This window comes from Talaromyces atroroseus, assembly GCF_001907595.1.
Source record: "Talaromyces atroroseus strain IBT 11181 chromosome Unknown scaffold_1, whole genome shotgun sequence".
In the NCBI taxonomy this organism is placed as follows: Eukaryota; Fungi; Ascomycota; class Eurotiomycetes; order Eurotiales; family Trichocomaceae; genus Talaromyces; species Talaromyces atroroseus.
Genome location: NW_017971433.1, coordinates 51,970 through 1,147,619, shown reverse-complemented (window position 1 = coordinate 1,147,619; position 1,095,650 = coordinate 51,970). Strand labels below are relative to the sequence as shown.

General features: G+C 45.0%; 351 protein-coding genes across 351 annotated transcripts in view, besides 75 other annotated features; 169 read left to right on the top strand and 182 right to left on the bottom strand.

Moving 5' to 3' along the window:
* The window catches only part of UA08_01480 (hypothetical protein), a gene marked incomplete at both ends in the record, with an annotated part of 1,868 nt that extends 1,771 nt beyond the window's left edge, over positions 1–97 (bottom strand). Inside the window, one exon of the mRNA XM_020261149.1 lies at positions 1–97. This exon is cut by the window's left edge and continues 191 nt beyond it. Coding sequence (XP_020123706.1) covers positions 1–97 — 97 coding nt within the window.
* Positions 98–603: 506 nt separating this feature from the next.
* Positions 604–1,485, bottom strand: UA08_01479 (hypothetical protein; the record flags this gene model as incomplete). The annotated part of the gene is made up of 2 exons (XM_020261148.1): positions 604–1,193; positions 1,248–1,485. The coding sequence occupies 2 exons, from the start codon at positions 1,483–1,485 to the stop codon at positions 604–606; spliced, it is 828 nt and encodes a 275-aa protein (XP_020123430.1).
* Positions 1,486–2,066: 581 nt separating this feature from the next.
* UA08_01478 (hypothetical protein) lies at positions 2,067–5,211 on the top strand (the record flags this gene model as incomplete). Its single annotated transcript, XM_020261146.1, has 4 exons — positions 2,067–3,548; positions 3,963–4,016; positions 4,113–4,201; positions 4,455–5,211. The coding sequence occupies 4 exons, from the start codon at positions 2,067–2,069 to the stop codon at positions 5,209–5,211; spliced, it is 2,382 nt and encodes a 793-aa protein (XP_020123431.1).
* A 371-nt stretch (positions 5,212–5,582) lies between these two features.
* UA08_01477 (Mitochondrial inner membrane magnesium transporter mrs2) lies at positions 5,583–7,252 on the bottom strand (the record flags this gene model as incomplete). Its single annotated transcript, XM_020261145.1, has 4 exons — positions 5,583–6,135; positions 6,196–6,824; positions 6,886–7,088; positions 7,192–7,252. The coding sequence occupies 4 exons, from the start codon at positions 7,250–7,252 to the stop codon at positions 5,583–5,585; spliced, it is 1,446 nt and encodes a 481-aa protein (XP_020123422.1).
* Positions 7,253–8,264: 1,012 nt separating this feature from the next.
* Positions 8,265–10,293, bottom strand: UA08_01476 (hypothetical protein; the record flags this gene model as incomplete). The annotated part of the gene is made up of 3 exons (XM_020261144.1): positions 8,265–8,299; positions 8,350–10,030; positions 10,084–10,293. The coding sequence occupies 3 exons, from the start codon at positions 10,291–10,293 to the stop codon at positions 8,265–8,267; spliced, it is 1,926 nt and encodes a 641-aa protein (XP_020123423.1).
* A 655-nt stretch (positions 10,294–10,948) lies between these two features.
* Positions 10,949–12,061, bottom strand: UA08_01475 (hypothetical protein; the record flags this gene model as incomplete). Its single annotated transcript, XM_020261143.1, has 1 exon — positions 10,949–12,061. The coding sequence occupies one exon, from the start codon at positions 12,059–12,061 to the stop codon at positions 10,949–10,951; it is 1,113 nt and encodes a 370-aa protein (XP_020123424.1).
* A 2,819-nt stretch (positions 12,062–14,880) lies between these two features.
* Positions 14,881–18,186, top strand: UA08_01474 (hypothetical protein; the record flags this gene model as incomplete). The annotated part of the gene is made up of 6 exons (XM_020261142.1): positions 14,881–14,925; positions 14,977–15,154; positions 15,215–15,302; positions 15,583–16,059; positions 16,108–17,197; positions 17,254–18,186. The coding sequence occupies 6 exons, from the start codon at positions 14,881–14,883 to the stop codon at positions 18,184–18,186; spliced, it is 2,811 nt and encodes a 936-aa protein (XP_020123425.1).
* Positions 18,187–19,026: 840 nt separating this feature from the next.
* UA08_01473 (Eukaryotic translation initiation factor 1A) lies at positions 19,027–19,559 on the bottom strand (the record flags this gene model as incomplete). Its single annotated transcript, XM_020261141.1, has 2 exons — positions 19,027–19,455; positions 19,539–19,559. The coding sequence occupies 2 exons, from the start codon at positions 19,557–19,559 to the stop codon at positions 19,027–19,029; spliced, it is 450 nt and encodes a 149-aa protein (XP_020123426.1).
* Positions 19,560–20,834: 1,275 nt separating this feature from the next.
* Positions 20,835–22,194, top strand: UA08_01472 (hypothetical protein; the record flags this gene model as incomplete). The annotated part of the gene is made up of 2 exons (XM_020261140.1): positions 20,835–20,906; positions 21,031–22,194. 2 exons carry the CDS (start codon positions 20,835–20,837, stop codon positions 22,192–22,194), a joined length of 1,236 nt encoding a protein of 411 aa, XP_020123427.1.
* Positions 22,195–22,908: 714 nt separating this feature from the next.
* UA08_01471 (hypothetical protein) lies at positions 22,909–24,285 on the top strand (the record flags this gene model as incomplete). Its single annotated transcript, XM_020261139.1, has 2 exons — positions 22,909–23,116; positions 23,207–24,285. The coding sequence occupies 2 exons, from the start codon at positions 22,909–22,911 to the stop codon at positions 24,283–24,285; spliced, it is 1,287 nt and encodes a 428-aa protein (XP_020123428.1).
* Positions 24,286–24,770: 485 nt separating this feature from the next.
* On the bottom strand, positions 24,771–27,938 carry UA08_01470 (hypothetical protein; the record flags this gene model as incomplete). The annotated part of the gene is made up of 1 exon (XM_020261138.1): positions 24,771–27,938. One exon carries the CDS (start codon positions 27,936–27,938, stop codon positions 24,771–24,773), a length of 3,168 nt encoding a protein of 1,055 aa, XP_020123429.1.
* A 2,639-nt stretch (positions 27,939–30,577) lies between these two features.
* On the bottom strand, positions 30,578–37,041 carry UA08_01469 (hypothetical protein; the record flags this gene model as incomplete). The annotated part of the gene is made up of 3 exons (XM_020261137.1): positions 30,578–30,694; positions 30,901–36,958; positions 37,019–37,041. The coding sequence occupies 3 exons, from the start codon at positions 37,039–37,041 to the stop codon at positions 30,578–30,580; spliced, it is 6,198 nt and encodes a 2,065-aa protein (XP_020122927.1).
* Positions 37,042–38,140: 1,099 nt separating this feature from the next.
* On the bottom strand, positions 38,141–42,825 carry UA08_01468 (Phospholipid-transporting ATPase DNF1; the record flags this gene model as incomplete). The annotated part of the gene is made up of 4 exons (XM_020261135.1): positions 38,141–39,047; positions 39,100–39,329; positions 39,398–42,328; positions 42,388–42,825. The coding sequence occupies 4 exons, from the start codon at positions 42,823–42,825 to the stop codon at positions 38,141–38,143; spliced, it is 4,506 nt and encodes a 1,501-aa protein (XP_020122926.1).
* A 1,794-nt stretch (positions 42,826–44,619) lies between these two features.
* Positions 44,620–46,950, top strand: UA08_01467 (hypothetical protein; the record flags this gene model as incomplete). The annotated part of the gene is made up of 4 exons (XM_020261134.1): positions 44,620–45,472; positions 45,681–45,708; positions 46,116–46,269; positions 46,321–46,950. 4 exons carry the CDS (start codon positions 44,620–44,622, stop codon positions 46,948–46,950), a joined length of 1,665 nt encoding a protein of 554 aa, XP_020122925.1.
* A 499-nt stretch (positions 46,951–47,449) lies between these two features.
* Positions 47,450–48,518, bottom strand: UA08_01466 (V-type proton ATPase subunit E; the record flags this gene model as incomplete). The annotated part of the gene is made up of 3 exons (XM_020261133.1): positions 47,450–47,600; positions 47,673–48,181; positions 48,255–48,518. The coding sequence occupies 3 exons, from the start codon at positions 48,516–48,518 to the stop codon at positions 47,450–47,452; spliced, it is 924 nt and encodes a 307-aa protein (XP_020122924.1).
* Positions 48,519–49,098: 580 nt separating this feature from the next.
* Positions 49,099–50,940, top strand: UA08_01465 (hypothetical protein; the record flags this gene model as incomplete). Its single annotated transcript, XM_020261132.1, has 3 exons — positions 49,099–49,105; positions 49,166–49,258; positions 49,403–50,940. The coding sequence occupies 3 exons, from the start codon at positions 49,099–49,101 to the stop codon at positions 50,938–50,940; spliced, it is 1,638 nt and encodes a 545-aa protein (XP_020122923.1).
* Positions 50,941–52,291: 1,351 nt separating this feature from the next.
* On the bottom strand, positions 52,292–53,180 carry UA08_01464 (hypothetical protein; the record flags this gene model as incomplete). Its single annotated transcript, XM_020261131.1, has 3 exons — positions 52,292–52,561; positions 52,613–52,747; positions 52,932–53,180. 3 exons carry the CDS (start codon positions 53,178–53,180, stop codon positions 52,292–52,294), a joined length of 654 nt encoding a protein of 217 aa, XP_020122922.1.
* Positions 53,181–55,519: 2,339 nt separating this feature from the next.
* On the top strand, positions 55,520–56,834 carry UA08_01463 (hypothetical protein; the record flags this gene model as incomplete). The annotated part of the gene is made up of 2 exons (XM_020261130.1): positions 55,520–56,397; positions 56,453–56,834. 2 exons carry the CDS (start codon positions 55,520–55,522, stop codon positions 56,832–56,834), a joined length of 1,260 nt encoding a protein of 419 aa, XP_020122921.1.
* A 1,318-nt stretch (positions 56,835–58,152) lies between these two features.
* On the top strand, positions 58,153–59,071 carry UA08_01462 (hypothetical protein; the record flags this gene model as incomplete). The annotated part of the gene is made up of 4 exons (XM_020261129.1): positions 58,153–58,321; positions 58,403–58,512; positions 58,724–58,889; positions 58,965–59,071. The coding sequence occupies 4 exons, from the start codon at positions 58,153–58,155 to the stop codon at positions 59,069–59,071; spliced, it is 552 nt and encodes a 183-aa protein (XP_020122920.1).
* A 388-nt stretch (positions 59,072–59,459) lies between these two features.
* Positions 59,460–62,293, bottom strand: UA08_01461 (hypothetical protein; the record flags this gene model as incomplete). The annotated part of the gene is made up of 5 exons (XM_020261128.1): positions 59,460–60,341; positions 60,422–60,642; positions 60,722–61,023; positions 61,087–61,268; positions 61,442–62,293. 5 exons carry the CDS (start codon positions 62,291–62,293, stop codon positions 59,460–59,462), a joined length of 2,439 nt encoding a protein of 812 aa, XP_020122919.1.
* Positions 62,294–63,563: 1,270 nt separating this feature from the next.
* UA08_01460 (hypothetical protein) lies at positions 63,564–65,153 on the bottom strand (the record flags this gene model as incomplete). The annotated part of the gene is made up of 1 exon (XM_020261127.1): positions 63,564–65,153. The coding sequence occupies one exon, from the start codon at positions 65,151–65,153 to the stop codon at positions 63,564–63,566; it is 1,590 nt and encodes a 529-aa protein (XP_020122918.1).
* A 1,609-nt stretch (positions 65,154–66,762) lies between these two features.
* UA08_01459 (hypothetical protein) lies at positions 66,763–68,684 on the bottom strand (the record flags this gene model as incomplete). The annotated part of the gene is made up of 4 exons (XM_020261126.1): positions 66,763–67,115; positions 67,343–68,374; positions 68,439–68,557; positions 68,611–68,684. The coding sequence occupies 4 exons, from the start codon at positions 68,682–68,684 to the stop codon at positions 66,763–66,765; spliced, it is 1,578 nt and encodes a 525-aa protein (XP_020123389.1).
* Positions 68,685–69,583: 899 nt separating this feature from the next.
* UA08_01458 (Peptidyl-prolyl cis-trans isomerase-like 1) lies at positions 69,584–70,181 on the bottom strand (the record flags this gene model as incomplete). The annotated part of the gene is made up of 3 exons (XM_020261124.1): positions 69,584–69,997; positions 70,060–70,101; positions 70,149–70,181. 3 exons carry the CDS (start codon positions 70,179–70,181, stop codon positions 69,584–69,586), a joined length of 489 nt encoding a protein of 162 aa, XP_020123390.1.
* A 247-nt stretch (positions 70,182–70,428) lies between these two features.
* On the top strand, positions 70,429–72,174 carry UA08_01457 (hypothetical protein; the record flags this gene model as incomplete). Its single annotated transcript, XM_020261123.1, has 1 exon — positions 70,429–72,174. One exon carries the CDS (start codon positions 70,429–70,431, stop codon positions 72,172–72,174), a length of 1,746 nt encoding a protein of 581 aa, XP_020123393.1.
* A 282-nt stretch (positions 72,175–72,456) lies between these two features.
* Positions 72,457–73,701, bottom strand: UA08_01456 (hypothetical protein; the record flags this gene model as incomplete). The annotated part of the gene is made up of 1 exon (XM_020261122.1): positions 72,457–73,701. One exon carries the CDS (start codon positions 73,699–73,701, stop codon positions 72,457–72,459), a length of 1,245 nt encoding a protein of 414 aa, XP_020123394.1.
* A 2,089-nt stretch (positions 73,702–75,790) lies between these two features.
* UA08_01455 (hypothetical protein) lies at positions 75,791–76,641 on the top strand (the record flags this gene model as incomplete). Its single annotated transcript, XM_020261121.1, has 2 exons — positions 75,791–75,927; positions 76,002–76,641. 2 exons carry the CDS (start codon positions 75,791–75,793, stop codon positions 76,639–76,641), a joined length of 777 nt encoding a protein of 258 aa, XP_020123391.1.
* Positions 76,642–78,113: 1,472 nt separating this feature from the next.
* Positions 78,114–80,480, top strand: UA08_01454 (hypothetical protein; the record flags this gene model as incomplete). Its single annotated transcript, XM_020261120.1, has 2 exons — positions 78,114–79,608; positions 79,666–80,480. The coding sequence occupies 2 exons, from the start codon at positions 78,114–78,116 to the stop codon at positions 80,478–80,480; spliced, it is 2,310 nt and encodes a 769-aa protein (XP_020123392.1).
* Positions 80,119–80,195: a repeat region (Identified by RepeatMasker using a combination of RepBase library and repeat library created with RepeatScout).
* A 532-nt stretch (positions 80,481–81,012) lies between the features above and the next one.
* On the bottom strand, positions 81,013–82,176 carry UA08_01453 (hypothetical protein; the record flags this gene model as incomplete). The annotated part of the gene is made up of 1 exon (XM_020261119.1): positions 81,013–82,176. The coding sequence occupies one exon, from the start codon at positions 82,174–82,176 to the stop codon at positions 81,013–81,015; it is 1,164 nt and encodes a 387-aa protein (XP_020123397.1).
* A 948-nt stretch (positions 82,177–83,124) lies between these two features.
* Positions 83,125–84,134, top strand: UA08_01452 (hypothetical protein; the record flags this gene model as incomplete). The annotated part of the gene is made up of 2 exons (XM_020261118.1): positions 83,125–83,199; positions 83,259–84,134. The coding sequence occupies 2 exons, from the start codon at positions 83,125–83,127 to the stop codon at positions 84,132–84,134; spliced, it is 951 nt and encodes a 316-aa protein (XP_020123398.1).
* Positions 84,135–84,526: 392 nt separating this feature from the next.
* Positions 84,527–86,134, top strand: UA08_01451 (hypothetical protein; the record flags this gene model as incomplete). The annotated part of the gene is made up of 1 exon (XM_020261117.1): positions 84,527–86,134. The coding sequence occupies one exon, from the start codon at positions 84,527–84,529 to the stop codon at positions 86,132–86,134; it is 1,608 nt and encodes a 535-aa protein (XP_020123395.1).
* A 600-nt stretch (positions 86,135–86,734) lies between these two features.
* UA08_01450 (hypothetical protein) lies at positions 86,735–88,513 on the top strand (the record flags this gene model as incomplete). The annotated part of the gene is made up of 3 exons (XM_020261116.1): positions 86,735–86,803; positions 86,919–87,557; positions 87,614–88,513. The coding sequence occupies 3 exons, from the start codon at positions 86,735–86,737 to the stop codon at positions 88,511–88,513; spliced, it is 1,608 nt and encodes a 535-aa protein (XP_020123396.1).
* Positions 88,514–89,232: 719 nt separating this feature from the next.
* On the bottom strand, positions 89,233–93,850 carry UA08_01449 (hypothetical protein; the record flags this gene model as incomplete). Its single annotated transcript, XM_020261115.1, has 10 exons — positions 89,233–89,371; positions 89,450–89,778; positions 90,197–91,390; positions 91,577–91,959; positions 92,063–92,308; positions 92,538–92,667; positions 92,705–92,716; positions 92,938–93,474; positions 93,546–93,603; positions 93,792–93,850. 10 exons carry the CDS (start codon positions 93,848–93,850, stop codon positions 89,233–89,235), a joined length of 3,087 nt encoding a protein of 1,028 aa, XP_020122879.1.
* Positions 93,851–94,167: 317 nt separating this feature from the next.
* UA08_01448 (hypothetical protein) lies at positions 94,168–99,578 on the bottom strand (the record flags this gene model as incomplete). The annotated part of the gene is made up of 8 exons (XM_020261113.1): positions 94,168–96,594; positions 96,653–97,009; positions 97,626–97,749; positions 97,804–98,225; positions 98,890–99,033; positions 99,116–99,279; positions 99,341–99,453; positions 99,529–99,578. 8 exons carry the CDS (start codon positions 99,576–99,578, stop codon positions 94,168–94,170), a joined length of 3,801 nt encoding a protein of 1,266 aa, XP_020122878.1.
* Positions 99,579–100,408: 830 nt separating this feature from the next.
* Positions 100,409–100,941, top strand: UA08_01447 (hypothetical protein; the record flags this gene model as incomplete). The annotated part of the gene is made up of 2 exons (XM_020261112.1): positions 100,409–100,488; positions 100,548–100,941. 2 exons carry the CDS (start codon positions 100,409–100,411, stop codon positions 100,939–100,941), a joined length of 474 nt encoding a protein of 157 aa, XP_020122914.1.
* A 1,403-nt stretch (positions 100,942–102,344) lies between these two features.
* Positions 102,345–106,373, top strand: UA08_01446 (hypothetical protein; the record flags this gene model as incomplete). Its single annotated transcript, XM_020261111.1, has 5 exons — positions 102,345–102,937; positions 102,986–103,720; positions 103,784–105,723; positions 105,788–106,093; positions 106,147–106,373. 5 exons carry the CDS (start codon positions 102,345–102,347, stop codon positions 106,371–106,373), a joined length of 3,801 nt encoding a protein of 1,266 aa, XP_020122880.1.
* Positions 106,374–109,583: 3,210 nt separating this feature from the next.
* Positions 109,584–111,264, bottom strand: UA08_01445 (hypothetical protein; the record flags this gene model as incomplete). Its single annotated transcript, XM_020261110.1, has 4 exons — positions 109,584–109,943; positions 110,033–110,389; positions 110,483–110,833; positions 111,166–111,264. 4 exons carry the CDS (start codon positions 111,262–111,264, stop codon positions 109,584–109,586), a joined length of 1,167 nt encoding a protein of 388 aa, XP_020122915.1.
* An 11,847-nt stretch (positions 111,265–123,111) lies between these two features.
* Positions 123,112–124,689, bottom strand: UA08_01444 (hypothetical protein; the record flags this gene model as incomplete). The annotated part of the gene is made up of 3 exons (XM_020261109.1): positions 123,112–123,122; positions 123,174–124,173; positions 124,234–124,689. The coding sequence occupies 3 exons, from the start codon at positions 124,687–124,689 to the stop codon at positions 123,112–123,114; spliced, it is 1,467 nt and encodes a 488-aa protein (XP_020122881.1).
* Positions 124,690–126,805: 2,116 nt separating this feature from the next.
* Positions 126,806–127,975, top strand: UA08_01443 (hypothetical protein; the record flags this gene model as incomplete). Its single annotated transcript, XM_020261108.1, has 1 exon — positions 126,806–127,975. The coding sequence occupies one exon, from the start codon at positions 126,806–126,808 to the stop codon at positions 127,973–127,975; it is 1,170 nt and encodes a 389-aa protein (XP_020122917.1).
* Positions 127,976–128,682: 707 nt separating this feature from the next.
* On the bottom strand, positions 128,683–131,229 carry UA08_01442 (hypothetical protein; the record flags this gene model as incomplete). Its single annotated transcript, XM_020261107.1, has 5 exons — positions 128,683–129,735; positions 129,802–130,113; positions 130,173–130,241; positions 130,292–130,705; positions 130,762–131,229. 5 exons carry the CDS (start codon positions 131,227–131,229, stop codon positions 128,683–128,685), a joined length of 2,316 nt encoding a protein of 771 aa, XP_020122916.1.
* A 2,057-nt stretch (positions 131,230–133,286) lies between these two features.
* UA08_01441 (hypothetical protein) lies at positions 133,287–135,158 on the top strand (the record flags this gene model as incomplete). Its single annotated transcript, XM_020261106.1, has 3 exons — positions 133,287–133,302; positions 133,366–135,024; positions 135,079–135,158. The coding sequence occupies 3 exons, from the start codon at positions 133,287–133,289 to the stop codon at positions 135,156–135,158; spliced, it is 1,755 nt and encodes a 584-aa protein (XP_020122928.1).
* Positions 135,159–135,629: 471 nt separating this feature from the next.
* Positions 135,630–136,538, top strand: UA08_01440 (hypothetical protein; the record flags this gene model as incomplete). Its single annotated transcript, XM_020261105.1, has 2 exons — positions 135,630–136,082; positions 136,161–136,538. The coding sequence occupies 2 exons, from the start codon at positions 135,630–135,632 to the stop codon at positions 136,536–136,538; spliced, it is 831 nt and encodes a 276-aa protein (XP_020122951.1).
* An 899-nt stretch (positions 136,539–137,437) lies between these two features.
* On the top strand, positions 137,438–138,718 carry UA08_01439 (hypothetical protein; the record flags this gene model as incomplete). The annotated part of the gene is made up of 2 exons (XM_020261104.1): positions 137,438–137,931; positions 138,007–138,718. 2 exons carry the CDS (start codon positions 137,438–137,440, stop codon positions 138,716–138,718), a joined length of 1,206 nt encoding a protein of 401 aa, XP_020123343.1.
* A 2,497-nt stretch (positions 138,719–141,215) lies between these two features.
* UA08_01438 (hypothetical protein) lies at positions 141,216–143,409 on the top strand (the record flags this gene model as incomplete). Its single annotated transcript, XM_020261102.1, has 8 exons — positions 141,216–141,341; positions 141,410–141,461; positions 141,528–141,613; positions 141,687–141,873; positions 141,982–142,304; positions 142,363–142,735; positions 142,798–142,928; positions 142,996–143,409. 8 exons carry the CDS (start codon positions 141,216–141,218, stop codon positions 143,407–143,409), a joined length of 1,692 nt encoding a protein of 563 aa, XP_020122823.1.
* A 395-nt stretch (positions 143,410–143,804) lies between these two features.
* Positions 143,805–148,097, bottom strand: UA08_01437 (hypothetical protein; the record flags this gene model as incomplete). Its single annotated transcript, XM_020261101.1, has 1 exon — positions 143,805–148,097. The coding sequence occupies one exon, from the start codon at positions 148,095–148,097 to the stop codon at positions 143,805–143,807; it is 4,293 nt and encodes a 1,430-aa protein (XP_020123349.1).
* Positions 148,098–148,766: 669 nt separating this feature from the next.
* UA08_01436 (Ubiquitin-conjugating enzyme E2 N) lies at positions 148,767–149,399 on the top strand (the record flags this gene model as incomplete). Its single annotated transcript, XM_020261100.1, has 3 exons — positions 148,767–148,822; positions 148,883–149,166; positions 149,224–149,399. 3 exons carry the CDS (start codon positions 148,767–148,769, stop codon positions 149,397–149,399), a joined length of 516 nt encoding a protein of 171 aa, XP_020123350.1.
* Positions 149,400–150,178: 779 nt separating this feature from the next.
* On the top strand, positions 150,179–151,029 carry UA08_01435 (hypothetical protein; the record flags this gene model as incomplete). Its single annotated transcript, XM_020261099.1, has 3 exons — positions 150,179–150,229; positions 150,378–150,521; positions 150,742–151,029. 3 exons carry the CDS (start codon positions 150,179–150,181, stop codon positions 151,027–151,029), a joined length of 483 nt encoding a protein of 160 aa, XP_020123351.1.
* Positions 151,030–151,780: 751 nt separating this feature from the next.
* Positions 151,781–152,504, bottom strand: UA08_01434 (hypothetical protein; the record flags this gene model as incomplete). The annotated part of the gene is made up of 2 exons (XM_020261098.1): positions 151,781–151,870; positions 151,938–152,504. 2 exons carry the CDS (start codon positions 152,502–152,504, stop codon positions 151,781–151,783), a joined length of 657 nt encoding a protein of 218 aa, XP_020123352.1.
* A 528-nt stretch (positions 152,505–153,032) lies between these two features.
* On the bottom strand, positions 153,033–154,962 carry UA08_01433 (Fumarate hydratase, mitochondrial; the record flags this gene model as incomplete). Its single annotated transcript, XM_020261097.1, has 6 exons — positions 153,033–153,219; positions 153,279–154,296; positions 154,354–154,469; positions 154,569–154,606; positions 154,670–154,714; positions 154,780–154,962. 6 exons carry the CDS (start codon positions 154,960–154,962, stop codon positions 153,033–153,035), a joined length of 1,587 nt encoding a protein of 528 aa, XP_020123345.1.
* A 547-nt stretch (positions 154,963–155,509) lies between these two features.
* On the bottom strand, positions 155,510–156,729 carry UA08_01432 (hypothetical protein; the record flags this gene model as incomplete). The annotated part of the gene is made up of 5 exons (XM_020261096.1): positions 155,510–155,797; positions 155,854–156,106; positions 156,243–156,250; positions 156,329–156,550; positions 156,685–156,729. 5 exons carry the CDS (start codon positions 156,727–156,729, stop codon positions 155,510–155,512), a joined length of 816 nt encoding a protein of 271 aa, XP_020123346.1.
* A 4,550-nt stretch (positions 156,730–161,279) lies between these two features.
* Positions 161,280–162,404, top strand: UA08_01431 (hypothetical protein; the record flags this gene model as incomplete). The annotated part of the gene is made up of 6 exons (XM_020261095.1): positions 161,280–161,313; positions 161,410–161,791; positions 161,871–161,927; positions 162,074–162,126; positions 162,223–162,367; positions 162,401–162,404. The coding sequence occupies 6 exons, from the start codon at positions 161,280–161,282 to the stop codon at positions 162,402–162,404; spliced, it is 675 nt and encodes a 224-aa protein (XP_020123347.1).
* Positions 162,405–162,733: 329 nt separating this feature from the next.
* Positions 162,734–164,089, top strand: UA08_01430 (hypothetical protein; the record flags this gene model as incomplete). The annotated part of the gene is made up of 2 exons (XM_020261094.1): positions 162,734–163,964; positions 164,028–164,089. The coding sequence occupies 2 exons, from the start codon at positions 162,734–162,736 to the stop codon at positions 164,087–164,089; spliced, it is 1,293 nt and encodes a 430-aa protein (XP_020123348.1).
* Positions 164,090–164,612: 523 nt separating this feature from the next.
* On the bottom strand, positions 164,613–173,053 carry UA08_01429 (hypothetical protein; the record flags this gene model as incomplete). The annotated part of the gene is made up of 5 exons (XM_020261093.1): positions 164,613–164,638; positions 164,678–167,238; positions 167,491–167,544; positions 167,847–172,853; positions 172,926–173,053. 5 exons carry the CDS (start codon positions 173,051–173,053, stop codon positions 164,613–164,615), a joined length of 7,776 nt encoding a protein of 2,591 aa, XP_020122862.1.
* Positions 173,054–173,673: 620 nt separating this feature from the next.
* On the top strand, positions 173,674–178,231 carry UA08_01428 (hypothetical protein; the record flags this gene model as incomplete). Its single annotated transcript, XM_020261090.1, has 3 exons — positions 173,674–173,839; positions 173,890–174,881; positions 174,947–178,231. 3 exons carry the CDS (start codon positions 173,674–173,676, stop codon positions 178,229–178,231), a joined length of 4,443 nt encoding a protein of 1,480 aa, XP_020122861.1.
* A 717-nt stretch (positions 178,232–178,948) lies between these two features.
* Positions 178,949–179,486, bottom strand: UA08_01427 (hypothetical protein; the record flags this gene model as incomplete). Its single annotated transcript, XM_020261089.1, has 2 exons — positions 178,949–179,248; positions 179,313–179,486. The coding sequence occupies 2 exons, from the start codon at positions 179,484–179,486 to the stop codon at positions 178,949–178,951; spliced, it is 474 nt and encodes a 157-aa protein (XP_020122856.1).
* Positions 179,487–179,706: 220 nt separating this feature from the next.
* Positions 179,707–183,392, top strand: UA08_01426 (hypothetical protein; the record flags this gene model as incomplete). Its single annotated transcript, XM_020261088.1, has 2 exons — positions 179,707–179,916; positions 179,970–183,392. 2 exons carry the CDS (start codon positions 179,707–179,709, stop codon positions 183,390–183,392), a joined length of 3,633 nt encoding a protein of 1,210 aa, XP_020122877.1.
* Positions 180,507–180,559: a repeat region (Identified by RepeatMasker using a combination of RepBase library and repeat library created with RepeatScout).
* A 230-nt stretch (positions 183,393–183,622) lies between the features above and the next one.
* UA08_01425 (Pre-mRNA-splicing factor cwc21) lies at positions 183,623–184,309 on the bottom strand (the record flags this gene model as incomplete). The annotated part of the gene is made up of 1 exon (XM_020261087.1): positions 183,623–184,309. One exon carries the CDS (start codon positions 184,307–184,309, stop codon positions 183,623–183,625), a length of 687 nt encoding a protein of 228 aa, XP_020122876.1.
* Positions 184,310–186,095: 1,786 nt separating this feature from the next.
* On the bottom strand, positions 186,096–189,138 carry UA08_01424 (hypothetical protein; the record flags this gene model as incomplete). Its single annotated transcript, XM_020261086.1, has 5 exons — positions 186,096–186,529; positions 186,591–187,425; positions 187,485–188,791; positions 188,860–189,031; positions 189,094–189,138. 5 exons carry the CDS (start codon positions 189,136–189,138, stop codon positions 186,096–186,098), a joined length of 2,793 nt encoding a protein of 930 aa, XP_020122875.1.
* A 4,436-nt stretch (positions 189,139–193,574) lies between these two features.
* On the top strand, positions 193,575–194,105 carry UA08_01423 (hypothetical protein; the record flags this gene model as incomplete). Its single annotated transcript, XM_020261085.1, has 1 exon — positions 193,575–194,105. One exon carries the CDS (start codon positions 193,575–193,577, stop codon positions 194,103–194,105), a length of 531 nt encoding a protein of 176 aa, XP_020122737.1.
* A 1,378-nt stretch (positions 194,106–195,483) lies between these two features.
* UA08_01422 (hypothetical protein) lies at positions 195,484–198,901 on the top strand (the record flags this gene model as incomplete). The annotated part of the gene is made up of 2 exons (XM_020261084.1): positions 195,484–195,749; positions 195,814–198,901. The coding sequence occupies 2 exons, from the start codon at positions 195,484–195,486 to the stop codon at positions 198,899–198,901; spliced, it is 3,354 nt and encodes a 1,117-aa protein (XP_020122736.1).
* Positions 198,902–199,153: 252 nt separating this feature from the next.
* UA08_01421 (hypothetical protein) lies at positions 199,154–200,503 on the bottom strand (the record flags this gene model as incomplete). The annotated part of the gene is made up of 2 exons (XM_020261083.1): positions 199,154–200,340; positions 200,467–200,503. 2 exons carry the CDS (start codon positions 200,501–200,503, stop codon positions 199,154–199,156), a joined length of 1,224 nt encoding a protein of 407 aa, XP_020122858.1.
* A 449-nt stretch (positions 200,504–200,952) lies between these two features.
* Positions 200,953–201,753, bottom strand: UA08_01420 (hypothetical protein; the record flags this gene model as incomplete). The annotated part of the gene is made up of 2 exons (XM_020261082.1): positions 200,953–201,347; positions 201,411–201,753. The coding sequence occupies 2 exons, from the start codon at positions 201,751–201,753 to the stop codon at positions 200,953–200,955; spliced, it is 738 nt and encodes a 245-aa protein (XP_020122734.1).
* An 872-nt stretch (positions 201,754–202,625) lies between these two features.
* On the top strand, positions 202,626–204,003 carry UA08_01419 (hypothetical protein; the record flags this gene model as incomplete). Its single annotated transcript, XM_020261081.1, has 4 exons — positions 202,626–202,818; positions 202,876–203,261; positions 203,328–203,787; positions 203,894–204,003. 4 exons carry the CDS (start codon positions 202,626–202,628, stop codon positions 204,001–204,003), a joined length of 1,149 nt encoding a protein of 382 aa, XP_020123326.1.
* Positions 204,004–204,467: 464 nt separating this feature from the next.
* UA08_01418 (hypothetical protein) lies at positions 204,468–205,496 on the bottom strand (the record flags this gene model as incomplete). The annotated part of the gene is made up of 2 exons (XM_020261079.1): positions 204,468–205,132; positions 205,190–205,496. 2 exons carry the CDS (start codon positions 205,494–205,496, stop codon positions 204,468–204,470), a joined length of 972 nt encoding a protein of 323 aa, XP_020123327.1.
* Positions 205,497–206,038: 542 nt separating this feature from the next.
* On the bottom strand, positions 206,039–207,094 carry UA08_01417 (hypothetical protein; the record flags this gene model as incomplete). The annotated part of the gene is made up of 1 exon (XM_020261078.1): positions 206,039–207,094. One exon carries the CDS (start codon positions 207,092–207,094, stop codon positions 206,039–206,041), a length of 1,056 nt encoding a protein of 351 aa, XP_020123612.1.
* Positions 207,095–207,574: 480 nt separating this feature from the next.
* Positions 207,575–209,100, bottom strand: UA08_01416 (hypothetical protein; the record flags this gene model as incomplete). The annotated part of the gene is made up of 3 exons (XM_020261077.1): positions 207,575–208,119; positions 208,344–209,032; positions 209,069–209,100. The coding sequence occupies 3 exons, from the start codon at positions 209,098–209,100 to the stop codon at positions 207,575–207,577; spliced, it is 1,266 nt and encodes a 421-aa protein (XP_020123613.1).
* Positions 209,101–209,683: 583 nt separating this feature from the next.
* Positions 209,684–210,835, top strand: UA08_01415 (hypothetical protein; the record flags this gene model as incomplete). Its single annotated transcript, XM_020261076.1, has 3 exons — positions 209,684–209,845; positions 209,910–210,054; positions 210,117–210,835. The coding sequence occupies 3 exons, from the start codon at positions 209,684–209,686 to the stop codon at positions 210,833–210,835; spliced, it is 1,026 nt and encodes a 341-aa protein (XP_020123610.1).
* A 224-nt stretch (positions 210,836–211,059) lies between these two features.
* Positions 211,060–211,911, bottom strand: UA08_01414 (Protein transport protein sec22; the record flags this gene model as incomplete). Its single annotated transcript, XM_020261075.1, has 4 exons — positions 211,060–211,122; positions 211,182–211,587; positions 211,660–211,769; positions 211,882–211,911. The coding sequence occupies 4 exons, from the start codon at positions 211,909–211,911 to the stop codon at positions 211,060–211,062; spliced, it is 609 nt and encodes a 202-aa protein (XP_020123611.1).
* Positions 211,912–212,181: 270 nt separating this feature from the next.
* Positions 212,182–214,012, top strand: UA08_01413 (hypothetical protein; the record flags this gene model as incomplete). Its single annotated transcript, XM_020261074.1, has 4 exons — positions 212,182–212,255; positions 212,361–212,538; positions 212,611–213,081; positions 213,152–214,012. The coding sequence occupies 4 exons, from the start codon at positions 212,182–212,184 to the stop codon at positions 214,010–214,012; spliced, it is 1,584 nt and encodes a 527-aa protein (XP_020123608.1).
* A 196-nt stretch (positions 214,013–214,208) lies between these two features.
* On the bottom strand, positions 214,209–215,508 carry UA08_01412 (hypothetical protein; the record flags this gene model as incomplete). Its single annotated transcript, XM_020261073.1, has 4 exons — positions 214,209–214,748; positions 214,815–214,885; positions 214,940–215,190; positions 215,249–215,508. The coding sequence occupies 4 exons, from the start codon at positions 215,506–215,508 to the stop codon at positions 214,209–214,211; spliced, it is 1,122 nt and encodes a 373-aa protein (XP_020123609.1).
* Positions 215,509–215,854: 346 nt separating this feature from the next.
* Positions 215,855–217,935, top strand: UA08_01411 (hypothetical protein; the record flags this gene model as incomplete). Its single annotated transcript, XM_020261072.1, has 4 exons — positions 215,855–215,899; positions 215,958–217,025; positions 217,086–217,571; positions 217,624–217,935. The coding sequence occupies 4 exons, from the start codon at positions 215,855–215,857 to the stop codon at positions 217,933–217,935; spliced, it is 1,911 nt and encodes a 636-aa protein (XP_020123318.1).
* A 445-nt stretch (positions 217,936–218,380) lies between these two features.
* Positions 218,381–220,793, top strand: UA08_01410 (hypothetical protein; the record flags this gene model as incomplete). The annotated part of the gene is made up of 4 exons (XM_020261071.1): positions 218,381–218,405; positions 218,463–218,534; positions 218,601–219,622; positions 219,678–220,793. 4 exons carry the CDS (start codon positions 218,381–218,383, stop codon positions 220,791–220,793), a joined length of 2,235 nt encoding a protein of 744 aa, XP_020123319.1.
* A 190-nt stretch (positions 220,794–220,983) lies between these two features.
* Positions 220,984–221,871, bottom strand: UA08_01409 (hypothetical protein; the record flags this gene model as incomplete). The annotated part of the gene is made up of 2 exons (XM_020261070.1): positions 220,984–221,603; positions 221,661–221,871. The coding sequence occupies 2 exons, from the start codon at positions 221,869–221,871 to the stop codon at positions 220,984–220,986; spliced, it is 831 nt and encodes a 276-aa protein (XP_020122818.1).
* A 260-nt stretch (positions 221,872–222,131) lies between these two features.
* Positions 222,132–228,578, top strand: UA08_01408 (hypothetical protein; the record flags this gene model as incomplete). Its single annotated transcript, XM_020261068.1, has 8 exons — positions 222,132–223,660; positions 223,694–224,007; positions 224,125–224,588; positions 224,637–224,996; positions 225,054–226,334; positions 226,399–226,630; positions 226,684–226,982; positions 227,043–228,578. 8 exons carry the CDS (start codon positions 222,132–222,134, stop codon positions 228,576–228,578), a joined length of 6,015 nt encoding a protein of 2,004 aa, XP_020122817.1.
* Positions 228,579–228,800: 222 nt separating this feature from the next.
* UA08_01407 (hypothetical protein) lies at positions 228,801–231,097 on the bottom strand (the record flags this gene model as incomplete). Its single annotated transcript, XM_020261067.1, has 3 exons — positions 228,801–229,460; positions 229,821–229,912; positions 230,047–231,097. The coding sequence occupies 3 exons, from the start codon at positions 231,095–231,097 to the stop codon at positions 228,801–228,803; spliced, it is 1,803 nt and encodes a 600-aa protein (XP_020122812.1).
* Positions 231,098–231,482: 385 nt separating this feature from the next.
* On the bottom strand, positions 231,483–233,875 carry UA08_01406 (hypothetical protein; the record flags this gene model as incomplete). The annotated part of the gene is made up of 2 exons (XM_020261066.1): positions 231,483–233,658; positions 233,733–233,875. 2 exons carry the CDS (start codon positions 233,873–233,875, stop codon positions 231,483–231,485), a joined length of 2,319 nt encoding a protein of 772 aa, XP_020122811.1.
* Positions 233,876–234,292: 417 nt separating this feature from the next.
* On the top strand, positions 234,293–235,598 carry UA08_01405 (Cell division cycle protein 123; the record flags this gene model as incomplete). Its single annotated transcript, XM_020261065.1, has 2 exons — positions 234,293–234,408; positions 234,470–235,598. The coding sequence occupies 2 exons, from the start codon at positions 234,293–234,295 to the stop codon at positions 235,596–235,598; spliced, it is 1,245 nt and encodes a 414-aa protein (XP_020122814.1).
* Positions 235,599–235,715: 117 nt separating this feature from the next.
* On the bottom strand, positions 235,716–236,630 carry UA08_01404 (hypothetical protein; the record flags this gene model as incomplete). The annotated part of the gene is made up of 2 exons (XM_020261064.1): positions 235,716–236,367; positions 236,440–236,630. The coding sequence occupies 2 exons, from the start codon at positions 236,628–236,630 to the stop codon at positions 235,716–235,718; spliced, it is 843 nt and encodes a 280-aa protein (XP_020122813.1).
* A 645-nt stretch (positions 236,631–237,275) lies between these two features.
* Positions 237,276–237,708, top strand: UA08_01403 (hypothetical protein; the record flags this gene model as incomplete). Its single annotated transcript, XM_020261063.1, has 2 exons — positions 237,276–237,326; positions 237,439–237,708. 2 exons carry the CDS (start codon positions 237,276–237,278, stop codon positions 237,706–237,708), a joined length of 321 nt encoding a protein of 106 aa, XP_020122808.1.
* Positions 237,709–238,184: 476 nt separating this feature from the next.
* On the bottom strand, positions 238,185–238,615 carry UA08_01402 (hypothetical protein; the record flags this gene model as incomplete). The annotated part of the gene is made up of 2 exons (XM_020261062.1): positions 238,185–238,414; positions 238,492–238,615. The coding sequence occupies 2 exons, from the start codon at positions 238,613–238,615 to the stop codon at positions 238,185–238,187; spliced, it is 354 nt and encodes a 117-aa protein (XP_020122807.1).
* A 596-nt stretch (positions 238,616–239,211) lies between these two features.
* On the top strand, positions 239,212–239,834 carry UA08_01401 (hypothetical protein; the record flags this gene model as incomplete). The annotated part of the gene is made up of 2 exons (XM_020261061.1): positions 239,212–239,394; positions 239,460–239,834. The coding sequence occupies 2 exons, from the start codon at positions 239,212–239,214 to the stop codon at positions 239,832–239,834; spliced, it is 558 nt and encodes a 185-aa protein (XP_020122810.1).
* Positions 239,835–240,049: 215 nt separating this feature from the next.
* UA08_01400 (hypothetical protein) lies at positions 240,050–243,357 on the bottom strand (the record flags this gene model as incomplete). The annotated part of the gene is made up of 8 exons (XM_020261060.1): positions 240,050–240,494; positions 240,559–240,738; positions 240,791–241,094; positions 241,159–241,241; positions 241,306–242,630; positions 242,692–242,862; positions 242,916–243,226; positions 243,288–243,357. The coding sequence occupies 8 exons, from the start codon at positions 243,355–243,357 to the stop codon at positions 240,050–240,052; spliced, it is 2,889 nt and encodes a 962-aa protein (XP_020122809.1).
* Positions 243,358–244,373: 1,016 nt separating this feature from the next.
* UA08_01399 (hypothetical protein) lies at positions 244,374–249,068 on the top strand (the record flags this gene model as incomplete). Its single annotated transcript, XM_020261059.1, has 1 exon — positions 244,374–249,068. The coding sequence occupies one exon, from the start codon at positions 244,374–244,376 to the stop codon at positions 249,066–249,068; it is 4,695 nt and encodes a 1,564-aa protein (XP_020123237.1).
* Positions 249,069–249,566: 498 nt separating this feature from the next.
* Positions 249,567–249,634: a repeat region (Identified by RepeatMasker using a combination of RepBase library and repeat library created with RepeatScout).
* Positions 249,635–250,925: 1,291 nt separating this feature from the next.
* Positions 250,926–251,717, top strand: UA08_01398 (hypothetical protein; the record flags this gene model as incomplete). Its single annotated transcript, XM_020261057.1, has 3 exons — positions 250,926–251,272; positions 251,348–251,478; positions 251,533–251,717. 3 exons carry the CDS (start codon positions 250,926–250,928, stop codon positions 251,715–251,717), a joined length of 663 nt encoding a protein of 220 aa, XP_020123236.1.
* A 458-nt stretch (positions 251,718–252,175) lies between these two features.
* On the top strand, positions 252,176–254,876 carry UA08_01397 (hypothetical protein; the record flags this gene model as incomplete). Its single annotated transcript, XM_020261056.1, has 5 exons — positions 252,176–252,428; positions 252,484–252,963; positions 253,024–253,227; positions 253,283–254,571; positions 254,631–254,876. The coding sequence occupies 5 exons, from the start codon at positions 252,176–252,178 to the stop codon at positions 254,874–254,876; spliced, it is 2,472 nt and encodes an 823-aa protein (XP_020123227.1).
* A 343-nt stretch (positions 254,877–255,219) lies between these two features.
* Positions 255,220–256,302, bottom strand: UA08_01396 (hypothetical protein; the record flags this gene model as incomplete). Its single annotated transcript, XM_020261055.1, has 4 exons — positions 255,220–255,242; positions 255,295–255,666; positions 255,740–256,200; positions 256,265–256,302. The coding sequence occupies 4 exons, from the start codon at positions 256,300–256,302 to the stop codon at positions 255,220–255,222; spliced, it is 894 nt and encodes a 297-aa protein (XP_020123226.1).
* A 436-nt stretch (positions 256,303–256,738) lies between these two features.
* UA08_01395 (hypothetical protein) lies at positions 256,739–259,493 on the top strand (the record flags this gene model as incomplete). Its single annotated transcript, XM_020261054.1, has 5 exons — positions 256,739–256,840; positions 256,903–256,910; positions 256,970–257,018; positions 257,078–257,886; positions 257,951–259,493. The coding sequence occupies 5 exons, from the start codon at positions 256,739–256,741 to the stop codon at positions 259,491–259,493; spliced, it is 2,511 nt and encodes an 836-aa protein (XP_020123229.1).
* A 3,260-nt stretch (positions 259,494–262,753) lies between these two features.
* On the top strand, positions 262,754–263,684 carry UA08_01394 (hypothetical protein; the record flags this gene model as incomplete). The annotated part of the gene is made up of 3 exons (XM_020261053.1): positions 262,754–262,927; positions 262,991–263,353; positions 263,427–263,684. The coding sequence occupies 3 exons, from the start codon at positions 262,754–262,756 to the stop codon at positions 263,682–263,684; spliced, it is 795 nt and encodes a 264-aa protein (XP_020123228.1).
* A 468-nt stretch (positions 263,685–264,152) lies between these two features.
* UA08_01393 (hypothetical protein) lies at positions 264,153–271,049 on the bottom strand (the record flags this gene model as incomplete). The annotated part of the gene is made up of 8 exons (XM_020261052.1): positions 264,153–264,478; positions 264,528–264,846; positions 264,908–265,170; positions 265,226–266,585; positions 266,650–266,792; positions 267,022–267,061; positions 267,278–269,172; positions 269,225–271,049. 8 exons carry the CDS (start codon positions 271,047–271,049, stop codon positions 264,153–264,155), a joined length of 6,171 nt encoding a protein of 2,056 aa, XP_020123231.1.
* A 1,047-nt stretch (positions 271,050–272,096) lies between these two features.
* Positions 272,097–277,475, top strand: UA08_01392 (hypothetical protein; the record flags this gene model as incomplete). The annotated part of the gene is made up of 2 exons (XM_020261051.1): positions 272,097–276,837; positions 276,898–277,475. 2 exons carry the CDS (start codon positions 272,097–272,099, stop codon positions 277,473–277,475), a joined length of 5,319 nt encoding a protein of 1,772 aa, XP_020123230.1.
* Positions 277,476–278,079: 604 nt separating this feature from the next.
* Positions 278,080–279,732, bottom strand: UA08_01391 (hypothetical protein; the record flags this gene model as incomplete). Its single annotated transcript, XM_020261050.1, has 1 exon — positions 278,080–279,732. The coding sequence occupies one exon, from the start codon at positions 279,730–279,732 to the stop codon at positions 278,080–278,082; it is 1,653 nt and encodes a 550-aa protein (XP_020123233.1).
* A 2,689-nt stretch (positions 279,733–282,421) lies between these two features.
* Positions 282,422–282,810, bottom strand: UA08_01390 (hypothetical protein; the record flags this gene model as incomplete). The annotated part of the gene is made up of 2 exons (XM_020261049.1): positions 282,422–282,684; positions 282,744–282,810. The coding sequence occupies 2 exons, from the start codon at positions 282,808–282,810 to the stop codon at positions 282,422–282,424; spliced, it is 330 nt and encodes a 109-aa protein (XP_020123232.1).
* A 1,448-nt stretch (positions 282,811–284,258) lies between these two features.
* Positions 284,259–284,945, top strand: UA08_01389 (hypothetical protein; the record flags this gene model as incomplete). The annotated part of the gene is made up of 1 exon (XM_020261048.1): positions 284,259–284,945. One exon carries the CDS (start codon positions 284,259–284,261, stop codon positions 284,943–284,945), a length of 687 nt encoding a protein of 228 aa, XP_020122763.1.
* A 177-nt stretch (positions 284,946–285,122) lies between these two features.
* UA08_01388 (hypothetical protein) lies at positions 285,123–285,899 on the bottom strand (the record flags this gene model as incomplete). Its single annotated transcript, XM_020261046.1, has 1 exon — positions 285,123–285,899. One exon carries the CDS (start codon positions 285,897–285,899, stop codon positions 285,123–285,125), a length of 777 nt encoding a protein of 258 aa, XP_020122764.1.
* A 404-nt stretch (positions 285,900–286,303) lies between these two features.
* On the bottom strand, positions 286,304–287,329 carry UA08_01387 (hypothetical protein; the record flags this gene model as incomplete). The annotated part of the gene is made up of 2 exons (XM_020261045.1): positions 286,304–287,213; positions 287,268–287,329. 2 exons carry the CDS (start codon positions 287,327–287,329, stop codon positions 286,304–286,306), a joined length of 972 nt encoding a protein of 323 aa, XP_020122757.1.
* An 883-nt stretch (positions 287,330–288,212) lies between these two features.
* Positions 288,213–289,049, top strand: UA08_01386 (hypothetical protein; the record flags this gene model as incomplete). The annotated part of the gene is made up of 1 exon (XM_020261044.1): positions 288,213–289,049. The coding sequence occupies one exon, from the start codon at positions 288,213–288,215 to the stop codon at positions 289,047–289,049; it is 837 nt and encodes a 278-aa protein (XP_020122758.1).
* Positions 289,050–289,352: 303 nt separating this feature from the next.
* On the bottom strand, positions 289,353–292,748 carry UA08_01385 (hypothetical protein; the record flags this gene model as incomplete). The annotated part of the gene is made up of 5 exons (XM_020261043.1): positions 289,353–290,193; positions 290,249–290,339; positions 290,444–290,586; positions 290,643–290,755; positions 290,811–292,748. The coding sequence occupies 5 exons, from the start codon at positions 292,746–292,748 to the stop codon at positions 289,353–289,355; spliced, it is 3,126 nt and encodes a 1,041-aa protein (XP_020122755.1).
* Positions 292,749–293,197: 449 nt separating this feature from the next.
* Positions 293,198–294,047, bottom strand: UA08_01384 (putative dolichyldiphosphatase; the record flags this gene model as incomplete). Its single annotated transcript, XM_020261042.1, has 2 exons — positions 293,198–293,923; positions 293,994–294,047. The coding sequence occupies 2 exons, from the start codon at positions 294,045–294,047 to the stop codon at positions 293,198–293,200; spliced, it is 780 nt and encodes a 259-aa protein (XP_020122756.1).
* Positions 294,048–294,994: 947 nt separating this feature from the next.
* Positions 294,995–296,998, top strand: UA08_01383 (hypothetical protein; the record flags this gene model as incomplete). The annotated part of the gene is made up of 1 exon (XM_020261041.1): positions 294,995–296,998. One exon carries the CDS (start codon positions 294,995–294,997, stop codon positions 296,996–296,998), a length of 2,004 nt encoding a protein of 667 aa, XP_020122761.1.
* Positions 296,999–298,929: 1,931 nt separating this feature from the next.
* On the bottom strand, positions 298,930–303,027 carry UA08_01382 (hypothetical protein; the record flags this gene model as incomplete). The annotated part of the gene is made up of 1 exon (XM_020261040.1): positions 298,930–303,027. The coding sequence occupies one exon, from the start codon at positions 303,025–303,027 to the stop codon at positions 298,930–298,932; it is 4,098 nt and encodes a 1,365-aa protein (XP_020122762.1).
* A 1,046-nt stretch (positions 303,028–304,073) lies between these two features.
* On the top strand, positions 304,074–305,457 carry UA08_01381 (hypothetical protein; the record flags this gene model as incomplete). The annotated part of the gene is made up of 6 exons (XM_020261039.1): positions 304,074–304,123; positions 304,319–304,423; positions 304,507–304,537; positions 304,638–304,859; positions 304,898–305,036; positions 305,099–305,457. The coding sequence occupies 6 exons, from the start codon at positions 304,074–304,076 to the stop codon at positions 305,455–305,457; spliced, it is 906 nt and encodes a 301-aa protein (XP_020122759.1).
* A 597-nt stretch (positions 305,458–306,054) lies between these two features.
* Positions 306,055–307,305, top strand: UA08_01380 (hypothetical protein; the record flags this gene model as incomplete). Its single annotated transcript, XM_020261038.1, has 5 exons — positions 306,055–306,097; positions 306,240–306,274; positions 306,328–307,102; positions 307,152–307,228; positions 307,279–307,305. The coding sequence occupies 5 exons, from the start codon at positions 306,055–306,057 to the stop codon at positions 307,303–307,305; spliced, it is 957 nt and encodes a 318-aa protein (XP_020122760.1).
* Positions 307,306–309,099: 1,794 nt separating this feature from the next.
* On the top strand, positions 309,100–312,702 carry UA08_01379 (hypothetical protein; the record flags this gene model as incomplete). The annotated part of the gene is made up of 10 exons (XM_020261037.1): positions 309,100–309,245; positions 309,297–309,374; positions 309,435–309,565; positions 309,615–309,666; positions 309,719–309,921; positions 309,968–310,036; positions 310,109–310,210; positions 310,288–310,410; positions 310,464–311,951; positions 312,008–312,702. 10 exons carry the CDS (start codon positions 309,100–309,102, stop codon positions 312,700–312,702), a joined length of 3,087 nt encoding a protein of 1,028 aa, XP_020123305.1.
* Positions 312,703–313,470: 768 nt separating this feature from the next.
* Positions 313,471–315,482, top strand: UA08_01378 (hypothetical protein; the record flags this gene model as incomplete). The annotated part of the gene is made up of 2 exons (XM_020261035.1): positions 313,471–313,706; positions 313,775–315,482. 2 exons carry the CDS (start codon positions 313,471–313,473, stop codon positions 315,480–315,482), a joined length of 1,944 nt encoding a protein of 647 aa, XP_020123304.1.
* Positions 315,483–316,056: 574 nt separating this feature from the next.
* UA08_01377 (hypothetical protein) lies at positions 316,057–317,132 on the bottom strand (the record flags this gene model as incomplete). Its single annotated transcript, XM_020261034.1, has 2 exons — positions 316,057–316,465; positions 316,531–317,132. The coding sequence occupies 2 exons, from the start codon at positions 317,130–317,132 to the stop codon at positions 316,057–316,059; spliced, it is 1,011 nt and encodes a 336-aa protein (XP_020123299.1).
* A 554-nt stretch (positions 317,133–317,686) lies between these two features.
* UA08_01376 (hypothetical protein) lies at positions 317,687–319,808 on the top strand (the record flags this gene model as incomplete). Its single annotated transcript, XM_020261033.1, has 6 exons — positions 317,687–317,992; positions 318,057–318,273; positions 318,323–318,354; positions 318,403–319,216; positions 319,394–319,707; positions 319,758–319,808. The coding sequence occupies 6 exons, from the start codon at positions 317,687–317,689 to the stop codon at positions 319,806–319,808; spliced, it is 1,734 nt and encodes a 577-aa protein (XP_020123298.1).
* Positions 319,809–320,195: 387 nt separating this feature from the next.
* Positions 320,196–320,766, bottom strand: UA08_01375 (hypothetical protein; the record flags this gene model as incomplete). Its single annotated transcript, XM_020261032.1, has 2 exons — positions 320,196–320,255; positions 320,311–320,766. The coding sequence occupies 2 exons, from the start codon at positions 320,764–320,766 to the stop codon at positions 320,196–320,198; spliced, it is 516 nt and encodes a 171-aa protein (XP_020123297.1).
* Positions 320,767–321,014: 248 nt separating this feature from the next.
* Positions 321,015–322,898: a repeat region (Identified by RepeatMasker using a combination of RepBase library and repeat library created with RepeatScout).
* Positions 322,899–323,366: 468 nt separating this feature from the next.
* Positions 323,367–324,533, bottom strand: UA08_01374 (hypothetical protein; the record flags this gene model as incomplete). The annotated part of the gene is made up of 4 exons (XM_020261031.1): positions 323,367–323,485; positions 323,541–324,138; positions 324,202–324,354; positions 324,447–324,533. The coding sequence occupies 4 exons, from the start codon at positions 324,531–324,533 to the stop codon at positions 323,367–323,369; spliced, it is 957 nt and encodes a 318-aa protein (XP_020123296.1).
* A 1,486-nt stretch (positions 324,534–326,019) lies between these two features.
* Positions 326,020–327,140, top strand: UA08_01373 (hypothetical protein; the record flags this gene model as incomplete). Its single annotated transcript, XM_020261030.1, has 5 exons — positions 326,020–326,085; positions 326,169–326,385; positions 326,448–326,780; positions 326,847–326,972; positions 327,064–327,140. 5 exons carry the CDS (start codon positions 326,020–326,022, stop codon positions 327,138–327,140), a joined length of 819 nt encoding a protein of 272 aa, XP_020123303.1.
* Positions 327,141–327,266: 126 nt separating this feature from the next.
* On the bottom strand, positions 327,267–328,416 carry UA08_01372 (hypothetical protein; the record flags this gene model as incomplete). Its single annotated transcript, XM_020261029.1, has 2 exons — positions 327,267–328,185; positions 328,256–328,416. The coding sequence occupies 2 exons, from the start codon at positions 328,414–328,416 to the stop codon at positions 327,267–327,269; spliced, it is 1,080 nt and encodes a 359-aa protein (XP_020123302.1).
* A 464-nt stretch (positions 328,417–328,880) lies between these two features.
* Positions 328,881–329,939, bottom strand: UA08_01371 (hypothetical protein; the record flags this gene model as incomplete). Its single annotated transcript, XM_020261028.1, has 2 exons — positions 328,881–329,405; positions 329,481–329,939. 2 exons carry the CDS (start codon positions 329,937–329,939, stop codon positions 328,881–328,883), a joined length of 984 nt encoding a protein of 327 aa, XP_020123301.1.
* A 453-nt stretch (positions 329,940–330,392) lies between these two features.
* Positions 330,393–331,500, top strand: UA08_01370 (hypothetical protein; the record flags this gene model as incomplete). The annotated part of the gene is made up of 3 exons (XM_020261027.1): positions 330,393–330,532; positions 330,605–330,666; positions 330,842–331,500. 3 exons carry the CDS (start codon positions 330,393–330,395, stop codon positions 331,498–331,500), a joined length of 861 nt encoding a protein of 286 aa, XP_020123300.1.
* A 1,143-nt stretch (positions 331,501–332,643) lies between these two features.
* On the bottom strand, positions 332,644–333,789 carry UA08_01369 (hypothetical protein; the record flags this gene model as incomplete). The annotated part of the gene is made up of 4 exons (XM_020261026.1): positions 332,644–333,316; positions 333,426–333,504; positions 333,575–333,590; positions 333,655–333,789. The coding sequence occupies 4 exons, from the start codon at positions 333,787–333,789 to the stop codon at positions 332,644–332,646; spliced, it is 903 nt and encodes a 300-aa protein (XP_020122832.1).
* Positions 333,790–335,889: 2,100 nt separating this feature from the next.
* On the top strand, positions 335,890–338,749 carry UA08_01368 (hypothetical protein; the record flags this gene model as incomplete). The annotated part of the gene is made up of 5 exons (XM_020261024.1): positions 335,890–336,034; positions 336,112–337,096; positions 337,162–337,370; positions 337,416–337,498; positions 337,955–338,749. 5 exons carry the CDS (start codon positions 335,890–335,892, stop codon positions 338,747–338,749), a joined length of 2,217 nt encoding a protein of 738 aa, XP_020122833.1.
* A 2,106-nt stretch (positions 338,750–340,855) lies between these two features.
* UA08_01367 (hypothetical protein) lies at positions 340,856–343,893 on the top strand (the record flags this gene model as incomplete). Its single annotated transcript, XM_020261023.1, has 11 exons — positions 340,856–341,033; positions 341,083–341,320; positions 341,423–341,681; positions 341,744–342,248; positions 342,312–342,391; positions 342,448–342,601; positions 342,667–342,944; positions 343,041–343,265; positions 343,385–343,422; positions 343,522–343,643; positions 343,802–343,893. 11 exons carry the CDS (start codon positions 340,856–340,858, stop codon positions 343,891–343,893), a joined length of 2,169 nt encoding a protein of 722 aa, XP_020122838.1.
* Positions 343,894–345,037: 1,144 nt separating this feature from the next.
* UA08_01366 (hypothetical protein) lies at positions 345,038–346,849 on the bottom strand (the record flags this gene model as incomplete). The annotated part of the gene is made up of 2 exons (XM_020261022.1): positions 345,038–345,334; positions 345,407–346,849. 2 exons carry the CDS (start codon positions 346,847–346,849, stop codon positions 345,038–345,040), a joined length of 1,740 nt encoding a protein of 579 aa, XP_020122839.1.
* Positions 346,850–347,516: 667 nt separating this feature from the next.
* Positions 347,517–348,240, bottom strand: UA08_01365 (hypothetical protein; the record flags this gene model as incomplete). The annotated part of the gene is made up of 2 exons (XM_020261021.1): positions 347,517–347,712; positions 347,912–348,240. 2 exons carry the CDS (start codon positions 348,238–348,240, stop codon positions 347,517–347,519), a joined length of 525 nt encoding a protein of 174 aa, XP_020122840.1.
* Positions 348,241–351,143: 2,903 nt separating this feature from the next.
* Positions 351,144–351,994, bottom strand: UA08_01364 (hypothetical protein; the record flags this gene model as incomplete). The annotated part of the gene is made up of 2 exons (XM_020261020.1): positions 351,144–351,598; positions 351,697–351,994. The coding sequence occupies 2 exons, from the start codon at positions 351,992–351,994 to the stop codon at positions 351,144–351,146; spliced, it is 753 nt and encodes a 250-aa protein (XP_020122841.1).
* An 815-nt stretch (positions 351,995–352,809) lies between these two features.
* Positions 352,810–353,776, top strand: UA08_01363 (hypothetical protein; the record flags this gene model as incomplete). Its single annotated transcript, XM_020261019.1, has 2 exons — positions 352,810–353,652; positions 353,732–353,776. 2 exons carry the CDS (start codon positions 352,810–352,812, stop codon positions 353,774–353,776), a joined length of 888 nt encoding a protein of 295 aa, XP_020122834.1.
* Positions 353,777–354,414: 638 nt separating this feature from the next.
* Positions 354,415–355,550, bottom strand: UA08_01362 (hypothetical protein; the record flags this gene model as incomplete). Its single annotated transcript, XM_020261018.1, has 4 exons — positions 354,415–354,538; positions 354,744–354,846; positions 354,944–355,055; positions 355,140–355,550. The coding sequence occupies 4 exons, from the start codon at positions 355,548–355,550 to the stop codon at positions 354,415–354,417; spliced, it is 750 nt and encodes a 249-aa protein (XP_020122835.1).
* A 1,607-nt stretch (positions 355,551–357,157) lies between these two features.
* On the top strand, positions 357,158–360,752 carry UA08_01361 (hypothetical protein; the record flags this gene model as incomplete). Its single annotated transcript, XM_020261017.1, has 9 exons — positions 357,158–357,252; positions 357,305–357,590; positions 357,652–357,850; positions 357,909–358,434; positions 358,541–359,194; positions 359,257–359,592; positions 359,668–360,153; positions 360,242–360,427; positions 360,497–360,752. 9 exons carry the CDS (start codon positions 357,158–357,160, stop codon positions 360,750–360,752), a joined length of 3,024 nt encoding a protein of 1,007 aa, XP_020122836.1.
* A 584-nt stretch (positions 360,753–361,336) lies between these two features.
* On the bottom strand, positions 361,337–362,355 carry UA08_01360 (hypothetical protein; the record flags this gene model as incomplete). Its single annotated transcript, XM_020261016.1, has 4 exons — positions 361,337–361,396; positions 361,665–361,772; positions 361,891–362,089; positions 362,150–362,355. 4 exons carry the CDS (start codon positions 362,353–362,355, stop codon positions 361,337–361,339), a joined length of 573 nt encoding a protein of 190 aa, XP_020122837.1.
* A 674-nt stretch (positions 362,356–363,029) lies between these two features.
* On the bottom strand, positions 363,030–366,584 carry UA08_01359 (hypothetical protein; the record flags this gene model as incomplete). Its single annotated transcript, XM_020261015.1, has 1 exon — positions 363,030–366,584. The coding sequence occupies one exon, from the start codon at positions 366,582–366,584 to the stop codon at positions 363,030–363,032; it is 3,555 nt and encodes a 1,184-aa protein (XP_020123277.1).
* A 3,688-nt stretch (positions 366,585–370,272) lies between these two features.
* Positions 370,273–371,226, top strand: UA08_01358 (hypothetical protein; the record flags this gene model as incomplete). The annotated part of the gene is made up of 1 exon (XM_020261013.1): positions 370,273–371,226. The coding sequence occupies one exon, from the start codon at positions 370,273–370,275 to the stop codon at positions 371,224–371,226; it is 954 nt and encodes a 317-aa protein (XP_020123276.1).
* Positions 371,227–371,414: 188 nt separating this feature from the next.
* On the bottom strand, positions 371,415–375,480 carry UA08_01357 (hypothetical protein; the record flags this gene model as incomplete). Its single annotated transcript, XM_020261012.1, has 9 exons — positions 371,415–373,105; positions 373,162–373,218; positions 373,275–373,530; positions 373,602–373,851; positions 374,172–374,257; positions 374,333–374,359; positions 374,408–374,440; positions 374,495–374,997; positions 375,075–375,480. 9 exons carry the CDS (start codon positions 375,478–375,480, stop codon positions 371,415–371,417), a joined length of 3,309 nt encoding a protein of 1,102 aa, XP_020123263.1.
* A 967-nt stretch (positions 375,481–376,447) lies between these two features.
* Positions 376,448–378,506, bottom strand: UA08_01356 (hypothetical protein; the record flags this gene model as incomplete). Its single annotated transcript, XM_020261011.1, has 3 exons — positions 376,448–377,886; positions 377,939–378,224; positions 378,294–378,506. The coding sequence occupies 3 exons, from the start codon at positions 378,504–378,506 to the stop codon at positions 376,448–376,450; spliced, it is 1,938 nt and encodes a 645-aa protein (XP_020123262.1).
* Positions 378,507–378,812: 306 nt separating this feature from the next.
* UA08_01355 (hypothetical protein) lies at positions 378,813–379,995 on the top strand (the record flags this gene model as incomplete). Its single annotated transcript, XM_020261010.1, has 3 exons — positions 378,813–379,097; positions 379,170–379,727; positions 379,795–379,995. 3 exons carry the CDS (start codon positions 378,813–378,815, stop codon positions 379,993–379,995), a joined length of 1,044 nt encoding a protein of 347 aa, XP_020123265.1.
* A 1,488-nt stretch (positions 379,996–381,483) lies between these two features.
* On the top strand, positions 381,484–382,153 carry UA08_01354 (60S ribosomal protein L14-B; the record flags this gene model as incomplete). The annotated part of the gene is made up of 3 exons (XM_020261009.1): positions 381,484–381,612; positions 381,727–381,990; positions 382,103–382,153. 3 exons carry the CDS (start codon positions 381,484–381,486, stop codon positions 382,151–382,153), a joined length of 444 nt encoding a protein of 147 aa, XP_020123264.1.
* Positions 382,154–382,919: 766 nt separating this feature from the next.
* Positions 382,920–383,732, top strand: UA08_01353 (Nascent polypeptide-associated complex subunit alpha; the record flags this gene model as incomplete). Its single annotated transcript, XM_020261008.1, has 3 exons — positions 382,920–383,150; positions 383,281–383,339; positions 383,405–383,732. The coding sequence occupies 3 exons, from the start codon at positions 382,920–382,922 to the stop codon at positions 383,730–383,732; spliced, it is 618 nt and encodes a 205-aa protein (XP_020123259.1).
* A 385-nt stretch (positions 383,733–384,117) lies between these two features.
* UA08_01352 (ATP synthase subunit d, mitochondrial) lies at positions 384,118–384,814 on the top strand (the record flags this gene model as incomplete). The annotated part of the gene is made up of 3 exons (XM_020261007.1): positions 384,118–384,129; positions 384,228–384,623; positions 384,698–384,814. 3 exons carry the CDS (start codon positions 384,118–384,120, stop codon positions 384,812–384,814), a joined length of 525 nt encoding a protein of 174 aa, XP_020123258.1.
* A 2,162-nt stretch (positions 384,815–386,976) lies between these two features.
* Positions 386,977–388,143, top strand: UA08_01351 (hypothetical protein; the record flags this gene model as incomplete). The annotated part of the gene is made up of 1 exon (XM_020261006.1): positions 386,977–388,143. One exon carries the CDS (start codon positions 386,977–386,979, stop codon positions 388,141–388,143), a length of 1,167 nt encoding a protein of 388 aa, XP_020123269.1.
* Positions 388,144–388,360: 217 nt separating this feature from the next.
* UA08_01350 (hypothetical protein) lies at positions 388,361–390,040 on the bottom strand (the record flags this gene model as incomplete). The annotated part of the gene is made up of 1 exon (XM_020261005.1): positions 388,361–390,040. The coding sequence occupies one exon, from the start codon at positions 390,038–390,040 to the stop codon at positions 388,361–388,363; it is 1,680 nt and encodes a 559-aa protein (XP_020123268.1).
* Positions 390,041–393,295: 3,255 nt separating this feature from the next.
* UA08_01349 (putative aldehyde dehydrogenase-like protein C) lies at positions 393,296–395,433 on the bottom strand (the record flags this gene model as incomplete). The annotated part of the gene is made up of 4 exons (XM_020261004.1): positions 393,296–393,329; positions 393,442–394,854; positions 394,916–395,097; positions 395,161–395,433. The coding sequence occupies 4 exons, from the start codon at positions 395,431–395,433 to the stop codon at positions 393,296–393,298; spliced, it is 1,902 nt and encodes a 633-aa protein (XP_020122803.1).
* Positions 395,434–397,217: 1,784 nt separating this feature from the next.
* Positions 397,218–397,572: a repeat region (Identified by RepeatMasker using a combination of RepBase library and repeat library created with RepeatScout).
* Positions 397,573–397,867: 295 nt separating this feature from the next.
* Positions 397,868–398,089: a repeat region (Identified by RepeatMasker using a combination of RepBase library and repeat library created with RepeatScout).
* Positions 398,090–398,734: 645 nt separating this feature from the next.
* On the bottom strand, positions 398,735–399,311 carry UA08_01348 (hypothetical protein; the record flags this gene model as incomplete). Its single annotated transcript, XM_020261002.1, has 3 exons — positions 398,735–398,754; positions 398,812–398,977; positions 399,030–399,311. 3 exons carry the CDS (start codon positions 399,309–399,311, stop codon positions 398,735–398,737), a joined length of 468 nt encoding a protein of 155 aa, XP_020122804.1.
* A 1,348-nt stretch (positions 399,312–400,659) lies between these two features.
* On the bottom strand, positions 400,660–402,819 carry UA08_01347 (hypothetical protein; the record flags this gene model as incomplete). The annotated part of the gene is made up of 1 exon (XM_020261001.1): positions 400,660–402,819. The coding sequence occupies one exon, from the start codon at positions 402,817–402,819 to the stop codon at positions 400,660–400,662; it is 2,160 nt and encodes a 719-aa protein (XP_020122801.1).
* A 374-nt stretch (positions 402,820–403,193) lies between these two features.
* UA08_01346 (hypothetical protein) lies at positions 403,194–405,164 on the top strand (the record flags this gene model as incomplete). The annotated part of the gene is made up of 1 exon (XM_020261000.1): positions 403,194–405,164. The coding sequence occupies one exon, from the start codon at positions 403,194–403,196 to the stop codon at positions 405,162–405,164; it is 1,971 nt and encodes a 656-aa protein (XP_020122802.1).
* A 157-nt stretch (positions 405,165–405,321) lies between these two features.
* Positions 405,322–406,419, bottom strand: UA08_01345 (hypothetical protein; the record flags this gene model as incomplete). The annotated part of the gene is made up of 1 exon (XM_020260999.1): positions 405,322–406,419. The coding sequence occupies one exon, from the start codon at positions 406,417–406,419 to the stop codon at positions 405,322–405,324; it is 1,098 nt and encodes a 365-aa protein (XP_020122799.1).
* A 482-nt stretch (positions 406,420–406,901) lies between these two features.
* Positions 406,902–408,542, top strand: UA08_01344 (hypothetical protein; the record flags this gene model as incomplete). The annotated part of the gene is made up of 1 exon (XM_020260998.1): positions 406,902–408,542. The coding sequence occupies one exon, from the start codon at positions 406,902–406,904 to the stop codon at positions 408,540–408,542; it is 1,641 nt and encodes a 546-aa protein (XP_020122800.1).
* Positions 408,543–409,249: 707 nt separating this feature from the next.
* UA08_01343 (hypothetical protein) lies at positions 409,250–410,264 on the top strand (the record flags this gene model as incomplete). The annotated part of the gene is made up of 2 exons (XM_020260997.1): positions 409,250–409,925; positions 410,245–410,264. The coding sequence occupies 2 exons, from the start codon at positions 409,250–409,252 to the stop codon at positions 410,262–410,264; spliced, it is 696 nt and encodes a 231-aa protein (XP_020122797.1).
* Positions 410,265–410,768: 504 nt separating this feature from the next.
* Positions 410,769–412,054, top strand: UA08_01342 (hypothetical protein; the record flags this gene model as incomplete). The annotated part of the gene is made up of 5 exons (XM_020260996.1): positions 410,769–411,035; positions 411,096–411,273; positions 411,342–411,514; positions 411,590–411,689; positions 411,753–412,054. 5 exons carry the CDS (start codon positions 410,769–410,771, stop codon positions 412,052–412,054), a joined length of 1,020 nt encoding a protein of 339 aa, XP_020122798.1.
* A 4,374-nt stretch (positions 412,055–416,428) lies between these two features.
* Positions 416,429–417,869, bottom strand: UA08_01341 (hypothetical protein; the record flags this gene model as incomplete). Its single annotated transcript, XM_020260995.1, has 5 exons — positions 416,429–417,163; positions 417,220–417,343; positions 417,415–417,583; positions 417,648–417,749; positions 417,815–417,869. 5 exons carry the CDS (start codon positions 417,867–417,869, stop codon positions 416,429–416,431), a joined length of 1,185 nt encoding a protein of 394 aa, XP_020122795.1.
* A 211-nt stretch (positions 417,870–418,080) lies between these two features.
* UA08_01340 (hypothetical protein) lies at positions 418,081–419,587 on the bottom strand (the record flags this gene model as incomplete). Its single annotated transcript, XM_020260994.1, has 3 exons — positions 418,081–418,133; positions 418,219–418,269; positions 418,546–419,587. The coding sequence occupies 3 exons, from the start codon at positions 419,585–419,587 to the stop codon at positions 418,081–418,083; spliced, it is 1,146 nt and encodes a 381-aa protein (XP_020122796.1).
* Positions 419,588–421,267: 1,680 nt separating this feature from the next.
* UA08_01339 (hypothetical protein) lies at positions 421,268–423,142 on the top strand (the record flags this gene model as incomplete). The annotated part of the gene is made up of 2 exons (XM_020260993.1): positions 421,268–422,655; positions 422,716–423,142. 2 exons carry the CDS (start codon positions 421,268–421,270, stop codon positions 423,140–423,142), a joined length of 1,815 nt encoding a protein of 604 aa, XP_020123364.1.
* Positions 423,143–423,700: 558 nt separating this feature from the next.
* On the top strand, positions 423,701–425,595 carry UA08_01338 (2-methylcitrate dehydratase; the record flags this gene model as incomplete). Its single annotated transcript, XM_020260991.1, has 4 exons — positions 423,701–424,015; positions 424,089–424,866; positions 424,919–425,103; positions 425,161–425,595. The coding sequence occupies 4 exons, from the start codon at positions 423,701–423,703 to the stop codon at positions 425,593–425,595; spliced, it is 1,713 nt and encodes a 570-aa protein (XP_020123363.1).
* A 163-nt stretch (positions 425,596–425,758) lies between these two features.
* On the bottom strand, positions 425,759–427,304 carry UA08_01337 (hypothetical protein; the record flags this gene model as incomplete). Its single annotated transcript, XM_020260990.1, has 2 exons — positions 425,759–427,021; positions 427,095–427,304. 2 exons carry the CDS (start codon positions 427,302–427,304, stop codon positions 425,759–425,761), a joined length of 1,473 nt encoding a protein of 490 aa, XP_020123362.1.
* Positions 427,305–427,710: 406 nt separating this feature from the next.
* On the top strand, positions 427,711–428,985 carry UA08_01336 (hypothetical protein; the record flags this gene model as incomplete). The annotated part of the gene is made up of 1 exon (XM_020260989.1): positions 427,711–428,985. One exon carries the CDS (start codon positions 427,711–427,713, stop codon positions 428,983–428,985), a length of 1,275 nt encoding a protein of 424 aa, XP_020123361.1.
* A 14-nt stretch (positions 428,986–428,999) lies between these two features.
* Positions 429,000–429,042: a repeat region (Identified by RepeatMasker using a combination of RepBase library and repeat library created with RepeatScout).
* A 244-nt stretch (positions 429,043–429,286) lies between these two features.
* UA08_01335 (hypothetical protein) lies at positions 429,287–433,293 on the bottom strand (the record flags this gene model as incomplete). Its single annotated transcript, XM_020260988.1, has 10 exons — positions 429,287–429,295; positions 429,358–430,823; positions 430,906–431,025; positions 431,108–431,158; positions 431,315–431,363; positions 431,436–431,451; positions 431,645–431,724; positions 431,780–431,962; positions 432,036–433,184; positions 433,252–433,293. 10 exons carry the CDS (start codon positions 433,291–433,293, stop codon positions 429,287–429,289), a joined length of 3,165 nt encoding a protein of 1,054 aa, XP_020123360.1.
* A 651-nt stretch (positions 433,294–433,944) lies between these two features.
* UA08_01334 (Methylisocitrate lyase, mitochondrial) lies at positions 433,945–435,917 on the top strand (the record flags this gene model as incomplete). The annotated part of the gene is made up of 4 exons (XM_020260987.1): positions 433,945–434,347; positions 434,413–435,114; positions 435,168–435,591; positions 435,656–435,917. 4 exons carry the CDS (start codon positions 433,945–433,947, stop codon positions 435,915–435,917), a joined length of 1,791 nt encoding a protein of 596 aa, XP_020123359.1.
* Positions 435,918–436,487: 570 nt separating this feature from the next.
* Positions 436,488–436,533: a repeat region (Identified by RepeatMasker using a combination of RepBase library and repeat library created with RepeatScout).
* Positions 436,534–436,911: 378 nt separating this feature from the next.
* On the bottom strand, positions 436,912–440,252 carry UA08_01333 (hypothetical protein; the record flags this gene model as incomplete). Its single annotated transcript, XM_020260986.1, has 4 exons — positions 436,912–437,176; positions 437,242–438,338; positions 438,652–440,145; positions 440,217–440,252. The coding sequence occupies 4 exons, from the start codon at positions 440,250–440,252 to the stop codon at positions 436,912–436,914; spliced, it is 2,892 nt and encodes a 963-aa protein (XP_020123358.1).
* Positions 438,461–438,522: a repeat region (Identified by RepeatMasker using a combination of RepBase library and repeat library created with RepeatScout).
* Positions 440,253–440,480: 228 nt separating the features above from the next.
* UA08_01332 (hypothetical protein) lies at positions 440,481–441,768 on the top strand (the record flags this gene model as incomplete). The annotated part of the gene is made up of 5 exons (XM_020260985.1): positions 440,481–440,941; positions 441,013–441,181; positions 441,235–441,505; positions 441,565–441,664; positions 441,717–441,768. 5 exons carry the CDS (start codon positions 440,481–440,483, stop codon positions 441,766–441,768), a joined length of 1,053 nt encoding a protein of 350 aa, XP_020123357.1.
* Positions 441,769–441,890: 122 nt separating this feature from the next.
* On the bottom strand, positions 441,891–443,330 carry UA08_01331 (hypothetical protein; the record flags this gene model as incomplete). Its single annotated transcript, XM_020260984.1, has 1 exon — positions 441,891–443,330. The coding sequence occupies one exon, from the start codon at positions 443,328–443,330 to the stop codon at positions 441,891–441,893; it is 1,440 nt and encodes a 479-aa protein (XP_020123356.1).
* A 347-nt stretch (positions 443,331–443,677) lies between these two features.
* On the top strand, positions 443,678–444,757 carry UA08_01330 (hypothetical protein; the record flags this gene model as incomplete). Its single annotated transcript, XM_020260983.1, has 1 exon — positions 443,678–444,757. The coding sequence occupies one exon, from the start codon at positions 443,678–443,680 to the stop codon at positions 444,755–444,757; it is 1,080 nt and encodes a 359-aa protein (XP_020123355.1).
* A 108-nt stretch (positions 444,758–444,865) lies between these two features.
* UA08_01329 (hypothetical protein) lies at positions 444,866–446,724 on the bottom strand (the record flags this gene model as incomplete). The annotated part of the gene is made up of 2 exons (XM_020260982.1): positions 444,866–445,212; positions 445,272–446,724. 2 exons carry the CDS (start codon positions 446,722–446,724, stop codon positions 444,866–444,868), a joined length of 1,800 nt encoding a protein of 599 aa, XP_020122890.1.
* A 26-nt stretch (positions 446,725–446,750) lies between these two features.
* Positions 446,751–446,785: a repeat region (Identified by RepeatMasker using a combination of RepBase library and repeat library created with RepeatScout).
* Positions 446,786–447,400: 615 nt separating this feature from the next.
* On the bottom strand, positions 447,401–448,201 carry UA08_01328 (hypothetical protein; the record flags this gene model as incomplete). Its single annotated transcript, XM_020260979.1, has 1 exon — positions 447,401–448,201. The coding sequence occupies one exon, from the start codon at positions 448,199–448,201 to the stop codon at positions 447,401–447,403; it is 801 nt and encodes a 266-aa protein (XP_020122891.1).
* Positions 448,202–448,586: 385 nt separating this feature from the next.
* Positions 448,587–449,926, bottom strand: UA08_01327 (hypothetical protein; the record flags this gene model as incomplete). Its single annotated transcript, XM_020260978.1, has 3 exons — positions 448,587–449,026; positions 449,109–449,441; positions 449,500–449,926. The coding sequence occupies 3 exons, from the start codon at positions 449,924–449,926 to the stop codon at positions 448,587–448,589; spliced, it is 1,200 nt and encodes a 399-aa protein (XP_020122882.1).
* Positions 449,927–450,606: 680 nt separating this feature from the next.
* UA08_01326 (hypothetical protein) lies at positions 450,607–452,419 on the bottom strand (the record flags this gene model as incomplete). The annotated part of the gene is made up of 6 exons (XM_020260977.1): positions 450,607–451,345; positions 451,402–451,593; positions 451,653–451,731; positions 451,782–452,004; positions 452,065–452,269; positions 452,331–452,419. The coding sequence occupies 6 exons, from the start codon at positions 452,417–452,419 to the stop codon at positions 450,607–450,609; spliced, it is 1,527 nt and encodes a 508-aa protein (XP_020122883.1).
* Positions 452,420–453,627: 1,208 nt separating this feature from the next.
* UA08_01325 (hypothetical protein) lies at positions 453,628–457,002 on the top strand (the record flags this gene model as incomplete). Its single annotated transcript, XM_020260976.1, has 1 exon — positions 453,628–457,002. The coding sequence occupies one exon, from the start codon at positions 453,628–453,630 to the stop codon at positions 457,000–457,002; it is 3,375 nt and encodes a 1,124-aa protein (XP_020122884.1).
* Positions 457,003–457,788: 786 nt separating this feature from the next.
* Positions 457,789–460,873, top strand: UA08_01324 (putative beta-glucosidase E; the record flags this gene model as incomplete). Its single annotated transcript, XM_020260975.1, has 4 exons — positions 457,789–457,802; positions 458,157–458,184; positions 458,271–458,433; positions 458,496–460,873. The coding sequence occupies 4 exons, from the start codon at positions 457,789–457,791 to the stop codon at positions 460,871–460,873; spliced, it is 2,583 nt and encodes an 860-aa protein (XP_020122885.1).
* Positions 457,939–458,036: a repeat region (Identified by RepeatMasker using a combination of RepBase library and repeat library created with RepeatScout).
* A 710-nt stretch (positions 460,874–461,583) lies between the features above and the next one.
* Positions 461,584–465,227, top strand: UA08_01323 (Two-component system protein B; the record flags this gene model as incomplete). The annotated part of the gene is made up of 6 exons (XM_020260974.1): positions 461,584–461,667; positions 461,757–461,791; positions 461,844–462,174; positions 462,234–462,406; positions 462,475–462,493; positions 462,588–465,227. The coding sequence occupies 6 exons, from the start codon at positions 461,584–461,586 to the stop codon at positions 465,225–465,227; spliced, it is 3,282 nt and encodes a 1,093-aa protein (XP_020122886.1).
* Positions 465,228–465,765: 538 nt separating this feature from the next.
* Positions 465,766–466,264, bottom strand: UA08_01322 (NADH-ubiquinone oxidoreductase subunit; the record flags this gene model as incomplete). Its single annotated transcript, XM_020260973.1, has 4 exons — positions 465,766–465,824; positions 465,877–465,909; positions 465,998–466,104; positions 466,179–466,264. The coding sequence occupies 4 exons, from the start codon at positions 466,262–466,264 to the stop codon at positions 465,766–465,768; spliced, it is 285 nt and encodes a 94-aa protein (XP_020122887.1).
* Positions 466,265–466,724: 460 nt separating this feature from the next.
* UA08_01321 (hypothetical protein) lies at positions 466,725–467,360 on the top strand (the record flags this gene model as incomplete). Its single annotated transcript, XM_020260972.1, has 3 exons — positions 466,725–466,906; positions 466,972–467,124; positions 467,171–467,360. The coding sequence occupies 3 exons, from the start codon at positions 466,725–466,727 to the stop codon at positions 467,358–467,360; spliced, it is 525 nt and encodes a 174-aa protein (XP_020122888.1).
* A 366-nt stretch (positions 467,361–467,726) lies between these two features.
* UA08_01320 (hypothetical protein) lies at positions 467,727–468,500 on the bottom strand (the record flags this gene model as incomplete). The annotated part of the gene is made up of 1 exon (XM_020260971.1): positions 467,727–468,500. One exon carries the CDS (start codon positions 468,498–468,500, stop codon positions 467,727–467,729), a length of 774 nt encoding a protein of 257 aa, XP_020122889.1.
* A 331-nt stretch (positions 468,501–468,831) lies between these two features.
* Positions 468,832–469,473, bottom strand: UA08_01319 (hypothetical protein; the record flags this gene model as incomplete). Its single annotated transcript, XM_020260970.1, has 2 exons — positions 468,832–469,164; positions 469,228–469,473. The coding sequence occupies 2 exons, from the start codon at positions 469,471–469,473 to the stop codon at positions 468,832–468,834; spliced, it is 579 nt and encodes a 192-aa protein (XP_020123331.1).
* An 825-nt stretch (positions 469,474–470,298) lies between these two features.
* On the bottom strand, positions 470,299–470,856 carry UA08_01318 (hypothetical protein; the record flags this gene model as incomplete). The annotated part of the gene is made up of 4 exons (XM_020260968.1): positions 470,299–470,432; positions 470,501–470,612; positions 470,681–470,753; positions 470,819–470,856. The coding sequence occupies 4 exons, from the start codon at positions 470,854–470,856 to the stop codon at positions 470,299–470,301; spliced, it is 357 nt and encodes a 118-aa protein (XP_020123330.1).
* A 1,201-nt stretch (positions 470,857–472,057) lies between these two features.
* On the top strand, positions 472,058–474,759 carry UA08_01317 (hypothetical protein; the record flags this gene model as incomplete). The annotated part of the gene is made up of 2 exons (XM_020260967.1): positions 472,058–474,569; positions 474,629–474,759. 2 exons carry the CDS (start codon positions 472,058–472,060, stop codon positions 474,757–474,759), a joined length of 2,643 nt encoding a protein of 880 aa, XP_020123333.1.
* A 584-nt stretch (positions 474,760–475,343) lies between these two features.
* On the bottom strand, positions 475,344–476,684 carry UA08_01316 (hypothetical protein; the record flags this gene model as incomplete). Its single annotated transcript, XM_020260966.1, has 1 exon — positions 475,344–476,684. The coding sequence occupies one exon, from the start codon at positions 476,682–476,684 to the stop codon at positions 475,344–475,346; it is 1,341 nt and encodes a 446-aa protein (XP_020123332.1).
* Positions 476,685–477,289: 605 nt separating this feature from the next.
* Positions 477,290–478,908, top strand: UA08_01315 (hypothetical protein; the record flags this gene model as incomplete). The annotated part of the gene is made up of 2 exons (XM_020260965.1): positions 477,290–478,230; positions 478,287–478,908. 2 exons carry the CDS (start codon positions 477,290–477,292, stop codon positions 478,906–478,908), a joined length of 1,563 nt encoding a protein of 520 aa, XP_020123335.1.
* A 324-nt stretch (positions 478,909–479,232) lies between these two features.
* On the bottom strand, positions 479,233–479,739 carry UA08_01314 (hypothetical protein; the record flags this gene model as incomplete). The annotated part of the gene is made up of 1 exon (XM_020260964.1): positions 479,233–479,739. One exon carries the CDS (start codon positions 479,737–479,739, stop codon positions 479,233–479,235), a length of 507 nt encoding a protein of 168 aa, XP_020123334.1.
* Positions 479,740–480,149: 410 nt separating this feature from the next.
* On the bottom strand, positions 480,150–483,027 carry UA08_01313 (hypothetical protein; the record flags this gene model as incomplete). Its single annotated transcript, XM_020260963.1, has 4 exons — positions 480,150–480,530; positions 480,600–482,705; positions 482,763–482,924; positions 482,983–483,027. The coding sequence occupies 4 exons, from the start codon at positions 483,025–483,027 to the stop codon at positions 480,150–480,152; spliced, it is 2,694 nt and encodes an 897-aa protein (XP_020123337.1).
* A 722-nt stretch (positions 483,028–483,749) lies between these two features.
* UA08_01312 (hypothetical protein) lies at positions 483,750–485,688 on the bottom strand (the record flags this gene model as incomplete). Its single annotated transcript, XM_020260962.1, has 3 exons — positions 483,750–484,196; positions 484,270–484,598; positions 484,665–485,688. 3 exons carry the CDS (start codon positions 485,686–485,688, stop codon positions 483,750–483,752), a joined length of 1,800 nt encoding a protein of 599 aa, XP_020123336.1.
* A 3,968-nt stretch (positions 485,689–489,656) lies between these two features.
* UA08_01311 (hypothetical protein) lies at positions 489,657–491,809 on the bottom strand (the record flags this gene model as incomplete). Its single annotated transcript, XM_020260961.1, has 5 exons — positions 489,657–491,025; positions 491,082–491,198; positions 491,264–491,527; positions 491,581–491,649; positions 491,706–491,809. The coding sequence occupies 5 exons, from the start codon at positions 491,807–491,809 to the stop codon at positions 489,657–489,659; spliced, it is 1,923 nt and encodes a 640-aa protein (XP_020123339.1).
* A 2,292-nt stretch (positions 491,810–494,101) lies between these two features.
* On the bottom strand, positions 494,102–495,611 carry UA08_01310 (hypothetical protein; the record flags this gene model as incomplete). The annotated part of the gene is made up of 2 exons (XM_020260960.1): positions 494,102–495,310; positions 495,366–495,611. 2 exons carry the CDS (start codon positions 495,609–495,611, stop codon positions 494,102–494,104), a joined length of 1,455 nt encoding a protein of 484 aa, XP_020123338.1.
* A 457-nt stretch (positions 495,612–496,068) lies between these two features.
* UA08_01309 (hypothetical protein) lies at positions 496,069–496,695 on the top strand (the record flags this gene model as incomplete). Its single annotated transcript, XM_020260959.1, has 2 exons — positions 496,069–496,116; positions 496,174–496,695. The coding sequence occupies 2 exons, from the start codon at positions 496,069–496,071 to the stop codon at positions 496,693–496,695; spliced, it is 570 nt and encodes a 189-aa protein (XP_020122865.1).
* A 604-nt stretch (positions 496,696–497,299) lies between these two features.
* Positions 497,300–499,093, top strand: UA08_01308 (Phosphoglucomutase; the record flags this gene model as incomplete). The annotated part of the gene is made up of 3 exons (XM_020260957.1): positions 497,300–497,352; positions 497,420–497,721; positions 497,781–499,093. 3 exons carry the CDS (start codon positions 497,300–497,302, stop codon positions 499,091–499,093), a joined length of 1,668 nt encoding a protein of 555 aa, XP_020122866.1.
* Positions 499,094–499,302: 209 nt separating this feature from the next.
* Positions 499,303–503,014, bottom strand: UA08_01307 (hypothetical protein; the record flags this gene model as incomplete). Its single annotated transcript, XM_020260956.1, has 4 exons — positions 499,303–501,072; positions 501,196–501,761; positions 501,838–502,433; positions 502,500–503,014. The coding sequence occupies 4 exons, from the start codon at positions 503,012–503,014 to the stop codon at positions 499,303–499,305; spliced, it is 3,447 nt and encodes a 1,148-aa protein (XP_020122869.1).
* A 690-nt stretch (positions 503,015–503,704) lies between these two features.
* UA08_01306 (hypothetical protein) lies at positions 503,705–505,045 on the bottom strand (the record flags this gene model as incomplete). The annotated part of the gene is made up of 1 exon (XM_020260955.1): positions 503,705–505,045. One exon carries the CDS (start codon positions 505,043–505,045, stop codon positions 503,705–503,707), a length of 1,341 nt encoding a protein of 446 aa, XP_020122870.1.
* A 1,281-nt stretch (positions 505,046–506,326) lies between these two features.
* Positions 506,327–506,402: a repeat region (Identified by RepeatMasker using a combination of RepBase library and repeat library created with RepeatScout).
* Positions 506,403–506,689: 287 nt separating this feature from the next.
* Positions 506,690–506,787: a repeat region (Identified by RepeatMasker using a combination of RepBase library and repeat library created with RepeatScout).
* Positions 506,788–508,367: 1,580 nt separating this feature from the next.
* Positions 508,368–510,650, bottom strand: UA08_01305 (hypothetical protein; the record flags this gene model as incomplete). The annotated part of the gene is made up of 1 exon (XM_020260954.1): positions 508,368–510,650. The coding sequence occupies one exon, from the start codon at positions 510,648–510,650 to the stop codon at positions 508,368–508,370; it is 2,283 nt and encodes a 760-aa protein (XP_020122867.1).
* Positions 510,651–512,717: 2,067 nt separating this feature from the next.
* UA08_01304 (Hydroxymethylglutaryl-CoA synthase) lies at positions 512,718–514,291 on the bottom strand (the record flags this gene model as incomplete). Its single annotated transcript, XM_020260953.1, has 4 exons — positions 512,718–512,855; positions 512,918–513,990; positions 514,064–514,166; positions 514,232–514,291. The coding sequence occupies 4 exons, from the start codon at positions 514,289–514,291 to the stop codon at positions 512,718–512,720; spliced, it is 1,374 nt and encodes a 457-aa protein (XP_020122868.1).
* Positions 514,292–515,410: 1,119 nt separating this feature from the next.
* Positions 515,411–527,036, bottom strand: UA08_01303 (hypothetical protein; the record flags this gene model as incomplete). Its single annotated transcript, XM_020260952.1, has 8 exons — positions 515,411–516,649; positions 516,711–517,680; positions 517,736–518,000; positions 518,075–524,602; positions 524,662–525,236; positions 525,297–525,964; positions 526,029–526,588; positions 526,658–527,036. The coding sequence occupies 8 exons, from the start codon at positions 527,034–527,036 to the stop codon at positions 515,411–515,413; spliced, it is 11,184 nt and encodes a 3,727-aa protein (XP_020122873.1).
* A 1,098-nt stretch (positions 527,037–528,134) lies between these two features.
* UA08_01302 (hypothetical protein) lies at positions 528,135–529,811 on the top strand (the record flags this gene model as incomplete). Its single annotated transcript, XM_020260951.1, has 6 exons — positions 528,135–528,303; positions 528,361–528,657; positions 528,714–529,026; positions 529,080–529,452; positions 529,520–529,678; positions 529,731–529,811. 6 exons carry the CDS (start codon positions 528,135–528,137, stop codon positions 529,809–529,811), a joined length of 1,392 nt encoding a protein of 463 aa, XP_020122874.1.
* A 786-nt stretch (positions 529,812–530,597) lies between these two features.
* Positions 530,598–531,548, bottom strand: UA08_01301 (hypothetical protein; the record flags this gene model as incomplete). The annotated part of the gene is made up of 3 exons (XM_020260950.1): positions 530,598–530,666; positions 530,717–531,219; positions 531,284–531,548. 3 exons carry the CDS (start codon positions 531,546–531,548, stop codon positions 530,598–530,600), a joined length of 837 nt encoding a protein of 278 aa, XP_020122871.1.
* Positions 531,549–532,014: 466 nt separating this feature from the next.
* Positions 532,015–535,201, top strand: UA08_01300 (hypothetical protein; the record flags this gene model as incomplete). Its single annotated transcript, XM_020260949.1, has 10 exons — positions 532,015–532,169; positions 532,226–532,629; positions 533,350–533,405; positions 533,469–533,571; positions 533,634–533,670; positions 533,728–533,995; positions 534,060–534,383; positions 534,451–534,649; positions 534,711–534,921; positions 534,991–535,201. The coding sequence occupies 10 exons, from the start codon at positions 532,015–532,017 to the stop codon at positions 535,199–535,201; spliced, it is 1,968 nt and encodes a 655-aa protein (XP_020122872.1).
* A 608-nt stretch (positions 535,202–535,809) lies between these two features.
* Positions 535,810–537,538, top strand: UA08_01299 (hypothetical protein; the record flags this gene model as incomplete). Its single annotated transcript, XM_020260948.1, has 2 exons — positions 535,810–536,036; positions 536,089–537,538. 2 exons carry the CDS (start codon positions 535,810–535,812, stop codon positions 537,536–537,538), a joined length of 1,677 nt encoding a protein of 558 aa, XP_020123002.1.
* A 411-nt stretch (positions 537,539–537,949) lies between these two features.
* UA08_01298 (hypothetical protein) lies at positions 537,950–539,725 on the bottom strand (the record flags this gene model as incomplete). Its single annotated transcript, XM_020260946.1, has 3 exons — positions 537,950–538,678; positions 538,756–539,085; positions 539,156–539,725. The coding sequence occupies 3 exons, from the start codon at positions 539,723–539,725 to the stop codon at positions 537,950–537,952; spliced, it is 1,629 nt and encodes a 542-aa protein (XP_020123003.1).
* A 610-nt stretch (positions 539,726–540,335) lies between these two features.
* On the bottom strand, positions 540,336–540,890 carry UA08_01297 (hypothetical protein; the record flags this gene model as incomplete). Its single annotated transcript, XM_020260945.1, has 2 exons — positions 540,336–540,501; positions 540,568–540,890. 2 exons carry the CDS (start codon positions 540,888–540,890, stop codon positions 540,336–540,338), a joined length of 489 nt encoding a protein of 162 aa, XP_020122996.1.
* Positions 540,891–541,468: 578 nt separating this feature from the next.
* UA08_01296 (hypothetical protein) lies at positions 541,469–543,973 on the top strand (the record flags this gene model as incomplete). The annotated part of the gene is made up of 1 exon (XM_020260944.1): positions 541,469–543,973. The coding sequence occupies one exon, from the start codon at positions 541,469–541,471 to the stop codon at positions 543,971–543,973; it is 2,505 nt and encodes an 834-aa protein (XP_020123677.1).
* Positions 543,974–544,586: 613 nt separating this feature from the next.
* On the bottom strand, positions 544,587–545,489 carry UA08_01295 (hypothetical protein; the record flags this gene model as incomplete). Its single annotated transcript, XM_020260943.1, has 1 exon — positions 544,587–545,489. One exon carries the CDS (start codon positions 545,487–545,489, stop codon positions 544,587–544,589), a length of 903 nt encoding a protein of 300 aa, XP_020122998.1.
* Positions 545,490–546,342: 853 nt separating this feature from the next.
* On the top strand, positions 546,343–551,106 carry UA08_01294 (hypothetical protein; the record flags this gene model as incomplete). Its single annotated transcript, XM_020260942.1, has 11 exons — positions 546,343–546,555; positions 546,680–547,249; positions 547,401–547,680; positions 547,742–547,975; positions 548,037–548,779; positions 548,854–549,016; positions 549,070–549,448; positions 549,555–549,619; positions 549,682–550,294; positions 550,350–550,826; positions 550,881–551,106. 11 exons carry the CDS (start codon positions 546,343–546,345, stop codon positions 551,104–551,106), a joined length of 3,963 nt encoding a protein of 1,320 aa, XP_020122999.1.
* A 694-nt stretch (positions 551,107–551,800) lies between these two features.
* Positions 551,801–555,346, bottom strand: UA08_01293 (hypothetical protein; the record flags this gene model as incomplete). Its single annotated transcript, XM_020260941.1, has 5 exons — positions 551,801–552,800; positions 552,858–552,947; positions 553,281–553,471; positions 553,543–553,689; positions 553,889–555,346. The coding sequence occupies 5 exons, from the start codon at positions 555,344–555,346 to the stop codon at positions 551,801–551,803; spliced, it is 2,886 nt and encodes a 961-aa protein (XP_020123421.1).
* Positions 555,347–557,346: 2,000 nt separating this feature from the next.
* UA08_01292 (hypothetical protein) lies at positions 557,347–557,937 on the bottom strand (the record flags this gene model as incomplete). Its single annotated transcript, XM_020260940.1, has 3 exons — positions 557,347–557,612; positions 557,764–557,842; positions 557,911–557,937. 3 exons carry the CDS (start codon positions 557,935–557,937, stop codon positions 557,347–557,349), a joined length of 372 nt encoding a protein of 123 aa, XP_020123673.1.
* Positions 557,938–558,389: 452 nt separating this feature from the next.
* UA08_01291 (Transcription initiation factor IIB) lies at positions 558,390–559,418 on the bottom strand (the record flags this gene model as incomplete). The annotated part of the gene is made up of 1 exon (XM_020260939.1): positions 558,390–559,418. One exon carries the CDS (start codon positions 559,416–559,418, stop codon positions 558,390–558,392), a length of 1,029 nt encoding a protein of 342 aa, XP_020123674.1.
* Positions 559,419–560,206: 788 nt separating this feature from the next.
* Positions 560,207–560,300: a repeat region (Identified by RepeatMasker using a combination of RepBase library and repeat library created with RepeatScout).
* An 851-nt stretch (positions 560,301–561,151) lies between these two features.
* UA08_01290 (hypothetical protein) lies at positions 561,152–563,602 on the top strand (the record flags this gene model as incomplete). Its single annotated transcript, XM_020260938.1, has 1 exon — positions 561,152–563,602. The coding sequence occupies one exon, from the start codon at positions 561,152–561,154 to the stop codon at positions 563,600–563,602; it is 2,451 nt and encodes an 816-aa protein (XP_020123675.1).
* Positions 563,603–563,942: 340 nt separating this feature from the next.
* On the top strand, positions 563,943–564,803 carry UA08_01289 (Nuclear transport factor 2; the record flags this gene model as incomplete). Its single annotated transcript, XM_020260937.1, has 6 exons — positions 563,943–563,949; positions 564,107–564,124; positions 564,214–564,278; positions 564,357–564,428; positions 564,509–564,610; positions 564,687–564,803. 6 exons carry the CDS (start codon positions 563,943–563,945, stop codon positions 564,801–564,803), a joined length of 381 nt encoding a protein of 126 aa, XP_020123540.1.
* A 993-nt stretch (positions 564,804–565,796) lies between these two features.
* Positions 565,797–566,430, top strand: UA08_01288 (Golgi apparatus membrane protein tvp18; the record flags this gene model as incomplete). The annotated part of the gene is made up of 4 exons (XM_020260935.1): positions 565,797–565,833; positions 565,896–565,911; positions 565,959–566,051; positions 566,130–566,430. The coding sequence occupies 4 exons, from the start codon at positions 565,797–565,799 to the stop codon at positions 566,428–566,430; spliced, it is 447 nt and encodes a 148-aa protein (XP_020123539.1).
* Positions 566,431–568,180: 1,750 nt separating this feature from the next.
* Positions 568,181–568,225: a repeat region (Identified by RepeatMasker using a combination of RepBase library and repeat library created with RepeatScout).
* Positions 568,226–569,064: 839 nt separating this feature from the next.
* On the top strand, positions 569,065–571,879 carry UA08_01287 (hypothetical protein; the record flags this gene model as incomplete). The annotated part of the gene is made up of 2 exons (XM_020260934.1): positions 569,065–570,001; positions 570,063–571,879. 2 exons carry the CDS (start codon positions 569,065–569,067, stop codon positions 571,877–571,879), a joined length of 2,754 nt encoding a protein of 917 aa, XP_020123476.1.
* Positions 571,880–572,420: 541 nt separating this feature from the next.
* UA08_01286 (hypothetical protein) lies at positions 572,421–574,212 on the bottom strand (the record flags this gene model as incomplete). Its single annotated transcript, XM_020260933.1, has 7 exons — positions 572,421–572,657; positions 572,739–572,867; positions 572,928–573,127; positions 573,184–573,605; positions 573,678–573,807; positions 573,861–574,070; positions 574,116–574,212. The coding sequence occupies 7 exons, from the start codon at positions 574,210–574,212 to the stop codon at positions 572,421–572,423; spliced, it is 1,425 nt and encodes a 474-aa protein (XP_020123554.1).
* A 723-nt stretch (positions 574,213–574,935) lies between these two features.
* Positions 574,936–576,511, bottom strand: UA08_01285 (Endochitinase B1; the record flags this gene model as incomplete). Its single annotated transcript, XM_020260932.1, has 6 exons — positions 574,936–575,037; positions 575,090–575,536; positions 575,595–575,753; positions 575,808–575,867; positions 575,918–576,274; positions 576,374–576,511. 6 exons carry the CDS (start codon positions 576,509–576,511, stop codon positions 574,936–574,938), a joined length of 1,263 nt encoding a protein of 420 aa, XP_020123474.1.
* A 1,100-nt stretch (positions 576,512–577,611) lies between these two features.
* On the bottom strand, positions 577,612–579,995 carry UA08_01284 (hypothetical protein; the record flags this gene model as incomplete). The annotated part of the gene is made up of 3 exons (XM_020260931.1): positions 577,612–578,072; positions 578,133–578,250; positions 578,490–579,995. The coding sequence occupies 3 exons, from the start codon at positions 579,993–579,995 to the stop codon at positions 577,612–577,614; spliced, it is 2,085 nt and encodes a 694-aa protein (XP_020123473.1).
* A 1,214-nt stretch (positions 579,996–581,209) lies between these two features.
* UA08_01283 (hypothetical protein) lies at positions 581,210–581,995 on the bottom strand (the record flags this gene model as incomplete). Its single annotated transcript, XM_020260930.1, has 2 exons — positions 581,210–581,646; positions 581,824–581,995. 2 exons carry the CDS (start codon positions 581,993–581,995, stop codon positions 581,210–581,212), a joined length of 609 nt encoding a protein of 202 aa, XP_020123480.1.
* A 1,500-nt stretch (positions 581,996–583,495) lies between these two features.
* Positions 583,496–584,284, top strand: UA08_01282 (hypothetical protein; the record flags this gene model as incomplete). Its single annotated transcript, XM_020260929.1, has 1 exon — positions 583,496–584,284. One exon carries the CDS (start codon positions 583,496–583,498, stop codon positions 584,282–584,284), a length of 789 nt encoding a protein of 262 aa, XP_020123479.1.
* Positions 584,285–584,827: 543 nt separating this feature from the next.
* On the bottom strand, positions 584,828–585,390 carry UA08_01281 (hypothetical protein; the record flags this gene model as incomplete). The annotated part of the gene is made up of 2 exons (XM_020260928.1): positions 584,828–585,177; positions 585,231–585,390. 2 exons carry the CDS (start codon positions 585,388–585,390, stop codon positions 584,828–584,830), a joined length of 510 nt encoding a protein of 169 aa, XP_020123478.1.
* Positions 585,391–585,757: 367 nt separating this feature from the next.
* UA08_01280 (Endonuclease -like protein) lies at positions 585,758–587,032 on the top strand (the record flags this gene model as incomplete). Its single annotated transcript, XM_020260927.1, has 1 exon — positions 585,758–587,032. The coding sequence occupies one exon, from the start codon at positions 585,758–585,760 to the stop codon at positions 587,030–587,032; it is 1,275 nt and encodes a 424-aa protein (XP_020123477.1).
* Positions 587,033–587,246: 214 nt separating this feature from the next.
* UA08_01279 (hypothetical protein) lies at positions 587,247–589,747 on the bottom strand (the record flags this gene model as incomplete). The annotated part of the gene is made up of 10 exons (XM_020260926.1): positions 587,247–587,486; positions 587,544–587,802; positions 587,871–587,982; positions 588,041–588,083; positions 588,131–588,457; positions 588,530–588,685; positions 588,749–589,111; positions 589,166–589,257; positions 589,309–589,342; positions 589,730–589,747. The coding sequence occupies 10 exons, from the start codon at positions 589,745–589,747 to the stop codon at positions 587,247–587,249; spliced, it is 1,644 nt and encodes a 547-aa protein (XP_020123190.1).
* A 2,653-nt stretch (positions 589,748–592,400) lies between these two features.
* Positions 592,401–593,887, top strand: UA08_01278 (hypothetical protein; the record flags this gene model as incomplete). Its single annotated transcript, XM_020260924.1, has 2 exons — positions 592,401–592,605; positions 592,725–593,887. 2 exons carry the CDS (start codon positions 592,401–592,403, stop codon positions 593,885–593,887), a joined length of 1,368 nt encoding a protein of 455 aa, XP_020123191.1.
* Positions 593,888–597,046: 3,159 nt separating this feature from the next.
* UA08_01277 (hypothetical protein) lies at positions 597,047–599,410 on the top strand (the record flags this gene model as incomplete). The annotated part of the gene is made up of 4 exons (XM_020260923.1): positions 597,047–597,579; positions 597,659–599,139; positions 599,199–599,259; positions 599,326–599,410. The coding sequence occupies 4 exons, from the start codon at positions 597,047–597,049 to the stop codon at positions 599,408–599,410; spliced, it is 2,160 nt and encodes a 719-aa protein (XP_020123194.1).
* A 2,227-nt stretch (positions 599,411–601,637) lies between these two features.
* Positions 601,638–601,710: a repeat region (Identified by RepeatMasker using a combination of RepBase library and repeat library created with RepeatScout).
* Positions 601,711–602,201: 491 nt separating this feature from the next.
* On the bottom strand, positions 602,202–603,559 carry UA08_01276 (hypothetical protein; the record flags this gene model as incomplete). The annotated part of the gene is made up of 4 exons (XM_020260922.1): positions 602,202–602,340; positions 602,423–603,062; positions 603,182–603,206; positions 603,272–603,559. 4 exons carry the CDS (start codon positions 603,557–603,559, stop codon positions 602,202–602,204), a joined length of 1,092 nt encoding a protein of 363 aa, XP_020123195.1.
* A 699-nt stretch (positions 603,560–604,258) lies between these two features.
* UA08_01275 (hypothetical protein) lies at positions 604,259–606,839 on the bottom strand (the record flags this gene model as incomplete). Its single annotated transcript, XM_020260921.1, has 3 exons — positions 604,259–604,994; positions 605,384–606,526; positions 606,580–606,839. 3 exons carry the CDS (start codon positions 606,837–606,839, stop codon positions 604,259–604,261), a joined length of 2,139 nt encoding a protein of 712 aa, XP_020123192.1.
* Positions 606,840–607,364: 525 nt separating this feature from the next.
* UA08_01274 (hypothetical protein) lies at positions 607,365–609,082 on the bottom strand (the record flags this gene model as incomplete). Its single annotated transcript, XM_020260920.1, has 5 exons — positions 607,365–607,618; positions 607,682–607,986; positions 608,045–608,689; positions 608,750–608,866; positions 608,919–609,082. The coding sequence occupies 5 exons, from the start codon at positions 609,080–609,082 to the stop codon at positions 607,365–607,367; spliced, it is 1,485 nt and encodes a 494-aa protein (XP_020123193.1).
* Positions 609,083–609,917: 835 nt separating this feature from the next.
* Positions 609,918–612,398, top strand: UA08_01273 (hypothetical protein; the record flags this gene model as incomplete). Its single annotated transcript, XM_020260919.1, has 10 exons — positions 609,918–609,965; positions 610,031–610,128; positions 610,161–610,243; positions 610,413–610,612; positions 610,667–610,691; positions 610,742–611,384; positions 611,446–611,608; positions 611,663–611,720; positions 611,776–611,963; positions 612,012–612,398. The coding sequence occupies 10 exons, from the start codon at positions 609,918–609,920 to the stop codon at positions 612,396–612,398; spliced, it is 1,893 nt and encodes a 630-aa protein (XP_020123198.1).
* Positions 612,399–612,698: 300 nt separating this feature from the next.
* Positions 612,699–613,483, top strand: UA08_01272 (hypothetical protein; the record flags this gene model as incomplete). Its single annotated transcript, XM_020260918.1, has 2 exons — positions 612,699–613,280; positions 613,343–613,483. 2 exons carry the CDS (start codon positions 612,699–612,701, stop codon positions 613,481–613,483), a joined length of 723 nt encoding a protein of 240 aa, XP_020123199.1.
* Positions 613,484–613,970: 487 nt separating this feature from the next.
* On the top strand, positions 613,971–615,750 carry UA08_01271 (hypothetical protein; the record flags this gene model as incomplete). Its single annotated transcript, XM_020260917.1, has 6 exons — positions 613,971–614,178; positions 614,236–614,368; positions 614,422–614,759; positions 614,821–614,936; positions 615,007–615,150; positions 615,205–615,750. The coding sequence occupies 6 exons, from the start codon at positions 613,971–613,973 to the stop codon at positions 615,748–615,750; spliced, it is 1,485 nt and encodes a 494-aa protein (XP_020123196.1).
* Positions 615,751–618,766: 3,016 nt separating this feature from the next.
* On the top strand, positions 618,767–620,443 carry UA08_01270 (hypothetical protein; the record flags this gene model as incomplete). The annotated part of the gene is made up of 1 exon (XM_020260916.1): positions 618,767–620,443. The coding sequence occupies one exon, from the start codon at positions 618,767–618,769 to the stop codon at positions 620,441–620,443; it is 1,677 nt and encodes a 558-aa protein (XP_020123197.1).
* Positions 620,444–621,255: 812 nt separating this feature from the next.
* Positions 621,256–622,863, bottom strand: UA08_01269 (hypothetical protein; the record flags this gene model as incomplete). The annotated part of the gene is made up of 1 exon (XM_020260915.1): positions 621,256–622,863. The coding sequence occupies one exon, from the start codon at positions 622,861–622,863 to the stop codon at positions 621,256–621,258; it is 1,608 nt and encodes a 535-aa protein (XP_020123693.1).
* Positions 622,864–623,550: 687 nt separating this feature from the next.
* On the top strand, positions 623,551–624,900 carry UA08_01268 (hypothetical protein; the record flags this gene model as incomplete). The annotated part of the gene is made up of 7 exons (XM_020260913.1): positions 623,551–623,599; positions 623,669–623,750; positions 623,804–623,944; positions 624,073–624,179; positions 624,234–624,271; positions 624,333–624,493; positions 624,546–624,900. The coding sequence occupies 7 exons, from the start codon at positions 623,551–623,553 to the stop codon at positions 624,898–624,900; spliced, it is 933 nt and encodes a 310-aa protein (XP_020123692.1).
* Positions 624,901–625,629: 729 nt separating this feature from the next.
* On the top strand, positions 625,630–627,643 carry UA08_01267 (ATP-dependent RNA helicase dbp9; the record flags this gene model as incomplete). Its single annotated transcript, XM_020260912.1, has 3 exons — positions 625,630–625,825; positions 625,904–625,980; positions 626,048–627,643. 3 exons carry the CDS (start codon positions 625,630–625,632, stop codon positions 627,641–627,643), a joined length of 1,869 nt encoding a protein of 622 aa, XP_020123695.1.
* A 108-nt stretch (positions 627,644–627,751) lies between these two features.
* Positions 627,752–629,443, bottom strand: UA08_01266 (hypothetical protein; the record flags this gene model as incomplete). Its single annotated transcript, XM_020260911.1, has 1 exon — positions 627,752–629,443. The coding sequence occupies one exon, from the start codon at positions 629,441–629,443 to the stop codon at positions 627,752–627,754; it is 1,692 nt and encodes a 563-aa protein (XP_020123694.1).
* Positions 629,444–629,664: 221 nt separating this feature from the next.
* UA08_01265 (hypothetical protein) lies at positions 629,665–631,019 on the bottom strand (the record flags this gene model as incomplete). The annotated part of the gene is made up of 4 exons (XM_020260910.1): positions 629,665–630,478; positions 630,537–630,647; positions 630,724–630,742; positions 630,821–631,019. 4 exons carry the CDS (start codon positions 631,017–631,019, stop codon positions 629,665–629,667), a joined length of 1,143 nt encoding a protein of 380 aa, XP_020123697.1.
* A 323-nt stretch (positions 631,020–631,342) lies between these two features.
* Positions 631,343–631,849, top strand: UA08_01264 (hypothetical protein; the record flags this gene model as incomplete). Its single annotated transcript, XM_020260909.1, has 3 exons — positions 631,343–631,383; positions 631,487–631,719; positions 631,797–631,849. The coding sequence occupies 3 exons, from the start codon at positions 631,343–631,345 to the stop codon at positions 631,847–631,849; spliced, it is 327 nt and encodes a 108-aa protein (XP_020123696.1).
* Positions 631,850–632,311: 462 nt separating this feature from the next.
* UA08_01263 (hypothetical protein) lies at positions 632,312–634,069 on the bottom strand (the record flags this gene model as incomplete). The annotated part of the gene is made up of 1 exon (XM_020260908.1): positions 632,312–634,069. One exon carries the CDS (start codon positions 634,067–634,069, stop codon positions 632,312–632,314), a length of 1,758 nt encoding a protein of 585 aa, XP_020123699.1.
* Positions 634,070–634,803: 734 nt separating this feature from the next.
* UA08_01262 (hypothetical protein) lies at positions 634,804–635,266 on the top strand (the record flags this gene model as incomplete). The annotated part of the gene is made up of 2 exons (XM_020260907.1): positions 634,804–635,206; positions 635,262–635,266. 2 exons carry the CDS (start codon positions 634,804–634,806, stop codon positions 635,264–635,266), a joined length of 408 nt encoding a protein of 135 aa, XP_020123698.1.
* A 2,644-nt stretch (positions 635,267–637,910) lies between these two features.
* UA08_01261 (hypothetical protein) lies at positions 637,911–639,886 on the top strand (the record flags this gene model as incomplete). Its single annotated transcript, XM_020260906.1, has 5 exons — positions 637,911–638,444; positions 638,531–638,684; positions 638,751–639,676; positions 639,749–639,810; positions 639,844–639,886. 5 exons carry the CDS (start codon positions 637,911–637,913, stop codon positions 639,884–639,886), a joined length of 1,719 nt encoding a protein of 572 aa, XP_020123701.1.
* Positions 639,887–640,212: 326 nt separating this feature from the next.
* UA08_01260 (hypothetical protein) lies at positions 640,213–642,421 on the bottom strand (the record flags this gene model as incomplete). The annotated part of the gene is made up of 4 exons (XM_020260905.1): positions 640,213–640,683; positions 640,740–641,652; positions 641,718–642,234; positions 642,298–642,421. The coding sequence occupies 4 exons, from the start codon at positions 642,419–642,421 to the stop codon at positions 640,213–640,215; spliced, it is 2,025 nt and encodes a 674-aa protein (XP_020123700.1).
* Positions 642,422–644,307: 1,886 nt separating this feature from the next.
* On the top strand, positions 644,308–645,415 carry UA08_01259 (hypothetical protein; the record flags this gene model as incomplete). Its single annotated transcript, XM_020260904.1, has 5 exons — positions 644,308–644,557; positions 644,629–644,739; positions 644,796–644,932; positions 644,991–645,087; positions 645,153–645,415. The coding sequence occupies 5 exons, from the start codon at positions 644,308–644,310 to the stop codon at positions 645,413–645,415; spliced, it is 858 nt and encodes a 285-aa protein (XP_020123246.1).
* A 731-nt stretch (positions 645,416–646,146) lies between these two features.
* On the bottom strand, positions 646,147–647,364 carry UA08_01258 (hypothetical protein; the record flags this gene model as incomplete). Its single annotated transcript, XM_020260902.1, has 6 exons — positions 646,147–646,379; positions 646,437–646,533; positions 646,591–646,602; positions 646,682–646,809; positions 646,858–646,986; positions 647,058–647,364. 6 exons carry the CDS (start codon positions 647,362–647,364, stop codon positions 646,147–646,149), a joined length of 906 nt encoding a protein of 301 aa, XP_020123247.1.
* Positions 647,365–648,029: 665 nt separating this feature from the next.
* On the bottom strand, positions 648,030–648,519 carry UA08_01257 (hypothetical protein; the record flags this gene model as incomplete). Its single annotated transcript, XM_020260901.1, has 2 exons — positions 648,030–648,397; positions 648,453–648,519. The coding sequence occupies 2 exons, from the start codon at positions 648,517–648,519 to the stop codon at positions 648,030–648,032; spliced, it is 435 nt and encodes a 144-aa protein (XP_020123238.1).
* A 1,044-nt stretch (positions 648,520–649,563) lies between these two features.
* On the top strand, positions 649,564–650,247 carry UA08_01256 (hypothetical protein; the record flags this gene model as incomplete). Its single annotated transcript, XM_020260900.1, has 4 exons — positions 649,564–649,602; positions 649,682–649,763; positions 649,819–649,949; positions 650,020–650,247. The coding sequence occupies 4 exons, from the start codon at positions 649,564–649,566 to the stop codon at positions 650,245–650,247; spliced, it is 480 nt and encodes a 159-aa protein (XP_020123239.1).
* Positions 650,248–651,898: 1,651 nt separating this feature from the next.
* UA08_01255 (hypothetical protein) lies at positions 651,899–653,870 on the top strand (the record flags this gene model as incomplete). Its single annotated transcript, XM_020260899.1, has 6 exons — positions 651,899–651,971; positions 652,300–652,497; positions 652,557–652,577; positions 652,701–652,826; positions 652,885–653,802; positions 653,839–653,870. The coding sequence occupies 6 exons, from the start codon at positions 651,899–651,901 to the stop codon at positions 653,868–653,870; spliced, it is 1,368 nt and encodes a 455-aa protein (XP_020123240.1).
* Positions 653,871–654,703: 833 nt separating this feature from the next.
* UA08_01254 (hypothetical protein) lies at positions 654,704–655,681 on the bottom strand (the record flags this gene model as incomplete). The annotated part of the gene is made up of 1 exon (XM_020260898.1): positions 654,704–655,681. The coding sequence occupies one exon, from the start codon at positions 655,679–655,681 to the stop codon at positions 654,704–654,706; it is 978 nt and encodes a 325-aa protein (XP_020123241.1).
* Positions 655,682–656,280: 599 nt separating this feature from the next.
* UA08_01253 (hypothetical protein) lies at positions 656,281–658,476 on the top strand (the record flags this gene model as incomplete). The annotated part of the gene is made up of 9 exons (XM_020260897.1): positions 656,281–656,523; positions 656,576–656,917; positions 656,979–657,052; positions 657,272–657,444; positions 657,535–657,677; positions 657,762–657,823; positions 657,867–658,054; positions 658,127–658,317; positions 658,453–658,476. The coding sequence occupies 9 exons, from the start codon at positions 656,281–656,283 to the stop codon at positions 658,474–658,476; spliced, it is 1,440 nt and encodes a 479-aa protein (XP_020123242.1).
* Positions 658,477–658,865: 389 nt separating this feature from the next.
* Positions 658,866–660,174, top strand: UA08_01252 (hypothetical protein; the record flags this gene model as incomplete). The annotated part of the gene is made up of 3 exons (XM_020260896.1): positions 658,866–659,099; positions 659,171–659,670; positions 659,760–660,174. The coding sequence occupies 3 exons, from the start codon at positions 658,866–658,868 to the stop codon at positions 660,172–660,174; spliced, it is 1,149 nt and encodes a 382-aa protein (XP_020123243.1).
* A 354-nt stretch (positions 660,175–660,528) lies between these two features.
* Positions 660,529–661,581, bottom strand: UA08_01251 (hypothetical protein; the record flags this gene model as incomplete). The annotated part of the gene is made up of 1 exon (XM_020260895.1): positions 660,529–661,581. The coding sequence occupies one exon, from the start codon at positions 661,579–661,581 to the stop codon at positions 660,529–660,531; it is 1,053 nt and encodes a 350-aa protein (XP_020123244.1).
* A 3,888-nt stretch (positions 661,582–665,469) lies between these two features.
* Positions 665,470–666,246, top strand: UA08_01250 (hypothetical protein; the record flags this gene model as incomplete). Its single annotated transcript, XM_020260894.1, has 1 exon — positions 665,470–666,246. The coding sequence occupies one exon, from the start codon at positions 665,470–665,472 to the stop codon at positions 666,244–666,246; it is 777 nt and encodes a 258-aa protein (XP_020123245.1).
* A 638-nt stretch (positions 666,247–666,884) lies between these two features.
* UA08_01249 (hypothetical protein) lies at positions 666,885–668,230 on the top strand (the record flags this gene model as incomplete). Its single annotated transcript, XM_020260893.1, has 2 exons — positions 666,885–666,909; positions 666,975–668,230. The coding sequence occupies 2 exons, from the start codon at positions 666,885–666,887 to the stop codon at positions 668,228–668,230; spliced, it is 1,281 nt and encodes a 426-aa protein (XP_020122747.1).
* A 449-nt stretch (positions 668,231–668,679) lies between these two features.
* Positions 668,680–671,584, bottom strand: UA08_01248 (hypothetical protein; the record flags this gene model as incomplete). The annotated part of the gene is made up of 4 exons (XM_020260891.1): positions 668,680–669,467; positions 669,645–669,821; positions 669,897–671,418; positions 671,507–671,584. 4 exons carry the CDS (start codon positions 671,582–671,584, stop codon positions 668,680–668,682), a joined length of 2,565 nt encoding a protein of 854 aa, XP_020122746.1.
* A 1,929-nt stretch (positions 671,585–673,513) lies between these two features.
* On the bottom strand, positions 673,514–676,356 carry UA08_01247 (Exo-beta-D-glucosaminidase; the record flags this gene model as incomplete). The annotated part of the gene is made up of 3 exons (XM_020260890.1): positions 673,514–674,315; positions 674,387–675,021; positions 675,103–676,356. 3 exons carry the CDS (start codon positions 676,354–676,356, stop codon positions 673,514–673,516), a joined length of 2,691 nt encoding a protein of 896 aa, XP_020122745.1.
* A 780-nt stretch (positions 676,357–677,136) lies between these two features.
* UA08_01246 (hypothetical protein) lies at positions 677,137–677,791 on the bottom strand (the record flags this gene model as incomplete). The annotated part of the gene is made up of 3 exons (XM_020260889.1): positions 677,137–677,359; positions 677,419–677,613; positions 677,676–677,791. 3 exons carry the CDS (start codon positions 677,789–677,791, stop codon positions 677,137–677,139), a joined length of 534 nt encoding a protein of 177 aa, XP_020122744.1.
* Positions 677,792–678,869: 1,078 nt separating this feature from the next.
* Positions 678,870–680,825, bottom strand: UA08_01245 (hypothetical protein; the record flags this gene model as incomplete). The annotated part of the gene is made up of 2 exons (XM_020260888.1): positions 678,870–679,435; positions 679,496–680,825. The coding sequence occupies 2 exons, from the start codon at positions 680,823–680,825 to the stop codon at positions 678,870–678,872; spliced, it is 1,896 nt and encodes a 631-aa protein (XP_020122743.1).
* Positions 680,826–681,440: 615 nt separating this feature from the next.
* On the bottom strand, positions 681,441–682,905 carry UA08_01244 (hypothetical protein; the record flags this gene model as incomplete). The annotated part of the gene is made up of 2 exons (XM_020260887.1): positions 681,441–681,854; positions 681,916–682,905. 2 exons carry the CDS (start codon positions 682,903–682,905, stop codon positions 681,441–681,443), a joined length of 1,404 nt encoding a protein of 467 aa, XP_020122742.1.
* Positions 682,906–685,414: 2,509 nt separating this feature from the next.
* Positions 685,415–687,527, bottom strand: UA08_01243 (hypothetical protein; the record flags this gene model as incomplete). The annotated part of the gene is made up of 4 exons (XM_020260886.1): positions 685,415–686,084; positions 686,167–686,459; positions 686,527–686,708; positions 686,786–687,527. The coding sequence occupies 4 exons, from the start codon at positions 687,525–687,527 to the stop codon at positions 685,415–685,417; spliced, it is 1,887 nt and encodes a 628-aa protein (XP_020122741.1).
* A 2,337-nt stretch (positions 687,528–689,864) lies between these two features.
* Positions 689,865–690,919, top strand: UA08_01242 (hypothetical protein; the record flags this gene model as incomplete). Its single annotated transcript, XM_020260885.1, has 4 exons — positions 689,865–690,009; positions 690,085–690,257; positions 690,319–690,422; positions 690,484–690,919. The coding sequence occupies 4 exons, from the start codon at positions 689,865–689,867 to the stop codon at positions 690,917–690,919; spliced, it is 858 nt and encodes a 285-aa protein (XP_020122740.1).
* A 389-nt stretch (positions 690,920–691,308) lies between these two features.
* UA08_01241 (hypothetical protein) lies at positions 691,309–693,297 on the bottom strand (the record flags this gene model as incomplete). Its single annotated transcript, XM_020260884.1, has 2 exons — positions 691,309–692,847; positions 692,899–693,297. 2 exons carry the CDS (start codon positions 693,295–693,297, stop codon positions 691,309–691,311), a joined length of 1,938 nt encoding a protein of 645 aa, XP_020122739.1.
* Positions 693,298–695,192: 1,895 nt separating this feature from the next.
* Positions 695,193–696,603, top strand: UA08_01240 (GPI mannosyltransferase 1; the record flags this gene model as incomplete). Its single annotated transcript, XM_020260883.1, has 3 exons — positions 695,193–696,170; positions 696,255–696,362; positions 696,418–696,603. The coding sequence occupies 3 exons, from the start codon at positions 695,193–695,195 to the stop codon at positions 696,601–696,603; spliced, it is 1,272 nt and encodes a 423-aa protein (XP_020122738.1).
* Positions 696,604–697,495: 892 nt separating this feature from the next.
* Positions 697,496–699,292, bottom strand: UA08_01239 (hypothetical protein; the record flags this gene model as incomplete). The annotated part of the gene is made up of 2 exons (XM_020260882.1): positions 697,496–698,775; positions 698,830–699,292. 2 exons carry the CDS (start codon positions 699,290–699,292, stop codon positions 697,496–697,498), a joined length of 1,743 nt encoding a protein of 580 aa, XP_020123132.1.
* Positions 699,293–700,829: 1,537 nt separating this feature from the next.
* Positions 700,830–701,897, top strand: UA08_01238 (hypothetical protein; the record flags this gene model as incomplete). The annotated part of the gene is made up of 2 exons (XM_020260880.1): positions 700,830–701,073; positions 701,428–701,897. 2 exons carry the CDS (start codon positions 700,830–700,832, stop codon positions 701,895–701,897), a joined length of 714 nt encoding a protein of 237 aa, XP_020123133.1.
* Positions 701,898–702,994: 1,097 nt separating this feature from the next.
* Positions 702,995–703,175: a repeat region (Identified by RepeatMasker using a combination of RepBase library and repeat library created with RepeatScout).
* Positions 703,176–703,568: 393 nt separating this feature from the next.
* UA08_01237 (hypothetical protein) lies at positions 703,569–706,049 on the bottom strand (the record flags this gene model as incomplete). The annotated part of the gene is made up of 5 exons (XM_020260879.1): positions 703,569–705,480; positions 705,552–705,703; positions 705,757–705,836; positions 705,901–705,963; positions 706,013–706,049. The coding sequence occupies 5 exons, from the start codon at positions 706,047–706,049 to the stop codon at positions 703,569–703,571; spliced, it is 2,244 nt and encodes a 747-aa protein (XP_020123130.1).
* A 341-nt stretch (positions 706,050–706,390) lies between these two features.
* On the bottom strand, positions 706,391–708,269 carry UA08_01236 (hypothetical protein; the record flags this gene model as incomplete). The annotated part of the gene is made up of 4 exons (XM_020260878.1): positions 706,391–706,598; positions 706,691–707,258; positions 707,290–707,413; positions 707,670–708,269. The coding sequence occupies 4 exons, from the start codon at positions 708,267–708,269 to the stop codon at positions 706,391–706,393; spliced, it is 1,500 nt and encodes a 499-aa protein (XP_020123131.1).
* Positions 708,270–708,726: 457 nt separating this feature from the next.
* UA08_01235 (hypothetical protein) lies at positions 708,727–710,459 on the top strand (the record flags this gene model as incomplete). The annotated part of the gene is made up of 7 exons (XM_020260877.1): positions 708,727–708,858; positions 708,909–708,950; positions 709,011–709,413; positions 709,475–709,680; positions 709,746–709,990; positions 710,057–710,266; positions 710,321–710,459. 7 exons carry the CDS (start codon positions 708,727–708,729, stop codon positions 710,457–710,459), a joined length of 1,377 nt encoding a protein of 458 aa, XP_020123292.1.
* A 221-nt stretch (positions 710,460–710,680) lies between these two features.
* UA08_01234 (hypothetical protein) lies at positions 710,681–712,222 on the bottom strand (the record flags this gene model as incomplete). Its single annotated transcript, XM_020260876.1, has 6 exons — positions 710,681–711,078; positions 711,136–711,401; positions 711,454–711,575; positions 711,638–711,787; positions 711,842–711,900; positions 711,964–712,222. 6 exons carry the CDS (start codon positions 712,220–712,222, stop codon positions 710,681–710,683), a joined length of 1,254 nt encoding a protein of 417 aa, XP_020123293.1.
* Positions 712,223–712,710: 488 nt separating this feature from the next.
* On the top strand, positions 712,711–714,567 carry UA08_01233 (hypothetical protein; the record flags this gene model as incomplete). Its single annotated transcript, XM_020260875.1, has 1 exon — positions 712,711–714,567. One exon carries the CDS (start codon positions 712,711–712,713, stop codon positions 714,565–714,567), a length of 1,857 nt encoding a protein of 618 aa, XP_020123290.1.
* A 629-nt stretch (positions 714,568–715,196) lies between these two features.
* Positions 715,197–719,003, bottom strand: UA08_01232 (hypothetical protein; the record flags this gene model as incomplete). Its single annotated transcript, XM_020260874.1, has 6 exons — positions 715,197–717,026; positions 717,090–717,136; positions 717,410–717,420; positions 717,647–718,304; positions 718,359–718,910; positions 718,973–719,003. The coding sequence occupies 6 exons, from the start codon at positions 719,001–719,003 to the stop codon at positions 715,197–715,199; spliced, it is 3,129 nt and encodes a 1,042-aa protein (XP_020123291.1).
* Positions 719,004–720,090: 1,087 nt separating this feature from the next.
* UA08_01231 (hypothetical protein) lies at positions 720,091–721,945 on the bottom strand (the record flags this gene model as incomplete). The annotated part of the gene is made up of 7 exons (XM_020260873.1): positions 720,091–720,716; positions 720,786–720,834; positions 720,900–721,193; positions 721,224–721,240; positions 721,414–721,498; positions 721,553–721,740; positions 721,900–721,945. The coding sequence occupies 7 exons, from the start codon at positions 721,943–721,945 to the stop codon at positions 720,091–720,093; spliced, it is 1,305 nt and encodes a 434-aa protein (XP_020123124.1).
* Positions 721,946–723,206: 1,261 nt separating this feature from the next.
* UA08_01230 (hypothetical protein) lies at positions 723,207–723,530 on the top strand (the record flags this gene model as incomplete). Its single annotated transcript, XM_020260872.1, has 1 exon — positions 723,207–723,530. One exon carries the CDS (start codon positions 723,207–723,209, stop codon positions 723,528–723,530), a length of 324 nt encoding a protein of 107 aa, XP_020123125.1.
* A 1,512-nt stretch (positions 723,531–725,042) lies between these two features.
* On the bottom strand, positions 725,043–726,231 carry UA08_01229 (hypothetical protein; the record flags this gene model as incomplete). The annotated part of the gene is made up of 5 exons (XM_020260871.1): positions 725,043–725,149; positions 725,200–725,233; positions 725,324–725,373; positions 725,417–726,106; positions 726,159–726,231. 5 exons carry the CDS (start codon positions 726,229–726,231, stop codon positions 725,043–725,045), a joined length of 954 nt encoding a protein of 317 aa, XP_020123625.1.
* Positions 726,232–727,178: 947 nt separating this feature from the next.
* Positions 727,179–727,347: a repeat region (Identified by RepeatMasker using a combination of RepBase library and repeat library created with RepeatScout).
* A 66-nt stretch (positions 727,348–727,413) lies between these two features.
* Positions 727,414–727,481: a repeat region (Identified by RepeatMasker using a combination of RepBase library and repeat library created with RepeatScout).
* Positions 727,482–727,727: a repeat region (Identified by RepeatMasker using a combination of RepBase library and repeat library created with RepeatScout).
* Positions 727,728–728,112: a repeat region (Identified by RepeatMasker using a combination of RepBase library and repeat library created with RepeatScout).
* Positions 728,113–728,461: 349 nt separating this feature from the next.
* Positions 728,462–729,382, top strand: UA08_01228 (hypothetical protein; the record flags this gene model as incomplete). The annotated part of the gene is made up of 1 exon (XM_020261868.1): positions 728,462–729,382. The coding sequence occupies one exon, from the start codon at positions 728,462–728,464 to the stop codon at positions 729,380–729,382; it is 921 nt and encodes a 306-aa protein (XP_020123624.1).
* Positions 729,383–729,474: 92 nt separating this feature from the next.
* UA08_01227 (hypothetical protein) lies at positions 729,475–730,081 on the bottom strand (the record flags this gene model as incomplete). Its single annotated transcript, XM_020261857.1, has 2 exons — positions 729,475–729,903; positions 729,974–730,081. The coding sequence occupies 2 exons, from the start codon at positions 730,079–730,081 to the stop codon at positions 729,475–729,477; spliced, it is 537 nt and encodes a 178-aa protein (XP_020123316.1).
* A 726-nt stretch (positions 730,082–730,807) lies between these two features.
* Positions 730,808–732,409, bottom strand: UA08_01226 (putative squalene synthase; the record flags this gene model as incomplete). Its single annotated transcript, XM_020261846.1, has 4 exons — positions 730,808–730,912; positions 730,967–731,149; positions 731,209–732,268; positions 732,342–732,409. 4 exons carry the CDS (start codon positions 732,407–732,409, stop codon positions 730,808–730,810), a joined length of 1,416 nt encoding a protein of 471 aa, XP_020123224.1.
* Positions 732,410–732,986: 577 nt separating this feature from the next.
* On the top strand, positions 732,987–734,687 carry UA08_01225 (hypothetical protein; the record flags this gene model as incomplete). The annotated part of the gene is made up of 5 exons (XM_020261835.1): positions 732,987–733,092; positions 733,151–733,194; positions 733,282–733,375; positions 733,450–734,456; positions 734,523–734,687. 5 exons carry the CDS (start codon positions 732,987–732,989, stop codon positions 734,685–734,687), a joined length of 1,416 nt encoding a protein of 471 aa, XP_020123317.1.
* Positions 734,688–736,339: 1,652 nt separating this feature from the next.
* On the top strand, positions 736,340–737,167 carry UA08_01224 (hypothetical protein; the record flags this gene model as incomplete). The annotated part of the gene is made up of 1 exon (XM_020261824.1): positions 736,340–737,167. One exon carries the CDS (start codon positions 736,340–736,342, stop codon positions 737,165–737,167), a length of 828 nt encoding a protein of 275 aa, XP_020123225.1.
* Positions 737,168–738,091: 924 nt separating this feature from the next.
* Positions 738,092–739,043, top strand: UA08_01223 (hypothetical protein; the record flags this gene model as incomplete). The annotated part of the gene is made up of 3 exons (XM_020261813.1): positions 738,092–738,228; positions 738,291–738,308; positions 738,368–739,043. The coding sequence occupies 3 exons, from the start codon at positions 738,092–738,094 to the stop codon at positions 739,041–739,043; spliced, it is 831 nt and encodes a 276-aa protein (XP_020123221.1).
* Positions 739,044–739,350: 307 nt separating this feature from the next.
* Positions 739,351–739,941, bottom strand: UA08_01222 (hypothetical protein; the record flags this gene model as incomplete). Its single annotated transcript, XM_020261802.1, has 3 exons — positions 739,351–739,538; positions 739,617–739,717; positions 739,784–739,941. The coding sequence occupies 3 exons, from the start codon at positions 739,939–739,941 to the stop codon at positions 739,351–739,353; spliced, it is 447 nt and encodes a 148-aa protein (XP_020123220.1).
* Positions 739,942–741,170: 1,229 nt separating this feature from the next.
* UA08_01221 (hypothetical protein) lies at positions 741,171–742,601 on the bottom strand (the record flags this gene model as incomplete). Its single annotated transcript, XM_020261791.1, has 2 exons — positions 741,171–742,405; positions 742,481–742,601. 2 exons carry the CDS (start codon positions 742,599–742,601, stop codon positions 741,171–741,173), a joined length of 1,356 nt encoding a protein of 451 aa, XP_020123223.1.
* Positions 742,602–743,325: 724 nt separating this feature from the next.
* On the bottom strand, positions 743,326–744,414 carry UA08_01220 (hypothetical protein; the record flags this gene model as incomplete). The annotated part of the gene is made up of 2 exons (XM_020261780.1): positions 743,326–743,377; positions 743,447–744,414. 2 exons carry the CDS (start codon positions 744,412–744,414, stop codon positions 743,326–743,328), a joined length of 1,020 nt encoding a protein of 339 aa, XP_020123222.1.
* A 1,217-nt stretch (positions 744,415–745,631) lies between these two features.
* UA08_01219 (hypothetical protein) lies at positions 745,632–746,798 on the top strand (the record flags this gene model as incomplete). Its single annotated transcript, XM_020261769.1, has 1 exon — positions 745,632–746,798. The coding sequence occupies one exon, from the start codon at positions 745,632–745,634 to the stop codon at positions 746,796–746,798; it is 1,167 nt and encodes a 388-aa protein (XP_020123158.1).
* A 434-nt stretch (positions 746,799–747,232) lies between these two features.
* UA08_01218 (Kinesin-like protein bimC) lies at positions 747,233–750,959 on the bottom strand (the record flags this gene model as incomplete). The annotated part of the gene is made up of 4 exons (XM_020261757.1): positions 747,233–748,192; positions 748,252–748,704; positions 748,759–750,459; positions 750,522–750,959. The coding sequence occupies 4 exons, from the start codon at positions 750,957–750,959 to the stop codon at positions 747,233–747,235; spliced, it is 3,552 nt and encodes a 1,183-aa protein (XP_020123159.1).
* A 307-nt stretch (positions 750,960–751,266) lies between these two features.
* On the top strand, positions 751,267–756,490 carry UA08_01217 (hypothetical protein; the record flags this gene model as incomplete). The annotated part of the gene is made up of 3 exons (XM_020261746.1): positions 751,267–751,486; positions 751,571–753,010; positions 753,396–756,490. The coding sequence occupies 3 exons, from the start codon at positions 751,267–751,269 to the stop codon at positions 756,488–756,490; spliced, it is 4,755 nt and encodes a 1,584-aa protein (XP_020123164.1).
* A 396-nt stretch (positions 756,491–756,886) lies between these two features.
* Positions 756,887–758,035, top strand: UA08_01216 (hypothetical protein; the record flags this gene model as incomplete). The annotated part of the gene is made up of 5 exons (XM_020261735.1): positions 756,887–757,032; positions 757,093–757,159; positions 757,218–757,702; positions 757,765–757,899; positions 757,954–758,035. The coding sequence occupies 5 exons, from the start codon at positions 756,887–756,889 to the stop codon at positions 758,033–758,035; spliced, it is 915 nt and encodes a 304-aa protein (XP_020123165.1).
* A 401-nt stretch (positions 758,036–758,436) lies between these two features.
* UA08_01215 (hypothetical protein) lies at positions 758,437–759,814 on the bottom strand (the record flags this gene model as incomplete). The annotated part of the gene is made up of 3 exons (XM_020261724.1): positions 758,437–759,007; positions 759,069–759,504; positions 759,700–759,814. The coding sequence occupies 3 exons, from the start codon at positions 759,812–759,814 to the stop codon at positions 758,437–758,439; spliced, it is 1,122 nt and encodes a 373-aa protein (XP_020123166.1).
* Positions 759,815–760,550: 736 nt separating this feature from the next.
* Positions 760,551–761,707, bottom strand: UA08_01214 (hypothetical protein; the record flags this gene model as incomplete). The annotated part of the gene is made up of 3 exons (XM_020261713.1): positions 760,551–761,093; positions 761,148–761,199; positions 761,256–761,707. 3 exons carry the CDS (start codon positions 761,705–761,707, stop codon positions 760,551–760,553), a joined length of 1,047 nt encoding a protein of 348 aa, XP_020123167.1.
* Positions 761,708–763,406: 1,699 nt separating this feature from the next.
* UA08_01213 (40S ribosomal protein S2) lies at positions 763,407–764,442 on the bottom strand (the record flags this gene model as incomplete). The annotated part of the gene is made up of 3 exons (XM_020261702.1): positions 763,407–763,664; positions 763,733–763,990; positions 764,182–764,442. The coding sequence occupies 3 exons, from the start codon at positions 764,440–764,442 to the stop codon at positions 763,407–763,409; spliced, it is 777 nt and encodes a 258-aa protein (XP_020123160.1).
* A 612-nt stretch (positions 764,443–765,054) lies between these two features.
* UA08_01212 (Protein sym1) lies at positions 765,055–765,828 on the top strand (the record flags this gene model as incomplete). The annotated part of the gene is made up of 5 exons (XM_020261691.1): positions 765,055–765,065; positions 765,122–765,176; positions 765,243–765,348; positions 765,415–765,720; positions 765,788–765,828. The coding sequence occupies 5 exons, from the start codon at positions 765,055–765,057 to the stop codon at positions 765,826–765,828; spliced, it is 519 nt and encodes a 172-aa protein (XP_020123161.1).
* A 638-nt stretch (positions 765,829–766,466) lies between these two features.
* UA08_01211 (Eukaryotic translation initiation factor 4E-1) lies at positions 766,467–767,310 on the top strand (the record flags this gene model as incomplete). The annotated part of the gene is made up of 3 exons (XM_020261680.1): positions 766,467–766,634; positions 766,706–766,777; positions 766,837–767,310. 3 exons carry the CDS (start codon positions 766,467–766,469, stop codon positions 767,308–767,310), a joined length of 714 nt encoding a protein of 237 aa, XP_020123162.1.
* Positions 767,311–770,112: 2,802 nt separating this feature from the next.
* On the bottom strand, positions 770,113–772,692 carry UA08_01210 (hypothetical protein; the record flags this gene model as incomplete). The annotated part of the gene is made up of 6 exons (XM_020261669.1): positions 770,113–770,848; positions 770,947–771,291; positions 771,370–771,546; positions 771,602–771,753; positions 771,816–772,424; positions 772,531–772,692. The coding sequence occupies 6 exons, from the start codon at positions 772,690–772,692 to the stop codon at positions 770,113–770,115; spliced, it is 2,181 nt and encodes a 726-aa protein (XP_020123163.1).
* Positions 772,693–773,492: 800 nt separating this feature from the next.
* On the bottom strand, positions 773,493–775,171 carry UA08_01209 (putative UTP--glucose-1-phosphate uridylyltransferase; the record flags this gene model as incomplete). The annotated part of the gene is made up of 2 exons (XM_020261658.1): positions 773,493–774,956; positions 775,064–775,171. 2 exons carry the CDS (start codon positions 775,169–775,171, stop codon positions 773,493–773,495), a joined length of 1,572 nt encoding a protein of 523 aa, XP_020123661.1.
* A 622-nt stretch (positions 775,172–775,793) lies between these two features.
* Positions 775,794–775,833: a repeat region (Identified by RepeatMasker using a combination of RepBase library and repeat library created with RepeatScout).
* Positions 775,834–776,259: 426 nt separating this feature from the next.
* Positions 776,260–781,118, bottom strand: UA08_01208 (hypothetical protein; the record flags this gene model as incomplete). Its single annotated transcript, XM_020261646.1, has 6 exons — positions 776,260–777,737; positions 777,810–777,950; positions 778,012–780,414; positions 780,480–780,729; positions 780,786–780,848; positions 780,915–781,118. The coding sequence occupies 6 exons, from the start codon at positions 781,116–781,118 to the stop codon at positions 776,260–776,262; spliced, it is 4,539 nt and encodes a 1,512-aa protein (XP_020123660.1).
* Positions 781,119–782,717: 1,599 nt separating this feature from the next.
* UA08_01207 (hypothetical protein) lies at positions 782,718–783,208 on the bottom strand (the record flags this gene model as incomplete). The annotated part of the gene is made up of 3 exons (XM_020261635.1): positions 782,718–782,801; positions 782,879–783,000; positions 783,070–783,208. The coding sequence occupies 3 exons, from the start codon at positions 783,206–783,208 to the stop codon at positions 782,718–782,720; spliced, it is 345 nt and encodes a 114-aa protein (XP_020123655.1).
* A 593-nt stretch (positions 783,209–783,801) lies between these two features.
* On the bottom strand, positions 783,802–786,021 carry UA08_01206 (hypothetical protein; the record flags this gene model as incomplete). Its single annotated transcript, XM_020261624.1, has 3 exons — positions 783,802–785,266; positions 785,354–785,516; positions 785,577–786,021. The coding sequence occupies 3 exons, from the start codon at positions 786,019–786,021 to the stop codon at positions 783,802–783,804; spliced, it is 2,073 nt and encodes a 690-aa protein (XP_020123654.1).
* A 593-nt stretch (positions 786,022–786,614) lies between these two features.
* Positions 786,615–788,055, bottom strand: UA08_01205 (hypothetical protein; the record flags this gene model as incomplete). Its single annotated transcript, XM_020261613.1, has 2 exons — positions 786,615–787,895; positions 787,951–788,055. The coding sequence occupies 2 exons, from the start codon at positions 788,053–788,055 to the stop codon at positions 786,615–786,617; spliced, it is 1,386 nt and encodes a 461-aa protein (XP_020123653.1).
* A 938-nt stretch (positions 788,056–788,993) lies between these two features.
* UA08_01204 (hypothetical protein) lies at positions 788,994–790,984 on the bottom strand (the record flags this gene model as incomplete). The annotated part of the gene is made up of 4 exons (XM_020261602.1): positions 788,994–789,808; positions 789,880–790,350; positions 790,432–790,835; positions 790,944–790,984. 4 exons carry the CDS (start codon positions 790,982–790,984, stop codon positions 788,994–788,996), a joined length of 1,731 nt encoding a protein of 576 aa, XP_020123652.1.
* Positions 790,985–791,605: 621 nt separating this feature from the next.
* Positions 791,606–791,675: a repeat region (Identified by RepeatMasker using a combination of RepBase library and repeat library created with RepeatScout).
* Positions 791,676–792,215: 540 nt separating this feature from the next.
* On the top strand, positions 792,216–792,800 carry UA08_01203 (hypothetical protein; the record flags this gene model as incomplete). The annotated part of the gene is made up of 1 exon (XM_020261591.1): positions 792,216–792,800. One exon carries the CDS (start codon positions 792,216–792,218, stop codon positions 792,798–792,800), a length of 585 nt encoding a protein of 194 aa, XP_020123659.1.
* A 1,735-nt stretch (positions 792,801–794,535) lies between these two features.
* Positions 794,536–795,243, top strand: UA08_01202 (Splicing factor U2AF subunit; the record flags this gene model as incomplete). The annotated part of the gene is made up of 3 exons (XM_020261580.1): positions 794,536–794,836; positions 794,915–794,993; positions 795,069–795,243. The coding sequence occupies 3 exons, from the start codon at positions 794,536–794,538 to the stop codon at positions 795,241–795,243; spliced, it is 555 nt and encodes a 184-aa protein (XP_020123658.1).
* A 647-nt stretch (positions 795,244–795,890) lies between these two features.
* Positions 795,891–796,339, bottom strand: UA08_01201 (hypothetical protein; the record flags this gene model as incomplete). Its single annotated transcript, XM_020261569.1, has 2 exons — positions 795,891–796,074; positions 796,161–796,339. 2 exons carry the CDS (start codon positions 796,337–796,339, stop codon positions 795,891–795,893), a joined length of 363 nt encoding a protein of 120 aa, XP_020123657.1.
* A 1,373-nt stretch (positions 796,340–797,712) lies between these two features.
* Positions 797,713–799,534, top strand: UA08_01200 (hypothetical protein; the record flags this gene model as incomplete). Its single annotated transcript, XM_020261558.1, has 2 exons — positions 797,713–798,810; positions 799,028–799,534. 2 exons carry the CDS (start codon positions 797,713–797,715, stop codon positions 799,532–799,534), a joined length of 1,605 nt encoding a protein of 534 aa, XP_020123656.1.
* Positions 799,535–800,516: 982 nt separating this feature from the next.
* On the top strand, positions 800,517–803,205 carry UA08_01199 (hypothetical protein; the record flags this gene model as incomplete). Its single annotated transcript, XM_020261547.1, has 3 exons — positions 800,517–802,185; positions 802,243–802,745; positions 802,801–803,205. The coding sequence occupies 3 exons, from the start codon at positions 800,517–800,519 to the stop codon at positions 803,203–803,205; spliced, it is 2,577 nt and encodes an 858-aa protein (XP_020123032.1).
* Positions 803,206–803,756: 551 nt separating this feature from the next.
* Positions 803,757–804,940, top strand: UA08_01198 (hypothetical protein; the record flags this gene model as incomplete). The annotated part of the gene is made up of 2 exons (XM_020261535.1): positions 803,757–804,017; positions 804,074–804,940. 2 exons carry the CDS (start codon positions 803,757–803,759, stop codon positions 804,938–804,940), a joined length of 1,128 nt encoding a protein of 375 aa, XP_020123031.1.
* Positions 804,941–805,517: 577 nt separating this feature from the next.
* Positions 805,518–806,552, top strand: UA08_01197 (hypothetical protein; the record flags this gene model as incomplete). The annotated part of the gene is made up of 1 exon (XM_020261524.1): positions 805,518–806,552. One exon carries the CDS (start codon positions 805,518–805,520, stop codon positions 806,550–806,552), a length of 1,035 nt encoding a protein of 344 aa, XP_020123030.1.
* A 486-nt stretch (positions 806,553–807,038) lies between these two features.
* Positions 807,039–807,545, top strand: UA08_01196 (Ubiquitin-conjugating enzyme E2 15; the record flags this gene model as incomplete). The annotated part of the gene is made up of 1 exon (XM_020261513.1): positions 807,039–807,545. The coding sequence occupies one exon, from the start codon at positions 807,039–807,041 to the stop codon at positions 807,543–807,545; it is 507 nt and encodes a 168-aa protein (XP_020123029.1).
* Positions 807,546–808,169: 624 nt separating this feature from the next.
* UA08_01195 (hypothetical protein) lies at positions 808,170–810,767 on the top strand (the record flags this gene model as incomplete). Its single annotated transcript, XM_020261502.1, has 5 exons — positions 808,170–808,277; positions 808,338–809,261; positions 809,314–809,515; positions 809,572–810,381; positions 810,475–810,767. 5 exons carry the CDS (start codon positions 808,170–808,172, stop codon positions 810,765–810,767), a joined length of 2,337 nt encoding a protein of 778 aa, XP_020123028.1.
* A 196-nt stretch (positions 810,768–810,963) lies between these two features.
* Positions 810,964–813,841, bottom strand: UA08_01194 (hypothetical protein; the record flags this gene model as incomplete). Its single annotated transcript, XM_020261491.1, has 5 exons — positions 810,964–811,127; positions 811,209–811,374; positions 811,417–812,071; positions 812,128–813,324; positions 813,378–813,841. The coding sequence occupies 5 exons, from the start codon at positions 813,839–813,841 to the stop codon at positions 810,964–810,966; spliced, it is 2,646 nt and encodes an 881-aa protein (XP_020123027.1).
* Positions 813,842–814,389: 548 nt separating this feature from the next.
* On the top strand, positions 814,390–815,841 carry UA08_01193 (hypothetical protein; the record flags this gene model as incomplete). Its single annotated transcript, XM_020261480.1, has 1 exon — positions 814,390–815,841. The coding sequence occupies one exon, from the start codon at positions 814,390–814,392 to the stop codon at positions 815,839–815,841; it is 1,452 nt and encodes a 483-aa protein (XP_020123026.1).
* A 148-nt stretch (positions 815,842–815,989) lies between these two features.
* Positions 815,990–817,415, bottom strand: UA08_01192 (Acetyl-CoA acetyltransferase; the record flags this gene model as incomplete). Its single annotated transcript, XM_020261469.1, has 3 exons — positions 815,990–816,190; positions 816,263–817,207; positions 817,275–817,415. 3 exons carry the CDS (start codon positions 817,413–817,415, stop codon positions 815,990–815,992), a joined length of 1,287 nt encoding a protein of 428 aa, XP_020123025.1.
* A 1,265-nt stretch (positions 817,416–818,680) lies between these two features.
* Positions 818,681–820,515, bottom strand: UA08_01191 (hypothetical protein; the record flags this gene model as incomplete). The annotated part of the gene is made up of 5 exons (XM_020261458.1): positions 818,681–819,182; positions 819,250–819,803; positions 819,874–820,103; positions 820,192–820,262; positions 820,331–820,515. 5 exons carry the CDS (start codon positions 820,513–820,515, stop codon positions 818,681–818,683), a joined length of 1,542 nt encoding a protein of 513 aa, XP_020123024.1.
* Positions 820,516–821,131: 616 nt separating this feature from the next.
* UA08_01190 (hypothetical protein) lies at positions 821,132–822,867 on the top strand (the record flags this gene model as incomplete). Its single annotated transcript, XM_020261447.1, has 3 exons — positions 821,132–821,665; positions 821,731–821,900; positions 821,958–822,867. The coding sequence occupies 3 exons, from the start codon at positions 821,132–821,134 to the stop codon at positions 822,865–822,867; spliced, it is 1,614 nt and encodes a 537-aa protein (XP_020123023.1).
* A 219-nt stretch (positions 822,868–823,086) lies between these two features.
* On the bottom strand, positions 823,087–824,829 carry UA08_01189 (hypothetical protein; the record flags this gene model as incomplete). The annotated part of the gene is made up of 2 exons (XM_020261436.1): positions 823,087–823,938; positions 824,008–824,829. 2 exons carry the CDS (start codon positions 824,827–824,829, stop codon positions 823,087–823,089), a joined length of 1,674 nt encoding a protein of 557 aa, XP_020123550.1.
* Positions 824,830–825,210: 381 nt separating this feature from the next.
* On the bottom strand, positions 825,211–826,004 carry UA08_01188 (hypothetical protein; the record flags this gene model as incomplete). Its single annotated transcript, XM_020261424.1, has 2 exons — positions 825,211–825,665; positions 825,722–826,004. The coding sequence occupies 2 exons, from the start codon at positions 826,002–826,004 to the stop codon at positions 825,211–825,213; spliced, it is 738 nt and encodes a 245-aa protein (XP_020123551.1).
* Positions 826,005–826,742: 738 nt separating this feature from the next.
* UA08_01187 (hypothetical protein) lies at positions 826,743–828,644 on the top strand (the record flags this gene model as incomplete). Its single annotated transcript, XM_020261413.1, has 5 exons — positions 826,743–827,126; positions 827,220–827,521; positions 827,587–828,274; positions 828,336–828,441; positions 828,529–828,644. The coding sequence occupies 5 exons, from the start codon at positions 826,743–826,745 to the stop codon at positions 828,642–828,644; spliced, it is 1,596 nt and encodes a 531-aa protein (XP_020123541.1).
* Positions 828,645–829,206: 562 nt separating this feature from the next.
* Positions 829,207–829,882, top strand: UA08_01186 (Ubiquitin-conjugating enzyme E2 2; the record flags this gene model as incomplete). The annotated part of the gene is made up of 4 exons (XM_020261402.1): positions 829,207–829,248; positions 829,349–829,413; positions 829,477–829,701; positions 829,759–829,882. 4 exons carry the CDS (start codon positions 829,207–829,209, stop codon positions 829,880–829,882), a joined length of 456 nt encoding a protein of 151 aa, XP_020123542.1.
* Positions 829,883–830,835: 953 nt separating this feature from the next.
* UA08_01185 (Kinesin heavy chain) lies at positions 830,836–833,919 on the top strand (the record flags this gene model as incomplete). The annotated part of the gene is made up of 5 exons (XM_020261391.1): positions 830,836–830,840; positions 830,930–830,955; positions 831,021–831,115; positions 831,185–833,619; positions 833,694–833,919. 5 exons carry the CDS (start codon positions 830,836–830,838, stop codon positions 833,917–833,919), a joined length of 2,787 nt encoding a protein of 928 aa, XP_020123543.1.
* Positions 833,920–835,674: 1,755 nt separating this feature from the next.
* Positions 835,675–837,336, top strand: UA08_01184 (hypothetical protein; the record flags this gene model as incomplete). Its single annotated transcript, XM_020261380.1, has 4 exons — positions 835,675–835,777; positions 835,828–835,922; positions 835,985–836,845; positions 836,902–837,336. The coding sequence occupies 4 exons, from the start codon at positions 835,675–835,677 to the stop codon at positions 837,334–837,336; spliced, it is 1,494 nt and encodes a 497-aa protein (XP_020123544.1).
* Positions 837,337–837,502: 166 nt separating this feature from the next.
* UA08_01183 (hypothetical protein) lies at positions 837,503–838,368 on the bottom strand (the record flags this gene model as incomplete). The annotated part of the gene is made up of 3 exons (XM_020261369.1): positions 837,503–838,011; positions 838,080–838,292; positions 838,356–838,368. The coding sequence occupies 3 exons, from the start codon at positions 838,366–838,368 to the stop codon at positions 837,503–837,505; spliced, it is 735 nt and encodes a 244-aa protein (XP_020123545.1).
* A 543-nt stretch (positions 838,369–838,911) lies between these two features.
* On the top strand, positions 838,912–840,081 carry UA08_01182 (hypothetical protein; the record flags this gene model as incomplete). Its single annotated transcript, XM_020261358.1, has 1 exon — positions 838,912–840,081. One exon carries the CDS (start codon positions 838,912–838,914, stop codon positions 840,079–840,081), a length of 1,170 nt encoding a protein of 389 aa, XP_020123546.1.
* Positions 840,082–841,532: 1,451 nt separating this feature from the next.
* Positions 841,533–842,735, bottom strand: UA08_01181 (hypothetical protein; the record flags this gene model as incomplete). Its single annotated transcript, XM_020261347.1, has 1 exon — positions 841,533–842,735. The coding sequence occupies one exon, from the start codon at positions 842,733–842,735 to the stop codon at positions 841,533–841,535; it is 1,203 nt and encodes a 400-aa protein (XP_020123547.1).
* A 783-nt stretch (positions 842,736–843,518) lies between these two features.
* On the top strand, positions 843,519–845,005 carry UA08_01180 (hypothetical protein; the record flags this gene model as incomplete). The annotated part of the gene is made up of 5 exons (XM_020261336.1): positions 843,519–843,701; positions 843,775–843,901; positions 843,963–844,089; positions 844,147–844,595; positions 844,692–845,005. The coding sequence occupies 5 exons, from the start codon at positions 843,519–843,521 to the stop codon at positions 845,003–845,005; spliced, it is 1,200 nt and encodes a 399-aa protein (XP_020123548.1).
* Positions 845,006–845,934: 929 nt separating this feature from the next.
* On the top strand, positions 845,935–849,112 carry UA08_01179 (putative alpha/beta-glucosidase agdC; the record flags this gene model as incomplete). Its single annotated transcript, XM_020261325.1, has 4 exons — positions 845,935–846,175; positions 846,241–846,957; positions 847,016–848,108; positions 848,170–849,112. The coding sequence occupies 4 exons, from the start codon at positions 845,935–845,937 to the stop codon at positions 849,110–849,112; spliced, it is 2,994 nt and encodes a 997-aa protein (XP_020122786.1).
* Positions 849,113–849,721: 609 nt separating this feature from the next.
* On the bottom strand, positions 849,722–850,669 carry UA08_01178 (hypothetical protein; the record flags this gene model as incomplete). The annotated part of the gene is made up of 1 exon (XM_020261313.1): positions 849,722–850,669. The coding sequence occupies one exon, from the start codon at positions 850,667–850,669 to the stop codon at positions 849,722–849,724; it is 948 nt and encodes a 315-aa protein (XP_020122785.1).
* A 508-nt stretch (positions 850,670–851,177) lies between these two features.
* UA08_01177 (hypothetical protein) lies at positions 851,178–852,755 on the top strand (the record flags this gene model as incomplete). The annotated part of the gene is made up of 4 exons (XM_020261302.1): positions 851,178–851,382; positions 851,457–851,865; positions 851,970–852,635; positions 852,695–852,755. The coding sequence occupies 4 exons, from the start codon at positions 851,178–851,180 to the stop codon at positions 852,753–852,755; spliced, it is 1,341 nt and encodes a 446-aa protein (XP_020122792.1).
* A 1,350-nt stretch (positions 852,756–854,105) lies between these two features.
* UA08_01176 (hypothetical protein) lies at positions 854,106–855,602 on the top strand (the record flags this gene model as incomplete). Its single annotated transcript, XM_020261291.1, has 3 exons — positions 854,106–854,420; positions 854,494–855,006; positions 855,078–855,602. 3 exons carry the CDS (start codon positions 854,106–854,108, stop codon positions 855,600–855,602), a joined length of 1,353 nt encoding a protein of 450 aa, XP_020122791.1.
* Positions 855,603–855,795: 193 nt separating this feature from the next.
* Positions 855,796–856,783, bottom strand: UA08_01175 (hypothetical protein; the record flags this gene model as incomplete). The annotated part of the gene is made up of 2 exons (XM_020261280.1): positions 855,796–856,569; positions 856,622–856,783. 2 exons carry the CDS (start codon positions 856,781–856,783, stop codon positions 855,796–855,798), a joined length of 936 nt encoding a protein of 311 aa, XP_020122794.1.
* A 1,156-nt stretch (positions 856,784–857,939) lies between these two features.
* UA08_01174 (hypothetical protein) lies at positions 857,940–859,318 on the bottom strand (the record flags this gene model as incomplete). Its single annotated transcript, XM_020261269.1, has 3 exons — positions 857,940–858,254; positions 858,349–858,690; positions 858,761–859,318. 3 exons carry the CDS (start codon positions 859,316–859,318, stop codon positions 857,940–857,942), a joined length of 1,215 nt encoding a protein of 404 aa, XP_020122793.1.
* Positions 859,319–859,517: 199 nt separating this feature from the next.
* Positions 859,518–862,062, top strand: UA08_01173 (hypothetical protein; the record flags this gene model as incomplete). Its single annotated transcript, XM_020261258.1, has 7 exons — positions 859,518–859,856; positions 859,940–859,995; positions 860,048–860,158; positions 860,224–860,283; positions 860,356–860,526; positions 860,589–860,714; positions 860,796–862,062. 7 exons carry the CDS (start codon positions 859,518–859,520, stop codon positions 862,060–862,062), a joined length of 2,130 nt encoding a protein of 709 aa, XP_020122788.1.
* A 1,461-nt stretch (positions 862,063–863,523) lies between these two features.
* Positions 863,524–869,068, top strand: UA08_01172 (hypothetical protein; the record flags this gene model as incomplete). The annotated part of the gene is made up of 4 exons (XM_020261247.1): positions 863,524–863,876; positions 863,944–864,244; positions 864,308–867,727; positions 867,794–869,068. The coding sequence occupies 4 exons, from the start codon at positions 863,524–863,526 to the stop codon at positions 869,066–869,068; spliced, it is 5,349 nt and encodes a 1,782-aa protein (XP_020122787.1).
* A 508-nt stretch (positions 869,069–869,576) lies between these two features.
* On the bottom strand, positions 869,577–871,202 carry UA08_01171 (hypothetical protein; the record flags this gene model as incomplete). Its single annotated transcript, XM_020261236.1, has 3 exons — positions 869,577–869,868; positions 869,924–870,864; positions 870,933–871,202. 3 exons carry the CDS (start codon positions 871,200–871,202, stop codon positions 869,577–869,579), a joined length of 1,503 nt encoding a protein of 500 aa, XP_020122790.1.
* A 3,072-nt stretch (positions 871,203–874,274) lies between these two features.
* UA08_01170 (hypothetical protein) lies at positions 874,275–875,837 on the top strand (the record flags this gene model as incomplete). Its single annotated transcript, XM_020261225.1, has 2 exons — positions 874,275–874,496; positions 874,572–875,837. The coding sequence occupies 2 exons, from the start codon at positions 874,275–874,277 to the stop codon at positions 875,835–875,837; spliced, it is 1,488 nt and encodes a 495-aa protein (XP_020122789.1).
* Positions 875,838–877,711: 1,874 nt separating this feature from the next.
* UA08_01169 (hypothetical protein) lies at positions 877,712–880,279 on the top strand (the record flags this gene model as incomplete). Its single annotated transcript, XM_020261214.1, has 6 exons — positions 877,712–877,877; positions 877,930–878,438; positions 878,503–878,940; positions 879,196–879,625; positions 879,702–880,108; positions 880,202–880,279. 6 exons carry the CDS (start codon positions 877,712–877,714, stop codon positions 880,277–880,279), a joined length of 2,028 nt encoding a protein of 675 aa, XP_020123278.1.
* Positions 880,280–881,144: 865 nt separating this feature from the next.
* UA08_01168 (hypothetical protein) lies at positions 881,145–886,126 on the top strand (the record flags this gene model as incomplete). The annotated part of the gene is made up of 2 exons (XM_020261202.1): positions 881,145–881,497; positions 881,590–886,126. The coding sequence occupies 2 exons, from the start codon at positions 881,145–881,147 to the stop codon at positions 886,124–886,126; spliced, it is 4,890 nt and encodes a 1,629-aa protein (XP_020123279.1).
* A 907-nt stretch (positions 886,127–887,033) lies between these two features.
* On the top strand, positions 887,034–889,832 carry UA08_01167 (hypothetical protein; the record flags this gene model as incomplete). The annotated part of the gene is made up of 4 exons (XM_020261191.1): positions 887,034–887,205; positions 887,316–887,746; positions 887,824–888,228; positions 888,288–889,832. 4 exons carry the CDS (start codon positions 887,034–887,036, stop codon positions 889,830–889,832), a joined length of 2,553 nt encoding a protein of 850 aa, XP_020123286.1.
* Positions 889,833–890,578: 746 nt separating this feature from the next.
* UA08_01166 (hypothetical protein) lies at positions 890,579–891,841 on the bottom strand (the record flags this gene model as incomplete). Its single annotated transcript, XM_020261180.1, has 1 exon — positions 890,579–891,841. The coding sequence occupies one exon, from the start codon at positions 891,839–891,841 to the stop codon at positions 890,579–890,581; it is 1,263 nt and encodes a 420-aa protein (XP_020123287.1).
* Positions 891,842–895,893: 4,052 nt separating this feature from the next.
* UA08_01165 (hypothetical protein) lies at positions 895,894–898,125 on the bottom strand (the record flags this gene model as incomplete). Its single annotated transcript, XM_020261169.1, has 4 exons — positions 895,894–896,983; positions 897,123–897,194; positions 897,264–897,592; positions 897,652–898,125. The coding sequence occupies 4 exons, from the start codon at positions 898,123–898,125 to the stop codon at positions 895,894–895,896; spliced, it is 1,965 nt and encodes a 654-aa protein (XP_020123284.1).
* A 1,454-nt stretch (positions 898,126–899,579) lies between these two features.
* UA08_01164 (hypothetical protein) lies at positions 899,580–900,817 on the top strand (the record flags this gene model as incomplete). Its single annotated transcript, XM_020261158.1, has 3 exons — positions 899,580–899,708; positions 899,780–899,915; positions 899,970–900,817. 3 exons carry the CDS (start codon positions 899,580–899,582, stop codon positions 900,815–900,817), a joined length of 1,113 nt encoding a protein of 370 aa, XP_020123285.1.
* Positions 900,818–902,301: 1,484 nt separating this feature from the next.
* On the bottom strand, positions 902,302–903,469 carry UA08_01163 (putative elongation of fatty acids protein 1; the record flags this gene model as incomplete). Its single annotated transcript, XM_020261147.1, has 4 exons — positions 902,302–902,636; positions 902,686–902,898; positions 902,956–903,025; positions 903,077–903,469. The coding sequence occupies 4 exons, from the start codon at positions 903,467–903,469 to the stop codon at positions 902,302–902,304; spliced, it is 1,011 nt and encodes a 336-aa protein (XP_020123282.1).
* Positions 903,470–905,226: 1,757 nt separating this feature from the next.
* On the top strand, positions 905,227–906,864 carry UA08_01162 (hypothetical protein; the record flags this gene model as incomplete). Its single annotated transcript, XM_020261136.1, has 1 exon — positions 905,227–906,864. The coding sequence occupies one exon, from the start codon at positions 905,227–905,229 to the stop codon at positions 906,862–906,864; it is 1,638 nt and encodes a 545-aa protein (XP_020123283.1).
* An 815-nt stretch (positions 906,865–907,679) lies between these two features.
* On the bottom strand, positions 907,680–910,093 carry UA08_01161 (hypothetical protein; the record flags this gene model as incomplete). The annotated part of the gene is made up of 2 exons (XM_020261125.1): positions 907,680–908,075; positions 908,162–910,093. 2 exons carry the CDS (start codon positions 910,091–910,093, stop codon positions 907,680–907,682), a joined length of 2,328 nt encoding a protein of 775 aa, XP_020123280.1.
* Positions 910,094–911,248: 1,155 nt separating this feature from the next.
* Positions 911,249–912,651, bottom strand: UA08_01160 (Conidiophore development protein hymA; the record flags this gene model as incomplete). The annotated part of the gene is made up of 5 exons (XM_020261114.1): positions 911,249–911,479; positions 911,547–911,819; positions 911,901–912,373; positions 912,423–912,483; positions 912,544–912,651. 5 exons carry the CDS (start codon positions 912,649–912,651, stop codon positions 911,249–911,251), a joined length of 1,146 nt encoding a protein of 381 aa, XP_020123281.1.
* Positions 912,652–913,170: 519 nt separating this feature from the next.
* Positions 913,171–916,459, top strand: UA08_01159 (hypothetical protein; the record flags this gene model as incomplete). Its single annotated transcript, XM_020261103.1, has 6 exons — positions 913,171–913,417; positions 913,557–913,967; positions 914,033–914,270; positions 914,328–914,998; positions 915,255–915,418; positions 915,491–916,459. 6 exons carry the CDS (start codon positions 913,171–913,173, stop codon positions 916,457–916,459), a joined length of 2,700 nt encoding a protein of 899 aa, XP_020123454.1.
* Positions 916,460–918,254: 1,795 nt separating this feature from the next.
* Positions 918,255–919,155, bottom strand: UA08_01158 (hypothetical protein; the record flags this gene model as incomplete). Its single annotated transcript, XM_020261091.1, has 3 exons — positions 918,255–918,339; positions 918,578–918,730; positions 918,845–919,155. 3 exons carry the CDS (start codon positions 919,153–919,155, stop codon positions 918,255–918,257), a joined length of 549 nt encoding a protein of 182 aa, XP_020123453.1.
* A 1,029-nt stretch (positions 919,156–920,184) lies between these two features.
* UA08_01157 (hypothetical protein) lies at positions 920,185–920,688 on the top strand (the record flags this gene model as incomplete). The annotated part of the gene is made up of 2 exons (XM_020261080.1): positions 920,185–920,242; positions 920,420–920,688. The coding sequence occupies 2 exons, from the start codon at positions 920,185–920,187 to the stop codon at positions 920,686–920,688; spliced, it is 327 nt and encodes a 108-aa protein (XP_020122852.1).
* Positions 920,689–923,808: 3,120 nt separating this feature from the next.
* On the bottom strand, positions 923,809–925,262 carry UA08_01156 (hypothetical protein; the record flags this gene model as incomplete). The annotated part of the gene is made up of 3 exons (XM_020261069.1): positions 923,809–923,836; positions 923,902–924,955; positions 925,034–925,262. The coding sequence occupies 3 exons, from the start codon at positions 925,260–925,262 to the stop codon at positions 923,809–923,811; spliced, it is 1,311 nt and encodes a 436-aa protein (XP_020123462.1).
* A 2,848-nt stretch (positions 925,263–928,110) lies between these two features.
* UA08_01155 (hypothetical protein) lies at positions 928,111–929,670 on the top strand (the record flags this gene model as incomplete). The annotated part of the gene is made up of 7 exons (XM_020261058.1): positions 928,111–928,176; positions 928,236–928,386; positions 928,441–928,516; positions 928,598–928,679; positions 928,730–929,236; positions 929,311–929,480; positions 929,544–929,670. The coding sequence occupies 7 exons, from the start codon at positions 928,111–928,113 to the stop codon at positions 929,668–929,670; spliced, it is 1,179 nt and encodes a 392-aa protein (XP_020122816.1).
* Positions 929,671–931,185: 1,515 nt separating this feature from the next.
* UA08_01154 (hypothetical protein) lies at positions 931,186–932,004 on the bottom strand (the record flags this gene model as incomplete). The annotated part of the gene is made up of 1 exon (XM_020261047.1): positions 931,186–932,004. One exon carries the CDS (start codon positions 932,002–932,004, stop codon positions 931,186–931,188), a length of 819 nt encoding a protein of 272 aa, XP_020122815.1.
* A 478-nt stretch (positions 932,005–932,482) lies between these two features.
* Positions 932,483–932,911, bottom strand: UA08_01153 (hypothetical protein; the record flags this gene model as incomplete). The annotated part of the gene is made up of 1 exon (XM_020261036.1): positions 932,483–932,911. One exon carries the CDS (start codon positions 932,909–932,911, stop codon positions 932,483–932,485), a length of 429 nt encoding a protein of 142 aa, XP_020122822.1.
* A 1,162-nt stretch (positions 932,912–934,073) lies between these two features.
* UA08_01152 (hypothetical protein) lies at positions 934,074–935,771 on the bottom strand (the record flags this gene model as incomplete). Its single annotated transcript, XM_020261025.1, has 4 exons — positions 934,074–935,231; positions 935,265–935,393; positions 935,461–935,560; positions 935,728–935,771. The coding sequence occupies 4 exons, from the start codon at positions 935,769–935,771 to the stop codon at positions 934,074–934,076; spliced, it is 1,431 nt and encodes a 476-aa protein (XP_020122821.1).
* A 2,765-nt stretch (positions 935,772–938,536) lies between these two features.
* UA08_01151 (hypothetical protein) lies at positions 938,537–939,753 on the bottom strand (the record flags this gene model as incomplete). Its single annotated transcript, XM_020261014.1, has 2 exons — positions 938,537–938,884; positions 939,205–939,753. 2 exons carry the CDS (start codon positions 939,751–939,753, stop codon positions 938,537–938,539), a joined length of 897 nt encoding a protein of 298 aa, XP_020122820.1.
* A 1,025-nt stretch (positions 939,754–940,778) lies between these two features.
* Positions 940,779–942,298, top strand: UA08_01150 (hypothetical protein; the record flags this gene model as incomplete). The annotated part of the gene is made up of 6 exons (XM_020261003.1): positions 940,779–940,980; positions 941,041–941,060; positions 941,116–941,152; positions 941,215–941,719; positions 941,795–941,890; positions 942,121–942,298. 6 exons carry the CDS (start codon positions 940,779–940,781, stop codon positions 942,296–942,298), a joined length of 1,038 nt encoding a protein of 345 aa, XP_020122819.1.
* A 672-nt stretch (positions 942,299–942,970) lies between these two features.
* UA08_01149 (hypothetical protein) lies at positions 942,971–944,101 on the top strand (the record flags this gene model as incomplete). The annotated part of the gene is made up of 1 exon (XM_020260992.1): positions 942,971–944,101. The coding sequence occupies one exon, from the start codon at positions 942,971–942,973 to the stop codon at positions 944,099–944,101; it is 1,131 nt and encodes a 376-aa protein (XP_020123328.1).
* An 862-nt stretch (positions 944,102–944,963) lies between these two features.
* Positions 944,964–946,860, top strand: UA08_01148 (hypothetical protein; the record flags this gene model as incomplete). Its single annotated transcript, XM_020260980.1, has 4 exons — positions 944,964–945,209; positions 945,284–945,677; positions 945,767–946,591; positions 946,640–946,860. 4 exons carry the CDS (start codon positions 944,964–944,966, stop codon positions 946,858–946,860), a joined length of 1,686 nt encoding a protein of 561 aa, XP_020123329.1.
* Positions 946,861–948,157: 1,297 nt separating this feature from the next.
* Positions 948,158–949,859, bottom strand: UA08_01147 (hypothetical protein; the record flags this gene model as incomplete). Its single annotated transcript, XM_020260969.1, has 5 exons — positions 948,158–948,407; positions 948,469–948,845; positions 948,899–949,287; positions 949,355–949,571; positions 949,635–949,859. The coding sequence occupies 5 exons, from the start codon at positions 949,857–949,859 to the stop codon at positions 948,158–948,160; spliced, it is 1,458 nt and encodes a 485-aa protein (XP_020123322.1).
* A 1,145-nt stretch (positions 949,860–951,004) lies between these two features.
* Positions 951,005–953,723, bottom strand: UA08_01146 (hypothetical protein; the record flags this gene model as incomplete). The annotated part of the gene is made up of 3 exons (XM_020260958.1): positions 951,005–952,195; positions 952,531–953,535; positions 953,610–953,723. The coding sequence occupies 3 exons, from the start codon at positions 953,721–953,723 to the stop codon at positions 951,005–951,007; spliced, it is 2,310 nt and encodes a 769-aa protein (XP_020123323.1).
* A 1,801-nt stretch (positions 953,724–955,524) lies between these two features.
* Positions 955,525–958,228, top strand: UA08_01145 (hypothetical protein; the record flags this gene model as incomplete). Its single annotated transcript, XM_020260947.1, has 5 exons — positions 955,525–955,715; positions 955,789–956,417; positions 956,842–957,634; positions 957,697–958,002; positions 958,057–958,228. The coding sequence occupies 5 exons, from the start codon at positions 955,525–955,527 to the stop codon at positions 958,226–958,228; spliced, it is 2,091 nt and encodes a 696-aa protein (XP_020123324.1).
* Positions 958,229–958,634: 406 nt separating this feature from the next.
* UA08_01144 (hypothetical protein) lies at positions 958,635–959,420 on the bottom strand (the record flags this gene model as incomplete). Its single annotated transcript, XM_020260936.1, has 1 exon — positions 958,635–959,420. One exon carries the CDS (start codon positions 959,418–959,420, stop codon positions 958,635–958,637), a length of 786 nt encoding a protein of 261 aa, XP_020123325.1.
* Positions 959,421–961,656: 2,236 nt separating this feature from the next.
* Positions 961,657–962,881, top strand: UA08_01143 (hypothetical protein; the record flags this gene model as incomplete). The annotated part of the gene is made up of 3 exons (XM_020260925.1): positions 961,657–961,756; positions 961,824–962,663; positions 962,733–962,881. 3 exons carry the CDS (start codon positions 961,657–961,659, stop codon positions 962,879–962,881), a joined length of 1,089 nt encoding a protein of 362 aa, XP_020123606.1.
* Positions 962,882–963,798: 917 nt separating this feature from the next.
* UA08_01142 (Biotin synthase, mitochondrial) lies at positions 963,799–965,062 on the top strand (the record flags this gene model as incomplete). The annotated part of the gene is made up of 2 exons (XM_020260914.1): positions 963,799–964,035; positions 964,115–965,062. 2 exons carry the CDS (start codon positions 963,799–963,801, stop codon positions 965,060–965,062), a joined length of 1,185 nt encoding a protein of 394 aa, XP_020123607.1.
* Positions 965,063–965,493: 431 nt separating this feature from the next.
* On the bottom strand, positions 965,494–966,851 carry UA08_01141 (hypothetical protein; the record flags this gene model as incomplete). The annotated part of the gene is made up of 3 exons (XM_020260903.1): positions 965,494–965,820; positions 965,878–966,020; positions 966,092–966,851. 3 exons carry the CDS (start codon positions 966,849–966,851, stop codon positions 965,494–965,496), a joined length of 1,230 nt encoding a protein of 409 aa, XP_020123320.1.
* A 616-nt stretch (positions 966,852–967,467) lies between these two features.
* On the top strand, positions 967,468–971,250 carry UA08_01140 (hypothetical protein; the record flags this gene model as incomplete). The annotated part of the gene is made up of 7 exons (XM_020260892.1): positions 967,468–967,646; positions 967,708–967,810; positions 967,870–969,215; positions 969,275–969,852; positions 969,910–970,099; positions 970,471–970,559; positions 970,769–971,250. The coding sequence occupies 7 exons, from the start codon at positions 967,468–967,470 to the stop codon at positions 971,248–971,250; spliced, it is 2,967 nt and encodes a 988-aa protein (XP_020123321.1).
* A 182-nt stretch (positions 971,251–971,432) lies between these two features.
* On the bottom strand, positions 971,433–973,165 carry UA08_01139 (hypothetical protein; the record flags this gene model as incomplete). The annotated part of the gene is made up of 4 exons (XM_020260881.1): positions 971,433–971,848; positions 971,905–972,504; positions 972,564–972,632; positions 972,700–973,165. 4 exons carry the CDS (start codon positions 973,163–973,165, stop codon positions 971,433–971,435), a joined length of 1,551 nt encoding a protein of 516 aa, XP_020122864.1.
* A 561-nt stretch (positions 973,166–973,726) lies between these two features.
* On the top strand, positions 973,727–980,936 carry UA08_01138 (hypothetical protein; the record flags this gene model as incomplete). Its single annotated transcript, XM_020261869.1, has 2 exons — positions 973,727–974,131; positions 974,199–980,936. 2 exons carry the CDS (start codon positions 973,727–973,729, stop codon positions 980,934–980,936), a joined length of 7,143 nt encoding a protein of 2,380 aa, XP_020122863.1.
* A 474-nt stretch (positions 980,937–981,410) lies between these two features.
* Positions 981,411–983,036, top strand: UA08_01137 (hypothetical protein; the record flags this gene model as incomplete). Its single annotated transcript, XM_020261758.1, has 4 exons — positions 981,411–981,817; positions 981,880–982,094; positions 982,153–982,329; positions 982,381–983,036. 4 exons carry the CDS (start codon positions 981,411–981,413, stop codon positions 983,034–983,036), a joined length of 1,455 nt encoding a protein of 484 aa, XP_020122854.1.
* Positions 983,037–984,857: 1,821 nt separating this feature from the next.
* Positions 984,858–985,591, top strand: UA08_01136 (hypothetical protein; the record flags this gene model as incomplete). The annotated part of the gene is made up of 2 exons (XM_020261647.1): positions 984,858–985,066; positions 985,156–985,591. The coding sequence occupies 2 exons, from the start codon at positions 984,858–984,860 to the stop codon at positions 985,589–985,591; spliced, it is 645 nt and encodes a 214-aa protein (XP_020122853.1).
* An 827-nt stretch (positions 985,592–986,418) lies between these two features.
* UA08_01135 (hypothetical protein) lies at positions 986,419–988,615 on the bottom strand (the record flags this gene model as incomplete). Its single annotated transcript, XM_020261536.1, has 6 exons — positions 986,419–987,115; positions 987,169–987,182; positions 987,406–987,533; positions 987,591–987,914; positions 988,220–988,347; positions 988,587–988,615. The coding sequence occupies 6 exons, from the start codon at positions 988,613–988,615 to the stop codon at positions 986,419–986,421; spliced, it is 1,320 nt and encodes a 439-aa protein (XP_020122733.1).
* Positions 988,616–988,943: 328 nt separating this feature from the next.
* Positions 988,944–990,917, bottom strand: UA08_01134 (hypothetical protein; the record flags this gene model as incomplete). The annotated part of the gene is made up of 2 exons (XM_020261425.1): positions 988,944–990,393; positions 990,457–990,917. The coding sequence occupies 2 exons, from the start codon at positions 990,915–990,917 to the stop codon at positions 988,944–988,946; spliced, it is 1,911 nt and encodes a 636-aa protein (XP_020122855.1).
* A 277-nt stretch (positions 990,918–991,194) lies between these two features.
* On the top strand, positions 991,195–992,079 carry UA08_01133 (hypothetical protein; the record flags this gene model as incomplete). The annotated part of the gene is made up of 3 exons (XM_020261314.1): positions 991,195–991,237; positions 991,310–991,411; positions 991,478–992,079. 3 exons carry the CDS (start codon positions 991,195–991,197, stop codon positions 992,077–992,079), a joined length of 747 nt encoding a protein of 248 aa, XP_020122735.1.
* A 1,338-nt stretch (positions 992,080–993,417) lies between these two features.
* Positions 993,418–993,593: a repeat region (Identified by RepeatMasker using a combination of RepBase library and repeat library created with RepeatScout).
* A 2,932-nt stretch (positions 993,594–996,525) lies between these two features.
* UA08_01132 (hypothetical protein) lies at positions 996,526–997,950 on the top strand (the record flags this gene model as incomplete). Its single annotated transcript, XM_020261203.1, has 5 exons — positions 996,526–996,666; positions 996,742–996,895; positions 996,938–997,061; positions 997,126–997,341; positions 997,650–997,950. The coding sequence occupies 5 exons, from the start codon at positions 996,526–996,528 to the stop codon at positions 997,948–997,950; spliced, it is 936 nt and encodes a 311-aa protein (XP_020122857.1).
* A 1,082-nt stretch (positions 997,951–999,032) lies between these two features.
* Positions 999,033–999,202: a repeat region (Identified by RepeatMasker using a combination of RepBase library and repeat library created with RepeatScout).
* Positions 999,173–999,270: a repeat region (Identified by RepeatMasker using a combination of RepBase library and repeat library created with RepeatScout).
* Positions 999,202–1,004,827: a repeat region (Identified by RepeatMasker using a combination of RepBase library and repeat library created with RepeatScout).
* Positions 1,004,815–1,008,403: a repeat region (Identified by RepeatMasker using a combination of RepBase library and repeat library created with RepeatScout).
* Positions 1,008,404–1,009,018: a repeat region (Identified by RepeatMasker using a combination of RepBase library and repeat library created with RepeatScout).
* Positions 1,008,998–1,016,327: a repeat region (Identified by RepeatMasker using a combination of RepBase library and repeat library created with RepeatScout).
* Positions 1,016,326–1,023,229: a repeat region (Identified by RepeatMasker using a combination of RepBase library and repeat library created with RepeatScout).
* Positions 1,023,228–1,023,378: a repeat region (Identified by RepeatMasker using a combination of RepBase library and repeat library created with RepeatScout).
* Positions 1,023,370–1,024,178: a repeat region (Identified by RepeatMasker using a combination of RepBase library and repeat library created with RepeatScout).
* Positions 1,024,157–1,025,433: a repeat region (Identified by RepeatMasker using a combination of RepBase library and repeat library created with RepeatScout).
* Positions 1,025,406–1,032,813: a repeat region (Identified by RepeatMasker using a combination of RepBase library and repeat library created with RepeatScout).
* Positions 1,032,811–1,034,422: a repeat region (Identified by RepeatMasker using a combination of RepBase library and repeat library created with RepeatScout).
* Positions 1,034,423–1,034,450: 28 nt separating this feature from the next.
* Positions 1,034,451–1,035,032: a repeat region (Identified by RepeatMasker using a combination of RepBase library and repeat library created with RepeatScout).
* Positions 1,035,006–1,035,761: a repeat region (Identified by RepeatMasker using a combination of RepBase library and repeat library created with RepeatScout).
* Positions 1,035,758–1,036,211: a repeat region (Identified by RepeatMasker using a combination of RepBase library and repeat library created with RepeatScout).
* Positions 1,036,212–1,036,322: 111 nt separating this feature from the next.
* Positions 1,036,323–1,037,097: a repeat region (Identified by RepeatMasker using a combination of RepBase library and repeat library created with RepeatScout).
* A 148-nt stretch (positions 1,037,098–1,037,245) lies between these two features.
* Positions 1,037,246–1,037,680: a repeat region (Identified by RepeatMasker using a combination of RepBase library and repeat library created with RepeatScout).
* Positions 1,037,670–1,038,357: a repeat region (Identified by RepeatMasker using a combination of RepBase library and repeat library created with RepeatScout).
* Positions 1,038,313–1,038,355: a repeat region (Identified by RepeatMasker using a combination of RepBase library and repeat library created with RepeatScout).
* Positions 1,038,356–1,038,623: a repeat region (Identified by RepeatMasker using a combination of RepBase library and repeat library created with RepeatScout).
* Positions 1,038,624–1,040,452: 1,829 nt separating this feature from the next.
* On the top strand, positions 1,040,453–1,041,935 carry UA08_01131 (hypothetical protein; the record flags this gene model as incomplete). Its single annotated transcript, XM_020261092.1, has 4 exons — positions 1,040,453–1,040,584; positions 1,040,646–1,041,177; positions 1,041,235–1,041,366; positions 1,041,430–1,041,935. 4 exons carry the CDS (start codon positions 1,040,453–1,040,455, stop codon positions 1,041,933–1,041,935), a joined length of 1,302 nt encoding a protein of 433 aa, XP_020122860.1.
* A 115-nt stretch (positions 1,041,936–1,042,050) lies between these two features.
* Positions 1,042,051–1,042,101: a repeat region (Identified by RepeatMasker using a combination of RepBase library and repeat library created with RepeatScout).
* An 85-nt stretch (positions 1,042,102–1,042,186) lies between these two features.
* Positions 1,042,187–1,042,804: a repeat region (Identified by RepeatMasker using a combination of RepBase library and repeat library created with RepeatScout).
* Positions 1,042,756–1,042,875: a repeat region (Identified by RepeatMasker using a combination of RepBase library and repeat library created with RepeatScout).
* Positions 1,042,805–1,043,038: a repeat region (Identified by RepeatMasker using a combination of RepBase library and repeat library created with RepeatScout).
* Positions 1,043,035–1,043,657: a repeat region (Identified by RepeatMasker using a combination of RepBase library and repeat library created with RepeatScout).
* Positions 1,043,643–1,050,913: a repeat region (Identified by RepeatMasker using a combination of RepBase library and repeat library created with RepeatScout).
* Positions 1,050,914–1,050,916: 3 nt separating this feature from the next.
* Positions 1,050,917–1,051,338: a repeat region (Identified by RepeatMasker using a combination of RepBase library and repeat library created with RepeatScout).
* Positions 1,051,322–1,051,451: a repeat region (Identified by RepeatMasker using a combination of RepBase library and repeat library created with RepeatScout).
* Positions 1,051,446–1,051,816: a repeat region (Identified by RepeatMasker using a combination of RepBase library and repeat library created with RepeatScout).
* Positions 1,051,817–1,056,321: a repeat region (Identified by RepeatMasker using a combination of RepBase library and repeat library created with RepeatScout).
* Positions 1,056,310–1,063,044: a repeat region (Identified by RepeatMasker using a combination of RepBase library and repeat library created with RepeatScout).
* Positions 1,063,045–1,063,254: a repeat region (Identified by RepeatMasker using a combination of RepBase library and repeat library created with RepeatScout).
* Positions 1,063,255–1,070,812: a repeat region (Identified by RepeatMasker using a combination of RepBase library and repeat library created with RepeatScout).
* Positions 1,070,799–1,073,470: a repeat region (Identified by RepeatMasker using a combination of RepBase library and repeat library created with RepeatScout).
* Positions 1,073,471–1,073,625: a repeat region (Identified by RepeatMasker using a combination of RepBase library and repeat library created with RepeatScout).
* Positions 1,073,542–1,073,774: a repeat region (Identified by RepeatMasker using a combination of RepBase library and repeat library created with RepeatScout).
* A 96-nt stretch (positions 1,073,775–1,073,870) lies between these two features.
* On the bottom strand, positions 1,073,871–1,076,070 carry UA08_01130 (hypothetical protein; the record flags this gene model as incomplete). Its single annotated transcript, XM_020260981.1, has 6 exons — positions 1,073,871–1,074,054; positions 1,074,247–1,074,293; positions 1,074,502–1,075,198; positions 1,075,250–1,075,374; positions 1,075,454–1,075,737; positions 1,075,791–1,076,070. The coding sequence occupies 6 exons, from the start codon at positions 1,076,068–1,076,070 to the stop codon at positions 1,073,871–1,073,873; spliced, it is 1,617 nt and encodes a 538-aa protein (XP_020122859.1).
* Positions 1,076,071–1,076,253: 183 nt separating this feature from the next.
* Positions 1,076,254–1,077,108: a repeat region (Identified by RepeatMasker using a combination of RepBase library and repeat library created with RepeatScout).
* Positions 1,077,108–1,083,707: a repeat region (Identified by RepeatMasker using a combination of RepBase library and repeat library created with RepeatScout).
* A 462-nt stretch (positions 1,083,708–1,084,169) lies between these two features.
* Positions 1,084,170–1,084,428: a repeat region (Identified by RepeatMasker using a combination of RepBase library and repeat library created with RepeatScout).
* A 163-nt stretch (positions 1,084,429–1,084,591) lies between these two features.
* Positions 1,084,592–1,084,629: a repeat region (Identified by RepeatMasker using a combination of RepBase library and repeat library created with RepeatScout).
* Positions 1,084,628–1,089,798: a repeat region (Identified by RepeatMasker using a combination of RepBase library and repeat library created with RepeatScout).
* Positions 1,084,630–1,084,666: a repeat region (Identified by RepeatMasker using a combination of RepBase library and repeat library created with RepeatScout).
* Positions 1,087,800–1,090,969: a repeat region (Identified by RepeatMasker using a combination of RepBase library and repeat library created with RepeatScout).
* Positions 1,090,970–1,090,973: 4 nt separating this feature from the next.
* Positions 1,090,974–1,091,056: a repeat region (Identified by RepeatMasker using a combination of RepBase library and repeat library created with RepeatScout).
* Positions 1,091,044–1,091,131: a repeat region (Identified by RepeatMasker using a combination of RepBase library and repeat library created with RepeatScout).
* A 1-nt stretch (position 1,091,132) lies between these two features.
* Positions 1,091,133–1,091,238: a repeat region (Identified by RepeatMasker using a combination of RepBase library and repeat library created with RepeatScout).
* Positions 1,091,234–1,091,281: a repeat region (Identified by RepeatMasker using a combination of RepBase library and repeat library created with RepeatScout).
* Positions 1,091,282–1,091,786: 505 nt separating this feature from the next.
* Positions 1,091,787–1,092,215: a repeat region (Identified by RepeatMasker using a combination of RepBase library and repeat library created with RepeatScout).
* Positions 1,092,114–1,092,347: a repeat region (Identified by RepeatMasker using a combination of RepBase library and repeat library created with RepeatScout).
* Positions 1,092,348–1,092,352: 5 nt separating this feature from the next.
* Positions 1,092,353–1,092,614: a repeat region (Identified by RepeatMasker using a combination of RepBase library and repeat library created with RepeatScout).
* Positions 1,092,615–1,092,969: a repeat region (Identified by RepeatMasker using a combination of RepBase library and repeat library created with RepeatScout).
* Positions 1,092,970–1,095,650: the final 2,681 nt, after the last annotated feature.

Below are 1,095,650 nucleotides of genomic sequence, written 5' to 3'. Positions count from 1 at the left end.
GGTTATCGATATGAGGCGCTGAATACACTCGACTCATTGACTCGGGCTGGTCCGCTTTCCTCGAGGAGGCCGTAGTCACTTTAGTGATCTCTGGCATTTCGTCGCCGCATGCACCGCATATATAGAAGAACTATGTGCAGTGTACAGACATTCCTCGGGCACAAGATTGGGGTCTGAGAGAAGGATGAAGAAGAAGGGGCCATTTGCAGGGATATTTATACCTTCTGTATGTATAATTGCATAAATTCCCCATACGACATTAACTTTGGACTCCGAAGCCAACGGCAAATCAGTCAGCCGCTTGCAGATGGCCAGGCCCACCGTGAGGCGCCGCGTGATTGGATGGCAATCTTCCGTCTCCGTCAACCACGCAGCACGCCACGTGACCTGCAGTGCTGCATAAATCGATGCTTAAATGTGTGCATAAAAGCAGCGCATAAATCGGTGCAACAGGTTATGCTAGAATTCTTAGTATTATAGCGAGTTAATTCGATAAGAAGAAGAAGAAGAAGCAAGGAATTCAAAGCTCACTATTTACAGATGCAGGCTATCAAACACGCTTGTATCATCCGCTACAAAGCCATGTATGCTTCTTCATGCACATCAGTGATGCTGCACTTTGGAAGTGTCTGCCATCTCAAGTGGTGGTGGCCCAGATCCAGATAATTCTGATGCGACACAATCCCCTGGTGCTTCAATCGGCTCCGTTGCTGCACCGTCAGAATTGTGCTGGTCGACAGCTTCGTAAGTTATACCCGGCAACTGTTCAGTTTCCAGACCCCCCGCTGCAACAGCCTGCCCCCCTCGTCGCCGCCAGAAAAACAGACAGCCAGCGATAAAAGCAAGTCCACCTACAGTAACACCGAGGCCAATACCAGCCCTGGCACCAGTGCTCAGTCCATTGCTTGGTTGGGGAACATTGTTTGCGCCAGTAGACGTCGGAATGTTGACCGGAGCTGAGGTGATAGTGCTGACTACAGAAGTACTCGATAATGTCGTCGAGGCGGACGTTGCAGAGCTCGTGGTAGTTGAGATCTGAGTGAGATTGAAGTTGTGAGTGACTGCCCGAGGTGATTCCTCTCCCTCTATGTACAGGAGGAAGGTAAAAATGTTCGAGCTGGTAAGATTCATCCCATTCAGCGCCATGGGCCACGTGTAGTGTCCACCGAGGTTGGTGACATTTCCTGGCAGACCTATTAGCGATGAGAGAAGGGGAGATGAGACTGGCAAACGGTGGGCTAACACACTGAACACATAGGTATACTCGCTCGAGTGATTGTGTGGCAAGACGTGTACGAGCATGATGGCCAGAAAGTCGTTGGGCCCAACCCACTCAATGTTGACATCAGAACCTACGGTATACTGAGGGTTGTCGATATCAGAGTTTGATGGCGGAGGATTGACGAAAGAGAAGGCGCCATCGTCCTGGAGACTGAAGGGCCAGAGCAACGACCAGGCGAGGAACCACAGGGCCAAGACCGCCATGATGAAGACGTTCCTTCAAGGAGCAAAAGACAGGACAAAGCGCTGAGATTCGGTGATCAATAGCTTCGTCGCATGGCCGGGCAGGCTAATGAGAAGAGAAGAGACTGAGTAGGCGGCCGGAGGGGGGGAGTCGTCCACCGGTCACGCCCCTGCAAAATCGAGAAGACGGAGGTATTTTTCGTGTACGACATGACATACAACGGTACGCATCACGGCGGTTACACTAGACAGGAAGCGTAATAGCGAAGCACGTAGGACAAGTCTGTAGATCGTAATATACTCATCTTGTTCATCATCATCATCATCTTCTTCTTCTTCTTCAAGTGCCTTGCTTGTGAATGCGAAATAACAGGTCCGAATGCGTGGCTGTGGCAGCCTCAGGCGCCGCTCAGGTACCACGAGGGCGCTATAATTACCCGCGCAACCCCATTGGCCGCCAGAACCAGCTAGCGACGATCATCTGTTTACTGATTCTCGATTGGTACTAGTCGACTCACTACTCGAAACGGTGAGACATTACGTAGTGCCTGCCCTACGAGAAAACTCCGCAATCCGCTCTCTCTCTCTTTCTCCTCCTTCTAATGATTCACTTCTCTCCCCTCCCCTCCCTCGCCTCCCTCTCCCTCTCTATAGATTATGCCAATTCGAGCATGCAGCTTCCTCGACTGCCCTCCGGTGTCCCGCGCTATGCATTGAATACCGGTCTTGCCATCTTCATGTTGTCGCTGGCGCTGTGGTTGATCAGCGCTCTGCACATTAGCAGCATTGACAGCCTGCGCGGGAGACTGACTCAGCCTCTGCATTTGGATTCAAATCATCAATCGACACATAAGCTTGATTCGACGGCGGACCGTCGCTGCCACGCAGTCTTGAACCCTCCAGATATCGCGGTCATCGTCAAGACGGGCGCAAACGTGCTCTACGATAAACTCCCCACTCAGCTCCTCACGGCGCTGCGCTGCGCTAAGGATCCTCTTATATTCTCTGATCTTGCGCAAACACTCGGTCCCTACCAGATCTACGATGTCCTGGACAATGTCACCACAGCCGTGAAGAATAGCCCGGACTTCGACTACTACCACAAACTGCAGGAGTACTACAAATTTGGCCAGGACATACGGGAACTACGTGGCAATGGAGAAGCAGCATGGAGGTTGGACCGATACAAGTTCATCCCCATGCTCCAGAAGACTTGGGAAATGCGACCCAGCCACGACTGGTATGTCTTCCTTGAGGGCGACACTTATATTATGTGGACGAATTTGATGCTATGGCTGCGGCAATTTGACCCGAATAAACTCCACTACTTCGGAGAGCAGACCTACGTCAACAATGAAGGTTTCGCTCATGGGGGCAGTGGGTTTGTAATATCCAGAGGAGCTATGGCTAGGGTGCTTGACGACGATCCTGATATTACCACCCGGTATGACGAGATCGCACAGAAAGAGGCTTTCGGCGACTACGTTCTCATGAAAGCTCTCAAAGAAAAAGGCGTTGAGTTGGGCTTGTACAAGCCAATGTTACAGGGAGAGCCGCCGAGCAAGCTGCGATTCGGCCCTGGGCGTTACCTGGGGGAGAGTTACTGGTGCCAGCCGCTAATATCCCTGCATCATGTGACTCCTGGCGATGTGGATGCCGTCTGGCAGTATGAACAGCAGCGACAGGACTTGTCTCAACCGATTCTGTTTGCTGACTTATACCAGCCTTTCATGGCGGCCCGCCTACCACATGACAGCGATGATCTGGAAGACTGGTACAACCATGCAGATGATGCCCACATTCGCGCCCCAGGAAAAGAAAAAGACCAGTCAATCCCACCAGGGGAGCTAACTCCTGTACAGGAACAAGCTTATCAGTCTTTCGAACAATGCGCTGCTGCCTGTGCCGAGTATCCTCGGTGCATGCAATATGCGTATGAGTTCTCGGAGAAGAAGTGCTCTTATTCGTGGTCATACCGCTTAGGCGAGAAATATACTCCCACCTCTGATGGCAAAAGATATAAATCCGGCTGGGTAAAGTCGAAAATTGACGGTGATATAGATGAGCATTCATGTGAGTCCCCAGTGTGGAGAGGGTTCCATACTGTTCTAACATCTTGAGTCTATTTTGCCCCTTGCATTTACGGCGTTTGTTTGCGATATCCATTCCGCAAGGATGTTTTTCTTCTTTTCTTCTTGTTCATATCCCGGTGGTTCATTTTTATCTTGTTTAGAGGGTGATTCGCATCCGAAACACTCATATGTTCATACACTTATATGTTCATGGCTCGCAATTATAGACAGATACTGTCTAACATAATTGGGAACTATTTTTATCTTCTAAGGAATATCGCTGTGCCACAGTAGAAGCAATTCTCTTGTGTAGCATCGCGAGGAAACGTCAATGGCCACCTCGGCAGTTACCGTCACTCATATGCATTCGCCATTGTTCACATTCACCTTGCCACGCATTAGCAGCAAAAGTATCCACCACATTAGAAAGGATGCAACTGGCCGTTCGTTTTCGAAGATCTGGCCACAATTACGCTTCAGGTACGGCCCGCTGCCGAGGAATGCCCATGGCTGCAAACGGCATATCTGAAGTTTAATTACACAGACTTCCTTCTTGTCTCACTTTTTCGTTTATAGTGTTGCAGTAGCTTTGGGCTGGTAAAACGCAACGAACTTTTGGCAGGTGACCGTCTTATTTCTGTGCTCCCATTCAAGATCGCTCCAAGGTCCGACGCTGATACCAATACTCATCGGCAACTCAAGGCATTCCAGCATCTTTGCCTCATACCTATCTCTTGTCATCCTCTTTCAACCAATCGTTTTCTGACTGTTGTGCCTTGAAATCTGCTTCAAGTCGAATTTGATGCATGTTCACAAGCTCACGCCCCGGATTTGGTTGTATACACCGGAGTCGCCAACGCCGGGGCAATTGGTTATTATATGCAGTTGGACAGATTCTCGTCAGAAACACATATCCAGATACGTCAAGTTGCACAATGAAATTGCCCCGGGAGCCAGGATTCTGCTTGTTCGGTCACCCGCTTCAACACTGGTCAGCCCATATGCGTGCCAGCGAGCCGCACTCAGACCTGCAGTGCAGTATATTATCGATAATGTATTACTATGGTCTTTTATCCAGAACAAAGAACTCAGTCCAAAGAACACCCCGCAGCAGCTCTCGGGGATAGGCAGAAATGGCGTCAATATTCTATTACATTCATTCTCCAACGGAGGCGGCCTCACTGCCACTCAACTCCTCTTCCTCCTTCGTGAGGCTACGAATGCGCCACTGCCACTGGTAGGAATCCTCATGGATAGCAGCCCAGATGGCGGCGACTATAGGCAAAGCCATAACGCTATAGTTGTTGCTCAGCCTTCTACCAACCCGCGGAGAGCAGTAGCCTCACTGATTGCGCATGCTGCGCTACTTCCAGTGTGGGCGTGTTATGTTGTTGGGCGACAGGAAAATTCGCAAGTGGTGATGCGCAGGGCATTGCTGGACCCAGAATATGTGGGTACTACCAGGATCTGCTATGTGTACTCAAGGGATGATAACATCACCAAGTGGAAAGATGTGCACATTCATGCAGAGGAGGCTAGGAAGAAAGGATGGTTTGTGGATGAGAACATATTGGAGGGAAGTCCACATTGCGCGCATATACGCTCACATGGTGAGTTATATGCTGCGCTCGTGAAGCGAGTATGGAGTGGAGCGAGACATCAGTCGAAACTCTAATGCAGGCTTTCGAATTTGGAGATGCTGGTTGAATAAAGCCATTTCTCTGTAAATATCCACTCTGTTATCTAGGAATCAGAGAAATTTGAATATACAGTGCCTTATTCATAGTCCACGGGGCGTCTTGTGGTATAAGATTGCTATTTAATCCATAATTGTAGCTGAATATGAATTATCTTTATACAAGAATTTATGCTTACAATGAGAAGAGACGTATTAAGAACAATTGACAAATTGTCTCGCTAGACGCCACTGATGCTGCCATCCAATCTATCTCCAAGTTTATTAAGTATGAAAAACGCCTGTGTTTCGGGTATTGATAAAGTAGAAGTGATCGCCCGGTGTGAGAAAAACTTCACGGCTGCAGCCACTCATGTCTTCGCAGCTACTACCTCAGAATCTCCCTCGGTGCCTTTGTTTCCTTTACTTTGTTGGCGAGTTGCCAACTGCTGGGCTTGCATGATCGCGGCACGGCGAGCTGCTTCCGCAGGGGAGTTTCCCTTTCCTAGGTTGGACTTGGTAGCCTCTTTAAATCTCCTCAGTCTTTCCGACCGTCCTTCGCCAGGGAGTCCGGCCAGCAAAGGTTCGATTGCATCAGAACGCCAATTTCCGCGTTGGTTTAATGCGAGACTGCGATGTTGAAGCGGGCCAATACCCGCGGAATCCATGCCTTCTCCCCACATCCTCACCCGTTGCACTTTGCGAAGTTTCGCAAGGCCATACAGACTTACTATAATGCTGAAGACGAAGCACGATATAGACACGGCACCAAAACCAAGATCACTTTCTTCAATGAAGTTCTTCAAGTTCATGCCGTACAACGCTGAGAGCAGAGTACCTGCGGCAAGCCCAAGAGTTCCAATGCTGAACTTCAGATCCAAAAGCATCAATGAATTTCGATTTGCGTCCAGAATTGCCTTGACCCTAGATTCAAAGACGTTAGAGAAATCTTCTTTTTGTCCACGATAGCCGAACTAAACTTACACTTCCTCAGTATTGCGGATGGCGGTCACCAAGTTTCCGCTGGCTTGCACAATCTCATCACAAATTTTGTGATAGGATTCCAGAAGCATCTCTATCTCTTGGTGGTCATTCTCGGCCCGCGTCGTTCCTTGGGCACGATCGGTCAAATACATCGCAGCCAGGTCATCATCAGCTTCCAGCAAGTCATCTATGGCGTCTCGCACGAGACGCGCCTTCTGTTCGAAGCTACCCAGCTTTTTCGAATAAACAAGCAAGTGTCGCAGTTTATCCCGATCAATGTCTTCCTCCAATGCCCGCAAGACGCGCACAACAGGGTCGCGCACGCCCTCGAATTCGCTTTCCAAGCCGCTGGTTACACTAATCAAGACAGATTCAAGCGCGCGAAATTCATATGGGAGTGCTCCTGAACCGGGAGCATGACGCTGTCTTAGCTTCCCCTCCAGATCATACATGAAGACAGATTGGGTGTACGAATTTGTCGAGCCATACGCGTCGAAAACGAGAACTCGATCAGCCTTGATCAAGACGCGAAGATGCAGGAGTGAAATGAGAATTGTATTTGGTCGGACGAGGATGTGAGGGAGGACGGAGGAATCGATTTTTCGCAAGTCTCGATTCAAAAGCCCATACTACATGTGAAGTAAGTAGCCTGCTCCATCCGCTAACATTATTAGAGGCAGGTAAACAAACCTTAGCAATGAGTTCACTTTTTCGAAACTCTCCATTAACCAAGGTAACATTACCGTTTTCGTCGAACTCGGTGCATCGTAGCCGAGGTTCATCGTGTGATTTCGAAGCGAGTGTTCGTCCGAGATTGAAAAGGTTCCCCTCTGCTTCTTCGTCGGTAAAGGTTGTGATCTGAGTATTGTTGGATTTTTTCCATTTCAGATAGGCTTCCTTCCTAAACAGCCAATTATACCAATAGTGCGGGCTTTTCGTTGAGGCGCTTCGCGAAGCAACAGATAAGGGTGTAGCGAAAGGCCCGTTAGGTCTTACTTCTGGAGAGGAAGGTAGGTGAGATAACTTCCGCGAGGTGGGAATTTTCGGTGAATGCCATGGAGGAAACAGAGAGGCTTCAATCTGCGCTGAACACGGAGCTGGGTACAATCGTACCCAGCGTGAATTCCCAAATTTGCGATTGTTCCATCGACTCGTAGCTGTAATACCTGCTGTGTCGGCTTTATATCTCGTTGGATTTGATGTGAAAAATAACGAATCCGATTGAGATCTCAGGAACCGGAGGAGATTGGCCGATGGTGCCGAAGGTTTGATAGAGGAAGCCACCAGCATCTCTACTGATTGTAGAGAAACACTCTACAATAGAGGAAAACAGCTCTTTCGATGCTGGTATTTCGCTTTTTCAGACGGGACCGCCATGGGCGACAAAATGCTCTTTACACTTAGCGCCGAACGCTGACCGATGACATCCCGATATGTCACGTGCCACCGCCGGCATGGGTAGATCATGTGATATTGATAGGGTTGTTGCTTCCCGGCCCTAAACGGATCTATGTAGCTGTTACAAGTTATTGTGACGTTGGATACATGATTTTGGAGATTTAACGTTCTAAGTGCGAAGACTCGTCAATTGCATACAATCTGAAAACGGAAGGTGTTCAGATTTGGAGTTGTATACGGGTCTTGTAACAACACTGGCAAGATATAATACTAACCCCAGACATACAAGTTGAAATCCTCGAACGGCGGTGGTAGATGGATTGGGATGGATTTTTCATAGCAAATCAATCTTGGCAATTCATGATCTTATAGCTATACGTCTACGCAACCCGCAAACTCAAGATTTAGATATATACAGGTTCAAAGAAAAATGTCGATGATGGAAAATGTTCGAGGGAATCCTACTTGGATCCCCGCTGTCGAATAGAAGATGTAGCCTTCTACATATATGTACTTCTACCTCGGTAGGCCTTGAAGTAATCGGATAGTGCGGCTTCTAGACACGTACAATGTATTTAACGTCCCAGCGTGCACTGTCGAGTGAATTTGCATAGATGCGGAGCAGCCTTCCGTCTATTTTCCAAGTCCGATCTATCCAGTGAGAAATCATATCAATCCCAGTTGTCATCGTCTTCTTTTTCATCATCTATAGCGTTATTAGCACAATCACTTTGTAAAAGGACGATTTACACATACCGCTGCCGCTAACTACCTGCTTTCGCTTGTCTAGGGCACCTCGTAGAGCGTCTGCTAAGCTACCACCAGGTGTAGCGCTGGGAGTCGATGCAGCTGGAGTATCATTTGCTCCTCCAGGAACCATCGCAGCGCTCCGATCTCTTTTTTCTGAAGCGCTAACTTTTCGCAGTCCACCACCACCTTGACCTCCCGAAGCCCGAATAGCTGCAAGCAGATCGTCTCGGCCACCACCACCGCCAGAAGGCAGAGAAGGCCGTGCTGCACCACCGGGAGGCGGGGGCGGGGGCGGTGCTGCACTTGGGCCTCCTGGAGGCGGGGGAGGCGGGGGAGGAGGGCCAGGAGGGCCACTGGGAGCTGGCGGAGGTGGCGGAGGTGGAGGGATAGCAGAGGGATGACCACCAGGAGGCGGAGGCGGAGGAGGCGGTGGGACCGACGGAGCACCAGATGTAGAAGATATTGGTATTCGAGGTGGCAGTGATTGAGGAGGGCCAGGTGGTGGAGGAGGAGGGGGAGGTACGGGGCGAGCATTTGGTGGAGGAAGTGGAGGAGCAGATCCGCGTACCGGAGGAGGTGGAGGGACAGGAGATGGGACATGCGTGTGAGGAACTTTTGGTGGAAGCTGTGGAGTAGTTTCTCGAGGTGGTGGAGGTGGTGGTGCATGCCCCGGGCTCGCTCGACTTGGTACTGGCGGCGCAGAAACCTTCCTTTCTCCCTGGAAAGGAGGGGGTACACCATGACTTCTAGGCAGAGGTGGAGGCGATGGGGCTTCATCCATTGGTGTCTTTGGAGGTCGTGGGGGAGGATGAGGACCGCTTATTACATTAGATGAAGCGCGAGGCCTGCCAGGTGCAGTCACAGGTTCGGCAAACTTTCCGGCGTCCGCAATGGGAGGCGGCGCTCGAAATCTTGGGCGAGGTGGTGATGGCTCACGAGGAGGCGCAGGTGCAGGGGCCTCCGGTTCTTGGGCAGCTGGAGAAACATCTACTCGTCTGCGCGACGGCGGCGGGGGAGGGGGACCACGTTTCCCAGTACTACCACCAGTATTTTGAGGGCTAATTGCAGCAACCTTGGGTTGCGGTGCCGCAGCGGGCGGAGGAGGCGGAGGCGCTTTCACTTTTCTTTGGTCTTCTATTGAAGGAGATGTTTTGGCAGCGCTTTCAGTAGCCTGGTTTTGAATGTAGGATCTTATGAATCCCTCATTGTCCTTTATTTGTGCTTCGGTAATTCCCATTTGTCGCAGTTCTGCTAAGACCCCTTGTATTTCCGGATCCGTAAGATCTAATGAGGAAGTTTCTTGGTGTACTATAGCGGGCGCAGGCGCAGGAGGAGGCTGTACCGGAGCCGCAACTGGGGGAGGAGGTGGCGGTGGTGCGGACGGTGTTGCAGCTGATGAACTTCTGCCGAGTAGACCGCTGAAAAGTGAACGGCCATGCTTTCCGTTAGATACAGGCGCCGGTCCTTGTCCGCGACTCGAGGCAAACGGGGTGGCTTTGGTTTCCTTGCTGGCGTGTTTCTCGCGCTCATGCATCTTCTTCAAGAAAGTTTTTGCCTCTTTTTCATCCGAAAATGAAAGAGCCGCTGGGCACTCTTCAAGTTCAAATGTGTGAAAGAAAACCCGATCTTGGTTATAATAGAAGCCATCGTAGATCTCTTGGTCCCAGAGCACTCCACGACTCGCGGGCTAGTGAAGTTAGTGTCGTCTTTCTTGCTCTGGTCATGATCCTGCAAGCTTACTGAGACATCAACGAGTTTGAGCCAAAATGTGTGACCGACTAGGTCATTGGCGAGGACAGCAGCGCCCTGGAGGCCGGTGTATGTCCATTTCTGAGAACTGGGGTGGGCGACGTAAAGACGTGCGACACCGACAGCAAGAATCTTGTTGCCCGGCTTGGGAACAATTCTCTTCACAGTCTCTTTATCGGCATCGCTGAGAATGGACGGCATGGCGAGCGATCCTATGGTCTCTATTAGAGATTGTGGAACAAGCGAAGTGATCGGTAGGCTTCCACTTTAGTATCACTGCTGATGCATAGCGAGCACGCAGCGTGTTCGTAGATGTGGAGGTCGCGGGAGTATATGAGTCGGATCGATAGGTATTAATAAATGTGCTCACGGTGTCTCGTGCTGCTTGATACGTGCAAAACAGCATCCAAGAAGTGCTAGACTGGTTGTACTGAACTTGACAGCGCAATGGGGTAGGTACGTGCGTGCTTGTCTAACGGGCGAGTCAGCCAGGCGGATTAGTTACATAATGCATAATGTGGGCCTTAGGCAGCGCGGCACGGGACTTTTTAGTGGGGGTGCCTGAGCCACGCCAAGAGTCAAGATATGTCCAGGATTGTATCACAGACGATGGATGGCAACGCGGCTTCTGTATACAACGTCTAGGACGTCATTGCCTTTATGGCAATGCATCCCGAGCACATGTTATAGACTTGTTTTAAAATACTTGACACAAAGCTGGTACAGCTCGCCATAAGACCATTAAGTAGGTACATCGAGATGGTCTTCTCTGTTCGCAGCTTTCTTTTACACCCAAAACGCAGTCTACCAAAGTATAGTGCTGCTCACCTAAGTAGGAAGACTTGGAACACTGCAATCAATAACTCGCTTTCATCTTTTCGCGCATTCTTCTTCCCTGGATCCATATGAGTAGGGCCGCTGGAAAGAAAAATGCCGCAAGGACAAGAGCCAACATGCTGTTTGCCCAGCCATAACCTAGAGATGAGTACATGGCCGGTGCAAAAAGCGGTAGTCCAAAGGCTCCCAAACTCCGCAAAAATCGAGTTGCTGCAGGCGCCGAGCCAGTATGCTCGGAGTATGTGTCGATAACATAGGCTTGAAAAGATTGGCCAGCCATCGTACCGCCGCCAGAGAGAATGGCAGCTCCTATATCGACGACGAGCCAGAACGCGTGCGACTCAGCAGCCCACCCATACATGAACAGGCCACTTACCAAGAGTACGGACCCAGGCAGCATGAGCAGAATATGGTATTCTGGTCGACCTTCTTCAGAAGTACTTCGTTGTGATAGGCGACGGTAAATGAAGTCCATGGTAGGACCGCCAATTAGCGCGGCTAAAACCTCACCTAGAGACATTGAGATATAGTGCAGACCGCTAATTGTCACAGACTCGCCATACTTTGATGTCCACAGGTCAGCATATGTTGTCAGTACAATATACGAGACTCCATAGTTCAGGCCCGCCAGGCAAGCCTGGATTTGAATGATGGGGTGAAACATGAGAAGTCGCATAGGCCGGGTGAGACTTCTTCTAAGCTTCCCTGACGTGGGAGTGCCGGCAGACTGCATTTCTGATTCGCAATGATACTGGTCGTTGCCAGTTGCTCTTCTCAATTGAAACGCGCGCTTTTCCAGAATTACAGCCGCGTAGGTTTCCTTGATGATAAAAGATCCTATGACCATGGTCCCTTGAAGTATAGATGTTGACCAAAAGATCCATCGCCATGTAGTTGCGCCCACGATGAGTCCACCAGCAATTGGGCCCACGGCAGCACCGAGCAGAGGAATCAAACTATATAGTCCAAGCGATCGACCGCGCTGTTCAGGTCGCCAAAGATCTCCCAGCACGTCGCCTCCAAGTGCATAAATGGCGCTGGCGCCGAACCCAGCCAATAGGCGGGACGCCAGCAACAGGCCTCTTGTGTTAGAGAATCCGCAGATCAGGTTTCCAAACCAGAAACCAGACATTTGTCGTGTGTAAGACTGGTTTCCTGCCGTAGACTTCGGACAGGGGCCCAATAATTAGGGGCCCAACTGCTGTGGCAAGGAGGTATACGGACATTGCCATTATAGACTCTATGGTAGTCATGTTTAGGTCCGAGGCGATGTTGGGTAAAGCCGGTGCCATAATGGTAGACACCATTATACGGTTGAGTCCGGTTGCTGATAGGACACCGGTGACTGCCCATTTCTTCCTTAACGGCCAATCCTTAGGGTTTTCTGGATCATAAGGGACGTCAAAATTAACAAGAAAAGGATCAGCCGGTGACTCCTCTTGGAGAGAATTTTGGTTCGGGTCGGCAGTCATCGCTTTTTTAGTCGAAGTAGAAGGGGTTGTAACGAAGCGATGTGATGGAAAGCATGGTAAATACGTCCTTTTATATCTAAGGCCATCATGGGACAAGAGAAGATCTGACATCAGATTATGCCGAATACGGTTCGTATCTCACATCGAATGCGCATCGTGCAGTGGCAGCATCGATTTCAACCCCTACACAGCCTCTTCCGATGCATAGCAGAGATTTAGTCATGATACTTGCCCCATTTCACGCTAATCAATCTTTCCAGCTTGGGAATAGTCGAACAAAAGCCCATTTCCCAATGTCGTTAGAAGCCCCACGAAAATGCGTGTGGCCCAATCATAACGCGATCCAGTGTGGTTCAGTGAGGCTTGGTTCCATCAGATAAGATTAGATTCATTCAGCTGCAAATGCGGGCCAGAAGATAATCACAACATCTGTTTTGGTTCTCCTTACTTTCACGAATGTGCGGGCTACCAGAATGACAGAGCTATGTTCTGAGTCTCCCGAGCCTGGTAAAACTATTACCCCCAGGAGGCGAATTCAGAAACACGCCAAATCACGTGGCGGATGCATTACTTGCAAGTTTGTTATCCAATCTGGCAACAACTTGATTGAGCTTGCTTGTAAACTCACTAACAAAGTGCAGAATAAGACGCAAAAAGTGCGATGAAGAACGACCATCGTGCCGCCGATGCACCGAGACGGGCCGCAAGTGCGATGGATATTCCGTTCAGCAGACACGGGCATGCCACGCAGAGATGATGAGGTCACTTTTTTCTAATGATTGCTTCATTCAAGATGACTGTAGCTGGTATTTTCTAAGATCTTTTCGATCACAAACCATTCCAACCTTTTCCAGTTACTACGACTCAACGCTATGGGAGATTACGCTGGCGCAGACATCGGTTTCGGAAGTTGTGCTTCAATCTGCGGCTGTTGCACTTGCAGCTGCACATTATGAGCATGAAACCGGTCGTACATACGGATTGACTTCAACCAACCAGAGGAATTTGACAACGACACTCTATACCGATGCCATTTCCAAAGTCAGGCACGCTCTGATAGAGTCATCATTACCTGCAGACGCAGTACGAATTGGGTTTATCGTGTCCTTCATGGTGGCCGGAATAGAAACCTTGAGAGGTTCAAAAGCCGGCGTGACTCTACATCTGGCTAATGGGTTGAAAGTTGCTTTTTCGCAAGGATACGATACGATAAAGTCCAGTTGGAAGATAAATGCATCTGAATTGCTGTTGAAGGACGCGGTGATGGCCCTCATAGCCAGATTGGATGCGGCCATTGAAAATGATTTCAAAAAGAAATGGGATGATAGACATGGTGACAACAACAATTCTTATATCCACGGGAAACTACCAGAGGCGTGGCATTCTCTTCGTGACTTCTTCCAAAAGCTTTCAAATCTCACCAAGGATGTCATGATATGGTTACAAGAGCCTGCTATAAGTTTCCAAAGTGCATATCTGTATTCTCAGGCTTTGGAACATCATGCAACGACACTCCAAAAACTGAGCTTGAACTCATGCATTGGTCGCCATAGCATACGGATCTTGAGACTATACAGAGAAGCCACACACCTCCTACTCCTATGCCATCTAAATGATACAGAGGCGCTTGACAATACCGACTGCGTTCATTGCGCCGACGCCGCCTTTGAATCACCGTCTACCTATTTGAAAGCATACTTCTCCAAACTAAGCATAATTGAAGAGAATCTACGCCACAACAGCGCCTTTGTCACGCATCTTTCTCCGGCATCGTTAAAACAGTTCGCTGTCCGACATTCACTCGTCTTCCCGTGGTCATCGGAACATGCATGCGCAACAAAAGCTCCTACCCTACCGCAACCGCCATATAGCGAAATTGAACGGCTTGTAATGCCTGAAGAAGATGCAATCATGGACACCAATTTCGTACCCATGCATGCTATGTGTACGGAGGTCACAAGTGCATTGGAGAACGGATCCGTATCTATTTGTTAATGTATCGTAGGCAAAGATGGAGAGTCTCTGGACTGGATAGAAAAGAAGGCGTCGTTGTGGAAGCCAGCTGTGTTCGTTGTGCAACGGCAGGTCGATTGAATTATAGCACTTTATAGATACCTATAACCATTCCATTTGGGGTGATATTGGCTTCAACAAGTGCCCTGGCAACAAACGGTAGTTCTTAGCAGGCCGATGGGGTGTACCTAACATACCGGAGTACCGCTCTCATAGATATGTACATAGCTGTAGTTGTACGTCGGACGCAACATCTGGATCTGTCCGCGAGGTATTAGGTATTATGCTACCCTAGCTTGGATTAAGAAAAAGTTGCGAAAATAGCAACCAATAGTGCGTATATCTAGGTCTACGTTTTTGCTTGCAATAAGATTTCCCGTGTGTGAACGCTGTCGCAGCACGTGATAGGTACCCCGTCGTTTAAACCATCTCGCGACGTTCCTTAAAACGCGCCAACGCCGTCCTCATGTCTGAACGCCCAAGCGCACCTGTTAAGCTTTCGTTGCCATTGGTAAGAAATTTATTGCGCTTACATGATATGTGCTAATGGTTACCTTGATAGAAATATCAACAAGGCCTTTTCAACGAGCTCCGCAATGAAGATGAGCTCGTCATTCTTGCCCGAGGTCTCGGGCTTCTGCGCATCGTGACAAACCTACTCCACGCGTTTGACGCGGCAGGCAATAATTTGATAATCATCGTTGGAGCTGACGATCGAGAGAATGAGTGGATTGGTGAAGGTACGGCGCCACTGGTGACACCGACCAATTAGTGTGATAGATGACTGATGATGTGAGAAGCGCTTGCGGAGCACTATGCTATTAGCAAGTCCCCTAAGGCCCGGGGACTGAAAGTTATCAATACAGATAGGGCTACTGTTCCTATGAGGTATATCACAATTCAATCATTTGTCCTGAAAGTTAACTTACAAAAATCAGAGAGAAGACATATAGCCAGGGGGGTATATTGAGTGTAACATCACGCATACTTGTTGTTGATTTATTATCAAGTAGGCGCTTGAATCATCTTAAATTTGGTCAAGCATATATCTAACATTGCTACAGAGCTTCTCGATCCAGAAAAGATCACTGGTCTGATCCTATTGCATGCAGAGAGGCAAGTTTACTTCATTTTGGAAACGTTGAGCGGCAAACTAACCTCATGCTAGAGTTGTGGCAACGGCTTTAGAGGCGTTTATTGTTAGAATATATCGTCAATTTAATCGAACTGGCTTCTTGAAAGCTTTTTCGGACAGCCCTGAACCCTTCACCACTGGCTTTGCCCCTCTATCAAACATGATGCGGAATCTTTTCCTGCGCAAACCATCCTTATGGCCCCGCTTTCATGTTACTGTTGCGGAGTCTCTCGAGGGCCGTCGGAAAGCTGAAGTCATCGAACTCGAAGTCCCTATGACTGATAAAATGAGGGAAATTCAAAACGCGATTATGGAATGCGTCGAGACAAGCATTTCCGAGCTTAAGAAGGCCAATAGTGGCCTTGATATGGAAGATTGGACATTGGATAGCGCCTTGCACAAGAATTTTGACGTAGCGATACGCCGTCAGTTGGATCCGATCTGGCATCGTGTCAGTTTCAGAACGCGACAAATTGCCAGTGACCTGACAGTCTTGAGGGCTATATTGCAGTAAGAACCTACCCAAAACTCATGCCTTAGCTTGTCTAACCGCGATAGCTCCCTCCTGACATATGATGCGGTGTCCCTATTGAAATATTTAGACACGGTTGTCGCGGCCCACTCAGCTCCCCCGGGATCAACAAAACACAACTTCTCTCCTTGGCTCTTTTTGGATGCTGCGCATGTCCTTTTCGAATCTGCAAAATCTCGGGTGTATCGAGGTAAAATTTCAGGTAATGATTCGTCAACACTTTCGTCGTCATTTTCAGCTGCCCTGCAACCCGTCCTTGAGGAGCAACCCAAGTGGCATGTTCTTGCAGAGATCCTGCAAGAGATAGAGCAAGACGCATATCTGAACCCGGCACAGCATGGCGACTCTAACAGCACCATATTGATTATGTGCGGTGACCAACGCACTTGCAAACAACTTCGAGATTACTTAGCATTGATGCATAATACTTTTGTCACCGACACCGATGAAGATGAAGAAAGTTCATCGGAAGATGGCGGATCAGCTGAAATTTTGATGCGAAGGAAACTGAGAGAATACTTGAATTGGAAACGAAACTTCTCTCGCGTCAGAGACAATCTCTATACTCCGAAACAAAGCTCAAGTGATACATCAAACAGAGGACAAAGCCAAAACGCTACTACCGCGCCAGGTAGAGCTCCTCCGAATAAAAGACGCCGTGTACGTGGTGGAGGTACGAGTTCTGCAGCTGCCGGTCGTGCCCCAAATACTAGTGTAGATGTCGGTAATGAAGCCCCTATTCAAGTGTCTGAACTGCTGGAGGATCTGCAACCAAATGTTGTCGAAGAGGCGCTGAAGGAAGATAATATAATTGATGATCTGGAGGGTATGGAGGACTACTATGAGCTATACGACATGAATGATCTCGTTATGATTCATCCTTATGACGGAGACATGGACGAACGAATCTTGGAAGAAGCTCGACCACGATACATAATTATGTATGAACCAGATGCTGCTTTCATACGCCGAGTAGAAGTGTACCGAAGCTCTCATAGCGATCGCAATGTGCGGGTATATTTCATGTACTACGGGGGATCAGTTGAGGAACAGCGCTACCTAAGCGCAGTACGACGGGAGAAAGATGCATTTACAAAGCTCATCACAGAGAAGGGTGTAAGTTTGTTTGGCAACAAGCTGCTCATAGATCCCTGCTAATCACTCACCACCAGGGCATGGCCGTAACTCTTACACATGACAAAAATCTTGAAGATCCTCAAGAACAATTTTTGAGAACTGTCAACACACGAATCGCTGGTGGTGGACGATTAGCTGCGACTTCAGCACCGCCTACTGTTGTGGTTGATGTTCGCGAGTTTCGAAGCGCATTGCCATCTCTACTACATGGCCGTAGCATGGTGGTTGTCCCTTGTCAATTGACAGTCGGAGACTACGTTTTGACGCCTGATATATGTGTTGAGCGTAAGTCAGTACGTGACTTGATCAGTTCTTTGAGAAACGGGCGTCTCTACAACCAAGCCGAGACGATGCTGAAATATTATAAAAATCCACTACTTCTAATTGAATTTGACCAAAATAAGTCATTCACATTTGACGCTTTTGCTTCGGCTTCGCTGCCTAGCACGGGTTTCCTCTCCGACTATGTATTCACCTCATCTGGCAATCCTGCATCGGCAGCGAGCAGTTCTTTGGCGAACCCTTCAACTCCTAAATCCGCACAACATATGCTTGTCCTCCTAACACTTGCGTTTCCGCGACTGAAAATCATATGGTCTTCCTCACCATATCAAACAGCCGAGATATTCGCAGAATTGAAAAAGAATAATCCCGAACCTGATCCAATCAGAGCAGTACAGATTGGTCTGGATGTCGATATCGCTGCATCTTCGAATCCGGGAGATGTCATGGCTGCCGCTGGTATAGAACATCGAAGTTTTCACCAGCTTCCCCAGGACATGCTTCGTTCTGTGCCTGGCGTTACACCAGTAGTCCTGGAAAGACTAAGCGTAGAGACAAATAATATCCACGAAGTCGCAAACATGGGCGTGGAAGAACTCAACCCACTGGTTGGTAGAGAGACTGCGCGGAAGATCGTTGGATTTTTTAGAAAAAGCGTCTTTGAAAACGAACCGAAGAGCTCTTAATAGTATTGGGAATTTTATTTTAAGCTTGATGATTCTTCATTATGACAATTAACCTCTAGCGAAGATACGGTCGTTTGTAGCTAGTTGAGATGACTACTGCTTACTCGAAAGGTTTCAAAACAGATAATTACCTAGGTATAGGAAAGAAAACATCCACGGAAATTGCGCACCAACGAATTTCTTTTTCTATTGCTATACATTGCATCAACATCAACATCAACATCAAACTTTATCTAGAAGCCATTTCAATTTCCGTAAGTATCGAGGAAAGTTGCCAATGCGTTAAAAGGGGATCACGTCAGTGCTAAAGACACGACTGGAGCTTTTTGAGAAGGAAGAAAAATGGCATGTTTTGGTAATCCATGCGTTGAATGCGTACGTGGCAAAACGTCGAGATCAAGAAATGAAGTTCGTTAATGCTGTCTGAGCATTATTCGGCCACCCGATAGTCACAGGATAACCATGTAACTGAGGGTGCAATGTCAGACAACAAAGTGGAGTGACGAAGGTTTCCGGGGCCATTCAAATCGTAGACAATGAGATGAGACCTCCAATCAATCATTTTGTGACCTGGTAAAGAGGCTTAAAGATTGCCCTCTTGATGCGTTCGTCGGCGCGAGTCCAACAGATCGAGGTGGGACTCTACCATACCATGTCAAAGAAACGATCTCGTGAATGATACTTCATGAGTACGCTCTTGAATGTGATTCCCAGTATTGATTAAGACACCAAATTATCCAGTAAGAAAGTGACCCAGTTCGACCCATGGCACCCCGTATCCCGCCCGAGGCAAACCATTTGACAAACGGTAAGCTGGCCGGGGGCTTCACAAAAGAAATCTTAGATCTCGTCGACATCAATCTCCTTGTCGTCGCTGCTATCACGATCCTCGTCGAACTCGACGTTATCTTCGAAGCCTTCGTGGCCATAGGTATCGGTTTCATTGATCTTGGCGGTCTCGGGCAACTCGCCGTAAGCCTTGAGACTACGAGCCTCATCGGCGCTGTACTTCATGATGACGTCGCCCTTTTCATCTTGGTAGTCACGCAGGGAGAGCAAGATGATATCTCCTTGGTTGATCCAGACCTTCTTGCGCAGTTTTCCTCGAATGTGTGCAAGACGCTTTTCGCCATCGAAGCACTGGGCCTCCAGACGACCGTTACCCAACATCTTCACGACCTGTGCGTATTCCTGGCCATCCTCCTTGAAGATGAGTTCACGCTTCTCGTTGTCGTTCTCGTTCTTTCCACGACGCCTGTTTTTACCACCCTAGATTTTTCCAACCGTCAGCCAACCGTCCAAGCGGCAAAAGCGGGGGGTTCTCTTTTTGTGCGCGCAGCAACAAAACTCACCTTTCCTTTATTCTTCGGCATGGTGAACCGATTCCAGCAGTGTCAGTTTAAAGGCTGAGTGAGGACCTCTGTCAGGAAAAAGAGAGCGCAGTTGGTTGTACTGCGCTGGAGCAGGAGATGGTTGGAGTTGGTGACAGAGTGGGATGGGCAGGCAGGAGGGGGTTTAAAAATGGTCGGGCGGTGGGGTGTGCTGAATTGGCTGGCCCGCCCCGATTCGCCGGCTTGCCTTTGCTGCCTCAGGCCTTGCCACCCGTCGGGTTTTGCTCACCGCCCGAGGTTTTGCCTTCTCCTCACACCACACACGCACGTCGCTTGCTTCGCTGGCCTTTCGTGTCCAAGCGAGCTGCTGCTGTCTGGGTGAGTCGATGTGGCTGCGGCTTTCTGTACGTTGACATTGCTAATCTGACCGGATCACGAAGCAGCCGACGATGATCCTCAACCCGCGGCAACCTCCTGTTGCTTGTCAAACATGTTGGTAATACTTCCTGCTTACAGCACTGGCAGGCCGCCTCGCTGGACAACAATCAAAAGCCAACACTTTTCGTTCCTCTACCAGTTCAGCCCTGCGACAAGTTGGTGGGCAGCGCAACACAGTCACATGGCACTGCTGCCGCATGTATTACGCCCTAAGATTCTGCATTCATACGAGAACCGAGATCCAAACACCCTATGGTGGCATGTCGCCGTAAATCGCCTTCCCTATAAAAAAACTGTTCGCAGCGCCTGTGCAGATCGAGCACGCAAAGGCTTTCGCGACGCTTTGTACCTGGAAGGATACGATGCGAGTGGCCGGCCTCTTCCGCAGGAAAGACTTCCTGAAGGCGTGGAGCTTCGGCCAAGGCCACTGGCCGGATCTCTGGAGATCACAGTTCACGAGTCGGCAGTTACACAATATGACTCGCAGGTCATTAGAAAGCTGATGAGCGAACAGCTGGGCAAAGTCATGAGGCTGATGCAGCAACGGCCCATGTATGAATTCCCAGAAAACCGTAAATGAATCCCAATAGTCATTTTCTTCATTGGCGCGACGTATTTTAGCATGTAATTATCATGGGCTTTGCACAAAGGAGTCATACAGCGTGTCGAGGTCATTGCATACGTAGACGTCTCTTGTGATTGGACGAAAGGGGAGCGTACCTGGAAACTTGGCACGTGTTGCCGTCGAACTGCGGAAAGAACAACGTTGAACGCGCCGAGTCGCAGACAAGGAAACGCTTTAACTCTGCTCAGTTTTCCGTCGCTTCCCATCGAACCAGGCGCATTGCTCTCACTTTAACTTGTTCAGCTTTCTCCACGATGCTGGTATCCTTGACTGTGGGCAAGGTCGACGCTGGCGTTGCGGTCTTGTTAACGCAGGACAACCGACTGGTAGGCAGCTCTAAACCTCCCCGACATCACAACATCCATCCTCTTATCAGGCCGAAATAAATGGCGCCATTTGTGCTCCATGCTTTTCCCGAAATAACTGCTGAGAGTGCGCTTTATTCCACAGATTGAATTCCCCTCGGTGTTACTCCCTAAAAATATCAGCTCCGGAAGCATCGTCGACATCAACGTCTCACGGAATCATGCCGCTGAGTCAACAAGCATAGCGAATTTCCAATCGCTACAAAAACGAATCCTCAATACCTATGGCCTAGAAACGCCTTCCCCTCCCGTTCTCCGTCTGCGCAATGCTACACAAACATCTCTGGTGCTAGAGTGGGATCCGATAAAGCTTGCTACAGCCTCCTTGAAATCCCTCTCACTCTACCGCAACGGGTCCAAAGCAGGATCGATACCTCGTCCTTTGGAAATGCTCAGTACCAAGATCAGTGGTCTTGCCGTACATGCCGAATATACCTTCCACCTCGTATTGCGCACATCAGCTGGAACTTTCCAATCTGAGAAGTTGACATGCCGTACTCATAAGATGACTGATCTTTCGGGCATAACAGTAACCCCGGGGATTATGCCTGAACCCCAAAGAGAGGCTCTGGAGCGCGCTGTTGATCGGATCGGTGGCAAGCTTATCGACGCTGTACGAATTGATACAACACATTTTGTTTGCACGGAAGGCCGTGGCCCGGCATGGGAAAAGGCTGTGGAAATGAACCTCCCTGTGGTTCGTCCCGAGTGGGTAGATGCATGTGAGGCTGAGGGGACAATCGTTGGGGTTCGGGGTTACTATTTGAATGCAGACCCAAAGCATCGGCAGTTGGGTCCGCGACAAACACCACAACCACAACCACAGCAGCCGCAGCCGCAGCCACAACGGCAAGCTCCTGAACCAGTCGTTCCAGAGACAACAATAGCACCCACGAGCAGTCAACCAAATGTATCATCACAATCAGGAGCAGATCAGGTCTCAGATGGCCCGCCGACTCCATTCCCCAGTGGCCCTACAGAAGTCAATCCAAATGAGGTTCAACAGGACAACGAACCTGAGCAAGCGCAACCTTCTCCTCCTCCGAAAGACGAGCCTGCTGAAACTACAAGGGGTAGCGAGCAAGAAGAACACAACCAAGTTGAAAATAACGAGAACGGCGATGATAATGAGGAGGCCGAGGAAGAGGAGGAGTCAACCGAAGTGCCACATTCCAACCATGGCAATGGCGAGGAAAAGGGTAAAGCTCAACAAGAGGGTGTAGGTGAGCTCGAAGAGGTATCTTTATAAGCTCATCCGAGGATATCCTGTGGCAGCTCTCAGATCTCATGTTTATTTATCTGCTTATTGACTTATCATGCACATGTAACCCTTCAGCCTTGGCTGGTATTTGTTTGTTCATAATGATTAGATACTCCTAGTTTTAACAAGTTGGCTTCATATAAATAGTTAGCATACCTAGATAATTTCTGCATTGTTGGATGCATACCAAGTTTGCTATACCCGGAGCAGATGCCCAAATCAAAAAAAGTTGCCTCGCTTTCTAATTAAAAAACGTTTCAAAAGCTGCCCAGGCAAGTAAGTATGTCTATACTTAGGTGGGCCAAGAGAAACAATCCTCCTCCAACGTGGCCATTTACGGGATAGTGTGTTGATAAGACCCCTTATCGCGCTACTCCTGCGGAGTACTCAAGGATATATGCTACGAGTACGAGTACGCTGTAAATGCTACAGAATACGCCGAATCATGCACGTGGATTGTTCGAACTGCCGACTAGAGCCGTACGACGACGATGTAGTTACGCCTGTTCCTGTTGCTGACCTGCGTCGCAGGGCGGGAAAATCACTATCCAGCCGGGAAAGGTTTTATCCCTCCCCCACATCCATTTTCCCGGGGAGGGAAGTATAAAAGATAATATCAATCAACACATCATCTTCTCTCCTGGAATTGCAATCTTGTTTCAGGATATAGTACATCCTACCTTCTTTACCGACATTATCACAATGTCTACCACAGAGGAAAAGCCTACTGGCGAGTATCGCCAATACCTGCCCGACCTCGGCGGCGTGCGCTTTACCACCATGAAGAGCCAGGATGCCCATGAGTATGCCCACGCCTTCAAGACAAAGCGCATTCCACCTTGGCTGTACGCCTTGTTTGAACATTGGAGGGACCTGTATGAGGAGCCTTACCAGGGTGTAACATCAGACGGTAATCCTTTTCCTCTCCAGTCTCTCCAAGCAACAACTTAGGGCATGGCGGTGTCAATAAACGTAACTGACGCTTCCGGAAATCCAACAGGGATCATTCGCCAAAACTTGTTTACCATTCATGACGAGGGATTACCTGTTGAGAAGATTGTCGCTTCGGTTCAGGACTTATATAAACTATTAAACGACGAACAGCGTAGAGCTGTCTCCTTTCACATAGATTCCCCCGAGTGGCGCACATGGTCCAACCCGGAATTCTTGCTTGTGCACAAGGGTCTGCGACTAGATGAAATTGACGTACCAATCAGAGATGCCATTCTCAAAGTACTCGAAAACACCCTGTCTCCCGAAGGGTATCAAAAAGCAGTAAAAGCAATGCGAATCAACCATTTTCTGGGAGAGCTAGTTGAGTCACCCAAGGTCATGAATGAATTCTCCTACAATTTTGCCATTTTTGGACGGCCTTCCACCACACGACCATGGGGCTGGACATTCTACGGTCACCATCTCTGTCTGAATATCTTCATCTATAAGGGACAGGTTGTTGCCAGCCCATGGTTCACCGGAGCCGAGCCTAATGAGATTGATTCCGGCTCTTACAAGGGCACTCGAATCCTTCAAGTTGAGGAGACACTTGGAATCCAGCTCATGCAATCGCTGCCGTCGGAAGTTCAGAAAAAGGCTCAAACATACAAGCAGATGGTCGATCCTGAAATGCCTCTTGGCCGCATCAACAAAGACGACCAACGACACTTGTGTGGCGCGTACCGCGACAACCGACACGTCCCTTACGAGGGTGTTCTCGTCTCCGACTTCACCGCGGAGCAAAAAGTCCTCGTCTATGGGATCCTTGAACAGTACCTATTATATCTTCCGAAACAGTCACGGGATCTCAAAATCGAGCAAATCCGGAAGTACGAATCAGAGACATATTTCTCCTGGATTGGAGGGTTTGAGGACCATGATCCCTTCTACTATCGTATTCAAAGCCCCGTTATTCTGATCGAGTTTGACCACCACTCTGGTGTCTTCTTGACAAATGAGGAGCCAAAGAAGTTCCACATCCACACTTTGCTTCGCACACCTAATGCGGGAGATTATGGTTATGCGCTGAGACCACTGATTCCGCCTGTTGAAAGCACAATTGCGAAACACATTACTTGGGACTAGAATCTTCATGTATATATATGTCAAGTTTTCGTCGTTTTTATTATCTTATCTATGAGCATTAACATTTTAAACTCGAGTAAATACCAACTCGAACGGCCATAAAAAGATGAATACGAAATCTATGTTCCGTGAGTGATACATGGGTAGGATCAATTAACCATGCTCCCAGCTTGCTGATTGAATTAGGGCTCTCGGTAAAAACAGGTAGGAAGAACTAACAAGTCAAAACAAACTTGAGCATGGACATCAAAATATTGGCGTGCCAACAACATTAGAATACATTAGAAAGCGTTTCCCATTGAATAATAAAAAAGTAAAGAAAGAAGAAGAAGAAGAACAGGGTCTTCAATGGTATCAAAGTTGAAAGTGAACCAATAAAAGAAAAGGAAGCTGAACGAAAGTGCGGACGCATGACTTTGAAAAAGAAGAAAAAGGAACCCTAAGTGACAGACAAAATCAATACGCATCCGAGGCCAAAACAGAAGTTATTTGCGATTCTTCCGAATCGCTTCATTCCAACCCCCGGCATCCGGGTTACTTAACACACCCTCAACTGGCCGTATGCTACTATCGCTATGGGAGCTGGTAGTTTCAAAGCTGCCACGGCTTCCTTGGGAGGCTGCATCGTGCGCGTATAGGTTGCGGCTTGCGTGATATCGTTGAGTTGCCTTTCCTTGCTTTCGGCGGGCGCTGTCAATACCCAAGTTATTTGATGAAGGCATCGCCCTCTCACTAATGGTAGGTACTCTCATGGAGCTCGACGCCGGACTTGAGCTTCGGCTTTGTGCACTGCCGGCATCGTGCGAGACACCGACGTCGAGGGCGGCGAGGAGGGCTGCTTGAAGCATCTTGTTCTGTCGTTCCAATGTAGCAATCCGAGACTCAAGATGGTGCAATACGTTTACGTAACTTATATGAGAGTCACCGGCTCCAGGTGGGAGAGAATGCAGCAAATCTTCCGAAAGTGAAGATAAGTTTTGGTATTTCAACGTTGCCTCTTGTTTGATAGATTGCTTGCTTTTAGCATTTGCAAGACGTTGGTTCACCTGGCGAGTCTCGGATTCACCATTATCCCTTATAGAGATGTTATTCTTTAAACGACGCGGCCGAGGGTCATGCATCTCGTCATCAGAAGATGGTAGCAAGGGGGATTGAGGCTGGAAGTTGCTGTGAGAGAGATTCTTTGTAGCATTCGCCGGTAGAATAGCTGTCTTCCCATGTTTGATAGAAAAACTGTCTATGGAGCCACTTGTAACGCTGACACTGCGAGATAGACCTCCTTCGTAGCCATTCAATGTAGAAATAGACCCTGGTAGTGAGGTTGTGGAGTTTCGCCGCCGAATATGTGGCGCCCCTTGGGCGTTCAAAGGAGGATTTTTTGGAAGAGGGAACTCAGGTACTGTGCTAATGCGATTCCATCTACTGAATCTTACTTGATCAGTCTGGCCCCGAGATTCAGGTTGTGGCTGATAACGACCATCATGCTTCAATGAATGCATCCCTGATCCAGCATGAGCACTTGTTTTCACTCCAGGAGCGTATTTCCTTTTCTTTGCATCAATGTCTCGCATTCGTATGGCGTGAACATGAATCGCCCGGCCTTGCTGAGATTCAGGCCTGGAAACAGTAGGAGAGGCGGTTCTCGATGACTGATCGTCGCTCGAGTTGTGTGATGCGTCTGAAGCATCAGTACTTCTATTAGAATAACGGGATGATGGCCGACTTCCAATCAACGATCTTTGTAAGTGCAATTTGCGAGGATTCATACCCAATACCGGACTATCCCGATCTTCCTCTCTATATTCTAGTGGAGCGGAAGCTGGCTGTGCAGGCGTCGATGCGCTCCGGTCCCCTTGAATAGGCTTGGGCCCAACAAGGGCATCCGCACTTTGTGGTAATGAAGGTAGAGGTTTGGCTGGGGGCGGAAGAGGAGCAGCATCAGTCACCACATATAATGGGGCTTTCTTGCCCTTTTTCTTCCCTTTTATATACATGCCTGACGCGACATCCGGAGTTACACTGCGAGCACGGCGGGACTGAATGGGAATTGGCGAAAGGAGGGCTCGTGGGCGTGGGAAACTGGCTGAGCTAGGGCCAACAACAGTGGAAGGAGGTTGAAGTAGGTTGGTTTCATCATTCAAATTGCTTGAGGGCCTAGGGACAAAAGTATTCAACGGTTGAGAGGAATCGGGTTTGGAGATGGAAGGAGGCATGCATTCAGCGACTAGCTTTAATGGTATGGGACCCGCGTTGAGATGGTTTGGCAGGTTGGCATCAGCTTGCGACAGGGGTAATAGTTGATCCGTACTCCTTGAAGCTTTGGCGTTGATCTTTTTGGCAGCTTCAGCGCCGTCATGTTTGTTTTCAAGCAGGTTTCTTACGAATAAAGGAGTGTCGGTCACCCCCTGGTTCAAGGAATGAGGTGCGGTATTGTCCTTGATAGCGCCTGAAGCTGTAGTGGTGGTGGTAGCAGCAGCAGCAGGGACGCCATTGGCAACGCCAGAAGAAGGTTCTGCTAACGGTGCTTTTTGTGATGTCCTTTTCTTCTCAAGACCTAATCTCTCCGTTGCGCGCAGAAGCACAGCAAGGCTTTTAGCGTCATCGAAATCCGAATTGGATCCACAGGAGCTGTCATCGTCGTTCTTGGACGTGTCAGGTCTATTCTGAGGCTGCCTGTTAATGGCCACCTGATGGCCCTGGGCCGGCTTGTTTAGTGTTAGTGTATCTCTCTCTGGACGTGAATCACGACTGTGGCTTTCAGCCGTATTCCCTAGCTGGCGGCTATTTTCGTTTCTACCATGGTCTTCACGACTTGGTGCTGCCGCACTATTGCTGTTAGAGGCATGTGCTGGTAAATGAGGCTGTGACTGGGCTTTAGCCTGGTATGGTGGTGGATCGCTGTCGTGTGAATATAATTCCGGGAATGATGCAGAAAATTCGACAAGCGCAGCCAAATCTCCTAGACTCAATGACTCACTGCGCAAGTCGTGTAAAGGCAGTTCGATTTGCGAGGTCGATCTTTCTTCGCTCTTTGGTATTGAAGTTAAAGCATCGTCGAGCCATGGACGCCCGATCGCTTCCACGTCCTGCTTTGTGCGTGATGGACGAGACTTATCCGTCAAATCTTCGAGGCTGGGTAGCAAGCCTTCCTTATCATGCCTCACATGCTTCGTGCGTGATGAGCGAGGCTTATTACCGCCCAAGTCTTCTAGGCCCGGTAGTAATCCCTCGCGTTGTAAAGCCACAAGGTGTTGGCGTTGTGTCTTTAATTTTTCAGATGAACTTGAAGCGCCAGAGCTCTTGATTGAGGACCTCCCGGATTTTGTTTGGCCCATGTCTCGAAGGCGACGCTGGCCTGCCTTCAATAGGTCCATGTCGTTGATCTGGGAACCAATTACCGATTCTGCTTCGGTTTCCTCTGGCGTCTGGAAGAAACGAACTAGTTCTGCGATATTCTCACTTCGCATAGGTCGGCTAGACGCCCCAGCGGATCGAGGTCGGGGCTTGCGCAGTCCTGGTATTCGGGTGTATTGTTTATAATCTGTGAGGGCTACTGTGGGCATGATAGAAAGCTTTGTTGGCGAGCCAGAGAACTTTTCAGAAGGTCTGTATGTTGGAATGACTGGACTCGGCGCGGCAGGACCGTCGGGCATGGAACTTGATCTGTTGAATCGTTCTTCCGTCCTTCCTTCGTTTGGAAGATCGGGGGATGATTGCGCTTTGAGAACAAGACGCGAATGACTGTTGAAAATGAGGTCTCCAGACTGGCAAATTGCTGGCGAGATGGATGTGATAGAAGCGAAGGTGGGCGGTGCTTTTACAGCACGGGCATCAAACACATTTTATATATGATATATATATACAGAGGAGCAAGTAAAGGCAAAAGAAAGAAGCTTTCACAGATGTTTGGGGAGCATCCCGTAGAGATAGAATGACCCAGGCCCAGCATCCCAGCGCATTCTTTAACTAAAATCAAAGGAAGGAAATAACAGGCGAAAGACTATGGTATATAAGTCAATATCCTAATATAATTCAGGAGAAAAAGTAAAGAGATCGGAGAAAAAAAAAAGAAACCTAAATATGATTGCAATGGGTCCATCTGACTCCATCGATTCACATTTGGCCAACGTCCGGCATAGACTTATCGTACTAGCTTTTCGGGAGCTGCACTGTAATGCCCCCCTCTTTGCACCCCCTTGATACAAAGGTTGATAGCTTCGAAGTTCATTAGAGACGGAAGCCTTCCTGGATCATACATGTGAAGACAATGAACCATCCGCCAAGCGAAGGAGGCTGCTAGTAGATCTAGACCCCTTTGTTTATCGGATTCAGGAGTATCCAGTGCCCACGCTAGACGACTAGAGGAAAGTCATCAGAAATGAACCGAACACCGGTCACAATACAGATTAAAGGGCCAGCTGCTGCAAGAGGAAGAGGGACTCGCGATGAGATCACAGACGGCGATCATGAGGGGTGTACCGGGATCGTACAGCAAGGCGAGCGCATGCATTTTTGATTCCAGGTTGCCGCAAGATCGACTGGCAAGGCATTCTATTCGATGGAGTCAGACAGAATATAGACCTTTAACGTTTGCGTGTGGGACGCGGAGTTGGTTGAAGCTCTGAAGCGCGCGCATTGATTGGCCGTGTTGGGAACCACGGCGCCGGGATAGCTGATAATGCTCGCACAGACCCTGTCAACAGTGGATTCGGCTGGGGTCAGCAGCGATCACCCTAGAGAACTATTTGTCCGGAACAAGCAAGGGATGTGAGCCATGATGCGCTTCATAGCGGAGAGTCAGCGCTAAGGACGGGGGACGTCTGAGTGTCGGCGGTGGCGCGGGCGGTGTGGCGGGGCAGTTGGCCCTAACGAGCAACTAGCGCTGACTAAGCGCTCTCCTGAGCATCCGATTTGCCTGTCTGAAAGCGAGAGGTCAGAAAAGAGTCACTACGACTCGCGAGCAAGGGATATGCGCCTTAGCAATCCATAAGTCACCTTGGGGGGCGTACCTACATGGCCGTCCTGCACAGTACTGCGTATGCACGCATACGTATACTCCGTGGCATGCATGGCCTCGGAGTCCATAGAGCCACGACTCAACTTTGCATACTCCGCTCCGTACATAAGCCTGGGAAACTTACTTTCAACAAAGATAGGGGGCAGGAATAAGTGTGCATAAAACAAAAGCATTATTTAAGACAGTGTACTCTGCAACTCTTTGACGCTTGACTCGTACACGATTGTTAGTAAGTTAACTAGTTAATTAACTATGAACGGAGTAATAATCAATGTACTACGTCCTAAACGTGACACGCTGCAAAGACAATAAAAGACCGACAAAGAGTTTACTCCGAGCTGTGCAGAGGGCATCATCCATGGGTGCTATGATTTCGTTTCTAGATTAAAAAGAAAAAAGAAAAAAAAAACCACACTCAAAAAAAAAAGAAAAGGCATAACTTCTCCAAGGGAGAAATGGCAAAAGAAAACAAAAACAAAGAAGCCGTCTTGTCCAGGTAGAAATGACCGAGCAGCTCGTCATGAAAGAGAAAATCAACCAATAAATCAGAGGAACACAAGGTAGTCGTATTGACCGAGTCAATCACCTGGGCTTTGAATAATAAGAGAAGGCGAAGAAATATGAAAGCAAGACAAAGCCTGGAATCAATTACAATTCTCCGAATGGAGTATTAAATGGTGAATTCGGAGTACGTACGAGCTATTTTCTAGTAAAAGTTACATGTCGTAGAATATTTATTTTTTTGTTAGATCTGATATATTTGATTGATCCCTTGCGCGTTTTCGGACAAGTCCAAAGTTTGAAATATTGCCCCTTTAGGAAAGGATTTCGAGATCCCATCACATAGGTCAGCCCACCAGGTAGGCATACTAGATCCATTGAATTGAATTAATCGGTTTCGAAACCGAAATAGCGATTCTTCTCTACAGTAAGGGAAGTTCTAGGGTTGATGAAAGTAAATATCTGCTCGCCCCATCTAGTTCCCGATAACAGTTCATGATAATATGCGTCTTGAATGACAGTGAAACTCCAGGGCTTTTTATACCGCCAAATGCTACTCTCAAATGCATAAAATCTCCACAGACGCCCTGGAAATGCGACAATAAAAATGTAAACCTATTTTCGCCGTAGGGAAGAAATTCAGACGAAAACTCCCAAGTACTGCTTGCTATATAAGCCCCATAAAAGTCTTCGGTGCAAGTAAACTCCCGCCAATGGCGATAAAATTCTTCCTCGCAGTACCAATTCATGCATAATATTTCAAACACACCAAGCTCATCTTTTTCTGGGCCGAATGAAGGGATCGGCCTCTTTTCTCTTTCGTGCTGGTATCGGAGGACGCGGTCCATTGTTTGGTCTGGCATTCTTTGGCCCTCGTGGTGGTTGTATCATCTGCAAATGTCATATATGTTAGAAATAAAGTACCATCGGAGTCGAACACTCAGGAGCATGTATCTTACGTTGTTGGATTGCAAGGTCTCGAGGTTATGAGTGATGCTTTGGTACCTGGGGCCATCTCGAGAAGGATTGACCAGATTCTTTATATGCTCTGTTAAATGGATATGATAGAAATCAGACGATGTGATGAAGCAACTTACACTGGGTGGCTCCTGTGGGATCTCTGCATCCACTTTGCGCTTGCTGCTCTTTGCAAAAGGTCCACTAGGCGGAAGTTTTCTCTTCCCCGATGGCTGCTGAGGCTGAGGGCGCTGTGGAGGTGGAGATGGGGATTTAGTAGAGACTTTAATAACCGGGACTTGGGGATCGTAGTTCCGCATATGCTTCTGCTTGATCTCCTCCCGTTTGGCCTGCTGAGCCTGTTTATGACGCCGCTCCTCATTGGCGATCCTGTTCTTCTCTTTGTGAGACAGAATCTTCTTGGACTCACAGCTCTCTGCCAAATGTCCAATCTCGCCACACATCAAACAACGAGGTGCAGTACATCTGATTTTTGTATGACCAGGCTCCTTGCAGCGGAAGCATATGCCTTTAGCCTCTCCAAGAGCTTCTGCGTTGTCACAATTTCTTGTAAAATGTTCAAAACTACCACAGCAAGCACATGCCTTGGTATCGTCAAGTCCATTAGAACCCCCAGACGGACCAGTGATCACGGGACTAGGGGTGTTGCGGGCAGACACTGACTCCATTTCATTAGACGAACGAGTCTCAGTAGGCGTCTCTACTGCCGATGAATTCGACTCGTTAACATCGGCGTCGACCATATCTACATTACGATATCCGGTGAATTGTGGACGCTGCAACATCGCTAGGATATCACCGTCTGTGTAAACACTGCGTTGTCTGGCGTCAGTGATAAGCTTGTTCCAAAATTCTCCTTGGACAAGAGACTGAGAGTTTCCAAGAACCCATAGTGACGACTTGGCACGAGTCAATCCGACGTTCATACGGCGAATGTCAGACAAGAAACCAATGCCCTTGTTCGACGCACGTACACAAGAGAAAATAATGACCTCGCTTTCTCTACCTTGAAAGGCGTCGGTTGTGTTGAATTCGACCTTCGTAAAGATGGCGTTACCATATCTCGCAGCGAAACGCGTCTTCATCTCTCTCAATTGACCCTTGTAGGGTGTGATAATGCCTATCTTGCCAGAGAACTCGAAAGATCTGAAATCAGTAACTAATCGCTCATAAAGCTGCATTGCTACGTTCAATTCAGCGATGTTAATGAGCGAATGACCCTTGGCAGCACTTTGATGGAGTCCCTGTACGTCGAAAAAGCGGTATGGGCTAAGTAATGTGCTATTATGCCATGGACGAACACGAAGCTTAGCCATATCCGGGCCATCTTGTAGTCGACCGTCGTAGAAAGTCATGCTGGGGAAGCGACTGATTGCAGGATGCATACGGTATTGAATATCCAAAAGATGAACGTCATTGGGGTGGTTAGTTTGCATTCTAACAAACAAGCTTTGTTCATATTGGAAACGGGAAGCCGCTTTGGATAGAACTGTTGGTGGAAGCTGCTTGGGATCTCCAACGAGAATGCATTTTGCACATCCGTACTTTAGGGGAATAAGAGCGCTTAACTCGATAGATTGGGCAGCTTCATCGATAATCACAGTCTCAAAGTCAATACTCAAATTCTGGAACATTTCATGTCCACTGCCACTCAAAGTCGCACAAATAACATGAGCACCATCAACAATTTCTTGTTGAATACGACGGCGAGTGAGGTCGTTGTTACGAGCAATGGAATTATTGCGATCCCGAGTATTATCGATTTCTTGGCTGAGTTGTGTCCGCTTCTTTTTGAGCAGTTCAAATTCACGTTGAAGATCGTCCGGAGGAGTTTGCCCTTTCGCCCTAAGCTGGTCTAGTTTGGTCCGCATCTCCTTGAATGCGGTGTCGGTAGTCTTGTGCTCTTCATAAATCTTCTGAAGATCCTTTTCCCCTGAGCCTTTCTGGGCGGATTGATTAAGACGTGCGTTGACAAGCTCATCCAAAGTGACATCCAACACATTTGCATTGATGGCGTCACTACGACCCAAGCGAATGACAGAAAGTTTTTCTGAACGGCCTTGGAGCGTTTTTACCCCTGCTTTGAAACGCATCACGAGTTCGTCGACAGCTGCGTTACTAGGAGCACAGACAAGAAGCTTCTTCGCGACTGAAGCTTTCCCTGGAGGAGCGGATGCCTGCTTCTCACCAGGACGGGCAATTGCCACGCTCTGTTGATTGCTTAATGAATTACTCATCAACGCTCCAACAAGAGCAACAATAGTTTTCGTTTTGCCCGACCCTGGTGGACCTTGTATTAATGTGAATGCATCATTGTCCAATGCAGACTTGATGGCTTTGGCTTGTGCCAGGTTGACGGTGTAGTTGTCAACCAATGGCTTCAGGCCTGCGTCATTATATTTCAGAATTGGCGAGGGTTTCGCTTTGATAATCTCCTCGCATAGATCATAATATTGCAACGCCATAAGGGACCCATACTCACGCTCCAATGGAGTCAATGATGTTATTCGTACGGCCCACATGGTAGCCCCTGGTGCAATGGAAGAAATGATTGGGTTTCCAGGATTGACCCGGTATGACACTTCGACGATACCTTTCTTCCTATTAATGCCAGAGATCCTAGCCAAGCAATGGGGAGAGGACTTGTCATTTGCGGGGCTTCTTGACTTGGATAGCAAAACGATATCAGCCTCTCCTAGTCCAAAATCTTTAAGGTCTGATGCATTTTTCAAATTTGTGCTAACTTCCATGAACGAATCAACAGAAAGACGAGTTGCCACTGTAACCTCAAATGGCTTGAAGTTTGCTTCTTCCTTTGCAGATTGAAAGCCCTGCCATGCTTCTAAGACCAGCAAAGGCTCAAAGGTTCGTTGGTATTCGATAGGATCTCTGAAAGTAGATGTAATTAGGGAATAATCTGTACGGCCTGAGTTCGGAGGCAGGTCACCGCTAGCGAAAAAGTCCCACTCAAGTAAGGTACGATGAAGCGATGATAGATCTGGAACCAATCGAGCCCGCATGTCTTTAGCCGAACGCCATTGTCTGACTTTTTTCACTGGTCCTTGCTGCTTAAGAGCTCGTCTTTTACTTTCCTGGTATTCCCTCACAGCAGCCGGGGTTGATGCAGCTTTCTTTCCAAACAACTCTGTGTCAATCTCATCGTCGCTTTCTTCTTCTGATTCCGATTCTGATCCAACCATCATACTATCGATGGGAGTATGATCTTTGCCCCTTATACCACCCTGAACCCCTGAACCTTGGCCAGCAGTTTGTTCTGCAACACCAAGTCCTGAAATGTTCTTTTTCAAGCGCTGCAGCTCCGCAAGATCTCGTTTCTTCTTAGCCTCTCTTTCTTTTTCGCGCTTTTCGCGAAAAGACTCGACTGCTAATGATGGTCGAGAGGGGGGTTTGGGAAGAATAAGAGGTGATTTTGTCGCCGCAAGTGATTTTTTCTGGGGTTGACTGGCAATGCGAGCTTTATTTAATTCAACGGATCGTGACAATTGCATCAGCATTTCATCAGGAACGGAAGAATCCTCGTAGTCTTCTTCGCTTGTCGACCGATTTGGAGTCGATCGGCCAGAGGAATCGGTTTGTCTTGCAAAGGCAGTGATAGAGCTTTGTTTTTTCAAAGCTGCGGTCGATGCAGTAACAACCGGTTTCTTATAGTATGCTTCCAAAGCCCTCACAAGCTCTGCTTTCTCACGTGCTATCAACATCGTTTTTATACTGCCTGTCACGGCGACATTTTCGATTATTTGGAGAGCACTGCGGTCGACAGTCGTGATATTCAACTTGCCAAGTCGTCGAAGAATCTTGGAAACCAGGCCAACCAATGTTGTAGCAAGGTACTCATCCTTGAGCCTGAGCCATTTCACCATTCCTTTCATCGTGGCCGTGGGATGTTGCAACAGAGTTTCTCGTACAGAATCTTCTTGCGATTGGTCGTCCGCACTCATTGCGCTGGCGAACACGGCATACTGAGCAAAAAGAAGATCTGCAAATTGGATTGTGTCACGGCAGAATTCAAGCATTACCTTCTTATCGTTTCCTCGATTATGCCAAGCTTCAGTCATATCAAAGATGGTAGTCAAAGCTGACCATTGACGTTCCCAAAGAGTTTGGACTTCCGTGAGTTCCTTTTTGTTTGCCAACTTTCGGGTCCTGAGTATGCCGGTCTGAGTGTCACATAAGATATCAATGATGTCCGTTCCAGTATGAATCATCCTCGGAGCAGAGCCGAACGTCTTTAACGTGCTGATACGGAAGAAAGACCACCCAAACCCGTAGACGGCGGTCGAGAAGAACAATTGCAGGAGATGAGAGATTGCATCTCTTCTTACAGACTGCCCGCTCACATTCTTGATGAGATCCACGGCTGCTTGGTAAGTATTCAAGTCGGCAGAAAATAGAGCCGATATCAGCGCACAGCTAGTATCCTGGCTGGCGAACAAAGCATCCAGATGTTCCGGGTCGAATTCGGCAAGACGCTCAATGATCTGGGCTGATAGATGGGTAAGGTGGCCGTAGATAACATTATAATGTGTTTTCTCTCGGCTATCTTCACCTTTGGTAGGAAATTTCTCAAGACCTACTAGATCTAATATACCCTTCAGTGCTGCCGTCGAAAGGTCTCGGTTTCGCTCGCTTAATTTCGCAATGACAGCATCCCAAATGGCCGGGGAATATGTACTGACCCCATGATGCAGGGTGGACTGATGCAGCAAAACTTCATAGTCCGTCTTGAGGGACTGGCATTCGAGAGCAAGAGTGTTGCTGACCACGTCCATGCAACCATTGATAATCAGCCGACCCCTTTCACCAGCGCCGTTTATCTCCGGTGTAACAAATAGATCGATATATTCCTTGACGACTTCCAAAGTCTCAGACAGAACAACGCGTGCGACTGATCCTCTTGATGATTCATTGTTGGTGAATGTGCGTAGCGTACAGAGGAGCACCTCAATTCCAATAAGAAAGCATTGGAAGCGTGCAACTGATGGAAACCTTGTGTCTTGATATCGTTTGAATAACTGAGAGACGATGTATCTGCAAGCAGGTGTCTGGTTGATATTCTTCAACGATGACATGAAAGGGGTGGTCCATGACAGCATATCGTGCAGTGGGGACTTGGATAGCGGCACATCCTCCGTAGATTCTAGAAGGAAGGCATCGAATTGGGGGTTATTGAAAATCTGCTCTGCTATCGCTTGTGGAGAAATAGTCTGCATGGCATCCCAAAAGTCACCTGGAGCCTTTTCCAAGAGTAACTGGATAGCGTTCAATAATACCCGCAAGCCAGGTGACTGTATTCCAAGGTGTTCCACGGAAAGCCGGCAGGGATCGATGTCTAGAGCACGGAGGTGATGAGTGATCTGATCTCTATCAAGTCTCATTATGATGATTCGGAGGCCTGTCCACAATCGGTTGATAGCAGCAACGTCTAGATGTTGTTGCTGAGGTGAGACGGCAATGAGTGCACGGGTCAATCCATCTTTCACTGCCCAGTCAAACTCAGCTGAGGTAGGAGCACGGCGGAAACGAGACCACCCATGAATGGCCCAGTGATTCCGGACTGGATCGGGATCAAATAGAAAGTTTGTCAAACCCGGGACATAATCGGTGAGCTTCAGAGTACGCTTCGTCTGAATCATTCTAAACGGGGTATCGAAATATTCCTTAAGCAAAGCATCATTGCGCTGCATCACCTCGGAGCTCAGGCACTCAAAAATCGCTAGCAATGAAGACGTTCTCAAAGCATCCAAGCCTATTTTCTCTGGAGGAACCGCATTTAGTTCTTCGAGAGCTATTGTCAAATTCCTTTTCATTCGCTTGATATCCCACTCCTCAAGCAGCCGCATAAGCTTTTCAATATCCTCGTCGTCATAGTTTTCCTTCAAACCGTCGGCGAGAGACAGTTTCCCTCTGTGATACATTCTGATGCAAAAATCGCAGCTTTCCAGCGTGTCATCGAATTTCCGCCACAGCCAGTCCTGTAATTGTTCCAGTCCATCTTGACTGAAAGCCAAAATTGGCAAGCACGACAATGCCTTGTCTCGGCGTTCCATAGCTCGTTGGGACTCGTCCTCCCCGTCGGGGCCATCGTAGCGCCCATAATCGTCTCTTCTCTGTCGCGGACAAAGTAGGTGGATGCCGTCTGGGATCGTTTGTAGTTCCCTAGATAGAAGGGCAGTCAGGATGAAACTCACGACCAACACACGTGGAAGACAAACCCACCTTATTGTGTCTAAGACCTCCATGATGGAGAAATCGAATTAGACAAGGGCCTTCACCGGCAAGGTATGTTAACAAGCTACTTAGATGCGCAGTAGGAAAATGTACTCCATCGCAGAAACTGCCCTAAAAAATGCGTAAATCACCACTCAAAGAAACGTAGCAAAACGTATGAAACCGGAACTATGTGTTGCGAAGAAGAAGAAGAAGAAGAAGAAGAAGAAGAGAATCAAAAATAATCATGGATGAAAACGACTTTACAAGAGCAATCGACCATGCAGTCACAGTATATTAAAAGATTGAAGAGAGGGGAGGAAAGAAGTTGTTGTTCGGTCAGGTTTGGTGATGCTTGAGAATAATCCCGGCACATCACCTGCGCTGATTGGCCCACAGCCAAAGCGGCAAAGCAATCTCTTTATCCACTTAACGCGTGTGGCCGACAAAACGCGTCCTCAACTTTACTTACTTTTATTTTACTACTCCGTGTATGCTCTACTATACTTCTCTCTTATGTCTATGACCCTCAGCATGCGAATGAACACTTAGCATGTTGACAGAACTAATAATTGGCTTCGATTGCAGATACGCTACCTATATGCGTGCGCAACGACTCGCCAAACCAAAAACTTCCAGTGCATCATGGATATTGCCATAATATGGACGCCACAGCGACGTTCAAGACACATCTTAAAAATAAGACAAGACAAGCCAGTAAAAACGGTACGCGACTTCACCATTGGTTGAAAAAGTAATAGAAAGAGCTGTTCGGTAGAGAAGTTGAGAAGATGAGAAACAAAAGAAAAAATAAAGAGGGAAGAACAGCCGAATATATAGAATAGGTAGATATGTGGTTATGTGGTAATGGAGAAGACGATGAAGAAAACAAGAGAAAAAGGGGGAAAGATGCATGAGAATGCGAGAACAATAAAACATGAATTCCTGCGCCACCAGCCTTTTCAACCAACGCCATCTATATGGAAACACAACAGAAAGAGCAACAGAGACGAACAATTCCCCTCAGAAATCCTGAAATAAAGCTCATATAGACAAATAAAAATTTCAAATCAAGAATGAAAGTGACATCAAGGACATATAGAGTGAGATACTAACATGGGAGGAGAATAGCTATACAGCATGTACATCATGCGGGTTCCTCAACGGACTGTGAGGAGTTTGGGGTTTCCCACTGGAGGATTCGATTCGCAGCAATGGATTGCCGTTGGGAAAGTCATTGCTGGTCACCGAGGATCTTTCCCGGTTATTATGGTGTATGGTGAGCCCTGGTTCCCGTGCAGGGTCCCACGAGCTGAGATGTCCTTCATTTCCTTGATTTCCGCTGAAATCAAAGCTATCCGCTGTAAAGGTTGTGCCGCCGCTACCGTTTTGACTACGTGGATTGTGAGTGGTGGTTGTCGGTGCGATAGAGGGCGGGTAAAAGTGCCGCTCATCCTCAAAGACATTGGGTGTATGCCTCACCTGGGGCTCGATGGGTTTAACCACTGAAGAAGCATCACTGCCTGCGGAACCTTCGCCTTCGATGACCGTTTGGGAAGGGTCAGACGCCTCAGATTCCTCCAAATGAGCGAACTTATTTTGTGTCGCCTGCTCACGGATAATATCCACATCTGTGGGAAAGAAAACCTTTTGAAACGCTTTGATGGCAAATCGGGGGAGAAGACAAATCACGACAGTGACCAGAAGCACTGTCCAATAAGCCAAAGACCCGAATACTTCTGCCCCAAAGTTGTAAAACTGAGCAGAAGCAGTTGTAGAGGAGTAAACACCGGTCCAGAAATAAAGGAGGAGATTGCTAAATAGGTTGATCACGACAGTTAACCAATCCCACCTATAAGAATTCAGCAAAACGTAAACGTTGCTTGAAATTATTGCCGCGGAAGCAACCAGGATTCCAAACTGTTGACGGGCATCCAGATTCAGTCCGTCCCCGCGATGAAAGGTAGCAACGTTGTATAACAGATAAGGCATAAAGAAAGCCATCACGGACTGATACAGGCCGTCGATCATGTAAAGCCTGTAGGATCAAAAGTTAGATTGCAATAAAGAGCATGTATGGCCATACTTACCAGAACTTCAGGTGTCCCCATTCCTTGCGCTCAATGCCGCGCATGTATAACTGAGGGACGGCTAGAGACACTTTATCATCAACATCCTGGTCGAAAATTCCCATGAAGATAACAGGAAGTGAGGTAAAAGCCAAGTTGATCAAGACGACATAGGTGTAATCATAAAGATAGGATCCATCGAAACTGTTGAAGAGGGAATACCAAAACAGAGCGACAGTCCACACAATTGTCTGAGCGAGAGACAAAGGTTAGTAAACATATGTTTATCAGGATGGGCAGAGATTAGGGGAGCCCTCACTTTATAGAAGAAATTGGCAGTAGCCTCTCCAAGGCGTCGATAAGCCCATCGGCCATGTACAAGCATGAGACGTTGCAAAAACCGAAATTGGCCGATAGCATAATCAGATGACATGACTGCCTGTCTTCCTTCCTCACCGGCAATACCGACACCGACATCTGCTTCTTGAATCATAGCCACATCGTTGGCACCATCGCCTATAGATAAGGCCATGATGTTTAATCCAGTCTTCACCATTCGGACAACGGCGGCCTTCTGTGCAGGGCTCACACGGCAACAAAGAACAGACTTGCATCGCTTGCACAAAAGCAAAAACTTCTGCTTCAATTCGTCGTCAAGCATAAGTCTCAGTGTGTCTCCATCAATAATCAATGCATGGGTGGCAGCAGGTGGTGTGTGGTCTTTGCGGGCAGCGATCAACTCTTCGTCCGAGCCTGTAATACCGAACCGATCCAAGTACTTCTGTAATTCAGAGGCTGCAACATCGGGTTTGTCGGCAGGAACGTTGAACACGATCAGTTCCATCTCATTGTTCAAGAGATTGCACGAAAATCCAATGTTGATAGCAGTTTCGACTTTGTCGCCAGTTAGGACCCATAGCTTGATACCGGCACGGGCTAGCAACGAGATAGTATCCGGCACGCCGTCTTGCAATCTATCTTCAATAGCAGTACCACCCAAGAGCATCAGCTCTTGTTCGATTGCACTGGAGACTTCTTCCAGTTTATCATCGCGGTCAACAAGAGCAGCAGCAGCTAAATCATACGTTTCGTTCCAAGCATGGTATTCCTCTTCACTAAGAATACGTTCGGCAATACAGAGAGTTCGTAGACCTTCTCGAGCAAATTCTTCGAGATGATTAGCAGTAGTCTTTCGAAGGGCTTGCTGCTGGCCACGCGCAAGTCGTTTGTAAATGACGCTGTCTGCACCCTTGCAAAAAAGTCGAATGGTACCATCGGGCATGCGAATGATTGCGCTCATTCGTTTCCTTGTTGAGTTGAATTCTAATAGATTGAGGACAGTGTATGCACGCTCTTCGCCCAAGACGTTAACAATCAAGTCATCGTCATTCCTGCCCAACACGGTAAAGCCACAGTCACGAGCAGTGGCGACCAGAGCTGCTTCGTCGGGGGACTGGGCCCTAAATTCTATCTGCGGCGGATCACCGGGGGTATGCTCGGTAATGACAGTGTGACAGAGAGCGAGAGCAACCATGAAGCTTTCAATAGCCTGCGCTTGATCGCGATTCGATTGATCAGCAAGATCGGTTGCAAAGTCAGGTGAGACAAAGGTCAGCTTGTCATCGATCAGATATGGATTGTCGTGGATCTCTCTGAAAAGCTGTAGCGTGCGCACTCTGGCCTCTGCGATTGCCTGGCGAGCCTTGGCAGCCTCCGCTTCAACATCGAGACCTTCGCGACGCTGCATGCCTAGCTGCGCTTCAGTGTAAGCTTCGCCATACGAAACACCATTGATGGTACACTTCTTGAACTCCATAACATTCTGTGTCAGAGTTCCGGTTTTGTCTGAGAAAATATACTCAATCTGGCCAACGTCATCAGAGATGTTCCACGACCGAGGGACACAGCCCGTGCCGAGGCGTTCGTAGACCATTTCCAAGTCATACAAAATGAACAGTGCCTGGCAAGACCGAATAATTTCCAGAGTGATATAAAGAGATATAGGCACGAAGGTCTGGTACAAGATAAGTCCCGCAAAAAACGCGACGATACCTTCCACTGGTGGAGTACCGCCGTAGGAGCCATATTCAAAGAAGGTCCAAGAGCCTTGTTGAGACCAGAATATGCCATTGGCAATACCGTTGACCAAACACAGAGCAAAGAGAATAACGAAGTTGGGAATAACATTGTAATTCATCTGCCGAGCAAGTGCCGGTCTTTTACTGGGAGTACTTCCAGAGTTCAGCATAATCTTTGTCTCGGGACCGGTGAAAACAACGACGCCTAGAATCCATTCGGTATTCTGGAGACTGCAGCCACGGAGAAGTAGGTTATTGACGCCGATGGGCTCCACTCTATCCTTAAGAGGGCCGTTTGGATCTGCCTCGTCTCGCTGCTGCCATCGGATGGCCGCGTTATAGTGTTCAAGATTTGCATTGGGAGCCTCGCTCTCGATAAAGAAGGAGGACTTTTCACAATCTCGAGCGTGCTTGACTAGACGTCCACACTGAAGCGCTTGTCGTACTTTCAGATTCGTCTCGCCATCCAAGTTCTTAGTTTCGATATTACAGGCTCCATCAGGGTCGGAAGAGGAGAGAACGACAATATCAGCTGGGATCTCGTCCCCATTGTACAGTCGAACGAAATCGCCAACTTTCACACTCTTCCAGTGATCTCGTTTGAAGCGCGCCGTCCCGGCGGTCTGTTTTAAGGGGTCCACAACAGTGCCGGCCCTCTTCCCACCGGGAGCAACACTGTCCCGCACCGCCTTACCGGTCTGTATGTTTTTATTTGCATCATTCGGACCATCAGGCCATGCGATTCCCTGGCTGTCACTGTGCGGATGTGGAGATGATACTGGGGTCATTTGGATAGCGTCTTCGGGGCCGTAAGATTGTCGCATAGAGTACACGGATTGGCGATAGGTTGCCATGGAAATCCGCCTGTCGTCCTCAACATTTGCCTCATCATCCACGGGATCCTTGTTCTTGGATTTCTTCATCGATCGGTAAATAGAGACTACAGTGCGCGTACAGGCCTTCTTGAAACGGCGCCACGAAGAGACATGCTCTTCAACTGCATTGACGTTGGTCCAATCGGTCAGTCGATAGACGGGAGAATTATTCAGCTGGTTATCCTGCATTGTACGTCGCCAGTCCTCAATGGCGTCTTTAATCGCTGTCAAGACAAGAATGACAATCAGGGGCGTGGCGTTCAAGCCAGGATCGGTGACACCGAAGATAGGAAAGAACTAGAAGTATATCAGCATTCCCATTCCGGGATAAGAAGTCCTTAGCCAGGAGGACTTACGCCTAGAACGATGATAAACAAGAAATACAAGTTTGCGATGTTTTGAAACTGGAACCATAGGTTTTTGGGCACGAAAGAAAGTGGCGTATACTTCGCGGTACGAATTTTATTTCGCGGGAAGTCAATCTTCAAATTGCCATCCTCGTCGCGTTCACTGTCGGGTATGGGCATGTTGAAATATATGCGCCGCGCGGGCTGGACGGCTGGGGTTTCGCCATCGTCAGTGCTACTTCCAGCCGAGTTTCGTTTTTCCGCGCCAGAAACATCTCGTTTGTGAAAGCGATCGACGATGGAGACCCGTTTCTTCAGGCCGCTCGAATTTCCCATGCGCCGGGTGGCCCAACGTTGTCTTTTTGTTGGCTTCGAGATGTCACTGTTAATTGGCCGCAAGGAATTGTCATTTCCTTCGCCACCGTCGTTTGGCTGAGCTCCAGACATAAGGAAGGGCTGTGATCACGCTCCGGAGGGCATATAGTGTGATTGGTGTGAGGCGATATCAAGGCGAGCGTTGCTAACTACCAGCCCCGTTGTCGGAGCATTCGATCGAGATGGCGGATCCTGACGACGCAAGAAGTCCGCCGCTGTGTTCTCCCTGTCGTCGTTGTTGTTGTTGTTGTATTAGGATCAAAGACAGTAGGAGCGGATTAAGCGGCCGCGGTGAGGGCAAAGAGCAGGGCCGGTGAACAAAGGCGTTGTTACCGTTCTAATAATCAGGGGAAGGGAAGGGGAGGAGAACGTGGCAACGGCGCCGGCGGAAGGAAGCGGCTGGCAGGAGCGAACGAGGGACAAAAGACTCCTTTGTAGACAGCCGACCGACGAGCGCTGGGGTAGAGAGAGATGCGTTTGCGTCAGGGGAGACGGACGAGAGGAGATGGACGAGAGACGATGAGACGAGGCCAGATAGACAGGAAGGAGGGAAGGCGTGGAAGAGATTGATGCAGTCTTAGTAATGCCGCGCGGGAGCGGATGGAGAGGCAGCCCGTGGCTGTTCAGCCGGAGTTTACGGCCAAGCGGTAACCAAGTGGGTGTCTCACTCGACTGACTTGCACAAAATGTTTAAGTTAGATCCGAGTACTTATCGTAGCTGGTACCAGACACGCACTCAGGAGGCTAGGACATACTTCAGCATCATACCCCTCGCAGGCCAGCAGACTGGCTGGCGAAGTAATCATACCGTTCCGCGCCCACGAATCCGCGCGAAAAGGGCTGTATTTCGTGGTTTTGTGTCTTGTGTAATTTACGGGGTGTAACTTTTATACGCGTCGGTTACCGGAACTCCCACCAGCCCCCTGTTGGATTGCACATAAAACATTATATTATGCAATGTCTACACATCATTAACTCTTCTGTATTAACTATGTATCTCATAATTTATTCGCCATCTGCCGGTCCTAATCAGGGGAATTCTGCTTGCAAATCGTGTTCTTTGGTCGGTGGATTTAGTGCGACAAAAAAAAAAGAAAAAAAAAAAAGGAAACTCGCCCAGAGTTTCCTTGGTTAAGCAGTGGCGCAGTAAACTCTGGGACCAGCAAAAGGATGACCGCATCAGGTAGATTCTCCCATATATCCAGCCCGTAAGAAATCCAGGACATCGTTCCTATCTTCAGCGCAGTCAGCGAATATTAATAACTTTCATCCTCAATAGTTACTCCATATACTCCATATCCGTAAGCCGTCCCCACATGATCGACCGACTTCGCCACCAGCACGATCCATAGATGGATAGCGCTGGGCTGAGTGACGCTGTTTCAGAATATAACATGCTCTCTGTACTGGGAGAGATGTATATGTACGTTATATGTTATATATCATTTGTATCCATCCGAAAGAATAAAGTACCCCAAGTATCAATTTGATAATTTTTTTTTCATTTCTCTAGTCGAGGCAACATGTTCATCATCCTTGAGGGGCAGAAAAAAGCCTGGTTGCTTCGACACGCAGTTTGATGTTGATTCGGTCTGGAACTCGCTGGGGGGTTTTCTTCAAAAATTTGACCCTGAGATTCGCAATATCAGGTGTAGCACACAGAGTTATGCTATAGCTATAGGCGTAGTTAGTTTAACTAGTTAAGAAGCGCTGGCCTAACCGCTTACGGGCAAAATTGGCTGCAAATCACGTGGCTACGTGCAGCTACGCGTAGCATCCACACTGTCGTCGCCCCACCCGCAAGAGGGACCTGCTTAACCATCCCCTGCAAAGCACCGCGACGCCCTTCTCGTCGCTCGAAGCGATATGTCCCAGACACGCACGATAAAAGATTACTTCAAGCGTCCGGCCTTTGTGCAAAACGCCAAGTGCATCCAACCCTCCTCCCCACTCAGTGATCCGCCCTCCGACCTTTTCGCGTCATCTCAACAGCTACCGGATCCTCAGGGTGAGCCTCAGCTAAAAGACACTTTAGCTCGCTCTTCAGACGATGTCAGGCCTAATTACTCAGCGCAGCCAAGTCATGGCAGTAACACCACCTTTCGTCGGAGCTCCTCCCTCGGGGGAAGCTTCAACTCGTCCCAGCGCATCGTGAAGAATGGCCAAGAAGTAGTCATTGACTCCGATGCGGAGAGTTTCGACTCGAGTGAATCCTTGGAGACGGCTGACGACCTTCTAAGCAAATTCTTAGACTTTCCATCGAAGAAGCGAGATACAGAGCCACGTTCTAGCAGCCTAGGTCCTTCTTCAAAGCCGGGAAATCGAAAAAATCAAAATCCACGAAATGTTCGAGCAATGTCGGAACTTCAGGGACAGAAATACAAATTTAGCATGGAATCGTTGGTGACAAGTGCTGTGGATGACGACGAAGCTGAGGCTAGTGTAGCAAAAGCCAAAGCTTTGCTCCAAGGCCATGACATGGCCACATCGACGTTATCCGAGGTCGCCGTCCCCAATCTCCGCGAAGATATCCTGGCATCTGCATTATCCACAAATAATCAGGAATCTGATTTCCAGAGACTGTTGAATGCTGTCAAACGAACGGAGGCTTTTGAACAAGAAAAGTCGTGGTCTTTTTTTGGGGATCACTTGACTCTGGAGGGGCCCGAATTTCCAAGAGATTCTGTTGATCCTTCATCCGGAGAGTCATTCCTACGAGGTAGGACTTTTCCTCTCTTCGGCAGGTGGCTTTTTTCGCTAACGCACAACTCCAGAGGCCTTCACCCGCGATAGAGCGTTTTATTCAGGAATAGTAGACTTTGCATTGTCAAGGGGGCGACTTCCGGATGAGGTTTTGATTTGGATTTTTCACTCTGGTATGCTTCACCTAGGACTTGATATTATGTCTCCTCGCTGATAATTCAAAGTGCCATCGGAACCCCGCGATGAGCTGAGGTATGCTTATTGTAGAGCCATCAAGGTAATCCCCTGCCAGAATTACCAATTGAACTTTTGGAGTTGACTAATTTTTTCTGGCGTCAGCATGCTGGGCCCGGACGTGTTGAATCACTCATTGGACCCGAAGATATTGAGCAGGCTTTCTTGGGACTTGGGGGCAGCCCGACAGCGGTCCATCTAAGTGAGCCCATACAACCAAAAATCTCGGGTAGTCCTGGTAAACACCATATTCAAATGTGTTGTTATGCACTGGGCTGATATAAAGCAGCGAACCTGTCTCGTAATTGGAATTGCCTTTTATCGCTCCTTGACGTGCTCGCAAACATCGCCGGCCAGTATGCTGTCCACCTATATCATATGAAAGAAGGGGGGGAAATAAAAACATACTGATTTATTGCTTTCAGTCTACGAGTTGACACCAAGGAATACACGCTGCATATCTTATTTAGGTTGGCTTTGGACACGGCTGTCTCATATAGCAACCTGGTTATCGCAACTTTAGAGTCCACAATAAATTCTCTGCTGCAAAGCATACCACAAGAAAAGTTTGAACAGATTGTGAGTATTCTCCACTTGAAAGCGACCACTTACATAACTAATTGGCGTTAGATGCAACCATTAAGCAGGTCTGTCTTCAAGGCTGTCAATGACACAGTATTTCAGAGTCGGTTACTGGGACATATTCTGCCCACAGTTCCCGAGATTGCACTCTTTCGATGCCGGTTAGCAATGGCTTTTTTGTCTAACGACGAATCTCAAGTTGGGAAACCTAGCGAAGAAATACTCAGCTTGAGACGAGTAATCGCTCGTCTAAAAGCCAGACGCTTGGATATCAAGCTTCATAAGAGTAAACTGGCGAGTGATTACGACTATAACGAACTCAAAGCCATCACCTCTCTTTTACATATCGTCATTGACACTGGTCGGGCGACACTCGAGTTTCCGGATAAGGAAAGCGAACGTCAGTTTAATGCAGATGTCGATGCGCTTGCAGAACAAGTGAAACGAATATTTAGCGCTATCGAGGATTCTGGAGCATCCCATTTGAAAAGAACGGAGGCTAAGCAAGGTCTTGAAGCTCTCCGTTATCGCATCATATACTCTGTTCGTTCAAGGCAACGAATAAAGTCACTTTTTGGGCACGATAACGGCAACGAAGGCTCGCCCGCAATGATGAAAACCTGGTTTAACAAAGGAAGGGAGCAAAAAAGGATCAAGACAGAGAGTCCGGGCGCTTGATGGTTCCCGTTTCTCTTTTCCATTTAGCGTTTACAGCGTCTCTATTCTTCATCCTACCACCGTTTACTTCATGATGACATGACTGCGATGACTAGGCATAGTGTGTACAAACAGTTTTTGTCTCGCTTCTATAGTTTTTTTTTTTTTTTTTTTTTTTTTTTCCCTTTTCTTCCCCATAGAAACGTCCGACACGCCAAGGTTGATCAGTATCTTAGATACCCATTCAGACATTTGCAGATAATTAATGCATATAAATATACACCGTTCTTCATACTAGATTTACCTAGAGAACAACCTAGGTACTAGCGCAGATTGTCTATGAACACAGAAAAAGTGTGGAATATGATTGAAATCACCTGAAGAAAAAAAAAAAAAAAAAAGTATAGCTTCAGAAGTATATAACGGGAAACAGCATCACATAGACACGGTTGAATCACACAATGAATAACGTTCGCAATAGACGACGAGAGCAGTAAAGGCAGCCAACCAGTTGAATTAGTTAGTCATAAAACTTGCGGTTTGCATTCTTCCCAAACAGAGTCTCCCGAACTGCGGGCAATGCATCGATTTCCAAGAGTCGGAGTCGTTCCTCAAAAGTGTTGTTGATATCAATCTTGCCACCACCTCCGATAATAGAAACACCACCTGCTCTGTACCGCGAGAGAAAGTGTCAGCAGAGGAAGATTTTCCCGGCACGTATAAAAAAAGAGTCAAGAACTTACGATCCCTCCGGCAATGGGTCTTCTTCGTCAATATCTATTGTTACATCCCGGCCAACTTTGGATTTGAATTCCGTTTGAGCATCTTCGATGGCTTTCTTAACAATGTCATTGTCCTTCTTGCGAGCTTGTACCGACACTTTGTCTTCGTTCAGATAGTAGAGGCCCTCCAAGATCAAGCCAGCGAGTATAGTCTGATACTTTCCCGCATCCTCGGTCGATGTAGCGACTTCATCGCGTGCACGCTGGAAGAGCTCATCCAGAAGCTCTTGACGGGCCGAAAGGACTCGAAGACGAGTGCGATTTGAAAGCGTGGATCGGGTAATCTGCTGGGACATAGCAGCCTGTTTGAACTTCTTCTCGTACAGAGTATCGATGGCAGCCGTCTCTTGGCGCACGAGTTTCGATTTCTCAATGGCAAACTCCTCGTCGGCTTTGATGTGGATTTCCTTGGACTTTTCGAGCGCTTCCTGTTTGATGAACGCTGTCATCTTGCGGAGCTCGCCCGCCACCTGTCCTCCGGAAGAACTGTCAGTCAGCAAATGCGTGCGACCTCCTCTACTTATCGTCCACTACACCACGTACCTGGTCGTCTGAAAGAGCATGGCGTTGTGACATCCTGGCCGTCTGTTCTGCAGTCTTCGGTCTTCGGATTCGCGAGAGGTGGGATATGGCCGACGTCGACTTTGGAGCAGCTTCCGAGTGCTGATTCCGCAGGCAGCGATGTGCGAGTCCTCTGTGTCTCGATAGGGAGGAGCTCTCAGGCTGTAACACTAGAAAGCGCAGCTCCTCTCTGAATTGCCAGGTAAGTGTGAGCGTGGAAGCAAGCTTGCCGTGGTTTGACTGCATGGAGCGGGAGCGGGTCCGCTGACGACGGGAGCGATCAACAAGAATGGCCAAGTGCGCTAAATATGACCTGAGGCTTCCGCAGGCATCAGCAGGCCGAGCTTAAGACATGATCGATTCACCTCCATAACTTACCATTATACCCTCCCTCTCTTCTCTCTTCAAAATCATCCACACCTGGCTGCCCGGCAGTTCGGTTCTCTATGCTTCAGTAGTACTTCTATCCTTCGTTGACTACGCGGCGACATGTCCTACGTCTGGCCTGCACATAGACACCTCCGCTAAGTGAGTGAGTGAGCAGCGAGCAATTGCATACCGTTCGGCATCGTCGATGCGATTTGCGCTTCGCAGATGGGTTTGCTGGGTGACTTATCGCCCGGAGGGAGTATTGCTGTGAGCCTCGCTTGACCTTTCTTCCCTCTGTCAGCGTCAGCTAACATTCGCTCATCCAGGTTGGCGTAATTGTCGGGGTAATTTCTACCAGTCTACAAGCGATCGGGCTCACCCTCCAACGGAAATCGCATCTACTCGAGGATGAAAAGGCGCCCTATGAGCTGCGGAGGCCTCCATACAAGCGAAGAAGATGGCAGGTATGCGCGACACTTTGTGGACTCTCTCTCTGGTTTCATGCTTTGCTGACATGCGGATAGCTAGGCATGTTGATGTTCGTCGTTGCGAATATTGTTGGGAGCACTATACAACTCACGACGCTACCGCTGCCGGTTCTCTCGACTCTCCAAGCTGTACGTTCATGCCCTGTCAGACTTCCCCTGGCCGTATTACATTCCTAACAAGCGTGCATCTCTAGTCGGGACTGGTATTTAATACGATCTCTGCGACGCTCATTCTTGGCGAAACGTTTACGAAAAACTCTTTTATTGGGACAGTGCTTGTGTGCATCGGGGCAGTGCTAATCGCTACTTTCGGTGCTGTCAATGAACCCGCGCATAGCCTCGATGAGCTCTTAGGGCTGCTTCATCAACGGCCTTTCGTTGTGTGGATGGTTATGACTGGGTTGGTAGTGGCTCTTGTCCTTGCCGGATCTCGCATCATCAAGTTGCTCTCGACTTCGGGCAATTCCAAGCTATTTCGCTCTATACATCTGTCCCGCTCGTTAATTTCTCCTTCCCAGGCAAAATTCTATCGAGGGTTGGCGTTCGCTTTTTGCAGTGGAGTCCTATCAGCTCACACGCTGTTGCTGGCCAAATCAGCGGTCGAGCTGCTCGTACGGACCATTGTCGACCAAGTGAATCAATTCAATCGATGGCAATCCTGGCTTATCCTGATAGGGATTGTTTTCCTTGCTTTAACACAACTGTACTATATGCATCTTAGTTTGAAGCTTTGTAGCACCAGCGTTCTTTACCCTTTTGTTTTTTGCGTCTACAATATTGTTGCGATTTTGGATGGGTTGATTTATTTCCGTCAGGCCTCCCAACTTGCTGGGCTACATGCCGGACTTATTGCTTTGGGTACCGTTGTCCTCTTGGGGGGTGTCCTGTTTCTCTCCTGGCGGTTGGAGGACAGTGACGGCCACCCGAGTATCGCCGTACCGAATGCATCGCAAACACCTCTGGGCCCTGGTATGGGGATTGTGGAGGAATACACTGACTCACCAGATGACGAAGAGATGCAAGTAGGCGAACGACAACCTCTTTTGCCCAAATCGTCGTCAAGACTTGAAACGTCCCATAAGCGGACGCCGAGCTTACCTTTGATTCCGACGCATCGATATCGTGCGCAGACAGTTGATGCTCGAGCATTCAACACTGAATCTGCGCAGATCTGGGCGGAACTCGATGACTCTGAAAACGAAGTAGATGGAAATCGGACATCGATGGATTCTAGCCCAAGCCAAAAAAGAATTACACAGTTGCCTCGCAGGCGAACATTTTCTCTCTTATCAGAGGATCGGGCCCAAAGATGGCCACTCTCTGGGAATGACGATATTCGCACATCTACGCCCATACCCAAGTCTCGAAATGTGTCTGTCGATTCTCCACCAGCGCTGTCTCGCTGGAGTCCACACTGGTTACGGTACCAGCGTGATAAGACTGGGCTATCAAGGCGTACCTCGGCCCCTGTGTCGATAGGCAGGAGGCTCGGACAAAATAAAGCACTAAAACCAGATTTCAACAAGATCAGCAGCAGCCCTCATAACAATAATGGCGTTCTTGTCCCCAGTTTCTCCCGACATTACGGAACAAACCACATAACAGAGGACAGGGGACCACACGCTCTTCACCATGATCAAGGCGCTATTGACACGGTGAATGATGATGATAATGACCACGATAACTACCCAAATTCAGATACTACTTCCCTCAGAGCCGGGTGGCAGCGAGGTTTGAGATTATTACAACGCTGGACGGGAATTTCGGGGTCTGAAAGGAGTCAAGACCACTTAGAGCATCCGCCCGTGTGAAGATGTTAAAGAAAAGAAGAAAAATAGATAGCTCTATAATGAATAATTAGCTAATGCCGACTTGCTGACTATGAACGATCATTTTCAGAAATCAAAAACCTTATACATGCCAATAGTAAAAATAAAAAAATTATCTCAATGATGTTCGTTGTATGTGCCTGGAGCCTCTTTTCCAGCCTGGAGAACGACATGCAGTCCAGTTCTGGCTGTTGAAGCCTTGGAGGGCTGCCGGGATCCTCTGACACGGACGAAAGGCGATTTTTCCTTGTTGAGTAATGTTTACCGCATTAGGGATGCCTACGAACCAACGAACCTACCTAACTAGGCAACAACAATATCCAGGCAGAATCGATGCATTCAATTGTAGATCATTCAAGCGCTCAGGGTGGTTTTCATTTTTTTAAATGATATGTCGCATATATATTTCAGTATAGTAATAGCTCGATTTTTGATCTTCACAATTAAGCATAATTGCACATGTAGATGAGAAATTTTCTGATACACGGGATTTCTAAGGAAAATCAGAATAACGGGAGACAATCAATCAAACGTGTCAAAAGTTGAGAAAAGCAACCAAATGAATACCCGTTTGTGAGAATACATCGAGATATAAGAAATAGAAAACATAGCAAGTCAGACTAGGAGAGAGAAAAGGAAAATCAAAGCCAGCGCACACAATATTGAGAGATGTTTAGTCAAAAGCAGAAAAGAAAAAAAAAGACAGCATGAACCTATTCAGTAGCAAAAGCACGGAAAATATCGCAGTCAATCCGAACGCATTAAAAAGAGCAGTAAGACCACACACTCCGAGAACACCTCATCCCCACGGATATTCAGGTATGAATTAACCGACCGGTTTTTTTCCCACACCTAAACATTGAACTTTCGCCAATTTAGTATCAAGAAGAATAAGATTTTTTCTTGCCGTATCCTTTTCGTCACTCTTCAAGCAGCCAGCGCAATTCTTGCCCGCTCCAATTTCTCTTTTTTTTATTTTTCTCTTTTCCCTTTCACTTCTTGTTTTGAAGACAGATGATGATGGTTGTGTACAAAAATAAAAGGTAATTTCTGGACCAGGGAGGTAGCACTTTGACCCAAAACTCAATCGCATGATGAAAAAGAATAAATGAGTTGATCATCCAGGTAATACACAGCCTAGTAAGAATCAACTCTATAGCATTTGCAGGGGTATCAGACAAGTAGAGGAGAGGGCGTTAGGATGGCAAATGGCGAAAGTAAAGGATGACGAGTATAACAAGCAAGTAACGAAAATAGGAAAAAAAAACACCATGGCCGCAAACACCTGCCACTCTGCTGCGATCAAATAACAAAAAAACTGCGAATAAGTCGTTTAAGCAGTGGACGGATGTTGTGGTGGCATTCTAGTTCCAACGGGCATTCCTGGGTACTGCCCGCCAGCTTGCGCTTGCTGTTGCTGGAGATTTTGATAGTAGGCCATCTGTTGCTGTTGTTCATGTGTCATATATCCAGGCTGGATACCACCTGCACGAGGCTGCTGTGCGTTGACGGTGCTATGAGAGACATCTTCTGGTGACTCAGCGGGAACGTCGGTGGCGTCGACACCATTTTCGGCAGAAGGTTCAGGCGCATTGAGGCAGGCCTACATGACAGTCAATCGCGTTGTCGGTATCCGAAGGAGTATTCAACTTACCTGAATGAGGTTTTTACCCTCTGGCTTGGTCACCAGGGGTTGTAGCTTGGGAGTAGTGAATGTGTAAACGAGACCAGTTTCGGAGACCACGAGCAGCAGTACTTGGGTACCAGTCAAGACGGACAATTCGTAAGCCTGAAAGGTCGCACAATCAGCACATTGAATCAGGTAACCAATTAACAGATTTTCTTTTTCTGAATGTAATTTATCTCTCTTTTTTTTTTTTTTTTTCCAATGAGAAGAAGGGACTTCACAGGACGGTGTGAGCTCTAAAGTTGCGGCTGGTGGTGCAGCGCAACGGGAACGCGACTGGACGTACCTTCTTCATGATACCGGCCTTACGCTTCGAAAAGGTGATGTGACGACGCGACTTGTCCTGGATAAATTTGATTTCGATCTTGCGACGCTCACGATTTGGCTTGTCATCATCGTCGTCGTCGTCGTCGCCAGCGGCGCTCATGCGTGATCGCTTGCGGTCGATACCAGCACCATTGCCGGCCTGCTGCAGTTCGTCCTGGGAGGGCGAGGCGTGCTCGTCGGAAACAATGTTGGCGGAGAGATCAGCCATGGTGACGGGGCGGAGAAGGGGATGCGAGTAATTTGAGACGAGTAAGATGGATCAGAAAGAGAAAGAAAGGGTTGACGGAGAGCTTGCTGAAGAATTGTAGATGAAGTACCCCAAAGAGGAATGATGCTTGGGTTGATGGAGAGACGGCCAAATCGAGTAACGCGTTTGGGAGAGGGAGTTTTTTGGGTAAGGTGTCGAAGGGAGAGGAAGGACCTTTTCGGGGGGAGAAAACGGGCAGGCAGTCGCTCCTTCCTGGGCGGCGCTGAGGAAACCGCCAGTGAGCGAGTAACGGCGCGCGGCTGGGAAAGGTGGGCCGCAGTGTGCGGCGGCTGCCAATCGCAGTGTGCCTTGGCAAAACATGTACCCCTCTGCTCCACGCCACGGCCAATCACACGGCGGCGTGTGCGGCAATGGCTCTGTCGGTGCCTGACGTGATTGGGCAGTCGTTGGTACTAGCGCCGCTATTGATTACCAAGCGGAGCGAGTCCCGCTGTCCTCGGCGGGTCGAGACCGCTGCACACGGCAGGCGGTAGCTGTAATTTACGGAAACCGCCCCATGATGGTGACGGCCAGCGATTCTTAGATGCAGTCGATGATCTCCCTCACATAAGTACAGAGTGGTTAGTAAGAAAATCATACATATATTCACTAACATCCACTAACCAGTCAAAGATCCCTTCTACGCATGCAGTCAGTTGGCTAACGTGCAGCTGATGTAATACCAATGGCTTAATTGTGGACGGACCCACTGCTGCGATAATTCTGAGTACCAAATTTGAAAATGGCAAGATCTGCCGGAAACAGCTAGCGTATGATTGCTAGTGACATAATGAGAAACTGCCTGCCGCTCATTCCCGTAAGATACCTGTCAGATACCTGTATTGATACCACTTCCTATGTAGCTCATCTCCGGTGAGCGTAATAACGATACCAACTAAAAGAGCGTAGCCTCCTGTCATGCTGACTGATCAATGAGTGCTTCGGTGTTACAGACTCTAAGCAGCCTCGCTGACGCCAGTAGTATAGACTGGGAATAGATATCATGGATGTGCAAACAATCTTCGAACTGAGAGGAGTTCATATGTAGAACGATCTATATTCCAAGTCAGCATCAGCCGATACATACGCAGGTCTCAAGGAGGACTCGTATACCAGCTATTCCACTCGATATATATATATTCTCCGTGTATATATATACCTACCCGCATATCATCGGGGATGTGTTAAGATATGGTCTGGCGGTTTGATATCCTCTTGGCAATGATTTTGAGGCGTTTGCAGACAGACGCCTCCTTGCAATAGAAAACGAATGGAGAAACTAAAAGAGACTCACTATAGGCCCGCCATCTGACTGTAAGATCAGATGCCTTCATGATGTTGTAAGTAGCAGTGGCAAGAACTGAACTTCTCCTCTTGTATTCTGAGGCTTGTCCGCACGCAAGACAGGACTGTAATGAAACTCGCGGACGGGGGTAGGGGGGTCGTCTTGTTCACTAAAGGGTGGTCGGTTAGACCATGAATTCAATAAGCGACGAATTTAGGCATATGATTCATGTTCTGGAATACTTGGCAAACCTCTCTCCATCTTAAAAGTAACAGGAGCATCTAATACAGCGCTATTGATTTGCTTGGTCAGGCAAGTAAGTCTTCAATTCTTCCTTGCGAGTTCACAGCTTTTAGTCTGTTTCTCATATGCAGCAAGCGCTTTGCGTGAGGATTTCTTGCGCATATAGGCATAAACTAAGGCGCTAAGTTTTTCCGTTAGCCAACTCTTCAACAATAATAATAATAATAATATCATCGGTGCCAATAGAATGCAGCTGGCAAAGATCAAGCCGCCAGGTGCTCTAGAACCGAAAGTCATACAACCTTTTTCACGCTTTGAGTTAGTCCGTGGGTCCCGGCAATGCTTCTGTGCACCATGCTAACTTGAAGCAGAAAAGTCTATCCTCTCCCGGCATTCAAGGTGCTTCACGTCGAGTTCAACGAAAAGTTCCAAAGCTATGTGGGCGTGATCGGGATGTGGATCAATGTTGGTTGTTGACCTGGTGTATTTGGGTACGGCATTGATTGACGATGTCAACAGCGAATATGCGTTATTTAGAACTGCTTCCTCTTCGCGACCATGTTCCAGATTGTGAACGTTGGTCAAATGAAAATAACGAACTTCTATCTTCAGCACGCAATAGCATCATCTCCACCTGAGAATGCTCCGATTCGCTGCCCCGCACGTATTTGACCCACAGATCCCCGTAGAGCACGTGACATTCAACTGTCAAAATTGCACAAGAAAATGACTCAAGCATTGAGCATCCAAACTGGGAGAACATATCTACGACATGCCCTCCAGATCAGATATCACCTATTTCGGTGCAGGACCGTCTGGTCTTCCTCACGAGGTAATCGAGGATGCTGCCCAGGCTCTTGTCAACTTTAACAACACTGGTCTAGGCATTGCCGAGCATTCGCACCGCTCGAATATAGCTACAACTATTCTCAATGAAGCGAAAGCTGATCTAGCCTCCTATCTTGATATTCCTGATGACTATGAGATTCTTTTTATGCAGGGCGGCGGCTCGGGTGAGTTCTCCGCTTTGGCTTATAACTTTGTCGGCGCTTGGGTTGCGCGCAAACAAAGGGAAATTGGATTTGATGGGCTCAATTCGGCCGTGAAGACGGATCTGAAGCTGGACTACATCATCACTGGCAGTTGGTCACAGAAGGCAGCGGCTGAAGCTGAGCGACTATTTGGGGAGGAGCATGTCAATATTGTGGCCGATGGCCGCAAGATGAATGACGGCAAATTTGGAAGCATTCCGGAGGAGAGTACATGGAAGCTCTCCAAGGGTGCTGCCATGGTCTATTACTGTGACAATGAGACGGTTGATGGCGTCGAGTTCCCCGGCTTTCCCAAGTCTCTCGAACCGGGGCTTGAAGGTGATGATGGTCCAATTGTCGTTGCTGACATGAGCTCCAACATTCTTTCACGGAAGATCCCCATAAAGAACTTCTCGGCTATTTTCTTTGGCGCCCAGAAGAATCTAGGAGTAACGGGTATCACTGTTGTGGTTATTAAGAAGAGCTTCCTACCACCTGCGACATCTCAACCTTCTGCGACTCTAATGAGACAACTGGGTCTACCTATTCCACCTCGTGTCTTCGAATATGAGACTGTTGCTAAGAATAATAGCCTCTATAACACGCTAAGCATTTTTGAGTAAGTACACTTTTCCTACCTAGCCAATCAAGTATTGAACTAATCAAGTTCTCAGTGTGTATGTCGCGGGTCGGGTTCTGAAAGGACTGCTGCTACAGCATCCTGATAAAGTTGAAGGACAGCAAGCCATATCCCAACAGAAAGCTCAACTTATCTACAAAGCTCTTGAAGCGCATCCCGATGTTTACAAGATTGTTCCTGATAAAACAGTGCGGTCACGTATGAATATCTGCTTCAGGATTGAGGGCGGCGATTCGGTTGAGAAAACCTTTGTGGAGGAGGGTGCTGCCCTGGGACTAACTGGGCTGAAAGGCCACCGAAGCGTGGGAGGAATCAGGGCAAGCAATTACAACGCAGTTCCTCTTGAGGGTGCAGAGAAGCTTGCCGAGTTCATCGGCGCTTTTGCGTCGCATCGGGAAACACCTAGAAAAGAATGAATATCTTCACTATGAATCCGATACGGCGTCTGCTCTGGCCAGTCGCACAGGTTTTCCGGCATGTGTAGAGCTGCCGCTTTTTTAGCTACTGATTGTTATTTTGAAAATATGTGCATAGTTGTACATTTTGATCAATGATGCAGATTACAGTCTTATTAATCAAGCATGAACTTCATGTCCCGAGAGTCGTAGCATGATGGCTATCCTTTAGTCCTGGGCTTTTTTGCTATATCTCTTTATAGATAGCCTCTCTCATGCAGCAATATTGATAGTCGGTACAACCTATTCATACATACCATCCTTGCAGTCTTAAAGTATATAATGTAGTCGAAAGTTGTAGTTTCCAGTCTAGTATCTCTGCCGAGCCATCTATATATATATATCACACGTTGAAATTAGTGCATCCACCTCAAAAGCAATAAGGTATAGACTATCATTGAGAACAACAGTGGAAGGCAGAGCGTAAGCTTATTTCTTTCTCACGTGCCGGCCCTCCTGCCCTCAAACTCTACTCCTACCTCACTTCTTCACTTCACTACACTTCGCTACACAGCCCCCAGCCAGAGTCATCACTGTCAGGGCAACCTCCAAGGTTGTACCGAGCCCAAGTCAAAGATCCCAAGACTATCGTATCACCCTGAAGCAAGGGCAAGTAAAAAAAAAAAAAAGCTTCATCTGAAACTCGGGCGCGGGCAGTCAATTCATACGCTCAAAACATCGACTTTGTTCGATCCCTTCTCTATACATAGGCAGCTGCCGGCAAGATCGAGCAAATCCATACTGGTGAACACTGATGGAAAGATATTGATGTCCCCATTCTACATATATTAACTTCCCTGGTGGTAGCTCTATCGTCTTGTAACGGTGTTGTCTACGCGGGTGGGACAACTAACCTGAGACGTTTCACGTTGTGCCTTTCTGCTTCACCTACCGTCAGCGGAGAACATATGTCGTGACAGACGACTTCAACTAATATTGAGCGAGTCTGTCCGAGATTGCGGATTTAATTCAAAGGATGCCATGATCCTCAAGCATTGGATTTAGAAAATATATTCTTTCACCCTCAACCTTTTCAACCCTCTCTGTTGCACACAATTGAGCGCTGCTGTTCTCCGATTAAATCTCTTCACTGACAGAACTAGTCTTCTGCTTTATATTCAGCATTTGCCCGATTATCAACCTCAGTGCGCCAGCATACAGGAAGATCTTCAGAAAACTATTACAACCCTTCGTTCGACATATATAAATATATCCACGCTTGCTCGCGACAGGTCAACGGACACTCTTGTTGCAATTGATTTATCATCCATTATCAAGCATGAAAGTGGACAAGGTATTTCTAACCTACATCGGTGCAAACTTCCTCTTTGCGGGCGGCGGTGTCCTGCTGTTGGTGGGATCCATACTATTCAGCCACATGGTGAATTCGACTCCGACGCTAGAAAGCGCACCAGAGATTCTTCTCCTTCAAATGGTACCCTTTAGGGGTGAGTCCAAAATGGCCTAAAGAAAGAAGGCGTGAGCAGAGGAAAAAGGTCATTCTGCTAACACTGTGTTTTGCTATACAGTCGGACTGGTTAATGCTATAATTGTCTTTGCTACTTTAGCTCTTGCTATTCCCAGTATGATCATGCGCGACAGTCGGTTGTGGCTAAAGCTGCAGGGGTGGATGGTTATTGTATGTGGTATATTCACCCTGGTTGTTGGGTTGATCATCTGGATTGAAACCCTACGAACTCGCTCCGAATTGAATACGGTCTGGGGCCAACAAGCAACAAAAGTGCAAAGTTTGTTACAACAAAGAGTACGATCCTCTGCCCTTTTGTAAATACCGCACTTCTTTTGTGCTTAGAGAAAACAATTTGACAATGACTAATCGACATGCATAGTTCGACTGCTGTGGTTATTACAACAGTTCTTCTCCAGCCTTCGTTACCGATGCGACTTGCAGCACGGCTTTAATCGCATCAGAAACGGAAGGGTGCGTCGGCCCATTCTCGAATTTTGTGAATATGACTTTAGATACGATTTTCACTGCTGTCTTTGGTATTGTTGGTATGTGGCCATTTTCCCTTCAGTACGTAGCAGGTCTACGAAACAACTAACTCTTCAAATCACTGAAATCACCAGCGATCGATATGATTCTTCTCATTTGTGTGGCTGTCGTGTTGAAGGATCGCAAGGAAAAAGAACGATATCATTTGATTGACGCCAAGATGGGGCTAAGAGCCTTCTAAACCGGGTTCTTGGTGTGTTGATGTTGTGGATATGACTAGTGACTACTCAAGGCTGGATACTTGAGTTTCAAAACATATCTTAACAGGCAAATTCTGTTGTAGTTCATTATTCATATTTCTCTGGAAGCATTGCAAACGGACAATACGAGTTGGTCATAGGACTGCCGGATATAATTTGGTTCCTTTCTACTTTAAACAAAATAAACCAGTGGATACAAGCAGGTATCTATATACCCAGCTATCCTATTCATCAAGCCGTTAAGCCATGAACCATTGAGCCAGTCATTTCTATATGAATTCGCGGGTATAAGAATAAACGAATTAAAAGGTCGAAGAAATAACACCAAAAGTCAAACAAGACAAGAAGAAATGGGAAGAAGAAGAATCATCATCGTGTAGACCCAAAACCCATTCCCACATCATTTCCACTCCAGCCATGAACCCCAGGTCCCAGCTGAGGGAAATAGGGATTATGGTTATGATTATTGTTATTGTTGTTGTTGCTGCTGCTGCTGTTATTAGCAGCAGAAAATGGGTTTCCGATACCATCAACATTCGGATCTATAGACATAAATGCCTCGAGATCCATAGTTGAAAAATCAAAATCCTTCCAGTTCGTAACATCCGCCTGTGTGAAGTCGACTATTTCGTTTTCGAGGTTGCTATTGCTATTGGGGTTGGTGGCGTCCGAGTTGCTCATAGGCGTTGCGTTGAGGTTTTGTCCGAGCGAGCTGAAGAAAGCTGATGGATTGCTGTTGAAATCGATTGGCGAACCGTACAATTGGTTAAATGACGGTTGCTGCTGTTGAGTGTCGTGAGAGGTATTCTTAATATTAGTGGCTGATGGCCTCGAAAGATTCGTCGGTTCGCCACTGATTTTGGTCTTTGATATCGAATTTTCGGCTCCCATCAAGCCATAACCGTACCCGCTCGAGCCGCCGATGCCATCGAAATCCTGTCGGTTATCACTATCCCTTGCTTCTTTGGTATAGAGGTTACTTTCAAGATGGCTATTGTCTCCAGAGAGCAGATCAGGACCCATAGCGACCGACAATTCTGGAAACACCGCTATGAGCATTTGCCGAATAGCACGCATTGTCATGGAAATTTGCCCCTGGTACTGGTCGTTCCGCAGCATACTGGCCAGACACCTTAAACCAGATCGTACCCACGGAAGATGATTTGCGGCGTCTTGCGGCGTCGCATTCATCATGTCGAAGGCAAGAGTGAAGCAGGCACTTTCAAGAAAGAAGCCATGGTAGTTTATTTCCTACATGCAGCCATGACCGGACGGATGCGTTAGAAGAAACAAGAAACGAAGAACAGAAAAGAAGACGAGCAGGTACTTACGCGGACTTGATTGTTGATTTCACAGGCTTCCGAGAGATTGCGAATTATGCATCGCGCAGCCTCTAAGCAGCATTCACACGCTTCGTCGAGCCACGAAGGCGTAGTGCTTTTTAGCCCGGTGCTAAGAGTGGCTTCATCTGATTTCATGATATTGTCTCGTCGCCATCTTGCTCTGAAGACGAGAAAAGGTCGAAACGTGAGAAGCATCAGATTGTGATATACTACTTCCGTAATCAGCTTATTGATCGTTTTTTTCAGAGCCAAACGAATAATTAAAAAGGGGAATAGGGATATTCCTACATAACAAAAGTATTATCTGGCAAACACCAACTTCTCCAGGCTTTGGAGAGGCGTCAAAACCAAAATTCAACACGCCACGCACGCGCCGTGCGAAGGACTGGAGATCTTTGCGGATTTCTCTTGCATTCTTCCACACAAGAAGCAGAGACTCGTGGTTTTTGCCGTACATACTCCGCGCTGATCGAGCCATGATGCGCGCCAATTCCACAATAGCAAGTAACATCGGCTGTTCTCGGGGGTCTGGGATGGTGATTTCGTGGGCCGGTATGGTAATTGGACGGCCAAGGCCGAAGCATAACCAGCTGAAACAGGCTATGAGAACATTTTTCACGCCACACAGAGAAGAGAGCGTAGATTTAACTCACGTTTCGTAGAAAAAGAGACTCCAGAAGGTGATTCTCTTCTCCTCAGCATCTTCTGTTGCCTGCTCCAGTTGAAACCGCGTATTTTTGTGCAGTCCAGCCGCTATAGCCTTTCGGACTGCGGTCCCAAGACATAGAAAAGCAGAGTTGGGCCTGGCTTTCTCGGATTGGTAATGGGCGTATATCTAACAAGTCAGTTTTGGGAATTAATCTCAAGAAAGAAAAAGAAAGAAAGAAAGAAGGCACTTATCATCAAAAGGGGAACTTGGATGGCTTGCAAATTCACGAGTTCATCAAACCCTACTGCATTTGCTTTGGCTTTCCTGAATAGGAATTCCCCTCGCTCGATATCCCCTACCATGGCAGCGCCGCAAGCTAGGATGAGAAGAATAATCGTCGCTTCTGGAGAGTTTAGATGCATATCATCTTGACCATTCTGATACAACGCGTTCACCTTTTGTCGGTAACGTTCCTTAGGCTGCCAAGGCATGAGGTAGTAGATGGTCGACAAGTACCGCTCTAGATACTTAGAAGCCGTAGACGGATGTAGGAAGAATAGGGAAGAGGATCCCGTCATCTCAGACAATGACATATCCTGATTCCCAGCCAGGTCACCGAAAAACAGACGACGATGACTGAATAAATCCAAGCCGGCTCCGACTTCTTCGACTTCATCTCTGCGGGACAAGGATGGATCGCTGTGTCCGTCACCAAGCCCTTCGACCAACTGTCGGTACATCAACTGCATAAGGGAGAAATTGGATGTCGGCCCATAGTACAGCTGAATGATACACGACGGCGAGGCGACATGTGTTGCAGCCACGCTGTAGTCCATGAGCCCATTTTTGCTGCTGCCGCTGCTCCTTTTATTGCCTGTGGCGGCGGTAGCTCCGTCACTGAGCCCTGAATTCAGGCCTGGATCCTTACGATGCACGGGGAGAGTTGTGCCATAGCGCGCAGAAGACGACTCAGCACCAGGGCCACCTCTCTCATCTTCGGTGTTAGCCGCTGCGTCTTCATGTTTGGATACCAATTCATGCTTCCGTTTGCGCTGTCGCACAAACCCACGATACTCGCATTCTGAGTTTCGCTGCTTGCAGTGCTGGCAGGGCTCGCCCCCATCGCAGCGAATTTTCCTGCGGCGACATTCCTGGCAAGCCTTGGATATTCTCCATTTGGGGGCTGCCTCGGCTGAAAGGTCGTCAGCCATATCTATGAGTCCTTTTTCTTTTTCTTTTGGCTTGCTTTGTTTCTTTTGATTCCTCTGTTCATTAGTTCAATAATGCTCTTCTGGAATGGCTGAATCAATTGAGCTCCAAGCGGCTGTTGGGATAATGACCGGGAAGCTCCCCTCAACGTCGGCAAGAAAAGAAGTCGTTGTTACTGAACTCCATGCTGGGTAGTTTCGAGTAGTAAATTCTATAATCCCTTCTTCTCCCTTTCTTTTGGTGGCAATCCTATACACCTCACGATTAGCACTTAGCAATTCCTCCTTTTCGGTCTCTTGACCAACTTCTTGATGACTAAATGCTGACTCAGAACGGAACGTAAAACTTGGCTAGTTCACGAAGTCACGTGAAAGAGATGTTCACTGTTGTATGCGCGTATCTATATCTATTGGGAATCAACATGGCATCTAAGTATAACAAGAAAGAGAGCAAACAAGTATGACAGCGAAGTAAGGGAAGGAGCGACAGCATATAGACAATCATTATCACTCAGTGATATAATGTGTCGCTGCACCAATACAAAAGGTGGCCATCCTTGTCTGCCTCAGGACAAGAAAGACTCCTCCAAAGTCCAAATAATCAGGTCCGAATCCTCCAGGCTTTCTTCATAACTGGTCTCAACAAAACTATTTATACATATGATCTCAATGCTTGGTCATCACAGGAGATAAAGAAAAAAAAATAAGAAGGAAAAACGAAATAGACCAAAAATAATACACCGCTTTATGGAGTATATAGCAAGACTCTCGCGACCCAAAATTACCAATTGTCCATAACAAACTTTGGAAGGGTTCGGAAGGGCTATAAAAATAAGACGAGAAAGATAAGAGAAAGAAGATGATGATGAAGAAGAAGAAGAAGAAGAAGAAGAAAAGCGTGCCCCTTCAGCATTTTTCCGACGAGGAAATTGAAATGGGAGAAAAGAGATAGAAAATATCATCACGATTGTCAGGTCTCAGTATCGCGCCGTTGATTCAAGAGTGCAAGCCGACAAGTTGTGTAACGCCATGAAAATGAGGACGACAATAAGTAATAGGACAATAAAGAAGAGGTAAGAGTAAGATCACACGTTGAGGAGGTCTATTCATACGCCGCCGAGGAGCCTGGTGGGTGGAGAATAGGTAGGTAGATAGACAGATAAATAGGTACCGAGTGGGCAGGCAAGTAGGCCAGCAAAAGGGCGGAGAAGCTTCACTCAACTAAATAATGTGCAAGAATAGTATATCCGGAAAAATGTTCAGTGTCGTATATTTAGTGATTGTTTCGTGAGTCCCCAGTACCAGCGCCGCCGTTGATCTCAGAACCGAGCCAGACCACTTCAATCATGCTGTGACTCGTCTCCTCTTCTCTCGTATAAATCTGGTGAACATTATTTCCAATGATGGTAGCATCTTTCAACAAATAACGTTCCTTGACCACACCTTCCTGGTCCCTTGACCGCATGGGACCAAAGCGCTGTGTGAACCCATTCATATCTTCTTCCCAAGTCTTCTCGGTATGATCAAAGTTGATAGCATCATTGTTGGTGCCCGGCAGGAGCGTGTACCTGACAATCGAGTAGCCGTTCGTAAGCACCCAAAAGGTCCGGTAGGATTCACCAGTAACCTCATCGATAAACTCCTGTTGGTCGAAAACCCAGCGGCGTAGAAGCGACCTTTTCCCGGCAGCAGCAGACACGGCGGCCATCTTGACGACATCCTTTGTATACCAGCTGCTCCAATGGTGAAGGGAGTCGATGGGTAGACCGGACTCGAAAATACCATCAGGTGCTCCAGTCAAGTCCATTTGATGTAGCGAGGGCCAAAGCGTGAGAGGAGTATTGCTGAAGCGTTCGACACACTGACCTAGCTTTTGGTCACCTGGTTGTTCGCCCCAAGACTGACATTCGTCGTAATTCTCCATGAGTATGTCCAACAGCGGCTTCGAAATGAATACACCGGCGCCACCAAAGGCCATATGGCCCCAAGTATCTACCTGCCAGCTAGCTTCAGACAGAGAGCCAATATAGTGTTTCTTCGACGGATCGGCTTGCTTCAGCTGAACTGCAACTGTGGGGAGCGAGGGGAAGAAGGTGTCATCGTCAATGAAGGCTACCCATTCGGTGTGAGGTCGCTTCGTTTTGATATGATAGGAAAATGCTTCGACCAGTCCGAAATAACGAGCGGTGAATTCCAGTGGGGAAGACTCGAGGGTGATGTCCAGTCCGCGGGAGCGGAAATATGCTTCTTGGGATGAGAGGTCGTCGTCCGATTCCGGCACCAGGACGAGAAGACTGGCCTTGGAGCCAGCGAAGGAGTACAGCAAAGACGGCAGCAGACGATCCAGGCGGTCGACAGTAGTGGCAAGGCCAAACAGCAGCTTCGAAGTTTCCTCGACATCATGATCGGCGGCGACTTTGACATTGGCAACGGTTGGGCAGGGGATAGTTTGGTCTTCGTTCTCTGGCGAGAGGACCAGGCCGCGCTCCAGCGCGCGGAAAGGAGGTAGGACGGGGGTGTCGATGTCCTCTAGGGAGCGGAATTGGGTTTGAGCGCCAACACGAGTCGGGCGGATGAAGGCGCGGGTGAAGTTCTTGCGGGTGAGCCATTCGCTGAACGGCAGGGGTGGCGCGGAGGCGGTATTGAACTCGCAGTTGCCGAAGGTGCCATGGCTTGGAGGCTGTGGAACTGAAGCCTGGGGGACTTTGTTTGTAATCGAGTTGGCAGTGTTCTGCAGATGTTCAATGGGGCGTTTGAGACCCGACAAGGCGGCGCGGTCGTATCTGTCGACGCACCAGAAGAAAAAGCCGATAGAGAGGATGGCGACGAGGGGAAAAAGCGTCTTCAGCCTGAAAAGAGGCATTTTGACCGGACCAGCAGTGTATGATGACTTCAGCGAAGTCATCAAGAGGCGCGGCGGGGGAGAATGGAAGGGAGAGGTTGTTGCGGGCAGAGGGCGAGGGAAGGAGGAGATGAGGTTCCCAGAGAAAAGCGTTGCTAAGAAAGGGCTGGCTGGTCTCTCTCCCGCTCAAGAAGAAAGTGGACCGACCCAATCACCCAACCCGGCGTTGCTCGAACAAAACACAGCGGAGTGAAGCCCGAATTTGCGTGCTGGACAGAGACGAGAGAAAGAGAGAGCGTGTAAGCGAGCGAAGGTTTTCTTTAGACTTTCGTTGGTTGCGCTTTTGCTAGTGCAACGTAAGCGGCAATGCCAGACGAGGAGGCCTCAGGCACTCGGCGGAGTCGTAGGTAGAACAGAACAAACAGAACAGCAGTCGCAGCACAAGGACGAGACAAGAAGACCACAGCGATTGAATGGCGTGCAGAAAAGGAGATATCGATTGAATAGGGGGGGGTGTGCGTAATCGACTTCTTAGCTTCTTAGCATGGACTGGTTGGAATTATTATTAAGGACGGCCCGTCGCCCAGATCGGCGGCCACCTCAGGCAGCGACTTGGTTACATACAGATCTGAGATTATTACTTCAAAGTTAATACGCTGGCGAGCTGCTCACAATACGCCATTGTCTGTCGCCATAATCCGAGTCATTATACTAATGCTAGCACGGGTTCCCCCATAATGTACATCGTCGACAAGTTGCACATGTCTGCCAGTGTATACTGTAGGGTCCACTGAGCGGCAGAGCGGTGGATAGATGATTGTCATTCGTACTAAAATGTATACTAAATTATTACTGTTGTAACTTGTAACTTGTTAGACACCGTAACGTCTGTACGGTAATTACCGCACGTGACACGCACTGAGACATGCGTTGCCTGAGGCTGCCATTGTCTTGTCCGCATGCAGCACGACTCTATGAAGATTCTACACACGCCACACGAGTGCATCCGGCGTTCTTATCAGAAACCTCGTGTCCAGATGCGTATCAAGTACATACATCCGCGAATCCTGTGCAATTTTACTTTGCCTCGAGTAAGACTTATTTATTCCTTTCCCCCTTCGCTGTAGATCAATCGACAAATGTATTTGCATCTCACGACTATCATTGTAGAAACAAGTAACTAACTACGTAGTACTCCATAGTAATCAAAGAAAAAAAAAATAAAAATAAACTCCCTGCTACCAAAGGGCCGAAGCTGGCAAAAATGTCTGTGCGAAGTCGGACGTCGTTCTAATTTCGGCCACATGCATGTAGTATATCAATAGGTACCGACAGATACATTGTACATCATGCACTGCCTATGGTCCCACGAATGTTGGATGAATTGATAGTAGATGTCAATGTCATCGGTTGAGAATTCTGCGGGTTGAGTAAGGAGAGCTGATACTGTTAATACTTACATCCTATAGATGTCATGGGTTATAGCTATCCCGGTCGTATTCAAAATTTATTTATTCCTGAAACCGATTATCATCTATAATTTAAACGAATACGTCTCAGATGCATGATTGGCCTTGTTGCCATATACCCCGGCTCAGAGGTATGTACAAAATGCTATCCATATCCTCGATCAGTCGTCATCGTATGCCTCTCTATCCTCAAAATTCATAAACATGTCATCGTGTGCTTCTTCACCCAGAATAGCTTTCCAGCCCTCCCTCACACCTTCTACAATACGATCGTCAAAGGCGAGGTCAAGACTAGACGGCGAGAAAAATAAAATATCGTCAGACTTCGTACTTTTACAGATACCAGTAGGGCTACCCGAGGTTTCTAGAACCCCGACTTGAGTAAAGCGCAAGGACCACAAAACAGTCGGCTTGTCGTTCGCATTCGTGAGCGATGCAAGCAGATACTCGATTGCTATTTCTAGAATATGCTGGCCTTCCTTACCAGGTATTGAGACGTTGCCATAGATGACGCCTAAGAAAAATCCCACCGTTGTTAGCAAGGTAAAACTTCAATTGCCAAAGCAAGATGAGAGCAAGAAGAGAGAATAGAGAAAAAAAAGCTCTTGATCAGGTTGTTGATAAAAGTTGCGTCAATGTCGTTCAGACAATGTAGATAAGTTTTAAAATATGATCATCATACAAGAGCTTGAATAGTATTTCTCAATTGGTGAAAGTAACATGAGACTGTTGTCAACTTACATTGTCCATCTGGGCATTCTCCCGTCTCACTAGAGTGAACTAGTAAGTATATTGGTGCAACATCTGCGGTAACACTAGAAAGAGTCTCGCTAGGAACGAGTACTACCGCTCCTGCAGGGACTGGTCCCCCTTCCGCAGTTACGGGGAAGAGGCTTTGTAGGGGCGAAGAGATGAGAGATATCGAGCGGGAGACCTTGTCCGTTGCTATTGGAGGATGGCCTGCTTCAGCTGGCAAATCCCAAAGAGACCCAACAACATATTTGCTGCGTATTCGTTCTCCGCTTGACAATGTCAAGAGATAGCAGCTCTCATCTTCGGCTTTAGACGTGTCGATAGACTGTACACCTTGCCCTAAAACGTAGACGCCGCCGCCTACAGCCAGGGCACGGCAGCCCACTTGGACGATTTCTGCACCACCACCCCACTTAGCGAGTAAGCTTGCAAAGCCAGGCCCAAACACGCCCAACGAGCCTAGATGTCGTCGAATACGAGGCAATGCAACATTTGCACGTGTTTGATGCGGAGCCTGTTGACACAAGGATAGCGAGTGTATAGCGTCGTGAAGTTCTGGCGGGGCATTAAATTTTGCATTCAAATACTCTGAAAGAGGCATGTCTGAATCATCTTCTTCCACGGTGTGCGGCTGCTCAAGGTCCTCACCGGTCTGCTGCGGCTGGTTGATGGTTCGGAGAAAACGGATCAACATCCTCTTTGCCTTCATACTGATCTTGTCATCGGCGAAAATATCTTCACGACTGCTCGGCACTCGTCGAAGTTGATCGTTCGCTGGACTGCCATCTTCAGCAGCAGCTGGCGAGTTTCCGTAGATCCACCAACTGCCGATGGCTTGAAACTCGAGCTGCCTGTAAACTTTGGAAGACACAAGTGTGGGTAGCAACTTGGAGCGAGTATAGACAAGTTGTGGTGACAGAGAAAGTGAGTAAGCTCTGGAAGAGGACAACTTCTTTCCTCCGTCTGCTGCATCTGCAGGAGAGTAGATGGAGACATCTTCAAATGGCTCTCGTCCAGGCTCTGTTACGAATCACTAGTTAGAACCAATCTCAACAGAATATCGGGAGAACCTCGGCGTACGGACCTTTCTGTAACGAGTCTACCCATTCCTGTGCTTCCTGGATGCTGAACGCAGCCGCAGGACCGCCATAGTATGAGTTCTTGTCCACGTGAAGAACTTTCTTACCTGACCGGGATAGAGCTCTAAGATCGACTTTAGTGAAAAAATCGAATTGAACTCAGAGGTCCAAGCTCACAATGCCAAAAGCGACTGCGCAAGCCCCGTCCCGGATATGGTCACGTCCCATTGGGTATCTGCTAAGGATTCCATGTCTCAGGATTGGCCCGACAGCAGATTATAAATTGGAATAGTATGTTGCATAGAGAACATCCCAGCTCCTTAGTAGTATTTCATTGCAGAATGTACGTCCGCCCGAGGAAAAGAGAATTCCACTTGCGGAGCGATAGCTTGAATGAATCAAGAAGGAAAAAAAAAGGAGCCCGCAACTTCCGTCATGTGCGAGGCTAACAGAGCACGTGATTTGGTCTGTCGGTAACACGCCGGTTATTTCATTACGTGTATAATCTACCAGATTGACTGGGCACATAGAACAAGGCGCTCATATTCAATTTACAGTGTATCGAAAATACAGCTAGTACAAGGAAAGTTAGCTTGCCAATTTGTGCACTTTTTTAAAGCTTTTCTTCCCGCGAGAAAAATGCGTCTTCTTCTAGCACACCACTCTTGCGCTCTGCGCAGACACACTGCAATTGATACTCTGTAGCAGCACGTCTATTCTCGGTATGCCTTCACTGGTGTATCTTAAGAGTGGCAGACATAATCTATCACCCTGTATCTGCTGCCCTGGATTTACAAAATGATAGGAACAGTTCGTTTGTGGTGATACATGACTGCACGATGTAGCTATACATTCTTTCGCCCTATACCTGCGTACATATATTCCTGCACATTATCTATCCCGAGCGATGCTCTCAGGATGACAACAAATCAAATGAAAGCGCGCGCTTGGTAGTCCACCTGGAGACGTTTCCAAGTCCCCCGTCGAAGCGGGTGGGCATCGTTCTCTGAGACGTGTTCAGTATGTGTATAATACTGGGAGATCTGGCCTTGCTCAGAATATCACTTGCCGCAACAAATGAATCTGTCAGAAACTTGTTCCCGCAGCCGTCTTCTTTCTGTCCTTCTGTCTCCTCGCCTGTGTGGCCGATTCAATCCTCGCCGCCTTCCTCGACTAAGTATGCCCTGATAATTTTGACTGTATCCTGAGGCCGGTCTTCGGCATCTGTTTTGACTAGTCCCATGCGCTGAATGACTCTCATTCCACTTCTGACCCGTCCGAATATTGTATGCTTTCCATCTAGCCAAGGCGTGGGAGCCAAAGTGATGAAAAATTGGCTTCCGTTTGTGTTCGGTCCGCTGTTGGCCATACTCAGGATTCCGGCTCCAGTGTGCTTCAACGAGGTGTTTATTTCGTCCTCAAACTTCTCGCCGTAGATTGAACTGCCCCCTCGTCCGGTACCCGTGGGATCGCCTCCTTGGATCATAAAATTCGGAATGATGCGGTGGAATATGACGCCATCATAGTACTTCCTCTGAGCCAGAGCCGCAAAGTTCTTGCAGGTCTGTGGAAGAAGCAAAATCTTTAGCATACGTTCGCGGGCAAGCAGTATTTTGTCAGGCAAACCTTGGGAGCATGATCATTGTAGAGTTCTACCACGAAAGAACCCTGCTATGCGTTAGTCACAGTTCCGAATCGAAATGAATCATACGAACCATGGTCGTGTCGATTGCAACTGCGGTAGCCATTGCTGCGTTTAGCTGGTGAGATATGATAGCGTGGTGTATAATGCGATGAATGAATGCGTGTATGGTTGGTTGTTGACCGCAGCGGAAGTTGGTGCTTTCCTTGCGGGCGGGACAATTTCTCAGAGCTCCGCAAACCGTAAACTTGGCACCAACTGCCATACTGCCAACGACATTTGACTTCAATAAAAGGACATTCTGGAATATCTTTCTCACCGCGCGTGTTATGCGCGACTGCTTATCAGCTGCCATGGCCGACACCAATTCCCTGCTTAGTCTGCTCGAGCCGATTCTGGAACAATTCCAGGCCATGCGGCCTCTTCTGCCTACCTATGCTCACCTCATAGTATCCGCAATCGTACCCATATACACTGGAGCCCACGCTTCGTTATCCCGTCCATCATCAGCAGCAAAGGCGAAAAAAAGATCTAAAGCTGAATCAGACGCAGAGGACGACGACGAAGAAGAAGAAGAATCAAAGGATAAAGGGCATAAGATGGAAGGATTGGAGCCCTCTGATGCGCTCATGTTCCCATTGATGGCAGGATTGACGTTAGGCGGCCTTTACATGATCATAAAATGGCTGAAGGATCCCCAAGTCCTTAACAAAATTCTGAGCTTTTACTTCTCTCAGATGGGCCTGTTCTTTGCCGCAGCTCTGTTCAGAGATGGGTTGAAAGTCATGCGTTCATTTTTCTTCCCATCAACATACAGTTCTGGCGGTTATCAGTGGAAAGTTGATCAGAAAAAACGAAACTGCACAGTTGTTCAGAAAAAACGCAATCCGCAGACTGAGGCTACGACTACAACCACTCTTGAACGAAAGTCCCCACTACCTGGCTTTCTTGGAACCGTCCCATTGCCCAATACGATCCTAGATCTGTTATGGGAAATCCGCGCACTGGTGTATCAGAGACTGCAACTGCGCGCCGATTTGCTCTCACTTGCGAAGGTCAAAACTCGCTTCGATATGCTAGATGTCTCTGGGGTCTTCGCTGCCTTGGTTGCCGTGGCATACTTCGCCTTTTTTGCCAAGCCATGGTGGTTGACAAACGTCTTAGGTTTTAGCTTCTGCTATGGCTCATTGCAAGTCATATCGCCTTCAACTTTTACAACTGGGTCTTTGATCCTGGCATCACTGTTTCTATATGACATTTACTTCGTGTTCTTCACCCCATTGATGGTGACGGTGGCAACTAAGCTCGATGTTCCCATAAAGATGGTATTCCCCCGTCCAGCCAGCCCGGGCGAAGACTCAAGTGAACTGTCTCTCGCTATGTTGGGATTGGGTGACATTGTGGTCCCCGGTATGATGATTGGCCTTGCCTTGAGATTTGATCTCTTTCTGTACTACAAGTACAAAAGCATTCAGAACTCGAAAAATAATTCTTCTGCAGAGGAAAACCAGAAGCCTGTTTACAAACGGGCTACAGGTAAATGGGGCGAGCGATTTTGGACGCGCTCGAAGTCTGTATCACCAGAGCCTTCATATCTAGATGCACAGGCATTTCCTAAACCATATTTCTTTGCTAGTGTTATTGGATATGTTGGCGGCATGGTCGCTACTTTGATTGCAATGCAATTTTCGAATCATGCTCAACCCGCACTACTCTATCTCGTCCCTGGCGTTCTCATATCGCTGTGGAGTACTGCTTATTTTAGAGGGGAACTTGATTCCATGTACTCATTCTCCGATATGATTGAGGACGAGGACTCTGGAGCGAAAAGTGGGAGCAATCAAGAGAAGGATAAAAACGAAGTAGCCAATAAACGCGGTTTATTCGCGCGTATCTGGGCGGGTGATGTGAATGCTCCGTTTGATACAACAGTCGAAATTAATAAAGACGATAATGAGATGAAGAAGGAGCCACCTACTGAAAGTTCATCCAAAGAGAAGAACGAGTCTGCTGGTGAGCTGGCTTCAACAAAGGCAACAAAAGAGGATGAAAAGTACATATTTTCGCTGTCCATCTCAGTGCCTCAGGCAAAGTCATGAGTATTGACATATCTTCTATCTCCAAAACGCAGAAAATATTCCATATGTTATTTGCGTTCTTCTATCTTCATCGGATGGCCAGGATCTTTAGAGATCAAAGATACGATCAAATAAAGTACTCAACGACTTGCTACTGGTCATGGTGTATTTAAAAGGCGTTTTATTGTTATCTGGGTGAAGGGTCGATACGGATTTGGCGTGTAAATGACCTAGGTAGGATATTCATATTTAATATTGCCATGTATAGAAAGGTCTTCATATTGTTGCTACAACATAATCAACCTATTGTAATTCCTCCAATATATCCTTTACTTGTTTCCACCTCTGCGTGGAAATCCCAACAAGCTTCCTGAGCTCCTCACGGCTCACAGACAAGCCTCCATTCTTTTCCATGCTCACAATCTTCGTCTTATCGCTGCTTTTTTTCCAATCAACCACTAGACATACTCGTTCCCGGCATAAACTCTCCTCAAATCCATCTGGGTCGGCTAGGATCCATCTCTCCTGCTTGCTAGACGCCTGTATGCTTCCATTTTCATCGGCTTCCGGAATTACGACAGCCCTCCAGTCGGCCGCAGCATCAGCCTCAAAGACAGAGTACGAACTTGCCACAGGCAAGCCTCGCAAATTAAGATTTCTTGACTCCGAAATCTTATCTGAACACAATACCATGTCGTTATCAATGTCCCACCAAGCCTTGGGCAGTTTTGTATCCCGTAGTGCGGCAAGAATGGAAGCCCAGGCGGCATCGAAAGGGTTCCCAGCAAGCGAAATCATCATCACATCAATGTAGAGAACCCAGAAGCCCTTTATTTCCGGCTCAGGGGATGACAAGCTTTCTGCACGTTCCGCCGTCTCTGTATCCATCGCATCATCATCTTGGCCAGATTGTGCGCGTGAAATGGCATCCAAGTCTGGAGGGTGATACCATATTTTTAGGTCCTCGGCCCGAATCAGACGTGATGTATGTAGCATGGCTAGGAGTTGATGCGAGAGCGACTGTGCTAGAGCGGAGGGGGGAGCACTAGGGATGAATCCAGGTGCGCATCCTGTGCTCAAAGAAATATTTGGAACAACCAAGTTTAGATCCCTAACATAATCTTCCTCCTCCTCCTCCTCTTCCTCTTCTAAACCGCGTCTCTTCTCTATATCGTCTCCATAATTTTCTGAGTGGATCTTCCTCCGTTTACGACTCCCAGAGGACGCAGAGACTCCCCATGACGCTATGTCTTCCGTATGCAATATTTCTGCCCGTATACCGCAGACAGCGGCTGTATCTCCAACTCTGACCACAGCGCTGCCATTTGTATGCGTTAAAGAGCCCAAATTGGCAGTTATAGGCCGAAATTCCAAGGGCGCCCGACCATTGGCTCTTATAGGGGACTGCTGGGTAGAAGGCGGCGGTGATAAATGAGCGAGAAGGTAGGCATGAGGCTGAAGGCGCGCGAATTGCGAGGGTGGGAGAGAGAGAGAAGCTGAAGAAGGACCTGGAATAGGTAGTGCAGAAGAGGTTGCGCTCGACGTCATAATTATGTCTGTGGTTCGCCTGTTTGCTTGACCGAACAAAAACTTGGATGATAATATGGCATCCGGCAGAATAAATTCAATCAAAAGGCGGTGAATCGTGGGACTACGTTTATGTGGGGATTCCCGTTGGCCCTAGTGCGACTGGTGATTGGCCAGTTTTAATAGTAGTCAATATTCATTTTCTAGTCACACTCTTTATTCCAATTTCAGAATTTCCATCGATTGAATCCTAGAAGTGCAATAGCAGACTGAATTGTAGAGAAGTGGAATCTTTCTCATGCAGCTGCTATTCCCTGATAGATTGTCTTTGAAAATACATGCCCATTGCAAGACAAAACACGACAAACCTCGAAACAAATGCATTTGCAACACAATGCACTCAAAACCTATCTCAAGAGATATAAAGGCTTTTTAGTTGAGCATTTCCAGCTATCTCATTGGGCCTGTCAGCTCCGTCGAGCCCAAATAATAATATTGACCACTTTCTCCGTAGCCACGGCGATGCACCCACGCAATAGTCCGGCTCTGTATCAATTGGCGTCAACCCAATCAGTTCAAGCTTCATATCAAGGTCAATCTTAGCTTCTATCAATCTCTCGTAAAGCAAGTAAGCAACATGGATGATCGAAATATCATCCATGGTCTCTAACTGTGTTCTGTGGCAAAAGCTCCGAAGCAAGCCCTAATCTCGATTGCATCCGCCGTGCAGACAGCATACTGCGACGCGATTGTCGATTTCTTACATGATTAAGACCTTACTTTGTGCCTAGAAATCTAAGCAGTCAACACTCGTTTTTAGTTCTTGTCGCGGCCCAGTCACGCCATCGAGCTAACACGAGAGACTATGCAGCAGTTTTCACCCCGCCATAACTTTCAGTGCAAGTGTCTTTGCCCACACAAGGGCAAAAGCCTTTATACTCTGTGCTTGTTAGGGATATTCTTCTATTAAACAGATTTACACTGATTCTGCTCTACAGAATGCATAAATACGAAAGACGCGATGCGACAGAAGATGAAATCAACAATCTACGGCATGTCGCTGACTCCTTGCCAGTCATTACTTGGGTTGCTCTTGTAGTCAGCGGAGCAGAAAGATTCACATTTTATGCTGTCACAACCCCATAGCGTAAGTCCTGATTTTCTCTGCTAATAATCAGAAACAGAAAAGACAACTAATTGGATACCCGACAGAAAACTACATGCAATATGGCCAAAACAGCGTCGCCATTCCAGGTGCTTTGGGTCTTGGTGAAAATACCGCTTCAAACTTGTCTAGCGCTTTCTACGCTTTTACTTTTCTGACCTCCGTGCCATTCGGTATCTTGGCAGATGCCTGGCTGGGACGGTATAAAACTTTATGCCTCAGTTTTGCGTAGGTCTCTCTCTTCGTTCCGCATGGTCTTGTTATGCTTTATACCAGTTTGAATCGATCATAGGCATTATTATAGCCTCAATTTTTGCGGGTGCTTATTACTTTTTATCACCTCACTTCCATTGGTAGCAGATCACTCTGCCAAACTCATTGGATTTGTCCTCGCAATGGTATTCTGGGACTTGGGACTGGTGGCGTCAAAACCACTATAACTCCCTTTATATGTGAGCTATCATCTAATGCTAACTATGAGATTGTCAGATCAATGGTTTATTTGAATAGGAGATCAATATACAACCGTGACACCACAGTTGATAGTCACGAAATCAGGCGATCAAGTCATCACAGACCGAATGTTGACCCTTCAGTATATATATAATGTCTTTTACTGGTAAGGAATTGGTCATTCTCGGAAACTTTCACCTTCCATCTAGACAATATATTAGACTTACCTTTCAAAGGTTTACCAGCATCGCAACGCTGTCTCTGATTGCGTCGACATACTTGGAGAAAGGGGTTGGCTTCTGGGCTGCTTACCTCCTGCCATTGTGTTCTTTCTGGATTATAGTATTTTTATTGCTCCTTTGGTACAGACAATTAGGTAAAGAAGGCTTCCAACCATCTAATTATTTCACTGGTGCCAAGTGCTAATCACCGAGATTAAAAGTGAAACTCTCCCCTCAGGGAAACATCCTGCCACAAGCAGCAAAAGTTATCATGTGCTCAGCTCGAGACCGGTTTCGGTTAGATGCAGCAAAACCGGAATACCAAAGAGAGAAGTACGGCAGGGACGTTGAATGGGACGACGTGTTTGTCTCGGAGATAAGAAGAGGTCTCAATGCGTGTAAAATCATGTGCGTGTATTCTCTACAAAATTGCCTATTATATATCCATATATGTTTCTCGTTACTAACATTCTGAGAAAAAGGGCATGCTTCGTACCATACCACTTATGCAATAACCAAAGCGTCAACAACCTCATCACTCAAGCCGGGCAGATGCGTCTCAGCGGAGTACCAAACGACGCAATCAAAGCACTCAACCCCATTGCATGTGTAATTCTCGGGCCCGTGATCCAAAAGTTCCTCTATCCTTCACTGCGCAAGCTCGGAATTCCCTTTGGTCCCATTGCACGCATGACATGGGCATTTATCACAATGAGTGCATCGATGGCCTTGGCCGCCGGCATACAAAAGCTAATATATACACGAGGACCCTGCTATGATCAACCGCTTGTTTGCCCGGATTCTGACCGCGGCAGTATACCCAATAACGTGAGTGTATGGGTGCAGTCACCTATTTTCTTCCCGTTGGGGTGTGCTGAGATTTTGGGGTTTACGACTCTGTCTGAATACGCCTATGCCGAAGCACCGGAGAACATGCGCACCTTGGTGCAGGCATTGGGACAGACAGCCGCTGGTGTCGGGTCTGCGTTGGGCATGGCTGTTTCTCCACTGTCAGATAATCCGCAGGTTTTGTATCTTTATTCCGGGCTGGCAGCGGTGATGATTCTGGTTGCCTCGACTTTCTGGTTGGTGTTCAGGAAACACGACAGGAACTATTATTGATATTCGAATCGGAAAGGAGCCAGTCTGCCGGGGATATGTATCGAGATAGTCGTCATTAATTGGACACCGCTCTGCACATGAACTTGTGCAAGACGGCCGAATTATTCCATAATCATGAAATAGAGTCGTCTGCATAGCATAACATTGACATAAGTACTTAGGGCACATGTGTATCATGTGACGGGCTGTGGATAAATAATCAACAGTGCTCTATTTTTATCACTTGACTTTATCCGGCCGAGCTAGTCTTTCCTCGTGCAGCCATCCGACTTCGACCTCGACTTGTTCTTCCGCGTCATCACCAACGAATAATCCTGCGTCAAAAGCCCTTCCAGAAACAGCCAATTTCACACACGACAAATGGCATTGCACTGATGAGTTCTTCGGCTTTGTTCTTAGTGCCCGCCGTCCGAGTAGTGCAGATTGCAGCGTCGTCCAATGGCGGCGATGGACAATGCTAGCGGCATTCTTAATACAACATGGAGTCTTTGACGGGCCAACCACGACCTGTCTCTGTACGCGAACTTATGCAAGGCCGCAGAACTGTTCCTCACGCTACTGCAAAGCTTGGGCCTATATCACTTCTTGGGACCTCGCTCGGTCATCTCATTCGGTCGCCGTGACTGCGTGACAGCGCGTGGAATCAACATCTTATTCGTCGCTCTGCTGACTGCTGTTCAGAAAGGGAAGAAGCTGGAGCTTGCACTGCGAAATCTCCGGCCATTGAGATTCAGAAATGGCGGTGGACAGACAGCCACCACTCTTGGGCTTGTCGCACTTTCGACAAGCCCTTGACCAATATGCGACGATTTCCTTCTTGTTTGCCCAGCTATCGTGACACTAATGTACATTGAGCTACTTTGCTATTTGTCCATGGCTCGATAGACCTTGTCTTATCAAATCAACCGATCCCATCGCTACCGCGCGGCGTGCATAACAACAGTTTATTTTAAGCAAAGGGTTGCATACACTCGCAACTTCAGTTGAATGTCCGACTAGCTTCTTTGTTTCTCCCAAGGACTCGCTCGTCTAGCCGACCCCGAAGTAAAAGAATAATTTATACCGCTTTTGCTCCAACTTCTTGTTCTTCCCCGTTCATACCGAATAAGACGCCTTCCCTGCACAATTTGACCGTCTTTCACACACACTTGTGCTTGTGAGAGAGCAATGTCTGACAACACAATCGTCGATATTTAGTGGAATCCTTCAACGTTGCGCATTAGTTGCTTGGCTCTGCACATGAAAGCTCTGCGAGTCGCTCAATCCCGCTTGTGTCTCTGTGTTTGAATATAGTTACCAAGGACTCAGATTCTGTCAGACACGGTCACAATTTCGTTCGGTTCTTCTCCGTATCGCACTCATCTTTACATAAGCAAGATCAAAACCTTACACACGGTAGCATCAATCTACGTCGTTACATTCGATTGTCTTCCCCTCTGCCTTGGGTATAAGGCAGTTGGTGACAGTCCAAAATGGTTGGCAATCTATTCAGACCACTGGTTTCGCTGGCGAAACGCATCAATGTGCCTATCATAGCCTCAATCACAGAGTCAGAACAGGCGGAGATGAACGAAGATCCGTGGAATAAATCCGGAAAGTACGCAGAAGCTTGGGTGTATTTTAGTATTGTTCTTCTGTTCTTGACGTTTGTGGTCCGGGTATATCACCTCCTGAGCGACCGAATACGAATAGCTGCATACAGAGAGTACAATGCCAAATCAACATCACCATATGGCAACACATTGGGAACATCAGACCTGGAACTCGCGAGTGCCGCCACTGACAGCTCAACCAGAAAGTTCTTCCCGGCAAAAGGGCCACTTCCTCCTTCATCCCGGGAGTACACACCTTCTTTGGTCGCACCGATGAGCTTTGTCATTGCAATTTTCCGCTGGGTCTTTTACAGGCCGATTCCAACCCTAACCATCGGCAAGATGCACTTCGTCTTTCCGTCACCCTCAGTTGTTGCTCTTGTCGTTGTGGCCTTCTTATTCACTGCGCTCTATTGTTTCATCCCGAAACCACTGTATTTTTCAAGCATCGATCTAGGTTCACCACCGTTGGCAATTCGCGCAGGTATGATAGCGCTTGCAATGGTACCTTGGATTATTGCCCTAGGTACCAAGCCCAATTTCATCTCAATAGTGTCTGGTATCAGCCACGAACGTCTCAATGTCATTCACCGGTGGCTCGCGTACATTTGTCTTTTCTTGGCTCTTGTCCACACGATTCCATTTTACATTACTCCGATTTGGGATGGTAACACTTATTATATTTACCAAAAACTATTCATCCCACAGGGCTACCACATATATATTTACGGCAATGGATTCGCTACGCTCGTTCCACTTATCGTTCTCTGCCTTCATTCTCTATCATTTTTACGTCAGAGGGCCTATGAGGTTTTCGCTTACTTGCATGGTCCAATCTCCGCTGTCTTCGTGGGAATGCTTATTTGGCATTGTAAAAATCTGCTCAAATCGTGGGACTACATGTGGGCCACGATTGCACTGTGGTTCTTCTCGTACTGCATCAGAAGTTTCTATCTCAATTGGTTCGTTCCCTTGCGACTCTCGTGGATGATTGGAGAAGAATCATCAGCCGTCATTCTTCCAGGAAACGCCTTGAAGGTGACTATACCAACACAAATGAGATGGAGACCGGGACAGTTTGTTTACTTACGAATGCCGGGTATTTCGCTATTGGAGAATCACCCCTTTACAATAGCTTCACTTTGTAGCGACGATTTCCCATCGAACTATGGACCGGAATTTCGTGACCTGGTCCTTATAATCAAGCCTTTTAACGGATTTACGAAGAAACTCCTAGAAAAGGCGAAAAGGAAAGGACCTTACAAGATTTACCGGTCACTTTTGGATGGTCCATATGGGGGAATGCAGCGTGAACTGGCTGCCTTTGACGATGTTGTCTTTTTCGCTGGCGGTAGTGGTATTACTGCAATCGCTAGTCAGTTGCTTAATTTAATAAAGAAAATGAGAGATGGGAATTCTGTCACAAAAACAGTTCGAGTTGTTTGGGCATTGAGGCGCCCAGAGATGATGGGATGGTTCAATGAAGAATTGAGAATTTGCAGGGAATATGCTCCAGCTGGCTCTGTTTTTTGCAGCTTCTACTTGACAGGCTCAGATAAGGACAAGGCTTACGGTACAGAGACGGTGAATGAAATTGTGCATGGTGTCCCTAACAAACGAAACTCAGCGTGGATTCGAGAGGCAGCTGGAGGGGATTTACAGCAAGAGAAAGAGCTTCGACGCGAAAATGAAGATGATATTACTCCTCTTCCGGGAGCATATCTGGCGGGCGGTGCTAGTTCCAGTTATTATCCTGTAATGGCTCCTGCTCGCTATGACCCGTACGCGCCATATGCATACGCGCATGCACAAGCAATCCCATACGGGACACCACAGAGCCAAAATCAAGGATTCAACTTTGGATTTGACCAAAATCAAGTACTGGAGCAGCAACAGCAATATAACCAGCTCCAATATCAGCAGTACATTCAGCAGCAACTTCAACAGCAGCAGCAGCAGCAGAATTTAACCTCATCTGTCCCAAATAACCGCAATACATTGTCACGGTTCGCTTTTCTACCACGACAGAAACAAGATAGCTGGCGCACGGAGTATGGACGGCCCAACGTCTCAGAGATGCTGAAACAGCAATCAAAGAACTGGGGCCGCCGTACCTGCGTTTTCGTCTGTGGACCGCCAACTATGCGAGTAGAAATAGCCAACACAGTGGCACGATTGCAGCATCTTGTCATAAGAGATCCGACAAAGGACGAAATATTCCTTCATGCAGAGAACTATGCTGTATGATATCTTCTCAGGAAAAATGGTATAAATTTACAGAAAAGAGGGGTTAGCCTTGCCTTCTTCTTAAGTATAGACTGTATTGTTTTGCCATTTCCCCGGCTTGTCATCCTTCGTGTCCTACTTTTTCTGTCGCTATATCTGCCAACGAGGTATATGCACGCACATTCAATGACGGCGCTTGCTTTCTGTATTTTGTTCTCTTTGTCTATATATCGCTTTGCAGACCTGCTTTGTATTTTATTGTATCTAGTTGTTGTCTTGGGATACCCATTGAACATATACACCACTTTATATTCTAACTCTATCATCTTTCCGAACCAGATATCCAGGCTTTTGTAAATATGGAATGCCAATCCGTTGTACTGATAAATATCGAGAATTGTTCTATATTGACTTTGCTGGGTATTTGGTGGATCTATCATATGGATGCATAACAACAGGAAGGCTGAAAAACAATCACAATGCAATGACGAAAAGTTTCAGCACACTGCATGAGGATTCAAAATAACGACGGGATTGGCGAAGCGTAATCGAATTATTTATCTTGCGAAATTTCTTCCATATCTCGTTTGCGTTTACCAGAACTAGCCGTCGTTGATGGGGAATCATCTCCGCTGTCAAGGATCCGACTATCTGTGAGATGCACAACGCCGTGATCGTCGTCTTCTTCTGCTTCTAGTTTCTCCCAATCGTCGTCCTCATCGTCGTCCTCGTCTTCATCCTCCTTATATTCTTCTCCGCCCGGTCTAGCTTCGACTTCGACTCCGTCTTCGTGATGACGGTGCGGCTCCGATTGCTTCTCTTCCTCCTCTTCCCAATGAAGATCTAGCCTCACAATCCTCGCTCCTCCGGGATTAAGACGTCTATAGTAACCATTGACAATACCATCCTCAACATGAAACCCTCGGGCGATATACCATTTCAACCCTTCTTCGTTCGTCTCATGAACATGGGCTGTGACGGTTCGAATATTGTAGTGCTTCACAAGCCTAGATACGCGATAGGACGAGTCAGATGGTTGCAAAGGCGGATTTGAGAATAACAAAGAATTGAGCAGTGAGGCCGCGACTCCGTTCCCACGATGCGGCGACAAGAGGTGGAGGGTTTGAATGTATAAATTTGTTGGTGGCTTGCTGCCATCTGCCTGAATAATTCCAGCGAAGTCTGGAAACAGCCTTTCCAACCGACATCTAATTCCTCCAATTACTTTGTCTGTGCCGCCTAATCCTCCCTTCGCCGTTGGCTGGTGTCCTCCAAATGTAGATTCCGCAGAGGGACCGCTAGCCACGGGATGGTCATGATACACCGCGACCCTTGATAACGAAGCAATAACCGGATCTGTAATGCATGCTGTATAAAATGAACTAGGATAGCGTATCGGAAGCAAGAGACCGGTGACGCGGCTTAAAGAAGGAATATGGGCAGTGCGGACTGGGTCGATGGTGATGTGTGGATGAGGGCTTCGGTATGAGCCCGAGGGCTCTGGAAATGGTACAGGCTCAAAGTTCGGATCGCCAATCGTGGGCGGCTTTCCCGGTGAAGAAGACACCGTTGACTGCGGGAGTACGAGTGGTGGAGGGTGAAGTGGTGGTTTAATCAGGGAACTCTGCAGGGATGGAGGGGAAAGGGGCGGAGAAGTGGCAGCGGCAGTTGTGGTTCGCTGTTGCGCCTGCGCTTTTGCGAACACCTGGTATGCCATTGGCTGCTAAACACAACAAGAAACAAATACGGAATGCGTGCGCAAGTGAAAAGCGTTGAGAAGCCTGAAGTGCTGGCGACAGGGAGGGGAGGTAGAGACGTTGCGTTGTCTGCCCGCGGCGCATGCGGAGAAACCGCGCCGATAAGGCCCTTATCGCCGCTAAGCCGTTTCAGGGCGCAGATGGCTCGGAACGTAACTAACCTTAACAGTCTGTCCGTCAGGAAGTCATAACTCCCCTTCACCACCACATTCCACCTTCGCAAGACGACGCCAGATTGTGCATCGACCCCGAGCGAGCCTTGCGGGCAGGTAAGTTGCTCCCTTGGTTTTGCCACAGCCCCCAATCAGACCGAGTGGCTGAAACAACGTCGGAATTCCTCCCAAGGCGTCAGCTCCATGCTTTTTCGGTACTACCTTGCTAACATCTTGTTGTGATATCTTAGACGGAGTCAACCGTTACGCTCCATCATAAGTCTTCTTCTTCCGTCATCACCTCTCATTTCATGGAAGATATCCCCTGGTCCAACGCATTGGCATGAGCCCGGCTTAAGGGAAGCGCATCGATTCGTACAAGATTGGCGACTTGAGTGTCGAATTCCTCCACGGCGAATCACTAGGGCAAATATAACCAGCCTGATTTGATGGAATATTAAGGGAACATTCATCGATGACTGGAAGAGGGGTGCGGCAACTTCCTTGCTGCTGAGCAATTGCGAGTGAGTGATTGACATATCGATACAACGTCAATGTAAGTTATTCGCTGCTGCATGAAAATATCGGTTCTGTCTTTCTGAGTGTAAACTCTCGTGCTGAGTTTCCGCGATGGAGCTGGTTTCATACAAACGTGGAGGATTTTCTTGTCAGGCAACAAAAGTGCAATAGAGTACAATAACTCTGCTTAAGAGTCCGCTGACTGTGTCTGTGAAAAGCCACGAAATATTTACGAATATGGCCGGCCCAGATTTAACCAAGGCCGCAGATGGTAGCGCTCCAGTCTGTACTTCGGCTTCATTTTCCGAGATGGTGAGATCATCCACTCTTTTGAAGATGCAATATGAGCAGAAACTAAATGGAATCACCAGTCCAAGGAAATTTTGAATGCCACATTCTACAACATCATACATGACATTGTAGCAAAAGTCCACCGAGATGAAAAACTTGCCAGAATGAAGTCTGCTGTGGTTTTAGCAAGACAGAAGGCCGAAGCTGAAGCGGAGGCCGGTGGGATCTCCGAGAAAAAGGTCCAGGTAGAAACAGAAGGTGCAATATGCGAAAATGGAAAGGTATACTTGAAGGGAAATCCCCTTGCCACGACTAAAGAGATCGTGTGCCCATTCTGCCGTCTGCCTCGTTTACTCTATCCAACTATGGGAGTTGGTGCGCGGCCTCCGCCAGATCCGTCAAAAGAGTATTGCACAAAGCATCCTCTAGTCAACAAACCTGGCTACGACGTGCATGGCAATCCGTTTGCTTCTGACAAGACGAAAAAGAAAAAGAAAGTTGCGAATACCAACACAAACACACCGATTTCCAGTCCACCATCTACACCCGATGCAAATGGCTCATCCAAACAGAATGCACCTGACTATCCGACAATTAAATGCCCAAATTGTCCGCGTTATTGCCAGACAAGCAGAGTGGCAGCTCATCTTGATCGTTGTATGGGCATCTCAGGCCGCAACGCTACTCGAAATCGAGATGCGGGTTCAGCTACACCTTCTACTGCAGGGCCGCCCAAACGGTCGCTTCCAGATGACGATGTCGCACCAGTGAATTTCAAAAAGAAGAAACCAAATACCCCCAAAAAGTTGGGGACCAATAAGCCAGTGCCTCCAAGCAAGTTGAAAAAGGCAGCCAGTCCGGATACGATGATCGCCGAGGAGGCTGCGGAGGCTGCAGAATCTGGCGAGTCACCCCACGATCCCTCGGTTGATGACGAGGATAAAATTGAAGTTTGAATGGATGTCGAGCACCCTCACCATCATTGTTTATAATACCTGTCTGTTGTCACTTACGACGTGGTCTACATAGCATTCTGGGCGTCAGGAGATTGCGGTAACATTCTGCAGGAAGTATTTTCATTTGATTCATTTCTATCCTCTTTGGTCTTGCAAACAATACCATTAGTTTTCATCTTGCGCCACGTCCGTCAGTGCATTATGCTATGAGAATGTACAACATGTATTCCATCAAAAATCTATTATCTGGAAAGAAAGGGGAGAAGGAAAGAAAGACGGCTTGTTAGGGCAAGTAAGCAGATGTAGCGCTAAACCGAAAGCGGTAACCGCTCTGGTATCGATAAGATCTCTTCCAGCCGGAGCTTCTTCCTACACCACAAACATCCCCCGCCATGTCCAACGTCTCACTTGTTGCTTGGGCTCTGCCCAAGCTGTCAAGCCTCCTGCCTTTAGACGAAGAATCGTTAAAACAGATAATAACTTATTCCGCCAGGCTGTCCAAGGAGGAAAGCGCAGAGCATTTGAAGAACCTCTTGGGCGATTCACCACCAGTCCTAGAATTCATCTCTACCTTCAATTCACGACGAGCCGATGCTGGGTCATCTGCCCCTCAGTCTGGTGCATCGACACCTCGGGCAACCCCAGAAGATGTTGCCCGCCCGGAAAGAAATCAGGCAAAGAAGAATAAACGAACCAAGGCGCCTCTGCACAATGCTGGGCCGGTGCGAAAGCCCGAGAATTACGGGAACGTATCAGGCGCATACAAAAAGGCCGATCAAGAAGAAGATTACATGGCCGCCTCATCGACAAAGCTCACTCGGCCGGGGGGTGCCCTTTCAGAAGCGCTGTCGTTATCAGCTAAACCGGCTGCTTCCTTGCAGCCCTCAACCACAGCCACAGACTCAGCATATGGTTCATCTTCGGCAAATTCGCGGAATCCGTCTCCAGTCCGAAAGTCTAATGTAAAGGCTCCTCCATCGGCAGCAGGTCCATTAATATCAGATTACTTGCCAAATGTGAGATCAAAGACAAGCAAATCCCAAAGGCCTGCTGGTTCGGGTTCTGGACAATCTACGCCTGCCAAGGGTTCTATGACAACAACGAATATTGCAGACCTGACTTCCGCAATCGCAGCACTCGAATTATCAACGAATCCTACACATATCAAAAATAGACAGAAATGCGACTGCAATGCATCGATACATCCGCTTTTCAGTCCGGCTCCGAATTGCCTCAACTGCGGGAAAATTATTTGCTCACTCGAGGGACTTCAGCCATGCTCTTTCTGTGGTGCGCAATTGCTGTCAGCCCAGGAGATTCAGAGCATGATCAAAGAGCTACGTGCGGAACGAGGGCAGGAAAAGATGAGGGCACATAATGAAGGTGTTCACCACGCCGGTATGTTTGACTTAGGAGGTGCTCCTAGTAAACTAGACGCAGCTGTTGCCCACCGGAATAAATTGCTTGCTTTCCAGGCACAAAATGCCCAGCGTACGCGTGTTGTGGATGAAGCAGCAGACTTTGAAACTCCTAATATTGGATCCACGCAATGGATGAGCCCGGCACAACGGGCACTGGCGCTCAAGAAGCAACAAAAGATTCTACGTGAAATGGAAGAAAAAGCGAAACCGGAGTGGGAGAAAAAGCAAACGGTTATCAGCTTAGATATCAAAGGCGGACGGGTCGTTCGCACCTATCAGGCTGCTCCATCGGCTTCTGTTTCTAGTACCGTCGAGGACGAGGAGCTTGACGAGACGGCGGGCGCCAGCACAATGGATACTGGTAACGGAGGCGTAGCATTTAGTAAAAATCCTCTACTTGCAAGCGGTGGTTTGCTACGTCCTATTTGGAAAGGTCCGGCCAATGGTGAAGCTGGGGCGAAAGAGTCCGGTAAAGAAAGCAGGCGCATGTGGCGCCGAGTACAAGATGACAATGATGATAATGAACAATGGATTCTCGATGGCGGTGCACACGGCTATAGCAATGATAGCGGAGCGTGAGTTGCTTTTTTTAAGAGAAAATAGATGGACCCTTCTTACTGCTTTAATGCAGAATAAGATATAAGTATAGTAATAAAAGAGAAAAAAGAACGAAAGTAAAAGAGAAGAGACGAGGCAACATGTCTAGATATCCGTGATAGTGTCACATTCACTTAATACCAGCTCTGACAAGAACAGCATGTATAGGTAGGATACCTAGAAAATTCTACTAGAGTGTCCAGGTGACTGCCAGATCCATCATTGCAATAGTATAATTGCAAACAGGGACTTCTAACAAACCAGGGATAGGTGCCTTTAGTGCCACTGGAAGAGTTATACCGTGGATTGCTTGTGGATGTTATATCCAACTGCATTCATCCATGTATGTGGAACATACCGAGGTTCTTCTCACCGACGTTAAGCGAGAGGAATGGAGTATATAAGCACTCATTCCTCGCAGTCGATAACTCTTAAATCAACCAAATACTCAATTCTTATTACCGCATTGACTGCTCTGCTCTGTTTGCGCGGGGAAATCTCTCTCAACGTCACTACGCGCTTAGCAGCGGATAGCTCCGGCCTCCTAGAATAATCGACACACCCATCACTAAACCTTGAAAAATGCTCGCCGAATACCTGGCTTCGGCACGGCTTGCAACGGGTGTTGTGCTAGCGGGTATTTTGATCTTTGTATGTTAAATCTGCTGTGGTTTTTATACCCCGGAACACAGCGGATCTGGGGTGTACATCATGGACATGCGGGGAAAGATAAGTGGCTAACCTTGCTTGATATTGATAATATAAGAGTTTTGGCTATGCTGCATATAACCGATTCTTGCATCCCCTCCGGCATATTCGGGGCCCATTCCTTGCATCCGTAACACCATGGATGCAGCTTTATCATGGGCTGAAGGGTGACCGGCACTTGTGGTTGCATCATCTGCACCAGCAGCACGGATCGCACGTCCGCGTAGCTCCCAACTTCGTCTCCGTAAATACTGCTCGAGGGCTTCGCGACATATACGCCCATGGAAAGCCCTTTCAGAAGGCCGACTTTTACAACGGCTTCACCGCCATCAAGGGCGTGTACAATACTCATAATGTGATTGACAAGACTGTGCACGGGAGGAAGCGTCGTGTCTTGAGCCATGCTTTCTCAGACCATGCTTTAAAGGATATGGAGGACGTCATGTTGCTTCATATTCGCCAACTTTGTGCTATTTTGGGAGAAGATTCCCGCGATGATGGACGCGATATTATCCTCGAAAATGAGTATAAGACTGACAAAGGCCTCGTAGTGCGCAACATGAGCAACTGGCTAAGCTTTATGACTTATGATGTCTTGGGGGAATTGTGTTTTGGCAAGAGCTTTGATCTGTTGATAGACGGTGCCAAGCGGAGAATGGTGCATTTGGTAGATCGGGCTGCTTACCGGCATTACGTTGTATGTGCTCCATTTCTGCTTCGATATCCTGCCTAAACAGCTAATGAGTATATAAGTGCGGGCTCTGGATGCCACTAGACAAATGGGGTCTCGACAAGATCTTCATTAGAAACCTCACCATGGACCGATGGAACTTCATTAAGAACTCGCGGGCTGAAGCCACGCAACGAGCTAAAGAAAGAGTTGAAGCCGGCCACGAAGCAAAGAAAGACTTCTTTTTCTACCTGTTAAATGCAAAGGACCCGGAGACTAGCGAGGGCCTTTCCATGCAGGAATTATGGGGCGAAGCAAATGTATTGATGGTTGCAGGCAGTGATACGACTTCGAGCAGTATAGTAGCAACACTGTTCTACCTGGTCCGCCACGCTGGAGCTATGGAAGCATTGAAAAAGGAAGTGCGCTCGAGCTTCACAGATGTCGAGCAAATAGTTAGCGGGCCACAGCTGAGCGACCTTGCTTATCTCAAAGCCTGTATTGATGAAGCTATGCGTCTTGCCCCTGCTGTCCCTGGCGCCATACCACGCGAGGCGATGAGAGGAGGAGCCGAAGTCGATGGTGTGTTTCTCCCAGCTGGCTCGGAGTGTGGCACGCCAGCATACTCAATCCACCGGCACCCAGACTATTTCCGCGAGCCTCTGGCATACCTCCCAGAACGGTGGATTGAAGGGGCAACGTGCCCATCTGCCTCGGGACTCTCGTGGACGCCCACCAAGAATGATGTCGAGGCGGCGCGGAACGCATTCTGTCCATTCAGCATCGGGCCACGGGGCTGTATTGGAAAGAGCATGGCGCTGATGGAGATGCGCATCACGTTGGCCAGGCTGATCTATTTGTTTGACATTGAGTTGGCGGACAGAACTGGCGAGGACGTCGACGGCCATCTAGCATTGACGGATCATTTTGTGGTGGCGAAGACCGGGCCCAATGTTGTTGTTCGGCGACGACAGGATTTGTAAATATTTAAGCTATGCATCCAGTCTGTATATCGAATGAAGACTTGTATGATCGATCGTACTCGTTGCGCACCAAACAAAGGCGCGAGTGAAGCGCAACAAAAAAAAAAGAATGTAAGCAAAGTAAGGAAGCCGGCGCGGCGGCAGCAACAACAACAACAACAACAAACATCCACCACCGCCAGCTTCGTTTAACTCTGACCGCAACTTGGGATAAATTGTTTCGCCGTTGAACAATATTCATTCAGTCAGTCAAGTGTTGTATTTGATTTCGACCAGCTTGCCTAAAGCTGCCATAGAACTCCCAGTCGCTAAACAACCAAGAAAACGGACAGCCAATCAGAGAATAATGCCACGTTGAAGATTGGCCCCAAGTTGAACGCACCAAAAGTCATCCAACAAGCTGATTAACTCGGGGCTGAGGTATTCGACGCTGCATTATTTTGTGCGCCAAAATTCCGACCTCCAACAACCACGTCGCGGCGGAGGATGTTGTCGCCCCTTTCTGTGACGCTCATCCAGTCGACCATCTTCAATGCCATCTCCAATATATTGGCGCAAATCATAGACCAGTGGTCCAATGATGTACGTCTAATCTTTTTTGTTTTGTTGGAAGACACGCTTTTCCACTGACAGAGACAACGCCAGGACCCGTTCGATTTCAATGTTCCAGCTTTTATTCAATTCATAGCCTACTGCATTATCATCGTGCCAATCAACTTCTACTGGCAGCGATGGATGGAAGCGCATTTCCCTGGCTTTCCTTCATCCTCTAGCTGGTTCTCGTCGTCGTCGTCTTCTTCTTCCTCCAGAGGCACCAAGAGAGCAGACGTTCCAAACGTCGTAATCCCAATCGAGGACCTAGCAGTCAAGGACAAGAAACCAGACGGCGTCCATCAGCAATCATCATCCTCATCTTCTTCATTATCACACTCTTACTGGTCTCCCAGAAAGTCCACTCGCCAGAGCAGCGGTATAGGGAACTTTCTGAAAAAGTTCTTCCTGGACCAAACCGTCGGGTCAGTGGTTAACGTCTGGCTCTTCATAGTCCTCATCAATCTACTCAAGGGAAAGTCGTGGACGTCCACATCTACGCGCGTGCGCGAGGATATGCCTGATATTATGGTTGCGAGACTCAAATATAGACCGATTGTTGCCGCGTTGATGTATACCGTCATACCGGTGGATAGACGAGTTGTGTTTGGGAGCTTTTGTGGAGTTATTTGGAGTGTGTATTTGAGTTTGCATTCGCTTTCAAGATAGATTTTCTTTTTCATTCGTCTTGTCATTTTCATTGCATTCATTTTGGCGTTGTTGGTTGCTTTGTTGATATTGCCATTCTCTTCTCTTTGATACCAATTAGTGTTATGTGAATAGCATTCATGCAGCTTATACTATTCTTCATCTCATTGCTTGGATACCTACCTATCTAGGCAGGCATAATGAATCGTGATCATGAATTTGCCAACGATTCAAAATCCTTTGGCCTAACCCACGCATATCGGGTTTCTAAAAGTGTACACAATAAATACAAGAAAGGAAGTACAAAACTAAATCGCATTCGCAGAACGAAAAAAAGAAAGTGCATTATCATGGCTATGGTCGAGGAAGGCTGCTTCTATGAGCAACCAATGCAATCAGAGCCGCGCCAACTCCGCTGCCATCTTTGGCAATGCCGATGCGAACCTTCCGTTCTTTCTCTCCAATGTCCTGAATTTCTCGCATGGCTTCTCGAATGTATTCGATAAACTTTGGATAAAACTCCACAAGACTGCCATCGACTCCGACATCGACGGTTTCGTCGGTGTCTAGCCGTTTCGTGTCCAATATAACTGCTGAAAGAGCCACCGCACTAAGGCGCGCAGCACGCTTGGCTATAGCATGGCCAATCGCTCGGACTGCTTGCGCGTCATCGGTACTGGCATTGCTTGCTTTGAGATGCTCCAGCAGAGCAGCTTTCGTTTCGGTGAGGTCAGGGGATGTGTCAGCTTCAATGGCACTCAGAAAGCTGGTGTCAATACCCCAAACTTGATAAAGGGGGGAGTCGGAAGCAATCTGTGGCAGCAGCTTGGCCTCGGGATCCTTAGTCAACGCTAAGACGGCGCGACGGAGGATTTCTCCGAGGAACATGCCGGACACCCGCTTTTCAAACATCTGGATACCAGGGTTATTTGACTCGGCGTCGAGCTGCTGATCGTATATGGTGTTAGGGAGGACACTGAGATGGTTGTCAAAGCTGCCCCATTCCGCATTGATGACCATTTTCTGAGTAGAATTGTCAAACCCCGTGCTTCCCATCGCCTTCAACTTCGTTACTTTTCCAAGATCCTCGACGTAGGCACCGTTGGTTCCTGTGCCGAAGATGGCTCCAATGAGGGTCTCCGTCTTACCGGGAGACGTGTAAGAACGAGCCATCAAGGTGCCAACGGTGTCATTGACCAGGGCTGCCACCCGGACCGGAAGATGCAATTCATTGATGGCATCCTGCAGCATTAAACAAACATCTTGCCCGATGGCATCCGGGATATCGAACCCCTTAGTCCACCTAATCAGGGTGCCCCTGTTAATCGAAGTCTGGTGGACAGGGAAACTAAAAGTAAACCCTAAGTCGAAAATCTCTTCCCGGCGGTACTGATCTGTGGTGCCAGTCAGACGACGTCTCCGGACAGTCGCTTCAAAGTGGTCGTTATGGTGAATCTCAAGGAAGGATTCGATCTGCTTTGCGAGGAACTTGAACAGTTCTTTGGAAGATTTGGCCACCATCAAATCACGAGGGATGGCGACTTTGGATTGGGTGAGATTAAAGGTGCTGTCGCCACGAAGCTCGATAGAACAGACCCGAAAGTTGGTGCCGCCGAGGTCTACGGCAAGGTAGAGTCCCTAGTGAATGAAGGGTGAGCATCCATTCGCTATTCGCATTGAGTACGGAGATAAAGATAGGAGACATGCAATATCAAATAAAATAGAAATTGGGAAAAAAAAATTCCAAGAAAAAGGCCCCTCATTGCGTCATAAGACACAGAGATGGAAAAGCGTCGCACGATTCAAGAACAGGACAGTACGGACCTTCTCAGTGCCATTGGGGACGCTTGTCACAAAAGTCGGGATTTGGCTGAGGGTTGCACCGGTCTTGGACAGGCCTTCAGACATCTCGCGCAGAAATTCATCCACCCCGCGTTGCAACTGTCCGGAGGAGACTTCGAAGTCGCGTGCGACCCGCAGAGCGGCCTCGACGGAGGGGCCGGGAGCAGCCATGATCATGCTGTCTGGGTCTGAGAGGACGAGCTGTGGATTGGCGCAAGAGCAGCAGGAGGAGTGCTGGTGGTGGTGGTGGTGGTGAGAAGCGTCGCAGGAGAGGGAGTGGGAGGATTCGCAGTGGAAGCTGGGGTTGGGGTTGGAGTTGGAGTTGGAGTTAGGCGGAGTGCGGATGATCTCAGCGGAGGGGCTGCCTAAGGCTTGCACGCTCTCCAAATCAGCTCACCGTGGCCTTCCGGGACGACGCGAATAGCAAAACAAGACAGGGAAACACGGTGGGCCGTTTACTCTACTTACCCACAGCCATACTCTCACGAACCACAACAACGTCGCCCTGCATTCCGCCGCCCAGCAGCAAACCGCACACTGCCACGGCAAGGCCGAGCGCTGCCAGCCACGCAGTCCCCAAGAGAGCGCCGAGGCCCGGAACCCTGCGCGTAATCAGACTCGCCCATGCTGCAGACGCAGACGCAGGTTCGGCTTCTTGTAGCTTGGCCGTCATGGGATGCCCATGCTGTAGACGCTCTTCTTGGGCAGTTCCGACTAGTCCGGAGTGCGCGACTTGTGGTGCCTACTGTCCGTATATCGCGACACAGCGAGTGACCACTGGAGTTGGTGTGCGACCCGCCAAGAGGCAACGGGCGAGAATGCGCGATGCTTCGTATGATAATAATAATGCAATAATATAAAGAAGATATAGTAGCAACGGAGGAGGTGGTTGGAGGGAGACAGTTTAGACCAACGCAGACTTGAGCGTTGGGGCTACACTTACAGTAGTTAGTGCATATACGCCCGGGCATTTGACGGCGAAATGCCACGCCCTCGGCCGCGGTGACTACTTCTTGACAGGCATTGGCATTGGGGAATAAAGTGTCTATATCGAATTGATCATTGATAGGTAGCTGAGAAACAAAGCTGCAGTCAACTCTATAGAATTACGGTGCTGGGAATCTAAGAGAGATTTAGGTATATTGCAAAACATAGGAAACAAAAAAACCATTTGAATGCGATATCTATTGCTACAATGCTGTAAACAAGTCTGATGGCAGGAACAAGAAGTACATAGGCGGGGAAAAAAAAAACCTCGTCCTAGCTATTCTTTCCCCGTCAAGTCTGATCTATATCAGGACACAAAACTCAGGCAACTCCTTTTATTCTCATCCTCATCCCACAACCTTATCGACGAAAGCCCGTTCCAGCTTAGCCACTTCCTGCTTGAACGAGTCGACCTCTTTCCAGCAGTCGAGAGGTCGTCGGTCGTTTATCCTCAGGCAGTTAACCACCTCGGTCTTGGCTCGCTCCACGTTCTCATCTAGTGCCGACAGCTTCTTCCTCGAGTCGAGCTTGCTTCGTAGGCGCTCGATCTCATTCAGCACGGATTCACGTGAAGGGTCGACAACGGCTGGGGCCTGCTGGGGGGTAGCTGGGCTTTTCGCTTGTAGAGTAGGGTCAACGGGGAATAACGGCGCATCGTGTTCTCGTCCAGCAAACGGAATTCGGGGGGCATCAAGGTTTAAGGATCCCGCTGGGGCAGCATACGAAGGCGACACAGAGGACGCTCCGGTAACCTTGCGCTCCGGTAACTCGGCAGCTACGCGCTTTTCAATCTCCTCAATGGTTTGCTTCTCTCTTTGTCGCAGGCGCTCTAATTCTTCTGCGACGCGCGCTTGGATGTGTAATTCAAGGGACTTGGCACGAGATGAGTCGGTCTATATATATATTTCTGATCAGAGACGTGGCCTTGCGATATGAAATATATTGGAGGGCGGGCAGCCATTACCTCTTTGCTCGATTGTAGAGCCTCGACTAAATTGGCAGAGAATTGGACTGGAGTGTCGCTGTAATTGTGTGTGTTAGCTTGACTCTCAGTTCCATGCCTTTTGACATATGCTTCCTCCTGTCATGGAAACAGACACAAAATCAATTCCTTGCAACCATTGAAGTTACAAGGCAATTGTCTCATATCATACATATGCAATATCGCGGTCGATCGTGCCCATCAATACCCGGTAACTCCATAACTCACCTTGCAAAAATATGTTTGGACCCAGCCGAAGCTTCGGGCTTCGAGCTTCCAGCGCCCATTATTATATCTCGCGCTCCCAGCCGTGCAATTGGAGGATTTGTATTGATTATATTTCGGGCAGCAAGTCAGCGTTCCCCAATGGACTCGTGTATCGGGGAGCTGGCGGGTTTAAGCAACTGCGTTCTGATGCTGTCGTCAGCGGATTTGCTCGGCGTGAATCGGGAAAAACATGGTCACGTGACGCGCTAGTTGCTGCCTTGGCTTTCAGGTGTCTATCACATATTCTACGGATTCCAAAATATTCAAAAACAACTTTCTAGCTAGAAAGGGGTATCGTTGTACTCTATGTATGAGAAAGCTAAATTCATAATGTAATTTAAATAAAATGCCACTGCCCAAGTCTGCCAACCCGTTCACCAGCAGAGCGAACAATGCAGATCCTCCTTTCGAAACAGGCTCTTTTCGCTGGCAATGGTTTGGTTTTGGAAACACCAGCTTGTTTCTGACTCTGCTCTGGCTTCTCCTCGCCAGTGGCATTAGTAATTCCATGGTTTGCCACTTTCGAAACGAGGATTGATCCAATACCGGTGCCTTTGCCTTCGGTGAGGTTGTAGTTACCAGATGACACGAAACCGATCAGGTCGTCTTCCAGAGGTAGAGGGAGGTAAAGTGGTTTGTCAGGTAGCGATGGGTCAAGCAGTGAAGCTGCGAGTCTCTGGAAATACTCTCTCTTTTCGATTACCGGGTCGGTTGGAGTAGATTGCTCCAGGTTTGAGACTGGCGGTGTCCCATTCTGGCTGCGAGAGGATGTTTTTGCGGGCAGTCCAGTAGATAACCACTTCTTGCACAGTTCTTCGTCCGTCGAGGGAAGGCGATAGAGACGTGCACACGGGGATGGAGTCCCACGCCCGAATAGTGTAATCTTCACTATAGCCAAGTACTGCTTATCATTGGGGAATTTCCACGCTCGAGGATTCGTATTGAGTTGTAATGCGGTCCTCTCGTCCAGCCTCAAGTTTTCAATCTCTAGAGGTGGTGTGCTAGCCTGCTTTTTATCTTCTGGAGAATTGTTTCCGTTAGTCCTGTTATCTTCTTGGCTTTGTGTTTCTTCCATCAGAGTGTCGTCCTGTCTCGCATTGCTCTGAACCAAATATTCCCAATCGCAGGACCAGCCTCGGCCTAGCTCCCCTTTCTGCCCATTACCTAAGTCAAGACTGTCGAATTCTAATCTTCTTCCCTTAGGTTTCCTCTCCCACTCTTTCTTGCGCCTCTCCTGTTCCTGAAGATGCCACTCCCATCCAGCGCGTGTTCCTGGGTAATCTGCTGGGAACCAGGGCTGGCCGTACTCAAAGGCTAATTGCTGTTGTTCCTTCAAGCCGCCAAATCTGGGGTTGCTTCCGCTAGAAAGTGGATAATACATGAGCACGTACCAAAGGGGCGCGACACATTTCCATGGCAACATAACCGTCCAAGAACCATGAGAGTTGGTGTCCTTGACACAACTTGCCAGCCGCGATGCGAAGACCATCACCGGAATATGAGGATCAGTAGACTGTGTTTCTAGCGGGACCCCCGGACCAGCCAAGGTCCGCCGTCGATTGATAGCTTTTTGGCTCGGCAAACGCCGGCTAGCAGTGAGTCGTGCAGAGCGGTCAAAAAGCGCGGGGGAGACTCGACAACGGTCAGGTGGCCATGAGGATAGTAAACCGGCCAAAGCGTTCATATCTGATTCGGACGTAGGAGGCTTTTGAGAGCTCACAGGATAGTGCAGCCGGGGATCGCTAATGGAGAATGACAAGAGTGCCCCGGCAGGCAAAGAGGAGGGGTTTGTGACTCCTAAAAGAGATGTCCACGTAGTGCTGGAAACGTCCTCTGTATTTCCCTGTTGTTTTGGGATGAAAGGGCGCATCGTCGCAATGAGTGCTTCCGTTGATCCTGGTCCCGTGATCTCGATACTTCCAATATCAAACCGCAAGTCCTGGAGAGTAACTGGCGGATTCTGCTTCTTGCAAACCGATAAAAGCACATGCCAGAGTTGTAAAAACGCTGAGGGATGGATGCGAATGAACACTTTGTCTCGTACTGGCTTCTTTTTCGGCCCAGACGTATCCCCGGCATTGGACATCTCATGGTCTTCACCTTGCAGCCTAGCACACCATATCAACGTCACCGGAGCTATTGGCTTCCCATCTTCTCCCACCTCGTATACCCATTTTTGAAGTACTCTTGTTCCTTGCCTCCACTTTTTCCCCTTGGCTCCCCAGCAATCATCACCTTCGACTCGAAGGCTCTTCAAGACACTTTGCAGAGCAATAATCGTACCTTCTAGTTGAATCGTAGAAACATAGCTCATATCCCACGCGACCGCTCCTCTGGATCCCGCAGCGCGGTGTGTAGGGCGATAACTCTTTTCAGTCGGCGTCAAGGGGAGAGCGAATCTCCAAAGGGGCTCTTGGGCTGGGGTCATATGTGCGCGCTTTGCATGAAACATGTGTGTGGGGAGCCATGTCTTCGACCGTTGACGCTTTTTGAATTTTGGCTCCGGGGGTGACGGCTTTGAGAGTATATTCTTCTTGATCTTGGGAACTCGAGGCGCGATGCTATGAGTATGACCTTCTTCTGCCGTTGATTGCGCATCCTGACCATCTTTATCCCGTTTCTTCTTTAGAGCAGCTCGTTTAACCCTTGCCTTTTTATTCAGTCCCTGTAGACGACGCGCTGACTCTAGGCGGAGACGTAAGATTCTTGTGGGTTTTCGCCGTCGAGCAGTCACTGTGGGTGTGTTATCTTCTATCATCTTATTCTATGTCAGTAGAGTTCCCAGTCCTTAGAAGCAAGAAAAACTGGGGGACAGGCCATACTTCTCTTTTAGCCCTTGCCCGCAGCCTCTGCGGAACTCTCTTGACATTGTGGCTTGCAGTTCGTCTCCGAAGGGACCTAGGGACTTTCTGGAAAGCGCGACTTGTCAGTGCACTTCTTGACTTCTCTATTCCGGCTTCCAGGGCTCGAATTTCAAATTCACGAGCTCCCACGTAAGCTGCGACGTCGAGCTCGCCAGTCGCAGAGAGAGCTGCATCGGCGGACTGCACCGCCAAAGCGCGTGCATCGTGGGTTCTAGCGCGTTTGCGAACTGCGCCGCTAGATTTCTGATCAAAGTTGAAGCCTGCTTGCGGATTCTTCCTTTTAAGGGGTAAATTTGAAGCCATTGCAGATTGGACCTTCCATCCGTAGAATCGAGTCCTTTTCCAATGATATATTTTTCCAAGCACGAGTCGCGTTTGATTGGATCCCCGGTTTAGCGGCCGCAGGCGATGGTGGCCTGAGTTTTCAGGCCGTAACTATTGCCCGCCGTCCGATTATTAGGGACATCACTACGTCAGATCACTTTGTCTGTTTGTCAAGGATGGGTATTTAAAAACTAGGTTCGGGTGACAACGTTGTGCAAACAGATTTTGCTCGTAGTCATCAATTGTCCTACCTGTACCTAGGTAGACAACCCACTTTATACACCCCTCCGAAGCGAGATATATAAAACAGCAGCGCTCCTACAGGCGGGCAGACTACAATCTAGTGCCTCCAAGATTGAAAGCACAACACATTCATCACAAGAAAGATATGCAAATTGAAATACTCCATGAAGCAAAAATGAATTCTATACTAATAGCGTTAGCTAGCCAGACCTAGTCTTTGTTCAATAATCGTCACTATTTCCGTCCATTCTAGCATGCCTCCAGCCCCGACATCTCCGCAAGCAAGGGACTTCTAAGCGACGAGTCAGTTAAGAAAGAAGAGAAGTTGGGCTCCACAATTGGTGCTTTGATAGACTATACATACTTCAATAGGGTTCAAAACTTCAAACCATCCTTGCTCGACGACATTTTTCTGGTCGCCAGTTACTTGGACACCCCATTCATCTTCTAGAACAAGGATTTGTTTCCTCGTAATCGGCTGTAACCACCTATTTGAACTAGTTTAGTAGGTGGACGTAAAGACAGTTAATATTCTCACTGACATAGCTGCGTTCATAGCAGGTGCTACGAGGATCCTCTTTTTGACCCCCCCGTCAACTAGTCCAGTGGTATCCCAAGCCCGTATTACATTTGTCAACAGAGAATCGCATATACCATTGACAATCTTGGCAAGTGTGTTTGCGCTAAGCGGTGCAACGACTAGAATATGAGCCCATTTACGCAAATTGATGTGTAGGATCCCGGCTCCTCGTGTCCAGGACTCTGTCATCTCGTCCTCATCTTGGTAAACGGCATCAACAGCTGGAAGTGAGGCTATATGTTCGATTGTGGGCTGTTCCGCGGACCGGCCATTAAGGAAAAGAGCGGCTGATTTTGTGAGAATGACGCGGATGGAGAGGTTGCTATGCTTCTGCTGCAATGCAGAAATGATAAGCGGTAATTTGATCGTAGCGACGGAACCACTCTGTCTACGTCAGTGAGAGAGGAGGAGGAGGAGAAGGAAAGAGAGATGTTGAGGTGAACAAAAGTGCAGGAAGATATACCGCGGCTAAGAGTAGGTGCGTCTTTCCATCATGGACTGCTGCTGCAACTGAGTCCGCCGGGTTTATGGAGCCAGAGCTATCTAGGGAGCCGAACTTCGACATGGTACATCGTCATTACTATTGCTTTCCCTGATGGCATAGGACATGATTGTAATGAGTGGCGGTTGATGTGGCTGATTATTAAGTGAAGTGAAGTTGAGCTATGAGCGTAGTGGCACTAATCCTAATACGGGAGGTTTCCCCGCTTGTGTTCGTTTTGCGAGAACTTCAGAAGTTGGCATACTTAAGAATTACACCATACTGTGAAGTAGAGAGTGAGATAACTGTATGGTGGTCATGATTCAACTCTAATATCTATCTTCTAATCTATGTGTCATTCGAGAAGAGTCATTAGTCCGCTTGTGAAAGCCGAGCGTTGAGCGTCCCCCGCCAAAGAAAACCATCAACACAGGGCATAAACATCGTTGAGACGTGAAGAGATGAAATTTAGACAACCTCAAGGATAGCCTCGGCACTGGAGATCTATATGGGACAGATGTCATCAGTAACTGATTGCTTAAAACTGACCAGGAACATGAGACTCACCTCGAGAATGTTCTTGCCGCGCTCACGCTTGGCATAGGTAACCTTTCCGTGGTCAATAACGATGGCGTAACGGCCAGTGCGGCCTTCCTCGTCGGCCCAGCCAATGCTCTTAGAGAACTTGGCATCGGGGTCAGACAGGAAAAGCTGGAAAGTACCAGTCAGTCATCGAACAACGCCCGATTCGTTTCATCAAGACAGGTGGAAAAAAAAAAAAAAAAAAACTCACAATGTCATCTCCCTTAACGTTGTTAGCCTTGCCCCAAGCGCTCATAACGTAGGCATCGTTGTAGGCAAGGACAGCGACGACATCAACACCCTTAGCCCTCAACTTAGGGAGGTTCTCAATGTAGCCGGGAACGTGGGCAGCGGAGCAAACAGGGGTGAAGGCACCTTTATATATGTATCAGGAGCGAGCCCAGTTGTAAAGCACTTTTGCGAGATAGGGACTTACCGGGCAGGGCGAAGAGGACGACCTTCTTATCAGCCCATTCCTTGGAGGCGTTGTAGTTAATGGGGATACCGCAAGCTTGGATCTTCTCGTTCTCCTCAGTCCATGGGATGTAGCTGGATATGCATGGTTAGTCCCGACATCACAGAAGCGCATCAGCGCGCTGGTGAGGGGCAGAGCAGAGCACTCACGAGAAGACAACGTCGCTGGGGAACTCGTCACCTGCGTTAAGGGCAGACATTTTGATATGGTGCGTGTGGTATGGGTTGTTGTTGTTGTTGTTGTTTGCGTTGTCGCGGGGTAGCAGGAAGCAAGTTATCAGATCAATCGAGATGGCACGGAGGAGGGATGCTTGAGGGTTAAGTAGCCAGGCACTTGGGGGGGTTCCGTGGTTAGTTTCCATCACGGCTGGGTCCCATTGTGGGTACGGCGTATGGCCTGATAAGGAGGCCGATAATCCGTAGTTACTCAGCCAACTAACTGGTAAATTTGTCACCACCGCGGCCATCCATGAAGCTAGCTAGCACAATGCAGAATGCGCATGTTCTTCTACTCTCTTGACTGCATCATGCAACTTGAGCGCGATCGAGAGCAGGCTGTCGTCCATGAAGCCTGAAGCGTTCGTGTCGGGAGAGGAACGTCGGTAGCTGGTCCCGAGCCGAGCCAGAACGTCGATGTGACTAATCCCAACCTATCTCAGTAATCTGGTTGCCCTAGACCGTGTCTCCCTGACAAATCCAGCGCTGGCCAAGGGTACCTCGGGAGCAGGCACCCAGCTGGGCGAATCCCGTCGAAATGGCGAGAAACGCGGTGGATCGGTTTTTTTTGCGTGCGATTTCGGGCGGGGCACCACGTTTGCCCCTCGCTGCCTGTGCCCGTGACGCGTAGGCACGTGACATCCCATCATGCATTATACCGGATGCGGCAGCCAATGGGAACGCGCCCGGGCGATTACGTGATCGGATCTTCTGTTTGTGGAATAAAACTCACTAACTCGTTGGTGACGCACGCTGCTGGGCGGTTATCTCATTTGATCAGCCATCCCGCTGATAAGTTCTTCTTCATCGAATCATGGCTGACATCAAACCGCCCTTCACAGAGGAATCGGCACGTAAGAAGGTCAAGGCCGCTCAAAACCTGTGGAATACCCAGTAAATGCCCTGATAACCACCCAGCCAGCATTTGCTTCACAAGCTAATGCGTGATTCAGGGATCCCGAACGAGTGTCGGTGGCATATACCCCGGACACAATCTGGCGTAACCGGGACAGCTTTCTCCAGGGCACAGATGCGGTCAAGGCCTTTCTAGCAAAGAAATGGGAGAAGGAGAAATCCTACCGCCTTCGCAAGGAGCTCTTTGCGTTCACTGACAACCGCATTGCAGTGCAGTTCTGGTATGAATACCAGGACTCTAGTGATGGAATGAAATGGAAGAGGTGCTATGGTTTGGAAGATTGGACGTTTGACTACGAAACGGGAAAGATGCGTAAGCGCCAGATGTCAGGGAATGATCTTGTCCTGGGGCCCAATGGAAACGGAGAGGGCAGATGGTTTGTGGACGGGGTGGATGTCGAGGACGCCGAGATTACTGAGAGCCATTGGTAATAGTTTAGCTAACGACGAGGTTGTGCAGCATATCTGGGTGGTGTACATATCCATATTCATATCCGAACTAAATGAATGCCAATTGCTCCTGGACAAGCTACTAAGTTACAGTAAAAACAAACCTCCAAGTCACATGCACCCACGTGCAAGAGCACTGTCTATACCGCATTAGGCAATTCCAATACAACACGACGACACAACTCGACAACCAGCCTCGTCATGTCTACCAGCCCCTATAACTTCCCAATGGCCGAGAATAATACCGCCAGCTTTTGTCAGCACTCGTGTTGAGCTGGGAAACCTGGGATTACCTCGTGACTTTATCCCAAATTGCGTGCCGCCAGGAAGGGATAGGAATGCATCGTGGAACGCACACCAGTCTACCACCAGGCAGTGACGATAGCCGGCCTTCCGACTGCGGCGTGAAATAACAAATAACAAATAGCAAATAGCTACAGTCTCGCAGAAAGCTCTGTCCTCGTCGGCAACCTTTCTTGCTTTGTGGAAGCATCTATGTACTCTTCGGCCTCGGGAAGGATCATGGCTCAGCCGGAATGTTCTCACGGATCTCGACCAATGGGCCAATCCAACTACGCTAGCACAATTGAGAAGATCGACACTTTGTGATTTGATGACATCGACTTGGAATGAGGGCGACTGTGCTGGTATACTCCACCGCCCCCTGGGACCATTATCGTCTAGTATCCTGGGACGCAATACTAGATAACCTGCCATACGTTAAACTCATGATTAAAGATGATCCAGCCTAGAAGACAATAATCATAATAATAACATTAACAATAACACAGGGAGAGCAAAGGCGGCAATTTAGAAGAAAGAAACATTTGCTTGTCTGTTGCTGGCGGTTAGTGTGGTGCGCCTGCCTGGGCACGCACATTCCTTCCAGGCCTCTGGAATGGCCGTGGCGTAAACAAACCACACCACAGACTTCATTCATGGCCCAGGAGCATCTCTGAAGTCTGTTCTTTCTTTCTCACTAGACCACCTAGAGCAGCACACTGTGAGACTGTCTACTGCCATTCATTCCTTTCTTTTCTCAACACTCGTTTCATGCCATGCACACTCATTGACTTTTTGATGTTACCACACACTTCTTTTTTCCCTTCTTCTGATTTCTTGTACGTACAGAGTTTGAATCTACCACAGCTTTTTATACTCCCCGTCTTGATCCTTGTCCTGGACAGCAGTGATTCTACGACATCGAGAAAACATTCATCGGTCTAGACGAGCGAGGCCCTGTGCCTTATTCTCTGAGGGTCCCTCGACGTCAGCGCGCACTCGGCCGTTGGAACAACAATTTGACAGCCCGGGACGAGGGGAAGAAAACTAATGCGCTTTCTTTTTGCAAGTGAGGAGAGCGCAACTGGGAGGATAGAAACACCATGGAAATCGCGGGAAATTCGCGTTCAGCACAGAGTCGACAGCCTCTGACTGACGCTGCAGCTAGAGTGAATCATGGCCCTACGGTTATGACATCGCGCATCGAAGGCGCCGTCCCAGAGCATGAGCAGCTAAAGTCAATTGAATCTGCACAACCGCAGATAACGCAAAGCTCGCCGCTCGCCATCAGTGATATCGCGCGGCTGTCCGTGGCTACTGACTCACCAGCGACTTCCAATAGAAACTCGGCGATATCTACCACATCTACAGCTTCAGGAAAAGGGAAACGCAAGACGCATGTAGGCCCATGGCAGCTAGGAAGAACTTTGGGAAAAGGCGCTACTGGTCGAGTGCGATTGGCAAAACATGCGGTAACTGGTCAGGCTGCTGCGATTAAAATTGTGTCGAAGAAGTCGGCAGCCATGGTTCAAAGTGAAAGTATAGCGGCAATGGACAGGAATGCCTGTCTTTCAGGGGAAAGCCAGGCTACTAGGCCTATGCCATTTGGGATTGAGCGAGAAGTGGTGATCATGAAACTCATTGAACATCCCAATGTCATCAATCTATACGACATCTGGGAAAATCGTGGTGAACTGTAAGTGGCAAGCGCTGAACAACTGAGCTACATTCTGGATGCTGATAGCGTTAGTTATCTTGTACTTGAATACGTTGAGGGAGGAGAGCTGTTCGATTACGTATCGACGCATGGCCCTCTTCCTGAAGAAGAAGCCGTTCGACTTTTTCGGCAAATCATCTCGGGACTTTCGTACTGCCATAGATTCAACATATGCCATCGAGATCTGAAGCCAGAGAATATACTTTTGGATCCGAACCATAATGTCAAATTGGCGGATTTTGGTATGGCTGCCCTACAACCGGCCGGGCATTGGCTGAATACATCATGTGGAAGCCCTCACTACGCTGCACCGGAAATAATTTACGGCCGTAGGTATCGTGGAGATAAAGCAGATATTTGGAGCTGCGGTATAATTTTATTTGCCTTACTGACCGGCTCTCTGCCATTTGACGGGGGTGATTTGACAAATACCCTGCTCTTGGTGAAGAAAGGAAACTACCATATACCAAACTGGCTGTCAGCAGAAGCAGCTGACCTGATCCAGAGAATCCTGCAAAAAAGACCAGAAGATCGCATCAGCATACAAAGCATGTTTAACCATCCACTTCTTAAGAAGTACGAGATACTCCACCAGGCAATGTCTCAACATCCACTTGGACCCCCACCGGCCCTATCCGCCAAAGATTGCGGTCCATCAGTGACTTCTCGTGCGGATATCGATATGGAGTTGCTTCGGAGTCTCCAGACCCTCTGGCATAGTGCCAACACAGAGAGTCTCATAGAGCGGCTTCTTTCTCAAGAGTCAGTGTGATTTTGGCCCCGAAAGTGTGTAAAGTGTGTAACTAACATGGCCAAATGCAACAGACCAAATCACGAGAAGATGTTCTACAATGCCCTGATTAGATTTCGTGATGAACAATTAGAGAACTATCATGGGCAGCCTCTGGAATATTCAGCTAGCGATTATCATCACATATCTCGACCCGCCGCTGCGGCAAGAGCAATGGCAAAACACTCAAAGAATGGACGAGTGCAGGGTCATGTCCGTCGTCGGTCTCAATTCTCTATACTTAATGAGGTCACCCGGCGTAGCAGTGCCGGAAAAGAACCCAAATCCTCTGGCAGCTATGATCCTTTCAGGGCTTCGAGAACCCCAGTAGCGAATTCTACTGTTCATTATGCAAGTGTTACTATTCATCGAGACGATAATCTTCACAACACTCAGGAGGATGCAATTATTGAAGATGTACCGCTGGATGCTGCTGCTCCGCCCTCGTCGCCTCCCAAGGCAGATATCATGCCCAGTTCTTCTGTTGAGATCATCCAGTGGAACAAGAAGAGGAAAGCGCAACGGTCATTTCACTCAAAGAGCTCATTGGCTACCTCTCGTCATGGTTATAGTCCTGCTCCTCAACATCGTGCAACGGCTGGTTATAAGAGGAATGTATCTTTTCGTCATGTAAGGAACAAGTCGGGAGGTGGTTCTTCAGCGAAATCCGCAGGAGATCGTTCGAAATCTCAAAATTCGATAGCGCGCATGCTAGTACACGATCAAAGCTCCAATTTTTATCCCGCAGACCAGCCTGCCGCTCGAATGAGCAGCCCCAGCCTTCCAGCCCTTCCAGCTGTTGTTCGAACTTCGGATGTGGTTGCAAGTATAGAACATGATCTGTTTGTCAGAAAGATCCGAGATAACTTCTGGGGGGAAGAAGCAAGAAAAGTTTCTCATGAACTCAGTCAAATTTGCGAGGAAGCCTTCAACAGGTCTTCAGTATCTACAGGGAACACCACTGTTAGCACAGATACAACAGCTACATCCATGTCCATTCACGAAGAGGCAGCGGAAAAGTTCCAAGCGTTGAAAAGCAGTGATATACCGAAGAAGGTTGCTGACTTACCTGCATCGTGCACCGTTAATGAGGTCGCCGAGACTCGCCGCAGACTGATAGAGCACTGTATAAAGGCAGAAGCGGCTGGGCTTTCTGACTATTTGGGTGAAGTCATAGCACATCTTGATCGGCTAATTGAACAAGACATTGCGCGCAACCAAGTCAAACCTGATTTCACGGTTGACAGCTCGAGCAGGCGTACGCTCTCTGAACCACTTGTGAAACCTGGTATGGAAACGGGTTATCTGCCTTCCATCTCTGAGGAAATATTTACTCCGCTGGACACCTGTAGTGATTATGACTTGCAACGGGTTGATCATAAGCCCACACCTGAGCCGTCTCTACGCGAATCTCTGCATACGGAAGCCAAATCTACTATCCGTGTGGTCCCAAAAGATTCATCGTTGCCTTCAATCCAAGACATTAAGCCTTTGACAATCAGGAAACGAAATGGCATTTCAAATTCCCCTGAATCCACAGCCAACTCGCGCCATAGCTCAGCCGACTCTGTTATCCATATTCGCAAGCAAGGAAAACCAGTCGAACAGCGAACAAGCAGCGACTCCGTAGCGACCAGCTTGCGATATAACTTACGATCTCCGATGGTGTTAGAGACGATTTCAGAAAGCACTGACACGTCTCTCCAGAATAATGCAAAACCATCAAGCGGAGAGAAGAAGTGGTCGTGGTTTGGTAAACAAAAGTCACATACGCAGGAGGGAAATCAACAGGAAGTGAATTTTCCAACTGCTAAGTCACAGTCTGATCCTGCAGTGAGTACCACGGAAAGACCAGCTGTAGAGACAGAAGAAAGAAAATCTTCGAGAAGGGCGTCTGGAGAAAAACCCCGTACAAGCTTCCTAAAAATATTCAGCAAGAAAAAGGTGGAAAAAGTGGACAGTGACAGTCTCAAAGGTAATGCCATCCCATGCATACGTAAAGGAAGGGGAAAAAATGTCCAAATACTAATGGAGAACAGCTGATCTGAGCCATAATCAAGATAACTTGCTGAGACAAGTTGATTCAAATGATTCTGGCCTTTCCCATGTTCCGATTCCGTACACGAATCGCCGGAGTCGTCGACCGTCAGGAGCCAACCAGAATTGGTTCGCCCGATTTTTCCATGTGAAGCCTGCATTACGAGTCATAGCATTTCATATACCTAAAGCTAGAATTCGAAAGGAGATTTACAAGACCCTTCGTGAATGGAAGGAATATGGAATGCAGGATGTACACCTCGACAGGGCACAAAATGTCATTCGTGGTCGTGTTTCTGAGATGAATTGTAAGTCTTCTTTCCTGTACACTTTCATGGCAAAAGCTTATCATTACTTGCAGTCCTTGATCTACGACCTGTAGAGTTTTCTGCAGAGTTCTTTACTGTCCTTGAACATGAACGCCATGCTAATCTAAGTCTTGTTCGATTCCGTCAAGAGCGAGGCGCAGCATCGTCTTTCCACAAAGTAGTTGAGACACTGGAGCTATTCTTGAAACGGCGCGGGTTTGTCGTGGAGGATCCCGTGCGCTCGAAGAAGATGACCAAAATTCTGGAAAACGTACCTTGAGGCACGTTATACTTTTTTACGTCTCCTTTGATTTTCATATTTGATATAAAGGTACGCTTATATTCTTGTCACTCCTTTTGTTTTATATTCTTTTTCGTCCAAAATATCCTTACTGTATCTTGCTTCGTGTCATTCCTTTCATTGCTGTTGCATTGCGTCGTTTAGCTGTGCATTTATAATTATCAGTTTGCAACACTATCTAGTCGTTCGTCACCTGATTTTTATTCTCTCTTTTACTACGAAACCTACCACCTTCAAAGTGACTACTTTCTCTCGTTTTATGCAAACAAATCTTTGATTTAGTCTGATCTGGCAATTCAGTCTTTCTTACATACGATTGTTTTGTGTATGATTCTACTCTCTTTTCTCTGAAATTTAGCTTATTTCTCACTTCCTTCCAAATTACATATGTCATTCTTTACTGCGATCCATGTAATTAGTATTAGTTACATGTAGTGACAAAAAGTGACGGACAGACTAGGTAGTTAATGTAACAACGCGTGCGGCCCGAGCCCTAATTTAGTTATCGATACCACCGCATGGCCAAGGCATTAGTAAGAAGCAAAATTATACCCTCCTTGCTTTAGTCTTCAAAAGAGAGAGAGAGAGAGAGAAAAAGTCGAAAACTAAGCCTAGAATGCTTTCTGTTTACTATTATGTGTCTTTCTCAACCAGTGCTGAGTCGGATGTATACAAATATGAGAGCACAATAAAAGGCCGGCGAGCACTCCATAATCACAAAACAAAGTTCTACCTACATTAGCCCTTCTGCGTCAGGCTTGCATTAGCCTGCACTAGTCCAGTGTCGTACGTACTCTGTACGGCGACAGATTAATCATTACAAACTCACAGCGTAACCTGAACTGACCTGACCTGGACAAGTCCAACGAAGTACCTAAGCATGTTAGGAGATCGACAAAAGTAGACTGCATGCACGATTCATTCCTAGGTAGGTCATTACTAACTTACATTGCAGAAAAGAGGGTAAAAAAAATATTAAAAAAGGAAATGGAACGGAAAGGTGACCGGCCGCAGTATAACTGCAGGATTGTATGTATGTACGTGCTATGTATGCAAGTACCGAACGAATAACCTGCCTGGTTCATGTAACTAAACTTTCAGGAAGGTAACTAGTTACATGAACTACGTACCTAGCAAGATCGGGAAAAAGTGTTGGTTACATATAAATAAGTCGAGCAAGCAACTGAATCGAAAAAAAAAACAGTTCGCGGAAACCGAATACATCCAAGGTAACTATGAAAGAGGTAAAAAGTGATTCCGTCTCTATCCGCGGAGAAGGGAGACTGGAGGGGGTACTAAAATAGTAACTATCTAATCAAGTGCGGATCGGCCCGCTTTCTGGGAACACTAAAAAAATATGTACTCTAACCTACATACATAGGACGTGTACTTGACTCGCTGGCGGTTGTACAAACTTCACTGTACGTCCGCCTGTCCTACATTGCTCGGATCTGTTTTTGATTTCAATGGCAATTAGTCGCGGGGGAATACTTATTTCCTTCTTTTTGACTTTGCTCTTTTTTCTTTCCCCCATGTCGTATGCATACTGCATGCACGCATGCAAGTTAGTCTGGCGGAGTACATGGGAGTCACTTGACTTGTCCTGTCGACACTATATCTAAAAGTGAAGATAAGTATTAAGTTGTAAGTAACAAGTGAAACTTGGTGAAACGATAATTTATTGATCAGACAGCCGCCCATTGCATACAGAAAAAGTGCTCAGTTATCCACTCAAACAAGGGGTAAAAAATCTCTAAAACGATTTTGAGGAACAAATATCAAAACACAAGCAGATGTTCAGGTTTAGACGCGCGAAAACAGCAGATCGAGTAAAAGTCAGATAGCCACCCAGAATAATGAACAGAGAGAACAAACACATGGATTACATCGAGATACGACAGAAATAGAAACCAACAGCAACAAAACAAACACAGACAAAACGCAACACGACAGAGAGGACGGTCCCATGATTCGACTTGCAAACCCATCATCGTAGACCGCCAGAAAGTCGGCCACGAAATATCCGAGTCCAAGCCGAAATGGGAAAAGCCTAAAGTAACTGTAAATCAGCAAAATGCCGCTAATTCCGCAACTTTTGATCCACCCATGCCATAACTAGTACCCGTGCATAAAGGTCCTTAAAGCACCAAACGACCAGTAAACCGAGGCTGAAGTCACAAGAACCGCCCGAGCGCTCAAAGAACCACGAAAAGAGCCACCGTACGACAGATGCATTATCTTCGAAACAAACTGCCACCCGAAATTTTTTTGAAAAAGAGACGTAAGGTGCCGCCCCGTTCCGATGATCTCCCCACACAGTGCAAAAAGGACACGTATCACCAGTCTAGTAGTTCTACTAGAAAGATTGACCGAAACAAAACAATAGCGCCACCTCCCGTATGGAAGAACACCAATCGCAAAACACGGGAAAGTCATCGAAGACTTAATAATGGGTCGCCCCAGGTAGTTTATCAGAAATGAATCTTCGGTCTTGCGATGGTCGGTAAAAAAAAGAAGTCAAACGACAAGCAATGTAAAAGAGAGACTGAAAGAAAAGTAATTCGAAGTCGGATACGACGTTAGGCCTGCTTCATCGAGAAATAGGAACGCCTAGCACTGGACATATACGTCCCAATTTCTGTATTGTCGCTAATCAATAAACATTCGAGGTCATGTAGTTCCCAACGGCTTTGCGTATCGTCTTCGTGGATTCATATCAAATGTGCGAACGAGCTGCTGTGCCTGCGCCTGGCAGGAACGAAAACAAGTGCTGAATGGAAGCTTCTTGGAGAGCTTTTGAATGATCCAGTCATCCACTGCCCAGCCATTTCACCAGAGCAAGTCCTCATATCAAAGTAGAGCAAGTGTCTTTTGTCACATGCAGCTGACTCCTCATTAATTGTATAACTGGCGCAATGCAGTGCAAGTTTGGAGCACAAGAATGATAATGATGAAAATGATAATACAGCTCCTATTCCTTGTTCGAAAAGAAAGGGCAATGCTATGCGGCCTGCACAAAGGTGTAGCCCATAGAATTAATTCGAAAGATCGCATGAAACTCTCAAGCCACCCATTGTCCTACATGGGGTTTTGTGTTCGTATCTCCTTTGTTGTAATTTTTTATTTTTATTTTGCTTTTTCCCTTTGAATTCACGGCCTTCCCCTTCTCACCATGTCGAAGACTGGAATTTAGACTTTTCGGTTCAGTTGATTGAGCATATCGCTATCTGTGCTAGATCGACCGCCATTCTGAGATTCACCGGGTGGATTGTTTAGAATATCCCGAACATTCAACGGTCCACGCGGAGGCACTGACGAAGCTACCGGAGGTGGAGTCGCATGAGCTGGCATCGGTGGGTAGCCCGGACCATGAGAGCCTCGTTCATAAGGATATGACTGAGGAGAGGGACGTCTATCGTGACCGGGTGCGTGATAGTATGGAGCTGCTGGATATGCAGCTGCTGAAGCACCGGTAGAAACCGGTGCTAGATTGATGGGTTCGGGATACTCGAAGCCCGCACCTGAACCGCGTCGGCCGCTCTGTTGACGCTGATAAGTGTATGTTAGTATTTAAGACGCGGTTAATGCTCAAAGAGGAAACTTGGATGAAGGGCGAAAGTGATATTCCAAGAACCTACCTGATCGTGGGACATATGATGCGGCATTGGAGGAGGCGCAATTCGATCATCCATGTGAGGAGGACGGCCGTAACCAGGCGCATAGTAGGCACCCTGTGGAGGAGGCAGAGTTGATTCAGGGACTGCTTGTTGCTGTGGCGGTAGGGGTTGACCATGGGCTCCATACAAGACCACTCCGTCGCCAGGATAACCACGACCTCGCCCTTGGCCCTGATTACGCAAATGGGGATAGGCTGCATGAGCGGGGACGAATGCTTGTGCTTGAGACGAAACGGGCGTAAACATGCATTCTTGGTTGAACCGAACACAGTTAGTGCAGCGTCCATCGGGAGAACTTTCAAAGCCAGAGCAACGAATCTGTACGCATCAAACCCGACAAGTTAATAAACATAGAAAAAACATTTTGATAATCATAATTGTAGACCATCGTAGGAGGATGAGGAATCTGACCTTGCGACGACGACAATAGCGGCAAGCTATCGCTGTGCGCTGCCTGGGAGCGGCAGCTTGGTAGACTACTTGAGGCGGAGGCCCCGGTTGAGCATACATATCTGGTCGCTGGTACGGGGCAGGAGCGGGCGGAGGAGGCAAACGGTGGTAGGGATCTTGAGAGCCCTGGACTTGGGAGTGAACTGCAGCCATGCCAGATGGTGGTTGAGGTTGTGGAGGTGCCTGAGGATACGGTGGTTGTTGGTTATATGAAGCCGGAGGATGCGACTGAGTAAAAGGGGCAGGAGGATAACTCGACGGTGGTGGTGGCGGCGGAGGGTAGTTTGACGAAGGACGTGACGACGAAGGACGCTATGAGATTGATGGGTGCTGCAGTTAGTGACGCGTTGTAAATCGGTTGCCTTGTGGTGGTAGATCTTCTTCGGAACATAAGAATGTGCGGAGGCTAGAGTGGGTAAGGCAGGTACAGGTATGGGTAGTGGACGAAAGAAGGGGTCCCAGCCAGAGAGGAAGAAAAGATAGTGAGAGAAACGGAAAAGAAAAACGTAGGGATGGAGAGAAGAAAGGTAGAAGAGAAAGTCTAAATGACGAATGAGGGGGGTCCCACCACTGGGGAGGACTGAAGAGTATATAAAGAGCAAATGACTAAGAGGTTCAAAAAAAAGTAATTCAGATGGACTTACGTGACTGTCTTCTGGCTGCTGTTGGGGCGGATGAGGAGCGGGTTTCTCGCTGTTCCACGACTGTTGTGGATGAATGCCCTGTCCGCCAGGATTTGACATTGAGTCCAGGGTGCTGACGTGCGAAGGTGCAGTCACAACGAGTGGAGAGGCAAAAGCGAAAGAGGAGGAGCAGGGGAGGAGGAACGAAGGATTTAGAGGGAAAAAGTGTGATATCAGGTTGCAGGCCAGTCAGCTTGGATTTGTCGTACCGGGGCGTGTTGGGCTTTGGGCTGGCAGCTGCACACACTAGTGGGCACAATCCGACAGGGCCGGCGCAGCGCACTTGAATGGGGCCCAATCCGTACCAGGGCACAGCGAATCAGGGCGATTACCAGCGCGCTCGGCTGATGCACAAGACTAGCATTCGCGTGGTCGACGGGAACGGCTGGAGACGTAATTCGTACGCCGCAGGCCGTCGCCAGGTTTCGTTGGTTGGCGGGCCAGATGGGTACGCCTTTTTGGTAGGGAGAGGGGGCGTTGTGGGCGCGGACCACTTGAAGACGAGATTCCACCCGACAGAGAAGAAGAGAGGAAGCGAGAGAGTTGTGGAGAGGAAACGGTACAGGAGGCAAACAAAGACGGGCGAAGGGAGGCAAGGGCTTGCAGAACGGTGATTAATTGCAGTAGGGTCGACCGTGGATCGCAAGGGACGGGATTCCTCGGCCGAGTTGAAGTGACGTTTGATTAAAACGATTGCATACGTAGGGATTAGCCTTCAAATGCCGGCTTGTTGTCGCGCGCAGAAAGGCGTTTCAAGCAAAAAGAAGGACAACGAAGAGACGGAGAAAGAAGAGGAGGAGAAGGAGACGAGCACTGCTGAAGCCGTCGCAAGAAAGGAACTTGGCAGACAGGCAGGAAGGAGGTCAGGTCTTCGTCGGCCTGCATTCAGGCAGGTACGCACCTTACGCTTCGCTCCTTCCGTATACAGTATTACAATTTACAACGTACAGGTGTGTCAAGCAGGCAGGTGCGAACCTGCCAGAGTTGCAGCTTTGCACGTCGGTCCCGATGCGGCCTAGCGCTGCAGCAGCCGGGTGGCACCAAAAGCGGTGTAGTTGTACTAGTGCTGCTCCATCACCATGCAGGTGCGGAATGGCAATACAGCGAGCGTCATATACATACGAGACGGTGTAATTTATGTATATAAATTCACGTCGAATCACTCTAGCTATACGCAGCGATGCTCCGTATCCTGGTGGGTAACGATCGGAAGACGGCAAGGGCGCGGACGGCACGGGAAGAAGATGGCTCAGAAAGCATGGATCGTGGATCTCAAGTCATCGAATAAGTGTTTCCCTTCTTTCTTCGTCTTCTTCTTCTTCCACGTCATTCGCGGATTGAATAAGGCCGTCGTCATGCATCCTCGACCATGAGCGAGCCCAAATTTAAAACCACTGTTTCATCTCATCTCTCCTTCCTATTGAGGCCTTTTTTTTTGCCTTTGGCCTTGCTTTATTAGACTTTGAAAGTTTCGCAGCAAAGGGAGGAGCCGGCTCTGAGGACCCAGTGCCATATCCATGGATCAGCTTAAAGAAAATAGCGCTAAAAAAAACCGCCGTCACTTGCCGTGTGTTTCGCACAGGTACCGGGGGCTAACGTATTGTAAGTTTGGTACGAAACTAACGGCAATTACACACTAGCATAACTGGCGGTCAAGCAGTGAACGTTGATGCAAGGAAGCGGTGAGGATCCATGGCGGTGCAAGGGACCGATAATGCAAACTCATATGAATATCAATAGGACTCCGTAATACATAGCAATTTACCTTCAAAAATTCTTCGTTGCCACCACGTATATGTTTTACCAGCGGTTGAAGACATCCGTCTTCATCCAAAGTTGCTTAACTGCCTGGAATGTGGATCCTGTTAGAAAACCCCGAACAAGTCCCGAGAACCTGGGTTGCTTTTCCAAAACGGATTAATCCGTCGACCCAAGAGAGGTAAACTTCTGGCACGGATTGTGGCCAACCCATGGATTGGCGAGTCCGTGAGGATCCGCATTACGGGGACAAATAGAATGAGAACAATTTTCTTATATCTAGAAGAGAAAGCCACTGAATAGGCATACAATGATTCACATATGTAAAGAACAAGTATAATATCATGCAGGTAGTAAATATATGTATACGTAAATGTATATGTATCTGTCTATGTGTGTGTGTGAGGATGATCGACCGTCTAAACCGATTAGATAGAGATACACTGCGTGCAGCGGCTGCGGCCCGTTCTTGCATAATGCCTTAAACAGGCTCGGGTCCAGTAAGAAAGCAGCAACAGCCAGGCGAGCAATGGAAATACGCCAAACAAAGAGAAGGTGGATCGCTTGTGTGCTCCACCCCGATGATAATGACGCGCAGCAGGTGAGAAACAGGAAATTGCCTGTGGCTGAGGGTGGATTAATTGGAGGAGGGTTTGTTTTGCACAAATTAAAAAGAACTTCCGGGTGGCAAAAATAAAAATAATTTTATTTAGTGGTGGTTCTTTTCAGCTGAGAGAGAGTCAAAGGGAGGGACGGCTCGAGAGACCCTCCGGGCGCCCCTCCAATCGCTCCTTAGCCAAATCACTGAACCATGGATACACAAGATGTGATGGCGACTTTCAAAAAATGCATCTTTGGATGCTTTCGGGGAGTCCGTCGCGGCGCTTTGGGGCGGAGTGTGTCGGAAGGCCAAAATTAGAGCATGATGATTCACAACATGTCTTCAGCAAAGACATGTATGTCTAAGTGTCATCATTTTCATTGGCGATAAATCAGGTGGACGTCAGCATTGGGCGCACCCCTGTCGTTTCTTTCCTTCATTAAAGCGCCGAAACACACGACACTCGGAATTATCCATGACAACTGAGGTATATAATTGTAACTCTGTAACCTTGCCTCGGTAAAAAAAATAATAAATAAAAGAGATCGAACATGGACGGTGGGTAACCCGATAACGGCCTGACCCCAGCAGCAGCCAAAGTTAAAACTAAATATCGAATATTAGTATTATTTAATATTAAACGTTAAATAGTAATACATACTACATCAAACTAGATCGTACTAGACTTAATCGCCTCGTTATTGTATAGAGAATATATGATGACACCGTATCATATCCACCAGCCCGAAGTAAAATTCAGAATTCTTCGTTGGGCGATATACTCCGTACGCCGTACATCACGCCGGCGCGGCCCGCTGAACCCTCCCCCCCGGCTATGCATATGCACCCGCCCCCGTCCGTCTTGTCTGCCGCACGTACATGAAGCGCAAATCATGTGCCGTCTTTCAAGGCTCCCGCCAAGGATCAAGGCCGACAGCTGTGAGGATGTGGTAGCTGGTTAGTTACTACAGAGAATACTTGAGTTAGATGCACTGCCACAGTTACATGTCGCCGCGCGCGGCGATGTCAGTGGCAGTGGTGACAACCAATGACGATGACTGTACGGGGTATTACGCTGTAAAGTCCCCGGTCCCAGATGCGTAATACCAATACTGCGGTTACATAATACATAGACACTAGATAGTATGCCTATCCAAGCTAGAGGATGGGCGGACCGAAGCCACGCTGATTGCTGGGACTCCAATCACGCCCGCCCTGTGCGCCCCACCCCGGAAACCCGCAGACGGGTTTGGTCACATGCTCTGGCCGCGGCCAATCGACGGCGATTATTCTTTCTTTTCAGCCATCCAGTGCCCCGCCTCGCTCCGATTAGGCATTCATGCTTTGGTCTTCTCAGTGCTCCGTATTTGTGAATATACAAAGACGTCCTTAGCGTACGCTATGGTGGCGACTAGTATCTGTAGCCTTGCTTCCATTCGAGTCTGCTGCTGTGATTGCGCTGCATATGCAGACGAACGTGTAAGTATCGGTGTGCCAGATACTAATTATATTATTCAATTGCTCCAAGGTCAGCTGTTATATCTAGGTACTGTAGTGAGGGTTGCACATGACATGAGTCGCTCCTTCCCAACACGGCCTCCAGCCCGCGCCTTCCTCGATAGCCCATGCCATACCTAGGTAAGCGCTAGCCAGCGAGTTGACTTCTCCAGGCTGCTCCATGTTCATGCTTCACGACCTTCATGCGTCGCTCTGAGTCTGCTGCATATGCCACATTGTGACCGAACTGCATTAACTTCATCCTTCGCCTTCTCGCTCTAACTGCGGCAGGATGTCGTGGCTCGCTTCGTTTTCCCCAACTGCAGCCTTCTCCTTCCGAATCGACGTGGATTCCCACGTCTAGTTCATTCATCTGCATGCCAGCTACACTGGATCTCTCATCACTTTTTCCTTTTGTCTTTGCCTTTTTCTCTTCGATTCCAATTGGCGACTACCGGCACGAACAATACAATAGACGGCATTGGCCAATGGGCCCCTGCCTAATTGAATTGACGTGGCTAGTATTGCGACCATAACGAAAACAAGACAGTCAATTCAGATCAAATGTGACTTGTCACAATTCAATGCGGCAACATTGCTAACAAGTGACTGTCTAACTACCACGAGCCACACAGTCATTCACTTCACTCATGCTCGGCCTGACCTGACTCAAGGCAATAACAGCAACGTCACCCAAAACAAAACATTCCTCGAGTTTTAAATACACTGCTCACAACAAATATACAATGGATGATCATGGTACGGCCGCGACAACTCACTCACTAGTGGATGACGCCCGATCCTGACCAAGAAGCGTGCAGATATGGAAACGAGCATCTATATATGGTATTTACCGGGTATAATAGCCTGGACACTCTCATATAATCATTACACTGTACGCGCAACGATACAAGCCATGGCCGCTCCGATTTTGCCTTGCTAGTGCAATGTTGCATGCCACTTGTTCAGACCATAGTCGCCTGCGTTTTCACTTTTTCTCCCCTCACTTCCAGTGTCATCCGGCGGGCCATCAGGCATTACCACACTGTTCAAAATCAGATACGTGACCTGACCTGCAAATCACCGTTAATGCCGAGTTCTGATTTGCCTCGTAAAGGAAAACCGCTGCGGGTATGCCCGAAGCAGAGGAGGAGAATATTAGGTTTCAACCTTGTTTGTCTCTTCAAAGTTCAGACTAGTAGGCTGATAAATTGGACACGAGCAAATATGCACTTCCAATTCCTTCCGGTCTCCTCTTTTCGTCGTCTTCTCCCACTCTGAATGGAACGAAATGGCTCTGAGAGGGGTTATCAAGGCCGCTAAAGCCGGACCGAGAGCGGGTGGATCAGAGCGAATAATGAGTTGTAAATAAAGAGCAATTCCCGCAGAAGGTATGGGCTTGCATTTGCCCGTTGGTCCACTGCATGGCAAGTGCAGCAGGGAGCTGAGAAGGGGGCCACCGCCCCTGAAAGAGACCAATCCGGAACACTTCTACCAGAATCAGATTCTCATTCTGTTCTTGTGCACCGGAGGCTGCGTAGCATTTCATCCGAGAGTCGTTTGGAAGCTTCCGGACTCTGAGCAAATCAGTGTTAGTATCATCTTGCCTATAGCTCTCACTACGTACTTAGTTATGTATTTGTTAGTTTTTCCGTGCTCTCTGATTAGCTTTGGGTGCCGAATCCAGGGGGGATAGGTAGAGAGGAGCCGGGATATGAAGGTGAACCATGGAACCAAACCGCACTACGATGCGCCGTCGAAACCATCGCGTCGGCAGTTTGGGCACGCACAACACAGGGGATGACACCGAAGGGCGAAAAAGGTAGAGGACCAGGCTATGAGCATCAACGACGAAGAGTGACTTGATGAGTACTATGCTTTGGGCTTGATTTTTTATGTGCCGGAATGAATCTTGCAAGCATTGAACACCGTGGGCAGCTGAACGGCGAGGTCTGGTGGTTCCAATGGGCCTGGACTGTCACTCGCCGTCCCGTCTACCCGCGGCTTCTAGCTAGCAAAGTTACTGGTCTGTCTCGCTCCTTGTGCACCAGGCCTCTTTTCATTGACAACCGAATGGCTTCCATGAGCATAGCAAGAAGCACCTATTCAACTGACCGTTATGCCCTTGAGAGCCAGAGTTTCTGATGACTGACTTCAATGGGCCAGCCCATCTACTCCCGAAGGTGAGACGCGGAGTTGGCCATCGGCACACAAGATCATGAAAGACCGTTTTAGTACTGACAGCCATGCCGCAGTGTCAAAACGAACAGCATGATGAGTATCGTTGCTACCACGCCTTGTCTTCACACAGCAAACACCTCCGTCTGCCACAAACGAAATACTGCAGCCGAGGCGGCACGAACGACGCCTGAAACGCTTTTGATTGCTTCGAAGATTTATTATTTACGTTTCAAGACTTATCATCATTAGGGGGGATATGAGAAGACACAAAGGAATTCAAGTCTGGACTTGTTTGATAAAAGAAGATCGGAACGCTCTCACGGACCTTTGTTTATGTTTGAGTGAGTTTCCCTGATTTTGGCTAATGTAGGCTTTGACAGCTTTGTGCCCATCTTTGCGTATGCCAATAATACTCTTTTTTCCAAACCTCAAGACCTATCTCCGTCGAGTTGAATTCTGATCGATGTCTGACGAGGATGAGTCGATTTGCCCTTTCACAATCCCGCGCCTGTCATGTCTCGTACGGTCAACCTATTCCTCTGATCGAGATTTACAATTTTCAGTCGTCGAACGCTGAAAATCATGTGTTTTTTATTCTTCACGAGAAAGCTTGAATGCATATCGGGGATGCGTGCCTTGTTACTGAGTCCGTATATGTGGAATTTGGAAAATACACCATGCCTATAAAGCAGTGGCTGGTTGGAGGTACATACAAAGACGGTCGGTATACGGCCCCTTGCGTTTGGTATGATTCCGCTTCTATATTAGTCGGTCTGGAAGTGTGCTGTAGATGGACGATACATACCAAGCGACAGACTCCTGAATTCATTAAAGACGCGTCAATGCTTTTAAGCGTCAAAATGGTGTTCGAACCTATACCTAGCAGATATGTAAATATCCCCTTGCAGTGCAACGCCAATATTGAACGAGTACCTAGGTACTTGAACTTTGTGCAATTAACCAGAGTCTAAATACATGAGCCACTAAACAAAGAATAATTTTACAAAATACGGGGATACACATTGGTTACTGGTGCTGATGCTGACATGATGATACTAGTTAAGGCAACCCCCAGGAGGTAACACGTTGGGCATATTTCTTTTCATCTTGTCCTCCATTCGCACAGCACAGTAGTATCCACATAGCATAAAATCGCCAGTCGATAAGAAACAGTAAGGACCAAGCACAGCGATTACGCAGAAAAATGCTTCTGTAATTTGACTTGCCATTCTTTCTTGACCTCATCGTGGAAAGTGTCATCGGCGAGCAGATCTCATGCCGCATGAGCAACCGGTGTCCCAACCTGCACAGCATGATAGACGATATCATCCGTGCCCGATGCTTCTGTTAAGCCTTGGTGGTGCATGGTGATATCTGGTGAACAGTTAATGGCATAATAGGCGTGTACTCCCAGACATTCATAGGTTATATTACCTATGATAAACAAATAGTCAGTTCCTCTAGAACTTAGCTGCAAAGGAAAGATGGAGAATGGGTTGGCCTTCTCTCCTTTCAAGCTGTTTGTGATATCTGCATAACTCTGGCGGAGAGATTCTTGACAACTTGGTCGGTGTACATATTGCCTCTGAGGAGGTGAAGAAAGGCATTAGCCAAGATGTTTCTAGGTAGGGAGCATGAAAATGGACCCAATCCAAAATCTCAACAGAGCATCCTGTAGCAGTTGCAGCAGCCTCAAACAAGCAACAACACGCTTCGAGAGTGCTGACAATGTCCATTTTGAGAGACTGCGCGCTACCCACATAGACATGGTGTAATGACCGGTTGTGCTCGGGACTTGAGGTCCCTTTATTATGACGCCGTGAAGCCGTTCTTCAGAGAGCGCTTGTTGCCTGAGGAAGGCGATCTTTCTGTACGCTGCCACTGCGGGATTAAATGGGTTTAGGTCTTGATGCGGGAATCCAGCTGCGTGGGCCGATTTGCCGTGGATGTTCAACCATGCAACGCATTATTGCCAATTTTGAGATGGTATCAACGCCGGTCATGTCACTTTAAGAGAGAGATACTGACCCCCCACCGCAGATGATCAGCCGGATGGCTTTGTGGACTAATCACCACGACACAAAGACATCCACCTTCAGCCTTGGTGGCAGCATAATCGACTTGCTGAACGAGAAATAACCGGAATCAACACAAGAAATCTAGGAAATTTTAAACGGTGCCTTGCGGGATGCTTGGGGGTTGATATACTCAGCATTTGAAGACCTGTGGGACATGGGGGTGGACTAGTTAGCGAGGCTGGATCATGAACTTGCAATTCTACGGTATAGACCCATGAATATAGAGTTAGGTTACAACGCAAAACCCAAGAGATATACTTCAATTTGGCCGCGAATTGAAACTCTGAGAGCAGGTGTTGTTTCACTTAGATAATTCCCTGTACGCTGGATAATTCTAACTACCATTTCCCCCCTAGAAACTCCTGCCCTTGATCCCACCTGTCATGTCCCGAGGGAGCAAAAGAAGCACGATCCTTTCTAACATGTGAGTCATTGTTGCCGAATTCTTGGCCCTAGTATCCGGCATGATAGATTAACGTACGGTGTTCTTCCGCCGTGGAGTGTATCCTAAGTCCTTCATGTCTGTGCCTATCTGCGTCAACGAGAATACAGATGCATCAACAGCGGAAATGACCTGAGTCTCATCTTGAGAAAATTGCTACGGAGAATTGATAGGGTGTAAGAGTGCTCCCTTGTCCCTGAAGAAACCAGGCAGACACTAATTGCCTACTTTTTTTTTTTTTTTTTTTCCAAACCTAGTCTCATGCCACTTCTGTGATTCACTTACCTGCTGCAACTACCAGACAAAGTAGCTATAGGGTACTCAGTTCACTTAAATATGCGAGAAGATGTTGGACTTGTTGGTGACGAATGCTTTTGTGTGAACATGCTTGGGTGTATGCTAGTGAATTTGGGCTTTTAGTCAGTCAGTGTTCCCTCTGGTGATCCAGGCATGCCAATGGATTTGGCTGATTGTTGTTTCTGATCTATTTCCAACGTATTAACGTTACTGGGTTTGGGTACTCAGGGCTTCAGGATTTGTTATATCAGCTGCCTTTATCAGCAACCCAGATCCGCCTAGTTGCAATATGCTCACTATGCGGGCACTACATCAAAAACTCCTGTACTATTCTTCTCATCATGTATGCTAAAAAGCTTTGCGGTTTGATGATTATCGTCTAATAAATACACAAGTAGGGTTCTAATAATACTGCCGAGAACTTCAGAGACTTTACATCCTAGAAGAGAACAAATTGAGTACTTCATTTAGCATCTCCATCATGGATGCCTTTGCGTCCATGATACCAATCGTCATGTCCATAGTCTCATCCAACTGTGTTGGCAACACGAAAAAAGACACCTGTTGGTACTATGCTATTTGTGTCATATTGTGCTAGGAATATAACCAACATCTGTTGACTTATGTTGATTTTGGAATTGAAAATAACAACCTTTCATTGGATTACATGATATGTAGATAAAAATAGAATAATTGCTCTTTTCATAAATTACTGTATATGTAGTGGATTTCTACATATTTGGCAAAGAAACGCCCTTCATCCCAGTATCTCTTAGATGTTAGATCTCTAGCATTATATCGTCACCCTAGGTGCCCAGGTGATTAATGGTACCACCGCCACTGCAAAATATCTACGTAGGGACTATATGCAGCAACTTTTAACATATCACTGCAATGAGGAAATAGTATTTTCAAATGAATACATCGGTATGACTAACTTATGCCTGTGTATCTGCTGTGGAAGGGTTGAACAGTTGGAAGTGAGGCGCTAATACATAGGTATTGGTATAGAACTTCTAAGCTAACGTAAATTATATTAACATCCTCCGTACATCTAGAGCGTAAGCGCAGTCAAGGTTCGCAAAGGGTGCAAGGGTTGATTATGCCTAAACCGAACGGCTTTATCTGGAACTTATGCCAAGATATGTTCTGATGAGGCACCTCTTCATTGATTTTTACAGCTATTCCATTAGATTTCAGACTATGCTGTAGGAATGATGTTTTGCATTAAGTTTTACTCTCAATCATTTTTAAAAGCTGAAAACCCCTGCTACAACTAGCTAGTGAGTAGTTGCCTAGATGACGTTATGCCAGCCATTACATCATTGCGGATCAGAGCTGAAGATGATGACTACCAATCTGTATCGGTCATTGATAAGTCAGACTGGCTGTTCAAACAGTTGAATGTTCGTAGAGATAAGTCCAAGATCAACAGCCCTCAACTCGAGAAGGTAAGTTGAATAGTGCGGGAAGGCTATCATATATAATGCGTTGAGCGTACTTCCTTGATTCCTTTAGAGTATTATTAGCCAGATATCTATTCACTAAAGAGTATTAGTTATCATCGTAATTTATATTGACATGGGCCTAGCCATTTAGCTATTGAGAATTTTTGACACGCTGCAGCAAGGCATTTCAGCGCTCAAGGTCTGGACCACCCCGAAGGAAAGAGTAAGGAAGTCTTGAAGTACGGGGTATAGGATGAGAGTGGACAACAGATGGAGAAGAGCATCGAAACATCATTTGACCTTCCTACCCCCCCCCTCCCCGGTAAGCCTTCACGATTCACCCGGTAGGCAATGTACGCTTCTTACGTAGCGATGTGCATATATACGAAGTGTTGCTGTGGGGACGGGCGGGGTTAAACTTTTCGTATCAAACTGCCATCCATGTCAGCTGTCCCTTGAGTCAGGATGAGACACGGGGTGAGATCCAGTCTTTTGGGCGCTGAATTTGGTGAACCAAGAAGTAAAACCGGCCCAGAAGGTTACAAACATGATGTGTGAATGGAGTGAGCACTAAGCACAAAGTGTATTTCACAATTCAATCACACAAACCATGTCGTTCCACTATACTTGATCAGGCATTTATGTATTTTAGACCTGAAGTCGAAGTATGCGTTGGGGCCCACTTCGGCTTTTTCATGTGGGCCCCAGGCCGTCTTTCCGTGCCGCAGCGGGCGCCAATAGGAATAGCGGGATAGTAAGTTATATGAAAGTCCGGAGCACCTTGTGCTCTGTAGATACTCAGGTACTAAGGTTTGTTCAACGGTTTGTTCAACAATCGTGGGCTAGCGAGCGGACCGCCTCTAAGTTACGACCATCCCTCACGGCGTGTATAGTACCTAAAATATAGTATATAGTTAGGTACAAACGATGTTCCACACACATGGAGGGCTTAGGTTGGTTCCTCAGGTGTATGTTTGCCGAAGCCATCTCAGCAGCCATCCAGCCGCTTACTCCGGCCGTGGGAACCGAATGGGCGTATACAATCATTGGGCTAGCGTATGTAGTTTGTTCGTCAGCGCTGATCATAGTCGTGAAACGCGGATTGATATGGCGGCAGAGGAAACAAGCAAGGGAAAATGTACGCCTGGCAAAAAATGAAGAGGCGAGAATTGGTGGGAATATGCAGGCGACCAATGAAAAGTGGTAGGCAGCATGTAGTTCTGTACGTGATTTTCAAAAAGTTATGTATGTATCAATGATAGAATGAAAGGCACCTAGAAAGAACAGCAATATCAGTCTGTTCCTCGTATACACCCAAGGCTGTACTTGTGCTGCCTCCTATATCCGGATGATCTATCATAAGGTTAGGAGCAGATATTCTTCTACATAGTGTCTAGGTAGAGAGTTGCATGCTTCTAGTAACCCACCCGCAACATACCTTGCATCCAAGGGTTTCTAGGTACATAACAACATGCAGTGCCACCATCGCCGACATTACCTTTTACATGGCTTATAAGCTCTGGTATTGATAGAATACGTGCGACTTGTATTTATACGTGGCTTCAGTTGGCCTGTTCTTCTTAACGTTCACGTAGAATTCGCATTTTAGAAGTAACCTAGTTCCTTGTCAGGCGCCCTAAGCGGGCTTTTATCTTCTTCATACCTACTCTCAAGTACCACAAGGCTCAAATAGTCCCGGAAATTGTGAAAAACGTTCAAACCGGGCCCACCCCATCCTTGCTGATACCAGCAAGACTGCAAATTTCTCAACTGTGCCCAGCTTCCATGGTACTCTTTCACCAGGTTATCTAGGACTCTTTTTCCCGGCTCCGCTGCTTCACTATAGGCCTTCTCCAAGGTACTTTTCGCTTTCTCCAGCAATTCTCCCTGAAAATACCATAAATACTTCGTGCCCTGCCCGTCATTTTCGTACATCGCGATTCCCCCACAATCAATATTCGGCCACTCGATGGACGCAGACAGTCTGGCCCCAGGGAGAAGTTCTAATTGATAACTGCTCATCCAATCTGGGCTTTCTTCCCACAATAGAAGCTCAACTTTGGGAAAGGGTCTCTCAAGCCCCAAATAAGGACCTGAGACAACGAGGCGCGTACCGTTGGTAAGAGCGTAAAACTCTTTAAGATCCTCTGGCAGTGAACAGCCTAGTCTTAGCTCCACTTCCTTAATTCGAGCTGTAGTTGCTGGTGTTCGCAAAATAGTTTTTGGGGCAGTAAATATTGCATTTTGTCCTCCAGCTTGGCCTTCTGTTTGCTCATCGTCATCGTCTGTTACGTATCCGTACTCTTCGTATAGCTTTGGGAACCGCAGTGTATTCCTATCAAGCTCTTCAAGCATTTCGACTAAAGGTCTACCCTTGAATACATCGCTGGCTCGGAGTCTACCATCTTGTAGCCTTTGCTTTGTCGTGTCGCGGACGAACTCCGCATACTGTTTGAGCTCATCATCTGATACTCCGATTTTATCACGTAACCAGCCAGAGAGAAAGTATTGCTTCCATGCAGGCCTGATGTAAGTTAGATACTCCGATTGCTTGTTTGCATCAAGACGGCTGACAATGCGAGTCATAATGCCGTCGGCCTCGCTAAATTTGTTGAGGTGCAATGCAATGCACAAAAGACCGACTAGGCCGGAAGAAAGAAGCATTGCCTGTTCTGGTTATCAGCCGGTTTGGGCAATCCCAAGAGGAAGTAGAAACGAAGGACATACATCATGCCCCGTGGTCGCATCTAAGCCCCCATTGCTCCCTCGTTCCGACTCGACGTTCTGTACCCATGTTTTCAATTTCCCAAAATCTTCTTCTGTGCTACCTTTGCCGAAAGTCAGATCTTCCGGTAAGTATGGTATCCGTTGAAGTAATTCCTGCTCTAGAGATTCCAGATTTTCCTCATCGAATACTATCTCCGCAACTAGTCCGGCCGGTGGTGAAAGCCCGGCACCTTCATACATAAAATAAACACCTTCGGAAACAAGTCGAATGAATGGACGATCGTGGTATGTTTCAGACCTTTCGTGTGCGATAATTTCGAGAATTGAGCATGCTTCGTGAACCTTGTTGAGCAATGCGAGCTCCAAGGCTTTCCGGGAGGCAATGACTGCGACGTCGTGGTCCGAGTCGATGTAGAGGGCGCTGAGAGAGTAAAAGCCACGAAGAAAACCTGCCATTTTTATCTCCTCCTTCTTGATTAAGTGAGAAATTCAGAATTCTCTCTGGCATCCGTAAGACCGCGGCCATACCTTGGTAGAGCGGGGGAATCTTTAGCTCTTCGCTAGTTTCACGGGCGCCACGTATCTTTTGCTGCTGGACAGAACAACTGTCAAGCAATCTAGCAACTTATTGTTCAATCGTGACTTCTAGGACGTCGCTATTCATTCCGCCTTCATGCCTTTCTACCCCTTGATCATCAAATTCTAGGAAGTGTGCATCTAGCTCAATAGTAGGCGACGGCTGGTTGTATCGTTGATCGTGCAGATAAGTGCATCCCTAAGTCTTGTCAATTATGAAAATAGGAAGGCTGGTATGTTAATGGCGTAATCGAATTTTCATAGGTAGTAGATACTGATGATTGTAGCCCCTAGCGAGATACTTCCATCTGCTCGAGGGAGCTAATGTCCTCTCCCATGGTGAGTGATGTGATCTCTTGTGAACCAAAGTATGGCTCATGATATCGCGGAAGTTGAACAAAGGCATTTAGAGACTCCAAGACATACTGAGAATAATAGGGCAAAAATATGACCAAGACCACGAACAAATTATGTGGGATTGACGAAATGCGGGAATAGTCGAAGGAGACATGTTTTGCTTTGGAAAAACAGCCACGCAGATTAGTTTACGGAAGCAGTTCTAGCTAACAGTGGGTAATAAAAGCGTCAAGGAGCATTCGCATTAGAGTTGAATATTCCAGTCCACGGAATTATTGCACACGTGCAGACGGCGAGTGTTTGAATAGGAAGGTCTGTTCCCGGTTCTGGTAAGAGGATTTTAACTGCCGTGAAACATCTTCGATACTACCGCCAATTTTTCGATATCAACTACTGATGGCGGATGCTGAAACACAAACTGAAGAGCACCAGGGAGTTTCCTGCTTTGTCACCACGTGAGGCCAGTGAAGACGACGATATATTGATCCAGAGAGAGGAGCGTTAGGCGCGGCGGCTATTTGGTAGAGAATTTTATGTTGGCGATTCACGCATCTCGCCATCATGCGGAGCCCTGCAACTGCGTAGATGATGAATAGATACCTTCAAATGGTAAACTCCGGTACTATTCTTGGCAACAGAAACGCGAATAAAGTTGATAGCGTATTAAAGCAATGGGATAATGTCGTAATTCCCAACGAATCCATTCAGGCGGATGAGATCAAGGCATTCAGTGTGACGAGTTTTGGATTTGGACAAAAGGGGGCACAGGGGGTAGGAGAGTATTTGAAACTCCTGCTTGGGACACTTGACTGGCCCCAGTACCAGGAATACTGCAGTATTGAGGCAGGGCATGTCATAATTGAGCTCATTAACAATTCCAGAATGCATTCTAAGGCGCGCGCATGGTGGAGAAGCCACTCTGTAAAAAAGATCAACAAGTCCAAGTTCACAGGGACGCCTCACGTATTTCAGGGCGAGGCTTAAGAGTAGTCTTTGAACCAGTTTTGGAATGGATCCTTTCTTTTTCCTTGAGCTAACTACAATATGGTTCACGTTTAAACTTAATAATAACCTCCTTAGTAAATCCATCAATGCAAATATTAATCTATTTTTCGCACGAATCTCCTTACGTTTCAGTATTCACAAGGCTGACTCATATCTCGTTACCATCCGGTGTAACCACGGAGACCATACGGGATTTTGACCTGAATAGCAAACTATTTCCTATAACAGACCTGCATAGCCCTAACTTTAGCCCTACGATTCCAAAACGGGAAAAATCGGAGCGGGCCCACATAAAAACCGCCAATAATATTCCTCCGTGGTGTATTACAGTACCGTACCCAAGCATGGCTAGGTTTACGGCCTACCCCGCTGTCGGAAAGTAAAATACTTGGTAATACGAGGACCGCAAGGGAAGCAAAATGACAAGGCACCTTTTCATGCTGCGTGTCTTGACGCATCTCGAGGGACCCTGGCGTTCAATCTTTCAGACAAGGGGCTAAGATCTAGCGGGGAATAGAAGACATCGATCCTCCCGTTTGGTCGTCATTGCGTAAATCAGCATGACGATTGGGCAGCGAACCCAATTCCCATCACATTTGCAAGCTTTTCCTTGCCCCTCGGCTGGAGCATAGAAATGACTGCACCGTTACACTCCGCTGCTGCTGCCATCCCACCAGGCTTTATTGCACGCAAGGCTAAAATCCTATCTGACCTGTCTGTCCCAGATGCAGAGTACTCGGATTTGTCACCCAAGGGCTCGGTCGATGAAGGTATTCGCGACTTGATCAGAGACATCAATGTTCTGGATGGCCTCGTGACAACAAGCAGTTGCGCAGGGAGAGCAAGCGTCTTTGTGGAAGGAAGCAAGAAAACGAATAGCAAACGGACGACAGGAGAGTCTTCTCGAGGTTCAACGATTGTTGTATCGTCGCAGGTATCGAGCGAAGTTGCTTCGAATACTGTCGATCAAGATGCAGTTGACGAGAGCCGCAAGGGAGACGATGGTCGGAAGTTCGCTCTTGTGGGCGGAAAGGGCGAGGGAAGGTGGTTGTACGTCTCACATGACCCCGTCAACCTCGAAGCTTCCTCCTACCACAAACTGTTTGGCCTCGTTCCCGGCGACGGCATTCCAAGGCCCAATCTCTCTCAGGATGGCGGCATACGGCTTATTCGATTCCATTACGATCCAATGGTACGTATGGACGCTCCAAAATTTCTCCACCCGACAAAACATGATCGAAAGATTGACAGCTTTTTGCAGATTCTGCACGTAATGACCGCCACGCTTCACCACGCCCACCCAGTGTTGGCCGCAGCTTCCAGTGCAGGGTTCCGTGAAAGCGGACTACAAAGCCTGAGATGCCTGGAAACGTCACAAAAGAACAGTTCAGAGTACTATTCCGCTTCTCACAGCCCGATTGTCGCGGTCCGTTCGTCGGGATTGTCTCTTGAATCTATTATCGGGTACTGTGAGTATAGTAATGACAATTCAGACCCCGTTATGCGGAGTCTGGTGACGGAAGAATATTTGCAAATGCTGGTGGCGCTGGCAAACGAAAGGTTTGAAGTCAACAAGGAGCGTGTCGAAAGGTTTAGAACCAAGCTACTTGATCTGTATGCAGCTGCTTCCACAGCAGCACCGAGTACCACGCGCGGAAGGAAACCTCCGGAATGGGAAGAACCGCAAGCGAGAAAAGAGAGGAAAAGAATTGAAGGATTAAAGAGACAAGCCGAGCTGGCCCGCCAAAGATCATCTGCTACTGAACCAGATGATGCAGAAACTGACATGAGTATACATTTATAATGAAATTATAATGGCAGAAGAAATGGCTACGCTACTGGTGCTACTAGTTCATCAGCCGGTTTCGCTGTTGTTAGGAATCGAAAAGGGATATTCATCACTCATGATTCATTCATCTGTCTCATTTTAGGACTGTCAACCTAGCTGCATACATAGGGACTATCCTCTAAGGGTCAAATGGACAGAGACTCGACTTTGCTGCTTCATCTTCGAAAGTAAAGTCAGTCAAAGAAAGTGCGTGCCATGAAAAGGGAACACAAAACTGCAGGGAGGAGAAACATCAGATCGCTAGACAGCCGTCCTCGAAATGGACTACCTCGGACGTTGTCCTGGTTCTATGCAAATCTCGTTCAATAAAAGATCACCACCGAAAAGCTTCGGCGTCAAGGAAAAAGGGGCAAGAATAAGAGGAAGAAAAAAAAAAAAAAAGGCAAGCAAGCAAGAAAGAAAAAAACTAAGACAAGATAAAGCAAAAAAGCACCCTAAATCATGTGACATCGAACTGTCCATGAGGCACGCAAGTGCACAAGTCCTGGCCTAATTGCCTTGGAAATCTGCAAAAGAAAAGGATGATTTTCTTCGAAACTATGATCATCGAACAGAGAGTAGAGTTATTCATCAATAGTTCAAACTGAGGGTCAAATCGATGTCGACGAAAATAACTTCACCATGCGGCAAAACATTTCGCGTCAGATTACTCCTCTCAGAACTCAGGTGTTGTTTGAAGTACGCTTGTTAAAGATATCCTCTTCATCCTCGGATACAACAGTAAGACCGCCCTGCTGACTAGTGAGGGAAGGATTGGGAGTATGACGACTTCCACGTCCACTGCGACTTAAACTGTCCGGCTCTCCAGTATTGGCCGAGCTTCTTCCTGGCACAGTCCAGGATGCCAGGCCAGAGGGGGGAGTGGACCAAATACCATGCCGCGACATCAAGGTGTTGACATTGATGCTACTTTCTGTTGTTGTATCAGTCTTCGGAGAGAACACAGCAGCAGCTAGTGGCACATCATCGACCGTGATTGATGACAAGTGGTGATCTTGTCCATGTGAGAGTCTGCCGGCAATGTGAATAGTGGACGGTATAGAGATACTGCTCCCCCGACGGGTCCTAAGGCTGTGATTCGTGGCATACGGGACTGCAGCAGCTGCAATAGCTGAGAGGGACTGGCTATGCTGATGACGGGTGTGATTATTCTCTTCTTTGATGCTTGGAATCCATTGTGGCACGGCTTTGTCTTCACCCTTATTGGTAGCAATGCTGCCATTCGTGGAACCAATGTGGCTAACGCCCCCGGAGAAAGTAGAGCTGGTGCCAGAGCGAAGGCGCATGTTCCCGACAGATAGAGATAGACTGTCGTCGTCCGATGATTGGCGTGATGGCGATTCGCAATTGATGGCCTCACGCTTCGCGATATCCTCGACCCAGTGGTCAGGAAGGGGACCAGGATTGTGTTTAATTAAGTTCTGCTTTTGTTCGGGCTTGATGGGAAGGATGAGCCCGGTGACTGTGGTTTGATCCTGAATTCCACGCTCGCTTTCAAGACCGACGGCGAGTTGTAGGATCTCACTGGCCAACTGCAATTCAAGGTTTGCGGCTGCCTCGAACGTCATCTCCTTATCGTGCAAGTGCCATTCAATCCACAAATGACCCCAGGGTGATTCTTTGGCCAGATCGACTCGGTTGCGCCAGTTGTTCGGAATGGATAAGTCGTCTTTGTCACAAATACCGAGACCTCGCCGAATCAGCTGAGCATAGTACTGGGCGAAAAGTATTTGGTTAGCTTACGCTACAATCAGCGTGAATAATAACGATAATCGACTTACCATCACTTGATATTCGGTACTCGATGTGCCCTTTGCCAAACAGTCGAATGGCCAAAACTCGAAATGCTTCAAGTGGATGATAGGCGAGAACGACGGCAATTCAGCAGCTGCCAACAGGCAAAACTTTTGCCGTTCGTTGAAAGAAGGACATCTCAACCCAGCGCGGAGAAGGTCCATGAGTAATGATTCATTGAGACCAATTACTTTGCGCTGCTTTATCCTATCGCTGAGTTCGAGGATCTGCTGGATAGTTGCTTGGTAGAGCTCATCTCGATTCGCAACAGTGTACATGGTGGTCGCAAACCACGGAAACTAATTAAGAATGAGACTCGGTACAAAATAGACAAGACAGAACATGAGAGCATGCATACCTTCCACAATGTGGAGACCAGGGATTCATAGGTTCGCTGACGACAGCGTTCGGTGAATGGAGACTGGTGCTAGAGGTCAGAAACAAATCACAATAGACGGTTTCGAGGTAAATACATACACGTGCTGGATTCAGTGCATGTGAGACGAGACCGCGGATCTCTTCGCTGGTCAAAAACCCTTGAAACCCAGCGGAGTAAGGGTCTGTATTCGGAAGCAAATGGGGAACGCCGTCACGCCATTCAACGCATTTTGCTCGAGGGAATAGCTCATGGAGTAACTCGTCCTGAGAGCTGACTAAAATATCGACATGGCGAGTACCCAAGCGAGGATAACGACCAGATTCGGTGAAGCTCAGGCGGCGTGCCACAGCTTCGGCGTCCTTCTCAGTCCTGAATTCAACGAACGCATCCATGGTTTTTGCAGTAGAGCGTTCCATGATGATGTGGATGCCGCCACCGAGCTCAGCACCAAGGGTTCCAGCATGGCGACCCAAAAGCTGCTGAATCTCATGCTTTGTCACGGCATAAGGAAGCTTTGCACTGGAATTAGCGAGAAAGAACGAACATATGTGATCATAGAAAACCTTACATTGCATATCTTGACAACGCCGTACATCGGAGGCTTCTCAGTGCTCGCCAAGAACTTGAAGGGAAAGTTCTCAACAGCGCAGGCAGTATTACCAAGCTTAGATCTCACAGATGCTATCTCGAGCTGGTCCTTCTTGTGTTGATCGATCTTGCGTTGGATCATCATGCGCTGTTCAAGCTGTTGTTGTATGTTTACTCGCTGATTCATCAAGAACTGTTCCATCTGATGTCCATACAGTTGGCAATAATCAACTGGAACAGGGCCCAGGGGCTGACTACGCTGCGAAGGCTGGTAATGAAATTGATTGGGATTCCCCTGCATGAATGACGAGCCAGTGTCATGCATTTGAGTATTTGTCGGAGCAGTCAGGTATGGAGCTGCCCCATACCCTGCTTGCTGTATTCCATGCGGAGGAGCAGGATATGCCTGTCCTTGGCGATATATCGGACGAGCTAGATAGCCGTTCATCTCTGTTTTCTAACTGAAGAGACGAGCTGAGCAATAGCTCTTGCTGTTTGAGGCGATTAGATGAAGAGAGAATTGCAAACACGAAGGTATCAAACGCCCGTTGACTTGACGACGATCGAGGAAGGAAATCGAGGATAGTAAACTGAAGTTGAGCTTTGAGAATTATTCGCTTTCAAAGGAAGCGAAGGAAAGGCTTCTTGAAGTTCAGAGAAAGGTGAAAACTCAACGTAATGAGATGAAGAATGTGAAGAAGTGTGGAAGAGCTGGGAATGAGGCCAATAATTTATATCGTTCTAATAGCGAAGTGAGGTGAGGTGAATACTATATCCTATTGTATATCCAAAGCAATCAACGAGAGAATTCACATGGACATTGTCTCCTTGAAATCCTATTCACATCTTTGTTCACTATTGTTGAAATCACACGCTGGTCTGGGTGCTATTCACTAAATAAGACCCGCGTAACAGTAATTCGTTCTCTTGTGCTAGTTAGATATTGTCTATGGTCAGGTGAACTTTTGGCACAATGCACCTATTAGATCCAATTATTCAACAATAAGGATCCACGCTCAAGGTTATTCTAATAGCTGTGACGAATAAAAAGACAGTATAGACTGGATTGCATCCATATAAAGGTGGCTCCAGCTCTCCTGACTAGGTGATAGGCTTATTCTCAATGAGAAGCAAGGCCAGGGAGGAGTGCAAGGGCTCTTTTCATAGATAGGTGGCTAGATTAACTGAAGAGTACTGCCATCAAATACATACTGTGTCTATTCTGGAAGAAATCCTGTGACCAGCCCGGTATCTACAAACTAGATGGCTGGCTGCATGGAAACAAAGAACTTTTGCAGAAGGAGCAGTTACAGATACAATAAGACAAGAATACCATTCATCCATAAAACAATAGAGCTTGCTGCGTTTCATAAAAAGCCTGAGATTATAAATTTAGTCAAACTGGGGCATATAGTTAGCTTTAGGGCCACAGATATCACGGGACCAGACTGCTTACAGGAGTCAGGAAGGACTCAGCCACGAACCGTGCTCGGGCATTCAACTGTTTCAGGTTAGCCAATGCAGCCATCAAGACGAGGTTAGACAGGAACATACGAAGAGCTTCATCTCGGAGATCTCTTTATCGACCTCCTCCACTAATCGAATGACACAAGATCAGTATACCATCCTTGTCTCGTATTTAAGTAGAGAGGGGGGCGGGGGCGGATCATTACAGAATTCGATTAGAAAATCAACCAGCTTATGTTTGAGTAGCGACTCGGTGTGGAAGTTTGTAATGAGGAAAGAGATATCGTATCCCTAAATATTCAGTCAGGGACAATGGAGTCAACAAAGGCGAAGAGGGTTCGCCAACAGACCTTGACAGGCTTGCGCCGCAAGATAAAGAATGATTCCGCTCGTTGTTGTAAGAACCTAGTGAACTTGTGGACGAGGATCCGCTCGATTTCGTCGGCTTGCTTGACGCGAATGCTCACACGGATGCTATTGTAGCTTGCTTCTATCAGGCACGATTCGTTCTCATTGCGGGCGACTGTCAGCGGGTTCAGGAGCAGCTCGGGGGAATTCTGAGCTTCAATTTCCGGCACATTGTGTCTCTCGGAGGTCTGGGATGCGAAGTTCGATACAGCGAGAGCGCAGGTAAGAGTAGATCGTATGGCCTGCAGGTATGGTCTGAGTGATTGCGACTGGGACAGGTCAGCTTGCTCCGGAGACAACGAGCGTTAACCAATGCCTGTTTCTGCCTTACCATATTGCTGGTGGCGGGGAAGCGATATAGAAGCGAAACTAGCCTGTTGATCCTGTCATGGGCATTGAATTGGCACCGTTGTATGTTGTATGTATGTTGCGGGGAGCTTTAGGCGGCATGGTTGTTGCGCGGCTGGTGCGAGGTGGTTTGTTTGCACTGTTTGCTCGCGCGCGCCTGTCGTCAGTCGTCGACGGCCCCCGCAAGTGGCGGCCGTTGTTTACCGCCTCGCTTTCTAATCAGCTGCTTGCTGTCAACTATTCCACACGCTCCTTTAGAGAGACACCGCTTATTCCATCGCCATGGCTGCCATCCCAGGTTTGTTGTGCTCCTTCCTCTTCCTGCGTTGTGAGGACCGATCAAGTGCTGATTAATGCAAAGTCGTCGTGAAGCACCAGGGCAAACGCTACGATGTCGAGCTCGACCCAGCGTCAAATGGCGAAACCTTCAAGTTCCAACTGTTCTCCTTGACCGGTGTCGAACCAGAGAGACAGAAGATCCTGGTCAAAGGTGGCCAGCTCAAGGATGAAACGGAGCTTTCATCGCTCAAGGCGAAACCTGGACAGACCTTTATGATGATGGGAACTCCATCGGGAGCTGAAGGCTCGGCCATCCTGGCTCGGCCCAAGGAGTCGGTCAAGTTCTTGGAGGATATGACTGAGGCGGAAGCAGCGCAAGCTGAGGGAGCAACCCCGGCAGGTTTACAAAATTTGGGGAATACTTGTTATTTAAACTCGACTTTGCAGACCCTACGAGGCATACCTGAACTTCAGCAGGAACTTCTGCGTTATAGCGCGACCAGTTCTTCTGATGCGGCTTCTCGTCTGGGTGATCTAAGCACGCTCGGTCTTGGAGCGCTTGGTGGATCCTCGGATCTTACCGCCTCATTGAGAGACTTGTATAAACAAATGTCTGAAACCCAGGAAGGGTTTCCGCCGCTCATGTTCCTAAATGTCCTGCGAAATACATTCCCACAATTCGCGCAAAAGGCACAAAACGGTCACGGATATGCACAGCAGGATGCAGAGGAGGCCTGGTCACAGATCTTGACTCAGCTGCGCCAGAAATTGAAGGTCAAAGAAAGTGGCAATGACGTCTCCTTTGTTGATAAATTCTTGAGCGGTAGTTTTGAGTCTACCCTTGAATGCGACGAACCAGCGGCAAAAGAAGGTGGCGAAGAGCCAGTCACGACGTCCGATGTTTTTCTCAAGCTAGACTGCCACATCGACAAGGATATCAATCATCTGGGTGACGGAATTAGGGCCGGTCTGGAGGAGAAGATTGAGAAGAGGTCAAGCATCCTAGGACGGGATGCCATATATACCAAAAAGTCTCGCATAGCGCGACTTCCTAAATATTTGACGGTTCACTTCGTCCGTTTCTTTTGGAAGAGGGAGAGCCAGAAAAAGGCCAAGATCATGCGCAAAGTCACTTTTCCGGCCGAGCTTGATGTTGTCGAATTCTGTACGGATGAGCTAAGAAAAAGGCTGATCCCGGTTAGAGACAAAGTGCGTGAGATTCGCAAAGACGAAGAGGATGCAGAGCGCGCCCGGAAACGACAGAAACTAGCTCATCATCAAGAAGAGGATGGCAAGGCAGATTCCGAATTAGGAAAAACCGCGGAACCATTGCAGAAGAAAAAGGCAGCGGCTGAATCAGAGGCCAACAAAAATAACGAAAAGGATGGCGATAGTGCAATGACTGACGTGTTCAAGTCTGACGAGGAATATGAGGCAGAACGCAGAGCCGCAATTCTTCGGGCGAAGAAGGAGCTCTTTGAACTCATTGATCCAAGCCTGGCCACCGATGATGGATCAAATCAGTCAGGACTCTACGAGTTACGGGGAGTAATTACTCATCAGGGCGCCAGTGCCGATAGCGGTCACTACACCGCATATGTCAAGAAACAGGGTCGACTTGTTGACGACGCGAGGGCCCCTAACGGCAAAAGACGCGAAGATGATGGCAAATGGTGGTGGTTCAATGACGACAAGGTATCAGAAGTAGACGCGGAGAAGATTGAGACGTTGGCGGGCGGAGGTAAGACTTCATCGGACTCTTCTCAACGCAGTTGTTATTGACATAACCCCCTAGGTGAATCACACTCAGCATTGATTCTGCTTTACCGAGCTATTGATTTGCCTAGCAAAGACGAATTACAGTCCGAGCAGTGATCTGGTAGCTTACCTCTTGGCACGGACGATATTGGGAGACCCTCCACAGCCTGTTTATACAGTGATTTGGCTTTTCACGCCTCCTCTCTAGGCATCATGATGCGCCTGTGCCATTGTACAAGGTATCAAGCAATGGCTACTATAGCGAGATTAGGTCAACTAAGGATATATCATCCACAAGAAGATGTACATGCATGCTTAGGCCAGACTTTAGGGCCAACCACAAGCCCCGACTGGAGGGAGGATCATTAGCTAGACATAAATACGACGTTTACGGGTGAAGCTTTTGCGTTATTATCCGTGATTTTACAAAGTTCGTAGAGCTAGTTACTGTAATACTGGCAATCGACATGATCGGAGTAATTCATCACGTGATCCGACATACGGTTTTGCTGTCCCGAGCTCAGCTGTAGTCGCTTCCCCCTACTCATTAGCGAGGCAGAGTGCGGTCTCTGGCCATGATGCGTTAAAATGTTCCGCGCTTCGAGGACTTATGCAAATGCATTGTTGTATGGAGGCTCACGACCTCGCAGTTGTGGAATCCCTGCACAATTGGCCCCCCTGAAATCAGTCGTTCGGAACTACACAACGGCACTCACGGGCCCTGCGAGCAACACACGAACAGCAACAACATCAAAATGGACGCGCCGATTCATTTATGCCGCGCTATTCGGTAGCATAGGATATTATACGGGCCACGCATACACGACCGGATATCTGTTTCCTGCCATACCAGGCTCCCCAGAGGACGTGCAGAAGACACAACAGATTCAACAACTAGTCGAGTATCTCCCGATTGTTCGCAAGCTGAGAGCCGATCCCAAATACGTTGAATGGGATGCATACGAAAGCTTCACGGAGGAGTACAAGTCTCGAAGGCTCAGTAGTGGTCCTTTGAGAGGTAGTCGGGGTCTTGCGGTACAGGTAAGTTCACATGGTTTTATTCCATGCTTGTGCATTTCCTGCGTCGGTTACCGATAGCTAATGGGGATTTCTTTTTAGAAAATTTTCTGGAACGAAGAGGATAAGGAATGTGTGAATGTGGTTTACTTTGGACATGGTTTGGATGGGTGGCTGAGTGTTGTTCATGGAGGACTGTTGGCGACTGTGCTAGACGAGTCGCTCGGGCGCGTCGCGTTGCGATCTGTACCCGCGAAGACTGGAGTTACTGCCCACCTCAGCGTCGGATACCGAGCTCCGGTATCCACAGGAGAGTTCTACACTATTCACACAAGCCTAGACAAGGAGCGCTCTTCGGATCGCAAGGCATACGTTAACGGAGAAATTCGAAGCTTGGCGGGCAAACTCTGTTGTGAAAGTGACGCTTTATTCGTTGTACCCAAGAATTTTGCACTTCAAGAGATAGGAGATCGCTTCTGAGCGCCGTCTGCTCTGGGGGGTTGTGTTGCTCACATTTCAAAAGGTCCGAGTAAAGTCATATGCCAAAGCAGCTCGGTGTATTCAGATTCGAAAGCATGGGTGGCGATTTGATACCCGAGTACGCAGCCCTTTTATATCTCATGACAGATCTTTGTGGCTTTGATCTACTTCGAGGCCAGGGCACTACGTATACGCACACCGGTGGAAACCTCGATTTCAGAATATTCATTTCCCATGTGCGTTCACACGACTTTATCGGCTCACTCACAGCACAGGCAAAGCAGTCAGATGCTCAAGGATTCATTTGTACTCCAGTCTATAGCAGCTATTCAAAGACAGATTCCATTCCCGGATATATTGCATTATCCAGTTTAGGTGCCCAATACGAAATGCCAAGGTGCTTTTGATATACTTCTCCGGGCACTCGTATTGCCTACAATTTCACATTCATCTCGTTCATTTCATTCACGCAGGGATTGCGCTCGGATTTCTTCCCAACTTTAGGCAAGGGGCATAGGGTTGGGAGCTCAGCAGCCTCAACTCCAGCCTCTGCAGGATGCTGCTACTTGCTCTGGTTGGTTGAGAGCTTGCTTACTGTTAAGATAGCATGTCAATTGAATAGGGGGAGTTGTTTTGTTTCTGGTCTAGGCATTAGTTTTAGCGGCCAATATCTGTAGCTAACCTCTAGTTACATATTACGAACAAAGGTTGGATTGTTTGAGCTATACCTGTCTTGGTCTATGTTGCATTATAATCTCTGTGCCTTTTGTCAGCCTATCTACATAACATGGTCCCTAACCTGGCTACTCGACCAAGTCAAGCTCGAGTGAACTGTCGAACCGTTAGAAGCAAGATCACCAGAAAAAATACCTAAGAGGCGAGGGGGACAGAATGTCAGAATGCCCCGTAACGCACCTCGCACGACAGCTGCTACAGATTCGGCGTCCATAGGATCCACGACATCAGCTTCATCTACACGAACGGGGATTCTCGGCCCATTCACAACGACGTTCACCCCACCCAGCCACTGCACTGAGGTTTTCGTAGATGGATGCGACGGAGGCTGCGACTTCTACGGCGCTATGGGCCAAACATGTTTTAGTAAGGAACCTGGATATGTTTACTTCGCTCAGGACACAAACTGTTTTCCTTCGGTAACAGCGACTACTTCTTATCAAATCTCGTTTACTAGCATCTCATCAATCTCAACGGTTGTCACCCCGGTTTTGTCGGGATTCTACTCCCCTGGTATCGCATGTCCTGTTGGATATGTAACGGCTTGTGCAGTACGCGTCGGAAATAATGGACTCAGTTCTTCATTGTCCACTTTCAACAGTTTCTCGTTTGACTATGCGCCCTTGGTCAATGAGACAGCAGTGGGATGTTGTCCGATGTATGGCTTCTCTTTCTTTTTCTTCGCCTGCTCCTTCAGGGGAAGGCCTAGGTTGGCTAATTGATAGATGGATAGAGGATATCAATGCGAACTCGATAGCGACGACCCACAAGCTTGTACACAAGTGACTGCCCAAACAACACTGGATGTGTTCGTCTGCGCTACTGGCACAGACGGTGTTACAACGTCAAGCACGCAGTTGGTTTTACCTACAGTAGCCACTGAAACGGACTTCGAAGAGGTTGGGACAGTCATTACATCGGCCTCAATCTCGATACAGACCACAACCGCTAGTTTCATTACCTTGTACGCCAGTATGGTCCAGATCAACTATCAATCCACCGATCTTCCCTCGTCACCATCGCCATCGCCATCATCATCATCATCATCGAACTTATCATCAACTTTACCACCAACTTCAACAGGCAACACGTCGATTATTTCTCCTTCCGGAAAAAGCAGCGGCAGCCACGAAACAACAACAATTGCTGTCGCAGTGGTCATCCCATGCATGGCTGCCCTAATCGCAGCAGCGGTGGGATGGTTTTGGTATCGACGGAAGACTAGAAAACGCGATGCTTCCTATCAAGCCGCACAATCAGCTCAGCTTCCGGAAATGGATGGTCAGGGTAAAAGCCATGTGCCGGCTGAAGATCTGGGGGAGCAATCACGGTATGAAATCCCAGGATCAACACCTCAGTATGAGATGGCTGGTATAGACTCGAACGAGGTGGTACATGAGATGTATGCTGGCGATGAGATGCCGAGGTATCGCGACGACGAATGATTCCAAGCGCATATACCTAGGTGATTCCATTGGGCTTTTTGAACTTGTCTTACAACTACCTTGTGTCATAATATATTGTCTCGATTTTAATGTCAGTTTCATTCTCATTACTTTGGCAAAGGGTGCTGTAGACTTTCTAGCTTCAGAGTACGTGATCGGTCCCCGTACCATCCTATACCCAAGAGCTTCTTCTCAGAGTCCTTCTACAATTAGACAGGGTCTTTAGGGGTCGAGTACCTAGGTAAGATAGCATCTCCAATTGCTGTATCATCAATGATCTCATGATTTCAACCGACTTTCTTCGATCCTATAGCATTAAGGTGACTTCAATCTAGAATCTCATCTGGACAACATGTTATGCAGAGATCCACGCATTCCCCGTTCTCTCACATAACAATGCTCACTTTTCGACTAGTGTGTTTCGTCAATGTTCCGGAGTGAAGACGAAGCTATACATGATGACAGGTCCTTACTCCCAAGGGAAAGGATGGAGTTCAGAGGGGGCTAGGGTCAAAGTCATTGAGGGATTATAGTTGTATTTTCCAGGCATCCACGTCATGATCCGTATGCGTTAATAGTCAATATTGTTATCCATAGGCTCTGTGAGCATTGAAGATGGCTCTCAAATCTGCATCCTGCCACCTTTTTTTTGAGACTTTGGAATAGCTCATGTATCCTTGCCAGCTGAAGGCTTTGCTAACGTCGAATGTCAAAAAAAAAAAAAGACTCCTACAAAGTCCACGTGTTTAGAATTTTGTTCTTCCAGTCCGCCAGTCTAGATCTCACTCTGGACTATCTGAACGAGTCGGCAGTGGATACTGTTAGTCGAAGTCCTGCTCAGGACCAAGCAAAGTACAAAGACATCAAGATTCCAAGCGAGTTCATGTGTAGGTTTCGAGATACCTTTCCCAGCAATCTGCTAACGTAAGCATTTATGAAGCCCAATTGAGGAAGCGTATCATGAGCCATCCGGACATTGGGAGGCGATAGTATCTGGACCAGTATGAGAAGTTCTCGCGACAATCAACCGTATAGGGTTATTGATTTCGAGATTGAAGCTTGAAGATGTAATACTAGGTACGCCATTATAAAAGACGCAATTGTTAGTACTGCATTCTTAAATTTCTACCATCCATTCGACAGACTCGTCTGAAGTACCTAGGCAACTCAGACATATCTCCACACTGCTCCAGGGCTGTACCGGTTTAGCCCTAAGTCCTAACTAGCTGTATACTCAGCTGCTACAACTCTGCCATACTGGATCGTGGGGCTTCAATCGGTCGAAAATACGTATGGAGACAAGAAAAAATATATCAAAACTGCATTCTCGCAGTTGGTATTGAGGTGAACAAGAGTACTGTCTGTGATGGGCATGCCTTGCACGCCGACTGAGAAGTCGCAGTAGGTACGCTTCATCGACATCAAGGGAATTCACCGTATCCGTAGGATGGCCTGAAGGGCTCCTTTCAGTGGATAGAGAGCCCACGACCGATTAATATGAAGCGGGAGAGTACAAGATGGTAAAGTACATGGCGAAACTTTCAATTAAAGCCCAGAAAAGTGTGGTCTGATGCCATGAGGGATAAGTAGTTCAAAGCCAGGTGGCAGAAGATTTACAAGATTATGGTGTGGCTATGCTCAGTATTGTAATGTATGCATAATTGAACAAGAAATTTTTATGTTATTAATTGTTTAGAATACAAACGATGTAAATTTATATAATGCTATGGGACTAGAAAGCGTTATGATCCTGAGAATCAAAGACTCTTTGGACTGACTGTCAGAATCCAGGCAGACATTGAAATGAATGATACAACAAACCAGAGCATGATGACTGAAGCGTTGTATGGGACATTACGACTGCAATTTAATTATCATCAAGGTGGATTGATTATGCCTATCTTGGCGGTGATGCAGTTGCAAGGTAAAAAATCTACTAGTAAGATTTAAAATATACCTACTCGAGAGGATAAGATGGCGACAATTAAGCACTCCATGACTATTTAGTACTTACTATTCATTCTATCATAAACAGGCAATGGACGACTGGCTGGTTGCATCTCCTGCAAGGCGCGAAGGAGAAGTGGAGCACAGATCTCCCTTGCACAGAATCCAATGTGCTCGGGGCTGGGAATTTCCAAATACATTAGGTATATGACATGTCTTCTCAACGGCCAAATGGCCCAGCCATGGTCTTTTTGCCGCTCAGGCTCCCAGGACGACTCGAGACAATGCGAGGTATCGAGTAACTGCACATTGCAACTAGATATCGACTGCGCCCATGTGCATATCCTCACCTGGGCAGCCCAATAATTTGTTACTAAAACATGAGTTTGGACCCTCTACTGGTAAGCTGTACAGATACTGGCCAGCCTCTCTCAATCTGATCATCTTTAAAGTCAATGCAGGCACATATAATACGATGTGAGCCATTCGTCTTCCTCGGAACTACATGAACTACATCCACCATAGGGAGCCAGAAAAACTTTACGCCAAAATGAATTCAACAGGAACTTCGCCGCCTTTCAGTCACAATGGGACCGATAGTAGCCAGTCGAGTCCCAAGTCCGATTTGTATGCATTGCCAAGTTGTGCTGCCGAAGCCCAGGGTCACGAAGTACCTGTATGTGAATTTGTTTTCGGATATTCTGTTCGAGCCATTCTACCCTCAACTGACACGTGAATATCTAGATGACAATGAGCCGATTTTTCAGTCTCACTGCAATGTCATTTCTCTGGACTGGTATGTTGCGACTTGGATGCAGCTTTACTATCTCAAGAAGCTTTTCTAAAAGAAACCGTTGAATAGGCTCACAAATCCCACTCTACCTGTTTGGCGGTATTCCTCCTTACATATATGGTTCAATCGGTGGTTCAGATCGCTGGGTTTGGCTGGTATGTCGAATACCTCACTTCTTTCTGCACAGCATGATCAGGAGAATCTACATAGCTGACATGGAGGCAATAGTGTTTGGCGAATTTGCTTGCCCTCGCAGGTATTTGTCCTTTTGTCGGCAGTCTGTCAGACTTACTCGGCCGTCGATATCTCGCTATCCTTGGTGCAACACTTGTGTGTATCGGGTTGGCCGTGTCTAGCACTGCCAATACCATGAACATTTTCATTGGGGGCATGACCATTTGTGGTGCTGGAGCAGGTATTTCTACCGATGATGTTTTTACATAAGGCTCATACTACGTTGCAACTGCATGCTAACAAAACATCGAAAATCGTAAAGGCATCAACGAACTGACATCTCTTTCAGCCGCCGCTGAGATGGCCCCAGCACGCAAGCGCGGTACATATGTTGCTGCTTTAATATTCACAATCCTTCCTTGGTCTGCGTCTGTGCTATGGGCTCAGCTGATTGCATATTACTCAAGTTGGAGGTATGTCGGCCTGTTGGCCGGCGTTTGGAATGGATTGGGTCTGCTTTTCACCTTGCTTTTTTACTTCCCACCTGCTAGAGCCAACAGCCAAAGACTTTCCAAACGAGCAATTCTTTCAAACATTGATTTTGTGGGAGGCTTTCTCAGCATAGCCGGGTTGATCTTGTTTCTGGCAGGATTACAGTGGGGTGGCTATCAGGTGCGCTGTCTTTCTTTGCTGGTGTCAACAACAGAAGACTGACTTCAGGTGTGCATAGTACTCTTGGAAAACACCTCACGTTTTGGTACCTCTTATTCTTGGCTTTTTTATCCTGGTTGCCTTTGTTCTTTGGGAAGTGTATGGAACTCGTCACCCAATGATCCCGCGCAAGATAATGCAAGAACCACGCACTCTGGGCTTGATATTGCTTATAACCTGCGTTTCCGGTGCAAACTTCTTCTCGATTCTCCTCTTTTGGCCAACACAAAGCTTCAACCAGTTTGGCCATGATCCTGTGGGTGTCGGTCTTCGCTCCCTACCCATTGGGTTTGGTATCCTTGCTGGTGCATGCATCACTCTTTGTCTCCTATCGTGGCTGAAAGGGCACATGAAGGCATTGATGGTAGCGAGCAGTATCCTCATGACTGCAGGTACGTAATGCTTCCCCACATAGAAATCCTGCACGCTGACATTTGTGTTTCTAAAACCATAGGATGCGGTGCCATGGCCGTTGCGCGAATTGACAATCTTAGCTCACTATGGATCATCTTGACTATTGCAAGCTTGGGAGTTGGTGGAATCGTCGTTCCAGCAAGCATCATGACGACCATTATTTGCCCAGATGTAAGTTGATATGTTTCGACGTTATTCCTAATTGGTCGGTCGTAACCCTAAGACTGACGACTTGCAGGACCTCATTGCGACAATCTCAGCATTGACACTGTCTATTCGCGTCGTTGGCGGTGCTATTGGCTATACGATCTATTTCAACATCTTCATCAACAAATTCAAGACCAACGCCATACGCTATATTGGCGGCATCATGATGGCCCAACTCGGCATCACCAACACAACGTCCATCACCGACGCAATCACGCTAACAACTGCATCCCTCCTCAATGAAATGCAAGCTATTCCCGGAATTGCCGGTAATTCGACAGCTTATGAGATGGTTGTCGTTGCAGGTCAATATGCCTACGCGGAGAGCTACAAGTACGTCTATCTCACATCAATTGCGTTTGGCGTGCTCGCGATTGTGGCTTCTATGTTCCTCGGTGATATCACCAAGTACATGGATGACCACGTTGCTGTCGAATATTATTAGTGATTTTCAAGTTTGGGTCTGGTTGTCCGTGCTTGTATATGCACATTGCAATATTAATGGGGACATGGATGATGAAGGGATGTACGACTATATGAAAGAACTATCTATGATGTACCGAACTGCATTAAATAACGAGGCCTGAGTCTGGCAGGTAGATGCGAATATGAGATTGATAATTGTTCCACTACACAGATATTGTTAGGACGTAGATAGGCTCATGCAAACCGCATTTTGAAAAATCACTGCATTGAAATCTAAGCACAGAGAGCTCTTCTAAATAGCTCTTGGTGAATTGATGATAACCGTAATTCGTTTGACGGGTATCGATAAAAACGCCACGCTATGCATTGAATGAGGTCAAAAAAAAAAAGAAAAGAAAAGAAAAAAGAAAACCATTACACAGCATCGATGCGATCTAATTGTAGCTTCTTGTTTGATGAGCTGGGTCGCCGGCTACGTTCAGTGCTTGTTAAAACACGGCTAAGCCCTCCCCCTAGTCCTCGAGCGAAAGCTGCGCCTCGCCACGCGTCTAGGTCTTCATCCGTTTGGCCAGCCATGATATCTGGCCGTGATCGAGCTGGAATTTCAGATCGGAGACGATAATGAGGACCGAGTAGATTACCTTTGCCGTCGTGAGTGGATATTGCGTTAGGTGATGAGATGACTACCATCTCTGAATGTTCAGTGCAATTGCAGCCACAGGGGCTAGGGCACACTAGGTCAGAAACATCCTGGGCGTCGACAGTATGAGGTCGCTGTAGCGAAAACCATTGTTGATGGCATTCAAAGCAGCATACATGACCACACTCCAGGCAAGGTATAAACATTCCAGAAATAACTTCTCCGCAGATAACACATCCAACATGAGCAGACAAAGGTTGTACTGAAGAGCATGAAGGACATTTGGGGAGGGGTGAGTGTTTTGTAATATTGTTGTTAAAATCCTCCGATTTGACAGAAGAAAAAACCGATTTATGCAAAGCTTGCCCACACTCGGTACAATGTCGTTGAACATCCAGGGTGTCTCTCATAACCGATTTTGTATCTCTTTGGTCGCGTGTCTCGATCGTCGATGTTTGTCTTGGTACTTGCTTCTGCCGCTGACCCGGAGATGTGTCACTTAAAGAATCCACAGGAGCGTCTATTTTCATGACTTCACTGCGTTGGATGGGCAAATTCCACACAAAAAGCAGGTTGGCATATGATTCACGGTACGTTTGGAACAGCGCTTCTCTATTGCGATCAATAAAAGGACTATTCGGGGAATCATCAGCGTCGAACGCTGACCGATTCTTGTGAGAGACATTAAGTCTCATTGGCTTGCGTGCGTCTTTCTTTCTCTCGCTATCTGTCTCTGAGTGACTTCGCGACGTGATCACCATTGAAGAGTTGAGATATTCGGGAATTGCTGAAACAGCCCTGTTAATTATTTGAGTAGCACTCCAACTCACTGCGGCTGGGATATTCAGGCTTCCTATTGGGCTTGTCTTCTTTTTGGCGTTAGCAACAGGCGGTGAAGAGGCAGCAGAAGGACCAAATGTAAATGATCGCGACAGTGATGATGCAAGCGCTGTACCAATCCCAGACCCTGGTTTTGATACCCCAGCATTGTCTGGTGAGGCAGAAATAGAGAGACTAGGGGTCTTGCGTTCCGCCAATATCCGTGTATGTGTTGCCATTGGAGATGCTGAGCTAGAGTGTGGCGTCGTTCCAAAGCTATTCCACTGTTCTGCTGGGATCTCGGGACTTTGGAAGACGCTGGGGTTGATGCTCTCACGTGAATATGAAGTTAAGGGGGTTGCAGCCGGCGACTTGTTGTCTGGAAGCTTGGAAGAAAAGAAATCCAATGCCAGCGGGCTGTGCATCGGATGAACAAATGATACCTCTTTGTCTCGATGTCGACTAACTCGATTACGCATGGATTGTTCGTGAAGAATGCAAGAAAGCATTGCAAGCATTTGGACATCTCCGATTCGTTCGAAATGATCAAAAAGCGCATTGATAAGCCAACGGCCACCGAACACGCCATGATTAAAGCAGAATCGTTGCAAAACACTCTTAGTACTCTGCTTTGTTTTGGTAAAGTCTTCAATAGTGCTCCCACCTTTGCCCAATGATGGTACAGACGTATTCATGTCAATATGCTGAACACGCGAGTCACTCTGGTTTTGTAAAACCAACTTTAGCAAGCCCCAGACTTGAGCCAGGTTATGATAACCAGAGTCAGCGGCCACTGCCGCGTTGTGCGCGCAAACATCTGCACCATCTCCGAATATCTTGTACTGACTAGCTAGGTTTCTCTTTGCTGGAAGCAAGTCGCTGAAGTCGTGGATAGAAATGATATTGTGTGCAAATTCAGATGATTTACCTGTGCCAACGGTCCCAGGCCCACCACCAACAGTAGATAATTGAGAATTATCAGCCGATTTTGTTCGATATGTACTGACATTGCCAGCACTACCGATGCTACGCCATATTGAAGCCGGTTGGAATCGATTCGGCAAGCCTAGCATCATGTCCGAAGAATCAGAAGAACTCGAAGAGGCCGTATCGGAGTCATCAGAATAATCGGAGCCTCCATCATCGGTAGTGCTCATTGTGCCGAGGGTCTTTCTTGTGGGACGGAGATTAGGGGAGCTTGTATGTAAACGACCGAATCCTTCAAAGACTCTGTCATTTCTCGTGAGCCGACTTATATCCTTAAAGCCCAGGGAATCGAATAAGGATCCCGGCTTGTCCTTTTTGGGTGGGAAGAAGCATATCAGGCGTCCATCGTGACTCCAAGTAGCGCCACAGACCCTGGCAACGGGAACCATTACATTAGCATTAATGGGACGCAGCAACTCAGAGCTCATACTAAGCTCCTGTTTGTCAAATTGGCCAACATCTTCGTCTTCATCACTAGATTCATCATCCTCTAGTCCCGTGATGGGAGATTTTATGGTATCAATAGTCTCACCAAGAACTAAGGCAATGCTCTCTTCAAGGCTGGATTCCCCAAGGAGGTAACGGAGTGCGCCTTCTAGGCATCCCCGCTTCCGAGACATGTACGTTTCTGCGATTGTCCGCAGCTCTGAAACCATCTTCTCTGAAAGCTCGTTTGTCATAGCAGATGTCTTCTGGATTTTGAAATTTGGGATTGCAGCCCGCGGGTAATCCTGGGGAAACTTGATGTCAAGCTTGAGAAATAAAGAGCTCCCTTCCGCCGCCCAGGGGCCATGTAGTGAAACCGTGACTTTCCTCTGGCGAACATCTACCGACTCAAAATCGACTTTGGAGAACTTCTCGCCCACATGCGTAATCTCGTCACCTAAAGTCTCAATGTCCCAGACGGATATTTTTACTCCGCGCATCCAGGCAATAGGGTTAGGATTAGCTCTTAGTTGTGATCGCCCCTGCATGCCAACTCTAGGCTCGATGTGGATTTTGTGACTCCAAGCGCGCGAGTAGCGTGTAGTAGAGACATTGTTCGTACCTACGCTGGTACCGATCTGAGGTCGAGTGCCAGCTGAAATTACAGTTTCGGCATATATGGAGTCGTCAAGATTCTGAGCAGGCTCGTCGCGAAATGTTTTATATAGAGAGCCGTGTCTAGTAAATCGCATGCCCAAGTCGACAGATTTTCCTTTTTCATAGCCAACACTACGAAGGATACTTGGATCAACCCGATGGAGTCGTAATTCTCTATCGGCACCCCACGACACTAACTGAAACTCTCGGTTGTCTAAACCATTCGTAACAGATCCCCTAGGCCGCCACAGAAACTCTTTGACTTGTCCTTTATGCCCAGGAAAGCTATGAACGAGGGGAAGGGTTTCCCCAAATCCATGCGCATCTTCTGTGCTTTGACCGTATAGATGAAGATCGTTGTCACCTCTTTGAGGCATGGCGAGAATACCGCAGCCAAACGGGGTATTTCGTGCGCGCCATACTGGAAAGGGCGTCTCAATCACTTTCTCTGGAACATCGGCTTCTCGCTCAGAATTCCACACCTTGATTGTTCTATCCAAGGAGCACGTAACGATAGCTTCGCGACGCGACCTATCCCAGTCAACGCCATAAATCTTTGTGCTATGCGCTTCAATAGACTTCAGAGGTATTGCACCCATGCGATCGTCCCAGATCCGGAGATACTTGTCATGTGAGCTCGCAATGACATGGGGGTCCTGTCGGTTCCACTTAACCTGAGTGGCGCCGGCAAACCAGTCGGAAAATGAGATAACCGGCCGTGACGGTGTTCGGAGGTCCCAGCAATGGACGAAGCTATCAACAGCGCAAGTGGCAAGTATCTCTGCATGGTGAGCTGAGAAGTTAATGTCGGTAATTGCGCGTGAATGTGCATGTAGAACGTATTCGATGGAGTTTTCCCAGCTTTTCATTGCGAGATTCCACACCAGTGCCTTTTGATTTGACGTGCTCACGACCCAAGAATCTCTGTTTGCGAAAGGCGACCATTGAACATCAGCAACCTCCCATGGTGTGTGGTGGGGGAGATATCGAGGGGGGGAATATGGCGAATCCAGGTCGATAATGTGGAGGCCCTCTTTAGAAGCCAGAACAACATCTCGACCACATGGCGATATGGACATGGATCCCACAGGCTGTTCGACATGGAAAGAGCTGTCCTCACCAAATGTGGGACTCTCGAAGGCCGAAGCCGGTGCCCTTGACTCAGCCGGACTGGACATGGCAGATAGCGTTTGTCTATGTTCCAAGTCGCATGTGAGTGAGTACTTATACCGTCTCAGAAGGAGAAAACCACGGGATGAGTACCAAGATTATCGCGAGCGGAGCGGTTAGCGGTAGTCCATTGCTGTTACCGCGCATCGCAATGGCTGCGATTCACACGGTAGCGGTGGTGGAAATAGACGTTGCTGGCATGGTGGACGGACGGAAGAAGCTCTCTCCAAGTTGGCCTTACTTGATTGTGGGGCATGCGGAGACCTGCGTTCTCAGGCATCAACATCCGCGGATGTGCAAAGACAAAATGAGCGGGACCCAGATATCACGGGACTTGGCCTTGCGCCTAACCCGGTTGGTGAAACTAAAACAGCCCCTCTTGCCGCGTTCCTCAGGTTTTCCTGTGTCCATCGACTCGTGAGCCTCAGCGGCTTGCTTCCGGCATTGATCTCTGCTTTGCGCATCTCTTGACGCGATTCCACTGGAGACCACACTTGGAACCTTTGATCTTTCCGTCAGTCGCGTGCCACTGCGCAGTGCATCCGTCCCTGTTCTAGAACTACCCCGCCCTTGTCACATCATATAATAGCATCCATCTTCCAACTGTTCTGTCATCACAAACACGTCTTATTGTCTACGCTCCATAGCAGCAACGAGGATTTGAAACTAAAGGCAAGATGGCCGGGCTACCAAAGAGGATTATAAAAGAGACTGAGCGCCTTATGGCCGAGCCGTAAGTACAGACAATCAACCTTTAGATAAGTATCCGTTGTGTCTGACCATCCATCTGTAGAGTACCGGGCATCAACGCTGTTCCCCATGAGGACAACCTTAGGTATTTCGATGTGACGATTCATGGCCCTGCTCAGTCACCATACGAAGGTACACAGCGCTGTTTCCGCGTACATTCCCCGAGCACGCAAGTTGACTGGTCGATCAATATAGGAGGTATCTTCAGAGCAGAACTCTTTCTTCCCGATGACTACCCCATGACCCCGCCAAAGATCCGATTTCTCACGAAGATTTATCATCCTAACATCGACCGTTTGGGACGGATCTGCTTGGATGTTCTGAAAAGTATGTTGATGAATTGCCGAACTTTCGAATTCTCCCATCGCGCTAATGTCATGGTAGATAACTGGTCTCCGGCTTTACAAATCCGAACGATTCTTCTATCTATTCAAGCTTTACTAGGCGCTCCTAACCCCGATGACCCTTTAGCCAACGACGTTGCCCAAAGGTGGAAGGAGAACGAACCAGCGGCGATCCAGACAGCCAGAGAGTGGACACGAACTCATGCAATGGATTAGATGAATAAAGTGCGCTAGGATATTATGAAGTTTCCGTGGTCGTGTGGGGAAAATAAGAACATTCAAGAAAGTTATGGACCGATGTAATGCGCGATGAGCGCCAACTTCAGTGGCGCGATGCACGTTTTCCATCACTGCAGAGCAGTCTTACGTGATGAATTGCGATTAAATTACTCAGCAGTTTATCTTTTAACTATTATATCTCCATAATGAATAGAATTGCATGCCATACATATTCCTCCTTCTCAAATCTCAGCGTCGCGCAACTAGAGGGTGCTAGTAATAAGGCATCATGGTACCAAATATCAGAAGAGTCAACATGAAAGTCGAAAGGAAATCGATTCAGATTCGAATATGTAAGAAAAGCCCGTATAGAAAATGAGGAGACTGTTGCTTCCGAGCCAATGTCAAGCAGTGGAATACTACGGTAAGACTTGGTTAAACACAAAATTCCGAACGCGAATTCCGATCAAGACGACAGGTAATTTATGCGAGAATAGCAAGCTATCGCAAAGATAGCCATAATTCGATTTTGTTATAACAAATCTGTATGAGTGTTTATCGTAAAAACCCAGACCGTGCAAGTGTCGCAGGAGGTGCGCGGGCCGAGATTTATATAAAGGGCAGCCGCCATCACGTGACGGATTTAGCGAGGTGGCCCGCACCACAATTGAATCATCCAAGGGAAGACACGGGAGAGCCACGCCTTGACTTTCATCACTTCAACGCCCAACGACAACTTCACTGTCTCGACAAGTTACGCATCTCCAGCATTCAAGATGCGTACCTACGACGACAGCTTCTCCGGCCAGAAGATCTACCCTGGAAAGGTGCGTTATTCCCAACTGCATGACTGCCAATCTTGCACGATATCGAAGTCGCAATATCCGCTACACATAAATCGCCCTCTCACAGTCGCCATATACCTATCGCCAAATTCAAATTAAAATAATTTCTAATGTCATTTCTCTTTCACAGGGTAAGCTCTACGTCCGTGGAGACAGCAAGATCTTCCGCTTCCAGAATGGAAAGTCCGAGTCCCTTTTCCTCCAGCGCAAGAACCCTCGCCGGATATCCTGGACCGTTCTCTACCGTCGCCAACACCGCAAGGGTATCTCTGAAGTCAGTAACCCCCAATTTTCTTTTTGCCTTGCGTCGAAAACTTGGATTTTATAATAGCTCGGTCGTGAAGATGAGATGTGTTGGAAGACATAGAAGGTTACCCGGGGAAAACTCTTCCTTGAGACTGATCTTTCTTGGTCGGGAAAAAAAAAGCAATTAGAAGTTGGAAGAAATCGATGGTTCTTAGTATGCTGACTGGGAATTTTACGATGAATTATAGGAAGTTGCCAAGAAGCGTACTCGCCGTGTTGTGAAGTCCCAGCGTGCTATCGTTGGTGCTTCCCTCGATGTGATCAAGGAACGACGAAGCCAGCGCCCCGAGGCTCGTGCCGCCGCTCGCCAGCAGGCCATCAAGGACGCCAAGGAGAAGAAGGCTGCTTCCGAGAGCAAGAAGAAGGCCGAGAAGGCCAAGTCCGCCGCCAACGCTTCACAAGGCAAGGCCCAGCGCATCCAGAGCAAGCAGGGTGCTAAGGGTGCTCCTCCCAAGGTTGCCGCCAAGTCTCGTTAAATTACCACGAATGAGATGAAACAAAAAGTGAATATTTTGGTTGGGGAAGGTGTGGAATTTTCTTAACGGAAGAAAACTTCAACAAGGGAGGTTTTTCTTTGGGGTCTCTTTTCTTCTCTTTTTCCTACCACATGTTTTTATCTGGAGCTGGACTGTGTTTCCATGTTATCACAGAACGAATAAAAAAGAAGAAAAGAGCATAATCGAGCATACACCATAATGAATGAATGCTACGATCCATTTCCGTCTCAGTTTACGCAGCTTTGGGGGCGTTATTCTACACATGTAGATATTCTCACCATTCTAATTTTTATGGCTAGGGAATATACATATTGGTGAAATATCAAAGACATGATTCTATGGTTATTTTTCGTAGAGTCGTCAAGAGGTCTACATAATAAAGGTGGTCTTCCGTTCTTACTGCGAGGCCAGAAACTTCAATGAAACCGTGAAACCGTATCTAGAATAATTATACAATAATTATTAAAATATAACCAACTAATGTCTATCTAATCCGTCTGTTAGACTTTAGCGTATGTCTCTCGGTGTAAAATCCATTGCACAAGCCTCGCCTCGCCTCGCTCTTCCCATAACACAGAATCCCAAAGAAATGCACATGGATATTTATAACATCAATCTTTTTAATGCAAACAAACACGTATTTAGTGAGTACAAAAAGTGAAGCGAGGAAAAAAAAATATTATAACACAGGAGAGGCAGTGGACTGATAAAGGGTTCGTATTTGATCGAATCAGTAGTAGTGCGCCATTTCAAGGCCAGCGCGCCTGAAGCCGCACTTGATGTAAAAGCCTTCATTTACTTCGGAGCAGTCCAGGATAGACTTGAACAGAGATTTATGTTAGAAAAGCATTGCACAATGACAGGAATATCGAGGGTGTTTTACTCACCTTGTAACACCCAACCTTGGCGGCAACATAATCGAGTGTCTGAATAATCCTCAGTCCCAATTTCTTGCCCTGCTGGTCTTGGGCAACAGCAATATCCTCAATATGGCCGACCAGACCCAGACTGTGAATGAATTTACGTTCGACGATCAAACTTCCCGTGCCCACGATCTTGCCTGCACCATCACATATCACAATCAGATAGTATTCGTCATTGCGCTTGTAGAGGTAATCATATCGCTCATTCCACATAGCCTCTGTAATATCACCGACGGTTGTCAACACGCGCAAAACATCGAGGTAGCCTAGGTGAAAGTCGGAGCGGCGTAGTGGGCGGGCAGTGTAGCCTTCTGGCAAGACTGCTAGGATTTCGGGAGAAATGAGGGAAGGCGAAAATAATTCTTCTTGCTGTTGCTCTGCTTCCGACTGACTTGATTCCGGTTTCTGGTATGTGCCATTGGGCTTGTAACTGTTGCTACTGCTTGCTGTAGCATCGTCCGAAGGGGCAGTGCGGAGTAGATTTGATTCAACGCCGTTGGCGGCAGGGACAGAGTAGAGGTCGGTGGTCATGATGAAAGATTGGCTATGAAATGGATTTGAATTAGGAGTTGTTTGGCGATTATTCAATGTATTTATCGATAGAATTGACTGCTGAGAGGATGCTTTTTGAAAGAAGGGGGGGTTGTCTGCTCTGATTTATGTTCCTAAGGCCAGGGGGGGGGTAAAACATTAGAGTGGGTCAAGGCCAAGATCCGTGGAAACAATCAGCACAACAAAAGCAGGTGAATGACTGCTGGCTCAGAGCTGGAGGAAATGTCAATTGACGTGGCGCAGAGTCCGAGGACAACAGAAAAAGAAACTAAGAGAGGCAGATACAGATTTTCGACGTGCGGAGGAGCTGTCCAGGGCCCGATATGGACTAGCGTGATGCACTGAGACACCCCGTGCTATTTCTAATTTTAGGCACATGGAGCGATCTCAGCCTCAGGCACAGATTTATTTTCAAGAGGATATCAAATCAATCCATATCGGTAAAAATAAAAATACATCGTAGCTAGCTAACTTGCTGTTTTATATATAATCGCTTCCTACATACAACTATTTCTTCTCCTTCGGGCTGATCATCAATTCAGGACGTACGTACTTGTCAAAGTCCTCCTCGCTAAGAGCCTTGAGCTCCATAGCACTCTCCTTCAAGGTGAGGCCCTTCTTGTGGGCATTCTTGGCAACTTTAGAGGCCATGTCGTATCCGATAATCGGGTTCAAGCATGTAACAAGCATCAAACTGTGATGTTCATCAGTTAAATCCCATAGTGGGAAAATAAGACAGTATATGGGACTTACCTTTCGTGAAGAAGAGAGTCGATACGCTTCTCATCGGCTTCCAAACCTTCAACAAGGTTCTTCTCAAAGCTAGCCATGCCATCGGCCAAGATGCGGATGCTATGAAGGAGGTTTCGGATCATGACAGGCTTGAACACATTCAACTCAAATTGGCCGTTCATGCCAGAGATGGTAGTGGCGACATGGTTACCCATGACTTGCGCGCAGACCATGGTCAAAGATTCGCACTGGGTTGGGTTGACTTTGCCAGGCATGATAGAGGAACCAGGCTCGTTCTCGGGAAGACGCAGCTCCCCAAGTCCGCAACGAGGACCAGAACCGAGGTAGCGTACGTCCTGGGCAATCTTGAAAAGGGATGTAGCGAGAGTGTTCAGAGAGCCTGATGCCTCAGTGATGGCGTCGTGAGCAGCCAGGACCTCGAACTTGTTGGGAGCAGTCTTGAACTCAGTTCCAGCGAGCTTGCTGATTTCAGCAGCAACCTGCTCATCAAAGCCCTTGAAAGTGTTCAAACCGGTACCCACAGCGGTACCACCCTGAGCAAGGAGACGGAGATCCGGTAGGGTGTTCTCGATACGCTTGATGTTGCTGTCGAGCTGGGCAACATAGCCGGAGAATTCCTGGCCAAGAGTAAGGGGCGTGGCATCCTGCAAATGAGTACGACCGATCTTGATGATATGGCTGAAAGCTTCAACCTTGGTCTGAAGAGCATTACGCAGACTCTTCAATGAGGGCAGCAAAGTACCTTCAAGCTCAAGCACTGCGGCAATGTGCATAACAGTTGGGAAAGAATCGTTGGACGAAGCAGACATGTTAACATGGTCATTGGGGTGGACTGGCTTCTTGCTACCCTTCTGTCCTCCAAGAATTTCAATTGCGCGGTTGGAAATGACCTCGTTGGCATTCATGTTGGACTGGGTACCGGAACCGGTCTGCCAGACAACGAGAGGGAAGTGGTCATGAAGCTTTCCTGAGGCAACTTCGGCAGCAGCTTGTTGGATAGCTTCCCCAATCTTTGGGTCTGATATTCGATTAGTATATCATTCCACACGGAATAGCACTCATCGTAAGCTCGTACCGAGTCCGAATTTCACGTTGACAGCGGCAGCGGCTCCCTTGAGGATACCGAAAGCCTTAACAACCGGGGGAGGCATGCGGTCTTGGGGCTGGTTGATTTTGAAATTGCCCAGGGAGCTATCCACGGCCATTCACAGTCAGTATGATCATTTCTTTTTTTTTTTTTTCTTTCTTTCTTTTCTAAAACTTATGCGAGTCGACCGGCATACAACATACCGCTGAGTCTGCGCACCCCAGTACTTGTCATCGGCAACCTAGATACGAAACACTCCTGTTCAGCGATTTGGTAAAGCTGCATGATCGACGTCAGCACAAACCTCAATCTCGCCAAAAGCGTCGGTTTCAATGCGAGTGTTCGAAGCCTAGTAACGTCTCGAGTCAGAACCTGGTCGGGCTTGCGCCAACTTTTTGCGACATCGACACTCACCATTCTGGACGACGTAGTAAAAGTTTTGGGGCTCGAGATGGACTGAAGACGAGTGTATTGTGTGGTCCTCAGAGGAAAAGTAAGCGCTGAACGAGTGGGGGACGAGAGGCAAGCAACGCGGGGGACTGCGGACGCTGCTCGCCCAGCATGTGTCAAAGTTCGGACCGATAGCCGAGCAGCCATTGTTATCAGCTTTTGTTTCTTCTGCTCGCGTATCAATTGAGTCGGTAACAGAGGTCTAAAGGGGGCCAATTGCCGACAGAAAAGCAAATAAAAGGAGGACGTGTGCGCTGCGAGATAAATGCTGCAAGAAAAGAGGATGGGAGCGAAAAAAGCGTTGATGTTGAAGATTGTTGTTGGCGGCCCCTACCCGATGCCGAAAACTTCCGTTTTCCGGTAATTTCAGTACCAAAATTACGCTGCCCGGCGGCAGCCTGTGCGTGCAAGGACAGTATGAATATTTCAGTATTTTATAGGGCCCTCTACACAACTTGGAAAAATATAACGAGCAGTATTATTTACATGCAGAAGAGCTATGTCGCAGACCGAGGAAGACCCTTCGGTCAACATCAGTCTCGCCAGCTGACCAGGTCATGTCTTCAGCCATTTAATCATACTATTATGCCGCCTCTAGCCCCTAGGATGCATATACTTGGGTTGCAAACTTGATAGTCAAGGTCGATCCAAGTAACTGTTGAAATGGGATATCCATGCGATATTCCTTGAAGATTCAATTCCGGAGCTCAGCCCCGATCATGCTATCAATACCATACAAAGCGATGGACTTCGTATCAGCCTCAAATTCGTCATCCTCAAGAAGTATCTTGCGAGCCAGCTTCCCTATGAAGCGTTCCGTGACTGCAGCAACAGCTTCTGCAAGAGAGGTGGCAGCTTTGATGGCTGCCAGGATGGATTGTTGGCCGGCTGCACCATCGACGACATGGACTACGTGGCTGAAGCGAGGATCCTCGACCCAGAAGATATCAGTCGCAGCAGAGTCATTGACGGCCTCTTGGAGCTCAACGGATCCAAGTCCATGACAACGTGATCGGAAGCTCCCTCCTCCACACAAACCGAGGAGGTGATGGCTGTTTCGAAGGCCTCAATAAGGGCTTCTTCGTCAATACCGTACATGCCTTTCTGCTTAAAAGCATGCACCAGCTCGATGTTCTCGGCCACGACCCCAACGCCAAGAATCATCGGCAAAACGACGGACAGCACGCTTCTTACATAGCCGCATGGCGATGACGGGCAAGCGAGTCCAGGTAGATGTTTGCAGCGGCGTAATTGCTGTGCATTGGGTTGCCCAATATGCCTGAGACAGATCCTGTCATGAGGAAGAAGTCAAGGGGCTCGTTTGCAAGTACAGAGTGTAAGTTTGCAGCGCCCAACATCTTCGGCTCAACTGAAGTCTTCCAGTTTTCAAATGTCATTAATTGGAACAAGCCATCTTGTGAGCTGACCTTTCAGCCTAGAATGACCTTGTGTATGGAATTGAATGTAATGTATCTCTTTGTGGCCCGAACGAGTTTCTTATAGCAATAACTACCTTGTCATCGACCTGATTAAGATACGAAGCAGCTTCCTCAGCACTGAGGCCAACAGCTATCTTGACCTCTGAGGTTCTATTAAAGCTAGTCATAGGTGCTGCTGAATACGCACTGCTAGCCATGTGCAGAATTTGAGAATGATAGTTTAGGCCCTTTGCTGTGATAACAGTCGGTAACGGTTTGCCCTTGTACCACGCTTCAGCTGTTGAGTAGAATTGAGTCTATATGGTGATTAGGAACAGTGAGACGAAGAGTAATGCAAAAAGTCAACCTTTCTATAGACGCGCCCAAAACCGTTTATAACCCAATATGCCTCAGGCTCATTCACTGATATTATGTTCGGGCCAACCCTAACCAGCGGACCATATTTGTGGTGAAGCGCAATGTTGTGCTGCGGCATGTCGGCATGATAGGCCGCATTCATCTTCCAAAAAATGCTGAGTTTAGAAATAAAGAATCCGGGTATGTGAGATATTCTGCTAAAAGAGAACAGATAGAGACATAGACAAGAAAGAACAAAAGTAGGAGGCCCAAGTAGAGAACGCCCAGCGCATATTCCATTGTGCTGGAAGTTCCTATTGGTACGAGCTAGACGAAAAACCACGGAATCTAGTAACCTGTTTGAGTAGAAGAGATGGGGAAACAATAGATCATGAGTAATTAAATCCATCTCGGGCCGTACAAAATATTGCTTTCCGCCTAGCAACATGTACGATTCGTAAATGTTTCATATAGATTCACCAGCGGGGCCGAACTGGCCGTTATTTCGTGTCCTCCGATCCGAAACAATCTACACCATGTAGGAAGGGACTTTCTTTTACTTTGCTAATGTTGGGAGTGCCATAGTGAATGGTAAAAACGTAGAGTATACCCTACAAATACTTTTTTCGTTCACGTCTACCTCAAAGCTTCACGATCCGAATCTCATTACGGTCCCCTACAGAACCTATACTTCCAATTACTTTCGTATCTTGCAGGAATCCTTCTTTAAGTTCCAGTAATCTCAATGGCTCGGTCAAGACCCTGCTTGTAGTGGTCTGGACAGGCCAAATAGAGGATACGATTACACTGAAGTTGAAATACACGGGAATTCACATATGGAATTTTAGGAAGTCCTCAGTTTGTACCAAAACTATCTAATTTCGTATGGTATCTATGCACACCGATGATATTTGGCATTATTTAGCAACTTCTTTGGTGCTGTCATTATCCTACCAATCTACTTCTCTACACATCTCCAGTGGTCTAGTAAACGGCCTCTAAAAAGGATAGCTAGTGTTGATCGCGCAAGAGCCCTAAGTCCGACCTTCCTTCTGGGCGTTGTGGCGCCGACTTGAATGGGACCTGACCAAAGGTCTGTTGATGCGCATCAATCAATAATTGCGCTAGTTTTGCTCTCTCCATTGTGAGTTTCCAGTTCATGACAGTTGCAACACGGGAATCTGCCTGGTTTCGCGGTGGTCCGTCTACCAAAAGACTGAATCAGCGAGATGCAACTAGATGGGTTCAAGCCACCCAGCTGCAGTTGGTGTTTGTATCAGCCGCAGTACATCTATATCTGATGATGCTGATATTTACCGCAGACAGTCGGGACGTGGTAAACTGACACGTATGTACATCCCTTTCCCAATTGCCGGATCTTTTGACAAACGTGGTCACATTAGGATCATGGAACTTTCTCCAATACGATCATATTATCATCAGCCTATCTAACTTGTCATAGGCTCTTTGACTGCTTGACAGTACGCCGTCGAGAGTGAAATTAGGAAAAGGTCGCGTGATTCTCCTTTCCTTGGTAGCATCCATCGTCATTGGGCCGGGAGCAACGAGTTCACTGGCACTGTGATTCCGCAAATTCTACTTGGCTGAAGCACCTAAAAGTATAATTTTCTTTATAATTGTTCTCCTGGGATTGCTGAATTCTTGGAGAGCCGACAATTTCGGCTTAAGTTTCAGGGACTTTGCATGCTAAGTTCTTGATTGAAATATATGTATCTGATGCTTGGACGTAAATCATCTCCACACACAGCACGAACTTCACTTGTGTTTCACAAAAGAAAGAAAGGGAAGTGCATTATGCGGCCGAGGTAGGAGGTACGAATAAATCGCAGGTCTACAGATTTCCTTTCGGTCCTTTCAGCACGGCCCTGTTGAAACGGGATAGCTGCCCTAGCCCTAACCCTAGCCCTAAAATGTCAAGGATCTACTTTCCTCAAAGTGCACGCATCGACACTGCGTTTAATACAAAGAAAAGAATCCAGAAATAGGACCAAATGTCGTCCATTCATTCCCGAGGTAAGTTTCGTGCAACATCTTCCCTGTTTGGGTATGCGTCACACATAAAAGCAAGATGTTTTGATTCCCAGTTTGTACGTGAATTATACTTGTCGCCGCCGCATCTGTGTGAGCAGGTTTGTCTCGTCGCTTCTAATGCTTATCATGATTCGCTCGCTCTATATAGCCAGATCAAGTAAATACCGTCAACGCCGAGGCGACGAGTAGTTGCCCCAGTTAACGATTACTAGAGCACACGGACCTCTCAGTGTGTTAGCATGGTATGCAAATAGAAACAATACATATTCATTCGATTTATGGGGTTCAAAGTTATAATCAAAAATAGAGCAAGTGGATCCGATGTTACTAGAATAAGCCACGGGCTGAGAACGGCATAGTTGGGTGGGTGAAATTCCAATACCCGGCACGGTCCGACGCCACATCCTTTTTTGACGTCCAACCCAGGAAAGCATTTGTTAGAAATTGGTAGTTGTGTCAACTCTATGCTATCTTTGCTATGTATTTCGAATACTAGCGAAGATCCGGCGAAACACAATCTCTAGCGCTTGGTCAGTCTGAGGAGAAGCTCGGATGAAGCGCCTGATATTCCTGTATGACAACAAATGCAGATAAGATGGGCCCGTCAAAATTTCTTCACGCAAACACATAAGCCTAGAGCAGTCTATCTGTCACGGTGTAACAGTCATTGCATTCTCCTTTCCTCTTTTGTGACTGTACATCCTTCAAACAGCGGTATCAACAGGTTTTCAAGTGTTCATCCATTATTGGGGCATTGATACCTTGATCCTCGTCTATGCCCTCGTGGCGTATGTTTGCTCTCTACAGTATGAATTTGTGATGTATATATTCAATTTTTGCTTTCCTTCTTTTCTTTTTTCGAATAGAAGGAGATTGATCAGCAATGGCTGCATGACATAGGTCCCGGATTTAGAGTGACAAAACAAGGCCAGAGAAAGATAAACTTCCCATTCCAAATTGTGCATGTGGAATGCACTCAAACTTAAAGTTATCTAGGGGACTCTGATACATCTACTACCTCAAATATATGGAAAGCAGTCTAATACTCCTGGTCCTAGCAAACCCAAACCAAAAAAATTTTCCCAATGAGTATTTCATTTGAAGTTTATCGCGGCTCGAAAGAGGGCCGTATCACAGAAGATAGAACTTTTCGAGTTCTCCAAAATGACGAAGTATATATTGAAATAACACATGCTGGGCTTTGCGGAACGGATGAACATTTTCTACATTCGACACAGGTTCTTGGTCACGAAGGAATTGGAATTGTCAAACAAGTGGGTGCCGATGTTACTACTGTCAAGATCGGAGACCGAGTTGGTTGCGCATATATTCGCAGGGTCTGCGAACGATGTGACAAATGCTCCATGGGTTTGTTCTCCTCTCTCGCGTAGTACTTGGTTTATCTTGCCGCTCACAAGTTCTGTCTGTTTGGCGTCTAACAAACAACACTAGGTTGGGATCAACATTGCAGGCATGCTCGCGCGTACGGAGAGGAAGATCACGATATAGGCTCATTCAGCAGCGGTGCGGTCTATCATGCCAGTTGTGTTTTCCCAATTCCAGAGGGATATGCCTCTGAGGATGCCGCTCCGCTCATGTGCGCTGGTGCGACGGTGTGGAATTGCTTTCACAGATATGCCACCCTCCCGACAGAGAGAGTCGGGATCATGGGTTTCGGAGGCTTAGGGCACCTTGCTGTCAAGATAGCCGCTGCGATGGGCTTCCATGTGGTCGTCCTGTCACGATCGGACGCTAAAAGAAAAGATTCTATGGCTTGCGGTGCCGCGGAATATCACGTATTTGACCCAGCAGTGCAGAAAAATGGTATAGAAAGGTTCGTACCACTGAAGCACCTTTTGCTCTGCGGTAACTGCAATGTCGATTACGCTTCGTGAGTCCAACTTTTCTTTCTCTCATTATGGACTTGAGTTAATAGAAGTCGACAGCGTTTTGAACTTGATGGACAGCAATAGCACCATATATCCTTTAACTGTTACATTCGAGCATCCTCAAATCCCTATACTCGCCATGAACTTTCGAGGGGTCTCGATTCAGGGATCCTTTGTCGCATCGCGCCACACTATACGAGAACTGCTTGAATTCGTTTCTAGAAAAAACATAAAGCCAATTATTGAGAAATTTTCTCTTTCCAAGGATGGTATTGAGCAAGCAATGAAAAGGCTAAGAGACGGCAACATCAGGTACAGAGCAGTGCTTGTACGGGAACTGAGTTAGGATACAGCCAGATTGTTAATTTCTCGACTTTTTTGTAACCACGCAGAATTTACTTGCGTTGAATATGTCTACGTAGCTTTGGTGGTTAGGAATCGCATCGAAAAGTAAAAGCCTGTATCTAACTGTAAGCATGTAGTAAGAAGAGGGGTAGTTGATCGACATGCTTCGATAGGTGATACTGTGTAGCATGCAAGAATTTTTGTCATCTTGTCACATAGCTTATAGCTAAATATGCACAAAATCCGCCTACCCAGCCTTTAGCATGATGGATATTCCAACGCCAGAATTCTGTTTTAACTTCGTCTCGCCTATTTCCGGAGCTCAAGTTGGCCCTGTAGTTGATACTACTTTCCACGCCTTCACGTTTTTTCAACTCACGCCACTGTCATCTAACGAAGGAAAATGACTGGGATTCAGGGAACAGCATTGATAACAGGTGCAGCGTCAGATAAAAAAAACTCCCTGTCTGTTCTAATACTGCAAAATGGGACAATACACTGACTCTCCGAATCGAACGAGCACCTTAATGAAGGCATCGGCGCTGCCACTGCCTACAAATTCGCCGAGAGTGGAATCACCGTTTTGAGTCTTCTTGATATTGATCTAGAAAAACTCGAGAAGACTCGTGAAGAGCTTCTACTTAGGAATCGTGAAAATGAAACGAAAATCCATGCCATTCAAGTATTGACACTCTGCGTCGACGTGACCGATGAAACCGCTCTGACCAATGCAGTACAAGAGACCGTAAGACGCTTCGGCCGTATTGATGTTGCCGTCCATGCTGCTGGGGTAGGGGACGTCGAACTGGCGACACATGAGGTGCCTGTAGACGATTGGAGGAGGATTATCGAGATTGATCAGATCGGGACCTGGTTATGCCAGAGGGCAGTTATTCGGCAGATGCTCAAGCAAGAGTCAGTCTCATCACAAGCTCGGACTTTCCTTTGGTTCTCTATATAATCAAGTGCACATTCTAATTTGCCTCTGCCCTAGGCTTGACTGCCACCGCGACGGGTTTACCGTATCCTTCTTACGTAGCTGCAAAGCATGGTATGTTTCAAATCACCCTTGAAAGCCCAGTTTGGTAACGAGTCTCTCTCGCACAAGCGGTAATGGGGTTCACCAAGATGGTACGTTGTTGGATCTTCATGCAAATCCGGTTAATAAAGTGTTTTAATTAACTAATAATCAAACAGGATGCCAAATTTTACGCCGCGCAGGAAATCCGCATCAATGCAGTTTGCCCAGGGTGAGGCCCTAGTTTCTAGACCATCTCAAGTTTAGGTGTCTATTGTCTAATCAGCATAAATGGATAGTTGGACAAATACTGCCTTGCTACTAGCAGTCAGAGAACCCGGCATGATCAGGGACATACAATCCTTGCCTATAGGCAGAATCGGCGAGCCCGAAGAGATCGCCGACGCGATCTTGTTCCTTGCGTCTCCGATGAGCAGCTTTGTGTACGAGATTGGGCTGTTGGTGAACGGGGGGTATGCTCTGTGACTGTAAATTTCCCTACCTAGATAAGCTGGGGAAATAAAAATTAAGCAAAGATCGAAAGCATTGAAGGTCATTGAATAATATACCTTAGAGTTTAAAAGTATGAAGCCTCTCGGCATGCCGACCCGAGAATAAGCGAGGCTTCGGCATCTGACGGATAGAGACGGGAATCTCCGGCTGTCTGGGTTATTGTCATAGTGTTGACCGGAAGAGCAATGAAAATATGATAACGTGGGCTGATAGCGATTAATATCGCCAGGAAGAATCTTATCAATTAGACCCCGCCACTTTCATACATGCGTCCGCACATTTAGAAGTACGGAGTTTACATAGAAAGACAGGTTACTGCGCTCAAAATGCTTATTGAAGATCAGTCTCCGTCTGCCCCGAAGCCTCAGCAAGCTTCCTCTTTCTCCAACCTGCCCGATGCACCTGTCGATGAGATCTTCGCTCTTAATCACGCCTATGTCGCCGACACCGATGCCCGCAAGGTGAACCTCGGCATTGGAGTCTACCGTACTGAAGAGGACCAGCCATGGCCACTATCATCTGTGAGGCTGGTCGAGGAGGAAATGTATCGCCAGGACGATCCCGCGCGCCACGAGTACCTGGCAATTGAGGGAGACTTGACCTTCCTAGATCTTGCCAGGGATCTCATGTTTGGCTTCAGCTCCGCCTCCTCGGACTCTGAAAACAAGTCAAAGCAACGCATTGCTTCTGTGCAAACTGTTTCCGGCACAGGGGCTAACCATGTCGGGGCAGCTTTTTTGGCGCAGCATTTCAAGCCCAAACACGTATGGGTGTCAACGCCGAGTTGGGCCAACCACCAGACTATTTGGGACTTGCAGGGGATAGAACGCAAGAGCTATCCTTATTTCGACGCGTCGACGTGCTCTTTTGACTTCAACGGTGCCATTACAACGCTTGAGAGCGAGGCTGCCGAAGGAGACGTGGTCCTTCTACATGCGTGTGCCCATAATCCGACAGGTGTCGATCCCACAAAAGAGCAGTGGAAGAAGATTGCTGAGATCTGTCAACGGAAACGCCTCTTTCCGTTCTTCGATTCCGCATACCAGGGCTTCGCATCCGGCTCGGCAGACGAAGATGCGTGGGCTGTGCGATATTTCTTCAACCTCACGAGTCCCCCCATGGAGATGTGTGTTGCCCAAAGTTTCTCCAAAAACTTTGGACTATATGGTCAGCGTGCTGGCGCATTCCATCTCGTCACGAATGGCGCGAATCCTTCAGAGGCACCCCTTGTGCGTAAGAATTTATGCCACATAATCCGTGGTGAATACTCGATGGGTCCGCGCTATGGCAGTTCAATTGTTAAGAGAATACTTGGCGATAGCGCTTTGCGTGCACAGTGGCAGGATGATTTGACTATTATGAGTTCGAGAATCAAGCGCATGCGTCAAGCATTGTATGACGAATTGGTCAGACTAAAAACTCCTGGATCTTGGGAACACGTCATCAATCAGATTGGGATGTTTTCCTACACCGGGCTCACAGTGAAACAGGTATTGGAGTTGAAATCGGAATTTCATATTTACCTACTCAAGTCAGGGAGGGCCTCTATCAGCGGATGTAAGTGTACTCTTCTCGCTCCGTGACTATCACGAACAACGTCCATACTAACCCTCGACACAGTGACTGAGAAAAACGTGGCTTACGTAGCTCAAGCCATCGATACTGTGGTCAGGAGAACATGATGCCGGTCAATATGCATTATTTAAATTGTTCGATAGAGTTGCTATGGTTCTTTTATTTGGAGCAGATATATATCATCCGTTTGTTTTCTTCGCATGACCGGATGTCTGAACTACGACTCAACGGCTTTGACGCAGTGCATAAGGCTGCTTTGTTATGTTAATGTTTATTTTTTCCTCTCTCATGTATTAAACAGGTACAGGCAATTAAAAATTGTAGTTAGAAATGCATATAAATTCTCGCGAGTTCAAATTATGATCCTCATGTCACACAATTACCTAAGTAATGTACGGAATACCACACAGTATGTACATAGCTCTAATGCTAGACGAGAAATCTTCTCCAAAAAGTGCAATCTATCTTGTGTATGAACGCCTACTATGCGAATACCATCCTTATACGTTGAATATCACTAATGTTTGAAGAACTCCGCCGCTTTATAATTGAATGTGCATGAAAAGTAACCAAAAAGAGAAATGAAGAAGGAAAAAGATAGAAAAATCACATACAACCAAAGCCAGCTTTTCACTTTGCAGTTTCAAATATACTAACTACAGTTCGTAGCTTAGTTATCATCTCGTCCCACTCACCTTGCGGTGTGCTCAGGATAGTGATAGCACCTCCTGCACCGAGACGCCACTCCTCGGATTTGGCGGTATCGTCTTCGCGATTTGAATAGCTAAAGGCAGTTCGTATCATTACGGAGAAGGTACCCGAACCACCAAGATCTAGGTAACCCATCACCCCGGAATAGACGCCTCGCTTCCATCCTTCGATCCGGTCGAGATGCATACATGATCGTTCTTTGGGTGCTCCCGTCATAGAGCCCGGGGGCAAGGTACGTTGCAAAGTCGTGAGTCCATATGCAGCCATGCTTTCCTGATCATGGTCCCTGGCTGTCGTCCGATCAACAATCCCCTTGACGTGTGTGACCATCGAATACACACGACCGTTATCTTCAACGTCCAAAAGTTTCTCAACATGTACGTTTCCAGAACCGCAGATTCCGTATAAATCGTGCCGGATCAGGTCTGCAATCATGAGGTTTTCTGCTATTTCTTTGGTGGTCGCAAGAATTGCTTTGGCTTTTTCAAAGGTCATGCCGGGCGATTTTCGTACTGTTCCCTTCATAGGTTTCATTTCAAGAGTGGAATCCCTGTCCCAAGTGACAAAACATTCGGGGCTGCTGCTGGCTATCTTGACACAACCTAGGCTTCCATAAGCGCTATACGCAGCCGGATTGTACGTTTTCAGTTTCTTGTAAATTAGCCAGGGACGAAGCTTGCGAAGACGCCCATCGCGAATTGCTGGTACGGTAATAGTTGTTTTCCCGCAGAGGCAAAGTTCATATGATTCACCAGCTTTAAGTTCTTCTTGGCATTCAATTATTTTAGATTTGTATGTTGCCTCGTCTGGGATGTCTATTGTGCTGCCTTGGAGGAGTTCGTCGATGAGCTCTCTTTCTGCAGCGGTTAATAGGCTATTCTTCTCGATTTCAGCAGGTTTTCGTCCAAGATCAACTGCCCCCTGACTTTGCTGTAAGGAAAATTGCTGTATCGTCTGACATATCACATCTAACCAAGAATCTGTTTTCTCATCGACTTCTCTTGTGGACTGTATATAGATAGTCTGAGAGACGTTGTCAACAACAATGCACCGCTCAATCCACAATAAGCCAACATCAGGCATATCCGTTTCCTGATCCTCTGGCTTCCCTGAGTTTTTGAGGCCAGAAGTCAAACCCGGGGACGTCTTAGGATGAGACAGTCCCGCAAGTCCCATTTCATAGGAAAAGAATCCTAGGAAACCTCCCCAAAAGGGAATGCCGTCTTTCCCGGAAGTAACTTTCTTGCTGTTCATGATATGTCTCAACGAATCCCAAAAAGTCTCAACAGATACATCGCTTCTATTATTCGGTGCTTTCCCTGCCCCAAACTCTTCAACGAGAAGATTATTTTTGTGGACTGAGTATTCAATTCTCCAGCTCCTAGGGGACGGAACAGACATGATACTAAATCTTCCATTCGATTGATATAGTATTGATGGGGATCCCGGGCTATTGACCAATTCAAATATATGTTCTGGATAAAGCCCCTGCAGAGGTAGGGAGCGGTAGAAACATCGCTGTGAAGATTCTGCAGTCAAACCCTCGAGAAGATTTCTTAGATCTTCTTGAACGCTCGAGGTCTCCAAACTGGAAGTGAATGAATCGTTCAAGATTGGTCGAACAGTGCGCTTAGAGGCCAGGTTGAACGCTGCACTCGCTGCCCACCACTTCTTCAAGATCTCTGTGCAAGAATCGCGATTGGATTTGCAGGACTCCGGATGGAACTGAAATCCCCAGAATGGTTTGGACTTGTGACGGGCAGCCATTGGAAGTCTTCTGGAAAGGCCGTTCCCTTCATTGACAGTCAGCCAGGCAAGAAATGATAGAGGTTCCTTCTCCACCACGGAGACCTCCTCGGTGGTAGTGGTCTCAGGATTCAAAAGTCGGACAGAATCTGTCGAAGCGTAAAGAGAATGATATAATGTGACCTCGAAATCGTTCATACCGGCGAAAATATCCCTGTCCATGACTGCTAGGCGATGCACCTGACCATGTAACGGACAAGGAAGCCGTTTGATGGCCAATCCATGGTTCAAACACAAGCTTTGAAAACCGAGACAAATTCCGAGTACCGGAATCAAGTCTTCTCCTTCAAGGGTCCACAGATCGTTCATGATACCAACATCCGCTGGGCTTTCTGGATGACCGGGACCGGGGCCCAGGACAACAGCGTCAAAGCCTCGCAAAAAGCCTCGCATATCCCCATTAGGCCAATCCGAGTCGACAGTCAGTTCTGTAACCTTGACATCCAAGTTTTCTTCTAGCATGGAAATGACATTGTTGGAAAAAGAGTCATATGCGTCCAAATAGAGGATATTCTTCCGGGCAGCAGCAGAAGAAGGCCCTGGCTCTGACGGAATTTGCCCATCCATAGAATTCATCTTGAATGGATTCTCCTGCCAGGCGAAAGCAAATGCCAAAAGAACCTTGGCTGGTGGCAAATACTTGGCGGAGAGTTTTGGTTGCTTGGCTGGATGTTGATTCCTTTCAGAGTAAAATAGCTCAGATACAATTGGCGCAACGCCCACAGTCAGCAAGAGAATACTAGAGATGCTTTTATTTCAACTCTGCCCTCCATACAGCGTAGAGGGGAAGAAAACGACGGCTAGATGACGATGTTGGCCGAGCAATGTACAAAATATGTACCTCGTAGGACCAATCAAGGTTTCATCAGCATGTTGGCCCACGCAGTTATATTTCTTTTTCTAATATATGAGGGAAAAGCGGCACTTCAGCCAATTCAAATTGGCGAGAGAAAAGAAAAAAAAAAAAAAAAAATCCGCATCCCAATCTTACGGAGACCGAGGGGGCTGCCGGGCATATGATTGGTTGCCGCCACCGTTCCCAAATCTACAGACTACAAACTACAATGCCTTTGCGCTCAATACGAAAACTGCAGCGTCTGTTTAATTAAGGCACAAGTTCATTCGTCTTAGATGGTCTAGAATATTGTCCGCGGTACAATCTCGAATTGCTATTCCAAAACACGTCTGCCAAACGCTAAAACATTTGTTGCAACGCTCATTATGCCACATTGGTGAGAAGCTTCTCCGCGACTTTAGAGAAATACTGAGTGACGAACCCCTCCCTAAAGAGAATTACCATTAGTTCACTTCCCGTAGATCCGAGGGAAGAAGGACGAGACTACTTACGTGTAAAAGCTGTGATCTGAACTATGGTCCTCGACCAAGTTATGAGCCAGCTCATGACAGAGAATTACCCACCAATATACCATAGCCTCAGCTCGTCCACCCACGGGATCCTGTGACAGTCGTGCCTGATGCAGTTGTTTGAAGAAAATATAGTTGCAGAAAAGGCTACCTGAACGATTGAAAGCAATCGTTTTTCCACCAGGATCATAGAATATGCTGATGCTCTCAAGTCTTACGGAAAAGATACTTGCACATTCCACGAGCACTTTGGCAAATTCATTGATGCCCGCCAAATTGTCAGACAAGAAAGCAGATCTGTCAGCAATGGATCTTGCTGTCATAAAATGTATGCTTGACGGCAGCGTTGCAACATATTCAAGATCTTGGCTCGGTCGCTCATCACAATAGGACTTGGTCTCATTAACCTGGTTAGTAGCAGGACGACTATATACGCCTGATGCACCATGCGGGCGACAAGCGGAAATGGCAGAAAGAAGGTTATTGTGCAGCTGGCTTGGGGACGTAACAGATTTCGGTTCACTGGGATTTGTACTTGAACCTTGAATTGTGCTCTTAGGGTCGGTCTCTGAGTATGGCGGCGGAGCTGAGCCACTTGGTGTTGGTCCGTTTTCTTGAGGCGTGCGGTTTTTGAAAAGTGACTGAAAAGGATTTTGAGGCCTTCCCTTGTTATCCTCTAAACCCAAGTGCTTGCTAAGATTCGAAAAGAGGTTGCGTGGTTGAAAACTCGGCTCGGTTATCCCAGTCTGCTCCTCTGCTGCTGACCTTTTGTTCGAGGGGGAATCAGGAAAAATCCCCGGCATTGCATGTTGAGGCTTTGTTTCTTCTAATTCGCGCTGATCGTGGAGTTTACGCCATTCTACTTCTCGTTCCTCAATACGGAGTTTCTCCTCTTCTATTTCTTTCTGTCGTAAGTTTTCCGCCATCCGAGCCTCCATTTCCCTCTTTCGGAGGATTCTCGATATGTTATAGCCCCTTGCCCTCAATTCGTATAGATCTGTCTTCAACAACATTTCTAGCGTAAGGACCGAATGAAGCTTGGGACGCGCGAGCAGGATGTGGACGAGAGCCTGGCTAATTTCGTACAAGTCAAATTTTCCAGGACTGATCCATAGCGTGTATTCACTGCCTTGAGGTGTAATGATTGCATGGCGTGACTGAGAAACGGAGGCACCCGTGTTTCGCAAGGATCGGCGAAGGGAAATGGAATGAACAACAACTATACTAAGATGTTTCTCTAACCATTTGGTGTCACGCTTGACGGATTCAGGGCTGTGTTCATGAAGGAAGAGCCTTGTTCTTTCGTTGACGAGTTTCTGCAATTTAACCGCAGATGTCTGATCTGTCGATTTGGCACCCCAGCTAGCACGCTCTTCAACTAGCGAACTCAAAGTAGGGGTCCCTAGTGCTGCATAAAATTTTTCAAGACTCTCTTCTTGCGGAGCGGCAAGTATGTGCTCTTTAAATATTGTATAGCTCTGATAATCATCAACAATAACGGCGTCCTTGGCTGTAGTCAGCCGCCATTCTTTAATACCCTGCTCGTCATCCTCGAAAGCGTCATCCCCTTCATCCAAGACCCCTTTGCTAGCTATCACTTTGGAAGCTGTTGAGGGTAGCTCCTTACTTGCCAGCAAAAAAGGAGACCTCGTCATGTCACGGAAAAGATCTTTCTGACGTTTCAAAGTGGAAATGTTCTCAGCAAGGCTTCGCAGAAGATTCAAATACTTTTCTGGACTCTGAAATTTGGAAGATATTCTTGCCGGTTCTTTGACCAACATGCGAGCGACCTCAACCTTTGTTGGTTCTTGCTTTGATCCCAATGCCTGGAGGAAGAGGTTTCCCATTTTTCCAAAGTTGACAAAATCGAAAATATCTTTGAAATCTTCGCCATCACCAAGATAACTGTTTCTAGGAGATATGTAACGCATGACAACTTCTTTCTCCGATGCTAGGCTGTTAGAGATTGGAATTATAAGCGCTTCCCCGAGGCGGCTTGTGTCTGCTGCCTTTAATTCCGATATTCTCAAGGCCATGTAAGCGAAAACGCTCTTTGCGCTAGTTGTTGTCTTCGGTGGAGTTGCAAGAATGCACTGTACACAGTCATTTATCGGGGGATGCTCCCGTACGCCAAAGATTGTTGACTGCGGATGAAGATCTCGCCTCAAGATATCAAATCCAAACAAAGACGCACCCTCGTGTGTAAAACAGTCTTTTGGTGCACTCAACTTCTTGCCTCCTTCAATTGGTAGGAAAGGCACAGTCACTTGTCTCATGTCGACTGCATTGTACCTATTCGCATGGTATTCGGTGATAAAATACGACATCGACTTGGTTTGCAGTGCTGTATCATCAGCTAACGCTGCCTTTGCCATTATTTCAATCACTTCCATAGCTGAAGGATAACCTCTTAGGCCCATTTTAGACAAGAACTGTGCTTCTTTGCTGTGAGAAAAGTATTTTCCGGGCCAATCGATGATTGGAAGACCGAGTTTTCGGTGCGCTTCCTTGGGCTCGAAGAGCTCGGATATCTTGTATCGTTGTCGATTCGGTTGACTAGAGTCCAGATCTTCTGTAAGACATATTTTCGTGTTCTTAAGCCTTTCTATGTCCTTGGCAGGTATATCATCACTGACCGAGGCTAGATACTTAATTAAATCAACGTGACTCCATTTTTGCTTTGGGTTGTCATTTAGCGCCGTCGGATCAGAATCACGGAGTAGCCTCTCAAAAATAACACCAAGCTCAACAGTCTTACGAACTCCAAGGGCTGCGAGAAACTTTTCCTTGACACCCGCAAGGCCTGTGACGACCGGTAAGTCATCAAAAAGACGTACAGATGGGAAGTACGCCTCTTCCGGCCTTTTCATGCCATTCCTCACAGGAACAATCGTTCGGGGTTGCAAGATATTGACTACAGTCTGCTTCGAGGATTGACTAAGTGTATCCCACTGTTTGGACAAGATCGGTAAAACTTGCGCAGAAAATGAAGGAGTACGTGTAAGATCCTTGTTGACAGGCAGAACACTTCGATTACCAGCATTTTCCACAAGCCAACGAAGCCAAGGGACTATTTGCAATTCTTTCCAACCAATTGCATCCAGGTGACGTTTATCTAAAGACTTCGTGTATTGGAATGGCATGACCGACGGAGGTAGAGGCAGATCAGATGGTATACGCGTGGGGTTGAGGTAAGTATCGATTCCAGCTAAGGTCAACAATCTTCCAGGCTCTCCTTTAGATTCTTCTTCATTGGCAACTGCAGCACTAAGCAATGATAAAGTCGTTTTCTGATCAATCTCACTGGAGGCAGCACGTTTTCCAACCCAAAGAAGGAACTCTTTTAGTTGCACAGAAGTTAGAGCACTATTCTCAAGTTCCCGCTTGATATCAGAAACTGTCACTTCTGTAAGAAGACCGAAATCTGTCAACTTTCTAATCAAGTCCTTCGCGTTGTCAACCAATTCTTCGGGAAGAGACGGAATTCCATCCATAAAACTGAGATCCTTTGGGGCAATGCGAACATGGTGGCTTGGTAAAATGCCGCACGTAGACAGTATTTCAATGGATGCATTCTTGTTACACATCCAGAAGGAATCTTCTATTGTCCGCCCTAGAGTCGCAGACGGTGTGGATTCTCGGAAGGTGAATTGATTAGCTGTATGAATTGCTTCAGGAATGAAAGAGGTAATATTATCTTTCCGGATCTTTGGACCACTCTGATAAGCGATTCTGTCTTTTATTGACGACATGTCAGCGGTCCAAGCAATCCGGCAAACAATACCGGCAGCTCTAAGCATCTCAATATTCCACCTGCTTATGTATCTTGTATTGAGGTCAATACTTTCTCTCTCCACTGTCGGAATGACAGATGGCGCTGAAATATGTGCATTTAAACCAGTAGTTTGATGGGTGGGAAATCCTATGAAGATCCGCCCCGACTTGGATGGAAGCACGGATGACAGGACTTCAGAACTCTCGGAAGAGTCATTCGTTGAATACGATGGTGTCAAGATTGCAATTGTTGTCCGCTTCGGTGGGGGCTTTCTGGTTGCTCTTTCAAGTTCGCTGGCAAGAGAACTGCTTATTGACGCTTGGATAGAAGCCGTGTTGATGTGTAAGAAGACCGATGCTTTCTGGGTTTTTGTCAGATCCTCTCCATCACGTTGTCTCTCTGGCGGCTCTGCAGGCAGGGTTTCCGAAGAAGAGGAAGATCCGGTGAACTTGGAAAAAAACGAACGAAGCGTGGTTGTCGTGTCTCTAAGGCCCTCTATACGAGCGGATAAAGTAGTTTGGGGGCTCCATTCTAAGATATTCATCCATGCAGCGTCCACTTGAGCAACCTCCCTCGTAACACCTGCGATTTTCATAAGACCTTCGACGGTTCTTGTCTCTATATCTCTGGGTAAAGGCACCTTCTCACTTGGTGCAACCTTTTTTGTTAGTTTAAGTAAATTCCAGTCATCAAGCCACAAGTCAATATTTTCTAGGCCGACAAAGGTTAGACTTGTTGAAAGAAACTTTGCAAGCTCTAATAGTGAAGGAACTGGTGAAGAGTTGTTTCGATAATCAAGTACAAAGGTTGTATCCGGCGAAGCATCAGATTCGCCTAGTTGGAGTCGCCGAGTGAACAGTGAGTTTCCTTTCCAATAGAAAGCCATGGCGGCATTGCCGGAGGAAACAAATGGTTCTTCAAAATCATCAAAGACACTGTAGAATCCAACACCAAAAGCGCCGATTTTCGTTTCATCCGGGTTTCCATCTGCGATTCTCTTCAGGCGAGCCCAATCCTTCTCAGTGAACGGATGGCCATTATTTGATATAAGTAGTCTTCTGAGAGTATGATGACTGACAACATGCTTCAGCGTCGTCGACGGGTCCGCTGAACTTGGGAGGGGGACTGTGGTCGAGGGGAGGGTTTCAAACTTCACCGTCACTCGAGTAGCGGACGCATCGGATGCGTTCTGGATCATTTCGCGCAGTACGGTCCTTGAAGTCCCCACGATTAGCGACAACAATCCAGAGTTTTGCATGAGCTAATCACAGGAGAAGAGGACAAACCATTTCCCCGAATAGCGGGATAGCACTTTTGATATCAAACCACGGGTATCAACAGTTACAGCCTCTTCATCGTTGCTAGACCCCATGGTCCGCGCTTTCAACGCGTTGAAGTCTATTGACTGCGCCATCTTCTTGGCAGTCTGATTATAGGATAATAGTCCGAGTCAGGTCAGGTCGGTTCCGAGAGACGTTGAACAACGAAAAGGCAGGGTCACGGAGAGTGTTTATGTCTCGACTGGGAAGCAAAATCGAAGTCGCCGCTCGAAATTGGCCTCAAACAAAAAACCATAAAGCTGGGTCAAGCGGCACCTAATAGGGACCTGTCAGGGGAAAAAAAATAATAACTTCTCAAACATCCATAAGAACAAAGATGACAGGTACAAATGCAACGAACGAAGACAGCAATCGTGGAGAGCAGGCACACCCGCAGCACGCAGTGGCAAGTACCACCCGGCGATAAGCTAGTCCTATCTTATCGCTTATCAGCTGTTATCAGCCGGCAGCCCCTGGATCGACGCCTCAGGCCACAACCGGCCACCACACGAATCCACCCAACTTTGTTGTATATTGGCATAAACAGCCCGAGCTCGCTTTTCAACAATTACCACACGAGACACGCAGAGGCTATACCTCTCATTGATCCTACCACATGGTTATTCCACATGGTTTATAACAACCAAAAGCACTGTCGTGGAAGCAGTCTCGTGCGTTTCACAGACGGTCTCCGCACCGCGGAGCAGCTGCCACCATGGGAGTTGATCCATTCTCCCCAGTCGCACCGGTGCGTCTGAATATTCTTCTCCTGCCAGTTGGCAAGATCAAGAGGTCGAGGTTTCTAGGCTTTGCCGCAAGATTGCAAGGTGAAACCGTGATCCGTCTCGGCGATGTCAGTCCTGATGCACGTCCAAATCGAAGTACGCCTCCGCATTGATTGTACCAGATAGCAACGAACTGACTCTCCTAGATATGTTCACGCCGCTAGCCTTCCCAAATGGCATGATCCTATATAACATATCCTTCTCCGTACCACCAACTTCCCATCTTGAGCTATTTCCGTTCGAAGTTTTCCGAGAACCTTTGGCAGTAATTGCCGTTGCCGACGGCGCCGAACTACAGAGCGATGAGGGAGATACAAGCAAAGACTCCGATACGAAAAGGAGCAGCAGAGTGGAAGTTCCGCCCAATCCCAAGGGCCTAGGAGACTTGATGAAGGAACTTGCATGGGTCAAGGAGCAGAATCCCAGGGCTTTGACCAGCCAGCTACTCATCTTCGATTATGCAGGCCTTGATAAATCGATAAGTGGTCCGGATGATGTTATATGGGTGCCCACGCCTCAGTTGTCCAGACCAACGACAATGAAAACTGTTCTGTGCGATATAACTTCCCTGTTGCTCGGTGAAATGGACGAGTTCGCGAAGCTTCTACAAAGCATACCTGCCATCGATTCTCCGAAAGCCTCGTCATGGGGTCCACGAAGGGGCCCAGAGCTGCGCCCCCGCCCTATAGATAAACTAATGCACAGAATGACAATGCCCGCGCAGTTTCCAGTGTCAAATGGTGACTCCGAATCTGTGACTAGCTCTGGCAGATCCTCCCCAGCTCCTGCAGGTCATAATTCTCCCACTACCTTCGATGAAATCACCCGATCCATACAAGTTTCAAATCGCTCTGCTCCAGGGGGGAGACCGCCTTCTTCGAAAGAAAGCAGTCGTGATCGAATGTCTGTTCAGGGTCTCACTGCTGCAGATCGTACCAAAAATCGAATCAAAGGTCGTCTCGGTGTCGTTATCGGTACCCTGTACCTGCAAACTGGCAGATGGCCAGATGCATTAAAAGAACTTATTGAGGCTGCAACCATGGCCCGCGCCAGTAGTGACTATATCTGGCATGGGAAAGCACTTGAGTCAATCCTCCTGTGCCTCGTGATGCTCGGGTGGGCCGGAATGGATTTTCAGGTTAGTAAGATACAGACAAAATAACCGAATAATTTATCCAACACTAACCTACGAACAACCATTAGGTCCCCCAGGTCTGCTACCCTGTAGCTGAAAAGTCCAGCTCTAAATCGTCATATTCAAGCCCTAGTGTGCCGGATATATCAATACCTGGTCAATCTTCCACGGGAAATCGAATAGTCTCATTGCAAAACCTTGCTAATCTAATGCCCGACCTTTGTAATAACATTCTCAACTTATACAATCGGGCTGCTGTTATCACAGATGAGCCACTTCCGCCTTTGGTATTTGCTGAAACAGTCATACGCCTATCACGTCTTCTCTCTGCTATTCGACTTCGTGCTGGGACTCTAGATGACACTGCGTTGAGACATATCGTCGTGGGCGAAACTCTTGTACCTTCACAACAAGAGTGGCCGCGTGGCGCACCGATACTCAAGAAGAATGATATTGCAAATTTCTTGTTTCGTGCCTTGCCTCTCGCACCTGAAATTGAGTTGCCAGTCACTGATGCCGCACCAGTTCTCGTTGGTATATCTTCTGTTCTCTCAACTCTGGATCTTCCAAGGAAGAAAGCACTTGTTTTGAAAGAGTTGGTTTCACTTATGGTTCCTGGGTTAGTGGAAGCTAGGAAAATTGGAGCTGCTGAGATAGGTATTCATCCTGCTGCAGGGCTCTCATCCTTGAGTGACACTTCTTTTGAAATCAATGCATTAGATGCAGGTCGTGGGGATATGGAGGAAAGCACTCGTGCTCTTCTGACATTGGTCGGTGAAATATATGGTGTTCAGCCTTCTATTTATCAAGAACGCAAGAAGAATCGGGTAACGTCAAGACCTTCATCTGAAAGCAACGGACTAGGTGGGGATAATTATGACTCCGTTGCGTCTATCGTTGAGCGTGCATTCCGTCACGTAACTCTAGACCGGTATGGCGATTTGGGCCTGAAAATTGCGGTTCTCAGATTGTCAATTAATCTTTGCGAAGCGCTTCCGGAATTTGAAGGCGTCTTACAGTACACTGTTGAGCTACTCCAGACAATCCGAGGACATCTTATGCTTCCTGAAACGGAACGAGTGCCGCCCGTTATATCCGCCGACGAACAAATGAGACTCCTCAACACAATAAAACGGACCGTTGGTGCAGCTCATAAGTTGGGTGCAACTGATCTTGAGTCTGAATACTGGGATGACTTTCTCGTTCGTGACGTTGCTTTGCTTGATTTCCTTGAATTCAAGCGACTCTTTCGCCGGTCAAGAAGAGACTTGAATGCTGCGACTGTTTCCGATGAGAAATCAAAGAAAGACCCATTTTTGTATAACGCTTTTGCAAAGTTTGATAACAAGACATCCGAAGCTTTGATGATCGCCAAAGAGCTCGCAACCTTTAGGGTTACGCTTCAAAATCCCTACAGCTTCGAACTTGAAATCGAAAGCATCCAAATGCAAAGTGATAACCCGACTCTTGACGCCAGGGCATTCAATGTTATAGTGCCACCATTGTCCTTGTACGATATCATGGTTCCAGGCATAGTCATTGAAACAGGGAATCTCCATATTACTGGCTGTACTATCAAGGTCAGGAACTGTCGCTCTAGGACCTTTCCAATATTCAAGAGCATTTGGAAACCAACTCCAGAGGTGAAACTCAAGCGCACCGGTTTAGCCGCTAAACGGCCTCTTTCAGAGCGGCCGCTTTCATGGAGTTCCACCACTTCGAAAGATGGGAAAGTTCTCGCCAAAGTTGGGCCAGAAACTTATACTTGCCCAGTAAAGGTCATCCACCAGCAGCCCTCGGTAATTGTACACTCAACCTCGCTATCTCAGTCTGCTATAATGTTATTAGAAGGGGAATTTAAGTCCTTCGATATAACGCTACATAACATTTCATCATGTGCTGTCAGTTTCATCTTTTTCACATTCCAAGATTCAACGACTCGTCAATTACAGAATGCGTTGAACAACAAAGATCTTCTTCCAGCAGAAGTCTATGAGTTGGATCTTCAATTATCTTCAAATCCCCCGTTGCGCTGGCTACGACAGGGAAATAACCCCAACGATATCACAATTGAGGCAGGACAAAAGGCAACTTTCACAATTGAAGTATTTGGTAAACCCGGTCTCCAAGACGCCACTGTCCAGATTGATTATTGCCACTTGGGAGATAAACAGGATTCCATTCCTGAAACCTTTTATACCCGGCAATTATCTATTCCGCTCACCGTGACGGTCAATGCAAGCGTCGAAGTAGCACGATGTGATCTTGTTCCTCTCTCTGGGGACATTTCATTTTTCAATCAGCAGACGGAGGGGTCGACGTCGTCATCTGAAGTGGAGAAGACATACTCCTCACCATTATTGAAGAATCAGACTTCTCAGGTCACATCCGTTCTCTCCCACCTTGGTTCCGATATACGTACTTCGGACCATTGTCTTGCAATTCTCGATTTACGTAATGCATGGCCAAATCCTCTTTCCGTTTCTCTGAATACTTTCCGGTACGTAAATACCAGTCCAGGGGAACAGACCGAAACTCCAATCACTGTCAAGGGTGTGTTGCAGCCTGGCCAGATTTCCAGGTTTATTCTTGCTCTTCCCAGGATCTTTCTAGACAATTCCCATGCAGCTATCCCAATCATGCACTCGGTACGAAGACAATTTGTTGTCAGTGCAAATAAACTCACGTTTGAAGCCGAAGCAGCGACCAGAGAGGCTTTCTGGTTCCGTGAAGAATTTATGAAACGTATGCTAGGAACATGGCGCGAGGAGTCAAGCGGCCGAGAAGGACAGATCGACTTCCGCAACATCAGGTTCAACCCCAGGATGGTTGACGCAATGCGCCTCGAGGACGTCGAAGTGAAGTTCTCTCTGGCTTCTTTCAACGAAGAACACCCCGTGACCCAGGTCAAGAGCTCTAAATATACTGCAGAAACGAACAACTTTCTTAATCTCACAGTAGAGATTCAAAATCGTTCTTCTCGACCAATACACCCATTACTTCGGCTTCAGCCCGGACTTTGTCATCAACCTAGTACCATTGCGCTTGATCTTTTGAAACGACTTGCGTGGACTGGTACACTGCAGCGTGCACTCCCTGTGGTTCCTGGAGGAGAGAAAATTGTTGCTACCCTTGGATTGATCTTCTTCTGTCGCGGAGAGTATGAGATTGGGGCAAGCGTGGAAGAAGTGCGACTTATGAAACCAGTATCATCGGGTGATGATGCATCCCACTCAAGAAGTACGGGAGATGTCGACGAAATGTTCATACCGGACACGTTCGCCACAGATGGAACTAAGAAGAGGCGCATATGGCATGCAAGAGATCACTGTGTGATTGCTGCTCATGATTGATGCTGATGTTGTCTTCGCCTTGAATCAGATTGGTTTCGACGATCTCTTTTTTGATATGATGACTGTCTACAGTATATACCCTGTTGTTCAGAGCGGCTCTTCTTTCAACTTGAATTGAGCGACATGTAAAAATATAAATAAATGCTGTTGGAAAGATGGAAGAATTGAATATGACTTTTACGTGTAGGTCTACCATGAGCCATGGAGCTGATATCTATTTGTTGATTCAATCAGCATCACATACCCCTTCTTTTCTGCTACATCCTTTGCCTCATATAATTGGCATGAAACATAATCATAGAGTAATTGATATTTGCACTGCCAATGGTCTCCTACCTAAGTATTCCGTGATCACTTTTTGGGCAAGCGAGCAAGCGACATTACAGCCCGAAATGTAACAGGCGTATCTCGCTAATCATAAAATTTCCGCAACCTTGGTTGAAGACCATTATCCAATTAGGGTTCTTCCACGCGCAGGATATCTCTAATTGTATCTTTGTTAGGCCGTTGTTTCTTTTTGACAAGCAATTGTTGCCTTGACCTTCCTTCTACGGTGAAAGACCGTCTTCCCAAATTATTTTCTTGTAAGATTGAATGAATCCGGATCATAGAAGACATCCTACTCTCATGGTATGAGATGTGCAAGTGATATTCTTGTATAATTGGAAAGCTCTGCGCATAATGAAAAATGAGATTCATTTTCCTCAGAAATCAACCTCAAATGCATTGCAACACCAGATCGACAATAGCGAAAAAATCGTCCCGGTCAATCTGAGACGCATTAAGACCCAGTCCCACGACGAGTGTCCTTTTTTCATTTGGAGTCTTAGTCGCAATAGCACTACCAATTTGGCGCGCAAGAAGTTGATTGGTAGTTTCATGTCCAGGGGCATGTCCCCCCAGGATAGAAGTGGCAGTCAAGGCAGAAAGTGGGAGCAGACTATCGTCTGTGTCTCCGTTGGAGATTGTGTGGAATCCATCAGTCCCTGGATTGTTGTTCTCAAGAGGCACATGGAGCTACAAGGACAGTATCAGTTATGGGTTCCGTTCTGTTTCTATGAGAATCTCTGCGGAGGCGCACCCAATGAGCTAACCTGCCGTGTTGCGATATGGTGACCAGAATTCTATCGCTGAATCCCATGGAAAGAACATCTGTCGGCACGCCATTGATCGTCCCGGCAACTTGCTTAGTCTGGGCTGGAAACGGCAAAGTGAGAACCTCGTTGAGGCTATTCAAATCAACCATCTCTGCCATGACGATGAGCGTTCAGAACAGAGACAAAGACGTTTTCATTCGCCGATAATAATCGGCAAGGTGGGACAAAAGGCGGTGAGCCAAAGCGGTGAGCCTCCTGAGCTTCACACTGGGCCGAAGGCTCGGCAGAACTTTTTACTGCCAATCGATATTTTATAAAATACTTCTTTTCTCTTAGCAGTCTCTAACCTCGCACGATCGGGGCTATTTCGCAGCAATAATGCCGCCTTTCAAAGCTCGGGACCGCAAACAAAGGCATAGGCGGCAAGATGGAAAGGCTACCAGCGCTCCGGTTGACACCAATGTCACCGAAATCGTTCCTGTTTCCAAGGCGGAGAAAGAGGCGAAGCGGCAGCAGCTGAGGGAACAGCTCAGGGAGCAACAGCCAAAGATGTCTGCCAAAAAGAGGAAGCGTCTTGATAAATATATTGTGCGCATGTAAGGATCTTTTCTCTGCGATGCCGATTGCTAACACAATTTCAGGAAACGAAATTAAGGAAGGAGGAGAATCTAGAGTTGATGAAAAAGCTCGCGGAAACAAAGCTTGACCTGACCGAATTTCGGAGTATCAAGGATATGAGCAAGAGGGAGAAGAAACAACATGGCGGCACAGATAGTACACTCCAATCTCTAGACGCTGGGTTGTCAGGAGATGAATCGGACGAATTAGAGACCGGATTACGGGAGAGGAATGCTACGGCTCCTGATGTGAAAAAACCCGCGGCTCAAATCCAGGTTGGAAGCGGTCTGAAACGGCCACTTGATTTGGGATCGGATGGCTTTCCAATCCTCAAAAAAAGAAAGAAGACGCGGAAGCCGAAGTCAGTCGTGCAGGATCTTCCTTGGGAAGGCTTCGATTCGGGAGAAGATGAGGATGCCAGTGACGGTGAAAAGGAAAGCGGAACTCTACTTCACGACGCCAGTAACGACGATGACTCTGATGACAGTAATTTGGAAGGTCAGGCTGAAAACGAAAATGATGCATTGCAAGACGAGGACAGCCAAGAAACGAGCGATACGGACGATGACGATGACGATGACGATGACGATGAGGAAAGCGATGATGATGATGAAACTAAATTGGATATCCGTCCGAGGAACTCCGCCTTCAAAGCTTGGGCTACACAACAAATCAATGAAGCTATTGGATTCAAGCCCAGCTCGGATCAACCTCTCTCAGAGCAAATTTCCGCCTCTACTGAGTTCCTTGAGAAACGGGGCAAAGCCTCCAGGTATACAATCTATGAGGAAGAGCCAGTGCCTCAGGAACTTCAACCTACCACTGGAGATCCAGATCGTAAGGCATTTACCGTGAATGTCAACCGATCAGAGGAGGTCCAGGAAGCCCGCTTGAAGCTCCCCGTTGTAGGTGAAGAGCAGAAAATCATGGAAGCTATCTATAACAATCCGTCTATTGTTATCTGGGGAGCCACAGGAAGTGGTAAAACAACACAGCTACCGCAATTCCTTTTTGAAGCGGGCTATGGTCACCCAGACGGTCCGAACCCCGGCATGATAGCTGTCACTCAACCCCGTCGTGTCGCAGCAGTCAGCATGTCGAAACGTGTGGGAGATGAACTTGGCGAGTACTCAGACCGCGTCTCTTACCAGATTCGATTCGATACGAATGTTTCCAGTAATACTGCTGTTAAATTCATGACCGATGGTATCTTACTTCGGGAAATCGCAAAGGACTTTTCTTTGAGCAAATATTCCATTGTCATCATTGATGAAGCTCACGAAAGGAGTGTCAACACAGACATATTGATTGGCATGGTCAGTCGTATTGTCGATCTCAGAGAATCTATGCGCAAGGAAGACCCTTCGGTTAAGCCGCTTAAACTAGTCATCATGTCGGCGACGCTGCGAATATCTGATTTCACGCAAAACCAGCATCTTTTCCGCCATGGGACCCCGCCATTGGTTCAAGCCGAAGGCCGACAATATCCTGTCACTATACACTTTGCGCGGAGAACTCGCCGAGACTATGTAGAGGAAGCATACCGCAAGGTCTCAAGGGGCCATCGCAAACTTCCCCCGGGTGCTATGCTTGTCTTTCTCACAGGTCAGAATGAGATTAAACAACTCTCCAAACGACTGAAGCAAGCCTTTAAGCCTACTCAACGCGGCGAGACTGTCCAAGGCAAGCTCCAACTCTCAGCTGCAGACGCGCCGCTTGAGACAGAGGATATTGAACTAGGCGTCACAACGACTGGGCCACAGGGAGGAGATGACGATAGCGATGTCGATATCGTCGGGCTAGATGATGACGAAGATGATGAAGAGGACGCCGATTTCGACATCGGTGAGGAGAGTGTATCCTCTTCCACTAAAGTCCATGTGCTTCCTTTGTACTCCCAACTACCCACCAAGGAACAGCTAAAAGTTTTCGAACCACCTCCGGAAGGTTCGCGGCTCATTGTCTTGGCAACAAATGTCGCTGAGACCAGTTTGACGATTCCAGGTATCAAGTATGTCTTCGACTGCGGGCGGTCGAAAGAAAAACAGTACGATCTCAGTACTGGGGTTCAGACATTCCAAATTGGCTGGATCAGCAAAGCCAGTGCCAGTCAAAGAGCCGGTCGTGCGGGACGTACAGGCCCTGGCCACTGTTATAGATTATACTCAAGTGCAATATACGAGGGGGACTTTGCGGAATACACTGAGCCGGAAATACTGCGTACACCTATTGAAGGCGTAGTGCTGCAGATGAAGAGCATGGGCTTACATAACGTGATCAACTTTCCTTTCCCAACCCCGCCGAGTCGTCAGGGATTGGCCAAAGCAGAGAAATTGCTGAGGTACCTAGGAGCACTGAAAGCCGATGGGCAAGTGACGGAGATCGGAAAGAAGTTGTCACTGTATCCCTTGTCGCCCAGATATGGCAAAATGTTACAGATTGGCCATCAACATGGCTGCATGCCTTACGTGATAGCCCTTGTGTCGGCATTGGCAGTTGGCGACCTTTTTGTCCAAGAAAGTGAAGTCGACATGACAGTATCAAGACACAGTACGGATATGGAGAAGGTATACACAAACGCAGACAGGCTGGAAGATACACAGCGCGAAAGTCGTCGTAAAGATTTCAACCGAGCACAGCGTCTGCTCAGCAAACACGATGATACTTCAGATGCATTGAAGTACCTATCGGCCATTTGCGCATACGCCTACTCGAGCGGCTCTTCCGATGAGGAAGAATCTTTTTGCGAGCAGATGTTTTTGCGCAGCAAGGGCCTCAAAGAAGCATCCCAGCTTCGGGGTCAACTCACGGACATTGTCCGCGCCAATAACCCTGGACTCCTTGGACCGTATCAGCCGCGTCTTCCCGAACCGACAGCGAAGCAGGTGAAGGCTCTCAAGCAGATTGTCACGGCTGGGTTTATTGATAACGTTGCCATTCGCGCTGACGCATGTCCTGAGCCTCCGGAAATGGATCGCAAGCCACGACGAGCCATCGATGTACCTTACTACACCTTGTTCCGTTCACAAGAAGGCCGTGCAGTCGAACTATCCGAAAAAGCGGTATATATACATCCATCGTCGATTCTCACGCAGTTGACACCCAAAGAAATGCCCCAGTATATAGTGTATTCGCACCTGCAACGATCAACGGCTTCTCGTGTGCCTGCAGCAGACGGCAGTGCTCCCAAAGTGCGGATGTTTCCTTTATCTGCACCAAGCGGTCTACAACTGTCGGCCCTTGCGAACGGCACCCCTCTGATTGAGTACGGGAAGCCAATTGGCAAGGTTGAATCATTGGGCGGAAAACCGGAACGTCGCCAATGTTTCGTTGTGCCTTCTCTAGTCGGCGAACCTGGAAGTACGGGATGGCCACTGCCAGCAAAGAAGGTTGTTCAGGTCAAGGATCCCAAAGAAGGCTGGATCGTCGAGAAGTTTCTTTCCTAAGTGGCCAGCCAACCACGACTCACACGTCTAAAAATTCTTCTTTTTGTATATAAATTTGGCGTTCGTTGTAGAGCGTTTATTGTGATAAGGCAATTTGAATGTCAATGTCAGTTGGGTATCAATACAGAAAAAGAACCCCAGAATAAAGCAGTCCAAACGCCTAGATACTCATATATGTAGCGCCATTGATGCCAATCGAAAAAGAAAAGCCAAACAAAACGAAAACTCCTTCATGAATGTCGCCGCCGGGGATTCTTCCTGCGATCATCTTCTGCACTGCTATAATCAAGATCACGTTCATCAATATCATTCCGACTTTTCCCTTCTTTCTCTTCTGAATTTTTGTCCTTCGAGAAAGAAGACGCATTAGCATCCTTTTCCCAATCCTCTTTGATACCCAAAGCCTTCCTCAATCTCTCGCTTTCCTGTATCTTCGCTTCCGCCAGTTCATGGACCTGGTAACTCTTGAACTGTCTCCTGTCCTTATCAGACTGCCTGCCAGCACGCCTTTGTGCATCATAACCCTCTCTCCCTCTTCCCCCTTCCTGCAACTCCTTCAACAATCTCTCCCTCAACGCATCACACTTCTCATCAATCTCCTCATCTGTCAAGCCCTTCTTCTTGCTCTTCTCAAGCTCCTCACTCTCCTCCTCAAGCCGTTCCCGCTCTTCGAGCACCTGCAACTCGATGGCGCGTTTCCGGTCATGCTCCAATATCTGTTGATCGGGCTTGCGCTGCCTAAACCCACTTGATTGGCTGTTGTTGTTGATACCGCGAGTGTCTGCAGAGGATGACGGCACGGGAGGATAGGGTGCGCCGTAGCCGGCATTGCGTGGCTTGAGAAATGCGCTGTTGCGTTGCACGTAGCCTGAAGTGCCGCTACCGCGTGGCGTAGAGAGGCCAACGTTGGATGACATGATTCTCTTTTCCTTTTCACTTTTTGGGGGTGTTGTCGTTGCAAAAGGGGAAGAGCGCTTTTGCTGCCACAGAAAATGAATGAAGAGGTTCAACGAGGTTTTTGCGAGGTGTCTCAGTATCTCAAGCCATTCCAAAAACGATAGTCATGTGACATGTATGATCACGTGGGCGGTGACCCGGTTCCCGTAATGCATTTTTATAACTATAAGTCTGGGCACATTATAGCTAGCCGCCGTGCTAGATCTTGCCTTGGGTGGATCTCTTAAGCCCCCCGAGACAGCCCCACCATTAGCTATATAAAGAGAGCCATACCTAACCCCTTTATAGAACCCAATATGTCGATTGGTTATTGGATAGTACGACTTTCAAGGAACAATGACGTGGCGTGAATCCGCATGATAGGCCATATTAAAGAAATAAAAAAAGAGAGGCTCAGAGCTCAGGATAAGGTCTTTTTTTGTGAGGGTTCATGCTTGTATAATTCGGCCTCAGTCCTTAGAAGTCTTTTATAGTTCAAACTAGAGCTTAGAAGATAACATAATAAATGCAAATTAACATTAGCTTGCCAATAGTCAGTTTCAGGTCAGAGCCAGCCCAGTATTAATCAGTATCTTCCCAATCGAGCCAATAAGACATGTTGCTCGTCGTTGAGTCTGGAGGAGCACTTAACTCAGATCAGAACATGGTCACGCTTTTGTTGAAACCAGGATAGAGGAATTGGCCTTGTTAAACCAGTATGACAAAGGCATGTCTGAACATGCGAAAAGTTATATTTTCGAGCAACAGCTTTGGTGCGCAAGGGACTTGAAATCATGTAGTATCAGGGCAAACCTATCCCGAAAGGCTTCCAAGCGGTCTCAACCGACTCTATAAACGGATATCAGAATCAGAGCACATTCTGGATCCAGAGAATACAACCACAGAAAGCATCCAAAAATGTCGGCAGATACTCATCACAGTTGTCCTTGCTGATCAACCCCCCCGGGTTGAGAAGCTCCATGTTATTGTGGGTATAGTTAGACCATTGCATTTCATTAACAGTTACTAAGAGCAAAATCAATCAATCAAATTAATAATTAATAAAGCAATCTGAAATCAAGTATCTATAAGAATAAAGCGAATCACATGTCATTGCCTCTAGCATATTTTCGCATGCTCCATTTCCCATCCAGCCATCCGTTGTTTCGAAAGTGTTTCCTGTCAGCAAAAGAAATGATAATAAAAATAAAAGCAACCACGCAGAATTTCCCGACTCAGTCCGCAGTAATGACATAGGAAAGGAAAAAAAGGCAAAGAAAAATCTGAAAATGTCATCTGAATTTTCCATAGACGACGCCAGAGCCCACGCCAGCAGAAACCGGGATATGAGTGACAGAATATTAAACCGAGTACAAAGTTAGACATATCTTCATGGCATCACAAACGTAAGAGGGGAATGCAAATCGTCGAACGTCTGTCGAGACCTCATCGCATAAAACAGAAGGCGGAAGTTCTGTTCAGTGACACGTTAGACAGCCCTCTGTGGCAAGCAAATCCAGCCCACCGGTCAAATGCCAGGGTGCCTCATACATGAACACAAAGAAAATAATAATAACCAGAGGGAAAAAGAATAAGTTGAAGAAAGAAAGGCACAGGAACAGAAGTTTGAACATGGAAATAAAAGCAGATATATCTCCCCTGAGAAATTCCTGTATGTATATGACCCCTCCCTTTGATAATAGAATATAGAACATAGCAGAATTGAGTGTAAGAATAAAATACCGGCTGGAAAAAGAACCCCGTTGTTTATGCTTGTGACTCAGAAGAAACGCCGACCTCAGCCCCAGTCTGATTGGCAACAGTAGAATCAGGAATGGCAGCAATAGAAGTGGTAGCCAGACCCTTGGAATTATCAACAGGCCCATCGACCGATCCATCGGTAGCAGAGCCGCCATGAAGACTTTGAGTGTCTGTGGGTGGAGGTGTTGGCGGAGCCGCACCACCGACTAATGATCGCATATCAGCAAGAGACCTGCGAGAAGGCTGCGGCGAAGACTTGTGAGATGCAGGCGGCGTGGACGAATTTGCAGCCACAGTCGGAGCATTGGGATCGATAATGAGTTTCTCAATGGCCACGATTTGTTTACCATAGCTAAACTTCTTCAATTGGCTAAGCAATGGTTTGATCTCATCAATGATCATCTCTCGTTCCGAGCCTTTGACTTGGCCAAGAACTTTTTCTGTAACAAATCTGTTAAAGGTCTAATGATTGCAATGCGGACATGTGGGAAAATAACTTACGAATGACATAATTTCCGTACTGATCGCGCATGAGCCCCAAAAGCGGGCTCTCGCCACGGTCATTGTGAGTTGTCAGGAGTCTGATGATTTCTCGTCGCTGACTTTCTTCGCCGAACTCGATGCTCTTCTCCACAACGTTACTAGCAAACTTGTGCTTGGAAAAATTGTGCACATTCTTGATGACGGCGCAAATCATGACGGACCTATCCTTCTCTTCCCCGTTCTCAATCACGTGCTGAATGACATAGTTGCCAAATTGATCAGGGATCAAAGTCTCTGTGCAGACATGAAGTTCAGCAAGGATTGATTCACGGTCTGGTGTTTCGCAATGCTCTAGCATCCTCTGGATGACCCGACAGCCGTAAGGGTGAGTCGCTAGTTTGTTTACCTGACCCTTGAAAGCATTGATGATGAAACGAATGTGCTGGGACGGAACGCGCTCGATGGCTTTTTGAATGACGTGGTTGCCGTTCTGATCACGGACGCACTTCAACACATTGTTCTCGAGCTCCTTGACCATGGCCGCTTGTTGATCAGTCAAAATGTGCTCCAGAGCCTTTTGAACAACACGGCAGCCATACATCTGGGTCGATAAGGCCAGAATGTGACTCTTCATCTGGTTGGCTAGGACTCTCTTCTGTGATTGGTTGCCATGTTCGAACAGCTTTTGCACGACATAGTTCCCAAAGACATCAGTCATAAGCTGTAAACAGTTTGGCTGAATCTCGCGGAAAACTTGGTCCTTCTCGTCGCTATTGGCCGACTCGAGTTTCTGTTGGATAAACCGGGATCCATGCTGGTCCCCGCTGAATTCTACTATATGGTCATAGATATCCTGTCGACAATGTTAGTCCTAGGTCTCACATAAGTCTTTGTTTTAAACGAAATGATTACCTTCAGCTCGTACCGCTTGTTCGACTTATTGTGGGTACGGAATTCCTCGAGAAGAGGACTGCGGACGACTTGGCTAGGGTCGGGCTCACGGTGTGGAACACGTTGCACAATTGCAGATGGGAGGGCATTGTACGGCATTTGCAAGTAAGGAGAAAAGCCATTCAAGCGACTAGCCGAATAACCAGACAATTCATAACTGCTGGGGAATGAAAGGCGCTGTTGCATAGCCGCACCTGCAACGTGGTTAAGGTCTTGCTCCTGCTGTAAGCCTCGCAACCTGCGATCCAAGAGAGCTGCTTGTCCGTCGCTGATTTGTCCAGGCAGGCGGTGACCGGATGAGGGACGGAGCTGGTTATTTGCTACAGGAGGCGTCCTAATACTCGGGTAGAAGGAACCACCGAGTCCCCGTGTGAAATCGCCAGTAGGAGATGCATCACGATCACCTAACCGTGAAAGGGACTGGTATGATGCGAGAGGGAATTCATTTGGGAACTCAGATTCGTAGTTCGACATGTCCTGGTAATGGACATCATCGGTTGCCAGGTGGTTATTAAAGCGGTCAAAAGATTCCTGAGCCTGGTAAGCATTACGCTGGGCATTTGGGTATCCCGCGAGGGGTTGACCATCGTTTAGCTGCAATTGGTTCAAACCAGCGGTGATATCAAGCTGCCCACTAGATAGTCGCGGTCCAAGGCCGTGAGCTTCATAAGGGTGGTAAGCTGTGCTCGTCGAACCGGAATTCTGAGAAATATGAGAAAAAGTGTTTTGACGCGTCGATCCGGCAGAGATCGACTCCGATGCGACGTGTGAAAACGGACCGACGCCCATAGATCCAAGGACATCTTCAGAACGTGAGGTATCGCGGGCATTTGGAACCAAACTTGACTTGCGTTGGAACCCACCAGTGGTTGTGTTAGTGGAGAACGAGTTATATTGCTTCTGGTCGTCATTCCTGAAGTTCCCGAAATTACCAAGCGACAATCCTTCGGTGGTAGGTACAGAATAACCATCTCCATTCGGACCCAGATAAGCCTTAGAAGCCGACGCACTGTTGTTATGGCCAATTGCATTAGTGCGAGGGAGGGAGAAGTATGAATTGTTATCTCCATTTTCGGCTCTTGCAGGAGCGCTTCGATCCCCGGCAAGGGTTTCGATCGGAGAAGTCTTGATGCTGTTACTTTGATTCATGCCCAACGACGTCGCGGAGCCAACCGTGTTCCATGGAAGGCTGGCACGGCCTGCCCAGCCATCTGATTCTGATGCTGCCAATAGTGAACTCGAGCCAGACTTCCCCTGGAAAGCGTTCTCTAAAAAAAAAGAATTATCAGTTTCAGCGACTTGAAGAGTTGATAGATGATTGTTTGCTACTACGCACCTCTAGTCACGGTGCCCTCGGACTCACTATCAGAGCTGAAAGTATTTCTCGACCATATGTTGTTGTTCCAGCGGTCTTTGCTGGCTGGAAAGCCGTTACCCATGCCTGTGTTGTGTGTAGAGTTTGTTCGGTCGCCATTAAGAGTCGATGTACCGATAGGATTAGTGCGAACCTATATTGAGTTTAGAAAGTGAGAAAATTGAGAAAGAGCACATATGGTGTATAAAATCGTACATTATTATGAACGGTCGACCTGTTGGTGGCCATAGTCGAAGCCATATTTGCCGAGTCTGCCTGTTATTGGTATGAGACGATGTTATATTTACGTCAACCGAATGCAAATGACGAGTAACACGTTTGTTTCTAGACAGATAGGTTTTGTTAGTATTCACCATTGAGGAAGAAGAAACAAATGAAGTCCGCAGGGCGAGGCTCTCAGCCGGCCGTGAGACGCTCGAAATGCTCCGAAGATTGAAAATCACTAACTATTTGAGACGGCAGTATGCGAAATCCAAAGCGAGGGTGAGAGAAATGTGGATGCAACCCGAAGCTCAGTAGGATATTGAGAAAAGCCTTCCCAGTCGGAAATGCGTTATCAATGCAAGGCAGACAGCCGAGGTATATTCTTCCTCACTTAATGTTCACGTCGACGAGTGTATTGCGTGCGTGCGTGTATGTGTGCGAGCGTAAGAAGGTGGAATCGATTGACCTATGCTCCGTGCATGCCCCAGGAATTCAGACAGTCGCAGATCGCATTCATGAAGGTTGTGGAGCCCTTTTGTCGTCTGGAAGGAAGCGATGATTGGCGGAGGCAAGGGGGGGAGAAGGGTCCGATGCGAGAAGGCAGGAGGAATGCTGTTTATCGAGCAGAAGACACCGTTGGAGGGGGGGGGGGGAGCGATAGTCTAGAGAGAAAGCAGGAATGTGTCGACGAAGGGCGACAGGGGGACGGCGTAAAGAAAGAAACAAGCCCAACGGCGGCTTCAATAGAGAAATTGGAAATGTCACACAGAGGGGTTGGCACTTTCTATTTCCGAAAAGGGTTGAAAAATGCAGCTTGTCGGGTAGTCGGCTTGTTTGTTCTGTCGCCTCTTGATTTTTGTTTTTCTCTTCCTTTGATGCAACAGGTAAATCGACTTCTTTTTTTGTCTTTTTCTTTATGGTCTTGTTCGTCTCCGGAAGCTTGGTGGTTGGGCGAGAAGCAGTCGAGACAGCGGATGTATGATTACCGTGAGGATAAGAGAAGAAACAGGGAAGAACAAACAACGACGGCAGGAAGGCCGCAGCAGCGAAAGGGGGCTGTAGGATACTATAAAGAGGTTTACGAAAAAAGAAAAGAAAGAAAGAAGGATAAATAAAAGAATCTTTTGTTCGTTCAGGCGAAAAGGAAAAAGGAAATGGAAGAAGAAGCGCAGACAGGACAATGGGCGGTCCAAGGAGGGAAGTGAGTGAGCAGAACTGGACTTAGCAGCAAAAAAAAGCTGCGAGGTTCTGATAAGTGCGCTAGTGGCTTTGCCTGCGATCTGGCTTGGCTCCCGCTTGGGTCTAGCGCGGTACCAGTCAGTACGCAATACCGTACTTGCATAACCAAGGGACGTCAGACACGCTGGTTAGATCAGCATCAGTCATAGACCTGGACATTGCACGCACTAGAGATATTCTGAGTCGTCGTGGCCGCTGTTAACCAGTTTCCCTGTTTCCAGGCAGCGCGGTCCCAGGGGGCGAACGCCTAGGCCCCTGCGAGTATCCGTAGGATCTGCGCTGGCTGAAATGATAATGGCCGCTTTCAACGATACCGTACGGTTGGAGACGCCGATACACCGATGCGGAATAGCCGTCAGAAAGGCGGGAGGCCCACTGCAGCCACGGCGGGAAAGAGGCTCCTTCCATGATGTTCACTGTTGTTCATTGACGCAGAGGCAAGAGCGCAAGTGAGGAAAGACCAAAAGAACAGTTCCTTGGCGCCTGAGGCACCCCATGCCGTGGTCCGATGAACTTGCAGCCAAATAAAATAGCCTTCCGTCCTCGATTCTATGTGTGTGCCTACCTCGGTGCGCAGTATTTGACAAGGTTGCTATAACCATATGCTATCTATAGTAGCGGTGTATAGTTGACGATATAAATATATATCTAATACTTATATCTGCGTATTTAAGTATGCTGTATCCATTGCGATCGTTGACGAAGAAATCTGTAGCCTATCAGGGCGTCCGCAGTTCACAGATCAGGCCCCCACAAGGCATCCACTCCGAACCTGGGGCTCTCTACAGAGTCTACACTGCAATTAACTTCGGTGCATATAACTAGCCCCTGGCTGCCCACAACACGGAAGCTTTTTGACTTTACCCTTCTATCGCTCTCTTCTTTTTTTTTGGTCTTCAGGCAGCAGTTCCAGGAGCAAAGCAGCGTTGCTACCAGGCTGATATATAGAGTCATGACTCATTGAGTGGCAGCGTGAGTCATTTTCTGAGAATATTCGATATCTTCGTGTCACTGTATAGTCATGGTCCATGGACAACTCAGATATGTGTCTGTCGTCTGTAGTCACTAGCCACAGTAGTCTATCGCAACTAGCGTCGGCACCCTATCTAGATCCTATTCCCGAATACGGACTACGGAATATAGACTTGCTCTCGACAGCACATACCAGACACACGAATTCGCACGTTCCCATAAGATGAATTATCGGATATATAATTCCCTAAATCGTGCAGTCATCAGCCAATTTCGAATCTAGATAGCAGTGCAAGTGTAGATAATCGACAGGCATGTGTGTCTTTTTTTTCTAATCATTTCTTTTCTTTTTCTTTTCGAAATGTGATATATCTCTTTCAAAGGTTATCTTATTTCAACGCTACGAAATGTTCCAATCAGTTTAGGTGTACTCCGTACTACAAGTTTGAAAGTATGCAGGGATGAAAAAAAGGGGTAAGCTCCATTTAGTTAACACTCAAATCTCACAGACTACCACGTACTATCAAATAATTTGAACTGACATATGCATCCCTTGCTTACGTCAATCCTGACATGCCGCTACATCTGTATGTCTATCTATCTATATTGGACCTAGCCCCTCACCAAGAATCCATGAAACTCCCGAAACCTTGTCGAACAATCAGGCCTACTAGAGACAAAGTAATCGACATTTTCCTTTGTTTTCCCTTTTTCGATAAAAAGGTGGGCTAGACTGTTGAGCTCGTGGTAGATAAAGGAGGAATCCATGGATGAAACCAAACTAGCTACATGGTAGGTAACATAGTCCCTGCAGGATCGAGGACGCAAGGATGAGCAGTCTACACTATGTACCTGTAAGCACGCCATCAGCGTTGCAATGGGACTGAGTTCTGCTCGGTTGTAATCTTTCATTCGCCTTTTGGCATGTCCTCTTATGACATATTTGGTCCATGATGAACGATGTCTCCGTGTAAAAATGATGGCAAGGTAGGCATCACCATCGTATAGTTGACTATACACAGAACTCAACCCGGTATGCTTACCTAGGTAGCGTTGATTTGGGGATAAACTGCAACTGTTTCTGCAGTCATGTGATCTGCACATGATATGTCTCGGATTGACTTATCAGGGACGGTCAGCTACCTGGGGTACTGAAATGACTGTTCTTACTGCAAAATATGCTGCTTTTTTAAAACTAAGTACATCAATGATAGGTACCTAGGTATCTCTCCACAGCAAGTACTCAAGGAATATATAGTGTACGCAGACAGGGGTCCTTGCATGCTGTCAGTCCCCATGTACTCAAATCTTGCCTGCAGGAACTAATAAAATAAAATTATATATATATATAAATATATGCATAGCAGTTGATGTATGGCATATGACATATGCTGAAGCGCACGGATGATTGGCTTGACATCATCACTGAGGGCATGGATGGACTATTTGTTTGGGGAATACCAGATAGGGAATTTCCGTATACAGCAACAGACAGTCAACACACCGCTCTATGCCATCCTGCAAACTCCTGCTCCTTCTCATACAGCTGCAGAATAAGAGTAACGACGCACTGAATGATGGCAGTTGCCTTGACGCGGCAAAGACGCAAAATGTGAAAGTAAACTAAATTAGCAGGGAAATTGCAACGCTTTGCTGGCCTGCGACTGGCCCGACAGCAGCGCCGGCCAGGCTGGAATGGGAATAGCCTCGTGCGTTCCTGCGTGCGCCGTGCAGCGCTTGCCCGTTGCGGCCTAGCGAACAACGTAGCCTCAGCCCTCAGGCGTCTCGGCCCATTTCGAAGCAATCCCCTTTCTTCCCGTTCCTTTTCTCTTTTCTCCCTCTCCTCTCCCACATTCTTTCGCTTGCCCTCCATCCATCCCTCCCCACCCCTCGTCAACAACGCCCTTCGTTCTCCAGGCGTCAGCAGCTTCACTCTTTCAGCTGCTCGCCGTGCCATTCATTCCTTCCAACTATACCGCCAGTCACTCACTCATTGTCGCCCATCCGACCTTTTACGCGCTGCCCGACCAGTACCGTCCTTTCGAATTCGCAACAAACGCATCCACCATATCTGTGAACATATCTTTGAAAGGCATATCTGAATATATCTACCCGGGAAGGACATATCCGCAAAAAATAGCATACAAATCGGAAAGTTTTAGAGAAAAAAAAAAAACCATATTTGCTGGGGCATTATCGGCTATCGATCGCTGTTGTTACTTGATACCTCAACTAAAATACCAATCGAAAATAAAATAACAATGACGCCTATTCACGTTCTCGCTGCCCGTGATTCCCAGGACGACGGGGCCTTTACTCCCTCAACTGTCGATCTGTTGATCTCGCTGTTGGTGCTGATTCTCCTCGCAATTGTGTTGGCTGGCAGTCTCCTTGTCCTCCGCCAGCGACGCCGAAAACTCGAGCAGCAGTCTCAACTCCCGCTATATAAGAGCCAAGCTCACCAGCGCAGCCTCACGATCACGCAGAACAGCCGGACCGGTTCGATACATGTGTATAACGAGAAGCAAGGCCTGCAGAGTTCCCTGAGCCCTCCTCCAAGCCCGGTGCCGGAGATTCGCATCACTTTCCCCGACGAAAAGGATGAGTCCGGCAGGCCCCAGGCTGGCCGCGTCGTTGTTGTCCATATCAGCGAAAACGGCGGCGTCGGACTGTCACCCATGAAAGAGGAATTGCCCCCCTACCAGACTAACGAATCTGGCCGCTTCCAGTCTCTCGATCTGGAACGTATGGGTGGCTTGAAGGAGAAGGAAGAGATCAAGACATGGTCTTAAAGAGAATGCGCCAATTCTCAACAGCCTCTCTCGGCTTATCTTTGTTTCCTCACCCATACCCCAAAATAGAGGTTACCCATCCTTACGCTTTTACTTCACTTTCTCCGTTGCTACGACCCCATCAGCATGACGAATACCAAATAGGCGGGCGTGATTATCCCCTTCTCTTTATTCTCTAATTTTACTTTCACATTTATACTCCGAACCGGCTCCCTTTACCTTGTATTTTGCCTCTGCCTATGCATATACGCAACCATTCTTCCTCTTTTATTTTCCATTCTGATCTTCAAGATGCCCTGACAATCTATGCGCTGAGACAGTATATCAAGACAACTAGATCGACAATACCTCGCCAGTCAAATCACTTGACCCTGGCTTTTTTTTATGATTGTGGATATTTTGCGAATTCTTTTCTCTTGTTGTTCTTGTGTGTGATTGCGCTTGGAGAGCTTCCGCTTTGAATTTAAGTCTTGTCTGGGTGATGTTAATCTTTTTTCCTTTTTCTTGTTTCGGTTACCTGTTCATCTATCTGCCTTTTGTTCGTCCGAGTCCTGGAGGGTCGCCAGAACAGGGACGAGCGAGCTATTCATTGCAGTTTGGGTGCACTTATGTTGTGAATTTTTTTTTATATTCTCTTCTACACCCTTATTCTTCAACCTTGAACTTCATTAGGACTTTTTTTCTGCCTCAAGGCACCTGAGTGTTGACCGAGTCGCTTGGAGCCGATGTATTTAGATAACCATAATGACTTGCCTGCAAAATACCTTCTCAACTGTTCCCACAAGCCTTTCGCGTCTATCCATTGTAGTGCTCGTCGAACAACTTAAACTACAATAGGCAGTCATGATATAAGCTCAGCACGGAATTGGCCAATGAGGGCGGGCCATGTTTAGGCTTGGACCCTCTCTGAAAGTCTGAGCTATCCGCGACTGAACCAAACGGCACAGCTCCAATTTCCAAATTGTTAGCCAGGCTACCTGCCTAATAATTATTTGTCTCTCGAGAAGAATCAAATCTATCGGCACTTCATTCCCTCTTTTTCTTTCTTTCTTCTTTTTTTTCTTTCTTTCAATTTTCTTATTTCCTTCTCTGCTCTCATTACCAATTCAATTGACCCGTCTGTCGTCCAGTCTCTGCGCGTGCGGTCCGCTTTCTCCAAATTTCTGCGCACCGACTCAGATGAATCGCGCCAATAAGGCCATATACTCCATACCAAGCCCATTCCTTTAACTCACGACTATGATGCTCTCTCGATGAGAGATATCACGGTTTCTTCAGCTTCTTTGAAACCCTCCCCGCAAATCGACTCTCCTTCCGTCTCTGTCCAAAAAAGTGCTATCCGTCGGACCCGACCCCAAACGCAAACGCGGAGTCGGCGATGCCTGCAAATAAATCGTCTCCAAACCCTTTGAGTAGCGACGCTACGACAGGGCTCTCGCAACAACCTGGCGCAAGTGAACCTGCAGAAGCGCTGCAATCCCGCCATCAGAGTGCACCGTTTAGTTCGGCGCAGAAGAATGAGGGGAAACAACCAGGGTTGACGAGTACAGCCAAGTCGCATAATAAAGACAATGCCCTCGAGGTTTGCGAAAGTGATTTCAAAAGGAAACACATTGGTGTCGTGGGGGTTCTTTCATGGATTTTGTGAGTGGCCTTCTTTTCTCCCTCTCAACTTTCCGTATGGCTAATGTCGCTGTCTGTTGGATAGCTTCTTGCATATTGTTGGCATATATTATTTTACTAAAGGGTTCCTCTTAACTCGACTAGTTCTTGATGACAAGTCAAGTTGTGATTTGCTTCCCCTGGATATTACCAGTGGTGGGAATTCACGCGAGGGTTGCTGGCATCCCAAGACTTTCGACAAGGCTGTCTTTCTAATCATTGATGCATTACGGTACGACTTTACTGTTCCATTCCACCCACAGTCCGAGGGTGATCAAGCACATATCTACCATAACAACATTCCCATTCTTTACGAGACCGCAGTAGAGAGCCCGGAGAAAGCGTTTCTTCTCCCTTTCATCGCAGACCCCCCTACGACTACTTTACAAAGACTGAAAGGCCTGACCACTGGTACTTTACCGACTTTCATCGACGCTGGCTCAAACTTCGATGGCTCTGCTATTGACGAAGATAACGTCATCTCTCAACTGCACACCGCAGGCAAAAATTTAGTCCATTTGGGAGACGATACCTGGACCAAGTTATTTCCCGACTACTTCGACCACAATCTGTCACGTCCATTTGACTCATTCAACGTCTGGGATCTACACACCCTCGATAATGGCGTCAATGCCAACCTTTTCCCTCTTCTGAGCCCTGCGAACTCGACAAAATGGGACGTTATTTTTGGCCACTACCTTGGTGTTGATCACGCGGGCCATCGCTATGGTCCGGATCATGCTGCAATGGCAGCCAAACTGAAGCAAATGGATCAAGTAATCCGCGATGTCATTAATTTACTTGATGATAATACACTCCTTATTGTTATGGGTGATCATGGCATGGATTCCAAAGGCGACCATGGAGGCGAGTCGGATGATGAAGTCGAAGCCGCGCTATGGATGTACTCGAAAAAGGGCATTTTTGGGCGCACAAACCCCGAGTTTGTCACGCCGCCATTAACTGCGAAGGAACGAGCTATACCGCAAATTGACATTGTTCCTACATTGTCCTTGCTCATGGGCATACCAATCCCGTTCAACAATCTTGGGTCTCCGATAGAGGAGGCATTTGCAGGATCTTCTGGCTCAGATATAAAGAACCTAGCAACTGTCAATCGAATAGCGTCAGCGCAGATTCAAAGGTACCAACATCAATATGCCTTGGCGCGCGGCGTGGATGAAAGCCAGACGTCGGGTCCTCTATCTCTCCTGTCTCAGGCAGAAGCGCACTGGCGTTCACTCGCCAAGTTTGGATCCAACTCGGAAAAGTATCGAGCGGCGTGTAATGCTTATCGAGAGTACCAGCGTGACACTTTGAATGTGTGCCGTGGCTTGTGGGCCCGGTTTGACATCAACAGTATGTTGCAGGGTATTGCAATCCTCGTGGGTGGTATTGCGATCCTGATAGTGTATGCTCGCGGGTTGCGTGACGATCAAACGTCTTTTAGTCCAGCCTTGGCCCGGCCTATTTGTGTGGGTCTAGGACTGGGTGTTTTGGTTAGTTTCGTGTACGTCTTTGTCGGGGGAGAAGGGCTGGGGATGGATACAATCGCGTTGGGTGCTGCTGGTGGAAGTGCTGCTAGCGTCATCACCAGCGTGTTCACAATACCGAAAAGTTTTAGATCGCCACTACCCAAGTCTCTCTGGAGCTGGTTCGCCGTTTTTGTCACTGTGTCTCAGTCCATTGGGTTCGCCTCCAACTCGTACACCATCTGGGAAGACAATATTCTGCTCTTCTTCCTCACTACGTTCGGCGTCCTGGCGGGTATATCCTCAATGCGACAGCAGTCAAAATCTGACAGAGTTCTAGGAGTCTACCACTCAATTATATTCATTCTCATGGCAAGGCTGGCGTCGTTTTCTCGTCTGTGCCGTGAGGAACAGATGCCCTTCTGCAAGTCAACATATTACGCTTCAGCATCCTCTTCGACCTCAGCACCCTGGCAACTCTCCATTCCCTTCGCCATTGCCTTGCTTCTTCCGGGCACCGTACGATCATTTTACGTTGGATCAAAGTCATACGAAGGATCGGCCACCCTCTGGATTGGGTTTGCCTTTCGTATCGGTCTATTCATCTCGGCGTTCTTCTGGACACTAGATACTGCGGACAATGGTGAATGGTTTTCTGTTGGCAAGGGAGCTTTCAAATACATCCAAATCACTCTAGCCCAGTTAGTTCTTGCTATAGCATTTGCAGCGGGAACCACAACTTTCATATGGGCAAAACCATGCATTAGTATCAGCATTACGTCTGGAGGTGCCAACATCACAGACCAGCCAGGACAAGTACAACAGCAGCAGCAGCAACGAACTACCATTACCATCCTAGGTTTTGCAAATGTCCATGGGACTCGTTTTTTCCTGCTCGTAGTCAATTTCTGCCTCGCCATTATTCTTCTGAGCAAGCCCATGGGCCAAGGTGCAATCGCCATTGAAGCCTTACAGATACTGTCCCTCCTCGAGATACTAGATACAAATGGCCTCACGACAATCAACTCGGCCATCGGACCGATCGTACTAGGTCTTCTGGGGTCATTCCATTTCTTCAAAACAGGCCACCAAGCCACACTAAACAGCATTCAATGGGAGAGCGCTTTCTTTGCGCTCTCGTCAGTCCAATACCCCTGGTCACCTCTGCTGGTGATTCTCAATACCTTTGGGGCCCAAATACTAGCTGCAATTGCTGTACCGCTCACTGTACTCTGGAAACGACCCATTGATACCCAAGGCCGCATACCCCTACAACTCCTCCAGCAGCCATCCGCAGAAAACGACACACCAGCAGTCACCGAACCGTTTCGACAAGCATCATCATCAGGATCGACAACATCCTCATCAGACAACCAACAAAACGACACCATATCCAAATCCAAATCGCCCATGGTCCGCCTCCTCTCCGAAATCGTCCAAGCCGTCTCAACCCACATCCTATACTACGCAACCATCAACCTAGCCACGACAATGTGGGCGGGCCATCTCCGTCGTCATCTGATGCTATATCGCATCTTCTGTCCTCGATTTATGATGGGAGCAGCTGTATTGGGCGTCGTAGAATTTTTCATAATCATCGTTGCTCTCGGACTAGGTGCGAGGGCGAATACTTTGAGTGTTACTGAGGTTTTTGGGTGGTGATTTATTCTATCTAGCATTTTCTCTCTCTCTTCTTTTCACTGTCATTCATTCTTTATATCTGTTTTTTTCTATTTGAATCAGAAATATAAAATAATACAATGTATGTCCTTATGATTTTCGATGAACAAAACACATGTAAAATCTGATATTGGCATCGGTTGCGGCAAATTCCTCATATCTTCATCTCTAAAAAGAGCCAGGAGACAGCACGATGTAGAACTAATAAACTTCTATGACACAAGAACCTGCATGTCACATACTGAACTTCCTGGGGTCCAGCGCAGCAATCCTCGCACTCTTCGCGCTCCCTTCAAATACAAACTCACTGATAAGCTTTCCTGTTCCAGGGGCATTCTGAATGCCCCAGCACGTATGACCAGTTGCAATGTACAGCCCTTTGGTGCTGGCGTGACCAATCAGAGGTCCACCGCTAGGGCCTATGGTATCAACATTGGGCAGATAGCAGGCCTGCTGCTTTACAATCTCGCCCAACCTAAGCTCGTCCGAAACGCTGCCCACGGACTCGATGATCTCTTCACAACGACTGTGATCTACTTCAACTTCTGCCGACGTTTCCGGTAGCGGCACTGTGTGGTCTCCTTCGCCGCACGCATATACAGTGTCGTCAGGGCGCGCGTATATTTCGGGGGTCGCAACGGTCGACCTCTTCGGATTAGTCTTTGAGGGCAATTCGATGTTTGTGAATAACGTATATGCAGACACAGGCCGTGTCGGCCGAATGACCACGCTATGTGCTCGCGTGGCCTTGATAGGCGCATTTGGAACCACGGCTTTTGTCCATGGGCCTGCCGAAACGATGATATCTGTCGCGGGCAGAGTGTGCGACTCTCCGGACGCTTTATCCGTATACGTGACGGACTTGACGGTGCGTGCTTCTTCTTTAATTTCTGTCACTTTTCCTAAAATAATCTTGACTCCCTTCTCTTCAGCCAGCTTGGCGATGGAGGTTGTGAATTGATACGGATGCACCTGCGCTGTCTCGCCCGGCCCGCTCATACTTTCGTAGCCTCGAAGTCCATCGGACAGTAGCCAATCCAGATCTGTCGGTATGCCGGCGGCCCTCAGCTTGCCGATTGCAGTTGCATCTCGTTTTTGCAAGGAAACCGAGGAGTTGCCGGAGGTGGTTGTGTCCTTAGCGTCAACTGCGCGACCTTTCGCGATTAGTTGGCCACAGTTGACCTCCCGGTAGCCCCAGTTGTCTTTGCCATTGTGCTCCTTGGCCAGTTCAGCGTGTAATTTATAACTCAGTGGGACTATAGAGCTGGGGTACGCCCACAGTGCGAGAAGACCGCCCGCTTTCCCGGACGCGCCTCCAGCGATTTCCGAGGCTTCGAGCAGAGTAATCTTGTGCAGGGCTGGATCATATGATGGATGTCTCGTCAGATAATACGCAGAGCACGACCCAATGATGCCGCCTCCTAGTTACGCAAAAGCGTTTCGCGTCAGTTTCTGGTGGTTGTTCAGACGGGCCTTGCGACCATGAAGATATATATGATTCAGGTGGTATGCGGGGTAGCCATCAGCGAAAAGGTGAGACGACATACCGATGATAATGATATTTCGCTCGCTTCCAGAAGCCATTGTGCTCGGGGAGAACGAACCGAAAGCCCTCCGAACGAGAGATGCCACTTTTGATACGCTGTGTTGCAATTGTTGTGCCAGGTACTTCCCAGGAAGCCGAGTCGGCGCGGGTATAGAATGAGGAAAAGGGGACGCCGTACGTCACAGCCCGGGGGATGTGGCAAGACGCACTGTGCATCAGGGATTTTTATGCCCTAAGCTTGATTCCGTGAGGTAATTATTTTTATGCATCGGTAGTTAATGCTTGGTAAGATAGAATATAGATTGTAGTAAACATTTTGTCGCTGTTCCGCCCGCCCATGCACCATACTCATGGTAGAAGAAATGTACACCTAAACTCCGCAACATGCCTTGATCGAACTCTTGTAAACGTATGCTACATTGACTGAAAGAGAAGTAAAAATAACAGGAATTATTTATTGTATGCGCCCGACGGAGTGGGGAAATTGTTATCCTCTGCCGGGACTGAGAGGCCTGTTGAATCCACCGACACGATTCATGTATTGGCGGTATTCGGTCTTCTTCTCCTTCCGCACACCGTAGATGTCGTTTCCGGGGACTTTTGTGTTCTTGGTGCTTCTAAATCGCGAGAAGCCCATGGATCTCTTCATCATAGCCTCAATGTCGTCCGAGTCTTCGATATCGCTCATCATATCAGCATGATGCGCGTCCTCTTCGTCTGTAGGGGCGCCACGTCTTGGTGCCCCGTTCGTACGACGGTGATCAATGCGCGACCGGGCGTCTCTCCTTTCGTCCCTGGAGTCGGCATCTGAGTCACGACGAGAACGGGTGCCGTTGCGTGGCGACCTTGATCGGTCTGGCTTTCCTGGTTTCAAGCTATATCCTATAGACATTGGAAATCTCGTCAGCATTGGGGTAGGCACATGACGAAGAAAGAGAGCCATACCGCGTCTATTATAGTACCGATCTCTGCTAGAGCTCCGATCGCGGTCTCTCATGCCCCGTCCATCCCTCTTCGAGTCTCGATAACCATCACGGTCATGATCGCCGGGCCGCTCAAACCTGTCGCGAGATACACTTCGATCTCTTTTGCGGGCGTATCTATCACGCGAACGGGAGCGGTAGCGGCGGTCGTCCCTGGCACTTTTGCGAGTGTCTTCCGGCCGCGAGTGGCGCGCTTGATCTGATTCTGGCTCCGGCGAGTAAGACGGGCGCGACCGCTTCTCATTTGTATCCCACATAGCTGCGCTATCCGTGCGACGGGCACGTTTTGCAGGTGGTTCGGCCATGGTGTAAATGAAGTGCCAGCTATTTCAAGACCAAATAGCTGGATAACGGGCAAGTCGTCGAAATCGCAGCTCTCAGATGAGCAATCCGGAAGACCGTGTTACCACCCACTGCGCACTCGCTGGACGCGTCCCTAATTTGTCGTTGGCTTGGTCTCCCACCTAAAAAATCATGTTACTTTTGAGTTTAGCTGCGCTTTTGCATTGATGATTTTGGGCTGCCGCGAAATCGTACGGGCGGTCAGTCGCGCCACAACCGCAGTTAGTGCCTGAGGCAACAAGAGTTTCTTCGGCCGTTTGCCACGTGACTCGGGCTCCACTGCGCGCGTTGCCAGGAACTCGGATTTATTATTAGAAGAAAAGTCAAAACACGGCTCTGTGTACTCACTCACTCTGGCCCGTCGTGTGCAGGCAACTTGACTAGTTACTCCGTTTCGCAATGGTATACAAAACTGGCGAAGGCGAAGCATACGTACACCGCCCCGCCCGTTGCCCAAAAGGGATCTGAAAGTTAGCCAGCGGCAAAGCCGCCACCTCGCCAGCCAATCGGAACCGCCCAATCATCGTGGCTGCGCCAATTGCTGGGCGGCCTGAGATTTCAGGGAGGAAAACTGGGCCTACGTAAGAGCTAAGCCTTGGAGCAGCAACTCCTTCTCCGCGCTCACTGTCCTTCCTTTCTCGAAAGCCCTCCTTTTTGGCATTGCTTATTTCCTTTGTCCATCCCACGCTCGTTGCACTCCGATAAAACAACCAGCGCCGCCCATTGAGGTGCACTCAACATCCTATCGCCCACCGGCGTCATCGTCTGTTGTTATTTCGCCCCTAGGCCCACGGTGCCTCGAATCCGCTTTCCTTTTTTTTTGTCCCCTGACGATATGGGGGTCTTCGGCGCCTTCAGACGTCGCTGGCAGCGTCTTGCCGTTGCCTCTGTTGTGTTCTGTGTTATCTCGTTCTCGATTGTCTCCTCTAGGGGGGATCGTGAGCATGCTGTGCGACAGCCCGCCGAACTACAAAAGAGTCATCCATCATTATGGAAACATATACAATCCTCTAATATTGAAGGCGGAGGTATGTTTGCCCTGAATTGCTGCGGGCCTCATGGAGATGGCTAACTAATGGCGCAAGCATTCTATATTCCACCGTCGTGGCTGTCACCGTCAGATCCCAAGCCAGCCACCATTATAGAAGCGGCCCGCCTTGTATCGCGACTAACGGCGAATCGCTACAAGTCCCGCCACATCAACAACACCGAAATACCCTTAATTGTGCATCAAACGTGGAAAGACACTCACGTCGATACGTGGCCAGAGTTGATCCGTAATAGTGTTGAAGAATGGCTGAAGGAAGTGGTGGACACGCCCATGGCCTATTTTCTTTGGGATGATGATGGGATAATGCAGTTTTTGGAAGCATACGAGCCCAACTTCATCGAGCATTTCAGTGCGCTGCCTAGAATGGTTGAGAAATCGGATATATTCCGCATTATGGTTACAAAATATATTGGCGGCATTGTAAGTGGCCTCTTGTTTTTCTTGCTTGGTATGCCGCATGCTAATCGTGCAACTCTTGCCGCCTAGTATGGTGATGTTGATACTCGTCCACTGCGCTCGCCGGCCACCTGGATCGGACCAGAAGACTTGGAACCTTGGTATGATATGGAAACGGGGGCTTCTTATACGCCCACCAAGCCCGTTCGCGCGATTTTTGGCATAGAAGCCGATTGTCCTCCCGACAGTAATATGTATTGGCGAATGGGCTATACGAATCCAGTGCAATTGACCCAATGGGCGCTGGCGTCTGCGCCTGGCCATCCCGCTTTGACCTGGTTCATGCAGAAACTGTACAGCGCTTTGAATGAAGTTGCCAACCATCATGCCGGAAATCTGACAACGCCAGAGGCATACCAAGAGCTGTATTATCTTGACCCACTCATCTTAACGGGTCCTGACGCCATCACCGTTGTGTTACGGAGCTGGCTTGAAGACCGCATTGGACTTCGATGGAATGCTTTGACCGGTTTGTATGACGGAGGCAAGAGTAAGCTGGCCGACGATATCATGATTTTACCAATTACTGGATTCAGGTGAGGACTCATTTCTACGACGATTCGGTGTCGGCCCTTGCTAATGTTATCTCCCAACAGTCCCGGACGTGGAAGATACGGCAACATGGGATCCAAACCAATCTCCCATCCTGACGCGCGAGTCCAACATTCTGCCCAAGGTTCCTGGAGAGGATTCAATCTGCGCATAGAAATGGGGAAAGCGTGCCGAACATTCTTCGGCATGTGCAAGGACTGGCCCATGATATAAGAAGAGGAGGCATCGAGCAAAATAAAGCGAGGACTAATATAAAAGTGAAGAAGTAAAGGGCAAGGAGAACGGAGTTTTGAATGGATGGTCTCAAGTTTGTGCTTTTGGGTGGGAGTTGTTGCGCATTAAGTCCAGCATGCGTTCGTGTCGTGTTTTTTTCTTTATACCCGTATGATATATACAGTTATGTACATTTATTTTTTATATTTTTTTATTTTCTTTTCACTTACATATTTGACGCTGCATTAGCATCCAATTCGTTCTCTTGGTGAATAGCGATCGGTTGCTTACTACATGTACATACAGAGTAAAGCTCTGCACGTGGATTTTTAAGGGACTAATATACAAGTTGACGTTCATTTGACCGTTATGATGCACTTATAACAACACAATTGGAGGACGAATTCACATCCGCCGTAGATCATTGAACCACATATACCGGCTCAGAACTGAGTACAAAACTCTATCCCAAGTATATCGAGACGCATGTTCCCCCAAGGCCGCCTGAGCTCTTGTATGTCGGCCCCAATCCGTTACAATGAGCGCCCTGTCTCCGTATACATCGCCATTCTTGGGAGGCGCCAGCTTTCCACCAGAAGTCGGTTCTGCCGGCGTTTCATGCACCGACGTGAGAAGCGCCTCGAGTATTCTCAGGGTGAACGGGAACGAGGTCGGGACCAAATCGGCCAGAGATAGATATTTCCTCAGGACGAATGTTGTCTGCAGCGCATATGCCGTGGGTTTATGCTCTTCGTCTTTGCCAACCTGACGATGTTTATTCTTGATGAATCTCTGGACTCCCTTGTTAACAGACCGGTGCTGCTGATCATGATTCGCCCCTGCGCCAGATACGCCGCCATACTCGTCAAAGGTGATGATCAGGTCGATGTCCCACTTTTTGACATGTCGTTCGAGAACCCGTTCGACTATCTGCTCGTCCCATGGCTTGGGGGAATCGCCTTGAAGACCCTTGTTTTCGAGAATGAGGCATTTCTTGTCGACGACGCCCAGCTCTGCACAGGACGCCTTTGTTTCTGCTCGTCGCGTCTCTGCCCGACCATCTGACTTGCCTATTCCCATTGTCAGTTGAACATATATACACACGCAAGCAAGCCAAGCATACATACCCCCAGACGACGACAGAACAAGCATGTACAAATTCACATGCTTCCTACCCCAGCCCTGCAGCATACTAGGACCGAAGTACAAAGCCCCATCGTCGGGATGCGCCGTGATAAGAAGCACGTTTTGGGCGTGTCGAATAGCATGTGGAACCAGCCGGGGATCATTGGCGATCACCTTTCCCAGCAGGAAATACAGAAATATAGGCAACAAAAGGAAAACCACAAGAATAGTAGAGACAACCGAGTATCTGCGCCTTGCGGCTCGCCGCGTGATGTGCGTTGCAGCTGCGAGGATTCTGGACTTGGCCATTTGATCTGTATACGAATGTACCAATGACTGATCTAGGTCGTAGGTACTGGTAGGCGTTTATGATGTAACAAACACTGGGTAACAGAAAGAAAGAGAGATGGGATCTAGATATAAAGCTCAAGTGACGCCGGCCTACCTCTTTTATTTAGAATACATAGTTGTGATTACCAGTTTCATATGCTCTTCTGTTTTCTTTTTCTTTTTCTTTTTTTCCTACTGCTCTTTCCGCTCGCAGTACTACGACGCCAAACCTTAAAAAAATGGTTTGACGTGGTACGTCCGGAGAGGCAATAAAAGGCGTGAGACTTTGCCCGGTATGCAAGGGGGTGGTGCACTGTACGAATTCGTCCCGTTGGCATTCCACAACTCGATTTCATCTTTTCAATTCTGAAAGGAATATTGGGATGTGTCTGGCAGAGATAATGAGGCAGCCGCTGCATGTTCACATATATATATATATCAGCTTCCAAGATTATTCTATTGATTGGCACACCTGGGCTTATAAAATCTCCTTTTCCACGTCTCTTGGTACAGATTTTCCATCAAACAGCTCGCACCTTGATAGAACAAGACACTTTGCCTATTTCCACTCCTGCAGTATTTAAAAGCTTCGGATGATGAAGATCAGCCAGCTTCTCGCGAATTTCCTGCGTTCCGATATTCAGTTGTTCAAGAATCTCCATTATTGCCGAATAGAGAATCGGCTTATTCCCATCTTCAATCTTGATGGCAATCCCAATGGCCGTGTCTGCTCCATGCTGTATGGCTTTCCGCACGCCGATTCCATAACAACCCTCAGCCCCGATCTTGCCAATGAGGCCCCCTTGATATGCCGCCATGAGTCGAGTGCAGAACCGACCCTCTCCGCCAACAAGTTCTGGAGACTGGCTCATTGCACGAAAAACCCGTGCTAGATTTTCGGTCCTTTTTGATAGATCAATGTTGCTCTCGACTTCATCGGCTGCCGTAGCAAAGGTACTGTATAGTTGCGCCAGAGAGTTCAGGGGAAGAGCCGGAGTTGGAAGATTGCAGCCGTCGATGCCCCATTTGACTCCATGTTCATCCAAGCCAGAGAGATCCTCAATAACACGTCTGACCCGCGATTGCATTGCGTTTTCCGGCATGTGATAGCTTGCTATGTCAGCCCCGAGGGCTTTAGCACCAGCTATCATTCCCGCATGCTTGCCCGAGCAGTTGTTGCATATGGCCGTCGGAGTATAATCAGCTTTGATCCACGTCTTGTTCACTGGCTCTGACAGGGCGGCATGACCGCCGCAGCGCAGATCTGTCTCCTCAGCGTGAATGGTTGCCAACATCGCCCGTGCCCGCGATAGATGCCTGTCTTCGCTATTGTGCGATGCACACATCAATGCCAAGTCCTTATCGTCAAAGGAGAACTTGTCAAGGGCTCCTGTTTCGAGAATAGCCAGTGCCTGTGCGGGTTTGGCCGCCGAGCGAGGGAGGGTCACTCGGAAAGGATCCCCAACGGCATATCGGAGTTTTCCATTTGCATCAACGATCGCAGCGTGGACCATATGTCGGTTTTCCACTATGTCACCTCGATACGTGACTATGCAATCGGTCATTTGGGAAGCCATTGTCTGTGTGTGTGTGCGTCTTTTGAAGGGTTGTAACTGGTCTATCGACGCAAAGTTGGGTTCAAATATGCACAGAGCTAGTCCGCGACGCTGGATATTTATATTCAGTCCATGAATTGGGCCCCAAAGATTAAACTTGTTTCAGTAAAGCACCACTGCATTAGATGCAATTTTCAGTTCAGCCAGGTGGATCCCAGTCCATAATCGCTCCATCGACAGACGCCGAGGAGGTCAAGATAGAAAAGATAGACAGATTAGGGATTCGGGGAATTCCGAATCTATACGACGCTCGGCGTTCTGGTTGGCTGAGACCATGGGGTGTTCCTTGCCCGATCGGGTGAACGGGAGCTATGCCGCGACGTGATTGGTGGGCCCCCGGAGAATTGCATATACTTTATTTTGCTAGTAAAGAGCACGGCCAACCTCAAATGACTGGCTGCCACCGAGAGGCGACTACGTCCAGAAGGAATTGAATGCCTTTCAAATCGATATGCAATCCGTAAACAGCTCCCCTGTGGCCCGACATCTCCCATGAATCAACAGCTTATCGATCATTTGACTGTTATACGAGGTGAATTTAGGAGTGCCTCCTCCATCATCCAGCGGCTGGGATACGGCAAACACGTCTCTTGCGATCATCCTCTGCTGATTGATGGCTCTGGCCACCGCCAATGCTTGGTATACTGGGAAAGATCCTTCCTCTGTTGGATGTATATCGCTGAGATTCTGCAGCCAATGCTCGATCCATATACCAGAAGCTGCATCCCGGCACCGGAGTAGTGCGGCCAGGAAGAGGCCAGAGAAGCCGATAGTCCAGGTGTTCTGGTGGATACACGCCCTCGTATCGATTGCTTTGGCAATCCTTAGGAGTAGTCTGCCCCAGGGTTCTGCTTCGTAGCATTCATGGCCTAAATATTGGGATTCCCCGGACTGTAGACTGTGGAAAATCGCTGTACATTGCATGATGCGTGCTAAAACGTAGTAGGCGTAGTTCAGGGCGGAGTCGTGTGATGCAAATTGAGCGACTCAACCAAGGTAGTAGACGTGTAGTGAGAATTATCTAAGTTCTGGATGGGCTGCTCGCATGGGGGTAGCTGTGCTAGCCAGCCGTCGAGTTTGTTTCTTTCCTCGGCTAGTAGTTCGCAGTAATATCCGAAACGATCTTCGTAGGGCCCATAACCCACGTCTACCCTAGTGCAGCATCGCCAATAATGAAGAATTGCCGTAACATTTAGCCGATGAGACTCACACATAACACTCAACACTGAAATTCGCCGCTCAGGAGTTGACCCAAAGAAGCCCCCTTGAAGCACATGGAGCATGACGATGCGTGGCTGTTGCAGTTGCACATCCAATGTACTAAAGTATGATCGTGCCCACCAGACTTGGAACCGAGGCTGCATCCAAGCCGTAACAATCGTCCTCAACAGAGTTAGGTCCCCGTTTGAGTTTCCAGCGTCACTATCGAGAAAAGTAGCTAGCCCTCTGACATGGCAGTTGAACCCCCCGTAATTGCCCCTTGATGACTCTATATGAGCGAAGAGGACGAGAATTAGCAATACAATGGCGAAGTTGCATCGGTACTCGTTTTGGCCGAGCTTCGTAAATTTATGAATTGCCGACGAATAGTATAGCTGGTTCCTGGCCTGATGTGTGGAATTCGGAGCGTAGATGCCCATATAGCTGATTGCGGCCAGCCCCTGCGCTCTGCATTCACACGACTCAGATTGCATGAGGATAAAGCGAGCACGGCATCCTTTAACGTTGGGAATTTCCCGACGAGCCTGGATACGGACTGAAATAGTGGATGCAATGCTGGTAGACAACGGTCTTCCCAATAGGTAGAATAGAAGACATCCATTTCTGTTTGCTGTAACGATACAGAGTTGTATATTCCAGTCGTTGACGAAGTTGGCTTGGAAGCCGATGGCGCATTTACTATACGAAACTCAAACTTTGGCTTAACTGGCTCACAGACTATACCCAACCTGGTGCATGTTCCACATTTAGGTTTCCTTTCATCACACTTAAATCTTGTATCAATCATATCATTGCATAACAACCAAGGTTCTGAGAGATTTACCTTTTTCCGTCTTTCCCGACAGCATTTGCACCCGCTGCGCGAGCGCACAATGCTCGTCTTTTTCGGACGGGGGCGAACAGGGGCGTACATTTGTATACAAATATGCATAAATGTTTTCTTATGCGAATTGTTCTTCTGAGTCTGGGTCATGGCGGAGCATGCTGTACTTAAATTTGGAGGGTCAAATCTGTTTCAGCATCAACGTAATGATTAGTACTCGACGAACAATTCAAAATATCCATTCCTCCAGTTGACAGAATCTGCATCATAAAACTGATAGTCTACAAAAATCAAGCGACACAATGTAGATACATTTTGTGGGTCTATTCTCAATTAGGCATAGCCACATGTATGGAGCGGCTGCGGCTAAGGATGTGGTAAGCGCGGCTTGGCATACGTCCCGCTTTGTTCGGCGGTTCCTGCCTTTTTGAGAGCGTAGGAAGATTTATTTTATTTCGTCTGCGGACAATAGACGTATCCCAAAAAAGAGCAAGGAATAAAACACAATGTCGTCCGCAAATAGCCTGTCTCACCGCCGAACGCATAATCTGCTTCTGATATCAAAGCTACTGAGCCTGCGGGACACAGCTTCCCCGCTGACCCTGGTACTGGACTCGCTGGAGCAGCCAGCCAACCCCTTGTTCAGAGAGTATATACGACGAGCACAGGTATGCCGATATCATAATCACCATTTACCACACTAGCCTTGCTCATCGCTAGCGGACGAACTAGATTTCAAAAGTCCACATCACATTTATCTCATTTGAGACATTAAAGAAGCCCAATGGTGTCGATTCCTTCATTTTTGCGCGACGGAAAAGGCCTGCTGATGTGGCCAAAGAAGTGATTGCTGCTTTCTCTGGCAATTCACACCGACGTGAGATTAATTCTTCGGAGGAACTTCGGACAAGGACGTTAAATAAGGCTGACTTGACGCAGGGCGGCTGATTATTATCGATGCTATCAATGCCCTTCTTAGTAAACCGGATGTCCATCTGCCATCCTATCTAGGTTCACTCATAGCTCCAGGGAATGTCACTTCAGCACCCGTCCAGACTTCATTGGTGGTGACGTATCATCAAGACGTCGTCCCCATCAAGCCGCATCAGAGTTATGTACCGTCTGACCTGTCAATGTTGAGTTACCTTTCAACAACGATTTTGAAATTGCACTCCTTGTCGCATATTCTCGCACAGAAAGCTGCTCACGACCGAAGTCTTGCAGCACCCGTGTTCGGGCTTGAAGAACGACAGGAGGGGGTTATTCTGGGCAGGATCGACCAAACGAAAGGCCAGGAACGTGTCGACGGCATTGTGATTGAAATGGAGCATCGGCGAAAAAGCGGCCGCGGTGTTGTTGAATGGTATTTTGTGCCGCCCGCAAACCGATATTTGCCCCAAGAGGTAAAGGAGGTGGTCATATTGCTAGAGGATCATCCCCTTTACAGACGACCAGAGGACGATGCCGTCTCTGCGGAGCAGGCCGAGCCTGGATCTACGTTTGAATTAAAGCTCACAGAGCGCCAACGCCGTGATAGAGAAGGTGTCGTTCTACCATATTTTGATGCCCAACATGGCGACGGCCCTGGAGAGGGAGGCCGAATCCTGTATGATATGGGAGAAGAAGACGATTTTGACGAGGAAGAAGACGAGATTTGAGCGCATAACGGTCCAACCTCCTTCTATTGATACAAAATTGGTTGATGCAGACCAGCTTCGGCGCTTCGAGACTGGACATGTTCGCCCAAAGGGCGGATTTTTCGTCTCATCATAAAAGCATTCATTAACCGAATACATCGCTATGCATACAGATCGTCGAAGTTCATATGTGCATATGAAGGAATTATTATTATTATAATTGAAAGCAGGGCAGGATGTTTGACTCAGAAGAAACGCCACCAGATGAAAATAAGCATAATGAATCCAACCCCCGCAAAAGGACCGTACTGGGACGCCGTTAGCTTGAAGTTCTGCCATGTGTCTTCGACCAGACTGTCCATCTTACCTGCTTCACCAACAACTCCCAATTGATGCGAACGGCTGCTTTGCGATATTTCATACTGTCCTCTCTTAGCCTCCCTGACATCTCGCCCATGCGCTCGAGGCTGTCGCCCCGGTATAGCAAGTCTTCAATATTCTTTGTCATGACTTTAGTCACATCACGAAGTTCATCATTGAGCTTGTCGAGATTTGCAGCTGCGCGAGTGTTTTGGTAGGTTCCTTTTGTTCGTTGAATGAAGGTGTCGAATTCGACGAAAGCGTAGGGGCGCAAGTTAGGGGAGTGGTATTGTTGTGAAGAGTATGTGGTGGTGAATTCGGTGGCTATATCGGCGAGATATGTAAACGCGAGTTTCCGCGGGTAGGATTTATCACAGATACAAAGAAAGCAGACGTCGTCTTTGACAATGTAACTGCATTCAAAGGATCCCCTTGTTAGTCGATGCGGGATAATGAAGTTGTGGAGTCCGCCAACTGAGACTTACTGGAGGTTGTACTGTCCAGATTCAATACTAGCTTCTCGCGCTGAACTGCGACTCATGCGCCTGAAAATCATCTTTGCTTGTGTCTTGACTTCCGCCAACTCGCTCTCTGCCTGTGAGAACATCTAATATCAATGAATGTCCCAACAAGAGATTGCACCCCCCTCTCTTTTTTCCATAGACAAACAATGCCACCCAAATAAGATGAATCGTAATTGATCATACCTGTTCATCATCCACAGACGCAGCTAGCATGAGGCCTGCGCGCTGCTGGTTAGCCAAATTTCACCCACAACTCACTCACTACCTAGGTACTCCATCTGCGTCAACCTGGGATAGCTGTCCACGCACCATCTAGCCTCGCAATCTGCGTTGATTTGACCATTATTTCTCTTTATATTACCCCACTTGGTTGGCTTCTTAGTTTTGGTTCAACAATGGACCGGAATAGGACGAAAGCTTAGGATACTGTCAGTGGTGTGGTAAACAGACTGACCAGATTGCGGCGATACGGAGCTCCCCAAAATGCCACCTAAACGCAAGGCGGTGAGCGCGACTACAAACACGCAGGTTGTTGATGCGCCGCAGACCCGATCAAGGTACGTGTGCTTCTATTCAAGTATAGGACGTCACGTCCATGTTGCAGAGGGGAAACCTTTTTATTATTATTCCACGATGAGATGTCTGTGCTGATTACACTGTAGAACTCGCAGTCAGCAGTTGCAAACTCCTGCGGAGCCAGTTAGGGATGCCGCCCATCTCGAAACCAGCAGAGCTATGTCATCAACGCCGAAACAAAATGCGGCACGAAAAAGAGGCCCCTGGGGGGAAGATTATCTCATGACAAATCCCAAATCAGCTTTGGTTCATGCAGATCTTGTGGTATGGAATTGTCCCCGTTTTGTCCTGTTAAAGTGGAGAGTTACACACGCTGAACTGACTCTGCTTATAAAGAGACTGTTCTCCAATCCCAAGGCATGGGAATACCTGGAGGAAGATGAGAAGCGAGAGCTTATCTCTCTATTACCGTCGCACATCCATCCAAATCCCGATCCGGATCCTGAAGATCCCGATTCCAAAATTCCACCACTTCCTGAGAGCTTTCTACGATATGATAACAACTGGCGAGCTGCCTTGCGGAATTTCCAGTACGACCTTGAGTCTGGCCGGTACAAACCAGATTGGCAGAGACAAGCTAGACGAGCAGTGCAGGAACGAGCGGAGGGGAAATTTGATGACTATAAAGAACGAGAGTTTGAGCAGTTCTGGGGCCAGAAACAGAAGATAAACCATGGCCTCATTGCTGGAGAAAGTTCCAAAGTCAAGTTGGAGACCTTGATCCAACACGATGTCGTGCGGGTGGGGGACGTGTGGAAATATTGGCGCAAGTTCGGGAAACAGACTGTTATTGAGAAGGAGGTTAAGGTGAGCTTTGCATTATATTATCTCTGCGTCAAGGTTGTTGGAGGGAGTTTGTTGACACGAGTTCATATAGATCACAGCCATCGATGGCGCAATACTCAGTTTCTTGGTGCCTGTCGGGCAGCGAGTATTCCTGTGCTCTTTTAATGAACCAGAGAAAGATCCCACGCATGAAGGAAAGCATGCAGTCACAGATGACTCACAAATGAACAATGATATTAGTCCCGTATCTCATGACGATGAACCGGCAGCGTTGAAAACCCACGATCAGCCAAATCAAGATGAGCCGAGCAAAGGTTCCAACGACGCGGATAATTCTGATCATGCACCTGGACCTCAGCTAGATGTCGAAGCAGAAATTAACAAAGAGGAAATACAGGTCAAGGAAGATGAGTCAACTACAGACCAGCCAATGGCAGAAATCTTGCCCGATGATCATCAACATACAGCGAAGAAGCGAGGTCGGGGCCGCCCACGAAAACGCAAAACGCTCGATGAAGATGAAGTTCCGGTAAACACTGCTCTTGAAGCTACGGAAGCCTCCGTCGATGCAGAAACGGAACCTTCGTCTTGTCCCGTAGAGAATGGCACTTCTTTGAACCCGGATCAAGATGCGAAAGGTGGCACGCAAAAGGAGCCCACCACTTCAATGGACGTGGACTCTCCAGGGGTCGATAAGCTTACGCAAGTGGAGACCGAAAATCCTCAATCACAAAAAACCCTGCCACTTTCTCCCACGTCTCTCGAAATAGAGGTACACAATATCGCAGGACCTAATGCTCTTACAAAGAAGATTCTTGAAATCGATGGACGCATTAAGAATCCGCCAAATGGGAATGCCTGGAAGGAGTTTCGCTGCTACAGAAATAATCAGGACATGGGCAGTTTGTGGGAAGTTCGACAAGCTTGGTATGTCAAATTTCAACAGGAATGAGATGGTATCATGGCTAGCCAACACATGGCTATCCGTTATCTAAGATGAGTGCATTGCAAATGGAATGCAGACCATGCTATCTCATTCTTCTTGCATTGTACTTTTTCAAAATTTTTTCTTCCATGTATAAATTACTTTTTCTCTCTTGGAATTGATTATATTGGTATACACTTGAAAAAATTTCAAGTTTTCAGCATCATATTATATCCCCACTAAAGTCCTCGTCATTGTTATTTTCATGAACATCGACCGAGTAGCTAGCTTGAACGAAATCCTCGAGTTCCTCACTGACAGTCTTCAACTTCTCCTTCACGGCTGCCACTCCTTCCTGTCCAATGATATGCCGGGAAGGCGGATTCTCATGACCACCTATCGCTGTAATGGCATGCACCGTCTCTAATATCAGAGCTTCAAGATGCGCTACACTGAACGGCGCGTACATGGACACAACTTCCCGCGACGAAAACGGTCCTGTTGGTAGTTGTCCAGTGTTTGAGATTGTAGTTATATCTTCCTGTTCTGGTGCGGAGCTAAAGCCATCAGGGGCTGCTTGGGGCAGTTGTGAAAAAAGACTAGCTAAAATGTTGCGGAAGAGTGGTGCATTGTTCTCAGTCGCGGAGTAGGCGGGAAGCATTGGAGGAACGCTGGTAATGAGATTTGTAAGAATACAAATTTCCATGCTGCATTGAAGAATGGACATTCTTATGTTGAAGGGAGCGACTTCGTAGGCGATGCTCTATAATGCCCAGGTCAGTATCCATCCTGTCAGTTGAATATTTCAAGAAATTTTGTCCGTTTATACATCACAAAATCCCTCCAATGCCCATTCAGACGCACAATACACCCCTAGCCCTGGCGTTCCAAGATGGGCCGCTAACTCTAAGTCAATGGAAGCTCTTCAGATGTTTCCTTTTTCGGTCGTCTTACTGATTCCCATTAGCACGAGAAAGTGACCTCCTCGCTGTTTACGCATTTGTGGAAGAGCCGACTTGATGATGTTCACCGGTCCAAAGTAATTAGTCTCAAATTGATCGCGAACGAGACTCAATGTTCTCGCCGAAGCAGCTAGTTCTTCGACAGACCCAAGGACTGTTTGACTTGTGCACCATAGAACAATGTCCAGCTTGCCAAACAAATTCACAGCTTCTGCCACAGCCGCCTGGCACTCGCCCATCTTCCTATGCCGAGCATAAGCGAGAATTTCAATAAAGCGTCAAATTTAAATGAGATTCGCACCTGACGTCGAGAATGCATGTGCGGAATCGATCCTTCCACCCATTTCCCTCGTTTCGTTCAACTTCCGCAAGGAAGTCCTCAAAGTAGTCCCGGCGGTCTTCGTCTCGAAGAATATTCGAGGGAACCAACCCGCTCACCACACAGTCTCCATGAGCAAGGAGCTGGCGAGCTACAGTCAGCCCTATCGGGTTGTCGCCCGAGGAAATCAGCCATACTCGATGTTCCCTGTGTGGGGGGAATGGCAGCTTGGAGTCTGTCATGAGGGATAGCAGGGCGTCATTTCCCTGCTGAAGCTCGTTGCCTAGCACCGCACCGCACTACACAGAGCATTGGGTCATGGCTGTGGTTGATGGGTTTAAAAGCGACGGATGGATGTATGCATTATAATACTCGGGTTGAGCCTCAAATTCAAGGTGTCGAGCTCGGCCAGAACGTGGGCCATGCGAGAAACCGCAAGCGCCAAAGCCAGCCAATCACACACGCCGGGCCTAGCGCATGTGTCAACGGCCTGCGATATTCCGTGAGCTTCTTCCGCCCTCTTCCCTACTTCTTCTTCAACGTCCTCTCGCCCTCTGTCTTCCTCGGATCACTATCATCGCAGCCAAGATGCCGGAGCAGAGACAGCAGCAGCAGGAGGAGCCGGAGTCCGGCGTGAGTTAGACCAGGATCCTCTTTCCAAACAGGACAGATCTGCTAACATTTCGCAAAGTTCAGCTTCAGGAGCATAATCCAGGGCCTGGCAATCTTCTTCTTCATCCAATTCGCGATGAAACAGGTTATGGGAAACAATGACGGCCCGAATGCAGGAACTACCCCTGGGAAAGCAACGCAAATCCCTGCTTATGTCGACCGTCCTGCTCGCAGTGAGATCGAAAACTACAATGCAATTCCTAATGCCATTGCCCCCATATGGCCCGCCAACAGCTCCCTGGATATCAGCATTTACGTCTCTGCATCAACTCGCATGCCCCCGCTGTCCACCGTGCCGCAGGATTCCCTTATAATGGAGGAAAAGGCATTCAACATGGGCAACTGGAGCGAGAACCGTGAAGTCGATACCACTTTCAAAGTGCCGAAGGAGGTGCAACTCAATGGCACTCTTTGGGCCCATTTCTACGTTGCCCTAAGCGGCCACCAGCTCGATCCTGCAGCCAAGGACTACAGTCCCGAGAGTGCCGTCCACTTTCTTCGTCCCTTGAATCAGTACCTTCCAAAGAAGAAGGTTGCGAAGCGCAAGAATCTCCTGGCAAACCCCGACGAGACTCCCGAGGTTGAGGAGGACAATACGCCAAAGTACTCGATTGCTTCTTACTATCACCCCAACTTCACGGTTTCGGTGATCCCTGATTTTGGCGTAGCAAACTACCAGCAAATGCATCCTGCAGTCCGCCAGAATGTGCACCTGGAAAGCACTGGTGCGCGTGATATAACTGGACAAAACACCTGGTACTACCCTGTCGTCTATCTAAACACATTTTGGCAGCTCAAAACACACATGACCGAACTCAATTCCACTGTTGAAACCTTGCCTCTTCGCATAGTGTTGAATAATCTGAGCAACTGGAAATTCAATATTATGGCTAGCATGGATGAAGTCGCAAAGCAGAACGCTCGCAATGCGGCTAACGGAAACCCAGTCCCGGGTGGCGGTGATGGAAATGAGTTCGAGATGATCAAGGAAGTGCTTCTGGACACTAATGTCTACCTGCTCGGCACTACCGCTATTGTCAGTGTGTTGCACATGATCTTTGAGACTCTTGCTTTCAAGAATGATATCGTAAGAAATGCCCCTCTCTATACATTTATTCCATCTCGAAATGCTGACTCTTTGTTACAGTCTCATTGGCGCAAGAAGAAGGACAACGTTGGCACCTCTGTCCGCACTATCATTGCCAATATTTTCATGCAGGCTGTTATTTTCCTTTACCTGATTGACAACAATGAGAACACATCTTGGATGGTTCTTGCTAGCCAGGGATTTGGTATCCTTCTTGAAGCCTGGAAAGTCACGAAAATGGTGGATGTTCGCCTTCGACCTCCTCCACAGAATTCATTTTGGTCTTTCCTGCCTTATATGGTCTCATTCGAGGATAAACACAAACTTAGCGAAACGGAGAAGAAGACTCAAGAGTACGATGAGATCGCTTTCAAATATCTCTACATCATTGCTATTCCCCTGTTGGTGGCATATGCTATCTACTCCCTGGTCTATGAAACTCACAAGTCTTGGTACTCCTTCATCATTGAAACCCTGGTAGGCAGTGTCTACACCTATGGCTTCCTGATGATGGTGCCTAGTCTGTATATTAACTACCGTCTCAAGGTGAGTACAAACATCCTTTCACGCGTTGCTTCCATTATTAACATCCTATCAGTCCGTTGCCCATATGCCAGGAAGGGCTTTGATGTATAAGTTCCTGAACACCTTCATTGATGACCTCTTTGCCTTCACTGTTAAGATGCCATGGTTGTACCGCATTGGTACCCTCAGAGATGATATCATCTTTTTCGTCTGGGTCTATCAAAGCTACAAATACAAAGTCGACTATAAGCGTGTCAACGAGTTTGGCCAGGGCGGCGAATCTGACGACGAGGTTGAGGAGGAAGTCCTTTCCGATACTGTCAAGGCGACAAAGTCAACTGGCGCTTCTCAAGTCGCCGGTGCATCGACACGCAAGCGGAAGTAGTTATATATATCTTATATCTCATTTCCATCTTATAACCGATAGATGCACCATATATAAAGGGCCTTTCTGCCTGTTGTGGTTTAGTCCCAGTCGACGGTTTTTATTTCACCAGGAACTCCTAGCTGCTTTTCTAATAAAAAGAGTGAAAAACAATTTCGAAGGCGTAATTTCCCCCCTAATATCTCCCTGTTTTATAAAAGCAAGAAGTAAATGAATAGACCAGACTTTGGTGGTGTCCAAGCATGCGGCGCTCTGATTGGTTGGGCGGGAACCTGAAATAACGACGCGTCGGCCGTAGACAGACAGCATCATGAAATTATATTCATCAACAGACTGTTTTCATCATACAGAAGGCATTTTGAATGCAGCTATACATTTGCTTCTGCATATTACGCGTCGCATAAGTTCTGCAGATGAACGTAACCGCTTCAGCGTTGGATGAACGATGAGCTCCTCTATTGCCAGCCCGGGTGAGTGCAAACAACCCAATTCACGAAGGCAATCAATCATACTGATTCTGTACCTAGTTAGCGAACAATTTGGAGATATCCAGGCGCAGCTGAAAAATCTACGAAATAGCGTGGATCATCTGGAGGCCGGTAACTTTCTCCCTTGCCAAATAGATGTAGGGTTATTACCTAGACCTGGCTGACATGCCGGTACAGTTGCTTTTGTGCCACCAAAGCAACGACATACGAGCGTCAAAGAATTGGCCAGTGACATTGCCTCCGACGCGTATGATGTTGGTATTCCAATTGATGTCTTGGAACAATTAATCGATGTCCTCACCAAGCCAAACCACTTGGATCAGACAACAATCACCACGCTGATCAAGAATTTATATCCTCAAGAAAGTGTATCTTCGATCGTTGTGACAAAAGTAATATGCAGCCTTGGGCCAAGTAAACTCAAACCTTCCCCTGCCACGCAGACGTTACTCCTGCAATGGCTGTTACTTGTTTACGAGTTTCTCGAGGACCAAGCGCATCTTCCGAGGCTCTACGCGGTACTTTTTGATATGCTTGATATGATTAGCCTGAGGCGCCCACTATGTCATATGCTGTCTATGATAACTCGTCGTCGGCACGTCAAGCCCTTCAGAATTCAAGCCATCATGGAACTCTTGCGAAATGCAGGGGATGACGAAAAAGAGCTCACGGCTTTATTGAGAGTATTCAAAAACTATTACCCAGATATCATCATTGGAGAATTGGGGCGTGTGAAATTCTTTTTCAAACATCCTGATCCTGAATGGACGGCCAAAGTCAGGCAATTACAGGAACGGAGCAGGAACAGGGTCCAATTCAGGACAGAATATAACAGCTTTCAAGCCGTCAGGCGTGGTGTGTCCAAGCGAAGCAAAATCTCTGGTGTCATTCCAGATGTTCAAACATCACGAGTGAAGCCTGAATACACGTCTCTAGAAGAACTGAGGGATGTGGATAACTTTGTAGAACGCTTGGACAAAATCGAGTTACCAAACCAGATAGTCTCGGTGCTAGATGACCGCATGGCACAGAAATATATGGCAATAGTTGGGCCCGATATTGCTAGACATCGACTAGAAGATTGGTTAGTGGCGTTTCTGAAGGATGAAGCTGAATTGGCAAAGCTTCCCGATTCCAACGAGTCCGAAGCTCTTCGCTACGTTCTAGGAGCCGTCTCTGAATATGTTCGAAGCACGAAGGTGAGAATAACAAATCAGAAGCACGCGCATTAAATATTATAACTAACGAACCCAGCAACTGCCTGACGCAATGCAATCATTTCTCAAAAGCTACCTCCAGGGTTGGAATGGGCGGGACTATCGAGAAGAGATCTTGGAAATTATGAGATTTATTCCAAAAAGTTCCTACGACGAACTGCGCAAAGACTACCTGGATCGACTGGATACTGCCATGTTAAACCATATCTCTTCATCTCGGACTAGCCTCCTCGACTTTTACGCCAAGTTGATTCGGCAGTGGGGAGTAGATCTACGAGCAGGAAGTCCTTCCTTCACCACTGGAGGTTTCAAACCTTTGGTAGCTCTTGTCACCCATGCGGAGTTTCTGTTGCTATCGCTCATGGAGATTCCTACTTTAGCACAAAACCCCGATGCTGAGGAATCCAGGCCCGTGACGACGAGTATACTCGACCTTTACTCTGATCTGGCGGAGCTTTATTCACACGCATCTAACAATGGCAAAATCCGTTTAACAGTGCCTTTATCTCCAGCAATCTACAGTCTGGCATTTACCTCCAATCTTGCTCAGATATCACGCTTATGCAGCGTTCTCGCCACTTATAAAAATTCTTTTGAATCATCATTGACGTCTCAAACACTGCAGTCACCAGCCAAGTCTACAGGGGGCTTTTATGCTCCTGAAATGGTTGGCCTTTACAACGGGTACATCATGGATTTGTGCAACCTTGTTTGGAGAAATCGGGCACTGAATAGTGAGGATCAAAACGCCCATGGCTGTTTGATACCCCAGGTGACTAAAAATGCCTTGATTGAGTATATTGACGACTCGAATGAATTATTAAAACAACGCAGCAGAGGACGGTCCGAGGGACCAGCATTCAACCATTCACTTGGGCTTATGTTTTCTCTGAGCTATCATGTTGCACTGGCGAACCATTCAGCAGCATGCTTTGCCACCTTTGAGGAACAAAGCATAGAACGCCATGACCAGCCGACAATCAGGAAACCGGTCACGCAAAAAACGTTGACCACGCTTGAGAAAGAGGACGGGGTCAAATTAACTTGGCATGAATACAGATTGAAAATGCTGGATTGGTTTGATGACATGGGCAGTGATGGAATTGGAAAGTTGATGAGAAGTACTATGAAAGCACTGCGCAAGGAGACGTGAAATATCCTCGTGTTTATGTAAGGTTGCTCAAATATGTACATTACTAGGTATCTAAAAGAGTAAATCGCGAACGACGCCGATGCAGATAATGCCATTTTGTATGTATAATACATGTCTTTGAAAAGACGAGATGATCTTCCCTAAAGAGAGTTTCCCAACAAAGCATATGCTAAAACAACAAGGTCCTGCTCTAGAGTATCGTGTTTAAATAAATGCCTTGAACGCTTGAGTCCTCCCGCAGGGCAGCTAGGATCTCCTCAAGCTGGCCGAGTTGCTCTTGATCTTCAACTTTGACCATCGTGTCTTTGATCGGATCCCAAATAATCTGTGATTGCTCGATAACCAGGCCAGTGGATTTTGACATAGCTTCTGCCACCAATTTGGTTGCCGTTGGTTCGGTATATACAACAAGCCTTCCTTCGGCATCCGTATCTATGTCTGTTGCGCCTGCCTCGACTGCTTGGTCTAAATAGTCGTCTGGATTGGTGTTTTCTTTCTTTTCAAATACCAACCTCCCCTTCTTCTCGAAGAGATAAGTAGTCGGCGTCACGTTACCACCGTTATCCTTAATCATGAATCGGACATCTTGCAAAACACGAGCCTTGTTCTCAGCCATACACTCGATAACGGCGGCAACAGTTCCAGGCAACATGGCCTCGATTGTAACCGCCTCGAGAGCTTGCCCTGAAGCTGAGACACCTTGGCCCCGAGCGATTGCCGCTTCTATTGTGGCTTTTGGTATCTGTGATTGCTTCGCTCTTGCTATTGCAAGTTGTAGACGCGGATTATTTTTCGGATCGGGTCCCCATACTATATCCGTGTCAGCAGCAATGTAAGAATCCTGTTCAGAAATATCTTAGGACTTACGTTGCGATGCATTGATAAGCTCCTGGGTCAATATTCCCCGTTCTTTGCTCTTCGCCTTGTCATTCTTCGCTTTGTCGTGCTTGATTGTTGACCACCGGCTGTGTCCTGATTGATCCGCTGCTGACATGGAAAATGCCCGACATGCATTGCAGACCCAGTTTGTGTGCAGGCCAGGCCTACGGGCCAGGCGAATGCCAAATGCGCTTGCCATGATGCAGAGCCTGAGGTTGGCAAGCCATATATATCTTGACATTTTTGGAGTACCTTACCAACTGCATCGGGCCGAGATTTATCCGTTCCGCAACGTAATTATTTACACCAAATGGAAGAGTAACTACAACTCACGCTGGTGATGTTCTACTCTTGGCTTGAATATTATTTTCCTAACCCTCTGGCTCATCCTCCACGCGACCGGAAAAAGACTTGGGGGATTGGGTTCCTCCAGCATCTTCCGGCAGTACTCTACACTCAATGTCCGCCCCTGAGCCCGCTCCCGCCTCAGGTGCTTCCGCAGAGAAACAACCCCAAGAGCCACGCCGCACCGAGCTCGACGTTGAGAAACTTCATGCCCTTCCATCCGAACAACAGGATCTCTATTTATTGACTTTTACATCTGAGCTCGTCCAGCATGTGTCGAACCTTACAAAGGAGGAAATTTCGTCTGAACAGGCTTCCCTCAAACAAGAGCTCTTCAAGATCATCAACCTAAGCGCACCAACCGTCACACGAGTTATCCGTAACAATCTGGGCAAATGTTTCGGAACAATCCTAGGCAAAGGAGATCGCATTCCACTATATGACACAGTTCTCGATTTACTCGCTATAGTCAATGGTGGAAAGAGCGTCGAGCCCAAGACCAAGCTCGCCGCGGCGCATTGTCTAGGAGAAGTGTTTGCCAATGCGGGAGATAGTGCCTACAGTCATGCAAGCGCCGTAGTAGGAGGACTCTTTAAACTGCTTAAATCTAGCAGCAATCATACGGGGGCCCGCGGTGCGGTTTTCGCTACACTAGGAAAGGTAGTTGGTGGCCTCGGTGGTCCCATTGAAGAACCGATAGCACGAGACATATGGAAACAGGCGCGAAACGCGGCTTCCAGTGATAAGTCGACTCTTGTTCAAATAAATGCTTGCCGGTGTCTCGAACAACTCTTGAAGACGACCACTTATTTCGATAATCAGAATGATTGCGACAATTTGAAGACGCTAGTCTGGAAAGTCATCGACCACCCTGTTGCGCCAGTGAGACATTCCGCCGCGTCATGTTTAGCAAGGGCTCTGGTTAAGAGCTATTCGCCACAGACAGGCGTTCCGCCAACAGCGAAATCGAAGAAAGCCAAAAGACAATCAAAAAAGCCTCCGCCAAAAGGAGCTGATGCTGATGAGGACGAGCCAGCGGAGTTGGATGCTGCTTCTGCCAAAAAGGTCGAACCGCGCTTATCGTTGTCGCTCTCTGACATCCTGGGGCAACTCTCTTCTCAGTACGTGCGCAGCTCGACTGGAAATAGAGCCCGAGCTGGCATAGCTGTTTGTTACAAATATGTCATCCGAAACCTGGGGGAGAACGTTGTAGAGGAGCGATACGGTCAAATCGCTTCGCATCTTCTCGTTACTCTACTGAATCATCCCACAATCACATACAACCGTTTTCGACTCCTGATGACTCGAAGATTTATCAAGAATATCCTCGAGGATACGGTTGGCCGCGAACTTTTGCGAGAGAATAGTCAATTGAATGCTGCCAATTGGCTCATTAACTCGATCTTGAAAGATTACCCCCAGGTGATTAAGGAGAGAAAAGAACCAAGCAAGCATACTCTTGCCAGCACGTTAAGTGCTCTCTCTTCCCTGATATTGTCACTGGGCTCGGCCGTAACGTCTTTAGCTGACGCCTGCCGCGAAACCCTCATTCAAGTCCTGCCACATCCCAGCTACACCGTGCAAGTCCAGACAGCTCATTGCCTGCGTAACTTTGTGCTAGCCTGCCCAAATCAGTTGATATCGTGTGTGACAATTTGCTCGAATACCTTGAATAGAGAAATCGGTCAATTAGCAACACCACGTTCATCATCTCGGCGCTGTCTCGGATTCGCAAATGGCCTATCTTCTATGTTGGGCACTTCTCGCTTGCAGCCTCTTTACGGATCAGTCGATGTCTTTGCGCGTGTTCTATCCCAGGCAACTGATCTTCTCAAAAACAGTGGCAGTTCCGAACTCCGAGTTGCGAGCACTAAGATTCAAGTCGCGTGGATTCTCATCGGAGGCCTAATGCCTCTGGGACCTAGCTTCGTCAAGATTCATTTATCGCAGTTGATGCTTTTATGGAGAAATGCTCTTCCCAAGCCTCTGGGTAAGGCAAATACAGCTGAACAAGGACTGTTAGAGATGAGCTTCCTCGCGCATGTTAGAGAATGCGCACTGGGCTCCATGCTTTCCTTCCTTGAATTCAATGCTAAATTAATTACAGCCGATGGCGCGAGGCGTATTGCTACAATGCTACAAAATACAGTTACTTTTCTAGATGAGATGACCCTTCCAAAAACGGCAGAGGATATTTCGCAGCGCCTTTATCCCTCTCTGCAAATGCACGATTTCGTGGTCATGGTTCGGCGTCGTGTGCTCCAATGTTTTACAAAACTAGTGAAAATCCCTCATACCGGCCATGCAGAAATAGTCTCTCAGTCCAGCCTTCTCAGTATAGCCATATCCTCTTTTGCAGACCCTGAGATCGTGCATCCCAATCCCATCGAGAGCTCAATTGCTACTTCAACTGGCCAATTCGAGGGCCTTTGGGATCTTTGGGATAACTTTGGATTTGGGGTCACAGGCCTAGCACGAGAATATGTTAACGAAACACTTACTGGAAAACGTGCAGGAGGAAGCACTGCGTGGATTGCTCACGATTCTACTGATCAGGAAATCGACGATATTGTAAGTTGAATCCCGTTTTATACCCGGGCAGTTTACTGACATTTGCAGCTGAATTTCCCGATCTGCCAAGCCAGTGAGCACGATTCTGTGCTTCTTTATGGTGCGCGAGACGGCTTTCTATCGTCCAACACAGACCCTCCGGTCACAGAGGCTGTAAATGCCGCTATAAGTCTTTTTGCAGTTGCGTTGCCCTTACAAGGACCAAAGGTACAAGAGAGCAGCGTTGAACAAATTGTCACGCTGCTATCCTCTCAGAGCTTACAGAGAAACCCTGGCCGGAAGGTTGCTATGACTATCAATATTGCTGTGGCTTTATTACATACTCTCAAAGTTGCCGTTAAGGAAACATTTGCGCCTGCGGGGAATATCGCACCGTCCACGGGTAAGATCATCCAAGAGCTCTTACAGGTAAGTCTAGTGAATCAATTCGATCGAAATCCAAGTCCGGAATTAACTTTCATCCAGAAATTCGTCATGGATCCTGACGCAATAATCCGGACGATCGGATTTGAAGCACTTGGAAGACTATGCAATAGTGCGGGAAATACGTTTACAAACAATCAAATCAACTGGCTTGTTGACACTATCGTCGATAATCGCGAACCCAACGCACGAGCAGGATGCGCAGCAGCTCTGGGCTGCATTCACTCAAGAGTTGGTGGCATGGCCGCGGGATTTCACTTAAAGACAATTGTCGGTGTTCTTATGTCGTTATGCAGTGATCCTCACCCAGTTGTGCATTTCTGGGCATTGGATGGTCTGGAAAGGGTTGCGGAATCAGCTGGTTTGACATTTTCGCCTTACGCATCTAGTTCACTGGGCATGCTTGCGCAGCTCTATGTGGCCGACACCCATAATGAAGAAGCGGCGTCACTAGCCACCTCGAATCTCGAAGTGTCCTTTCCCACTCCTTTCCTCATCAGTCGCTCGGTTGATTCTCTCATCAATGTCTTGGGGCCCGACCTACAAGACATCACGAAGACTCGCAACCTTATATTGACACTAGTCCGTCAATTTCAACTAGAAGAATCTCGTGCATTGAAAACACAAAGCTCTCGGTGCTTGGACCATCTCTCTCTATATGCACCGACTCACGTGGATTTGATGGCATATCTCAAACGACTGCAGGCCGGACTCACCTCGAAGAGTTCGCTGATGCGGGAGGCTGCAATTCGTGGACTAGACAATCTGATGAAAAGGGATGCCGAGTCGGTTTTAGGAACCGCAACTTCCACTCTAGAAGATGAGATCTGGTTTGCTTTGGATGACTCCCCAGAAAGCACGTCGCTGCGAAGCTTGATTCGCAATTGGTTGCAGCAGAGCGGGCTTTCTCATACTCAGCTCTGGATTCAGCGTTTGCATAATGTGCTCACCAAAACTCGGGCTAAACTAGATGATGTACAACCAAAGAGGCTTGCACGAGTGGCTACTGCGACCGAGATGGCAGATGATGAAGTTGCTGGCTTTGCTTCTGCTGTTGCTGGCGGAGACCAGGAAGATGCGGACAACAATGCTGCTGTCGGACAGGAGTTACTCAAATGGCAAACACGTAACTTCGCTGTTATCTGCCTTAGCGACCTTCTTTTAATGGTGAATGATAAGATCCTTCCAGACCAGACCATTCCTGCGGAGGTTGCTCTTCAGCAAAAGATTGGCGACGTCGTCCGTATGGCCTTCTCTGCATCCACAGCAAATGTAGTAGAGCTAAGAGTTTGGGGTCTTAAGATTCTCGATCAAGTCTTAAATGTATATTACCAGGTTTTGCTTGCTCTTTCCGAAGAAAAAATCTGCTAACCAAGAAATTTAATAGATGTTCGGCAAAACGCCCGACCCAGATTTCTCGGAGGCTTCTCTACTAGAACAATACCAAGCACAAATCGGATCAGCTCTAACACCAGCGTTTGCAGCCGACTCGTCTCCCGACCTAGCCTCGGAAGCTATCAACGTATGTGGCACGTTTGTTGCTGCAGGCATTGTCACCAATGTAGATCGGATGGGCAGAATATTCCGATTGCTGGTTGTCGGCTTGGAACAGTTTGCTAGTAAGAAAGGAACCTTTCTATACTTCTGTAACTGAATCACTAATTGCTTTCAGATAATTCAAACGTCACTGAGATTGGTGATCTGAAAGGCCTGAATTCCAATGCAAGAGTTATGGTTAAGATGGCTCTTTTCTCGGCTTGGGCGCGATTGCAAATGGCGAGCCTTGAGCAACAGTATCTAGTTGATATTGTTCAGCCATATACCGCTATGCTGACGCCATTGTGGCTTTCTTCGCTACAAGAATTTGCTCGCCTACGTTTCGAGCCGGACATATCAGGGAGCCTTGGTACTCCATCGACTGGGGATCTTGATGAAGTCTATGCAGCCCTGAATAGAGAGACGTTGCTCAACGTAAGTATTTCTGGACCGCGCATCTTATACCGAGACATCGTATTGACTGAGTGGTGGTAGTACTATCAAGATACTTGGCTGAATCTCGTTGATGCGATTGCAAGCTTGGTTGAAAAAGACAGCGACTTCGTTTTTGATGCCCTGGATAATAAGTCCAATACCCAATGTCAAGATGAAGAAGACGAAGCTCAAACAAATGAAGTTTCACCAGTAGGGAAGGGCGACAGCATCAATTATCGCGATGAACCAGTTGCTTTCTTTTTCGTGCTTTTTGGCCTTGCGTTTGAGGCGTTAGTGGATCAGTCGATCTCCCCCTCGCAGAGACTTGAAATTCTTCAAGCTCTCCGGAAGATACTACGTCCATCGGTCTCTGGAAACGCTATTTATCAAGATGCAGTCTTTTCCGAAACTATGGATACCCTTGATCGTCTGGTTCTTACTGAGGGTCACAACATCCAGACTGTTATTGTTGAAATGGCCAGAAACCTGTCTCTTGACCATCCGTCTGCGAAAGATGGGCAAGGCCGTGCAGAGAACTTGTCCGACGATATCGAGCAGCTCTTCGAACTTACAAGAAATATTATCCTTGTCTTAGCGGGTCTGCTCCCTAACCTTGGAGACTCGAGCACTCGCACTTATAATGTCAGCTCTGACGAGACTTTGACTCTGATCCGCCTTGCACTCTCTTCTCTCGTCGATGTAGCAGCGATTTTTCCTTCAGTTATACAACACGATCTTCATGCCTGTATTTTGCATATCTTTAGCACGATACTTGCCACCGGGATGTGTCAGGCTGAAGTTGTTCCGCATGCGCTCCCTATATTTCGAAGATTCATCCAGGGCATGAGCTCGCAGAATACACCGATCACTGAGGCCATCTCACTGCAAGTGCGTGGTTGCTTGACACGATTTCTTACCACACTAAAAATTGCGCAGCGCCGGGAATCGGAGACTTCTCTTCCTTGTGCAAAGAACACTCTTCTCGCCATGACTATTGTCCTCACTACTATCAGCCATGCTATTCCACCCCAAGATCCGTTAATTGCCCGGGTGCTTGAGCAATACTTAGACTGTCTGCAGGATGTTGGGCTCGCCAGTGTCGCTGCAGGGTGTATCCGCTCGGTGCTCCTTAGGAGCGGGCCAATATCCACTACAGATTCGATGATTATGCGGTACCTATTTCCACGGCTTATTGCCTTTGTCGCAGGGGTTCCGGATGATCAAGGAGAACCTCCAATTGATCCAGAAAACTCGCGAGCGTCGATCTCACAGACACTAGTTTCGCTCATCAGTAGCCCTACGGCTTTCCCAAGCTCTAAACTGCCGACAGCTATTCCTCTGGTCATGTCAACACTTCTCGTGCGCGCCAAAACAGAGGGGACATCGACTTATCAAGAGATCGCTACCCGGCTTTTGGAAATCGGAAAGCTAGACCCACTGGTTTTCCGTACCCTTGTGGCCACCATGGACGCAGAGAGAAAATCTCTTGTGGAGGACATTCTCCGCAGCGCTGGTCCTCCTTCCGGCGAAGTTAAGGATACTGCAGCGCAGGAGCAGAAAGCTGCGCCTAGTATTGCATTACGCTTCGACTTTTAGTTTTAGAGTCCGACTACGTTTGTGGTGATGATGAGTTATGATTGATGTTCTACTTATCTAGTTGGTAGGCTTGAATAAAATAAATACAGTATATACATTATAGTCTTGTTTGCACACATGTACACACATAAAATGTGCCGTATTCTAGTGTAAAGTGACAATGATTGTAACCATTGTTGGCATGAATCCCTTTCAACGTTCAAGGTAATCATGAGATGACAATCATAATTCATCTTTCGGCACTTTCTCTTTATCTTGCGCCACGTTGGGAACAACCTCTGCGCGAACATCTGGAGCCCGAGCCCGAGCCTGACAAGTATTCGAATATTTCCTCATATACTCCGGCAGGATCTGCGTCCACAACTCATCATCCGACAGATACTTATACGCTGAACCTTTACAGATCTCACCAGACACCATTTTGAGCATCGTAAACGCATTTTTAGAAGCTTCCCGAGCAGCTTGCTTCTTGAAACAACGGTTCCATTGCGCCAACTTATCGCCGTCGGGCGTTCCTCCACTAGTAGTACAGAAATGTTGACCGGGCGCCAACAACGCACTGCATTCTTTCTTGGTGGATGTCGCGATGTCCTGGCCGATGCGCGTAAACGTGGACTTGAACTTGTCCGAGAGCGACATTTCTTTCGCCATGGTGTCGATTAGCGGCAGGAAGGCGTTGGAGTATGTCCATTCATCCCACGTGGACATCACGGGCTGGCAGCCGCGGTCGCATATTTCGTGCTGGTATGCGCTTCCGAGTGAATCCCAGCGCGTCGCGATGGTCTGTAGGAGGACGCCAGCGCAGGATTCGGCGGACGCGATGAGGGGGAAGCAGAAGAAGAATAGTAGAGAGACTGTCGATGCATTCTGGGCGTTGCGCCTCTGTCGGGTGATCAGATGCATTGCGATAGGCACGTCTCTTGTTCCTCTGCTGTTGCAACTGTCCACGAGGAGAAAGTTCAAAGAAGTATTTGGAGTGTTAAGCTTCCGGGCCGGGGGATCTTACGATTGATTAAACTGCGGGAGCGGATCTGGGGAATTGTGCAGCAACTAAACTCTTTCGGAGTAGTACGATATAGTACGCAGTATGCATCTAAACCGACGAAATGGCCCATCGTATAAAATCTACAAAAAAAAGTCTATAGGGTATCACGCATGCCGTCTGTCATATGGGTTGAACAACACCAGGAACATGTAGCCACAGAACAACGGTCTATTAGATCATCCCAACGACTCACTCACTAGTGTGTCGGAGAGCGACGGTTCAGTCTGAACTGCGGCGTCTTTCACCGGTTCGGCTTTGGCAGTTTCCTTTGCAGCAGCCTGTTTCCTTTCTATCTCATGTGTCCGAGTAGAGTAGACTTTTAGAAATGCAATAGCCATCACTATGAACGGAAGAGCGTGATTAGTATGCCATCCAAATCTTTTTCTGGTTTCCAAGTATTCTGTGTGCAAATTGTAGACTTACTGGCACTGAAAGCGATGGTCAAGGCGGCACGTCTCGTCAGAACCCATCTCAACCCTTCAGTCTCGCTCTTTCCGTCACTTGCTAGTGAAACGGCAATCTTATAGTTGAGTTCCTGGATGCCGGTGTCCTGACTCTGCTGTAGCTCCCTGGTGGTCATTTTGTGATCATTCCACATGCCTTTCAGTTCATCATTCAACTTTGCCAATTCCTGACTGATTCGGAGATTCAGGATGTCCACTTCATGTTGCAGTTGTGTTCCGGACGTTCGCTGGCGCTCAACTTCCAGACTCCTTGAAGCTTGTAATGATGACCGAAGCTCTGAACAAGCAGCTTTAAATAGATATTCCTCATTTTCACTGTCTGATTTAGACGTGAGGGTCTTCTCGGCCAATTTCAGCTTTTCCTGCAGAATTCCCCGAATGGCTTTCATAACTGTGACAGCCTGTTCCTCACTGAACCCACCCTCCTCAAGGTTTTTGACTAGAGTATACGTATCGAAATGGTGAATATACGGCGCGGGCTGTAAGTGCGGTATTCCATGTCCATCTGGCGACAATCTCGCAAGTCCCATTTCGGAGGGCGGTGGCATTTGAAGAACGGCGTCCATCGGATTCTGAGGTGGTGGCATCTCTCGTGACAACTTGGCCGAGGCATTATTATCCGATGTTTGCGTCTCATTTTGTGGTTTGCCTGCAGTTTTTGAAGCCTTAGCAGCAGTATCGTTTTTTTCGTCATTCACATTTTGTTTGCTGTTGCTGCGCTCGGGTCCCGAATTCGTGCCCTGGGCACTGTCTTTTTGAGGTTTGGAAGCAAGGCTCTTCTTCAACGGTGGTTCGAGGGGTTCTTTGACTGGATTTTTCTTATTTTGCGCGGGTGGAGGTAGCTTGGACTCTAGCGATTGTCCTTGACGAGGGGCAACTGTATCTTGCTTGCGCTGCGGAGTGGCATGGAAACCAGACCGTTGGAAACGAAGCGAACGGGCACCAGCCTCGTATGGCCTGGCTGAGCGGAAGAGCTGCGGATAGAGGAATGGCAGTCGAGGCGCAGCCATGGCTCATTAATTGACTGGACGGACGAGAGTGCTGGTGGTGAGAAAAATATGTGAAGAGGCATCGTCATTTTCCCCCAAAGCTTACCGCACTAGCGCGCTTTTGGACGGACTAACAAATTTCCATGTGCTTATTTGACCATATTACATCACTTGGCATAGTACAACTTACAACGACTAACTGCTTAGTTCTTCTTAGTCGAAGCATTTTAGAAGCTGTGAGCGGTAACTATTTATGTTTACCCATGAGATCGAAAAGTTCTGATTGCTCTTGGTCGATGTTTCTACGAATCCGACGGTGGAAGTCACATGGGCTACAAAAAGCATTGGGTGAGGAGTAACATATGAAATCTCTAATTATTATATATATACATCTTATCCATATCGACTAGGTCGCTAACAGTCCAAAAAGCATTTCTGTTCGCTTCCAGAACTCATGTGCAGCTTCTTGCAATGCACCGACTGCCCCGTCCTGTTCTTCGACTTCACCCTGCAAGGTTTCTATAAACTTGTTCATGGGTTCCGTCTCATCAGGTGGGACTGATAGCACATCTCGGACGTAGAATGCATCGAGCAACAGTTGAATCTTCCAGTCCCGCACAAGGTCTGGCGTTGTTAAGTCGTCTCCTTCGGTTGTGGAATTGTCCTTCTCAATCTGCTCTTTGGCATTCTCCGTCTGCTTCGCAGACATTTTCAATTCTTCGAACTTCGCAGAGAAGGAGTCGACGGCATTTTTGTGTGCAGTCTTCTTCAGTACAATCACGGCAGAGGAATTCCATAGATCCGGGCCCAAGCTCTCCATAGCCTCGACAAGACGCCGAAAGTATTTGAATGTTGACGGCAACGGCTGGATGGGTAATTCAGGGTTTTTCTCCCATAAGGTACGCCCAGGAACCCGCGATAGAGTGCTGCGTTTTGGAGATGGAAGAATTTTTGATGCTGGTACACTGGTGAGAACTTCCTCTGCTAGAGTTTGCTGCAAGCCTGGTACAATATCTTGGGCAAAGTCCAAGCCATCATCTTGTAGTATTTCTGACGGACTGCCTCGCCTCAAGTCTCTGATTAGTCGCAAAACAAAAGCAGCTTTGAGGCTATTCTCCGAGTCCCCGAAAGCATCAATGACACCACTGAAGCATCTCTGTAGATCCAAAAACGCCTGTCCGACTGCATCCTTTTGCGCCTCGCGTAACTGGCGGGGGTCATCTTGGTTAAGCAGTTCCACAGAACTAGTTGGAAATTCTTCATCGTCATCGTCATCGTCAAAAGTATCTTCCCATTTCGTGTGCCGCATTTCATCAACCGAGCGCCTAGAATTCTCGATAGCTACTAACCATGAGTCATATGTCTCCAATATATTCGCAATCCTTGAATCTTGACCGAGCAGTGTCTGTGTAAGCACTCGCTTGAAAACAGTGGCACCGTCGGAGACCTCGAGAGATGTCACATTAGCGTCCCACAGCGACTGCGATGTACCTCCGTCAGTTTGTGTCCATTGCTCTATGTGCGATTTGACTCCATCACCAACGGAAAGCAATCGTTGAGCTTGATTGAGTAAAACCAACTTCAACTGCGTGTTGAAGACGTCTCTGAGGCCTTCTAATATACTGACTGCTGAGTGAGTTGGTGTTACCGCCACTGCGGAAAGCCAGATATCTATTGCTCTCTTCCGCAGTGAAAGGACTTGCGCAAAGTCAGTCGCATTTCTCAGAGAGACAGCGCCACACTCTAGGAACCTATGGAATGCCTTATTAGACCAAGTTTTAAGTATATGTTCGGCCGACTGTCTTGACAGGTCGTCGGACTTGATCCAGGGAGTGAAATTCTTCACATCTGTGGTGACCCATCGTCCAAGGATGTCGAGATCAAGATCATCGAGATTTCGGATATTGCTATCATTCAGCAGAGGTTGGGCCTGAAGCTTGCCCAGCGCATCTGATAGTCGACGGGAGAAAATTGCTTTTGTGGTTTGGAGAGTCTGAACATAGAGACCCAGGGCCTTTGGGATATATTCGCCTGCATTCTCGCTGGGCTTCTCGATACAACTAAACCGAATGGCATGAAAATGTGTTATTGCGTCGAGAGATGATGCGTTGTCCGAGAGACAAAAAGCGGCCATGGAGTCAATGATATCTTCAATGCTCGAATTGGCAGAACCCAATATTCGAAGAATTCTCCGACGTATCAATCTTTGTACAGAACTTAACTGCGAGCGTAGGGTTTCTAAAAATGGGGGCGCATTTGGAGTCTGCGAGAGAGTTTTGTAGAGAAGCCTTGAAATCACCATCAATTTCGAGGCCAATAGCGGTGAATCATGTTTGCGCAAAAGCCTCCCTGTCACGGTGGTACAGCGATGAAGGAGCACCAACTGCCCGGCCAGCGCTCTGTCGTTTTCACTCTTGCCTGTGGATTCTCGCTTGATGTCTGTTAAATTCACGGACTTCTTGCCAATCAAGCTAGTGTTGCAACGGATTCCAATGCTGGCCAGCTTTGTCTCGACCTCCGAACTCTCCGCATTCATTTCAACGATTGTCTCGGCGGTTCCCAGGAGTTCACGATAGCGTGTTCTAAGTAGATCGAGGAGATTAGATTAGCAGACTAATATGCAGAGAAGCCAGGAAAGCTGCACATCGCAGCATACCCTACTAAAGACCGCAGCTTCTCTCTGTTACTCGCAATGTCACAGCGCAATTCCTGCTCGACCTTCCGCACGGTGGGAATTGGATACTGAAAAGCCTCCTTCCATGACTTCATGTTCCTTGAGTCCCACGCATCAGTAGCCATATTGTCGATGGGCTACGTACTGGCAGCGTTGATGGTTTCAGGGCATGCGAAGAGAGAGACAACGTGGTAACTATGAAGATGAGAGGACGGAGTAATTAATTAGCGATCAGTAGGCGCACAGGCCACGCGGAGACAGCAGCCGGGGAACGCCGCCTGAGACGTGCACCTACAGATGAGCATTGTTGGCGAGCAAGAGAACGTGCTGCAAAAAGTATTGCAAGCATTGATATCTGCGCGCGCATGCTTCGTCCTTTTCCTAAGGCATCATCCATAGAGAGAAGGCAACGACAGCCCGTGACTCACCAATAAGGAAAGCGGGGTGGTTGGTCCCACCAGAACTGCCAAAATATTTACAGCGTCATTTTTTCCCTACCCCGAGGAAAGGGCTTTCAGATTCTCTGTCTCTCTATATACAAGATGCCACACAGCGACTCAGACACCGTCGAGGCCGAGGCGCCACTGACGAGACTTCCCTTTCCCCCGGTCACACGATCTCAGATATTGCACTGCTCATACCATTTTTGGCACCCTCTGTATGTGCTTGTCGCGCGGAATAGTTGTACTGAGTTCCAGTTTCTAACAAATATATTTTAGATATCGCGCCCTTACTCCCAAGGCTCGTCTTATTCCACTAAGTGACCCCTTTCTTTCATACCTCCGCGCCGATGGAATCGTCCTTCCTCCAGAGCACCCAAGCCGCTCTCATATCACTGACGACGACAGCGGTATCGAAGCCTCCGATTCTGAGGATGAAGAAGAAGATGATGATGATCCATCGGCGGCTTGGCAAGATATTCACATTCAGATTGAGGATACCATCAGAGAACTGGACGGCAAAGTCACCCCGAAACTCAACTGGAGTGCGCCCAAAGATGCGACCTGGATTGCCGTCACGAATGACCTCCAGTGCCAGACTCCCAATGACATATACATGCTATTAAAGAGTAGCGACTTCATTACCCACGACCTGGAACATGCCTTTGACGACACCGAGCCCGATCAGAGTGTACCGACAACGCAGGAGAATACTAATACTGACAGCATTCCGTATTATCTCGTTCTCCGAAAATACTTCAACCTCAACCCGTCTTTGGAGTTTCGATGCTTTGTTCGCAACCGTACACTCCTGTGTATGTGCCAGCGTGACCTGAATCACTTTGATTTCTTATTTCCCATGCGTGAAATGCTCGTGTCTCGCATCCAGACGTTCTTTGATGAAAGACTCAAGGATACCTTCCCAGACCCGAATTTCGTCTTTGACGTCTACATTCCCCCGCCTCATGATAGAGTGTGGCTCATAGATATCAACCCTTGGGCAGTCAGAACAGATCCGTTACTTTTCAGCTGGTTAGAAATCCTTACAATGAAGGACTTGGCGCCGCTTGAAGATGAAGTTGTGCGGCTGTCAATCAAAGATGACGGCCCTTCTGCAGCAAAGCCAGAGACAGAGCCTTTTGATAATTCAATGGCGGAGGACGATGAAGAAGAAGACGAAGATATTGAGAATGTGTCGTCCCTTCCAGAACTTCGACTGGTAGGACGAGATGACCCCGAGGCCTATGGGTTCACTACGCCGCAGTACTCTGCTCACAAACTACCTCGGGACGTTGTGGATGCGTCACGAGCAGGGCCCGGAGGTATGGAATCTTTCATGCGGCAGTGGAAGGATCTTCTTGCACAGGAGTTCCAGCAGCAACAAGCGGAGTCGAGCGACGACGAATGATGCATGTGGATCAAAAATTGCTTACCTTGTAAGACAAGTTAGAGAAGGAAATCTATCGCTTTTGACCCCGAGCACCATACGTATGATACATATAACAAAGGTCTAAATTACAGACTGTCATAGCTTATGCTTCTTCTCACCGATGGCGAGCTTTCTAAATTCTTCTTGAGGAAAACCGGCAAGGAACCTGTCCACACCACCATAAACCTCAAGCACATTCTGTCTCTCGAGGACCTCACGGGACGGGCGCCGAATGAGCTCCTTGATTTTGAGGAGACTAGATTGGTTAAGATGCAGGCCTAACCGTTCGTCAACTTCGGTCAACACCGCCTTCAAAAACCCATCAGAATCATCTGGTCTTCCCGACGGCGCAGCAATGACTTTGTTCACGAAGCCTGTTGCCACGAGTTCGTCACAGGATATCCTTTTGCTCATGATCAAAGCCTCGTTTGCCTTTGATATCCCGAGTCTCTCAACAAAGGCCCTGGAAGCACCGCCCTCGGCTACAAGACCGAGTGACGAGAAGGGGGTGAGGAGGAATGTGTGGGGAGCAGCGTAGATGAAGTCTGCGAACGCAATCAAGGCAGCAGACAGGCCCACAACGGGACCATTGAGCGCAACGACTAGAATCTTCGAATGATTATACACAGTGCGCGTCGTATCCAGGTTATTAACAAGGAATGCGCCCACCACCTGTCGGCGGCGTTCAGCAAGACTCAAGCTACTGTCAGAGATCCGAGCAGGGCTGTTACTGCGAATGTCGGCGCCACTATAGACACACAATCTTAGATATCTTGCTCATAGATACACTTCAAAAGCGAAAGATGTGGTTCAAACTCACGCAGAAAAAAAGCGCCCCGCCCCCGTCAGCACAGTAATGTAGATGTCGTCTCTCTGCTCAATCTCGCGAAACCGATCCGCCAGCAGCTGGTACAAGTCGATGTCCAGGGCATTCAGCTTGTCGGGCTGGTTGAGCGTGATGATGGCGATGCGGCCTTGATATGTGAGGGTAATGCATTTGCGGTCTGCCATGGCTGATGAAGTCTGTACATGTCAAGGACGATACTTGGTCTTGGTAAGGTAGGACACAAAGAGGACGGTCTGGTCTAGCTAAGCTCGCGGGGCGCTAATTGCCGAGGCACGTTTGCTGCTTCTGTGGGGTAGCGATACCTCAGGTACATCGAGAAAGGTGAACCTTTGGATACCTTACGATGTATATGCATAGTCATATATATATATATATATACGCTTGTAATGATAGGTAGTCTGAGTTATCCGTTGTCATCCATTTTCAGATGTTCATTTCCCCTGTGTCTTGTCTGTGTTGCTGTGTGGTAGGAAGATGGCCGATTCGATGATTGCGTTCTGACTGAGATAGGGAGACAGACCAAATCCCTAGGTAATTAGAAATCGATTCCCGGCTCTCTTTCCAATCGCAGTACTGACTACCATCCGCATCATTGAGATGCTCGCGTGGTTGAATATGAATGAATTGATGAATGAATGTCCGGCAAGGCGGTGAGCCAATCCGGCCAGCCTATTCGACAAAGCAGAATTTCATCCATCAATCGTACGATATCTGAGCTGCTTGAACGTTCGAAACATCTCGCACACCGAGAAAAGTGCCATCGCTCGACTTTTAAGATATCAAGAAAGAGAAAAGAACATCCATAGACCATGTCGAATATCCTCCGCAGACTGCAGGGCGGGAACCTGGAAGTCGTCAAGGTACGTACTAACCTTCCACCAGCCACCGTCTTCTTTTTTTTTTTTCTTTTTTTTCTCTTTGGATCACCACGAAGATACAAAAACTAACGATATATGTTATAACCGTCTCCAGTTTGGAATGTACATCCTCTTTCCCATTGGATGGATGTACTACTTCGGCACGAACCTCGAAGAGCGGTTCTCCGTGCCCGGATTCTGGCCCACGGCCGAACAGTCGCATAAGATTCCGGAGTCGAAGGAAGAGATTGACCGCGAGTTGAATAGGATGCGGATGGTGGATGCACTTCGGCGGGAAAGGAGACAGCGGCAGCAGCAGGAGACGATAGCCTCGCAAGCACAAGGACAAGGGCAAGGGGAAGGCTCGAGTGAGGGGACGGTGTGAGTGATGATATCCGTTTATTGCATAGGAAAGCGCGAACACGAAAGATTGATATGGATGAGATGAGATCAATCATGTATTAATCTGTATTTATGTACTATTCACGCATTGTATTATTTTATATCCTTCTAAGCTTGCATGGTTCTAACAATATTGATCGGGTCTCCTGTCACTTGCTCATACATGGAAACAGATAAGAAAAGACTGGACATTAGAGATTTCTGATCTCAGGTATCAAGGGTATTATAATATCCTGATCCACCATAATATAAAAACTGTACACCTCCACCCAAATGCAACACAAATTAAACAACCAACAAACTCACAAACTCCACCGAGCGCCTCGCTCAGGAATGATTGGTAGAAATATGCAATAAAAGGGGGCAATTCACGAATTATGCTTGTTATATGTATGCCAGAGTAGACGTTCTCCAAGCCAGATTGTCAATACTGTCATGCCGGATAAGTCGTCCGGGCGATCACAACTCTTCGAGCGACGCGGTCGATGCAGCCACAACATTAAAAGCACCCGTCGCCGGGCCGCTGGCACCCTGCAAGATGGAGCTTGCGGACGGAATATAGTCCTTGATCATGGAGACATCGGCGGTGAAGTAGTAGTGGACATGGCCATAAATCGAAGCGACGTGATCCGGAAGGTAAACGCAGGCGGCCATGAGGAACAGGGAGACAAAAGTGATAACTAGCGAGTCTATTTATAGGACTTTGAGTTAGCCAAATCTTTATCGAGCAATGAAATGGATGGACGCATGGAAAAGAAATCCTTACTAAAAATGAATTTCTCGGTTGGCGTGAGCATGTACAGGGCAAACGTGACCTCGTACTGGTAGTTCTTCAAGCGCAGCCACCGCAAAAAGGACGTGATAGGCGAGACAGACGGAGGGGAAGACATTGTTGGTTATAGTTGGCGAGGCTGTAGGAGCTGTCGAATGATGTTGAGTCGATTAACTGTTTGGACGTTGAATTTTCTTCGATTGTGTTTCTCGGGCCAAAAAAGAGTCTCCGTGACTGCAGGAGAGTATGTTCTGGCAGAATCAGGGGACGAAAGGGGAATCGAGGTGAGAGAAGTTCTATCTAAATTGAGACCGAATGATTAATTGACTGATTGATCAAAGAGAGAAAAGAGGAAGAGTGTGGGATGGAGGTGGATGATAAAAAGAAAGCGTGGCAAGAGGCTTAGCTTCGAAGTCACGCCGTGCTTCTACTTAGTGTTTTTCTCTGCAACGCCCTGATAACCCGAAGCATTGCTATCCATTGAAGGACGTATATTTATTTATATTAACTACAAATGCTATACACTCGCATCATATCATAATTACGCTCTCAAATACACACGATCAACCCTCTTCCTGGTACTGCAGGGGATGCTGCCTCAGTCACGAAAAAAAGAAGGGGTAGAATTGTGGGGGGCGGAGAACGGCGCCGACGCTAACCAATTTGTGGCTTCTCTTGCATCTTGCGATGTCCAGTCCGCAATGATTCCAGACGATGCGTGACCTGAATGTCTTCCTCGCGCCATGCCGCAGCTGGCTGCGACCCCTACGGCTGATCCGGCCCTTCTCAACGCATTCCGCCCTCGCCGTCAAACAACTGCCACCCCGGCCGAAGCTCGACGACAAGGATATCACCGGGTCCTACCTGAAAGGCACAGGACCAGGAGGCCAGAAGATTGTACGTCTCCTGTTGCTCATGCCTTTTCTAATGACACAGGGTGCTAACAAAGGAAAAAACTTCAGAACAAAACAAACTCTGCCGTTCAACTCATCCACAAACCAACTGGCATCGTAGTCAAAAGCCAGGCCACCCGATCCCGCTCGCAAAACCAAAAGATTGCGCGCGAAATCCTCGCTGCCAAAGTTGAAGAGTTGGAAAAAGGAGAACAGAGCCGTGCGGCTATCAAGAGTGCTTTGATGCGCAAACGGAAAGCCAGTTCTACGAAAAAGAAGCGCAGGAAATATCGGGCTTTGGAGGAGGCGAAGCGGAAAGACAAGGATGCTGAAGACGGTGTTTTTGAAGCTGTAGAAGAAGAGGAGGAGGAAGGAGAACGATGCGATACTAAAAATGAATCGCCGATTACTTCGCATGCCCCTCAGCCTACGGCAACACCCTAAGACATACAAATTTCGGCACTCTTCATTTGCTGTGCTATAGATGGACATGACAAGTTGTAGTCAGGGAAAGAAAGAGGGGAAAAATACTTCTTTTTTTCTACTCGACTATGACATTCACAGAAAACCCGGTATCAAATGCATTAGGTATGGATTTTTTGAACAACAAAAATCCGCAGAAAAATTAAAGAGAACGATGCATATGACTCAGCCACATCCTACGCCATGTAACCAGCAAGGATCTTTTGCAGTTCAGGCGACAGTCGTTCTTGAATGAACCCATTAACCCGACCACCCTGCTTCGAGTTGGCCTCCTTCAAATACTTTCCTGCCCACACTTTGAGGTCGGCCCCGGTATCTGGCCACGGATCTTTTTGGCGCGGCCGAACTGTGTTCAGTTGCGTAAATCCCACTCCAAATGCCATGTCGTCGACGTCGTGTTCTGTGATCACATCGTCTCGTGTAGTCGGCAGAGGCGGCAGCTCCAACAATTTGAGCAGAGCTTCACATGTGAAGCCCCAACCTTTCTTGTACCGTTGTGCGAAAGCTTCCGAGTTTGCCAGCGTTTTTGTGAAGGAAACAACCGCTGTCTTGCGGTCCAACGGCCTAGCTAGTTTCTGGGATTCAGGCAGGATGACATTGAGATAGATGGGTGTAAATAGCCTATTAGCTGTTAGCTCCCACCAAATTAACGGGAAAATACGAGATCTTGTTATGCGAAACTTACTCAGCTTGAACTTTGTCCGTGACTTGGATAAAAAAGTCAGCACTGTAGCCTTGGTCATCCCGAGCCGAAACAAAGTGGTAGAAGCGAACGAATCGCAGTTGAAGAGTTTCGGTCTTGGAGTGTTGCAGACGTGTCAAGATAATCTGCATGATGGAAACAAAATACTGCTCCAGAGTGTTGCTAATGTAAAAGTCAGTCAGTCCTGCCACTAAAAAAAGGGCGCAAAACTCACGATGGAAAACTTCCAATAACACTTTCCAAAAGATCGAATCCGTGGCTCTCGTTGGCTTTGGTCGAGAGCAACTTTTGAAAAATTCCCAGTATGGGCTCGACCTGGTTGTTTTGCAAAATAAACTGTGCGCCGCGCGGAATGATGGCAGATAGTAATCGAACCAATGCAGGAACATTGCCCTTGGACTCCCACATAACCGGCATGAGGATAGGCGCAATCAGGCTTTGATAGTATTCTGGCAAGGTTGCCGATGGGTTCGCCTCGAGAAGTGCAGCAAAGAGTTGAAAGACGTAAGGCATAAATTCTGGGCCAGTATTGATCAATCAGCACAATTCTCTTCATTGTTACCAGTTAAAACACCTTCTCACCTTGAACATCCGCCTGAAGTACCTCAGCAAAGGGTGAATAGAGACTTTGCTCCAATTTCTCGGGATTGGCAGGAGCAGAAAATCTGTTCAGACGAAAAAGAATAAAAAATCAGAAACATCTTTGGACTTTGATGGGACCGGACATACCTAATAAAGGCACCAATCGACTCAAAATGATAATAATAGAAACGCGGATTGCTAGGATTAGCACTGATGATTCTCGTGATTTTGACAAGGTGCTCTAGGACCGCATCCGTATGTGGAACAACACCTTCTTTGATGACAATCAAAACCCTCATGACACATTTCATCAAAAATTCGTTCTCTTGCACCTTCGCTGGCGACGGTTCCTTTTCAACGAGGTGGAATAGATGCTCCAACAGCTCCTTCGCCAAAGGTGTGATGTTGGCCGGTGAGATTATAGGCTGTCCGGCGGAGTCATGGAAAGCAAGCACTCGCTCAACGGCAATAGCTGCGTACGTGTACACCACGTAATTATCAGAGCCCAAGTGCTTAACAAGCAGAGGAAATACTTCTTGCCACTGCTGCGGCGTTATGATGCTCCGGAACAAATAGAGATATTTTATAGCGTCAACTTTCAAAATTGGGTGCACTCCACCATCGGCCACCAAGTCAGCTGCAAGATGCTTTTGGAAGAAATCCGCAATATCCACGAGTTTATTGACTGTCGTAATGCCATGGGAAGCGGTTGCTGCACCTTTGGCGGCGATCGCAGAGAACAGATATGTCGCAGTGTCCTTTGACTTCCAGTTTGATGCGGGATTTTTGGCGTACTCTCCAAGGTAATGGTCAGTGTACTGAGAGACCACACTGGTGACCGACTCCTCAAACTTGTTTGCCAATTGTCGTACAAAATCCGTCGCTGCACGACGTCTTGTGTCGCTGTCCGAGCCCTCCAAATCACGACGGATAAACTCAATGGGCTCATCCTCGAAGAGCTCTTCATCCGACTCCCGCAGCGCAATATTTGGCAAGATTACCTTTTCAATGACTTGACTAAGAGTCCCTTGGTCCTGGAAGATCTTGGCATGCTCGGGCATACTTGTAGTCGATGTCAGAAACTGGAGTGCCTTGCTGATCAAGATGTCATATTTTGTCTCTTGGCCGACAGTAGTCAATAAGTTCCAAGAATTCTCCACAAACTGCCCGACATAGCGCTCAAAGACGTCACTATACTTTTGGACAAATAGGGTTAACGCTTCAAAGATGCCGGCTTTGACAAATTCCAAAGGTCCCGCTTCGCTCTCGTCGTCCGTATGAAGTAATTGGTTGTCATAAAGTAGATATTTCAGAAGCAGGTTGGCAATAGATTGGTCATTGTTCTCAACCATTGGCGCTAGATCTTGACAATTCAAGTCATACAAGAGTTTGATCATGAGATTGAGCTGAGTGAATCCCTGGGATAAAGCTTCTTTGTTGGATTTATTCTCCTCGATAAATGAGTCCAGCCCCTATGAGAGAAAAATGAACATCATCATCCACCTAAAAACAGGAGACAAGTAGGGATTTTACCTCAAACAATGCTAAGTATGGTGTGGCAAAAGTGTTCAGCACATGGTTAATCTCGGTGAACAGATCGTCTGATCGGAAGAGAGGGCGCCATCGCCGAAAAATTGAGTGTGCTACGGTGAGGACTCCGTTGTTGACGACCGGATTCTTAGGGTCTAATCTTGACACCAAATCCTGTGCACGTCAGTTAACTGACACATCTTATGTAGCACTTTGTCCAAACATACAGCCACGAGTGTATCCCATCGCTCCCAGAAGTCGCTGTCCGCAATCACACTGACTGCTTCTCCGAGTTGAGTCTGGATGCCGCCAGGGACATTGATCATCAAATTGATCAACTCCCGCTTGATTGTGACAACCTCATCTTGTGGTAGCTTGTGGTTTCCATCCTCATCAACCCAGCTTCTCCGAATCAAATTCTTAAAACATAGAGCACTTGCGAGCCGGGTGTTGTATGGATAGTCTGCGGAGGCTGTGATCTGGAGAAGGAATAATGAAAACCCTGGCTTTTTTTCTTCTTGGCGGAGTGCGAGTTCGGCTAGAAGTTTCCAAATCAGACACAGGATCTCATATTACGGCATTCCCGCGAAAAATCAAACCTTGCTTGTTCTGCCTGGGATCCAAGCTGGCCTCCAACAGCTGAGCAACAGCTCCCAGGTTATTTGCCATTTCGAGGTTGTCAACACGAATGGTAATGACGGAAGAAGTACGTAATTGCAGGGACGAAGTGTGAGATCAAAAGGGATTGAAGGTAGCGTAAAGCGTCAGGTTCTTGATGATGTGACACGTAACGCGAATTGCTTGGTGCCTTCTCCAGTAGGAAAGGTAATTGAAGAAGAATGATGGGAAGAAATGTTAAAACGCCGCTTTCCTTGTCTGGCAGTTTGTTTGGCGGGACCCTGAAGGCGGTGAGCGCAGCTGCGATGTTTCCTGGGCGGCGGCGGGGGTTTTTCTGGCGGCGTTTCGTTGTTCCTACTCCGGCTGCTACTGTCCGGAGAGTCATGTGATGCCTGGAAAAACGTCATTCCGAAGTATGACAGTCATAGTTGCTGTTTCTTAGGAAGGGCCCTTCCACGTATTGTTGCCAACAACTTCCAACTTACCCGCCGTGATTATATTCGATTCAAACCCCCAACGACTGTTCTTCTCTACAACTCACTCACCGGTTTCATTGATCATGTATATTTGTTAACTGCTGCACCCGTCGGCCTGTTTCCCTCGCCATCCCTAGACAAATTCAATGCAACGAGCTCCGCTAGCTTTCTGGCCGCGATAACCGCCATCAGGTGCCGCTACTGACATCCGCTTATCTCGAGATCAGCCTAAGATTAACGATGGGGAACCCTTCCAAGACCTCCGAGACCCAGTTATAATATCACCTTCTACCCTAGTTACATTTAGACTACTGCTACCTTGCAATCCTTTTTTTTTTTTTGGAAGTTCCACTTCGATGCTATGAAAAAAGACTCTTGGTTGAGCCCGTCAGGTTATCCACCCTGTACGTCAAATTCATTCGTTTCATTTTCTAACTCTATTGTTGCCCTCTATAACATATTGCCGTCTTGCAATGTGTCCTCTGCTAATGGAGCTTGCCTGAGTTTCAGTCTTTGTAAAAGGTTAGGCAAAAGGCATAAGTTACATACAAGAGTGCCTTGTCAAGTGCAGACGCTTTGCACTAGCTGCGAATGTCTTCCGAAAATGATCCACCTCAAAAACCAGCTGCATCTTCGTTTGCAGACGTTTTCAAAACTTTAGCATCAGGTCGCCGAAAATCCATCTCGCCGCTCTCTGCTCCCGAAAACACGGCCGACCCGGCAAGTCATGGTATTGATGGACGCAGAGGTTCTCGGATGACTTTTGGATTCGAGACAATGCAACGTGGAAGTGTCTCCACGAATTCCTTGGAACCCGATGCTGCTCCGGACTATGAGACTGCTCTGCGCACTCTCAGAAACCCCGCTCTAGCTGTAGACGAGGTCGAAATCCTTACTAAACATGCGACCAGGTTCACCCCAGAACAAATAATAACCCTCTGGGAAGCTAGTGCGTACCTCCTGTGTCAGGATGTGTCCGAGAATGCCCGACTGCAAACATCTTTATTCTTGGAAGCAATCGTGGAGCGACCGGATCTCTCAACCGATTTGAAGATTCAACTAAGCAAGAGCATACTGGCATCAACGCCAGTCGATGTAGTACCCGCACGGGTTAATGCATTGATTGCATTGACAGATAATGGCAGAAAATTGGACAGCGCGCAAATCAATATCCTACCAACACTTGCAGTCTGTCTATTACCGTTGTTCAAAGTCGTTGCCCCGCTGCGCTCGAAAGCGAAGAAGAGCAGATCTCCGCGTACCAATGACGTTGAAGAAATACACTTGGGTAATCTCTTCGACTTTATCCTCAATATTATCACGCTTCAGAATATCCCTTTAGAGGAAAAAGATACGGAACTTTTACTTGAAGAAGTCTTCAAGGTTTGCAAGAGGACAACATCCCCAGGGGACCTCAAGAACTCTTTGTCCATAGTTGATGCCATAATTTCTTGCGCAGAAATTCCGGGTGCTAGTTTTGTTCCGTTGTTGGAGGTTTTGTGCAGCATTCGCGCTTCTGTCAAATCTCTTTCAGGTCCCACTTCCCGGGTTATACGCAATATAGTCAAATCCCCCAAGAGGTTAGCCATGTTTGATCTGCTATACTCTTTCTTGGAAGAAGTCCCGGAAGACCATGGTCGAAATCTCAACGTAACGCGGGGCGCTGTTGAAACCTTCACTGATATGACCCGAGTTTTCGATAGAGACGGCCTACCAGAGTTGTCATTTTCGAGATTGGTCGACTCCCTCCAGGGAGTTGCGGAACGGGGTGGTGACAGATTATACGCAAATATCCTTGAACTATGTGCGAGTCTATTGGATGGTGACCTTGCATCCATCAGCATAGGAGAACAAGATTGGACAACATTCGCGAATCTGCTAATCAATTGCTCTGGTAATATCAGTCAAGAAGTTGTTACCAGCCCAGAATCTCCTGTTCTTTCTCCTTCAAGAAATAAGCCTCAGGAAGATCACCTCGCTGCTGAAATTTCCCGCGTAACGTCGCTAATAGAGAGCTTGTGGGAGCGAATGCTCCCTGAGCAGAGGTGGGAAATCGGGCGCTTCCTGAGAACAACGCACCATTATCTTTCTCCATCCCAAGCGCGTCTTTTGATAACTTATCTTAGGACAGAAAGATATATCTTTCCGGGAAATGATGACTGGGAACACCATGCTAAGTGGCTTGTTGACTCGTTTCTCCAAAAACCGGGCAAGTCTTCGGACGTGCGCCTCTTTGCTATAGAGGCACTCGAGGAGGCTATTTTTGAAGATGAAAATCTAGCAAAGTTTGAACAAGCCGGTATCGTTAGCCTTTTACTTCAAAATTTTGCCGATGAGACAGACACAATCTACCTAGCATCGCTTGTTTCAGTGATGATTGAGATCGGGAGTCGAGCGAATAATGGTGTTTTTCATACTATCGTCGATACTTTGAGCTCACCGATGACTTCTGATTCGCTTGAAGACGAGGATCCAGCTATTCTGAGCGGGCAACTATCACAATCACGCCGTAGCTCTGCATCTGGGCTCGAGCCGTCTTTATCAAATGTTTGCATGATTGGTCTTGTGCGGCTTTTTCTTCGGTTCTTAAATGTGTCGGCCCAGCGAGCGGCGCTACTATTCGAAACTCTGATATTCATCATCAAGACGTCCAGGAAAAGACCAGCCGACGCTGTGCTCACTGTTCTTAAACTTTTGTTTCGGTTACGCTGTGATTCTTCTGGAGCAGTAATCGTTGTCACGGACGTGGAAAATGATTTTTTGGTGGCTGTGCTAAGTAGAACTCTTGATATTGGAGTCAAACAAACTACAAACACAGAATTAGCCAATATTGAGCGGTCCTCAATAACTAGTGACGAGGGCATTACTGCAAATACAGGGAGACTGTCTTTACGGGAGCAATCCATTTCTACTGGAGTACAAAAGCCAATGCCCCGTATGAGTAGTTCCCATCTACGCGCAACAACAAAGTCGATGCCTCCGAGTTGGATGCAAACTTGCTCAAGTCTTCCCGAGGAACCATCGCCCACCTCAAGTCCCTTTGTTTATACTTACAAACCGGCTGCTGCGACCGAGCCTTCAAGTCAATCAATAGAAGTATTGAAAGTCAATATTTACCTAGAAACGGTCATAGATTTGCTACAGAAACGCGATACATCATGGGACGTTTACAGCTACATACTTGCTCATCTAGGACCCCAGCTCAGCAACCGAGACTTCTTCTCTAACGCCGTTCCGCAGATCCAAATGCTTCGCAATATTCTGTGCGGCCAAATCAAGAGCGAAATGTTCCGTGAACCGCCGGCTATAGCTGGCATCAAGAAAGCAGACGTAGCTATGTGTATTTTTGATTGTTTGGCAATGCTCGTTGGGTATCACCAATACTTTGCAAAGAGTGAGCAGGATGAACTGGTCCGCGCGTTCATGCTTGGAATCGGATCTTGGGACGGCACATCACGAGGATGTATCCACGCTCTATCAGTATGCTGCCATGAGATACCACTTTCAGTGACGAAATCATTGAATGCAATTCTTGATAAAATGGCAAAAGTGATAACGATGGCCTATGTGGCTGTGCATATATTGGAGTTTCTGGCACTTCTTGCTCGACTTCCTGATGTTTACGTCAACCTGCGAGAAGAAGAGATTCGTACTGTCTTTGGCATATGTATTCGCTTCATTCAAACTAGCAGAGAACATCGCCACAAGGCAAACGATTTGTCTGCCAGTCGCACTGGTGCAATTTCCACAAGACTAAGTGGTGGTTTGAGAGAGATAGCTGCAACGCAGCCTGATTCCTCTGAATCAATTTGGCACGAGGGAATGTCTAGATATGTATACACGCTGACGTATCATGTCCTCGTTTTTTGGTTTCTGTCTCTGAAGCTACAAGACCGCGCAAAACATGTGAATTGGATAACAAACAGGCTTATTTTCACTAATGAGCAAGGCCAGGAAGTGGTTGAAGAACAAAGCGAAGTGTTTATAGACTTGATGCAACGTGTGACATACTCGGACTTGGGAGATACGGTTCCTTTTGAAACATTTCCTCCATCCCCGGAGGACGGGCCAGTCATCTCTAAGTCATGGATCGTCGGGATGAGTATTGTCACTGTTGAGACTGCTGTTGTTTCTGGTCTGACACAAGTTACGAAGCGGATGGCATCTGGCACAACCTATGTCGAATACCGCCAACGTACAGCCCCGGTATTACCTCATCAGGTACCTCCAACGCCTGATTCTTTGTCAAGATCTGACTCATCCAGCCGTACGGCCATATTACCTTCTCATGTTCTTCTCCAGATGATGACCACTGCCTTCCCTACACCTCAGGTCTCACAGCCCATACCATTACCTGACGACGCCATGACTCGTCGGACTATAAGTCTATTTGACAGGAACGACATTGTCGATGGACATAAGGTGGGTGTTGTTTTCATCGACAAGGACCAAACCTCAGAAGCGGAGATTTTGGCGAATGCGGTTGGCAGCCCAGATTACGAGCACTTCTTGAATGGTCTCGGAACCAAGGTCTCTATTCGGGAAGCTCAATTCAATACCCAAGGTCTTCACAGTGATATCGATGGGGAGTACACATATGCCTGGAGAGATCGTGTGACGGAGATGGTTTATCACGTAGCCACCATGATGCCTACAAATCTCGAAAGGGATCCTATGTGCGTGGCAAAGAAACGTCATATTGGTAACGATTTCGTCAACATCATTTTTAATCGTTCAAACAAACCGTTTAATTTTGAGACGATTCCATCGCAGTTCAACTCCATCAACATTGTCATAACTCCTGTGTGCCGAATTGCAGAGTCCGATTTCGATCAAAACATGGATACTACTGACCGCGACTACGACAAGCTATTCTATATCGTCAGAGTCATGAGCAAACCTGGCTTGCCTGAGCTCTCGCCCGCCTCAACACCCAAAGTGATCTCGGGCAAAAGCCTTGCTGCATACGTACGAATTCTGGCAATGAACGCGTCAGTCTTCTCACTGGTGTGGAACCTGGAGGGTGGCGAACATATTTCTTCATGGAGAAACCGACTTCGTGAAATCAAGCGACTGCGCGGACGGATGCTTGCACCTCCTGCCGCGCCCTCTGATGCCACGGAGGGAGGCTTTTTGGGCCAACGCCGCAATACAAGAGCGAATGTCCACATTGAAGATGATACACCAACACGATCTTCGGGGCGTATGGATGTGGGATCCGAATGGAATACAGGTTCGGACAACAACATCTCTCAAGCGCTCGACTTTTCGCGTTGGACCAGATAGATGCTACTTCCAGGGTCCACCAAGGCGTATATGCAGGCCTAGGTCATTACATTATATTCCTATTCACTTCACTATTGTCCGAGCATTGAAAAACGAAGCCAAAAACCGGTGTTCCTTTTATTTTTGTACTGCTATTATACTCACGAAGCAACGACGATGTTACGGGGTTATGAAACAAAACGCTATCTCATGTATTATTTTCATGTCAGTCATTTGATTGTTCTTAAACAAAATAAGTTGTCAAACGATCTCAACTCACAAAAAGGAGGCGGTTATTGTTTTTTTTTTTTTCCCTTTCCTTTCTCTGCGAAGGAAACTCAAAAGTTCTTGGATCAAGCATGATCGCAAAAAAAGGGGGACAACGGCACCTTTTCTATTTAGTTGTTTTTGACTGAGGTGATTTCGAGGTGGTATATTTATTATAATAATCCAAAAGCCTTCTCTTTTTCTTTCTTCAAACCCATCTATACTTATTTTATGCTTTACAGCAACCAGATTCTAAAGAGGGTTCCCTTAAAGGAGCTTCTGCAAATGCTCATGCGTAAACTATGGCTTATATTCCGCTGTCAAGATGTCAAGGTTCTCAAAATTCAGTGAGTCGGCCTTGATGATACCGACACTGCTAAGCAATCTGCATGTTGGTGCTCTCGTGAGCTTTATTCCGCATCTACCGCGCGGCAATGGGCAAGCTAAACGCTCTTCAGATGCCGATATGCAAATATCGACCCGGATAATCGAGTTCTTCATTTAGCTCTTGTCGTACAAAGGTATTACGAAGCATAGGCAGACGGCGTAACTTCTAGTTGTGGATGAAATCCGCAGTTTCTGTGGTAATTCCCGTCACCGTCCAAGGTAACTTGACGTTTATGATGGTTTTTTGGGTTGTCAAGGGTGGGAGAGAACGTTGGAAAGGGGAGCAGATAGAAGATCGAAGAATGTGACGGTTCAAGCCCTATAAAAAATATGTTTCTTTATTGAAGAACACCGAAGATTGATAGACTCCGGAAATAAGCGTTTCCAGGCACTCTCTCGTGAGGCCCCCAAGCAAAATTACCGGCCATTTCCATACAAAAACAACCTTGATATGTGTCTTACCACGTGATCCTAGCGGTCGAATGGTATCGTTTTGTAACATTGACGGTGAGATGATCAATTGATTAGTGATTGTTCAGCCACTTAGATTGATAGCTACATGCGAGCACATCACAAATCGCGGGCTGGACGGGCCTGGATAAGCCCTCAGAACCCTTGGTATCGGCACTATCTAATTTGGGATCTTATCTCTTAGCAAGCGTGAATAAATTGCATCTTAAGCTCCTACACTTTCTAATATAAAGGCAGCGAACCTCGTAGATAACCATTTCTTCGCATGAAAATAATATTGACCGCAGTACACAGCTTATAAACATGGAGCCACCGAGAATTCTGCAGCAACCTTTCTCCTCCCGGTCTCAGGTTATCACACCGGGTCGTACTGGCTCCCATGACACGGATGCGAGCCTCGGACGAAACTGGTGTTCCGAACTCGACGGCTGAGACTTACTACTCAGAACGGACCTCGCCAGGCTCGCTATTGATCTCCGAGGGCACAATCGTTCACCCGAGAGGAAAAGGGTTTCCTCGCACTCCAGGTCTATGGACAAAAGAACAGGCAATTGCATGTAGACCCATCACAGATGCTGTGCATACAAAGGGAGGGACTTTTTTCGTCCAGCTCTGGCATGTTGGCCGGGTGTCTGTCCCGTCACAGACGGGTGGACTGGCGCCCTTGAGCTCGACTACGGCACATCTACCTGGCCAGCAGCATCTTCTCTTTGGCGACGAGAATGGCACTGAGCCATATGTTCTTCTCATGCGATGACCATTGAGGATATCAAGGAAGTGGTTTCTCAATTTTCACATGCGGCCCGTTTGGCTATCGAGGTAGCCGGTTTCGATGATGTCGAGATCCATGGTGCGAATGGCTATCCGCTTGACTCCTTCACGCACGATAACATCAACAAGCGGACCGATGAGTATGGCGGGCCGGTCGAGGGTAGATTGAAGTTCGCTCTTGAAGTTATCGATGGCGTGATTGGCGCGATAGAAAGTGATAGGGCTGCCATTCGCCTTGCACCGTACCATGTCCTGCAGGAGACAAACGATAGCAACCGTATTGACACCTTCGCCGTGCTATCGGCCGAGTTGGAGAAGAGACAGCTCGCGTATGTCCACATCGTGGAGCCTAGATACGATCAGCTAAGCTAAGAGGGCGCCTTTTCCGGAAACATTGAGCACAGTAATGGCAGCCATCCGACCGAGAAGTCAGAGATCGCGTCAATCTGGCCATTTCGACGTATTCTCAGAACCACGCCGGTAATTGGTGCTGGAGGCTATGGTGCAGAGTCTGCAGCGCAGGCAATCCACGAAGGTAAGTGGCTGCCCCTGTCATTTGAGCTGTCAGATGCATGCTCACAACATGCAGGTCGCATAGATCTGGCCGCCTTTGGGAGGCACTTCACCTCAAATCCTGATTTACCAGAACGGCTCTTTCACGGATATCCGTTGACCAAATATCACCGGCCGACGTTCTACACCTCGGGCCTTCAGGGGTACCTTGGCTGGTCACGATGGGGGGAAGAAGAGGCTGCAGAGCAGGGCAGCTCTTGAACAGCTGACATTAGCTCCAGGATACACTTTTATAAACAGCATTTACCTCTTCTCATGGCCTTGACACGTTTAACAATTGTTGGATGGGTCGCTGTCATCAAGGGCGCATAGGAGATGAGCGGTGGAAGTCAGGGAGCCGACTGTCAAACGTGATGAATGGTGGAAAATATATATTTCCCCAGGTCCTCAGTATTCTAGCCGTCAAGTAGGTGCTTTTGTCCGTCATAATGAAGATTGAGCGTTGAGCGCTGATGGTGCCTGGCCCTGGTCCCTGCAGTGGTTAAAGAAGGAGCGGGAGCGGGAGTGGAGTGGAACCGTTACGTGGAATCTCCGCCGCATACAAGAAAGAGTTACAGCTTGCAACTTCCACACCACGACTGCGAGAAAGCAGTGGCACGTTCAATTGAAGAGACAATCGCTGTCTCTTGCTTTGACTGATGCTCTGCTAAAGTGCGACCATGCATTTTTCATTCAGCTCTTGTCTTGTTTGGTCCTCGTTCGTTGCAGGCTGTGCCTACGCTGCGAGCCCAGATTCCTCTAACAGCGATGTGTCCATACTAGTCAACGAGTTCGCCAGAGCGAACAACCAGTCCTTACTATGGGGGCCATACAAGCCCAACCTCTATTTTGGCGTTCAGCCGCGCATCGCAAAGAGTCTGACTGCTGGTTTATTGTGGGCCAATGTCGATTCTTATGAAACCGCCCAAGCCAGTATGTGCTGCAATCGTACTGTGGAAATAGTACCGAAATCGCTAACTTTGCTAAGACTTTAGGCATACCTGCGAGCAAAACGAAGGCATGAGAGGATACGGCTGGGATGAATACGACGTGCGCAAGGGCGGCCGACAGACTATTCATGATGTTGGCAATTTCGTCGACATCACAATAGATTTCGTCAAGATTCCCGGAGGACACCACGGAGGTAGCTGGGGAGCGCGAGTAAAGGGCGTTCCGCGGGAAGATGCCCCTGCCGATACGCATACAACTGTTGTCTTCTATACTTCTCTCGAGGGTCTTGGTAGTGTGCAAGTTGAGAATACAGTCGAAAACCAGATCGGTCTCAAGGAGAACGTGAAGCTGAAAGGGATGACCCCAGACCTTGGCGAGTTTTCCATCGACATCACTCCGGGCCCGGACAGCAACAGACATCCTGATTTGGACCATCCAAGCAGCATTGAAAAGCCGTTGGATCGCCCTCTGGTAGCTAGTTTACAAACACCGCCAGAGCACCTGTGGCAAGTCAAACGTGGGTTTGTTGAATTTTAGCACGGCGTTTGAATATTTTTGACTGATGCTTATAATATAGCGTTACTGTTTACTGCAATGAAGCCTGATGTTGAGGCCTTGTTTGCAAAATACGGGACCGAGTCACCCCCTCCAGCCCCTAGGGTTTTCACGGTGCCTGTACACGCTGGGCAAGGAAACCTGCATTTTGTGCAAAAAGTATTTGAAGGGGCGTTTGAATTCGACATTATTTTCGAATCAGGCTCTGCTTCTCTTCCTGTCACATGTAAGTGTGTTTTTTTAGGGTCTTGCTCACAGTGATACTAATTTTCATTACGCAGCTGAAATCCTGACCGAAAAAATAAATGAAATATCCTCTTCTTTCTCAAGCCGATACGACAAGATCTTTGCTCCGCAGGCTCCCTTCAACAAGCCGGAATATTCCGAGTTCTCCAAGGCCATGTTTTCAAACCTCGTTGGAGGCATTGGTTATTTCTATGGCGGTGGACTAGTTGACCGATCTGAAGCTCCCGAGTACGAAGAAGAGAACGAGGGTTTTTGGGAAGAAGCCGCAGAGGCGAGAGCACGCGTTCAGCCAATAGAAGAAGACCCCAGAGAGTTGTTCACCTCCATACCTTCTAGGCCATTCTTCCCTCGGGGCTTCTTGTGGGATGAAGGCTTCCACCTAATTCCAGTGACTGACTGGGATATTGGCCTGGCACTAGAAATAGTCCAAAGCTGGTTCAACCTCATGGATGAAGATGGATGGATTGGACGGGAGCAGATTCTTGGCCCTGAGGCTCGCAGCAAGGTTCCCCCGGAATTTACCGTCCAATATCCTCACTATGCTAACCCACCAACCTTATTCATGGTCCTGGAGGCATTTGTCGATAAATTGAAATTCAATGAAAGTGTTGAGAACTTGGAATTTGAACGAGGTGACGTTGCGGACAGTCTTCGATCTGCCCACCTTGAGAACAAGGACCTGTCTTTGTCATACCTACGGTCTATTTACCCGCTTCTCAAGAGGCAATACTTCTGGTTCAAGAAAACTCAATGGGGAGATGTCAAGTCTTATGACCGCGAAGCTTATTCGAGCAAGGAGGCATACCGCTGGCGCGGGCGGACTGTTCAACATATTTTGACATCGGGTCTTGATGATTATCCCCGACCACAGCCCCCTCACCCCGGCGAGCTACATACTGATCTCATCAGTTGGATGGGCTTAATGAGTCGCTCAATTCGTAAGATTGCCGAAGCCATCGACGAGACCGAAGACGCGGAGGAGTTCGCAATTTATGAGAACGCTATTAGCCGCAACATCGATGACCTTCACTGGGACGAAGATGCACAAACATGGTGCGACGCAACCATTGGTGAATATGAAGAAAGCGTCCATGTATGCCACAAGGGTTATGTTTCGATATTCCCCTTCCTGGCAGGCATTATTGGTCCTGATAGCTCTCGTCTCAAGCCCACGCTTGACCTCATTCGCAATCCCGACGAGTTGTGGAGCAACTATGGCATTCGCAGTCTCAGCATAAGTGATCCATTCTACGGCACTGATGAGAACTACTGGCGCAGCCCCGTGTGGATGAACATCAATTATATGGTCGTGAAGAGTTTATACGTAAGTTCCCAAATAATCTATCAAATTTCAAACAGAGGAGATACGCTAACTGTTACTAGAATATTGCAACTTCTCAGAGTCCACACAAAGCACAGGCAGCAGAGATCTACTCTGAATTGCGCAAGAACCTTGTCAAGAACATCTACCAACAATGGAGGGAGACCGGTTTTGCCTGGGAGCAATACAACCCGGAGACAGGCAAGGGTCAACGCACTCAGCATTTTACCGGCTGGACAAGTTTGGTCGTTAAGGTCATGAATATGCCTGATATCACTCCATCATCCGGAGGTCACGACGAACTGTGATAAGTAGATCCTCTTGTATGTTTTTCCCGAGAGAAAGCACATGTTTCTATTATGCATTTCATCCAACCTTTTCGTCGAGTGTATTTATGTACAGGATATAACTTTAGATTTGATTTATCTTGGTTTGTTGCAATATGTAGCCTAGCGAAAAGTATATTTAGTATGTTTGATACTTATTTGGATACATAGTATGAGAGAGATTGATTTTGTTTCAGTGGGATTTGTCCTATAATTTCAATTTGGCTATCCCCTTGTTGGTAGTATATTACCAAATTTATGGGAGAAAACGCCATAGTTGTCGACAGGAAATGGATGAGACAAGGATGTCATTTTGTAGTTGATATCAAATGTCCAGAAGTGCAAGATCTAGCAAACGCACAGTTGTCATATATATAGCTACTAAGAGGATGGTGTTTACCTACGATGATCCCGATGACTTCTGTCAAAATCCCTGCCTCTACGGCTTTCGTGGAGACGGTCAACCGGAGTGTGGTGATTAGAGTGTTTGCCATCCTTCTCAATACCGCGATCAGGACGATCAGGACGTGGAGAATATGAACGGCGACGTTCATGTCGACCATGTTCTCGACGGGTATCTGAAGTTTGTGTTCGATCTCTATTTTCCTCGCGGTGACGGTGTCGATGATCTCGTTTCGGGGATCTGGATCTTGATATTGTGGGCGAGCGATGGCGCCTGTGTTCTCTATGCTCTCGATGATGACGATAGCGGTGCTCCGACCGATCTGGGTTGTATGCATCTCTGTCTTTCCTGTGCCTAGTACCTCGATCTCTGTGGTCGCGGTCACGGTTACGCTCCCGCCGTCGGTCCGTGTCTCTAGATCTATCGCCCCTTGAGGGATGACCTCGAAAGCTTCGTCCTTCCTCCTGCTCTCGAGACCGAGGTTGAGAATCTATCCCGATGGCCGCTAAAGTGTCACCCTCCGCGTCATCCATAGCAAGTCCTCCATATGAACCAAACCCTATTCCGCGACCAGCTTCATCTTTGTCGTCTGCATCTGTAGATTCTTGTATAGCCTTTCGCACTTCATTCCCACCCAATGGAGTCATATTTGCATTGGAAGAACGAGGCGCAACGGGTAGTCCGAGAGCGCGTGCCATTGCATCCTGCTCAGCCTCCTTGATGCGGCGAAGCTCTTCGTTGCGTTCGTGCTGCTGCGAGTCGCCGTCTTTGTTCTTCGCATACCAGTTCAGGTCGCGACCTTGTTGCCACCGACCGACTGGTGCCATCAGCGAATGGCCCAAGTAGTTCTCTCGATGCGAGGATTCTTTGACATCCGACCATTTGAAGGAGTCGCGACCTCCGCTAGAATAAAGTTGCCTTCGCGTTAGAAAAATGCTAGCCTTGCAAGAGATTTAACAGTGATTACCGGCTGCCTTCTTTTCGAATCCCTGCGACGAGATCCATGGCGATGAATCGTGGAAATTAGACCGTATTATGTTGCAAGTGAGGAAAATGAAGAACGATGAGGTCGTTGGCTTATCTTATCGGGAAATGCATTGGGTTGCGACGCACCAATCGGATGCCGCTATTTCCGAGAGATGAAGTAATTGGCCATCGCAACCTCTTCTCTCTTTCACCGACTCACGGTGATTCTATCCAAATACCTACTGAATCTCTATGACGAGCTATCTCTGCCTGCTGGTCATCAGACATGTTCGCTGTCTGGCTAGGTGCTTGCCAGTTGTTAACTCCATGAGAAATACATTTGCTAGATGGTGAAGCACTTGATACCCAGGTACCTAATCACGAGCTTCACGCACGTCAGAACGTTGATTCTAAAAGGCTCAGAGGGCTATGAGGATTACTTAATTGAGTTTATCCTTTGAAACTCAGCAGAGCCATGTACAGGACGCCCTATATTGTCCAGATAGACGACGGCGAAGCGCCGACGCAAAGTGATCTTCGCCTCCGACCCCTCAATGTCGAGAAGGGCTCTAAAAGGGTGAGCAATCAAATGTGTACCCATATCAATGAAGGATCGTACTCATGTTTCTGTCAATTTAGTTTTCCGAGTAAGGATCAAAAAATCAAACAAGGAATCATCATGTCCATGTCCACTAATGGTTTGCAGAAAAGATGGAGTCTTCCCACCTAGAGTTGCGACATACAGAAACAATCTTGTATGTGCACTGAGGATTTATCTCCACAACAACCGTTGCTTACTGATAGAATGGTTTAGACAGCGCTGTCACAGAGGCGAAACATACTTTTCGTGGCCTACGATCATCAAATCTATGTATGGGAACCTGCCGGTCCGCGGCAGGTTCTTGGAGCCAAACCGACGATGATCCTCACGCCTATTATGAAGGACCCTGATGCAGAAGGTATAATTTCTAGGCATTCACCTCACGCAATCAACAATATACTGGTCGACGACCTGGGCCGCGATGAGATTTTGCTTCTAGCCACCGACTCGGGAAATGTTTGTGGCTATCATGTTGAGAGTCTATTTTCTTATATCGAGTCTGCCATGTCAAACGGAGAGAAACGCCCTATTTTGGACCCTCGTATCGACCCCTTTTTCTGTGAAAGTGTTGGCCTGAGCGCCTGGGGTTTGGCCGTCCATAAATATGCGCGTTTGATTGCTATCAGCTCAAATACAGGAATTATCACTGTGTTTGCTTTTGCAATTGCTGACGAGTCTCACGGCGAACCGTCAGGTCCTTCAGAATCGTTCCTCGACGATTTCCAGAACTACGGGCAAAATTGGTTGCATGTAGACGACTCCGAGCAGTTCGAAAAATTTCGTCAGCTGATCCCAACGAACAAGCATCGCTCTCGTAATGTGAGATTATCATACGAGGGCCATTTTACGAATATTCCGTGCATTTGTTTTCTTAACAGTGACCTCGATTCCGAAGGGATGTGGATGGTTAGCACAGATATTGATAACAGAATGTTTGTTTGGGCGATATGGGATCAGTTCACTCCATTTAGAAAGTTTGAATTCCACCGTGGAGAACCGTTACCGGATATATTGCGAGTAGGGTAAGTCAAATTCCTCCCCCCTCTATTGCCATGTCGTAAACTCAAACACTAAGCTCGATCGAAGGGAACGTGGCTGGAGCGTGCTGGCACTGGACCCACGAAGCTTCCGCATACATCAGTCCTACACCGAAGCATGCGGTGGCAAGCCGTATCTTCGACCTTGCAACCCTTATCCTATTATGGACGTCACGAACCTTGTTCAAGAAGTTCCGGATATATCATTTGTCTATAATCCTTTCTCTCCTGCTGCCGTTAACTTTAGCCAAGAGGAGCCGACATTGCCAGACCTATTCGACATTCAGTCGTGTATTGTACCAGGAGTTTCTCCAGAGATCGGAGAGCAACCACCGTCAGAGGCCCCCTTCATTGCCGATGAACCGGATAGTAACCAAGATGATGCTTCCACAGCCGACCACAACTCGATGGAAAGCACTAACCAACATTTACCTCAACAAAACCAATCACGCCCGACGAATGAAAATCTAACATTCCCATGGCAAAATGGACAGTCCAACTTCCCAGAAATCGTCCGCATACTGCTTGAAAGTGCCAATGGCGCTGTAGTTTCTGGAACAACCTCGGACGACAGCGACGAGAATGACAGTGACCCGAATGATAGTTCAGATGAAGAAGAACTGGTCTTTCATGATGCCCCCTTCGAACATCATTTGCATGCGCATAGACAACGCGCAAATATTCATTCAGTATCCACATTTTGTTTGGAGCCCAAGGAACAATGTACCGGTCCATACCCTGTCCCAAAGTCCGCATGTTTATACTTCCCGATTTTGCACTTTTCAGAGACAGATATCCGTCTTTTACGAAGTCCGTTTGCGCGTCATCCCACCGTTGTAGCACGTGGACCGCTGCGACAACAGGTTCCTGAAATTATTTCTTCCTTATATGGGTTCGACAGGTTTAATATGGTGAAATACCTAGCTGAGTTTGGTATTGTCATTGCAGCGACCCAAAGAGGCCGCGCTGCAGTCATATCTCTGACAGAAACTGCCGATGGAAATATTGCGATTCGTATCAATTGGATGCTCCCTTTGGCCAGCCAGGAACGACATGCTGAACGACCGCTACTGGGACTACTGGGACTTGCAGTCAGCCCTATTCAAGGCTTCGAGAAACAGCCAGATATGTCCCATGTGCCGTGTGGTGTATCCAGCCACCAGGACTTTTCTTTCCATTATCGAAGCCATGGAAACGACGTATCTGAGACGACCCAACATCGAGAATGGGAAAGCCACAGCGAAAAGGAATCAGTCGAGGGCGATGAACGTCAGCAGTCTACTTCTTTTTCCGATCATAGTAGTGGTGGAGTCGCTGGTGGTGATGATATGCACGATCATATTCCCTCGCCTCCATCTACACACTCTTTGGAAATGCCAGAACTAACATTTGCCGAAAGCCATGGAACCGCCGATTGGACTCACAAACCTCAGGAGGCCTGGCATGGGATCAGCTCGTCTCGCCGCTATCGTGTGCTGCTCACGTATACTGACCATACCGTCATGAGTTATGAGTTCTGGTACGAGTGGTCTGGTGCCGCTTTTGGTGGCTCTTCTACTGGCAGCGATGGCGAGGATTCGTTCTTGTTGTAGCGTCTTGCTTGGATATATAAATCCTCATTATTTGTTCGTGATAAACCGTATTGCTTCCCGGTGACATGATTGGCCGTAGAATCTGTGTTTTGCAAAAGGCAGCGAAAATCCCGCCCTGCACAGGATAAAAACAGTTTATTTTCACATGCAATTTCGACATGTGAAGCTTATGTCATCATAGCCTTGTGCCATGTGATTGAGGTATGTACTTCCAACTCACGTGGGGCTTGCAGGCATTCATCCCCCCTTCATATACACCCCATGCTGTGTTTCTGGACGCTTACTCTTCCCTTTGTCCGACCGTCCTACCGTTGGATTTCTCCAGTCTGGCCGTACGTGCTCTGTCGTTTAACTACATTCTCCCGCTGAAAATAGTAAATATATTTAGGTACTAGATGAGACGAGGCTGAGCCACGCTTTGGTCTGGTTTTTCCTACACAAGGCGCTCTGCACAATTTGAATACATCCCCTACCTGAGCTCATTCGCTGTTATCTAGCTACTTGTTCCACTGAGATCAATTCATGGAGCCAGCTTTGGACAGATTAAATAGCCCAAGCTACCCCTTCAACCATCCCCGATCCGCATACTGGTCATAGTATGTGAGTGTCTGAGAGATAAGGGCGAAAGAAGAGAAAGAGGGGAAGGGAATAACGGCGGATTTATGTATCCAGCAGATGTTGAGCTAACCCGAGAGGATGCCCTCTAAGTTTCTTCGCATCAGTCATTTATCAAAGACTCGTACCTGTCGGGTAGATTAGAAAGATGGACTTAGTGTTTTCTGTTTCATATACATAGATTCGCAATCAATTCGTTGGATAATAATTTCTACATTTTGATGGATGACTTTACTTGCCGCCCAGCCATTGTGCCTAAGAATTAGCATACTCTTGAAGCTGCAAGCATTTTTGGTTTTCAGTTGTTTCAGAACAAAAATTATGGAGCAAATTCAGGCTTATCATCTAATGGGCCTAAAACGCTCGGGTTATGCTGGAGTCAACATCTTAAGTGAAGTGGGTCGGCGCGCAGGGAATGCCTTATGACAATTATTGTAGCAAAACCAATTGGTTAGGGATTTCTCTAGTCATGGTACGTATGTCCTAGACGATCTCTATAAATAGCCGCCGCGGCGTAGACCCTAATTACCAAACTAGGTTAGAAACTCGGGCCAGCTAGTCCTAAAATGGTATGGTCTACTGCTAAATCATTTTTATACATCGCATAGAGTACCGATTAGGTCTAGTCGACGGCAAGACGCGACGCTAGTCTTACCCACGTGATCGGAGGTCTGATATTTCTGAAGTAGATTTACATCCCATCATTCCCACACAACCCCCGTTGTGTCAGAGTCATTTTGTACATATGTATTTTTGTGTACTTTTTCTTTTGTAGTTTCCTGGCTCTTAAACTCGAAATTCCATCCCTGAGTATCTTCTGGCATCCATAAATCATCGCATCAAATGGCTACTATCTCGAGCGGAGTGCCAGCCTGCTCAATGAAAGATACTTGATCGAGCATAAAGTCGGATCTGGCGGTTTCTATGCTCTCTGGATGGCTCATGACCTGCAGAACAAGAGAGTTGTAGCACTTAAAGTCATGTCTGGGGGTGAATGGGCAGAAAGGGAAACTCGCATGCAGGATACCTCCCACCTTGTCACGTCCTTGTAGACATTTCTACTCCGTGGAAGCAATTGTCATCATAGGGTTTTAGCACTTCCCTTGATGGGCCCATGCCTTGAATATAGTATTGTGGCAAAGCTTTCCATGGTCACTCGCATGTCCGCTGCCTTCCAATTATTATCAGCCTTGGAAAGTTTACACAAAGCTGGAATTGTACACCGCGGTAAGTTAATCCGTTTATATATCATCTTTCTCTTTCCCTGTTAGCTTGTATTCTAATGAATATTTGACAGACTTGGTTGAGAGGAATTGTATGTGGAGGATGGTTCCTCTTCACAATCTCAGTCGAAGCGCCAATATGAATTACTTGGTCGTCCACTAAAACAAATAATACCTTTCGTCGACCTTTGGAAGCCAGGAGAGCTTGTTAGACCTATTGAGATTCCCGAGAGTTTAAGGACAGATCAATTTTATCTTGGTGACTTTGGTCTGGCAATGAATATTAACGACTCTAGGCCTCAACGTGGTTTACCCTCCAATGGAATTTTGCTCCCCAGATCGAATTCATGGGAATGGTCTAAGCTTTGCACGTGATATGTGGAGCTATATGATTATTTTCGCAAGACTTTATCTTGGTTTTACGCCATTCTCTACTACACTAGGTGGTGGAGTCGTATCTGGTATCGTTAGATGCCTGGGCCTGCTGCCTAAATCTTGGAGTGGGCGTTATACTCACCCTGGAGGCCTTGAATCGTGGTATGATCAGAGCATGGCGGTTAAACCGAATAATATTATTGCGTCAGGGATTGCATATTTTCGACCGGATGCCGACGAAGTTGAGCGGAGACATGTGCATTCATTACGAGTAGGGTATTTACCTACTGCCCAGAGAAACGCTTGACTGCCACACAGCTTTTGTAGGACTCTTCATTTAGGGCTATCATGGACAGATATGGTTGTTGATGTCTCATCTTTCCATGCTGTACTATTTCCCTTTCCTTTGACCTGGGTCACTGTTGATTTCGGCAGACAGAGTCAAGCGGCTTCAATAAAATTTGGCCATCGAATTCCAGATGTGACGCCCTACAAAGGCTGTATCAAAATTGCCTAATCGGGAAGTTTTTGGAGAGCCGTGTGTTTGCTGGCTGGCTGCCAACTTGCTGGGTACAGGCAGGTCCTAGCTACACTACTCTACACTTAGCTATGGATACTTTCCCTCACATAGCTAAAGCAATTCCATGTATTTTCCTCTCATATAATGCTTTACCAGCCATATGGTATATCTAGTTCGATGTGCCCTAACCACTCCCGGACTAGTGCAATCTGGGCATTTTCAGTGACGCAGCGCGACACGTACCTTAGATGAAAGCGGCCAACCAGAAACCAGAACCGTGCCAAGCCACACGGCATGTGTAAGCAGCTCAGCCACGGCAGACAATCCATTGGCGGCGAGGCGCAGGGCTGGGCAGCGCGATCCACGGGTGCTGCTTCCCTTCCTTGCGTGCTCCACTCTCTCCGCCCTTTCTAGGAGCATACCTAAGCCTGCCTATATATAGACTCGTGGACCACCACAAAATTGCCTCTTATTTCTGACATCGCTCGAGCTGGTAGTCCACGACTCACGACTTATGGTCTACAACCATGGCGCCAACACTCCACTATCATGAACTTGCCGACTCGGTGATCCTCCGCCGCAGCCTGACAAATGTCAACCACACCCAAGCTGTCACACTGGGCATTATCGCCGTCTATGTGGTTGTAATCGCCTTATTATGGAACCTGCCCTATATTCGATGGTCCCTCTGGCCGTTCAAAGTACCGCCATCTCTACCCTTGTGCTTGTAGTCAGTCAGACCCTAACAGATAGATACAAAACAGATGCTGGTTATAGCCTTCCATGAATTTGGGCACGCCATTACCGCGGTATGCACCGGTGGCCACGTCAAGTCTATATCCCTGGATCCCCATGAGGGCGGCGTGACGCACATGGTCGGAGGTGCGAGTGCCATCACCTTACCAGCCGGCTATCTAGGCTCCTCATTAATCGGCGCACTGCTGATATTCTGTGGCTTCGATATCGTGGCCAGCAAAGTCGCGAGTATCGTGTTGGGCGTGTGTTTCTTGCTCACGCTTTGGTGGGCGCGAAAGGATATGTTAACTATTGTAACCATCCTGCTGGCGGTGGGACTGTTGGTTGGCTTTTGGTTCATTGCACATGCCGAAGCTCTCAGGTTCCTTGTGGTAAGGGGTTTTGCCCCCCTCATATTATCTCGTCTCAAGTGAAAACTAATATTTGATAATTCTAAACAAATAGCTGTTTATTGGCGTCATGTCCTGTCTTTACAGCGCATGGGACATTTGCGATGACCTGATATTACGAAAAGTCAACACTTCAGATGCCAGCGTTTTCGCGGAGCGATATGGCGGTTCCTCGCAATGTTGGGGTGTTATTTGGTCCCTGGTTTCGGTGGCGTTCATGGCTGTTGCGATCGTCGCTGGATTGGCTGCGTTTAATGAAAGCTTTTCGCAGCAGGAAAGTGATTCAAGTCATTTCATTCCAACGAAGTTTTGATCTACCCCCCAGGGTATGTTTGGAAGCTGCATGACTTTCTTTTTCTTGAGTTGAACTTGATCTCATCTTTAAATAATGATTGTGCTACGACGTGTATGATTTTCCTTTGGTCTGTTTTCTTAATTTTTTTTTCGGGGTTGGTGTTCATGATATCCTTGGACTGTTACTGTCTATAGTTATGAGGTTTAGATTTGATCTCCGTAAATGAGGTATTGTTAAAAAGCTTAGTTGTCTGACTACGAACTTCGTCTGTACAACCCAATTACGTATCATAAAAAAAACCAAATAAGCCTGACTCATTTCTGAAGTGAGAAAAATTCCTCATCAAACCACAAACGCCTCCAATAAAAAAAGAATCCTTCCAAAACTCGCTATAACGACCGATCCTGAATACAAAAAAAATGCTTGATGCTTATTGACTGAAAACCAAATAACAAATGACGTATTAAAACAATTTTTCTCGGTGCACTACGTAGCGGTGGTACTTGACCCAGCCTGTTCTGACCGGCTAATGAATGAGTTGACCGTTCGGTTTTTCCGACTGAGCAGCTGCCGAAGTTCAGGAGAAATAACCTTCTCCTTCGTGTCTGCGTTGTTCAGGGAGGCTGAAGTCGATGGGGATTTCCCCTTTTGCTGAGAGTTAGAGTCTTTCCGGCTGACACTGCTGGGTTCGGGGAAATTGTTTTTCTTGTCAACTGCTTGTACCACACGCTCAAAGCGACGGAAAAGTGACTCTGCGCGCGTAAGGATTGGAACAAGCTCCATTGTATTCGAGAGTTCATTGACTACCACATCTGTTAGAATGAAAGCACAAAGGACCTTCGAAGTAAGGGTTTAACATACTGTATTTTAGAACCTCGTCAAAGTGCTTCAGATGGTCCATGATGACATCCCGGTGCTTCTCCAAGATTGCCAAAGCGATGAATAAATGGAAGCTGCTAGAGTAATAATTGGTCCATAGGGTCTCCCATAATCGGAGAATATCACCCCATGCGAACTCGCGCTTGTACCAGACCAAAAGCATCCGGAAGAAGAAAAAGAAGTTGGTACTGTCGGCGGATTGAAGATGGAGGTAGAGCTGTGGATCCATAAGCTGAACAAGATGATCCAAGGCCAGCAATTGAGCACGCATGCCTGATTGATCACGGAGAAAGTTCGGTTCCTTCATTCATTGTTAGCTTACGGACATTCAGATCGAGACTATTCTCCAATAATAGCCATACCATCCTCTCCATGAACCCAAAAAATCCCCAAAATGCTACGGCGTCATCTTGCATAACAGCATAAATCGGCGCCAGTAGGTCACTCATACCCTGCACATAACCAAGTCCAGGGTTATACTCATGATAGGTCAAAAGCATGTCTTTCATTTGTTCAAGGTGAACATTTGTGCCTGCGTCGGCAAAAGGCGAGTTTGGATCAGGATGAGGTATATCCTCGCCAGCGAAAAGGGGAATATTTCGATCTGTACGATGTACATCCTTTTCTATTTATGACGGGTTAGCACAATATCAAAATCACACGAATACTAAACACCTTACCTATCCGGCCCTTTTGTTCCTTCCAGGATTCAAACTCTTCACCACTAACCTCTCCATCCACCATCCTCTCCCACCATGCACCCTTTAACCTCACATATTGATCTCTGCGTGAGTTCATGATGGCTCTTCGTTCATCTTCGTTACTATCCCATGGATATACTTCTAGTAGAAAGAGCCAAGCCTCTTTGCGAACACCGTCATTAGGATCAAGGCCGCCATGGAAAATCCTTTCTTTGACCTCATCAACAGTGATTTGTAAATGACCATCATGACTATTAAACCAGCTATTCCATTCTTGTATCGTCACTGGTTTCCGGCGTTCTTGGATAGACAATGTGCCCGTCTCAAGCTCCAGAATTTCAAATTCCCCGACAGAACTGTCCTCTGACCCTAGCACATCCTGAGCAGTCCAAATGCGCTGATTCCTATCTCGCTCACTTTGTTCAGCAATATTCATTGCCCACCGAGCAAGGTAGATTCTCGCACTGTCAAACTCGTCTTGCAACGTCTGTATTTCAGGGTTCTTCATTAAGCGCCGTACTTGCGTTGGGATCATAGAATTCTCAGCAATCTCGTTCGCGGTGCGCCTTGTGAATGTTGTGATACGACTGAGGCCTTCCAATACTTTCCACCGTGTCTCTTTGATGGCTTTCGTAAAAGGGTCCATAGAGGCGTCACGCGGTACTTGTTTTGAAGATGCGGCTTGAGTCGTATCCGATTTGGAGGCAAGCGAGTGGCCAAATGAGATCTTATCTTCCTCCGATGGATTAATGAGATATTTGCTTGGATCAGCGCCGGCCCGCTGAACATCAGCGTACCGCCTCACCCACCGCAGAACTTCGTCTCCACCCCAGAACATGCCGCCGTCATCCGAAAATGGGTCGAAGCTTTCTCGAGTTCTCCTTCGTTTCTGCAAAATCGTTGACTCGCATTCGTTGTCATGAAAGAATAGAGCCGGGAAGTTATCCCCAGACTTTGTGCATATAACTAAACTTCCGTACCACCACCCAAGACTCGGCGGACGCACCCACAAGGAGTATATCTCAGAAAGAGGGACTGCAAAGGCATACATGCCAATTGTATCTTGATACGATGTCATCGTAGGAAGTGCCGGCACGAGGTAAGTCTGCCGAGGCGGGGAGTCGTTTTCAGAGAGATCAACCTTTACGTACGTGCTGTACGCGTCGCCCATGGCAGATTCCGGCACCCATGCGAGAAGGTAGGAGGAAGAATTGGTCCGCTGCGGGGAAGAAGATTCGGAAACAGCTTCGGATGTCCTGACTGTTATTGGCTTCTGTTGTAATAGGGCAATAAAACCGGGAATATTGTCTTTTGACGAGGGAGTAGGGTGAATGTACACCTGCATAAGTGAAAAGAAAATCAGATCTAATTTCAACTAATTATTTGTCGAAAAGGAAAAGTACCTTGCTCTTTGAGAACAAGAGTTTCACGCCACGCCCAGAGCTGGAATGGGCAATGGTGTTGTACTCGCTTTCCTCATCATCGCTGATATCGTAGTATGAAGCCGATGGGGACGGCGGCGAGGGCGGCGGGGTCAGCTTCGGAGCTGTGCCTACCATAGTGAATGAAGGTCAAAATGATTATTCGCGTTCCGCAACATACAAAAAAGAAAAAGAGAATATCGGAATCATAGACCCATCAATTTGCGAAAGGACGGCTGTTGAGTTGATGCAAGATTCGTGGATGCCTACGGAAGGAAGGAATGAAAGAGTCAGTCAGCTGCGGAGGTCACGACGTAATGCGGGAGCTTATCGCAGCGATTGCCAATCACAGACTAGACCGTCCGCTAACTAATAAGATGTCGCCGTCTCGCATCTATATAAAATCATAAATAGTGACGATTTCATATTGAATTGCCTGGAATTGAAAATTGTATGCAGAAAAGGGACTAACAGCCCAAAGAGAAAAATTTCTAAATATACAAATATATACAGTGCACCCCTAGCCCTGAACTTTGCGATAGCTGGGAGGCTTCCATGATCGTTTGATGACTTTCCCAAGCCACACAGGCACCACAGAAACAGCACATACAGCAACCACACGCCAAAGCCAGTCGAGCGTGATAACATAGGCCAAGTCAAAATAGTCGCCCAGGAACGGGACACTGGCGGCATATACCAATGCTGTCCCGACGATACAGAATATCATTATTGGATGCCAAGTTGTCACAGCGATTGCAACCATGAGTAGCTCATTCAGAACAAGAGCTGTGAACGAGACGCTGATAAGACGATCGCCGGTAGTTGTATCCAAGAGGATTTGAGACAATCCTTGAATGACTGCGCCCTGGTAAACCGAAATGAAAACCCAACCAAAGAAAGATTGGTAGCTTAAGCTACGACCGGTCTTTAACTCTTTGTATAGCTCGGGATATAGGTTTGCCAGTTCCTCGTCAACATCCCTGTCGAGAACAAGAGAGAATACAGGCGCATTGGTGTAGAGAGTTGCGTAGCCAACCATTAACCAGTTGATGAATAGGCCTTTTGGATCAAAATGGCTGGCGATACTGTACATTGTTTGACATGCACTGATGATAAGGCCACGATGCATGATAAATTGCCCCAGTTTGGCTGACCGTTTGTATGAGTTGCGTCCGTGCCAAACTAGAAGCTTAGTGAGATGATGAAATTGTGTGATACTGAAATCAGCAGCCAAAGAAGCCTGCCGACCTTCCTTGCCAACGATACCAATTCCTACATCAGCAGCCTGGATCATGGAGACATCATTACCACCATCACCAATGCAGCAAACTCTCTTCTTGGTATGGTGCCGAATCAATTCAGCGACTTCCGCTTTTTGGGTCGGTGAGCATCGACAAGCGACGACGACAGGTAGATTAACTGCCACAGAGATAAACGCCATTCGGAATTGCCCGAGCATGAGGGATAGAGACTCCCCATCTATCAAAAGGCAAGCGTCGGTTTTATGCCGAAGGAAGTCTAGTGTTTCTAGGGCGGCTGCTTTCTCTTTCAGCTTCGAGACGGTATGAATGTACTGTCCCCGGGCAACAAGTTTTGCCGAGATTGCCACACATCGTGCTGTTTCAATCTTGTCCCCAGTTAACATCCAAACCCTCACCCCAGCATTTCGAAGTAATTCAAGAGATGGCTTCACATCTCGCTGAAGACGATCTTCCACACCAGTTACTCCCAAAAGCTCAAGGTCGCGTTCAAGAAATTCGCCGATAACTTGTGCCATGCTGCTATCGCGGTCCTGCAATGTCATTGAAGCTTCCTTGTATGCAGAGGTGAAGTGTTGATACTGGGCCGCAGATAGCTTTCGCCGTCCAACAACTAGCGTACGCAGCCCTTCTCTTGCCATGTTAGCTGTCTCTTCGTCCAGCCAATCATTTGCTGCAACAATCGAAGACATGACCGTATCTGCTCCTTTCTGGTAGAACCATATTTCGGAATCACCCTCGGAAGGGCCAGTGTCTGTAGTGGTGTGGTCGAATTTTACGAGAATCCCCATTCGCTTGCTCTCAGAGGTGAAGGGAAAGACTTCTAAGATCTGAACGCGAACGACAACTTGGTTTGTATTTGTTGACTCCAGCAGAATCGTTTTGCGATCACGATAAGCCACACGGAGCCCGACCTCCTCGGTGTATTTGACAATGGCGATCTCATCAGGAGATGAAGCTTGATAATTGGTGACTCTGGAGCCCCCTTCCTCTTCCGTCGTTGGAGTAACATTGTGACACAAAGCAAGAGCTAGCACAAGATCGCGTACACGAGTACCAATCTCCCTTCTAGTGCGGGTTGCTGCGGCGGTGCCGACTTGAGCACCAAAAACTGTTGATGGTGTAACCAGAGATTGGCGACTGCTCTCAGATAGGGAAAAGCCCTGTTTAATATATGATGCAACTTCTTCCATGGCTTCGTTGGCATACGAAACGGTTCCAACGTGAATTTTTTTCAGTTCCATTTCTATTTTCGTAAGTGACTAGCCTGTAATAACCTTCAACAGCTGATGACTTACCATTCTGTGTCAACGTCCCCGTCTTGTCTGAAAGTAGATACTCGATGCGACCTAGATCCTCAGGTATTGTGCTGGTCCTAACGACAGTACCAGGAATATCCTGGTCGCGTTCTATAAAGCGGCCGTAGATTGTCTTTGCCATGTCGAGATTCACACGCAAACTCATAGGAATGATGGTTGAATACAAGATTAAATATATCATAATAGCAACATACCACTTTTTGTCGTTTGTTGGTTCGAACCCTTCGAGTGCCACCAGGGTGATTGACAATAAGAGAGTCAAAGCACAAAGTATTTTCGTGAGGTTGTTAATCTCATATTCCAGCAAGCCGATCTTGGACCTTGAAGGTGAGGTAGACATAGCGGACCGAGTCTGCGGTCCAGTATATATAATGACAGCAAATGTGACAGTGTTCGAGGCAAGCACAGTATTTGCCCAGGCAGTGTTATCGATGCCCAGAGGAGCTGACTCGACGCCAGTTTCGAAATCTTGTGCATTGTTGGACACACCATTGTCTGGGGCTATTGTTTTGCTGACAGGCGGATCGTATGAGCTGTAATGAGGCGGTAGTAATTCAATCTTGCCGAGAAATTCATTGACACGCTTATCGGGGGCACTGGCATGGACTTTCAATCGCTTGAAATCTCGCAAATCGAGAGCCTGAGTAAGTGCTGCTGGAAGGCGAAGTTTCCAATCGGTTTCTCCATCAAGTTGGTCGGTTCGTATGAAAGTATCACTCGTGCCGCTAGCTTGATTGTCTTCGTCTGCTTTTCGGCTGATACTGTCACCCGTTTCTGGATGCTCCGAGCTTGACTCGAGAAGATCGACTTCGGACGCTTGAGGGGTGTTGGCTGCATCCGGTTGTCTTATTTGCACAGACGACTCTGTCAATGTGCTTTTTAATATGACGACATCTGCAGGTAGTCGCTGGTCCTTTTTGATCTTTAGCACTTCTCCAACTTTCAGATCTCGCGATTTCTTAGTAATCTCGTAGACGCCTCCATCAAGCACAGAGTCAGCCGCGCTTCTTGCCCTTCCGCGCCCATTGCCTCCAGCTGCAGGTGGTCCAAACGACAGGACAGTAAACTCTTCCGCATTGGCCTCCGCGTCCCTCCTTCTCCGGCCGATATCATCCCATGCTTCTTTGCCCAATGATATGGCAACAACAAAGGCCAGCGGAGCTATATATGAAGAGAGAAACCCAATTCGGAGGACGGGAATAATTTGTGACAGCGCGACGAAGAGAAAATACAAGTTGAAGAAAAACGAAAATTCGTTATACAGCGTGCGCGGAAGAAAGCTCCATGGCGTATATTTGGCATTTGATACCGCATTAGCTGGAAATTTGAGGTGCTGCGTCTGGCCTACCAAGACCTCTCGGGCAGAAGCCGTACTCGTCGACTCTTCAGCTGGCCGCGACGGGGTATTGGCAGATCGGAAACTGGGAAGCCGAGATTTTGTCGAACGACGGTCGTCGAAAGATGCTCCGCTCCTTCTCTGTCCACTCAAAAGAGGAGCGTCGTCCTCATGCGGATTAAAAGCGATCTCATCGCGGTCATCGAATAGGCTATCGAGGTCGTTCTCTGCTCCTTGATGACGTCCTGATACGTCTCGACCCCACAAACGATTCTTATTGCGAGTCCGCAAATTTCTTAGAGCTATGCGAGCTCCATAGCCGCTCGCTTGTCTATTGTGGTCTCGCGAGGGTCGAGTTGCATGATAAGTTCCAGCCGTTTGGGGATCGAGCTCCTCAAGATCTAGGTCATCGTCGGTAGGGGGATCGGAATGGTCAAGGCCGTGGAGGTATTCATTAGAGAGCGACATGATTGAGCCTAAGTTGTATGGCTATACGTAGACAATGAATCAGTGAAGGAGCAACCACGGCAAGCCCCTGTGAATTAGACAGTAAGTCATGTCAACGCAGTGCGTGCTTATATGTCGTCGCGCGTCCACGGTGTTTTGGTAGCAAAGAAGGCAAATTCAAGAATTCATGGAATAGATAAGAAACAGATTATTGAAAGTAGTCGCTGATGACCCTCCGCCTGCAAAGGGAAATCTAGAACAGCAGTTGTGAAGAATGCAACGAATGGACGAATGCTACTTGGTGGCCAGCAATATGGAGGCCTACGGAGCACAAAATCACATGATTTGGCGGCCGGCCTAACCAAGAGTCCACGTTTCCCGACAGTTGACATACATACATAATCGACTTGGAAATATTTCATAACTGCATTCCCGCCGCTTCCGAGTCAATGGTTACGTCGAACAAACTAACTGGTTCCATTGTGTAAAGCCGGGGTCTTTTTATATTTAGGGGTCTGGAGGAGAGAGAAGAGGATCATTGCTGTCTTTCCATGGTAGGAGCAACGTCTTAAGGTTCTTGTTCTGGGCAGAAACCAGGACGGGCCTAATTTTGCTGACATTTTATGTGCCGACGATGTTGATGAGAAATATAGAATGCAAGAAAGTAGTTCGCTTAATTAAGAGTACCTAACTTCATTAGTAGAAACGAGCATCATCGCGTTTCTGCCTCAGGCAGGCTTCCCGAGTTCCCGCCATGCCAAGAATGGACAGGCAAGATAGCGTCAGTCCAGCTCAGTCTGAATGTTGTTCTCCAACCAATTCAAGATGCCACGAACAGCCCTGGTTGAGCGTCTCTAGGCCGGATCTTAATTAACCACAGTTCCCTTCTCTTTTATCCGCGCCTTTTTATTCTTTGCTATCTATGTACTAATACGTGTACGTCCGAAAACCGCCCCCCCCCAAGCTCATACTGGCTACTTGGCCCCTGAAAGATCCTTCGCGTCATGTATGTACTGACTGAGGACAGTTTAATTTTTGCTTTTATATTCTGGCGATATGGCAGAAACGATGTCACGGCTTGCGGAGAACCTGACAACACCGTCTTGGAATCCAGCCCTGAGACCAGAGGACGCGCCAGGTGCTTCGGTAGCCGAGTCGATTCAAGCGCCTACGATGGAATCGCCATTTCCGAGCGAAGAGACCTCCGCAAATGTAACAACAACGGAAGAAAACCCCATAGACTCGAAAGTTTCTACGACAGACGAGCGCAATGAAAATGCTGCTCCGACTGATGAGCTTCCCGATCCAAACGTTCCTTCGGAGGAGGTACTGACGGATACATCACCTGAAGAGACCAAACCGCACGAAATCAATTGGGACAAGGAGACTAGTGTTACTTGGGACTTGCAGTCACAGGATCCGTTTTCTCGAGAAGATATCGCCGGACGGACGAATTCTTTCCCTCCGATGGAAAATAAGCTTGAGGCCGTTGACGATGATGAGCCCTTGGCGAGCCAAGAGGAACCCAACGCGCCCGAGCCCCTTCATGGCTTGCGGATTGAGGAACAAGGAGAGCCAGATCCAGTTTCCCATACAGATTTGGGCGAAAGCAACAACGGTTTCTGGGAAGCAAATGGAAATAATGTAGAGGATGACGAGGATGGGTTTTTCGATCAACTAAAAACGCAGACAAAACCAATCTATATACCTCCGGAAGCTGAGTCCCGTTTTGAAGAGGGGGTTCCTTTGGTGGAAAACGAGCCACATCCCCAACCAGAGATTGCGAATCAGAACGAGCCTCGCCTTGATGATGTTTTTGCTGACGACGACGGTGATGACTTTTTCGCATCTACAACTGCAGCCGATGCCACAACCTCAGAGATACCCGCAGTTACCCGGAAAAGTACACACGATGTCCTCGGTTCGCTCAATGCTAGCATTCCAGATTCTCCAGTCGAGAACCCTGTTGCGGCCCCAGGGGTAAGCGAAGAGGAAGATTTGGCGGCAAGGTGGGAAGCAGAGTTGGACGATGATGACGATCTGCTTTTGGAAGATGATAGTGCGCACCAAACGCAAGGACAAGTAGAAGAACCGCAAGAAGTGGATTTGCCAAATGGAGTTTCAGCGGCCGACTCTTGGTCGCAGCACGGAGTTCCACAACCAGCAGCAACTTCGAATTATGCGAATCCATACGCTCCACACCAACCTTCCTCATCTGAGCTACTCCAGGGATTGCCAAATGCCTACACTCCCGCAGCAGTTCCAACAGCGACGCCATTCGGGGTGCTTCAAAACCAGCCCGATAGTCAACCCGCTCCGAAATCACAAAGTTTTGTGGACCAAGCGAGGGAGGGATACAAGTCACCATACGACCTCCCTGAGTCGTTAGCACGATCACGAAGACCAGCAGCACCGCGCAAGACTGTACCTCCTCCTTCATCGACCACGCCGGGCCCCTCTCCTAGCATTCCACCCTCGAGTTTCGCCCCGGTTATCAACCCGACGCCATCGCAAACAAACGTTCCAAGCCCTGTGAGCAGTGCAACTTCTGCTCCTAAGAACTTTTTCGAAGAGCTACCTCCTCCCGTGCCGAAGCCACGCCCCGCAAGTCGTACCAGTGGATATGTTCCTTCGCCGGTAGTTGCTTCGAATGCCCCCGTTCCAAATGCGCCTATAGTCCCATTACCTGTATCTTCAGCTCTGTCTCCCGCGCAGCCTGCTTCGGACAATCTGTACCAGGATCAACTTCAGGCTCCCGAACGCATTGGCCCCTATGCAAACCTTAACGTCCCAGCGCCACCAGCGGGGCCGGGCATTGGTCCTCGGTATTCTCCAAAGCCACCTAGTGTGACGACGAGCAAGTCGCCAGTGTATCCTCGCTACTCACCAGCACCAGCCTCTTCTAACGCTCCGTCGACAGCTCGACCTCGTTACGTTTCCCAACCTTCCAACCTTCCGTTTCAGCCGCGCACCTCGAGCCCGCTCGCCCATCATGAAAAAACGGCTTATGAAGCACAGCAGCGGCAGTCGCGGCCTTCTACTTCAGCTGGGCCGTCTTCATTAGCATATCCCATGTCAACAAATCACGTTCGAGGATCGTTTTCAGTTCCCACTACTCAGTTACCAGCTGAAACGACACAAGATTTACCTCCAGATTCTCAATTGTCGATGTCCGCTTTCAATGCGCAGAAGAATCCATACGCCCCCGGGTTTCCTAGCGAGCCACCTCGACGTTCATCAACCGAATACTCTTATCTTCCTGGTACAGGTACCGCTCAATCTCATATACCGCCTATCTCAAATGATGTCGGCTTCGCGCCTCCACGAAGGTCACAGACACAATCGCCAGGCAAACAGTCATTTGGAGCAAATCCAGTCAGAACCACAATAGAACCTGTTCAGCGGCCTGCTTCTGTACATGCGCCTAGTTCTCCAACCAAAACCTCCAACATTTATACCATTCCTTCGGTAGCCTCAGCTACCAGAGAGATTCCAGAACTTAACTTCATGCCACCCACAGATGGACGGGAGTTGGATCCATTGCAGCGATGGAAGGGAGCTCCTGTCTTTAAATTTGGCTTCGGTGGAATGGTATCTTCATGTTTTCCCCAACATATTCCCCGGTATACTGCTGGTCAGATGACTCCCATGATCCAGCCTGCCCCTGGGGAGGCTAAGGTGCGCCAGTTCAAACAAATTCTTCCTTTTGATGGAGATATTTTGCAATATCCTGGTCCGCTCAAGGTGAAGTCGAAAAAGAAAGACGTCATTGCTTGGCTATCCAGTCGAATTGCTGCTCTAGAGAACGAGGGTATGCCATCCTCGCTACATTCGGAGCCCAATGGATACAAGAGACACGACGAGAAAATTCTTCTCTGGAAATTGCTAAAAATTCTGGTTGAGAATGATGGTGCCTTGGAAGGGTCTAATGACATTCAAAAGTCATTAAGAAGTATCGTATCACCAGAGCTGGAGTCGACGAATCAAAACCAAGCATTTGATTCTGGCGTGGCATCGGGGTCATATCAGTCGGCTGACGGTTCTCTATCACCGGAGCCTATTGCATCCAATATCCTCGGACACATAAAGAATGATCTCCTGGTTGGAGACCGTGAGAAGGCTGTCTGGCGAGCAGTGGATAATCGCTTGTGGGGTCATGCGATGATTTTGTCCTCAACTCTGGACAAGGCACTTTGGAAGCAGGTGACACAGGAATTTGTGAGAAGAGAAGTGCGCTCTGCTGGCGGCAATATCGAATCCCTATCCGCTTTGTATGCAGTTATCTCTGGAAATATCGAAGAGAGCATCGATGAACTCGTTCCTCCTTCTGCTAGGCTTGGATTGCAAATGGTCAGCAAAGAAGGACAGGGCATCTCCAAGAACGCCGTAGATGGATTGGATAGATGGCGCGAGACTCTTGGTTTGATTCTAAATAATCGCAGTGCCGGTGATCACCAAGCACTTTCTGCCATGGGTCAGTTGCTAGCGTCATATGGCCGGATTGAAGCATCGCACGTATGCTACTTGTTCGCTAAAGCCTTCTCGCAGCGTCCCATCGTTGGCGGAGCCGACGATCCTCAGAGTTCAATCGTTTTGATAGGCACAGACCACTTGAAATACTCTACCACATTTTTCCGTGACGAAGATGCAATTGCTCTGACTGAAGTATACGAATTTGCAACAAGTGTCTTGGCAGGCAATACGGCAGCTGCTTTGCCATATCTGCAACCATTTAAATTGCAACATGCCTATATTCTGGCCGAGAAGGGCTTTAGAAACGAAGCCCTGCAGTATTGTGAGGCAATCGGCAGTGTGCTCAGAGCATCCACCAAACCTTCTCCGTACTTTCATCAGCGTCTGTTCGCCGAAATTGACGAACTCGCAACACGACTAAAACAAGCCCCTGGTGATGGCAGTTCTTCCTGGATGTCTAAGCCAAACATGGAAAAGGTTTCTGGATCTATGTGGGCAAGATTTAGTAGCTTTGTTGCCGGAGATGAGAGCGACGGTGCTTCTAATGGCTCTATGATGGATGCTGACGTTGGTCCGTTTGCAAAAGTCACTGAAGCGGCTACTATTAGCCGGCCGCCTTCAGTCTCTGACGTGTATGGTTCATATCCAGCAGCACAACCGGCATCCAATGCATTCTCTCGCTACGCACCAGCAAATCAATTCGCTCCTAGTTCGTCGCCTGAGCAATATCGTGGACGATCTTCTATGGAATCTCAAAGGTCGCCTTCGATTGGCGTGAACTATAACCAAAGACGAGGCTCCCAGGAGCCCGCCACACCGGTGGACCCTACTAGTCCTTATAACTATGCATCGTCCAACAACTATAGCTCGCCAACTTCGTACCCGTTCCATTCGACTCCACCACAGTCTTCGTACGTACCGCTTGCGCCTGTGGAGGAAGATTTACCTACACAACCACAACAACCATACCCAGCCGCTCCTCAGAAATCAGCACTTACGAGTGGATTACAGGCTTCACCAGAGAGATTCGGCCAGCCCCTGACCGAACAAAAGGATGAGGTAGTAGAAGCCGAAATCCCGCATTATGGTGGCTACGAACCGCCGAGCATGTCATCTTACCAGCCACCTTCATACGAGCCAGATTTCGGTGTTGCCACCGATGGTCCCGCACAGGAGGAAGCTGAAAAGGACGAATATGAGCCTAAAAAGAAATCTTTCATGGACGACGAGGACGAAGATGACCTGGCCGCCCGAGCAGAAGCCATTCAAAAAGCGGAGAAAGCTCGACGTGACCGAGAAGCGGACGAGGCAGTCCGCAAAGCTGCCGAAGCAGATGGTATGTCTCAGTTATGTTACTATTATTGAATGTGCTTAAATTGACTAATATATCAAACAGCACAAAGAGCCCCGGCCCCCAAGAAAAGCTGGTTCGGCGGCTGGTGGGGAGGCAAGAAGGACGGAGATTCATCTGGTGGACCTATTCGAGCCAAACTCGGCGAAGAGAATTCATTCTACTATGATCCGGAGCTCAAGAAATGGGTTAACAAGAAGGATCCCAATAGCGCAACAGTCTCTGCGCGAGCAACTCCGCCACCTCCCAAGGGTCCTGTACCTCAAAGCAGATCAGTGAGTACCAGCAGTATAATGCCTGGGCCGCCTGTTCTGCAGCGTCCACCGTCTGTGCCCCAGCCAGGAACAGCCCCAAATAGTCGACCATCAACGGGTGCCGGTGCGCCACCGTATGGAACGAGCGCGGCTCTTGACGGTCCAAATGGACTGCCTCGTGCTGCGTCTACGACTCCCGCCGGCGCAATCCCACCAAGTCCGAGCTTGCAACTACCTCGGCCTTCTACTACTTCTCTAAGCAATGCTAGTTCGATTGACGACCTACTTGGAGCGCCACAAGCACGCAAGGGCGGTACTGTGAAGAGCAAGAAGAAGGGGCGAGGTTATGTTGATGTGATGGCCAAATAATGATGTCGTTCCTATTCACACGACTAAGTAACTTTTTTTTTTTCTATTCCGAGGTGTCTTAATTTTATATATCATTTTATTCCCTCGTCCCTTTCTCCTCCTTTGAGCACAATCATGTTGTGTGCTTATTCAAACGAGTGCCTTGTCATGTTTATTTCCATACATTTGACTGGCGTAACGAATCTTTTTGTTCATTATTGTCACGATTTTGCCTGATGTATTAATTACTTGTTTTATCAGTCTATATATCATCTCACATTGGATACGTTATCTGTTCCAAGTGAACTTTGATCCTTTTATACATGATTCATTTAGATACCACGAAGGTGGGTTTTGTGAGATAGGTGTGGGCATTTGCAATAGTTGCTGTGCTTTTGTTTTTTGTTTTTTTGTTTTTTTCACACTACTTATATAGAAACCTTAGGAATTCCAGCATATATATATATGTATTCGCGAACTACATATAATCTCGTCATATCATGGCTACATAAATATCTAGGTGGAACACTGAAATGGGTATCAAAAATCACGTAAGCTACCTGCCTACGTGGGTAGGTAAGTAGCATCGTTGGAACTGAAGTAGAGCGAGGGAGTCGAGGAGAGGTTAATTCGGCATAAAGACCTTCTTCAGCCTAAATCGACTCAAGTCCCGCATGACCTGCACGGTGCTCTTGACATTTTGTTTGACAATGACGGAGGTCGGCTTGCTAAACAACTCATCAATCTCCTCGAGACTCTTGTTCTTAGTCTCGGGCATGAACAGAATCTGATAGACCCAGCCGAGCACGGCGATACCGCCGTAGAAACCGAGTGTTAGACCAATGCGGGTCATCGAGTTCATCATGCGCGTGAAATTGTATGTGACGATAAAACTGCACAGGAACAAATTCGCGTCGGAGGTCGTCATGCCATAATGACGCAGATAAGTCGGGTAGACCTCTGCGGGGATGACCCAGGTGAGACAGGCATACGAGCCGAAGAAGCCCATGTACAGGATAATGCCGGTCATGTACAGACCCTCGGCGAGTCTGTGGTTTGATTCAATGGGAATTTGATAGCCAACACCAACGAAGATGAGACCGATGAAGAACCCGGGAAGCATGGCATTGGCCCAGTAGCGACGGCCGAATCGTTCCATGTAGAGGACGGCGGGGATTGTGCCGAGCATTAGCGCACCGCCGCCAACGAGGGACATGAAGACGGCATTTTTGGGGGTGAAACCGATTGCTTCCATGAGCGTGCTCATATAATACATGACGGCATTAACGCCGGTGAACTGGCCGAGAAAGACCATGACGTTGGCGTAGACCAGCGCCCGACGAGCGCGAGGATTTGTGAAGAAGTCCAACCAGGCGTATTTGCCGGTGCTTCTCTGCTCTTCGTTTTCCATGTTGACGGTTTCCCTCATACCAAGAAACTCGGCTTTGGGTTCGTACGTGTCGAAGCCGCGGACTTTCTTCCAGACCTGGAAGGCCTCGAGTTCACGGCCCTTGAGCATGAGGTAACGCGGGCTTTCGGGCAGGAAAAACATGCCGACCAGCATGATGGTGGAGAATACGAGGGAAGAACCCAAGATATAACGCCAGTTGCCCTTGACGTCGATGAAGATGGCTGCCACGACATAGCCCAGGATCTCACCCAAGGCAATATTGAACTGGTACAGCGACACCAGGTTCCCTCGGAGCTTGGACGAGATACTCTCGGCGACGTAGATGGGGACAGTTCCGCCTTCGAGACCGACGCCAGCCCCAAGAATGAAACGACCAGCAAAGATCATACCGAAGTTGATGGCACCGGCCTCAAGGGCGGCACCAACAGTGTACAGGATGCAGGACAGGATAATAGAATTCTTGCGACCCAGGTATTCATTGGAAGGCGACAAGATCAAAGCTCCGGCGACAGCGCCCAGGGGCATGCCGGAGCTGGTCAGACTGGCCTCATTGGAGGAAAGGTGCAGATCATAGGGTAGATTGATGTTGGCACCGCTGATGAGTGACTGGTCGAGGCCAGACAACAAACCGCCCATGGAGGCAAAGCCGACGAGCAGGTAGGTGAAGGTTACTGGGTTGGAGAAGGACAGTTCTAGCCACGGCCGCTTCAAGCCCTGGGATGCTGCCTCGAGCCGGGCGATTTCGGCATCCATGGCGGCTTCTTGGGCAGCATTGGAGTTTTCCTTGAGATCGATGGGGTCGATGTCAGGGATGTCGATGTCCTTTTCGGCTGGGTTAGCAGCCTCGATATGCTGGGAATGCTCCATGCTTGATGGATAGCTTGAGGATGACAAGGAGGAAAAGAAAAGAAAAAAAATTAAATAAATAAATAAAAAAATAAAAAAAAAAGCAAAAAAACAAAGAACAAGGGGAGCATCGAGCACGTTATATAGTCCACCCACGGGGCTCCCCGCGATTTCTCCGAACGAGGCAGACGGGCCAATCATAATGCCCGCATGCCTGCAGATCCCCCATAGCGGGGCTGCTCCGGCTATTCATTGGGCCGGCCGAGATTGTGCCGCCTTAGGCATCGTCTGCCAGGTCCCGTGCTTTCCTCCATCTGTGCACTGTATACCGTACGTATGCTGGTAGGTATGATATGAGTGTGGCATATAGCACAGTATACGGTGTATGAAGCATCGTCATAGACTGACTATGCGGAGTTGCCGCTTCCCCAGGGGGGTATGCGCTTCAAACTTTTCATCGGCAGAATTCTCCAAGTTCTGCGTCTCCGGCACGGAGTGCTCCGTTGGGACTCAATAATCTCCGGATTTTGGGCAGATGAGGGCAATGCGGGGACTCGTTCTCACCGACGACAGAATACGGCCAGGAGAGCACGCAGCCTGCGAATTAAACTCGGGTTGAATACGAGAGAGTGCCAATTCGGCGTCTTCTAGCCCCGTCCGGCATGCCGAATGTGGCAGCCGGCCCACGGTTCACTAGGCCAGTCATCTGACCTGCTCGGGATTTGCTGCTCGCCGATGTGCCTGGCTTGTTTCTAGAACTGTCTAGAGGACCAATCCCCATGAGAAATTGCCTCGTTGGCTCTGGGGAAGGCTTCTCCATGGTTATCTCAGATGGTTGGGTTGTCGCCACTGAATATTGCCCATATACTTAACTCGTGCCGTGGCTGAGAGACTTGTTGGGTCCAATCGTGAAGCCACAGCAGAAGCTACACTTGCTATTAGTCGGATGCATACAAGCATATCCTGCCAGATTAATATTGACGTGAAATCCGTTTCGCCTAGTATTCACTATTAGGAAGCAATCTGGCCAATAGGAACGCAGGTTCGACAAGCCGAGTATGCTATAAACCTAGAGGCAATTTCACGGTCTGTTCAATTTTACAGGTATCATCTTGTGGAAGCAATCATTTCAATCCTTTTGATTCAAAAAATTTCACAAAAATGGAGTGTAGAAGCTGAAGGCCTCAAGTTGCTAATCCGAGCATGTCGATAATCACCAACCCTTAGCATATTCACCACTCAGACAAACTTGAGACTCGACTGGGGTATCATTGTATGTGACTGTACCCCAACACCGAATTGATCTCCAGGCTTCCACTGTATGAATTGACATCATTGCAGCTGTCAATGCTAGCAATTACACTATCCATGCCCCTAGAACAAGAGGTATCCGTATTCGGGATGCAACACATTGCTTGCGAAGATCCACCTCCAAGGTAAACATAGCGATAGCCAGTAGTCTCATAACAAGCGCCATCACTCAAAAGATTCTTCACGCAGTTGTCGCCGCCACATGGCCCTTCACAAACACTGTAGGCGTCACTACTGGCAACTGCCGTAGGCGCCAATGACGCGAGGACAGAAGCTGCTAGTATATCCCTGATCATGTTCGACTTTGATGTTGCTGAATCTTCGCGAGCGAGATAAGTTGGCTTAGTGCCCAAAGGTAGTACGAAACTACTATTAAGCGAACTCATGGGTACCATTGTAGCTTCTTACCTAGTCCTCCGGGGGTATATTTTTACAATATCAACGTAGGCAGCAGCTGCCGAAGTGACTTGTGTAGATGGAGTTCTGGACATTGAGCCCGAGTTTGCCGTTAGATCAGGCACAGCATGTCTCAGATCTGACTGCACATTAGTGTTACAACGCTCCCCATAGAAATGCGTTATACAATATAATCTAAATAAGCAGGGCCCAGACATACAATGACTAGTCAAAAAGCCTTGCCTAACTTAGTATCCTGTTCGTTATTTAGAAAACCACGCAGCAAGAGCAGTATCGGACCATTTAGTTAAGAATGGATTGTGTTGAATGTATAGATATTCGGCTGTTAGTATGATGATTAGACCTGCAAGGCAAGAGAAAGCTAGAATTATGGACACATAGGGACTTGTTGCAACCATAAGATGTAAATGCTGTGTTGGACCACACAGCATTAGAATGGGCCTAGATGGAGTATGAGCATCAGGGAAGAAATAGTCAAGATTAAGGAAAGAAGGCAAGTCAATTAGCGAATTCAGCCGTGTCCGCGAGCACGTTCCGGGCTCTCGCAATGACAAATATACTGCCATATCTGTAGACAGACGGAACAGCATGTAAAGATCAGGGGAGAGAAAAGGAAGGAATCATTCATTGTATGGCAATATAAGAGATATTTTTCGAAATTGAAGGAAATTCTGGTTTTGAACAAATATATCAGCACTATCTTTAATAGCAAAAACTTGCCGCAGTGTAATCCTCTCTATAACGAACGCCAGATGGGGGGTTGAGTTAGCGCCTTGGCAGCACGTGTGATTGGTCATTCTATCTTATCTGCATCTCACACTAACCGCTAACGGGAAGGTGGGCGATTACGTGTCAACCTCTAGCTTTCTACTGGAGACAAAGGTTACATTTCTTAGGAATGGCCGTTGCTGTTCATCATTGAAAGGCATCTAACATGGTGATAAATCATAATGCAGACATGAGAAAGAGAACATCAACCAATTTAAGCGGCCAACTCAGCCTCCCGTCGGCCCAAGCAGAAGTACTCAACCTCGCGCTTCTCAGCGGGGATGGTGCAGTCGACTTCACGCAAGTCCAAGCCCAGGTCACGCTTTCCCAAGCAGAAGTACTCGACCTCGCGCTTAACGGGGATGGTGCAGTCGATTTCGCGAGCCTCCATTTCCAAGCTACGCTTTCCCAAGCAGAAGTACTCGACCTCGCGCTTCTCAACGGGGATGGTGCAGTCGACGTTGCGCAAGTCCAAGTCTGCAAGCCCAAGTCAGCACGTCTACCTATATATGTTCCCACGTCCTCCGTGAACTTACCAGAGGGAGCGGCCATGACGAGAGGAGTGGCAGCCGCAATGACGGCAACGAGGGCGGAGAAACGCATCTTGGCTGTAGGTGAGGGAGGAGGTTTTTTGGAGGAGCGGGGTTTTTTTTTGGAGGTTTGTTGAGTGACTCGTGTGGTAGAAAACTGGGAGATGCTCGTCTATCAGACGAATGATGAGCCTTTATATATCCAGTCTCGATGGCGTCTGTTTATCTTCAAAGATTACACGAGTAGGAATTTGAGTTGCCCGGATATGAAGCGATGCCACAGCTGCTGCAACTAGTCTTATCAGCTGTGCATTAGTTCCATGACTATGGAGTATGGAGAGGGGTTGTCTGACTGTCGCGTGTGTAGGGAGGTGTCTTGCACGGACATGGCTATCCGCATGGGCCCACAGAAGGATTCTAGCTTGTTTCTACTCGGTATTCCGTAGGACGGGATACTGCAGGGGTAGTGATACCTGGGGTATGGAAGGTAGGCTTCTCGAAGAGAAAGACTGGCCGTTCTTGTGACCAAACTCATTCCTCGATGAGTCCGCATAGACTCACTGAAGAAACCAGGCTCGATATAAGCCTATGATCATGACATCTCATTGGCAGCCCATCTAATCTAGTCTATATTAGAGTAAGCAGGCTAGTTGGGCGGGTCTGAAGCTGAAGAATTGACTGCAACCCTTTCCTTTGCGGAGGCTACGATAAGAACTTCATTGCGGCTATCTCTTACTACCATTTGCTGAAGCAATACGAGCTGACTGTTCGCTAGTGAGATTTTGGCTTAGAAGTTAGCACTACTGACCGCGAGACCGCTGTTTCAAAACCCCCTCTTTGTGAGAGAGAGGACATGTTGCGTACCTGGTATGTATTAACGTTTATAAGCTATTCACTAACTATGTATGTGAATAAGATTGTGTCTAGCGAGGTTTGCCTCGGATAGCCCGGCCGAAGCCCGAAGGCATCGCTGGCGATAAGATCTTGTTTCATTTATTTATTGGATTTATATTTATTATTCGTTGCATCTGCATCAGGAAGGTGGTACTTTTATATCCTTGAATCCAACTTTATTTTGATTGATTGTGCGTAATACTTGCAAGTTGTGGCTTCAGACATGACTCAGCGCGGAACTTGGGAGAATGCGTTGTTCAAGATAACTGCTCACAGGGGGTTTTCCGCTTTCGCCTCTCTCGACGCTATTGTGTCTGCTCATGGATTCCATAAAATATTCGTCCCTTTCTGGGCGGGAACAGGACGCCGCCGAGGAAGAAAAAGAGCTTCTGACGGCAGATGGAAGCGCTTCGCGAGCACCAGAGACGCGATCGAGCAGGCGATATCCTCTGCCTGCCTGGCTTCTGGTCTTGAATGGAGTGTTTTTTGTTGTGTCCGTGGCCCTTACCGCGGCCTCGTTGAACGTGAACCACCACGGACGCAACTGGCTTCTGAAATTAACGTCGCAGCCATGTGAGAGAGCATCCATGCAAGTGGTGATTTGGATATATTTACACATGCTAATTCATGGCTTTGGTAGCACCTCTGCTGGAGCAAATTGACATCCCGCTTGTTGTCAAAAAGATGAACGCAACGCTCCTAGACACCTCCATCTGGAGACAGCCGCCCTCACCCGAGGTTGACGCCGCGTGGAATCGCATCCAGACCCGAGAAGCAGTGGTCATCAGTCGGGAAGACGTGTTGGCGATGGGAAAAGACCCCGCGGACGCCGTGAAGTGGCCCGAATCATTCGGATTCGGCGCGGACGCATACGTAGCCAAGCTCGACGTGCTGCATCAGATTCACTGCCTGAACACGCTTCGAATGAACCTGCGCAACAACTTTGACTACTACTACGGCGCCGAATTCCCCAGCGGCATGCCCACCGACGCCTTTCATGATCTTCACGTCACTCACTGCGTGCACGTCCTGCTCGAGAACCTCATGTGCTCCGGCAATGTGGACCTGTACACGCACACCTGGATCGATGCGCAGACGCATCCATACGCAGATTTCAACATCAATCATACGTGTCGCGACTTCGACGCCATTCTAGCATGGCAGGATGAACACGCCGTGCCGATGGAGAAAATCTCCGAGGTGACAAGGCCCGATGATTACAAGGTGCATGTCATGAACCATGAATTCAAGGAGATAATGCACTGGTATGACGATCACCCAGATGATGGTGTACAAGGGGGGGAAACAGGATAACCTGGAGTATAGACTTGAAAAGAAAAGAATAAAAGATTGTATATTGTTTCACAAAACCCCTAAGTTCCAGACTTTCACGTCGATCTATTGTCATTCCAAGGTTTTCGCTTTCATTAATTAGACGTATCGAGGCTGGGTATTGTTTTGAAACAGATGCAAGCAAGAAGCAAGTAGAAATCAACGATGCCCTGGTCTCAGACCACTAGGTAAGCCCCCTGGCCGCTTATATCCTCCCCCTCCCCCTCCCCCTCCCCCGGAGCCATGGTAGCTCTGTCCATATCCACTATCGTGGTTTTGTGGCTGAGATTGTGTTTGCGAAGGAGAAGCACTGGAGCTACTGCTGCCGCCCTGGAGCCGAGCGCGTAATCTCTCCTGCGCGGAACCGCCTGAAGGAGCCCTTTCCAATACCCCCGGACCCGACTGCGTGCTTAGATTGGACTGAGACGACCCCGCACGCTGGCTAGGAAGTGGCCGCCTAGAGACCGATTGAGGCGGCGGGGTCTGTGACTGCGTTGGACGCAACGAATTATTCATGGCTGCGACTGGCGTCCGAGCACCGCCGCTGCGACTTCGCAGACTGGAAGTTTGTGACGCCGGCGGCTGCGAGGGACCCGTTTCCCCCCAGAGATCACCCAGTCCACCGCCTCGGCTGGACGCTTGTATGGTCATCGGCTGGCCATATCCGCCATTATTCCCTTGCTGAAACGATGCCTGCGTAGCAACTAATCGGGGCTGGGGCGTGGGTGCTTTCGGATCTGGGGGAAGCCATTCGGGATATGACCGGCCTTTTTCTGTATAATAGGCTCTCAGGACGTTGGAGATGTGCGAACTGTCCTCGTTGTCCGGGTCGTCTGCTTCTTCGCCTGAGGTAATCGCTCGACGCAGGCTGTTCAGGCGGCTCCCGATGTTGGTTATCCTCGTCGACGAGGTGAGGGATGAGAAGTAGGAAGACATGACGGGTGAGACAAGTTGTGAGACTCGTATAACCCTCTTCAAGGAGGGGTAAACCGTATGTGAGAGTCCGCGTGAAATCACAAGTCACTCAGCAGAGATTGTCTGAGAACAGCCAGTAGTTGACTACAGGAGAGACGTTGGTTGGGTTCGAGTCAGCGGACTAAAGGCGGTCCGCTCCCTGCGTGGACCGCAGCTCCGGCAAATCGAATAGCTTCACCCAAATTAAACATTTCAACTACGCTGGAACAAACAATTAACTAAACAAACAAACGCTTTTATTCTTATAATATAAGTAAGAAAGAAGAAAGGAAACAGGGTACGTGAACATAGTGACTGCGCTTGGTGCGCAATCAATAATTTCTACAGTGCAAACACCTCCAACGCCGGGAATGCAACTTGGGAATTTATGCCAGAACGCTTTCCTTGCCAGGTCCTTCAGTTTCGTACTCGATCTCAATGCGAATGCCCTTTTTGCGCGGTTTGGGAGGGGGAGCAGCGCGCTTGCGTTTGGTGCCAGCTGCTGGCTTCTTCTGCTCCTCATCGGCTGAGCCCTCACTGCCTTCTTCTTCATCGCTGTCCTCGTCGTCATCGTAGTCGTCACTCGAGTCAGCTGAGTCGCCTCCAAGCCAGTCTTCGATATCCTCGAGATCCTCCTCCTCCTCATCGAAGTCACTGACATACTCGACTTCACCGACTCCCTCTTCCTCCTCCTCCTCTTCATCATACTGCTCGCCTTCATCCAGATCCTCGTCCCTCTCGCCTTCTCCCTGTCTCTCCAAACCACGAAGAACCTTCTTCCAGATCCCCTCTTCCACATTGAGCGGTCGATCGCCATAAGCACCACTCCTGAGCCGCTCGATAAGCTCACGCTCGATAGCGCGTTCAACCTTGGCAGCAGACTCGGCCTTGCGCTCTCGAGTTTCTTCACGTCTCCTGATCTTCGGCGCCAGCTTAGGCACAACTCTTTCGCCAAGCCTTTCTTCCTCCTTGGCCAGCTTCCTCATCCGAATGGCAACTTGCGTTAACCTCGTCAGACGTTGTTTACATTTGTGAATGAGAAATTTTGGCCAATATATCAGCCGCTCATCGACCTGTGCAAGCGCTTTTGCGTAGTTTGATGACAGCTTGATCCGCTCCCACCATTTGCTAGGCATATGGGACCGTTCAATGGTCTTCATGTAGAGGTACATGGTACCCGTTTCAGGGTCCGATCGAACCGTAGCATATCGAGAATTCGCCAGCGGACAGCTTTGTCTATTGCATAATCCGGTAACGTTGTATTCGTTGCGACAGAAATTCTGGCCTTTTGTGGTTCTGAAGTGCTTTGTCAGTTATTTTCTTTTTTCTTCTCAGCATGAAAACACATACTTGAGCTTGAATGCACAGAACTGCTGGTTAATGACTTGCCAGACAATTTCGTCTGACGCCATCTTTGGGAGGAATTGGTAAAATTTCCCTTTCAATGGCCTTGCTCGAGGCTGAATGGAAGAGTGCGGTATGTTCGATCTCTCGTACAACAAAATAACGAAGAAAAAAAAGTTCCCGCCGCGGAAACAGCATCACGTGATCCGATGGAAATTTCTTATCGGGAGCCTCCCAAATGGGAAATTTGTAAGCACTGCAAAATCGCCTGCACATCGTGTAGTCGACAAGTACTTCTTGGGTAGTATAACTGGATTTACATTCTGAAATTGTGACCGAATCAGGCAGTTAGCTAGATGCTATTCGATATACATATCTAAATTCAAAAGCATCTTTATAGAAACGGGTTCTTGGTACCTAGATCCTTAAATATAATTGCTATAGAACCAAATATATAGAAATCCAGGTTACTTAGGTAGTGACCTGCTAATCAACCGGCCACCTAAAAAGGACTCTATACTGGCAGGCTATGTGTGATTTGCCACCAGCTATGGTTTCTTTCTAGGTAGAGCATAAAGAATACTGTAGCGGAAATATCCAGTCAGCTTTGCCCTTTCATGCAGTGCTGTGCACCACTGTTACGGAATAACCCATGGATTTTTATAGTAATTATATGCAGGACAGTTCACTTAAACATGCTATGCCTGTGAGCTTTCCTCTCTTGTGCGGCATTCTTAATACCATCATCTTTCTGTCCTCATTCCCAATCTTTAAGACTCGTCAACACATATCATCCCAATTGTCAAGTTGAACATCAAAAAAGTGCATAGACGTGAGTATATTCACATATTGCATAATAATACCCACAGTATGGCTGCCCCAGAAATAAATCCACATCTAAGAGCTTCAATAAGACAGCCAGCTGAACACATATGCCAAATGCCTCCCAATATGCCAAAGATATCCCCAAATCTAGGCACTGTCTCGTCATACACACCTGCACGGCTATTCCCTAATGGCTGCACAGTATGCACTCGATGCCATGAGTCATTCCTAAGCCATGATGGGTCGTATGAGAAGCATGTCGAAGAATCACTTGACCACCATCTTTGCCCTCTCTGTGACTACAAAAAGGACTTCGCCACATTCACCGCGCTGCAAGATCATTTTGAGATGGACCACCTTTGGTGTGAGGCATGCAACTGGTATGCCCCATCTGCCGAAGGACTAGAGAATCATTTTGTGCATAGACATATGATGTGCAAGGTGTGCAAGCAGACCTTCAGGGGGTTGAATGAGCTGACAGGCCATGCAAATTCTCATCGTCCTCTGACTGTCTCCTGCTTCCTGTGTCGAGAAGCCTTTGCTCTCAGGTCCGCTGCCTTCAATCATATCGAGTCAGAGATGTGCCAAGGTGGAGCGCTCAGGGAAGATGTACGACGCGTCGTGAGGGAGTTCCTGGCACAGTCCCCTCAAACAAGAGGGTACCACATACCAGACAACCGTCTGTTTAGTTGCCAGGGCTGCCAGAAGAGTTATGGATGCTTGAGCGACCTGTTGCAGCACGTCGAGACTAGAGGATGCTTTGAGGGATATTGTAAAGGTACTGGCATGATCGAGCACATGGTGCAATATGTACAGATGAACTTGAAGGCCACCATTGAGCGTCGAAAGAACCGGGGGATCGAACAGCAACAGCAACAGCAACGGCGTCCGGTGGCAATGACAATTCCTAGGGGTGCCGCAAATCATCCCCGGGTTCGTATGCTGCGAACCGAGCAATTTTGAAAGTTCGAAGTAAATCTCAGGGCGTTGGGAGTTTTGCTTTTCTTTTCTTCTACTGTTTGAAGAACTTCTTTTTGATACCCGCATTATGATGTCCTGGAGACCAGCAAACTTGTACAAAAAGGGATCAATTCCTTGTTGCACGTGGCTTCTATCCAAACTAAATAGTACTGGGATGATGATTTTGAACGTAAGCTTTATGTCCAATCATAACATAAGCCGGGATAACCAGCTAGTAGCACCCATGGGGCTTTGGAGAACATAAGCATGATGCAATAAGCGAGTATCGGCACTGGATAACGACATTCACCAACCCTCCATCTGTAACGGCCCCCCATCCCACTCAGTGGTTCCATTGGGCGGCATTCCCAAGTCCCTGTCGTCTACGATATCGTTAAGCACATCCTCGCCATAGAGACCCCAGCCCATAGCATCCAACTCCCTGGTAAAGAAATCACGTTCTTCCTCCACAAGCGAAGCCCCTTCCTCGATATTCAACACGTCTTTGTACCGACGTAGGTGCCACCAGTGAGTAAGACCACGCAGCGCCTGTTCCAAAGGCAAGGCATCCTCTACTTCAGCATCAACATCTGAACCGGCCAGCCAATCGTCACGTAATTCGGGACGGCAGTAGAGATATATAGCTGTAATAACGCGCATGTTGGTTTGACGCCATTTGCGACCGCAGTATGGAACTTGCGATTTGAACAATTTCAGGGTATATAGCCGGAGATTAGGGTCTGGTATTTTTAACCCCTTTCGGAGTATTGTGCTAGATCGGTATTGGACGAGGAGTAGGCAACGGTGTGCTTTGTCCCGTGTAATCTTTTGCATGATGTGCAGATAGTTGATGATCGAGAAAAAGTTGCGGAAAGAGTAAGTGGTGATGGGATCTTTGGGGACTGATCCCGTTGGGTTCCCCAGTTCGTCCACTTCTGGACGCAGAATGCCGTCTGAATATCCCGGATCCGCCGCATTCTTCACGGGCGAGGGGCCTCTAACCGAGGAGCTACCGTTCATTGATGCTGCTCTACGACGTGGAATAGGGGCTGGCACGGCGATATCTTCTTCATCCATCGATTCATTATCGATAGGCTCATCATCCCCAGGTGGGTCATCAGAGTGAAAATGACAGAAATGAAAGAAGCTGTACAGAGATTAACAAAATTGCGATATTCAAAGACAAGTAGAGATTGTAATACCTATATTGCTTGAAATCATTCTGCTGACCTATTGCAAGCTCAATGTCTTGATGAGCAAACATCTTCAATATCAATGGAAGATAGTTCGAGTCTAGAAGCAGTTGCGTCAAATACTCAAATTTCAATATATCTTGAAAAGAAACAACATTAGCAAAAGGTAGATCAACTTCAACCAGGGAGAGATCCAATTCTTACGAGATCTTTTGAACCACTTAAGTAGGAGCAATAATACCCCAGATATCGCTTTCCCAGTGACTTCTCGAAGCCTGACAATGTCAATCTCTTCAACGTCACCGAAAAGTTCTTCACGTGATCCAGTATAGTGATAGCCGTTAGAGCTGAAAAGACAGTTAACCAGTTTTTCATCCAATGGCTGTTTTTGCCTTCAACTTACCTCAACCCGTGAGTGCCTTGACCATTTGCTTGATTTACCATTGCACTGATATTCGTCAGGATAACCTTAAGCAAGACGATGACGACTGCTTGAAGATGTGGCATTGCTTGTTTCTATAGAGTTGTCAGTCTTCATTTCTTGGCTGGTCACGATCCGAGAATGGCCTACATAAAAGTGTTCAACTGCATCTAGGCGGCATTGGACATCCTCGTTCTCTGTTTCTCGGTTACTCGAATTACCACTGCTTCTCCGACTTTCCGATGGCTGTGAACTCGTATCCGACTGTTCTTCATTTCCCATTCCGCCTTCGTTAACGGTCTCGTCGGCATTCCAGCCTCGCTCATATTTCATGAATCGCTCGCGTTCTTCCCATAATTGACGCGTTGCACGAGTCATCTTTACGTGAGTTGAGAACAGCTTGCCGGCCTCTATAATTGAAGCTGGAACATCGCTACCTTCCCACTTTTTCCCAACAAGAGTGTCTTGCATCTCACTTGTGCCTTTGCCGCCAATGTTATTGCTCAAATCATCTAAAGGTGGATACATGAAGGGGAAATTCTGGTTCGTTTGATAATTCTGCTTCTTCCCAGCCTTGCCGCTGGGTCCTATGGGAGATGGGGGCGGCGAGGGAGCCGGCGTAGCAATATGTACAGGCTGATGAATGATTGAGCCACTGCTCACACTGCCACCAAGTGCAGTTGCACTAGACAACCCGTTGACTGAAGCTAGACGACTGGGATGGTTTGCAAAAGGCGGAAGTATTGAGTTGTGATCCAACTCTAAAGGCACAACTGGAGGTGGGGGGTTGTAAGCTGGGTATTTTGACGTAACTTCTTGACGAAAAATATGATAATCAAGTGGCGACGCGGTCAAGAATGGCTCTCTGCGATCAGCTGGATCTTTAGGGATGTCCATCGGGGGCTCCAAATCTCTCTTAGCGTCTTCTAAGCTCTGACTTCCACCAAAAGTGAGAAGTACAGTTTTCCAGAAAAGTAAAACAATCCGAGTAAAAGGGATGGTCGCTGAATCTTCCCACCGTAATCCGGCTATGACCTTGACAAGGGCGATGAGTAGGCTCGGTTGCAAAGCGGAAATAGCATGCCGCAATCCCACGTTGGCCTTATGCTGTGCTTCTAACCTCCTAGCAACTTCGATAACAAAGTACATGCACGTGAGAATAAGGTTTGCTTCACGCTCGCGAGCAATCAAGTATGTAGCGTGCTCTTTTTCATCATCCAAGTCGACGGAATCGGAGTCCAGTGAGCTCGCCTCCTTATCATAAACAGATCTCATGTACTCATAAAGTTTTGAGATACCATCACACTCATCGAGAAGGAGCACATTGTCTACGATCCACTTGATCTGAAGCGATTTTGACTTTGGGTTTTCTGACTCTTCTTCAGCTGTTGGGTTCTGTGGGTAGTCTTCTATGGATTTCCCTCCGGTTAGGCCCCAAACACCGCACAGCACATAACATATCGCTTCTAGTGCTTCAATGCGAGAAAATAAATCAGAGTCATCCAATCCCACCAAAAGATGCTTTAAGAATGCCTTTTGATAGTCCCTTTGGGCGTCGATCCATGACGAGTTGGTGTCTACAGAGCGCTGATGACAGAATTCTTTCCATTGCTGATGGAATGATACCTTTGACCCAACGAGCATCATTCGCTCCGGTTCACTATACTGAAACCACTCATCAATCTCTTCGGGAAAAGACTGGCAGTCAGCATAGTGGAAAGCATACGCTTGCTGTTCAGTTCTCGGGATGTCTTGTACGATACGTTTTAACTGTGCAAGACTGAGCGAATCCGGAGCCAGCTCTGCTGCATTTTGGCCGGGAGCAGGTGGTGGCGGCTGCATTGGTGGAGGAGGCGCAGCCGAATCCCGAGTGATCCCTGGTCGCGCTGTAGACCTGGGGTTTCCAGAACTAGGGGCGGCTTGAATCTGCTCTTCAAAGACGGGGGATGGCTCCAACGTGAGGCCATTAACCTCCGCCATGAGCTGCTCATCCGGGACAGGCGATATGTCAGTTCCAGTCTGGTCCACCTCATCTGCCTTGACTATAACGTGGCCAGGACCGTCGGTCTCAACGTTGTCGGTAGACATGGTGTTGATCCGGGTCCTACCACAAGAGAATAAAGTAGAAATCTGCGTAGAACGACAACATCAAGGGTATGCCGAGGGGTTATTATCAAAAGAATAGCTCAGACCATGACGCCGTTTAATGGAAGCATGCTGCCACACGTCAACAGGGCGCCTCGGAGAGCATGATGCTTTAGCAAGTCAGTGTGTTAATTCAGGAGGAGATGAAGCATGCATGCCCGCCGCTGAGGGCGGTCAACTGTGGGATCGGTCATGTGACCTCTGTGGTTCCTGGTCTAGATTTCCTGCAGATAGATAGACAACATAGGCAGATCTACGCGATTCTACAATTATTCAATAGTTGAAACTGTAACAATTCTCGAATGGATATATACTATTTGTTGTGTTCGAAATGGAACGCTTCCACCGAAATAAACTTACAGTTCGCTTCTCCCAACTCTCCAGTCTTACACCTAATCCGATTTATGCGACAAATCACTGTTTTCTCGTCGCTTCAGTTTTCTTTGAGCCTCCCAGCGTCGCCAGCCTGCCTCGGTAAGGTCCTCACTCACCACCAAGTCTCGAATCCTTAGCGCTCGGGACAGGGATAGGCCCAGGGCCCATTCCACCCAACCGGAGGCCCGCAGATAGCTTATGAGGGAGTACCAAACAACCGAAAATAACGCACCAGCCGTGAAGCCCACGAGAACCTGTTTCTTGGTGTGGTAATTCAGGTATAAACGGCTGATAGCCACAGCACTAGCGCCAGCGCAGGCGAGGAGGGAGAGAGCAACTTTTTGAAGCGGGTTCAATGCGTGTGGGATGACGGACAGGTTTGGCTTATGTCGCAGAAGAAGGAAGAGAGTAAAGTAACACGAGAAGTAAGCCACGAATTGCGCATGGGAGGAAGGCATACCGTAGCCTTTGCCGAGCATGTCTGTTAAGGAGTAGGGAACATAAGCCTTGATCATCATCAAAACGGGGGGTGTTTCACAAAGAATCTGCGCACACTTGGGTCTTTCTTCTCGGATGAGTCTCTTTAGCGCAAAGTTCAACGCTTCACAGCCCATTTGTCCCGCGAACATCAAGATTATCTCAGCCTCCCTCGATGCCCAAATAAGTGTAACATAAGCTACGCATAATGCTTGTGGAACCAGTGCCAACCAGGCAGAGCCGTGCGAAAAAATGTCATTGGGATTCTAGCTCTTCTGGATCAGCTACACATTGACCGATGACTTCAAGTCGGATCCGCTGAAGAATGCAACTCACATAGTGTACGTGGGTCAGCGAAAGGGAGGCCAAAGGCTGGTCGGGTGCCGCCATAGTGTTGACAGGAAGACAGGGTTGCTTGTTGACTTGTCTGAGGTTCTTCAGTGAGACAACATGTTGGCAGTGGTTTTCGACGAGGGCATTGGAAAATTGCTACGCCATCACCGGCGGCCTAAAGCCAAGGCAGCGAATCATATCAACACAAGTTGACACCTGAGGCTGGTCTGCTCAAGCCTCAGGCAGGCGCGCGCCTCACGCGGAATCACATGACCGGAGTCACGTGGACGGGCGTGGGGGTTCTGAGGGGCAGCGTCGCTCCTGCCAATGGCCCAATGGCATTACTTCTTGCTGCGTCGCAATCCGAAATTCTTCCATCGACCATCGCCCAACAACACGACGGGCACCTAAACAATTTGCTTTCCACTTCTTACATTATTCAGGGGTTGTTGATGCCCATCCGCACACTACAGCTGGCTATTCGTGGTCAGTCATCGTCTCGAACCCGTCCATTTATGCTGCTGTACGTGTTTATGTGTCTTCCCCAGCACCAGGCAGGAATTCCGTAGCCCGTCGCATCACACTCGAACCATGAAGGCTTATTTCACATCGCTTTTTCTTTCATCCTCTACGTTGCGGTTACCAAAAATTTCCCCCTTATCATCCTCGGCGTTACTACAGCAGATTTCATCGCGCCTGGAGATTGCCCTTGGTCTCCCGTTACTTATGTGACAGTGGTGGACCAACCGGTTTCAGAAAGACTTATCGCCACATCATTCTATTTGGTTCTGCACAGGCTGGAAATGGCCGACAATTAAATAAACAAAAATTTGCAAACTACAGACAGCACCGTGCACGTCCGTTGTCTGCTTATTGCCCTAAAATGTCTCCTTAGCAACTGGCAACAAGCTATATCTGTCAGTGGCGGAAGTTCCATAAGGGCCTTGCATTTATCGATATTTTCCGTCGAATATTTTAAAGGTTTCACCCAGCCGCTGTTCGTGATGGCAATCCCAACTCCCCTCCCCGAGGAGGACGATCGCACCATGGAGCTCTCGTCCATCGCTGCCATCTATCCCGAGATTGTAATCGACGAACGATATCCATTCAGAGCATCTTTAGACATTCCTGTTGCACCGTCAGTCCCCTTACGAGTGCGATTCGACAAGGGTTCAGAGATATTTCAAGCCCCCATGACACCTCCCACCTCGTTGGATACAATGGGCGAAAAAGAAGACATATTCCCCGAGGATACACAAACAGCTGCCGAAAACATTCATGATGATGTGCACGATATCTCACACTTGCCACCCATAACACTTGACATCGAACTCCCTGCCGGTTACCCATCAAACGAGGCGCCCATATTCAATATCAGCACCAATCCTCAGTGGCTATCGCCTAGTAAAATATCCGCGTTAAAGGAAGATGGTACACGATTATGGCTCGAAGCGGAAAAGGACATGGTGGTCTATACGTACATTGACCACATCCAGCAAATGATAGAAAATGTTTTTGATCTCGCAGATGGGCATGGTGGAGAGATTAAGCTTGCACGCGGCTTAAAGATTGCGATTCTTGACTTCGATATCAAAGCAAAAAGGGTGAAGTTTGAGCAAGAGACATTTGAATGCGGCGTGTGTCTGGAGCCCAAGAAGGGCCTGAATTGTCATCGCATGCTCCTTTGCTCTCACGTCTTCTGCATCCCTTGTTTACAAGATTTTTATAACACTTGTATAACTGAAGGCGACGTGGATAATGTCAAATGTATGGCCCCGGACTGTGGTAAAGAGCCCAACTCAGCACAACATCCTGCCACCCCATCGCAGGACAGATCTGCCACTCATAAGCGGAAGAAAAAGCAAGCGCGGCTCATCAGCCCAAGTGAGTTACTTCAGATACCTTTGGAACAGGACATAGTCCAGCGATATGTCTTTCTGAAACGAAAAAAGAAGCTTGAGTCAGACAAGACCACAGTATATTGTCCTCGCCAATGGTGCCAAGGGGCGGCCCGGTCAAAGAAACACCCCAAGCCAGATAACCCTATCACAGATGATTTTGATGATTCCGCGGACGAGGATGATGCTGTGGAATTTGACCCAATGGGTGACGAGTCTCAGCTTCCACCAATGGCTGATCGAGTGGCTGTCTGTGAAGACTGTGCATACGCGTTTTGCTGTGTCTGTAAAAAAGGATGGCATGGCGAGTTGGCGAGGTGCTCTCCACGACGAGAAGCTGAGCTTACAGCAGAAGAAAAAGCAACCGAGGAGTATTTGAAAATGTATACCACACAGTGCCCAACGTGCAATACGCCTTGCCAGAAGAAATTGGGATGCAATCATATGATTTGCTTCCAGTGCAGTACGCATTTTTGCTATCTTTGTTCTGCCTGGTTGGCAGAGGACAACCCGTACAAGCATTTCAATACACTCGATAGCGGCTGTTTCAACAGACTTTGGGACTTGGAGGGTGGTGATGGTATCGACCCGGATGGTGCCGAAGAGCTCCATCGCATTCCAGCAGGCATGGCAGATTTTGACTCTGATAGCGAAGACGAAAACCCTGCAGATGATGATGTTGACGGAGATGATGACCGTCCAGCTTGGGAGTTTCTCCGAGAGCACAGTGGAAGTGACAGCGACAGCGATGATGAAGATGGTCTAGGTATGCGGAGACCACCACCTCCTGCCCCGGTGCCTCCTCGAGTGATACCTGTAGCCGGCAACCCCAATGGTGAACCCGGATTCAATCCTCGTGGCCTGGATGCCGCTGGTAGAGCTGTAGCTGCTGAACGGCAAGCACAAGCTCTTGCGATGGCTCAGATTAGAGACCGGCCAGGGGCACGTGAAGCCTTTCCTCGACCTCCGCAACGGGCTGGAGCAGGCCTACAACCTCGCCGTCATGCTCCAGGCAATCAGCCTGTCAGACAAGAAGGCCTTCAGCGATTTCTGGAGCTAGTTCAAAATGACCAAGAAGACGAATGGGACAGTGATGAGTTAAACGAGTGATTGTTCATACCCTGTATTTTTTTGGTTTTTATTCGATGCACATTCTTGACGATTTACGATCTTTTTGATTTTGAAAGGCAAAGACGAGATTGCCTTTGCTGTTTGCCGTTGTCCCATCTCTTCCATATTACCTTTGCCATGCATTCATATTTGAGCGTCTGGTTAATCTTTTGCATCTAACGATAGATTTTGTCATGGGATATAACGGGAATTTGCTTTCACGAGCCAGTGCTAATGATTTGTTTTGTTTCTCTATTTCAACTTTAACAATTTATTTGCATGTTATGACTAATTATTTGGAATTTCCGATCTCCAGCGATTACGTGCTGAAGCATGCGCTCTAGCAGTTCTATTTATGTACGCTATATGTACGGTGTTGTATTTGGGGTTACACCGTGTAGTAAGAAAATTTGGAAAGCCAGTTAGAACTATATACCAGAAATAATTATATATGTATAATTCTAGCCAAGTCCTGCTATATTTACTAGTTAAAACCTGTTGAAGCACATTTTGTTTGACCTAGGTATCTGCTCTATTTTTACGCATGGCAAGTGGACTAGATTGCTACCGAGAACCGCAGCCTCAAGAGCATTGGTAAACTTACTAGACGCGAATATGTTAGCACCTTATATCCATGAGGATTCGGACAACGTCTAGGTATCCGTGGAATGCGGCAGCCTGTGATGGCTTGCCAAAGAAGCCTCCAGCCTTATCGACGTCGACCCCGTGGTCAAGAAGAAGCCTTAATATGGCGGGTGATATGTAGCCTCGAAGACAGAGAATCTCGAAGTTAGACGCGTTACAGTCGCCAGGCTTTCTCCAAAGGTGGCAGACATCTGGACATCGTTGGTGGACACAGTGAGCAAGAATCGCAGGGCAGCCCATGGCAGCGCGGAATAATGCGTCGGATCATATTGCACAAGCAGACCACCGATTTCTTTGAATTTGTTGACCAAAAATACAATCTTGTCGACGCAACAACGCAAACGATGTTTCTGCGGCTATTGCTAATTTTCACTGTCAAGCGTTTTTCCTAGGATGTCTTTTGCTTGTTTTGAATGCCTTGGAGAATTGCATCGATGTCGACGACATACTCTTCAGCCCCTCTTGATGGTAATTCTGGAGGAGGGCTTTGTCTTCTGCGCCCAACGACTCGATTGAAAGAAGCCATAATTTCGTTTGCGGAAGAATACTCTTATTATTGCTCATGTTTCAACAGTGGTTTCTTCTCAAAGATGCCTCGAAGTAATAGAAACCAGAAAGCCAAGGGAAATCTAATCTATGCTAGTGAAGAGCGAAGCTGAGCTTACGCAGCACTTTGCAGCTAACTAGCTGACGTTGTGCTAGCCTGCATAACGTGAGAGTACTTGGGAGGCGATCAAGAGTTCCTATTGCTTTCCACAGGATTTCTGCTGTCGGTATTTATAGTGGTCTCTGTACAGTAAATCCTGAACGGCCGGAGATATATGGCTAGTCTCGGAGCCGTGAGAATCAAATAGCAAGACCCAATTGGGTGCTACATCGGAATATCTATTTCTTTATTAAATATGTATTGATAATTGTTGTAGGCAGTATGCAATGCAATCCTCGCTTGACAAATGCAAATCACATGCAGGACGTGGATTGACAAGTAGATCCAACGTGAAACAAGAAAATAGAAGGGAAAGCCAGAATGCTAATGGACATGATAGTAATGCTGATGATAACAAAATAAAACAGAGGGTATCGTAACTAACGCCAGAACTTGTATGTGAGAATGCAATTAAGAGGATAAAAAAATAAAGAGAAGGGAATGCAAACTCTCGGCTTGATCGTAGCCAATCGGATATTGAACGGATGGATGTTCAAATAAAAGCCTTACATGAGGGGAAAAAAAAAGGAAAAAAGAAAAAGAAAGAAATGGGATGAAAAGAAAGACACAAATTCAATCTTCACGATCGGTCTTGTGATTCGAGGCCTTTCAAGATAACGCGCTTGCTTCGACCTACTGAAGCAAGATCACTGACACTGCGAGTGCCCATTCTCGAGGAATTAAGAACGTCACGGTTCATCAGATGATGATCGCTGTGTCTTTGTGTTGGTTTGACAATCGACGAAGTCCGCCGCGCTTGACCAATGACATCTTCTACCCAGGCTTCGCTCTCCGGCGTCATTGATACGTGTCTGCTTCGTGGCTTCGGACCAGCTAGACCTAGAGGGGTAGACACAGAATGAGGAGTCCTCGCTGATCCCGGATGGGGAGAGTAGACACTGGAACCGTCACCGAGAATAGAGGTTACGCTGACCGAGTTGAGAGACGAAACCGATGTTCGTCGACCTGATGGAAAAGACGGCAATGGAAGATTGTCCGCTACAGTTTCCACACTGTCAATTGCTAATTCCGGAAGCTCAGACGGCCTGGAAATTCGTCTGGTTTTGCGAACAGAAAGAGATGAAGCGGGCCTGTCACACATCGTTGACGGATGGTCCGGGCTAGATGGCATAGCCACTGCAGTAGCCGTTGAGGTTGTTGATCCCGGGGAATTAGCTGTTGCTGAAAGATCTTTCACTTCGACATTACTGTTTGATGGAGTCTGTCGGCCGTGATGCAGAACATACTCACGTAGATACTCGCCCAGATCGGCCCAGCCGCCACCGACACGGACCATGACTCGTTCCCCGTCTTCACCAACAGTCCGTACAAACAATTTTGTTGGTTCTGTTTTCCCACGATGATGTAAATGATAGACCCTGACAGTTTTGTCTTCGCTTTTGTGCGAAGTTGTACGCCTTTGCTTGGACGATGATGGGAAACCTTCAGATGGTGCGGGAGTACCTGCTCGACTGGGTGTAGAAAAGGGAGATCGCGCCTGAATACGGTTTCTCTTCGTAGACGAGATTGATGATATCACCGACTGCTGGTCATAGTCACTTGCAGGCTTGTTGCTGAGGCGAATTTTGCCAGGGATACCTGTGAGTATGGTGTGAATTTTCTCTTGGAGATCGCTGTCGGCTTCATTGACTGGTCGTATAGCGAAAGATCCACCGTCAGTGGAGAATGAGTACCTTCTGCGCCCGGTGCCATTACTGGAACCATATGAACCAATGCTTTCCATACTTGGCTGGTTCTGCAAATGATGGCTAGGGGCTTGAAGGAAGCCTTTTGTAGACGATTTTCGACGCCACGGTGTTGAATCTGAGTCGTCAACATCGTAAGGTGATCCAAGTCTGTGACGTGAATGAAGTCGTTCAGACGTAGTTTCATTGTTTGTAGTTCCAACAACTTTATTCAGTGAGGAGATGGTGCCTCTCATCAAGCTTGAGCTAGGACCCCGTACAGCCCGTCGGGGAACTACATTCGGCGGGGGAGATTCACTTCGATTGCGGAATCTGGGGATTTCGGAGTTCTCGCGGAAATATCGTGGTGAGTCGGAGAGTTCTTCACGAGAGGAAGAACTATCAGAATGCATATCATGATTGATCGAATAATTGACGTCGGTTTCATCATCAATAAAGCGCTGTAAAGGCAGGCTCGCATTTTTGGTATGTTGGAATGATTGGAGATCATGCAGTACAGAGCTACTTAGCTGCGGAGAACCGATTCCACGAATTGTCCTATCACTCGCACTGCTGAAAAGCCTAGGTGAAAAGTGTACAGTGGGATCCTGAGCTGGTGGTCCACCCGAAACCGTTCTAGTAAAAGACGGTGGCATTGGATCTGTAGGTATGTTGTGGTCGACATCTGATTCAATTGACTGAACTGGTACATCAGGATCTAGAGGGGGGCTCGGCTTTGACGAGGGATTAATTTGTCGATCGGCTGTCACTTCGCCAGCAGGAGAGTCTTCTAAGCGGTCTTCGCTTGTTTCTTTGACATTGACTCCTTCTTGCACATGCGACATAGCCGAGGTAGGCTTTGGACCTTCGGGATGTAAAAGCCGGGGCGAGGATTGGTTGTCTTTGAGTTCCAGGACTGAGTTACCAGTGCCCAATTCATCCGCACCAGTTTCTCGACGCATCTTTTCCAACACCTCGGCATCCATATCATTGGATCCATGAGCCGGCTGTACTATAGGCCGTTGCTGAGGGATATTTTCGGAGCCGGGAACGTGGCCACCCGCGTCCAATTCTTCCTTTCCTTTCTTGACCTCGTCCCCAAGGTCAAGGTCATCAGCTTCTTCTCTTGGTGGGCCAAAATTATCAATCTCTGGCACTAAAGATGAATCAGCGTTAATTGTCGGCAAGGACTCTTCGAGGACGGAATGTTCTTCAGTGCTAAATTTCGGTCTGAAAGCATCTTCTGGTGAATTGGCATCATGCTCCGGAGTGAGGATAGTGGTGTCCGATTGTTTTTCAGGGACGTAACTGGAAGCTCTATTACCAATAACTGACGGGCTTTTCGATAGCTCCACGTTGCATAGATCGGGTTTCCCTTTATCTAGCTGGGGCTCTGTCTTTCCGGGGTCCAATTTTTTGTTTGTTTTGAGCGCATCCAAGTTTTCCTCCATAGGGACTGTATCTTCCCGATTGCTATGACTAGGAGTTTCGTTGGCTGCTTGCTCGTGCTTGGAGTTTGAGTCAGCGACTGAGATTGAAGAATTGGGTATAGGTATATCCCCAGCAATCTCTGTTGTATCTGATGAAGTGGCAAGAAGTGACTCTGTCGGCAAGGATTGCGACATTTGCGGTCTCTTTGGTTCAAAGGCTGGAGAATAATCTGGAGTGACAGGCTTTGGGACTTCCTCGTTCTCGGGTATAGATGTAAGAGCTATACCCTGAGCAGTGATAGGAGGATTGACAAAAGATCCTGAGGGTAACACACGCTTGCCCTCTGAAGAGGATGATGTGTGCTGGATGTTGGTGTTGACTTCAAAACTAGGATACAATGATTTTTCAACAGAAGGTGAAGGTGAACTTTCAATGGGTGTTTCACAATCGTGCTCCCTCGCTGAATTAGGCACTTGATGATTTGTAGACACATCACGCTGCAACTCGAGATCCTCCACAGCGGACTTCGCGGGCTCTTCTGTGTTAGTTCTCCACTCTCGTTCAATTGCCAGCTTCTCCGCTTGTTGGACCCATGTAGCGAAGTCTGCCTCAAGCCGATCCATATTGTCAATCCAAATTTCAGGTATAGAGTCTTCGCGGCCCTCCAAAGCATCAAGAACTGTGTCCATACGTGACCCCGCCACGCCGATTACTTGTACGAGTTCTTCCTTCTTCGAAGTCACGTCAAGGATGGGAGGGCGAGTATTGTGAAGTGGATTTTCTGTCGACAGCATTGCAATTGCAAAGTCGAGAGATGCACGTGCAGCGTTTATTGAATCCAAGAGCTCAGGAATTTGCCGCAATACAAGCAGTCTCGCATTCCAGGTATCGAGCAACACGTTCAGCCGTGCCAATGTGGGTAGGGCCCTCAGGATTGTGGCGGTGATGACGGCAGTAAAGTCGCTTAATTGCGTATGAGTGAACGGAGGAGCGGAAATCGAACTTAGAGCACTATGTGCCGACGACGGCCGCGAGCGACCTGGTACGTGGACGTTCATGATGTGTTCCTTCAGCTCATCGACGTTTAGACTGTCCATACCGTCATGGATTTCTTCGATCCGTGCTTCATACTCTCCAACCAGGCTAGCTGGAAGACTGCCCCAGAACTCTACTTGAGCACTCGACCCGTTTGTCGATGGCGGCTCAAAGCCCTTGCCTTGCTGTATGCTGAGGCCCTTTGGCCATTGCCACGCTTGCAACTCCTTCAGCCATTCCCTCAGCTTTTTGGCTGCAATGGCCGCTCGAGCCCCCAAGGCTCGATCCTCTGGTGAAACCTGGGATATGCTTTTGGTAAGGAGATCCTTTGCCTGTCTTTCATGCTTGGATACAGCGTTGATAGCGGCAAGAGCGTCGAGGATTGCTTCCGGAGAGAGCCTTGCTAGTAGCGGGTCATCCTCTACGGGTAGCTGTTGCCTGCGCTTCGGAGAACGTAACGGACTATGGGGAGAGGGCGGCACAGGGACGCGGACTGCGTGCAGCGAATAGGAGAGACTCTCGGCCATCGTAATCATCGAGAGAATTACTCAATGACAAGACGAGAAAAGTTCGGCAGCCGACGCCCTTGTTGGGTAAGATGAGAAAATCGGTTATGCCCCCAGTCAAGCATGCTGAACGGATGTCGTGGTTCTTGCCGGGTACCAGCTTCCTGTTCAGTGACGGAGTCAAGAAGGACGCTGAGATGGCAGGTTTGACAGCGGATCGCTTACGAGACGATTGTGGGGGGAAGGGTCCTGGGTGACTGGTCGTGACTGGTAGAGATCCAAGTGTGTGCTACTGCTGCAAGGCGGGAAGCGGTGGGCGGTGGGTATGTAGGAGTTCGACAGCGAGCGGTGAATATTGTTTCTGGGTAATGGTGATGATGGAGCAGAAATTTTGAAGCCGAGCAAGAGACGAAAGGGGCTTGGCTGGTCGAAAATATTAATAGATGAGGTTCGAGATGGCGCCCAAGCCTAACTGTTTTGATCGCACTATTGATTGGCGATGCCCCCATTTGTAAGCAGCTGGTTTCGCAGCAACACCACACACAGCCAAACTAAGTACGGGCCATTGGTGGAATCGCTATAGTATTTTTCGACTTTTCTTTCCCTCTTCGACGTCAAATCGTACAACAACAGCTTCTCTCAGCCCGACAAAATATGTGTTTGCGATGGCCGCCCGATTCCGCCGTCCCGCTGCTCCTATTGGCCGCTCCTTACCGCGTCGCACGCGTCACAGCAGCCCCTGCTTCCGACCAATCAGTGTGCTGCCCTTTCCACGACGAACACCCGACAAGCCGGGTTGCACAACAACTTTGGAATGAATCTGATATATCCACTTGTCATGGATGAAGTGCCATTGACAATTTGGAGCTATTGTTATCGCAAAGAGATGTGATGAGTGTCTGCTTGTTGCGCCGTCATCGCCGTGTCATGCCGCCGGTAAACATTAAGACACAGTGGTATAAAGACTCAGTATGGAAGGGCGACGTGGAAACATGGGTTGTTATAAGGCCACACACAGGATGTAATCGGATCCCTGAACTATTTAATATCACTAACTGCTTATAATCATGTGGCTACAGAAACAGTATGCCTATGTTCCTGTCGCACCGCCGAGAAAGTGAGTATGCCGTATCTGCCACAAAGGCTGCCTACACCAACTGAGCATCAGAGATTTTGACATGTGTTCCCAATGAGCTGGTATCTGAATTGGAGCGTCTTGAGGACATATTCGTCATTAACCGGGAGAAACTGAAAGCCATTACTCATCATTTTGTAACCGAACTGGAGAAAGGTAACAGCTTTTTACTAACAGGACCAGTTCTGCTGGATCTCAAGCAGAGAGACGTGAGCTCCATGAAGGACTGACAGTTGAGGATGGTGACCTTGTGCGTGGGCAACTCTCCGTTGGCAACCGTCCGTACGTGTGCTGATTGTACCATACGCATAGCCTATGAATGTAACTTGGTCCTTTGGATAATTTTCTGTACACGAGACTGGCAGTTATATTACAATCGACATGGGCGGGACGAATGTACGGGTCTGCAATGTCGTGTTGACTGATCTCAAAGGAGGGGTTGACCTTGTCCAAGACAAGTTTATCATGCCAGAGGGCCTTAAAACCAGTTTTGCAGAAAAATCGTGGGACTGTTTGGCTGGCTGCATGTCTCAATTCATCCACAAACGCCATCAAAACACGGGAGAAATTCCTACCGTTCGCCTTTACCTTCTCCTTTCCAGTGACTCAACCAAGCATCCGAAGTGGTATCCTGCAAAGATGGACGTGGGATTTTGATGTAGACGGGGTCGAAGACGAAGATGTTGTTCCTCAACTCGAAAGAGCTTTTGCGAAGCGAGTAAGTTAATATGCTAGCGTCTTTCATGCGTTGCCTAGTCAAAGTTCCAGCATGTACCGGTGAGCATAGTTGCTGTTGTCAAAGATACCACCGGGACACTTGTTGCGTCTGCATATAAAGAACCAAATATCAAAATCGGCAGTATCTTCAGCACTCGTGAATTCGGCACATATGGAAGTGTGCGGGGCTATACCCAAGTTGAAGCATCACGGCTTGCCGGTTGATCTTGAAAATTGCAGCCAACGCGGAACACGGTGCCTTTGACAATGCAAAGGAGGTCTTGCCACGGACTTGGTTTGATTGCTCTATCGACGAAAACTCTTCACGACCAGGCCAACAATTGTATGAGAAGATGGTGGCCGGCTTGTACATTGGAGAGGTACTTCATCTTGTCCTTCTCGACCTTCACGGGCTTAACCTTATGTTCAAAGGACAAGATGGGTCATTGCTCCGTGGCAAAACTACAATCGACTCGCTGTTCTTGTCGACCGTCGAAGAAGATACATCCGATCGTTGCATGACATTTCGTTCATCTTCAACAAAACTCTCAACATTAAACCGCTCGCCTTGGATCGCAAGTGACCCGTTATCTGACTGAGATGGTTGCCACGCGTTCTGCTCGATTGTATTCGTGCGGCATAGCTGCCATTAGCAAGAGGAAATGCCTGGGTTCCTGTCACCTAGGCGTTGACGGTTCTGTTTTTAACAACTACTCACACTTCCGGAACAGAGCTGCTTAGGCATTGGCGGAGATACTCGACTGGTCTGAGTGTTCTGACCCTATCGCTCTGCATTCTGCCGAGGACGGATCCGGGGTTGGGGCAGCTCTGATCGCAGCGTTGGCATTGAAGAGATCTGAGCACAACTGCAGCACGTAGACATTCATCATATAGCAGTAAGCAATGAGTAGGTGCTTTTATGTAGAGAGAGAAATAAACGAAACGAGAGTTTTGCTTCGGAAGGTGCTTCGAGTAATGCTGCCACCTAAAAAGGCAGGAGCTGGTCGGTGCACGGGCCAGGCACTCAACGCGGCCGCAACTTCCCTCACGCGTAAAAATCCCAACTTCACCAGCAACAACCACCACCGAAGGACCTTGAAGCTGAATTCAAATGATCTTTGGTGTTTTCTTTTTCTTGTCGAGAGTATTTTCATGACCTTCGTCCTCAAGAAAAACCTCCTCGAGATTGCTTCAGCATGCGGTTCCGAACCCAACTCTCCAGCGTTAGCACCTTTGCCAGTAAGGGAACGATACACCTTGAGTAGACGAATTGGAAACTGACTCGGCTTGTGCCTAGAGCTTGCATCTTCTCTTACATCTTTGGGGAAAATTTGTTGGATGAGACTGGAAAAAGAAACCGTACGCTTTACAATCATTCCAGATCAGGGGACGCAGGTCTGGGCTGCATTACCTACCGTCAGTTTCTCTCTTCCAGAGACAACACTACGATCACTGACCCGACAGAATAGGAAGCAATATTTGACGAAAGCTATACGCTTGAAGCTGCTGCTGGTGTGGTTAATCTCGAAGTCCCCATCGGAGCGCTTTCTCGAGCTCTTCGATCAGCCAATGGTGCAACGTCTGCCCAGTTGCGGCTGACCAAGAAAGGCAACATTCCGCTGCTTGCTTTAACTATTATTTCTTCTTCACTCGTCCCGGGGAACGTTCCTTTAGGTGTGGATGCTGACAATGAGCTTGCTAGGCCTAATCAAGGATATAGGGAAGAAATGAATCAGTCTGCTGCTCGTGAACGCGAAACCGTGATTACGCAAGAAATACCAGTCAAGGTCTTGCATCAATCTGTAGTCGATGGCTTACACGAGCCGCACTGTCGGGATCCAGATGTTCACATCATCTTACCGAGCTTGGCTCAATTAAAAGCTATTTCGGATCGCTTCACAAAACTTGCGACTAGTAGTAGCAAGTCAAGTGGGGGTCCCTGGACGTCCGCAGCTTTTGGCCCAAAATTAGAATTGAGTGCTAATATGCATGGTTCGCTTAAGATTGGCATTGCGACGGATTCATTGCGTATCTCAAGTGTCTGGACGGGACTAGTTAATCCCCCGCTTGATCCCAACCAAATGCCAGACACGGATATGGACCAACTTCCTAGTGAGCGTATGAGGCAACTTGGTGCTGAAGCAAATGGCGACGATGAAGCGGGTTGGGCTAAGGTACGAATCGATGGGAAGGACTGGGGGAGAGTTCTCAGTGTCGGCAGGTTAAGCCCTAAAGTCGTGGCTTGTAGGTCTGTCTAACCCCATGATGAATGTGCGATCTGATTGTAATCTAGGTTTCATACACGAGTCGGCCTTGATTCTTTACGTTTACCTGCGCGGGGGCTTCTCAGGGGAGGAGTCATGTTTGACTGTAAGTCTGCTACGTTCAACCTAACACTTCGTCAATTACTTACGAAATAGTATTACATTAACTCTTATTCGACTTGACAACTGGATTTCTGAATCTCCACTTGAGACACCCGATGCTCGCTATGTGAATCAAGTGTCTTTCGCACAGAGCATCCATTAGTCTTTGCGAGTAACTGCACCGAGATAAATGGAGATATAACCGCCAGACGTTGGGATTGCGTCCTACCATGAAATATTTGCATGCCTGCATCACAGTCGTATGAATTCGACTAGTCCTTGTTGGAATTTTCAACAATGTACCGCTGCTCGGAAATCACCTCTGGCCATATTGACCCCATATTTCCTTTTTCATAGGTCATCATGCCCCCCTCCGGTGGACCCCCAAAATTTACTTTCTTGGTGATCAGTGATTGCCAGGGAGGCCCGATTATGATAGAGGCGATTTGGAGGGGTAACGCTAGCACGTATCACATGAATTATTCGTCACTGTAACAATTCAAATAGTTACAGTCATGAAAAGGAGAACTATTCTCCTCCTTGCTATGATTGCATCTTCAGACACGGCCGAGGTTAATTGTTGATACTAATTCTATATCCGTGGTTGAGTCACCGAGGTAACTGCTCGATGGGATACCAATCATGCAAATCTTCACGCAGAGTCTTCACCGAATGGTCGGAAACATTCAGCATACGTCCTATCCTTTACATGAGAGAAATCACACAGGGGTTTTATCTGAGATCTCCTAACGGACCGGAGTTTAAAACATAGGGAGAGATTTTCGGAAATTGGAAGGAATCGGTCTCGTCGAATAAATTTTCGCTAGTAAGAACATCCGAAAATTGGATGACAGAGGCTCTCGGATATTGGTACCAGCGATTAAAATCGACCTTGAGAACAGTGAAATATGTCATTGGCATAGGAAAAAAGAAGGAAAATGATCGATGGCACCCACTCAGAGTCCGAGCGAAAGAAAGAGAGAATAGAAAACGTCGACGCTACTGTGAATGTGATGTGTTTATCTACAAAACCAGGATAATCGGAGTGCTATTCAGATGTGGAGCACAGAAGCAAGGAGTCGGAGCCATCAACTTTATTATGATCGGGACAGAAGATCATCCCTACCCACCCCGCCAAAGCTATTCATTTCTGGGACGTTACTTTGTAGATATGTTTGAACTATTCAAGGCACTGACGTATTGGATTGACGCATCTTACATTCGTGCCTACCAATTCGCATAGCACTGCAGCCAAGCTCAGCTCTGCCAACACTCATTGACCGCGCTCCTGGACACTGCTTGTCATGACTAATAGTGCTGGAAATTATGCGAGGGACAGACAGTCGGAGGGTTACCTACATCTCAGTGACGCGACTTTCGATGCTGTTGGTCTCGAGTTTTCCTGTAAAGTCTGGCGCGGAACACGACGAAAGGGGCCATCCAATACATAGCTAGGATGATTCTGATTGATAAATCCTAGCATGCCATTCTATACTTTTGAATCTAGTCATATTTTTTGTCTTCTCCAAACCTTTGTTTCATGGACTTAGAACGTCATGCAATGCCAGCACTGCCCGAAACGTTTCTTCGACCGGTGAGCTGACGCGTTATTTCGTGTTAACGTGTCTTCATCTCAGACTAATCAAATATATACAAAGGGACGAGTTTGACATCCATAAAAAGTCCCATAGCGACCGGCAGCGAGAGATCCAAGATCCTAATACCGAGATAGGAGCTTTCCTCAAGGCTAGCGCTCCGGAGGGACCGCGAAAGTCCGTCTTACAAGCGTCAACTTTGCTTTCACACTGGGATGGAGCCTGGGCAGATAGTACGAGAATCTTTCTCAGCTCATCGTGGACCAAATAACTGATAGGAATGGCAGAATACGATCAAGCAAGCGCCGACATTAGAAGTTTTCAAGACGTTTTGCGAAAGTTCCCTCCCAGGCCCAACAAAGATGGATACACCACCGAGCTCAGGGATGTTCTATGTGCGGATTGTGACGCAATTTTCTCGTCGAGGTAAAATCCAAGCGAAGCGCATCCTTTGAAGGTTGAAACTGACCGATATAGGGCCGAGTTAGAGAATCATCGCTTCACCAAATTCTGCCCCGGTGCAGCGATACTGGTCCATGTCATGACAAGAGATAAGTATGGAAACATTGCTTTGAAGATTGCTGAATGATGCTGACATGTGCAAAATCCACAAAGACTTATCAATAAGGGCTACAGAATCGAGAAGAGACTGGTTCCTCTGGAAAGCTCTCCCCTACGAGTCCCCTGCGGCAAATGTAAAGAAATCTTCTCAAGTGACGAAGCGAAAGAAGCTCATGAAAGCATACGTATGTATTGAAACTTCAGTGTTGAAATTGAGTACTTACACCTTGTTAGATGAAACACATGATTTCATATGCCTGCAATGTGGTCAGAAATGCGATACTCCGTACGCTTGCTTGAGCTTCTGATTTGATGATTAAAGTTTAACTCTTATTTAGATATGAGCTGCGGCTACACTACGACTACCATGATGATATGGAGTTCCGACAAGCTCGAAAGGAAGTAAAAGCTGTTCACAAAAGAGCATCTAGCCACCCGCATACGGCATCGTTTTCTATCCCTTTGAGTCCCACCGAGAATGTCATGAGACGAGTGCACAAGCGGAAGTCCCAGAGACTTCTTAATGCCTGGTCGCTGAAAAGTATGCACCTCAATCTTTGTGAGCTCAATGTAACTAATTCGATCAGAAGCCGGAAAGGGAGAAGATGGTGAGATTGTTGCGGTTGCCTTCTCACTTCCGGAGGACATGGAAAGAGGTGAGATTTTATTTCGATTCATTGCCTAGATCTCTGTGGCTACGGTGGTTCAGAGTACTGACATACAAATAGTCCATGCTGCAGAAGGCACACTCCAAAATGTTGAGGCGGGTGATGTGATAGACTTCCCCATTAATCAGTTCACCACTTGGTTGGATATGAGGGATACTGACGGTAAGTTTCATCTGAGAATTCATGGCGCACTTTTAGTAACAGTCAGTTACCAGATGATAAATGCATCGATTCGCCAGTATGTAACGAGAAAGAGAACTTTTCAGAACAGTATCGGTCGTCTTTGAACGAAAGCAAGGGTGCTTTAGCTCCTCGTCGAATGTCCCTTCTCAAATCCGTTTTTGGGCTGAAACTATCGAAAAGTATGTGAAAAGCAACCGGTCTTACCTGCACTGTTACTAATCAACAAAAATAGGACTGTCAAGGTCCGATGCCTCAGCGAGTCAACCTCGAAAGTTAATGAAGAAAGAGCACTCCGTGCGGTTTTCCTTTGTATCAAAACCCAAGAGGAGTGCAGAAACCGCAAGAAGTGAAAGCCGTACCAGCAACAGAATTCTCGAGCAGATAGATAACAGTGTCGAAATAAGTTCACCTCGCTCACTCCATGCCGGTGAATACTACGCCAACCCGTTCATCCACATGCGGATTACTCCGGATGGCGCCATTGTTGAAGATTTATCGGGAAGGCGACGTGTTCTTCAACTAGAGCAAATTGCTTATATATATTCTATTGTCTCTGCTGATTCTTCACTTGCTACGCCGAGATCTCAGATTGATTCCATACAATTCCGCGCGGAGAAGTGTGTGGAAGACGGACGTCTCAAAGAGGCTATCGTGGCATATAAAGAGATCTCGGATATTCTCAATGAGCATCCAGCGCTGGACACGAATCTGCGAGCTAGATCTGGAATCTTGCATCGGATCGGTTATATATATAGCGCTCTTGGAAGGGCAGGAGAATCGGAGCATTACTTCCTGAAGGCGTTGGCCATCTACCGGAGGTTATACGGACGCGACCAACGCGTTATATACACGTTGCTGAACGACATTGCTAAGCTGTGCGAGCGAGACGGGTATGCGACAGAAGCGTCGGCTCTTTATGAACGAGTGCTAGCCGGTAGGCTAAGGGTGCTGGGACATAATGACCCAGAGACGTTGAACTCTATGCAAGAACTAGCCAGTATAAAATCCAATCTTGGAGACCTGGAATCAGCTTTGCAGTTGCTTGAAGATGCTGTCCCTGCATTTGAGACAGTTCTGGGCCTTCAAAATGAAAACACATTGGTTTCCATGAGCATTCTGTCCGTCCTTTATCAGAAGCTTGGATTGAACGAAAAGTCACTTGCAGTTTCACGGAAGATGCTTCCGCACTGTAAAACTATTGTTGGGTATGACAGCTCCTTGACGCGCAATACAGTCATGAAATATCTTGAGGATTCTGGGAACTTTGACTTCCCAACCGACCTCAAACAGATCATTGATCACTATCGCCGTTCCAAATCTGCCGAGAGCTTTCGCGTATTGCAAACTCTGGGAAGAGCATACATGGACGCTGGACTTAACCGAGACGCTTGCGAAGTATTTTTATCTCTTCTAGATGATACTAATGGTGCAAAGGGACTGGACTCGTTGGAATTCTTTGACGCGCTGAGTGCACTATGTGTAGCTTTGGAACATCTCGGGCATTTAGACGAAGCTATCAAGAATTACGGACAGCTTTTGCAATCAATTCAGAAAACACCACTAGATCATCCATCGCGGTCACGCATGGACTATGCCAGGAGCCGAGTGACGGATTTAATCCATCGGCGAGAGGTATTGACGGCCGAGAGACGCGCGTGGGAGATGTTTGAAGACGGACCTTGTGTATCATGTCAGTCAAATACAACGTCCCTGTGCAACAGTAAGTCTACACAATGCGAAAGACAAACTTAGGTATGCATGACTAACTCCTATTAGCCTGCCACATTGTCCGGTTTTGCAACGCTGTTTGCCATGAGAAAGGAAGTGTGAAACACAAATCATCCTGCATTCCGTCCGTGACACTCCGGGAATCTAAATCTGTTGCAATCACTCCACGATGCCCTCCTTCTGTGCAGAGTGATGCGCTTCAAATGATTCTTCCCAGCGAGAGAGGTACCGCACCACCCAGCATCACCGCGAGCCATACTGTATATCTTGACCCTCGCAACTTCACCACGTTTCGAATGAAACTGAGTTCCAACGTGAACACTCTCCTTGTGTTTTCCCCCGAAGCCGACATCCGGTACACAATCATGGGAAATATTTCCGAGTCCGAATCCGACCAAGCCACTTTACCAACAACTTCTTTTTCAAGATTGGAAGGGAAAAAGCCATTAAATGTGACTTCTTCTACACTGGGGGGCCACCAGTGGCTCACTCCATCTTCCCAGGATTCAGTATCAATCACACCGATGGAACAGACAGCTGCGATTTATCTAGTTGTGGCCCCGGGTGAACAGATGATGAAAAACTTGGTGGAGAAGCGGGTGCGTGCTCGCAGTGGAGGTGGAGAGAAGGAATATTTTGAAGCCCTAGACATTCCGGATTCAAAACTCATCGAGTATGCCCAGGGTTTATCAATGAATGGGTATATGGGAGAAGCATTTTTGTATATTGTAGGGTGGATGTGATTTGGTTTTCGTTTCTTACTTTGTATCCTTTCATTTAGAAGACGGCTTAGAATATTTTTTCTCGCAAGATTTAATAATCATTATATTCAATAACAGATCTATCCCTTCCAGCTTGTGTTATCCAAACCCTACATCTTGTAAAGACAGCAGTTTTTTCACACTTACCATCAGAGGAAATCATTGCATAATTTGACCTCCATGTCCGCTGAAGTAGACATCGTGTATGATGCTTCAGAATCAAGGTATTTTTGATTACGCGCACTATCTGCATTGACTCTTTAATAGAGATGGAACGAACCCATGCATAACCCTGGTCTGAAGAGCAATATTCTAGGAGGATTATAAATTTATAGTTCTCTAGCTCTGACTGTATGTGTTTATACCATCTTGTACTTGATGGAATTAATTACATCTCCTTATCCTAATCCACCTGACACTATCCGACATCAAATCTGACAGGAGTTGTGTGCAATCGATGCCCTGAGCATTATAACTATTACCGGAAGTATAATAGTATGGAAAGCCACTGTGTATTAGTATTGTATTAATCCCCTAGGAGCGAAAAAGTACACTATAGCTTGCTTCATGAGAGACTTTGAGCAGATTATGATGAATCCGGTGCACTTTTACCCGCCAAAAATGGCCCCCTAATCCACTTATAACTTAGTCTTCTTTATCAAAAACTGTATATCTTATTGCCAACGAAATGCTCGAATAATCCATCTATCGAGTGTCTGCTAAAATCTGTAAAAAGTGTTGAAAAAAAAAATGGATATGAGCAGTGGGAGCTCGAGTGCAAGTCCGGGTGGTGGTTGGTTGAGTGCTTCAGGTGTTGACTTCTCTAATAAGACTCAGGCTGCGGCTTTCTTGCATGATCTCAAGCATCAGATGTTCCTGCCCATCCAGGGCGCTGCTTATGCCAGGTATTTCTGGTATGGGATCATCGTGGTGGTGGTTGTCACTGCCATCTTCAACAGACTTTGGGAGCTGATTCTACGTAATAGGTGACTGATTCTTGTTACTTCATCCTCTTATTTTGAACATATTGACTGTGGACTAATCGGCTGTAAAGAATCCGCGCCAATGCAGCAAAACAAATACATCCTGCAAAACCAAAGATCCTGTTCATGAAGGCTTTATCTACAGTGACTGCAATTATCCGGGAGGCTTCATACCTCCAGTTCACCCCGGCGAGACGTTCGAGCTGTGTTATGTTCCCCTCAGTCGGCTCCATATACATTATTCTGGCCTATTTTGGCTTCATTGTGGGCCTGACATTCACAAACAATAATATTCCCGAGGCTGGTCATTGGCAATCGCTTGGAGTACGTGCTGGATGGATTGGTGCCGCCCAGGTTCCATTGCTCGTGCTCCTTGCAGGGAAATTCAATATCATTGGTTTCATCTGCAACAGCTCCTACGAGCGATTGAATATATACCATCGCTGGGTTGCCCGGGGCCTCCTTCTTCTCTCAACCTTTCATTTTGCATTTCAGAATCACGGATGGGATATATTTCATATTAGTGATCTAGAATGGACTACCGATACCTGTCCAATCTATGGTATTAGCGCCTATGCCTTTATCTTGTGGATGAACCTTACTACGTTCGCGCCTATACGGTATTTCTCTTACAGGTTCTTTGTGATCCAGCACATGCTCACCTACTTTGGATTTATCATCGCACTTTCATTCCATCTCGATACGTCACCTGGGCCACAGTCACAGAACTATGTCTATGCCACCGTCGCTATCTTTCTCATCACCAACATCGCCCGCATCGTCCGTTACATCTACTACAACATCCGGCCAGGTCGAGCCAGCTTGGAGTCATTAGAGGGAGACGCCACCAGGATCCGAATCTCAAGTCGACTGATCAAAACATGGACGCCGGGCCGACATGTTCTAGTCGCCATTCCCGGAATAGAGCTCTATTTTTCCATTCCAGCAACAATCATTTCCACCCCAACTTCTCACAATGGAGACATTGTGTTGCTTATGAAACCCCACAAGCGTTTCACCAAGAGATTGTTCAGTGCAGCTGGATCTTCACCTCCGTCTTCAGAGTTTAGCACCGACTACTCCAATTCTCCGCCAGTAAAATCCTACGTGACCCTCATTGATGGTCCCTATGGGGGTTCCCACTCGGACTTTGCTTGCTTTGACACCTTGATCCTCATTGCCGGATCAACAGGGGTGACGTTTGCTTTGTCGAATCTCCTTGCTATTGCACACCTCGCTGCAACCGAGAAGATCCCTCTCCGGATCGTACGTTTTATTTGGGTTGTTAAAAAGCACAATTGGATCTCCTGGGTTTCAGAGGAGCTAAAAACATCATTTAATCTCCTTCACGATGCCGGGATTGAAGTTTGTATAGAAGTATATGCCACTTGCGACGATTCCTTGGCTGACCCAGCAGACTCGAACGGATGCCAATGTGATGATAACTGTAATTGTTGTAAACCATCTCAATCTGAAAACACACACTACCTTCCGTCATCGGAAAAGAGTGCCATACCAGAGAACATCTCTACCTTGAACGGTGCTCCCAAGGCGCATGTGACGTCGTGCCCCGACTTACGCAAGGGTCGGCCTGCTTTTGGTGAGATTATGAGAGAAGCCGTTGTGCATGCAGGAGGTGAGGTTGCAGTCGCAGCCTGCGGGCCCCTTGGGCTTTTGGTATCAGTGCGGTCTGCAGTGGTAATAACCAGTGACGATTTAGCTGTTCATAAGGGTACTGGATATCAAGGTATCTACCTGCATGTCGAGAGTTTCAAGTGATTGTTGTTGGCAGATACCTCCATGTAATTAAGTTACAAGACAAAGAACCACATCCCTGGTACTCATGTCCGCTTATATTCATTTCCTGGACTACATATGACCACCGCAATGGTCGAGGACGTATGAGCCCTTAGTGATACAGCTCAAAAGTAGTGTTGCCAGACACGACTCATTCGTTCCGGTGTGCTTTCTTATACTCAGAATTATTACTCTGTCATTCTATCCAATGCCACTCTTGGGTGCCAATTCAGCACTCATGCATGTGACCATGAGGTATTTTACTTTGAATTATCTGTACCCCATTCCGCGCATCAGTTTACCATCAATAAGTAGGAAAGCCTAGCAAAACAGAATGCCTACTCGGTCTTCAAACACTTGATGGAAATAATAGTGCTAGCGATATGGCAAAAAACAGGGAGTACGTATTATAGCTTTAAATCCATTCATATAATGAAAACTACCAGGAGGCGCATTATAACGCTAGAAAAGTATCGACTTTTTGACCTATGACTTTGGTAAGATGTTATATATGCTTTCCTACAAATAAGGAAGGAAGATGTAGATACATAGTACATTAAACAGCGCGCAGGTTGGCCATGATGCCAGGTTGCAACTTTTCCAGCTTTTTGCATAGCAGTTCCCAAACATAGTTGCCTCTTTTGACACCCTCATCGCTTGTGACTATATCTTCGTATATTAGCTGTCCATCTGACTGTAGATATTGGCCATGTGTCTCTCTTCCGGAAGAAGCAGCTGTCACTATCCTTCTGGCTCCTTCCTCTGCTGGGCGAGCAAAGACAAATTCAAACCCTTTGAACATCAATTTGATTTGAAAAGGAAGCTCCCTGGCGATCCCAGTTTTGCAGAACATTGGATCGACGGAGTTGATGACAATGGGGTTTGGATCTTGAGATTTGAGCGGATCAACGATCGAAGATAGTCTGATGATTGCCCAGTTAAGCATGAGCTTCGAAATGTGATATCTAGCATAACGTCCCATCAGCGGTCTTTTCTTTGCTCTCGGCACCATGATGATGCTACGGCTTACTGGTTTTGACTCGCCATAATCACATTCTTCTCGTCACCCATATAGGCAAAAATGTCGTCGCCAGGATTATCAGGGTACTTTGCAAGCCTATACAAAGCCGACTCTGTAAAAGTCATATGCGGCGGCCCCCCGAATGCCTTTGCAGTTTCCTTCAACTTAGGAACAAGTTGAATTGCAAGCAACATTGTGCCAATGACATTCACACCTACAGCCTGCTCTGTCCCATAAGAACGGCTGTAGTGCACAGTCGAGACTCCAGCATTATTGAGCAACACGTCTAACCGGGGGAGCTTTTCGGCACGGTCGACAAACGCCTTGACTGAGGTGGCGGACTCAATATCGAGTTCCCAGACTTCGAGCACGCCTTCACTGCATCCCAACGCAGATAGGATGTCAAGCTTTGCTTGCTCGCCCTTAGATTTGTTACGGCAGGCAATGATCACTTTGCTAGCCCCGAGGCGAACAAGGTGTTTGGCAGATTCTTTTCCCAGCCCTGAATTACCGCCAGTGACGATGGCGTATTTGGAAGCAAATGAAGCAGTGGGTTTGGGAACATTGAGCACCCATTGCCGGTAGACAAAATGGCCAAAGTAGGAGGGCATGATTAATTTGAACGGTTCAATTAGAGGATGATAGCAAAGCAAATCTGCACTTGCTCTCAGATAGGATGATTGACGCCATTGATATAGAAATCCGTAATACAAAGGGCAAAATATGTCCATGGAGATATCCGAGCCTGATGAAGCAGTAATATGAAGCCCCCCCAAAAAGTCCACGGAGATATTTGAGGCCTATGAGTGGCTGGCACGTCTAGACATGACAAGGATGCCGGGAAAAGCGGCAGAAGCGTTGCGCTAGTGCTAGGCATGCATCTGAGATAAATCCAGGCCACGTACGTTTTACTACCTCCCTACCCCCTCCATGAGACTTATGCAACAATCTTCCCCTCGCCATGCAGCGTGAACGACGAACCATACCGGCTCCTTTGCCCGTTCATCTCCACAAACCCGGTCGAAAGGCCCGAATTCCGCTTTCGTGTGATCCTTGCCGCTCCAGAAAGTGTGTCACTCGACTAACTACCCCGAGTAATAGGGGTTTGGCCCTTAGTTAAAGGCAAAAAGATGCTGACATAGCTAGGCTAAAGTGTAATCGCGAAATGCCCTGTCAGAATTGTGCGGTTCGCGATGAACAGGCAAGCTGCAAGTACAGAGGCACCAAAAACACGCCTACACCGATAGCCCGTGAACAAGACAATCATGAGGTATCGATGCAGCGCCGCATACAAAATTTGGAAGATCTGGTCAAAAGACTCATAGTCCAGGGCCACGGCCAGGTAAATGTAGCCAATCAGCATCTGAATTCTTCGGATGTAGCATCTATTGCAGATACAGGCTCAACCGTAATCGATGGCGTCCATTCCGTTTACAAAGTTGCAGACGATTGGCATAATGTACTAGAAGAGGTTTGTGGTTTACTTTCTATCAACAATTAACTTATGAAGCGACGTCAAACTAATTCTTCATCAGATCAACAGGCTGAAACAGACCTGGAGCCAAACCCAAGATGACCACACTGATCATGGTCCTCTATCATACACGGAGGCTGATGGAGCAAGCTTGCTATTCGGCCAAGTCAAACAAATAGAGAGAGCAGAGATATTAGCGACTTTGCCATGTAAACCTGAAGTTGATGAGTTGATAAGCCAATTCTTTGACGCCGTAACCTTCCCTCTAGCAGTTCCTCGTACGTTGAACAGTGTCTCGTGTTAATTACAAGCTCACAAACCTACTAGCTATCTTGCATGAGCCAACTTTCATGCGCGAGGTATTCAACTAACCCACTTGTATTGAAGTCGTTACTAATCTGTAATAGTACAATGAACATTGGCGAGACCCGTCCCAGACAAATATTATATGGTTAGGCTTGCTCTTCTCTATCCTCAGCACAGTCATGCTCTCCTATCACCAATGGGATGAGCCACCGCGGTACTATGGGATCTCAGAATCACTGTTTCAACTGTACCGGCTGCGCACAGCCCAGTGTCTTATTATTGGAGATATTGCCAAATGCCTTCCATATACAATTGAAACCTTACGCTTTAACGCAACCGCCGAGCTCAATCGACAAGATGATAACAGTCGGGGTCTATGGATTATAACGGGGGTCATAGTACGGGCTGCAATAAATATGGGATATCACCGTGATCCTTCTCAGTTGTCCTCCCTTTCTGTGTTGCAATCAGAGTACCGGCGCCGAGTGTGGAATGCAGTAACTCATATGGATGACTTGGCCTCGTTTCTAGTCGGATTCCCTCGCATGATGGCCGCAATCTATTCGGACACGAAAGAACCACGCAATATTCACGACTGGGAGTTAACCGAAGAGACAACCGTTCTTCCGTCATCAAGACCATTAACTGAGCCTACCTCGGTGACCTACATGATTGTTAAGGGACATATAGCTCATGCTCTCGGTCGCATTACCGATTTCAACAATCTTCCGGGTCTAGGTTCGTACGATACTGTACTCAGCCTTGACAAATCCTTGCATGAAGCATATCAGAACATGCCTCCGCACATGAGGGTTTTTCACCTCAAAGGAGAACTGAAATCCTCGAGTAGCCAATCTGTCATTACTAGCATGCAACTCGAATCCCTTTACCACAAAGGAATGTGTACTCTCCACCGTAAGTTTATCGCGAAAGCTAGGTTGGATCCTCAATACGCACTTTCTCGTGATCGATGCCTTTCCTCAGCCTTAGCAATCCTAGATTACCAGCCCCTGCTAGAACCATCCTGGTATAAATTTTCGGGGGTCAGGCAGATGCTGGCTTTCGTGGCTATGATATTATTTCTCGAATTAGAACACGGACGAAGGGGCCCAGAGTTAAGCACGCCAATTGAGTTTGATTGTGCCCCTCTTTTGCAAGCGTTAGAGAAATCCTGCGCTCTTTGGAGTGAAGCAAAGAAATCTTGTGAGGAGGCCAACGGAGTATGTCAAATTCTCACGGGTATGCTTTCGAGCTTTCAAACTCCCTCGACGACTCAGAGGAGGAAAAGTCCTGATCTGCCGCTTGAAATCCCGGGATTTAGTCCGCTGTTTCAATCAACTGATCGCCGTGGCTCCATGAAGAAGGATATATTTCGAAATTTGAATGATGAAATAGATATTGATTGGGTTCGTCTCTCTTGATATACCAAAGTAATTACGTACTAATTAATGAACAGGCTACATGGGATGCGTTTATCGACGAAGCGAATTTTGAAGACGGATTTTGAGGTCAAGATTCACAGGCTCTGAGTTATAATTTGGTAGTAAACGTCTTACGTCAGATTTTATTCATGTCTTCATGGAGTCCCTTGAAATCGCTTTCTTTCCTATCTTTGTCATCTATTTTTAAGAGGGTTGTTATAGTTCTAGTTCATATTTCTCCTCAACTTCTTCCTCAATGGCTCTTGCCATAACCCCTTAGCAACTATGCATTTTGATGAGAGCCTAATTAGAATCAAGATTTGGTCGACTTATTTCTATAGCTTCTGATTTTATCGCCATTTTGGAGGTTGTTATCCGTAAATCGTGCATCTATTACCAAGGTACCTTGTCAGATCTAATCAGATAACGACACATTTGACAAGACATACTTATTTCATGGACGGTCGACATCATCAGTTCACCTCCACATTCTGTACACGAACCCATGTGAGGATACCATTCAACCCACCAGCCTGCACTCGTTAGTTTGACTCCTTCTTCTCACAGCTTACCACAAAGAGTAAATACCACAGGTTTCTCCGTCTCCAACACCAGCCGGTACCCCGTCAACGTTGCCAGGCGTGTCTGCACAGTCCCAACCCAGTTAGGGAATGAGCTGACCGTTACATGATGTCGAAGGATGAATTTATTGGGCTCATCCTGCTTTTCCACCGTATAGGTGCCGGCGTATGCCAGTGAATGCTCCATCGATCGAACTCTTTCCTCGGGTGTCCCATCGTGCGGCGAGGCGTTCGCATGTGGCTTTGCTCCAGGCTTCATAAGATTGGCCGACATGACTCCCTCAGGTGTGTACATGATGAAGCCTTGGGCGTTTGTCCCTAGTGGGAAGATGGCATTGCCGCTGTCGTTGGTGACCAGGCGATAGTCTGCGAGGGACCAGCCGCCAGCGAGTTCAGAAAACGGCATGGCAGATCGATACGTTTGTAGGCGTTTTGCTAGAGTTTGTAACCCGAATTTTCCCATGGTTTAGGTGGACTGATCATGTACCTGAATACTTAAGGCATACCTGAATATATACTCACTACGGCGTATATGGATCAAATACTAGCCTTTCCTCTAACTACCTAGCTTCCACCGTGCTATGATTTAGTAACATACTTGAATGTCTAGCCAAACCCTAAAACACAGCAATTTGTGGACCGAAGAAAACGCTGGACAACAAGGTAAGTTAGTTATGGAGTGGCTCTGCTTAGTTAACAACACCGCCGCTGTAACGTAATCCACACCCGAGCGGATCACACCACCGAGCGGATCACTCAGCTCCAAGAAAGCGTCTTGTATAGATTTTAAACCTCAATTTTCAACCCGAAATAATAATTATATACAAAAAATTAATTAGTAATACGATTAGGGCATTGAGGCCTTCTATGCCCGAAAATTCCACACTCACTACATTGAAATTGACGGCGTACACGTGGTTGAGAGGCCGGAAGCTCAGGCTCGGCCGGAGCAGTAGTAGGAGCTTGAGATGCCTCAATTGGCCTATTTATAAGTGCCTGAGCATCCTCTCTAGTAATTCCTTGCTCATGAGATATCTGCTTTTTAGATCGTGTACGCTTTCGCTTCTCTTTCTCATGTGCAGCTCGTAAATCGTGAACTTCCTTCCGTATAATAAGAAGCTCGTTAATACTGGTCTCGTACGCCTTTGACATGCGACTAATTGCTTCATCAATAACTTCAGAGGGGCTCCTTGTACGCCGGCTGATTCGTCGCTTAATCGTACTCAATTGGCGTTTGAATTGGCGTGGATTTTGAGGTGTCTGTAAGCATGATGATTGAGAATCACTAGGTGGATTAGGAGGTGGTGTTGGAGTCTTTAATCGGATAGTAAGTTGACTATAAACTCGATCTGGATCCAATGGAACTAATCCAGTTGCTTTGAAGCCATTCCGAATAGTCTCAGCTTTATATGCCATCGTACGGGCCTCTGGAAAAGCAGTAAGAAAGTCGATTTTATCAATATGATTAAAGCCGAGTCTCATCCGCTGCTCAACAAGCTTTCCATATTGTCGCTTTAGAACTGCAAAACAGCTAACATCGAGAGGCTGTAAGAGATGCGAGGAATGTGGAGGCATGCAGATTGGGATAATCTTATTCTCAGTGCATGTACGATCAAATTCGGCAGTTAAATGGCTTCCATGGCCATCGAGAATTAACATTCGATATTGTCCGATTATCCGGCCATTTGTATGAGGAATAAAGTGATTGATGAGCCAATCCATGCTAATCTGATCTGTTGTCCACCCATTATCACTAATATTGATCTTCCAATCATCTGGAAGGGTCTCAAACCAGCCTTCCTGGGAGTATTTAGTAGCTTTAAAGATCACGTACGAGGGCAAGGCCCAGCCAGTAGAGTTGACTGCCTCAATTGCAGTTACCCATTCTCGATTACCAGGCTGTAGTAGATGTGGACGGCCATATCGATCGCTTCCAGTAATAACCTTTGCGCTCGCGCAGAGGCCCATTGCAAAGCCAGTCTCATCAAAGTTATAGATATCCTCCGATAGGATTCCATACTTGGCTATAGCCTCTCGTACGCGATCAAAATATTCCTCAATTATCTTCGGATCTTCGCATTTAGCACGCTCGTAGTTATATCTTCGTGAAAATCGTGTTTTTAGCTCTGAGCGACGTTTGACTAGGTTATAAACCCAGTTCTCGCCAACTGTTTGATTTCCATGTTGAGAAAGAAGAATATTGGCCATATCTCGTACCATAGAGGGTCGGGGAGGTAATCCTCGCTTATCTAGATCTAATATCCATTTAATAAGCGATTCCTCTTCAAATTGAGTCAATTTATGCCCATTTGCACGTATCTCAGCTTTCATTGGGATACCATTGAGGCGGCGCGAGAGAGTTGTATATGGCACATTATAAGTGCGTGCTGCATGACGAATTGATGATAATTTTCCATTTTTAAAATCGGATATAGCTAATAAGATTCGTCCTTCTTGTTCCTGAGAATTTGATTGATTTTTATTAGGAATTGGTGGCATATTGGCGCGTTGAATATAGAGAGTTGACTCATTTGACGCGCTCGGAGTTGAGTGATCCGCTCGGTGGTGTGATCCGCTCGGGTGTGGATTACGTTAACTAGTTGGTGGAAGTGTAATATTGTTCACCAAAGACCCACTATATGTCGCCCTTTTTTGGCATGGTGGTAGGATAGGTTGCCAAATTTAAAATTCCACCCAATAGAAAATGAGAGATACAGCTGCCATGAAATTTGATTACATATCGGAATACCCAGCTTTTGCACAATGAAGGAAGTTCCGAGATAGTCAGAACGGACATTTAAGCTGATTTATAATGAAAATAATATAACTATAATAATGGTAACCAGGATTTTTTCAACAGGGGGCCGCTTTTTATGAACAATAAATGGCCAACAAAGACACAGAGTTTGGCAACTATCCACAAAACTCAATCTTCTTCGCCGAAGCGTTTCAAGGAAACCAACATCAGATGGCGCTTTAACCTTATGATATCTTCCCGAGGCATGATGATATTAAGCATGAAATCAAGATTTGTCTTCTCATTTCTTTTCGAACGAGAATAGCTCATGCCTCTGTTTCAACGACTCTCGAAGTGATTGTCGGTCTCTCGTTTTGGGAGTCACTCAGATATCTCTCGTCCTTGAACTGCTGCTGTACGAGTTCAAACACCCTTTCTTGGTAGTCTGTAAAGCATATATTAGTAAAAGCCACTTTGAAATATCAAAAGGCATATCCTACAAGCAACCCCACTCTCCTTCTCTGGGTTCAGGATACCCTCCCCGTACACGCCTCTCTCCAAATTGGTTTGCGCCTTCTCGCACAATTCGAAATCTTCAATGGCTACCTGCCTGGTGAACTTGAAGTAGTCCTCAAACTTATCGCCTTCCTCAATATGGTAGTAATCAAACTCCATCCTAGTAACACCGGGGTTCTCGGTTGGACAAACCCTGAACGAACTCATACCGCCGCCGTAGACGTTCAAAGTACAAGTCGGGAAGAAGTATAAGAATAAGCCGTCATCCGGCTTCTTTGGGTCGGCAACATGTTGAGAGAAGTTCTGGTGATTATAAACTGTGTAGAAAGTAGGAGGGTAGTAGACACTGAAAGATGGGTGTGTATACTGGCAATGCAGACATTCCTGATATCCGTCAACCATGGTTTTCCAGTTGAAGTTTCCCTCGTATCGAATGCTTCGTCGATAGGGACGCTTTGTGAAATCAACTCTAGCTAGTAGCTGTTCAAGGTCCCCAAAGAATTCATGAAACGATGGTGCTGAAGAAGACAGCGTTGCAAACAACAATCCTGTCGGCGTCACATGGCTTGGTAGTTCGGCGCCCTAAGGTAATCATCAGAGAACACGTCTTGTGTGTGTTTATGATATGCGCTTCCATGAATGTACCGTGCTGGCATCGAATACTTTCAGGTCCTTTGGGCCTGGAAATTCAGTTGTTGCAGACTCTCGCACTGCATATATCTGCTGCTGTGCGATTTCGTAGCTGACCTTCTCTCCCACCTCAAGAAATCGAACAACGGGTCCGAGTAAATACCATGACTAGATAACGAAGATGCATGTAGTTAGTTTTATTATCTTTTTTCAAATTTCCCAATTGTTCGATCATGCATATTACGCAGACCTGACCTTACCTTCAAAAAAACAGCCCGTCTCTCCAGCTGATATAAAGGCGAACTGCAATACCACGACGCCGGCAATGTTCGAGTCAATTCCGCCATTTCGTTGACTTATAAACTGTTATCCTTAGGAATAAAAATTGGGATATCCTGAACGGTAAAGTTTACAGCATAGGAACCTGCTGATTCTATACCTTTGTTCTCCATACATATTTTTTTCCCGTGCTATTGGCTGGCGTATCTTGTTTCCTTGTTGGGACATTAGATCCCGAAAGCGTAATAAAGCATTGGCATCTTATTTTAGGGAGCTTGTTTTCTGCAGCTAAACCTAAACATTTATCCGATTGTATCCGATTTGCTGTCGAAGATTGTGATTCGTGATAAGACACTGTTTATGCGTTATCTAGGTAGATCGGACATGGCTTCTACGCCAATGCTGATGCACGTACGTAATAACCTGCGATGAAGATTGGCGATATTTTCTCGCTCTTGCATTGAACATGGAGTAAACTTACAATTGATTATGGAAATTGTATACTACTTAGGCATGGAGCAGGCAATTTGGGAGTGCCTCGTGTATCGAGGGATACCTTAACATTTACTAATATTCAACCAACGCCTGGTCATACTTTCATAATCGTGGGAAAGCTCTTGTATTTTCATTTTTAGTTAACTCTGACTGTAACTACTTGAATTTTTCAGTTATCTCCCCTATAAGTACCGTATCAAGACATTAAAGATTCTGCCTAAGAGGAAAAAGTTACCCGATTGGGAAACGTTTTTATTTAGCCCTAACTCGACATCATTCTTTATACGCAACTAGATTTAATCTCGAAACGCCTCAGTTAGCTGCATTTTTAGCGGCGAGACCTAGCAGGGCTTGACACAAAGCTCCCGGACCAGAAACGTGACATGGTAATGTGTCTGATAAGTTCCAATACTATGCTATATATTTAAGCTGCATCCTCCAGTGGTGACATAGATTTGGGCAATTTTGTTGTATTTACGAAAATAAATCACATGGTTTTTACACATAAATATACAATAGATCATGATTGAAGATTCACCCTTCCTCATAGCGAGCGTGGTTGTCACCCTTCTAGGCATCGTTTCTATCTTTCTATTCACCCGATATTTTAGTTGGCTCGGTGGGAACGAGAATGAGTCGACAAAACAGACAACGCAGACAACACAAGAAAGCACATCCGAGCCAGTTGTGACCAAAGAAATCGAATTTCCTGCTGACTGGTTTACCTCGACGGATAATTTCAATCTCGAAACACGAGCCATATTTTCCAAGGTTGATAACCCCCTGTCACTTCCACTCTTGATACTGTTAATACATGGAACGATTGAAAATCGCAACAAAACCAATTTCCAAGACAATATAAAAAACATCAAAACAAAAGAGTTAGCTAACTTATTCGTGGCCTATTCGACGCCCCTTTTCCTGTCGGCACGCAGTCCTGGATTCTTCTTACCCATTCAACACGTTTCTCCAAGCCAGGCGACTACCATACTTTCAACCTGAGCGGGTTTTCTATCTTTCTTATTTTGGGTAAAGATCACAAAATCCGTGCATTTCATAATGTTTGCCGCCATCGAGCGTACACCATCACGCGAAAAGAGTCGGGAAGTAGCGCTGTTCTGGGGTGTAAGTACCATGGATGGAGTTATGATACCAAAGGAAATTTGGTAAAAGCACCCATGTTTGATGGAGTCCCTGGATTTAAAAAGGAAGAAAATTCTCTGTTTGAAATTCCGGTGAGGGTGAGTGCGGGCGCTGGCGCGGTTTTCATTAACTTGGACGCAGCAAGAATGGGGGAGGACGAGACTGATGGTGCAGAGAAGAAAGAGGAGGATCATGTTGACGGCTTCTTGAATATCGAGAAATACAAGAGTCGATGGTTGTGTGGGAGGACCGTGGAAGGTGGCTTCAATTGGAAGCATGCAGGTGAGGAGGAAGCATATCTGGATCTCTCCGAATTGACTGACATCCATACTTGGAATGCAAAGTTGACCCGAAACTCTTCAACATTGGAATTCCTGATATGTCAAAGTCATCTCCGCTAAGATCTTGGTTGGCAAAGAAGCCTACCCACACGATGGCACTAGATCTATTTCCTAACTCGGCGATATACAAAATCCCTGGCGCGGATATATGGTACTCGATTGTTCTGATGCCCGCATCACCGACAAAGACAAACATTCGTTGGGATTTGTATTCCGTGGCAGGTAAACCGAAACCAGCAGTTGAGAAGGCCATTGAATCCCAGATCGAAGGCATGATTAGCATCCGAGCCAAAGAATTTGAAAACCTACCTCGAGTAGTGAACGATGAAAATGAAGGTATGCTCCCACTTATCGTACTATTCTTATTGAGCTATTTCGACTGAGATATGCGCACACGAACAGAAAGTCAATCTCAAATCCTAGTCCAGCTTAAAGCTCATTTGAGAGTCGAGAAGGCCTTGGGAAAGCTTATTACACCTACAATGAACAAAGCCAAGACCAGCGAGAAATTCATACAGGCCGAAATTTGTAGGTTTTGACTCAACATACAAAATCCAGCTTTTGCACTTTTGCATATTTGCTCTTTCTTTTAGTTTTTGTGCTAATCTATGTTTTGCAGTGTGCAAGGAACTGGATTGCCTCAGCAACAACACAGTGAAGGGGGGTAGCAAAGAGCAGAGTATCCTGGCATGGTAATGGAACTTTGTGCTGTTTCAGTGGCAGTTCGATGCTATAACCAATGCGACGTGCTAGCATTGCTGAAGCCAATTTTTGGTCTATATAGATAGCAGTTAATAAATTTTCTGATGCAATCAACACTTCTTAACTAGACGTGGCCGCTTCGAAGGCTTTTCTGTTGACTGGAGTAATCGGCTCTCCCTTGAAGTTGCCGTCCTCACCAACGACAGCGATAATATTCTTCATTGCATTCAACTCAAAATTAATCCTTGTCTCCAGGGCCCCTCCGCCGATATGCGTCGTTAGGGTTACATTTTCCATCTTTGCAAGTTCAGGCGAGACCTGTGGCTCATGGTAATGCACGTCCAGGGCTGCAGCCGAGATATGACCACTCTGCAACGCATCAATCAATGCACTCTCATTGAGTACCTGACCCCTGGCAGTATTGACAATCCTACTACCCGGCTTCATGAGTGCAATCTGTTCCTTTCCTATCAGGTCTTGAGTATGTTTATTGAGCGGCGTATGCAGTGAGATACAGTCGGCTAATTTGAGCAAATCATCCAACGATGAATGATATGTAGCACCCAGCGCCTCTTCCTCTTGCGGAGTAGCACGCACAATATCAAAATAATGAATCTTCATTCCCAATGCCGTCTTAGCCTTGTAAGCCAGCTTTTTACTGATATTTCCGAAACCCACGATACCTAGCACATGGTTCCTGGGATTCCGCGAAATAGTGGCAATCAGTTTGTGCGTGGCATTGAATGTGTCAACATCCGCCGTTCTCGCGGCTAATTGCGAGCGTGTGAAATTTCGAAAGACGCCCAAAACCATGTATAATGCTGTATCAGAGACTGCCTCATCAGATGCCCCAGCTCCGTTGGCGTACCAGATTTTGTGAGAGCCTAGGAGGTCGGTGTCTGCCCAGTTGAAGCCGGCGCCGGCAGAGGCGAATATGCGGACGGATGGTGGGAGTAGGGGGACTAGTACAGAGTCCCACTGGCCCATAAACCCACCAGTTTGAAAGTGTGGTCTGAACAAAGCTGAGAAATTGCCATATCTGGATTATTTGATTAGATCATAGACGTTGGCTGACTGAGACACAGATTTGAGGGAGAAAGAAAACATACTTCTTTGTTTTCAGAGCTTGTATAAACGACTCGCGGTCAGTCTCTGTGGCTTGAATGACATTAAACCGCGAGGAAAACTCGTTATTGTAGAATTCGTGATTGTATTTGATTGCATCGCCGAGGTGAAGCACTGTTGGTTTGCTGGAGCTTGCAGCAGCCATTTTGTCGTGGATATTCTTTTCTCAGATCCTTATGTATCTTTCTGCGTGCTACTCATTATACGTTATAATAAATTTTTTTTTTTTTATATTTAAACATCACGTATGGATATCAAGCTTCCCCAGATATACTTCCTTACCCCTCGCGGAAGTTTATCCGCCCTCGCACGTCGGATGGCCATCGGAGAGAAGACCGTAGTAGATCTATCTAGGGGATACCTGTCTTTTCTATTCTATTTTATTTTTCAAGTAATCACTAGAACAATCGCATTTGATTCTTCTTTCGTATTGTATAATATCATGTATATTCTGGAATTTCTAGTATCTGTATCAGCTTGAGTTTCCTGTACTGGCAATCCTAGCCCTAATTTAACTACAATCATGCGGAATTGATGGGTATAACCATGACAGTAACCATCGAACTTTAAAGTTTTCTGTACAGAATCCCTATATAGGACTTCCTTGACTTATACATCAACCACGTCTGGCAGCGTCTTCTCGTATGATGCCAGCTCCTCCATGGCCTTGACAGCCCATTCTTGCCGATCCTTATTCACAGGAAAATATGGCTTTCGTGGATAATATACCTTCTCATCAATGCCTAAGTCACGACCAATAAAATACCATGCAGCATATTTCGTCAATGCAATGCCTTCCTTGCAGACCTTCTCTGCCTCTGCCACTAGTCCCTGTAGCTTCCGGGCCTCTTCCGTCTTTCCAACTGCCCATAGATTATACAGTCTGGAGGTGGACTTCGGAAACACATTGCCCATGCCTGTGACACAGCCCACGCCTCCCCCAATCAAACAAGGTAGCAGCCAGTCCGACGAGCCGGCATAAACACTAAATTGCTGTGGTGTGTATTGATGGCTGAGGCGTGTGACTTTTCCTGCGTTGCCGCAGGTAAGCTTGGTCCCTATGATGTTAGGATGATGGGCGAGTTCGGACATGACGTCGGAACTGATATCGACACCGTTCGTGACTCCAGGGAACTTTAGATTGTGTAGTGTGGTATATTAGTATGATTCTCACCAGAGATTTCAAAACATTCAAGGCGATATAATTACACTGTAAATAACGACAGGAATTGGACTGAGGTCAGCCACCTCGCGGTAGAAGCTCAAGATGACATCCTTGGTGACGGCTTTGGCCCAGTAACTTGGCGGAAGAAGCAATGCCCACCCAGCTCCAGCTTGAGCAGCATCTTCAGCCAGCTGAATTGACTCGTTAGTGGACTGGCCGCTAATTCCAGCGACGAGAGGATAGTTAAGGACTCCCAGGTCTGTGGCTGCTTTCCGAGCAATGCGGATCAGTTCCTGGCGGTCAGAAGGCGACAACAAGACAGCTTCAGCGTTTGTGCCTGCTAGTACAACTCCGTGTACTCCGCCGCGAATGAGCTGCGTGAAATGCTTGTACGCCGCATCGACATCGATATCCTGGCGGGGAGTGTTCTTGTATAGAGAAACCACGGGCACGTAGACGCCGGGTGGCAGCTGCTTCGATTTCGCTGCAATTGTAGAAGTCATGGTAAATGTAAATATTCCTCAGACTCAACGGAGACTGGTCGAAGGAAAGGCCAAGAAAAAGAAAAAGAAAAGACTGACGACGACGACATAAAAATGATCCTGGGGCAACGGATTTCCCCAAGCGGAAAGGCCAAATGCGGGGAAAGGAGTACAGTACAATAAGCGTCGGAGGGATCCCCGATGGCCAGCATATATACTCACTGCGCGGACACTCTGCCGTGCCCTCGTCGCTTCAACCCCGAGATGCAAGACAGCTGAGCTGCTTTGCTTTGCCGACTCAACTTCCCCACGCCGTTGAAGCGCTATTAACGTTGATGGCTGCCAAAAGACAGCGGCTCCAGGCCGAGTCTCCAGAGCCACGTCGAAGTTCCGAGGGAGAAGTGTCAAGCCATAGCCACACGATTCTTGCCCCCAACACCAGTACGGATCCAGAAAAAGGTTTAACCAATAACAATGGCAATAGCTCCTTGCATAACCACCAGCAGCCGGCCGGTCCACCGATGCCTGCTCGCGGGAGCCAGGCTGACATCGCCGGCGTTTTGCCAGGAATCACACGCAAAATCACAGCATGCGCGGCATGCCGGAAGAACAAGGTTTGTTCCCACTCGCGGTGATGCAGCTAGCTGTGTGATACATATGTCTAATGCTTATTGAAAAATTCTCAGATCAAATGTGATATGCCGCCAAGTGGACCGCCGTGCACTCGCTGTCGGCGGAGATCACTCTCGTGCGTACTGAATCGAAGCTTGCAATCCTTATTGGAAGACACGAAGTAAGCAACGATTTCTATAATCTATTTTTTTCTATGCATCCTTCCTTACAACATAGGCTGAAGACTTTCTACACTGTCAGGAACATAGATAATCTCAAAATAGACATCCAAAACCTGCATCACACTTTAGGAAAAGTTTGCGCCTACCTCAAACTTGAGAACCCTCATAATCTACTGAGCGTTACTGATGGGGAGAATGTTCCTCCAGTCATCCAGGAGAGGACAGCTGACCAGGCTCCAACAACTGAAACTGATGGATGCGAGGTGTCTCCGCCAGAGTCGCCGTCTGCTGCTCATGCTCCTATCGATACATTTCTCGAAATGGCCAAGATGGGACGTGCGCCATCCAGCAGAGATTCGCCACAAAGCAAGAAAAGGATAGAGCTTGAAGATCTGATAAGCAGATCAATATTATCGACGACGGTAGCACAGAGTCTCTTAGACCGTTACTTTACAAGACTAGACCATTATATCTACGGTTTTGCAGGAGGACATTACGATTTGCAAAAGCTGCGGCAGAATTCCCCGGTATTACTAGCTGCTATCTGTACGGTATCTGCACTTCATGATCCGCAAGACGCGCGGTTGTACGAAATTTGCAATCGGGAGCTCCGTCAGCTTGTTTCGCGGTCTATGTTCGAGAAGCGCGATATAAACTACATTCGCGCGCTATGTATATCATCATTTTGGCTAGCTGATGCATCACGCATTCTATCTAGCGATGCCATACGTCGTGCAGCAGATGTGCGTCTCCATTGCCTGACAGAGTGCCACCAGCAGCTGGCTTGAATGTACCCGATGTGAAAATGACCGATCGCCTTCGGCTATGGTATTTGCTCTTCATATGTGATCAACATCTTTCCATTCTTCACAACCGAGACGCTCTGCTGAGAGGCGATAAAGCCGTGACTGTCGATTGGGAGTCTTACATTCATCACCCAGACACAACGCAGGATGACATACGTATTTTGTCCCAAGTCTCCTTGCTACTGATCATGAGCGAAATTCGAGATACACTAGGTTACGATTACGAAACCCAAGTACCACAGATCCTTTTCAGTCAGATTAACAATTATTCTCGACGACTTGACCGTTGGTTCAATAAATTTTCGGTCCTTTTTCAACCCAATCAACAGATCGCCAACTTTCCAAGAAAGGGCCTCGAGCTGCACTATCAGTTTAGCAAACTATATCTTGGCCATTATGTCTTTCGTCACCTCAACGGCCAGCCTGTACCATCGCATTGCTTGACTGCAGCAGTGGCAGCCCATGACGCAGCGGCCTCCATTTTCGACATGATACTAAACGATACGACACTCCATACCAGTTTAGTTGGCATGCCGCATTACTTCCACATAATGATTGCTTTTGCGGGGAACTTTCTGCTAGAGGTTTGTAAGAATCACCACGACCAGCTCGGCATACAGATTCAGAACGATTTTGCTCTCGTCGAGAAAGTGCTAGGAGTTCTTCAGACAATTCCCTGCATAACCCAACATCCCATACATCGGATGAAAATCGGATTGGGGCGGAAGCTCTATGACTGCGTGTCGAGTACCGGGCTATCAGTTGAGAGCATTCGACCTTATGTCTACGCATATGGCTCTATACCTAAACAACCGCTTATGCATACCGAGACTGGAGGTGGAGTCAGCGGGATGACAGCTTCGACCGGGATACAGAATAATCAGCCGGATTATTCTGTCATCAGCGATCAGTCATTATCTCAGATATTAGCGGCTCAAACGACTCCAGATGAACTCTTTCTGTTTCCGGATCTAAATTTCGGTTTTGCAGATATGTCTGGCATGATAGGGATGGAGTAATCAATGTCGTTTCTAGAAGATTGTTATGTCTATATCTCAATGTGTAATAGGTATATTGGGAATGTGCTCTTGTATTCTTGTGTATAAATCTTAAAATAAACCACCTTTAATCCTCCAGATCAACTTGTGCATCATCGTGGAATATTACTGTTCCCCAATCAGGTTTGTTGAACCTCTTCCCCTTCGGCCTGGCTAACTCATCGATCCTCGCCATCTCCTCTTCAGATAACACAACGTTGCCATTCAAATTCTGCTTGATGCGGACTGGATTCACACTCTTCGGAATCACACTCCACCCTTTCTGAACGCCCCAACTCAGCATGACATTACCCGTGCCTGTTCCTCTTTTCTCGGCAATGTCTTTAATTGCACTCAATTGATGTAGAGTCTTCCCGCTCGCTGCACCTCCAAGGGGACCAAAGGCAGTTTGATGAATCCCCTTAGCCTGGCAGAAGGCATGCAATCTATCCTGCGGCAATAAAGGTTGAATTTCGGTCTGGTTGACTGCCGGCACAACCTTGGCTGTTTGGAGCAGCTTCTCTAGGTTGACGGTAGAGAAATTCGCTACACCGATAGCTCTCACTTTCCCGGTTGATAAAAGGGCCTCCATTTCTCGCCATGTATCTTTAAAGTCCCATCCAGTGGAGTGAATTTTGCGGTTCTCTTTGCCATATTTCTCATCTGTTGTAGGATCCAGTGTTACAGGCCAGTGCATTAGATATAGGTCCACGTAGTCAAGACACAGGTCTGATAGCGACTTGTCAAGTGCTACGGTAACCCTACGATGATCAGAGGACCATCTAGTTATTTTCGAAAAAATGCAGTCAGAATCGCAACAAAACTAAGCCGAATGTATAGGAGCAGGTTGGAGCAAGAATGTGTACTAACAGTTTTGTGGTAACAAAATACTCCGAGCGAGGCACTTTCGTCCTTTTGAATACCTCGCCTATCTCAGCTTCATTGTAGTCTATGCATGCGTTGATTCATTACGGACAGTTAGCATAACCATTGGCAAACGTAAACTTTCATTAACATACACAATGGTGCGCAATCCTAAAAAGACACATAACGTCAGCCCTCGAATGATATACAAAACAAGGCTCAATTGCACACATACGAAATGCCTATAACCAGCGTCAAAGGCAGCTTCAACAGCTGCAGCTACTTCACCTGGAGGAGACTTCCACGTCCCAAATCCTATTGCAGGAATTTTAGCACCGGTGTTGAGGGTGAATGTATGGACCGCTGTCATTTTGAATGAATCTGTCGAGAGTTGCTTTAGCCTTATACCTTTTTTTCCCGTTGAAGAAATACAGCTGACGAAATACTTGTTAATGCTCCTTTATAAATCAGCTACTTAGTTCATGTGGGAAACATATAGATTAGAATGAAACTGTAAGTAATAACCAAGGCACCGAACAATAGCCAGTGAAAGCTCGGGAAGAACGCCGTTATCGAATATGATCACCACATTCTGTCGACTGCCATGTACTTCTGACTGGATCTCTAGGAACACTTATACGGCGCGTTTGGATGGATTTAATTTTCTTTTTTCCAATTCATAAATTTTGGGCGCGAATAACAAATAAGTACGTTGAAGGGCGTAGTTGTTCCTGAAACGGGAATTAGGGTTATAGGAACACGATCAATTAATGTGAACCTGAGTTAGTGTACAATATTGATTTTTAGCTACATAGTTGAATATTATCTTATATGGTTCTGAACGATTGAACATGAATTCATAAGGAATGCTATGTATAGAGTAACTACGGCTTCTTAGGAAAATAATGTTCTAGAAACTCTGTCACCGTCTTCACCAGGTCTCCATCTTAAAACCAAGCTCAATAGCTCGCACAATTTCAAAATCAGCCGGCTAGGGGCTCACAGTTTTCTCAATTGAGGTATACCTGTATGGAACCCACTCAGCCAGTTTTCGGGCCTTTTCTGCACCAACGTGGAGCAATGTATCAAACTTTCCCTGTATTGTGTGATACCTGGTAGATTGATGAACCTCGCATAACAACCCTACTTAATGCTTTCGTGGGGATAATCCTGGTAATAGCCAGGTTCCTTTTTACCGTTCTAGTCGGGCATGCCCAGATCTCTAATGAATTCAGCACCGGCAACTTACTCTCCCCCTCCACAATTCAACGGTTCGGGCGATAATCCCTAAACAGAAGCGCCCCAGAAGGCATTAGCCGACGAGACGATAATTGCTAGCAAGCGTACGATTCGCCCATCAAGAATCCTCCTCCCAAAGTAATATTTAAGCAGTGTTTCGGCATTTATTTTCGTGCACTCTAGGAAGATTGCGGTAAGGGTATTGTAACTTCAGTCGCTTTCTCCCGTTGTTTTTGGTCTACTGGGTCAAATTCTGCAAGGCTCAATGGGAATATCACTCGAATCCCAGGCCTTAAATCACGCAAAGTCTCTATCACGTAGTGCATTGAACCGGCATTGACATTTAGTCCTAGTTTAAGGTCTGCCTGTGCGGCACCGGACATGAGTGCAAAAGGTAGACATGAGTAAAAGCCCTCGATGAACATGATTCCTGGCAAATTGACAGCGAAGTAATGTTGGCAGCGGGACAGGGTTTGATAGAAACAGCTGCCAGAAGATGGTACAGGTGGCTTGTTCACATTCATTAGTGTAAGCGACGAGATAGAAAGATCTGGTACCAGCTCCCTGACGAAAAATTGGCCGATGAAGCTCCCTGCACCAGTGGTGAGACTTGTCATGCCCATCCATCATCAGCAATTGCTGGAACAAGGTTCTGATACTGTATAGATAACTGCCTGATACCTAGGTATCGGTTAGGTAATTCAACCTGATCATATTGTATTAAGAGGAAATAGTTAAGTCCAATGCAACCGGTGTAGACTTGCCTACAGAGATTGAAAAAGTGTTTCCTTTGGTGATCCGACATTGAATGCAATTATATTTACGAACTGGATACATCGCACACTCTTTTTCACGCGCAGATAAGCAAAATATGGTTATAATCAGCACTATTTCCCAGTTGGGTAATCATTGCCCCATCAGACATTCTCCGACTTCTTGCGGACACCTTGCCGAGCTTCACCCCTCGGAAAAGTGCCCGGCATCCACACGCACTGAATGGGTTTATGCAATTCCACGACGGAGCTGCATCTCGTAGCATGTTTATCCTACGAAAGGGGCTTCGGAAAGCACATCCAAGTCCGATTCGCTGGAGCCAGAGGTGATAGTCTACATACAATTTATTGCACTATCTTTACTTCCGATCTAAAATTCAACATCAAGATTCTGTTTATTCGTCCTTATAGGACTGGATTTGGTACACATTTGCATCCGGGTGCTCCTAAGGAAGAAAATGGGGGACGTGGTCTCGGATAAGTCCATCATCTCTTGGAACGAGCTCCGAAGACACTGTACGACCGGAGACTGCTGGATTATTGTTCATTCCAAGGTGTATAATGTTACTGAGTTTCTTGGAGACCATCCCGGTGGAGCAGCAAGTAAGTCTTCAATATCATATGATCAGATTATATGCTTCTAGCCAGCAGCGAGTGCAATAGGACTGACATTACCCTAGTCATCCTGAAATATGCCGGTTCGGATGCAACACAAGCATATAATGAAGTTCATGCACCAGGGCTTATAGACGAGGCGTTATCTCAAAGACACTTTAAAGGCCATATTGACCCACTTAGTCTGCCAAAGAAAGAGGAGACAGTAACGATGCAAACTACTCAAGAAGCTAAAAAGAATCTGGTTGAAGAGAAATCCATCCCGGACATTCCGCATCTACATACGCTGCTTTCTGTAGCAGACTTTGAAGCTGTCGCCCAAAAGAAATTCACTGGAAAAACCTTTGCTTTCTACTCATCAGCGGCCACAGATCTCATTTCGCATCGTGATAACCTAGAAAGTTTCCGGAATTTACTATTAAGGCCGCGCGTGCTCCGCAATGTAAAGGATGTCTCGATATCTCGTCGCATCCTGGGCTATGAGAGCAGCGCCCCTTTCTTTGTTAGTCCCGCAGCAATGGCTAAGTTAGCCCATCCAGACGGTGAATTGGCGATTGCGCGAGCTTGTGCAGAGGACAACGTCATTCAAATTATTTCGACTAATGCCTCATATCCTCTCCAAGACATTGTTGCCGCTGGGCGTCCCGGCCAGACATTCTTCTTGCAGCTTTATGTCAACTCTGAGCGCCGAAAGACAGAGCAATTACTCATCAAGGCCCGCAAGTTGGGAATAAGAGCCATTTTTGTGACGGTCGACGCGCCCATTCCTGGAAAGCGAGAAGCCGATGAGCGCATCTCGGCGGAGAAATTTGTCTCTGCAATGAGCGGTGCGATAGCTATCAACGACAAGAAAGGGGGTGGACTGGGCCGAGTCATGGCTCAGTATATCGATTCATCTTTGAATTGGGAGGATCTGACTTGGATCAGGAGGGTTTCGGGCCTACCAATCGTCTTGAAAGGTGTACAGACAGCTGCGGATGCGAAACTAGCAGCTCAGCATGGCTGTGAAGGAATTTTGTTGAGCAACCATGGAGGAAGATCATTGGATACGTGAGCACACTCAGAACTGGGCGTGTTAGTCTTGCCATATGGATTGTGCTAATGAATGGGTACAGAGTGCAACCAGCGATATTAACACTGATGGAAATCCACAAGGAATGCCCGGAAATCTTGAACAAGCTGGAAATATATGTCGACGGAGGTATCCGACGAGGAACAGACATCTTAAAGGCGCTGGCATTAGGGGCAACGGCTGTCGGCGTTGGTCGGCCATACCTGTACTCGCTGGCCTATGGACAGGAAGGCGTCCAGCACTTAACTGAAAGTATGTTAATTAAAGTAAACACATATGCAAAGTATGGGCTGACAGGTAGTGAAGTTCTCAAAGATGAGCTTGTATCCACGCTGAAGCTCAGTGGGATCACAGATGCCAATCAAGCCCATCCGGGGATGGTAAACACAACCAGATTGGAACATCTAATCAGAACGGGAGGAGAGAAACATCCCTGGATTAGGTGGGAGCCAAGGGCGAGGATGTAATTCATTTAAATGACATTTAAATGTTGAAGGTTCTATACTGTTGCTTCAGACTATGCCGCAGATGTTCTGTTTCAGCTTAGAGGAGGTTCTCAACTCATGACGTAGCTTGTCTATCTTTAATATCTCTGTTCACTCAATCCTATAGATGTCCCCCCTCCCTTACCTCCTGGCTTGTGCCAGGATTTACTGCAGTACTGCAAACAATATTGGTTATATTTTTACCAATGTATATGTAACGTCGGGACACCCAGGGCTTGAGGGCGGGGCTATAAGTCGAAAGACATCATCGACTGCGCTCAACGTCATCAGCAGCATCTCAACAGCATTCCGTTAACTTATTCTCTGGCTACTATATGGAAACACGCATAGAATACGATAACAGAGAATGATTATTCTTTCTATAATATGTCTCTACTCGTTCGTATGGCTCATAAACTACGCCAGAAGCAAAAAGGGCCCAGTTTCTTAGAAATTCTTTACGAATGGATGCAAGGTCAAAAGAACATTAACAAAATACTTGACGGATGGAACAAGAAACATGGACCTATCGTGCATGCCAGAACTGGTGCAAAAACATTCAATATCTTGTACACGCGCCAGGCAGCGCACGATCTCCTGGAGAAAAGGGCTGCGATATATAGCTCACGAGCCCCTTCGATATTTCTCGATAAATACTTACACAACGGGCTAGCATCTGCGTTCATGCCGCATGGGACTAAATGGAGGCTACATCGACGACTGCACTCAAACTTTCTCAATATCAAAGTTTCCAAAGCGTATCAAAGCCTGCAGGATATTAAAAGCAGATATGTAATGCGTGGACTGCTTTCGTCAAATGACTATGCTGGCTTGTTTTATCGATATACGTCGAGCATTATGTTTGCGCTTACGTATGGAGGCGGAATGATGGAAATGGATGACGACGGCAATGCGAATGAACACCACCACAATCACAGCAGGCTACATCAGATAAACGAAATGGCTACATTCATTCTCCAGAATGCCTCTGCAGGCCCATTATTGCTTGATATTCTCCCTATCCTCGACTACTTGCCGGTAAATATGTGTATGACATGGCGGGACAAAGCTCGTGAACTTCATGAACAACCTACAAAAGCGTATATTGAATGTGCCAGCGCTGCCCTCGGGCCTGATCATTGCTGAAATTGGAGTGTCGAAGCAAATACACAAAGAATAAAAGGGAACTACACAGGACTTTCATGGGAAGAAATATGCTATTCAATTGGTGAACTCTACATGGCTGGCATTCACACCACGAAAATGGTCCTAGACCTCTTCGTGAAAGCCTGTGCTAACCACCCCAACGTAGTCAAAAAGGCCCAACAAGAGCTCGACTTGGTTGTCGGGTCCGGAAGACTGCCATTCTTTAGTGACATGCATAATCTTCCGTACATCAATGCCTTCATTTCAGAGCTTCTTCGTCGCCAACCAATCTCTCCACTCGGCGTTCCGTACATGGTAACCCAAGACGACACATACATGGGCCATCGAATCCCTGCAGGCTCGGTTGTGATTGCTAACCAGTTGGCAATGAACATGAATGAGATTATTTTCAGAAATCCGGATGCTTTCGATCCCGATAGATATAGATATATACAGAATCCCGAGCCCCCCCCCCTCCAGCCACGTTTGGATTTGGTCGCCGACAATGCCCAGGGTATCACATTGCACGTGCCAAGCTTTTTATTGTCATCTCGCGTGTGCTATGGGGATACGACATCAAGCCTGCGGAGAACAATACAGACAGTAAAGGTATTTCTTCGCCAGAGAAAGTTTCGATTCGCATTAGGAGTGCTGAAAAGAGGTATGCTATTGAAAATTAGTGTGCCAATGCCGGAGATGACAGACAAGTATTCCCTAAGTAGTTCCGAGTAACTGCTGTGATACGAAAGGCAGTCTCGAATACCGCTTACGTTTCTCATTCTTCATATTTCTGCGACGGCCGTATTCAATCATTTACAATTTTTACAATGGTCGTCGTTATTCAATTTGTTGACCGAGTATCTCCCTTTCCTTTTCTTTGCTTTCCTTTCTTTCTTTCTTCTTTTCTTTTTTCTTTCTTTCTTTTTTTCTTTTTTCTTTCTTTCTTTCTTTTCTTTAATTCTTTCCGCTTCGTTAAATTGTAAAATTGTAGACATTGCACCCTTACGGCCAAGTATACAATCCATGCGTCTTCTAATTTAATGCACATCCAACGTGCATGGGAGTAAAAGGCATTATGAAGCCGTTAGGCGTCGTAATAGTAAGCGAAATTGATTCTTAAACCCTCAGGCCCCTAGAGCTTTCACATGATAGTCCAATAGTAGTTAGTAATAAGTTGCCATCACTGATCATTGGCAAGTCTTGTCGTTTCATTGGCTTACATACCGCAGCGCCGCCGGAGGCCAGCCGGGGACACTTTTGATTGTTTTAATGAAGGATTTCCTAGGGGGCGGCCATAGAATAGTAATTCTCTTTCTCCAGAAAGAACTTATTCTTAGGCGTATGTTACATTGTTTAGTGTCTGGGCAATGCTATTCCGCAAATGCAGCTGGAAGTATATCCAAAAGATACATATAAAGTTGCCTTCTAAACTCGTAAGAAAATCATTTTTCCTTCTTTTAAGTGTGTATCTAGAGCTAACTACAAAGTTTTAGCAGCATTAAAGGTCGTAATGTTTGGGCTGTGTCGCTATATCTCCGATCCTTACCCATATTGCCGTTTTGGGCAATTCACGAGGGCAAGAAAAAACCGCCCCACATCATTCGCCGAGGCTGGTCGCCGACAGTTTTCAGCCGTCCCATGGCCCCTTGCTTCGTACTTATCCGCCAGGAGACAAGATGTTATTGGATTCAGAAGCACGGGGTGTTGAGACTAAAATGGGATCTCCGGCACGGATCGCGCGGGCAGAGTGCGCCGGTGTTGTAGCGTTGCTTGCAGGGTTAATGACTCGGCTGAAAACGCCGTCTACTTCTGTAGCGAATACATGAAGAGTACGGGTCTAGGGTACGTGTTCTCGTTGATAAGGGTGCATATATATATGGAGTATGTTAACCAATAAATTTAGATTTAGCAAGTCCTCTTCCTAGATTATTGCGACATTTTTTTTTTTCTTTTTTTTTTTTTTTTTACCCTTTTATTGGTACACAGCGTGGTAGGCCAACGAGAGCAACGCCTCTCAAATCTTGGGGTATAAAATTAGAAGATAAAAGGGGGGCGGGTGTTCTGGTTTTTTTTTTTTTTTTTTTTTTTTTTTTTTTTGCCATTGCAATGGACGTAGAAGCAGCCGACACTATTGATATCGAGGGAAACAAAAACGAACAGGGCTTTCTCCTCAACGAGACAGTTCATAAATTCTCATGGCAACAACTTAACGTTACGGTCAAAGACCGTCAAACCAAGAAGGCGAAGGATCTCCTCTGTGACGTTGACGGCAATGTTGAACAAGGTATATATGTCAATTTGACATTCCACTATTCTGAGCTAACGGCAAGCAGGAGAGCTCATGGCACTTATGGGCCCATCTGGCTGTGGAAAGACAACCTTGTTGAACCTGCTTGCTCGCCGTAACAGCTCAAGTGCCAAAGTGTCGGGACTTACCATGGTCGACAGTCTCGGAATTGACAACGCCTCTTTTAAACGGATCAGTTCCTACGTGGAACAGGAGGATACGCTCATTGGATCCCTGACTGTAGAAGAAACGCTTAAATTTAGCGCTCAGCTTTCACTGCCTAGGTAAGTAAAACATACACCTAATTGCTGTAGGTATTTCAGTACCGCCAAGGAAGGAACACCATTGAAGATATAAGACAAACCCTAATTACGCATTTGATGCAGTTCCATTTCCAAACCTCAACGCAATGAGAGGGTGCAGCTCCTACTCAAAGCCTTTGGTATCCAAGAGCAGGCAAAAACTATTATCGGCACGCCCATCCAGAAAGGAATCAGTGGAGGACAAAAGCGTCGAGTTAGCGTGGCAAGTCAACTGATAACCTCGCCCAAGATACTTTTCATGGACGAGCCAACCAGCGGCTTAGACTCCTCTGCGAGCTATGAGATTATCTCATATCTTAAGATGGTGGCTAAAAAAAACAATGTACGCCCATTAATGATTCCTTGGGCAGTCAATGTCCTGCTAATGAATACTTACCTTTGTAGCTCATCGTTATAGCTAGCATCCACCAACCGTCCACAGCAACATTCCAGCTGTTTGACAAATTGCTTCTTCTTTCCAAGGGAAGAACGTGCTATTTCGGTCGGACTGCAGATCTTGGGAATTACTTCAGCAGCATTGGGTATCCGTTCCCAATCAACAATAACCCCGCAGAGTACTTGTTGGATCTTGTCAGCACTGACTTTGCTCACGATGAGGAAGCCATATTCCATGGGGGAAACGAACAACGAAAGTCTTTTGTGACTGCAACAGAGCGTCTCGAACATATTCAAAAATGCTGGAAGATGTCATCACAAGCCCAATCAATTCATTCGGACACAACAGAATCCGTCAAGGAAACCCGTACCCTTGAAAAGAACTCGTCATCGGCAAACGTGTCAACTACACGCCCGACATGGTATCAAATTGTTTTCTCTCTACTTCATCGGTCTTTGATCAAAAGCAACCGTGACGTCGTGGCATACGGAATTCGCATTGCCATGTACCTTGGTGAGTTCATTCAGTTGATATTATCCCAGAACTTCCAATGACCTGATGCTATTCAATGTACAGGACTCGCCATTATGATGGGAACGGTCTGGCTGCGCTTGGATACATCTCAGGAAGATATACAGCCTTTTATTAATGCTATTGTACGTGACCGCGGGTAGAGATAAGAATCAGATTTTTGGTAATTGACAACAAGTAGTTCTTTGGCTCGGCTTTCATGTCATTCATGGCGATTGCATATGTGCCAGCTTATCTCGAGGACCGCTCTACATTTATCAAAGAACGTGCAAATGGGCTTTATGGGGCGACTCCATTCATTCTGTCCAATTTCCTAATTGGGTTGCCCTATCTCTGTGAGCATGCCCCCATATCATCAGAAACGATGATGAAAGGAAGGAGCTGACTCTACCAATACCAGTCCTAATTTCACTACTTTTCTCGATCGTCGCCTACTGGCTATCAAATTTCGAGCCCAGTGCTGTGGCGTTTTTCACCTGGGTGATGTGGCTGTTTCTCGACCTTGTGGCTGCCGAGTCGCTCGTGGTATTCATGTCGTCGACTGTCCCCAACTTTGTTGTTGCTCTCGCCCTCGTCGCCTTTGCAAATGGGTTATGGATGAGCGTCGGTGGATTCTTGGTGTCACCCACGATTCTAAATCCGTTTTGGAAATATGTCTTTCATTATATTGATTATCAGGTAAATCTTTCTCCATCTTGGTACTGTCTTGCAATTTCGTCTTCTTTTGTAGCATAGCTCATGTAACTGACGGATTGAATTTTTATTTCAACACAGGCATATGTCTTCCAGGGCATGATGGTAAATGAATTCTCCCGACGCAATTATTCCTGCGGATCTTCCTGCCAGTGCATGTATCAGACCGACTTGGCAGCACAGTGTAAGATACGCGGATCCGGTGTCCTGCAGCAATATGGATACGGTGAAGACCGCGAAGGGGAGTGGGTTGGTATCCTGATTGCAATCATTGCTGCCTATCGAGTTATGGCTTGGATTGTTTTGGTATTGCGAAGGAGTTAGGGCTACGGCATAGGGTTCCGACTATGTAACCTGCACCAACACACAGCAATACAAATGAAACGTTTCTAAGTAAGCTATTATGCTGCTATGTCATAAAATAGGTAACACGACAGGCCAAATTCGCGCGACGACCGACATTGTACGACATTTAACGACGTAGTGAAACATCCATCTGTTTCATTTTTCCCTATTGGTTGACTTGAGATGATGTACATATACACTATGTAAACATCTAAAGTCCATATTCAGGCAAGAGTGACAGTCATACTTCAAAATCCGTATCAAATGGCAACGCCGTTCGATGGTCCCCGACTGATCATCGTCTCAAGCACGCCGACGAACGAAATCTAGACCCAGCCTGTAATCCGCGTCTATGGAGGCCGAGTTGTTTCATAAATTGCCCATGTCGGGTCGGCAATCAAACACGTATTTCGGTGAGCAGGTATTATATATATACCTTCAAAATCGGCGTATAGAGTGGGAGTTCAAACTTTAGCCTATATATATATATATACCAGTTGGATTTAGCCGGACTTCAAATCTGCGTGTCATTGAAGTACCCCGAGAAGTACGCGATTCTTTCTTATCCTTCACACTCAACTTTGCTTAAAGCATCGTTATATCTGAATAAACTGAGTCCCCATTACGCTGCCTGGGCCGATGCTTCTGGGGCTGGATCTACTACACGGAGATTGGCTGTCTTTTTGCTATATCTAGTAGATAGGCACCTACCTACCTTGGCGCCGGAGGTCAAGCAACATGAACTGAAGATTACTTGGCTGATTGATGAATTCAAATATCAAGTGGCTATGCTAATAATATAGATCATCTACATCGCGTGGTAGCTTATTGATGCAACGGCTTCACAAGCTATGGATTTCTCATTGCGTCATTCCACTTCGTTTCTATGGGGAAAAGAAAAAAAGAAAAACGTACTTTTCGTTCTTTGACACCCCGGTCTTTCCCTGAATTAAAGTCCTCTCATGGTGGTTGCCTCATGGTAGTTTTCATGAACTGGAGGATGTGACGATGTCGATCCTAAGATAGCATAAACATGCTCTATGGAGTTTATCTAGGAAGAAGGAAGAATCTGTGGCCGGCACGCACAATATGTATCCCTACAGGCATACATTATTGTGCCGACGCGTGGCCTAAGAAGGTATCTCTATCATCCAGAGAGAAATATTCTCCTCGGAGAAGAAAATGCCCCTTCCTACAGATCCTGACGAGATGCCTCAAGCTCTCATATGATAGCCCTGGGCGCTGCCATGGACACTGCCATGGACACTGCTTCATGCAACTATCCTTGATACCGGGCCATATTTTGTGCTAGTTCTCGCGATGTATCAAGATTCTTCAACCGTGCGCATAGTGATGTGTATAGTGGGTTTGCTCTAAGGCGTTAACAAGAGTAACGTAGCGAAACGATTACAAAATGTAGGTCGAACATACAAATCTTTCTCCCTGTCTTTTAGAGACTCCGTCAATAAGTTCTTATATTTCCCAGTTTGACGGCATTGAAAGATTACACATGCATACTACATCTAGGCGTATAATTAGTGGATGTCAGGAATATAATACAATACACATCATTCACAGGCGTAGCATTCCCTCAAAATCTGGCGATACCATAGTCGCAGTTTTATCACGCTTTTTTCATTTCTCATCACGTCGAAAAAAGAAGGAGACCCGAAAAAAGCGCAGACTAATTTTCGTTTCTCTCTTTTCTTTGTTTTCGAACTTCTGTTCATGCTTCAAGCCTCCAGCTCGCTTTCATCGTCCGATTTATCTGGGTCGTCCTCATCCTCGTCGCTACTCCAACCTGCAGCTTCAAGCGTGGAAGATCGAATTCCAAAGCTCAACACGAAACCAACAAAGGCTACAGCTGCGAAAACGCCGAATGTGAGAACTTCACCCTTTTGCGTTTTGGTGGCAAGTGTAAAAAGACCACCGGACAGGAAAGGCCCTACGGCGCGTCCAGCGGCCGATAATGTTTGTGCGAGGCCATTCAAGGCACCCAGAACAGAGTGGTTTGGCGCCGAGTTCGTCACCTAAATATACATATCAATATGAACATACTTGCAAAACATTTGACGAATGAAAAAGCGAAGGTAAGAACTTACCAATAAGAGTGCACTCGTTAACCCACCAACGGCAGCCACTGTCTTAACGAGCAACACAAAGCAGAGCTCAAAGGCCAGTAAAGCCGATTTTTTGGACAAATGGCCTTTCTCATCAGAGCCCTTGTAGCCAATCAATGGCATAAGCATAAAAGAGATGACGAAACCTAACAGGCCAGCACGGTATGACCATTTGTTTCCCATCTTGTCGCGCAATTTTCCGAACACGCAGATTTGGAAAATAATGGTTACAACGCCGGAGAAGCCTAGGGAAAATCCAATATCTTGAGGCGTCAGGTCTCGACCAGTGGGCTCCGGGGATTGGGCGAAGATGGGGTAGAGAGCATTGAAAGAGACGTTAACAAGCGCAAATATAAGATACGTGACCAATAATAGAATGGTATCGCGATTATAGATTTCTTCCCGGGTCAGCTCAGGGGAGTGCTCAAGGTCGTCGTCTGTGTCCGACGCTGAATCCAAATCTGATTCCTGAGTTGAATCACTGGCAGAACGTGCCCGTCTCGGCGCTGCGCGATAATAGACTGGACCGGAGCGGGCAGCGCGCAGGTAAGTCGGCCGACGAGATGTGGTAAATTGCCAGAGCCAGGTGAACAGTTCTTTGAATCTGGCTGAGATGTTCGGTAAGTTTTCCGCCTCCTCCAAACTCTCTTCGAGAAGAAATATAACCAGGACGAAATCAATGGCCAGGATTATAGCAGAGAAGAGGTTCGGAAACACATATGGATAAGGATTGGGCTGACTCTTGTCGAACGGGTTGGTGTTGAAAATCAAAGAGCCGCCCAAAACGGGGCCAGTGATGCCTCCAATGCCATATAACACGGGAAGATAAGTGAAAGCTCGCGACTGATTGCTGCGGTTGGTGATCTCGCCTAGGCAGGTTGACACCAGACCTGCATTGCCGTTGAGCATACCCATCAAAGCCTGAACCAGAATTGCCTGCCACAACTTTGTGCAGAATCCAAACAACAAAAAGCAGATAGCAGTGCAAAACGTCCCAAACAATATGACCGGCTTCCTGCCCACACGGTCTGATAGCCACCCCCAGAAATAATTTGTAACAAACTGCGCCAGCGCGAAGGCGGAGGCTATTAAACCCACATATACCCCGACATTTTTACCATGTACCTCAGGAAATCTCGATGTCATATCAGGGAGGTAGGGACTAATGGAGTTCAGTGCGGTTTGCTCTGCGAGGGCGATCATCGCCAGCACCGCCATCTGCTTCTTTGGCAGTTTGGTGTATCCCGAAGAGCTATGGCCATCGTCGTCCTCATCATGGGATCGCGGACTATCAAAGGGTTGGGAATGGTCTGAATCATTCGACGGAGGACGGCCGCGCGACTTCGGCGGTGGTGTGGTGAATGTTTGGTAATGCTGCTGGGTGGACTGCCTGCGGACAATGGGGGTAGATTCCGAGGCGACCATTCTCAAGGCCAAAGCAGGACGTTTATTGTGGCAACTATTATTTATTGATCAGATTATGGAGTCATTGGTCCTGTATCGTGTGACCCTGAACAAAGCCTGAACCAAGAGAGCCGTAGTTAAGCCGAGCTCGCGTGTCACGGAAAGGGATCGCGTTGATGGACTGCGGGGTTCCGGAGGACCATCAAGGCAGAGGCATCGATTGAGCCAAGAGCAGAGATTTGCCGTGGCCGTGATATATGGCAATGAGAAGGCGTGGTTGATACTCGGTGCCAGTATGAGGAGGAGATGGCAAGGCTGAAAGGATTTCCTCAGGCTGTCTGCATGTCATTACGTCGGATGCGGAGATGGATTACCGGGATTACCGTAATATTCTACTCCACCCGCGCACGGCAAATGGTAATAAACAAGGAAATACCGGTAAATTACTTAGTCATATAGCAATGCGCCTGGAGCCAATGAGAAGCTTGGAATATTTCTCTCTATGCCAGTTACTTATACGCGGTCAATACATGCCCATTCGATCTATAACTCTATAATACATGCTAACTATAATAAAACTGCTTGAACGGTCAATACTTCTCCAACAAACTCCAACTTCAAAGATCGGGGAGGGTCTAGCAATGTTCGGATAGAAACGAGACTGATCCGTGGCTGATGGCATGTATACCTAGGTACTGGTTGTTTTGCCTCGAAGCTGGAAAAGCGGTTTGAGTTGCCAGTGTCTTAACATGATTCGGACGGCTCTTGTCCAGTCTTCGCGGCACTTGTTCTCAAGTAATACCGTCATCTCCTCTGGAGGAAGACTTCCTCCCCACATCTCGGGGTTGGTCGATAACGCCTTTGCGTGCTTTTCGACTAGTGCGCTATATACTCTCACATCATCTCGTTAACGGAAGTTATTGTTCTCAAGTCGCACGCGTACTGATGGGGATTCAAATTCAAGATTCGTCACCGGGGCTAGGCGGAGTTGAAAGAATCGCCCATAATATCGTATGAAAAAAAGGGGGGAAAGAAGAAAAATAAAAATAAAAATAAAAAACAAAGAAGGACAGGACTTCTTACTCTTCTTCAATCTTGGTCAACACCAGCCATGCATAGTTCCAGCTCCTCTTACGATTAGGGTCCCTCATCACCAACTCCTTCGCATCGTCCAGCAACTCGGAACTGAAGGGATAGTCGCGAGTGAGATTGCGTAGCTCATTGAGGAGGTTGTTACTCTGCACATAGTTTGTCCATGCGGACGCCATCAATTCTATGGCAGGACTTTCACGCAGGTTTTCAACACGGGGCTGCATTGCATTGATCAGAGTGCGTTCCATGCGACAGAGATCGGTAAGAGTGTTGATGCGGCCTGAGCTGAGGACATCAATGACAGAGGCGACGTTGTCCATGGGTTTATTCTCCTTATTTCTTGCTGTCTTGAAGTATTTGAGTGTGTAGTCCTATATTGTCGAGCAGTGCCCTGGAAGTTGTCGTCCTGTTTATATCCGGCGTGATATCAGTAGCGATTATAAAGACGAGTAGTCAATGATAAACAATAGCTAAGTAGATCAACTGATCAAAAGTTGTCCGATGATGACTATCCTTATAGCAGGTCTAATCACAACTCTTAATTGTTTTTTCTCTTTCCTTCTTTCGCTTTAAAAACAACTAGTAGGTGACTTGTTTCCGGCAATCTTCGGATACTGTGAGCCATGACTTGGAGACAACTTCTCGCATTTCTCGAAGGAGATAGGAGCTGACTGCAGTGTTGATGGAAGTATCGGAGCAAGTCGTTCGGTGTTTTCATTGACGAGACTAGGGAGCGCGTTGCCCGCCCTCAAACTCCGCGTGTTTTCAAAAATTGTAAGTCCTTCTAGAATATATTTTGATCTCGGTACTTCCTACTGGCTGGACAGCTCCGATGTCCCTGACAGCCATGCTCAAAATTGCCACCCTGCTGATGGATATTGCATTGTGCAATTACGCTGCTGCTCCATGGTCCGTGGCGATCCATATCATTTGTTCCCTTTGCCTTCTCTTCATATGCCCTGGCGAGTTTTGGTTTTGCCAAAAAAAGAAATTTACAGATAACAATCTAGAACATTAGTAATCTATGGCGTACCTGAATATTAGCCGCATATCTTTGACTCATTTTGGTACTAATCCGTAGATCCGACAGCCAGTGACTCTTTCGTACATATTATAATCATTGATTGAGTCATTTAACAGCAATGGTCATAAGCCACTGCATATGTGACTAACTGCATTTAAGCTATAACTAACGGCCTTGATTGTTGGTCAAAATACAAGCAAACGTCATAGTCATAGCCCTAATTTAACTAGTGAACAGCTAAAGAAATGCACTAAGCAGATAACTAGTTCAACAGCCATAATTGGGCGACCGGCATCTTTCTAGCGTTGGATCGGCCTCGCGCTGACACTGTCACCGCTCGAGCAATCGGTGATTCGGGCAATTTTTAGCTGCAGGTCTACAATTGTGAACATTCATCAGCACTCAGGTCTAGTTTTTTTGCAGGCTAGGAACGAGATTACTAATGCGAAATCACAATTAATAACTAAGTGATGTGCTTATTGCCTAAGCTGTCTGCTTCCCAAAGTCTAACTACTACTTTAAGTCCAGTCCTCAGATTTAACTGGACATGCCATAGCTAGAAGCCTAGAGCAAGGCCGCGCTATTTTCTATTCTACCCTTCTTACTACCGTAGTCTACGTCATTTCATCATGCACGGAGTATTCAAGAAACAAAAAAAAAAGGAGGCCACGCGAGGAATCTGGGCCCATATGACGGCAAAAGAGAGGACAGATGCATTTCTGTGATCAAAACCCATCACAGTATTGATCGAGGTAGACATAGCATTCCGCAGTAAGTTATTGGCAGACACTACTAACTTGATGCTCAGGGCCGATGTCATGGAGGAGAAAATGCGGGCGAGTACCCACTGTTAGGGCTAGGGCTAGGGCTGCAAAGCGATGTGGGCCTGGCCTCGATTTATTTCCAGGTTTAGTAATGCTTAATCTGACTTTTACCAACTTTCGCCGTATGATCGAGGAACCTCTAATCTCGAAGAGCGCTGACTTCTATGATCAGGGACACTAGCCCCATGTCTGGAATGGGATGAATGCATCCCACCCATTCTGTACAACGACAGACACAGAGTGGATTGAGACCTGCGAGAAGCCTGCTTCATAAGAAAATTATCTGTGCAGAAGTCTCGAATAGAAATAGATTTTGTTGATTCACCATCCAAGTCACGTCCAAGTTAGGTATTAGTTGTGCAACGGCAGACCAATCTTCCGCACTTCATATTACATTCCTCTGTATTAATTTCGCATGCTTGGGTAGTACCGTACTGTAAGGTAGCGAATTCGAAATAAAACTAAGACTGAGCAGTTTTTAGAGCACTCCATAGCTATGCTGTTCTTTCTAAGGGTCTTTCCATCCTCAACCCATCTATGCTCAATATTGAGCAAGATTGTTGGTTAACACCACGATTAATCACTTATCAATGACAAAAAAACCTTGAAATTCTCTATACAAGTATTTTAAAGGTGTTGATGTCTCTGACTGATTACTCCTCTACGGTTTATCCGGGATTGCATCTATATTCTATTTCTCGTTCTCTCAATGCAGCAGCTGCCAACTGCAACTGCAAAGTTTCTTTTCGATATTCCAAACTACGATTCACTCAGCTCACGATACAGCACTAAATACTAATGAATAATGGGATGATTGCCTAGGATGTTGTGCCTGCGAACCACTTCGGGCGTCTAAGGCTTCCAAGATTTCGACACCGTCAGTCACTACGACGGGCAACAACTGTTCCTTCTACATTTTCCGCGAAGCCAATAAATCATGCGCAAAAGTAATGAAACTTATATCTATAAGAATAATAGCGGATCGTAGCACATGGAGCTCGAAATACCTAGTTCTAGTTCCGAGAAGGCGAAAACAGATCCCAGTCATTAAACCAGTTGAGCTCGCTGTGTGAAATAACCCCAGTTTTATTTTTCCTGTTTTGGAAAACTAAATCTTAAAATTTAGTTTCTACGCTACCTAAGGTGGTATGCCGCTGATATGGACGTTTTAGCAATAGGTGGCCGAAGGAAGCTTCGGTCTCGCCTACGGAGGATGACTTGATAAGACAACAGAAGCAATGGAGTCTTTTAATATCACTTGATACTATTGCTTTCCACGCAATACAACATTCCGTACTAGTTTTTGAGAAATTACTCAAGGATTTTCTGTTGGTATCAACATTCACCAAGACCTCAAAGAAGGCAAACGTATTCTTCATGTAGAGTCCACTCCACAGAACAGTAATCTTTTCACAGCATTTAATGCTTGTCCGGGAGCTTTCTGTGGTTGAGGATACCATTTCATAACCGTCATGCTCACATTTTCCTTCTCCTCGGGCATTTGCACGAATGCCGTTGTCAGCTTCTGGAAACCCAACTTGGTGTATAGCCCGCGACCAGACGGGGTCGCAAATAACCCAATCTGTAGATTGTGTTTTTGAGCGACGTCGATTCCCCAATTACAAAGCAAAGTGCCAGCACCATGGCGCTGCCATTGGGGGGATGTTGCTACTCTAATCAGATGGATGTACGTTCGAGGCAGCGTGGTGCGGTCGGTGGGCTCGAGATATTCCCATGTAATTCGACTTATTATCCGACTGTAGTATTCGATGCGATTCCAATCGGCGTCGCGGCGGTCTGAACAGTCGAATTTATCTGCTGTGTCGTTGACTTTTGGCATATGATGAAAGTTAGCACTATGTCTTTTAGGGTTTAGAGCATCAGGTTCGAAGAATGAAGTCAAGGGTTACCCAATTCCGACTTAATACCACTTCCCAGTTCCTCTCGCAGCGCAGCGGCCTTTTTGTTACCAACCGCCATAAGATCCCAGACTGTATGCGCAATTATTGTCTTTCCGGAAGGCGACTTTTCATTGTCGACTTCAGCTACCATCACAAGAATATCTGACGCCGGACTAGCATTCTCGACAAACCCCTTTATCTCTTCCGTGGTGCATCTATAGCAGTCTTCGGGGAACTTGTCGGTGTACGGGTACTGATATAGAACCTGCGGCTCTTGAGGGATCACGTCGACAGCTATCTGAACGATCGCATCAACATCTGCCATAGTGGCAGTTCGTATTTTTATTTTTGCCATTTGAATATTTGATGCGCAATACAGACGCAGACACTGGGACGTAATAAGGACCACGAAGCTCGGTATAAGGAATGTAACAGAGATGGACACACCGCGGTGTCAGGACGTGAGGAGGTATTCCCCCGCATGACTTGGAGACGCTCAGGCTCAACTTAGGCTAATAAGATAGGGGAGCATTATGTACTTCCGTAACTTTGCACTACTCTAGGAAGTGAGGCCGACGTGGCAGCCCCGTTTCTATAGCGGCTCTGACGGTGCTGTTTCTAGCATTGATGTGGAAATAATCAACCTTACTGCCACTTAGCCATTAAAGTCTTTACTTTTGTTGGTTGCCTGATGCATGTGATTGACCGGTTTTGCGCCGTAGCCATCGCTTGGACCGCTGCTAGCTTAGTTGTATATATTTGCAAGGCCTGAAGAACTCCGATTATATGCTACCTAACATTTCGGCTGTATCGACCTGTCTTGGCATAGTTGAGATTATCCTGATGCCTGTCGCCATCTAGTCTAACGTTGGCTCGGGATGCTTCCCATCACAGTGCTACCATTGACTGTAATTATTCTTGATGAGGCGTCTTAGCTGCTTCTTAAAGCCAATATCAAAGTTTCCGCAACAATGTGACTATCTAACTGGGTGCAGGAAACGAACCCGTGTCACAGATAGCGTGCAAAAAGGTTTTACTTTCAACAGATATAAAGTAGTTGAAGGAAAGGAATATTTACATAAAACTCCTTCCTTTCATTAAAGTTAGCTGAGCTCGATTTAATGTGTGATCTATGTCACTATGGTGGTATTTCAGCAAACACCAGGTCCTTCGGCCAACCCAACTTCCGTTCCTCCAAGCGGCCGTGATGGATTTATTGCCGCAATTCAAGGGACAAACAGTGGACTAGAACAGCTCATGAGAGATGGACTACATGCATATTCAAGCTATCTTGACCATCAGATCTGGAAATGTGTGTCCAAGGCAGGACCAGAATGGTCTGCAGTGTTTGGACCCAGAAACCAATGGGCTGCGAAGATATTCAGCGTTCTGACAATCGTTACTAAATATCTCAGTACTTCGGATTCTCAGACCAGCTTGAGTGATATTGTACGACATCTACTAGTGGAGACGCAAAGTTGGGGAGTGAAAAACAGATTACAAGTTCGCCAAGCCCATGATAGCGACAGTGATGACATGACCCTTCTCCTCGAACACCATCTCGTCTTTGCGTGCCTCGGCTGGTTAAGCATGCTCTACACGCCTTTTCATGACTTCTCTGGGAGCTCAGATTTTCGGATTCTTAGGACGGATTCGATGTCGTCTCATCTCACAAACAATGCCGCCGTCCTAAATGCATCAGATATGCATAGACCCATGGGAACTATGCTTCGTAAGATGGGGCTTTTACCCATCATGTGCCCAGCCATGCCCCCATTTCGAGCTCCAGGAGGAGACTCGGCTACATTTATGAAGCTCTCGACCGTATGCTATTCTTCTCTGCGCCAAATCGGTGAGGTCTCTATTCTATGGGTCAACAATCTATCGGAACATTGTCAATTTGATGCAAAGCGACAGGAACTAAAAATCTTTCGCTTTCCGGCCTACTGTCTTTATCTGAAGAGGATGGAATCAGACGTCAAAGTATTTCAGGGGTGAGTGGCAAACAAGTTATCATGGGAAGAATGACAATACACTGACTCTTGCCTTACTAATTTTCTAGGATTTTAACAGCTCATACCTGCCTCCAGCAATCAAGGAGTTGTGAGCGTGATTTGCCCAATGTCATCCAGTCATATTTACGAGAAATCCTTATATCTTATCGAGTACTATTTGGTCAAGAACAAAAATCACGAAGACTCTTTCGCTCCCGTGAAAGTATCAGGGCCCGATTTGGTTCAGTCGACGACCCTGTGTTGCAGGCACTCTGCGGTCGAAAGCAACCATCGCTGCTGATGGATTATCTCACAATTGATACAGAAAAGATGGTTTTCGACGTATACGCTGATTTCCCCTTTCTCGGTGAGAAGCTTCTCAAGGTTTATAACTACAATGCGAGTCAGACCCCTTCACCGTGGAGATCACTGTTTCTTCTTGATCCCAGGGATTCTGGAGAGTCCGTCAATTTCTTCTTGACAATTGTCGTTGTTGGAGGAATTTCAATTACGTTGAGTCTGATACAAACTGTCATTGCAATCATAGCCTTGATATTGAACAAGAACTAGCCCTACTCTGTGTTTCCTATCTACTTCACTATGTGATTTATGACAATTGATCTGATTTCCAGACTTTTTCGTGGCCATGTTTTCGTTGCAGGATTCGGGAAGGCCGAGTGGTATGCACCTGGTAATCGAGATAAGACAATCGGTTAGTAATAGTAGTAACACCGAAAAGAAATTAGAACGATCATGTTGTAACGTGGGAGCGTATACAGTTTGTTGCTTTTTCCGCCTTCTTTGAATCCCAGGTCGTGAACACCATCACCTCCTCGGGGACCATGTTGCTTGCCCAGAACCACTCATGCCGTTCACTATAACGAAGATAATAATTCTGAGCCAGCCTATGTGGCTCAACAATATCAATAGATATGGGATCATCCCTTTCAATAGTACTCGGGTCGCAAAATGCCAGTGGTTTATCATCAGTGGTGCCATTGAAACTCCTCCAAACACTGCCAGTATAGTTTTGTCAACACCCCCTGTATGGCCGCTCCATTGGTGGCCAAGAGCACTTACTTGACAATTCGAACTCGATACCTTCCAGATAGCACGTACTCGCGGTATTCGAAGTCAGTCAAATGCAATCTCAGGCGTCGTAATCCGCCTGTCTCGGTTTGATCTGGTTCCATTGTAAGTAAAATAATAATAGTACAGTATTAGTTAGCTATATGAGATCAGTAAATAAACAAAAAGAAGACTGTCTCTCGACATCTTACCAACATGAGCTTTACAAATCGGATTTTCGAGGAAGTCTTTTGCAGGGCTAACCCTACTTCTTAAAGGATCTGGAGACTTAGAGACAATCGATTGTGGATCGCTGTTGCGAAACTAAATACCAATCAATATGTTGACACATGTAATAAAAAGGAATAAATAATCAGAGGACTCAACTCGAATATCGAATACATATACTTTTTCGGCCTCCAACTCTTTGGCAAGCAAAGTCGACATGTCTTTGCAGTACTCGTTCACCTCTTCATAGCTACATTCTGCTCGTATGCCAATATATGGCCAGTTGAAAAGTTGAAAAGCATTATCTTCGATATTGATTTGTTCTGTGTGCATGCGTATGTCCTTTATCAGGACATCTTTACTGATGAACTCGATATTGGTTTCCGGCACTTCGGGGGTTGTTTGTACGCCTAACAGGTAGTAAGGAACTTCGTTTCGATACTTTGACAGATTCGCGATATAATTGATTGGTGCTAATACGGAATCTGAAGTTTCCTTTGGATCTCGATGCTCTGATGTTTTCTGCATAGCACTATGATGGGTTTGTTTTGTTGTATCTGAATACTTTCCAGTTCTCGCAGAGCCGGACATCGCTAATGCCCTCGCTTTTTGACTCTTTGGCAATTTATTGCCTAGTGTGCTTGTACGGACTGAATTAAATAGAAGTAAAGGTCCGAAACTCCGCTCATCTTTTACTTTCACGTGGCTTTACTGTCTATACTAGCAGTGACAGTCGATTATTTTCGCTTTTGAATTACATGATTGACGTGTTTTTTACAGCCTCTCTCTACTGGCTGACCTTGGGCCCCAAATATCTTTCAGAAGGCCTGTGCTCTTAGAGCAGCATGTCAAGGATTGACTCAGACAAGCGTGGAGGTCATAGCGTTCGGTGGTTGCGTCGGAATCCTACTAAGAATGGTAATTGAAACGTTGTTCATTTGATATCATGCAATAATAAGCACAGCTACGCTTCACTTGTGACTCGGATTAACTTAAGATGCCACAGCATGCATTTCCTACCTAGGCAAATGCTGTAGTAGATGCGGCTCTGAAGAAAGCCGGCATCTGATCAATTCGCTTTCAGCTACGATGTAATGACCATTCATGGCATTAATCCTAACTCTCCCTAGGTAATCAAAACTCGTATACAGCCTTAGGTTATAATCTACGACACTACGAATAAATTAGGCAGACATTTTCTAGGAAGCTAGACTTACTCATTAGAGAGATATTTTAACATGACCAAACTATATAAGTGAATCCAATTCTCTCCCAAAACTGCACGACCCTACAGCGGAGTTGAAATACTTCGGTTTATATAACTTTCCTGTCGTCATATACCTTCTCTCCCCATATCTATCGGATATGGCTCCCTCAACGATCGTGACTGGCTCAGCAGCCAACACCTCCGCGGATCACGAACAATCCATTCATGAACCGAAGCCGATCCTTCAGCAACCTTGGAAAATCCTTGGTCTTGATCATACAAACTCAACATGGAGTGACCTGCGTTCCGATAGCGAGGACGACTCATTCTATCGAATTCCTCATTCGCACTCTAAGAACTCGGGACGTGATTCCCCCGTCATTATCAATGGTCTCGGTGGCTGAGGGTCTAATGTAGCGAGTGTTCCGGCTTCTCATGCAGCATGGCTTATTCTGATATGTTTGATTCGCTACAAGAAGCAAGGGATTTCATGTATGATTTGGATCGTGTGATATTGTGAGAGTGGTCTGCTTAGGGATAATAGTGCTATTCATTACATGTTTCGTGATTAGGGCATGGACCTTACGTCCAACTAAGCCACCATGCGGGGCATTCTAGGATATGATAACATACCTTGATACTCAAAGCTCGTATAATTACAGGGATTTTCAGCTGATAGTGCTGTTGGTGGCTATATAATACGTACTAAGCTCGAGTCACATAGCACATCAGTGGTGCGGCTCTGCATAGCCATCCATCCCTGCGCATTTCAATGTACCCCGCCTAGGTATCATCGTGCCGCTGTTGATTATGTTGGGTAGGCTGATTTCAGACGATCGAAGTGGCATGTTCGCATGTTCTCAGGTCCTGTCCGCTGAGAAAATCTATCTATAACTGCGTCTTGACACATTCACTGGCCTCATTTTTTTCCTCGAAGCTAAACTGTCTCGTTCAATCGCAAACAGGTCCTAGGTAATGCTTTGAGATCAAAATGAACGCGACAACAACAACAGCAGCAGCAGCGGCGGCTGGTGTTCTATCACAAAGCAGCACAGCAGATGAAAATGGCTCCGTTGGCGAAACCTAGTCAGTTCCTCGGACAATCGAAACAAGTAAATCATTGCTGATAATCTACAAGCGACCGGTTCTATATTGCTTCATGGGAAGCCGCCCTCGCGCACTGTACATCAACACTAGAGAAAAACGACCGTCAGCGTGCGTTGAAAATAAAAACGGCCGATGATTTCCGCATGTCCCTTCGGCAACTCCGGGTTGAGCACCCAGACCAGAATCCCCAAGAAGTAATTTCGATGTTATTCCCAGCAATTGAGCACTACGAGACGTTCGCCGGATCGTTCGTCGCTCTGATGGCACACGCAGTTGATGTATCTATGATGTGGGGGCTACTTTTTCTCGTGGTCAAGGTGCGCGAATACGGCTGGCCCTATTAAACAGTTTCAGTCTCTAAGATGCCACATATGTTAGCTGTCCCTCGAGTCAAAGGGCACGACAGAGCGTATTCACCGCATGCTCAGATCAATCAGCAACAAGCTGGAGAGACTGAACGAGATTCTTACCACCGTGTCTGACTTTGCAAAGTTCAAGGCTCAGATGGTGGAGATCAACCGGGAGATTTTCATGCTGTGGTTCAATATCATCATGATCTTTCGAACCGAAGACAATGGTTGCTCCAACCCTCGTCGCCTTATTGATTTAGAGTAGCGATTGACTGTTTTTCTTAGGCGACGAGTTTAGCTATTTGCAGAAACTCACTGTCAGATTCGATTCAACATTCAAAAATACCGAAGAGCAGGTCGACTCACTCATACAACACATTGGGGAAATGGCCCTAATTGCCGACCGACAATCTCATATGGTTGATCTTACTAAGTACTATCAGGCCTTGGCTTTGCAGGCTGACTCCAAGTCGGCGAGTATACCTTTCCACACCATTCCAGTCCCGAGAAACGCTCGTTTTTTCGGGCGTACGGATGTTCTTCAGGAGATTGATGAGTATTTCTTCTCATCAAATTCTCTCTCTGGTATCCACTCCCTGGCAATATATGGCTTAGGGGGGGTTGGTAAAACGCAGGCTGCCCTGGAATATGCCTGGAAGAAACAGGAAGCGTTGGATGCTGTGATATGGGTACCAGCAGAGAGCGAAATAGCCATTCAGCAAGCTTTGAGTCACGTAGCATTGACAGTACTCAAGCTCACTGGGGCAGACTCAACTTCCCACAAACAAAATGCCGTCCTTGTCATGCAATGGTTGAGCACAACAGGCAAGCTCATTAACCTTTCCTTCGTTGTGTTGCTTTGATTTGTTTGTGTTTTTTTTTTTCTTTTTTAACATTTCTCTTTTGGTAATTCTTAGGGTTAACCCTAGCGCCTGTCCCTGCCCTACCCCAGGAGGCAAGAGAAGCGGATTTCTAACTAACATTCATATAGATGCTAAATGGCTTCTTATCTATGATAACGTCGAAACTCCATTGATTTTCGAATCTTACTGGCCGGTGTCGAATCATGGTTCCATTTTGATCACGACACGCAAGCTTGGTTTGACGACCCAGCCTATTGCAAAAAGAACTGAATTGCAGGAGTTCGATGCCGACGGTGGGAGACAGTTTCTCATTCACAATATTTTCCAGAGGAACATTGTAGAAGGCAGCCAGGAGTACGAGAAGGCCCTCGAAATTTCAGTTAGGTTGTCTGGCCATGCTCTCGCAATCAGTCAAATGGCCGCCCTTATCTTGGTCAAGGGATTATCATTGGAGAAGTTTCTTGTCATGTATGACAAGCATTCAAAAAGAATGCATCGCGATAGAAAGAATGGATGGAAGTATCCTGGCTACAATCACGCAATCGATACTGTCTGGGAGCTTTCGTTCAGCGAGTTAGATCAAGATGCTCGCACATGCTTGGGCATTCTATCTTTCTTGATGCCCGATTCGATTCCCCAAGAAATTTTTGAGGCGTCCGATATGAGCATGGAACAGTTCTCTCTTCAATTTTGCGAAGATGAGTATATGTACGTATCACAAAGCAAAGTCTCTTCTCCTAGACTTCCTGGCTAACATGACCCAAACACAGGCGAAGCGAAGTTTTCGAAACTTTAGCAAATCTTGCATTGATCAGGATAAATCACGATACTGATTCCATTACTATCCATCGACTTGTTCAGTCAGAGTTTCTGTTTCAGATGACCCTGGACGATCGACAAGACGAATTCGATGCTACGATTCGCCTTCTCTTGGACAAATTTCCGTCTCGTGGGCAGAGCGTAGTTGATGAGAGGAACTGGAAGCAAGCTGAACGATACTTACCACAGGTCCTTAGTGCCTTTGAGAGATACTGCGATACCCAAAAAGAACAGCATCCGCTAAGATCTTCTCTAAATTTTCTCAATCTAATCTGCGACACTTTATGGTAAGCCAAGTTTTAGTGTTATCCTTAAATAGTTATCACATATCTTGAATTTTCTTTTGGTCTAACAACACCCAGGTTTCTCGCTACAAATGACAGTGCAGGAAACCGAGACTTTGTATTGAGCGTCGCGTATCTTGCCTGGGATAAATGGGATAACAAAGAAGAAGCACCTCTTATACATGCTTACATACTGGCTAGAGGAAGCGACCAGGATCTATGGAATGGCGAATTCAAGAACGGAGTTGAAAAGGCTCACGATGCGTTAGAGCTGGCACTTCAATATCTTGAACCGGACAATGAGAGAGTTGTTCAGTATAATAGTGATTACGGCATTGCTTTTGGAAGCGACGGTAACTACAAGCGAGGGGCTGACTACCTAAGTCGGGCTGAAGAATTCTTCAATGCAGACCCCGAGCGCTATGGAATTGCCAAGGGTATTTTGATCAACGCCAACATATCCCGAAACTCATACTGCAACGGTGATTTCGAAGACGCGGAGGTTCGATTGAATAGGACCTTGGAAATGTCGCGTGAGATGGGAAGCTTATACTGGGAAGCACTGTACGTTTCCATTTCATCATCTACCTATTGGCCGAACGCCTTGTATTTTCGTAGTATAATTGACCAGTTATTGTGTTTAAAACTGCAGAATCCACTTTGCATTCGGCTCTCTTGGTGTTCGCTCTGGCAATCTTGAACTAGCTGATAGCCATCTGGTTCTCGCCAACGAGACTATTGAGAAGTTTGGCCCTGGACGGAACATTCAGCTTGATGGAATGTACAACTACATTGGAGGACGTATCAGATTAGGTCAAGGGAAATTTCAGGAGAGCATGTCAGTTATATTGTCCACTACTAGTTGGCTACTTGTCGTAGCGCGACAAAGCTGACCATCGACCTACAGTGATTTCTTTAAGAAAGCCATCGCAATTGACGACATTCAAATGACACCACGGGGGTACCGTGCACGTCATTTGTATGCCCTATCCAGAGCTCAGGCAGCTCATCTTGGAAACGAGAAACTGAGTAAGGAAACGGAGAAAGAGGCAATCAAACTGGCTGGAAGGAACCTAAGAATCCAGAAGAGTGACTCAGGGTCTGAAACAAGAGAAGAATATTGGGAGGCCTTTGATCTTCTGATCAGAATAGTTGAGCGCTAGTTGACAACATGGATTTGCTTTTGACGGAACCTAGGTATATTATGTTTTCGATCACCCCTTTCAAAAAGTAGGAATGAACATCAGATTGAATTCTAGGAAATCATTACTTTGATCTCAAATTTGGTCCTCCAAATATACACAACGCATCAATGTGTGCACAGCAGTGTGAAATATATCTCCATAAATAAATAAAAATAATCAAGCCAATTTCTGGATCACTATCAAGCGGACCTCGATGCTTTCTCTCGGGGCATGCTCTTTACCTGGCTCAGTCGGGATCGGATTTGGAAAAGCAGTATGAAAGGTACCTATATATATAAAATACGCCACAGGTGTAAGTTGATCAGCGACATCATCATAGTACAGTGTTTCTCGGGGCATCAGTTCAACAATTACATTTGGTTGCCTTCTGCTGCTCACGATCGCTCGTTGAATCCCACGTCGTGAATGCCAACACTTCCGTCGGCATCATATTGCTGACCCAGACCCATTGATGATTTTTGTTGTGATATAAGTAATTAGACTCGCTGCACACTTCTGGGGTGACCTTTTCAATTGTCTGTATATCGGTGGCAGTGATACTATCAGGTATACAGAGTGCTAGCGGCAAGTCGTGAGAGGTTGTGTTGAAACTTCTCCAAATACTATTTTCCCATATTAATTAAGTGCCTATTAACAAAGCATAAGGAAAACGTAATGGCTGAAACGTACTTGATGCATCGGATATGATATTCGCCGGACAATAAATACTTTTTGACCTCATCGGTGGTCAAATGTTGATGTAGTCGCCTTAACCCATCGCCCTGGCTGTGGTCTTGTAATTTGTTATTTACGTAATCTCTCGAACTCGTACAGATCTCTCTCAACATTAAGCACGAACTTATGAGGAAAAAAAGGTATACCTGTATGTACCACTTGAGCTGGATTTCCAGGGAACCTCTCAGCCACCGATAGCTCGGGCGAGTACGCTTGTTTGCTGTCGAGAGTACCGTGGCCGGATGGAAGGGAGTTAGATCGAAACTAATCAAAAAGTCATTAACTCTGCATTTTTGCCCTTTAAAGAGACGAACGCCAATCGATAGCAGCGCCCTAGTCGAAAGACATAAACCAATAGGATTGTACACAGAAATATGCTTACTCTGAACTCGTAAAGGAATGTCTTCTCTGCCCCAAGCTCCTCCTGTAGTCTATTCGACATTTGTCTGCAGTATTCCTTGACTTGGTCATGATTGGCCGTCATTGAAATCGTACCGTCACCTCTATCTTCGTTTTGAGGCATATGATTCGAAACAAGTCCTGGGCTTTCATCATCTGTATGTGAAGTAGATGCCCACCCACTGTAAACTGTAGTAGTTGGCCAATTAAACAATTGAAAACCGTTGTCTTCCAGAGTATACCTGTCCCGGAAGGAGGATTGATCAAACCGCCGCAAATCCGTAATGGGCATCTGATATTGCTCGAATTGCATGTTTGTTGCGGGGACTTCGGATGTCGGTCGTACACCTATCAAGCGGTATGGCCTAAGGCCTTGTTGACTGCTAAATTGTACATCGCGCTTGAGATATGTAAGGGTGGCAGTTTGTGTTGATGGTGATAGTTCCATATTTTCAGAAGGAATGACGCCGAGGGTTGCCCGGCTATTCTACAGAACAGTCGAAGTGATGAATTACAGTGACATATTTATAGTTGAAGAATAAAACACACATGTAGTAATAAGGACCAATTAGTATCCGTGGCAATATCTTGGAAGGCTGTGCACTTTTCTTTTCATACATGTAGCACACACATTAGTCAAGTAGACAACTCATCACACATACGAGGCTGAAAAGCTGAATGGCGATATTATTTATAATGTTGTTTGATTATTTGCTTTACTGCCGTGCGGCTCTACTCTATCTACTCCAAGAAACACTTGAAGGTCCTCTATATTCAAGGACTAGACAACGACATGAGACAGTCCTAGCGCCTTGCTTGGTTGGCAGCAGCTCGTCGATGTCAGGTCATAGCAAGTATCTACATATTACAATTGCTGCGTCTTAAATAATATCTAACCAATCTTTCATATAATACACAACTATTTATTACTGTAAATAGAAGAAGTAATAGGAGTGCAGTCCCGACATCGATAGGTACATAATAAAATGACACCCAGCAAAAGAACGCTTCATTGTATCCGTCTTATCCCGAACTCATATGTAACGCCGTTTCCATCCACCGAACAATTAGAGAAAAAGAAATCTAACAGTATATAACATGTAGACGAACGAAAGGGGTGTGTCAGGCCCACTGCCACGCTACTGTTCCCCGATGTTTGGAAGCATCAACAAGACTATCACTGCGGTCCTCCATGCTAGATATGGCACGTTTATCCCTCTCACGGAGCAGAAGCCGGATAGCAGCATTGGTGTCTAACATGTCTCCTGTATCTGTGATCTTCAACGCCCATTTCGCATCGTGTTCGCTGAAGCCAAGATCATGAACTATTTTGTGGATAGCCTTGTCAACGGGATCCAAAAACGTAGACGAATACCTTGGTGGAGGGCTCGACATAGCTGATGATATATTCTCAATCATGGTAGAGTTATATGGGGGTACCAGGTGACTAGAGCCCCCATCCAAGGAGTGTCCCTGCGGTTGCTCCCCGTAGATTGAATGGGCATTGTTGTTGTTGTTGTCGTTCTGGTTTGTTGCAGTTAGACCGTTGGGACATTCCACATTAGTGGTCTGAGGAGCTGTCTCCTTTGGTTTAGCTGCAACTCTTCTCTCATAAATGCGCGAAATTGCTTCTCGAAGGAAGGACGAACGAGTGCCACCGTCCTCCGGTGCTTCCCACTTGGTAACTCCCATTTGTTTGGCTTTGGCGAATTGTTCTTTGATCGAACTATTGGGATACACAGAACTAAGCCCTACCAGTGCAGACGGTCCCAATGTTAAGAGGTAATGAGTCCATTCCTCCAGCATGAGGCCCTCCTTGGCGATATCACCCACCGCAATGTCCAAGCCATCAAAGATGCCAGCCACTCTAGCTTCCTTGCATTCATGATGGAATACTTGAACAAGGGTCCCAAGGCAATTCCAGATCTCAGTCATATCGTATAACTGTCTGCATGTCAGCCCGTCTGCGTTCCCCATGCCAAAGCCAGCGGGGGGGTCGAATAAAACGTTGTTGGCACTGAATAACGGCTCGGCTGTAATCACGGTGACGCCTGCTTTGCTCCTCTTCGCCAGAAATCCAGCATTCAACCAGTCTATTTGGCCATTCATATCCCCTTCGCGGTTTTTACCGCATCCAAATATACGGCAGAAGGTCCAGATTCGCCAAAATGCTTCGTCAATCTCCGATGCACGAGCATCATCTTCCCCGGTCAAACCGCGGATCGTCTCTGGACGCATGAAAGAGCCGCATCTTGCGAATATCAATGTCTTCAACTTAGCGAGAACGAAGATGTCACGGGCATAGTGTCGTAGATACGAAGATGGAGTGTATTGTGGCACAGGAGCATCCGGGTCTTTCATACCGCTCGGATCTTCACTCCAAGGCGGACTCATCTCTCGTAACTCCCACGCAGGTGGGTTCATGTTGAACAGAGCATTCTTTATGAGAGACAGTTCATTCTTCTTGAAAACTCGGTAGAATTGTCTACTCACTTGCGCGTAATTGAACAGCCCATCCAGGTTATTCACGCTCATCATCAACGCCAGAACTACTTTATCCGTCATATGAGACGGCATGGGTAGCCTGAAATTGCCAATGGGCTTTGGAGAAGGACTTATTGGCGTAGATCCGTGTTCAGCTAGCTCGTAAATAGTAGATCGTGTCCGCGGATGATACATTGCAGACGGGCTTGAAAAACTCATCATTAACGGGACCTCTTGAGTGTTCGGCGAGTTGGGCAACTTGGGCGATAAGTCTTTCGGAACAGTTTCAATCCGATCAAAACGGATGAAGATCTTGTCACTGTCTAATCTTTTATCATTCTTGACAGGTTCTTTCTCTTCGGGGAGTGTTGGTGCGGGCGTGGAATCCATCTTAAAGGACCGTAGCTGTAGAAGATCATCTGGGGTTTCTGGGTATGTTCTGTCAGTCATCGCTGGTTGCAGGGGTAGTTCCTGGCGCTCGATAGCAGAGAGGAGAGAGTTGGTATCAAGCTTTGGCAACTGCTGTCGTAGTGCTCTTTCACTTTCTGCATATGACAATTGGGGAATGTGACTGCTTGTCATCAAAGGGATGCCCAGCTTCTTCACTGCTTTGAGCGGATAGATCGTTGACCATTCTCCTTCTTCGCCAGCTTTATTATTAGACTCGCTATCCTCATTGTCCTCGTCATGATCCGCATTCAGAGCCTTAGCAATTTCTGCGTCGATATAGCGATCTGTACTCCTAGCCAAGGCGGCTTGTTCATCTCGGAGACTGACCACAGGACTTTTTCTCAGGGGCTCTGATGTATTCTCATTTTTGCTTTGGGTGCTTTGAGTGTTAATCTTTGGTCGTCGTAGACTCGGCAAGTGCACAGAAGATCTAATCTTGCGTGAGACGAAATTCTTTGATGGTGATGCCTGAAGGCTTTGTTTGATGCTATTCTTAGCGAGCCCCACGTCGGCCAAGGGCCTAGGCGTGTATTGTGCGTGCTGAAAAGTATTGATCTTTTCCTTGTTGAGATAGCTGTTCTTACTTGCTGGAGGAAAAACTTTGTAGGTTGGGTGCTGTTTGGGTGTCGGACGGCTTTGGGGTTGTGTTGTCTTTGAGGTTTGTTGCATCGACGCCACGAATCTCGAGCCGTTTCTATCAGGTTTCGGTGTGACTTTCAAGGGTGCGACTGAATTTTCATCATTTGCAGGAGATATAGGACGTGATCGTTGGGTATCGACCAGCATATCCAATTCCCGCTCCAGATCATGAGTTGCTTCGGATAGCGTCTTGTCAGCTGCTTTCGACATGATTAGTCTATCCGCAGATGACTCGACAGGGCTGGTCGAGTACTTTGATGTCAATTCAGAGATGTGCTTTTTAGATACATTCAGCGTAGAAGGGACGGCCGGCAAGGGCTTTTGTTTCACATGTTGTTCCTTGTTCTTCATTTTGATATCCCGTGAGCCTGTGGTTCGTTGAGCCTCGCTCTGCGAAGAATCCTTTCTATGTGAACAATCGACATTCTTCAAATCAGGATTGGAACAAGTGTTCAAGGGTCTGATCGGCTTGGTCTCGGGTAATTGGCTTTCTTCAAAGGAAGCATCCGATCGCAAACTTGAGTTCGAGGATGCGGAACTGCAGTAACGAGGTCTGGGATCCCATAGCTCCGTGGACGATGAAGACGAAACGGATGTTTCAGACAGATCTTCTGGGTTGTTGTATGACTTGGTTTGGCTTAGATATTCCTCGATTCCATAACTTGTGCCCATCTTCCGAGTTTCTGGCGAAAGTGGAGATATCGAGGGAGACGAATTCGAAGACTTCAAGTCATTGTTGTGGGCTAATACACTCGATACTATCCGTTCAGACCCCTGGGGTATCATTGGGTCTGTGGTGGCACTTTTAGAAAGACCTAGTAGTTCGTCGCTTGTACTTTTGTGTGGTTGCAAATGATGTAAAGCGGTCTCCGACTGTGAAAATCTCTTGATGTAAGATTGGTCTAGATCTGAGGCAGTCCTTCGTTTGGCCCTTCCAGCATATTGGGAATTTAGAAGAGATTGCTTCACAGCATCGTTCGCAGGAGGCAGGCGAACATCATGCAAAGATCCCACGATTGTCACTTTCCGGAGGTCGTCATTGGATTTGGACTTTCCACTCCTTGGCCTTTTCTGCCAGGCTCGAATTCCAAAATGAGACAACATGGCTGGCTCTGCGTTGGGTTTTCCCTCAATGTCAGTTGTGTGCTGTCTCATCAAATAAGAGTGACCCTCAGGATCTCCATATAAGCTACGTTTGCTTACATTCAACAGCCAACGGGCCGTTTGCGCTAACTCCGAAATGGATTTGGTTCGTTGCAGTCAGACACACAACAAAGACATATTCTTCCTTTGATGCCTCGCGGCAGCTATGTATATGGTCGGATTTGGAAACTGTTCTTTTTCCCCGCAACAGTCGATCTCAGCAACAAAGGATACGGCGGAAAGCTAGAAGGACAGAAGATTGGATTTGAAGACGATAGGAATTCACGAAAGGACGAAAGAGCAAGAAGAAAGAAAAGAAAATGAGGAGAGAAGTGGGATGTCAGAAAAGATAAGAGGGCTTGTTTGGATCAAGGCGGGCGTTGTGCATATGCATGCACACAGCATCGCCGTCTATAATTACATTGACAGAACACCGTCGTGGCAGGGACAGCAGCACGGTATATGGCTTGCAATGATTAGAAGCTCATGTGCATGGAATCTTCAGCCATGACATCGTACATGTTGGGGATGACGGGGGATCTACCCTATCGAAAGCGCTTGGGGGCCATTTGGAGTATGGAAGTACAACTGCAAAACGCGGGTATAAGCGGCCTATCTACTTACCGTACCGACGAATACAGACTGCATGTCTAAGTGCGACAGCCTAAACGTCAGCAGCGTCAGAATATCATTATCATGCAATATGCACAACTACGGAAGTGTCTATGTCTAGGTCGACTTGCGCAGTCAAAAGGAACCCGCGGTTTCATAAGGATTCTCAAGGAATGCTATAGTTATAGTCTGTCATTTGATATTTACGAGCTGAATAGTGGCTCGCATCGAGGGTTTGTTGTACCAGTGTCTGTACTACCAACAGCGGCAATATTCGAGAATCCCCAGGGAATAGTATTCATCTTTTCTTGGCCTGGGGATACGATTTTGCAATAATCAACCAGTCAGTCTAGATTTCAGGACACCATCCTATCGAACAAACCAAAAGAAGAAAAGGAAGTCATCAGCTCATGCACCTCGTGCAGGCATAGCGCACTAGGTAACACGAGTGTACCTACTATCAACGCCGTTCGTGCCGGTTGCTGATCCCACCCCCAATTTTCGGCCCCCGACTTCGACGTTTCTACATTGTCAAGACACAACGTCCAATAACGACTATTCCTGGATAAATATCGCATTTTGACAGCCATTCTCTGCTTGCTTGTTGGTTGGGCTATAAGGCAAGACAACAAGTAGAAGAAGTAGAGAGGGGATCAACCCCTCTACTCGGAGTCTCGGAGTGCGTACGCTGCATGACTATAATCGGCGTATTTTGATGATGTATACGCCGAGCATAAGTCTCTTCTTTTTTTCTCTTTTTTTTTTTAATTTTTTGCTGCACACTTTGGATTATCAGAATTACAATTACTCCGAGCACTACCCGCCATAGCCTTGCTAGGGGTTATACTGGGTTCTATCGTCTTAGGTGGCTTCTCAACAGCTGAAACCATGAATTGTGTTTTGTACCTTATCTTTTATGCACTCGTGCATTTGTATATTTGTATGGTCAAGACATCAGGACGCTAATACATCATGTATATATGTACGGCGTCGTGCATGTAACCCTCCAACTTGGTGCACTGCGCCCTCCATCCATATTGTCAATACACCCGTGCGCGCATTTTGTATGTCCATTTTTGCGTCGAAAAAGGAAAAGAAATAAAATCAAATACTGCAGCTATCAAGTTCCACCTAACTCGTTAGTCAATTGATTGACTTTCAGAAATCGGGACAAAAAAGACATGTCCAAAGCCCACACACGTGTCAGCCGACGACTTCTAGAAGCCTCACTTCACCACTTTCACAAAGGACATAGATTTAGACAAAACGAAAGCGCTATATACCTAACTCACCCATGCCCCATTCAACTCGTCTGCAGGGTCTACATCATATGCAGGTACGTCTTTGCTTTGGTCCCCAACAAAGCCTCCGTCGACGGATGTCTTTCTCTGCGAGAAAAATTTGGACGAACTGATGGGACTGACTAGGTCAAATAAACTGCCAATAATGTGTGACTGTATCATTCCCACCTTTAGCCTGATTTGAGGTAGATTTTCAATAATGATGAAACACTCAAGCTGCGGGAGATAGGCATCCCCCTAGTCATTGGGGGCCGAGAGTTCAGTTCACATCTTGATTCGATTAGACATAGGCTGCATGCATATATACTCTTCTGACCAGGAGATATTCACTGCACGCCACCTGAGAATTGCAAATCCATGCGCTCTCCTAACAAGTTCCAACTAGCCTAGGTGAGTATCATCACTAGACTGTAGGCTGACCATTTCAAACTTTCAATAATATTAGTCCAGACTCCAGAGTCATATGGACTAACCGCCCCACAGTCCTGTCAGAGATTGACAGAGTCTAGAGCTCTCTAATTAGCATGAAACGGTCAATCTGCAGGGACTCATTGACATGAGCCTTTGTTCAGCAGTAACTTACGTACTCCGCGTCTAGGTGTAGTGGCAGAGCACGGTCCTTTTAGCTTTTTGTTTGGTGTTGCCACGGACTACGCAAAAGTAGACCTCCTGAGAAAGCATTGGATAGCTCAGTTGTATCCAAACAGAGTTCGAAAGAAGCACTTGTTGGGTCAGATAGCAGTCAAAATTTGAGCAACGGGACCAACGGCCGCACTATTCAACACGGCAGCCATGTTCTCGGAAAGGCAAGACACCAAAGATGCATGGATTGTTCTTTTTAGCAACAATAAAGTGCTCCTTTCAGTTATTGGCTGGCTTTTGGAAATATATATTGCATCAATTGCTTTTTAATTTATCCCGTCTCTCGTTTCTTTTTCCCGGGTGTACGTATCCGCTGCAGTCTCTGCGAACATCTCACAAAGCAGGAGGGAAAGGAATATACAAATAGAATTCCATAAACTATTAGAAATATAATAATTAAGAAGGAAATCGATCATCACATAGGCAGATTCATACCTACATATATCCTCCGAGCGCCGCCCCCTTCTCGCAACCATCATGTCATATTGCTGAGAAACAGAGCAAGCACCAGCAGCAGTCGGATCCTATACAAGTCCCATGACGGTACTTGTGGCATTTCGAAATTGGAGCGCTTGAATCATTGCTCTCTTTCAGCTTGTTCGGACTGTTGTCGTTCCTTTGATGACGATGATCTTCATTGGAAACCCTCGTGCCTGCGGGGAAGTTGGCTTCCAGATTGTGACACTGAGTTGAAAAAGGGGGTTTATCGTAGTTCAGGAAGGAATTTTCCTGTCGCTGTAAGGAGTAACTATGGCCATTTGAGTTCACCTCGATGTTCAACTTGGCAAAGAAAATGGGTGCCACCACGCATATACTTCGAGAATTGCTTCGTTGGAGTCAGGTATTCAGACATTTGCTTCGCCACGTCTGTTGCGAGGATCATTTTCCTTTGGTCTAAGCCCAATACTTGGTTTTTCTCTAGCCTGTCGCACTTTCGATAGCGAGTCAGTCTCTGTTTCAAGTTTCTGCGTCAATGACCTAAAAGGCAAAGCGTGCACGACGTCGGCACTGATTGGCTGGTCTATGTAGCGTATGTAGTCTTGCTTTAACGTCCTCCGTACAACTTCAACTTCCCTTCCCTCTGCAAACCAGCCATGTCATCGACTAGCATCACAGAACAAGATACCAGGCCCCAATGTTCCTCCCTTGAAATAGCCATCTTCAATGCGACATCCGCCCTCCTAGCCTACGCCGCCGGCGCCGACCGCCTGGAGCTCTGTGCCGAAGGCTCCTTTTCCCATGGCGGCACCACCCCCTCTCTCTCGACACTGAAGAACGTTATTTCATCCCTCCAACAGGCCCAGGGCGACACGACAAATAACTACAAAAAATCAATCCCTATATATGCCATGATCCGCCCCCGTGGCGGAGACTTTGTCTATGCCACAGAAGACTTCAACCTCATGAAAGAGCAATTACTGGCACTGAAAAACGCCTCTTATAACGACGAACAACCACCAAACGACCAGCACGATGGCATCTTTAACAATATATCCTTCAGCAAAGTCAATGGCTTCGTCTTCGGTATTCTGACCGAGGACGGCAGAGTCGATCGCGCTCGGAATGAGGATCTAGTTCGTCTTGCGGCGCCCCTGCCGTGTACCTTTCACCGCGCATTTGACGAGGTAATCACATCTATTGAACAACATCGTAGTACTATGACTAGTAACAGTAGTGATGGCGGTGCTGGTAGTGTTAGCAGCAGTAACAACCACAAAGAAATACTACTCCATGACGGGCTAGCGAACGAGCTTGAAGCGGTGATAGAGGCCGGCTTTGCCTCTATCTTGACCTCCGGCGGCACCGGTAAGAGTGCTTTGGAAGGGGCACAGCAAATAAATGCGTTGACTACTGCGGCCGACGGCAGGATTGCAATTATTGCTGGCGGAGGGGTCAGATCGAGCAACATTGCGGAGTTACAGAGCAAGAGTCCGGGGACACCCTTTTTTCATTCGAGTGCTATAGTCGGAAATGATGGTGATAGCGATGTTGCAAGTCAGCATGAAGTGAAAGCTTTGAAAAGAGAGCTGGTGCTATCCAGGCGCTAGGTACTGTCTGTCTATGTATGAATCGATGTTTAGGGTAGGGTTCATGCAAGTCCAAGTTCCGAGATTATTCATTCTGTCGTCTGGGTACATGAATAAATTATGATTATATTAGTAGAGATATTTGAGATTTCTCGAAAAATACAATCAAGGAAATTATCAATTTGTTTGGAAACGTCCACACATCAATATTAAAAGGCAAGAGTCTGAACAAGGCCATCGAGTTCACGTTGGTAATTGCGATGTTGAGCAATTTCAAAGAAAAACTTGCCCAGGAAATCTTTCGCTCCCTTGACCATCTCCCAACCTTCCTTAAAGCTCTCGGGTTTCTGCGGACCAGCAGCAGTAACCACGCCGTAAGACTCGGAAACAGCAGTACTACCTTGGGAAGCAAACTTCAGAGCATCGATATCTGTCAACACCTTTTTGACAAGATCGACTGCCTCACCAGTGGCGCCCAGCGCTTTCAGGTGGCCAAATGACTCTGCTATCCAGTAGCGGATTTGTCCGTTTTTGGCAAGTGCCTTGATGTGCGATCCACCGGGTATGAATGTCGCATCGACCATTGTCGAGCGCATGCCGTCGTATTGGTGATCGGGTGTCACTCCCTTTCCAGTCTGAGGGTCAACGCCATCAGCGAATACGGGCTGTCTCTTGGTACCAATGACCAAGGGAATGGCACCAGCAGCTTTGACTGCTGTGTATACACCGTTGAACGCTACCGAGTCGAAACCATCGCCGATAATAATCGCAATCCGTCGACTGGCAATAGTCGGTATGCGAGGCTTGAAATCTAACTGAGATAATCCGCGAGACTTCTTGCCATGGTTTTGTCTGCCGGCTGTCTCTGGTGTCGGTGCGCCTACCATCACAGCAACTTTTCGAGCAAGCTCGAGGTCGATTTCTGCAATACGCAGAGCCATGCGCTGGTATACCACAGGGTCATCACAATGATCGAGCTCGAAACTAAAGGCTTTGGCAACGTGGAACTTCTCGTATTCGCTTAATGAGTTGTAGAATAATTGTGCTTGATTGTGATATTCACGGAATTTGGGCCCCTGAGACCGCTTTTTGATTCCAAGAATTTTCTCCTGGAACGAAACAAACCCTCCTTCCTCGGGTTTGGTTGGCGGAATCGCATCAAAGCGATTCGGCCAGTAATTGACGGTACCTTTGGTTATCTTGTGACGCATGGCACCGTCTCGGTTGTGGTTCATGACTGGGCAAACGGGGCGATTGATTGGAAGCTCCTCCCAGTTTATACCTAGACGGGATATTTGCGTGTCAAAGTAAGAGAAGTTGCGACCCTGGAGAAGAGGGTCATCGGAGAAGTCGATGCCGGGTACAATGTGGCTGGTACAGAAAGCGACCTGCTCCGTTTGAGGGAAAAACTCATCGATGTTACGGTTGAGTTCCAGCTCGCCAATAACACGTAAAGGGACAAGTTCCTCGGGCCACACTTTGGTAGCATCAAGAGGGTCAAAGTCAAAGTCGTGCTGTCTTTCCTCGGGTATCACTTGGATGGCAAAGTCCCATTTGGGATAGGCTTTGTTATCAATGGCTTCCATTAGGTCTTTCCGGTGGAAATCCGGGTCCTGGCCAGCTACTTTCAAGGCTTCGTCCCACACGAGAGAATGAACACCGAGGTGTGGAATCCAATGAAACTTGACGAAATGGCGCTTGCCCTCCTTATTAATGAGACTGAATGTGTTGACTCCGAATCCCTGCATCATGCGGAAAGACCGTGGAATAGCTCGGTCAGACATGGCCCACATGAACATGTGTGTAGCCTCTGGGTGAAGGAAAACAAAGTCCCAGAAGTTATTATGGGCAGTCTGCCCTTGAGGAACCTCGTTGTGTGGCTCTGGCTTGACAGCGTGGACTGTGGATAGTTAAAAATTACTTCGTCCAACAAGGCGCAATGGCAGGAGTACATACCAAAGTCGGGAAACTTGATAGCGTCTTGAATAAAAAAAACAGGAATATTGTTGCCGACTACAGTACGAAGGATTAGCTAACATAAAGCACCGAAAATCGTCTACCGGATTTACCTATATCCCAATTTCCTTCGTCCGTGTAAAACTTGACGGCAAAGCCACGGACATCTCGGACAGTATCGGCACTGCCTCTACTTCCCTGGACGGTAGAAAATCGAACAAATACTGGTGTCCTTCTTGTCGTGTCATTAAGTACACCGGCATGACTCAATTCCGGGATAGCCTCCTTCAACGTGAAGGTGCCAAAAGCACCTGTGCCGCGGGCATGGACGACTCGCTCTGGGATACGTTCGTGGTCGAAGCGATGGATCTAAATATCCAGTGAGTTTCTAGTCTGAAGCAAATCCTTGTCCATACGGAGAATTGCAATGAGAAACTGACCTTCTCGCGTGCTATCTGGTCTTCTAGCAGACTTGGACCAGAAGACTTGTCACTGACGGGCTTCAACCAGTGATCGGTCTCGGCGACGGGGGCTCCATAGTCTGTTGTAAACTTGGTCTTTTTATGAACGTCGGCAGTATCTCGAAGGAGGTCTGCAACCTTCTTGTCCTCTCCTGCAGCCGATTTGATCACCTCCTGGACCTTGTGAAGCCCTCCTGCAACGGTGTTGGCCATAGTAAGGATCAGCGTGCTTTAATCGAATTGTATAGTTCCTTTGGGCTGTGGGGTTTAAGAAATGGGATGTCTTGAGGGGGCTTTGGTCTTTAACCATCAAGGACCGACTATTCGTAGCCATGACGTTGGCTGCTGGAAGCATCCTACGCGGAAACGTCAAGATGACGTCCGGACTGAATCCTCGACGCAGACGGAAGAAGAGACAACATGAACCAATTAGCTCTTCATGATTTGACACTTGGAAGACAATCAATCCGCGTTGAGTGGAGGGAATGTATCAATGACGTCATTGCCTGGACACCTCAGGTGTCAACACAGCTAGCCCTAATCCCATACCGAATTGGGACTACAAAAGAAGAAAATCTGGCAAAAGCGAGCTGTTTGGAGATGAAATGCCAATGGCTTTTCTCTTGAGACAGTTTCTGCATTGAGTCTAGCTAGCATCTCAGTTTCTACCAGTGCGAGTAACATGGGCAAAGCAATCAAATAACTAGTACTGCGACAGTAAAATCGTCGGGTGAAAGCTATTCGATACAAAATTAGCAAAGTATTTAGATTTAGAAGATAGCTACCCCATTGGGAGGACTCGCTACGCCGCCAGGAACCTATTTCACGTTAATATCCTCAACACATTCCGCCTAGATCCATCGAACACTCACTTTCAATGGCATACTGCTAAAGAAGAATTCCCAGCGCTTCCTTTTGTCACACTCCTCACTCAAGCGTTTCAAATCAAACAGCTCGCCAATCGGCATTCCCCAGCCTGCCAACAACCACTCATGCAACCGATAATCTAGATTTTGGCATGGCCACGCCTCGAAACTAGGCTGGTCGCCCGCAACAGCTGCGAATCCATGATCCCATATCCATTGCAGGGTTTCTCTCGAGGACTCCAACCCGATTGCTGGCGGAGGGAAGGTTGCTGCTAGCGTTTCCTTTTGAGCTGTCGACATCCGAGAATAGGCCTCTGTCCAGCCGGTGCGGATGAATAAAATGTCACCTGGGCGAAAAGTCGTTCCTTGTTTAGAGGCAATTTCTTTCAGGGTCGAGACTGGTATCGGCGTCGTAGAAAAGCAGTTTATGGGGATATTGTTGCTTTCAGCCCAGGAGACATAATCCAAGAGCACGCCGCGGCCCACGATGCCCCCCTTTTCAGCCCATACTGTTATGCATAGTAAATATAGTGATTAGCTGACGTCGAACCTAATGGTGATACATGTTCTTCTTTATATATCCTACCGTGAATACCATTCTTTTTTGTCTTCACCACGTCCTCCACCGTGATGCCATTATAAAACACTTTATGCTTCTGATGTCCATAATGCCGGAATCCATCCCATTGCGAGCTACTCTGCGTATTGAACATGAGTACATCGTCGAAAACAATGTTCCTCCCCTTTTGCTGGATCTTATGCTCAAGCCCCGTACGCCCAAAGCACGGCACCGACATACTGTCGAGAGACCAGTCGACTGACACACGGACTCCGTCCACAATCTGTTTTGCAGCCTCGGCTGTGACTCGTGGTGTGATGAGATTCAGTGTGCCCAACTCGTCATTCTCATCAAAGCGACCCCATGCGTTTCCTGGGGGTCCATCCTTACGAAGTGGCAGAGAGTCGAAGGATAGGGTCTGGGCGGCAGACATAGTAGAATGATAGTATTATGTACAACATTCAAATCGTTTATTTTGATATCTACTAAATAGAATAAAATGTTCCCATTTTATACTACAATTTTTTTCGGACTCTAAACTACGGACAATAGTCCGGTGCATACCTAGCTAGGTACATCAAAGACGTTACCCCACAATCGGCTTTTCCCCGGATTTCTACTGATCCTACAAAACTACGGAGTAGTGATCCCATAGTTCAAGCATAGTGACAGCTCAAGTCTACTATTGTATGTTTTTGATCGAGTGCAAGTTTCCTTTTTCGAAAAAAAAAAAAAAAAAAAAAAAGACACATCTATATATCTCCTGTGAAACATTTAACCAACGGCTGCGGCCGTTCCATACTAGGTTCAGGGCACATCATCTTTCCACACTTAGTTGCTGAAATAATAATACATGCTATTTAGTTAACTCTGAGCTGAGCTGGCATGTCTGATTACCGTTTTCTATAGCCTAATGCAAGGTATTGTCAGAGAAAATTGTCTGAATAGGGCAATCCTAACGAAGGGTTACAATTACCCTAGACTTCTCCAATGGATGCTTTGCCAGATAAGAAGTAAATCATATAGAAGAAAAATTTTGTAATTATTATTGGAAACTAATTCAAGAATGCGCAGCGGGAAACTGCTTTGTTTTGTTAAAAGGAATTTAGAGATCATGATATATATATATCCGAGATCCATGGATGTCTCCATACCTCTTCAATAAAAGCCGAAGGTCACGGCTCGCTCGAGTGAGTGTTTCCAAGTATCAAAAAAATTTGGACCAACATAGTTCTGGTTGGATATAATTGAGGATTGTTCTCTGACAATTGAGGACCCTTGGGGAGCATCTGAGGCACTTCCCGGGGATTACCTAGGTAATCAATGCCAATTTAATGCTATGCTAGGAATTTGACATGCTAAACGAAGACGTATATGATTACATAGAAACAAACCCCTTCTCACTTCATCAAAAGTCCAACGGCCCATGGGACACTTAAACCTCGCAGATCACCGTAATGCTGACCAACTCCCAAAAACACAATAGGGATGCCGGTAGCATGCACCATACCCACGAGCGTTCCCACCATGTCGCCCACAGTGTCGCATTTACTAATGATAAAGCCATCGAGATTGCGCCCGGGTCCAAAAGCCTGGTTGAAGTTCCGAGCCTGCATCACACTATCCGTACCAACCAGGGCTTCGCCAACCATGAAAATCTTGTCCGGGTTGGCGAATTTGGCGAATTTCTCCAACGAGGACATCAGACGTTGATCATTGTGTCGGCGTCCTGCAGTATCGATCAAAACGACATCAAACTGGTTTGCGGCCGCGTAAGTGACGGCGTCTTTGGCGACGTTGGCGGCATCTTTGCCATATCCTTTCTCGTAAAGTTCAACCTGCCCAATGTTCTCTCTGGCACTCAGTTCTGTCAAATTTCTCACGTGCACACGCAGTTGTTCAACAGCACCGGATCGAAAGGTATCACAGGCAGCTACCAATACGCGATAGTTGTTCTGTAACAAAAAGAAGCAGATCTTGCTCAAGTTCGTCGACTTCCCAACACCATTAACGCCAACAATGGAGATGACGTAAGGACGCGATGTTTGCCCTTTAACAGTGGGTGCGGTAACAGCTTGAATCTCATGTAGCATGTCTAAAGATGATGTCGGCGTGAGAATCTTCCGTAGAGAAGCTTCTGTAGCGTCTCGCAACGCGGCATCGACACTTTGGAAATTTCCCGTTTTCTTTCCGACAAGCTCCTGCTTCACCCCCTCGCATAATCGTAGAGCTGCTTCACGCGGAACATTCTTCTTCATAAGGTGGTCTTCCATGGCCTTCAAAGGTTTCTCCAGATCTTCCGCTGACAAAGTCTTCCCACCCACGATGTTGCGGAAAAGCCCGCCAATGGCACTGAAGCTCGACCCGACAAGACCACTGGCCCCATTAGCTTTGGCCTTCTCAGCATCCGCCTTATCTAGAATCGAATGGACTTCATCACCCAAGTCCTTCAGGACGAATTGTCCCTTGGCGGTCTTTCGACCCCAGGTATCATGGGCCACAGCTTCCACTATCGGCGCCGATACATGTTCATCGGTGGCAGCAGCCGAATAATCTAGATTGACTCCATCATCCTCATCCGCAAATCCGTCATCTGTCCATTTTCGAGCCTTCTTCTCCTTTGAAGGCTTTCCCTTCCGCACGCTTTCATCTCCCGAGGAGACATTGGCACTCGCATTGGCAGCTTTGCGGGCGCGTCGAGACACCCGGCCTGCTGGGCCGGATTTGGCTGTAATGATATGGCTTGCGGAGGGGGTCGCAGATCTCGAGGATTGCGGTGTAGCGACTGGCGAGCTCTCGTTGGAAGTCGCCGCCGCCAGATGCGCAGCCTGTTGCTGCGCTATGTGTTTGTTATTAGGTGATACATAGAAGAGACAAAGGAGGAAGCGTACCTATGAGAAGGGAAGGCTCAGGTGGTGGTGGAGGGCCTCCATTATCTGACGAGACAAGGGGGTTCTTTTTGCCGTCCTCGTATGAGCCAGCGTACTCATCAATAGATGGGTCGGCTGTATCCTCCAACTCGCGGACTTGTTGGTCAAAATACTTGTCAAATGGATATTCGTGTATCCTCGCCCTGGCGGACTTCAACTGGTCCTTGTAAATATCCGCAAAAATGATCGCAATATTGTCCAGCAGTTTGTCTACCCAGCTAAGATGGAGAAGCGACTGATAGACGGCCTAGTAGATCAAGCGATTAATGTTAGGCGCATGTTCATACGATGAGACAAGACAAGCTTGACAACATACCACGAACATGAGCCCCAGATCCTTTGCGCGTCTCCATTTCAACGTATATTTTTCCTTCTTGAATGCCGTTGACACGCCGTCCGTTGGGACAACCTTTTCCTCAATGAAAACTTCACTGATAAGACTGTTGACGATGTGCGAGCCCACCGGGGCATAAGACCGGGACCAAAGCACCACGCCGGAGGTGGTGATGATTTCGAATGCGTCCAACATTTTGTGATACTGGCCTGAGTTAAGATCTGGAGCGCAAGTGCTGACAGTTCGTGAATGGGTGGCGGGGAGCTTCTGCAGCGGGCAGTCGCAGGGCAAGCTCACGGGCCACGTATTTAGCGTACCACAGCCGCATCTGCGGCGTCAATTTATACTCAAGTTGCTTGTTGACACATAACCCTTCGGACTTTCGTTTCATCACCCTCCAGCCAGACAGCGCCAAAAGGGCTGCATCGCCAGGTCTGCACTCGTTATATATCTTCTACTCTGTTCCGCCCTCTATCCAAGAAACCCTCAAGCGTCGTCAAAATGCAGAGGTCGCCATTCGCTCCTGTACCAGCACAGTCTCCTCCACTTCACCATCCTGTACCGCAGCATGTGTCGACAGTCCCTATGATGCGCTCGCCGCCACCGCCGACTTCTCAATCACATCATTCAGGATATGATAATCCCTATCAGCCAGCCCCTGCCCAGGGGGGTAGCGGCACCTTTGCGCCCAATTTTGGAGGCTTTATGACCGATCCAACGGCCCAAATGGGGTTCCAAGTTGGCAAGACAGCGATGATGGCAGGTCAGGAATACATGGAACAAAATGTAGGGCACCAGAAAAAATGTTCAATGCAAGTATGACGTATAATGCTTGAGTTCTGACTTGATTGTGGGCAGTTCAACCGTTATGTTTCGATTCCGGCGCTTAAACACTACTTCAATGTATCCAATTCATACGTTTTGAGAAAAATCTCCCTCGTGTTATTCCCTTGGTATCACAAGCCTTGGTCACGACAGCAAACTCGGATGGCCACTGCGGGACCCGATGGTCAATTGCAACAGCAACATTATGCCTCTGTTTTCCTTCCCCCGCGTGACGATCTAAATTCGCCTGATATGTATATACCTACTATGGCGTTCGTTACGTATATTTTGCTCTGCACTGTCATGGCTGGGCTACGTGGCAGCTTCCATCCTGAACTATTAGGCTCTATAACCACCACGGCTTTGGCTGTTGTGGTATTCGAGATCCTATGTTTGAAGGTAGCCATGTACATTCTCAGCATCAGCAATGATTCTCAATTACTGGATTTAGTAGCCTACTCCGGTTACAAATTTGTTGGAATCATCGTCACCTTATTGGGTGCCGGTATCATCACTCCGGGACGAGGAACTGCCAGCTGGGTAGGCTGGGTGGTATTCATCTATACTTTCCTTGCTAATGCATTTTTCTTGGTATGTTTTCCCGCTGTAAAACAGCAAGAGGGGCAGTCTGCTAACAAAAATCTTCTCAATTTCAAAGCTCCGATCGCTGAAATATGTTCTACTTCCCGACTCAACCGGCGATGTGCCAATGCGTGCAGGAACCATGCACACTGTCGCCCGTTCCCAGCGCAATCGCCGGACGCAGTTCCTCTTCATATATTCCTACGTCGTCCAATTCATCTTCATGTGGGTTCTCTCAAGAGAAGGGCCACCTGCTTCAAAAGCAGCTGCATCCTGAGTGGGCACTCTTATTTTCACAATTCGATTTATACTCGTGATATCCGATTGGGATATCGCGTTGTTCTCCTTTTAGAAGTGGGTGCGAAAAGGCAAAAGTGGTCTTATATTTAGGAATGTATGAAATATGCATCGGAATTAGCTTGTAGAACTGCTTTAATGTGACCATGATATAAATTTCAGCTTGCTCACTTGTCGTTTTGAAACTAGATTCATCCGCTGATCTACCGCTAAGCCTTTGGTAAGGATACATAGTGTCTTCTAGTACGAGATGGAAGCTACTGCTACAGTGATAATCAATGCAGTGAAAAGACGATACACCGCAAACATGTAATATTTTTATTAACCAAAAGTTAATCCTCTTACAACCATGTCGAAAATATCGCTCATCGAAGAAATACCTGCCATGCGATATGTTAGATTCGTGACACAACAAGGCATGAATTGAAAGAAATTGATGAATAAGGTCCTCAGAGATCTTGGTGATTAAGGTGATATCAACCGCCAAAGGCGTCAATTACTATCTAGGCATGATAAGGTGTAATCATCGGAGACGACGAAAGAAAGACGGTTGTGAACGTACTTATTCGGACGTCCTACAAGAGGGCTGAGTGAAATCTCGTCATAACACAACATGTCGTTTCCTTGTTGTGGTAATAGTAGAGCCATCGTCAACTATACTACGCATGCGACGTTAGTCAAGCTGCACCAAGAACACGGTCGTAGAGATAAAAGCAATGAGAAGAACGAATGCAAGTCAGAATATGTAAGAAATTGAATATCATACTCCAGGCCTGTATCGAAACTCCGGCGAGAGCTTCACAGAACCCGGGTCAATCGCAAATTACCGCATCATGTAGCCAAATAATGAAAGAGGGAATGATCAAAAGTGGTAGTAGTGATGACACTTACCATTCCATCCAATGGCCCATTGCACATGAAAAAACGGCCAAGTGCAATGGGCCGGTTGTTGAGATATCTTCGCATCCGATGGTTGTCGACAGAACAAAAGAGAGAAAAGTTGTTTGTTTAGCAGAAGAAAAAAGTCACGCTTCAATCGGCACGGAAAATATCGCTTGCCGGCTAGAGACGCACTAGCCCAAAGCGGCAAGCAAGCAGCCCTAGCGAGTTTGCGCGCATCGCCGCCCGCACACAACATTTATGGGCCGCTGATTGGCTAACCCTAAGCGAGACTTCATTGTGGGCTCCCTCTCTCCCATCAGCCGAAATTCGCGATCCTACTGAGTGTCTCCGAAAGACTTCAAGCAACGTTCTACTCGACAACAATTATCACCGCCGCACAAACGGAGTTGTCGACCGTGAGTCTCTCGCTATCCACACATTCGCACCCACATATATACACACACACACATATATATACACCTTCTCTGTCTTTACGAAAACTGGGACTCTTGCCATTATCGCCAAAACACAAAAGATTACCAAGTCGCTAACTTGCATATTTTCTCACTTCCAGACAGTCTTCGCCATGGCCGCCAACATCGATATCAAAGCCACGTCATGGAAACTCGTGGAGGTCGGCCGTGTGGTCCTTATCCGCTCAGGACCATACACGGGCAAGCTGGCCACCATTGTTGAGATCATCGACCACAAGCGGGTATGTTTAATTCATTTCTCGATCACGCGATTACGAAGTCGACGATGGAAGAATGCTAGGGAAACCTGGGTGCTGTGTTATTAAGGGTGGCTAACCGGAATTGAATTCGAATAGGTGCTTGTCGACGGTCCTTCAACCCAAGAAGAGAAGATTGTTCCTCGCCACGCCCTCGCTCTGTCCCACGCTACCCTCACTCCTTTCGTCATTCCTAAGCTTCCTCGCGCTGCCGGTACTGGCCCCGTCCGCAAGCTGTGGGAGAAGGAGGGAATCGACAGCAAGTTCGCCTCAAGCAGCTGGGCCAAGAAGAACGCTCAGGCTGAGCGACGAAAGAACTTGACCGACTTTGAGCGCTTCAAGGTCTTGAGATTGAAGAAACAGGTACGTAGATATTTGTTTGCATTCGGCCTTGGATAGGTCCAAGAGAAAAAGGACAACTGGCGGAGACGACTGCGAGTCGTTCTAGAACATACACTGACTTGGTTTCCAACAGACCCGTTACGAAGTTCAGAAGGCCCACGCCAAGATCAGGGCCTCTGCTTAAGTGTTGCATAGGAGATATAAACGGGGAGATGTTTTTTTAGGTGGTTTTCCAAAATGGCTGGAGTTCATGTGATCATGCGCTGTGTTGCATTATAATTTTTTACAGCGACAGTCCATATTATTGAAGGAAAAAAACAACAAAACTTCTGATATCCGGACGAGAGTCCTACCTGTGTCATGAGATATTTCTTTCCTACACGGCAGGAAAAGGACATGCCGCTTTCATCTTGAAATTACAGAGTAACGAAAATGAAAAGTAATATCAGGACGAAGAAAATCCTACATTCTTCACCAAGCTTTTTTGAAAGTGAACGTAGATCGTAGTAATATCATAAACTACGTAGTTAATATGTAGTCTGCGTGTAGTTAGTTAGCGGGAGGCTGACAAGAGGGCTTCGGCTAGCCCACTTAACTCTTTTCGGCAAGATACGCATCGGCCCTCTTGAGGAATTCACACAGCTTGCACTTCAACACCACCAACGAACAACAAAATTGCACATCGCGCCACCCAGCATTCAGCAACGCCCAGGTACGTCAAATATCGCTTTTATAATTCCCAATTGTGCCAGCCTGCAATTTCTATCCCGCACGACTCGTGGATTTTAGGGAGAGTCGAACAGTCCCACTACGCTTCCAACCCGCAACTGCTTTTGCTCAGGCAGATGTAGATTAACGTCGAATAATCGCTAAAGAGATCGCGCAGAGAGTGCTGACTGGATTATTCTTTGTGTCACTCTATTTAGGAGTCTGAAAACTGAATATTCATTATGGCGAACCCAAGAGTCGAGGAACTTCCCGAGGACGACGTCCCCAAGGCCGGTGTTGAGGACGCTGGCGACAGCTCCGACTCTGAAGCTGGCGAGGAGCCCACCATCCCCGGCGGAGCTGCCGTTACCATTCACTCTCGCAACGAGAAGAAGGCTCGCAAAGCCATTGCCAAGCTTGGCTTGAAGCACGTCCCTGGCATTACCCGTGTCACTCTCCGCCGACCCAAGAACGTAAGTGCTGAACAAGAGATATATCCTGTGTTGGTGAAACGGACTGGGGTCTACGGATGAACTTGGAGGAGGCTTGAGCTTCACAACTGGCAGATGGATAAAAGGGCTAACTAACATGCACTGGCAATAGATCCTCTTCGTCATCAACCAGCCTGATGTCTACCGCTCTCCTTCCTCAAACACCTGGATGTACGTATTACATATTCATTTAAGGTTTTGTCTGGGAAGGAAGAGAATGTTTACAATCTATTTAGCATCTTCGGTGAGGCCAAGATCGAAGACTTGAACGCCCAGTCCCAGGTCAACGCTGCCCAGCAGCTTGCCGCCGCCGAACAAGCCGCCAACGCTGACGCACACGCCGGTCACGACCACTCCCACGACGGCAAGGGCAAGGCCTCCGAGACTGACGACAAGAAGGAAGAAGAGGAGGACGATGGAGAGGAAGTCGATGACTCTGGTCTGGAGGCCAAGGACATTGAGCTCGTCATGGCTCAAGCCAATGTTTCCCGAAAGAAGGCTGTCAAGGCTCTTAAAGAGAACGACAACGATATCGTCAACTCCATTATGGCGCTCAGCATATGATGTTAGCGTAGTGAACGTTTGTTTTTGTTAAGAAAAAAAAAAAATCCCAAAAGATGGAAATAAGCCTGTCAATTTAGCGGGTTTATGATTTTTTTCAATTTACGGAGAGCTAGGGTGAGGATTCTATCTTCACATTGTAAATCAAAGCAGCCATGACATAGCTTTTCAATTTTCTCCATCTGCTCATTGTAAGAGTAAACATATGTTAATAACGGCCTCTTCGTATTAGATGCTGCCATGCGTGCAGCCTTTTTCCCGGCTTTCGGCGGACGTGGTCACGTGATGTCTTCGGCAAAGAACAACAACCTCCTCAACGTTCCGGCAGCGTCAAGTTTGCACCGCAAGGCTCCTTTCTCCGCTCATTAAACCACCACTCACAATCGCAATGGCCGCCCCAGTAAGTTGACCAGCCCAGCTCAATTGTGTCGTTCGTTTTCAATGAGGGTTCCAATTTCCCCGACCGCGCGTGTGAGAACTAACTCCAAACCAAAACAGCGTAGCGCCGCTCTCAAAATCGACTGGACCAAGGTCACCAGCTCGCTGGGCCTCCGTGGCCAGACCGCCGCGTCGCTGCAGGCTTTCAAGAAGCGTAACGACGATGCCCGCCGCAAGGTTACCGTTCTTTCGGAGCAGCCCCAGACCATCGACTTCTCGTTCTACCGCAAGACGCTGAAGAACCAGGCCGTCGTCGACGAGATCGAGAACCACTTCAAGACCTTCAAGCCCGCTTCTTACGACGTCAACCGCCAGCTCAAGGCCATCGAGGCCTTTGAGGCCCAGGCTATCAAGAGCGCTGAGGAGACCAAGGGCCGCGTTGAGGCTGAGTTGGTCAACTTGCAGAAGACCTTGCAGAACATTGAAACTGCCCGACCATTCGACGAGCTCACAGTTGTATGTTCATCTCCATTCATTTTCTTTCTTCTCTATATGTGTGTTTGACATTCATTGACGTTATGTGACTGCAGGACGAGGTTGCTACCGCCCAGCCCGAGATCGACGAGAAGACCGCCTCACTTGTGTCCAAGGGCAAATGGATGCCAGCTGGATACAAGGAACGATTCGGCGACCTTTCCATTGTTTAAATTGACGGGTCCTTTGTTCTTTTTCTTATGTCCAGTCTAGCATTTTCAAAGTGGCTTTTCTATCGTGCTTGGTCGTCACAGTTTCGAAGCGAGCGGGGGATGGGGCATGATATACTAGTCAATTCTGTATAGAAACAACCCACATTGTTCAATTAGATGCTTTCTCCTGAAACCTAAAGTCCCTGAGTGTCAAGTTTAGTGGCATTCATCCTCTCTGAAGCTGTTAGCACCCCGAGACAGCTTACCAATGTATTCATTCCCTTTGTTATCTTATTATCTAGTCTCCTCTATTCTACTCCCCGTAGGAAAGTATATCGGTAATAGGCTTCTTCGGGGGATTATCAAATATTTAAGTCTCTGTGAATAGAATGACAGGAGCTTTTTAGGAATATCAGAACCCTCGACTTAGGTAGGGCATGCGCACAACTCCGGGAACAGCGTCCAAAATCAGTATACACTTAAGCCGGCTTACGACTCTGGACACAATCCAAACCGAAAACATGTCCAGGCATCACTAGTAAGCTTGCGAATGATCTGTGTGCATCCATCGACGCCAGATCCCCGAGACGAGTCTGGCAGGCCGGGGACTAGTAGATCGACCACAACAACGCAGGTCGTTAGCAAAGACTAGCAAAGATCGAGGCTGGCAACGAGAAAAAAGAAACGAAAGTCGAAAATCAGACAGCATTGATAAACATTGACATATTCTTTGGCACATGCCAAGTTGCGAGGAGCGGAAGCATGCATGCATGCGTTGTGACATGTCACCAGGCGAAACCTGGAAGTTGAAGGCGAGCGAGTGCTGCTGCTGCATGTACTAACGACTATCATTAGGCTCCGGACTTGCTACCTGATCCTGATCCTGATCCATTACCTTCAGAGCGGAAAGCAAGCTGTGCTGTGTCAGACCTCAGTGAATGGCATTGTCGTTATTGTTTTTGTATTGTGTATGTATGCACGAATCATGTCCCGCGACGAATGACGGGGGATTTTCTAACCGCCGAGATGTTGCTCTTCTCTGTCCACAACAGTCGTCCTGGCGTGTGCATGCATCTGCCCGACGGATCGACCATGCCAAAGGTCATTAGCGTCGGGGAGGATGAGGTCGTATTTGATGATTACTTCCTTGCTTCGTCGAAGCTCTCTCGACATGAGGACCCGTGAGCTTGGGAACCAATGCCCGGACTGGGTTACATGCATGCAGCATTCATTGTACAACGTCCGCGCAAGAGAGATCGGTCCATCTCAGGATTGGGCGTGTGCGAGGTAAGCGGCTTGTCTTCGTGCGAAAAAAACAAAATTTGACACTATCGCAACTAGTGTAATCAAGAGGTCCTCTAGTTTATAAGCTATAGGGCCCCCTCCTCACCGGTGTCTCTGGTTCCTCCGGCAAGTCATTCGATACACATATCGTCGGCTATATCGCCATCATTGCCTCTATATCTAGGGGCCATAGATATCTATCCTCTATATCTCTACTCCGGCTGGTCGACGTCGAGCCAGATCGGATCGCCGGACCGGCCGAGTCTATCCGCTCGCTCGGGTCCGTCCACCGGTATACGAGCAAATTACCAGAATTACACAAGCGCTCGTTGCTTTTTCTTCCCTGTCTGTCTGTCTGTCTGTCTCCCGCCCAAACCCCGCGACGACAGGGATATTCCTTAGCAGACCGGGGTCTTCAGCTTAGTCTCCCCACCCTCTCTCCAACATACATAGTCATACATATCCATCCATCCATCCAATTTGGTCGTGCAGTAAGTCAGTCCACGCGCGTTTGCCACCGGCGCATTTGACTCTCCAGCTATCATATGTCCTGTTGGCCTGACATGAAGCGCTAACTGTGTTGATATTTAGAACGCATTTGATTTGGCGGGGAAGTTCTATCTATATCTATATATAGATATAGATATACCTTAACCTTGCAGTCAGTCGCTACCATCATCCACATTCATATGAAAACAAGTCACTCTCTTCGCGTCACCGCAAATAAGAAGAACTGGCTGTCATGCTGTCAGCCCTTTGGCTTCTCCAAACCCAGACTGGAATCGCCGTGCATAAAGATACGGCATGCGTCGATAGCACCAAGTCCCTTGAATGCAACCGGACTAGAGAACCCGACTGGAGAACAACAGCATCCAGTCAGTGAGCGAGCGGGCGTGTGAATGGAGCGAGCCTCGTCGAGCCTGGGGCCATCGGACGGAGGCTCATCGTCTTCACTGTCCGGCACCATATCAGCACCGCGGCCACAACGCTGCACACTCGAGTCACTTCCCGCAGAGCTTATCGAAAAGATCTTTTTCCACAGTTTAGAAATCAACCTGCCCCGAGCATCATGGCACATTGCCCGCATCCTCTCCAAACCCATCATATATAAGTGGTTGGTTCGCGTAGCCTTCAGCAGCTCCAATACTAGCTCCAAACATGACTTTTTCACCCCGGACTTTCTCCCACCGCCACTGACCTACTGGGCCGTCTCGCCCTCCGAGCGCACCCATCTGCAGACGACCATTCTCGAGTGCCGATGGTGCACGTTGCAATTGATCCGACAATGCCAACAGGATTACGTGAAGCAGATTATTCGGCAGAAATGCAAAGACCTGGTCTTCTCGGACCGGGACCAGCAGATACTCGACAACATTGACCAGTGGTTCTCGCGTCCGATGGAGTTTGACTTGGCTGTGCATGGACGTCGCGGTAGCGGTGATTTAGTGATGAAAGCAAAGAAAAAGCATACCCCAGCAGCACCGGCAACAACGGCAACATCAACAGCAGCAGAGACTACACCAACGGCCGCGCCAGTAACAACATTCTCAGACGTACGAATCTCATTCTGGATCCATTTCGGAGCCGTCCAGATCGGCGAACCCAGCCCCGTCTCCTACGAAATCGACCAATTCCGTCTCCCCTGCGCGCCTTCGCTCGACGAGCGACCACGCATGCCCAACAAACTCCTCCGCCCGCCGTGGACCGCCGAAAAACTCGAGTTCCTTCTCCTCCTCTCGCAAGAAGCCTGGATCGACGAAGACACGCACAGCAGCGACCGTTCACACCTCGTCTTGCGCCAACTCATCCGCGACCGCGACTACCTCACCTTCGAGAAACTGCTGTACATGAACGTGGTTAGCAAGAACTACAGCTATCCGCAAAATTGGCCCGTGAAGACGCGCCATTTCCGCGCCGCTGTCAAATATGCCCGTGGCAGGAATGATCCATTTGTGAGGTTGTTGTATCATCAGAGATGGCATGTATTGGGGGAAAGAGAGAGGGATGTTAAGGCTGAGGTACTGAATAATCTGGATGTTTCGGCGAGGAGGCTGAATTTTGAGTGATTTTAGTTGTTTCGCCTTTCAACTAGATATATTACCTAGGTTTACATGTTTACACCATACATCTAAATATAAATTTCATCATAGCTATGCCAATATCAATGAGACTTTAGAGTCTTTCGAGAATCAAGTAATTTACTTAACCGGATATGATGGCTATTGCTGTTGTATTTCTATGCCTTTAGCACTATTGTATCTCATGACATATTATAGAACATCATCAACCACGCCACGTCTTCGATACATCAAACGACATTTTCTGTATCCAGCTCTGCGTCAACTCATCGCGACTGCTGCCAATACAGACTTCATCGAGAAACCGTCGCCCCATCTCGTGACTGTGCGAATTTATGGCCCCGTAATAGAACAATGCCTTTTCACTGGGGTTTTCCCGCGCTTCGTCAACATACCGTGGCAGTTCGATCATGAAATCTAGTAACCAGCGGCCAAATGCTGCGGTATCTTCCTGTGGTGTCTTTCTCTGTCTTGCTCTCCGTCTAATTGTCCCGTCATATTCAAGGTTATCGTCGTCGCTTTCGTCATCGTCGCTTTCGGAAAGGGACAGTTCAGATACAGGCGTTGCAGTAGACAGCTCCATTGCCCATTGCGTTATCTCGGAGGAATCAGACGGCATGCTCTCTGCATTACAGCGCAGAAGCAGTTTGAAAAAGGGCAACGCTTCAAAAATGGGCATTTGCACTACTCGAAGGAAATATTCGCCTGGAATTGCGAAATACTCGCCGACGCCCTGGCTAGCATTTAATGCGGCAGATCCCGTTTCAAGCCTTCGACGAGTGAAGAATTCGTCAACCTTCAGCAGAGAAGTAAGAGCGCGCGCATTCTGAGTGTCGAGTGCGGTTTTTATGCCTGCTTGCAAGGCGGGTCGAGAGAACAACATGTCATGCCCAGTGCCGTCGAAACCGTATTCATGACGAAATATTTCGAGAAGGTCGATGTCTTCATCTTCAAACGAGAACGTCCTATCGTGTCCACTGCGACGACCACGCAGCAAATAATCCGGAATAACTCGCACGTTGAGCACACGATGGACGTCTCGAACGCTCGCTTCGGCGCAGTTGATGCTCACCGATACCAGCGGGGTTATGGACATGTAATATGTTTTCCCATTTGGTGCATTTCCCCGAAACAACACGCTGGAAGCAGGGGGGACATCCTCGATAGCGCCGCCACCTCGACGAAGCTGCAATAATTCATCCAAAGACGCTTGCTGCACAGGATCCGAGATAGTAATGTTTGCACCGACCCAATGTCTTTGAATGACCATCTGCATCAGTGCTGGAAGCTGGTCTTGTATGCATTGTTTGGTACACCATCTGCATTTAAGTATTGTGGACTGCAGGTACACTCGTTCCGCGTCGTCAAGCCGCATGGTGTCGTAATCAGCAGGCTTCAGGGCCTCGGCGATCTTCTCCCGTGCACTTTCATTCTGAAGAACGCCTACCACCCCGTTTGACGATGACGATGGACCAGGAAAATCATTGCGGAAAAAGGCGAGTCGGATTAAGGTACGATAGATTCGTTGACTCGACACCGCTGCGGCCAAGTAGGGTGACGCTCGGCAAAAATTCGTCTCCAGTGCATAGAGGAAGATTTTCTCCAGCAGCTCAACAGGTAGCTTCTCAAGGGAGGAAGAAGCATTTCCGCGTCGTGCTTGGGCTGTTTCCAGCAACGAGCTTGAAGAGGCCTCTACGTTATCATCGTGATATTTGCGCTTCGATAGGCGCGCGGCTTTGCGGGCGGCCAGCTCAGCGAAGGAAAGCAGCGGGCGCCCTGGACGGCGTTTCTTGGTGGATACGCCATTGTGGGAATCTGTGGTGTTTTGGCTGTTGGGCCCTGCGATGCTCGTCGTGTTTGTCTCTGGACGAGACCGAGGCGGCATCATGTGAGCAACAACGATGCACGGAAGGCTTTCATTACATACCGTGTATAGTTAGTCTTCCCAAGCCAAGGGTATGTTAACCACATCTCTAAGAAGTAGCAGGCTTTTGATATTCCTAATATAGCGCTCTGCAAAAAATGGCCCAATATGTATCCGTATTGCCAAGACACTAGTGTTTTGGAGGATCCGCAACCCACTGTATGACTATGTTTAGACGAGCCAATCGGAACGCAACGAGCGTGTCGCCGACTTGCTCTGTTTATCAGTCCCTCACATATGCCAGCCTCAACCTCTGCATCTTCTCTTCGTTTCACACTAGATTACTTCGTACTCATTCACCATTCCAGCTCCCGAGCGGCCAACATGAGCAGTACTGAAACGGCATTGTCACTATCCCACACTAATGCGGCACAATGGAATAGAGAGCTTATGGTCGAATTTTAGGCCGCGTTGGAGAGGAATCCAGCTGCGGACCTGATGTCAATGTTTTCTGAATCTTACCTCTACGAACATCGAAACGCTCAATACAGTCAACTGTCGTATGCTGCGAATATCAATGTTCGCGTAATAGACGATCTTCAAGACACTCTGAAGCACGAACCAGAAGTCGATCTGCTCTCAATTTTCCCGAAGAACTACTCTCGCAGAATCAAAATGGCACTTGGACCAAAGCTTGTTTCAAATGGAGAAGAAACGGAAGGGGAAAACGCGCCTGAATTCAGAACGCGCCTTGATCTCGCGGTGAGTGCTACGATTGTTTATCCCTTATCTGAGACAGTGATCGCTTTGCTTTCGCAGTGTTCCAGGCCGGAGGACAAGTTGATCAGTGATGAGAACTCGCTTGTGGTTCCTTGAAAAAGCTGATTTGGGATTCACCAAAACTCTAGGAAAGTCCTGTAAGAGGCGTGGTGGTTAGATGCGACAAGGACATTGTTGCCAAACTCGTGACAGGAAATGAGGATTACACGGAGTACACCAGCATGCAATTTCTTATGAACCGGGCACCTGATATTCCTGCTCCGAGGCCCCATGGACTGGTAGCATTCGGTCCCTTTCGCATCATATTCATGTCATACATTCCTGGCACAACTTTGGCCCATGCATGGCCTAACCTGTCACACGAAGAGAAGCTCTCGATCAAACGCCAGCTGGATGAAAACTTCTACCGTCTAAGATAAATCCAACAAACTGACGGCAAAGCGCTTGGTGGAGTTTGTGGAGAAGGAGTCAAAAGAGCTTCGTGTTGATAAATGCGCTTTGTTCAAAGGTATTACGACAGCGAAAGGTTTCAACGATCTCCAGTTTTCTGCTCGTCACTATGGTAGTACCACTTATGTTAGGCTTCTCCGCTCATTTTTGGAAAACGATAATTCAAAATTTGCACATGGATCTGTGTTCACCCATGGGGATGTCAGCACTAGCAATATAATGGTGAAAAAGGAGCCCTGTCCCAGCGGCCAATATGTTGTGACTGGGATCATTTACTAGGAGGATAGTGGTTTCTATCCCTTTTACCACGAGTGCATTGCGTTGACACGTACTCTGAGCCTGGTGGATGAGGATGACTGGTATCTTTATCTACCAGACAGCATCTCACCGTTAAATTTTCCTGTGCGTTGGTTGGTCGATCGGCTTTGGCAGATGCATCTAAGGACTACATAAGTCACTACCTGACCTGAACTGAGACCCCGTAAGACGGAAGGTCCAGGTGAGATTTTCTAGGAAAGCGCTATAATGTGAGCTTTGCCTTTTTTGTCTCCCTTAATATGACAAACAAAGGAATGTCGGCTTCAGATATGGAAAAGGGAAGGCATTTTGGTTACCGCTTGGATACTCGAAGCACATACATGTGGTTTAGCTTTAGCTTTTCAGGTCGTCGCTTTGTGTCATGCCGGAGACATCATTAGAGTGATGCGTCCTCTTGTTATGTCGAAGATTCTTCGAAGTAGGAATATGTCCTTGACTGTTGGAGTTTTCCCAAAAGGGAAAGTTCCCCTGAAACGACTTTGCTCTTGGGTCCTGCGATGCTCCTCGATGTGTGACGAGCATCGTGCCCATCAGCAGATGCACGCGTGGAGAAAGTTACGCTGGTGCTCGCTTTCATTGGCTGGGAAAGCGCCCGGCACGTGGCCGAGATGATGTCACATGCAAGCGCGGACTAACCCAGCCCTAAACCCTCGTTTGATTGTCGAAAAGGGCAAGAGCCGCTTCGTGACGTCAACACTGCTGTGGCGTCCATTCTTCTTGATGGAAGATGACATCAACCATTGTAGACATAACGTCAATTAGCCTGGCACAGGCACAGCAAGGAAACCTGATATCCCCTCAACCGACCAATACGCACGCTTGAAATGGTTGGGTTTGAGACCTTCTGTGTCACTCCTTCGTTGATCATCCCTGTTTTTATGCTATATTTTTCACATTGGCTTTTGAAGACCTGAAATACAGATCAACCCCTTACTGGAATCTTTTGTTGTCATAAGTACATATTCGCTGCATACATCATCTGCCATATCGTGTACCTCAACAAACATATATACCTCCCAGTGTCGTTGCTCAAAAGTCGACTTCATCATGCTTCCAAATTCCATCCAAACAACCGCCTCCTCTTCAACCTCAAGCATTTACACGACATCCATCAAAAGCATTAACGATAACTACACTTCTGACTCAGAAGACGACGAATAAACTTCTTTCACCATGGGTGCTGTCGTCTCTTGTGTACGTCATTGCCCCTTGTACCTGTCTCCTATCTTCTCAACAGTACTGACATTTCCGGATATACTAGGTCGAGGCCATACTCGGGGCTATCGGCTCATGCCTTATGGCCATCGTCAATGGCATTGGCGCTATCCTACAAGCTATCATCTCCGGAGTTGTGACTGTCTTCGATGTGATCATCTCATGCGTGACATGTGGTTCTGCTGGTGGGAGAAGAAGGCACCGGACCAGAACGAGGGCTACTATTTGATCTTGACGCCTTCCGTTGATATCTAGAGCCTGTCTGAATCTCTAGATACCGCCTACGTCTTCGATGCTCGTTTTCCGATAGGCGCTCGTTAATTGGTTGATTGTATTAATTGCCTGACGAGTCGGCGTTGCCCTGTCCACCACGACCATGACTTCATTTACGACATGCAATGACTTACGTTAATGTTGCTTCGTTCGCGAATATTTACATGCCCCGCTTTTTATTTTCGATCATGTTGTCTACATACCCTTTCGCAATGTATTATAAGGATACAAATCGTCTGTTCAGTTATTAGGTGTTGTAAAAGAATAACCTAATCTGTATATTTACAATAATAAGAAATTTCGACACTCACATCAAGAAATGTAATCATGAATTACTTAGTATTCTGAGAATTCCCTTCACCCTCCCGATAAAACTCAGCGCATACCCTGTCTCAACAACTCCCTTACACATCTCCCACGCCCCAAACCCACTATTTTTCTTGTCCTCACCCTTGTAAATCGGATAGTCCACTCGGGGGGGTATCTTGGTGCCAACAAGCCTCGGAAACCTATCGACACAAACAGCCTTCAAGTTGCTAACTGCTCGTAATCCTTCTTCCCCGGCAAACCGGCCATACCCTGATCCCTTGACACCGCCGAAAGGCAGCTGAACAGCGTAGAAAGCGCCAAAATCGTTAACAGCGACCATCCCTGCCTTGATACCAGAAACACAGGTCTCCACATCACGAGAGTTATGTCCGAATACACTAGCTCCTAGTGCGTAAGGCGTGGAATTCGCGATACGAATCGCATCTGAAACAGACGATGCGCGCATCACAACCATGACAGGCGCGAAAAGTTCCTCTTGGGCTATACGCATTGAAGGCGTAACATCAATTAATAGAGTTGGCGTGAAGTAGTGGCCGTGCGAATGCTTGGGGTGCTTATAAGCCTGTCCGCCGCAGACTAGCCGTGCACCTTGATCTACAGCCTCGGCGATGAGAGACTCCAGTTTGACGAAATTGGCAGGTGAGATCATTGCTCCAACATCAGGTGTGAAAGGGGCAGATCTGGGATCCTTCCGGTCGATCTTTGTGTCAAGAAGAATTGAGCCCAGTGTTAACGCTTTGATGCGAGGTGTGACCATGTCGATGAGCTTGTCGTATGTACCTGGAAGGGCGATCACGCGCTCAACGCCAATGCAGTTTTGGCCTGCAGACTGAAATACACCACGCATGAGGATAGATGCGATTGACGCAAGATCGCACACCGTTTTCGAGTCATCTAGCACGACGAAAGGATCTTTTCCGCCGAGTTCTACTGTGACTGGTATCAGGGCCTTGGCTGCGGACTCGCACACCTTATGAGCAACAGGCCTGGAACCAATAAAGGTCAATTGGGAAATATCGGGGTGTGAGGTTAATGTATCTGCGACTTGCGGCAAGCAAACGACAATCTGAACTAGATCCGGCGAATGGCCACAACTGATCAAGGCTCCTCGGATAATATCAACGAAAAAAGCAGAGCACCATGCTGTTTGCTCCGAAGGCTTCACAACGATAGAATTTCCGGCGAAGAGGGCGCTAATGACGGGAGAAATCAGATTGTGGAAAGGATAGTTCCAAGAAACACAGGCAGAGACAACTCCGAGTGGTTCGTAGCGGACGCTATTTTTCTTGTACATCATGAGGAAGTTTGTGGGTCGGTTTTCGGTCGTGAGAGCCTTTTCCCCATGGTCGATAGTCCATTTGAGTTTCTCTGCCGTAACCAATATCTCCCCAAACGAAGCGTCGACCTTTGTCTTTCCAGAATCCAAACAGCAGGCAGTGACAATATCATCCTGGTGCTCGAGAACGTATCTACCGATGTTAGAATCGTAACTTGCATGCGTAAATAGTAAGATGAAGTCCTATAGCTCACTTGAGTAATGTCCTGAGAAGCTTCCTGCGCTGCGTAAATGTCGTTTGCGCCCACTCGGCCTGGGCGCGCTTCGCATCTTGAACGGCACTATCGACCGACTCGCGCGTATCAAGGGGAGTATCCGTAGACAGTATACGTCCATCGGCCGGGCAATAGCTCACGATTCGCTCGGTGTTCCATTTCTACTCAGGAATATCGTTAGAGCCTTGAAACGCATCAACAATCAGGGATAAAAGCACACTTACTCCTTTTATCTGACCTTCGGCTATCTTCCTATCATTTTCTTCCAGGGCTTCCCAATTCACCCCGTTCCATTCCGGTTTCAGTTGTTCTGGTAGTGGGACGTTGAATGTGACTGGTGATTCCGCCAGACTCGATAGGTAGATGTATCCGAAGTACAGCGCGACCACAGACACAATCGCAGCGATTGAGCCTAATTTCAGCGATTCGCAGTCAACATCAACTTCGGCTAGGAGTCGCTGGAGGCAGAAAATATGAGGTTCCAGCAGATGCTCCATTTTCCATGAACGCAGCGGAGGGACGAGGTGAATGCGGCGATGCGTTATCCCTATTTTTTTTTCCCACGCGGTGGAAAGGACATTGGATGATTCGATTTCTGCCGTTTTTACTTTCTTAGCGCTGCGGCCGCGGTTGGTTGAGCTCTATTAGTGGGCCAATTAGCTTGGCGGTCAGGAATGCGGTAAGCAAAAGCCAGGAATAGGAATCTTGCAAACATCATTGCTCTTGAACAGTGCTATATTGCATGTGAAATTTGATTTCTGGGATTACAGGGAAGTACGCTCGCCGCACTTTCTCAATTTGAAATACTAGTTTGGAAATTCAGCGTTGGCGTAAGCTTTTAAGGTTATCGGCGGCCCGCTCGAAACCTACTTCAGTACATATCTGTGCATATATATCCATGAATTTACTGAGCCTTTTTTTTTTTTTTTTTTCTTTTTTGAAAAATTGACTTTAGCACATTGATTTGAGAAATAATGATTATATCTCGGAATTCATATATATATATAAACTAACCGGAGATCAATCATGTATAAGGACAATGCCATCTAGGTAGCGGATCGAAGCTCTCTGCTGACAATAAGCCCTAAATACGAACAAAGTCTCACAACAAGGTAGTTGCCTTACATATTTCTACAGTCCCCGTAACCGAGAAGCCGACACGTTTGCGCAATAGAAGTCTCGACATTCCTCAAACTTTGAATGATAGACGAGACCCTTCAGCAATAGCCGAGGATGCTACCGAGAAACCGAGTTTAACGACTGGCTTCTTGCCAGTATTATCGGTCATATCACCATAGAGATCGCAAGGAAGAGACCTGTGAGTTGTAAATTTACTCTGTATAGCATTTATCTTACATATATACTATAGAATTCCATCATAGTTTCGATAATAATCTTGACAAATCATAGACTCAAAAAGATGTGTAAGTAGTGCCGTGCATATAAAAGCTCCTGTATCGACAGCCATGACAGCGACAAAGGTAAGAATAATGACAAGGGTAGCATGGCAATTGAACGATTGTGAACCACCCTACTCTTCTTCAGTATTCTCTATGAAAATAAGTGCACTCAGAGAATTAGTTTGACTGGTCATTCGGTTCACATTCTGGGAAGAATATTAGTGTGTCGCGACACGTCATGTTCCACTTATCCATTCACAATGGCCTGCTGGCCTTCTCTCTATCTCTCGCAGCTGGGATTGTAGCAGGTTAACCAGAGCTGAAATTCGACTGTACTGGACAGAGGGAAATATTACTACCTAGTAATACGGCTAGAAAGCCGCGTTGTTCATATACAGACCGACCTATTTGCCTTGTAAATCCGGAAACAAATTGGAACTGTCGGTGTCAACTTTCCCGACTCTAATTCTCTAGCAAATTATCTATTACGGTGTTTGTGCCTTGTAGGTAGTTTCTTCAATAAACCGTAGTTATAGAGATGTCAATGCAGGCTTTCCTGCATTGACCTGCACCAGGCATCATATTTATAGTGAAGCAATGTCAGTCCAGTTTTATGAACACGTTTCTAAATTGTATATTACATTTTATTACATACCTAACACAGCATTTGGACCTATGGACTGAAATAATGGTTGGGTTTGCATTAGCCTTGCGATCAGCCTTGCCCAACCTTACAACCCCGCTCGAGATCTATAGATATAAATGCAAGGAAGACGCTTTATGTCTATTTGGAGAGCAAAACTTGAAATTTTTGTTCACACCAATACTCCACGTTCAAATACCACATTACAATGACATCCCTAATGCTCTCACACAGTGACTACACCGTGGCATGGATCTGCGCATTGCCATTGGAGATGGCCGCATCAAAGGCTATGCTAGATGAAATCCACGAAAACCTCTCGCAACCAGAAAGTGATAGGAACAACTACACCCTGGGCAGAATTAACAGACATAATGTAGTGATTGCTTGCTTACCATTAGGTATTTACGGAGTCACCGCGGCAAACATAGTGTTGGTACAAATGTTGTCCACATTTCCATCACTGCGATTTGGCTTAATGGTTGGTATTGGAGGTGGTGTGCCTACAAAAACTGACATTCGGCTCGGTGACTTTGTAGTCAGCTCGCCAACTAGGAATCAGAGTGGGGTGATACAATATGACTTTGGGAAAAGAACCCACGATGGTTTCGAAAGGACAGGATGTCTCGACAAACCTGCTTGGGTATTATTAACGGCAATAAGTCGGCTACAGTGTGATCAGATGCTGGGTCAGCAAAATATTCAGCGCATTGTTATGACTGTCCTTGAGAAAAATAAAGAAATGAAACCCAATTCTCCCGGCCTACTGATGATTGGCTTTTCCACACAAGTTATCAACATCAGAACATCCCAGGCGGTGACTGCTCAACCTGTGACAAGAATCAACTGTGGCATCGTCAGCTACGAGAGACAGACGAGCCTTACGTGCATTATGGATTGATCGCTTCCGGAAACTCACTTATAAAAAATGGAGAGACACGAGACCAGATCGCCCAGGAACTAGACGTCCTCTGCTTTGAGATGGAGGCAGCAGGTTTGATGGATCAACTTCCGTTTCTAGTGATCCGTGGAATTTCTGATTACTCCGATTCTCATAAGCAAAAGAATTGGCAAGGCTATGCAGCCCTGACTGCGGCAGCTTACACAAAGCAGCTTTTATCTGTTGTTTCCGTTTCTCTGACGGGCTATCAGGTGCAAACAGGTCATTGTAAGTGACCTCCTGGGTCCTTATAAGAGAAAAACTTATTTACTAAGTGGATTACAGCAAGAGAGCTTGGCCCAGAAGAAGAGGCGTGTTTGCAAAGCCTGTGCGTTACTCATCCTGATGAAGAAAAAAATAAGCTGAAGCGAAACAAAGGAGAACGTGCTCCTGGCACATGCGAATGGATTATGGACACAGAGGAATTCAAAACTTGGCTCGCATCACCTGGTGCCATCCTATGGCTGTATGGCAACCCCGGAGTAGGAAAAACAATAATGGTGATCACTCTTATAGCACTCCTTCCAGTTCGGTGTGATTTTGACAGTAGACAAGACATTTTTGCATACTTTTTCTTTGATTCCACTTCAGCAGAACATCGTACCGCGACTGCTGTTCTGCGTGGCCTTCTATATCAAATTATTGATAAACGTCCACAGTTTGTGAAACACATATCTGACAAGTTCAAAAATCGAGAAGAGAATATTTTTAATTCTTTTGACGCTTTATGGATTATTCTTTTTGATATAGGACGTCAAACTATCGGAGGTGAAATTTACTGTGTCATTGATGCCTTGGATGAATGTGACCAAGAGTCACAGAGATTGCTGCTCTCCTAAAGTCACAGTGAGCCATTTAATGCCATGTCTTAAGATCATGACATAAGCCTTACCTTCTGCCGAGAAAATCCTTCGAGTCAATTTCCTCCGTTCAAGAAGGCCAGGCGGTTGTGGGCCGAGCAGGCGTATCATTTCGGCTAGGTGGGCTCGGCTCCGATAGGTCTGAAATTCCGGGTCCTTGCCGCTAAATATAGACCCGCCTTCGTAGAGGTTCCAAATCTGCGAGGTAAATTGTCAGAACTGTTAGTATGTTATTAATGGGCTGAATTACCATGCATCCCACATTCCATATATCAGCACTATACGTCCATGGAATTTCCAAAATCACCTCTGGTGATCGATACATATCAGGTTGAACGTCTTCTGAATGCTCTTCGTCACCAAAGACTGCTGACCCAAAGTCACATAGAACTGGCGCATCCAGCCAGTTCAGCATTCTGAGTTCCCGTGACACGTAGACTGTTCTTCCATCTAGCTCCTTTCTGGGGGAGGGATCATGAAGCTCGTTGTTTTCAAAGTCACTGAAAACAGAATCATCGGCGATACCAAACATAATATTATCGGCCTTGATGTCTAATGACTCTGGGTTAACTATTGGTATTTAATGTGGAATTAGAGGACAAACCAGTATGGAAAGTTCGGCATTCGGTAAGTAAATAGTCGAGGGCTAGAAATAGACGATGAAGTACAACCACGAAGACAGGTGTAGGTAGTCTCTGTATAGGGTTGCGGAACAAGAAAGCAAGTACGCTCTCCCATAATGGAGGATGCACGAGACATCGATGCTTGGCATTTTCGGGTCCATCGATATCAAACGAGTCAAGTAACGATCTGACATACGTATGACCTGGATGCTTTCGTGAGGTCCCTTCCATGCGCTTATATATACTTATCTCATTCTCTAACTCTTGCCCCAGCGATGCGGACTGAATGAAGATTTTGATAGCCACATAGCGGCGGCAACTATGATCTAGGTTAGTAAATGAGTTGGTTTCCTGTCCTCGATCAGAACTCGAGGACGACTCACTCCATATCCCTTGCCAACTACACAGTGGAGCTAGCTCCGAAGCCTAATTTTCCCACAACTTGATATCGATTCTTGAGGATTTCTCCTATCTGGGTGGGATAGAATCGGGAAGCAACATAGCTAGGGATTGTCTCCTCTTCGATTGCTTGGTGTGCAGGGATCCGGACAAAGTTCGGATTAGAGAAGCTGAGCGGTGTCCACCTTCGTCCAGGCTGCGGCAAAGACCGCATAAGAGACGACAACATGATTGGGAACCAGATAGATGAGAAGAGTCGCAACATTCCAATATGCTGTGGTAAAGGCCAGGGTATGCGAAGGGTATCTCTCACAAGCTAGGTGACATGCGTAACGTGCCTCTAAAATTGATCCTAGTTTACCTTCACCGGCGAGAGAGTCGCTACGGAGACTTCACTTATATACCCAGAGACATCTTACTACGCGATATGCCCGGGAAAAAATAGTTGAGCATGTTGGCGTCCACTGTGGGGCCGTAGGGGCACTAAGCTACGGGTAAACCCACTTGCCGTGTGGGCCCGAGAATGCAGGGGAGATTCGCCACCAGTCTTCCATTCGGTGTTAAATCAATCTACTTTTACACTGCAATGATCTTTTGTTTTTCCTTTCTGGTTTATCTGCGTACTAGTGCATAGCTGGACTGCGGCACGGAATAGCCAGAGAATACGTAGCGTACAATTGCAGATGGTAGGAATGTTTCATTTCAGCCGAAGTTTGACAAAGGGTACTGGATTGGAAAGAAAGCTTTCGTAGGATGAGATGGTTTTGACGAATCGAACGTATTTAGAGTAGGTATGCAACGTTTTGATGGCGATAATTACTGCCAGGACAAACTCCTTAAGATTTAAATGTCCTATCACTAGTCTAATGCAAAATGGTTTAAATGCGCTTGGATCCTTTGTGCCACTTCCAAAATAAACCCTTCTTTAAAAGCCGGACCAATGACAGATATACCAAATGGCAGACCCTGGCAATGACCAGCGGGAATGGCAATCGCCGCAAGGTCAAGAACATTGACCGCACTCGCGAAGATGCCCAACTTTAGATTCGGTCCAATTGGATCTTGCTCTACCTCCTCAATAGTGGGGTGATTTGGAGCTGTAGGTACAATGAGAATATCACACTTATCAAATTCGGCCTCCGCGCATTTTAATAATCCTTGAGCGTGATACATATCACGGAACGCATCCGTTGCTGACATTGCTTTTGCCTGGTTTATAACCTTCGCTGTCACTGGATGCAACGTTATTTCCTCCTCCTTGCCACTTAACAACTCTCGTAAAGAGGCGCTTCTTTCTGCAACAAAAGCACTCTTGTATACCAGGTCGGAGGCAGAAAAATATGACGACCAATCAAAATTGACTTCTTCGCTGTAAGCCATGCTTCGAACCAAAGCAACAATTTTGCCAAAGTGTTCAAGGTACGCAGGGGACAACAAACTTTCCAAGATACCAGCATGAGGGAACGAGACAGAATAAGTAGATTCTTCGTGCAGCAATGATCTGTTAGACAGAGAAAGTAACGAAGGTGATCTTTTCGAATATGGGTCTTTAGGATCATATTCTTTGGCCGCAAGCCACGCACTTCGAGCATCGGATAGTGTGCTAGCGAAGAAAGACACACAGTCAAGAGTTCTGCATGCGGCAATTACTCCTCTTGTAGACACAGTTCCTTTCGTTGGTTTGAGGCCAACTATGTTGTTAAACGCTGCTGGAATGCGCCCCGAGCCGGCTGTGTCTGTTCCCAGGGAAAATGATACTTGGCCCAACGCGACAGCCAGGGCCGATCCAGAACTTGAGCCCCCCGAAACACGTGTCGAGTCGTCCACACAATGAACTGCACCGTATGGAGATCTAGTGCCCACAAGCCCCGTTGCAAATTGATCTAAGTTTGTCTTCCCAACCACAATAGCGCCAGCAGCTTCAAGCCTTTCTACAACGCGGGCTGATACATCTGGAACGTATTGAAATGATGGACATGCAGCCGTTGTAGGTAGTCCGGAAACATCGATGTTATCTTTGACGGCAAAGGGTATGCCGAACAAGGGTAAATTACGATCCCCCAGTCGTTCGAGATTCTCAGCTCTGTGCACAAGATCAGCCATTGGTTTCAGGCTTATCCAAACAGAGGGGTGTGTCGAACTATCCGCCTCTATCTTCTCGAGGATATATTTAACAACTGTAGTCGGGGAAAGACCACAAGCGTATGCGTTTCTGAGAGCTTCAAAAGTGACCGAACCATTCCAGCTGGGGGCACCATTCTTCGGGTAAATTGGTAGCCCAGATAGGGTAGCAAGAAGAGGAGCTGACTCGCTAACAAATCCAAATAGACCCTCTGAAAAATGGATCATGTCGAGTGCGGCGGACTTGAAGGCCGGAACAAAACCGTCCGTGCAGTCTCTAAGAATACACGCTTCAAATCCTCGGTCATTCGCTTCACGAACCGTTGTTGTCACACAACATTCCACAGTGACGCCGACGACAATCAAGTGTGTGATGCCTCGGTCAACCAAATGTTCGTGTAGTGGAGTAGAGAAGAAGCCCCCTTTACCAGGCTTATCAACCACAAATTCTCCAGCAATCGGTTGAAGCTCGTCGACAATATCATGCCCGTATTCTCCTCTTGTCAGAAGCCTTCCCATCGGACCAACATCTCCAATAACCATCAAATGACGAGTCTCTGGAGCTCGTGCTTGCCTAAGGAGCTTTGGCGTTGGCAGGTCACGTAGGTCCGGTCGATGGCCTTCGCGGGTGTGAATAACATGGAGCCCGCACTCACGGAACGCGCGCAAGACAGCAAGAGTCGGCTTGATAGTAGCTTGCACCTTCTCTACTCCGGCTTCTCCTGCTTGAATGTACCCAAAGCCATCTTTTAGTAGAAAGTCACGTTGCATATCAATTATGACCAGGGCTGTTTTTTCAGGGTTGAATTGGAAGGCGTATGGCTGGGCGCTAAAAGTCAGCACTCCATCGCCACGATCCCCGTTCGCTAGCCTCTTGGTCGATTGAGCAGCAACCATCCTGTGAGGAAGAAAAATCAAAATTAAACGGCCCAGTTGTCAGGGGATAGGGAAAATAGTATAATTCATCATGGTGAAAAGCAGGAGGAAAGGGTTTCGTCGACCTTTTCTGTGCCATGGTAGGTAGGATCGTCAGGCCGGGGCGGCACTTGCCCGCGGGTTCCCTGGTCCTTCCTTATCTTTGCGTATCTTATCCACCTTACGTATCCACAGTCACGGGCCTCCACTCGCCTTGGGTATCCCGCACGATCCCTCCGCTATCCTATCAACACCAACGTCAACATCCACTCTGCAATCAGAATCCTAGCAGGATATCGATCCTCGTATGTCTGACCGGCTTGGCCCCTGCACGAAGCAACTGGGATTAACGCAACATGAGGGCATGCGATGTTTGTCGCAAGAAAAAGCAGCGATGCACAACGCTCCCCGGCTCGTCGAGTTGTCTGACATGTCAAGTTGCCGGCCTCACTTCCTGCACGTATCTCCAACCACCCCCGCCCAAACGGCGTGCTACGGCCGGGATTACCAAGGACTTGGCCCCGAGAAAATCCCGCGGCCGCCGCCCCTCTGAGGGTTTGTCTTCACACTCGTCGCCCAGTTCTGCTCCAAACCAAGGACTGGACTATCCGGAGGAATCTATACTCACTAAAACCCTCGGGCTAGAGAAGAGCCGCTTCTCGGAGCTTGTCGGCACTGGAGGAGAGTATGACCGTCACTTATTGGCAAAGTCTCATGGTGGGACTCTGGCTACATCCGGTATCGTCGGGCCATCCACGATGCGCAATGTGGGTGATAATGCATTTTTTCAAATGACACCGGACGCTGAAGTCTCTCTAAGTCTTCGTCGTGAAGATATCTGGAATGAAGTGACCGTCGAAGATGTGGAGGCACTTGTACATCCACACGGTGCAACGTTAATTCGCTTATACTTTCGCATTGTACATCCATCATTTCCTATTCTTCATAAAAACGTCTTTCTGGAAAAGTACAATCGGACTTATCACGAGATTACCCCCCATCTGCTTGCTGCCGTCTATGCTTTGGCCGTTTGCTGGTGGTCCTATGACCCGGATCTTTTACTGCATGAGAAGATCAACGAAGCCGCTCTAGTGAAGGTTGCACACCAAGCTGTACAGGACGCCATTCACCGACCTCGCCTTAACACAATCCAAGCGGGCCTTTTGCTCTTACAACGTCGTCGCAATCCACTCTTCACTGATAATTCTTGGATGGGGTCATTTACTGCGTCGTTAATAGGGCTCGGCCAGCAGCTTGGACTACATTTAGATTGTTCGTGTTGGGATATTCCCGAATGGGAGAAAGGTTTACGGAAGCGACTTGCATGGGCTTTATTTATTCAAGACACGTTTTCGGCGCTGATACTTGGGCGTCCCTGTCTCATCTCTGAAACTTCGGACTGGATTGTGAAGCCACTTCAAAGTACGGATTTCTCAGAAGGTGCCGGAGACGAAGAATTAGGCGAGCAAATTGCAAGTGTGAGCATTGAGAACGGGAAGTCTCTCTTTATCGAACTCGTGAAATTGAGCCGTATCACAGCTAGCATGCTGCGTGAACTCTATTCGGTGCGATCTCTGGTTGAAGTGTTGGATCCTCACCAGGTTCTTGCTATTGCAAAACCCCTCGGGACTGATCTGGCCAATTTGCTGAAAAGTCTCCCTGAAGATTTGAACTTGGAGAATATACAACCTAAAAAGCTCTGCGTCAGTGGATTCCTTCATCTCGCACTGCATGCCACTACAGCAGCACTTCACCGACGCTTGCTTTGGTCTATTCAGGAGTCGAAAGTAGGAATGGATGATGAATTTGTCGACTTTATTCGCAAAATGCTTCGGACACGCGCTCATAGTCTGATACAATTTATTTCTCATCTTCATCCCGAGCACATGGAAGCTTTTTGGTTCTTCGCAGCCGGTGGATGCGCGACAATCCTCGGTGGTTTTCTAGGTCTTCTTCGCATGACGAGTGTCACCGCAGAAGAATCACAAGAACTTCAGGATTTAATGAAAGAATTTGAATGGCAACTTCGAATGAAAGCAAAAATGAGTGAGTGGGTGTCTTATACTCTTACTAGGCTTCGAGCACTCGGATGGGATGACTGGAAGAACTCCATAGTCTCATTTACGCGAACGGATTCTACTAAAGCTTCCGATTATGAAGCTGTAGATGACACATATAATACATCGCAAGACGAGGGGAATAGAAATGTTATCTCTCCTCCCTTTTCGAATCAATTGCTTTCTTCCACACTCATTAATTTTGATAATATTATGTCGTGGAAATCCCCCCGCTTGAGTGAACAAGGCTACGAATTTATCCCCCCTTGAAATGTTTCACGAGTACATGTTATGATGTCTGGGTATATACACATAGCCTACGTCGTCTGCGAATACAAATGGAAGGCGATCATCTGCAAAGCGGACTTTTCTCTTTCAATTCGACCTCATAAAATGTTCAAATATTGCTTTCTGCGTCAAGTACCTTTCATACCTCAGTCGGCGCTGCCAATTGGCTTTCGATATTGATTTTTTGCCGTTCGTACTCATCTTTATCCAGCCTACTAACTGCAAGTCTCTTCCAAACATACAGGCCAGCGGATATTGGATCATACTTGGGTCCACCCTCAAGACATGTTTCCAAAGGCTTGATGATGGTATCATAGCTAGGCCCAATAAATACAGGCATCGAGTAACGCTCTCGGCCCGTGATATTGAGAACCCGATGGATTGTACTTCGAAAGGTGTCATTGGACCATCTTGTCAGCATATCCCCAATGTTGACGACAAAGGTTCCTTTTATGGGAGGAGCTAAAATCCATTCACCTTTTGGATTCAATACCTGTAAGGCGGGCACATCGCCACCTTGACACAGAATCGTGAAACATTCGATATCAGTGTGAGCGCCTATGCCGAATGGAGTATCCAGACCCTTGGCTGACTGTGGTGGATAATGCAAGATTTTCCCCATGGAGCCCGGATGTTGCATCATGTTGTCGAAGTGTGTTTCCGGTAATGCTAGCACCGAAGCAAACAGGCGAATCAGTCTCCTCGCCAGAACCAACACGTGGCTGTAGTATTCACTGATATCCCGCCGCATTTCTGGCTTTGCATCGGGCCAAAGGTTCTGTCCACTGGTAAGAAAGCTTTCTACCGCATCATTGCCTTGCTGTGTTTTTGTGGGACTTGAATTGTGCTCGATCGAGCGATCGATATCCGGGGCATAACGCCAGCTGAAAGCTTCGTTCAAGTCCGGCTTTCTTGTCTCGTCTGTATGGACATTTTGAAAGCCCTCATATCCACATAGTCCAGCTCCGTTCTTGAAATGGACTTGGTTTTTGGTCGCATTCTCCAGAGCGAAAAACTCCTCCGCTGTAGACAGCACCTGTTCAATGACAGCCTGCGGGATGCCGTGGTTGGAAATATAGAAAAACCCAACACGAGTACATGCGTCTCGCAAACTGTCAATCACCTCGTCTTCTGGCCGCCTAAGATCGATGATGGGAATTTCATCAAAACTATCCGATTGCTTGACTTTATCGGACACGATGTCGTACGTTCTCCCAGAAAAACTCTTGAAGGCCATCGTGCTTGCTGCTGGGAAAGACTCCTAGTGGTTGAACAAGAGGTATTATTCGTGTGTATAAATTTCTTAACATTCCTCCATCGTCAATTGAATCCTCACTTAGGACGAGAGCTGATAAGAAACAATCAATGGCGGAGATAAGCGCGGCCACCCCGCGGGCTGGCGCTCCTTTGTTATCTATAATTCTATGTACGGAGTTATCGCAGTGCGTTGCGGACGGACGATGTTATCTTAGCTTCAGACCAGGCCACCGCCTGGGTTTTAACAATCTATTGCCCTTCTGAGCCTTGAATGCTACTGTATTTGCTATCGATTCGTCTTCCTATGGCGTTTTCGCAGTGGATAAATATATCCGTCCATGTCCGCGCTTTATACCATGTCTTGACACCGTATGCTTTACCAACTCCTCTTGTCGCCGGTTTTTGCAAGGAAGCTGGTAAAATCACATCCAATATATCCGAGATCTGGAAGATTTACCCAACATGTCTCGGAAATCTGCTTCGGATGTAAAAAGCAGCATTCATGCTAGGGCTACAACCATTAATGCATGGGAATTGCCAAAACAATCGTCGACTTTTGCACCAGAAGGCACATGGACCAATATCGATAACGATGTGACGCCAATTGACCGGCGAATTTGGGGTCATTGGGCGTTGCTTGGCTACTGGATGAGCGACATCCTCTCGGCACAGTCATGGGAAGGCGCATCGACAGTAATATCCGGTGGCCTGACATATAGGGAAGCGATATTGTGCCTCATTATGGGCACATTCATCATTGCGATTCCTATTTCTCTGAATGGTTCGATCGGGGCAAAACTACGCGTTCCATTCCCTGTTGCTGCACGCTCCAGCTTCGGTTATACCTTTTCGAAAGCTCCAGTCGTCGTTCGCATGGTGACTGCCCTATTTTGGCACGCTATCCAGAGCTATGCCGGAGGCACGGCAGTCACTCAGGTGATTCGGGCCATCTGGCCTTCATATTTAAATATTCCAAATCACCTGCCGGTTAGTGCAGGGGTTACTAGCCAGGAGCTTTGTTCTTATTTCATCTTCTGGATAGTACAACTGCCCTTTCTTCTGACCCCACCACACAAGCTCCGGTGGTTCTTCGTGTTCAAGGGTATCTTTGTAACTTCAGCTGCCGTGGGTACAGTCATCGGTATGTGTCACTTAGCTGGAGGAAGCGGTGACATCTGGAACCAGAAGCCGCAGTACACCGGACCGACTAGATCATGGTTGATCTTAACATACATGACTTCTCTGTCTGGAGGATGGGCAACAATGGCAACTAATATCCCCGATTATACGCGATACCTTCGAAAGCCACGAGGAATCTGGCTGCAAGCCCTACTCGTTCCTGCAATTTGTACCTTCATTGGACTTCTCGGTATAATCACAACAAGTGCAAGCAAGGTAGTCTACGGGGAGTATATCTGGGATCCTCTTGAGCTTGCTAGTCACTGGGAAGGTCCGGGCGGTCGAGCAGCCGCATTCTTCGTGGGTTTGGCGTGGACCGTCGCCCAAATTGGAGTCAACGTGTCAGCCAATGTCATTTCGTTTGCTAATGACTTGACCTCACTCTGCCCACGCTACATAAATATTCGACGTGGAGCAGTGGTCGCTACACTTATTGGAGGCTGGGTCATGGTACCGTGGAAGATTGTCTATTCAGCAGAAAGTCTGATCAACTTTATGAGTGCTCTGTCGATTTTCCTGTCGCCTATTACTGCGATTTTGGTCGCCGACTTTTGGGTCATCAAAAGCCAAGCGATTGATGTCCCAGCGCTCTACCGTCCATACTCAAGATATCATTATATTGGAGGTTGGAATTGGCGCGCGGGCCTGGCTTTCTTCATTTCGTTGGGTCCCAATCTCCCTGGCCTAATAAACGCAGTAAATCCTAATATCAACGTCAGCGGTGCCGAGAAAATATATGATTTCAACTACCTATGGGGATTTTTCAGTGCGTTCACTGTTTACATTGCCTCCAATTACATATTTCCAGCTAGAGAAACGCTGATTCCAGAAACAATTCATGATGACGGTAATGTCTATGTGGGCGAACGTGTGTCTGATGAAGAAATAGCTGCTGAACATCAAGCTTTGCCTGAAAAGCAATGATTTAACTTGACCTCTCTGTTTGAACACATTCAGTTTTGTGTTAATTTTCGAGCAAATGGCTTTTACTTTCAGTTTTTGAGCCTTGAGTTGATATTGGACACCTTGCTAAATGAACGGCACATGTTTCTACAAGTTAAATCAAATCTGAATATCATTTTCCAGCCACAAAATGTAAAGAAGTGCAGGTGAGAGGCCTTATTGGGCTTTGGTAAAGCCCCGATAACGAACTCGAAGAAAGTCCGGCTGCTTCGGCATTGTGAGAGATTGATTTCTCGGGTTTGTGTGGACAAAGCTGGTTCCCAGCTTGGCTGTCTTTGATTTGCAGTTTCTAAACAGCACAATCAGTAATAAAGAAAGATGAAAGGGAACAAAAGACTTACGCCTGTAGTATTGTCCGAACTAACAATACAGCAAATCGTATCCCTCTTTGTGAAGGAGAGGGAGAAATTAATAATAAAATATGTGTGGGAAGAGTGAAGGCAGGAGGAGATACCACAAGATCTTTGAAGCCGTCCTTTGTGAAATCTTCTAGAATGCCCTTTGTATTCCGAATACAAGCCGCTTGAGGGAAGTATCCATGTATGTATATTATTAATGCCAGACACCTGCTTGTTCTATTTGCTTCACAACATGGATGAAAAATCCACAATCATAGTACTTGCTAAACTAAGAAACCTACACCTTCTGCAGATTACCTCGAAGTCATAATGTACAAGCGAATACCTCTGGACGGACAAATCCGAGACCTGCTATCATTAATCAGTCTCGCGAACGGAAAGTTAGCCGAGGAAGATCTCACCATGTCACAAGCCAACCTCCCGATAGTGGGCAACGAGGAGGGTCCAAGTCTTTTGGAGGAATTACAGGAAATGAAACAATCGATATCGACACTGGCGCAAAAGGCTTCCACATCGGAGCAAAGTATTTTAATACTCAATCAATCAAATTCAGTATTGGAGCAGAAGATTTCAGTACTGGATAACTCGAACTCCGCACTAAGCGAGAGAATTATGCATCTTCATCAAGAAGAAATGCTCGGGCATGTTGCTGAGTTGGAATCGTTTCTTCCCGACAACGACCCATGGTCTGATGACCGAGTCGCAAGGAATCTCGCTGTTCACGGGGGAGACTTTAGAAAAAGCGAGGAAGCCCTTCGCTATATAGAAGAGCACGATGTTACCAGGCTGAAAGGCGCTGTTGAAGGGTTTCGACGTCGATATGGTATCTCTAGAACTGACTACCACGACTTCCAACTCGCTACTGGACCGGATGAAGTTATCCATGCCCTAAACAAGAAAAGCGACGTAGCGCATTTTACTTTACTCAAGAGGTGCAATGGCTCCTCCAGAAAAGCGGCGACTGAAGTATGCGATTCAATCATTAGTAAGTGGAAGACGCACAATTCATCATCTAGTAGAGAAAATTTCCCTACCGAGGCTATCAGGAACGATGTCGACCGTATCAATCATATGATTGAAGAGATGATTGTACAAAGAATTAAGGAATTGTGCGAATCTTGGGCTTCAAAAGGATCGCGTAAGCAGATTGCAACTAAAGTTGGCTTACAGTAGTTGAGTAGAACTGTCTTTGGGAGAAATCAGAACAGCCTTAGGTATTACCCAGTTAGGAAGAAGGATCAAATTAGGGCTATCGTTCCGTAGCTACATAGGTGGATATCTACACCTACGTAAGACCTATCCAGGTGCAGCGTCGTTGAAATAGTGTAGGATGTGCACAGGCTTCTCGAATTATCTTCAATGATAGTTCATAAATTGTCACAGCTGAGTCCAGGAGAAATTAGTGCTCACGTAAGAAATTAAGGTCAGGCAAAACTTCTTGATTGGTCCGCTCGCTCTGTACCTTTTTAGTCGCCAGATCTATGTATCCAATATCCATCAATTTTGAACTTCACATCCTTCAAAGCAGTCATGAAGTTTGATAGCTAGTCAAAATATTTTTTGATTATTTGGTTCAAAACTAAAGATGGTCTTGCACACCTTTTCTGATTTGTTCGCTCGCTATATATTTCCCTAGTGAAACTCCACACTATGGCAGCCCTTAGGTACCAAGAACTATCTAGGTATCTAGGTACCACAGCTATAAGTCGGTGTTGGTATAATCAGCTATAAAGGCATGCTTCAGCATCCATGGGTCCTTCGAGTTCTCTAAACACCCATTCTCCCCAGATATCTCCTTCGTGTGAATCTTTCCTCGGAAGTTGAAACCATGCCACCGCAGCATCTCGCTCTCCCTCGTGGGTCACTGATACTTGTTACAGGTGCAAATGGATACGTTGCCTCGCATGTAATCAATAGCTTACTCGCGCTTGGATACCGCGTACGAGGCACTGTGAGAGCATCAAAACCATGGCTGGATGAATACTTCGTTGGAAAGTATGGACCTGGAACGTATGAAAGCGTGGTAGTTCCCAAGTTCGATGCTGCTGACGCTTTTGGGGGCGTCATGCAAGGCATAGATGGAGTGGTTCATGTCGTATGTGATTGACCTCTTATTCCTGCACGGACTCAGTTGTAAACCTCTTTCTTTCCTCAGGCAACGGAAATTTCCTTCAATCCGGATCCGAATTATGTTATTCCACCTGTGAAAACAGCCGCGGAAAATATCCTCAAGGCTGCTGCGGCAGAGGAATCGGTTAAGCGAGTTGTCTTTACGTCCTCTGCAGGTGCTGTACTCTTACCTAGAGTTAATGATGAATATTCTGTGGATGAGGGTAAGTACAGTGTGCATACAACATCTTTCTCAAAAATGCGTCTAAGTATTGAATCCTTGAGGGTGCAGACACGTGGAACGATTTTGCCGTTCAAGCCGCATGGGATCCAAACTCCCCAGAGGACTTTCGGGGCCCTTTGGTGTACTGTGCATCCAAAGTTGAATCAGAACGTACGGCGTGGAAATTCATGGCAGAAGAGAAACCGAGCTTTGTCTTCAATTCCGTCATACCTAATATCAACGTATTATACTCTCTTCCCCTTTACCAACGTGATCCTCTTTACTGACCAAAACAAAAACAAAAATCCAATTGACAGTTTGGACGTATTCTTCATCCTCAGATTACTGGATCCTCTATGGGTTTGACAAGAGCACTTTTGAAAGGAGACCAGAGTGTTACGAAACTGCTTATTCCACGTGCGTCTGGATGAATTCATCCCTCCTTCACTTTTGACTCTTCAAGCTAATAAATATCTTTAGAATGGTTCATTGACGTCGAAGACGATGCGAAGATCCATACCATTGCCCTTTTGGATCCTAGTGTTGGATCTGAACGCATCTTTGCATTTGCAGCCACTTATAACTGGACCGAAATTTTGGGCATCATGCGAAAGTTGCGTCCAACCAACGATATTATCCCTGCTTCGCCAGAAAATGAAGGTCATGATTTGGGTAAAATCCTACCAGCTAGGCGGGCGGAGGAGCTGCTCAGAAACTTTTATGGGAAAGGATGGACAAAGCTAGAAGATAGCATTGCGGCCGGCATAGATGGTGTGGAGTAGTGTATAATCGCTGAGTTGATGAAAAATGGATATTATCAAATCTAGTAACGCTCTACTGAATCTTATCATTATCGAGAACTGGTTTCAGCTCATCCACCATGCCATGAAAAAGTGTCAGAGCAAGTTGCGAATCCCACAAGCCCTCTCGGTGAGGCCAGGCCTGGATCACCCTCATTGCTCTTTGTATTATAGCCATGTCTCCGCACTTTTCACTCATAAAATATAGCGGAGCAAAAATACCAATCTCCATCATGAGCTGCGGGCGGAGATTCCTTGGATTCGTAGCTCTGCTAGCCGTGCAGTAATATGATTGTTCGCCATTATCCTCCAAAATGTTAGATACAATGTGTTCGGCTAAGTCAACAACCTTGATAAACCTCTCTCTGTAATTTTCGCGGATAAATTGTGTTGACCTGATAAGAGTAGTCTCAATCATAATCGAAAGTGAGGCACTATGCATGCGTAAAAGGTCAATAGCTCGTTGTTCCTTTTTGGTGATGATTTTCCGAAGACGAGCTATTGCTTCAAGCCTGTCCAATGCTTGTACGAACATCACAAGTTGCATTTGGTGTTTCTTTGTTTTGGCAGAGAGAATAGAGAAGTTGTCTGCAAATTGGGTCGCCGTTAATTTCTCACAAAACCCATAATATACACAGAAGTCGTGAAATAATCTGTTTCTTATACTCCAAGCTTCTGACAATGTTCGAAAATGAAGTTGACTGTCCAAAGTATCATTGCCTTCTTCTTGCCACGCTTCCAATTTTGATAACTCTAAAACATCCCGGAGTTGAGATACCCCGAAGTGAGATCCTTGAAGATCCAGGTGTGTTAGGGCAGCAGCCACGGTATCTTCTATCCGCCCATCTAAGGAGGGGTGCGGAGCAGCAGACTGGTAATATTCAATAATCTCAACGCCCTTCCTCAGGTGATAGAATGCCCTATCATACTTCCCCCGAAGGAGCTCATAGAAGACATACAAAATACAGCAAACAAGAACGGTATTCTTGACAGCGGGATCGTTCGAACCAATGCGTGAGTTCATATTGGAGATGGACCGATTGTATTGTTCCACCGCAAATAGTTGGTGGCGATTCGTCATATCCTCAAGCAGTACTTCACCTCCCGCTAATTCTATCGCCTCTTGCAATGTGCTTAAGGCGACGACAGCATGACAAACAGCAGGCTCGGCTTCTGTCATCTGCGGAATCAGTTTATCCCACAAACTATGATCAAACCAGCGGTTCATCGTCGGGACAGTGAGAAATTGAAAGTAGGATAAACATCGCCGTTCATCAGATGTTTTCCCCGCCCAGTTTAACTGCGGGCGGTACCGATTAAGCTCTGAGGTGAGTTTTCGACGGAAGGGAAGCCGATTGAGGTCATATCTATCGCATTTACGGCCTGTGGATTTGCATCTGAGGCATTCTCCAGGTGTTTCGTCACATTTTACTCGTCTTATACTGATGGTTGTCAGCGGGTTTATACCTCGCGGAAGACGGGAAGAATTCACCAACCGACAGGTCCGGCATCCAGATCTTAATCTTGTGATTTTCTGCGGTTGTCTGGAGGCACCCTCCATCGTATATGAGTTAAAAATATGGCCGCTATTCGTCGCAAGCAGCATGGATTTTCGAATTCCGAAATACGGTATGGATGGACGTTGGAATTCCAAAGGGGCTATTCCTTGTGAGATCACTAAGCTGCTTTGTCAGCCATTTCATCTTTTCTCATTGGTCAGTTATGGACAGACATAACTTTCTAACAGCAAGACACAGCATGCATGCAACAGAAAGACACAATAGACATCAATTAAAGTGCTTGCCAATTCTAATACAAACAATGTTTATACTCAGTCTCTGACTAGGAGGTGAGCAAGATACTTTATCCCATCAGCCAATTCCTTCTACTGCCACTGCTTCGTCGCGTCGCCCGTGTTCGTCTTACTCGTCCTCCTCGGGACGTGCTACTCGGGCAACATCCAGTTCCTCCCTACGAACCACGCCGGCCATCTCACATTCAAGTAAGCACCTCAACACAAGCCCCCTTCCTACAAGCACGTCAGAAATTGCCACTGTAACGTCGACAACATCTCCTTTTTCCGGAGGAGCCAGATGGCGCTTGTCCGGCATGAAGCATTAAAATGCGGATCGTGCGAAAAACCTACTGTAAGATAAATAATAATAGTGATAAGAGTCAAAATTCAGAACATCCTTTGACTGCCGAATAAATAACCATCAAAATAAATGAATAAATAAATATGTTATCTCTATTTTTGGAGTAAAAAGGTATGGTATTATGTTTGCGTTGCAAAAAAATTCCGCTGAGGCGGGATCGAACCGCCGACTTCCAGATGACTTTTTCAATTACAGTCTGGCGCTCTTCCAACTGAACTATCAGCGGGTTGTCGGGTGAAGTTGACGGCAATTAAGTTTATAATAAAAACTTAGCTTCCAACATAAAATTGAATATAAGCATTGATGCAGCCAGCTTATTCCGTGGCGCATTCAGTGCCATTAGCAATTGGCCCGTCATACAGATCTCGCTGGATCATTGTCGGACGTGTTGTTGCACCACTCGAGTGCAGTCAATGCAGCAGTGGGAAGTCCAATGATGAACTTGAGATGTTCAACAATAACACGCAGTGTCTCTTGAAATAAAGATAAGTTTTAGTAGGCTTGATTGCAGTTCTCATTTCATTGCTTATCACAACAGATGGCTAGGAAACTTCTTTATTCTGCTCTTTCCGCACTTTTCCTCATCAGCCATTCTTTCAAAACGGACTCACACACCATCGCCCGCTTATGCACCCACCAGCACTTGCTCGGCGCAAGAATTATTCGTACAGCGCGATAGAAGTGCCAGACCAAGAGAAGCGCATGCGGATCGCCACTCTGGATCATTGAGTTCAAGGGTCCGTGGCACATGACTGGAAATGACAAGATATATTTCACCAACTCCGGATACAGAGGTGAGCCGGCGCTAGCAGACTCTGGTGGTTGTGCCTCTGGAAGAAATGACAGAAGCAGGCAAAGTTGGCTGATGATGGGCGTATATCCATCATCTATTGGATCTAGACCGTCTTCTATGTTGGGGGAAGTATACCACCATCGCTCTAAGATAGCCACATCCGAGCCTCGATCGTATGGAAGGGAAAGATTGAGCAATTGAGCGTCGAATGGGCGATGGTATGAAAACGTATTTTGGTATGCAGTAAGGGTTCCATCACTTATTTGTGCAGCTTCGACGAGGAGGTCCTTGGAATCGAGCCGAATAAATGGCATAAACACGGACGGCTGATCAAGAAGAACCGGAACGCACTTTAAAAAGACTTTCTTTAAACTCGAGCAGAAGTTAAAGACGAGGTCTCCTGACGGACCGAATGATGCCTGGCCATCTCTGTAGGGTAGGGCGTAATCCTCAGTGTTAGTCCATAGTTGATACTGTAGTAGCAGTGAAGTTGCAATGAAAGCATCAATGTGAGTTGACGTAAAGTCTTTTGATGCTAGTTCATGGCGGAATTTGGACAAGGCGCGGGACAAATGAGTAGCCGTCGCTGTCGAAGAAACTGTATCATGCGGCTGCAAGACAACAAGATGTCGGGCTGCGAGGCATAAAATAGCGTCTGCCAAGAAATCAAATTGGAAAGAAAGCTGCAATGCGTGCTCCCACACTGTTGGTGAAAACAGCAGTGTCTGAACGGTGACTGTCTGGAAATGGTGGAACAGCTTTAAGTGGAGAAGGTTCACGCTATTGTCCATTGACCTCGGTCTGAGAGAAGAAATCTGGGGAGGTACTGAAGCAGTTGATGGCTCCTTATTACGCCTTGAATCACGCTGACAGGGTTGTCCTCGCCGAACACAACTAGCACACGGCGTTTGTTCGTCGCACTGGCGGCTCCACAGATGAGTCTAGAAGCGTAGAGGAGAGAGAAGGAGAAACAAACCTTGACTCGCCTTTTCTTGCAATTTTCGCATCCCGCCCTAGATTTCCGATGGGCTCGCCGCTGCCTGGACATGGCAGCAGCCTTGGCCTTTGAGACCTCGGAAAGATAGTTCGAGGTCGGCGCCGCCGAGGTCACTACAAAGGTATGGGTCAGGTCCTCCAGTGAGGGGCCAGATTGGGACTTATCCAATTCCATGACTGGTGGCAAGGGCTCTGCTGGTCTTGTAAGAAGTTTGACTGGCCATTGGCATAAAGGAGAATTAGTTGACAGGACGAAGATTATGGCGAGCCCGAAAGGCCGTCGTTAACGCCGCGAAGCTGCGCTAAACTGCTTACGGCGATACGAGGTGCATTCTCCACAGCAACGTCGAAGGCTTCAAGTTCTTAATTTACTACAGGTTTTCAGCGACGCTATGTACAGCAACAGCACTTCTAGTTATAAACAGTTGCCTGCAGACCGGGAATGATCTCAAGATCCTTGGGTTTGTAAGCGTACTTCCCATCTTGCGTGATTTTCACCTCGCGATTGGGTCGCTGCTGCTGCGTCTGTCGGACCTTGACCCATTCCTGCGTCGTGAGGTGTTGGCCGAGTTCAGTGAAGGCATTCTTAGTCAGGCCAAGACGGTTGAGGACTGGGCTGTTCTGGATGGGGTCTAAGACGACTTCGTTGTTTGGTCTGTACACCTTGTCAGTCCATCCATGCCCTATACCTGAGTATTCATGAACGGGGAAAGCCAACCGAGCAAAATACAACACCCCCAGGCGATCTATATGCGCTTGATCCTGTGGTGGTGCATGCACGCGATGGACACTGGACTTGATAAACCCGCCTGTGAGCGCAGTTAGGGCATCGCAGGTATTTATCGTGATAGTTCCATCCTGCGGGCGCACCCATTTCCATTGGCCCTCCGAATTCAAGATTTGCAGGGCGGCAACAGGCTGGCGAAATAGCAGTGTTATGGTTCCTAGATCGGTGTGACCCGGGGAATAAAGTTCCCCGACCTTTTTGTTCTCCTCGGCGCTGCGAGCCGCATAGTGCATGTATCGCAAGTGGTCTTCGCCTCGTATGTTGTACTGGTGGTCGCGAACCAGTTGATCTTCGTCCGGAAGCTCGAGGAGAATGGCAAAGAGGCGAAGCAGTTTTTCGACGACCTCTGTATGGCATTTCTAGCGATATAATTTAGCAAGACATCAGTGTACATCGAGAAGACAAAAAGCCATACCCGACTGAAGGCTTCGATTTCTGCGATATGATTCTTCAAGACATCTGGCTGTCCCCGTGGATGATAACCGTCAAATTTGGGAATGTTGTACACCTGCACGTTGTCCCTGATGCCATTTCCCAGGCTAGACGAAGAGTCAGTCAGTCAATCAGACTACTCGTAGCCTCTGACTCTAGTGACCGTCAATTGACTTACATACGGTGTCCAGCAGGCCTATATCCGTTGTACTCGCCTCTCGCAAGGTCATCAGCGTTGTGGAACTGGAGCTTCTCCTCCAAGGGCAGTGCGTAGAATTCCCGTCCCAAAGCGAATTGAAAGTCGACCTCCTCCTGACTGATGTTAAAATTCTTCACGTAGAAGAAACCTAGTATTTAGCCTATTCAGCATCTTTGCAAAGCATCCCATCAATAATGCGACACATTACTGACCAACGTGTTGTACTGCGTGGTCTAGCTGCTCGATCAGCTGCTCCTTTCCACCGGGCTTTTCATAAAGGCTAAAATCGAGGGTAATGAGCTCAGCCCAGTCAACTATCATGACACCTCGTTAGCAGTCAAGTATCTCGACTTGTTGCCTGTGTTGCTGGAACACTCACGATCCTCCTTGGTGACTGGGACGTGGTTGTATTTCTCAATTGACGTGTCAGGCATGTTTGTCGGTGCCAGAATTTATTTTGGTTTAATTGTCCTGGTACTTTGCAAGACATCGCATGTAAACAAGTGTTTTCTTCTGATCAAAGGTTACCCCGCCCTGATATGCCAATGCAGTGCAAGCGATAGGTTGATGAGCACGCCATATCTGGACAATCTGTGTATTACTATCCATGCCGATATTGACGACATTGAGTCTTGTAGTAATAGCTTAACCGGACATTTTCCGATCCAATACTTGGTCTTCTTGATTAAATTGGCCTACTAGCCAACAATCATGAAAGCCTATATTATTCACAGAAGGAAAATATACCCGGTCATAACATAAACATTGTTAGCACTAGCGTACCTAACCTAAGCTTTTCGTTCGTATATCCGTTGCCAGTTCCAACAAGTAAGTCTATTTGACATCTAGGTAGTATGAAAGTTCTTTGCTAAGAAATACCCTTCCTTTTTCCAGTTCTCCGCACAAGATGATCGATAATGCACCCCTCGTTCCAGCCCTCACTCTTCTCTCCCGTAATCGCCCGGCAGCGAGGACAGCTTTTCCCATGGCGAATCAGCAATTGATGCAGAGAGTACTTCAAGTGGTCGGGAACGCGGACTTCCAAGTGACTAAAAGCCGTGATTTCAGAGACCCTTTTCCCGTCCGATGGCAGCCAGCCCAGCCACTTACAAATCCGGAAGATGTGCGTGTCAACAGCGAAGCATGGACGCTGAAGACAAAACAGTATAACACAGGCAGCAGTTTTAGGTCCAATGCCTGGATATTTAATTAGCTCGAGCATTGCCTGCTCCTTGTCTAGCGCGTGGATCCAGTCTAGAGACAGTATGTTCTCGTTTGTCAGCGCGATTTCCACATCTTTCTGGGCCTTTGATTCATTCTCTGCGCCCGCTGGTAAGGGTTTATCCGTTTCGTTATCTGTCGCTTGGTAAGCGGCCTTGCGTGCTAGGTTCCCTTCGTATACCATGTTGAGAATCCCCTTTATATATTTACTCTTGGTGGTTGCTAATCCTCCGCTTTTCATTGCTTCAAAAACCTCGTTTATTGGCGCCGTGCGAACTGCGTTCCAGTCCACACTGCCCTTCCCAATGCCACTCTCAAGTATCCCAAACCTGTCGACGAGACCTTTGAATGCCCTTGCAGAGTTGGCACCGGTAGTGGCCCCGCTCAGAACGGTTCGGATAAGTGCATCAAGAACAGATGGAACTTCACCGCATCCAGTCACTGTAAGCGAGGGCTGGGGCACTTTGGTGGGAGCTTTGATTTCGCCGTGCATGCTTGTCAAAAGCCGACAGACTTCCTCGCATTCTCCCGGAGTGGGATGCAAAAATCCGGGAAAGGGACTAACCCCAGGCGTGAGACCGTATTTATTGTTTTTGTTTTGAATCACAGCACGATCTGGCGCTTTCTCTTCCAGTTTGATACGTTTGTGCGGGAGGGAAGATGCTGCCGCATCGAGTTTTCGAGCGCTATCAATATCTAGCGCATCTTCCACGATATCTGCTGCTGGTTTGCCGAGATTGTGTGGAAGTGCATTGGCATCGATTTCTTGGATAGTCGAGGATACTGCTTTTCTTTTCCTCTTTCTATCTGGCGCAGTATACTGCTTGGACACTGTGAATGCGGTCTTGATTGTGACTGACTTGTTGTTGCCTGCCGATGTCGTTGCCTGCGGAAGAACTGGAGACGAGGTCATGGAGCGAGTAAGCCGCATGTTTGCACGAGAAGAGATGCGATGAGTAGTAAAGAGTAGAGTCGGACAATTACAGGCAGGGTCGGAGCGAGGTAGGTGTATGATAATCTGCGATGATGTAATAAACAACTGCCGACTTGAAATTTTCTACACGTGATTCCTAGCGCAGCGTGTTTACGAGGGTCTTTCTTTTGAGATTGAGGCAGCATCACAACAGCGGTATTCTTTGTTTGATTCTTCTAAATAAACGACCTCCACTATTTGCTCGGTACAAAATTTGGTATCTATAGCATTCGACGGTAACGACTTTGCGCGTCACTTTTGTGTATTCGCAAGCTGACTGACGATGGACCTAGTTTGTAGAGACTATATCAATTAGCAAGAGAAACGCAGCCAGCAAAATGAAAAATCATCAGCAAGAGACGCGGATTGATATCAGCTTAGAAAGAAATTTCCGCAATGAGATTCGGAAGTCTAACATCTAAAAATTTTTGAAAAATCATCATGAAGAGGATGTGCTGTCGAGTAAAGTGCTTGTAATTGGAAGATAATTACCTTGTTAGTTCGACGTTTCGAGTTGTCGGATTATACACGTCACGCATTAGCGAGACTGATAGTCAAAATGGGCGAGTGATGAGGGAGAGGACTCAAGATTGAAGATGGAGACAACGCCAGGAGAAATTGTTACGCGGATAAACAGTTTATCCGCGCAATCTTGCACTTGCCCAACCCAGGAATAGCGTTTATACAAGAGAAGAGCGGCCAATCAGGATTCAGTTCAAGCATGCTTGGAGATATTATATACTCGGTATACAAGGATCATAACTTGGCTATGGGGTTGAAAACCCTAAAAAATGTCAGTCTGTTTGAAAGTGACTCCAGATGTTATCTGAAGAGATTATCAAGGCCGCCCTACGCTCAGACAGATGGAGACTGTCCTGTCCTGTGGGTTCAAAACAAAAAGATTGTTGAAAATAACTATCTTTGTCTGAGCTTCATGATGCCTGTTATAGACCCAGTCTGGCCTTGCTAGGGTCTGCTCACGGAGTCAAGCATTCAGGCAGCAATGAATGGGAACAAAGAGGATGAGCCTGCCTTCTTTGCTGGATGGAAATTGAAAATTCTTGGACCTCACATATGAAACCTAGGCAGTGAGTCCACAAACTACTTCTTTCTATCGCATATTATTCTTCCTTTTGAGCATGGCATCATTCCCTTCAACCTTACCCCTCTCACTCAGCATGAATGCCCCTCCATCAACAGCATGCGAAAGAATTGTGAGACTTCTTCCCTTCTGTTCCCCTCATATCCCTCATATATCTTGCCAAATCTTGCTCATGAATCTCCTTCTCCTTCCAACTCCAAACAGCCTGTGAATTAGCAATATCTTTATCTTTGCTCTCTCTTACCTAGGCAATACTCACTTCTTCCATCTCTTACAAAGTCTTCTCTGTTTATGGTCTCTAATATTCCTCATTGTCAATTCATCTTCCATCTTTTAGGGTAGAAACTGTCATTTCCTTCACCGAGAATTTACAGCTACATTTTGAGGCAGTATTTTTGGCATTTCCATCACGCATAAGCTAAGGCTACAGGGCTTGTCTCCAACATTCGACTGCTAAGTGAGTTTGACCTCCTTTATGAAACTGACTACGGCCTGCTGACATGAGAAAGAGACATCTTGGTACCTACCAAACCGCCATGATGAACAGAAAACCAAGACTGGATATTCCAAACGGCTACCCCAGAATCTCTCATTCGGTTGTCAATATCTCAACGCGCGTCAGCCAGGATATCTTCATTCACGCACCTTCGACATCTCGCAATCCAAAGGAGGTGACCCATGTAGATCTCACCATCGAGAATTATGATGGATACGTGTCTTCCGACACTGAAGCTGGCTCTGTTGCTGGCCAGGAAGACTTAAGCGAGCGAGAGAATACCGGCTTTAACGAGAATGACTACTTAGATGACGACCAACTTGAATCGTTACTCCATCTCGAGAACGACCACTCCAAAGTCGGAGCGCAAATCGATCACCCCACAACGATTTTCATCCAGGAGTACAACGGGCTTGTCCCAGGCATGGCAGTTGAACTTACAGACGGTGACTTCATGCGTGTGAAAAAGATCCTGCGTCTATTCAATGGCGACGTGTTCCTGCGAGGCTATTATTTCAGTAAACTGATGAAACTACCCACCCCTTTCCCCCAACGCCACCGAGAGCTGTGCTGGCTCATGAGACAGGATACTGATGGGTCAATACTGCTTGAGAAAGACATAGCCATATCCTCCGTGAGAGGAATCTCGCGAATTTCACTTACAAATCAAAATTGGCATTCACGCGTTACACGCTTACCAGACTCTTACATATGTCGACTGGCGTGGCAAGACACTGTCGAAAAAGGAGAAACAATCATCCGGTATTTATCTTTTGATGAAGCAGACCACGAGTTTAGAGTCCCTTCACACATTCTACGACAGCAATGGCGAGAAACAACTATCCCGTTTGGTAGCGAAGAGGTCTCGAATTCTACCACAGCGCGAGTGAGCCGAAGAGAAAGATCCCTAAAAATGCAACGACAGTATTCATTTGGAGATGCTTTCTGTGGTGCTGGAGGGGTGTCTGTTGGTGCTTCCGAAGCTGGCCTCCGCGTGAAATACGGTATTGACATGGATGAAGCTGCCTGTCAGACTTATCGGACAAATTTCATCCACTCGTGGTGTTATCATGCAGACTTCACCAGCTGGCACGCCCTTCATGGAGCTGACGAATTGCAAGTTGATATAAGCCACAGCTCCCCCCCTTGTCAACCGTTCAGCCCTGCTCATACACGCTCATATAACGTGCAGCGGGACGAGGCAAATTCGTCTCTCATTTTCAGTGCGTTTAATATGATCCAGAAAGTCAAACCACGAATACATACGATTGAAGAGACTTTTGGAGTTGTTTCACGTCACAAAGAAACCCTAGAACGAATGCTCCAGGATATTTTGGAGCTGGGTTATTCTATTCATAGCCGAGTTTTGTCTTGCGAAAAGTACGGGGTTCCGCAATCCCGCAAGCGTCTTTTCATAATGGCTGCTGGGTGAGTTTATATCTATTCTGTCTTTTAGTCAATAAAAAGTCGATGTTGATATATATCCAGCCCCGGTGAGAAGCTCCCGATATTCCCAGCACCTACACACGGCCCAGGCCTACAGCCGTATGTGACTATCAAGGACGTTATTGAAAATATTCCCCGTCTAGCGCCGAACCATGATCTCGAGTACACGGCATTTGCAGACGGTATACCCAGAGCCCCGTATGACGAGAACTCACTCGCAAAGACTATCACTTGTGGTGGCGGCGAGAAGAATTACCATCCCAGCGGTTTACGACATTTTACTATCCGCGAGCTAGCTAGTTTACAGACATTCCCTATACAATACAAGTTTCCGTCTAGTTATGCGAAGAAACAGATTGGAAACTCCGTTCCACCGCGACTCGCGGAAGTGATCTATCGTGCGGCTATCAAATCGTTGCAGGAGACGGATGAAAAAGAGCTTGACAGCCAAGCTATTGTGATCGACTGAGAGGGGGTTGGAACGTGGGTTGAGGAGGATATTGAATATTAACCGTTCACTCGTTTGTCACTTTTTTTGCCAGTGTTATTCCTCAATTCGGGTGTCTTTTTGTTTATATCAGAGTGCCGACTTTTGTCCAGGCAGATAGACTTGTCGGGGTTGTCGCCGGACTCCGAGAACCGGAAGATCAGCGCCAACGCTTGATACAGAACAGCACTTGTTAAGTTACGTGTGCTTAATATCAAGTGTAATTACCATGGCAGCCAGTCAATTAACCAGTCAGGTTCATAGGGTAAACACAGATCCAGATCGTATGGTATGTATGTATGTATGGTATGTTTCGGCTGGGCGCGGGGGTGGGCCGGCCCGCCAGGCGTCGATCAATACGGTAATCTATGTAATTCCCGTACATTACACGGAACGTCAACGTGACGGCAAGCGCCTTCCCCAGCCTCGGCCCAGCTGTCAAGGTTCCTTTTTGTCTCTCTTTCTTACATGTAACAACATACAACAAATTCCCCTCTACTTTTTCTCAATTGCCCCAATTTCAGCTCCCATCTCGACACAATGTCCGCCGGAGCAGCAGCGCTGCGAAGATTCGGCCATCGTGCTCCCCGCACTCGCGCGTTGGAGTTGGGGCTGTCATCCCGCACTCACGCCCCCGCCCTGTCTTTGACTTCCTCCTCCACCACCACGTCGACTCGCAACGCCCGCCGTTCAAATTCCAGTTCTCTTGCTGTTTCTTCGTCTTATCGCCAAGTATCGTGCTTCTCGACAATGTCGCCTTTGCAAGCTACCCCTGTGCTGGAGCGGGAGTATGACCCCGAGATCAAGGATATGGCCGATTATATCCACAATTATAAGATTGAATCCGACCTTGCCGTGTGTTCCCTTTTACTTTCTATGGATTTGTGTAGTTTTGATGGATGTCGGACTAAATTCACTAACGAATCAGTTCGATACTGCTCGACTCGTTTTCCTGGATACTCTCGGCTGCGGTCTCGAGGGTCTTCGTTTCCACGAGTGTACCAAACTGCTCGGCCCTGTTGTGGAAGGCACCGTCGTCCCCAATGGGACCAAAGTCCCAGGAACCCCGTATCAGCTTGATCCCGTTAATGGGGCGTTCAACATTGGTGCCATGATCCGATGGCTCGATTACAACGATTGCTGGCTTGCAGCTGAATGGGGCCACCCATCCGACAATTTGGGTGGTATTCTCGCAGTAGCAGACTGGATTTCACGCACAAACCGTGCCGGTGGAAATATTGGAGAGGGCAAAATTCTCAAGGTTCGCGACGTTCTGGAGGGCATGATCAAGGCCCATGAAATCCAGGGTGTGTTGGCTCTGGAAAATTCGTTCAACAAGGTTGGTTTGGACCATGTCGTCCTTGTGAAGGTGGCCACTGCTGCTGTCACCTCGAAGTTGTTGGGTCTTGATGAGAAGAAGACTGCCGATGCTATTACCCAAGCATGGGTTGACGGTCAAAGTCTACGTACTTACCGCCATTCGCCGAATACAATGTCTCGAAAGTCGTGGGCTGCCGGTGATGCCTGCCAGCGTGCGGTAAATCTCGTCCTCAAGGTGCTCAAGGGTGAGGGCGGTATTCCGACTGTCCTGAACGCTCCTGTCTGGGGCTTCTACGACAACCTGTTCAAGGGCAAAAAGTTCCAGTTCCAACGCCCGTACGGCAGCTATGTGATGGAGAATGTGCTTTTCAAAGTTTCATATCCTGGTAGGTTCCTTCATGTCTAAACTTCTCAGGAGCTTGTAGCTGATTGTTCCAGCCGAATTTCACTCTCAGACAGCTATTGAGGCTGCCCAGATTGTTAACAAGAAGCTCGCCGAATTGGGAAAGACAGCCAAGGACATCAAAGAAATCACCAACCGGACGCATGAGGCCTGCGTTCGCATCATTGACAAGCAGTTCAAGGCCATGGACAACTTTGCTGACCGTGACCATTGCGTGCAAGTACGTTTAATCTCTATTTTGTATCTAAGAAAGGATGCTAATGCTAATATTTCGTAGTACATGGTTGCAACTATGCTCGTGTTCAACCGCCTGACAGCTCAAGACTACGCCGATGGATCCGAGGCAGCCACATCGGAGTTTCTCGACGATCTCCGCAAGCGCATCAAATGTGTTGAAGACCCTCAGTTTACCAAGGACTACCACGACCCATCCAAACGCACAATCCCCAACGCTCTCACAATCACCCTCAACGACGGCACTGTCCTCGATGAAGTTGTGGTCGAAGCACCTCTGGGTCACAAATTCCGCCGTGAAGAGGCCAAGCCCGAGATTTTGGCTAAATACAAGCGCCACATTGAGGGCCACTTTGACACCAGCCGCGTCAACCATCTCCTAGAGCTTGGCTGGAACCGAAAGGAGCTGGAAAACACTGACATTGACAAGTACGTTGATCTCTACGTGACAGACAGCATCGTTGCGCCCTACAAGTAGATAGATACCATTGCGTGCCTGCGTTTTGCGTTTTAAAGATACGTAGTTGCCAGTGCTTTCTTTTACGTACCTGTACTTAGAGCGAACAAATAAGTTCATGACAGAAACATTATACATTACGTAGAGATATACATACTTAGTTAGATATTACACCTTAAATATTCTATGTACCTCGGCCGGATATATTGTTTCCAGCTTCCAAAGACGGCGCATCCTTCACATAATTCGCCTCAGGGTTCGACACCACCGAAGAACGCCGCCTCTCCGAATCATCCCCAGTCGTGGTAGTGGTCGTAGTATTCGTCGTCGTCGTCGTCGCTCTTGCAAACTTATGGGCCTTATTGCCCCCCTCAGGATACCGCGTATCCGTCCAGGCCTCCCAAAACTTGGCACCGCGCTGCAAACTCGTCACATTCTCCCATATTAGACAAAACACAACCAAAGCCATAATCACGGACAGTGTCTCGGTCAGATTGAGACTCTTCGCAAGCGGCAACAGGACCAAAATCAGCCCCACGGCCGGTCGCATGATTAAACGGAATTTCTTGGGTAGCATCAACGTGCAACCGGCATCATTGGACGAGTACAGGAGCGCCATGATGTACAGACAGAATACCCCGACGCCGAGCCCGGCGCATAGCAGCCAGCGCTGGCCCATGGTAAATGACTCTTCTTCATCGGCGCTGGCCGCCGAGACGTGGCCGCCGGCCAGCAGGCTGGCGATGAGCGGGAGGTGGAGGGTAACCCAGGCAAAAGCCGTGAGCACGGTATGGCGCAGCGGGTGGGTGAAGTGGACGGCGCAGTCGTTGTGCAGGTACATCCAATTCAGACAAAAGGCGATGATGAGCGTCCACACGGCGCGGAGGAGGGACAGATTGAAGCCCACGGCGGCCGGGGAGCCCACGATAATGGTGTAGAGGAATTCGCCGAGCGCGATGATGTAGAATGCGGCAAAACGGTCGATTTCATGGGGGATGTCGACGGCGGTGGTGTAGCGGGCGCGGAGGAGGCGCTTGGCGATGGGGGAGTAGCAGAACATCCAGAGCGACTCCTCGAAGACTTCTGCGACGGCGGCGACGGCGATCTTACTGCGCAGCGAGACGCCCTCGAAGTAAAGCGGGATGTAGATGCAGAGCGCGAGGGTGGACAGGACGAACCAGAGCCGCTGCTGTGCGCGGTGGTGGTAGCTGCTGAACGAGTAGAAGAGGTGCGCGAGGTTGGCGGACATGCGCGCGGCCATGTATGCGCCGACGGTGGAGCGCATGGCGGAGAGGCTTTCGTCGACGAGCGGCGCGTTGTTGCCGTACACGATCAGGATGGCCATGATCCAGAGGATGAGCACGCGCTGGAGGATATCGTCGTTGAAGAAGCTGTTCATGAGCTCGCGGAGGTCGGACCAGACGTGCCATGACGGCGCAAGAATCAGCTGTTGGGGACACGCGATGTCAGTAATGGTCCATATATCTATCGTGTGGAAGACGATGCGGGTCTGCACGCACAATGTACTTGGCCAGCTTCACGCCCGTCACATCCTCTGCGAGGCTCTCGGCGAAGTTGGCCAGGATGGCGACGTAGAGCAGGTCGAGGAAGAGCTCGAAGCGGCCGGCCTGGCGCTCTTCTTCCCTGCGCTTGACGAGCTTGCCGTTGTCGAACCATTGCAGGGCCACTGGCTGGCGGATGAGGTAGCGGGTTTGGGGCTGGGATTCCATGATGTTGTTGTTGTTGTTGTTGTCACCTACCTAGGGTAACTAAGCAGGTGGTTGAAGATGAAGAAGGAAAAAAAATGACGAACTGGTGGAGAATGCGAGGCGGATCTGCTCCACTGGAGATCGACTGAATAGATTGATGTAGTCAATAGTCAGATCTTAGTACTCTTGTATATAGATTGATATGATGGTTAATATAATGTAGATTAGATATAATGTAGCTATAATTTAGTCGCGCTGAGAAAATAAAAATAGAGACTGGTATGTTTTTTTTTTTTTATATATATTTCCTCTTTCGGCCACTTCTTTGTTCCGGGACTTTGGCACTCCCACGCAGCATCACCTTCCTTGGAAGTACGCTGGTTAAGATGCCACACATTGACATACACACAAATCAACAGTAGTCAAGATGAAGGCCTCGTCACAACTGTCCACGACCTCTCTCGAAGCCAAGGTCGCGCGCCAGGACGACATGATCCAAGACCTTGTGCGACTGAGTCGCATGCAGAACAGCGAGATCAACGCGATCCTGCAGCAGCAAACCAGGCAAGACAAGGGCATCGTCGTCCTGAACGACCAGGCAGCAGCCGACGCGAACGAGGGGAAAGCGTCCGATCCAGACTTGATAGCATTTCTGACGGCCAAGGTGGACGCCCTCGACGGCAAGCTGCGTGATTACAAGCACCTGCAGCAGGCGACTGAGATTTTGCAGCGACAAATGGGTTCCTTGGAAGCCAAGATTGACTCCCTACGTAACCAGATGCGTTTAAACAACAAACCGAACGAGGCAAACGGCGTCAATACAGAGGAGCTTCAATCATGCACCGAAAGAAATGCCAAAGGACAGATCTCCATGCAATATCAGGTCGAAAAGCTCGCAGATACGCTGAACAGGGGAAACATAACGAGCGAGCAGAGATCCGATATACAACACCAACAGACAGTCCCTGGTCATGAGCCAAAGATATCGAACGACATGCAGATGAAACTCGAAAGGAACAGCACCGAATCAGCGCACCGTGCTCGCAGCATCCCAACCGAGGCCGATACTTACGGCTTTGCAAGCCTTAACCTCAATACACCCAGCCACTTTTCTGACTCCCATCCAAGTGGCAAAGAGCTTCGGGACGAGTTCTCTTTCGACAACAACCACCGCCAGCTCGCTTCGCCGGATGGTAAGACTAACCAGGAAGACTGCTACAGCAAAGACATACTCAATCTGAAAATACGACTGTCATATGCTGAGAAACTCATTGGCGCCCGCTATCGCACCGGCACCTTCACCATTCGCGGCCGTTCATTCTTCCAGGACGCAACCGCTCTACGCTACATTGCGACAGACCAGCACGCTCGCGACACATTCAAAATGTTCTACGGAAACAGATTACACGCCATTCACTACGTTGACGTCGCGCCGCCCGTTGTCCTTGCAGCCTTTGACATAGTTGCTCGCGTGCGCTGCCGGCACGAAATGTGGACAGACGACAAACTCGAGGTAAAACGGCAAATCCGCTGTGCTGCTGAGAAGATTGTTGATGGCTGGATCAAGTCTCTCCCCTTGCGTGAGAGTGATGAGTATGGTTTGGATGTTCTGTCTCGCCGGCTGCAGAAACAGTTCAATCTGTTGAAAATTCTCTGTTACCGTAACTCTGTCGAGTTTGATTTTGTGCTGCCAGCAGTCTAGCCCTGACGTCGTCTTGTTGATGATGTTGATGATGATGATGATGATGATGATGATGATTTCATGCTACTTCCTTCTTGTATGCTATCTGCATGTACTCTGGTAAATTACAAATTATAAGCGTGCATCGCGAGACACAAGCAGATCCCATTCTTCGGGTCCAAAGTCGACATACGAGTCCGCGCCAGGCTTCAACCACAGCACACGATCGTCTATGCCTATTGCATCCTTTGTGCCCTTCAATGCCGGATCAACACCCTCCTGTCTCAGGGGCACTTTGTTTTGCTTGTGATTATGGATATGTCTAGAGCTCCTGACCACGCGTAAGAAGACCGGTACAGCATATCGCGGCAGTTTCGAGCGCACGAAACGAACCAAGTCACTCCAGTTAATATCTGAAGTAGAAACCTGAATTGCAGCACATCCAGCTCTTCCCTCGTGATTCGGAACCAGCACTCCATACACATTCGCCTCCGTGATCCCAGGGAACTGGCCCAACACCTCCGCGACTTCAGCCGTCGACACATTCTCGCTCTTCCAGCGAAACGTATCCCCCAATCGATCCATGAAATACCACCGCCCATCACTCGTGCGACGCAACGCATCGCCCGAGCGATAATACAGATCCCCCTTTTCGAACACATCTTTTGCGAATTTCTTCTCCGTCGCTGCGTCGTTGTCCCAGTACCCCTGAAACGCCGCCTTGCCGGGAATAGCAACAAGAATCTCGCCCCCTTCTTCATACGGCTGGCGTTTTGCGAACCCCGTTTGCGGGTCTCGCCATATATCCCCCGTCTCGTAGTCGATGGCAACAGGGACGTATACGTTCCGGAGACGATAGCGAAACAACAAGCCGTGATGTCCCACGGCACCGGAAGTAAACGGCCCTCGGTTCAGATTTATCAAACTCAGCAGACCTTCCGTGCTGTTGAAGAATTCGATCACTTGCTCGACACCGAAGCGGTCGCGAAACCGTTCCCAGACGTCGGGCCTTAGACCATTCCCAAGCATACCGACCACTTTATGGTCTTTGTCTCGCGGCGAGCGCGCGTTGTTAAGCAGATAGCGCACCGTCTCGCCAACATAGATGAACCAGGTAGATTCCGAGTCGCGCACATCATTCCAGAAGTTCCTCGCGCTGAACTTCCGCCCGATAGCAACAGATACGCCGCCGAGGAGCTTCAACATGGTGAAAACGGCGCCTGTGCCGTGGTACAGCGGCATGCAGCAATACCAGCGGTCTGTATTGGGACCGACATTGCGCACGCTTATATAGAATCGGCGGGTTGTGTAAGCGCAGCCCTTGGGCATGCCGGTTGTGCCTGACGTGTAGATAAGCATGAAAGGGAACGAAGCCTTGACGTTCAGCCGATACGTTTCGTCTGGCGGTACCGAAGGGAATCCCTCCGTGGCCTTGTTCATGGTCTCGCCGAGAGGTAGAATGGTATTTTCCAGCTCGGCTTCGAGTCTCTCGCGAACCGCCTCGATGCGCTCACGACATTCGTGATCGTCGTCTACAACCACAAACCGCGTCTTGGGGACTTTCAGGCAGTGGATCAATGACTCACCGTTGAGGTTGTAGTTGATAGACGCTGGGGCGCATCCAATGCACACCAGACCGAGCCAAATAAACAGATATTCGGGACTGTTCATCGAATACAACCCGACTAGCTGTCCCGGCCGGACGCCTATGGACAGGAAGTAATGCGCCAGCTGTGACGAGATGGCGAGCGTCTCTCGATAGGTATAGCATCTCTCGCGCGACCAGATGGCAATCTTGTCCGGATACGCGGTGGCGATGTCCTCGAAGAGGAAGAAAATGCAGAGACGGCCGTTGGCAGCTGGACATTAGCACTGGTCAGTACGAATGACTATATAGATGATTTTTTTGTTCTTTGTCAGTGTCAGTGTCAGTGTCAGTACCGGCTCGGTTGGTTGCCAGTTCGGCTTTTCGTTCGGTATATATGCTTGTGAGGTCTTTGGCGATGTGCCATTTCGCATTGGCATAGGCTGCTGCTGCTGCGAAGGCAGCAAGTGGTGCTACTGCTCGGGAAGTATTTCAGTCAGTGAAATTTTGTGCAAAGGGGAAACATAGATACCTTGATCCATATCCCTGGTAACTAACCGGAATAAGATATTTCTACTTGAGCATATGATGGATGCATGAATATGCATTCTATATAGCTGTACAAGAGTACAGCATCTCGGGAACAGATGCAACAGGCAGATCAAGCGGGGAAATGGACGACCTAGGCTTGCATCTGTCCTGGTTCTGATTCACGCAGAGATGCAGCTTATGTGGAGTTGTAGTATCCCCGCATGGTATACGCACGTAGTCTAGGAAAGCCGAGGTTATTGATATACGGGTAATAGCTGGGATACTAGAGCGAACTAATAGTTATACCCTAGGTATGTGGTCCAATTGAGTTAGCCAGATAATGTGATGTACTTACAAGACTGCTGATGGCTCTTGTGTGTAGTTTTTACGTATGCATGTACGTGTATACACTGATCAAGTAGTAGAAATGAAGTAATCGTTAACATTCATGGATGCCAGCCTCCTTTGTATCATTCAGGTGTGATAAAAAATAGTCAGAGAATAAGAAAAAACAAAGAAAGAAAGAGAAAAATGGATTAACAATCCATGTCAAGGCTTTCATACCGCCAATTCAATCCCTTTTTGAGAACAATCCGACTGTGTGGCTGGCATGCACAAATACCACAATAAACAAAGAAATAATTCTATGTTGTGTATGTACATCTGTGTGTGAATTGCTTATTCCTTCAGCAGGCCTACCAAATTGATCGACTTTGGACGCTCAATGGGCAACCCCAGAGCCCTGCTCCAGATGAGCTGAGCCAGCGGACCCAATGCACGGCTTACACCAAAAGTCACAGTGTAGTATAATGGTTGCTGGAAACCATAGTGATGGAAGAGCACGCCAGAGGCAGCGTCAACATTAGGGTGAGGATTCTTGGTCTATTTCTCTCATTAGAGTTCACGAGTTCACATCTCTTCAAAAAAAAAATAACGAGAGCAGAAAACGACATACCTTCCCATGCTCAGTCAGCACACGAGGCGCTATCTCAGAATTTTTTTTGACAAGCTGGAACACCGGGTTTGCGACCACATCTGGACGAGTAGAGGCAAAATCAATCAGGGCTTCGAAGCGGGGGTCTGGTTTGCGCAGGACACCGTGCCCATAGCCTGGAACAACACGACCAGATTTGAGTGTGTTCCATAGGTAGTCTTCGACATCCTTGTCGCTAAACTTTGTGCCAATGTCACCCTGCATGGCCAAGATCCAGCGAAGCACCTCCTGCGCGGCAAGACCGTGGAGAGGACCCGCAAGACCCAGCAGGCCGGCACTGTAGCTGAGGAATGGGTCGCTCAGAGCACTGCCGACGAGATGAGTAGCGTGAGCAGAAACGTTGCCTCCTTCGTGATCGCCGTGAAGGGCAAGGTATAAGCGGAGAAGGTCGTGGAAGTCTTCGTTCTGCTTGCCGCCCTTGCCAAGGAGGTCCGCAAAATTGTACGACCAGTCTTGGTTCACGTCGAGCTCTTGAGACGCCACCGCATCAATCTCATTTGGACGGAAGACAAGAGCAGCGATACGAGGAATTTTCGCCAGCAGAGAAATGCTGTCGTCGAAAGTCGGTTCCCAGTATTCAGCTTTGTTGAGGCCATTCTCGTAGGCTTTGGCAAATTTGGATACAGTATTAAGAGCCGCCACGGCGACGGCAAGCTGCGTCATTGGGTGAATGTCCTTGGGGAACGACTTGAAGAGGTCCAAGATATGCTGAGGAAGGTACGACTTTTCGGCGAGTTCTCGAGAGAAAGCACGGATCTGCGTAGTCGACGGGACCTTTCCGGTCAATAGCAGCCAAAACATGGCCTCGGGAAGCATCTCAGTGCCCGATGTTCCCTTGGGGAGCTCCCGCTGGCAGTCTTTGATGGTGCGGCCGTGGAAACGAATTCCCTCGTTGGCGTCGAGCACAGAACCTTCCCACACCATTGCCTTGAGGCCGCGCATGCCCCCGATGACATTGGAGATTTTGACATCGCCGATGACCTCATCCCCGCGTGCTTTTACTCTTTTCAAAAGCTCTCTCTTCTCGGGGATGACCTCTTTGAGCGTCGTTTTGAGATCTGGCTCAGTTGTGGCATATGTGCGAGAGAAAATGGGCAATGGGCGGGCAACCTTTTTATTCATTGCATTAATGAGCATTTCATCCCTAACAAATCATTAGGCATTGCATTGTGCGTACCTGAGCCAGCCTCACGGCGAGGCGAGTCGAGGTCAGCAACATGGCTGGCGGAGTGGGCCAGCAGCTTATCGGGGAAAACGCGGGGTAGCGGAGAGCCCAGAATCCGGGGTTAAGAGGACAATGGGATTGATCGACGCTGGAATGGAAAGGGACGGAAGGGAGAGAAGGGCGTGCTGGGTGATGCTCGAGAAGGGATCAAGGTGTATGAAGAAGGGAAAGGCAAGAGAAATCGCAGCGCGAGCGAGCATACCCAGGCATGCAGGCAGGCATGCCTGCCGTCACGCTGTTACAACTCGACGGCCTCCGTACGGGGTAACCGGTACGCTGAATACCGTACCGGTATGGTAAGTTACACTAGTGCTCGGTTGGCTGCGGGGTGCCTGGCTGCCGAGGTTTTCGGATGTAATGGTACGTATCGTGTATTATTCAGCTCTCTCCGCTTCATCTCAAGCGACACTCCATTATACACACGCTACGTTCCACGCAACGAGCACGCTGTCAATTAATTTCAATTAATTTACCTCATTCACTGGCGCCACTATTCCTCTGCATGTTTCTGCTTACTACTACTCCGCACTTGAGGAAAAGTCCGACTTCGCTGCAGAAAAGATTGGCTTGGTGACCTCGCGACGATGAATTGATGTCCCCTTCGAAAAAGAACAATTCGATTCTCTGATTAATACCTGTCCTACCATGCTTCGCACCGTCTCTCGTCGACTGCCTCGACGTCCTTTCCGACCAGCAGCCTTTGCCATTTCTGCAGCGCCGGTGAGCAGCGGTCATCTCCGGATGTCGTCGTCGCTGCCGCCTGTTGTTCCTCCTGTATCAACTCCGCTCCCCTCGGATTCCTTCCAACTACTGTCTAGTGTCAAAAAGGCCGGTATTGCCGAAGATGAGCTCTTCGAGCAGCAGGTGAAAGAGGTGGAGGCCTGGTGGAAAACTGCTCGTTATGAAGGCATCAAGCGTCCCTACAGCGCAGCCGATGTCGTCAGCAAGCGCGGGTCGCTGCAGCAGACATATCCCAGCTCGATCATGGCAAGGAAGCTATTCAACTTACTCAATGAACGCGCCGCTGAAGGCAAACCTGTCCATACCAGTAAGTCAGTCATTTATTTTCCGGTCGCTAACGTCGCTGATTTCGTCGTGAACAAAAAACAAAAGTGGGCGCTATCGATCCTGTGCAAATGACACAGCAAGCCCCGAACCAAGAAGTCTTGTATATTTCCGGATGGGCCTGCTCTTCGCTCTTAACAACTACCAACGAAGTCTCCCCGGATTTCGGAGACTATCCTTATAACACTGTGCCTAACCAGGTGGAAAGACTATTCAAAGCTCAGCAATTACACGATCGTAAGAACTGGGATGCTCGACGCAAACTAAGCCCCGAGCAGCGCACCGAAACTCCATATGTCGACTACTTACGACCTATCATTGCCGATGGTGACATGGGTCACGGAGGCCTCTCATCGGTGATCAAGCTGGCTAAATTATTTGCCGAAAAGGGCGCTGCTGCTGTACATTTTGAAGATCAGTCGCACGGTGGGAAAAAATGTGGCCATTTGGCTGGCAAGGTCCTTGTGCCAATAGGGGAGCATGTCAATCGTTTGATCGCCGCGCGGTTCCAGTGGGATTTGATGGGCAGTGAAAACCTCGCGATTGCTCGATCCGACGCAGAGAGCGGAAGACTTATCACCAGTGCCGTTGATGTCCGCGACCACGAGTTCATTCTAGGTATTACTGAACAAGTCGAGCCATTGGCGGAGACTCTCCAGGCTATGGAGCGCGACGGTGTTTCCGGTACTGAAATTGACGCTTTTGAGAGCCAATGGGTCAAGAATCATAAACTTGTCACTATTGACGAAGGTGAGGTTATTACCACCTACTTTTGTTGTCTGTTTGGGTCTAACTGTTCTCAGCCGTCGACGCCCATTTGAAGGCAGAGAGCGCATCTCAAGGGACGATCAATGCTTATTGGAGCCAGGTCAATAAAAATCCCGACTTGTCCCTGACCAAGCGACGCGAGCTTGCCAACAGCCTGGCAACCACCCCTCTCGTCTGGTCATGTGACGCTCCTCGAACGCGAGAGGGTTATTATCATTACAAAGCTGGATTTCCAGCCGCGACCAAGCGAGCCATGGAGTTTGCCCCATATGCTGATCTTCTCTGGGTTGAGACTGGGGATCCCAACGTGGAAAAGGCTGCTAAGCTTGCTGCTGATGTCCACAAGCTATACCCTGGCAAGAAATTCGTCTACAATCTTAGTCCGTCGTTCAATTGGATGGCCCAGGGGTTCAGTGAAGCCGCGCTGAAATCCTTTGTCTGGGACATTGCCAAGCATGGGTATGTTCTGTTCCCGATAGATTATGCTTCTTACGTGGTACTAACTAGTCGATGTTTCTTTTAGGTTCGTCCTCCAGTTGATCTCTCTCGCCGGCGTCCATTCAAATGCCACGATCACCTCGGAGCTTTCCCGCGCGTTCAAGGAGGAGGGCATGCTTGCCTATGTCCGACTGGTGCAATCGCGCGAGAAGGCACTTGGTGTGGATGTTCTTACGCATCAAAAATGGAGTGGCGCGGGATACATGGATGGAATCTTGGGGGCGATTCAGAGTGGCAGTAGTGGTAGCAAGAGTATGGGCGAAGGCAATACCGAAAAGGGTTTCTAAGCACGCATCGTGGGTAATTTAGCAACTGCATTTGGAGTCGGAGTAATGTATTGTAGCTGAAACTACCAACCCCTTCACTTGTAAATGACCGGCGGTGATTTGTTCATTAAGAGATATATCAATTTAGTTGACTTCACTATACTTACTAGCCCGCCAAAAATATATATTTTTGGAAAAGTAGGGCGATCGACTGTTTTCACTGTTTTCGCCTCTTGCTTCAGGACCGAAATATCGTAGTTAAGAAACATATGCAAGACAAGGGTATAAAAAAAGAAAGAAAAAAAAAACCCCCCCCCGAAAAGGCGAGGAAGGCAAAAATAAAAGACAAAATAGATCTAAACAGCGAGAAAACAAAAAAAGAAAAATAAATGACTGATGCCATACTCGAAATGGCGACCTCATCCGTGCACGAGAGGATGTGAAGGATGCGAGATAACCAACTACTCCAATCAGCCGTTGGGAAACGTTGTGCGTTTTAGACCTGTAAGCTAAGCCACGGTAGAGCAGTCTGATTGTTTCTCCTTTCATTCCATGGATTTCTTTATTTGCTGCTTCTTCGTGAGTGACTATGTGACAGTGGATTATGACTGCTATACTGGATTCACCATGTAATCTAATATTTTATATGATAAATCGTCAAAATCGGGCATTAAACGGTACAAACTAGAATACATAGTCCGAATACGGAATCAGGGCAACGAAACCAAAGCCCTAACTATCAACACCGCAGGTGAAAGCCGTTGGCAATCACCGTAATTAAGCTTCAGCCTTTTCTGGGTTCAGCTACCTGCGGAAATCACAATTGAATCCACTGGAAATCGTTTAACATATCAAGAAATAGTGTCTAGAATTTTCCAGAACCACTGACCTCGCCACACTCATACTTAGCCGGATTCTCAACGCTGACACAACTCGGCAGCACAGCACTGAGCACGTTTCGTTTAAATTAAACCCGAAAAAGAATGGCATCGAGTAACGATCGTGAGCAGAACGGTTATACAACTTTGTGAACCGTTGACTTGAATTGATCGTTGGTGAAGCGCATGAGATAGTCGCCAATATTTACGACAAAGGTGCCGGGGATGGGCGGGGCTTTGATGCACTGGCCATCGTTGGTGAGGACTTGCAATCCGCCTATGCTATCTTGCCAGAGCAGGGTTAAGCATTGTAAGTTTGCGTGGGATCCGAGTCCGATGTCCTCCCCGGGGTTCAGGATTTGTTCGGCGGTTGCTGCGGGATAGAAGTTGAATGCGGCGTCACTATTGTCGAGTCAGTAAGAAATATATGCACGCATCTAGCTGTAAGCACTTCCATTCCTGGGTACGTAGTGACACTATCAAAGTAGTCCTCAGGCAAGTCGAGACCAAGTGCAAATATTTTCAGCAGTCCTCGCGCAAGTTGAACACAGCGCTGCCAATAGCGAATACAATCATCCTTGAAGCGAGGCATATGCGCCATTCCATCCCAGATATAATCCTCACGATTTAGGTGTGATTTGATGTCTTCAGGTACGCAGTTCAGATCCTTTGTTTCCGGATCGTATTGTGGGTCGTAGCACCATGCAAATTGTTCCATGTTATCCAGTGACTCAGACGGCGATGCTCTTGATGTCTGGCGCTGAGACAAGCCATTGAAATGGCAAGATTTGTCCCTTGATACCTTCTGCTTTTCGGATTCTGGTTGGTGGAAGAAAGGCTTGGCCTGGCCCAGAGCAGCATTGATTACGTCCTCGTGGATGCCGTGGTTTTTGATGTAAAAGACGTCTACGATTGCAGCCAGATCATTGTCAGCGGCGTTAACAAAGTTAGCAATTCCAGTATCTACCCAGTCACAGGCACATAGTTTTGATTTCAGTTCATTGTCAACAGTTGCAATTCTGGCCATGATGATGTGATATTTGACTTGAAGAAGAGGGTCGCTGCTGGGGGGATCTAGATCAGCGCTCCGTAGCAACTGGTAATCGTTGACCACCAGAGGAAGAGCACAATCAAATCCGGGGCTGATAATGCACAGTGGCTTTCCAGGAGTCGAAAGCCATTCGCAAATAACTGTTTCCCACCACAGACGCCGACGCTCCTCTTGCTGTAGCAGAGTTTCGCCTGGACTGAGGTGGTCCCAGCCGAGATTTAGCTGCTGTCCAACACGAAGGGCGCATGCACGTAGATTCTCGTGTCGAATAGGATCGTTTCTTTGCTGCACTTGAGCTTTCGAGAATAGCATTCGATGCATGAAAGCGGAGCGCGTTGTGTGCGGCGGACCTCCGGAGCCATTTCGATATGCTTCCTTGAAACGTTGAATGCGGCTTCGGTTCGTCTTCCGAGGAATTCTTCTAGCAATGTCTTGTGGAATGAAGATGCCTAAACTCGGCATATCAGAAAGGTGGACGAGTTGCGCTCGTCTGAACTCAACCGAGATAAGGAACTAGGAAGGATTCTGGCCCATCCTAACCCTAAATACATCTGTGTCCTGTCGCCGATACACGCTTTACTAGAGGAATCCACCACCAGATCCAGCCTAGGCTTGAACGGATTACTAGGAGAAAAGTGTGTGTGTGTGTGTGTGTGTGTGTGTGTGTGTGTGTGTGTGTGTGTGTGTGTGTGTGTATAATCTTCATTTAGTATGTTAGGCCAGTATCTATCTAACAGTAGTCTTGCTGTTCAGCAGGTCAATAGTTGATCTACACTCTCCAGAACCTCCGTTCGCCTGCTACCATTCCCCTAGCATCTTTTCCCACCTTCCCAGTCAAAACACCGCCTCTGCCACGCTTCAAGAACTCCCCTAAGCCCTTCTCGCCCACCATCCCCCCATTATCCGCATCCCATACCACATTTCCTCGAAGTATAGTGTACCTGGGCCAATTCTGGACTTCAATCCCCTCGAATGGCGTGTAGTCCACGCCATGGTGCAACATATTCTGGCTAATAGTCCTAGCGCCTCTCTCCTTCGGATGCCAAATCACGAAATCAGCATCAAAGCCCGGCGCAATGTTGCCCTTTCTGTCTGATAGACCGTAAAGCTTTGCTGCATTACTCGAGGTCATCTGCACGAACTGGGTAAGCGACATCTTGGCCTCTTCAAAGGGCAGACAGGCTTCAGACTGGCTGAAGAGGAGGGCCAGACGGGTCTCAACGCCCGGCACGCCGTTGGGGATTTTGGTGAACATTGGTATCTTGCCGTTGATAAGGCCGAGCTTTTTGCCGGCGGGATCGTTGAACTTGGATGGCGCGTGGTCGGATGAGAGAACGGTGAAAGTGTTGTTTGTCACGCATCGCCATAGGGCATCGAGATCAGAGGGGTTATGGCGGAGCGGTGGCGAGCAGACAGCCTTTGCCCCATGGAAATGACTGTCGTCGTCGTGGTCATGGTCGTGGTTGTGGTTGTGTGTTCCATTCGTACCGTTCATTTCTAAAGATGCCGACTTTCCTTTCAGCTCTTCAGAAAGCAAGAAGAGGTAATGGGGACATGTTTCGGCATGGATTGGAAGGAGTCGAGACTGTGCCGTTCTAACATGCTCGATAGCCGTTTCAGACGAGACATGAACCAGAAGAATCGGGGCATCTGCGAGCTCAGCGAGAGAAATAGCCCGATAGGTAGCCTCATCTTCTGCGATTCTCGGGCGTGCCACCGAATGGAACCATGTGTCCATATTGCCATGCTTCTGCAATCCCTCGATGATGACCGAGATCATATCCGAGTTCTCCGCATGTATCATGGTTGTCATCCCTAGTGCCCGGCACTTCATCATCACATACAGAAGATCCCGGTCCGTGAGTTTCAGGGGCTCATAAGTCATGTACAGCTTGACACTTGTGATACCTTCCTCGCGCGCTAAAACGGGCAGCTCGTTATTCAGGATATCCTCGGTAGGATTTGACAGAATGACGTGAAACCCGTAGTCACAATAACTGTTTCCCCGGGCTTTGCCGTGATATGTCTGGACAACGGGCAGAAGGGACATTTCATGCCTCTTTTGGCTCGCGAATGCAATGATTGTCGTTGTACCGCCTGCAATTGCACTTCGAGACCCCGTCTCCCATGTGTCTCCGGTTGGCGCATTGTCTTGCTGGATATGTGTGTGCGAGTCAACACCGCCGGGTGTAACATATGCTCCTTCAGCGTCGATGATGCGAGTTGTCGCCTCGCGAGGCAGCTCGCTGCCTACGCAGTGAATCTTTCCATCTCGAATGCCGATTTCGAGACCCGCGGGCAAAACGTCGCTCGCAGTGACCTGATTGATGCACGCTTGAGTTAGCCGATTTGTATGTATAAATCTTGTTCAGTTTGATTTTAATAACGTACAATGATGCCATTTACAATGATGCAGTCTAACTTCATCTTCAATTTGACAATCCGAACTACTTTGCATGTGCAATTCTGTCTTTGAGTGAAATTCAGTTGAATACTAAATAGTGCCAAATGCGGCCAATGTGCAGATAGGCGGCCAGCGATATCTGGCCGTGCATCACGGGCAACACTCAAAAAAAAAAAAAGTAGTCTCACCCACTACATGCATACATAAGTGCATTGCCTCGGTACGCTACAGAGCTATCGACAAACCCAAGAATGCCACAGCCACGCTTCCTCGTCCTCGGCGCTGGAGTCGTCGGCCTTACGACAGCCGTAGAGCTTGCTGACCGCTACCCAGACGCCGAGGTCATCATCGCCGCTCAATACTTCCCAGGCGATAGGACTCCGCGCTACACATCTCCCATAGCTGGCGCCAATTGGCTCTCCGTAGCGCTCGACAATGGCCGGCAAGAAAACTGGGACAGGGTCACCTTCGAGAAATTCCTCGCCTTGGCCACAGACTCGCAGTGCACGGGCGTCGAAAGGATGGAGATACGTGCCATCTACGACAGACCTCCCGCACAAGCTGGAGTGCTCAGTGAAACCACCAATAAGATCTGGTATGAACGCCTTGTTGGAGGGCTGAGAATGGTTCCTCAAAGTCTCCTACCAGCCGGGGCCAAGTTTGGCTACGACGCGGACACCTTTGTGGTCAATACACAGGTGTACTTGCCATGGTATCTATCTCCGACATTATCGCCATCATATATATATTTGCAATGTTCTAACTTGTTGCCTACGGGGTAAGGTTGCAAAATGAGGCTCGAAGACGGAAAGTGGGCATGCATCGAAGGATATACACCCACATCGAGGAGCTGTTCCAGGACTATCCTGGGGCTACAGCCTACTTTAATTGCTCAGGTATTGGCGCTGCCAAGTTGAAGGGTGTTGGAGACGGTAATGTCTATCCTACGAAAGTCAGTTCCGACATACTACCGGCAAGGGGATGTAAATTAAGTGATAAAAATAGGGCCAAGTTCTACTCGTCGAGTCGCCTAAAATACCCATGACAAGAATGTATTTTCGTTCACCACGCCGCGTGGATAACGACACGACATATGTCTTTCCGCGAGGTAGACATGGAGGTGTCGTTCTCGGAGGATGTCGTCTTGATGGCTCTTGGGACGAAACCATCGATGCACATTTGGCCGAAGATATCAAACGGCGGTGCTGTGAATTAGCACCCGAGCTTGGGAAACCGGAGGACTTGAAAGTGATTTCACACAGTGTGGGATTGCGACGTATGCTAGCCATCCATTTTAGGACCCTGTGAGAAGTTGGCTGACGCATCCAATACTAGCGAGCAGACATGGAGGCGCACGCATCGAAGAGGAGTTTATGGGCCAGGCTCGCGTCATACATAACTACGGTGCTGGAGGGGCAGGGTATCAGGCATCATGGTAAGAGTTCTGTAAAGCTTTACAGTCATACTCAGGCTAACTAGGCGTTCAGGGGAATGGCTCAAGAAGCAGTCGATATTCTAAAAAAGATGCCACGGCTTTGATATAGCCTTTTGTTTGTTTTAACAGGAAACATAGCTATAGGTAGTATGAATAAGCAATTTTCCACTCAGACCTGTCGTCTGGAAATTTTTGTTTGCAAGAATATAGTAATAATAATAGTTATTTACACGTAATGCCAGCCCCTCTTGAAAGGCTGCGCTTTAACCCCGGATTTTTCCCTGATCCTTGAAATCGCATTCCGAGCATCACTCTTTATTTTTTCCTCATCTAGCCTGGTGAACTGTCCACCATCAACAAGAATCTCTCCATCAACAACAACCATATCGACATCTGCACCCGACAGGCTGTGCACCAAGAGCGTCGACGGCGACAGACCCCCTACTGCCAATTCCGCCGGATCATACGGTGCTGCATGGATGCCGCTATGTTTCAGCACCACAAAATCCGCCTTCTTACCCACTTCCAAGCTTCCAACTTGGTCTTCAATTCCAAGTGCTCTAGCCGCATTGATAGTGACCATCTCCAAGACCTGCTCTGACGATAGTATGTTTGGATTGCAATGGCGGCCCTTGTGAATAAGTCCAGCCAAGTGCATATCCCGGAACAGATCGTGGCCATTATTGCAAGGCGCACCGTCAGTGCCAATGCAGACGTTGACACCTTCCTCAAGCAGACGCGGGATAGGGGCTATCCCATCTGCTAGCTTGGCATTACTCGTGGGATTATGCGCGATCGAAGTCTTTGTGTCCCGAAGTATTGCGTAATCCTCCTCAGCAAGATGGACCATGTGTCCCAGGACAACGTGCGGTCCAGTGAACTTGGCAGTTTGACAAAATTCTGCAGGTGTCGACGTGTAGTTCTGGGCAATCAATTCGAAATCCTTTGGTGCTTCTGAGCAGTGAACTGTAACCCGAATGCCATGTTCTATGCAAGCGGATCCCACGGCTTGGAACCCTGCCAGATCCTGACCACGAGGTGTCTCCGGTGCCATCCATATATGGACTCGGTCGTTAAAACTTCCATGAAATTCGCCGTGAGAAGCGAGTGCTTTTTCGATCGACATCTCATGGGCATCCTCGTCTCTGCTGTCCGGAATCCCAGCAGTTGGATCGCTTCTATTGATCTTAATAAGTTTACCGACACAAGCGCGAATGCCCATCTCCCCAACGGCCTGGACTATGCTGGAGAACTTGCTTTCTGCAGATGATGGCAACATCGGCTCTAGAAAGCAAGTCGTCCCTGTCTTGAGCATTTCGGCCACCGCAAGCCGGGCGGCTGCTGCGCCGTCCTCGCCTCGATACGAAACTTCAAGTGGCCAGATCGCACATGAAGCCCATTCATGGAGCTCCAAGTCTTCTGCAAGCCCTCTCATCAGAGACTGGATTAAGTGTACATGGCCGTTAATAAGCCCAGGTATGACTATGCGCTGCTGGAGGTCGACTCGCTGAACATTCTCTAGCGAATTCTGCCATGTTTTCGACTCTGCGGTCTTTCCAATAGCCCTGATTCGTCCGTCGATAACCAGAAATGCTCCGTCAAGTATGATCCGCCTTGACGGGTCAACCGTGACGATTGTGCCGTTGTAGTAGAGTTGCGAAGACATTCTGATCTGGGATGCAAATCCGTTATGCTAGTTCACGACAGCTTATTCTCATAACCCTGGTCTAGGTAAGGGCCAGGGAGATTGAGTATTGTTGATGTTTGTGAGTCACTTTACTCTTTTCGCTGGTCTCGACTCTTGACAGTTGGCCGTCCAGGCCGCGCCGTGTGGAGCTGGTTGCGGCGAAGCATTGCGATTCTGACAGTTGGCCGTCGCCCAAACTAAACTAACTAGTCTATGGCCATGCATCGGTCACTGGAGCAAGCGATTGATCGCTATATTGAGCTCATATCTCTTGCAGACAGAAAGTTCTATGAAATCTAGACTACTCGAAAATACATCATCCAACCATGTCCGACAAAACCCAGGCGAAGAGACCCCTGAAAGTAGCCGCTGCGCAACTGGGCCCTATTCACATTAAGGATAGCCGGGACTCAGTGTTGGCTCGCATGATAGCACTGCTGAATCAGGCATCCGAACAAGCAGTGCAGGTCGTGGCTTTCCCCGAACTTGCTTTCACTACATTTTTCCCCCGCCACCTCCTCCAGGATGAGGAGATTGACTCTTACTTGGAGTTAGACGATGAAAAACTCGGTGGAATCCGGCAATCCTCGAATGTGAAAGCCCTCTTTGATCACGCCGAGTCTCTCGGCATCGACATATACGTTGGGTACGCCGAAAAGAGTCCACAGCCAGATGGAAACTTCATCCACTATAACTCAAGCGTCTATTACTCGGCAGCGGCAAAGAAAGTCGTCGGAAAGTACCGCAAGGTTCATTTACCCGGTGTGGTTGAACCCTTCAAAGAACCGGGAGCAACACAGCAACTGGAAAAGCGTTATTTCAAACCGGGAAACCTGGGATTTCCTGCATTTCGAGCTCCAGGGCTTATAGAAAACGCCACAAAATTCAGCGATGCAGTTGAGAAGGGTTCCATGGATGGAACCGGAGACCCGATCATGGGAATGCTCATCTGCAACGATCGGCGCTGGGCCGAAGGCTGGAGGAGTTACGGATTGCAAGGTGCTGAACTTGTATTTTGTGGGTATAATACCACGGCATTTGCACCCCAGCTCTGGGGGGCGAGCACAGAAATCAGCCCCGAAGAGGCCGAGGCAGATGCTGTCTTTCACCACAAGTTGTCTTGCCAAGGCAACAGCTACATGAATGCTTGCTTCAGTGTGAATATTGCCAAAGCCGGATCTGAGGATGGCCATCCCTTGATTGCCGGAACAATCATAGTCCATCCCAATGGCAGGATTCTGGCGGAATCAAAGAGCAAGGATGACGAGTTAGTGGCGGCGGAAATAGACCTGGCGGACTGTCGAAGAGGAAAGGAAAAGACCTTTGCCTTCCACAAGCATCGGAGGCCAGAGCAATATGGACTAATTGTGGAACGTGCCGGAGTTGTAGAGCCTGGCTTATTATAAGTAGACATAGTTGAATAAATTGGGAATGGTATGGTCTACGGAGGAGCCCGATCACAAACCCCTGTCGATTGCCATATCTAAGCTGTGTAGTCTGTTATTAGAATCTGATTACTGGCTTATCTGAGCCTGGCTCCACTCGGTGAAGAGTGCATCGATACGGTGTAGGCTAATATCCGTTAGATTCTTTTTACCCGCAGCACCTCGCGCTACGAGGCGCAAGATCCAACGCCATTTTCGTCCAAGGATACCGACTTCAGATTGTGTAGATGGGGTCATTGTAGGAACATTGGTTCCGTCCATTTCTAAGACCGAGTTGTTCAACGTTATATCCTCCGGCGACGATACGGAGTGAATTTCTGATGGATTTAATGGAATCCAACCAAGTTCGGGAGAAGATGCGAGGAGATGGCAATGCATGAGTAGTGTAGACGCTAATGCAAAGTTATGTCTGGACCCTAGAGCAAACTATTAGCACTGCAATTGATAAAAGGAAAAAGGAGCATCCAGTTCATACAGCCTGGCCAGAAGGCATCCCAATCCGCGGTAGTCAATCTCTCCACGAAGCCGATGAAATCTCTTAACCGGGAAACAGCTCCTTGCATCGTAGCTGATATAAACTCCTTTGTGATAGAAGCTGCCGCATGTTCCGGAAAAGTACCAGGATGCCTTTTACCGTACAGGAAATACATCGATACTGGGCGAATGAGAGCGCGAAATATTGCTAATTGTGTCGCAAAAAAAGCAATCCGTAAGGACGCATTTCCATTCAATTCATTTGGTGACCGGTCTAAAATTCCGTTCGACCTTCCCTCCTTGACTGAATCATCATTAAGTTCCGGCGGGAGATTTTGATGCCACTCTTTCAACCGCTGTCTAAACACCCTTGCGGCCTGCAATGACTCTTGGACATTCTCCATCATCCTTGCAGTGGCACGAATTGTGAAGAAACTTTCCATTATATCATCTAATATGCCAGTCAGCCTTACTAGATGCACAAAATAAGAAGTTGGCTCCCAATCCTTGGACTCGTAATCAACGAGATCTTGTTGGGTCAAAGGGTCTACAGTGAAGTCACGTTGATGTACATGGCTCGGCATGCCCTGACCAAACGCAATCCACTTTTCTGTCACCCAGCAAGCCCACCACAGGCGCTTTCGTAGGTGCCTCTCCCACCCTGGGAGAGTGATCCAAAAGGAGGGGTCTTCATTCAGACCAAGGACCTGAGCCATAGAGATCGTTTGACAACACAACGACCACTTTAGAGCATCGCAAGACTGAACCTTGGCGTCGTAGTGACGGTGTAACTGAAGCAAGTAGCCCTGAAGAGTGGGAATAGATGGACTACTACTCTCTTCTACCAACGCATTCCAAGATAGTTCGAATAGCTCGTCTTGGGTGGGTAAACGGAAAGACTCAACACAAAGAGCATCATCATATAGAACAAAAGGAAGAGCCGTCGCACAAATAGCCGCCAAAAGTCCTAGCGGTATATCTAACACACAATCTTCTTCCGCTGGTAGCTGGTGCCGACTGATGATTGGGAAAACTGGATGCACGTATCGGAGATACAGCGCAAGCAGGCCTGATGCTGTAATACTATCGATCTTCTCTTCAAAACGTGATCTCAGCTCGTCGCGAAGCTGCTCGGACGATTCGGACAAGTCGGTTTGACGACCAGGGATATCTTCAATCAATGTGAAGACCGCAGGGGGGAGCAGGCTCCCGCCGTTTTGTTGCAGCGGCCGCATGCGATAGTAAGTTGCTTTGGTGTACTTCGAGACTGACGAAATCCGGTCCTTATAGGAACGATGAGCAAGAAGCATGGGATCCAGGTCACCAGATGGCCCGACGTAAGTAATAGGCTGGTGTAAGAGACTTTCTTGGGGAATCATATCTTCCTTCCAACGCAATCGAATATCCCGTCCTGGTCGCGTGAGAGAATGGCTGGGACCTTCCAAGTTTGACATAGTATAGACCTGGCGAGAAAGACCATTACCATTACCATTGCCATTGCCATTGCCAGTGCTAGTTGATGGAGATGGCGTATCTGAGGATGGTGTGCTAATCATGGCATCTGTCGGGCCCTGTACAATGGTGTCCTGGACTGTAGACACCAGACCGTCACCATTGCCGTGTTGGAACACCTGAGAGAAGCCATCGAAGTCAAACACAGTATCCGGATCGCCAAAATTTCGAAATATTCTAGGCTCTCTGCCTGACATAGAGCTTGTGCGGGGGTTTGATCTGATAGAAGATTCATCGCGAAGCTCTGCATCGAGTCTGCGACGCTTTCGCGGACCGGGAGCCTTTTCGAAAGTACATGATTGCCCTTTGCTGACGCATAACTCGCAAGGCGGTGTGGTCTGGATCTTACACGCTACTTTTCGAGTGCGACATAAATCGCAGGGCCGATTCTTTCTAGACCGATGCTGGCGGCCACCATGCAGCTCCATGCCGAGCTCGTTAGCTGAAGGAAATGTGATGGATGAAGCTTAACGATGGCCGCCGGGAAAGAACGGAAAGACCCTCGGCCAAGTAACAGCTATACCGTATTCGGAATGGCTTGTCATTTATAGCCCTAACCCTAATAACAACGATTAATCGCGTCCTTGGGCAAGTAGACTGTTGCAAAAATCTAAGTATCTATAGCCAATCCTGATTCCTCCGTGCTCGCGCCTGTGCAGCACTGCGGTATTCGCCCCTCTTAGCAGTCCCCAGGTTCTCGCGTACCAGAGAAGTCAAAAAATGTACACCCATGCCTACCCCGTCAACCACCATCACCTGTCTCTCATCCATGCCAACAGCCTCCTCACAGACCATACGCATCTCCGTCATTCCAGCACAGCCAAGACAGATACAGTCGGCTTCCTTTTCGTTGACAAGCTTGTGCGCTGCAGCAACCAACCCCGAGTAAACCTCTTCCTTCGGCTTTGACTCAAGTTCCAACACAGCAACATTTGCTGCTTCACATCCCGCGGAGTACTCGGCAAAGCCATAGTCATTGATGGACTTTTGATGCATGGATTTCGACCGTTGGCTGGTTGTGATCACGCCGAGTTTGGCTCCGCACATTCGCGATGCGTACAGCGCCGCCTCCATGATTCCAATCACCGGCTGAGTCACTTCTTCACGCAGTGCCATTATCAGCGGGTGTGCACTGAAGCATGCCACCAGAAATGCATCATAGCGAGATGCGATTGGGAGAATAGCCCGTAGACATTCCGCCGAGGATAGTATTCCATCAACACGCCCTTCCACGGCGCTCGGGGCGGGCGGTGAGGGCGTGAACCCATGGACGGTAACATGCAGTGGTAAAGTAGGTGCCACGCTGCGCAGGCAAGCCTCGGTCATGCTTTTAGTTGAGTTGGGATTGATAAGCAGGATGTTGATTTCCCGTTCCGAAGTACCGGTTACGGAAGGCAAGGGGTTTGATGTTGAATCCATGATTGACGGCACCGAGCGTTTTTCTTTCTCTACTCTTATTTCCCGACCAAGATCTCTAGTTAATAGATTGAGAATAAAAGAGCATGGCAAAGTCTATAAATCCTAAGTGAATTGCAAAGCCCTAACCCTAGCCCTACTGTTGCGGGGTCTGGCCGTAAAAGAGATAAGACGGGCAGTCGGCCAAGTCTGCAGCAGAAACAGATGCAAATTGGATGCTCTAGTGTAACTAGCAAAAGTTTGTTCCTGACCTGCAAAAATGTGGTTCATTTCTGTGCATTAGAACTTACAGGAGATCCGGCTAGGATAGTTAAAAACGTTCTTAAATAGATGCTTATAGATGAAAAGAATTAAGTAGTGAAGATTTCGTAGACTGCTGCTATCGCTCTTATATTCCAGGCACAAGCACGCCGTCAATCTTAGTCATCCCATACGGCAGTGCAGCCGAAGTTTTCCCATCAGCTGTGGGATGATCATGATGTGCGATGCGCATTCTTTTATTGTAATGCTCATATCCGGTGACAGCATCTTTGTAATTCTCGTTCAAAGGTGCCTCCTCTGTGATGAATTGGGGCAGAGTCGAGACCAACTCATCATTGCTCAGGCCGAAGAAAAACGGTATTGAATAGCGACCGGTAGCATTATCGCCGCTATTGCAGACGCGATGCACGGTGCTAACAAAGGTGTCGTTGGTCAGTCGAGCGACCATGTCGCCCAAGTTGACCACGAAGGTCTCGGGCTCAAGCTGAGGACTGATCCATTCGCCTTTAGCGTTGAGCACCTGCAGTGACTGTGCGTTGTAGGGGTTTTGCGCAATCATAGTCATCACTGAGAGAGATTATTGTGAGAAAGATGTAGACGAAAACATAACATGGAGGTAGACGGATAGAAAGGAATATTGGGCACTTACTTTGAACGTCAGTGTGAGCTCCCAGTCCAGTCTCTTCGTCTGGAGAGGCAGTCTGTGGAGGGTAATAGAGAGCTCTAATGCCAGCAATTGGGTATGTTATTTTCTTGTCAAAGTATGTTTCTTTTTCTCCCATTGCAAGCGCAAGGATCTTGATCAGCTTTCTCATTAGTGAAAGACAAGCAGCACGATATCCTTCAATTGCTGGTCTGAACTTGGGTGCATCTTTGGGATTCGGCCACAGATTCTCGCGAATCATCAGTTTGGGCACCTCATCGCCAATTCCGAGTTCATCAGTCCAAGGGTCATATGCCGTTGTCATAGATTCCTTGAGGTCTGTGATATTTAGGTCAGTTCAAGACCTTGTCTGTCAATAACTGCACACAACACTTACCGCCCTTCTTCAACCTGTCAACATTCGTATAATAGGGCTCCTCGTATCCCATGAAACTAGGGCTTTTGCTTTGATGGTACAACATTTTTGTCTCCATGGGTAGCCCGAAAAATTCCTCAAGTGCAGCGAACGTCTCCTCGACGATGCTCCAGTCAATGCCATGATTCTTAATCACAAAAAATCCCACTCGCATGCAGGCATCTTTGATCTCCGCTACCAGTTTCTCAAGTGCGATTGGGTCGGGATTAGGAGATATCATGGCAGAGAGATCAATGACTGGAATGCTATCGAATTCGCCGCCATTGCCGTGTGCTGGTGCAAGATTACGCACAATCCCTTGAGAAAGATATAACTTGCCATCAACGATGCCAGCTCGGCCGGTTGGCTTGCGTTTGGTGGTAGCTAGAGTGGCGGTTTCGGTTGACATTTTTTTTTTCTCTCCTTCGTTTTTGCAATGCAGACGATTCAACAAGGATGTACCTTGAATTTCCCTTTGTGCCACTTGAATATATTTATAAGTCCTCATATACGAATTCATCAACATCGTCCTAGTAGAGGACTTGGATACCTGGCCGTGAAGCGCCGTTCAGAGTCAGACCACCTATTTTTACGGCCAGGGCAGATAACGGCTATGTACATAATTAACGGCCAACCTTGCCCGTATGCTAGAGACTTAGCGGAAGCTTAATATGCGGTGCCAGAATTATTTACACGCACGTGTCTCTAATTTCAATGCTCAATTCTGGTGCCGTGAATCGGGATGACTGTAAGAGTGGTGCGTGGTAGTGTGAAAGTATCATGTGTAAATAATTAATGTATCTAGGCATAACTGAGCCGGAGAACGGGAGATGGAGTCATTGGGCTTTTCTTAGTTTCTGTTGCATTGATCACGTTATGCGTAGAATGGAGCAGGATTTCTGTAACCTAGGCTTGGGATCATCTACTTCTTATGTTCCTACAAGGATGTATACATGAGAACTGTATCTTAGCCATTCGTGAATTCGTCGAATTCGAAACAATCTGACATGTTGAAAACTCGCCTATACTACATATACTCTAGATAGATCACTATCCCATAGTATGAAAACCACCCATATAACGCAATATTCAGTCGTCCTCCTTGGGCGACACCTTCACTTCAGCTGTCTGCTCATAGTCCTCAACTACGCCGTCCAAATCTTGCAATAGATAGTGCTTTCTGCCATGGAAGACCCATCCCAGCGTAGTAAGCAGAACACCGGCACCCCCAAAAACAACAGCATAGTTCATGTTTTCGGCGGTCACCGGATAGGCACTTGGGAATGCTTCAACAACACAACTGCCCAAATTGAACAGAAAGCTGAATATTTCGCAGCATGTCCCTACTGTATATGACATGCGGAAGTAGGACTTGGGTGCAGCATGCAAATACTTCCGTTTGGTGAGGATGGAAGCCGCCAATAGAGGGAGGAAACCCATGCTGTAGAAGAAGTTGGCAGAATCAATGATGATATCAAAGCCGAAGGGTGATCCGAGATAGATGAAGCTCATAATAGTGTTGACGCCAATTGAAACGTACAGGTTGTTGATGGGAATGTTGTGCTTCTTGTCAACCTTCATCCAGAAACTTTTGTATGGCAGGGATCCATTCCTGGCGAAACCCCAGAGCATGCGAATGTTGGCAGAAATGTAGCCATAAGTACCGAACAATGATGGTGCAATCACAAGCAGCATTAAGAAGATCGAAGCGACTGGCGATTTTGTTCCCTGGAGATACAGTTCTCCGATCAGAGATGGAAATGAGGTGGTCAGAAGCCCGTTGTAGTCGTTAATACAGTAGTAAACGGCGACGTAGAAACCAAAAAGTCTAAAACAATCAGTACCCTTCCGAATCCGAGCCGTTAAAAATAAAGAACTTCTTACGTGATAATGTTTCCAATCTGCTGAGCTAGCAGGGCAATGGGAATGCTTCTTGATGGGTTCTTGACATCATCTGCCAAATTCAGCATCCAGTGAGGTGGTCCGTAGGCATAGAGAGGGCCTAGAAGACCAAGCAAGGCACCCATGGCTGGGGAGCTATATCCACTGCCATTCTCAAAACTCGTCCAAATAAAACTTTGAGGGGGTTAGTATCCGTTTCCATTTCGAATCTCAAAAGAATAGTGAAGTCTCACGCATTGGAGGGCCTATCTCCGTTCGACATCCCTACCATAACTCCGATCGTGACAATCAAGCCAGTGGCCAATACGAAGACTGTATCACTGTAAGTATTTGACTGATTCTGGGGTACTGATTGTCCATACTGCCAATTCTATTCAATTCACCAATGATGGTACTCCAATACTTGAGAACGAAAAGGTAGACGATATTGAACAGCTGAAACAGCAGCCAGATCTGCCATCTTTTCGGAACAAACTCTTGATGAAATAGACAGGCACAAGTGAATATAAGCTCTGCGAGTACCAGGATCAAAGTCGGTGGGATAAATGCAATGGTCATCGAGAGAAACGATCCGGTGTAATAGGACTTGACTCGTCAGTACACGATGAACGAATGTGTTTTTTTTAATTGATGAAAGAGACTTACACAAACACGACCATACTTTGGACCACCGAGTCGTGCTGCAGCATACGTTACTCCTGCCGCATTTGGGAATGCAGATGCGTATTCAGCAAGATTGAGGCAGAATATCGAGAGTGCAGCTCCAACAGCCAGAGTACCCCAAATTTCGACAGCAGGACCTCCGCCATAGATACCAATCACCATGGAGCTGGCAGCGAAACTCCACGCACTGTCAAAAATTCCGTTAGATTTTCACTTTACATGACAGAGAACTGTCCATATGGACTTACCCGGGTAGCACCACAGCCATGGCACACAGAGACCATACTCCAAAGGTGCTGCGCAGCCCTTCTTGGACGATTCGACCGTCTGAAGACATTTTGTTAAGATCTGTCTTCGTTTCTGGACCATCCAAATCCAAAAAGTCAAGGAAACAAAAATAAAGTCATGAAAATAGACGTAAACCGATTATGTACAAATGTACAAGAAAATTGAGAGAATACCAAAGGTCAGTTCATATGTACATATACAGCTCCATAACGCCTCGCAGAGCTAAAGGAGACGCACTAACTAATGGCTGCCAATATCTCGTACGCCGAAAGTCTTTCCGACGGCCAACAGGACGGCCTATGGGACTATCAGATAGCGATAAAGAGAGAGAAAGATCCACTAAAAAAACCTTGGAATGTGATAACCGCTAGATATATTCCGAAGCTGATATCATCCACATGATTCTTCCATCTATTTGCGACTCTGAGTATGAGCCTTGAAAACTTATAGAAATCCATAGGTTGTTATCGGTACTAAGTTAGGGCTAGGGCTGGCCCTGCTTGACATCCGGCGAACCGCGTGGGAAGTACAATTACACGATCATGCGTGGTTTATATCATCCTGGACTTGCTTTAGTATTCAAGAGCATAATTCTCATGTGTGAAGCTGGATTCGTGGGAAGTGAAGTTGTTAGTGAGCATTTCTCGGCTTCCTGAAAGTATGTAATAATTGGTGCCATTTTTCAACATAAGCTTCCAAAGTTCGTTTTATGGATTCAAACAGAGAGCTGTCATCATTTAGGAACCAATAGGGTGCTTTCTTTGGCAGTGTAAGCAAGGTTAGCACTGAGTAACTTATGTTACAGAGTGAGTCTAGATGGAGGAGTACATGAGTAGACATGTACTAGTGCCTAATCGGGTAAGCGTTCCAGGCGGACCAATCGATTGGGTCGATTGATAAGCCCGGCACTGCGCGGCCTCTGATTGGCCAGCAAATTGCCACCGAGGGCACATGCGGCGCTAAGATAAAAAAAGACCAAAAAAAAAAAAAGGGCTCGCTCAGCCCCGCGTTGCATTTGTTTTTGCAATCGCATCTTTTTCTTCTTCATCTTTTCCGTGTTTTTCGCACGGGTGTTTGAGTTGAGTCAAGCACTTTTACCAGGCACTTTAACTTTTTTTCTATCATTTCTTTTTGTGTTCCTGGTATTCGTGCTTTGTACATATATTTGCCGCGTATCGGCAGTCGCCTAAAAGCGTCCGGCTGGGCAGCATCGACAACGAAGACTCTCTTCGCCTTTTTTTGTTTTGTTATTATATAATGCCTCATCTCTCGCCTACCGAGACTCCAGCCATGTCGATTGCTGTGTCAAAGACGCCCTCGTCGGTTCCTCCCACCGCGGAGGACGTAGCATCCATCCTCAACACCATATTCTCTGCAAAAACCTCGCAGGAGTCGCTGGACGCTTCTTATGCCCTCACGAACCTCTTAATCAACTCCGTCGGATACCGCGGAATTCTGACCTACAACATCCTGCCGCAAATCAAGAAAGCCGCTGCCGATAAGAAAGATGGGTCGAAGAGAGAAAGTGCCATGCTTATCCTCGGTGCCCTTTTCGAACAGTTCCCCCCCAAAGACGCTCTCAGCGAGGTTGTCTTCCTGATTCAAGACGGCGGTGTTTTGAGCATTGCTTTGGACGCGCTTTCCGACAAGGGCGCCGTTGTACGAGATGCCGCTCAGTATGCTATAGACGCGCTCTTCGCCTGCCTCAAGGTTGAATCACTCGTCAACGCTCTCCTCCCAGCCGTGCTCCGTTACTTGAGCAAAAATACTGCAAAGTGGCAGGGTGCGGTAGGCGCATACGCTATTTTGGAGAAAATGGCCAATAAAGCGAAGATGGGCACCGGAACTAAAGAGGAAGAACGACAGAAGGATCTTCTCCGTGAGGCTATGGGCAACACTTTGAAAGAGGTTATTCCTGTCGTGGAGTCCGGAATGCACGATTTGAAGAACGAAGTCTGCAAACAAGCAGTCAAGACAATGACCGCCGTCACTACGCTCATCACCAACGAAGACGTTATCCCCAGGATCCCCCTGCTTATCAATGCGATGGAGAAGCCTTCGACTGAAAGCCTGCAGAAAACGATACATGCTCTTTCCCAAACCACTTTCGTTGCCATTGTCACCTCCCCTGTCCTAGCACTGTTGACTCCTCTTCTTGAGCGGTCTCTCAATACCCCGACAACTTCGCAGGAAGTGCTTCGCCAAACTGTCGTTGTAGTTGAGAATCTGACCAAACTGGTTCACGATCCTACAGAAGCTAGGACTTTCCTTCCCAAGCTCAAGCCTGGTGTTCAAGGCGTGAAGGATCGCGCCTCGCTCCCTGAAGTGCGTGAATTGGCTGAGAGAGCTTTGAGCGTGATCAAACAAGCCATGGGTGATGACAACGGAAATGTGGCTGACGGAGCTGTTGTTAAGACAAGCCCGGAAGATGTGCTCAAGGTGCTAGATGCGAAGATTGTTGCTCACGGCGGGCCAGCGGAGCCTGGTCAAGTAGCCTTCTTTGACCTTGTCAAATCATACATTGCCGACATGGTTCGCGAAGATGTTAATGTTAGAATGCTCGATCGCATTTCGGCTTGTGTAGGACCATATCTACGCACTCTAGTCCAGGACGGACAGAATGACGCCGTGGCTTCCGAAGTTGAAGCTTATTTCGTCGAAGAAGATCACCGAAAATTCGGCGTGCCGGTGCAAGAAGACGACGGAGAGGTCGAAATTGTAAACGCAGACTTTTCCCTCGCATATGGCGGTATGCTTTTATTATCCCACACCAACCTTCGCCTTTTGAAAGGACATCGCTATGGCCTATGTGGCCGCAATGGTGCTGGTAAATCCACCTTGATGCGCAGTATTGCAAATGGAAAATTAGAGGGCTTCCCGCCAAAGGAAGTTCTGCGGACATGCTTCGTCGAGCACAACCAGGGTGAAAGTGCCGAGCTTAGCATTCTCGAATACTGTGCACACGATCCTGAACTTCAGAATGTCAGCAAGGAAGACATCTCGGCTGTCTTAACCGAGTTTGGTTTCACCGCTGGGCCCGAAGGTCGTCAATCACAGAAGGTCGGATCGTTGTCCGGTGGTTGGAAGATGAAGCTTGCTCTTGCTCGTGCTATGCTGATGAAGGCTGACGTTCTCCTGCTCGATGAGCCCACTAACCATCTCGACGTTGCCAATGTTAAGTGGCTACAAGAATACCTCAAAGCCCACACCGACATCACTAGTTTGATCGTTAGTCACGACTCCGGCTTCTTGGATGAAGTCTGTACCGATATTTACCATTACGAGAGCAAAAAGCTAGTGTGCTACAAAGGTAACCTTGCCGACTTTGTCAAGGTGAAGCCAGAGGGAAAGAGCTACTATACTCTCTCAGCATCCAACGTTCAATTCAAGTTCCCACCACCCGGAATTCTTACCGGCATCAAGTCACAGACTAAGGCTATTCTGCGCATGACCAACTGCTCGTATACCTATCCCGGAGCCAGCAAGCCTTCTCTTCAAGATGCTTCCATAACACTGTCGCTATCATCTCGTACTGCTATCATTGGTGGCAATGGTGCTGGAAAATCAACCTTTATTAAGATGCTCACCGGTGAGACTGTGCCGCAGACTGGTCGAGTTGAAAAGCATCCCAATCTGCGTATTGGATACATCAAGCAGCACGCGCTTGAGCACGTTGAAATGCATCTTGAGAAGACGCCCAACCAATACCTACAATGGCGATATGCCAATGGTGACGACCGCGAGGTCTACCTCAAGCAGACTCGTATTTTGACCGACGAAGAGAAAGAGCAAATGGAAAAGCCTGTCGACCTTGGTGATGGCAGAGGCCCGCGTCGCATCGAAGCGCTTATGGGTCGGCAGAAGTGGAAGAAATCGTTCCAGTACGAGATCAAATGGGTTGGACTACTCCCGAAGTTCAATACCATGATCTCTCGCGAGACATTGACAGAGTTGGGTTTCTCCAAACTTGTTCAAGAATTCGACGACCATGAGGCATCTCGTGAAGGTTTGGGTTACCGGGTTCTCGAACCCAAAGTTATTGCCAAGCATTTTGAGGATGTCGGCCTGGACCCCGAAATCGCCAACCACAACCAGATCTCTGGATTGTCCGGTGGTCAGAAAGTCAAGGTCGTCCTCGCAGGTGCCATGTGGAACAACCCTCACTTGCTCGTGCTAGACGAACCGACCAATTTCTTGGACCGCGACTCCCTCGGAGGTCTCGCCGTCGCCATCCGCGACTACAAGGGTGGTGTAGTTATGATTTCCCACAACGAAGAATTCGTCGGCGCTCTATGTCCGGAGCAGATCCACATTGCTGACGGTCGTATCACTCACCGAAGCAACACCGCAGTGGCCTTGGATCGCTTTGAAGACAGCCAACCTGGCTCTCCAGCTCCCAATAGCACTGTGGCCAGCACTGTGGCCAGCTCTGCGGTTTCCAGCGCTGCGCCATCGGCCGTCAACTCCGGTGCAGAAGATACCGGTGAATTGAAGTTCAAGGCCAGGAAGAAGAAGAAGCTCACGCGTGCCCAGCTGAAAGAACGCGAGGCCCGCCGACGCCTTCGTCACATCGAATGGCTCAATTCGCCCAAGGGCACACCTAAGCCTGTTGATACAGACGACGAAGAATAAGTTAGTTGCTTCGTTTGACAGAGCAACCAAAAAAAATGTTATGCCTTGCTTTTCTGTGTTATGACGATTCTTGATCAAGACACTTTTCATGAGATAGATTTTCGTTTGCATTGTTCCTTTTCATTCATACATTAGACGGTACGGCGTTGTTTTTCTTTCTTCTCTTTTTCGATATCTTCGATTCCCATTACAATTTATTGTTTCCCCGTATATTGCTTACATTTTCCCGCATCTTTGCTGTGCTATAAACTTGCTACCGTTGCTGTACGAGATTTATTGAATATATGATCATGGCACATTATTGTCTAAGGAACCCTGTAAATTTTGGATCTAACACAACATGAATTTAAATATCTCAGTGATTTCGAAGTAGTATGCCCTTCCGGGTAATAATTGATTCTGATATTGCCGGTTGTCGCGCAAGCTGATTGGATGGGGTTATGTAAGCGTATATTCGATCGACGTCAACAAATCAACGAAACTCGGATCTTTTTCAGGTGAGCTGTTGCTTCGTTGGTCGTTATTCATATGTGGTTCACTTATCGATATATTTTGTGCTATACATTGAAAGAAGTCGCGCGTCTCTGGCGCCATTGTGGTTGCCATCTGACATCCAACCATACATTAGTATCAGTCAGGGGAGAAGGTGAAGGCGAAGGCGAAGGTGTATGGCAGTTGCCCGGTATACAAACGACGTGAAACATCAGGAAACTATCAGTGGCTGATCGACTGGGGCCTTCCTCACGGCGACACCTTCCTACGAGCTCAGAGTTGGCATTCGACAAAATGGTCGATTCAAAGTACCAACCGGTACCGCGCCACGACAGGGAGGCTGATTTCACAGAGCACTCCTCCATCAGCGTTAGCCAAACATACGAGGCTGAATACGATCAGAGCTGGCGTCAATTGGATGCTCCCGATGCTTCTGATCTCTCATCAAAGGAAGACGACGACGACGACGATGAGGCTGACGAGACAATGGCTTCCTTGAATACGAAGCAGCGAGGCTCAAAGCGTGCTCGCTCACTCTCCAAGACACGCAAGCTATTGACTACGTTGAAGACAACCATCGTACGGCATCGTCTGTGTTTGATCGTGGTAGCTGGTCTTATTTTTATTTTCCTTCCTTTAATTGCTTATCAACACACTATTAGGTCCTTTTTCTGGGGCGACCAAGTTTATGTGAGATCTCAGCCTACCGCCCTCTTTCAGTCATAACACCAACCAAGTTAATTTGATGGATAATACTAACAGTTTCAATGTTCTAGAAATCCCCGCCATGGTATCCGACGCCCCTAGGTGGTACATCGGAGACATGGGCTCATAGCTATCAGAGGGCCAAAGCGATGGTCCAGAATATGACGCTACTTGAGAAAGTCAATGTTACGACTGGAGTAGGCTGGTCTATGGGTTTGTGCGTTGGTAATACTGGTAGGTTTGTTGAGGTGGCGATCGCTCTTCTGTCTAGCCCTTGTTAACAATTTGAATACCAGGGCCTGCAATTGATTCTGGATTTCCCTCTCTCTGTCTGCAAGATGGGCCCTTGGGGATACGCTTCGCTGACCACATCACTGCGTTCCCGGCGGGTTTGACAACTGCGGCAACGTGGAATCGTTCGTTGATAGAGGAACGTGGCTATCTGCTCGGCAAAGAGGCACGCGGGAAAGGTGTTAATGTGCTACTAGGTCCATCCATGGGCCCTTTGGGGATCATGCCGGCTGGTGGCAGAAACTGGGAAGGGTTTTCTCCTGATCCTGTCCTTAGCGCAGTTGCGGCTTCAGACACCATTCGAGGTATCCAACGAACAGGCGTGATGGCAACCGCGAAACACTTTGTCATGAACGAACAGGAACATTTCAGACAGGGGCGCGAGTGGATTATTCAAGACGCGATATCTTCCAACATTGATGATCGTGCTCTACATGAGGTCTTTATCTGGCCGTTTGCTGAGAGTATTCGCGCCAACGTGGCTAGTGTTATGTGCTCGTATCAAATGGTCAATAATTCCTATGCTTGTGGCAATAGCAAGCTTCTGAATGGGATATTAAAAGATGAACTCGGCTTTCAAGGGTTTGTGCAATCAGACTGGCTTGCGCAGCGATCGGGAGTGACAAGCGCGCTCGCAGGCCTAGATATGTCTATGCCGGGGGATGGTCTTGTGTGGGCAGATGGCAAAGCCCTTTGGGGCAAGGAGTTGACCATAGCCATTCTCAACGGAACAATGCCCATGGAACGCCTGAACGACATGGTGACACGCATCGTGGCAGCATGGTATCAGTTGGGACAAGATGAACCCGGAGGCAATCCGGACTCTCCAAACTTTTCCTCGTGGACAAATGATCAGTACGGCCATCTTTTTGAGGGCTCGGGTGATCAGGCCACCGGGATAGTAAATCAGTTTATTGACGTGCAAGGTAGCGGCGATGAAGCTCACAGCATTACTGCCCGTCGGGTTGCCGCTGAAGGAGCTGTCCTTGTGAAGAACGTCGGTGACATTCTCCCTCTAAGCACTCAAGGATCCAGCTCCGGGGATAAATTGTACAGAGTTGGCATATTTGGTGAAGATGCTGGTCCAGGAAAGGGACCCAATGCCTGTGCGGATCGTGGGTGCAATCAAGGTACCTTGGCTTCTGGCTGGGGTAGTGGCGCGGTTGAGTTTCCTCATCTTGTCACGCCTTACGATGCATTGAAGGAGTCATTCAATGAGACAGCAGTCGATCTCCAGGGTTACCTGACGGATGATTACGAAGACAAACATCTCGAGAACCAGGACTTGTGCATTATATTCGCCAATTCGGACTCTGGCGAGGGATTTATAAAATGGGGAGACATCAGCGGAGATCGAAACAACCTCTTCCTTCAGAAGTCAGGCGACTCTCTCATCCAACGGGCTGCGGACAAGTGTGGCGGTGATACTATTGTCGTAATCCATGCTGTTGGCCCCGTTATTGTAGAGTCCTGGATTGACCATCCAAGCATCAAGGCCGCCATTCTGGCCCACCTTCCAGGAGAAGAAAGTGGGAATGCATTGGCAGACGTGTTGTTCGGCAGAGTTGACGCCAGCGGACGACTTCCTTATACCATCGGTAAAAGCATCAAAGACTACGGACCGAGTGCACAAGTGCTATACGTACCGAACGCATTGGTCCCGCAGATGAATTTCACGGACGGATTATTCATCGACTATCGGTACTTTGACAAGAACGACATTGAGCCGCGGTTTGAGTTTGGCTTTGGACTATCCTATACCACTTTTGAATATTCAGATCTTGTCATCTCTCCCGTCAGAGAGAAGTCGCTTTTACCATCGCCTCGACCAGAGGCTCCCGTTTCTCCGCCTAAATATAGTAAGCAGACGCCCGATGCAAAGTCTGCACTATTTCCATCGGGGTTCCGGCAATTGCACAAATACATCTATCCTTATCTCTCCGATCTGTCAGAAATACAAGAAAGGCACTTTGACTTCCCGAAGGGCTATAAAAAGAAGCAAGCGTTATCCCCCGCGGGTGGAGGTGAAGGAGGCAATCCTTCGCTATACGAAACTTTTGTTGTGGTTACTGTAAACGTGACCAATACCGGCCATCGTACGGGCCAGGAAGTGGTGCAGTTATACGTCTCATTCCCGGATGATGTCCGCGATGAAGATGACAAGTTTAGCGACTCGATTGAGTTTCCCGTCCGCGTGCTGCGCGCCTTTGATAAGGTAGAGCTGTCTCCGGGAGAGACGAAGAAAGTCGAGATGGCGTTGACACGGAAGGATCTGAGCTTCTGGAGCACGCGTCGGCAGAACTGGGTGATGCCGGTGACGGGGGAGTTTACTATCGCGGTGGGCAACAGCTCGAGAACGCAGGCCGTTGTGGGGGAGTATTAACTATTCATAGGGTGTATATATTGCAGAAGATGAAATATGATGCGGATCAAAAAAATGGCACGAGAAGAGTCTAGACCGTCTTCGGCTAATCTAGGCTTACGTGGATACCCGGAGGACACCAAAGACACTTAGCCTGTTCAGGAATGGCTGCAGCCCTGGCCGGACCCGCCGTGGCTTAAGCTTCCACGCTGCCATTGGCTGGACTCACGTGGCGTCGCACATAAGGCACATCCGGTCCAATCAGAGCGCAGCTCCCTGGCGGCCGGCGGATCGATGGGAGGATTCCAAGGCACGACGTGTAGGGAGCCTCAGGACAGCCAATCGCCTTGTTTTCACGGCGGGGTTTCTTCGCTAGCTTTTCCCGTCCGACATGAAAATCTTGGCGGAGTCCGCTTTCTTCCCCATCAGAGAGCCGCGCCGTTTCACGGGGTATATTTGGATTGCGGCCTGTGGCCCAGTTGGGGAGCGTTTCTTCTAGCAGCCTCGATTTCTTTCTTTCTTTCTTTCTACCCTTTTTCTTGCTTTGCCTAGCGTGACATTCCAGAGCTGGAGAATGCCCGCCGATCTCGATCTCTAGTCTTTCTTATCAGCTCCGTCACGGCGACAGCTCGGCTCGACGAGTAGACAGACAGCAATCCGCAGCACGGGGGTTGTTAAGATCATGCAATCAATATCTCGATAGGCAAGACGGGATACCGAACAAAGATCGCATGCGGATCCCAATCGCTGTGCAGCTTGCGCTGCTGGTGCTTCTCACCTCGCTGCTGGGATTGACTGTTATTTCCATCGCAACAGTAAGCAATCATCATCAGACGATGGGCATGGCAATTCAGATGAAAAAAAGAAAAAAAAGAAGACTAATCGTGCTATTTGCTTACTTCAGTGGGAGAATAACTATAAATTCGTGACTGGGGTCAAGTACGGCGATCCTATCTCCATCTCTTCTGACGATACTAACAGCTCATTGCAGATCCCAGAGTCTGGCCCTTGGTGCCTCCCTCAAAGCCGGCCAAGTCGCCTCAGACATCCAGCTGATCGAAACCACCTGCACGGCTGTCACAACCCGAATCCTTATCCAAGAAGCCCTGCACACGTTTTACGAGGGTAACGATACGGATGCAAATTGGGCTGCTGCGACTGAGGACGTGCAATCGGCATTGGGAAGCGGTGGCTACGCATCTCTCTACCAAGCTATTATCTACTCTCGAAATTCCGATGGCGATCAAGGCGGGCTACTGAATGTGACCAGCAACTCATTGACGAGTAACATTACTCTTCCGTACAAGTATAGCAACGGTTCGGTGAGTGCTGCTGCTGCTCCCCTTAACTGTTGTAAAAGCCATGCTCATTCCAGGTTTAGGCGGTTACGCTCGGCGATCCTGGCCTTGGATATCCTCCTTCTCTCTACCCGAACTTGACGTACACTTTTGCCAATGGCGTCGATCCCGATAATGCTACAAGCGAGCAGGACACGGCTTGGGCCTTTCCCGACTTTCCGTTCAATACGTCGAGCGCCCTGATACTGGGTCCGGTGTATGTGAATGCGAGCTTCTCGTTGCTTTCGATTACACTTCCGATCATTAATAATACGTCCAATACAGATATTCTCGGATACATGACGTGAGTTTTCCGCTCCCAAAGTAAAGCTGATGTTCAAAATCTCATTCGTCTTGTGCGAATACCCAGGATCGTATCAAGTGCTACAAGCATACAGTCTACCCTCGTCAACAGCGACGGACTTGACAGCAGTGTATCGATATTGCTCGTCGGACCCGCTACTGCAGATAATCATTTTCAGCCAAATGCACACCCCGCAACAAAGCGTTACCCGGATGCTAATGAGACTGCGCTCCGAGATTCCCAAGCACGATATGTCTTTATGCCCACAGTTCTCTCAGATCAGACCGACCGACACAGCCAGTACCGCACTACCCAGGACGCATTTCCCCTAAGCAAGTATCCGGCAGTCCTCGATGCGCTCGCCCATCCCACATCCAAATCCAACAATGCAACCAGCAATCTCAGCACGCACAATGAACAAGGCTACAATGTAGCCGTGGGCGTTGCCCGACCGCAGTCGTCATTGGTGGATTGGGTGCTTATTATAGAGGAAACGCACACGCAGGCGTTTGCTTCTGTGACCGAGTTGAGAAAACTCATTCTTGCATGTGTTTTTGGCACAGCTGGATTCATCTTGCTGGTTGTGATTCCGCTAGCACATTACAGTGTTAAGCCTATCAGGAAACTCAAAGCAGCTACGGAAAAGTCCATACAACCATCGCCGCAGAATGACTACGGGAACGATCCCGGTAGTGGTGACCCAGGTACTCTGGAAACACTTAATGCGCAGTCCGCCAAACGTGGTGGTGGTGGGATGATTGCAGCATTGTCAACCCTGCTGCATGGCAGATGGAGGAATACTCAAGCCACGGAAAGTGCAGAAGGGCGTTCAAAGGTATTTAAGGTGCCAGGGAAAGTCAAAGAATCAAAGCATGTGGTCACAGACGAGCTGACCGAGTTGACGAGTACGTTCAACGAAATGGCTGATGAGCTGATGATTCAGTATACTCGACTCGAGGAACGCGTGGCCGAGAGGACGCGCGAGCTTGAAATAAGCAAAAAGGCTGCGGAGACAGCCAACGAAAGCAAAACCCTCTTCATTGCGAACATCTCGCACGAGCTGAAAACGCCATTAAACGGAATCTTGGGCATGTGCGCCGTCTGCATGGGCGAGGACGACTTACCTAGAATCAAAAAGTCGCTGCAAGTAGTATACAAGTCTGGCGATCTTCTATTGAATCTGTTGAATGATCTCTTGACGTTCAGCAAAAATGATATCGACTCAGCCATTCGCTTGGATGAGAAGGAATTCAACCTGGCGGATATCAAGTCGCAAATATTGACCATTTTCGAAAAGCAGGTGCACGAGAACCATGTCAATTTCAGTGTGAAGTTCATTGGCACACCGAGCACAGCAACAGATGTAGCGAGTGCTAGGGCCGGCAATGACGAGAAGCAGCCGATTGTTGTGTCCGTGCCAACTAGCTCAAGACATGCCCATGGCCCTCCGGGGACGGGCAGGTTAAAGGACATGCTATTATGGGGTGATCAGCACCGGATACTACAGGTTCTCATAAATCTGGTCAGCAACAGTCTCAAATTCACACCAGAAGGCGGACGAGTTGATGTTCGCATCAGGTGTCTGGGAGACTACGAAAAGCCATCGGATGCAAGTACAAAGATGTCGTTTGACTCCAAATCCAATTCAGGAATACGATCAAGAACTCCCTCCTTCCAGTCCAGAGATACATACATGCCAATGGGGGTCGGTCAGCTAGGTGGCGGTGGAAGCACCACAGGCAATTTCGAGCATTACCCTCGGGAGGTACCTCCCAACTACAGAACGCTAGCATTCGCATTTGAGGTTGAAGACACGGGGCCTGGTATTCCGCCTCATCTGCAACAACGAGTTTTCGAGCCTTTCATGCAGGGCGACCTCGGCCTGAACCGAAAGTATGGAGGTACAGGTCTCGGATTGAGTATTTGTTCTCAGCTATCTCGACTCATGGGCGGCAAGATCCATCTCGACAGCACAGTGGGCAAGGGATCGACATTTAGAGTCGTTATCCCCTTGAAATTCCTCGGCGAGATGACCTCCAGCACACGCAGTTCTAGTTCAGCGGGATCACGCCCGCACAGTGATATCATAGTCACCACTGCAGATGACACTCGAAGTCAAGCGGGCAACAATAGCCCAGCTACAAAACCGGTTGAAAGCCAAGATCTTCAACCACGTCTGGTTGGCCTGAGCCAACCATTCTTTGCCCTATCGCGCTCCCCAACTCCCCGGGGTAGTACAGTCAGCATCGGTAACAGCACTACATCCGACACCGACGCCAAACTCCAAGCCCTCCATGGACAAATCAGCTCTTCGGACGAAGGCAAATCCACCAAAATCCGCGTGCTAGTCGCCGAAGACAACGCCGTGAACCAAGAAGTAGTCCTGCGCATGCTCAAACTCGAGGACATATACGACGTGACCATCGCCAAGGATGGGCAGGAAGCCTACGAAACAGTCAAAGCGGCAATGTCAGAGGGCAACAAGTTCGACCTCATCTTCATGGATATCCAGATGCCGAATCTGGACGGATTGCAAAGCACGCGCCTGATCCGGGAAATGGGTTATTCGGCGCCCATTGTGGCACTGAGTGCGTTTGCAGAAGAGAGTAATATCAAGGATTGTATTGATAGTGGGATGGATATGTTTCTGTCCAAGCCTATACGCAGACCGGCGCTGAAGCAAGTGTTGAAGAAGTTTGCGACGATTGTTGAGGAAGATGGAGACGGTACTTGATATTTTTCTTTCTTTCTTTTCTTTCTTATTTGCATGTTTTCGAATCTGCATACTGCATTATAGCTTCACGTTCCGTCGTGATTTTGGCATGGATCGGTGGGAAGGCGTTATTATTTTGAGGGTCCGCAACCTCGGAAAGATTACTTTGTTTTTCTGTCTTGCATATTATATTGCATCCACTGTACATGATGTTCCCCTATTTTATTTCTCTTTTCTGGTATCACATTCAAATCATCCATGTTACTGTTCTCATTCGACCTGCTTAGGCATGAATCAGTCGATATGGATTCGCACATTTCAATACTGGCATCGGTTCAATATAAATACAGCCAGGATCCAACCATCCAAGGCGCATGTATCCACGATCTACATAACGCATCACTTGATGGCCTTGCTAAACCTCACGTCGTCTGATGAGGGAGATCAAAAAAAAAAAGTCGAGAAAAATCATCGAATTGGAAGCCAGCCAGCCTATCGCATCGCTCGGGAGGACAGGCAGTAAAATAGAATAACACATATAACAAATAAAAATTCAATTCTATACAGTCTGCTTGACGAGTGTCGTAATTTTCTCCTCGATCTCTTTATCCGTCAACCCTGCTGAACCGTCAGTCTCTTCTCTTTTCATCGAGTTCTCTTCAGTGCTCACCTGACAGCAATTCCTGTTGCTCCTTTCCGAACTCTGTCAAAATTCATATTCTTAGCTATATCCCTTGATTTATAAAAGAGGCAAAAGTTCGAGCGGGGGACAAGGCGAATGGACAACGCACCATATCTGGCAAACACTCGCGGCTCGGTACCGGAAGCCTCTCGGATGAGGATAGGGACGTAGGGGTTGTTCTTCTTCATAGTTGGGTATGCGCGGTTCAAGAATGATCTGGTTTGAACCCATTGCCAATTAGCGAAATTGATGTGAATTTTCTGCGTAAAGCCATGATATGACGAGCGTACCGCGTAGCATCGCTGTGGGATGAAGTCTGGCAGAATAGGAAGCGGAGTTCTTTGAGGGATTTGTTGAAGGCGTATTTGGCTGACATTGTGCTTTTGTCTTTCCCTTTTGAGAAAATGGCAGCAAAGGAAGGAGAAGAAGTCGAGCGGTTTCAAGGTCGTAGTAAGTGAGTGATTGGTCTGAGAGAGCTTTGGCGATGTTGAGGTTCTGCGGCCGCCCGCACGCACCAATCAGAGCCCGGTAGGCTTACATAAGCGGAGTTAAGAGGCAGCTCCGAAATTTCGAGAGTCCGTTAGATGCCGGTGAAGATCTTACACGGACGTTATCGGAGTCACATCTCACCCACGCACTCAACGATTGTCTCTCGCCTCACCTCTCCACTCCTTGTGTTGATTTTTAAATCCCGTTTATTCTAAAGCGAGCTGGAAACGACTGTGGTTCAATTCGTCAGGCAGTTAGCCATACCAGAGTCGACGTCAATCAAACCATTTTCACACCGGACAGGCAGCTTAAAGCTAGGGGAAAAGAAGGATACAAGAACAAATAAAATGTCGTCATCTCGTGTCGGTCTTCGCTTCTTCGCCAATTCGCGCGCGGCCTTTCGCAACAACTTTCGCCAAAAGGGCTTCCGATTCCAGAGCACCGATGCCAGCGCTGCCGCTGCTGAGCAGCAGTCCACTTTCCAGAAGCTGTGGAACAGCCCTGTTGGCGTGAAGACTGTTCATTTCTGGTATGTTTCTTGACCACAGCGGAGAGGGAAAAAAAAAAACAAGATCACTGACTAACGTCGTATAGGGCCCCCGTTATGAAATGGAGTCTCGTTATCGCAGGCATTTCCGATCTTGCTCGTCCCGCCGAAAAGCTCTCCTTGACTCAGAATCTTGCTCTCCTGGCCACCGGCACAATCTGGACGCGGTGGTGTTTCGTCATCTCGCCCCGCAACATCCTGTACGTGTACTCTCTGCTTCTGTTATCTTCTATAAAGTACTAACAGCCACAGCCTTGCCACCGTCAACTTCTTCCTCGCTTGCACCGGTCTTGCTCAGGTCACAAGGATATTCCTCTGGCGCCGTAGCCAGTCCGGATCAGTCACCGAGGCCACCAAGGAGATGGCCGAGGACTCTGTTGTGGGTGCCAAGGGTGTTGTCGAGGCTGCAGAGAAGAAGATCAAGCCGTCCGCTTGAATTTCTGTCTTTAATGATTAACTTCATTTTGTCCTGAACTTGAATTGGATAGCGGGCTAGAAGGCGGGTCCGTCTCGTTTTAATTGTCTATCTTATTTGAGCCTGGTTGTTGATATAGTATAGTAAATTTCATTCACTCGTGTTTTTGTTGGTAGATTATTAGTAACGTTAACTGCTATCTTGGTATTTTCATTGCCTAACTCTGCCTCCATTCGAGTAACAGCAGTTGGATAAATGAGAACATGAATACAGATCTATCAATATTCAGTGGCTAAAACTATGACAAAAGGAACACTATAATAGGTCAACATGCACAAAGAATGGACGAGTCAAATAGACGCCAAATCATACGTCTTCTGGTGACTGTCACTCCTCGGTCGTTGTCTCAGTCGTCGTTTCACCCAATATCAGATCTTCATAAGAATGGAGTGAAACACCATGCACAGCCTCAAATCCGTCGATAACGTTCTGAAGCCGGCCTGATGCATGTTCCTTGACCATATGCACGACAATTCTATCAAGTAGGATATGCTGTGAGATAATAATAGGAGATGGATTTATATCATCTGCCATAGTTGATGTATCTGTACTTCGTTCGTCATCGTTCGTAGCAGCAGCAGCATTCTCAAGCTCCGTCGCACGAAGCATCATCATCTGCTTCGAGTAGACATTCATCCAATAAGTCTCTTTCTCGATATACTCGAAAAACCTGATATGATCTTCCAACCCTGCGGAGACTTTGCGTATATCATCCTCTCGACTGATCAGCGCCTCGTCATGCGCGTTTATCCTGCTGTTGGACTCTGTGTTCCACCTCGACAGACGGAAGATGTCGCGCTGCATGACCTCAATCAGCTCCTGCTGCGATGCGATTTTCCTAGCCTGCGAGCTGATGGTGCGCGCCTGCGCAGTGACGATGTGTCTTGTGCCGTCGATGGTAGACGATTGGCTTGCGAGAGCCTGAGTATGTGAGCGCAGTGTACGGCTGCTGTGGCTGTTAGTGGCTACGAGCCGCTCTGTCTTGTCGAGGATGCGCTGGTGGTGCTTGGCGATGTTGCGGTCCAGAGCGATTAGTCGTTCTTCTAGTCGTTGTATATAGTCGAGGTCGATGGTATCGGTGCTGATGCTTTTGGGACGCATTGCTCGTTAATGATGTGGTGTATGTCCGGCAATACTCAATGCTGCTCGTTAGTTTGAAGTGAAGACTCCCGGAATTGCGCGCGTACATGGCTAGAAGTGTCGGTTATGATGATATATATGTATGGCGACAAAAAGGCGTGGTGAACAAAAGGAGAAATCGAGATATGTTAGCTAGGTAGTTGTTCAGGGAAAAAGAAGTCAGGAAGGGCCAGTTACAACGAAGGCCGAATTAGGAAGGTGCTGTCTGCCGACGCAGGTATGCCGAACGAAGAGCTGCATTAGAAGCAATTACTATTAAACTTATATATATATCTCCACCTAGATTCTTCAACTAAATATACTGCCACGCCGGAATATCCCCGTCATAGTCAACCGTAGCAGCATCGAAGCCCAGGCAATCGGCAACGTTGCCAGTGGGCACCGTTGCATTCTGAATAGCTGCAAACACCTGCCAGGAAGTCGGCGACATCGCATCGTCTGGACAGGCCATGAAGCCCGTGGCGCCGAAGCTGGACGTTGAGTATGAGCCGAACGGCGAGCCGGAGTCGTAGCTGAAAGGGCCTTGCTGAGAACCGCTGGGAATGTAGATGGAATGCGCCATGGTGAAGGCGAGTGCGCCGGAAGGGTTGACATAGATGACCTGTCCGCCGGGGACCTCGACATCCTGTAACAGGAGAGTCAACATATACAGTAGTCTAGCTAGGGAGTAAACATAGAAAGCACTTACCAAGGAGTACGCATTGCCAAAGACGGTTACATTGCCCGGAGGACAAGGGTCGACGTTCGTTGGGCAGTATGAAGCGGTGTTGCCTCCCAGCCAGAAGCTCTCGCCGGCCGCAGTTATGGATAGCTGGTGAATGGGAGACGCAGAGCGCAAGGCGATGGCAGTGAAGGGGCCGTTATCTCGTTTGGCTGGCAATGCCGTAGCGCATACGGCATAAAGAGCCGGTGTGATGAAGGGAATGAGTTTCATATTGGTTGGTTTGGGTATGGAAAAGAGAGAGGAGGTGGTGTAAGAGAGGAAAAACACTGTGAGGTGGTGATGATGACGAGACTCACGGCAAGACGAGGAATTAGGGCTTGATTTATGCTAACACCACAACCACAGGTAATTCTATCGATGAACATTGCGGAGTGAGCTACTTCGCTGCTGAGAATAATTATTGGCATTCCTGATCTCAGCCTCCATTCTGGACTGAGACATGTGAGAGACACTGATGCAATCGGCCCAATGGAGAGAATCACAGCATGCAGATCCGCCATTGTAAGACATCCAGCATCTACTGGCAAAGCAAAAGGAGTGCTTCCATGAAGCTGGATGAGATGATGCTGATGACACAACAACGTATACCTGGGTAGCAGCCCTTTTTTTTTTTTTTTTTTTTTTTGTTTTTTTGTTGGTTTTGTGGAACGCCGCCAGCAGATACATGTATTAGGTACCTCTTACCAAGTTGCAGTCGCCACCGCTCGCTCGATCTGCATGGAGAAGCTCTTCTGGAAGAACGGGGCAATGAAATCGGCAGGAATTATTGGTTTGGTTCTACAGTTGTCTAGTACAAAAGACATGCTATTTCGAGCATTACCGATTTCCATCTGTAAGGAGCGTTCGCAGATGTAACCGCATGTCTTTCGGAAGCGCTCGCAGGTAGCATCTATTCAGTGCAACCAAACAAGAGGTTGAACAGCCTCCATTTCCAGATTTGTACTATGAGACATGTGGCATGAGATTCGTCGGTGTTGTACACAGTTGATATAGAAAATAATACACACAAAGCGGGAAGAGAAGAACCGCCTGACATCACTTGTCCCCTTGGAGCTCTCGTCGCATCTCTTCCCTCTGTATTCGCTCTTCGTCCCTGGACTGCGTCGATGCTCCGGCTGCCGCTGCCTGCGCTCGTCGGCGAGATTCCTCTTCTTTGACCGCAAACCAAACTAATCGTGGACACCAGTCAGTTAAGTTGCACACCATGGCTACCCAGGCTAATCGACATGCTACGCACTTGACTTATCTGACTTGGACCATTCCTTCAATTTGTTCACATATTCATCGTATTCCTTCTCTCGCCGATCACGGTTCTCAAGCGCTGCCTTTTGCAATTCCGGGTTGTATTTCTTGCCGGACACATTAGTTTCTGGGGGGGGTTTTTTTTGGCGTTTGAAAGCTTGTCTTTGTGGCTTACGCTGAATAGCTCCTCGTCTGTCGGTCGGATATATTGGACAAACAAAGGCCCACCCACGGCGACAATGGCACCCCTACAGATACAATTCCGTGTCAGTCGATTCGGTGTGTTTTCTTCGCATTGCAGCGCAGAACTTACGCGGTGAGCATCTTCACCCACTTCCCGGTGCTGGCCATGACGAATAGTAGGTACTAGGTAGAGTGTAGTAGGAAATGAGTCGTCGTCCTCTCCAAGACAGCCCCGCCGAGCTGGTTGGAACTTGAGCAATGGAATTCGGACGGTTGATGCTATGAAATCATCCTTTGCGGCAGCCACGGAGAGACACCAGCCACTTCTCCGGGATTGCTGTGGCGCAGATGACGTCGTGGCTGTGCACCACCCTTGATTTCGTTCTATGCTTTTATGGTTCAATCACATTCAATATCAATTAAAATCATTGACGATGAGCCACGGATTTTGTCTCGCACGTATTATTCGTATAATAACTCGTATTCACCAGTGTTGAATTCCATTGGCCAGCGACACCGTGAGACTGTGTCAGCTGTGTGGATAATACAAGACAATACGCGTGCTTACTAGCGTAGAGCCTCAAGTGCCCGGCAAATCGTACGGTTCAAAAGATTAATTACGCGCCAGAATACAAGCCATTACGCAGATTACATTAATTAATTAATTACCAGGAACCAAGGCTTGCCTCAGCCTATTTGTTTAAACCCGCCGACTCGTCGTCCCTGTCTGCAATTTTTATATCATGCGAGTAATGTTAAGGAGCGAGCGATCGACGCTGCGCGTGGATTGATTAAATTTAGAACTTCCCTCTTATCCATTATCCATCGTTACCAACCGTCCACATTGCATCTACTATATCTACGGGGAAGTTTTGGCTGCTTTTTCGCTGCGTGCCCGACCCCTCCTGAACACCGGACACAAGTGTGCTGCGCTTTTCTCGACAGTCATTCGTTCTCATATCTCCAGCCAGGTACGTCGCATTCAAAACTCAACTCGTCGCCGTCAGGTAATGAATGCACTGCGCGTGTTCTGCAAGACAGACAGGTATGGTGGCTTGCAACACGAGGCTTGTCGCGGCACGCACCCCTGACTGCATACTGCCAGTTCACCCGTTTCGTCCCTCGACTACCTGTTGTCCACTGACATGGGACTAACGGGCGCTGTGATTTAACAGTCGGTTTCGCCAAACTATCGTTCAGTGCGCAGCACTGCTATCTCTTTCGACGGACACTCTCCCATCTTCCAACGTTCGAACACGCATTCGAATTTCCGCCGGCCACATCGAAGCATTTTTCGATGACTCACTCGTAACGAGAAAGAGACGGAGGAGCACAGGAAAAGAAGATCCAACTACATTATCAAGTCATAATGGCATATCCCCAGCAACGAATGCCTCCTCCGCGAGGACCGCCCTCCGCACCGGGCTACCGATCGCAAGGATCTGGCGGTTACAATCCGAGTGCTCCTGGAAATGGGTACGGCGGCTATGGAGGCAGCGGCTCTGACTACGGTGGCGCATCTGCATATCCTCGTTCAGGACCACCAAAGTCACGCCCTCCGCCTGCTCAAGGACCGTATAACGGGGCCGGTGGTCCACCACCACCAAGAGGTCTCCCGTCAAGCCGAGCGCGACCCGATTACGGGCCCGGACAACGAGGACCACCCTCTGTACGAGGGCCACCTTCCGGGCGCATTCCACCTGCGCGAGGACCGCCGCCTGGTCGGGGACCGCCGCCGCCTCATCGAGGAGCGCCAATGGGGCGTCCTCCCGCTCAACGTAGGCCACCTCCTGGCGATCCGTATGGATATGCTGCCAATGGTCCCCCGTCGCGACGCCGGGGCTCAGACGACCACGGACTGGAAAGACAGATGGGGGACATGAGCATTGCCTCGCCGCCTACTCGGCCGCACACCTCTAATTCTTCTCGCGCACCTAGAGGGTACCCCAATGACGGGTTCTACCTGGATCCTGGCCAGCAGAATGGTGGCTCTGGCTTTCCGGTGCCGCCTCAGCGTTCATACACCGATGCAAACGTTCCTCCGCCTATCAAGATACCGCAAAGAAGCGCCACAACGCCTTCCCAATATACCCCTCCCTTACGATCGCCAAAATATCCCGGTCAGGCTACCTATACCGAGCCTACTGACTACGCAGAACCACCAGCACCCGCATTCGCAAATAATTCACTGGCGCCGACTTCGGCGTATGGCGACGAGGTGAAATACAAAACTTTTAGCACGTATGTACACCACAACGTGTTCGCGGATTACTTCAAAGACCAAGATGGCGAGGACCCCGAGGGAGAGGCAGAGCAAGCGGAAGACGATGAGCTGGATATGCCCAATTTCGATGCGATGCCATCAACGGAGCCGGTACATCGCCGCAATGCAAGCCTTGAAAACCATTTGACGTCTGAAAAACAGCCTGGTGGTGGTGATGGTGGTAGTGGATATGCAGCTTATAGGGACCCCACCCCAACAGAGGAGGGCAATCAATTTGCAAATGCCGGTTTTCACTTTGACCTGCCGGCTGATAATGCTGCCAACAACGGGATGAACAATAGTTACCGCAACGGCAGTGTCCATGGCTCGGATAGAACTCTATCTATGGGATCTTATGGAAAACCCGCTCCATATCGCCACAACCAGCAGCAGCAGGCCGAGGCTTATGGTGCAGCGCCGAACGGTAACCCTGAAACTCAAAACCCGGATGCTCTTCCTGCTCACCCATTACCTTATCGCGCTGGTCTGGATCAAATGCCAGCGGAGCGACCAGCGCCAGTTCGACAATATGGTGGGCCGCCTTCAGTGCAACAACCAGACCCCTCGAATGGTGCTCCGGTTTCGCCTAACGGCCGTCCAGAGTCTCCACCCCTAACACAGACGGAACTTGAGAGATTACATCTGATAGTCCGGCGCAACCCCGACGATCACAAAACGGCATTGAAACTAGCCAAGAAGTATGTCGAAGCTTCAACGCGTCTGGTCGGTGAAGAAGGTCGCGTAGATCCTAAAACGAGGGCTAGAAACAGGGACAAGTATATCAGCGATGCGTCCAAGATTGTGAAGAGATTGGTCCATGACGGATATCCCGAAGCGATGTTTTACATGGCAGATTGCTATGGAAGCGGGGGGCTAGGCCTGCAATCTGATCCGAAAGAGGCTTTTTCACTGTATCAATCGGCTGCCAAAGCAGGGCACGCCGAGGCGGCGTATCGCACAGCCGTGTGCTGCGAACTCGGCCAAGAGGAAGGAGGTGGCACGAGAAGGGATGCTGTCAAGGCAGTACAATGGTACCGCCGTGCTGCAGCACTGGGGAACACGCCCGCCATGTACAAGATGGGAATAATATTGCTAAAGGGACTCCTTGGACAACAGAAAAATCCTCGCGAGGCTGTCACGTGGCTGAAACGGGCGGCGGATGGAGCCGATGAAGAAAACCCGCACGCTCTGCACGAGCTGGCATTGATGTACGAGAGTTCGTCTAACTCTGACTTTGTCGTTCGTAACGAGGAATATTCTCGAGACTTGTTCACAAAGGCTGCCGAGCTCGGCTACAAGTTCTCACAGTACCGCCTCGGCACGGCATATGAGAATGGGCTCATGGGTCTGCCTGTTGATGCGCGCATGAGCATCATATGGTATACCCGTGCAGCTGCCCAGGGCGAACACCAGTCCGAACTGGCCCTGAGTGGATGGTATCTGACCGGTGCGGAGGGCATTTTGCAGCAAAGTGATACCGAGGCGTATCTGTGGGCGCGTAAAGCCGCGGCTGCCGGACTAGCGAAGGCCGAATATGCCATGGGCTACTTTACTGAGGTTGGGATTGGTGTGCCATCAAATCTGGAAGATGCACAGCGATGGTACTGGCGGGCAGCCTGTAAGTATTTCTCTTCCCTCCTATCTTCCGTGGACAATAATGTCTGACCTGCAACACAGCCCAGAACTTTGACAAAGCCCGAGAACGCCTCGAAGAGCTGAAAAAGGGCAGTGGCCGCATGCAAAAGACTCGCGTCTCTCGATCAGCTGTTGCCCAGCAGCAGCAACAGGGCGATTGTATCCTGATGTAGATGTTTTCTTTTGCCTGACAATCGTGTAAATGAAAGTAAACTTTGGTCTTTCGGTTCTTCTTCTTCTTCTGCTTCTGCTTCTTATTGTTTATCTTTCAAACCTGGCTTTGGCTTTCCCCTGTTAGTTTCTTTGGATACACAATATCCCCCTGAGCAAGCGAATGATGACGTGATGTAGATGGATTGTGTCTCTAAAGTGTAAATAGTAAATGGTAGTTGGTGACTAAGGTTTGCAGCCAATGAGCGCGCCGGCAGAGTCAGGTAGATAGATTACTTTCCCCAAGCGGCAAGCGATGGATGGGAAGGAGCAGAGGCAGCCGCCCCTCTTTCTTTCTTTCTCTCTCTCGCTCTCTCTTCCTCGCTTTTTCTTCTACACTGTTCGTCAGGGAAATAACAGAAACATAAATATCACGCTGAAGCTATTCAATGCACGCCAACGCATGAAGAAAAAGCAGGGCACCTAAAATACAATGCAGAACGCAAGGTTATATACATATGCATATGCATGGTGGTTTCAAGGTTTCCAGCTAGTTACGGTATCTACAACTCTTACAAATGTGCACTCATCAATCAATGCTCAAATCTCATGCCAGACCCTCTGCGCGCCATTTCTCTTCGCACTTGGCTTGTCCGTCCGGATACCGCGGGAAGTCTGATGCCCGGCAATTGCGCCAGTACGATCTCACAACCTCGCACTGTCGAGGATGCGTGGCGTGTATGCCAGCTAGATAGGCCGTGGCCGCCAGATGGATGTATATCCCCGAGCTAGGCGGGATGATGGCAATGACTCTGCATGCTCTGTCGACTGCGGTGGAGAGCGCCTTCCGCCGCGATAACGAGCCTGCGTTGCCGATCTGGCTGAGGATGGCGATGGCTGCTGTGCAGCGCCATGCGTTCTCGATGAGTGCCGAATCGGTCGAGCTGGGCTCGCCGCATAGCAGCAGCTGATCCAAGGCCTCGAAACTCAGGTCAAGCGCCGTCATGTTATTCCCTGCCTTGGCTAGGGTCACGAACAGATGGAATGTGTCGAGCGGGCAGCCAACTCCCGCGAAGAACCCATCACTGAGGGTTTCACGATGCCAGTCGTCGAAAATGAGCCCCTTGCTGCCCCGAACGATGGCACCCATGGTGTCAAACCATACGAGATGGGCGACAATCTCGTTGATGCCAACAATTTCATGCGACAGCCGATCAAGGTCTGCCTTGTTGCGACAGTGGAAGTCAAGCAACGAACGAGCCCCGTTCAGATGGCATTGCCATTCTCCAAAGGAGCCGTCGCAGACCTCGAAAAACGCAAATGTCGCGATCCCGAATAACGCAATTGGGTGGGCCTTATCAATGGCTTCCGTCAATCTCATCAATGCCTCGACGTGGAAGTGAACGGCGTCTATCAGGTGCTTTTGGGTGGAGTCGTCTGCTGTTTCGTGACCCTTCATCTTAGCACGGATAAAATCCCATATCCGCGATACAAGCTCAACAGCTTCTGGCGAAAGATATCCTCCTCGCGATTGACTGTCGGCGTCTTTGATTTGTTCGTAGAAGCTGGTGAGACGTTTAATAAAACTGTACTGGTTCAAAGTCATATATCGGTCATGCATCGGCAAACTCGTGGCCACTTCTTCGTGTGGTGTGCTGCTAGCGGTCGGTTTAGGACCGTCATCTGGCGGTGATGTCGATTCTTGTGATAATGCCGGCGTGGTTGCGGTGGTGGTCTCACGGGCCCGCCTCTGTCCGAAATTCGACTCTGTAGCCCAGACGACTCTCTGGGGATAGCCACCACATGGCAGTCCAGACTCCACGCATGGCTGGCACCGCGGTCTGTTTAGATCGCATTTGATGCCTCGAAGTTTGCAGCTCTGGCAATCCCGGTCCCGACGAATCCCACGTGGTTTTCCTTTTCGCTTGCTAGCGGTCTTGGCCCCCATCGTCTGGCGAACGACGGCGAAGCGACCGGCGTGTTCATCAAAAAATGGCTCACCCTTACCTCGCTTGGATAAGACGCATCCTGCAATAAGTGGACGGTGAACAGGCTATTGGAGATTTTGGACGATATTTTTCGATTGATTGACAGAGTGCGAGTGTGGCTCGCAGCGGCGCTGATTTTGAGCAATTTTTGCTCTGCCAACAAAGGAGAGCGAGAGAGCGAGAGATAAGGCTTGGGAGGGCGGGGAAATCAGAGTCACTAGCCGGCTAGCCCCCATGGCACCCATGCACATTCGGCCGCCGCCCGCCCAATAGGAACGCCGCAGGCTTCATCCGCAATTTCTGAGCTTATCTTTTCCACCCTAGCCTGATTTGCCCAATCCGACGACCACCATTCTTATACGTCCTTGTATCCCCAGCTTGTGCTGTTCTAAGATGACTATTGAACTTGTGTACTAGTCACTTTGTTAGCGCCGCGTGACTTTACTCCGTACTTTATGGGGGAATTTTTCCTTGGTACCAGTCAATCAAGGGTTAATTTGTCTAGTTAAAAGTTCTGCCACTGAATGCTTTGTCCGAGATCAAGGGCCCCTGTCGTGGACTCAATATGAGCTCACTGTCTGAGACAATGCTTCCTCCGGGTACTGTGCACCTGGTTGGCAAACAGTTCGACAAGATTATTCTGGTTCCGAGGCCTTCAGCAGACCCGGATGACCCATTGAATTGGTCCAAGAGACGCAAATTGTTAAATATCAGCTTGATCTTGTTCTATGTGTTCACGACTGGTATTGGTGGGACCTCAGTTTACTCGGTATTTACTCCAATTTCGGACGAAACAGGCATGAGCATAGCTCAACTCAACACGGGCACCGGATTCCTGTTTCTTATGGCGGGATGGACGAATATCATTTGGCAGCCTCTGGCGCTAACATTCGGTCGACGGCCGATCATATTGTTAAGCTTGCTCGGTTGTGTCGCTGTGTCTGAATGGACAGCTTGGATCAGTCAATATTCTTCATGGGCCGCCGCGAGATGTCTGTATGGCCTTGTCTGCGCTCCTGTCGAAGTCTTGCCGCAGATTTGTATCCCAGATGTTTTCTTCGCCCACGAACGGGGCACCTACATTGGATGGTATATGCTTGTTCTGTGTGGCAGCAATTTTATTGCCCCGCTCATTGCAGGGTTTATGAACGACGCTTATGGATGGCACTGGGTGCAGCACTGGTCAGCTTTGGTTCTGGCGCTGAATTTTGTGCTTGCATTCTTTTTCTACGAGGAATCGATGTACATGCGAGAAAGCGTGGAGGCTGAGAATGAGGGTGATACCTCTGACACCCGCGACCTATCATCTTCTTCGCCTTCCACAGGCGTGATACCCGAACCCGTCGCGAGACAAAAGAAGACCTTCTGGCAAAAAATGAAATTATGGTCTTATAGCCATAATTCTGTGTCACAAGTAGTCCGAATGGGTTATCGGCCTATTTTTATTTTCTTCCTCTTCCCTAATATCATGTGGGCTGGCTTTATGTACGGATTTGCATTAGCTTGGTATGTCCCCCTTTACTCTACGATAGTCTCTAATTCGCCTACTAACGGTGAAGCAGGTACAACGTCTACAACGCTACTACTTCGTCTATCCTTTCGGCATCACCTTATAACTTCTCCCCTGCTATCGTTGGTCTCTCATATGTTGCGCCGTTGATTGGTGCCGGTATCGCCGGTATAGTCTCGGGGCCTGTTGCCGATTGGTTGACACTAAAATTGGCATCACGCTCCAAGGGTCTCCGTGAGCCTGAGCAACGGCTTTGGGGACTAATAGTTTATTGCATTTTAATGCCTGCGGGTCTTTTGATCTGGGGCGTGGGTGCCTATCACCAAATTCCTTGGCCAGTTGTTCTTCTCGGGGGAGGTCTCTGTGGTTACTGCAATGTCACTGGCGGCAGCTACGCGCTTGCTTATGCTGTTGATTGTTTCAAGGAGCTTTCCGGGGAAACTATTGTTTCGGTGATATTATGCCGAAATACAATCAGCTTTGCTTTTAGTTATGCTATTACCCCCTGGATTGACGCCCAAGGGCTGCAAAGGACATTCATTGCCGTTGCCGTCCTATCATGGGGTTTCGGCATGAGCTTTCTGCTCATGGAATGGAAGGGCAAACAGCTGCGAGCGATGTCGGCGGACAGATATTGGAAATATGTTGAGACACAGGTTGTGAGACACACTTGAATCGGGAACTTGGAGTTTTCATCTGGTGAACGTGAAGTGTGTGTATTCATGGTCATTTCCGGAAAATGACAATGTTCGGTATATATGCGATATCGCGGGCAGAAATAAGAAGTCTGGATACTATTTCCCACCATTTTCAATTTCCGTGACTGCGGACAGATAATTGAAAGTGTTCATACTGGTGGGTATATATGGTCATTTACAAGGGGGGAAATATTTGATATATATGCGTTATAGCGGGTAGAAATAATATATTTTAGATGCTACTTCAAACATCTCTTACTATGACCTAGGATTCCATGAAACTAACACTAAGAGCATCTCTCATCGCCGCCGTTTCCACCATTCAACAATACCCACCACAGTCCTCCCCGACTTCATCGACCTCACCATTTTCTTCATCCGAATTCTACACCGCATCCTCAACCCAGAGACCCTATTTTTCCAACCCCGCGTCTTTGCCTTCAGGGAAGTATGTCCACTACCGGAATTTTCAGCACCAACACCAACATCAACATTTTCAACTTCTTCAATGTGTCTTTCCGAGCTCGAATTTGAATCGAAGCGACTGACTGGTGTAATGCTCTCCTCTCTATGTAGATTGGGGATCAATTCTTGGACGCTGTAAACGTGAGTGTCGTTGAATTCCGTAGTATCGTCATCCTCATCGTCATCCTCGTCATCATCGTCACCAGGAGACATCCCTTGTCTGTTGTTATTACTTCTCGCAGCTTCAGCTTCAGCTTCTTCGATCCGGGTGGCTTCTGCCATCGCGTGAGCCATGCTTCGGAGTTCGATGGGTTGGGGGACAAGACGGATTGAAAGTGGCATGTTTTTGCTCTTGTAGTTTTGGAGATGATTGAAGATTTGTTTTGGGAATGTAGATAGTTCTCAGTCTGGTATGGACGATGACCTGGTCTTATATCTATTTCATATCTTAGACTTCATTGTTTAGTAGATAGTGGGACTACAGACATGCTTACAGCTAGTCTTTCATCTTTGTTATGGGTATGTTCACAAGATGTACAGTTACTCTGATTGATCCCTGCCTGGTAGGAGTTAGGGCAGTCTAGGTCAGCTGATTTTGAAATTGTGCCACCATCTGCAAGAATGGCTTTGTCACATCTTCCTGACCAATACCTTGTCCCTGAATAGACATAGTATCTAACAGAGATCCGTATTGATTTGTCTGATAATGAAATGGAACTCCCTCTTTATATCCATGCAACGGCTTGCTTACATCAAATCTCAGCCACAAAGTATTCCTTCCACTTTGAAAAGCCCACCTTCGCATACCAATCCACCTTATTCGTAGAATCAATAAAAACCGCTTCCACACCCCTCCGTCGCATATCTTCAATAGCATGACACAGCATCGCAAGACCTACACCACGGCCACGATGCGCTTCGTCCACGCCCACACACCCGATAACACCCGTCTTGAGCAGATGCTTCCCACCTCCTGCCAGTGGCGGAAACGCCCAGTTTCGAGCTACATAGTCGTCTTCTGGAGATAGCATTAGCGTCCATCCGATTTGGGATCCGTGGTTCTCGTCAAATGCCGCCATGATGCCGAACGGGTGGTCCTCGGGATTGAGCGCAATGTACGTCTCGACCCAGCCCTATTTCGGTTTCTGATATTAGACAATGTTTTCACCCTCTCTCCAAGAATATTATTAGACTTAACTCACCGTGTAATGGGTGAAATTTCTTTTCTGCCCAGATAGACAGTCCGCAAAAGTCTCCGGTGTAATAGCCTTGTAAGTAACTTTAGCCGCTGCTGCTCTTTCGAGGTATCTCTGCGGCGACTTGAAGTTCCTGATATCCTGGTAAAGATCTGCGCTCAGCTTCACATCTAATCTAGCTATGCTCCCACCATTGCTATCAGTCAGTCGATATCCGCGATTGACGAAGAACTGTCGCGTTGCACGCGGCAAGTCAGCCGGTAGTCCGGGCCAGAAACGGGGGAAATAGCTTCGCAGTGGCACATTCTTGATCCCGTGCTGTTCGTAGAGGTATTCTCGTGCGTCGGCTAGGAGTTTACTGCCAATTCCTTTACCCTGCTTTGCGGGGTCGACAGCGAGGGCAGCAATGTGTGCTGATTGTTTCCCGCGCTTGACTGCTTTGTATGCCAAGATGAATCCGACAATGGTGCCTCCATTTTCTCTTTTTTCTTGGGCGATAAAATGCTGTCCATGCGACTGGTCAATCACCTTCGCCAGATCCTCCTTCTGCAGCTTGTAGTCTGGAAGAGCCGCCTTCCACACCTTCGTGATGCCTTCGATCATGGCATCCTTTTCGGACGGATTATAAGCTTTGATCTCGTAATTGTCGTTTGGCTTCAGGTCCGATTTCGATGCAACTGGCAATTTCCCCTTGGAAGTTGCTTTTCCATATATGATATCAACAGCAGATGCGAATGCTTCCACGGTAGGCTCATAGATCGCAATATAAGTTTTGAATAAGTCTACGTCATCGAGAAAATCATATGGATTGCAAGCAGCAATCACGATCAGGTCATGCCGGGTCTTGACCAGCTGCAGGGCCAATTTTCGCTGTTCTTTTGCTTCTTTCGCGTTTCTAGTGGCTAGGATGACTATGTCGGCCTCTTCCTTGATAACCTGCCAGTGCTCGTCTGATAGGAATCCCGTATCTGGATAGAGTATTTCAGTCACGGATGAAGATGTTTTGTCTCCGGTATTTTCTTTCAGTACATCGAGATATGTCCGGTGTTTGGATCCGCTCTCGTCAACAGCTCCTCCGACAGGGACTCTCCCACCCGGAGTAAGTAGGAGCACTTTAGAAGTGCCCGGTGAGATTGGCAGGGTATTCAAATCGTTTCTCACGACTGTGGTAGATTTGGAGTAAACCTTCTTTGCACAATTTTCATGTCTCTCATTCATAGTAGCTAGATTTGTCAGTGACAGATCTGCCGTTGTTGTGCGCAATGCATGCTCCCAGGTGAGGAATTTCTGTTTGAGAGCTTTGACCCGACGAAAGGCCTCATCAATTCTTGACTGCGATAGGTCGCCGAATTTTACTGCTTGCATGACTCTCTCAATGGACTTGACTTGCACGTCATAAGTGTGGCAAATCATCACGCTATCACTGCCTGCTTTCAGGGACATCAGAGAACCCTCGACAGTGCCATACGTTGCACGAATGCCGTCCATCTCCAAGCAGTCAGTGATGATTACTCCATCATATTTCATATCATTCCGCAGAATACCTAGTGCATCCGCAGAAAGCGTTGCCGGCAAACCTTTTAATTCGAGACTACTATTAATCTTCGGCAGAGCGATATGGGCTGTCATCACGGCCTCAATACCATGCGCCACTGCACGCCTGAAAGGAATCAGTTCACATCTTTCAAGCTCGCTCCGCGACTTGGCAATAACTGGAAGTCCATGGTGAGAATCAACAGCCGTATCTCCGTGGCCCGGGAAATGCTTCACCGTAGGCACAACGCCGCTATCCCGAAGCCCACTGGCTGTTGCAAGTGAAATGCGACCGACCAAACTCGGATCATCCCCTGGACTACGGACGCCAATTACGGGATTCAGGGGCTCGGAATTGATATCGCAGTCCGGCGCATAGTTCATGTTAACACCGAAGAAGCTGAGCATCTCCCCCGTAGACTTCCCGACTTCATACGCGTTCTCGATAGACTGCGTGGCGCCAAGGGCCATCTGGCCTGGTTGCTGGGCTGCAATCGGCGGCGTGATTCGCGTGACCAGTCCATTCTCTTGATCAATTCCAATGAACAAAGGGTGCTCGTGGCCCGCGTTCTTGGCTTCCTGTTGTAGGGAGAGAGTCAAAGCCTACACCACTCTTGTCAGTGTCCATACACTTACTTCAATGGGAGTCAGATAGAACGTAGAAAGAAAAAGTACCTGTAGCTGCGCAGCATCCTGGATGTTGCGCTTGAATAAGACAATGGCTCCGAGGCCATACTCTCTGATCAAAGTCTTGATTTCAGAGCTCGGCGTAAGACCATGGAAACCGACGGCAAACAGCTATAATATGGAATGGTCAAAACTGTTGCTGTGCTTTTCTTTCAGACGCAGTGCATACTTGTCCTATCTTTTTGCGCAAGGTGGAGTCTGACAGCGAAGACATTTTTGACTAACTTGGTTCTTCTGGCCGGTTCATTTAGATATGACAGGTCTATCGGATAGCTTCAGTGCACGCCGAGTTTCTATCACGGCAATTCCACTTTATTTCCAAATTTGTGTGGTTCACTTAAATAATGACAAGAGGAAGAGTAAGTTGTTGCATGTCGTAGGTACTAGGTGCCCACATGCTGAGGAGGGGTAGCCCACCTTTTCTTGAGATGCACTGCCCTAAGCCCTAAGTTTACAATGCGAGACAGTTGCAAGAAAAAGAGGAACAATCTTGAACTACCTGTCTTTACCTAAGATTGTATTGATCTGTCCCTAGACTGCATCTATTCAAGGCGAAGGATGAATATAAAAGCAAGAAGTCTTTCCTCAAAAGTATCACTCACGACAAGCTATATTTTACCAGCCTTCTTTAAAAACAAGCATCTGTTCTTAGAATGACAAACAAATCGCCACGGCCAGATCAATCTCCCACCCTGCCAGTAAGAATATCACATAGATAGAGGAAGACTTGGCTAGTATTAGAAAAGCAACTGCAAAGCAAGGCTAGTTGGTAAGAGGTATCATGTAGCACCTATTTTGGACAAGTAATCGTCCATAGCATGCAAAGTTAAGCGGCCATAAAAAAGCTAAGCAATGTCCATTCGCACCGAGAATGATGAGGAGCCAGCGAAATAATAATGATAGATAATAAATAAGGAGGAAATGAGTGAGTTGAGATCATAGAACTTCTTCTTCGTCCGGTTGTTGATAGTGCATACTTTCGACAGGAGGTACATTTACACTCCCGCCGAAATGGCTTCCGCTTCCTCCAAAACTGGCGTTTTTGCCAGCGTCCGTATTTTCAGGGTCACTGCCACTGGATGTTTTCAGTACTTCACTGATATTGTTGGAAAGGTTACTTCCGAGCCTCTTTCGTAGGCCGTTCTCATCGGCTGTAGAGACGCTGGCTCTTGCCTTCTTCAATGGGCTGCCTATATATTCGCTATTCTTCAAGTCTTCAGGAAGACTGCTAGGGTTTTCACTCGCTCCGGCTCCGGCCAAAGCAGATGTATCTGGGGGTGTCGATGATTCATAGCTTTGAGCAGCTGGTGGTGTGGCTCCTGATGCAGGAGTATTTGTGGATGTCGTATCACCCATTTGTTCAGCTGAATGTTGACGTTTCAACTACACATGACAAATTAGCAATTATAACTTTGTCTATTGCGCCCAAGATCAAATGACTTTACTCTCAACGTACCTTGATTTTCCTCACACCTTCCGCCAAATCTTTCTGTCGGCGCAAGTCTTCGGGCGACAAGTTAGAAGTGTCATTGACTTCATCTTCGTCAGCTTTCTCTGCAACAGTGTCATCTTCGTCTTCGTCACTGTCCATATCGCTTTCGCTGCTTTTCTTGGACTTTCCCTGCGTTTTTGCCGTAACAGCGCTTTCGCCTTCGCGGTAATTCATGAACCCAACCGCACCACCTGGCTTGAGTGGTGCGAGTTTTGAGAAATCGGTAGACTTTCTCTTGACAGATGTATCCTCGGCTGTCTTTGGTTTCAGTATGCCCATTTTTTGTAATTGCCCTGATTGAATGTTAGTCTCGCCAATGATTAAACGTGCAATATATTTAGAAAAAAGCAAAAACTCACGTTCACCACGGTACATAAATGTAAACACGGCATATGGCTTGTCGGTAGGATCAATGCCGGTCACGGTCTGGGTGCTGATTGTCTTTGGATCGAGCGTCTTGGGTTTCGCAAAGCTGGTGGTATGATCAACATCCGCACCCCCATTTCCGTCTTGACCTCCCACTTCATCATCGTCATCATGGGCATCGAATTGCGGTGAGTATTCACCTCTCTTAATCTCTCCAGAGGCTAACACCCTGAACAGCGCGACCTTAATCTGACCGGCAGATTCGGGGATTGGGTCGTCATCTGAATCCGACGAGAAATCATCGTCTGACAAGTTTTGTAGAGGGGTTTTTGCATTATCCCCGTATCGCATAATGCCCTTCTCTCGTTTGGTGGAGGACGACGTGGCGTCCATTTCCATATCGCCACTCTCTTGTGCCTCTCTTTGTAACCTTCGTTTCTCCATCTTCTGTCTCCTTCGTTCAATCTTGGCTGCTGCGTCTTTGCCTTCCAGGTCCAACCCATTCAACCATCTTTCAAGCCCAACCTCGCGGAACAGGAACTCGCGTTCCGCAAGCCCACCACCTTCGGAGTCAGGAACACTGACCCATCGCGAATTGACCCATGTCTCTTCGCCTCGGCGCAACAATGTCGCTACCTCCTCTTTCTGTCGACCATCAAAATAGATATATGCGGCAACTGTTTCGTTTTGAGAACCTGTCAACGGGTGGTAGGGGCTTATCCAATGCGCTTGTCCGTTGTCGTCGATATCATTTACACCAACAAGCTGGGGTTTAGGGTTCGGGTTTTCTGGCGTCGGTTTCGGTGTTGAATACGGAACGTTCTGTCCGGAATTGAGAAGGGTAATCGAAACAGCGAAGGTCGATGACTCTGCCTTCCCAGACTCTGTGATTTTTGGCGCCGGAACGGGTATGTAGCAAGCGATTCGAGACTGACGAGATTGACGCTGCACGGAGAACTCTGCAATGGGACCTTCTGGTGTGTGAATGCTAACTGCCAGGCCTTTGAAGCAAGGCATGGCGGCGGTTCTGGATAGAGTTCAGACAGAAAAGGAGAGACTGCAATGGGCCGAAAGGTTTTGCTATTTCTCAGATGACGGAGTACTTCGTGGAATATTCCAAGATTGAAAGGACCCAGGGAGATGTTTTCGGGGGGTATGAGGGGCGAGACGAGGAGAAATACTATTCTGCTCAACTAAGTGACCTCACTGTTTTAAAGTCTCCTGTTAGAAAACTGAGAGACGCCGGTTGGATATCGGGAGTTACATACAAATGCCCAAATTTCAATGTAGAGCACTCACTAATCCGCGGTCACGGATATCAAGACCATATCATGCAACCCAGTGAAGTCACTGGCTTTGGTCATGCCTCCATTTAGGCGGGGTGGCTGGATAGCCGTTGACGAGGGAGGAGAATCAGAGAGATCACAGTTGGCTCGTTGCGTGCGAGAACTAAGGAGCCGTATGAGTGAAAATAGAGGGCCAACTCAGTGGGAACAAAGCGGAGACTCGTTTAAAGCATGTGTTGTTGAATGTTTATAGTTAAGCTTGTTGCTTCTCCAGCGTTGTGGATCGCAAAGGCGGTCACTGCTTTTGGAAAGTGTGCGGCAGGGCAATTTGAGCGAATCAGCATCAAGCATTCTCCATTATAATTTCTGCTGGGCTAGATAAAATCCAGAAGACTCTGATCGTGTACTAGAAATTCATAAAATACAAGTGCATTCCTCCGATATGAAATGCCGATTCACATCTCACATTACATCAGATAACCCGTCCATCCCTCATGAAACTGACATTGTCGTAGTCTCACCAGTAGCATGTCCCAGCAACTATGGTTTTAGCACATCCAGCGTCTCCCTTCATATTCTTATTCGCTCATAGAGCTTAGTTTTCCCTATGATCAGATTTTTGCCATTATAGTATGCCTCTAGGACACGAACATGGTATGGGTACAGTACAGAAAAGACCATGACCTTTCGAAGAGTTGTATCAGCAGGCTGTTCACCGTGTAACTATCGAAAGCAACTTACTGGGGCTATCACATGAGGACGAAGACGCTTCGTATGCAAACGGCCAATCATAACCTGTATGATACTCAAGATCTCACCCCGAGCTAATTTGTCGTCGTGTCCGTCAACTTCGTTATACATCATCCATTTCATATGAGGCAATTGACTTTTTCGTGGTGTTGAATATATCCTGAATACCCCCCAGTCATGGTGAATACGTTCGCCCGAGTTGCCAGATTTGAAATTTCCATATCTGATTTCGCACAAGTTGCCAAAATTGAAATCTCCCCATCTAGGAAACGGTAAGTAGAAACACAACAAAATAAACGGGGACTCACACTTTCTAGACCTGATTCCTGGGGGATTATTCAAGTACTCATCATAAGTTGGGCTCGGGGTTTGATATAAGAAGGTTTGAAGAATGCATTGTAAATCGTGAAACGAATCGAAGCCGGAGTCAATACTTAAAGCTGGGTATTGTGGTTCATCTGATGGTTTATGTGTTGAGATAAGTTCTTCCTTATATGGAGTAAAGAAGACGGGTTGCTCTGATTTTCGATCGAGAGACATAAAACGTTGCTCGATGCCAGCATCTATCGCCTGAGATGCCTCGATCAGATCAGTGTCCAGCGAGTAGATTGTCTGCGAGATATGGTAAAGCGCAGAGCGGTACTGCTCGCGAATTTCGATTGTCTGTTCTTGGTCCGCCAACGTGGCTAATACTTAACATTGATCTTACTTCGCGTTCTACGATCACTATGGAGCAATATCTGATGCTCCGTGTTCTACGAAAATTGAACCGGCCGACCTTTTTTGATCCAGCAAAATTCGGTTTAGAAGTATGGAGCCAGGAAGCAGCCGATATGGGCTTCCTGAATATATCAATTTCGGTTCGGAAGCCTGATACGGAAGCCTGATACCTACACTGGCTGTCTGGGGCACTGAGGTCCTAGCAGCACAATGCTGTACCAGAAGGGATGGTCTGTTTCTCAAGTATAAATATTAATGTAATTCAAGAATACGAGGGGTTCAGGTATGGTCTTTTTTCATCCTGATGCCTGGATAGGCAGCCGTTGTCAATAGGCTTCCGACTGTAGCAAGTGGTTTAAAAGCCATTTCGCCCATGTCATCTTTCCGATACTACTACATATTCCGGTAGTAAGCTTCTCTTCTTCATCACATCGGTACTTAGGTGATTCTTTGTGTCTTTCAAATATGGCTCATACCAGCTCCGAAATGGGCCTTTTTTCCAAATTACCACCAGAGCTTCGCGACATGATCTACCTTCGGCCTTCTGGACGCTTTCGACACAAGACAGACCTTACCATTCTACAAGATAATAAAGCACTTTGTGCAGAGATTGTCGGCTACTTAAGCGCGTACTGGAGGAAGACTCAAAATTGTCATCTTGAATAAGTATTTCAGGGTGTGTTATCCCGGATTTTATCTACCTAAGTGCGGAAGCAACAAACCCTCCGCCCAGTGGGATATACTATAACTCGAAGAGGCGACAGCCAGAGGCTTGCAGCAGCTACCATTACACCTCATGACACTGGAGGTGGAAATCCGATCTCCAGACCGCCACGATCCCGGGCAGTTGGCATGCCTATGGGAAAGGCTCCAAAGCTTTATCCGATTTCTGCAGCACTTTAAATGACTAATCAAACACCTAGTGATACATTTGCACGACCACGAATCTGACAAGCCGTGGTCATGGCTGCATGGACGAACGAAGCGAGATCTTAATTTCAGCATTCCCAATCCAAGCGTGGGACGATGTCGTCCTCGAATGATTTCGTCTGATAGATATAGTCCTACTCCCATTCCTCCTGCTCGAGAATGCCCCAAGCATCGAGATTAGGGCTGCTGACGAGATATTGCAAACTCAATGTCCTCTAAAGAATAACTTCACATACGGCCAATGGTTCGAGGATATCACCAAGCTAACCTTGTCAGATCTATCGGTCATGACAGAAAGACAAGTCATCGTTGACATATTTGACTACTATATTCAATGCCGACTTGACTCGTTTTCAGGCAAGACGGCAGCCAGAATTCGCCTTGACCGATTTGCTATGGAACTACGAAAAGAAGCTGCTGCTTGCCACCGAGCGATGTCCCGTGGAGCTAGAACTCATGGGCGGTAATGTCTTTAACGCTTCGTTAACAAGACATTGCCTAGCTCGATTACAGCAACTTGTGTTGTTCGGCAGAATTACCGCGCTGTCTGATAACCAAGACCAGGTCGCTGAGAAATGTAAGAAATGGATTAGGCAGCCTATAAAATTCATCTCTACAAACAGCCTTCACCTTTTATTCTTCAGAACTTTTGGACCGTTAGCTTCACCTCAACGGGGCCGCTCCTGGAAAGATCATGCATGCATTTGTCGGCGCCTAAAATATCGTAACTACATTATTGGGATGAGAATCTCGAGTGTGCTCCCGCAAATAAATGCTGACCGAGATCTGTTGGAATTTGACGTATTGGTGGCCTCCTGGTCTTACCATGTTTTTCTTTGGAATGTCGTTACAAGGCTATCTGGCACGCCCCTAACGACCGAATCATCCGAATCAAAGGATTTCAATATCCATTTAGAGTGTCCCCACAAATATACTATTACATTGAATACTTTTATAGATGGGTTTTTAGTAGCCTTCAAGATGAAATTATACAAAACTAGCTGTTAGCACTTCGTTCTTCTCTTTTTGGTAGCGGAAGAGGTAGCCTACCGCCGTAAAATGAATAATAGGATACTCAAATTCAACCTTGGAACGAGTTAAATTTTGCGATGATATATGATAGAAATAAAACTTAGACTATCACCACAAAAAGACAAGGTATCCGCATGGAAGCTCGGCCACATTACAAAGGACATACATATATCCTATGATAGCATCATATGCATCAGCAGGGTTGATCATTTAAGCCAGTGTAATGCTTTCCTGGCTTTTTTCTTTTCATCATCAACAACAACTCATTCATTTAGCCGAGCTTTTCACAATAGCCTCATCGGTGGCAATGTGGTCAAAGTGATACAGGGGTTTGAGAGTCACATTGCGGCGGAAGATGTAACGCTTGATCCAGTATGGGAGAGCAGTGCCCACCTGGTAACGCATGTGGCGACGAGTTGGAACGGCAAAGATGTAATCCAACTCTTCGAGAGTGCGCTGCTTGGTCTCGGGCATCCACAGGAATATCATCACTAGAGCAGTGACGTTGAGTCCAGCGTAGAAACCGAAAGCTCCGGCTGGAGTCATCGCCTTAAGCATGCGGGGAAAAGTGATGGATAAAACGGCCGCCCATCCCAGACAGGTGGCTACAGCCCACGACATGCCGACCTCACGATGTGAAAGCGGGAAGACTTCCGCTGAATATGTGAATGGCACTGGGCCTTCGCCGGGGGAGTAGAAAGCGGCGAACAGGTACACGAACAGAGCGACGCAGGCCAATTGTTTGGTAGTGCCGTCCGGAAGCAGGAAGCACAGACCGGCTGTAAGAAGGGTCCATGTCATATTGGGGAAGGTGAAAAGAAGCAGTGCACGTCGTCCGTAGGTATCAATGGTGAAAATGGCGGGGAATGCAAACACGAAATTAACCAGGCCGAAACCCCAGGAAGCCCAGTTGGCACCTTCAGCCGTGGCACCGGCGTTGGTAAAAATGGTAGATGAGTAAAAGCTGACAATATTGATACCGCACATCTGTTGGGCAACCATGACCACGAACGAGGCTAAAGTTGCCCGGCGGACACGAGGAATGGTGAACAGTTCAATGGCACGAGTAATGTAGTTGCTAGTGCCAATAATCTCATTCTCGACCTGAATTTGAGCATGGATGTAGTAGAGATCACGGGCAGCTTGAATTTCCGCATTGCGAAGACGCAGAAGAGATTGATATGCGTTGCGCATCTGACCTTTCCTAATATACCAGCGAGGAGACTCGGGGCAAAAGTATACACCAAAAAGCAGGGGAACAGCGGGGATGAAAGCTGATCCTAGCTGCAGTCGCCACGAGATATCCCCTGTGTTCATCACTGCCAAGTTTGCACTGCAGCCAAGGAAAATTCCAAAAGCAGTCCACAATTGCCAGCACATGACAAGACCACCTCGAATAGTCGCTGGAGCATTCTCTGCGCAGAAGATAGGGATTGTTGAAGCTTTCAAGCCCATGCCGATTCCCAGAAGGATACGAGTGATGAAAAGTTGAGGCCAAGTCTGAGCTACAGCACCACCAATGGGAGAGAGGACACAAAAGACGGCGGAAACAAAGATAGTTCCGCGTCGGGCAATGAGACGGTTCAATGGATCCGAACACCAACAGCCGATTACTGCTGCGCCAATATATGGAGCACTGAAATTGCAGTCAGATCAAGCAATCCTTTCAGGAAAAAGCGGATGAGAACTCACGAGTTAACAACACCGATAAGCCACTCGTTACGAGAGGCGTTCGGTCCCGATTCTGGAATACCAAGGGCAACTGGAAACGACAAATTTGCTCCATTGGAACCTTCCTGGTCCCAACCTCTGTAAAGAAAAGTTAGAACGTGCTCTATGAGCGTAAAGCTCAGCAAGCCATGGAAGCTACTTACTGAACAGCAGCTCCAATAGAACACAGAATGATAGTGAAATAAAGAGCAATTGGCTGCTTCCACTTGTGAAGCACTTCATTTCGAATGGCCTCAGCCTCCAGCTCGGTCAAGCCTTCAACAGTATCAAAATTGGCTGGGTCACGGGCGACAAGAGCACCCTTTTCGAGTACCGGAAGAATATCAGTTAATTCATGTGTTTGAGCAAACTCACTCACATCGCGGAGGACTTCCTGTGGGGTGAGGTCTGCTAGAGGGTTCTTGATTCTATTCAATCATTAGCTGGAACCATTACTAATAAGGAATAATGACAACCGTACCTTGCAGAGGCGTTGTTGTTCAGGTTTACTCGTTCAATGTGACCATGCTCGGCATCGGATCCGGATGAGCTGCAGGTCAATGTTAGCAGTGGGTTGCAGACAGGTAATGCCATTTGAAGACAGACCTATCCATAATCTTTTCCACGTTCACACCCTTCACGTCAACATTGACTGGAGACACTGTCTCCACAGTAGGGCTGACCCCATCTCGAGGTCCAACGTCCGCCATGGTGGAGCTAACGTGGACAGTGCTGTTAGATGTTGATTTAACAAGCCTTCTCGGTATTCTGAGGCATAAGCACAGCTGTCTTCCGCCAATTGACTTGTCTTGCTTTCCCAGAAAATCAGAAGTGACGAGAAGAAACTTTTCACTCTGGGGTAGGTAGGGAGAGAGGGGCGCTTATATATAGCCCATTGCTTCAATGAAACCCCATATCAGGATCACAAAGGAATTTATTTTTATTTTTAAAAAAAAGTGCCCCGTAGTGAGCCATGACCCACCCATTGGGCATACTGACATCGCAGTATGAAGCAATAACTTCTGACTGGAGAATTGGTAGAGTAAATAAAATACCACAAAGGCCATGGACATGAGCCTGATGATTGGTCAGTTTATCCTCCATGGGATTCATGAAAGCGAACTCTGCACGCTAGAAAAATGCGGCCACGGCCATGGGGGAAATGAACAGCGTGTCTGCGGAGTCATTTCGGCGAGATTCTCCAATCAATCCCTGAAGCGATTGCCCCAAGCCATGCCGACCCCGGACAGGTCTAACTTGATTCAACGCTAACGTATCCAGGTGGTATGGAGTACTCCGCGCGGAGATGTATCCCTGTTCCCTAGGCTTGACACGGTTAGCCGATGATGTTGCAGCCGACTACGCTTCTATATTCCGGCACTGGACAGTCACTGACTTCTCACCATCACTTCGTACTCCGTAAAGAAGTACGGCACCGTTGCCACGTCCAGCAAGGATGGCAGCAAGCCAGCAGCGCCGGTGAATGGCAGCCGGGGCGCAATGGAATATGCAAAGCAGTCGTCCGCTTTGACGGTACTGAGCAAGGAGCACGGATTAGCCGTTGTCTCTCTGTGCAGGTGGTATTGACACGGCTTGAAGGCCCACCTGCGATGGTAAGAGACGACGAGAATAACGAATAGCGAACCTTTGAACTCGGAGTGCGTATGGGGAGGAAGCTGGAGAGATGAGAAGGCGCGGTCGAGGATGCCACTTAGGGTTAGGCTGCGAGCATTGGATCGCGTGGCGCTGTAAATTACCGTATTATCACTGTATATACCCATGGTACGTATACTTTTTGCGCCTTATCCTCCATGCTTCTACGGTTATATCCTGATAATCTTCATATTCCCGATGACCTACAATATTATTAATATTGAAACTACCCACTTTTCATCGCTGACAATGCCAACGAGCAAGGCTTTGAAGATACTTACGTGCGTACAGTACAAGCCGGTATTGTGCCCGTATCAAAAAACGACACCGAGCTTAATTGTAATTTGTATAGCCCTAGCTTTACAAGCAGGATGACCGATAGAAGAATAAGTGATCCTTCTGAAAGTAAAAAAAAAAAATGTACCTCACGTGGGACTTAGGGCAGTATCATAGGCACTAACGATACTACCGTCAAAACGCTACACAGATAAATACAGAGCACGCACTCCATACGGCATAAGGTAAGGTTCAATCTTACGACGCCATCAAGCCACTGCAGCCATACAATAACGAATCACTGAGCGGTATGACGGTGGTGGCAATTTTATGAATATGGTGCTGTCTTCTAAACGCGGAATTAGTAGCATATCATTGGCAGGATGCGCAAATATAAAGAATAAAGGATACTACCTACTATATACTCCGCACTTAGGCTGGAAGACTTGAAATAAAGGATCTACTTCTAGTGGCGTCTAGCGTTATTGCAATAGATCAATAAAGTAATAAAAAAAAGTAAAAAGCAAATTTCAACTGCACAGATTCTGCCAACTTATGAATATGGGTGACTCATGTGTATGATGACTACAACGAAACATGTCAGTTAAGTTAAATATAATTAGATACTTACCGGAAAGGGGTAGTCGTGGGATATACGGAGCGAGATTGCGGAGACCCCACGATCCATCCTGCCCACGGGGTGATATGGCGGTACGTGACAATACACGCCGAACTAGAGGCTCGGAATATGTATCACCGGCGTTCTCCGTCTATTTTCACCGTATGCAGTAAGTGCTCTCGAGCCACGCGCGTTCTACTAATACGCTAAGGAGCCAGCGTTCCTTGACTTGCTAACTATGTTTCGTCGAACACGTACGTGCCCAAAGGCCGGCTAATTCTTTGTCCGGTTGGATTACCCTCGTTCGTAGCTTTAGTAACCGTCTCGTGCATCTCTATATTGTCTATCAATCCGTTATATTGTGAATGCTAAAAGGTGAGAAAAAAAAAAGGTCTGTACTATATACATGTGTGATAAATAACATATTTCAAATGCGTAGGTATAAGTAGCGTACTTAAGCAATAGGATTCAGGAACGGCGCTGCCATGAGTTGGTTCAGGACAGCCACATCGTCCACATTTTCAATGTCCAAGACCATCTTCTCAATCTGATCCCGTCTCTCCTCTTCAACGAGACCCTGTGTCAGTCGTCGCCATTTCTCCAGAATCTCTTCGTTAGTCAATCCCGGCGCCACACTCTTCGGGGCCTTCAAGGTCTCGCTCAGAACCGTGCCGTCATTGAGAGTAATAGTAACGCGCTGCGTATAACGTTCGTCACCAAGGTCAAGCGCATGGTAACATTTGGTCTTTCCAATCAGCTCCCAAACAACGTCGCGGTCGAGCTGGTCATGTCGGAATTGGCTGGGAAGCACTTGCCCGTCAACAAGCTGTGTAGCTGCAGTGTATGCAGCGCTCATCTGGGCCCCGGTCGCCGCCACTGGTCGCTTCACATCAAATCCGCCGTGGTGGAATGCGACCTCGGTCATATCTAGCTTGATGCTGGCAATTGCTTTGAGATCCGACAGTTTCTCGGGGTATTTGTCCTGCAGTGCGCGAACACAATCAACCGTGCAATGAGTACCGGCCATGGAAGAATGGTATTTGACTCGAATGAGGCGTGATTGCCAGGTCTCGCCGAGTTCTTTGCTGACCTCCTCTGGCAGATATGAGGGTTCTTTGCCGGAGCCCTGACCAAACATAGCGAGGTATCCTCCGAATTTCTCTTCGTAGACATTCTTGATTCCGGTGTAGCCGTTTTGTGCCAGAAGAGCACCAAGGAGACCACTTCGTGCGGCAAAGCCGTGCTGCATGCGCTTTACTTCGCTGCCGAACTGGGCAGACATTAATCCACCTGCCTGAGTACAGGCGATACCGAGTGCATCCTCAATCGAGCTGGCAGGAAGCTGTAGTAGTTTGCTAACCGAGGCGGCTGAGGCTGACGGGCCAAATACTGCTCCCGAATGCCATCCTCGAGTGAGCATGTGAGCGCCATGCAGGCCAAGTCCGACTCTGGGACCTGTTTCGTATCCGGCAATGACGGAGACAAGGAAAGTCTTGCCATCAGTCTTGGTCGACTGTCCGACTTCACGATGGCTTATAGCTGAGAAAAGAGCTGGGATAATAATAGAGTTGGAATGTAAGGGGGCGGACAAGTGCCAATCATCAAGCTCGAATGATTGAACCGATGTGCTGTTGAGCAGCGCAGCAGACAGAGGGCTAACTTTCTACAAAATCTTTAGTTTTGCCTGTGAGTTCTCAAAACGTGATGTGCCAACCAACCTTGTCGCTGTAACCCCATACTATGCTGGTTCCCGTTGGCTCCATCTCAAAAAAGGTCTTTGCTGCCTTTTCCGTCCATGGCAGATGAGAGCCTACAATACCGCATGCAAGACCGTCCAAGATGAGGTACTTGGCTCGAACGCGTACATCTTCAGGGACATCGTCCAAGGTGAAAGTCTCCAGCCACTGGCAAAGCTGCTTGGTTACGCCTGGTGTTTCGCCGTTCTTTTCGTGTGTAGAAGCCATTTTTCTTGTGGAATTTGAATTCGATATGTCGATATGATTCTAGCCTATTTAAATAGCTATATTGTCAAGCCGTTTGCAGGATTGATATTTATATCCAGTGCATCCATGGATGCTTTCCGTTACCGGCCCGGCGGCTGCGTCAGAGGCAGAGCAGGAACCGGCGTTAAGGACACGGCTTTAAGGGGGATTGAGGGCTTAAGCAAAACCCGTTTTGGGGCTTGCATATCAAGCTTTTTTATGCAAAACTAAATATTTGACAAATTTCCTAATATATACAAGACTCCCGGGATCTGTTTATGCAGGCGGTTGCTCAATGCGGCTCACGAGTTCAGGGCCGCTAGTGGCATGGGTGCCTTAAGGCATCAGCGTCCGCGAAAAGCCGACATCCCTTGCACGGCCCGAACTTGATCTACGGCCTCATTATTTCGCCTCCAGTCTCTGGATAATCACCGGCGATATGTCGCTGCAACGCTCATCGGCGCCGTTAGTATGGATTGACTGTGAGGTATGAGCACGTTGCTTTCCTGTGCCAGTGCACTCTCGTACTGACTAAATGCCTCAGATGACAGGTCTCGATCCCGACACCGACCACATCCTCCAAATCTGCTGTTTTGTAACAGACGCGCAACTGCAGCTCCTCGACCTGAATGGCTTCGAGGTCGTCATCCACCAGCCCAAAGCTACGCTAGATGCCATGGGACAATGGTGCATTGACACGCACGGTAAATCTGGTCTCACCCAAGCCGTGCTCGCCTCCACCACCGACGCCGCCACCGCCGCGACAGACCTCCTAGCCTACATCAAAAAATATGTACCGAATCCGCGCACAGCACTGCTCGCGGGGAACAGTATTCATGCAGACCGCGCCTTTTTGGCCAAGGAACCGTATTCCCCCGTCCTCGAGTGGCTCCATTACCGTCTGCTCGATGTCAGCACCCTTAAAGAGGCTGCCAGACGCTGGGGTAGCGATGAGTTGCTGCGCGATGCACCGCCGAAGCGCGAGGTCCATCTAGCCAAGGACGATATTCTCGAGAGCATTGAAGAGATGAAGTATTACCGCTCACGGCTCTTCAACGGAAGCTGAGGCGCTAGAACACCAGCACATAGAGAATTGCCCGAGTGATTTACTCGAAGTCGGTCGTTTAAAGTAACCCAGTGGCTCACTGCAACTGCTTTAACAGGCCACAACGTTATAGAAGCGTGCCGTCAGGCTGCAAGGCACCAAGGCACCAAGGCACCAAGGCATCTAGGCATCTAGGCCGCACGGTATGCCGATGGATAACCCAAAGTTACTGGACCCCGGGGTCTTGGCTAGGAACATTGTTTGTCGGGCCCATAACCAAGCAACAAGCAAATGGCAGTAATTGATTGTTTCACGTAGCATACGTACCATATATCGAATAGAAAGAAATATATCTGTCCATGGATGTTAACAGGCGTAGCACGTGCAGTAACGAACGTGGCGGCGGGGAAGGAGCTCGGCCAGCAAGCATGGTCTCAGCATGACGCGAGCCCCTCACTAAAGCTGCTTGTCTTTGCCATCCCCGCCGTCCGCCTTTCTCACTCGCTGAACAGTCGGTGAGAGACGATATTTTCTTGACAATTGTTAGGATATCATAACAAAAAAATACCCTTTGCTGCTTTCTGCTCCCTTTTTTCCCCGCCTCTGCCGCCAATTGCAGACCAACATGTCGGTTCAGACCGTGTCGTTGACCCCCTTTCAGGACCAGAAGCCTGGCACGTATGTGGCCTCGTTTCTGACAGCTGTTGTTCGTTCACATTCATTGACTGACAAAATTCTCGCACAGTTCTGGTCTTCGTAAAAAGGTCGTTGTCTTCCAGCAGCCCAACTACACCGAGTCCTTCGTCACCAGCATCCTGCTCTCCATTCCCGAAGGCGTCGAAGGTGCCTTCCTCGTCATCGGCGGTGACGGTCGCTACCACAACCCAGAAGTCGTTCAGACAATTGCCAAGATCAGCGCTGCCTATGGTGTGAAGAAGCTCCTGGTAGGACAGAATGGCATTCTGAGCACCCCGGCTGCCAGCCACCTGATTCGCAAGAGGAAAGCTACGGGCGGTATCTTGCTCACCGCTAGTCACAACCCTGGAGGTAAGATTATTGCACCTGTCGTACATGAGGGCTGGATAGGTATTGACTTCTATGGCTAGGACCCACCGAGGATTTCGGTATCAAATACAACCTCGCCAATGGCGCTCCGGCTCCTGAATCTGTCACCAACAAGATCTATGAGACCTCAAAATCTCTGACCTCGTACAAGATTTCCCAGTTGCCAGATGTCGATCTTACCAAGATTGGCACTCAGAGCTATGGACCACTCGAAGTGGAAGTTGTCGACTCGGTCACTGATTACGTGGACTTCTTGAAGGAGATCTTTGATTTCGACCTGATCCGCGGCTTTTTGAATACCCACCAGGACTTCAAAGTGTTGTTCGATGCTATGCATGGTGTTACTGGACCTTATGGTGTCCGCATCTTTCAGAAGGAACTGGGTCTCCCAGCATCGAGTACCCAGAACTGTGAACCAAAGTCAGATTTTGGAGGTGGTCACCCAGACCCGAACCTAGTGTATGCACACGAGTTGGTTGAAGCGGTGGACAAGAATGGCATCCAATTCGGTGCCGCTAGCGACGGCGACGGCGACCGCAACATGATTTACGGTGCCAACACCTTTGTGTCTCCTGGAGACAGTCTGGCCATCATTGCTCACCACGCAAAACTCATCCCTTACTTCCGCGACCAAGGTGTGTACGGGTTGGCTCGCTCGATGCCAACATCCGGCGCTGTGGACCTGGTTGCCAAAGCTCAGGGCCTGCAGTCATACGAAGTGCCTACTGGATGGAAATTCTTCTGTGCACTCTTTGACAACAAGAAGATCTCGATTTGCGGTGAAGAGAGTTTCGGAACTGGCAGCAACCACATTCGAGAGAAGGACGGTGTTTGGGCTGTTGTGGCGTGGTTGAATATCATTGCCGGTGTGGCCAAAGAGAACCCTAGCCAAACGCCAAGCATTGCCTCTATCCAGAACGATTTCTGGAAGACTTATGGCCGTACCTTCTTCACTCGCTACGACTACGAGAAGGTCGACAGCGATGGAGCGAATAAGGTCATTGCCGACTTGACCGAGTTGATCAACAAGAAAGACTCCTTTGTCGGCTCTACAGTTTCTGGCCGCAAGGTCATCGATGCTGGCAACTTCTCGTACACTGATCTTGACGGCAGCGTTAGCAAGAACCAAGGTCTGTACGTCAAATTTGAAGACGGTAGCCGTATTGTGGTTCGTCTCTCGGGGACTGGTAGCAGCGGCGCCACGATCCGACTCTACATTGAGAAGCACGAGCAGGATGCAAGCAAGTACGCTGTGCAGACTCAGGAGTACCTCAAGGACAACATCAAGTCGGCCATTGATCTGCTCAAACTTAAGCATTATATCGGACGTGAGGATCCTGATGTGAAGACCTAAATTCAAGTATAACTCGAAAAAGACTTAATTTGTGTGCAATGGCGAAGAGTGTCAGCAAGGACGTTTTTTCTTAGCGGCTCTTATTTTGATGGTCATTACTATAGCAGCATTCGTTAGATTCATATAAATTGAACACATATATGCATGCATTACTGAACAAAAAGAACAAATTATCAAAACTGAAATAACCTGATATTCCAGATACTGACTCAAGCAACAAACGATTTCACCTGCTGATCCCACCATGGCTGCCACTTCACTACCTTCTCTTCTATGCGAGCCTCCTCAGCCGCAAAGACAACTGCATGGCTCCTCACTGCTTCCTCCAGAGTACACCCAATAAACTCCGTCTGCGCATCGCGCACATCCCGGCCCTTATTCTCCACCGCATCTATAGCCTCGACAAACATGCGTGCTAATCCCCAATCCCCGCCTCCATGCGCTTTCTCTTCCTTGGGATTTTTGGCAGGAGGAATCTCGACGGTCGTAAATTCATTAGTCGCAAATGAGAAGATTTTGATTGTGCGACTGTCGTACTCAATCTCGCCTTCGGTGCCGTAGACGCGTCCGCGTCGCTCGCACTGTTTTTCAGTCGGCGCGATCATGTGTAGACTTGCTGTTTTGGCAATTCGAGGACGACGAGCTTGAGTTTCGTTGCTGTCATCGTCGTCCCATGTTATCGTTACGAATTGGTCGTCGCAGACAGTATTGTCAGATTCCCAGACGCAGCGGCCGTACCAGGAGCGAGAGGCAATTTCGCCATCTGGTGTTGAGTCCTTGTTGTAGTCCTCTGCCAATTTGCCCATTAGGAGTTTCTCGGCTGCGGCGCTGCCGGATGTCTTGAATGTGTCCTCAATATCGGGACAGACAATGTGAAGTGGCCAGTCCACTACACCCTGGTCCAGGTGTCTCTCCTTATAGACGCGGACGGCGCTGTAGATGCATTTCCGTTCAATGGGACAGGAGAGACAGTTCGTTGCGGAACCGGCTTCCTTGGGTTTGCGCCTGTTCAGGAACTGGGTGAGATTGCCTGAAGAGGTGATGGAGCGTGGGTGATGGGGAGGAGTGTCTTTGTGTGAGCCCGGAGGCGGAGACGAGAGCAGCCAGACGAGGAAATCAATATCGTGACAGGACTTTGTTAGCAGAGAGCCAACTCCGGCGTCGGTTTCTCGTCTCCAGTTGCCCCGGACATAACTATGCGAAAAGTGCCAGTGACCAACGGGCTCCGTGTGCTCGACGGAGACGATATCTCCGATGACACGATCTGCCAGAAGTAGCCGACGTAATTTCACATTGTGAGGACTATAACGCAGAACATGGCCGATGCCAAACACCTTTGCAGGGCCAACCTCCTCCTTGCCCTCCGGCACATACGCGCGGTAGATAGCAAGACAGTCCTTCAGCGACGTCGCGAGGGGCTTTTCGCAGAGAACATGCAAATTCAGGGGTGCGATGGCACACATAACCTCCACATGCATTTCGTCTAGAACACACACGAAAACCCCGTCCACGCCATCGGGCACATTTTGTGCGCCCTCGGCGAGTTTCTGTCGTCGCTCTTGCTCCCATTTCAGCCAGGCCTTCCAATCGCGGAACTCCTGGCCCTCGGCGGGCTGACCCTTTGCGCCCCAGATGTAGCGCTCGCCAAACTCCTGGCGGCTAAAGGGCCGTGGCTCTGCGATGGCGTGAATGAGGGCTGAAGTGCCTTCGGTGACGGCTTCGGCATAGCGATTTCCTCGCGATCCGGCGCCGATGACGAGGAACCGGAGCTTCTTGTCTTGCCCTGCAGTGGCTGTTGGTGAGGCGTTGATGGCCATGACGACAGTCTGTTTTCTCTCGCTTCCTCTGTTCAACACAGGATGTCGGTCTTGTGCAAAGTAGGAACATATACAAGAGTGCGTCTCACCGCTATCGATAAGCCGGCGATATGTAAGCCGCGGGGGACGCCCAATGCGGCGGCTGTGGTTGGCTGCTGCAAACTACCACGTAGTATAAAATTCGGCACCTTATCATCATTCTTCATTTCTTCTCCGCTGGCATTCTTGCCTTGGTGAGCACTAGCTACTAGTCTGAGTTTGGATGGCTCTCTACGCGCTATCTACGGATATCCACTCCTCGCCCAGACTCTCATACCGGTTACCCAGCCCGCAAAACGCCCGCTGATACCTCGCGCTCTGTTGTCGACTGTCTGTAGTGCCTCTGCTCCGATCTCCCAGCACGTCTTCCACGGCCCATGCAATGCGCTCCGCCCCAAGACGTGCGCCTTCAAGATTAGGCGCCGCCGGCCCCAGACGCAGAGACGCCAGGCGTCCTGTGACAAACAACGGCACGCCCGTCTTCCACATGAGATCGTCCGTGAGACAGGGCAGTCCATTGATGGTTTCAATCGGATAGTCTCGGTTCATCGACTGCAGCAGCTGCATCTCAGTGACATCCGTCTTCATTCCTGTCGCGCAGCAGATATAATCAATGCAGGGCGGTAAATCTGCAATCGGCGGGTCTGTGATTAATTTCCATGTCTGTGACACCGGATCAAAGTGCTTGCTTGTGATGACGGTGTGCGTGTGTATCGACAGACGCTTGTGAGCGACGTGCTGCTTCAGAATCTTCTGGTACTGTGGTGTGATGCTGCCTCCGTTGCGGGCAGACTGTAACATCTCGAAGCGCTCTATATGAGGGCAAAAATCATAAGCTGCCGAACCAAGACGCTCTATAACCACAGACTTTAACAGTTGGGCGCCTACCTTGATCATCATCGGCGGACCAGAATACAGCTTTATCATAGTTCTTAAACTTCCCGACCCAATTCAGACTGACATCGAAATGTTTGACCTTCAAATCGCCTCGCAGAAGATGCCAGACTCTAGTAACACCTTTCCGAATGGCCATATCCGCAATTTGTGCTGATGATAGACCACCACCAACAACAACCAAATTGGTTACCTGCCGATTTTCAATCTTCCGCGCAAGACTCGGACTGGGAAACTTTACTCCGATCTCTGAGCTATGACAGCAGGCAGCGCCCATGTTTTCCTCCTCTGGCGACAGATCCCAAGGCATCAGCTTGGTAGTCCCAGGACCAATCGCCAATACGACCGCTCTACTATGAAAAGTATTCCCCTGCGAGGTGGATACAGTAAACAACTTGGTGTCATCCTTTGAACCTTTCTCGATCTCACCAAACCGGATATCGCAGACATCCGAATGTCTGATTTCGTGATTCTCTTCATCGAGTCCGTATCGCGCAGCGATTGAGCGGCAGTAATCCGCGAATAGGTTTGTCGAGGGGGTGAAATAATCCTTCCGGTCGCGCTCGTTAATTTCTGCTTCGTGCGGGAACCTAACATGGCACACACTGTGAGGCTTTCTTTCTATACACATTTCGTTCTCGTTATCGTATACTCACCTCGACGGATTCCGTATCTTCTTCCTCTTATGCTTACTCAGTTCCTGTCCCACGCACCCAGAAAGCTCATAAAGCTCTTTCTCGCGGCCCATTTCGCGCGTATACGCCAGCAAGCCATCCCGATCCGCCGGGTCGATATGGAAAAACATAGGACTGCGCAAGTGACCGATCTTTAAGGCCTTGAAGGCACAATTCCAGCGCTCCATCCACCGAGGTCCCGAACCATCCAGCACTAGAGCCGAGTATCTATTCTCATCATTATAGTAGTCTCCTTTCCTGCCGCCACAAGACATGTAGGTGCACGGCGTGAGGGGCGTGCCATGTACCCGGCGCTGTCGAGCTCGCACCAGACTCATTTTCCCCTGGTGTTTCTTGATCCAGTGGTATCGCTGATGCTCTTCGTCGGTGAACATGGCCGACGGCGTTTCTTCGCGTAGTCGAGCGGCGACAGCGAGGCCGCAGGGGCCGGCGCCGATGATGATGATATCGAAGACCTCGTTGTGTGCCGTGGGCATTTTGTACTGCTATGATTGTTGCTATTTGGAGGTGGTTAACGATTAGATATGTCCGGGTATCAAGAAATAATTAGGTATCAAACGATAAGCATCAAATTGACCCCAAGGTACCTGCTAAGCACGCGATCCAAAGGTACTCATTGCAAGCTTGACTGGGGACCTTAATGGTCACTCCATGCAACATGCAATCAATACATCAATGCATGAATAGGAGCTGCACGAGTACCTTGCGAACTGTGGTCTCTCTGAATGGTAGATATGTACTTGATTACCTTGGTAATGTAGTTCAACTGGCCTTTCGCATATCTGGATATTTTTAATTCCATATATTTCTCGGGACACAAAGCAACGAAATTCTTTTTCTACGATTAATTTTGATCTTATCATTTCTTACTTCCTAAATATCCCCTGGGACGTCATGGATAGAATTCAGCACTGGGAACCTTCCTTGGACGGTATCCCGAAATTGCCTATCCGGGTAATATTCGCTTTAAAAGGATTAGCAACCAGCCAGTAAGCAGTAATTAGTATAAACAATACTATATGTAAATTACCGCAACACTATGGATATTAGCTGAAATATGTACATAGCTGACCAAAATATCTGATTATTGGGCTCATAAAGCGAGTGTATAACAACCATCCATGGTCATATCCTCGAGTTCATCAAAACGAGGCACGTTTCGATATCTACGCGCTGCTAGGCCCGCCAACAGTAATGGCTAGAACCTTTGGCTTCAGAGACGACACCTCACCGGAGGCATTTTCATCTGAACCCGACGGGTTGACATCATCGTACGAAAAGGCATAGCCCTTGCCGTCAACCTCATATTTGTGCACAACCTTGGAGTAGTAGTTATTGGGAAGGGTGGTGTAGTAGTCCGATTCTGGGAGGCTGGGCTGGACATTTCCGCCATCCAGCAAGAACGTAGCGCGGTTGAAAGCAGCGCAGAGACGAGGCACGGCAGCCTGGTGAACCTTGGTGTCGGAGGGGCTGGTGACGAAGGGGCCGGTGCTGCAGCCGAAAATGTCTTCGGTCGAAGGCTTGGTGTAGTTAACGTTGTCACCGGCGCAGCCGAGGATATCGCCAGAGACAGTGCAGGTCACGTTGCCGGGGGTGTTCTGGGTGTCGATGGTGAGTGGGGTGTCGGTGAAGTTGGACCAGACTTCGTTAACGTAGTCGGTGAAGTAGTCTTCAAAGCCACTGGAGGAGTTGGCTTTCATAAAGTCGTAAGGAGCCAGGACTCGCATCACCGTGCCGTTTATCGACTGGCAGAGAGCATCCCATGGGTATCCATCCACGGCGGCCTGGGCGGTTAGATCATCACACACTTTAGAGACAGCATCGGCCTCAAGGCCAAGGGCCGTTTGGACTCCCCCGGTTGTGTTTGTGAGCGACAAACCAAGTGGTAGACCCACAAAGTCGACGTAGCTAACGTTTGCGTAGACGCCAGTGGCAGACAACCAGCTGAATTCCACGAAACCCCAGTTGATACCGGCGCTGGGGTCCTCCGGGTTGCTCTGTGAGGGCTGGACAACGGAAAAGCCTCCGTCAGCGCTGGTGACGGTGTAGAACTTGAGCTCGCCAACTGCGAACCAGACACGAGCAGAGTTGACGTAGCTAGGGACGGTGATGGTGGTTTCGCCGCTGTCACTGACGGGGATGGCAAGGTCTTCGGTGATTTCCTGGGGAACGCCTATGTCGGTGGTTGGTGCGGATGGGTAGTACCAAGTGAAGTCGGGCTTCAAGATCATGGGGGCTCCTCCATCAGGATCACTGCCAACGACGTAGCAGTTCACGCCACTGCCGATGTTGTTTGTGACGGTGAGGGTAAGGGTTTCGTTGCTCGAGGCAGCAGTAGCACTGGCTGCCATAGCGGTACCTTGTATAGTTCCATTAATCGTGTCTTGAGCGTCAATGATCAAATTGGACGCATTTCCTGGGTGCAGTTCTGTTGGGGCAGCAATTGCTTGTGGCACGATGCTCACGGCGGCGGCGAGAGCCACGGCGAACTTGCTCAGGCCAAACATTATGCAAGATCTAGTAGGGAGTGTACCGAGTAGGTTTGTATATATGTTTGTTTAGAAAGGACTGTAGACGGGTGTATCCAACACCTCGATTGAAGAAAAGGAACGAAGATCTGAATGGGAATGAATGAATGGAACCCTGCACACCACAAAAAGGTGGATCAAACACACTCAAGAGGATCTGTTTGAATGAGGACGAGATATCTACTCAGCCCGACCATGATCGAAGAGACAGGCCACTTATTTATCCTCCATGTCTACCTTCTGGCATAGCATTAGGGTGACAAGATCGACAGTCATGCCCCCCTCTTGGCCGATCTAGCATTGCAACGAAATTCATTTTAGACCCAAAGCGGGCGAGCCATGATAATAGAGCGGTTGATGGAAAAGACATTGAGTTACGCTGCTGGGGTCTGAAGCAGACTAGCAGTTTATGATCATAAAGCTGCGATTGTTTAGCGTGAAGTGGTAATACTAGGGCGGGCTAAAACGGCCCCAGCCAAGGTCGCAATGAATTATCGGGGACTGTAACGCGTGTGGACCAGAAGCTCGGCAGGGCGATTGACTAAATTCAAGGTGTTGAGCACTAAGGGACAAAAACGAATTGCTTCTAAGTGCTTAGAGCAACCTTTGGTCCCATCATTAGAACGACGTTGCAGAGGCCAGGCCGCATTTCCTAATCGGGTAAATTTCAGCTTCAAATCCCGCATGGTGAGCACGTCTAGCCCTCCTGATAATATTAGCTAGTGCCAATATGAAACGCCATCCATGGATGCTGTATACCTATCAGGCGGCTCCCTTGTATATATTCTGTGCGATATAGTATCTAACTAGTATTTATCCTCGTGTCAATAGTAGACTACATTCCATCATTTAAACCTGTTCACATGTGTTAATACCGTAGCATAGACTATAAATGTAAAGTAACCGCGTAGATGGAAACATTGTGCGGTCCAAGGTTAGCCCTAAAAGATGATTATATGAGTCACATTGAAAAACGAAAAAAAGTAAGTGGACACCCTTCAGCGGATTTTGCAAGAGAAGTGAAAGTATGATCAATCTGCGTCCTCAAATTGCGGCCTAGACAACAAACAAAGCGTTGTGGCAGAATAAAGGGAAAACACCGTGTCGCTTCTCCAGGGCGTAGCTTTTGGCTACTCCCGGAGAAGGAGAAGGAACAGAAAGAAAATGACGTGGAGCTAGGGTGTTTTCTAACTCTTCAATGTCATTTGTGTATATATCGAAAGGCCCTCAAGGAGTTCCCCTTCTCTCAACGTACAAACAACGGAATATCGACCAGTCAGCCGCCAACAAGGGACCCCTTAATGGGGCTTCTGGTATTGCTCATTCTATGTGTCAACTATCAGAAAGACACTCGACACATACATCAAGCGACGAGGTCACCGTTGAGCTTGAAAAAGTCTCCAACGACGCAGAGGTCAAGGTATTTCGAGTGGTTCTTATGCCTACACCAACACACGAAGCACATATTGACTAGTTGCACCAATCAAACTTATCGACTCTACTTTGGATGCGCTTCGTTTCACAGCCCGAGAGGCTTGCCAATGCAGACGCACGGTTTCAGTCCAAAGCCATGAGGGAATTGGATAGTATTCTTGTGGAAGAAGGAATGCTATTCGGAGATGACAGCAGAATACATGACATTATTTACGCATAGAATGAGCATTACCAGAAGTCCCATCGTTAAGGGGTTTCTACTTTGGTGGATGCCCGGTTATAATTTCCTCCCAGCCCCAGTTGAGAGAATATGAAAGCCATTACTATTCGAAGCGAAAGAAGTATACAATGCATAAACAAAGCCAGTGGCTTCTACTATTGGGTATTCATATTCAGTGCCCGTAATCGTGTTCACAGTTAATTGCATTTTGCTGACAGGATCGACCGTGGGGTGACATTGGGTCCTTAGATTGTATATAGTGATGCACCTTGCCTCGTATTATGTCCTGATCGCTTCCAGACCTAGGGCCTAGTCTATATCATTATGCAGTGAATTGAAAATTTCTTCTATTCCAGTATATCTATAGGATAAGTATTGTTGAGGTACATTAGTACTATCTTGCTACAATCAAAATTGTAGAAACGCAATATCAACCTAATAATTGGCCGGTTCCTGCATACGCCAAACAGTCCAGCGTTTTAGCTCTGTGACCCTGAACCAGTCCAAGACCGACCCTAGCAAATAGGAACAGGAACGATCTGTGCGTGCGCCAAAGCCTAGAAATGTCCCCCAACGTGTGACTAAACTAGCGCATGCTACCCAAGCAGCAGCACTCATTGAATTTTTTCCTTACCCTGGACCGTCGTACAAAATGCAAACAGCAAATTGTTCATTAAACTCAAGATAACTCGTGAGGATAGATGTGGCTTGCATTAGCAATCTGCCACTTCGATCTGAGGCTTTTGAGGCGTTTGGGCTTCCGGCGTGCTGGGACGGAGGCTGGTCGTCTATTCGCTGATTTATTTGAATGCCTGGCATATGTACCGGGGATCATAAATGGCTAAGTTATCAATCTGTACATAGTACCTAGCTAGGTATACATTGCAAGACGGAAAATTCCTCACGGCAAATTGAGTATACGCGTCGCGAAACTTGTACCTGGATGATCTTCAAGCTCCCATGCAGGCACTAATTCTTCGCCCGGCATAATTATGCAGGAAAAGAGAACAATGATTCACCTGCAATTAGGCACATACATACAAGCGTGAAGAATATCCCGGGCGGGTTGGCTGCGGGAAACACGTTGCATTGCTGGCAGGCCAAGTACTACCTCACACAAACTTTGGCATATACTAAGCCTCTCTCTGACAAAGACACTACCACATCTCTAAACTAGTTCTCGTATGTGGAAGGATTATCAGAAGTTGGCATTGATGTCAGCGGCGTTGCATCAACGTTAGGTACTACATGGCATCCGTATGCACCGTTGGAGGCCAAGGGCTCGTTCAATGCTCTAGAGTATCTATATATTCATGCAGATGTACAGAAAGTCGTAGATATAACTTAGCATATATTGTTATTACACCTGGTATCCTGTCATAATCATAGTCGGTCATAAGGACTGTCGTCAGAACACGACGAGCGCGAAAAGAAAAAAAAGGAAACACAAATACCGACAACACCAAACAGAAAATCAATCCCGAAATAAATACAAGAATAAACATTAGTAGGAAGTGTGATATAGGTAGAAGAGAAGGTAGAAAGGAAAGGGAAAAAAAAAGAGGGAGAAAGCCTCCCATATGTATAGAAAATTACAGCCATCTCTTTCTCGTTCACTCCTTTTTTGTTGTTTGTTTGATTGATTGTTCACGATTTCAAATTCCGTAATCTTTTCGACTTGATCTCCCCATTATCAATATTAATATGTTTCTTCGGCCGGGTGCCTTCGCGACGATGCCATGCATCTTGAGGCCAGATCCATCCGCGCACCCGCCTCGCTTCCCTCTTCTCGCCCAACTGTGGCTCCGGGATCCATTTATCCTTGGATTCAGTGAGGATTCGTTGTCGAGCCAATGTACCTGGTTCGACATCATTCATATAGCCCGGTAAATGACCCGGTAGGGCCACGGACTTTGAGAGCATGAGCAAGAAATACAACCCCATTGTAACCGTCATGGGCACTCCGCCCAGTCCCTTTCCAATTCGAAGGGGCTTTGAATCATCCCGGGGCGATGGTGGTGGCAATAATGATGGAGATGGCGACGTTGATACAGATGCTGAGCTGCTGCTGCTACCACCAAATGTGAGGTTGTCGTCGGCGGAAAGGTGTGGCGTATCCGACCGTCTGGAATGGTTGTCGTTGTCGTTGTCACTCTTATCCTTAATGTCATCCTCCGTCCTATTCTCCTCATTCTTGTTTCCGCCCTCATTAAGAGTCTCTTGCCCTTGCCCATTCATTTTCTCACTCTCGTTCTTATCTTCATCCTCATCCGTATGGATATCCATATCCATATCCATATTGAAATTCATGAAAAAATTCGTATCGCCACCCCTCTTCTCATCCTCAGCATCAGAAATAATTCCCGGCGCCGCCGCCTCCATGGAGATAGGAGAGGACACTTCTAGGTATCCGAAATAGGGTACGAGATTGTCATCGCATCCAGCACGAACGCAGACCAATTCGACCTCGGTGACAATAAACCCATACCGACACGAATGCTCTCGCATGCATCGCTGCAGATGAGCGAGACCACGCAAATACTCAACCCGCCGATGGGCGCGCTCGTTGCGCATGCTCGAGTTCCAACGATCAAAACTCTTGGCTACGCCCACGACTCGGGCTCGGGGAGTGCCCGATGGCGTCCGATCAAGATCTGTCGTGTAGTTGCCCTTGAAATGCGGTCCGTTGGCATTGCGTCCACCAGCAGATGCGGCGTCGGGAGAGACGTATAATCCGATATGGGATGTTCCTTGCGATAATCTCAATGCAGCATTGACACGTGGAGCGAAAATATCACCAATCAGGTTGATCAATGAATTCTCCGATTCGGGCGTTAGATGCGATGATGGAATAGAAGTTTCTGGTGGTTCTTCGTAAACTGGCGTTTTTAGAAGCTGGGTCAGTCCGCAGACCTTGTTGATGGTGGACATTGAGAAAGAAGACCAGTGGCGCAGTTGGCGAACATCCCACCAGAAATAGTCCTGCAGACCGCGGGCCGGACCGTGATTGATCGTGCGCACCTTGTTTATGGTTGGTGTGACAGAGGTGAGATTGGCAAGTAGAGTGGTTGATGAGTCGCATGGACGTGGTGGCGGCACATAAAAGCTGACGGGCGATGGCTCGGTGGCACCCTGAACAAAGCGAAGATAGTGAGGAGAAGACATAGGTCCATGGTAGGCATTATGCATTGGTATCTGGATCGGAGGAGGAACTCGTATTGACGTCACATGAGCATACCCCGGGAATACAAATGAAGTAGTGTCGACGGGACTAGAGGGAGAGGTTTCCGGCCGAGATGCATGCTTTGGAAGCTTTCTGTAGGTCGGATATCCACATCGGGACAAATTAAGACCATCAATGCTGGATGCAGATACAGAGCGAAAATGACCACGGGCAGCAGTAGCAGGAGACATACTTTTGCGTTTGGTGGCCGTGGGTGATGACAAGGCAATTGGGGATGACAAGCCAGAGGTAGATATCACGATAGTTGTTGGATCATGGGTCGATGGAGTAGGCGATGCTGGCGACACAGGTCCACCACTGGCACCGCAGTCCGAAGCATCTAGCGTGTTTCTCGACACCGAGGTTGGTCGAGTGCTAGGGTAGGGCATGTATCCTGGTGGGTTACGGGTGTTGGACAAGACACGACGATGACGACGGGGCCCAACATTGGGGGATGGCTCCGGGTCGTCAACATCCTCGGTCTGGATCTTGGGTAGCAGCTGGGGTCCGTGTTGGTGTGTAGGAGAACCCGGGCTGCTGGGGGTGGTGATGTTGGTTATAATGGACTCGGGTGAAGAGTCATGTGAACGAACAGAACGAATAGAGGAGCCAGAAGTATGGCGACTATGCGCACTGCCACTGGGGTGCAGTCGAGCCACGCCAGGTGGAGTAGTAGGCAAGTAGAAAGATTCTTCCTCTTGAGACATGGTAAACTGACCCTAGGCCCGAGTCAGAGATCAACCAGTTACTATATATGCAATGCCATGCATGTAGGACCGACATACCTGTGGCACGTGAAAAAAAAAAAGGAGACTTTAAAAGGGTATGGACGACTCAGGAAGAAAGCCCTGCTCCCTGAGGCTCAACTAAATGGCGACAGAAGTGGACGATAAGGGTATATAGAGGGTTGATGATGCATGTAGATCTCTCAGAGACACCAAGCAATGAACAACCACAACCACAACCACAACGACACTAACGATCCCCTCTGATGCGATGCAAAGCAAAGGCAATGAATTGCATGGGAAGAGGAAGAGGAGGTAGAGGGGCATTGCATTGGGAGTTGTTTGGATGTTAAATGCTGGAGGGCGCCATGTTGATATCAAGCAAGATCTCTCCACAGGAGCTCCCAAGACAGGAACCTGAAACACATCTAGGAGCTGCTCCATGATGCGAGATCAAGTAGTATAAAACATCGAAACAGACTCCCTTTCCCCATTTAGGTGAAGTCTTCAGTGGAGACGCGGCCCATTCACGAACAGGTACCTCATGTTGAAGAACAAGGCGCGAAACGTGGCAGATCTAAATGTGGAAGCTTTCATGTTTCAACTGCATGTGTTTGGGCTAGCCTAGAAACGGCCAGGAGCTTGGGGCAGACCCGAAGCTCTGGCCGGTTTCTATAATCGGCAACATACGTGCATTGCATGAAGATTTCCTGGAGAAGATGCTATTAATAAAAAGGGGAGCAAAAGTCAGTAGGCGCGCGAGGGAGTGGGTTCTATTTTTGCCGTTAATTTCCGGCCGCGGCCCATTTGCGCGGCGAGGATTTGCAGAGGCTCTTTGGAAACGGAGCCATGGCGTGAGGATATGCAGGAGTGTGGTGAAGTGTGGTGTTGAGGGCCGTTGGCAGCTGGTATAAAACAAGCGACGCTCAGCCCATTGGTCCGTTGCGGCCTGAGGCCGAGAGGCGCTGGCTTGCCCTGTTCGGTCCGCGTCCAATGGCAGCGCCGTTCACGCACGCTTCTATTTTCGCCTGAGCAATCACAGCGCTCGGCTCGACAGTTTCAGAATCTCGCTATTTCTATTTTGATGCAACGCCTGCACGCAGTACGCGCTGGAGGGCCGTCCGTCACAGCGCTCGAAGACGGTCCACTGGTTCATAGCTCATCGCCGGCGCTGCTAGTTTCGCTGCTAGCACCGACTGCAGCAGCCTATGGCGCGCCGCGAGACTCGAAAATCCCCCGCGAATTACCAGATTGCCAGCGTCGATTGGCCCGTCGCGCAGGCGCGGCGCAGAAAGCGACAGTCAATCAGCGCGCGCAGCCGGCAATGGCAGCTTCGGATCTCATACCGAAGAGCTATGATGCACGTCCAGGAACAGGGTCAGTGCTGCTGGGTGTAGATGGAAGACTGTTATTGGCGAGCGTCGTTTGTTTCATCTTTGATGTGCATACGGAGTGCATGCTGCATAATAAATGTTAATGTCACCTAATTTGCCCCCCTTCCCCAAAGCAGTAAATGCAGATACTTGCCTAGATCGGGTATTATTTACTATATTTAATCCCGGGCTAAGACGCTACTTTGGTATTTATTAACCTAGGCAGTGCGGTCGGTGGGGAATCGTTGGCGGGCTAATTTGCACCCAATCGCGACGCAAATTGACTGTTCTGGGCGTATTTGTATACTATATATACCCAGCTGAGCGCGTAGTAGGTCCACTGATACGTATTAAATTATGATCTATGCAGCCTAGCTCACCATATGTATGTATATATAGTATAGAACAAAAGAAATAAGGTGAAAAAAAAAGAAACCACGTCTGGCATCAAAGGGGAAGCGATAAAATGAATTCTTTTATCAACAAATGATACCCATGCAGTCTTCCTTGCCCCCGGAGTGCAGTGAGTTGCACGACCGAGGACATTTCTGGTCAGATCTAAGAGAATAAAAATGCCCTAGACTCCAATGATCCCAGAGGTGCAGTCGAACATCCTCGCTTTCCCATGCCTTGACTTAAGAGTTCATCACGTCGTGTGCACTACAGTGTCCATGACCTATGCCTTGACAGCATACTTGCGACGGAACATTTCGTCGATGTCGGTGAGGTAGTAAGTGCCAGGGACCAGAGTCTCCGTCTTGCCGGCTGGCTGGAAGTTCTTTTTTAGGTGGGCGTGCTCACGGAGCAGGCAAAGCTAGCAGACAGGCAGAATTAGTCATATATTCTGTGAATAACCATAGAAGATAATAGACTTACAGCATCGTAGTCAGAAGGAGGAACAACAAGACGGGCATTCAGGCGGTTGTGAAGATCAAGGTTCTTGGCCAGGACAGAAACATCACCAACAACCTTCAAGCTGAACAGCGAGCTGGCAAGACCACTGCCGTAGCTGAAGAGACCGACGCGCTTTGGTGCGCTGGGGTCGAAAGCGATGTTGGACAAGAGACTGACCAAGCCTCCGTAGACACTGGCAGTGTACATGTTACCGCACTGAGTGGCAACCTCAATGGTTGGCAGCACTCTCTCGTTGTAGCGCTTCTTAGCCAGGGCCATGAAGGTCTTCTCAATGGTCTTGTCGCTAAACGATTTTTCGTAGTCCACATCACGAATCTCGGCGGGGACTTCGGCAAAAGAAGGGTGGGATGGGTTAGCGAGGTAGTCGTTGTAGAGCATGCGCGCGTAGGACTTGGCAACGAGCTTGCAGTTGGGGGAATGGAATAGGACGTAGTCGAAGCGATCAATGGGGGTCTGATCACCGGAAACCACGCCGTTGATTCCGTTGCGCTCCTGCAGGGTGTGCTCGCGAGCGTTGTAGGCCTTGTAGCAAGCATCGACAGCTTCGGTGTAGCACCTGAGGGAGAAGTGGCCATCAACGTAGGGATACTCGCTGGTGAAGTCGGGCTTGTAGAAGTCGTAGGCGTGGGTGATGTAGGTACCACGCAGACCGGGTTCAAACACGAGCGGAGCATCGGGGCCGATGACCATGGCGACACAGCCAGCGCCACCAGTGGGACGGGCATTTCCCTTGGCGTACAGAGCAATATCGCCAGTGACCACAATGGCATCGCGGCCATCCCAGGCAGACGACTCGACCCAATTGATGCTGTTGAAAACAGCATTGGTGCCTCCGTAGCAGGCATTGACTGTATCGACACCCTCGACATTGTAGTTGCCCGACTCCTCAAAGAGCTGCATCAAAACAGACTTGACGGATTTGGACTTGTCCAACAAGGTCTCAGTCCCGACCTCCAAGCGGCCTATTGACTTGGGGTCGATTTCATATTTGCGCAAGAGGGAGGAAAGGGTGGTGAGGGCGAGGGAGTAGATATCTTTGTAGAAAGAAAGCACGTCAGTCTGCTAGCATTATTTTTGTTTGGTGTGAGTTTTATGAACGTAGATTACCTTCACGGTCATCACAGAAGCTCATCTTGGTCTGGCCGAGACCGATGGTGTATTTCCCCTGGCTAACGCCATCGAATTTCTCCAATTCGGCTTGGTCCACGCACTGCAAGGGGATTAGTGTGTTAACCACGATTGTTCAACGAGGAGGAAAGGAGGAATAGAGCGCACCTGGCTAGGAAAGTAGATTTCAATGGCCTTGATGCCAATGTTCTGAGGGCGGGAAGACATGGTGCAAGCTAGACAGTGTATCTTTTTGTTGTTGTTGTGTTCTTTTCTGGCCGGACGTCTGTTTTTTGGGGGGGCTATCGAGTATTTAAGGGGTAAGCACGACACGGATCGACTCAGCACACAGCAAGGAGTTTGCACCGAAAAGACCAAATACCTAGGCAGCAGAGAATGTGCAGAGTGACGAGCAGGGATCTATTCTAAATATGTTTGTTGCAGCGTTGAGCAGTCGAAAGGGGAGCGAGCGAAGAATTATGGGAGGGGTCGCAATAGTGGAGCCGCGATTTGATTCGTCACCCAGCGGATTCCGCCCAAGCCTCAGGGCCTCAGGCACCGCCAGTTTCGTTCTTTTCTTTCCCTTCCTTTTTCAGTAGACTAAATCCACCACTATTGATTTCAGATGTGGCTTATACTGTCCGGGGGACTCGACTCGACCCGCCAGGAGAAGCGCAAGAAAGAGAACAGGCTGCGATGAAATGCTTTGACCGCCAGCAGGTTTCTCTGGCTTAATCAGACATACACCGGGATCATACAATGCTATGCTGTGCTATGCCATGCTACATGGCATATAGCATATAATAGAGTCTACTATAGACGCCAGCAGATAGCAGAGTAGCAGGTCAGCAAGCCCGATAACTAGTACTTAACTAGTTACTATCAACAAGGTCTAAGCACAGGGAATGGAATGATCGCACGCAGCCAATCACAGTACAGTGCCTTTTTTTTCAGGCAGCAGTATTTTATCGGGTGTTTGCCCTGTTTGCACGGGTCTCCCCGATAGCGGCGTGACTCGAATCAATAATCAACAGGTAACAATGCGCAGGCAGACGCATTTCTCCTCTTTGTTGAGCCCCCTTTCTTTATCCTCTTCAAAAAGAACTACCAACTTGGCGAGAATCAGAAGGACAGCAGAGGCCAGGAGGACCGAAACTGAATCCTCGGTGTGAGGAGTTGGCATCACATATGCGACAAGAATGTCGCAGCTAACTACCCCTCACAGGAAGCGTGCGATGATCCTGCCAGGTTTTATTTTATATGCCGCATCAGATACAGAGTACAAAGATCACACAACGCCCTAAATTGCTAACAAAATATGACTACCTAGTTTCTTGACTTTACAACTCAAAAGCCAGCCTCTCCAACGACTCGCTTCATAATAAACTCGCGGTCCACGTGTGGTGGCTGCAGGTTGGCTTCGGTTTTCAACAACCGTAAAGTATCGTCGGCCTGCAGCTGGAATGGAGTCCAGCCCACCTCGTACCACGACTGGATCACTTCTGCGTGAATCATCATCTCCGGGTGGCCGGTCGCCCGCAGGGCCTGCAAGTACTTGCTTGGCTCTACCGAGCGCAGTTTGGTTCCGTCGCGGGCAAAGCCCAGGAGGTCAACTAACTGGCTGTAGAGGAAGTGCTGATCCGATACCACATTGTATATACGAGCACGTTGATGAGCACAGTCCTGGCCGGGAAGAGGAGCGCGACGAGACAAAAAGTCGATGCTCTTCACGAGGAAATCAAGCTCAATCCAGCTCATACCACCGCCCTTTTCGCTGCGGAAGTCAGGGACGAGCCCGGTTTGCAATGCGGACTCAATGATGCGTCGATTAATATCAGTGCGATCCAAACCCTGTTGTGAATCCGCGTTTGTTCCTGCCATGCAAGACCGGTAAATATTCACTGGAAGTCCCCGCCCTGCAGCTTTGTAGAGCATGGCCTCGGAAACCCAGCGGCATTTGAGATAACCCAAGCTGCTCTCCTGGCCCGGTGTCATGTTCGTCAATTCCTCCTCTCCCTTTAGATATTCCTGGTTTTCCAATTGAGTCGTCGCCCAGGTTTGTAGATGCGGGACTCCCCAAGTGGAAAGATAATGGAGGTGCTTCACTCTACCAGATGTCGGACTGGAAGCAAATTTAATGAGAAACTGCATTGCCCCAACATTGCCTGCGCGAATATCCCTATAGTTTTTCATCATGGAGACATCCGAGTCGAAATGGTAAATTGCGTCTGTATTGCGATCTAAAAATTCCAATTGAGACTCATTTAACCCCAGACTGCCGTGGGAGAGAGATCCTTTGTAAGCTTTCAGTCTTTGCATGGCATCTTGTGGTAGTTTTGAAAACAGATTCCATCGAGAAAGTGTCGCTATAACTTGCGAAACCGGATCCTCGTCTCCTGGCACATCAACTGCAATGCAGTAAACCTGACATTGTGTCGTAGCAAGGATATGTTGTACAAAATGTGCTCCTATCATGGAAGAGGCACCGGTTACAACCACAGACGACGGTGGTCGGAAAACATAGTCCTTGATTGACCATGTGGTGCCCATGGGTAGAGAGGCTTCCTTGGCCCAGTCAATCACCTGCTATAGTCAAGTCAGATTAAACATTATCTCCGTGGAATCAATTAACCCTTAAATCACTTACATCTGAGACCAAGTCTTCGCGTGTAGCTTCGGTATCGTTCAAAATTAGTCTTTCAAACCCAGCAATGGATGGGTAGGCAAACATGTCCTGTAACTTGATAGTAACGCCGCTGACCGCAGCGAGCCTCTGCTGGAGAGTGACGAGCATCAGGGAATGTCCCCCTAAGGCGAAGAATTCATCATTAGGACCGAGGTTACTGTCAATCGATAGAATATCTTTCCACACTGATGCAATCATAGTCTGCACTTCAGTGAGTTCAACACTGCTATTATTCGACGTGACCGCTGAGCTAGTAACTGTGGGTGCTGGCCACAATGCGATGACTTTATAATCGACTTTCCCACTGACAGTACGTGGAAGATCGTCAACGAAGATAAACACGGCGGGAAGCATATGAGGCGGCAGAGAGGCTTTCAGAGATATACTTAAATACGCCCGAAACTGGCCTTTTTCTTCTGCAGATACCTCTAAAGAATCTTCTGCCAGACTGATGTAAGCTGCCATTGTACCGTCCTGACTGTCAGGTTTTCGATGATAGACGACAGCAACCAAGGATAATTTCAAATTGTGTTCATCCTTTGCAGCTTCATAAGCATCCCATATGACATTTTCGATTTCACCCAACTCCGTTCGCATGCCTCGGATTTTAACTTGACGATCGCTGCTGATGCGGCCGAGAATATCCACGGTACCATCCCGATTGGCGCGGAACAGGTCACCAGTGCGATATAAGCTGCCGTATCCCATTTCCAATTCTACCGTCGGTGCCCAAGTGTCTTTGAAAAATGCTGCAGCGGTGACATCCGGTCGGTTCACATAGGCCTTGGAAACATTTGGACCGGCGATATACAGTTCTCCTGGTACTCCAAACGGCACTGGACGCATTTTTTTGTCCAAAATGTGGAAACGTGCTGGAAAGAAAGGTCCCTCCAGGGGCATTCCTGCTCGTTGCGAATCGGCCAATGTGATGCTGTTTGTCTACTTTTTAGCGTACACCCACACAGTCTGGATTTTGCTTGACTTACCGTCGTAAAGTGTTCACTACAGTTGTCTCTGACGGAGCATATGCATTGTACAACGTGGCATGAGGTAGGATCTTGTAAAACTCGCGCAAAAACCATGCAGGAGTCATTTCACCTCCTACCACGATGGAATCCGCCTCCTTCCATCCAACCAATTTCTCCTTGTTGGGGGCATTGAGCAACATTTGAGCCTGAGTAGAAGTGAAGATACAACTCGAAATGTGGTGACCGACGACAAAGTCGACCATCTTTGCCGGTGAATAACGCGCTGGATTAGACATACTTTTTAGTCCATGCAATATCAGTCAAACAAACTTAGGGAAAAGAAGAAATAATACATACCCTCTCTCGAGGCAACACAAACTGTTGCTCCGTACTGAATAGCCCCATAAACGGCCGGCAGACACATGTCAAATACTATCGCGGACGACAGAAGAATCTTGCTCTCCCTATGAAGTCCAATGTATTTGTTATAGCCTTCCATCTGGTAACGCAGTTGACCGTGTGTTAGGAATATTCCTTTCGGACGTCCTGTGCTTCCACTGGTGAATATACAGCAGAACGGGTCTAAGTTGTTGACAGGGCGAATCAAGATCGGAGAGGTTTTGTCAGTATCAGAAGCCAGATTTATAATGCTGTCGATCTCGAACATATCGGAGAGCTTCATTCCGCACGCCAAAATGCGTTGTCCTTGAACACTGCTCACTTTCTCCACGAGAACTCTTTGAACATTGGCATCTTCAAGCATAGTCTTGATTCGTTCTAGCGGAAAGTCTGGATCAATTGGTACGTAACTGCATCCTGCCCTAAGGATCCCATAGATGCCCATTAGGAAATCTTTGTTCTGCTCGGAACAAATGGCAATACTATCGCCAGGGCTAACACCACTTCTAAGAAGGGTATTCGCAATTGCATTCGTTCTCGCGTTTAGCTCGACATACGTATAACTTCCAGTATCATCACACACAGCAGGATCATTTGGGGACTGAGACACTGCGCTAGTAAATAGTTCGGGGAACAGGTCGTTGTTCAACTGCTCTAAGGAAGGCTCTAGTTCGTATGAGGGTTGGAGAATGGACGAAAGTCGCTTCAGATCAGTCGAAGATATAAGCTGCACGTCTTCCAGCATGACATCGCCATCTCGAGTAATGACGTCGTTGATAAAGACTGCATACATTTCTGCTAGGTCAGAGATACCGCTTTCATTGTACAGGGCCGTATCAAATTCCCAGGAGCACTTCAATATTCCGGAGCCTTCCTGTTCCTCGACTTCCAAAACGAAATCCGACTGGGTTTTAGCGTTGAAATGGTCATACTTGACGAATTGGAATGTACCATAGTCAACTTTTTGAAACGATCCCTGAGCTTGATAATTAACCGTTATCTGGGAAACAGCAGCATGGCTTGTGCGTCGTGGAACTTCCAGTTGTTGAATCAGATAGTCAAATGGGAGTGCTCGATGCTCATATGCACCCAAACAGGAGTCCCGGAACTCATCCAGTAGCTTACTGTATGTCATAGCATTGTGAAACTTGCTTCGGATTGGTAACGTATTGACAGTAAACCCGACTAATTTGTCAAACGCTGAATGGCCACGATCACCATCTGGAATGTTTATAACGATATCTTCGTCTCCTGTCAGCCGATTAACTAGAGCAGCAATGGATGACGCCATAAACATAAAGGGAGTGAGCCCCTTGTGCTTGCAGAAGGTTTTAATGGCAGCAGATAACTCAGAATCAAGTTCTCTGACGAGAGTGCCTACTTGGTTGAGCTTTGTGGATGGTCTTTTGTCCGTCAATGACATAGGAAGAAGAGACACACAGTCTGGAATATCTCTCAGCTTCTCTCTCCAGTAACCAATCAACGGGTTTACGACTTCTTTGTCCCGAAGATAGTTATCTTGCCAGACCGTATAGTCGATAAACTGATATGGTACAGGCTGCAAACTCTCTTGAGGCGACTTTCCTGCCAGAAGATTCTTGTAAATGGCCGTAGTCTCCGAGTATACAGTTTCACTGGACGCTCTATCCCAGGCGAGGTGGTGAGAGGCCAAAAAGAAACGAGTCCCTGCTGGGGAACGAACAAGCCATCCTCGAATAACTTCGCCTGCTTCCAAGTTAAAAACATGGCTTCTTGCCAAGTCAGATACCCTGTCCACCTCAGCGAGGAATTCATCTGCCGTAGTGTCTATCACACGGAGAGGAAATTCGGCGCCTTCAACGGGAATCTGTTGGAGACCATCAGGAGTATCGACAATCTTTGATCTCAGAACTTCGTGTCGAGACATGAGGATTGTCCATGCTTGAGCAAAGAGGTGTGGCTCAACTGTACCAGCGATATAGCAGACAAGTAGCAGGTTGTACGTTGTTTGATCAGGCAAGAAATTATGCAAAAACCACAGCCGTCGTTGAGAGTGAGACAATGGCCGGATCGTCAGGTTTTCGAGTCGTTCTGGCGCGGTAATTTTCTTGATTGATGTTTTATCAGCCGATTCCACGTCATACAGTTTTCGAAGAGTACGCGATATTAGTTTCTCGATATTTTGACTGCCCAGAATGTCAAACACCGGAACGTCAATACCAATCTCCTTGAAAAACCAGTAGCGAATGGCTACCGCATTCAATGAATCAATCCCGTACTTAGACAAAGGCATGCTGGCGTCAAAACGAGCGTCTTGCGTTCCCAATAGATTTTGCAGGCATGCAAAGAATGCATCTTGCAACATCTCGTGTGCTACTGCACTAGTATCACTGTTAGACTCTTGAAGTTTTTCAAGAAGGGACTTTTGGTTTGCAATTCCAGTGCCAATCTTGTGGTCCATCAACGGACTGAACTCGGGGTATTCAGTCCAATATAGCTGCGTCTGCTCGGGCGCAGATTTTATCACCCCGTCTATTGCTTCAAACATCTGAAAGCCTACTGTGATGACCGACCGTTCTAGCGATAGTGACTCTAAGACAACGGCTGTCATAATCTGGTCAAGTTCCTCTGCATCAGAAGCAGCAAATCCACTGACATGGAAGCTTCGTAGCAGTTCTTCCTTGTTGGCCAACACCCCGATACCGACAACAGGGCCTAGCGCAATAGTCGTCGCTGGCAGATTCAAAGAATGACGATAACTTGACATGGAGTTTAAAAATGCGTTTCCAGTGGCGTAATTAGACTGTGTTCTGTTGCCAAATATCGAAGCTACCGAGGAAAACATAATGAAGAAGTCTAAGTCATCTTCCTGCATTGTGGCGACATGTAAATTCCACGTAGATTTGATCTTGACCTGCACGGCACTGTCCCATTGCTCTGGAGTCATAGTTGAGATGGCCGAGTCAGACAGAACCATGGCTAAGTTGATACATCCTTTGATTGGAAGGGATTTGCGAATTTCCTCAAGGGCCGACTGGAGTACGATAGAGTTAGTAGCATCAGCTCGGATCACTTGAATCGACGCACCCTCATCCTGCATTTCCGCTATTAGACGCTGTGCCTCGGAGGAAACAGCAGCGCTGCGACTCAATGCATAGATGTGTCTAGCCCCGTTGTGAACCATCCATCGCGATATATGCTGGCCCAGGCCACCCAGGCCGCCAATCAAGACATAAGCGCCGTCGTGGCGGAAGAGCTGGCCACGCGATGCCGGGTAGATAAGTGCTTCTGGAAGTCTCTGAGCTGCAGAATGAGAGAGCACGGTGCCAAATGGTTGAAGCTTTGCTGATGCAAAGGCCTTTTTATAATCCTGGATGGGGAAAACGGACAGCGCGGTCGTGGAAATCGAGCCCCTTGTGAGCATCTCGTAGGCGAATGCACGTAAGTGGTCTTGTTCACAGTGTTTGATAATCTTCACTGCTCGATCATTAAGCAATAAGCCCTGTTTGGGATCAAACGTGACATAAAAGTCAGCATCAAGTCTGTCAGAAGTTGTGACGTCCAGAACTCGGCAGGTTTCTTCGAGTGCGGCGCCCAGAAGTCCAGGAGTCCCGATACGGAAGGTGTCGGCTGCCGTGGGCCGGGCAATGGCTGAGACGAGCACCCGCGCTGTCAAATACACCGCAAAACGCACCGCTGCTTCTGAGTATGACAAGGAGCCGGGCAAAGCATGAACATATTTTGAATCAATATCCAGCTTGTGTTGATGCGTGTCCGCGTCGGGAGAGAATCCGACAACGCGCGTCCCGAGTCGAAGGTCTGCATTGTCATCAAGACAGGCAATTACTCTGCCAGCGAAGTAGTGTCCCAAGCCATTCCACTGGGTGCTACTGAGTCCTCCACCACTGAAGGCTACAATATCGGTATCGTCAATGATCGAACTTTCGATTTCAACTCGCACTTTTCCATGAGCAGGGGGCCCATGACGAACAGACTTTTCGTGAACCAACGCGATGCTCTCCTTACCAGTCACGGAGAGATGATATTCATCCGCATTTGACACATCACTGACCACTGGGGGAATTATACCAACGGTGGCCGAGAGAGCGTCGTCCGGGAAGTATCGTACACTGTGAATGAGCCCGACTTTCACTATCAGTTCAACATCACGTTTTCCGTGAATCATGTCGTTCAACACATCATATGTCGTGCGAGCCACAAACTGCGGTTCCTGAGGGCCTTGAAACAGGAGACTAGATATCATAATCGAAGGCTGCTCGGCCTTGACCGTCTTAACAAAGCTCGATGCGACACTCTGATAGGGATTGGCTTCAATTTGCTCTCCGACCCAGAGGACACTGTTGGCACATCCCAAGAGAGCTTTAATCCACGGCAGGAAATCGGATCCGTGCCAGGTTGTCAAAATCGATCTCTTTCCGACGTCATATATGATGATATCAACTTTTTCTTCAGATGCTCTACCAGACATGGAATTTCTCCATTGGTCCAACGCGAATGGATCGTCAAGGGGAATCATTTCGAAATCCACGTACTCCTTAAATGGCTCCACTTGTCGATTAGTGGGTGCAAAAATCTGTACCTTGCGTGGCACGATAGTGCCATTCTGGGGAGCATGAGCTTTTGCCAATACCCAATTATTGTCAGAGAGGCCGTTAATTCTGCATATTTCGGTAAAGTGTTTGTCAAATTGTTCTTGGTCACCGGGATCTTTCAACTGCACGCATACAATCCCATGTGGAAGCAAATGATTCACATCTGAGATCAGAGACTTTGCGGCGCCGACTAAGAGGTGGTACTTTCGGGATAGGTCCAGTTCATCCAAGATTCGAATACGATTTGATTCAAGGTCCATCAGGTCAGAGCTATCCACTATATCTAAAGTTCGAAATTGCGAGCGTTCCTGAGCTTTGGTTCCTTTCAATGATGAGGTTATTGCAAGTATGTCAGGGTGCGATAATCCGACAAGACCAATATCGCTCATGGGCCATTGATGAGTGACCAGTTGAAGGATATAACTGATAGACATGTCAGTAGATCTCGATATATATGTAATGTCAGGCACAGTGCGCGATGTGAAGAATGTTGAAGCTAGTGGCAATCCCTTCTGTACCAGGCCGTCAATGTGCAGATGAATTCCGTCGATCGTGAGGAATTCATCCTGACCCGCGATGTCGAGACGTGCCCTGCCACTGACAGGGCTATGATGGGAGAGGAGTGTTCCAAATGATCCAGCCTCGATCCTACAAGATCCCAATGGCAAATCAATGCGGTCTAGGCACTGGATGCTATAGAATGCCGGCGGCCCTTTTTGCAGCATGAGCAATTCCGAGGAGTCTAACAGAGATGCTAGAAGAAGAGGGTGTACTGGATAGTTCTCATATCCTTCAATTTTCCTACTAAATCTTCCGTTGGCAAGATCCGCAGATACCTTGAAATCGGAGACCGGCGGCATTTGTACAATTTCGAGTGATTTCAAATAGCGAAACATCTCTTCGTCATGTGCCTTAGCCTCAGATCGTTGAATATCCGGAGAGCGAATAGAATAATTGGAGAATGTTATTTCACCGACGCAGTGTCTCTCCCAAGTTCCGATGTTCGACTTTATGGGGCCCGACTGAATTTCGAATTGCCAATTCAGTGCCCCATCAGACTTGCGAGCCATGAATAATGTTTCAACGGCATTCTGTGGCATGGTGAACGGGTTGAGTATTTTCAAATCCTTCAAAGACATAAAATTCACATCTAATTTCTCGCAAAGGCTCAGCTGACGCCCAGCCTCCACAGCCATCAATGTAAAAATGGCGGCTGGAAGGGCTCTGGGTGTCCCTTCGTGGCAATCATCTAGCCAGTGAAGGTCTTTCGTCGACAAAATATTTCTCCAGATAGGAGCCAGTGGTGTATCATTCGGAGCTCTCGCGCCTAACAGTTCATGGCGAGGAAATTGACGCTTTTGTATAGCGAGACTGACTCGGGATTCACCCCAGTTTACGCTGGAATGGTCCCATTGGTAAGTCGGGACATCTGTGAGCACTCTTCCAGTCTGAGAATTACTTGAAAAATATGCGTTCACAGCCGGCCAATTCACAGGAATGCCAATTGATATCATTTCACCCACGTTCTCAAGCATCGCCACAAGATCTGGTTTTCCTCTTGTACAAGAGGAGAGGTGTACCGTGTCTGAAACACGAATACTAGCCAAGATATCACGGACTGGGCCTGTCAAGGCAGGATGAGGGCCTATTTCGATGAAAACATCAGGATTTGAATTGAGAGCAAGTTCCGACACGGCATCCATGAAGCGGACTGTGGACACCATGTTCTCCTTCCAATAGCCTGGTGTGATGTCGCTTGCGGACAGGCGGCGCCCAAACACAGAGGAGAACATCTCACCCGTGCTGTGAGACATGTTTGATTCTCTGATGCCGGATGCGCACATAGCATTTTCATAGGAGGGTGCCAGTGGTAACATATGGTCCGAATGATAGGCTTCATGTTATCATACATAAGTTAGCGATGTCTTTAACATTAGGAAGAGTACCACTAACCCATATCAACGCGAAGAGCGCGACAAAATGTGCCCTTTTCAGCGCAGAAACTTACCACCTCTTCGATTGCATCAGCATCACCTGACAGCGTACAACTGCTTGGGGAGTTGACCGCAGCAAGACCGATACGGCCGGCGTACTTCTGCAAGATCTCGGCACATCCTGCTTCTCCCAACCCAACTGCGCACATGGCGCCTTTCCGTTGTTTCGAAATCCTTACAGGTGCATTCTCCCCTAAATACAGACCGCGGTAATATGCTATGACAATTGCATCTCGAAGGGAGAGAAATCCGGCGCTGTATGCTGCACCAATTTCCCCGGAAGAGTGCCCAACTACATCGTGGGGTGTTATCCCCCATGACTTCCATAGCTCTACAAGTCCGATTTGAAGAGCTGTACAAATTGGTTGTGAAAAGCTAGCCTTGGACAGACGAGACGTCTCTTTTGGTCGCTTTAGTTCCTCTGCTATCGACCAAGCTGGACCGTCAGGGAGCGCGGACAATGCTTCATCACAAGCAGATATAGTCGAACGGAATAAAGGAGATATATTTAGTAGTTGCTTTCCCATTTGCGGCCTGCCAAATTTCATAGATACTTAGTAAGGCCTTTTTTTCGAGATAGCAGTGATCACATACCATTGTGCCCCTTGCCCAGTAAAAACGAATGCAATCTTGTGGATTGGTTTATTACTCAACGTAAGTGTCTTCCATTTCTGCTCTTTCAAAGCAGTGACTAACTCCTCATGTGATGAAGCTATTAGATATGCAGACTTTTTAAGTGTTGAACGGCGAGCCAAAAGAGTGTGTGATAAATCCACCAAACCAGGCCTCACCCGTTCGACATAGTCTGCATATGCGTTTGCCAGTTCGACCAGCGATGATTCACTTGCAGCAGAAACTTTGAAGAGGAATGGAGACTCGTCAATAACGCCTTGAGGCGAATCTGGAACAGGATGAAATTCCAAAACAGCATGGCCATTCGTGCCGCCAAAACCAAACGAGTTGACGCCCGCGCGGCGAACTCCATTTCTCGTTGGAGGCCAGTTCATGATGGTGGTAGGGACCTGAACTCGGTTCCAGTCGATTTTTGGGTTAGGCTTCTCGAAGTGCATTTGCGGAGGGATTTGACCTCGCTCCAGAGCCTCTACTGTCTTGATGATACCGGCCAGTGCGGCCGTTGACTCCAGGTGGCCGATATTGCTCTTAATAGATCCAACCACAAGTTTATTGGTACGATGCGAGTCCCCAAAGACAGCGTCAATCGCACCCATTTCTATTGGATCGCCCACTGCGGTGCCGGTACCCTACAATAATTATGATTAGTAAATGCAGTTTATTCAACTGCTCATAGGATGCGGAACAACTTACATGTGCTTCAACATATTGAATGTCCGCTGGCGACAGCCCTGGCTGGCTGTATAGCGCCTCAAGATTTCGTCTTTGAGCATCTCCAGAAGGCATCGTAAGCCCCTGGGTTCGCCCGTCTTGATTGAGCCTGGTTCCCTTGACGACGGCACGCACAGTGTCGCCATCCCTCAACGCCTGAGACAGGGGTTTCAACAATATGGCAGCAACGCCATCACCACGAGCGTAGCCATCGCCTGATGCATCAAAGGAACGGCATCTGCCTGACGGACTGAGAAAGCCCAGTTCTGACATGTGCACGAACATGTCCGGACTCAATATTACGTTGGCACCACAGACTAACGCCATTTGAGACTCCCCTTTCTTTAATGCATTCACCGCCAAGTGCAAACCAACCATTGTTCCCGAGCAGGCTGTGTCAATTGAGACACTGGCGCCGTGCAAGTCAAAGGCGTAGCTGATCCGATTGGACAAGATGGCGTTAGACGTACCAGTGGCGTGGTATGTCGGGGTCTGGTCGATATCTCTCAAAAGACTGGCTTGGTAGTCATTCACAATTGTCGCTACCGTGAAGCGATGCGCTCAGTCATGCCCAGAACTAGATAGATGGGAAATATAATTTCGAAACTCACCTACGTACACCGCTGTATCACTTCCTTGAAACTGATGGAGAGGCACGCCGGCATTTTCAACAGCCTCATAGGAGACCTCCAACAATATCCGTTGCTGGGGATCCATTGCTTCGGCCTCTAGAGGAGCAATATTGAAGAAAGTATTGTCGAACCTATCAATAGGAGCCTCCATCAAATATGCCCGGCGGACGTTTGTCAATCCTTTCTTACGGCCGCCATCAGGTTTGTAATAACCATCTACGTTGAAGCGAGTGATGTCCGATCCAACGTCTTGAGATGAGGCCAAGATGTCCCATAATTTCGAGGGAGAATCGGCGCCAGCAAATCGGCATGACATGCCAATGATAGCGATATCATCATCTTCATGCGGTTTTGACATCTTAGGATATGGTAAGTAGGAATATGGTACCAACAAGCAAAATCTAACGAGAAACAAGGAGAAATTCACTGAAGCCTGGGCGGATAGAACAGATTTCTTTTAATCTATAAGCAGCAGCATTCTAGTGCTCGTGGGACGGTCTACTGACTTCTAAGGAGTCTAAAACATGACTTTCACAGATGAACAATTATAGTCTATACATCCATCTACTCTAGCCTTCGGTCCGTTAGACTTTTTTGATCTTCCGTGCTAACTTTCTCCGAGGCCTCTACAAAGCGGAATCCCGAGTCAAAATCCGGCTTCTAAAGGAACATGACATAGAAAAATCAATAACATATGAAGAAGCGATGTTCGGTCAACAGGCTTAGTTTCAGGCAGCCCTTTCCGTTTCCTAATCTAGAATAAAGAGCTAAATCTAGTTAGGAAATTTACCTTTTGAGTGTAGGATGGGAGATCCTTTTCATTGGCTATTCTCACCCACGGGATGGTCTTGAACCCCACTTTACATTTTCCATTGTGGGCGACTTATCGGTGCCTGTGCCATCGCGCCCCACACCCGGTCCCGATAGTGGAGTGGAGCACGACGAAATCATCTGGCTGGCTAATAAAAGCGGGGTCCCGCTTTATTCTAACCACATTTATTTTAGATGATCCTTGCCGTACGTATACCACGACCATGTCCTCATAAAATCTTCCGGGATTGTGGCAAGTACAGTTTAAACCGATCTGCCGGGGAATGGAAAGTCCATGCCGATCTATGTAGCCCCAGTCCATTGAGTAGTTCCGAGAGGTGAGACAGACATCCCAATATTGCCATATGACATTCGGAACTCCGCGACGGCTGTCGAAGTTGTTGACAATCTAGTGATCTTACTGCTCTGGTCTTTGAACTTACAAACGCAACACTAATGATAATAACGCACTCATAATAACAATCTAAAGATTCGGTCCCAGCAATAATCTGCGATTGAAGTTGGAGCACCAAAAGGATAGTGACTCTAAAACCAAGGAAAATCCTCACACTTTTCGTCGCTAACGGAGTGTAGCTATTTCACCCAACATCTCTCATCTGGCCCAGTATCATTGAATCTAGTTAAAATGAATCCTTCTGTTCAACCGAAGAAAGTCTGGCGTAACGTCGCCATCATCGCCTATATCGTATTGGCAGAACCTCTTGCTTCTACGTCCCTTCTGCCCTTCGTCTACTTTATGGTGCGTGACTTTGGCTATGAGGATCACCAAGTAGGCCTTCGGGCAGGGATTATTAGTAAGAAAAGCTCTTCATTCTCGTATCTCAAGACGTTTGCTTAACGGCTATGGTCAGCATCTGCATTCTTCGTCGCCCAGATGATTGCCACACCCGGCTGGTGTCTGCTGTCCAACCGGCTAGGACGACGACCAGTCCTTATAACTGGACTACTTGGCAGCGGTCTTAGTTTGATACTGTTTGGGCGGTCCCAATCGTTCATCGAGGCGGCAATAACGCGCAGTTTGGGTGGTCTATTAAATGGAAATCTGCCCATCTGCCGTACCTATATCGGCGAGTTGGCAACACAAACCCAGTCAGATTTGTCCAAACTATTCAGTGTTTTTGGTTTTGCACTCTCGATGGGCTTCATGGGTGAGTAGGTGGAAATGTAAGCTTTCAGGTGCTGGTGCGACTAACATTGAGATCAGTGGGACCGCTTTTGGGCGGAGCATTTGCCGATCCAGCAAATAATCTAGGCTTTGCTGGACCGGTGGATATTTTCGCTGCGTATCCATGGTTACTGCCTTGCCTTCTCAGCGCTGCTGTCAACCTAGGCGCGTGTTTCGCGGCATATTTTGCCCTCGATGAAACCCATACGTTTGATACTCCTTCAACGGAGGAGCATAGTCCAAATGAAGTTGATTCGCTACTTCCTCAAAATTCCGTGACGGACAGTAATATCCTGTCCAAATCAACATCAGAGTCTCGGTGGAAACAAGCAGCGGCTTTGCTCAGTTCAGCGTGCGTGACGGATTCGACTATTCATCCTTCTCAACTAATGAGTTTATTTGCAGGTGTTTCTTCACCCATGTCATTCTTTTCGACGAGCTATTCTCAGTATATGCCGCATCCAGTTTATCTAAAGGCACCGGGTTATCATTCCAGCCCCGACAGATTGCGAGCGTTCTGACTATTGCTGGACCATCGATGGGTCTGGCACTGCTCCTATTCCCACGGCTACAGCGGCAAATACGACTACCAATAATCTACCAGATAACATCTGTTATATTCGTGCTAATTTATCCTTTGTTCTCGCTACTTCCTGGGCTAGCAAATCGTGATGATTCTACCGCGGAGGCCGGATCAGTTCTCTGGACCACACTTCTCACCCTGGTATCTGTGCGATATGCGGTGCTTGCAGTCAGTTTAACGAGCTTGCAAATAATAGTGAGTTCTTTGCTTCCTCCTTCTTATTTCTTCACTCGACGGTATATATACTAAGCAGCATATCTAGTGCAATAGCCTCGTCCCTCCGCAAGAACTGGCCCTCTTCAATGGCTTGGGTCAATCTGTAGGCTCCCTTTCTCGCGCCGTAGGGCCCTCGTTGGGCGGTGCAACTTGGTCCTGGAGTCTTTCTAACGGACTGTCAGCGCCCTTTGATTATCATGCTAGTGTCAGTTTGCTCTTATTCCATCGGTTCATTCATTTTGCTAATCTGAGTATAGTTTTGGTTGCTGGCCCTTCTCGGGCTCGGTCAAGGTATGGCCACTATCAGCCTGTTCAAACGAGAACGCTTAGTTGAATAATTTCATCAATTACATATAATATTAAGAGTTTCTATTTTGGCGTCCTCCTATGGCTACTTTAATAGATGTACGATAACCATATTTTGGGGAATAAACCATTGATCAGTGAATCAAGATATAAGTTTTGCCATGTGATTCTCTTTATCAGACACATACTTTGAAGTCAATTCATCATCGTAATCAACACATGCACAGAACATGGGATCAAGGGTGAAAATTTTCCATGCATCTGCCCTGTCAATCTATGACTGGGAAGTGCCGCTGACGTGCTAGACCCTACGCCGTCTAAACTCGAAATATTGCATCGAGATAGGATATACAGTCCAGTTAAGTAGGTGACACATGAGCGGAATTCCGAATAGTATTACCAAAGTCCTTGCCATTATTCTATACCTAGTTATATATATATATACACATCTACTAGCTAGGTATAGATTAAGACACAGTCTTCTGACCAAAACCCGGAGTTTCTGACAGATGCCCTCATTCTATAATCAATCACATCACCTTCCAATTCACTGTAACGCCGTGATTTGATCAACATATTAAGCTGTAGACGCTTTCTCAGAAAGTTGATATTCGCCAGGAGGTATAGCGTTAAATAGATGAACCTTTCAACTACAATTTTCAGACTAGAGGAATACAAGACGTATGTTTTTCGCTGCCAGTAACTTTGTGTAAATTATACCCGAGTAAAATTAATGCACGTATTTTTTTATTTGTGACAATTTGTAGAATGTTTTACATAGAACAAGCTATCTAGGTATATTCAAACAATCACACGGTCTATCGCCCGTACATTCCCAGAGAAAGCATCTTGCATGCCAAAATCAAGTTTTCCGTGGTGGTCTGGACCTACAAAGCATCGGTTTAGCAAGATTCACTAAGGGAGAATATGCACTTACATTCTCCTCCGCCATGACATTGAAATGGTGTCCAGGTATGTTCAGTACTGCCCGGATGAAATCGGGCTGGTCTAGATATTCCCAGCCGAGAAGATTCCGGGCACGGTAGCGATCAACCGAGTAGATATCATTCTCTCTAGAGTTTAACGGCTCCTGTGACGACTTTTTGCTCACAGGAACCATATCCATGCACCGCAAGAGAATGACAGGAGGAGGGCGAACCCCCTTCTTTGTCCAGCTGGGCACGCTCCATCTTTCAACCATCTGGCCGGCGCGCCTCATAGATCGTGTAATCAGAAGGGCCAGCTCCGGAGGGCATGTAGATTTTAAAAATGGCCGATTGGAGAGGATGTTGAAGTTAGAATCTGTCACAGGGCCGGGCCCGGTATAGGGACTGTCCAGCATCACAATGCCAACGACTCCAATGCTATTTTGGATAGAATCAGATTCTGATTCTAGAACATGCGCCACTTCTAGTGCAAGAAGACCGCCCAACGACCATCCTTCAAAAGACTAAATTAATCTCTTCCTTAGCTCTTTGGCATACGTCGGAATTCCATGACTGACCTCCAAGGATGACATTCTCACCAGGCGATATAATCGTGCGTATGAGCTCCGCATACACGCGCGCCATCTCTGACAATCCACCCTTCCATGGCAAGTTGACCAGAAATCGAGGGTCATGGATACCATACACCGTGCGACCAAAATTTCCCAGGCAGTAATAAGACGCGATGGTGCCCCCGCCGTCATGAAAGAGGACCAGGGGCGTATCCGCTCCTTCGGGGGAGCCCCGTTGGATGAGGGCAGGATTGGCCTCGAACGGATTCATGTCGATGTCATTACGTAGAAATGAGTGATGGGGAGACTTCAGATCAAAATGTACATGAAAGGATGCAGCGAAAGATGCAGCGAGCTTACGAACATGAAGATCGGAATTCCAGCTGTGGACTATTGATTTTGACAATGATATTAACTCGCATAAACGCAAATAAAGTCAATCAACTACATTTCATGCCATGTCCGGCACAGATCGACAGAATATATGTGCATGACGGCCTGATGCCGATTTAGTATGCCTGCACTGCAACATTGCTTTTTCTATCAATATTGCTTCTTTTTAATAGTACGTCTAGTAAACAGTAGCATAAGATGACATTCAAAAACTCCGGTTTTTTGACCGTATCCAACAAGGTCAAACTCGTTAAAATACCTGCAGAAGTTTGCTTCGCGAGGACTTGTGACAATCAGAATCATTCACTCATCTTTTCTACGTCTTGTCCACGAGAAGAATAACCATGCTGTTCATCAAACAAGGCTTTCACTTCCTGATCCATGGCACTGCTGTGGTAATATCGCCGGATTACAAGTCTACCAACCCGAGCATGAGTGAGTTCTCTACGGCCAACTTCTACTCCTATGTCACACCTCAGGGGTATTTCAGCTTCGGATGGTAAGTAATCTCTTCATTCTCTTATTTAAATATTATGGAATATTTACTTCTATTAGGTGGCTTCCTGCCATCCCTGGTGCAGACACCAGCCACTGCTCTCCTCGGCCTGAAATCCAAGATATAGACTGGTACGAGTACACCACGACGGGCAGCTGCAACGAGACTTCCTGCGAGGTGCACGCAGTGAACTACATGCTCGACAACCTCGGCTCGCCATTGTTGGATGTCGACTATGTGGCAAGGTTTCTTGACATTGCAGAGAAGGAAGAGGCGCCCTTGGGTCAATTGACGCTCAGTTACTTCAATCAGCCCAAGGGCGCATTTGGCGTGGCCTCACATCAAATGATTAGCAACGAGCAACGATCCTCAGGTGACTGCCATGATGCATTTCATACATTGTCAAAGTTGCGAAGGGAATTCGATGTGCCTTTGAACTTCACTTTTGAGAATCCCTGTCAGAGTATGAGCCATGTTGGGCAAGCCGTCTTGCATTAAATCAAAGAACTGTACATCCATTTGGCTATACTAAGAGTACAATTAATAAGTAATTCAACATTGCAATGCTTAACAATATCAGTAATTTGAAACTTGCACACCCATGTAACTAACATTTACTTATTTGATTATTGCACACAATATTGAGAGCTTCCAGATTTTCGCTGGGTTCCATCACTAACGCAACCCTAACTTATATCGCACTCAAATCAATACCGTAGTCAAAATATAATTAATTGTCTATGATCTGGAATTCCGATCGTCGGGGGGGCGGAATTTCAATTACTGGCAAAGTACTAGTTATGTTGTAGACCTACTCAAAGTTATTCTCCGGACTTTGAAGAGAGCCCGGCAGCTGAGTAACTCCACCGACGCTGGCCAGGGTCTCAGATAGATGTAGAGAAATACTCGTTTTCCCAACACAATATTAACGTATGAACGAACTACACCTCTGGCTCCTACCAAGTGACCTTCATAAACGTTGTCGTCTAGGACAGTGCTATGGATCTCCTCAAACGGGCGTTTCTCTTGATGCAAGAGTATCAAAGGCCAACTTCATGGATACAACCAGCGGACCTAATAGTCCTGCTTCTATTCGTTGTTGGCTCTATATATTATATCTCAAAGAGAAGTTTTAGCAAAGAAACAGCTACGAATGTCGCCAGATCCTTGAATATTCCCATAGTCATAGGCGACGAGGCAACAGACTACCACTCCCTGATCCGTGATCAATATGTAAAGGTACGTTTCTCACGTAATCTCTAGAAACTAATGATTGTTATTTACCGTTGTCTCTCTTCGCAGGATAAAAACCAGATTTACCTATTGAAGACGCCATTTCGAACGGTTTTCGTATTGCCGCCGCGGAGCGTGACGAAATATGGCTGGTTGCCGGAACATAAAATCTGTAGGTCCATTAGATTTTCTATCTCAGAGATAGATCCAGGCTGATTGTGTGCTGCGTAACAGCATCCGCTGTTGATCTTGGTGAACGATTTCTCAGCGAGTATGATTCCATACCTGAATAACATTCGTATCCAGCATGCTAACGATGCGCATCTAGTTATACTTGGATTGGATCCACAACGCCGGAAGATGAAGGTGATCGCACACACACGGCCATCACCTATGCAAAAGGATCTCTCACGAAGAATGCCGCTCAACTGATCGACATTGTCTACGAAGAGGTGGATTATGCACTCGACAAGGAACTCGGCAGCGACCCATATATGAAAATGCGCATTTCAGTGCATCAACTTACAACCACTATTTTCCTACACGTCTTTGAGCGACTATTCTTGGGCAAGGAGTTGGGTCGTAATCCGGAATGGGTGTGTCTCTGAATTAAGTGCCTGTTGAGTGAGATAGAACATGGTTTTTAACAGATAAACCTAGATGAAATTGTCCGCGGAACATTCAGGCGCCGCATTCACTGCTGCATTCGCCCTGTCAAAGTATCACTGGATGATAAGACCGGTTGCCGCTCGCTTCGTTCCTGAGATGAGACGACTACGTTCGTTAAATGCCACATTGGAACAATATATCCAGCCTCTTCACCAGGCTCGACTGCGCGATTTGCAGCAGCCCGACTTCAAACCTCCGGCTGACTTGATTCAGTCGTTCATCGAGCACGCGGGCAAGCATGCGACTAATTCGAGTAAGCTGGTCGAGGCTATGGTGCAGACGAACATTGCTGGTATATCGAGCACTGGGCGAGTGGTTAGCTTGTTACTCCACGCACCCTTTTTAGATACATATGCAGTTCCAAGACTGATAATTCCACTAGTTACTTCAAGCATTGTTCGACCTGGCTGAGCATCCTGAGCTCGTGCCGGAATTGAATAAAGAAATAGCCCAGGTCAGACAGGAAGTGGGTGGAAAAACTGCAGACGCGAGGACTATGTTGAACCCAACTGCTCTCGCAAAGTTACATAAGATGGATTCACTTTTCAAAGAGTCTCAGCGATTCCGTCATGCCAATCTGCGTACGTCTCTTGATATGTGATCTGTTGACAGCTATGCCATGGCACTAACAAACCGGGGTAGTTTCTGTCTACCGCAAGGCCATTCAGCCGCTTCGATTGAACGGTGATATTGTTCTTCCTGCAGGATCCTATGTTGCCGTCCCTGGCGCCATCCAGGCGACCACAGCCGAGGACGGATCTAGCCTACCATTCCGGCCTTTCCAATGGGCAGAAAAACGGGCCTCTGCAGAACGCGACCATACGGAGGTGAAATTGGGCTACGTATTCTCAGGGTGCGTTTGTGATTTATTTCTCCTCTCTTCTTTTTTTGTTCCTGCTTCTTAACAGCTTCTTTCCTCTAGGCCGGAAGCGCTCGAATTCGGCGCCGGATCTCACGCCTGTCCTGGGCGGTTCTTCGCCACACACGCCCTCAAGGTAGCTCTCATGCGTATTTTGGATCGCTACGAGATCCGCATGCCAGCGGGGTCTCAGCGGCCACCGACGGTGTACAACCATCTTTTTGAGATGCTGCAAGACCGCAGCGCTGCGATGGAGTTCTCTGCCAAAAGATAATGTCGCCTTGTCAATACATATATGTAATACAGAAAGTAGGATAGGCTTGATCAATCAGAAATTGTTTCACAACGCTGCGAGCAATGTAGAAACGCCAGGCTTAATTCTTCGCTCTTAGGGTTTAGGGCTATTCTAGACACTTCGGCATAACTATTATCCGATGTACAGAAATTACTACATTCGGACATTTTAGGGCTACTTCCCATAACTAGTAGCTCCGGACAGCGACCTGAGGAATGTCCGCAAACAGACAGCAGTCAAAGCGTATCACATTCTAAATCAATGAAATACGGAACGCAAAAAGAGAGAAAAGAAAAGAAGAGAAGAGAAAAGAAAAAGCAACGAAAAGAAGATCCTCCGCTGCCATTTCGACCCCTGGCGGAAGTCCGATCGGGGAGGGCCAAAGTCCACCAATCAGGGTGGCCAATGGCGCGGAGTTCGCAACTCGTAGGAGATGGCGATGGGAGCTTAGAAATATGATTGTCACGCAGGTTTTACTTATTGGCAGTATGGATGCTGTATATAACGACTCGTCGACCACTTGTCGCTGTTCCCTTCCTCTCCAGTCGCCCCGTCTTGTTCGCTACCGTGAATAACCCTAACCGGCAATGGCAGAATCCAACAGCGCCGAAGTCCTGACCACGACTTCCCATGTGGACGTGGAAAAGGTTGATGCTGCAAATATCGATGTTGAGAGAAATGGATCCGCGAGTGCAAATGGCAATGAAAATGGAAACGAAAAAAGCGAAGACGTCTTCGAGCCCAGCGCAGAGGACTCCCACCCTGGCGCCAAGGCTGGCCTCACCTTGAAACAATTCTGGATTGTCATGTTTGGGTAAGTCAAACTGTCTGGTTCTGTCGTGGTATTCACGTTCTAACAAGCACAGTCTCAATTGTGGCATGTTCCTCACCGCACTCGACTTCAACATCGTCTCGCCCGCGGTCAACGTCATCTCCTCCCAGTTCGGCGCCTACGACAGATCTGCCTGGCTGGGAACCGGATACCTGATCTCATTTGCCCTGGTTATGCCATTCTATGGCAAGCTGGGTGAGACGTTTAGCCGCCGTTCGCTGTTCATCTTCTCCACTCTCCTCTTCATCCTGGGCAGCGGCCTGTGCGGTGGTTCCCATAGCATGAACATGCTGATTGCGTCGCGTGTAGTCCAGGGTCTTGGTGGCGGCGGTGTATACAGCCTTGTCAACGTGATCGTAACCGATCTCGTGCCTCTGAAAGATGTCGGGAAGTATCTTTCCTTCACAGGTCTTGTCTGGGCCATCGCTGACGTGGCTGGCCCTCTTGTGGGCGGTGCATTTGCCCAATACGCCTCGTGGCGCTGGTGCTTCTATATCAACCTTTGTATCTCACCGATCAGTCTTATCATCACCCTCCTTGTGCTCAGGGTGCCGGCCCCGACGGTGGGCCTTGTCACTGCCGTGCGAAATTTCGATTATATTGGAGCACTGGCCATGACTGGCGGCACCACCATGGTTCTCCTGGGTATTTCATGGGGTGGCGTTACTTTCCCTTGGAATAGCGGCCAAGTCATCGGCACCATCGTCGGCGGTGGTGTGCTCGTGATCATATTTGCGATTATTGAGCACTTTGTGCGTGAGCCTCTGATACCCCCTGTCTTCCTGCGCAACAGGGCTGTCATGGCAATTCTCGTTGCGGAGTTCTTCTATGGTGCCGTGCTCTTGGGCATGATGTACTACGTCCCTCAATTCTTCCAGCTGGTCTTTGGAGACACAGCCACCCTATCCGGTGTGAGTCTGCTACCGTTAATGCTGGGCCTGGCAGTCGGAAACCCAGTGGCCGGCTGGATCACAAGCAAATACGGTATCAGTCTCGCCAACGCCTGGGTCGGAGCCGCCCTCGAGGTGCTAGTTACAGGTCTGATGACGCGATGGAACGCCCACACCAGCCGTGCAGAGGCAGTCGTTGAATTAGTCATCTGCGGTATTGGCCAGGGAGCTGCCATGGAAGGTCTGCTGGTTTCAGTGCAGGCATCGGTGACCCCGATGTTAATTGGTGTTGTGACCAGTCTGGCTATCTTCGTGCAAACTGTCGGGGACATCTTTGGCATCGCCTTCTTTGCTACCGTCTACCAGAACGAACTGCGAAGCAAACTGGTCAGTTTAGGCCTAACTTCGTCGCAAATCGCTTCCGTTTCGGCCGATGCCGAGTCCATTCGCTCCTCGTTTTCGGGTACTCAGCTCGAAGATATCATTTCCGTGTACGCGGAGAGCATGCAGAATGGCTGGTGGTTGATGTTTGCTTGTGCGGCGGTGCTATTGATTAGCTCAGGTTTTTCAAGGCAGCATTCTTTTGCAAAGTGAAGAAAAGAAATGTGCAGTTGCTGAAATAATACATGGCACAATGTCTTGTCAATTTCCCTTTACAGCCGTGTTAATCCTTTTTTTACTTTCAAGGGTTGAACCTTTCAGGTCATCAAAATCCATATGTTAAAACGGCTTTTATTTCGAGAATAGGAGTATTGTGCATGGGTATCGTAGGGCTTCATTATATCAATGCTGGAAAACATCAGCCTTTAGCAAGTACATAATATTAATTGGACATGAGATAAATATATATAACATCAAGTGAGCATCGTGTAGTGTAAGCAAGCATAATTATCACAAATCTCGAACATCTAGAAGCACCTGATTATGTTTTTATCCGCCTTTGACAGGCACTCGTGTAGTACGATGTGATTTCGTTCTAGGCATATGGACATCTGCATATGCTGCTCACTTCTGATTCCAACTGCCATGCACCAAATTGATGTTATCAATATCACCAGACTGCAAATCAAAAAACACCATATCTCGCAGCCGTTGTGCAAAGACCACACCGCTGTCCGAGAGCTGTTCTAACAGACCCATGAGCAGGAAGAGACTGCGCCGATGAACCTCCTCCTGTGAATGTCGCCAGCGAGCACTCAGAAATCGGCAGGCTAAGAAATAAGATGGTGCCAGAAATGAACCCATAAATGGCGATTCAGCTGCCGTAGCTCTTTCCTTAATAACATCTATCATCGACTGAATGGCCTTGAATGCGCGCAAGAAAGTAACGCCACCGGCTCCGCGGACAAATATACTTGACACTTTTACATTTTTGGCACAAGCAGAGGTCGGATAGTCTAGAATCACGGAGCAGGTATGTAGCGTAACGTGCAGTCGAGTTATGGCAAATGAATCTGTGCCTACAGCATTCATCGAAAGACTATGTGTTACTGTGACCCAAGTCTTGACTAGTGCCGCTTTGAGCTGCAGGAACTCGTCTGCTCGTTGTTGGTGGTCGGTATCCGGAGTAACCATATTCTGATACTCGACAATTCGCCCCAAAAGAACAAACGCCTTCTGCGTGAATTGATGGATTGATAATTCAAAGGGCTGATCGGCCAGGGGCGGGTAGCTAAGAGACGCCAGATCTCGCGTAAAGATCTGTCGATTTGATCTTGGGTATTGACCAATCCGCTGCAAGCATATCAGACCGGTAGCGATTAGTATATTTCACCAGTTATGGGACCTATTACTAATATGAACGAACTAACCTCGGAACTTTCAGACAACGAGCTACATGGATACTCGACCATGAAAATCCGATCGTTCACCGCAAAATGCACTCCATGCAGATAGTTTACCTGCCGATCCAGGAGGTAAAATGCCCACATCGTCCACCGACACTCTTCTTCTTCCACGGCGCTGTTGAGCGGAAGAATGAGGTGCAGTGGCTTGTAATCGTCATCAATGCGGTTCAAGCCATGCATACAGGCGACAGAGAAGCCCTGAGCGAGGCGACTGGTAGCCTGTAGCAGATCACCTTGGATATAGTCATAGCACGCATTCCATACTGCAGCTTGAGCATCGCGCAAGACAGGGCCCTATCACGCTGGTTCATTTCCTGTCCGTTGTGTAGAAGAGAGAGATAAAGGGGGGGGGAAATAAACTCACATTAGACCTGACACTCTGCTCGTACAAACGAATTGCAACGTCATGCCATTTTTCATGAGGATATTGCATTCCCTTGCTCGTCTGGCCCACCACAGCAAGAATGCTCCACAACAAGGGAGTGTCCGCTGCGGCTTGGATATCGATTAAAATATTAACAAAAGACTCCTGATGAATGCACGGGAGTAGCTTGTGATTATGCTGGAAAAAGAGCTGAACAATTTCCATCACCTGAGTGAACGACGGCAAACTTTCGGGCAGCGATGTTGTCGATGGCGGCGTCAGCGACATGGATAAGATCGATGGGTCGAGCTGGCCCGAACAAGGCGTCAGACTTCCAAAAAGCGACGGAGGCGAGTCCAGGTCGATATTCACGCCATCCAGTAAGCTATACTGAACCATAGACTGCATAGGGTCGCTGTTGCGTGGCAGCTGTCCGAGACTCTCAGTGTCCTGCATCGGCAGATCTGCCGTCCGAGGAGTCGCATAAACGCAGTGCAGCTTCCACCTTGCGCACTCGGAGCATGCAGGGAGACGATTCTGAGCAAGTAGTGTCAATCCATGCGGTAGCATTTGAACAGTTAAAAGTGTCAAGGGAGACCAGAATCATACATCACAGCGCTTCTTCCGGCGTCGACAATCCTGCGTACAGTGAGCAAGGCGCATTTCACAGACAGGCAATAAACCTACCGCGCAGGCTTTTATTCTGGAACTCATTTCCTCGAGAATTATTGGGTTGCTAGCAAGTCGGAGTATAACGAATCTAAAAAAGTGACGCTGGACTTCAAGAATGCCCACCAAATTTCCAATCCGGCTGTCTGTCGAGTCCTGTGAAATGTCACGGCGGACCTAGCTGGGTAGAATAAAACGGCACACTTGTCGTGACTCCGTGTCACACAACGACCTGGAAGCGCCGCCAGACCCAGTGACCGGTGACAGGGGAAATGATTGACAATATTACGTGGCTTTTTCCTGGAAATCGAAGTTACTTTTTGAGAAGTGAAGCTATTGACGGTTCAAGTTGGTCTCCACGGAGTTACTATACATGACACCAGTCCCGATCCGGTTTAGCCACCCCGCCATTTTATTGTCAAATTGTTTGGCCGACGGAAGCCGATTCTCCGCTCTTAGGGGAGTAAAGATTTATGTTTATATGTATCTACTTGCAATACATATACAATATCTAGCCCTCAAACCTGAACCCGTCAGATGGCTCCCGAGAATCTTCCTCGACAACGATCATGGGAATATTTTGAAAAACCTCAGGCAGTATAAATTCCTGGGTGCGCCAATGAGAGACAACGCACTTCCAACCATTCTGTTGGCATCGATACGTGATCCTAGAGAACCTACATAAACAGTGTTAGATGCTATTATCAACTGTAAAAATTTCCTTTGTCGAGGTGAAAACGGACCCGTTGGTATCTAGTAGTCGAAGGCGTATGGCATAATCCACGGCATGGTCAAGGATCTCCTTGGCCTCATCATGCTCAACGGCATGACCTTGGTGTTTGCGAGCAACGAATTGGAAGATCAAATCTGGATTATTAATTTGTCCATATTCATCACGCTCCTCCGGTGGTCTTGAGAGGATGTCGCGGAGATCACTATCGGATAAGCTGGACTTGAGGCTATTGACAAGTTCTCGGAACCGCCGATCTTGATCTCTTTTTCCCTGGAGACACTTCTTACCTTTTTCCAAACGACGACGCGTCTCATCACCAGTTGGCTGCGACATGTTGTCAGGCCTGGAAGTCGTGATTTTTCAACTTTGCAGATTTTGCCTCGTCTCTAGGGAGGAAGGAGCGACGGCTTTAAGTAAGCATGGGCACAAAGGAGACAGTTCCATCTTGTTTGTTCATTATCGACAAAGAAGATCAGACATGTAACGCCCTTCGAAACACAGACGGTAAGCAGAGCTTTGTGTAGACTTGAGATGGAAAAGGGGACAACGGCTCTTTGCCCTTACCAGAGGAGGTTAGCGTGTTCCTCATCTCACGTGCAAGACTGTCACTCAAACTGACTGCGCCACAGCCAAGTCAAATGGGGAAGGCGCCATACCTGTTCAGTAACTTCCTACTTGTTGCCTTTGCATTTCGTCAAGCAGACCACCTCGCATCATCATCATCATCATTGAGTGCTCTCTGCTTGCGTTCGCTTTTTCGTTTTTTAACATCATCTTTCGTTTTCAAGGCGGATGCGTTATGTTCCTTTCGTTTGCCAGACCATGATTTCGAATGCTCCGCCTAATAGTAACCACATCCCCGTATAGCGAGAGGGCCCTCCCAGAGCCCTCCCAGAGCATATTGATGAACGATGCCCGACGAGAAGATCAAGTATGAGCAGCTGCCCATTCCTACCTACGAAGAAGCTACCGCGTCCCAGTCTGGCTCCTCGCATCTGGGCCCCGAATATTCGAGCGATGACTTAGAGAGGCAAGGCCTCCTCCAGCGTGGAGAACCCAGCAATGGAGGGTACCAACCTCCAACCGTCGAATCTGCTCGCTCCAGCATCGATTATTTTGCCTCTTCAGCCCCGAGTTCAGCCCGCGAATCTGTAGAAGACTTGCGGCGGGAGCTGCATCAAATGGACGTAGACGATTCCGTTCCATCTTCCTCATCTCGAACCCGTCATCCGTTATTGCGCTATCGATTCCCCAAGCATTTCTCCAATCCTTTCTCCAGTTTGACAAAGACCCTCTCATCGATACAATTACCCTTCCGAAATGGCTTCCCTCGCTTCCATTTCCCTCGCTTTTGGCGAGTCGGAGTTAGTGAAGAGGGTTTCGCTTGCATGATATTACTTCGTCTCGTCGGTCTTCTCATTTTAGTTTCTGTGATCTATCTCGTCTTCGTATCCGATCTCTTTTCCGTTGGTAGCCGGTTCAGCGTCGGCCAGTCCTATACGGCGTCCTCGGTTGAGAATTTTGTACAGGGTCATATCAACGAGACCAACATTGCCAACAACCTCGAAAAAGCCACAAAATATACGCATATAGCCGGGACGGAGGGCAGCTACGCGCTCGCGGAATGGATTGAACAAGAGTTTAAGTTGGCGGGACTGGAAGATATAGAGATGGAGGAATTTCAAGTATACTTGAACTACCCACGACCGGATGGCCGCCGTGTTGCGATCGTCGACCCACCGGAACTAGCCTGGGAGGCAGCAATCGATGAGGAGCAAGCATATAAAAATCCACCACAACAACAGTCACTTGTTTTCCATGGTCATTCCAAGGCTGGGAACGTAACCGGTCCCCTGATATATGCCAACTACGGCTCCCGCGAGGATTTCAAACACCTTGCTGACAGCGGCATCTCTGTAAATGGAGCGATTGTTTTGGTTCGATACTATGGCACTCAAGGTGACCGCGCGCTTAAAATAAAGGCAGCTGAGCTCGCAGGAGCGGCGGGATGTATCATTTACTCTGACCCCGCACAAGATGGCTTTATTCAAGGACCAGCCTATCCAGACGGCCGTTATATGCCGAGCGACGGTGTACAGCGAGGAGGGGTGAGTTTAATGTCTTGGGTTGTTGGAGACGTCCTATCGCCCGGCTTTGCTTCAACTCCAAATGAAAAGAAAAGGCTATCGCCAGAGGAGAGCCCTGGTTTGGTCCAAATTCCCAGTATTCCTCTCGCCTGGCGCGATGCACAACGCCTGTTACAAGTCTTGGAGGGTCATGGGTCTATGGTACCGGCCGATTGGGTCGGCGGTGTACCTGACATTTCCCAGTGGTGGACAGGCGATCTGTCTTCGCCCAAGGTTAACTTGATGAATCTACAAGATGAAGTCGAACGACAACCGATTTACAATGTCTTGGGACGGATCACCGGTATAGAACAACCCGAAAAGAAGATCGTTGTCGGTAATCACCGAGATTCTTGGTGTTTTGGAGGGGTGGATCCCGGCAGTGGAACCGCGGCTTTTCTGGAGGTTGTCCGTGTCTTCGGAGAGCTGATGAGTGTCGGGTGGCGTCCTCTCCGAACCATTGAATTTGCAAGCTGGGACGGCGAGGAATACAACCTGATTGGCTCCACCGAACATGTTGAGAATGAGATGGATAAGTTGCGAAAGGACGGCATCGCATATATCAATGTGGACGTTGGCGTTAGCGGGAATTCTTTCGAAGCTGCCGGCTCGCCTCTCTTTCGACGGCTTCTTTATAGCGCCATGGGTCGAGTAGGAGACGAAGCGGCTAATAAGACAATCAAAGAAATTTGGGACGAGAAAGGGAAACGTTTGGACGGGTTGGGTGCTGGTAGTGATTATGTTGCCTTTCAGGACATGGCAGGCACTTCCAGCATCGACTTTGGCTTTGGCGGTGAATCTTTTCCGTACCACAGCTGCTATGAGAACTTCGAGTGGATGGTTAAATTTGGGGATCCCAATTTCCATTATCACAAGATGTTGGGCGAGCTGTGGGGGCTGATTCTCTTGGAGCTTGCAGACAGTCCTATTCTGCCTTTCGACATGGAAGCGTACGCCGCCGATTTCACAGGATATGTTGAAAATCTCCAGGCATACGCGCAAACGAAGGGTGTTCCGCTCAAAACCACCGCGCGAGAGGAACTGACCGAAAATGTAGATCTTCAGCCTCTACATGATGCGGCGGATACATTCAAGAAAAACGCGGCCCTCTTTCAATCGTGGGAGCAGCTCTGGTACAACTCTATATATGGATCAGGGGGCTTTGAAAGCAATATGCTGGGTGTTCGACGAGTCGAGCATAACAATCGAATGACCAGGTTTGAGACAAATTTGCTTGACTTGTCTCAAGATGGAGGTGTTAGTATTTCTCGTCCTTTCACGGCAATTTAGGCGAGCTATCGACTAACGATAGGTGACAAAAAATAGGTCCCCAACCGAACCCAATTTAAACACGTCCTGTTTGCGCCTCAGACATGGTCTGGCTACGACGAGGCGTTCTTCCCAGCCATTCGAGATGCCATTGACAGTGGCAATTGGAACGCTACACAGGAATGGATCAATCGGATTGCCGATATTGTCACAGAAGCGAGTGTACAATTAAACAAATAATTTTCTTTTCCCTCTTTCGTTTTTCATATTCTCCTTTTTGCCAGGTTCCTTCCCTCTCTTCTAGCCTTTCTTTGTATATGATTGATTCCCATGCATGCTCATTGCGTGCTTGTGCATTTCTTGAAATGTAAAGCCTGTTTAATATCTCATAGTAATGATAGACAACTACAACATTGTACATGTCTTAAGTTATCCAGCTATATGCACACGTTATCTATTTGCATTTCTATGCGTGCATATATACATATAGGCTACGCGCAGTGGCTTTCTTTTTCCAATTTACTGCTCAGCCCCTCGCCGCTTTTACTCATAACTCAGAGGCACTACACATATGCTAGAATTGATTCTATCTACCTAATAGAACCCAAGAGTCTTCGAAAGTGTACTGTCAGACTCAAATCACCACCCGAAACTTGAGTAAGTTCCGTTGAACTATGTCCTGCTTCTTCTGCTCCAGTTCCTCCATGTCCCAGCTCACAGAGACGAATCTGCCGGAGAGCCAGTCCCGTCGCTCATGAGAGAGCCAGACCAACGTGTCGGCAGCCAGTTCCGGCGTATCGGTCAGGACATGTTGCCTCTCTGGAGGCATATTCATGGCTAGCTCGGTCTTGATCCCACCCGGGTGGAGTGAGATGGCGATGAGACCCTGCTGATAATATTCCTTGTCTATGAACTCGGTGAGACGACAGAGAGCAAACTTGGTCGTCTGGTAGCCCGATGCGCCCGGGAACATGACGTGGGCACCGCCACTAGAGATGTTAATGAGTGTCTTGGTTGGTGACTTGAGCAGCAATGGCACGAAATAGCGGACGGCGAGATAGGTTCCCTTGATATTGACCTCCCAAGTCCACCACCACTCACTTGGCTTGGATTCGGCGATGGGCTTCCACTCCTCCAGGTAGCCGGCATTGTTGATCAAGATGTCGAGGCTGCCGCCGAGGATGTCTACAGCGGTCTCGGAGGCCACTCGCACCGCGTCCTCCGACGTTATATCGACCTTCATGGAATGCACTAGCGGCTGGGAACGGTTTGCCTTCTTGGCCGCATTCTTGACGGCTGTCTCGACATCGGTCATGTCAGAACGAGCGAAAAGCAGGATTTTCGAGCAGCCCGCAGCAGCGAAGCTGATTGCGGTCGCCTTGCCGATGCCCTTGGAGGCGCCAGTGATTAAGACCGACTTGCCCGTCAGGTCGGCTTTGGCGGGATCAATAAAGGGGTACGTATCCTTACGCACCGAGACATAGCTAGCCACTGCAGGCCAGTTGGTCTCGCGCAGGGAGGGATCCTGAGCTGACATATTTATTCTCAAGAAGACCGTGAAGATGTAGAGCCCGGTAAGTGGACAAGGTGGGAATGTTAAGTATGGTTGGTAGCTATACTGACTTGTTATTTTATAACTGCAATATACCAATGCTGAGCAATTCAAACTACAGCTCTTGTCACTATGTCCGGTCCTAACTCCGGCTCTGACTTGTTGTTCCATACAATAGCTCTGATATATCGATAAATGCTGAGTATTTGGAACTCTTGTTACTATGTCCGGTCCTAACTCCGTCGATGTGCTTTACCCCCATAAGTAATTCGCGTTATTTCAGAGGATTAGAAAACCGCCCAAGATGTGGCCTCATGTACTTCTCTTTAGTTAGCTGCAGATATACGTACAAGCGCATACTTCCTTGGCCGAGATAACATAACATTTACCTCCATACATAAAGGTATTCAGCTGCACTCGAAGATAATCCGGGTGTGCATTGAAAAGGCAGCTCTCGCAAGGTTTTCGTTTCATGAAGTGGTGTCTTCCCTATTCCAATGGTTGGCTGCACGTTCTTTGCAATGAACCCATCAATTATTGTGTTGGTGGAAGCGAATCAGCTTGGGGCCCCTCTGCCAGCCTCTACACTGCGGTAGGGATCATTCCAGAGGGGACTGCCATTTCTTATCACTGCAAGATGCTTTGTGCTGGCATTATTGGGTGTTTCGATGGCGGGGTGAAATTACGGCGTATGAATTTAGGGCATAATCTGCAGGTCATTTTTAGGTGGCAGAAACGCGCCTGCCTAGAATCGTCCCTAGGTTTATAAGTATCTTACTGTCTGTGTATATACTTGAGATTGAGATGCTCTTTTCTCCGTCTATCAACTTCCACAGAAATGCCGGCCACCTGCCCTGCTAACGCTGACGACCGGTTTGGGCCTCGCGTCAACACCAACTGTCGCCAGTTCGACTTCACGCCGTGGTTTGAAGATGCCTTCTTCACACTCTTACCAGCAGCCGTGTTTCTTTTGCTCTTCCCATGGCGTCTACGCAGCCTGCGAAAGAAGTCTGTCAAGCTTCAATCCTTTCGACTGGTAATATGGAAGTTAGTCAGTATTGCCGGCCTAAGATGGAATTTCGCACAGCCATGGGACTAATGATACAGTAAACCCCAGGTGCTGCTAGCCACGCTCTTTATCCTTCAGCTTCTCTTCTTGGTAATGCGCCTACAAGACTCGCGAATCAATCGCATTGTCCGCCGATATCGTCGGTGCTATTCCAGTCCTAACGTCCTTGGTGTTGTCCTTTCTCAAAGACCAGCGTTCCCTCAACCCGTCTGACATTTTGGTCCTCTATTTCTCTGCATCGGCCATGTGTGCTTTGCCGCGACTGCGCTCACTGTGGATTATCCACTCCGTGCCGATTCCGAGGGCCATTTGGACCGTTATCACCGTCGGAACGGTAGTAGTCATGACCGTCGAATCCGCACGGAAGACCCGGTGGCTACGCTCGCTATACCGCCAGAGCAGTACTCACGAGCAGACTGCGGGCTTTTGGAGCGGAAGCTTCTTCATCTGGGCGCTCCCATTCTTCCAAGCCGGATACACCAAGGATCTCCAACTCGCTGATATCCCGCCGGTAGACGACGACTTGAAAGGTCAGTCAAACGTGTACGAACTGCAAGTCGCATGGAAACGTGTCCGAGCCCGGCATCGTTTCCGTCGTCATCTTCTTCTCCAGGCTACCTTTGCGGCAAATAAATGGTCATTTTTGTCAGCCGTTTTTGGTCAACTCATCTGTCTCGTATGTCAGCACCGAGGCGGAAGAGAGGCCCAAATATTATGGACAAGCACTCGTGGGGGGCTTTGCTCTTGTCTACCTTGGTATTGCAGTAAGGACTTCAAAGCACCGTACTCCAAGATTATGTCGAGTCTAAAAGCATGGACGAGGATAGGTATCGAGAGCCGTGTATTGGCGACAGACCTATCGTTTAGTGAGCAGGATCCGATCGGGTCTCACGATCAACATCTACCGGCACATCACTGCGCTTCCTGGGCGTGATGTGAAGAATATGGAGGCAGTTACGCTCATGGGGACCAATGTGGAGCGAATTGTGGACACATTTACTTATATTCATGAATTGTGGGCTTCAATCATCGAAGTAAGCATCGCCATCTGGCTCTTGACCCGGCAGATCTCTCTAGCATCATTAGTACCGTCGGTTGTATGTGTGGGTGAGTAGCTTCCGTGCTGATATTTTGGCTTTTCTATTTGACTGAATTAATTGGTGCCCAGCATCGGTGTTCGCAGCATCACGAGTTGCCACGGGGTTTGGAAAAGCTCAGAAGACGTGGAATGAACGGGTTGAGAAGAGAATCTCGGCCACGATTAGCATGCTCGGGGATATGAAGTCGGTCAAGTTTCTCGGCCTTGCAGGTGTTATATCGGACATCATAAGACAGTACAGGGACATTGAGCTTCAAACATCGGAGAAATTGCGCCGATTGCGCATCTGGAGGATCCTTGTTTGTAGGAATATTTCTATCCGTCAACAGATACCCCTACTGACTGAATCAAAACAACTTTTTAGCGAATACTCCTACAACTATCAAGCCATTCTGTACGCTCGCAACGTATGCTGCGATTGCAGCTGCTAGGAAAGACGAGACGCTGCTCTCCGCTCAGGCTTTTTCTTCTCTGTCACTAATCAGTTTGGTGACAAACCCTCTACTAACCTTGTGTCAAGTTCTCCCATCCTTCATTCAGGGTATTTCTTGCTTTAGCCGCATTGAGAGCTACTGTTTGAAATCCGGCCTACTTCAAACGAATAGCCGTTCCTCGCAGTCGCTTGCTGTGAGCCTGACGAACAACTCTACTGAGCTGACGGAACTGGCCTCGGCACTCGGTAGCAACGATAGTCTCTTTGTCTTTGACAATGCTGACATCGCTTGGTCCCTGGAGGCAGCTCAACCTGTCCTGCACAGTCTAAGTCTGACTATCAGCCGTGGGCTCACTGCGATAATTGGACCAAGTGCATCGGGCAAATCAACATTACTTCAGAGTATGATTGAAGAGACTGTTTTCAAGAAGGGCTCTATGATATCAAATGGGTCCAGAGTGGCCTTTTGTTCGCAGGGCCCGTGGATCAAGGACGATACAATCCGATGCAATATCATTGGAGGAGGCAGGGAGACTGACTTTGATCAGAAATGGTACGACTTTTCTCTCTTGGCCTGTGGCCTTAAGCATGAGCTGGAAAGCTTTCCTGCGGGTGATCAGACATTTGCTGGAAATAATGGTGTTTTATTAAGCGGAGGACAGCGTCAACGAGTGGTCGGTAATCCCCATGCCCGGCATCAACCATAAGTTCAAACCTGATTGACTCTGTTTTCTTCCCTTGGCTGTAGGCCCTTGCACGTGCCGTTTATTCCAGGCTTCCTGTGGTAATACTTGATGATGTGATGAGTGGGCTTGATCCAAAAACGACGAGCACAATTGTCAATCATTTGTTCTCCCAGAACGGCTATTTTAGGAAAGCGGACATATCGGTGATTGTTGCTACTCATAACCGTATGAGATTCACCATCAACATGCACAGAGTATACTGCTAAATGTCACCGTAGGGCAACTCCTTTACCACATGGACGCGGTTGTTGTGTTGGAACAGGGCAGAAGTGTACACTCTGTGTCCTACGAGGAGACTCTAGCGCGACATGACGGTCTTAAAACAGAACCGGGGGCATCATCTATTTACGCGTCTCCAGTTGAAGTAATTGATGATGACACTGAACAATCAGCTACCCACACGCCTACAGTAACCCCCCTCCATCCCCCGTCCAGAGAGAAGAAGGGAAACCCCGACCAGGCTGTCAATGAAACACAGAGACAACAGGCCACCTGGTCAACTTACTTCTATCACGGACGAAGTGCAGGGTTTTGGTCTATGGTCCTCTGGATAACCTTCACTTTTGTTGGTGCCATTTTGACCAGTCTAACAAACCAGTGCATCGTTTTCTTTCTTCCAGAAAACAGACAATGCTTCAATTATAAATCGGTACGGGTAGACATTTCATCCAATAGCTTCGTCGCTAATGACCGAATCATTCAGATTTAGTCAGGATATTGATCTCATCGATATGGGGCTCCCCTCGGAGGTGATCCAATTTACAACAGGTATGAGTCACCCACACAGGATAAACAAGACTACAGACTAAGATACTTTTCTTTCCTGGCAGGAGCTGCGTCTTGCGCTGTACAATTGATCGTCCTGTGCGTTATGGGAAAGTTCCTTGCGGCAATAATTCCAGTCCTTGCAATCGCCCTGTTCATTGTACAGTCCTACTATTTGCGTACCTCTCGCCAGGTTCGCCTTTTAGATATTGAAACCAAGGCGCCGGTCTACAAACAGTTTATCGAGACCTCACACGGAGTCTCAACCATCCGCGCTTTTGGCTGGCAAGACGCATTCTACGAAAAGCAGGCCGAAGTTATAGACCAGGCACAACGGCCATTTTACATGCTTTTCTGCATTCAGCAGTGGTTAGAACTTGTCCTTGATTTAATCATCGCTGCCCTTGCAGTAATCATAATTTCCATCGCCACCACAGTTAAAGGCAGTCTTAGTCCAGGAGCGCTGGGGGTGGCGCTGGTCATCATTTTGCAGTTCAATTCGGATTTGTCACAGACTATACAGTCTTGGACAAAATTGGAGACATCAATCGGGGCGGTGGCCAGAGTTCAGCAGTTTTTGCAAGAGACCCCTGTCGAGCCGGATGCTGATGTTACTCCTGACGCAGGGTGGCCGTTGAAAGGGGCTATTCACTTCCAGGATGCCGTTGCTAACTATGGGTTTGTCTATGCTTCTTTTTCTTTGCGCTTTCGCTTCTTATATTAAAACTTGTAGGTCCGACGATACACTGCCGGCCATGGCAAATCTCAACCTGCGAATCACCCCGGGAGAGAAAATCGCCATCTGCGGACCATCAGGAAGCGGCAAGTCAACTCTCATCATGGCTCTTGCACGGATTATTGATCTCAGAAACGGAAAAATCACGGTTGATGAAATAGATATCTGCACCGTTTCACCTGCCCACCTCCGGTCATGCTTGAACATCATTCCGCAAGAGCCGTTCTTCATTCCCGGTTCGATTAGGGTTAACATTGATCCACACAATCAGCACTCTGATACTTTGATTGAGAGCGCTCTTCGAAAGGTTCATTTATGGGAACGAATGGCTGTTGGTAGAGAAGGAGGAGCAGGAACACTTGATAGAGACCTTATTGCGTCGGAATGGTCACAGGGTGAACGGCAACTATTATGTCTAGCCAGGGCATTACTGGTACCCAGTCAAATCCTGATTTTAGACGAGGCAACAAGCAGGTATGTTGTGTGCGATTTTCATCATTTTCCCCCGCTAACGCTCATTTCATATAGCGTCGACGAGGGAACAGCTACCATTATGCAGGAAGTGGTCGAAGCGGAATTCCCAACCCAAACTGTCATTTCAGTTCTGCATCGCTTCGCCTATATCAACCGATATGACCGGGTCGCTGTCTTGGAACAGGGGAGGGTCGTCGAGTGTGACAAGCCGCGAACCCTTCTCAATCGAGAGTCAACGTTCAGGGAGTTTTACAACTTGAGTGAACACGCTATACAATAGATGACACATTCAACGCCAAGTTCTTTTATGTTTATTCCTTCCCGGGGAACTGTCATATTCGAACAGAGGGCTAATCTATTCGAACAATCCGATAATGGAATGTGATTTCTAACGGCCGTAAGGAAAGATTCAGAGTTGTTCTTATGCTATTGTCGCTTTGCCTTTTTAGTGCCCTCAACTGACGAGAGGTACAAAGCTGCAGCACAAACGCTGCAAGCTTGGAATACATTATATAATGAATAAGATGAATAATTAGAAGGAGTATGTCCAAGATTAATCTAACTAATGCGTTGACATTAACTATCAAGGACTTACATATAAAGGCACGCGTGGTTATGTATTGATTGATTGACTAACGACTAATGGTAACAATTACCAACTCCCGACATGCAATGAACGTGTGTATATAACTTCGATCGAACAAAGTGAAGACTCCGTAGGGAGAGTGCGAATCGAAAACAACAAAAAGATAATGCAGAACATCATGGCGAAAGAAAAAAGAAAGAAAGGAACATTCAAAATGAAGGAAATATGAGAATGCAGAGTGAAGTACATGGTCAAAAAGTTCAATCGATATCCCCCCATTAACTTAATTGACAACACTTGTGATTATCTATAAATTATAAAAGAAAGAGGTAAACGCCCAAATATGCTCGCAGGTGTTCGAACAAGGAACGAAAAAGAAATTGTGATCTCACTTTCTGAAATTGTCTACACTCAACGAAGGCGTTTCGACGAGCTCGTCACTGGGGACGCCTTCACTGCGTCTGCGCTCGAAGAAGTTGTCAAATTCGCAGACCACCTGGGCCCATTCCGCAAGAGCGCGGCCAGCATATTTACTAGCCACCAGACGCTCATTTCGCACCGATAACTTATTCCCGTTGTCGAAATAGTCTATTTCGTCAACCGACGGACCTGACCCTTTCGTTGTAGCATAAGAATTGGTTGTGCTAGCCGTTGATGCGTCTGTGTTGTCCCGTGGTTCATTCACAAATTCATCTTCCGTTGCTGGGCTTGTCAGCGCCTTGACTGATCGCTGGTGCTGGACATGGTGAAAAGTCTGTTTCGGAAGACTCGGTTGAGTTAGGGGCCTGTTTTTGAGAGCTTGATTCCATTGATGGTTTTCCAAAGAAAACTTGAAATTGTACGGCTGGTTTGCTGCGTGGTCAGCTTCGTCTATGCTGTTGGTATCCTCTTCATCTGTCTGGTTGCCGGTATCCTGTGAACTGGTACTAGGGTGATTGTCCGACTGTGCGATATCGCCTTGCTCGCCCATCAAGCTGTCAATAGGATTGACTTCATTCTCATCAGAGACGCTTCCGGGCGGCGTGACTTCTCCAGGTTTCGGGTTTGCTGTCCCTCCAAACACGCTCTTCAACAAATTCCACCTTCTTTTGGGTGCTGACTGAGCGTCAGGCAATCCATTAGGATCAAGCTTTAGTATAACATGGCTTTGATAACCCCCCGAATTAAACGTCGATGCTGGATTAACGAGTCTGTCAAACGAGGCGAAAAGGTTACTTGGAGAGGGATGCTGATTGTCAGAGCGGATGATCAGGATCCGTCGACCAGGAGCAGGGCTACACATCTCTGACGATAATAGCGCCCGATTCTCCTTTTCAGCCTTGGAGTTGAAGGCCAGATAGTAAGCCCATACTTGTTCGATCTTGTCCAAAAGCATTTCGTATATTTCCCTAAAAATCCAGTAACTTAGCCACGGTCACATACATCTATAGGAAAATATGACTTACGAATCAGCAGGTGTAGGATCTGCATTGAAACGAGCCAACCTCCAGCAAAGCAGACGATGAAAATAGGATCGGACCATGGGATTCCAATGGCTGAAGTACGTGTAAAAATAGTCATCATGAAGTAGAAATTGAGTGCAAAGCTCGTGGTATCGTTCTTTGTTTGAAGTCCATGGTTTCCACATGGAGAAGAGGAAAGCGAAAAGGCGGACGTCAGTCATAGAATTATGACTGCGAGTCAAATGTTTGCAAACATCCATCCAGAACGGCCATTCAAATATATCTTCCTTGATTTTCCGGCAATATCTGTTAACCAACGGAGCTGCCTCCTCTACGAAATCGCAGAGAACAAAGCAGGCGCTGTGATTAAACAATGACGTTTTCCGAGAAGCAGTCTTCAAGACGCGCATGAAGGAATCAACGTACATTCTACGTGCTTGGGCGAGCTCAGGTGATGGTTCGGAAAGGAAGTCTTTCAAAAGTATGATTAACCGGTTTTCCGCCATGGAACGATGACAATTTGCCATGCCTAATGATAAAGTCGACATTGCAGCATTGGGTCCTTCAATAAAATCGTCAAACGTTACTGAGCTTGCCCCGAAAGAAGTGTCGGGAGCCTGTGGAGAAGATTGCCGATAAAACGTGTCCTCCAAAACCATCAAAAGATGACCTTGAACAGACAACATACCAGGTGCAAATATGTGGCACGGATTTTCTGTCTCTCTGGGTAGAAAGTCGCAACTAAGAATATGGAAGTATTTGACGAAGACAAAGAACAGATCACTATCCCGTCCACACCAGCGCGATATCCAAGGGCCATGCCATGGTATTTGCACTGCACTCAATGGCAAGGTCGGTGGCTGGCGTAGATATCTGGACAAAGCGATATGAGAAAAGAAAGCAAGAGGCCGCACAGGGAGTGGGAATCTCGCAGCAAGATTATGTGTTATTGTTCTACCCCCGGAACCTTTGTAGACCGATGGATCTACGAGCAAGCGACGGAACGCGTCTGAAGGAGTATTCCATAATCGTACCAACATGTCAGCAACACCAGGACAGAAGTAGAACGCATAGGCACATGCAGTTCCACAGAACACCACAATACTAGCTGGTGCATGCCGCAGAGACATTCTCTCCACGACAAACGACATCTGTGAGAGCAAATTTTGATTGAAAATGTTCCGTACGTTATGGTAAATCGATTCCGCGAGAAAATCCGAGGAGCCCGACTCTAGGGAGGAATTGGAGCTATGAGCAGAGAATGCCTGTGGGTGATAAGGAATCCTCCATTCCTTCCGCATCATTATACCTGAGATCGCTTCCAAAAAGACTGGTCTGTCCGTACCAGATACGGGCTGGCTGTGTTTGCCGTTTAATAATGTCAATAAGGCAGTCCACCATTTATTCAAAATGTTCACCCGCCGGTCAAGGTCTTCGGGCCTAAGGGTATTAAATGATGGATGTGATGCATATCGAGCGAGGAAAGGGAGTAGTGACGATCGGACCACGGTGACTTTGAGATTGGTTGACTTGGCCTGGAACTTATGGAGATCCGCCTCAAGGCCTCTGAAAACTGTCCAAAGTTCATCCTTCTTTCGAGAAGGCTCCACGGTGGCAATCGTAGACAAAGCTGGGGGCTTTGGAAGTGGCGGTAACTCGGGCGTCGATATGTCATTCTGTGCCAATTGGTCCATAGACTTCCTGCTGCGTAACGATGGTGGAGGCTCAGCGGACTTGCTTCGAGTTACGAAAGTGCTCAGCGGACGGCGATATTTTTTACTCGAAGCATTCTTCTTGTTGTCAATGTCCTCACTCGGATCTGTCGGGGGTTCTTTGTCTTCTTTGCTCTCGGTATTCGACGACACGCCGTTTGTGGATACGTGACTTTTGGGGGTTGGAGAGTGCTCTCGGGAGCGAGCTGTCCCTGAACTTGAGCCGGGCCGGGCTGGCGAAGGCGATCGAGAACTTGACATCCACGAAACACGAGCCAGTGTGGCAATCTTTCCAGATACGGATCGAGCCTTCTTCGGTCTCACGGCAGGTCTCACGCTAGTTTCTGGAGTCATGGCATTTTGGACAGGTTTTTCTTTGTTGTCAGGAGCAGCTCCTAGATTCCCTGACCTTTCCTTCAGTGTGGTGTCGTCTGATGCAGAAGTTGAGTCAGTGGGTTTAGGAGTTTCACGAGATGGGGTCTGGCGGTTCGAGGACTTGGATTTGTTGGACGGACGCAGTGTAACACGGCGCAGAATATCCTTGCCAGTAGCGAAGTTTTCTTTGACTGATGACTCGTTCCTAGCGGAGACGCTGGCATTAGAGACGGTTCTTTTCACGGCAGGCTCGACGGGGCCATCGTGGACGTCTTGTTCCTTGGCTGAGTCGAAGCTCGCTATAGTCCTTGGAACCGAATTATCTGGCTGAGCGGGTACATCGTGCTGCTCCTGCTGCAGAAGCGGAAATTGCAAAAGCTGAAGTCTGTCGAGGTCCAGTGCCATTTCCAACGAGTGGGGTTATGGATATTTGGTGATAATGGTGACACGTCAAAGCAGTCCGGAGAGTCCAGCTCTCCAGGAACCAGAGATCAGGTCACGACGTCAGTGCATACGCATCGCTCGAATGGGAAAGACACGTTATCCCCTGCGACCCGAAGTTCACAACCGAGTAATCATCAATCAGCTGTGGCAATGCGTAATGCGTAATGCGGTAAGAATGGTAAAATTGTCGAGTGGAAACGGACTCGCGGGGACGAAAGGTATAAGCTGTGAAGTTCAGGACCGGCCGGAAAATCGAGGAATCCGCAGTAATGCTAACGCACGAAATGACAACAAGATGGTCTAGAGAGATTTGAAGATGAGCAAAATTGCGAGGGGCAGAGACAAAGGGACGCTGATTAGTTGCTGGCGGAAGGATTCTTAGTCCAGTTTCAAGTTCAAGATCGCGGTAGGGCGGATCATGTGGTGGTATGGAGAAGTCAAGAAAGAGAGGAAAGATAACAATGACGATTGATCAATTTACGAACAAACGAGGAACCCAGGAAAACAGGGAGAGCAGGAGAGAGGGAGAGAGGGAGAGGAAAAGGGCGGAAGGTGAGGTGAAGGTTGAAGAAGGTGAAACAAGCTGGGAAGGTGACTGGAATGAAGGCGGGTAGTGAGACTAGACGATGCCCGTCCAGATGACTGACTTCTTTATTGCAGGAGTAGTATAATTATCATAGCATAATATAACATTCCCATAGCAAATACTAAAATAGTCTCGAATTAAAAGATTGCAAGATACCCTCCGTGTCATTAAAGGTGTCTTCGGTATGCAGAATTCGAATGCTACTGAGGTACTTGTCTGGGGCCTACATTAAGTTGGTGACCTCATGTTAGAAAAAAGTCGAAAAAAGTCGAAAAAAGTCGAAAAAAGTCGAAAAAAGTCGAAAAAAGTCGGGAAAAAAAAAAGGTCAAAATGAAAATGAAAATGAAAATAAAACAAGGCATCTACTGAGACAACCCGCGCCTTTTATCCACTGCCTTCCAAATCATTCGCCCGTATTCAACCAGCGCAAAGAGCCGCGCGCACTGGGGCTTTGAGGCTTGAGCAGCTTGGCGATGGCCTCTCGTCCAATCTGTTCGACACGCAGTCTACTGATGTACACTGCTACACATACTAGTCCTCAGGGCGTGGCACTAGTAGTGAACTAGAGTGGTAGCATCAGTGGTAGATCCATCATCAAAGGGAGGCTGACTGCCTAGTGAACAGCCACATATCAGATAAATACCATTGAAGATTAGCCACAATAGTCCGCATCCTCGAGCCGAGACAATCATGCTGCATGATTGTATGCACCTTGCAAGCGAGTGCCACAGCATGGCATGGCATGGGCTGTGGAGATGGAATTATGACACCATATCAGGTTCGAATATTATTATTGTACCTGGATAGACGCAAGGAGCATGTCAGGTTATTGCCCAGTTCCATGGTTAGCAATGCCAGGTACGGTCTTCGTTTCCGGATTAGTTGGTGCTTCGTGCATCAACCCATTTTGTATACCACGACGCATGTCCTCGAATACCTAGGTGACTTTATATAGAAAGAATATAAAGAACAAAATCACGACTTGGAAAAAGAAGATCGAAGCTTGGTTATATTGCTTAATTTACATTGCTTCAAAACAACGGTTCAGTTAGTTAGGTACCACAAAAGAAAACCCTGCCATCGCTTTGTAACGAAAGAGAAAAAGGCTCAAGAAATGATGGCAATTCCTCTTTGTGCCATGTGCAGTCGAGAGATGAATTCTCTCTTAATCACCCCCTTTCACCATCATCTCCGCGATAAAAAGAAAAATCCGCGAGATTCTCGTAGATCATAAATTCACACACCCTGCATCATACACACAATCATCTATCACTCAAATCGGTCCGAGATATCTTGGTTATATTATTTTCCTTTTCCCCCTCGGTCCAAAGGGAATAAAAAAAGGTCGACGGACGAAGAATTGGGTGAATAACATTTAGTGAGCAGCAGCGGTTTCCTCCTCATCCTCTTCGAACCAGCTCTCTTCCTTGGGTGCTTCTTCGCCAGCAGCAGCCTGGCCTTCAACCTCGACGGTCTGGGTCTCGTAATCCTTCAGTTCGTTGGCGAGGCTGGCCTCCTCTGGTGATGGCGGGGGCTTGGGAGCGCTGAATTTCTGGACGTGTGCTTCGGCATCACCAGGCTTGGTGGGCTTGGGCTTGTAGGCACGGAGTTCGCGGAGATAGAGGTCCTGGACGGGATCGGCTGTGTTTTTCGATATCAGTAAACAATAGTTCAATTATCCGAAACGAGACCGAGACCGCCACCACGACAATGGGCCATCATAAATCGATCACTTAATTCACCAACAAGCACCCCTGATCTCTTCTTATAAGCGAACATGAGAGTGACATACCTCGGCGAGTGGCAGTAGTCAGGAAAGTGCGGTATGAAACACCGACGGACTGGCGGCTGACACGGGTGAGCAGCGAGCGCTACACGAGTCAATGGTTAGCTAGCTGTTTTCAACGCATAAAAGCGATCGTTGAGCAATTGGCCTTACAGAAGCTCGGACAGATTGGGACATCATCGCGACGGTTGAGGAGGATGATTGGTTCGAGGAGCGAGCAAGAGTTGTGGTGAGGTGGATGAGAAGAGGTTCGGAAGGAACTTTTGACTTGTCCACACGCAGTCTTGGCACATGCGGCTTAGTCACCCCGTGATCATCCGACGCTGTGTATGTATAGTTACATTTTGTATGCCATCTAAATCATATACTTATTTCATTCATATATTGAAGAATTATGGCGTTGTAAATATTTCTTGCATTCTGCTGTGCTAGTAGAAATTTATTCAGCATGGTAAAAAATCTAGGACTTCGTGGTCATCAGCCACGTCCGATACTAAAAAACGGTTCAGTCTGGGTCTGCAATCTAATTGCGCGATGCAATTGTGAGAGGAAACGAATTCCCGATGTACTACAATGTAAAAGCAACACAGGACCATTGCCAATGCATGAATATATAAACATAACTAAACCGTCTAGCTCTGTGGTAGATTCGCCTTGTCCCCGTTCACCTTTGCAATGAAATCATCCGTAAGTAGGCGGTCTCTCTCTGAGTAGAGCTGCTTGTACGCGCCACGGATAGTTCCATCGCTGACACCAACAACGTTCGAAATCTCTTTGGCTGATTTGGGTACACCGCACAGGTGAGAGATCATGTAAATGCAAGCCGCAACAATTGAAAGAGGTGATCTGCCGGCAAGATCACCATCCTTTGTGACTTTGTCGGACAAAGTAGCTGCTGCATTCCATGTCCGGTAGTCCAAGCCCAAGAACGTACCAAAACGTTCACAGAGATCACTGGGTTTGGTTGAAGTTGTCTGTTTGAAGCCGGCATCAGCACCGACAATAGCTGTGCGTTCAATATTCTGCGCCGTGAAGAATTTCTCTAGGGACTTGTAGATCCTCCCGATTTCCTTTCGAGAAACCTTTGTCACCGCAAAAATCTCGGAAAACGTCCGAGGGGCTTGACATTGTCTGCAGGCAATGAATATGCAGCCAGCAATGATCACATCCTGAGATTTTCCCTTGAACGCCTTATGGTCGTCGACTATCTTGAATAGGTACTTTGCCGTGTCTGCAACAATCTTTTGGATGTTGAAACCGTCGCACAAAGCACCGATTTCTTTGTAGGCAGCCATGAGCGATTTGTTGCTCTTCTCACTAGAGAGCTTGTTCTGAGCGCGGTACAACTGCCGAGCAGCCCCAGTTGCACCTCCTGCAATACTGGTCTCCAGCTGATTTCCATTCAACAAGATGTTGGATGTTTCACCAACACGCGACGGGTCATCGTTGTTCTGATCATCGTTGGAAAACGTTCGCCATTCCGAGTGCACGTCGATTTCGCGATCCGCCAAGACCAATCCACAAGAGCCACAGACAGTCTCGTGGGATCCTGGAAACTCGAGATTTGGAGGGAACTCTTTGCACTCGGGGCAGATGACGTGTGCCGACAAATTCTTCTTCCACTCCGATCCCACCGCCGAAGTCGCTGTAGTAGTCGCCATTTTTCTTGCTGCCTTGATCTGGGGTAACTAAATTCTGAAACCCACAGATTTCGTTTTCGTTCGGCGTCGAGGCGAAGTGAGCTTCGACACTCGCGAGGTGAAGGGAGCGCGAGTGGCGATGGTAGGCGGCGTGTGAATGAAACGAGACAGGCGGCGCCACGGCCGTAACAGAGTCAAACAGATGACGCGAAATGGCAGTGGCGCACTTTCCCAAGTCAGCGAGGCCTGATAATATTCTTGCAGCTCTCAGGCATGTCTCGCCGAGCAGCGTCGTGAGAAGATGGAGGTGAGATGGAGGTGAGGTTCAGCAAGCGCTGAGTCGACGGCGTGAAATCAGGCAGCCGCAATCTGACTAGCTGTTTACGGAAACGCGGTATTATTAATCCGCAGGCAACCGCTAACTAGTTAGTTGACTGGTAAGGCAGCGAACTCTCTAGAACATTTTTGCCTTTGGCTATGACTTCTGTTTAAATTCATTCCGTTATTCCTCTCCGTGATCATGGCTAATACTGCTGAAGACACAGGGAAGCCTTTGGTTTGGAATATCCAATGCTCAGCCGAATATCTATGACATCTTGCTGCGGCAATTCTGGAGCGAGATGACTATGTATGGGAATCACTCATTACTCCCTACTACTAGTCTTAACTGGCATGCCACACAGCTTGATAATACTTGTTGCAGATAGTCTATGTATGGCTGTTTACGGGAAGAGTTGAACGTCATATATCTACTGACTCTTCCTTGAAGCACCCGCTACTGATCACCTTGGAGATCGGTCTTATACTGACAGTGGAATATAAGGCATACTATAGACATAAAACGAGCATTACCACAAGCCCCGTTAAGGGGACCCTTTTTGGTGGCCTAGTGGTTGTTATTCCTTTGTTCATGCTTATCTCCGAGTCCTATCATGCATGATATACCAAGCTAATGTCGGCCACGTAGGCGCAACAGGTTTGCGGTGTAGTAAGTCCTAGGCTAGCTTCTCCACAGCAATGTACTGATGTATCTCTAAAATCGATCTCGGGCTCATCTTACCCGTGTCGTCGAACCCGAGGGCTGGAGGGAAGCGACGAGACGTGTGTTTACCCAGCGTTGCCCGTCACACCGCTGATATAAAGACTTGAGACAGTCCCTTCGTATACCTAGATATTCACCTGGAAAGACTCGTTATATCTTGTCCGCACCGTTGTCAGTTAAGAAATGATTTCTTTTAGGTGGAAGTCTCCGATGAAGGACGAACCTTCTGTGGTTTCAAGTGTCATTATTGCAAACGGGGTACAGGTAAGAGAAAATACAGGCTTTGACGGTGTTGGTAAGGCTTATATCTGGAAAATATAGAGAGAGGTGACGGGAACTATTTGTATGCCCAGATATTTGGCGGAGCTGCCTTTGTAGGAGGCGCTCTGACTCTCACTGGTGCAAGAATTGCACGGACAGGGCTAGAATTGAAACGGCGGACATGATATAAAGATGTCTTAGGGCATAGTTAGTATTTTTGATCCTTTTCCGCGAGAAATTCAATATCCGCTAGATAACTTTGAAAGAGGCCGTCGAATACTTAGAGTAAAAGGCAAAGTTGGCGTTCTGATTGGTAGCTACACTACGGGTACGCGTTCCCTAATTAGGGTTAGCACAGTTTAATGCATGTGTTCCGGCCAGCTTCAACTTCCGTCAATGAAACTACGTTCAGCAACACCTGGCAGGCGGCCAATGCTGCCCATTTACGACCATGCCGGACGAGTCCAAGGCTAAAGCCTTTCCTGACATTTCTTCAAAGCTGTCCGCTGCTCCGAAGAGGTCGCTCTTTGAACGCCAAAAGGCAGAGGCCGAAGCGAAACGTGCGCGCGAACGAGCCGAAACCGCCGCCGTATACGAGGATTTCGTCAAGTCTTTCGACGATGACGGACATAGCAACACCCGCACCACATCATCATCAACAAACTTCAGGTCCAGTGGCCATTCTGGCCCTGGAACTCTCGGTGGTGGTGTTGGCCCGCCGCCCAAACGGCACTTCACAAGCTCGTCCCTTAACCGCAACAGCGGTCCTGGCAGCTTAGGTCCAGCACCGTCGCTTGCACGGAAGCGAACGTACGACGGCTTCTATCGTGATCGAGACAGGGATAATACTAGTCATGGGATTTTTGGCTATGAGGACAATGACCCGCCAGCGGCCTTTCGTGCCTCTGATGATGAGGAAGAAAGAGTCGCAGAGGATAAAGAGGCCGAACGAGCTGTTGCGAAACCTACAGTCTATCTATCTTCTCTACCACCAGGGTCATCGCCTGCTGTTATTAAGTCGTTGATCCCCGGGAATCTTACAGTTGACGGCGTCAAAATCATGCCTCCGTCTACTCAAGCATCTACAGAACGCAGGTCTTTCTCCGCCATTGTCACCTTGGCGCAAGAAACAGCTGCTTCAGATATTGACTCGGCAGTGAGTGCTCTGCAAGGCAAATATCTGGGATGGGGTTATTATCTATCGATTTCGCGCCATCTTTCCTCCGCAGCAATACATTCGGGAATGCCTGTGGCTGTTGGCTCATCGTCTACCAGCTCATTGCCTTTCGGTGCAAAACCAATTAATCAAGCGCCTGTCGGTAGGCTCAGTCGAGCACCCCCGCCGGGACCTCATCGTGGCGGATTCGCACCCCCGTCTTCGTACGGCTCTCAATATGCGAGACCTGCGTCAACGGCGCATATAGAGGTCAAACCGCCTTCGGATTTGAAACAAATAAGACTTATCCACAAAACCCTTGAGAATTTATTAAAGTATGGACCGGAATTTGAGGCATTACTCATGAGCCGCCCGGAGGTGCAGAGAGAGGAGAAATGGGCTTGGATATGGGATGCTCGCAGTGTTGGGGGCGTCTGGTATAGGTGGAAGCTCTGGGATATTCTCACCAACCCAAAAATCAATCAAAGCCATTATCGGAAGAATGACAGTCCCACTACTACGTTCATATTTGAAGGGGGCGCCAATTGGATTGGTCCAGAGAATCCAATCCGATTTGAATATGCCACTACGCTTGGCGAATTTGTTTCGGATGAGGATTACAATTCATCGGAAGAAGAAGAGTCTGATAACGAAGACACAAGGCGGCGTCATGCAGTGGATGACTCGCTTGCAACACAGGACGGGATAGGATATATGGATCCGTTGCAGAAGGCGAAATTAACGCACCTACTTGCTCGGCTTCCAACAGCTAATACCAAACTGCGGCGAGGGGATGTAGCTCGAGTGACAGCCTTTGCAATTCAGCACGCAAGCGCGGGGGCAGAGGAGGTGGTTGAGATGCTAGCTGCCAATGTTCTTCGGCCATTTGCATATTCACGTGCAAACCCAAATCGCGAGGAGGCGCAGACTGCGCTGAGGGAGAGTGAAGCGAACGCCTTCAACACTGGAGAGAAGACCGACAACGCACTGTCCGGTTCTGGAAAAATCAGTGAGGACACATCAGCTGCGAAGCTTGTTGGTCTCTACGTAATATCAGATATTTTCTCCTCATCGTCTACCAGTGGTGTGCGTCATGCCTGGCGATACCGACAACTCTTTGAAAATGCGTTTCGCACACACAAAGTTTTCGAGCATCTAGGCCGTTTAGAGAAGGAATTGGGTTGGGGTCGACTCAAAGCAGACAAATGGAAACGTAGCGTCGGGTCAATCCTACATCTCTGGGAAGGATGGAGTGTTTTTCCTCAGGCAGCCCAGGAACACTTTGTTCAGGTGTTTGAAAATCCGCCTCTGACAGAGAAGGAAGTGGAGGAAGAGAAGAAGAAAACCGAAGCAGAGCAAATTACCTCGTCTCTGGGCAACAAAGGCAAGAGTCGCTGGAAAACGGTGGACGAAGATGCGCCTGCAGGTGGGAGATTTGATCCCAGTCAGATGTCGGGACCCGAGCAACAGAGTGCTCAAGCGTCTGATGATGGCCTGGAGGGCGAGCCAATGAGTGACATCGACGGTGTGCCCATGGAAGACAGTGACGTTGAAGAGGCCGAGTTGGACGGGCAGCCTCTGGACATGGATGTTGACATGGAGAATGCTCAAGAGCACCAGCGGCAGCCAGATCAGGCGACAAAGACAGCTAGCAAACCTGAGGAGAACACTCCAGTTGGGCGAGTGAGAAGACCGCGGCCTAAAGCGGAGGATATGTTTGCCGATTCTGACGACGAGAACGATTAGTCTGCAGTAGATATGTTAGGCAAGATGAATGTATACCCAATATTTTGTGTTGGTTTGAAGCTGCCACCCGCAAGATTCTGCCATGCTGTTCGTAGTTGTCGAGAATGGCGTCGAATCCCGAGGAGACGCACTGGTGATTATGGCATACATGAAGATCGCCCCGTGCAAGACAGAAAGACCCCACCGCCATCCATGCGATCCTCAGGCCCACAACACCCCTCCCTCTTTTGTGTCTCTCTCCGTAAACTAAACACTGCCATTTGTTTCTGTCTCTCTCGTCCAGCCTCTGCCTCTTGTCTCGCATCCATTTTGTCCATAGCGATTCCCTGAACCAGTCACGATGTCAGGTAAGTTAGCTGCAATCTACTCTTTTTTTCATCGCACTCTTTGCGCGTTCTTGCTGCAGTATCTGCAGGGCCATCGTTGCCTCGTGTCTTTTTTTTTTTTTTCTGGCACCCCTGTTCCCCCAGATTTAGTGACTTTTCCCACTAATTTTATATACAGACTTCAGCACCATCGCTCGTACGTCCCCCTCCCATACTCAATGGCGCATTTGCGACGCCCTCTCGAACCCCCCCCGCACCTAACCTGGTCATCACAAACAAACACAGAACAGTTCGTTGAGTTCTACTACAAGACGTTCGATGAGAACCGAAACAATCTCGCTGCGCTCTACGTAAGCCAAAAAATTCTGTCGGTCTTGCTTTACTTTAACAGCTCGTGGACTTACAATGAGGGATGGGAGTTTTTATAGCGCGACAATTCTATGCTCACTTTTGAAAACGATGCCAAACTTGGAACTCAGGCTATTATCGGAAAGTTGGGAGTGAGTTTTTGGCTTATCGTCTCGGCATGGAAAAGGATCAGTTGAATGCTAAAAGATGGCCTTTTTTTCCCCTTCGATAGGACCTCCCATTCCAAAAAGTGCAACATCAGGTCGCAACCCTTGATGCCCAGCCTAGCAATGAGACAGGCGGTATCCTCGTCCTCGTCACTGGCGCCCTCTTGGTATGCAAACATACATGTGCCCTTCGTGGCCACGGCCGATTGCCGCGCGGTTCGATGCTGACCGGTACTACTATAGGTTGACGAGGAGCAGAAGCCGATGAGCTACACCCAAGCATTCCAACTTTTGCCCGACGGACAAGGTAGCTACTTTGTCTACAACGACGTTTTCCGTCTGATCTACAATGCTGCATAAACGCGCGCGATGCAGAACACATTCCGCAAAAAGCAAAAAAAACTTACAAGGACAACTGAGATTTTCGATAACGAGTGATGGATTCGTGAGAGCGATATATATGGGATGCACATCCGGGCAGATGTCTACCGAACCAGAACAGAGGGACCCGGAGAATCGATGTGTTTGACAATAATATCGCGGGATTTTAGACGAAGATTAATTATTTGGCTTTATACCACTTTCCTCTTCCATTCGTCCTTCTCCTTGCTCGCGCTTAAAGTACAACCGTAAAGAGCACAGTATTCCATTGTCAAATTGATGGCTAAAAAGTAGAAGACCAGTAGATACTAGAGACTGCCTTGAAAGGGTTTATTTTGACCCAAGGCGACAAGGCTCAAAAGTCGCCGCTTCGGCACTAGCCATGCCGGCCCACCTGACATGTGTACGCCAAGCCCGTGGTAATTTAGCTACCTGGAGAGAAAGACCTCAACAATAATTTGCATAATCCTCCAGGCACACTCCCTGCCAGATCCTGAGCTTCGCAGGTAAGCAAATTTCAATAATACTGCTGACTTTGATGAATTGCTTTCTGCACCACTGCACAGAAACAGACTGACTAACCCTGATCCTTTGTTTACCACCAGCAAACTGCCGACATCTTGAAACCGTCCACGTTGCTGTTTCTGCCGCAACCCCAAATAAAAATACGGACAGCTTCCTCTTCCTCCTTTCTTCGATACGAGTTCTGTTATTTCACAGTGTCCAGGCATACTTTCTGCTGTCCTCGAAATTTGAAACACTGGTCACTTCTTCGTCTCTCATCGCCCATTGTTTGTTTCATGTGGACGATTTGCGACGTTCTTGCCGCCGCAACTTCACCCTCGAGCTCACGACGCTGACGATCAACGACGACGCATTTTCTCTTCCACCCGCTTAAACACAACTCAGCATACTTCCCTGGCTATCTCAATAGCTTAACGCCGTTACGAACAGAAATCTGTCTTATTCAAGATGACTCTCGCTGAAGAATTTCGCACGCGTAATTTCAGTAAGATTATTCTCCATTCCAATTGCCCCCTTATTCGAACACTGCTGACCTTTGATTCCTAGGTATTTATGGGCAATGGTTAGTCTTACATGGTCGCTGCTTTTGCTTAGTCTAACACGTTGTAGGACGGGTGTCGTTTGCATCTTCCTTTGCTTCGCCCTGGGCGTTGCGAACATTTTCGCGCCTGCTCTGCGTATTATTTTTAGCATAATATGTCTGTGAGTATAGCCATTTTGGGAAATGTATAAAACTGGCAGGGTCTTGGGCTCGAGCTAATAGCGGTGTGCCTCTGTCAGGGCCTACTCGCCCATCATTCTCTTCATTGAAGTACCCTTCCTGCTTCGGATATGCCCAACATCGTCCAAATTCGATGACTTCATCCGCCGTTTTGCGAGCAACTACATGCGCGCACTCATCTACATTGTGATGAGTGCTGTTCAATGGGTCAGCCTGGTAAGCGGGGCGTCGAGCTTGATTGCTGCCGCCGTCTTCCTCCTTCTTGCCGGTATCTTCTACTTGCTTGCTGGTGTCCGAAACCAGGAGTTCATCGGCAGCAAGACTCTGGGTGGACAGGGTATTGCGCAAATGATTGTGTAGTTTCGGGTCGCTTCACTGCACTGATTTGTTCGTCTTTTGCCCATGCCTTCCCTATGCCTCGGGACTCGTTATGAACGGCCCCGATTGTCATCCTTGCTTTGTTTCTCTGTCCGTCTTGAATTGTACCCTATGAGAATGTTAATTTCCCCTTTACTTTCCGTTCTGTATTACGAACCTGTGTTGGACGTGATGACGAGTGTATTCTCTGCTTGCTCGGGGCAGAGCAAGCATCACTATATGCGTTTGGAGCTGTGTGGTTGCTATCCAGATATACTGTATACTTTATTCCGTGTGCTGTTCTGTATTCGAGATTATCCAAAACAGCAATTGATTCCGGATTCGTGTGTCATTGTTTTTCTAAACGGGTTACAAGGATATTGACATTTGTATAATAACTCCATTACTCGGTCAACACTACTACATCCTCTACGTTTACTCACCATCAACCAAAACCAACCTATTTGAGCAAGCGTTTTAAATGCGTCAACCAACTCGGGGTTGTTTGAGCCATTTACAGGAGCCAGTGGTAGAACTTCTCTGGCTTTTTAAATTACTATATACTTGCAATGCAATGCAATGAATGGCACCTGGGCATTTATTTCTCCTATGGAAGTGATTACGGACTTGAATAGGACAGACATACTTATATCGGCCTCGGTATAGTGTTCTATATACCCGATTGTTTATTCTACGCTACGTCATCGATAGGTAGGTACCTTGTAATTATGTGCCTATAATTAAATCATAGAGGTACAATATGATCCGCAGCGCGGGGTCTGTATAGCGGGGTAAAATCATAGCATCTACATTGTCATTAAATATATACTAGAATTCAGACACTCGTTCAAGAGATGTGGTGCTAATAAGCTCTCGGGTCCCAACGCAAGGAGAACAGGGAGTACCTTGGATGGACTTCGCAAGATATACACAGAATGGGAACATCCCCAGACTGGCTCTATGGATGCAGCAAGGTTATACTACCCGACGCATCCAAGAACCAGGCATCAATGATTGAGCGCTAGCAGGTTGGCATTAGAAATGGCTACGTTTGTGTGCACTGACGGTCCCTCCCATAGGCATTCTGATTTGCTTCAGTTCCGGTGCGCTCAATCAATGCTATCAATGCCAAGCGAGACTAGGTTTTTTTGATATCAAAACTTGCTGGTGCCACGTAGGGTGTCGGGTGCAGGGAGTTCCAGATTGGACAACTCAGGTATTCCTTCTTAGAGCAGAAATGTAAATATGAAGACAGAAAAAAAGCAGCCTGAAGTTGGTGGAAAAGGGCCAGTAATTGTATGGAAACAAGTCATAGAGGCAAATGAAGATGGAATACGATGTGACGACCGTCGTACGTGACGCAGTTGTTACGCGCTAAGCCAGACCAGGACTAGTGCCTCCACGAGCAACGTAATAATACCCAATCTCCAGCCTCCACTGCGGTGGCTCAGCTGAGGCATTTTTGGGCTTGGTTTGGTTGTGTCGGCTAAACACTAAAATCGGGTGCGTTCATAAGATAAAGTCTGCTGTTTCTAGTCCTGACTATGTCACTATTCACTGTTCAGTGAGATTGTCGGCGGTGGTGGCTAGTGTCAACACGGCCAATCAGAGCAGGGCTGAATGTCAGCTGCGCGGTTACAATACGGTTCCGATCAGAGTCACAAGACTTGCAGGGCCGCGTGTAATATTACAGTAATACGCGTACTGCATTATTATTAGCATGGAGTCATGGCCCAGACCAGACAGACTACATCATAGCGTAGCATGCATAGCAGAGCATGGCATATAACATAACATAATTGTCTCGTCGTCCTTCTTCTAACTCACAATCCCAATATCTGATACTATCTATCCATCGTCACTATCGCCCTATCGTTACCATCCTAATCTCACTTATCTCCTTACCTATCACCCCCTGTAAAGGCTCATCGGCTCTACCACCCAATAGCAAGCCCGTCCACTACCCAAGTACCTCTTCGGCTTCAAACTCACACCACCGAGAAGAAGAATTGAGAAAGGACAACCAGGTACGTACCTAGGCATAGCACCGCAATTGTCTTTCGTCTATTGGTTTTCCCATTTCTGCATTTATGGCTCAATTGCCCCTCTTTCTGGTCAGCTGGCCTGCGTCGCTGTGCAAAACTCTTCTTTAGGCGGTGAGCAAGCATCGTCCTGCTAGTTTGGGCGCCGCCTGAGGTTTAAAAATGGAACAGGGGCCCAGACCCATGGCAGGGAAAGATAAAAGAAATCCCTAGTGTCGCACTTGCACACGCCTGGGAAAAAATTATCGCAAGAAAACCAAAAACAGAGAGAGCGCGCCGTTTTACTGCCCATTTTTACCCCTGGACTCTGCTGTGATCGTCATTGTCGGCTAGATCCGGTTAAGCGTGGTTGAGCCCGCAATTGCCTCATATCAACCAAAACTCTGCCTTCCTTCCTCCCAACTCCATCCCACAACCTCCATTGCTTTTTTGGATTGTCTTATTTGCGTTCCTTTGAAGCAGCGAATCCATGTCTTATCTTACATGCAACTGCTAACATCGAGGAAACAACCAACAAAGCCACCCAGCTCGAGTCTTGCTGCCCCAGATTTTACATGCGTCATTTCCCTCCACCACCGCTTCCTGCACAACAATCATGTCTGCTCCGTCAGCCCCGGTGATACCACCTCGCCCGTCCAGGTCTCCTCGGACGTTGAATGCTGCCAGCACTCCTTCAATACCCCCTCGTCCCACGAATCGCCGTCTGGACCGCTCTGTGTCCCCTGGCAGAGACAGCTATGCGCCATCGCCTCTGAATGGTCCTCCACCAAGCGCCGGCCTCTCTCGCACCACCTCCAATGATCTCCCGTCTCGTCCCCCCAGCGTGGCTATCCCATCGCTCGGCGAGGAAGGCATTGAGTACGAGGAGCTGAGTGCGCAGAATCTTGAACCTGCCGAGACCAGAAACGTGGGCAGCGACTTGAAACTGCACGCCCCGAAGCCCTCCTTGCCAGTTTTCAGCGCCAAGGCAAAAGTACAGGCCGTTACTCGCACTGACTCAAGCCAGGCTGCTGCTGCTGGCTTCGGCAAGTCTTCTGCCTCACCAGCCGTGGAAGAAGACCCCGATCAGCGCAGCCGATCTCTGCACTCGAAACCTCACGACCATGCTCGCGCAGAGTCATCCACCCCATCTAGCTCTCGTCGTCAATCCATGCAGTTTGAAGAGGAGCAGGGTATTCCCGAGATCGGTCAGCGTGTGCCGATGCTTGCCAATGCCGGTGACGTGCAGGCTCCATCTCCAGCGCCTCCGCGAAGCGGTTCCGCCTCCGGTCAGCGCATTGCCCGTCATCACCAGCGCACCCGCAGTGGTCGTGAGGTGTTTCTTCCACCCGGCAGCTATGGTCTCCACGGCCATGGTGTTCACGCCACCGACAGGTTCGAGAAGGCTTGGTACGACAAACATCCCGATGAACTGGCCCGTGAAGAGCAGGGCCAATACGGTCCGGCAATCACCGAGCGATCAACCTGGGCTTTGAGCAGTGACGACCTCAACCGTCTTGTTCGCAGCTCTAGTGCCAATGGTAGTAGCCTAGGTGAGTCCTTTTTTTTCACTGTGGTTTCAATCACATATACTGATTACTGATTGTTTTTCAGGGGCTTCTCCAGCATTTACTGGCACTCCTGATGAGGAGGTCGGCTATATTGCCACCGACGAATTCACTCGCCAGGACGCGCAATCTGCAGTGGAATCTCCTCTCCGCCAATCTACTTTGCCTACCCCCGGACTACAGCGAACCCGAAGCACACTGTCTACTGCGAGTAGCGATGCTGGAAACCGAGTCATTCATATCGACGATCCCTACCATTCCGCCCACGCTCCAGACGTGTCATCCGGTCACGATCAAGAAGAAGGAGCCGATGGTGATGATCCCATTCTTGCCGCCGACGAGTCGCGTCCAGGGTCGGCTTATCTCCATCCTGCCGTATCCCCCAGACGATCAAGCACAGATTACCACGAGCTAGACCGAGCTCGCAGTCATACCCCTAGTGCGCCAAATAGCCGACCTAGCAGCTTGCATGGTGCGCCTCTCGGACTCTCTCGCTGGAGTTCCAGAGGGGAAGAAATTGAAGATGTGCATACGCCTTTGGAGGATGTGGAGGAGTACGAACCTTTGTTCCCCGAAGATGAGACATCCAACAAGCCAGTTTCAAAGCGCGCAGAACTCCTGAGACATCGGTTCCCAAGCAAAGACATTTGGGAAGATACACCGGATAGTCTACAGCTGCATACCAGCGTATCTACTCCAGACCTGCCAGAGCAAACATCTACGAGTGAATTCGAAACACCAGAAGCGGAAGAGAAACGGAAACAACAGACAGAGCAAATTGACTCTCACCAAGTGGCTTCCCACATTCTGCATTTACATGGACAGCCAGGCCCACAACGCGCGACACGACCAGACACAATAAAGCATCGTTTCCCAAGTCGGGATGTCTGGGAGGATGCACCTGAGAGTCATCAGCTTATGACGACTATCGAACCAGCAGATTCCGAGTCAAAGAAGAGCCCTGTTGCGGATAAAGCCCCCACGATTCCGTCTCGTCCCAGTATTCCTCCTAGGCCCCAGAGAATTGCGAAACCCTCTGATGGTCCTTCAGAGGAGAAAAGAGCACCTATTATTTCCGACCGCCCCAAGCCTCAGATTCCCTCTCGCCCATCCAAAGCTGCCGATGCGCCACCAGTCAGCAAGAACAAACCTGCTATTCCTGCACGGCCTGCTGGAGGCAAGTTTGCCGGCGTTAAAGCGAACTTCTTGTCCGATCTGAATTCACGACTTCAACTCGGGCCTCAGGGCCCCAAACCAACTGTTGAGAAGAAGGAAGCGGAGCAAGTTCCAGAGAAGGCACCCCTTGCTGACGCTCGCAAGGGCCGTGCTCGTGGTCCAGCTAGGAGAAAGCCGGCTGCTGGTTCTGCGGTCGAGACAAAGCTGCCATCCATTCCAGAAATTCGCATCATGGATGCATGGAATGTGTGGGAACTTGGTGCTGATGGTAGCTTGACTGTGGGTCGACCTGAAGAGAAGGAACTTGATGAAAAGACAAAACCTCAGGTCACAGATGTCGTTCTAGAGGCTAGCGACGATACTGCCATGGCGCCTCCGATTGCAAAGAACATAGCTGGTGAGCCCGCGGATCCTGTGCCGTCAGAAGAGAAGGAGATTCCTGCCGCAGCAGAGGAGGAACCTGAAGAACCGATAGACCATCACGAAGCTTCTGAGACGAGCGGGGAGACAATATCCCTGGAATCTATTGCAAAAAAAGCTCCAGAAACAGCAACAGATGTGCCAGTAAAAGCGTCAGAGCCTGAGCTTGCACCATCCAGTTCCGATGCAATCGCAGAGCAGTCATCCCCAACTGTAGATGGCAAGAACCCACCTGATGGTTCGGTAGAAGCTGATACTACCGCCTAGTTCTATTATTTACGATGTGACGTGATGTTTATGTGGTTGTTCGCTAAAGGATTGAAAAGCGGAAAAAGTACAAAAAAAAAAGAGAGAAAAACGAAAGTGAAAGAGAATAATGGTGTCTGTTTTGCGATTCAAGTTTCTTCTTTTCTTCTTCTTCTTCCACTTTCCTTCATGATTCATGTTTAATACAGCTCTCGTATTTATCGTACGAGGGACTCATTCTTGTCTGTGCAAAGGGAAAAAAAGTATATTAATTCCCCCTAATTGTTGCTTCGTAGTGACTAACTAACAGCTACTACTTACTTAGTAAGCTATAAGTTAGTTACTTTGTTTTATCCTGACCGCAGGTCCTTAATCTTACTACATAGTGCCTACTGCTCGACGAGTTTCGTTGGTTGTTCATTTATTTTGTTCGAATACATGTATATATAGTTGCTGACATTGTCCTAGACAAATATTACATTACTTGTTACCGAGAATACATTCATTCATGCACATACTTGTAACCCAAAAGAATCAGATCACCTAGAAGTAAAGAGATAGACTACTGAACCTCCTTACTCCCCACATTCTCAACATTGACAACCTCAGGCTCATTCTCCCTCGACCGCTCGAGCTCAATCTCCTTCTCGCTGGAATGCGTATAGGTCACATTAACCTCAGTGTCGCGATGGGAGTCCATGATATCCCGTTTGTATATGTTGACGTATATAGGGAAAATCCAAGCGAGAATGTAGCCCATCATGGGTATGGCCATGGCTATATGCGCGTTGCGGTCGTCCTGATAAATCGCTAGTCAGCATGTATTGTCACAAGTGGATGCGGGAAGCGAGAGGAGAAAAAAAAAAAAAAAAAAACGTACAATGACAGCTGCCATCATCGGTGGGAATACCATCCCCCCCGAAATAGCAGACACGAGGAACGAGCCTCCGCGTTTGGTATGTCGACCTAGCCCGCGGAGACTGAGCGAGAAGATGGTGGCGAAGCAGCACTGCAATTTGATCAGTCACTTAGCTTAGCGCTAGGGTTAGGATCTTGGGTTGGGACTCACAGATTCAAAGCAGAAAACGATAATGAGCAAGGCTATAGATGTCGTGCCCGACGTGTTCATACATGCAATGCTGAAGACGATGCAGCCCAGCAGATACACGAAGAGCATGTACCGAGGCTTGAAGGGCTTGAACATCATGAGAAAACTTGCCAAGAAACGGTTAAAGGCGTACAAGCCCTGTGCGACGGCGAGGAGGTTTGCTACGATCTGTCAGGAACAAAAGCACAGAACAGGAGAGAAGAGAGTTGGAACCTACAAGCATCCGACGCCGAGCGACCAGCCTCCTCCGCAAAATTAATAAAGTATCCCGCAATCGCCACCTGAGCACCCGTATAGCAAAACTGGCTCATGACGCCCAGATACAGACTATACTGTTTCCGCAACGGGCCAACATCCTCTGCCGAGTTTGTAATCGCGCCCTCGAGGGCCTGCTGGTCTGCGTCCGTGATTTCGGGAAAGGGCGCGAGGAAGAACAGGATGATCAGCAGCGCAACGAAACATGCAACACCGAGATATGTCCATTGCACATTCTTCAAGCCCGCGGCCGTGTCTACTGTGTGCGCGAAGAAGACGCGAGAGGCGAGTAGCGGTGCGACGAAGGTGCCAACGCCTTGCACGCCTTGGCCGAGATTGAGCCGGATTTCGCTGTATCGGGGCGGACCGCAGATAGCCAGGAATCTGCATGTCGATATATGCATTAACTACTTTATCGACAGGAAAATAGGGCGCTACATTTTATTCTCTACTTACGGATCTGCGGCAGTTTCCAATGTCGACAAGCCAGCTCCGACGACAAACATACTTCCACAAAAGCCACCGAAGGACCGTTTGACTCCCGATGGCCAGAATAGAAGACACCCGACGGTGAGAACGGACAGACCTAGACAAGTATTAGTCCTAGAAAGCTTCCAGTTTCGCTTTGATGATGCAAACCCGTCATAAACGTCACACGAAACCCATACTTTCTCAAAATCCAGCCCGAAATAGTGAGAGGGCAGATAAAATAAGCACCAAAGTAAGAAGCCTGGAGACCACTGGCCATTGCAGCCGAGATGTTCAGGGTAGACTGGAAATGGGAATTCAGCGTATCGAGTAAACCGTAAGCGAAGCCCCAGAGGAAGAATAGAATGGTGACTTTCCTTGCTTGTTAGTGCGAAGACAGGCAGATAGACAATTAAATTTACGTACCTAACAGATTCGGGACCAAGGACTGTCTCAGCGTGAGATGGACGGCCGACGTGACGGCCTCGTCGCTGACGGCGATTTTGCGATTCCAGAAACCCATGATGAATCTGAATGTCTACCAGGATCCAGACAGATATCTAGGTACTGCAGACGGAAGAGAGTAATGTCGAAAATTGCGGGAAATGGGAACTGTCGTCTACATTATATATACATATATACCTCAGTAGTTATTTTCATTCGAATAATTGCCTTGCAGGCCAAAACCCTGGAATACCCTCGGCATCGGGCTATCTGCTCGCGACGCGAATAGGAGTAGCAGATAACTGATCTAAGAGAGCGCCTATAGTAGGAATGGCACCGACAGAGCCAAGCAGCTGAATGTGTCATGCACCATCTAATTAGGGCTAGACCCACGTGTGTACCCCGGATATGGTATCAATCGTATCATACATACAGAATATTACCGCCATATCTCATACAAAGTGCAGTAGCAATACGTTAATATTACTAGCGGCATATAAGCCTTTGCGGGGTAAGGCGCAACTCTAAATCTACCGCTTTGTCTGTATGTACTGACACGGCTATGGATCACCCGAACGCCCGACTGTGCAAGAATGATCTGTGGGATAATATAGCTCTAGCTCATGAGACAGGCTTCTGCTATGGTTGATTTTTAGCCTACATAGTTCGTTTCATCGCGTTATCAGGACTAGACAGGTTTTGGTCAAATTGAGTGTAAGAAATTAGAATGTATTGTACCGTGATGAACAGAGAATTAACTGAATAGTGGGATTGGCGTCTATCGGCAGGAATCATGCACGAATCACTCCATGCCATTCTTAATGTTGTCGTATACAGACGCAGGGTAGCTGAGCTCATTGTCGACCTGCTCTAACGCACCGGTGCCGCCTAGTCTTTCCACAAGCTATATCTTCATTAGTATGTTAGGAGCAGAAAGGGGAGTTGATATAACGTACCGTGTTGACCAGACTCTCCGATCCGGACTTATCGCTGCTGCTGTCCCAGTACATCCCCCCACCAAGCCCCTTAGACTTGATGTAGTCGCCCTTGATCTGGACAATGCTAGGCGTGTCGTAGCTGATCATGAGTTTCTGCGAGCTGTCGTAAGTCCATGACGCGACGGACGTGTTGTCATAATATATTGTCGCGCCGGCCTGGGGAAGCGCTTTATAGTCCCAGACGCCATCTTCCCATGAACCACTGCCAACGCCAGAGAAATTGGTGCCGGGTCCATCTGTGTTGGTAAAAGAGCGTCCGTAGAGTGGAATGCCTAGGTTGATCTTGCTGGCAGTAGCGCCGTTGTCGAGGTAGTAATTGACGGCCTGCTCGGTGTTGAAGGGCGTCGAGTTGGGGTAATCAGTCGAGTTGTACAAATTAGCATTCATACCGGCGATGGTGTCCCACTGTCATACTGTTAGAATATTTCATATACGGGAACCCTATTAGTAAATAGGAACGTACAGAGCCGCTGTAGTCGTACGCCATGAGATTCCACATGTCTAGGTACTCGTTCATATCCGAGATGTGCAACTTCTCGTAGTTGGACGGCCCTGCTGGCACAGCTGCACTGAGAAGGTAGTGATAGCCAGGGGTGTGCTGAGCAGCATAGTCGTCCAATCCCTATAAAGATTTATGTTAACACTGCCGTAGTGCCTAGGAATAAGGTAGTCCTACCTCACGGAGCGCTTTGAGTAAAGCCACGTAATTATCCGCTTCTGTGCTGTTGCTTGGATACTGGAATTATGTTAGTTATCAATCAAACTCAACAACAGCGTCAGTTTTACCTCGTAGTCAATGTCAAGACCATCGAACCCAAGATCTTTGACGAAGCCAATCGACGTATTCACAAATGTAGCGCGATTCGCTTCAGTGGCAAGAGCAGTAGGGAAATTAGGCGAATACGTCCATCCGCCAATAGAAAGCAACACTTTCAGATTGCGGTTCGCCTTTTTCAAGAGATAGAACTGCTTGACGCAGCCGTATGCATTGTTGCCGCTTTCGCTCCAGGAGTCATCTGGATAGTGCTTCTCGAGATCGGCATACGAATCAGCAAGGAAGACCTCGCCGGTGTCTGCTTTGAAATTGGCAAAAGAATACAGCACGTGCGTGACAGAGGGCAGCGTGTCAGTCAAGTTTTGTGGCTGAAAGTTGCGTCCATATATAGCCTATTCGTATCCACGAGGAACACGCGGTCAGCAGTTGAACAGTAGAAAAACACACCTTTTATCTGGCTTACTTACCCAGTCCACAAAGTAGGACACAGATCGATAGGTACCATCTCGCTTTTCCACAGCAGAAGAAGAAGCCGAAGGAGCGACAGTAGCACTTGCCAAGGAAACGGCAAGGCCTAATAGAACAGAGGGCGTGAAAAAATGCATCGTGAAAGCAGCAAAGCTGAGTCGTAAAGGAATGTGTGCGGCTGCTTGGTCTGAAGAGGACGGGCATAAAATATATCGAAAGAGAGAAGGAACCTATAGCTCGAATGAGGAGAGAGAAGGAGGGAAAGTGATCTACACGCTGCGCAGAGGAGAAAGGCAGTCGCGAGTAAGCATGTGCCTCGAAATCTCCACGCATGAGACCATTCTTCGTGCTCTGAGCATGTGGAATGCGCCTTCAAATGGGTATGCCTCGTGAGCCCGTGAGAGGTGGGCATGAGCTTGCTGCAGTAGGCCCGACGGCGCGAGTCTAGGGCTACCTACATGGCAAGCAGTGGCTTCACCGTCCTGAGGCTTAATTTTTTTTTTTTGGAAAAAGGAAAGAAGCATTTGCGGGTAAAATGCCAGTTCGTGTGTACCTTGCAGATGGATGAGGCTTGGGATTGGGCGGCGAGCGACGTCAAGAATGCGGGATGGCGCATAGCAACATCACGACAAAAACAAAGATATCTTATTTTTGCTTGTACTGCAACTCTATTTCACTCTTATCTACCATTGCCCTGGGATAGCAATCAATCCCTTGGCAGTTTGCGTCCAGGCATGTGTGATATCCATCGAGTAATAGTTGACCAGTGTCGCTGTCACAAAAGTCTTTCAGCACGAGTACATAGCATCCCATGGTTTGTCACGCCTGTTTGTCGTTTGACAATTTTTTTCTTTTTTTTTTTTTTTTTTTGACCCGTTTAATGGTACACAGCGTGGTAGTGCTAGCGAGAGCAACGCCTCTCAAATCTTGGCTTTGAGTAACCTGGCCATGCAAACCTAGAGAATGTGACCAGCTTCTTCTCGTACGGTCATCCGGATTGCTGCCTGCAATTTTGAAACCCTCATGATTATTTGGACAAGAAGCATCCGAATACGTATACGCATACGTATGTATACGCAGTGCGTAGTTGTGCTGCTACATTTGCTGCACGTGTCCCCGCGATCCTCGGTCTGAGGGGTACTTTTTCTCTCAGTAGCGCCAAAATTCCAAAACAGCGATTCAGAGTATGTGTATGATAGTGCCTCCTACAATATAAACATGTAGCATGCCAAATAAATCACTCCTTTTTAGTCGAACGACCTATTTTCTCATCCGAGATATCCCAACCATTCAAATAGCCAACCCCGAAATTCAGATACGAAGCAAATCCCAACCAACCCAAATACGGCAACAACAAATAGAACGCCACACTGTCGATTTTTCGATAATTATTCGCCAGCCCTACGACTGTGCCGGCAAGGACCAGCATATCCACAAACGCAGCTAGGGGCTTTCGACATCCGAAGAAGAGCGGCATCCAGACGAGATTGGTGACAAGTTGCATCGTGTAAAGACCTTGAGACGTGTGCGCGAGATGGCGAACTGCGGAAGAAGGCGAGGAGAGGCCGGCAACGGTGGCGCGATAGCTGGCGTAGCCCATTGCGCCGTACAGCATTGTCCAAACAGGGCCAAAGACCCAGCCGGGAGGGTAAAAAGGCGGTTGACGGATAGCACGGTAGATGGCTTGAGTGTTGTTTACTTAGACGTCCAGTCGTCAGCGACTAACTCAGTGGGTTCCAAAGAGAAGCTATAACGTACCTGAAGTCGTGGAGTACCCGACCAGTGCCCCTGCAGCCACTGGGGTCAGGATGGCAGCGACCGGGGAGCTGAAGAATGCCGTTGGCAGGGAGAAAGTATTCCACAAGCTCGACGCCATCTTTTCGCGATATTTAATATGGAGTAGAGGTGGATGATGAACATAGAGACTTGTTTGGTGGATGGGAGAGAGAAACTGAAGATCTACGTAAGCTACTGTGGGGAGCGGTTGACGTCACGGGGCCAATCACAGCAGCGACAGCAACCTTATCTACGCTATGCGGCCCGGTCCAACTTCCCCTTCAGCCCTCCATCGTCGAGAATGCTCCCAAACATAGCAGCTTCAAAAAAATAATTTACCTGCCATGCATGCTGACTTGCATGGGCCGCAAACCAAGCCAAGTCGTCAACCAGGCCGTACGAATATGCCCTTGCCAGCGCGATTCTCAAACCCTCAATCAGCCGTTCTTCTGTGACTGTGTCGACCACCCCTTTGGAAGCATACTCCAGCGGCCCCTCGGCCATATAGAACCAGAGGTCTTTCAACAATGGATCTCCGTAAGACCGAGCAAGACGCCCCTCGACATGATCACAGATGACCTCGCCATTACACGCACTGATGAGCGGACGACTGAATCCGGTAGTGTGCAGATTGTCGTCAAAAACCTCTTCGAAATCAGCCTCTCGCTGAGCTGGTCGAGGCGCATCTCGCACTTTACAGTATCCCAGCACAGCTCGTCGAAGAAAATTATGTCGGTCATTCAGGATATGCCAAGCATATAAAAGTGAGCACATGCGTGCTCCTGGCTCAGCCCATCGTTCTGTGAACATCCTAGCACCGCTGTGTGCTTGTGCGTCATACACGCGTCTGAGAACTTCCTCGCTAACAACTCCCGTCTGAGTAATGTCGGCCGTGTTAAGGAAGCTGTTGAAAAGCTCGGAGTTATGTATGTCGGAGCCGACATCGACGACATCCGTTGCCGGGCAGCTAAACACAAAATCGTTGATGAGCCCAGCGCTGTCGGAACCCTGTACGATCATCTCCGCAGCCAACCCCCACAAGCTACACTCACAAAAGTTTAGCGCCACAGCGTCTTTCCGGTTTATAATGGCTGTTTTATTGGCGAGGTTGGCTTTGTGTGTTTCTTCCAAGGAGATCTTGGTCCTAATATATTGCAGTCCCAGATCTGCTGCTTCCCTGCGCTTTCTACCTCCGATGGTAGCTAGAGCATGAGGATTAGTTGCTGACTTTCGGAACAATGACTGGTATTCCGGGAACACTTTGTCGTATCCATGCTCATAAAAGAAGCCCATGTCAGAGCAGTAATTCGAGTATAAGACCTCCGAATCGTACGCGCCAAGCAATAAGTTCACAAGACCAGCACCAAACAATGCTGAATTCGTCAACAAAGGTGCTGGCCAGCCTTTAACACCCAGCAAGTCAATGACTGCGTCGGAGACGGGCGTAATTCCGTATCCCTTTGCGGGCAATATTTTACCCGCTTTGTGCTGCTCTTCCCGCCAGGCGACCAGGTCGTCTGAAAGGCAGATGTCAGCGATTTGTTGGGTACTAGGGGCGCCATCTGACTGGGGATTTTCAACATCGTGGAAGACCGCACTAAGCTTCTCCAGCCCGAGATCGAGTACCTTTTGCCAGCTGCTATTGCTTTGATCTGGAAGCAAGGTGCGCGCGAGGGCATACCCAGAGCACGGCGTAGCACGTAGAGTAGTTTCTTGCTTGTGCCCTGTTCCCCAGAAGTAGTTACTTTGGTGGAACTGTCTTATACAACGGGGCTCGGCTTTGTGGACGTCGAGAGATATTTTCGAAATTGGAGAAGTTGTTTTGAACAAATCTAATATCGACATCTTGCTAGCTCACGAACTTTCCTGGCGGTTTTTTTTTTTCTCTTTTCAATTGTAAATCCCACCAGACATTGCTGATGATCTCTTTCAACTGCTCTGGATTGTGTACTTTATATAGCCAGCTAGGAGTGGCAATTGGCATTCTCGCTCTCGGCTACCCAACACATAGGCTTAGGGTTTGCATATTCTTGCCTTATCGACATTCTAGGGCCGACCCAATTGGTTTGACAAGTCAGTGCGACACAAATTCTCTGCCACAGTGGTGAAATTCAGAATTTCTCATCGTCTTCAGCCAGCCAGCTGCCATGCACGATGGGTCTCTACCATCGGCACATGGATGCTGAGAAAGGTGGTGAGGGCGGCAATAGATCATGGAATAGCTGCATGCCATGCATGCACTATGAATGCTACTGTAGTACCGTATGCAGAAAGCAAAGATGATGAGTAAATTTGCCGAATCTCGGGATGCACTGCTTCAGTGCCCAACGAACAAGCGGGGGACTATCTAAATGTCCACACGGGAAATATTGCCATTTTTGGCTCTGACAAATAGGAACGTTGTCTAACTTTCAGTGTCACGCCCTGTTTAGCCAATATACTGGGCGATTGCCCAGCTTCCAAGGTTTGTTGAGTTTTCTTCACGGCTTACTCGGTGTAGTATCTGGGTATTATATTTATAACTCCGGTCAGACAGGACTTTCACCTGTGCAACACAGCCATGGTCTAGGTTTTCCTGCCTCAATTGATTTCAAGCTATAACAAAAAGCTAAGGCTTCCGGTTACAAGTACCAAGGAATGATTTCTCTTCAGTGTATCAGTTTCTCTTATCTGGTAACCTCCATCTGCTAGTGAAAACATTTTAGTATCCTGGAATATGTAACAATAATTACTGCCCCATCAGAACAGCCTGATATCTCACTTTCCCATCCCTCAAATCTTGGATGGCCGTTGTAATGCCATCTCCATTCAAAGGGTACTTTTGTATCTGAGCCCTAACGTTGTGCTTGTCACAGAACCTCAGCATATTGCGCATGCCGACTCTGGAGGTGCTGATTGAGCCCTGAATACATACAGCCTTGGGGTTCAAAGCAAAAACGTTTATTGACGACGGGACCAAGTCAACAGTCAGAGGGTAGAGAGTACCATTTGTTGCCATGAGGGCAATGAGTCTGTCTACTAGTGAGTTGCTGGGGAGAAGAAAACAAGATGGGAAAGCCTTACTGGTCATAATTCACTCTTCCACTTGTGCACAACAACAAGTGATTCAACGGTGCAATTTCCTCTGACACTGGCTCGCCCCTGTGCAAGACATGGAACTCCTTCGCGCCGAACTTCATGGCTTCATCCCGTTTTGCTTCTGAACTAGATAGTACCACAACGTGGTAACCCATCTGGGCTCCAATCTTGACAGCGAGATGTCCCAGTCCGCCAATGCCCAACACGCCAACCCGGTCTCCGTGGCTGATGCTGGGTTTGGACAGAATCTCCCATACAGTAGCACCAGCACACATGAGCGGCGCTGCGTCAGCTGAATCTATGTCTTTGGGTATGTGTTCAAGGGAGGTTTGGTCGCAGACTGTGCCAGTTGCGAAAGACCCTGTATCATGGGCGTGCCAGCCGTACAATTCCACATGCGGACAGTACTGGTCTCGACCTAGTCAGAAGAGGAGGCTCATGGTTAGTTCAAGACTCTTTTCGTCTGTGGTTTATCGCATACTAGTCAAGCAATTTTCACAATCACCACAGAATTTCTTGATGCCTCCAAACCCAACACGATCGCCGACCTTGAAGGTGGTTACCTGGCTCCCAACCTGTTAAATAATTCCAATACCTTCATGTCCAAGGGCAATCTCGTCTTGGATGCAGTGCATGTCTGTGCTGCAAATGCCCGAGTGGGTGATTTTGACAAAAACCTCGGAGGGCTGTATGGTACGGGTGATGGTGTGCAGGACAGGCCATCTATTCTGGGAGCCACGGTACACGTCGTAAGTAACTTGAGACATGTTGTTAATCCTTTTCCATCCGTGATATCTCGAGAATGTGTCTTGAACACAGACAAAGTGGCTTGAGTCGGCCAGACTTGATAGCCTGAAGCAGAGAATTTTTCAGTAATAATCGAATTTCTATAGCATGGACATGAACAAGTACTAGTAAAAGGAATATTTTCTCCCCAAAAGTACTACTAGGTAAGAATTACAGTAGCGCAAATTTCCCACTGGGCAATTTCTCCGGGCTTTGTTATCGGTCTTTCCCGGTTGAAAATTTCCATGCTTTGTTTTTGCAGTGCAATAATCAGACGAGAGCTGCGAAGGCACAGACCTGAGGTTGACTAGTTATGGTTAATAGTTTGAAGGTCAAGTTTGTCGTTATCTAGCCCTAGCCCTAAGCATGAGCACGACCGTAGGTCAACAATAATCGAATACCATGACAACCAAAAAAACCCTACTTTCAGACTGGATTTAAGGATTTGAATTTGCTTAAAAAAGGAGAGCCCCTCTATTATTTATACCCAGGTATGTACAGTGTATATCATTTAAGTCGTAGTTTTCTTTGTCCTCGATATTTGTATTCCTTCTAACAAAGAGGGTATATTGAGGAGGCCCTCCATTGTATATTATAATAGTCGACTGCAGTGGTCTTCCCTTCAAGATGAAATATATACTGCGGAGAGGTGAGGTATGTGTCTGGCACGTGGTCATTTCCGTAGTCTTCATGACGTCCCTGCCCTTCGATTCTCGAAACGGAGGTATCGTATCTCGAACAGCCAATCACATCCACAGGCACCGCCCGTGCCGTGATAGGCTGGATCGGATCGAGAACAGTTGGCGCGCTAAGTCGGATGCAGAATGGCGTAGAGGCTATCGAGTGAGACAGTGGGGCCATCCGTGTCCTTTCGTTCGTTACCGCACGTTCTAGAAGGCTCAGCCAATGTCTCACTCATTATGGTGCGACATCGCTATTTATAAAGTTTCAATGATCACTGCAGAATCTGTTTATATATGTACAAACTTGCCAGACAACAACGTAATATCTGACGTAGGCTGATGTTTGGTTTACGAATCATCCGATGAGCATTTGGTAAACAAGCTAAAATAGTTAGTTGCACGATATGAACATGCAGGACCCCGCCGTTGCCCAATTCCTTTCGCTTGCCCATTCCGCGCCACAGTCATATATTATAGATTCTCATTGCAAATCACTGCAAGTCAAGACTGCATCTAAAAAATTGGCCTGCGTATCACGGTTGCAATTACACAGCCCAGCCGCCCGGATGCAGCTCGGTAATTTTGTTTGTTACCGTCATGTAACCGACGTCCGTGCTTTCGGGTCTCCACTGCAAATCCGGTTCGGTTTCCCGCTTTGTCAACACCACAACTTAACTTTATATAAGACGCTCACCGGCGTTTTTTTCTTCTTCTTTTCTTTCTTCCTCTTGCATGACAGCACGCATGCCTAGCATAGCTGACTCCGTTCCCCCCCGAGTCAACCCCCGTCAAGTCACCATGAAGCTGATCTTCATCCTCGCTCTGCTGGCAGCCAATGTGCTGGCCAGTGACAATGCCCCAGATCTGTTCAACCGACAAGCCGGAAATTCCAACTTTACCTCGATCCCTGCCACTTCTACCACCGTCCCTACCACCACGGCGTTGTCAATTCCAACCTCGTCCGTCGACCCAACTACGACCTCTCTGCCTACTTCATCTGATGATAGTCTGTCGACGTCTCTGCCGTCCAGTACTTCTTTGGACGAAAACACTTCCTCATCCTCTTATGCGTCGTCTTTCACGACATCTGCATTGCCTTCGTCATCTAGTAGCAGTTCATTCACAACAACGACTAGTTCCTCATCATCCTCGACATTGACGACGAGCTTGCTACCCACTTCCTCTTCCGTTACATCGACCTCAACCTCAACCTCAAGCTCGACCTCCTCAACCTCTTCGACCTCCTCAACCTCGTCCTCGTCCTCGTCTTTAACATCATCGTCATCCTTATCGACGTCAACTTCTACCACAAGTTCTACAACTTCATCCACCACGTCTTTCACAACATCGACATACCAGCAGACAACCACGCTACCCAATGGCAGCTTGAGCACCGTCACCGCCGTCACAGTGGTTGTAGCTACCGATGCAGCCAAAACTTCAACCAGCTCTGCCACCGCAACTGGAGCAACCTCGACACCTCAGTTGCAGACCGCCGGTGCTTCTGCTCCGTCTAGTAGCATAGCGATGGGGATGTGCGCCATGCTCGCTGGTGCAGCTGCCGTTGCCATGTCAATATCGCTCTAGAGGGCACCTGTCAAGACCGAGTCGACCACCTTTTAGTATTTTTGCATTTTATTGGCGTTTTAGCCCCGTTATTGTTTTGGTTTTTTTTAGCGACATTCGCATCATCACGATCCTTACATGGAAATTATGTCCTTACGACTTGCATCATTCCTTTACTAATATTTTGGCATGGCCCTACTAGACGGGGGTTGCCTTCAAACCTGTGTATTTTGGCCACAGCATTGTGTTCATAATGCGGTATTTGGCAGTCGTTGGGCTGTCATTTGGCTCCTAGATAGACTCATAACAACACCAGCAATCATGGAGATTGGGAAAACAAATTGAAAGAAGATTACTCTATCTATACTAGAAAGTTATCTGAAGTGTAAAAAGGCGACCATTTATTGGCGTATAAAGTGTATATATATGTATATATAAAAAGATAGATTCGTATATCGTCATGAAAAAGGAGCCTCAGAAACTTAGTCTTGCGTCTAACATATATTATGCCCCACCGTCTCAATTCAAGCGTCCACCCGGAGAAAAAAGCCTGCTGATTCTATCTCATCGCGCAGCAGGCTTGGCGTTGTTTCCCGGTCCCTGCCACCGCTCTTCCTCTGTCCAATATCTCACAATACTCTCCCAGCCGGCAATATCACCATCACGCAGAAGCGCTGCCACATCCACATTCAACGGCGAGTCCGGGCGCGGATCAGTCAATAACTGGTGAATTGCCGACAGCGTGGTTGATATTTTATACACGGGAGTCCAATGTTCGGATGTGAGTAGCGTCAGGCAGATTTCGCCCGTTTTGAACGAGATGTTAGGATGCGAAATGCGTGTTTTGAAGCGGATTTTGGGTGGCGCGAGTGGGTAGGTGGGTGGGACTTCGATATGCAGTTGCCAGAGGCCGCCTTGCACCAGTTAGACCAGATACAAATACAAAAAGGAGGGGAGAGAACCTCACCTTCATATGGCGTGCCGTTGACACCTTTTAAAACGGCCTCCCAGTGAAGCAAATCATCGTCATTGATGGGTCCCAGATGAAGCAGAGCTTCATTTGGATTGCTGGCGTATTCTTGCAATTCTTTCAGGAGACGCTGTGTTGTTGATCTTGATGACGCCATTTTTCTGGTTCTCTAGAGACTCTCAAGACGTCGCTGGAATGTAATAAAATGCGGTGGACTTTATCCGGCACGTTGGTTTACTCGTTCGAAGGTGAGTTTAGGGATAAATGAACCGGTATGAGGATCATATAGAAGTTGTAGAAAGAAATCAACGCGCGTGATATCAGAGCAGCTATTGTTGTCCCATCGTGAAGTGATCTGCCGAGGTTGAAGACAGCTCGAGTGGGTCGCGTTCTCCGCTAATTTCAAGATTGAAAACCCACTACAAAGTCACGTGAGCCAGGGGGCATGATTTCAACATTCCGACTCCTATCTTTTATCAAACAAAAAACACTACATCCCATTATTACAGGATACATCTTCACACATGAGAACTTCACGTATCTCGCGGGACACGGCAAACGTCGTTGGCTCCCTTTCGCGGCAAACACGACAGACTCGCAATTCCTCTGCGTCGGGCTTTTCAAGTTTTACATACACCCAGCCCATCGAAGTGTCCCAGTCTATCAGCGTTAATTATTCCTCAAACGTTGTTTTCAGTCAAGACGATCGCAGCTCCTCTCTGTCATCTGTCCACGCAGAAGATATTGAAGACTTGCTCGAACCTCCTGCCAAGAGACGCAGGCGCAGCCAAGTACCTGCCACCAGACGAGCAAGGAATGAAACAGCCACTCCTATTAAAGCAGAAGTCCCAGCTATAAAGCTTGAAAGGAGTAGCAATACCAGACAGCGGCGACAGCCAGCCCGGAAAATCAAGCAAGAAGATGGTTCCGTGCAAGTACAGCCGCCATCGAACTGGGAGACCATGTACGAATTAGTCAAGAAAATGAGAGCAGCAAACCCTACTGCTCCAGTGGATACTATGGGATGTGCAGAGCTTCATTGGAAATCGTCGCCTCCTAAAGATCAGAGATTTCAGACTTTGATTGCGCTCATGTTATCGTCTCAGACAAAAGATACCGTGACTGCAGTCGCGATGCACCGATTACATACCGAGCTTGGGGAGCGAGGAGAGGAGATAAATCCGTCTATCAAAAAAGAGGAATCGTTCATCAAAAAAGAGGAAGAAGAAGAAGGAGATGAAGTGTTTACGGCGAAGAAGAAATGCAGTACCTTGACTTTGGAGAATATTCTTGCAGTTTCATCCGAGCGATTGAACGAGCTAATTTGCAAAGTCGGTTTTCACAACAACAAAACAAAGTATATCAAACAGGCGGCAGTAATTCTCCGAGATCAATATGATTCTGACATCCCCTCGACTGCCGAGGACTTGATGAAGCTACCTGGAGTAGGGCCCAAAATGGCATATCTATGCATGAGTGCTGCATGGGGCAAACACGACGGCATCGGAGTCGACGTGCATGTCCATCGCATTACGAATATGTGGGGTTGGCATAGTACCAAGAACCCCGAGGAGACTCGCATTGCCCTGCAGTCATGGCTTCCCAAGGATAAGTGGCATGAAATAAATAAGCTTTTGGTGGGTCTAGGGCAGACCGCTTGTTTGCCGGTTGCGAGACGCTGTGGTGAATGCGATCTTGCCGGGACAGGGCTATGCAAAAGCGAGATCAAGGGCTCGCTTGTCCAGATGAAGAAGGAAAAGAAGGAAGAAGAAGCTAGGGTGAAAATTGAGGCACCATGAGATGCAACTGCAGTGTCTAAGAAGAATACTATATTATCAAATTTTGTATGAAGATGGCTTCACATCTTGGAGAAGAGGATTATCTATATCGGATGCACTGGAAGTAGGATATGATTATATTTTGAGAATCAGTTTAGTTGCCAAAGTGAGTTCAATAGGTTTAAACACGGTAAGATATTTAGTTGGCATCAAAGACCCAGTACTAAACTCAGGGCTATACAACAATTGCCTCGGCGATAAATTTGTAATATCTCGCTGCACATCGCCGTCTCCACGATTTACCCCATATGAAAGTAGGTATAGCAAGCCCCATGGAGGCCAGAACAACACAACCAAAAAATGTAAACGTAGGGCCATAATTAGTTGCGTCAATAAAAGGCTGGACCGCATATGATATGGCAAAGTTGATGCACGAAGAGCAGATGGCGAGTACCACTACAAGTTCGCCCGAAATCTATATCCAAGTCAGACGGAAACTCCAAAGCATGATTTGCTATAATAGATTACTCACCCCTTCGAAACATTCCATGGCGTACGTCGTTGCAACGCTTGATGCGGCGACCTGCTGCGCGATCATACCGCCCAGTCCGACGGCAATGAGAACCCACGATTCGCCAGCGTTTGCAGCCCAGCCGTACATAAAATAGCCAACGGCGCCATAAATGAAGCAGGGACCTAGAGTCCACAAACGCATCTCAGGTTCTTTGTAGCCATTGTTGCGACGAGCAAGGTAAGTGACGATCTGGTCACCGAGATAACCCGTGCCCATTCTAGAGGGTGGAAGGAAATGATTAGTGCTAGGACTAGAAGGTCTTTCAAAGAGGTGGATTAGACATACCCGATGAAAGAGCCTACGAGAGCTGCCAGGAATATAAGTCCAGTTGGCCCAGTTCCCCAATCATATGGATCCTCAGTCATAATCTCGGAGATCGTGTTGAAAGAAACGATGCCTATGGGCCTTTGATTAGGTACAAATAAATTCCGTGATTCTTTGGCTCGTCAACATACCTGCTGTGCATGCAAATGCAAATATTAGGCCCGCCTGTGGGCCCTGTTAGGATTTTACATCTCATATATTCGTCAGGGAGGGAAGCTTACAACAACAATGTTTGGAAAAAGAAACAGATAAAATGGTCGCCGAAAGTACTGCCACCAGGTAGTCTTGTCCTGTTTGAAGCGATGAATAGGCGCTAGCACATGCCAGTAGTTACGTGGCAAAAGGTCCATAACCCCTTCGCTGGTGGTGACCTGTCTAGCGAGATTTTTAGGGGTTTCCTTTTCCTGAAGCTTGCCAATTGATACGTCTTGATCATTACATTCAGGCTGCGTAGCTGAAGGCGTAGAAATAGTTCTAGTACCTCCTAGGACATGTCGCGGAAAAAAAGAGTCGTCGAAAGTGAAAATGAATAGTAAGGCCACAGCTCCCTGTCAAATCGCATTTGGCATTTGATTAGGGGATTGAGAACAATTAGGAAAGAACTGAAGAGGGATACATACGCTCAAAATTCCAGATATTTTGCAACCCCAACGCCAGCCCGGTCCCTCCGCTATATATCCACCGAGAATCAAGCCCAAGATGCTCCCCAGCTGCTGACCCCAGATGTAGAAAGCAAGGCTTGTACCACGTTGATGAGCGAAGAATATATCAAAAATCTGCAATTTCCAGTGTTAAATCATGGAGGATACACCTGTATAAAGGAAGAGGGAGAAAATTACAGTAAGCTGAATAACGGCCTCATAAGCACTTGTCCCAATTCCCCCGATCAAACAATTGAGATACCACTGAGCAGTACCATAGAAATACGCGTTCCACACAGAAGTAGCAGTGTTGATAGTCATGCTAGCAATATAAACGACCTTGCGCCCCCATTTCATAGCTGTTGGGATCCACAAAATGTTGACAAAGCCAAGCAACAAATAGTTGAGCGCAGAACCACCATTCAAATTGTTCAAGGACACATCAGCGTCTTCGGCCATTTCAGTCCATGCTGCGCCCACGTTGTTTTCACCAAAGGACATAACACATGCGAAAAGGGTAGCGAGAAAGAGACTCCATACTTTCTTGTACTTAGGCCAGTTCTGGACAAACACTGTTAGGGCATCCACAAATGAAGTAGATGCGGAGTGTCATACCAACGGATCTCTTGGGGTGTTTAGAGGAGAGGGTATGAGTACGATATCTTGCTGAATGGGAGCTTCCGACACGCCAGCTTGCTTCTGATTGACTGTAAATTAGTTAGTATGAAACTAAGAGAATGAGTGTATCAAAAACTCACTGTCAACCAGGTAGACAGTCCCAGGGACGTCCGTCTGGGATAAATCGACCGAGATGGGTTCCATTTACAGATGGCAATACTGGGATTCAATTCATGTACAATACAATATATTTACATATTTTTTTTGATGAAGATTTGGAAGTGTTTAAATAATGACCAGAGAGGATACCAAGTATCCGCGGAGTAGATGCTATCTATCTCATAATTCTTTGGAGCAGAACAGCTAAGCCATGGGCAGGTGAATGCGCGAAGAAAGTCTAGCTAAGAAAGTCTCCGGACGCTGGCTAGTAGTCAGATAAGCATACTTCACCTATCATATAACAGACCATGGGAGCTTACTTGTAGTCGTACATATGGCGGAAGATAGAATCACATGTCCAATAAAGCACATAGGAAATGCATATCCTGTCCATACACTTACGTGGCAAAGCTTAGTCATGTTGACGTTCGTAGTTAGTCTGTGATGCGTGGGCAAGCGGTTGAGGGCATGGTTCACGCCGTTGATAATGGGTTATCATCTGGAGATAAGCCTGGAATGTGTATGCAGGTCCACGCGAAAGCTCCAGCGGGACAGAAGAATTACCTTTCTCGGCAGTACCTTCCGGATCGGGTAATATCCCAGGCATCTCGAGACCGCCGCCATGTTGTCAGTGAAATAGATACCTTTTCCAGTATCTATTGCGATCATACCAAAGTCTCAATTGACTGCTTATATCACAACTCACAAATGCCTCGACCGTTCTGATCCTTGGCGGAGGAGGGACAACCACTTCTGAAGCAGGGTTTCACATGAAGGCCAGAAACAGTGGTAGTCAGGGCTGGCTACAGATCTAAAAGAGATATGGAACGGATGAGGGTGTAAGAGAGACATTCAAATGTGAATGACTGTATTAATTGTAGAGACGCCTAGGATATTATGCTGCATATCCTACTAAGTTTCATTCAATGATCATTCGAGCCGTCACTGTACACGCTCGCATTTGCTTCAGTCCGTTCCCAAGTTGAGACAAATGGATTGGAGAAGATTGAAGCATTGTCATACTGATTATTTTATCACCAAACAGCCCTAACAAGTGACTAAAGCCAGTACTAACTGCGAAGTAGCTGGGTTGATGAATATTGAATTATCGTTGATTTTCGAGCTCTTAAATTGCTTGATCGCGAAACATGATCAAGCCGATATTATTCTGAGAACTTGGAAATTCACTTGCGAGTCCTGGCATAATTATCGTTAATCTTGAAATTTGCGAAATGAAACGAATTGGTGATTCTCGCCTCTGGCTGTCAGTTTATCATTATAATGATACCGACACCGTTTTAGAGTCACTGCCTTTCAACTTACATCACAAATGTTGATACAATTTCTTCGAATTTACCCAGTGTTGATAGAAGGCACTGAAATCTAACCGCAGAAAATCATGTGCTTTCTTTGGCACACAAGGGCCAAATATGGATTAGTATCCGGGTTTATATGCCTTCTTTATGTGTTCGACTCCCGCTTTAAGCTTTTCGTTTTTATTTCCTTTATATTAAGGTCGCTTTCCACGGAGAAATATCAAAATAGGGGAGTGACACGTTAGATCATCCTTCAAATCTTACCCTCTCTTATAAGAATGAGACGTCCGCTCATACGATTAGTTGTACACGCAGAATATACCATTTTCTGCAGACCTCCAGCCTTAATGAGGTGCCTAGAGGCAGGTAGGATGCCCGTTACTGTGAGTCCGGAGGATACAGCGAATGTGAAATTAGGAAGTTGGTTACATTGTAGTCCCTCCTCTAATAATCACAACCAAGTTCTTATTTTACAATAGAAACGCACAATACACAATTCTTTGTCCCTTGGATTCCCAACGGATCTCATCCGCACCTGGCGGTGATAATGCATCCTTCTGAATCTTGGCCATCCATGGTGCGTCTTGGCCGACTGCATAGCCACGTCGCGATTGTATTAACAAGCTACGAGCCTGTGATTGATAATCGGCCATGGGCTGGACTTTTGCAACTGCAGCCCTGTTTACGATAATAGTCATTCTATTCGAACACCTCCTCGCCATGACATCATCTTTTTCATCTGCTTATCATCTCAGGATGAAACCGTGAATTTTCTATGTACCTTAGTAGCTCACCGATTAAGTATAGTTAATAGGTAGCCGATTGATCTCGTATTTACTATTACCTTCCTACGGCAAGTCGTAGGCTATTCAGTTTGTCGCTGCAGCTCCTGTACCGTGCCCATATGAAACTATACCCGACCTCGTTGCGAGAGACATCAAACCTCACGTTGATTTTTGTAGAAATCAATTATCGCGACATCAAGTGAGAAGCGGATTACAACAAACCTACTGAGAGATTTATTGGCTTAGCCAAGAAGGAGATCTGTCGCAAATATCATGTAGTCTTTCAGAGCGCTTTCCGGAAGAGTCCTCCCCTCTTTGTGGACAGCCTGACTCCATGGTAGCATTTCTCTAATGCACTAATGCGGCCAAGGTCTTATGTAGCGTAGTTGTGCTTAGATGTCTCAACATAAGTCACCGTCTCCATGGGAGAGGGCTTTATGCTAGGATATGAGAGTTGTCCATACTAGGAAAATATTGTGTGCAAAAACACAGTTTGAGCAACACTTAGAAGTCAATGAGTGATTCAGAAAGCCTTCGAATTTCACTACCTGATTGAACGTTTACAATATTCTATTTGAAAATCTATATTAAAGTTGCTGGAGGGATTTTAGTCGACCTAGCTTCATGTTACCACAGTTGTTGTATAGAGGAAGAATTCTCGGCATACACAACGTATATATGGATTTGGGCCAATACCTAGTCCACCATGCTCTTCGATTTTTACTGCCAAGGCCTTTCGGACATAATTCTTCGTATCGGATATCATCGTACCTAGGTCACTGTCTGAAGTATGCTGCGGGATTGAGATATAAAAGCATCGTGCTGGCTCGATTTTCTGGCAATAACTCATTCAGTCTTCAATCCCCCAGAATCCTCTTGTATGCAATCAAACACATACATTGTCTATCATATCTCTAAGTCTACAACTCTATTTCATATTTCTTCGTCTTAGGTGGATGAAAGAGACACACAATGATTGCCCTCAAAACGTCTCTCTCTGCTGCCTTTCTGTCCATTGTAGCTCTTAACAGCTCGGGGGCCCTGGCATATCGTTGGTTCAATTGGCAGTTTGATATTACATGTGAGGCCACGGGCTTCTTCGTACCTGCTAATGAATCGGAACTCGTCTCCTTTGTTAAGTCCCAATACCCGCGCAAAACGTTGCTGAAGCCTGTTGGTAACGGCCATGGTTTTGGCAACCTCACTACGTGTGTCAACGATGGAGAGACCGAGAGAGATTCTTATATCCTCAGCTTGACCAATCTGAAAGATTTGCACGTCTATGAAAACACACAGTCACGTTCGGTGGCGGCTGGGATCTCGTGGATCTCATCCCGACTCTTCACGATCATGGCCTCCAGGTACAAAATCTGGGTAGTGAGAAGGTGCAAAACTACATTGGCGCTTCAACTACGGGAACACATGACACTGGCAAGCAAAATCAAAACCTTGCGACTCAGATCATCGGCCTACGTGTGCTAGATTCCCAGGGTAACATCCATGTGATTGACAAGGACAACAACCTAGAGGCTTTTCGCGTTGCCGTCGGAGCCCTGGGCATCATCACTGAGGTCACCATTCAGGCAGAGCCTGTGTCGTATCTGAAGCGGACAAACAAGGTTGTGGAGGGGCCTTCCAACATCACCGAGCTCTATCAGACGATTGCAGACATTGGCGCCAAGTATGAGCAGATTAATATCAACGGGCCCAACTTGGTCTGGAACTCGTCCACACAGCAGCTTGTACCCTCGACAAACCTGACGCTCGTATACTGGGAGCCGACTAACCATACCGGGCCTGCAAATTGCTCTGTGGACTTCTGTTCGAATGATTGTGGTATTTGCAACAGAGACTATACCTGCTATGATTACAAAATGAATAGCATCGCAACTACCCCAGCGGGAATTTGCTATCGTGGCTTCATGGGCCAGTTTGAGCACTTTTTCCCGGTTGAAAACCTAGCTGAAGCTGGCACAGACTATTTTAACTACGCAATATCACAGTCTGATCGTCTGGCGCCATATCAAGGTATCAAAGATATTCTCGCTGCTCAAGGCATGTCTAGATATGAGAGCGATGATGTCACAGTCATAACGAGGTTCGTCAAGGGCGATGACACGTGGCTATCGCCTGTCAACACCTACAACTTGCAACCCAACGCGAGTGGTGTATTTGCCACCCTGGAATATTCCTGGGTCCCTTCCTACAACAACTTCACTCTCCAGTGGTTTTACCAGGACCTCGCCAGCGAGTTCATTCCCCAATTTGGGGACAAGTACAATGTTCGCCCCCACTGGAACAAGATGCTCTTCAACAACGACACTTATGCTTCGACCATCTACCCGAAAATCAATGACTGGCTCGAGATTCAGGAGCAGATGGATCCTCAGTGCCAGTTTGTCAACCCGTTTTTGGTCGATCGTCTTGGCATTGACCGTTGCAGGTCCCTATTCGAGTAGTTTTGAACTCGTCATGTGGCCCCCAAATTGGCGAGCCAAAGCAGTTTTTTTTTTTTGTATGGCTGGTTCTGCGTCATGAAAGCCGGCACAGTGGTTGTGACACGCTCTTTTCGGCCCCATGGCTTTATTCATATCAACTATAGGTATCTAGGCATAGACTTAGAAAATTGACATCTAGTTGTTTTATTAGCCTCCAGTTCTGCTGCGGCTGTAGCGTAGTGTTCGCGGCTAATACCGGTAAATCACAACAAGGCTTAGTATAACTATAGAGGCCCACGACTCTAAACATTATATGACGAGCTAGTAGGTTAAGTAGTATATGTAGGATCAGCCTAGCTACCTAAGTAACAGCCACGTTTTCAGTAGCCCTAGTAGACATGCCTGGGAGCTGAAAATGTGTATTGGATTTTTATTATAGACACTGCTACGGAGTACACTAGTGATATTTTGGTTACAGGATATCATATATATTTATATACTTATACCTTCTTTTTCTTATACATTTAGGGCTGGTATAGGGGTTTTTAGGGCTCAAGGAGGGTAAGGATTAGGGGCTTCTTCGAATATCTTCTATTTGTATAAGCTTTAAGTGTTATTCAGAATTCTGTAATCAAAATATCGTCAGTGTAACACCTGGGTTTAAGACTCCACATACGTCGCAAAATCCGTCAAACCGGAGTAGGCAAGTCCGCCTAGCCTCGTAATCCTCCAGCCATACTATTCGTTCTGCAATGGCTTCGCTTCGGAGAGCTCTCCGATGGGTGGCATTTCTCCTCCCATTCCCTGATGGGCGGGGAGGACTGGGGAATAGGGCCAACATCTGTGAGGTGGACGATGAATTTCGCTATAATCAATTGTTACAGGCTTTCTCCTGCTTCCTGGCCTAGCGTGTTGAACCATTTACAGAGATTATACATATATATAGTTCTTAAACCTACAAATTGGTCGGTAACGTAAGGATACCTGATGCGCCGCTGCACATTCCAAGCTTCAGTTTACGTATAGCGCACCAAGGCAGCAACCATACTCAATACGTAATGAATACGCCTACATTCGATGTACGTTGAGTTGCAAGGCCTGTAAATGAAAATATTTTCACTGTAACAAGGCATCCATTCGGATTCATATAATGCTCAAACTCACACTCGCACTCAACCACCTCGTTCGCTTGCATACCGCATTTGAAGAAAAGCTAGTCGGCAATAAATATGCCTATAAAGAAAGCCAGCGTCATAAAAGATTTCTCAAAAGAATACAATAACCCAGATTTCGATGACGAGATCGTTCCTTGCCACCAGTCATCATCAGGTGTCGCTTCCAACAAACTGGGGGATGATAATACTACATTTCTCGCTCTTCCGTTTGATATATGGACGCAGATCTTCCACTATGCAGGGATCTTTTGTCAGTGTCACGTTGAATTCAAAACTGTGAACCACACCGACCGGGTACATAAAAGCAGGAATAGGGCGAGGAAAAGGCGCCAACGACCCAGCGGGTTCTCGACGTGTGCCATGAGAAGATTTCCTATTTACGAGAGCTCACTATGTAACGGTGATCATAAAACCTTTACTTCATTGTTAGCGGTCTGCTCTAAGACTAGATACATGACTCTGAAAGTGACACTCAGAGAAGTTTCATGTCACTTGAAACTTAACACATGGGAACACCTGGAGGCTTTCATACAGACTCTAAGTGCTTGGAAGCGCAATGATATGCCTCCTTTGACACATTACCTGAAAAGGCTACACGTGGAGAGTAGAGATGGAGTTAAACTACAGAGGGCCTTCGTCGAGTATTTTGGCAAGGCTTTGAAAGGAAAGGTGGAGCACTTCAGCCTTGATTGCACCGTAATGGGTCGGAGAAGAGCGAAAGCTATTGCCAACTGGGCATTCAGGGATTTACAGATGCTTAGCAGCTGCAATATTAGGCTTGACTGCAGGGCAAGCGGCGATAGATTATTGAATGCAGATGAAATGCAACAAATTCAAGATCTTGCAACGGAAATTACTCTTACATCAAATACTCGTGCTCATAAAAAGGACGTGTTCCGATTTATGGATCTTCCAGTAGAAGTGCAAGAGATGGCACTGCGGCCACTGCTGGTATTTGACGACATGGAGATATTTAGAGATCGATGCTCTTGGACTTTCAGGCCAAAAACAGCGAAGATTGGGGGCAAATATTGTTGGTGCACATTGTGTTCAATTTTAAAAGATTCGTCGCTCTCATCGGTTGAAGATCAATATCCTTTTCGACGAAACGGAGCTTCAGGCATCGTTTTTGCTTCATTTTCGTGTTCGTCACCCCTGCCTATCTGGTTGGCCAATGGCTAGTCGGATCTTCTTCTCTGAAAACAAGTTCAAGATTGACATTGGGTACTTTCTGGGAAGACGTCGTCGTAAGGGAACATACACAACCCAGGAATATGGCTTTCCAGGTAGACATATCCGGCAGATCCGCCGTCTTTGTATTTCCGTCGAAAATTACACGTGCTCGCCCCCTATATGTGCTCAGAAATTTGCTAGACTCGCCAAATTCTTTCGCGACGAACTTCATCTCAAAAGTTTAGACCTAGAAATGCCTGATGTCATGCCTAGGAACATATTGATAGTCATGGCCCTTGCAAAACTTGACGAGTTCCCGGGGGCGAGGCCGAAATGGTACCGAAGGGCAATTCAGGAACCCTAACAGGATTACTTTAGTGAAGTGGGCTGTTTGTGGGTTTGCCCATCTTTCAATATGCATGCTACCTTTGGCTGGTGTGCAGGAATATCGTGCTATCAGTCAAAACTGAGTCAAGGTGAAAAGATGTGTTCGCGGAGGTTAAAAAAATAATTCTCGTTGCATTTTGCCATACCCAAGATTGAATGCGCGTGAGTCATTAATTTGTCAGTAATATGAAGTTCTCGCTAGAATAATCAATAATAACATTAACTATTCAAGATATATGGCCAGGATTGTAGAGCTGATTAGGGTTAGGGCTATAGATGACTAAGGCCGTAATTGCGGGGATGCCTCCAACGCATGCGGGGAAACTTTTCGTTCATACATTTTGAACGTCGGAATGGCTTTGATGTACGCAAAACTACAAGCCACAACCACAATATAGTAGCCTACGAAGGCCATGTCGGTTGTTGTTTCCCTTGCATCCTAAAGATGGCACCGGTCCCAGTTCCCATCCCCCTTTTCGCAGACGCACAGCGCAAACTTTTGCAGAAAGAGCACGAAGCCGAGAAACTATCGTCAGCTCTTGCAACTAGCTCCACGAATACCGTATCTCCTTCGACTAGACGGACATTACAAGCGACAGGATATGCTTTGACTGGTATTGACCTAGAACAATGTCGTACTGGCATGGGCGGGAGAATTGTCGGCGAATTCAGCCCAGATGCCGCCTTTACCAGCACAGAGGCTACTGCTGATGGCGACGGAGCGCCTCGATTTGGAGCCCATGGTATTCGCGTAGGAGATGTTGTCCGAGTACTTGAGATCTCGTCCGGTAGGAAATCCGGGAAATCCGGGAAAGAGGCTGGGGGGAATAAATCAACATCATCGGATGGAGCCGAAGGCGTCGTGACCAAAATATCCGAAAAGGCTCTGTCTGTAGCATTCGGTCAAACTGGTGGCGGAGCAAATGCAAAAGCGGAGGAGGAATCATTAGATGAACTCTGGGGCAAGAAGCTTTGGCTGTATGTTCTCGCCATATGAAAACGTTTCTCTTTTCCAAAATTTACCTGCTAAATTATTACTGTGGTTCGCTTGCAACAGGGTCAAACTAGCGAACGATGTGACGCATAGACGTCTAAATCAAACAATGGAGAAAATGGAAAAGATGTCTGAAACAGACCATACGTATTTCATGCGAGTCCTCTTCGGCCACGCAACGCCCTCATCTCCAAATTACGACGCCATAGGTCCAGTTGATTTCATCGACCCAACTCTAAATGACTCGCAAAAGGAAGCAATAAGATTTGCACTCGCATCAAAGGAGGTTGCGTTAATTCATGGGCCTCCCGGCACCGGAAAAACACACACATTGATCGAGTTGATTTTGCAACTAACTCGCCGAAATATGAGAATCCTTGTATGTGGGCCTTCCAATGTCTCTGTGGACAATATTGTCGAACGTCTCACACCTCACAAAGTCCCGATTGTACGAGTAGGCCATCCAGCTCGACTTTTACCGTCGGTGCTAGACCACTCTCTCGAAGTGCTTACTCAGACTTCCGAGGCAGCGGAGATCGTGCGAGATGTGAGAAAGGAGATCGATGAAAAGCAAGCGAGTATCCGGAAAACAAGGAATGGGCGGGAAAGACGAGCAATATACGGAGACTTGAAAGAACTGCGAAAGGAGTTTAGAGAAAGAGAATCTAGATGTGTTGAAAGTCTCGTTGCAGGAAGTAAAGTTGTTCTGGCTACCTTGCATGGAGCGGGCAGTCATCAACTTAAGAACCAAAAGTTTGATATTGTGATTATCGACGAGGCTAGCCAGGCCTTGGAGGCCCAGTGCTGGATCCCCCTATTACATGCATCCCGAGCTGTGCTTGCAGGCGATCATCTCCAGCTGCCGCCTACGATTAAATCAGCCGATATCGAGGCGAAGAAGAAATTAAATAGAACCAAGGCACAGGAAACAGAGAACGATTCTTCATCAACTTCCCTCAAAGGAATAAAGCTTGAGATCACAATGTTTGACCGACTTCTCACTCTCCACGGCCCATCTATTAAGCGCATGCTCACGACGCAATATCGCATGCACGAAAAGATAATGAAATTTCCGTCTGATGAATTGTACGAAGGGAAACTGATAGCAGCAGACTTTGTGAAGGATCGGTTATTAAAGGATTTGCCATATGATGTTGAAGAAACAGACGACACCAAGGAACCTCTCATTTTCATAGATACACAAGGGGGTGACTTTTCTGAGAAGGCCGAAGACGAAGATATAACTATCAAAGGTGGTTTACTCAGTGAGAGTAAAAGTAATGAAATGGAGGCAAAACTGGCTGTTAACCATGTTGAGAGTTTGATCGATGCCGGTGTCCGACCAGATGATATTGCGGTAGTAACGCCGTATAACGCGCAAGTCGCTCTGATTGCGCAATATTTGAAGGAGAAATATCCAAGTATCGAAATCGGAAGTGTGGATGGGTTCCAGGGCCGCGAGAAAGAAGCTATTGTTGTCAGCTTGGTTCGCAGTAATGGGAAGCGAGAGGTCGGATTTCTCGGAGAGAAGCGTAGACTGAATGGTATGAACATCTTTCTTTTCGTATATCGAACAAATATGATTAACCAATTCTTCTTGCAGTTGCCATGACACGTCCAAAGAGACATCTTTGCGTCTGCGGCGATTCTGAGACCATTAGCAAGTAAGTTTACCTGCTTCCTCCTGATGCAGTGACACAACTCACTACGGATCTCTAATCGTCTAACAGGGGCAGCAAGTTCCTGAAGAACTGGATGGATTTCTTGGAAGAACATGCGGACCTTCGCTATCCCGATGCAAGCGAGCTCCTGTAGGTGCAGCTGTCAACGTGCCCTCCGAGTGCATTTCAGGGACACAACAACTACGAGAAAAAAACGCACATCCAAGATAGTAGATGAATTTGATATCCAATGAAATTTTCTGGAATGCGACGGAATTGGAACCTTAGCCCTGGACAGCTCTGTCGCTCCGCTCGGTAGTTAGACTACTGTTGTCACTAGGTAGGCAGACAACTTATCGCAATGACCTCGTCTATCGAAGTCTCATGAGAACCAAATAACCGCCAAACAGAGGCTTGAAGTCTCGACCTGCTAGCATACAGGACTAAAATGAAACTACACTTGACACACTGAGTGACGCTGAGGCTCATGTGAGGGATAGGGCAATCTGATCCGCGACGTGGAAAAATACACTTTAGAAGATATCATTTTAGGACTACTGATATTGTCTCAAATAAATTCAATACTAAAGCATAAGCTTTCGTTAGTAAGTCGCTAGTTTATTGCACAACCGATCCGGCATCGATGTTAGCCCTAACTAGATCTGCTTGTCGTCGGTATTTAAATTGTCTATGCCGATGTACATAATATATATTTTAACCATATATCTCTTCATAAAGATCTGTATGATCAATTTGGGTTTGACCAGCGACCCTAATAGTCATATGTTGGGCCTTGGAAGCGAACACATGCCAAACAACGATGGCCGGATCGCCTGACTAGAGCCTGCTCACCCTTCCAAGATAATGACATCAAGTTGTCAGTCAATCAAGGATGTACGATATGGATAATAAATGGCGTATAATTGAATAGGGATTTGCTACTGATTGCTCAAATGCGTTCGATCGCAGGGCGTGCGCTGTGGCGTTCAACACATATGCACTTATCAGTATGTAAGTGAGACACACTTCTCGTCATATAGCATGACTAATTTCACACACAGCATCCCCAAGAATATAAGTTTTAATAAATATTGCACATAAGTTAGCTATTGACAAAACTTGTTCTTGTCAATATAATAGCAGTACTGCCAAACACCAGGCCTGAATAATTACCAAATCGGGTAATTCCGTGACTACATTGATCGCGTCTAAATCCCAAGATGTGCTTTTGTCCTCGGCTTTAGTAATTTAGTCTTTTCCTTGGAATTATTCTCTAAGATTTTTCACTTGGAGTAGAATAGGATTTGCATGTAGGCCGTGGTGCTTACTTATGACTAGGTCAACACACAGAAGATCGAATCAGATGATGGGACGGACAGTGACCAAGAAGAGTCACGGGCTAAAGTTGGCATCAACAGACTTATACAAGACTGTAGCTGACATTCAACGAGAATAAAAATAAATATATGCTAGGAATTCTCTTGTGGATTTAAATTTGTATGTGTTTCTGCTCGCGCCAGTATATTTGAAGGATACCTAGTCGATCAAAACCTACGGAGCATATTGTTTCCCTTCCTCCATCGAACTTCCAAAGTTCATGGAACCCTTTTTCGAAAATGGTTATGTACATTGTTCCCCCATATAGACCTCATCGGTCTCTGATCGGCCAGCCAATTATCGGAGTGGGATCGATCATTTCTTTCTCTACCTATTCATCGCCGGGTTCCTCTCCTACTTCTGGGAGTAGCAGTAGTAATACTAGCAGAAGCCGAAGAACCAAATCTTCGAGTACCTATTATCCGACCGGATTGTCTTCGGCGAGTACCAATCCCTCAAGGAACCCGCCATGTCCGCCTGCCTATGATAATAGACGTCTGCGCCGCCGCGACAACTTCGGTATTGGCGAAGCAACAATGTCGACGACGGCGACAACAAGTCGGAGAACAGAAATGCCCTTCGAAAGAATTCCAGCTTTTGTATGGGAGGAACGTCATTCAAGATATGACAATTATAATTCGAATTATGACGACGACTATGATTACTATAAGGATGGTGGTGGTCGTCACTATCAAAGAGGTCGTGAAAGAGAATTTAGATACAGCAGAAGGAACGGAGAACATCGTCTGCGATCCTTCAGCGAACATGCGAGAAGTTCTGGGCGGCGGGATTTGATTGATTTGATGCAGTTTGCCTCTGACGAGGATGACGAGAATCTGTCGTGGAGATACTGTCGAAGCTATTGAAAGCTGAAGGTATGCATGGAAGATTCCTTTCTAGTTCTAAAGATTTCTGACATCTTTTAAGTAGCCCAGATTAAAGAAGCCATCATGGATTATTTGTGCCTTGTGATAAGCAGTCGACAGTCTCGAGCTCGGAGCGAGAAGATACAGCTTCTTATATGAACGACGGATTTGGAACGCTGTATAGGCTAGTATCGGAAATACTATATAATCTATTTCTTTTGTGATGAGTAGGAGTGCTGCTGCGCGCGCATGCAGAATCCTTCGTGATTGGGCAATCGAATAAGGCTATATAGTAGAGTCCGTCAACATAGGGCTTCCAACCCCTACGCAGCGGTGTTGACTTGGGAATAGCCTCATGTCAGTAATAAAGCTAGATTAGCTTATCCATATACAAGCGCAGATAGGCATCTTGTGTTTAGTTTTCTTTTCTTTTCTCTTTTTTGTTTTTTTTTTTTTTTTTTTTTTTTTTTTTTTTTTTTTTTTTTATTATTTTTGCCTTATATATATATATATATACGTATCCTTATTAAATAGTTAGATACTTGAATACGATTAGCCCCATAGAATAATAATAATAAGAATATCTTTTGTTATTTTTTAAAGAAACAACCAATCTAAATCATCATCCAACACGAGATTGACAGACCTGGTCTTGCTAGAGAAGATTTTCGCAGAGGATGGAAAGAGAAGGAGAGAAGAAGTTTATGCGGACAAGTTGTGGTTAACATCCTCGGACTGAAGTGATAATATTCTGGCATTGTCTGGGTCATATGCGACGTCGAACCTTTTTGCCAGACGGGAACACACATCATGTATCAATTTTTGACCGACTTTGTGCAAGCTGCCAGGTACTTTATGTGAGTATGTGCAACTGACAATGAATATCAGATCAACGGAATCGGACACTAACAGGATTAACGTACCCAGCCAGGATTAGTATAGAATGGGTGGCTCCACTATACAATTGAATATCAACTCCGACTCCGGACTTCTGTAGAGAATGGCCATATTGATGACCCTCTGGAGCAAGCAGATCACACTCTGCAATTGCGAGAAATGTGCTTGGACTTTTTCGCAGAACTTCCACCGGTGCAAAACATGGTGAGGCGTCCCAATTTCGTGTTTCATTCTCAGAGCGAAAGTACATATTTCGATACCATGTCATACGCGAGGGTGTCAGCCATGGGGAACGCTGAGATGGCCCCCATGCTGTGTCAACAGTAGCTGTGTTATCAATAACAGGACATATCAGTATTTGATACACTATCTTATCCACAATGCCTGGATCCAGGGCCGCCTTCATCGACACAATTGCTGCTAGGCCACCGCCCCTAGATAATGGTGCTGTTAGATCTCTCTCTTCCGTTGTCATATATGTGGAATGACTCCGTGCGCACGCTGAAAGCCCTCCAATAGCTATCCTCGATGTATTGATCGACAGTTTCTTCGCAGTTTCCGGTGTCAACACCCATTTAAATCCCGCAAGGGAATCTTCAGCAGCCACCGGATAACAGTTTTCGGGCGCGTGGCGGTAGTTGATTGAAACGACGACACAGTTGAGATCTATATGCAGGTTCGGTCGTAAGGCCCTGTAATATCATATTCAAGTCATCTGATAGAGGTCACGGACGACTAACATTTACATATATGTCTAAGAAATCCATTTTCGCTGTTCAACCCACCGAGTACCCAGCCTCCGCCGTGATACTATTCGATTTTAACAACTGTTCACGCCTCCTGGCGTTCGGTGAAATTCATGGTGTTATACTAACATATACGAAACATGGCCAGCCGCCAGGGGGTGCCTCAGTCTCAGGTGTGAACACTCGGACCTGATATTCACCAACACTGACATCCGCGACATTGCCGATTTTCACCGGTTTTGGGCTTGCATACCCCATGGGACTAGGTCGGAACCTGGACTCTGCATTCCATGGCTCTAGCTCGCTAGGCTTGCAGTACTGTAAAATATCGTCGTGCAATTTCACATATTCGGGATCGAGCTCATTGCGAATTGACTCCTGTAAAGGTTGAAAAGCTGTTTTCAGTGACTTGGACATTGCGCCAACAGCTGCAACGTGGATTTGCCCTCTTTCAACTCCCTTTCCCCTTTAAGAGCTTTTGATACAGAATGATCACCCAGAAACTACAGTCTTTATATCAAAATGGGCAATAATTGTAGCATTCATGCTTAGCCGGTTCGATGACACATGCCGGCCGGCCGGCAGATACCGAAATTTCCCTACGTCACATTCTATTTCGTATCTAATAGCTACACGATTTTGAGATGTGTGTTTCTTTTCCTAGCCAGACATTTGAAAGTCGATATACATCTCACTTTTCTGATGAAATGTCTAAACCGTGCACGAAGGTGTATTGCTTGCTATCGAATAATCTCGTCTCAAGCCCTTGTCACTGACGACAACCATCAAGACGAGACACAGCCCCATCGCGCCAGCCCAGATATAAAACACCGAGCGCGCGCGGCATCAGCGTAAGTGACAAATACAAGACTTCTCTGGCTATCTGAGAGACCGGTTACATCCGGAACAACGAAAATTGACGATATGATAATTTCCGCAATTTCTGCAGGTATTTCAGTCGGTATATGACTGACTAACAAGTTAGAATAGGTTGTCGACGCAATTGCCTATCCGAGATTTGTGATTGACAATATGGTGAGCGAACTGATATTTGCGTGGAGAAACTACATGGCTAGAGCAATACTAAAAAGATATTTGGATTTGCATGCGATGTTGTCATCGCCATCCCATTCTCATCCGAGCGATAGCTTCAGGCTCATTGATGACATCTGCAAATCTTGCATCTAGATCAAATAGAGTCGCTTTCTGAATTTCAACGCTTCTATCCCCGCAGGCCTCTTCAACCACCATACACCGGAAGCCGTGCCCACATGCATCGACTGCCGTAGCCCTCACACAGCCACTCGTACTAACACCACAGAGCACAATCGTGTCCACTCCCAGACCATTCAGCTGGCCGATCATATTTGTTGCTAGGAAGCCGCTGGGGTTCTTCTTCACCACAACAGTCTCATTTTCCCAGTCCGGAACCAGGCCAGGCATCCATGCGTCCATTCCACGTGTGTCACCATCCTGCCATATTGATATTCCCGGAGACTTCTTATATAGTATAACGCCGTCTAACATACTTGGGTGGTTATAACGAACTTGACACCATATCACTGGGATGTCACCTTGGCGTGCAGCCGCCAGTAGTCGGATCATGCTATCTGGAGAAGATGCGCCGGAAGGGTTGGATAGTAGAGAGAGGGGCGATCGCTCCGACCAATAAGCACGACAAACATCGATAAGAACCAAGGCAGGTTTTGCGCCCCAGCCAATACGTTGGTGATAGCCGGCTGCTTTAGAATCATGGTAAAATGGATGTGATTCCACAAGTTCCGTTGGCATGTCGATCTCTGTACTATTGAAAGAGCTGGTAGGAAGGAAATAGGCCGAGAAGAAAGGATCGCTGTAATTCTGATATGTTGAAAGCATGGATTTTCTTTATCATTTAAGGGTGTGAGCCACACGTATCTAGCTTCGCTGTGCCGGCCGGCATTTCTGCAATCCCAGCTGAATTATCCTAACGGTCATTGATTCGCGAGTTTTACAGATATTTTGATGATAAGGACATGTCACTACTAGAATCTCTGATAGTATTATTGAAAAACAGTTTATCCGCTAGATATGTAACTATTCAACCCGTTTACACTGCCAGGTTATAATCCCATTCACGCTCAGACTCGGCCCGTCCATTTAATCTCCAGGGAACGAAGAGGCAGATACAACATAATCCCAACGATGAGAGCGCACTCAAACCCCAAATCTCCAGTAACCTTTGCAATCGGGCCCACGTACCAGACTTGATCCATCGACGGCACCACAAGTGCAAAAGGGAGTACAAAGGAAGTGAGAGCCGCTAGACCTGGTGGCAACTCTCCAACGCTATTCCAAACCCTGGGATCGAAAGATGCTGCTTTTGCTTTTCGAAAGACAAACCATTCTGTCAATAAAATGCCAGTAAATGCGGCACTCCAGTAGCCAATTATACCCAAGAAATCTTGCAGCGAGTTAAAGAACGATTCAGCGGCTTTGATGCCCACTCCGAGGTCCACAGCAGTGACAACAATCACAAAGAAAATGCGAGGAACCATTGCGAATTTTGGCCAAATCAACTGAAAGTTGAGCGAGACGGAGTAGAACCCTGGTGCGATCTGCGCAATGACACTGAGAGAGATCATGACTGCGATGAATTTGCCAAATCCACCAAGTGGCTGCAGCATGGCGACCAAAATTCCTCCCACGGAGTCGCGGTCGTTGGCGTCCGACCAGCTTGGTATGTTCGGTACAGCACCACCGATAGCTGCACCAACGATCATCAGTATAATGGAAGGCAGACATATGCCCATCCAGCAGTAGAAAAAAATACGCCACTTGGGAGCGTTTGGCCCCAGGTATACCGCTGTATCCCCAACAGTGGTACTGTAGGGCAACATGTAGCCAGCAATTAGACTAATAAAGGTGATGATAGTGGGTGCATCAGAAGAGGTCGCCGGAACTTGCTCTTTTAGTTTCGATCCGCCAGAACCGACGGCGATGACAATGGCAATGAACGCGGGAATCCAGGCCCATCGTTCGTACTGATGAATGACATGAAATCCTCCAAGGGCGGGAAGCATAGAAAGAACGGCAATGACGACAATCCCAACTGTCTGGCTGATTGTGTCTCCAGAAATCGCGGCGAGAGTCTGGCCGGCAGTCACCAGGCAGATGATGTTATAGCCACATAGGGTCATCATGTTGAGTAAGGCGACTAGGATGTTTGGGTACATGCCGAAACTATACCGGGATTGAATCATCTGACGCATTCCAGTCTGCGGTGAAATTGTCAAGATGTACGCTGGTGGAATGCACATCAAGAGTGAGAAGAAAAGTATTAGAAGGCTGGTATCTCGTAGGCACATGCCGTAAGATAATGTGCCCACCATGCCAGTGACGAGTCTATCGATTTGGTCAGTAAGAACTTCATCTGGCACAGAGGTGCGACAACTCACGGTAGTGGACACAGTAGACTGGTGCACCAGATAGTGAAGATTTTGTTGAATGCCGAATCTGTACGTAACTCTGGTGGAACAGGTTCTACTCCACGCAGTTCCACCCCGGAGGAGAGAAAGAAACTCGCTGCAGTCTTCAGCGCTCCATGTTCTCGAGTTTGAGTATTCAACGATTCGCTTTCACCGATTTGAACATCGGGTGAAACATGAACCGACCCCTTCTCCCCTTTCTCGATATCGCCGGCAGGAGATGAGCTCATCCCGGAAGGCAAAAAACTATGTTACTCAGAGAAAAAATGAATAGTCATGCAGAGATCAATAATAAAAGGTTGCGAAATAGAAAGAGGTTTATACCATGACGTGTTATCTGACGGTCTAGGTCATCTCGTCTGTCGTTTTTTCGCGGCGTTTTTGATAGACATGGGCGAGTCATAATCATGCCTATCTATACATACATACATACATGTAGTTGCCGGCTATCAGAGCTCTCCGATAAGGGCTTGATTCGCCTACGCCACTTGCACAGACTAAAGCCGGTTCGCCGGCTGTTCTCTGTCTGACTCAGTGTTTCTGCCTCTTATTTCTCTGATAAGACTAGAGCCTTTAATCACCTACTCGTGAATAAGTCGTACTGTCACTAGTTTGTTGCAGTCTGGGGTGATATACGTTTGTCTCGTAATCTACCCTTGCAGAGGGGATTGTATCACAAAAAATCACAAAAGGGTAGATTTCAAACTAGCCACGTTGATAAAACACTTATATTCCCAGAGACGAGATTCATTTTATCAAGGGGTCCCCAAAGGAGAGAGTCCCTGCTCCTGTAACATCTTATTGATGGCAGGGATGTGGTCAAGGAATGGTCCCTTGACGTTGTCCCAAAATGCAACCCGCTGAGACCGGATGCAGCTATGTCTTTCCATAGCGAACTTGGTGACCGAGAAATGCGAGCTAATATGAAGCATGAAGCCAAGACTATCTCGTCCAACCAAAATATTCTCGAGTGGCTCAGATGTTGCTTTCACCCATGCTTCGTAGGATTCTGTTTGTGTATCAATCAACACCAAAACTTTCGGACAAGAGCTTTCCTTCGAGAATCACTCACCTCCATGTGGCATATAACTATTTTCCAGGGTCAGACCCCCAGCAACCTGTTCTCTTGTACTGCCTCCATATTTGCCGTAGATGAGACCGCCAATCTCGGTTGCCATGTTGCGATGGTAATATGGAGGGCGGAAGGTGTTGGTGCTCGTTTGCCACTTGGGGAGAAACGCTGCAAACTCGGTAAGAGATACCCCGGGTATTTTTGACCTGGCCATTAGGACAGTGTGTATTGTAGGGTCCACCTGCTCTTTCAGAGTGCAGTTGAATGAAACGAATTTCGAAAGTTCGTATTTGTAGGGAGCATAGCTGAGGGGTTACAGCAGTTAGTACTCGCGAAGCAATTATCTCCATAGAGATGACTCACTTTCCATGCCATGCCACTACATCAAACGGTGTCCAGCCCTGTTCATAGCGGAATAGCTCTCCGGTCAGCTTGTGGATGATAGTCCACTTTGTCTCGTCGATATCAAAACTCGCTACCGGTGTTTCAAAGTCTCGTGGAAGCGCCATCCCATTGCTACCCAATGGACCTAGCTCTGGCAGTTCATAGTGGCTTCCAAAAATCTCCTGTACATAGCCCCTTGCTTTACCACCAGGCAGGCTAACCTTCCATCTAATGCCGGCTTGTATGACGCAGATTTCACCTGGAGATACCATCATCCGGCCGAGCTCGGTTTGGACATCCAGGGCTCCTTCAGTTGGTATTATCAAAAAGTCACCGTCATTGTTGCAAAATGCCTCGCTTTCCATACTTGCGTTCGCTGCATACATGTGAACCGCTAGTCCTTCTTTGTTTGTTGGGTCACCGTGTCCACCAATTGTTTTGAGACCAGTCAAGAACGTTGTTGACGTCGCTAGTTCGGGGACTTCGAGAGGGCCCCAGGTGTAGCTGAGGGGCGTGTATTTTATGGATGGATTGGAGGGAGAGAAGCAGGCTTCAATATCAGTGTTCAACGTCATGGGTTCCAGCGGGCGATGTGCCACAGAGGGTCGTATTCGATACATCCATCTGTATTCGCTTTAGAAATGAAGTTCATGCCGTATACTTGTGGAATATACATAGACTCACACATGTTGTAGGGTCTGCCGTGATGATATAAATGATGTACCATTCAACTGTTCCGAGTAAAGATCAAAGGCACATCTTTGGGGTACATTGCGGCCTCCTTCAGGAAGAGTTCCCGGCCTGTTCGTAATATTAGTCCTGTACAAGCCAAGTAGGACAGGTTACATCTTACACTGCCTCGGATGCAAATCGATTTCCAAACCCCTGCATATACCGATAAGGATCACTTTCAGTTGGTGGTGAGGTATAGCAGTCAGTCGCAGACCTTCCATGTGAGGATTTCGCAGGGGAGGTCATTGAGATTGAGCCCTGGTTGGATGGCACGAACTTGTCCATCATGATTCAATACGACGAGGCTCATGTAGATGAAAAGGCTGAAGTTACTTTTGAATTGGGAACACAATTGACTGCGTTGATTGGGAAAAAAATCAGGCATTTGAAGATGTGAATGGCCTACACTCTACTTATCCAGCGAGGCGCGCTATCCACTGGAACTAATCGTGCCAACGACGAACCAGCAATTCTATGACTACAGAACCACTTTCCACAAACCAAAAAAAAAATAAAAAAAAAAAAAAAAACTGGAACAGCCTGACATTGTGTGATCGCCTGCCCTTGGTCAAATTCCGGCGTAATAAGATGCCGGAAATGCCGGCCGGCATACATGGTTTTTATGAGAGAGATAAGATAGAAACATATGATTGGGAGCATAAGCCATTGCCCAATGGTCAAAACATAGTTGATTACATATGTAACGAGCCCATAACTAGTTAACTACCTTATCCGGCCGGATTGTTCAACTCCTCCCGCATGTCTATCCTGCCGGCTAACAGCTTCGTCTTTGAGGTCACAACATGAAAATTGGGGCTTAACCATTCTCCAAATGGAACAGCAATTGCCGTCTGACTTGCGTGGCAGCGATCAGGAGCATGTCAAATTGGTGAGGGCTGCGGTCGCTTGCAGGAGGTAAGGGCAAATCTTCATTCACCAGATGCACCTGTAGAGCTCATACAGGACTACTATCAGGTGTCGTCGTTTGCGCACCAAATGCGTGCATCGTAATGGGAAACCGCCGTGTGAGGGATGTAGTCGTGCCGGGTCCGATATTGCTAATTCATGGTACAATGATTCCTATTCTGATGACGAAAGATAATAACTAAAGTATGCATGCATGTCTAGCTATTTTCCAGCAAGGGGCCATAGCCGTCACGATCGTGAAGTGAGTATGCTCCGCTCTTATTCGGATGACGGTCGAATAAGGCACTGATTTGGTAATTCACTTAGTTCCGTGTCAATAAATGCAGCAAACCTGATAGACAACTGAATTCTCCGAGCTCCACACATGACAATGTTACAGCAGATCACTACATACGCCCAGTTGTGTAAGTTTATATCACCCATACGGCTGTAAAAGTTGTGTACTCGGAACGTGGCTGACTGATGAGCAGGCCTCATCAAGGAATCCCATCGCCGTCCCATTCAACAGTAGGCACCACTGTAAGTCTACTGAAGGCAACGAGGAATATTCTCCCACCTGCTAGGGAAGTGATCGAAGGCTGTAAGGTGTTTTGGACGTCTTTCTTGCAGCTGGGTTTCTTTCCAAAGCGTTTGTTCCTCGAAAAACTGTCCCAGGACATTGATTCAGTGTCGCTCTTCGTTCTCTTAGGCATTCTGAGCAACTCTTGTCGCTTCACACCCTGCCTTATAAAAAGGTATGGCAGCTGTCAAGAGGCGGGTAGCTATTTCATTGGACATGCAACAAGTCTGGTGCTTGACGCGTTGTACGAGCCCAGTCTTGAGAATATACAAGGTTTCTTCCTGTTAGCTCTTGCACAATGGGGCAGTGGTGATAAAGATAAAAGCTCGGTAAGCTTCTTCCACAATTCTCCACAGTGAATTGTAGCTTAATCTATGTTCCAGATGAATATGGGGATCGCTGTTAGGAGTAAGGAGTGATTATCCGCAACTGAAATATCTTCAACTAATGAGTGGTAGTGGCTGGTATCCTACGACTCCACCGAGAGGAGACTTATAATCTCCCCCTGGATGCCACCACTGATGATATTGTTGATTCAGAAATAGCTAGGCGTACTTTCTGGGTTCTGGAAAGTAAGTTATCCACCAAATGGAGTACAGTCGTCGATTCTCATGGACCATACATTGTAGCCGAGGATAATCTCCATTCAAGCCACGCATCCCCAGTTGCTTTTGGTGCCGATGACATTACAACATTACTCCCTTGTGAAGAATCTGATTTTGCATTTGGACGTATGCCTTCGTCTCGCGCGGCATTACCAGGCACCAAGGCCGCAAAGTTATGGCCAGAACTAACAACTCTCCCATCACGCTCGCTCTTCGCCACCCTCCTTCAAGCACATAGTCTATGGGGAAGTGTCGCCCGAAAGGCGTGGCGAGTCGATTTTTGCTCCGAGGGCCCGCCTCCCTGGGATCAAGATAGTACATATGCTAAAATGTGTCGGGCGTTGGCGGAGTGGGAGCGTGATACGCCGGCTAGTCATCGATGGAGTGTTTGGAACATGAGAGGGCATAGCGCGGAGCAGGTACATGCAGCTTATCTGAGCGTCGTTATGGTCACGAGGTTAAGTCATATTGTTGTTCGGAGAATTTACTTGGAAGAGTAGGTGTTGATCGTCGGCTTCAACCATTTATAAGACATACAAGCTAACAGCAATATGAAGGATGATTAACAGCATCACGCAGTCAGGCAAAGACAGCGCTGCCCCGCAAAGCTTTTGGACTTCTGTCGCAGATGAACTATTTGAGAATGTGTTCGCCCTACATGAGCCTGTCAACACATTTGTTTCGAATCGTAGTCCGCATGAGGGCTTCTCTGCAACCTTAGTGAGTGTCGCTCATGCCGAGACATACCTCAATTACCTACTAATCAATCCCAAGCTTTTTTCGCTATACGTCTGCGGTACACTATACGTGCATCTACTGAAAATGCCCTCGTGTATGTTTATTCCGCTAAATGGTTGCTTCTGACATACTCGTTAATGAAAAGTTAGTATGTCCACGACTAGCATCTCGCGCTCAGCCGAACCTTAGCCGTACCCTTGAAATTCTTGAAGATTTGCAAAATGCGTGGCCGCTGGCATCAAAGTGGTTGACGATGCTGAGAAATTCGGCTACGACCATTCCACCGAGATCACTGACGGCCTCATCTTCTAGTGCTCAAAGAAACAGACCCCATGTAGTAAGTGGACAATTAATCGCAATCTATTCAGACTAACATGATCCCTAGGATTATGCGACTTCTCATTGCGAGGTAGATATTCCTGGAGAACATCGAGCTAACAACAACGCAGAAGGTGGAAGTCTGGAAATGTTTAGTAAAGCCGCAGTGTCCGCAGAGAGGAATACAATTTTTCCAAGTGGGTTCATTGGCACTATGAATAAAACAAGCAACAGCTATGGGAATCGCAACATGGTCGTAGACGAGTTTCTCTCATTTGACGCGTCAGAAGGAGGGTTCGGCGTTTCCGCTCGACATCCAAATATATGTACAGATGATGGAGTATCATTTGACAAGGAGCTGACTGAGTTTTTAAGTCAGCCAAGCTATGGGATGGTAGATATTTGGGTTCCCTCTGAGCAAGACGACACCTGGATGTCTTCTGATGAATCTTGAAGCTGCCACTCGTGATGTACAGTCCGGATTAGCTCTGTCAAGGTTCGGATGCCTTCTAGATGGTGGTGCCGTTGAGTCGGAACATGCCGGCCGGACCGGCACTTAATCATTATACCCACTGGAGATTCCAATATGTTTAGTCAATGATAACAAGTGTGTAAAGCATTCTAAAACTAGGGCCATCTTAGCCGACTCATATACTTTGAGCTACATGATATCCCAAAAAAAAAACCTCCTACATAAATATATCATTCATAACGGAGCTTCAAGTCAGGTATACACGATATCACAGCAGAAAACATGTCTGTGCTCTCCCCCTCGGATTACCCTGCTTACGCTGCGGATATCTCCAACAAGAAACAAGAACCCCTCGGTTGGGGGTTACGACCAGCATTGCTGATTCTCGATGTTAGCAAGGCGTACTTTTCCGAGTCTTCGCCAACAAGCTTGTTATCTTCAACTTGTGGGACGGCTGCTTCTGTGCCCGCCAATGTTTCGCGGTTGATCGACGCTGCTCGTGCGGGTAAATGCCCTGTTGTTTGGAGCCGCACAGTGTTTACAAATAGTAAGCTCCGTGATGCGGGTATTTGGACTCAGAAAGTGCCCGAGAAATTACTAGAAGTATTCAGCAGCAAAAATGAGAATGGCCTCCATGAGTTCCTTGAGGGAATGTCACCTTACGGCGGGAACGGCAATCATTCAGAAACAACGGTGGCAGACCTTGTGATTGAGAAGAAGTTTGTGGGCGCGTTCTTTGGTACAAATTTAGCAAGCCAACTAGCCATGGTTGGTGTTGATACGGTTGTGTTGTGTGGTGCAACGACTGGGGGAGAGATACGGCAGAGTTTACTAGATGCCCAGGGCTTGGGATTCCGAGGAATTGTGGGTTATTCCTTGATGTCAACTTGGTTAATCCTCCGACTAACCAAGATTATCCATTCCAGGTGGCTGCTGACGCATGCGCGGACACATGCAAGGAGACTCATTTTGCGAATTTGTTCGATATGCAAGCTAAAATTGGCGACGTTCTCTCAACAGATATCGCCACTGAGGGTCTAAGGAAAGGCTGGACGTATACTGACTAGAATGCCCCTTATGTTGATTTCAGGGTTTCCATATCATCCTTTTTTTTTTTTTTCTCCATGAATTCCTTCTCATTCCTCTGCCTATTTTAGCTTTCTACTGGATTCTCGATTATTTTTAGGTCGTGGATGGATGGATGAAGTCCGGGCTTATTGTTATCTCCAAGCATTCTGCCGCCACTAGTGCCATTATGTCAAGTGGAGCTTGCTATAACTTGCTCTCCGCCTGCCGTTTCCGGATAAGGGGCAGCACATACGGAGATAAGACAAATGATAAGCTTATCGCTTGCGATAAGGTCTCTCTTTCCGGCCGGCAACTCTGTCCATCTTTCTTATCAAGCACAATCAGCTGCAATCCATCCATTCTTACACTTCGTTCAAATCGCTCCCGTAGAGCACTTAATCAAGCAATGCCGCCTTCATCGCTTCACACAAGGACGTTTTGAAGTATGGCCAAGCTCGCGCCCTGGCGAGTTGCCGCACTAGAATAATGGATGTCCCCGCACTACCGCTGTCTATTCTGCTACCGCTTGGCGGTCTGGTACTCTTCCTCGCTGTTGTCCTTCTTCCAACAGTTCTGGGAAAGCGGAAATATCCACTACCACCTGGTCCTCCAGGAGAGTTTATATTGGGCCACTACCGAAAAATTCCTTTTGTGGCCCCTTTCAAACAATATGCGCAATGGGGGAAGGAATACAGTATGTATCCGCGAAAATTACTATCCTAAAGTCACAGAAGCTAATGAAGCTTCTTAGAATCCGACGTGCTTTACTTCGAAACCTTCGGCACGAAATGGATTGTGTTGAACAGTCTAAAGTCGGCCGTTGACTTGCTTGACAAACGCGGGTCCAACTATAGCGATCGGCCTAGATTCATTCTTTTCGAAGAGTAAGCCTATCTGCTTCATAATCTGTCAAATACACTAACGGATTTGTTCTAAGAATGGGCTGGGCACCTACTCTGACATGGTTACGATGGGGACCTAAAATGCAGCAACACCGAAAAATACTACAGCCGGCATTTAGCAAAGCGCAGGTGCGCCAGTATCAGGATAATCAGCAACGTCAGGCTTTAATCTGTCTACGAAATATGATGGACGCCCAATCAAACTACATGAGCGCGATTCGTAGATTTGCCGTCGCTGTTGTGTTGAACATTAGTTATGGCATTGACGTCGAGTCACCGGATAGTCCATGGATTAAGATCGCAGACAATGTTGCTGAAGCCATTAGCAATTCTGGTGCCCCAGCAAGCAGTATTATTGATCGTTTCCCTGCGAGTAAGTTCACTTCGAGAGACCGTGTGCTCATTCAATTTGCTCACTAACCATGTTTGGACAGCTCGTCATCTTCCCACCTGGCTTCCATTTATGGAGCGTCTCCGCTACGCTCGTAAATGGCGATGGGCAATTGAAGCCATCACCAATACCCCCTTTACTGTTGCTCAAAAAGAGGTGGTGAGCTAACTAATTGTTGGGATGCATCAGGACGTGGGCGGCAGTGATATGCTAACCTTTACTCTTTCAGGGCGAGAAAATTGACCGTAACTGCTTTTCACATGACCGCCTTACCATTTACAATGCCAACGCTGAAAAGGGAAAACCCAACGAGTTCACTCTGGATGATATACGCGGTGCATCCGCTGCCATTTATATTGCAGGAAATGATACAGTATGCCTGAGAACTTTGCGCTGCGTCCCTTATGCATGTTACTGACAATGATAGACTGCCACAACGGTTCAGTTATTCGTTCTCTATCTTATGCAAAACCCCGACGCGCAAGCAAAGGCGCAAGCCGAGCTGGATCGCGTTGTTGGTTCAGACCGTCTACCAACTTGGGACGACATACCGAATTTACCTTACCTAAATCTTGTTCTTCAGGAAACTTATCGCATGAATCCACTTTCTCCCTTGGGAATCCCTCATGCATCTGTCAGCGACGATGTGTATGAGGGAATGTTCATCCCAAAGGGAACTATTGTTTACCCGAACGTCTGGGGCATGCATCACGATGAATCGTTTTACGCAGATCCATTCAAATTCTGGCCCGAAAGGTATTTGCCTAAAGATCAAGGTGGTAATGGAGAGCCATATCCAGTGGGTAACTTTGGGTTCGGTCGCCGTGTCTGTATTGGGCGGGCATTGGCTGAAAACAGTCTGATGATTGTGCTGGCTAATATGGCTGCCACCATGGATATCCGCTATCCAATTGGATCGAATGGTGAGAGAACACCATTTGAACCTGAGTGGTCGTATATAGGACAAGCGTGAGTGTTGCTCCAATGATTAGTCGTTATAGGTTTAGGATTGATTAACTGAGGAAGCATATTTAGACATCCGCTTAACTTTCCTGCTGACCTGAGCCCAAGATCTCCCAGGGCAGAACAATTGCTTAGGGCTGCTGTCGGAGTTTCCCAATGAAAGGCCATCAAGTGATGCAGCGTACCCACCTTATGCTCTAATGAGTATCCTATGTACACTTCTCCCAGCTGGGTCACTGTCTGGTGTAGTGTCATGACACGGCCGGATTAGATATAGCGGGCCATGTGATTCCAAATTTGAATATTTCCCTTAGAATTTTGGACTTTTCAGCCTATGTCTCCGCTTACAACTACTGCTAATCAGTCGTAACTTTGGTGTGTTGTCATTTGACAGAAAACCTCGTCAAGCCGGACAAAAATCGCTGTCCGTCAGGGGATGTTGGTCTGTCATTACACATCATTATGTAAATACATGTTCTTATGATATTCCATTGCCTACCGTAGTAGTCAATGGTTAAATCTGTTCCGTTAGTGTATTAAATTATAATCTGTGACGTTCTCAATTCTCCGACCTAATAATAGATGAAGGATTATAAGAGATCATCTAACTAGATTGCTAATGATAAAAGGAGAAGTTCTAGATATTATGCTGCTTATTGTCTTTTTATAGAATTCCTTCCTAGAAGGTGAGAAGAGGCAAAGCTACGACAGTAACAGTTTTGGGTGATTGATACTACTTATAGTTTGAGGTTTCAATTCTATATTATAGCTATTTATATTATTAAAATCTAGTTATACCAGGAGATTTTTCTAATCTTCACGATAATTCAAGGCCCAAAGCATCAAACGATACCCTCCTACCGTGATGGAAAACGAGAAATGCTTCATATGCAGTGGGGTACTCTACTACAGTAAACTTGTACTATATGCCATATATAGAGACCCCGCACCTTCCAAATCGAAGTTACTTAAACATTCCGCTGATGTTGTTGACTCAGATTATGTGAGTCCGCAGAATTATGCGACAACTGTATCAACTCTAGGGTTTCCGTATATGCGGCGTCAGCGTCATCTCTTGGCTGGTACTTTGACCTTTGTTGATTTGATTGGTCTGGCTCTCAGTTGTTACTGCTTGTTGGCAGCAAGGCTTGTTAGAAATAATGTTTCAGAATCTGCACGTAATAACGCACATCATATCATGCCCAAGATCTTAGCGTACATACTATGTATGAAATGTATGCTGCACGAGTGACAACACACTGAACACGAAATAGACATCCATGAAGGTTAAGCTTCAAGCCATCCCCGCCGATTTCACATGTTTTGGCCGCCACCACACCGTTACATTTTAGTCTATACTACTATATAGCATAGTCTCTATAGTACTCTGTCGAGTTCAAAAAGATGAGTTAGGGTCTAGCCAGGTGGCTACGCACTGCATGACTAACTGTGGGAGCTGCAAAGCGAGACAACGTGGCCTTTGCATAGGTCGGGTACGAGTGCTCCTCATGATAATAAGCCATGTTAGCTTTCTCTTGAACAGTTACAATTTGTGGCCGGTGTTTGATAACTAGCCTAGCGAGTTTGTTTCTGTCTTCGGATAGATTACGGAGCCGGGAGTACTCCATCTCCGAAGAGAAAGACGGTGAAAGGTAAAACATGGACGTGGTGGGGCCAGTCTCAAGATGATACAAACTAGCCCACATACAAACTGGTGGCCCCACATGGATCAACAGCCGTCAATGAATCGTGTGGTCCATGTGGTCCCCATGGCCCCACATTTTGTCACATGACCTCTGGCGATTGGCTAGATTTTGTTTGGGCAGACCCATCCGCTCCGTTCCGACTCCCGTGCTCGCAGCCAGAGGTCGCCAATGACACGCGCCGCAATCTCAGTTGGTCATTGCCAGTGCCTCAGGAACGCTCTTTGCTGTCGTGCAACGTGCACGCTGCACAGGATCTTGTTCTCGTGTCAGCTCCAGCTTGTCCTTTTGCTTCTTCTCTTTGTTCGTCGTTGCTTTTTCTCTCCGAGCTGACGATTGCTCATCATTCTTGTTGTCCGCCGCTAGCGAGTGCTATACTAGTGGCCAACGCACAAGCGCCTATTCCTTCTGTGGAAAACCTACCTTCTCGATACAGGTTTTCGCTCCCCTTTGGTTGTTGTCTAGGCAGCTAGCAGAAGAGTGGGCGGACTAGAGATAGTCCATGTTTCGTCTTTTCTACCCCTGCAGCACGTACCCCCGCTTGTTCCATTGGCTCGCCCCATCCAATATCTGAGCCGCGATTAGCAACCCCCTTGCTCGGTCGAGATGCAGCCTACTGGCCCGCGCCAAAACCAGCCGCTCCATATTACCTGCCAGTTGCTCTTCCACTGACAACTGTCACAGTTCTGCATCACGCAGTGTTCTTTCATTATCGTTCATTGTCTTTGTTTGTCATTCTTTTCCGTTCGGTCATTCTTTCCCTCCGCTTTCAATTGTCTCTCCAAAAACCATCGGGTCCCGCGCCGGAGACGATTTGACCAGCCACCACTCATTCTCCTTTGGACGCAAGCACCGAGATAAGAAAGCTGGATTGGACATGGCGAGCCAATATTTTTGGATATGAAGAATTTACAGGCGTTTCGTATTAGACGGTCGGTGCAATTACAACTCATGCGACCAATTGCAACATAAACTTGTGCATACATCCCTTTTTTTATACTGTCGCAGCAACAAATTCTCCTGAGACCGCAGACCTTCTTTGAACATTATCTAGATAGACCTTCTCACGACTCTCGTTTATTGATTCGTTCTTTCGATATTACTTTTTTCGCCTGGAAGTGTCTAGATCCTATTGCATATATACTTTTTTTTTTTCACTTTTACGTTACGTTCTATTAGCCGTCGGTCTCTCGAGTCGGTTACCATGCAATGAATACGAACTTATCCGTGACCCGTTAGTTTCGCAACACCACCATCCTTCAGGGATCGAGGATCGACATTACGATCTCAATATCATTTTCGGAATAATTTTTTGGGGACCTCATGCAAGTCGCAAGCGGGCCTTACCGCGGTAATATGGAGGCGTCGCTGTCACATTCGGCTCAGAGCGGAGGAGAAATAGGACCAACCCCTCAGGTATCAATCACGCCAGACCAGCAGATTACTGCGCTTCCAAGTCACCCTTTTCGAGAGTCCAACTCGTCCGCGATTACTTCTTCGCAAACGAGAGTGTATGGGAGAGCTCTCTCCCATAATCCGCATGCATCTACCTCTTCTAATGTATCACATGATCCATTCTCCCATCGACGTCGTGGTAGCACTCTGAAAATAGTGATGCGGAAAATATTCGGGAAACGACGACAGAGTCATTTGGAAGACGACGAGGTTATCGAAAGATCACCGGCAGACAGAGATCAAGCTGTGGGTTTGGCTAGAGGGTCGAATCAGATGTTATTTGAAAAGACAAAGCAACCATCTGACGCGAGCGTTGGGCCCTATACATATAATCGAAAAAAGTCGCTTGTTGTCAGCCATCCATCTTCTGTCTCGTCGGATCATATCGCTTTATCGAGCCAAGATCAGAGGATAGAAATATCCAAGCAAGTCATTAGACGAAGGGCGACGCTGCCCAGTCTCATTCTCACCGAAGACGAGGATACCAAGAAGTCGTTGTTTTCGAGTATTTCCCCCACAAGCACGCGACCCATAAGCGCCATCAATGAGACCCACGAGGACCACGAAGAGTCGAAATCTCAACCTAGTTTCAGAGCACATCGACGATCGCGCAGTGCCGATGCCTTACAAGAACTCGTACGGCGTCACCGAATGTCACCGATTCAATGGCGACGGCGAAGTGATGAGATTAAATTCTGGAGAACAAGTGTATTCGAAGTAGGTCAAGAGGATACTGAAGAACCACAGACTAGCAGCACCTCTGACGCCCCGGGGGCTGTAGCATCTGACTTGGAAGAACAGGAGAACATTAATGACAGCGTCGAGACTCCGAAAAGTGGACCTGTGTCGGCCCCCTTTCAACTTGAAAATTTATTGGCAAGCATGGCAGATCCTGACGCCACTGTGGAGCAGCGATTGACGACACTTGAGGTGAAACTTATGGATCTCGAGTTTGCGATAGCTAAGATACAAGGAACCGATACGAACGTCTTTTCCAAGCCTACAGCAGACTGTGCAGACGAGAGCAAGGACGATGAAGATACGTCAAATGAGCCATCCTCTATCGCCAGTGAGACTTCCTCGCAGAGCTCTCTTTCGTTTGGTGGAGGTGATCGTCCTATCAGTACTTCGACTCTACGGCCGAATATGATTTACGCTCAGCCAACCCCTTGGCAAGGGGGCTCTTGGTCTTCGATGAACCTTCACGGCATATCAATTGAGCAGTACAGCGCTTTGGTTACACTGGTTCGCCGAGAGCAAACTGCAAGGAAGGCCCTAGAAAGCCAAGTGGCACAGTTGCAAGAAGAAATGCAGCAAATTCGACGCTTATCTGTTTTACCTGCATCTCCTCCGGGAACGCTATATCCTATTCCCAGCCCGGATTCTGATGTTGAACGATTTCATAGACGCCGACGTCCCAGCCCGTCTCGAAAAGACTCTAACACAAGTGCGGATACCAAGTATTCCGGATCGCAATCGCGGGATAGCCCAAAATATCGACTTATGAGGGAAAAGGATTCGAGAAATGTGTCCAACATGATTTGAAAGTGATACCATTGATGCGTTTTAGTCTTTCTTTTTATATATATACCTGGTGGATTTTGAATCGATTGAATTAGTTTCGGCCGCTTTCACAATGTGGCAACTATTATACGACCAGCGGACGGGACGCAGCACGAAACTAATGAGTCGATCAAATATTGTTCATTGTAATTTTAATTCTATTATGTGGCTAGAAATTTTGCAGGTCAAATTGAAATTATTGGCATGTGTTATGAGGTGTACTTTAGCTACTGACCAGTTAGCTGTGACTGGACAGCATACTCAATCTCTCCTGTGCCTCCATCCAATCCGAACAAATTTGCAAAACTTTCAAGATCCTCAGATATAGTATAATACTGAGGATCCAGTATCATGGTCTGGCTCATTAACCCTAATCAGATGGAAAGCGGAAGATCATTCGGCCCGCACTAGACCTTCAACCCCTTCCAGATTAGGAAATTGCTGTTTTCCTCCGAACTTCCAAGATTAGGTTGGCTGGCTACATGCAATTCCGGCGTGGATAAATAAGCTCAGGCGTTAATAATGTCGATGATCAATAGCCGTTTCTTACATACCGCACACCTAGGCATCAATGACCGATTACTCGCAGATATTTGCAAAAGCGTAGCCCTAACCATACAATCTCATGTATATTTCCAATCTTAGAAGGTTCGTTAGAAAGAGCTTCTGGGCTTAGGAACTATAACAGTGAAGATGAATTGCCCCCAATATATGCTACTATCTAAAGCGCACAAAAAGTGATATTCCGAAAAGATAGGAGACCAGATCATGAATCAGAAAGTCAAAGAATATCCCTACTCCGCATCAATTTCTGATGCTGTCCGCAATGGGGGAGTAATCTTTCGAATCGAATCTTGAAACCACAATCTGACTACCCACTGACTGAGAGCATCATCATCAAGGCCAGGGCTTTGAAGACGTGGATTGGCCTTGAACCGATGAATGAAAGATGTGGAATGTCTCAACTGGTGGAATATCCAGAGGTTGATGAAATGGTACGCATCGAATTTTCCCGAATTTGCCAGTTCGAAGAAGGGATTGCAGTCGTCCAGTTCAGATAACCACAAGAGATCTCTATTAAGTGGAAGCCCTTGTTTGATGGCCATGTCAAATTGGGTGTTAAGTCCTTCTGCTTGAATATCTGCTGGCAAGGAGACACCCGCTCTCTCGCATTGTAGTCGCGATACTTCTGCTGCCTCTATTTTATCATTTAATATCCTTTCAAGCTCGTGGCGTTCCGTCTCAAAGTTGGAGAGGAATTCCTGGGATTCTTGGTCGAGTGGTAGGTTTACTAACTTCCGTGACGCTTGTCTTTCAATCACTTCCGTATACTCGACAGAAAGGTCGTCTAAGCGCTCACGGTAGATCCGCACGTCGCCCATACTAGAAAGATACTTTTCAACCAACGGGTGCATGCCCTTATGGCTACTACTTGATGTGCTCGCATAGTCTGAATTATCATCAGCCAGAGTCCACGTAGGCGAAGTTCCCCTATGAACACCGAAACGGCTGTCCGCGGAGTGTGTATCCAACTCCTGAACCTGCGACTCCCAGGAAAGTCGCAATAGCTCGGCGAGCTTAGTTTCCCTCCGCTGCAAATAGTGTTCCTCTGTTTCCAACTGTCGTTGAAAGTCCTGGTAATCGTTTTCCTGCTTCAGGTAGTCATCCGAATACTTTTTTATTGTTTCAAGAGTGTGTAACTGTGTGGTTATAGAAGCAGGATCCGGTGCTTCAAATGGCGTCTTGCTGAGTAAAACCTTCAATTCCCTTGCAGCGTCTGCCCACTGCGATACTTGCACATCCCTACTTCTGTTGAGTCCCGAGCGCATCTCGCTGAGTTGGATTCGCATCCCAGATACCCTTTGTTGGTCCATGATTACCAATTGAATAGCGTCGGTTAGCCGTTTAGGCAGATTGGCCTTTTCAACCCCATTATCATCCGGCTCCTGTTCTTCTCTAGCAGATCCACCTTGCAATTCTTTACTGCCCTCGACTACTTTCTTGGCGTCGTCATATCGCAAGCTATCATCGTCTATTCCAAGGTCATGAAACGGGGTAAGGTCATATTTATCTGTTTGATCGAGGTCGAAGAAAGATCTAGGCGATGATATGGTCTCGCTTTTAAGAGCGTGGTCGATGCCGCCTTCTTGAGTATCAAGGAAAAGTGGCGATATAGGCCCATTCGCCTCAAGTAACCGAGGTGGGACCGAAAGACGATCTGTAGATAAGATCTCGGCTCTCTGCGGCGGCGAGAATTGTAGGCTTGGGACGCTCGGTTGGATAGGCAAACTCTGGGGATATGCCTGCAACTCAGTGACTGGGTAGGAGAGCCGTTCTGAGCCTTGCTGGCTCATGCCATGCAAGTCGAAGTTCACGCTCTGGCATTTACGGAGCTGGTTCATCGTCATCAATCAGGCTCTGCGTCGATAACAGCTAGACTGAAACGCGGCTCTTTTGCAACTTGTACGTAGGTAGTAGCAGTGGTGGTGACGGACAGACAGGAAAGAATATCCCAGCGATGGCGTGCAAGTAGGGATCAACATCCTTCTGCAGCTAATACATGTACAACAAACGCACCGACAGTCGGCAAGGCAGGCGAGTCAGCTGACCCAGTCCTAATCGCAACACGCACCGACCAAACGGGAAGGAGGGCGACCACACCACCGGCGTGCAACAATCCGCTGGTTCCGATCTTGCATGGTCAAGTCCTCCTATCAAATGCAGTGCGACACCATGCGTGCCTTTGACCGCTTGACTGGGTGACCTCCCGAAGCCCTCCAGCATGAATCAGTGTTTATCTTGCAGCCCGGCGAACGTTTGGCCTCAAGCCATTGGTGCATTCGCAGCTCTTGAGCCTTGGGCAGGAACAACGAGTCGGTCAGTCGGCCATCTCGAAAATGATACCTAGGTTCCATTTGATTTTGAGCCTCATCTACTATGATAGGTGTCAGTATCAGGGCGGAAATGGGTATATTAGCAGGGTTATGGGGTATACAATCGAATCCGTGTCGCCTCTGTATCTGGTTGTTTGGATTTACAGAGCTCTCTGATATATATTACACGTGACATATCTCCTAGAAACAACCGAAATGAGTCACAAGGGCCACAGTCATGGAAGCTCGTTTCGTTTTTCTCCTGGTAGGCTCTTCGATAGCTATGATTGCGTCATGTATATTTCTGGCTCACAATATTTTGCATTACAAACAGGTTACGGAGTCTCGGAGCATTCGCCATATCAGTACGCAAACAACTTTGAGCATGGCGATGAGGATTATAGCTACGGCGATAGGTTTGTGATTGTCGTCATCTGTATGATGCAGGCTAATTGCTTCGATCATTCAGTGACCCTTCTCAACCCCAAACACCGCAAAATCCATCACCTCCCAATCCGCCAACAAGAGAACCTTGGGGATATGAAAGCGGCTACAGTCCTCCATTGAACCAGCAAAGTGTGATATCTGCTCACGAGACATTGCCATCGCAGTACGCCTGATATGCTGTCCCCTTAGCTATCATTAACGAGGCTAACATGTGTCGTCTTTCTTTCGGCAAAGCTATCCCAGCAATGCCATGCACAATCAGCAGTCATCGTTATCCCCTTATATATCCAGTGACTCGAATTGGTATCAGCAAAGTAGCCACAATGCATATCCATCGCCGGAGACACCATCGCGAAATGGTCAAAATCCCAGGCGCCAAAGTCGCTCTCCATATGGAGGTAAGAGATGTACAAATATATTATGCAGGTAATTGATTGACTCATTCAAATTAGGAATAGTTAGGCGAGGGGACTTTTTCACACCGGGCAGGGTGAGTACTTCAAAAGACCTTGGGAAAATGAATTGTTCTATAACTGAGGTCGGAACTTCAGATTTTCGTTGTCCGCTGGTTCGAAACTGCCGCACCCAATGCTGCCAATGCAAGTGGCCGCAGTGAATTAATTCGAGGCAGTTACGGTCAGATGGCATATGGCTCCTGGCGTCGGATGGCTGTAATCAGGACTTTTCCAGGGCAGAATAGTTCCACTTGCGTGTAAGTGGTCAAATTTTTTAGGGATGATTGATTGATATTTTTCATTGAAAAGGAGTACAAGAGAGCTAATCGTCCCTTTCCCACCACATAGAGGTATATATACCTACGGTGCACGTGGATTAGCGAAACGAGGGCTGGACCTCAAGCATCATGCAATCCTGTTCGATGAGAGCGTGGGACAGCCTTATACGGAACCAAACGAACCGGAACTTCAGCGTCCAGCACTCGCTGTCAGCATAGATTCACCTGAAGAGAGGCTAGACCCGATGTCGCGCATCAATTTCGGAAAACTTCATACGGTTGAACATAATGTCGAAGTGCGGAATGTTGGCTGCATTTCTGTCTCGTCTATGGCATACTTTAATGCCTACGTAAACGAGGTATTGCTTGGTTATAATGACAATTGACATGCGTCAAGTAGCTATGGAATTGTTCGAGAGCATGGTTTACCTGATGGTCTCTTGAAGATGTTGCCTGATATGTATCCTGGCTGTTTCCCCTCCGACAATTGGGTCTTTTATTATGTCTGTCATTGAAAATGTCCTTGCTGACACCTTTCGCATACGATACGTCCAAAGTCCAGTGATGCTTTCAGTCGAGATTTGGCTGAAAGCAACCCACCCACCTTCGCTTCACCCCGTGTATTTGTTTGCTTTTGATTATTTTCCTATTCTTTTTCTGACTCTTATTTGTTCAAACCTTTTTGACGTTGGATATCGCGCCACTACCCGGCGTCGAATATCATACAAATAACGACAGAATGATTTTACATGCACCGAATATTGAAGGCACACGGTATTAATGAACAAGATGAATACGATAAGTCGACAATACAATTTTTCGATGTCTTTTGCCTAGTTTGATTATTGAATTTTAATGATATAGTGCAAATGAAATTGATGATGAATGCGTGTCTCTCAAAGGGTTCCCTAGAGTTGCAACTTGCAAGTAAATAATCCAAGTGGAGCCCTTGCCTTGATGCCTGGTGGGCCGGCCGTAGGCGGTCAAGCGGAAAATGTCGCGGGCCGGATAACTTTTGCAATCATCAAAAATATTTTCTTCTTATCAAAATATCCTGTTTCATCAAACGACATCGCTGCTCTGCTGCCTGGATTCGGGCCGCAGAACCAAGAAACATGAAGCGCAAGCTCGATGCCAACGATGTGCCGTCGATAGAGGCACCGGAAGGAGACGATGAGCCCCAAGCCACCTTTGAAAGCCTCGGTCTCGATCCGCGATTACGCCAAGCGCTGGTGAAGGAGAATTTCTCGAAGCCAACGCTGGTGCAATCCAAGGCAATTCCCTTGGCTCTCGAGGGGAAGGATATCTTAGGTACGCTTCCTTGCGATACGGGATGAATGGCTAAATCAATGTTCTTTTCTGTTCTGTATCTAACAATTGTGTTACTAGCACGGGCTAAGACGGGCTCTGGCAAGACTGCGGCTTATGTCCTTCCTGTTTTGCAATCCATTCTTCAGAAGAAATCAGTACGTATTTTTTTCCCCTTGCGCTGACAGGATCTGTACGAAGGAAAAATTAACGACATTCTTCTAGATTGACCCTTCTCTGAAAGCGACGTCGGTTCTTATCCTCGTCCCCACGAGAGAACTTTCTGAGCAAGTGCAACGTGTCGTGGTATCCTTCTCGTCCTCCTGCGGCAAGGACGTGCGATCCGTCAATTTGACACAAAAAGTGTCTGATTCTGTCCAACGTGCCATGCTTGCCGATATCCCCGACATTGTCATATCCACCCCAGCACGGGTAGTCTCTAACGTCAATAATTCGGCGTTGTCCTTGGACAACCTCACCCACTTGGTGATTGATGAGGCCGATCTGGTGCTTTCTTATGGCTACGAAGATGACATAAATGCTTTGGCCAAAGCTGTGCCACGAGGAGTTCAGACATTCCTGATGAGCGCAACTCTCACGGCCGAAGTGGACACACTAAAAGGCTTGTTCTGTCGAAACCCGGTGACTTTGAAACTGACCGAGACGGAAGATGAAGGAGGTGGTATCAGCCAATTTGCTGTGCGCTGTGCGGAAGATGAGAAATTCCTTCTCACATACGTTATTTTCAAGCTGCAGCTGGTCAAGGGCAAGTGCATCATTTTCGTTGGAGACATCGACCGTTGCTATCGTCTCAAGCTTTTCTTGGAACAATTTGGAATCAAGAGCTGCGTGTTGAACTCAGAGCTACCGGCAAACTCGCGTATACATGTTGTTGAGGAATTCAACAAAGGTGTTTACGACATCATCATTGCTGCGGACGACCAAGAAGTTCTCGGCACGAAAAAGATCAAAAAGCCATCGGCAGCGAAGGATACGGAATCCAACACGGTTGAAGAGGATGCCGAAGCTGAAATAGATGAATCCAGCGACGACGAAGTCCAACCCGCCCAAGATTCCAAATCTCAAGGGAACAAAAAGCAGAAACTCTCTGGCAAACAGAAAGACTACGGCATCTCCCGTGGCATTGATTTCCAGAACGTCGCCTGTGTGTTAAATTTCGATTTGCCTACGACATCTAAGTCCTACACACATCGCATCGGCCGCACTGGGCGCGCCGGCAAAACCGGCATGGCATTCTCCTTTGTCGTTCCCAAAGAAGAATACGGCAAACACAAACCAACAAGCTACCCAACTGCTAAATACGACGAAGCGGTGCTTGCAAAGATCATCAAACGTCAGGCCAAACTCGGCCACGAAGTAAAACCATATCACTTTGAAATGAAACAAGTCGAGTCCTTCCGCTACCGTATGACCGATGCTCTACGCGCCGTCACGCGACTCGCCATCCAAGAAGCACGGGCGCGCGAGATCCGCCAGGAACTGATCAAGTCGGAGAAGTTGCGCCGTCACTTCGAGGAGAACCCAGATGAATTGCGACACTTGCGACACGATGGCGAGATTCGAGCGGTCAGAATTCAGCCTCATCTCAAGCACGTCCCCGATTACTTGATGCCGTCCAAGGGAAAGCAGGGATTGATGGCGGAAGACTCGCAGAAACATGTGAAAATCGGGAAGTCGAATGAGAACCGAATCCGGAAGGCGAGGGAGAGGAATAGGGCTAAAGGGCGGCGAGGTGCAGGGTCTAGCGGTAGGAAATCGGATCCCCTGAAGACTTTTAATGCGAAGGGGAGAAAGAAGTAAATAGAGCAAGAAAAAGTTTAATTTGTAAATAAATAAATAAAAATGGTTTGTTTGTCCTTGTCTTTGCCTCTTTTCTTCCTCTACTTGGTACATCTATAACTAAGTTTCCTATACATCGAGTTTTGACATCACTGTCTCTAATATCTCTCTTTCCTCTGCTCCCTCGCCACCAAAGGAGAAATGAATCCACTTCCCACCGGCTTCGCGTCGTACACGATGGACATGCCTCTCGACCTGGCGAGCCCTCCGAAGAGTGTCTTCATATGCTTTCCACTCGTTGATGTGCCGTTGCTTTTGACGCGCCATCTCAGCCTCCCGGAGGTCTTGCGCCGTAAGAACAGAGCTTAGATCATCGTCCGGATTCCCAAAGCTTGCCGGCACTCGCCGCTGGGATGAATGGGAATGTATAGATGCCACGAGCGGGGTATGTGATTCAGATAGATCATTACTACCAGCATACTTCGCGGGGATCCAGCCAGGGCCAAGACCGATCCATTCAATATCTCGCCACGGCCCATTCCATGATGCTTCAAGTGTGCGAAATGGCTCATCATCTTGCAATGTACGTCCATCCCAGCTCAGGGCGTCAAACCATTGCCCGCAGCCCTCGAGGTCAAGCCATTTGAGACAATAGGTTGCGCGGGAAAGTTTGCGCAAGATATTAACGACTTCAACCCAGTTGTTTTCATCGGCACTGTAGGTATCTGTGCCCCCGGCAGCGAAGGTGAGCGACTTAATCGATGGATGCTCAACACGCGCATTTATTGAGTTCGGCGTAAGCGTTGGAATCGGCCAGTGAGCCAGGGACAAATGAGTGATGGTCGAGATGTGAGAGAGCAAATTGACTAGCGAGCCCCAATTGGCCGCCGTACGTTCAGGATGAGCGAGAGATAAGTATCTCAGATTTGGAAACCGGAGTATATGGGACGGCGACTGGAACAAAGGCGGAGTTGGCGAGTCTACAGCAGGTTCGACGTCGTCCCATGATTCGGGAACAGTCTCCTGCGTCTTTGTAATTGGCACCTTTTCCTTTTTGGATGAAACAAGAAGATGTCTGCTCAGGAGCTTTATGCTGGTCCATTTGCCTATTGCCGCACTAAGATCGAGCCGAGTGACATGACTGGTCTCAGCTTCAGTGACGGAGTCTCCTTCCGGCGCTGGCGCACCAAAGAGCAGATCAAGGTCATTTGTTCGTGATGCCGATACAGCATCAGGCGAGTAAATGGCAATGTAACTCAACAGTAGAAGCTTCAGACGATTCGGAATTTCCACCAGAAATACATTGTCATAATCCAGATGCCAAGGCCAGCTTGTCGCCATCGATTTCAGCAAGACATGCTGCAGGCTATGCTTCGGTGGAAAGTTTATGCCGGGGAGTCGTTCAAGCCGGTATAGTACTTGGTCACGCCCTACAGAGACGGTCTCTCTGTCCGTTGTCGATGTCCTGTTACTCTGTAACCAACTAGACGGAGGCGGCGGGCCAGGGATTCTGCGAAGGAGTCGTCCGCCTACCGGTCGAGCATTTGGGCGCGGTCGCGGCGGCGGCGTTTCTGGCACGTCGAGGATATTCCTGAGCGACGGATGCAAAGTGCGCAGCGTCAAGGGCTGGTGAGGATTAGAGGGCCCATCGTTGGTGGAAGTAGGCACTTGAGTCCGGCGCAGATGCTGGATGAGGTCATTCACTGACTGCGATGCCGAAGCGCGGCTGCCATGCTGGCGCGAGCTCGACGAGGATTCTAGTGACGGGTGGACTGTGCTCGCGGGTTTGACAGACGGGTATTTGTTGTGCTTTTTGGGCATGAAGGACGACGAGTCGACTAGAGTACTCAGGAATGTAAGAGATGAGAGATCTCGGATGGATGGCGGAGAGCACAGAAGTGGTTGGCGCCACGTTCGCCGGGCCGCTTCTGCTTCCCGTCCGCATTTAGTTAGGAGATGGAAAGATTGATCTATTTCTGATTATGGCTCTCTATAGCGTGGTGATAGTACATTTTGGTCTTTTACTTTTGTGAAAGATAAATTCAGGTGTCCCGCACCCAGGATTCATCGTTCATCTTGCCTTCCCTCTTGGGACCCTCGTGGGCCCACGTGTCAGCGAGGCTTGCCTTGGGGTCTTCGTCTGACAGACCTCGCGACCGCCTCAGCTCGACGACGAGGTCGCGCACCTTGCGTGTGCACTCCTTTCGCAGTTCGACTGCTTCCTCTCCGAACATCAGTTCCTCACTCAACACACCCAGCGGTAGCTGTGATACAGCGGGGTTCTTCTTCTCTGCTTTTTCCTTGAGTTGCCTCCATCGCCGCCGCAAGTCACCGAATACCGCATCGATGTCGGCTTTGTCGCCAAACGTGATGCTTATGCGTTTGAAAGGGCGGGGTAAAAAGCGCGGAAAGTCGCGGTCCTCGTGCATGACTTCATCGGTGCCTTCTATCCAGATTGGCACCACGTCGGGGCATTCAGATGACTCCAGGATGAGCCGAGAGACGCCCCATTTGAAGTAGCGCATGATCTTCTTCGGCGACTGGTGGATCTTCCCTTCTGGAAAAATATGAACCCAGGAATATGAATTGCAAGAATATGAAGATGGCGCGAGGATCGAGTCCTCGCCGGTGGTGGTGTATGCGGTGGGAAGGTCGGAGAACGGATCAACGCAGACATTCTGAAGACTCCAGCGTTGACGTTCGATGTTTGCAAAGTGAGGATCTGCAGGAAACGGCCCTTTGGACAACAGCCGGATTCCTTGCGTCATCGTAGATTGGAATAGGCCGCCGTGAGGTGAGTAGGTAAGACGGTGCGTTGGGAGAACTTGTCCGAGCGTGAAGAAGGCACCGCTAGCACTGTTAGTAGTTAGCTATATGGCGCCAAAATACTCGCTTTCTCCGCGTTTTTCCTTACCGTGTAGCCCAACAGATATCGTGACTGCCAAAGGCCCATCGGCGATTATAAGACGGAAGATTGAAGTGGTATCTGAACGGTAAAGCCCCCCAGATCAAAGGGTCATCCATACTAATTTCAAGATTAGCGATATGTTGCATAGGTGGGACGATGTTGTCGCCTGCGTAGTGATATTGTACATACGTACACGCTAATGTGATTCGATACTGTATCAAGTTCCAACGATTGATTAGGGACCATTCTAAAAGCGCCTGAAGGCTAGCATTGTGTTTGTATACACATACCGGTAATCAACCCACGCGTTCTTTGCGAAGGATCCCGCCGCTCATCGAGTAGTTTCGTAAACGAGTCTAGTCCATGTACTTCCAATTCGCTCAATCCCAGAAGAAAGCCGCGACACAGCGCACCGATCTCGAACATGGTCATCGACGACCAGGCCCTCCACCAAGCGGAGGGCTGGTCGGTTGTTGCACCCAAGGACATTGCGATTGAGCCCGAATTTGCGGATGGGTCAGGTCCCAAGTCAAGGGAATTGCTATTATACCTTCCGCATGTGAGGATCGAGCCTGGAGAAACAGCAGCGCAATTGAGAAGCGATTAGTATTGAAATACCATTGGGGAGAGAGCAAAGAAAAAAAAAAAAAAAAAAAAAAAAAAAACTGGCCACTTACGGGTTTTGCTCGTGACTCGTGGCAGACAAGGCGCACGGGCCAGCTCCGCACCTCCGCGGTTTCCCTTGCGATTTTCCGAAACCACCAACAGAAGCAGACGACGCCTTGTCCATCGCTAGTTCTGCTTAGGAAACCATGTTCAAGCCTACGACTCCGCTGCTAGGAGGTTTGCTGTGGTATGTTTCTACTTTCCCTCTCGCTTTGAATGAGAAAGCAACGTACGAAAGGTGTCTCGGAGCCTAAACACTGATTGAAAATCTTTCTTTCCCTCCGCAACAGGAAAATCCCATGGCGCCTCTCCAGCCGACAAAAGTTTCGCCAGCGAAAGCGTCTTCGAGCAGTCGATCAGGTCGTTGATACGGTGGCCGCAGCCCTCGAGCGCAATGGAATGGCCCAGGTGAAGGCAGTTCAACGGTGGTATGAAGAGATGCCACGGGAAGAGGAAATGCTTCCCAAGGACAAATACACGATCTACGACCGGAAAGAAAAGAATTATCGCAAGGGAATTCATAGTGAGTGCTTGCTACAAAACCCCAAAAATGATTCGAAGGAGTAGAACAGATTGTTGATACAATTCTGCCACTCATAGAGCTACCCAAATGGACGAGAGTCAGCCAACGAGTCAACCCTCCCGGATTTTAATTGCCAAAGGAACATTTTCCGTTTCGATCCAGCTACTCCCGATTTACTTACTGTTCTCTTGGCTGAGATGGGCACCGATATAAAAGCTGGCCGGATTTCACCGTCAGGCCTGTGTGTCCAACTACACACACACACACACACACACACACACATCATTCATTGTACTATTATGCGGCTTCGATAAATTATCGTTCGTTCGCCCGCTGTATCTAACATTTTGAGGCATCTTTTATTGGGAATTGTTTCTCCCCTGGCGTTTAATGCAATGTGAAGGGAACAGGTTAGCAAGGAAATTTATCCACGGCTTCTCTATTTAGCATCAAATTATATTGTCTTCTGGTCAAAACTCAATATCGTCTGGGTAGACACTCTTTTCTTTATCTTTTCCTTTTGTTTTTCTCAATGACGGATAATAATAAGAGTGGGAAGAACAGTGGAATGCAGCATAGTTTAAGAGCATAATCACGAGCAAGAAATCCCAACGCCGCTTCGCTGAGTCTGCGAATAGCCGGCTTTCGATGCTGCAAAAACAGATACACAATTCGAGATATCATTCGAGTTGTTATAACATCCCCCGATCGCCTGCCAGTCCTCCAGTTTAGCCCACCTTTCGATTCCGCCGTAGTAGTACGCATTCTTCTGGCTAGTTGGCATAGGGAATCCCCGTGGTGGTCGCCGTAGAATCCAATTTGCTGGGTTGAACACGGACTCTGGGGCTTCCTCTGCTGAGCTTTCATAAAATTCATGCGAGCGAACGTTTGGAACTTCTATCTGCCGGCGTGCTTTGTTGATGGCAACTCTCCAGGAATCAATAGAAGCAATGTGTTTCCTCCTATGCTTGGCTTTGGCTGGACATCTTCGTCGAGAATCAACTACTTCAAACGGTTCCTTCATAGTTCGACGGTCACCATATAGACGCATAACTTCGGTCGATGCACAACAAGGGTTGGTATAAATTAGCCACTTCAGCTTGCTTTGCAGGGTTGCAAATTTAAAGCCTCGATTGCCAGGCTGGCATTCGTTAAGAAACCATGCAAGACTTCTGTCGACTCTGTCCAAAAATCTTATCTCAACATCCAGAATACTGCAACGTTGTTCTGGGTCCTGCTCCTTTGTGGCGATCTCGACTTGCTTATGGATTTTGGGTTCAAAATTCGAATCAGTACCGTTATAAAGACAAGACAGGCTTAATTGAAAGGCTTGAAGATCAGCAGGTCTGGACTGGACTTTGCGGCCCCTTGTACTGACATCAAGCTGGGTAAAGATCGATTCTGAGGCTGCTGTCATTTCGAAAGACTCCCGCGATATGCCCTTCTGTGCTGAGCTACTGCTACTATATGAACCGGACACAGGACTTCCCGGCCGACCCAAAATGCCTGACTGGTGGGGCAAAATAGACTGAAGACTGCCCATCTGCAAACGTGTAGCCCATGCTCGAAGGCTTTTTAATCGACGATAATTGTGAGTGGTAGGGCGTGCAATAGACAGTGTGCCAGTTGGTAGGAGATACGTCGAAGGAGCCATTTTCAATAACCTGTTCAAGTCGCTTGATATCTTCTGGCAGGTTTTCCCGTTATTTTTGGTGGAGCAAGCTGGATAAAGGTATCCTGTGTTGGCAGATTTCACGCAAAACGGGAAGGTTAAGTATGTTGAAGCTCGAGGTTGTAATTGATAAGAGATATTAACGAAGCCACAATTCGTAAGCGCACCATTTCCAGCACGGACTGGGGCAATGGCAGACTTGTCTGGTTTCCAAGGAATCGAATTCTCACATCCGAGCGGATCTGTGTTTCTTCTCGTTGAGGTATCATTGATTTGGCGTTTTTCCTCTGCAGCAAAGCGTGAATCCCACCATATCTGACTATAGTCGTCACAGTCACTCCATGAAAACCACCTACGAAAAGCCGAACGCAGGTTTTTCCATGCCTGTCTTCGAGAATTATAACGATCTTGCGGAATCCAGCCATACCACGTTTTGATATACCGAGTGTCGACCGGCTTGCGGTCTCGTAGAATTCGTCCTAGCGTGAAATAACGCAGGAAATATCCAAACTTCCAAAGGAGAACGGCAAGACCAAAGACCGCAGACGTGACGAGCAGGATATATACGAGTATTCGCAATCGTGCCAGCCCTTTGACGGAGACTGCGGTCTGGAGTGGACGCGGAGGGGGTTTGAATTGATGTCGTGGCAGAATGCGCGCAACGGGCAATGGAGCCATACCTCGAACGCCTGTACGCGGTTAAGCTTCTCGCCATAATGATATTGAGAGTGCTGGCTGTAGGTTGGATGCAGAACTTCAGACTCGCGAAGTGGACAGAAGCTGTCCGGCCGGGAAGGAAGAGACAGACGGCTTGCTCTTTCCCAAGGCGAACCGCCGAAGTTACCAAAGGCATTCTTTCGTTAATATACAGTATGTTGTAGAAAAGGCATGTTTTATGGCGACAACTGCTCCAGGAAGCTAAAACTACGGCAGCTGGACGCATTCATGCAATTCTGAGCTACGGACATGACTATACTAGGTATACACAGCGGATAGAGCTCCATCAATGTGATTTTCCAAGTAGGTCGCCTAAAAGTAGCTAGTTTCATTGTAGTCTAGCCCAATCTATTGAAAAACAGGACAGACATGCGCCAACTTGTGTCAATCTGTTCCATCGCGGCGCTTTTACATACATCAGGGCTTTGATTAGATGAATATAGTGTCTCAATGAGTTCAACAGTCACTAGAAGATTGCTATAAAATATTTCATGACTGAGTTTCTGAATTGAATCACGATGGAGAATATAAAATCTTGCTGTGTTTCTTTATTCATTACTTCAACCAGATATTCACACAACTTACTTTCTATCTTCTCTAAAGGTATGTGGAGGAATGGACCTTTTTCTTTTGAGTCCAAGCCTGATGAGAGTTCTATCATAATATAGCGGCGTTCATTTACATTAAACATAGCAATGGAACCTAAGTTCACTGCTATTATTCAAGCTGGCCCTCCAGCAAAGACGGGAACCGAAGAACTTCCATGTCCTATCCTCGTTGAACTTTCCTATGAGGGCCCGCAGTTAGACAATGTGAATACATCATACATATGTCGTGTGATGGAACGAAAATCCCCCTTTGGAGATGAAGAACAATTTTCTGAGGATATACTGGGACACAATCTCGGCGACGAAACAAGTCTCAACGGAATTATCGTTTTCCGTGATATCCGTGTTCCATCTTATAAGTGTGAATGTCAGCCTGTTATTTTAATGACACATACGGACCTTGTTGCTCCTAAAACTATTCCTGAAATTTACCGGTCAACACACTGGTTTCCTGTCGACCCAAGCTTCCGGAATACTGCATGCACTCTAAGTGAGTCTACCTGCATATGTTAGCATTATACTATGTATTGATACTTGAAATATAGAATAGACCGACATTAATTGGATCGAGCAAAACAAGCAAGTACTACATCGTTACAAAATCTACGAAGACTTTGAGCCTTACTTGCAGGGCGCGGGTGATTCCAGGACATTATCAACAGCCAGCACACTTGTGGACGAATGAGAAACGCACGAGCGCCTGATACTCTTGAGAATGGCACAACTAAATTTTTGTTTTGTCTCTTCTTTTCCAAGTATTAGATCCTTGATTGTTTCAAACTAGGTTTCTTTGGAGTCAGAGGGTGGGGGCAATAGATTCCGATCTGAACTGGTTATGCCTAGTTGTGGAGGAAGCCTTAATATTGATTTAATCTATTAATCATATGATGAATCTTAATTTATAGTTCGTGGAAATTGCGCTTTTCATAAGGTGTCTACGTGTAGACACTCACGGTCCCCTCCCGGAAGCCCTAACTCTAAGAAACCGGTACAATAGAAAAAGCCTTTACCTGAAGTGTGGAAGATTCATGGTTCAATAACGATATACTTTAAGTCGAAATCTCTGAAGTTAAAGAGTAAACAGTGTCTCAAGTAACCATCCACTCCTAGTGTCGAACGTAACTTTGTCATTTCACGCTATCGTACGATCGGATCATATGAACAGTTCAAAACCTGGCATGGCAACCCGGTTTTTCCGAATGACTACTCCATCTGGTTTGACTTAAAATACTTCTGTCCTTCATTTCTAATTTTCTATTCAATGTGAATAAATTACCTTCGCAGCCTCTTTTAGACCAATCGAGTTGGGCGAAATATATCCACAACTTTGAGTCTATCAAGGACTATGTACCTTCGTCGAGAGCACTCTTGGCCATCCGGTGACTACCTTTCGTACGCCCGGAAATTCACCATAAGCAGAAAGAATGAATCAGATGAGCCCATCACTGGAAGAGATACATTCAATCCAATTTTGGCCTCGGACCTGTTGCTTTACAGCTCAGCGGATGAAGGAGACATTCTTTCCTCCGCTGGGATAGTTGACACTAAGCGCGAAACACGCTGGCAACGAAAACGAGCACGACGGGAAAAGCTAATTCGGCAACTACGAGGACAGGGCATAGTCGGTTTCCAATTCAAAGATTTAGGAGACGATGACTCCCCTGGAGAAAGCATCGTTTCATCCATCACAGAAGCAAATAAAGCGCCCGCTGCGAAACTGCGCCGTTATGTTTGGCCACATCTGGAGAGAGCACGCCAACTCCTGAATCCAATACATAATTTCAACTGTCTGTCATCATTGACTGAGCCGGCGTATAGACCTGCTGGAATGTATTATGCGAATCAAGATAATCGTACAAGATACATGACCAAGTTGGCCAGTTCAAATGCACCGACTTTGCCACTTATAGTCTCCCCGGGTGATGGTGGCCTGCCACAGCTTATGGTTGGTAATGAGTGGGTGCTACATCCAGGACGGCGGCATCGCAGATGCCATTCCGAACAGCCCAGGGCGTGGAGAGAACCAAGTCCGGGGCTGTGGACATTGGCAGAAGAGTGATACCTGGGCTTTCTCGGAAGTCATTCATGTACCTGTCCTCCCCTCATCACGGACCTGATAACATCATCGCCCCATTGAACGCCATTGATCCACTATGCGCCTTCAATGGGTCAGGTCGTCTACACAATCAGAGTTGCAATCACCGAGCCATAATATCGGTTGTTCTAAGATGCGTGCATCTTCCGAACCCTACGGCAAAGCGGCTAATGCTTCAACTGCTGCTGAATTTTTCCGCTCCCTCTAAACCTCTTCGAAATGCCATTCCAACGTGCGTTGAGAACTGGGAAGTGAGAAGTGGGTGTGGAGCGGTGAAGCACACCATCTGGCGAGTGGCGTCTTTTAAGCATCAAATTAGAAACGTTGTGATTTGTCGAGTCTCCACAAGCCCCTTAGTGCTCCACTGTGGCTGTGGCTGTTTCCCACAGCATGGGCCTTACTCAAAGTCTAATCCAACCACCTTTCAGAACTCAGAGTTAGCGCGATACTTGATTACTCGTTGCGGGGACCCACAAAACAAGCTACTTTGGCAAGCGATGACTGGCTAAATCTTGCGCTGCTTTTGGGTATATTCGGTGCCGATCCGCCGCAGGTTCCGAAACCCTTCGCAGTCGGCTTGAGTGACGCAATGGATCTGCCGAATGGAGATTTATGATATAATGGCTTTTTTTTTGTTTTTCTATACTTGAGCGCTTCATTGGATTTTACTGAGTATTCGTTGTTTTGGAGTCATATTAATTATACGAAATTTCTAGTGTACGGACTATGGAGCACCGTGGTTGTCCGGATTCGGAAACTAACATGGGCTGAGACCGAGACGGATATGATTCGGCAAGCCGAGTGCGATAAACATTCCTCGGTGAGGGGCTTCCTTGGCTCGGATATAGAAGTATGACGTACCGCATAATCCGCTATGCATATTGCATAGTAATGCAAGCGCTCAAGTGCTTTGTAACCGATAAAGTCCACTTTATATAAGTGGACCGCCCATTAAATCCAGTTTGAGAGACGAAGTGGATGTGCACAAACTTCAACGCAGAAAAAGACAGATTTATTTAACTGCTGGGAAAGTTCCCCAGCCAATCCTTGAACCCCAAATTTTCACCTTATCCCAGTGTCTTGCTTCCACGCTCAAAAGATGTCTGAGCTCGGCATCAAAGAAGAACCCAAGTCGCCGCTCGACAGGCACGGATCTTCTGAAGGTGGCACAATTAGCGAAGAAAGCAACTTGCCCGTCAATCTTTCCAACGTTCTGTCAAGAAAGGAGGAAGAAGGCGACGAAGAAGACGAGTATGCACCGTCGAATGACAAACGGGAGCTAAAGGAGCAAGATTGCTATGACAAACTCGGATACTGCTGGCCCAGATGGAAGAAGTGGTCGTACCTCGCCGCGGTCGCATGTGTACAAGTGTCGATGAACTTCAACACGTCGGTCTATCCCAATGCAATCGCGCCGCTTTCCAAGGCCTTCAACATCAGTGAGCAACATGCTCGAACAGGCCAAATGGCTTATCTTGTTACTTACTCCATCGGTTGTGAGCTGTGGGCGCCTTGGAGTGAGGAGTTCGGACGCTGGCCTATCCTGCAGCTCTCCATGTTCTTGATCAATATCTGGCAAATTCTGGCAGGACTATCCCCGAACTGGGGAAGTCAAGTAGTTGCTCGAGCATTAGTTAGTTTTCTCCCCGCGTCGAACCTTAGTCTTCACATTCGACGGAGCCTTTACAATGTATGGAATGAGACTGACATGACGTGTAGGGTGGTCTTTCAACCGCCGGTGGTAGTGTCACCTTGGGCTTGATAGCCGACATTTACGAACCCGAAACACAGCAATTCCCTCTTGCATTTATCGTGCTCTCTTCCTGTATTGGTACCAGCATTGGTGGCGTGATCGGCGGGCCAATTGAACGATGTAAGTGATGGTCGCTTGGATACCCATTATCCCGTTTATTCTAACAATTCTCGCGTGTTCTAACAGTCCTCTCATGGCGATGGTTCTTCTGGATCCAACTAATATTCGGAGGATTTACGCAAGCCATCATCTTTTTCATGCCCGAGAGTCGTTCAACCATCTTGATTGATAGGGAGGCTAAACGTCGACGTACAAGCGGCGAAGACCCTAACATCTACGGACCCAACGAGCTGAAGAAGCCCCGTGTCTCACTAAAGGAAGCAGGAAAGATCTGGATCCGACCTTTTCACATGTTATTGCGGGAACCGATTGTGCTATGCCTGTCGCTTCTGTCCGGATTCTCCGATGCTCTTATCTTCACTTTCCTAGAGAGCTTTGCCATTGTATACTCTGAGGGATGGGGCTTTGGAATTCTCGCTCAGGCCTGGGCAGTCATCCCCATCAACGTTGCGTATGTGATTGCCTATTTCTCGTATTTCCCGTGGTTTCGCAGAGACGAGTCCATCCGCCAGTCACTAGGCGATGATGCACTGTTGCCCGAACGTCGTCTTAAATGGCTTCTATTCCTCGCACCACTCGAACCAATTGGGCTATTTGGCTTCGCCTGGACCTCTCTCGGCCGCGCTTACAACGTACACTGGATCGGCTCCATGATATTCTCGGCCTGCGTCGGAATCGGAAACTACGCCATCTACCTGTCCTCGGTAGACTACATGGTCGCTGCCTATGGAGTCTATTCGGCCTCTGCCTGCGGCGGAAATGCCTTTGCACGAGACCTATTGGCGGGTGTATCCGCCATGTACGCCATACCCATGTACACGAACATCGGTAACAAATACCCGACCGAGTACGCATCTACGATTCTGGCTTGCTTGTCTTGTCTGGTTGTATTGCCGATCTACGTGTTTTACTGGAAGGGCCCTCAGATTCGCGCTAGAAGCAAGTTCGCGTCTGTGCTTGCTGCTGATAGACAGGCAAATCACGGCCGCCGTGTTAGCAGAACAGATGCCGAGCCTTGAATCTTGTGTTGAGGTTGATGATAATGATATAACGACTATATATAGTTGCATGAAGTACGATTGAAAAGGAGCTCTACCTACGCCCGGGCGCGTGTGCTTGTTTTGAGGTTTGTACATTTGTACATATGACATGATTGTAGATATGAATGTTGCGGGTTGACGAATTTCTTCAACCTCTTTTGATTGCTTATTTCTTTCTGTACCGATCACAGTACGATTATACCATACCTTTTGAGTGTTGTTTCTATTTTATGCCAACTCTTTTTCTACCATTGCAATGTATAAAGTCTAGTATAAAACAGTCGAGGAGGAACGGGCGATGAATAAGTACATAGGATCGGACTATTCCCAATGGCAATATATATGACTTCGAAATTCCTGCTTTATATACAGCTGAAGATCCAGACGTTTCAGGAAACGAAATAGATGTTATATATATAATGAAATATCTGAACAGGAAGATAAAATGTTGAAGGTATCAGCAGGCATGCACGCATAGAATTTTATACCTAGTGGACCGAGCCCACAACACACCCTCTGTGGTTGAACATGGCCTCCGCAGCAGAAATCCAAACACTTTCCTGGCTCACCAAATTATCCCACGTATAAAATAGACGGCAGTCGGCAGCCTCATAGACAAATTGCAGAGGCGTCATGTCATCCCGTTCGCTATACGCGTTCAGAAAGTTCACTCCACCGCTAGTTAGGGCTAGCGGTAATGAATCAAGCGGCCTGGGTAGAGTTGTCTTTACGAGAAGGCGCTCGTAGTCCGTTAATAACACATTGTCTGCAAGTCGGGACGCAACCTGGGAGATCTCGTCAATCGTTTCAAGATCCCAATACTGCCCTCCCCTCACGCCGCCAATGGCCTGCATAGGTTCGCTCTGGGGACGACCTCCGAAAACGATCGATCGGACGCCCAGAGGTCTCATAAGTTCTAGAAAAAGAGCACAGGTAGAAGCACAAAAGCCATCGGTAATCTAACTTAAGGTTAGCTTTTTAGCCATCTAACATTACGCTATTGAGATTAGCTAACCACAACGATATTTTCGGCCACAAAGGGGTTAGGGCTGTGATCAGCGTCCCCTATTCGATCACCGTTGACTGTTTTATTGATTGGAAATACCGCCGTAAAGTTGAATCGTGAGAACAGTCTCGAAGAATTCATGCCATGAGTCTCGTCAGGACCGTATAGTTCGTCCCAAGAGGAGAAGTGACTCCTTTGCTCTGCTTTTACCACCGAATGATAATCAAGTCCGCTTTGACGAATCACAAGTGATTCACTTTCCGTCAGAGATCTATTTCCTCTTGTTTGAGCAAATATCTTGCCTATAAGTCTTATTGCGTCGTGGGCGCGAAATCGTGTTAGGTTGGATATCTCTTGCCCGGGAAAGAGGATCCGAAACAGGTTGAGCCCAGCAACGAGGTTGCCGCCTCCGTTGCCAGACATGTCAATTAAAAGTTTAGATTTTCCTTTAGCAGTCGCAGTGCGAATAAAGTCGCGTGCAGTTTGGGCAAAGACGGCAGTTTCGTTAGTAGGATCATCTGTGTTGCCAGTCAGAAACGTGGGAACGGCAAGGACGGCGATATCATCAAATTCGTCTTTCTGTACAAAGTACCCAGATATTCGATTCCACTCGTCACGCACAACTGCTTGTTCCGGATATCCGTTTGCAGGACCCAAGGGCTCACTGACAGAAGTTGATGGGGCACTAGAAGCCGGCTGGGTGGTGGTGGGCAGACAGACAGAGTCGAATAATGTGCGACCATTAGCCCAAATGGAGTCAGAAATATTGTGGCTGGTCTCAGCGAAGCTTTCAATCTCTATGTAGGTACCATTCTCGAATTCAATAGTGACGGTCGAGTCTGTGGGCCAGTGGCGTAGCTCCCAAACGCCCTGCTCTTCCTCCGTCACTCCTCTGGAGTTTGATGGGAAAGCAAGGTTATATCTCCAATCCACAAGGATTAGTCAACTAAAGACACGTTTTTATGCTGAGGAGTGATAATGACATACTGGGCATTTTGATCCTGCAGTGGCTGATTTGATACATATTGCTCCAAATATTGAGCGACACTAACGTTGTTAATTGAGAGTACTGGAGATACCGTGGTGCTGCTGGCAGCGTAGGCATCCCCGTAGAGATAAACTTTAGGGAGCTCAAATCCGTCTGTGGAAATAGATGCGAGAGCAACAGGGTTCCTAAATGTGAAAATGCCAAGTGAACAGAGTCCAAGGAACAGATGTCCATCATTCGCCGAGGCGAGTAAGCCATGAAGTTCAGAATCAAAGTCAAATTGGCTTGAATATTTGTTTGCTGCTGCTTTCTCCTCAATATTTTGCAGCCCACCAAAGAGATCTATAGCTGGGAGAGTGCCAGGTGTCTCATTTATACCATTTTTAAGTAAATCAACCGTGGAGTGGAATTGAAGATACTTGCGGTACTCTTGTACAAATGTGACTGCCAGCTCAGGCACAAAGGGCATCGAAGAAAGGCATTCTATGGCTAGATAACCGGGTATCTGGCCATTTACTGTAATTTACTCTTCCATGTTAATCAACTTTTGTGCCTGATATTTACTCGGATGAAACTTACGTCCAGTGTTTAAAGCTTCAAGGCCGATTTGGCGCACCTTTTCACACGGCTCTGGCTTCGTATTCACTGCTAGATTTGCTCCTCCCAGGAGTAACCTCCAACAAGTTCCTATTTCAAGCTTCATGGCCTTTTAAACTCATCAATAGACAGGGCGCGCACGGAGTATGGAAGAAGAAGTAGCCTTTTGAGTCTAACTTAGTAGTATTACATAGACGATTTTGAAGAATCTTCGAGACACGAGGTCGAATTCCCCTCACATGAAGACTGGCTTGGTCCAATCATCTTTTACTTAATTCCCCATAGCTAGTCCAAGCCTTCATTGCGCTAGATTAAGTCTAGAAAACCTTTCTATTGTTAGCTATTCTATTTTTCGTCGTTTACATTTATCATAATTTACAACCCAGTATAATGTCTAAGGTCATTAACATGTCTTTATACTAATAGCGAGATGTTCGCTATTTCACTTGCAATTTTCGTCTCCTTTGTACTAACTGCTTTTCATGACAAATCAGAGTGCGTTTTTACACTGGTTATGTTCTAACTTGGTATTAACTATATAAAGTCGGTAAAGTAACAGCGTAGACTTTCACATCCAAGTAGTGTTATAAATTCGCTCCTGCTCAATTTGAAACGCACGCAAGGCCTCAAAGTTGATGCAATCATGCTCAATCCCCCATCCAGTTACTGTTGAAGCTTCGCCGTGATCCCCTTTCACAATAAGAGGTGAGTGGCCCTCTATAGTGAAGCCAGAACCACAAGAAATAGCTTGTCGAAGATATTCAAAGCAATGGTCGACATGCGCATCCCAGTCTGCCTCAGAATACTCGCTCACCACGGGATGGCCCTGCTTTACTTGCCAGTAATGGAAACGAACGAGGTTCTTCGCCTCCAACGTTAGCCTGATGTGTAATAATTGAGACGTCTATTTCCGAATTTAAACCATACCAGGCAATGCATCTGATGGAGCAGAGATACAACGTAGAATTTCCGCGGAGGTGGAGTTGCCATATTTTCGTGGTGGAATGGAGGGACTGTCCCTTCACCTAAACCATACTTTTCCGGGTTCTCAAGATATAGAGCATCATGAGCTCGTGAAAGTTAGCAGGCAATAGACAATATATGTCATGGATTTCATTACCTGCTACTATGTGGTCCCAGTTATGATGTGTTTGGTTGGACGGGCCAATATATTGTTCGTCAGGGCGAAATACCCTCTTGACCCTACTGAAAACTTGCGGTGGGAAGGGATTTGGGGATGACAAGCCTGGATAATTGATAAATCTTGGACGTCTATAGAAGTCGAAGGCTAGGATCCATCCTGTGACAAGGACAAGAAGAAACCCATAGTATGCGACTCTCCTCACACGACCATGACGCTGAGGCACGAAGACCACTTCCTCGTCCTTGCCACTGTCGGATAGAGCATCGTGAAATGTAGTTGAGGACATGGTTAAAGATTTGGTCATTCAAGTATCCTTTGTGTTTTGCCTTCGAAAGAAAACTTTTTCCATCTAGAGGGGAGTCATTGATACATGGAAAACAACCCCGGAGAGCAGCGGTATTCTCGGCACAACATCTCTTGACAAAAGAGTCGAGAATATCGCAGAAGATGGTGTGTAAGAGCGGGGTTATGTGCATATCAAAAAAAGCCAAGTTGCATGATTAATCCATGACCTACTAAGTTCTTTGATATGCATGTACAGGGATCATCAACGGAAGTATTAATCCTGCGCCTTCATGCATCTCGGTGGATCATCACACCTATATGTCGCCATAACTTACCTATGTACAGCTGGAATGTGATGGGGAGCAAAAGCTCTCGGGGAAATTTTCATACGCGCTTTGTATTATCCTCTTTTAGGAGAAAAGGAATTCCCGTTATATTGTCCTCCTCTAAAAACATATATTTCTCTGTTTGGATTGCCAAAGAGTGAATTAGGTGTTCTAAGCGCTGACAATATATCACCAGCAAATCAATATTCTTGTTATTCATTCGAAACCAACAACAATATGGATGCTTCTCCCTATTTCGACAAGCCGGACTTGGATCGGGATGAGAAAATGGAAGAAGAGTCATTATTGAAAGGCTTCCCAGATGACAAGAGTGACTCAAAAAGGTCGATTCCAAAAGTCTATAAGCGATGGCAGAAGACTTGGTCTGCAGTCAACCTGGTCCTGACGGCCACGAATCTCGTCTTTTTTCTGTTTCTCATGCTTGCTCGACATAATAATGAGGAGGCGAAACCTCTTCTTCCTCCATGTAAGTTTCTACTTCCATTCCTTTCATTCAATAAGGGATTGTAATGACATACTTATTTTCTGGTATTTCAGCACCGGCAACTTCAGTCGTTGAGAAGGAGTTGCGTCCATTCACATTGACATCGCCATACACGAGACCTCCCGGTCCCGAGGTTGATCAGATGTGGCACGATCTCGTGAACAGTGAGTCTTTTTAGATGATCCTAACGAACTTAAAGCTTGACATACGGCTTTCCTAGGTGGAGCGATGTTCACTTTGAGCCCAGAGGAATTTGCTGTGCTTAACGACAATCCGAAGACCGGGGTTAAACTAACTCATGACCCTGAGGGACGTTATGTCGGAACCCTCGCAGCTACTCACCAGATCCACTGTGTGGTAATTAAATCGTTCTCCAAGCCCCGCCATTTGCGTTTTTGCTAATATGAAACCGAAGAATTCTCTCCGGAAGGGACTTTGGTTCAATTATAAACATTATATGGATGTCCACGACGAACTCTTTAGCGACAACAATTCACCAGCGGAGCATCTAAGTAAGTGTCTGCCGTCAATCTGTTTATGTTTGGTTTAAAAGGCAGGGTTCTAATGACATGTTTAGTCCATTGCGTCGAAATGCTTCGCAATGCAGTTATGTGTTCTGGCGACGTGTCTGTCATCACTTACAACTGGAAGCCGGGACACGAGGCGCCAAAAGCCAATTTCAAAAGTGTTCATTCCTGCCAGAAATGGGACAAGCTAGAGGAATGGCGCACTATGCATAATGTCACTGGTCAGCTTCAGACATTAGAACGACCAGTTGGCTTGTTGGATGGGGAGCCCGAGAATGTCTTTGGACTTGCTCCAGACAGCACTGCAAATTAAGCCAATACACACGCATGTCAGGTAGCAAGATGTTTATTTCTAGCTCGGTCAAATGATATAGTCCTATGAGTAAACTAAGCCTGCGTTTTGTTCCAAGTTATCGTTTATCACACCATCTGCTGTTGAGATTTCCATCACCTTCCCAAACAAGAATTCGCTTGATACATTCAATGGTAATCGATTGTACGTAAATCTGCAACGTTAGCGTGTCACTGATATGTGAGCACATGAAATGACATCACAGTACAGCAAGTCGCATGGCTAAGGAGGAAAAGGCCGCTGAGTGTCAGTGCACTTGCATATCCACGGCGACCTGCATCTGACAGGGGCTGGATGCAAGACACCGATCAGAGCAGAGATCTAGCATATCAGAAGGTCTGGGCGTAGTATAAGCAGAATCAAATTTCAAGTGGAGAATAATTAAATGGGCTGCATGCATATGGAAGAGGGGTTGCCCCCGTTTCTACTTCATTTCTGAGGGCTCGAAACCCCTCATCGCTTCGCCTGCCACAGTAGTTATTTCAATTTGCAACGAAAAGAATTGTTGAGATAATTATGCATTTGCCGATCTTATCTATATTAATGATAGACTTTTACATTGCATTTCCTCTCAATTCGTTGTCTTTAACTATCAAAATCACATGCAATAATTGAATCTCGGACATCTAGATAACCATCCTCAACACGGACCTTCTTCTTCAAGGGCTTTGCATGCATCCTGTACTGTTTTCCTAGGGCGGGGAAGGCAAAGCCTTTGCCCCGACAGGCTTCAAGGGAATCATGGGTGTGCCTTCGGGCATCTGGTGATCCACAGTCCATTGCCAGATACCCTCGAAGTCTCGACACGTATGCATAGTGTTGAAGTCAGGCCAAGGTCGGGCTCTTTGCTCAATCCAGTGTGCAGTCACGACCCCAATATCTGCATGGCACATGACAAACTGCCTCAACATTTCGACACAATGATCTGCGGATATAGTTAGACAACTAGTCGTGGACCGGGAGACACTCAAATCACACTGACCAAGATGAACCTTGAACGTCTCTTCTTTGTCTTGAAAGTCCGGATCGTGGTTCTTGTAGTAATCATATTTGAAATGAGACGCTTTTCGAAGGAAGTTCTATCACTTCCACAGTTAGATGGCATGGGTGCCGGACTCGGTACCATGAAGACTTACCACGCAATGTAACTATAATAAGCGGAAAGTATCATCGGCGCAGGTTAATAGACAATTCAGAAGGTTAATTCGATGTTTTTCAACTCTTTACCTGATGTGAAAACTCGGGCTGTAGAAAAAAGCCTCCGCCATATTCTGGTGGATTGGTAGCCGCCGTTTCCGGACTTTTTCCTACATTCAGGAATTCTTTCTCAGTCAATGGGATATTTAGAGGTCGAACTATCAATAGTCAGAATCAATGTTTTAGCACGCCAAAAATGAACTTACACATGGAGATCTTCTCCCAGGCACGATCCACGTCCGGGCTTGGAGGACCCCGATATGGTGACGGCCAACGAATAGAGCCATTGAATCTAAATTCTTGCAAAGTGTCCGGGACTTGACCCAGCAGGGGCGCTTTTGAGTTGGTAGATTATTAGTATACTTCAAAAACACTTTCAAAAAGATGGTCACTCAGAGCTTCTCACTGTACGAGGATGTTTCCCTGAAACATTTCTGTTGGAGACCACGATCCGACAGCCACAAATGCACCAGTAGCCAAAACAAAAGAATTACAGACAATGCCCATCCACTGCGTAGGATCCATGCTAAACGACGCAACTTGCTAGGTTTGCGTAATTGCTGTCTTTCGCATTGGGAGCAAATAAACAACCTTGATGGCTCGGACTCGTGATCTTTGTCATCAACATCATTAGCGAGAACTTCAATGTCTGCACGTATGACGTTGTAGCCCCGAAAGACGTTGTATAATGTAAACTTATCAAACAACCCCATGGTGTGTGAATTGGGAAGACTATAGGATTCGCCTAGAAGGAGGTAACAGAGTAAAAGAACAAGTTGAGCAAGTATGCTGTCGTTATTCAAAAAGGATAATTTGCAGTATAAAGCAGAATAAGTCACCAGGGAGCACATTTAATCTAATTGGCTTATGATTTTGCAGGGGATAAATGTCTGTTTGATTCAATCAATGCCTGGTTGTTAGCGCATGAGCTGTTGCATCCGTGCCACACGCGTCCTTGTCATCACAATTTTCGATGGCTACCACGGTCTTCATGCACATACTGAATTCAATTCTAGCCTTTTTCTGCACCTTGCATGGAATATCCAGCATTATACATTGGGTATATATGCAGTTGGACCAATAATATGAGGCCGTGAATATCACCCTCATGACTTCGCAGGCAACCAAAAGTTACCGAGCACTTGGTCTTGATGCGGAGATATACGTAGTAGAATACTTTACTTCAACCCTGACTAAAAATTTGCTTTGAGAAGATATTTACCTACAAGTCACTAGACCAACTTATACGTCTACACGTAATTTCCAAACAAGTGTCCAGGTATTAATAAATACTAAAAGTTCTAGCCATTGTTTCTTTACTTCGTCCAGTACCGGTATCTTCTCGTTTGATACTGGAGCTTTGAATCGCTGAACACCCCTATTTCTTTTCATCATAGCCATAACTAGCCCAGACTCCATCAAGAGAGGTGAAGAGACCTGCGTCCACCTCCTCAGTGGCCCCATCTTCGCGTTTCTTTTTCTCATCGTAGCCGTAGCTCGCCCAGACACCGTCTAGCGAAGTGAAAAGTCCAGCGTCGACTTCTTCGGTGGCGTCTTCTCGCTTTTTCTTCTCATCGTAGCCATAGCTCGCCCAGACACCATCTAGCGAAGTGAAAAGTCCAGCGTCGACTTCTTCGGTGGCGTCTTCTCGCTTTTTCTTCTCATCATAGCCGTAACTGGCCCAAACCCCATCAAGGGAGGTAAAGAGGCCTGCGTCTACCTCCTCAGTAGCAGCATCAGTTGGGACTGCGGAAGACTGTTAGCACTTGAAAACATAGCCTACATTGAAGTGACAACCAACCTGGGGCGGCAAATACACCGCATTGCACAAGAAGAGCAGTAAACAGTAGGGACTTTGAAAAATACATCTTCAAGTAATGGAATATTGGCAATCTGGATATTGGTAGATGTCGTTGGAAAATCTTTCAATTTCAGATAAATGGCTGCCCTGGTAATCCTTGTGTTACTCTGAATATATTATCAGGTGTAATTTAACAGTTTAAATATTTGTCTCCTGGTGAGGATCTGAACTTTATGTCTTGGGCCAATATTTCTTGGGGTTTCAATTGAGGCGCGCACCCCGAATTCCCCTCACTCATCCATGTTAAAGGGCAAGAAGTCTGGCAGGTTTTCTTCTCAAGAGCTCAAGCGTACTATGATGTGTCAGTATGGTTACAAGTTTTAATCCACACCCGAATGTATAGCATTATAAGCGAATTATACCCTCCCACCCCCTCTTTTAACCTCTTGCGGTAGGGGACGTGCATCCTTTTGAAGGGCTCTATTATTATTGCTCATGATCATTTTCAGCTTAGCCACGTCTACAACAACATGCAACCCTGACTTGCATATCCAAATCATAAATGCATGAAAATTGGCCAGCTGATCATATAATCTCTTGAAAGTTCCATCATTGAGAATGCTGATCGCGGAATTATGGCGACGAAAGCGGACATTTATATGGGCACACCATCGGAATTTTAATTGTCATGCATAATACAGTATGCAACAAGGGTTTGCAGAAAGTACTGTATGTATACGTAGCACTATATGTATATGGAAAGAGATAATTATGAGCACGGGATGAGTCTCTACCGAGAAGAAGATTCAGGGTCTATGGCATGCCCACCTCAGACAAATCCAAAAGGGCGAAGGGAATCACCGCTATATTCTATTCAAAAATAAACAGTGGTATACAAACGTTGCCAGTATGCATTATGAAGAGCTGCAATACGGTCCTATTCCATCAAACGAATCTGATATTGACTATCCAACTCATGGCGCTGAGAGAGAATTCCCTACATCATCCTCTCAAAGGCGTTTGAAAGTACTCGTTGGCATTCTCACTTTTTTAATGCTTGCTACAAATGTAGGATGGGCCTTGGCATATAATCGAGATTTACGTGAACGAAATGTATCTTCGACAGCGACAGAAATGCAGCAAGCTACCTGTATGTCTTTACCGCAGTTACTTTAACTAGGAAACATTTTGACATATAGACAGATCCCCCTGCACGAACATTGTTACAGCCAATCTATCAAGATACTGAGTTTAACGAGGACGGAGTGAACAAGGAGAGGTCTGATAACCTATGGAAAAGCCTTTTTCCTAGTAAGTCAACATACCAAAAATTCTGAACGAAAAGACTATTACTAAAAGCTTCTAGGTGGAAACGGTGTTATTTCTTTGAATAAATCCGAGGCAAAGGCAAATGGGCTCCACGATACAGCTGTTGATCCTGTGAACAAAGAAAATGGCTTGTATATTGTTGCTGGTTTCCATACGATGCACTGCGTGGTATGTGCTGTTTTCGTCTACCTATCTAATTGCTTTATGTTAAAGCTAAAATGTTTCATATTTACCATAGACTGTTATCCGCACTGCTCTTTGGCACTATCATGAAGGAGAGGAACAGAGTGCCCCTTGGAGTCATCTGGTACACTGTTTAGATATGATCCGCCAAACTTTGATGTGCAACTTGGACACCACAGTAATGTGGCTTTGGGATCCTGACACATTTGCTGATGGGCAATTACATGTTTGTAAGGACTTTTGGGGGCTGCATCAATGGATGACAGAGCATGCTGCATATTGACGGTTGATATATGATTAAACCTATTACTTAGGTAGGCAGAAAGAAACACAGATTTTTAAATTTTACTTAGCTACCTAGGTATGTACTTCATGTACTATGTTTGCAATATATTTCCCTTTGATGCCAATATATATAAGTTGACAGTCCATGAATTACATTTTACGTAATTCTACTGTTCCAAGTCAATTTGAGTACCTAGGTAAGCCATGATGATTATATTCGTAGAATGAATGAGCTTCAGCTCGACCTCGCCAAAACGATTTCAAAGATTGATGACCTCAATGTATGTGATCAGGGCTAAAGTCCGACCAAGTCTTTGTACGCATCCATTTGTTTCTTCTGCCAGGTAACTAAAGCATCCCAATTGACACAGTTGCGGACCCCTCCCCATCCGATGGGATGTCCAAAAGGATCAATTCTTAAATCATACGGCGTCCCGGGAGGGCTGTTGGACTCTATGTCCCAACTTCCACCACACATTATGCTCATACGCAGGTACTCGATACAGTGATCCACATGGTACCTTGTATCTGTTGCAGCAACTTCTGACTGTTTCGACAATGGGCCATTATAGTAAAGTTCAAAATACTGTCCGCGTATGATATTCTATATCAGCTTTGTTAGTGGAATGAGTTCAGTTCCTTTCGTTCGGACATCGTCATTGGAGCTTCATACCAAACAATGCAATTGATGTAGGTTTGACACATGATAGAATTGTGCTGGCAAATCTGACTTTGAAGTATGGTTGAATAATGCCTCGAACCCCTCGCCTAGGTTATATTCGGAGGGATTCCTAATCCACACACTCTCGGTGGCTGGAACATGTCCTTTTGTTAGCAGTTTTGTATTTCGGAGAATCTATTCTTGTAAACTTACACTGCACTAGTTGATGCCATCTTAGATTAGTATATTTGGAATATCCTATGTACCGCTCATCGGGAACCCAGGCAGTGGGAATCTTGGGCGAGAAGACCTCTGGAGGAATAACAGAAGTCGGTGATTTCTTCAACTGGTCTGGCGTTCGCTGTGTATTGCTAATAAGAAGCGGGATCGTTGCTAGGAAAGCTAGGAATATCCCCGCAATAAAAGCGAATCCTACGTATAGGGAAGAACGAGAAAAGATGAATGAAATCCAGGGACGTGCTTTCTGATCCTCTTCATGGACCACCCGTTGGTAGCCTTTGTAAGAGGAGACCATTTTTCTTCTTCTTTTTGTTGGATATCTTAGATATAAATTTCTTCCCTAACGAGGCAATATCGTGGTGTTGGCGTCGAGTAAGCAAACATTTCAAAATTGCTCTTTCACGTTATGTCAAAGTGCCTCGCTACCTAACTAGGTCCTAGTAACAGCACGCTATTTTCAACTCAAATTATGATTATTCGTTATCACTAGCATGAAAGCTCTCACATCCATGCATTGATAAAGAGGTCTGTGCTATTAGTTCTGGTCACGGTCGTAACTGCACAAGGTGGGGAAAAAGAGGACTGAAAGACCCTGGCTTGCATATGTGGCCAAGCAGAGGAGGGTATATAATATGCAAGTACAAACGCACAGTTTCTGCAGCCATGTAAGCTCTAGCCCCCGAGGGAGATGCGTCCTTGAAGCCGTAAAATTTCCAAGCATTGTGGTGCTGACCCTGGGGGTAATCACATGGAAACAATCCTTGTTCGATTTATAATAAATGCACTCAAATGCATTAGCGGGAATCAGAAGGCAATAGACTGTAGGTTTTCTCCTCAGACTTGCATTATAACGTAAACCACCACTACATTTGGACTTGAATGATATCCATCTGAATAGGTATTCGCGGATGCCCCCCCGGGTGCTATCCAGATTTCATCTCTAAAACCCATCAGGACCAAATTAGCGATGCCACTGTATAGAGCTTTCTTGTCCATCATTTTGATGTTACTAACCAATATTTTGTCTCAGTCATATGGAGAATACACAGACGTCAGGTGATCATCTTCTAAGACTTTAACTTGTCTTTCAGGGTTAACAAGGGGCACGTGACAGGACACCGGAATACATCGTTGTTAACTCGACAATAGTGAATGGAGCAAAGATCCAATATCAGCAAGTAGATATCTGTGAGTCCACAGAAGGCGTCAGAACCTTCTCGGGATATATTCACTTGCCAGTGGATTCGTTACAGGCCGTGGGCTTGGATCAACACCTTCCTATCAACACGTTCTTTTGGTTTGCAGAAAGTAGAACGAAGCGCGACAATGTGCCACTGATCCTATATTGTGAGTCTCAATTTATGGTGCCCTCAGAATAGGCAAGAAATAACTGATTGAAAACATAGTAAATGGAGGCCCCGGTGTGAGTGAGCGCCCAAGACGGCTTCGCACGATAAATAACTAACCAAGTCGCATCTTAGTCCCCAAGCAGTATGGTCTCCAATTCTTATGCCCATTCATGTTTCCAATAGTAACCATACATCTAATAGCAACGTCCTTTCTGCGGGAAAATGGTCCCTGTAGAGTTAATGCCGATAGTAGAACCACGCGCCTGAACCCGTGGTCATGGAACTCTGAGTCCAATATTCTTTTCCTCGACCAGCCCGTTAATACTGGTGTGTCATTCATTCATGTTTGTTTGCAACAGTAGCATTCCAATCTGAATATGCTCAGGTTTCAGCTTTGATGTGCCTGTAAATGGCACGATCAACTTTCGAGGAGAGAAATCGCCGCAAATGCCTCAATTTACCCAGAACAGCCGACTAATTGAAGCAGCGACGATTGGTATAGGCTCAATCAATTCGAGTCACACAATCAATAACACTAACGGAGCAGTTCGCGCAATCTGGTTATCCCTTTCCACATGGCTGCAAGACTTCACCCCGTTATCCTCGAAACGAAACGAGTTGGGCATCTGGACGGCTTCGTATGGCGGTCATTACGCCCCAGCACTCTACGACTTCACTATGAGTCAGAATCGTGCAAAAGCTGAAAGCACTTCTTTGCTGACTTCTCAAGTCCCTCGCATTCGTATTACCTCCATAGGACTCGCGAATGCATGTGTCGATGCAGCCACCCAAATTCCCACGTACTTTGAAATGGCGTATAACAATACATACGGTCTTAGGTTGATAAATGAGAGTAGCTATCGGTCTGCGAAACTAGCGTGGGATAGTCCCGGTGGATGTAAGGAACAGATTGAAGATTGTCGACGTGCAGCCAATTCGATCCAGTATTTGGGAAACAACGCATCGGCAAACACCATCTGTCATAACGCCAATACGTTCTGTGGAAAACACATCGCAAACATAGTTTCGTCCAGCGGTAGAAATATTTTCGATATTGGACAGCGCACACACTTCCTATCGGATCCTACGTTACATACCTACCTTGGATATTTGAGGCAGGACGAAGTGCAACGTGCACTCGGCGTACCGGTCAATTTTACCGATCATGCGATAGATATTGCACATGCATTCGCTGAAACCGGGGACAATCTTCTTGGAGACTATCTTGCATCGCTGGGCAGGGCATTAGATGACGGCGTAAAGGTTTCTCTGATGTATGGAGATCGTGATTATGCCTGCAATTGTGAGTATTCTAATCTATTAACATGTCGGTTTACAGCCGTTGTAGTTGCAGCCATTGCTGACGGATGATAATCTAGGGCTGGGAGGCGAGGCGTTATCCATGAGAATTCCACACAAACATGCCGATTTGTTTCAGAGTTCGGGTTATGAGCCACTCTATTTTGATGATAGTCTAGAAAGGGGGACTATAAAACCCCTGGCGTACGTTCGTCAGCAGGGTAACCTCTCTTTCGCCCGCGTTCTCGACTCAGGACACACAATTAATACGGTGTGGCCATCCATCGGATTTGCCATTTTCAACCGGACCATTTTCGGTCTTGATATCGCTTCTGGGAGAGTATACAAAGATAGCATGGAGGACTTTTCTACCAGCGGTCCGCGTTCTACCTGGCACATTCAAAATCACCATCCTCACTATGTTGATGAAGGAGAGGAAGGATATTGCTATGTCCTAGATCTCTCATTTTGTTCTGTCCGACAGCTAAACGCTTACTTAACCGGCCAAGCAAGAGTCAGAGACTACTGGCTAGTCGAATACGGCGATGGGAGCTGTTCTCCAAATCCAGTAGAACCATGTTACAATGGGTGGCAAGGCAATAATTGGTATTTTGAGAAATACCTAAAATGGAAGTTCGAAATTTCAGTCGTGTTGGCGACTGTTCTGGTTGTTACTATGACCGGTGTACTTGTACAGGCTATCTTCGCGTATGTAAGACGGCCATATCGCCCCCTGTGGACAACATAGCGATAGGTGAGATACGAACACGACCGTACGAGAGCTACTTAGTTAAGTTATCAGGAAACTTGCTATAAATTTGAGAAATTAGTATATAGAAAAGTGCCAGCATACTTGGAAAATTCCAAAAAGAGGCGTCTGTACATCTCAAAATCAAGCAGGCCAATTACATAACAGTCTTGCTTGCCTCACTTAGAAGGGACTTGAAGTCGTCCATGTATACTTGCATAGCCTCAACCGCCAACCGACTACCTAGTATTTCCGTAACCTTCTTCAAATCGATTTGCATGTGCTCCTTATTAGTTGTCCCATCCACAATAGACACATTCCCCAGACCAATGACAAGCAAGTAGAACCCGACCTCCTTGGGAACGTCGAATTGCTCAGAGAAACGAGCAACCAAATCCGACATAATGATCTCCTCGCTTGACTTCAAAACACTAAAAGCTTGATACACAATGCCTTTCTGTCCTAGGTAGTCACGAAGTTCAGCGTCATACCCATTGGATCCCTGGAAGCGGTTCTGCACCACCTCCGGCTTAATTGTACTTGCTTCGTAGAGCTTCTCCAAGGCAGGAAGATCAAAATTGGATACACCGAGCACACCAATGCGCTGAGGAACGTACGTCTCAAACACCTTCCACGCTACCAGATTATCCGCGTCGTCATCGAATGGGACATGAAGCATCATGATATCGATATAGTCAGTCTTCAGGTTTTGGAATGAAAGTTCTATTGACTCCCTAACTTGTGCTTCCAAGGGCTGATCAGTACTATATGGTAGCTTTCCCTCCGCATGAGCCCAAACAGGCGTGAATTTTGTCTGGATCTGGAACCTCTCTTTATCAGCACGCTTGGGATCGATGATGGCCTGTGTGTTTTTGCATACCAAGACTTCTTCCCTCTTCAAACCATTTGCAGAAGCCCTCAGAAGGATTTCCCCGATCGCGGCCTCGTCATATGCCGACGGGTAGTTAGCTGTGTCGAAAGCGCGGAAACCAGTTCTCAATGCCAATTCTGTAAGCGGCCCCGTTTGTTCATCCTTAAATGCGGTGCCATAAATGAGAGCCGGATGGCGAAGTCCCGACGACAGCTTGGATACCCAAGAATCTTGGTTGGAGAGATTTTGTGGTTCAGTTGTCATTGTTTGGGGGATGAATGTGGCAATAAAGGCTACAAAGTCACTACCTATGTAGTGCAATAATGATCTGTCGTCCGAAAGATGCGGCTGGCATCACTTCAAACATACATACACATATATAATATATATTCATATATTTCGGAGTATCTTCAGCAACTGTCTTGCTTCCGTCTCATACTATCAGATGTTACATAAAAGCGCACGGGCGTGGAAATTTACAAGGATAGTGAGGTGCTAGCAGGGATACAAGGGGTCACGCATCAGTGCTGTCACACCAAGTATGTGATGAGCCATACAGTCATGTTCTCCCCCCACTTCATCCATGCAGACACGTCAGTTCTACTTTGCAGAGCGTCGTTGATCACTTACTTATCAGTTGATGAGAAAGGAGGGGGGAACACGCGGTACTTCACCTCCCTCGGCACTTGTAATACTTTCCTTCGTCCGCTGCCTTTCGCTTAGAAGGCAGTTAAAGTATACCATTGCTCCTCCCTTTGTTGATTCCGTAAGCAAGGAAGCTTGCATACTCGACTATGAAGTTGAAGGTCATTTGTTGGAACAAATCCAGAGGCTTCTCCGCTCAGGAGCCCCTCAAATCGAAGATGCCTTCCTCCTCCAACAGCCGATATATCCCTTTATCCTCAGTAGACCCTCAAGAAGCCCCATCTAATGCCGCGAGTACCGACAACCCTTTCTCCAATCCGGGGGTAGCGGACTTATACCGTCAGGTCTACGAGGACGCTCAATATGAGTGCCGTGATTACTTTGACCCTGAATTATCCTGGACAGCGGAAGAAGAGGCTCGTCTAGTTGGCCGAATAGACCGGCGAGTATGCCTATGGGCGGTATGCTTACCAAGTTATAAATCAGTTTCTTGTGTTAACGAGTGAGGCATAGTGCATCATGTTCTTTGCGCTGCAGATGGACCGAGGCAACTTAGTGCAGGCACTCTCGGACAATATGTTGGATGATTTGAATCTGAATACCAATGGTATGAACATTATTCACTCATATTCTGGGCTAGATCTGAATGAAGCAGATTATAATGTCGGCAACACGCTATTTCTGATTGCGTTCACCTTTGCTGAACTTCCCTCGCAACTAATATCAAAGAGGATTGGCCCGGATGTTTGGATCCCCACTCTGATCACTCTGTGGTCAATGGTTGCGATGTCTCAAGCTGGCCTTCGTGGTATCGCTGGATTCTATACCACACGCATTCTCTTGGGACTATTTGAGGTGAGGTCGACGCTCATGGTGTTTTCAAAGTCGATTCCCGCACTATCTTAACTATATGCAGGGAGGCTTTGTGCCAGATATAATTCTGTGGCTATCATACTTCTATACCAGCAGGGAGCTTCCAATTCGGTTAAGGTACGGAAATCATGGTGCATATACCGGTTTACTCTTTATCTTACTCATCCCGGGAGTAGTTTCTTTTGGACAAGCATTTCAGTCACGGGTATTCTGACATCTTTTGTCGGTTTTGGCCTGCTTCATATGCGAGGTGTTTTGGGATGGGAGGCATGGAGGTGGGTAGACGGACGGAATGTCTAGCATTAAGGTGTGATTTTTGACTGACCTCACAAACAGATGGATTTTCCTTTTAGAAGGAATGATAACTCTGCTAATTGGACTTATGTCCTACTTCATGATGCCTGCATCTATAGTAGAAACAAAATCGTGGTACCGACCTAATGGATGGTTCACTGAGCAAGAATTAGGTATTGCAGTGAATCGAATTCTTCGAGATGATCCTTCTAAAGGTACGTACACTTACTTTGCATACATCAAACACGGTGGGTAGATTGGGAAAAAATCGATAATTATTTTAGGAGACATGCATAACCGTCAAGCTATCACTTTTAGTCGATTGTGGAATGCGGCCAAAGACTATGACTTGTGGCCCCTCTATCTCGTTGGTTTTCTAGCAGATATCCCAGTGAATCCGCTAGGCACGTACATTCCCCTGATCCTTCGAAATCTCGGATTCAGTACGGTAAGAGCAAACTGCCCTTGGTTTAAAGCATTATATGAGCTTACCACTCTTGGTTTTTTCCATTTCTATTTAGATCACTACCAGCCTGTTGGTAATACCCTCGAGCGCGATCCATATCTTCACCCTTATCGGAATAACATGGCTCAGTGAGCATTACAATGAAAGAACATTCTTTACCATGGTACAAAGTCTATGGACATTGCCATGTCTGATTGCTCTTCGCTTCTGGAGTGGAGCAATGACCGATGCTTGGGGCACTTATGCTCTGGTAGTCGTTACCCTGAGTTACCCTGCCACACGAGCGATCGTTCTTGGATGGATCTCCAAGAACTCGAACACAGTCAGCACCCGCAGCGTATCAGTGACGCTGTATAATAGTATGCTCTTTCAGTCGGATTCAAATAGGGGTAAATGTGCAATACTAATATGTCTCGTGACTAACGGCGCAGTTTTCGTCGAAGCTGGCTACGTGTATTCCAACAATGTCTACAGAGAAGACGACAAACCCTTGTACCACCGAGGAAATCGGAACCTCATTGCCATCAACGTGCTCACTATCATAGTTTTCTTGCTCATCAAAGTATACTATGTCCATCGAAACCGACACCGTGACCGTGTTTGGGCTAAAATGGACGCCAAGGTATGCAAATGGTTTACTGAGAAGTTACATTTTGCATGATCTTTGCTGACTATCATGTGCCAGCAACGGCATGACTATATCCATCAGTCGAAAGATAGAGGAAGTAAAAGACTTGACTTTAGATTCACGCACTAGGACAGGTCAAAGCTACGAGACTGATTTCTAGAGGCTTATCAGGATTGCTTTGGATTCGCTATGCAAGAGATAGACAGTAAAGAAAACCTCAGTATAATACCTAGGTAGACATATAGCACCTGTATAGGTAGGGCAAGACCCTAAATGTACGACCTTGCCAAGCCATCCATCCATGTCAGGTGTCCGGGCCTGAGGCACCCAACATTCACCGGTCGATGTATTACACTTCTTTGAATTTGTGAATCAAGTTCTGTATTATTCCCATCAAACCCCTCGTCTCACAACCCCGCTCAAAGAGAAAAAGCAAAGAAAGCACTTGTCTTCATTGCGGGGTTCCTTACATTCATATACCCTTCAAAGAACCCCGCGGCGTACATCCATCGATCCATTCATACAATAATCCTCAACACAAAATGGCGTTTCAAGAAGAGGAAAAAGACCAACTTGCCTTGGAACTTACACGGGAATTGTCGCACACTCCCTATGTCTGCTCGTCTTTGACTCACCTCAGTGGCGGTACCGCCAACTTCCTTTTCCGTGGGATCCTGGCTTGTCCTCTGGATGATGGAGCACAGACGGTGGTGGTGAAGCATTCCAAGGAGTTTGTCGCCGCAAACCGTAATTTTGCTCTGGAAGTGTCTCGTTGTGTGCGTCTCTTCTTTTTCTTTTTCTTGGTTCTCTCTCATTCGGACAAACTGACAGGCGATAACTGCAATAGGCCTTTGAAGAGACTATGCTAAATGCATTGGACAGTCTCCCGAACACCACGACTGGAAAGATCTCTGTCCGCACTCCCCATCTGTACCATTTTGATCAAAAGCAAAACACGCAAATCTTAGAGGATCTAGCAGACACTATTGATCTCAAAACTGTCCTGGTGTCCCCTGAGGCTGGCATTGTTTTGCCGCAGTCGACATCAACTGCCATCGGTCGCGCTGTAGGTGCCTGGCTCCGGGCCTTTCACTCGTGGACAGCGCAACCTGCACAAGCAAATCTGCACAAAGAGATGGCGGTCAATGAACCGATGCGGAAATTAAGATATCAGATCAGCTACGGTGCATTTGCCGACGTTGTACAGAAGTTCCCTGATATATGGGTTGAGTACGGAAGCATCCTGAATCAGGTGCAGGAAATGGCAGCACAGGAATACTCCCAGTCCATCTGTGATCAAGGAGTCGAGGATTGGGGCATCATACACGCTGACTTTTGGGCCGGCAAGTAAGTTTCCTTTCTTCCGTATCTTTTCGAAATCTCTTCACATTTTTTGTATATATCAATGCCAACACAAGAAAACCAAAACGAAATAGTGTCCTAATTCCAAACACGCCATCCTTGGACAACCGACAGCTAGAAGGAATGGATGTCTACATCATTGATTGGGAGCTGTCTCAATTCGGTCGAAAGGTATACGATGTTGGCCAAATGATTGGAGACCTCTACGAGCGAAAGCATTTCCTGAACGTCGACAGCGCAATTTGGACAATCCAAGGCTTTGTGGCTGGGTATGGTCCCCTGGATGATGCGATGGCCTTCAGGGCTGCCATACATGTCGGAGTCCATTTGATCTGCTGGTATATCAGGCGGGACCCGACGGCACCGTTTTTGGAGGATCCGAAGTTGATACATGGTGCTATCCGCACAGGATCTGAATTTATTGTAAAGGCATGGAAGAAAGACCGAGCAGGGTTTGATGACACTCCTTTAGCTTGCTTGTTTGCGTGAACTACGTAGACGATGCATACAACCACGATCCAAAACGGCGAATAAATTGATGTAGACTTGGAAACTGGCTGATGAGGTGAAAATGTACATTGATCCTAACAACTTGTTGTACTAAATTCCTTATACTTTCGTACAAATATACCTATTCTGGTAGTTCCACATACCGAATCTGACAAGGCTAAGAACCATGTCAACACTGGACCCAATGATTTGGTTTAAAATAGCCTAGAGCCAAACCAATCCAAAACAACTCTAACAAGGACTTCAAGCCTCTAATAAGAATAAGCTTAGAGAAGCAACATTGGAAGAATCTATGGCCATCTCGTCTCTACTCTTCATCAGATTTTCACATCTTCATGCTAGTTCCAGGTCCTCGGCCCGAACAACAGGAAACCCTAGTTGATCCCGCCTCATGAGAGTCTGCCGCTTCCAATTCCAAAAGGCAGATAGCCGGTCTTCATTTTCTATATGGCCAAACGTTTCCCATGGGCCAGTAAACCGCAAGCTAGCCAGCATGCTGGAGAGATCAAACTCATGCTCTAGGTTCTCATTGACAAGTATTCGAATGGCTCCAATCCGTTCATAGAGAATCCTTCCGTAAAACGAACCAAGATAGCTCATGCTCAAGAATGATTTGATCTCATGGAACAGGAATGTAGAAAACCACTCGGGGCGGGTGGTATACTTTTCGAGATCAATGCTGGCAGGAGAAATATCTCGAGATTCAATAGGCGTGAAATGATGACTACGCCATGTCTGATATGTTACCGTATCCGGCGGAAACGATAGTTCTGTCTCCGCAGATTTGAAGTTGAGAACAAGTAAGTTGACGGTCACGTCATAATCGTGGAATGTCGTCGGTTTTTTAGACGATGAATTTTGTCTTCCCGACATTTTTTTCTTCTCATCAACTGGCCCGTATCGGAGAAATCGTGCCAACAAGCCATAAAAGCTCCAGTGATATCCTAGGACGTCTTCATCATTATATTGATAGCGGGCCACTTTTTCTGAAAGAATGTGGCCAAAGAATCGTACGTCAACGTAAAGTTTGGACACGCGATTTGTGATATGTGGAACCGATACCCAGGTAGGAAAGAGTTCCAACTCATTCAAAACAGAGATGTCAAGAACGTAGGTTGTTGTTGATCTCATGCGGTTGATGACGGACCTTGTTTCTGCAGATAGTTGTCGGTTGGTCAAGAGGAGTGATATACAATTAGAGGGCGAGTGTGTGCCTCGTTGTTCATGATAGATACCGTACGGGCTCTCACGCCATATTATGTCCATGTCTTCAAAATCGACTCGATTAGCGTTGGAGGGAGTTTCAGGCGGCATCTGATGGCTACAGAGGACATGCTGAATAATGCACTCGCGAAGTTCGGGGGGGATATTTAGTAACGAAGGCATGTTACTGGAGATGTGCGTAGTGAGTGAGCGGGTCATCAGTTCATGCATCATAGTTCCAAAGAATTAGTTCCCTTAGCGGGGCTGCGTTGATGCCCGTTTTATAGCGTTTCATAGGGCATTTCGGCCGGATTTCATCAACCGCTACTCTCTTCTAAGAGGGTGTTACATACATCTAATATATCGCTAGACAAAATATCACAATTGAGAAAATCGTTTATTACAATAAAGTCTAGATTTTAAGAGATTTCCAAACCCCCCCCCTCCCTCCACAGAGACGAAATACATCTTCAAGTAAGCAGTCTGTTGACTATTTTAGAAAAAGGCATTTTTTTCACAAATCCTCACTTGTCGGTTTAATAGCGGAGTCCTACGAAGTTTCGTCTGTTCGAATCTGAGTCTAGGTCTTCACGTGAACTTGTGTATCAATGCGGAAACTGATTTTACACAACGGAAGAAAAACGCAAACGACGCTATCTGTAATGGCATTTCACTTCCAAGGTTGTAGAGTAGGTTGTTCCTGAAAGACCCATCCTTGCTTCTCACTGAGAAACAAGTGAGCTATCTTCTTGTCCCGAGTTCCGAGTACATCTCCTTCTCGCCCAAACCAATGCCTTGCGCCACAGCTTTCCTATTCGACCCTCGTATCTTCTATTCACTTGCTGAGAAATAGTATAAAGCCCGCACAAACAAGCCTCCAAGAAGCAGAATTTCTGATATCAACATACGAGGTAGTTCAGAGCTTGTTCGTAAAGAACCGAGATGACCCAAGTCATGGAACATACAGATGGCTGGTTTGTTCATACTATTCCACTGAACTCCACTAGAAAGTATTCCAATAGCGAGCATCATGGCCAGTCCCAATATAAGGAATACTCTGATGTATAGCGTCGTCCATTTATATTTTTCAGAGTATTATCGTAGAAAGGGCATGCTCGCAATGTGTGTGATGGAAGAAAACCATGTGAGATTAGTGACCATCTGCCAATGATAGAAGGACAGCCGACTGGCAAGTTGTGAATAGCCACTAATAATAAATGGCGAGCGCAGTGGCTATCTGTTGATCACTCATTGCCAAAACGGCCTGTCACCAAAGAGAATAAGGTATAAGCAATAAGTTGGCGCTGCATCAAATCACTTACAGTCTCGAGGACTTCCGTCCAATCTTCTGATGGAGCTTTTCTTCAACGCTTCCACATTCTCCGATGTATTATACTGTCCAGAAAGTTCTGTTCCGGACTGGAAGGAGTGCCGCCTGTATCTTTCCCGAGTGGTGTGGCGACATAGTGTATCAACGAAGAGAAAAATGTTGCGCAGGCGGTTATAATAAAGCTTTCAAGTGCTCAGTGTTTGTACTTTGTGTCGAGTATCATAACGAATTGGTCAAATAATCGATCGGGAAACTCACCCCAATACCAGAAATATCAGGAGCCGGTTTTAAAGGTGTGTTGCAGAGCAATTCAATGGGTTGCTGGACATGATAGAGTAATTGTTAATATGATCATTTATATAGCAAACTCTAGGCAACTTGATTAGAGACATAGTTTTCTCGAGGAAGCTCAACGAGCTTGCTTGCTTTGTTTGCTTTTAATGCGATTGCAGTGGCGGTGCGCAAGAATCTGCCAAGACAATACAAACAAAGAAATTGGTTGTCTTAACAATCCAACTATTACTTCTTACAAGTTCTGACAATATAGCTTTCAAATACCTCCTCCCCCTCTTTATTGCCACGCAACAGGTTTGGGGTTCTAGAATAAAGAATTCCGGGCCGAACCCGTCCAACCTTGTACTCCGCACTCCGTATTTTATTGGCTGCCCAATTGCCCCGCGGTGGAGCGCCTCAGCTTCAGCTGAAAGCCTGAGGCAGCGGCTCAATGTTACTGTTCTGGGCAAGACATTGGCTGGTAGTCAACAAATCCTGAGAGTTTCTTCAAACTTCCATCAAATAACTCATGTGACTGATATACGCCGGAATCTAAAACTGGCCTACGCTGGGAAATCCCTCAAGTATGCGCATGGCAGGATAACTAACTAGTTACCAGTGACTGACTCATCGGGGCGAATTACGCCCAGACCGAGAAGAAGAGGCTCTGCTGTGCTCATAACTCATCCTTTCCGTGCGCCATGGCTTGTCTCCCTGTTCATGTGTCATCACCTTGCATGCGTAGTATGAGTTGGCAGAGCTTGGCGCTTGGATAGTAGGCTCCCACATTACGACGCCAAGCGTCGGCAAGTGATGAAACGACGAAGTTGAACGCTTGCACTATTGGACCCTCGCGGTTCAGCTGCCCTCAGTGACTGGCCAGTGGGGCACTGTAGGACGTATTTCACTGCTTGGCTCGTCTAGCAGCCTATCAGACGTAAAGGAAGAACCCGCTTAACCGATAAGGCCACAGGCATAGATTGGATTCTGTAAATCATTCGGTATTTGTCCCCTTCCGATGACATTCCTCTGAAGTATGGAAAGTGCCGATTGGACCATTGTGTACAACGTTTCCTGGGCGAATCGGCGGGGTGTCTTACATGCCGGCTAACCGAAACAGAGAGAATCCCAGGAATTACAGATAAATAAGACCGGCCGCTTTCGCTACTTCCAAGAATTCCAAACATTAGTCGTATTCAATTTTATCCGATCCACGGAATAGTGAAATACATATATCAATTAGGTTTTGATATCTACTCAAACATCAGCCGTTGGATGGAGATGCCGGACACCCATCCCGTTAACTCCCACGCGCAAGCAGCAACGAAGCCTGACGCGCTCTCTTTGTCAAGCACCTTGTCCTCGGATGGGTCTTCTCTATCATCTTCCTCATCTTCCAAACCTCAACACAGACGATTCCTGTCTCTTGACGGTCTTGAAGCGACATCTACCAAAATCTTGACCCGTTTACGCTCGCGCTCACCCTTGCCCGATGCGTCCTCACAAACGACGGATGACCAACCAAGACGCAGCCCGTCACCTTTGAATGGTTTTCATTCCTCCAAAACACCACCACCCGCATCAACATCACCACCCTCATCGCCATCACCCGCTGATCAGAGCTACTCGCGGAGTGCCACGCCACCTACCGCATCCCATCACCCGCAACGTCCTAATATAGGGCACAGTCGCATCTCAGATGCCACTACCGCCGCTGAGCCTTCTGAGCGGACAAGGAGCAATAGCTACAAAAGATACAGCGGGACACTCAATCACTACGGAAGGCACTCAAACGATTGGCTATTCGGCGGATTCAGCGTCCGTGACACGCTGAGGGATGGGATTGAAAAGTTGAAAGGAAACAGTGAAAAAGACAGCTAGCCTGTTTGATTTGCTGTTTGTTGTTCTCATTGCTCTTCTTCTTTTCCTGTTGAATGACACCGCTGGCAGAGTCTTGCTGGCGAGACAGATTTATTTCGGTTGAGCTGGGCTTTCAGTCATCACAGGTTTAATTTAATTTCATCTTGGCAGATTTTGCTGAGATTTGGAAGAGACTAGAAACAGCGGATTTGATATCTGCAGTGACTACGATTTTGTTAGACTGTCAGGTCTGGTAATTACTGCAGATAATAATAGCCTTGGCCTTCTATAATTAGTACCCATTCAGTACACAAATTACAATTATGCTTCGTCGGAAATCGTCATCGTAACCTGCTGCATTGAGCTGAGTTGTGCCAAGTAGATTACTTCCTTAATTGACAAGAGGAGCGTGAAGGTGAATGGCCCACCGAGCTAGAACAAAACAGGAAAGGTGAATCTGACAGCCTCATTTCTCTCCTTTTTTTTTTTCTCCTTCGTTTGTTGATCGCTCTTATTCAGCAACAGAATGACAGGGCAAGTTGAACCTTAACATTTTACTTCCCAGAATAAATTGAGCCAAGCCTGTCGGCTTGTCTAGAAAAACAACAATGGCGGAAACAAATGCATTCGTCCTCGATACACCCACCGTTCTGTCCATAGCATTCGCGCTTTCATTCATGCCAATTGCCTTCGGACTAGGCACGTATTTGATTCCTTCAAACCAACTGCGCAACCGCGCGCTTTTCATGTGGCATGCGTATGACGCGCTCACCCATCTCTTCATCGAGGGCTCGTTTTTATACGAATGTTTCTTCAGCTACGTTACGGCCTACGAGCAGATCGGCGAAAGTGCACTGCTCAAAGAGCCATGCTATTACTTCCTCGGCCAGAAAGATCGTGCATACGGCGCCAAGTACGGCACTGGGCCAAGTGCGCGTCTGTGGCAGGAGTACGCCAAAGCTGACCACCGCTGGGCTACAGCCGACCCGACCGTGATCTCCCTTGAACTTCTGACCGTCTTTCTGGCCGGTCCTGCAGCAGTATATATCTGCTACCTGCTGTACAAAATTGCCAACAGCAAGCAATCTTCAGCGGCTGACGCACAACGACTTGGTACCAGCAAGGCAAAACTCTGGCTCATTGCTTCTGCTGTCGCTACGGGGGAACTATATGGCGGATTCATGACTTTTGCTCCGGAATGGCTCAGCGCAAACTCGCAGTTGGATGGTAGTAACCCGGTGTTTCTGTGGTTATACCTCGTCTTTTTCAATATGCTGTGGGTGTTTATTCCTCTATGGGTGTTAGCCGAGGCCTACAAGGAGCTGAAGTCCGGGTTTGTGAAGGCCGAGGTGTTGTCTTTGTCTTCGAACAAGAAAACAACATGAGGAGGGGGTGGGGGGTGGAAAGGTACTTAATATTTTATACTCTTGTCATTCCAAATACCGGCGTGTACATAGTTATACCTAATACCGGTGAAATCATATGCAGCGGTATACATGTCGTAGGCCTGTGGTAATTAAATGTGACGTGCACGTATATACCTTGTATTACTGTGAAATCTATACCGCTAGGAACAGTGTTCCTGTGGAGCCGTTGCTAATTATAGGTTAGGCTCAACATTAGCCTCCATCCGAACTCTCGCGGTACGAACCATTACCCGTGATCATTCGGTACCAAGAAAGAAGCTCGTCGGCATTCCGCGGTTAGAGAATATGCTGTCGCTTGCATTTGGCATGATTTCGCATTTTCTCCAAGAAACGAACGGTGTACGCTGTATGCTGCGCCACTGAGTGGCGCTCCGACGCCCTGCTCAGCCCTGGTGGGTCCGCCATCCCCTGTGGAGGCTCTGATTGGGGAACCGAGCTATGACGCAGCGCCATGCGAACAGACGAGGGGGCGGGGTTGGCTTGGGATAGATGACGCGAGAGTAGTTATATACCGTCCAACGTTGCTCGCTTCGTCAACTCTGCAATCAGTCCTTGTTACGGATCCTTGCACCAGCCACTTTTGAAGACCTGCGAAAATGTCATACAACAGACCCCCGCCTCGTAAGCAATGCCTTTGCACCATCGTGCGGCTCAAAAAACTGACATTGGGATTGAATTGTAAACAGAGCCTCCATTGGGCTATCCTCCTCAAGGACAGTCTACCTACTCCCAAAACCCAGGATACGGCGGTCCTCCTCCTGGCGGCCCTCCAGGAGGTAATTACCCGCCTCCGCAACAGGGCGGCTACTATCCCCCCGGACCATATGGCGGTCATCCCCAGGGACCTCCCCCTCAAGGCTATCCCTATCCACAGCACAGCTCACATCCGCCGCCGCTACAAGGAGGCTACGGCCAACCACCTCCCGGTCCCTATGGAGCTCCACCGGCTCATATGGGCGGATACAATGCCGCACCGCCAGCTGCCCCCTCTCTCGGATATATCCCCAATCAGGTAGCACCAGGCGATTTCAGGCCTCAAGCGGATGCTTTACGCAAGGCTATGAAAGGATTTGGAACCGATGAAGCCGCATTGATTCGTGTCCTCGCGCATTTAGACCCTCTGCAAATGGCCGCCGTGCGAGAGACATATACGCGGCATATCAACCGCGATTTATACAAGGACGTCAAAAGTGAGACCTCTGGATACTTCGAGCAGGGCCTGCTGGCCATTATTGAAGGCCCACTGATGAACGACGCGGAACTGGTGCGCGACGCTGTCAAGGGATTGGGCACAAAGGAGTGGCTATTGAACGATATCCTGCTGGGCCGATCGAATGCAGACATGCGCGAGATTAAGAACGCCTATCACCACAAATACAACCGTAGTCTAGAAAAGGACGTCGAAGACGATCTATCTGCAGAGACCAAGGCGCTTTTCGCCAGAGTCATCTCCGCAACGCGACACGAAGAGTCAACCCCGATCAACCCCGCAGCCATTGAGAACGAAGTCAAAAGCATCCATGGCTCAACCGCCGGCCGAATGATTAACAACGTCACTGAAGTATGCGTCATCTTCGCACAGAGCTCAGACAACGAGTTACGCGCAATCAACCAAGCCTTCCATCAGCGATACCACGTTGAATTAGAAAAACATATTTCCAAAGAATTCTCCGGACACATGAAAGCCGCTCTGATCTACATGCTACGCACTGCGACGGATCCAGCATTCCGAGATGCGGCCGCTTTGGAAGATAGCATGTCCGGCCCTGGCACCAAGGACTTCAAACTTGTAACCAGAATTGTGCGCTTGCATTGGAATAAAGCTCATCTCGACCAGGTGAAGAGAGCGTATCATCATCACTACAAACGAGATTTGCGAGACCGGGTTCGGGGCGAGACAAGCGGCGACTATGAGAAGTTGATGTTGGCTTTGTTGGAGTAGCCTAATGTAGAGTGTACAGAGTCATTATCTTTTCTCTCCTTGTACTTTTTTCTTTTCATTTTATTTTCCAATACCCCACTGTTCTCGTTGTATTTCTACATCATACTACATACCTTCACATGTATTTGGTTAGTAACCATATGACTGGCCATAGCCAGTTGGAGTGGTGCAATGGAGAAAGCTTTTTAGACGTTGTGTACAAACGTACGTATTTCCCGGAAAATACGTTACGACTTCATTTTCGTTACATTTAAACATGCTCAGACGCCAAAAGCAAGGTTTGCCAGTATCTAGCAATCAATTTATCTAATAGCACGGAACAGAAACAAAATTAGGCAGTGTATATATCAAGCTCTTCGTTCAGAAATGCAACAAAGAAAGTAAAGTTAAAGTAAACCCCCCGATGATAGTCATAAAACATTGCTCATTACCAGAAATTTCATAAACCATTAAACAACCTCCCTCACCAAAGTACAATAAGCCCCAGGAAACAATCCCGTTTTGCCGGCATAGTACCCCCAGTACCACTCGTCATTAATATTGTCGGCTTCTGTGATCTCTGCTCCACGCGGAAATGAAAGCTCATCCGTGCAGCTTTCCTCTGCGAAATAAGACCAGTTTGCGCCGAGCACGAGGCCAAACCCGCCATCGGGTGGGATTGCTGGCGTTGCCGTTCCGCGACGGTCTAGTTGAGTTGTTGTCGACGTTGGTGTTGATGGCGAGGACAGGGCGTTTGAGTCATGGGCTTGTGATGTTCGTACACGGCCTGCCTTTTTACGCTTGGTGTTGCCTTCTTTCCATGACCAATCGCCCGTTCCGAGTTCTGGCGACGCGATTGAGACTGTAGAAGCTGAAGGAGTGGCTGTCTGGTCGATTTTTTCATCTTTTAGAGTATAGCCGCCAACTATATCTCGAACAATGACTCGTCGCTGTCCTTTCTCGTGGTCTTCATACCCGATTATAATCATGCGATGGCCTTTCAGGCATCTACGCCAGCCACCGTGACCATTTTCTTTGCTAATCTTTCCAGATACCACCAATTTCAAGTAACAATTTGTGCATACATCATAGTCCCCCTCGTTACATTTCAGACAGTGAAAACGTGTCGACGAGGGAGCGATAGGGTACTTGCAGATATCGCATTCTGTAGAGAATGATAGCACTTGGTAGGTTGCTTCCGTTGGAAGGGGCTTCTGCAATGATGTGGGAACAGTCGCAGGTCCGACTGAAGCAACGTCTGTTGGAGATGGCGTCAATGGTTCTGAAGAAACACGGTGAATTGGGAGTAATGAATGGTTGCAACAGTGTCCGTGATTTACACAACGTCGACAATAACCCCACTCTCCCTCATTGCACTCTTCACATTGCCAGAAGCACCCGTTGGCAACGGATTGACAGCTATCACAGAACATACCGTCCTCCAATCGGCTAGCTGGATTGTCGTTTGTCATCTGTTTGCCTTCAGACGTGCCGCGTGCTGAACCCTCTTTAGGCTGCCGATACCGCTGTGATATTAGTACATGGGGAAATTCCGCCGTGGCTCGAACGGCTGGGTGATGAGCCTTGTTGAAATTCATCTCTCCAATGCTGCCTACACCGTAGTAGTGTGGGCACCCTCGATCGGTGCGATAGCAATGTAAACAGACATGATAATTGCCGTCCTTACATTTCAAACAACGTTTGTGAAGCTCATATTGAATACCAGACTTCCCACACCGTTCACAAGATATGGAAGGTTCGGGGTAATGTGTTGAAGGGATACGAGTTGGGGTTTGTGTCGCTGGTGAAGGTCGCGACGATATATTTCGACGAGTGGGAGATTGCACATCCGAAGAAGACGGAATATCAGCTGTTGGTACCGCAGGTATTCCGGTACTTGAAGTCGAAAATGTACGGTCCGTTGGCGTAGCAGTAGAAGGGCTATCTGTGAGAGAAGATCCCACTACATGTCTGGTAGTGGTGGATTGCTGGGTACCATCCCTAGTAATCCCAGCCCACAAATTCGAGACACGCCCTTCTAGCTCCGTTGAGCGGCGTGATATAGACGCCGTCGATGATTCTCTAGTCCTCGGTCGAGAAGTTGAAGTGCGACTTCTGTGACCAGCAATATCACTGGAAGATCGCAGTGCTGGTCTCAAGGTAGTCTCAGATGTGGATGCTGGGGCCACAGGCGTCGGTGATGTCCTTCGTCGTCGCGTCTCTTCGGAAGCCCTCCTTCGATGGACACGTGGACCCGACGTTGCCTCTAATAGATTCGGCCGCGACACAGGGGGGTGCCTGGAAGAATTTTCAGTTGGCGTGGAAGTGGAGCTCGAATTTTGCAAGGTCTGTGATCTAGAACGATGATGTTCGGATGCCCTTGCTCGACCAGTCTGTTCACTGCTCCTACGTGGCAGATGTGACCGGTCAGGGTGCCTGCTAAGGAATATTTGTACAAGCCGATCACTGAGCTCTTCTTCTTGAGTTTGATCCAGACCACTCAGATCTATTCCGTCCAATAAACCCTCTTCCATAATGAGGCGAGCAATCTCCTCCTGGGTAGTATCTCCAACATCCGATGCACTCAGTAGTGACCGTAGACTTGATTGATGTTCAATACGCCTTGGCGAGTCACCACTGTTCCCAACAGTTGTTCCTGTTCGAGCAGCATTCGGGGCCGCATTGTGACGAACATAGCGTCTGGCTATGCGTTCATCATAGTTTTGATGCCCGCGTCCGTCATCTCGATTATCCGCACTCCTTGGTCTACGACCATGAGTTGCCACGTCCCCCGTACGACTAGTCGAAGCTCCTCTCCTGCGCGGATGGGATGTTTCTGCCAAACTAAGGTCTCTAACGTCGTTGAGTAATTGTCGATCCTCCTCGTCCGTATCGTGATCAGAATCCTCGAGGGAAGCGAGCAGTTGATCTCCTGGCTTATATTTCTTTGCAATCTCCTCTTTCTCTTCCGCGGTTCTATCGCGCTCTGGACTGGCCTGCAAAACCATGTCCAGCAACGTAGTCACCGTTGCATTCGGCCTCGTATCACGGACTGTCGCTCGACATGCCGGGCAGGTGAAACGAGCTGCTGAACTCGACGAGCGGGATCGGACAGCCTGCCACGAGAACCATTCTTTCAAACACGAGCCGCAAAAGGTATGGAGGCAGTCGAGCAGCGTCAGAGGTTGATATAAGAGCTCTGTACAGATCTGTTGACAGTGAGCGACAGAGCGGCAAGGCAATACCCACTTCCCCACCATCTTCAGGAACATGAGAAATTCTCCGAGGTATACGTACCGAGCAAACCAGCTCCTTTTCCAAATCCCCGATGCCAGGCTTTGGAGCACTGGATTGTGTACCACTGGTTGTGGCCATCCCTTAGCGCCGTGGTTCGTTCATGTGGTTCGTGAGTGACGGAGCGGAGTGAGAGACGGACGAGCGCTGGCTGGATGGAGACGCCAGAGTCGGCTAGTAAAGATACCCAGCCAAGGCCTCGCTAGTATTCGTCTAAAACGCAAGCCATGCCTATACTGGAGACATCGCTGCCCTATTGGGGCAATTGTGGCGGGGACAAGGGGAAATGGCCTGAAAATTACCACGGTCCTGTATTTTTCCCTATTTTGCAAACGACGCCCATAATTTGAAAGGCAACTAGATATATCGACGTATAGTCAGTCAGTCAGTCCCCCGACCATCGAGAATAGTGATGCTAAGACCAACGAACCTGCTTATATGTATACGCATCCTATACCTCGCCTTGTCAGTCAAGCAGCTGCTGACATGTACTCAGGCATCCTTTTTTTGGTTTCTGTCGAGCGAACTCAAGAGCCTCTTGGGCTCCTGAGGCAGCTGCAATGAAGCTACATGGAGTATTTGCAGCAAATATGGAAAGAAGGCCTGGCAGGCAGTATCCTTCAGTGCGTGAGAACGAACACGTCCATTTACTCCCTCATGTCTCTCATACAGCTGTATCTATACAAGTCGAGTCTTCGCTTTATCGATACACTGCCCATATCGCTACATCCCAACCACGATTTTGTTCTTTATATGTAGCTCTTGCGCGTTTGTCATGCCTCCCATACGCCAAAATAAAGGCAAAGAACCAGTGCGCGATGATCCCCTCTCACAAAGTCGACGCCCTCAGACTGCCCGGAGAGGTACGAGTTTGGTGAAAGGAGATTCCTCTGCAAGAACTCGACGTCAAAAGAAGGGTAGAAAGGCAACTGACAAGAAAGAAACAGCAGATGTAAGTCCTAGTCCACCTCATTGTCTGGCAATGAGCTAAACTCCTGTCACTGAAAAGTTAATCGCAGAAACAACCACAAAGTCCGCCCAAGATACGTCGCTTCCCTCTCATATAGGGCTTTCGGAAACCGAACACCTCGCTTCCCAAATTATGTTTCCTCCAGAGAGCTTTCCATTGCAGGAAAGCTGGCCTTCTTTTCCAATCGAATCAAATTCATCCAATCAGTCCATATTGCAACACCAGGAACCCTACATCCACCAGCCACATCCTAGCCTAGAGAGTGTTCCAATGCAACGAGAGCAGCCTGCTTTTCCAATTGAGTCATTTTCATACGATTCAACTTTGAAACCCGGTCCGGGTTCTCATAAAAAGCGAAATGCTTTTCCAGGAAGCATCCCAATACAGCATCAACAGGCAGATCCACAGAACCAATCTGCTCGTTTACCAATACGCCGAGGTCACCCCAGCTTTTCAAATGGGTCAACTCCTTTAAACCTATTATTAGAGCCCTGGTCAGGTTCCCAAAACCAGCCAGCCTTGCCAGACGAGCCAACTTCATCGAATTCGTCCATTCTACAATCTCAGCCACCTCCGCAGCAATCCTCCTCTTCACAATCAATTCCCTTTCCACAATATGATTACAATCAAAGCTCTCTTGAATATCCCATACCGTTTGATGAAGACGACTTGTTAAAACTCGTGCAAGAATACGAAAATGAACTCCAGCAAGATGCCGTAACACAGCAACTCTCCGCGATGCAGAATGAATACGACCAAGTTGACCCGGAATACAAACAATTCGACCAAGAATACGGCCAATTCGATCCAGCTTGGTTTATGGATGAGAATGATTTCTCAGACTTGATAAACCCAGACAATCAGACAGAATAGATATTTCAATTGGACTGTAGATATTATGCTTATTTCGAACGCAGTAAACGTATTACACATCAAAGTAAAGATCTGAACAGGTATACTAGGTACTCCGTAAGGTATTATCAACCTTGAAAACAAACACAATAGACCATTGAAAATCCGCGAAGTGTCAATACATTGGATCAAGCTGGCACTACAGTATGTGTCACAATATTCCTACCGGACATCTCAATAGCCGGATTGACAGGCCAGGATGCCTCAAACGATACTGTCAGAATGAGAGACTCCTCCGGAAACAGAGTCACATAATTGTCGGACCAGAATGGAGGATTAATACTTTTATTTGTGGATGCATCTATTAGAACCAGTCGGATAAAGAATGCGGGGACGTCGGTGGAATGGTTTTTCAGTTCTACCTGCAATGTGGTGGTTGATTTGTTCAAAGATCCCTCCAACTCTATGACATCCGTTACAAGTTTGGCTTTTCTCAAGCTCTGCAGAGATGTATAGTTAGCATATGAGACGATGGGAGTGTAGTACCAATTCGAATCGTCCCATTGCAACACATCATTCTGGGCTGCGAGCCAGTACACATTTCGACTCAGTACCTCGTCATATTCTGAGTCGGATGAAGAAAGCACAAGGCGCAAAAATGCCACATCTTGGATTTTGGAAATATCCTGTGCGATATTAGCAATTACTTGGGAGTAGTTGGGTCTCGTAGTCGCCTGAAGCCTTTTGTGGAACAGGACGTGACCAGCTGTATCGACAAGGTCAATGGTGATCGATCGAGAGCCATTATCTTCCTCGACAAGGGAACTCAGACGATTGATGAGAGATATTGTCTTGTTCTCGTAATTGAAAGACACATGTTCCGGACGTGCTCCGACTTTTGTACCGAAATATGAGCCTGCAGGGTTCAAATAATAATCGAAAAATTGCCAGTGCAGGTTCGGCCAGGCACCATTCATCATCCAGTATATGCTGTAGAAAGGGAGAAATAAAAAGCATTGTTAGTTGTAATTTGGAATTGCTTGAAATGCATGAGTACCTACACTCCAGTTGCCGGTCGAGGGGCGTCTTGAAGGGATGCAAATCCCTCAAATTCCGCACGAGTTGCCTCATAATCCATTATCTGAGCCTTTAGTAGATAGTCCTGCAGACTATTCGGCGACCCGTATCGATGCCACAGAGCGTCATTGTAGATCGATCGATCATAAAAAGACGAAACATTGCTAGACATATGAAACAGCCCTTTATCAGGCTGCGTCCACAAGTCATTCAGGTCATCTTCGGATAAGAACTTTTCCAAACTACGAATCTCTGGCGTGCCAACCCCGGGCCCTTCCTCAGACCCAAAGCCAAATGCTGCTCCCACTTGGCCACCATACCAATAGTTCGGAGGCACATAATCGTACGGCCCGTCCATCTTCACGCCTGACGATCCCAGGATTTCCGGATACCCTAGTTCGCCAGCTGATGCTATCACCGGGTTTTGCCAATCCCAAGTCTTCAATGCATCAACATATATCGATGCTGCTCGGTCATTTGGCCAGTAGTCCGAGCCTACTAGAAATGCTAACACGCTAGGATGTGTCTGCATCATCGAGGCTTCGTGCAGCATTGAATAGTTTGCGATCCAGTAATCATGGTCGTCAAACCGGACATAGTCAGGGACGTCAGTATTGTACTATTTCCATTGGCCATCGCTTATTAGCATGATCAAGCTTAGACGCAATTTATAGAGAATACATGGTCCTTCAAAACATACCGTCCATCCTTCCCACCAATCACAACATTCCCAGCCAGGCATAATCATCAAACCCATCTCATCAGCCATGTCGAATAACTCCGGATGTTCTTGCTTTCCTTCGAGTCGCACAGTATTCAACCCCAGATCAAGCATCAACTCAAACTTCTTCCGCACGTAGTCTGAATCCCAGCGCATGAACATATCGGGCCCGTATCCACCACCAAGAGGAAGAAATCTCTGTCCATTGATGGCAAAAGTGCGGTCACCGAATTGGTTCAACCCGGATTCGACGTAACGGATGCCTATCTTACGAGGTTCTGCAACGTCGGAAATCGCATCGTTGACACGCGCCGTGACAGTGACAGTATACAGCGGCTGGTGACCCCATAGCTTAGGCCACCAGATTTGCGGATCTCGAAGCTCACCCGTCATTGACAGGGTCTTTTCTTCGTATTCACCCAGACTGAAAGATTGTGACAAGGCTATTTGTTGACTTCCCAGCGTGATCTTGCCGGCAAGTGTTCCGTCAACGGTTCTGTTTTCGAAGTTGGTCGCATTAACTTTGACCGTAATATTCGTTGCACTTTTCCCAGGCATCCAGTCATGAATCACTCGCATTGGAGCAAGCGTAACAGGGCCCGTCTGCGAGATCTCGACATCGCGCCAGACGCCGGTACCATTGTCTGGCGGATACGGGTTCCAGTCGACGAAACCCATGGCCGAGTCTAATAGGTAGTTTGTCTCATAAGCTCTAATCACAAGTGCATTGGCACCTGACTGCAAATAATCCGTCACTTCGTACTTATGGCCTCCATAAGAGCCCGCTTGGTGCTCTTTGTCAGCCAACTGCTTCCCATTGATCCAGATGTCGGCTTTAGACGTGATCCCATGAGTAATGAGGAAGTAATGCTGGGTCGGTGAAATATCGACTGTAAATTCCTCACGATAGAGCCATGGAGTCCCGAACACAGAGCGATCAACAATGTGGTTGAGATTATCCGAAAACCAGAGATCGCTATCGTTGTATAACCCCGCTTCGATTAGTCCGGCCATTGCCGTTGTGCGAGCGCTCACTCTATACCAGTTCGATACATTAGCACCGGGTCTTGCTAGTTCTGTGAGGTTACTCGAGGCGTGCAGCACAGATTGCAAGTCCCAGCCAGGGATCTTGACCGTTTGGCCGGCGGATGATAAAATAGTATTTGTCGCACCAATCCCAACAGCGAATATAGCCACAGCGGTGGCTACAATTATTGAAATGGCGTGCCTCATCTTACTTCCTGTTAACTGCAATACCGTGAGTGAAGTGAATGCGAAATTGACTTCGGGGTTCTATGTCCGACTTCAATCTCGGATTCCACCTAATTTCGTTTACATCAGTTGATGTAGTCTGTGTAAACAATGGGAACAGGACAATACTCTGAGGTAACATCCATGAATACGCTAGCAAATGTGTTATGTTACTCAAATAACCGTCATGGAACCAGGTTGCCGTTCCTCCATATAGGACCCTCAGTCCTACCTACACAACGGCAATAGAAAGCTAGCAGCGCTGGAAGAAAAACCAGACAGTTTACTTGGCGCTGATGATCTTGTACAATCTATCTTTTTGGTTGGTTAAAACATGTAATACTCCCGGCTTAGCGCACACATGCATGTATGTGCCCGCTAGGGCTAGAGACGACTTTCCTAAAAAGGAAATTACGTGAAGAGAGAAAGATAAGACGTCACCACATTATTTTGTAACCTCAATTCCATCACCCTGCGAGCTGTTACATAGAGATTTGAAACTGTCTACACATCCTGTAGAACGAGGTATTAGGTATTAACAGCCTATTATCAACCATGTTAAAGCTGGCGACGGGAAGGATCAAGAGGGAGGAGCAATAGCGAGGCTAGGCCAAGAGTAAGAAAATAGCGTATATTTAAGCATGCATCTAAATTTGGTATCAAAATTGCCACCAATCATCCAACACTAGAATCTTCCTGAGCTTTGTTTGAGTGTTTCGAAGGGTTGCCTCTATAGTTGATTCCTCATCGCTAGCTATCCAGCTATGCTGGCTTAGGAGGTGCCGAAGGTGCTGCTGGATAAGCAGAGGGCATTGAAGCTGGTCCGCTGGGCTTCTGCACCTGCACAGGGCCATCGTTAGGTCGAATGGCAACCTTGGCACCGCAGTGGGTGCAGAAATGATGATAGTCCTGAGCCCATTTACATATATACGGCACACAGACACCGATGATACCGCAGAAGAGGCAACAAAAAAGCGCGGCGATGCTGAATTAGAAAAGGTTAATAAGGGTTGAATCGTCAGGAGCGCGGTGCGTGCTGCTTACCCAGTTTGCGTTGAGTTTTCTTCAGTGACCTTTGTCATAGCCCGGTATTTACAAAAGGGGCAGTCAACCAGCTTAGGCGCGTCATTGAGCTGTTCCAAAGGTATCACCAGAGGAGGAGCTGCTAGGGCTAGGACATCTACCGCCGCAATGGGATCGAAGTAATCAGGTGCTAAGCTTGCTATGACTTTCTCGGATCTATCAGGATAAAGTTATATACTTTTGCCTTTTTCATTCCATATGGACATGTATATACATACTCTTTATGTAGTGTTTCTTGCTGTACAGGTGCCGTGGTTATAGCTGTGATTTCCTGTTCGGGCCCAGCAGCAGGGTTGTAACCCAGTGGCGAATTGTTCTGGCCGTGATGTTCCATATTATAGGACAATATCGTTGTCATGAGAATTCTTTTTGAGAAGATATAAATGAACAGCTAAAGAAATATTGAACATGAACAAAAAACATATATCCTGCACAGGGAATTCGACTTGAATTTCCTCCATGGCAAGGCTGACAGCGACGCACAGGCTGTCGCACAGGACACAGCCCCCATGTCGAGCTGAACGGTCATCAAGTCGCATCACTGGCATATGCATTGACGTATCAGAGGAAAGATGCTGGACTGGCTAGATTGAGCCTCATTCTATGTTTAGACCGAGTCTCGACTTGCTCTGCAGCCTGAGGCACACGCTCTCAGATACATAAGCTTAACGCCGGGTGGGGCCAGCAGCTCCCCTCATTCTCTGTCTATCAACATTCTTCACATTCTAGGTGATACAGTACATCCACATCCATCATGACAGTCACTCACGTTGTCATGTTCAAGTTCAAGGACAGCGCGCATCCAAAAGAAGTTCAGGCGGTAAGCATGAAGTGCGGGGACGACACACTATGGATGGCCATGCACGAATGAATGGATAGCTAAAGATCCATGCAGGTCGTCAAGCAGATGCTCGATTTGAAGAACCGCTGTCTACATCCAGCCACTGCCAAGCCCTATATCCTCTCTACTACAGGAGGGCGTGAGAACTCGATTGAGAGTTCACAGGTATATCTAGCCCCATGCCTAAGCCTCCTTTGCGTTGTGTTTGTTGGATATACATTGATAAGAGAACGCTCATTGATGCGGGGTACGTGACAGAACGGCTTGACGCACATCTTCCTGGTTGAATTCAATAATGCCCAAGATAGAGACTACTACGTGAGAACAGATCCGACACATAGGATGTTCGTGCAGAGCGCAAAGCCGATCATTGATAAGGTCCAAGTAGTGGACTTTGCGGCAGGGGTGTGGTGAATCCTTCAAATGCTGTTTACAAGGTGATGTTGTGACGAAATACTCATGTTAATCACGAGCTAGTTATATATAATTAAGTAATGACCATTGATAATCTCTTATATCCAATATAAAGCCAGATACATATCCGCATCAGAAACTGGGGTAGTCTCTCTAATCACGGCAAGCTGAGGAAAACATCCAACATTTTAGGATAGTTAGGTGTACCCAGCCCTGTCACCGGGTCCCATCCCTGCTGCGCCTCAAACCCCATCGACGCATTGCAGCCCCAATTATACCCCTCGGTGATATCATTGAACATCCCCGGGTTGGCGTAAAGCACCTGGTTCAAGAACCCAATAGGCCCTTTCCCGGCTGCGATTCGTTCACCATTCAATCGGGTGATGATAGAAGCAAAAAGCGGCGTGGACGCCGAGGTGCCCGACTCCACTGAAGCGTCACCAAACACATAGACGGGGAAATTGAGTCCATTCGCTGACACATCAGGAAACCCGCGTCCCGATTGATTGTAAGTGCTACTGGCGGGAAGTTGGGTGTTTGTCTCTAAATAGTTGGGCACGGCCGTATCTTGGTAATCCGGGCGAGGGAATATGTTGGAGAACCCGCCGCCACTGGTAAACTCGGGCTCATCGTAGAAATCGTGAGCATCGAATGGAATCACAGCGATTTCGGGGTCGTTGACGGTGCCGTTGGGCTTGATCTGCGTGGCACCCACGGATGTCACTTTTGTACAAAGATTTTAGCTTCAGCGGTATCTCACGGGTGGAATTCTACAGATCTTACCGTACGGGCAAGATGCAGGAAAGTTTGGGTTTTGGGCACCATTCGACAAGCAGCCGTCGACGCCAAAACGAGCCAATGTGCCATTGTCGCCAGATGCGAAGATGACGGACACACCCTGTAGGCCCAGCTTCATATATTCATGGCACTGTCGGGTTGCATAGGCAGCAGGATAGGTAGCTTCGGCAACAGCATATGAAACGGAAATCACATTTGTTGGTTGATATATGCCACACTCTGCGCTTTGATTCCACCCAGTACCATCCGGGAATTTTGGATCGATTTTGGGGTCGTCCCCTCCGTCATACGTGCAGTAGCTCCCATCCAGGGCGTCGAGGAATTGATTAAAAATGCCATATGTTTCAGCGGCGGTGTAATCGTCATAGACCTGAAAGAGGGTGATGTTTTGAGGATATAAGAGCGGATACGCTATTGAAAAGTCCAACATGCTTTCTCCGCCTGCCTCGCCTACTGGAACTGGGGCCACTCCGCCGTCAATGCTGTTCAGGATGGGGTGAGTTCCATTGGGAATATTGGACGAGTATTGCGAGAAAAAAGAATCCAGATCTGCTTGGTCGTATTGGTCTCCTGCTTCATAGATACCGAGGTTGTTGCCGGCCTGCGTGACAGTAGACTCGGGAATTTGGTACAGAGCCCGAACGCAGGCCGGAGTAATGGATTCGTTGCATGTGTTCAAATTATTGGCGTCACCTTGAAGAGTTGAGGGCAACGGATGGCGTATTGGAGAAAATCGAGTGCGTTTTTGCCTCTTGGAGGTCTGGCTGTATGGGGTGCCCATGTCAATCGTTGGAGTGATGAAGTCGATGTGATGTCCGACGTGCCGGGGCACATAATATTCATCGCACGACAGACTCAAGACCCCAGTGTCAACATTCCGCCAGACTTTGTATTTGGTTTTCAGAAGTGACTCGAGCTCTTCGACAGTGGCGTTGAACTGAATAGTGCCTCGACTGAAAGCCAGTCGATGCCGGTGAGTCGCGATTTCCGAGGACGAGAGCCATTCTTGTACAGATTCGAGGGTTTCGGGGGCTGGCGAGAAAAACTCGCGAACCTCTGCTGGTGTCCAGTGTTTGCCGAAATTGGGCGAGGTTGGATTGGAAATTTCCATGAGATGGTCATGGCCCAACTCGGCGTTTCTGGGCTTGAGGCCGATACGCACTGTAAGCGTCAACTCTGGTGGAGGTTCTGAAGATTCTACCCATTGTGAGGAACTGACAGTCCGTTTCTCGTGTAATACGTGCGAATTTGGGACAATTGTAGCCCGAACTGCAACCACAGCAAGCGCTGTAATCACAGACTTGAAAAGACGCATGATGATGACTGCTAGAAAAAGGATGGCACAGAACAGCAAGCCTTCCCCCTGTTTAATAGCTGTCTACTTGTCTATGTAATGATGGATGTATGTAAGTATCCATGTCCAGCAGTGTGCTGTACACGCATGTTTCACGTATTGGATCACGAGGATTGTAACGATCTCCAATGTTTGCTCCATGGGTTTGTGCACCTATATTATAATATCCGAGGCGGCGGAGAACGATCACCCCTGGCGAACCGTGACCAATAGCTTGTCCTCCGCCGCGAAGATTCAAGACATTCTCCATATTTTATTTTATTTTATTTTTTTTTTTGTTTCACTCCCTCAATCTCGCCTGCTTTGTTGTCAAGTGTTAGCAGCCAAGCAATGCGAATCGTTTGCCAATTAACAAACGCCGGGCATAACCGAGCGCTGCCTAAGCTCAAACTTGAAAAAGCCTTCCCCTCTTTGGAGCGGAATTAGGGCTGGCGATCATAACGCTACTACTAATAGCTTGACTGATTTGTTCGAAAACACTGCATTATCATGTGTTATCTAGGCATATTATACATTATTTTCGAATGATCTTCATTTTGTTGATCATTCATTAACATGGACATGTCACATTCGTGTTCATACCGAAGAGTTTGCTCTTGACGGCGGGCTATCGGTGGAAGAAAACGAGGACTGGCTCTTCGAACTGGGCCGCAGACTAAACTGACTGGAATTCCTGGTCGATAGCGACGTGGGAATGGCCGTTTTTCTGGCATCGTATTCGAATGCAATCCGTCTAGAATGCTGGGTATGTCGGGTATAGAAACGCAGAAGTCGCTCTCTGATCCATGACTCAAATGTTCCGGTATCCTTGTGGCGTCTTTGCCATAACTTCATAGATTCGTGATAGGCATGCGTGACATCCGTGCGGCGTAGAGATTCGTATATCTGGAAGCTTGTCTCGAGCGGCTGGTCCAGGTACTGCGCGACAACACGGGCTAGGATAATACTGTCGTCGATGGCATACGCCGCTGATTCATCGCGAGGAAGCATCTGTTGCGTTTGTCAATTTGCTTGGTTCGTTGCAAGAAAAGATAAGAAAAAGCTGACTTACGGCATGAGCAGCGTCGCCTATTAAAATGGCCCTGCCATTGTGCCATTTTCCGCCAACGGGCACTTGATATATTGGATACAACATCCAGTCAATGTCTGTGGAAGAAGACACCTCACGGACACAGGGAATAGCGGAGTTCCCGAAGCGCGAATAGACCTCTCGTCTCAGGGATTCGCTTATCATAACCCGATTCCAACCCCTCGTTTCGGTGTGATCTCGAACAGCTGTCTCCTGGCATTCCAACATTGCCGAGACGAACATACCGTCGCGGGGTTTGTCGTAGAACGTCATTAGAAGCGATCCCGATTTCGATATGTTCAATGATGTGCTTCGGAAATGGGCCGATGTTTTCATCGTTGATGTATTTATGGTACCTTGCACCAGCGAGAAGCCCGTGTATTCGGCTTCACACCCTGGATCCACGTATCGCCTGCGCGTTGCCGACCAAACACCATCACAGCCGACCATCAAGTCCCCGGTTGCTCGCGAACCGTCCGCAAAGAAGATTTCGATCTTGTCTTCATCGTCCAACTCGACCGCTTTTGAGAATTTCTTCCCAAACACGATCTTTATATGCCCTCGCTTCTCGGCTGCAGCTATCATCGCCAACGCCAAGTTGATCCTCATCACTCGACGGCCCTTGTATGTTTTTGTGTCCGGCCCATCGCCGTATCCAACGCCATCCTTGCCGCTAAAATCCACCTGAGACAAGGACTTCCCCGTTCGCGCAGAGAACATTTCAATTGCATCTACGTCAACTCCGGAGTCGGGGCCATACCGTGCCAGTTCGTCCAAGATTCCTAGATGATCGAAATGCCTCAGCGCCGTTGGAGACAGGCCAATGGCGCCTCCGGTCGTCGAGGGCACGGAATGCAATTCAAAAACCGTGATTCGCAGGTCTGGTATCCGAGGGGAGAGATAATACGAAAATGAAAGAGCGGCAGAGAGCCCGGAGAGCCCGGAGCCAATAATGAGGATATCCCGGAGCATGTCGAAATCCTAATTCGCAGGTGTCTTCGGTGTGGTATCCATTGGCTTCCCTTTCATATATCTTGGACAAGAGTCGACGCACGAAATAGCTTGGTACTCGTGTGAAAACCAACTGAACCCAGGGAAGAGCAAGAAAAGAAAGAGGGAAAAAAAAAAAAAAAAAAAAAAAAAAAAAAGGGAAAAAAAAAAAAAAAAAAAAGAGAAACAAAGGGGAAAAAAAAAAATAGGCTAAAAGCAGCAGGTGCAAGGTGAATTCTGAAGAGTTTCAATAGTTGAAAAAAAAATTCTTTCTTCCGGTGCAGACCTGAGTCAGGCCATATCGAGAAAATTTTGTGGGCCATTGCGCAGGCTCTTCGTGATGGTCACATTTCTTCAGCGGATTAGTACTCCGGGCAATAGTATCTAGGCATTACTTGCTGCAGAATGCCCGTTGAGGCTTTTTTTTTCCCTCTGCATTTCATGCACGCGGCCAATGGAGCGTGGCGGGTTATCCCGAGAGTCCAACGAAATTCAGCCGGCGTCAGGCAATTTCAGGGTAAGTGGGACGCTAGAAAAACATTATTTCGGGATTCCTTGCCAGAAATGCTGTCATTTTCCGTCCAACTTTTGGGTTTGACGACAGGCCGTTTTTTAGCGCGCTGCACGTTCTGATGGTTCGTTCCTTGGATTTGAGACGCCACGAGGCGGATTATTATGCGTTTGAAGGTTCTGACACCCTACATAACATCCCCAGCCCTGATACTTACCACCTAGCCGAAAGGACACAATGAGTTGGAGCACTGGCAGGCTTATTTTTACAGTAGGTACTCTGGCAAAATTATACCTTCAATTGACCATTGCCATCTAGCAATCTTCGTACCTAGGTAGGTCAAACGTGCGACGCCAAAACGCTCCGTGTTACGTCTCTTTACGCCCAGCCTGGCTTGTTAATTTCTCACTGGGAATTATTAACAAGCTCTGTCAGACTCATCGTATATTATTGGCAGACATGACGTGCATGACTAAACCCTGGTAACCCTATGACAACCCTAATATTACCCACTTTCTCTCTAGCGTAACTTGTGGGCCCGTCGATTTCATGTCTTGCGGCTTCAATAATCAACCGCGCCAATAGCTAACGTACCACTCAGACTCGTGGGGAAGCACTTGAATGCGAGTCGAAAGCGGCCCATTACTGCGTGCTCTGACACCATGCAACATCTGTATAGATCGGAGAATTCCGGAGAAATGCATATATAGAGGACGCGTGAGCAAATACAGCATTCTGCGAACTCATTTTTACTCGACTAACGTACATGACGTGCATGTAATGGGATTATGCTGTATGGGCGCTGAGTCCCCTGGCCGAGCATTAGATTCGTCTGAGATTTTCGTTAATGTGCCCCTATGTCATGATCAGTCAGGGACAATCCCACATTGAGGGGGGAGCCTCACGGTACGCTCTCTGATTTCGGCGACTTCAGACTCTTTGCTGTGTAGCTGGATCACTGATATTAATCAAGTCGTTGCCGGGAAAATAACGCTGTGATAGGTGCTGGCCCGTCTAGGTAGCCTGGTTTATATGACGGACGTTTATGAAGCAAGTCAAGCATATAACTAGGCCCATTTTATTGCTCTTACAGCATTCACTACCACGGTTGCGGAAATAATGACATTACCATCTCACTGAATTCAACGTTTACAACAGCCTTAGTAAGAACGGTATCTTATGGGCTAGGAAATGCACATTCCTTCTCGACTGACGCTGATTGGCCACCGTGAGCTCAGTCGTTGGTTGCTTATGTTTCCTGTAAGCAGCTTCCATCCATTAAAAGCCGTGTTTGGTCACACTGTTGACATGCGCTAGTATATAAGGCGAGCGTTTTCAATCGGCAGCATGAAATCCAGGTTCGCATCAAATGGGTAACCCCTACACCACTCGTCTACCAGGTCGAGTTACTTCCATCCGTAGAGTTTGAGAATACAGGGGGACTGGATTGAGTACGTCCGGATAAAAGATAATTAGCTCAAAGATGAGAAAAAGCAAAGGCAGGTCAAAGGTCTAATAATGGAAGCCTGCCTGCCAGCATATGTCACCGGTTGCTTCTCGTACATTTTCATCTTTTAACAAAACAGCTACGTCTGGGACTATTTTTTGATTAGCACTAACCTTATTCACTACCACTATAGTCCACCTCACAATTATGGAGGATTCACTGTATGTTTCCGGAACAGAGTAGGAGAAATTACTTGCGTAGAAGTGTATCCTCAGTTGCAGACCTACCCTTCTTTTTATTCTTTCATACAAACAACAAACAAAATTGAGAGCTTTTTTCTCTCGAAAGATAAGCTTAATTCGCTGGATTATATATCTTGACTACGAATGAGGCAATCAACCCTGTAGTATATTAGGTATCATAACACGAATATCTAGTTTACTAAGGCGGCCAGATAATCCTACGTGCTTGCCTCTCTAATTACCGACTATCCAATACAATAACAAAGGAAACAAAAAGAATGTACTCGTATCTTATCGACGTTCAAGCTCGATCCCCTCTTCGCCCGGGAGAATAATCTCATGGCCTGAGCCTTCGTAAACAAACACTGCAGCCACGCACCCAAACACCGAGACAAGAGCGACAAGCCACCACGAAAACCCAATGACCCCAATTTCGAGCCCATATCCATACCACAAACCGGAAGCGATTGGGCCGATTGTTCTAAAGGCGGAAGAAGTCGCCTGTCCAAGTCCGTGAACCGTCCCTAAAACTGAGGGATGGGAGCAACAGTTGTTAAGCAAGATAATTGAGGTAGGCAGCGTAAACGTGCGGGACATGACCTGCAAAAAGAGGATTATGATTATGGATAACCAGACCCACGTCCCGTTTGGTTCCGTTGGAGAACCAGTAGATGACGATACAAGAGAGATGTAGGGTGCTAAGGCATAGGCAACTGGGAACAGGGCAAGGAAGTACTGGTAACTCTTCGTTGTGCCCAGACGACCTTGGATGGTGGGATAGACAGTGAATTGGAGCACCATGCCAATTATTCCGAGAATAGATGTTGCGAGCCCCACATCTTGTGGGGACATACCTAAGCCTCCAGTGAAGATGAAGGGTGGACTTTGGGTGTGAATATTCGGGTCATTGGGATCATAGCGAGGTGTTGACAGGAAAAGCAACCACAGATTATTGAAAGCACTTTCGACAAACAATCAATCAAGGTCAGCATGTCTTCTCCTGTAAATAAACAAAGCTAGCATAAATCTCATATAAAACTTACCCCATTTGGAAATCGAAAAAAGCTTGTGCTGTTAAGGTGGCTATCACATTCTTTGTCCATATTCTTCGGAACGGCAGCACAAGGGAGGGCTTTCTCGGAATATTACCTTGCTCAAGCTCGTTTTCGGGGTCTTTCTGTACATGAACTAGGGGGCCGTCTTCATCGTCTCCATCACGGACAGGAATACTGGAGTATTCAGCCGTTGAAGGCGATTTCACGCCACCAACGAGTCGGCGTAACAGCTTGAGAAGATAGAACCACCACCCAGGCCTGCCTTTGCATGCTTCTAGCGTCTAAAGATAAGACGACAACTTTAGTCAGTATTAACATATATCCAACGATTAAGGAAAAAGTTCCTACCTCTTCCAGGCCAACAGCTACTAGAGTGGCACAAGAGACCATGAAAAAGAAATTTGCTAGCATGGGCAGGGCATATGGATATTTCATCAGCCACTGAACGCCCGAAGCACCTCCAAATACCGAATTCACGCCAAATAGACCTGGATAAATAGCAACTGGATCAGACAACCACCCGCCCATCACTACATAATACAATCATTAGCAAATTTTATCAAGCTCTGAATTGAAAAAAAAAAAAAAAAGGCCTTTGAGATCTCACCTGGTCCAAATAGTGCTGCGATATTGAACCCAATAGGCAAAATCAAAAATGCACGAGAGTGATACTTCTTTTCCTTGACATTCTCTGAGATCATAGTGCGAATGATGCCAACAGTGCCATTAATCGCACCGCCGAACAAACGCCAAAACACTGCTTGCCCGAAAGATGTTGAAAAAGCAACTCCTAGGCACGAAAGAGCCGTTCCCAGCAGACCAACAAGCAGCACGAATTTTCGGCCACCCCATTGCGCATCTGCAACTTGACCCCAAGCAACAGCAGTAGCGAACTGCGCAGCAGTAAATGCTCCTTGTAGTATACCAGCTTGTGTGGATATATCCGCGTCGGAGAGTTCAGGGTCAAAAGACTTTAGTTGATAGAACATATAGGCTTGCAGTGAGGATATCTGTAAGAAATCAAACACCCGACATAGTCCCAGCAAAACAAGCTGCCCTTTTCGCGGCAAGGAAAGCCATGTTACTGGAGATGGTTTGGGGAGGCTGTATACTGGTGGCGGCGATTGTGCTCGTCGGGCTGCGAGTAGGGAATCACTCTGATAGTGTTCATCCGTATGAATGTCCCATTGTTTGACGATGGAAGTTGTGGCGTCTCCTTGATAAGTCTCTGAGGAGGAAGTTGAGAAATCGTCGGCTTGTTGCTGATGGTCGTGGAATGACTCCGGAGTATTTTGCACGTCGTTGCCTGGAGCCCACGAAGTGGTTGTGTTATTGAAATGGCCGTGCATCGCGACCCACTTATAGCTATTATAATACTGGGATTCACTGCGACAAGTCTGCCTTTTCTAGCCACGTATGTAGGAGCAGTAAAATAATAATTGTTGCATTAAAAAGTCGTTTTAGTGTGCCAACAGTTGTGCTTTGATACTGGGATAAGGTAGAACGCCATAATTGAAGTGAGAGCCAAATGGCAATGGACAAGTAGTGGCGGACCCCCGGGGGGCAGGTGGAGAAAGAATTAAGAAGACGACAGAACTAAACTGACTACGGAGTAGACAGGTTCTGGAGATTTTTTAGGGTTTTTGCCCTTTCGTTATATGATTCATCATCATATCTTACAAACGGGTAGTTGAGCACGTGTATGGATCCAGTGACTCCACTACAACAGCATAACCCCAGCCCCTAGGCAGTCCACAGTGCATTGAGCGCTCCCTTAAAATACAGAGGACGGAGTACGGAGAACGAAGAACATCGTCATCAATTTCATGCAACGCCATCATCTATTAGCGGTATACTGCGTATCACTCTGTTCTTACACGACTGGCATATCAGTACGTACTTACGGTCAATGCATGAAATAGGATCGATTACACGCTGGAATGGAACGTTGGAAGGGCATAACTTCGCCATGTGGGTCTCTTTTGATCTAGAGATATACTAGACAAGTCCGCGTAATTCCTAAGCCCCGAAAATTTCGAACCTGCCTCGGGATTCGTGGCAGCGGATGGCCCGGCCTATTACATATGTGGCTTGACCCCTGCCACAGGCATGCATAGTACGTAATTTTAGCGACAGATCTTCCAATTTTCCTGGAATGAAAGAGCCTTTCTGAGAAATATAGAGGTTATCAAGAGCTAATAGATACCTATGTACTTAGGTATATACTGTCAACTCTCCGAGCACCACAGAAAATATACAAAAATCCACAGACGCTGTACTCTAAACGACGCATTTCTCTTACTTTATTCTCGAAGCACAGACAGCACAGACGAATTTGCCTGGGTATAGATTGAAATATGCAACCAATGAATGTACATAACTCATAGCCATGCAAGTGTGGAATATTGGCGGCGGACGCGTGGGATATCGGTGTGGGGCCGGTGACCAATCTCCCCGGATGGCGTGACGCTAGCCGCGCGGCAGGTAGAATGCAAAATAGTGATTGGAGTGGGCCGATTATGCCAAGGCTCGGGAATCGAGTGTAACTGAGCTCCACTTTTGATATAAGCACGATAACAATCTACTCTTAACTGATTGATAAGAGAGACAGAAAGCCGTCTGACGCTAGCGAACTTATACCAAGTTTTTTTTTTTTCTGTGATCTCTTGGGCTTCTTTTATTACGAGGTGGGAGGGGGTGGAGATATTGGCCTCATCCCCATGACTGGCAGCTTGATTTCAAAATAAATTTAAAGTTTAGAATCGAGTCAAGCATTCTGGAGACCTCTCGCTCAGTCCGCACCCTGCAGCATACACAGTAACCATGTAGGGCTAGTAAATCGTTATCAGTACTTATGCTAGATTGATTATACCGCATATGGTATCTACTATCTCCTAATGACTTGGCACGCTTTGCCAAGCATTTTGTACGTGTCGTCTCGGCCCAGTCTTGCGCAAGCAGAGGCCTCGCGTAAAACAGTATGACTAGAATGAACGGATTTTACGGCAGAGAGTTCTCAGATTTTAGAAAGTAGTCCTCCGTACCATCTAAGCCACGCTCTAATAGTGAAGTAACTATCTGGCCCTTTACCACATCTCCTCTTTATCGAGTTGTTAGCGCTCTTCTTCTGATCATTGGCACTATAAGATAATCCAGAATTGTAAAAGTCGCCTCGCAAAACTGGACATCTTTAAAGCACGGAAATCGATTGCAAGAAATAATGCCAAGAGTATACGTAAGCTTACAGGCTATGTTGGCTTCTACTCTAGATGATATTAGCTGTAACCAAGGAAGCACTGACTCCGTTGAGTTCCTCATATCGGTCTTAAAGGCTAGGTAGTGGGGCCTGTCAGGGGAGCCGATTGAGTTCTTGTTGGTTAAATATTTCTATCACCATTTGCAACTACTTAACTAATTCGTGAGATATCCTCAACACCCTGGGTACATTCACTTTGTCTTCTCCTCTGCAGTCGTTCATTCATAGGCACTCCTTTATACTTGAAATTTGTGGCATAAATCCAAACAAAAATTCGTACTTTCCTTACATTCGGTGCACATATATTATTCCTAAACTTTTCACTCTTCACTTTTATTTGCGCTTGGATCCATTCAAATACTGAACATATATATACCTTTACATCATCAATCTAATATTCTACGCCAAGTTACGATCAATTCCAGCCACAATGTCTCTCGATCGCGCATCTAAACTTACGCCACAACCATGGACTGATATCTTTACGAACGACACCTGCATTGATCGACGACAATGCCGTCGCACAGTGCCCATGAAGATCCTTGCCCTGGGTGTTGGCAGAACAGGAACTGCTTGTACGTTGTATACCTTTGATCGCTTGCGTTGACACATCTTGGCATTGGCATTTATTCTGATTCGCTGAAATTCAGCCATACGAGCTGCTCTTCAAAGACTCGGTTATATTGAAACCTATCATATGATGTCCGCCAGCGTGGAGAATCCTCCCGACTGTTTGATGTGGCACGATGCTCTATGCGCCAAGTACGATGGGGTCGGCAAATTTGGGCGCGCTGAATGGGACCAACTCTTGGGCAATTGTCAGGTATGTTAAGCTTTTTACGTGTGCAATTCTGAATAAATACTAAGTCTTATTGAACGACTAGGCTGTCTGCGACTGGCCGGCCTGTGCCTTTGCGAAGGAGTTAGTCGAGGCTTATCCAAATGCGAAAGTCATTCTTAATACCCGAGACGTTGACTCCTGGCACGAGTATGTTTGGCCCTCTGGCTCTCGTAAATATAGTTCATTCATTTCTCACAATAAAGCTCAGGTCTGTCAAGAGAACGGTTTACTGGCGTGCCAAAGACCCAGAACACTACCTCGCTTCGAAAGTCAGCTGGGCCGCCAGCATGTATTATCCTATGCTGAACAAGTTCTTTGATACATTCTTCCGCGGCGACTTCCTAAACGAGGGCAAACAAGTGTATCTGGACCACCTGGAAGAAGTGCGTAGCCTAGTACCCCCGGAGAATCTATTGGAATACAGGGTCAGTGACGGCTGGGGACCGTTGTGCAAATTCCTGGGTGATGATGTCCCCGAAGAGCCTTTCCCGCGGGTTAACGATATCAGCAACTTCAAAGCGCGATGCAGCAAACGCAATCGACGGCAGATGATGAATGCTGCCTTTCAAGCAGCGGCCTATGGTGGAACTGTCTTTGCTACCGGGCTGATTGCGATTTCTTTCCTTCAGCGCTATTTCTTTTGATTGGTACTGTGACTTGCGTTTGTATCTATACTAATATGTCGTTTCCTAGGTATTGTCTTGCATGGGCGTACATATTACATGTGACATTTGTTATTTGCTTTATATTACGGAACTCTTATCCTAAATTCGTTTGATATGGTTGCTAGGTACATGATACTATTATTCGGCGTCTATAGTGTTTTAAATGCGGGCATCTGTGGAATTTCTCAAAAAGGAAATTAGGGCTATGTCTCCCATTCCCGCCGATCATTGAGGCAAAGGTAGCTCGAGAAATTCCAAGTACCCATATTTAAATTCTACAACATAGACATTGTAAAAGTGCATTTTAGTATCAAGAATTATGAAAATTTGTTAGAAAATGCGCAAAGTACACGTCTTATCATACTAGTTCAAATATTACCTTCGTCCATTTCACCGTCCTCCGCTCTCCGTTCTTCGATATCTTCCTGAGAATCGTCGTCTCCCAGTTCAAATTCATCTGCATGAGCAGCGATTAGTTCATTCATCTCACTGCACAGATCTTCGATATCGTCATCATGATCATCATCGCCTGACTTTACACGGCCAAATCGAAGATTATTCCACCAGTTACCTCTCGCTGGACTGCCGTTCTGTCGACGGAAATAGTAGGCTCTTATTGCCCAGTTAGAGGCAATGACAAAGCCACATGTGCCAGCGCATGTAATGAATCCGACAAGGAAGAATATAAACCGTAGCATTCTTTTATCACTGTCGTGGCCGCTCTTGTTGCCGTCTTCAATAATGGGGAAGTCTTCTGAATCATCCGTTGTTGAATTACTCGCTTCGACTTCAACGAATCTCGACGCACCCAGTTGGTTGCCTAATTTATCGAGGCCAACCACTCGTAGTTGCTTGTAGATGTTGCCCTCAGGAATAGAAACCGTAGTTTCGAAACCAGTCTTCGGCATAGCAGACAGGAAGACAAATGGCCCTGTGTCATGTTCCGGTTTGGCTGCATTCGATCCCTCAAGAATCCATGTCTTGACTTCTGTAGCACCATTCCAGCTAACGTACCCAGTATTCCCCTTCTTGTCCAGGACCACCCAATCTGGATTTGACGTTGGCTTGCCGACCCAAGGATATTTAAACGCTCGATAGGAAATAACGTGCCCTTGGTCAAAGAACTTCTTTGGTCCCATATGAACCTCGCATACAGCCTCTCCATCTGGGTTGAATTCCGTCCACGCAGCATTGAACCCATACCCGACTAGCACATTGCCATTTTCTAGCAGCTGCACTGAGCCCTGTGACTGACTGCTGATAGGCGTGGGGTTCCAATACTGACCGCGGACTTTGGCGGTCATGTTTTCCTGGTCAACATCGATCCAAAGACCGCGACTTGGATGAATGGGCGCGCCTTCACCGCGTCCAGAATTGTCAAAAAGTGTGATGCTTTTACCGCCGTCTCTCCATCGTGCATGGTGTTGCCAGCTCATGTTAGTGGCAGCACCGTCAGACAGATCCTTGAACATATTTGCTTTGCCGCCCAGCTTCCAGATGATTTTACCAGTTCGGCCGTCAATGTATGTGAGTGAGAAATAGTTGCGGCTGGATATGAGGAAGTTACCCTTCTCGTCTTTGTCTATGCTATTAATGTGGAAGAAGTCCCAGGGATCCGAGGCGTGATTCCCGTGGCCTTCGCGACTTCGGTAAGCTTCGTCGAAAGGGAGATGTTGTGAGGCTCGCCACTGGAACAATAGCTCTCCTGTTTCAACATCAACTTCCTGGAATGTCCCATCCCACAGCCATCCCTTTTTGGGCCCACCCACAGACGACAGATCGGCGGGAATCTTGTCGTAGATTGTATAGACGGCCGTGTCATTGACGGTGATGTGGAATTCGTGTAGGTCGCCGCGCAGTCCATTCGCGCCCCTGAATACATATTGAGGTTGGTAGTTACTATTGAGCTTTGTCTGTTTTAGTCTTGATTATCTTCTCAACCGGAATCGCAAACTTACCATGTAATATGAGCCCTGTCCATGTCCGACAATCGTGTCATCGCCCGTCCAGAAAGTCACGAAATTCTCACCCTTGTAGGTCTGCATATCCATGCCGTACGTCTGGCCCCTAACCTCGGTCCACACGAGATGGCCATCTTGGTCGAGAATCATAGGGCCAGCTGAAGAAACGCTGTCTCCCCGCGGCGCAATAAATGTATACAATCCATCTCTACAGGCTTGTCCGTATTGAACGAAATCCAGGACTGGCGCTATCGCGCGGCTCGATTTGAAACGCTGAGTAGGCCATTTCCCTGCTTGGCCAGTTTCGAACTTAGTCGACTGGTAGTAGGCGTCGACATCAGCATGGGCGCACAGGAAAAACAACAATAAAGCAAAGAACGATGGGAATGCGCCCATTTTTATTTATATATTGTTGTGATGAGGTATTTTGGCTCTAAATTCCGACATCAAGCCGAGCTCTGCTTTATCTACCACTCTAGTTGTTCTTATCAACAAGACTACATCCATGCTGAGAAGACAGTAGTTATTAACTGTACGGACCAATGCCCTACAGTAATGCCGGACAGTTCGGGGGTTATGCGTACTAGAAGACGCGAGGTGGGGAGGCCGCGTGGACGGATTCACATCCAAGGGTGAGTCAAATGCACGCGCTCAGTGGCTCACTTGAAAAAATATACGGACTAGTTGATTTTATTTAGTACGTACTCCGTGACGTTGATTCGGTTGAATATCTGAAACGCCTAATTGCAACTATAAGTATACCGTGTCTTGGCGCTACGTATACTGATGATGAGTCTGGGTACGTTCCAAACTCCCAAAAGGGGGACGCAAGAAAAGAAAAGAGAAAAAAAAAAAAACGTAAGAAACCAGATCTCAGCAGACGTTTTGGCTACAGCTATTCTTTTCAACATGATGGGCGACCAACCCATGTTCCTCTGAGTTAGTGTAAAACTTTTTCTTTGCTTATGAAGAGCAGTCCGTTTTAAATCGTTAGCTCCTGCTGTGACAATCCCAGCTCGTCTTCCAAGCGCCTGCGAACAGATCCAACGTCTCGAGGAGGAAGGTGTAGCTTATGATTTGGGTGGTGGACAGCCCATAAAGAACTTTTGGGGTCTCGGCCGTCACCCAATTCAAGCCATTTCGTTATGATTAGGACTTGGGCTTTCTCGTTAACCTGAGCCTCTATGTCCTGAAGCGGTAACTAGAATTCAACATGACAGTCAGGGCACTGATATGTGATGTCCTGAGATAAACCAAGATTGCTTTTCCCTAATTCTAGCCAAGGGACAAACCGTTGAGGCACTTCGATACAAAATGTTCGTGCAAATACTCATATCAACCATATCAGCCAAACCAACGATATCAAGGCAAAAAGAAGGCATCCTTGCCAACTGCTGGATTCGTAAGTACAGGGAAGCTTCGTTTACACTCTCCTGCCCTGGACACACTCGAGCTTCAACAGACATCAATGCCGTAGTGCCGCGGCCATACTCTGGCCGTAATACCTCCACGTGCGATAAAGAGTCGATTGAGATGCCATATCCAGGACCGCATTCGATATACTCTCATGGCGAGCTGCAAATGGACAAATCTGAAAAAATACGTGGTCTTTCGCTTATTGGTGTTTACGTTAGATAACAAGAAATCACGCTCACTCCAGGCCATGCGTGGTGTGTACTTTCTAGGTCTTGTCGTCTGTGGCATATTCACGTTCCGCCATGGATGAAGCAGGGAGCAAAAAAAGCAGAAGTCGTAGGAAGAAATGTCTTATGACAACCTGTTGAGGAATCCCTCTTGATTCTTGCTCTCTTTGTTCGCGAACATAGGCGAGTGAGTTCCGATCTTGAGCTTTAAGACATGGCAGCACAAGGCCAAGCAAGCAGTGAGTAAGATCAATTCGGTGGGTAGCTGCTCGAGCAAACTGCGCTGTATGTGATCGCCCTCATTTCTGTGTGCGAAAAATGAATGTATCCAGCCAACTAGGTACGTCATCTCTTAATAGTCAAAGTAGTTGATGAAGATAAGTCAAGATGAGAAACGAATGGCCATTGAATGCTGATGACGCTAGTTATAATAGGGCTAGTGCGTATAGTGTTCTGTATTATAATACTGTCATAAATACGCCACTAATCTGTAACAGGAATAGTGCATCCTCTACCCGGGGCAAAAACGAAACATCAACATCAAACTCGACAGATGGGCGATGAGTGGAAAATAATACCTTGGCATGGCATGACAGTCTGAGTGATTGCCATTTTCTTTCTTTTTTTATTGGACCTACAAACAAAAAAATGGCCTCGCGCTTTTCTGTCATTTTCTCTCTTGCCGCCCTCATGCGTGCTGGCTTGCTGCTGTACGGCATCTACCAAGACAACCACTCGGCCATGAAGTATACGGACATCGACTACATGGTCTTCACCGATGCCTCACGCTTTGTGGTCGAAGGTCAGTCGCCGTATCAACGAGATACATATCGCTACACACCGCTGCTTGCGTGGCTCTTACTGCCGACGACATGGCAACCCAACTGGGTCTGGTTCTCATTTGGAAAGGTACTCTTTGCCATTGCAGATCTCGTGACTGGATGGCTACTATTACTAGTTCTTCGGACCGAGTTTCCAGCAATGTCAGAGAAGTCTCGGCTCACATATGCAAGCATATGGTTATTGAACCCCATGGTCGCAACGATCAGCACGCGTGGTAGCTCTGAGGGTCTGTTGGGAGCCATGGTTATGGCTCTTCTCTGGGCAGTACTGAATCATCACATTGTTCTTGCGAGCTTCCTCTTGGGCTTTGGGGTGCATTTCAAAATCTACCCTTTCATCTACGCTCCTAGCATAATCTGGTTTCTCTCCGCCAAGACCAGCAGCAAATCGAGCACATCTGCGCCAACTGTGTTCAACCAGGTCCTTAATTTTGTTACTTTCGATCGTATCAAAGTTGCTGTTACTTCGCTTCTCACTTTTGCCGTGTTTAATGCTTGGATGTATGCACTCTATGGCCATGATTTCATCCAGCATACCTATCTTCATCACCTTACGAGAATCGATCATCGACACAACTTTTCCCCCTATAATACCCTATTGTATCTGTCAGCTGCCACTGATACCCAAAGCCAAGATATTAAGTTCGAATCGGTGGCGTTTATTCCGCAGCTACTTCTTTCGGCGATCGCCATTCCACTTGCTCTCGCAAAGAGGTCATTACCCGGTGCGATGCTAGCGCAAACGTTTGCTTTTGTCACGTTTAATAAAGTTTGTACGAGTCAGGTACGCTATCAGACTTCCTTTCTGTCATCATAACAGTATGGCCAGACAAGCTTACAACATCACTCCCCTTTTGATTCATTGTAGTATTTCCTATGGTATCTTGTTTTCCTACCACTCTACCTCCCATCATCGTCATTCATTCGCAATCCACTCCTAGGTATAGGCGCCTTGGTTATGTGGGTGCTCTTTCAGGTAAGCATGTATTCCTTCACTCATGATTATCAACTTCAAAGCTAATCATATATAGGCATTCTGGCTCCATCAAGCTTTCCAGCTAGAGTTCATGGGCTTTTCAACCTTCCTCCCGGGCTTATGGTGTGCGGGTCTGGGTTTTTTCCTCGTCAACTCCTGGATTTTGGGTATTATTGTATCTGACGTTGGTGGGAATGCGCTCCTTCAACAAGGAAAAGAAAAGAGGAGGAAAACTGCTTGAGTTAACTACCTGTTAGCTTTAGCATTACAATGTATTATACTGCCTACATACGTTGAACTTTTTCCTGTTACTATCAACAACCTGTACACTATATGATAATTATACTATAATGATAACCAAGTCCATGACAGTAGAGTCTTTGTAACTATCCACACGAGTCATCATCTTCGTTTTGTCTTTCTGTTGAGACAAACGAAAGGACGACACCTTTGCTGGAACTATAGACCTTTATAATCTTAACAATATTCACGATACTAGTCCCACATGCAATAATATTTCCAAGGTTACTAGTAAGCTTGTCACAGTAAAGCGATACCTGTATATAGGTCTGATATTTCTGATTTCTTACGTATATGCTGGCTAATGATTAGCATGAAAAATAAGATGGTTCTTTGCACCCCAGGCTATAGTGGCATTATTTTCACCGCCCGGCGATTGCTAGGCCGCCCTAATCTTAAGGCATCATTATTAACTACCATCTTACCATACCACGCCAGATATCGTGCATACAAGTCATATCTCACATAATATTTTGAACTCTGCAGTATATGTACTGCAGGCAGTAAAGTAGATAGCATGGCACTTGTATACTCTGTTCTAAGTAGATCTTGGAGATGAGGAAGGGAAACTGGAAACGATATAAATTCAGATGAGATAGCACAAAAAAAAAAAAAAAAGCCATTGGAATGGAATACAAACGTCGTTATGAGCCACCACACAACGCCATTAACACGCTCCGAGCATACAGACATAAGGGGTATTGATGCAACGAGGAAATTCAGAAGAAAGGGCTGTAAGAAAAAGGCAAATGACAAAAAGATTGGAAATATCAAAGAATGCCATGGTTTCCTTCATAGATGGCTGAAGAAAGATAAAAAAAAAAAAATCATCGTCATGATTTGGCAGCATCGGATAGAATTTTGTAAGTGTTCGTATTGATGCTCAGTGGCCTGGTGCGAGGATAAATAGCCCCGATAATAACGTTGTTCGCACCATACTGAGTAAAAATACCATCGGCTAATTCGACGAAGTGGGCCGTCGGTCGTACTTGAGCAAGGGTTGCGATAATGTCGGGACTCCAGATGCCTGTGCATTTGTTGTCCACCATTTGAAAGTACGGGTTGAGAACTGCGCAAGGAGAGTCGAGATCGATGAAACGGACTCGAATGTAGGAAAGATCAAGGTACGTGTCCAGACAGCGAACGCCACCAATAACTAGCTTCTCAAATGACTCAATAAACTTCATATTAGTTATGCTCGGCGGCTCCTCCAGTAGTGGAGACAGTAAATCGTCGTCGGCATCCCTGCAGCATGTCTTTACTACAAGATCCACGGATCGAAGTCGAGCATCTTGTGGACGATCGAGGATGGTCGTCCTGGCGGTGCTAAAGAGGCTTGCGCAAACGTATCCAGTGAATGTCAGATGTTCTAACCGAGGTGCGATCTGTCCAAGTAGCCGACATAAATGATGATGCCCGAATTTTGAGCTAAGCCAGTGTGACTGCTCCTTGCTATGAAATCCTTCCAAGCAAATATCCAAATGTACCACGCTTGAGGACAAAGTCGACAATGCCCCGCAGATAGTGTGATAGCCCTCTATTTTTGGTTTCGCATAGGCACAGTGCCACTCTCGTAGCGAAGGTAGAGCTTCCGATATCGTAATCCAATGCCTGTAATCTCGCATGATATTCCACGCCCCACGCATAAAAAGAGTTCTAATATTAGGGAGCTGCTCCAAATGATGATTCCCCGTTAAGCCTGATGTGTCGGCGGCAAAGTGTTTGATTAACGGTGGCTTTTTGCAGTGCCCGGCCTCTAATGTCAATATCCTGGCCTCAGAGAACAGATCTTTCACATGTCGGAATATTTCCTCTAGACTTGCGTTATGGCTTGCTACGTGGAACGTGAAATTGCTCAGGCTACGGCTCCTGTTATCTGAGAGTTCCCAGTCTGGCACCGTCTCCGGTAAAAAGCCAAAAAATCCCGCGTCTTCATTCAAATATCGCCGGATTGGCGGTACCTCGCGGAGATGTGGCGCAACGTTCTTATGGGCTCTATTACCCCAAACCGGTATCCAGTACTCGATATGCCGAACGTGGCATACAAGATGGGGATTGCTTCGAAACCAATCTTCGCACTCGGCCAGGCCGTCTGTCGTCCCTTTAACCTTAACTAAATACAATGTTACGGCTGGATTCCTCGAAAGTCTTGGCATGGTACACTTACTGTGCCTGTATATTCGCTCCTGGACTAAGTCTCTCCACGCGGGTGTTATCAGGGCAAGATTGGAGAGAACCTTCCGCCTGGGGTGTCGAAGAGACCTGATCCAACTGCGAGCGTCTGGTCGTCCGTGAGTCACGAGAGTCGACCCAGACATTCGCTCGCCGAATAGATGATCTATGATAGCCTCGTGGATTTCAATCGGCAAGTCTTTGAACTGTATCCCTAATGAACTTGTGCGAGTCGGAAACCCCGGGCAATCCTCCAAGCCCCCCATTTCAAGGTCCATGCCCGGGGGGCGCTCAAGTGACGCAGTGAGCGAATGTGTTGAGTTGACGACATCCTCCTTATTTTTAAATCTTTCTCTCGGAAGTCTATTTGTCGGTTTAGGGACAGACACCGGGGATGGCAGGAGTATCACGGAGGAGTTTACAGACGCTGGACGGGGTGGAGGAATGGTGGAAATCATGATGCGAGGACGTAAGTATCGAAATGGAGGGTGGAATGTTGTGGGAAACGGCGGTATGATGTGATGGTGTTGATTTTGGCTCTTCCTCGGAAAGGATTAGATCTGGTGATCAACCAACGCACGGATCGGAATGGCAAAAAGCCACGGTTTTATGCGCTGAATGAATGAATGTGAGGACTCACACCCACCTAGCGTGGCCCGACGTGGGGCTGCTGGTGGGCAAGCGTGTCTGGACTGACTGCTCAAGAGGGATAAAGCCGTTTGCATTGGGCGTCAAAGCAGAGTGCTGCGGTGTAGAAGGCGAGGGAAAGGCGATGCGAGTTGGTTGGGTAGAGGCCGACAAGGTGGATGTCGTCGGGGCGGGAGTCAGCACGCTGCAGCAGCCATGACGGTCGAATTGCGTGGATGGCAGAGATGGAATGTCGCGAGAGAGTATCCGTCCAGACAGAAAAGTCAATCAAGGCATGAAGCCATTATTGATCAGGGATGGATCAAGCATGAATGAATCCGAAAGATGGAAGGATCAGTCCGGGAGGTTTCACTTGGCGCTGCCCTGTTGGGTCTAGCCTTTGGCCGCCGCTCGCCATCACGTTACCTGCTCTGCACTCCGAACAATACGACAAACAACATATGATCGCGTTTTTATTGCGGTCATCAGGTATGCTACTCTAAGTTCTTAAAAATAGTGGCCACGCCACTTACCTGCATAAAATTGTAAAACGAAAAAAGAAAGGCAATACCGGGGTATCATGGATTATGAATGTAATTCCTTTGTATCTAGGTAATCTTCCAAGTCAATTCAGATATGTAAAGGGACCGTGGCAACAGAGTGAGGTCTTTTTGGTTTTGGTTTTAATTTTGTTTTTGTTGCATAGTTAGTTATACCTAGGCATGTGCCAAATCACCTAGGTATAATCGAAAAGGAGATGTGTGTCTTTTGGTACGTGGCTTTGGCTATATCGTTGCATAGGAAGCTTGCTCCTTCGGAGCTATTCAATGACGAGAATGACATTTCAAGTACAGACTCCTAAGTAGCTGTACCTAGAATATTTTAGAGCTTTGATGTTATGTGTAGAGCTGCTTTACACAGACAAATATCTTTCAGACACCTAAGTACTAGAAAAAGCCACTCCACCCAACCAGGGTTGCTCTATTACTTCAGAGCCAGTTCTAGCCCTTCTTAATATCGAAGACAAGATCCATATGCGTGCTCAGTTTCTCTTAAATATCGTGCTTAAATATCGTGACTCTAGTAACAGTCTGTGCCATCAGTGATTGTAGGAGGCGGACCGGGCCCAAAGGAGTAGAGTTTCTTATAACACTACCGGTGTCATGGGCAGCAAACCGGACAGACTATAATGCTTTTTCAACCGTCGGCGCCTGTTTAGGATGTCAACAATAAGTTAGACCACCCTGGGCAACCGAATAACCGTTGCCCAACCCAAGTAACCATTGTTTTTTTTTTTTTTTTTTTTTTTCCTTTTCCCTCTAGAAAAGGCCACCCCAGGCGGTTTAAGCTGCCCTTTTTTGTCCAAAGATGGACACTGGCTTCAAAATCGGCATTGAGTTCGAAGTCTTGTTGACACCCAGAGGAAGACACAAGAAGGACTTTGCAGAGTTGGAAGGGTTTGCTCAATTTATCGTGGATCGTTGCAATGATGTTCCAAACCCTGCACCCCGAGCACACAATGATGTTGACGGGGTCTATGAAGGCCCAAATCAAACTTCTGAGTGGTCCATCACGGATGATGCGACCATCAAGCCAGATAGAGATGATCAATGTACGTTGCATTACTTTTCCCTGTTCTTTGTCAGTCTATCAACTCTAGCCAGCGCCCCTAGAAATCGTGTCTCCGATCCTGACATACCAAGAGCAAAGCAACTGGCGCGATGAAGCTCGTCAGATGTTTAGAACTGTTAAACAAATCTGCAAAATCGAGTGCAACCAATCGTGTGCCGTCCACGTCCATATATCTCCTCCGTCAAACTCCCCCTGGAGCGTTGATACGTTGAAATCAATCTGTCGAAGTATCTTCTACTTTGAGGGGGCTATCGAAGCCTTGGTTCCAGGACATCGACGAGGCAATATCTATACGGCGAACAACCGTCGTGACAACTCAAAACTCATGTCGAAGCCCTTATCAACCTGCTTGGACCTTCTCAGCAAGTGCCAGATTCCGTCGAAATTGCAGATTTAATGAACGAAGACGGGAAGAGATATTATTCCTGGAACTTCACGAATTTGTACCACGGTGGGAAAGCGACTGTCGAGTTTAGGCAAGCACCATGCGCAGTTAATGAAACATCGTGTCTCCCATGGGTAGAACTTGTTGTCACTTTCGTTCACGCCTCCAAGGTGACATCCTCTTTTCAGGATCTCCGTCGATATTCGCGAGATATCCAGGGAATGCGCAGATTCATTACGAGTCACCAGCCGTCCGGCTACAAGCGTGCCGTTTTAGCACAGCTTTTTACTGGAAAATACGGTTATGTTGTCCCCAAGCCGCTTGGGACCCCGACAGCCGAAGAACAGGTGAATCGAGATGCAAAACAGGCCAAGGAAAGTGGTTTTATGAAAAAACTAGAATACTTCCAGTCGGAGTAAAGGGCCTCCCCTAAACATAGACTCTAGAGAAAACAATGCATCGATGTCGTCACAAGATTTTGTGAATTAAGTAGAAACGCATTAGATTGTCTAATATCCTTGTCAGCGACTATGTGTACATTAAGAAGTGAAATTGTTTTCTCTTCTTCTGTCATGTATGCAGATGGCGACTCCCTTCATGATGGTGGACTGGGTTCCTGCTCCATTAACCAGTCCTTTAAGTCGAAACTTCCTTCTCGCAATTCTCCAGGTTCCCCATTCCACATGAAAGTAAAACCCGCAACAGTTTTCTCAATGCCAGTAACATTATCACGGATTTCAATCAAGCAAGACTCTAAAAGGTATTTATCGGTCTCGTAGGCCTGGAGTAGATCACATTGTTTCTGTGATACGATATTGCATGCCATTCCGTCAACTGAATGAAGTGGTGGACCATCAAGAAGGGCAGGGTACGGGCCCCAAAGCTTGATGTGATAGCCTATCACTCTAGCATGATGCAGCTCAGGGGGCTCTCGTAGTTCTAAGACATTTGTAATCGTGCCCGGATCCATCAGACTGCCGTAGAAGAAGAAAAATGATTCCCGAAAAGGTTCTCTAAACCAGGACGATGAATCAGGATCATCAGGAGCTGTTTCATGCTGCGTTGAAGCATTTACCTTGGAAGCATCCTCGAGGAATTTACGAACCATGCGGGACGGTGGGTCCAGGGTTCGTCGCTTTTCGCTCATTGCTGCAACCATGCAATCAAGTAGATGTGCAGTATCAAGGGTGTATGAGGAATGGTGTGTGCAGGGTGGTTAGAAGAGAAAGTTGGTTGGTATGTATGTACGCCAGTCTAGCAGGCGGTCAAAGGCGGCAGTGATTGATTGCACTATGACGTCTTTGCTCAAAAAGTCTTCGTTTGCGTTTATTCAGGAGCACCTTTTTTTCTGTGTCAAACCTTTCCCCTGGAGATCGTCTTCGAAGAATTATTGACCATGATTGAGGCGTGGCCCCTTCTCGCTGGGGCGCTTGAACCTCTGACTCAAGCTGTCAGACAGACAGGCAGGCAGGCAGATAGATAATAAGCGCAGCGCAGACTTAGAGAAATATTTGACTATAACCCCGATTCTTAACTAAAGAGAATGTTCAAGCGGTCATTTGAGGCCATGTTTATAAGCAGAATACGGGTCAACTAAGAGCCTATTCTGGCCAATTAGGTGCACCCCCGAGAAATACCGTGTTGGTAGTGGATTATGTACATGCTGTATTCGGAATAGCGGTCATAATCCGCTGTTATGGCAAATTTGATTCAGTTGCTTTCACCATATATCGAAGGCGGCATATTAGTGAAACAATAATTTAACGTTGCAACCAGTCGTACATCAAGTACCCTGGATGCTAGATGTCTGGAGTTAAAGGGGGGTACTCGCAGTGACGGAATATAGAAGTCTGGGAAGTTGAGAGAGCAACAGACGGTTTCCATGACGTTCTTCGAAAATGACACGAAATAATTGCAGGTGACTTCATAGAGGAGTTTATCAAAGGTCATACTCGTAATATCACTTATAATCTATGACCATGGAAGACTTTATTTATTTCGGTCAGCTGTACTGTGTTCAAGGATGTGTATTGAATGACATAAATACAACTCATCTAAGATCGATGATATGAGTCCAGATAGTTTTATGACTACCGTCTTTTCCTGCGGAATTTAAATCGAAGCTCTTCATCATCGCTACAGTCTTCTCCTTTGTCGGCTTTAGCACGTGTTTCCCTTCTTCTCTTCTGACCAATGCTTTGGCTAGGCTGTGCTGTCAACGTTGCTGAAGCACGCGAGACATCGGACTGGGCACGATTGATTGAAATCGATGCGGCTGGCGGCTCCTCCGAGATAGCGAGAGAAGAAACTTGACTTCCCGCGCGGCTGGCAGATTTTCGAATACTCTGTTGCTGGCTCGTGCGCCTGAAAATGGGCTCGGGGCTCTCCTCTCGCTCATTGCTGGCCCAGTAGTGATCGCCAATTCCGTATTCTTTGCGCTTGACCTCGTCCAAGGGTACAATAACGGCTTGGATGCGAGATCTTGCGCCGGACAAATCGCCTTTTCTTCGGAATTTCTTGAAGTTCTTGCGCCCGTTCCAGCGCTCATCCCACCTTTCAGATTCTTCAATTGCAACGGGTTCTTTCGCTCGAACAGGTACCTCGAAATTTTCAACAATAACAAGTTTTTTCATATCCTCAATAGTCATACCATCAATAGCCTCTTGGACGCTAAGTTCAACAGCTTGTCTTCGCTCCTGCGCAGCAGCCTCTTCTTCTTCGCGATGCCTACGAGCTGCTGCGATTACATCAACTTTTTGCCGCTTCGGCTTCGGGGCGTCCTCCTTTGCTACCTCTTCGCGGAACGAGCGTGAGTCCTCTCCACGGCGACGCTTCATTGCACTGGCTCCCGGGAGAAGACTAGCCATATCATCTTCTTCCTCCCCCTCCTCTTCTTCTTCTCTAATCGCGGGTTCTGGCTGTCTCTTCAAAACCTTTGTTTTATTTCCTGGCGATGTCTCAGATACATCGCTGACATCTGTATGATGCATAGGGATTTCCTCCATGTCAAATCCGTCATCAAAGTTCTTCATTCTACTCACAAATGGACGGCTTTGTGATCGAGCCGACCTTTTAATCTGTGTCTGTGTCTGTGACTGTTCTGGAAGGGTGGTCTCATCCTGTTGGGTGGAAACAGCTTGAGATGCATTGGCTTCAAACGCTGAAATATTTCCCGCCACATGTTCCTGGACTTCCTGGACTTTCTCTTGATTCGAATGTTCATGACTATTGGCGGTTTCATCGCGAGGTAGCGGGCGACACAACGAAGTGGCATCATTGTTCAGAATTGCATCGAGAAACTCACTTTGTTCAATGACACGCTGATCCATCTGAACAGCAACCTGATTGCCCAGCTCTATAGACCAATCCTCATAGCCCTTGGCTCGAAATCGTACTAATACAACCCCGCCTTCGCGACTTCGCTGAGTGTCGTACCTCTTTTCACCGTCAGCGTTCCGCATGAAACGTAGTAATTCGTCTGCACTGGTCTCGCCATGTTGTACTTTATATAGCAGAGATTTCCCATGTCCGTTGTTGATTGGATTTGATAAATTTTCGAATTGACTAGTATCACAAAAGACGAACGTATACCCCTCGAAGACCCTAGTGCGATCCGGATTTGGCGCAAAGGCTTCGGACGGTCGGTGAACAGGTTCTTTGCCAGCTGGGGGTAAATGCAGGGTAGGATCAGGCCAATTTGCATCAAAATCTATTTCCAGGGGTGACAAGGACTCCGTAGTTTCGAGGTCACCTGGAGTGGCAGCATAGACCAATGCATCAAGATATGAGTCTTTAACGATATACTTTGCATTCACCAGAGCTTGTAACCCCTTTGCTGTATTTCTCTTGTTTTGAACAACATGTGTAGTCTTTTCGACGTAGGGTATAATGGTCTTGATATCGAGCTCTTCCAGGCGATTTCGCACGGGACCGAGTGGATCTTTCGCTTTAAGCTCCTTGGTCGAAAAGGAAAAGCTGAGAACCGTCGGTTGCCATTTAATTCTAAACGGTGAAATAAAGAAGTCAACAATGGGCGAAAAGAACTGTTGGTGTGGTATCAATGCCTGCCCTACCGAAGTGCCGGTGGATAGCGTCCTAGCTGCAATGTATGTTCATTCTCCGTCAAAACTGAATCTGCGCCTTTGATCACAACGCCGTCCAAAGTCGTTCCGCATTTTGAGCCTTGATCGGTAACTGTGAGCTTGGACTTTGTGTGCACGTGGGCCTGTATCGGATTAGGGAAAGCGGATGGATTATCTCGTGCATGGGAGGACGTACTCCATCACCAGGTTGCACTGGCGAGACCTCAATCACCAGATGTTTCCTCGATATGGACTGATGCTGAATGACATGACGGACTGGCGGCAAATTAGCAGAGTTGTAGATTGATTGATAAAACATTCATATGGTCGCTCAGCTTACTCCCATCCTGTTTGATCCTCCCGAAGAGGTATTTCTTCCCCGGCTTCAGCCAGACACGTTTACCTGTCAGCCACGTTAAAAACCGTTCCATCTGTCAACGCTCGGGACATACCTCCGAGCAAGTCCCCATCCGACTCAAGTATCCACATCGTGGGAAAGCACCGGAATAGCTGGCCGATGAACGAGCTGGCGTGGATATCTTTGCGAAAGCAGTAGGCTTGCAGCACCGCCTCATGACGCGTGATCACATGACCAGGCGCGCCCCTTAGTGATTACAGCTTGCCCTAAGCCAATTACGGGATAGGCTATCATTTGTCAATATGTCCTTATCGGTTACAGATCGCTAAGTAGTTGCAAAAGTCTCGTATTAGTTTCCAAAAAAAAGTTTTTCTATTTGATTAGCTCATTAGCAGATGCCAGAAAGTCTAACCTAATTCAACAATTCTAGTTAATTCAACCAGTGTTGAACTTTTCAACTTATAAATAGTACTCATTTCCAAAGAAAAGTCCACCATTTCCACTTGCTCCCCTCGCTCTCGGGCTCCTTTTCCTCTTCTTCCGCAATGGTCAGAAAATGCTCGATTGGAATCTTCTCCAACGAAATAACTTTCGATTGCCTGATGAGCTTATAACCAAAGTACAGGATGAAGAACAGGGGAATGTTGAGGTAAGTAGACACAAAAGTCTGATTGTCCCAGCTATATGCAAAAGTTCAGGTCAGTACACACCATATGATTCTGTCAAAGAGGGGGGAAGTAGTAGCATTGGACGAGAAGAAGCGCAAACGTACTGCCCATGAATAAATGTAGAGAATCCGCCAGTCAAGAGTAGAATAACGAACAAGCCGATAGACCACCAGGACATATAGGGTTGAAAAGGTGCAGTCCATGGGAGCCGCCGTCGGTCAATCCCCTGCTTGCGACAACCATAGTAGAACCGCAGATACGTGATGGTGATAACCATCCAATTGACCAAGGTGGATATCGACACCAGAGTTTTAAGCCACGAGAAGACGGTTTCGGCTGTGCTCGAGAGAGACATATACCCCAGTGCCATAAACATGCCGTAAAAGAGCACGGACAGATAGGGAATACCGAAGCGGTTTATCCTGGTAAACAGCTGCGGAGCGCGTCCCTCGAGTGCCATAGCGTAAAGAATGCGAGAACCCCAGAGCAAACTTGAGTTACCCGCCGACCATGCCGAAGTAAGCACCACGGCGTTGACTATGGAGGGAATGGCAGGGATGCCAGCTCGTTTGGCGGCGATGACAAACGGTGATTCGGATGCGTTGCCACTTCCAAGCAAAAGATCAGAATCATCGGATGGAACAATGAGGCCAACGAAGAAAACGGTGATGACTATATGCGTGTTAGAATTAGAGCTACTAACGGAGACGCGAAGGAAGACGTGCCGTAGAAAATGAGAATCTTCCAAAATACCCTCTTGGCCGCAATAGGGATGGATGTTCGTGGAGATCGGGTCTCGCCAGCGGTGAGCGTGATGTTCTCAATTCCTGAATAGGCATACAAAGAATTATCGAGCACCTTCCAGAATCCCAGGAATCTTCCAAGAGAACCTCCGATACCGAGGTACTGCACGAATGGACCAGGATTTTTCCAATATTTGAAACCGATCACTTCATGATTCGGTCCGCCACCACATGTAATAACCAGAGACTAGCAGAGGAAAGGAGAGGAAAATGAGCATATATCCATGTGATATATCCTGGGTAGGTGATCTAGGTCAAGTTTCGAGACTTTGGGGCATACCATGAGATTGACACCAATGACAAGAGCAATTTTGAGTATAGAAAAGCCATACTCAAGTTCTCCATAGATACGGATGAAGACTAACGTTGTCGCAAGCATTAGTGCTCCGAATACGGTGATCCAGACAGCGCTGTTAACATCTGTCCAGAATTTCACAAGCACAGCGAGAGCCGAGAGCTCCGAGGGAACAGAAACGATGTGCGCATATACTTCATTCCACCCGATAGCGAAACAGAGGGCTGGATCGACGAAGTGCTCCGCAAAACGAATGATACCGCCATTCAGAGGTACAAGAGCGCTCATCTCGGCTCCAGCCAGGACGACACTGATGGCTGCGGTACCGATGATGGAATAGCCGAGTAAGGCTCCCAGAGGACCTCCGTGGGCAATTGATTGTCCTGACGAAAGAAAGAGGCCTGTTCCCAAGGTCCCGGCAAGAGCAATCATCTGCACATGCCGCTGGTGAAGTCCCTGCTTAAGGTCTTTGACTTCTCCAAACTCCGCAGACAACCCTTTCGTGCCACTTGATGTGCTGACCACCCCTTTCTCTAAAATGTCCAGGGGTGATTGCGCCACGTCGTTGCCGATGGGTTCAGACATACTGTTGGTGTCGTTAAGTCAAGATCGCAAGTCCTGGGCATTCTCACTTCGGTCAGATATACCTGGCTGAGCCATTTTATACCGTGTTATCCATCCTTTGCGCGCGATATCAAGTCGACGTATCAATTGGAACTAGCAAGGACTGATAAAGCATATCTTAGCATTGTCCTAATCGATGAGATTTGTGGGGTCCCGTTAGTGCAGCATGAACGTTAAATTTAACTTACAAGTAGCGGCTCCCAAGGTTTTATCTCAGCATTATACGGATTCGGTTAGCCCTATCTTCTCTCGTAATTTCAATACACCCAGTTAATTTTAAGGTTCAGCATTATACAAATGCGCATTAGCCAAATACAGACCGGAATGCTTGTTCCCGACCTGCCTCGATCTATTAAAGCTTCCTTTTTGGCCCAAACGTCGGTGGAAAAGGCAAAAGACTGCCTTTCCAACTGCCAGCATGCTATCGAAACGAGGCGTCAAAAGCGCTGCTAGCCAAGATATCCCCTGGCGCTTCGCACCGGGCGGAGGTAACAGATACGATCCTCTGTCAAACCCCAGTGGAATTATCTCCTTCGCGACGGCCGAAAATGTGAGCAGTGACGATACATGATGCTTCTCATGCATAACTGACCTGTTCAGAGCTTGATGCACAAGGATCTTCATGAATATGTTGACAGGAATGTACGGTTTTAGCCCTTGGCTTTTGGGATATCTTGTCCGACGCTCACACTTGACGAAAAGGCAGTTATTCCAGAACTGGCCTTTGCCTACCGTTTCAGCACGATGGGGGGACCTCGCTTTCCCGTGGCCATGGCGAGGCACCTCAATGAGTACTTCAAGCCATTCTCTCCCGTGGAGGCAGATCAAATCATCACCGCGTCAGGCTTGACGGCCATCCACGAATTAGTCGGCTACAGCTTGGCTGACCCAGGTGAAGGTATCCTCGTCAGTCGCCCTGTGTATGGTCGTTTTGAGCTCGACTTCGGCAATACCAATGGTCTGAAGATTGTTTACGCCGACATGCACGGCACTGATCCGTTTTCCGCAGAGGCTGTAATCAAATATCAGGAGGCCTTTGAGAAGTCAGCGCGGGAAGGAGTGACTATCAGAGCTGTGCTGATTGTGAACCCTCACAATCCTTTGGGTTAGGCTATTCATTTCAGTGTCACATAGAGTGAGACATGTGAAACTAACCTTGACTATAGGGCGCTGCTACTCGCCCGAGGCGTTGAAGGCTTTGACATCTTTCTGCCAGAAGGCACGTATCCACCTAATCAGTGACGAGGTTTACGGCCTCTCGGTATATGATAAAGACCCAAAGCACGGGTATGATTTCACCTCAGTGCTATCAATTGACACTCGCGGTCTCATTGATGAGGATCGAATTCATATCTTCTATGGTCTAAGCAAGGTTGGTCCAACACGAACACGGGCCCCTGGGGCTAATTGACACTCTGTCCCTTCTGACCAATCTAGGATTTCGCCGCCGCCGGTCTACGACTCGGTTGTCTCGTTACCCGTTCCAAGCTTTTACGCAAGGCAGTCGGATGTAACATGCGATTCCATAACCCTTCCGGAATGTCCGTAGCGATTGCAACCGGGATACTAGAAGATAGAAAGTTCGTGTCGTGGTTTGTGGATTTGTCACGCCAAAGGCTCAGAGACACTCGAGATTATACAATGCAGATGTTGGATAGTGCTGGAGTCAAATATCAAAAACCGTACGCCAATAGCCCACCGAACCCGAAACAAATCATGGAAATAAACTGAAAAATATGGTCAACCAGGAACGCTGGATTTTTCCTCTTGATTGACCTCAGTCCATGGCTTGAGGAGTCGAACAGCAGCAATGGGCATAACCGGGAATTCATTCTAGCCCAGAAAATGCTGGATGCTGGTGTGGGGTTGCATCCTGGCGAGGAGCATGCTGAAGAAGAAGGCCAATTCCGACTAGTTTTCACCCAAGAAAGGCATACTCTAGCAGAAGGCCTGCGACGGTAAGTGATGTTTTGGATTTCGAGTCGACGAAATTGTCGTTAATTTGGAAATAGTCTGATTAGTGTCCTGGCCGATATTCAACTTGACCGAAAGAGAGACGATACATCTCTACATACAGCCCAAACCAGAATTAGTCTTGCGTTAAACGGTGACAGCCTGAGTAGTGTGAGGACTGGGATGATGGTATCATAGAGATCAAGCCACAAAGCCTGTTTTCCACAGTGGTTTAGATGTTGGTGGAAATCGACATATATAGAGGATCACGTATATGCCACGTGAAAGGGCAGGGAAAGAGGGGTGATAGAATCTTATGTGTATTATAATATCTCACTTTCGGTCCTGTAACTTCATAAGAGTCTCAGAAGGTATCTCAACTGCCAGAGAAAAGAAGGGATTGCATATGTTCTGAGTCTTCAACTCCAGTCAAAGCCATTTTCATTCTCCATAATACATCGGAGAATGCTCCAGCGGTTCTTTACCAGTGCCGGGAGGCCCGTTAGGAATATATGAAGGTCCAAGCTTGTTTTAATGTTATGATTGTCGCATATTAGTCTCAGCAGGTGGCTGAAACGATTTTGATGTTCCTCGACTGCTGCACTGGTAGCCCCTATTAGGACGATCCAAAGGACTTCGGCCGGGAAAAAAAGCACCATCCTTTCTATGTCTGCTGCATCGAGAGCTCGACGGAGACGAGCTATTAGCCTTTCCCGAATTCTTCCGCCGACTGGTGTTTCCCGTAGGTTTGTGTATATGAAAAGTAGTCCAGCATGTAGAATAAGAACCCCAAGCTTGGCCTTGACGTCTGTGCTAGCTATAATGTTGTCATCAAAGAGAGACGTTACTATCCGATGTTCCACATGGTACACACGGTCGGGATAAGCAACTTCCCATGGAAGCTTGTGGGTGCCGATGATATTGAGAAAAGTAGAAAGTTCGTGAAGAGAAAGGAGTAATTCGGAAACATAGACTTCATTCTTCAGTGTTATAATGTCGTCAAGATCCGGATTAGTATGAATGAGGAACTCCGCATGAGAGGCCGAAGGGGCAAAGTTTGAGAGATGAGCCATCTGATTCTCAAGGCGCAATGGAAACCGAACCGGTCTCTCAGAGCTCGAGCTATTTAGTAGATCTGACCTGTGATCGCGAGAATTAGAGCCAGGAGATGCGTTGGCGCATATCGTCTTACCATAAAACTAAACGGCGCAGGACACCTCGCATACCAAGATGGTCAGGGCCCCCTCGCAATTCAACCATGCGTTGCAGGCCTTGAATATGGACAGCTGCATGCGAAGCAATTCCACAGAGATTCTAGACGAGACCAAGGTCAACACGTAGAGCAGAAATGGCACTTGCCCGGGGCTCAAACTCACTTCTATATTCGCGAGGCAAGCCACCGTGGCAACGGTTGAGTCATGGATTGCATTTGGCGATCGCGCAATGCTTTCATTTACCGCGGATATTGACTGTAGAAGGTACCGGATATGCTCGGATGGGTGGGATCCCACCGCCACCGCGAAGCGCTTTGATGCGTAAAACATGTTCATGAAAAGCCATGCAGGATCTTTGCTACATACTTTTCTATAGACGTCGAACTGATCTGCATGCACGGAAGTGCGAATAGCAGACGACGCGTCTGGAGTTAGGGACGATGAGTCAGTCAGTACTATCCAGCAGCATATGTATGAGCGAGACTCACTCCGGTGCAATAGCATGAGGTCGCGCCGTGTCAGATGGACAGGCAGGCTCTGGAAGGGGTCTAACTCCCCATCGAGGCAGGTAGTCAATGTCAGGGAAGTGGCTTCGACGTCTGCCTCCTCGGGTCTTCTTCGCGATGCGAGTCGCTGCTGCTGCTTGTATCTACGCATGACGTGCGCTCTGACGGCCTTGTTCGTCGCATGGACATCTTTCTTGGTATTGCCGCAGACACGAACAAAACATAGTTCACGACGCTCCATCTTTAGCAGATTCCAAGGGGCGAGGGCTATCTTCGTTGATTGACGGGAAGGCCGTCGCTGAACCGCTGACTAAGGGGGGTACTAAGTTAAGTTACGGATCCATAACAACATTGTCTGCCAATAATTAATTCTCTTTATCTACAGGTAGACGAGTGAGTTTCTTTCGAGGGGAAAAAGGGAGGGCAACGAGAGAGAAGTAAAAGGAGCAAATCACAAATGAAAAGTAGCAGTCACGATCGCATAAAGACAAAAACGTAGTTAGGAGTCCGAGATTATTTCAAATTCACGTGTTGCCTGGCGGCGCTAACCGTGTTTGGGGAGATGTTTTGTCAACCCTCAAAAAGATCAATCGACTCGCCTCCTTACTCACCCCGCTGCTACTCTTCACACCAGCAGCAAGAGGGACTTCGTATAGGGGGCTTCCCAAAGCTTTACATAGTGCGAGCCCGTCATGCTGGCATTATTTTTCATGCTCTCTCCATGCCATAATGCGCGATCAGTTTCGCCGCTCTCCTGTCACCCGACCCGCCATGCCTACTCCGTCCGCGAATTCTGAGAAACAAAACAATGGCATTCATGCCAAACCCTTCACGCCTAGTCTGAGTGCCGCCTTTAGGACCACCGCAAAATCCTCCCTGCCATTGACCCCTCGTCTTGCGCACGTCGGCGGTTACCAGACTCCAAAGAAGTCAAATGCCTCCGACACCGCCTCCCCTCTACCGCTCCCCCGGGAGGATGCCACGACTCCGGACTCAACGTATCTCGGCACCAATATAACACCCCGTTCTGGCCCTCGAGTCAGTCGTCGAGATGGCAATGCCCCATCTCCAGAAACAACGCCCGCAGCAATGTACTCTGGGTCACAGATTTCCCGTCCTACACTCCCAGTTAGTACCGGCTATGCTCGCCCTGAAAGGAGCCCCGTTCGCGGTAACCCGAGATCAGAAGCAGCCAAGTCAACAACCTCTAAAGGAACTGCCGCTGACGGCTTGGGACTCAGGGCATCATCCCGCCCTCAGTCATCTTCTGAAAGTTTGGGACTCAGCTCCTCGAAGTTCTTCCACGCCGACGACGCTCATTCCTCTGTCGGGTCTTACGAAGCAGAGCCACGACCCCGTACACATTCGAAACCAGCACAAACATCCACATTCCTCTATGCTGACGGCTCTCACGATAGGGATAGTCGCTCTGATGACGCGAACAAGATTGCCCCATCAAAGCGGCGCTCTACAGGGTCTTCTCGGCATCCCGTAGGCGCTAAAAGCCCGCCGGTGCTCTCACCAAGATTACGGGCTGCGCAGCTTGTAGATTACAATTCTCGATCTTCTTCGGAAGGGGGTCTTCAGCCGAGCCCTCATATTGAAGAGACCTTTACGCATAATACATCGGTATCCCATGATAATTCCTCGCCCGGGCCAACCCCGTCCCCTAAGCTTCCATCACTTCCAAGCCACAGAAAGTCATGCAGTGTTGACTCTACGACAAATATACCTTCGCCTCATGTGACATCTCGCCGTGTCACTCCGATTTCTTCCTCTCCTTTTCTACCCGAAGCATTGAGCAGTCCCCCTAACTCACTACCTCATAGCCCTCACATTCCGCCAAACCCCCTCATCCAACTGACTGACCACCGGGATGCACCATTGACTGTACCTCAAAGTCCAATTAAGCTAGAGGGGCCAAATGCATTTGGGGATGGGGCTGTCAATGCTCGTACAGAACGGAAGGTCTTAGACCTTGAAATTAGCAATTCCTCTCTATTGGCCATTAATCGCACGCTTGAACGTGAACTACGAAAACAAAATGCAGAGTTACGCAGATTTCGACGTCTTAGCCGTTCCGGTCGTTTATCGATCACAACCTCTGTCCGGTCTACATCTGGGGCTGGACTGTCCGTAGTCAGCGAGAATGAAGATGTTAGTGAGCTTTCTTCCATATATTCAAACGACGAATTATCCGAAGAAAGTGACCAGGACTCGTTCGCGGACGATGGTACGATCAGTCCAAACAGTCTCGCGGAAAATGACCCCCGCCACCGCGTTGATGACGAAAAGCGATTCATGCTCGATCTCGCCAAGCACCAAGAATTGCTCATTGACAGCCAAAAGCTCAATCAAAGTCTAAAGAGATGCATTGGGTGGACCGAAGAACTGATTAAAGAGGGCAAAAAGGCTCTTGAATACAATGTCCACGTCAATGATATAGAAATCGGCGGACGTGTCCTAGCCCCCGATGAGCTGGAAGAAGAGCTGGGCAGGGGCCGCGGTCTGTTGAGTCCTGCAGCTGAAGTCAAAGAAGATTTCAATTTCGACCTTACATCAGAAGCTGTTGACATGGATTTATAACCAAAGTAATAGAAAGCCCGAGGCAGGGTCTCGGCCCTTTTTTCTTTCTGCACTTCCTCGTTTTATAATACAACTTGCATCATTTTCAACAACAATCGCGCTGAATATTTTTTTTTTCTTTTGTTCGGTTCCAAGCAAGCTTTTTTCCCTCGGCATTTATCCTATCTATTTTCTTTTTCCCTGTGTTTCTGATTCGGTCATTCATTCATCCATCCATTCATTGTTTTGCTTCCAATGGTGTTTAGGTCTGTTTTCTGTCTGATAACCATGTGATACCACAACTTCTGCGCAACAATCCTCGCCACTCTTACACTATATTCGGTCATTCTCATTGTCAGTTTTGTTTGTATGATGATACCCCCCCCCCAAATAGGCATGATGCAGAAAAAGAGAGGGGAAAAAACGTGCCTGCTCTATTATCTTTTACCTAGGTATTAAGTGAAGCCAATGAAACCAATTGGAAACGCTCAATGTCATGAATTCATTATATTTCTATATATACGCGTAGAAGTAAGGACGTATGAGCCATACACGGTGCGAAATTTCTGAATTGGGATGGGTATCAAAGGCAGTCGTGCAATATAAATAATAGTAAAAGACACATCTCAGCGGAACTGATTAGCGACCATCTAAGAGAAAAACAACTTTCTCTGTCGCGATGTTGTGTCGGTGCTCATCTTCCTCTTTCGCGTAGATTGATCACTGGCACTCAAGGGGTTCAAGTCAGTTTTTAGTCTCGAGGAGCGCTCCGCTGCCGACGGTGTGGACGACGAGGAAGTCTTGACAGCTTCCATGATTGTGTCCTTGGACAAACAATAATCAACGTGTTCATTGAACCTTTTGTCATCAGCTGCTTGTGGCCGGGAACAGATTGGACAGGTCCAATGTTGCACGGCTATTGCATCGGGGCGAGACACCCATGCTGGTTGTGGTTCTGGTTCTAGTTCCAGTGTTGGTGTGTTGGATTCTTCTGTGATAGTAGCAGGAAAGACCTGTTCTGGCTTGTCGGTATATTCCTGGCTGAGGATTTCAAGCTCTTCCATATCTTCTTGTCTTTCCTGTCGTGCAGCATTTTCAAATTCCTGCTCCGTGCTAGATTGCGCTTCGTGCGTATCATTTTGTGGGCCGGGTTCATTGGGAGATTCACCATGGACAAAATTTCCAGAAGGTGTGATATTAGAGGGGTTTGGTGTAGTAGTAGCCTGAAATCCGAAGAAATCAAGGCCGATTTTCTTCGTACTGACAAGGTGCGTACATCTCAATCCAAGTAATCGCAACCTCATGTTTGGGATTTCCTTCTGCAATCTTGTCAAAATTGGCAATGCGTAGGCGTATAAATCATCGGCAAGATAGACGGCTTTCGGAGGCGCAACTTGTCTAGTGTACACTTCGAATGTATGTAATTTGATTTTCAGCACCAAGGTCCGTCCCTTAAATTGTGTCCGGGCAAGATCTTTTTCAAGCTCGTCTGCTGCCCATCGAAGTTTACCACGTATAGCATCCGGATCACTTATTTCTGAAAATGTGCTTTCAGTGCCTACGCTTTTGCGCTCGTAATCCTCTGCTGGCTGAATCTTTGTCCGGCCCAGACCAAGATAACACTGCATTAGGAATTGGAAAGCTTTGTCCCCAAACAGTTTCTTCAGCAGTGCTCGTTGCGAATAGATGTCGCCGCATGTTTCAATTCCGATTGCTTTCAGCTCGCGTTCAAAGACTCGGCCGATACCGTTGACTTTACGAACCGGGAGATCTTTGACAAAGGACATGATTGCTTCACGCTCATTTGGTATGTAAAATTGCCCGTTTGGCTTGTTCTGGTTGGAGGCGATTTTCGCAAGTTTGGCGTTGGCCGCGATGCCAGCTGATACCGTGATTTTGGTATCCTCAAAGATTCTTGCGCGCATCTGTTGAACCGCTTCTCGCGGATCCATGTTATTCTCGTCACAGTAAGCTGTGATGTTGAGATAGGCCTCGTCAACCGAGGCAGTTTCAAAGCAAGGGTCATACTCGACAAAAATCGCGCGGATTTCTTCTGCTTTGGCACTATACTTCTCGTGGTTTTGGGGGATGCATATCAAATCAGGACATAGTTTCTTCGCTACAAAGCTAGCCATCCCGCTGCGACAGCCGAACTTACGCGCAAGATAGTTGCATGTTGTCAAGACCCCTTTGCCCACTGCCATGGGCACATGTTTAAGTTCGGGCCGATCCAGTTCCTCGACCGCGGCAAAAAACGCATCGCAGTCCACATGAACCACGGTTTGAGAAAGGTCTCGAGTGAGCTCAAACTCAGCGATACATTCATCTGCACGTCGAAGGTCTGCCGACAAGTCGAGACGCTCTAAACGAGCCTTGCGGGCTAGGATTTGCTCAATTTTCTCAGTAAGAATCTTGTCCCTAGCTTCTTCATGGTTGAAGAACTTTGAGCCTTTGGAAGCATTGTAAATTATTTCTGAAACCTGTGTTTGGCGACTCGTTTAGCGTTGACTGTGTATTGAGAGTGCAGGGCAGGCAGCGCTTACTTTGCGTTGGTCAACCGCGTCCTGTCCCGCTTTCAGCAGCGACGGGCCTAGCAATGAATATTTCAGAGTTTTATGTTCTTGAGAAGATGGAGCTGGAACTTGAGAATCTGTATTCTTCTCTCCATCGTTTTCCATGGCTTTTCATCGCGTTTAGCTCTTAAAGAAGGTAGATAAATCGGATTCTTAGCAAATAATTGTCAAGGACGTGAACGACGGATGCCTATCATCAGCTAGCACCGTTTAGGCTTAGTGTCAACCACTAGTACTTTTGATTAGAGACGCGTATTTTCAATACCTCCATCGAACTATCGTAATAATACCATAAAGACACCTATTGCTCCAAATTCAATCCTATATTGTTCATCGCAAATAACCATCCAGCATAAGCATTTTATGGAAGAGTAGTTGTTGGCAGAGAAGTGAAACCTTCAGTGCGAAGTGTCAAAAATGCAAGGCGCTTTTTCATGATGGCATAATCTCGGTTGCACGTTGTTTTAACTTTCGAGCATCTTATGCATCCAAATCCTCGAATACAGACAGCACTCTCCATGATTTACTTATGCTTAGGCAAAATCTTCTCCTGTTCCAGCTCATCCAGAGCCGCCGCAAGCGCATCCCACGTATCAACCGACCCGTGATATCCAAACTTTCTCGCCTTATTCATATTAATAACAAGATCATAGCTCCGGCCCAAAACAAAGTTCAAAAACGACCATGTAGCTTTCTCAAATGCACCTTTCTCCAAGCCTTCTCGACTAGCAAGCCGATCCCATGCATTTTTCACTTCGGCCCGTTTGGTCCACCATTCAGCCAAGTCAATGTGTGCGCGGACTTCGCCGCGAGGAACGTGCCCGGAGATTCCCATGCTCGTTGCTTGATTCAGCAGCGGCGGATTCTCTATGAGAGGGGTCACCATCCCCTTGCTCGATGACGAAGAGAACTGATCTGCAGGAATTTTCACACCGAATCGCTCGGCTAGGCGTGGCCAGAGAGTTTGCCATGACTGTATATCGCCGTTTACGACGTTGAAGGCCTGGTTGCCTGCACGCGGCTCCCTGGCTGCCCACAACACAAAGTCGGCGTGCAGCGATGAAGCAGTGAAAGCGTCAAATCCCGTATAGAAGGAGGGCGAGCCGGGGAAGATGAAGGGCTCGTTGAGTTCTTTGGTGATGCTGGCGTAGAGGCCGATTGCAGTGGTGAGATTCATAAAGTTTCCTGCCATTGGTCAGTATAATAAACAAGAAGGATGCAACAGAGAGAGAAAAATACCTTTGGCAACACCAATAACATCATTCGGATACGTCACAACCCAATCCCACTTCTTCCCACGCTGTTCCTCCCTCAAAATCCTCTGCTGCGCATAATAAAAATTTGACGGTCTGCCCGCTTTGTGATCTTCTTCAATCCACGGGTCATCCTCCTCCATGGGCAATTTCACAGGCCCCAAATGTACTCCATAGTGCTTTGCACCTGTAGCCAGGATGACTCTCTTCAAATTTTTGTCGCCGCCGGTTATGTGTAATGCTTGCAAGAAATTTCGCAGCAACGCGGCATTCACGCGTGTTGCTTCGGCTTCGTCGTCGCGCGCGATATAGGCGTTGAAGAAGATGTAGTCGACGCCGCCGGAGGTGATTGTGTCCTTGAGGCTGCTCTGAAGAAAGTTGTTGGCAAGCGCATTCGCGTCCGGAGCCAGGAGGTCGATAGTGTCGTGGCTGACGTTGGATGGGAACTTCTCCTTTTGCTGCCGCGATAGAGCGTGGACGGTTGTCCAGTCTTTCGGGTTCTGACCCAGGTGGCGGACTACCTCGCGCCCGAGGATGCCTGCTCACAGTAATTATCATATCAGTATTATCATATCAGTTGATTTATGCGAAGATGATTACCTGTTGCTCCAGTGACGATTGCACTTGACATTGCTACCTAGGTACTCAATGGATCTGAGGAATTAAGATATCCAGCAGTGGTTCTGCAAAATGCTAGTCCATGGACTGACATGGCGATATATACTACAGTGTAGGTGGTGTCCATATATCACAATGACGTGCGAAATGAACAAACTTGGTTTTTCTCTACATATTGGATGTGCTTGCGTCATTGAGGATTATGAGGTCCACCTGGTATCAATATCATATTCAGTTGGCGTTGAGATAATCATCTTCCTCGACTCCCTCCACTAGGAGTGCAATCAATCAAGGGCGTAGGAACTAGAAGTTTTTCTCGGGGAATGTAGAATCATACATTATCAACTAAGAACGTTGATCATTATCATCAGATTAACTTTAAATTTAATCCCAGCTAGTGCTATTTAGGCTTAGTGTCATGCGGTAGTATTTTTGATGAGATATTGTAATTTCAATACGTCCATGCATAACTAGACCTCATCTGAATAGCCAACGTAGATATCTGGATTCGGTGCCATGACTTGAATGCATACTCTTCATAGTTTGGCACAGATCATACCTATTGAAGACAAAGTCGAAGATACATAGGTAGGATATATAAGTTATCAACGACAGAAATGCTACCTATAAGAAGGCCTAGCGCAGAGTGAGACGGAAATTTGCCCTGTAATATTGAATGTTTGCCAAATTATAAGAATACGCGTTTAAGACCCTGGCACCGAAAACCAGATCTATATCGCCTATTCAAACGATATCTGGGAAATAAAAGAGTGAATCATCTTTGATCATCCAAAACCTATCACGCGACCATTTTCTAATCAGATTGAGGGCCGATCGAGAGCTCCCCCCATACCGTCTCGCAATAAAAACCAGCGCCTGTCGCTGGATGATGGTGACAGCATAACTGAAGAAGATTTAAAATGCGGCTTAATAGACTTCCGCCAAACCAAGATATAATTAAATATCTAGGAACTATACTAAATCATAGCATCTCCGGTATATGTAAGGTTGTATAGCAATTAGTGGTTTATCTTACACCTGACGTTCTTTCTGGCGTAGTAGTAAACTGATATTTTAAAAGCTTGAAAGTGAAGACTTGTTTAATCGTTCCAACCTCTCCGCTCTGAAAAATTGATACTGCATCCCTCCTGCGGTCTGCAAGTCAGAAAGTCATTCCAGTCCGGGATCGGTTCAGCCCTAACTTCCCTCCCATCAACAGCAGCCAAATCAAACCTCATCAACGTGTATGCCACGACAAGCTTCATAGTCAACTTTGCAAGACGTTGGCCCTTGCACATATGCTTTCCCCCACCCCAGCCGATAAAGTTCTCTTGTGAGGTTGAGCTATGCCGTGCGGGATCCCACTTCAGGGGATTAGGGTAAGTTGCAGGGTTGAGCAGAGTATCCGAAAAGGGGTAAACGACAAATGCGCCGGAGGGGATTTCATAGTCGGCGATGGTAAGTTCGGGGCCTGTATTCCTTCGTACTGCGGTATGTGGCTGCGCTCTTCGGAGCGTTTCGCGTATGCACAGGTCAAGTTGTGGTGTCAGAGATTCCCAGCCTTCTAGAGGAATAGCTGAAAGAGAATGGAAGATAGATTCCCCGGAGAAAGATTCTGTTGTTGTAGTAGTAGTAGGCTCGTACATTGAGATGAGGGCTTGAACCTCCTTTCGAACAGTCAAGTACCAGTGCTCTTCGTAAGACAAGAATATCAAGACCCACGATCCTATAGTAGATAAATTTGTGTTAGTCGGCAAGTTAGGGAATAATGTCGATATCGGCGCTTCAATAATACCGATAGTTCCAGTCGAACGTGCTCCTGCTATTGGGAGTCCCATCATGAACTATATGACAGTCACAATCAGTGGGATGATAGAATGTAATAACGAAGATGCAGCCAAATACTTACCCCTACTATGCACTGCCAACTTTCTCTCGCATCAAGAAGTTGTTGTAGTGTATCATCCCTCTTGATTTTAGCATATTTCCTTTCATGAACAGCATTATTAAAAATCCGGTAGACGCTCGTGGATGCCCAAAGCTTCTGGGCCATAGCAAATCCTGGTATCCATGACAATGGACCTAACATTGGCTTGCCGGGGGAGTCGATAATATCGTAGAAGTACTTCAGACGGGATACCATGGCGTCGTTTTCAGCTATATCGTGTGAGGAGACTGCCCGGATGATCATTCGGAAGGTAACCTAGAAAATAAGAATACGTAGATAACATACATGCTTGCTGAAGACTTCTATAGTACGAGTACTTATTTACTTGCCTCATGTACTGTGGAGCAGGGATCTAAGACGCCCTGTTTTCCCCACAAGTTTATCTTATGATGGCAATCCGACAATAATCGAGGAAGCACTGTGGTAAGAGTCAATCATCTCGTCGTCGGCACCGATGAGAATAGGATCAACAAACTTGATGCCAAGCTTTCGGGCTTCTGAATGATATTCAAGCGCTTATAGATCCCACTGAGGACGTGGGGATCGAGATCAGTAGGGATCTAGGAGAAAGAATCAATCGTGCCGTGTCTGTCTATCGAGTTCATTAAACATACGGTACCTATAAGAACCTGAAACCCTTCATACAGGTTCAGAGTCCTCTCTTGAAAGAACACATTCCGTGCTGCACTTCCGGAAATGGCAGTCACTTCATGTTTGAAAAGTCTAAACCAGAATATCGAGGATGAGGTAGCCTTGAAGCCATCAACCAGAAAGTCAAACGGCGTCTCAAAGAAGGATTGAGCTATCTTGTCAATAGGTGATATCAGCTGTGGAGGGCCAGGGTACTCTCTATCTTTTGCATTCAGCGAAGTTCAACGAAAATAAAGAAACCGGAATAGATAAAGCGTGAAAAGAAGGATTGAGGTGCTAATAAATTGACTCGTATAAGAGGGCTAAAAACTTTCTTCCATATTTGCCCATGACTGCAAGGTGCCCTGGAAGACCATTGTCGATTTCACAAGTGGAGGAACAGTATGAAGACGTGGAAACTGATGAAAATGAAAAGCAGTAAAATATGCATAGCCAGCAGCTACGCTACAGGTGCGGCGAGCAGCCTTTAAGTAAAAGATACAGCTCCAATTGCTACAACCCGTCTTGGTCTCCAATTCCATGCTTGCAAATGGTTGGACTAGTCAGTGATTAGAAGGAAAAGCCTGCATATACTCAGCATCCAGTCATAACTACATGGTACCGAGTGATATAGCCAATAGCAATAACCTCTTTCTGGGATTAACTGTATACCTAGTAGTCGAGCCAGGCTTTTGATTGGAAAAAGCTTGCATGATGGATACGTACCAAGCCATGCTTTCTGTAATGGCTCACCAAAGACATACAAATGTGACAATGTCGATCACGGGGAGCGCGAATTACTTGTGATATTTGTCAGGACTCTGAACAAGTATTTCCATTGTTACTATAGGCTTTGCATTTCCGATAGTGAATGAACAAGACTAATTAGGGCTTTTTACTATGTGTACTTCCTTGGCAATAACGATCCTTACCTAGGTATCTTGGCTGCATTAGACTCTCCGTGACTAATATATCTATGAAGTATAATGCGTAACCTTCCAACTACGGATGCATTGCTGACAGGTAATTGTGTTGATCGTCCATGTAAAAATCTGTATGAAGTTAATATAGAAGAGTCAGACGTGACAAATCTTATGCCAGGCTGCTATTGGTAGTATTTTCAACTTTCAGAGATTCCTGGAATCTGATCCCTCGACAGTGGTGATACCTCGGTACCTACAACGACATGAGTATCTATAATGCACCGCTCAAAGCCAGATGACTGGTAATAGAATTACGAAAGCCCACCATCTAGCTGACGTGTGCATTCGCACTCAAGGTTATTGAAATCCACAATCTATCGAGGAGTGTTAAAGTCTAACCCCAACTCCTAGTTCAGCCCCCAAAAGGAACCGGTATTTAACCAGCCAAGATGCTCGCGCACTTCCTAAGATCTCACCATACTCAAGTCATCCAGAAAAAAATATTCTTGTTGCAGGAATCCTTAGGATCGACGCCTCGTCCAAGACCTATCATCTTTCTGTGCCCGTCAAAACAGCAGTCACCGTGGCCTCACTCGTTCTAGGTTCGGCCGCTATCCCTTCAATCTACCGCATGACAATCACTACTATAGAGCCTATATTTGCTATTAGTGGCGCTATCCAGTCCTTGGTGTCTCCCAGCATCTTTATGTCAAGCATGACCCCCGGTACAGTCAATTTCGCCCCCGAAATGATGTTCTTGCACATCGAGCTAGGTGGAGCCTGGCTCTATTTCGCCTTCGTCGAGGCCGTTGTACTACGACTCACCGATGACGAACGCTCTTGGCGATTCCTATGCGCAGGCATGCTATTGAGTGATCTGGCTTGGTGCCACTCGGCTGCTCAGGCCGTCGGGGGATGGAGGATCTGCTGCGATACGAGTATCTGGTCAGTCGAGTATCACTTTATGTTTTGGACCTCGGCACCTATTGCGGTCATGAGGCTTTTGATTGTCTTTGGCATTGGATTCAACCAGCGTTGAATCGACACAGGGAATAGCAGAAGTGGCAAGACAAGATATCACTTCTAATAGGGTTTAGTTATCTCAATTGTATTAAATAGAAAGAAACGGAATACGCGTCAATGACAATATTCTTGTGCCCAATCAAATGTATGCAGGATATGAAATGGTGTGCACAAGGGCTAGGCTTTCTTGCATTAGTATTCAATGCATACTCCGCACAACCAGCTGGGCACTACATACATATGTACCAGGTAAGCCCTAATTTCTTACAGGGTCAACAAGCGGCGGTCCGTGAGCCTTGACGGAGAAAAAGTCCGCGTCTGTCTGTTTAATTTCTAGGGAGAAACGAGAGGATAAGCAGATAGCCAGATACAGCACATGCAAAGGTATATTTTGTTGCTCGAAGTTGCATCTTTTACTTACTGATAAGGTGATAACTGCAGTGATTTCGGCCCGGCATGATGGCAGAATTGCTGGACAATCCATACATTATCCGAGCAAGCTCTCTAGCAGTACTACTCGTTCTTCTATATACCATTTCATCAATCTTCTTTGACGAGATTCCACACAAGAATGTTCCTCTGGTGGGAAAGACCCCCTGGGAGGTGTCAAACACCAAGGCGAAGATACGTTATTTGACATCTGCTCGAAATTTGATCACTCAAGGCTTTGAGCAAGTACGATATGCAAATGCCCAATCAAGATGGGAGGGTACAAGAGAAATACTAAAATGTAATATAGGGGAAACTGATCTTCCAAATGATATTCCCACGTGGCCCAATCATCGTGCTGCATCCCAAGTATCTTGATGATTCTCGTTTCAGATAGATCTGTCTCTTTGCTCATATCTCATTAACTGCCTTACCAGCTTCTATTCAGCGCTACGCAACAGAAGCCGTCACTCTTAGTGACAAGACTATGATCCCAAAGGGAGCAAGCCTCGTTGGCTCGGCTCATGTTATGCAGGACTGTTGGGTCTATCCCAACGCAAACTCCTACAATGGATACTGGTTTTACAACCATAGACAGAGTCCAGGAAGCGAAAATAAGCATCAGTTGGTGATGACAAGCTCACAACATTTTGGATTTGGTCATGGTCTCCATGCATGCCCTGGCCGCTTCTTCGCTGCCAACGAAATCAAGATTCTGCTGGTGCATTTGGTTACGAAGTATGACTTTAAATTTGCCGATGGCCAAACTCGGCCGCGAAACATGGAATTTGGTATAGACCTCGTTTGTGATCAGACAGCACAAGTTCTCTTCAAAGCACGGGAACCGGAGATCAATTTGGCTTGCTTGGGACAGGTATAGGTTATTCTAAATATATTGTTAGTTTTAATTTAAGAAAGCAATATGTAGCGTAGATAAGTAGCAGTTTTCGAGAACAAGATATATCATGAGTCTCCAGGTCCTTGTTGGTACCTAGGCATGTCACTGACAATGCTAGTTTTGACGCAAGATCAACTGGAGACCGCTCTGGCTTTTATCATTGATATTATATACTATTGTGCGTGCCATGCCATTTCTCTATTAGATAGCGAAGAGATCAAGAGACAGTATAGTTTGCAGGTTGTCTTCGCCTTTTCCCTGCGTATCAACCATATCTTTCAACCAAGTCCTTGATGTCATTAAGCATCCTACAACTTGTTAGACTTCTGCTTATAAAATTCAAGAGATAGTAACATACTGTTCTCTAAGCCCGTGATTCTCATTGAAGAGGGCTGAAACGTGAGTGTTAAATCTCCTTTGCATGGTTAGTAACAAACGATTGTTTTGTATACCAAGTACTCCTTGCCGAATCGATTACAAACCGGTCTCCACTGGCCAAATTCGTCTTCCATCAAACCAAATAATCGTAAGTCTGACATGCCATTTATTCATTGATACTAGTAATACCAACTTACACTCGTTATGCGCGTAGAAACAGCATGCGTCAAAGACGAGAGCTTCGCCGGTCTCAACGTCTATTCCAGAATTTCCATACCAAAGATCTCCGTGAACCAGTGAGGGTTTTACTGTTCTCCCCTCGCTCTCCAGGGGTCGAAGTAGACGAGGTATAACTTTGTCAAAAAGGATCGGGACGAGAATATCAAGCTCTGAATCCGGCCCTTTAGCTTGTAGCTCTAGGTCTAGGGCTTGCTTTAAACTCTTCGAGAAGAAAACCCCCCAGCTATCCTCCCAGTCGGTCCTTTGCGGCAAATTGCCGCTGTAAATAGTTACATGGAAGCCAAATTTGCCGTTCGTCGACTTGCTGCTTTGGTGGAGCTCTGCAAGGCGAGCTGTAAATTTGTGCGGATCTGGCATCTGCTCTTGCATAACTCGATATTCGCATAGTAAGAAATGCATGTCTGGCATGTTTTCATACGTTCCCCAGGCGATTGGCTTCGGTGCAAAATCAGGAAGCAACGTGGATATTTCCTTCATAGACTCGAACTCCCCGCGGACGATGTTCTTGCCCAGCTCTTTCGGCAATATTTTCACAAAGTATGAGAGAGGAGTTCCATCACTCAATTCCACGTTTATCCGGCCAGTTCGACCCCAGAAGCTGGTGCCACGGTGCTCTGTAGATACAATCCGACAATGTTTCGGCAGTTCTTTGGTCGCAGTCAGTGGGTGAAACAAAACATGCTCGAAAGTGAGATTTACCTGCGACGACGCTCGGATCGAGCTCTCCGTCGTGCATTATAATAGCCGATTTACGGTCGTCGGTGCCACTCATTATAAGGAAATGATTACTGGCAGCTTTCTATTATGGTCTACGTGATTAGGCAGGATCCGTCGTCCGATATATACAAATCACCCCGCACACGGAAATGATATTTTTATGCAGCGCTAAATAAGTTTTCATATGAGTTGTTCAGCTATATTTGATCCGATCACATACCTAGGTAGACATAGACGGTATTCGAATGGGATTTACAGTATTCGAAACTAGACGAGCTCGAATATAACCCTAGCCCTAGTTTCCGTGCCCTGCGGTCGAGACTTCTGTTGCATGGTTCCATGGTTGTGTACAGGACCGTATTTTGTGGCAGCACCTCTCCTAGTCGCTCTTCCGGCAAACCATACTTGTCAGCAATCTTGATGAAGCAGCACTGTTCAGCATGGGTGTTGCCCGGATCTCCCGGTCTGTCTCCTGGCAGTTCCATCGAAGACCCGGTCGACAAGACCTCGTTCTTATCTGCATCAACAAGGACTGCGCCGACGCAGAATGAGGAAAGACGGGCCTGTTTAAGGGCATATTCCATGTACGCCTCGTGGTCACCAGCCGCGATGTTTCGAATCAGACTAGACGTCGTTGAATATGAAATGGTCCTAGAGAAAGTAGTCTGCAGATCTTAGGTGCCTTAAATAATTGAACTGGGGTTGTTGGCGGCGGGACGTAGGACACAAGTATTTGGACACCCTTGATTTTGACCCACTTTACGCGTCACACCGCCTTTCTATTTAGGTTACATACAAAGTTCCAAAAGCCCTAATAAGTTGTATACCACTTATCCGCGTTGAGTATGGCCTGTATCCTATAAGGTATGGAGAGGTATAACGATTCTAATATTTGCATATTAATTTGTTCCTAATAGTGCTGTGTAGTCTTTATAAGTTGATATAGAGTCTTAGCATTATCTAGTACATGTTCTAACCAAGGATACTATTCATGTATATAGCTCTTTATAATTGCCTATAGATTTTTGATTAGATTAAGATCTGGTGAATGAGGTGGTTATTTTATTACTTTAATATGTATTTCCTTAAGTAATTTCTTTATAATATGCGTTTTATGAACTGGTGTATTATCTTATATAAAGATATCTTCTTCTTTAAGTAGCTCTAGAAGTTGTGTCTGGTAAAGTGCATAGATAAATTTATTGTGACACCTTGCATAGAGGCCTCTGGATTATTATATAATAAAATTAATAATAAGCGTCTATTAAAGGCTATTATATCCTAAAATATCTTTTTGATGTCTTTGTGTGACGGGGGTTGCAAGAACGTAGCTAGGATTCGGCTTCGGCCTAGGAATAGATTCGAATATAGAACGTATATACACATATGCTCAGCAGCTAATCGCTGCTGCTTAAAGGCCTGAGGCCTCCCGCGATTATAAGGCGGTGCGTGCCAAGCCGCTAGTTCAATTAGCGGCGGGAAGCCGGGCGAGGTCACGTGCCCGCCGTACTTTGAAGCTATTCCCAACTCCATCCAGGATTCCGCCTTACACTTGTAAAAGAGATAGCTAGAAAGATAATTTATATTTATCTAAATTAAGAACCCATTTTAGAAGAGAATCTTCTTTAAATTAAGTTAATTTATATCTATTGGCACATTTTTCGCCTTTATATTCAATACCATTGATCCAATCCTGGAGTGTTGTATATAGGATTATATAAAGAGCTGCGGCCTAGCAAATACTGCGAATCCTGCCATTTTTCAAATTAGAAATAGCCAATAGAATACAGCCTTTAATTTCTATAGATATTGGCGCTTTTTTATTGCGTATTGGTGGCATTTTGACACGATGAAATTGTGTAAATAATATAAAGCGCGTTTTCCGGGAAAAGTGGCCGGGTCCGTGTCCTGGCCGAGTGGGTGTCCGATTACGTTATGGAATCCAATGTTGACGTGTTTTATCCAGCAGAATCGCTGATGGTGTGACTAGCGCGTTTTGGGGTGTCCAAATACTTGTGTCCACCCACTGTACTATGGAATCCGATGTTGACGTGTTTTATCCGTTCGTCATTAGTTACTTTGCCGGGTGTAGCACTATCAGACTCAGTCCATAAGAACCAAATTTTTCCAATAATCACGGAGAGCTAGACGTTGGGTCCACTGCAGCTGAAGTCGGCTGAAAGCAGATCCTCCCACCTAACAACAAGTACATAAATAACAGTAGCATGTCCTTGTGCTGATTGTAGGGATCTATCAAGTGAAGAAACAGCTCACAATTCCCCCAAATGTCTGCAATCTCCATCCCCAAAACCAGCAGCATTGCCTTGGCCGGTCTTCTATACAAAGCCTCTCCGGTCACCGCAACAAAACCGCCTGCACTGATAGTTGTGCACCCCGCCGGAAGCGTCAAGGAGCAAGCAGCAGGCCTTTATGCGCAGCATCTCTCCCAGCAGGGCTTCACAACCATCTGCTACGACGCAAGCTACCAAGGCGAAAGCGGCGGAAAGCCGCGCTATCTCGAAGACCCCTCGGCGCGCGTGAGCGACATCTCCAGCGTCGTGGACTACATCCAACAGAACCTCGGAAGCGACGTTGATACCGACAAAATCGGCGTCGTCGGTGTATGTGCCGGCGGTGGTTATGCGGTAGCGGCTGCAAAGGCCGATTACCGTATAAGAGCAGTCGCTGCAGTGAGCTTGATGAATATTGGTGATGCTGGGCGCCTGGGCTGGGCAGGCGATGAAGATCCTACGAAGCATGTGGAAACCATAAAAATGATTTCGCAGCTGCTGAAAGTTGAAGCTGAAAATGGCGGTGTAGAGGCAGCCGCAGCCACTGCTCCTTATATACAGCCAGTCGACGATAAAACGCCTTATGATCTCAAAGAGGCGCACGAGTACTACTTGACACCGCGCGCACAGCATCCCCGGGCCGAAAACAAGATGCTGCTCCGAAGTCTCCCACTTGCGCTCAACTTTGACGCTTTCCATCTGGCTGATTTGTATTTGAAGCAGCCCGTATTGACGATTGTTGGTGAGAATGCTACTTCGAGATGGCATTCGGACAAGCTGGATAAGCTCATTGGCGGTGCAGCTACGAAGATTGTTGTTCCCAAGGGAACGCACATCGACTTGTATGACAAAGAGGAATTTGTAGGACCGGCCGCGAAGGATATTGCCGATTTCATGAGGACCAATTTACAATAATCTAATCATTAGACGTTGGTGTTTGTCAATTTAGCTTGCGGCCCCCCCCCCCCCCTTTTTTTTTTTTCAGAATCTTTCTATATATTCATCCTTTACATCGGTAACCTCTTCATTTCCTCAATCGTCCAGTGCTTCCTCATATTCTCCGCCCCAAGAGTCCTGACCTCATCATCCAAATGATCCCACAACACCTTACCAAAGGAATCCATAACCGTCTTCATTTCATCCAGCCTCAACTCCTTCTCCCCGGATTTGCATGCCATCAGATAGTTCTCAAGTTTATCCATACCCTTATGTATCTCTTTGTGCTGCTTGAGTAGATGTACTTCCCTCTTAAACTCGGGCATTTTCTTCGCCAGTACCGGGAAGATACTTTGCTCCTCGATGCTATGGTGAAGACCGAGCTGCGAGAGGAATTCCATGCCCATGTTTAGAAACTGCCGGATTGACACGCCTGTTGGCCGTTTGTTGTCGCAACACGCAGAGTAGAGTTCATTCCAGCTCTGGCGGAAATGATTATGCTAGAACAATGCGTTAGTAACATCATACGCCGATCAAACAAACGTAAAGATAGAAAGAAATAGGATGTACAAAGTAATCCATGTGCTCGGCCATGCGATTGTAGGCGCGAAACTCTGCTGGTGTGAGCTTCATTTGTTCTTCATCCTTTTTGTTCCTTTCGTCACGTTGATCACTCATGGTGATGGACCGGTTTGCAACAAGGGCCGGTGGGGGGTTGTATCTGACTGATGCGGCAAGACGAGGCCGAGTGCAGTTTCTGAATATACTTTTTGGCCGAACTCTTGAATATAAAGCAAAACGCATTGGCGAGGATTTGTCTTATGGGTTGGAAGGCGCATGCATGTTTTGAATATTTATCTATCGATAAATTGAAAATATCCGAATCTGTCAGGATTAGAAATTGCGGAGCTTGCCGCCTCCCACGTGCCTTTCTTAAAATAGATGATCAGATAAACTAAGTCTTGTCTGTATATTGAGCGAGTAAAAGATACTAGATATACGGAATAAGCATATTTAGGTAAACTCGGTCTACAGTATGTCTCGGTTCTTCAATGGATGTGTGCCATCGCCCGCACTGAAGCAGACAAGACACAAATCTAGTACATCCCCGACATGAAAGAGTCGATGTAAGCACTTCTTCGGCACGACTGCAGCCATGGAAAGGCCGAGTCGCAATTTGACATCCGTGCTATGTCTCAGAATGGGTGGACGTGGAATTGAAACTAACTATGTGGCAAGACCAGGATGTTGGCTCATATATTATTAGTAGGTTAGTAATAGTACATTCATTACACTGCCTGTACAAATGCTGTCAATGCGCTGGCATGACAACATATCCATCGTGCAGAAATAGACAAGGTATCAAGGTGTTAAGGTATGCTCAGATAAATCGGTCGTAATTAGTTATAGCTCTGAATGAGCAACTTTGTTGGGTGGACGAAAATTGCCCTTTCTGATCTCGGCCAAGGCCAGATCAAACCGAGCGCCTAATAGCCAAGCCACAAAAAACTATATGAATCGTCAGACAAGAGTTCGCCGATGAATGAATGCATGTAAACATACCAGTACGATCGTAATTAAGAAGACAATGGCGCCCATAATCGTCAGCATCATTTTGAGGTCCTCCCAGGACTCTAGTTCTCGCTGCTTCTTCTTTTCTTCCTCTTCTGTTGAGTGACCAGCCAATTTACTCTTGGCATCCTCGGCCTTTTGCGATGGGAAAAGCGTCTCAATGAATCGCTCGATCTGCACCCCAGCCACGTTATTATCGTGTACAAGGTAGGTGGCAGGGGAAGTTCACTTACATTACCACAAACGATACTGATTTCCACGAAATTAGGATCCTTCGGAGTGTTTTTCTGATGGATCTTGCGGGTATATTTGCGAAACGTGTCACAGAGGACTCTCAGGTTTTGTGTCGACTCAATCATCAAACGGCAAGCATCGCCCTTTGTGATTTTGATGTTTCGTTGGAACATCGAGTAATTGCGGAAGCACAGCTCCAGTGTCGCAATAGCCATGGCTTGTGGGATAGCACAGAAATTGAACACACTCTGCTCCCGTATCCCCGCAAGATAGAAGAGACACTCTTCGACATGATTGAGAGCATTCAGGACCATTTCTGAGTTGCAGTTCAAAGCGGCTTCTTTATATTGAGGGTCAAAAAGATCCTCGAACTTATCAACATGTTTGGACCAAATCTCTTTGGGCCAGAAATGTCGTCGGTCATCGTGGTCCTCGCGGATATCACGAATAATGTTGATTTTTTGCAAAAATAACCCCATTGATTTATGGAGATTGGGGCGTGACAGCAATCCTGGGTTGCCAAATTGTGCTTCGACAAATAGCCGAGTTACACCCTCCCCGACAAGACCCGCTACATAATAACAGTAAAGGTCATATTCTTCCACTGTTTGTACACTGATGCCGTCTGTTTCGGCCTTGTAGACGAAATCCGCCATGCCATTCCCCATTTTATTGGTTATGTCTTTGATAATTGCACGGTACGTTGGCTTCAGCGGCTTGTACTCGGCAATGACATTATCAAACTCAACCAAGAGTTGCCGGTCCTTTTCTTCCGGACGATTGCCATTCCAGGTCCAACCATCTTTCTCGATGATGTTCTTGAAGTCTCGCAACAATGGCTCCTTCACATCAAACGGCACGGAGGTATCATCTTCAATCGTATCCAGCCCGCGGAGAACAAGGTAGAAGACAGTGACAGGAATCAGCATCTCTGGGTGAAGCTCCAAGATGACGGTTGAGAAGCTCCTGCTGGTCAATTGCAGGAAATGGAAGCATTTTTTGAGCGTTTCCGAGTCCTTAGAAATATCACGCTCGTGTGGAGGGTTGTGCCATACTTTCCTACCAAATCAATGGCGATACAATTAGACATGCAATCAAAAGCCAGCCTCCATTCAATTAAAGACGGACGTACCATTGGATGATGGACCTCAACTGATTCGGATGGCAGCTATAATAGGCGATATTCCACAGAAGACCCATGACGGCGGTGCGCGAACGACGTAATTATTCCAGCCAAGCAAGAGTGAGTCTTGTGGTGTGAATTGGAAAAGATCGATCAGTGACCAACAGCAAGATCAAGGCCAAATCGTGGGTGAGAGAGAGGCCTAGCAAATTTCCCCATCATATGGAAGAAAGAGAGGGAGTAGAGGGTGCTGTGATGGGGGAGAAAGAGGAAAGGAAGGAAGAAGCAGCGCTGGCTGGGTTAAGCGAAATGAAAATTTAGCCCGGACTGGGTCAGGTAAAAGGGGAAACTGGGGAAGCAAAAAGACTGCGGCGATGCTCGGAAAAATTAGGCGGCCCGGCGAGGCTTGGCGACTCGTGGACCGCTGTGCGGCCTTGCAGCCTTGTTGCCTAGGGCAGCTGCGCCAAACAGTGCAAACATGGCGGGGAGCCGAAAAAACATGACCTCAGTAGGGCAAATCAGATGCGATTGGACAGCGACAGACAAACAGACAACACCTGACAGCCCTTCGTTCACGGCATCGCTGAGACATCGGGCTCGTGTTTGATGGTATAAGCTTGATTTCTGCAAAGAAAAAATATCCATCGCTTAACCATGGTTGTTGACACCTCCTACTATGATGCACTTGGCGTCCCCCCGACGGCTACCGAGCTGGAAATAAAGAAAGCATACAGGAAGCTTGCCATCACCACTCATCCAGGTATGAAGACCGTCCTTTGTGGAGGTCTACAGCGACTGATGTTAGCTTTGAATTGTAGATAAAAACCCCGGCGATGAGACTGCGCATGCTCGATTTCAAGCAGTACGGATCCCTCCGGAGCTACCTCACCGCAGGCATTTGATCAACTGTTATTTGGGGATACAATGCTAATATGCTGTTTTCGTTCAGATTGGAGAAGCCTATCAAGTGCTAAGCAATGACGAGCTTCGGAAACAATATGATAAGTTTGGCAAGGACCAAGCTGTCCCAGGCGGAGGGTTTGGTATGTCGTTTTCCCGTGATCAAGATGACAAAGGCACTGTATCGGATAGCATGGGGACTAACATACCTGGGCAGAGGACCCGGCACAGTTCTTCACCATGATATTCGGCGGCGAGGCATTCGTAGACCTTATCGGCGAAATCTCTCTCATGAAAGACCTAACAACTACTATGGATATCACTATGCAGGAGATGGAGGAGGAGGAACTGGCACAGGCTGCTGAGGAGAATTTGAATATTCATGACGATAGCGAAGAAGTGGAGGCAGCAGCGAAGCAGGAAGCACCAGCTGCAACTGCGGCTGCTGCACCCGCAGAATCAGGACACACTTCTGGTACAAGCACTCCCCGACGCAACTGGGGCCAGCAAGCAATCATGGACAAGTCAGAAGAAGAGGCGAGGTTGGAAGCTGCTGGAGTCACGGCTGAAGAGAAGGAGCTACGGAAGAAGGAAAAGAAAAAAGGTCTTAGCAAGGAACAACAAGAGCGGCTAGCCCAATATGAAGAAGAACGACGGAAGGCTCGCCAGGAGCGGGTTGACACTTTGGTGCGCAAACTTATTGACCGCATTAGTGTTTGGACAGAGACGGACAAAAGTCCAGCAGTTACGCACGCTTTTGAGGAGAAGATCCGCCTTGAAGTGGAGAACTTGAAGATGGAGTCTTTTGGACTAGAGATCCTCCATGCGATTGGACAAACATACCTGCAAAAGGCAACGTCATTCCTGAAGTCCCAGAAGTTTTTGGGCATTTCAGGCTTTTTCTCACGATTGAAGGATAAGGGAACATTGGCTAAGGAGACATGGGGCACAATCTCCACGGCCATTGATGCCCAAATGACCATGGAGGAAATGGCTAAACTAGAAGAGAAAGGTGGCGCTGACTGGACCGACGAGAAGAAAGCCGAGTACGAGAGGAAAGTTACAGGAAAGATACTTGCAGCAGCATGGAGAGGAAGCAAGTTTGAAATCCAATCTGTGCTACGCGATGTTTGCGACAAAGTTTTGGGAGACAAGTCGGTGAAGCTGGATAAGCGTGTGGAGCGTGCACATGCCTTGGTTCTTGCCGGTACAATCTACCAGAAGGTAAGCGTATTGTTCATAATATGGGTGTTCATGCGGATAGGTGTTTTGACATTGCCCATGATTTAGGCTGCACGCGACCCCGATGAAGAGGGCGATTATCTCGCTTTTGAGCAACTCATGGCGGAGGCTGCCACCAAGAAAAGCAAGGATGACAAGAAAAAGAAAAATAAGGAGAGTAAAGCTTCGAAAAGCCATGCATCGTCTGAAGAAAGGCCAACCGCATCGGCTTGATTCTGATGTAGCTACAGAGTCATGTGCTGTTTGCTTGGTGTTCTTATTGCCATGGGGTATGATGCATAATTCGCGGAATTTATGTCGATATGAATCAGTTGTTTTATTCCCTCCTTCTACAGATATCCTTTACTTGCAGGAATTTGCTTTCTCCCCTTACTTATTCTATGGCACTTGTTGATGTTCGTTTCACTTCCGATAGATGGCACTGCTTGTTCAAATATTTGTCGGGAGATTTGTCTGTACATAGAAATCTCAATTCTTGTCCACTGCTTGAAACGTGGAAAAGACATTGGATCTCCTTTTATGAGCCATTGCCTCATTGGAGCAGCTGTTAGTTGACTATATAGTCTTACTAAGGTCATCACCCTCAGTTGGGTGACGATGCCCTAATTTCCAAGACCACCTGGATAGTTGATTCGACTGCAGCAAGTCTCTTTCTTTTCCTCTCTTCTATCCTCCGAGTCATTATCCTTGCAGAGCAACTTATTGTGTGATCATACCGATCATCAATGCTACCTACCTAGGTAGGTACAGTCCCCCGCAACATGTACTTTAATAACATAGAGTACAGATGTATCCTGGTAGATCAACACAGTCGCCTTTTAGTCATATGCAATCGCGAGCAACCTGCTCAGCACATAATTTGACCTCATGCGGATGAAGATAGCGTATGCATGGACGGCGGCCTGTGTCTCTCTCTGTCCATTGAATGAAGGACTGTCGCACTGCAGACGAAGTGGTCAGTGAATGTGCAAAACGATTAGGCGGACAATACTGCGAAACATGCAAGGAATGAGGGTACCATGTGTCTGGAGCTGTCAAGGGATCCGCCGCAAAGGTTGGTCACAGAATGGCAATGGCTGCCTCGTGACGCATTCCTGGACGAGGTTGTACAGTACACATGGGCGCCTGAATTTCCAGGTCGCGCATCAAACTCGGGGCTTCCCGCTACAAAGCCTCCAACAACAACAGGAACAACACAATGCAAACACCAGGATTGGATGATGCTTGTGTCTAGGATATATTTTGACAGTCTATGTTATTATCACTGTGTCTGAAATGTGTCCTAAATGCTATTCTATCTTGCAACATTGCTTCCAAGGCGCGCCTGCTCCTCAGTCTCGTGTCCAAATTCCACATTCCACAGTGCCGGTGCCTGGACGCGTGTAACACAAACCTCCTAGCAGGAGTTTGATAAAACACGTTGCATCTGGTGCCTTGTGCAGGCCAGCGTCGTCTCCAGTCAAGTTACACGTCTTCTCATTTGCAGCTGCAGCTTCTGTAAAACCACACGGGCTAGAACGAGCGTCTGACACTACTGGGCAATCACAAACAATGCTACGGAATCATGGCATTGCGGAGAGTACCTCTTGGCTGTATTGATAGGCCGGATGCTCCATCACGCGAAGCAGATTTGCGCTGCGATTCTGCATAGCTTTCGGTCATGTATCCATGCCACAGCAGAGTCTCGAGGCTTGGCATATCCGTGGGCGAAAAGTTATAAAAGTATATGAAATCTAGGTTCGCTGCCCTCTGGAATGTTCCCTGACCATTTCATCCATTACCTGGGCAACTTCTGAGCAGTAGCGCAGAGTATATTAACTCTAGTGTTCAACTATCCCAGGCCAACCTCACTCATCAACATCACAATGAAGGCCTTCCTTTCCCACTTTCTCCTCCTCGCAGCTTCTGCTGCTGCTGCTGCTACCCGTGGCCATGGCCTCGCCGCCAGGGTGGCTGCGCGCAACGAAATGACGCGCCTTACTCATCCCAAGCTTCCTGCTGACGATATCGACGAGTTTGAGACCGCCAACCGCACAAATGTTGACTACAGCTCCAACTGGTCTGGTGGTGTTCTCACTGCACCTCCTTCGGGGACGACTTTCACCTCAGTGACTGCGCAGTTCACTGTTCCCAAACCATCGCTCCCCTCGGGAGGCACACAAGATTCATATGCCTCTGCCTGGGTTGGAATTGACGGTGATACCTACACCACTGCCATTCTGCAAACTGGTCTCGACTTTGGTATCTCAACCTCTGGACAGGTTAGCTACGATGCCTGGTACGAATGGTACCCTGACTACGCCTACGACTTCTCTGGCATCACCATCAACACGGGAGACGTTATGCAGGTCACCGTAACCTCGACTAGCAGTAGTGCCGGCACTGCCGTCATCGAAAATCTGTCCAGCGGTCAGAAGGTCAGCCAGAGCCTCACTGCCCCCTCTTCAACCGCCACCCTAGGTGGCCAAAACGCCGAGTGGATCGTTGAAGACTTTGATTCCAACGGCGGCCAGGTTCCTTTCGCCAACTTTGGAACCGTGAATTTCACCGGCGCTACTGCTGGTACCTCTGACGGCAGCAGTGTTGGTACTTCCGGTGCTGATGTCCTGGACATTTCGCAGAATGGCAAGGTCTTGACTTCTGCTTCTATCCCAAGCGACTCGGAAGTCGATGTGAAGTACATTGGTCATTAAATGGCCACAACTGTACATATACATATATATGTTCATAAACATCTGCCAATAGTACAACAGGAACGGTCGATGACGACTGTTAATAATTTATGCATGGCATTACTTTATACCAATACCCTTAAGTCGGTTGGGTGTTCATAGGGGAAGGAATCAACACGAATGCACAGTGATTTGTTTTTGTTGTCCTGGACCTAGTATTCTTTATGTCTATATGAGGATGCAAGGGCGGATAGATAGATAATCTGAGTGGAATATAAATCTCGTAGCTTTTTGGCCTTCGCTCTTTGAGCAAGTAGTCCGTAGTTTTCAATAATGATGCATCATGGCAGGGGCGTGGTAATCCAATGTACACTGATTTTTGCCAGTGGAATGACGTGCCATGAAACATTCCTGGCCAACCATTAGCATGACCTCGAGCGCCACCAATTCAGATGGCCCAAGGCAATTCCTCTTCCAATTTCTGTTTGATAATAATTCATAGGCTATCTCCACTGCCAATACTACTTACACTGGAGAAATAAAGCCGGAGTGCTTTCGCGTAAATTCGGCTTTGGGATTAGGGTTAACGAATCGCACTTTGTAGCCACTAACAGTGGACATTAGAATCAAAGCAAAGATTTAATAAGGCTGCGTCTCAGATGCTCACATAGATCGAATAAAGGTATATTGTCCTGCATCACATCGACTTGTCTGTCAAGTTAGGGCTACGTGTTGGATGACTAATCTGAAAGCCTGAGGCCGTCAAGATTATCGTCATCGCGTCCCCGCATCGCTTCCTTCCTTTGATTCGATCACGAAAGCAATCCATATAACTACTTCACCACCAACTAGTCTCAACTCAAAAAAAGATCCATGGCCAGCAAGAGATCTTGGGAAGGACATATCGTCAACAATCATCGCAATAATCCAGCTTTCTCTTCGACCATGGCCGTAGAAGATAATCAAGCTTCTTTCATTCAGTCGATTTTCGAGACCTTCCGCGGCGAGCTCGATGAGCATCATGACAGAAGAGAGAGGATCATCAAGGCATCGCGAGATATTACTGCATTGAGTAAAAAGATGTATATTCCCTTTTTTTTCAAGTTCCATTGTTCAGTTAGGATCTGGCTAATCCTTCCGATAGTATCTTTGCACTACAACGGTATACTTATATTTCCTTCCTATAAAGCATTTCTTCTTTTTTAACAAGTGGAACTATAGATTACGAGAAATCAACGCCCCAATCCCACCCAACATCGCCAAAGAGAACAAAACCCGATTCGACCAAATTCTCGACCTTTTCAAGACCATCTCCCCCGAACTAACCGGCACAAACTCCTGGCGCTACCAGCGACAAGTATCCGGCGGCCTGCAGGAATTCATCGAAGCCCTCTCGTTCCAGCACTACATCCAGACCCAACGCCTCATTACTCGCAAGGAAGTAGCTGCGCAACTACCCGGTGGAATCCTCGTAACCGACGAAGATTATCTCATGGGTGTGTACGATTTGACGGGCGAAATGATGCGGTTTGCCGTGACTACCCTATCTACGGGCGGGCAGATCAAGAAAAAAGAGAGCAATGCCAATGACACCGAATCAGCACAAACTCGGTTCCCCATTCTCCCAGCTCAGAAGGCGGATATCTTGATTGATCTGAGATATATGCGCTCGATGCTGGAGAAACTGAATGTCCCTAGAAGACACAGCAGCCATATGATGCGCGATATGTATAAGAAGATGGAGGTTATGCAGGCAAGCGTAGAAAAAGTGGAGAGAGCAGCGTATGGGTTGCTGGTCCGAGGCAGCGAACGACCGAGTGGATGGACGCCGGATCTGTCGTCAGTCGCAGCAGGCGGAGGAGCCGGTGCGACGGGTGTGGAAGTGGAAAGTTATTAGCATTTTTATGACTATATGACCATCTAATCTAACTGATATATGTATGAGTGAATGAAGTGATTCTTGTAAAGCAGTAAAATAATTTAAATCGATTCAATTTCTTTGCTGCATGATGAGATCAGAGGGGGCCGGGAGTTATTGACATATCAGATTTCCCACCATCAGGCAACAGCAAACAAAGAACAAGCAGTAACCCTATCATATCCATCCATTAATACCATTCATCCGAAGTGAACGCCACAAAGTTCAATCCTATCCTGTCCTATCTTACCCTAATGATTCAGTTCGACCAATGCACCAACATGACTTATTCCGAAGGACTTCTCGGGTCCTCACTTCCGTCTAGGATACCTTTCTCAATCAATTGTTCAGGGTCAGGCCGGCCCTTGATCTTATTCTCCAGGTTGTCGGCTAACATGCTTCTTTCTAGTTCTCGTGCATTTGCCTGCAGGGCCGGCGCCACATCGTTGCGGGCAGAGGAAGGGAGAATATTTTCTGTAAACCATTTCGTGACTCGGTTAGTAAGTGATCTCATTATAGGGGCTGTGGGAAAATGAAGGCGCATGAACGTACTATCGACGAGCTCATCGCGATCAGGGCGGTGTTCCAAATGTTTTCTGAGGCTGTCCGAGGCTTGGTGCCGAGCGAGATCTGCCTGTGCAGCCTGCAGGCCTCTGTTTACGTGTTGCAAACTCGTTAGTAAGTTAAGAACATTACGAGAGACATGAGAGGAAGCGTACGGAGCAAGACTTGTGTTCAACAGAATATGTCTATCCTTTAAGTCCTGCAGCTCCGGTCGAGTCTGGAGGTGCTTCTCAAGAGAGTCGCGGCGTTGCTGGTTAATTGATGGGTCGAGGGTGTCGGGGGAGATGTGGGACCTGTCGATAGCTGAAGACATGGTTTCTCTTCTCCTCAGGAATTTCTCGTGGAAGATTGGGTTGATCGATAGATGATCCGATATCAGAAATGCGGGGAAGGCAAGCTTGGCTTGGCTTGATGCGTCGGCCGGATAACAGATATCAGTCAGTATGGGTAATCAAGAGTATGAAAGCATGAGCGTTTGTAGAAGACTCCCAGGCTGAGGAAGGTTGATGTCGCTGAAGATATAGACTAGGCTGTCAAGTCAAGTGACTTTGCACATGACCGACCGCATCGTCTGGCTATGACGCACGATCGAATCAGCTGCGAACTTTATCACCTGCTTATCTAATACCAAACTACTTCGTCAACATCGATCGATAACTTCGTGATCAGAGAGAGTCAGAATATAAAATCAAGATTGGTCCAATTTGAAAGCAGACTGTTATATGATGCAATTCATCAACTAGCCGCAAGAGATCAAGCACAAACAACACATCAAATATAGCAAAATGAGAGGAAGAAAAGGAAGCAATCAGACTATTCACATCTCGACATGCAAATGTTGCTATACACGAACCATCGCAGACCTCAGCTCAGTCGCTGCTGGATTATGCCATTACCAAATGATAATCGATTCGAAGCAAGTCCTTTCCATGTCCGTAATGAACCGAGTCCGAATGCTATGGAGCTGCGAGCTGCACAAAATGACTTATACCACGATCCCCGAATCATATTTTTTCCTTTTGGTCTTTAGTTTCTTCGTTTCTTCTTTTTTTCTTTTTTTTTTTCTTTTTTCTTTTTCAATCAATTCCGATAATGTCATCTTCACTTAGACTTTTCCATTTATTTCTCAAGCCTCTGGTGGCCCCTAGTCGTCCGAGTAGAATCTGGTACGAAAGGAAAAGGACAGATCAGAGAAAAGAACAACTCTGCCCTAACGAAAGAAGGCAAAGATATCATGTCATCAAGAAGATGGAAATGATTTCTCATGCAAGCGAGAGAGGTCGCATCAGCACAATATCCACTATCGCAGGGGCATTCCTCACTGGAAAAAGAGTCCTGATCTCTGTCACAGGACGTTTCGATTCCCGGCAAAAGTAGGATATCATGCATCCAACCTAAGAAAGGACGATGAAAACACATCCATTCATCAATTGCCATGCGGAAATAGATAATCCCTTTCCTGATATTTCTTGATTTGAGTGTAGACAAGATGGCCTGGAAATACATTCGCAAGAATGCAGCCCGAGGCCCTTTACCAGTCTTTTACGGAACCCATAGTTTTCCTTGACCACGTCCACCACGTGAAAAAGAACTGGCTCGAGACCCCCCAGCACCGCGCTGACGACGGCGACTACTACTACCGCCGCCGCCGCCAGCATTGCCGTGATCACCGCCATGGCGCCTAGAAGAAGCTGCTAGACTGCGAGATACTCCATTCTGAGAACTCAAATCCAAAGCAGGCTGTCTCACAGTTGTCGTGGCACCGATTGAGCGGCTAAATGAATCTGGGTCGATAGGCTCCGACGGCACTTCAACCGTAGTATCTGCCTGGGCAATAGCTGCTGCTGCTGCTGCTCGAGCCTTCCGATTATTTGCACCCCGACTTGCGGTACTCCGGCCCGCACCTTTGCCTCGGCCACGCGGAACAAATACCAACTCGTCCTCTTCACTTTCATTTTCGTAGGACAACAGTGGCTTTGGCGACGGGTTGACATGCTGCGTTTTCTCGGCATATTTGACGCGATTCTTAAATTCCTTTTCTTCGTACTGAATTGCCGTTCGAAGCTGATGAATATTCTTGGTCAAGATCCCAAACTTCTCCGCCCAAATCTGGATGTCACGATCATTGCTGACAAGTGTAAGGTTTTGTGGGACTCCGGTAGACGCCTGGTCCTGGTGCAGACGCCATAGCAGCGCACTAAACAAAGGTCGCAGGGCTGTAGGAATCGGTGGAGAACTTGATGAACTAGACGTGGTTCGCTGGTGACCACGTCCGGGCTGCGTAGCGTTATGTTCTGCGTATTCCGGACCACTGCGAGAACTGCGAGACGATGTCCGCGATCCCTCATCGCTCTGAGTACCAATTGACGGCAGGGACACTGAAGACTTAATATCAACAGGCGCTGGCTCTTTGAAATTGAGTTTGCTCAGAAGCATCTGCGACAGGTCGCTTGGCAAGCCCGGCAACCCAGGTCCCTTTTGCTCCGACTTCCGGGCACTTCCATTCGCCTTCACTCCGACTTCCACTTTGGGTGTAGAAAGCACATCGCCTTCAACCTCTGCGTTGTGCTCATCGGCTTCATCTTGGAATTCCGGGAGAAAGTATTGTTCTGCATCGGCCCAGTTTTCGTACTGCTCCATCGGGCCCTGTAGGATAATTCGCTCAGCCGGAATATTGTCTTTTCCGGATGTTACTCGGTCGAGAAAACGAACAGCTTCGCGGGAGTTGATAGCAACCTGGGAGCCACCGCGTTTTGGCGCTTGCAGACGCTCGAGAGCTGTAAATCTGTTAGCCTGTGCTCGGTCACCGCGCAGGCCAGCAACAAGAGCGAGGAGTTAATTGGCGAGCCTACTGTATAGCGGAACAAACAAGGTTATTGCTCCATTAGAAGCCCATCGCTTGATTTCGCTGATATTGGTGGTCAGGACAGTGTCGTCCACAGCACAGTGGAACACCTTGCGAGCCGCTGACATTGTTCCTGAAGGGCAAACTCGGCGAGCAGGAAGGTGGAAAGGAGAACAGCGTCCTCCTCCTAGAGAGGATAATTAACGTAATTCCGTGTAACAACTGCAGTTACGAGCAGTCAGTCAGTCAGTTCGTCGTCCAAATAGATGGCTGTTTCGAGGGGGAATGTGGGGGTTGAAGTTTGGCGTTGCTGGCTGAAAAATGGACGGAAAAGAGAGGCAGAAGAGACAGCAAAATGACTCACGGTCAAAGCAGTACTCGGCAACAGGTTGATAATTCAGCATCTTATCACAGACTGCCTTGTTCATGGCGTGGAAAACATACGGTGCATTGGGGGCAGAAACGAGGGAGATTGCTGGCAAAGGCCGATTGATCCGTGAGAATCCCAGATGGGATGCTAAGCCTGGGCACCCGCTGGCCAATCAGCATCCAGCATGACTATACGCCTATCGTGATAGCATCAAACTACTTGTTTTGATGTTATTCCGGGAGTTATTCTAAGTTATATACGAACGATTGTCTTGTAGGCATGACTACCGGTCCTCCTTGATTATTGAACGACACTCCGACGTTGGTGTCTGAGACCCATACAGCAATCACATAAAAGATACCATCAAGACGAACCCGAAATGCAACCTAGCGATTACTGCTAGTAGTGGTGCTACGTACACTATGCGGAGAGAGGGATCAGTCGAGAGACGGCCGTAGTTAGTTCATCAGCGCATGCTATGCTCAAAGTTTCTTAATCAGACCACTAGCTTCGTCCACTCGTTGAGCCCATTCCCTATTAAACGTCAGATGTTATTCAGAAACGCGGACGAGAAAAGGAAGCAAAATGAGGAAGAAGTCTTACGTCCAGCTTCCGTCGTAAAGTCTTCGTCTTGATGGCTCGCCAAATCCAGCGACAGTAAGCCCAGCCTCAATTACCGCCGCAGTCACTCCAGACCCGCACGAGGTGATGATTGTTTTGGATGGGTCAACTCCCTTGGCCTCAAAGACCTTATGCAGTTCTTCCGGGGATAAAAACGCTTTCGTCGTAGGGTCAAGCAGCTCTCCGAAGGGAACGCTTTTAGAACCCGGCATATGGCCCGACAACAGTCCAGCACGAGGTTCCGGAGCTTCACCCGACCAGCGTCCGTAAGGCCTCGCATCCAGGATTTCAAATTCGCCAGCACCCTCTTTACCGGCAATTTGCTTCATTTCAGGGAAGTGCACTACCCGGTCTGTCTCGTACGAGGGGATTGGATACGTTGTTTTTGTGACCGGCTTGGCATCCCCCGACTCCGTGGGCAAGCCCTGCTCAACCCACAGCCTGTAGTTGTTGAGCACATGAACACGAGGATGGCCGAAGAAGCGTAGTGTCCATCCCACTCGAGGTGCGCTAAGAATACCTTGTTCTAACGTATCGTAGACAACCACCTCATCTTCACGCTGGATTCCAAGTTCGCTCATTGCCTCGGCAAACCGCTCTTGCGTGGGCAGCATGTGAGGATAAGGGGAATCTCCATCTTTTACACCGTCAATATCGAAGAAACGCGCGTGGGGAATGTGGCTTTTGCGAAATGCTGCAATGCCCGTGCGGCCTTCCGGGTCGTTGGGCATGAACCATGCTGCGCAAAGGGGAACGACCTTGGCTTTTTCACCTGAGGAATCCTTCTGCAGTGCATTGTTGAGCTCTTGCGGTGTGACGAGATAGGACGAAAAGGAGCTCCACCGCTGTTGCTGTAGCTGGGAGGTCGAGGCCATACTAGCGGCTTGTTGGCGGGAGAGACGTGCAAGGAGACAAGGGCGCAACGAAGAGCGTAGAGCCGTCAGTGTCATGTTAACCGGACCGCAAAAAAGCAAAGCAGAAATCAATACAACACGCCGGGGTATCTATCCAGAACGCTGCATGAGGCTAAAATGAAGTCGATTGCGCAATACGGAGAGGTGCTTGGTCTATTCAATCGTAGTATTGTTGCTTTAGCTTTAGTTTGCGGGGAGGAGCTCCGAGCTCGGATCAGACCCGCTAAACCGCTCTTTGCCTAGTGGCGTCCGCCCAGGCTTTACTTTTCGACATTTGTTTACTCCAAATGCTGCACCTGCCCAGACATCACGACATCAGTTGTACCAGACAAAAACAAACACATCCCGGCGATGAAGGTCACAATCAAAGAATGGAATGCCGTTGCTTCGTGGCGTTGGGATATGCCTGAAGACGAAGTATGCGGTATCTGTCGCGTCCAGTTCGACGGCACTTGTCCAACTTGCAAGTTTCCTGGAGACGACTGCTCGCTGGGTATGTTCATGCGAACTCTTTTGTGCCCTCGCGGCAACACTATTGAGAGACAAGTCTAACGAATGTGTCGTTTAGTAATTGGAAAATGCGGCCATTCCTTTCACATGGTATGTTATTTGACGGCATTCCACCACAGCATCTATTACTCCGCCGCCGATTGCGTTAACTGAGAAATAGCACTGTCTTATTACATGGATCAACCAAGAGGCATCGAAGGGCCTTTGCCCAATGTGCCGTCAAAGTGAGTGCTCGAACACCGTCTTGTTCTTTGTTATGCAAGACACTGACAAGCGATTTTCCCACTTTAGAATTTGACTGGAAAAAGACCGATGAAGAGAACGATGAACAGGACAGCGCACCACCGCCGTCGTCTTGATTTGCTTTTTCCCTCGGTCCCTTAGCATAGAGTGGGGTGTTATTATACTGCATTTTCTCGGCGTTCTGGGATGATACCATTTGTTATAGTTATCGGCGTTTGAATTCAGGTTCTCAATCAGCTCTATAAATTGCCTTCTTCTCATCGTAAGTCACCACATTACACGTCAGATATACACTGCTGCAAACCCTACACGTATAGGGTAATCGTGTGGCATGCATGATCTAGCTTACCAGTCACGTGATGTCGTAGCTAGCGATTCGCCGGAAGCTATCATGGTTGCTGCTCTGTTTGCGCTCATCTCCAATTCAGAACATAGCATAATGCTCATCACAACGATGTAGTTATAGCATTCTTTATTTTTCTTTTAGCTCTCTTCTAGAGATGTCGTCTTTGCCGAAACAACACTCACCTATCCCGTCATCCTCCACCTCTAAACAGTCTGCCTTACGAGCGAATACTACTACCGCAAACACGGCAGCCACAGCGCCCATCGCATCATCAAGACCACGGCCTATCGGGCAACTCTCTGAAAGTCAACGGCATGATGCGGTATACACTCATTCAGGAGATGGTGGTGGTCCGACGTTACCTACCGACGAAGCGACAGCGCCTGCGGGGCAGGTAGGAGGAGGAGGAGGAGAAGATGCCTCCCATCCAGCATCCAATTTCAAGCCTTTCTTTACACTCATCGAAGACTCAAATTCCTCCGACTACTACCACCCCACTGTACATTATATCTTCTCAGATGACGACACGGAATTAATCACCGAGGCTTCGCTACGGGTGTTGGAAACAGGACCAGTTTCCCCTCCCGCGCAAAACACGCAACACGGAGGCGATAGCCAGGATGCATCAGAAATGAGAAACCAGCAATCCTCGAGTCTAGATAGGCCCTCGCTCCTCCCACCGCCCTTACCAGGTGTCAAGGAGAGATTTATTCTTCTAGATGTTGAACCAACAACAGCAACAGCAACAACCGCTGCCTTTCCTTCATCCGCCCCCGATGCTCTCGCAGGCACATCAGCCGGAACGGGAACAACCATGATATCAACCTCTCCAGCTCAAAAACAGCCTGCACAACCAACCGCCGCGACGCCCTTCGGATACCGTATTGTATCTGCGCATAGCCTAACGCCAGATTGGCAAGTCCTCGACGCCTCTTTCAGCCCCGCCCCGACCTTCGACACACCACAACAACAAAACAACGATCAAACAAACGCATTAATGCTCAGAATCCACGGCACAGCTGGATTTCCACGCGACATTGCACCCATCGACCCCACAGCGGCAGTACAAACACTAGAAGAAATGATGGAACAATTCGATAAGCGAATGTCAGAATTGAGACGCGTTATTGAGACGAATGGAGATTATTCGCCCATTGCGACGGCCGAGACCGTCCAGCCTGGGGAACTTGACGATAATCATGGGTTTGAAAATGCCGAGAAAGGCCGCGATGGAATTGATGCTACTCCTCCTCAGCAAAGGGAGGATGTGCAAGGAGAGGTTGCTAGTGAACTAGCTGCTGCACCTGGGGCAGAGCAGTAGTCTTTTCTTTCCTTGAGGAAGGGGGATGGTTAGCACGCCCCTGTCATGATAGTTTAAAGAATGATACATGTTACAAATGCAAGAGTACCTAGGGTATCCCGCCGTAGGTAGTATTGTAGGTCTGGTTTTGGTTGCATACATATGTTTACATGACTGAATGCATGTTGCAGATTAATTAATTATAAGTATTAACTAGTTAACTATACGTGCCAACCTGGGTCCAGCAAGAATAATTCCACAACGCCGTTATTCTTTGCAACATACAAAAGGGAAAGTCGAGTGAACGAGTGTACACATGCAAAAAAGCACAAAAAAGAAAAGAAAAGAAAAAACAAACACCGGGGTATCTACATATCTACTAGATATATTTCCTTCCATGCACACAAAACAAGACAAAAAGGATAGATAACAGTCTGTTATAATGGTCCCCCAGACTAGCCGCTGGATGGTCGTCCTCGCAACCGTCGTCTGATACTTGCATTAAGTGGGATATTTTCTCTGCCATCTAGGACAATCCCAGAGGGTGTTGTTCGCCGGGCCAAGGGTTTCTGCGGGAGCTTGCTGTCTGAGACCGTCTGGAGTTTCTTCAGGGGTGGCTGCGAGAGCTCGTCTTCCTTGTCGAGTTTTATCGATTTGGACAGTTCCGGAGAAACGCAAGGGAAATCATTGTTGTTAGAGTTGGGTTGTTTCGCGACGACGTTTAAATCGACCTCCCTAAGACCCGCGTTGGAGGATTGTAAGAGTGCTGTGGTGGTGTGGGTGGTTGTGGTGGTAGGTTCGCCTACCTCGTCCTCGGCGTCATTATAGACCCTTGTTTTCACCGGTGATCCCAAACGCTGTTTAATCGGAGATTTCAAAACCGGGTCCAGGTTTTCTTCCTCAATTTGGGTTAAAACAGGCTGTGCCGGTTGTCTCATCCTTTCAATCAAGCTAGCGTGGGATTCGGTGCGCGGCAATATTTTCGGATACTCATATGAATCCCGAGGCGGAGTACTTCCTGTTGGTTTGTATTCCGTCATAGTAGCACTTTGGATGTTCTTCCGGAGCTCAACAAGCGGCTGTCGAACTTCTTCGGAGAATGGAATCACAACATGTTTGATATCGTCTCTCTGTTGAGTAGCGAGGCTTTGGAGTTCATTAAGTTGGGCATGCGTGCCGCCAAATCCTGCTTCTAACGAGGTGAAGGAATCCTTGATGTTCTTTGTCAAGCGTTCCAGTCCGGCCAGATGCGCTTCATGGTGAGAACCGTTCTGAGATCTTGCCCTAGTGACAAAATCATCCAGGGCTTCCATTTGGACGGCCATCTGATGCATTTGCTCATCGACAATGCGGATTGTTTCCTGGTGGACTGCTTGTGTCGACTTCTGGATAGATTCGTTGCGCTGCTCGAAAATCTTTTAATGTATGTCAGCAAAGGAACCCTCTCTTTGCGTAAAATCTACTAAAAGCTTACCGCCCAGTCTTGTTGCATACGCCCCTTGATTACATCTCTAGAGCTGGTAACATCTTCCAAGAGTCCGGTCTCCCTCTCAGTCCATTGGCTCATTCGCTCCTGATATGTTTCAGTCGCCTCCTGCAATGTGTTCGTTGATGATTTCAGATCGGATGTGACAGTATCGACTCGACCCTTGAGTCGTGAGGTCTGCTTTTTGCTAGACGCCTCAATCAGTAGACTGATCTGCGAAAGAAGGTCAGCGCGGTCGATCTCTGCGGCTTGTCTTTCTTCCTCTAAGGCCTGCTCGAGTTCCGCTGAAGCTGACTGGTTTTCTTGTATGGTCTGGCGGTTGGCTTCAAGCAGTTGAGTGCGAAGTTCATCGATTTCTGTCTTTTGTGTTTCCAAATGCCCCGTTATCTTCTCGAACATAGCCTTGAAGTCTTGGCCTAAGGTACTATAGGAGGCATGAAGCTATAAAAAAGATATTAGCTAATGGCTTGTGAACGATAAAGCTGAGTCCCAAACCTGAGTATGAAAGTCGGTCATCTCATCAATGACCTCCTTCGAAATACGCTCTGCTGCCGCTGACAGGCCATTTAACCCTTGTCCAACTTTTCCCTTGACTTCTTCTCGTAGTACTTTAATCTCTTCGAGGACTTCATTCATCTCGCCATGAGCTTTGGTGGATTGTTGCATCATTACATTCTCAGCCTCATCAAGTTGGGAACGAGATTCATCGATGTGGGATTTGCTGTCTTCCACGGTTAGTATCTGCGACGTAATGAAATCTGTGATTTTGGCGGTCAAGCCCTGGACAAGAGCTGAGTGCTCAGACTCGAAGATCTCAACCCTATCCTCAATCAACTTCGTTACATCAACAACATCCCCGGTCGATGCTTCCCATGTATCACGGTTGAGGTTGTGAAGATCCGACTTTCGACGTAGTTTGAGGTGGAGGCCGTTAACATGCTCAACAGTTCGATCCAACTTTGACAAAAGCTCCGAACTAATATCATGAAGTTTTTCCTCTGTCTCCTGATGTGCTTGGCGTAGCATTTCCTCTTGCTCAAGCTGCTTTTTCGTATCACGGAGGACGATCTCGGTTTGCTCCAACACATCGTTCGTCTCATCCAATGAAGCGCGTGTTTCATCGTGATCCTTCTTCAAATTGTTAAAGTTGCTTGTCAAAGCAAACAATTCTTCTGTCTTGTGTTTCAAGCTGGCTTCTTTGCTCTCGATTTTTGCACGCTGCTCCTCATTGATAATCCTTCGCGATTCACTTTCCACCTTCAATTCATCGTAAGCTTCCGCAGAAAGATAAACACCATTTCGGTGTCTTGTTGCAATGAGGTCGCTTTTCAATTGCTCAATCTCCAATGTATATTCACGCAATAGTGTTTTCTTCGGCAATGTAGAATTGATTTGCGGTTTATTGCGAATATTCTTGGCTCGGAAGGCATAGTCAAGAGTGGAGATGGTTTCTTCCAAATTCGTTCGCGCTGGTGAGATGGTAGCAATGATGCAGGTCTTGGTCTGACCTCCCAATGAATCCTGAAGCAGTCGCGTGAGTTTAGATTCCCGGTATGGGATATGTGAGCTTTTGTCGACCAAGGCATTTATGACACGTCCTAGTGTCAGCAGACTTTTGTTAATAAGCCCGGCCTCGGCGGCACGTTTATTGTCGGCGCCGCTCCTTTGGATATTTTCGCTACCAGCCAAGTCAACCAGATTCAATTTCCCAGAGCTGATATATTCCTCGCCCGCTTCCGTCGTCCGCTTGACAGATGTGGTGATTGTAAATATTGTGTGACTCCGAGAACTCAGGTCGTTGCACTTGGTAGCAGCTACCTGGCGTTTGTAGCTTCCACCTCGGAGCAGTTTGATTCCAGCAGTGGCAGAATGGATGAAATGCTCTTCCATGCCTTGCACCAATGTACTGCTGTTGTGCCCTCTCTTCGACTCATTATCAAAAATTTTCAGGTTGGATTTGTCGTCGGGTGAAAGCAGGTCGCGTAATTCTTCGTTGTACAATTCAATAAACGAACATTTGACGGTGCTTTCCTTGTCCTCCAATTTTTGAAATAGCGAATATAGGACGCGAGGTATTATTCCCGCATTCTCTGAGAGTATACCCAGGGTATCGGTCATATCCCCTGACATCGTATATGTCTTGCCAGTTCCCGTCTGGCCATAGGCAAAGATTGTACAGTTATATCCCGACAACATCTAGAGAAACCACAAATCAATATTGAATCATAGGGAGGATAGGCTCTCCAGCAAGAATATACCTCGTTCAAGAGTGGCGTGACAACGTCCTCATAGAGTGATACCTGATCGGCAGCTGGAGAAAACACCTTGTCAAAGTGATATGCTTTGTTGCTCAGGGCATTTGGGCCCATTGAAAGCTCCACGCCATTGGAGCCTTCAGTCGAGACGACGACAGCGCTGTTTTCATTTATTTCACGGTCATTGCGGCCGCGGCATCGAACCACGACGTGTATATTAGTGTCTTCATTTGTCTTCGGTTCAAATTCTCGCTCTTTCCTCTTCGCGCCGGCAATGGACTGTACGCTTGGAGACCTCTGCAGGCGCATGACATTTGTGTGTGTTGGTTTGAGCGCATCCGCGGGAGACTGCAATTTCTCCGGGATGGATGAGGCTATTCGCCTTGAGGGCTGCCGCAATGAAGGCTTTTTGGCGGCCGGCCGTGTGTACGGAGCCGGCATAACGATTTTCGAAAGGAAGAGATGGTGGTATATATTCTACTTGCTAAAATGCAAACATGAGGGTGTGTATGTAGCAAGTTTTGGCCCGGTGGCGGGGTCAGATCTGTGCTGCAACAATAATGTGAAGTCTTAATTGAGCAGGCGAGGCTGCAGGAAGGAAGCTTGCCCGGTTTGTTTGGGCGGTCGACGCAGCCGGCAAAATGTAAACAAAAACCCCAAACAGGCTAGACTGGGAGATAAGCTAGCTAATCGGTTATCGGTTATCGATAAGCATAGCTCGGTCAGTCAGCGGGACTGATGCATTCACATGATCATTCTACTCCTTCGTCTCCTCCTTTTGACGACGCTTTCTTTTCCCATCTTTCACGCTCCCAGCAGCAGTGCTCTCGTTCTCAAAGCTATCGCTATCTTCTTGGAGTTTGCTGGACCTTTGCTCTCCGGTTATGCGCAAGTCGTGACCGCAATGTCCACTGCTAGCGCGCCAGCGGCAATGCAGGTGTTTCCGGGAAGAGGCCTGGGCAGCTTGAGTAAGTCTATGAGTTATATTCTGTTGTCCAGTCGAATCGGATATCAAGAAAGCGCTTCTAATGGGACTCTTTGCTCTACGACAGCTCTTGGAAGCTCACTCCATAACGTGTTGAGCCGCATCAAAGCACGCCCGCAGATCTACCCCGCCATTGACATCGCATACTCGTCCACCGAACCACTCAACGAACCTGTGATTCTGAGCCTCCCTAAAAATGGGTTTCGACTACAGTTTGATGGCCCTGATCAACGCCTGCGCCTCATTGAAGTTCTCGACTTCTCCAAGGTACTTCTGACCTACAAGAACCACGAGGTCATCAAAAGCACCAAGCCGCACGAGCAACCATCGTCTGCCGGGCCAAGCTTTCGGCATGTATACAATCGACTCTTCGGGCCATCTTATCCCGGCGAATATATCCCACCAGCAAGTGATTCTGTATATGGGACCTACGTGTTGTCCTATCCAGGTGTTGCTTTTTCGTTCCCGCTACAGGATTCGGCCTGGTCCGATAATTGCGATTTTGTAGCCCTCCTCTCATCTTCTGCTGCATCATCGGCAACTTCTATGGCGGTGTTTCAAGGAGCTTCGTGGTCTGAAGCGCGAAATCAGTTATTCACAAGATCCCCGCAGTTGCCGCGCTCGCCGGCATTGATTGGCAAGGGCAGGGACGCAGTCCCAGACGAGATCGAAGAAATACAAGTGCTGGGAGGAGGGAAATTAAAAATGTCTCGGAGAACCAGTCCTCCGCTCATTATAACTCTGTCCGAGACAACACCACAGGATCTAATCGCCGAACTAGGACCTCCTGATGCGATATATCGCAAAAACGACAGTCGTATATCCATCCATAGCGCCCGTGGGGTAACCCAACCACGGCCGCTTAGCCCTTCGCCGGGGCGACGGCTTGATACATTAGATACAGACCACTCGTCAAATAATAGCCCAGTGGAAGACTCTGATGATGAGGCCTTTCCTGGTGCGAATTTCGACCCCTCGTCACTATCAGCGGAATGCTTTTTCAACTATTTCCATCACGGATTTGACGCTTTCATTTCTCATCCCACGCCATCCGGACCGGCATTTCCAGGCTCTGGAATATCGGATCGCCCGCCACCCAGTACTGCCTCGCTGCTGACCGTAACGAAACTTATAGTCCATGGAAACGTCCCCGGCTCGTACCCCTTTAACCGCTATCGTCGAAGCCGTTGGAGAATCCTTCTAGGCGAATCGGCAGAAGAGGATCTCACTTCAGAGACACATTTTGAAAAAATCTCTCAACGTCTTCGGAGAGTGTGGAGAGCATCTTATTCATCACCTTCGGAGGAAACGGCTCTACAAAGGGGTATGGTCCTGAATCGAGGATGGGGGGACAGTCCCGAAAGCAGCGTAGAGTTTCTTGGAGGCTGGGAGGAGAGTGCTGGAGGCAAGCATCGGTCGACATCTGCAGGTCCAGATGGTGGTCAGGGATTGGGCAACACGGAGCTTTTTGGCTTCCCGGGTCTTTTATTCGAGGTTCTGAAGAATGGTGCGGTCAGCTCCATGACAATATATTGAGATTATTTTGCGATATCACGAATGTCGTGCTTGTGGTGTTTTGGTGTGTTATTTCGTTCTATATATATATCTCTCTCTCTGATATTTCGTGGTACTACCTAGTATTATTTGGTGTAAATTACGATTATTCCCCAATAGAAATGGTCGCATCAACAATTTCATTCCGCCATTGACGCCCAATCTCTCGATTTAACGAGCCTGAGTATCGTTGTGTAACTGATGCATGAGTCATTTGTAGCTTGATTGTAGGGGAGGCTGAGCGGAGCCTTCTTATTGGACGCCGTGCGGTCAACATCGGGAGTCCGAAATAATTTCAGCAAATGCTCAACAGCGAAATTACAAACAACCACCTTTAGATTTCCTCTCTACCACCACGCTTGCCGCCCGGAGCACCGTCTGCTGCTGCCTCCGAGGTGGTAGACCAAGCAGCATGACGCGCTCCTGGACCTCGACCCTCAAACTCCCTCGCTCGTCGTTTCCCGCCCGAGTCGCCGTCGCGGACCAAGCGAAATATCTGCTCAAATGCACCGACGACCTGTACGCCTGGCAGCGCGAAGCTCGTCCTGCTAGTGAGACGTTTATTCTACACGATGGCCCTCCGTATGCGAACGGCGAGCTGCACGTAGGCCATGCGCTCAACAAGATTTTGAAGGACATCATCAACCGTACGCAGCTAAGCCGAGGAAAACGAATCCACTATATTCCAGGCTGGGACTGTCACGGTTTGCCAATTGAGCTCAAGGCCCTTCAGGCTCAGCAAGAATCTGGGAATCTTGATGCCAAAGGCTTGGGTTCAGCTGCAGTCATTCGCAAAGTCGCTCGAAACCTCGCAGAGAAAACAGTCGCGGAGCAGATGCGCGGGTTCCAGGAAATGGGTATCATGGCGGACTGGAAAGGCCACTGGAAAACACTCGATAAGGGCTTTGAAATGAATCAACTATCCATTTTTAGAGAAATGGTAGATAGGGGACTCATCTATCGACGGTTTAAGCCAGTTTACTGGTCGCCCTCGACCAGGACTGCATTGGCCGAAGCCGAGTTGGAATACAATGAGAAGCATGTCTCGACCGCAGCACTTGTTAGATTTCCGTTGGTCAAGATTCCAGAACAATTAAAAAATAACCCCTTGGTAGATGCGGCAGCTTTGAGTGCCGTTATTTGGACTACTACGCCATGGACGTTACCTGCCAATGCAGCAGTCGCCGTCAGCGAATCGCTAAGCTACCTGATCGTTCAATCCAGCCAACATGGGCAATTGCTAGTTGCAGAACCGAGATTACAATATCTTCAGGAGATGTTAAACGAGGAACTAGCAGTCCTTGTCCCTTCGATCCAAGGCTCTGAGCTATGCAGTGGAACGACATACCGACCAATATTCCCACGAGACGGCGTTGACGAACAGCCGCTTATTGCCGCTGACTTTGTGACTGCTGATTCGGGATCTGGTCTGGTCCATTGCGCGCCGGGCCATGGCATGGATGACTATGAGGTTTGCCTTGCTCAGGGAATCCGGGCATTTGCTCCTGTCGACGACGAAGGCCGATTCACGGACAAAGCCATGACCCGCGATCCAGGACTTCTCGCAGGCAAAAGCGTTCTGGGAGACGGAAACACATCTGTTTTAGAATATGTTGAATCAATCAATCAGCTGCTAAGCAAACACAAATACGAACACAAGTACCCATACGACTGGCGATCAAAACGACCAATTATCATTCGTGCCACTGCGCAATGGTTCGCTGACGTAGCTAACATTCGCGATCCGACTATAGCATCCTTAGACGATGTCACTTTTGTTCCGGCATCCGGCAAACAACGATTAAAGAACTTTGTGCAGAATCGCACCGAATGGTGCATTTCGCGCCAGCGGGCTTGGGGGGTCCCGATACCAGCCCTTTATGACAAAGCTTCCGGGGAAGCGATATTGACAAAAGAGAGTGTTTCACATATCATGAATGTGATCGATGAGCGTGGTATTGATGCGTGGTGGACAGATAGCTCTGAGGACCCTGCATGGATACCCCCATCGCTCCAGCAGGCATCATCCTCTTCCGGTTATCGTCGCGGCATGGACACAATGGATGTCTGGTTTGACAGTGGAACGAGCTGGATGCAAGTGGAAAATGCATCACCAGAGAATGACCGCCCAGCACATGTCTACCTCGAAGGCACTGATCAGCACCGTGGTTGGTTTCAGTCGAGTCTTCTCACGTACATCGCACACCAAGCTGCTGCCTCTGGGAGCGCCGATGCGCCGACGACTGCGAAAGCGCCATTCAAGTATCTAATTACGCACGGATTCACTCTGGATCAAGATGCTCGCAAGATGAGCAAATCTATAGGCAATGTCATCAATCCAGAAACTATCATGAATGGCACACTACTCCCTCCACTTAAACAGAAAAAGTCAAAAGGCGCGAAACAACCAAAGCCCCAAGAACCTGTTTACGACGCACTGGGGCCTGACGCTCTCCGACTATGGGTTGCCAGCAGCGACTACACGCGAGACGTTGTTATCGGACAGCAGGTCTTACAGACCGTCAACACAAGCTTGCACAAGTATCGTGTCACATTCAAACTTCTACTGGGTGCTCTCGGAGACTTCGATCCTAGCGTGAATATGCGCCAATATCAGGAGCTTCACAAAATCGATCGCCAGGCGTTGATGCAATTGACTCAGCTTGTAGATACCTGTCGGAATGCTCTGGACAATTTTGAGTTCTACAAAGCTGTCAACGCCTTGAATCGCTGGGCGAATCAAGAATTTTCAGCTTTTTATATGGAAACTCTCAAAGACCGACTATATACAGAGGCGGAAGATAGCACGAGTCGACGCGCTGCGCAGACAGCGCTGTTCCACATCTACACTTTCCTACAGGAGCTGCTAGCTCCCATTACTCCCCTGCTTGTCGAAGAGTCCTGGGAACATACGCCGGAGACAATCAAGGCCCAGCTCGAGCACCCGCTGCAACGAGTAGCACGTGCAGCTCCTTCTGAGTGGGTTGACGAAGCACTGAACGACGATTTTGTCGATCTGATGGCAGCCAATACCGCAGTCAAGGCCATCCAAGAATCTGCCCGCTCGAAGAAGCAGATGGGCTCTTCACTGCAGTCATTTGTGCATTTCGAATTTCCCGATATCGATTCATTGTCAGCCTTTGAACGCTATCTCAATGAACTCCCGGATCTGTTCGTGGTCTCTTCGGTCACTCTCAGCGTCAAGGGACAGACTCTTTCCGGCGAAATCGCAGATGCTGAATGGAGCTACGCCGAGGAATTCGAACTGCCTCGTGCCGACAAGAAGGCGACAGTGCATGTGTTTGCTCCAAGCAAGGCGAAATGCCCGCGATGCTGGCGATATGATGTCCCGGCGTCAGTGCCACAGCCGCAAGAAGCGCCTCTCTGCCAGCGATGCGACAACGTCATCAGGAGGCTTGAAGGCAGTGATTAGTAACTGCCAGAAGACATTGAAATGTACTATAGAAGCTGAGATGTAAGATATATACTATACCTATTAGATGAATATGAATATGCTGTGTATACCTCGGAAAAACACGCGGGCCGGGCTCAGGGATGTGTCAGGATGACTGGCGGCTGACATCAGACAACGCAATTGGTGGCCATACTTTCTTTACTCGACAAACAATCAAGTATGGCTGTACCAAGATATGGCTTGCTGTTCAGGGAAAAGGCCGTGGCGTAGTCGATTACTCGTCGATGCTGATGTCGTCATTCGCCTCGATGCAGGGCACTATTTATTCTCCCTCACGCGTGCTTCTACTGCGCGACTCTTCAGGCAAGAAACTGCCACCAAGGTTAGGTAGCTGATCTGAAATAATCCACCACGATGATAGTCACAGCAGTGGAAGACGCATTCAAGCACACCGTGCCACTGCCCACGCAGACGTCCTCGGTTGGACCCGTCCCGACGGTGATACCGGGGGACCAGCCTATTGTGCTGCAGATTCATGACACGGGAAAGCGCACATTATGGTGAGCTCAATACACCTATGTCAAGCGCGAATAGGAACGGTGAACTAACAGCACCATCAGGGTTGTTGTGGTCCTCATGGCCATCTCGTCGCTTGCGTTTTACTTCCTTGCTGCCAGAGTCCGAGTGGTATGTCTTAACTGAACATAATGCAGTATAGATCAAATATGACTGACCGATCATCCAGCAACATCGCCTACTCCACACTCTGACAGCGCTCATCACCACAATCTCGTTCCTGTCCTACCTTGCCATGGCCACCGGCGAAGGGGTAACATACAAGCACTCCGTCAACCACCAAGCCCACCAGCACGTGCCAGATACATACCAAGAGATTCTGCGTCAAATATTCTGGGTGCGATACGTGAACTGGATACTGACGACGCCCCTCATCCTGATCAATATTGCGTTAATCGGTGGTCTCAATGGCGCCAATCTGTTGGCCGCCATTGCCGCCGACTTGGCCATGTTCGCTGCCGGCCTGGCAGCTACATTCGCGCGCTATGAGCGCCGTTGGCTGTGGTATGCCATTGTCTGCATCAGTTTCCTGACTGTAGGATATCAGGCGGGCGTGAATGGAGCGCGGTCGGTACGTCAAGGTTCTGATCGGCATCGCGCGCTGTTTACTTCGTTTACGGGTGCGAATTTGCTTGTATTCGTGTTGTATCCGATGTAAGCTCTCTCATTATGTATATCTCCATAGAGATGAGATATCAAGCTAACTTCTACTCAAGCATCCTTGCAGCGTCTCCTCTCAGCCACCGAATCAGCGTGGATGCCGAGACTGTCGCCTGGGCGATCCATGACATTCTGACTCAGGGATTATTCGGCTACTGGTTGCTTGTTGGGCATGATAGTAGTGAGACAGGGTAGGCTTAGCTCCCTTCCATCTTGAAACAACCGGCTCTGACAATTCGTTCAAGACAACTCTTCGTCGATGGGTTCTGGTCTCATGGCATTAACCATGAAGGTGCCATCCGAGTGGGTGAGAATGAGGGAGCGTAGGTTCTCTTCCTTCGCACTCTCGGTGAGTGTTCACTGCTGGTGGTAGTTGGCTTTAAGGAAGTGGCAAAGCAAGCAGACAAGCTTGTATGGAGCAATGCTTGCTGTCTCCAAATTGGATGATGTGAAATGCTTTGGCGTTCGGAATCAAATTGTGTATTGGGTGTGCATGTAATAATATATTGTCCAAGCTGATGTTGAAATTTAGTCAATAATCTAGTACGTTGAGGACAACTCTTTATATGAGATCAGTGACTAGTTCAGTTCTACTTTGGAGAAACTTTCTCTAGATTAATGAATAAAAAAAGGTTCGCAGAACTTGCAGCGCGTAGCATTGATTCTCATCATGCATGGTAAATCGTAATGGTCATTATTTCATTCGATCTCTTATGTCTCCTTTGTACTCAGTCTTCTCCCTCGTCGTCTTCAATAACAGCATTGAAGACATGACTGCGAAAGTGCCACGGATGCCGCGATGTTCTGCCAATATGTCTGGATGAAGCAGCTGGGGCCATGTCTGTACCTTGTTGTTTACCCTTATTTGAAAAGGATGAAGATGTGGATGACTCATTGACATGATGCTCCTCAACCATCTTCCCATCCTTCAGAGTAATATGCTTGAGCTCCTCATCCGAACAAAGCCGCCGAATAGACTCCGTCCTCGCCGTCTTCAACTCATCTACACGAATTTCAAACTTATCCATATCTACCTCATGCGGGAGATAGAAACCGGCATCATAGCAGTCGGCGAATGTGATTGAACGCAGTTTCTGTGCATCAAAGCAGCTGCAGAACGGGATGGCGTCGACAACGAAGCCGCGCAACGTGAGATGCACCAGTGGTAGCAGTCGTGCCATCCAGGTTTCGTACTCTGGATGCTTCTGGCTGAGTTTGGGTTTTGCTAGTTCTATCACGCAGTTGTCGAGGTATTCGGCGTTGCCGTATTGCTTCTTGATACGCCCTTTGCCATTTCCCCTGGAGGAGTCTCTCAGTACGACGAAGTAAGATAAAATGCGAAGATGGAAAGGACCCTTACGGTGAAATGTACGCATGAACCTCCTGCATTCTAGGCAACCACCCTTCTTCAATACGTCGCCAATGCACCCCAGACGCCAGACGCGGCTCTTCCGCCATTCTCAACTGCAGGTCTTCCAGCTGCTCCATTTTCCAAATCGCCTGAAAAAGCTGCTTCTGGTACGACTTGAGCATGCCCGTAACCCGCAGGCAACGAAGACCAACGAAGGATTTCAGCGAGCTCAGATATTGCTCATCGAGAGGATTCGGTTTATCGCCAGCTTCATCCGGGCTCTGCCATAGGTCGATCCAGAGATTCTCTTGGCTGCTGATGAGGGGGAGTTTTAGTAGGGCTGAGAAGTCTTCGCCTAGGAATATGGGATCCATGTTTGTATCGGGTGTTGTTGCGGGGGTAGCTTCAGGGATTGCGGAGTTGGAGTCATCTTGAGGATGGGGAGCTGTTTTACTCGCTCATTGAGGATAATATGAAGGATTAGCCAGGGGTCATACAGTCATGGTAGAAGTGGTTAGCTCACATTTTGCTATGCTGGTGGACGACGACTTGTCACGTCGAGATGGTTCTGTCTGTCTCGTTAGTTTGCCTTGGGGGGTGGAGGGGGAAGAATATTAAGAGAAGAAGGGTCGCCGCGAACCCTTTTCTTGCGCCGTTTCACCAGAATGGGCATGTTTGAGCTCATGCAGTCGCTTAAGATTCGAGAAAGCCAGTCTTGGAATGACTGACTTTCTCTGAGCAGGGTCTCGAGCCATGAGAAGAAGACTGCTGGTAGAATGGCTTGTTTCCAAGTCTGAGGGCTGTGGGAAAGGTTGGTACCTAAGAAAGAAGAGAGGAACAGTGAAATGAGAGCTGAAGGTCGTAGGGGCCTACAGGAAGGCAGGTCATAGCATGGTTCCAATATAACATGGAGTAAAAATGAATGCATTGTCCAATAGTGCCTATTCAGTCAGTGTATAAAGCTTCAGGAGGAGCTCACAATATGTGACGAGTTATGAGATGAACATAACAGAGATAAGACAAGAGGCGCCTCTGCATCTTGAAAAGCAAAAAGACATTGTTTTCATCAGATCACTAAGTCAAAATGGCATCTAATTGCCTAAGCAGTATCAAAGAAAAGACGGACGTTGCCGGTGTGCATGGTTTAAACGTAAGGCCAGCACTAAAGAAAGCATTTTCTAGCACAAAGGAAGACCTTAAATCTCTTGACTATTTACTCTTGTTAGCCACTGTTACGCAGGCGGGAGCGGTACATTGAGTTACCTACATAGGCAGAATAGGGCTATATTGATGTACGTATTGCCCGGTACTTTGATGACTCTTGTAAACGATCAATGCCTTGCCCCTCTCATAGACATACTTCCATCATGAGAGGTAGAAACGAACTTGGTTGTTATCTAGGCAGCTAGACCAGCCTACGTCTTTAGCGAAGACCAGAGGGATCTCCTTCTGACTGAGATATATATACAACGTCCTTCACTCACTCCCGCTCTACGATAGAGTCGTTAGGTCGTTAATGTTATCATATACAGGACAGGATTTGGACGTGCTCTCGCACATGGTCGTGCGGTTGAGGTTCTTGTCCGCAGGCCCCGTTGGCCCCCCAGTGTAGTGGCACTCTCCCACGATGCAGTACTGGCCGGTCTCGATATCGTCAAGCAGCCCGTCGGGATACTGCTCATCGCCCCAATAGCCCAGCCAGTTTAGCCAGTCAGCCGTCTCGCTCTCTTCCTCACTGGCTCCCGTTCCTGCGCCAGGCGCGACGGTAAAAGTGCCAGTCTCCGTATCGTACCAGTAGCCCCGGTAGTTCAACGTCATATCCCACAGATACCCGGCATCGGTGGTGTCAGAGATGAGACCCAGCGCGATGGTGTAGTTCTGACTGCCCGCCGTCACGTAGTTGGCATGTCCGCCGTACGCGATGTAAGTGATGGGACGCTCGCCCGAGAAGTCCACCACGTCCCAGTAGTAAGCAGAGCCGCCGCTGTGCTCGGAGAGGTAGATGGCGTATGGTTCTTCGTTGACGAACCGGATCTAGTCAATGTTAGAGCGGGCGAATACGAGCAGCAAAGCCCCGAGGCCACTCACCATGACATGCTCCCAGTCACCGACGTGGTCGTCAAAATTGATGTCAAGAACGCTGTCGAAGAACCCGGGTTAGCAAATCATACGGACACGCAGCGTGGAGAGACTCACCCTCCACCATAGTTGTAGGAGTAGAAATAGAAGTAGAACACATCAGTAGTAGTGCTATTCTTCTCAGCAGCAATGATAAGACCCGGAGCGGCACTGAGGCCGTCACTGCTGGGGATTCCGTATTCCGAAGTGAGCCAGTCAGGAGTGCCGTCCAGGGGGTTCAGGATAGGGCCATCGGAGGCAGTCAGGTAGACGTCCGACGAAAGCGTATCAAGCGTGTCGAGCGTCACCGAGCCGTTTGTCCCGGTAGCATTGAAGTCAACCTCGGGTTGCACATTGGCCAGGTGTACTGTGATGTCGGATGGGAACCATTTCTCGCCGCTGTAGAGGTACGACAGGGGCGCGTAGGTGATGGCGTAGTCTGGGAGCGCCTCGCGCTTGTGCATGCGAGGCGCTGCAGCAGCGAAGGCTGCGAGAGCGAGGAAGGCGGATAGTTGGCGGATTGAGGACATCGCGGTGATGCTCTGTAACAACTGACCCCCAGATTTGGATGGGCAGTCACGACATACTTATAACTTTCGTGAGCCCGGGGAGCATTTGGGCATATCAGACTTTCCCGATTGGGAAACCCTCCCCGTCTGGCGATACATCCAGGGCCAGTAGTGTTCTGTGCCTGACGCAGGTGGCAGCACAAGGGTATGCATGACATGAGAAGAGAGCGGGGAGAATGGCCCGATGATCACCATCGCAAGCGCTTGGGGGCCAAAACTTAGACAGAGTAGTACTACTGTACCAAGCTATAGTAGCAGCAGCAGTATAGCTATCCCTGTGAAGCTTTTATTTCCAAGCACGTGTTAAAGGATGCTACCGGGATCTGCAAAGCCCGAGTCCGTATAACCTCCTAGCTGTATGCCTGCTTCATGCACCCAACGTTGCCTTGCAGGTGAACTTGCAGTTCAATGTTAGCTCATGATTTCAAAGCTCGAGAATAGTCCAGGTGCTGCATGGAATTATCCCAATTGGTGCAGCTTTGAATCGCTTCTACCGAGTCTTCCGAGGCAATAACCCTAAAAGCCCTAACTATTACTTGTTTAGGAAAGACTGTCTGACCCCGCAAACTTTCATTCAGTCTCGTACTTGCTGGAAGAAGAATACGCAAGGATTATTCATCTGCTAATGCTTAGATTACGGAATACTAACAGTAGCTTCATCTCCTAGTTCATAGCATCGAATGCGTCAACTGATTTTGTATCACGAGAGAAACCTTGTCAAGGCCCTGTCTCGCCGGTATTGCGGCTGGATGATCAAAACGTGATATTTTCTTTAATTGTCCATATATCATCCAAGTAGCCAATATAACCATCTGGTTTCGGTGCCATAATCTTGAATGATATTCTTCGTAATTTGGCTATGTCCAAACGCATGTTGATGATTAGAAGCCTGTATATCATATGTTGTATCAACTGCGGCAGACTATGACATATAGTTTGGTCGCCTCTTGTGTGAGAGCAGTGATGTAAGCTTCACCAAAAATTCAGTTTTTGACGCAACATGATCCACTGCCTGCTGCTTGATTTGCGACATGGCAAAGCGTACCGCAATTGACCTTAATAATTAAGCAGCGGGGCATAAAAGTTAAAAGTCAGGGTGTGTGCATTGATGCGCAAGAGGCTCGGAAAGAAAGATGAGTCCAATGAGGAAGAAAGCCAAGGGAACGAGAATAGATTGGAGACTCAAGAAGACTACAGCAGAACGCCTGCCAACAATGCAAGGTAAGTTCTTGATGAGACATCGTTGTTGATCTGGGAGGGGGCGATTCTAAACTTCACGATATCTCGCGACGATTTAACTGCTGACTAGATGAGCGGGCTTGAATGTATGCTGATGATTCGCCGAATGTTGTTAGTCTGCTACTAGTAATGTGCTGTGCTCGAGTAGAATACGAACATAAACTCGCGTTAACGCATACGTGCAGTCAATGTTAGGATCAATGGTGCTTGTATTCTACTAGTCAGCTATACAACTAATAGATCAAACTTCTGACCCCCCGTCTCACTTAGTTTTTCAAAGCAGATCGGTCGTCGTTTGGATTCTTTGAGAATAAATTATCTCAAATTTAGAAGGGAAAAGGGTGTCATGCTCCGGCCATTATAGAAAACAAAGGAAAAGAAGAAAATAGGTATGCTATGCCATTTTTTTGCCTCTCAACATCTAGTAGCGCTTGCCCTCACGGAGGACATCACCGAACTCCTCCAACGGGCTGCGGATGAGCTTAGTCTCCTTCCACAAGTTGGGGGTAAGGAAGCCGTAGGTGTTGCCGACAGCAAGGAAAGTGGCCTTGAGTGTGTTCTCGAGGGTCTTGGTGGAACCGGACGAGGAGGTGTAGGCGTCCTGGACACCAGCAAGTTGGAGGAGACGCTTGACAGCGGGGGAGGCAACGAGACCGGTACCACGGGGAGCGGGGATAAGCTGGGTCCTTGTTAGTATGTTTCACACCCAAAAGACCGATTTATGATAGATAAAAAAGATATACGTACTCGGACAGTGACGGAACCGCACTTGCCGCTCTCCTTGGTGGGCAGAGAGTGAGGCTCACCGAGGTTGGTACCCCAGTAACCACGACGGATGGGCAGAACGCTGAGCTTGGCGATGATGATAGCGGCGCGAATAGCAGTAGCGACTTCCTTGGAGGTCTTGATTCCGAGACCAACGTGGCCCTCACCGTCACCGATAATGACAATGGCCTTGAATCGGGTACGCTGACCGGCACGGGTCTGCTTCTGGACAGGCTTGATCTGTTGCGAGAAAAAAAAAAGATGTCAACGCCTGTTCCATTTATTTTTGCCTGTCTGATGAAAACCATTGTCCCCTAATTCCTCATGATCGCTTTCTGTCCCATTTCCCATGGCCGACAATCACCAATTGCCTGGATCGAACCATGCGAAACCAATGCAGCGAATGTAACAAGAAAAAAATTCATCCGTACCTTCATAACCTCATCCTTGAGCTTGGGCAGGAAAAAGTCGACAATCTGGTACTCCTTGACGGGCAGCGAGTGCAGGTAGATCTGTTCCATGGAGGTGATCTTGCCAGCCTTGACGAGACGGCCGAGCTTGGTGACGGGCTGCCATTCCTTCTCGTCGCTCTTCGCGCCGCCGCGACGACCACGACGACCACGACCACGACCGCGGTCACCACCACGGTCACCGCGAGATCCAAATCCTCCACGTCGGGGAGCGTCAGCCATGATTGCTGTGTATGTAGGGGGGAAAGTCGGGTTGTCGAGAGGAGTCGTCGTGTGTGTTGGTCGGAGGTTGTCGACTGTGCACCTTCTTTGGATGTCTCTCTCGATCTTCGACAGTGTGGCTCCTGCGGGCGACCCACCCGCAAATTTCCCGTTGAGGACTTTGCCCTAAGCGAGCGGGAAGCCCTAGCCCGGCCAGCCCTAAGCCCTAATGTCGCCAGCCCAATCGGGAAACCCGCGGTTGAGCTGCTTAGTCATGCGCGCCGCCCCGAAAAAAAGAAACGCGGCGGCTGTCAGGTGACCCAGTTCACCGGCACGGCCCCACGTGCGCCGTGGCTGCTGATTGGCCGCCAGCCAGATTGCCCCGTCCTGCCTTCAGATCGCCTTTCAGTTCCCCCTGTTTAGGAGCGCTTCCAGCGCTTCTGCAGGCCTAAGGGTAGACCTGGCCAGTGTTGGTCTGTCGTCATGGGCCCATAGCTGTCGAGACCGGCGTCTTTCTTTCTTTCTTTCACGTTCAAGTCAACTAACACATCACTTCTGTTTTCTTTGGGCTTGTCTTTCTTCTTGTCATTTTCAATTTTTAGTCAATCGCTTCATTCTTTAATTACCGCCAACATGTTGGGCTGGTGGGTACCCTGTCCTATATCCTGGCTGGTTTAAGCTAATTCGACAATGATACTAGGTATGCCGCGAAGATGGCCCAGCGGCCATTGCTTACCTCGAGTATCACCACAGCTGTACGTGTGGCTTGTCATGGCTAGGGGGTGAATTGAACTGCACGTGCTAAATCTTCCATCTGCCAGACTCTCTTCGGGGCCGGAGATGTGCTAGCTCAGCAGGCCGTCGACAAGAAAGGATTCGACAATCACGATTACGCTCGAACGGGCCGTATGGTCCTCTATGGAGGAGGTATGGCATTTGCTTGATTCACTCAGACCAATGGAGCATAATTGCTGATTTTACCAACTCCAACAGCCATCTTCGGTCCTGCCGCTTCTGCCTGGTACGGCGTCCTCCAACGTCACATTGTTCTGAAGAGCACGGCGACAACAGTCGTGGCTCGCGTCGCTGCCGATCAGTTGATTTTCACGCCCGTCAATATGTTCTGTTTCTTGTCGTCCATGTCTATTATGGAGGGCACCGACCCCATGGAAAAGCTGCGCAAGGCCTACTGGTCCACATACAAGACCAACTTGGGTGTTTGGTCGACCGTGCAGCTGGGCAATTTTTCCCTGGTACCCCTGGAATACCGCGTGTTGGTTGTCAACGTGGTCAGCTTGGGTGAGTACAGATCTTGTCAGAATCTCGCGCCATGCCTCAAGCCAGGCTAATCTCCTTCTTCTACTAGGATGGAATTGTTATTTGAGCCTTGTCAACAGCAAGGCTTAGTTGATTGTTGTCTCTGGCGCCACTTTTAGCGAAATTATGTTTACATCAAATGGGGATTTCGGGTTCGGTTTCATCATACATTCATACATACAATACATACAATACAACACAACACATAGATATAGATGGCTGTCTATGCTATGGGCTTTGAAGGTTAATATACATAATATTGCTATCTCATATAGTCTATATTTCTTTTAATTGAAGAGCACATACATAGAATAGATAGACTGGCGAATTATCGGTAGTGCTAGGCCGGGCGGTGAGCGAACAGCCGCCGCAGATTGGGTGGCCAAAACCAAAAAAAGTTGCTGGCACAGCATTTCAGGCAAAATCCTCGCAAATCCCCCGACATCTTGACAGGCGTTGCGCCTTTTACTGACTTCATAACGCCTACTGTTGTCTGCCTGGCGCAGAGCTTTCGTTCTCTTTGATCCCTTCGTTTTAGCCGATCGGGTCTTTAGTGGTTGGCGGCTGTTCTTTCCCCGCGGCTGTCCCTCACACGAACGGCAACTGCCTTGCCCGACAACTCACCTTTCTTTGAGAAATCCCCTCGGCTTTCTCTCATCTCCAACAAAACAACTTTCGTCTACTCTCTTCATTGTTCTCGCCTCGAATCAGCACAAGCTCACGCAATCATGGCGACTGCAACTGAGAACGGCGCTGCCCCTGCTCCTGCGATCAGCGAGAAGACCGAACAGAATGGCGACGTTGTCACTGTTTTCCACGACCCCGAAAACTTTAATGTCAAGCATCCATTGATGAACGAATGGACTCTGTGGTTTACCAAGCCTCCGAGTGGAAAGGTACGTTTCCCTGGATATTACACCAGCATTACAAAGCGATATGGATTAGGGGCTGAACTGGGGGTAACTAGGGTGATAACTGGAACGACCTCCTTAAAGAGGTGGTGACTTTCGGCTCAGTTGAAGAATTCTGGGGCATCTACGTGAGTATTCCTCCGCCGGGCCTTGCCGTATGTCACATTACTGACGGTCTCTCATCTAGAATAACATCACTCCTACCTCCGAACTCGGTCTCAAGGCCGACTACCATCTATTTAAGAAAGGCATCCGCCCTGAATGGGAGGACCAACAAAACAAGCACGGTGGCAAATGGTCATATTCCTTCAAAGACAAGCGCGCTGTTCCCATCGACGAACTCTGGTTGCACGCACAACTCGCTGCTATTGGCGAAACTCTCGAGAACGACGAAGACAACGAGGTCATGGGTGTTGTCGTCAACGTACGCAAGGGTTTCTACCGTATCGGTCTGTGGACCCGCACTGTTGGCAAGAGCCTTCCGGGAGACAAGAGCACCGGAGCCCGCTCTGCTGCCAAGGGCAAGGAAGTGTTGGAGAATATTGGACGTCGATTCAAGGAAGTGCTGCGTTTGAAGGATGCAGATGTTGTTGAATTCTCTGGTCATACTGATAGTGCAAACGCTGGTAGCACTCGCGCCAAGGCCAAGTACACTGTCTAAGAGGGTTGAAGTGGGATAACGTGGGTTTTTCACACCATTCTCCGAGAACGTCGTCCCACCCGAGGGGGAGAGAGAATATCGTCTGCTAAGGGGTCGAGGACAAACACGAAACCAACCGCCGGTGATTATGTTATTCGAATGAAAGAAAGAAGAAGGGAAAACAAAAGTGATACCATGCATTGATAGGCTGATCATTGCGTTGATTTGAATCTTTCTGTACCTGCCTAGCAAGGGGCACTCAAGAGATCTTGTAACTGGAACAGCGTGTATATTCTACATTTTCTTTGTAACGAACATTGAACATTGCAAATGAAGGCAAGTTTTTCTATACGCATTGCTCATAGACTGGGGCTTGGTTAGAACAGTGCGGGAGCCACAAGAATTTCCGGAACCAGATCCGAACATAGCCCTAATGCCTATCCTAAAACAGGCACTACCTAGGTGAGTATACTACATTATTATCTCTTCCTTGGCAGGACTACTAACCTGGTCAGTAAGTCGGTGTCCCAGCTTGCTGAACAATATCACCTAGCCAAAGAGCTCTTCTGGGGCTAACGTGATTCTAAGGCTACATCAGTCCTCTTGACGAGACTCAAATTGTTGGTCAGTTCAAAGGACAAGAATATACACGCAAGACCGGACAAACTAAGGTGGGTGAAAAAAGGCCTGGAAAGCCCTAACGAAGAAGAGAAGCGCACGCTGAGCCATAGCCACGTTATTAACGGTGGTGGTCTTAACATCCAGGCCATGGCTTTAGGTGATGTTTTATACAACAGCAAGGCTAATATATCAAGACTTCATATGTTTTGTCCTATAAATGCACTGGGATATTATTTACTACGTCCCTACAAAACCCAGTGTACAACCAGTTAGACAGAACCACTCGCTATGTTTATAAACACGTGACATTTCCATGTCCTCCCCTCTTACGCTCCTTTATTTCACTGCAGTGAGAATTCATAATGGGAAATTCTCGTTGTACACGGTACTTGATCAGTTATGGGACTGAGGTCTCCCATCTCCTCTAACGGTTGATAAACAAGATGGTGGGTATAACAGTCACAAAGCAGAATATACTTAGAACCCACCCCAAAGTTCCCCAGCCAGCGGTCGCGTAGAGTTTTCCAGAGATCAATGGGCCTATCAACCCTGCCAAAGCACAGGCAATTTCAGAAATGCCATAGCTTTGGGCATAACCTCCACTATTGCCTAAAGCTCCTATCATAATGGGTATTCCGATCGCGGATATCCAGCGTGCACCGTACTTATCGGCCGCCTTCCCTAGCAGAGGTCCAAGGAACGTAGGAAGTAGTAAAGCCAAAAAGATCACTCCGCCTTGGAGCGATGACCAGTGAAACGTGTGATTCACAAACAAGGTCAACGTGGTATCAAAAGATACCATGACTGTAGCTGTTACAAAATCCCCCCAGAAAGCAGCTAGCAGGTGGGGAGACTTCCAAAGAGTAAGAATTGGTGGCAGTTTCTTGCTGCTCTGTGGCGGATCAGGGGGGGCGCCGAAAGCCGTTATCTCAGCCATAGACTATTCCGCATCCAGAGGGGCTGGTGGCTGTAGCCATTTGGCGGCGGATTTCTTCTCGATAATCATCAAGCGAAGGAAGAAGCCGCAGAGACATAGCCAAATGACTGAGCGACAGTGTGTTTTTTTGCTATATCGGCTAGCAGCGTGAAGCCCACAACCCATGAGATCTCCTATCTTGGATCCGGTCGGCGAAGAAGCCGAAAAGAGGCACCATATAAACAACCAAAGTGATAAACCTAATCATGTCATGTTAGCGGTCGCAGTTTAGTCGGAGTTGAAAGTATGATATGTACCATGTTGAAAATCGCAGATTCAACAGAACTGGCGGTTTCTGCAGTATATGCATGTTTTCCCACCATTATATGCACATGGTCTGCCCAAGATGGGAGAAAGGAAAGAGAGCCATCACCCATCATACTTAGACCCTGACCCTGTAGCGCCGTCTACTCCACTGTTGGAGTGGAGTAACACAACTTATTAAGTTATTACTAAGTTAGGCAAGGCTTAATAAGGCTAGTTTTCAATGAATCTGACCTCGTAAGATCCAATATTCCTAGAAAGTCTGCCTGAATTTTAAGGTGTCTAGATTTCTATTCAATGAGACTTGTGCTTCTGCATGTACATTGACTGGGCCGAATATGCCCCTATAACAATATACTAGTTATCAGCACCACCTATGCATGTCAAGAAATGGGTACTCTTCAGCTCTCTTTAACTGTGATTCCGATGTGCCAAACCAATAAATACAATCAAATTTATGGCCAACAAAGCATGGATGAAACTGTTCCTTGCAAAGCTTGACCTGTATACTGTGATTCTGTCAGTAGATGATGTACTTTGCGAACCTGCTTTTGGAGGCCTGACTGCTCTAGCTAATGCATACTACTCTATATGCATAAGGCCTGGTCTTGACGCGTCCTCTCTTCGTTTCTGGTATAGTCTGTCTGGCTGACTTGTTTATTATCATGACTTCGGACATAGTAGATCACATCCGATCCGGCTTCCATGCAAAAGCATAAATAGCACGATTCTCTCTTCAAATGTGTCCGTGACCTTGATTATTGCAAAAAGTTCTGTGATATTTATGGTGTGATTTGTCAAGGCGCTTTGAGAGATCAATGAATGAAACTGAAACAACAGCTTAATAAACTTGGGGTTTCTGATTGGCTTCCAGCATCTCCTACCCAGCCCAAGGAAAAACATGATACAAGTATGAATAGCATAATTTTACAAACTTGCGTAACCCATATTTACATGGTGATTCATTGCCTTTTCCCAGTTACATAGTCATCTCGTCCCAAGGCCATGGTCTCATAACGACACAACATCTCACATAAACCTGTCGGACCCTGCTGAGGAATAGCACGCCGCTGCTTCGGCAGCCCCTGTTCAATATTGTCATCCACCGAGGGAGACATGAGTTCAGTTGAAGCCGAGGGGGTTTCATCAGGGTTTGCAGGTGTTGCTTCTTCATCGCTAACAGTGCTCGTAACGTCGTCATCGCTGTTAACACGACCCCCCTCTCCTTCCCCCCTTTCATCGTATTCCTCCTCCTCCGACGACGATGTATCATCTTCCAGAATCTCTTTCAAACCTTCCGGCACCTGGTCCCAGAGAGACTTTCGATCACCCGTCTTTTTGCGTACCGAGCGACGAAAGATAGCCCGCACTTCCTGACCGAGTATTGACCTCGTCGCCATCACGGCAAATGCAGATGTCAACGCCATACAATCCGGGTCAGCGATGTCGTAAAGACCATAGTCTAAAAGAAGGAAGAGAGCGAGATTCACTGCGTACAACGCAAAGACGTGCGCTCTACTCATGCCAAACTCATCCTGATGGGTTCGTACGAGTCCTGCGACGGCGCGTGCTGATGATGTTGCTATTGATAACGGGTCTTCGTTGCTTTCTGGTATGAGGCTAGTTGGCGTCGCTTCTTTTGTCTCCAACTTCACGGGCTTGGAGAGATGGTTGTGTCCTCGAGGACAATTGAACATGCTAATGACGGTAGTGTGATACCGTATACTTTTTTTTTGTTATTGATTTGTAAGCTTTCCAATTTATCTCCAGAAACTTTCTTTTCGAGTTAGACATACTGAAGGAGTAGGATATGAGGAGCAGGTTTTGTCGACGCGTCGAACTCGTCTGGCAGATTGTCGTGCCATTTCTTGATCCTTCTATAGAAAGAGCCAACAGCCTCCGACAGTTGTTCCTTACCACCGTCGAATGTCTCGGCGAAAAGAGATTGGGAAATATCTCGCGCAATTTCACTCAATGCGCAAGATTCATTGAAATAGGTGACACCATAGGCTTTCCGCGAAGGCTTCTGGGAGGGATAAGGAGCCCAAACGTCTGTGTCTTTGTCCAAACTCAAATACAAGAACTTCTGCAGACGCACATTCTTAATACGACATGGTTTCAAGAATCCCGAATGGGCAACCCTAAGGGATCATCAAGTTACTTTCAACGATTTATGGAAACTCTTAGTGGGAAACCAAAGGCAGAAGTTGGGAACTCACGTGTCTACTTGAAACAATCCCCATATGGTCTTTGTCGTCGAGTTATATAGCTCCTTAGACTTGTTGCTCAAATCGATGTCCTGGCCTTCGCCGCCTGTATATCCCAGTTCGTCGGCAATATCGATGGCTTTGTAGAGCATAGAATAGCCCAAGTCGTCCTGGCCAGTCATCGAATATCTGAAGATATTGTTATCAAGACAGCCCGGTGGAGGGAATGCAAAAAGTGGCACACCTTTCATACAGAATCATAGTCCCCTGTAATGTACATAGTTTCGCTTCTCCGTCCTGCGCTGCAAAATACCTTTCGGCTTCCTTCAAGAAATCGACACCTTTGGTAGTAACATCGCCTGGCACTCCATACGCCTCCGAGTATTCCGAGTAGCTCTAAGCCTCTGTGCTCAGCTTCCATCGCCAAGTAACAAGTGCCAAAAGTGAGGACAACTTACACAAGCATGTGCCAGAAGCGCATTAACCAGAAATGGAGAGCAAAACTCAGAATCGAGGTTTCGTGACTTCATATGCTCGATCAAAACCTTCATGTCCAAGAACGAGAAGAAAGGATAGTCCCAAGTAAAATACAATGAAACCAAATGCGATATGAAAGCGTCGTCATCGGTCACAGTCGTCCAGGGCTTCGCCGGTACCTCAATCGGAGGGATGACACACAAAAAGTTTACATCCATGACCTGACGTCTAAACGAAGGCGCAGAGCCCTGCATATTTGCTCTACTGCGAAGCGCCTTTAGCCGTTCGGCTGTCTCTCGTTTGGCATCACTCGACGGCTCTAAGACCTGTAGATGAGCAAGGACCTCGTCGATGAAGACTCGGATCTCTTCCGGGGTGGCATCGCTGCGAATCATCTCCAAGAGCCGCTGCGCCTCTTGTTCGCCTGCCGATCTGATCACTTTGAACAGATCGTTGAGCATGTCACGGTGATATTCCAACTCCTCGGCCGTTCTTTTGGCTGCTACACGCCGTCGCTGGTCCAAGGACTCGTCAAAGATGCATTCTCGTTGGAGGGCGCGACAATTGTCGCAGGGAGGAGTTCCTGAGCACTTGAATGATTGCAGTTAGCTATGGTAAATAAGCCCATGGAGAATTAGTATACGCAAGCACCATTTTACTTGAAACTGTGTAAAGTAAACCAAGAGACAAACGAACCTTTCGTTTCGACTTCTTACACGCGAGACAAGCGGTCGACACTCTCTTCTTCCAACCGGGGCCCAAATTCCTCCTCCTGCTGCTGGCCGTTGTCCTTCCTTCTGCGAACGACGGGCCTGGCATAATGGGTCTGAAGGGCGAAGGACTACTACCTCTATCCATCTTTGCTTTTTTCGTGACTTCAATCTCTCAAGGGGCTGCCTTGCTTTCTGTGGTTAGATTGATCGGCCAAGCATACTTGCCTGGCCAGACGTCAACATTGACTGATGAAGCCCACTTGCCTGGGAAAACCTTGGAAGTGGCAAGGACCAGCAAGCAATCGAAGGAGGCTCAAGCAGCCGCTTAGGGCATTGATACAAGACCCAAAAAGTGTGGGCGAGATGACGTTGGGCTGATATCAGTGCGGTACATAGCGGCGGGGTGGAAAACACTTCCACCCGCTGATCAGCTCCCGACTCCTGCTTGCAGCTATTCACACAGGCAGTTGACGGCCGTTAAGTTGAGACTGAACGAAGTCAGTCTTGGCTCTTCGGAAGGAGTGCGGCTCCCTACTAAATTAGTCACAGTGGATGTATACGGTGGCAAAAAAGTGAACGAGCAAGTGAAGAATAAATTAATTAAATTTGCTAGCCAGCAGGTATGTAACAATGTCTCGATTATAAGAAATCCGTGCGGACTTCAGACAGGCCAGGCCGACTGTGTAGTCCCTCCGTTGGTGAGAAGTAGTGGTAGTAGTAGTATCTATTATCTCTTTTTTTTTTTCCCAACACCTGCCCCCAAACAAAAAGCAATCAGAATGAAACATCTAGACAAATTAACCACTTCTTCAAATAAGAAAAACGCGGTGGAAAAGAAAAGAAAAGAAATAAAATAAGAAGGGAATGTTGAAAATGCAAAGGAATAAGAAGCAAAGTGTAAGAGTTGAATTAAGTTTCTGCACGGGGTTCAATAAGTTTATTTGTTTAATGTTCCAGGATCCTCAAGCTTCCCTGGACAACACAGTTCTCAAGGATAGAGCCCGGAGGAACATCAATGGTGCTGCCCTCGCTGGCAACGATGATAACTGTGCCTTTGAGAGTGACATTACGTCCCAAGTTCACAGGTCCGGTGATGGTGAGATGATCAAGCTCAGCAATGCGAGGGATGCTGGGAATGCGCTTCTGGAAATCAGAAACCTTCTTGAAGTCAGATCCCAGCTTGATGATGGGAGCACCCCCGAAGCGGTTGGGGTCAATGACCAGCTGGCCGTGCTGCAAGCTGTACAGATCCGACTTGACAAGCATCAAATCAGAGCAGGTCTTGACAGGCAAGAAACGACGGCGAGGGACGTTGACACCGTGAGCATTGCGGAAGTGGCGAATGGCGGCACCAACGGCTGTCTCGAGCTGGATGATGGAAAGGTCGGCCTCGCCCTTCTTGTCAGCCGGAATCGACTTCTCGTTGGGAATGATTTCCATTTCCAGCTCGTTCTCCTCGACCACACGCTTGATGGCACGGAGGTTCATCCAGATGTTGTTAGTGTTGAAGTACTTGAACTTCTTGATCGACTTGAATTCGTTGACGTGCTCCTTGGGAACCTGAGCAATTTCCAACAAACGCACGCGGCCGTCGTAGTCAATGATGGTACCACCCTTGACATCAGCCTTGGTCTTGTCGGTCAATTCCATGATATACTCGGACTTGGAGTCCACCATGTGCTGGAGGATGCGGAGGTCAACAACGGCACCCAGATTGTCGGCGTTGGAAAGGAAGAGAATTTCAACGCCACGTTCGAGAAGCTTGTCAAGGGTTCCAGAGTTGTAGAGGGACTCGAAAACGTCACCGTGGCCAGGTGGGTACCAGTCGGAGATCTGAGAGTCGAAGCTCTTGGGAGCGGGGAGCAACGAATCCTTGAGGACACGAGGGTAGCGAGACTGGTTGAAGGTGATAATATCGATGTTGTGTCCCTCGTATTTCTTGATGATGTTCTGCGTGTCATCGTCGGTGTTGAAGGAGTTCATGAGCACGAATGGGACGTTCACGTTGTAGGTGCGGTTAAGGTATTCAATCTGGCGAACAGACAAGTCAAGGAACGACATGCCTTCACGAACCTCAATGACCGACTTGGGGCCAACGCAGCCCATGGATGTACCAAGACCACCGTTGAGCTTGAGGACAGCGAGCTTGTTGAGGAACTCAACGGAAGCCGAGTTTCCGAGCTCGGCGTAGTCAACAACTTGGCTGGGCTGCGGGGGGGCAATGCGGTCCCAGTTAACGGCATTGCCTTTGGCGCGGTCATTCAAGTAGCGTCGGAACAGAGCAAAGAAGTTGTCCATCTCAGCCTCGAAGCGCTTTTTAGTGTTGCCGTCCTCAACAGTCTCGGAAAGAGCATTCAAAGCATTGCGCATCTGAGAAGCAGCGACGCTAGTGGATGCATTCTCGAAAGCCTATCCATGAAACAAAAAAAATATATTAGCTATTATGTCTAGATTCCCCAAACCCCCTTCGTTCCAGATCAAGCAGACGCAGGGAAACTAGGATTCGGGCAGCGTACCATGTGAGACTGAGACTTTCCATGATGCTTGCGCTGGAAAGGGCTCTCGCCTTCTCCGCTGGACTCTGCCTGAGCTCTCAGGTGGGAGGGGATCGCTTTCGCGGCCATGGTTTGTGTATGTGTAAGTATGCTTTGGAAAGTCACAGAGAATTGGGGTCGAAAGTTTTCTCTTTTTTTCCCCCTTGTTGTCCTGTTCTAAGTGCAAGTGTTTCTAGTTAGCTCAGGTTGCGACGGACAACAAAAAGATAGACCGGTGAGCGGGGGAGGGAGGCAAAATGAGGCCAGCGGGACAAGTTGAACATCTAATGATGACAGCATTTCTGTGAGAGGGAGAGAGGGAGAGACAGAGGGAGGGGGGCGAGAGAAGGCATTGGATTGCCACGCAGCAACAACGCTTGGTCTGTCGATCCCATCGGGTAAAAATGCACATTGTTGACGGGGCGGGAGGGCCAATGGGCGGGTTGCAAGTGCTGGGCAGCTTACCTGTTTCCTGTGTGAACAGCAGAAGAGTGGCAGACGAGAAAGAATGAGAGAGAGTGTGTGTGCGTGTGTGAGTGAGACGACGAGAGAGAGAGAGAGAGAGGAGAGGGAAAAGGAGAAGGGCGAGGGGGTCTTGTTTTATGGCTGGAGTTGCAGTCAGGAGGCTAGAGGAAGCTTGGACCGGGCGAGTCCCCGCCTGCCGCCCAACGTGGAAGAAACAAGGGTGAAACACAGCGCCTCAGGCATCCAGCATGCCGTATTGCACCGTACCGTACCGTACCGTACCGTACACAAACGTGCCCCCAAGACGCATTTTGACACGGGCATGTTTCGCACGACGCACATACAACACCATCGTATTCCATACGGTAATACCGAGACAGCATTACATAGACACATACTACGTACTAGATCCTCTGAGAATAAAACAATAGCGATGTATGTATGTATATATGTATGTATGTATTAGTGGTACTTTTGTTCAATGACACTGACAGGCGTTTAGGAAAAGGATATCATGACGGTATAGAACTATTCAAGCAATCAGGCAGACACGACAACGACAAGCAAACAGCTTACGGTTTTCGTTTTGTGCATCTAACTCAGCATCAAACTGAAATCGCAGAGCAGCAAGTAACATACATAGTACTTGGTTGGAAAAAAAAAAAATTAATAAATAAAAATAGAAATATCGACTTATCGCTAATTGTTCTTGTTTACGCACCACTGACACTGCGCTTCGACAAAAAGCTTCGACGTTTCTTGTCAGAGGCATCGCCATTGGCATCCAATGGGTCCAGGTTCACTGAATGAGAGGTGCTGGGTCGACCGTTCGCCGGCTCACTGGGTGTGAAGCTGCTCTTGATGATGACACTGCCCGAGCCAACGCTCACTGTCTTTTCTTTGCTCATGACAGACCCTTGGTCATCGACAAAAAAGAGCGCCTCACCAAGACTGGTGTCTGAACCAAAGGTGCTGTGATCCACAACTTTCAATTGATACTGAGCATCAGCTGAAACGTAAGGGACTTTAAAAGTCTCATGAGATGAATCAAACTGGACTGAGCCGGTGGAGTTTTTCACTGCCTTGGTTTTGTGCACTTCCTTGGCACCCTTGCTACCCAAGAGACGAACATGGCAGCGTAGATTAGTGGATGGTGGGTATCCACTCGCAGACGATATCGTAAACACTGCCGTTCCTGTATCTGCCCCGAGCGATCCAGGGGTACCTTTGTCACCGCCGAATTGAGATATGATGCTTCGGGTACGGCTGTGGCGGCGCTGTAGGCTATCAGGTGTATTCGGCGTGCTTGGCTCTACAACCAACCCCGGAACGCGAGAAATACCACCATCGGCATTGCGGTTGGGCGTTGCTGGGGGGGACTGTTCTTCGATCGCAGTCACCTCGCTCTCCTTGTGAGTGTGGAGACGATTCTTTAGCCCTCGACCAAGGAACGAGGCACCCTTGATGACGCCCCCACCGACCATACCCACACCCTTGACTGGAGCTCCAACGAGTTTACCAGGAGTAGCAAAAGTACCAGACATGGTCGAGTGGCCTTGACGGGTTCGTGTGACATAAGACGGTTTGAAAAGGAGTTGTAGGCGAATAGACCCTGACTTGCCGTCCAGATCAATGCTAACGGTCTTTGACTGGAACGGTTCTAGGGACTCAATATCGACTGGAGCTCCACCCAAGTAGTCGGCCCTGTCTCCAAAGTCCCAATCATATACATCCACGCGGAAGTCAGCGCCGATTCTAGCTTTGACTGACGTCACAAAGAATTCGTTCCACACAGGTTGAAGCGTCTTCTTTTGGACATGCGTCTTGAACACTTCCTTGTCGTCCAACTTAAACTTGCAGTAAGGGTCGCTGAAACCGTTTCGATCAGCTGACGGAAGATTTGTTGCGTCAAGCACATGGACGCTGAGTTCGCCCGAATTGTTGATTGACTCGCTGGGATCCAGCTTCATCATAACTGGGATGAATCGAAGACTGACTTTGATCTTGCTGACTGCACCATTATCGGACCGGAGGACTAGTTCGGTGGGTGTATGAAGACATCGCTGTAGCGTGGTCAAAGTATCCCCAGTCAGTTGGGCAAGAACGTGCTTCTCTTCCTTGTCGCTGGTACCCTCAACCAGTCGAAGGGTAATCTGTGACATGTCTAATTCGCGGATGAATGCATCGCCGACTGCAGAAAATTCGGGGTCAGGAGATATTCTGGGCAAAAACAAGGGGGTCCACACTACAAAATAAAACTTACCATCTTCAAACGTTGCAGTTTTAGACTTTATTTTCATTGATGTATACGATGGGAACATATGATCATCAACGATCACCTCAAGATAGACATTTGCGTGAGATAGTTGTCCATCGATGACCTTGAACACAACCAACCCAGATTCTGTATATTATGTTAGAACCTTCACCATCATCAAGTCGACTGAGATAGAACTGCAACTTACCGTACTTTGGCAAATCCGCGGCCTCAATATGAATTTTAGGCGCCTGTTTTGCCACTGCAGTCTTCGGCGACCCTGGTGAGGGTGGCGTTCCATTGCTTTCGACTTTATTAGAAAGAGTTGTATCGACGCTGGGTCGGCCATTCGACGTAACATCCACGCTACCGCGAGAGGCATCGGTCCCTCTTCGGAGAAGACTTTGACGAGCAGAAGTGGAGTCAATGCTATTTTTCTTCGAGAGGCCCTCGGATGGAACGGTAGCAAGGTCATCTTCTTCAGACTCTTCGTCCTCCTCGGGATTATACACATTCACAGTGGGGTAGAAAGCAATGGTGTAGTTGAGGAATCCCTTAGCGGCACCACGTCCGTTCATGCGAAGACCACTCTTCACCTCTTGTTTCTCGTCATCAACCTCATATTCGCCATTTTCGTCCTCATGCACATAGTCCGATAGTGCAATGTCCACTTGACCAAGAGTGCGATCTCTCTGCATGCTCTCTTCGTCCATGACCTCGAGTGTTAGTTTCTCCCGTGTATTGTGGACTGGAATGTACACAATCTCGTTCCAATTGGGGTTGAGGTTGTTCTTATAAGTAACAGTACGACCACCAGGTATGCCATTGAGCAAAACGCGAGCATATGGATCCGACATCCCGATGGCCTCGAAATTTCGTAAATCACTGGCACCTTTAAAATGAACACGAATCACGCCAATTGGTTGAACATAGCCTGCGCCTCCAGCGATACCACGCAAAGCGACAGGTCTCCAGTCAACCGTCATTTTAACACGACCCTTCTTGGAACCAGCTAATTGATACCATTCCTGGCCCTTTTCCATCATCCGAAGCATATCATCCAGTTTGATTTGGTATCTTCCAATGATTGGATCAGTCGATAACTCACGCTCATCCTTGATAACAAGACCTAGTTTGGCATGCTTTCTGTCAGTGATGAGCAATTCCTTTGATGCGTCCTGGAAGATAGGGTTGTTGGTGCGTTTCAATTTCTTCGAGATGTGTAATTCCTTGCCGTTCAACAACAAAACAGCGTAAGGGTTGAGAGAGCCTACTAGGCTCTTACTTCCATCTAATTCTTTCGCTTGTTCCACGGTAAATCGTGCAACACCTGTGTTCAGCTCCGGCACCGGCTCCTCTGTACCATCTTCAAGTTTGCGGCCTTGCAACACAGGGAAAAATCGAACATCAGCCTTTAAAACACCGCGATTCCGACCACTGTATGAAACGTCTAAAGCCAGATTTTCATGCTCGGCCTCTGATTCCAGTTTGTCAAGCGGAAAGGTTGCGATACCCAGCTCTTGGTCCTTTCGAAGATCATTGTAGTCAAAGATGCCGATGGTCAAGGCGTCGGTGAATGAAGTGATGATAACGTATACAGTTTCATTCCAGCGTGGCTCGGTAGTGTCTTGGATAGTTTTCGTACGAGCCAATTCCTTCCGGTTATTGATAGAGACAGAGCAGTATGGATCGATGGTATTCCCTAATCGGGTTGAACCTTTCAAGTTGTAGGCGCTCTGAAGAGTGACTGCAAGAACACCAATTGCTTGATCCACAGGATTGCCGGCTAACATCTTGGCGATCTCGATCGGGAAAACGTTGGGGGCGTACATCATTGGGCTGAGATTCCCATGGATCTGCTCTTTAATGAAGCTTTCCAAACCTGGGATAAAGTTGATATCGAAGCCGAGAGTTTCTCCACCAAGCGGCTTACAGACGTAGTCGATATCGGGACGTTCCAAGAAACACACGTCGACGCGTTCAATGTGAGGGAAAGGGATTTGCAACTTCACTTTGACTCTCATTAATCCCGAAAAAGCAAAATCCTCTACGATGACATCCAGACCGTGGCTGATGACGCCCTTGCCGATTCGGACCTCCAAGACGACTTTAGGATTGACTTTGTCCTTGAGGTCGCGCGCTGTCATGTCCATTGTGTCATTTGGCGTGAAACTAAACTTCCAATCCATGATAATAGTGTCAACCTCAGTTTTCGGGTAGGTCTTGACATGCTCTAAACGTGGAGGCTTGGTTCCAAGGACAAAAGTTTTCATGCGTAGGTTGTCAAGAAAGGCCGGGGTTGCCGTGCTCAACACCTGATCAACTGAGGTGATGATGGTGTCACACAGGACGGGCGCATAGATTGGCCAGAATTTGAGCAAAAATCCATTAATCCACTCCAAGCTTTCTGCGTCCGTTTCCAACCGCTGCTTGGCCATTTCTCGATGGACATCATCGCGGAAGTTGCGGCGAACACGTCGAATGGAAGTTCGATAATATGTGCCACACGCTGCCATCACCAAAAAGACCCAGCCGAGGCCTCCCCCGAGTACCGCAATAATCCAAGATGAGAGGCAAGCAAAGACGATGACGGCAGCATTGTGATACCAATCTAGTGCGCGCAAGTCAGACCCAGGTGAGCAGTAACAAAAGTATAGGAATTGGAATTTAGCAAACCTCCAAAAAACTTATCGCTGATCTTGTCCTCCAAGAAAGTTCGATGGTCTAACAATGTATCCCCATCTTCTAGCTTCGCCTGGTCTGGTTTCATAAATTGGGGCGCCCATCCAGTGCGATCGCGGGCCCAGCGTTGATCTTCCGTCAACTGTCCATTCTGCAGTTGTTCTTTCTCGCTGGATGCTTCATTGACTTCCTCTGTAGCTTGGCTTGGTGGTGGCAAGTCGTATTGAACCGGTCCCGTTAGATCCTGTAGACTGTCTTAGCCCGGCATGGATGGATCTCGGGAAATTTTGGTAAACTCACTTTATCCGTTGTTAAAGCAACTCCTTTTGCCTTATTTGGATTATGAAAGCCTGGCGGAATTACCTGTAGTTGGGCATTCAAGTGTGAGTAAAAATTTATTGGTGACGTCGGACTTCAACAAATACTCACGGAACGAGTTATTTTCGCCTTCTCTTCCGGAGAGGCGTTCGGGTCAAACTGATATGCTACAGCACCAGCCTTGCGGCTTTCGTCCACGAGTTTCTGCTCCACCAATTCAGGTTGAATCTGTGACTGGGGGTCTTGGGCAGCTGCCTGAGCCGTTTCGATGATGCCCTGCTGCTTGAGCTCGGCGTGGGATTCTTCGGCGGCCATCTTTGCCTTTTATTCTTTTTTTTCTCCCTTCTATCTCTGCAGAATCGGAGAGTCTACAGTGAGTGCTGGAAAAGTATGTATAGTTTCAGCCGGACGAACCGCCGAAAGGCGCCCCGGGGGGGAGGGGGGCGAAGAAAAGGGTAGGGATGATGCCGTTTCAAAGTGGTCTGACTGTAGGCCGAGAGCTACCGACGTCAATGGTCAGAGCGGGCGGCGGCTGAAACTCGCTTGGTGACAACAATAGAGCTGCAGCAATCAACAATTGGAACGAATGCTGAAAGGCGAGATGCCTTGTAGCTAGGCGATGTCCAGAGAGGAAAGGAAAATAGGAAAAGAGGGAGGGGTCGGAGTAGGAGGAGAGGACGGAAGATAAAGCAACCTGAGGAGAAAACAGCAGGAACGTACCGAGGGGACGGCGTTCGTTAGTTAGAGTTGGCTGGTTGACGACGTCGGTGGGCCGGGAGGAGCTGGAAGAAGAATAGCTTGCTACCCTAGTAGGAGTAGCGCCACGGGCAGCCAATCAAAGGCGCGAACGTGAGATCCAATGCGATCGAGCACGAGAAAGCTTAGGCTCCACCGGAATCACTCGGTCCGCTTTGGGCCTAGCGCTCACTGCCCAGCCACTATTCGTGTGGCTGGTGCCATGATTACGTAGTTCAGCTACATCTCACTTCTTAAGCACAGGTAGCAAGGCCACGTTACATTATCTATGGCAAGGAGCCTCCTCGGAAGTGCCGGGGCCTGTCCATTTCGGACAGCATTCATCAATGTTGTCAAGATCTGTGATTGGCGAATGCATCCCCTTCCGGCATCGCGTGGGTCGCACCCCTCTCGGCCGGCGATGTGAGTGGCATAGAGCAGCGAGCTAATGCCGACTAGCAAACACTAACTTTGGACGTGTCGATAAATATAAATTAACTAACAGATCGATGATTCGATTTAGTTTTTATTCTCTTTTCTTTTTCCGTTCTCTTTTTCTATGGGTGCCACGTCTCAGCCCACCGCAGTGCAGGGACCTCGGTGGCTGGAAGGATAAACAGGCAAATACTCCGTACGGAGTCCGGAGTCCTCCGTGGAGTGGGAGTAAAAAAATCCATGCGAGCCCCCCCCCCCCCTTCAACAAATCAAGCAATTTTCTCCAAATGCATTCGTAGTTGCGTTTGGGAACACAAAGCCACGTATGCTAATGTCGAGTCGAGAACGAATTGCTGCATGCACTCTGCAAGCGCCAGGCGATCGTGGCGACTCGTCCCATTCGAAATCTCTCGCAGAGTCGGTTAATTAGCGTAAGCATCGCTCAGACGATCAAATACAAAGGCCAGAGAATTCGCGGCCTTGTTTTTAAGGCTGTGGTGTCATGATCCGGCAATGGCGTCATCGCACGTGGGTAGCTAGCATTCCGCATGTCCAGGGGATCCTCTCACAACTCTAAACAGAACAACATGCGACTACATATTACAAAAAGTGGAAGTTAGCATGGCCGCGTTGGTCAAGATTGCACTCAAGGTTACTTGTAGGCACGTCTATATTCTCTATACTTGAACTCATCATCCTTCAGAACTCATCCATACAAATGACCATGATCATGAACAGAATCAATCAAACACGGTCATTCTGATCCGCCTGGCTCTGCACATGACTCGCCACCGAACCCTGTGCCGGCAAATTCTCGAAAGCTCTCATCTGCGATCATCAATCAACATCATCTGTCCCATTTACCGATGAAGTTCATAAGAAAAAAAAACAAAACAAAAACGTACCTCGACATTATGCAGCTCTTTAGCATCCGCTTGACTAATCCGATTTGCCGGCTTGTGTAGCACCCTATCCGCAGAGGCAGCCCATTGAGCATGCATTGGATTTTGCGATTGAGTCGAGACGCCTGCATGGTTTACGCGGTGCGTACTGATCAGTACTCTTTGCTTCCCTCGTGCGACGGATTAGGACTCACTACTGGGATCCGCGCCGGCCAATTCAACCGTCTCACGGGTGATTTGTTCGATTTCTTCGTTTGAGAGCGACTGGCCCTGGCGCGCACGTTCGTGCACGTTATTCCGGAATTGGAGAGTTGATCTGGGTTGGTATGACATTATGGATCGATATCAATTAATATTTTACTCGTGATAGAGAGTTAGGGGTATTAATGAGGAGAGTAGTATTAACAAAGGAATATAAAAGATTAAAATATACATTCTTCTCGCCATCATGACGACAATAAGTAAGTAGAGAGTGCCACCACCACCTCGCTCATAGAATGTGTTTGGCCACTTCCACCGCCACTTGGGTCGTGTATACATACATTTATACATACATACATTGGTGACATGAACACATAGAAAGAAAGGGGAAAAAAAGAAAAAGATAGTCATCCTGGATGTGCGACTCCCAGCGATAATTGTCGGGATTGATTCACGGTCTCGTCTATCCAAAACCAAACATTAATCTCGCGGCCCGAGTCCCAAATCCGGATCATAGTTGTCAGCCCTAAACCCTCGGTGCACATCACTTAAGGTACCAACCTCAAATCTCACTCTTCACCTCAAATCAATGTATAGAAAGTTTGCATTTAGAATGGTGTAGGTACATGTCGTCAACAAGCCAGGCTGCACTCGATATGTACAAGGAGAAAAAATTTGCAATACAGTACATCTAAGTACAGAATACACTTAGCAAATCAGCTAGATCAAACAGTGCCGTATGAGGTCCTATTCTGAACTCCTCCATTCTCAGTTCCCGTTATCAGAGGCTGCTGCTCCTCCGCAGCCAAATCAGTTTGCGTGTGTGCCAAGACGCGAGCCTTGGTGGAAACATAAGTGACCAAGAAGGAACCAGCGATAGCTGTAAACGCAGTAAGGATGATGTTTGCCGGGATAGGGTTGCGGTCGAACACCTTGAAGGTCAATGCGTCGAGGCCAGTCTGCAGGAAGTTGCAAATGCCAGCAAGAGCAATAACGAGCCCATACACCTTGCCAAAGGTCTGAAATCCAAAGGCTTTGGCGACGTAGTCTGACACAGCAGTATAATAAAAAGGCCGGTAAGCTACAAACAGCACTACATTGGCATATCCGAAGCCAATGTTCCCTGGGAGGCAGCCTAGTATTCCGATGATGGCGGATGTCGTGACAAGAGCAAACAGTACAACTGCCGTGCTGGCGTTGTCGAGCACTGTACCTATAAAAGGTATGGCAATCAACCCACCCACCGGAAGTGCGAGGTCAAAGAACTCATTCAAGCTCCGGGACAACTCTCGCGAATCAAGGAGATAGTCATATTGAGAGCGAATGGTAGCAACAAAATAATTGATGCGAAGCATTTGCAGCACTGTAAAAACGGTGATCAAGATAAACCAGGGACTCTTAATTTGTTGAAATGCCGATGCTCCGTGCATAGCACCCCAAACCCCGCCTGCTCTATGCTTGTTATGGCTCTTGGCCGGGGAAGGCTTGTCGGGTTGTTGTAAGGATTGTTGTTGAGATCCATGGTTGGCAATTTCGGGGTTACTTTCCTGGAAGATCTGATCGTCTATCTTCCGGTCATTGGCGTCAAGAAGGCCCTGGATGTTACTGACGATACTCTGTCGGCGAGTCCGTCGATGCTCCCGCTGCCTTTCGGCCTCACCAGGTTCAGGAAGTGACTCATCTACTGTATCGTTCGCCTCGGCAACAATGATTTGCTCTGCTTGAAGAACGAGTTCACCAGCCGTTTTGTAAGAGGTTTTTGGCATGATGAAAAGCTCAGCAAGTAATATGAAAACCGGTACAGCCAAGTAGACCGTAAAAAATCTCTGGACAGTGAACTTTCCCTTGCCTTTCTCATTGATCAGTCGAAAGATGAGGAATAGGGCGCTTGAAGCGTCGAAGGCACCAGTCAACAGAGACAAAATTAGCCCAGAGTGGGTGGGAAATGCATTCGATAACTGGAAAGATGAAATAAACACGAAAGGCCCGCCCAATGCGAGGAATAGATATCCGAGAATATAGGCATCAAAAGGCATGTGAGAGGCAATCACAAGCAAACCAGCACCAATAGCGAGAAGGACACTTCCAATGACGCCACTGACTCTAGGGCCGTAGGTATCGAGTAGGGTTCCCACTGGCAATGCACAGATGTTTGTAGCAACTGCCGCGATAGTGAACATCAAATTTAATCTCAACGAGAGTCAGAATAGAGCAAACTTGGAAGGGAAAAAAAAAAAAGGGGGGGGGAAAGGAAATGAAAGCAAAATCATGTCTTACCGAGTCTCTTGACCGTAACAGAGACCAAAACCTTGATCTAATTCCTCCTTGGTACATCGGTTCCGGTAAACCCCCTCTCGAATGAATACCGGTTTGATAGCTGCGAAGCCGAACACTGGCCCTGCAGCAAGCAGACAGTATGTGACAGCCACTATCACCTGAACTATATTTTATTCTATTAGTGGCAACGCTCTTGGCCTCTCGAAGGTATCGGACGACATACTAATTCTTTTCCTGCTGCTAACCTCAAAAGCCGGCGTTGTCTCAGCAGTATCCCACTTAGGATCATGAAAAACAGCTTCTGCCGCAACTCCTTCTTCTGCAACCCTGGCCTGTACCAGATCCGAGATATTCGAGCCGGGGCCAATATCAGAGCCAAGCAGCGATATATGCTCATCATCCGTTTCAGCTGCAGAGCTATGCGTCCAGCCCCTTCCAGCATAGGGATTGAAGCTTAGTTTGTGGCGCACAGCTCTGCTGGGGAAACTGGAAGGCAACGAGGAAGAAGGTAGAAAAGCAGCATCAGCTTCTGAGACCTCTTCCTGACCTTGATGGCTGGTAGATTCCCCATCGCCAGATATCTGGCGATCACTGAAGCTGCGTCGCTGAATAAACGGCGGCGGATGGTGCTCCCATGACTCCAGGTATGAGACACGGCCCAGAGACATGGCGATGCAGGTAATGAGCAATGGTCTATATGTGTGTCTCACTTAAATCCTTGAAAGAACCAGAGAACCGATCATGTAGCAGTGCTTCAAACTGCCATGGTTAATCACCGCACAGCGACAGTTGACGATCACGCAGCTTATAGCTTATCAGCAAGCTATGGGACTTGATTGGGAGAGCTGCGTGCCACTCGGAAGCTAGAGCAAGCGCATTCAGCAGGAATTGGTAGAAGGCCAGGCTGCTGCAGAGTAGACGATGCGTTCCCACAGCTGTAAGTTACTAGGTAGTGACAGCTATGGAGGGAGGTTGCCGAGTGCAAGTCTTATCGCTCCCATTTCCAAGGCGAAGAAAGCGGGGATTATGTAACCAAAGGGGGGAAAGCTTGCCGACCCGCCGCCACGATTTCTTCCAAGCTCCAACGTCAATCTGCATTGATCATCGACATTGGTACCATTGATTATGCATATTTACACTGAAAGCACGCTCAAAACAGATGAAACGATGTTGCCAGCAAACAGAATTACGGCAGCTGGATTTGACCGACCGCGTCGCAAGACGGTCCAAGAATACAGAGAGCGAAACACAAAAGAGAAAATCATTCGTGGGCAGACACCCTCCTCCCAGTTGTACGGCTTGAACCCTTCCACCCCTTCCATGCCGTTTCACTACTGCCATTGCTTGACGACCGAGGCCGATCCGAAACGCTCGATCCATGATGATCGGGCGGCGATTCATCGTATCTTACGTGAAACTTGACACCGGGGTCCCCGTATCGGCGATCTCTATGCGAATTGCGGACTGGCTTATAGCTATACACGACATCGGGTTCCTCCTCATTCCGACCACCACCTTTGGTATATGTAGAGGCAGTAGCGTCGTGCGAATGGCGCCGTGGCAGTCTTCTACCCCGACCTTGAGAAAGGTGCGAGGGGCGCCCATCTTGCTGATCACCAGTAGAGCCATATCTCCGCTGTGGGAAAAGCCCATCATCATTATTTGAAGAATCAGACGAGTGCATGGGTTGATGATGATGATGCCGGTGATAAAACGATTTCCGCTCGGGAGACTCTCGGTTACGAACACGCGTTGTTTTTGACCGCATTGGAGCTCGCGCTGTCGAAGCTGGAGAGACTGTTTGTCTTGGCGACGGGTTTCGAGAGCTCGCGCGGGAATCAGCACGTCCATCTGAGCCGTTGGCGAACATCCGCCGGCGTCGAGGCCTCCCGTCAGAACTTCGATACCTCCGATAACGACGAGCATCGTCAGGTTGATCATCAAAAAACGCTCGCGGCATTGGCGTTGAGCTGGCTTCGTGGGAACGATGGTTGTTGTTATTATTCTCCCTCTGGAAAAAGTGTTGGCCTCCCTCGGGATAATTTGGATATTTAGCAGCGGGGTAATATCGAACGAATTCGGCGGGAAAGTGACGACGGGACGAGGACGATGACGAATGTTCCTTCTCGAGTCTCTGGCTCACTATCTCGTGCCACTGCACCATATCTTTATCCGGAGCTTCAGGAAAGGCATCGCGAGGGATGACTTTTGGAAAAGTGCCGCCAGTACTTGGATTTGGAACGTCCCAGCGACCGAGGGCGGCTTGAAGGTATTGTGCGTGCTCATCCGGGCACAGCAGGAGATTGATAACTTGCCACCTAACAAAGCCCGTCGGTAACAAGGCGGGTATCGAGGGCGGTTCAAAAGGGTTCGTCGTTGGCTGCAGGGTATGAAAACAACCGAGCGACTGATATATGAAAGATAGCGCAGGGCCTTTGGTGTGTAAGAAGAGAGTGTCGTAGTTCGCACCTACTTGGCGGTAAAAGCGAGCAAGCTTGTCTGGAGTAAGATCCGATGAACCACTGCCGGAGTCAAGTTTGACCTGCTTCCGTCAGTCCTTAGATACATGTTAACATGCAGAAGGGGGAGGGCCTTACCATCAGCTGCGCAAGCCCAACACAAAGCTGCTCAAGTAACGGCGCGGGACTCTTGTCCGGGTTAATCAGCGTGCCCCAGTAATTATTCCCCCTTTCATTCTCCATGATTGCGTACTACAACCAGGTAAGTCTAAGACCGTGTTGGATGTGCATTCGTGTCTTGAGAAAATTCGAGTATATATCCTAATCATGAATATTGCAATACTGGCAATCTTGCAGATAAGGGAAGTTTGTCGTATGATGTGACCCGTTGATTGCCGAGGTCAGCCAGCAAATAAAGAAAGGAAAAGGAGGAGGGGGGGGAAAGAGAGAGAGAACCCTTTCTTGCGGCTGAGAGTTAAATACGTAGGTAAATTGATAATTAGCCTAGTCAGGCACCCCCATGTCATTCATTCATCTGGATCGTGGCGAAGGCAGACATACAGAGTGGATCTCGTCTAGGTACAGTTGCTGACCGACGCTGGAGCCTAGATGATTCGGTGTGCATATGATTGGACCAGCGTAGTACTCGGTGAGTCAATACGTATGGAACAATCAACTATGACTAGTCATTCAAAGAAAGAGGAGCAGTTCTTGACTTCTTGGTAGAATTGGTAACGTTGTTGTATCATTCCATGGATAAAGAATGGATCACGGGCCGCTGCCGCAGTTATTTTAGGCTTTGTGGAATATGGCGGGGCAGTGATCAGCCTGGCCACAACAGGCAATAATCCCACCAGCCCAGACTCACTCAGACAAGGGCGGTGTAACTGTGCGATCACATGGGCTGTGTATTTGGTACTTTAATTTCGTGGTCAGTGGGAAGAAACACGTTATCTGTCTGAGTGTAGTATATCATATCCGCTCATCCAGCTTATCTCATGTCCACGGTCATGCCATTTGAGGCTGTAGTTATACACAAAATCAGGGTACAGTGGCTAGTTCGAAATGATCGCCGCTGCGCAGCAATAACGAACTATAATATCAAATCACCGTGTAACCAGGAACGTCATCGCGCCGTAGAAGCTGCAAGTATATGCATGATTGCATATAGGATCGAGATTTTAATCGACTTCCAAGATGGAGTATTTCTCCCCCGCCTGTTCCAACGCAGACTCAACTGCTGTCATGTATCCCACTACCTTCTCTTCTTCCCAGCGACGTCCCACCACCTGCACCGCCGTAGGGAGCCCCGCCATCTTCTCCGCATCATAGTGCATCCACGCACCGCGCGCCATCGCATGATTGTGCCCTATCGACTTCAGTGCCGCTTTGTACCCTCGCTTGCCTTGATAGGGTAATGCGTCCAGCTTAGGATCGACATGTCCCACAGGGAGGATACCTGCCGCATAGTCAAGCAAGTTCCACAAAAACGTATATCCGCATGAAGACACAGCGTCATGCATAGCTCCATGAGGTAGAGCCGGTGTTGCGTTTCCGGGACACAAGATAAAGTCATACTGTTGGGGTTCCGAATCCCACCAGGAATGCCATGTCTTCCGGAACAGCTCCCGCTGAGCCGTGAGCTGCCACAGTTCTGCCGCGCTCTTGGGTCCGAATCCGCGGATCACCGTTGCCCATTTTGCATCGCCCTTGACGTATCGAACATAGAGATAGTATATATACCGAAGAGGGCCAGGCAGATAAGCGATCCTACTTAACTGAGCAGCGCCGGGGTCAGTAGGTTCGAAAGAGTACCGATGAGAATTGAACGTCACGCAGCCATCAGAATTTAGAAGTTGGGAAGCTAGGTTAAATCCCGTAAAAGGGTCCGCAGTTGCCGGGGGAGTAACTTCCACCACAGTATGACCTGCAGCTGTGAGTGCGTCTACAGTTGTGTCGATAGCTCGTACGATGGCGGGCGTAGGCGGGATGACCCCTAATGTACACAAACGCAAATGTCAGATACCACAAATTCGTCCAGTTGTTAACGCGTGGGAGCTAGCTTACCGTCCGACTTCAATACACCTATTCTCAACTGTTTGTTGCATGCCTGATTCTTTTCATCCTCTCTCCACGGGATCGGGTGGACCGTAAAATCGTATTTCCAGGGCTGCATGTTTATGATACTTTTTGTAAAGTAGGCCAGATCATTCAAAGTCCGTGCCATCGGACTGAACACGCTAGGAACACCTTCTTGCCCTGGCATGCTCGTGTCGACGCCAGTCTTTGGCCAACGGCCAGTGCTACAGCGTAGCGAATAAATTCCGCTCCATGCAGCAGGAGCCCGGACACTACCAGCGACATCCGAGCCGATGCCTATACGGCCACCAAGGGCAAGAAGCGCACCCTCTCCGCCCGTGGAACCACCGGGTGAGTATTCCGGAACATGAGGGTTTCGACAGGTTCCCCAAAGTCCATTTGCTGACTCAAAGCTGAGCAGCGTAACGGGCAACGCCGTCTTGGCATAAGGAACCGCGCCTGAAGTAGCACCGTTATTAGTCAAATACGCCAACCGACGTATATTTTATTACATTCTTATTGTGCAGATCAAGTGCTAACCAGCATCTTTGAGCAATTTGACGATAACTCCGTCTTCTTTGCTCGGGTTGAGTGCCTTGCTGGCGTATCCAACCGAAGTGTCAAATCCCTTGACAAGGATAGAGTCCTTCAGCGACACAGGAATACCTGCCAGGGGGCCTTTGAGATTGACTTCAGTGGTTGCCCATTGCTCTGCTTCGGGCAGAAGAAGCTCGGTGACACAATTGGTCTTTTCGTGGGCTTTAACGGCAACTTTTCCATATGTGCGGACTACATCGACGGGAGAGATGGTGCCGTTGTGGACATCGCCGACAAGCTCCTCGATAGGCTTGTTGATAATGGCTTTGTCTGACGCTGAGAAGGCAGTGTGATAGTCGGGGCTAAGCGAGGCAAAGCGAACTTCGCGTTCGCGCCGCTTTGCATTGCTGTGGCAGGGAATGTTGGTTAGCCAAGCTAGCTTGAAGCTATCTCCGGGGTTGTGCACGCTGATTGGCCAGGCAGAAAGCAATTGATCGCTGGGAGCATGGTCTTACCGGATCTTGGTGTATTGGAAATAATCAAACGGAGGCAACATCTTGTCTTTCGCCCTGGTACTCACAGCAGACGAGTATGTTTGCAGGAGGGATCCTTCACAGGAGCAAGTCGGAGTCATGCGGGGAAATGCACTTGCTTATCTCGGAAGCTCGTTGGGGGCCGCTGATAAGCGCCGAAGACCGCCAGCTTATCTATATGGCAGCCATAACACTCAGGCAAACCAAGGAACTATTAGTGGTGGGCCCACTTGGGGAAGGCTAAGCTCTGATCAGGTGCCTTAGGCACTCGCAACCTCGCTTCGCAGGCCAGCGCCCCGGCGGTGCCTGTTTGGGATACCGCTTCGCACACACAAATGGGTGCTTGGTGCATTCTTCTTTTCTTCCTCCTAAAAAGCCTTGAGATTGCTTCAACTGACGACCTTTTGGCGTGTCTATCAAGCTCCAGTTGTATATTATACTCTGGGTGGCTTCGGTGTATGATGGTTTCACTGAAAAGGGTTTAGCGGCTGACCCCAAAGCAACATCTCGTTCTCTCAACTTCAACTTCCAACCTGGAACTTCCAAATTCCTTCTCGTCGCTTTGGTCATCTGTCTGGCCCATGCTCTGGCCCTCAGCTTGCCTAGAACCATCCGTTTGTGGCCCCTGTCTATCAGTCCTTTGACAGCGGAATATGAGGCAGAATTACACATAAAATGAGCATTGCCAGAAGCTCCATTAAGGGGCCCCTTTTTTTCTGGATCTTGCTATTGCTGCCTAAAACCTCGCTGAACGTTCATTGACTTGCCGTACCTGGTGTCATATGTTCGACCGACTCCTACCCGATGGATATGATCAGAAGCCAGACGATAAAACAACAAAGTTCCTTGACGAGTTCCTTGACGGTAAGTCTTTGTACAGCTTTCCCGGTGGTGCAGAGTTTTGCTAACTTATTCAGAGGGTACCTTTAACTATGTGGAAGCATTATATTTGACCCATGGATCTAGACGCGCTCATCTGGATACATTGAATGGCACGAAACCATAAACACGTTCTACACGGAGCTCCTAGAAAAAATGGTGGTCAGCTATACGCTCGGCTGGTCCTGACGCTTGCGAGGGATGCACTACACCCTAAACCCGAACTTACATTTACGGTCAGAGAATTCCTTGAACAACTCTATCAGCAGGAATATCACTCCGAGATTGGGAAAATTGACAAAAAAATCCTGGACGGTTTAATGAACTTTTTATCATTCTCGTCAACGGAAGAGTTGTTGTCGCCTCGCGAATCAAATGCAGCCCTTATTATATCTGCTACTTCGCCGTAAGTCCGCCCTACAATTAGCACCTTTACAGAGCCACTTGGACCAGATCTTGCCATTCTATATGGGGAAAGCAGACGAGCCCTTTGACCCTAGAAAGACTGGTGCGATCGTCATACAGGTGAAAAACCGCAAGCGTCCAGTTAATGTCAGCGAGGTTCTCGAAGAGTCTTTCCTCAAACCAATCAACCCTCGCCCCTACAAGACCCGTGGCTACTCCAAGAAAAGTGCCTCCAAGAAAGGTGCCAATCCTCTCAGAACGACGCCACCAGGGCCAAAATTCCTATTTATGCTATTGGACCTCGACGCGGGTAAAACTGGCCTCAACGTGTATATCAGTCAAGCGGATGACCCAATCATTTGGGCGATTCATTCCCGCGGCCATGATAAGAATGTATTCCGATGGCTGGAAACTCTCGAAGTAGATTTAGCAGCGAAAGGGCTTTTTAAGGTCTCCAGCGCTGAAATTCCCGATATTGGCTTCGTACACCACAAGGACCAATTGTACAATATACTACTTTACGACAAGGTAGAAATGGAGAGCGACGAGGTTTAGCTTATGAAAATCTGATGTAGTGAATGATATCCACAGAATGTGTATTGGGGGTGTTTTTTTGTCTAGCTTAGTACCAATGCAATTGATGCTGATCTTCTACGGATAGGAAGTATGTATAAGTAACAGCGGATTTTTAACCGATAAGCCATCCAAAAGGGTCCCCTTTATGAGCTTTCTGATAATCGTATGGACTGTGCCTTTTAGGCTTCATATGGTGTTTAGTACTCCTAGGAATTCATATAGTGCTGTAATCCAATATAGTTTTTAATCCCCAATAAAACACATACTTACATCTTCCTTTAGAGGTTACTATTAATTTAGATCCATCTTATTTTAAAGTGTTAGGAGCCCCAATTAATGGCCCCTATCAGGGCATATCTAATTACCTAGGTAGATAGCGGCCGCCGGCAGCATGAAAATATAGGATTGGGTTCGTTACTAGAGGCCCGTGCGATTTTTTATTGTCTTAGTGTATCTCTTACAGGCGTTAGAATGAGCCGAGCGTGTAGCTCAGCTTCCAAGCCCTTGTTGATGACCACTTTGCTAAAAAGCCCTATGCAGAAGGTGTTTAAGGTTCCGTGCCATTCAATATGTATATCAAAACGAGCCTGTAGCGGGTCTAGATCCATAGGCCAAATATCTTTCTTCAACATCTTAATGAGGACTCGAAGGCAATCATCTAAAAATGTTAGCAAAGTCCTAATCAATCAAATAGATCATTTTCGATCGGTGTTCCATGCGTGTCGGTTGTGCATCAGTCAACCGCTAAACCTTTATCAGCGAAACCATCATATACCAAGAGTATATTATACAACTGGGGCTTGATAGACGTCATAAGGTCATTGGTTGAAGCTATTTTGAGGATTTTGAAAAGAAAGAAAAGGAGACTGCAGCAAGCACCCCATTTTGTGTGTGCGAAGCGGTATCCTAAACTGGAACCACCGGGCGCTGGCCTAGCCAAGGCATCTAATCAGAGCTTCTAGGGCTCCTGGCAGCGCCTTATTCTCGGAGTAAGTTAGCCTATAAAAATGTTGGCATGGTTCGGTCCAAATTGTCGAACATATGCTTTCCAGCATATATGTATACATATACACGTAAATATACCACTGTATACAGGTATCAACTTCCAGCGTACCACTATACCAAGGAAGTACTGTAGAAGGAAAGCGTGCCTCATCTAAGTAGGCGGACGTACAGCACAACAACCAACCTAACTCACCTCACCACTGTGGCCTCCGGACTCACAGCAGTCGATTCCTTACTAGGTGAAGTGCCCCGGGCCCTTTGACAGTACCTGTTCCTGCGAATGAAAAGTGTATGTATTGTGTATCTATCAACTCCGGGGCGTTCCCTCCTCTTGTGGAGGAACGACCGGCTTCGTTGAGATCCGTAGTAGAGAAACGCATTCCCCCACTACAGTATCAGTGTAAAGATATACTAGTCTTGACTATAATATCTGAATGAGCCCATACATACATCCCATACAAAGTCTGCTCTCAATGCTGTCTGCAACACGACAGCCAATCAGCGGTCGCGGACCTCCGGCGGTTCTCGAAGGCACTAGACTATATCGGTCCAGTTTATCCGCCACCGCAGAAGGGAAAGAGGCAGTGGAGCTGATAATATCAACTTCTTTCACTCCACGCCCGTGTCGACCTCAGCCTACACTACTTCTCCAAGCGATCAAGAGATCCTCGGTCACTCATCATTCAACACACCATTAGCAACATCGGTCATGGCCAACTATCTCGCCTCCATTTTCGGTACCGAACAAGACAAAGTCAACTGCTCCTTCTACTACAAAATCGGAGCCTGTCGTCACGGCGATCGCTGCTCGCGGAAACATGTCAAGCCTTCATACTCGCAGACGATTCTGCTGCCCAATCTTTACCAGAATCCGGCCTACGACCCCAAAAACAAGATGAATCCGAGCCAAATTCAGAACCACTTTGACGCTTTCTACGAAGATATTTGGTGTGAGATGTGCAAGTATGGTGAAATTGAAGAGATTGTCGTGTGCGACAATAACAATGACCGTAAGTCTAGTCTTGAAGTTCTACCTATTATCCCATGTCTCGCATCGCCTGTGACTAATAAAATGTAATTCCTCACAGACCTGATTGGTAACGTGTATGCGCGCTTCAAATACGAAGACTCGGCTCAAACAGCATGCGACGCGCTGAATTCCCGGTGGTACGCCGCGCGGCCAGTGTACTGTGAATTATCGCCTGTTACAGATTTTCGAGAAGCCTGCTGTCGATTAAATAGCGGCGAAGGATGCGTGCGAGGCGGTTTCTGCAATTTCATTCACCGAAAAGAACCAACCCCAGAACTCCAGCGGGAACTTGATCTAGCTACGAAGAAATGGCTAAAGGAACGCGGTCGAGATGAACGCAGCGTGAGCAGAAGCCCTAGTCCCGAGCCCACTCGTCGACGATACTAGGTTGTCGTTCGAGTCAAGGGGGATGAAGCCGATTTACTTATTCGGCTTGTAAGAAGAAGAAAAGATGAAGGGGGAAATGGGTTTCCTATAAAGAAAATTTCGCTTTTATGCGAAGCGTGGCGTTCTAGGGTTATACGGTTCGGGCTGTTCTGGTACTCGAGTAAGCCATGTTAATCTGGCACCAGTATCTTATCTTGTTTTTGTGTGTACAGTAATAGTTTCAAACATATAGCTAACGCATGATAATTTCAAGCAGATAGTTTCATTATACATTATGCTATTCATCGTGTGTAGCATTTCTCCAGTAATATGTGCATATCCTTCCAATCCAGCTTCGGCTTATGTACAAGTGCTGGTCAAAAAGAGCAGACTTATATATAAGAAAAGAACCATGAGGGCCATATACCCAGCCATACCGTGTTCATCATTAAAGAAACGTTGTCGAAAAGCCCCAAAACTTGCGCGAATAAAAGAAAAGAAAAAGGGAAAAGGAAACGGAAAGCCCGAAAAAAAAAATCCATTAGTCGAAGAGGCGCTTTTGAACCGATAGAGAAAAGAGCAGAGTAAGAAAAAAGAACCGAATAGAGGCTGAAAAAAACGAGTTTCGTGAGCAGACGTGACTTTGAAATCGATGACTGGTTTCTTCTTTAAGAAGATTGAGGCTGACTGTGTTGCGTACTCTTGCCGTCTCCTCGAAGCCGGTCATGCTTGCTTAGAAGCCAGATTGCAATACCTGCTCCACAGGCTATGAGCACAATAGCGAGAGCGATCAAAAGACCACAGATCTTGGAACGACGTGTCTTTTTTCGTTGGCGCGATAGCCATGATTCACTAGGATAAACTCTCAGTCAATCGATCAAGATCAAGAGAGGCACAAGGAATGTAAAGTGGGAGATAGAGAGAGCTTGAGAACTTACGACTGCGTCTTGCCATGCTCGGGCTGCCTGGCCTGTTCTTCGTCTTGATGAATAGCCACAGAAAAACGTCGCCAGAACTCAGGATCTTTGACGAGAGAGACGTCGCTTTTGAATGAGTTGCAGATCGTGAGATTGGTCAGCGTTGCTGGAGATTCTGGCTCTGGACCAGGTAACGTCATTATGTGCAAAGGCGATTGTGTCATTATGGAAACCTTTGACAGTTGATATAAGAGGAGATGATTAAATACGCTGGGGGTTCGCGTCTCCAGCAGCTTGTTTGGATGCGATATGGAGGGCTCGTGACTTGCTGAACGCGAATATCTTCAAGTTCTGCTCACATGAGCAACGCAAATCAAAAGTGTATTATCAATAAATTCCGTTAAGATCAGGACATAAAGAAATCTTAGTGTGGCAAAATGGAAAAACGACGTTCGTTACCCACATCTATAGAAAGTAAATGAGAGCGGACGCACGAGACTTCAAGGGCACCACAATGTAAACCAACTTCCATTCAAGGAAAAACAACAATAAAGCGGAGCTGCCTTTCTGAGTTAGGCGCATATTGGCTATGTTGACTTGCGGTGATTGTCATTTGCTCGGATGCCAGTATACTTGAGTATAGGGATGGAATGCTGGAAGAGGCCAATGAAAGGAAAGGTATGCGTACGCTAGCTGGCTCGAACAAGTTAGCCTGGCTGCTTGAACGCTCAGGTATGTGATTTGATGCCAAAAATAGAGAGAAAGCTCCCACATCGTGTCTGTGTGTTCACGTAGTTACGGTTAGGTCGTGGAAAAATGACTGGCCGAGGCCAAGGGCAATCAAAGTGGATGGTTGATTTATCAACAGGTGCCGTGACCCTAGTACGTGGTATTCTCTAATCAAGTCAACTCATCGTTAAATGTATCTGTTATTCTCACTAACAGTAGAAAACGATGAGTAAAGTCGGCCTGCCGTGTTTTTCGACACCAAATTTTCTCGTTCGTCCACAAGATAATGAATATGCCGAGCTAAAAAAAAAGAAGCTGAAGGTTGAGATGTATACATAGAGTTCACTTCAACCCAAATCTTCTCTCTTGCGTGCGCATGGCTCGAATGAAGAGCATCGTATATCATTATCATCGCCGACAACTGCGGCTCTGGTGACGTCGTTTTCATTGGCTGTTGTATGATTTGCGCTCTAACCCAACAGAGATTGGCCTGGGCTCGGAAATGCGTTATCGCGGCGGTGGGCACAGTCACCTGATCCTCTAGTCGAATCAGGCAATCTGCCGCTTCCCTTGCCGCCGAGTGACGCTCCCTTCAGCACGCCAGGCACAGATCAGACTGTCCAGGGCAGATAGATGCCTGTCATTCAGTTTCTTCCGTCTCACTTCTATATTCCTTGCCGGACTCATACAATAACAGGAGTTTCATCCCTTTAGCCCTTTGGAACCAGCCATGAGCCTTATTAGGTGCCGAGTCGTCGCTATTTAGACAAGCAACGTCGTTCAATTCCATCAAACAATCCGACAATCTGAGGTCAACAGTCAAGATAATTCTCATTACTTCTTCATGCCTTCCCAGACGCCATCCACGAGAATTAGCACCTCAAGTCCGCTGGGTCCTCCTCCGTATTCCTCTGCTGATATCGCCGGCTCGAGCAGCAGAAGCACCCCCGCACGTGATAACAGGATCATCATCGAACCATCGTTTTCCGACTCGCCACATGGGCGTATAATCACCGATTCAACTCGCGGGCGAGACAGGGAAAACTCGATGAACATGGACCGCAAGAGGAGGCTTACTGCTACTGCGAGTGATGACGCAACACCGCACAGGCGGCCGTCTGCCTTGAGCGGACCGAACTCTTTGTCACGCAGCAGGCTTCAACAGGATAGACCTCTGCCAATGTTGCCTGTTGGTGATAACTATATACGCTCTGGCTTGCCGGGATCATCGCGGGAAAATGCTATCGATCTAACATCTTCAAGCTCTGACCGTCCCGACATATCCGGTACTTTGTCTCGCCAGCATACTCGCAGTCTGACCACGGTGCCTCAGCGATCACGACAGGATCTCGTGGAATATCCATTGCCTCGTTGGCAGCCGGATTCGGAAGTGACTCATTGCCCTATCTGTGGCAGCCAATTCAGCTTTTGGTACAGAAAGCATCATTGTCGGAAATGCGGTCGTGTAGTGTGTGCGGCGTGCTCTCCTCATCGCATCACTATTCCTCGACAGTACATCGTAAAGCCACCAGAACTAGTCGATAATCCTGTATCCGAAAGACCCTTATATCACAGCCCTGGTCACAGCCGTGACTCTGACCGAGGAGCAACTTCTGCAGTTGGCGAGATACATGATACTTCTACCATTGTAACTGCCCGTCCAGAGATCAGCCACCTCAATCCTGCACTGGGGGGCGGAGAGGAGGTGCGCCTATGTAACCCATGTGTGCCAGATCCCAATCCTGATCCGCCTTTGACCTACGGGTCGGTTCAGGCTAGTTTTGATCGTCTACCGAACTCGAATTGGGGTGCAACTATGCCAGCAATTCCGATAAGTCAACGTCTCCATCAAGTGCGGCGCTCGTTATCGGGCGCCCAGATTTTCAACCCGCGCAGGGATGTAGAGAGAGAGGCACAAGATAGCCAGCGCCGGCACCAAACGGTAAGCCTAAGTCTTTTTGCTTTTGTCTGCAAGGGGAGAAAAGCCACTGACAGCCCATCAGTTGGAAGAATTTCTAGGTCGTCAAACGTCTGCTGCTGATTCTATCCAACCATCCTTTTATCCAAACCGTCAATCTTCTGGGAGAGGACAATCAATTTCTGTAATCAACCCGCGATTCGGAGCCCTGTATCAACCGTATAGTGCTGACCTACATCAGTTGACATCGCATCAGTCTGGACCGGCTGAATTCGAGTACCATAACAATACTTTTGATCCTTCCGGCACTCGGCCGAGGAGAGTCCGGTCCATAGTAGATTCGGATCGTCCTCTACCTTCTCATCCAACCCATCAAGTTCAAGTCGATGAACGCGATATCTGCCCTATCTGCAGCACACGTCTACCTCCACGCGGCGACGACGGCAACGAGGATGAACGCGAAGCTCATGTTCGCGATTGTATTGCCAGATCTTCAGGCGCAGACGGATCCTCACCCGGATTACACTCACCTCAATCCCAGCACCTTCTCCGCATGCTATCTTTTACAGCGACAGAGAAAGACTGTCTTAGCGAAGATGGCACCCCACAGGAGTGTACAATCTGCATGGAAGAATACGAAGTCGGCGACAAATTAGCCCGACTGGAATGCCTTTGCAAGTTCCACAAAGCATGCATTGTGGGATGGTTTGAACGGAAGAAAGAATGCCCTGTTCACAAGTTCACCTAAGTTTTGCCTCCAATCCACTCATTTATTTTCGTCGTTCTTGTTCTGTCCCGGAGACATCGCAATAAGCATTGATATACATGATAGCTTGATACCCTTGGCCCCCATCTTTCCGCATATAAACACCGATTGATTCTTTTGAGTTCACCAGTCCGCCTGTTATCTTGGGCATGTTGCGACCGGCGTCGCTTTTTTCCAGATTTTTGCCCACTTTTGTTTGCCTTCGCATTGCTTGTACTTGCTTGAACGGGATCCCAACTCTCCCCATACTGGCATATATACACCTATCTAGATAACGCCTTTTATGACAATATCATGAGCATGAAATATACCAGAGCAATAAACTTAACTACCATAAAATGGGTGCGTAGCAGTAGACAACGTCGAATGCGGTAGTTGCTGGCAACGCTGCAGTCTCATTGGGCCAGTAGCCGCGCAGGCTGCAGCGCGCAAAGTCCTTTCCATCAAAGCTCTCGGCATCATCCGACTACTTGCTGTTGATGCTGAGGAAGATATGCTCTGATTAGAGCGTCAGCACAGCAGCAGAGCCATGGCATACTGACTCATTGTTACCGGGTATCACATATTTTCTTACATGCCTTTAGCTGCGTGTCGGCCCCCCGAATACCGACAACCCGAACCTCCGATGTGAAAGCGCCCCTGCGGCGTGTCACGTTTAGAAACGATTTTCTGTTCTCCTACATGTGCGTCCTTGGCCTTTATCGTTTTTTCCTTTTTTTGACATTTGCCTGTTCTTCGCGTGTCGTTTCCATGCGCTCTCCAAACTTGCAGAATGCGCATTTCCTGCAATGCCTTTGGCGGACGCCTTGTCCCTCTGCACTCAGACACTCGCATATCTCATCACAACCAATATGATTATTATAATCATGTACAGCGCATCCGAACTAACATGGACTTTTGGATATGTCAAGCAGCAGCGGACTATATTCGTTCTCTCCAGGACGAGTGATTTCGCGGAGACGACATGGATCGCGACCCGCGTTTGCGGACGAGCAAAGACGACGTCGAAAAGAACATCTCTTTCTCCAGCAGAGATGCCCATTCGAACGCAGTACCTTCATACGCACATCAGAGTTCGACGTTGAGTTCTTCGCTGGCTGAGCATGGCCTACGGCACAACCGTGCGACAGCCGACTACTTTTCACATATATCTCCAGGATCATCAAGCGACCATGTACATGGCTCAACGCCTGCCTCGACTGGCAATGCGATGGTTTATGATGCGGCGATAGGGGAGTATTTAAATGAGATGTCTATGGGCATGTCGAACGATGGCCACGACACAAATGATCCTCTTGCGGATTTGAAACGACCGCGCGCATGCGAAGCATGCCGTCAGCTCAAGGTCCGCTGCGAACCAGACAACGACAACCCGGCAGGCTCATGCAAGCGATGCGCCAAAGCGAAACGGAAATGTGTTGTCACTGCACCGACCCGCAAGCGCCAGAAGAAAACAGACAGTCGCGTGAGTGACCTGGAGAAAAAGATAGATGCCCTTACAGCGAGTCTTCAGGTATCCAAGAGAGCGGGCGCCACTCCTCCAGTAAACGATGGGTCGCGAGACCAGGCTACTGCTCCTCCGCGTCGCTGGCTTGGGGGAGAACAACCGGCAACAGTCTCTGCTTCTCCTACTTCCGGCGCGAAGCGCACATTTAGTGGTGACACAAAGTCTTCGCAACCACCTGGCCAGCTGTCCCAGGGAGGGTTTTTTGCGACAGCATCATCGAATAGCCTTTCGGAACTGCGTGGGACAAAAATGCCTTCTACGTGGCAAAGCTCTGCGGGAAATCCATCTCACAGCAATAGCAATGCAGACGAAATAATCGACGTGATTGACCGGGGGCTGATTGATTTCCAGACTGCTACCGACATCTTCAATCACTATGTGGAAAAGGTCGCTCCAACTCTCCCCATTGTGATCTTCCCAGCTGGTACAACCATGTCTGACGTGCGGCACAATAAACCGATACTGTTTCATGCAATTATGACTCTTTCCATTGCAATCGTTCGACCTGAATTACAGATGTCTCTGGTTCAAGAGGTGCACCGTATCTTTGCTGACAGAGTTGTCGTCAAAGGTGAGAAATCTCTGGAATTGGTGCAGTCGATCATGTTGGCGTGTATATGGTATACGCCACCCGATCAGTTCGAGGAACTCAAGTTTTTCCAGTTTATTCACCTGGCTGTGGTAATGGCAATGGATATTGGCATGGGTCGTGTCACGAGGAGAAAAGGGGGCAATCAATATGGCCTGTTGCGAGAGATAATGGGTAAGAATCACAATCGAGGCTTGATGGAACCGGATGCCCCCGAAACACGACGTATCTGGCTGGGTGCATATTTTATGGCCGTCAACGCAGCAATGGCCCTTCGTCGACCCTTGTTATGTCGGTGGCTTCCTTATATGGACGAATGTATTGAAATTTTGCGAAATTCACCCGAGCCATCCGATAAGATTTTGATACACTGGGCCAAGTTATCCCATATTGCGGAAGAAATTGGATTTCAGTTTTCGATGGATGACCCAACCAGTAATTTATCCATGAGTGATACCAAGGTACGGTATGCACTGAAAGGCTTCGAGAAACAGCTTGATGAATGGCGCCAGGAGATAGCACCTGAGAATTACTCATGTGAGTCATCCGATTGACTTATTGATGTGCCATGTAACTGACAAGTGTATTATCCAGCTGTACTGCGACATGCGGAGAATATTGTCAACATCTATATGCATGAGATAGCAATGCATAACGATCACAATATTGATGACTTTACCCCTCCATTCAGTACTGGTATTCAATCTGACTTCAACATTGAAAAGGCGGCCACGGCTCAGATTGATGCTTTGACGGCATGTTTGACATCTATTCACACCGCGTTAGATTGCATCTTGCACATTGAGCCTGCGGATCTTATATGTCTTCCCACAGTCTTTTATGCCCGTACGGCCTACGCATTCATTGCTCTACTGAAAATGTTCTCGGCTATATCATCCGACAAGGGTCTTGCCCGCGTTTTTTCGCTTTCCGATCTGAAATTGGAAGAATATTTCGACAATATGATTAGTCACTTGAAATTGACTTCGACCAAACCCGGTGGTCGCACAGCGTCAAGATTTAGCATGGTATTGAATTTGCTCAGAAATTGGTTTAATAATCGCAAGACGGAGCAGTCTGCCGGCAAGTCTGGAGAGGTAAATATTTCTACTAGCTTCTCTTCTTGTGCTCATGATCTAACAACCGAAACAGCGGCAATCAGCACCCGCCAAAAGTGAAGCTCCCGAAGATTCCATCCAGCGCCAAACCATACCACCTGGCGCCGACTCAAAAAACAAGCAGACATCTCCCGTGACAAATGCAGCATCGAATTCACAGCAGTGGTCTCCCTATGGTGTTTCTACTTCCGAAGCCGCTTCTTCAGCCAATTTCTTACCACAGCAGTATCAATTCGGACAAGCATCAGGACAAGATGCTGGAAATACAGCGATAGCCGGTATGTTGCCGACGTCACAAACAGAATATGCGGGCTTAGTACCAGATTTCGAGCTTCCGATGCCTTTTGATACAGCAACTCTTTTCTCCATGGGGGATATGATTCCCGACGAGCTGTTCAGTTTACCATTTGACGGAAACGGCAACCTTTACATACAATGAAAGGACGAGCGAATTGTTCCCTCTGAGTTCTATATACATAATAATGTCGATAATCTTTAGGGATATATGATTACCGGGTTTTTGATTGCATTCGAAACGATACCCGTGGGAGACAGTTGAATCTATCACAGTACATACATAACTACATACACACAAACGGTGTTGAGGGTCACTGGAGCGTTTTCACTTGTTTCTCTAAATGTACAGAGGCCAAGTGACCCATTGGCGTCATTCAACTTTTATTCATTGTATTGCTTTCACTCCTCTCTCCGCTCACCCAGATGATGTCTGCATGTCAACCTGGATTGCTATGTTTATTTCTGCTCCTGTACATACGATATGGCCGATTGCATGTATTTTTATATCAGAGTTTGCATGAGTCAGAATGAGTCGAAATGAGTGTTTCATGCTGCAGCCGTGTTGGATGTGGTGCAACCGAGGTGGGATGATTCTCATCTCTTTATATATAAAGATACATCCATCCTTTTTTTCCCTTCTTGGAAGACAAGAATTACCAACGCTTCGCTTTTTTTTTCTTATCGTTAATTAAGATGGAGACAGACGCCGACATTGAATCCTCAGTAATCGCCCAGCTTGCATCAACCGATTATGTCTGCTCGACAATAACGCGCCTCAACGGCGGAACAGCCAACTTTGTCTATCGAGGATTTCCAAATAATAATGACGGCCATTTGAGCCAAAAGGACGGACAACCAGACTCAAAAATAGGGAGCAAAGGCGCCATCATTATCAAGCATACGAAGAATTTCGTGGCTCTGAACCGGGATTTCAAACTCGATGCTGAGCGATGTGTACGTGTCCTACTACAGGTCTTCGTTGCTGATATGACTGATGCCACTTCCACCAGGCCTATGAAGCAGAGATTTTGAACGCATTGAACGCCTTCTCGCCTGTGCGCGATACATTGTTCACCGTCAAGACCCCAAGCTTATATCAATCCCTTTCCGCGGGCCACACGCAGATCATGGAGGATTTACCCGGCTCAGCGGACCTGAAGAGCTGGCTGTTATCGCCAGCAGGGATGTGTATCGAGAAATCAGTAGCAAAGGCAATTGGCCATGCACTGGGGTCCTGGATCGGTTCATTCCATGCATGGGGGTCCCAGGACCGGCAGGCCGGGCTACGAAAGAAACTTGCCGGAAACAAATCAATGCAGAAGCTCAAATACGCGATTAATTACGAGACGCTCGTTAGTATGGTTGATAAGTACCCCCAAATTCTGGATGGGACGCGTGCAGTTTTTGAGCAGGTCAGGTCGCATGCCGCCGAAGAGATTTCTGATTCTGATCAGAGAAACAACAACGGTAGCTGGGGTCTCATTCACGGCGACTTCTGGACGGGGAATGTCCTCATCGCCACGAACAGCATGTTCATCATCGACTGGGAGCTTAGCCAGCTAGGAATGCGGGCGCTGGATTTGGGCCAGATGCTTGCCGAACTGTATGAAGTGAAACACTTCAAGGGCAACGATGCCGGGGCCTGGATCATAGAGGGGCTAGTGGAAAACTATGCACCGCTTAATGAGGAGATTGCCTTTCGGACTGCTGTGCATATGGGCGTTCATCTGGTGTGTTGGAGCAGCGTGCCTGGCTGGGGCTCGCAGCGCCAGATAGAGGATGCCATTATGATTGGGCGGGAGTTGGTGGTGAAAGGGTGGAAGAGAGACAGGGCTTGGTTTGAGCGAGATGAGCTTCTGACGTGTCTTTTCACATAAATCAATGCTATTCCATGTAGCTCTGGACCCTTGCACTTCAAAAATGAGTTTCGCGGCTCAAGATAAGGGCCGAGCGGTTTCGATTCGCTGTAGCCTCAGGCAGGAGGACTCTTCTAAAATTTACATTCCGGAGTATAAAATTCGGTATAAACAGGGTTGTTACGGGGCAGTCTAACTATATCAAGTATAGTAGATGCCCTTTAGCCCCATATTAGAATTAAAAATGATTTCTATTTATATAGTTGAATAAATTATGTTTGATTTTTTATGCAAATCTACACCCAACGAACTTTGCCGAGCCACTAACAGATATAGCGAATGTCACTCTATATCGAGCTAATCATTCGTTATAGGCAGATAGTTAACTAACTAATCCTGGCAATAGGGTTAGTCAGCCATCCGAAGCGCTCCGCCTTTCTCTCCCGACTCAGCCTCAGCCTCGCCCTCTCTCCTCTGTATCATTTATCACCCAACGTTTGCTTGATCTTTAGTTCTATATCTAGAATCTATCTGTATTCTTTCTTCCTTTTGAATTTGTGCCTGTCCGCCTCTTCCAACTTTTGAACTTCGTATCGCTATGTCGGCCCTCGGCGCGCTTGCCCTCGTGCGACGGGGAATCGAGAATCCAGATGTTGAGCAACCCCCAAACGCCAGCAACCCATTACCTGTCGTCATTCTCTCTCTCACAGTTGTTCTGTTCGCTGCTGCATTGTCGTGTGCCAGCTATTCCCTCGGAAAAGTCGTGACTACCATCGCCGCCGTTGAAGACCCCAACCCCGACGTCTACGTGCGCATCGAGAATGATACTCCTGTCGTCCCCGAAAGCGCACTCGACGATGTAGAGAGCTTGCCTCCGCCAAAGCCCATCACTAGCTCTCTTCGTGCAACAGTCAGACATCTAAATGCTCGCGGTGGTCGCCGGTCTCTATTCCGCGGCATCATTCTATACATTTTGACTGGCATAGCCATCAACGTCGTTTCGTATCCGGCATCAGCAGCCTTCAATATCGTTGGCAGTATCCTAGCAAGATTTGTCGCCGAGATTCTTCTGGCAAACTTGAGAGTGGGTTGGATTCATATCGTTATTTCTGAGCCATCAAAGAAGTCTCTCTGGTCTCGGATCCCCGTGTGGCGGAAGACCGTTGTCAAGATCGCCCCGGCCGCTGCTATTCGCTCCGCTGTTGCCCAGATCGTCACCTTCGTACCGATTTTGATCGCAAATCACAGTGGTATCTTCTCGAACGCTTTGGCAAATACACCCAAAACATCCCTGTCCGGTGGTTTCGGACTCGTCGCGCTCCACCTTGTCCTATACGTGCTCGTTCAAATGCCTGCCGAAGTAACTTTCATTCGTGTTGCTGCTTCCATGCTCCCCGAGGACGACGAGTCCATCGTTCCTTTCGACCGCTCCTTTGGTGGCAAAGTCACCCCGGAAATCGTCGGAGGCCAGGGTAAAATTGGCATCGTGGACGCTTGGCGTTCATTTGGCTGGGGCTCACGCATGCGTTTCTTGAGCGTTGTAGGAAAAGTCTTTCTTGTACAGGTGGCCCTCGGCGCCGCGTTTTGGCTCTTGCTGGCCACCGAGCTCGTGATCATCTCCTCATCAAACTGAGCTCAACACTTGTCAGCTCGTACTACCTGCGTTCCTCCAGGACCTGAGCTATCATCGGGACCGGGTGGAGGGGATATTGTGAAAGCCAATTTGCGTTTATGTTTCTGTTCCTGATCTTGTTCCTGCATCTTGTTGTACCTATGCATATCGAAGTAGAAATGATATCAGAATACACATATCGTTCATGACCACTAGAGATAGTACGTATCCTTTCCAAACAAAAGTCCGGACGCTGTGGCGGGAATAGCCTCAGAAGAGGATAAAAGGTGGCGGTGGGACTCGTGCCGGACCCCTCACCTAATCTAATCTCCGTCATGCTTTCTCCCTACAACCTCATCTTCTTCCCCTCAAACCCAACTCACATGTCCACGACATATCACCTCGAGTAGATTATTTCTTTCTCCTTTCTACCCAAGTTTGACCAGGCATCGCACTGTCCGTCACTTCCTTCCGTCTCCGCCGCCGCATATCCAGACTCCAAGAATAATGGCGACCACAGCAGCTGGCCGCATGCTCACCCGGCAACTGCAGCAAATGCAGTCGGACAAAGACATTCCGGGCATCAGCTGTGGTCTTGTTGACAGCAATATATTCGAATGGGAAGTCATGCTCATGATCTCGGACGACTGCAAATTCTACGGCGGAGGCTTCTTTCGAGCCCGCCTCGCCTTTCCCCCGGAATATCCTCACATGCCGCCGAAAATGAAATTCGAGACCCCGATCTTCCATCCCAATATATACCCGTCTGGCGAGGTTTGCATATCCATCTTGCATCCGCCCGAGGAAGACAAGTACGGCTATGAGTCGGCGGCCGAGCGGTGGTCACCCGTGCAGACACCAGAGACTATTTTATTGTCGGTGATTTCGATGCTGTCGAGCCCCAACGACGAGAGCCCGGCGAATGTGGAAGCAGCAAGGCTGTGGAGGGATGATCCAAAGGAATTCAAGAAACGAGTCAGGAAGTGCGTTAGGGACAGTCTTGGGGAGGACTAGTCAGGTCAGCATATAAAATCTCTGTCTATTTTTTTTTAGCCACTCTTTACAACATACAAGGACAGCGGTGCAATGGTGTTTTTTCATTCTCTCCCTTTTTTTTATTTTTTATATTTTTTCATCCCTGTCAAAGTCTTTTTCCTTTTGATTTGGTTCCCCGATGACTATGTCGGCATGCGTTTCTTCCTCAACCATCTTCAACAGTGATTTGTCTTTAGATGACATGGTGTCCAAGAATCACAGAGACGGATCACTGCTTTACTTTGCAGCTTCCGATACCTCGTGTAGCCCTCGGACTGCGAGATGTATATTCCTAGCGTGGTATATCAAGCATGACACTTATATTGAAATGAAGACAGTCGCAACTACACTCAACAGAAACAGTACCTAGGTAATTCAACCTATAAGAATTCATCTGTAGTCTATTTAATTTCTTTATATATAAGATAACAGCGAGGTGTCTTTGCAAAGGGGGAGACTTAGTTTTGTGCGTAAAAATGTGCCAAGCCTTTCTCTGCCTCAGGTTGAAGAAGGCATCCATGCTTTTTCCCGTTTCTCTTCTTCCACTTCAACCTTGACAATGACCACAAAATGTAGACAGGACTCCAAAACGCATATTCCACAATGGGAGACGCTATCGAACTGAATCTTTCCCCTTCGTGCTACAATTGCCTAAGTTGGTCTAGCGACGGCGAGCTTGCAGTAGCAGCCGGCGACTCCATTCATCTACAAGTAAGTATGCTTCACTCTTCTTTACGCATTTTCGGAACTCGACTGATCGTACCTAATCAGCTCCCTCAATGGAAACCAAAATATGTCCACCCCCTTTTTGAAAAAGAGAAATCCATGCCATGGACATCAGCCAAGGTCCGGGCCAATGTTTTCACCAATAAAGAGTGGAAAACCGAGTGGCCGTCTGACAGGGATTCCTTCTCGATCGGAGCAGAGCAATCACTAAGTACCGTGGCTGCGCTGGCGTGGTCTCACCAAGGTCTTGGATTGCATCGGCGATGTGTGCTTGCTGTGCTAACATCCAACCTCGTGTTATCATTATATGAAGCAGACGGGCAGAGGAGAACCTGGTCCCGCGCTGCTATTGTCAACAAAGCTCTTGAAAAATATTTCCGAGCGAAAGTAGAGCGCTCCAGGGACAGCCCAGGAGAGTTTCTGCGCAAGACCAGGATTCGCTCTTTCACTTGGTGCCCCCCGTTGAAAAACATCCAACATGACCGTGCAGATGTGCGATGGGGTGAGCATATACTTACAGTTGCGACAGATGACAATGATGTCGTTCTGATACGTGTAAGACGCAACAACTCATCTTCAGGGCCCACTACTAGCCAGTACTCTATGGACGTGATTGCCCGCTTCACACTAAACAATGCCGCTAGGAACTACAGCATGCTCCCCAAGGGGTCACTGTGGGCAGGTGCTCTAGAGTCGAAATCTAGAATATTACATATTGCATGTGGTCCATGGAGCAGAATGGCCGAAGAGAATAGTGGCGGAGAGTCGAGGGTGACTTTTGGGGCTCTGATTGCACTTGCGCTTGGCTCTAATTTGCATTTCATTCATGCACAGGCCAGTCTGATTTCTGGAGACGATCTGACAGTGTCAATTGAAGGACAGCTCTCCTACTACCCAAATATCCCACATTCCGAGCCTAAGACGCTAGAAGATATCAACTTCACCGGTCCGCTGAGTTGGATCCCTATAGTACGTATATCTTATTGACTTTCGTACGTGAATCCGATGCTGATGAGAGCAGGATGCTTCGAGGCTATCACTAACCGTAGGCTCTCTCGGCGGGCGAGTCACACTTCGTTTCGAAAACAATGCGTATGACAAGTTACTTACACGGACAGATCACGAAAGAGCCAATATCGCCTTCCATCAGCGATCATTTGAAGAGAGTAAAGGCTATAAAAGCATTGGGGCTATGTACTCCCAACACAATGAGCCTATAACAGGTATTAACCCTGATAGACAATATTTCTAGCAATCAAGACTAAAGAAACAAAAACAGGAATTGTAGCTCCGCAGTCATTAGTGAATGCTAATGATAATCGCTCGATGTATCTAACGACTCTTGGCCTCTTTTTGGAAGCAGTTCCTCTCTCTACGATTGGAACTCCCTTGGAAGAGACTCTCTCAAGAGTCTACGCTCCATGGACGACCCATATGGAGCGCTACCGACAAAAATACGACATTCAATACGAACTAGGCGACATGGCTATTGTGCGCACATGGGGTCTCAGCACATTCGATGGCTGGACAGCCGTCGCTTTCACAATGCATCCCGGCGACGTCCTTGAATACACGACCAGGGCCGAAGAGAACACCATTATAATCTTCACGCACCCAGATCCCAACGCGGTATTTCCCAAACCCGCAGAAATATCCGACGAACTAACAGCAACGAAACGCGCGGAAATCCTACAATACATCCTCTCTTCAGCCAACAAACTTCGCTGGTGTGACCTGCGCTCCGCCAGACTCGTCTATGCAGCATGCGTCTACGCCATCAACTTGCATTATCATTACCATGCTAAACAACACGACCTCCTCCGCCTCGCGCGTCAAGCACTCTCACATCTTTCCGCCGTCTTCAACCTCCCAATCACCGAAGAACTATCATACTGCGATTCCGAACAAGATACTACCGCCAGCAGTAACAACCCTCTGGGCGCCACGCCCAAACCAGCATCCCTACTAGAAGGGCCAGGGGGCTGGATCTTCGAAAAATGCCAAACATGCTTCCGCCGCAAAAACGAGAACGTCGGCTTGAGCTGGCAAAATCCGAATACAGCCATATGCGGGAATGGACATGCTTGGAGTGCGTTCCCAATTTCCCTCATTTTTTTCTTCCTTCCCCAGAGAGACAGATATAGTCTTTTATACAAATAGATATGCTAATATGAACACGCAGATCGATGTGCCTTGACATTTCTCGCCATCCAACAACCATACACCTCCATGTTCTGCTCAATATGCGACACTAGCGTGCTCTCGAGAGACAAAGGCGTCAACTACACACTAGAAGGAATCAATCTATCAACAAATTCTCAGCAGCAGCAGCACGAACAACAACAGCACAATGATGGATCTGAGACGGACAATGCTGTAGCCGAGTTTGATCCAAAGAGGAGGGAATTATATGATCTCTTATATGACAGATATGATACTTGCGCGTATTGCGGTGGGAAGTATCAAGATGAATGATCATTTACATACTTAATATCATATCTAGCCTTTAATCTCAACGTTGTGAACACTAATTGGATGACGCAAAATAAAGGGCACCTTCTATAAGCATCGTCTCGATAGATAGACGTCACAATATCTAGTATTTACCCAGGTACCTAATATACCAAATCTATGTGCATCTGCCTGGCGAGTCATGTATATTACATATTACTTATTTCATATAAGGGGACCAATTTCCAATGGTACTTCCATTACCGGCGCACCAGCACTTTCCTTCTCCCTCCCGCTCTACTTGGACAACGATATCCATGTTTTTCTCCTTTAAGAACTCGACTGTTCGTTTCCGCACGTCTTCGAGATCAGCGTTGCGCGAAGCTATGATGTGGATCGTGCCTACAACTTTGCTTTCGGGATGGGAATGGGAATGGTCGTGGTCGTGATGATGATCGGACTCACAATGAGTATGCTCATGATCATGTTCATGATCATGTTTATGATCGTGGCTGTGGTCATGGTCGTGGTTATGCTGACCGTGAGTATGGCTATGGCTATGGCTATGTCCATGTTCGTGCCCATGGTCGTGTCCAGCCGGAGCTGCGCTGGCAGTGTCGTCCAACCAAAACTTAGGCACTGTGTACCCTACTACTCCTCTCAATGTACTTACTCCAGCGAGAGTATCTCTCAGGTTGTATTCCACGTCTGCTGGCAATGCGAGAAGCAGTGATGAGGCAGTGCTTGATACAAGCGGAACGGCAGACGCAAAGATCAGAATCGCGATGAGACAAGATGCGAGAGGATCAAATCCTGACCAGCCGTAAAAGTGCACGAGAATCGTTGAAATGACAACCGCCACGGACCCCAGAGTATCGGCCATGATGTGTAGGAAGATACCGTGCATGTTCTCATTGCCATGTGAGTGGCCATGGCCATGGCCGTGACCACCGTGCGAGTGAGCATGCCCGTGGTCGAAAGCCATAATACCAACGAGATTAACGGCGAGGCCAGCAATGCTGACGACAAGGAGTTCCTCAATACGTCTCATTTCACTACCAGAGCTGAGTCTTTCAATTGCCTCATATATGATTTCCACGCTGATGATCATGAGAAAGACCCCATTGGCAAAGCCTGATAGGGTGTCGACCTTGCCGTAGCCGTATGGGAAACGCACACTAGGAGGCCATCTGCTCATGACAGAAGCGGATAACCCGACGACAAGAGCGAGACAATCAAAGAACATGTGGATACTGTCACTAAGAAGCCCAAGAGATCCGGTAACGAATCCGTAGGTCAATTGTATGAGCATGAATCCGAAGTTCAGGCTACTTTTAATTAGCAGGTGTGATCACTACATTCGTAGGAATATCACCAGACTTACCACATGAAGTAGAAGATCTTGCGCGAGTCTTCCTTTGACAAAATGCTGTGTAGAATTGGCCATGACTCCCCATGCCGAAGCAGGAATTTCGTTACAGATGACATTTCGGTCTTGGCAGGTGTAAGCTCGCCTGGCTTGGGGTTGTCGAAAAATGCAGCAAAATAGCAAAAAGTCGCCAAGATTGACCAAGACAAATGTGCCATATGGCTGGTTTCTTCATGAGGCGCGGCACTTGTGAAGACAACAACGAGTGCTGTTGCAATAAAGCCAACTTTCCGACGCGACCGTAGCCCGTGAGGTGATGATAATGCGAAGGAGAATGCAAAGATAATGGCGACAAGTGCGGCAGTAATGAGGTCAGATATTCCAAACGATGTCTTTGCCATATTGAACGGCGACACTAGAATACAAAGCAAACTAAGAAGGCCTCCAGCAGCGAGAGTGAGCTGGATATCCTCCGAAGATGCGACTAGAGGGCTGCTTAAAAGGGCAGACGCTTGCTGACTGGTGAGGGCTACAAACCCACCCCATAGCCGTGGGACTGAATCGATATCTGGTTTCTGTACTGCGGGGATGGAGTCTCTTGGTGTTGCGACAGGGGGACGAAGGACAAAAATCGAGATCATTAGTGCGATATATCCGCGAAATGGCTGGGTATCAATGGGGAAATCATAGCCAAGGACATGCAAGACCAGAAATAAAGATAATACAAATAAAGCAGCCTTCTTGTTACCAAGCTTTTCAGGCAGCTTGCCGCCTTGACCCTGGTGTTGAAAAACGGATGGAACGCCTGCTGCATAGCTCAAACTCAATGCGAGAGCAACTATTGTACCACCGATGACCATGCCTGCATATATAGGTAGGGCTAAAGACAAAACACGCAGGAGGCCTTTTCTTGCGGAGTTCACGTTGAGCTGTAAGCCTGACATGTTCGGGAGGCTTTGATTGGCGCGTTGACGGCGAAATAATGCTAGGCCACCGATTGAAAACAACGTGGCAGAGGTCAACACTAGAGCGCGCCACCATACAGCATCTACTGTGGTCTCTGGGGAATATGTATTCATAACCTTCTGCTTGGCAGCTGCTACCTTCAGCATTCGCCAGACTTTGTGCGATGTGGGAGCAGTGTACTGTCTCATGTACCATGACAGCACTGACCATGGAATTGCCGTCAATATCCCAGTTGCAATCTCATAACTGCAAAAATATCAGTTGCATGATCTCCAGTTGCCCGATGTCTTTCGACTGACCTTAATGGTGCATTTTCGGACGTCTGAAACGGAGTGGCATAGGCATCCGAAGCTTTTACACCTGCCATTGGCGCAGCGTCTGAGCCTTGTATATACATAGCAGATGAGCTACCTGCTATTGAATGCGAATGCGAATGCGAATGCGAATGCGAGTGCGAGTGCGAGTGCGAGTGCGAATGGCCATGGCCATGGCCGTGAGGATGGAGATGGGCATGGGTATGGTTGAGCCCCGAGAGTGTGTCTGATTTATGGCTATGCCCATTGGCATGCTCCGACTCATGATGATGGTGGTGGTCGTGTCCATTGGCATTATATACAGCAAGTTCTGCATTCCCTTCCATGGGGGTTTCGACCGGCAGTGGCAATGTAGGCGTTTGCGACCAATTGCCAGACCGCATGTGGCTTCTCGGAGGCCGTCGGCTGTGTCCGAAAGAGCCTGAAGGCACTTGGGCGAGCTCCGGCATTGTAGAGGACGCCGGCATCTCTGTGGCCCTATGCAGAACGGTATTTCGGACTGGCTGATGCACCGTGCTATCTTGTCGACATGGGTTCGTTAGAAGTTGTCAACGGTTCGTCCGGCGCGGGGGGCGTGCAAGCGTGCCTCGGCTGAGAAAACAGCAGAAGACGGTTCTTAGGGGAAAGCCGACAAGCTGAGTTCTTCAACTAGACGAACATATCCTTCATCTATCCCTCAGCGACAGAGGCTTCGGAAAGGTGAAGATGGAGCAGCGCGCAAAAGCCAAAAGGCGTACGTTGGCAGTTCCCGCCGGGGGAAAGTGCGACCCAATCAGTAGCTTGGTCGCCACTAGTGCAGGAGCTCCACGTCGATAATTTCGATAAGACATCGACCGCAGAACACACAACAGCCGGGCTGTTGAACGCTTGGTGTTTTTGATACTTGGGCTTGGTGTTTGTACCTTGTGCTCTATGTCTCATAGTTGTGATGCCCCGCTTGGCCACATTCCTTCCATCTAAACGCCAATCACAGACTTACAGGCGATGAACCGCAGTCATGATCGAGCAGGCCATCAGCATCGCTTTTTGGCTGTCGAGCCTGCTGACGGTTATTATTGTTGCTTTGCCGTCACAGTATATCCCACAGTCGGCACGAGGTGATAATCGCAAGGAGAAAGTCACGGCCCAAATCCTAGTTCTGGGAGATATTGGACGCAGCCCGCGAATGCAATACCATGCATTGAGCATCGCTCGCCATGGAGGCCACGTTGAAATAATTGGATATCATGGTAAGCAATTGGCAGTGTTCTCTTTCTTAGGTGGACGGGACATAATCACCATGCTAACCCCGGCGGTGTTTCTAGAATCCGATCCTCACCCCGAAATCACGTCCAATGCGAATATTTCAGTTGTGCCTCTTCCTCCGCATCCTGCTATTCTGCAAACAAACAACAAATTCCTCTTCCTCGCACTCGGCCCTCTCAAAGTTCTATTTCAAATTGCAAGCTTGTGGCTTTGCCTTGCATACCGTACAAGGCCGGCGAAATACTTGCTTGTTCAAAATCCTCCATCGATCCCGAGTCTCGCACTCTCTTCCATTGTTTGCTACCTCCGACAAACAAGACTCATAATCGACTGGCACAATTTTGGCTATTCGATTCTTGCCCTAAAATTAGGTAACCAGCACCCGTTAGTTGTGATATCAAGATGGTACGAGAAATTCTTTTGTGGTGGGGCATTTGCGCATTTCTGCGTGACAAACGCGATGGCTCGCATCCTGAAAGATGAGTTTGGAATAACCGGAAGTCCAATTTTCCCCTTGCACGATAGACCGGCCAGGCATTTTAAGCCAGTCTTAGATGAGGAAGAGAGAACACAGTTCCTACAGTCTCTGCCAGAGTCAACGGCACATGGAGCCGAGCTGGCGAATGGTGATATTCGTGTCCTTGTCAGTTCGACGTCTTGGACCTCTGACGAAGACTTCTCAGTTTTGATTGATGCCCTATGTCGGTATTCAAAAATTGCATCGGCTGAAAATCCTGCTTTACCGAAGATATTGGCAATAATTACCGGCAAAGGACCACAGAAGGAGATGTATCTAAATGAAATTTCCAATCGTGAACACGCCGGAAAACTGCAGAAGGTGACAATTAAAACAGCCTGGCTTAGTACACTTGATTATGCAAAACTCCTGGGTTGCGCATCATTGGGCGTCAGCTTGCATACAAGCAGCAGTGGCGTTGATCTACCTATGAAAGTCGTCGACATGTTTGGAGCCGGGTTGCCAGTTGTTGGCTGGAATCGTTTCGAAGCCTGGCCTGAGCTAGTCACCGAAGGCACAAACGGGCGGGGATTCGGTAGTGCAGAGGAACTGACCTCTCACCTTACGGACCTGTTCGGAAATCCCGCCAAGCTGGAGATCTTGAGAAAAGGTGCTCAGAAGGAGAGCCTACGAAGATGGGACCAAGAGTGGGATCCTGTTGCAGGCAGGCTACTCCAATTGGTTTAGACATGATTGAAGCATCTTCAAACACGTGGGAAATGACATTAGAAAACTAGGCTCGATTACGAAGAAGCCAAAGAAAGGAAAAATGTTATCAATAGGTTTCATTACAATGCATGCATATAAAAGTTTCGTGAGACAAGATCTTTTTACATTATTCAACTCGGTCCAGTTTCTGAACCACAACGGCTGTCGCAGCGCCTCCGCCATTGCATATAGCAGCCACACCGTACTCGCCTGGTTGTAGTTGATGAAGAAGTGTGGTCAAAATACGAGAGCCAGAACTACCCAGAGGATGGCCGAGTGAAATAGCTCCGCCGAGAGGATTGACGCGGGCATTTTCGAGACCGAGAATCTATATTACAAGGTTGCGTTAGCACTGCTAAGTGGGTTCATAAACATTCAAAGAATGATGGCAAAAACACACCTTTTCGTTAGCCTTGATAACAGCAGCAAATGCTTCATTAAACTCCCATACGGCAACCTGGTCCTTGGTTATACCAGCCCTTTCAAGGGCAATTGGCACAGCCTTGGCTGGGGCAACTGGGAAGTCGACGGGGTCTAGAGCAGCATCTGCAGATGCGACGATGCGTGCAAGAGCGCGGTTTCCGGAGCCGTATTGCTTTGCGAGTTCTTTGTTCGCAAGAACCAACGCCGAAGCACCGTCATTCAAAGTCGATGCATTTCCAGCCGTAACTGTCCCGGTGCCATCACGGACAAAAGCCGGCTTGAGGCCTCTCAATTTCTCAGCCTGCAGGTTCTCAAAACCCTCGTCTTTCGAAATGACTGTTTCGCCCTTCTTATTCTTGACCGTGACGGGAGCAATCTCATCGGCAAACTTATTCTCCTTCCATGCTTGTTGAGCGCGTTGATACGATTGAATGGCATAATCATCTTGTTCCTCGCGAGTAACGTTGTGTTTGGAAGCAGTTTTCTCGGCACAGACGCCCATGTGAAACTGGTTGTAGACATCCCACAAGCCATCCTTGATCAAACCATCTTCAACCTTCAAGTTCCCGAATGCCGGCAACTGACTAGACCGTGGCAAGTAGTATGGCACCTGAGTCATACTTTCCATTCCTCCAGCAACCTGAGCCTCGGCGAGCCCTAATTGTATATTTTGAGCGGCAATGACTACAGCCTTTAGCCCAGATGCGCAGACTTTATTTATAGTAGTGGCTTCAACTGTGTTTGACAGTCCCGCGAGAATGGCAGCCTGCCGCGCGGGCGCCTGGCCGGCGTTTCCCTGTAATACCTGACCCATGTAGACATCTGTGATTTTCCCGACTGGAATATTCGACTTGTCAAGGGCGGACTTGATAGCGACGGCGCCGAGTTGGGGTGCGGAGAGGGAGGCAAAAGAGCCATTAAACTATGCACGTCAGTTGTCAAACTAAGGATACTAATAATGTTCCGAGAAAAACAAAATAAAAGCTTACCTTTGCAACAGGCGTTCGCGCCGCACTGAGAATGTATGCGTCTTGGATCTCCTTGGCCACTGCTCGCGAAGTGCTGAACGACCGGTTCGGCAGATGGGCCGCGTGAAGGGCGAGACGGGCTGTTGCCCTCGATGTTTGCATGATGGGTATCTGGAAAGACAGAGTGATAGTGAAAATTAGTGAGGCAGAAACAAAAACTACGGATCAAGATAATTATAACAGAGAGACGTGAGCGAGAGTGAAGAGAGTGATGGAAGCACGGAGTATTCCGCACGCTTGCCGCCGCGGCTGGCCGAGACGAAATAGCCGAGGCTTTCCGGAGTAGGCATATGCCTAGGTAGGCCAGCTTCTAGCAGTATGGACCTCGATAACTAGAACAGAAAGAATGACATGCTTTTTTAAAGTGCATATTGATATTCTAAGATAGAAAGCTGCTCCAACGGTATAAGGCATCCTCATCTAGCTGAAAGGAGTCCATTCGTATTCGTCAACATCAATATACCTATCCTCAACCGGATCTTCCTCTCCAAAGAAGGAATCTTCATCACTGTCTACGAAAAAGTAACGACAATGACGCCGGATCTCTGTCCAAGTTAAGCCATGCGACCGTTTTTAAATTTCCTGGTTTGATGAATACGAGGGACTATCTTGTTCTAGGATGTGAGCTTGATGATCCCGTTTGACAATCACCTGCAATTCCTTTCCTTCTTCATTCACGTCTAGCAGCTGCTTGTCTTCTTCTACTCCAAGCATTTCTAGGTCTTCTGCAGCTGGCGGCTTCCGCTCAAAGAGCTGATGTGTCTCAGGTTTGAGCACTGTGCCTGGAGCACTTCCGTTTGCCAAAGGTGAGTCTTGTCGAGGTAAAGAGGTGCGAATAGATCAGGTTGCGTACCTCGCCCGGAAGCTGCAGAAGCATGCATGATAATACATGCTGACTCTCATTCTTTTCTTTTGTTGTACCATTTCATTTTCTCTTTTGAGAGTGGGCCATAATACTAAATATCCGGTCGAACTCTTGCAAGAAGCGGGTGTTCGGGTTCTCTCGTTAATTTACAGCATATTTCCACACCCCGTGGCGTTGTCATATGCTAGAATCGTTGTTTCAAACGATTTATATTGCCTTAGTAATAGTAACGAGAGGACTTTTGCTCAGGAACTAGATGTGCATTCGATTTTGACGCGTTGAATTGTTGATTGCAACTGCAAAGAATCTACACGCCGCTAAATAAACTGTGTGTATAAGCACGTGAATTTCTTGGCAGATTATCTTAATTAGGCTTAGCGCTTAGAGCGCGCACTAGATTTCTCAACCTTAACCCTGAACTACCAGGGAATCCTATTATTTCGCGAAATCCGCGGTAACAGTACAAGACAACAAGTATCCATGATTGGATAGAGACCGAAGATTAAGCGTGGCTGTTCGTTGCAGCAAGGGTCCAGTACGTCTCCTTGCTCCGCTCTCTAAAGAATTTACCCCATTTAATCATGACTGCAAAGACTAAACAAGCGGCCATTCCGATAAAAGCAGCAGAGATGAAGCAATTCTGGTAGCCCATATCATCGATCCAAGGCGTGATACCATATCCAATGGCAAAAGACATGGTATTTCGAACAATAATGACCGTTGCCATGGCGTCTCCGCTGATTTCGTGGTAACTGTCTATGAGGTAGTTGACACTGAGTGTGATGCCAGCGGTGCTGCTGAATGCCAACAGACACATTGCGACAATCAGTCCAAACCAATGGATGTTATGCGCGGCTCCAACGCCCCAGAGAATTAGGGTTGCTGGTACAAGGATGGTGGTGAGGGCGAATGGATAGAGTCGGTGCTCTGCTTCCATGATACCATTGTTGCGGCGAGCAAGCTTGATGGTCAGCCAGTCGCTGAAACTTCCTGTAAAAAAAGCGCTAATTGTATGGTCAGATAGGTTACAAAGAATAGAAAAGAAGGGAGGATACAACAAGGATAACTCACGCAGCAATGACACCAACACAACAAGAAATATAACTCAGTCCCACCATGGAGTCGCTAAAGTTATATGGAGCACCCCCCAAAATAATTGAAGCTGTTGCATTCATCACGTTGAACCATACAAGATAGCTGCCGTATGAGAATCCAGCGTAGAATATAACTGGCCAGCTAAGATATCTGAGAATGAGGAACGACTTTTTAAATGGGTTATCGCCAGGGCATGTCTGCCATAGAGACATCTTGTGCAGGAATGTCTTTTTGCTGGTCGCGGAAGACGTCGAAATTGCAGCAGTGGCTTCCTTTTCATCACCTTTTTCGGAGGCGATGGAATCAGAAATCTCTACCACACCGACAGATGGGCGGTGGTAGTTGGTTTCTTCCATAAAGAAGAAGAGAAAAACAGTCACCACTCCAGACCAGATGGCTGGGACGTAAAAGACCCATTTCCATCCGGCGTAATCAGCGATGAACCCGGAAATAACGGGAGAAAAATACGCGCTTCCGGAAAGTGACAGGCAATAAAATCCCATATACAATCCACGTTCATGGGTGAAATACTGGGAAAGATCGTTAGTTGCAAAGTCTAGTGAATTCCTAATATTCCGGGGTTCCAAGTGCTGCACTCACCACATCGGTGACAGAGACCTCGGGAAGAGCTTCGATGGGAGCGGCAAGTATGCCCGAGACAATGCACTTTGCAATCCACTCACCGTTGCTGCGGGCGTAGGGACTCCAAATGAGACAGGCGATTGTTCCGATGATAGATACCAGATAGGTCAATCTCTTTCCATATCGCAAAGCAAAAGGCTGCCAGAACAGTAAACCCCAACCGCAGAGAAGAAACACATATCCAGTGCCTTGAGACAACGTTAATTTGAAGGAAACTTGTCATGAAGAATGCTCTTTTGGGCTACTTGCCTGCGTTGAGATTGGCGACAGAAATACTGGTAGCATCAGACAGAGGAACCAGAACTGAAGCAATGACCGAAGCTATCAGACCAACAGAGAACGTGTAACTGTCGAAAAAAACGTAGTTAGCTGGATGTCAAATGCAAGATATCATCTGAGGCAACATTTCTCATACAGGTTGACACATATCGTTGACAGCATCTTTCGACGCGGCGACCAGTTGAGCGGGTCCTCGGGATCGGCTGAAGGCGTAGGGACGAGGACGATCTCTCCATTGCCGGAGTGTTTCGTATGCATGTTGTGTTCGAGATCGAGGATGTGGATCGTCCCAGGGACGCCATCATTAGGACTGGTGGCCATGGCTAGGCGTTGCTGAATGTATCCAGACTTGGCAATGAAATTATAGTAGACAGCCAGGGCCAAGATGTAGCATGTTGAAGACGGCCCGGCCGGTCTTTATATCACAGTATAGCATATGGACTGCGGTACTCCATGATATCGCTACAATGATAACAAGATGACAGGCTCGAGAACGAAGATAAGTGGCTTCTGCCATACACGTCAATGGCCGAGCGCTGGTTGTACTGGTAGCTTTCTAGGAAAATCGACCGGACTAACTCGCAGACGCTACATAGTGGCGGGTCACCGGCCGAGCTTGAGAGCCTGGACTGGGACAGATAGCTAGAGACTGAGAGCTATGCTAACTCGAAGTACGATAGCCATATAAGACGACGTCGGCACTTGGAGTTAGAGATGTAGCGAGAGAGAGAGAGAGATAGCTAAATTGCCCGATGGAGACAGGCGCCGATAAGAACCCGCGGACCCACCTGGCTGCAGCCTCAGGCAGCATTAGATAGCTTGTTTCCCGATGCAACATATCTCGGCCTGCTCGGACGGGGTAGAAAAGTCCCAAGCCTGGCAAGGACGTAGTTATGAAGATGGCCAACAGCGTGGCAACAGAGCGGAGTCGGAAACAATGGCAATGGCTACCTCCTCGTGGGAACAGATTCGCGATGCCAAAAAGGCCGAGCAGGCTGCCCGCATTCCGGCAGCGTGGAAACTGAAAGAGTTCCCCTCTGAAGAGACACGAGATTTGCGGTCATATGCAAAGACGTCCGGAATTCTCTCGGGAAGGGAGCTCGAGATAACGGACGTCGACGCAAGTACGCTCGTCGAGAAGCTTGCCAGTGGGACATACACCGCCGTCGAGGTTGTGACAGCCTACTGCAAACGTGCCGCCATCGCCCAGCAGTTGACCAACTGTCTGACTGAGATAGCCTTTGCAGAAGCAATCAACACCGCCAAATCTCTTGATGAGCACTACAAGGCGAGCGGCAAGGTTGTCGGGCCCCTTCATGGCCTCCCGATGACCTTCAAGGAGTGCTTCAATCTTAAGGGCTACGACTCGAGTAATGCCTACGTCTCGAAGGCTTTCAGCCCTGTTGACTACGATGCATACCTGGTCGAAATTGTCAAGAAAGCCGGTGCAGTTCCAATCGCCAAGACCAATGTAATTCTTTTGATTCTCCCATTTTCTTTTTTCCAGTATTATTAGTTATCTGACCTGACTTCTAGGTTCCACAAACCATGCTCGTGGCCGAAGCCGAGAACAATCTCTTCGGCAGGACCAAAAACCCCATAGTTGCCCAACTCACTTCTGGCGGCTCAAGTGGTGGCGAGGGTGTTGTGGTGGCATATCATGGAAGCGCTATTGGAATTGGCACCGATGTTGGAGGCTCAATTCGGTAGATGATCATACCTTGTGCTAGATAGACAGTCAGTCATTGCTAACTAGAATGTAGAATTCCATCTGCCGCCAACGGCGTCTATGGCTACAAACCAACATTCGGAATTCTTCCAATGCTCAAGTACGCCAATTCCACACATGCCGGGCTTAACACCGGTATCCCTGCTGTGTGTGGGCCTATTGCTCGATCCGTGAAAGACCTGAAACTCCTTACCCAAATCGTGCGCAACGAGAAGCCTTGGTTGACAGATCCATCCATTATTCCATATGTCTTCGAGCACGGTGTACAGGACAGAAAGCCCATTGTGGGTGTGATTTATCAATCGGACACCCTAACACCTCACCCTCCCATTCGCCGCGCGCTCCATGAGACAGTCGAAAAGCTCAAGGCCGCCGGTCTAGAAGTGAAAGAATTCATCCCACCCAGCTTTGCTGCCATCAACGAAGTCACAAGGCAACTATTCACGCTGGATGGCCTCTCATATGCCAAGCGTGTCCTATCAGAGTCTGGGGAGCCCCCCGTAGCCTCTGTACGCTCAATCGGGTTTTGGGATTTGCCTGCCAAAACATCCGAAGAAAACTGGGCTTGGAACGCCAAGAAACAGAATTTCCAGAAGGAGATGCTCGACAAGTGGACCACCGCTGGCGTAGACATTGTACTGTGTCCGGCTGGTGCGCACACTGCTCTGCGCCCAAGAGAATGGACCAATGACTCATACACTGTTACATGGAATGCGATGGACTATCCCGCGGTCATTGTGCCTGTGTCCCATGTGGACCCAGCCAAGGATCTGAAGGACTCGTTGGAAAAGCCGCTCTCAATTATGGATGTGGAGTTCTACGCTAAATATGACCCAGAACTTATGGCTGGCGCGCCCATTTCTTTGCAGCTCGTAGGGCCTAGACTAGGGGATGAGCAGTTGCTGCAAGATGTTGAGCTGATCGATTCGATAATAAAGCAGTAGTATATAAGTGTTGGAGCATCTGAAGACGAAACATTAAGACTTTTAGCATGCTTTATATCACATTATATATATCTTTTGCTCTAAATACATACACCATTCCATCAATATAGTTAGTCGGCTTAAACATTCAATCTGTACTCTCAGCATAGCGACAAATAGTCAAATCAAAATCCCTAAAGATATTAATTCAAAGCCAGGGGATAAGAACTCCAATCAGATTTATATTGGCACACATTCCATAGGATACTTTCGACTCAAAATCATCCAATTCCAATCCTCGCATGCATCTCTTGCTTTCCAGACCCTCTCGGCAACGAAGTTCTTTGTCTGAATGGCCGTGCTTGTCCTTCGAGCACTATAAATGGCATCGAAGATGCCCAATGCAACAGTCCGATCCTCCTGACTCTGCAACTCACAGCTCGCGATAAACGCCGGCCACGTTGATAGCCGCAAGTCGTCCGGTTCCCCATGTAGATGCACAATGACTTCGCAGGCCATATGGAATGCTTCTTTGTCAGCTTCCGCTGAGCTTCCAGCGGGGTGCATGAGCCGGTGCAGCATCAGTAGAGCAGCTGCCCGGGATGCATAGGCGTGTGCTAGTAGTCGACTCGAGGTTCGTGCGGATACACCCTGGCCGAAGGTAGGGCGCCAGGACTGGATACGGGACTTTAAATCGGCCATTGGTGGCGAAATGGCTGTTACCTTTGTCACAGACCAGGAATTCATCGTTGAATCTTCTAGACCGTTAGTGATTGCCTCCGCGCTCTGGCAGACATCTTCGGCCAGAGCACTCAATTCCTGAAGAAGGGACATTAAAGTTGTCGTGTATCCCATGAATCGATCAGGGGAGCTTCTAGAGGATTCGTCGAGCCAGAGCTCTGTCTGGATAGAGTTTCTACGACACTGGCTCAACGATAGAACCATGTCCTGCCGTGCCAGGGCACGAACGAAATACTTGGCGAGCGAGCTTAATACTAGGCCCGATGCAAGATACTTATTAATAATCCGCACCGCATACCCAATTAAAATGGGAAATGAGCGCTCATGTGCTTTGCATTTTGTGTCGATCAACTGTTTATAAAAAGTACGTTAGATATGCTGTAAACTTCAGCGTAAACGGAATGAAGAGTTTGGCAGTACCTCCATTGCCCCTAGTGCCAGCGTCATTGCCAGCATTTGCTCCAGCTCACAGCTTGGATCCTTAAACCTCAGGCGCGCCAGCGTCTTCGCTCTTCGGTCCAATGCCAGTGGTAATAATGAACCTTGGCCATCTTCATCGAGATAGATACGCCCTATTGAATACAGAGCGTCTCCAATAGCTGCAGGGCTGTCCTGAAGAACCAGTAAAATCGCAGCATTCATCTCATAAATAAACTCTGCACTTATCACAAGCTCGAAAGGATGCCTGTTGAAGTACACGTTGATAGTTGGACCGTCGGCTTCGGGGATAGCTCCCGGGGGAATTGCCGGGAGCGTTCGTGGGATTATGGGATTTATCAATGCATTCTGGCCATTCGGAGAGTGTGTAACTATAGGGTCTGAAGAAACTCGATATTCAGAGGCTGTATTCCAATATGGTGAGAGACCGATTTTTGCCTCAGAATTTGTTTCCACGTGGAGAGACTGTCGCCTGTCTGCTTTTTTGCTGGGCGAACTGGTCGTCGGCAACATTTGTGTATGTGTGCTGATGCTGGCAGTGAATCTGTCAGATTTTGGGTCATCAGTGCATGTTTCTGATCGCTGTCGCTTCCTCTTCGCAGGAGCTTCTGCTTGGGCTTGATTGTGATGATGAGTGTATCCCCGACAAACGCGATGCCGACGAGCGCAAGTACCACACGAAGGACGGGCTTCGTCGCACCGGACCTTGGCTGCTTTGCAATCAATACAGCCGTATTTTGATCTTCGCCGGATGTCAAACGTGTCTGGGTTCAAGGCAAATATATGCTCTGTCCAGGTCGCCATTGTGCCAGTGGGACAAGTAGGATAATTCCGATAAGAGGCTGGGTACAGCCAGATCTCGAAAAGCAATGCTAACACTAGGCTCAGACGGAATCCGCAGGAACCTCAAATTGATAGAGAGATTCACTACATCTCACTCAGAAGGAAAAGAAAAGAGTGTGAAGATGTTGGGAGGGGTAGGAAAGGAAGACCGTTGCTCCCTGAGATAAGCCCGATTTAGGAGTGGGGCCATGGCCGATTATGGAAATATTCAATGTGCAGGAATATATGCCGATAGAGAATCCGTTCATGATTTAAACGCTTATGGCGAGCCTAGGTATGGGATGGGGGTTTAGCTTGGCATTTTCTATTGGCTGAGGTGTTGGTGAATTTATGTTTATTTTCTCATCTAGCAACCAAATGAGAATATTCCCTTTGCGCTGTGTTTCTTGTCTCAATGAACTTCAATAGCCCTTCAGGAACCGTAGCATTATCCGTCAGCCCGCTGGGGACTGGCTCATCCAGTTGTTCGGATAGAGGAACCACTCCTGTCCACGGCGGAACTTCATGGTCTGGCCCATCCTTTATCGGGTCTCTAGGTTGAATATTGGGGATGCCAGTTCGCAACTTTAGCCCACCGCTGAGGATATCAACCCTTATCACACAAACTAGCGAGACTTGAAATGACGAGACAGGGTTGACATCCTCCCATCTGCCCGCGATAATGTGGTTCGTCACACCCCTCATCACCTCCCGCTTGATATCACGGTCCTTGACAAGGGAGCATGTGCCGTGTACGATGCTGGAGCGGTAATTAAAGGTATGCCCATTGGGGCTCGATGAGAGAACGAGACCGTCCACTAAATGTCGAAATCAGCAGGACTCGACAGATGCCAAAAGCAATTGACTAACTGACCCTTGGTGGCTGCGATGCACACCCTTATCTTCTCGCTCAGATCTTTAGACTCGTTATCCCGCACAATCTCCATTAGCCTCGAGCTCGGGTGGCCATGGAGGTAGATCACCGGATCTTGATTTTCCCCAAGACAGCGAAACAGGGCGATCATGGGCAAGCATTGAGGCAAGCCATTATCGACGTATGACACGTGAGAGATGAACGTTTCTGCAAATACTTTCTGGACGGCGTCAACATCGTACTGTCCTCGCGCTTCGTGTCGCCGAAGTTTGGCGGGCTCCATGATCCTTCCAGTTGATGAGGCACGCTGTCTGCCTGAGGTACTACAGAACAGTCTGTCGAAAAGGCGACGCCGAGTGTTGGGCTTTGTGAAGAAGCGTTCATGCGAATAGAAAAAAGAAAGTTTCATGAGGAATCTACCACCAGACATCCTTTTTTGCTTTTCTTTTTTACTTTGCATATGCCATCATTGGACGCCGTTCAACAGGTACAAGCCCCGCCATAATGGGCACACAAACGGCCCTTTTGAGTTGATAAGTGATTGACTCGCATTAAGATGAGAGAGGGGCTCATTCTCAATAAAATCCCCACTGTGAACAACCTGCATAGTTTGCTATCATCTTGCCGAGACGCCGAAGATAGCTTACAGCATCAGCGATAACGGCGGGAGCATCAAACAGTGTGGGGGTTGTCCCCGCACGGCGCACTAAGCCCAGAGCGGCCGCTTGCTATCTTATCTGTCTAATCTCTGCCCTATCAGCGCCAACTCCCCGCGTAGCTCTTGGCTATCTCGTAGCTATCGTGCCTGGGTAGACGTGTGCCTTCGCTGTGGGAGGTGCATGCTATTGCAAGCCCGCAATTTCCCGTCTGACAGTCTTTCACCATGAGCGTTGTTGGAAACCGTAGCTTCGGTGTCCTAAATAAAATGCAAAGCTGTCCCCATCCCGATCGCTAGCCATTCACCCAGCTGTGTTCGTTTTCCTGCCTGGCATAACACAGTACCGTCCTCGTCATCGTCGAAATGGGTTCCGTGCAAACTTCGGGGCTGTGGCAGAAAATTGCGGCGGCCAAAAAAGCCGAGCAAGCGTCGCGTATCCCTTCTGAGTGGAAGCTCTCAGCAAATACCCTGAAAGATGCTGAGACAACCGTCGACCTGAGACCGATCGCAGCTTCCTGCGGCATCCTGTCCGCGCAAGAGCTCAAAATCACTGAGGAGTACGATGCCACAGGGCTGGCTGCCGAAGTCGCAAAGGGTACATATACCGCCGTTGAGGTCACAACGGCATATTGCAAAAGAGCCGCCATCGCTCAACAACTCTTGAGCTGTCTGACCGAAATACGATTCCTGGAAGCAATTGAAGATGCCAAGAAGTTGGATGAGGAATTTAAGAAGACAGGAAAGCCAGTAGGTCGCTTACATGGCGTGCCGATGACTTGCAAGGTTGGATCCTCGTATCTGAGTATTGCACTCTATCGCTTATTGACCGTTCGCAACTAGGAATGCTTCAACTTCAAAGGATTCGACTCCAGCAATGCATACATCACCAGATGCTTCGACCCAATAACGTTCGATTCTTACCTGATCAAGATCCTGAAGGCCGAGGGCGCTGTTTTTATTGCAAAGACAAACATTCCTCAAAGCATGTTGGCCGCAGAAGCACACAACCATGTCTTCGGCCAAACGAAGAACCCTGTAGTTTCTCACCTGAATTGCGGTGGTAGCAGCGGAGGAGAAGGCGCAGTATTGGCCTATAAAGGCAGTGCATTGGGCATAGGCACAGATGTTGCTGGTTCTATCCGGTCAGTGAGACTCCGCGTTAACGATGTGTTAGGGCCGCGTACTAATTACGAACGAGAGAGAGCAGATGTCCTTGTGCAGCAAACGGTGTGTACGGACTGAAACCTTCAAACGGAATTTTCCCCATGATTTCCTATGCGCCTTCGAACTGGCCAGGCATGAACACTGGTATCCCGGCTGTCTGTGGACCCATGGGATCATCGGCGCGAGACCTCACCCTCTTCTATCGACTTGTTCGCGACGCAAAACCGTGGCTATATGACCCGGCGTTGGTACCGGAGAAGTCCGAATGCGACATTTCGGATCGTCGGCCTGTGGTTGGAGTGTTCACAGAAAGCGGCGGATGCACACCACACCCTCCAGTCGTCCGTGCCATCAAGGAAGCAGCAGCAAAACTGAAGGAAGCAGGATTCGAGGTGCGAGAATTTATCCCTCCTAACTTCAAGGAGATTCGAGATTTGTCGCATGAGCTTCTCTCTCTTGATGGGCTATCATATGCCAAGGGAGAAATGGAGAAAGCCGGTGAACCGCCTGTTGTGTCAGTGCTCAATTCCGGCTTCTGGGACAAAGAGCGAAAGACATTCGAGGAAGCATGGGCTTATAACGCGAGGAAAATCGCACTGCAAAAAAAGATGTTGGACGCGTGGCAAGCAGCCAAGGTAGACGTTGTACTGGGCCCGGCAGGACCTCATACGGCAGTCACGCCTAACGAGTGGACCAACTTCATGTACACTGTAGCTTGGAACGTGGTGGATGTAAGTGCCCTGTTATCTTCCCCCGCCGAAATCAGGATCGTTAGGCTGATCCGTCCTGCAGTATCCGGCCGTCATTGTTCCCTTCACAACAGTAGACCCAGAGAAAGATCCCAAGGAAACGTCTTTCAGTCCAAAATCCGAACTGGATGCACAGAACGAGGCCATGTGTAAGTGTCCTTCTTGCTCGTTTAAGTACACGTCATGTTATTCATCGCGTATTACTCCTATGCTGAATCGCTGATTTTGTTTGCCAGACGACCCGCATCGTATGGCGGGAGCCCCTGTTGCCATTCAACTCGTGGGACCACGGCTCGGTGATGAGCAGTTGCTGAAGGATGTGGAAGCACTTGACAATGTATTCAAGGCCTGAGGATGGAGCGTAGAGCTATAGAAGAATTGAATATAATCCTGCAACGTGATATCTGCAGTCCCCTCCAACTCCGATGTCGATGTGTGGTGCTTACTCAGACCCCAGGAGGCACTAATCCTAATAAGGAAAGAGGCCTCCTGAGGCAAACTTGGAAGAAAGGTTCGGCTGCTTCTGGGAGTTAGACATGATGTGAGGACTTATGTGCGTGTATATACGTATATATATACATATATATATACAACAGTAGTTTCTCGTAACTAGTTGGTAGCGAGATAATGGAGATTTTGAGGACTCCATACACACAAAGGACTGTGATAAGTAACGGGTGATGGACGGCCCTACGGCGCAGCCACGCAGTTACCCGCCCCTCACCGTTTGGGTCACTTACTCACTCTCCTCTTTCTTCCCACCCGTCCTGCTTTGTATTCCTCACAACGCTCTTCCTCTAGCCTTTACCAGATTGTATCCTGGTGCCGCCGTATCTGCCATCGCCTTTCGCCTCTTTAGCTCCTAGCCTCATCAAGAGATAATTATCTATCGTGCTCGTCCGATCTCCCCCGCAATGTCGACCTCTGCCCGCCGCCGTTTGATGCGAGACTTCAAGGTTTGCTCTCCCTTCATAACGCCTACCCATCCTAATGACCTGTTTCATCTTGATTTATCCCTGTTTATATTCTCTGTTAGACGTCAACTAACATCTGCAGCGCATGCAAACAGACCCTCCAGCCGGTGTTTCTGCATCGCCCGTCGCCGATAATGTCATGACCTGGTATGGAAAACGACAAGCGAATACTGGCAAAATGGAGTAAACATTAATTATCTTTGGCTATAGGAATGCCGTCATCATCGGACCCGCAGACACTCCTTTTGAAGATGGGACATTCCGCCTTGTCATGCACTTCGAGGAGCAGTACCCCAATAAACCGCCCGGTGTCAAATTCATTAGCCAGATGTTCCACCCCAATGTCTACGGCACTGGCGAGTTGTGTCTGGACATCTTGCAAAACCGCTGGAGTCCCACCTATGACGTGGCCGCCATTTTGACCAGCATTCAAAGGTGAGACAACGAAGCGGCGAGGATTAGTGATTGTGAAACTAACTGACACTTTGCCAGCCTGCTCAATGATCCCAATACCTCTTCACCTGCAAATGTCGAAGCCTCCAACCTGTACAAGGATAACCGTCGTGAATACGTAAAGCGAGTGCGAGAGACGGTTGAGAAGAGTTGGGAAGACTAGATTGGACCGAGGCTTCTTTCCGACTGCATGAGTGTTCATGCTGTGCCCCTTGCCTATCCGGACAGACCTATTATCTTGGGATAGCTTCAGTTTCGCTTCGACCTTGCACAGCGCGGAGTTTATGGCGTGGTAACCGCGGCTTGTTTGAACTGTTTATTATTTCTCCCCCTTCTTTCCGTCGGCGTTTTGTGTCCGACCGCTGTTTCTGTGTACCTTTTTATAGTGGGAATCTCTGTAGTTAGCAGACGCATTTATTATTTCTATGTGACGAAGATATGTCAATATCAGCATTTGGGCGCCATCTGTCTTCCGCGGGTCTATCTGCTCAGGTCGTCTAATGCAGGCGAAATATTGTAGCCATACACATCACAGTGTATGCCGTATATACATACACACACACATAGATATGTATATATATTCATATATTTATCACGTACTCAGCGCAGCTATGCGTGCCATACTTGGGCACAGACATGCCACCAGCCGATGTGGGACGCCAGCCGCGCTAAGCCCAAAAGGGGCCGTCTGCAGCAAATCGACATCAACAAGTTGTTTACTTAGTCTGACACCAGAGACCATTCCTTGTGACGTCTGTTGATTGACCAGGACGCCAGTCTGCCATTTGGATCCTGGCGAAGACTCCAGCTCTGCAGTGCATGGTACTCGCTCTCTTACCCGATTTTTGTGATTTACGGACGCCGCGCGTGTTTCGTCTTTGCGCACGTGAACCCCTGACCGGTACGCCTAATTAACTAGTTAATTGTTGTTTTCGGACTTCCTCAACGCTCGCACAATTTTTGCAGTACTCAGCCCAACGACGACCTGCCAGACTCGATTCGCATACACCCGGTACTCCATCTTGTGTCGCTCCTTTTCAGGTATTACCCCCCGGCTGGGGTTGCGTGTCTGGTTTTTGGAACTGTGCGTGGTGGTGGTCTAAATCGGTATTCACGATGGCGTACGTTGGCGCTCCTGCTTGTCCGACCCCGGGCTCTTGGAGATATTCCATTGGAGGGGAGTTAATGGGCTAACTCTCAAATCTTCTAGTTCGTCCAGTTCCAACACCATTAAGGGTATGTTGTCACGTACGAAGAGAGCAAGAAATTAGAGTTTTATTGACTGGCGTGCCTTAATATAGTCGTTGCGAGATTTCGGCCGCAGAACAAAAAGGAGATTGCGTCTGGAGGAGAACCCATTGTCGAATTGGAAAGCAATGAAACGTGCAAAGTCAACGTAGGGAATTCATTCTTCTATGATTTTACGAATTCTGAGAAAGTGCGCTCTCTGACCGCTATGTGTTAGTCTCGGGAGGGCTCCGGCTCATTCACCTTCGACCAGGTGTTCGGGATGGATTCGAAACAAACGGACATATTCGACTTTTCGATTCGGTCGACAGTGGACGACATTCTGAACGGTTACAATGGAACCGTGTTCGCTTACGGCCAAACGGGTGCTGGTAAATCGTATACCATGATGGGAACGGATATTGACGATGACATGGGAAAGGGTATCATTCCGCGAATTGTTGAGCAAATGTTTGCTTCTATTCTCACGAGCCCAAGCAACATCGAGTATACGGTTAGAGTCAGTTACATGGAAATCTATATGGAGCGCATCCGAGATCTTTTGGTCCCACAGCACGACAACCTACCAGTTCACGAGGAAAAGTCTCGAGGAGTCTATGTCAAGGGTCTCCTGGAGATATATGTCTCTAGTGTCCAGGAGGTCTACGAAGTGATGCGCCGGGGTGGAGCAGCTCGAGCTGTGGCGGCAACCAATATGAACCAAGAGTCCTCTCGATCGCATTCAATCTTCGTTATTACCGTCACACAGAAGAATGTCGAGACTGGCTCTGCGAAGAGTGGCCAGCTCTTCTTGGTAGATTTGGCAGGAAGTGAAAAAGTTGGCAAGACCGGCGCCAGCGGGCAGACGCTTGAAGAAGCGAAAAAGATCAACAAGAGTTTGAGTGCTCTCGGCATGGTCATTAATGCTCTTACCGATGGCAAATCGACGCATATTCCGTACCGTGATTCGAAGCTCACGCGCATTCTTCAGGAGTCTCTGGGAGGTAACTCTCGAACGACGCTCATTATCAACTGTTCGCCGAGTAGCTTTAACGATATGGAAACGATTTCAACCCTCAGATTTGGCGTTCGTGCAAAGGCGATCAAGAACAAGGCTAAGATCAATGCGGAATTAAGTCCTGCTGAACTGAAGCAATTGCTACGAAAAGCCCAAGGGCAGGTTACAAACTTCGAGACATACATTTCAAACTTGGAAGGTGAATTACAATTATGGCGTGCTGGAGAGGCAGTCCCCAGGGACCGTTGGACACCAGCTATGTCAGATAACGCTAGTGCCAAACCCCCCCGTCCTGCCACGCCCTCACGCCTACAGACCGATATTATACGCGCAGAGACACCTAGTCGATCAGACTCACGATTAGGAGACCGCTCAAGTACGCCGAGCATTGTGCTCGAGAAGGATGAACGAGAGGAATTCTTGCGCCGGGAGAATGAGCTGCAGGACCAAATAGCAGAAAAGGAGTCGTATATATCCAACGTGGAACGAAGTCTGCAAGAAGCCAAAGAAGAACTGAAGAGCTTCAAGGAAGCCTCCTCACGGACCGGGAAAGACAATGAGAAACTCAACACCGAAATGAATGAGTTGAGGATGCAACTTGAGAAAGTTTCATACGAAAGCAAGGAGGCTGGCATTACGATGGATAGCCTGAAGGAGGCTAATGCTGAGCTGACTGCTGAGCTAGACGAAGTCAAACAACAGCTTCTTGATGCACGTATGCGAGCCAGGGAGACAAGTGCAGCTCTTGATGAGAAAGACAAGAAGAAGGCGGAACGCATGGCGAAGATGATGGCCGGATTTGATATGAGCGTCAATGTCTTCTCGGACAATGAGCAGAGGTTGAAGAAGCTAATAGACCAGGTGGATTCATTACATAAAGTCAGTGCGGCAGGCGAGGCAGTTGCGCCTGATGATATCATGGAGTTGAGAGCTAGTCTCTTGGAAACACAGGGCTTCGTTCGACAAGCAGAGCTTTCAATGAGTGAACGAAGCGAGATACACGAGCTGCAGGACAGCAAGCGAGCCGAACTTGAACGGAGGATTGTTGAGCTCGAGACCGATTATGAACAAATATTGAAACGCAATTTGGGCGAGGGAGATGCGGATGAGATTCGCGAGAGACTGGAGAAATTATATATTGGTCGACGGGATGCGGAATCCAAGGCCGTGGCCGACCTTAGAATCGACCTTACTCGCAAGGATGAGGAGCTCCTTCAGCTCCGCCAAATGCTCGCGGATTCTCAAGTTAAGACACCAACCAATGGCAGTGCGGGTAACTCTGCTGTCATAACCAACAAGACCCTTCAGCAGCAGATCTCAGACTTTGATAACATGAAAAAGTCACTCATGCGGGATCTACAGAACCGCTGCGAGCGCGTGGTGGAGTTGGAGATCTCACTAGATGAGACTCGAGAACAATATAACAATGTCTTGCGATCCTCCAATAACCGGGCCCAGCAGAAGAAGATGGCTTTCCTAGAGCGAAACCTTGAGCAACTTACGCACGTGCAACGCCAATTAGTTGAGCAAAACAGCAGTTTAAAAAAGGAGGTTGCAATTGCGGAACGCAAACTTATCGCTCGCAACGAGCGCATTGCTAGTCTCGAAAACTTGCTGCAAGATAGCCAAGAGAAGCTTACAGCAGCGAATCATAGGTATGTCCATACTAGCACGAAAACTTTTCTTTTTCTTTCGTTTCTCGACGCTCTAGATCTAACCGGTGACACAGATTCGAGGCGCAATTGACGGCAGTCAAAGAGAGGCTAGAAGCTGCCAAGCAGGGTTCAACGCGCGGCTTGGTGACTTCAATGGAGGGTGCATCTAGCTTCAGCTTCGGTGGCTCGCGCATTGCCAAACCGCTTCGAGGCGGTGGGGGTGTAGATGCCAACGGTTCATCCGGATCGACACAGCAAGAGGCTCCGAAGCGAGGGAGTTGGTTCTTTGATCGACGATGAAAGTTTTTGAAAAGTAACATATGACACGAAGCCCTTGGAATGGTGTAGTTGTGTTTCTGTTCATTTCTGTTCATTTCTGCCTTTTTCTTTCCTTTTTCTCTTGAGTCTTCCTTTTTTTTTTTTTTTTTTTTTTTTTTTTTTTTTTTTTTCTCATTTGTGTCTTATAAACACACAGTGCAGTCAGCGAAGTAGAACACCTAAGTACAAATTCTCCATTCGTCGGTGTTTTGTCAAGTGTTTCACATAGCCCTTTCAACAACATACCCCCCAGGATATATATTTTGATATCTCTTTCCTATTCCCTATGCTACTCTTTTTTTCTTTTTTGTTTTGTCTTTCTCTTTGATGTCGAAATGACCCGTCCTCCACTCATTGAGATGATGTTTATCTGCCGAAAGGATTCGGTTTCTACTAGGCTAGGCTATTTGATCCGTCGGAAGTGAAGGAGTTGACACAATACGTAGGTGTAGGGGATACGTACAATAGTTTAGGAATAAAGAACAATGACAAATAACTACCCCAACCCGCGCCAGAAACGTGTTTTGGAGTTGTCTGGGTCTTTGACACGACACATGATGCAACTCCCTGCTCTCTGCTTAAGCTACTTGAAAGGGCCGAAATGGAATATACGGAACCAGTTCCAAGCTCATGTCCTAGAACAGGGAGGTTTATCTCAAATGATTTGCATTGGTCCGCGGTCGTGCGCTTCCGGGCAGGTCAAAGAACGATATTCTCAAAGAAATGACACTGGACGCATGGATCAGGGGCTAGATGACCGCGTGTTCAGGACCATCTGTGTCTCTATCAGTATGATATAAAGTGTCCCTTGTGTGCCCAATACTTGACAAAACATTCTAGGCAGTTTGGAGCAATGTATCTTCATCTACATGCATCCCAGGTAAGTTCATCCGACGTCAAATCATTTGCAGACACATGTCACTTACCTTACTGATTAGCCGAAGCCTTGTGAATCACATCACGCTTGACCAAAGGATTTGATAGTCCCAACGGTACCTCTGAATCGAGACCTCCCGGCGAGGCTCGTACTCCTAACATCTACTACATCCTGCACCGTGCTATCAAGACACACTCACCATGGACATCGAAATACCCTTGGTGACCTTTCCCAGCGCAAGTTCTAAAACCCCCGCAGGGAACCCCATTCCACGGCCAAAAGCTGTTGCAGGACAAGAATGCATTATACTTTGATCCCCAGAGACTGCTGTCGTCCGGGGAGTATAGCTGGGGAGTATACAGCTAGCAGGGCTTTGTTCTCTATTGATATATTTTATGGACTCTTGCTTTTAAATTCATAACCACGACAAGCAATGAGAGGGTTTATAAACCCGTTATTTATTATTCATGTCCATATTGAAATTTGTTTTGTCTACCCAATATTGAAACATCTTGAGCGATTATCACGTTTTGTTCCATTCCGCCTGCCTATTTGGGACACGCTACCCAGATAAGGTTAGTCCCGAGGTACCTTGATGCCTGGCGGATGAAGCGGGCCAGAAACAGCCAATGGAAGGCGAAACCGCCGGTGTTGGCGACTACTGATTGGCTGCCGTCCTCTCTCTTATCAGAAAGCCATCCCCCGCAAGAATGCCACCTTCCGCCGGTAACATCAACAGATGACTATTTCAGCGCTGGCTTCTTTTTCTTCTCTTCCCCTCCAGCCTCGCTGTTTGCTTCACTGAGCACTGAGATCAGATATATACTGCTAGCCGGTATTATATCATATATCAACACACCATGGGTCAGGCTCCCTCGAAACTAGACGAGAAAGAGGCCGTGGCTGGCTTGAGCCGCATGAGCCTCGACAAAAATGCTTATGTCTTCGTCGAAGACGAATCTTGTAGGTAGAGCTATAGCCATCAAGGCAACCGCGAATACTGACAGATCAAGTGCCACCTCCATATGAGGCTGCTGGTGACAGGGTCAACACCATCTCTCTTGACCAGACAAAGCTCTGGGAAGAAAAGCTTCTGTCTTCACCAAGGGTAACTAATAAGAAAACCTGCCAACATTTTACCCAGAAACTATAACTGACAGACAGACATAGAACCGGCTTGCCATTTCTGCTCTCTCACAAAACCCTATCTCGGCAATCCTCACCAACAACGGTGCTGCTGTTGCTGATACCCAAGTTTTCAACGTTAAGATTCCTTTTGAGGGCGCGCCTATTACCAACCAACGATCTTCTGGGCGATGTTGGCTGTTTGCTTCTACTAATGTCTTCCGTGTTGCCATCATGAAGAAATACAACCTTAAAGAATTCGAGCTTAGCCAGTCTTATCTCTTTTACTGGGACAAGATTGAGAAAGCCAATTGGTTCTTGGAAAATGCCATCCAAACTGCCGGGGAAGACCTCGAAGGCCGCTTAGTGAAGGAACTCTTTTCCAGCCCCGTTGGCGATGGAGGTCAGTGGGACTTTGTGGCCAACCTGGTCAACAAGTACGGCTTGGTGCCGCAAACACTGTACCGGGATTCGTACAACGCGAAAAATAGTAGTAAAATGGGTTCTCTAATAACCACCAAGTTACGTGAGCAAGCTCTAGTTTTGCGGAAGCTGGTTCTCTCTGGGAAGGCTCATCTGCTTGCCGCCCACAAAGATCGCTTCTTACAGGAAATCCATACCATTTTGACGATCATGCTGGGACCCCCTCCAAGTCCCGAGAAGGAGTTCACTTGGACCTTTTACGATGCAGAGAATAAGTACACCAAGGTTGTCGCCAAGCCCACACAGTTCGCAGCCACATTGTCAGATAAACAGACAGTCCGAGCATGCGGCGGCACAGATGTCAATGAGCTTTTCAGCCTGATCAACGATCCTCGAAATGAATACAATCGTCTCTTGACTGTCGATCGACTCGGGAATGTTGTAGGAGGCCTTCCTGTTCGATATGTGAATGTAGACATGGATGTAAGTGTATCACGAATTGATATAACACGAGGAGCATATTATCTAACGTTACTTAGACGATGAAATCTGCCGCTATCGCTATGCTCAAAGCGGGAATCCCTGTATTCTTTGGCAGTGATGTTGGCAAGTTTTCTGATTCGGTTTCCGGCATCATGGATACCGAGTTGTTCGACTTCAACCTTGGCTTCAACGTTAAGTTGGGATTGACTAAAGAACAGCGTCTGAGAACTGGGGAATCAGCTATGACCCATGCTATGGTTCTCACAGCGGTGCACATTGAGAGTGGCAAGCCCGTCCGGTGGAGAGTGCAGAATTCATGGGGCGAGAGTCCCGGTGATAAGGGTTGGTTCGTGATGACTGATAAGTGGATGGATGAATTTGTTTACCAAGTCGTTGTCGACCCACGTTTTGTGAGCAAGGAGACACTGGATGTCTTGAAACAAGACCCTGTCGTGTTGCCTCTGTGGGACCCAATGGGCGCTTTGGCTTAGATATGTTTTCTCTTCCTCCACAACATGAAATTTCCTTCTTCAACCAGAATGTAATGATATCAGGAATCATGAAATTAGCAGCTCGAAATATGAAACAAAGTATAGCAGAAGTGTTTTTTTCCATTTATTCGTTATGTTCATCGGTGAGCACAAACCAAAGTTGATCCTATTTTAGCCTGTCTTGCACAGACTTGGCAACCCCATTGATAATATCACTCGTCTCGTGAGTCACCCGCTCAACGACATGGCCAGCAACATCAGTCACATTGCGCCCAGAAACCTCCCGTATTTCCTTCTTCATGGCTAAGTTCTCCTCGGCCCAAGTAATAGGCGACAGCAGCAACGATCCCAGGACGCAGCCAATAGTGGCAAACAAATGCCAGACAAGAACCATAGAGACACCAATTCCAAAAGGAAGAAAGAATTTGACAAACTCGGTTGTTTGGTATAGATCTTCTTGTGATGATATCCAGTATCTCCTCGTTTCTTCGCTCTCGGAATCAACAGACTTGCCCTGGTCGTTGGGAAAGTCCAAGTATCCGCGATACTCGTTTGGATTGGTGGTCAATGTAAGGACCGTAGTCAGCGTGACGGGGGCAATGTAGAAGGGAATAATGAAAATTGAAAATATCTGTGATATGGTGACGTATAGCTTGAGATGTTCTTGATCAAATGCTGCAGATACATCAAACATCAGCCAGACGACCAAGGTGTATAATATTGGAGTAGCACGCCCTACGCACCAACCGATTTGACTTGAAGATCAATGCGCGGCGACATGATTTTGTAGAATCGATATATAGCCAGAACCAGCCATCTCGAACCGTTAAAGGACAAAGTGCGGCAGAACGGATGCGTGAACGAGGCATTGGGGGTGAAGAACTTCTCGACTGTGGAAGCCTGCAGGGTTGGCGGAGACTCCGTAAGCAGTTCAATGACGGTTGGGATTTCACGGACTGTAGGAATATTAGTACGTAAATCATGCGTGGTGTTGACTTTGAATGAGCAGTTATACCGACCTGGGTCTTCCATGGCGGCGCTTTGTACAGGTGTGATCTGGATGGTTCAATTGACTTGGAGTGAAAATTGAAAGTCAATGGCTCTATGTAGCTAAATTCATTCACAGACGGATGTTTCTTGTTTCTAGAACGACAATGATGTCATACTCAGAGCAGTGGGATTTGGCATGTGCGCGAATCCCGAACTCCGCCCCGCTCTTTTGACATTATTTGCCTTTTTAGGCTAGGGCCATATGCCACTATCGACCCACAAGGCGATAAACATATTATCATCTCGTCATTGGTCGAAGCGTCCGGGGCGGAAAGCCGAATATGCAAACCCGTTTCTGCTCTGCAGAAGCGCCTCTCGCAGGCAACAACAACGTGGCATGAAAAATATAAAGGCAGGGCTGCGTGCGTGCTCAGAAGCCTATGATGTATACAGAATCATCATCAGCTTCAATTGAACCTTATACTTACGTATCTATCCTCGTGAGAAGACAGATATCAGTCAAATTTCATCAAACAGCATTTTGCAACGTCCATGAATACATACCTGCCAAAAGTCTTGAAGAAAATGTCTCCTAAGATTGCCATTGTTGGTGCTGGTCCTGCCGGCCTGACACTCGCCTCTATTCTTGTTCGCAACGGCATCACACCTACGGTGTTCGAGCATGATGCATCCTCGACAGCACGTATTCAGGGTGGCTCTCTCGATCTGCACCCTGGAACCGGTCAAGCAGCCCTGGACGCATGCGGACTGACTGCAGAATTCAAGAAGTATGCCCGCTACGAAGACCAAGACGCATCCCTGTGCGACAAGTACGGAAAACGGTACTTGGAATCGAAAGGTCAAGATGCTGGTCGCCCGGAAATTGACCGTGGTCAGATTCGTCAAATGTTACTGGACTCACTTCCAGATGGAGTTATTAGATGGGGCCATCATCTTGTCGCGGCCACCGAAGACTCTCTTCAATTCAAAGACCACACCGAAACTGGATTCGACTTGATTGTGGGTGCCGACGGAGCATGGTCAAAAATCAGACCGCTATGTTGTACTGTTACTCCATACTACGCCGGAATTACTTGTGCTGTAATGGATCTGCAGGACACAAGCGTTAAGTACCCAGCTATTTCTGAAATGCTTGGGAATGGCACGATATATGCCCTGGGATGCGATGATGGTCTTGCCATGTCATTTCAGCGCAATGACAACGATGTGATCAAGGTAGTGGCATCTGGAAGATGGCAGGAAGGGTGGCTGAAGAAGATTGGTCTGAATGAAAGTGACCATGCTGGCATTCTCGCCCGTCTCAAGAAGGAGTACAAGGACTGGGCTCCGGAATTCATCAGAGTATTTGACGAGTACAAGGGCGACGTGTCAGTGCTGCCGTTGTACATGCTTCCTGTTGGGCTACGATGGCCTTCGCGGCAAAAGGTAACCATCATTGGAGACGCAGCTCATCTGATGACCCCGTTTGCTGGCGAGGGCGTGAACTTGGCCATGGCAGATGGTATGAATCTTGCAAATGCAATTATTGCCCATCCCGATAATATCGCTGCTGCAATTGCAGAAACAGAAACGAGAATGTGGAAAATGGCGAAAGTCGCCAGCAATCTTGCATGGGAAAACGGCTTGCTCAGATATGAACCCGGCGGTTTGGAGAAATGGGTAGCATTTCTGAAGGAGAAATTCGAGAAGCAGGGTGACCTGCAGCTCTTGGAACTACTGGACAAAAAGCAGTAATTCAGAATTTCTATTTCCACTTGTAGTCGTGTTCAACCTAAATTCTCACGTTTATTATTGTTAAGTTGTCGACTGGAAGGGCATTTAGACTAGATAGATTATTTACTTCCTGCGTTTTCCACTACTTTTATAGAAAGCCCTATGGAATTGAAATCCGGCCATAACATTTTGGTTACATTGGCATTTCAATGATGTTCGATCCATGACCTTTTCCCATATCTTGCAGTCGAATATAAGACACTTTCGGATGTGACAAGAGCGATTCGAGAATCTTTTCTTCCGTATGAATAATAACGCCATTCTTGTGCAGCTCTTCAAACGTCAATACTTCATCTGTCCTCGTCCATGAGTAACCACTCGATGTTGAAAGAGCATACCCGATTTGCTATGAGAACGAAGATCTTTTTCAACGACCCCCTATTGAATAACGCCGGGAAGAGGACGGAGGCTTGTGGGATAGCAACACCATAAATTCCATTTGTGTGACTGGCGCAAGTGCATGTAAGTTGTTGATATCACATAGTCATATGGTGCTCGCATCCATCTTGCATCATGTAACACGCATCCTTCTAACGTATCTTCTTCACCTTGGGTTTTCTTCTAACAAGGTGAAAAAAAGTGGTCGTATGATTCTCAATTGACAGATATAAGATTGATAAAGCCCTGCCGATTGAATTGGTAATGGTCCTCTGATGGTGGGGCCTTGCAAACAACAGATCCAGTGACTCATCATCGACATGTGTTCAGTATTCGTAACGCAGCTCTTCTCCTTGGTTAGCTTTCTGTTATCGTGAGTGGCGATACTTTTGCCCATTGCTTGAAATGGTCTCGCACCGCAGCCTTGGTTGCTCCGTCGAACGATAGGTCTTCAAAAACTGTGAAGACAACGTTTTCTCTCATATAAAATGTCTTATAGTATTCCAGTCTTTTCTGTGGAAAACCTTAGGGTCTTATAAATCCATCCCGGTCAGAATCGCTTCATACGTGCAGCGATAAATAGCCAAACCCTACGCTCGATGCCCATCGAATTTAAGACACCCTTCAATTCAGATGGTGTGAGTCCCAGTTTTCCATCGAGACCCGTGTGTCAATAAGGAGACATTTGCATGGTGGGAGTTGCTTATTCGTTGGAATTAGTCGCAGCCCTTGGTAACGAGACGCGATAAAATGTGACCGAGAGCTTTTTTGACAAAGTCTTGGACAAAGCCGAAGTTTTCAGAGCTTTGCAAACCAGCATTCTGCTAAGGGTGATCATTGGATATGCCGAATTAGGGATAGCACCTGTTCACATGTCTGCAATGCCTACGTAAAGGGACAAAACATCTTCATCACGAGACTAAAGAATAATATTCTATTGTGATTGATACGGTTTATTTACCAGGTTCTTCTAAAGCTAACAAAGTGCTCGTTTAAATCCTGGACCGCTTTCGCCATCTATATTCTGCCCTTGTTTATGGTTCAAATACGCTCTTTTTCATCGTCTTTGCCGGTTTTTCGGTCTGATGAATGGTAATCTGTGTTCTGGTTTGCTCAAAATGCACACTTCCATACCTCAACAGATTTGCAAAAGTTCCTTCTTCAAAGTCCTTGTTCGTGTTCTCTGGCAAATCCCACAGCGAGCCCAAAGCGGGAGACTTGGTAAGATTTTTGCCATGCGTAATCTTCTGCATGCTCGATTTAGTCAAGATCCTCCAGACGAGCTCGTATGCCTTCTTAAAGCGCTCTGAGTCCGGATCCTCGTCAAGTCTCGTAGCTAAAGCTTCAAAGAAGGGCTGCCCCTGGTATCCGATCACGGTCTCCGCACCCCAGTCTTCTTCTAGGGCATCAAACCAGAGGACGGTGTTTTGCGCGTAGTCAGCGCAGCTAAAACCATCTCCGGCATCCTCCAGCATACATAGTCTAAGCCAGGCGATGACTTGCATGATATATTCAAACACGACGATTGGCTCGACCTGGAAGTCCCATGCATACCCTCTGCGTCGAGAAGCAGAGAAGTCAAGTTCTTTGGCAAAACTTACTAACGGGTTAGAGGATAGACCGTCACAGGATTCCCGATTATCCCATAGATGCACAAAGAGCTCATGCCACCGTTTGATAAAAGGGTCGTGCTGGCGTGCAGCAACGAAATGGTTTGCCAATGTCGTACCGTACATACAGGGAACACTAATTCGGTATGGAGTAGCTGAATCAGCCAATGCATCCCAGCAAATGGTGTCCAAGCTCCTGACGAGAATAATGCCAACATCCATGAAAACGCCGCCGTATAGATAAGGTAAAGAGGCACGCAGAAAGTCCGCGCTATGTGGTCCAGTGTATGGTCCCCTGAGTGTACCCTGGACAAATGCTTTTGGAAGAAGTGCAGCAGGGACAAAATTTAATGCATGGTTGGGAGAATTGGGTACAGCGTCAAGCACTCGGATTGTCCATGAAGGGCCACACAAACGCGCCCAATTTATGACGTTGCGCTGAGTCCAGGCGGGCATTTTATCGAGCCCAGAGTCCCAAAAGGCCCATATATTCTTCTCAGAACAATTTAAAGGAGCCACTCTTCGCAGGGACTCGAGAATTTCCTCGTCGGATCGAGAGTCGAGGGACTCTACATATCGCAACTGCTCCTTGAATTCTTCGGGGATGGTGTACGTCGGTGTAGCCATTATGAATATTGATCTTCACGTAGGGTACTAATAGTGAAATATAATCTATGATAAATACTTGCAAATTGAAAAGGCCATGCACTGGTTCAGCAGTCCTTCTTAATATTTATACTCGGTGGGTGATTGATAAATTAGGGCTGAAATGATCAGATTGTACGAGCTAGCCAATCACATCCCCCACAACGTTTGTACGTTTTCAGATGTACGAACTGGAACGAACTGACCAATCAAACCCACCGCCGCTACCGATCTGCTCTAACTTTAAAGCTTGTTGCGATTCTGAATGCGCTGATTGGTTGAGAGTTTATTCTGTATTTCGATTTTGATAGCAATTTGAATTTTGCACAGTTTTATAGAGAAGAATGGGATAAATAAATGCCATTCCTAGTTAGGTATGTCTATCGAGATGCCAAGGGGCCAAGCGTGGTATGCACCATGCATAGATGGATGCACAACCTTGCAAGGCCTTAGGGAGCGTGGCGCCTGATTCGGGCATAAAAGCCCCGGAGACTGGCTGTTCTTTGCGGTTTATGCATGCTTCAACCAGCCAGAGTCTTCTTTCTTAGCGTGACAGAGCTCAAGGCGTGCTGAGCCGGATTCAGCTAAACCTGAGGCACAACATCGATGCAGTGCATACCAAAGGAGCCCCACATCCAGCATTCCGGTACGTTTTTGGAAGTCTTACAAGTCCTCCCAGCCATCAATTAAATACTCATCACTATCTCCTGGTAAGCAATCGAGGCTTGAAACAGTTCATACCAAACTTCAATTGACAGAGACAAAATGGCATCAGCACAGTCGGCGACCATTTCCTCCTTGATCAGAGAATTATCTGCCATCGAGCAGAAATCCAATGGCTCTGTGTTCGAAAACGAGGACCTCCGTGCAAACGCTGCACATCTGACTCGAAAACTCGCAGCGATGCTAGATAGACCTCAAGAGGTAGTGTTGATTAATGCTTCTTTGGTATGCCATACGCCTTTGCTTCATCGCGTACTCATTGCAAGCGGTATATGCTCACAATCTGCTACGAGTGCAGCCTGCCCAAGTCGCAGCTGTGCGGATTGCTGTAGACTTACATCTGTTCGAGTTCCTTGGCGATGGGCTAGAGGCAAAGGCTGTCTCTGACCTGGCCTCAAAAACTGGCGCGGATGCAGATTTCCTGGGTATGTCATGCCGTCTTGGGACTGTTTGTTGACAGGTTCGGTCTTTTAACAAATACATTAGTCCGTATACTCCGACTACTCTCAGCCATGGGCTGGGTGGACCAGACAGACGACGTCTCCTTCAAACCAACTCCTATCACAGACGTTTTAAAAAACAGTGAGCCTATCAAAGCTGGTATCAAACATATGTATGTCACGCACTGCTATTCCACTGGCAAACATGGAATGACCGACTTTACCTACAGGTATCATGCACTTCCCATATATGGCAAGCTCCCGGAATATTTCGCAAAATCTAATTACAAATCCCCCGTTGATGTCCAAGACGGCCCTTTTCAGTACGCATACGGCGTGAACGAAACGGCCTTTGAATACTGGGCTAAAAGTCCAACGGATTCAAAGGTATTCAACACATTCATGACCGGTGTGCGCGGAAGTAGACCGCACTGGGTTCATTGGTTTCCAGTGCAAGAAAGGTTTATTGATGGCTCAAGTGGAAAAGAGGAGGATGTTCTATTAGTCGATGTGGGCGGTGGAAAAGGCCATGACTTGAACAAGTTCATCGAAACCTTCCCCGATGCAAAAGGACGATACGTTTTGGAAGATCTTCCTGTTGTCATTGACGACACTTATGACAGGAATTTGAGAATCGAGGCCCTAAAACATGACTTTTTTCAAGAACAACCAATTCAAGGTGCGGCCTTCATCCTCAAATATTCCTATTAGGAATCAATCAGCGGGATGTCTTGATTACTAATTCATATTCCTATGAGCCCTTTTTCTGATATAGGTGCACGAATGTATTTCATGCATCACGTTCTTCACGACTGGCCGGATGAGGATGTTGTGCGAATCTTGTCCCAGATCGCGAAAGCAATGAAACCGGGCTATTCCCGGTTATTGTTGGGGGAGAATGTGTTGCAAGATGTGGACTGCCACATCTATCCTGCTCTGCTGGATTGGGGGATGATGGTGTTGCACTGTGGCATGACGAGAACGGTGGGCCGCTGGAGGGCATTGTGTGAGAAATCCGGACTAAAACTGGTTAAGTACTGGCCACCTCCTGGGGACGGAGACGGGATTCTGGAAGTGGAGCTCGAGTGATGCGGTCAGACTTGCACAGGATATTCAAATGATTAGTTGATTCCACCCGCGTGTTGATAAGACTGTCCTGCTGGCGGTAGAACACATGCCGACAAGGACGCTCGCACCCGAGAAGCGGGGTGAAAAAGGATGTCAGTGCCCCATTCTCTGGCACCAGACAGATGTAGAGTTAGACATGTAGCAGCGGATAATATTGGCCGTGTTGCGTTGACGATAACTAGAGCCGAACCATATGGCCGAGCTTTCTGTGTTGGCTTCTGTCCCGGAGAGCATCCTACTGAGAAAAGAAAAAGGACCGGTGAGCTGGTCTGGAATAGCTCCGAGAACTGCATGGATAAGTGCTATTCCGTACGGCGTTGCTCCGGAGCGAGGATGAGGCTGCTGAGCTGTAGAAGAGGAGGAAAGCCAGGAAGGGGCCGAAGGGCGGGCGGCGGCTGCGGGGAAGTGGGTACGCTAACGGAAAGGAGCTTAGCCTTGGGCTGCTCGACTCGTCAACTCCGTAGTCCGTACAAAGGCAGCGACGCAACGCTATGGCTACGCACATTCAGCGATGCGACGAGAGACCGGGAAAGACGCCGATGACAGCTCGCTTTCTACGTCAGATCACATTTCCCCCCTTTTTAGCCAATTGTAGCCCACCTTCCCCGCCCCCCCAAAGCTCTTCACCGCGAATCTTGGCAAGGTGACATCGCGCTATGCATCGTGAAGTCTTTTACAGGTCAATTCTCCACTGCTCGCAGGGCTAATCAACTAGACTGTCATGATTCCAATTTTTAGATCGTTGCTTCGAATTACCAGCCCGGAATGCAACGGAATACCGTCGAAGCTGGGGGAGCCGGGGAAGATTGCCCGGCTATATAAAGACAAGAATGGGCTCCGCCTTATCAAGGGATGCTCATTCCGTTTCTCTGTGTTGGTTGCCTTCAACAATGAGATCTGCGCCCATCATGAAAGGCCTGGTGGCCACTGGATACTTCATTGCGCGTGCCAGTGCTGCCGCAGTGCTGGCCTCTCGAGATAGTACCGCTGCCTGTCCTGGCTACAAAGCAAGCAACGTGCAAACACAGCAAGGCAGCATTGTCGGTGCCGACCTCAACCTGGCTGCGTCTGCCTGCAATGTGTATGGCACAGACTTAGACAACTTGGCTCTGCAAGTTGAATATCAAACTGGTAAGTATTCTAGCTATACTGGACAGTTGGGCCTAATAACTCATTTGTATGTTTTCCCAACATAGAGACGCGACTTCATGTCAAGATCTACGATGCAGCGGAGCAGGTCTACCAAGTGCCGACATCCGTTCTGCCACGGCCCAATAGCACAAATATTAGTCCGGATCAATCAGAACTGCAGTTTACCATTGAGAGCAACCCGTTTTCCTTCAAGGTAACGCGCAAATCCAATGGCGAGGTTCTTTTCGATACGGCCGGCCATCCATTGATATTTGAGTCCCAATATCTCGGTTTGCGGACCACTCTGCCGGAATCACCTTACATATATGGCCTCGGTGAAAGTACAGACCCTTTCCCACTGCCAACGGACAATTACTCGCGCACTCTTTGGTCTCGCGATGCATATCTTGTTCCGCAGTACACAAACCTATACGGTAATCATCCAGTGTACTTTGATCATCGTGGCACAAAGGGCACTCATGGTGTGTTCCTGCTGAATAGCAATGGAATGGACATTAAAATCAACCAGGATGATGATGGCCAGTACTTGGAGTACAATACTCTAGGAGGAGTCCTGGACTTCTACTTTCTGGCTGGACCAACCCCGAAAGACGTTGCCATTCAATATTCAGAAACCGTGGGCAAGGCAGCTATGATGCCATACTGGGGATTGGGCTTCCATAACTGCAGGTATGGCTACCAGGACGCCTATGAAGTTGCAGAGGTTATTGCCAATTACAGTGCTGCCAATATTCCGCTCGAAACGCAGTGGACTGACATTGGTATGATCTGTGTCCCTGTAGTTATACCTTGTCTTGCTCATGTTAATGACGTTTCTAGATTATATGTACTTGAGAAGGGTTTTTACTCTTGATCCGCTTCGATTCGACATAGATCTTGTACGCCAGGTCGTATCGTATCTTCATGAGCATGATCAGCATTATATCATGATGGTTGACCCTGCAGTGGCTTACCAGGACTATGCTGCATTTAACGACGGTGTTTCTGAGGGAGCTTTCTTGACGCTCTCAAACGGTTCAGTGTACCAAGGTGTGGTATGGCCTGGCGTTGCAGCATTCCCTGACTGGTTTGGACCAAACACGCAATCTTTCTGGAACAGCCAATTTTCATCATTTTTCAACCCCGAAACCGGTGTTGATATTGATGCTCTTTGGATAGACATGAATGAAGCGTCCAATTTCTGTACATTTCCTTGCTCAAACGCGGCGGAGTTTGCAGCAGCCAATGATGACCCTCCAGCTCCCCCATCAGTACGGCTCTCTTCGCCACGGCCTATTCCAGGGTTTGGTCCGGATTTCCAGCCTGCGTGTGTAGCCACTGTGAATTTCACTGTGTATGCAGAGACAACCTTTGGTGAAAACATTTATATTCTTGGAAATTCGCCGACCATAGGAGACGAAATCGTTCTTGAGGCGGTGATTATGAGTGCCTATAATTACCCAGAATGGCAAGTCACTGTTGAAATGCCCGACAATGGCACGTTTAATTATCAATATCTCCGCAAAGAGACAGACGGTAGCTGGATATATGAAAACAAAAACCGTACAATCACAACAGGTGATTGCAACAGCGGGTTACAATCCGTTTCTGATGTAATAACTACAAGCTCACCAACTGGAAAGAGATCCTTAGTTGATCATCTTTCTGTCCCCTTCGTGAGATCTCCAGCGTTCGTTGGCACTGTCCAGAAGCGAGATGGATCGATGTTGGGACTACCGGCTAGGGATCTACTTAATCCCAAATACAGCATTAACAATACGGCAGGCTCTATCAGCAACTTGACCATCCAAACCGACCTCATTCATGCCAACGGTCTGGTTCAATATGACACTCACAACATGTACGGCACCATGATGAGCTCCACTAGTCGAAATGCTATGCTAAGCCGTAGACCGGCCTCTAGACCTCTTGTGTAAGTCTAGTCCACATTGTGCTCTTTCCTTTGATTGTATGCTAACGTGTTATATAAATAGCATCACTCGCTCCACCTTTGCTGGCGCCGGTCGTCAAGTTGGCCATTGGCTAGGGGATAATCACGCTGACTGGGATCATTATCGATGGACGATCGCGGAACTCCAAGAGTTCGCCGCTTTATACCAGATTCCCATGGTTGGTAGCGATGTCTGCGGCTATGACGGAGTAACCACCGATGAATTGTGTTCCCGCTGGATATTCCTAGGTGCCTTCTCACCATTTTTCCGCGACCATTCAGACGATAGCTCGCCTCCACATGAATTCTATCGAACCACTGCCATGGCAGCAGCGGCGCGTGCTGCCATTGACATTCGTTACCGCCTGTTGGATTATGCATATACGGCGATGTGGAAGCAAACCCAAACTGGCGCGCCCATGCTCAATCCAATGTTTTTCGAATACCCATCCGACTTGAACACTGCGAGACTAACCTACCAATTCTTCTGGGGCAATAGCATAATGGTTGCTCCTGTTACCGATGACAACTCGACATCCGTATCAGTTTATTTTCCCAATGACCTATTTTACGACTTCTACACTGGCAAACCATTGATTGGAAGAGGTTCGGCGACAACTTTGACAGGCGTCGCTTTCGATACCATTCCATTGTACTACAAAGGCGGCAGCATCATACCACAAAGAATAGCCTCTGCAAACACAACGAAGCTCTTGCGCCAGCAGAACTTCGAGATTGTGATTGCACCCAATGCTATTGGAGAGGCATCTGGGACTTTGTATCTGGACGAGGGTGATAGTATTGAACAGCCGTCGACATCGATAATTGACTTTCACTACCTGGATGGATTGTTCTCCATGACGGGAGAATTCGGATACGATGTAGGCAATGTTATAATCAGCCAAATTACTGTTCTGGGCGAGTATGTGAACAAGCACACAGTGAATATCAAACTGACCGGGGATTATACTGCGTTTTATTTTTAGAAGGAAGTCTGATTGGTACTCTTCATATTTAATTGCAAGATATGTGCTGAGGTAGCCCATTGGTATTGTGATTACTCGAGTTGTATCAACAATTACTTCTGAGCGTATTGGAAGGCATATAATTGACCCATGCTTGAAACTCAATTCAGGGTTAAGTGTTAATTCACGAATCGAGTAAATGATGAGGAAACTGAAGGTGTAGATGTATGAAAGGCTAGGCTTATGAAAAAGACTATAAATGACAAGCAGCCAAAGAAAAACATTAGGGAGTAAGACAATCCGGACAGAATTAATTCAAATTCCTAAAAGGTGTATTCACTAGATCTTTTCCCACGGCAATCTCTTAACGTTGGTCTTCCCAAATCGCCCGATCAGACCGTCGTCCTATGCCCGGCGAAGAGCATCCTCTCCTTAAATGGCTAAATAGTGTCCACAGGGTTGTCGGGAAGTTATGTGCTTATTGGAAAGCCGAAGTTAGCTCTACTAGCTCCTGCAAAATCGAGTATCTTATTGCTGAAAGAACATGCAATGAATTTGGTTCAGTGACATCTAATGCATGAGAACCAGCTTCCTCCTCTAATTACAAAACAATCCCCTGTACCTTGAGTGTTACTTCTCAGGCCATCCAGGCGCACCATGTGTTTTCAGCTCTGTCTCTGTCCAGTCCCACAGCTTCCTCGACAATTCTGCATCTCGAGCCAAGGCACTCTCTTTTCCAACTTTCCCAACAGGCTCATAGTAGGCTCCGTTTCTCACGTCCTTACCAAAGCTGCACCAGAGCTGAGTTTTAGCGCCCTCTTTGACTGAGACGCCACTCAATAAAACAAGTGGATTGATGACTAGATAACGCAATATGGGATTGAAATCCTTGTCGCCCGACCAAACTCTCGTTTTCACCGTGCCAGGGTGTAGAGATGAAGAAGTGATCTGTGGGTACCGTTTCGCTAGCTCAAATGCAAACAGGGCCTTGGAAAGCATGGCTTGACCATAAAGTCTAGAGCCACTAGTCGTCTTTATATCCGACTTTAACTGGTCAAAGAGTAGACCGTCTTTAGCTGAGAAGCTTTTGTGGCCCACTGATGACATTGAAACTATCCTGACATCTGCATCGGGAAGTCTAGTTGTAGCAAGAAGCTTCGGCATCAGCAGCTGTGTGAGCAGGGCATGACCGAGGTAGTTTGTTCCGAACTGTATTTCATAGCCATCTTGAGTTGAGGCATGAGGCGTAACTGCGATTCCGCCATTGAGCTGGAGGATATCCAGTCTATCCACTTCCTTGTTCACCCGAAATGCCGCGGCTTTTATAGACTCGAATGAAGCAAGGTCCAAATCGAGAATCTCAATGGCGGAAGTTGCAGCTGCTGGAAAAGTTGCTTTTATTCGTTTCATCGCGGCTTCAGCTCTGCCGCGATTGCGTGCAGCTAGGTAGATCTTTGCAGGGTTGTGTTGGGCGATCTGTGCCACTGTCTGCTCTCCAAGGCCAGAGCTAGCTCCAGTAACCAGACAGACTCTTCCAGCAAGGTCTGGAATGTCTGTAAGGGGGTTAAACCGAGGCATAGTTTTATTTGATAGTGTAGTAAACGATTGGAACGACAGAGTTATACAGCTGTTTTCAAGGAAAATGGCCGTTTAAATGAATGTTTCAAATGCATGAACCTGGAATATATGTTCACGAGAAGACGTTTATGCTCGACCTTATATATAAATACATTTTACAAATTTGTCTCTATCAGCTCGGGCTTAATCGTCAAAGTCCGAGAGAGAGCAAAAGATATTTTGCCTGATACGGCAAACAATGTAGTCTTGGCGCCCCACTCCGGCCGAAAAAGCCCCACACCTGATTATAGCTTAATGTCTCTACGAGTCTCCTAAGTCCCAACACTACTTATACTCCTCAGGCTTGATGAATCTTTCATCGTGTAAGGTTTTCTAGAAAGAACTATGTCAACCTAGACCGCCAATAATCAGAATAGTGCATGTTGGTCAACCGATGGATCCATTCATTGTCTACGATTCGTTGGAGAGAACAGATACCCTCACAAGAAAAAAAATCAGGAGTCATGTTATGCGAGGGAAGAATGCTCGGAAAAGACAAAAGAAATTGACTTTTGGCTCGTGGATTAACAACCTAGGAGAAGGTGCCCTCGAGTCTGTCATGTCAGCGAAAAAGGAAGCCCAAATCACCCTGCCACACTCAGTCTGTTCAGACCTGCAGACGTTTAGTTACCCTGATAGGACGCAACTATACATGTTAGACCTTGTCTACCAATGTAAGCTGTTTTCACTCGAATCTGCAGATGAGCCAGTCCGCGCCAATTAGTATCAACTTACTTATTTGTTGCAGTCTTCGCAGTCCTAAACCAATCACTCTACCCGATTGAGGTTTGCGTAGCATTCGATCCTGCGCCCTCAGTCTATTTTGAGTATCTTCAGAGAGATGCACTTTTTCTCCACTCGGCGCTATGGACTGCTCAGTCGTACTTTGACTGTATTCAGGGGTTTCAGGTCTCGGAGAGAGCCCTATTCCATGAATGCAAGGCTATTAACCAGGTGCAGAAAAGATTGAATTATCCTCAAACTGCTGTAAACGATGCAACAATTGCTGTGGTAGTAAATTTCGTCTTGACAACGGCTCTTGTTGGACATTTTTCCACGGCGAAAAAGCACATGGCGGGGCTCTACCAGCTCTTGAAGCTTAGAGGTGGCCTAAGGCAGCTGAAAGGAAACAGTCAGCTGCAGATCAAGATTTGTCGGTAAGGTCAATTCCTCGATTGTTGGTTGATCTGAACTTGAATTTTTTTTTTTTTTTTTTTCTTTTTTGGCCTCTTGAAAGCGGAGGGGCTCATCAATCTGACAGGGCGGACCTTTCAGTTGCACTTCTCAATGGAGATAGACCACTTCTTCTCTCGGATAGCAACAATTGGAAGCCATTTCTTGCAGATGTTGCTGACACTGAATTCTTGAAGAGACATTTTCAGAGTTTTACGCTTGATAGAAGATTGGCGAATACTGGTACCGATCTTCGCAGGTTCTGTGATTCAGCAAACATGGCTTTTATCACGTCCTCCAAAATAGACGGTCCACTTTTTCAGGAGACTTTGATCTCGGTTCAGTATCGACTCATAACCCTCAAATTCAATGAAAATGGTGATGAAAAGGAAGGAAGCCTGAATGAGGCCTTTCGATTAGCTCTTCTTGCTTTCTCAACCACAGTATTTCTTCAGCTACGCGGGATAAAAATTCGCTTTTCCCTTCTCTCGGCTCAACTCAAAGATGCGCTCCTTTCTCAAGTTGTCTGGGCTGACCTCCGAAAAATGGAAACCGTCAGCCTTTGGGTTCTTTTTGTAGCTGCTATTGTGGCAGTCACCGATGAAGACGACGTATGGCTTGTATCACTCATGAATGAACGTCTTCGTGGGACTGAAAGCTTCATCTCATGGCATAAAGTCCGATCGATTCTGAAAGATTTCATGTGGATTGGCGAAATACATGATGAAGACGGAAAAGCAGTATATAGTCGGATGTTAGTTAGAATGTCAGGTCCGTGACATTCACTACATATGCTGATGAAACGAACTCAAGGGTTCGGTATGCAGCTGTTCACAAGGATTCAAGTTCAGGGATTGATGTTGTATTATTGTAATCGTTATTAAGGTACTTGATTCCTTACACCATAACTTAATGGTAGTTAGATACAAAATAGCAGTCTGCATATTTCACAAGACAGATGACATCTAATCGGACAGCTGTCACTAGTAAATTACGGGTTGTGTTGGACTCTTCATTCGAAGAACTGAATCCTCCGTGTTTGAATGGGAATGACTTCCAGGAAGCTTAATCATTGCCGTGGCTGAAATTGGCGATCAAACTTACCTTCAAATTCGTTTAAAATGGCGATTGCACGCTGACGGGCCGTCTAACAAGACAGATATCTGTTATCTAAGTGATTTTAGGTTTTGGCACAAACCGGGAAGGGGAGAAGTTGAAAGTTGCAGTCTCCCAATCGAGGCACCCTATCAGGTAAAGGAAAGCATAGATCAAAATTCTTTTGGCCGCATGATTATAAGGAATGGGATTTATGTAGAGCTGGTTTCGCAACAGATTGGTTATCTCTGCGTATCTGCAGTGCATAGGAATGAATCTCAGTCACCCAGGACATATTCCCTGAGCTGGGTCTTCCTTTCCATGTCAAGCAGGATATGGCATGGTGCTGCTACGAATGACAAATCAATAGACTTGTTATTTTCCACGGCTACAGCGGCTAAGGTGTATTGGTAGCACAAGCCATAGCTTGCGATAAGTTCAAAGTCTAATGCTGTTTTTGCTCATCCTTTGACTCTCGACCTCAAAAGGAACAGTTACGTACAGACAAACTACTGTTGCGCAATTTCATTAGAATAAATTTCTGTTTAAAACCAAACCAATACCGAGATACTGTAACACTTCTAGGGTTTAAATGCATGAGCACATGTGCTACCTCGCTAGGCATCTCGATACACAGCAGACATCGTCGAAAGCTACATGCAGCGCCCACAATCCTTCTATGCTTTCCAGGAAGTATGTACTCCCTACCAATTTTGTTGAAATTAATTTGAACTTTTAAAATTACAAAGCAATATAGGTACCACCGACTATCGGATAAATCCTGATTCGTTTGGTGTTGGTCACCAGTATCGATTGTTACACAGCTGCTAATGAGAATGAGACAAGGAAGTTAACATAGGATGAGCCTCGATAAAGAAAACAATCTTCCTTGTTGCATAATTCATGCAGTTAACCTCAAGCCGTCGTCAAAATTTCCTTTGGTATGAACCGAGAAAAGTTCGGACTAAAGAAACTCGTAGGATTATGCGAGTTGCACCTATGTTTTTCTATAAAGCTTTCCATAAGATTCATTAGAAAATTTTACATCGAATCTCTTGAGACTAAAAAATTGGACACGTAATCATACCACACTTATGTCTCTTAAGAAATTTCTTCATACGCCTATATGATGTCCGAAAGTTACAATCCAGATGAGTTTCCCGTCACTGGCTCGTCGCATAAAGATAGAACCAGAGTCCCAGAAACCACCAAACTTGAATCACTGAAAGATGATGTGGTTCGAAATGTTTCCATAGTATCCGACTATCTGCAGAAGAACGGCCTTCCGCAACCTTCATTTGAACGAAATGCCCCTTTGACCTTTATACCGCCGAGATCACCTTCACATATTCAGCAAGCCCGTCAAGATTTGATGGAGGCTGCGCTGAAACTGTTTCAGCTAGCAAGTGGACCAATCGAATACATACCTAATCTTGCTCTTGGTGTAAGTAGTTTAAATTCCCGCATTCACCATTATCGAGACACCTCCTGGGCAATGGAACTAACATACAATGCAGTATCACTACTTGGCTTGCCTTCGATGGTTGACTTATTTCAATATCTTCAAAAAAGTTCCTCTTGAAGGAAATATTCACTACGCTCAACTAGCAGAATCTGCATCAGTATCAGAAGTCCAGCTCAAGTCAATATCTCGTATGGCTATGACAAATAACCTCTTCCATGAGCCTGAGCCGAATCATGTTGCACATACGCCTATCTCTGCTTTGTTGGCCACCGATCATCTTATGCATGAGTGGGCGAGATTCATGACTGAACGATCTGCCTTGTGCGCTTCGAAGATGCTAGAGGCATCAATCACGTGGCCTCAGAGTCTGGCAAAAAACCATACGGGTTTCAATATTGCGCAAGATACAACATTAACTTTCTTCGAGTGGCTAGACAAAGAGCCGAAAGAAAGTGAGCGATTTGCACAATACATGCAAATGATCAGATCAACTGAAGGGTTGGGACTAGAGCATCTAATCAGTGGGTTTGACTGGGCAAGTTTGGGCACGGGAACTGTTGTTGATGTACGCCATATCTTTTTACCTTACATCTTACATCTATATTGCTTACTGGTAGTTGACTTTATGTATTCTAGGTTGGAGGATCTTCAGGGAGCGTGAGCATAGAACTTGCCAAAGCGTTCACAAACCTCACATTTGTTGTTCAAGATCTGCCTCAAAACATCGAAGCTGCATCTACATCCTTGCCAAAAGATTTTCCCTGTCTCGCGAAGCGCATTACTTTCCAAGGCCATGACTTCTTCAAGGAGCAGACAGTAAAGGGTGCGGATGCCTACCTTCTACGCATGATTCTTCACGATTGGCAGCCCGAAGACTGCGTGAGAATACTACGCAGAATTTTGCCAGCTATGAAGAAAACCTCCAAAATAATTATTATGGATGTTGTACTGCCCAAGCCAGGAAGTGTTCCGGCTGTGCAGGAAAGTCTACTGAGGGCTAGAGATATAACCATGTTACAGAGCTTCAACAGCACCGAGAGAGATATTGATGATTGGCATGCTCTTCTAGGAGACACGGACAAGAAGCTGAAAATAATAAATGTGGTTCATCCAGTAGGTAGCTGGATGGCTGTTTTGGAAGTTGGCTTGGAGTCTATGTAATAGCTCTTAAAACGGATTGCATCTACTGCTGTTTCCTATCTTTTTATAATTGTCTCTGTCTTTCAATCTTTCGTTTCTGAGAATACGGACATTTGCAATGAAAATTACCGTGATATCAAAAGACATAGAGGCCAATATATCATCAGACTAAGAGCTATGGTTGTGCTGCAGACGCATTCACTAAGTAACTAATTTATCCCTTGACAAACCACACTTTGTTTCCCAGGCTCAATCGAAAAGCAACTCTCTTCTCACTTGCCAGTTTCATCAGTAGCTCTTTCATGAAAGGCTCAAAAATCCCATCAACGACATCTCCTGGCAGTTCTCCAAATACCTCAGATACTAGGTCCCTGGGGGATGCCCCTGCACTACTAGGATTGCGTTTCTGAAGTGCTTTGAGACCAGCTATTATCTGGCGCTCACGACGTTGTTTCCGGCCAATCTCAGTTTGCATGGTGTGTTTCAAATCACATATCACCTCCCCGTGCCCGGGGTATCCAATTCGACATTTTTGATCTTGAATAATGTAAAGGCTTTTCATGTAGACGGCTAGATCTTCAACAGCTGTCGTTCCGTGACCGAGAATATTGTCACCGGTAAAAAGGGCACTCTCTTCTTCTAATAGAAAACACATGTGATCGACAGAATGACCGGGAGTAAACACGCAGCGGATTGTTGCTCCTTCGGTATGAAATACTTGGCTATCCGAAATGGGTTTCTGACCGCCATCAGGCTGATTCTTGTAAATTGATCCCCCAAGGTTGGGGTAGAGTCTTATCAAGTCAGGGACGCCCCCTGTGTGATCTCCATGCCAGTGAGTTAAGAGAACTTTGTCGAGTGTTATTTTGTGCTCCGTAAGTGTTGATGAAATCCAGCTCGCCCATTGAGACATTCCTTGACCGGTATCAATGAGAATCCGTTCATTTCCAGTACCGACGATGTACGTGTTGGTCCCTTGAAGTTGCATCTAAGGAAACTTAGTACACGCGCGGCATATACACACATTACGGTATACACACCGGTCCTGGGTTGCCTCCCAACACGCGAATGACGCGAGAAGACAATTGTTTCACATTTGGTAGCTCCGGTAGTGAAGCTGCCTGGGCACTAAGGTAGTCTTCGAATGCAAAGAGATTGACATTCTTGTTGATTGAGCGTGACAATACAGATATTTCCTTCATCTCTGGATTTTTTTTTTGACAATTATTGATCTAGCTTGACTTTGTTAAAGCCGACGGTGCTCAACCATATGTGAAAGAAGCGTTTCAACTACAGTATGCTGAGGTTCACCACAGAACAATGGCTAAGGAATTCTATCGAAAAGCGAATCATCAGCTGTAACCTAGGTACATACAAAAAATGGTTGGAGGCAACCAATAGAAGAATGAAAGTGGTATTTAGGAGAATCACCTATGCTGTGTCACATACAAGTTGTTACTTACTCCCGGTAAATCCAACTCGTTTGCCGAGTTCCACAGTAGAAAGGAGTCATAAGGAAACAATTCTTTCGCAGGGTGATAATACTAACACAACATAGATGGACTATTCAAAGCATGTAACCTGGAAATTCGCTGTCCTGCTATAATGCAGGCATCGTTCACCTTGTAAACACATACAGGTCTACACAGATTTCAGGGGTCACAAACAATTGCTCTTAGATGTCGGAGAAAACATCCTGGTAACTATAGTCTTGGGCTTTCAACAATACGCTATTAAGATGGAGAAATGGACGCAGTTGAGGATAATTTGCTTACCACATGCACTACATAGCATGCTGTATGTACCGAGCCGATAAATTGGAAAAGAGGTGCAGCACATATGTGATGCAAATTTAGTCCAGAAATTTTATGAGTTGTATAACCCTGGTAAATCTAGAGCTTCCTGCATAGGTAATCTCTCAATGTTTACGATAAAGTAGATGAGCTCAGTCAAGCAGCTTAGCATGCAGTGAAACAGCCCAATTTGATACAATTTCACAAATATTTGACTTATTGTGCAATTTCCTCCGAAACACCTCTCCGAACCATGGTCTCATTATTAATTGCCCAATCTGGAAGCGCTGCATACTGTTTATTAGAATAGTACGGGTATGGGATCAAGGGAAATTGACAACATAATACTAGCCCTAACTGTATTATTCCTAGACCGCATAATTAAAGCAGAGAGCAGAAACTGACGGTCTAGCTAAGAACAAGTCATAACAAACATGTCTTTGTGTATTGAGAACTTTTGATAAGTTGAGATCATTCTAGGCAAAAGAAAAACATTGAATAATTTTAATTTAGAAAGAAATAAAGTAGAGATATTCTAAACTCTTTCGTAGTTCACCATTTCAGATCAAATTCCGTCTTGTAATTGATCAATATATGGTTCAAACCTTTCCATAAGCTCTTCCACAGTCATCTGATTTGCCCGGAACAGTTTGAACCAGATCTTTTTCCATACAGGAGTAGAATGAGAAGAATTCTGAGCTTCGGTCTCTGGCTTTGGTGGCAACAGAAATTCGTCGACTCTGTGTATTACTCCGTCTTGAACCACAATATCAGACTGAGTCACCGGTATTGCATCGTTGAGTATGAGAGCTCCGCGCTCTCCATTCTTGACAATATTCACTTTCACTTGTAGCGGTTTTACCATTGTTGACATATATATCTATGGAAATCAGACGAACCGACGTCAGACTCTGAGTATAATGATAGAAGGAATGATTGTGAAGTACCTCATTGCCGGGCTGAATGTCACGTACAAGACCCGGCCCCCTGCCATTAGCTTTGAAATGAGAATTTGTGAAGAGTGTCTGATTTGCAATAACATGATATTCCAGCAGAGCTCTCAAGCACGTTTTACCCCACGGGCTAAACAGAAAATCATTAACCCTGCTTCCAAGCTTTTTAAATGCCGCATTTGATGGAGCAAAAAATGTTTGACCATGATGGATTGAAGTGTCGTTGACGACGACTGCCAAACCGGTTTCATCAAGCCCTTTGCGAAGAAGACTAAACTCGGGACTGTTGCGTGTGATATATGCAGTCGAGTTTGGTAGCATCAGAACTCGGTCGATATAGTAGAGGTGGCCGTTTCTTGCTTTCTGCCATGGATCAATATATACGGCGGAAAATTGACTGATTGATAATGGGTAAGACGCATTAGTTACATACCACTTCCGACTCGACGATTGTTGCTCTGTGATTCAAACGAGTATTTAACCTAGAATACTGTATGCTTATGGGCTGCGCAAAAGACTCAAATATATCCGCAAAATGATGAGTTGGAATTGTATCATGGGCCTTCAGGTCATCGAGGGTAAAATTCCCTGGGACATGATGATACAGCGACAGCAAAACCCAGAGCAGTGCTGAAGTGTCCCATCGAAAGCTCTCTTGAGCAAATGCATCGTCAATAGGGGCAAAAAGTGTTGTCGGAGCAACGTCGGCTTTCTCTATGAACGAAACTATGTCCGGAGGTAAGTAGGATAGAACACGTTGGAACCGAGAGAGCCGAGAATCGTTTCGGACGACGTCGTAGAGGGAAGGCAGTGATAAATCGCCAGGTAAATGATTGGGAACCTGCTTTTGGTTCTCGTAGATAGCTGCATTTGTTTTCTTTTCAACGCCCCCCATCAGCATTCTGACATAAAGCTGGGTGCACAGCCCGAAGATCGCGACTGCAAATGCAGCGACAGAGAGTTGATAGATCGCGCCTTTGAACTTCGGCATTGTATAGTCTGTCCGCGACAAGTTTCTATATATTTTCTGCTGGCTATTGTAATAGATTGAAGCACAACACTCCTAATGTGGGCAAGAAGTGGCCTTTAATATCCTCGCGGGAGAAATGGCTCTGGCATCAGTGGATGTTACACCAAAGGCCTGTTCCGTTTAACTATATACCAGAAAAGCGAGACCCAAACCCGCCGAAATGCATGATTTTATTTCTTCTTTCTCTCTCCTGTGCCAAGTGTTGTGCTTCCTCTTCGAAACATCGCAACTGCTTCAACGATCTCACTGCCAATATCAAACTTTTAATTCCAACAATTCAGACAGCGAAAGAAGCGGAGGGAAGAACATGATGAATTTATTATATTACTCTCTAGTGCTTTTCTCACATTTCTCTATTTCTTCGTCTAAATTGGTTCGCGAAGTTCTGACACTGACATGGGAAGAGGATGCACCTAATGGTCAAGCACGCGATATGGTGAAGATGAACAGACAGTTTCCCGGTCCACAATTCTATTGGGACGAGGACGATGACATTGAAGTAGGTGAATCAACGATATTTGCCCGTGTTATAAATTTCTTTTCTTTCTTTTTCTTCCCCTCGCTTACAGCACTTCTTATCAGGTCCTAGTCCATAACGCAATGCCTTTCAACACCAGCATCCATTGGCACGGCATCGAGTAAGTATCACCTTTTGCTCGAATTCGATCTATTCTCATACATTTTATATAGGCAGCACGGCACTCCTTGGTCAGACGGGGCTACTGGGTTGACTCAAATCCCCATCGAGGTTGGAGAGAGCTTTATTTACCGCTTCAAGGCCATTCCATCGGGGACACACTGGTATGGCAGCACTTCCAGAACTTAACAGCCTTACCTTGACACTAAATATGGTTTGTGTGAAACAGGTATCATGCTCACACGAGAACCACAATTCTTGATGGACTTTATGGAGCAATTTTCATTCGGTGAGAGGAACCATAATCAGGTCGACGCATGGCATCAATCAATAGCGACAACGCTAAGAATTTATTTCTTAGACCGAAAGATAATACCACAGGGCCGTGGCACATGATTTCCGATAACCCAAGTGATATAACCGCCATAGAAAGAGCTGTACAAAAGCCGAAACTCATCGTGGTCTCAGATTGGACTCAGTTCAAGTCGTGGGAGTACATGGAAGCCCAAGAAGCATCCAATTTGAATATCTTGTGGGTGAATATTCTCCAGCATGGCATGCGTGTTTCGTTAGTTAACGGTTTATTACTTTTAGCTGCGTTGACAGTATCCTCATCAATGGAAAAGGTAGCGTGTATTGCCCAGGCGAAGACTATCTGATCGAACATACAATGGACACAATCAAATGGGCGATATACCCTCACGAGGTTACAGACAAAGGGTAGGTGCAGGGGCTAGCTACAAGCATTTCTACTGACAACATTGTAATTATCAATACAACCGTGAAGCTAACTGAATACAGATGTCTTCCTTTCGTCAAAAGAACTCAGACAAGTATGGAATACTTGATAGCTGGGAGACCGGAAAACGTGCCTCTGCATCTAAACAAAGGCTGTATACCTGCTGAAGGGAGCCATGAAGTAATCGAAGTTGACCCGTCCGCTGGGTGGGTGAGCCTCAGTTTCATTGGTGCTGTCACTCTCAAAGCCGTAACCTTCACTATCGATGAGCACCCTATGTGGATTTATGAAGTGGACGGGCATTATATCGAGCCTCAGAAAGTTGACTTGGCGAAGCAATATACTGGGGAGAGGTATGCAATGTTAATCAAGCTCGATCAACCTTCTAGAGATTACACTATTCGCGTGGCAGATGATGGAATTGGTCAGGTCATTTCTAGTTACGCCACGTTAAGATACGGGGACAGGAAGCCCGATCTTCGTCAATCCCGAGGTGTGATTGATTACGGTGGCCAGAATATTACTCCAGTTACATGGCTAGACCGTGACCATCTACATCCATACCCGAGGCTTGACTTTGCGCTGCAATCGGATAACTTGTTTGTTTTTCGGATATATAGATGGGATAATCTGGGTTATCATCACACCTTGAGCGGTACAGGGAAATGGGACGAAGACAGTACAGCCTACGATCCATTGCTACATAATCCGTACTCAGAAACCGCCCGGGACGAGAATCTTGTGGTCAGCACCAAGAACAATACCTGGAATGACCTCGTCATTCAAGTTGGGGCATTTCCCGATTTACCTCGTGATGCCCCTCACACAATTCACAAACATACAACAAAAATGTGGCAAATTGGGGCCGGCATGGGTATATGGAATTACTCATCTACCGAAGAAGCTATACAAGCGCAGCCTGAAGCGTTTGATTTCGATAACCCCAACTATCGTGATACTTTCGTGACGGGCTTTAACGGGCCTTCGTGGATTGTAATGAGATACCATGCAACCAATCCAGGGCCATGGATGCTTCATTGCCATATTGAGACACATTTGGCAGGAGGAATGGGCGTTGCCATCTTGGATGGGATCGATGCCTGGCCGAATGTTCCACCTGAATACGCCAACGGAAGAAACGGCATAGCAGATGAGCAGCGTGTGGACTGGGATAGTTGGAAATTTGCCGCTGGAATCTCCGAATCTGCAGTACACAGTGCTGCCATCGGAAATCTGGATAACGCTGTGCAAGAGAACAATTCCTGGAAAGGATTCACTACGAAGATCATTGAGTTTCTGCGCACTTGGTCCCCTCAACATCTGATCTAGGCTGTGTTCCCATGATATCTTATCTTTTGGTCATACTTTGAACTACATGAGCTCTAATATCATTTTAAAATCTGGATTAAAGCTGATAATACAAAAGAACTCGGCATACACCACTTTAGTTCGGGTATGACTACGTGTGGAATACTCAGATACCGCACGAAGTGTACCTGTTTGTCCCAACCAGAACCGTTAACCTAGGTACACACATGGATCCAGCATGCTGCAAGTTTCCGAAACTTGTTGTCCTGCAGTGTCTTAGATAGACGACATAGTAGTGCAGACTATCTTCGTAATGATCGGTCTTTTTCCTTTTATGGAAGCGTTCATACAGCCAGCATGGCGCATAAACTAGGTCTACTTATGTCGAGGCATGTATCAGCGCTCGTTGGAGTTGATGAGTTCCATAACCACCTGTATAAGCGGAAAATATCTCCGGCAATTTTCAGGGTTCTGTCTCACATACTTCTATGTACAACCCTACACTTGTTGCAGCATCAAACCTTTTTATGTAACAACATACCTAGGTATGTTTCTTCCGTATCTGTGACACTACATATCCACGAATCGAAGTATTGATGTACCAGTCAACACATAGCACTATGGGAAAAGGTACCCGTGCCATGCAAGTGTATCACCGACTATTGAAGCAACCTTGCGAATGCAGTACCATTAAGTGCTTCAAATGTACCGACAATCCGAATAAATTGTTATCAGTAACATCTGATTTGATACATATATGATACATGATTACACAGACACGGAAAGGCGCAAGTGATCTCGGCCACCTTCCTGTCGTGCGAGTTTGGAGAGACAGCCTCGCGACCAGCAGGTTTTCTAGACCTTCCTAATTAGGTAATTATGGCACCGTCGATTGGGGGTATCAAAAGAGAGGATTTTGATTTGTGAAAATGCTGAGTAGAGAGTTCAGGATTGCTTTCTACTCGATTTAATGTGTGACAGATAGCAGATGTAATTGCCATGCGTTACAGTCCAGTCCCAAACCAGGAATTCTGTCTACATCTGAAGTCTCTTATCGCGACATAGTCTAAAGAGTACCTTGGTAACGTCGGAGTAAAGCGCAGATTAACTGAAAGTTAACCAATTGGAAAGATTTTCGCAGCCAGAAATAGAAGTGATAAAGGGAAATACAGACTAAGCGTTGAGATAGTGTCAAAAAGACGTTCTGTCGAATGCTTCCCGACTGCTACGGATTTTTTATCGAACAGGCACATGCGTTAGTTTCTCAAACTCCGAGATACGGAATTCCTTGATTAAGAACTGCCTAGTGATTGAGAGAAATGTACATCAGCATCCATGCATTCTAGTTAGGCACTAAAATGCAAGATATAAAATAGCTTGTATGTACCCCTTTGATGAATGATAAATGGTTCCAACGTCTAAGTCTCCGACTGTGCCTGCTTCAGAACTGAGAGTCGTGCAAACCCATTTTTCATTGTTATCATGGACAGTGGTCCTTCAAGCACACCCTCATCCTTTGCCATGCTCGATGCAGAGCGACTAAAGGTTTATCATTTCCCAAACGAACATCCAGTCGACGATGTGACCAGAACTGCTCTGTTACTACGACGCCGTAGTAAAAACACAGACCATTTGTTCCTGCGCCTCTTCTTGGAAGATGCCACTGTTACTCTGCGGCAGGAACTGTGCCAACTGCCCGAACACCTTAGGGCTACCCTTCCGCCATTTGAGAATATTCTCGACCTTGCGAACGTACCTGGGTTGCGGAAGTTGCCATTGGGGACAATCCTCGAGTCTCTCATGGTCCTCGTTATTCAATTGGGGCTAATCATCGGGTAAGCTGGGACTCAAGGCCATCGTTAAGACCGGCAACAGATGAAAATAACTAACAGCCTTTGTTAGTCACTATGACGAGAATGCCTCAGAATATAAATTCTCAAAATTCGATTCATGCTTTACTGGCATCGGACCCGGCCTTATGGTAGGAGCAGCCCTGGCTGCCTCTCCAGAGCTGTCGGGTCTGCCTTCAGCAGGAGCTGAAGTAATACGCATGGCTGCACGATTAGAAATCCTAACACGTGAAGTGGCAGATAATCTCGAAGCCGTTGAGCCTGGAGAAGCGTCAGCGAGCTGGGCAATCCTGATAAACGGCCTCGATGTTGAGACAGTGAAGAAAGAAGTCGATGTTTTCAACACTGAGAAGGTGAGAACCTAGGCATATAGCTACACCATCTTCCAAACATTTCTTACTGACTTTCTGGTCCAGCAAATTCCCCCGCTAGCACGGATCTTTATAAGCTCGGAATCGGCGCATAACATCCTCGTGAGCGGTCCTCCTTCACATCTACGCAATCTGTTCCGCTTTTCTGAGAAACTCCGTTACTCGCGGTTCTTTTCGATGCCAATATATGGAGGCCCATGCCATGCTCCTCACATATATAATGACAGCCATGTGCAACGAGTCATTGGTAATATAAGACCATCCGTGACCAAACGGGCTATAAATCTGGTTCCATTTATCTCCATGGGCACTGGAGAGCCGTATCAGGCAGTCACTCCACGCGAGCTTTTCGAGTGTGTCCTTACTGAAATCCTAACTGGCACTGTCCGGTGGTCAAAGGTTGTGCAATACGCTGTTGAACGGATCCACTCTGTGTCTACTGTTGAGATGCAGTTGCATACGCTGCATTCTTACCATGCTACACAAGAACTTGTTGCTGCGATGGAGTCGAATTGTTCTTCATGTGCTGTCAAATCTTTCAGTCTGCAGGACTGGATCTCCCAGGGAGGAGATAACTGTGCCAGACCCATCGGTACTGCGGATTGCAAGATTGCCATAATAGGAATGTCCTGTCGTTTCCCTGGAGGAGCAAACGATGCAGATCTATACTGGGAGCTCCTTGCTGAAGGGCGTGATGTTCATAGGAAAATACCCCCAGACAGGTATGATGTTGACAGTCATACTGACCCTAGTGGCGCGCGAAGAAACACTAGTTTAACTCCATTTGGCTGCTTTATTGAGGAACCGGGGCTTTTTGATGCCGGATTTTTCAATATGTCACCCCGTGAAGCTGCCGGGTGCGACCCTATGCACAGATTGGCGTTAGTCACTGCCTATGAAGCCCTTGAGCAGTCTGGCTACTCTTATAATCGGACTCCGTCAACGAACCAGCAGCGGGTTGCTACCTTCTACGGACAAGCAAGCGACGACTATCGAGAAGTTAACGCGGGACAAGAAGTCGATACCTACTATATCCCAGGGGGGTGTCGAGCTTTCGCACCGGGTCGAATCAATTACTTTTTCAAATTCTCAGGACCAAGCTTTGACTGCGACACGGCCTGTTCATCCAGTCTAGCCACAATACAGATAGCATGTACATCGCTCGAGAATGGCGACAGCGACATGATTGTGGCTGGTGGATTGAACGTGTTGACGAACTCTGATGGTTTCGCGGGTCTCAGTCGCGGCCATTTCTTGTCTAAGTCTGGAGGATGCAAGACATGGGACGTGAATGCCGATGGATACTGTCGAGCGGATGGGGTTGGTTCAATCGTTATGAAACGATTGACCGATGCCGAGGCAGACAACGATAATATTCTCGGCATCATCTGTGCATCAGCTACCAACCATTCTGCCAACGCAATCTCCATAACGCATCCACATGCACCAACGCAAGCGGATCTATACCGTCTTGTTCTAGGCCGAGCAGGGCTTGATGCAGAGGACGTTGACTTTGTGGAGTTTCATGGTACGGGCACCCAAGCCGGGGATGCGACTGAGATGGAATCTGTCACCACGGTTTTTGCTCCTGCCCATCCACGGAGAAAGAGGCCTCTTGCTATTGGTGCCGTCAAAGGCAATGTAGGCCATGGTGAAGCCGCAGCGGGAATTATGGCCTTTATAAAGACCTTACTCGTGTTCAAACACAACCTCATCCCGCCACATGTTGGTGTAAAAACAGCACTGAACCCAGCCTTCCCGGATTTGGAAAAACTCAACATCAAGATTCCATGGGAAGGAGTACCCTGGGAGAGATCTCCCGACAGAAAGCGTTACGCCATTGTTAATAACTTCAGTGCTGCAGGAGGCAACACAACCCTCGTTGTCGAAGAGCCGCCTCTCCGCTCTCCTCCGGAACCAGATACACGAGCTGCCGGGGTTGTTACTATAACTGCAAAGAGTAAAAAGTCGTTCCGGAGCAATATCGAACGTCTCATTGAATACATATCGGCACACCCAGACATATCACTGGCGGATCTGTCCTACACGACGACTGCTCGACGCATGCACCACAACCACCGTATCGCGACGAGTAGTAAGACTCTGTCTCAGGTTCAGAACGAGTTACAGGCTTACCTGCCAGCGGCTGAGCGCCAAAGACCAATCCCAAGCACGCCACCTTCCGTTGCTTATGTGTTCTCCGGGCAAGGTACCATACATTCCGGTATGGCAAGGGAGCTATTTGAGCAGCATTCTGGTTTCAGATTACAGATACTGCAGCTTGATGCTATGTGCAAACAGCATGGATTCCCATCCTTTGTCCCACTGATAACGGACCAGGAAAATAAAATGTTCGCACCCATCGTCAATCACCTAACTCTAGTCGCCATAGGGATTGCACTTGTCCGTCTCCTAGATACTCTTGGTATCCGTCCCAGTGCAGTCCTCGGGGCGAGCCTTGGAGAATATGCGGCACTTTATGCGGCCGGTGTTCTGTCAGCAAGCGATACGCTTCTTCTTGCCGGGCGACGGGCAATTCTTTTGCAAGAGAAATGTGCAATGGACACGCACGCCATGTGTGCCATTCGAGGAACAGCCGAAGAGATTTCAGAGAATGCTGGTGGGTTCAAGTATGGAATCGCATGCTACAACGGCCGTCGTGAGACGTGCATTAGTAGCACAGTTGGGGAGGTCGCTCGCATCCGCAGACATCTTGAAGCCGCCGGATATCAGTGCCATCAACTCAATGTCCCATTCGCATTCCACTCCCCTCAAATGGACCCCGTTCTAGATGAATTTGAGCGCACTGCTGAAGCAGCGGTGTACAAAGCTCCAACGGTGCCGGTCATATCGTCACTTCTCGGAGATTGCGTCTTCGATAACAAAACAATCAACGCAAACTACATGAGACGAGCAACGCGAGAGACTGTGCAATTTATTCCAGCTGTAGATAGAGCCTGGGAAGACGGCATTCTAGATCCAAAGACAATTTTGCTGGAAATCGGCCCTCAGCCAACATTCGTTCAGTTTATCAAAAACGCGATCCCTGAAATATCGACCATAGCTCCAACACTTCGACGCGGAGAAGACAACTTTGTAACTTTGGCAGGGAGTTTGAGTATTTTGTATAACTCCGGAATCGAAATCAACTGGAATGAATGGCACCGGCCATTTCAGAATCAGTTGAGACTTTTGGACAATCTTCCTGCATATAGCTGGAACGATAAGAATTACTGGATCCAGTACGAGGGAGACTGGATGCTCAGCAAGAATCTAGTGCCAACTCAGAGCCTAGCACCAGCAGCAGTTCCATCAACCTTGCGTACTTCGCTTGTACACCAAGTGTTGGAGGAGGAGATATCGGAAGAGACCGTATACCTTGTAGTTCGATCTGATGTAATGCGGCCAGAGTTCTTGGAAGCAGCAAATGGACATCGCATGAATGGACACGGTGTTGTAACATCGGTAAGTCTTTTCTTCTCTCTTTTGATCTCAAGCTTTGCTTCCAGAACCTAAGAATTGATGAACTAGTCTATTCATGCCGACGTTGGATTTACGCTTGGCAAACATCTGTGGTCGCGTATTCGACCTGGGAAGAAGTGTCCTGGCATGAACATGAGGGATCTTCATGTCCTACAAGGACTTATTGTCCGCAAAAACAAGGCAGTCCCACAACAGATTGAAATCGTCGCAACAGCAAACTTCAAAGAGAAACTAGCAGTCAAGCTACAGTGGTACAATGTAGACCCGGAGACGGGCGATCTTGATGAAGGGTTTGCCTCGGCAGAGATCGAATACGGCGACAATGAGGCATGGCTAGCAGACTGGTCCAAAAATACGCACCTTATCACTTCTCGAATTCAAGTTCTCGAACGATTGGCAGACGAAGGTGTAGCTAACCGACTTTCGCGCGATTTGGCCTATACTATGTTTGCGAATTTGGTTGACTATGCTGAGTGTTACCGTGGCATGAGACAAGTTGTGCTGAATGGCTTTGAGGCTGCAGCAAATGTCACCTTGACTACAGATGCTGGCGGCAGCTGGACTGTTGCGCCTCACCATATTGATAGTGTCGCTCATCTTGCCGGCTTCATTCTCAACGGTGGCAACGCAGCTGACCCACGGAATAATTTCTTCGTCACTCCCGGTTGGAAGACCATGCGGTTCGCTAGGCCACTTGTCGCCGGCGCGCAGTATCAGTCATATGTACGCATGGTGCCTCAGTCTGAGGCTGGGTTTTATGCGGGTGATGTATATATTCTCCAAGATGGGGAGATCATTGGGCTGGTGGAGGATATCCAGTTCCGCACTTTCCCTCGGTTGCTTCTAGGGAAGTTGTTCAGTCCCAGTGATCTCCATAAGCCCATCAATGTATCGAAGGGCTCCGCAACCAACAAGTCTCATGCTTCAAAGACACGCAAGGGCAACGAGGTGAAGAAGGAGCAGGAGAAGAACCTACCCGAGTCCGAACCAGTGGTAGCAGATACACAACATACGTCTCCATCTCCGGTGTTAGCGCCAGCAAAGGAGAAAGAAGAACCTAAACATGTTCCAGAATCTGCCGAAAAAAGTCCAGCCAGTCAGCAGGATGACAGTGTGCTGATGCTTATCGCAGCTGAGACGTCAATGGATATAGCCGAGTTGAATGATGAGACGGAGTTTGCTTCTATCGGTGTGGACTCACTGCTGTCGCTTGTTCTCGCCGAAAAATTCCGCGACCAGCTAGGGTTTGATATTAAAAGTTCCTTGTTTATCGAGTGTGTCAATATCGGTGGATTGAAGGGATGGCTGGCCGAGTATTGTTGATGTGTGGGTTTTCTTTTGTGCGAACTTGAGTAGTGTAGAACTGTCATATAGTAATTAATATATAGGTAGTTATCAGACAAAGAAGCAGCTTACTTCTGATATATGAAAGAAGGAACTCTGGATATAGGTTTTCGGGAAGGTTACTAAGGGAATGTTGCCTTGAGCGTTCAATCCTCGGGCATTATTTACTTATCACAACAGGGGAGATAGAAGTCTGGATGAAAGACACTTTCCTATTAATATATAAATTATGGCTTCAAATTAGATATAAAGACGGAGCAAATGTCCAAGATATGTATATAATGACATGAATCTCAATAATTACAAGCACCGTGATTGTACTAAAATGTGGATGCAGTTTAGGGTATATGTAAGATTTCATCAGGTTTTGCGCCCATATGATGTTCCCCATAGAAAAGACATCAAAATGCTACAAAAGATGAAAAAGACATAGAATGGAACACAAATCTCCTCGCTTCTTACCGAGTCGAGAACGAATCATCGTCATCTAGGCCTTCTCCGTTGTAGGAACGGTAGGGACGACATCTTCGACACTCTCGTCAACATCCTTAAGATCTTCTTCTAGTTGGACGTGATCCTTGATACGGAAGAGGATAAGAGGGGCAGCGACGAGCAGGGATCCGAGCAACAGACCGATGTTGGTAGCCCACTCGTTGACGTAGGACATCTCATTGTTGTCCAAGGACCACATGACGGCAGCGCCAGCAGATTGGAAACCCTTGTAGAAACCAACGTAGTTGGCGGCACGACGACCGGAGTTGGAAAGAGCGCCCATGGTCCTAAGAGAGACTTCGTTAGTTTCAGAACACAGATAAGATGGGCATGACCACATACCAGTAGACGCAGCCCTGCCAGACGGCATCAAAGGCACCGTAAAAGAAGTAAAGAAACATGGGTCCAACGAATCCCTTGTGGGTCCAATCCCACGCAACGAAGCCCGAGTCAGCGGCTACATCAGCACGAGTATACTTCTCTTGCCAAGCATAGCCACCGCCATATATGGCAGCAGTCAAGACGACGAGGGTTACAAGCATGATACGGGCACGGGTGGTACGGCGGAACTTGTTATTGTCAAGCAGCGGGCCAATGACACTGGCGGCGCAGATTTGAGCGAACCAGTAGAGGAAGTCGTTCAAGGCGCGAGTGCGGGTGTCAAAATAAGCGGCGTTGATGGCGTTCTCCTGGTAGGTGTAGAACCAGTTGGAAGACCAGAACATGGGGAACAACAGCAGAATATAGGGCTCGGATCTGATGCAGGTATACAAACCCAACAACTCCGACTTCCAGCTGGGGTTCTTCATCAGCACGACCCTAGTGCCGTCGGAGCGAATGATCTTGTCGGCATCGACGAGAGTAAGTGCTAGCGCAGCACCGGCAACCATCAGCACAATAAAGGCGATGTAGGTTCCATCGCTGACGGTGGCAGCGACCTTGACGTGGATGTTTTGGCCCAAGGGAATCAAACTACCCATGCAACCACCAATGTTGAAGATACCCCAAAACCAAGCCCAGTAGCGACCCTTCTGGGCTTCGGTTGGGTAAGAGACCATGATGACACCCTGTGCGGCCCACAGAATACCGGCACAGAGACCGAGGAAGACACCGGCAAAGATGTTAAAGCCGGGAACATTGTGGTGAACGGAAGCGAGCAAGGAACCAGCGTAGATACAGTAGCCGAGACCACCGAAAGCGATCGAGACACGCACACCCAGACGGTTGACAACACTACCGGCCAAGAGACCGACAACAGCAAACGTCGAGTTGAGCGCGATGTTCTACCACAGCAGTTAGCCTTGAATTGTTCCTCAATCCTTCATCGGTAGAAGAACTGCGCGAAGCTTACCATTTGATCGGCGGTATGAGTGCTGGTCTTACCACCTCCACCGAGACCACTTAAGGCATTGAACATACCCGGGCAGAGGAAACACACGAAAGCGACGAGACCAAGCTGGACCGAAGGTGAGGCATACCAGGGAAGCTTGCCGTGGCGTTTGTACATCCATCCCTTAGGAAGCTGGTCTGGAGTCCAGGACTCATCGATGACGGGGTCGACAGCTCCCTTCTCGGGAAAGACGTCGGCAGCGACGGTACCGACAGCGGTGTTATCCTCCATGTTGGCTGCTCTTATTCTCTATGGATTGCCAATGTCTGCTGGGTCGGATGAGGACTGAGTATATATGCAAGGACAGGCAGGAAGAGCAACGCAAAGAACGAGGGAGGATTCCGAGACAGCTGGAGGCACCGCGATCTTTTATCGCAGCTGGGAAGGGCGCGCCCCACCTCCGTCGGTCCCTATTTTAGTAGCATTGGAGATGCTACAGCACACCCAACCTCACAACGTGTTACTCGCCAGCCAATTACTGATGTAGCTTTGCTGTGTTCTGATTCAATGCAACCACAGGTATCCTTGCTATCTATCGCAAACCCTGCATTATGTGGTTCTAACTATTGATATTGACCGCGATATTGATTGCTCTGTCGCGTGCCGAGCCCTGGCTCCCCGATGTCTCTCTTTTTGCGGCTGTCCGTCTACTGTTTGTCTCATAATTTCTTTTTTTTTTGGTTCTCTTGGACATTTCTTTTTCTGTGTGAGTTGCGCCCCCTCTCCTCCCCCCTTTTTTTTTTTTTCCTTACCGACTTCTGCGTTAACTTAGTTAGGATTTAGGCCATGCGACATGAAAGTATTATTTTTGCAGCAGGCAAAGAAAAGTTAAGCGGGCGGTTCGGCCCCAGATCGCTCAGCCCGGCGGTGATTGGCCAGGCGCGGCAGCTAGCCCCGGCCGCTTATCTCCCCTCCTGGGCCTACCGCCACGCCGCCTTGCCCAAATAGGACTAGCGGCGTGCAAACGGCGTGCGGCGATTGGACGCCGCTGCGATGCTTTGATAGCAGCGTTGCACCCACGCTTTGGGTTTAGCGTACCTGGTCCCCGGATTGCACCGTAGCATTGCCGTGGACGTTGCACACATCTGTAAGTACTCTAAACACTAGATGCCAAATGCTAAACAGTAGCTTAAACATGCTACTATGTGCTTAATCCCAACACCAACCGAGCAAGATAGTAAAGGACCAAAGGGCAGACACTATACACACCGGTCCTCCTGCAAACGCCATTTAGCTTCAAGATATCGATGGCCGTGGCTGCAGCCTGGCAAGATGCATGCCTTTCATGGAACAATCAGGTCAAGATCAAATTAAAATAAAATAAAATTAAACGTTCAATAGCCTTATGTAACGCTACAACACTGATGCTGCCGTCGCCCTGGGAAACATGACAAGTCATCCCCGTGGGCAAAAGTTCCGTCCACTTGTCCCCAAGGACCCCTCTTGTTGACCATGTGTGACTTAAGAGATACCTGTCTAATACCCAGGTCACGGACTATACGGGGAAGGAATTGAAAGGAGCCTCTATGCTTTACCAAGCTGTCGCGCGTTCCTTCCTAGCCTTGGTCCTCTGTAGTAGTGCTGATATAAGATGCTCCTCGCAGGATGGAGGATCACTTCCACGGCCCGCCTCGTACAATGCGATTGGCTGTACCGGGTGGGAAGACCCGCAGGTCAGCTGACCAGGAACGCGGAGAAAGAAAGAATGGAAAAAAGAGCGAAGCAAAATGGAAGATAGTAGAACGAGCTCACGTGCGAGCCGGCCTATGAAACAGCCTCGTCCCCGCGGCCCATGTGGGGCTTTTCTTTCCCTTCTGAATATGGCTGCTACTACTACTCCGTATTCCCTTCCCTCTTACACCCAACATATTTTTGCTTCGTTATTTACGTGTTGGTAATTTGATATACACATCATTGATTGAGCTATCTCGCCTGAGCTGTCACAGTTACAAGGACATCGAGTCATGCTGGCCTAAATCAGTGACAGATCGATCGATCGCAGGTGTCAACCGACGACATGTCGCGGTAACATAAAAAAGCATCTTGGATGTCATGAGGGCTCAATGTCAGTTATCAGGGAAGCTGAGACTCGCAGGCGCAAAGAGGGGGGGGAAGGGAAAAAGCAAAGTGCCAGATAAGCCTCCTATCATTCACCCCAAACGTCGCTAGAATGCAGATTTCAAAATTAATTGGCTGGTTCTCTAGCCTTGAAGCATAGTTACGCACGATAAGCAGATAGATACCCGTGACAACACGCCACCATCTCCAGCATGATACCTAGGGGACATCGATATGTGAACTTTGATTAGGGTGGTGATAACGAAAACCGACCAGCGTCAACATTTCATTTGGCCATACGTAAAGAAAGACACTCGCAAAGGCTATTTCTACATGTGTGCATGTAACTTGGTTGGCGGTCTACCGACCCGACCTGTTCTATGCCAGCATGAACTACTCCGTACCTAACTTTATCAAATATCAGCTGATAAGACAGTCGACGCCACGGCCAGCCTCAGCGTTGATTGCTTATCGCCTTAGCTCTGCCCACTGCCACGGTGCCATTGCGGCTATTACCACCTGGAACCTTTTCTGATCGGACGCGCCTTACGTGGTAACTTTTTTTTCTATCTCTCCATAACAAACAAACTATCAATCGAGCTATGTAGTTGACCCATTGCTAATAATTGGCTCTTTTATCCGCCCCCATCCTTAGAATCGTTCGAACAACCCTGGGAATTCTGCGATCTTGTTCTGGCATGGTTTTTCGTCTGGTATTTAGCTGAACTGTCCCTGGACGTTTATTATCCAGGTTTTAGCAAAGTTGGTTTTTCCTAGTGATAAGAGAGACAAATCATGTCCATCGTACTGCCGTGTTTTCGATCCCCTGTCAGGTTGGTCTCAGAGCGCAAGATAATTCATGCATTAAACGACATTTCTATTCGTCCTCATTGTTCGAGTTCATACTGGCTAATGATATGTCATTCTTTATAGTTTCCCCTCTGAGGGAAGAAGCACTTCGATATGCCAAGACTGCCCCAAGTGTAGCCCTAACCCCTGGAACACAGCTCATCCGAATCTAATAGCCTAATGGACCAATCAGAGCCAGTTTATTAATGGGCGATCCACTATCAAGAAAGCTTCACAGAGCTATGCGGACTATTATTGGCCAATGCTCCACAAATCCCGCCAAGACTGAAACGAGGTAACGGACAGCACGTCGTTCAACTGAGAATTACACTTGTCGCGCACAGAATTCCTAGGTATTGTCCGCTTGCAATTCTGTTTGCTTGCAGATTTTACACGATGTATTTCTTCACTTCTCGCAAGCAAGCTCCTGCAACAGTCCCCAGTGACCATGTCATCCCGCTCGGATTCTGGAATGACATGGATTACGCTCGCGCGATATCTCTAGATATCACGCTTAAGTTCAACGATGCGCTTGACCCGGAAAGGCTGCGAGACTCTCTTGACACATTGTTGAAGAATGGTGGATGGCGGAAATTCGGCGCAAGGTTGAGACGCAATGTGAGCAAGAACTCCCTCCTAACAAATCCTATAATTTTTATATGCCACTGCAGAGGGTCTCTAATGATCACATAGAAAGACAAGGGCTTGGAGTATCATATTCCTGAGAAATTTGATGCGAAGCGTCCTGCATTTCTATTCAGTGTGGACAAATATGACATACCTGTGTCAGAACACAAAGCTCTTTCGCAGCTGAGGAGCGAAGACCGTGACAAGCCCGCCGTGCTTGGCCCATTTAACCATCTGCGATATGATCTAAGGTCTCGGGAAGCGCCTGAAACTATTGATGACTGGCTCTATTCCGATACTCCGCAGATATCAGTACATGTGGTGACGTTCGAAGACGCAACATTTGTTACAGTGTCATTTCTGCACACTCTCATGGATGCTATAGGTTTCGCAGCACTTCTCAACGGCTGGACGGCCGTCTTGCGCGGCAAAGAGGATGAAATTCCACCAATCGTTGGGCTTGATGACGACCCACTAGCCAAGGTCCATCAAGTGACACCAGCTAGTAAATATGTACTTGCGGATAAGCTGCTTAAAGGGTGGAATTTTTTCTGGTTCGTCGTCTTATTTATCTTTCAATTACTTTGGTACCGTAAAGATGAGGAGCGGATTATCTTTATGCCCGGAAAATATTTGAAAGACCTACGTGATACTGCACTCGCTGAACTGAGCGAAACATCCTCGAATGCCAACGGCAAGGAAGGGACCCCGTTTCTGAGCGAAAGTGATGTCCTTGTTTCGTGGTGGTTCCGTATCCTGAGCAAGGCGCTCAATATGTCTCCGAAACAGCCACTTACTGTTATGAATGTATTTGACGTTCGCGGTATTCTGGCAGAAACGGGTTCTCTCGCTTCTGCGGATATAGCAATGATCGCCAACGTCGTATGGCCCACTGTCGTCTTGACAACTGTTGGAGATATTCTCAGCAAGCCCTTGAGCTATTTTGCATCTCAAATTCGGCATGCAATCGACACCCACCGTACCAAAGAGCAAGTTCATGCTCTGGCAGCAATTCAGAGAGAATCCACCGAAAAGTCTGGACACCCACCAGTGTTTGGTAATCCAGGAACCTTCCTTTTCACATGTTCAAATTGGCATAGAGGCAAGTTGTTTCAAAAGGATTTCTCCCCGGCAGTAACTAAACAAGGCACTCCATCCTCGGGACGTTCGAACCTTCTGGGTAGACCGTCGTTTCTTTTTATCTCGGGAAAATTCGTCCGATTCTCGCCTCGTAATGCCTTTGTTGTCATGGGTAAGGATGCTGACGGCAATTGGTGGATGGATAGCAGCATTCGCGCTGGACTGTGGGATCGGGTTGCAGAGCAGTTCTAGGGTTGGTCTCTGACTTTTAGTTTGGCTCTTTGGCCATCTTGAAAAACACTCTCTTCCTTTCTGACAAAAGTAAGCGCGCTGACACTGAACTATGGCTATTTACTTATTCATCTGAGCACTTCTCCAAAACTTAGCAATATTCGATAGAATTCTAATGATCGTTCTGCGCCAAAGATCATGTATATAGACTTGATCTTGGCTAGAAAATGTACATTACATTGCACTCAAACAGTCGCAGGATTGGGTTGTACTCTGCCGACCCAGACCGAAATTTCAAATTTCATGGTCTCGCCGGTTTGTGTTCAGGAAATCATTTGGCTGCATGGAATTTTATACACTTGCCACGTGACTGCCCTCAGCCTGGTGTGTTACAAATGCGTCTGCCTTCGACTCAGGTGCTCTTTTCCACATGTCTGATCTTACCCATATACTTTTAAATTGTTCCTACTGCTCCCCATACTTAAAATCATATTTTGTTTCTCATGATGCGGCCCATATAAATGACATAAGAATGGCTCTTCACGTCCTTGCTGTAGATGACTCTGATAGAGAGTCTTAGATAGAAGTGCTGGAATGTTCACCCGGACCTCCAATGCAAAATTCCAGAGCTTCCTCAATTTCTGCCCTTGAGAAAGCTGCCAATTATACACAGCGTGCTATAACTGTAGATGAAGACGACTCGATCCGTCCTCCAACCAGCTTCTTTGTCTTGAGCGTCCAGAAGTTGGCGATATAGCATGCCATTTCCGTGAAGTGGAGGGTATTTCGAAGGCCCAACCAGAGAAAGCACTTAACTACCGATCGTGGCTTGGTTGGATGTATCACATGCAATTATCCGAGATTCAAGACATTTGCTCACCACACACCTGATTACATTATACAGATCGTAAACTGCTTGTTTGGCCTTCAAGATCATCCCTTCTGAACAACTAGCGACAAGTATATAGACGAATGGCTTGCTATGTACCGCGTATACTTTGATATTGCACTTCCTGGAAGATTCAATGGCGGTTTCAAAACACAAGTAGTGGTCAAGGGCGCGGTGAGATAGGAAAGTCTGAAGATGCGCTTTCTCAAAACAGTGCTAGGATATCCCGACATCTTTCGTTCAATGATAATCGCATCGCATCAAATACTACTTTCATCGGCACCTGGCGGCCCGATTATCACTACGCAGCCAGATAGTTGTTGTCATCCCCCGCGGTTTCCTCCTGTGGGCAAGTATTGATAGGGAATATTACTGGGCGCGTCTCTATTTCATGCTGCTACAACTATAGCCGTTTAGTTATATATATCAGCATCCGACGTGTTGAGCCAAACCACTAATTATATGAGAGTTTTGTTTCTTTCTTTTTTTTTTGGCAAATCAAACGGGCGTCAAGATACTTCCATCGGAGACTCAATTAGCCTAAGCAGAGAGTAATGGGTTGAACCATACCCTATGGCTTGTCTGATGGATAGTATAACTAATGCTCATGTTTATTTATAATTCGATGTGGATGAGAACAGCGGGAATTGTGCTACTATTATTGGTGCCCGGAGCCCGCCCCACCAAACAGAGGAAGCTCCATCTCGCAACCAATGAACATTCGCAAAAGAACACTAGGTGGAGCTGATGGATGACCTCACTCAGTCTAGCTGCCTGTTCCATCAATCTCCCCTCTCATATAGGCAATGCTATGATATAAAGCTTGACTTGTTGCGAACGTGGGATTCGGCTTCTGTGGCCAACATTAAAGTCGCGTCAAGGACGAACGTCCGCCTCAGAACCAGAGGTTGGTGGCTGCTTTGAAGGTAGCTTACAACCAGAGCTAACAGCTTTGAAACCACCCCTTAGAAGCCTTCCGAGTTTTCAAATCACATCAGACGGATCAATGGACTACAGATATCAGAAGCATTCGTGCAGTGGGACCTTCGGGGACGGCAGTTTTATGCCTGCGGGGGCTAGAAAGAGATCTAACCCCCGACTGTTAACGGTGGCCAAATGGCTTGCGATTTGTGCGTGTGGTGCGTATTTTGTCGCGAATCGTAGTATACTAGGTGAGTCTTGATTGAGAGGAGAATTGATTTTCGCTGCTAACCGTATCTCAAGGTTCGATTGCCCTTAGCACAAATGTTACCGTTTCTCCTGATCTATGTCTCGAACCCGAATGCATTCATGCTGCCTCCGAAATCCTTTACAACCTTGATCCCCATTATGAAGATATCGACCCTTGTGTTGACTTTGATCAATATGCCTGCGGTGGCTGGAGAGACCGTCATGATATGAGACCCGACCAAGGCTCCATTTTTACTGGAACTTTCATGTCAGAAAACGCCCAGATGCGATTACGCCATATCCTTGAAGTACCCAATGTGTCTGGAGAACAGGGGCTATCATCGGCTGATAAACATAACTTCAAGAAACTGAAGTCGGCCTACGATGCCTGTATCGATGTCGAAGCTCTGAAGCAGCGGGGATCACAGCCTTTGGATGACCTCCTCGCTGAAATAGCCACAATCTACTATTTACATGACGAAGATCCACAGAAGAATCTAACGGATGCCCTTTTATATCTAATTCAGACCGATGTATCGGCCCTTGCCACTTTCTCTGTATCTGTGAGTGATCTTCTAGGGCGTTCTACCTGTTGCTTGGCACGCAAATCTAATGACCCCATTCTAGCCTGACGATCGGGATCCCGACAATGTGGCTATATTTGTGACTCCGCCACGGGAAATTGGACTTCCTTCGCGCGAGTTCTATAACAATACACAAGTTGTGGAAGACTACACTAATGTTGTATCGAACTTGTTGCTCCTTTTCAAACATCGCTTTTCATCGGACGGAGAGTCCCGTTTTTCCTTCAAGCTTGCCAATAAGGTTATTCTTTTTGAGAAGAAATTGGCCGATGCCACGCCAGACACCCAAGCACAAGAGGATGTTACTCAGTATTATAACCCGCGGACGCTGGACGAAACGAAATCACTTATTCCGGAAATATCATTTGAGCTGATAGTTAATTCGCTAGCTCCTAAGGATTTCCAAGCAGAAAGATTCATCATAGGCTCGCCATGCTACCTGAAAAAGCTTTCGACGATTATTCAGGATACGCCACGAGAAGTAATCCAGGCTTTCTTTAAGCTAAAGGCTATCCAGCGATACTTTGAGGCAATAGAAGACCCCAAAACGATTCCGCTATGAGAATTCAACAACCGTATTGCTGGCAAGGATCCTCAAGCCACACAGGATCGGTGGCGTAAATGCATTAATGACTTGGATTCTGGCATTGGTTGGATTTTAAGCCGCTTTTATGTGATTGACTCTTTCCCCGAGACGTCAAAAAAGCTAGGAGATCAAATAATCTCCGATATAAAGGAACAGTTTGTCTACGTGTTAGATGGCACAAAATGGATGTCTGCCGAAGTCAGGCAGCTTGGCAAGCAAAAAGTGGCAAACCTCATTCAGAAGATAGGAAATCCTTCAAAAAGTCCCAATTTAATGGATGGCGAGGACGTCAAGAAATACTATAACGAGTTGAGTGTTTCGAGAGATAGGTTCTTCGAAAATTCGGTTGGAATAGCTAAATTCGAACTCAAACGGGAGTGGTCGCAGTTGGGAAAGCCCACGAACCGAGATGAGTGGGAAATGACTGCACCGACTGTTAACGCATACTATAACCCTCCAGGAAATGAAATTGTGTTCCCAGCTGGTATCATGCAGCCCCCGGCTTTCTACGGATCGAAGGCGCCTCTTTATCTTGCGTACGGAGCTTTTGGGGCTATTAGCGGGCATGAGCTATCCCATGGTATGTTTACAAGTTCTAATACCTCTCTCTAATAGGGAAGCGGCTGATGACTGACTTGGGTTGATACAACACACAGCTTTTGACAGCACTGGAAGACATTACGACCAAACTGGCAACTCCACCAATTGGTGGGATGACCGCACTGTCGCGGCCTTTGAAGAACGTGCACAATGTTTCGTTGATCAGTACTCGAACTTTACGGTTCCCGGACCTGATCCGGATGCAGAACCTCTGCATGTCAATGGAAGGTTAACATTGGGCGAAAATATTGCCGATGCCGGTGGCATTGCGGCTTCTTTTCACGCCTGGAGGAAACGTGACGGCTCACATGCGGACAAGGCACTGCCCGGTCTAGAAAACTTTACCAAGGAGCAGCTCTTCTTTATTTCTTACTCCACTTGGTGGTGCAGTAAGACCACCAAAGAAGCTGCAGTTCAGGCCATCTATACTGACCCTCACGCTCCAAAACCCGCTCGAATCTTGGTAAGTCCATTTTTGTTTCCTCGTCCTTGTGTTAGCATTTGACACTCTGGCGCACCAAAGTGAACGTTGTACACATGCTAACATATATCGCAGGGCACGATGGCAAACTCAAGGGAGTTCCGGGAAGCCTTTCAATGCCAGACAAAAGAGCCTGTGTGCGAATTGTGGTGATGTTGGGGAGTATTGAGCACTACATAGGGTTGAATTAGCTTTGTGATTGGCCCGCTTTCCGGCCAATGGGAGGACTGTATTTGTAATACATGATGCTTGATCACGGGACTTAGCTATTCTCACGCATGATTGGTTGCTGGGTTATATATTACCGCCAATTCGTGGGGAATAGTGCGCGATACGTGCGAATACGCGTAACCATCCAGCCACACCTCCTAGTAGCGCGTCATTACCGTAATGCTTCGGTCCTGTCAGATCCCCGTGAACAATGTTGATTCGGAGCAGCTCCTTCCTTCCTCAATAATATCTGTCAATGATTGTTCTATGGCGCCTTGACTTCTCATTTGCAAACGTGTCAATATAGCGACTCGCCTTCCTTCTCATCTTGCCGTTTGCCATTCCTCATAGCGCAAACCTCCGTAAGCGCGGTATAATCGCCTTGCTTGTGATCCGTGCGTCGCGCTCGACAAATTGTCTGCATTGCACTTGCCGTCACAGGGGGGAATATTTCGGGGATTTCCGAGCAACTTCTAAAATCTGGACAAAAAACAAAATTCCGAGCCTCACCCTTGTCCACTCTCGTGCCAATTTCGTGGCAAGAGGGAGCTCCAGCATAGCTTGTCATCAGATACTCAGTTTCAAGCAGTGATCGCCATGGACTTCTAGAAATCCCGCCAGCATTGCGGTGTGCGGCAATGCCAAGTTCCACAATTGAATTACCGTCCCGGCCAGCTCTGTGAGAGTTACCGGCGGGTATGTGCTAATCTACGTTGATCTCAAGTACCAAGTGAGCAAAGGTGTGCGCGCTTGATTTCGCGGCTTGTATCTTACCTTGGCACGACGAAAAAAAAAGGGTCCCGCCATTATGGCCAGACCTCTTGATACATCTACCGACGAGCCCAAGGATGAGTTTCGCCTACAAAAACCCGCGTCTTCGAGAGCGTCTACATTAGGTATATCGACCGCATTGCCTCGTTTGCATCAGCCACAGTCCACGCTTCAACGTGCTCATACCGTTACGCAATCTGGTTTGGCCAAACGGACCGACAGAAGACTAGCAGACCGACCAAGGAGACAGCGATCGTTGCTGCTTCGTATGAAAGGCAGCAATGAAGGCTTGTCTACGCGCTCACCGGTGCACGAGACGACTCCATCGGGCCTTAGAGATAACAACTTCGCAGTAGGAAACGTGGGAAACAATGGGAAGCTCTACCTCAGGTACAACAGACTTCGCCCCTCCCCTCTGTCCGCAGCCGGTGCTATTGATTTGGATTGGAGTGCTTACCGAAGGTATATCATTGTGAAAACAGGCCTTTAGTCGAGCCGGGTTCCAGGCGTCACCATGGCAAATCCCTCCCGAGAGTGACTTTACCCGCCCCGGCCAGCAGCACCAAACTACCACCGCCCAGGGCCTCAGCTGGCCCCGACCCCAGGCAGAGTATTTGGTCATCCTCTCAATTTTCTGAGCTCCGTCCTAGTTATGCCCGTGAAGAAATAGAAGAAGCCAATGACCACGTCAGCGATTCCGAGCCTCCGCACAGGAGAGCGCATTCATTCTCAACTATATCTGAATATGAACAATCAGCTGCATCCGACGGAGGTGACGAGTTTCGCATTGTGATCGATCGGTTCGACACCAACAAGCCAACCAGTGAACCGATTGATGGTTTACCTATGCCTGCGTTGGAGGTACCCATCCCTCATTATCGCCTAGGAACACTACAATTAAGCACGGAGGGTACGCCGGTGCTGCGGAGCTCAATTTACACGCATACGTCACATACCTCAGTCTCAGATAATACGCACTCGTCGATATACCTTAAGGACAATACCGGCGGCAGTGGCCAAAATCGAGTTCCGTCAACCTACGATTCTCCCGGTCTTACTCCTCCCGAAGGGACCCTTTCTATGGCGATGTCTCTGTTTTCTGCAGTGACCCCGTCCGCTGCCAAAGATAGGCATTCAAATTCCACTCAGAGATCCGGCATATACATTTTGCGTCATCCTCTTGAGCCTTCTATCTTCGATATACTAGCTAAGAACATTGACGATTCAGCTGTGGTCAAATATATTCCAAATACTCGGGACATTAGCGCAGCTACACCTGCTCGTATAATCGTACAAATCTCGTCGGAGTCCTTCATGGATTATGAACTCGTTTCCGATTTTTTCTTGACATTTCGTTCTTACCTATCAACCACGAGCCTTCTGGGTTTGTTGTTGGCGCGATTGGAGTGGGCTATTAACAGATTACAGGCCGATGGTCGGATTATTCGAATTCGGACCTTCGCGGCCCTACGCCATTGGATCCTCAATTATTTTGTTGATGATTTTGTCGGCAACCGTGACCTACGCGTTCAGTTTTGTCATAAAATCAATACTATGTATGCTGATGTCAAAGCTCGAAGTACTACAGAGGTCAGTGACGCAAAAATATTGGTAGACCTCAAGCGTTGTTGGCACGGCAGATGTATGATGTACTGGGACAGTCCACCTTTTACGAGTCCGGATAACCCTGCTCTACCTGGTGATGGCTTTAAAGATCAAGGATTCAACAACAACCGCTCAAGTGAGGTTGGCAGCTCTTCTCAAGAAGCCGTAGCCACTGGTCATTTGAGTATCCAATCATTGGTGCAATCAACAAATTCAATCAAGGCTGAACGGATTCCCAACGGCCATATGAGTCATGCGAGAACAATATCCTCAGGGACTTCGCAGAGTGTGCCAGGCTCGTCTAGTGAGCAAAGTGTCCAGGCATTGTCGTGTTCTTTGCCAGGTAAAAGTATCCGGGCGTCGATGTCGATGGGTGGCTGCTTAGATGCCCCCCATCCTGTTGTAGTCTCGATTAAGCCGTCACCACGTCCTCCAACATCTTCGGCCACGTCAAACCCTCCAGCCCACGTCCATAAGAGAAGCGGCAGCTTCTCTGACTCAATCAGAGATGATCGTGCCCCACTTTCTAGAACATTGGGCGAGAGGTATGAGCAAGAGCAAGCTCTATTGCCAACTTCTGATGGTGGTAACGGCAGTCTCATACGCGGGAATTTTTTCCCCCCTGTTGACGCAAGCGTTGCTGCATTTGTACCCCCGTCACCTACTACCTTTCAAGCTCCAGATGAGTTACGCGAAAATCATGCACGGAGTGCATCTGAAGGCAATATCAGGACCCTTGGAACGAGCCCAGCGCTGAAAACTGTCATTGGCTCCATTCGCCGTGCTTTACATACGAGAAATCTTGGAGCAAATACTGCACCCCATGTGGGATCCCCTACTTATCGTTCTCCGCGAGTCAAGACAGCCACACTACCTCTGAATGTTGCTTTGAAATCCGAGATGCACAAGGATCGCAAGGCTTTTTTAAAGCCTAACACCCCTCTCAGAACCGACCATATTTGTGAGAAAAGTATGAGAGACTACCGTGAAGCTATTGGCCTTAATCCTCCGCAGTCTTCACCCTCGTTTACAATCAAAAGGCCTGGGGTACTGGATGACCAAACGTCCCATCTAAGAGCGCAAAAATTACGTCATCAACGCCTTGTGAGCGACGTGACTATGGGAAGCAAATCTATTGTCATTGTGGATGACACGGGATTGGATTTGCCTGTAGTCTCAGGGGGGAACAATTGGCTGGATTATGGACACAAAAATAACCCAAGTTCAACCTCAACGACGGGAAGAGATAGTCATCTATCTTCTGGTACTGGCGTAGTTCCAGTTGCAGCGTCTCTGGAGGTCTTCGGGCATGAAGTGGAAGATCTGGCACCTCCATTCTCTGATCGCGCTTCACAGCATCCTCTGAAGTCTCCCGCGCCAGAGAAGACCCGTTCAATATCCAGTCGACTTCGTAAGTACGCATCTTTTCAGAGTGGTATCAGTCGGTCCCTTGATGCACCTAGTGAGGCTGGGAGCTGGGGAGGGAAACAACCACTAGGCCGTCTGTTGCGCAGGCGACCTGGAGGTGATTTGCGTAAAATTCAGAATGTGCATGATCTTGCGACTGATTTGCGCCCACAGTCCTTTGCAACGGACACATCTTTAACGGAATCACTGGCTTCTTCAGCCCGTAATTATTTCAGGCGAAGCTTTTCCAGGTTCTCTCAAGCCAGAATCCAGTCAACGCCACCGCGCTTTGACCTCATTAACACTCATTCATCCCAACACCTGCGCCCTTCATTTGAAGCGGCTATTGCTGGGTTCTCGCGAATTCCAGATGACGCTGACGGTGGAATTGAGTCGACGTTGCTAAAACTGGAAGGGAAGTGGCCGTCCCTGACAGGTTCCGACAGTCATCCAGAGGGCGGAAGACTCCGTGATCCCGAGCTTCCCCAGAATTACTCTGATCGAGGTTATTCTGAATCTTCTTGGGCGGGAACAAGTCATTTAGATACCTACCCAATGACCTTGGGGGAGAAAGTGGTGACTTCTAGTTTTCAAGGCCTGTCAGCACAGTCGCACACAGACTCTGTTGTAGAATCGGAGTTTTCATATAATTCTATTCCTCTTCTGGAAAGGGGTTTGAGCGACGATTCCATGAAAAAACCGTTGTCTACTATGCATCCCTCTGCCACCCCACATCGTTTGTTACCACAGAACCCATCAAGTAGTAACTTGACGAACAGCATTGATTTTTCACCACAAAGTCTCCAATTATTTGACGAACCCATGGCCGGCCGACAAGAGTTGAATATCCAGCGAACTTTTGACTCGCCCTCGATAGTACATGGGGATAGGGACAGCGAATCAGAAATATCATCCGAAATATCTATCGATCTGATCGAGAAGGATGAGGCTTTGGAAAGGTCCAGCAGCACAAACTCTTTGGCAACTCAATCGTTGGAAATGCCACCGCATCCTCTTGCACATCCTCCTTCTCCACCGATCACAATTCAACGAGCGGTGACAACTTCTCCTTGTCGGGAAGAGGTAGCTGTTATCAGATCCCAGAAGCCACTGACTCCTGGCTCCTCTCCAACACGTCTAGTTGACCGCAAGCGTGTAGCATACGTTCGAGATGAGAATACGGGTGTTGGGAATAGAATTCCCGAACTACATATTGAAGTCCCCAAGATGCCGGATCACGTTCCTTTTATCCTTGCATATGATTCCAGATTACTTGCCCAACAATTTACGGTCGTGGAAAAATCAGCTCTGGATGAAGTCGACTGGAAAGATCTTGTCGACATGAAATGGAACAACAATTCACCGTCAATTGTCAGCTGGGTTCATTTCCTGGCGGAAAAGGAGCGTAAAGGCATTGACCTTGTTGTTGGTCGTTTCAACCTTATGGTAAAATGGATTCTGTCTGAGATTGTCCTCACGCGAGACATTCAAGAGCGGGCTTGGGCGATAGCCAAATTCATCCATATTGCTGCTCATTCCAGACAGATGTGCAATTACTCGACTATGCTGCAAATAGCAATCGCTCTTTCTTCAGTGGATTGTACACGACTACAGAGAACGTGGGCTCTAGTGAGCTCGAACGACAGACGACTCCTCGATGATATGGAATCGTTGATACAACCTCTTCGAAATTTCCATGAGCTGAGAGTTGAGATGGAAACAACAAATCTACAAAATGGCTGCATTCCCTTCGTTGGATTGTATGTGCATGATCTCACCTACAACGCTCAGAAACCATCACAAATACCGGGAACCCGTGGTGGAGATGCTCTCGTCAATTTTGAACGATATCGAACATCGGCCAGAATTGTTAAGTGTCTTCTACGGCTCATCGATGCCAGCAACAAATACTCTTTGGAGCCCGTTCCCGGCGTAGTTGAAAAGTGCCTCTGGATTGGTTCCCTGCCCGAAGATCAAGTACAAGCTTTCAGCAAAAATCTCGAATAAAGAACATGGCTATCACATCGGCAGTTTTTTATTTACAATGCATTTCCCACTCTCGTTTCTGCGCATATCAGTATAGAACATTAGCAAGTTGTTTTACGCTCGGCTAAATGCCTATCCTTTCTCGGACTTGCATCAAGCCTCGGTCATCGAGAGCACTTTTTTTATCTACTCATCTTGGAGCGTTTGGTGTCCATTATAATTTACCTAAAAATACCCATCATCATGTTTACATCTATCTTATGTCAACTTTATCTCTCATCTTATATCCCGCATTGGTTCAATATCCTGTTCTACACATAATTGATTTTCAAACACATTTGATAGGGCCTAGACCCAGTTTTGATATATGACAATAGAAAATGCTCGAGAAGACTGCAAGGAAGTCCCAAGCGAATTTAAATATACAAGGCTATATACACCTACATAGCAAATGACGACTCGTTATTTTGTTCACGTAAATTACAGCTAGTCACGTGCATCAACAGACCGTATTCTCTTTGAACGTGAATATACAGGCTAGCTGGACTATTATTTGTGGTTTGTGGTGGAATTTCATACGTTTTTAACAAGTCGCTTATTTTTCCTGTCGCATTTTTCAACAGCGGAGCAAAGCGGTTGGTTTGCGCCGAGAAACGACGAGACGAGACGCTCGCGCCTGAGGCACCACTGCCGAACTGCGTCATGTCCCACGGGTCTCCACCACGAAACTAAGATAACTTCTTCGCAGCCAAAACATATGAGTGACACACAGCGCTGTTGTCCTTTCCATACCGCGCCCAGACCCTTCAACCCGCTTGCGCTGGCTTTATATGGCAAATGATTACCTCGGTCAAATGCAGTCGTAGTTGGGCACACATCTTGTTGCAAGGTCTCCGTCCAAACACCACCGGCACAATCGACGACGGGTATGGGAGACCCTCACAACGGCGCTGCCTTTGAGGCAGCAGACGAAAGGAAATCCCTAGAAGATGGTCTAGAGAAGCCGAGAATATTGCCTCCGGACTTGCCGACGTCGCTGGACGACAGGCGACGAGCCCCGGAATACGCGGGTGAGACGGAGATGTACGACGGCTGGCAAGGTTTGTGGGCTCTCGATTCCTCTTTCTTCTTCCGCGGGCAAACAAAAAGGAAGAAAAAAAAAGCAAAGGTTCTTTCGATTTGTACCTACTAACTTGAATCACTGGTCCAGGACAATCGCAGTACCTAGCAACACCGATCACCGCTAAGCCATTATCATTCAGTCTTACGCTTGATGACCATTCTCACGATGAAGAACATGACTTGCGCGCTCGATACGCACAGTCATACTATAGCAGAGATGATGACGATACTACAGCACGATTGGAAGATAGTGATGCTAGGTTACTGGAAATGCTAGCGGCGCAAGCAGCACATCGCGAAATGGATTCCCTGGGCACAGACGAAGACGATATAGCGTTGGATGAGAAGCTCCCGGATGACGAGAAAAGCATTATATTGCAAAAGAGCCTCAATATGGCTGCCAGCAATGGCGACGTTGAACGAGTACAAAAATTGGTTAATGGCCATGCTCGCAAATATGTAGACGTTAATAAGCCGGACGAAGAAGGGACAGTGCCCTTGATATATGCAAGTTGCTTTGTGAGTGCTTCAAACGCGATAAGTGAGATGCTATATCCTAAGAATTTTCTGGTTGCTGATATGGAAAACGAATATAGGGCCATCAAGAAGTCGTCTCGGCACTACTTGACGCTGGAGCATTTGTCGATAAGCAGGATCGTAATCAATGGAGCGCATTGATGTGGGCCATGACCAATAGACACAAAACGATAGCAAAAGTGCTTCTTGATCATGGGGCTTCCCCTGATATCAAATCATCATCGGGCGGAACGGCGTTGGATTTCCTTCAACCCGGAACGGACATTTCGCAGTATCTACACGACAATGGATACGATATTGGACCTGTGGGCATTGAGGATGATTTTTACGACTCTGGATTTAGCCATGGCCGCTTCGAGGAGGAAATGGCTCAGAATGAAATGAAGCGGCGTATGATGATGGAAGAAAGCGCACTGAATCTTGAGGTGGATTTGTCCAGTCTTGGGCTAGATGAGAAAATCGAGGTGCGTATTATCTAAGCTGATGACGAGAAATCTCGTGACACTAATTCTCCATATGATAGGAACCTGATGAATTCGAAGACGATCAACAAGAGTTTGTGTGGGATAGGTGCTTGAATGACCAGATGTTTGTCTTTCAAGACAACGAACTAGAAAAGATATTGGACATAATCATTACCAACATGACACCGCAACGGTCACCTTCTCAAAAACCAGTACCCGCGAACTTATTATTTCTAAGCGCTAGGTATGCACACTACCATGCCAGTCCCGAGTTACTGGCGCAACTTTTGTTGTCTGCAACAGACAAGATCAACGACGTCGTGGAGCGTCACCAATGGGATATGACAATATTGGCCTTCTGGATATCGAATGCTACCCTGCTTTTGCATTACCTCAAAAAGGACCCGGGGCTTATGGAGTCCACGGTTGAATTCCAGCTACATTTAGCGGAACTAGTAAATGAAATTTTTATTCTTATCATTCGCGACGCCGAACGCCGAATGAACCGTGTTTTAGATCAAGCTATGCTTGACCATGAAACAATACCAGGATTGAATGACGTTACTTTCCAAAACGAATGGAAAATCTTCAAATCGAAGTCGAAACCAAAAGTTGAACCTCCCGAGAAACGATTTCGTCCACCCTCACCCAAACGGCGTGCACAGGTGTCACCCCGAAATATCACATCTCTCCTATCGTCTACGCTATTTGTCCTGGACTTGTACGACGTTCATTCGATAATCACAACACAGATCATTTCCCAATTGCTTTACTGGCTAGGCGCAGAGATTTTCAATCGAATTATGCTAACCAAAAAGTACCTAGCCCGCACAAAAGCAATGCAGATTCGGATGAATATATCAGCCATTGAGGAATGGGCTCGGAGCAATAACAGGCAACCAGAGCACTACGAAAATGGCTCGATGACCACAACAGGCGAGACTACAGTAGACGCTGCACGGAAGCACCTTGCACCAGTGATACAGCTGCTACAGTGGCTACAGTGTTTTTCCTCGTTAGGAGATGATCATGAAGCCCTCATCACAACTTTACTGCAACTACAGCAGCTTACTCCGAACCAACTTCTTCAAGCCGTCAAATCATACCGTGCAGAGGTTGGCGAGAAAGGTCTAACAAAAAACGCAACCAAATTTCTCGTTTCTCTCGAACACGACCCAGACCTCCTATATCGCGAACATATGAAACTACAAGAGCCTCCTATTTCTGCTACAGCCTCTTCTCAGCCACCTTTATCCTCGCCATCCAGCCCTCAAAAAATAAATACATCGCATCCAACTTCCGATTCCGCGCCCGAAATCACACCTGCATCCGATACGCACGAAAATGAAGGCCCATCAACACCTCGAAGCAGCATTTTTCTACACTCCCCCATCATGTCATCTCCCGGCCACAACTATTTTTCATCCTCTGGGCCTGAAAGCTACCTCCTTGATCCCTCCATGACACTCCCGTTTCTTCTACCCACAAGTACAGACATGCTGATTAGTTACGGAGCTGGGTTTGGCGGGGTAAATAGAGAGAGGGCAAGGAAATACATTCCAACCGTCCCAACCGAGGTACTGAGCCGTTTTGATCGCGTGTGATCTATATCCTTTTGTCACACTCCTTTCGTCTAGAAGAATCTTTCACAGAGCTATTGTAACGACTGGGTGGTGGAGAGTCCGGGTTGATTGATAGTCCTCCAAATTCTTGATATAAACAGAACTGGTAGAAGACATGATCAAGTAAGATTCATTCAGGAATAGAAATCTCCACGACGCAAGGCCATATCTCTTTCTGGGTCTTTCACATACACATGTGCATATAACGAATCCTGGAATTTCACATATTCTTAAATCTACGTCGCCTTGGGAAAAGACGCAATACACGCGAAGCATGTGTGGGTCTACACAGGGTTATGATCGAATCATATTTTAAAATCTTCAGCTTTTCCAAGCGGTAACAGGAAAAATGAATATATGACACGAAATTCATCTCTCGGCTTTCTCGGAGAAAGTTTCGGAGAAAAGAAAAAGAAAGTGATATCTAAATACGAGACCAGAACGGTTCCTGCCAAGGCCTCGTGGTATGTTGTTACATGAAAATATATGTATATAGAAATGTCCAAAAGACGGACTCTAACCATTGAAAACGCCAACATTTCGGTTCTTCTGGCTAGAAGGGCATGATCCCCATGGGATTACCTTTTGCAGGACTTGTGCACTGGGGAAAGCTACCGGCATCTCCGGTCTATTTCAAAAACTCAGAAAGAGTAGATCAAGAGTGAAAAGGTATATGAGATAAAACAAGTGACACGAAGAAAATTATATAGAAATGGCGGGTACGCATCTCAATGTTCCCTTTCCGATCGCGCGTGCGTCGACCCAGGCTGTGCATCGGTACTTGTTCTTCGTGAGCTTGACTCAAGTGGATTCAGGATGGACTCGCGGGTTGGTCGGTAGCGCTGAAGATTGTCGGCATTAGTTTCAGAATTTTCCTGATGCCTAAACCCATGGCTAGGATCACTCTGTTGACGTGAATGACTCGAATTGTGTCCGGTCTGCATCGGCGTCCCACGACCTGGTGAAGCAGTTGAGGGCGCGGGCGAGGCCTGTTCATGATGTGGTGTTGGCGGAGGAGGTGGCGGATGCGACCCTGGAGCTTTACGTTTTCGTCCTGGAGAAGTTTGTGACTCTGAATGGGGGTGGGAACGCGTAGATGACTCCTGCCGGCCTCTGGTCGATGGAGTACTTGGCTGCGTTTGACCCGGTGGAACCCAGTGGTGAAAATGTATAGACGGAGATTGACTCGGCTGCGTTTCGGGCTTTGCGTGAGGGGGGGGAGCAGAAACAGGACCATGCGAAGATCCTGTTATCCCACGTTGAAATTGGGCAGGGCCTACGTGAGTAACATGAAACTCGTTTGCGTTCAGGCGAGGCTGATGAGACTGCGATTCTCCCCCAACGTGCAATCGAGTAGGTTGAAGCGATCCACGGTAGCCATGCGTTTGTGGGGGCGATACTGGCCCAGGTTGTGATGGTGATGAAACTTGCATAGGAGCAACTTGAGAAGCATAAGGATTCGGTGGGATCGTTCGGCTATCTCGACGAATATCTGACGGTAAAGGTTGGGATGAGTCAAGGTCCAAGTTTTGTTGAGGGTGACGAGAAGTACTTTGAGCGGGTGTCGCTTGCTGCTGAGACAGAGGCGCACGTTTTTGAGGTTGCTGTGAGTGTCCCTGTTGCACACTTGATAGGTCCAATTGTTGCGCCACATCTAGCGACGAACGAGCCAAATTTCCACCGCCAATTCCGATGAATATGAATGGCACCAATTGAGGAGGCACGCCGGCTTGAATGGCATCATGAAGCATGCTCCGTTCAACCCGGCGTTGTTCAAGTTTTAGGGTTTCTTGACGTGTGCGCTCCTCCTCCTGCCGTCTTCTATCCTCCTCGGCCTTGGTCCGAAGCCACTGTCGCAAAGAATCTTCTGTGTGCCACTGCGATGGAAGCGGTGGGAGCTGACTCGAAGGTACCATAGATGTCACCGGTGGCTCGGGTGCCAGAGTCATTCCTGCGGGAGGAGGTAATTCCCTCCTCGGGTTGTTATCCATTTTTCTATCTAGGGGGTGGTTGCGAGGCGGGGATGGTATCAAGAGAGCCGGCAGCGGCAGGTGTCCAGGAGGAACGAGAATAGACTGCTGAACACCGGGCTATTCATGAGGACCTTTGATTCCGTTTCTTTCTGTATTAGAAGATTTTAGTGTGAGCAAACTCAAGAAAAAAACATGTATATGGTAAATTAATAATTGCAAATGATCAAAATTGACTATGCTATTGCTGATTGAATGTGGGTTAACGACCAGCTTCGACAGATGAATGGGAAACTCAAGGAAGCGCGGTACTCTATAGCAGCTTATTAGAGGACATGAATAAGGCCTTCAAGTGGGATATGAAACGGTGCTTGCTGCCGGCTATGCGAAACTTGAGGGAAGCTGCTTGAGATGAGAAAATAAGGGCAATGAATCAAGTGACAGAGACAACCTTCACAACAAGCAAAGAATGAGGTGGCCATGGTGGGCAGTGATAGATTTGTAACGGAAAAAGCGGAGTAGACAGGTGCAAAGAGACCATCTTTGCATTCTCATTGAAGGGAAGACGGAATTAGATGGTGGACACTGGGCGATCTAGGCGCAAGCGCGAATGCTGGCCAATGAGGAATAGCATCGGGCCGGGGATGAGATGAGAGGACAAGCGCCAGCCAGCTGCAAGAGTGGAAAAAGATGAAGGACGGCATTTCGGGGATCTCGGCGGGACGATAATTACCTTTTTCAGCGTAGGGCATACAGCGTCAGCTAAACCGTTTCAGGTCTGCTCGACAGCCGCTGCGGTGATGTGCGTAATTGGTGTATGTGCACGGAGAAATGAAACTGCAACAAGCCCAGCTAGTGAAATAGCCCAAGGCCCCGACGGTAGGAGCAGACGAGAAGCCAAGTTGTTGAGATTGGAAGAAAGAAAGTCAGCCCAGCTGGGGCCCGAGACCAATGTTACCTTGAATCTCGAGTAGAACAAGCGATGGCGAAGCAGCAATGAGTGAATGAATGAATGGACAGTCCACGACGACTGAGGAAGAACCGACTGGCTAGCGGCAACTGCCCATTTCCATTCGACAGACTCGTTAGGACGAGATCGTACCAGTCGATCTGCGTTTCTGCACCAGCAGCGGACGGGAAGACGCCTGCAAGGTAGGAAACAACTGCGTTTTGGAGTATAGAATGGAAGCGAATGGTAAATAGAAACACGGAGCCAGCCTGTTTCGTCAAGGAGAGACAGGAAAGCAAAACAAAAAAGGGAGAAAGAAAAAAAGCAAGAAAAAGAAACGACAACCGACGAAGGAGCGAAAAGACCAGAGTCCACGAAGTTCAACGACAGAAACAAAAAAGAAAAAAAAAAAGAGAAGAGGAAGAAAGACGAGGAAGGAAGGATCCCTCCTCCGCCTCTGCAGTTGCCCTAATTGCTAGTTTGGCGGGCTAAGGAAGGAGCACGGGCAGAAACATCCAGCTTGCAGCTTCCATTTTCGCAAGCGCAGCGATGTGCGGGCGCTAAGCCGGAGATCGTTAGTTAGACCTGGCGTTGGACCGGGGCTCACCTTTTCGGAAATGAAAGGCCAAATTGGAAAGTTACTAGGAGCATGTTGAAAACTATTCCGGAGTATTAATCTCAGATTGCTTGGGCCCGCCGGCGACGCTGTGGCACAGTGGCTTGCTTGAAAGTTATTCCGTGCTGAACATCAAATATTTGATGTTTGCTGGTAACCGCAGCACTTACGTACTAGTCAGCTCAGAACTCAAAGTGGAAGGACCGTTCGTACGGTACTTCGTATATGTATATGCAAGTGAGACCTGGGAAAGCAATGGGGAGAAGCAAACACTGACCTACACATGAATCATGGTGAAGAATTCTTCCTTATGCGGCTAGCTTCATCACTGTGATTGATCATTGCATGATGGCATATAAACCCCTAGGCGATATTGGGTAACTACGTAGTACGTGGTAGGTAGGGACGGAGTGCATATTCATATCAACCTTGGCCAAAAATTGAGACCACAATTTTAGTATGCTACGTATAGCGTTTGTGTATTCATAATTCTAATGAGCATGTCCGAATCAATGCAATTGGTGCTAACTACTTAGTGCTCCGTTCTGATAATTAAAACGCCAATAGTTTGCTTTAGACTTCCGCGCTTAAATGACCATGACTTACGACGACAAGTACGGAGTATTATTACCTAGCAGTTGGTAATAAACATAATCGCCTCCCCCGAATCATTTTTTTTGAATTGATCGGACGATCCCTGCCTCAGAGGACCAGCCCCATATTTGTTGGCATATCAGATTAGTAGATTACACGACAGCATCGCCGCTATTATGAGACACTGACATCATACATTTATCGAACACAAGCGAGAACCCAAAGGGGGCAATGGTGTTACACGAGCCTGCTTTCAGTCTGTATTCGTACCTATCGCAGGATCCGGACAAATAAAGACTGATTGCAAAGCTGGAAGCTCGTGGCCATGTGGCTGACAGGTTAATTTAAGGGCAAGCGAAGCGGGTCCGTTGGGGCCAATGAAATGCCCCACCACTGTGTCCGTGCATGAATGCCCAGACCTTCATTATCCGGCCCCACAATAAACCCATCCTCTTTCAGGCATAAATACCAAATATGGACCTCTGGAACTCCCGGACGGGAAAGAGGGTATTTCAAGGATCCCGTACGGGTGGGTCTACCGCAAATGTAGCCAATAGAAACTCGTACTTACAAGCTATCTTCCACGCGTCCGCCAAGGCCCGGGACAATCTATCCGTCTTTACTTATTGCCAATTGGTATGCATCGGAGGAGTTCGGCCAATCAGCGTTTGAGTTTATCGCGAATAATCGCCAGCGAACAAAAACCTTCTAGAAATCATTAGGAGAAATAACGGTCACAGGCTCACAGCGATTTGCTTAAACTAGTATGTAGTACCACAAATAGTATATTTTCAGCGATCTAGGAAACTTTTTGGGTAGCTTTTAGCGAGGGAAAAAAAAAAAAAAAAAACCCCCAAGGACAAACACAAACACCATCAGCGCTCCACAATTTCCAATATATCCCCTGATGACGCACTCCATACCCCGTACTCTGTCTGTGTACGGAGTAGATGGGATATTATCAATTTAATGGCAGCTTGGGAGGAGGTCGTTATCCTAGGATCTAGTATGATTCCGGCCAGTCTAGAAAGGTTTGCAGAGTCGTCCACGAACTACTCATCTCCGAATCCAATTAGTGGTCCAAGCATTATTTGCGCCCCACTCTGTTTTTGCTACGGTGAAATGAACCCTATATTATCTAATATCGAGGAAGATGCCACCCTTTCCGTTTTGGGTTTCGTTACTAATGGATGCTATATCTTAATGCAATGCAGAGTTGACATTTGACACGTCATTGAGTCTTTTTTTATATCTGGACTATACTGTGTAAACTGCTATAGTCACTTGATGCTTGAATTCTAAGGTTGCATTTCGAGCTTGCCCAGGTGGAAGGTTACGTGCATCTCCCTAGACATCTATATAAAATATACTTAACTACCTATAATCTACCCAATGCTCGAACAACCGGGATATCTGAGACCATCTCAATGTCCCATTGATTTCCTGGACTATCCCCATAAACAATCTTCCAAAAAATATTCTGAAAAATGTAGCACCGGACCCATATATCATTCCACAGATTGCCTAGATAGGTACTGGATGCTACCTAGGTTGGTATGTCAGCATTTTACGATTATTCGTCAGGATCAGTATCTGTAATTTTGGATATATCAACAAGTACTATGGATCGGTTGATTGGAAACATAGGTAATGATTAGACACTTCTATTATAGCGACATTCGGATATTGTCTATATGTACATAGAGCCCAATCAGGCACGAAGATGGCTGTTCCATCTTGACCAAAATACACGGATATTCGAACACAGAGCACATCTATAAGGGAATAAGAATATGGAAATAAAGAGAATTCTGGCGTGCAGTAGTGATGATAGTAATACAGATGAGATATAAAAATGCAGTGGTATAGAGAATGTAGACTAAAAAGAGATTAGGATTAAGTAAGAGTGTACGTTCAACTACTGCCACGGCTAGTAGTCGTTGACCTGGATGCAAATCCAAGTCTAGTAGTGACAGGTGATATCCTTGTCTCGACGTCCACATCTGGCAGGACAGGAGCATCGGCGGAAGAGCTTGGTTCAGCCAACGGTGGGATCTGTTTAGCTGGAGCCTTCACGCTGCGCCACTCCATCAGAAGGGTCGAGGCAAAAGCTATACCTGCCATGGGAATTGCTGCAATGAACACTTTCTGGAGAGCAGTGTTGTAAACATTGATCAAAGCTGGTAGCGCGTCGGGGGAGACAGTGGATCGAAACTGCGTTGCTCCAGCGGAGAGAACGGCGGCAACATCTATACCCGGTAATTCATTCGCCTGACTGGCCGCGCGAAGCTCATTAGACAGAATACTATTTCCGACTGAGATGAAGACAGCTCCGCCCAGGCTTTGGAAGCATGTCACTGCGGCTGTTGCAATGGGTATCTGCTCAAGGCGTAGTACACTTTGAACAGCAGTGAAACTTTGTTGGACTGCTATACCAACGCCAGCAGCTGCTAGGCAAACAAATCCAGCCCATTTGGCTGTGCTCATCGTCGGTTCAAGAGTGCTGACCAAGCCGGCGCCTGCCGTGGCGATTGCACAGCCCATTATGGCGGGTGGAGTGAAGTAACCGACATAGTTTATGAATAAACCTGCCATCAGACTGAATACACAGTTTGGAATGACATAAGCTAGCATATCAACGCCAGATATTTCAGTGGATGTCCCTAGGATAGCTTGGAACCATATGGGTAGGTAATAGCCATGGAGGATTAGAACGGCATATATAAAAAATGCTAGCAGACACGCTGCTCCGACGGTCCGCCTGAGAATGATACTTGGCACGATGATGGCCTTATCTTGACGGTACCATAGCCAAGCAAGTAAGATGAGAAGAGTCACGCCGAAACCACACAGAAGACCGATGACCAATGAGCTTGACCACGCGTAGCCGGTGGTATTGTATTCTAGAGCAAGGAATAGCATGGTGAATGAAATGAGAATAAGAGCAGTGCCAGGAATGTCTAGCTGTGTTAATCTTTGTATATACCCTTCGTGGGCATGTGGACTATTGATTCTTTTAAAAAAGAAGAACACGACAATTAATGTGACACCTGCCACTGGGAGGTTGAAGTAAAAGCTGTTCAAGACACTTGAATAAGCCATCTCATATGTAATCTTTTTATGATCATGGACTTGATACTTACCACCAGCGCCAAGTGACCATACCAGTAAAAACACCGCCGAGGATTGGGCCAGCAGCAGCTCCTGCTCCATACCTAATATAATATATTAGTTAATCTCAGCTTATATTGATATACATGTTGGATGCGGTCATTCAAACATACATCATACCAATGCACGCAGTGTAGATAGGACGCTTCGATAACGGCACAGCAAAAGCAACCACCACGAATGCACCGGTGATGATTCCTGCGCTTCCCCAACCTGCAATAGCCCTGCCGATGATTAAGGTTGTTGAGTTTGGCGCAACAGCGCAGATTAGGCTCCCAAGTTCAAAGATGGCAACGGACTGAAGGAAAGTCCATTTGACATCGAAAAGCGTATAAATGCGCCCATACGTTGGTTGCAACGCACAAGCAGTGATAAGGTAAGAGGAACCATACCAGCCTACGGCCGAGGTTGTCTTGAACTCATTCGTAATGGCTGGAATTGCCTGAGAGAGCTATCAGCAAATTCTGAACGGACCTGAATCTAAACACGAGGTCTGCATACCGTTGTGATGATCGTTCGGTCCAGTGAAACGAGTAGTACGGCGAGACATAATCCAATAATCAAGAGGATCAAAGCAGGTTGACTGGGATAAACAGGTTTGCTACTGCTATCTTCATCATCTTGCTCTGTTTGCACCTGCGTCTGGGGTGCCTCATTATTTTTTGGATCGCTTGTGACTGGCTCCGCATTTTGTGAATGCTCCAAATTCACCGGTACATCCGGCATCACTGACTGCTCTTTAATTTCAGTGATTTGGGGTGCTTCTGCAAAACCATCATCAATCTTCGAGTCTCTTTTGTTATTTTCTTTCGTCTCGTCTGTATCGTCGGTGTTTGAATGTTCCTCTAGAGCGTCGGCGAACCGCTCCTCTTCCAAAGTACTTTCCTCCTCTTGCGTCTCAAGCACAGGCGAGAGGGTGGGCTCAGAAGTCCTAGCCTCGGCGAGCGCGATAGAGGAAGGTTTGTCTAGTTTCATTTTTGGTTGCTCTGGCTCCATAAGTGTCGGCAAGTGGCGGTTTGACAGAGTTGTGCATCGGATGGTTGTGGTATGGATGATAGATTGATCTGAAAATCAAGAATGTGAGAGAAGTTTTGTCCCCGAAGCGCTATTCGATCAGTAATATCAATAGAGAGAAGGATCTCGTAAGGAGGCAGCACCATTCTATGAGTCCCACATGAGGAAAACCCGTCCCTACAATGTACCAACATAGCCGCACAGGGATCGCACGTCCCTGAGAAGACGTGCATATTCGTAATTGGAGAATTCTATTCGGCAAGCGCCCTTCATAACAGTGGTGACTCCTTATTGACTAAGCGTCATTTGAGAAAGAAATTGGACATGGGCGGTGTGACGCCAGGGATAATACGGGGGCACATGGTTATCTGTTTTTCTTCCATAGTCAACGCAAGTCGACATTAGACGTGAGATACATCTAGCAAGTTTGATGATCAGTCGAGGCCAAGAGGCCCATCCGATGATAGGAGCTTGCAGAATTGACAGCAACGCATAATGTACACGGCACGTATCTAAGGAGAGCGGACCACTGACAAGGAGCACAATATTGTGTACTCCGTCGTCATGCATAATAATGTATCCCGAAAAGAATCTATCAAAGACCCCTCGCGTTGTCGACGAGATTAGCTTCCTGCAAATGTGGGTCGGCACCTACAGGACGATTACTGGTAATTACATATACATCTGTACAGTCCCACAATAAAATACACCCGGCTTTTGGGGTGTTGAGTCGAATCTAAACTTCTTCCATTTCCCTCGATCGACGCTGCAGGAACAACTAAGTGCTTATCTATTTGTTTTTCCTTTCTTTATTCATTTCGCGCCATGCAGCTGAGCAGTACATATCAATTTGAACGGGTCTGTCCGTCTTGTTTATGCAAGCCCAAAATATAATCGAAAGACTAGCATTGTTTACGTTCCATAAAGGGCAGTGATGCATGCAAGGACATCAATGAGGGTGTTTATCTCGCAATACCTCTTCAGGTAGATTTAAAGACCTATGGGAGGGCTGGATATCTGTAGTACAGTATCGGAAGAGATGGTGAGGGCATGCCTAGACCTATATCAAATACGCAATATCTAGGGCTGATTAGAGACCCGAGGGGCCCAGGGTTACTTAGCTAGGGAACACAGGGGACGAACATTCAAACAAAAATAATATGAAGTGATCCCTAGTTAGTCCCTCTTTATTGGCCCAATCTTGTACTGTCCGGTTATCACCACCGTGCTCACACTCTTCGCCAAGGGGTTGTTGTCCCTGGAGAGCATTCGGCTTAGTCTATCTTATTTTGTTCGTTGTACGTCTCAGAAGACTCTTTGAGTTGCTTAAAGAAATTTAAGTTGACTCTTTAAACGGCGTCAACTATATTGAGGCCACTATTCTTGTCAACACGTCCTGAAAATTCGACAAAAAAATGGCCACAAGTCCAGAGCCCTTCCATCTAGTCGACTTTTGGCTCGCAATTTCCTGGCCACTGGTTTGGAAGGTCCTCATTACTCTACTGCTGTTGAAAAACTTCAAGAATCTTCCCTTTGCATGGCATGTAAGTATTGATGTCTAGAACCCTGGTGAAAAGGTGGAGCTAGTTTGTAGCACAAGCTGACTCTTTTACAGATCCGTCTACTTCGTGGATACCGCTGGCTACTTAGATCAAATAGATCAAAAGATGGTCCTTCTCCAGCCCAGCTTTTTCAGCCTTTGATACTGTCGTCAGGAAATGCTCTCTGCGAGTTGGATTACAATTTCCACAGTATGTCCCCCGCATAAATAAGCCTATCGAATAGATCTGATATGAATGATATAGAATCAAATAGTACATATTTCGCCGATCTAGATATTGCGCGCGCGCATCTTATGTGCACACTCTTTTCCAGTGGTGTCGACTACGCTAGAAATGCCCCAAGAAGGACCGGAATACTGGGAGTTTCCGATGACTTGATAGGCCTGGCCCTTGGTGCGGTAAGCTGCACGTTCCGAAAAGAAGTAAAACCCTTTCAAAGCTATGAGATTTGGACACGAGTACTATCATGGGATGAGAAATGGATGTACACGGTTACCCATTTCGTTCGGAAGGACACTCATCGGCCTCGAAGCTTTACATTGTTGCCGCAGAACTACAGTTCTCGACAGGGAAAACTCAACGATCTTGCCAGAAAAGAAGACGCCATCTTTGCCTCGGCACTGAGCAAGTGTGTATGGAAAAAGGGACGTCGGACTGTTTCACCTGAGATCATGCTCCAAGTTTCTGGTCTGCTGCCTCCACAACCCGGCCAGGAGGATGTTGTAGCCAAACTCCGCGATGAACCTTTAGGAAAGCTCACTGTGAGCAAACAGTTCGAGGAATATTACGATCTCCCATTCAAGCTTATTGCCAAGATCGAAGACAGTTGGGATGCCCTCAAGGCACATTTCTCCCTCGAGAGCGAGGATATCGCCGAAGAGGGCCGATTCCGCGGTGGAAAACAGCCTCAGCCTCTTCGACGCAACCAGTCCCAACAGCAACAACCCAGGGAAGAATGGACGTGGGAAAAAGTGGAACAAGAGCGTCAGCGAGGCATGGAGATTGCCCGAAGCCTGGCCGAAATGGACCGGCTGCACGGTGTGTTCACCGCTGATACCGATGCCTTGGCTCTGCGCAGGGATTTGTGGTAGATAGCTAGAGTTCGCAGTCCTCTCTAGCTTCTACCTTTGCTGACGGAAAATCCCTCTCTTATCTAAAATGCGCTCTTTGATGCCCTACGGAACGTGCATCATGTACAAACATGCAGCCGCCATGCATGCTGACTCGAACAGCCAGGATTAATCCAGTCATTTCTTTCATGGCAGACTGCCTCTTTTATCGTTCCTTTTGTTTCCCTTCTCCTTCCGACTCATGGTCTTTCTATCGCGTTCTTTCTTTTTCATTTTATATTTTATTTACCCCCCCCCCAACTTCTCTTCCGGATTCATTCGACTAGCATGGATTATCATATTTGCCCGGATAGATAGTTTCAACAGCTTGCATTGACCTACATATGACGCATCAATAAACTGTTATTTGCTTTGTCCTATCATTACAAATGAAAAAAAGAAGGTCATCGGATGCATGTACTCCAACCCCTTGTTCATGTGTACCATGAAGTCCTAGATTATACATGACCTGACAAACCTCCACTGAGAGACCTTGCAGCTCCAGCTAATCAATGCATATTTGAGTGACTTTGCATACATCCAACGATTACATGAACTGCACTTTTGACTGAAGTTCGAATGCTAATTTGCCTGTATGCACTGATTGACCCGTAAATGGCAAACTGTCAAGTAAGCGAAGTAGGAACTGCATGTATTGACAGACACAACTCACACCTGAGATAGTCATGAGCTGACAGACTAAACTCTAAGACACATATTCATTGCATAGGTGGTTCTTCGTTATGTGTCTGGTTTTAGCTTTTAGTTAGGTATGTAAGATATGTGTCTTTATCAGACCTAAATCAAATAGTTAAATGCCTCATGCCTTGACTAATGAATTCCACCTTAGAAAGTCCTATACCTAGCAATATATGCATACGTGGATACGAGCGTGCCAGTAAATACGATAACTGAGTTCATGGACTAGCTGAAGAAGCACATAGGTACGTGCTATCTGCATATGCAGACCATTACCGTGATGGATGCCGAAATGTGACATGTGTACTCTATGTCAATTAATCCACTGACCGACTGATTGCTCGTCGATTCCACTATTCGTAATGATTTGTAAGCGCATCTGCATGATTGAACTTTAAAAAGTGTAGCTATAAAATAATTTTCATACCTTATCAAGGTGTGGTTCCTTGGAAAAAACCAAGGCCGCTTTGACCGACATATACAGCCTTATGCTTTCCGCATATCTATGAACATTTCAAGGTTAAAGGAAATTTAACAAGTAGTTTAGAAATGAATGTAATTCGTGGCATTATTAGTATAGTTTTCAAGGAGAATGTGTGATTAAGACTAGCTTTTGAATACAACATCAACAGTGGCCCAACAACAATGACTGTTCAGCAAAGTTTCTATGCATGAATTAATTAGAAAACGTGGGCGATTAATACTTTGACAACCTTGTTGACATGATGTGGCCGTATGGACTGCGGCTCCCAATAGGTGTATCAAAATCAATCCCGAGAGACTGCCCACTGTCCCTTGGTGGTGGATTCGACCGAGTCTATGCTGGATTGCCCAAAGCGGCTACGGGCTGACTTCAATGTTTCTGCGGCCCTTCCGGTGGCAGTGACGGCCTGATCTTTCTTTGGGGCAATACCCTTGCGGGCCCGAGTGCTGGGCTTCCGATAAGTGGCGATATAGAAAAGGATGAAAAGAACGAGGTATGAGGTGAGAGTTGCACAGCCGGTGACTGCTGCGAACAGCGAACCCTCACAGCGTCCAAGGTGCAGACCGTGAAGTCCCCACTCATCGGCGTAGAAATCCCATGTGGCGAAGTAAACGAATCCTATGGGTGTCAGTAGTGTTGACGACATCGGTGACGACGGTCAACTCACCAAGATCAAGAACAAATTGAGTGATCTGCAGACGAGTAATCCACTCTTTCCACCACACGCGGATACCACGAGCACTTTGGAAGTAGTACCAATACATAACCACATGGACGGTTAAGTTCAGTGTGATCGGAACCCATGATACAGGAGTTTTGCCAACGAGCTGCGTCCAGCACAAAAATGCGGTAGCTCCGTGATGATAGGTATGCAAGAACGCTGCAAACATTTGTCAGTCACGTCCTGGGATCTTTTAACATTGTGTGATTGCCTTACTCAGTGGTTTCTTCTTGAGGACGAGGAAAACGGTGTCCAGCAGCTCCACATATTTGGTAAGATAGTTCAGCTGCTCCTGTGATTAGCAGAGACCACCCGAATTGATTTTAGAAGAACGCACGTAATAGAGAACTACTAGCTGATCGGTCCATCCTGGCTTACTGCAGATGCAATTGTAAAGGCCGTGGTTCCAGAGAGAAGGAACAAGCTGTTCAAGGAACAAGACCAGCAAACCCCCGCTGACAGCAGTCAATACAAAGTTGTGTATTTTGAACAGGGTAGAAAGCTTGTAAGGCTCGCGGTTCTTCATCCACCTCCATCCGGTATAGATTGTGAGGTAATAGAAAGCTATCATAACACCGGTTTCCTTGAAGGTACTCATGGGTGTCTTGCCCTGGACGAATTGAAAATCATTCGCGGGGTAGCCTTTGATCGCAGTCCATGCTTGGTTGAATATCGACCATGGCTTGAGAAGGGCGGGCCCGTACACAGAATCGATGGCTGTAGCCGACATATCGACGGGAGAAGTATGTGCAATAAAATAATAAGAATGGAAGATTGTGTTGAGTCAAATCGTACACCGGAGTTCAAAAAGTCAGCAGGACCTCTTCCTACCAAAGACCTTCAAGCCGTCAGCTTTAGTCTGCACAACGGATCACAGCCAAACAGGACACACAGGCAAGAACAGACAAGGGTGGAAATTGAGACCAAGGCCCACGATATATAAACAAAGGTCAAGACAAGCCAAAAGACATCGAGTGGACAGGGGCATGAGGGATAAGACATCAATTACCGCAAAAAATTCCTTGATGACCCACCTTGGAGGATCTGGAGAGCTGACTGTGCGCACTATCGGTCTGGCATTGGATGCATCTACCGTGGCATCTGGCACAGCTCACGGACAGCGGCGCGAGACAGATAACCTTGCAGGCGAGCACAGCAAGGCCGGGCAGTAGGGCAACCGATGGCTTGGTGGTTTTTCTTTTTTTTCTTTATGACACCTGTGCAATTGCGGGACGAAGAGACGCGAGAGATAGGAGAAAGGAGCGATGAGAGGGTATGCGAAGACCGTCCAGGATGATGCGAATGGAGGAGGAAGAGGAAGAAGAAAGGGAGGTTGATTGTCGACGGATCAATAGCGTGAAGGCGCTCCATGCAGCGCACATGCAGGAAGGTGCTTGGAAGGGAAACTACGCACCCGGAGTAATCGATGAGGAAGGAAGGAAGGCGCCTGCCGAGTCAGCCGTAATGCCTGAATTACGCGGTTACACATGGCGTCATACGCAGTTTGTTTACTTGCTCCTCCGTCCTCAGCCAGTTAGCATTCGTCCTACCGAAGCGAAGCTTGGCGATGCGTACTTTTTTATGCTGCATAATACTATGTAATGCAAGGATGCCATGCACTAGTTGGCTGCTCGTATATGCCGTACCGTAAGTGCGGTACGCAGGTAGCCCATCTGGATCCGGACTAGATAATGCGCACATAGCAAACAACAAATGATAACCATGGGGTAAATGCGTCCTGAATGAATAAATTGGAATCCTCATAGTAAGACACATCTCAAGCCCAGCCGGCGACGGTATGCGCTAGGGCTGAACGAGCTTATCGTTGGCAGTTCCCGATTAGCCAATAACCAGGCGTCAATGCACATGTGGAGACCAGCAACAAGCCTGGTGGGGCTGGCTGGATCTGTAGATCCTCCCTGGTACGTACCAACTAACATGGTAATTCGCGGTAAATGACAGTACGACAATGTCACAGTACGATACAACTGGGCATGGGATGGGAATACACATCATATGCAGAGACGCATCCCCTTTGTCTCTCAAGGTTCTATAGTCTTCTATATGCATCGCTGCCTTGCAGTTGTAGTCTGGACGGATTTGACTTCGGGGGCGCAAGCCAAATGTGATTGTTCCCCTGATATGGAGCACAAGCGAGGTCCTATCGCCGACCTCAAACGGAAAGCCCTGAGTAGATACGACTGCTTCCCTTTCGGTTGGCCCAGAAAAATGAGCCAATCTCCAGATACAGATAACACCCGTGCAGGAGATTGCTCCCACTGCCCCTTTTTGCGCTGTCCACATCATGGAACACGCCTGTCCGGGTGGGCTGAGGCTCCAGCGACATTGAACAGACCAATCCTCGAATATATCTAGTAACTGTGCTGCCCCCTACTCTCTACCTAGACGCAGGTCCTGGGTCTGTGTGCACTGGAACTCGCAAAAGTTGTACTTGCACATTGTCTTTTGTTTTTGTTTCTGCGCAACATGGCGGCCCAGAAAACCGCCAGCGTGGCTCCCTTCCGGCCACGGTTTATGCCGTTGATGCTTACATCTACTCTTGCCGCCGGTGTTGTATCCAGGGTCTCCTCTGTCAGCACCGCTGCTGCACTCATTCTCTTGTATGCCATTGCAATTCCAAGCTATGTCATATACTGGTCTTGGGTCTATCCTTACCATGTCTCTCCACTTCGTCATGTGCCTACTGTGCCAGGAAATCCTCTCTACGGTCAGCTATTCGACATCATTGGCAACGAAGTAGGCGTGTGTCAACGTAATTGGCACAAGCAGTACGGGCCTATTGTCCGCTACTTCTTCCCACTAGGTACCGAACGCCTGTCCATTGCAGACGATGATGCCCTGAAGCAAATGACTGTTAAGAACCCATACAACTACCCCAAGCCCGTTGGTGCACGGAAATGGATGACCCGTATTTTGGGCGAGGGAATCCTTCTAGCCGAGGGCACTTCGCACGTTCACCAGCGCAAAGCTTTAACACCGGGCTTCTCAATCGGTTCTATTCGAACCTTGGCACCTATTTTCTGGCGCAAGTCTTTCCTTATGGCCAAGCTTTGGAACCAAGAGATTGGCTTGTCCAAGGACAAGAAGTCCGGAACTTTTGAGGTCCTAGAGTGGCTTAACCGAACGACACTTGATATCATCAGCGAGGCTGGATTTGGTACCAATGTCAACTCCCTTGAGAATCCGGACACCCCTCTGAGAGAAGCCTATCGCAAGGTATTCGTCTTTGATGGACTTTCACGCCTGATGCATGGCCTACAGACTCTCTTCCCCTTGACCAAGTATATTCCCGCGAAAATGAACCGTGATATGGAAGCCTCGCGCGGTATCATTCTTGGCTCTGCCACGAAAATCATCAAGGATAAGCAAGCCTCGGCCAACCCTGCAGATAAAGACATCCTTTCTCTACTGGTTCGCGATAACCTCAAACTACAAGCCTCCGGTGAAGCTGGTCTTAGCTTTGAGACCATGCGTGACCAGGTTATGACCTTCCTCGGGGCTGGCCACGATACCACCGCTACCGGCGTTACTTGGACTCTTCACCTTCTGTCAAAACATGTCGACATTCAGTCGAAGCTTCGTGACGAAATTCGCCAACACTATCCCTTTCTTTTCGATCCCAATACCATGGAGAACGTCGACACATCCAAGGTCGATCCTGACCACCTTCCATATATGGATAATGTGTGTCGCGAGTCGCTACGTTACATTCCGCCTATCCCCATGACTGTTCGTGAGCTTGTGGAAGACGACAAACTCGGCGAATACATCGTCCCCAAGGGAACAACAGTCCTGGTGTATGCTAATGCCATTAACCGTCTTCCGGAGTATTGGGGTCCCACTGCGGACGAGTTTGATCCTGATCGTTGGGACAACTTACCTGATTCCTACACGACTAATGCCTTCATGACATTCCTCCAAGGACCACGGGGTTGTATCGGACGTAAATTTGCCGAGACCGAAATGAAGATTCTCCTATGTGTGTTGCTCAGCCAGTTCACTTTCGCCCGTGATGAGTCGGTTCAAGACCCGGAGGAACTCAAGATGTGGAGGTTGGTGCTGAGACCACGAGATGGCGTGCAATTAAAGGTTAATAAGCTCTAAAGTGGCGTTCGTGGGCCCTAGCTGTACTTCCTTCATTCTTCTTTCTGTGCGAATAACCACCTGCTTAATAACATAAAAGATGCGAAATTTTCATGTGGAATAAATATCACTGCCATGTATCTATGTGCCTACGTACCTAATTCACTTTTGGATAGATTGTATGCGCCATGTCACCTTGATTTAGTCATGACCGTCGATACCTAGTTAGTTAACTAGGTAGGAAATCACAAATTAAAAGCGTAAGGGTGGCTCAGACCTACGTAATGACAGCGCAAGACTTTCAACTTTATCTATGTTATACACTGTGCCTACCTACAATCTATTCAAACGAGTGCGAACAAAATTTAAGCAAATGACCGAATCTAGGATACAATCGAGTCTATTTATCAATCAAGCAAAGTTTAGCATTTCCTTTATATTAGATAATTACATATAAGGGTCACATGCTAGACCATAAAATTATAAGGCTTGCAAAAAGAAAAAGTGCCAAATTAAAGGGACCGCCTCCCAAATCAACAAGTGCCAAAAAAGGGGAAAAAAAAAAAAAAGACCCGCCAAATGTATCGTAGGTCAAGGGTCTTCATTCACGTCCTGAAAAGCAAGGGGTATCATTTCAATGAGTAAAATTAGACGTGGCAGTGCGATAGATGGGATGGGAAGAATCAGTATTAGAGGTCCCAAAAAGAACGAGAAGAAATTAGACGTAAAGGCAAAGGAACGGAAGCAGTTATAGCACGAGCTTGTATTAGTCGTCCGTCGTCGATGCCCGAAAAATGTAAATGAGCATTCACGAAAGTGACCAAGCATAGGTTTCATTACGCGCTCCTCTTGCGATGGTGGTGCACTTTATATTCTGCCCGAGCGACTCGCATGAATAATTCAATGTCTTTGATGGGTACCCAGCTAGTGAGCACTTTCATGGCATTTTCAAAGTCAGACTCTAGAACAATGTCGCGCATTCCGTCAATCAAAGCGGCAGAGGTAGCGTGTAGAACGTTAAGCTCCTGACCAAATGAGCTGCTTGTCTGTTCAGAATGGGATTTGGAAGTATGTTTGGTGTTCACATTTGATTTCGAAGAAGACGGCTCGGCATCTCCGAGAAGCATAAATACATCCCATACACGTAGTTGTGCTGGGAAAGGTATAGAGTAGTTGAACAGTGTTAAGTACCAGCGGGTGCCATATGATGTGGGCGGAATACCCAATTCATTCTGGCAAAAAAGTTAGTTCATCAAAAGATCATCAAGTTCTTAATAGAGCATTTATGTAGAGTTATAGACTGTAGGGAACAACTTACCAGCTTGCCAGCCACCTCACCGTTGCCTAGCCATTCCTTTTCAAAGTCGCCTAGAGCTTCCATCAAGCCGGAAAACCCTTCCTTATAAAGATGCTGTAATCCACGCAGCATCCAAAGCCGGGCGAGCATGACGAATGCACGTTCTTCATCGTAGTATGCCAAAAGTGTCGCCGCGAGTGCCGCCATGCCCTGCACATATCCTGTTTCTGGGAAATAGAGCGACATAGCATGCAACACTCTGAAGAGAAGCCTCTGTCCACCGCGATACCGCCGACGGAACATGATATGACTATTGATAGTACGTGGTACATCAATGTCAATTTGAACATCATCTGGAGAGGAGATATGCTGATATTCACGGAACGCTCGGATCAATTCTCCGGCCGACGGACTGCCATCCCGTTTTTTGGCACTGGATTCTAAAAAGGCGTACCATGCCGTGGCTCTCCAACTATCCGGGATTCCTTTCCATGTTCGTTCTATGAGTTTTGAACTGCTGGTATCGAACTCAAACGTCATGCCACTTCCATCATGCATCTTTTTGGTTGATTTTGCCATCTTCATCCATTTATCTTCGCGTTCCCATTCTTTCTTCTTCATGGACATTGAAACAGGAATTTCTTCTGTGGTTTCGGGAAGCTCAAATGGCAGTGTTAGCATGTCCCCCGCCTCGTCTCTAATTCGACGGTCTTTGTTATGAGGTAGTCGATTTGTTGCATAACGAAACTTGGATGGCGATCTTTTTAATGAGGGGCTATATGCACTTTGGGACGAACTTGGACGATTGGAAGATTCAGACATTTTGCGGTCACGTGTTGGTGATTTACTGGCTAGCGATCTGCTACTGCTTCGTGCTGTTGCTAGAGACTTTCTGAATGTATTCTTTCGCCGAGGCGATTCAGAAGCAAGAAGCAAGCTCGTCGAAACGCGCTGAATTGATTGTGGCTCCGCAGTATCACCGTTCTTAGGCCGCTGGATGATAAATCCATATCTATCGACGTCACCTGCGTTTACATTCTGCCAGTCCTCAATTCCTCCGGCAAGCTCCTTTGACTCTCGCTTGATGGAACTGTTGACACCAACTGAAACCATGTTTTTGAGGTCTGCAGTGGATCCATTTACGTCCGGAAATTGATCAGTGCTGCCCTCGACTGGGGTTGGCTCTTCCCATAAGATGCCATTATCTTCCGCGATTGACCTGCTAATCTCGGCATCGGTCACGTTATCTTCGCCTTTTTCGTACATCAATCTGACACGGCGCGACAGCATGTCTTCATCAGCAGAAACAGCTCGTGAGGTAATTGTAGAGGGCCTGACACGTAGAAAGCTCGAGTTTCGTTTACGTGGCGATGAAGTGGCAACGGAATCAGTGGTTGTAGCAGATTCGGCCGCCGCGGAGTTTTTGTCCTTGATCACGCTGTCGCGTTTAGAGAACTCCATAGACTCGAGAGTCAAATCTTGAAAGTTTGTAGTCGGAATGTTCATGGTAATTCCCTGGAAAGAAGCCTCGTCTGAGCTGCCGGGCGCCGGCGAAGTTCGCGCTCGCACCGACTCGGTTGATTTGCGACCTTTGAGAACCCCCCATCTCCGTTCAGACCATCGTGAGCTGGGACGAGAAGACGCGTCATCGACTTTGATACTCGGAATACTCGTAGGTGATCTTATACTACGCTGCTCCTCAGCGCCAATGACTTTGTTAATTCGATCCGACTGTAACGGCGCGTGATCCTTCGATTCATGGCCGTTGATAGGCTTTGTAGAGTCACCATAAAGCTCTAAATTCGACACATTATGGTCCACCTGGGCTTCGTCGCCGTGCAAACTTGCTTCCGGGGGTATGGACGCGGACACAGACTTTGTAGGAAGGGGTGCGGTGGATGTGACAGTTTCTTCGAATGCTATCGCGTGAACTGGAGGGACAGGCTCCGGCATCTTGTATACGTATAGAACTTCACAAGGCGGAAAGAGACCTCATGTGCATGATCCGCCAGACTAAAACATTGGCTCTCAATGGCTCGGTGGAGGGTTGATACCACGAAAGATCAGCCAATTGGCAAGCCGACAGAAATCCTGCAAAAAATGTAATCCAGTTGGTAGTTGTCACGAGAAGAATACAAGCCAGAACAAAAGACCCCAAACAGAAGTCTCAATGAGCAGCAGTCGAGAGCCAGTATAAGATTTCCGCCGTCAAGCACAGATACTATATTCAGACGCCGCGGTAGCTCGACAAATTGTGCAATTGCGACTAACTGCGGCCAAGCCTCCCGGATTGAACGACGGACGGGTAGCGACAGATGTGGGCGCAGCTTTCGCACAGAGATCAGGGGCGAGTTTACGCGGAAATTGAAGCCTGCGCTTCAAGAAAAAAGACGGGAAAAGCGAGAGAGATGGCAGTCTCGCATGGTTGAGACTTGAAAGGGGCGAACAACGCCAAGCCGTGGCCCCACTAGGGGGCAGCGACCAATCAAGAGCCTGTCCTGGCTCCTCTACGTAGTCGCTATGCGTAATGGCTCTAGAACTGTGCTAACTATATGCTAGTTATGTTATGATTATCATTGTAAGTCGGACTGGCATGGAGGTAGGTGAGGTCTTTTCTGTTTGCATGCCTGAGTCGCCAGGTGGCTTACCACCTAGGCATGTTTCTCACTGGAGAGCGTCACGGATGATAAATATTGATCGGAACTTTTCTTCCTGGCATATATTCATCTGAGCACACAAAGCTGCCCAAGCGCACTGAAATTCAAACCAAAGCCTTATATATGTTCAAAGGCTTCCGGTACGAAGGACACGTACTTGAAAGTATAGGTACCCACACATTTCTTTCTACAGGATGATGACAATGGGATAAGGTGGAACAACGCCGACGAATGTCTTCAAGAACAAACAGCTCCTGGAACGCCGAAAATACACAAGCGCTTTAGAAACAATGCGGGCTTCACAAAATACAGGCTGCTGGAACGACCAGCAGCAGGAGGAGTGCATCTATTTTAAATCGTCATGTCGTTAAGTATTTCGTGTCTTGCAGATAACCAATAAGCCATAGATGGGAGAGTGGTCTTCCAAATAGGTGACAGAAAACTTCGTTTCTCAAGCTACTGCTGCGTTCACACTGGGTCGCGATGTAGGCGCATAGCTAGGCTCAATTGGTTCACTGGGGAGAAGCTCGATTTGGCGGACAAGAAAGGCCTTCTCATCCGTAAACTGGTCGTCATCCGTGCGATCCTCCAGGAATTTTGGCAAAAACTTAAGAAGCCGGTCCCGGTTATTTATAAGTATTCTTTGCACTGCCACTGATTTGTTCGGATTGGCAACAAAGACCTGCGCGACATTGTTAACGTCAGTCCAACTGCGGTCGTCAATAGTAAATGAAACCATGACGACAGACCTTGAAGACGTGAAACCCCTCATATTGCACCATCTTTCGGTCATCCCGAAGGAGGTTCATGCAAGCCTTGAGGTGATCACCGCTATCAACATACGCTGTCATGACATTATAATTGGTGCGATCAAGAAGGATCTCCCCCAGTAATTTTATGCTTTGTCGCTTTGTCACATAGGAATCTGATTGAATGAGCACTTTGTGGTATTTGCCAAAGAAGAGGCTATAATTGGCGGATAAATAGGAGGCAACCAATGTTTTGTGGCGCGTTAAAAGGTCCTTCAAAGGTTGGCCGCACGGTTAGCTCGGAAATGGTATCCTTGTACCACCGGATACAGGCGGGGATGGACACATGCTTACTCTGAATATAGTAAATGCATCGGCGCTCACTTCAAAGCTACCCTTGTCAATCCATTCAAAAAACTTCCAGAAAATGCCATCCCCCGTCTGAGGTTGCTCGGCGTTGATGTCGTTAAGCCGAACCGCGCGTTCATGTTCATTGGACTGATCATATAGAATAAGAGCTGCAATTACGTCGAATTTCACGGCCTCTTTTAGAATTGAAGCGCATGACAATGCACTTTGCGGGTCCTCAAAGCCCCGGCAGAGCTCGATGATAACCTCCGGGCGTTGATGCACAATATAATCGATTGCTGGTGGGTCTCCAGGCCCATTGGTCGGCTTGTAACGTAGAATATGTGTGACGATAGTTTGTGTATCCTTGCGCGCTTCAAACGGTAGGTTTCGTATGCTATGGGCCAATTCGAACAGAAGATCTTCCCGTATTACCGAATCAAAGAGAGACCGTACAAGAGCGGGGGCACTGTCCATTTCTGCAAAGTATCAGCAGCGAGTTGAGAGATAATCGTTGCGCTGACTTACCGGGTGTCCCTTGTGTAATCAGTTTCATTTGAGCAAGTTGCTTGGAAATGTCGTCTTCTAGCTGTTGTCTCACATCTCAGTCTTTCCATGCTAACAAACACCGACATGCTCTATTACACACCTTGGGTGAATCGGGCAACTCCCATAACTTTGACAGGAGGTCTCTCGTGGCCTTGGCCAAATCGGACGGCGAGCGCGGCCGAGCGCTGCGATTGAAGAGGAAAGCCATGGCAGGACTGTGTGTCTTTGGAAGGTTTGAGATGAAATAAATGCAGACAAAGGAGCGTCTCCAGAAAGCTAGGACAAGCCGCTCGTTGCGATAAAGACAAAGGGCGAATGCATGCAGTCACCTCAGTAAACAAGCAGACGAAAGGTAGAGAGCGAGTCCTTAACGGGCAGTTTGACAACAAGCTTGCAGGCGGTGAGCGAGGCGGGGTCGCTTGTCGTCCCGGCCGTCGCTGGGCCAAACCGCGGACTGTCAACATCCACCACCAAACGCTCAAATGAACCCTGACTGGATCCTGATGCGCTAGCCTGGTTTTTTTCTAATACTGAAGCGGGGCTTGTCTATTTGTGGGCACAGGATCTATGAAATTGATTTTTTTCTTTGCTATTTTTTTGATCCGTTGATTTTGCACGGCGTGCGGCAAAGGGGTTTTTTTTTTTGAAAATTCGCCAGTGCTCTTTTGGCAGAAAATCCATATTCCTACTAAGGAGACTGGAAGCGCGAGATTGCGCAATTTTCCACATGTCGGCCTCTGTGCAAGATGCTCGCCGGGAGGTTGGCGATGAATATTCAGATAGCGACTCCGCGGCGTCTGATATCCTGAACCCTGCCAATGACGACGAGGGGTGGGAAGATGTTGAGCCGGAAGAAGAGACTCAAGCAGTCGTGGGGTTGTTTAGTGCAGATGTCTACCCAGATGTGCGCACTATGCTGAAAGATACCAGGGAAAGGTACAATTTTGACCTTGTTAAGGTGCAGAAAGACCTCGGTGTGTTATCATTCACTGTGTAGTTCCATGTCCATGTCGCACGGGCAGTTCGCTTTGTGTCTTCTTAGCCTCATCCTTTTTTTTTTCCTTTGGCTTGTTTATCCGTGTCTACGAAGATAAGACTGCTAACTGTGATTAGATCTCGACTTTTTAGGGACTGTTCGACTAGTCAACTATCTACGATCTGAGATCAAGCAAGGCAATAATAACCCCGATGTCAGCTCCCAGGATCGATTTGGAGATGACACCTACCTTAAGCCGGTTCTTGACGATGACGCTCTCCTCTATAGCCTGGACGATCTTACAGACGAATCGGAAGGCGCAAACGCTGATCAAAGCAGTGAAAAACGGATTTTGGAACTCCAGGAAGAGTTAGAAACACTAAGGCACCAGTTCTCAGAATATCGATTAGCAGTGCAGAAGTCAATGAGCGAACAATTGCATGGGGTCGAGCACTCAATCGACGGAAGTCTGACTGGGCCTGGCGTACATGGAAAGGGAAAAATCGAACAAGCCGACGCTGACTACTTCACTTCCTACTCTTTCAACGGTTAGTTGGACCAATCTCGTTCGTCCCAGAGCTCTAAACAGAAGTATTGACGAATGATTATCTAGCAATCCACGAGACGATGCTTAAGGACTCGGTGCGCACCGATGCTTACCGTGACTTTATTTATGACAACAAGGGCCTTTTCAAAGACAAGGTGGTCCTCGATGTAGGATGTGGGACCGGAATTCTGTCCATGTTTTGCGCGAAAGCGGGAGCAAAGATGGTTATCGCCGTCGATAACTCCAATGTGATCCAGAAGGCTCGGGAAAATGTCTACAAAAATGGATTTGAAAACGTCATAACGTATGTGTTGGAGAGCTCCATATGTCTTTAGCCGACACAAACTGACCTTCTTTGCAGATGTGTTCGTGGAAAAATCGAAGAAGTCAGCTTGCCAGTGCCCCAAGTCGACATCATTGTATCGGAATGGATGGGCTATGCATTGCTCTTTGAGGCCATGTTGGACTCTGTTATATGGGCTAGAGACCACTACCTGAAACCAGATGGGCTTATGGTTCCGTCGCATACCACTTTGCGCATTGCCCCTTATGTTGATTGTGACTTCGTGGACTCCCATGTGACTTTCTGGAAATCCGTCTACGGCTTTGAGATGTCGAGCATGCTCGCTAACATTCACGATGAGGCAATTGTTACCACCACGAGCCCCGACAGCGTTGTTGGTTCATCGGCCCTCTTTTTGCCCCTACCTCTACATACGATAACCGTTCAGGAGCTCACGTTCTTGAGGGATTTTGAGGTGACACTTACACAAGACATTCCGGGCCTTGACGGTTTCAACATATGGTTTGATACATTTTTCATGCCTTCGCCCACATTCAAATTCAACAATGAGGCTCTCCCCTCCGATATGAAGAAGGAAGGACTGGTGGCATTCACCACTGGACCGTTCGGGAAGGAGACACACTGGCAGCAGTGTGTTCTCCTTGTGAACCATGGAGAAAAGGGTGCTGTTCCATTGAAAAAGGGACAGGTCATCAAAGGTAGTGTTGGGTACCAGAAGAAAGAGGAAGGTTCGCGCGCATTGGATATTGAAGTTCGCTGGGAACTTGATGGAAGCCAAAAAGCGCAAACCTGGTCTCTGCAATGAAAATTTGCCGTGTAAATCGCTATATCGATGGCGTTGGGAGTGGGTATGGATAAGAAAAATGATGAATAGAATTTTTGTTGCCTGAATTAGTTACCCTTTTTATTAGATCTCTCAAGACGCAGTAAAAGTAAAGGCTTGTGAGGTAATATTAACTATCCGGTGGGTGACTTAATTCTAAGGCTCGAAGGCACCCTACCCTTTTCTCACCGCTTCATCCGGTTTGCCGTTGTCATTGGTCAGAAATGTCCAGGAGACACTTCGACAATCGCGTCATATCGCTGCTGCTTCATTTTCGAATAATTTCCTCGTCTTCGTCTTACCTCCTTCAGCACAGGATGCCTTTGTAAGTAATCCATCTCAAATGAGTTGTAGAAGTTGCTTACGCTAAGAAAATAGACACCTTCTCGGTAAAAAGTCATGGAACGTTTACAATCCAGACAATGTAGCGCGCGTCCGTCGCGACGAGGCGCGGGCCAAGGCACAAGAGGAGGAGGAAGAAAGACGCATGCAAGAGGTTGATGCCGAGAACAGGATAAAATTACTCCGTGGCGAACGCCCATCAAATCCTTTACTGCCACCTGCCCTTGACAAAAGTGTTGATCAGCGCACCGAATCGTACAGACAATCGGACGCGGATCTTGACAAAAGCAGGCATAGAAAGCGGCGGCGACTTGCTGGTGAGAATGATACGGATCGAGACATAAGGTTCGCGAAAGAAGACGCCGATTCATACAATGCGAAACGTGACGAGTTGCTTTCCTCTCACAGGAAAGATGCGGAACGAGACGAGCACGTCTCAATCACGGATAGTGCAGGTCACATTAATCTTTTCACCGAGGATATGACTCGAAATAAACGAGCGGAAAAGAACGTGGAAGCTGAAGCAGAGAAGTTAAAGAAGAAACGTGCCCTTGAAGACCAGTATACCATGCGCTTTTCGAATGCAGCCGGGTTCAAAGAGTCTGCTGGTCAAACCCCGTGGTATTCGTCAAGGTCTAGCAATGCTAGAGAAATATCAGATACAATGCCAACCACCGATGTTTGGGGAAATGAAGATCTCATGAGGAAAGAAAGGGAACGGGCCCGTATGAATTCAAATGATCCGCTAGCAGCAATGAAAGCTGGTGTTCGAGGGCTAAAAAACGCGCAACGAGAACGGAAAGAATGGCAGCAGCAAAGGCTACGTGAGCTAGATGATTTGAGAAGGACAGAAAGATCCGAGCATAAGCGGAGGCGGCGACGAAGGTCTAGTTCTCAAAATTCGTCCGCTAGTCTCGAAGACTTCTCCCTCGATGGTAGTAGTAGAAAGCATGACAATAACACTCATGAGGAAATCAGGCGGCATTCTCGGCATCGGCACCGGCGACGGCATCACCGTAGCTGAGCTGCATGGGCAACAATATCGGGTTTGTACATATCGGTAGTAAGGAACGAGTCACTCATACTCGTTCTTCAGATTCGAATAGGTTTGAAATAGTAAATCAATACCGCTCAGTTCATGGCTGTCTAGGCATGAAGGAATACTATTTCTATAGCAGCTTAGTTGCTGAACCATGCCTCACGCAAAGAGACTAAGACGATCCCGAAAGAACGTGCAATGGAGAGGTATCCCGCTTCCCATGGATGTCTTAGTCCGATTAAGGTGACGGAACACTACTACGTAGGTAGTAGCGATGTTCGTGCCACTTAGATCTTGTATGTAGTCCACAATAGGGGATAACAGATACTAAAGCCGTGTGGCTCTTTCGAAAGCTCATCACGAAGCATGGTACTCATTCCATTTCAGAATTGTGCTTTTTCTGTTTTCTGGTTCTCCTGTTAAAACGTCTGTCGGAGCGTGAAAAGTTTCCGCATCTAGTAATTTCGCGCTTCAGACAACGGTGGAAAGCAATGTTCATTACCAAGCATGCAACCTTTAAACTATTAAGGTTTTTCCTCACCAGGATAAGATTCTAAATTAATCATCGAAGGAAATTGAAAATCGTAGTAACCAATTCATATGTTTTCATTGTGATACGTCATGATTTATCCTAGCGCTAATCGACTCTTGTTAATCTAAGTCGTCAAAAGGGATGAGATGTAACAAGGACATACAAGAGACCTAGAACTTATAGCTATTGGCTATTCTAGTATGTGACCGACAGGTTGATATCCATGCGCTGTGACATGACAGGAATGTGATGAGACAAGGGGTTCAAATGTCTAGCGGCTATCACGACGCTATGATCTCCTGGATGGCCGGGTATCAAGAGCCAATTTCAAGAATGATAGTATAGAGATCAGATTTTCAGATTTAGTTTGTTTGCCTCTGGAGGTTTATCGGGTCATAAGCTCAACGAAAACAAACAGAGGGCGCAGGAACTCGTCCAGAGCACTATTGCGACTTGAACTTGATGATCTTTTTCGAGAGAGATCATTCCCTACCTGGAGCTGATAGTGACTGCTGTAAGTAGTCAGTAAGTTGAACTAGATAATGGTTTGTAAAGATTGAAAAGGCATGACTTGCCTACGCCAAATAGTTCATAGGATGGTTGAAAAGAGATTACGGTCGTGAATATTGGCATGGAAAGGGTGTTTGGAAAGAGGAGGGGAAGTGGAACGCCCCTCAATACATGCATGAATCATGGGCGTCATATAGGTATGAGCTTGTGCGTGACTAGCTCATTAGTCATTCAAGTAAGAAATTGACTAGATAATTACTAATTAGGACTATGTGCTTAGGAAAACCTCAAGCTTACGAGATAATTGAGCGCTTCAGCGAAAGCAAAGCCCTAACACTGACCTAGTGGGACGTTACCGCCTTGAGGGGCTATGAGGCAATACCAAAAGACCAGTTACGTTGCGTATGGTATTATAGTATCTGACCGTAAAGAAAATATACATGATATAAGACAGATTCGCGGCCCAAGAACAGCCATACTCCGTATAACCATAACCATAGCTAACCGTGAAAACCCTTGGTGAGGCCACACGAAGAAAACAGGGAAATTACAATAGCATATACCATCAGAAACGAAACCTGCAACAGGAAACAGAAACAATCATACAAGCCTACCCGAACAGGAAACTGTCATGGTCCTCTTTTTAACCCAAAATCGTAAAATTTCATTAGCGTCGTTTCATTAGTTGTCACGACACCAAGTATCGTGGCGTCGTCGGAGTCGCCCTCGCCAGACGGATCAATAGTTGTCATCGAAGGCGTACTTGCTGGATGCACGGCGGTACTCCTCAGGGTGTGCTTTCTCCGCCTTGGCCTTTAGGGCACTAATCAGAATCTTGTGTTAGCTGCGCAATCTGGTCCAAGTCGGCCCAATCCGTCGTAAAATTTTCGCCCAATCACCCCCCAGCGCGCTCCTGGCGTTTGCATGCAGCGCGCGCCAAGAAACTGCAACAGAGCGGAATGTTCGCTCCGCCGCCCCGCGGAGCGGAGCGGAATGCACCCTGGGGAAGGGGTGACGCCATGCCTGTGACAGCTGCTGCATAACGAAAAGCTGAAACTCACCTCACGCGTTTCTGAGTCCATTCAAGGTCTCGCTTCGTCTCCTTTGCAGCTTTCAACCCGTCGTTGAAGTTGGCGCGCACTCCTTTTAAGCGACGCTGGGCAAGCGCCTGGAGTTCGAGTAATTCTTGTTGTTTCGCATTCAGATTGCCCGAACTATTCGGCATCATCGTCAGCGCTTTACATTCGAACACCAAGGATTGTTGCTTTACACAAGCGACGCGGCAGCTTCGGAATATCGCTGCCAACTCGCAGCTCTCAGAAACTTACGTTTGCGCCTGCATGGCCAGCCCCCGATCAAGCGGTATCGGATCGAATGAATCGTGCACACGGTCGTTTAGCATGTCGACAACGTCAACACCGGACATTGTGCTGGAATCATAATCGCCGCTGATGCTGCCAGCGTAGCTGCTGGCATTGGCACTATAGCCGGTCGTGCGGCTGCCAGCGGTGGTGCTGCTATCTGAAAAATCCGTCGGCGGAACAGCCACTCGACCAACTGGGTAGAGGCTTGGAGCCGATGGTGCCTTTGAAGGCACGTTAATAGCCATGCTTGGCTGATAATATTGATGGGTAGCCATAATGAGTTGACGGGGAGATCTCGAATTGAGCGTAAGCAACAAAATCAAAGCAGGGCAATATGCTTGAGTCAATTCGGGCCGGCGTCTATGACGAGGAAATTGATGACGACGTCAAGGTAACCAAGAGATGTTCCTTGAAAACAGGAGGGAGGTGTAAAGGGGTTATGGTATCAAGCAAACGTGAGACAAGTCTTCGTTCGAAGAGAAAGAGGTTGTTAAAAAGGAAGACGGAGTGATAGGAAAAGAAGAAGGAGGACCCGGAGGATAAGAGGAAAAGAGCTAGGCTTTTATACCCATGGTCGGAGAGTCTTCTTTCCGAAGACAAGGGCGAAACCGGCGTGCAATGGTCCATGAGAAGAGGAGAGGGGTGTGCATGGGAGGAGGGGAGAGATAACAGGCTGAGGACTACCGCGATGAACCCCAGGGAGGCACTTTGGACCTTCCGCCATCCCAATTATCCCTCAAAATCCTCCTCAAATTAGTCTATCAGCCAATTCGCTTCTCTCCTCGCCCCCCGACCCCGCTCCGAGTCGGGATTATGGAAAGGAAAATTCAAGCCATGTGTGCTTTCATTTGCTATAGACCCCCACCAAAGCCCCATCCCGCCGGTCTAGCCATCGAAATTGATCCTCTCAGAGGCCGGTAAAAGTAGCGAGGAGGTTGGATGGTTGGTACTAGTATGTTTCCGCCGGCGTTTTCTCCCGCCCGCTGCCTTGGCTTGTGTTCAATTGGACAACAGGTTGTGCTATCAGAGATTTCGCTGGGCCCATAGCGGAATTTGGCGGAGATAGCTACCCAAAATCTCTAGGATGCCTAAGGAAGTAGAGGGGGGCAAAAGAGGGGAAACATTTTTAGGGCATGGCGTGATGTGAGTATAAAAGAAAAGGGGTTGGACGTCCTAAGTTGCTCCAGAGAAGCTCTCGGACTTTCGGGGCCACATTGTGTTCGGATTTTGTGCAATATACTGCACAAAGTCATATTGCCAGAAATATCCAAGATCTTGCGGACATTGGCGACATGAGATTCAGAATGGACATACAAGGATGTGAGAAATATGGATTACAGGTTATCGGCTGTGTTCGCAGGGGTACGTATGTATTTCTTTTTTTGTTTTGGCCGTCTGCGTCCGTGAGCAAGTTAGGACTCTTTCTAACAAGCCAACAGATGACATGAGATCGAATAAGTGCGTCATTTCCACTAGTACTTTTTTCTTGGTACTTTCTTTGGTGCCTATTGTTGTGTGTTGTGAAATGACAAAGCGCAGCATCAGGCCCAAAGGCCTCCGTTCGCCTAGTGAGAACAAAGTCAGAATCAGGCCAGAAGGAGGAGCCGAGGAACATGGCCTGGCTAAAGGATTTACACTGCGGGACAGGCTGCGGAACGCCGCTGCATCAGCAGCCCCAAGACACAGGCATGCTCTACGATGGGAGGCTCTTTATCGAATTCTGTTGCGGAAAATGGTTGATTCTGCTTGCCCAACGGGAGGCATTTCGTATTATTTGTTCTACGGTTACGTCAGCTTTCCGCAGATAAGCGTCGGGGCTCTTGCAGAATCTTTTGCTGCCAAAACAACGGTACTTGACGGACGGCAACCGCCGTGACGGCTGACAGCATCAGAGGCGTCACAAACGCTCTAGGCGCGTTCAGTCAAGCACAGCAGATTGGATGGCTCAAAGGTATTGCCACCTGTCTTCTGCGTTATTGGTTGGTGGTGCATTAGGGAGCATTGAAGCAGCAAAGTTTTCTGCAAGGACATGAATGGTGCCCGAAAGATGCACGCGTACTTGGCATTGGCTGAGGCTTCGACCTACGTTAACTTATTAAGTTACATTTACTATACTCCGAGCCTGACGTGCTGCCTGAAGATTTTCACTGGCATTATGGTGTTAGAATCGCGTCGGGCAGGCCGAGGTTGGATGGCATGTCTAAGGTGTTGCAAACAACTCCAAATATCGGGCGAAAGACCGTGAATACAAGAGTCGACGATCTAGCACAACTCTACCCATATATCTGCGGCTGTGATTCAGAATTCGATGATCCCAGGCATGTGCTCTGCTGGGGCGCGAATAATCATCGCTGGCATATCATTCGGCAACGAATTGAAATTTCACCTACCACTCCTTCTACCCGCAGCAGCATCAAAAATCCCCAATAATTCAATTGGATCAAATATCCGTCCCAGAATCAAGGAACAACTGTGAGTTATCAAGGCTGTCTCCGGAGTTCTACTGTTTCATAATTTCATGATGGCAAGGCATGTTTGCGAAAACTAAAACTATCAGACTGGTTGGTTATGAGCAAACACCCGAAGGCGAACGGACATTTGAAATAGAATCAATTTACAATCTAGCTACAAAGCTATGCGTGATTTTATTCTATTTTACAATTCATATCCTCCACAAGATCCTGACTGCGGAACCTTTGCCTTCAGTGGATCAGTGAAGCTAGACCCGCTTGCTCGTGCTTCCGCCAACTCATCCCGATGCTACTGCTGCTTGCTGCATGTATGATTTGGCGAAACCAGGCACAACCTATCAGCGTCTTGCAGCCAAGGCGTATTATTGCAGCCTTATTTGCCCAGAGCCTGTAATAAAAAGCCGCCATACTCAGCAATTTGGGGTATTTCATCTTCTGTTCACCTTTCTGATGTTTCATCCCAAACGATTTCGCCTGGTCAACGCCATGTCACAGACTCGTGGGTCGCATAAAGTGCAGACATGCTCAAAAATATGCATGACTCATTTCCTGCTGACTGATTTATATGAAGTACAGAAACAAAAACTCAAAAGGCTAGGAACCGTGTCCTCGGGACAGGGTTGATGCCGGTAACGTAAATATGGATTGAACAACGCATGCTCACATATTATTTCTTTTCACACTAGAGCCATTTCTGCATGAAAAAGGTCGCATTGGGTGCCAAGACTTCTACGGTACTCGTTCCATTCATCTCTTCCTTATGTTTATCCTTTCCTTTCTGGGGATAATCCCTGATTCAGGGAGTATATATACTCCCTTTGATGACGGAGCGGTTGTTACATATTACCATGCAATCTTGGAAACGATTTAGCCATATTGATTTCATATTATAATTGCCAATAACACGTACGGGCAGTTACAGCTAAACAAAACACCCCTCCTGGTGCCACGTCCACCGAACCCCCACCATACACACCACGGCATATCCAAGATGGTAAACCAATCTTTCTTGCCTTAAATGACCTAATGTAGAATTCGCTTTCTCCCAAGACAGATATCGTTGCAGGTATACTAGAAGTAAGCTTTTCCGTCGAGGCTTATTTGGCCAGAGTATATGGACAGGCAGGCTATAACAACTGTCGTACATGTAGGATTACAGTGCGTAGACACGAAGCTGGTACCTAAAAGCAACCTAGATGTACTAGAACCCAATAGTCCAATCATCGGGCCTTTTCTATTGGGCTTAGTATTGAATTGGGGCAACGGAACTTAAACTTTTCTTCACCGCTAAATGGATTTTCTCTACCAACACCTCTCTTGTGGCTAGATAAGCTATAAAGTCATCAATTTTTTATATTTAAACTTGTACTAAGCATGACAGTAGACTATCAACCCTGATGAGTTCTTGGCTAAGTTCTGATTATAAAGTGATGGGCTGGAGACATTGATCATTGACGCTGTGCCTTAGTATACATTTTATTATCATCTTGAAGTATCTACGAGCCTTGACTTGAGCATTAAAAACAAATCAATTTGTTAGCATTTATATTGCTCAAGATCGTTGTACTTACTAAAGTCCTTCGTTATTTTCACCCTAATACGACCTACCATACACGATTAGGGCTATGTTGACATCTTCGTTAGCATATTAGGTGCCTTGCTTGCTATTATGTAAGCTCGATTTCATTGAGAATTGAGAACTCGCTAGTATATTGCAAATAAGGAAAAGTCTTATTGCTGGAAATTACTTCGGATGAAATTCTGGGCGTAGTTAAGTACGAGATTAGGGCTATGTGAAGACAAGGGAAACCATCGCCCTAGCTTGGGGACTAGATAATTTCATCTATGAAAAGCCAATTTACTACGGTTCCTATTCCGAGACCGACTATTCTACATGACATTTGTTAAAGAATGATTGAAGCCATATATCGATGTCACATGGAAATATAGGGAGATCATTCTAGAATTCCTCTCAGTACCTAGATAGCATTGTCAGCATTACGTCCAAAGTAACATAGATACATATTAACAAAACGGTTGGAGTATTTATATCAGTTAATAAACAATTACTAGAGAACCGCCGATATCAGAATGTTCTTGACAGGACGGGGGGAATGGGAATATATCACTTCTTTCTATCAAAAAAGCGTACCTAGGTGCGTCATTGACTGGACATGGATAGGTAAAAAAATTATATTATGTTCTTTGCTTATTACTGGTTATTTAATAATCTCGCATAAATAAATATTTTCATCATCATCACGATATAGTCATAGTTCCGTTTCAAACCATTCGAGATAACTCGTGGAACATCAATTTCAAATTCCATCCACATTGAAAGCCAATTCATATCATTTATTATTCATTGCAAGACGTATCTCAAAATCAAGACGATTTTGAAATTATTGTTCTTTTTTTCTTTTTGGAAAGGGTATGACCCCATGATTACTCATGATTTTAGCAAACCGTGATAAAGAGACCGATACTGTTTCATAGTTAGTAAGCGTATTCACAAAAATAGAGAAGAGCAAGGAGTAGGCAAAAACATACGGTGAAGGATTCCAGTCCTCGAAGTAAGTCAGGTTGGTAGAACCAGCGTTCTTCAATTCGTAGGCCACGCGGTCACCGGCAGGGCAATCAAAAGTGGAAATGACATAAGAATTGCCCGGAGCAACTGTGAACACTCCATAGTCCTGTGCTACAGAAGGAGCATTGTTGTAGGTTGTAGATTGAGTGGCAGGAGAGCTCAGCTCGGCGAAGTCAATCTTGCCATCACCGCTGAAGGTGAAAGAAGAAGTTTCAAGGTCTTGCTGTTCGGGGAAAAGAAAAACGAGAGAGCAGGTCTTTCCGGAGTCGGAAGCTGGGATATCGAAATCGAAGATAGTTGACACAGTGGAGCTTATTTCCCCATTGTATTGGGTACCAGCAGCGGTGTTTGGAGAAGAAGAGTCAATGGGGATAATGAGGTGAGGGTACTCATAGCTACCCGACACTAGGCTAGTGCCGCATGTTGTAGCGCTGCTGGTTGGGGTGGCAGTTTTAGTAGATGTTGGAGTGGTGCTGCTTGTAGTCTCCGGAACCGGGGTGGACGATGTCAGAGGGGTACTGCTCTCAACCACGGAGGACGAAGTCTCGGGTACCGGGGTAGAAGATGTCAGAGTAGTACTGGTTTCAACTGAGGTAGATGTTAGAGTAGTGCTAGTCTCAACTGCGGAAGACGTAGTCACAGGCACCGGGGTGGCTGAAGTGGTTGGCTGGACTAGTGTAGTGCTGTAAGAGGCAACACAGACAGTGTCCGTGACAGTAACCACCACAACAGAGGGGCTTTTAGACGAGACTGGTACTGGAGTTGCTGATGATGATGTGGTTGGGGCTACGGACGAGGAGGTAGGGGCTGCGCATTTGTCGGCCTCAAGAGTTACATCGACACAACCGGACACATCGGCACTAGGAGGATTGGTGTAGATGTTCAATTCGCCGTTGTCCCCAGTCTGGCAGGCCACAAAAGTGGTGTTTCCATTGTAGGCAAGATCACCAGAGCCGGTGACGGAGAATCCGGAGGTGCCAGTGGCCCCTTCATCACATTGCCATTGGGTGGTAGGAGCTTTATGAAAATCAAGTGTTAGCCCCTCAGTCAACATTCTCATACTATCTATTCAAAGTGTTAAGAGAGGGTACTCACGTGTGAGGATGCACCCACGACCATTGCTGTCGGTGATGATGCCGCTGGAGCTGATGCAGTAGGTGGCTGGAGGCAAACCACCACCGATCCGGTTCTGACCATCACTCAACTGACCGAGAGTACCAGAAGCACCGCCGGAAGCAGTCAGTTCAAAACAACAACTGTCAGACCGGATGGCTAGGGCATTTGCACCTGCAGCGAATGCCGCGAGAGTAGCGAAGGACTTCATTGCTCCAGGGATGTGTGTCGAAAAGGTTATTGCGCAAGAAATATAATTGATAACGACAGTAAGGGCCCGAAGATCTCTTGCCTAGCTGCACGGGGAGCTGAACGTCTTTGTATTTATAACTAAGAGTGGGAATTGGGCAACGTCATGCATCGTTAGCCGGGAAGCAAGTTCAAGACCATGCTTCTGGAAAACGGACCCAGGGTACCAAGTAGGGCTTGCCCAGAGAGCAGAGCCGAGCAAGCCGACAAGGCCAGCATAGAAGACGAACCAGGAAATAGGAAAACTATACACGTCATGTTAGAGGCTTTCCTGCGGAGAAGCTGACGGAAGATGCTCCATTGAGAGGATCGTACGGCCCACTCGCTCAATCAGGCTCGAAGGAACGGTCGTATTTGTCTTGGTCTTCGCATCTCTCTTTCGCCCTTTCCATCGTACCTGGTCTGATAGCTGCAGAGCAGTGAGACAAAGGATGAGACAGCCCTTGTCTAGCTGCATTGATGTCTTGGTTGAGTCTTGACTTATCGATAACGTGGATCACTGGATATTCACCCCGGGATTCTCGAGCAATCCGGGCTCTGCTAGCTAGCCAATCAGCGCCTGGTATTGTCGCGCTATGATGTATGTGGAAGGAACTGCAGCCAACCATAGTGCTTGTTAGCACATAATTGGGACTAGAGTGGGTCTAGGCCCATTTTTGTCTGATCAAGATCCACTGTTGCTTACTTGCCCGATGAGAATGTTTCACTCTGCATGCGTTGATTGGCTACCAGACCCATCTCAGGAACTCTTCGGGTATCGCCAGCCAATTGAAAGCATCGACACTTTAGCAATAAACAAACAAACAAACACACACACACACACACACACACACACATGTGCACGTAAATACTAAATAGAATATGGATTGAAGACAGTGGACCACAGTTGGATTGGACAGTATTATTTTCGCCTCATTGACCCAAGGTTATGCCTTATGCTTTCTATTGTCTAATGATGCTGTCCTGTTCCCAGAATAGTAACGAAAACGGGCCTTACCCGGCCAAGTGGACCAATGACGACACATTCACTATACATAAAAGGCAGTCAATCACCATGATCTTGACTATCGTCATCCGCGGACAGTTTTTCAGTTTCTGTTAGTCACAGTTGATAGTGATGACCATTGGCAACATCACTCAATAACGGTTCTTGTTGCTCACCTTTGTCACCTGGTGCCAAGTTGTTGGGCTCGCAGGATTCATGCTACAAGTGCTTACATGCTACTGGCCTATTGCTATTAGCTACATGGAACTATTGAGTTGACTTTATAATAATATGACGAAGGCGACCATTGAAACTGTAAGAATAGAATTGTCCAATTTTTGTGTTCCAAATAAAAGAATGTGAACGTTATTGTGAAGGACATCAAACGAGTTCCAGCTTGATATGTCGAGGTACAAGCGATTGTAATCCTTCTGAGGAGTACCTAGTTAAAGTACACACTGGTGGAAACAAGCAAATATATGTAAATAGAGGAGTAGAGGCCTGAAAATTTTTTTTTTTTTTTTTTGAAAAAATAACGATCCACTTCCACTGTCTGCTATTGTTTACCCTGTCAACTAAAGTTGGCTTCCAAGGTTACATGGGTTATCCTATTAATCCACGTCTGTAAAGAATAGCACATCGGCGCATCCACTTGACGAGTGGGTACAGCAATTCGATCAATCTTCGTGGCACTTTAAACCATCAATTACTTTTAACTACGACATTGATAGATGGAGTATCTTGCTGCGACGAAAGGGGCGAGTTAATTCCTATCGGCTTCAACAGTCGTATTCCACATTGGTAATCGCAATAAACTAAATGCAACCCTAGTGATCTTATCGTCTTGTGCCTTCCGGACTAGAAATTTTTATGCTCATTCATGTTTCTAGCCAGTCTCCAAGAAATCCCTTTATTTGGATAATTAGTGATGATTTTTCAATCAGAGCGCATTGTTACCCTTGCTTCTTTCCTTCATGTGAGATCCAAAACTTAAGTGACAGATGAGCATATCAATTGGACATGCCGCAAGGCACGCAATTTCCGATGCGATGATTGAATGTAATTGAGGAATAGTTATGCGAGGCTACAATTCTTATGATTTCCCCAAAGTACAAGTAAAAAGCGACAGAGCCTCCATCTCGCATCTTCTTCCCCGCAATTGGACAGACGCAACCTGCGGACCACTGAGATACGCGAAGTCAGAAGATCGGCCCCGAAAGCGGGTCTGCCTTTGCCAACCCCATTCAAAATTGAGGTTCTCATTGGCTAAAATTGGCCCCAGATCCCGCCTGTGGAGTCATATTCGATGCTTGGCTTTGGGGAAATTATTTTAGAATGTTTCTGAATTCCAGAATCCCGTATAGACATCGAGAGATACGGGGCCGTTGATATGCATATAAGCCCAGGTGTCCGGACAGTGACAACGAATACTGAGATTTGTTTAATATGAGTCACCAGCCCGCGAACTATAGGCAAAAACCACCGATGATGTGACCAACGCGCAGCGTGTAACTACTCGATAGGCCAATTCTGGGGGCTGCTTGGCAGCGGCTATTCTTCCCAGACCTGGAAGATGAGGCGGGGTTTAAAAATGCATGCATCCGGGCAGTCGCCGAGACAACAGAAAGGGAACTCTACCTGCCACATTCTTCCGTTGTCTAATTTCGTGAACATGAGACTCGCGAAGTCGCATTCACGGCATCGTACCATAGACTTATCTACTAAATATACTTTCTGCAGCCAACTACTACTCCTTGCATTTCCTAAATTTCGTTGTCCTGGTTTGTTCAGATATACTCGCTGACCGCTCTTTTGCTGAATCAATATGACCGTCGTTGAGTCTACTTCCCACGGCAAAAGTCTCGAAGATGTTGAACCAGGTATTCTCCAGGTATGTGAGCTTCCTAGCATCAGTTATATGTATTTGGTGAGATAATGTTCAGATTGCAGGAGAATTCCATAAGTCCAGAGGAGAGCCTGGAAGAGACGAATGAGTTCGACAAGACAGCCATCAAGACTTTAGTGTGGAAACAGGACCTGCGTATCGTTCCACTGTCGGCTTTTATATATTTGCTATGCTATTTGGACAGGTCGAACATCGGTATAATCAATGTAGTGTCTCTGGCAAATCTTTTCTATATTTAACGGAATCTAGGGAACGCCAGGATATTGAACGCGGACACAGACAACGATCTCTTATCTGAGACGCATATGACAGACCGCCAATATACGTAAGTCTGTTTCCGATTACAGCCTGTTTTATTTCATTGCGTGGACACATTAGTATTTAAGATTTGACTTATATTCATTAGCATTGCGTTGATGGTCTTCTTGATTGCGTATGCAATTTTCGAGGTACCTTCCAACTACCTGTTGAAAAAGTTGAGGCCAAGTGTACGCACGTCAAAATTTCGATAAACGGTAGCGCTGATAATGTCTCTTAGCGATGGATTGCGTTTTTAATGCTATCGTGGGGCGCCATCACCATGGGTCTTGGGGGCTCTAAAAATGTTGCTCAAGTGACAGGTATTCGCTTCATTCTCGGCGTTGTTGAAGCTGGGCTCTTTCCTGGCCTTGTGTACTATCTCACCTTCTGGTACCGGGTATCGGAGAGATCCATCCGAGTAGCCCTCATTCTCGCATCCGCCACTCTTGCTGGAGCCTTTGGAGGAGCAATAGCATACGGAGTAGGCCATCTGAACATGTCTCATGGACTATCGGCCTGGCGATGGCTTTTCATTATTGAGGGAGCCCCCTCTTGCTTTTCGGCTTTTCTCATTTTCTTTCTTCTTCCTGATTACCCCGAGACTGCACATTGGCTTACTGCCGAGGAAAAACAATTGGCCAAACAGAGACTACGTCTCGAAGGATCGCAAGGAAGCGCCAAGGCAATGACTTGGAAGGATGCCAAAAGTGTTCTTACAGACTGGCGCCTTTATGCTCACTATGCAGTATGTCTGTTTTCAATTTTCATTTTCCACGCCCGTGAAGGTAGCTTACTACTTAACGTGCTAATACATCTCAGGTCTATTTTGGAATATCCACCCCATTTTCTAGCCTTTCATTATTCACGCCATCCATAACGGCTGGCTTGGGTTATAAAGGCCTGAAAGCCCAGCTAATGACTGTGCCACCATATGCTGTGGCGTATGTGGTCACCATCGCAGTAGCAGGCTCAGCAGACCACTTCAATGCGTAAGTTCCAAACCTATCACGCAAACTTTTGGCGGACTGCTAACGGAGAGATATGAGATACAGGCGTGGCATTCATTCTGCTGTATTCGCTTTTATTGGTGCAATGGGATTTCTAGCATCGGCTGTTCTGCCTCCAGATGCGTATCAGGTATGGTTTGCTCCGAAGAAACGGTCACGCTATTCTGGCTGATAATTAAGGTAGCACCGTTATGGCTGCCTAATTGTTGCTGCTAGTGGCTCCTTTTCATGCATTCCTCCTTTGTTGGGCTGGCTTTCATCTAACCTGAATACTACGGCTGCTGCTGGGCTTGCCATCGCTCTCAATATATCGTTCGGTGCTCCAGGGCAGATTGCTGGGGTGTGGATTTACAAGTCCGACGAGGCTACTAAAGGGTACCCCACAGGTCACTGGACAAATGCAGGTTTGCTACTTTTTGTCGCGGCAGGATGCATTCTGCTTCACGTATATTATGTCTTCATGAACAGATGGCTCAGCAGAGCATCCGGGGCCAGGTTGTTCACCTATTGATACAACATCTTATTCATGGAGACCATTTACGAACTTATCAGATTAGGGACAAAATTATATAAAAAGGAAACAAAGTTTTTAACGAGTTTTCGAAGTACGTAATGTTGTTTCTGGTAATGCATTGCTCAGTAGCTATTTTTATAATATCATCTCTGGCGAATGCTCATACAAATGTTGCCAAATATCTGTTAACAACGTCAACGAGTTAGTCCGCTATAAAGTGAACTCCAGCCTATTTCCTGCATAATCTCTGGCAAAGAATCTGGTTGGATATTCAATCCCTTTGGCTCCTGCGCACGCCCGGCATGTTAGCACCGGTTTGATTCAAGGTGAGACATAGACTATACCCGAGTCCTGCTCGCCAGGCTTATCAGCTGCCAAGGGAGCCGCGCTTCCTCCTTTTATATGATGATCCCATATCCTTTGCTGCAGCTTTTGGAGATCCTCCAGCGACCCAAGCTTGAAACACGGGTGCCGGGATGCATTCGGTTCGTTGTGCCCGAAAGCGATATGGATTTGCTGACCACCCGGTTCCCCTATATTGAACCTGCCCGAATCTCAGCAATGTTCTCTCTACCTAACGGAATGACTCACCAAGCGATCTTGCCGATTTGCAAATGCGGAACAGGAGTCGGCTGTAGTCCGAGGGTATCGCCATAGAAAGCCGTTGCATCGTCCAGAGTGCCTTCTGGCACAAGCAAATTAACGTGGTGAATCCCGGTAATCATCCTTGTGACAGATGGAGTGTGACGGGCGAGGATATTTGCAAAGTTGAAGAATGGAGCGAGTTGAGGCAATCTGCCATGCGGGGGTTTGTGCCACCGTCGGCGATTGCGCCGGCAATTGAGATTGCGTCGCTGCGTTTAAAATTGCCGATTATGGATGGCCGCGACCTACCAATAACCCTAAGGCCAGTCAACGTGCTTTACCCAGCGACAAAAAAAAAGCATTACTGAATCAATTAACACATTCGTGTTGATTTCCAAGTAGCAGAAGATATTTGCAGTCCGCATCGGTATTGATCGCGCTCCGTTCCATCAGAGTCATAGGCATGGAAATCGCGCGGTTAGGTATTGGGACGGCGTAGACATCGATGGCCATCTTTGGATAATATTATTTCAAGCTGGAAGACTGAGTCTAAGGAGACTGCAAAATATGTCGTACAGATCATATTATCTAGTGTTTGTGACAAATAATCTCCCCATGCAGCACACTGAACCACGCATCTTCCTCATCACCCCATTTTCGCCAGGTCGTAGCCACGTTACTGAGATCTTCACTGGTGGCCAACTTAGCATCGATTGCTGTCGTCCCAAAAGACGATGCAACCGTCCTTTCGGCCCAGAGTCCACTCCACCACGCGATTTCTTCCTTTCTACTATAGCACCATGTACTGGAGCTGCATTTGATATCGGTGAGACCGGCTTGTTTGGCCCACGCATGAAGCATGCGCCCGGCATCAGGCTCACCACCGTTGTGTCTCGTGACCTTGTGGTAGAGGTCCCTCCAATTTCCCATGCCCTCGGAATTTGGGTACCACACAAATGCGCCATAGTCTGATTCACGAACGGCCACAATACCGCCTACTTTGGCGACGCGTTTCATCTCTTGCAGAATCCTGACTGGGTCACGAACATGTTGCAGGACTTGATGGCACAGGACAACATCGAAGGCTTCATCATCATAGGCAAGCTCGTTGGCATCTCCCAAAACAAAATCAATGTTTGCGACACCTTTCTCCTCCGCTAGGGCTCGAGCTTGGGTAAGCACGCCTTCGCCGTTTTCGAGCCCCGTGATGTGTCCTTGGGGGATATAACTTGCGAGGTCAACGGTAATTGTCCCGGGCCCGCAGCCAATATCAAGTAACTTCATGTCTGGCTTGAGGTAGGGCAGGAGATATGCAGCCGAATTCTGCGCTGTTCTCCATGTATGGGACCGGAGGACAGATGCATGGTGACCATGTGTGTATACTGCAGATTCAGTTTTGCTCACCATGGTGCAGTAAAAATTGATTATAAACAAACGATATATTTCTCTACCTCGTGTTGGCCTTGTTGGCCACATATATACATCCAAAGCTTGTCAACACAAATATAGAGGGGCACTCCGGTATCGGAGCACACGCCACGTTAGCCGGTGCTGCCGCGTGAATTACCCCATATGGATAGGACTAGGGTTAGAGCTATACAAAAGCCATTTTGTGTCCTGCTCAAGACGTGTTGTGAGTTAAGTCAATTGATAGTAAGGAAATATTGATGTAAGAGCCCTATTTTTCTGGAAGTTTATCGCGATAGATACATGTGGGATCAACCATGAAATGTCCCCTCTTCCCATTTGTGATAAGCCGACGTTTCTGTTTGCATCTCTCTAAACATACAAACTTTCAACAAGAATGGGAGAATCATTTTGTAATTTTAAAAAGTCAGTGCTCTAGCAGTTCCTAGCCTTACAGGTCGTAACTAGCTATTGCACATCAGGTGGACACCCGGGCAAAGGTGACGCCTTCGCAACTGGCCGGAGCACTGATGGCGCTGGCAGACCAGAATAGTTGCTTCCCATAGTCACCATTATCGCAAGCAAAGAACCCCTTGAAATTGCTCTGGCTAACAGTCAGAGTACCGTTGCTAGCGAATGCGAAGCCTGTTGTGGCTGTCCCAAAGTTGAGGAGCACACCGTATAAGTTGTCTTGTCCATCAATCTCATCCGATAGCGTAACTGTGGATGTTGAGGAAGATTTCTTCAATGTGAGATGACCACTGCTGTCAATATACGCTGGATAGGCCTCGCTCTTGTTTGCTTCTAGGTAGCTGGCTTCGATTCCCTCACTGACCACGAGGTAACTGAGATATTCGCCGGTTGTTGATTGAAGATAGTAAGTCTTATTCTGGCCTAGAACGGCCATCGGTGCTATCAAAGCAAGGAGTGATAAAACGAAAGGTCGCATCTTCGGGGATTTGATTTGACTGTATTCTGATTGTGGGTAATGGGGGTTTTTTTGGCACTGAATTTTCAATAAAGGCCCAATGGAGTGTCAAGGGTTAACGAAGAGGCGATTTTTTTCAGAGCACTGGCAGCAACAGAAGGAATAAATATCTGACCACGGGCAATTTTTGCAATGAATATACCTAGGTTCTCGACCCGTGTCAGGACGCGTACACGGGTGACAAGAATGAGATTACATTGTAGATCAGTGTCAGTCCTAAACCCAACTGCTTCCAGGATCTTTGAGGATCGACAGAAGAATTGTTTCATAATGTTGCGTTATTCTTTGTGATGTAAGCTTTTAAACTATTACGTAGCCCATTGCTATTAAAGCCTTCAATTGGGGGCTAAGAGGAGAGTCAAGGCCTGAATTCCGTGGCCTAGAGTCTGTTGATCCGTTTCCGATAATAAGCACCACCCTTTAGTGAGAGAAAATCTAGAGTCAAAGGAATCGGGATTGCCGAGGTCTTAGTTTAAAATATGAGAACAAGTCAAGTCAACAACCTTGGAAACAATCATGACTTCTTAATATTCGTTAATGAAATTAACTCCCCCAGCTTCCTAATGCCAAAAGCAAAGTCCACCAGATTTCACTACTGTCACTAATTCTTCAAGTAATTCAGAGTGCCAAATAAATGGCAGAAATTCCACCTGGAGTAAGAGATATATATATATGTAGGACCCACTTAAAAGTAAGCCCTAATGGCCGGTTTTCAACAATCGCTCATGCATCTTCCTCTTCGAAAAGAATTCCGTTTTCGAGAGATATCTGGGGTAGTAATGGATTGCTCGTTAGGCTTGTGTATCACGGTGATCACTACGGCCACCTTGATGCAGTCAATTCCGTCAATTCCCCTCTAGTTTTCTTTCACGAAAAAGTACAGTAGCATTCGACTTAGGAACAATTGACGACCGCCAATAGAATTGCCGAGAAGTTGATGTATTAGGATCTCCTATTTCAAAGTCGAAGTTGAGCAATATATGGACTATTGAAAGTTTGATAACAAGAGATGCGTAGTAACGCCCGGGACTACATTGGTCAGCACAAAGAATCGTAGAGGGAACCGGACAAAGTGGTAATCTTACCAGGCATGCTTTCCAAGGCCCCATAGGGGATATTGTGTACTTGTATCGGTGAATCGCGGATTGCGTGGCAATGGCTTGGCTTCTTGCTTTGCCCGAATTTTGGCCTCTTCGTCTTCGCTATTATTGTTACTATTGGCCCTCATAAACCGGTAAGGGTCGAACTTCAACGGATCCTGGTAGATACTTGGGTCTGTTAAAATGCATTGCAAGGGCACACATGCAACGTCGTCTTTCATCAAACGCGTCCCATTGGAAAATGTAAATGGTTGTAAAACCTTGCGTCGCACTGAGATGGAATCTGTCGGTTTTAGCCGTGCTGACTCCTTTAAGAAGCTGTCCAATGATGGTATCTTGTCTACGTCGAACGCGTCCCCTTCCATCAACACAGCATCCTTTACATCCGTTCGAAGTTGGTCGATGTATTGCGGACACTTCCTCCCTTGAACGCAGAGATCATCCAAAGCGTATACAAGGCACATGGCAGGTTGATGTACGGCCGCAAACCAGACACCAAGAAGGACTTGGACAATTTTCTGTGCGGTCCATGGCTTTTCTCCAGCCCTCTGTTTCAGGCTTGCATCTATGAAAAATTGAATGCAATCCGCCGGTTTCTGTATGTTATCACTGGAAACGAGCCGCTCCTCAACGACAGGCGTTAAGCGCTCAACCAGTGTTCTCGATGCTTTATAACCACGCATTAAGTAGCGTGCGGCAAAAGGTGCAAAATAAACTGGAATAAATCGTAATGCCTCAGCTGTCACCATCAGATCTTCGGGATAGTCCAATGCAGCTTTCAAGAACTCAGTGTCATAGGAGAGTTCTTTCCCGAAGAAAACCAGGCTATTAGCAGCAGTTACCAGACGCTTTGCCACCGGGAAAGTCTGTAAGGACTTCCACCCATCTGGGTTTAAGGAGGCTGACTTGAGCTCTTCTGTAAATAAGGCCGCAATGCGCTCCTGAACTGGGGATTGTAGTCTTAGAAGATTAGCCCGCAAATTTATTTGAAGAGCAAGTGAGTGTATGCTGCCATTTGCACTCATTCGATCGTCAACTTCAAGACCGTCCATTGTGTACTTTGGCTGGAACATCTGCCGAACATTGTTAGCGAAGTTATAATCAATAGGCACAACGCAGTTCTTGATGATTGTGACTTTCTATCAGCCGAACAATTAAAGAAAAAATCTTACATCTTTAGAAAGTGCATGTAATGACATGTATTTATCCGATGCTTCCGTCAGTTCTTTAATATGCATCTGGGACGAGAGATGGACGTAGTATGTCTCTGGCGTTCGAACTGCAAATGGAACTCCTTTCATCTAAACATTGTTAGCTTTGGTTGACCTATTAAAAACCATGGTGTTTCTGAAAGCAACCGAGTCGTACATATGCTTTGCGAAGCATTTCCGGTCCCTGCCATAGATAACTTATTGCGCCGAGGACGCGGAATATCCACACTGGATGTCGGACAATTGTGACATTTTTCCTACTCTGTAAAAAAGAACTCGTTACTAATCTAGAGCCTGATAGAAATAATCCCTTGGATGTTTATTGTCTCGAATAGATATGGACGTATATCCATTGCATGAATGAGGGCAACTAACCACGCATGCTTTACTCTCCGCGAGATGAATTTGATACGTCCACACACACCAAAGTAAAAGCAATAAAGTACCAAATAGTGGCTCGGAATCCATGACGGAGGAAGAAAGTTAAGACAGTTATAGCTCGAGGGCAGAGGGATTTTGAGAAAAGACTTGATAGATGGTCATACCGTAACTGATACCGGGATGATGAAAGTTGCAATATATGAAGGCCTATGAATAACAGAAATGTAGCTGTGTCATAACCGTTCATTGAGCATAGTAATGAGCTTCATAATTGTAACAGTGTATGATTATGATAATGCTCTATTGGCTTTCAGCCCCGGGGGTATGTATTTCTTGGTAGTCAAAACTACGTACGTAGGCCAGATTGGCAATTAGATGCCAGTGTGCTATTTTGAGCTGAAACTAAGCAATATTCATGATAGTTATGTCTCTAGGATGGTTGCTAAAAGACTGGAATGCCAGTCTGCAACTCTGTTAGCGCTCAAAATAATGACTCGAATGTAACCAGGACTAATCTACAGACAATGGTAATTCTGGCCACTCAGCACTGTATACTCTCAAGCCTCATGCACAGGAAACCGGAAATATAAGTGCGTATACCTAGATATACGAGAATAATTCTGGCCCCCGATAAGTCGGTGATTGTCCGATTCATGTTTATCATTCGACTCGACCTGTGACAGACAGATAGACTGCATATAGCAGGCGTACTACTGACTCAGCGTGTACAGCCAGCCAGCGAAGTGCTTATTGCTTTGTAAAGACGCTCGAACTATCAGTTCAATGGATCAGTAATGCAAATGGGGCTAAAATGAGGGGCTGACCGTAGACGACTACTAATGCATGCGTGCTGCATACATTCACGCCACCGGTGCGCGGCTGTCATAGTATGTAAAACCGAACAGATAACTTGCTCGTCAATTGGTGAGGGTGGGGTTCAGCTCAATTGTTGTCCTAAGTTCGCGATTCTTAGTCGAGTATGGATGCCAATTATGCCTGAAGTCTGACGGGGAAGAGCGGGCAAATCCGAGTTTTTAGATTTAAATTATGCTGTAAAACAATAGAAAGCAGAAATAGGCTTTAAAATTCACACAGTCTGGTTGTTCATCTTGATATCTTTCTCTGTTTCTAATCTCGTCAGATCACGCTTTGGATACTTAACCAACCTTAGAACAAAAAGCGTCAGGTGAAAGTATTTACGAAGATGTCACTACTTCTAGGCTTTGGTCTGTCAGATCTCATTGCGGAGATGGATGCTCGAAAAGCCACGGTATTTTGTTTAATGCCTATGGCGGCTTTATTCGCGTGGCGACTTTGGCGCTTCACCATTCAACCTCATTTGGATCAAAACGCACCAAAAGAGCTTCCATATTGGATACCTTGTAAGCAAGAATACCCATCATTAAATAAGCAGTGGCTGATAGAATATATCTAGTTATCGGTAATAACGTTTTATGTTTTGCTGTCGATAATAGGTTACTGACATGGGCAAAAAGGACACGCATTTCCATTGGTTGGGAACTTAGAGGGACTTATAAAGCAAGGAATGTTAGTTTCAAAATTCCAATATAAACACTACATAGATATCCAAGCTGACATTAAACAAGGAAGTATTGTGGTGATACATACGAGCCTTTTTCTGTCCTAGTATTTGGACAACGGCTGTATTTTGCCTTTTCGGAGCAGGACATGGCTTGCATACTCAGTGGTACCATTCCTGAGATAACTCACATAGATCATGTACGCGATCTACTGAAGTTATTTGGTTCATCTCCCCAAGGACTGCGTGACATGTATATGCCCCCATCTTGCAGCAGCGGGGGTGTTAATGGAGTTGTACCAAATCCCAAGCAAAAGCCTCTTGCTTTATTGGCAGAAAGTTTGATGAACAAGCAGCTTCTCTCGATTGCGGAGTTTAGAAGCCTTATGAACTCAATGGGTAAGGTGATTGATAAGAGGACGCAGTGGGAAGGAATCCCATCTTTTGCTATCGATCCGCCTAGTTATGCTGCGTCATCGTATATGCCAGAGGGGGATAACGAGTGTAAGAGAGTGTCAGTTCTTAGATGGTCTCAATACACTATACTCGAAGCTATGACGACAGCTTGGTTCGGAGTGAAAATCTGGGATCTTTCACCAACGATTATTACGGACATGATTTGTCTTGACCACGAGATATGGAAGCTATTCTATCATCTCCCGAAACCATGGTCAGGTGCCGGACAAGATGCTGCAAGTAGTCTCAGACGCTGTTTGTTGAAATACGTGCGTTTAGATCCATCTGAGAAGGAAGACCGATGTTGGGCAGCGCGAGTAGCTGAAGAAGAAATGCGGCTGCGTGGTATAACCGAGGAGGACATGGCTTCACATCTTCTGATGGTTTTTTGGGGGTATGGTCCATTTATCAGATTAGAGGTTCATAATTCCGCGACTAATTACAATGATCAACGAACAGTATCAACGCCAACATTTTCAAAGTTTCCTTTTGGCTTTTGACATATATCACCTCGGATGCAAGAATACTAAAGGATTTCAGGGCCGAAGTAAACACTGTATTGTCGAACCTTGATTCCAAGGATCCAGCCAACCTGTGCAAACAACTCGACGATCGCCCTTTCTCAACTGCACTTTTTCACGAAACAATTCGCCTGGTTACAAATTCCAGTTCCGAGCGTACAGTCCTGCACGATTGTCATATAAACGGAAGAGTTTATAGAGCAGGGGCCCGGATCCTCTTGCCCTATCGATATGCAGCAATGAGCCCGGTGGTCTCCGATATAGAACCAGGCATCTTCAGGCCAGAGAGGTTCTTGAAACTCGACGAACAGACTGGCGATGTCATAAATAACAATCTACAACGAAGCCGAAGCTTCATACCATTCGCGAGCGGAGCACACAAATGTCCTGGGAGGGTAGTGACACGCAAAGCATCCCTCATGTTTGCTGCTCTTATTGTGCACCGTTTTTCGATCAAGCTGATGGATGATGTTCCTCCAATGGACATGACTAAGCCACCTCTTGGTCCAGTCGAGCCTGTGCATGGCAGGGATTTTCGTCTCGTTCTCAGACCGGGTCATGAAGAACATGTAAAAGACCAGGGAACTTCGTTCTCGGAATATGATTCTACAAAATCTGCAAACACTTCGGGGTAGGCGTGATTGGCATTTCTTCTCACCGCCGGTGGTCTTGTCCCTTAAAAGCTGTCAAGCTTCACTCATAGCAAAGTTCAAAGTCCAATTTGCAGTGTATACATCTCAAGCTGTAGGCTTATTCACTTATTCACAAAATATAGCGAAGAAATATGTACACATTCTATATCTATTCTGATGATGGCACCTTCAGAGTTCATTGCCTTAAAAATGGTTTATGGAAAAACCCGCCCTTGTACCATGGCACAGATCCAATCCACCACAATCCATGTCACCATGGCCAGGGGGTGCAAACTACCAAATACTCTATGTAATGCCGATGGCAGTCCCATTGCTGTCACGCCAAATAGTAGTGTACCACGTGGACGTACGAAGTCCATAACCATAGCGGTAAGTAGTTCATCGTCGTCGTCTGATTTCTCTGTCTCGGGCTGTTCCGTAGCTAGCGGAATGGTGACGAATCGCAAAACGTAGTGCGTAAACAAGGTTTGTACCACGAAGTAGCCGGCGACTTGCAGTGCGAGTTGAACCGGTGACGGCAACGTATTTGGAATCAGGCTCGATGTTGACGGCGAAGCCGGTTGCGAGTGAGATGCGAGAATCACCGGGTGTAGCGCAAACATGAATGGGAACTCAAAAGCCGGAGAGAATACTAGTAGCAATGACACCCATAAAGGATATTTCTCCTTGGGAAGCCCTTTAGGGCGACTGTTGTTTGGTCTTTCGCAGCTTGGATGGTCTTCTGGACGTCTGCCGAACTTGAATTGACGAAAAACCACCGAAGCAGGAAGTAGAAGAACAAGAATGAAAATACTGTTCGCGATCGGCCTTTCTTCTAGCAGTTTTGCGATCGCGACGTAATAGTAAAGAGCTGTGGACGTTGTATAGCTCTTCATAAGTTCGTCGGAATTGACCCCCATGGCAGGAAAAGAGTCTGTTGTGTTACCTCTAAAAGCCATTTAGGAGATCCCAGTGAATGTTCACATGCTCGATCTTTCAAATGGAACCATATTATTTCAGGATCCGGGATAGCCCACCTAATAATATCTCCGACATTAAGCATGTCAAATTGGCCTCATACTTATCTAGCCGCTGTACACCTAGCAGCTGTCAGCCTCGTGTCTGATCCGATTCCACTGCATCAATTGCATATCGTTGCCCAAACAGGCTGCAACCGACAGTGTAGATTATGACTCGCGCTCTGTTTTGGATAGTCAACATCATACCGGGAGGGGAAAGCATGCATATGGCCCCAACTTCGGTGTCTGCCCTGACGTGCTTTTGATATTCCGTGCTGGATAACATGCACGGCCCAGTAGAGTACTTGGGTGGCTTTTGTCCGAGTGCTCTAGAGCTAGTTCACCATTTACGAGAATGCCAGCGCAGAATCAGTTCAGCTTCGTTAACTTGCTTCCCCCTCTCCTACCCACAGAAACACAGGGTGTGTTGAGAACTTGGCGCTGACAATCATTGCTATCTCTATATGTGGCATGCATGACAATTGGTAGTCCACAAAAAACCATGCATGTACAGATTCGGACCCCAACTCTCGAATTACGGAATATATTGGCTGGCAAAGCGGCCAAGCGCTCGAGAGACAGCAGGCTAACTGTTAGCTGCATGTGGTTTTTCTTGCTTTGTATGTATTAATCAGCTTGCATTACTCCTCACTTCGAAGGAAAAAAAAAAAGAAAAGAAACATCTGGTCACAGCTTGCTTTGTGTTTTCAAGAAATATTCAACTCGCGTTTCGAAGTAAACGAGTCGAGGGCTCACACTAGAGCATTCGGAGACAACCTCGTCCCCACGAGGCTGCGGATTTTTGGAAACAACTGTCTGACTCTGCTTAAGCTCCTGAAATACATGACTATTTTCCGAGCCCGCTTTTAGACCGGGTAACAGGGCATGACGCACCAATATCGGTTTGTATCGTTCAATCTCACGCCATGGCGACTTCGATTAGCCCTAACACTCCGGCGGGTGAGCCACCTCCCGGAGAAGTCTCTAACTTCGTCAACCCCCCATCGCAGGAGGGTGCGATTATAGCATTAGAGGCAGTTTTTATAACCCTCATGATGTTAGCTGTTGCTGTCCGGATGTGGGTTCGGTTGGGTCCAGGACCGCGAAAAAACTGGCGAGTGGATGATAGTAAGTGCCGTTTTCAGTCATTTTTGATGCTCGGAGTACTACCATGCTAAGCTTTCCCAGCAACTTGCGTATTGGCAGCGGTGCGTTTCAAGTCTCACCCATGTGGCCCTTGATTTTCTTACATCTGGCTTACAGATTGGCTCGATTGTGCATATGATTGTCTACACACAATGTGAGTAGCTTAGGCTGTCTCTGATACAAATATGGAAAGACACTAATACCCTGATTGAACAGCTTTTCCTCGTGGATTTGGTCGTCATCTGTGGGATATCCGAGCCATCACCCTGCTCGACCCGTCTTCTAGCCGGGTATGCAACGACCCTGCCTCTCATCACCGACTCTTTACTAACATTGAAGAGCAGATCTTGTCCGCCAATGGCATCGTATATCCATGGGTAATATGCTTTGCAAAGGTCTCCATTCTTCTACTATATATACGTCTCTTCTGGGTGGAACGAACCGTAGTAATTGCAGCATGGCTGGGAATTGTGATCGATTCTATGCTCTACACGGCTTTCATCGGACTAGGCATCGGGGGCCTATTAAAATGTGCTAGCCTTACTGAACTGGATAGCTCCTACTGCAAGTTCAATGAGGATGGCATGGTGATGTTCACATCGGTTGTCAACGTGGTCACCGACTTCTATGTGCTGCTTCTTCCTGTCTACCCGGTATCGCAGTTGAAGCTAAACCCCCAAAAATGGATTGGGATCGCTTGCGTGTTTGGCAGCGGTCTAGCGTAAGTGTTTCATGTCTATTGCTGCACACGTCTGTGTATGAACTAAGAAAATCATACTGACCAAGGTTTGAAAAGCGCCTGCGCCACTAGTCTGGCCCGTTTGATTAACTTTGCGATTCACCAACGCAGTTCAGATACGTTGTGGGTACAAGGTGTCAATGCCAAGTATACGTATGTCGGATTATTTTCGAGCTCTTTTTGAGTTCTATTGCTCGTGGACGATCACGAAGCTGATCTCTGTTTGCTAGAGTTGTTGAAATGAACATGGCAATCATCGTCGCTTGTGTCAGTTGCTTTCCGCCATTCTTCAATCAAATACGCCGCATGGGCTCATCTATATACGAGTCTCTGACTAGCCGGTTGAACACACGGAACGGTCAAACGGAAACTGACTCTATTAGATCGTCACGGATGTCTAATAGTTATAATCTCGAGGAGCACCCTAACAGGAAGACACAAGACCCTATCCAAGGGGATACATTCGAGACTGGAGCTAAGCATCAAGCTAGTGACGTGATCTCCTTGCGGAGCGGAAACACGTTTCATGACGCTCCAGTTTCTCCAGTTTCAGGTCTTTGAGGGACTGATAAATAACAGGAGAGAAAGAAAGCAAATTGCCCCGTTCTATACGAGAGAGCATTTTTTTCAAGCCTTCAACACTGTATCAGTCGAACTGGCTTGACCTCTCTACGCTGTTGTATAAGCTATTGTAACATAACTAGATGTTGGATTTTGTTAGGGTGAATTTCGGCGTTAAGGTATAGCCAGGTGTGATAATCATGTGCCAAATGCACCGTACTTAAAAGCCTATTACGGACGTTACATTGCTAATATTTGCCTCAAAGCTGATTCGCATATAATGCTTGCTGAATAGCAGGTTCTATTGGGTTTGCCTGGCCATTCCCAGTGAGCACTAGGTGAACTTGACCCCTCTCTTCCAGCCCCCAGTCTCTGCATTTCAGCTGCATGATGTCCATTCTCTGAAGTGTGCACCAAAGTAGCATATGCAGGTTATTGATAAGTACGCTCAGGTCGTATTTTGGATCCACACCAGACAATTCTTTGTTTGATACCTTGTACTTTCAGGTACTTTCATTGAACACACATAAGTTCTTGTTCACCACAGTTCTTATATCCAAAAATTTATAGAAAGGTAAAAAGAGTCCTTTCTCCCGAACCTTCAGTTGATCTGCAAGTCCCTGCGTTGTGTCTCCCCCCTTGCGACTGTACCGAGCCCTAGTTTTTCCGAAAATGGAAATGCCTGAACAAATTACAATGGGCCCTGTTCTCTTAACGGGAGGAAACGGCTTCATTGCATACCACATAATCGGCAAAATCCTTGAAGCTAACCCTCAGTGCGTCATTCATTCGCTGGACATTGATACCACGCGGAACCGACGTGAGGGATTTGTCAACTTGCACTACCACAAGGCTGATATCTCCGTGGCCGAAGACGTCCAACGCATTGTACGCCTTGCGAAACCTCGAACGATCTTTCACACAGCATCACCAGAGTTTTCGGATGCTCCAGTGTCAGCGTATTACTCCATCCTTGTCGAAGGCACACGTTATTTAGTAGACGCTGCGTTCCAGTTAGACACTGTGCGAGCACTGATATACACATCTTCGTCCTCCGTGATCCATGATAATGTCTCTGATTTGGTCAATGCAACGGAAGAAATGCCCATATTGCGACCACCATTACAAAAACGGATATATTCACTGGCAAAAGCAGATGCAGAAGAGTTAATTCTTGATGCAAATCGCCGACGCCACATTGGTGGGCGAATAATTCTCACATGTGTGCTGCGGCCATCCTTAGTATTTGGCGAAAACGACGTCTCATCGCTTGGTAAAATGGTTGCAGTCGCAAGACAAGGCCGATCCCGTTTCCAGATGGGCGATGGTCAAAACCTCTTTGATTTCGTATACGCTGGAAACCTCGCAGATGCCCATTTACTAGCTGCTCGTGCGATGCTTGCAGCTAATGGCCAGAATCCTCACCCAGCTGATGCCCCAGCAGTTGACGGAGAATGCTTCAATATAACCAATGATGATCCCTGGCTATTCTGGGATTTTCAAAGAGCAATCTCGGCACGTGTTGGTCTGCCAGTCTCACCAGAAGACATCATTGTCATCCCCAAATGGGTGGGATTGGCTATGGGATTCATTAGCGAGTGGGTTGTATGGGCCTGGTCATGGGGAAGTCGGGGACCCAATATGACTCAGGAAGGCATTCGTTTCAGTACCATGATACGCACGTTAAGTGTCGAAAAGGCGAAGCGTGTTCTAGGGTATAAGCCTGTCGTGAGTATGGAAGAGGGCTTAGACCGTAGTGTGCGATGGTTCTTGAATGAGTACAAGAAGGAAAGATATGTTTGAATCACCGCATACAATACATGATAAATACAATACCAGGCCTAACGATTAACTAGATATCAGATTAATGTATTAGTACCTAGGTAATGGTATTTACTCGGATCCTTTAGTCAATTTAGTCCTTTTTTCCTACAATTATGTCGTGGCTGAACCCACTGCAAGATATTGAATTTGCAGCTTCGTACCATCAGTTTATTACTAGACTAAACTCTAAGTGGTTTATCATTATCGAATGTCGAGATGTGCTTTATGACTAAGAGGTTGCCGTGGAAGTTGGTAAGTATGTTTCGTGAAGCACATTTTAGCGAAGGACTAATCGTGGTCATATCTACGACTATTCTGAATACGAAGTCGAATGCATAAGCGTGCGTCATATTTTAGCTGCTTCTCGCAGGGGCAGGGGTATTGCTGACTCGCATCTCCTCGAGGCAGTGCACTGGTAGGCATTTCAGTAGCCTTGAAATTCTACTAGACACATAACCATGAGACTAAATCGGCGTAAGTCCGAGTGCGTAGCTTTTCAGCTGACTAGCTCATGCAGGTTTATCCAAAAGCTGAACGTCGAGCTCAAGACCTTGCAAGTGACAACCAAGCTGCATTTATTTGGCCCCCACTACTTTCCAACAGGATGTCACAAAAGTCCTGACAGACAATCTACACTATTTTAGGACAATTGGTGTGACTAAATAGCCTTTGAGATAGCCAATGTTGCTAGCAATTATCATCTATTTAGGTAGTTATGTATATCCGGCAATGTTCACCGTCTCATATAGCTCCGAATACCGAGATACACGCGTTTTTTTTTTTAAGCCAGTATACCTACAGTGAATATCTACATCTTCCGGCTGGGCAGATAGAAGATCTCATGGCGGGACGAGATTTCGATCTCTCTCAACTTACACAAGGTCATTCTCATATAATTTACTTCATCTTCATACTCGCTCTAGCCCTGCTACTCTACTCCTATGTCCGCACGCATGTCGAGATTATACGATATCCTTCTACTTTGCCTCTCATTCGGGAACCACATGGTAAACGACGATTCAGCTTGAAAACCCGCCTTGCGTATTATTTGGACTGTCGGAGCTTATACAGCGAGACTTATGAAACTGTGAACTAACCCCTTTCCTTGAGTGAGTGGAAAATTTAATGGTCCCTGGCGTTAATAGCTGTTCTTATGGGTAGTATTCGAAGAAGAATATTCCATGCTTGTTACCCGGAAACGGTTTGTTCCGCGACGAGGTCGTTTTACCGCCATCGTATTTGCCTTGGATTACTGCTCAGCCTGATAATGTCCTCAGCGCGGTAGATGCCATGCGAGAGCTCAATCAAATTGCTTGGACAGCAGGTCATCGCAAGTACAACGATGACGGTTGGACGGGGAAGCTGGTAGAGACCTTCCTGACCGGAGGCCGGTCCCTTGAAAGGTTGATGCCTGGTTTGCACGACGAATTAGGGTTGTCTTTAAGTGAATTGTTTGGCACGGACACGGGTAAATGGAAAGAGATTGAAGTTTTAGAAATCATGAAAGAAGTGGTCGTCAGGGCATCGGGGAGATACATTGTCGGGGTGCCATTATGTGAGATAAAATTTCCATTTTCGGAAACTTTGTTTACGAGATGATCAGTTAGTCTTTTTCTGTGCCATTGCTGACTGGACAGTAAAAAGGTCGAGACAGAACATACATGCGTCACAACATCTATTTCGCTGATCAATTTGTTCTTGTTGCGGGAATTATAGGAGCTTTGCCAAAGCTCCTTCGCCCTATTCTCGGTCCTATCGCTGCGATACCACTCCGCTATCATATTTGGAAGATAAAGAAAGTATTCCGGCCAACGTTTAAGCACAGGGTGCGCACCGTGAATCAATACGCAGATCAGAAAAATAGCAACTGTTTGAAGACTCCAGAACCTGTAGACCATCTCCAGACAATGTTCCGATGGGCACAAAAGAACAGACCAGAGGAGCTTAATCTACACGACATGACAATCCGACTAGCACTGACTAGTTTTTCTGGGACACATCAAACCAGCATTGCCATTACAAATATAATTTTCAACATTCTAGCTTCAGACACCGAGTATGACACTATACGAATCCTACGTCGCGAGATAACGGAAGTACTTGGTGAATCTGCTTTCAATCCAGGTTTGGAACCAGAGAGATGGTCAGAGTTATGGACAAAGGCAACTATATCCCGGATGGTACGTCTTGACAGTGTTCTCCGTGAGACGATGCGCATTAGCACCTTTGGTCATCGAAGCATGATGCGAAAAGTTATGGTTGACCGTCTCGAGATACCCGGGGGAAATGACGAGATATGTGTACTACCAAAAGGATCTATGATCTCAATTCTCGCTCTACCTGTACACCGCGATCCAGAAATCTTTGATGAGCCGCTGAAGTTCAAGCCATTCCGCTTTTCACAGCAACGAGAAGCAGAGAAATCTCAGGCAAACCGCCCTACTTCCTCGCCACATGCGGGTTCCAACGGTCAGTCATCTACGTCAAATACAGGTAATTTAAACTTTGTATCTACAGGGCCACAGTTTCTACCCTTTGGAAATGGACGTCATGCATGTCCGGGCAGGTTTTTGCTGGACTTTGAGTTGAAAATGATTGTGGCAAATCTCTTGATGAAATACGATATTTCATTTCCAAATGAGTACCATGGTCAACGGCCGGAGAACGTTTGGGTAGCGGAAGTACAGGTGCCCCCTAGCTGGGGAAAAATACGGGTCAAGAGAAGGATAGCCAAATGAATGTTTCAAAATGTACAGGCGGCCATCAGACTATGTTTGATCGTACTCCTCCTGTCTGGACTTTGTTTTGACGGCCTTTTGGATTTAGAGATCAGGTACCTCTGAATCAAGATATTCCTACTGTAATATATGGAAACTATCCTCGGTCTCGTTTGAACATCCTCTACTCGTGTCTGACCTCGACAAAAGCATTCTTTGACACATTCTCTTCGATCGAGCCCACTGACTATTTCAAAGTTCCCTATCCAGGCTATGCGGAGGCTATGCGTCATTCCTTTACGCCATTGGGATACTTTCACAACTTGTGCTTTTGTCCTTCGACAACTGGGACCAAGAACACGCGCGTAGTATTATAGACTTCCCGACAGCCATCGATATGTCAGTGGGTAGGCTGAAAGAGGCCATCGATACCCATGGCAATTCAAATCGCCCATATCGCATCCCGGAGGCAATTGTCAGATTATTGCCGCAATTAAACATTTTCAAAGAACTTCTTGAAATCAGGCGCGCAGCTATGAAAAACAACATTGCCATTGCATCTGATAGTGATTCGACTAATAATTTGATATCCCTTCCGCCCGAATTTTTTGCAAGACATAAATTTCTTTTGGCCCGGGGACCTGTGGCAACACATCCTGCCAACATAAAACATCTTTGTAGCCAAGTGTACAATTTTTCCTATCACGTTGTTGAGTCATTTTTATGCTTCTAGTCATTGAAAAGAACCCTTATTGTTTGAACAATCTCTTTCTCTTGTCACATATGTATTCGATATGTCGTTCATCTTTAAATTCACTGTTCTTACTCCCATGCCTCGGCTCCTACGGTTGCATCCATAGCTAGATGAGACAAAGGTAGCAGAGCCCTGCACCAATACTGAATGTTCGAAAAGCCGCGTTTGATACCCAGGTATTTGTGACCTGACATGATGGCTCAAATAAAGGAACCTCTGTGATGAAATAAAGCAGAAGATCACCAATTGTAGTTGATGGCATATGTAATAGACTGAATGGTCTAATCCAATTACTCATTTCAAATGCAATTCAGAGAGAGTTATCACTAATTGGAGCTTCCTAGCTCAAGAATTCTTATTGAATAAAGAAATTTTTTCACAACAGATAACTTCATGTAAAGTAGTGGGAATCATGTCTTGAGTAGATTACTTATATAGTGAAATTAAACCCTGTAGTTACCTGATTAAGGGCTTGATAAAACCCCGTGCAGCCATCCGACAACTCATGTATTAAGTTTTTTATTCGGTACACACATATATGTACTCCAAATATATAATCTCTCCCTAAAAGGGCACAGGTTTGGCTGCTCCGAAAAGATTATTCGAGTCCCATTTGCTCTTCAATGCACTCAAACGCGACAGATTGTCCGCATCACCATACCACGCGTTTGGACCTTCATCACCGTGGGCATAGTTAACATAAGTAGCAAAAGTGTTAAAACCGCTGAATTCATTGAAATGTTGGCGTTGTTGAGTGTAGAATGCGTCCACAGTGTCATCAAGTGAGCTATTGGCGTAGTTGCTTTCAAAGAGCCTGACAACAAAGGATTAGATAGTGAAGGATAGGGTCAAAGAGACGGAAAATAATAGCATACAGTTGCATCTTTGCCTCGCGCCATGGATAAACACCTCGACTTTCCGTTGGGACAGCCATGGGACCCTGTGAACCATAGCGTTCAATGACCCAGGCGCCACTGTACGAAGGGTTCATCTGAGAAAAAAGAATCATATCATCAAAGAAGCCTTGGAATGTCAACGGATCTGTCTTGTTTAGAGCGATGCTGAACATGTTGATATGCTCGTTTGTGTCGCAGCTACTGGAAGGGGCACCGAAATTTGCCTGAGCGATCAAATTATTCCATGGCGCAGTGATATTCCGCCACCGCGTTGGGTTCAAAGCCACAAACTGATTCACGTAAGGTTGGAATTCATCTTGTGGCCCGAAATAGACAAGGTTCACGAGTATCGCAGCCTGATTCAGTCAGCAAATCGTACTTCATCACCGAGCCCCCAGGGCATATTTACCTGGGCGCTCGTCTGATTGTACGCAGACGTGATAGTTACTGACAACTCGGCTGGGAGCGTTTCATCCAGTGTCTGAAGCGCATCCCAGACAGATCTGTTCGCCGTTTGGGGAAATAGAAAGTCTGCATTCTGCGCCTGTCCACCATTCGTAGCATCGTAAATCCGGTATGTTGCGGACGTAATAATACCAAAGTTCGCACCGGCACCGCGAATGGCCCAAAACAGATCAGTGTTGTTTGTTGCAGATGCTTCAAACAGAACTCCCGAAGCAGTTACAATGCGCGCCGAGAGCAGTGCGTCAGACGTGTATCCATGTAGACCCTGAAGCAAGCCAACGCCGGCACCGACAGACGCTCCAACTACCCCCACGCACTCTGCATTGCCGGTTGCTGGACGATTAAACATATGGTTAGCGCAAATCAGACCATAAATCCGTCCAATGGAGATATCACTTACGGATTTCTTTCCCGATTTTATATAGCGGATCATAGAGCTGGCCATAGGTTGCACCACCGCCAACAATCACTTGGTTATTTGCCTCGTCAACCTCGACAGTCTTGAAGTTTGATAGATCAATGTCGATTGCGTTTTGTACATTGGCCAAGTTTTGAGACACGCCGTGGCCACCACCGGTTGCGAGAAAGGAGATGTTATGAGCAGAAGCAATTTTGACCTGCCCAGCATAAGTATTTGAAAGTCACATCAAGATTCCATCATGTATGGCTAGACTACATACGATGTCTTGCACATCTCGCTCAGTTGCTGGCTTGATAGCACCCAGGTATGTAGGGGCGTGCCATGTGCTCCATCTCTGGGTTACCTCCCCGGTCCAGTTGGCATCACTTGGGTAATAATATTCAGCATCTGGAGAAAGAACTGACCCAAAGAGAGCACTGAGGTTGTACGTAGTTGCCGTGGCCAGAAGAGGCAGAGCAAGTAAAACTGACACTTCAGCCCTCATAGTGATAAAAACCGTGGAACAGACTTGTTTCTGGAAAAAGCTACACCCACTAGAGAAGAAAGACAAACCGATAGAAAGGTGCTCAAGGTCGTGGGAGGTGCGTATGCATTATATAAATGATGTTGGTGGAGTCTCACAGACAGTTCATATGTCTCGTGTCTCTCCATGTTAATGTCCGGGTGGATAATCGGAGATGTATTATGCATGAGCGCAGTGTCTAATTCGCGTAACTCATCTAATGTATCCTGTGATATGGAATAATGAAATGCAAAAGAACAAAATCGTAATTAGATCTACAGGTACGCTGAGGAAAATACTCACTCGGACTTTCTTTCCGGACTTGATTGGAAAATTGTGTACACTAACAGATGCAGGTGTGATTAATGATCGTAGCGAGACGCCGCTATACATTGAATGACATTTAAGGTGTGCGTGATTGCAAGTCAGCTAATAATTCACAATATCTAGAAGGCAACGTCTTTTGCGCAAGTAACAGGCCTTTCATGCGCATGCAAGTATTCGAAATGTCTGTACGAACGCGAATGCACTATATATGCAGCATGTACACTATTCGTCGATCCTCCTCCGAGACTATCGAATGTTCCGAGTCAAGAGGGGGGCACTATTGCATGTGCAACTATGAGTATATCGTGCATATCCGACGATTCATGGCGTTTCTGATTCGAGAATCACGAAGAAATCGATCGACGAGACCCTGCTTCTAGGGAAATTCGGCTGCGTATGGACGCAGAGACCGGCGGCATATTGGACATATAATTAGGTATTTCTCCGGCTTTACTTTCGGAGAACTTCCATTTTCAGGCTCTGTATAAAAGATTTCGTTGTTTTGCTTCGCTTACGCATTATAGTACGTATATCTCTATATTGTCACAAGTTGTCATCAGTATGTACGTATACTTTGGTACGGGATATTTAGAAATCCTAAATGCCGGCGGTTACTGACTAACAGGAGAGTCAGACTGGCTCTGCTGGTTTGTTCTGTGTTGTTTGCTTATTATTATACAAACAACTTGGGTATTTGAAAATAAGAAAGTCTCAGATATTCACAAAGACACATGTGTACACGATCTTGCACGCCGAGACTGCATATTGTAGCAGCGAGAGTATGGGATATAGAGGATTGCCTACGATATGCGCTCCATCAAATAGTCGCCGACTACTTGATTAAGCCTTGCAGCCGAGCCAATATGGCAATGTAAACTTGCTCCTTCGTCCCTAGTTAACTGAACAAGGGTCTTCTCGCACTCCAGTCTTTTGTATAATTCCTCGGGCTGCCCTTTCAAGAAATGGTCATCTGGGGCATCTAGTATAAGCGCCGGTGTCTTGATATTTCCCACGATTCCCTCAAGAGTGTACTTGTCCGACTCGCGCAGTATCCCAGCTTCGGGCAGTCCGTACACCCATTGACCGTTCAACAGAGCCCACTTGAATCCCGTATTCCGTCTCATGATCAAGCGTGCAAGGGTCTTGAAAGTAGCATCCCAGTGATTATCGGCCAGAAATTTTCCAATGCCAAATGACTGGTTGCGAAAAGCGCTGCCAAAATCGTAAATGCCATCATTCAGAATTATGGCCGCAGCACGGTGCTCGTAGGCAACTGCCCTTGGCACCAAGTAACCGCCCATACTAATGCCATACAAGAATACTTTGGTTTGGTCCACATCTGGCCGTGAAAGGGTGTAGTCCATCACTGGTGTAATGACTTTCTCCCAATCATGCCTAAAAACTAACTTCTGCTGCCGCAAAGCTTCGCCTTGTCCTGGACCATCAAACGCCAGAACATTGAAACCGAGCTCTAGCGCTGGTGCGCCAAAGGTTAAACAAACTTCTTCCTTGACAGAGTCAAAGCCCCCGTTGAGTATGAGCGTTGGGGCCGGGGTCTGAGCTTTGTTGGATCGTACAAAGATACCCGGAAGAGTCGTGCCTTCATACGGAATGCTGACCTTCTCCAAGGTGTACGGCATCTGTTCAACGGCGGAGAAAAACATGGCCGAGCACAATTCTGACAAGGTCTTCGATAATTCGTCGTTGACTGGGTCCTCGCGACGGTAGAACTCGGCGGTTCGATAGTAGTTTGACGCGCGCAGAAACGCATCCCTGGCACCGGGCTTATTCCCTTTTGATAAGCTGATGCGTGCATTGGTAGCCGCTCGATCAGCAGCGCTCCGCCACTCTTGAAGCCAACGATCCTCATTGCCGGACGGTATGCGCGAACAGATGGAGATGACTTCGCCCAAATCCGCGCCCCCGAAATTGCAGACACCGGCCGCCCTCATGGCCTCGTAGCTAAAGGACGGATTTTGAGGGAAGAAGTGCTGTAGCAGGAATGCCATGATTGATTGGTAGATGTATAGATAGATAGATAGTTATTAACCAAGGTAGATATTGTTATGGATAGATCCAGTAGAAGTTCGCACAATCAAGGGTCTTTATATAGATTCTGAGATACAAGACGTCATAAGCAAGGAAGTGTGGGGAATGCGAAAACGCATACCCCATTAGGAAATATCTAGATTGGGGCAAAAAGAAAACTACAACAGATCGTCTACCGAGGGAGGCGTCTCCCCTTCTCCCATTGGTCGAGTATCTGGATGGGCCATTCCATCAGACGGCTCCATCGCCCCGTGAGGTTCGCAGCAATGGCACGCACCTCCTGCACCCCGGCAGTTCCAATCCACCAGATGTGCTCGAAGGAGACCAGGTAAGCAAAGTAGTGCGCAAGTAGAACCAGGGACCTCGGCTCCGCATCGCGAATCAGTCCCACAAGCCGGTCGTGCATGAACATGGGGAAAATAATTAGTCTCCTGCATATTTGCCCCTCCTCCATTCCACTCTGAGCTGCACCTCTCAAGTCCCCGAAAAACCGCACAGCCCATTCATACGCCTCCCGCACTTCGTCGTCCCAAGCTTCCGTTCTGGCGTCTTCGGCATCCCGCTGTAATAGGTACTTAAGGTCCTCATACCCTCGCTCGCTACTGGCTTTGGGTACTTCAAAGGTCGTGACCTGCTTAAGACATTGCCAGGCTATGGAATTTGGCTTATCTTTGACAATGTCATAGGCCTCGGTGAACACGGCAACCGCTGTTTTCGCAAGCGTGAGCCATTCGATTGGTGGACTGTACGGCTGCAGGGTACGATGCTGAAGTAAGCCAAAAGCGAATGCCCGGAATATCGAGGATGTCACGCAAATAGCGTCAATGTTGTCGGTGGTAATGTTGCCTAGGTCGTTCTGGTGGTGCCTGAGCGCCATTGAAAGGTATCTTCGGTGGATGTCCAAGGAAGCCACAGTGTCATCTTCTTGGCTGCAGCGTGCTTGATCGAGCGCGGCCATGGAATACATGCCATAGAGCATTGCGTCGTTCTGGAAGCAGAGCTCTAGAACGGCCTTGGTGTAAACCGACCGGGAGAAGTCATCAATGCTGATGGATTCTGCAGTCTTGCGGACATACTGGCACATGAGCCTTGCCTCCAGGAGCCGTCGTTCTCGCGACTCCGGTGGGTCAACCAAGTCTACGTCGGATTTACACAGGTCGCTGTAAGACGTGGCGCCAGAATGGGACCCCTTGGGGGTTTGTCTCTTAGGTTGCGCACCAAGATAGACGCAGGTTGCCCCGTGTCGCTTACAGTTCTGGCACTTGGGCTTGGCCTCATCGCACTGGGTTGCGGATATGGCTCGATCAGTAATCATTCTTTATGTTTACATGTATTGCTGGTCAGTGCGGTGCTTACTTTGACGCGACGAGTTTTGCACCGCTGACACCCGAATCTGGATTTCTTCATATTGAGCTTGGGAATGCGGTAGGATCCGCCAGACTTATCCTCGAGGTTGTACGAAGTGAACATGGTGGCGTTAAATAGCAAGGGAGGCGCGTTGATGCAGATAACTTTTGGATCAAACTCTGCAAAAAATGCTGCGCTGTTAGCCTCCAATAGTAGCTTTTGATTGCAGAGTGGAGAATGCACATACCCAACTTGAACTAAGTAACCAAACCCCGGACCCCGGGAAAATCACTTTAGCCTTGCACGCATGATATGAGTGGCTAAAGCACTGGAATTTAATGCTGGAATACTGTTTGGGCCTCGTGGCGAGACGTTAGCCATATTTCTAGGTCGTATTATGCTTCCGATAGAGCTGATAGTGCCAGGTAAGCACTAATCTACCTAGGAGGTTTGTAGCCCCGTATCGATGTATGTATGTACGTTGCTCCCCTCAAACCTGTAAATGCCCTGAAGTAAGCATTAAGTCAAGAGTATATGTCTGCTATATACATGGCTCCTCTTTTATTGTAGGAAGATGCTTCCTGGACAGCGGTTTTTGGAAAGCTAAATATAAATACGATTTAACCTGGCTATAGTGAGTAGAGGGTCTCCCGATCTACAAACTTACTATCTAATATTAGCTCCAACATAGAGATGAATGGCACTCTAAAATAATACTTTATCTAATTGTCCAAAGAAGAATTTAAACAATCGAATTAAATATAGACATGATCGATGAATATGGACATGCCTTCTCGGAGTTACAGTCAGGTTCTACTCTCTGACTACTGCGGAATCAAGCCATGAAGCTTTTGTCAAAAATAAAGTTCAAATCATCATCCTCAGAGTCGCTTCTCTTCTTTTTGCCGGCAATAGCTGGAGAAGGAGTTCTGCCTCGCTTGGAGGTGCGCGTACGTTCGGGGTTAAAGCTTCCATTGACCTATAATAAGCGTAAGCATTAAGTCAAGAAATTATACTTCAGGTCACCCTCAGTAGTCTATTTAGTGGATCTACTGAAGCTTTAGCCATTGTACATGAAGCTTTGAACGTATTGAAGGTATTCAATCAAAAACCTCTACTATTTGAGGCAAACACATGGTCATATTGACTTCTCAGGATGCCAAACGGATTCAAGGACAACACCAAACTGATAACCAGAGTGCTCTAGATATGTTTATCTAGCTAGTGAATGGAGACAGACATTGAGATGTTCCCAGGATCTTTATCCCCAGTTAGCCAACTAATGCGAATTGAGATTGGAGTGCTCCGAAGGCCTTTATTGTCTATTTAGCCAATGATTGTAAAGTAATACTGGAGTGTTCCTGATATCTTTAATATCCAACTAGCTCATGAATGTAATTGATATTGACAGGCCGCCAGCCATCCAAATCCTTAATCTCATATCCATGTACAAAGATTCTTTGTGTACGGTGGGAGCGGTATCCGGACATTACTTTGTTTCGGATTGGAAATACGGTAATATTCCCTATACAAAGTCGTTGCCCGGCATATATCTTACCAATAAAAGCCTTCCAATAGGTTCTCTATTGAAAGTATATGCTTATTAAACAAACATCTGTATGAGCCGTGGAGTTATAGGCCTCCGTAGGCTTTTGGCCTTGCATAAAACTCTGTCAGGCAGAGGCAATACTGTAAACAGGCAAACAATGAACTTTTCCTTTCTAGTTTGTGTGACAGAACAATAGCATTATTGCCTGAAGGACACCCACCGTCATCACGTCTGCCTTCCAAGGTTCCGGTCACAATCCTAGGTATAAAAACAGCCAATGCCCAGCCAACGCCCACTGAAAATTTGTCTTTCCACACTTACGCCAACTTTCAACCTTCATCGTTCATCGTTCATTTTTCCTCAGAAAATGTCAAAATGGACCAACGTGACACGTGGTTCCGCAACCTCGAGGGCCGAATCTTCAAGATTAAAGCACTCAACATGTCAATCAAAATGGAGGAACAACTGACAGAAATTACGGACCCTAGAATAGCACAGATGCACGTCTTGACTCATGTGCGCGTACAAGAAACTGGATCTAGGGTGATGGTCAAGATCCGATATGAGTGAGTCCTTCCCATCCATTGATTCAACCGCACCCAACTTTGCTAATCAACGTGTTCCTTCTTGTTCGTACAGTCTCAACCCTGAAGAATTTGGGATAGAGGATGTCGAGAAGAACAAAGCGATTGTCGACCGTCACATTGACTGGAAAATCGACATCATGGACCAGCTAGCTGACATCGGACATGGACCAGAGCACATGCATAGTGTCCGCTACAAACAAGGCCCGACTTTTGCATATCCTGGGGGCTACGGTTTTGTTATGGTCATGAAGCAAGCGCCTGGTGAAGATGTCGAAAAGATCAGAAACCAACTCTCAGGCGAAAAGCTTCATAGCATCCGGAAGCAACTCGCTTACATACTGAACGAATTGGCGAGATCAGACTCCGAGAGTGCACCACGGCCGGCAGGCTCGCTGCCTTATCACTCCCGTAGACATTATGTCGAAAACGAGCCTACGCCTCGTCAATCTCCTCAGCGTCGCGGACCACGAACACTTTCGTATGTCGTACCCCGGGAGATATTATCTGGGTCTCGTGGATCCCCTCTGAGTGCTAGGCCACAAGTACCGCGGGAATCACCGTCGGGCGCTGTAGAAGGCTTGTCTGATCTGCTACAGGCGGCAACAACGGACGAAATGAGTGGAATAGCCGGACGAGGTGGAAGAGGTGGACTATCTTCCTCAGGACCAGAGGAGCACATCCGTTAGAGCATGTGGAAAATTGATAGCTAATTTCCCCAATTTCGAGAGATGCAATTGCTTTGACTGATATTTCTCGACTGATGTTCAACACGTAGGTATTTCTATGTAATGCCACATCAAGATCGGACACTACCTATACTTAGTTATACACACTGACTATCTGAAGTGAGAATATCCCCAGCCGCAATCTAGAAAGGGCGACAGCTCGCGCTATTTGATGTCGGTGTTGAAGATGTCGATATCGATGCTATAGGGACGACATGCAATGCAATGCTCATTATGGCACAAAAGTAGCTCTTGTCACGCAATCACCCCGCGCAGCCCCGACGGCCACTGATTATAAACTCCCGTTTCCGCAGTCCCTTCCTAGTTCTTCTTCTCTGCAGTTTTACTGTTAGAAAGAGTTACAAGCAAAAAACACACAGCAATGGCAGCCGCAACTGTCCAGCGTCAGCCGGATATCCAGTATCATCCCGATTATCCAAAGTATGCGGATCGCACCGCAAGACGCCTGGAGTCGGAGACTCTACCTAAGGTTTTGCCACCGGGACTGCCACAGCAGCTTGCTGCATCTTTTGTTTGGGATGGCAAGGATATCCAGGGACGCGATGACTGGGTTGTTGTTCTGAGTGACCGTGACGTGGAGGAGATTGACCAAGCGTTGAACCATTTTAAAGGTAACCAATTTGCGTTTCCAAGTCAATATTGTATCACTGATGGCTCCTCATCAGCATTGAACCTATCTCTTGGCCACATCAATCAAACAACCTTTCCGTTACCAATTCTCCATAATCTGCTACGGGAACAGTCACGGAATATTCATTTTGGTCGAGGGTTCTTTGTTCTCCGTGGTATACCAGTAGACAAATACTCCCGGGAAGATAATATCATTGTCTACACTGGTGTCTCATCCCACGTAGCCGATCTTCGAGGCCGGCAAGAGAAAAGGAACGCCGCAGAGGGGCAGACAGTGGTCCTCTCACATATCAAAGATCTAACTCCGACGTACAGCAGGGAGTCGATTGGAGGTCCTGCGGCTACAAATGATAAGCAAGTATTCCATACTGACTCAGGAGACATTGTGTCTCTGTTCTGCCTCGAGTCAGCAGCGGTGGGCGGCGAATCACAGCTAGCAAGTATCTGGAATGTCTATAATATTCTGGCAAAAAACCGTCCGGATCTCATTCACACATTGACGGCCGACTGGGTGCTTGATGGGTAAGATCTCAGAATCAGTGGCCTCAATTTCAGTCCAAGTACGTTAATAGCCCCCCTCCCAGGTTTGGTAATCCCGTGACTCCGTATACCCTGAGACCTCTCCTCCATTACCAGCCCACAACAGCCGAAGCACCAGAACGACTTATAGTGCAATATGCTCGACGATACTTTACTGGATTTTCAGGCCAGCCACGATCGGCCGATATTCCACCGATAACTGAAGCCCAGGCAGAGGCATTAGATGCTCTGCATTTCCTCGGCGAAGAGCATAGCGTTCGGCTAGATTTCCAGAAGGGAGATATCCAGTACGTAAACAACTTGGCAATTTTCCATGCACGAGAGGGATTCGAAAATGCTCCGAAAAAAGAGTAAGTAAGCGTGTACACTGCATTTTGGAAATCGCGATTAACCTCTTTCGGCAGACGTCATCTTCTTCGCCTATGGCTCCGAGATTCGGAATATGCTTGGAAGACACCCGAACGGCTACAGAACCGCTGGGACGAGATCTACAAAGATTTGTCGGCGGAGGAGCAGAAATTCCCTCTCGAGCCGACACTGAGAAATGTGCTTGTGGCCAAATCTGCAGTGAAATAGAGTAGTTATGAATTTGTATCTAGTAGCGAATGGTGCTATGCTCCTGTTACGGTCCAAGCTGTTCTTATGATTCTGTCATAGCATTAGTGAACGGTGTCATTTGTTACGACTGAATAATCCTATACCTAAATGGCTAATTAGGTAAAATAGTTAGGTAAGCTATGTATAGCTTCAAAAATGAGTGTTCACATTTTAGAATCTTGGAATCTATGTACAACGGGTTCCAAAAGTATGTGCAAGATAGTATCAAAAGGGTTTGCTTCTCAAGCCAATTGCTGCATGCAAGAACATCGAAAAAAAGAATATTCTTAAACCGGAATTGTTTGTGCGTACTGCATGAACAGCAAGGCTAAAGCGCGCGCGCGCGAGAGAAAGGGACAAAGGTCGTGAAGCGATCGACTCAAAATCAGATGCTTTGACCGTTATAGGCCATATAGGCGGTAAGAGCAAGCTTGCCAGGCACAACATTGCCGCCAATACCGCCGGTGCTGGCCTCACTGGTTTCGCTGTAAGCATTGTAGGCACTTCCGAGACTATTGGTGATGTAGGAAGTCTGGCCGTCACCAGTCAGCGCTAGACCAGGGTAGTCGGTTTTGCCATTGTCCAAGGCTACCAGAGCAGAGACATCAAAGCCGCTCCAGCCGTCGTTGATAGTAGTATCAATGTTGAATTCACCCCAGAAACCCATGATAATGCCATCAGTAGTGCTGCGAGGAACGCCCACCGAGGTTGGAGAAGTGACAAAAGCACCCTGGGAATCGACATCAATGGCGACATAAGATTTTTCACCGACACCAATGGTGACGGTCAAGGGGAAAGTGGTATCGAAGAAGCCGGCGAGCTCGCCCTCTTCATTGCAGTTGTTCCAGAAGTAAGCCGTGTATTCCTGTAGGATGAAAGATCCATCTAGAGTGACAGTCCAGTTGTACGAGTCCAGCTCGTCCTCGGTGATCTCAATGATGTTGGAGCCGTAGGGGATACCAACATTACCACAGTACGTGTCCCCAGTACCGGAGGGCGAGGTGACGCCTCCGAAGCCCGAGCTGGTGGTAGTAGCAGTGCTTTCGGCAGTGGCAGTAGCAGCAACCTCACGTTTTTCGTGGTGGCTGCGACGCTCATGGCCATGTAGACGCGCTGTAGCGCTGCCGGCCAGGAGAGCCGTCAAAAGGACAATGGTGTTCTTGATCTGCATGTTCAAAGTGTTTACCTTGGAGTTCTGAAAGGAGTGTGAAAGTAATATAAACAGTGTGAGGTCAAATATAAGGAGCGTGGGTTTGCTGAAGGAGCGACAGTGAGCTTGTTGCTCAATAAATGATACTAAGGACCAAGGTCAACGACAAGATCGGAGAGCTTATTCTTCGACGGTCACTGGAAGCAACTAGCTTCTTATATACTGATCTCAGACAGGAACCAGGAACCTTTGCAACACGGAAGGGGGGCTCTTCCTTCGAAACCTGGACTCCCACTCTTTCTAGACAAGGTGCCATTGACAAGGAGAATTTTATTTCGCCCCCGCTGGGGCGTCAATTGGCGTATAAGCCACCGTTGCTTTGGAGCTCTTGCATCTAGATTGTAGGTAATAATACAATATCCCTATGGACGCCCATCGGCTGGTCAATTGTGTACTATAAGCCCTAGTCACTAGGGATTTTCATCGCAACATTTCGTTGACTCAAGGAATAAGGTCCCGGATACTGTCAACCTGATCGCTTGCTGACTGAAGTCTTGCTGGAGCGTGCTGATGTTGTGGTGGCGCCAGTCATGTTTCATCGCGCGAACTATGTACGGTACCTGCAGTAAGGTAGAGTAATTAATCTTCCGATGTTAGATGGAACCTGGGGGCCTAACTTGCCAACAGAGATGAAAAGTAAACAAGTTTTTGGTTTTTTCTCGGCAAAGAAGGAAAATTTTATTAGCCACTACCAGTTGTACTAGCTATGCTGACGAGGCCTTCCGCCGTAGCTTGTCAGCGATGTTACATTCAATATCATATTCCTGAAATTGTGGGCCAAACGTCTTTTCTATTGACCACTCGCTGCGCATCTACACATTTTCTTATAGTCTCGCCAGATGACAAACAACCTTATGTTTAAATTCAAATATTGCCCAGCAAGTTCGCCACCAAGCCACGAGCAATCACGCACGTGGAACCTTGTTATATCAGTGTCACCTGTATTGCAATTTCAAGGTTTCAAGGTTGCAGCCGTGTTAAGAGGCGTCAGAAAACATTATGCATGATGCCAAAGCCTGGGTGTTCCGATGCTAGATTATAGACATAGACTGCCATGCACATCGAATGTCGACTTGGATGTGTATTTGGTTCTCTCTATTGATCGATTCTAGTCTCAGAGCCGTTTCCCACTTGCCTTGATTAGCTATTTTTTGAGTGACGATCTAGCGTAACGCGCTCATCCGGTCAACTAAGTGTGCTGTTGACGTTCGCCCCATAAGATAAAATTCGGCATGCCACTCTAGCCTGAAATATTTAGGATTTTGTGTGTTTTAGGATGTGTTAATCTTACGCCACAATTATAGCGTATCCAGAGCAGACTTCCACTAGTGAAGAATTATTTTGATATTCTCCTACTTATCATGGTGCATCCTCGCTAGAAAATGGTTATAAAGCTCTCAAGAAGAATGGTATAACTACTCATTAATCAAGGTCGCTTTTCTAAGCGGCTACCACTCTGTTCCTTTGGATATCCAATAAGTCTACTTTAGGTCAAGGCCTATCAATTAGATTCCCCAGATTGTTACAACCCGCCCAATTCCTTACTGATGTCGACCCTCTCGACTTCTTTATAAGATGTTAGAATGAGAATACATAACTTCAGTTGCTGGTATTCTGCCGGCGACGCCGTGGGGGGAATTGGTAACTCATCTCTAGATTTCGGTCAGACAAGAAGTGGATAAGAAAATGCCAGGGCGCGAAGAAATTGTTACCACAAGATCTTATCAGCAGAAGTAACAATAGCCAAATTATCCATATGGAAGAAAAGCCATTACGGGTACATTCACTACACGGAATCGGAATTCTCCCGGCAATATCCCGAAGTCGGTGATAGTTGAGGAGTGCATGGAGGGATTGAATCGGAGAACATGACTCTGAAACAAATCAGCATGAACGGAGCTGATTATGAGACGAAATCATTATTCTTTCCCCCTAAATCAGCACATAGGGTTTGGTTGATGCCAAACACCTACTTTAAGCTTTAGTCTACTGGAGGAATCCGAAAACCGCCGGAACGTTCCAGGCTTCTTCCGACGTCGGGTATATCATTTTGTTTAATCCGGGCAACCTCGCCGATGTTGCCAGGTACATTTATGGCAAAAGAAACTTAGGTTGAAATGTACAAATGTACAATCATACATCAGCGGTAGCAACTCGAGGACTTCGTGTTGCAAGGAGTACATTTCCACGCTACATAATGTCTCAGTCTCAGAGCAGCAGCGTTGCGCTGGCAGTCTTGTTCCAGGACATCGTACCACCCATGATTAACGGTGCTCGAAAGCCCAAAAAACCCAATGGTAAATAACCTCTGACCCGCGGCCATGAACGACTAGTTCGGAACATGGAGACTGACTGTGTTCATAGGTTATAAGGATTCTGGAGCTGACATTGCCTATACATTGCAGCAGAAGGGTATCAAGGTGTTGACACCAAAGAGCAGCCCAGATCCTCTCTCGGACGCTGATTGGTGTTTCCCCGATACAGAAGACGGGATTTTGGCTGCGGTTCGACAGGGTGCTACGCATCTGTGGGCGAATACAATATTATTCACTGCACACCCGTTGCAGAACTCAGCCGAATTACGGCCATATGGCTCTCAAATACACATTATTGGTCAACCGCCCAGACTAGTGGAAAGGTTCGATGACAAGGCCTACCTCAATGACAGGCTACGGGATCTAGAATCTTATACCCTGCCTAGATCGTGGCTAGTTCAGCCTGAGAATCTTGACCTTCTCAATGAATCCATCGAAAAATATCCTGTAGTTGCCAAACCCGTTCGCGGCCGTGGAAGCTATGGTGTTAAAGTTTGCCATGACCAGACTGCACTGCAAGACCATGTTGCTGGACTTCTGCAAGAGTCACCCACAGTAATGATCGAGGACTATCTTGCCGGGGAAGAGGCCACCATTACTGTGATGTCCCCTTCGCCAGAGCGACCGGAATATTGGTGCTTGCCACCAGTCACCCGGTTCAATCATTTTGAAGGAGTCGCGCCATATAACGGCGTGGTTGCAGTCACAGCAAACTCCCGGATTGTCAGAGACGAGGAACTGGCGAAGGACTCTAGTTATCAAGCGATCATGGACGAGTGTCAACGAGTGGCAGAGTTGATTCAAGCCAAAGCTCCAATCCGAATAGACGTTAGGCGGTTCTCCGAGGGTTCCAAATTTGCCATTTTCGACATCAACATGAAGCCAGTAAGTTATTAGAGTATCCAGGTCTGCTATGTCGAAATCATGACTGACGGATTTGTGAATAAGAACATGACAGGGCGTGGTCGACCTGGCCGAGAAGATCAGGACAGTCTCACTGCTATGGCCGCTGCTGCGATAGGCTGGGACTACGGAACCTTGCTGCAAAAGATCCTCGATGCTTCTCAAACTCTATCATCTTTCCGTGAATACCACAGCTCTATTTAGACGTTCGGGCATATGCCTGGCATGCTACCCAACACAACAACTCGGTTTCCTTCCTACTCTGTACGGAGAGACTGACGATCATCTATAATAACTTCGTCGACTTTGTTTAACAGTGTAGGCATTGGCGTTCAACCGATTTCTGACGAAACTCTGTGCGGGGCATTGATTGGTAAGAGGCGAGGAGGCCCGATGCTTGAATGTGGCTCTGGGTAATAGAACTTTGGACATACGAATGCTACCCCGGTACCGAAAATATACTATCTATAGCTTGATGCTTGAATAACTAGCGGATATATGGGGGGTCAGACTTACTGGGGTCGGGAAAAAAAAGCCTAAATAACAAGCGTAAATTACGACAGTTGGCGCTAGTAAGAACCGGGGCTGTCATTGTATGTACGCCGTATGTACTGTAATGCCCCGGGGTTGTTTTACGCGTTGACGCACTGCGTTTCTTGTCTGAGAACGTACTCCGGTGACTCAAAGGCGTGCTTTACCATGTGAAAACCGGACACCGGAGACCGGGGCCCATAGTAATGAAGGCTCAACAGTTTAGCTTTCGCCTAGCCACGGAGCAACAGAGGGAAATGGAGTTCGTATCCGCCCACCACGACTGTCCTGAAAATCGGACCCTCGGCAAATCCATCAGAAGAGGTTGAGAACGGGCATGCCCCGCTGTCCCCATCACTCCGGAACGCCAGAGAGTCCCTCGTTGCCTGAGGCAGTTAGTAGATGACATGGGTTTACGAGAATCAATCAACAAACATTACAGGATGCAGCGAACCAGGGCCTACGCAATAGTAAACATGTGCATTGCATGAATCACGTGTCCATCTCAGTCTGGGCCATCAACTCCTCTCACCGGCCGAGGAAAACCTAGCTACCTATCCTCTCTGCTGATGGAGATAATGCTATGAAAAATGGCACGCATGATTCCTCGTACGCTGGCTCGCAGCATCTTCAGGCGGTCGTACGGTACTGTGCAAGGGGCATCGACCGCTGCTGCGACAGGTGGCCCCGTGGCGCCATGGACTTCCCCAACTATTCCCTCTGTTGTAAAAGATGCCACTGCTGCCCAGGTACCCCGGACGACGTGGACGAGAGAGCAGGTTCAGCAGGTCTACGAGACTCCGCTGAGTCAGTTGACACATGCCGCAGTATGTTCTGAATACTCTTGCAATTGCCAACCTTTCTTTTGGTAGAGCAATCGATATGAGCTAACTGCAAACCATCGAGGCCATTGTCCACCGCCGCTTCCATGACCCCGCTGCAATCCAAATGTGCACGCTGATGAATATCAAGACGGGCGGATGCAGTGAAGATTGCTCCTACTGTGCCCAATCTTCTCGGTACAATACCGGTCTCAAAGCCACAAAGTTATCGCCGGTCGATGATGTACTGGAGGCTGCTCGAATTGCCAAGGAAAATGGGAGCACCCGATTCTGTATGGGTGCTGCATGGCGCGACATGCGAGGTCGTAAAACCAGTCTGAAGAACATCAAGGAGATGGTCACGGGTGTACGATCCATGGGCATGGAAGTTTGCGTCACCTTGGGTATGATTGATTCTACGCAAGCCAAAGAACTTAAAGATGCCGGGTTGACGGCATACAACCACAACCTTGATACGTCGCGAGAATATTATCCATCTATCATCACATCGCGAAGCTATGACGAGCGGCTACAGACGCTTAGCAATGTCAGGGACGCTGGAATAAATGTCTGCTCTGGTGGAATTCTGGGCTTGGGAGAAGCTGACTCAGATCGTATCGGGCTGTTGCATACAGTTGCCACCTTGCCTTCTCACCCCGAGTCATTCCCTGTTAATGCTCTTGTTCCCATTAAGGGCACACCCCTTGGAGACCGTAAAATGATCTCTTTTGATAAACTGCTCCGTACCATCGCCACTGCACGAATCGTCCTCCCCGCAACAATTGTTCGTCTGGCAGCTGGCCGTGTCAATTTGTCCGAAGAGCAACAGGTGACTTGCTTCATGGCTGGTGCTAATGCTGTTTTCACGGGTGAGAAGATGTTGACAACCGATTGCAACGGCTGGGACCAAGATCACGAGATGTTCCAACGATGGGGATTCTATCCCATGAAGAGTTTCGAAATTGAGGCAAAGAAAGAGAAAGCCGCTGGATTGGCAGACATAACAAGCGACACAGTCACGGTTAGCAACTAGATACCTGAGCGACAATATCATAGGTGTTGTGCCGTCAAAGAGTCTGAATATATTCGTTTTGCGTTTATTTATTATTACACACAAAGGAATAACATTCATAGTTTCCCTGTGCGTCTTCGGTAATGAGCTTCCTCGAAGCAACACGAGAGAAAGTGTTAAGTTAGTTTAGTGACTACGAAAGAACCAAAGATCAAAAAGGTTACGACAGAAGTAGTTAGGCACCGGGGGGGGGCCCACATGAGTTACATATATTACCAATCAAAGTACTCGAATTACTTACGTAAGTAAAAGACGACCAATCAGAACGCTGAGAACCCACTTTGAGCTAGAAATTGATGTCAATTTCTGTATGGGAGAAAAAAGAATAATATGCATGCGTGGTGTTGATATTGATAATGGACGCTATGAACAAAGTCTCCCAGAGTACCCTCCTACAACCTGGACCTTTCGGATTGCACCGTCGCCCACTGCGAAATCGCGTCAACCAGCCGGTCGATTTCCTGCCGAGTGTTTCCTGCGTGCAAGCAGACTCGCACTCGTTCCTGGCCCAAAGGAACAGTCGGTGCCATGATGGGCCGGACTACGAGTCCACGCTGTTGGCAGTATTGGGCTAGCTCTCGTGGCTTTCTTGACCGCACCGAAAATATTGGGGACCGGTCGTGGTAGTCAGTTTGAAGGATAGCTTTATCGATTGTACCGCTTAACTCGTCGCAGCGTGACCGGAAGTACGAAATGTTGAGCTGCAAATTCGACTGGAGCTATGTAGAAGCGGTGTTGTTAGTATGGGAAATTGACAATAAGGAGTAAAGCCGTACCGATTGGGTTTTTCCTTTACACATTAGCTCATAGGCAGTGCGAATCGCAATGAGTGCCGGATGGCTCATGGCAGTAGTGTAGATAAGGCTGCGAGCGTAGTTTATCAAGTATTCTCTCGTCAAGGCATCACACAAGACGATCGCTGAATGGCGAGGAGCTGCGGGTTAGCAATTTCTCGAATAGGTAGTGCCGAGTTGAAACGTAAAAACATACCGCCTTGGCTCGCCAAAGACTTTCCAAATGTGTGAATGCGTATAAACACGTCTTCTTGGACACCTAACTCTTGAACAACCCCGGCTCCATTACGCCCAAAGACTCCTGTTGCATGTGCTTCGTCCACCACAAGGTAGGCGTTTCTTTTAGGGAATAACCCGTGTATCAGTTGAATGATCTTGTGCAAAGGCGCTATGTCTCCGTCCATACTATACAAGGTTTCAACTGCAATGAACACGTTGTGACCGAACTTCGAGTCATTTTCAACTAGATCTAAGAGGACTCTTTCTAAGTCGTCAACGGAATTGTGTCGGAAGGCAAGTTTCTTGTCGGCTCGAGAAAGTCGCATTCCCTCATGCACACTTGCATGGATCAGCTCGTCGTACACAATTGTATCACCGGGCTGTGGAAGACACGAGAAAACCCCAGCATTGGCATCAAAGCCCGAGTTAAACAGTAATCCGGCGGGGGCATTGTGGAATTCAGCAATAAACTGTTCCAATTGTTCTGCGTATTCAGAGTTGCCATCCAGGAGACGAGACCCCCCGCTTCCCAAAGGCGGCGCCTTGTTTGGAGGGTGGTAGCAAGCATTCAAATCTTGCAAATATTGTGACTTCAACAGCGAGGACCGTGAAAGCGATAAGAAATCATTGGACGAGAAATCAACAGCGTCAGCCGGGAGCACAGTCAGTCTTCGTCTGGCCGATCGTGCCTGTCTGTGATCCAATGCTTGTTGGAATGCCTGTCTCAACGGAACCATTTCTATTTAACGGCGGGGGAAGAATGTTCAAGATTGCCCATCATTATGACTACAAACACAGCCCTGGGGAAATCGAAGCCATGTCCAATAGGCATTTGGCAATAAGAACAATAATACTGCGACAAAAACCTAGGCACCCCTGCGGTATTCAAAAACATAATGACACTCGGTGGATAGGCATGGATCCTGATTACTGTTGGTAGGTAGATCAATCAACACTGGCAGCAAGATGTGGCACAAAGTCCTCGAATTAACAATCATTGGCCCACTGTGACTCAGTGCTTTTGTCAGGGGTATTTGATGCAGGATGCGCAAGTGTTGGGATGTGATGTCCCACTAAGGCTCGGCTGAAGGGATTGTGGTAATTTTCGGTTCCGCCTGGAAAGACAAAAGTAATATTTCATTACGGGTACGCAAAATAATGGCAAATTTGGAACAAACGGCTATCTTGTTGAATTTTTGCAATCGTTGTGTACACTAGTCAACGATACATGCATCTTGACCGGCAACACAACCCTCGCGGTAATTAACAGTATGCAACACCAATAACAATCACTGCCCCGGTGTAACTTGTGTCCTTCTTCTTTACTCTTGCAATTCCCAAGCATACCTAGCCATGGCACCAGTTGGCGCCGCTCTATGGCGTACATTACGTGCCCATCAAGTGTACGGCGCCAATACAGATGTCGGCAAAACAATTGTGTCGACACTGCTGGTCAAAGCACTGTCAGATAGAGGCAAGGTTGGATTTATCAAGCCTGTGTCTACCGGCTCACTAGATGACGCAGATGATAGGTATATACATGTCCGAACCCATACTGCCGTGGCCTCTAACCGTGCTTATCAATCGCTCTAGACATGTTGAACGCTTCACAGCCAGCAATGGCAATGTCTTAACAAAATGCCTCTATCAATTCGACGAGCCTGTTAGTCCGCACATTGCTGCTAGATCTAAAGTAGTGAGTGGAATGTATCCGGCCACAAATATGTTGTGCATATGACTGATTGAAATCAACAGACACCATCAGACAGTGAAATCCTGAACTCTTTATACACTTCACTGAGCTGTTGGTCGACATCTGGGGTTAAAAATGCTGTTGTTGAGACTGCAGGTGGCGTCCATTCTCCTGGTCCTAACGGAAACAGCCAGGCAGATCTCTACCGTCCGTTGAGACTTCCAGTGATTTTCGTTGCTGATTCGCGTCTGGGCGGAATTTCCTCATCCATATCGGCATTTGAGTCTCTGTTACTACGAGGTTATGATATTGACTCAGTTTTGTTGTTCCGGGACGATTACTATCAAAATCATGAATACCTGCAATCGTACTTTACAAAAAGAAACATCCCTCTATTAGCTTTCTCGCAGCCCCCGTTACGCCCTGAGGGAGCAATAATGGCTGACTCGCGGGCACAAGATCACGAAGTTATGGAAGCATACTACACAACAATTGCAGCTCAATCGGACATTGGATCGCTCCTAGACGAGATCGAACAAAGACACGTCTATCGTATCAAAGATTTAGATTCGATGTCAACACGAGCATACGAGGCTATTTGGTATCCGTTCACACAGCACCAGGACATGCAGCCCAAGGATATAACGGTTATTGAGTCCGCCCATGGCGATTTTTTTCAGACCTTTGACGCAAATTCAGGGGCCCAAGACGGTTCAGATGCACCTGTATTACAGTCAACATTCGATGGGTCCGCCTCGTGGTGGACGCAAGGCCTTGGTCATGGTAACCCAGAACTAGCTTTGACAGCAGCACATGCCGCTGGAAAATACGGCCACGTCATGTTCGCCGGGGCTGTTCATAAGCCAGCGCTTACTCTGGCGGAACTTCTTTTGAAAAGCTTGGGGAATGAACGGCTACAAAAAGTATTCTATACTGATAATGGCAGTACGGGAATGGAAGTTGCCGTGAAAATGGCTCTTCGTGCGGCTTGCGTACGATATGGCTGGGACTCCTCAAAAGAGGAGGTAAAAATCCTAGGATTAAAGGGAAGTTACCATGGAGACACAATTGGGGTGATGGACTGCTCAGAACCGTCGACATTCAACAAGAAGGTTGAGTGGTATAGAGGAAAAGGGTATTGGTTCGATTTTCCGACGATAGGGATGAAACATGGCAAGTGGCGAGTTAGTGTTCCTGAGGTCCTGATACAAGATCTCGGAGAGGGAGAAGAATTCGACTCCTTGAACGATATCTTTGATCTGGAGAGCAGGGCGGGATCCGCTCTGGGGCAGAGATATAGTAACTATATCAAAGACACGCTTGAGCAGCTAGTTCAGGAACAGGGCGTCAAGTTTGGTGCTTTGATCATGGAACCGGTCTTATTGGGTGCAGGGGGCATGCTTTTCGCGTAAGTTGACTGACTTTTTCATGGGAAGACTAGGCTTCGGTAGCTGAATCAGTTTTTAGGGATCCTCTGTTTCAACGTTCTCTAGCAGACGTTGTTCGCTCAAACCCAGAGATATTTGGCACTGCTTCAATTGCCTCCCAAACTACTACTAACTGGTCCGGTCTTCCAATTATCTTTGATGAAGTCTTCACGGGCCTGTACCGTCTTGGTCGACGCACATCTGCTTCCTTTCTCAATGTCGATGCCGACATTGCCGTACACGCGAAGCTATTAACCGGCGGGCTGATTCCCTTGGCAGTGACAATTGCTAGCAAAGAGATTTTTGACTCGTTTCTAAGTTCCGAGAAGAGTGACGCTCTTCTCCATGGACACAGTTATACTGCGCATGCCATAGGGTGCCAGGTTGCTGAGGTTTCAGTAACGCGAATGATTGACATGGAAAACCAAGGACATTGGAATGGTTTCAAAAGGTCTTGGAAGTCGGCGTCAAACAATAGCGCTGAACAAGGAAATGGAATCTGGAGTCAATGGTCGGCCGATCTAGTCCAGAGTTTGAGTGGTGCAGAATGCGTTGAAAGCGTGTTTGCAATTGGCAGTGTGTTCAGTATTACTCTTCGTGATCTCGATGGTCAGGGTGGTGAGTTTTGAGAACGTCTACCCTTGAAAAGTGCACACTGACCTGCTTTCATACTAGGATACACATCAACTGCTGCAAAAGGGCTACAACAAAAGCTAGCCAATGGCGATGCCGCTGGTAGATTCAACGTACACTCAAGAGTACTGGGGAATGTGCTGTATCTTATGGCGAGCATGACTTCAAAGCCGGAAGATTTGAAGAAAATCGAGGTTTTGTTGCAAGGTGCTCTCTTAGGTTGGAATTGTCAGTAAGGTTGTAGACCCAAAATCATACAAGCAGCCTTCACAAAAGACATTTGTTTTATTATTATTTTTCGTACAAAAAGAATTGCAACTTTTAATGTCTTTATTCTTGTTTTGCAAGATGCAATCCAAGACACAATCTAATCATCATTTCTCTTGACGTCAAGAAATTGGCTATATGGATTCCTCATGGTTGTCAGTTGGGACAATTGGGCGCTGACTGGGAGCCTGAAGGCAGGAAATAGAGCCGACGTGACCGGTCTAGACTTCGAGGTTAACAGGAACCTCTAAATGAACGACTCGCATGGCCAATAACCACGTCGGCTTTCCTCGTATTCCCAGGGATCAAGAAAGTGATCTGCACTGCTTCCAACAGCGGCACGGCTTATCCTCCAGATGGGGGCTGTATATGGTTACATTCAATGATTGATGGTACATCCCGCTTGAAAGGAGCCTATTCCTCTGGTATGTGATGCCAAAATATAAATAAATATAGACTTGACTCCTTTATGCAGAATTAAATCGAAAATAAATAAACTGAACCACAATCGCCATGAAGGCCGTTCTATCGTTTTTGAGTCTATCGGCAATATGTGCGACTGCTGGTAAATCATCTGCTCGTTTGAATGGTATTCAGCTTACGCGTGCTGACTGAAGACTCTGCGTTAATCAAGCTTCGTTAGCCAGCGAGGTCCCCTCCCAATTTAACCTCATTATCTTATCCTCTGACCCTGGCATCAACGGGTCCGCTCTAATCGCCACCAATGACGAGGAGATCGATATCGAGGGAGTCCTTCAGCCTGTAGAAGGGCAGGAGACTCCAGCTATCTTCTACTTTGACTCGAAAACAGGTCGCCTCGTCACAACTTCAGAGACGAGCTACCAAGAACGCTTTGCCTATACCCTCTACTCCAACTATACCAGCAGCCTGCGTTTCGACATCGCATCAGACATCAGTGGCGGCATATACTACCCAAAATTTACAGTTGCTGCTGACGGATCATTCAGTGCGGGCAGCAATCTGACATGGGCGTGGTGTCCTGATGATTTCGACGCCGGCAATGGCTATTATTTACCAGGGAGCATCACGCTCGGTGCGATTGCCAAAGGGTGTGAGGCTATCGACGGCTTGGTAGCAGTTGCGGCATCGTCGTAGGCATTTCCATCGGTATCTTCGGAGTGCAGGTCACAAGTGACTGCGCGTGCATCTGTGATGTTTGTTTTTATCGGTTAAAATGTTACAGTCTTCTTAGAAAGTATCTGTAGAAGTTCTGTTAATGTTCTAGCCTATCGCAACTCCTGCATGTTCATCCTACAGAGGATCCTCAAAACTAATCATCATATCTGTCTTGACTTCCTCAACAATACCACGTTACGATTGGGCATCATCTCCGTGCCGATTTCCAACGACTTAGGTCTGCCTTGCTCACTGTCAGACAACTTCCAGTCAAACTTTACAATCAGTTGTGCTAATAGGAACTTCAATTCATGAGACGCAAAAAACCGTCCCGGGCATGCGTGTCTTCCCACCCCAAACCCTATCTGTTCTGAACTAGTGGTGGTGAGTTGATATCGACTTTCGTTTCCAGCCTGCTGGCGTAGGTTGTAGAAACGTAAGCCGTCAAAAGTATCCGGTTCAGTCCATATATTGGCATCTTTAGCAGGAGTTGCCGCAATAGTAACCCAGGCACCCTTAGGGAGGAGGGTGTTGTCGGATAGTTTGGTGGGTTTCTCGACGTAACGATGCATGGAAACTAGCGGAAAATAAAGTAAGTATTATGTCTATCGTCGCGGCATAGAGCGCACGTACTCATGCTGCTTGGATTCATCCGTTGGCTTTCCTTAATTACACTGTCCATGCGTTTCAATTTTGCAGGAGTCGTCGATTTCCACCCCTGGTCTTCTAGTAATACTTGAGACAGTTCCTCGCGTAGGCGGTCAATATACTTGGGATAAGCAGCAAGATCATACATCACGTTGATGAGTAGTTGAGATGTGATATGAATGGCTGCAACCGACAAGCAAATCTGAGCTAAAGTAATATCCAATGGCTTCTTAGTAACCTCGGAGGATTCCCGGAACCATTCAAGTGCGTCGTTGTTGGTATCCAACCCAGCGTTCTGTTTCCTCTGCTCCGCTCTGTCAGCCATTTCAGGCTCAATAATCCCACGAGCTTTACGCAAATGAGCACGTAGTTTCCGTGTTTCTGGTAGAAACCAGACCACAACCCGTCGCAAGATAGGTGACCAGAGATTAAGAACACGGGCAGCGTTAAAGACGTCTAAAGTGTAGTTGACACTAACGTCAATCCAATGTTGGTTTCTACAGAATTTGGGACCTAGGAATGCCAAAGCTGAAAGGCGGGCAATCATAGGGGCTGCGTGATGCCCAAAGGTACAGGGTGTCCAGTCTGTGTCCTTTCAATTAGGGATAAACCAAGTATGTAGAGTAAAAGCATTAGGCACACACCTGTTGACTCGGAGAATGTTTCAAGAACCGTGACCTCTGCTTCCTGGGCAAGCGGGGTAACTAGTCGATCTATGTACAAATATTGGTCAGCTTATGCCTTCACGGCGGAATTTCAACACGAGATCACAAAGCGTACTTAATCCCTGTGTAAGCTTAACTCTAATCGCATCCTGAAATACCTCGTTCTGGTTCAGGGAATTCAATCCATCAAAACCGGGATATTTCCCGTAAAAGTTACTCTCTACCGCTTTCGCGAAATCAAGGTTGGCGTGGTTCTTAATCTCGTCTATATATCGAGCAGGCAATATAATCATTGGTCGTACTGTCGCCAGCACTTGAAATGGTTTGCGGGTTTTCAGACCAGACGAGATGATTTCGCTAGCCGAGGTTACCCAGCGCGCTTTTGCGGCCGAGGTGCTGGTTGTCGATGCATCCGTCTCAATCAGGGGAATAGATGGGTAGAGGCGATATGAGAAATGAGCGCTGCCTTTGGAGAGGAGATAACATGACGAGATTGCGAAAATGATTGCCGTGGCCGTAATAATGCTCAATGAACCTTCATGACTGGAGGCCTTTCCGAAGAGAGACGAGATCGGATCCATGTTTTGCATGCGATGAATACAGACATTCAAGGATTATGAGCAAGATGGAATACCACCGGGCTGCTACCAGGCCTGCTAACATCTTCAACGCTGTCCACTCGGCCAGAAGAAGAATCAGATTAGAGGAGTAGAAGTGGACCACGACTGAGAGCTGAAGAGCACCACCAACAACGCTAAACAAGCCTAAAATCCAAAACCTGCGCTAAAAAAGCGCCACAGGTCAGTCCTGCCTCGGTGGAAAAGAGGATCTCGTATAGAGATAGAGTCCTCGTGCGTCTTCAAGATGTCTTGTTGGTCTTTGGCTCGACATCGGTAGATAGACAGCAGACACTAAGCACGCAAGCGGCAGATAAACGTTAGACTAACCAACGCGAGCACGCAGTAAGTAAGATACTAACTAGGCACGGTTAGCTGGTTATGATTATCAATTTTTTTGACGCAGTAGTGAAGTGGGCGCTGTTGTTGTCCTCCGCCAGCTGAACGATGAACGAGGAACGAGGAAGTTGAAGTTGGAAGTGGTTCGATGTGTAGAAGGAAGAAGGAAGAGAAGGAAGAGGAAAAATGGCGCCGGGCTGTCTCTTTCCCGCCGACAAGCCGCACGCGCGCGGCAGCCGCGACCGCCGCCTTGAACTGCAGCACGTCGACCTCGATGCTCTCACTCTGCAGGCTGCAGCGACGTTTTCCTGCGAGCACTGCGTCTCCGTAACATTATTGTTTATAGCGACATGGGCCGTTGTCCTCAGTCGCTATGCAGAGACAGAACATGTGCAGTTCGGCTTGGTCGCTCATCCTCATGCGGCCAAGGAAAACATGCTGTTGACGGCTGTCTCCCTCGATCAGGATATGCGAATGCGTCGATTGCTCGACGAGTCAAGCTGGGATACGCGTCTTCTAAGCGACAGAACTGATCGTGCGCTCTTCAATACGGCCGTAGTATGCGATGCTGACATCAAAGTCTTGCGACATGTAGGTGGATTCTTTCTTACCTTCCCTAAGCACCAAACCCAAGAACTAACTCTGCTTGCATTTACAGGAATGCGACATCCTTGTTGTGTTCAGTTCTTCGGAGTCCCCTAGCCCAACAGGCCGATTGATGTTTGCGCGGCACTGTTTATCATACATGCAAGCAGAGAATTTAGCCAGTACTATCGTGCAAGCCATGAAGAGCATCATGCAGTTCCCTGATAATCCAATCACAGAAATTGACCTGATTAGCCAACACCATCTTGACCAAATATATCGTTGGAACCGCTCCATCATAGAGGTTGAGCCGGAACGGATGGTCCTAGATGTCATCTCCCAACGCACCGCTTCTTGCCCGAATGCCCAAGCAATAGATTCTTGGGATGGTAATTTGACATATTCAGAGCTGGACGATTTATCCTCTAGATTGGCGCTACACTTGCGGACCGTGTTTGATGTATGCGAAGAGATGATTGTCCCGACTCTTTTCGAGAAGAGTCTGTGGGCGATCGTTTCTTTCCTAGCAGTAGTCAAGGCTGGAGGAATCTGTGCACCGATGGATCCGAAACATCCTATTGCCAGGCTTAAATCCATTGTCAGCAACGTTCAAGCAAAAGTTATTCTAGTTTCTGCTACGTATGCGAACCATCTCCAACCTGTCAAGGGGATATCTACGGTTGTTATAACAGGTCAGGAAATCCAACATTTGCCCACAGCAGCCATATCCCCTGCAAGCATAGTGCACCCAAGACTTGGTGCATATTGTATATTCACATCGGGCAGTACTGGGAAGCACAAAGGCTGTATTCATGATCACAGATCACTTGCCACCTGCGTAACCCTGGCCAATCGACTCTCTCTCCGCGAAGACAGTCGAGTACTGCAGTTTGCTTCATTTAGTTTCATACGCTCTGTTCTTGAGATATTCTGCACCTTGAGTGCTGGGGCAACATTATGTATACCCTCTGACCACGACCGCATGAATGCTCTTGGCGACGCAATCAACACATTGAAGGTAACCTTCGCGATGCCAACCCCAAGTATGGTTAGCACTCTCAATCCTGCCTCTGTTCCCACTCTCCAGACTCTTTTTCTAGGGGGTGAAACTTGTGAGAAAGATTTATTGGAAGCCTGGTTGGGGAAGACACACGTCGTCCAGGGCCTGGGCATGACGGAATCCGCAGGTTCGATAATATGTAATGACAGAATAAGTCAATCAACGGACCATCGAAATGTTGGATTCCCATTTCGAGGAACTTGCTGGCTAGTAGACCCATCGGATCATCGGAAACTTTCTCCAATTGGCGCTGTTTCTGAACTCGTGGTCGAAGGGCCAAGCCTGGCAAGAGGGTATCTGAATATGCCCGCGGAGACGAAATCAGCTTTCCTAGACATTCCCCCTCCGTGGTATCCCAGACGATGCGATTCAGACGAAGCAGTGAAACTATACAAAACGGGTGATTTAGTCCGTTACGACCTCGATGGATCGATCATTTACGTCGGTCGCAAAGGTACAGTTGTCAAGATACGAGGACAGAGAGTGGACATTGCTGAAGTTGAGCAAGTCATCTCTCAGACCTTTTCTCAGAAGACAAAAGTCGCAGTTGATGCAATCAGCCCACGGGATCGGCCAAATGGCAGTGTATTGGTTGCCTTTATTTGTCTTTCGAGCCCTACTGCAATCGGGAATAGCAACTCGGATATGTTGCACAACTTGTTCATGGCATCCGATGATAATTTCCTATCCCTCTTGAAACCAATCGAGGAGGTACTAAAAGAAAATCTTCCTACTTATATGATCCCAAATCTTTTCATATCGATCAGATCAATGCCCGTAACGGTCAATGGAAAACTCAATCGTCTTGAATTGAAACGTCAAGCTAGCAATCTACACTATGAGCAGCTTCAAGCCTTGTCATCGCCTCGCATGGGAGTAGTCAATGTATTGCCTGCGACTGTTACTGAACGTACGGTTCGCCGTATTGTTGCAGACTTGCTAAAGGTCGACCCTGAAAGGATCGGTATGGATCATAACTTCATTCGGCTTGGAGGAGACTCCCTATTAGCAATGAGAATGGTCGGAATGCTGCGAACCGCAGGCTACGTCCTCACAGTTGCAGATATTATGAACAATCCGAGTCTATCGAGCATGGCTCGTCTCGCAACTCCGATTGTAGACAGCGAATTTCGACGCGAAGAATTCACACCACTGTACAACTTCAATCCAGAGCAGCGAGAAGATATCAGAACGACCGTAGCAGTGCAGCTTCAGTTGGACAAGGCAAGAATCGAGGATATATACCTGTGTACTGCACTACAAGAAGGATTAATTGCGCTCTCCGAGAAGAGATCAGGTATGTCGATGGCTCGGTATGTGTACCGAGTTGACGAAACCGTCGATTGGGCATTGTTCAAATCAGCATGGGAAGCGGTATATCAAGCGAATGTTGTATTGAGAACTCGATTCGCACTGGCACCGTCTGTTGGTAAATCCCTTCAGGTTGTCGTTCAGGATGAAACACGGTGGATAACAGCAACGGACCTCGCTGCATATAAAGACCAGGACAACAAGAAAGAAGTATCTGTTCTGGGCACATCACTGGTGCGGACAGCAGTAGTTACTGAAAAACTCGATCGATACTTTGTACTGACAATTCATCACGCACTTTTCGATCAGTGGTCACTTCGGACAATGCTTGGGCAGCTTCAACAGCTTTGTAACGATCACAACAAGGTCCTGGGGAAACAATTATTTAGCCCCTTTGCCCGTTATATTGCCAGTGTAACAGGTATGGAGCAATACTGGAGGTCCGAATTCAGTGAGCTCAATGCAGAGATATTCCCTGCTCTTCCCTCCCCCAACTATGTTCCAGAAGCAGACACGGAGATTAACCACCAAATCAATCTTCCGTGCCATTTTAATTCCGAATACACGATGTCAAATGTCATTAGGCTAGCATGGGGCCTTGTAGTCAGTCAATACACAAATTCTGATGATGTCGTCTTTGGGGTAACAACATCAGGCCGCGCTGCGATGGTCCCCGGTATCGAGAGAATGACTGGCCCAACGATCGCGACTGTGCCATTGAGGCTTCGGTTACAATCGAATAATAGCCTAGAAAACCTTTTGTCTGCGGTTCAAGCCCAGGCTACGAGGATGATTCAATTCGAACAAATGGGGCTTCAGAATATTCAAAAGTGTAGTCCGGAGGCACATGTTGCCTGCCAGTTTCAAAGTCACCTGGTTGTGCAGCCTGCGCTAGCACCTGTTACGGGAAGATTGACTATTTTAGAACAAGGGTCGGCTGTCTTTGGGGGGTTTTCCAATTATACTCTTGTCCTCGTCTGTACGCTCAGTGCAGATGGGCTGGGGATTTCTATCAAGGCAACAGTCGATTCGAATGTTTTACAGCGAGAGCAAGCAAGACACTTTATCGAGCTGCTCGACCACTTCATAATACAAATAGTGACTAACCCCTATCGAAGCATCAACAGTTTGCCGTTCATCAGTTCACTGGACATAGCCAAACTACAAAAATGGAATTCGATTCTTCCCGCTTCACAAGACGAATGCGTGCACAAGGCGATTCAGAGACAATTCATTAACAGACCAAATGCACCTGCAGTCTTTGCCTGGGATGGAGAACTTACTTATGCAGACCTCGTCAGCCGTTCTTCGGTGCTAGCTTTTAAGCTGACCCGACGTGGTATTGGGCCGGAGAGTTTTGTCCCGCTCCTATTCGAAAAGTCATGCTGGACTATCGTCGCTGTACTCGGAGTAATAAAAGCTGGTGCAGCTTTTGTGTTGCTAGACTCGTCATTTCCGGAGAGTAGGCTACGTCAAATTTGTGATGATGTTAACTGTCTTTTGATCTTATCCTCCAGCGAGAAAGCGGAAATGTGCGGCACGTTAGGCTACGAGAATTTACTCGTGAATGAACTCACTACGTCATCCGATATTTCTAATATAGCACAGTACGAATCTTTACACGTGAATAATGCGAATGCGCTTTACGTTGTATTCACGTCCGGATCGACAGGCAAGCCGAAAGGGGTGGTTATAGAACATCGGCAATACACTTCAGCTGTACAAAACTACAAGCATGCCTTTCGCCTTGATAGTTCTGTGCGAGCTCTACAGTTCTCATCTTACGCATTCGATGCAAGTATTATTGAAATGTTGACGACGTTGATGGTCGGGGGTTGCATTTGTATTCTATCTGAAAGACAGAGATGGGATTCATTGGCATCCAGTATCAGACAGCTAAAGGCTAATCATGCCTTTCTAACGCCATCTGTATCTCGACTGCTCATGTCACAGGGCCTAGATAATCAATTCAAAACCCTTGTATTGGTTGGCGAACCCATGTTAGCCTCGGACATTGAATATTGGGCCGAGAAGACACATTTGATCAATGGATACGGGCCAGCAGAATGTTCTATTGCATCTTGCATCAACCCCGGGGTTACCATGAAATCTGATCCCACAAATATTGGATTCGGTAACCACGCTGGTGCAACATGCTGGGTGGTAGATCCGCATAACTCAAATAAACTGCTCCCCATTGGCGCAGTTGGAGAATTGCTTATTGAAGGGCCCAGTGTAGGACGTGGGTATCTCAACGACCCTGAAAAAACGGAAACTGTCTTTATACAAACAAATCAACTCGAATGGCCAAATAAATTTCAGTCAGGGGTTCGCCATTCTCGCATGTACAAGACTGGTGATTTGGTGCGTTACCAGGTGGATGGATCGCTATGCTATGTCGGGCGGAAAGACTCACAGGTCAAGCTTCGAGGCCAACGTATTGAGCTGGGTGAGGTAGAAAGCCATCTTCGACGACTCTTCAAAGGGCGAGACGTTATTGCCGATGTTGTTGTTCCGATTAGTAACAGAGCGTGTCTTGTAGCATTTGTCACTTCGGGGGAGTTGTCCCGTGATACTGCAAACACAAGCAGCCTGTCTATATTTCATCGACCAACGGCAGAGTTTCGAACAATCGTCGCAGCAGTGGAGATTTCCCTGCGTTCTAGCTTGCCAATATTTATGATTCCAACTATCTACATTCCAATTGCGCGTTTGCCTCGGACTACATCTGGGAAAGTTGATCGACGACTACTTCGTGAAACAGTCAGGTCGCTGTCGTCAGAGAACTTACAGTCATATATTACTCCTCAGGGTACAAAATTCCAGCGTCCAGTCCAGACATTCACGGAGATGCAACTACAATCTACCTGGGCACATTTACTCCGCATATCAGCCGACCAGATCAGTGCTCACGATACATTTTTCCACCTAGGAGGAGATTCCATTATGGCTATGAAGTTAGTAGCAGCTATGGCAGCACAGGGAAGACAGGTCACTGTTAGCGATATATTTAACCACAGCAAACTTTGTGATCTAGCGAACATCATGGACTCCAAACCTACCACGATTGCAACGAATGGAAAGCAAGCAAATGGCAGTCTGTCAATGGAAGACCGCATGGTGTGTGACGAGTTAAAGCGCACTCTACGACATAGTGACGAGTGGTTTGCGTGCAACGACATCGCTGAGATTGTGCCTGCTACTGCTGGTCAAGCTGTGTTGCTAGATCAGTGCACTATTGCGCACTTTCGATTCTCCTTGCGAGGTGTCGTCGACGTGGACCAGATGCGGGATACCTGCACAACTATTCTTACGCGACATAGCATATTCAGAACTGTTTTTATTAAAAATGGCCATGGGTACTTTCAGGTAATTCTTGACAAGATAGCGACTCCATTTACTCATGTTATACATGAAGGGGATGGGGATTTGGAAAATTATTGCAAATCCTTGTTCGCGAATGAATCTGAAAATGCTCCGTTCGAAAAACCTCCCTTTGGTTTCATTCTCGTGTCGGCGTCCAGCCACACAGAGCATATATTGATCATACGACTGTCTCATGCGCAGTATGATGGAGTCTCTTTTCCTGTCTTCTTGAAGGATCTGGGGGCTATTTATCGAGGCAATGCACGGTTATTGCTGCCAGCTACGCAGTTTTCAACATACGTTCACCAGCGATCATTACAATGGGACAATGCGGCATTTGAGTTTTGGCGCAATTGCCTGGGTGGCTCTAAAATGACGCCCCTTAACTCGGATTATTTAAATCTTAATCTCAGTATGAACGCCGAAGCCGTCGTACGAAGTAAAACCAACATCCCTATACCGACAGCGCCTCCTGAGATTACCCTTGCCACCCTGGTGAAAGCGGCCTGGTCTTATGTCCTCGGCCAGTTCAGACAGGAGACCGACGTTGTGTTTGGTCAGACAGTTACCGGTCGCGGTTTGCCCCTTGCAGGGATGGATGAGATTCAGGGACTGTGTCTGAATTTCATCCCCGCTCGCATGACAATTCATCCAGAAGATACAGTTCTCGATCTTCTCCAACGAGCTCAGACCCAGCATATGAAGAGTATGCAGTATGACTACCTTGATTTGGGAGACATCATCAAACACAGCACTTCGTGGGAAGCAACCACCAAATATGGTTCTATTGTGCAATATCAGAGCGGGGGTGGTGATCTAGATTTGCCCTTGTGTGAAGAAAAAGGTACTCTCGAGTGCTGGAAACATTCGACCGATGTCAATTTTTTGCCGCTAGAAGAGACATGGGTATTCGCATTCAACATGCTGCCAACAAAAACACTGCATCTGTTTATTCTGACTCGAAGGGAGATCATGAGCCAGGAGACGGCTGATATGCTAGTAACGAAGCTGCGAGAGATGGTTGAAATGTTTGCTCAGTACCCGCAACGAAGAGTGCAGAGTCTGGACCTTTGACCTTGCAGCACCTTTTTTTTTAAAAAAAAAAAAAAGAAACTATCAGGAACTATCAGGAACTATCCATGAATGCCATGTAAATACATATAATATATGGCTCTGATAACGACTAGGTCTCGCACACCATCAGGTATAATATTTTTTATTCGATTACCCCAAATATATATATAGCGGAGCAGTAATGGGTATAGCATCATTGTTTAGAGTATTGTGACATGCCCCTCAAGAGAGAAAGATAAGGTTATCTATACGAAAAATGCCACTTGAGCTCGCCATACAGGAGGGGCCTTTCGCCATTGGGCACGTTTCTTTCCTATCTTTGCAGATGGCTTCATTGCGCCGCGGCGTTTCTTTTTTCTTTTTCTTTTTCATTTTCATTTTTTTTTACACTTATTTAAAGCTGTAGACCGTCCTAGTCCCTTTCCTTTTTGCATCGCATCTTCTTCTTCTCACTGCCATCAAAACGCATTCAAAATGGCATCTCTTGGCACAAAGATCGCCGTCTGGCTTTGGGGCGCCGACGTCGACGGTCGCAGGTTGCTCACCAGGCTCGATTTTACGCTCCTGCCGTACTTCTCGCTGATCTGGTTTCTGTTTGGAGTCACTCGCGCGAGTTACTCGTCTGCCTACATTAGCGGCATGCAAGAGGCCCTCCATTTCGAGGGCAAGGACTACAATTACATGAACACCGCCTATCTGGTCGTGTATGCCGTGTGCCAGATGCCGGGGACAAGTCTCTTGACAATCGCACGCCCGAAATATGTCTTTGTTGCGGCAAATGTGACCTGGAGCGTGTTGACGTTGATCACGTACAAGACGAATCGTGCGTGGCAGGTTATTTTATTGAATGCGATTGAAGGAGGCTTTTCTGCTATTGCCTAGTGAGTGTTTCTTTCTTCTTCTCAGTGCTCCTAACGGGAACAAACTAGGCTAAATGTTACAGTGTCGGTGCGCAATTCATTCTTGCATCGTGGTATAAGAATTCCGAGCTGGGCACTCGCGCCGCCGTGTTTTGCGTCTTCGGCCAGTTTGGCAGCATGGCTGGTGGCTGGATCCAGGCTGGGCTCTTGACGACGCTGGCAGGAAAAGACGGCCTTCCGGCTTGGAAATGGATCTTTATCATTGTATCTGTGATGACTATTCCGGTGGCCTTGTTCGGTATGGATATCAACTTTCAACCAAATACATGTCTTCCCTTGCTAATTACTGAAAATAGGATGGATCTTTATTCCCGATCTCCCGGCACATAGAACAGCCTGGTATCTCACAGAAGAGCAGAAAGACCATGCAATCAGAAGACTGGGAGTCGGACGTAGGGAGAAGTGGGATTCAACTGTCTTCAAGCGGGTTCTTTTGAGCTGGCAGTTTTACCTACTGCCGCTCATTTTCATGTGTACGTTTATGCCCTTCCCTGTAGGCTCTAGGTTCTGCTAATCAACAGAAGTGTACTCGCTGTGCGTTCAAATGCTGCAAAACAACGTCATGGCCCTCTGGATGGCCTCCCGGGGCTACACAACCGTCCAGCAGAACAACTACCCAACGGGCATTTACGCGACGGCGATCGTTGGCACGGTTTTCTATGCGGTCATCTCCGACAAGATCAAGTCTCGCTGGGAAGTCTCAATTGCCATTGGCGTGACATTCATCATCGGCTCTGCCATTCTGGTCGGTGTAGACACCGATTCCTCAGATGCCGCCCACTTCTTTGCCTTTTACTTACTCGGTACGACATTTGCGCCTCAAGCTGTCTGGTATTCATGGATGGCGGATGTAACAAGCCATGATCTTCAACTACGCGCGATTACAACGGGATTCATGAATTCCTTTGACTTTGCGTTTGTGACCTGGTGGCCCCTCATCTTTTACCCGGTAACCGATGCCCCGAATTATGAGAAAGGGTACATTGCGAGTTTGGTAACCGGAGCACTGACATTACCTCTGGTTTGGGTCATTACATACTTGCAGAGAAGGGACACGGTAAGAGGCGTTATTGGGAGGATTATCGAGGATGACAGCAGTGATAGCACCCAGGGTGATGGTGTTAGCGGCAAGCCCAATGATGCCGGAGAGGCGGTCAATGTGAGATCGACAGAGGTTTGATGTGTAGTTAGTTGTCAATGAATGCACTGCCATACACGATATAAAGTACAATCCACACTATCGAGTAGCGCGAAGTAACGCTGAACCGTCGACGTAAATATAGTCACGAATTTTGGTACAACACTAACAAAAAAAAGTTGACTCTGAAGGGCAATAATCCGCTCCGTAATACCATTAGTTGCATCGAACCCTCGAGAGCAATGGTTGTCGCCACATGAGACTTGACGTACACATACATACCTTGACCGCGTCTCAAGTGATCTATGGCATAATTCACGCACGCTCCATGAACCCTTATATAATGCGAGAGGTATCCATGCCCCCTCTGGCGACGTCTCCGCGTTCCTGGTTACGCGGACCGCCCTCGTCCTCCCACTTTTGCCTTTCCTCGTTAGTCAACTTCTTCCAAACGCCCTTTTCGCCCCTCAGCTTCCTGCTTATCCAGCGGAAGGGCTTTAACGGATTGTTTGGGGGCCCTTCAATCTCGCCTTTGTGTCCGCCGAAATTGTCATTCACGTACATTTTCTGTTCGACGAAGGCATGCAAGGACGCAAGGCGTTCCTCCGGGGTCATCGGGGGCCGCAAAGGGCGCCTTGTTGCGCGTGCGTAGGATGGCAGACGCGGCTCACTCGAGTCTGGCCGGCGCGTGTACTGTGGCAGCGCCTCGTGTGTTGCCTCGCTTGGGAATGCCGGGGGCTAGGGGCTCCTCGGACGCAGGCGATGCCATTGAGCGAGCGATTGTCAATCTGGTTGCTTCGACGTGAGAACATCGTGGACTGTGTGCAGTTATACATCCAGGGAGGCTGGAGGTGCACGTTGTTAGTGCGGGGAAGGAGGCTCGTTTCTCTGCTCTGCCACACGACATCGTCCACGCGCGCACGTGCGCCAACTTCAGCCGCCACTCCAACGTCTTCTTCACTGCGCTCCGACTCAATCATGAAAGTTTTACGGCACGTGGTCTATTTGCGTGTTATTTCCTAAATCATCCTCCCAGCATTTCAATTCCAATACTCTTACGAAGATCCAGCGATAACGATGTGATCCATTGGCACATGTCCCCGGCACGCGAAGAAACATCCTAGCACGACATGAAGTGCATCCGGTGAGGAATCTCCTAGCGTTTTGATTTCCATAAGATTGTATTCTGATTCATTCGCAATGACTACACATCTACACATCTCTACGTAGTGAAAACAAGATCGGACAAGACGTGCTCCTATTGGCTAATGTATATTGGCAGAAGACACTCTCATTGGCTGGCAGTCACCATATTATAGTGCCACTAATCGAAGATGGGTAGCTCGTTCACATGTCCAATCATCTGAGGCATTAACCCTAACCCTCACTCACCGTTCTCCGACCATCAGAAGTAATTCTTGCGGACACGCGATTCTGGGAATGAAGGATTGTGCGAGACAATAGAGCCGCAGAGTGTGGTAGATAGTAGCACTTAGCAATTCATAGCGGATTTCGGATTTTTTGCTACAACACAGCATGTCTTTCACCAACCCACAAAGTTGAGAAATGTCGTAATATAAAACTGCATTCCTATTCACAATACCTAAGTATTGGACCAAGTGAGCGAGTGCCCTTAAAGCGCAATGTTTGTAATGAACCAAAACTATTCTCTAGCGAACTGTCGATAACGAATGGCATAAGGGCCGGAATAGAGCGATGGTACCATAGGGATACCCCGCGCTTATCAAAGCAGCGCCTTGCGAGAGGGCTGTACCTTGGTAATCTCTCAACACTTGATGCCGAGTCAAACGGACATTATGGTCTTCTCGAAATTTGGTGAAGTCTCGGAGGAATGGTCTTCTTATGTATCCTATCAACCAAGGCTGGACCAAGCCGGATGAATCCCTCGAAGAGATGCATATCAGTGGCACAGCGGTAAGAGCAGAAAGTGATAGTGAAAAATTGAAAGCATCTGGTCTCGAGGGCAAGTTCACTTTCCAGGACCACAAAGTTACGACCCGTGATGGCTCGTCTATCCCCTTGAGAATCTACACCCCAAACACCACTCCTCCGTAGGTAGACTTTCTTCTAGTTACAGTTCCTTCTACGTATACTTTCACGGAGGCGGATTCCTTCACGGATCTGTTGACACCGAACGCAGCTTTTGTGCCTCCATCGCAACAAGCCTGGGAGTTATCGTGGTGCATCCTTGCCCCCGCCTTATTCACGAGGCTAAATATCCAACAGCTCACAATGATGCCTGGGATGCAATCGAGTGGATTCTGGAACACGCCGGTGCGCTCGGTGGAGATCTCAGCAATTTGGTTATCAGTGGCGTCTCTTCCGGGGCTAACCTGGCCGCCTCTGTAACGCAGCAATTCTCTGTATCGGGGAAGGACGCGAACAGCGCGGTCAGACTCAAAGGCCAGATCCTCATGGTCCCATGGCTGGTCCAGCCAGAGGCGTTTCCCTACCACTTGTTCGCCGATGAGAAGAGACTTCGCTTGTCCAATGCCCAGAAGCTCTGCGCCTTTCAACGGCGAGAATGGAATGGCTCTCGGAAAACCTCGAAGCGGAGGATATTAGCGATCCCCTGATCAATCCGCCTTTGGCTGACATTAAGGTGTTATGCAACTTGCCCAAGACGGCTATCATTGTAGCAGGTGGAGACCCTCTTCGGGATGACGGTCTTCTTTATGCCATAGATTGAAGCAAGTTGGATGCGTATATCATCTACATATGTGCAAGATTATGCCAAGCTGACGGAAGTTTAGAGTTGCCACGAAAGTACATGTGTTCACAGGAATGCCACATCATTTTGTAGTATATATTGCTCAGACGCGAATCCTAGAATCAATTCGTTGGGCGTTGGCACATGGTGATGATGAGGACAGTAAGACATAGACCATTGAGCCAGATTTGGGAAAGTTGAAAGGAGACTTCTCTTGTTATGCATTAAGCATGATGTTTTGTTTTTTTTTTTTTTTTTTTTTTTTTTTTTTTTTTTTTTGATCCTAGATAGTTGAGTACTCAAGTTATTCCGCTTTTTTATTCAATACTAGTAGAAGCATTGCTATTAACAGATAGCTATATGTAACTATATATAAATGTTTGTCTCACGTTGGTGTTTATATATACGGAGTCACTTGACTCTGCTCCGCGAGCAAGGCTTGCATATCTCCGCATCGGGGATCATCCTGGCATTCTGAACATTGCTTCGTAATCCAAACATCCAAGTCCTCAACCTCCTTGCCTTGAACACAAACCACTATACCTTTCAGCATTTCACCGGCTTCACCTTGGGTCAAGCCGCTGGCCAGACCGTTATGAAACCTGTGGATCCTCTCGGTTCCTTCAGCAAAAAAAGCAAGTATATCAAAACTGCGGCTTCTCAGTTCTTGTGCAAGCAGTCGATCATTGTCACTCAATTGGTGTTACTGGAGTAGAGAGAAGCGAGGTCCGCCGTCACATAAGATGGGCCAGAGGCTTCAGCTGCAGGAACAGTGCGAGCAAATTGCCAGTGAATGATGCCCGTAGTATTGAACTCGTCGTCGACTAGCAAATGATCGCCATTGTCGTCTACATGTTTGAGGAAGAACTGGCCTGGTATATCGGGATTTATCAACGCATCAATGTTCTGGCGCAAGAATCGGTAGAAAAGGAATGCTTCTAACGGATATTTGTGACAGAGTTGTCCGTCGGCAACCAGATCCATGTGCTGATCTATTATATTGGTGATATAGTCTATAGCTGTGTTAAGCAGGCCATAAGTGTTGAGAGAAACAAAACGGTTACTAGCTATGGCTGAGATATCGATCTGGTCGCCGTCCTTCATCACAAGCGATCCTGCAAGAGGCAAGGGGTGTTTGGAACTCTCGATTAGGATATCAGCAAGTTGTTGAATGACATCTCTTCGCTGTTCCGGTGTTGCCTCGTGTGCGTAGAATGGCTTCCCTGGTAGAGCCTCCATAATGATAAAGCCAACGCCAACGCGGTTCGAAGGGTCAGAGGCAACGCCGCACGCGAACACCTTTGGGGCGGGAATTTTAGTAGGTTCAAGAAACTTGAGTGTAGCATATTCGCTCGCAATCAAATAGTCCACTAATTCAGGTGGAACGTCGCTGAAACCCGTTCGAGCAATTCCCAAACTTCGTCAATGATTGACTTCTCGCACGCATCGTCGTCCGCCTGATTCGGATCATCAGTAAATGAAATATATTCTAATAGTCGAGATACATGTGTAGATATACCTCGTGAAGGGATAAACAAGTATGGTATTGCTTAGACAAGTGCTTCGCGTAGAGATGCTTTTTGCAACTCGCGCAACTCAGCCCACGAACTCCGGGACTTGTGCAATTGGTCACTGAGCAAGTCGAAAATCGGGTGTTCAATGTGACTGGATATTTTTGACCATCTCCTTGTTCTCTGAGTGCTCATCCTGCAGGCGAAGGAGATCCTGTAGCCTTGAGTCGCCGGCCCATTGATAAATTCGAGTTTGGCGCCACACTTCCAAGTCAAGGCCAAGAGGAATGCCAGTTGCTGTAGAGATTATACCTTGAAATAAGGCTTTTGCTTCATCCCAGGACGGATTCATACCCGTACCAAGAACAAAGGAGAACCGGCGCACAAGATCTGGACCGCTGGCAATACGGCCAAGATGCTTATCTCTGCTTTGCACTGCCTCGGCCATAAGGCTGTCATTGGTAGATTGGCCGGCTTTGCCATTGAACATGTCATTTAAGTTAACAGTTAGGAGCGAGGGGCCAAAGGCTTCGAATGTGGGCACAATCCTCGCGTATGTCCAATCTATGATCCCTGTGATATTATATCCATCACCCACAAGTATGTGGTCTCCCTTGTCATCCAGCTTTAGGAAAAAGGGGCCATCATCAAAACTGGCCTCTAGAGAATTCCACCTTCCTGAGTTGGCCAAGTTTTGAAGATACTTGAAGATTAGATACGCGTCCACTAGATAAGGCCGAAAAAAATTGACCATCATAGATCATCTCAAGATATTTCTCTGCGAACGTAGAGGCCCCATCGGGCTGAATGTTCCCGTACGATCGCCTACAATAGCGCCAACAGAGATCTCGCCATTTGATTGAATTGTAAGAGGGCCAATTTGATCAAATGGATGCGTTTGAAGAGTACGCAATATGCCCACCCATTGATCGTAGACCTTCTGGATCTGTTCTCCAGATGGCTCCTGTGTAATAAAGACGTACCAGGAAGCTCGTCAATCAGCATGTAGGCAACACCCACTTCACTAAGAGGGTCATTGCGCAGGCCATATCCATATAGTCGAGGTGCGAGCACGTTGGTCTTTGTTAGCCATCTTAGGGCCGCGCATTCCCTGTTGATGACAGCATTGCTGAATTCACCCGAAAAGGAAGTGTAGTTATATCGAAGAATTCGAGCTAGCCATGTTTCTCTATTCGAAAATCGAATGCACAAGTGGACGTGCATGCCGCCCCTCGAAGGCCCTTCAGTTCATGAATTAGGGCCCCAGTCCAAGCGTCATCGTTAAGAGGGTCTCTCTGCCCCGCAATCAGAAAAGAATTCTCGTCTTTTCTAAAAGATATCCTGACTTACCTGGCAGTTGTGCCACTGCGAGAAAACATGGGGCGCGCAGAAATATTGCATACAACGCTCACATGCCCTAGTGTCGATCGCCGCAGCAGCTGTGCAGTTTGACTCCTGACAATCCTAGAATCGAAATGGCCTAGATGGCATGTTGCCTGTTAAAACATGGAATGGCAAAGCAACATTCACAGCGCAAGGAAGGAGGGCGCGCGAATCGATAGAGACTCTTCTGGATAGTAGTTTTGGCGCTCAGTAGCATCATTTTATCTTAGCTAGCTCAGACACTTTGCAATTCGGCTTTGCACCCTATTTGTTTGGAGAGGATGAGTCTAGAAGATATTCAATTCAACAAATTATCCAAGGTATTTACAGGCCATTCGCGGTGTCACCAGTATTGAAAATAAGATCAATCCTTTTCTGGCGGTCCCAGACACGCTGTCCATCACTCCTTCTCTTAAAGTAGAGAACGCGGTGCATGGGAATGAACTCTTCGTCCGTCTGCTCCGACTTCCAGAGGCTGACTGGCACTTCTTTCTCGCCAATAAAACGGTCCAGATAGCCAACCACATAATCGGCAGCGTCAAATGACGGATCCCATCGAAGACGGCTAATAACATCTTCTGCAGGGCGCAGTTTTGGTTTAGCAGCAACATTTGCCGAATGCACGGGCTGATCAATTTGTTGAGATTTATTAGAATCCTGAACTGTACCACCACCTTCAATGGAACCATTGTCGATGTCGTGTTCGAAACCATCGTCCAAGTCCAAGTCTTCGCCGTGGCTAACTACTGTGTTTGTCCAATCCGAGTCACATAGACGCACATCTTTAAGTTCTGACTGCTTAACAAAAGCAACATCTGCCCACAAGACATGTTTATCAAAATATGCCTCGTTAGAGCGGATCTGCTCTGCGAAACTTTCGAGCAAGGCAAGGAGTGAAACATGTGCAGAGTGCCGATCTGAATCATCGGAGAAGGGTTGATTGGAAATGTTATCATTCTTTGCTAGACCAATTAAAAAGCAACCTCGGTACTCGACCTGCTTTTCAATCTGTCCTTCCTCGCTCTCTGTAAATAGACCTGGCCAGATTCGTGCGTGAATGCCAGGGAACCTCCGATTGATATCACCAAGTAGGTATACACAGCGGGTTTCCAACCATCCGACTAGCTTGAGCCATTTAATCTGTGCTCCTCCCCAATAATTGGCATCCAATTTAATATAATTGATGTAGGAGTTGAGAAAATCGACGTAACCCGTGGGTTTAGCATCTGTGTCTATACCACCCACCCAGGTGGCCCCTAGTCTAGAAATGAGCTGTTCGGCTCGTTTGAACTCCTCCCTAAGCGTCTTCACGGAGGGCACTGTTGCTGTTTGAGCAACATTAACTTTTGGTGGGTGAATGCTCAAAATAACCAACGGTTCTCTGTATGATCTATGATAACTGGGCGTCGTGTCTGCGTAATATGTAGGATCGTATATCATTTCCTTTTGCCAATCAAAGTTTGCATAGTGTTTGAAATACGCTTGAAGTATCTCTGAAGCAGAGGTTGCATAGCCTTCGTGGAAAGATGTCTTGCAGACGCGAGCGAGAAGTAGGGTAATATGCATGTCGCCCAGATAGCCAAACTTCGATGAGTAGATACCGCGGTCCTTTGCCCATGTCTTGATTGCACGATACGCCAGGCGGAAACTAGCAAGGTGAGTAATAGTGTGCTGCAAATAGTGGAGATCTCGAACAGCATTGAGCTTGAGCAAGGACTGCATAGGTACGTCAAAAGCCGGATGTGAGGAGGGCAATTCTAATGCCTGAGGCCAACTGCGTAATGAGCGTGTTAGTCTACCAGTTCGTTTCAGAGAAATATGTAGATGATTCACTCACCACTCTGTCACTTTCGTTGCGGCACAGTATTGCAGGTTAAAGCAAACACCCCCAGCTTGCAACCCTAACATTGTGCCAGAAGCGTCGTTGGTCTTTCTGAAGATTTTTACTTCCTGGCTCTCTGGAAAATGAATCTTCTGTGCCATCAGAGCAAAAAAGACCGTAGGACTGATTGTGCCGATAGCAAGGCAATCCATGTCGGACGAACAATCCCATACGGTCAGCCCATGAGATCCGACAGGCACCACGACGAAGGAAAGATTTAGTCTCGTGGCGACGTCGTTGTTCATGACTTGCCGTTCAACTGTGCTCTTGATCAACTCAAACATTCGCTGGCGATGAGCGATCTCGTCCTCTGATGGGAACATATTGTGATGACGGAGTAGAGCCTCCAACTGGCCGTCGCTGCTGATTGTCCGGGGTACTCCAGATAACCCCGGTTCTGCAGAATCTAAAGCCATGGCAGAGCTACGTGTGCTCAATGAACCGAATAAAGAGAGGAAGTGATGTATGAATGCGAGTAAAAACGCGGCAGGTAGAAAGGGCGCGGCTCCCGGATGGTTACTTAGGAGGGGTATTTTGACTATTTTAACTACCTAGACCAAACAGAGTCGCTCTCCATGTTGTCCGCTGGAAAGGGATATTTATATAGAAAAGTGAGTTATCGCACTCTTGTGGCAGAAACATTGTTCGCGTCAAAATTGCAGAGTGGGCGACGAAGGGTCACGATGAGTCAACATGAGCACCAGCCAATCAGAGCGCGTTGTTGCAGGCAACAACTGTGAGCAAAGACCAACTTGGATGTTTTTGTTTCACAATCCAGTCAAATAATGGACAGCTAGTTGATTACAAGGTGTAAGCACAGCAGCACCTCAAAGCACCATCATGAAGAAAATGGGCGGTGCCGACGATGCCGACGACGTCGTCTTCTTCTGGAAGATCGACCAGGCCTTTTGTGAGTTCAGCGTGGTACAAGTCGGGATTCGAGTGCGATGAACACCGGTTCTCAACTGCGGAGCAGTACATGATGTACAGAAAGGCCATCATATTCAACGACATCGAGAGTGCAGAGAAGATACTTGCTACGCCCCGTGCAAGTCCTGCCCAGCACAAGAGGATGGGCAGAAAGGTTTCGAATTTTGGAGCCGCAGCAGCAAACATATGGTCGTGAACGGTAACTTTTACAAGTTTGTGAACAATCCCAAGCTGATGCAGATGCTCATGAGTACGGGGAACAAAGTGATCGCAGAGGCTAGCTCCCTCGACAACATCTGGGGAATCGGCTTTGACGCCAATAACGCGATTATGCACAAAACACATTGGGGCGAGAAGAGGCTGAGCAAATGTCTGACGGAGGTTAGGGATATGATTAGAGACATGCTTAGCCAGATATCCAATCATCACCCCGAAGACGGTTATAGACACAACCACGAGAGTTTTCTGCTACTCCTGCATTTCCACGGCATGGATCAAACCAAAGGAAGTAGAAAGAAACAACCTCAAGATGAGGAAAATGATTACCACCTCTGGGAGCTGCATGAAGAAGGAGGGCCGGCATTTGGGCGCATTGCAAAAGCTTTGGAGTTCATTAATCACTGCGTTCATGTGGAAATTGATAGTTAGAAATTGTCTTTCTTCGAATTGAATCCAGAAGCACATGGCATAGATAATCAGGGAAGAGACGTACAGGCAGAATCATCAGTATGATAGTTCGCACAATTCGCCTCTAAGAGATCTAGATTTGAGCGTTCACAGAAACATATGTAGCTCGCAGAGTGGAAAGTGACAATCGCTCCAACAACGCCTCGGATACAGGGTTGCTAGTTAATAAAAGAATACTATGTATAATGACCACATACCACGTTTTCTGGCATATCGCGAGGAGTGACAGCAGCCAGATCGAGGTCAAGGCCATTCCAAGGTGCCGGTCAATGCCTCGAGTTTTGAGCGAAAAAGTCTGGCGTACAGAACCTTGGAAGTTGATTGTCAAAATACTTGGTGGACTATATATCTAAGAAAACAAACTATTGCACTTATCATACGTTCTCCAGCCATCTTAGAACCATGCTATGTTGGCCATCGGATTTACATATTATGACCACGTAAAAGTATCCGACGCATAAATTCCAAGGTTGAGGCCACTTGCAAGTATATCGGGGAAGGAAAAAAAAAAGAAAAAAGAAACCCAGAAACCCAGAAACAGAAGTACTACTAACTAAGTCTCACAATGCCGGACATTGCAAGCTTTATAGCCTCGGGTCAATCACATTAATATAATAGCGTGCATTTTGCAAAGTCGCATTGCCCTCCAAGGTTACTTCATTCTTGTCATTCTTGAACTGTACGGTAAGCGTCCCGTTTAACATCAGCGTGGCTCGCCCGGCTTTCAGTCTCAAGCGGCCCAAGGACCAAGGTCCTTTCGTATATGGGTAAGGAACCTCGGGCACGTATTTGTCGAGACCGTACAATCCACTTGCATCCCCCAATATTGTGGATTGAAGTTGCAGGGAATATACTTTCACGTAGGGAACCAACCAGCTTATATCGACATCGTTGGGGCACTCGAAGTACCATGCTATGGGGAATTTTGGGTCATATTGGCCTTGGTACGTCTCCCGCCCTATCATGATGTCGACATCGTTGTCACCGGCCTCAACCATCAGCGGGTGCCTTGAATCCTGCCCAAAGCCAGGGCTACTCTTTTCAGCCCCGTTGGGCCTGCGGAAAATCAAGTAAAAATAATACCCAGTTTTGGCGCTCGTGCTCGTGCTCGTGGAAGTAGCCGTGGACATAGGGGAACCACGAGCCACGGGTGTAGTAGGGGGAACTTTCTTAGTCTTAGAAGGACCCATCGTCGTGAAGGGTTCAAAAAGAACGTTAGTGCCAATGGTATATGATGTTGAGTATAGAAAATATAACTGTCCCGAAGCAGATTGGAGTAATGTTGGATTAGTGAGAAGTGTGATGTCTAGAGAAATCTTTCTACTAACATCTGCTGCTATTTAACCTGTCACCTAGGTTTCCATCTACCTGAGACTGATCCCATACACTTGTCTTAGAAACATGCCAAAGGCCTTTATCCTCATATAATGATTTCTGACGCATCTCTCATGTTTCCCGGTTCCCAAAGGATGCGGGCTTTGTTCAAACAGGATGAATTCTACAAAGCTACTCGTATTTGAAACCTACAGAATTATAACATCTCATGTGATCCAAGTCAGGGATTCTTTGAAATTAAATTGCATTGTTGGAGTAGCGAATTCCATTTAGATGGTTCTGCTAAGTCTCTTGGAGTTTGTTTATCTGCTGCAAATTCTATAGCTACGATACACAAAGGCCGTGGGGAGATTGTTGATACTTTTTCTAAATTGTGCGAGAGTTCACAACCTCTAAAACACTACGGTTTTAATGTGAATGAAAGAGAAAGAGAAAGATCGAATTACTGACAGGAAAAGCTTCAATAGGGTGAAATTCAGGGGCTTTTTTTTTTGTTGCGGGCGATATGTAAGAATGTAAGAATGAAGGGCATGCATGCTCATTGGCCATTCTTTAATGGTGGCTTTCACACTGTTTAGATCAATTGCCTTCTTCGCAGGCTTGATGGCTCTACTGCACTGTACGGAATGATCCTCTGTGGACAGATTGGAGGCATTCGCATAGTGGCCGGCACGGAACTATTCTATGTAATATTTGGCTGTACATATACATACTCATCTGTGCAAAGCTTAAATTTAACTTTCTCTTAGCGGATGGGGGATTTTTCCAAGCTCTCTCGCTTCCCGCGGACCCGTTGAACGACCGACCGACGACTCGCTTTGTGATGCTCGTTTTCGACACTGATACGTAGATACTCCTACTTTTTTTGAGATAGTGGTTTCGACAACTTGCAGGGCAGCCAGACGATGGGTGGTGCCACGGAAGTCTGGTCAGCCTCGGCCTAGGACTTGGATCAAACTGTTTGTTAGCATGCAAGGATAATAAAAATCCGCAACGGCCATCAAATGACTTTTTCTGGGTGCATACCCACAACGAAGCCCACCGAGCCAAGCACGCATTCATCAAGTCGAGGCATCATAGACTCCGGAAAGGGAAGCGGTTGCAGGCGCTGAAAAGCTCCATCCAGCGTTTTCCCACAAGTCCAGACTCGAGAAAACAAGAGCTTTCTGCGTCGCTACAGCCAGTGTATCTGGATCCATTCTCCTCTCTGTCAACGCGGATGAACCGTGATATGAGGTTCTATTTTCACTATTGTAGGTCTCAGATACAGTACTGCGCGACGGATGCATGAGCCTATGCTAACTGCATGCTTAGATAAATCGCAGTTCTCGCAGTCATGCTCTCCATTTGCGTCCGCTGAGATGACTGTATGGTGGTGACACAATGCATTTAATCAGCCTGCACTAGTGCATATTCTATTATCGACCAGTGCCCTGCATCTGGCAAGCCTCAAAGCCAAAGATGAGACACAGGCACACGATGCGGCCCGACACAGCCTCCAGTTTCGCAACAATGCTATGCAATTTTTCCATCGCATTCTTCTTCATACCTCACAGGATAGACTTGAGATGGCATTGTTGATTATGAGTAACCTTCTATGCGCTGAGGTTAGGCGTTACTCTCTTTTAGCTCCTTTCTTCTCCCCATTAATGCAGAATGTGATATGACTTTGCTAACCTGCAAATGAAAAGGGTGCTGATGCCAACTCGACGGCTGTAGAGACGCACACTGTAGGCCTCAAAAATGTAATTCATTTGTTGGGAGGCTGGAACGAAGTTAGCCATTACAGCATTTCGGCGATGTATTGGTAAGATCAATCCACCCGCTGTGCAACCAGATATCCGCTGATGTCGTGGTTTCGCTTTTTCCTGCCACCTAAACAGTGGCGATTATATGAGAAGTTTGCCAAAGGGCTTGCCCCCAACATTTCCGATGCACCCTAAATGGAAAGACGCCGTACTTGAACAATCAAAATACTACAACACACATCGCAACTGCTGCAGCCCCGGACTGTTTGGAGCGCGGTTATTCACTTCTGCATGGAGTGGGGTTCTCCAGCCTGCGCTCACGACTTTGCTAGTTTCATTCCAGCAGATTGCCTTTCGCTATGAACAAACTTTGATCAAGACTGAAGCTACGCCTAAGATTGAAAGTGACTTGCTGCTCCTTTGGGCGCATGAACTGTTATCTCTGCGGTGTGAGGACGATACATCAGCAGCCGTAAATCTGGAAATCCCCATACGTCTTGCAGTTTTACTTTACTCTGCTATTCGCATTTGGAATTTCCAGGGCATAGCATCTGTGAACGCCCTGGTCGACACACTACAAACCAATCTCAACCAGAACCACCACACTCTTCCGTTTCTCCGGACAACAGCGCCCGATCTGCTGTTGTGGATTCTCTTCCTGGGCGGCCTAGCCTCTCGTGGCCTACCAAGCCACTAGTGGTTTACAAGTCACTTTGCCCTCATAGCAGCGGATCTAACGATACACGACTGGGATGGGCTAGTGGGAATGTTGGAGGGATTCTGTTTTGCTGATCGCGCCACTGACACGGCGGCTAGGGATTTTTGGAAGAAAGCGCGGCGGTTAGTCCGGCTTTGGAAGTCAAACCCTTACTAATACTCTGGCTTACTCTAATAGTGGGCTATCACTTTATCAATTCCGTAGCGGAGGTTGTGATACTCTGTATATAGATGGTAAGTTTTTGATTGACCAATCGGAGCCCAACAAGGCGATCTCGCGCACGCGTACGACTGCGCTAAACTAAATTAGGCAAACGTACTCCGTGCTTTGATTGGCTGATCGGTGGGCCTATATTGTTTATTTTTCAGCCTCATGTGGAGAAAGAAGAAGCAGGCGCAAAAAGAGGGCCTATGTCGTCGGAAAACCTTGTCAGAGATGTCTTTCAGCTCAATGACAAGGTTTTGCCGAGCGAATGGGACTTGCACAATGGCTTGGCTACTTAAGTATAAATATAGGGCGTAGGGTACCTGCCAGAAGAGTCAAGATAATCCAAGATAATCCAACAACTTCTCTGCTCACTTCTAATGCACTACTCCAGTATAAAAAATGGAAAAAATTGTCAAAGCGGTCCATACCTTAGGCGAGCAGGCCGATGATTTGCAGCGGAAGAAGATATTGATTGCCCTTCGTGACCTATCTACATATATTGAAACTCCACAGGATACCATGCCAAGGATTTCGCATGCAGTAAGTTAAGAATTGGATTTGCCTGAATGACACGGATTTACTGTGGAGTAACTTTGCTCACTGAAGACTTTCCAGCATCTCGAACCGATTCTGATCCGTATAGGACACAAGTTGCGGATTTTCCAACTTGTCACCGAGGCCAAGCAACCTCTAACCGTGGACGAACTAGCGCAAAAAACAGACACAAACCCAAGCCTTCTGAGTGCGACTAATTTCCACTTTACCAAAAGTAGTTGCGATTGATATATGCTGATTGATGTACTCGCTTAAGGCCGCATTCTGAGATACTTGGCGTCAGTGGGAGCACTGAAAGAAACAGCCAAGGAGACATATAGTGCAAGCAAAATAACCCTTAGTTTGAATGAACCAGGATTCGAAAGCGCCATTTACCACAAGTAAGGAGCTATTTTTCGTCCTCTTCCACGAATAAATTGGCCTAAACTAAACTCTCTGTCCCAGTGTGGAAACAATTGCTCCCGGCTTTTGGGCCTTTTCCGAGTATTTGGAAGAGAACAAATACCAAGAGATTTGTGATCCGACCAATACTCCTTTCCAGAAAGCATGGAAGCTTGGTGGTCAAAATCCTTTTGCCTGGCTTCATCCCAGCAAGAAAAGTTCACCCACTTCAATCGCTTCATGGAGGCCCAACACAAAGGCATGCGCCAGTGGTTGGACGTGTATCCGATTGAAGAGAGGATCCGTGACTTAAGTGCGGATCAAGCTGTCTTTGTTGATGTGGCCGGCGGTATTTGACATCAAGCCGTTGCACTGCGAAAACAATTGCCATCGACTATTAAGAACCGAGTTATCGTGCAGGACTTTGATACAGTCCTGAAACAAGCTATTCCGTGCGACGGTGTTGAGATGCTGGCTTATAACTTTTTCGAGCCACAGCCCATCAAAGGTAATCCTCCGAAGACTTCACATCAACACAACAACGTATATATATACATAAATGATGGGCCTACGCTAACGCGATACAGAGGCACGAATCTACTACTTTCGCAACATCATGCACACGATTACCCGGATGAAAAGGCAATGGAAATCCTTCAAAATACCACATCTGCCATGGGGCCGGACTCTGTTATCTTGATTGACGACATGGTCATTCCCAACATGGGCGCTCATTGGCACGCCACTCAGGTGGATATGGTCATGATGGTGTCACTGGCCTCTCGTGAACGCACCGTCGATCAGTGGAATGCCCTGGTTGCCAAGGCTGGTCTCCAAATCAAACGCCTGTTTTACGTACACGGACAGTCTGGGCGACAGTATACTTGAGTGTATTCCTCTGATGAGATAGATGTAGCAGATAGAGACATGTCCAGACTATGAAATATTACTCCGTGTTAGAATGTTAACTGAAAACTTCAAAATCAGATAAAGCAATGAGATTTTGTTGAGTCACCGATCCGCCATATTTTTCGAAAACATTCATTGTTACTGTAGATGTATATCTATCCCAGCTTCAGCCCTTTAATTCTCCGAGGAGAACAATAGATTACTGGGTCATAGACGCGTGATGAAAATAGTACTCCGTTCATTCAATTAGGGCACCGTTGCTGTCGGACTACACTGCTCGGGCATTTCCAAAAAACCATCAAGGCAGGACAGAGGTTCTGCGTTTGGATCGGTTGTATATGTTTTACCCCTTTCACAATGATTGTGTAAGCGACATTAGCACAGTCGTGTTTAAACATAATCATGTGGTTATATACAGAGATACTACCTAGGTAGGCGTTGCGTTTTCTTCTCCTTGAAAGAATGATCTTCAAGGTTTATTGTAGTATATACATTCAAAGACGCCTTATCCTAGCATGGCACATTTAGATCCTCCTGAGTAAAGCTTCTTAACAAACGAAGCCAGTGGTTAGAATGCTGTGTGCCTCCTGGGCATAAGTACAGCCGTTGTTGACGTTGGAGTCAGAGTAGCCAGCATCCCACATCATAACACCTGCAAACGTAGAGTTGCCCTCTGTTTCATCAACAACAGTCGCAAGCTCGTCTGGAGTGATGTAATAGACAGCTCCGCCGCTGTTACCGTTGGCAGCAAGTGTTGATGCAGGCACGCCAACGAAAAGTTTGGCATCAGCAGAAGGAGTATCAGCAATGTAAGACACCCAGTCGGCGTAATTGAAAGGCGCACCGCCGTTGTAACCAAGTGAACAAGGATCCTCCTTGTAGGCCTTGTTGTTGTAAATCCAAAGCTAGTCAATAGTAGAATTGCCAATAATCTCGCCCATATTGGGCTCCGGGATAGGGCACTGAGGTGCGCCAGTAATGTAATATGTGTTGTCAGAGTCAGATTCGAAATTAGATCTGAGCGTGGATATCAAGTATTGGTAGTACTGGTTGCCTTCGTTTATTATATTATTATTATAGCCTTATCATTAAATATAATACTATAATTTCTAATAATACATTTATATATTAAAAATCTATTTAACTTTTTATTTATTATAATTATTAATCTTAACTAGTAATAAAAGATCCTTAATCTATCTTAGTAATAATTCTATTAAAGATATCTTTTGTGATGATGCAATGCCAAATCTATTTGGTCGCTAAACACGAAGAGACTAAACTGGAGAGAAGAAGAAGAGGAAAGAACAATTATTAGCCCCTTTCTTTCTACTTATACTTTCTTCTATTCTAGATATCTATAAATTATCTCTATTGTGTGCTAGTGTCTAGTAATTTAGATTTCTAGAAGATTCTAATAATATAGAATACTAGCTAGTAAAGACTATTTATCTCTCTTAATATTATATAAATTCTCTAGCAATCTATAGTATGAATTAAAATATAAGATAATCTTTATAAAGTATATCTAGCCTTACATTTTCTCTGTATATAATTTATCTATAGAAGATAGTTTATAAATACTTCTATAATAACTATATATTATTAAGCTAAATTATATTAAGCTATTATATCACCCTTTATTCTAAGTAATATTTATTTTAAATATTAAGTTAATAATAGTATATTATTCTTATTATAGTCAAATAAGAATTTATTCTTCTTAGCTATATATAACTAATTCTTTAAATATAATAATAGTCTAGATTTTTCTAAGTAAGAATTATAGAATATTTTTATAATATTTGATATATTCTTGAAATTTTCTACTAGATATTATATTATATTATTATTATAGTCTTACTATTGAATGTAATATTATAGTTTTTAATAATATATTTATATATTAAGAATCTATTTAACTTTCTATTCATTATAATTATTAATCTTAACTAATAATAAAGGATTTTTAATCTGTTTTAATAGTAGTTCTATTAAGTATATCTTTTAAAGTTTATCTAATAAGAAAACTGAGTATATTTAAAAATATTTAAAAAGCTTTAACTTAAATATATTTTTTTTTCTTTATAATAATTTTAAATAAGCCTAAATTCTAATAAGAAAGCTTCTAGTTAGATTATTTATTATTAAAATGTTTAATTATTAATATAATCTTATCTCTAATATTAAAATCTATCTTTTATTAATATTTATTTATCTATATTTTCTATTATTTTTATATTTATATTATATTCTATCTTATATAATCCTATATCTATTATAAGTATTTTATCTAAATTTAGACTTGCTTCTAATTCTATATAGAGTTCTTATTATTTAATAATAATTAATTAAATAACATCTTTAATATAAAATCTCTCTTAATCTTAAATAGCAATAGTCTAGTTAATTTCTAAAATAAAAATATTATAGCAAAGTCTACTATTAATAATTATTTAGACTAATCATCTTAGTAGAAGCTAATATAAAATTATAAATAAACTAAAAGATATTGATTTATAATTTTAATTTGTCTATTTATAAATATATAATATATTATTAATAGTTTTAGCTTAATCTTTAGAATATAGTATATCTCTATTTAAAATTCTAATATAAATTATCCTTCTTAATCTAATATTATTAAATCTAATAGGCCAGTCTTAAGGAATATATATCTAATCTATAGTCTAGCTACTTCCCTAGCTATGACATTCTTAGTATAAGGAATTAATCTTAATCTTTTACTTAATTAGTCTATCACTATAAAGATTATATTAAAATTACACTTATCCTCTAAATAAAATATAAAATCTATTAATATATATTATTATAGTTAAATAAATATAGGTAGTAGTTTTAATAATTCTAATAATAAGTCTTTATATATATTTATTCTTTTATATATAAAATAGTTATTAATATACTACTTAATATTCTAGTTCTATATTTTTGATAATATTATTCTCTTAATAACTTCTTTATCTTATTCTTTTTAGAGTAAGTAGTAGTAGATTATTAGTATATTTTACTTAATAATTATACTCTAAAATCTCTCTTATTTAGTATATAAAATCTCTTTTTAAATATTAATTAACTATTAGTTAAATCCTAGTTAGATCTAAGATCTTTAGCTATTTTATAATATTCTATAATCTTTTAACTCTTTTAATTATTCTTTAGGATTCTAGTAATAATATATAGTATATTATCTATAATAATTAAGATTTCTAACTTAGATTCTGCTCCCTATATATAATCTTATTCTTAGAATTTCTTTATAATCTAAGAATTAAGTTAGCTAGAGGGTAATAATAGGGAGTCCTTTTTCTTAGATTATTAATTATTCTTTATATATTAGATTAAAATATCAGCTTTCTTATTTAAGGGTCTAAATTAATATTTAATATAAAAATTATATCTAAAAAGAGTTTTTAACTATTATATTTATCTATTATTAAATTTCTTTATTATTATAAAATATTCTAAGACTTAGTGATTAGTAAGAATCTAGATAGATTTATTTTTAGTTAATCCTTAAAGCTTAGCTTACCATATCTTTAAAGCTTATATTATTACTAATATTTCTTAGTTATAAATATTATATTTAGCTTATATGAAGTTTATTATTTTAAAAAAATAAGCTACTAGATACTACTTACTATTAGTATATTATTAGAATAATACTACTATAATAATTTCCTCTAAAATATTAGTTTCTAATTATATTTCTAAATTATACTAATAATATTTAAGAACTAGAACTAATATTAATTTTTTCTTAAATTTCTAGAATACTGCTTTATAAGTATTACTTTATATAAAAAATATTCTTTTCTAAATTAGTTAATTAAATAATTATAATATCTTACTATAATATTTAATAAAGATATAATAGAAATTATAAAATCTTAAAAATAATTATACTTATTTTATATTTATTAGAGACTTCTATCTTTAAATAGCTTTAATCTTTTCAGAATCAACTTTAATGCTATTTAATATAATAATAAATCTAAGAAACTTGATTCACTTAATATAAAATTTATATTTATAAAGTGCCACTTATAATCCTATCTTTTAAAGATATTAAAGTATCTTTTTAATATATATTTAATACTTAAGTTTATTTTTATTATAAATTAATAAATTATTTATAGAAATTATTATAAATCTATTAAGTATATCTATAAAAATATTATTAATTATATATTAAAATATTATTAGTTCATTTATTACTTTAAAGAGTATTATTTTATATTTATACATACCATATTATATATAAAAGATAATTAAATCTTTTAAATTAGAATACATTTTTATTTAATAGAAATCTTACTAAATATTTAATTTAATAAAAATTTATACTTTATTAATTTAATTAAAGACCTTATTAATTAAAGATAAAAGATATTAATTCTTCTTAATTATAGCATTTAATTTTTAATAATTAATATAAAATTATATTTCTTCTCTAGATTTATTAATTATTAAGATTAATAATATAAAAAAAATATTATTTAATTTAATAAATTCTTTATAAAAATTATTAAAAATATATTTATATACTATTTTTAATTCTTTTAAGATTATCTTATAAAAAGAACTATATCTTAATATATTCTTCCTAGTTAGTTTAATTTTATAGTTATAAAATTTAGGAATTAATAACTAATCTAATAGATTTTTTAAGAATATATCTATATAATCTCTATATATCTTTAATAATTATTTCTAAATTTTTTAATATTAAATGCTATAAGTTCTAATAGAGTTTTCCTTATCTTAATAACACTATTAATCTTATAAAGACTTATTATTAATAAAACTAAATCTTTTATTCTAGTATTTATACTAAATCTTATTATATTAATAAATACTATATCTATTTTTTTTAATATTTCTTAGACTTTCTCTTAATACACTTATTCTTACTTTATATCTAGGAATTCTTTTCTTAATTTATTCTCTATTTTTTCTTCTAGAACTTTAATTAAGGCCTTTTTTATTTTTTTAAATAATTTTTAATAATTTTACTAATATATATAATCCTATATAATTAAAATAGTTTTTCTAAGTAGAAATAGAAGAATATTTAATTAAACTTCTTTCTTTTCTAATTAATTAACTAATTTCCCTATATATAGAGAGTCAAATTTTAAGATTTTTAATTAATTAATAAGATTCTTTACTTTTAAATCCTAGATTTAGAAGCAACTTAGATTAGATTTTTCTATTATCTAATTCTCTATTTTTATAAGGTAATTACAGTATATTATATTCTTCTAATACTATAGATTAACATCTCTTAGCTATTATAAAATAGTCTTAAAAATTATATAATAATTAATCTTTATAGTCTAATCTTTTAAAAAGATATTTTTAAGCTAAATCAATTATTAGTTCTAATAATCTATTAAGATATTATATTTAGTAAATTATATTCTACCTAGTATTATATTATATATTCTAATATTAAAAATTAAAAATAATATTTTAATATAATATCTTTTATTAATAATTAATATTAACTTAAATATATAAGAGATTCTATTCTATCTTTTTTTATTATATCTTTTTACTTTTATTAGCTCTTTTAAAGGTATTATTTTAAGATTAAAAAATCTTACTAGTAATATAACTAAGTAGATATTAATAAATACTAATCTATTTACTTTAATATTAATTAATGCTTTAATAGATATCAAATATATTTCTTAAATAAGTTATATAAATATGATAAAATTTTCTTTATTAGATCTTATTAACTATCTAACATCTAATTTATATAGATTAATATAAACTTTATCTAGGATAAAGACTTTTTCTAGATATTATTATTTTCTAAATTAGAATCTTCTTTTTAAATAGTGACCTATTTATCTTTATCTATTATTTTAAGTTACTTAATAATATTATTTCTAGATTAGCTATTTTTAAAAAGATAATTATTAACTTAATATTCTTAAATTTTATAATAATAGCATTTTTTTTCTTTAAAAAATTTAGTATATTTTTTCTTACTTAAGTAATTATATTATACTTTTTTATTATTATTATTAGAATTGCTACTAGTATTAATATTAAATTAATTATATAATATTTCTATAGTTTAATCTTTTTTATTATTATATAAATAAATATACTTCTTAATTTCTTAAATCTATTCTAAGTAATTAACTATCTAAATATACTAAATCACAAATTTAAAATAAGAAATATTATTATTATTTATCTTTTTAATTATTAATTTTATTAACTTAAAGCTTAGTTTATTATATAATTTATTCTTTTATTATATATATAGAATCTCTAATTCTTAAATATAATATGTAAACGTCAATAGAAAGATCTAAAATTAATTATTTAGCTTTATAACTAGATAGCAAAATATAGCCTTTATATTAATAACTTAGTTTATATTATAGTAAATAATCTTAAGATATTTAAAAATATCTTCAATATCTTTATATAATTTGATAGTATTATCTTAGAATTAGAAAAAAATATAATTTACTATTTCTTTATAGTATATATATTATATATATACTATATAAGTTAAAAAGTCTAAATAGTAATTAGTGTTGGCTTTTAATTTATCTTTAACTCTAATAAGCTAGAATTCAAAAGAAAGATCTTTTCTATTAATTAGAGCTAGTCTATTAGGAAATTTAATAATCTTTTTATTATTACTTTTAGTAATAAAAGAGAGTTCTTTAAGATTTAATTTAATAAATTAATATTATAAGAGATTTTATTTTTTTATTAATTCTTTTATTATTTTATATTAATTTATAATAGTCTTTTTATAAATATCTTATTACTTCTCTAATATATTAATTTAATATAGATTCTTTGTCAGAGAATCAGAACGTTACAGCCAATGGATAAGGGAAACTAATGCATGATAGAACAAAGGATTATCCATAACCACTAGGGTTAGGATATCATAGAAATCAGAGCAAAGGCTATAATAGTTATAATAATTGCTATATAAAGATTATAGGATTTTCTATAATAACTATAATAAAGAAAAGTTATATAAGAATATTTATTTATTCTATATTTAGTTTTCTTCTATTATCTTAAATTAACTATAATAATTTAAGTATACAATCTTTTATTAATTAGGATATTTAGAAGCCTTATTCTTATTTCTTTTAGCTACTAGATCTTTTAACCTTAAAAGCTTATTAACTTCACCTATTAATAGCTATTTTAGCTATACTTAATAATAATCTAACTAAAGTTTTTGATAATTTAAGACCCTTAATTAAAAGAAAAGTCTTAAAAATAAGTAATAATAATATTTTAGATCTTAGTTCTAGTAATTTTAAGTCTTAATTTATAAACTACTAATACTAGTAGTAAAAATATTATAATTATTAATAATAAAGATATAGCAATACTATTAAAATGTATTAATAATCTAGAGAAAATTATAATTAATAATAAAGAAAGAATAAGTTATATATCTTAAAAAGTTAAGATTAAAATAATAACTTTATTTAAAAGAGAATATAAAATCTTTAAAGTATATCTTATTTAGATATAACTCTATTTTATATATAATAGTGAATAAATTATAAATAAGTTTAATAAAGTACTAGCAGTATTAAACTTTCTTAATAAAGAAGCTATAAAATAATTTATTCTATATATTATTAACTAGTACTAAGCTAATAATAATAAAAAATAAAAGAATCCTAAGATAATTGTAATATTTTCTAGCTATTAATATTATAAAAAAAAACTTAATCAGTTATAGAGAATTATTAATAAGAAAATTAAAACTATTAATAAGATTTAATATATTAAGTAATAGATCTTAGTTAAAGAATATATTTTAAAATTCTTATAAATATTAAGAGGACTTTTATAGAACAATTAAGAATTTAGAGATTAATTTTATAAAGAATTAAAGAATAATATTAAAGATTAAATCTTAATAATAATATTACAACTAGAAATATTCCAAATAATAATAAAAATAGTATCATAGATTAATTTAATCATCTACACTAAATAAATGGAAAAAAAAAGTTTAGAAAAAATAAAGTAAATTTATATTAAAAATAAACCAAGAATAAGAATAAAGATATAATAATATAATTAAATATAATCTTATCTAAAGAAGAGAAAAACAGACTAAGAAAAAATAAAGCTTATTTTAATTATAAAAAGCTAGGTTATTTTACAAATCAATATTAATAGCTAAAAAAGAACTAGAAACCAGCTATTTCAGATTCAAAAGAGTAAATTATAACTATGATTCCACTAATATCTATTAATACTAGCAAAGCTGATAGAATAGCTAATAATAAGATTAATTCTAATAAAGACTTAAAATAGTTAGTTAAAAATAAAGAATAATAATTAAAATAGATAATGAACTACAAAAGAATTTAAGCAGAATAGATAAAATAAATAGATAAAGAAAATACACTAATACAGTTAAAAAAAATACTTAATAATTTAAGTAAAAATAAGATACAATATCAAAGTATATAAGAAAAAAGATAAATAAGTACTAATATAAGAACAGGATGCTAATCTCATAATTATAGAGAATAAATCAATCAGATAAGCTATATTCATAAATTATCTAGATAAAAAGATTATCCTAGTAAAAGAGAGATAAAAAGAGAATCTAGTATAGAAGATATTAGAAAAGATTCCTCTTTAGAAAGTCACTTCATACTCAATTAATATTATAGGATAATAGATCAAGAATAATAACCTATAAGAATCTATACTAAGAATAAATAAAAAATCCTATTAAGAATAAAATGAGAACAGAAATATAGAAAAATATTATAAATCCTTAAAGAGATAATTTATGCAATTATACATCTACTAATATAACCTCTTAGAAAGAGTCTTAACAGAAATAAAAAAATCATATTAGAGAATATAAGAAATACAATAAATAGATATATTATATATATTAAAAGCATAAATAGATATAATTGCCTCTAACAATAATATATAAATATATTTTATATAAAAAAGAAATACACTTTTGCAATAAATAGAATAAATATATAAGGAATTATTCTTATTATCACTATTCATCTATTAGAGAAAATTTGCATTATAAAGTTCACTAGATAATATATTATAATAACTCATATAAATTTTATGTTAGACTAAAGGCAACATTAGAATGATTTCTGAATATCTCATCTATTATCCTAAAACCAAAATTAAAATGCCTATAAGAATGGTTAGAATATTAATATATTTATAAAAAATCAGTACATCTTTATTATAATAATCTTATAATAATGGAATGCTAAATAATAGGATTATATAAATAGTATGCAATCAGTATAAAGAAATTTTTTAAGTAGAGATAATAATTTTAAGAAAGATACATAATTATAATAGAATTTATTATAATAATCATAAAACTAAAAATAATTAGTTAAATAGTTATAATACTAATAAAGATTAATAGGAAAAATACAAGAATCCTGTTAGATTTAGGAGCAGCTTATAACTATATTAAAGAAGAATTTACAAAAGAAGCTAAAATACTTATTGCATAGATAAACAAATGAGTAATAATTATCTTAATTAATAAAGAAATAATCAGTCAAGACTATAAAAAACAGGTATTAAATATTATTGTAAGATTAAGACAATATGCTACAATAGTTATACTTAATATTATATCAGTATTAAAAGAATACTATAATACTATATTCAGAATGATATAATTATAAATATAAAATCTAATAATTAATTAAACAAATAGAATAGTAGTAATTAATAATATAGTATTATAAATAAAAATTATTAAAAAGAAGATTAAAGAAATTATACAGCTACATAAGAAATCAAGATAAAGCCTTAGTATACTACTAAATACTAAAAGATTAGGACAGAAGGCAAATAAATAGAAATAGAAAATAATATTTACTGAAGATATTACATATATTAACAATAGAAATAAAATATAGAAAAAGAAGCCATAAAATAGTTAAAGAAATCTAAGTGATAAAAATAAAATAAGAATTAGAAATAATAAAATAAGAGAGATTAAGATAATCTAATAAGTATAAATAATTAATAAGATAAAAATTACTAAAAAAACACAGAAAATAAAACTAAAACCAAAAAAGTTATATAAAAAAGAGCTTACAAAAGTGCTAGTAAAATTACTAAAGAAGTACTATAAGTTTATTAAACTATTTATAAAAAAAGAATAACAATTACTAATATATAACAAAGAATTTAAAATACAAATTAAGCTAAGAGAAAGATTTATACTATTCTTAATTAAATAATACTATAAGTTAAGAGATAAATTAAAACTTAAGAATAAATTTATTAACAAATTTTATAAAATAATATACATATAACTAGAACACAGAAAAGTATTAGCACAATTAATATTTATTAATAAAAAGAATATAACTAAACAAATGTAAGGCGGAATCCTGGATGGAGTTGGGAATAGCTTTAAAGTATAGTAGGCATATGACCTCATCTGGCTTCCTGCTGCTAATTAGACTAGTGGCTTGGCATATACTGCTTTATAACTGCGGGTGGTCTTAGGCCTTTATAAAATAATGATTAGCTGCTAAGCATATATATATATATATATTATATATTTAAATCTATTTCTAGGCTAAAGTTAAATCCTAGCTATATTCTTACAACCTTTATTATAGTCTAATCACTCACTTTGCAAGGGCCTAGTAATTGTTATCTAAAATAGCTCTAAAATGTATCTTTCTATATATCTAAAAATAAGTCTCTAAGGAATAGTTACCTCTAATTAAATATCTTTTAAATATTAAAGAGATCCTAATAAAAAAAAAGTAAGAGTTATAGAGATAAAATTAAATAATAAAAGAAAAAGCAAGGCTAATATACCTTTAATAATAGCTAATAAAATAAATATTAAGGCTATAGCCATAGAGCTAATAATTATAGAAATTTAAAATAAAGCTTTAATATTTATAATTTTATTAAAGTTATTAACAAAGTATTTAAAGAAAGATCTTTTAGTAATAATAATAAATAATTTTATTAAATTGTCAGAGAATCAGAACGTTACAGCCAATGGATCGGGTTAGTCACTACAGGACTAATGCATATCGGAACAAAGAATCACCCGCGAAACCTTAGAGTTAGGACAACGGAGCCAGCAGAGCTGTCGCTATATTGATTATATCAGTCAGAACAGAGCGAGTAGAGCTATTACTATATTGACTATAATAGAAGAAGACTATATAAGAATACTTATTTACTATATATTTAGTTTTTTTTTATTATCTTAAATTAATTATAATAATTTAAGTATATAATCTTTTATTAATTAAAATATTTAAAGCTTTATTCTTATTTCTTTTATTTACTAAGATCTTTTAATCTTAAAAGCCTATTAACTTTACCTATTAATAGCTATTCTAACTATACTTAATAGTAATTAAACTAAAGTTTCTAATAATTTAAGATCCTTAATTAAAAGAAAAATCTTAAAAATAAATAATAATAATATCTTAAACCCTAGTTTTAGCAACTCTAAGTCTTAATTTATAAATTACTAATATTAATAGTAGAAATACCACAACTACTAATAATAAGGATATAACAGTGCTATTATAATATATTAAAAAACTAGAAAAAGTTATAATTAATAATAAAAAAAAACTAAACTAAGTATCTCAAGAAATTAAGATTAGAATAATAATTTTATTTAAAAAAGAATATAGAACCCTTAAAATATATCTTACTTAAATATAACTCTACTTTATATATAATAGTGAATAAATTATAAATAAGTCTAATAAAATACTAGTAATATTAAGCTTTCTTAATAAAAAAGCTATAAAGTAGTTTACTTTATATATTACTAACTAGTATTATATATATAGCAATAAAGAATAAAAAAACCCTAAAATAATCACAATATTTTCTAGTTACTAGTACTATAAAGAAAAACTTAACCAATTATAGAGAATTATTAATAAAGAAATTAAAACTATTAATAAGATCTAATATATTAAATAATAAACCTTAGTTAAAAAATACATTTCAAAATTCTTATAGATATTAGAAAAACTTTTATAGAATAATTAAAAATTCAGAAACCAGTTCTATGAAGGATTAAAGAATAATATTAAAAATTAAATCTTAATAATAATATTATAACCAGAAATATTCCAAGCAATAATAAAAATAGCATCTTAGATTAATTTAACTATATACACCTAATAAATAGAAAAGAAAAAGTTTAGAAAAAATAAAGTAAACTTATATTAGAAATGAACTAAAAATAAGAATAGAGATATAATAATATAACTAAATATAACTCTGTCTAAAGAAGAAAAAAATAAACTAAGAAAAAATAAAGTTTATTTTAATTATAGAAAATTAGGTTATTTTACAAATTAATATTAAAAATTAAAAAAGAACTAGAAACTGGCTATTTTAGGTTTAAAAGAGTAAGTTATAACAATAATTTCACTAATTTCAATTAATAATAGTAAAGCTGATAGAACAGCTAACGACAAGATTGATTCTGATAAAAACTTGAAGCAATTAGTTGAAGATAAAGAATAATAATTAGAATAAATAATGAATTATAAATAAATTTAAGTAGAATAGATATAATAAACTAAAAAGTAGGAAGCTCTAGAATAATTAAAGAAAATGCTTAGTAATCTAAGCAATAAAGATAAAAAACAAAAAAGATTCAGTCTTAGAAGGAGTATTGAATAAGTAAGATGAATTAGTACTAATATAAGGAAGAGATGCTAATCTTATAATTTAGAGGAAGAATTAATCAGTTAAGCATTTCTTATATATTATCTTGAAAACATTAAACACTTATTAGAAGAATATATTAAAAACACCAATTTAAGAAAAATTAACATAGAAAATTTTAATATAAAGAATATCTAAGTAAAATCTCTATTAGAAGAGTTATTTTATATTTAATTAATATTATAGGACAATAAACTAATAATAATAACTTATAAGAACTTATACTAAGAACTAAATAAAAATATTATTAAAGAAAAACTAAATAAAGTATAGAATAGCATTATTTAGCTTTAAGAGAATAACTAGTATAATTATATATCAGCAAATGCAACTTACTAGAGTGGGTCTTAATAGAAATAGAAAGATTATATCAAAGAATGTGAGTATTATAAAGAATAAATATATTATATATATTAATAATATAGATGAATACATGCACTTTTAATAAATATGTATAAATATATATTATATAAACAAGGATAATGCTTTTGTAATAGAATAACTGAATATATAAGGAATTACTCTTATTATTACTATCTAATATTAGAAGGAAATTTATATTAAGAAATATATTAAATAATATATTATAACTCATTATATAAAATATATCTTGCGGAAAAAGAATAAAAGGGATGATTTCTAAGGATTTTAGAAGTAATTAAAAAATTAAGACTTAAATATCTATAAGAATAAATAGAATGCCAGTATATTTATTAAGAATCTATATACCCTTATTATAACAATATTATAATTATTAAATATGAAGTAGAAGGATTATATGAGTAGTATTATTATAGTATTAAGGAATACTTTAAATATTAATAAAAGTATTAAGAAAGATATATAATTATAATAGAATTTATTACAATAATTATGGAACTAAAAGCAGTTAATTAAATAGTAGTAATACTAGTAAAAATTAATAGAAAAAATATAAGAATCTTATTAGATTTAGAAGCAGCCTATAACTATATTAAAGAAGAATTTATAAAAGAAGCAGGACTATCTATAATCTAGACTAATAAATAAGTAACAATCATCTCTATTAGCAGAGAAATAATCAGTCAAGATTATAAAAGACAGGCACTAAATATTATTATAAAATTAGAATAATATACTATAATAATTATACTTAATATCACACTAGTATTAAAAGAATACTATAATATTATATTTAAAATAGTATAATTATGAATCTAAAATCCAATAATCAATTAGACTAAAGGAGTAGTAATTATTAATAAAATAGCACTAAAGACATGAATAATTAAAAAGAATATTAAAGAAATTATATAGTTATATAAGAAATTAAAGAAAATCTTTAATATGCTACTAAAAGTTAAAAGGTTAGTATAGAAGGTAAAGGAATAGGAATAGAAGATAATATTTATTAAAGATATTAAGTATATTAAGAAAAATAAAATATGAAATATAGAAAAGCTATAAAATGGTTAGAGGAATCTGAGTGATGAAAAAAAGAAAAAAATTAAGAATAATAAAATGAAAGAGATTAGGATAATCTGATAAGTATAAATAATTAATAAGATAAGAATTATTAAAAAGACATAAAAAATAAAATTGAAATTAAAAGAATTATATGAAAAGGAATTTATAGAAGTTCTAATAAAATTACTAAAAAAGTATTATAAGTTTATTAAACTATTTATAAAAAAGAAATAGTGATTATTAATATATAATAAAAAATTTGAAATATGAATTAAATTAAAAGAAGAATTCATATTACTATTAGTTAAATAATATTATAAGTCAAGAGATGAATTAGAACTTAAAAATAAATTTACTAATAAGTTTTATAAAGTAATGTATATATAACTAGGACATGGAAAAGCATTAATGCGATTGATGTTTATTAATAAGAAAGATATAATTAAATAAATGATTATTGATTATAGAGTACTAAATAATGGAATAGTAGATAATATAAATAAAATGCCTTATTAAGAATAAAAAAAAGATCTGTTATAGGGAGCAAAGATTATGATAGTCTTTGATATTTAATAAGGTTATTATAATCTATGAATAGCTAAAGATAATATTTAGAAAATAGCTTTCCTTATAGATAAAGGACTATTTGAATAGATAGTTATACTAATAGATTTAAAAAATCTACTGGCATAATTTACATAATATATAATATATATTCTATAGAAATATTTAAATAAGTTTGTTGCAGTTTATTTTAATGATATTATTATATACTTATAAAATCTAGAAGAACATAAAGAATATATATAATTAGTTATAACTATATTTATAAATAAAGGATTGATGCTTAAGATTAAGAAATATGAATTTAACATTATAATTATTAATTACTTAGAAATAGTTTATATGCTAGAAGGATTAAAGATTTAATCTAAAAAGAAAGATATAATACTTAATTAGTTTATTTTAATAAATATTAATGAAATATAGTAATTCTTAAATATAATAGAATATGTTAGAAGATATTTAAAAAACTATACAGAAATAATATAATTAATTATAAAATTACTATAAAAAGATTAAGATTTTAATTAGATAGAATAATAATAGTAAGTATTTAAGAAAGTCAAGGAATTAATTAGAGAAGTACTAATTTTTATATTTTATAATCTAAAAAAACTAAATATAATTTGACTAGATATATTAGAATATATATTAAAGATTATTTTAAAATAGCTAGAAGATAATAGATAATTATAATCTATTACCTTCTACTTCAGACAATTTACTATTATAGAAAAAAACTATAATATTTATAATAAAGAGCTATTTATAATAATTAAAGTATTTAAGTAATAAAAATATTATTTATAAGAGATTAAAGAAGAGATAATAATAAAAAGTGATTATTATAATCTAAAGTACTTTATAATAATAAAAGAACTTACTAGTAGATAAATTAAATAATTAAAATACTTATTAAGATTTAAATTTTAAATTAAATATATTAAAGAAAAAGAAAACATTATCACTAATATATTAAATAGAAGAGTAGATTATGCAATTAGAATATAATAGCTATAAATAAATATATTAGTAGAAGATAAAGATAGAATTTATTATAATAATAAAGTAATACTAGTAATAATAATTATAATAAAAAGTAAGGATTTTCATAAAAAAATAATAGAAACTACTAGGAATAATAAAATACTATAGATAGCACTATATAATAATAAAGTAATAATTAAGAACAGATTAGCTATTTAAAAAGAATTAATATTAATACTATTTTTAATGATTATAGAAATTATTTAAATAAACTATAACTTACTAATTAAAGGATATTATAGAATTAATTAAATAATAAAAAAGATACAGCAAATATATTATTTCCTAAGAATAAGAAAGTTAATTAAAGATTATATTAAGAAATATAATAATTATAATTATAATAAATCAATTAATTACTAATCCTATAAAAGAATATAGATTCTAGAAATACTAATAAAAGTATAATAGAAGATTATAATAGATTTTATATAAGGCTTATTAAAGTTAAAAGATCTTATTTTAGGAATCATATATACTAAAGCTATTATTATTATAGATAAACTTATAAAATATATTATTCTAAAATCAATACTAAAGAGTTTAATAATATAATAATATACAATACTAATATTATAAGAAGTATTTATGATATTTAGATTATTAAATAAAATTATATCTAATAGAGATAAGTTATTTACATCTAAATTTTAATAGATAATTACAAAAAATTATAAAATAGAATATAATCTATTAATCATATATTATTAATAGATTAATAGCCAGACTAAAAAGATGATTTAAGCAGTTAAATAATATCTAAAACATTACTTAGATTAGAATTAAGATAATTAGATAGAGTTACTATTAATTGCTTAGTTTATAATAAATAATATTATAAATATATTAATAGGATAAGTATTATATTTTATTAATCTAGAAAGAATTCTAAGAATAAATTAGAAAAACATTAAATAAGAAGAAGTATTTAATAAAGTAAATATTCAAGTAATATATATATAATTAATATATAGCAATTTATTAAAAGATATTAAATAGATAAAAATAAGAATAAAGAGATATTATAATAAGAAGTGTAGAGATGTACTAATACTTAAAAAAAAAAAGAGAGTTTATCTTCTATAATAAATACTAAAATTAAAAAGTTTTAATATTAAAAGTATAAGATTAAGTGATAAATTTAATATAATTAAATTTAGACTGTTTATTATTAAAGAAAAACTTATAAATAATAATTATAAACTCTAGCTATTAATAAGAATATGAATATATCTAATATTTTATATCTTATTATTAAAGCTAATCACTAATCTAATAAACAAAGATAAAGTAGTAAATAATAAAGAATATAAAGTTAAAAAAATACTATAATATAAGTTAGAAAAAAAACATATCTATTATCTTATAAAATAAAAAGAATATAAACTTAAAAAAGATATATAGAAATCTATTAGACATTTAAATTACTCTAAGAAGATTTAGGAATAGAGATAAAAGTATAATTAAGAAAAATAAAAAAATTAAAATTAGTATTAAGAATAAGATTATTATTTTATAAAGTAAAAGTAATAACTAAAAGCTTTTTAGCCTCTTATTATTTTTTTACTTATTTTATTTTTACCTCTTCTTCTATTTTTTCTAATCTTTCTAACTCTTTAATATCTTTTATATCTAATTAAATAAATTAATTAGTATGCTTTTATAGCAACTTTCACTATTTATTAAAATAAGCACATTTTACCAAAAGAATCTTAATTTTAATATTTATCCTATCTTTATCCTCTTCCAAGTATTTCTAAGCACAAAGAAGTTTTTTTTATATAAGATTAGATAAAATCATTAAAATATACTTACAATGACTATTTTATATATATTTATTATAGCATAATAATATTTCTAATTTTATATAAATCTTATTTAATAAAGAGCAATAAAAATAAGATAAAAATAATTTTATACTAGATTACTTAATATATAGTATAAGATTATTCTTATTAATATTTTATTTTGAAGATATAGTTAGCGCGAGACTATAAAATCATATATTTAGAATATTTAGAAAATTAGGATTAATTACTTACACTTTAAGAAATATAAACTATTTATTAAGCTATTAAGATACTAGTCTTTAGAGGAAAGGATTATCAGAAAATTAGAATATTATAGTTAATAGATTAGATTAGTTACTATAGAACTAATATATATTAAAATAAAAGATTATTTATAAAATCTTAGGATTAGGACAATAAAGCTAGTAGAGCTATTATTATATTAACTATATTAATTAGAATAAAGCGAGCAGAGCTATTATTATATTAGCTATAATAAAAAAAAGTTATATAAGAATACTTATTTATTATATATTTAGTTTTCTTCTATTATCTTAAATTAATTATAATAATTTAAGTATATAATCTTCTATTAATTAGGATATTCAAAGCCTTATTCTTATTTCTTTTGTCTACCGAGACCTTTCGACCTTAGAAGTCTATTAACTTCGCCTGTTAATAGCTATCCTAGCTATACTCGACGGTAATCAAACCGAAGTTTCCGACATAAATTTAAAGTCAAAGTAATTAAAACTATAAAAGTATAATACTAAAGGATTATAGTCTAAATTATATTTTTAAAAATTTAAAAAGCTAGAGTAATAGTTATTATATTTATTATTAATAAGTTTATTAATATAGGATTTTAATATATAAGAAGGTTTAAATTACTCTAATCTAAAAGAGAAAAGAAAAGAGTGAGAGGTAATTAATATTAAAATAATAACTAAGAAAAAGCTATTGAATTAAAAGAAACTATAAATATTTATAGAAATTATTCTCTTAAAATAGTTAAAATTAGTATTTAAAAAAAAGTATAATAATATTAATATAAAAGAATTAGAATCTTTTAAGCTTTAACTTAAATATTATTTTATAAAGTATAATTATTATTATAACTTTAAAGATACTAACTGATGAAAAATATTAATTATAATTAAGATTTAACTAATAAGATATACTTATGAAAGATAAGATAAAGATTAATTATATAATATAGAGAGACTTTAAATCTTTTTTAACAGATATTATATATATTTTAGAATTATTACGCTAAGATACAAATAAGTAATATTAATAGATATAATAATAAAAAGACTAAACTATATCTAAATTTAATATTTATGTCTAAAGATTAGAATATCTCTTAAAACAAATATATATAAATAAAAATCAGAAATATTATCTTAAAAATTAAATTATAAAGTCTATATACATTAAAATTATATAATAAGATAATAAATCTAAAGAGTATAATAACTATATAGTATATCTTTAAAAGATAGAAGATTCTATACTAGAATGAAAGAAGAAATTCTAAGCCACTTAAAAATAGACTATAAAGCTAAATTTAGATTTAAAAAATAAAGCTTTAGATTAAAATTTAGACTAAAATAATAAATCTAATTAAAGAGATAATTATTATAACAATTATTATTTCTAGAAGAAGTCTAAAACTAAAGGTTCTAAAGATAGATTAAAGGCCTAAGAATTATTAATATATATTTATTATAGTAAAAAAAGGTATATAGAGGAGAACTATTATTTTAAGGATTTTAATAAAAGACTTAAGAGGGATTTAAAATAACTTTTTAATAAGGTCTAATATATTACTATAATATTAGGGCTGCATACTATACAATTAAATTAAAGATTATATATTAGTATATATATCTATATATAAATCTTAAAAGACTATATAAAAGTGCTTACTTTAATTGATAAAGTTATTAAAAATAATTTTATAGATTAAGAATAGATATAAAAAAATATATATTCTTTAGTATGTCTAGCTATGATTATAAAAATAATTAATAGATATTTAATACTAATATATAAGAAGACTTTATTGAATATTATTACTCTTAATTTAAAAGATAGACTGGAAAGCACTTAGCAGACTTATAATATTATTAATATAAAAAGATATAATATTATATTTAGATTATTATAACACTTAACTATAAATCTTAATATCTATTATATTATAAAGTAGTAGTATTACTACTAGTCTATTAAATAGAAGACTAAACTCATATTTTATTATATAAATTATGAGACTATATAGTGATAGGACCCTATAAAAAATAGAAGTAATATATCTATAAAGTGTATACTAAAATTATATATAGAGTAGATTATAGTTTAAAAACTTTATTAAGTTATAGAGGATAGAGAGATTGTTTATATTATAAATCTAAGAAAAGTTATAATAAAAAAAGTTGATTTAGATAAGAAAAAGATTAAGGATTTTCTATAATTAATAGTTACTAATATTTTAGAATTACTAGTATATTTAGAATTATATCTTAACATCTTCTTAAAAAAGTAGATAATAATATTATCTAAATATATAATTTATAATTATACTATTAATTTAGAGTCTAATAAAAAATTATTATACTATTTAATTTATTAACTAAGTCTAAAAGAATAAGAAATACTTTAAAAGTATTTAGTAAAGAATCTAGTTAAAGGCTAAATTTATAAGTTAAAAAATTCTATTAAAACATTTATCTTATTTATATCTAAGAAGAATAATAGCTTATAGTTATATATTAATTACTAAGAAATAAATACTATTATAATTAAGAACTAATATCTTTTACTATTAATTAAAAAGACTCTAAGTCAGCTCTCTAAAATATTAATATTCATATAGCTGGATCTTTAGGATATATATTATTATATTTAAATTAAAAAAAGAGATACGTAGAAAATTGCTTTTTATATTTAATATAGATATTATAAATATATTATTATACTATTTAGGCTGATGAATATTCTAGTAATCTTTTAATTATATATAAATTAAGTATTAAATAATCTTTTAAATATAAGCTATATAATATATTTAGATAATATTATTATATATTTAAAGGATAAAGCTATCTATGAAAAAGATATTTATAAAGTATTAAACTGCTTATGATAATATAAATTGTATATTAAGCTATTAAAATATATTTTTGAAGTTAATGAAATATGTTTTTTAAGTTTTATAGTTAGAATAAAAAGTATTTAAATAGAATCTAAATATATTATTATTATTTAGGAATAGCCTAAATCTAAGAATGTATAGAATGTGGCTTAATTTTTAGATTTTATTAACTTCTACTATAGGTTTATTAAGAGATACTCTATAATTATTGCGCTATTATTAAATATAATTAAGGATTATAAATAAATATAAAAGAGATTAAAAATAGAATGAGAAACTAATATAAAGTTTATTTTTATTAAAGAGATATAAAATATTTTTAAAATCTTTAAGAAGCACTTTATATAAATATCTATACTTAAGTATTTTAAACTAGAACTTTTATTTAAAGTAGAAACTAATATATTAAACTTTACTATAGTAATAATCCTAAATTAGTTGAAAGCTAATAAATTGTAGCATCTAATAATATTTTATTTTTAAAAAATAATTCTAGCTAAACTTAATTATAAAATATATAATAAAAAACTATTAGCTATTATTAAAGTTTTTAAATATTAGAGACACTATTTAGAAGATAGTAATAGATCTATAACTATTCTTTTAGATTATAATAATCTTTGATATTTTATAACTATAAAAGAACTAAACTAAAGGTAGGCTTAATAAGCTAAGAAGTTTATAGTATTTAATTTTAATATTAAGTATTAGCTAGGGTATAGAAATCTTATAGATATATCAAGTTAAAGACTAGATTATATTAAAGTTAAAAGTAATTAATAAACTCTATTATTAATACTAAAGAAAAAATTAAGCTAAAGATTTTACTTAATAAGAATAGAACTCTTTAAATATAAATATAATTCTAATAATATAAAACTTATATATTTAGAAAAGGTAATAAAGATTTTTTAAATTAATAATAATTTAAATTTTAGATATTAAAATGTATCTAATAGTTAAAAAAAAATAATTACTAGCATTATAAGAGATTTAGAACTCTTAATACTAAGATCTAAAGTAATAATAGTTATTATAACTAAGATAGCCTATTTAAACATACCTAAAAAGCTTGCTGCTATTATTTATTATTACTAATAAATAGATATATAAGCTAGAAATATATAAAAATAAATAGCAGATTTAAATTTAAAGGTAGATTATTCCTATTAGTATATTAGAGCTAATAACCTACTTAAATTCAAAGATATAGTATATATACTATATGACTATATATTTAAACAAGAAGTCTTACAAGTTAATTATAACAACTTATAAAAAGGTTATTTTAGTGTTGAAAAGACATATAAAATAATATTATTGAAATATTTCTAGTAAGGGCTTTATAATATAGTTTAATACTATTACTCAATATGTATAAAGTACTAATATAATTATATATTATAGTATAAAAAATATAGACTAATAAAGCTATTGCTAAAATCTATAAAATCTTAAAAATTAGTTATCTTAGATTTTATAGTAAAGCTTCTACCTTTAAATTAAAAAGAAAAAATGTATAATATTATTATAGTTATCATAAAATCATTAATAAAATATATTATATATAAATCTATATCTACTACTATATTAGCAAAAGAACTAGCAGAGACCATATATAAATCAATAGTTAAATACTTTACTATATCTAAGAATATTATAAATAATTAAATAACAATATTTATAATTATATTTTAGAAAATACTCTATTAGTATTTTAATACAAGAAGAAAAATTAGTATAGTCTATTATTCTTGAATTAATAGTTAAATAAAATAACAAAATTAAATATTAGAATATTACCTTTAATTATATATTAATTTATTATAGGATAACTAGACATAATAATTAACACTAGCTTAATATACATATAATAATAATATATATAGTATCACTAAAATATCATCTACTGAAGCACTAATAGACTTTTAGAAAAATATTTATATTAATATTGATTAGGACCCCCTAGGTATAGATTCTAATAAAAAAATTTTAAAGATAAAGAAGAATTAAATACTAGTAATCAAACAAGCAATCTAACTATAGGTTAAATGTAAAGAACTTTAAAAGCTATTAGAAGAAGCATTAAAGAATTAATTTAAATATTTTAATAAGAAATGCATAGCAATATAGTTTTAAATTAGTAATAGAATAATATTATAAATTATAAACATTTATCTTCTAGATAGGAAGAAATTAAAGTTTAATTCCAAGTTTATTAGACCCTTTTAAATACTAGATATATAAGAAATAAATATATATAAGTTAAAAATGTTTCTATAATACTAATAATTACACCTAATATTCTATATCTTCTTACTAGAACTATTCAAGGATATAGCCAGAAATAAAACCTTATCTGATAATCTTATTATAAATAATATCAAAGAATACAAGATTAAAAAAATTTATATAGAAAAAGGCTCTAAAAAGAATAAAATATATCTTATTAAGTGAATAGGCTACTTTAAAAAAAATTATATATAAAAACCTGAGAAGAATGTCAGTAATTATATTATATTTAAAATTTATTTTTAAAATTATAAGACTATTTATAATTTAAAATAAGAAAGAAAGAGATAAAGAAAAACTTAATTTATAGTAGCTAAGGATAAATATAGGATCTATTTTATATTATAAACTATTAGTAAGGATTATTAGTTATAAGATTTAAAAAGAACTTATGTTATATATTTAATAAAGACTTAACTAATTAATTATAAAAATTAAAAGAATAGATTATAAGATTAAGAGTCTAAAGGCCTAGATATAAATATCTATTTATAAATAAGCTTAATAAAAGGAAGTAAAAAAGATCCTCTTTCTTTATTAAAATTGATAGGGTTATCAGCTAAATATATTAACTAGAAATAGGAATAATAAGAATAAAGCTCCTTTAATAAAATAATATAAATTACTATAATTAAATACTTTTTAAATAAACTAGGTTGAGTTAAGATTATATTTTTATTATTAATTTTAGCACTAGAGTCTATCTTAATAATATATTTTTTAAATACATAGTTTAAAGCCTTAAGTACTTTATCTAATATATAATATTAATTACTAAAATCTCTTATTACTGAACTCTAATAAAACTTATTAGCTAAAATCTTTAAATAGTCTAATAAGGATTTAAGATATTATAAACTATTAGTATTAATTATAAAATAAGAGATATTTAATAATATAGATACCTAAACTAGAGTATAAATATATATTTATAGAAATATATTTATACTTAAAATATTTAATAATATATATATAATTAAGTTATAATATTATAATAAGCATACTATTGCTCAATATAATTATAAAGATTTAAAGTAATTTATAATTAAAAGTAGATTAAGTATAAGAGCTTATATAAAGATTTAATTATATATTCTTATACTCTATTAGTATCAAAATCTTATATATAGAATATCATCACTCATCTTACCCTTTAGAGATATAGGGGGCTAAGAGTTATTAGATATAGTATTAAAAGTAGAGACTATACTAAAAGGCTTAATTAAAAGACTCTTAAAAATATATAGAGATTTAAGCTACTTATTTATTTATATTATTAATAACTATATTAATATTTACCTAACTTTATAACTTATCTTATATAGCTAACTTATCTATATAGATAATATTTTTATAAGATACTCTAAATATAAAGATAAATCTAGATTAATAATAATAAATTACTATTATATTAGTATTTTCTTAAATATTAAGATATTACTTCTAAAAAGGGGAATAGCTAGAATAAATTTAAATTATTAGAATTAAGTATTTTAAGCTAACTACTATACTTAATTATAAAATAATTAAAATTATCTTACTATTACTCTAAGTATTAAATTAATATAAGAAAAGTAAGGAATTAATAATATAAAATATACTAAATCTATATTTAATAAAATTTTAATAAAAAAACATGATATTAAGATAACACTTATTATTAAAAAAGAAGATAAGGTTAAGAAAGAAAAGAAAAAAAAAGAAGAAGTTAAAATAAAGAAAATAAGAATTTATATATACTTATTATTAATATTAATCTTAATTACTTCCTACATATTTAATCCTTTATTTAATATCTATTATTTATCCTTGATTTCTCTATTAAAAGTAAGAATTTTATTATGAAATTTAAACTATTAATTCTATATACTAAACCCTATAAGCCTATGAAGTTTTAGGCTTAGAGATGTGCTCTTATAAAAAAAGAAATAGTTATAAAGTAGAATCCTGGATAGAGTTGGGAATAGTTTTAAAGTATAGTGGGTATATGACCTTACCCGGCTTCTCACCGCTAATTGGACTAGTGGCTTGGCACATACTGCTTTATAACTGTAGATGGTCTTAGGCCTTTATAAAGCAGCGATTAGCTGCTGAGCATATATGTATATATGTTATATATTCAAATCTATTCCTAGGCCGAAGCCGAATCCCAGCTACGTTCTTGCAACCCCCGTCACAACAAATAATTATTAATTATTAAGTACTAAACAATAGAACAGTAGATAATATAAATAAGACATCTTATTAAAAATAAAAAAGAGATCTTTTACAAGGAGTAAAGATCATAATAGTCTTTAATATTTAATAAGGTTATTACAACCTATAAATGTTACGAAACCAACTTGCATGATACTAGGCAGAAACTAGTACTATACGGGGAAGGTGCTCAGTTAAAGCAGCTAACACTATGACCAGTTATTTGCACACATCAATATGCAAGGCGATCACTAAACATATGGGTTTAAGGCTAACATAAGGAAACATATAACTAGTATATATATTAAGATAATAATCACTATATACTAAAGTATATACTGAAGTATATACTATAGCATGTGCTAAGGCACATATAGGAAGAAATAGTATACTAGGATATATACTAATAAGCTATCTATATAAATATACTTATTCCTATATCTAGTTCTACTTAATATAACTCTTTAATCTAAGTTACTTAATTATATACTAAGAGGATTAGTAAGATAAACCTACTTAAAGTATTATAATATTTTAAGATACTTCTTCTATCTTAGTTATAATTAATCAATCTTTATTACTGATAAATCAGAATTATATCTAATCTTATTAATAAATTACCCTTATAAATCTTTATGTGATTTAATTATTATATTATACCTTAATATAACTAGTAATAATTAGAGTAAATCTAGATATATAATAAAAGAGCTATTATCTTGACTTCAAAAAATAATATAGAATAAGTACTATTACAAGAAATAAGGAAGTTCAGGTAAGAGAAAAGAATACCTATAGATTAATCTAAGATAATAAGAAATATAACTACTTTAAATATTAGATTAATAGTAATTTCTATTAATAAAGAAACGTTTTAAAAATGCATTAAGGAATTAGAAGTAATTATAATAGTAAAATAATTAGAAATATTATTATAATACTAGTTTACAATTAAATATTGTAAAGAAAAAGATAATAAATAAGTAGATATACTTAATAGATAACTAGATTATGAAGAAGGAATATAAATACTAAAATCTATACTATTTAAGAAAATAGAAAATGGAAATCTGGAATATAATCTACAGATTACTACTTTAGCAGCAATAATAGAGTATAATATTGACTTAGAATTATAAGACTTAATTATCAAAGAAATAGTAAATAATAAAACTATTTAAAGGATACTAAATAACATATAATAAGAGAAAAAATATAAAAAAATAATTATTAATAAAATAGAACTTATATTTTAGCATAGTTTAATCTATATATTAAAAACAGTCAGAGAAAAAATTATTAAAATATATTATAATAAACTAATAGTAAGACATCCAGGAATTAATAACACACTAGAAATAATATTAAGAAATTATTACTAACTAAATATACATAAAGTAATATATAACTATATTAAAGAATATAATATATATTAAAAGAATAAGATTATAAGATATAAGCCATATAAATAAATGTAATTACTACAAGCACTAGAATATCTATAATAATAGATGATAATAGATCTTATTATAAAATTATTAAAATCAGAAAAACACAACTTAATTTTAATAATAATAGATAGAATAACAAAGTATACATACTTTATACTAATAATAGAAAAAATAGATATACTACTACTAGCTAAAACACTATTACAATAAGTATTTTAATATTATAGCATATTAAAAATTATAATATTAAATAAAGGACTAGCATTTACATTACAATTATAGAAATCTATGATAAACCTAATAGAAGAAGAATAATAATTAAGTTCAGTATATTATCTATAAACTAATAGATAAATAGAATAAATAAATCAGATATTTAAATAATACATATAAAGCTATATAAATTATTAATAAGATAATTAGATAAAATTACTTTTAATAATATAATTAGCATATAATATAAGCAAGTAATCTATAACAAAAATAATACTATTTATAACATATACTAGAAGAGAAGTAAGAATACTAGAATAATTACACTACAATCAACTGATAGTAGAAACTGTAGAAGGAATAATCAATAATATAAAAGCTATATATCTCTATCTATAATAAGAAATAGAATATAAAGGATAAACTAATATAGAAAAATATAACTATAAAAATTAGAAAGGATCTAACTTTAAAAAGAGAGAAAAGATCTATCTCTTTTAGAAAAATCTATAGATATTATAAGTGTCAGAGAATCAGAACGTCACAGCCAATGGATCAGGTTAGTCACTACGGGACTAATGTACATCAGAACAAAGGATTACCCACAAAACCTTAGGGTTAAGGTATTAGAGAAATCAGAGGATTTTTATGATAGTTATAATCTATAAATTAGAGAAATTAGAAGATTTTTATAATAACTATAATCTATAAATCAAAAAAATCAGAGGATTTTTATAAAGATTATAATAGAGGAAAGCTATATAAAAATATTTATTTACTATATATTTAATTTTCTTCTATTATTTTAAATTAATTATAATAACTTAAGTATATAATCTTTTATTAATTAAGATATTTATAGTTTTATTTTTATTTTTTTTATCTACTAAGACCTTTTAATCTTAAAAGTCTATTAATTTTGCTTATTAATAACTATTCTAGCTATATTTAATAATAAGATAACTAAAGTTTCTAATAATTTAAGACTCTTAGTTAAAAGAGAAATTTTAAAAATAAATAATAATAATATCTTAAATCTTAGTTTTAGTAATCTTAAGTTCTAATTTATAAATTATTAATATTAGTAGTAGAAATATCATAATTATTAATAATAGAGATATAGTAGTATTATTATAATATATTAAAGAATTAGAATAAGTTATAATTAATAATAAAAGAAGACTAAGCTAAGTATTTTAAAAAATAAAAATTAGGATAATAATTTTATTTAAAAGAAAATATAGAATTCTTAAGATATATTTTATTTAAATATAACTCTATTTTATATATAATAATAAATAAATTGTGAATAAGTTTAATAAAATACTAGTAGTATTAAACTTTCTTAATAGAGAGGTTATAAAGTAGTTTATTTTATATATTACTAATTAGTATTGTGTAAATAGTAATAAAGAATAAAGAAACTCTAAAATAATTATAATGTTTTCTAGTTATTAGTATTATAAAGAAAAACTTAATTAGTTATGAAGAATTATTAATAAAGAAATTAAAACTATTAATAAAATCTAATATATTAAATAATAGATTTTAGTTAAAAAATATATTTTAAAATTCTTATAGATATTAAGAGGATTTTTATAAAATAATTAAAGATTTAAAGACTAGTTTTATAAAGGATTAAAGGATAATGTTAAAGATTAGATCTTAATAATAATATTATAACTAGAAATATTTTAAGCAATAATAAAAATAATATCTTAGATTAATTTAATTATATATACCTAATAAATAGAAAAAGGAGAGTTTAGAAGGAATAAAGTAAATTTATATTAGAAATAAACTAAGAATAAGGATAGAGATATAATAATATAATTAAATATAACTTTATCTAAAAAAGAAAAAGATAAATTAAGAAAAAATAAAGTTTATTTTAATTGTAGAAAATTAGGTTATTTTATAAATTAATATTAAAAGCTAAGAAAGAACTAGAAATTAGTTACTTTAGATTTAAAAAAGCAAATTATAATAATAATTCTATTAGTTTTAAGTGATAATAATAAAGCTAATAAAATAACTAATAATAAGATTAATTCTAATAAAGATTTAAAATAATTAGTTAAAGATAAAGAATAATAATTAAAATAAATAATAAATTATAAATAAATTTAAGTAGAATAAATATAATAAATTAAAGAGTAAGAAGCTCTAAAATAATTAAAAAAAATATTTAGTAATTTAAGTAATAAAGATAAAAAATAGAAATAGAAAAGATTTAGTCTTAAAAGAAATATTAAATAAATAAGATAAGTTAGCATTAATATAAGAAAGAGATACTAATTTTATAATTTAAAAAACTAGAATTAATTAGCTAGATATTTCTTATATATTATCTTGAAAATATTAAAGATTTATTAGAAAAATATAGTAAAGATATTAATTTAGAAGAAATTAATATAAAAGATTTTAATATAAAAGATATCTAAGTAAAATCTTTATTAGAAGAGTTGCTTTATATTTAATTAATATTGTAGGATGATAAATTAATAATAATAATTTATAAGGACTTGTACTAAGAATTAAATAAAAATCCTATTAAGAAAAAATTAAATGAAATATAGAAAGATATTATTTAGTTTTAAGAGAATAATTAATATAATTATATATTAGTAAATGTAATTTATTAAGAGAAGTCTTAATAGAAATAGAAAAATTATATTAAAGAATGTAAGTATTATAAAGAATAGATATATTATATATATTAATAATATGGATGAATATATGCATTTTTAGTAAATATATATAAATATATATTGTATAAGTAAGGATGATGTTTTTATAATAAAATAACTAAATATATGAGAAATTACTCTTATTATTATTATTTAGTATTAGAAGGAAATTTATATTAGGAAGTATATTAAATAATATATTATAACTTATTATGTGAAATGTATCTTGTAGAAAAAGAATAAAAGGGATAATTTCTAAGGATTCTAGAAGTAATTAAAAAATTAAGACTTAAATATCTATAAGAATAGATAGAATATTAGTATATTTAATAAGAATCTGTATATTCTTATTATAATAATATTATAATTATTAAATGTGAAGCAGAAGGACTATATAAATAGTATTATTATAATATTAAAGAATATTTTGAATATTAATAAAAGTATTAAGAAAGGTATATAATTATAATAGAATCTATTATAATAATTATAGAGTTAAAAGTAATTAGTTAAATAATAGTGATATTAGTAAAAATTAATAGAAGAAATGTAAGAATTTTATTAAATTTAAAAATAGCTTATAACTATATTAGAGAAGAATTTGTGAAAGAAATAGGATTATTTATAATCTAGATTAATAAATAGGTAATAATTATCTTTATTAATAGAGAAATAATTAGTTAAGATTATAAAAGATAAATATTAAATGTTATTGTGAAATTAGGATAATATGCTATAATAATTATGCTTGATATTGTATTAGTATTAAGAGAATACTATAATGCTGTATTTGGAATAGTATGATTATAAATCTAAAATCTAATAATTAACTAGACTAAAGGAATAGTAATTGTTGATAAAATGGTATTAAAGATATAAATAATTAAGAAGAATATTAAAGAAATTATATAGCTATATAAAAAATTAGAGAAAATCTTTAGTATATTATTAAAAGTTAAAAGAATAGTATAGAAAGTAAAAAAATAGGAACAGAAGATAATATTTATTAAAAATATTAAATATATTAATAAGAAAAATAAAGTATAAAATATAAAAAAGTTATAAAATAGTTAGAGAAATTTAAATAATAAAAATAAAATAAAAATTAGAAATATTAAAATAAGAGAGATTAAGATGATCTAGTAAGTATAAATAATTAATAAGATAAGAATTATTAAAAAAATATAGAAAATAAAGCTAAAGTTAAAAGAATTATATAAAAAGAAATTTATAGAAGTATTAATAAAATTGCTTAAAAAATACTATAAGTTTATTAAATTATTTATAAAAAAAAAATAACAATTATTAATATATAATAAAGAATTTAAAGTATGAATTAAATTAAAAAAAAGATTTATATTATTATTAATTAAATAATATTATAAATTAAGAGATAAATTAAAATTTAAAAATAAATTTACTAATAAATTTTATAAAGTAATATATATATAATTAGGATATAGAAAAGCATCAATATAATTAATATTTATTAATAAGAAAGATATAATTAAATAGATAGTTATTGATTATAGAGTACTAAATAATAAAATAATAGATAATATAAATAAGATGTCTTATTAAAAATAAAAAAAAGATTTATTATAAGAAGTAAAGATTATAATAGTCTTTAATATTTAATAGAGTTATTATAACTTATAAATGACTAAAGATGATATTTAGAAAATAGCTTTTCTTATAGATAAAGAACTATTTGAATAGATAGTTATATTAATAGATTTAAAAAATCTATTAATATAATTTATATAATATATAATATATATTCTATAAAAATATTTAAATAAGTTTATTATAGTTTACTTCAATAATATCATTATATACTTATAAAAACTAGAAGAATATAAAAAATATATATAATTAGTTATGATAGCACTTATAAATAAAGGATTAATATTTAAGATTAAAAAGTATGAATTTAATATTATAATTATTAATTACTTAGAAATGATTTATATACTAGAAAGATTAAAGATCTAATTAGAAAAAAAAGATATAATATTTAACTAGTCTATTCTAATAAATATTAATAAAATATAGTAATTCTTAGATATAATAAAATATATTAAAAGATATTTAAAGAATTATATAAAAATAATATAATTAATTATAGAACTATTATAAAAAGATTAAAATTTTAATTAAATAGAATAATAATAGTAAGTATTTAAGAAAGTTAAGAAATTAGTTAGAAAAGTATTAATTCTTATATTTTATAATCTAGAAAAACTAAATATAATTTAACTAGATATATTAGAATATATATTAAGGATTATTTTAGAATAATTAGAAGATAATAGATAATTATAATCTATTATCTTTTACTCTAGATAATTTACTATTATAGAAAGGAATTATAATATTTATAATAAAGAACTATTTATAGTAGTTAAAGTATTTAAGTAATAAAGATACTATTTATAAAGAGTTAAAAAAGAGATAATTATGAAAAGTAATCATTATAATCTGAAGTATTTTATAATAATAAAAGAGCTTATTAATAGATAAGTTAGATAATTAGAATATTTATTAAGGTTTAAGTTTTAAATTAAATATATTAAAGGAAAAGAAAATATTATTATTGATGTATTAAATAGAAGAGCAGATTATATAATTAGAATATAATAGTTATAAACAACTATATTAGTGGAAGATAAAGATAGAATTTACTATAATAATAAAGTAATATTAATAATAATGATTATAATAGAAAGTAAAGATTTTTATAAAAAGATGATAGAAGTTACTAAGAATAATAAAATATTATAGATAGTACTATATAATAACAAAGTAGTAATTAAGAATAGATTAGCTATTTGAAGAGGATTAATATTGGTATTATTTTTAATAATTATAGAAGTTATTTAAATGAATTATGATTTACTAATTAAAGAATATTATAGAATTAATTAAATAGTAGAAAAGATATAATAAATATATTATTTTCTAAGAATAAGAAAATTGATTAAAGACTATATTAAGAAATATAATAATTATAATTATAATAAACTAATTAATTACTAATTCTATGAAAGAATGTAGATTTTAGAAATATTAATAAAAGCATAGTAAAAGATCATAATAGATTTTATATAAGGCTTACTAGAGTTAAAAGATTCTATTTTAGGAATTATATACACTAAAGCTATTATTATTATAAATAAATTTATAAAATATATTATTCTAAAATTAATACTAAAGAGTTTAATAATATAATAATATATAATATTGATATTATAAGAAGTATTTATAATATTTAGATTACTAAGTAAAATTATATCTAATAAAAATAAGTTATTTATATTTAAATTTTAGTAGATAATTATAAAAAATTATAAAATAGAATATAATCTATTAATTATATATTATTAATAGATTAATAGTTAGACTAAGAGAATAATTCAAGTAGTTAAATAATATCTAAGACATTACTTAGATTAGAATCAAGATAATTAGATAGAATTACTACCAATTGCTTAGTTTATAATAAATAATACTATAAATATATTAATAGAATAAATATTATATTTTATTAATCTAGAAAGAATTCCAAGGATAAGTTGGGAAAATATTAAATAAGAAAAAGCATCTAATAAAGCAAACATCCAAATAATATATATATAATTAATATATAGCAATTTATTAAAAAATATTGAATAGATAGATATAAGAATAAAGAGATATTATAATAAGAAGTATAAGAATGCACTAATACTTAAAAAGAAAAAGAGAGTTTATCTTCTATAATAAATATTAGGATCAAAAAATTTTAATATTAAAAGTATAAAACTAAGTAACAAATTTAATATAATTAAATTTAAACTATTTATTATTAAAGAAAAACTTATAAATAATAATTATAAATTCTAGCTATTAATAAGAATATAAATATATCTAATATTTTATATCTTATTATTAGAACTAATTACTAATTTAATAAATAAAAATAAAATAGCAGACAATAAAAAATATAAAGTTAAAAGAATATTATAGTGTAAGTTAAAAAGAAAATATATCTACTATCTTATAAGATAGAAAGGATATAAATCTAAAGAAGATATATAGGAATTTATTAGGTATTTGAATTATTCTAAGAAGATTTAGGAATAGAGATAAAAGTATGATTAAGAAAGATAAAAGGATTAAAGTTAGTATTAAGAATGAGATTATTGTTTTATAAAGTAAAAATAGTAGTTAGAAGTTTTTTAATCTTTTATTATTCTTTTATTTATTTTATTTTCACCTTTTCTTTTATTTTTTCTAATTTCTCTAACTCTTTAATATTTTTTATATTCTTTTAAAGAAATTCTCTAGCTTATTTTTTTAATAATTTTTGCTGTTTTTATAAGTAAAAAATCTTAGCTAAGATCTACTTTTTTTTTTTTTAAAAATGCTCTTAAGCTTTAAAAAGGCACTTTTATACTGTTTTAGATATAAGTATATTAATGTAGTGATAGTTGTTTGTGTGAATATATTTATTATAATATTTAGAGAATTTTATTTTGATATAAGTCTTTTCTAGGTCACTATATTAATTATATAAAAAGTAATAAGTAATATTAAATTATTTAATATATAAGAGAAAAAAGTTCCTTGAAATTATTTTCTTTAAAAATATAATTAATATAAAATTATAAGATTATATATTTAAAATATTTAAGGAGTTAAGATTAATTATTTATACTTTAGAGAATATAAGCTATTTATTAAGCTATTAAGATGCTAGTCTTTAGAAGAGAGGATTATTAGAGAATTAGAATATTATAGTTAATAGATTAGATTAGTTATTATAGGACTAATGTATATTAAAATAAAAGATTATTTATAAAGTCTTAGGATTAGGGCATTAAAAAAATCAGAGAATTTCTATAATAGCTATAATCTATAGATTAGAGAAATTAGAGGATTTTTATAATAGCTATAATCTATAGATTAGAAAAATTAAAGAATTTTTATGAAGACTATAATAGAGAAAAGCTATATAAAGATACTTATTTACTATATATTTAGTTTTCTTTTATTGTCTTGAATTAACTATGATAACTTAAGTATATAATCTTCTATTAATTAAGATATTTATAACCTTATTCTTATTTCTTTTATCTACCGAGACCTTTTGACCTTAGAAGCCTATTAACTTCGCCTGTTAATAGCTATCCTAGCTATACTCGACGGTAAGATAACCGAAGTTTCCGACAATAAGAAAGCAATAAACTTAATTATCTATAATTAAGACTATTTAAAATTAAAGAAAAAATTAAAAAAATTAATTATAAATTTAAATTACTAGACTCTATAAAAATTTATTCTATATTTTATATATTATTATTAGAATTAGCACCATAAAACGCAAAAACACAAACTAATATCATTATTAAATAAGAAATCTATGAAGTGAAAAAGATATTAGTAATCAAAATATTAAAAAACTATAAGAGATATTTAATGAAATAAAAAAAATATAATAAATCAGAAAGTATCTAGAAAATTATTAAAAATCTTACTAAGATAAGAGAGATAATTAAGAAATTCTATCAATACTAAAATCTAAAGAAAGAAAACCCCAGGATAAAAGTATATCTAATAGAAATAGTTTAGAATTAACAAGTGATACCTCAACATTTAAGGAGAACACAATAGTATTAAGATACTGTTTATTTAGAGAAATTAAAATAAAATCTTTAGAATCTTTCTTATCAAGAATATCTATAATATTTATATTATAATCTAACATTTTATTATTATGCTCTTTAAGAAGTTTCTATTATTTATAAAGATAAATTAATTTTACAATAATCTTCTATTATATTTGCATTGAATGTTATTATTATTAAAATAACTCTTATTAAAGCTTTAAAGAAGCCTTAAGATTATTTTTAATAGTCTTTATATCTATCTTTACCTTTAATTTAGCTTATTAGAGCCTATCTTAATCCTTATTAATATAAAAATGATATTTACATTTTTTATTATTCTAAGTGCATGAAGCATAATTACAGCTTTTTAAATCTATAATATAGAATAAACCCTAGCAAACACAGTAAGAATATAGATTATTAATTAGAAAACTGTTTTGAAGAATATAATTAGCTTGATAATAATACTAATAGGTTTAGAGACTTAGCTTAGATATATTAATATATTTCAAACACTTACCTATAAAGAAAATAGGGTTACGCTAAGAATAAGGGTGAGTCTTTCTATTTATATCTTTGGGACAAAGGCCCTAAGAGAGGGGAGTAATGTTATAAAATTAACTTGCATGATACTAGGCAGAAATTAATATTATATAGGGAAGGTGCTCAGTTAAAGCAGCTAATACCATAATTAATCATTTATATATACTAATATATAAGACAGTTACTAAATATATAGGCTTAAGACTAATATAAGGAAATATATAACCAGTATATATACTAAAATAATAATCACTATATACTAAAGTATATATTGTAGTGTGCACTGAGATATATATAGAAAAAGACAGTATACTAGGATATATACTAATAAGCTATCTATATAAATATACTCATTCCTATATCTAGTTCTACTTAGCATAGCTCTTTAATCTAAGTTATTTAATTATATACTAAAAAGATTAGCAAGGTAAATCTACTTAAAATATTATAATATTTTAAGGTGCTTCTTTTATCTTAGTTATAATTAATCAATCTTTATTACTAATAAGTTAGAATTATATCTGATCTTATTGACAAGTTACCCTTGTGAACCTTTGTGTGGTTCAATCATTGTATTGTACCTCGACACAACCAGTGACAACTAGGGTGGATCCAGGCGCGTGACATAAATTGCTTAATGCATGAAAAAAAGAAATTCTTTAAAATAGATTTCTTTAAAGATATAGTTAGTATAAAACTATAAAACTATATATTATAGAAAAATTAAAAACTAGAATTAATTTTTTATATATCTAAAGAATATAAGCTATTTATTAAGTTATTAAGATGCCAGCCTTTAAAGAAGAGAATTATTAGAAAATTAGAATATTATAACTAATAGATAAGAAAAATTAATATATAATAGAATAAAGGATTATCTATAATTATTAAGATTAGGGTATCATAGAAATCAGAGCAAAGGCTATAATAGCTATAATAATTACTATATAGAGATTATAGAATTCTCTATAATAGCTATGATAGAAGAAAGTTATATAAGAATATTTATTTACTCTATATTTAGTTTTCTTCTATTATCTTGAATTAACTATGATAACTTAAGTATACAATCTTCTATCAATCAGGATATTTAAAAGCCTTATTCTTATTTCTTTTATCTACTAGACCTTTTGACCTTAGAAGCCTATTAACTTCGCCCGTTAATAGCTATCCTAGCTATACTCAACGGTAATCCAACCGAAGTTTCCGACATTCTTATACTATTCTTATATTAATTAATTAAATAATATAACTAGATTCTTATCTATATATTTTTTAAATTTCTTATATTTAATATTTTAAGATTCTTATTCTTTATTATCTTCTATTTTTAGAGGAAAATATAACAGGCAGTATTTATTTAACTTTTTTAGTATTAGCTTAAATAGTTAAATTATCTTAGTTTTTAAGTCTAGAATCTAGATCTTAAATTAAGAATAATAAGATAAAAAAATGATTCTAAATCAAGCATATTAAGTTATCTAGAGTTAAGATATTAATCTATTTATAGATTTATAAAAATTAATATTAATAAGTAAATAAGAGTTTAATCTAATATAATAATATAATAATATAATATTAAATCTATTTAATTGCTAAATATAAAGAGATTAAACTAAAGAGAAGAAGAAGAGAAAAGAATAATTATTAATTTTCTTTTTTTTATTTATATTTTTTTTTATTCTAGATATTTATAGGCTATCTTTATTGTGTATTAGTGCCTAGTAATCTAGATTTCTGGAAGGTTTTAATAATATAGAATACTAGCTGGCAAAGGCTATTTATCTTTCTTGATATTATATAGATCTTTTAATAATCTGTAATATAAATTAAAACATGGGGTAATCCCTATAAGGCATATCTAACCCTACATCTTCCCTGCATGTGATTCGTTCATGGGAGGCGGCCCGCGGGTACTTCCGCAGTAACTGCGTGCCGCCAAGCCAAATCGTACTAGGCCGTCACATCTTTCAAAGTTTATCTAATAAAAAAATTAGATATATTTAAAAATATTTAGAAAGCTTTAAATATATTTTTTTTATAATAATCTTAAATAGGTCTAAGTTCTAATAAGAAAGCTTCTAACTAAATCATCTATTATTAAGATGCTTAGTTATCAATATAACCTTATTCTTAATATCAAAATCTACTTCTTATTAATATCTATATTTTCTATTATTTCTATACTTATATTATATTCTATCTCATATAATTCTATATTTATTATAAATATTTTATCTAAATTTAGGCTTATTATTAATTTTATATAAAATTCTTATCATTTAATAATAATTAATTAAAAAAAATCCTTAATATAAAATCTCTCTTAATCTTAAATAATAATAATCCAGTTAATTCTTAAAGTAAGAATATTATAATAAAGTTTATTATTAATAATTATTTAGACTAATTATCTTATTTTTTTCTTCTTTAAACAAGATTATATTTAGCTGCATAACTATATCTTTATTATAGTCTCTTAGTAGATTTTATTATATTATTTAATTTATTTTAAACTATAGGAATCCTTTATATTTTTTCTATTATTAAAACTCTTATTTCTTTTATTTAATTTTAAATAATTTAGTATTAATCTTGATTGTTATTTTAATAAAATTATTAATATCTTTAAATTAATTTATCTTAATTAATTCTATCTAAACTTCTTTTTTTAATATATTCTTAAATATAGTAATTTATATTTTATTATTGTATTTTAATAGTACTATTATCTTTTAAAACTTTATTACTAATTTCTAAGCTAATCTAGTTTATTATAAATATTTTAACTTTTATTTAATAATATATATTTTATTAATATTCCTAAATAATTATATAAGTTGTTTTTTAAAGCTAGTATAGCTTATAAATATCTTAATAATAATTATGTTCTAGTCTTCTTATGCTAAATTATAAAAATTATCTATTATTAGCTATATCTAATTAGCTATATTATTAATAAGATAAGTTATAATAAAAATTATTTTATTATAATCTTATTTAGTCTTATTAGTCTTTATATATATGTTTATATTTACTAGAAATAACTTAAGTTTAGAATATACTCTATTAAATTTTATTAGCTTTAATAGCTTAACTTTATTAATAATTAATAATAAGCTTAATATTATCTATATTTCTAATTATTTAATATGATTCTTTTATTTAATTTCTTCTTATTTAAGTTATTTAATATATTTCTTAAACTAATTTATCTAGTTATTCTTAACTCTTAACTTATTTTTAAATTATTATATATATTTAACTATTTAGTTAAACTATTCTTTAAGAGTAATATAGTAGGCTAGTATCTTATTATCCTTATTATAATATATTACTACCATATATTATTATTATCTTACTATAGTTTAAACTACATATTACAGTTATTACTCTAAGGTAAAAAGATTATTATTATTTATTATCTTTAAATATTCAAATAAAGACTTTATCTTTTATATTAAGGATTTTAAATTATTAGAAACTTCAGTTTAATTATTATTAAGTATAATTAGAATAATTATTAACAAGCAAAATTAATAGGCTTTTAATATATAAAAATTATAGAAACAAATAAAGTTTTAAAATAAAATAGAATATCCTAATTAATAAAAAATTATATACTTAAGTTATCTTAGTTAATTCAAGATAATAGAAAAAAACTAGATATAAGATAAATAAGCATTCTTATATAATTTCTCTCTATTATAGCTATTATAAAGAATCCTATAATTCTTATATAGTAATCATTATAATTATTATAGCCTTTACTCTAATTTCTATAATACTCTAACTCTAGTAGTTACAGATAATTCTTTGTTCTATCATGTATTAGTTTTCCTTATCCATTGGCTGTAACATTCTGATTCTCTGACAGTATATTTCTTAGACAAGTTTTATAAATATAATAAAATTTTTTTTATTAAATCTTATTAACTATTTAATATTTAATTCATATAGATTAGTATAAACTTTATTTAGGATAAAGACTTTTCCTAGATATTATTATTTTCTAAATTAGAATCTTCTTTTTAGATAATAATTTATTTATTTTCATTTATTATCTTAAGTTATTTAATAATATTATTCTTAAATTAGCTATTCTTAAGAGAATAATTACTAATTTAATATTTTTAGATTTTATAATAATAATATTTTCTTTTTTTAAAAAATTTAATATATTCTTTCTTACTTAAATAGTTCTATTATATTTCTTTACTATTATTATTAAAGCTATTACGAATATTAGTACTAGATTAATTATATAGAATTTCTGTAGTTTAACCTCCTTTATTATTATATAAATAAATATACTTCTTAATTTCCTGGATCTACTCTAATTAATTAGCTATCTAAGTATACTAAATTATAAATTTAGAGTAAGAGATATTATTATTATTTATTTATTTAATTATTAATTTTATTAACTTAAGACTTAGTTTATATATAATTTATTTTTTTATTATATATATAGAGTTTCTAATTCTTAAGTGTAATATATAAATATTAATAGGAAGATTTAAAATTAATCACTTGACTTTATAACTAGATAATAAAATATGGTAGTTAAATCTTCTAAATCAGGATATATTCTTATTTAATAGAAATCTTATTAAATATCTAGTTTAGTAAAAATCTATGCTTTGTTATATTAAAGATCTTATTAATTAAGAGAAGAGGTTATTAGTTTTTTTTTAATTATAATATTTAATTTTTAATAATTAATATAAAATTATATTCTCTTTTTAAGCTTATTAATTATTAAGATTAGTAATATAAAGAGGGTATTATTTAGTTTAATAAATTCTTTATAAAGATTATTAAGTATAAAAGTTGATAAATTTAGGCTTTCTTTGCCTACATCATCTAAGCAAAAGATATAATAATATTAATATAAATTAAAGCAGGACCTCTATATGAATTAATTTATCTATTTTTGATAAGATTTGAAACTAATTTGGATAAAAAATCAAGATACAAAGTCAGGCATATCTAAGACCTTATATTAGTGTACTAGAATAACCTCAATTAGTGCACTTTTGGTGTTGTAAGGCCTTATAAGATGGCGATCGCTAAAAAATATACCACTAGATCTAATACATGTTAATCTAAGGCAGCAAGGTGCCGAAAAAAATAAAACCAGCAGTATTGAGTTGTGAAAGTATAGTTGTGCAGCCGGCTGCGCAAGGTCTCTACTAGGAATTCTTCACAACCAATCAAATCTTTCGTCTTCCGTAGAGATGAAGTATAAAGATAGCACAGTTCTCAGCGTTTTCGCAGATTGAAATCCAAAACTGTTTATCAAAGCATAATTGTTTTTCTTTGAATTAAGACAACCTGTTACTTCACTCCGCAAATTATGGCTGCTAAGGGAGGCGTCAATTTGTCAGGTATTTTTTCTATGCCGGCAACACGATCAGTGCGGATCGCAAAAAAGCCCTGGCCTATGCAACAGCTTGAGATCAGCAGCTAGCTCCTAAAGCTATTCTCATCCGGTTAGTCCCGTTCATCTCCCCTTTGAGATTCATCCGTGACCATTTTATTACGGTTTTACCATGCATTAATCCATATTCCGTACCTATTTTTCAGCGCTGATTAGGCATAATCTAGCTCTGACATGCATGATACTACCACCATCGACGGTAAACATGTCAAGGACCTTAACGGTTGGCATGGGACTTTCGCCTTCAAGGTCGATGATCAAGTGCATCGACAACTCCATGTTGCATCACACGGATACACTGGTTCCAAGGAGAATTTCGTTTTAAAGGAGGCAACGCACACCCCGTAGAAGGCGGATGGAATACCTCGAGGAGGGAGGAGGTCTAGGAAGGTTGTTTAGCCAGCTGAAGATATCCTTGAGTAATACGAGGACAGTCCCATTGCATACTCACACCTACCAGAGGCGAATTAAATGAAAGGGATGGCATCGGCTCACATTTGCTTAGAGAATCATACTGGCCTTTTCGCACTGGACGGAGGAAAGATCAACGGACAGAAGATTCTGCATCCAAGCAATGACCTAATCTGAGCTGCCCTTTAAGTTAGAGTTTTACAGATATCTAAGACGAAAAAACAATACAGTCAGCCTGAATGAGCCTTTTTTCAACATCTGGTAGGGTATGATGTAACATTGGGAACTATCCCTCCATCCCACTCTTGTACTGCCAAAAGCTTTTAGAAGGGACTGATGCAAGAGTTCAAAAGTCGTGAGTCGATTAATTGAGGCGGAAGGATCCGCTGTCAAGCGCCGTATGTAAATTAACTCAATGCTGACATCCCGATGATCTTTGGGGTCATGCAACCAACTGGTGCAACCCAAGACGGTTGTATGGCAATTTGCCGCAGGCGTACGAATCACACGACAGACTTGACTATATAACTATTAGCACATGGTTGCAATCATGAGGTTACCGGGTTTATTGAGTGTAAACAGCATTCAATCATTCTGGGTTAAATTTGAGGGCGATGTTACAGTTGACATTAAACATAAGCTAAACGGTGCGGATCAATGTGTCCTGAAGCAAGAATGATTTTCAAAGGTTTACAGGACTAGTTACTTGGTTCATTGTTTGAAAGGTATATAACGGATGGAATCCGCTGCCTATACAAATTTACAACAACGCCTCTTTAACAGACACGGTTGTATATAACGAACATGAATTTCAAGCACCTGATTCAGGTGGCTGCATTTCTAGCATTTGGATGGCCCGTATGCAATGCATCAACACTATCAAGAAACAGCATACACCAGTCGTCGGCATCAAAATATGTCTTTGCGCATTTCATGGTCAGTAATACCAAGATCGCCACTATCACAGACAGTCCGTCAAACTCACCTCAGGTGATAGGTTGGTATTGTCGAAAACTACACCCTCGACGACTGGAAATCAGACATGACCACGGCAATGGATATCGGTATTGACGCCTTTGCACTTAACTGTGCCAGCGTGGACAGTTACACTCCCACCCAACTAGCCCTAGCGTACCAAGCTGCCGACGAAGTCGGTTTCAAAGTCTTTATTTCCTTTGACTTTGCCTATTGGACAAGCGGGGATACCGAAAATATCACAGCATACATGCAAACTTATGCCGGTCATGCAGCACAGATGCAATACAATGATGCCGCGGTCGTGAGCACCTTCGTTGGAGATAGCTTCGATTGGACACCGGTAAAAGCTGGGACGAATCATTCCATATGGGCGTTGCCGAATTTGCAGGATCCAGCTGAAGCGTCGAGCGATAGTCAGCGAAGTGCAGACGGAGCGTTTTCGTGGTATGCTTGGCCGACCGATGGAGGTAACAGTATCATCTCGGGGCCTATGACTACTATTTGGGATGATAGATTTATCTCAGACTTGGGGAATGCTACATACATGGCCCGTATGTAGAGGATTGCAAGGCTTCTTGGAAATATGAATCAGCTAACGGTTATCGCAGCTGTATCGCCATGGTTCTTTACCCATTTTAACAGTAAGAACTGGGTCTTCATCTGCGAGGACCTGCCTACCCGTCGCTGGGATGAAATACTATCAATGCAGCCAGATCTCGTCGAAATCATCACGTGGAATGGTAAGTTCTCTCGGGTAATATCAGCAAACAGGTGGAATATGATGTTGACACAATGTAATCAAGATTACGGCGAATCTCACTACATCGGCCCCTACTCCGCCGACCATTCAGATGACGGCTCCTCCGAATGGGCCTCTGGATTCCCACATGATGCCTGGCGCGATCTATACAAACCTTACATCCAAGCCTACAAAACTGGAGCAAGTTCACCGACCATCGACACTGAGGAAATAGTATACTGGTACCGCCCAACTCCCAAGGACGCCACATGCACCAACGATACTCTACCAGCCCCGAACGGCATTGATCTACTCTCTGATAGCATCTTTGTGGCTACTATGTTACAAGAAGCGGCTACGTTGACTGTTACTAGTGGTGACAATGCCGCAGTCAGTATTGATGTGCCTGCTGGTATCACGACATCGAACGTTACAATGAGCATCGGCGAACAGAGTTTTGTGCTGAGTCGGGATGGGGAGACAATCCTCAACGGGACAGGGGGATTAAGTATTGTTGATACTTGCGAGACATATAATTACAATGTGTATGTTGGGTCAATAACAGCATAATGTATCCAGATAGTAGTTACCAGTTACCAGAATCAATACAGACCTTTGCCTATGATAAAGCCTGGAAATAGACCATATACAGTATTTCACCACCCCCCGCACGCTACCACCTCTCTATCAGAGAATCAGAACGTCACATCCAATCGATAGGTATCGTCTACGGAACAGAATATGCACTATGCCATAGGTGTTAGTACTAAAGAATATTAAAATTAGTGTTATACTTATTGTAGGTAATAATATGATAAAAACTATACTAGGAATACCTTAGGTATAATAGCTCAAAACAATTATTATAATAAAAGAAATAAAAAATATAATAAAGAGTAACTAGATAAAAATACTTATTTATTATATATTTAATTTTCTTCTATTATCTTAAATTTACTAAGATAAGTTAAATACATATCTTTCGTTAATTAAAATATTTAGAATTTATTCTTACTATTTTTATTTTATTATGACTTTTTAATCTTAAAAGTCCATTGATTTTATTTAATAATAATTATCTTAACTATACTTAATAGTAATCTAATTAAAATTTCTAATAATTTAAGATCTTTAATAAAAAGAAAAATTTTAGAAAATAAATAGAAATAATATTAATATTAATATAATAAAATAAGTTTTTTATCATTTTTTATCTAATTAATTTAGGAATAAAATCTATATATTTATTAATAAATTATAATATTATATATATAAGAGAAGTGTTTTAAAGAAATAAAGTAATAAATTATTAAAATAAAATAATAATAAAATAAATAAACTAAATTATTATAAATTATTATAAATTAATATTATATTATAAAAAATAAAAATTAGAATAATTACTTTATTTAAAGAACAACGTAATATTTTTAAAATATTGTCAGAGAATCAGAACGTTACAGCCAATGGATAAGGGAAACTAATGCATGATGGAACAAAGGATTATCTGTAACTGCTAGGGTTAGGGTATTATAGGAATTAGAGCAAAGGCTATAATGGCTATGATGATCATCATATAAGAATCATAGGATTCTCTATAATAGCTATAATAGAGGAAAGTTATATAAGGACACTTATTTATTTTATATTTGATTTTTTTCTATTATCTTAAAAAACCAGATCATTTTATAGATAAATGCTAAAAGCTAAAAAAGAACTAGAAACTAGCCACTTTAGATTTAAAAGAGTAGATTATAACTATAATCTTACTAATTTCAGTTGATATTAGTAAAGTTAATAGAATAGCTAATAATAAGATCAATTTTAATAAAGATTTGAAATAGTCAGTTAAAAATAAAGAATAATAATTAAAATAAATAATAAATTATAAAAGAATCCGAGCAGAATAGATAAGATAAGTAGATAAGAAAAATATATTAATATAGTTAAAAAGAATACTTAATGATTTAAGCAAAAATAAGATATAATACTAAAGTATATAAGAAGAAAAGTGAGAAAGATTTAACTTTAAGAGAAGTATTAAATAAATAAAATAAGTAAGCATTAATATGAGAATAGAATATTAATCTTATAATTATAAAAAATAAATTGATCAGATAAATAGTACTTATAAATTATCTAAAGAAGAAGGTTATCTTAAAGAAAGAGAAATAATAAGAATATTTAATATAAAAGATATTAGAAAAGATTCCTTTTTAGAAAAGTTACTTTATACTTAACCAATATTATAGAATAATAAATTAAGGATGATAACCTATAAGGATTTATATTTGTCAGAGAATCAGAACGTCACAGCCAATGGATCAGGTTAGTCACTACGAGACTAATGCACATCGGAACAAAGGATTACCCGTAAAGCCTTAGGGTTAGGGTATCAGAGAAATCAGAGGATTTCTATGATGGCTATAATCTATATATTAGAGAAATCAGAGGATTTCTATAATAATTATAATCTATATATTAGAGAAATCAGAGGATTTTTATAAAGACTATAATAGAAGAAAATTATATAAGAATACTTATTTATTTTATATTTAGTTTTTTTCTATTATCTTGAATTAACTATAATAATTTAAATATATAATTTTTTATTAATTAGAATATTCCTAGTCTTATTCTTATTTTTTTTATCTATTAAGATCTTTTAATCTTAAAAGCCTATTAATTTTATCTATTAATAGCTATCCTAGCTATATTTAATAATAAAATAATTAAAGTTTTTAATAATTTAAGACTCTTAGTTAAAAGAGAAGTCTTAAAAATAAATAATAATAATATCTTAAATCCTAGTTCTAATAATCCTAAGTCTTAATTCATAAATTATTAATACTAATAATAGAAATATTATAACTATTAATAATAAGGATATAATAGTATTATTATAATATATTAAAGAACTAGAACAAGCTATAATTAGTAATAAAGAAAGATTAAATTAAATATTTTAAAAAATTAAGATTAAAATAGTAATTTTATTTAAAAGAGAATATAGAATTCTTAAGATATATCTTATTTAAATATAATTTTATTTTATATATAATAATAAATGAATTATAAATAAGTCTGATAAAATATTAGCAGTATTAAGCTTTTTTAATAAAGAGACTATAAAGTAATTTACTCTATATATTACTAATTAGTATTATATAAATAATAATAAAGAATAAAGAAATCTTAAGATAATTATAATATTTTTTAGTTACTAATATTATAAAGAAAAGCTTAATTAGTTATAAGAAATTATTAATAAGAAAATTAAAGCCATTAATAAAATCTAATATATTAAATAATAGATTTTAGTTAGAGAATATATTTTAAAATTCTTATAAATATTAAGAGGACTTTTATAAAATAATTAAGAATTTAGAGATTAGTTCTATAAAAAACTAAAAAATAATATTAAAGATTAAATCTTAATAATAATACTATAACTAAAAATATTTTAAATAATAATAGAAGCAGTATCCTAAATTAATTTAATTATATATATCTAATAAATAGAAAAAAGAGAGTTTAGAAGAAATAAAATAAACTTATATTAGAAGTAAACTAAAGATAAGAATAAAGATATAATAATATAATTAAATATAACCTTATCTAAAGAAGAAAAAGATAAATTAAGAAAAAATAAAGCTTATTTTAACTATAGAAAATTAAATTATTTTATAAATTAATACTAAAAGCTAAAAAAGAATCAGAAACTAGCTATTTTAGATTTAAAAGAGTAAATTGTAATAATAATTTTACTAGTTTTAATTAATAATAGTAAAGCTGGCAGAATAATTAATAATAAGATTAATTCTGATAAAGACTTGAAGCAATTAGTTAAAAATAAAAAATAATAATTAAAATAAATAATAAATTATAAATAAATTTAAGTAGAATGAATATAATAAACTAAAAAATAAGAAGCTTTAGAATAATTAAAGAAAATGTTTAGTAATCTAAGTAATAAAGATAAAAAATAAAAATAGAAAAGATTTAGTCTTAGAAAGAGTATTAAATAAGCAAGATGAGTTAGTACTAATATAAAGAAAGAACATCAACCTTATAATTTAAGAGAAGAATTAATTAGCTAGGCATTTCTTATATATTATTTTAAAAATATTAAAGACTTATTAGAAGAATATAGTAAAGATGCTAATTTAGAAGAAATTAATATAGAAAATTTTAATATAAAGAATATCTGAGTAAATTCTTTATTAGAAGAGTTACTTTATATTTAATTAATATTATAGGATAATAAGCTAATAATGATAATTTATAAGGACTTATACTAAGAATTAAATAAAAATCTTATTAAAGAAGAATTAAATAAAGTATAGAAAGATATTATTTAGTTTTAAAAGAATAATTAATATAATTGTATATTAGTAAATATAACTTGCTAGAAAAGGTCTTAATAAAAATAGAAAGATTATATTAAAGAATATAAGTATTGTAAAGAATAGATATATTATATATATTAATAATATAGATAAATGTATGCATCTCTAATAAATATATATAAATATATATTATATAAGCAAGGATGATGCTTTTATAATAAAATAACTAGATATATAAGGAATTATTCTTATTATTACTATCTAGTATTAGAAGGAAATTTGTATTAAGAAATATATTAGATAATATATTATAATTTATTATGTGAAATGCATCTTATAGAAAAAGAATAAAAAGGATGATTTCTAAGGATTTTAAAAGTGATTAAAGAATTAAGACTTGAATATCTATAAGAATAGATAGAATGTTAGTATATCTATTAAGAATCCATATATCTTTATTATAATAATATTATAATTACTGAATGTGAAGCAGAAGGATTATATAAATAATATTATTATAATATTAAAGAATATTTTGAATATTGATAAAAATATTAAGAAAAATATATAATTATAATATAATTTATTATAATAATTATAAAACTAAAAATAGTTAGTTAAATAGTAATAATATTAGTAAAAATTAATAGAAAAAATATAAGAATCTTATTAGATTTAGAAGCAGTTTATAACTATATTGAAGAAGAATTTATAAAAGAAGTAGGATTGTTTATAATCTAGACTGATAAATAGGTAATAATTATCTTTATTAATAGAGAAATAATTAGTTAAGACTATAAAAGATAAATACTAAATATTATTATGAAATTAGAATAATATATCATAATAATTATGTTTAATATTATATTAGTATTAAAAGAATACTATGATGTTGTATTTGGAATGGTATAGTTATAAACCTAAAATCTAATAATTGACTGGACCAAAGGAATAATAATTGTTAATAAAATGGTATTAAAGATATGAATAATTAAAAAGAATATTAAAGAAATTGTATAGCTATATAAGGAATTAAGGAAAATCTTTAGTATATTACCAGAAGTTAAAAAGATAGCATGGAAGGTAAAAGAATAGAAATAGAAGGTAATATTTACTGAAGATATTAAATATATTAATAAGAAAAATAAAGCATAAAATATAAGAAAACTATAAAATAATTAGAAGGATTAAAGTGATGAAAAGAAGAAAAGAATTAAAAATAATAATATAAAGAAGATTAAAATAATCTAATAAATATAAATGATTAATAAGATAAGAATTACTAAAAAAATATAGAAAATAAAGCTAAAGTTAAAAGAATTATATAAAAAGAAATTTATAGAAGTATTAGCAAAATTACTTAAAAAATACTATGAGTTTATTAAACTATTTATAAAAAAAGAATAGTAATTATTAATATATAATAAAGAATTCAAAGTACGAATTAAATTAAAAAAAGGATTTATGCTACTATTAGTTAAATAATATTATAAGTTAAGAGATAAATTAAAATTTAAGAATAAGTTTACTAATAAATTTTATGAAGTAATATATATATAACTAAAATATAAAAAAGTATCAGCATAATTAATATTTATTAATAAAAAAGATATAATTAAATAAATAATTATTAATTATAGAGTATTAAATAATAGAATAGTGGATAATATGAATAAGATATCTTATTAAGAATAAAAAAGAGATCTATTGTAGAGAATAAAGATTATAATAGTCTTTAATATTTAATAAGGTTATTATAATCTATGAATAATTAAAGATAATATTTAGAAAACAGCTTTCTTTATAGATAAAGGACTATTTAAATAAGTAGTTATATTAATAAATTTAAAGAATCTACTAGTATAATTTATATAATATATAATATATATTCTATAGAAATATTTAAATAAGTTTAATATAGTTTATTTTAATAATATTATTATATATTCACAAAATCTAGAGGAATATAAAGAATATATATAACTAGTCATAATAACACTTATAAATAAAGAATTAATGCTTAAAATCAAGAAGTATAAATTTAATATTATAATTATTAATTACCTAGAAATAATTTATATACTAGAAGAATTAAAGATCTAATTTAAAAAGAAAGATATAATACTTAACTAGTCTATTCTAATAATTATCAATAAAATATAATAATTTTTAGATATAATAAGATATATTAGAAGATACTTAAAGAATTATATAGAAATAACATAATTAATTATAGAATTACTATAAAAAAATTAAGATTTTAATTAGATAGAATAATAATAGCAAGTATTTAAGAAAGTCAAGGAATTAGTTAGAAAAATATTAATTCTTATATTTTATAATCAAGAAAAACTAAATATAATTTAATCAGATACATTAGAATATATATTAAGAATTATTTTAGAATAACTAGAAAATAATGAATAATTATAATCTATTATCTTTTATTCTAAATAATTTACTACTATAGAAAGAAACTATAATATTCATAATAGGAAACTACTTATAGTAGTTAAAGTATTTAAGTAATAGAAATACTACTTACAAGAAGTTAAAAAAAAAATAATTATAAAAAGTAATCATTATAATCTAAAGTATTTTATAATAATAAAAGAGCTTATCAGCAGATAAGTTAGATAATTAGAATACTTATTAAGGCTTAAGTTTCAAATTAAATATATCAAAGGAAAAGAAAACATTATTATTAATATATTAAACAGAAGAGTAAATTATATAATTAAAATATAATAGCTACAAATAAATATATTAATAAAGATAAAGATAGAATTCACTATAACAACAAGATAATACTAGTAATAATAATTATAATTAAAAGCAAAGATTTTCATAAAAAGATAATAAAAGCTACTAGAAATAATAAAATACTATAAATAGCACTACATAATGATAAAGCAATAATTAAGAATAAATTAACTATTTAGAGAGGATTAATATTAATATTATTTTTAATAATTATGGAAGTCATTTAAATAAACTATAATTTACTAATTAAAGAACATTATAGAATTAACTAGACAGTAAAAAAGATATAACAAATATATTACTTCCTAAGAATGAGAAAATTGATTAAAGATTATATTAAGAAATATAATAGTTGTAATTATAATAAATTAATTAATTATTAACTATATAAGAGAATATAGATTTTAGAAATACTAATAAAAATATAGCAGAAGATCATAATAGATTTTATATAAGGCTTATTAGAGTTAAAAGATTTTATTTTAGAAATTATATATACTAAAGCTATTATTATTATAGATAAATTTACAAAATATATTATCCTAAAGCTAACACTAAAGAATTTAATAATATAATAATATATAACACTAATATTATAAAAAGTGTTCATAATATTTAAATTACTAAATAAAATCATATCTAACAGAGATAAGTTATTTATATCTAAATTTTAATAGACAATTACAAAAAATTATAAAATAGAATATAATCTATTAATTATATATTATTAATAAACTAATAGCTAGACTAAAAAGATAATTCAAGCAGTTAAATAATATCTAAGATATTACTTAAATTAGAATCAAGATAATTAGATAGAGTTACTATTAATTACTTAGTTTATAATAAATAATACTATAAATACATTAATAGAATAAGTACTATATTTTACTAATCTAGAAAGAATTCTAAGGATAAGTTAAGAAAATATCAAATAAGAAAAAATATCTAATGAAGTAAATATTCAAGTAATATATATATAATTAATATATAGCAATTTATCAAAAGACATTAAATGGGCAGAAATAAGAATAAAGAAATATTATAATAAGAAATGTAAGAATATACTAGCACTTAAAAAAGAAAAAAGAATTTACTTTTTATAATAAATATTAAGATTAAAAAATTTTAATATTAAAAGTATAAGATTAAGTAATAAATTTAATATAATTAAATTTAGACTATTCACTATTAAAGAAAAACTTATAAATAATAATTATAAACTCTAGCTATTAGTAAGAATGTAAATATATTTAATATTTTATATCTTATTATTAAAACCAACTATTAATTTAATAAATAAAGATAAAGCAGCAGATAATAAAAAATATAAAGTTAAAAGAATATTGTAGTATAAGTTAGAGAAAGGATATATCTATTATTTTATAAGATAGAAAGAATATAGATTTAAAGAAGATATATAGAAATCTATTAAATACTTAAATTACTCTAAGAAGATTTAGGAATAGAGATAAAAGTATAATTAAGAAAGATAAAAGAATTAAAATTAGTATTAAAAATAAGATTATTATTTTATAAAGTAAAAATAGTAATTAAAAATATTTTAATCTCTTATTATTCTTTTATTTATTTTACTTTTATCTCTTCTTTTACTTTTTCTAATCTTTCTAACTCTTTAATATTCTTTATATCCTTTTAAAGAAATTCTCTAGCTTATTTCTTTAATAGTTTTTGCTATTTCTATAAATAAAAAATCTTAACTAAAACCTGCTTTTCTTCCTCTTAAAAACATTCTTAAACCTCAAAAAGATACTTCTATACTGCTTTAGACATAAACATATTAATGTAGTAATAATTATTCATACAAATACACTTATTATAATATTTAAAGAACTTTATTTTAATATAAATCTTTTCTAGATCACTATACTAATTATATAAAAAATAATAAATAATATTAAATTATTTAACACATAAAAAAAGAAAATTTCTTAAAATTATTTTTTTTAAAGATATAATTAGCACAAAATCATAAGATTATATATTTAAAATATTTAAGGAGTTAAGATTAGTTATTTATACTTCAAAAAATATAAATTATTTATTAAATTATTAAGATGCTAGTCTTTAGAGGAGGGGATTATTAGAGAATTAGAATATTATAGCTAATAGATTAGATTAGTCACTATAAGACTAATATATATTAGAATAAAGAATTACCTATAAAACTTTAGGATTAAAGTATTAGAGAAATTAGAGGATTTTTATAATAACTATAATCTATATATTAAAGAAATTAGAGGATTTCTATGATAGCTATAATCTATATATTAAAAAAATCAGAGAATTTCTATGAAGGCTATAATAAAGAAAAATTATATAAGGATATTTATTTACTCTATATTTAGTTTTCTTCTATCATCTTAAATTAATTATAATAATTTAAGTATATAATCTTCTATTAATTAGGATATTCCTGTGACGATGCAATGCCAAATCTATTTGGTCGCTAAACACGAAGAGACTAAACTGGAGAGAAGAAGAAGAAGAGGAAAGAACAACTACCGGCCCCCTTCCTCCTACTTATACTTCCTTCCATTCCGGATACCTGTGGGCTATCTCCGTTGTGTGCTGGTGCCTAGTAATCTAGATTTCTGGAAGGTTCCAACAATGTAGAATACTGGCTGGCAAAGGCCATTTACCCCTCTTGATATCACATAGATCCTCCGGCAATCTGCAGCATGAATCAAAACACGGGGTAATCCCCACAAGGCATATCTAGCCCCACATCTTCCCTGCATGTGATTCGTCCACGGGAGGCGGCCCGCGGGTACTTCCGCAGTAACCGCGTGCCGCCAAGCCAAATCGTACTAGGCCGTCACAATTCCTAGTCTTATTCTTATTTTTTTCGTCTACCGAGACCTTTTGACCTTAGAAGCCTATTAACTTCGCCCATTAATAGCTATCCTAGCTATACTCGACGGTAAGACAACCGAAGTTTCCGACAATATTAAGAATAACCAGAAAACCTTATTAAGGATGAAATAAAAATAGAAGTATAAGAAAATGCTAAAAATCTTTAAAAAGATAATTTATGTAGTTATATATCTGCTAATATAATCTATTGGGAAGAGTCTTAACAGAAATAAAAGAACCATATTAGGAAATATAAGAAATATAATAAATAGATATATTATATATATTAAAAGCATAAATAGATATATTTATTTCTAGTAATAATATATGAGTATATTTTATATAAAAGAGAAATATACTTTTATAATAGATAAAATAGATATATAAGGAATTATTCTTGTTATTATTATCTATCTATTAAAAGAAATTTGTATTATGAAGTTCACTGGATAACATATTATAATAATTTATATAAACTTTATATTATGTCACGCGCCTGGATCCACCCTAGTTGTCACTGGTTGTGTCGAGGTATGATACAATAGATGAACCACACAAAGATTCATAAAGGTAACTTGTCAATAAGATTAGACATAGTTTAGACTTATCAATAATAAAAGTTAGTTAATTATAACTAAGATAAAAAAAGCACTTTAAAGTATTATAATACTTTAAATAAGTTTGCCTTACTAATCCTTTTAATATATAATCAAGTAACTTAGATTAAAAAGCTATAAAGAACTAAATATATAATAGTAAATAAGTGTCCTTATATATTTAATTCTCCTCATTCTATATATTATATATTATATACTTTTAAAATAGATAATAAAAAATATACAATTCCTTTTTAATAAGTATTAAGTATTCTATATACTCTTATCTTATTTAAGATAAGAATATATCTTTTATATCTCCTTATAATATTAGTATATATACTATTATTACTTTATATACTTTATATATTAATAATCTCTTATATACTATTACTAGCAACTAGCTTTTAGTTAATTTAATATAAGCTTATATTAAATTACTCTATTCTTCTTCTAAAGTAGTTCTATCTAGTATTATATATATTATTTTATAATATCACTCTCTCTCTTTAAAGGCCTTTATTTTCAAAGATATAAATAAAAAGACTTATCCTTGTTCCTAACATAATCCTATTTTTTATTTAATAAATAATTTCTAATATTCTTATTATATCTTATTCAAAATTAGTTGCTAAAATTAATCTATTATATTTAAAAGAAAATTAAATTAAAAATTATATTTATTAATTCTCTAAAATTTAAAAGACTAATTTTATTATTAAATTTCTTTATAAGTATTATTACTTTTATAATCTTAATTACATAATAAATAATAAAAATTCTAAATATATTATGTGCACTTATTATAATTATACTTATAAATATTATTTTTATAATAAAAAAAAGTAGAATACTTTAAAAGAGTTTAAAGCTTAAATTTTTAAAGAATTAACTAAAGCTTTTGTTTAATAAGTAAAACTTATTACTATAATTTTAAGGTTATTCTATTATTAGAGATTTCTTAAAAAATATAATATAAGTATATATTCTTATAATTAAAAGGTTTTAGAGATTTTAAATTTTAAGAATCTTTTCTCTACTAAGAATATTGCTATGGCTAATACTAAGATTAAACTAGTCTAACTAAAATCTTAGGTATTAATTATAATATTTAAAGATTTTAATGAGTTATTTATTAATTTTAAATAAACTCTCTCTGTAGTTCTGGGTATCTTTATTAATATATCTCTAAAATTCTTTTAGCTTCAATAAAATTCTTAATAAGCTTTTATATTCTTTTTATAATATTATAATTTTTCTATTTAATAAGATATATTATTTTTTCATTATATCTTTACTTATATATTAATATTTTTTTAACTTTATAGGTTTCTTTTTTAATAGTGATTTTATCTTATATTTTAGCATTCTTAGGCGCTAATTCTAATAATAAAATATAGAATATTAGGTAAATTCATATAAAATCTAGTAATTTAAGTCTATAATTAATTTTTCTAATTTTTTCTTTAATTTTGAATAATCTTAATCATAGATAATCAAATTTGTTATTTTCTCATAGCATTTATAAATTTTTTTATAAGAGATAAACCTTCTCTCTTTTTTAAAATTAAGTTCTTTTTAATTTTTATAGTTATATCTTTCTATATTATTTTATTCTTCATACTCTATTTCTTATTATAAATAGAGATGTATAATCTTTATATCATTAACTATCCTTTCCACTATTTCTATTACTGATTAATTATAGCATGATTATTCTAGTATTCTTACTTTTTTTTCAGTATATACTATAAATAATATTATCTTTATTATAGATTACTTACTTATATTATATGCTAGTTATACCATTAGAAGTAATTCTATCTAATTATCTTATTAATAATTTATATAACTTTATAAATATTATTCAAGTATTTAATTTATTCATTTTATTTATTTATTAATTTATAGATAGTATATTAAACTTAATCATTATTCTCCTCTTATTAGATCTATTATAGATTTCTATAGTCATAATGCAAATACTGATCCTCTATCTAATACTATAATTTCTAATATACTATAATGTTGAAATACTTATTATAATAGTGTCTTAGCTAATAATGGTATATTTATTCTTTTTATTATTAGTATAAAGTATATATACTTTATTATCTTATCTACTATTACTAGGATTAAGTCATGTCTCTTTAATTTTAATAGTTTTATAATAAAATCTATTATTATTTATTACTATAGATATTCTAGTGTTTATAGTAATTATATTTATCTATATAGCTTATATCTTATAATCTTATTCTTTTAACACATATTACATTCCTTTATATAATTATATATTATTTTATATATACTTAACTAGTAATAATTTCTTAATATTCTTTCTAATATATTATTAATTTCTAGATATCCTATTATTAGTTCATTATAATATATTTTAATAACTTTTTCTCTAATTATTTTTAGTATATAGATTAAACTATACCAAAATATGAGTCTTATTTTATTAATAATTATTTTTTTATATTTTTCTTCTTATTATATATTATTTAGTATCCCTTAAATAGTTTTATTATTTGCTATTTTCTTAATAATTAAATCTTATAATTCTAAATTAGTATTATACTTTATTATTACTGCTAGAATAATAATCTATAAATTATATTCTAGATTTCTATTTTTTATTTTCTTAAGTAGTATAGATTCTAATATTTATATTCTTTTTTTATAATCTAATTATCTACTAAGTATATTTATTTACTTATTATCTTTTCCTTTATAGTATTCAATCATAAATCAATATTATAATAATATTTCTAATTATCTTGCTTATTTTCTTATTAATACTTTAATTAATAGAAAATAAGTAAGGTTTTTATAATCTATAATAATTTGTATAAGAAACTTGATTCCTTTTAAATATATTCTCTAATATTATAATACTATTATTATTACTAGTAATTCCTTATTATATATATTGTAGTTTAACTTTATATTAATTATCTTTCTTAAATAATATATAATTATCTTTTATTTTCTATCTTGTTTTTTTTATATTATTATTACTCTAATAATATAGTTAGATATATTAGTTTCTAGTGTTATTAATTTATTATTATTAAACTATACTAGTATAGGTGCAGTTATTAAATAATATTTTACTTTTTTAAAGGCTTTTTTCTATTCTTTTATTTATTTATATATAATATCTTTTTTAAGTAATCTAAATATAGGTGCTATAATATATATATATTCTTTAATATATCTTTAATAATAATTGATTATTCTAATAAATAACTATAGTTCTTTAATATTTCTTAATATAAGTTAATCTTTTACTGCCTATATTTTTTCTTTATCTATTTATACTCTTTTTTATATAATCTAATATTCTAAGAAATTAGTTTCTTATATATAGAATTTACATTTTTTTAGTTTTACTTATAGTTTTGCTATCTTTAAGTTTTATAATACTATCTTAATATGTCTAATATGATCTTTTAAGCTATTTAAGAATATTATAATGTTATTAAGATAAGTAATAGTAAAGTTATATAGATAATCTTTGATGATTAAATTAATATATCTTTAAAATATTGCTAATGCATTAATCAATTTAAATAGTATGATTAAGTATTTATAATGTTTATATTTTATTCTAAATATTATTTTCTATTTTTTTTCTTTCTTAATTTTTAAATAATTATATATATTAGTAATATTAAGTTTAGTAAACTATTTCTTTCCTTTAATTTTATCTTGTATTTTAGTAATTAATAATAAAGAATAAATATTTTTAATTATAATATTATTAAGCTATCTATAGTTGATATATAGTTATAGTTTTGTTATTCTCTTCTTTGATATAAATAATATTAGATATCTTACTAGTGATATTAATAGTTATATATATTCTTTTTCTAGCATATTATTAATATATTCTTCTAAAGCTTTATCTTCCAATTCTAATATTTAGTATATTTTCTATAGCTTTAGTTTCTTACTTTCTATAAGTAAAATAGTATAATCTTATTTATTAAACTCTAGTAATATTTTATATATTTTATTAAATAAACTTCTGAATCTCTTATATTTTTTAAATAATTTATCTTTCTTTTAATTAATATTTTTAAGATTTTATTCCTCTTTTATAATCTTAATAATAATTTATTATTATATTTTTAATTTATTAAATGATTTATTTTAAAATAAAATTTTTATTTACTTCTTGTCTAAAGTAATTTTTAATTTTACTAGTCTTTCTTCTAGCTTAATAGCTTTTATAATCTAGATTTCATAGTTATATCTTATTAGATTTAACTGATCTTATTTCTAATAAATCTCTAAATTATACTTTCTTAACTAAGATATACTAAGGATTATATTATCTCTTTTTAATTTTATAATATTAAATGTCGGAAACTTCGGTTATCTTACCGTCAAGTATAGCTAGGATAGCTATTAACAGGCAAAGTTAATAGGCTTCTAAGATCAAAAGATCTCGATAGACAAAAGAAATAAGAATAAGGCTATGAATATCCTGATTAATAGAAGATTATATACTTAAATTATCACAGTTAATTCAAGATAATAGAAGAAAACTAAATATATAATAAATAAATATCCTTATATAACTTTCCTTTATTATAGCCATTATAGCTATTTTCTTACATTAAGCTCTAATAAGTCTAATTATATTTATTATAGCTATATACTAACAACCAGCTCTAATAACTATAATAGCCTTAATCCTGATATATCCTAGCTCTATTTATAGTATCTTTAGATAATCCTTTATTCTATATATTAATTTTATAATAACTAACCTAATTTATTAGCTATAATATTTTAATTTTTTGACAATTCTCTCCTCTAAAGACTAATATTTTAATAGCTCAATAAATAATTTATATCTCTTAAAGTATAAATAACTAATTCTAATTTTTTAAATATTCTAAATATATAATCTTATAATTTTATATTAATTATATTTTTAAAGAAAAATATTTTTAAGAAGAATCTCTTCTTAAGAATTAAATCTACTAGAATTATTCTTATAATTTCTTATTTTTGTTATATTAACTTTAGAAAGTTATATATAAAATTTAAAATTTTAAAATATTATAGTAAGTATATTCATATAATTAATTATTATTATATAAATATATTATTTTTTAATCTTGCTTAGAAGAAGCTAGTTAAGATATAAAATAAAATTTATTTTTAATAGAAAAAGGCTTACTTAAAGCTCTTAGAGATAATAGTTTATTTAGAGCAGCTTAAAAAATAAGATAGTCTTTTTTAAAAGTATATAAATAAATTCATTTAAATAAATATAAAGGATGTTAAAGAATTAGAAAGATTAAAAAAAATAAAAGAAAAAATAAAAGTAAAATAAGTAAAAGAATAATAAGAGATTAAAAAGCTTCTAGCTGCTATATTTATTTTATAAAATAATAATTTTATTTTTAATACTAACTTTAATTCTTTTATCTTTCTTAATTATATTTTTATCTTTATTCCTAAATTTTTTTAGGGTAATTTAGGTGCTTAATAGATTTTTATATATTTTCTTTAAGTTTGTATTCTTTTTATCTTATAAAATAGTAGATATATCTTTTTTCTAACTTATATTATAGTATTCTTTTAATTTTATATTTTTTATTATCTATTGTTTTATCTTTATTTATTAGATTAATAATTAATTTTAATAATAAGATATAAAATATTAAATATATTTGTATTCTTACTAATAGCTGAAGTTTATAATTATTATTTATAAGTTTTTCTTTAATAGTGAATAGTTTAAATTTAATTGTATTAAATTTATTATTTAGTCTTATACTTTTAATATTAAAATTTTTTAATTTTAGTATTTATTATAGAAAATAAATTTTTTTTTTTTTAAGTGCTAGTATATTCTTATACTTTTTATTATAATATTTTTTTATTTTTATTTCTATCTATTTAATATCTTTTAATAAATTAATATATATTAATTATATATATATTACTTGGATATTTACTTTATTAAATGCTTCTTTTTATTTAATATTTTTCTAACTTATCCTTAGAATTTTTTCTAGATTAATGAAATATAGTATTTATCCTATTAATATATTTATAGTATTATTTATTATAAATTGAGTAATTAATAGTAATTTTATCTAATTATCTTAATTTTAATCTAAGTAATATTTTAGATATTATTTAACTACTTAAATTATTTTTTTAGTCTAGCTATTAGTTTATTAATAATATATAATTAAAGATTATATTTTATTTTATAATTTTTTATAATTATCTATTAAAATTTAGATATAAATAACTTATTTTTATTAGATATAATTTTACTTAATAATCTAAATATTATAAATACTTCTTATAATATTAGTATTATATATTATTATATTATTAAATTCTTTAGTATTAGCTTCAGAATAATATATTTTATAAGTTTATCTATGATAATAATAGCTTTAGTATATATAATTCCTGAAATAAGATTCTTTAATTTTAATAAATCTTATATAAAATCTATTATAATTTTCTATTATACTTTTATTAGTATTTCTAGAATCTATATTCTTCTATAGGATTAATAATTAATTAATTTATTATAATTGTAATTATTATATTTCTTAATATAGCCTTTAACCAATTTTCTTATTCTTAAAAAGTAATATATTTATTATATCTTTTCTATTATCTAGTTAATTTTATGATATTCTTTAATTAGTAAATCATAATTCATTTAAATAACTTCTATAATTATTAAAAATAATATCAATATTAATCCTTTTTAAATAGCTAATCCATTCTTAATTACTACTTCATTATTATATAATACTATCTGTAGTATTTTATTATTTCTAGTAGCTTCTATTATCTTTTTATAAAAACTTTTACTCTCTATTATAATTATTATTACTAGTATTACTTTATTATTATAATAAATTCTATCTTTATTTTTTATTAATATATTTATTTATAGCTCTTATATTCCAATTATATAATCTACTCTTTTATTTAATATATTAGCAATAATATTTTCTTTTTCTTTGATGTATTTAATTTAAAACTTAAATCTTAATAGATATTCTAATTATTTAACTTATCTATTAATAAGCTCTTTTATTATTATGAAGTACTTTAAATTATAATAATTATTTTTTATAACTATTTCTTCTTTAACTCCTTACAAGTAATATCTTTATTACTTAAATATTTTAACTACTATAAGTAGCTCTCTATTATAAATATTATAGTTTCTTTCTATAGTAATAAATTATCTAGAGTAAAAAATAATAGATTATAATTATTTATTATCCTTTAATTATTTTAAAATAATCTTTAATATATATTCTAATATATTTAATTAAATTATATTTAGTTTTTTTAGATTATAAAGTATAAGAATTAGTGCTTTTCTAATTAATTCTTTAACTTTCTTAAATGCTTGCTGTTATTGTTCTATCTAATTAAAGTTTTAATCTTTTTATAGTAATTTTATAATTAATTATATTATTTTTATATAATTCTTTAAGTATCTTCTAATATATCCTGTTACGCTTAAGAATTGTTATATTTTATTGATATTTATTAGAATAAACTAGTTAAGTATTATATCTTTCTTTTTAGATTAGATCTTTAATCTTTTTAGTATATAAATTATTCTTAAATAATTGACAGTTATAATATTAAATTTATATTTTTTAATCTTAAGCATTAATTCTTTATTTATAAATACTGTCATGACTAGTTATATATATTCTTTATGTTTTTCTAGATTTTATAAATATATAATAATATTATTAAAATAGATTATAATAAATTTATTTAAATATTTCTATAGAATATATATTATATATTATGCAAATTATGCCAGTAAATTTTTTAAATTTATTAGTGTAACTATTTATTTAAACAGTCCTTTATTTATAAGGAAAGCTATTTTCTAAATATCATCTTTAGCTATTTGTAGGTTATAATAATCTTATTAAATATTAAAGACTGTTATAATCTTTGCTTCTTATAATAGATCTCTTTTTTATTTTTAATAAGACATCTTGTTTATATTATTTATTATTTTATTATTTAATGCTCTATAATTAATAATTATTTGTTTAGTTATATTTTTCTTATTAATAAATATTAATTATATTGATGCTTTTCTGTATTCTAGTTATATATATATTACTTTATAAAACTTATTAGTAAACTTATTTTTAAGTTCTAATTTATTTCTTAATTTGTGATATTACTTATTTAAGGGTAACATAAATTCTTCTTTTAGTTTAATTTATACCTCAAATTCTTTATTATATGTTAGTAATCACTATTTTTTTTTATAAATAACTTAATAAACTTATAGTATTTTTTAGACAGCTTTATTAATACTTCTATAAGTTCTTTTTCATATAGTTCTTTTAGTTTTAGTTTTATTTTCTATATTTTTTTAATAATTCTTATTTTATTAATTATTTATGCTTGCTAGATTGTTTTAATTTCTTTTATATTATTATTTTTTATTCTTTTCTCTTTTTTATTACTTTAATCTTTTTAACTATTTTATAGCTTTTCTATTTTTTATACTTTATTTTCCTTATTAATATATTTAATATCTTTAGCAAATATTATCTTCCATTCTTGTTCTTTTATCTTCTATATTATTTTTTTAGCTTCTAATAGTATACTAAGGATTTTCTCTAATTTTTTATATAGCTATATAATTTCTTTAATATTCTTTTTAATCATTTATATCTTCAGTGTTATTTTATCAATAATCACTATTCCCTTGATCTAGTTAATTATTAGATTTTAGATTTATAATCATACTATTCTAAATATAATATTATAGTATTCTCTTAATACTAGTATAATGTTAAGCATAATTATTATAATATATTATCCTAATTTTATAACAATATTTAATACCTATCTTTTATAGCCTTAACTAATTATTTCTCTATTAATAGAAATAGAAATTATCTATTTATTAATCTAAATTATAAATAGTCCTACTTCTTTCACAAATTCTTCTTTAATATAATTATAAGCTACTCTTAAATCTAATAAGATTCTTATATTTCTTCCATTAATTTTTATTAATATTATTATTATTTAACTGACTATTTTTAATTCTATAGTTATTATAATAAATTCTATTATAATTATATATCTTTCTTAATATTTTTATTAATATTTAAAGTATTCTTTAACACTATAATAATGCTATTTATATAGTCCTTCTACTTTATATTTAATAATTATGATATTATAAGTTATTATTATTAGCTCATTATCCTATAATATTAGTTAAATATAAAGTAACTCTTCCAATAGAGATTTTGCTCAAGTATTCTTTATATTAAAGTCTTCTATATTAATTTCTTCTGAATTAATATCTTTTCTATATTTTTCTAATAAATCTTTAATATTTTTAAGATAATATATAAGAAATATTTAACTAATTAATTTTTTTTCTAAATTATAAGATTAGCGTCCCTTTCTTATATTAATATTAATTTATCTTACTTATTTAATACTTCTTTTAAAACTAAATTTTTTCTATTTCTATTTTTTATCTTTATTACTTAAATCACTAAATATTTTTTTTAATTGTTCTAAAGCCTCCTGCTTTCAGTTTATTATATCTATTCTACTTAAATTCATTTATAGTTCATTATTTATTCTAATCATTATTCTTTATTTTTGACTAATTACTTTAAGTTTTTATTAGAATTAATCTTATTATTAGCTGTCCCACTAGTTTTACTATTATTAATTATAATTAGTGAAATTATTATTATAATTTGCTCTTTTAAACCTAAAATAGCCAGTTTCTAATTCTTTCTTAATTTTTAATATTAATTTATAAAATAATCTAGTTTTCCACAATTAAAATAAGCTTTATTTTTTTTTAATTTATCCTTTTTTTTTAGACAAAATTGTATTTAATTATATTATTATATCTTTATCCTTGTCTTTGGTTTATTTTTAATATAAGTTTACTTTATTTCTTCTAAACTCTCCCTTTTCTATTTATTAAGTATATATAATTAAATCAATCTAGGATACTATTTTCATTATTACTTAAAATATTTCTAGTTATAATATTATTATTAAGATTTAATTTTTAATATTATTTTTTAATCTTTTATAGAACTAGTCTCTAAATCTTTAATTATTTTATAAAAGTCCTTCTGATATCTATAAGAATTTTGAAATGTATTCTTTAACTAAGATTTATTATTTAATATATTAGATCTTATTAATAGTTTCAATTTTCTTATTAATAATTTCTTATAATTAATTTAATTTTTCTTTATAGTACTAATAACTAGAAAATATTATAATTATCTTAAGGTTTCTTTATTTTTTATTACTATTTATATAGTACTAGTCAATAATGTATAAAGTAAATCATTTTATAGCCTTTTTATTAAGAAAACTTAATACTGCTAGTACTTTGTTAGACTTATTTATAATTTATTTACTATTATATATAAAGTAGAATTATATTTAAATAAGATATATCTTAAGAATTTTATATTCTCTCTTAAATAGAGTCACTGTTCTAATCTTAATTTCTTAAAATATTTAGTTTAATTTTCTTTTATTATTAATTATAGCTTATTCTAGTTCTTTAATATATTATAATAATACTGTTATATCTCTATTATTAGTAATTATAATATCCTTATTACTAGTATTAATAGTTTATAAATTAGGACTTAGAGTTATTAGAACTAGGATTTAAAGTATTATTATTATTTATTCTTAAGACTTCTCTTTTAACTAAGAATCTTGAATTATTAGAAATTTTAATTATTTTATTATTAAGTATAACTAGGATAGCTATTAATAAATAAAGTTAATAGGCTTCTAAGATTAAAAGATCTTAGTAAATAAAAAAAATAAAAATAAGGCTATAAATATCCTAATTAATAGAAGATTATATATTTAAATTATTATAATTAATTCAAGATAATAGAAGAAAATTAAATATATAATAAATAAACATTTTTATATAGCTTTTCTTTATTATAATTAATATAGTAATAGCTCTGTTCATTCTATTCTGACTAATATAGTTAATATAATAATAGCTCTGCTGGCTCTATTATCCTAACCCTAAGGCTTCGCGGGTAATCCTTTGTTCCGATGTGCATTAGTCCCATAGTGACTAACCTGATCCATTGGCTGTGACGTTCTGATTCTCTGACAGATAATTAGATTATAAAAAAGAAATATAAATACTAGAACCTATATTATTTAAGAAAATAGAAAATAGAAATCTAGAATATAATCTATAGATTATTATTTTAATAGTAATAATAAAATTGTAAGGCGGAATCCTGGATGGAGTTGGGAATAGCTTCAAAGTATAGCAGGTATATGACCTCGCCTAGCTTCCCGCTGCTAATTAGATTAGCAGCTTGGCATATATTATCTTATAACTACAGATGGTCTCAGGCCTTCATAAAGTAGCGATTAACTGTTAAGTATATATATATATATATTATATATTCAAATCTATTCTTAGACTAAAGCCAAATTTTAGTTATATTCTTATAATCCTTATTATAGTCTAATTACTCGCTTTGTAAGAACCTAGCAATTATTATCTAGAATAGCTCTAAAATATGTCTCTTTATATATCTAGAGATAAGCCTCTAAGAAATAATTATCTCTAGTTAAATATTTTTTAGATATTAAAGAGATCTTAATAAAAAAAAAATAAGAATTATAAAGATAAAGTTAGGTAATAAAAAAAAAGATAAAACCAATATATCTTTAATAATAATTAATAAAGTAAATACTAAGACTATAATTATAAAGCTAGTAGTTATAGAAATTTAAGATAAGATCTTAGCATTTATAATTCTATTAAAGTTATTAATAAAGTATTTAGAAAAAAATCTCCTAATAATAATAATAAATAAACTTATTAAGTTTAAAGCTAAAGTGATCAAATTTATAGAGATATAATATTAAAGAATTATAATTTAAATCATACTTTAAAAGTTTAAGAAGCTAAAATAATAGCTATTATATTTATTATTAACAAGCTTATTAATATAAGGCTTTAATATATAAAAAGATTTAAATCATCCTAATCTAAAAGAGAAAAGAAAAAAGCAAGAGATAATTAATATTAAAATAACAACTAAGAAAGAGCTACTAAGTCAAAAAAAACTATAAATGCTTATAAAAATTATTCCTTTAAAATAGTCAAAGCTAGTACTTAAAAAAAAGTATAATAGTATTAGTATAAAGAAACTAAAATCCTTTAAGCTCTAATTTAAATATCATTTTATAAAGCATACTTACTACTATAACTTCAAAGATACTAACCAACAGAAAATACTAACTATAGTTAAAAGACTAAGCTAGAAAATATTCAACTAATAAGATACACTTATAAAAAATAAAATAAAGATTAACTATATAATATAAAAAAACTTCAAATCCTTTCTAATAGATATTATATACATCTTAGAACTATTACACTAGAATATAAATAAACAATACTAATAAATATAGCAATAAAAAAGCCAAATTATATCTAAATTTAATATCTATATCTAAAGACTAGAATACTTCTTAAAACAAATATATATAAATAAGAATTAGAAATATTACCTTGAAAATTAAATTATAGAGTCTATACATATCAAGGCTATATAATAAAATAATAAATCTAAAGAGTATAATAACTATATAATATATCTTTAAAAGATAGAAGATTCCATACTAAAATAAAAAAAAAACTCTAAATTATTTAGAAATAAGCTATAGAACTAAATTTAAATTTAAAAAATAAAGCTTTAAGTCAAAATTTAGACCAAAGTAATAAATCTAATTAAGAAAATAACTACTATAATAATCACTATTCCTAGAAAAAGTCTAAAATTAAAGATTTTAGAGATAGATTAAAGGTCTAGAAATTACTAATATATACTTACTATAGTAAAAAAAGACATATAAAAAAGAACTATTACTCTAAAGACCCTAATAAGAGATCTAAGAAGGATTTAAAATAATTTTTTAATAAAGTTTAATATACTATCACAGTATTAAGACTACATATTATATAATTAAATTAAGGATTATATATTAATATATATATCTATATATAAATCTTAAAAGATTATATAAAAATATTTATCTTAATTAATAAAGCTGCTAAAGATAACTTTATAGATTAAGAATAGATATAAAAGAATATATATTCTTTAATAAATCTAGCCATAATTACAAAGGTAATTAATAGGTATTTAATACTGATATATAAAAAGATTTTACTAAATATTATTGCTCTTAATTTAGAAGATAGACTAAAAAGCACCTAGTAGACCTATAATATTATTAATATAAAAAGATATAATATTATACTTAGATTACTATAATATTTAGCTATAAATCCTAATATCTACTATATTATAAAATAGTGGTATTACTGCTAGCTTATTAAATAGAAGACTAAGCTCACATTCTATTATATAAATTATAGGGCTATATAGTAATAGGATCCTATAAAAAACAGGAGTAATATATCTATAGAGCATATACTAAAATTATATATAAAGTAGATCATAGCCTAAGAACTCTATCAAGTTATAGAGGATGAAGAGACTACTTATATTATAGATCTAAGAAAAATTATAATAAAAAAAGCTGATCCAGATAAGAAGAAGATTAAAAGTCTTTTATAACTAATAGCTATTAATATTTTAGAACTATTAACATACTTAGAATTATACTTTAATATTTTCTTAAAAGAGTAGATAGTAATACTATTTAAATATATAATCTATAATTATATTATTAATTTAAAGCCTAATAAAGAGCTACTATATTATTTAATTTATTAACTAAATTTAAAAGAATAAGAAATACTTCAAAAGTATCTAGTAAAAATCTTAGCTAAAGATTAGATTTATAAGTTAAAGAATTCTACTAGAGCATCTATCTTATTTATATTTAAAAAAAATAATAGTCTATAGCTATATATTAATTATTAAAAGGTAAATGCTATTACAATTAAGAACTAATATTTCTTATTATTAATCAAAAAGATTTTAAGTTAGCTCTCTAGAGTATTAATATTTATATAGCTAGATCTCTAGGATATATGTTATTGTATTTAAATTAAGAAAAGAGATAAATAGAAAACTATTTTTTATATCTAATATAGGTATTATAAATATACTATTATGTTATTTAAACTAGCAAATATCCTAGTAATCTTTTAATTATATATGAATTGAGCGCTGAGTGATTTTTTAGATATAAGCTATATGGTATATCTAGATAATATTATTATATATTTAAAGGATAAAGCTACCTATAAAAAGGATATTTATAAGGTATTAAACTGCTTACAGTAGTATAAATTATATATTAAATTATTAAAATATATTTTTAAAATTAATAAAGTACATTTTCTAGATTTTATAGTTAGAATAAAAGGTATTTAAATAGAACTTAAATATATTACTACTATTTAGGAATAGCCTGAATCTAAGAATATATAAGATGTGGCTTAATTTTTAAGCTTTATTAACTTCTATCATAGGTTTATCAAGAAATATTCCATAATTACCGTACTATTATTAAATATAATTAAGGGTTATAAATGGATGTAAAAAAGATTAAAAGTAGAATAAAAAGCTAATATAAAGTTTATTTTTATTAAAAAGATATAAAATATCTTTAAAATCCTCAAAAAGTACTTTATATAAGTATTTATACTTAAATATTTTAAATTAAAACTTCTACTTAGAGTAGAAATTAATATATTAAATTTTATTATAATAGTAATCCTAAGTTAGTTAAAAGCTGATAAATTATAGTATTTAATAATATTTTATTTTTAAAAGATAATCTTGATTAAATTTAACTATAAAATATATAATAAAGAGCTATTAGCTATTATTAAAATCTTTAAATACTAGAGATACTATTTAGAAGATAATAATAGATCTATAATTATTCTTTTATATTATAATAACCTTTAATATTTTATAATTATAAAAAAATTAAATTAAAGATAGGCTTAATAAATTAAGAAACTTATAATATTTAATTTTAATATCAAGCATTAGTCAGAGTATAAAAATCTTATAAATATACTAAATTAAAGACTAGACTATATTAAAGTTAAAAATAACTAATAGATCCTATTATTAATGTTAAAAGAAAAACTAAGCTAAGTACTTTACTTAATAAGAATAAAACCCTCTAAATATAAATATAATTTTAATAGTATAAAACTTATATATTTAAAAAAGATAATAAAGACTTTTTAAGTTAATAATAATTTAAACTTTAAATATTAAAATATATCTAGCAGTTAAAAAGAAACAATTATTAATATTATAAAAGATCTAGAACTCTTAATACTAAGATCTAAAATAATAACAATTATTATAACTAAGATAATCTATTCAGACATACCTAAAGAGCTTGCTATTATTATTTATTATTATTAGTAAGTAGATATATAAGCTAGAAATATATAAAAATAGATAGTAGATCTAAATTCAAAAATAGATTATTTCTATTAGTATATTAAAGCTAATAACCTATTTAGATTTAAAGGTATAGTATATATATCATATGATTATACACTTAGACAAGAAGTCTTATAAGTTAATTATAATAATCTATAAAAAGGTTATTTTAGCATTAAAAGGATATATAAAATAATATTATCAAAATATTTCTAATAAGAGCTTTATAATGCAGTTTAATATTATTACTTAATATATATAAAGTATTAATATAATTATATATTATAGTATAAAAAATATAAACTAATAAAGCCATTACTAAAACCTATAAAATCTTAGGAGTTAGTCACCTTAAATTTTATAATAAAGCTTCTATTTTTAAATTAAAAAAGAAAAATATATAATATTATTATAATTATCATAGAACTATTAACAAAATATATTATATATAAACCTATATCTACTACTACATTAGTAAAAGAACTAGTAGAGACTATATACAAATTAGTAGTTAAATACTTTATTATACCTAAGAATATTATAAGTAATTAAATAACAATATTTATAGTTATATTTTAGAAAATACTCTATTAGTATCTTAATATAAGAAGAAGAATTAAGATAACCTATTACCCTTAAACTAATAGCTAAATAAAATAATAGAATTAAACATTAAAATATTATTTTTAATCATATATTAATTTATTATAGAATAATTAGATATAATAATTAGCACTAGCTTAACACATATATAATAATAATATATATAACATCACTAGAATATCATCTATTAAAGTACTAATAAACTTTCAAAAAGATATTCGCATCAATATTAATCAGGACCTCCTAGATACAGATTCTAATAAGGAAACCTCAGAGATAAAGAAGGATCAAATACTAGTAATTAAATAAATAATCTAACTATGAGTTAAACATAAAGAACTTTAAAAGCTACTAAAAAAAATATTAGAGAATTAGTCTAAATATTTTAATAAGAAATATATAGTAATATAATTTTAAATTAATAATAGAATGATATTATAAATTATAAATATCTATTCTCTAAATAAAAAGAAATTAAAGTTTAATTCTAAATTTATCAGACCCTTTTAAATACTAGATATATAGAGAATAAATATATATAAACTAAAAATGCCTTTATAATACTAATAGTTGTATCTAGTATTCTATATCTTCTTACTAAAACTATTCAAGGACATAGTTAGAAATGAAACCCTATCTAATAATCTTATTATAAATAATATTAGAGAATATAAGATTAAAAAAATTTATATAGAAAAAGGCTCTAAAAAGAATAAAATATATCTTATTAAGTAGGTAGGCTATTCTAAAAAAGACTATATATAGGAATCTAAGAAGAATATTAGTGATTATACTATATTTAAAATTTATCTTTAAAATTATAAGACTATTTATAACTTAAAGTAAGAAAGGAAAAAATAAAAAAAAGCTTAATTTATAATAATTAAGAATAAATATAAGACTTATTTTATACTATAAATTATTAGTAAGAATTATTAGTTATAAGATTTAAAAGGAACTTATGCTATATATTTAATAAAAACTTAGCTAATTAATTATAAAAGCTAAGAGAATAGATTATAAAATTAAGAGCCTAAAGGCCTAGGCATAAATACTTATCTATAAATAAGCTTAATAAAAGAAAGTAAAGAAGATCTTTTTTCTCTATTAAAGTTAGTAAGGTTACCAGCTAAATATATTAATTAGGAATAGAAATAATAAAAATAAAATTCTTTTAATAAAATAGTATAAATTATTATAATTAAATATTTTTTAAGTAAACTAAATTAAGTTAAAATTATATTTTTATTATTAATTTTAGCATTAAAGTTTATCTTAATAATATATTTTCTAAATATATAATTTAAAGTCTTAAATACTCTATCTAATATATAATATTAATTATTAAAGTCTTCTATCACTAAATCTTAATAGAACTTATTAGCTAAAATCTTTAAATGGTCTAATAGGGACTCAGGGCACTATAAATTATTAGTATTAATTATAAAATAAAAAATATTTAATAATATAGATATTTAAATTAAAATATAAATATATACTTATAAAGATATACTTATATTTAAGTATTTAATAATATATATATAACTAAGTTATAATATTATAATAAATATACTGCTACTTAATATAGTTATAAGGATTTAAAATAGTTTATAATTAAAAATAGATTAAGCATAGAAGCTTATATAGAGACTTAATTATATATTTCTATATTTTATTAGTATTAAAATCCTATATATAGAATATTATCATTTATTTTACTCTTTAGAGATGTAGAAAGCTAGGAGTTGTTAGATATAATATTAGAAGTAGGAACTATATTAAGAGACTTAATTAAAGGATCTTTAGGAGTATATAAAAATTTAGATTATTTATTTATTTATATTATTAGTAATTATATTAATATTTATCTAATTTTATAACTTATCTTATATGATTAACTTATCTATATAAATAATATTTTTATAAAATACTCTAAATATAAAAATAAATCTAGATTAATAATAATAAACTATTACTATATTAATATTTTTTTAAATATTAGAATACTGCTTCTAAAGAGAAAGATAACTAGAGTAAATTTAAATTATTAAAATTAAATATTTTAAGTTAACTGCTATACTTAATTATAAGATAGTTAAAATTATCTTATTATTACTTTAAGTATTAAATTAATATAAAAAAAGTAAGAAATTAATAATATAAGATATACTAAATCTATATTTAATAAAATTTTAATAAAAAAGTATAATATTAAGATAATACTTACTATTAAGGAAGAAGATAAGACTAAGAAAAAAAAAAAAAAAAAAAAAAAAAAAAAAAAAAAAAGAGAAAATTAAAATAAAGAAGATAAGAATTTATATATATTTATTATTAATACTAATCTTAATTATCTTTTATATATTTAATTTTTTATTTAATATTTATTATTTATCTTTAATTTTTTTATTAAAAGCAAGGATTTTATTATAAAATTTAAACTACTAATTCTATGTATTAAATTCTATAAGTCTATAAAGTTTTAAGCTTAGAGATATATTTTTATAAAAAGGGGGATAGCTGTAAGGTAGAATCCTAGATGGAGTTAAGAATAACTTTAAAGTATAGTGGGTATATAATCTTGCCCGGCTTTCTGCTGCTAATTAGACTAGCGGCTTGGTATATATTATCTTATAACTGTGGGTGGCCTTAGGCCTTTATGAAGTAGTGATTAGCTGCTGAGCATATATGTATATATATTATATATTCAAATCTATTCCTAGGCCGAAGCTGAATCCCAGCTACGTTCCTGTAACCCCCGTCACAAAAATACAATACTAATTTAGAATTATGAGATCTAATTATTAAAGAAATAGCAAATAATAATACTATTTAAGAGATATTAAATAATATATAATAAGAAGAAGAATATAAAAAAATAATTATTAATAAAATAAGATTTATATTTTAGTATAGTTTAATTTATATATTAAAAATAGTTAGAGAAAAAGTCATTAAAATATATTATAATAAATTAATAATAAGATATCTAAGAATTAATAATATATTAGAAAAGATATTAAGAAATTATTATTAACTAAATATATATAAAGTAATATATAATTATATTAAGAAATGCAATATATATTAAAAGAATAAGATTATAAGATATAAGCTATATAAATAAATATAACTATTATAAACATTAGAATATCTATAATAATAGATAATAATAGATAATAATAGATCTTATTGTAAAACTATTAAAGTTAGAAGAATATAACTTAATTTTAGTGATAATAAATAAAATAATAAAATATATATACTTTATACTAATAATAAAAAAATAAATACACTACTATTAGCTAAAACACTACTATAATAAGTATTCTAATATTATAGCATATCAGAAATTATAGTATTAGATAGAGGACCAGCATTTATATTATAATTATAAAAATCCATAATAGACTTAATAGGAGAAGAATAATGATTAAATTTAGTATATTATTTATAAATTAATAGATAAATAGAATAAATAAATCAGATATTTAAATAATACTTATAAAGTTATATAAACTATTAATAAGATAATTAGATAGAATTATTTCTAATAGCACAACTAGCATATAATATAAGTAGATAATCTATAATAAAGATAATACTATTTATAGTATATACTAGAAAAGAAATAAGAATACTAAGATAATTATATTATAATTAGCTGATAGTAGAAATTGTAGAAAAAATAATTAATAATATAAAAGCTATATATCTCTATTTATAATAAAAAATAGAGTATAAAGAATAAATTAATATAGAAAAATATAACTATAAGAATTAGAAGGGACTTAACTTTAAAAAAAAAAAGATCTATCTCTTTTAAAAAAATTTATAGATACTATAAGAAAGTAATAAACTTGATTACTTATAATTAAAATTATTTAAAATTAAAAAAAAAATTAGAGAAGTTAATTATAAACTTAAATTATCAGACTTTATAAAAATTTATCTTATATTTTATATATTAGTATTAGAACTAGCACTATAAAATGTAAAAATATAAACTAATATTATTATTAAACAAGAAATCTATAAAGTAGAAAAGATATTAGTAATTAAAATATTAGAAAACTATAAGAGATATTTAATAAAATAGAAAAGATATAACAAATTAAAAAGTATCTAAAAGGTTATTAAAAATTTTACTAGGGTAAAAAAGACAATTAAGAAGTTCTATTAATATTAAGATCTAAGGGAAGAAAATTTTAGGATAAGAATATATCTAGCAGAAATAATTTAAAATTAATAAGTAATATCTTAATATCTAAGAAAGATATAATAATATTAAAATGCTATTTATTTAAAGAAGTTAGAATAAGATTTTTAAGATCTTCCTTATTAAGAATATTTATAATATTTATATTATGATCTAATATTTTATTATTATATTCCTTAAGAAACTTTTATTGTTTTTAAATATAATAAATTTTAGTAAATAATTTTTATTATACTACTATATATTGTTCTAATTAGAATTTAATTAATTTAAAATTAGATTTTAGTTTATCTTATTCTTTCTTAAAAAGTAATTACTTTTTTAAGCTATAAAAATACTTTTTATATTTATAATTATAATAGATATATAAAGTATAATTATAGCTTCTAGAATTTATAATATAAACTTTATTTTAAAATAAATAATATTTATATAAAGAGTCAGAAGAAAGATTATTTTTTTAAATAAAATTAATTTAGGCAATACAATATGCAAAATAATTAGAGATAAATATATTAATATATTTTAAATATTTATTTATAAAGAAAATAGAATTATATTAAAAACAAGAGTAAATCTTTTTATTTATATCTTTAAGAATAAAGATTCTAAAAGAAAAGAGTAATATTATAAAATTAATTTATATAATATTAGATAGAAATTAGTATTATTAAGAAAAAATGCTTAATTAAAATAGCTAATACTATAATTAGTTATTTATATATATTAATATACAAAACAGTTACTAAACATACAGGCTTATAACTAATATAAAAAAACATATAACTAGTATACACTACAATATATATTATAGATATAGAAAAAGTATATATAGCATTAAGCAAGATTATTAAATATATAATCAGATATACATCCTAGAATATAGAATAAGTATAAGAAATATTAATTATATAAATATACTTATTTTTATACTTAATTCCTACTTAGTATAACTCTTTAATCTAAGTTACTTAATTATATATTAAGAAGATCAGTAAGATAAATTTATTTAAAATATTATAATACTTCAAGATACTTCTTCTATCTTAGTTATAAATAATTAATCTTTATTATTGACCAGTTAGAATTATATCTAATCTTATTAATAAGTTACTCTTATGAACCTTTATATAGTTTATTCATCATATCATACCTCGACACAACCAGTGACAACTAGGGTGGATCCAGGCGCGTGACACCCGCTGTACTTTAAAGCTATTCCCAACTCCATCCAGGATTCCGCCTTACACTGACACTCTAACAGGACATTATAACAAAGAGTATAAAGAATATAATAAAGCATAATTATAAGAATATTTATTTATTTTATATTTAATTTTTTTCTATTATCTTAAATTAACTAAGATAATTTAAATATATAATCTTCTATTAATTAGAATATTTAATCTTTATTTCTTTTATTTTTATCTTTTATAATCTTTTAATCTTAAAAGCCTATTAACTTCGCCCATTAGTAGCTATCCTAACTATACTTGACAGTAATCTAACCGAAGTTTCCGACACCTTGACGAAGCGGTGGCTGGCGGCTGAGTCAGCGTCCCTCGCCTATCAAGCCGTTGATCTATAGTGAGACAAACGGCAAAATGTGCGGGTTTTCTTCAAGGAAGTGACATGAGAAATTCCTTATGCGGGATCCAAAGGTTGGAGCCGTAGATCCCGGCCGCGATCAGGATGAACGCGCCGTAGGGGGTGTTCGCGCTGGTCTTGAGGCATATGATGCTATATGTATCGCGGGGGATTCGGGAATGATGGGAACTGTTTCCGGCATGATTACTGCTCAAGCTAATCGTATTGATGGTATCGATAGGTCTCTGTCTGAAGACAGGGTGAAGGTGTTGATGAGGTGGAATCGTCCTTCGTGAAGATGGAGATTGATGAGAAAATGATCTTGGAAAGAAGAGAATCCGTTCCTTACTTATATACCAAGACAGCAATGTGGAGAGGAAAGTTGTAGAGCCCAAACGAACAACTCACTTTGTTTCAGGAGGATCGTAGACAAAGAAGCTGTTGCTTAGTTGTGTCTGTTAGATAGCTGGCACCTTTTAGCTTCTTACACCCTTTGATGATATTGTCTGTGACCCCTTTTTACAGTAATCAAGACGATGCCACATTCACGTCCCATTACCTTCCGTTTGTACTGACTGATTCTGGTCTGCCCGGTACCAAACTCGTAGATGAGATTGTATTTCATAATAATCCTGCGCTAGTACTGCTTGGTGATACACAGACCGTAAGGTCTGGCGGCCCTGGTCGATTCGCAGCACTAAGAATAGCGTCCCAGTGAGGCCGAAAGATATCTTCGCCCTGCAGTGTCCCCAACCACAGGACGCACTTGATGTGGACGAGGGCGTCGTTACAATTACCCAGCTGTAGAGAAGCAGCCATAGCCCGTGCCGTCTCCATAAACCACCGGTAATGGGCTGTGCCGGTCGAGGCCACCATTCCAATTGCAAGAAGCCAGACATCAAGTGAATCATACGCACGAGGTGTCGATTCGAGTTGCTTGAGATGCTCTATAAACCGGGTGACAGTCGTATTTAATATGACTGCATGCGAGTAATACGTTGGCCCCTGAATGATGAACATGTAGAGTATGATTGCGTAGCGAATGCATTCTGTGATCGGTGACGACCGAGGGTTTGCCGTGTCCGAAGCTGAGAGTAGAAGTCGGTGTACGACAAAACATGTGAGGTCGTGAAGTCGTATGGTTGAGAAGGGTATCCGTTGCGCCCGCTGGAAGACGTAGCGGAGACGGATGAAGACATTCCTGACTGCATAGTCGACATCAATACTGATGAGCTCGGATAAATCATCATGAAGAGCGGTCGAGTCCAACTGCCATTCCGGAATGGGAGGTATGCCATCTCCAATGCCGACGTCATCCTGGGTCTCGAATTCAGGATGGCCCATGATGAGTATCGAGACCCTTTGAGGCATGTAAATAGCATACTCTCTAGGTGATCAAGGGGTGACTTACCAGCCGACCATTCTCGCGGTAAGCGGGCTTGTCTGCCTCACTGAATTGATGCCACCTCTCATGTTGACGAGTCTTTTCACTCCGTCAACATGCATTTGGCTAACCTTGATATTGCCCTTGCCAAACTGAGAGTCGTAAACTATCAGTGATGGGTTCGAAAGATAAGAGAAATAAAGACAGAGGAAGCTCAAGAGAGTATCTCACTTCGATGGCTGCCAAGGTGATGACAGAGTTCATAGTCCCGTCTTGTACAGCCAGTGACGTGTCTTCGACTTTGCGTCGGAGTAAAGCCACAGAGTCGGCCATGAGAAGTTCGGAGGTTTGAAAGCCCTCCTGGGCCAACAACTCCTCATCAAGACATGCTGTCTGCAGCGAGACGTGAAATAGTGCTGGGTCGCCCAGAGCAAGAGGCCACCAAGAGATGAGAAACGGATTTGAGGTTGCGTTCAAGTCGAGAGGGTAGTATTGGAAAGCGATCTTGTGGAGAACTGAATTGGTAAGCTAAGCTTTGATCGACGACGTCGATCGAAGACGTACGTACAGCGATGGATGAGACGTTGAACGCGTTCCCGAGGAAGTCTCGTCTGCGGGTACGAATCGAAAGGATCGAGACACCCGAATCTGTAGCCGGTTAAAGCACCAGATCCATCGAGCGGTCTCATTGATCCCCCGTGAGTTGCCGGCGGCGCTGTAAAGGGCTCATTCGCATAGACGCACTGGACTTTGCGCTTAATGCAGCGAGAGCAGCGTGGTGTGCGGAGGTCGCAACTGTGTTTGGATTTGGCACATGCAGCACAGGACCGGCGAAGAGTTTGGCGCATTTTGGGGGAAGGAAATCGAGTTCCTGTGCGTTCCGTGGAATTGAGTAATTTAGGAGGAAGAGTGTTGGTGGAGACTTATCTCAGAGGCTCAGACGCTTCGTAATTTCGGCTTCCAAAAGCTAGTAAAATCTAGCCAGCCAATCATATCAAAGCAGTTAGACTAAACCTAATTAGGAAGCGAGGATAGTTTTGTCACGCGCCTGGATCCACCCTAGTTGTCACTGGTTGTGTCAAGGTATGATACAATGGATGAACCACATAAAGGTTTATAAGGGTAACTTGTCAATAAGGTTAGATATAGTTCAGACTTATCAGTAATAAAGATTAATTGATTACAACTTAGAATAAAAGAAACATTTTAAAGTATTATAATACTTTAAATAGATTTATCTTGCTGATTTTTTTAATATATAATTAAGTAACTTAGATTAAAGAGCTATACTAAGTAAGAACCAAGTATAGGAATAAGTATATTTATATAATTAGTATCTTTTATACTTATTCTATATCTTAGAGTATATATCTAATTATATATCTAATAATTCTGCTTAGTATTATATATATTTCCTCTACACTTTATAGTATATACCCTGGTATATATTGATTATATATTTTCTTATATCAGCTGTAAGCTTATATGTTTAATGACTGTCTTGTATGTTGGTATATATAAATAACTAGTTATGATGTTAGCTATTTTAATTAAGTATTTTTTCTTAATAGTACTAGTTTCTATCTAGTATTATATAAGTTAGTTTTATAATATTACTCTCTTTTTTCAGGATCTTTGTTTCTAAAGATATAAATAGAAAGACTTGCTCTTATTCTTAGTATGACCCTGCTTTCTTTATAAGTAAATGTTTAAAATATATTAATATACTTATTTTTAATTATCTTATATATTATATTACTTAGGCTGATTTTATTTAAAAGAACAATCTTTCTTCTGATTTTCTATATGAATATTATTTATTCTAAAATAAAGTTTATATTATAGATTTTAGAAGTTGTAATTATACTTTATATATCTATTATAGTGTCGGAAACTTCGGTTGGGTTACCGTCGAGTATAGCTAGGATAGCTATTAACAGGCGAAGTTAATAGGCTTCTGGTATATAAAAGTTATAAAGAAACAAATAAAGTCTTAAATAAGATAGAATATCCTGATTGATAGAAGATCATATACTCAAGTTATCTCAGTTAATTCAAGATAATAGAAGAAAACTAAATACATAATGAATGAACGTCCTTATATAACTTTCCTCCATCATTCCTTCTATATCTAGGATCTAATAGCTATAAGTAGGCCTTCATATCTTTAATAGTTCTAGTATACTTCCTATCATACTATTATCCTAATAGATATAATAGTAACCCTATCCTTTTTAGTTCTAACATCTGTGGTGTAGTATATATTTCGTTCCATCATTATCACTTATTGATTGGCTATAATATTTTGATTCTTTAATAATCCCCTCCTCTAAAAGCTGGCATCTTAATAGCTTAATAAATAGCTCATATCTTTTAAAATATAAGTAATTAATCCTAACTTCCTAAATATTCTAAATATATAATCTTGTGGTTTTACACTAACCATATCTTTAAAATGAAATAAAACTGTTAAAAATTGCAATCTTACTAGCAAAATTAAAAGATTTAAAGTTATCCTTCTTTTTTCTTGCAACTGTTATTATTAATTAAATTATATCTACATAAAGGCTGAAGATTCTTCTCACTATAATAACTATATTCACATGAGTAACTACAAGTATATTAAAATAATAAATTCTAAGTCTTTATAGAAGTATCTAATTATAGCCTAAGATAAAATTAAAATAAATAAGGAGAAGGCTTAATAAGAGATTATAACCTTTATAACTTATCTTTCTTATTTATAAAAATAAAAGAAGCTTTTCTAAAAATATATAAATAAATTTCTTTAAATAGATATAAAGGATGTCAAAAAACTAGAAAGATTAAAAAAAGTAGAAGAAGAGATAAAAATAAAATAAGCAAAAAAATAATAAGAGATTAAGAAGCTTCTAGCTACTATTTTTACCTTATAAAACAACAATCTTATCCTTAATACCAACTTTAATCCTTCTATCTTTCTTAATTATACTTCTATCTCTATTCTTAAATCTTCTTAAAGCAATTTAAGTATCTAATAAATTTCCATATATCTTCTTCAGGTCTATATCCTTTTTATCTTATAAGATAGTAGATATATTCTTTTTCTAACTTATATTATAGTATTCTTTTAATTTTATACTCCTCATTGTCTACTACTTCATCTTTATTTATTAGGTTAGTTATTAGTTTTAATAATAAGATATAAAATATTGAGTGTATTTGCATTCTTATTAATAGCTAGAGTTTATAATTATTATTAGTAAGTTTTTCTTTAATAATAAACAGTCTAAATTTAACTGCATCAAATTTATTGCTTAGTCTTATATTTTTAATGTTAAAAATTTTTAATTTTAATATTTATTGTAGAAGATAAACTCTTTTCTTCTTTTTAAATGTTAACACGTCCTCGCGCTTCTTATTATAATATTTCTTTATTCTTATTTCTACTTATTTAATATCTTTTAATAGGTTGTTATACATTAATTGCATATGTGTTGCTTAGATGTTTGCTTTATTTAATATTTCTTCTTATTTAATATTTTTCTAACTTATCTTTGGAATTCTTTTTAGATTAATAAAATATAATACTTATTCTGTTAATGTATTTATAGTATTATTTATTATAAACTAAGTAATTGATAGTAACTCTATCTAATTATCTTGATTCTAATCTAAATAATATCTTAGATATTATTTAACTGCTTGAATTATCCTTTCAGTCTGGCCATTAGTCTATTAATAATATATAATTAATAGATTATATTCTATTCTATAATTTTTTATAATTATCTACTAAAATTTAGATATAAATAACTTATCTTTATTAGATATGATTTTACTTAGTAATCTAAATATTATAAATATTTCTTATAATATTAGTATTACACATTATTATATCATTAAATTCTTTAATATTAGTTTTAAGATAATATATTTTATAAGTTTATTTATAATAATAATAACTTCAGTATATATAATTCCTGAAATAGGATCTTTTAACTCTGGTAAGCCTTATATAAAATCTATTATGATCTTTTATTATACTTTTATTAATATTTCTAGAATCTGTATTTTTTTATATAATTAATGGTTAATTGGTTTATTGCGATTATAACTGTTATATTTCTTGATATAGTCTTTAACCAATTTTCTTATTCTTAGAAAATAATATGTTTGCTATATTTTTTCTACTATTTGATTAATTCTATGATGTCTTTTAATTAATAAATTATAATTTATTTAAATAACTTTTATAATTATTAAAAATGGTATTAATATTAATTTTCTTTAAATAGCTAATCTGTTCTTAATTACTACTTTATTATTATATAGTGCTGTTTGTAGTATTTTGTTGTTCTTAATAGTTTTTACTATCCTTTTGTGAAAATCTTTGCTTTTTATTATAATTATTATTGCTAGTATTGCCTTATTATTATAGTGAATTCTATTTTTATCTTCTACTAGTATATTTATTTATGGTTATTATATTCTAATTATATAATCTACTCTTCTGCTTAATGTATTAATGATAATATTTTCTTTTCTTTTGATATGTTTAATTTGAAACTTAAACCTTGATAGGTATTCTGATTATCTAACTTGTCTGCTAGTAAGCTCTTTTATTATTATAAAATACTTTAGATTATAATAATTACTTTTTATAACTATTTCTTCCTTAACTCTTTATAAATAGTATCTTTATTATTTAAATGCTTTAACTACTGTGAGTAGTTCTTTATTATAAATATTGTAATTCCTTTCTGTAGTGGTAAATTATCTGGAGTAAAAGGTGATAGGTCTTAATTTTCTATCATCTTCTGATTGTTTTAAAATAATTCCTAATGTATATCCTGATGTGTTAGATTAAATTATATTTGGTTTCTCTAGATTGTGAAGTATAAGAATTAATGCTTTTCTGACTAATTCTTTAACTTTTTTAAATGCTTGCTATTATTGTTTTATTTAATTGAATTCTTGATCTTTTTTTAATAATTTAGTGATTAGTTATATTATTTCTATATAATTCTTTAAGTATCTTCTGATGTATTCTGTTGCATCTAGAAACTGCTGTATTTTATTGACATTTATTGGGATAGATTAGTTGAGTATTACATCTTTCTTATTTAGCTGGATTTTTAATCTTTCTAGTGTATAAATCATTCCTAAGTAATTGATAGTTGTAGTGTTGAATTTATATTTCTTGATTTTAAGTATTAATCCTTTGTTTATAAGTGCTGTCATAATTAGTTATATATGTTCTTTATGTTCTTCTAGGTTTTATAAGTATATAATAATATTATTAAAGTAAACTGTAACAAACTTGTTTAAGTACTTCTATAGAATATATATTATGTATCATGCAAATTATACTGATAGGTTCTTTAAATCTATAAGTGTAACTATCTATTTAAATAGTCTTTTATTTATAAGAAATACTATTTTTTAAATATCATCTTTAGCTATTTATAGATTATAATAATCTTATTAAATATTAAAGACTATCATAATCTTTATTCTTTATAAGAGATCTCTCTTCTATTCCTAATAAAATATCTTATTTATATTATCTATTGTTCTATTATTTAGTGCTTTGTAATTAATAATTATTTATTTAATTATATCTTTCTTATTAATAAATATTGATTATATTAATACTTTTCTATATCTTAGTTATATATACATTACTTTATAAAACTTATTGATAAACTTATTCTTAAGTTTTAGCTTGTCTCTTGATTTATGGTATTACTTGATTAAGAGTGATATAAATCCTTCTTTTAATTTGATTTATACTTTAAATTCTTTGTTATATATTAATAATCGCTATTCTTTTTTCATAAATAGTTCAATAAACTTATAATATTTTTTAAATAACTTTGCTAATATTTCTATAAGTTTCTTTTTATATAATTCTTTTAATTTTAGTTTTATTTTCTACATTCTTTCTATAATTCTTATTTTCTTGATTATTCATGCTTATTGGATTGTTTTAATTTCTCTTATTTTATTATTTTTGATTTTTATCTTATTTTTATCACTCAGATTCTTCTGATTATCTTGTGGCTTCTCTTCTACTTTATTTTTATTGTTAATATATATAATATTTTTAGTAAACGTCACCTTCTGTTTCTATTTGTCTGCTTTCTGTCCTGATTCTTCAGTGATTGATAATGTATTAAGGCTTTACCTTAATTCCTTATATAGCTGAGCAATTTCTTCAATTTTCTTCTTAATAATCTTTATTTGTAATACTATATTATTGACTATTACTATTCTATTTATCTAGTTGATTATTAGGTTCTGTATACATAATCATACTATTTTAAATATAACATTATAATATTCCCTTAATACTAATATAATATTAAGTATTACTATTATAATATATTATCCTAATCTTATAATAATATTTAATACTTATTTTTTATAGCCTTAACTAATTATTTCTTTATTAATTAAAATAATCATTACCTATTTATTTATTTATATAATAGATATTTTAGCTTTTTTTGCAAATTCTTTTCTAATATAATTATAAACTGTTCTTAAATTTAATAAGATTCTTATATCTTTTCTATTGATTTTTACTAATATTATAACTGTTTAACTGACTACTTTTAGTTTTATAATTATTATAATAAATTCTATTATAATTATATATCTTTTTTAAAATTATTATTTCTATTTAAAAAATTCTTTTATACTAGTTACATGCTATTTATATAATCCTTTTATCTGGCATTCTATTATTATAAGATTATTATAATAAGGATATGCTGGTTCTTTATAAATATATTAATATTTTATCTATTCTTACAGATATTCCAGTTTTAGTTCTAGGATAATAGATAAGGTATTTAGAAACTATCCTAATATTATCTTTAATCCAATATAAAGTTTATATAAATTATTATAACACATTGTCCAGTAAACTTCATAATGCAAATTTCCTTTAATAGATAAATAGTAATAACAAGAATAATTCCTTATATATCTATTTTTCCTATTACAAAAGCATATTCCTTTTTTATATAAAATATGCTTATATATTACTGCTAGAGATAAATATATTTACCTATACTTTTAACATATATAATATATCTATTTACTACATTTCTTATATTCTCTAATATAGTTCTTCCATTTCTGTTAAGACTCTTTCTAGTAGGTTATGTTAGTAGACATATAACTATATAAGTCATCTCTCCAAGGGTTCATAGCATTCTCCCATGCTTCTGTATTCATCTTATCCTCAACAAGGTTTTCTAGTTATTCTTAATATAAGTCCTCATAGGTTATTATCCTTGATCCATTATCCCATAACATTAATTAAGTATAAAGTGACTTTTCCAAAGAGGAATCTTTTCCAATACCTTCTGCACTAGATTTTCTTTCTGTCTCTCCTTTACTAGAATGACTTTCTCTTCTAAGTGATTTTTAAGTATAGCTTGTCCAATTGATTTATTTCCTATAATTATAAGATTAACATTCTATTCTCACATTAATACTTACTTATTCTATTTGTTCAATACTTCTTCTAAGACTAAATCTTTCTTATTTTTCTTCTCATATATTTTAATGTTGTATCTTGTTTTTGTTTAAATCATTAAATATTTGTTTTAGCTATATTAATATATTTTCTTTATCTACTTATCTTATTTATTCTATTTAGATTTTTTTATAATTTATTATTTATTCTAATCATTATTCTTTATCTTTAACTAATTATTTTAATTCTTCATTAGAATTAATCTTATTATTAACTATTCTATTAGTTTTACTAACATTAACTAAAACTAGTGGAATTATAGTTGCAATCTACTCCTTTAAATCTAAATTGACTGATTTCTAATTCTTTTTTAACTTTTAGCATTTATCTACAAAATAACCTAATTTTCTATAATTAAAACAAGCTTTATCTTTTCTTAACTTATTTTTTTCTTCTTTAAATAAGATTACATTTAGCTATATAATTATATCTCTATCATAATCTTATAATAGATTTTATTATATCGCCTGGTTTATTCTAAACTATAGAAATCCTCCATATTTTTTTTATTATTAAAACTCTTGTTTTTTCTATTTAATTTTAAATAATTTATTATTAATCTTAACTACCATCTCAATAAAATTATCAATATCTATTAATCAATTTATCTTAATCAATTCCATCTGAACTTCTTTCTTTAACATATTTTTAAATATAGTGATTTATACTCTATCATTATATTTCAATAGTACTATTATCTTTTAGAATTCTATTATTAGTTCTTAAGCTAATCTAGTTTATTATAAATATCTTAATTTTTATTTAGCAGTGCACATTTTATTAATATTTCTAAATAATTATATAAATTATTCCTTAAAACTAGTATAACTTATAAATATCTTAATAATAATTATATTCTAGTCTTCTTATACTAAATTATAAAAATTATCTATTATTAGCTATATCTAATCAACTATATTATTAGTAAGGCAAATTATAATAAAAATTATCTTATTATAATCTTATTTAATCTTATTAGCCTCTATATATATATTTATATTTACTAAAAATAACTTAAGTTTAGAGTATATTTTATTAAATTTTATTAGCTTAAATAACTTAATCTTATTAGTAACTAATAATAAGTTTAATATTATCTATACTTCTAATTATTTAATATAATCTTTTTATTCAATTTCTTCCTATTTAAGTTATTCTAAATATTTTCTAAGCTAATTCATCTAATTATCTTTAATCCTTAGCTTATTTTCAAGTTACTATATATGTTTAACTATCTGATTAAACTATTCTTTAAGAGTAGCATAGTGGGCTAATATCTTATCATCCTTGTTATAGCGTGCTGTTATTATATATTATTACTGTCTTGCTATAACTTAGACTGCTTATTATAGTTATTATTTTAAAATAAATAGATTATTATTATCTACTATCTTAAATATTTAAATAAAGATTTTATCTTTTATATTAAGGGTTTTAAATTATCAGAAACTTTAATTAGATTATTATTAAGTATAACTAAAATAACTATTAATAGATGAAATTAATAGGCTTCTAGTATATAAAAGTTATAAAGAAATAAATAAAGTCTTAAATAAAATAGAATATTCTAATCAATAAAAAATTATATATTTAAATTATCTTAATTAATTCAAGACAATAAAAGAAAACTAAATATATAATAAATAAACATCTTTATATAGCTTTCCTCCATTATTTTTTCTATACCTAAGATCTAATAATTATAAGCAGGTCTTTATACCTTTAATAATTCTGATATATTTCCTATCATACTATTATCCTGATAGGTATAATAGTAACCTTATCCTTTTTAGTCCTAGCGTCTGCGGCGTAGTGCATATTCCATTCCGTTGTTGTCACTTATCGATTGGCTGTGACATTCTGATTCTCTGACATATAGTTGTAAATATAAAAAATATTTTTATAATTTAAAAGAGTGGTCATTTCTTAAAAAAGAATAAGATAAATTAAAGTTTAATCTTAAATTAGTTAAGCTTTAATTAGAATAATATATAGTAGTATAGTAAAAGTTATTTATTAAAATTTATTATATTTAAAAATAATAGAAATTTCTTAAAGAGTATAATAATAAAATTTTAGATTATAATATAAATATTATAAATATTTTTAATAAAAAAGATTCTAAAGACTCTATTCTAATTTTTTTAAATAAGTAGCATCTTAATACTACTATATTCTTCTTAAACATTAAAATATTACTTATTAATTCTAAATTATTTCTACTAGATACACTCTTATCCTAGGGTTTTCTTCTCTTAGATTTTAATATTAATAAAACTCTTTAATTGTCTCTCTTGCCCTAGTAAAATTCTTAATAATCTTTTAAATACTTTTTAATTTATTATATCCTTTCTATTTTACTAAATATCTCTTATAATTTTCTAATATTTTAATTACTAATATTTTTTTAATCTTATAGGTTTCTTATTTAATAATAATATTAATTTATATTTTTACATTCTATAGTACTAATTCTAATAATAATATATAGAATATAGAGTAAATTTTTATAAAGTCTAATAATTTAAATTTATAATTAACTTTTTTAATTTTTTCCTTAATTTTAAATAGTCCTAATTGTAGATAATTAAGTTTATTATTTTTTTATAGTATTTATAGATTTTTTTAAAAAAAATAGATTTTTTTTTTTTTAAAGTCAAATCTCTTCTAATTTTTATAGTTATATCTTTTTATATTAGTTTATCCTTTATATTCTATTTCTTATTATAAATAAAAATATATAACTTTTATATCATTAACTATTCTTTCCATAGTTTCTACTACTAGTTAGTTATAGTATAATTATCCTAATATTCTTACTTCCCTTCTAATATATACTATAAATAGTATTATTTTTATTATAAATTACTTGCTTATATTATATATTAATTATATTATTAAGAATAATTCTACCTAATTATTTTATTAATAATCTATATAACTTCATAAGTATTATTTAAGTGTCTAATTTATTCATTCTATTTATCTATTAGTTTATAGATAATATACTAAACTTAATTATTATTCTCCTCCTATTAAATCTATCATAGATTTTCATAATTATAATACAAATGCTGGTCCTCTATCTAATACTATAATTTCTAGTATACTATAATATTAAAACATTTATTATAATAGTATCTTAACTAGTAGTAATATATCTATTTTTTCTATTATTAGTATAAAGTATATATACTTTATTATTCTATCTACTATTACTAAGATTAAGTTATATTCTTCTAACTTTAATAGCTTTACAATAAGATCTATTATCATTTATTACTATAGATATTCTAATACCTATAATAATTATATTTATCCATATAGTTTATATCTTATAATCTTATTCTTTTAACACATATTATATTCCTTAATGTAGTTATATATTACTTTATATATATTTAGCTAGTAATAATTTCTTGATATTCTTTCTAGTATATTATTAATTTCTAGATATCCTGCTATTAGTTTATTATAATATATTTTAATAACTTTTTCTCTAATTATTTTTAATATATAGATTAAACAATACTAAAATATAAATCTTATTTTATTAATAATTATTTTTTTATACTTCTCTTCTTATTATATATTATTCAGTATTCCTTAAATAATTTTATTATTTATTATTTTTTTAATAATTAAATCTTATAATTCTAAATTAGTATTATATTTTATTATTACTACTAAAATAGTAATTTATAGATTATATTCTAGATTTTTTTTTTCTATTTTCTTTAGTAGTGTAGATTCTAATATTCATATTTCTTTTTTATAATCTAGTTATCTACTAAGTATATCTATTTATTTATTATCTTTTCCTTTATAGTATTCAATCATAAATTAATATTATAATAATATTTTTAATTATCTTATTTATCTTCTTATCAATACTTTAGTTAATAAAAAGTAAATGAGATTTTTATAATCTATAATAATTTATATAAGAAACTTGGTTTCTTCTAGATATATTTTTTAATATTATAATACTATTACTATTATTAGTAATTCTTTATTATATATATTATAGTTTAACTCTATATTAATTATTTTTCTTAAATAATATATAATTATTTTTTATTTTTTATCTTATTCTTCTTATATTATTATTGCTTTAATAATATAATTAGATATATTAATTTCTAGTATTATTAGTTTATTATTATTAAATTATACTAATATAAATATAGTTATTAAATAATATTTTACTTCTTTAAAGGTTTTTTCTTACTCTTTTATTTATTTATATCTAATGTTCTTTTTAAGTAATCTAAATATAGGTGCTATAATATTTATATATCCTTTAATATATTTTTGATAGTAGTTAATTATTCTAATAAATAATTATAGTTCTTTAATATTTTTTAATATAGATTAATCTCTTATTGTCTGTATTTTTTCTTTATCTATTTATATTTCTTCCTGTATGATCTAATGTCTTAAGAAATTGGTTTCTTATATATGAAATTTATATTTTTCTAGTTTTACTTGTAGTTTTGCTATCTTTAAATTTTATAATATTATCTTAATATATTTAATATAATCTTCTAAGTTATTTAAGAATATTATAATATTATTAAGATAGGTGATAATAAAATTATATAAGTAATCTTTAATGACTAAATTGATATATCTTTGAAATGTTGCTGGTATATTAGTTAATCTAAATAGTATGATTAGATATTTATAGTATCTATATTTTATTTTAAATGTTGTTTTCTATTCTTTCTCTTTTTTAATTCTTAAGCGGTTATATGCATTAATAATATTAAGTTTAATGAATTATTTCTTTTCTTTAATCTTGTCTTATATCTTAGTAATTAGTAATAAAGAATAAGCATCTTTAATTATAATATTATTAAGTTATTTATAGTTAATATATAGTTATAATTTTATTATCTCTTTTTTTAGTATAAATAATACTGGGTATCCTGCTAGTAATATTGATGGTTATATATATCCTTTTTCTAATATATTATTAATATATTCTTTTAAAGTCTTGTCCTCTAATTCTAATATCTGATATATTTTCTATAGTCTTAATTCCTTGTTTTTTATAAGTGGAATAGTATAATCTTATTTACTATGCTTTGATAATATTTTATATATTTTATTAAATAAACTTCTAAATCTTTTATATTCTTTAAATAACTTATCTTTCTTTTAATTAATATCTTTAAGACTTTGTTTCTCTTCTATAATCTTAGTAATAATTTAATATTATATTTTTAATTTATTAGATAATTTATTTTAAAATAAGACTCTTACTTGTTTTTTATTTAAAGTAATTCTCAGCTTTACTAATCCTCTCTCTGGCTTAGTAGCTTTTATAATCTAGGTTTTATAGTTATATCTTATCAGATTTAATTAATTCTATTTTTAGTGGATCTTTAGATTATACTTTCTTAACTAAGATATATTAAAAATTATATTATCCCTTTCTAATTTTATAATATTAAAGTTAATATGCTTATGATATATTTTAATGCTTATTATAAGCTATTTATTCTTGTTTTTAATAGTATTATTATCTATGAGTTATTCTCTATTTAGCCCTATTAATAGTAACAGTTTGTATTTCTTGACTCCTAGTATTTCTAGTTCATTCATAGTTTATAGATCTATGTAATTTCTAGTAGCTCCTAAATCAATTATTACTTAAATATATTGCCTTAGTATATTGATTTTAATCTTTAGATATTTTTTATATATTATGGCTTTTAATATTTTCTTTTCTTCTAGAATAATGATAAGTAATTATAGTTAATTAGTTTCTTATTCTAATTCTTTATCTTTTAATATTGTCTACTTTTTTAAAAATTTATAAAGATTATTATAAAAATCTAAATTTTTTTTTTTAAATATTATTTATTTATAGGATTCTATTTTGCTATTTTATTTATTAATTTTTTCTTTAATTTCTCTTTACTTTCTTTAATATTTTTTACTTAATATATCTTGTTCTTTAGAGATTCTTTTTCTTTTAATTGATTCTAGTTAAGTCTAATTTAAGCTTAATATAAACTTTTAGTTCTTTTAATCTCTAATCTCTACTAACTATTAAAAACTAAAGTATATCTTCTTTATCTTATTCTTTAACTTTTCTATAATTAATAGTTCTTTTTATTTGTTTTTTTTTCTTATTTAGTGATAATTTTCTAAAGATTTGATTTTCTTTTTTTTCTTAGGAAACTATATAGTATTAATCTTATTATCTTGATATATTAAATAGTTATTATTATAGTAGGCTATCCATATTAATTCTTAATGTTTAGAATAATCTATTTCACTATATTAGTATTAATAATTATTTATATATTCTAGGGTACTATTTTCCTATTTATTTTTAGTATTAATTTCTTTATATAACTTTAGTATCTTATCCTATTAAGCATCTTAAATTTTATCCTTATCTTCTTAGATATCTTAGTTCCTTTTTAGATCATATATATATTTAGAATATATTATTTCTTTATATAGTTATCTAGCTTCTTCTATCTTTAAGAAGCTACTATAGATATTACTGTATTTATGGATATTATATCCCTTATCAATTATAACTTCACTGTTATATCTTTTATTATATTTTATAGCCTTAAATTGTCTTTTCTTAATTATTTTAAATTATTATTTTTTAATTATCTTAAATTATTATTTTAGTTAACTTTTATATTCTTATTTATAGTGTCCCTTTTTTCTATAATTAAAACATTCTATCTTACTTTTATCAAATTATCTTTTTAGTTTCTTATTAATTATTATATCAAGTTCTGTTAGTTATAATCTATAAGAATCCTAATGCTTAGATCCTTTATTTATCTAGTTTTAATATCTAGAGATAGGTTTTATCTCATATCTTTATCATCTTTATATTTCTTTTCTCTTTTATTTTATCTTATAGAATTTATTGTTAATCTTAATAGCTTATTTAATAAATTTATTAATATTATCTAGTCAATCTATCTTAATAAATTTTATTTATATTTCTTCTTTTAATATATTTTTAAATACTGCAATAAAGACTTCATCATTATAGTCTAGTATTATTATAATTTACTTAAATTATACTGCTAATTATTATGCTGATTTAGTCTAATATAATTATTATAATTATCTTTTAGTATTTTATATCTTATCTATATTTTTAAATACTAGCTTAAACTTTTCCTTAAATTATTTATAAAAATCTAGTACTTTTATGGTATTAATACTCCAATTCTTTTTTTCCTTATTATAGTATTTATGGAGTACTAATTTAATCTATTAAAATGCTTCTTCTATTAAGTAAATTACTATAAAAATTACCTTAGATTCTTCTATTCTTAATATTATACTATTGATTGCAATATATATATCTATCTATATAAAGAAATTCTTTAATTCTATTTATTTCCTATTAAAGACTTGTAATTTTAATATTTTAGGTTATTTTACTACTATAATTACTTCTAATTTCTTAATATATTTTTAAAGTGTTTCTTTATTGATAAGAGTTACTATTAATCCAACATTTAAAGCAGTTATATTTTCTATTATCTTAAATTAATCTATAAGTATTTTTTTTCTCTTATCTAGACTTTTTTATTTCTTATAATAATACTTATCTTATATTGCTTCTTAGGATCAAGATAATAGTTTTTTTATTACGCGTCTAGATCTATTCTAATTATCACTAGTTATATTAAAATATAATATAATAAATAAATTATATAAAGGTTTATAAGAATAACTTATTAATAAAATTAGATGTAGTTTAGACTTATTAATAATAAAGATTAATTGATTATAATTTAGAATAGAAGAAATATCTTAAAGTATTATAATACTTTAAATAGGTTTATCTTATTGATTTTCTTAGTATATAATCAAGTAACTTAGATTAAAGAGCTATACTAAGTAGAAACTAAGTACAGGAATAAGTATATTTATATAGTTAGTATCTTTTATACTTATCCTACATCCTAGAGTATATATCTAATTGTATATCTAATAGTCCTACTTAGTGCTGTATACACTTCCTCTACATTTTATAATATATACCCTGATATATACTGGTTATATATTTTCTTATGTCAGCTATAAGCCTATATGTTTAGTGACTGCCTTGCGTGTTAATGCGTGTGAATGACTGGTCGTGGTGTTAGCTGCTTTAACTAAGCACCTTTCCTCGATAGTACTAGTTTCTGCCTAGTATCATGCAGGTTGGTTTCGTAACAAGTTTGTTACGAAACCAACTTGCATGACACTAGTAGTGTCACACTACTAGTGTTCAGACTAGTACTATTCAGGGAAGGCGTTATATTTGTTACAAAACCAAATTGCATGACACTAGCCCAGACTAGTACTATACAGGCAAGGCACTACGTTCTAGCAGCTAAATGTTACGAAACCAACTTGCATGATACTAGGCAGAAACTAGTACTATACGGGAAAGGTGCTTGGTTAAAGCAGCTAACACCATGACTAGTCATTCACACGTACTAACGTATTTCCCGAGTAAACCGGACACCCGAGTAAACCGGACACCCCATCAAAAATTCCACTCGATTTTCAAATCATCATTTTCACATGAACTTTACAACATCAAAAATACTTAAAAAACATACAAAAATAGATTCTAGCTATAAGGGAAGACTTCTTCTTATTATTAATATATTAAAAAATAAATAAATTAATAGTTTGCGCAAAGCTATATATCTTTTTAATATTAGTAAATTAATATTATTAGAATAATAACAGAGTTTAATTAAATACCAAAAAGCTAGCATAAAATATAAAAAATTAACCCCTACTAAGAAGACCTCACTTTAAGATTAAATATTTTTTCTAAAACACTAGAAATATTTCTTTAGGCCTAATATACTTTATAATATAGTAAATCTTTTACTTACTATAAAAGATCCTACCTAGATTCCTAATAAAATAGATAAAAATTAAGTAGGATCTTTTTTAAAATAATAATTTAATCTTAAAATAAGATTTACACATTAATTAGTCTATAATAGGGCTTAGTATAAGAATCTAGCTATTATTTACTCTTTCTTTAAGTAACTAGAATAGTTGAAGGCTGAATATAATATTATTAATAATAATATTTATAACTTTAATAAGATAGGCTTTGCTATAGGGATAGTAATTATAGTAAAAGTTATATACAGTTCTGATTGTTTAGGAAAACCTAGTCTCATTTAACCTAAAAAACATGAATAAGTTACTGTTATTGAATATATTAGAAATAGAGATAACATAATATCTCTATTAATTATTTTTAAATTAATTTACTATTAAGCTGAGTAGTATACTATATCTTAATTATTATCTAATTAATTAATTATATATTCTTGAAAAGACTAGATATTAGATAAAATCAGATTACAATGATTAGAAAAGATATTTAAGCTATTTATTAAATCTCTTATTTTTAATATATATCATTTTTTAATCCTAAATAGCCATAATAGTTATTTAATATTAAAATTTAATCAAGCATACAATAAATATAATATTATTCTATACTATTTACTACCACATTCTTCACATCTTCTTCAGTCTTTAGATGTACATATTTTCTTAGTATTGAAGTACTCATATAGAAGCACCATTAAGAATTAGATTTAGAACAGGATTCACTATATAGATAAGAAAGCTTTTCTAAAAATCCTTCCTTCTATACATTAAAAAACCTATACTATAAAAAATATTATAAAAGGCTTTCTGCATACTAGGATTATACTTTATAATCTTAAAAAAATATTATCTTAATTATAAATTAATATTAAAAAAAAATACTATCTCCTTTATTAAAGAGTACTACTTAGAGCCCTAAAACATCTTATAATGTATATATATTAAAATAGTAAGTGTCACGCGCCTGGATCCACCCTAGTTGTCACTGGTTGTGTCGAGGTACAATACGATAGATGAACCACATAAAGGTTCATAAGGGTAACTTATCAATAAGATTAGACATCATTCAGACTTATTAGTAATAAAGATTAATTAATTATAATTAAAATAGAAGAAGCACCTTAAAGTATTATAATATTTTAAGTAGATTTGCCTTACTAACCCTCTCAATATATAATTAAATAACTTAGATTAAAGAGCTATAAAGAACTAAATATATAATAATGAATAAGCATTTTTATATATCTAATCCTTCTTGTTCTATATATTGTATATTATATATTTCTAAAATAGATAATAAAAAATATATAATTCCCTTTTAATAAGTATTAAGTATTCTATATATCCTTATCTTATCTAAGATAAGAATATATCTTTCATATCTTTACATAACATTAGTATGTACACTATTATTATTTTATATGCTCTGTGTGTTGATAATCCCTTATACACTATTACTAGCGACTAGCTTCCAGTTAATCTAGTATAAGCTCATACCAAATCATCCTATCCCTCTTCTGGAGTAGTTCCTCCTAGTGTCATGCATGTCGTTTCGTAACAGGGAGATCTTTGCGTGTCAAGATGTAACAAACCTTTGCTTGTTTCTCAACAAGGCAAGATGGCCGAGCGGTCTAAGGTATGTAGAAACAAGTATAATAGCTTATACAACAACTAATCAGATCATAGGCGCTACCTTAAGGTTGATAAGCAGATCAGCTACGGTAGTCTTCACGGGCGTGGGTTCGAATCCCACTCTTGTCATCATTATTTTTTGGCAACTTTGACTCTAAGGAGTCAATAGAAATCCTTCACGGAAAAGTACCGCAAGTGGACGGTTTTCTATCAGTTGTTTTTTCTTGGTTACATTCTAGCTTTTTTGGGCTCCCTCTCCGCCTCTTCTTGGCTTGCGTCGATAAGTATTCTGGAATCATATCTTTGCTGCACTTTCCATAATCTACCATCATCATCGGTGTAATAGGTTCCTGGGCCAGATATTCAGGAGGAAATCGTTTTCTGTTGTAGTTAAACTCCATGCATCGCCTTGCCCTCGACATGATATCCTCTTCTGCATGTCCAGCCATCCACTCGACGAATGAATTGGCCTTTCTCACATCATCGAGTGCATCCGATTTTGCGTAGCCAATGGGGATTTTCATGCCTTCTTTTATGATCGTTATGCGAAAATCCAGTCCCTTTTTAGGGTCGCAATCTTTGGCTTCGTAGGCCTATGGATCAGAATGTCTGAGCTCAAGTGGTTGTATCTCTGCCTATACATGAAATTCTTGATTATCAGCGAGTTTCGTTGTCTTAATAATCAATAGTATGAAGCTATGAACTTGGATTGAGGTAGAAGATTTGTCCTTGTTCTAAGAACTTGTATATTTCCGATTGTTGAGTAAACCCATCTGAGTTTGAATGATAGTTGTAGGAATAACTGACTTTCTCTTTGTATGTTGCCCCTCAGAACGACTAACCAAGATTATCTCGTTATTGTGAGATAAATCAAAATATAAGTTGGCATTCTCAAGACTATCCTTGTCCATCTCTAGATAATTGTCTCTGAAATTGTTATTAAAAATGTCATTAGCGACAGTATTATCAGTGAGAATATTGTTAGTAATAATATAATCAGCAAGAAGACTATTAGCTAGGCGTTTTTCTACCTGTAGACGGTCTTCTCTGAGATTGTTATGTTTAGGTTTAATGTCATCTGGAGTTTGATTTCCTCAATTAATCTGCCTGAGCCTTCTAGGTTCTATTCAGGATATATCTTTTTCTCAAGTTGGTGATGAAGATCGCGATTCTTTGCAACTTTAGACTTGTCAAATAGTTCAACTTTATTGGAATTAACTTGAAGAGATGCTGACAAGCCTAATTTATGATTTCTAGGTCTTTTTAAGCCTTTAGCTTTCAGTCATCTTTCTGTTGAAGAATGAAAAAGCATATAAATAGTATGTGTTAAAGATTGGCCTTTGCTAGTAAGTTGGGTGATGTCTTTATTGGTTATAAAGCTTTTCCCAGCCAGCCACTTGTGAATTGATGGATGAAGATTTTTCAGAGTTATTGATAGACCTCCACTTTTCTCTTCCTTATATGATTATAGTATTATAGAGTGAGCACACTTTAAATTAAAGAAGTTCAGAAGAATGCATACTATCTTTGTTGTTAATACAGTAAAGCTAATTATTTAAGATAACTTTTTAGTGGATCTCCAGTTATTGTTGTAAAGATTAGATATTGGCGGGCCCTTGAGATAAACACATTCTAGCTTGCTACCCTTGATCTTGAGGAACGCTTTGCAAGTGCAACCATAAAGTTGTATATTAATAGTATTCTTTAAGATGTCAATTGGTAAGAGGATATCCTGAATTCCATTTCTGTATGTTATAATAACTCTTAAGTCACTATCAGTAGTTATACAGTTATAATTTAAGATGATCTGTTTCTCTATGCTTGTAAGGTGTCTGCTGGAGAATCTTTATCGAGAATGGTGTTGGGCAAGCAGGCCAAATAAGTGAATCAGAACTATTAAAGCACAGATTTTTGAAGCCTTATTAGAACCTTAAAGTAAGGCTCTTCTTTGCTATTAGAGAATGCTTCTATCAAGTAGCTATTAGAAGCAAATCTGATCCTTAAATTCTGGGTTCCGACTGGACATATAAGCTTAATATAATGACCGAGAATATTTTCTAGATCTATTTTAACTTATTGCTGCAGCTTATTGATATCTATTAATCTGTGTTCACAAAGTAAAGATCCACTGAATGGCCTTATACCATCTAAGCCGAGTTTGTCGATAGCGGTCTTTAGAGCGTTTTTATAGTTGATAGATATGAATAAATAGTATGCGGTTTTTGCACTCTCTTTCTTTGATTCTATTTCCTTTATCAAATTGCGATGGAATTCTAGCCATTTATATATATTTGAATTAGGAGAGTTTCCCTATGCTAGAGTGAACTGATGTCAGTTTTATAGTGATAAAGAGATACT